The 828,396-nt window shown below is 52.1% G+C and overlaps 2 protein-coding genes, 1 long non-coding RNA gene and 1 pseudogene across 6 annotated transcripts; 3 read left to right on the forward strand and 1 right to left on the reverse strand.

Annotated features, from left to right (window-relative positions):
- Positions 1-100,993: 100,993 nt before the first annotated feature.
- FZD10 (frizzled class receptor 10) lies at positions 100,994-102,827 on the reverse strand. Its single transcript, XM_023241270.2, has one exon. It carries the CDS (start codon positions 102,756-102,758, stop codon positions 101,013-101,015), a length of 1,746 nt encoding a protein of 581 aa, XP_023097038.1. The 5' UTR covers positions 102,759-102,827; the 3' UTR covers positions 100,994-101,012.
- A 30,556-nt stretch (positions 102,828-133,383) lies between these two features.
- On the forward strand, positions 133,384-140,923 carry LOC123381221. The gene is made up of 3 exons (XR_006587979.1): positions 133,384-133,721; positions 136,813-136,943; positions 137,467-140,923. It is a non-coding gene; the product is annotated as an uncharacterized LOC123381221 (long non-coding RNA).
- Positions 140,924-261,254: 120,331 nt separating this feature from the next.
- On the forward strand, positions 261,255-828,077 carry TMEM132D (transmembrane protein 132D). 4 transcript variants are annotated; one of them, XM_023241271.2, is made up of 9 exons: positions 261,256-261,452; positions 412,529-413,420; positions 525,616-525,762; positions 651,101-651,284; positions 744,005-744,148; positions 817,476-817,681; positions 819,867-820,143; positions 822,234-822,425; positions 825,354-828,077. In XM_023241271.2, exons 1-9 carry the CDS (start codon positions 261,374-261,376, stop codon positions 826,533-826,535), a joined length of 3,303 nt encoding a protein of 1,100 aa, XP_023097039.2. In that variant the 5' UTR covers positions 261,256-261,373; the 3' UTR covers positions 826,536-828,077. The 4 variants fall into 4 exon arrangements, with proteins under 4 accessions (XP_044898107.1, XP_023097040.2, XP_023097039.2 ...); XM_019814417.3 differs by lacking the exon at positions 261,256-261,452 and adding an exon at positions 398,256-398,364; XM_045042172.1 differs by lacking the exon at positions 744,005-744,148 and having other exon boundaries at positions 261,255-261,452.
- LOC111557448 lies at positions 732,859-732,957 on the forward strand (annotated as a pseudogene).
- Positions 828,078-828,396: the final 319 nt, after the last annotated feature.

Here is an 828,396-nt window from a genome sequence, read left to right on the forward strand (position 1 = left end):
CATCAGTCCTTTGTTCCTTTTTATGGCCGAATGATACCCCACAGACCATGGGAAGACCATGTTTGTCTATCCATTTATCATTTGAAGGAAGAGTCTAATGTTTTCAAAGAGAAGCAGGGATCTTGGAGACCTGTGGGCTCATTGTCAGCCCATGACCATGGGTTGGTGGCACTTGTGCTGAGGGGCGTTGTGGCCACATCGCATCCTTGTTTCCAAACCCAGTGCACACCTTTTGGACCTACCTGTCTTCTCCGTAGCACTGAGAGTGACGCATGCTCCGTTTACATATATTCTGTCCTGCCTTCCATGACCCGGGTGTTCTTCCTCTGGCTCAGGCTAGTCCTCCTTCGTGTGATTCATGGGTGTGTCTTTTCCTGCCCATGTCCTAAATGTCCATTGCAGCGGTTCTCAAAGTGTGGTCCCCAGGTCAGCAGCATCAGCGTCACCTAGAACCTACGGGGAATTCTTGGGTCCCACCCCAGACCTGTCGAACCGGGAACTCAAGGCGAGGGCCAGAAATCTGTATCTAAGCAGCCTGCTGGTCAGTTCTGATTCACCGGGTAGCAGGTGCTCCCCTGAGCTAACCCCTGAGCAAAGGGTTGAGCTGACCACCTTGCTCACTCTTGGGGGAGCCCGGTTATCACCATGACTTCAGATGGCCTCTTTAGTGCAATGGCCCTGAAGTCTGTGGGTGGCTCCTGAGCCTCCATTCTGGCATATTCTGCCAGGAGCCGCTCCGTTCTCAGTTGCCTTGGCAGTAGTCTTGTAAGCAGGCACAGGACAGCTGTGGGAAGTTGGGGAAGAGCTTCTACTCATAACTAGTTTTTTTCTAAAAATAAGGAAAGAAATGAAGCCTCAATGATATTTGAGAGGTAGGTGTCCCTGGTGCCCTCCCGTGGCTCCTGGGTCTCTAAGTGAGTGGGTGGGCAGGGGTTGACAGCTGTCCCGCGACCCGCCTGTTGTCGTGAGCACTGGGACGGGCTGCCGTTTGCATGTGGTCTGTAGGCCGTGGCTCAGGTTGCATAATCCTACTCACTCTGAACCAAGCCTCACGAAATGAGAAAGCTGCTTCAAAAGATTCCTGCTGCCGAAACATGGTGGAAAACCAACGAAAAACGCAAACGTGACCAAACAATAAGTAAGTGTTAAAACCGACGCTTCCGCTAATCAGTTTTTTGTGGGGCTGTAAATGCTGAATCCTGCAGGCCTAACAGCCCCGTTGCTCTCTTGAGAACTATGAGAATATATAATAATATGTAATACACAAATATAGCATCATATAAAATATGTAAAGTATCAAAATATAAAATAATATGTAAATAAATAAAATATGTAAGTAACAAAATATTATCAAATCATTTTATAAAACAAAGGTCAAAAGTAAAATTTCATTAAAAAATTTTTTTTTAACGTTTATTTTTGAGAGAGAGAGAGAGACAGAGCATGAGCATGGGAGGGGCAGAGAGAGAGGGAGACACAGAATCCAAAGCAGGCTCCAGGCTCCGAGATGTCAGCACAGAGCCCGACGTGGGGCTCAAACTCACGAACCGTGAGATCATGACCTGAGCTGAAGTCAGACCCTTAACCAACAGAGCCACCCGGGCGCCCCTAAAATTTCATCTTTAAAATAAAGCTTTGCAAGATGAAATTTTTGAGATTTTTATATTGGAGCATATTTATCACGAGCATAATAGGGCGCTGTATCTTGTAAATACATGTAATGCTTTGCCATAAATGAATATAAATGTCTTGGGTGCACCTGCTCCAAAAACTTGGGACAAGCGCATGTTGGAGGTCGGTTGGGGGCCACTGGGCCCCAGAGGGCTCTGCTCTCTGGGCCTGCGGCTCCTGACCTGCGTACATCCCAAGAGCGCCCATGGCCTGCTGGCCACTGGGTGCTCTGGAAATAGGTACTCCTCCCCCACCCTAGTTCCTTTGTTATTCGGGAAGCTCCCTGAGGACAGGACCCTGTCTCCCTCGGCTGGGTGTGAACTGAGGAAATGCCATGGAATACACGAGCATAGCTGCCGTGTTCAGCTTTATATAAGCCTTTGTGTTGGGAGCACGCCGGCCTTCCCACTCCCGCGTGCCTCCCGGCGGCCAGGCGAGGGTGAAAGTCACCTGCCATGGACGTGCTGGCGTCTCCTTCCCCTTCAAGTATCATCGTGTCCTGCGCTCTGGACTTCTTGTCTTTGGCTAATAGCCGCAGGTGTTCTGCTTTCTGTCGTGTACTTCTGTTCTGCAATGGCAGTAGCGACCGGCCGTGTTCCTCCCAAATTAAGTTGAACACAGCTTCCTGGTGCCCGAGACCCCCACGGCCATTTCCCACCTTCCCTGCTGTCGCGGACCAGCGTTTCGGTGGCTGTCTGCCCCCTCCCCAGGTGACTCGGGGCTCACTGCGCATTAGGCTGAACTATTGGCGATGGCCCCCAAACCTTTGCCAGTGAGTGCTTTATGTCTGACAGTGGCATGTGACACAATTCTGGCCAAAGACACAAGAGAGGTCGTTGGCTGGGGTCAGCGAAAAAAAGAAATATGAAAAAAAAAAGAGAGAGAGAGAGGGAGCTTCACAAAGAGACGGTGCTTCCTGACTCTGGACTTTGAAGTAGATGCAGTCCAGAGTGCTGTGGCCGTCCTGTGGCTGAGAACAGAGTGAGTCCAGACTACTGTCCTCGCGGCTCAACCCCGCTGAATCCAGGGAACCCCGTTGAATGCCTGTAACTGCGGCCGAAGACACCTGAGCAGAGAGGTAGCTGTTCCCGTAGGGCAGCACCTGCACAGGAACTCGGAGAACAAGAATTCCCGGCTCCAAGGCTGAGCCGTGAACCCACAGCCTTGAACTCGGACGATACGCCGCAGGAAATCTCGGGTTTTAGAAGGCTCTCCCGCTGATTCTGTGTCGATACATCAACATCAAACTTTGACAAGCACTGATAAGTTCTGTTTCGAAGTCTGTTCTGAAGCAGAAATTAAATTCCGAATTTAGTCCAGGACACCGGTTTTGACAAATATGTACCTGACCTTGGGGAGCTGTTTCGAGGTAAACAAGGACCCTGACGTTCTTGTTACAGTCATCCAGCACCTGTTAATTTCTACTCCGAACAAAGTGGCTCCGTGAATGTCTGTTGAATGCACAAATGGCTGAGCGCACACACCTAGGGCTGTGTGTGCGAGCCACAGCTCTCTGACACCTAGTGTCTCATGGTTACAGTAGAATCAATAATTCCAAGCTCACAGGAGTGTTGTGCGAACCAGACGAGGTAATACGCATAAAACGCCTAAAACTATTCCCATCATGTCATAGATTCACAATAAATTCACTTGTTGTACCCAGTTCTGGGGGGAGGGGGGTCTGTAAACCTGAGTTACAGGTGGGAAAGTTATAGCTATGCTGGTTTTCCTTACGCGAGTGAACACAAAACCGTATTCATTTGGTAAGTGATGATGCGTGGGGAAATTTTGCTATGTTGAGTTTTGTTAATGAGAAGCAGGGATAATGCAATCTTAATTGTGTTGAAGTTTATCTTTGTACTTCAAGAAGGGCTCCAGATACTAATAATTGTGCGAACACAATCGAAGAGACAAGTCTAACCTACTTAGGAGAGAAAACCGTTCTCAAACCATTGGCTTATCGTGTCACATACGACCTGTTAATAGTACGTTACCTTTATCTCTGTTTGCAAATGCACCATTACGTTGCTGCCACGGGTATTTGAAATTAATCAAATTGCTTTAAAAAATATATTTATTTATTTTGAGAGAGAGAGAGAATGCGTGTGCGAGAAAGCGTGAGGTGGGGTGTGCATGGGGGGCAGAGAGAGAGGAAGAGAGGATCCTAAGCAGGCTTCGTGTTTAGCACAGAGCCCAACATGGGGCTCAGTCCCACCAACCGAGAGACCATGACCTGAGTCGATATCAACGGTCAGACGCTCAACCAACTGAGCCACCCAGGCACCCCTCAAATTACCATTCTAATGGCTTATGCTATTACGTGGATTCATCACAAATTGAAAATCGTCTCTCTTTGATTGGATTTTTTGTTGATTCATAATTTGCAACATTGTAAACAATGCTCTACCCCATATGTAGCCTTTTCTTTCTTTTAGATGTATCTTGAGGATAAATTCCCTAAAGCGTGATATTATCTCCCAGGGAACTGTTCACTTTTAGGGCCCTGTGCATATTACATAATTGCTTTTCGAAAAGTCCTGATTGGGCTACTCCCCATTGCCACTAGCTACCCAGATATCAGTTTTACTGCGTCCTCTAAGGGCCACCATCAGAAAGGGAAGTGACAAGACACTAGTCATCCTTATCAAGCATGAAAACAATGTGGTGTTGACGTTGTGATAGACCAACAGGGAGATCCTAAGAAAGAGACCCCAGTATAAATGGGGATTTGAGAGAGCATAGGTGATTTTTCAGATCAGTGGGGAGAACACAGACTTTTTTGAAATAAATGGGTGCCACAGCCAACGTGGGATCTAGGGGAAAGTCACGTCGCGTTTCTAGCCTAAACTGGGCACCATACAAAATGCAATTCCCGATGGCATCCAGATGTACACGTGCAGAGGAAATGATGCAAATGTTCAGAAGCCGTTGGGAGACTAAGTTGCAGCCTGGGTGTTGAGGAGGCCTTTGTGACTTAGAAAACCCAAAGCTATCATAGAGAGGTGAAAATATTTAAGGATGTAAAAAGTTTGGTGTGCCACTGGGTCCCATAAATAGAGCACGTGAACAAAGAACCTTTCGGAGCAGCTAGCCGCAATGCAGACGACAGATAAGGGGTCCCGTCTATACTGTATGAAAAATGCCCGTAATCTAGCAGAGCAGCAAGGATATGATGTGAGTAGGTGAGTACGTGTTCCAGAAGGGAGCATTACAGAATGGCCATAAAATGCTAAGCCTCTCAAGTAGTAGAATGCAAAAGACACGAATTTCAGGGATTAAAAGAAAGATACCCAAGGGGCAGAAAGAGGCCACAAGTCAAAGGCTGCTAATCAAAATCAGACCGGACGCTTTAACACCAGCACGGAAAGCTAGACAGTCCTACCTGCTCCTCCGTGGAAGCGTCTCGAAAACGTGACGCCAGATGAAAGAAGCCAGACACAAGGGACCCCGCATGCTCTATGACTCCATTTCCGTGAAAGGTCCAGAAGAGGCAAGTGTATAGAGACAGAAATTAGGCTCGCGATTGCCGGGGCCGGCGTGGCCGAGGGGTGGTGGGAGTGACGCTGCTGTGTGCAGGCTTCCTTTGGAGGGGTTGGTGAGAAACGTTCTCAAATAGCGCTGAGGATTGCACAACCCTGTGAATGCGCTAACAACCGCCGAACTGCACGCTCTGAATGGACGAATTGTACGAGACCCCGAGAGAGCCGTTATGGAGGCGAATGTAAAGAAATAGGCTGGTGCGGCTTAAACTCTCACCGGGGGACAGTCTTGACTCAGTGACGCCACCACCCCTCGTGAGCTCCGGCACAAGTCCCAGCGGGCCGGGCCGGGTGAGGAACCTCCGTGCTAACTTGGGACAAACTGTCATCCGTATAAAGTTTCATCTTTCCATCCGAAAGTGCGGCAGCCCACGCCAACACGACTTTTCCTTCAGCTCACGTGGCGCGAACACGTGCTTTGGCCACGCCACCGCTCACCTGTACATCCTGCACTCGGTCGGCTGTCAGCGGCGTCTCGGCTTCGGCTTGAGAGACACCGTCGTTTTCATGACCGCCCCCATCGTCACACACAAACGCTGCGTGACGTCGTGTGCAAGCTCCGTGCATCGGGCGCTCTGGTGGGTGGTTTAAGGCCGCCGTTCATTCAGGCCTCGCCACACTCCCGAGGGAAAGTCTGTAGTTAGCCCTGGTTTACAGATGGAGAAATGGAGGCTGGGCAGGTCAAGAATCGGAGCTTGTGGGTCGGGGTCGCCCTGAGCCGTTCAATGCACAAGTGAGGACGTCACAACGACGTTGACAGAATTCTCAACGCATGGCCGGTGGACATTATATTCTGTGTGAATTTATTAGTACAAGGAAGTGACATTTGCAGATTCATATGATGTGCCTATGTGCTCCCCGCCCTCCCGACACAAATGGCTGCATTTGGGGTTTGGCACAGTTGAAAAACACGCTTTTGATGTGTGCGATACCATGGTGAAGAAGCCACATCGCTGGTTGAAAATTGAAGTTACGAACGTATGTAAAATACGGTAATTTGGCAGACGTGTGTTTGGTATTCACCAAACTGATGTATTCCGCCCCCATTAGGATCTGACAGTATTTCCCAAATCCGGCCTCATTCACCCTCCTCCTTATTCTCCCCTCTTGGATCCAGTTCACTTCTTCCCCAGGGGATTTGAAATCATGGAAGTGAATTCATAAACGCCCAGTTGATAACGGTTGAGAACTGGGAACGATTCTGTTCCGATCTGACTAGTATTCACTCACCCCAAGGATAACTGAGGGTTAGAGGGCGGGTCAGCCTCTAAACATCATAAAGGACATACGGTATTAGAACGGAGGCTACATGGATACAACAAGCACCCACTAGTAGGAGAGTGTCTGAATAAATTATGGTGTCGATGGTAGTAATCTACAGAGTCGTTGAAAAATTACGCGTCGGTCTATGTTTATTGATGTCAAAAGGCACAGCATTCACTCTTAATGGGCGAAAGCCGGTTACAAACAAGCCCATGGCACACGGCCCCTCTTCGGTGTCCCTCTCCGCCCAGGTCCTGCCTCTTCCCTGCCTGTATCTCCGTCTCTTTCCACATATTTGGAACCATATCCTCTGTGTGGATGTGCATATATTGCACGTGTGTGTGTGTGTGTGTGTGTGTGTATTGTGTGTGAGTCTGGGGGAATATGGAAGGATAGATACAATGGAGAGAGGTAAATTCATCATTCTGAGTTGTCCTTTATGTGTCTTTTTCTAATCATATGAGTTCTGTGTGGACATACTCTTTTTAATAGACAAAAACAAAGGAATTATTTCTATTAAAAAAAAAAACCAGGCAATGTATGCGATTGACTAATAGTCTTAGTGGATCAAAGGTTTCCATTGTGTTTTGGTTTTCATCGAAAAGGCCAGGAACCCATATCACCCAATCAAAACGTCGGTGACCCTTTGAAAGGATGACATTTAGCGTGTCAGGACTGAGCTCACGAAGAGGTTATGGAACTTTTCAACCATAATTTTTATTGCTTCGATATCAATATAGATGAATATTTCATCAAAACGGAGCACAGTTATGCAAGGCGTGCTCTCTCCTGATTAGCACTGAACTTGCCCTGGGCGCTTTGCCCGCAGTGGGGAGTTTTATTCTGCAGTAACCAGCTGAGCTCTCCTGCGGGTCAGGGGTTAAAGCCACAGAAACATGATTTGAGAATCATCTGAGCTCAGCTTTGTCGGGAAGATAAACAGAAGGATTATCAAAGCCTTTTCACGATATTAGTTAAATGCCCTGCCGTGGGGGTGGGGGGAGGAGGGAGGGCAGCGGAGTCTAAGCGAAACCAAACCTGTAAATACCAGTGTCGCTTTCACGAAAGAGCGCGCATCCCGCTTCCCGAGGCTACATTTACAGATCTGGATTGGTTTTAGTCTGGAACCGTCCGAGATGGTCTTCCCTGGTCCCTCCCTGGTCCGTAAAGTGCTGTCAATTCCAATAAATGCCTGTGAGTATTGTTTTTCTGAGGGTATTTCATTGGTCATGGTGCCGGGGCCAACGGTGACCCCTCCAAGTCTTCCTCGAGGCGGGTGCGGGACCCCGTGCCTCTGTGGGGACCGGGGCGGCCCCCCTGGATAGCCAGCAAGCCGTTCTCCCTTCAGTGTTATGCTCCCTCGTGGTGACTTTGAGGAAGGCTAATCCCCATCACCTGCGGGATGTGGCCGGTTCCAAAGAGACTGGAATCGCTGGGTCGAGGGGGCTTTGGGAGGAACCGAGCAGCTTGGAATTGGGGCACACCTGCTGATGATCAGAAACAAAGTAGCTGTGAAGCTGAAAGTTCCAGAAAAGCTCATGACATGCCATTTTGTACAAAATTTCTCCCAAAGAAGTTCACGTCTCGATGTGCCCGATCGTGTGTGAGGGGTAGCGGTCAGTGGTTATTTGGGAAGCATGGCTTTGAGATTTGCCTTCTCATGGTTCGTGTGTGGATATGTGCATGTGAGGTGGGTGGTGTGTGTGTGCGTGCGTGGTGTGTGATTTATGTATGCGTGTGCTGTGGGTGCATGGTGTGTGGTGTGTGCATATAGTGTGTGTACGTGTGTATATGTGTGTGAGCCTGTGTGTGCATATGGTGTGTGTATGTGTGTGTATGTGTGTGCGTATGGTGTATGTGTGTATATGTATGTACACATGTGTGTGCATATGGTGTGTGTATGTGTGCATATGGTGTGTGTATATGTGTGTGTATATGGTGTGCGTGTGTGTGTATGTGCATGTGCATATGGTGTGTGCATATAGTGTATGTGTGTATATGTGTGTGTGTATGGTGTGTGTATATGTGTGTGCACATGTGTGTGTATGTGTGTATATGTGTGAGCCTGTGTGTGCATATAGTGTGTGTATGTGTGTGCATATGGTGTGTGTATGTGTGTGTATATGTGTGTGCATATGGTGTGTGTATATGTGTGTGTATATGGTGTGCGTGTGTGTATGTGTGTGTGCATATGGTGTGTGTGTGTGTGCGTGTCAACATGGCATATGTGTGAGTACGATATGTGTGCCCATGTGGCGTGTGCGTGTGTGCTCTCTTTTGCACAGTCTGCATCCTCTCCCACCATCCCCAGTTGCTGCAGTAAAGCCACTTCCCTTCCATGTCATGTCTAAATGGAAACAGAACAAAGAAAACAGGACAAAAGAAACCAGGGAACTTTCCAGAGGCACATTTGATGTACAAGTGTAAACAGGAAAGAGATGCCTGAGGAGACCGGAATCGCTCAGCAGACGGCTGTTAACGCATGTCGGCGGTGAATTTGCAAAGGAAGAAAATACAGGAAAGGAGAGGGCTCGAGAAAGACCCCACGTTCTCTCGTGCTATTTTAAGTCCCCTTTGCACTGGCAGAATGGAGCCCGTACCTGACTTCCTGAGAGTCAGCTCCCAGATACAGGGGTGCACCTTGGAGAGAGCCTGAACACTTGCCCTCTGCATGACTGTCAGGGTGTGAAGGGTGCTAAGGCCGGCCGCAGCCGTCGGCGGTCCCCCACACCGCCCGGGGTGGGGGTGGGTTGCTGGGAACTTGGGGTTTCCCGCGTCTTCACCTGCTGCTGGATCGAGCGTGTTTTGACACAGGCTGGTCCCATTTAAGGAGACCTGGAACGTATACTGCATTAGGGTGTCAGTAGTTACATGTGCAAAATCCGTAATCTCGTCACTCATTTGATTTTCAGAGACACTGCGGGGTCTCCGGTGTTGTGTTGAATATGTTCTAGAACATTCTGAGCAAGAAACAAACGTTTCTGCTGAAATCAAGCAGAAGGAGATGGGAGGGAAGACTTCTCATGACAGTTGACCTGAACTTCCTGTTTCTCATTTCGGCAGACGCGACTGAGGTGGAAACCTTCCTTCTCCCTGACACGGGGTATAACTCGCTCAGGGAGGTGGAGCCAAGAAAACAAAGCATTTTCTGTTTTCTGAGAGGGTGTGACAGTATCTGTCTCTCTGTCCTCCACAGAGCTCCTCGGTGGCCGTTGGCCTGGTGACAGTGCAGTTAGCCGTGGTAGGGGACGTAGGGAGCGATGTCTGCGCAATACGACGTGAGAAGCAACACCGGAGGGCCAGGTGTTGTCACGAGACACACGACTTTCCCATCTCGTTTCATTCCCAGAAGAACCCTGGCAGGTGGAGGTTCCTGGGTAGAGCCCGAAGCTGTACCCAACCGGCCCGAGGCCACGCAGTGGTGAGTCATGAGCCACGCACGGGCCCACGTTTTATGAACAGCTGGCATGGAGTCCCGGCGTGCGGGATCAGTGAGTAGCCCATGTTGGGCTTTCCCCCATGACAACACCATCGTAACGCACGGCGAAACTAAGCTGACGTAGAAGAAGACCAATGAATAAAAAAAAGGAGGTAAATCTGGAAAGGTGCGCACCTTAAGGCAAAAGTGCATTCGACTTGGAAAGACCGAAGTTAGGTGTTCCTGGTCTGGAATACAGTTTTCAAGTTAAATGCTTGACAAGAAGGAGATTCAATGCCACTTGGTCCTAAGTGATTGTATCTGACCCCCGGCACGAGGGCCGAGCTGTGTCATTAAAGTTACGCACCCTTCAAGTGTCAGGTTTGTGAATGCCGTGGCTTAACCTTGATAATGCTGTGGAACTTTGTCCCAGTCAGCTATGTTCTTCTCTTTCTTTTCCTTTTTTTTTTTTTTTTTTTTGTTCAGAGGCAGCTGCTGGCCTGGAGCCCTTCTCATAAAGAGCAGGAAGGACCGAAAGCCACAGGCAGGATTAAAGGGCTGATCTAAACCTTAGATCTCAGCTTTAAAGTTGTAATGTACAGTGAATTTGGTTACACGGAAAAGGAAACAGTAATTGTTGAAGTATGTTTTCTTAAGCTACAGAGTAATTTTTCAAATGCTTGCCTTTAATCCGCAGACAGGCTTGCCGTTTGAGAAAATATTGTCCTGCTTCTTTGGATCAATCTGACCATCTGAAATGCTGGATCTTGGAGCTACGTTTTGTCATTTTTTTTTTTCAAAAAGAAAAAAAAAAGCGACTAGTATCCTAGGATAAGGTTTGAAAGGTTGCTTTTTCTAGCTACCGTGCTTCGGTTATGGGCTGTTGGAATGGCTCGATTCCTTCTGCTTCTTAATATTTGAGACAGCGCCTGGGTTTTTTGCTCTCTCTTTTTAAAAGGCACCTGTGGGTTCACCATGACTGGACTGGGAACCTATCTCATTGTGCTTGTCAGTGATGGATGCAGACCTCCCCCCCACGCCCCCCCCCCCCCCCCCGCCAAGTTCACCGGCCACAGGAACGTGGGCTTCAGCTCTCAGGGAGCACCACTGGATTCTGCCTTGCTGCTTCCCAGATCGGAGCCCTCGTATGGTCTGCTCAACTTTGGAAGCATCCGCCGGTTGTGGGGAATCTTGGAAACCCGAAACAATCCTTTCTACACCAAGAGCTCGACGGACACATGACACGCGCCTGGTGTGAGCTCAGCCCCGCTGGTCCTGCGTGTCTCAGGCGCGATCTGCGGGACTCCCGAGTTGCCGCAGAGACGAAGCGCGAAGGCTGTTTGGGACGGGGCTCCCGCACCATCGGCAGGCGAAGACTGTTGGGTTGCTGCGGTTGATGCCCCGCGTGCCACGGACCGCTACTCTCGTAAAATAGGACAAAAACGAGTGTCCGGAAAAGTGAGAGGAAGAGAGAACAAGGACGTACAAAATACAAGCTCAATTTTAAAATTAGCGTTGACAAACAGCACCATCGGATTGGACTGGCGCCCTCTCTCTGCTTCCGTGCCAGTGTCTGTCCCGAAACCAACACTGCACTGTATGCTAACTAACTCGAATTTAAATAAATGAAGTTTAAACCATTGTAGCGGTGCTGACTCCTAATTTCCGTACTCCCTCGTCTCCAGTACGCTCTGGGTGGTGCTTCGTTATGACAGCCCCACGAAACTCCCACGAGGGAATTATTATTATCCTCGTGGACAAACCAGGAAACAGGCACAGAGAGGTTATGTCACTTGATTTTGGTCACACAGCAATGGGTGGGGCCTGGATCTGTGCTCAGGCAGTTGGAAATCAGTGTTGAACCCTACGGACGCTAGTGTAGGAGGGTGGCTCAGAGCATGGGGTCTGGGTCCTGCTTTTGAATCATAACATCTACGTTGAATTTTCCAGGGGCGGAGACTGGAGGCTGAGACACCGGCTGGGAATCTGTAATGACAGCGGCCAGAAGCAAGCACCGGCAGAAGGATTGGGAACGACTGGGGTGCCCGGGAGGCTCAGTCGGTTAAGCGTCTGACTCTTGATTTCAGCTCAGGTTGCGATCTCGTGGTTCGTGGGTTCAAGCCCCACGTGGGGCTCTATGCTGACAGCACTGAGCCTGCTTGGGATTCCCTCTCTCCCCCTCTCTCTGCCCTTCCCTGTTCTCTCTCTCTCTCAAAACAAAGAAATAAACATTAAAAAATAAAAAAAAAAAAAAAGAAAGAATGGGAAAGACAGATGGAAGAAACTATGTGGGGTTCAAATTCCCAAAACTTGAAAATTCCTTAGTTTATACGCAGAGGAAAAGATGGAATCTTTCCCCATTTGTTTTACAAACCAGTCTAATCCTGGTTCCCCAAACCCAACAGTTGAAAAAAGAAAATAGAGATGATTTCCTCTATAATTAAAGATCTCTAAATCCTAAACCAAATACTAGAAAATCAAATTCAGTACTATGCTGTAAGATAATGCGCCATGGCCAATTAAGGTTTATTTTGATAATGCAAGGGTAGCTCGTTACTTAGAAACTTAATGATATAATTCATCACGTGAAATGGATAAAGAAGGAAAGCCACTGAACCAGGCTGATAAATGCCAGGGAGACTTTTGATTGAACACAAAAGAAACCGGGAAGACAGAGGCACAGCCAGACGTGGTGGGGTGAGCGCCACCCTGAACTAGCCAGCAACCTCCCCGACACGAGAAACGGGCGTGTTCGTATGAGAACCAGAATCAAAGATTTAAAAACCCGTGACTTGTGTTTGATAATGTTTTAGCTGATGCAAGAAGGCAAGAAATAGAGAGAAGACGTATGAACAGTGAAAGGAAGGTACTGAGACGAACCATGTGTTAAGAAGAGAGCCTGACACTTTGCGGACGGCCGCGACAACGAATAGACAGGAAGCTACGCTCCCGGTCCAGAATCCCGAATATTGCAGAGGCTTCATCTTCTCGTTAAATATGTATTTATAACAGTAAAGACAGAGGGGGCCTGGCAGGGCCAGGAGCAGGCAGATCATCAGCACGGGTACGAACTTTAGGACAGGGCCAAAGAAGAAGAATGAGGTATTTCGAACCGGGGGCAAAGGTGGATTACTTAATAATGTGTCTGGGGTCGATTACCTAACCACTCAGAACCAAATTAATTAATTCAAACCCATAATTTATAACTTTCTCTAAATACGTTTTAGGTGGTTTAAATATTTAAATGTAAAAAAAAAAATGAAACCAAGGAAACACTAGAACCCGATTTTACATGGATGTGTTTATGTTTCCGTGCTAAAGGATCTTTTTCCACAGACAGAAAAGGCAGACCCCTTAAAAAATATTAAGGAAGGGGCGCCTGGGTGGCTCAGTCGGTTAAGCGTCTGACTTGGGCTCCGGTCACGATCTCACGGTTGGCGGGTTCGAGCTCCGCGTGGGGCTCCGCGCTGACGGCTCGGAGCCTGGGGCCTGCTTCGGAGCCTGTGTCTCCCTTGCTCTCTGCCCCTCCCCTGCTCGCTTTCTCTCTGTGTCTCAAAGAAATCAATAAAGGTTAAAAAAAAATCAAACCAAGAAAAAGAATGAAATGTGCCCTGGCTTCATGAAGCACCTCTCCCGGAGGACTCCTGTGTTTTAGGGCTGCTCTTAGTCTAGAGGTGTTTTCTAGAGTGCTGAGGTGAGCCCGGCATGTCTATGTTTTGTTATTTTGTACATAAAGTGAAAAAAGTCTCTCACCCCAGGAAGGGTTGTCTGTGGTTAGCGCGGAGAAAAACAAGTTAAGGGACGACCTTTGTATCAATCAGGGTCTCAGCAGGAAAAAGAATTTATGCAGGTGGTTCGCTAAAGGATGTGGAAACAAGGGGCTCCCTGGGAGGGTGGGCAGGGTTAAGGGAGGCAGCACTAGAGGTGGGGGCCCCAGGCAAGCAGGAATAGGGGGTGTCCCGCCCGGGGTTCTGAATGGCGGAGCCCACAGACGCCTGGAACCTGCAGGCGGGCAGGGGCGCAGGGGTGGAAAGAAATCCACCTGTCTCTCCTCCCGCCCTCTGGTTGCTGCTGGTGCCCCCGTTGACTGTAGCCAGCCCAAAGGCAGCCGGCAAGGGGGCCCTGGGCGAGGCTGCCTGACCGATCGCCAGACGCCCCCTCAAACCCACGTCCACACACAATCTCAGAACGTGACCTTACTCGGAAGCGTCTTTGCAGGTACAATCGGTTAAGGATCTCGAGACAGAATCATCAGGGACGGGGGGCGGGGGGCTTATAAGGCCGGTGTCCTCATAAGAAGCAAGGAGGCCACAGAGTGGCACCCAGAGGAGAAGGCCGCGTGAGGACAGAGGCAGAGACTGGACTGGTGTGGCCACAAGCCCGGGGAGACCACTGGCACACCCCTCTCCAGAGTCTCCAGAGGTAGCGTGGCCCTGCCCACGCCTTCATTTCAGATGTCTGGCCTCCGGAGCTGAGAGAACACACTCAGAAAGAAAACCGAACTTGTGGATCCCCTGAAAACCTTGCACCAAAGAGCCAAAAAGCGGAAGGAACACAAAAGTTCGTCAACAGGCCGACGAAAACACAAAATGTGGCCTATCCCTGAAATGGATTATTATTCAGCCCTAAAGAGGCAGGAACACCACGCCGGCCACGTTTCAACATGGACGAGCCTTCACAACGTTGCCCTCAGCGGAAGAAGCCGGGCTCCAGAGGCCATGTGTTGTGGGATTCCCCTTACGTGAACCGTCTCGAGCAGGCAAAGCCGCAGAGACAGGAGGTAGGCTAACGAACGCTTGGTGAGGGGGAGACGCGGGGCCGGCGGCTGCCAGCGGGTACGTACATTCTTTCCGTGCTGATGAAAATGTCCTAAAATTAGCAGGGACGGCTGCACAACCACGTGCAAACCCCCCCGAGTTGTAGGCTTGCAAAGGGTCAGTTTTATTGCACGTGCACGGTCGTTCCGCGACTTCTTAAAAAAACTCCAGACCCTTGGGGGGAAAAAATGTATTTTCTTGTGGCCTTGCCAAGATCTCTGCAAAGAATGTGTATTTTAATAAAGCTGTTCGGAGGTCTTGAAATTTCCCGTGACAATCAACCCATATTACTGTCACTTTACCGTGCAATTTATATTCTTCTGAGTCGGGTCACTTGTGTTTATTTTCTGGTGGGGCGTCCTCAGCAGGAGGGAACGGGTCTCTTTTGCGGCCCTGTGCTCAAATTTCCTCACATTACATCGGTAGAGACTTAGCAAATTCCTTCAGAGTGAGTGGTCCTGCCTCTCTGTTTTCTGTCCCATTTAAATATGTTCTAGCATCTCAAGTTAAAAAAAAACCCCTTCTCGGCAATGAAATAAAGTATTTTTGTTTGTAAACATCAAAGGCTCTTTTTTAAAAACATTTTATGCTCCTCACATACTCTAAATCTCTTTTAATACCCCTGGTTTAGAATTAATCAAGCAGTGTAATATGATCTATAACACCGTATCATATAATAAGGATTTGATCTCTGGGGCTCTGAAGTAAAGGATAGAATATTTGTCACCATAGATAGCTATTTATCAAAGGAATATAAATTAAAAATAAAAACTCTCCGTGCTCCGTCAATGCATGACTCGTTTATGAGTGGAAAGAAATCTCCACGATAGGGTTTTTTTTCTTCAAGGCTAGAATATTTAAAGCTGCATTTCACAATGGAGTTTTGTTTACAAGGGTATTTAAATGTGAAAATATCCGTGGGTGGCTTGAGGCTAAAAAATGTCATATATTTCTAAAGGCTTGACATCGGATTTTATCTGGCACTCCGATATACGGGTCACGTGACTAACTGGCAATGTCTCACACTGGGGGGCCTTGACTTTGATACTTTTGAATCCCTTGCTCCTGAAGCGGACTGTAGGTGGGACCCCGCTTGTCCAGCATCCATGCGGGCAGCTGAAACGTGTACCACACCTGTTGGGTTATTTCAGCGAAAAGTCTACTCGGGGTGAGATTATTTAACCTACACGGACACTCCCCTCCCCAATGTTTTTGGGGGTACAGACGCGAATTAAACACCGATTGGTCTCATAGATGAATCTCATGTTTGGAGTTTAGAAACTTAGTAGGTTTCCAAGTACATCTCAAATTCAATGGTGGGACAGTCACGCAACTGTTCTTAACGGTGGTAAAGTTCACAACTGCAATGACAATGACAATGACAACCTTTGTGAAGCACTCAGCGCCCCGTGGATTGGAAGACGTATTTCTCATCTCTGCAGACAGCGTCGGCTTTGTCCTCGGTGGTGTCCCAGAATCGCTGGGGCCGGGAGGCAGGTGTGACAGCTGCCAGAGCTTCCTGCCCGGGCTGGAGCTTGGCCACAGCTGTTCATCTTTTGCGACTTCCTTCAACTTCTGTACAACGTCAGCGCTGTGTGTGTTGGGTTTAGCGGTGGTGGAGATGTGAGCCCAAAACTACGCACCCATGTGCTTCTGGAAAGCGGGCTTATGAACAAAGGCACACGTTTGTCTTAAGAGAAGTGAGTCCGGTTCCACATTTTCCTTCCAAGGTGACATTAAAGTGCTTCCGGGAATCCAAGAAAAGAAAACACCCGCCAACACCCGGCAACAAGAGAGGCTAAGATAGAAGCTGGATTGGCCAGCACGGGCCAAGCAACACGACTAGGGACAGCAGGACAGTCAAGTGTCTCCGGAGAGATGGGAGAAATCTCACAGCCGAGAAGGCATGATACGACCGTTCATGTGTCTGTGAGATTATCATTAAGATATTGTGGCATACTTAGGGGCGCCTGGGTGGCGCAGTCGGGTGAGCGTCCGACTTCAGCCAGGTCACGATCTCGCGGTCCGTGAGTTCGAGCCCCGTGTCGGGCTCTGGGCTGATGGCTCAGAGCCTAGAGCCTGTTTCCGATTCTGTGTCTCCCTCTCTCTCTGCCCCTTCCCCGTTCATGCTCTGTCTCTCTCTGTTCCAAAAATAAATAAAAAACGTTGAAAAAAAATTAAAAAAAAAAAAGATATTGTGGCATACTTTAACGGGCAGGGACTTTTCTTTCTTAGCTACTGTCTAACAAACCAACCTCGAACTTCACTCGGTTAAAATACGGACAACCGTTAATTTTGCGTGATAACGAAAAGTCAAGAGACAGGCCAGCCAGACTGGTGTGGCGACTTCTGGGGTTGACCGCCACCCGAGCTTTCTTCCGTCTTCCTGCTCCACCATCCGTGGGGGGAGTGACTTTGACCTCCACGGCTACCTCACGGTTGCAAGACAGCTGCCGCTGCCCCGGACTCGCCTGCGTTCCGGGCAGAAAGGAGAAGGAAGCTCTGGACGAGGGTTAACGTTAAAACTGAGCTTTTAGACGGTCTCTAAACCGTCTCTTATCGGCCTCTAGGGCCTTTGGGGAAAAAATTTTTTAAAGAGGGCTTAGTGTTTAGGAGGGGCGTAACAGGAGGTTGACTAGAAAGGGTTTCACGACGGGCTGCAAGGAACTGTTCAGAGTCTCAGACAACAGCGGGGCTCTGCTTACTCGGGGAACACAGCTATCGGGCTCTTTGTATTGCTGGCGGGCAAACACGGGCGTCATACACGCGAGCGGCCTCTGGTCACTGCACGCTGGCCGTGGCCTGTGCTGCGTGAGCGGACCCCCATCGCCGGTTCCCTCGCGCCTGAAATATTCCGCCCCCAGGGGCCAGCAGGCACCGATCTCTACTTGACTCGACCTCTGCCTGCTGGCTCTTGAGCTACCCCCAGTCAGCGGCACACCCGGCCCTCCATGCCCCGCCTGGATGCCGGGGTCGGGACTCTGCCCGGCCTGTTTCTCCTTTGCCGGCTGCCTCAACCCATGACGGGAGGGCTCCGGTGCGGGAGAGAGGCCGCGGGGAGAAGGGGGAGCCCGCTCCTCCCTGCTCGCTGGCTGGCCCTGTCCGAGTCACCAGGCACCTGCACTGTCTCCACCCCCAATGCAGCAGGCGGTTCCAGCCGCCCCCCTCCCCCCAAAGTAGCCCGGCTGTCCCAGCAGCAGGCCCCTCCGGTGAGCTCCTGAGCTGCCCGCACCGAGGGGGCAGCACCCCCTCTCCGGAGTAACCCCAACTTTGTCCCCGCTCCCCCAGCCCTAGCATGGCCGTGGCTCGTGCGGTTACCACCCCTGGGTCACCCCCCTGCTCCGTCTGGCTCTTGTCAGCCCTCCGCCCCCCGTGTGACCCGTTCCCGGGGCTGCGTCCGCCTGCTGAAACGCCCGCCGCGGCCTCTGCCTCGATCGCACCGGGCTGGCACCTGCCCCTTCTGAGATGATGCCTCCCGTCGTCCTGCCCCCTCTCGGCTTCACTTTTGCACAACCCTCCCCGCGCCCCTCCCCCCGTGCGCGTGTGCAAGCTCCGGGGCGGCGGGGGGAGCCTTCCCTCACTCAAATCCTGCTCCACCCCCAGCCCCCGGTGCACCCCTTGGCACATTGTAGGAGCCCGGAGGCACACGGTGAAGGCACTGGCGAGACAGAGGCCACCTGCCCCGGGGGGGGGGGGCCGGGAGGGAGAGGAGCCTGCCGACCGCCGTAGTGGTCAGCAGCCGCTCCTGGACAAGAGCCCATTCGCGCACGAGCTGGCTCGCCCACGGCCACCAGCCGTACCGCCCCAGGTGTCAGCAGACCAAGCCGGGGCTCCCCTCGGTGTCGTGCACGCCCCCGGGCATGTGTTTCTTACTCACTCTCGGAAAAAAATAATAACAATTAGCTCGGCTGCTGTAACAAAATGCCGTCAACTGGGCGGCATGGACCACAGACAGCTACTCTCACGGTTCTGGAAGCTGGGAGTCTGAGAGAGAGCAGGGTGCCTGCACGGCTGGGTTCTGGTGACAGCTCCCTTCCTGGCTTGCCGACGGCTGGCTTCTGGCTGTGTTTTCACGTGCTGATGAGAGAGAGAGAGAGAGAGAGAGAGAGCACCTCCTGGGGAGTCCCTCCTTCTAAGGGCACTAATCCCACCACCAGGGCCCCACCCTCATGACCTCCCCCCAAGACCCTCATCTCTAAATATCATCACGTCGGGGGGGGGGCAGGGCTTCAACGCATGCATTCTGGGGGACACCCTTCAATCCATAGCAGATTCTCTCTCCCCCGCCCTTTGATTACGGGATTTCTGTGGAGTGGCGTATTCGGTTTTCCTTCACATTTTCTTCCGTAGCTGCTGGACCGAGTCTACCGGGTGCCTCAACCTCTTTAAAAAAGAATGCATCTCAGATCAAATGACATTTTCCCTGCAGATTCAATTAGTTATGAAGCAGGTGTGGAATGTGCCAGCAATAGTTGGACTGAGGCAACCCACCAGCTGTTCACACCCACATTCCTGACCGTCCCGCAGAAGGAGATTTATTCTGAAGTCCCTTAAAAGCATCGCCACATCACGAGGGCACACGCTCTCCGGTTGTGTGCATCGTGCCTTCAGAAAACTCAATCCTTGGCAACGGCTCACTTTGCCTTTCTTGATATAAGAGGATTTTTCTGGCTAACCCTACAGGCAGAACGGAAAGATGGGCGTCGCCTACCGAAGTGCATTGCTGGGTATCTGAGCAGCCTCCCCGGAAATGGTGTCTTAGCCACTGCAACCATCCAGCAGTTTCCTATGAGGCGGCGAGGATTCCGGGGCTTCGGAATCCTCAAACACGGCATCAACGCCTTCCACGTTCCTCCCTGGAAGCAGCCGCACGCTACTCTGGCGAATTTCAGCAGGAAAGGGATTTACCCCAAGGACGTCGGCAAACCCGCAGAGCCGGAAGTTGGGACGGTGGCTGCCGGGGGCTGGAGGGATGGGGAGTGGGTGGTGAGTGCTTGACGGGCGCAGAGTTCTGCAGGGTGCAAAGGGGTCCGGGGGTGGGCGGTGGTGAGGACCGCACCGCCCTGGGGATGTGTCGCATGCCACGGACCGGTTAAGATAGGAGATGATTCTAAAACGTCTATCCCACAGGAAAGAGACTTTCTCGGACGACCCAAGTTCCTCTGCCTGCAGACGGGGGCACGGTGGCCATCACCACACTCTTGCCCGATGTTGTCACCTGCCGGTCCGGCCACGCGAACCTGGGGAGACAGGCAGCGTGCACCTGGACGGGAGATCTTTCTTTCAGGTCCCACCATCCTCTGCTTTCAGGGTCGGATGAAGACGGAATCCCACAAAGCCACATCTCTGCAGCCCATCCTCTAACGGTGGCTGACGTGCAGCCCTGAAGGCCACGGACGAGACAGCTCAGTGCAATTACTGTAACAGCACCCTCGACACACGCACTCCTCGCGTGGGACAGATGCGGAAACCCCGGCTCGGAGATATCGTGCAGCCAGCTCGAGGATCACGGGTTCATTCTCGAGCAGAATTTTGACCCAGGCTGTCTCTTTCAGGAACCGGCAAAATAGAGTGTGTGCACGCAAGTGCGCGTGGGTGTGCGTACTTTTGGGTGCACAGACGTGGGGGTCTCTCGGGGGTACCCGGACCCATCCACAACAACACCGTCGCGGACGTGCTTTGGAATTTAAAGCACAAGTTGACGGATGTCCGCACACGTTGAGGTGAGAGTTTCATTTCACCAGACTTTTCTTCGAGAGATTTTCCCATTACATGATGTCTACATTCATAGGTGCCTGGGTGAATGCGGCGGCCGGACGGAACAGAACCAGAGCAGGACGGTGTAACGCAGAGCTCATGGAAGTAACTGGAGGCAGCAAGGTGTAGGGGTCAAGACCTTGAATCCCGGAACCAGCCCCGGGGCTCAAACCCCCATCTCCCACACATCAGCCACGAGATGTGGGCCAACGGCTTAATCTCATGGTGCCTCCGTGTCCCCATCCACACGGTGGGAATAATAATCATATTAGCGATGTCATAGGGTTGTTCTGAGAGTTAACAAAGTGACCTAAGTCCTTTTGTGTAATCCAAATAGCTCCGAGACCCTACATTTGACAGTAAGTAACGAGGCTACTTGTAGTTTTATGGAATATTACCGCGTGGAGTTGGATATTGCTGTTACAGAGGTTACCCCAGTTTCAAAACACATCTAAGGAGTTGGGGTAAGGAGTCGGGGAACCATCCAAGCACAGCCGTCCACACACAGCGAATGCTATGTCAATGCTGCTATAGTTGACTCGTGCGAAAATCCAGAAATACAGAGAGTACGTAGACCTAGAGAGATTTAAACACACACACACACACACACACACACACACACACACACACACACTCACACACACACGCGTGCGTGCGTCCACTCTGGCTTGTCCTCCACGGCCTTGTGTTCTCTGTCTCATCCAAACTACTCTGATCCAGGGCACCTGGGGCGTGCTGGGGGAGGACGCCTCTGCTACTGGGTTGAAGTTTAAGGCCCTGGGTCTTATAAGCTTCAGCTGCAACGATCCTAGGGAATCAGGCAGTCACGTGGGCCATGGCGTTCCAAGGAGCGCTCATCACGGAGTTACAACAGCCCTATAGGTTGAGGTCTTGTTTACGCAAAAAAGTTTATTGCTGGAGGATTATTATTTTGTTTTTCCCAAAGTAAATATTTTAGATCGTCTTGTTGCAAAACAAAATGCCTTAAATTGGCGTCTGTAAACATTGGTAATCAGAGATTTTAAGTCTGAAAATTTTAGCTCGTTTCTCGGCTTGATAATACGAGTGATGTCCCGAATAATAATCTTTAGTGTTACTTTGGAATCCTTTTGAATATAGTCAAATTTTAGAGACACCACATTTCTTTCTTTCTATGTTTATTTTTATGTAGAATACAGGTTAATATCACCTATACTACATATAATCTATATTACATAGGCTACATATATTATGCGTATAATTTGAATGTAATTATAGGGGCGCCTGGGTGGCTCAGTTAAGCCTCAAACCTTGGCTCAAGTCATTGTCTTGCGGTTCATGGGTTCAAGCCCCGTGTTGGATTTTGCACGTGTGCGTAGGACTGTTTAAAATTTCTTTTTAATGTTTATTTATTTTTGAGAGAGAGAGAGAGAGAGAGCATGAGCAGGGGAGGGGCAGAGAGAGAGGGAGACACAGAATCGGAAGCAGGCTCCAGGCTCCGAGCTGACAGTATAGAGCCCAACACAGGGCTCGAACCCACAAACCACGAGATCATGACCTGAGCCGAAGTCAGATGCTTAACCGACTGAGCCACCCAGGCGCCCCAGCAACTAGAGCTTTAAAATGAGATTTGCTCCATTATATACAAGCTCTCACGGTGTTTTGGCTCAGCGGAAACAGAGAGACAAGGGGCCCAACTTCCCCCCCAGATTTTATGCAATGTTTCAAACATATAGAAAAATACAAAGATCTGCGGGGAGGACGCCCACTCCTGGACGCTAACGCGGACCCTCTGCAGGAGTTGCCTTACCATCCGTCTGTCCGTCCGTCCGTTCGCTTATCCATCGTCCCATCTTCAGGTTTTGATAGCAGGGGCCTGATCCGAACTGCCAGCCACTCTCTCTCTGGCCCATTTAAACAGCACGAAGGGGCAAGACATCCCGGCAGCTGGAAGAGAGAATTTTACGCGCCCGCAGCACCCACCCCTCCTGGGCTGGACGCTGACTTTTCCATCACAAACCTCCTCCACCCAGCTCTGTGCCCAGCTGACAATAATTCGACACAGATCTCATCATCCAGACGGAAATCAGCCAGGCATTCCCCGGGTCAGGCTAGGAAATAGCTTTAGAAGCTCGAAGCTTCACGGAAAGGGGGCCTTCTGTGCACACAGAACTTCAGGCAAGCGTGCAACTCAGGTGTTCACCTCTACCCGTCTCTACGTCCCTAGGCATTCTGACAGGCGCCACCCTGCTCCCCAGGGCAAACCCTTCCAGCGCCCGGAAGGCCCCCTCGGCCCGTCCTCGTGAGCACACCCGTCCCATAGAGAGAATCGCAGATCTGTTCTCTGCAGGCCAGGCCGAGGCTCCTGCCCGCTGCTTCTGGTGGTGGAGACACTCCAACCCCACCCAGGCAAGGGGGGCTGAGACTCTCGGTGCTGGCTGCACATGCCGGTCCCTTGGGGTCGGCCCCAGCATCTGTGAGGCCGGGTGGGAATCCATGGCTCCTGTCCCCGCCGCGATGAGTGAGGCTGCGTGAGGGGCATCACATCGCCTTGTTAGGAATACTGTCTCTCTCTCTCCCCCAAAGCAGGCTGCGCTGTGTCACGATCCCCCAAGTGGGTCGTATGCACATCAAAGCCCACGAAACTCCACCCTAGATGATGCAGCCCTTCTCTCCGCTACGCTCACCTGGCCGGCCCCAGGCTCTCACCTGGTCAGCCCCACCCCCTCACCTGGCCGGCCCCACCACTCACCTGGCCGGCCCCACCCCTCACCTGGCTGGCCCCACCCCTCCCCTGGCCGACTCCACCCCCTACCTGGCCGGCCCCACCCCTCACCTGGCTGGCCCCACCCCTCCCCTGGCTGGCCCCACCCCTCACCTGGCTGGCCCCACCCCTCCCCTGGCCGACTCCACCCCCTACCTGGCCGGCCCCACCCCTCACCTGGCCGGCCCTAGCTTCAAGGTCACCTTCCCAGAGATGGTTACAGTATCACCCACACCCCAGCTCATCACCCTGCCGTTTCCTTCCTCCCTTGTATCCCTGTCTGGAATTCAATTTTTTCTGTGTTTGCATGTCTGTTTTCTGCCTCACTCTCCTTGCAAGCTTGTATGTACCCTCCACAGCAGCAGAATCTTTGCATGTCTCCTTGTTATTATGATCCCAGGACCAAGAATAACATTGTTCACTCATTTCTGAATAATACTTCTGCAACTGTTGTGGACACTTTTCGAATGACATCCTGAATGAAGCGTGCCCTTTTTCTTTTTCTTTTTTAAACCTTTATTCATTTTTGAGAGACACAGAGACAGCATGAATGGGGGAAGGGCAGAGAGAGAGGGAGACAGAATCCAAAGCAGCCTCCAGGCTCCGAGCTGTCAGCACGGAGCCCGACGCGGGGCTCGAACTCACGAACTTTGAGAACCTGAGCCAAAGTTGGATGCTTAACGGACTGAGCCCCCCAGGCGCCCCAAGCATGCCCCTTTTCTTTTCATAGACGTCCTCTCTCCGATCAGGTCTGAAATCTTAAAAACCCATCCCTCTGATAATTTGCGTTTGTCCTGAATGCCTAGCCTGGAAGCTTCTTGTGTATAGCAGGTGTACAATAAATGTAACCTGTGGATGGTGAGCAAGGTTTTTTGATTCAGTTCATCTTTAAGTCATACGTAAATTCAACATCCGATGTCCTAGGGAGAGGCAGAGAAGGTGCTGTGACTCCCGCATCCACAGAAATACTGATGATCGGAGCTGCTCACTTAACAGGACTGGGTAATTTAGATTTTGCTTCTATTTCCATCCCTGTCCACCAAGACAGAAAGACCCTGCCATCATGCGGGGGCAGGAGGAAGGCAGATGTCCTCGAATTTCTCTGAATTGGATGATCATCTCCTGCCTTCCGCGGTCATTTGCTCAGGAAATGCCCAAGTCGCTATTGCAGATGTGGCTATGGCAGTGGTTACTTCCGGGACGGAAATATGTGGGCTTCCTACGCGGTGAACGAGAAGGAGCCAGGAACCTCACGTTCCCGCTTGTTTTATCCTTCACCTGTCAGCACAGCACGCGCTAAAACCTATTTGGCCGTGCGGGACCCCTTCCCCTGGATGATGATCAACACTCTGGGAAATGTCATTGGCCTCATCGGGCGGGAAGAAAGACCAAAACTTCAACCGGGTCTCCTGCTGAAGGTCCTCAAACCGAGACCAGTGCACGAGCCACAGACGGAAGCCTCGGGACGTGCCCCCTGTTCCCAAGTCCCCGGACAAATGGAGCCGTCCTGTTTCCCACCTCGCCCCGGAGCCTGGCACTTGGCGCTCAGGGGAAGCAAGAGGGGGGGACGGTGGCAGTCCAGAGGGCGCATGTCGGGTTCTCCGACTCGGGTCTGCTCGGTCCCAGACTCTGTCGGGGAAGGGTCCGAGCCTCGGACAACAGTTGAAAAGTGGAAAGGCACACGGCAAATCAACCCCTGCCTATTATGTGCTATTCAAAACAGAAATGCTGGGGGGGGGGGGCGGGATTTAGGGATTAAAAAGCGATCTAGGGTCCTAGACATTCAGGCAAACCCCTCTGCAGGGAAGAAGGGGGGAAACTTTGTGAAAGGGTCTGAGGAGGCCAAGGAGGACGACGACGGCTTAGAAAGGGAAGGGGAACACTTGGGGCCGCGCCTTGGAAGTGAGAGGCGGCTCCCCCCTGCCGGGGACTTGATGAATAATCCTGGAGCCTCAAGCTGAGCCTGGCTCTCCGCGGGCCGCCAGACCCAGCACTGCGATCAAGGCGGGGCTCAGCCGTTCTAAACGCAAATGAGGGGGCCCTTTCCACCGGGGCCCAAAGGGGAGGATTAGAGACAGAGTTCAAAGCTCTAAAATGGCTCATTCATGCTTTCTTTTCTCCTCCCCCCCTTTATTTTTTAAAGGGGCCAGAAATATGGTTCGTTATTATCTCAAGTTATTGCTACAAAGAATTCCGAAATTAAAAGATAAGCACACTGAGGAAGCTCAGTAATTTTCATAAAAGAGGACTTAAAACAGATGTGCCCTCTTTAATCGAAGCACGCTTGAAAAAATAGAAATGCATTTTTAACATAGCAGGGGACAATCACATGGCTGTGCGTTTGTCTCCCGAGGATCCCTGTGTGTGAACATGGCGGGTTTGGGGAGATAGTAGTAATGTGTAACTCGGCCACCAACGGCTAGGAAAAGCCTTTTATCTCCCGGCCCTGGGCTGGATGACCTGTGTCTGTGTGCCAGACCTTTGGCTAACTGGATAATTTAATTTTTTTGACATCGTTAAATAACCTGCCGTTCAGAATGTGTTGACGTCATTCAAGCCACTGACCTTATCTGGAAGGAAAGCCAAGAGGTTGTCAACAACTTACCCCCGTCCCTCTGCTCATCACGAGAGGGACGTTTTCACGCTTTCGGTCGACGGTTGACGCAAGACACGTTCACTTTTAAAGGGTGCTTGTTGGTCACTAGGCTTGAGCCTTCGTTCGTTCTCCAGAGTGGCGGTGGCTTTGCGCCCGCTCTTACCCAGCCCCTCTTTATCTCCGCTCCCTTCCTATGTGGCACCCCTTGAAATACAAGAGGGGAAAGGAAGTGATTTCTCCCATGTTGTAAGTGGAGGAACGAAAGGCAATGAGACTAACTACTATCAGAGACAAACATTTAAACAATATTTAGAAACAACAACTCCAGGGGCACCTGGGTGGCTCAGTCGGTTCAGCGTCCGGCTTTGGCTCAGGTCATGATCTCGAGGTTCATGAGTTCAGGCCCCACGTCTGGCTCTGTGCTGGCAGCTCAGAGCCTGGAGCTTGCTTTGGATTCTGTGTCTCCCTCTCTTTCTGCCCCTCCCCTGCTTCTGCTGTCTCTTTCTCTCTCTCAAAAATAAATAAATGTTAAAAAAAATTTTTTAGGGGCGCCTGGGTGGCTCAGTTGGTTGAGCATCCGACTTCAGCTCAGGTCACAATCTCACGGTCTGTGAGTTCAAGCCCCACGTCGGGCTCTGTGCTGACAGCTCAGAGCTTGGAGCCTGCTTCGGGTTCTGTGTCTCCCTCTCTCTCTGCCCCTCCCCTGCTCGTGCTCTGTCTCTCTCTGTCTCAAAAATAAATAAGAACATTAAAAAAAAATTTTTTTAAAGTGTTATTAAAAAAAAAAAGAAACAACAAGTCCAGTAGCAATGGCAATCTCTACCCTCTGTTACCCTATCTCAGCACCGGGTCCTGAAAGACTCAAATCGTTTTTCTCAAGTTAGGGAGATCACTGTGGGGTTTTCGTTGTTGTTGTTATTGTTATTTTAAGTATTTATATGTTCCACAAAAATAACTTCGTGTTTTATATTGTCCTCAGCAAGCAAGCAAGCAAGCACCTAGCTCCATGACATGGTTCAACAAATACCTACTGACTTGGGACGATTAGATGCTTCTAGAATTACTCCGTTTCCTCTTTTAATTCAGAAATTGAGCTACCCAGATCAATTCCTCCTGTGCCGGATCATGAGAAATTATAGGATCTTTTAGGGTCTGGGGAACTTTCTCCAAATCACCTGTCCGGTTCTTCCTCATCCAGACTTCACCTAGAACCAGCCTAAAGCAATGGCAGTGACCCAAGGGACTTTAATAGGACTGGGTAATTTTTGTTTTATTTGCACTAATTTATTTCTTGGGCATCTACATTGTTTTCTTTCTATCCTTTATTTTAACATTTAAGTAACTCACTTTAAGTAGGTAATGTGTGTACAAGGTAGCAAATTCAAAAGGTACCAAATGGAAAGGAAGTCACAATCCCCTCCCCCACTCCCCAGCCAGTCACTTCCTGCTCTGCCCACAGACCTCCATTCTTACTATTTTCTTATGTGTCTTTCCAGAGACATCTTTGTCCGTGTAAGAAGATCGATCGGTCTGTCTCCGTATGTGTGCTTTTAAATATTTCTCCAATAGGGTCGTGCTAATTGCCCCATATTTTTCATTCCGCTACACCCTGAAAACTTAATTTTTAGAACTTGTTTCAAGCATTTAAAAGTGTCACAGAGGTAGTAAAGGAGTTACTGCTCATAGTGAGAGATAAGAACGAAATACATGGTGTAAAAACTCGAAGTCCCCCCGGATCTGCTGTTTCCCCCTCCTACGCCCTGAGTTTTCGTCCCCAAAATGGCAGCTGTTAAAGCTCTGTAGTCTGTCTCAGCCTTTTTCTGTCGATTCACCTAGATATGTGTGCACACGTCCGTATAGAGATAACGTCCATGATGTTTGTTCCCTCCTCCGTCCTAAGGATCTTTTCTTGGGGGTACAGGCAGATCTAGGTCCGTCTTGCGGTCATGTTCAATGTGTCTCCCGCACAACCCACGTCCAGCCATCAGAAAATTCTCCCAGCGTGAGTTTGAAAATATTTCTAGAATCTGAACACGTCTTCGCCGCTACCACCTGCCCTGAGCACCACGATCTTTCACCTAATTGTCGCCGTGGCCTGCTGGCCATGGCAACCAGATGTCCTGTTTCCTTCCTCCTTCTTCTCCCTTTGGAGTGCGAGCAGCCATGTTGGGCCCCAGGTGGAAAAACATGGGGTCCCAACAGATATCTGAAACCATGTTTCCTCCAAACCTCTTGTTAGGTCATCTTGAATAGTCTTCTGTTACTTGTATCTCAGGGCAACCTAACTGATATAACTAGATTGTAGAAGTTATCATAAATTATATATTCCATAGGCTTTAAGATAGTTTATTCATAAGGATCTATGTGCAGACAGCTATAAAATTATCCATAGCCTAATCCCACCTTGTGGAATAAAACCCAGAAAACCACCCATCTAAAAATATCTTATCCAGAGTTATTTAAAGCTTGGTTTTATATATATATATATATATATATATATATATATATATATAATGGTGAGAAATTGGAAAGAATTCTATGCCCAGGAACTGGGAATGCTCTGGAAAACCGTGACTTATCAGTATAATTGAATATGATGTCAGTATTCAGATTACCAAGCACAGTAGCTCCGTTAACACAGGGGAACACGATATAAGAATAACACTAAGGTGAAAAAAGCCAGATAAATTTATGTCTGTATTGCCATAACTCTAACAGGATAGGTTCATAAAGAAAACTTACATAAAGTTGGATTTGTTAAAATAGTATTTTCTACAAAATCATCTGCGTACAATTATATTTTAAAATTCTCACTGAAGTGAAAAAAATCCGGATCGGAATCAAAAGAATAAAGCGTTCCCCTCGTCTCTTTTTAAGTCCCATGCTTCTCTGTTAAATCTTAACACCCTTCGTGGTAGGAAGATTTTAATAGCAAGTCTGCGTTGGCTGCCTCCAATAAGCGCGGGGCATGTGAGAGGTGGTGGGGCGTGCAGGTTCAAAATGTGAACTCCGCGATCATGTTGCCTGCACTTGAATCCCCCGCTGCCACTTACTGGTGTGTGACACGGGGAAAGTCGCTCGACTTGTCTATAAAATGGAGAATGATGACGATGGTGCTACAAATGAAAATGATGGTGATGATGATGGCGGAGGCCACCTCATGAAGCAGCGCCAGGCATTGAAAGAGTTCGCAAATATAAAAGTAGTTGAAACAATGCCTTACCCATACCGAGCTCTAGGAAAACAAAGCATTATTTTATTATATGCGATTAATGAGTGGCTTAGGTATTCGATGGCTAAACATCCTAATTCTGGAAGGTCACTACTTTGGCTGTCAATTTTCATTATGTAATATTTAAGGGCCAGACACAGAGTGGACTGACAGAAGCAAAAATACGCATCTAATCTGGCCCGTATTACATTAGTCTTTATATCGATGCAATCATAAACATAAATGTTACTATTTTCTTTTAATGAAAGAAAGGGCAATGATGGGGGTCATAACGAAGCTCTGACCAACCAACGGACATTAGGTCTGGGTGGTTCGTAAACCGTACATGTTAGAATTTTCCGGAGAAACAGAGCTCGTAGGGTATTTATTTATTTACCGACGCTAGGTTTATTAGAGGGATTGGCTCATGTGGTTACGGAGCCTGGGAAGTCACATGATCTGCCACTTGCAGCTGGAGACCCGGGAAGGCTGGGGGTGTAATTCAGTCTGAGGCCAAGGCCTGGGAACCACAGGCAAATGTCTTCCAGAAACACCCTCATAGACACGCCATAGCCATCTGAGCATCCCTTAGTCGAGTGACTAACACCATAGATGAAAATTCAAAAACTTTAAACCCTTTTCTCTTGAATGTAAGTCCTAATGGCAAATTTGACTGTTGGGAGCTCTCATTTAACCAACTCTGTATTACAAAAAGAAACGGAACAAATATGGCATTTTCCCGTTATCCTTACTGCCTTAGAGATCGTAGAAGGAATTTAAAAAGTAGCCAGGTGCGGACGTTTTGATATACTAAGGGGCTCACAGGTACATTCAACTTCATGGCTCATGTTTCATGAAGATCTACACGTTTTTAACATTTCAAAACTGATGGCATCCTGGCTCAGAGACGGTTCATGCACGAGTCCTGTGTCAGAGTCTCATCCGTCTCTGGGTGCCGAGGACGGAGACGTGTCATAGAGGATGTGACTTTGCAGGCCCCGGGGCAAATCAGCGACCCTTACGAGGTTGGGGCTGGGGAGAGGGGACAACGCCAAGGACACGATTCTCACCCACACGCCAAATTTTCCAAGTTCAGAAACACTGCCCCCACGCACTCCTGTGTGAACCACTCCTGTGTGGGTCAAGTGCACAAGGGCCAGAAGGGGCCCGTGGCGGGTGTCCCGGTGCTGAGTGTGTGTGAGGAGAGCCTCTGGCCAAACCCACGAGCGGGAGGCAGACGCTGCCTCCTTGCTGTCTGTCTTCACCTGGCAGAAAAAGCCAGTTGGTGTGCAACTCCTTCCCATGGCTCTCCTGGGCGTCGGTCAGGAAATGTGGCGTCTTCCTGACCTCTGGGCCCGGGCTGGGGCCGAGTCAGGCACACAGCTCTCTGGAGGACTTGCTCAGCTAACTGCGCGTAGCTTCCTCCCGAGGAAGACCGTGTGTGTCTTGTTTTCTGCCTGAAGTCACGGGTTGACTTTGGTTATCACCAACTCTCTGAAGGAACGGGATGCTTCCGCATGGCGGGGTCGATTTTTATTTAGAGGGAGGCTGAGGACGCTCCCTTCTGCCGGGATGGGAGTCAGCAGGGGGTGTAGACAATGCACATTTATTTCCTCAGCTTTCTTAGGACTGGCCTGGTAGTTGGTGCTTTGAACATGTGCCTCTTTTTTTTATTTTTAAAATATTTTTTCTTAATATTTTTATTTATTTTTGAGACAAAGCATGAGCTGGGGAGGGGCAGAGAGAGAGAGAGAGACACAGAATCTGAAACAGGCTCCAGGCTCTGAACTGTCAGCACAGAGCCTGACGCGGGGCTTGAACCCACGGACTGTGAGATCACGACCCGAGCCGAAGTCGGATGCTCAACCGACTGAGCCACCCAGGAGCCCCTGAACATGTACCTCTTGATCTACTGATGAGCTCGGGGAGCCGACAGGGGTGCTAGTAACAGCCAGCACGTCAGCGCGTGCCGGAAGGGTGCATCCTCCCCCCTTAACCCACACGGGGACCTGGGTGCCATTATCACCCCCACTTTACAAACAGGTCAAGGACACACGGGGTAAGAGGTTAAGTAACGTGGCCAAGCGGTGGGAGAATCCAGCGGCCTGGAACCACTGTCCACACTCGCGGGGCCACAGGGCCGCTCCGGCGGCCGGTCTCTCCTGTGCAGGGCTGTGTTGTCCGTTGCAATCAACCCAACGCAGACTTCAGAATCAGCCGGATCCCACTTTGAAGGAGGCTCCGCCCCCCATTTTTTTCTCCGTGTGTCTTTGGTCAGCAGGAAAGTAATACCACCGCCTTGCATTTTCGCTGCGTGGATTTAAGATAACATACGTGGGATTCTGGGCACAGTGGTTGGCATCCTGCAGGAATCCGTCCGTCTCTGCAATTTTTGGTGTCACTGGACACAAACCCTCACACTCTGGTCCACTCGTGGCTGCAACCCTTCACCCGCCAGCTACCCCGGCGACGTCTGCTCTCACCTACCTACCTGCCCCAAATCTAACCTGCTTCATCGGTGGTTGTGCTCAAAAAATTCTCATAGTTGAGCCGTTTGACCAAGTTACAGGGTTCAGATCTATGTGTTTCTGAAGGAAACATTTTTTTTTTTAAAACAGCCTTCACTCACGTTTTTACGGTTTTGTTGTGCATTTGTATGAATATGTCCCGATAATTATGTTCGGCCATTGTTATAAAGATCTATCCCTTGTGCTCTGGTCTGCCAGGGGAAGAAGATAGGGTTTAACGACACCACAGTCCCTGGAATCACGAAAATGTGAGCCACACTACAATGAAAATTGTCAGGGTCTCCCAGACGATGAGATCTGCAAGCAAGCTTCAGGACCTATCACTCTGATAGTTGGGGTACTTATTCCGTCTGTGGGTACATTTTGCCGAAGTTTGTAGACTTGGGATTATGTGAGTGAGTAAAGCATTAAAAATGAGAAGATTTCTGCTGCTTGGATTACTGGCATTTCACTGCGAACTTCATTGCAAGTTACGCAGAAGATTACACGTCTTGTGACACTGTTTATCTGCAGCACAAATGGCCTTATAATAACGACTTCTAAAGGGCAGTGGGCTTCATAAATCGAGGCAAGCCTGTGGCACAGCAGACATCAAAGGAAGGGAGAGGTAAGGAAACCAGCATTTGGTTCTAGCTCTTAGTAGCTGCCTGAACTCTCATAAGGGAATGAATATTTTTGAACTCTGGCTTGCTCATCTGTGAATAGTAATAACCTCTAATTCCCAAGACTCTGAAGACGAAATGATTTGATATCAGCAAAGCTCTCAACAACTATAAAGCATTATTGACAGTGGCTATAAAGAAAGATGGGGGAGGGGGCCATTGGGTGCGAGGAGCTGGCCTTTCCCGCGGGGCACCGCGAGGGAGCACTGCCCAACCAGGGCCAGCCACGTGGGCTTCCACGAACAAGACCGAACACGTGCCGTGTTCGGCCACTGAGGTTCTGTACTGTTTGTTACAGCAGTTGGTTTAGCCTGACTGATACAGACAACACCAATGCCGTGTTATACGTAAATTAAGCAATGAAAACATGCTTAACCTCCCCGCAAGTATCTGGCCTTCAAGTGTCACGGACACGGCATCTTTTTAAAAGCCCTAAAATTATGCCGATCGCCCTAGAAAAGCCCTAGTGGGTGTTGCACGTTTAGGCTCTGGGAGGCGGTGGACACGAAAGAGGTCCATTTACCTTTATTATTTGGGAAGCTCTCTTCGTGAGTGGGCTCTTTCCAATGTAGTGTGTGAGGATGCCTTTTTCTGTTTATGACCCCGAATCGTAGAAATGTAGGATTAGACTCAGTCTACGCTTGTGATTCTGACACTCAGTCATTTCTTCCTAATTTAGAAATGACTTGAGGGGTGCTTGGGTGGCGCAGTCGGTTAAGCGTCCGACTTCAGCCAGGTCACGATCTCGCGGTCTGGGAGTTCGAGCCCCGCGTCGGGCTCTGGGCTGATGGCCCAGAGCCTGGAGCCTGTTTCCGATTCTGTGTCTCCCTCTCTCTCTGCCCCTCCCCCGTTCATGCTCTGTCTCTCTCTGTCCCAAAAATAAATAAACGTTGGAAAAAAATAAAAAAAAAATAAAAAGAAAAAGAAATGACTTGAGGGATCAGAGATTAGTTGTTTGATGAGTTGGGTAGATGGGTAGATAAGCTTGTTGGTTAGATTCACATTTGGTTGGTGATGGTCCATACGTCGGATTAATTCCGTGCTCTGGTCTTTAGGGCTAAAAACAGATTTTGGGTCAGGGTGCATTTGTCGAGTACTGTGGCCATCCAGCGAAGGGCGTGCGTGTGTGTGTGTGTGTGTGTGTGTGTCCATGTGGCTTGTGAACACGAGAATTAATGAAAACCACTCCCAGCTTCCATTTCAATCAGGGCAAGGAGAATGCAACCTCTACACTTCACACACTTGACCCAAAATGGCACCTTTAAAAATTCCAGTTACCGACTGTCCACAGTAACAAAAAGAATATTGTCAGAAATGTTTAAATAGCTTGGCGTGCGAAGTATAATACACGTCTGCAAAAGTGTATAAAAATAAGGTTTTTGAAAAAACTTCAAGCCTGACTTTGAAAAAGTCTATATTAAAAATGTCCCAATTCAATTAAGCATTTTATTATTAATGGAAAGCCCACGCTGATAGAGGGAGAATGGGTGTCGTTTGAGTGGGAGAGTTCACAGACATTTCCAGGGTCCAATTTCCCTTTTGGGATAATGGCAGGCATTAAGAGACGGGGTCCTTACTGAGCATAATGGTTAGAGAGGGAACCGGCACCAGGTTATGCCAATAATTGCCAGCCCCCCAGGATCCCAGCTCAGAAATTTTTGTGTGTTCTCAGGAGAGAAAAATGAGTGATCATCAAAGACAGTGCAACTCAGCAGGACTGTCATGAGCCTGAAGTTACAACTTAGACATGCAATAGAAAATATCATCGGTACCTCTCCAGTGCCTCGCCTGTAGTAATTAAAAACTTGATCCCTGCTGTCTTATCATCTCATTAGCAATGGGGGCACAAGACTTTTATCCTTGTTTGTCAGGAATCAAACATACCGGGGGTACTCTGATTATAAATTGATGAAAGTAAAGTCAAACTTTTAAATAAGAGAGACGACTGGTCACGATGTTTTTTTAAAGCTGATTAAAGAGACCCATTTTTCCCATAAAAATGATATCTCGGTCCAGCCACGGAGGGTAGAGGTCGTCGCTGGGATCGCCACACGCCACGCGTGTCGTAAAGGGGGGCTTGCTATGTGCGCGGCTCTGATGTAAAATAGATACCAATCCTGAAACTTCCTGAAAGCACAGATACAAAGGACGTCCTCCTTCTCATGCGTTTTGATGAACTTGAAACACCTTCTACCCTTCTCACTGATGTGGGTTCTAACGCCTTTTATGGAGGGTGGCTGCCTCTCCGTTGAAAAAACCAGGCAGGCTTCCTGTTTATTTTAATAACTTGTCTTTGTAAATGAGGACAGCCGAAGGACCCGGGACCTTTTCTGGGCGGCTAACTTCTCCAGCGCCTGCCTCCAAGCCAGGAAAGTCTCTCCGGAGCCGTGGTGTTTCCCGTGGGTCCAAAGAATTGTGCGCTCTGCCTCCTTGGCGGCTCCCGAGTCGCGGGCCGAGCTGTGCGGCAGAACGGTGGGAACGGTGGGAAATTCGGATTTGAAGGATGGGAGAGCTTACGGCACGTTCCGTTTTGTTTTATTCATCTCGGACGTCTCCCATCCATAATTAATTCATAATTTATGCATTAAAAGCATACTCCTACTTGCTGAGAGCCGTGCTCTCTGTGTCTCTGCCACATGCTGGGATCCAAAAAACCAGACCGGAGATCCTGTTCTGTACCACACGTACAACTTTCTCCCCTCTATGCTCTGAGGAGAGCTTGGCTAAACCGTTTGAAGAACAGGGTAGCTTGAGACGTAAAGCAAAAACAGGGGTGCCGGGGAGGCTCAGTCATTTGAGTGTCCAACTCTTGATTTCCGCACACGTCATGATCCCGGAGTTGCGGGATCGAGCCCCATGTTGGGCTCCACACCGGGCTTAGAGCCTGCTTGGGATTCTCTCTCTCTCTCTCTCTCTGCCCTTCTCCCCCACTCATGCACACTCTCTCTACATAAAAAACTAAAAATTAAAAAAGAAGTGAAACGGTAACAGTAAAACCAGTTATTCTTAGCCTCTGAGCTGTTGACGCTCCAGTTGGATCCTGGGACGCGCCGTGAGGCATTGAGCAGCATCCCTGGCGTCTACCCATCAGATGCCCCAGATGCCCGTAGCAGCCCACCTCTGGTCATGCCGACCCCAACTATCCCCAGACACCGCCCGCCATCACCGGGAGGCAAATCCACTCCTGGTGAGAAGCACCAGAACAACGGGTTCGTGGTTACCACGCACACGGTTGTGGATGCGTGGGCCACCCGGGAAAGGGAGACACATTTCTTATTTGTCAAAACGTGGTTTTCTCTCCCAGGTGAGGTGAGAGCTGTATACCCTTTTCTTTTTTTATGCTTATCTATTTTGAGAGAGAGCGAGAGAGAAAGCAGGGGAGGGGCAGACAGAGAGGGAGACACAGAATCCGAAGCAGGTTCTAGGCTCTGAGCTGTCAGCACAGAGCCCCGCGTCGGGCTCGAACTCACGAACCGTGAGATCAGGACCTGAGCCGAGATCAAGAGCCGGACGCTCAGCTAACGGAACCCCCCTGGCACCCCTGTGTTGTGACGCCTTTGAGCCCGTGTGCCCTGTGGATGCCGTACCTCTTCTCAGGCAGCAGACGAGCCAACGGAGGAAGGAATGCTCCAAGCCAGGAGCTTCCACGGAGATAAATAAGTGGAGAAGTGAGTTAATTAATAAATAAACACGTACATGAATGGATATGTGAAGATATTATGCGGAGGCTCCTCACCAGTTCGACATTTGTAAGCTAAATAATTAAATAAGTCGCTCTGATGGCATAAACACAGGAGTAATCAGAATTATTCTAGAAAAGCCAAGAGACTGAGCTTATCCAGGCTGCGGCCGGTGCTTCCGGCCTGATTTTGTCATCGTAAACAATACCAATAGAGCATGTGCGTGTGCGTTTTATGCCACTGGCAAATGAAGGGTCTTGTGGACTTTGAAAGCTCTAGAAAGTCACTTGCCCCCGTTTTCCAGAGAGGCTTCCTGGGAAGGAGCCATGTTTGTCTTCCCATCACAGGTGTGAGTGTAGAAGGCGGGCATCCACCTGCCTGCACAACGCCTCTCTGGTGGGTGGGTGGCCGACTGGCAGGTCCCGGCTGCCCGGCCGGTTGCATCTTGGCGTCTGGCACTTTGGGAAGCTTCTCCTGGCTCTTCCCCAACCTGATTAACTGCTGCAACACAGGACCATCCTGCGGGAACAGGGAGGTCCGGTTTGGGACAAGCTGTAGTGTTGTCATTACAAGGACGTGACGTTGCACGACTTGTGACCGCGGGGCTCAGCCCGGTGTTGTAAGAACGGCCGTGAACTGGGAGTCCGGAAAGTTGGCTCCGTCCCCAGCGTCCCCAGAGCCACGCTGGCCCGCGTCTTGAGTGAGGAAATCCTGCTAGGCAAATCCTTACACGCTGCCCAAAGTCCACAGCCCCATGGTTCTTAAGGATTTCAGTAGCCAGGGGAAATGTCTTTTTCTCCTGAAGCAAACACAGAAAAGAGCTTATTAAATCAATAACATTATTTAAACCTCATCGTTACCCTGAAAACACCTTATTCCACAGGCTGTAGTCCCGAATACAGGCTTCCATCTTCTTGGTGATATACAGGCATTTAATGTTCTCATGCAATTCATGCCTAACGTGAAGATTAGAAACATCGATTCTTACGAGCGACAGAATCAGGGTCAAAATATTTTGAGAGTCGAGAAAACTTAGCAGAGATCATTGTAATCAATTCTGCTGTAATGGGACGCATGCGTGCCTAAAACTCACCGTGCTGTGCAAAGTCCCAGAATACGATTCACACCGCTTATGAGACGCAAGGGGTTGATGCATCATACTCAGAAACTTCATCAGTGACACGTCGAGAAAAAAAAGAAAAGAAAAAGAAAAGATAGGAACCTGGGAAAAACACCAGCACGGTTTTGCACGTGTTAAGGGGTGCCTCACATGCCCGTATGTTCATTTGTATTCCCGCTTGATTACCTTCGTGAGGACAGGGACAGTTTTCGTCACCTGCACACCCTAGATTCTCAAGAAGCACGTGCTGAAACAGGAAAACATCAAAATTCGTCCCCTCGTCTGTTCAACCACTCGGCTGCACTGACCATTAGCCGTCACACCTCGCTTCATACGTGAGAGGACCACAGAAGCCACGGTCTTGGGAGCTTGGGCCCAAAACTAGGCATTTATAAGGACAAATTTTCCGTGGGGCCAAAAATCTCGGTGTTAGATTTGCAAAATTCTTCTGGCTCGTTAACTCTGCATTTTAGATTTGCTTTTACGGAGCAAATGAGATTTTACGATGGTGCGTTCGTGGATAAACTATTAACCCGGAATCACGTCCCAGAAAGGTTACTTTTCAAAACCCTTCATCAATGGGATTCTTTCAACAGTTAACAAGGGCGGGGGCGGGGGGGATGTATAATTACCCAGGACTTACCCTTTAATTATAGAGAAAACACTCACTTCATAGCTTTACATTTTGACCAAAAAATATTTCGCAGGTACCAAAAATCACAAAAATGTGTAACTTACTGGAGACAGGTGAACTGTTTCGGTAATCTGGTCGACGAACAGTGTCCTTTGAAGAAACGACGATGCCCGTGGCCCGTTCCCCTGTGCCGAACACCCGTGAGATACATTCTTCAGTGGTGGGACTGCCTGCTCGTCTCGAGGGGTCTCCGTCGAAACAGAAAACGGAGACGTGACTTCCGTGTCACGGACAGTAGCTCTAGTAAAGAGCTCCTTCGTGTATGTAATAAAATAGAAGACATTTTAAGCGCCGAGAGAGAGTCCCACATCTAAGATAGCAGGGCCCGGTAAGACCAGATCGAACTTACCCTATTGTAATGGAGCAGACACGTAGGAGACACGATTCTGTTTGAAATACCGGATCGTTTCCCCCTTGATTCCGGGATTCTCAAGGTACCCTCAGCCGTCGCTGGTGCCTTCCGCGGCCAGGCGGGTGCGGGCACGCTTCCTCCCGGGAGTCCGCTCTCCGCGGAGACGCTTTCAAAGGACCGCGTCCTCGGTCATAGTCCAGAATACAGTGGCCAGACACACAGGACTTTCGGTCAGTTTTCTGACCTGAATATCTGTGGAGACATCTAAGGGCACAGGGGGAGCTGCCGAAACATGGGGGCCACAGGACAGACCGGCTCCCACGAGGCTGGAGGACAAGGCTGATTTCTCCCTCCAGAGAGGCGGTGCGGGGCCACGGGGCGCTCTGCCATCGGGGACACGTGCCTTCTCTCCCTGGGCCAGGCTGGCCGCACTAGTCTTGGTTTACCGGCCTTGTTTGGAAGGCGGAGACCCGGAAATCGCCTGCACCTCACCTCGTCCCCCCCCCCCCCCACATTTGAGGACCTGCATTTACCCTTTGGCCGCACGGAGCTGCGGGGAGGGCCTCCAGATGTGTGGTCATGTGCGTGTTCGTCCGTCCACCTGAGCCCCCCGACTAGGTGAGAACACGGCCCACAGAGAGCTGAGGGGGGCGACCCCGGCAGAGGACGTGGGGGCCGTGGAGCCTGCGGTGGACGGCGTCCGGGGGTTCCGGGAGGCGCGAGGCTGCAGATGGGCCAGTACGGGCAGCAGGGCCAGGGTGTGGAGGGCTCGGAGGCCATCACACACGCAAAAGGCTCCGCTCTGGGTTCCTGGGAAGCCTTCGGGGGGTTTGAGCACGGCAGTGATGTGACGTGACTCAGCTTTGAAAAGGGTCACCTTGTTGCCATGCTGAGCATTAGACGGAAGCTGCCAGGGTGGAAACAGAGAGCCTGGTTGGACTTTGTCGTCCGGGAGAGAGGTCTGGTGGCCCAGATCAGGGAAGCAGCAGGGGAAGGTCAGATTCTGGGTATTTTGGGGAGGGAGTTTGTGGGACTTGTGACCGTTTAGATGTAGGTTTCAGAGAAAAGGATGGTCCAAGATAACTCAAGTGTTTCGGTCTAAGCAACTAACTGGAAGGACAGATTCACTTGCAAGTGATCCAGGGACAGGGTAGAAGGGGGGTGTCTGGGGACAAGTGATCAGGGGACAGGGTAGAAAGGGGGTGTCTGGGGACAAGTGATCAGGGGACAGGGTAGAAGGGGGGTGTCTGGGGACAAGTGATCCAGGGACGGGGTAGAAGGCGGGTGTCTGGGGACAAGTGAGCCGAGGGATGAGGTAGAAGGGGGTGTCTGGGGGACAAGTGATCAGGGGACAGGGTAGAAGGGGGGTGTCTGGGGACAAGTGAGCCAGGGGATGGGGTAGAAGGGGTGTGTCTGGGAGAAAGGCCAGAGGTTTGGGTTTTGCATCTTCTGTTGGACACATTTATTAGATTCCGAATGGCTGGCTGTGGCCATCGGAATGCCCATGAAGGCAAACTGGGGCTCGCCCTGTGCAGAAAGTCGGCCTCAGGTGAGAATTCACAGCGGCAGTGAGACCCCGTCCAGCTCCTGATTCTCAAAAACCAGAGCGGCAGAGCCGTATGCGTGTGGCGTACGTAGGTCGGGGATTCCAGAGAAAACCGTGTGCAAGGCACCTATGACATTAGGACCCCTGGTGCAGCTGTTTACAACCCGGGCCGCCCAGGTCACTCCAGATTAAGACCTCTCTGCTCCAAACGGCCTGAGTCGGGTCAGAGGCTCTTTTATTAAACGCGGCAATTGTACGAACAGCTAACTCCTAACCGAGGTGACGATGTGCGGGCCCCGTGCTCCATTTACACGGTCGCAAAAGCCCTGGGAGGAACCTGCCCTGCGTCAGTCTCTTGTCACGTGGTTTCCAAGCAGTGAGGAAGCCAAAGCTGTATCCTTGGCCCCGTGGTGGGATCCACCCCTCTCGTCCCTCATGACGTCCCCCGCTTCTCCGAGGTGCCCCGCTCGGTCCTCAGTGCGGAGGTAAGCTGTTAGGAGAATTTATTTAAGCCTACACGCCTAGTGTTTCTAAAAAAGAAACCGTAACATCCCCTCCCTTTCTCTACAGTAAATACTTTTTGGAAAAGCCCACATTTCCTGCAATCAATAGATGCAGTAGACGTTTGTGACAATGACAGTAACCAGCCAGCCTGTGTCGAACCCCGTGTAAGGGCCCGTGTTTCTGTGAGTCGTCACGCTAAGTGACCCTGGGAGGTACGGCCGTTCGGCATTGCGGCAGAGCCAGGACTCCACCTGGTTTAATCTGACCCCAAAACATCGATCGCGGGGCTCACGGTGCTTGGAAAAGCAGAAGTCAAGGGCTGCAGAGACCCCAGGACAGTCCAGGGAAAGCTGGGACCACAGGTCATGACCCCTGGGCCCCAAAGATTCCCTCAACCCCTACCTGTCATGGTGCCCAGGAGCAAGGCCTCCGTTACCTGGAGGGGGTCACGTTTTGCCTCCCACTCCTTGCCTTCTCTCATGAAAACAAACCAAAAACGGGCATTGGAACAATCCTGCAGTCTGGCAGGAGCCCTCCGGGGGGCTTCCCACTAAGCCCCCCTCAAAACCTGCCCCCAGACCTTCCCAAACAGCCCCCTTTCCTGTGCCTCTGCCCCAGGCCATTTGCACTTGCCAGGTGGGACAGCCTGCCTTCACCATTCTGTAGCCGCCAGCACAGAGCCAGGGCCTAACCTCAACACCCTGCCTCTGGCCACCAGCGTAAACAGCACGGCCTTGGAGGAAAGCACGCCTTCCAGAGAGCCAGGTGACTTATCCTTCCCCTCCGCCCCGCCCCGGCAGGAGACAGACACTTGGGGTCCACCATCTGTGGGGCTTTCTTGCAAACTGCCTCTTGATGAGGCCACCAGGAGCCCAGATGACTGGACCTGACTCCTCAGAGGCGGGGGGCAGAGCGTAGAGAAGGGCGACGGCCCTACGGCAGGCGTGTGCGTGTGCGCGTGCGCGTGCGCGCGTGCGTGGCGGCCGCTCACCTCTACGACAACAGTCTGCAGACCCCCCGTGTGGGCAGAGCCCGACCCCCAGGCCTCTGCTCGCGACACAAAGGCACCTTCTAGGTCGTGGGATGTGCCTCCTGCCATCCGCCAGTGCCCGACCCTCACGCTTCCTTTGTGGAGAAGGGAAAAAAGATCACACTTAAGCAAAAGTAAACCACAGCCTGATACTGTGCCAACAACATTAACCAACTTCTCCTCGGCGCCTTTGAAGTCGGCGGGGGGCAGCACACTTGTGGCGCAAGGAAAGAACGATCCCGTAAGTGATTCCTTTTCATCCCTTTAACGTAATGAAAGATTAATGGCCTTGTTATTTTTGTTTCTGCTCCTTTTCTCTCCCCTTTAATTCCTGCCCACCCCACCCCCCACCCCGGCCCCAGTGAAAGCGAAAATCCTGCCCTCCGACGGTCTTCTGCATCGTTGGGGTTGGCGGATACACGCCCGCGCCTCGGCCGCCATCTGCAAACTGGGCCACCCGTCCCAGTGCACGGCATCCGGGCGTCCGCGGAGGAGGAGCTCGGGGTGGCCGTGCGGAGGGCAGCGGCCGGGGGAGGCGGGCCTCTCGCAGGCCGCCCTCCCCTCCTCGTGAATGGGCTGCGATCCCTCGGCCGTGGATTGTTTTCTTCCCGAAGGTTCGGCGTTGTGGGTTCTGGCACCGCCTCTGGAGGCCCGCCACGGGGGTGACCGGGAGGGGGCCGCCCGCCACGGGCCAGCGGGTCACAACCGTGCGCTCGGAGGCGGAAAAGCGTAAACCCGGGACGGCACTTTTCCTTCTCCCCTTCCCCCACCCCTTCCCCATCCTTGCTCCCCTCCCACCTTCCTCCTGCTACCCCAGGACCGTGTTGTGTGTGCCCCTGTTGACAGGAACGCGTCCCCGGCCCCCGGCCCCCACCCGCTCGTTCGGCAGGACCGCTGTTCCAACCCCCGCCTGCTGCCCGCTCTGTTCATATGGGCTCCGGCCGCGCGCAAGCCAGCTCTCCCTTGTCTGCAGGACAATCGGGGCCTCAGGAACCCCTGCTTCCCTCCTGCCCCCTGGCCTTTCTTGCTCTGCAGCGAGCGAGATCGCTCTAAAACGAGGATCATGCTTCTTCTTGCTTAAAACCCTCGGGGCTTCTAGACTCTCTTGAAAGAAAAGGCAAGTTCCTTCTGGCGGAGGGGGGGCTGCCCGACCTGGCCGCGTCCAGGGGCCGCTGCTCCGGGCCCCCACGCCTCCCTGGGTGTCCCCCTGTCTCCCCGACGGGTCATTCGGGCCTCAGCCGAGCGTCAAGGCGGGCCTCACCTACACACCACACACCTCGCACGAAGGGCACCACGTGTCAAGGACGCCTCCGTGTCTGAGCCCCGTAAAGGCTGCCACAGATGGTCTCAGCCCCTCGGCTGGCTGAGCCCGGGAAGGGTGGATTCCCAACCAAGAAATCTGCACCGTGGGCAAAAGTCCCAAGTTCGCTCACTCGGATGCGTCAGCATGCATTTAATTCATACCTGACTAGTTTCTGCAAGTTTAGAGGTTGATTTTAAAAACGAGCCCCGGTAGAATAATCCAGAAATGAGATGATCTGGAGCCGGGTAGCACCTATCCACTCAGTGGCTGTGCTCATTCGGTAAAATAGAGTTTTCTCTCATTACCGATGGCGGGAAGCCGCTGTATTTACAGGCGATCTCTATTTCAGGTCAATTCCATACAAGCCATAGAGCCTCGGCTTCAGGGCCCCCCGTCAGCGAGCGCCCTCCCCCCCCCCAGACCCGTCCAGGCAGGGATCAGCCGCTGGTGCTGCCCCCACACTCTCCCACACCTGCCTGGAACATCTCGTAGTTCATCCAGACCTTCTCTCGCTCGCCGTCTTCCCAGAATATTTCAAAACGTCCTCCAGGGCCGCATCACCCCAGAGAGAGACTGTGGTGGACGCTCGTTTAACACGAGATGCGTGAACCCGAGTCCGCAACCCCGGAACCCAGCTGAGACCACGTGCAAAGGCAACCCGGTGCCTTTCCTTCCTCCCAGGGGTGCGGACGCGGCTCACAGAATTACGACTTTATGTAGATCATGGCGAGTTTCTTGCCATGTTCCACATTTGCCCCAGCTGTGGCGACATCAACGATGCTTACCTTGTGGTCCGTCGTTTGCCATTTAAGAAATTCTACTTCCAGGGGAAAAGAGAATTCTTCGCATCCTCTGACCTGTCGGCTTGGGATTTGCAGAACCATTTCTAGCGCTCCAGAGCTGACCTCCCCACCAGTCCCTCCAAGACCGGAGCCCCGGGTTGTGCACCCGACAGGGACCCGTCCCCCAAACAGGCTGATGTCTCATTTGTACCCAAACAATGGCCGCATCACATAAATACTTAAACTCCACACTTAGAAGAATTTAGTAAAGACAGACCCTGATGCATGACGTTAAATACGTTCCCTTCTTTTAATAACAACTTGATTTCAGATCAGGAATCAGAGTCGTCTGGTCCTATGAAAATTAAACAGAAATTTTCTGCCATTACACCAAGCAGCCTGCTTAATAAATCAGTAATGAAAAAGAATAATTTATTATGGCTTGTGAATTCTGACAGCTCTAAAAAGATGTCCTTTCTTTTCCCCCAAAGGGAGAACAGAATTTTCTTTTTACCTTCAAGACACTGGCATTCAGCATAATTTCTCTGTCTGTAGAACTTTACTATTGAAGGGGAGAGGGTATTAGAGTTTTACATCACAACCTATTTTAAGCAATTATAATCCACGAGTAATCTTTTCTCATGCATCCCCCTGGGGCGAGGGAGATGTAAGAGACCGGTCTCCCGGCCTCAGTTTAGATCAATGTTTGCATTCCTATTAGCTGAATTAGCTGAGATTCTGGAGAGCTGAGCTCACTTATCTCACACTCCGAGATCGGCTCAGAAAGGGAGGTTTGCCGCGGAGAACCATTAGTCAATCAACGAACACGTCACGCCCTCGTCTGCGCCGGAACGCGGCTTTGGCCCTCGCGTGTCAGCAAGGGAAGAGACTGTGGTTAAAAGAAATTTTTTTTAATGTTGATTATCTTTGACAGAGAGAGACAGAGACACAGAGACCAAGCAGGGAAGGGGCAGAGAGAGAAGGGGGCACAGGATCCCAAGCAGGCGCCAGGCTCCCAGCTGTCAGCACAGAGCCCGACGCGGGGCTCGAACTCACAGACCGTGAGATCGTGACCTGGGCCGCAGTCGGCCGCCCTACCGACTGACCCACCCAGGCGCCCCGAGACTGTGGTTTAGGGGAAGCGGCTACCCGGCCGTTCCTTCAACCCACTTGCACCCGGGGTCCTCCTCAGCACCAGGCGGTGGTGCGTCGGGGTCAGCCCCTACCGGCTTCTGACCACCGGCCGTTACATTTCAGGGGTTTTGTGAGCCGGTGGTCGAACCCAGCCATCATTCAACATTAACTTCTACATGTTTGCAATTAAGTAACGCACAAAGTAAAGGCGACCAACCCGCAGTTGGTCGCTTCCCGATGATTTGACCGCATTTCGCGGTGATCTAGGGTCTTGGCGGCCGACGACATCCGCTTTATCTGTCCGGAAGAATCGGCGTGCGGGGGGCACTCTGTGCTTGGGATGTTTTCTTAGCCAGCTTACTTCTGACAACTTCTTCTCCAGCCTCTCACTGTGAGTTTATTTGTCAAGGATTAACATCGCCTTCTCTCTCAAACCTTTGCACCGTCAACGCCCCTCTTGCGGACAGCATGTTGCCGACTTTCTGTATTTCCCCAAGTGGGTGCAACTTTGGTTCATCGATTGATTTTTTTTTTTTTTTTTTTTGGCAGAATTGCCCGAATAGCACGGGTTACCTCGTGATTTCACGCACGGCTTATTTCTGCTTACGTTGTTTCTTTTTTTTGGTGCCTTTTTCTTTTTCAAATTAAGCCAAGCAAGGCTTATTCATTCCAGAAACCGCCTCTTTCGCAGCTGTGGTGGCAGATACGCAACCTGGTTCTACCTTCAGAGGTCATTGAAAAACGTAATCACCATATCCAGTTTTCTGGTTGGATCGATATAGCCAATATTAATCAATGGCTTCACCCGCCAAACGCAACAAGAGCCCCAGTTCCGAGTTCCCAGCTCCCGTCCCCCCCCCCCCAGATTTCTGGGGTTGTCACAAGACGGGTCTCACCTCACAGCCAGTGCGCCTCCTGGTGGCCTGTGGGACACTGACCCACCACCGATCCCGTCCGCCCAACCTGGTTCCCATTTCCACGTATTTCTGGAATTTCCCCTTCGCGCATGGCACCGTTCTTGTTTTCCACGGATCTTAGATTTGAAACGTATACGTAACCATGCTTTTTCCAGGATTTTGCGAATTTGGAGCAAGAAGGGGAAGGAGGTGTTAACGGGCATTTGGATCAAATGTCCTTTTTGAATGCATGTTTCCAGTTTCTACAGATTTAAATAATGGATCCACCTGGTTATTTCTCATCCAGAGCCTCGAAACGTAGGTGTGGTGACCCTTAGTTGGAAGATGAGCAAGTCAAGGTCCCAGAGACATTAGCTGATTGATGGAAGGACAACCGTCTTGTAAGAGAGAAAAGCCAGGCCGGTCTGGTACTGAAGCTCATCCTCTTTCCGTCCCTTCCTTCCCCCTGCCCCTCCCCCTTCCTCCTTCCCCCCTCCCCCTCCCTTCCCTTCCCCATCCCTCCTCCCCTCCCCCACCTCCTCCTTTCCCCTCCCCCCTCCCCCCTACACACCCCTCCCCCACTTCCTCCTCCCCTCCCCTCTCCTCTTCCCCCCTCCCCCTCCCTCCCTTCCCCATCCCTCCCTCCCCCACCTCCTCCCTTCCCCTTCCCCACCTTTGCCCCACATCCCCCTCCTCTGCCCCACTTCCCTACCTTCCCATCCCCCTCCCCCACACCCCCTCTCCCCCCTCCTCTTCCCCCCTCCCCCTCCCTTCCCTTCTCCATCCCTCCCTCCCCCACCTCCTCCCTTCCCCTTCCCCACCTTCCCCCCACACGCCCCTCTCCCCCCTCCTCTTCTCCCCTTCCCCTTCCCTCCCCCCGCACCCCTCCCTTCCCCCTCTTCCCCTCCTCTCCTCTTTGTGATAATTATTGGTTTCTTTACCCCTAAGGATCATCTGAGTCCCTTGGAGAGAGTGACTACGGGTTCTCTCCTTTTCCCAGCCCCAGGGCCACCCCCCGGCCCGACACCCACATTCTAACTCCTTGCTCAGTGTCTCTCCTGGCGGCTCGACTTGAAGCCCCCCCCCCCCCCAGCAGGTTTGTCTTCATCCACAGTCCCGCCAGGTCCTGCTGGGCGATCAGTGACTATTTGCCGGACACTTAAATGAGCGCTCAGTAAATGCCCACAGATGACCACCGCACGGTGCGCTGGGATACAGAAGGGGAAAGGGGCTTGAAGCCAGAAGGTAAGAACCACAAACGGGACTTTCCCATCAGCTGAAGATAGGAAACACCCTGAAGGGGTGATTTAATGTTCCCCAAAAGCATCTTTCGGTTTCACAGAACACAGTTTAAAGACACCTCGCTCTGCTTCAACTATACTGTATAACGAAGGCTCTTTCTGCATTTTTAAAAATGAAAATCTGTTGCCTGGACTTGACTTTTCTGCATCATTTTCTTCTCCTAAACGCTGCCTGACAGCTGCTGAGATTCAAACTGAGGTAGCCCCAAGGACTTGATGAATTGGCTCGTTCAGGAATATTCACTGAGCCCGCAGTGTACCAACTTCCAAGTGTTTTCAAGACACGGAGATAAATGGAACGGGGTGTCTGTTATCAATCTTCATGCTGTGTGAGCGGGGAGAGGGTGGAACCCTTGATGGATGTGTAAGTCCTTGGAGGGATCGTTCTCGGCTCGATGGGGAAGCCGTGTGCTCCACTCTTCAGGGGAGAGGGCTCGGCAGCGACACGACTTGGCCGGATTTTCTCTCCAGGTTGTGACTTGTACCGGTGGGAGTGAGATCACAACACGTTTCTTATGCAACCTCACCCTCCACCCCGGCCCCCACCCTTCACACCTACTCCCCTTTTAATCTTTTCAACAAGTAATTAAAGTTGGCTTGACCTCAAACATCCTCTACACCCGAAGAAATGCAGAGATGATTGATTGTCGCTCTCAACTATTTTGAGACGAGAATGATGCTTTCTTCAGCTTTGTGACCTCCGAGGCAGGTGCTAGATGCTGACGGGGCGTATGGTGGAACTCTATTCGGGGATAGAGGGGGGTCGACCAGATCTCTCTACCGCAAAGCTGCCGTCTTTCCCTTTGTAAGGAATTAGTGTCTTCCGAGGAGATACTTTGGGACTCTGCAAATAGCTGCTTTCTCATCAAACTTTAACCACTGGCTTTAGCACCCATGGATGATTCTTGTCTAAAATGATTATTATCGTACCGTGTGTCCAATGGTGGTTTTTCCCAGGATCTTTTATTTTTATTTTTAGAATTTTAATTCATGTTAGTTAACGTACTAACTTGGCTTCAGGAGCAAAACCCAGTGGTTCTCCTCTTACACACGACGCCTGGTGCTCATCCCAACAAGCGCCCCCCTGAGGCCCATCCCCCATCTAGCCCATGCCCCACCCCCCTCCCTTCCAGCAACCCTCGGTCTGTTCTCTGCATTTAAGAGTCTCTTAGGGTTTGCCTCCCTCTGTGTTTTTACCTCATTTTGCCAGTTTCTTTTCAACACAACCACGCATTAAAACAAAACCCCGCTACAGTCCCCGCGCCTCTCGTTAGCTACGTGACCTTGGGCAGGTCACTGGTACCCTCTGAACTTTATCTTTTCGGTAGCGCGGGAGTAATAGTAGCAATTAACTCACTCTTTAAAGACGAAATTAAGGACGATGTGCAAAACTCTGAGAACAGAGTGTGATCAGCAGCAAATATTCCATCAAGGTTATAGCTATTACTATTATAGCACGTCCCTCATATCGCTCGACACCCGTGGGATCTTCACTACAGAACTCAATCTTGGCAGATTCTGTGCAGTTAGAAAGCAGATTCTGTGATAGTGCCTTGACATGAGCAGCCAAGTCGTTGACACCGGCAGAGGGATTTCGGAAAGGGCTTACGTGGCACGGGGAGCACCGAGGGGCCGTGCTCCCAGCTCCTCGCGGCAAACACCTGCGAGCCCCGTCAGCGGCTTCCTGTCTGTTTCTCCCCTAAAGACAAGAGCTCTGCTAGAGATCAGTCCTCCGGAGGTTTTCTGTGGAATTAGGGTTTGGATCACACGCCGGATTTTCTCGGGACGTGGGGGTCTCCTGAGGATTCCGGGGTGTGGGAGCACCTTATCCGTGTCCGAACCGGAGTGCGTTACTGGACAGCGTGTTTGTGGGTGTAAATATCTCCGGGATGGTCATGGAGAAGCAGAGACTCAAATGACAGCGCGTGACTGTGGGGGAGAGGGAGGGACGAGATCCCCAGCGGCTCATCACGGAGGCCTCTCCTTGGACGCCTGCTGCAGAAGCACCACTACGGTCCCTAGAGTGTTGCCGTCTATAAGAAAAGGAAGATCACAAGGCCTCATATTTTGATTTTAATTCTCTGTCAACTGGGCAACATGGCCTCTGAAAGGTCAGCCTTTCCCAGCTCCCTTTCCATATAACGTGGGGGTAATTGTACTGCCCCCCCTTCAAGTTCACATCTACCGGAAACCTTATTTGGAAAGAGGGTCTTAGCCTACAGGGTGGAGGTGAGGTCATGGCGGACTAAGGCAGGTCTCAGCCAGCGACTCGTGTCCGGAACGGACCGCCGCGTGCAGACAGACAGATTCCAATGATCGCTCTACAAACCGAGGAACACCGAGCATTGCCAGAAGCCCCCAGAAGCTCGGATGGTGTCACGGACCAGACTGTTCTCCAGAACCTCCGAGAGAGCAGGACCCTGCCGTCACCTGGATTTGGGACTGAGATTCGGGCTTTTAAAACAGAAATTTAGGTGGGGGGAGGGGGAGCGTTGTTTTCTAATCAGGTACATCGAACGCAGTCAAAATCCCACCTAAAGTCGCTCTTGAAAAATCAACGGATGGATCACGATCCGAGGGTTTGAATTTTCTGGCTTCCCCCAATAACACTATTCTTGGCGATACTTGCCGAAGACGAGGGCACTGTGGTGCTGACCTCACAAAACCGGCCGAATGCCTCAGTGCTTCCTTCTCTTGTGCTAAAAAAGGAAACTTCTGGCCCACCGTCACGACCATCCAGTGTTCACGAACCCGATGTAGAATTTCACTCATTCATTTTTTTAGTAAGTGTTTACTGGGCACCTACTACGTGTCGGGCGCTGTCCCAGACACCGGGGACAGAGCAGCGAACAGGACACGGCAGAAATTGCTGCCTTCGTGAGCTAGTGTGCGGATACAGGTAGCACACAAGGTCAACAGCTAACATCTAGAGCATCTGTCGGGTGGCGGTACGGACTGAGGAAAGTGCGAAGCGGTGAAGAAAGCCAGGCTGCAATTTTGGACAGCGTTCCAGAAGGGGCTTCGTTGGGAAGGGGACAGGTGAGCATAGAGTTTAGGGAGGAAGGGGAACGAGCCGGGTGGAAATCAGAGGGAAGAGCACTCCGGGCTGAGGGCGCAGGAAGTGCCAAGGTCCTGCGGTAGGGCCGGTGTGGCCTGTTGCGGAACTGAGCAGAATAAGCAGACAGGAAAGTGACAGCTGAGGCCCGGGAGGGAGGAGAGGTGAGACCACAAGGCACGGAGACCCAGTAAGGACGTCGGCTTCTCTCTGGGAGAGGTGGGCCAGTACCAGGAGGGTGGGAGCAGAGGCGCGACAGGCACCGACCGAGTTTTAGGCAGTCGCTCTGGCTGCTGAGGCGGTGAGAGCAGCGGCCGTGAAACCAGGCAGGAATCACTCAGGTGAGAGGCAGAGGGCGTGTGGGCGGCGGGTGGGCAGGGTGGGGCTCTGTTCTTCAGCAGGTGGAGGGAGACGGACACACGGGTCTGAGCATCTCTCGGTCTCTCCACTCAGTTTCTGCAGGGAGCCGGTGAGAGAGGGGCTGGGTCCCCTGCAGCCGCTACAAAGTCGCTTTCTTCCTTGTGTCTGTGTCTCCATCTGCACGGAGAGCAACAGCTGTACGTGTTCGTTCTTTCCTGCCGCAGAGTCCGTCCGCTTGGCCGTGATCTTCACTCGCGGCTCTTTGGCAGCGTCGGGCACTGGATTCGTTTCCCGAGGCTCCTGGGACAAGCCACCTGAACTCAGAGGCGGTGAAAATATCCCCTCTCAGTTCTGGGGCCTGAAGGCTGAGGTGGCGTTCGCTGGGCTACGTGCAGTCCCGTGACCCTCCCGCCCCCCCGCCGGGCCGCTCCCATCAAGCCCCCCGAGGGCTCCACCGGCTTCCCCTGGGCCCTTCCGCTCTTCCCTCTTCCCGATCTGTCGGCGGGACGCAGGCCACGGCTCACTTCTCCCCAGACCCTGTTTCCCTCGGCTCCCGGAGACCACACCCCGCTCTCCGCCCACCGCTGGGGAAGCCCCCCAGCACCCAGCCCGCACCTCTCTCCCCGGACCAGCTAACCGGGGGGCCCTTAGAGCCCAGGCGCGGCCTCGCGTCTCTCCACCATTGCCTGCCGGGCAGTCCCCCGGCCCCTAGGCTCGAGCCACGGCCTCCACCATCGTGACCCCCGAGTCGCCACCGTCGGCCTCTGGCTCAAACCCCAGGCCCGCATATCCAGCCGGCTCCTTGACATCCCCCCACGGCTGCCCAACGGACACCAGGCGTGAGGGGTCAAGAGCGGGCAAGAGCAGGGAACGGAGACAGCCGGGGCCGACAGGAGCTTCCAGGAGCTTTGTGGAGAGGGGAAGAGAGAAACGGGGCAGGGGCTGGAGGGGACAGGGGTCCAGGGAGGTTTGTTCGTTTAAGACCGGCTAAGAGCACACCTGCAGGCTGGTGGGAAGCCCTCGGGGGAAGGAGGGGGGATCCAGAATCCGGGGCATAAGAGGGGGAACGGCCCGGTCAAGCTCGGGTGAGGGCAGCAGAGCGTGTGGCTGATACGCAGGTACCACTTCCTAATTTAAAATAATGTGCTACTTTCTTCTCCTGGACTCTATACCCAGCAACACGACCCGTACGCATTCAATTCCCACTTGTCTGTACCCAGGTCTTCTGCACAGACCGTGGCGTGAATCCTTCCCAAACCACACAGGTAAAACAGGAACATTGGACGTGACGGAAAGTCTTTAAAATGGAAGAAGTTCAGGGACGCCTGGGTGGCTCAGTCAGTTCCACATCCGACTTTGGCTCAGGTCATGATCTCACGGTTCGTGGGTTCGAGCCCCACGTCGGGCTCTGTGCTGACAGCTCTGAGCCCGGAGCCTCCTTCGAATTCCGTGTCTCCCTCTCTCTCTGCCCCTTCCCTACTCACGTTGTCTCTCTCTGTCTCAAAAATAAATAATAAACATTCGGGGCGCCTGGGTGGCGCAGTCGGTTAAGCATCCGACTTCAGCCAGGTCACGATCTCACGGTCCGTGAGTTCGAGCCCCGCGTCGGGCTCTGGGCTGATGGCTCAGAGCCTGGAGCCTGTTTCTGATTCTGTGTCTCCCTCTCTCTCTGCCCCTCCCCCGTTCATGCTCTGTCTCTCTCTGTCCCCAAAATAAATAAACGTTGAAAAAAAAATTTTTTTTTAAAATAAATAATAAACATTAAAAAAAATTTAAACAGGAGAAGTGCAAAGCAAATGTGGTGGCATTTTCTTAGCCTCCGTGTATTTTGCAAAAACCAAGATCCCAGTTCATGAGAAGCCTTAACAGGTCCCTGCTTCCTGTCTGGACGGCACGTTTCCATTAGGTGGAACTCAGCTTGGGCCGCTTTACCATCTTCACAACGGCGGCTGCGAAGATGCACAGTGTTAAAAGAAGGCAGGCGAAAAGAAAGAAAGAAAGAAAGAAAGGAAGGAAGAAAGAAAGAAAGAGAGAAAGAAAATTTAAAAATAAAAGCAGGAAGGCATCCGACCAGAACAAAACCAAAGGGGAGCCGTGATCCCAGAACTGGACGAAGAAAAGAGGGAGGACATAGGGAATGCATGGGTCTCTCTCATTTTAGAATCTTAGAAACATTTTAGGAGCAAAGTAAATGGGTGGGTGGAGCGTAATGTCTACTGAACAATAAAGTTGGGCCAAATGCCTTTTCTAGAGAGAGAGGGAGAGAGGGAGGGAGGGAGAGACTGAAACGCATTCTTTGTTAACCCAACTACAATCCAATTAATGATGAAAGCGTTTCCGCCTTGTTCCAGAACATGGGGGACCATGGCTCAGATCCCCCTCCGTTACCTCTTAGGGGACCTGAAAGGAAATCCCTACTTCAAAATGTTTTCCAAATTAAAGTGTCTGATGATCAAATCTGTCCACAAACGCTGGTCCTCTGTCTTGACTTTAGTGCTGGTGTGTTTTCATGAGTAGAGTTTTCCTTCGGTCTGTAAGGCGCCTGATGCCCCAGGGCTCTCGGCCACCCCACCCCCCACCCCCACCCCGCAACCCCCAGCCCGTTGTGTTCCATCCCATTTTCTTCCAAGAGTTCATAGAACTCAGTCCCCGAACCCTGGGGGTGAAAACAGACCCGAGCCGTCGCGCTGTGCTTGGCCAACTCCGGGCAAGGGCGCTCATCCTGAGGCTGGAATCATAAGGCCACGTGCCTCCGTATGTTTCCAGGTGTCTGCTCCCAGTGTGGACAAATCCCCATTTGTACAGGATCCGTTGTTTCTGCTGTCTCCGTCCCAGGGAAACTAGAGGTCGCCGAGCCACAATGCCCCCTGACGTCCCCTCCCCTGCTTAGAAACAAACCTACAATGGTCCCCATCTCTTCTTTGGGGGAAAACACAGCTCTTCTTCCTTCCACGCATCATCCCCCCGACGGGAGCTCGTGGCCTGTGTGCCCTCCCTCGTCCCCGTTGTCGCAGCTCGTGCCTCCCCTCAGGCACCAAACTCGCCTCCACCCGCCCCCGAGCTCAGCTGTCCTCCCTCTCTCTGCCCTCCTTCCAGCTGCTTCCCTCGCGCCGGGGCGGCCCAAGGGCAGCCGGAGCGCCTTTTCTCCAGCTCGCTCGGCCGCCAGGACCAGCCTGGCTCCCAGCCCCCGTGTTCTCTATAGAAACCCATGTTTGAGGGCCCTGTTCACCTTCCAAAGACTAAATACCATGTGTAACTTCATCTAGGAACTTTCTATTCTGCGGACCAGGTGCCCGTTGAAATGCACCCTTTCTTCGATTTCTAGACGGCCCTTCTGCCCATCTGGCTACTCCTTTTCTGTTGCTTCTGTCTCCGGACTCTGTGGCTATGAGTCCCGTGGTTGGTCACCCTGGCCGCGTCTGCAGAGCACTCCTAAGGGTCACACTCCCTGCCCTGGTTTCTGCCACACACTGAGCGCCAACTCCGTCGTTCCGCCTCGAACCTTCCCTTGAGCCGATGGACCATTTCCTGAGAGCTTCTTGAACGTGACCTTCTAAATAGACCATAGACTCAAGCGTAACAAGTCTGTAATTAAATTCACTATCCCACGACCCGAGCCCAACTCCTCCGGGCTCATTCCCTACATCAATGGCGTCCCGACCTTCCCCAATCGGACGTCACATCTTATCTCTTCTGCCCCTTGGATCTGGATCATTCTCCTGCCTGGACTGCTCTCACAGCCCTTAATCTCTGTCCCAGGTAGTAATTTCTTTTCCTTCCAGCTCATTTTTTGTCCCAGGAATGTGCATCAGCATCACCGGGCAGCTCGTTCAAGGAGCATTCACCAAGCACTTGCCAATGTGCCCCCATTTCTGTCCAGACGAAACTTCCAAGGTTGGCGCTCCCACTTTTCAGGCAGAGGAGGGAAGGAACTTGGGAAAGGTCCCACTGCCAGCGCTGGTAATGCCCCAATCAATAAGCACGGTATTTGTGTATTTACACTCACAGATTGTGTGTCTACTTATCCCCGTATTCCCACAGCTGTTTCTATATTGATTTAAATAAAAGTTCTTCCTTTAGCAAATGAACGCACTTACATTTTTCATTCGTACTTGATGCTCACAGCGCCTGCCCTGTACATCAGGAGACCAGCCTCATCAAACGTGCACATGTGATAACACTTCTGATCGAGACAAAACACCTTAAATAAATAAATCGTCTTGAGACTAGAAATACATGCATCACGGTAGTTAATTGTTCTCTCCTACTGGGGTTTCCAGCAGGATGCACACACACGCACACACACACACACACACACACACACACACACACTCCTTACCTTTCAGCCCTTCAAAACTTACAGCTTTATTCATTCTACATAACTCAGATGTCCTTTTTTCCTCATCGTTGCTTACAGAATTGTCTGTTTTTAAACGCATTTCAAGGGCCCCGTCTAATGATACACGATAGAGAATCACAGGGCTTCTTCTTTTTTTTTTTTTTTTTAATGCAGCTTTAAAGTGTGTGGAATACATTTGAATGTGTTTGCATGCTATGTGCATTTTTTTTCTTTGTTATAGACGCTTTTAACTTTTATCATGCATATATAATATGCAGTATGGAGCAGATACAGAAAATTACATAAAGAAAACGTATAGCCCACTTAATATGATGACCGAAACCCTCGTAGGTACCATGCGGGTCACAGGACAGAATGCCGTCAGCCCGCTTCCGAGGCCCGGGGCCCCTGGGCGCCAACCCTCTCCCCTGCTCCCGAAATCACCACCACCCTGGTCTCCCGATAGTTACTTCCTGGCCTTTTCCCACAGTTTTATCACTCAGGTGTGATCTCTCAACGCCGTGTTTGGTTTCGTCCGTTTTAATATGTCTCTTAAGTCTTTTTTAATCTATGGACTCCTCCCTTACCCCTTTTCTGTTTTCTGTGTAATTTGTTTGGTGAAGAAACCAGGTTGTTGGACGTGGTGTATTCCCACGGTTGGGGTTTTCCAGAAAGCGTCACTATAGACCAGTCCCCACCGTGTTCCCCTGTTCTTTGTATTTCCTGTAAACTGATAGTTGGCTATCTAGGCTTGATCAGATTCCGGTTCAATTTTTTTTTATGTTCACTTGTTTATTTTTGGAGGGAGAGGGTGCGCAAATGGAGGGGGGGGGGAGAGAGAGAGAGAGAGAGAGAATCTCAAACAGGTTCCGCACTGTCAGTGCAGAGCCTGACTCGGGGCGCCATCCCATGAGCCATGAGATCATGATCATGACCTGAGCTGAAATCAAGAGTTGGATGCTGGGGCGCCTGGGGGGCTCAACTGAGCGTCTGACTTTGGCTCAGGTCATGATCTCACAGCTCGTGGGTTTGAGCCCCGTGTTGGGGTCTGTGCTCACAGCTCAGAGCCTGAAACCTGCTTCGGATTCTGTGTCTCCCTGTCTCTCTCTCTTTCTGCCCCTCCCGCACTGGCTCTCTCTCTCCCACTCTCTCTCTCAAAAATAAATAAACATTAAAAAACAAAATAAAAAAAAAGAGTTGGATGCTTAACCGATAGCCAACCAGGTGTCGCCAGGTTCAACCTTTTTTTCAGCGAGACAAATTCATCAACCGCACAGTGGTATCCTTTGGAAACACAAGTGGTTGTTATGGCAAACGTGACCTTGGATGCCTAGGACCTTGAATTCACTAGAAGTAGCTGATGATGGTGTTATAATTCTATAATGTTTCTTCGTTTCTTAGCTGGGATAATTTCATAAAAAGGCAGTTTCCTCCATCTATTATTTGATTATGCAGTGACACAGTTATCATGGGACAGTTCACATAGGAGAGCTCTGTTTTGCTGTCAGTTTTCAACATTTTGAGCTATTCCAATGGTCAACAGCAACCGATTCTATGTCTGCAACGTCATTGTGAACTCATGGATTTAAACACGCTTAACGCGTCTTAATTCATTATAGTCATTTTCCTAGCGATGCTCGTGCTCTCTCACCTTTGGTTAGTGGCAGCCTTTCCAAGTTGGCTTTTGAGATTGTTTTTCTGCTGGACTCTAGAAGTCTTTGGGGACCGCACTGCTGTCTGGTGCCAGCCTCCTCTGTCCTTCCCCTGCCCCAGACCTGGGGACAGCCATCAGTCATCCCTCCAGAAAAGAAGTCTTGTTTAATTTGTTAGTTTACGTTGGCAATGGTATTTCAAGACCACAATCTATACTAGGTGTGTTCATTCCATTAATTTGTTCATGAATTCTAGACCTTCCAGCAGACAGAGGTGGGAAATACAGGTTTACATATCAAGATCTGTAAAGAAAAATACCTCCGGGCTTAGTGCTGATTTTTCCCGCTCAAATTTAGGACTACAGTGTTCTTAAATTTTTTTTTTTTAATTTTTTTAACGTTTATTTATTTTGGGGGCAGAGAGAGACAGAGCATGAACGGCGGAGGGGCAGAGAGAGAGGGAGACACAGAATCGGAAGCAGGCTCCAGGCTCTGAGCCATCAGCCCAGAGCCCGATGCGGGGCTCGAACTCACGGACCGCGAGATCGTGACCTGAGCTGAAGTTGGACGCCTAACCAACTGAGCCACCCAGGCGCCCCTTAAATTTTTTTTTTTTAATGTTTATTTTTGAGACAGAGACAGAGGAGGGGCAGAGAGAGAGGGAGACACAGAATCTGAAACAGGCTCCAGGTTCTGAGCTGTCAGCACAGAGCCCAATGCGGGGCTCGAACCCACGAACTTCGAGATCTTGACCTGAGCCGCAGGCAGATGCTTAACCGACTGAGCCACCCAGGGGCCCCAGGACTACAGGGTTCTTAATATCATGTCTCCTACTTTACATGTGTCATTTGGCTGCCACCACAGTGGCCTCGTTCTCAAGGACGTCAGTGTGATAGGACACTGGTTAAAATGGTGCCTTATCCCGTGTCACACTCATGACAGTCTCAAAGTAGCAAAACCAATGCCACCTCCTTTGAAAATAGCAAAAACGTTCGCATTTGTTTTCCCACCACTTTCTGCTTATGACCGCTGTCCTCTGCTGACGTGGTCAGGACGGAGAGTGCCTTCACACCCTCCTTACCTTCTCACACCATTCAACGGGTCTCACCAACAAACGGACACATTCACAGCTCACGCCAGCTGTGTTGACGTGTCTCCACTCTTGTTGGTTGTATGAAGCTATAAACTTACAACGTTCTCCAGAAAGATCCACAGATGCATCCTGGCTCAGTCCTTACACGTTAGGTGGGTGACAGTCTCGATGACCAGCAGGACTGGGTATAAAACCCTTCTGAGGTTTCTGGTTTCAAGTTATATTGTTCTCTTTTTAGTTAATCTCATATCATTTTATTTTTATTTATTTTTTAATGTTTTCTTTTCATTTACTTTTGTGAGGGAGAGAGAAATAGAGAGAGAGAGAGAGAGAGAGAGAGAGACGCATGAGTGGGGGAATGGCAGAGAGAGAGAGGGAGACACGGAATCCGAAGCAGCTCCAGGCTCTGAGCTGTCGGCACAGAGCCTGACTCAGGGCTCGACTCACGAACCTTGAGATCATGACCTGAGCCAAAGTCGGACCCAACTGACTGAGCCACTCAGGCGCCCCTCCTATTGTTTTATTTTAAAAGCTCCACGTTTTCTTCTAGCTTGTGGGTGCATCCTCCTGGTGTTTTGCTGTCCACGGGTCCCCAGTTCTCCACATCTCTCCCCATTTCCACTTCCTCACCAACACTTGTTATTTTCTGTTTGTTTACATAGCAGCCCTCCTCATGGATACGCGATAATTTGAATTTATTTTAAACCAGGAGTGCACATGGCTTTTACAACAACAGAGGCTCGCTCCGGTTGTCCTGTGGAGGACGGATGGGTGAGTCTGGACAGGGAGGCTGGAGACCAGCTCGGATGCCCTGTTCCCACAACTCACCTGGAAAGAGACAGCGTCCCGTGGTTTCGGAAATACGAGATGTACCGAGCTTCTCACGCGATGACCGTTTTGGTGGGGCAGCAGCCTGTTGGGAGCCAGGGTCTGGCTTTCGGGGGGATTTTCCCGGAAGGGTCGGCGGGTAGCCCTGTCTTCGCACAGCTCCCCACGGGCACCCCGCACCCTGCCTCCTGCTCGCACACAAGCACTGGGAGCCCCGGCTGGGACCCGGGAGGGCACGCGGGGCCAAGACAAGCTTCTAAAACCGTCAGCCATCACCCGTCCGAACGCCCTGCCCACCGCTGCTTGGAGCAGGCCTCGGCACCCGGGCCAGGACCGGCCAGCGGCCAGCAGTGGGGAAGAGCCTCGTGCAGTGGGCATTTTCTACACTGGGGGGAATTCCGTGAACCGGGCAGTTTCCGTCTTTCAGGGAGGCAGGGAGCCCAGCACGCGGAACGATCGGTCACAGTGCTCCGACCGGCGAGGGCGCGTAGACGTGAGCCGGGGGAAGAGGTGGGGAGCGGACTCGCGGCCGGTTGGCATGTCCTGAGCTGTCTGCGTTCTGACCGCAAACTCATTGTGCTTTTTCTCCTCACGAGAACGCGCATCCCATCAAAACCCACGAAGGGGGCCCCACGTGATCGCCACGGGGATGTTTGCTACGGTTTTTCTGTGGGGATATGTGTGTGAGGACCGTTCCCCCAAAGATCAGACACCTCTATGAAGGTGACAAAAGTCACCTTTTACCGTCCTCCGGCCCCATACACGGAAATTCTAAAAGGGGGACACCAAGCACCCGCCTATAAACCATCTGATTGACCCGCGAGTATTTGCGCGGCGACACGAAAAGGTTAGTGCCAAGCAGAGGTGCGTCCCCGGGGGGCCCCCCTCGCCATCAGAAACTTTCTCGCAGAAACGGGTATCGCGCCGGAGGACACAGGAAAGCGTCTTCCCGGACGCCACCCTCGGCTGTTTTCCGGGAGCGGACAAGCGGGCTGGGTCGCGGGATCCCACTTTCCCTGTGTCGAGCCGCTGCGTTGATCGCAACCCGCCTGTTGCATTAACATTTCCCCGAAGGACGCGTTTGAGCCGGGAGGCCCCCCCGGGAGCTCGCCCGCCCACCCCCTTCCCGCCGCCCCGCCCGCGCTCCGGCTCCCGCGTCCCTCCTTGCGAGGCCGACACGGACCGTCTTCGCATTGTACTTGGCCGAGGAAGGGCTTGTGATGTGGAATCGGAAGAGAAATCCCATTCGGAGAGGGCAGCGGACTCCTCGCCCGGCACAGCCAGCGTTTCAAAGTCAGCGTTGTTTGAAGGTTCAAAGAGCTATCAAATAATCAACAGTGTCATCCAACTTGCAGAAAAGAAAGTGGCTTTATTAGCACTGGGATTTTGTCACCTTTATTTGAAAACGGTGTGGCGAGTTGTCAAGCCGAGACTCATTCTTTAATTTAATCTATTTCAAGGAGCAAAGACCCGACTCGTGTGCAGGCACGATTGTACTTCTGACGCGCCCGTTTCTAAACCTCAGGATTCAGATCTTCATCTTAAAAGCACTCCAGACTTCAGCCAGGGCGGCTGCCCTCCGTTAAAATACAATGCAGAGTTTCTGAAATAATTGTGCGGCGATGGCCATTTTTCCTCCATGAAGCGCTTTCCACGTGAGGAGCGTCCTTTGAAGCAAGGAGCCGTGAAGATGGGGGGGCAGAGGTGAGACGTGTGTTACAGAAGTTTACGTTCCCGGCAGAGGGTGGGTTGCGGGGCGCAGGACCGACTCTATTGATATTCAGCGCTTTGACCTGCTGACAATACCCGCGGGCCCCGGGGTCACCGCGGCGGCGCATCTCTGGCTTGTGCGGCAGGGCAGAGACACAGGCCTCATCGGTCTCCGTGAGCCCAGGCGGGACGTCGGCAGGACTCGGGCCATGCGGTCACCAGTCACTCCCGGGGAGAAACGGAGTCAGAGCACGTGGGGCAGGGGGCAGTCGGAGAAGGAACTCCTACCCACCCCACATCCCACCAGGCAAGCGATCTTCAGCTAATTTGCCTGCAGATTTGCAGCATGATGGGTCGTTTTCAGAACCTCATGCAGGAAGAGAAAGGGGAAAATTAATAGTGTATCCTGAAGCTGGAATTTTAAAGGGCACAGGCAGAGTAAGGCAACACCCTGCTGTTGCTATCTCTTTCTTTGTGTTAAAAAAAAAAAAATTGCCTTTCCTGACTTTGAAAGTAGCGACTGCTTTTTTTAAAGGAAAAAAAAAAATGAAAGGCCTACCAACCATTTCTTTTTGACAATGGGGAACATTTTTCCCCTGGTACTCAACTCATTTTGAATACGGCTGTACCAGTCTTACGGAATACATAGCATGCGCGCGGTATTTTTATTACAGAACATCTAAGCAGCCCCCGGCGGAGGGGAGTGGGTGTGTGCGTGGCGGAGGGGGAGTGGGGGGGGGCAGCAACTTGTTTATTGCAGGAAGGAGGTCTCCATCCCACGCGGGCCCCAGCTTGTGGTTCCGCGAGCTTTGTTCTTCCACTGCCACCTCGATCGGAGCCCCTGACGCGCCACCCGGATTTGCCTGGGTCACCTCGATGGCAGAAAGCGCGTGCGCGACTCAGGGTGGCCCGGAGGGCTTACCCGGCTCCGTCCGCAAAGCAGGCATCTGCCAGAGCCGCGTGTGGGGGGCAGTTCTGGCGCGCCCTTGCCGGGGCTCCTGGCCTGGCGTGTGTGTGTGCAGCGTGCCCGGCCTGGGGCTCGTCTGTGTGTGTGCCGAGTGGTCCACTCATCACCGGACCGGGGACTGCATTTTTGTTATTCCTTGTGTCTTCCAAATCCTGGAATCCGAAGGTCCCAAATACCTGTTTTTGCTTTTTTATTCGCGCGGCTCAGGGGGCTGGGGAAGCTGGGCGTGGTGGCCACAAGCCCTCGGGATGGCCGTGCACAGCCCCGGGGGACGCCCTTCAGGGAGAAGGATGAGGCGCCTCCCCCTGAGAGGGGACCCGCGTGGAGATGAGACCGTCCGCATTTTCAGCTTGCCAGCCCCCTCGTTTCTTACCAGCGGCACGTCGTTCGACTTTCCCTAAAGAGCAGTGGCCACACGTGTCTTCGGCGAGTGAGGGCATTTTCCCCCAGCAGGGGCAATGACAGCGACACCGCCCTTGGCCACCAGCTCACTGCAGTGGGATCGCGTCTGCCTTTGCCTCAGTCCTTCCCCGGGACTTTCATCCCACTTACCCTGCCCTCTCGTCCAGCCCACTAAGCATGTTTTTTGATCTCCAAAAGAGTGCGAATCCTATAGGCGGATGGGCTCATTTCCATGAGCTGTAGAAAGTCATTATCCAGATGAGCAAAGGCAAAGGAGAGGAGACCCCGCCGTCACTCTAGCTGCTCGTCACAAGCTTGGGATGGACCAGGTTCGGGGCATCAAGGGCTCCAGATCCAACGGCAGCGGGGTCACAGTGCACACGGGAGCCGTGGCGGGAACGACCAGAGATGGTGGAGGTGGGCAGGGGGCTCTTCTGTGCTTTGACCTCAGCAAGCACACGGCACGCTCTCTCCTGCACACGCATGCACCCACACATGCACACACACTCGGACGCACTGTGTGCACACACATGCACACTCTCGTACATATATACCTGCATGCACACAATACATATATGTGCACACACTCACGTGCGTACATGCATGCACACAACACACACGTGTGCACACTCTTATACATACATGCATGCACACGATACACATGTGCACACACGTGCACACACTCATATATATACATGCATGCACACAATACACATATGTGCATACCTGTGTGCACACACTCATGCACACACATACACACATGAATGCACACTTTTATACACATACTTGCCTACACACATTCTTATACACATATATGCACACACACACGCATTTGCACACATTCTCACACACATGCATACACACACATAATTGCATGCACGTGCTTTCTTATGCACATGCATGCACGCACATACACATGTGTGCACGCTTTCACACACATGTATGCACATATATACACATATGCATACACATGCACTCTTATACACATACTTACATGCACACACATTGTTACACACATGCATGTGCACACATAGGTATACACATATGTGCACACACACTCTTAACCACACACACATGCACGCATACTTTTATACACATACTCGCATGCACATACATCCCCATACACGTGCACACACATACACATACAGTCACACACATGTGGGCACATCCACCCCCACCCTTCGTCCCTTTCCTCCCCCGTACAACGCTCCTGTCTCTATTGAAGGGTTTTTGCTCACACCTCCCGCTCTTCTGTGGAGCGCCCCACGTGGGGAGGGTGGAAGGATGCGACGGGCACCGGGTTTGTTTTGGTCACGACTACATTTGGGGACCCCGGAACTGACGCTCTGGTCAGGCTGCAAGCACACGACACGCGGCCCCGCCCAGGGGGCCAGAGGGTGCACAGTATGACCTCGGCTCCTAGATGTTGTCTTATATGAATTCGTATATATTTTTTGAAATAAAAAGTGAATAACAGCCGACTCTTCTGAAGAGCAGCCTAATCAGTCATTAAGCAAAAAGTCCTTCAACGAGCCCGCGATTTCCTCCTCGGCCAACCCTTCTATTATTTATGTATTTCGATTTCTGGGTGGAAGATAAAGAAAGGTTTTGTTTTCCTTCCTCTTCCCCTGAGGCTCTTTAAAAACACCATTTAGAACCGAGGCCGCTGACTCGTCTCAGACACGGCCGCTGGTGAGCTCTGGAGGGAAGGAGGCCCCTGTCCTGCCTGTGTCTCCCGGGCCCCGGCCTCTCCCCAGAATCGCTCCTGCATTTTCTTCTTCTCCTCGTTGAAAGGAATGAGCGGCCCTGGTGCTCAGATGGTGTCACCGGCACCCCCAGCTGAGAGCGAGTAATTATTCCCACTCGGCGTGGCTTTGATACGCTTCCGAGGGCCGTCTCTGGCACAGCCACGCGGCCTTTGTTCCGCCAGAGTCACTTTCCTCCTTGGGAAATGAATAAAGATGGAAGTTGACAACACTGTGCAGGGGACGGGGAAACAGCTACACGTTGTTAACCTTTACAACACCGCCGATCGGTCCTGCAGCCGAGGAGAGAGACGTCAGCGCCACAGGGTGGGCTCCCGGCCCGGCGCGGCTTCCGGGGAGCAAAGGAGAAGTGTGGGATCGATCCGCACCATCCAGCTTGCGGGGACGTTCGGTGATCGGAGACGGGCTGAGGGCAGCGAGGCCCCTGGGGGGCTTCTGGCGTTTCCGGTGGCCGCCAAGACCCCGAGCTTCCCCCAGAACGCGTGAAGTCAGGGCTGGCGAACCAGGGGCGCGCTGAGGTTCCCCGGCTGGTGACACCAGAGGCGGGGTCTTATTGGACGCTTGGCCGAGCAGGTGCCGTGGGCTGGATGTGCCCCCAGAGGCATTTGTGGGGGTCCCAAGAGCGGAGCCTGAGAACAAACGTCTGTTGTTTGGGCCCCCGGCCGGTGGCGTTTTGTGAAGGCGGCCCGAGCACGCGCACCCGGCAGGTGACTGGAAAAATCCAGCTTTAAATCCCCATGTCTCTTCCACTTTGAGTAAGAGAAGACGTCTCATTCCCCAAAACCTCGTCGGAACTTCGCAACGGGGGCCGTAAAGTCACTGTCTGTAAACACGACATGACATCAGCAGCTCGTGAATTTCAGCGAGAGAAACGTTTGGGCAGATGGTGTTCGGGGCCTGAGCGCCGAGCTCCACACGTGACCCCCGCTGAGCGTGGGCGGGAACGCGTGTGGACAGACCGTGGCCGGCAGCACGGCAGCGAGCCTGGGTTTCTGACGCGCTCGCGGAGCGGGCCCACTTGTCTGGGCCGCTCCGTGCACCTTGGTTCTGAAAATATTTTGAGCGGAAGTTTTATTTGTGCTTTTGCTGCACGAAGAGTCACTTGTTCCTTCCCTCTGATTTCTGATTCTGCCAGAGGCACCGTTAGAACAAGGGCTCCGATAAGGGGGAAAGAAAAAAACTGGGCCAGGAATTAAATTAATGCGTTTAGACAAATATCCGTTCCATCTCCAATTACATTTGTGGATCAAAGACCGTTCGTTAAAGTTTTGCTTTTGAAAAACAGGGGGAGATTTTACTTCCTCGTTTGATATTTTTATGAGACTTGATGGGGCCGGTGGGGGGCGGGGCGGGGAAGGAGGGCCCTCCAGCCCGGACCGGGGGCAGCCTGGAGGACCCCGACGCCAACCTCGGGGTCAGACTCGTGTCCGAGTTTCTCCTTTCACGCCGGTTACTCTGCTCGCTGGACGTGGCGGCCTGTGTGCACTCCGCCGTGGACGCGGAGCCTTCTAGAGGCTGCGGGGAGGACGGACGGAATGCGGGAAGCTAACCAGGGCCAATGCGTGAAAAGCTCTGGGGGTCTCACCGGGCGATTCCAGCTCGGTGACATTCTGGAAAAGGCACAGCAGCAGAGGCGTGAACGGGGGCATCCCTGGCGGGGGGGGGGGGGCGCGGCTTGAGACAGGGAGACCACGCTGTGTGCCTGAGCCCGCAGACATTCGCCCAAGCCCGCAGAATGCCCAACACCAAGAGCGAACCCCAGCCTAAGAGCTGCACTCTGGGGAGGACGACAAGTCCGTGTGGGTCATCGTTGTGACAAGTGTCCCCCTGGTGGGGATGCTGACGGCCTGGAGGCCATGCACCTGAGGGGTTAAAGTCTATTTAAAAGGAGAAAGAGGGACGGACAGAAGTTTTTAAACATAAGCAAAGCTGCTTTGGGCCTGAGTCCCGCACGGTAGCAGTACAGAGACCAAGCGGTTTGGGGAGCAAAGGAGGGGAGGGCAGCCAGTGGAAGCCGGGCAGGGGGAGCAGCCTCGGAGGCCGCGGGCAGGAAGGGAAGGGGCCCCAGCGGAAAATGCAGGCCTGCAGGTAAATCTCAGAAAGCCCGGTTCTGACACACAGAGGGAACAGCATGGGGGGCTGGGAAGACGGTGGACCCCGGGAGACGGTGCCCGTGGGCGGAGTGTGGCCACAGGGGCACCCAGGAGAGGTCACACCTGGACCCCCGCCCACGCGCCCCAGCGTGTGCGTTGTCTCGAAGGCTCGGGGCGTGGCGTGCCGGCATCATGGGGCATCACGGGGCAGCGGATCCTGGTCGGTGCGCTTGGGTGCGTAGAATTTCTTCCCTCTCCCGTCTACCCGCGTCCCGTTTGCATTCAGGGACTGGAATCCACGGAGGTTACCTCCTAGAGAAACACGCAGCCGTAAGCGCACGATAAACACCCAAATAAAGTCCCTCCTGAGAGACACAACCGGGAAAACAGGGGAGGAGGCGGGGGAGGGGGGCAGCCAAGAATGCTTCATGGAGGAGGTGGTGTGGGACCTGAGGCCAGGATGACAAGAATCAGGTCACCGTTGAAAGGTCCGGGTCCAGATCTGGGTCAAAGAGTGTTGTAGGAAAAGGGAGGGGCAAGGGCCGAAGCCCGGAGCCGGGGTGTTCCAGAAACCCCCGTGTGAGCACGCTGACATGAGGTGGTCACGGGCGGCTGACTTTCCGGGTTTGGGCTCCAAAGGTCCTGTGTTCCAGGAAGCCCCTCCATCCCGGGGCAAAGCAGGACGGTAGTCACCAGAACCACGCGGGGGCCCTGGTGAGGCTGTATTTCACTTTAACCAGGAGGCACTGTTCACGATACCCACTCGAGGCTCCGACCTTGGAGGGGGCCCTTCCCGCAGCAGCACTCAGCCAGCCGGATGCTTGGAGGGGCACCTGGTAAGAGTAAATCCTGTCCGCGGGATCCCCCTCCCATGTGTCTCCAGCAGCACAGCTCCCCCTGGCTCTCTGTCCCGACGGGCCCCTAACCGGCCTGTGCTGTTCCACACCCGCCTTCTCCCTGGATTCCAGGAGAGCCTCAGCTCACGCTGCCCGCCCAGCGCCGACCCACCCAGACAGCAGGGACAGACTCTCATGCAGGAGACCTGCTTCTCTGTGTCTTCAAGTGGCCAGGGACAGCCTGAGGGGGAAGCGCTCACGGTCTCCTGTGGTGTGGTCGTTGCACGATCCAATTCATTGTCTTTAATTCTGATGAAGCAAAATTTCACATGTGCATCCTGGTCCTGGAGTAGGGCTCAGTTTGCAGTAACATGCTGATAAGGAAACCTGGAATAGGGCTCAGTTTACAGTAACATGCTGATAAGGAAACCTGGAATAGGGCTCAGTTTATAGTAGCATGCTCCAAGGAAAACCTGGAATAGGGCTCAGTTTATAGTAACACCCTCCAAATAAAACCTGGAATAGGGCTCAGTTTACAGTAGCATGCTCCAAGGAAAACCTGGAATAGGGCTCAGTTTATAGTAACACCCTCCAAATAAAACCTGGAATAGGGCTCAGTTTATAGTAGCATGCTCCAAGGAAAACCTGGAATAGGGCTCAGCTTACAATAGCACAGTCCAAAGGAAACCTGGAATAGGGCTCGGTTTACAGCAGCACGCTCCAAGGAAAACTGGGCCCTTTCCTTCAGTCTCTTCAAATATTGATGGAACGTGATACCACGTATCCCAGGGCCCCATCAGCTATTCTCAGGGGCCTAAACTCTCATGGGGCCTCTCCCCCAGCCTGGTCACACGGCCCCCTCCGCATCCCGGAGCGGCTGTCCCCATGACGTTCCCGCCACTGCAAAACCAGGAGCATGGCCCCTCTTGTCCCATGAGCACGTGGGCACTCTTCTCTGCCGTTTTCGGACACTCCTGGGTTTCCCTAACGAAGCTGAGCGGGGCGGGGGTGGGGGGGCTCCTGCCACTTCCCTGCACGTCAGACCTTCATCCTCTCAGGCCGAGAGCCGTGGAGCTGCGACGAGAGAAGACAGGCCCCCACTCCTCTTGCTTCCTGAGAATTTTATCGGACGGATTTCTAAGCATCGGGAACTGTGGCACAGACACGGTGGGGACTTCTGAGTCCACAAAGCAGGGTGTGACCCTGACGAAGGCCAGCTCGTTTTTTCTGATAAACCCAGGGTTGAGGGGGTCCCGATTGATCTTTCCTTTGGGGGCTCGGCACCGGGGACGCCAGCAAATATCTCAGACCGGTTCTCACGCTCACGGACCCTCGTTTGGTGTTCTGCACTGTTCTCTTGTTGCCGCTTTGTGTCAGAAGAACGTAAGGCAGTGGGGACGGTGCGTGCGTCGAAAGGGCAAGAAGGGGCCGGGGGGGGGGCTGGGCGCCATCTCGTCTCATCGCCTCTTGAGACCGTGAAGTCCCTGTGATGGTCTCCATGTGGCAAATGTGGAGAGTGAGCTGGGCAGTGATGGTTCAGCCCCGTCTGCTTCCAGAGCTCGTGCTGAGCTCTCCTGCCCTCGGCCTTGGCTCGGGGCTACCGGGCTTACACGTATGAGGTCCTTCCAACAACCGTCCGAGGGACGAGGACACAGGGCGCGTCCCCAGCTTGGGATTGCGCAGCAAGGACACTGCTTTTGTGAGCGGGATGCTGGAGACGGTGAGGGGGCTGAAGCCGGTCGATGCAGGACTCCTACCCGGGTACCGGAGGGGAATACGAGGGAAACAGAGCAGAAGCAGGCAACTTGTGCTGCTCACTGCTGGCTCCCTGTCCAGCTTCTAGCGCTATGCTGAGGCCACGGGGTTTCCCTTCATGTCCCCCCACCCCAAACTGATCACCAGCTGATATGGGAAACCGCAGAGAAGCCTGTGAATCATCCGAACAACATTTTCCCCCCACCCCAATATATTCGTCAGTTAAGAGAATGGTCCTAAGAAGTGTTGTCCCTGGGTCTCCGTGGGCTTCTTCCAGCCCTGTGCCTTAGGCTGTCCCCGTGAGCTGGGGCTCGGGGACCACAGTGTCTGCCAGAGCCCCCCACCCCTGATGTCCTGCAGGCCCCGCGGCTCCGTGCCCCTGTGTCGCAGGCTGGTTCCTCCCATGTCTTCACCTTGGGGCGGGCAGCTGTCCACCCGAGCTCCCGAGCTGCCCCCAGCCCTGCAGCCTCGACCTCCCTCATCTCCATTCAATTCCCCAAACCCTCCACCCCACTCTGGCTTCATTGCCCTTCGTGGTACAAACGTAAATGTCCATCGGTATGAGTGACCATCTGATATATTTACCTGCCAAGTGTCTGCATGCCTCCAGACGGGGGTAGAGGACACGACTTATTTCCTCTTTCAATCCATTATCCTTAGCAGCACCTGACGTAGGATCTCCATACATATTTGTTGGATTGAAACTTTGAATGACTTCCGGGTGCAAAATGCCAGACCAGTAGGAGATGCACCAAGCGTGTGTGAAAAGAAACGGCCAGAGAGGAGACCTCTGTGCAGTGGACGTTTGTTCCCAGGCGCAGCCGTGACCGTGTGCTGGGGTCGCCCCTTCCCAGGGCTCTCCCCGGCTTCTGGTGGGCACTGGCTGCCGTCGGTGCTTCCCGGCTGTGGACGCCTCCCTCATTCCGTGTGTGCATGTCTGTGTCCAAATGTTCCCTCCTCAAAAGGACAGCAGATATATTGGATTGAGGCCCACCTTCACGAGTTCATCTTAACTAACTCCGGTGTTGGGTGTTAGCACTTCATCACGGGATTTTGGGGGGAGGAGGATACACCTCAACACAACCCAACGTGGAGAAGTGGAGGGCCAGAATAACTGGGGCAGCAGAGACCCCTTCAAGAAGGCAGGGCCCCTTTGCTTTGGCCAGAGAGGGATCGTGTGTGAGCGTTCAACAATCGGGAGCCCCGTGGGTCTCTAGCGACACGCAGGCCTTAGCCCCCCAAACACAGAGCAGACCTTAGGTTTGTTGCCGATGCTCGTTAATCAAGAAACAATTCAGAAAACGTTGCCGATTGATAACCAAGTACAGTTGAGAAGAATCTTCTCTTTGCGGGCTTGTCCAGCAGACGGATGAAGGAGAACGCCCAGAACAGAGTGGGAACATGGAGCCACCACGACACCACTGCACTGAGGTCACAGGCCCAGGCTCCGCGCACCATGGCTGCAGACATCAGAGCGGAAGGCAACATATTTCGGCGCCCCCTCCCTGCTCTGGGGGAGGGGAGAACAACACCCCACACCTGCAGCTTTCTTGCAGAAAATCCAGGTGACAACCGATCGAGCCTGGCCATCCAATTTCCAACTGGCGGGAAACGCACAAGACGGAGAAGAATATTAGCATCGCCACGAGGCTGTGATTGACAAACCCAAACTCACAAGCACAGCCAGACCATGGAAACTAGATTTTTCCACGAATGCTGAGGTTTAAGGATATCACCCCCGAGGCAAAAGCGTGGAGTGATTCTGGGTCCTGATTCAAATCAACACGCGTAAATTAGGGAAATACGTCAATAAATGAATAAAACCATGCAGACGTGATCAAATTCCGCACAAAGTACATGAGGCGACTGAAATGCAAACACTGATGGGTTTTTGACGCGGTCAGGGGCTTACTGCTCTATGAACCTAATGGTATCACGGTTTTGTTCAAGAAAGAGGCCTTGTCTTTTACAGAGATGCTCTGGAATCATCAATAGCGGATGATATGATGTCTAGGATTTGCTTCCAACTCATCCGGGGAAGGGAAAGTGGATGGAGGTAGGGGCGACGTCAGATCGGCTTCGAGTGGTCACTGGGCCCACCTGGAAAACCCAGGACTCTCCCTCTGTCGGATCAGGTGATCCCCACCTTCGTGGCATCTGCAGCCTAACAAACCCCCGGCTTCTGTGGCTTCAGGGAGGGACGTCTGCGGGCGGGGGGGACATTATTTCATGATCCGCCTTTGATAAGCACATTGTAAGCAACGGTCTTGTGTGCAAACAAGGAATTAAACATTTCCATGACGTGCTTGTGCTTTCTCCTTCTGCTAGAACGCATTAAGCTGAGCTATTGTTTGAAGCCTGTACATTTGAGGACGACGTCAACAGACAAGGGGAGGAATGCAAGTCGTAGTGGGAAAAACACTCTCAGTAAGGAGAGAGAAGGAACCAGAAATGCCCGTCCAAGGCCTCCCTTCCCCAGTCCTGTTTGTCGCTGCATAGAATGGCGGCTGTGGAGGGGGCTGGGAAGGTGCCCGGAGCCCGTATCTGGCGAGGATGGCCCAGAATCAAGGGCAGGTCAGAGACACCAGTGCCGGTGGGCGGACCGGTCAAGGTGGTCAAGGGACCGGCCAGCCTCAAGGTCCCACAGCTCCCTGAGCTGAGCCGGGCACGGGATGAAGGGAGCACTCTGCTTGGAAGATCAGGCCAAGCCAGTGCGGAGGGAGGGTGTCGAGGTCACCAGGCCCCGTGCATCTGGCCCCTGCCATCCGCTTGTGTTCTCCGCCCTCCTACCTCTGCCTTCTACCGACCTCCCTGCGGTGCCCCCCTCACTGAGACTTGGAGCACTGACTCTCTGCCTGCGGTGAGCACTGGCCCCCCAAATCCCGGCCCCCCAAGTCCATGTGTACCCAGGACCTCAGAACGCAGTCTTAGTGGGAAATAGGGTTTCTGCAGATGCGATGTGTCAAAATGAACTCACGCTGTGAGCGGGAGGGGGCCCTAAACCCAAGGTGACTGGTGTCCTTGTCAGAAGGGGAAAGAGACAGAGGGGCGCCTGGAGAGGGGCGCCCCGTGGAGCCAGTGCCAGACATCCGCGATGCTCAAAGCACCCAGCAATGCGTCTGCAAGCCAAGGAAAGCCAGGGGTGGCCGGCCATCCGCGGGCCTGCCACAGACAGAGCCCCTTTTTTGTGCCTTCAGAGAAAGCAGGGCACTTTTTTTTTTAATGTTTATTTTTGAGAGAGAGAGAGAGAGAGCAAGCATGAGCAGGGGAGGGGCAGAGAGAGAGGGAGACACAGAATCCGAAAGAGGCTCCAGGCTCCGAGATGTCAGCCCAGAGCCTGACGTGGGGCTTGAACTCACGAGCCGTGAGATCATGACGTGAGCTGAAGTCAGACGCTCAACTGACTGAGCCACCCGGGTGCCGAAAGCAGGGCACTTTGGACACTTGCTTTCTGGCTTCTGGCCTCGGGAACTGAGCGAGAACAAGTGTCTCTTATTTGCAGCGCCCCGGGTGTGGTTCTTTGTTATGAAACTACAGGATCCGAACACCCAGCCTGTCCTCCTCACCCACAGCCCCGGGGGGACTTCTCCACCCATGTAGACAGCCCCTCCAGCAGTCACGGCCAGACAGTTGGGACCCCATCACTCCGGTTGACCTTGGTCACCCGCAGCAGGGACGCCCTTGCAATGATCTCACCCGAGGAAGTTGCAAGTCTGACCGCACCCGTATCCCCTTGCTGCTGTCCCTGTGTTTCTGGGTGACAGTGCTCGTCAGGCCCGCCCGGGGAAGTTGGAACGAGGCCTCCAAACTTCACCCGCACGTTCACAAAGGTGAACGCCCAACCCCTCCTCTTGAGTCTAGGCTGGCGACCCTTGGTCTAGACAGCAGAGTGGGATGCAAGGGACAGCGTGCTCATTCCAACCCTCAAGAGGCCTGTGTGTCTGCCCTTGTCCCCGTGCTCTGTCACCACGAGGAGGCGCGCCTTTTGGGGAGGAGACCCACGCAGCCACGGCCAGCCCACCCCTCACACGCGCTCAGGCCCGCTCAGCCCCAGACCGCCCCCACCGGGGAGCCACCAACACTTGCCGCCGGCCTCTGAGGTCTGTGGCCGTGGCCGCCTGAGACGTTTGTCCAGACCACAGCTCCTACGCTCGCCTGCTTGAGCACAGGCATTTCTTGTGCGTTCCTTTCCCCCTTGTTAGCCTGGACCGCGTCGCTGGGCAGTCGATCCCACCACCTGCCGTTGGTTCTAAACGGTGTATCTTTTTGCATTGACGTTTCTGGTGCGAGGATGTGTTTTGTAACTGATTGCGCCCAACACAACAGCGATGTGTCTGGAGAGACAGCACTAAGTTCAACACTGCAGAACGGCTACTGGTGGTCCGAGAAAGCCGTAGAGCCCACAGCGGAGGGCTCTTTCCGGAAAGGGAGCATTATCGTACACTGGAAACTGACGTAACGTTGAATGCCGGCTGTACTCCAAGAGTGAACATTTTAAAAGTAAAAGACGCGCTAAGAATTAAAAAGAAAGCACTGTAGTACAGATGAAAAGTGTACTTACTTCTAAGACCGTATGTAACTACACTTCAGTTCACTAAACATTTCAAGATCATCTCAAAATTAAGTCATATTGCTTCAGTCAAATTCCTTCTCTGAATAAAGTAGGTGAGAATATGGAAGAAAGGAAGAAAGGAAGAAAGAAAGAAAGAAAGAGAAAGAAAGAAAGAAAGAAAGAAAGAAAGAAAGAAAGAAAGAGAAAGAAAGAAAGAAAGAAAGAAAGAAAGAAAGAAAGAAAGAGGGAGGGAGGAAGGGAGGGAAGAAGGAGGGAAGGGAGGGAGGGAGGGAGGGAGGGAGGAGGGAGGCAGGCAGGGAGGGAGGGAGCGAGGCAGGGAGGGAGGCAGGCAGCCTCGCCCATGACTTGGAACCACCGTTGCCCCCAGGCGTGTGGGAAAACCTGGGCAGCGACGATTCTGGCCTCAAACGTTTCAGAGGAGTCGGACTCTGAACGGACAAGTTTGCAGACACCTTGACAGGTTGCTTTTGTGCGCGTTTGGCACTTTGCACGCGCAGAGAGCTGCGTGATGTGAATCTCGGGGTCTACGCTCGTCTCAAAGAGCTCCTGCCACGGGCGCAAAACACGCACGCGATGTGAATTCCAGGTGGTGAGACAGCACCAGGCCCCAACGTGAGCTGTCAGCCCAGTTTCTTCCTTCAAGGAACGCAACCTGGTGGCAGGTGTCACGGCAGACGATGCCTCAGAGGGAAGGAGACGCGGGACTCCCGCGGCAGCACCCCCGAGGGCTCCGACAGATACCGCCGGCCTCGCCTGGACCCGGATGCGGCGGGTGGAGCCCCCCCTGACCGCGCCCGGCCGCACGCCCCTCCTTGGGATTTCCAGGGAGCAGGGGGTCCCGGGCGCCCACCACACCGCTCCTGGAGGCTTTGCTTCAGCCCCTCGGTTGGTCCGCGAGGAGTGAACTCTCATTTCTTCTGCTCCCGCTCTACCCTCACACCTGTCGCTGCCTCGGTCTCCCCATCCCGTCCCGGGGGATGTCGATCCCGGCTTCCGCTCCTGAACCCTCGACCCTCCCCCATCTCACTCAAGGCGAACCCACAGAGCGCTGGGCGGTCGCTGAGGCTTAGTACGGTGGGACCCCGCCCCCACCGTGGCTTCGTCTTCCAGCCCTCACCCTCACATCCATCCTTCTCCCGCCGAGCTTGCCGGCTTCGTTGGGCCTGCCGGGCTGTCCCTGCCTCAGGACCTTTGCACAGCCTGGTCCGTCCGCCCGGAACTCTCTTCTCTCCGACACGTCCGGGGGCCACCTCCGTCAGGGCTTTCCTCTGACACCCCCTTCCCACTGGCTTCTCCTTGCGATCCCATTCGAAAAGGTGACGCCCGGCCCCATTTCCCCGTTGCCTTTCCTTATCGCGCAGCGCCCACCGCTCACATCCCGTCTTGGAGCGGGCACAGCCCTGACCCGTGAGTTCCACGGTAGCGGGTCGGCGGGCGCCTCCACCCCAGGGACGGACCTGTGCCCGGCTGACCGCGGTAACTTTCTGGCTGAAGTTCACGGAATGACTTTCCTCCCGGAGTCACTCGCTCTTTGTCACCCGTCGCCTCTCCTCCCGCGTGCACACGGTTTCCTCGAAACAGCCTCCTGGACCCCAGCCCCCCGGCCCCACCACACTTCCCGCAACGGTGCGTATCCCTACCGTCCGCGTGCCTTGTTCGCTATCCGCTCGGATGCCGTGGCATGGCGCACACACCCGGCAGCCTGGGGTGGCCCGCTCTGAGGCGAGCCCGGTGCCGTGCCTGCCGTGCACCCGCCTCCCGCCTCTCTGCTCCAGGACGGGCACCTCCTGGGCACCGATGCTCAGCAGAGAGTCCTGCACACGGCAGACGCCCCGCCCCCCTGTGTCCAGAGCGAATGGGAGCCCCACCCAGGCCCCTCCCGACGCGGACCGCGCGCCCTCACGGGCACCTCGGATCCTTACCTCCTGCCCTTTCCCGACCTGTGCTCCACGGACGGCACGCGACAAACGTGTGCCGGATCGAATTAAGCGCCAGAGTTTTGGCCATTGGTGCTGTTTGCGAAGAGTCTGGCTCGTGCCCTTGCCCCGAGAGCCCCGGAGACACCCTTGCCAGCACCTAAGCCGGCCACGCGTCATCCGTCCTCTCCGTGGCTTTGAAATTGCCTTCAGGACTATGAATGAGCACTTCAAGAGCGTATTATAAATTCAGACGTGTCTACGGGGCTTTCAAGTGTCACAGCGGGAACCTCTTCCTCCAGCAGCCTGGGGGTAGAAGGCTCCCCCACTTTTCCAAAGTGGCTCCTCCCCCGGCATTATCCTGGCCTGAAGTTAAAGACGGGGAACAAGAAGGGAAGCCACCTGGCGGAGCCTCTAAAAGCCCCTCCGGTTTTTCTCCAGGCGGGTTTTCTGCTGCGCCGTCGCCGGCTCGGGTCACGGGGGCTCCAGCCCGGATTTCGCCCTTCTCCACACCTGGCCCCAAGCGCGACCGAAGCCGTCATCCCTGGGGGGCCGAAGGAGAGCGCTGACGCAGGTGAGCGGGAAGTGAAGCCTCAGGAAAGCGAGAGCAGAAACGGGAGCGAGGTCGGGCAGGGGTAAGTGCGAGAGGGTTTGCGGGTTATCTCGGCCCCGGGCATCAGCGAGCCTCCCCGGCCCGGCCACGAGCAGGGCCTGGGCCGGGAAGAGCCGTGCGTCCTGGTCCTTGGAGTGAGGCCTCGCGCGGGCCACTCGGTCCCCAGCCGCCCCTCCGGCGTAGCCATCCCCCGGGGGCCCCCTTTCCCCCTTCTGGTAAGATCTTGCTCATTTCTCTGTTCATCTGCTGACTTCCTGCAGCCCCATGAGATTATAATCTCTGTGATGAAAGGAAACCTTGGGGCCGTGCTCCCCATTTATATTTCAAAACGTCTTTTAAAGACCCTTAACCCGACAAGGGGTTCCAACACGAGGGACTTGGATGGACGGGTGTCTCCGAAGGAGTCAGAATCACTTTGTATTGAACAGGGTATGTATAGAGGAAGCACACACTTAGAGAGACTCTGACGTACGTGCAAGCCAACCTTGGCGCCCCTCTAGCGACCTTCCCTCCGGCCTTTGGTCACCGGATCGCCGGGCTCTGTTTCGACCACCTGCGGCTTGCTGTTAGGACCTCCGCCTGCCAGCAGGAAAGGACCCTTCACAGGGACGGTTTTAGCTCCGGAATCACTCTCTGCTCACCCGTGGGCCCAGGGGTGCCCAGACACATTCTCCTTCACGGTATGCATGCGCCCACACCTGTAGGCACGCTCACACACGTGCACGCACACACTCACGTGCAATTGTATCAGTGGCCAATATTTGAATATTAGGAGGTAAACGTCCCACCAGGACAGGGCCTGACTGGGGGAGGAGAGCAGAAGCCTGGGCCACATAATTACTACCCCCCCGTCCCCCCACCCCACTCGGTCTGAGGGTCTGCAGGGGCGGGGCTGCCCCCAGAGTGAGTGCTCCTCAAATTCGGCAGCCTCGGCAGGCAGACCCCCATCTGCGCACCTAGTTTCTTCCGAGAACTCAGGAGCGTTGGCCATGTGTGACCATCGGCCACGTGTGAACCGAAAAGCTGGCTCCAAGGCCCTGTAGGTGGCCCTGGAGATGGAGCGTGAGCAGGAGAGGGGCAGAGAGAGAGGGAGACGCAGAATCCGAAACAGGCTCCAAGCTCCGAGCTGTCAGCACACAGCCCGACGCGGGACTCGAACTCACAAACCGCGAGATCATGACCTAAGCCGAAGTCGGACGCTCAACCAGCTGAGCCACCCAGGCGCCCCTTGATGTCGTGTTTAAAGCCGCACATCCTGGGGCGCCTGGGTGGCTCAGTCAGTTAGGCGGCCAATTTCAACTCAGGTCATGATCTCACGTCTGTGAGTTTGAGCCCCACGTCGGGCTCTGTGCTGACTGCTCGGAGCCTGGAGCCTGTTTCGGACTCTGTGTGTGTCTCTCTCTCTGCCCCTCCCCGTTCATGCTCTTTCTCTCTCTGTCTCAGAAATAAATAAATGTTAAAAAGAATTTAAAAAAAATGATGCCACAAACACCTGCCCGCACGTATGCGAGTATTACTGGAGGACCGCGTTCGGGGGATAACCGATAATCTCGGTGGCTCTGAGATACGGTTTGCACTGGGCCCATCCGAGGTGCGGGCCACACAGCAGTGTGACAGGCCTTCAGGTGACCGTGGATGGGCTCTCCTCATCGTCTTACTGCGCTAACACCTTTGACAACGTGACGTTTACAGTCATTTCGGCACCTCCGGTACTGGCATGAAGTAAAGGTTTATTGATGATACTTAATCAAGTATTCCTCTCATGCCCAGTGCCACTTTTCCCATTAGTGATTATTTTTTCTAGCAGCGTCAGGCGGGGAGGCATCTTCTCCTGCGCTGCGGCGGCCTATTGATCTGCAACGTTGGAGAAGCCCGTGACAAGCAGGGCCCGGAGACCTTCGAGCTGGTGGGCCAATAGCTCGGGAAGGAGGAGCTTGGTTATCGCTGAGCACTACCGCTGGAGCATTTGGAAGACATCGCTGACAACGGTCTCGAGAAACAAGAAGGTCACCAGGTGACGGAGTCCCGCCCTTTGGGTTGCGGGCCAAGTAGCTGTAGGTTGTTCAAAGACAGCAGCACGGGCTGAGGAACATACGAAGGCTTCTCGGGTGTTCCGAGGCTCGATACTTTATCTGACTTCCTAAATACGGAGTTCTCTGTCCGAGTGTAAGTCCTGTGGGGCACGCGTGGGTATCAGAGGTCCGAGACGGCCTCTGTTTTGGGAAAACAGCACCACACTGTTCTTGAGCCTTTAACGTGTCCTCTCCGCGTGCCTCTTTCCTAACACCTTCCCTCCTTGTCCAAAATCCTTCTGCCTCTTGCCTACGAAAACTAGGCTCTCGTGGAAGGTTTGGGGCCAAAGGTCCGGCTATAAGACAGGGAAACTGGGTCCAGACACGAACGGAGATTTGCGTCTGCAGGAGCCGCAGGTGATAACACAACCTTAAAGCAGCAAGGGCTGCTCCCCCACTGTGTTTCCCGGTCCTTACGTTTAGGAAGGCCGTCTAATAACCCGAGCGCCAAATGCAGGCCAGACAGCCTGTCTCTCCCGGACGGCGGGGTGAAGAGGGGAACGTCAAGCCAGACGCTAATAGAGAATCCTTCGGGCCGCGAGTGCACTTGCAAAGGGGCTGAGGGAAGTAGGTCAGGATGAAGGCACTGCGGCCTCCCGTGGATTCATTGTGACAAAAATAGCTCCGCGGGGCTTTCATCGAGAGCACCTGCCTGTTCATTCAGACACCGGAGCCACAACTCCGAGGAAGCTCCTGGAAATGAAATACTGGTTAGTCCACAGGCCCCATCAAAATGTGAGTCAACGGGCAGAACTCTCCAAGTTCTCAGATGTGACAATGCAGGACTGCTGGTTTCTTATGATGATTATTGTGATTGGATCGCTTTGTTTTCTGCTTGCCTTGTTCTGAGATGGCGTGCCACGTTGGCTGATGAGAAGGTGACGGCACGATCACTGAGACTCTTAGGTACACCAGGTCAACGGTCTCAAAGACCAAACAAGAAAACCAAAAAAGTCAAAGCAAACCAAATGCGAATTGTCTTGTCCGTTGAGAAAGCTTCTGGAAGGTTCTTGCTCTGCCAGAGGGGCCGCCTCCCTTTCGGCCGCTCTTGACAAAGCACCTTCAGGGGCAGGTTGCCGAGCACCGCGAACTGAATGTTCGGTGTCCTCCCCGAACCCGTGTGTTGAAACCCTAATTGCGATGTTGGTATTAGGAGGTGGGGCCTCTGGGAGGTGATGAGTCACAGGGTGGAGTCCCCAGGGACGGGACCCGGGCCCTCACAAGGAGAGCTAGCTCACTCTTTTTCTCCGGCGTGAGGACGCAGGGAGGAGACGGCCCTCTGTGAGCCCGGAGGAAGGTCTCGCCAGAGATCCCGACCGTGCCGGCACCCGGGCTCCGGTTTGCAGCCTCCAGAACCCCGGGAAACGAATGTCCGTTGAAGCCACTCGGCCTGGGGTGATTTACGGCAGCAGCCGGAGCCGACAGAGACGCTGCTGGGCTGTCGTTCTCGAAAACAAACGCCCGTGTAGATCAAACCTCGCCTGGCACCAGGGCTGGTGCCCAAGGCCACTCCCATGGCTGCTTCAGGGAGGTGAGGGCGAGGCTCCAGGGACTGGAAGAGCAACCAAGCGGAGGGAACCTGGGTGGCGGGGCGACCCCACGGAGCAGAGGCGCCTGCCAAGCGGGGCCACGCCCCTCCGTGCCGTTACAGGTCAGGGAAACAAAGGCAGATCCTCAACTAAAGGGGAGACGGGCGAGAACTGCCCTAAATGTCTCGGCTCCCTTCTGCGGGACCGAAAACAGTCAGCAGACCTGTGTGCACTGGGGACGTGGGATCCGGGGTCTCTGCCCACGACGTGCTCTTGTCTCTGAAACCGCGTGAGGCGCACAAGACAGGTGCCTGGCAGAGCGGGGCTGACACACCTCCGGCTCTTGTTTCCTGCAAAAGCCATTCAGCTCGCTGGGTCTTCCTCTCCTCGACCTACGCCAAAGGTACAGCAAGTACTTTTCGAAATGGGTTTAAGCATAAAAAATTACAGTTTCTCCAAGAGAGATCGGGGGCATCCCCTGGGCGTCCCCAAGGCCATTACGGGGGATCCTGGACACATATTCACTCTACTATCTCACAGAAGTACGGCAGAGTGTTCCAGAAGCTACATGGCGTGTGATAGGACAACAGATAGAACAGAGGCAGAGATGAGAACCCAGCACTGTCTTACTAGGCCAGAGAGGAAAGAGAGTCACAAAATCTGGAAAAAACCACAATGTTCTTATTTTTTATTTTTTTATTTTTTGGCCGTTTTGGAAACTATAGTCATTTTCCCATTGAAATTATGCTATGTCTGCAGGGCGCCTGGGTGGCTCTGTCAGTTGAGCAACCGACTTCGGCTCAGGTCATGATCTCGCAGTCTGTGAGTTCGAGCCCCGCGTCGGGCTCTGTGCTGACGGCTCAGAGCCTGGAGCCTGCTTCCGATTCTGTGTCTCCCTCCCTCTCTACCCCTCCCCCACTCACACACTGCCTCTCTCTCTCTCTCTCTCTCTCTCTCTCTCTCTCTCAAAAATAAACATTTAAAAAAAAGGCTCCTGCCAGCAGCCCCCACCGACCTCCAACTTCCTAATGCAACAGAAGGGAAGAAGAAACACCCACCACATAGCACTAAGATTGACCACATCTCACCGCCCTGTGCCTTCCAGAAAGCAGGCCCTTTATCAACCTACCTGCAGGCCAGCGACACAAAGGACAGATCGGGCACCAAGAAACCTTAGCACATTTAAAAAGTGTCAGCACCGTCCATGTTTACGGTCCAGAATGCAGGAGTCATTGTGAAGGTTTAAATAGGAAACTCAGGTTTCCAACAATAAAAATTTGCCTTCTGAAAGTCTGTCAAGGAGGAGGAAATAGACTTTCCGACTGTGGACGTTGGAATAACAATTACAAACACATGAAATCTTAGAATGCACAGGATGTGCCCAGAGCTGCTCTCATGAGGCGTTTTACCACCTTCAGTGGGTTCAGTGGTTTTTTTTTTTTTTTTAAAGAATGTTTCGGAGAGAAAACAGGAAAATGGTGGAAGGCAGACACACATTTAAATCAAGAATCTAACAAATGTAACAAATACTGTATCAGAATGATGTATACAAACACATCTGTAAAAAGGATATGCTATAAACTGAGGAATAAATTCAAATACAGACAATTATTAAAGTGAAAAGGAAAGAAATTGAAGCTAAAAGAAACAAGTCGATTATAAGAGAGAGCAAAAATTGTTATCAATACATTTAACAAATACACATCAAGTATGTGTTGTTCTGTTTTGTCTTCCGGGGATGAATGGTACATTAAACCGGGAAGAACACGAAAATACCTTTCCAAGCCTCGTGTAAAAAGGGCCTGAGTAGATTTACAAGCTCTTGGCACTACCCAAACTAATTAATGAATGTAACACATTTCAATATACAATTCGCGTGCGACAATTATGGGATCCTTCCTTCACGGGCGCGGCCACCGGGGTCGTGGGGAGGCTCCCAGGGGAAGCAGAAAGCAGGTGGGTCTGCAAGGGCGGGGTGCCCTGTGCTGGCGAAGCACGTGCGTCCGGCTTCCCCCTTTGCTCTGACTCAGCCATCGGTCCTCGAACTTTGCCACGCACGGCATCATGGAGGGCTTGACGGCCACGCGCTGCCCGGCCGGTCCCGGGGACTCTGACGCAGCAGGTCTGGGGTGAGAAGGCTCCGTTCTGTTTCTACCCAGCTCCCAGGTGACGCTGATGTGCCGGCCCCGGGGACCCCACTCTGAGAACCTGAGGTCTCGATCAGCAGCAGATAGCGGCTTCAGGAAGACGGCACATCCCGACACGTCACGGAAAGGTCATCCAAGTGCAGTAGAAGGCAAAAAAAAAAAAAAAAAAGTGATTTTTAATTTTGCTGCCCCTGGGAGAGAGAACAGAAAAGGTCGGCTGTTGGCCGGGAGCGTCACACGACCGGGGGGGCCTCCTGGCCAGCTGGGGGTGTGCCCGCACGTGTGACACTGAAGAACATTCCAGCAGCCTCATGCCCCTGCAAATCACTCAAAGCAGAAGCAACTCTGAAGGGTAAAATATGCGAGCGAATGTCCAGCATTTCCCGTGCTGGCCTCCCCCCTCAGGCTCCCTTTGAAATATTAAACGCTTTAAGATGAAGCTTTGGCGCCCATAGTTTTCCGGCATCCCAGGCGCGTCATCTGTCGGGCTATTAGGTAGCGCGGCCCCGGCGGGAGAGGAAATCCCTGTGGTGGCCGAGGCCGCCCGGACGGAACGCGTGCAGAGGACGTGACGTTGTGTGCGCCCAGCCTCAAGTGGGGTCTGGCTTCTGGCGTCCAGCTTCCTGCACTTGGCAAGGCCGCCCCAAGGTCAGAGCTCCCGGCCTAATCCTCTGCCGGGTCCCGGTCCCAGCTGGCGCAGGTGTGGCCTTCCACCCCTTCCGACTGGCTCACCGGATCTGGGCAACAGAGCGAGGCCACCCCTGAGCCCCGGCCCTATTCCGGCGGCTGCTGTCTGTAGAGACCCCTGAACGCAGGCCGGGCAGGGGGGCACCCACAAGAGGCACGGAGAACACCACGGCTCCCGGGGAGGGGGGTCCTGCCATCACAGCAGAGCGGGCGGGAAAATGGCACCCTGGCTCCCATCTGGTGCTGACCCGCCTCCTACCTGGAGCTCGCAGGTGCGCTGCTGTGGAATGGCTGACTCGGGCCCCTGCTGGGGAGGGGGCTACCCGCCCTCCAGGCCTCGCTCCAAGGAGGTACACCGGTCAGGGTCAGCCTTCTCAAGAACTCCTCTTCCCACTACAGAGGCCCAAGGGCGACCGACCCCTCTCCCACCTGGCCTGGCCGGTGGCACCGCCCCAGCTGGGATTCTGCAGCCGGTGACACAAACCAGTGGGAAAGGCTGGAGATTATTTTATAAACTATGGTCACACGGGGCCTGGGGACGGGGGCACGCCTGCCAGGCGGTTCCTGAGTCCCGGCGCTGGACCTCAGGCCTCCTTCAGACTCGCCTTCCCCACCGCCCACAGCCCCTCTTGCTGGGAACGGTGAGCCCCGTTGCTCGCCACCTGGTCCCTGCCTGCTGGGACGGACCCAGGGAGCGGGTCTCGCAGGGGAGCCCCGAGAATCCCACAGGTTGCTCGTCCCGTGGAAAAGGGAGTTGAGAAAATCGTGACCGAGGACCTAAGGTCACCGGCCTGGTTTCCCGGGCTCGGATGGTCAAACGTCCTCCTCAACTTTGCTCCGTGGCTGGCATGTCCGGCCTGGGCCTGGGCGACGCTGGGGCGGGAGCTCGGGGCTTTGGAGCTGGGCACCGAGTCCCAGAAAACAGCTGCTGAGGCTTTTGAAGTCAGTGTTTCATTACAAACCAGGTACAGTTGCTTCTGTCCATTTGCCCCGAAAGCCTGAGTCAGCAGGACCCGGGGGCGGGGCGGGGGGGGGCAGTTTTCTCTTCTGTGTGACTCCTGGAATCCCTGGCCTGTCCTCAGGGCTGCTGCTGAGGCAGCAGAGAGGGGCTGGGGGCGGGGGGCACGGGCCAGGGGGTCCGGGGACCCGGCGGCTTGCAGGCCGGCCTCCCACCCCCGTCCCCTCGCACCACAGACAACCGGGTGGGGCCCCTGTGGAAAGCGCTAGAGAGTCAGACGCGTCGTTGCCCCGCACAACTACGGGCAGCCAGGCAGCTACGCACCCTGCATTTCTTTTTTCTTCTTTTTCTTTAATGTTTATTTTTGAGAGAGAGAGAGAGCGAGAGAGAGAGCAGGGGAGGGGCAGAGAGAGAGGGAGACAGAGAATCCGAAGCAGGCTCCGGGCTCCGAGCTGTCGGCACAGAGCCCGACGCGGGACTCGAACCCACGAACCAGAAGATCATGACCTGAGCCGAAGTCGGACGCTCAACTGACTGAGCCACCCAGGCGCCCCACGCCCTCCATTTCTAAGAGCCTAAATCCCGGACCCGCACGACTCTGCCGACTTCTGTTTGATATCACGTGACAAGACTCCACGCTGAGCGCCCGGGACCTGAGGGTTTGGGGTGGCAGGCCCGAGAATGTGTACTCTTCACCCAAATAGCTCCTGACCCTGTCCTGTTTCTCCTGGTCTCTCCTGGAGACCACACCTGGCGACCACAGCAAAGCCCCCAGCCCCAGAACGGTGGCGCTGGGCGGCTGGAGGCAAGGCGGGAAAGGTGGCCCGGTACCATCTCTGGGTGCCCGGGGCCCTGCTCGCAGGATCGGGGGCTGTGTGCCCGCCTTTGGGTGCTCCTCTGTGCCTTGGCTTCAGTTAGCCCCCGGGGGTTGTGACTGCACATTTCTGAGGCCAGATATGCCCACATTTCCCCTGTAAAGGTGCCCACAGACTTCACACCTCTTAGCCAATAAAAACGTGGTCGTCTCTCGGGGGGGAGCAGGACTCTGGAGAACCACACCATTGACTTTACGGGAAACCCTGGACTTTATGGAAACTCTCCTGCACACTTGAGGGCAGGGGACACTCCTGGCGAGCAGACCAACGGGGGGCCCTCCCCACCGCCCCAGAGGAGCTGCAAGCCCGGCCCGGGCCCGGCTGGGCGCACGAATGCAGAAGACAGCCCAGCAAGGAGAGCCCTGCTACGGGCAAACAACATTGCCTGGATGCAGGAGCACGGGGGAGGAGGGCTCCGAGATGCACCAAGGGTCCAAGCATGGACCGCGGGCACACCATCCACGGGTCTGAGTGTAAACCCCACGTGCACCATTCACGGGTTCCGGCGTGGACCCGTGTGCACCCTTCATGCGCTGAGAAGGCAGAGGTGGTGTTCCCTGCCTGATGGTGTTCTGCACAGGCTGGTGGAGGGACTCGTGCGTCCTCGCTGCCCTGGGAGCCACACCGATGCGAACTTCCTTGCCCACAGTCGCGCAGCCGGCAGGTGCCGGGAGGCAGGCTTGGCCCGAGCCTGTGTTCCTCACACACCTGTGTTCCCAACAACCCCTCTATAGACACACTTGTGGGGGTGTATCAGTTTCCCGGAGCTGCTGTGACAAATGATCACAAACTGGGTGGCTCCAAGCAACAGAAATTCATCCTCTCAGAGTTCTGGAGGCCAGAAGTCTGGAAGCAAAGCGTGGGCTGGGCCGCACTCCCTCTGGGGCTGCAGGGGGATCCCTCCTGCCTCCTGGGCTCCCGGTGTCCCCAGGCGTCCCACACCTCTGGCTGCATCACCCGTGTCTCCGCCCCTGTCTTTCCCCCGTCCTCTCCCCTGGGTCTCTGTGTTTCCATCTTCTTCCTCCTCTTACAGAAACACCCTAAACCCAGGGTGATCACATCCCAGGACCCTTGACTCGATTTCGTCTGAGAAGACCTGTTTCCAGATAGCGGCACATTCACAGAACCCGACATCAGGACACAACCCAACCCCCTGCAGCCGGTTTATTCATTAAGTTTTGAGGGAAATGAGAAAATGAGCCGTGGGAAACTCAGGAGGGACCGACAGAGAATAAGGTGAGCCTCCAGCTTAGACGAGGGCACAGATTTGGGCTCGAGGCAGGAGTGACAGTAAGATGATGGGAACAACTGTGCGTCCTGCACCTGGGGGGGGGGGACCGGCGTACATCCTGGGGGGGTGGAGGGGGGCCTGTCAGATGGCCTTTCAGGGAAGCCTGTGGCTGGTCCCCCTGAGCGGGGGTGGAGATGTTTTGGAACGCGACAGAAGTGGCCGCACAACGTTGTTCACTTTGAATCCTTGCCTTCACGTGAACTTCAGCTCAATAAATTATTTGGAGAAAAACCAACCTAAAGATGTGTGGGGAGGGGAGGGAGTGGGCAGGGGCAGAGCAGGAGGCCACTCAACGGGGCGGACTGGGTGTGTCCCAGAGAACGGCTCTCAGGGTGGACACGGACGGACGTTGTTCTAGAATGACCGGCGTCCCTGGGCCGCGGGGCTGGGCGGACCCTCGCCTGCGGGCACGTGCCCCGGGGCCCCCCTCTGCGGACGCCTCTGACTGGTGGAAAGTCAGGAGAAACGGAGGCTCTGCCCCGGGGGGAGCACCGCCTCCGCCTCCCCCGCGAGAGCCCTGGAAGAACCAGGCTGCGGAAAGGGAGGAGCCGGGAGCGGCTGGTCTGCGACGCTGTGACATCGCGGCTGCCTTTCCCTGCCTGCGTCTGGTGCCCGTTTTCTCCGGACTTTTTGGGAGAGCTCGGCCAGACCTGGCCACTCACCGCCTTACTCTGAGCGTCGCCGTCTCGTTAAAAAGAAACCTAAAGATTCACTGAGCACCTTGCACCTTGAGGCTCGGGCTCCGCGCCGGGGGGAGATCGATCACCGTGCTGTCGCGTAGCGTCCTTGCCTCCTCCTTCTCTTCAGTCGTCATGTCCCGTCTGTGAGGTGGGGGGGCCCCGCATCTCTGTGGGAGTGGGGATCACGTTCCTCGCACGCTCCCTGAGCTCTCACCCTCGTGCCACGGTCAGGTCCGTCTGTTTGCCTGCAGATGCTCGAGAAACGTGGAAACGAGGCCAATAGCTCGCGTCTTGAGACCGTGCGGCACCCGGGGCTCCTGCGGGAAGCGGCCGGCATCCGCGGGAACGTTTGTGCTCCCCCCAAGTGCATTTGTGGAAGTCCTGGCCCCCAGTGGGACCGTGTGAGGAGGCGGGGCCTCTGGGGGTGACCAGGTTTAGATGCGACAGGGTCGGCACCTCTGTGGGAGGCAGAAGTCAGCAAAGCGTCTGCATACTCGGGGGAAGGTGGTGGGGGGGTGGGGGACACGGCCAGACGGTGGCCGTCCGTGAGCCGGGACGCCGCCCTCGCCTGGGACGGAAGCTGCCAGCATCCAGATCTGGGACGCCCGCCTGCACAGCCCTGAGGGGTACACGTGTCCTGTGGGAGCCGCCCGGGATCACTCAGGCGGGCCGACCTGGAGGGCATCTAAGTCACTGACTCCCTAGCCAAGTGTGGGTGGCGTGGGGAGCCCAGCAGTGGACGGCAGGGCTTCGTGGACACCCGGGTGGGCACCGTGATGTCTCGGCCCCAGAGGGCTGACCCCTAGGGACGGGAGCCACAGCCAGACAGGAGCGGGGCAGTGGGGAGAGGAAAACCATCACTGCTCTGTCAGGCGGGCCCAGAGCGCAGGGCAGGAGACGGTGAGTAGGGGCCGGCTTCCTGCGGGCAGAGCAGGGAGGACCGAGGGCCCGAAGGGGCAAACAGCGAGGGAGCAGCCCGGCGTGGGTTCCCGGAGGGACTTGGAACTTGACAAATACCCAGTGTAGACATGGTGTGGACGCGCCCACGGCACGGCGCGCACGCAGGCGTTCAGCTAAGGCCAGATGCCCGCTGGCTGCTCTGACAGGTGCTTACACCCGTGTCCTCACTTCACCCCGCCGCACAGCCCTGTGGGCAGGAACTAGAAGGTATTTCTAGGGACAGCCGGCGTCCCGCTGGCCTGCACCTTGGCCGAAGGTGGCTTGGAAGGACAGGGCAGGTCATACTGGCTTTCGGGTCCCGGGGATCAGCCCTGCCGGTCTCTGCTGAGCTGGCGGGGGGAGGGGCGGGAGGGTCTGTGACACCCCTGGTGGCTGGAGCTGCTCAGGACCACATTCCTACCGCCGAGCTGATTTTTTAAGGATGGGAGGGAGCGTCCCAGCTGAGGACCCCTAGCAATGTAGACGCTGATCAATTCCGGGCTGAGCTGGCACTGGGGCATCCGTTTTAAGAAGTATGACACGTCTGAAGTTTTTAAAACGAAAAGCTTAAACGAAAAATGTGGTGCGTCCCTGCCCTTGCAGCCCCAGATCACAGACGTTCCCCTGGGAACACAGTCGTACACGTTCCCTTCCCTCCTAAAGGTTCCCGTGTCTCCGTCCACACGCGGGCTCTGCCCATGGCCAGACGCGGGGCTGTAGGTACATAAACCTCCCGAAAACAGGTGAAACAAAGGCCACGCAGCCGTTCCCTGGTCGAGCACTGAATTTAATGAGCTTTATCCTTCCTGGAGCCTTAATCTAAATAGGAACCATACCAACCGCCATAAAAGCTACGGCCCTTTCTTTGAAATCTCAATTAAAACCAACACAAAACGAGAGCGTTTCGAGTCTCCGTGCGGGACTGTCTTGCAGGAGGAAACTTTTTTTTTAATTTGGTAACTCGAGTTGGAGCCGCTCCCCCGTCCCGCAATTCCACTGCCGTTTACTTAAAAAATAACTAAACTTCGCAGACCAGAGGGGATCCACGGAGACGGGACACGGGACGTCCAGCATCTCAAAACCAATTTTGAAACATTTTCAGTTCTGGCTAAATGCCAGAACATGTTTTGACATGATTCTTCCCCCTTAATTTATAACCTATGTGTATCTGCGAGGAAATTCAAGCCTTATGTTTCTGATTCCTTTACACTTAACTCATCAGACGCTGTCCTGTAAGAACCATTTGATGTTGAGGGGCTTTGAGCACTTTTTTATGAGGCCTTTTAAACCTGTTCCCCCTTAGAGACAGGAAGCCAGGTTTTTCCAGAAGTAAACAGACTCGGCCCACAAAAAGTGTCCCTTGTCGGCCTGGAGGCCAGACCCGTCAGCACATTGGGCAAAACGGCCCAACGCGCGCTCTTTCCGGGGCTGAGGTCTCTGGTTGAAAGTCAACATGCCGCTGAAGACAGGGACAGCGTGATCCTGACAAGGAGGAATGATCCCACCTGGGGACCCTTTTCTTGCAATTTACGAGAGAAAAACAAAACAAAACCAAAACCACAAGGTGGGGGATCCGTGGCGGGAGGGGGAAGGAGGTGAGCTTCTGTTCTGGGTGAGCTGGGAGGCACCCCGTCTCCCGGGTCTGGAGGGGGCCACAGCGTCCTTGCCTCCTCCGACGGGAAGGTGAAGACTAACTTCTCTCCTCGAACCCAGGTGGCTCCGAGACTCCCTTGTCAGACAGGGCTCGGGCCTGGCCCTCGAGCACACACCCCGCACGGACGGGCCGCCCTCTGTGAACCCAGCGCTGAGGCTGGCGTGCCGCACGCGGGGAGGCCCTACAGAGGACGGCCTTCATCAGGGCGATCATAGCCCAACAACCCAGCCGAGCCCTTCCAGAATGCCCGGCTCACCAGATCACCGGCAAAACCAACGCGCCGCTGGGAATAAAGAGTTTTAGGTGCTTGCTACGGAGGGACAGACGGCCAGAGCCCGGGGTGGGTCCACTCACCTCCTCGGCTCTCCTACGAAGCCCTCACAAGCCGCTTTTGTGCCAGTGGGAGCCCCTCTGTCAGTAGGTTGCGAGGAAGAGAAGACCCTGCCGTACGATCTAAAAAGTCATTTCGGGACCGAGAAGCCCAAATGACCTCATTCAGGCTCGGACGGCCCCAGCGTTTCATGATGTGAGCACAGCTTTGGTTCAGATTCTCTGAAAATACCTTCCCCTCCAGGTACTGGCCTTGCCATGCCGCCGGACCCCGGGAGGGAGGGCCTGTGCCCACCGGGTGACAGAGACGCACTGTGACCCCGCACGTGCCCACCTCCCCGGGGAGCCGGATGGAGGGAGCCCATGGAGGCGGGAGCGGGCGCCTGCACCCCTGTAACCACACGGAGCCCCGAGCAGAGAAAGGATCCGGTGAACCCTGGTGGGGGCGGGGAGGCAACCAGCTCACGTCCATTCGTGAAACGGATGCCACGGCCACGCTCTCCCTACAATGAGAAAGACCTCCAACTTCTGCTTGCTGTTACCGTAATTCAAGAGCAGGAGATAAATCATACACTTATAAGAATTGAGGTAATATTTAAAGTAGAGAAAGAGGGGCGCCTGGGTGGCTCAGTCGGTTGAGTGTCCGACTTCAGCTCGGGTCATGATCTCACGGTTCGTGGGTTTGAGCCCCGCGTCGGGCTCTGGGCTGACGGCTCGGAGCCTGGAGCCTGCTTTGGATTCTGTGCCTCCCTCTCTCTCTGCCCCTCCCCTGCTCACGCTCTGTCTCTCTCTCTCTCTCAAAAATAAATAAAGAGTAAAAAAATAAAGTAGTGAAAGAAAACGAGGTGTGAGAAATTCTCACACTTACGCTTCGGCTCATGCGTTGAAGACTGTGCTGCCTGCGTTTCTATCTGAGAATAAAAACAAAGACGGCTCATGGGGGGGTGGTTGCTGGAAAAAGTCAGCGGGCAGCTGCCCAGAGGGAGACGCTGCCCTCGCTGGGGGCACCTGCCCAGTTTCTGCGGTGTAAACGCTCCCACTGTGTGCAGTTCAAGCCGCCAGCCTCACGCGGAGCCGGGAAGGATGCTGCCAACCGGGTCTCGCACCCAGCTCCCGAACTTCTGCAACATCCCTTAACGAATGTCAGCATCGAGGGGCACGCAGAAATCTGCCCCGGTCGCTGCGACCAACGCCGTCCCCAGCGCCGTCAGAACCCCACGCCGGAAACAAAGCCGGGCTTACCAAGGACCGGCTGCCTTTGCTAGCCGCTCCCTGGTTGTTTCCCAACAGCCAACTCAGGGAATTGGAAAGCCCGCTCCCCCCTCCCACAACGAATTTGTGAAGCCAGAAGGCCCCAGAAAACACTGGTCAAGTTTGGGAGGACAGAGACGCGGAAAGAACAACACACGTTGTATGACAGAAGTAGGCGTCAGAAAGCTCAGAACCAGGCACGTGCCGGAAGGGGGAGCCAAGTCGGGGCCAAAGGGACGGCCGTGAGCTTGGGGAAGGAAATGTCACAGGGTAAATGTAACGCTTGTCTCCGGGGGGAGGCAAGCGCAGTCATACAGGGACAGGGGTCGGGGGAGCACGGGTCAGACGCGGGGTGTGGAGGACAGCGGGGAGAGAGCCCAATTTAAATCATTCGTGCCGGGGACCCGCTGGAAAGCCGCTGTAATTCTCCCCCAAATTTGGGGTCTAGAACAGGGCATAGACACGGCAGGCTAGCAGAGTGATTTTACAAGTTGTGATTAGTTGTCCATATTTAAAAGCGTAACACTAACTGCCCCCCCCCAAAAAAAATCAAGATTTCTGGTTTATCTTGAAAAATCAGAATTTCTGTTAACACCAGGCTCCCAAATCTGCACTGCAGCAGTGGTTTGGAGCTTAGCTGCAGCAGCCTTTCAGACAGGACACAGAGATCCAGAGACCCTATAACTCTCCTTGTTTACTCTCTCCCATTATCTGCTTCATTCACTGTTTTTCTAGCCCTACGGGGGTTTGGATTTGCAGCCTCTGATCTACAAAGTAGTACGCAATTATCCTATTGTTTTTAATAGCTTTGCAAACCCTCTCTCGCCCATCCCAACCATTCGTCTGTCTATCCATCCATCCATTCAACCATCCATCCATCCATCCATCCATCCATCCATCCATCCACCTGTCCATCCACCCATCCGTCTGTCCATCCATCCAAACTTCCACCCACCCATCCACCTGTCCACCCACCCATCTGTCCATCCATCTGTCCACCTGTGCATCTGTCCATCTGTCTGCCCATCCATCCATCCTCCCATCCATCCATCCATCCATCCATCCACCTGTCCATCCACCCATCCGTCCGTCCATCCATCCATCTACCTGTCCACCCATCCGTCCATCCATCCTTCCAAACTTCCACCCACCCATCCACCTGTCCACCCATCCATCCACCCACCCATCTGTCCATCCATCTGTCCACCTGTGCATCTGTCCATCTGTCTGCCCATCCATCCATCCTCCCATCCATCCATCCATCCATCCACCTGTCCATCCACCCATCCGTCCGTCCATCCATCCATCTACCTGTCCACCCATCCGTCCATCCATCCATCCAAACTTCCACCCACCCATCCACCTGTCCACCCATCCATCCACCCACCCATATGTCCATCCATCTGTCCACCTGTGCATCTGTCCATCTGTCTGCCCATCCATCCAACCTCCCATCCATCCATCCTCCCATCCATCCATCCTCCCATCCATCCATCCATCCATCCATCCATCCATCCATCTACCTACTCATCCATCTTTCTTTCTTTCTTTCTTTCTTTCTTTCTTTCTTTCTTTCTTTCTCTTTTTTCTTTCTTTCTTTCTACATAATACATATTTATCACTAAACACTGAAATTGAGAAAGTATAAAGAAGAATGTAAAGATTGTCCATAAATCCTGCCAAGCACAGATAACCACTGTAAACATTTCATGTCTTCCCAAGAATATACACACATTTGACAAAAAATGAGATGGTACAGTCCACAGAATGTATCGCATGCCCTGCCTTGTTCAATTAACAGCAGATTAATATTCAAAATGCCTAACGACTGATGTGGCACAGGTATGAACCAATCAGAAAACATGCCAATCGTCAACAGCCAGAGGGCTGCCCTGGTCTTCCCTGGCTGGTGTCCACCTGCTTAGTAACACGGTTGGCCATCTGCCCACGTTAATAACATGTTTCTACGTAATTACTGCAATGACTACATGATATTCTAAGGATTTACCACGGTTGAATTGAACAGTCAACCTGCTGGTATACACCTAGATTGTTTCCATCTTTCAATACATTTAATGCAAGTAGAATTCCTGCCTCGCAGGGTCCACCCATTTGAAAAGGTGTTGGATACACGTTGCATTTGCTCCAGTGAGGACAATCCACTTTAGATCCCCACTGGCATGACACGGAACCCGTTTCTCCACACCCAAGCCAAATCTAGGTATTAGGAGCCTTAAAACGAGAGTGCCAACGTCTTAGGCAAAAATAATCATGTTTTCACACACGCACGCTTTGATTACATTGGGTGAGATGAACTTTATTTCTACAGGTTTACGGATGATTGTATTTCTTCCCATTTGAATGGCCTCTTTATAGACCCATGCAGGAAACTATAGTTTTTGCTTTTTAATTTTGTTCCTGGGGATTTCGCATTTTAAATTTTCTTTTTATTTTATTTTATTTAAAAAAAAATTTTTTCAACGTTTATTTATTTTTGGGACAGAGACAGAGCATGAACGGGGGAGGCACAGAGAGAGAGGGAGACACAGAATTGGAAACAGGCTCCAGGCTCTGAGCCATCAGCCCAGAGCCTGACGCGGGGCTCGAACTCCTGGACCGCGAGATCGTGACCTGGCTGAAGTCGGACGCTTAACTGACTGCGCCACCCATGCGCCCCTATTTTATTTTATTTTATTTTATTTTATTTTATTTTTTTGCCATACAGAATGTGTAATTTCTTTTTATTTTATTTTATTTTTTTTTTAATTTTTTTTTCAACGTTTTTATTTATTTTTGGGCCAGAGAGAGACAGAGCATGAACGGGGGAGGGGCAGAGAGAGAGGGAGACACAGAATCGGAAACAGGCTCCAGGCTCTGAGCCATCAGCCCAGAGCCTGACGCGGGGCTTGAACTCCCGGACCGCGAGATCGTGACCTGGCTGAAGTCGGACGCTTAACCGACTGCACCACCCAGGCGCCCCTATTTTATTTTATTTTATTTTATTTTATTTTTTTGCCATACAGAATGTGTAATTTCGATGGAGTCAAATCATTTTTTGTTACTGGTTTGGGCTGTGGTGTCATACTAGGAAGATTCCTTCCTGGTAAGTGATAGGTAGTATTTACCAGAATTTACTTGGCATGGAATGACAATTTCAAATAGCTTTTTCCCCCTGATGGTAGTATTATTTTCACACTTACGTTTTTGAACAGTCCGAAAAAGATTTTGATAAACGTATGAGAGCTCTGTATAAATATGTCCCCCAATCTAAAACAAGCCTCAACACTATTGATTGAATAAGGCCTTCTTTCTCATTCATTTGAAATAAAGTCCCAAACGCATTTAAGGCTCCTTCTGGGCCTTATATTTTGTTTGTTTTAATGCTGTTTTCCCATTACTGTAGCTTTAAAGGACACCCGACTGTTGTGAAAAGTACACTCTTACCATTGTCTCAGTTTCTTGCCCTCCTTTGGGTCTTTGCTCAGATTTGATGGCTTAGTATCATTTTGTAGAGTTCCAAAGAATACAGGCTTTTACATAGGAATTGCATTATATTTAGGGATTGACTTGGGGACAACTGACATGTTGGCCAGGTACATGGTATCATTTGGCAAGTATTTGAGCCAATTATTTTATCGTTTCGGGAACAAGTGGCATTTTCTTCCAAAGGGCTTGCGCACCTTGTTTCTTGGCGGCTTACTTAGACTTTTCGTAGGTTCTGCAAAGGTGGTCTTTGTGTCCTTTATATTTTCAACTGGTTACTGCTGGGTCCTAAGGAAGCTGATAATTCTGCAGATTTGTTTTCTCTTCGTCTCCTTATCAATTCTATTCCGTTCTCACAGATTCTGTTTTAAGCTAATTATCTTTTCGATCACATCGTCTGCAAATACTGACAGCTTCCGCCGGTCTCCCTTGTGTCTCCTCCGCGTGCCTTACTTCACGGCATGGTGGGTCCGGCACGTCCGGGGTAACGTCGGACAACCGTCGAGAGTCTTGTTCGGTTCCCGCTTTCATAAAAATGCCTCTAGTGTCCCACTGTTACGGACATTGTGTGCTGTAGGGGTCCAGTGATCCTCGGGTCCTCGTTCAGCAATTCCTGGAGAGTCGAAGCCGCCTGTGGGCACCGCTCCTGAACAAGAATTTAGACCCGGGTGAGCGTACTCGGAGGACAGTCAGCAAAGTGATGCCAAGCTGTCTGGGCCACAGTTTTAAGAATCCAACCAGAGGCAGGGAACACATAACGCTCAACTTTAAAGACACGGGGGCTTCGTCAGGAAAATGAATTAGATGAAGGACAGCAGACCATGTGTCAGAAGGAGAGCCAAGAGGCAAGAGTCATAAGGAAGCAGAGTTTACTTCAATGTGAGACATTTTTAAAAACGGAGAGCTAATCCAAGCTGAGACACCCAAGTGCTGGTGCCCAAGCGAAGGCCGTTTCACTGTGGCCAGGAACAATGTGCAAGAACTTCACAGTGCAGATGGTGCTGGACGGTTCCTCAGACTAGGTCAGCACCGCCTGGGAGTCTATTACAAACTTTATTACTTTATTACTCTTCATTACTCTTTATTACTCTTGGGTCCCGCCCAGACCTACAGAATCAGGATCTGATAGGTTATCAAGATCTCCAGGTGATTTGTATGCACATTAAGATTTCAGAAGCACTGGACTAGTTGACCATATCAAATATGTTTTCTTACCAGTCATAAGACCCCCAACTCAAGGACTCTCGGAGGACCCAGGCAGTTAATTACCTCAAATATCAAGAAGCCTGGAGGTGTAGGAGCTTGATGAGGTCATCGTGAGGCTGGCGTTCTCATTTTGCACCTGCCATCCTCAGAGCGATGGCTTTAATACTGAGTTTATTGCCTCATGGTCGCAAAACGGTTGCAACAGCTCCACGTACGACTTTCACACGCTACTTCTGTGCAGGAAAAGGACAGGCTTCCTCATCATCTTTTTACCACAAAGCACAATCTTTCCTAGAAGCTTCCCTGACTTTCACCTCCACACACCCACTCTTCTCTCCCACCTGCTTGGCCAGACTGAGTGATTTGAACACCCCTAACCCAGTGGGATCATCTTATTTACAAGAATAAAACCTTGAGAAGACAGAGGTGGGTGTCAAACTTTGTTTGATGCCCCTTCCTCTCTTACGCTTTTCTCTCTCTAATGCCCTGTCTCTCTTTCCTCTAATGCCCTCTATTACCCAAAAGATGTCGCGCAATACTGTGAACATGGCTGCGGTATCGGGCTTCATTGGTGGAAAAAACCCTTAGACGAATGGTTACATTTTGCAATTGACCTTTCCCTTTCATTCTGATTGTGTTTCTTTTTGTCTGCGCAGGCCTGTATTAGCATTAGAGCAAAGTAGAACCACAAATTCTTTATACGATCTCTCACGTCCTCTGTCTGCTATGCCACGCACAGAAGGGCAAGTTGACTTTTATTCTCCCAGTACTTAAGAAAGTATGTCTTCCCTTTAAAAAAAAAAAAAAGTGTCAGCTGGCTTCCAGGGTTCCTGAATTTAAGCTGTGGCCTGAAATGCAAGGACAGCTAGACAACATGGACACAGGTTGGTTAACATCACTCCAGGTGAGCTGTGGGAAGAAAATCCTTTTGCAAATGAACAATCTTACTGGGAGCCAGCAGAGCCCAAGTGTTTTATGAGAGGGCGGCCCGGAGGTAAACAGGTGCTGCCGTGCCCTGGGGGCGAGCGACGGAGGACGCAGCCCCGACCCCAGAGCTTGTCTCTGCTGATCAAAGTCGGCACTGGCACCTGCCCCCCATAATCACGGGCGCCCACCTTTCAAAGCAGGCCGGGATAGATCACCTGTCAGGGTTGATAACTTTGTAGTCCTGCCTGAGTTACAAAAACATTGTTAAGGTAGGTTTTTAAGAGGGTTTTTTTCCCCCTTTCTTTCTTCTAGTGCAAATATTCCCCCAAACGCCATGGAGTGCTCCCTTTGAGGACATCTGTTGGGAGAGACCCCGGGTCGTCAGAGACCGCCCGAGAGCATCCCATCCATCATTACCGCGCTCCCGGAAGCCACCGATTCCAGAAGAGTCCCTCCGTGTGGGACGGAAGCGTGTGTTTCAAGGATGCATGTTAAGGACTCTTTCCTACAAACTGAAGCCCTCTGGATGCGGGCTTGGTATCCGCCCTCCTCCCTGCACAAAAGATGTGTCTTAGAACAACAAAGCGAAACTCGGGGACTTTCGAGAAGTGCCCCCCGGCTGCGGATAGTGTGCGGGGTCCGGGAGCGTCACCTTCCCAGGGGCGGGACTGTCGGGAGTCCCCAGTTACGAAGGCTCACCTCGGCAGCGGCAGAAACTTCACCCGCACGGATTTCAAACGCCTCCTTCCCTCCTCCCTCCAGCTTGGCCTTCACACTCTTAATAAAACATTAAAAAATACGCCACGCTATGTTGCCTGAGCGTGTTCAGCGAGCTTCCCTGAAGTCTGGCCGTTTTTCTCCGTCGGCCCATTACAGCCACCTCCATCCATTTGCGTACAGAAATGTCCATGCGTGAGGTCTGAGTCCCTGGGAAGTGAGTGTGATGTGATCGTGTTCAAAGAGGAAGGCCGAGCACATTCTCCACCGTGGCAGAGACACTGCACCTGCCTTTTCAACTTGAAAGACCAGTGGGTATCCTGTGTAACCCGAACACGGCATTGGGAAAGTGTTTCTCTAAAAAAACCCTCATTCTCTTTAAAGATCACTCCTCATTAGCCTGCGGGGCTTACTTTCTGGGGGAGGGAGAGGCCGTAAACACAACGCCAGCCCTCCTCTGCCCTCCGCCAGATCGTCTTCTGGGTACCGTGCACACGGGAGTTTCTCCGGGCTCCGGACAGTCGTGGGGAACAGACAGGTGAACACGTTGGAACACTTGGGGGACGCTGAGCCCCCAGCGAGGCAGGCACCGACAGCACCCCCGTTTTACAAACAGAGAAACGGAGGCAGAGAAGTCCAGCAGCCCGCCCCGGCGGTCGAGGCAGACTGGAAACAGGGGCAGAGTGGGGGCGAGACGGTGCTCGGTCCCAGATCAGACGGCGGCCCCGCGCCCTGCAAGTGTTAGGCGCCAGCTTGGACCCCGGCCTCCTGTCTGCAGTCCCGAGAAAGCGGTGTGGCAAATCGGATGACACCCACTGCTTGGAGTCACTTCTTGACTTTTGTTTTCTGTTTTCGGTCTTGAAGCAGCATTCGCCGGTAGAGGATTAAAGACTACCAGCCCCCGGAGATCATTTTAATTTTGCTTCGGTGGCCCAAGGGTTAAGTTAGAGAGAGAGGCGAATGCCCCAGGCTCCGGAGGGTGGCGGGGAGGGATTCGTAGGCGCCCACCCTCCTAGCTCCCCTTAACCTCTATCTGGACCCCGTATCTACCTCCAGATGAGACCGTCACGTGATCTCCCGCAACCCTCCCGCCGTGACCCTGAGAAATTTAGTGGCTGCTCTTCCTCCGCTTGTCCCCCTCCCTCCTTCTTCCCTCCTCCTCCTCTGTCTCCTCCGTCCTCCCTCCCTCCTCCTCCCCGCTCTATTCTTTCCTCCCTCCCTCCTCTGCTCTCCTCCCTTCCCGCCTTCTCTCCTCCTCCCTCCCCTTCCCTCCTCCCTTCCCTCCTCCTCCTCTCTCCTCCTTCTTCCCACCCTCCCCCCTCCTTCTTTCCTCTGCCCTCCTCCCCCTCTCTCCTCTTCTCCCTCCCTCCTTCTTCCCTCCTTCCTCCCTCCCTCCTCCCCCTCCCCACTCCTTTCTTCATCCCTCTCTTCCTCCTCCTTCCTCTGCTCCCAATTAAACCCTCCTCCAACCCTGACCGCTTTGGGACACCCACCCTTGCTTGGCCCCAGGCTCCCTCCCAAGTCCCGCAGCCCAGGCACAGCCTGTGTGCTGACCTCCACCCGGCACATCAGAGGCCCCGCCTCCCGCCACTTTCACCTTCCATTCTCCTCCGGCCTGCGGCCACGTGTCCTCTTCTGTCTTGGCGAGCGCCCCCTGGCCGCCCCAGTCAAAACCGTGGCCGTCCCTGACCACCCGGCCCCTCCGGCCCATCTGGGCCCAGCCCTGCTGCCCCCGCCCCCTGAGCGCCCACCTTTGGGCTCACTCAGCCAGCCAGCCAGGCGACCAGGTGGCAAGCGGCTGCCACTCCCTCCTGTCGTCTCCCAAGCCGGCGAGGCGACCTGTGCTCTGTGCCAGGATGCCCTTGCCCCCCGCCTCACGGCACAGGCATGGGGGGCTGCTGTGAAGGCCAAGGAACTCAATGCACTGGAGTCCTTAGGACCATGGAGAGAGGTGGGAGGGCTGGTGCTCACGGGTGTGGGTCTGAAGCCACACAGCCAGGTCCACGTTCAGGCTCCTGCTGGCTCCCCGCGTGGCCTTGGGCACGTGTCTCGACTTCTCTGTGGTCCCCTGTCCTCATCTGTGGCACGGGGATGAGAACGGTCCTGCCGGAAAGGGTCAGCGGATCGAGCAAGGATGTGGCATCCAGTGCTCAGCGATCGTTCATTCGCTCGACGAGAACCGACAGAGTCGGTGGTCCAGGACCCATGACCAGACTGCCTGTCCTGTCCGGCTCTAATTCTCACTTGCTGTGTGACCCTGGGAATGTACTGAACCTCTCTGGGCCCCAAGGGAAAGCGGGGCTGACAGCGGCACCTCTCTGGGCGACCGTGAAAGGAGACACTCCCGGAACGCACTCGGCCCAGCAGCAACGACTGCTGTCTCCGCTGCTGCTGGAGTTACTGTTAACCACGCCGGGAACTTCCGCCGGGCGCCGGGCACCGCGAGGGCCGCGCGGAGGCTTCTGCGCGGCTCACGGCTTCTGCCCTGGCCATTGCCGTGTCCCTGCAGCATCGCCCTGCTGTGAGACGATTCGTGTGGGATCTGCTGTCTGCGTGCACTTGGGGCCACCCTTGGGAGGCCTCCCCCGCTCAAAACAGAAGTACACCGAAGACGCGTCAGTCACGAGCCCCTTTCACGGCATGCTGGTCTCCTGCGCCGGGCCGCGACCTCGGAGCCACGGTGCCCCGTTTCCCGGGCGCTGGCGCGGAGGAGGTGGCGAGGAGCTGGGCGGCAGAGGGAAAGAATGACGGAACACACGGGGACGCACTGCAGCGTGACTCTGGACAGTCCCCTGCTCTGGGCTTCTCACCACGACCTCGCGGCTGGGACCCGTCCCCCAAAGCGGGCTTCCGTCTCCCCGGAGCGAAGGCGAGGGCCGGGAGGCTGGGAAATCGCCACGTTAAGGCAGGCGACAATTCCTGCGGAAGTCCCGAGTCCGGCTCGAGACGACCCGAGGGCCTAGTGGTGGCGTTTGCGCTTTCGAGCCTCGATGCTTCTCCTAAAATTCACAAATTATCTGCGCGTGACCCAGGTCGGATGGGGGCTCTGCAGGAAAGCGCCCCAAGAAGCAGTTTGGTAATAAATCCCTTCTGTGGCCACGGCACGCATCTCCGGCCGACTCGGCCCCGCCCCGTGCACCTGCCCCGTGTGGTAAGAGCCCCTGACATCTGCGAACACGACTCCTGCGGTCTGTATCCACGCGGAAACGCGTTCTAGTGCCGCGGCACTTAGTTTTCCCGGGGACTGAGGTCTGCGGCCGACACAGCCGAACGCGGGCAGGTGTCCACGGGGTTCACCACGGAGGAATTTGGGGGTCACACTCAGCTCTGATGCTTCACAGCAGCTCTCCGTAGTGTTATCTTTCCAGACTTTCCAAAGCTCTGTCAACACGTCATTTCTATGTTTCCTAAGAGTCACTTTAAGGGAACATGACGTACATACACACACCCATACACGAGTATCTCTAGATGGTCTTGGGGGGGGGGAGGCTGGGCGGGAACGGTCCACAAATAGGTTTTTATTTGTGGGCATTTTTTAAAAACTTTTGTCTTTCTTTTTCAATGCGCTGAAGGCAGTTTTGGATTTTATTCTGAATTAATTTGCCTACTCAGGTGGTGTTTCTCGAACGTCATCCCAAACCACCCAGGGTCCCTGTTCGGGAAGGCCGCAGCCATACACGTCCACGGGAGGTGGTGCCCCCAAACCGACCCGGACCTTTGCCCAGCTCTGGTATCGATGCGAAGGTGGCCTTACTGTCATCAGGCTCAATTCCTAAACACCCTCTTCAAGAAACAGGCTGTCCTGACTCCAGGCTTCTGTCTGTCTTTAGTAAGCCCTTAACACACGTTCAAAATTCTCACGGGCTCTTTGTTCAACCGAGAGCTGGACTTCGCCACGACCCCACGGATAGCGTGGTTTATTGTGCCGGTTTCCCACGGCAGTGGGTCTGGACCGTGCCCTTGGAAACTCCGGGTTAGGACCTGAGTGTAGCTGTGCCTCTGACCGCTGAACCTGGGCTCCCTTCAGGTATCACCTACGTCCCTCCCGCAGCCAGCACAGGAGAAGAATCAAGTTCACAGACATACAGAGCTGATTAACTTCCCCTGAACGACTTGCCCACCCTCAGCGGCTATTTTCACCCTGTCCAGGTCTATAATCTGTTTCGTAAACATGGCCGAGACTTGCCACAAAGCCAGCACGCTTTGGACGGGTGCACAGAACCGTCTAGGTACAACCTGACCCCAGCAAGCAACTGAACACTACCCCGACCTGGTCCTCTTACTTGGGCTGGCCCCACTCCCCGGAGATATTACCGGAGGCTGGTCCGGGGCTCACCAGGGTACCCCCACTCTGCGGCCAAGTCACTCCCCGAGGAAGCGTCTCCAACCAGGCCCTCACATCCAGCCTTCCGCATTTCCTGCGTTAATTCCACTGAAACTCAAGATTAAATTATCCTGCCAACCTCAGCATCCGCCCATCTGCCGTTCCGTACGGAGCACCGTAATCTCTAGAGATGCACACTCAGGGTTTGCCCGAAAAGCCAACAGAGGGGAAGTTTTCTCTAGTCTCTCCCCACTCGGGAGAGGGAAACGTCATGATGCACAAGGGACGGGCACCAAACTAGAGGAACAGATTTTATTTTTAATAAAAATAGTGGGGCGTGAAAAATACCCTGTATTACAAATATATACAAGCAGCACCACTCTTTCCGGGTGTGGTAGAGAGGTTACACTAGACTTGTCTAGTGCTTCTGGATCTATTCATGGAAACCATTTGTTTAACAATAGAAAGAGTCAATAAACCCTTTGGGTACTTTTGAATGATCTTTCTCCCCACCCCTCCCCCCCCCTTTCCACAAATCAGTCCAAACGTGTATAACATTGGCTTGGTTTCCATTAAAAAGCCACAAAATGTAACACTAGAGGGTTTCTGAGGGCTGGGCCTCCCCGTGCTTTTGTTGAGATTTCTTTTGTTGTCTCTCTGGAACAGCAAAATACTTGTTTGTCTTTTCGTTTGCAAGGAAAGAGGGAAGAAATGTATCGCACATTGTTTGCATTTGCAAATGTGGGGTTTGGTGACAGTTTCTGTCTTGGAGAAAGACCGTTTGTGAAGCCTGGAGTCTATTTTAAGTGACTCCGAACCCACTGGAGTGTACTGAATTGTCAGGGCTCCCCTTTCTTCCTGTCTGCACAGAAACTGCTGTCCCATACACAGCCCTCCTGGGGGTGGGCCCCCGGGGACGGCTCCTTCCTGGACACCCGCTTCGCCTCCTTCCCTCCCTCCCTCCCTGTCCCCCTCCACGCCACCCAGCAGAAAGAAGTTCTTTAAGGGACAGAGAAGTCATCCCTTCTGATTTGCAAATGGGTAGCCAAGCCAACCTCAACACAGCACCGTGTATGTACGGAAGGTTCTTAACAAAAGTTTTCTCCTGGAAGCTGAACCAACCACTTTGCCACAAATTAGTTACACCAGGGGTTACTTAACCCCGAGGGGCTCTCCTTCTGCAAACAAAACAGAACAACAACAACAACAACAACAACAACAAACCTGTAAGCTCATATTTACTTTCACTGTTATCACAGCATCCTGACTTTCAGGGCAAAAACTTTTTTCTTTCACTTTTATTTAAAAAACCAACCGAGCGACCGACCGGTGGCTCTGACTGCCACTGTGTCCTGTCTGGGAAAAGTTCTCCACTCCAGCCTCCTTCCCCCCCACCGCCCCCCCAACACACACCCCTCCCCCCCCACAGGAGCCAGTTCACACACAGGTGGGAGGCTGGTCAGGGATTTCGTATTTCCCCAGATGCGTCTTTTGGGGATGCTGGCCTTTTTTGTAAATCCCACTGTTGGTGATCACGCTGGCCGGTTTCCTCCTGCTCTTTGTCTTGAACCTGCGGCTGCAAACGTTCTGCCAGGACTGCAGGGTCTTGGACGTCCAGATCCACATGCCGCTGGTGATACCCACCACCAGCAGCATGAAAATCTTCACCATGAAGATCTCCACGGCGGGGATGGAGGCGGCCATCAGACAGTCCAGACTCTTGGTCTGGTTGTTCGTTTTGCACGTGTGCTGGGTGGCCAGGACCTTCCAGTACTCCATGTTGAGGCGCTCGTAGAAGTAACAGGCGATCACACAGGTGGCCGGCACCGTGTAGAGCACCGAGAAGACCCCGATTCTCACCATGAGCTTCTCCAGTTTGTCCGTGTTCTCCCCGCCGGTCTTCATCACCCTCCTGATGTGGAAGAGCGCCACGAAGCCGGACAGAATGAAGGAAGTGCCCACCACGAGGTAGCAGGCCAGCGGGATGAGCACGAAGCCGGTGAGGGCGTTCACGTCCATGCTGCCCACGTAGCACACGCCGGTGAGCTCGTCCCCCGCCACCCGGCGCATCACCAGGATCAGGATGGTCTTCACGGCCGGGATGGCCCAGGCCGCCAGGTGGAAGTAGCTGCTGTTGGCTTCGATGGCCTCGTGGCCCCACTTCTTGCCGGCCGCCAGGAACCAGGTGAGCGTGAGAATCACCCACCACAGCGAGCTGGCCATCCCGAAGTAGTAGAGGACCAGGAAGACGAGGGTGCAGCCGGTGCTCTCCAGCCCCTCCTGGATGACGTAGAGCTGTCCGCTGTCGCGGTCGCAGGCGATGCTCTCGGCGCCGGCAAAGAGGCGGATGAGGTAGCCCACGGAGTAGACGCAGTAGCACATGGAGAGGAAGATGATGGGGCGCTCGGGGTACCGGAAGCGCGCCGGGTCGACGAGGAAGGTGAGCACGGTGAAGGCGCTAGAGAAGAAGCACAGCACGGCCCACACGGCCAGCCAGACCACGGCGAAGCGCTTGTCGCCGCGGCTCCAGTACACGTCCACGCCGGGCGCGCACAGCGGCGCGCACGCGGCGCTCTTCTCCACGTGGTGGAACTTGCCCGGGTTGTCACAGCTGGCGCGCCCCGGGCCCGCGTCCCGGAGCGGGTGCTCCTGCGCGCTGTGCGGCCGCTGCGGCCGGAAGAGCGGCGGGAACAGGCCGGAGCCCCGGGAGGGCTCGTCCGAGCCGTTGTTGGGCGCCTCCATGCACAGGTAGTTGGGGTCGTTCTTGTTGGGGAGCCTGCTGCAGTCCAGCGAGTCGGGCCACTTGAAGTTGAACTGCTCCATGATCGGGGAGCACTTGAGCCGGGCCTGCTCGCACATGACCCGGCAGGCGGGGATGGGGGTGGAGACTTGCTCGGTGCACATGGGCGCGTACAGCGAGCACAGGAAGAAGCGGAGGTGGCCGTGGCAGCCGTACTCCACCAGCGGCGCGAACTCGTGCAGCTGGATGGCGGCCTCGCGCTGGTTCTCGTGGCCCATCAGGTTGGGCATGCGGGTCATGTTGTAGCCGATGTCCTTGCACATCGGGATCTCGATGGCCTGGCACTTGCCGTCGCCCGGGCGCTCCGTGTCCATGGAGCTGATGGCGGCGCACGAACCCATCACCTGCAGGACCAGCCACAGGCGGGGGCCCGGCCGCGGCATGCTGGCGTCGGAGGTGCCCCGGCGGGGAGGTCGGCTCCCCTCAGCGCCGCCGCCGCCCGGCTCGGGCCGCGGGCCCCGGCTCCCCGTCCCCGCTCGGGCCCCCGCCCATGCCCGCTCGGCCGGCCCGAGCGCCGCGCTCCGCGCCCCCGGCCTCGGCCGAGGTGGGGGGGGCCGCGGAGGGAGGGGAGGGGAGGGGTGGGGAGGGGACGGGGACGGGGACGGGGAGGGGACGGCGGAGAGACGGGCAAAGTTGGCCAACAGTACCGGGAAGCGCGACGGGCCCCGGGCTCCCGGCGGGCGGCGGCTCCCGGCCGCGGCAAACTTTGGGCTCTTCCGCGAGCGCGTCCGGGAGGCCGGCGGCGCGGGGCGCACGGTGGCCGGCCGGCTGGCGGCGCCTCTTCCCTCCCGCGCCGGCCTCGCCGGGCCCGGCCGCAGCTGCTCGGCGCCGCGCGTCCCGGGCGGAGAAGACGCGCAAAAGGCGAGGGGGGGCGGGGGGAGCGCGGCCGGGCGGCGACAGGCCCCGCCCCCCGGGCGCGCGCCCCGCCCCCGCCGCCGCTTTGCATGAGAAAGCCGGCCCGGCGCCCGCTCCCGCCGCCCCGCCGGCCGGACCCCCCGCCGGCCCGCCCGCCGCCCCCCACCACCCCCCCCCGCGCGCCCCGCCCCCGCCCGGGGAAGCCCCGGGTGTCCCCTCCCCCCCCCCCGCCCCCTTGCGCCGCCGGGGGGCCCGGCTCGCCGAAGTTCGGAGACGGGGCCGGCGGAGCGGGCGGGTGGTCCGCGGCGGGGGGCCGGGGGGCGCATCTTCCCTCGCCCTGACGGTGGGCCCCGGGCGGGGGGCGCTTTCAAAGCGAGGTGGGATTTGCGTTTTACAGCCCTGGCCATAAAGTGGCCCCTTGGCTTGTAAACCTGCCCGCATCCTCCCGAGGCCCGGGAGTCACCAGGCCTGCGCTCCGGGGCCGCGGCTCCGGGGAGGGGCTGCCTTTGAAATTTCAAAGGGAAGAGCTCGGGGCAGGGGGAGGGGCCGGGGGAATCCGGATTTTAGGGCCGCTCCTGCGAGGGCTCCGCGGGCCCGGGCGGGGAGGGGGAGGGGCGGCAGCCTCCCGGGGCGCTTGCGACCCCCCCCATCCCCCCCCCCCCCGGGAAGCGGGGGCTTGGCTTGTGCGATGACCCCCCGTCGCCCCCGACGAAGCCGCGCAGTGTAGGGGCCTCGCGCCAGGCAGGGCTGCTGAGTTCTTCTAGGCGGCTGAGTTTATTTATTATAGGAAGTCATTCGCTCGTCGGGTATTTATATTATTTGGCGACTGATCTGCCCGGCCTGCGCCCTCCTGGGCCGCAGACCCGTAAGACGATGCGGAATTGGGGGTGGGAGGTCGCGCGGCGTCAGCTCGCGCGCGGAGGGTCCCCAACTCCCGCGGGAGGCGGGGTGGGGGGGGGGCGGCGCGCACGCCACTCAATTTCGATGAAAGTGGAGAAGAAGCGTCCCGGGCGGACGCCCCTGTCTCACCCCCTCATACAGGAGCCAGTTTGTGACAAGTCACTTGGGACACAGGGTCTGCCGCCCTGGGCGTGCGGGGGCGGGGGAGGGGGCACCCACACCACTCCTGGCCTCCAGAAGAACTTGCAAAGCCCGTAGTGACCCTTAAATAAACAGCTCCCCTAGGAGGTGGCCGGGCGGGTCTCTCTCCTCTTAGACGCCCTCTAGGTCAGGATCTTTTTTAAGTTCCTCTGAGACTCCCAGGATCTCGTATAGAGGGGCAGTTGGATGACTGCGGCCAGAGGAGAGGTCGGAGGAGCGGGCCTTCTTCCGCCGCCTTCCTTCTTCCTCCGCCTTCCTTTCTGAGGTTTGACAGTGGAGAGGTGTGCGGTGTGGATCGCTGCGGCCCCCTCAGTCTCCCCGCCCTGCACTGGGCATTGGGGGAGCTGGATGCATCCCTCCAGGGGAAGGCGCTGCGGGTTTGCTGGCTATCTCTAGGAAGTGCTCCCGCGGGAGAGGCGACTGCAGGCACTCCTCCTCCCCCGGGAAGCTTTTGGTAAGCTGTGGCAGAAGGGGGGCCCTTCCTCTGAGAAGGCTCTTCGGAATCCTGGCTTTTATTTAAGACAAGTGGTACTCTTTTCCATCTGTAAGAAACTTGGGAGATGTCACATAGCCACCTACCCATCCACCAGCCTATCCATCTGTCCACCCATCCAAACATTCATCCATCCATCCATGTGCCCATCATCCACGCACCCATTCACCACCTACCCAGCGTCCTCCCACCCCCCAACCCTCCATCCATCCACCTGCCTATCCACCCATCCATCCGTCCAGTAAACACCCAGAAGACTGAGGCTGAGGCTTGCCCAGGACCCCAGAACTAATAGGCAGATTTGTGCAGCCAGCCCTGAATCGCTACCCTGACTCTCGCTGTGGGGGTGTTGGAGGAGGCTGCGGGGAGGGAGAGAGTGGAAAAGACACCTTCAACCGTGTCGTTATTTCCCAAGTTAAAAAACAAAACAAAACAAAACAAAAAACCCTGCTGTTTTAAAGGCCGCCATTCTTCTTATGATTTTGTGTTTGCTGTTGTTTGTTTAGTGACTTATTTTAAAACCTTTAAGTTAAAAAAAAAAATTCAGCGGGCATCCCTTGGCCTCTCCAGAATCTTCCTTGCCGAGGTCCTTCATTGGTCCCATTTTCTCTCCTTCCCTTTTTTGCTTCTCTCCCACAGAAACTCTGGACGCAAGGGAGAGCCCCAAACGCCAGGAGTGGGCGTGAGCTATTTGAGAAAGTGCGTCCTAATCGATCTTTTATGTGCCATTCTAATTCAGCCATGTTCAGACCCATTATTTTAGCTATAACCACTTCAGATGGCTTTCTTCCCTCGTTTTTATAAAAATGTCTGCACCGGGGCTCCGCTCTGCCCAGCTGAGACGGAAACCAACAAATAGACGTTATTATAGATGAGAAATGAACAGCTGTGAGATAACTCTGTAACTAATAAATGAAAAGGGCCTTTCGATGGCTCCAGCTGAAAAGATATTTTATTTTATTTTTTTCCTGTGTGTGGGATTTGAGATGTGTGATCGTTAGGAGCAGGGAGGTCCCCTGCTGCTCGGCCCTGGCTGGCAACCGGCCCCCCTCTGGCAAATGTTATGGAGAATTGGGAGGAATTTTATGGCTGTCTTTCCCCTCAGCTCTTTTTTCTTTTGTCTTCTTTGAAGAATGACTTTAGACATTTTATTTACATATTTAACCATGGATGAAAGCGGCGAAAGAAAGCATTTGGGGCTGTCGTGGGAATAGTGATATGTTTAAATTAATGGAAATCTTATTAGGCCTCTAAAATTTTGAGCAAAGGTTTTTAATGAAACTTTATAATTAAACATGATTTCAAATAACATGCAGGGACAAGGAATATAATTTTTTTTTTACCCCAACCACCTAAAAAAGAGATATCCAAGAACTACTCTTCACACACGGGCTACCTTCGAGCTCTTGCAAAAATGTTCCCCCAGAAAAGTAGAAGGTTTTTGAAAGGGACTATTTCTGAAGTCAGGCAGTATCTTGAACGATACCTAAATATTTTCGGATGGAAGGGAATTGAAAGCGAGGCAGTGACATTCCATTCTAGCAAAGGCCAAAGTATAAAATACTTTGACACGGATGTTGCTAGAAATCAAAGTTGCATCTCTTATTATTATGTTATAGTCAGTGGAACTTATAAGCGCTGTGCTCGGCTCTCTGAAATGAGATTAGAGAAAACCCATATAATCTCTTTAAGATTAAAGTACTGACACTTTCAGCAAGAGAAAGAAATTAAAGCATAGGCTTTGCACGGTACAGGCTAATTGCGAGAGTAGAGTTGTAGCGTGTCAGCCGAGCTCGTGAAAAGAAAGAGGAGAGCGTTGGGGAAGTTTCAGATAAAACGTGGCTCGGGTTGCCTCTCACTGCCTGTTCCCGGCTCTCGCGTGGACGGTCTCTCCCGGCACGTTCAGGTTTGGCGATCCCGTGAAACGAGGATTGTGGTCTTTCAACTTCCAGTGTCATCAATGTGTGTATTTCACCGGGAACTTTTCCAAGGCTGCTTCCCAGCAAGGGGAAAACGTGGTCTCTTCGCTGATCATTGCCTGACGTGCAGAGAGGTCTCTGATACCAGTAGGCGCTATTTCCCTGACCTCATCCTGTGGTACATTTCTGCAGAAACTTATTACCAGACTTAAAAAAAAAAACACACACACACACACAAAAAAGGCAGTCAGGGAAAATTCTATTTTCTAACCCAACAGGCACCCTGGCCCCCCATTTTTCTGCAAGGAAAATACCTTTCGTCCTCTGATGTGGTACTTACTAGGGAAAAACACACTGTCTGTGCCTCCGGAAGCAACGCGGCAAATTCAACAGGCACAAAAGTTTGCACTACACCTAAAAACGCTCCTTGTAAGATGCCGGTGGGGGTGCGGAGGGCAGAGCTCCCCCAAAGCACGCACGGCGTGAAGCAGATGACGGGCATGCACTGGGTTACTCCGATACAATTTAGGCCACTTCTCCTGAAATGTGGTTTGAAATATTACCAAAGGTTCCACGGGGTGCACCAGTGTGAATTGCAAATCAGAGCATGCTTCTAATCTCCCTTTCAAGGGCCGGCTTTGGATCCCGGGCGTCTACGGGGCTCCCCGCTGCTTCTGGCACAGGAGGGACCATTCAAGGAGCCAGCTCAGTCTCCTATTCCCACACTCCAAAAAACAACACCGCAGACAGACACCCTCCAACTAAATTAGATTAAACTCCTTGTTCTCCACAGCACATTAGTCTTTTCACTGCCCAAGGTTGATTATTCAGAGCCTCCTAATTTAAAGGTACAGTATTTCTTTTTCAACACAACAGCAGCAGCCACAAACATACTGGAAAAAAGGGACAAAGCCAGCCTCCGTGTAAGTGTTCCCAAATTACAAGGACATTATCTGTTTAAAATATAGGAAAGGCTTAGCACATGCCTGCTCTAAAACACAACCAAATTGACCCTTAACCTGTGACAGAACCGGCCCCTAGAAGAAGGACTTAAACCCATTATTCTATATGGGACTGCCTTTTTCTTTTTTCTTTTCTTTTCTTTTCTTTTTTTTCTAAAGAATTACATGAAAAAAAGAAATCTCAGAATTCCAGAAAAACGGAACAAAAGAGACTCTAGAATGTGCGTGTGCGTGTTTTATTTTGTTCTGCGTTTTTATTCTGCACAGCTTTAAGGGACAGTCTGTTGGAAATGAATGCGTGTGATGAGTTCAAACTTCAGTTTTTGACCTAATTGTTTTGCTTCCCCCCTCCTTCCAGGCCCACCCCCTCCCCCCTCCCCCCTCCCCCCTTTGCCTGTCTGTTTGGGATATATTGATTTAATTACCCACGTTCCCATCTGTTTGCTTTCTGATTCACCCCCCCCCCAACCCCAGAGCATTTTCACTGCCTGTCCCGGGGAGCTGGGCCACCACATGGAGGCCCAGAAAGAGGTCAGCCCCTCCCCGCCCCCCCAGGGCCGCTGCCCCCGCACAGGTGACAGAGGGAGATTAAACAGAGAAACCGTCCCTTGAGGGGCGGAGCGAGGACACCCTCAAAGCCTGGTCCTGCCTCAAAAAGAAGCAAGAACGAGCCACACTCCCACTTTGGACTTTGGTTGGCTGAGTCTGAAACCACATGGCCGAACGCACGGCGGCCCGAGGCCGCGGTGCTGAGCTGCGTGGGCTCTGGGTCCGAATCCCTTCCACCACCTTCTCCCACATGACCCAGGGAGCGGTCCCTTTGGTCTCGTGCCTCAGTTTTCTCAGCAGAAAAATGGGCTCCGGCAGGGCTCCAGGCTCCCAGGGCAGGGGGAGGATTATGTCACAACGCATGGGGAGCGCGTAGAGAACCAGGCCGCCGTGCAGCAAGCATTTGGTTCACGGTGCAGCGCTCCAGCGTCCACGGAAGGAGGGAGCGAAATCCAGAGCTGCCCAGGGTGTGACACTTGGGAGCGAGCGTCCGGGGAAAGCACAGTGTTAGGACTGAGGTGATACGAGCGGATGTTTCTGTAAGTGAATAATGAAAATGCTAGAAAATGCTAGAAGGAGCAGGAGCCAACAGGGCATCTGATGAGTGGCCAGCACTGGCTGAGCCTCTCCTGGGGGGTGACTCACTTACAGGCACCCCAGCAGCCTGTCCAGGGGAGATGCCCATTTTAGAGATGAGGAACAGGAGCCTTTGGGCGTCCAAGGAGCCCGGCCAAGGCCCCACGGCTGTCAGGAGTGGGCAGGGGGCTCCGGGCTCCCTCCACCACGGCCTCTCCACAGTAGGCTCTGTGGGTCAGCCTGAGCTTTCTGCTCCGCTGGGGACCCTCTTCTGATGTCATGTCGGCAGCCAGGAGAAAGATAAAGGCCCGGATGGTGGCCTTTTCCCTTTCCTCTGGGCTGAGACGCGTCGGCCACTGTCTTATCATCTTGACAAGTGTTTCCTTATCGCTTTCTTGTTCGCGTGCTTTCTTGCCTTTGAAGGGATCCTATAGGGTCACCAGTGAGGAAAACGTGGAGGAAACACCATGTGGGAGGTACTAGCACGTACTGGTTTATTCCTGTCCTGGGCTGTGCGGCCTCAGGCAAGTTGCTTAACCTCTCTGAGCTTCGCCATAAAATGAGGATAATGCCAAGTCCTCCTTTATCTGGTCTGGGGTAGGAGCCAGCGAGACAACTCAGAAAGCACTTACAGGTGTGTCTGGCACCGGGGTTTTGGCCGCGACGCTGAGGTCCGTCCGCTCTGTCCGGTCAGCTCTTCGACGTGTCTTGGCCCGCTAGACGGCCGACGGTTTCCTAAGAGCATCAGCCGCGAGCCTTTTTCTTTGCGCAGAACCGATACCCTCATGGCTTCCCTCATCTTCCTCCAGCGAAACCAGTAACAGGCAGCCGGCAAGCTGGGGGGCTCTCTGCCGCCTTGGGGGCCTCCTGAAGCGGCGGCCGAATCCTGAACGCGGACCCTCTGCAGCTCCCACGGGCGTGTCCAGCCACCACTGCCACTGAGCTCCCGGCAGGGGCTCCGGGTCCTCCGTGGGCCTCTCTCCCACTGTCCCGCGAAGACAGACCCCTGCGGCCTTGCGGACAGAGGTCAAGCTTTGGCCTCATATTTCACTGCAGGAAACAAAGTCACGTTCAAGCCATCCGTTTGCGTCCCTCGTCGTAAACGGCGGTTCACAGGAGTGAGCATGTTTTTGTCTAGGGTCCGGAAGAGGGCAGGACAGACGGTTTTGCTGTTCCTGCCTGCATTTCACTGTTTGCCACAAAGTAAGACTCGGGAAGGTCTTTGTTCCTGCTCTGGTAGCTGAGGCCACAGACCTCGGGGATGGACAGTCTCCCTCCTTAGATGACGGTCAGGCTCTCTCTCTCTCTCTCTCTCTCTCTCTCTCTCCTTTTCCTTCCTTCCCTCCTTCTCCCTAACACGTATGTATTACTTATAAAATCTAGCCATATAAATACTCTAATTGTGAAGCTGCCTTTCTGAGCTTGACCTTGTGTGCATCCCCAGGACCGAGAACTGGGCCCAGTTCATGTTTTCTCAGCAATCGAACAAATGACTTTTCCCTACGCTGCTGTCCTACGTGGAAGGTTGTTGCTGTCTCCGTGGCCGGGAGCCACGGGATGTGCTACTGACCCACTTACGCACCGAGGACGGACACGTGAGGCTGGATTGGCCCCAAGGTCCCAGCCAAAAGAGGAGCCTTAGCCGTCCCCTGCCCTCAGGCCGTGGGGACGCGGGAGACCGGAGCGTACGGCTGCCTCCTGCTCACTCAACAGGTGTGCCAGTCTTTTAGGAAACTCCATTTAACTCCTTTCATCCTTCCACAACCTCATAAAGTTGGGGCTGCTGTCTCCGTCCCCCCAAGTGACTGAAGTGTAAAGGGGGTTGAGTAAATTTTTTTTTTTTTTTTGAGAAAAAGAGTACGATCAGGGAAGGGGCAGGGGCAGAAAGAGAGAGAGAGAGAGAGAGAGAGAGAGAGACAGAGAATCCCAAGCAGGCTCCACACTGTCAGCACAGAGCCCACCGTGGGGCTCCCTCCCACGACCCTGAGATCACAAACTGAGCCGAAATCAAGAGTCAGGCACCCAACTGGCTGAGCCCCAGGGTGCCCCAGGGCTGAGTAACCTGAGCAAGCCGTGCAAACATCCTGGGGTCCGCGGGCCCCGCTCCCCACCCCTCGGCCCCCTTCTCCCTCTGCCAGTGTCAACAGAAGAGCCAGGGGATGCCGGAGCAGGGAGGTGGCACGGAAAGAGAAGGGCGGGCGGTGTAGACTCTGCAGGGGGAAAGCTGGCAGGGCTCAGCTCGTGCCCCATGGACGCGCCCTGTGACTTACGACCCGGCCGCGACGTCGTGGGGCGTGACCGCAGGAGCCACTGGGCGAGGGTTGTGAGGCAGGCGGGGGGGTGCCCGGGGACTCTTCTGTGACAACACAGTGACAAGTGGCAGCGATCTCTGTGGCCGTGCCGCCCGCTGTGTGTCGCTGGGCCGGGCAACAGTCACAGCACCCAGGCGTCCCGGGGAAGGTGTGTGCGCAGGTGACCGACAGCTGCGGTCAGGAGGTCACCGCCCTCAGCAGTGCGGTCAGCCTGGTCCGGGGCGGGGTGGCAGGGTGAACGATGTGAGGTTCCAGCGGGGAAGGACACTTCCCCTTCCTTCCGTCGTGTAAGCCAATTCCTTGCAATGAATCTCTTTATATATTTACAGGTTTGCTACTGTACGTTCTGGCTTCATGCCAGGCTCCTAACCCATGAGGCCCTGGGGCCAGAAGGACGGGGCTCCAGGCTCGGTCGTAGGAGGTGTGAGTGGGGTAATCAGGGCCCCTCCAGGTGTGCGGACTCGGGTCCCTCACGGGACAGCCCCCCCCGCTGCTGAAACCACACGTCCCAGCGCCGGCCTCTGTGGAAGCGAGGGCTCCCTCTTCCAGGTTGCTCACAGACCCCCAAACCTGGTCCCCCGAATTGTGTGCCCTTGGGAGGACCCCTTTCCCAAGGGCCAGCGGCCACCTCGTGGATGGCCTTGGACGCGGAGCGTTGTGTCCTCAAAAGGTCGTCGAAAGGATTTACGTGACACGATGCATGGGAACGGCTCACGGCACCCTCCACGGTGGAATGTGTCGGAAGACTGCATTTGCTAATCACTGCAAAGGTTCGGAGTCTTGTAAGGAAGTGACAAGACCCAGCTCCAACGGGCTTCAAGCAAAGAAGGTTCCTCTGTCTAGGATAGAAAGGATGGGGCTCAGGGCGGAGACTGTGATCGGTGCAGACCAGCTGGGATGTGCCCTTTGGGCCCCAGGGAGGGGGGCGGACTTCCGGGGGAGCCGGGTGTTGGCCAGCGAGGGAGGAGAAAGGGTGGGGGACAGGCGTCCATAGGGTCTGCTTTGGCGTCTGTCTCCCAGAGGCTGGTCAAGGCAGTAAACTCAGGGTGACAGCAGGTTAGCAGCCGATGCACTTTCCTCGGGGACAGTGCCCAGAAACCAGCGTCTGGTCACCACACGGCTCGATGGTGAGCCGCTCGCCGGGGTCCAGTGGCTGCCGGAGGGTGGGGCTGACACCAGAGGAGTCTGCTGTTGGCTTGGTGACGCCCCCCCCGGGAGGGCACACAGGTAGCCCCTTCCCCCGTGTAAACACAGAGCTGCCGGGACAGACGCCTGGCCACTGAGATCCCACCGAGGAAGACACTTGCTTCTTCCTATTTTGTCAGCTCGGACGCTTATCTGGGGCGCCCAGGGAGCAGTCAGAGCCGGCCCACTTATGGCCTCAGGCCTCACGGAGGAAAAGGCATCATCGACAAACGCTTTTGATGTGGCGTATGAAGCCACGTGGTCACTATGCCTTGTGAAGTGTAGGTGCTTAGACCAACGCTCTGTAGAGCGGGGCATTTCAGACCCCGGTCCTAGCTTTGCAGGGACGTGGGGAATGTTTTCTGCTCCCTCCTCCTGCTCCTGGTGAGACCAGGTCTGTGCCACCCGACACGAGCAGTTACTGTAAAACACAGGGACGCACAAACCGTTGGCAGCGAGAAAAATCCACCTGCCTCCTGAGCAGAAAGGGCCGACCCCCGCCCCTCCCCCACGGAAGTCTCTGATTCCTTCCCGCCCCGCTCTTAGAGGGCAAAACAGACCCGACTCATGTCAGTCTGGCCCACACCGGGCGGTGTGTGATTTGACCTGCCTGCGTTTCGGGGGCAGATCTGCAGCCTTGCGTGACTTACGGTCATCGCACCGTGACACGCTGGTGCCCTCTGGACGCCACCCCGTGTCCCGCGTGACCTGCCTCTGTCCAGGCTGATTGGCGGGGGCCAGGAACTGGTGCAGAAGGCAGCGTCCGAGCAGGAGCCACAGACTCACTCAGCCACCGTTCCTTCGGTGCCTCAGCGGGTACACACGGAGCGCCTCCTCTGTGCCGGGCACCGAGTCAGGGATGTGGACTCAGCCACGGACAAGGGAGAGAAGGCCCCTGCTCCCCAGGGGGCAGATACTGTAGTGGGGCACACACGATAGACAGAGAAGATATCAAGATACGCTCAGAGCCTTCTGTGTGTCGTGAGGATGGTAAACGAGGGAAACCGGATGGAGACAGGACAGTCACTGCCTGCGTTGAGGGGTGCTCAGCCGTGGCCCCGCAGGTGCACGGAGACCCAGGCAAGTGCCTGGGCGCTGGGGCTCAGAGTGCACCTTCCCGCAATTGTTCCTTGTTGATGAGGTTCCGGTAAGCACGTGACCCATTCTGGCTGCCAGTCATGAGCTAGAATATTACTAAGTCCTGGTCCCTGTCATCATTCAGGAGTCCACAAGTGACCTAATGTAACAGTTGGGCCAGACTTCTGGGTTGGGATCCCGGCCCTGCCACCTACGTGCTGTGTGACCTTGGGCAAGTTGCTTAACCTCTCTGAGTCTGGGTTTTCTTCACTGCAAAATGGGGCTGATCCTAGTAGGACTCAGGGGGCAGTGGCAAGATGTGAGGGCTAATGGCGGTGCCTGATACGAAGGGACAGGGGCGCGTGGAAGGGATTTCCAGAAGAGGCACCGTTTAAAGGGCCTTCGAAAGGTGGGCAGGAGCTCCCAGACTAAGCAAGGAGCAAGGACAAGCAAGGGAAGGGAAGAGCTCACACCCAGGCATGGCGTCTCGAAGCGTCACAGCAGTGTGGGGAGCGGAGCGGAGTCCCTAGGGACGTGTGTTGTGACAGGTCAGATGCTGGCTTCCTCGTGGGAAGAGACGGGGGAGAGAAGGAGCCGGACACGTGTCGCAGGTGCCGACCCCCCTCCCGTGAATACCCTCTACATCCAAGCGTCCAAGTAGAGCGTCCAAGTTCGGCTCGGGTCAGGATCTCGCGGTTTGTGGGTTCGAGCCCCACGTCGGGCTCTGTGCTGACGGCTCGGAGCCTGGAGCCTGCTGGGGATTCTCTTTCTCCCTCTCTCTTTCTGCCCCTCCCCTGCTCACATGCCCCGTCTCTCTCTCTCTCTCTCTTTCTCAAATAAATAAGTTTTAAAAATTGTTTCAAATAACCTCTATGCCGATCACGCTGAAGTGACCTATTTTGGAGTATGGTTGACTAAAGTGTGTTATCACAACCAACTCTGCCTGTTTCCCTTTACTTTCACAAGCGGCTACTAGGACACTTAAAACACCTAGGTGGCGCGTGTTCTATTTCCACCGGACTGTGCCGATCCGGGTAAATGGGCCACGCTTGTTTCTTAAGAGCCGAACCCCCCCACCCCCCACCCCCCGCCCCGGCGACATGAGTGTCGTTTGGCCTGTCCTGTGCTTTCAAGCTTTTTGAACCGATTCGGCAACTTGCAGCCATCGCAATATGTTCGCACACAAAAATGGAGCGTCAGCTTCTCAAGAGATCTTGAGTGGCCCCGGCCCCCTGCAGCCCGGTTCTCCGCGGAGCCCCCCTCGCTGCTGTCACCTTCATGGGGCCGTGTCTGGGCCGTGTCCGACCCAGCTCCCAGGCTCAGGGAGGACATCCCACCTCCTGCATCCGGGATGACCCCGCTTCTGGGTTCGACCATGAGCCAAGGTCACTCGGGTGACAGCCCGTCACACAGTTGAGGCCGGGAAGGTCCCTGCCTCAGTTTCCCTGTGTGTGAAGTCAGCGTGATCACCGGCGCAGAGCAGGAGTGGGGACGTGTGATTACTATTTGGGAAGCCTCACGGCGAGACTGGCTCACGAGCCGTGCAAAGGGTTCTCATCGGGGTTTGGGCGTCGGTTCTCACGCCGAGCTAAGGAGCCACCCGGCTCCTGCGTGCAGCTGGTCAGCCAGCACAGACGGGGGGGGGGGGTGCTCTGCGCGGCCGCCTCAAACCACATCGGACCTCCAGGTGCAGGAGACACGGGCCGGTCGGATTCACCGTCCAGCCCTCGGATCCTATTCCCTTTGGAGAATGATGGGGGACACTCCCACCTGAGCGCGAACTTGGGCTGAAGGCAGAAGGCGGGCTCTCTGCGGGCACAGCCTGCTTTCCGGGCCACGAAGCCGACCGTTGGCAGGGGTTCCGGGGGTGGGCTGCAGGGGGCCGGGCAAGGAGGGGTCCGCCGGGGACCGGGGACAGGGGTGCCACAGGTGGAGGGAGGGAGGGCCGTGGCCGAGCCGTGGTGGTCCTGCCTTACTGCTGGTCCTCGGGACCCGCAGGCAGTGCTCTGCTGGTCCCTGGGCCGAGACTAAGGCCAGAAAGGAGAAGCCAGGAGCCCGGCCACAGGTTGGCACTATCAGAGTGGCTTACAAGACGGGGTACTCATTCAGGCACCCGTCAGGGCACGGGGAGCACAGGACGGTGGCACGGACGTTATCACATTGGATTTCAAAGTCCATCCCGCGACCCCGCAGGGAGGAGACCCTGCAGGACTTGAGTGAGACTCCCAGCTGAGCGCCCGACCCTGCCCTCCCTCTGGAGCCATCTTTGGCTCACTGTCCCCTCCCCAACTTTCCTCCCAACTTCTGCTGTCCCTGTCATCTGGGTCGCGCCGTTGAGGGTGGCCTGATCTGTCGTGTTCTGTTTGACCTCTGAAGACGCTGCCTCTTTGCAGACAAGAACTCTCTCCTTGGGTTTGGGGTTTTTTTGTTGTTTCTTCTGTCTTTGGCCTTTCTCTGTGGTGCCTGGGCAAACTTCACAGGCAGCCCCCTGAAGTTCTGGGGAGTCTGAGAGAAGTGACCCTTTCCAGAAATTCCTCCTACCATGTCGCCTTAAAAATAAAACACAACGGATGATTTAGGATTATAGAATTAATACCTGTTCATACATAACACGAAATACAAGCAAAGAGATCCAAGCAAAGGTCGTCAGGAATCCCCCACCCAGAGATCCCCATGCTCTCATTCCTCGATGCACAGCCTTCCTGTCTTTGGTTCTTCTGGGAGGCTGTATCCCCAGGAATGCACGATTCTGTACACGGAACCTTACTGTAGACACCTTTCCGTAACCCGCTCTGGATTTGACTTAATTCACCATCGTGAGAATCTTCCCCGACCACGGAACGTTCCCTGAAAAGATCATCATGATGGCTATGATCACATCCCACTGCGTCAAAAGCTTTGAAGGCATCCCCGCCCCCCCCCCCCCCATTATGGGACATTTCGATAATTTCCAGTATTTTATTCTCAGTGTAATTTTTTTATCAACAGTATCACATCTCTAACGTTTTACTTTTATTATTATTTTTAATGTTTATTTTTGAGAGAGAGAGAGAGAGGGAGAGAGACAGGCTCAAGAGGGGAAGGGCCAGAGAGAGAGGGAGACCCAGAATCTGAAGCAGGCTCCAGGCTCCGAGCTGTCAGCACAGAGCCCGACGTGGGGCTCGAACTCACGGACCGCGAGGTCATGACCTGAGCCAAAGTCAGATGCTTAACCAACTGAGCCACCCAGGCGCCCCTCTAACATTTTAGAAGAGTGCCCTAGCTTTGGCTTCGTTCTCCCTGAAATGCCTTGGCGCCTGGGGCTCCCGGCCGTGCAGCGAGAGGTTGACTTTGGTTGTGGCCCGTGGCTTACCCAGTCCCGGTTTCGGGCCCCGGGGCAGAGTGCAAGCCGGCGGCTCACCCGGTTTTCGGGTTGGGCTGAGAATGTGGTGTGGGGGAGGCCACACACCAGTGTCTGGACGGACAGGTTTCCAGAGGTGAAATGGGCGGGATGAGGGTGGTTGAGACAGTGGCCCACAGACACACAGCAAAGTCGTGCCCAGGGAGGAAGCAGAACCGTGAGGCCTGCCCTTCCCGCCGCCCCCCCCAGCTGGGGTCTGCACCCCCAAGGCCTCGCCTGTGACAGACACTCCCACGTCCCTTGACAGTCCGAAGCCACGTCCGTGTCCTGTTCTTTGCAGCCCGTGGCCTGCTCATCAGCCCTCTGTCCCGAGGGGCACGCCTGGAGACAGCTCAGCATCCCTGGGCTAAACCACCAGCCGTTCCTTGCGAGCTGTGCGTTTGCAGACGATCTCCTATCCTTTCCATCTTGACCTGATGCTTTTCAGTTTTTGATCTTTGGCTAGGAGGGCAGAACAGTTCTGTGCTCAGCCACTTGGCACTTTTTCATTTATTTATTGTTTTAATTTTTTTAATGTTTGTTTCTTTTTGAAAGAGAGACAGACAGAGCACTAGCAAGGGAGAGGCAGAGAGAGAGGGAGACACAGAATCCGAAGCAGGCTCCGGGCTCCGAGCTATCAGCACAGAGCCCGACGCGGGGCTCGAACCCAGGAACCGTGAGATCGTGACCTGAGCCGAGGTCTTCCCTCAGGTGCCTCTCTGCTTTTTCGTGTAAGTCTACCACCTGGAAAGTGCACCTAAAAGATTTAGGATGAAAATTTGTCTCTCAGGCATCTCCAAGATGCCTTCTATCTTTTGCGAAGACAGAGGTGTTTCACGGTCTTGAGTTTACCATGAACGCAACCGGAAACAATGCGATGGCCCTCAGGGGCCCCGGGAGGGTCCGCAGAGAAGTAGTGTTCCCGCGGGCCTGCGTTTTCAAGGACACTCTTGAAAGGATCATGCGACGGTGTTCTGTGGGAAACCCCAATTCCTGCGGGTAGGGTAGCCGTAGCTGTCAGCGGGCTGGGTCAGGTGTGGGCCGGGGGTTCAGGGCAGGGCGGGGCACCTTCCGGGGGGGTCTGCAAAGCTAGGACCAGCTCAGGGGCCACCGGGATGTGCTAGGGGCTGCAGCCCACCCATCCCCTCACGTGGAGAAACTTCTCAGGAAGGAAGACAGGGCTCTGGACAACAGGGTGTGATTGCTGGGGGACGTTGTCCCTTCCCGAGTCCCACTCAGCATTGGGGTCACCCCCGTGCCCGGCGCCACGACTCAGGTCAACGGCAGCTGAGGAGGTTGACGGGGACCCCTGTGCCGCACTCTGTCTCCTCCCACCCATTACTGGCTCTGTGATCTCGGGCGAGGTGGGTGACCTCTCCGAGCCTCTAATTAATTTCTCATCTGGGTGGTTAGTTTTACGTGTTGATTTGGTGACCCTTCCCGGTGATTTCGTCAAACCCTAACTCGGTGCTGCTGTGAAGGCATGTTGTGGACGTTATTAGCATCTGCGATCGGTTGGCTTTAAGTGAAGGAAATTATCCTCCGTAATGTGGGTGGTCCTTCTCCGATTAGTTGAAGCCGTAGGAGCAAACACGGAGGTTTCCTGAAAAGAAGTTCTGCCTGAAGACGGTGACGTAGAAAGCCTGCCTGGGCCTCTGCCCTGTGCATTTCGGACTTGGCATCCCAAGTCTTTGGGCCAGGTCTTTAAAATAAATCTCTATCTATCTATCATCTGTTATCTATCTATCCATCCATCTCTCCATCCACTCCATTATCTATCATCTATTTATGTGTCTGTCTGTCTACCCATCCAGCCATCCCTCCCTCTATCCTATCTATCTATCTATCTATCATTTGTCTATGTATCATCTATCTATCCATCCATCCATCTGTCCCTCCCTCCATCCTGTCTGTCTATCTAGCAATCTCTCTATCCATCTGTCTATCCCTCCCTCCCTCCCTCCGTCTGTCTCCTGTTGGTTCTGCTTCTCTGGAGGACCCCGGCTGATGCACAGAGCTGGCGGTCAGGATTCCGTGAGCACCTAGGACTGTGTGCAGGCCCAGCGGGACTTTGGTAAATCACAGTGATAAAGAAGACCGGGCGGGGCCGCGTTCATTCCCCCAGTCGGTGACTCAGGCACCTCTGGGGCTTGATGCATGTGGAACAGTCACCTCCGGATCGCCTCTGCCTGGGGCCGCACTTTCCCAGGCCCTGTCCTGGCTCAGCTCACCCGCAGGACACACTACCGCTCCCGGCACCTTCACGCGACGCCTTCCAGGTGGGAGAAGGTGACACATCTGGTGATTCAAGACAGACAGGCAGACAGACAGGCAGACAGGCAGGGAGTGAGCTTGGCACAAACGTCAGAACAGCACGACCAGAATCATTTTCCGGGAGTGTTTGGACATCAGGGGATGGGGGAGCTTGGGGAAGGAAGGAGTCCACCGAGCGAGGTCCCTGTCGTTGGGATGCCAAGGCCGTGGCGAAGCCTGGTTCTCTGCCTCTGCCGATCGCCCTGGATTTGGAAATTAAGGCCCGCAGCGGCGGGATTTCAGAAGACGCGGCACGAGCACGCGCTAATGCTCTCGCTCACGGTCCTGCGGCGTCACCACCGGGCATGTCCTGGGTGTTGTCCCCGCCGTGACCTCCTGCCCGCTCCCAAGCCAGGCCACGCCCCGCGGGGCTTTCTCCTTGACCCCAAAGCCAAGGGCCTTTCCCGCCTCGGTCCACCCCCCTGCGCAGGGGCGCACCTGCCCCGGCCTGCGAGCGCCCTTACCCAGGCAGCTGCCAGTGTCTAATCCCCGGTGGGCTTGCTCACTCCCTGCACTTCATACGGTAGCCGCCGGAGCCCCTGGAGCGTCTGAACCGCCCTCGGAGGCGCCTTCCCACCCCGACTTTTCTGCAACGCCCCGGGACTGGCGACGGGCCAGCGCGGGCTGCGTCTCCGGGCGGGTTGGCCAACAAGCTCTTAGAGACGGCCCCTGTGCCCCCAGGCCAGGCCAGGCCAGGGGAGCAAACTCACCGCGTTGCTTTGGGAATGCCAGGTCTGCCTGTCTGTCTAGTTGATCTGTCGTCACCCCTTGAGTCAGGCGTGGGGAGGTCGAACCCAGCCACGGTGACCCAGCAGGCTGTCTGAGGGCGCGGCCGGTCCCCGGGGACGGGGACGGGGCCGTGTCACCGCGTGCCCCCCCCCCGGCCCCCCGCACACTGCTGCACGTGGCCGGGCCGGCGCGGGGCTCCTGCCGCAGCTGAGCTGCCGTAACTTTGTGCCAACAAGAGTCTGAGTGCAGCCGCCTTAGGAGAGCCGGTCCGCGGGCTTTAAGTGGGACAAACTTGGACACACACGGTCTTCGCCCTTCACGGCTACCTGTCATACCCACCCGACTGCGGGGACCTCTCTAATTGTTTTTGCCAACGTGTTCGTCTCTCAGGGCTGCCCAAACGAGGTGCCACCGACGGGTGGCTTGAAACAACAGACACTCCTTCTTGCACAATTCTGGAGGCCAGGAGTCAAGAATCAGGGTGTCGGCCCCGCATGCTGTCCCGGAAGGCTCCAGGGCCGGTCCCTCCTCGCCTCCCCCTGCTCTGTCGGATGCCGGCCATCCCGGCGTCCCTGGCTTCGGGCTGCGTCTCTCCAAGCTCCGCCCCCATTCTCACGTGGCCTTTTCCCCGTGTGACTCCTGTCATGTGGGACTAGGGCCTCGCCTACCCTGCTATGGCCTTATTGTAACTTATAACAGCTGCGATGACCTTCTTTCCAAATTAGGGCTTTTGCATCGTCTTTTTGGGGGACACGGTTTGCCCCACAACACTAAGCCACACTTAATTCCGTGAAACGGTGGGCGGGGGGGCTCCTCGGTGAGACTGGAAAAGGCAGACAGTGTGGACGCGGAGCGGGGGAAGGGCGCTGCGTGGGAAAGTCCCAGCGCAGGTGCCTCGGGGCTCCAGCCGGAGGAAGAAGGCCCAGGGGAGAAACCCGGACGCGCACCTGCAGCCTGGCTTTCCGCCCCTCCAGGAGGGGTCCGTGCGAGGGCCACTCCGCTGTCATCCAGCCTCCGCTAGGCAGAGACCTTTGACACAGAAGCACGTCGCTGACAGAGGTCCCTGCTGGCCGGGCTCGGGGACGCAGGGTGAGGAGTGGCGAGGGCCCAGGCGTCCCCGGCCAGCCCCCCACCCCGTTCGCCCGCGGCAGCAGGGGCGCCTGGCGGCCCCCGGTGCTGGGCGGACGGAGCAGAGCTGGGACCGCTGTGTTTTCCCCCATCTTTCACCAACTTGAATTCTTTGCTTGTTCATCAGGTTTCTTTTTTACTCTTCACAGCATCTCTTTTACTGCATCTTAAAGGCCCTTCCCACGTGGGCCTGGTCAGGACCCCTTTGCCACGGGCGCCGTCCTGGCCCCGGGGTTGCTGATGCCAGGCTTTGCGGGGGCGGGGGGGGGGGGGAGAAGAGCGTGTGACTGTCCTGGGGCGCTGTGACGTCTGGCCAAAACGGGGGTGGGGGGAGTGTTTCATGAACCAGGCTGGAGGCCGAATTCGAGGCATCACAGGGCTGGTTCCTGTGCAGGTGCCGGGGGGAGTCCGTTCCTCTTCTCTCCCCCGGGGTTCCTCGTCACACGGTCCCTTCTGTGTGTGTCTCCATCCCCTCCTAGTCTTGTAAGGACACCAGTCATTGGATTTAGGGCTCACCCTCGTCCAGCGCGACCTCAGGCGATCCTTACCTGAATCCCATCTGCAAAGGCCCTCATTCCAGAGGAGGTCGCATTCTGGGGTGAACGTGCGTGTTGGGGGATGGCTATTCAGCCCACTGCCGGGAGCACCTGGGTTTGTGTGGAAGGAGCTCAGTGGGTCGGGGGGCTCCGTTCCAGGACTTGCAGGCCGTGGCTTCCCATGAACGCCACCCCACCCCGTAGGCCACGGCAGGATGGACGGGAGGCACGGGGCAGCGTCGGAGGTGAGCACGCGCGGGGAGGGGGCCGCCACCCCTGCGGGCTGGGGGCGGTGGTGCGGCCTCCCCGGGAGATCAGCAGGAGTCCCCCGGGGCCGGGCCTTCCGGACAGGAGCGGGGCCCGCGAGGTTGGAGCCCGAGCCACAGCAGCAAGGTTGCCTCTGCCCGAGCAGAGAGAGAGGGAGAGAGAGCCACGCTTCCCCCTGCTCCGCCCTCCAGACCTCTTGCCTGCCAGGGGCCCTTCTGCTAGAACCTTCCCCAGACCAGATGGCAAGGGAGCCCCAAGACTCACGCTCCCTTTGATGCCCAGAAGGGCGGAGAGGGGGAAGAAGCACACTGCTCGCATTTGTTTGGGAGGGTCCTGAACGCAGCCCCTGCCCCCCGCCACGAGTAAGATGGACAGGGTGGCAGTGCGGGCACACACAGCACTCACGAAACGGATGCCGGGCTTCCTGAGGGAGGGGACGCCCCCCCAAGGCGCAGGAAGGAAGTGCCATTGACTTCTGATTTTTGGTCGCCAGGTATCACGTTCCTTTCGTCTGCAAACTTTATCTAGATTTCTCTCTGGGGAGCCCAAAGCTCTTTGCTTGTACCAGCTGGTTTGAGCCTTGAAAGAGTCCCCCCCACCCACTGCCCCGCCACGATGTTGGCGTTCTTACGATGCCCACTTTACAGACGAAGAGACTGAGGCCAAGGTCATCCCAGTGAGACTTAAACTCACATCGTGTAGCTGAAGACCCCCCTCTTCGTCTGTCTCTGGGGTTGCCCCCCACCAACACGTTTGTGACAGCCATCGGGCACAATTGTCCCCAGCGGAGCTCCAAGGGGCAGGGCCGTCACGACCGTCAGTCACAACACCCGTGACACCGGAGGTCCGGCTGTTGCCATCCGTGCACCCAGCGGGCCGAGCGGCTCCCACCTGGGCGCGTCTCCGGGTGGACTCGAGGGGTCGATTCTGCTCCCGGAAGCGGGGAGGAGCGGGGGCAGAAAACAGACTTGCACACCAGCCGGCGGGCTGCAAACTGGGCTCTGCCGAGGTCCGAGCTGCGTGGCCTTAGGCAGATGGCGGCCTCCTCGAGCCTCCGAGAACTAACCCATCGCGCCAGGAAAATCATGACGGTGTCTTAGGCGCCGACCTCCCAATCACGGGTCCGCGCGTTCTGTTTTCCACGCGCGGACGTTCCAGCGTCCGGAAGAGGGGTCGGCGCCCACGCGGTCAGTCCGGTGGACCTGGGGGCCCCGTGTGTTTGTGCTCCCGGGCCGCACAGCAGATGTTTTACGCCCCGGCCGTGTGCTTCCACCTCGGCTCCTTTCGCCCGTGTCACAGGGCTCCCCTGCAGCCAGAGAGCGCTTTGGCTGGCGGACAGGTCTCCGGTGCATCTCTCCGGCAGGCGGGCCCCGGGCGCGGGAATCTCCCCGGGGCGGACTTGGCTTTCTCCTCCTGATTGTCCGGAACGGGAGTCCCGTTGAACGCCCGTGGGCCCGAGGGAAGGGCGTTTGGTCCCGTCACGAGGAGGGTGGCGAAAGCCCGTGATGCCACGTCAGCGCGAGCGCTTTCTCCTACCCCTTCACGTGCTCTGGCTTTGTCCTCGTCAACGGCTGCACGGAGCCCGTGCCGTTGGCGGCCCCACCTGACACGGGGGAAGCCGGGCGCCGAGAAACTTGTTGGTCTGTGTTTACCCGGCTTGCTGGGCACAGAATCAAGGTTCGAACCCCAAGAGCCTGGCTTCACATTCTCCTAACCGAAGTTTTAGCTGAAGTAACTAAAGGGTCGTCAAAAACCGGACGGAGACGTTCCGGGCGTCTTCGCCCCGTTCCCGCATCTTGGCGTCTTGCAAAACCGTGGCACCACGGCATAACCAAGCTGCGGACACTGATCTGGCTTCACTTTTAATCAACTGCGGGGTCACCACACCCGTTGATACGCTGTTTCCTGAACCAAGGTGCTCTCTTTTTTTATTTTACGAAAAACGTTTGTTTATTTTGAGGGAGAGCAGCGGAGGGGCAGAGAGAGAGAGAGAGAGAGAGAATCCCAAGCAGGCTCTGAGCTGTCAGCATCGAGCCCAACGTGGGGCTCGAACTCACAAACCGCGAGATCGTGACCTGAGCCGAAATCGAGAGTCAACGCGGATTGTCCGTCACTGAATCGAAACACGACTTTGCCCCCCAACCTCCCATCGAGCGGAGAGACCTGTGTTCCCCTCCCTTGGATCTGAGGGGGCTACAGACTGCATCGAGGCAACGCCACTTAACTTCTGAGAAGTCACGAATGGTGACGAGCTTCCTCTGGCTCTCTGGAAGGTGCCTGTCCCGGGACCCTGGTGTCGTACCATGAGGACGCCCGAGGTACCCCAAGCGGGAGGGGCACACGGACCGGTCCCGCGGAGGCGTGTGGCCAACATCCCAGCCGAGGCCCCAGCTGACAGCCAGCCAGCATCAAACGCCAGACAGGTGCGTGAAGACACCTCCGGGTGACTGCACCGTCCGCCCCCCAGCTCTCAGGTGCTGCAGAGCAGAGCAAAGCCACCCCTGCTACGCCCTCTCCGGCTTCTCAACCCGCAGAACCCATGAGCCTAATGAGACGGTCGTGAAGCCTCATCTGGAGAAACCGGAACACCGTCCGGCAAATACTTCTTGAGCACCTACTGTGTGTCGGGTGCCATGTCAGGCGCGGGGATAGGACGGTGAGAAAGACCAGACCCGGGTCGCACCCTCCCACACCTCCCACTCTAGCAAACACGGGCGCTGAGAGCTCATCAGAGTTTTCCTTCTCTTCGGGCCAGGATTTGTTTTTGTTTCTATTTTATTTTATTTTTAAAAGAGGAGAAAACTTGGCCTTGGTCCTCTCTGGGCTTTGATGCTGTTGCCAAAGGAATTAGCCCAAAGTATTTTTGTCTGGTGGTGCCAGCTGAGTGCAGCCTCAGCCGGGTGAGCGGTGACTCACTCCCCTGCTGCACGAAGGGCTGACATCCTGGGGTGAACGCGTTCCGGCCTCCGGGCTGGTGGTAGCCGAGCTTGAGGGCGGGTGGTGTCACAGAGGCGTACGAGAGAGAAGACGGACCTGGTCAGCGCGTCCTCCCTCGGAGCCACGGCTGAGCACCTGCACAAGGTGGGAGACGGTCCGTCCCCACGCCCGGGGAACAAGGGCACAGCCCAGGTGTCCGTCCCGGAGCCCGGCGGTGGCGGGCAGGAGCTAAGCGGCGGCCAGCAAGCCCGGCCCTTCAGGAGTCCTGCCCACAGTGTTCCCAGGGCCCTTCTGGAGGCCAGTTGGGGATGGCAGCGGGCGGATGGAAAAAGTCGATCATTTCCCTGGTTTAAGGCCAAGACTCAGGCTTGCACACTCTGTGAAAACAAACCCAGGAGTGAATGTTCCAGTCCCAGCATGACAGACAGAAAACAATCAGGAGGCTTTCCAAGAGGGCAGCTGCGGGGATGGGAGGCTGTTTGCAGAGGAACCAGGGTTGGAAAGGACCCCAGGACCTAGTGCCCAGGCCCGGACCCAGAGGGAGACTTTCGCGTGGGAACAAAGGGGCGGCCACCGTGTCCACTTCTCATGCCGGAGTGACCCTGCGGGTCGAGCCGAGCGTTCGCTGGGAATATCATTTCTATACCTGCTGCCCCAACACCCACAGACACCCCCCCACCCCCATCACAGGGTCCACGTGGTGGCCCTCCAGCAAACCAGCGAATTTCCGGTATTCCTGGAGCAGACATTTGTTTGGGCACTCAGCATCCATTTCCCTTCTCCCCTTATTCTCACGCTGCATCACTGACCCTGAACCAGACCTGACCCTCCACAACACCGGGCGTCTTTGGCCGCTCGACTGAGGTGACCCGGTCCTGGCCAATAAGCATCTGGCCGCGTCTGCTCACACAGGTGAGGGAGAGAATGTTCGTGTCTCCTGGGTCCGAACAGACAGGGTGTCGGTTGGGGCCCAAGGAGGGACGCTGTGGGGGGACCACATGTGGGAGTGGGGGCGCTCGGGACAGAGCAGGACCCAGAGGTGGCTTTGATGACAGCACGTGAATCTAACCAATCCCATCCCCATGAGTCAGAACATTCCTTCTGTTTGTTTCTTAAGCCACGTTGAGTTGGGTCTTAGGAACTGCCGGTGAGAAAGTCCCAGCTAACACCACCCCACCCCAAACACAGCAGTATGTATCCTGTAAGAGAATGTGCACCTCACCACGGAGCAGAAGGGAGCGGCGTGAGTTAGCATTACTGTAGGAGGGCTTGAGGCTGCCGTAACACCTGTTCCCCTACGCATATATCCAAATCGGGTCTCACCGGCCTGAAGTCAAGGTGTCTGCGGGGCTGCGTTCCTTCTGGAGGCTCTCGGGAGAATCTGTTCCCTGACTCTCCAGCTCCTTCAAGTTCCCGCCCCCCGGGCTCAGGGCGCCTCCCTCCTTCTCCTGAGACAGCCCCTCCCTGACCCTTGTCCTTGTGTCCCCTTGTGACCCCAGCTGGGAAAGGCTCTCCAGTATGAAATCCTCAGTGGCTAGACTGGGTCCACCTGGACCTTCCAGGGCAGTGTCCCCATCACCAGGTCTTTACTCTGAACCACATCTGCGAAGTCCCTTATGCCATGGAAGGTAACACAGTCACAGATTGCATATCACGGGGGAGGGCATCATTCTGTCTGCCGCTGTCACACGATTAGCAAGCATTTATTATGCACCTATTGTATGCCACCCTCTTTGGGGGTGGCTAAAGGGGTTAGGAACAAGAATAAAGTCAAGAAAGATGGGTAACACGGCAGCACCCCAGCCCTTGCCCTCCCTGACCTGTGGCCCGGCCCTTGTGTTCTCCCCGCAAAGGCGTGTGGTTTCCTGGTGTGGGCATGAGAGAGGCACGGGCCACGTGTAGGCGGGAGCGACAAGCCTCAGGAGGGAGTCGTCTGAGACGTGGGGTGCTGCAGACGCCTTCCCCCTGCCGTGGCTGGACTACACAAGCTGGTCCTGCTGAACCAGCTCACCTCTGGATGCGCCCACCCGGCCACAAGCCACCCACAACCCAACTACCCAGTGACCCCGCCTTGGGGCAAGGCTTTGGATCAATCAGTCCCAGTGCTCTGAGGAGAAAACCCACGCCGTTTACCAGGTCCCCGACACCTGCGGTCTGGCCCCGTCCCAGACTCCTCCCACTACTCGCCCTTCTCACACATGCCTGTCGTCTGTCTCGCGAGAACCTCAGCCCCACTCCGCCCCGCAGCCCGCGCATGCGCTGTTCCCTTCCAGCACTTCCGACCCCCACCGAGGTCCTTCTTGACGACGACGGTCACCCTCCCAGCTGCCCCATTGATGTTCTCTTGCTATCTGCCTGCTTCCCTCCACCCCCTCCCACTGAGTGTAACCCGCCGTGAGCACAGGACCGTGTGTGACTGGTTACTTGTCGCTGAGGACAGTGCTTGACAGATGGCAGGCGTCCATTTCGTGAAGCCGGGACGCAAGGTGAAGGAGGCCATGGTCATTCCTGGCGTGGAGGCCAGCCTCCGACGTGGCTCCCAACCCCCGCCTCCTGACGGTGGTGCCCTTGTGGGGTCCCGGCCACGGGTAATCAGGCGGTCCGCCGGGGGCCTTGCAGCTCGGCCTTGGAGTCTGGAGACACAAGCTTCCCGGGCTTTTAGCCGCCGTGGAAGAAGTCCTTGTACGTGACGCCAGCCTGCTGGAGAGGCCGCACGTGAGGCTCTCTTCTTGCGGCTCCTACGGGGCCTGGCCTCCCAGCCATCCCTTCGAGATGCTAGTGAAGGCATTTGGACGTGAGGGAACCCTTCCCACGGCCGAATCCCTCCGAGCACACGCTGTCCGTGCCACGTGGCGGGGGGGGGGGGGGGGGGGGGGAGGAATCGCCCCGCTGAATCCTGACGGATCCCAGGCCCCCCGAATCGCAAGATGGGAAAAAAATGGCTTTTGTAAGCTACTAAGTTTTGGGATCATTTATTACACAGTAATAGGTCGTCTGAACGCTAGGTTTCATATGCGCATGTTGCTTTTTTAAAACCTTTCGGGCAACGGCAGCAACACCCAAGTCCGTGTCTGCCGTAAACAGGAAGCGTGGGTGCTGGGAACTTGGCTCGCTCTCGCTTTTCACACGAAGACCTCACTGGTTGCGTTATTTCGTGACATCCCGTGCTAACCTGTGACATCCCATCCCAGCTTCAAAGATGTCAAAATGTGGGTGGCCCGTGTCTCAGGGTTAGTAAAGGCAGTGAGTTGGAGCAGCGCGCAGAATCGCGAACGGCGATCAGCCCCCGCAAACCCCTCTGCCCTGCCAGGAGCCGCGCAGGGAGCCCCAGCGCTCGGTCCCGCGCACGTGGGCGCGCACAGCACGCGCGGCCTTCTGTGTCTGGCTTCCTCTGCTTCGTATGACGTCCTGGGGCTCAACCACGTTGTAGCAGGTGCGAGGACTCCACTCCCTGCGATGCCGGGTGATGCCTTCTGTTGCGTGGAGAACACACGGCATTGGTGCTGTTTGCACGGACGGAGATCCCTTTAAAATTTTGTTTTAATGCTTATTTATTTTTGAGAGAGAGACAGAGTATGTGAGCAGGGGAGGAGAGAGAGAGGGAGACATAGACTCCGAAGGAGGCTCCAGGCTCCGAGCTGTCAGCGCAGAGCCCGACGCGGGACTCGAACCCACAAACCGTGAGATCGTGACCTGAGCCAAAGTCTGACGCTTCACCGACTGGGCCCCCCAGGCGCCTTGAGATCCCTTTTAAGGAGGGAGCAGAAATGGCTCTGGGCTCGGGGAGCATTGTGGGAGCACTTCCCTCTCACTGCCCCCTCCAGCGCCCCCAGCCACCCCAAGGATTGTGGAGCTTCCGTCGGGTTGGAGACAGAACGGTCCGCACCCTCCGGAGCCGACGGTGGACTCAGGCGAGGTTGCAGGGAGGGCATCTGCGGTGTGCGAGCCAGGCTGGCCGCCCCCTCCCTGGGGAGAGCTCCTGGCCTCTGGAGCGGCTGCAGACACGGCCCCACCCTTGAGTGAGGGCTCACCCCGAGGCCCCAGGGTTCACTCGTGTTCAGCCTCCGTGGGCGCCCGGGCTAAGCAGGGCCGGGCACGCCGCCTCCCAGCTCACCCTCGACACCACCCTGGAGTTGGCTCGGAGAAGGCGGGGACCTTGCCCCGTGGGCACCTGCAAGAATCCGGATTTGGGCTCCGGGCTGGCGCTCGACCTCGACCTCCCGCCTGCCCCGCGGTGCTTCAAGGGCACCAGGGACCCGGCTGACCTGGGTGTGAAAGGCCCGTGGAGCCACTGCTGGCTTTCCAGACCCAGGTGTCAGATGTCCAGGGACAGCTCCCCACCCGGCAGCTGTGTCTGCGGCCCCAGCCCGCGAGGGGGGAGTCCCGGCCCGAGGGCAGCGTCAGAGGCACCGAGTCAGGCAGCCTGTCCGGGAGGACGGCGGGGCGTCCCTCCCAGGCCTCTGCCTCGAGGGGCACCCTGCAGCCGGCTGGGCCCGGCCGGCCCCCCTCCCCGGGCCGGGGCCAGAGTGCAGCCGCTCCTGGAAGGCTTGGCGTGGGTGTGCCTGTGTGAGTGTGCGTGCAAGTGTGCGTGCACGAGTATGTGTGAGTGGCACAGCCCATGCCGGCAGGGAGAATGTGACAACCACCCTGTCCCGTCCGTGCCCACTCACACCTGGGCCCGGGCTCCCCTGTGCAGGGTGGTCCTTGCCACCCCTTTGAGGGCTGTGCGACCCCACGGGCTCTGCGGGCGAGCCCCCTTCACCTGCCCAGGGCCCCCACGGTGGGGAAGGGGAGCCCGAGACACAGGGCCCCCACGGTGACACTGTACCTCCGGCCTCCTCGCGAGCCTCCCACCCCAACCCCGGGCCCCCCAAGCCAGCCGGGCGGCAAGTCCCGTCTTGTGACTTCTCCGTGGAGACGAGAAATCGGGTTTGTGGACAGGCTGGAATTTCTCTCTTCCCCTCCTGCTCCTTAGCCGGGCCGGGGGACGAGAAGGAAGATGCTGACTTTTGCCAAAACTTGTTGTGTGAGCCACCAGGGACGACGCAGCCGGAGATCTGTGATGAAGAAATTTTGAAAAAATAAAAAAAAGAAAAAGAAAAGAAATCAAAGGGAAGTTTGGGGAAACGGGGCCAGGGGATTTTCCTCGGGTTTCTCCCTCGAGCCACCGACTTGTCTCTCCCACCCGCCCTGTAATCTTCTTGATTAGTTCCGCTGGAGGGCTGCAGGTCGAGAGGCGCCCACTGGAGCGGGATGGGGGGGGGGCAGAGGAAAGTTTGGGTGTCCTGCCGAAGGCCACGGGGACCCCGGGTTTTGTTTTCTTGGGGTCCAGGCCTTTGTGTGGGTGGCCCCGAGACAGACGGCGAATCCCTGCTTGGGCGGCCTCGGCGTCCGGACGCTGCTTTCCAGCGGGACCCTCGGCGACGGCGGGCAGGGCCTGCGGGCCACGCGGTCCCCCGGGGGGGTCCCGGCCAGGCGGAGAGGCGTGTCTGCAGCAGGGGACCGCGGCTGTGGGAACAGGCGCCCTCAGACGCAGTGCTCCCAACAGCAAAGCCCTGGAGGCCCGGCCGCTAACACGAGTCTGGCTGAATCCAAGGGGGAGCAGGGCTGCGGTCGCCCAGAAGGCTGTCACGAGGCAGGTAGCTGTCTCCCGTCGGGAGGCTGCCCGCGTCCCCTGGCTCCCGACCCCTTCCCCCGCTTCCCTCGTCACATCTACTTCCTGTTCGGAGCCTCTGGCCTCCCTCGGGCCCTATGGTGACACCATCCAGGCAGCCTCCGGTCCCTTCCCGAACCTCGCCAGCCGCATCTCCTCTCCCTGACCCCGGGCCCTGGGCATTATTAGGACGTGGACCACCGCCTCAAAACCGAAGCCAAAACAGCCCGTCAGTTTCCCCGCCTCTCCTCACCTGCTCCCTTTGTGCCCGTGGTGATGCGTCCGGGGCCCGGGCCGGCCCTGGGCGCCCAGGCCGAGGGGCAGCAGAGGAGAGCGGGTCGGCCTGACCCCTCCTGCAGAGACCCCCAGCCCCCACTGGAGCCGTGAGGCAGATCTCGCAGAGCCCGGCTGTCTTGGGGGAATCTCATCTGCCGTTCAGGAATAATCCCGAACAAATGCTTTTCATCGAGGATCACGCAAGAAGCAAGGTCAGGATCGGGCCTTTGAAATGTAAGCAATGTGACTACTAGAGGTGGGGAGTGGGGGGGGCGGCTTTAATCGAAGCTGCCTGGAAAACTGCGGTTTTCTTGACGATAAAAGAAAATACAAGCCCACGAACCCCAGCAGGCGCGGGGGCAGGCGGGACCAGCTCGGCAGGACGCCCCAGCCCTGGCCCTCCCTCCGCGCCGGGGGTCTCGGGGCCCAGAGGGGCTCCTGAGAGTGTCCAGTCTTGCTCACCTTGAACCCGACCCACGAGAGGCTCTTTGCCAGGCCTCCTGCCCCGGAGGTGAGCATCCCCCTCGCCCTTCTGGAATGTTCTCTGTAGTCACGGAGGCCACGGTGGCCTGGCGACTGGGGTCTCGGAGCACCCCACCCTTTTGTCCTCTGCGTCAGCCTCTTCCTGTCTCCCCTCCCGGCGTCTGGCCCGGATGAGACCTCGGGGGTCCACGTGGCTGGTGTCTCCCCATCCCGCCAGGCCTCCCTGCCTCCCGGGAGCCCAGGCTTCCCCGGCTGACCGCTATCTCTCCAGCCACACAGTCACATCCGGGCACTACACGCGAGTAGCATAGGTGGCCTGGAGACAGAGTTAAGTCTCCACGTTGCAAGGAGCAAACAGCTGTCATCAGGCCCCGCGTCCCATTTTCGTGAGAAGATGCCATTACTCTCCCACAGAAGTCCTAGCGTTCCAGACTGGACGCAATTACTTGAATTGTGACACTCTTGGGGTGCTTCGTTTCTTCATAGACTCGCCGAACTTCACACAAAGCAAGGGACCTGACCCCCTCGGTGGGGAGGACCTCCGTCCTGGGTGGGACCCCGGGGCTGCTGCCCCCGCTGGCCGGGGCGCGGGGCTTCGGGTCCGCCCTGGGAGGACGAGGGCGGCCCTGCAGGGAGTGGGGGGAGGCGGAGGGCTGAAAGGGCAGCCCGCCCGCCCGCCGGCCTGCTCTTTGAAGGCAGGAGCATCTCACTACCGGCTCCCCCCCGCTGCTCACAAGAAAGGCGCCAGCCGGATGGTGTCACCCGCACGGGGCTGGCCGCCCTCCCATATGGGAGAAGGGGCGGGTGCCCTCCTCGAGGGGCAGGTCGGGGGCCGGGGGGCTGTGCTGGGTGGCGGCCCCTGCCTGTAACGCAGCCCCCGCACCCACGCCCGCGGAGACCCCGGGGGCCCCGAGCCAGGCCCCACGCCCTGAATCCTTCTACTGTTCTCCATTCGCTGCCGGTCATTCGTTTACTCCCCGAGGTCTGTGCTGGCTCGGGCCAGGCCACCCAGCCCGTCCTTGGGGCCCTTCCTGCGTGGGCTCCAGTCACCCAGGTGTATGAGCTGGAGATCACCCCTGCGAGCCCTCAGTGGGATCTCCCTCCTTCCCGCCTCCTGGGACGGGCGTCAGGATGTCGGAGAGAGTGCCGGAAAAGGCTCGCTTCGTGCCCGGCGTGGGATTGGACACATGGTCCGTACTAACGGTAGCAGCAGCTGGCGGCTTCGTGGCCGGATGGCGTTTGAGGGGCATTTATGGAACAGGAAGACTTTGGCAGATTTTCCACCAGAAGCTTGAGGTCCTCTCGGAGACAGTCCCCTCATCTCCCCGCACAGAGGGCGTCCCGTGAAACCCGGGCCTGCAGGGTGGTCATCAGAATGTGCTCTGGGGGGCGGGCGACCTGGGACACACCCTGGGGCGACTTCAACGCCCGCTCCCTGACGGGTGTGAGGTTCGGAGAACGACCTCTGCCAGGCGACGGGAGGACTGGGGGCGGGGCCTGGAGGAAGGACAGGAGGGAGAGAGCCAGAACGTTCTGGAAGCAGGCGGACCGTCCCAGCCCGGGCTGGAGAAGCATCAGGCGATGAAGGAGAACGGGGAGCTGGCCGAAAGGGCTCATTTCCGATGAAACGCAGGAGGCTGAACCTTTTCAAAGGGTTTCTGTGTCTGAGTTTCAAAACCGTCAGGCGAGGCGCGAAGGGTGTTGCATCTGCTCTGGTTCAAGTTTGGGAGGGAAGCGTCAGCCTTCTTTCTTTCCCTGGATGCATTTCCTTCTGGCCTTTCGCGTGGTTGCTGGATGTTTCAGCACAGAGTCATGTGCTACGTGCATGACATCTGCTGTGATGCAGGAAACCCTCCCAGACAGAAACTTCGGACCCACACTGCGACGTCAGTTTATGGGAAAAGGGGCGAAAACACTCTCAGAATTTAGGGGGAGCACTTAACTACCTACAATCGTACTCAATAGTAACACTTAAAAAAATTATACTTAGTTGCTATGTTGGCCTCACCGTATGCAAAAATATCTGTGATCTACCCACTTGGTGGCATACGTAAATATTTTCCTTATTAATATTATAAAATGTTTTCACCTTTATTTTTTGAGAGACAGAACGAGACAGAGCACGAGTGGGGGAGGGGCAGAGAGGGAGACACAGAATCCGAAGCGGGCTCCGGGCTCCAAGCTGTCCGTGCAGAGCCCGACGCGGGGCTCGAACCCACGAACCGCGAGATTGTGACCCGAGCCGAAGTCGGACGCTTCACCGACTGAGCCACCCAGGCGCCCCTCCTTATTAATATTATAAATAAATACAGTAGTCTTTATGCAATAATGTTTACGTGCATCTGCTTTGTGCACAATAGCAACATGCATCCAGCTCTGAGAAAACAGGGGTGTGCACAAATAGCTCAGGCGTGTGGCCAGACGGACCTGCTGTGGCTCCTGCTAGCTGTGTGACCCTGAAACGGTGACAGAACGTCTCTGGGCCTCAGCTTCCTACCTCTGACAGGACATCACGGGAAGGCAAACAGGGACGGGGTAGTCCCTGGCACCTGCAGCCTCTGTAAAGCCCGCTGCATTTGAATGCAGAGAGCAAGCCAGTCCAGGAAGAGGAAAGAGGTGAGAGAAAGTTGACGATAACCGTGGCAAATGTTGTCAGCGCTTCCTTCATGTCTCGCTCATCCTGAGTATTTATTGTTCATACACTGTCTTATTATGTTGATAACCCTATGTGGTATTCCTTGTGATTTTTTTTTAAGTTTATTTATTTATTTGAGAGCAACAGGGACAGTGAGAGTGGGGGAGGGGCAGAGAGAGAGAGAGAGAGAGAGAGAAACCTGAGCTGGCTCCGTGCTGTCGGCATGGACCCCGACGCGGGGCTTGAACCCATGAACCGTGAGATCGTGGCCTGAGCCAGAATCGAGTCAGACGCCCAAGCGACTGAGCCACCCAGGCGCCCGAGAGTTCGTTTTTATTAAGCTTTTGTGCATCCAACAGAAACACGTTCCGTGTTCGAGTTCACCTCCGCTGGCTTGGTCGGCCTGGTCCCCCACAGAGCGCTAACTGATACGGCGTCCGTCCTGATGGAGAGACAATGTGATGTTTCCTTTCACTGTCCCCATCGTATCGGGGCTGTTGAGACAGAGGAAATCTAACTGGGAAACAGATCCAGTCTGCGATCCTGCTTGCCCTGAGGGTAAACATCCCAGGTTACCCTAAATTTCTGCCCCAAAGTTGGCTTTATCTTCTCCTTTTTAATCACTGGTGGTGGAGGAGACAGTAGAGAGACATGTCGAACGCCGTAGTTACAGAACATAGAGAGAGGTCCGTGTGCTGACCCGCCAGGGGCGGAGGACACGGACCTCTGCGGCTACTCAAAAAAATGTATTTCTTATTTATTTTGAGAGGGAGAGAGAGAGAATCCCCAGTAGGCTTCATGCTGTCATCACAGAGCCCAACGCAGGGCTCGAACTTACAAAGTGCGAGATCACGACCTGAGCCGAAAGCAAGAGTCAGACACTTAACGGATTGACTCGCGCTCAGGTGTCCCCCACACGTATTTCTTTAAAAAAGTAGGCTCCACCCCCAACATGGATCTTGAACTCAAGACCCCGAGGTTGAGAGTCTCCTTCTCTACCGACCGGGACAGCCAGGTGCCTGTCAAAAACGTATCTTAAGAAAAGAGGCGCTGGTAGCTGGACAGACAGAGAGAAATCTGATGGAATAAAACAAAGAAAATGTTAATAGTAGAAAGTAGGTAGTGGGTACGTGGGCATTTGCTGGGCAATTCTTCCAACGTCTGTGGACGTTTAAAATGTTTCTAACGGGGTGCTGTATGGAAGGTTCTATGCAGCCACACAGGTCCTGTCCCTTCGGGGCTGGTTGCAAACGCTTCCCCCTACACGGTTCGTTGGACCAGCAGGCTTTGCGAACTCAAGTCTCGGGGATCCGCACTGTCGGCTTTTGAGATAAGATCACAGAAGGTCTGTGAAGGGCAGTTGAGGGGAGGAGGGTACTGATGTCTGCAACTTGCCCTAAAATGTATCCAGAAATTAGCTGGCAGGGCGGCGGGAGGGCCCAGGCTCTAGTGCTGGAGGTTGTGGGTGCTGTGGTTTTGCCGATATGTCATTACATCTCGCAAAGAGCAGAGAGAGGTCTGCCAGCCAGCCCCACAGCACGGGGCTCGGCGCTCCCCTGCCCTGGTTGGCGGGGGGACCCTAACGCAGTGGCCCCCTTGCATCTCACACACTCGTTTTCATCAGAACCAGTAGAAACCAGCGAGAGCCGGCACACGCAGGGAACAGAAACCCAAACTTGGGAAGCCCGAGGGGACGGCTCCCGGGAGCTGGCCCTGCCCGGGACCGCGGCGGGGACGCTGCGCCTTGTCTCAGCCGTGCTCGGGGCGTGCAGACCTGCCCCTCACCCTGGCCCAGTGCTCGTGGCGGCAGAGCCCCTCCCATCCCTCCTGTCCTCCCGTCCTCGGGTCAAGCCCGACGGAGCTGGTGACCTCAGGGCCCCTGCCTGTCGCCCGGGGAAGGGAGCCCAAGGGGTCCCAGCTTGGGGACGGTGTCCCTTCTGGGCCCACTCCGCTGTGGGTCGACACGGCTATTGGTGACGCGCTATTGCGGCCACTTAGAGCAAAGGGGAGAGCCCGACAGACATCCCTGTTGGTAGCACTCACTGCATTTATACCGTCTGTAAAATCTGTAAAATAGGATAATTACAGGTTTTCGCGAGGGCCCTTGGCACAGAGACCGGCTCAGAAATGGCAGTCATTATTCATCAGTGAGAAAGGAGAGAACCCGTGTCCCCAGTAGCACAACAGAGGGCTTGGGGACAGTCGCCCCGCGTGCGCAGAGCCTTCTGGGAATCCACGACTGGGTAACAGGCTCCCGTCCGAGCCTGGGGGTTAAAACAGCAGCCCTTGTCTGCTCTGTTCACGGGTCCGCAGCTTGGGTGGCAGGTGCCGGGTGCTGGTTCCGCGGGCTCCGTGCGGTGTTGGTGGGGGAGAGGGGCTCGCTCGCCCTCACGTGGGCAGCAAGCTCGTGTTGGCTCTCGGTTGGCTATCTCCTCCTTCCACGTGCGCCGGAGAGCTTCTTGGGCCTCCTCGGGGCATGGTGGTCTCGGGAGGGATCGGCCGTGACGTGGTCACTGGCTTCTTCCCGAGCGAGTGTTCCAGGACGCCCGAGGAAAAGCCGCAAGGCTTCTCGTCACAGCGTCTCACATCATTGCTTCTACCTTGCGCTGTTGATCGAGCAAATGGTCAGGGCAAAGGCAGCGTCGCTCCCCCTGTCGAAGGGAGGGGTCGCGAAGAATCTGCAATCGGTTCCTACCTGCCACCTGGGGTCGAGGGAAGGATTTGAATAGCAGGGCAGCAGCACTGCTGTGTTTTGGGTCCTTGTTCAAGTCCGTGCATTTCAAAACCCTCCCGCCTTCCGAGCATGCGTGTAAAAAATCACTGCTTGCCCTCAGAAGTTTAGGTAATTGGGGAGACAAAGCAAAGCCACTTGAAGAGATCTTTTGTTGCGAACGCCCTAAGTGCAGATTAATCCAGATCAAAAGTGCGGAGCCCGAGGGCAGAGATTCTCAGCGCCGGAGTGCGTCAGGGTAACCAGAGCGGGTCTGTTACAAACACGGATTCCTTGGTAGATCTGGAGAGGGGTCTAGGTAACTGAATCGAACGAGTTATTTGATTTATCTTTTTGAAAAGGTCATACGCACATCAGGGGCAAAATCCATCAGGACCGAAGAATACACAGGACGATTTCCTCTTTCCCACCTCTGACCCCAGCCGCCGAGCCCCGTCCTCAGCAGGAAATGGACGTTGTTTCCACTTCTCGGGTATGTTCACAGAGATGGTTCAGGCACAGACAAGCGTATGTTTAACAGTTTATCTTCATTTGTTTTGAGAGAGAGAGAGAGCGAGAGAGCAGGGGAGGGGCAGAGAGACAGAGAATCCCAAGTGGGCTCCACACTGTCAGCCCAGAGCCTGACTCGAGGCTCGATCTCACGCACCGTGAGATCATGAGCTGAGCCGAAATCAAGAGTTTGATGCTTAACCGACTGAGCCACCCAGGCGCCCCAGGTGTCTGTTTAAATATACGTGGCTGGGTGCGTGTACAAGACGGAGCCTCTACTGTTTACATGTATGTACAGGTGTGCACAGTTAGTCTATGTGTGTACATGGATCCAGCCTCCTGAACGAAAGTAGATAGATGAGTTTCCTTGCCCTCGTATCTACACATATATAAACGCATATGCATATACCGCACTCCCTCCTCAAATGATAACGTCTATTTCCACAGCCCCTCACCTTGCTTTCCACTTACCCACACGTTTTGGAGAACGTTCCTTATCCTTTTAGTGCCCGAAGCATATTGCGTTGCATGGATGGGCCCTCGTGGATGCTACTATATCCCTGGCCGGTCTTCGGCCACGATAAGTGATGCCACATGGACGTCATGTGCACAAAGGCAAGTCTGTCTGAGACAGGGTCTCCTTTCGGGGTCGAATGGCGTGTGCAGTTTAAAACTGTGATCGTCCCTATAGCTGTCACCAGAGCACATTCACGTCAGTAACGTGCGAGGGAAGGTGAGACCCTCAACTCGCCGCCCAGGAGACTCAGACACACCCATGCCTGAGAGCCAGGACCCCTGAGCCAAGTGCTACTCTCTGGCGTCCGAATTCCCGGAGCGGCCTCCTCCTGAAGGCGGCCCCTGCAGCCACGGAAGGAGGAGGGGTCAAGGAGCAGCACGGTCCAGCTAGCTGTACCCTGTCACATACGATCAACCAAGAGGAACCTCTCTGCCGGCTGCTGCCTTTCCCGGGACCGGGGCTTGGCTGCGGGAGTGACGTGGGTGCCCGGGGATTTGCTGCCGGTCAGGACATCCCTCCCTCCAAGGTGAGCGTCCGGGACTAGACGCCCCGGGAGGGCCTGGCCGGGGCTGGCGACCGAGCCACCTTCGGAGCTGCCCGAGCAACATCGGTGGTTTATAGCAGCTCTACCTGGTGGGGACGGAAAGGAACTAACTTCTCCAGGGTCACAGCTGACGTGTCCTCGGGAAGTGGCCACAACACTTTTATCCTAGTAAGAAGTATGTTTCCTATTTACAGATGAAATGCTACAAGATCTGAAATTGGTCTCAAGGCAACCCGAAGGGACCGATGGCGTGGGCGGGTGTGTGGGCAACACGAGGTCGGCCCTGACCCGATGACCACTGGGTCTGTGCGATGGGTACACGGATTCATCACAGGCTCATCTCCACTTTGGAGTACCTTCCAAACTTCCCGTCATTAGAGGTTTCCATAATGGTTCTGCCTAAAACGCGGAGATGGTTACACAGACCCCGATCCGTTTGCCTGTTTTAAAAACGTGTTGCAGGGGCAGCTGAGGATGTAAAGGGCCTCGTGCACCTGAACTAGAAGCTCTTTGCAGGTGCTGGCCCCCACCCCCAGACGGGAGAACACGCCCCCCCGGTTCATCTCCCAAAGACGAAAACCCATCGCAGACTCTCCTGACGGCATCCGGGGCCCTCGAGTTGGCTAAAAAATATTTCAAGGTCTCTGAGTAATTTAATGCCCCATGAAAGTAAAATAAATTGTGTACAAATAATTCAATAAGCTCGGGGAAGTGGGGAAAAAAAAAAAACATTAAGCATGTCACAGATGGTACCCCTAGGCAGTTTATCAAAGCGAGTTTCATAATTTAACAAAACCATCTTGGCATCAGACACAAAAGTCCTCCTGTTTGATCCCTTAATAACACTGCTTAGCACTTTCTGGGGAACTGGCTTCTAGCAGTGGAGCTGTTTCCAAGCATTAGCTAATCAATCATCAAAAGATATTTTCCACGCAGGCAGGCAGGACTCCATTCACAGCTCACTTGACCCCCACGGAAGGGGCCTCGGAAGCTAAGAGGCTTTCTCAAGGTCACGCGGGGGGCAAAGGTCACAGCGGGGGTTGCAGCTAATGAGTTTCTGGTTTCTCCTGTGCTCCTGAGGACGCCCGGGCCCCCTGGTCCCCTCCAGAGTCACCGCGGGGCCCCGCCCGTCTGGCCGGAATGCCAGCGGCAGCTCCCCTCCCGGCCTTCATCGGGGACACGATCAGGGACACGGCCGCTCATCAAAATAGACCAGTGGAGTCATCGTCACCTCGCCTGCCCCTGGATCTGGAAGTGGGCTGCGGGTACGTTCTCTGCTGTAGGACAGAAAGCCTCGCTCGGGGCTGAATATCACCGGAACTGTACCCCCGTCCGCCTGATTTTTGCTCAGCATCTCACATTTGTTTAGGGAACGAAATAGTTTTAAATTTCAGAAATCATCCGTGCACAGGTTGAAGACGCAAACGCCACAGAAGAGCTTAAAGGTAAAAGAAAAATGCCAAATACAGCACGCGGCTCTTCCCCTCCGGGAGGGTCTTCCCAGGCCCCCTCCCTACACTCGAGGTGGGGATGCGGTACGGAGGTCACTTCTAAGGACAGAGGAGGAAAGGGACCAGCAGGGCCTTGAAGCCAAGGCACCTTCAGGGACCGCCTTGGCCTGGTGATCGCGGTGACCAGGTGGGCGTTGGGGACCCTTGAAGGACACAAAGGGAAGCCGCGGCTGCGGCATGCTCTCCCCCAAGCCCGGTCGGATCTCGAGAAAAGCCATCAGACAGACCCCAACTGCGGGACACTTCCCAGCATCCCTGACCAGCACCGTTCAACACCGTCAGCAGAGGTCCCGGAAAATGGAAAGTGGAGAGGCCCACAGACCGGAGACGCCCAAGGACACAGACGTGACGCCGTGTGCTTGCGGGGACAGATGGGGCGTTGGCGGAAGGCTGGTGGCTTCTGGAGAGAGCCTGGGGCGGAGATCATGGTGACGCTCCATCGTGCTGTGACAAGTGTCCCGTGGTGATGGCGGGTGGCCGATTTGGGGAGGTTGAAATGGGTGAGGGACACAGGGAACATCTTTGAAAACAATGAATGCACTTTGGTTTTTGGAGCCGTTTTCCGTTCGTAGCTTCTCTGCACGGCCTTGTCAGGTTTACCGTAAATCAAAATTTCTCCATAAAAAGGTTAGTCAAAACAAAATTAAGGGTAAAAATCCTCCGCCACCCTCCCTGGAACATTCTAGAATATTCTTCCAGAATTCTGTGGCACATAAACGGGTCTTTTTTTTTTTTTTTAAACCAAGGCTGACCCCTACCATACCTGCTTTTGGCTTCTTGCCTTCTTCATTTACTCTGTATCTGGGAGGTGTTTTTCTAGAGCAACTTGTCTGGTCCTCCTTGTTTTTAACTGTCTGCAGGCCATGTACTTCAGCATGTTCCTGTCCTTTATTTCTCTGGGTCCCGGCAGGTGCACCAGCTGGTTTGGTGATTCTGCCTCTTGTAACAACATTACCAGCGTGCCCAGGAAGAAGTCAATAAACACAAGAAAGAAAAGCCTCAGCTTTACTCATAATCTGAAAACCAAAGTGCAGATGAGATCAGCATATCACTTTTGGTCTGTTGGACAAGCTCTAGGCCCCGGGGGGGCAGGGGGTGGGTACGGGAGGCAAACTTATTTGCGCCAGGGGGTGTGACTGTGGTGAGTCCTAGCGTGCGGCCGGTAGGAACGCAGTTCGCGGCGGGGTGAGCAGTGACTCGGGGACCCTTGAAGAAACAGGCAGTGGCCCCCTCCATGCAGAGGCTCCCCCCACCCCCCAATTAAGACCAACCTTTATTTGGGCTGCTCTTTGATAAAGCAAAGCCTCCTCTGGTGTTCCCCATATTTTTTTTTTTCTGGCTTCTGTGTGTCACACAAGCCTTTTACATTATTAATAAAAGTTTTGAATTGAGTGACTTTGCTCTTGAATATGAAAGGTTCTCTTTGGGGGACTTTGAAACTTGGTAGCTGCGAACTTCCATTAAGGCACTTAGAGATAAAGCACGATGGTCGTCTGCCTTTGAACATCTGGAGTTTCTAAAAATCAAGACCGCCCATGGAAGCCGGAATCATAACGCGCGCTAAAGGAAAGCACCAGATCTGACTCAAAGAGCTCTCCATTTGGATGTGGTGTAATTAAAAGCTTACCCTTGCGGGCCGTTGCTATGGGCGCAGTGTTTGGTTGCGTGCCTGAGAGTCGTGAAGGCCGGTGGGGCTATATCGTGGCGGGCAAGATGGTCCGGGAAGGGGTTTTGAGGGACGTGTGCATTTGAGAGGGGCGGGTTGGAGGTGGGGAGGAACGAAAGGAATGGGAGCCCCCAGTAGCTGTTTGGACCTGAACTACTGGCTTGGAGGTGACGCGGGAAAGATCTCCGTGGTGAGTGGGCAAAATCCTAGTGAGGTAGGTGAATTATCCTCGTACTACACATTTCCTTTCGAAGTTAACTTTTCTTCGTGTCTGGCGACAGCAGTGCCCAGACACAAACAGGTCTGGGGCGAAACCGCCCGTTTGTTTTCCGGCTGCAGAGAGAGATTCCTGGGGAGGAAGGTGTCATGAATAACCCCAAGCCACACAATCGGGGCCTCTGGATTCCTGCAAAGCCTTTCCTGGATGTTCTGGCCCACGGTGCTGTCGCTGTCTCCCTTCACCGGGGATCTCCCGTAACTATACTGCAGTGGACATAGCTGTTTGAATCCTGGTGTCCCCAGCTAGCTGGAAGGCCTTCTGCAGGCCACTTGGCCTCTTCATGGGTCAGCCTCCACCCGAGGTGTAAGATCACCTGCCCTCCAGAGGGTCCTGAGGAGGCCTGCACAGGGCAGGGAGCCCGGCGGGTGTCCAGGAATTAGGAATTCTCATTCCGTCTTTCCCAAATCTGACTGCCTTATATTGCTAAGGCAGCTGCTCTCGTGACTGGTTGTTGAGGACTGTCAGGCACCTGTCTGTTGGGGCCAGAATGATCATTGGCTGCTGGGGACCTTCAGACTCCTGCCCATCGGGGACGGAATGATCATGAGCCCAGCACCCCCACGTGATTCGCACTGCCCACAGGAAAGCAGGCGCGGCTAGTTAGAGCCACGTCGTGGACTGGGAGACAAAGCCACCGGGCTTGGGGGCATTGGGGGTGGGGCTCGAGCTGCTGACTTTCGAGACCGGGCCGCCTTCTCCCCCTCCCTGACCAGCACCCCGCCAGCACCGCCCGGGACCAGTCACTCCTGGCCACTAGCCTCCTTGTATTTCACGCAATGCCCGTAACACCCTCGTGAGGAGTAATTATCCTGCTTAGCAGACGGGGAGACGCGCTCAGCAAAGTCTCTTCACTTGTGTGAGGCCATCGAGCCGGGCAGAGGCGGGTTTCCACTCAGAGCGCGTGTATGAGCTGCTTCCAAAGCCTTCTCAGATCCAGTTGGCAGGGCAACTCCGGGGCAGAACGCACGTGGGTTTTTTATGGGGTGCAGAAGGAGGGCGCCGGGAATCAGATCCCAAATAAAACGCACGGTGGCCTGTGCCAAAGTTCTGGGCCAATTAAGGCCAATTACAGACCTTGACTCAATCTGACGATCGGAGTCTCTTGCAGGAGTCTTTCATTACTTTGTAAATCACCAGGTAGCCCAGCCCTTGAGAAAAGTCTGATGGCACGGGCCTGTCCCTCGGCTTTCGTATGTCCTCGTCGCTGATCTCTGCCCGTGTCCAGCTCCTACCGTCGACCGCTGTCGAGCGTGCGGCTAATGTGTATGATGACCCTGCTTAGCACGCCCTTGGTTTCGGAGCCCCTGGCCCCGGAATCTGTGTTTTCTCAAGTGTGGCCCCCCCCCCGCCCCGTCACGTCACCCCCAGGCAGGACAGGTGTCTCGGAGGCAGCACGCAGAGGCTCTCAACACGGCCGCTTCCTACAGCGGAGAGCGGGCTGAACACTTGGATTTCGGGCTTCTCTTCACCTCTGACCTTGGCTGTGGTTCCGGGGCTCCCGCCATTCTCCCCAAATGGAAGCCGGTTGTGCCCCGTGGGGAGCAGGATCTGAACTAAAATGAGGCAATCTTCTTTGGGGCTTCGCGGTCAATTTCACGGGACGGCTAACTCATGTTTTAGGCAGTGTCTGCGAACTGAAACGCCCCCCGGGTGCAGCCGGGGGACATAAGGGTGCCGCGCAGGCCGGGGGAGGCGGCTGGGGGCGGTGAGGACCGGTGCAAAGGGCCGGGGGCATGCTCTGACCAAGAGGCAGCCGCCCCTGCCCCCTCCGTATGGGAAGGCGGGCCCAGCAGCACAACTGGCCGGGTCCTCCCGAGAACCACGAGTGCAAACGTGTGCGTCAAATCTGCAGACCTCGGGAGGGTTAGAAGTGCATGCCCCTTAAGGAAGCTCTAACGGTCAAAGGAATAGCGAAGAGCGTCCTGCCCGTCTACCTGGAAACCACAGCCATGACCCCACTGTTCCTCTGGCACCTGCTCCAGTTTCGAACATCTGCTGTGCTCCGGGCACGGGCGGAGGGGTAGTGAGCGAGCCCGACGCCTCGGAGGGACCCCGGGTTCCAGGACTCCTGCTCGAACCGCCTCTGTCCTTCGTGACCGGCTCATTTCCCTGGCCGCAGCACCCTCAGGTTCATGCATGTGGTAGCGGGTGTCAAAATGTCTTTCCTTTTAAAGCCCGAATGCCCGGAGCACATCTGTGTCCATCGTCCGTCCACGGGCACTCGGGTTGCTCCTACGTCTTGGCACCTGTGGGTGGCGCTGTTGTGAGCATGTGTGTGGCTATTGAACGATCCTGACTGTGTGGCCACAGCCATGGAGTGGGGCTCTAACAGTCCCTGGTTATAGGGCTCTTAGGAAGGCTGTAACGGTGAGACCCATACAAGACTTTGTTCAATAAACTGTGAATGGCTCTTGCCAAATCTTCCATATTTCTAAACGGAAGCTGGAAATCTGGACTTTTTATGTGAAATCCGGTACTTTAAAAAAAGTTGGCAAGAGGTTCAGATTCAAACTAAAATCACATGTGAACCCAAGAGACATATCTGTGAGCCAGAGATGCCCCTGGGCTGCCTGTGTGCCTGGGTGGCCTTTCAATAACAAGTGATGTGCTCCAGAGACAGGAAGCCTGCCTGGAGGAGGAGGCATTCAGACCGCAATGAGATACAGACCGTCTTACCGGCAGACTGGATGGTAAGCATGTGTTCAACCCATATGTTAGCGCTCAGAGCAGTTGTTAGGGGCTGACGTGGGCCCCCCAAAAAGTCGTACGTTGACGTCCGAACCTCCAGGACCTCAGAATGTGACTGTATCGGGGGAGGGGGTTTTACAAAGATAATAAGGTGAACCGAGGTCACCAGGGTGGGTTCCAATGCCGCAGGACTTGTGTCCTCTCAACAAGAGGGAACGTAGACACAGACACGCTCAGGAGGGAGACCACGTGAGGATTCAGGGAGACAGATCCCTCCCTCGTGGCCTCACGGGGCCCGACACTGGCCTTGGGCTTCTGGCCTCCACGCTGGGAGACACTGAGGGTCTGCAGCTGGGGGGCCCCGGTCGTTTGTCACAGCTGCCCTGACTCGGTGGCCACAGCGTTTCGCTGTCTTGCCGAGGACGTGAGAGGCTCCAACCCTACCCTGGGTCTTTCCATCCCGGCCGTCCTACTGTGTGCTGGACCATCTCAGCACGGCATTTGTTTCTTTGTTCATCGTTATTTGGGCTTGGGGAAAAGCTCATAAGACAGAATTAATCACTCAAGTGCCCACAGCTCAGTGGTGTTGGGGCACCCGCACTGCTGGGCCATCTAGCTCCAAAGCCACTTCAGCGTCCCGCAGGACGTCGTCCTCCCTCGTCCGCCGCGCCCCCCCTCCCCCGCCACCACCCGTCGGCCCCCCGTCTCCGCTTTCGCTTCTGTGGACGTTCCCCGTGCACGGAATCCCAGCGCGTGGCCTGGTGCGTCTGGCTCCCCTCCCTCCACGTCCTGCTTTCCAGGCTCAGCCACGTCACGGGAAGTGTGGCTGAGCGGTGTCCCGCCGTGTGGACGGACAGGCCGGGCGCACCCGTGCACGCTCTCACTTGGGCAGTCCTGGGGAGACTGCCTCGCCATGGCGTCCGCTGGCCTTTCCCTGGCGGCCGGCGACTCTTTGTGGCTTCCCGACACGTGCTCACTGTGCACCTTGGCCGGTGTCCCCGCCTCCCCGAGCCCCCAGATTCCCACCACCATTTCCGCCAGATCCTCACCACTTCTGTGCCGGTCGCGGCGAGAGCCGGCGAGGTCGGGCACAGAGGACGGCCCTCGCCGACGCCAGCCGTGGGTGCTGGTTCCCGGCCAGGTTCGGAATTCTCTTCCCGGAACATCTGGAGAATCTCTGAAGGGTTGCACCTGGAGGGGCCTGGCTGGGTGCAGCGGTTGTGCATGTGGTCACCGGGCCCCGTGGAAACCGGGGCCCGCCCGCAGCGGGGGGAGGCCGGCCCCACCCCGGGGGACCTGAGCCCTTAGGAGCCCAGCTCAGGGGCACCGCTGTCTTCTGGGCTGTGACCGGAAGCACTGTCCAGATCAAAGGCCCCGCAGATGTACGTGAGCGAGCTAATGGGGCGGACGCAGCCAGGGCGGCCGCGGTTACCGCTGGTCTGGACGCGAGGGCTCGCTTGTGAGTGAAAAGGCAAGCGGCCTTCTACGATGCCTGAATGTCCCCAGCGCGAAAACAGAGCGAGGGACAGCACTCTTGGTCTTCCCTGAACACACACAGACGCACACGCACACACGGGCACAAACACGCACTCATGCGTGTGCACGCACATGTGCAAACACACTCACGTGCACATACAGACACACAGGCCCACGTGCAAACACACGCGCACGGGCCCCCACACTCCTTCCTAGGGCCCCTGCAGCTCACCTTGGAGATGAACCCCACACTCCCTAGATTAACAAACCGCAGTGGTTTTTATTACAGTCCCATGGCCCTGAGGTCATAAACCAGCGAGTGTTTCCCCGAGACCTTCAGCAAACAGGCAGGGTCACGGGGACGGCTTCCAGGGGACCAGAGACAGTCTGAAAGCGGGGCGGAGTGCCGTTTGCACGGGTGTGTTCGCCCGCGAACATTCTTCAGCTAGGATCTGGACGTGTCGGCCGAGGAAAGACTTGACAAGACTTTCGCAAGCAGCACCCCTGCCCCCGGCCGGTACCTGGCGGGACCCTAAGCTCTCGCTCCCTCCGTGAACGCCCCCCATCTCGAGGTAACGGGTGTGCCGCTCAGTGGGTGTGAAAGCCCCCTGCCTGTTCTGTGGGCTCGTCTGGGGCACGCAGCCCCGCGGGCCGTGGGCCTCTTCAGGGCGGAGCTGGGACCGGCCCGGAAAGTCGAGGCCGCTCCCGTGGCCTCCCGACGGCCTCCCTGCCAGGGGGGCGGCCAGAACAGACGTGGGGAAGTTCGCTTTGTCAGAAACAGACGAGCAGGCTCGCGCAGCCCCTTTGATCTCACCTCGGAAGAAAGTGCTCATCCGTCCCGAGAATCTCCGCAGTTCCGACATGAAAGACAGACAGGAGGATGTGAGGGGCGCGGGAAGGCCGCGGACACCGGCGCACGCGGCCTTTGAACGCGGGCGGTTCCTGGAACGGTCTGCGCCGTGGGGCCAGGGAGCTTCCTCGAGGATTTTCCTTTTTTATCTTTCCTCACACGGAGATGTGCGAGCCCTCGGCTTTTGATTGCGGTGGAGGCAAGCGCGGCCCGGTCGTGGCAGGAAGTGGACTCACTCTGGTCCCGAAGCAGCGCGGGAGGGGGGGGCGGCAAGAACAATGGAACTTCGGGGCTGGGGCGGGTGGGGACGGGACCTTCCCCGCTTCCCCCCACTCGCCTGGGGGCGGGGGCGGGGCCAGGGAAGGATGCCTGAGGCCTAGCGGCCAGGACACCCTCAGCGACACACCCTGATGTGCCCGGGGCTCCCGGCCGTGCTCATTTAGCGGAGCAGAGCAGCGGTGGGGGGCCCTGCGGTCTCTGGTGACAGAGTCCTCCGGCCAGGGAGCCCTGGGTGCCGGCGGGACTTTGGCGCGGATAGAAGCGGGCAGTCAGAGGAAGGAGCCTCGGGGGAGGCCGTGTGCCGGTCAGATGGCGGCTCTCGGGGCAGTGAGTTCTGCCAGGCGCAGATCCCGGCCTGGCGGGCTCGGAGGAGTCCGCTGGTGCTGGGGGAGCATGGAGCCGGTGGTCCTCCGGTGGCCGGCTCTGCCCAGGGCTTTGGACTCTGTGAGCTCCTGCACTGCTGGCCGGTGGGAGCCTGATTACGAGTGAACTGGCTGTCGCCCCAGAGCATGCTCCTGGGTCCCCCCCGTCCTCCGGGGAGCCTCGAAACCAACCCCTCCCCGTGCTCGCCTTCGCAAACGTCCAGTCCCCCTCACGGCCGTCTTTGCAATCGCTCGTGTGATTGTGTTGATTCTCTCTTCGGAATCCTTCACGCACCCAGCAAGGGGGGCTCAGCAGACCTCTGTCTACACAGCGTGGCTCACACGAGTGCCGGAGGCCACAGGCTCAGTGTGTGTGGTGGGGTCACCCTGGGAAGAGCTAGCACCGAGGGAGGGTGTGGAGGGCAGGGTCTCGGTGTCCCCGACTGTTGGGCACCACTGGATGGTTCCGTCCACGCCAAATGTGCCTGTACCACGAGGCAGCAACTCCCCCCCCCCCCCAATTCTTCAGGCGTCCACATCGGCTGAGGCTGTCATGCTGAGAGTCCCCATCTCCCCGTCGAGGCCCCATCCCTGAGACTCTCTGACGGACGCAGGTTCACGACATCGGAGCACACGCCTCACTAGCAGGGTGCACCTGTGGGGCAGAGAGCGCAAGGGTTGTCCCCGAGTCAAAGCCACGGGCCAACCTCTAGAGCCTGGAGGGAGCCCCCGCGGCCCCACACCAGCCTTTCCCCACGGACTTGCCGACGCTCGCTGTTGTCACCACCCGGGACGGTGGAAATGGGCCCTCAGGTTGTCTGAGCGCCGGGAGGTCACGCACTGATGTGCCCTTGGTACGTCTGCTTCCTGTTGCCTTCCCACATCGTCCGCCCGGCCTATTTCCCTCCTCGGGTGGGCTCTCGGGAGCGTGCCAGGGGCTCCGGACCAGTCCCCGCCTGCGAGGTCACTGCAGGCCTTTCCCCCCGTCTGCACCTCCCTGTTGTGTGTGCGCCCCAGAGCCGCACCGAGTCTTACATCTGGCTGGATCCATGTTGACACCCCCGCGTCCCGCTCCCGCGCGAACACGTCCCCTTACGCCCGCGCCGCTCACTCTTCACGGGTCAGCGCCAGCCCCACCTGCTGACCGGGTACGTGCTCCCCACTAACTGCCGCGGTCCGCGTGGACGTGCGGACGTGCGCGCGCGTACGGCTTACGGCTTTGTGCGTAAACACACACACGTATCCCATATACGATATATTTTCTGGAGGAGCAAACCGGCCAGGTATTAAATAGAACATATAATCGTACATACGAAATACACCGTATCTCATCGGTTCTCTCCTCTGTAAAAAAGAGAGACACTAGAGAAGGGGTCTGTGTTGCCAGGCTCACAGAGCCGACACGAGAAAACAGCAGCGTGCGTGAGAGTTCTGATGCCTGTATCTACACCAACATTGGATGCGTCCTGGGTAACGTTTCTTTCCTTCCTCCCAGACTTCAGCCCAACCTAGGCCAAGAAACTCATGACGTCCTTATAGGAAATGCCATTGAAGCTCTGTTTAAACACGGCTTGTTCTTTTTTTTTTTTTTTTTAATGTTTAGTTTATTTTTGAGACAGAGAGAGACAGAGCATCAGCAGGGGAGGGGCAGAGAGAGAGGGAGAGCGAGACACAGAATCGGAAGCAGGCTCCAGGCTCCGAGCTGTCAGCCCAGGGCCCGATGCGGGGCTCGGACTCACGAACTTCGAGATCATGACCTGAGCCAAGGTCGGACGCTCAACCGACTGAGCCACCCAGGTGCCCCTAAACACCCTTGTTCTTAATCACAGCTAACATTTAATAAGCTCCTACTATATACCTGAAACTCTACAGCACCTATAAAGTACTGTCTTTATCCTATGGACCGGACCCTGGAGGCTCTCCGGTAGCCCGGGCTGTTTGCGCGACAAGGAGCCACGAGCAGGGCAGGGTTGCACGTGAACCTGGGAGGCCCCGTTTCCAAAGCGTGCCTCTACTTTCCAGTCAGCTTGCCTCTACTCACTCACTAGACTTGGGGCCAGGTTCTTTGTAAGCTGAGTTTAATTTTAAAGACTATTTTGAATATAATTTTGACTTTATCACCTCTGGGTTGTTCTTTCCTTCTCTTTTCTTTGTCTTTTTTTTGGCTGTTCTTATTTTGAATAAAACAAAGAAGGAAAGAAAACTCCATCACCTTTTGCTTCTGAATGACGTTATCCGCAAAACTTCACACACACTCCCCCCAACCCTCTTCGTTATCGTTCCAGAAGCCTCCCTTTGACTGCTACATGCGACAGCCGCCCTTTGGGGGCTCGACTACTCATTTTTGGGCATGTTAAATACGCAGACGCCTACTTCTAACAACAGAGGTCAGTGGGGGGCTTGCTCCCCTCCATTTTTCTGGTCACTCTTTACCGCTGGACAGAGTCACAAATGAGGAGACCGAAAAAATACTCGTTTAAACTTCAGAAAAGTAGGGTAGGATTCTGGGTCATCTCCGTAATGGAGTTTCCAGCCCTTCATCCCTGTGGTATTCGGGGGGGTCGTGTCTTTGGCAGCAAGGATTAAGTGAACCGCACGACCCCCACGGAGGGCTTAATTGGCAACAGAGAACCCACTGATGTGTGCAAAATTCATTATTGTGTTTAGGCTTGGAATGTTTGCACGGGCCAGCCCGTTTCTCTTTCTGATTTTCCCACAAGTGTTCAAAAAGATCTTGTGTCTCGGTGTCAGCTCCCCGGTGGGGCCAGGTTCCTGAGTTATGTGGTTCGGTAACCTCGAGGGCGAGAGAAAAGGTGTGTAAATCTCTCCGCGTCTGCGGTCCCCGGGTCGGGCCAACGAACGTGCTGGAGCAGAAGAGGAAAATCAACGCCGAGCAGTGATAACAGCCCTGCTAATCAGGATTTATTAGAATTCACAGACCAGCTGGGGAGGGGGAGGACCCAGAGGAATCTGGATCTGGCTCCTTTTAGGGTCTGTGAGGAATGTCCGAGCGGCACGTGAGCTGGTACAGATGGCATTCGAGAAGCTGGGTGTTCTAATTCCCCACATGGGGCTGAACTCGCCCTAACATGTGGAACCACAAAAAGGAAGGCCATTGGGGGCGCCCGGGTGGCTCAGTGGGTTGAGCGTCCGACTTCGGCTCAGGTCATGATCTCACGGTCTGTGGGTTCGAGCCCCCCGTTGGGCTCTGTGCCGACGGCTCGGAGCCTGGAACCTGCTTTGGATTCTGTGTCTCCCTCTCTCCCTGCCCCTCCCCTGCTCATGCTCTGTCTCTCTCAGAAAATGAATAAACGTTTAAAAAATTAAAAAAAAATAAATTAAAAAAAGAAAAGGGAGGCTGTTGCGTGTTGGAAGGTTTATTTTCATTCCATCTCTGGAGTATCACGGACGTTTGCTCTTTCTGGCCACAGAACCACCCCTTTACCCCTGTTTGGTTAATAAGCGTTTCTGGTTAAGGCAGACCAAGCTCTGAACGGTAGACCACAGGGTCCGTACCTCACAAACTTGATAAAGTTCCTGCCCGTTCACGTGATCGTACAAGCGGGGGAGGGGGGGCGGGGGCGCTCTGCTCGCCGTGGTCGTTCAGAGACCCAGGCTAAGCGAGACCCCCTGTCTTGAGCGGCGTGGCACCTGCCGGTCCAGCAGCTGGTAGTGGAGAGAGGTCTGGTGGGTGGGTCCCATCACTTTGCCACCTTCCAGCGGCTGGACCCGAGGATTGTGCCCACGTCTACCTGCACAGGAGGCTGGGAAGCACGAGGCAGCCGTCTGCCAGAAAGAAGGAGGGAGAAAGGATTTTGGAGCACCATCTCCCGAGGGGGTCCCCCCGCATTGTGCGGACTTGGTGGGTCTGTAAATCAGGTTGCCTGCCCCTTCCCACCAAGGCAGACGCAGGTGATCCTAACTTGGCCAACCGGACTATTTTTCCCGTGACTTTGAAACCCGAGTGACATTTGCTAGCATAAAATTAAAAAAAATTTTTTTTAATGTTCATTTATTTTTGAGAGAGAGAGAGAATGAGCAGGGGAGGGGAAGACAGGGAGAGGGAGACACAGCATCCGAAGCAGGCTCCAGGCTCCGAGCTGTCAGCACAGAGCCCGACGGGAGGCTCGAACTCACAAACTGCGAGATCATGACCTGAGCCGAAGCTGGATGCCTAACTGACTGAGCCATCCAGGCGCCCCTAGCACGGACTTTTTTTTTCTTTTTTAAATGAAACGAAGGAGATTAATCTCAGTGACAATTGAGGGGACCTTCAAGCTCTTCCTGCCACCGGCTGTTTGGAGCTACTCTCTTTTCCCAAGACGGGTCCTCCAGCCTTCCCACTGGTTCTGGAAGCTCCTCGTGGAGCTCCCGTAAATGATCCTGTTTGATTAGACGAAGCTGTTGCTCCAGGGAACAAGGAATTAATGCCCGCTAATACGGGGGCTGAACTCTGAGGCATCTGGGTTAACCCGCCTTGATAACGTGCCGTGCCTACGGAAAGGAGGCTGGGGAAGTCCAGCCACATCTGGGTGTCATTCTCAAGTGGCCCCCAGTCTCCTGTCTGCTTCGTGAGAGTAACTCGTAGAAACGGAGGCTTGGGGTCGTTGGCTGGAAAGGACCCAGCACCCGGTGTTTGCACGTCAATGCATTCTGCTCTCGGGAATCCAGAATCCTTGGGGTTAGACGCCAGTCTTGCAATCCTCAAGGTGTCACGCGAGCCCTTAAGTTGCTTCTGTTTTATTCGGCAGTAACGTGACCAGTCCACCTCCCACTTGTGAGGACCAAACGTGGGAGAAGATATCAGGGCATTTCAAAAAGCACAAATGTCCCACAGGTGCAAGAATGTTTTGCTCCCAAGTAAAACCGGGAGGGAACAAATTACAAGGGTCGAGCCGAATCGGCAAGAGCAAACCAAAACTGAACCCGAACCCAGAGAGCTTCGGCCGCGAAGTAGAAAGGCAGCCACAGGGTGCGTCTCTCCCAACTCAGGACGGAGCGGGGTGGGGGCTGTCCGCTGGTGGCGTGTGCAGCGACTTTGTCCCCAGGTATTTGTTTGACCTGCGAGGTGCTCGAACGTTTTATGTTGCCCGACTTGTAAAAGAGCAGGAAATTTCAAGCGAACGTTTTGATTTCTCGCTTGTCGGGTAAGACCCGAGATCTTGCTACTTTGCACCTTCGTGGCTTCGTGGTGGGTGACTTTCGGCAGGGGCGGGGTCACCGCGCCCTCCTCAGACAGGGCATCCCTTGGTGCCCAGCCCAGCCTGTGCGTTCATCGAAGAGGCGTTTAGCTTTGCGACCCCGAGTGGGGTTTTTGTGGGCGCTAAAGTGATGGCTGAGTCCACGAGGAGCAGGGACCCACTGAGGTCGACCAGATGCCAGCTGAACGGCTCACCGCTGTGTCCCTTCTTACCTCGGTTTGGACCCCGGCTTGCGCTCACGACCATCGTCAAGCTCACGGTCAGCACTTCATCCCCCTTCTAGGATTCTGCCGTCATCTTCCGTCCCACCAGCTTCTTCCCCCCAGACCTCCTGGACCCCACGCCTGGAGCCGCAGGGGAAGGACCCACAGCGTCTGGGTGGTTGGGAAGAAAGCCACACAGCTGGGGCATAATTGTTACCTGGAACCAAATTAGTTTTAATGACTTTTGGACGCTTCCCAGCCCCCTCCCGTCTCCCACCCACCCATGAAGTTTCACAGCCTGTGGGGCAGGTCGGTGCCCCACTCCGTAAACGTGAAAGCTTGTCTGGTGATGGCGAAGCCTAGTGCGATAAGCCCAAGCAGGATAAACATCAAGGGGGGGGGGCCGCCGGCTTTTCATGCTGATCCAGGGAGGCGCTATTAGAGGCAGGGGATGAAAGGGACAGAGGCTTCGGGCTGATCGCCAGGATAATTTTCCCAAGAGTGAAATCAGTTAGCCTCTGAAGACTTGCTCCTCGGGGGTGACATCCTTCCGACCCGGCCGTGAAGGACGCCCGAAGGAGGGAGCCGGGCAAGCCCCCCAGCCCGGGGTCTCCCCACCCGGTTCCCCCTGATTTGTTTCAATGAATTTTTCCAGCAAAGCGTGTTTCTTTCTCTAGATACGTTGCAGCACGTTCAACCTGAGCTCGCTCCTGACTCCCCACCGTGAGAACATCTGCCTTGCCATCGTCGTCCTTTCTGGGCTGGTGTTCAGAGCTGGGAGCTCGAGCCAATGGACAACCCCCCGCCCAGCCTCGTGCCGCCCTCCCTAAACCCCTGGCCGTTGGACACAAGGCAGCAAATACTCGTGGAGCTACGTGCCAGGCACCGTTGTCCTCACTGGGCCACAGAACAGGGAGCGCGAGACCCTTCCTTTTACGGAGTGTCTGGAATAATCTGGTGGCATAATTGCAGGGGCCACATCAGCACTGGAGGGTCTCGCGATCTTCCTCGCCAGCAGAAACACAATTAGTTGGGAGCACTCAATTTCCCAGACTCCCTTGCGGCTGGGACGGCCACGTGACCGGTCCTGACCAATGAGATGGATGCAGGGGTTAGTGGGCGGGGCTTCCAGCCCAGCTCCTCCGAGGGCGCGGGGCTCACCTGTCGTTGTTGACCCTCACCTTCTGGAGCAAGTTTGCAGCCATGAGGACAAAAGTCGCATACAAACACAGCGGGGCAAGAAGAGAGAGGGAACCTGGTTGTTTGGGTGGCTAAGGTGTTCCTGCCTCCAGAATCCTCCTATCGCTAGAAGCATAAACTCCTTAGTAAGGTAACTCGTAGTGATTAGTCCTGATACTTAATCTTCTTCTATTTGTTCAGTTAACCCACCTCCGATCGTGAAAACAAATAATCCGGAAATATTACTTTTAAATGTCTGTCTTGTTCTTTGCACGCTTTTGCCCGGGTGCTTGTTAATATGCTGCTGAATTCCAAAACATTCCTCCTCCAAAACCTTCAGCAGAACTGGGCTTGGCTGGGACTGTCCCCGAGCCTCCACCGGTGGCTTCTCCACTGTGGGGGGTGGGGGTGGGGGGTCTCAGGGTAGCTGAGCCGGGTCTCCTTGACCGTCGACGACCATCGTCAGCTTTTGAGCATGGACGGAATCTCATTGCCTCACCCGAGAGACATCCTCCACCTGTGTCTCTGTCTGGATATCTCTGCGTCTGTGTCTTTATCTCTTTCCCTCTTGCCCCCTCCTGAGGCAACACTTGTCAGTGATTAGGGACACGGCTTTGAAGAGACTCGTGCCGGCAAACGATTCAGGCCCCGGCGCCTGCACCTGGCAAATGGAGATCTCGGAGCGTTGAGAACATGGGGGCCCTGGGACGCAGCACGGGGCACGGACTCATGTGGCAGCAATGCCTGCTGTCCCCACCATCACCGGCACCGCGGCCGGCACGTCCTCACGCCGCCTCTCACGGAGACCCAGCTCCCCGCGGAATAAAGCCGGCGGGCGGGGGGTCCGCTGAGAGTGCAATCAAGGCACAGGACAAGTGGGTAACAAGAGTTTAGAAAGCAAACAAGGCTGCAGGAAGTCTGGACACTTTCAAAAACAGCCTAAAACAAAACTAAACAAAGAGAGCGAGGGGACGGTGATGTAATCTCTCTGGTCAAAGGCAGAGGAAATTGTCACCGTGCTCCGGGAAGACCCGAGAGGGCCCTGGGCGGCCTTTGTCGGGCACCAGCGGGCCCCTCAGATCTCCTCGTGTTTTACCGAGACAACGTCCACTTCTTTCTTTTTAAAATTTTAAATGTTTTTTAAATTTTATTCTTGAGAGAGACAGAGCGTGAGCAGGGGAGGGGCAGAGAGAGAGGGAGACACAGAATCTGAAACAGGCTCCAGGCTCCAGGCTCTGAGCTGTCAGCACAGAGCCCGACGCGGGGCTCGAACCCACGAACCGTGAGATCATGACCTGAGCTGAAGTCGGACGCTCAACGGACTGAGCCCCCCCGGGCGCCCCTGGTCCACTTCTGTAACGTATGCTTCTCACTGGCCCGAATTACAGTGTCAGGTGCACACGCGCCAATGCGGGGGAAACGTGAAAAGCAAACACACTAAAATGCTAGTTGTTACGGTTTCCAGGCCGATCGCGTTCTTCCTTTATGTCCGGCAGACAAAAAGTGAGGGAGCACTTTCATAGCAGCCCTGCTTTCCTGGGGGGGAGCCTTAGGAATGGGGCCAAGGTCGTTCTGAGAAGGCCGGGCGGAGCCTCCGAACGGCCCCCGCCCCGCACTTTGCTGGGCTGACCGCAGGCGCTGTTTCAAAACGCCCGCCTTCGCCCCACAGCAGATCGGGGAGGAGCAGCGCCTTCCCGGCGCTGATGTGCAGGAAAGTTGATTAATAAATAGAATGTCAGCGTACCCTTACACTTCCTGAAGCCCCTGTGTGTCGTTCCCTGAGACACCCGCGCACGGCCACCTGCTCTGCCACCTTGAGCAGTCGCCTCCCTCTCCGAGCCTCAGTGTCCTCCTCTGCGAAATGGGCACAATAGCAGGGCCGACGCACGTGGTCTGCGGAGGAGCGAACAAGCCGTAAGTCCACGTGCTTAAACACCTTGCCTTCCAGAGGGTTCCCTCCACGTCTGGGGCTCTGGGTAATCGCAGAATGTCTCCGTCTGACCAGGGCCTCCGTCCTTGGTCCTGCCTCAACCTCCGTTCCTTCCCCCCTCCCTGTGTTTTCCCGCCACGTGCACAGTCACCCCGGGGCCCCATCTGCTCCTGGTGTCTTTACCCCAGGCTCCCTGCACACGGGACCTCCCGACACCTCCACGGTGAGGCCCCCCGGCTACCTCCCCCCCACCGTGAGCAGCCCCAGGCCTGTGGCCCCTGACCTTGTACAACAGGTGCACGCAGCCCCTGCTCCACAGTGCTCACCCTTCCTTCGCGGGTCCACCGTCGGCTTCGGGGCTGAACGGGGGGCTGATGGGGACTGGGGAACAGCAGCCCCGTGGCACCCTGGACGTCTGCCTGCCTACAAGCCCCTGAGGCCGTGGTCTTGCCCCCACGCAGTGTCAGAGGAGCAAACTCTCTGACGGTAGCTTCGTGGGCTCCGGCACCGAGGGCGCACACCCACCTCCAGCAGGGTAGGGCCTTGTCTCCTGTCACCGGCTCTCCCGCGTGACCAGTGTGTATGCCTGATGGGGCTGCCTCCCCCCACCTCCTGGAGCCCCGTCTGCGCCTCCAAATTAACCCCGTGCTGAGCAGGAGTCAGAAGCTCTCCAAGCGCCCGGAGAAGAAAGGGCAAGGCAGGAGGTCGCTGGGGCGCAGGTGAGACCCGTGCTGGCGCGTGGACCCCCGCGGGACCCCCCCCGCCACCCACCTGCGTCTCCCCAGCCCCTTCCCGCCACTTGTGTGTGGAGCCCTGCTCGCTAGAAAGTTCTCTAGTGGCTTTGGAACACGTCCGTGGATCTACGACGCGGAGAGCGGGCTCGCTGGGGGTGGAAACTGACTGCTCTCCCTTTCGGGGTTGGCGAGGCTCCGTGGCTCATCTCTGAGAGGTAAACGCTGGCAGGCGGATGCGAGCCACGTCCGAGCCGGGGTCACCAGGGGCACGGCACGTGCTGCTGGCCATCCGGCCCACTGACTCTGGGGACAGCAGAGGCCGCGTCGCGGGGCCACCCAGGCAGGGTGGGGAGCTGAGGCCTCCGGCCCGCGGCCCCTCCGGCGAGCCAGCGGAGCCCCCTGCCCGCTTTCAGGACTGCCGCTGGTCTTGGCCGCCCTCGTGAGGGCCCCAGAGCCAGCCCCAAACCTCTCCTCCACGGACACAAGCCGTCTACGCTGGTTGCACCGGAGGCGATTTTCACCCGGCAGTGGGTGTCCCGGGACCCCCCCTGCCCACGTTAGCCGTCGCCTGCTCTCTCTGCACACTCTGTCCCGGGTGTGCCGCTCACCATGCGTCTCTGCTCCGCCCCTGCGACAGGGGTAATGGCCACGCACCTGTGTTGTGGGACACAGAATTTCCACGACAGTCACCCAGGGCTCGTGGCACCAGGCCACAGAGCGGGCGCTCGGGAGCCGTCGGGAACGTGCCGGTGGCCACTGTCGCTGCCGATGGGACACGCGTGGGGTGACGGGCTGCGCTCTGCACCACCGTGGGCCCGGCCGCGTCTCCCCCCAGGCTCCCCTGTGTCTCCTGGGCCCCGCGTCTCCTTCAGCCCGACTGGGGCAGACACAGGTCCCCACGGCCCCTCCGGGAAGGACGTCGCCGCCTCCCGTGCCCTCTAAGGCTTCCCCAGGTATTCAAGACACGTGAGCCCCAGCGTGGATGCCCGCCGGCCGTGCTCCGTGTACGCGCAGGTGCCCCGTGTGCTCCGGGGACACAGAAGGAGCTTCGGAAGGAAGGTCAGTAGCTGAGCGGAACACCCAGCGGGCACCGTTGCTGTTACTTTGTAAACATCCGAGCCTCCCTTTCTCCTCCCGGCCTCGTGGGCCATCGCGTTGGAACAGCACGCTTAGTACAATTCAGCTTCTCTCCCCTAACGGAGCGCAGAGGGTGGTCTTCATGCCTTTCCCGGTGCAGAGCCGGGGTGCCACCAGGTCACCCTCTCTCCACGCCGGCCCCGCTAACGAGCGCGTATCTGGGGCAGCGTCTGAACGCTCCCGCCTGCCAAGTAGGGCAGTGCTCGCCACCACCCCGGCCGGCCGCGGGAAGCGGGTCTGAGCTTTGCCTGCGACCGTGGACCCCGCCCGTCACGCCGGGTCCTCGCAGCCGCGCCCCGAGGTTGGCGGGCACACGTCGGGGTCCCGTTCGTCTCAGAGACGAGAAAAACAGGGGACGGGGGGCTTGGGTGGCTCTCTCAGGAGCCAGGGAGCCGCAGATCTGGGTTTGAACGTCTGCCCCACGTATGGCCCGTTGGGTGCCCTCGGGCCAATCATTCCGTGGAATTGCCACTTCGAACGCAAACCGGATTTCTGACCGATGCCCACGTGACGCGAGCTCTGTGGCGCTCTGACTGCGATTGAAAGCAGAAGCAGGTAATGAAACGGGCGAGGTTAACACAGGGGGACACGTTGGGACACAGTGTCAGGAGGGGGCCCGGAGCCAGGCCAGCGGGTTCAAACCCTGGTTCCCCCCCCCCCCCCCCACCGAGCACCGACCAGACCACCCTGGCCAAGCTCCCGTGCCCACTTTGCCTCCACGTCCCCATCTGTGACGTGCCCGTGACAGTGGCACGGGGCGGGGGTCTTATCATGAGGATTCAGTGAATTGGCCTCACGCAGACTGCTTGGGGCCGCAGACGCGCTTCACTCCCACGAACCCTCACTGCCCTACACTCACGTTTTTTAAAGCACGGACACAACCGGACGTGTTCTTTCCACCGTGTGCTCCTCGCTGGGGGACGCACATACTGACGACCGTCGGTCGCGTGAAATCTGGCGCTAACGCTGCCCGGATCTCGATAGCGTTCAGGACGCCGGCTTCCCCTCGATACTAAAAAGTAGTAAGAAAGGGCAGACAGCCACGGCCCTCCCGCCTCTCAGACACTCGTGGCTCCTATCACCTTTCAGACCAGAACATCGGGCTATTTTTAGAGGCTTGGCCAACCACACGCGAGTGACCTTTCGGAACGATCTTTTCTCTACCCGCTCCGCGTTCGCCCTTGCCGAACATTCCTTCCTTCTGTGGCTGGGACCCGGGGTTTTCATGGGCTTTCACGGCACCTGCTTTTGGCTTTGCCTCCGGCAAGGCCAGAGCGACAGGAGGTTGCTGACCGGCCGTCTCGCTCGACGGCAACAATCCATAAGCCGCCTCCCTGCTCTTCTTTCTTTTCCCTCCCGCAGGTCCGTGAGCTGGGGGTCCCCGCGTTTGAGGGTCCTGCTTCCTGTGACCTAAACCAAACGTCTTCATGGCCCGAGTGCAGACACCATCGTCAAGAACCAAAGAGGAAAAATGGAGACAGAAGCGGGAGTCCCGTGGCCGTGGAAACACCCACAGACCCCCTCAAATGGAACTTCTTTTCCGGCCGGGGCGGCAACTGCTGGCCGTGCAGGTGTGCGCACGCCATCTGATTTCGTGGACCTCGAGACTCATAAGCCGGGGTGCACCTCGGGATCCCGTGGGCCGCGACACCCTCGTGCCCACCCTGGGGTCTCTGTGTCACCGTAAGACTGGCTGTGCGTGGCCGTCCCGACGCCCGGGTCTGCGACTGACGCGCACACCCCCTTCCCACCCACCCTTGATGACGAGCCACCTGTCCCCGTGAGGAAGATGGAAGATAAGGAAAGAGGTCAGGAGGTTGAGCTGTGCCCAGGAGCCCACGCGTGAGAAGCCCCCCGAGGCCACGTCCCCTCCTGGGCCCCCCAGGCTCCTGACAGCGCTGGGCTCTGCTTCTGAGGTCCGGAAAGTTTGCCCTGCTCACCCGACTCTCCTCGGGGCTCCTCCCTGACAACCGCCTCAGGGCCAGGGGCTTAGGTGCCCAAGGGCGCGGGGGGGAGCACCCTGCCCCAGGAGGTGATGGAGCCAGGCTGCGTCTGGGCCACAGAAATCTGATTTGTTTTGAGACACGTGCTGTCCCAGGGCCTGGGGACTCACGCTCAGACCTTCTGGGGATGCTTTTTCAAAACACATCCTCTGTCCTCTTTTCTGTACACTTTTTAGGTTAAAAGACAGTATCTGACCCTCAGTCCGTTCTGCCCCCGCGTCAGCGGCGTGCAGAGAATGTTTAACAACTGGCGGTACACACAGTAAGCCCGCGGCCGCAGCACTTGCCAATTTCTGTGGTGTAAACGCCGCCCCCGTGGCCACTTGTGGCCTCCCGCTCACAAGTCCCTGCAAATCTGACATTCAGCTCTTGTGAGCCAGCGTGACTCATTCTGAGCCGCTCCCGAGTCTTCTATGTCTGTTTACTTTCTGTTCGGTCGACCGGCCGCGAACACAGCATCTGCCGGACTATTTTATTTTGTGCGAAACTTTTTTATTCTCATCGATAATGTGGCGATTGAAATAAAATTATGAATCGAACCTGTATTTCATTCCCCCTGAAAATAAAAGACAAGGGAATTCAGAGCAAAGGCGAGTTGATAAGTGTTTTTTCTTGGCCCCAATGTGAAACCTGACCAGATCAGTCTGGGCTGGGCCCCTCATCCTTGTAAGGAGCCCGCGAGGGTATGGAGCCGCTACAGAAGAAGTGACTTTCAGCTAACCCTGGTTTTGCAAAACCCTGTAAGCCGGGAGAGGGAGCTGAGAATCTTATTACTCTGGGCTGCTCTGTACGGTCAGGCAGGTCGGGCAGCACACAAAACTGCTGTGCACCAGGGTGGTTGAGTCAGCCCCAAGGGGGAGTGTTTTTCCGACTTGACAGAGGCCCTGCAGAAATGACCCATAGCCCTTCTCCTTTCTCTCTTTGAGGTGGGACCTGGCTGGTGAATCAGGCAGGGCACATGGGGAATGCATCTTTGCCTAAATATGGCGAACGCTTCCTGGTAGGGGTCACGGCACCGTGGCACCATCTGAGGAGGCGGGAGAAGATGCATAGGTTTTGAGTACTCACAGTGGCTTTCACCTAAACAATCAGGACCCTGTCTGCTTACCCGGGCTCCTCTAGGTACCAGGCATCCCCCCTACCTGTGAATCCTGGGTATGTGGGTGGTCCCCATCCTCAACGGAGGAAGGCAGGTGGCCAGGCACCCCAGCATCTAAGTAGGTGGCTCTCGGGTCCTCACGTCCATCCTAGAACCACAGGGAGGGCCAGGCAAGGGCGGGATGGCCCTAGGGGAAGCAGGACGTCACTCCCGTCAAGAACACAGGCTCCGAAGATAGACTCCTGGCCCCACCACTCACCAGTCGTGGCCTTTTTGTGTCTCCACTTCTCAGCCCAAGAGGCGCACACAATGTGTCCCACAAGCTTCCCCCAGAGTGAGTTAGTCACCCTCCCAATAAGGCACGGACCAACCTCCTCTCGCCTTGCATCCGGGCCGGCCGCGACGATTTGCTCGTAACTGATGGAACATGGTGGGGGGACTCTGCCCGATTCCAAGGCCAGGCCGGGGCCTGCACAGATCCCACCCGGCTGTATTAGAGCCTCAGCTCTCCGGACACTCTCTCCCGGGGCCCCCTGCTTAGAATGTGGCCGCCAAGCCACAAGCGCAGGTGCACGGAGGTGCTGGGGACAGGCCCGGCGGAGCCAGGACTGGACGTGTAAGAGAAAAAGCCTCCAGAAGATTCCCCACTCCTGGCTGGCTGCTCAGGCGTCCCCAGTCTTCGAGCCTTGCTGGTTGACCGCCCCCCCCCCCACCTCCACCGCCAGACATCATGGAGCAGAGAAAAGCCGTCCTGTCGTATCTTCTCTGAATTCCTGACCCACAGAACCCCTGAGCCTAGAAGGTGGCTGCGGTTTCCTACCACTGCACCTGGAGTGGTCTGTCACAGCTGCAGACCGCCGGCACGTGACGTGACCCTGGAACTCATTCATGGGGGTTGGGGCGGGGGGAGCTGTGGCCCCCAAACGGGTCCACGTTCTAACCCTCAGGCCCTGTGAAAGCGACTCTCTTTGGAAACAGGGTCTTTGCAGGTGTAATTCGGTTCAGGATCGTCTCCTTGGCTGTGGGCTAGGCCTGCTGACCTCTCCTTCCGTCCAGCCGGGAGGTTCCTGCCTCCACACCCGGCCACCTCTGCCGTCCACCCAGTCCACCCACCGGGTGAGGCCACCGGGCTGGTCTGAGGCACGTGGGGAGCCGGGCCCCCCCGCTGTTGCAGGTGCCGCAGGGCAACTCAGCCCTCAGGTTCCGGGAGGCCTTGGCAGAACTTTTGAGCTCCTCGGGGGGCAGCGATAACACCAGGCGGCCGGCCGGGCTGAGCAGACCGGTTTGTTTGCACACACAGATGCTTATCTGTGCCTCGCACTTACTCTGCCTCTGCCGGGAAATCTGGGCAGGTCCCGACAGCCAGGTGGAGCCTCCACGCCCAGCTGGCAGTGGCCCCGAGCTCTGGGGGAAGGCAGGTCTGCTGAGTCGGAGACCCAGAGTGGGCGGGCCTCGGGGCGCAGAGGCCGGCCTCTCTCCACTGGGTCCGGGGAGGATCCGAGCCGGGAGCCCCCTCCCCACTCTGCTGCTTAAGGTCCTCCCTGGGATGTGGGGTTGGGGAATGGGCCGGTTCTGCCTTCCTTACCCACCTGGAGCACGAGGAAAGAGGTGTGGAACAGGGCCGTGTGGCCGTGGTCCGTGCGCCCGGACGGGAGGGGGCCGGGCAGGGGAGCCCCCCATCCCTCCCATCCCTCACGGTCAAGGCTTCCTGACCAGCGCCGGGCGCCTGTCCGCTCAGCACCCACCGTCTCACACGTTGGCACTGTTCCTATGCCCAATTTCTAAGCGAGAAATCTGGGGTTCAGAGCAAGACCGAGCAGCTCACCCGTGGGTGGTGAGATCAGGGTTTGGCCCCGTCTGACCCCAGTGCCCCTGCCCGCGGAAGAGCGTGGAGCTAGATTTTATTTGCAAGAGTGGGTAGGAGAGAAGCAGGAGGAACAGATGAACAGGAGGTCCTGGGGCTATCGAACATTTTCCCGGTGGTGATGCCTACTCACAGTTGCTTCCCCCAACCCCCCCCACCCCGTAACAAGCCACCACAAACTGGGGCAGCAGGGGTGGGGGGGCGGCAGGGAGGGGTGTTAAAAAAACAGCAGCGTGTTTTCTCACAGCTCTGGAGCCAGAAGTCTGAAACCAGGCTGTGGGCAGGGCCGCGTTGGGGCTCCGGGGAGGAAGCTTCCTGCCTCGTCCAGCCCGGGGCCCGGGTGCCCTTGGTTTGTGGGGGCATCCCTACAGTCTTTGCCTCTGGCCCCCCGCGGCCCTCCCCTCCCCCCGCCTCCCTGCCTCCAAGCTGCCCTCCCCTTTCTCCTGTGAAGACCCCGGGCCTTGGATTTTGTGCCCACTCGGAAGCCGAGGGAGTTCACCCAGAGACCCTTACTTCCATCTGCAGAGGCCCCACTCCTGAGGAAGGCCAGGCTGCCAGGCCCTGGGTGAACATGAATTTGGGGGACGTTCTTTAAGCCGTCACAAGAGCAATGACCTTACACAGGCCCATGGCCAAGACGAAAGTCTGACTTTCTGCGCGTATCCAGCCAGATAATGGGCTCTTATCCCCCTCGTCCTTCTTTGCATTAGCCCTTGTCTTCAGATGCCCTCAAATCTCATTCCTGTAAAGTCCAGGGTGGAGGGTGACGAACTTTTCATCTACTAGTTTCCTTACAAATAGTCTTTATTTTGGCCTGAGGCGGCTAAGCTACGTTCATTCGGTGCTCGTTCAGATGAAAAAATCAGGTCACCGAAACCTCTGTCAGCAGGACAGACGGGAAGGGACCTCTCCCGGCCTTTCCTAGAAAATATTATTGTTTTCTACAAGCGTCTGGTTACTATTGTCCAAAGTGCCATTGGAGTCCACGGCGAGATTCACAGGGAGGGTTTTTGATGTTGGGGGTTGGCTGTAGACATGTTGTCCCAGAAGGACCTGTGTGCGAGCCTCTCCCAGGCCGTGGTGCAGAGTGTCCCAGAGAAGAACGTTACCCACGGGAGCCCCGTCTGCGATTTTAAGGAGGCGCTTCACTTGGGGCATGGGGTATCTCCCTGCAGCTGAGTGTTTGCTCTGCCAATCGGTACACAGTCACTAAACATGCCCTGTGTCCCGATTACAAGCTGGCTGCTCAGCGTCCCGGTGGCCCGTGCAGGCGGCGGGGGAAGGGCAGCAAGGCACATTCGCACGAGCTGGCTGTTGGGTGAGCCAGGAGCAAGCAGGTGGTGGGGAAAGGGAAACCCACTTTTGCAGTAAGTTCTCCCAGAACACCGTTCCCAGGAACTCGGAGAGCCTCGTTTGTGCTCACACGTAGATTTCGTGGATTTGAAAAATAAGTGACGCTGTCCGCGTGAGCGTCATGGAATCCCAGCCGCGGAAATTCTAGAAAGTAACCGTTGACATGAGACGTCTACGAGCCCAATCATCTGATGTCACGATGGGTTCTGAACAAAGACTGATGTGTCTTGTTTTAACTTCCAAACACAGAGACACGCATTTATTTGCCAACACTTCAGTATGGGGACAATACTTTGTTTTGAGCGTGTGCCTTCTGATAGGTGTTTCATTCTCTTTGTGACAAAAACCAGCCTAAAAGGCACCTCTGTGACTCGAGCCTGTTTATTTAAAGCCCGGTGAGCACGCAGTGAAACCCCCCCAAGCTGAGGATTCTTTTATGCACTTTGTGATTTATCGCTCAAATATTTCAGTTGTCTGGTCCACATCTACTTTGAAGGCAATTTTTTGGCAACGGCTTTTATTAGATCTCTCCGAAGCATTCTAAGTATTTCTCACAGAAACGATTTTTGCGCTCGTATTTCATTGGCTGAGATTATATTTCATTAAATCACACGCTGACAGTAGCAGATGTAACTAGCATGAACAGGTTCAGGAATGGATACGGGCCGCTTCGGGGAGCCGGTGGGAGGGCCCGGTGCGCCACCGGCCGGGGTCAGGACCTGCCTGTGTGACAGCAGCGTGCTTCCAACCTCCGGGCCCGAACATCCGCCGGGCGATTCCCCGGCCTCCTCCCTCCCGCCTGCAAGAGGAAGATGGAGAGGCCCGGGCCACGAGAATCTAAATCAGTGTCCCCGTCCGTAAAAGGAGGCTGTCAGGGCTCACCCGCCACAACATCATGAGGATGACAGGGTCAGCGCACATGAACCCGCCGAGGTCCAGGCACACAGTAAGTGCCCGTGACGGGTTGGCCTGCCGTTGGACTCTGAAATTAAACACCTTCCTTCTAGACTTCCTAAGTGTTCGATTTTGATTAAAGTCTGCCCGGCTGAACTTCCTCGGTGTGAGCCCGTGTGTGCGCGGACGTCTGCCCCATCCCACGTCTGTCCGCGTGCCCGTGAGGTGGACGCCAGGCAATCGCTGTTGCTGTGCACACAGAATGCAGGGCACTTCAGTATTCTTTTAAGTCTATTTATTTGGAGAGAGAGAGACAAGGCACGAGCAGGGGAGGGGCAGAGAGAGAGGGAGACACAGAATCCAAAGCAGCTCCAGGCTCTGAGCCGTCAGCACAGAGCCCGACACGGGGCTCGAACTCACAAACCGTGAGATCATGACCTGAGCTGAAGTCGGACGCTCAACCGACTGAGCCCCCCGGGCGCCCCACTCCCCCCTTTGTTAAATGCAGTTGACAACTGGGGTCCCAATTTAGATTTTAAGAAGCCCCAGAGAAAGAGAAGGGGGAGGTCCCGGCTTCCAGGAAGATAAGGCACAACCTCAGGGGTCATAGTGAACCATCCGGGAATCATGTTGCATGTGTCGGGGGTCCCTACGCTGTATTGAGCACAGCGATGCTTCTAGAGAAGCTGAACCACTACGTCGGGCATCTGTAACTAACGTAACTGGGGTGTCAGCTGTACTCAGATGGGCTTTTCTTAAATCGAGATCTCAACCTCCCTTGAAAAGTGGGAGATCTGGCCTACTGCTGCCAGTGGCGGTGGCCAGAGGCGAGTAGCGGCTGCCCTTCTAGATGGGCCAGGCAACTCCAGTTTGCCCCAGTCCCCACTGCCCCCTATTGTCCCACGCCAGGCGCACTCGAACCATGAGCCCGCCTGCCTCCAACAGACACAGGTCATGGTTCCCGGCTCTTCCGAGGGTCGGGCCACTTGGCTCTACATGAATGTTGGCTTATTCCCAGCAGCCCCCAGAGCGCCCAGGGGTCACACTCGCCCCCGGGTCCTCACGGGGTGCGGAAAACAGCACAGGAGTTGATGGCTCAGGGCCTCCCCGGGCAGCCCCTGACTCTCTTCCCCCAAAGCCGTTCAGTGGTTATCGGCTTGGGCAAAACTTGTGTTTATTATCACTAAGGACGCCAGGATGGAATAGGCTGACGCGAGGAGTGTATGATTTATGCCTATTTATAACGAAGGTACAATGATACATTCATCGGCAAACACTGTGTTGTAGGAAGAGGTGGCCGGCTGCGTCTGGCAGGGCCAGCGCCGAAGGTCGCCTCCGTCCGGACTTCCAGCCCTGCGGCCGGTGAACCTGGGAGCCCGGCAGCTCGCGGTGGTGACTGGAGCTCCCCGCGGCCCCCCGGCCCTCCTCTGCGGCAGCAGTTGGGAAGAAGCCTCCGCGGAGACATTCTGCTCTGTCTCCTTAATGAGCCCGGGGCCGCCCAGGATGAGTTTCCCTCTGAATTAGAAGCCGCGGTGCCTCGCAGACCGCGGGAGGCCGGGCTCCTCTGTTCTGTCGCCGGGTCTGTGCGGCTCCCCAGGCAGCCTCGAGGCCTCCCCCTCCCCCTGCCCGGGGCCCGCGGATGACAACGCAGGGGCCCCCCGAGGAAAGCGGGCGTCTGGCTCTGGGCCAGGGGGCCCCCAGGGGGTGGGGTCGGGGCGCCCTCGGGACGGCGCCCTTCTCCAGCTTGCTCCCCTTCCCGGAGCATCTCTTGGGCCGTGAAGTGGGCCCCTGCAGCCCCACGCGTGGGGCGTGCGTCCCGCCTCCCCCCGCCAGCATCCTTGGGAGAAGGACGGGCCGGAGAACAAGCGCGGCCCCTCCTCACTCACTCCACCCGCACCCACCGGGCTCCGTCCCAGCCGAGGAGGGGATTCGCTTCATGCCCGGCCCGCACGTGCGCCCCGAACGGATGTGTCATCACTTAGACGCTGTGGTGTCTTCTGTGCTGCCCTCTCCCGCCCTGTCCCGCCCTGTCCTGTCCTGTGCTCACCTCCCGTGTCGACCGCAAGCTGGTCTGCGCTCCCCCGTCAGCCTACTGCGGTCTCCTCTCTCAGCACGTGTCGGGGACCATCGTCCCTTCTGCTCGCTTCCAACATCGGTCCAGCCTCTTCTGTTCTTTCCTCCCTGCTGGCCTCCCTCCCCTCTTTCCCGACCACACTGCCCTCCGGCCTGGCTCCTCCCGGCTCTGCACCGCCCCCCGCTTCACGCTCAGGGACAGCCTCCGTCTGTGTCGAAGTCCCTGCTGAAGCTAGCACTCTGGGGCCCCGAGTGCCAGACCCTGCGCTGGGCCCCGGGGCTGCAGGGACGAGGGGGCTCAGGGTCACATTAAAGAGTATTCCCGGTCCGGACCACGTGCACACAGTGCTCACTAGATGTCCAATGTCGCTCACAGCACATTCCACACACGTGCTTAGTGAGCCCTCAGTCCATCCTCTGAGGCCATCGTGACTCCTGCTTTGCAGGTGAGGCGCAGAGAGGGTGGGTCATTTGTCCAAGGCCCCACAGCTTTTGCGGGTCACGCTGGAACCGAACCCTGAAGCGCGCTCCGTGCTGTGACTCACTTACAAACTGAGGTCTGCGCCCCAAGAAGCCCAGAGGGCCACCCGGCTGTATTCCCGGGCCCCTTGGCTCAGCCTGTGCGCTCAGGGAACAATGTTCTGTCTGTGCTGGTGACCGAGGCCAGTCCCATGTGTGCACAGACCCGTCCAAGTCTATTTCTCAGTCTCGGGGACCCAGCGGCCTCCTGCTCCCGTGAGACCTCCCAAACGTCACCTGTCCCCAAAGCAAATGCACCGCCTTCCCTGGCACCTGCCCCTCCACCCTTGTCCCCGTCTTGGATCAACTCAACCTGGTCCTTCCGGAGTCTCACGGTCCCCTCCTCCTCCCTGCCGCTCCCACTCCGCGGGGGCCGGAGGCCGCACCCGCCGCCCGGGACCCTCGCCAGCCCCCTGAGGCCTAACTGGGGTCCAGGCCTCCACTGTCCGTTTATCCCAACCCAGCAGCCACAGGGCTCCCGCCAGGGTATAGTTTAGAAAATGTCACTCCTCCGCTCAAGCACGCACACGCGTGTTCACAGCAGCCGGACAGCAAAGGTGTCCCAGGACAGACAAGCGGTCCATGCACGCGATGGAACGTTATTCAGCCTCAAGCACGGGAGGCTAACGAGAGCGGCCAGACGCGCATCACGGCTACGAGGTTCCACGTATGTGACACACCCAGGCAGGTGAGGCCACACAGACAGGCCGCAGGTGGTGTGGCCGAGTCCAGGGCGGGTGGACGGGAGAGACCCTTTGAGACGCTAGAAGTATCTGGAACCAGATAAAGTGGCGTCTGGGTCACATCGTGGCTGTACTGACTACCGGTGGGTCCTTCACTTTAAAATGGGAGACTTGGGGCGCCTGGGTGGCGCAGTCGGTTAAGCGTCCGACTTCAGCCAGGTCACCATCTCGCGGTCCGTGAGTTCGAGCCCCGCGTCGGGCTCTGGGCTGATGGCTCGGAGCCTGGAGCCTGTCTCCGATTCTGTGTCTCCCTCTCTCTCTGCCCCTCCCCCGTTCATGCTCTGTCTCTCTCTGTCCCAAAAATAAATAAACGTTGAAAAAAAAAATTTATAAAATGGGAGACTTGCCTCTTGCGAATCTCATCTCAACACAAACCCTCGGTGGCTCCCCATCGATCTCCGGGGAAAAGTCCAGGCCCTGACTGTGCTCACCAGCCCTGGGCCCGGGCCCCGCGGACCCTACCTCAGCGAGGGCCTGTGTCCTCCCCGGGCACAGGGGGCTCCCTCTGCCGAGCTGTCATTTTCTCTTTCCTTTGCTGGAACTCTCCCCTCTGGGCGCCTTCGTGAGGACCCCTCGCCCCCAGAGCGTCAGTACTGACATCTTGCTTCCCGGACCAGGCGTCTAACACGGAGAGACCCGTGTGGCATTCCCCACGGGCTCCCCGCCTCATTTCCGTGTAATGCTTCCCGTCACGGAGCCGTGACGCCCTTTACTTAGGTGCCTCCCGCCGAGTGGTGCTTCTGCGAGACCAGGGATTTTCTTGTCTGTCCTAATCGCTGTATTCCCAGCATCGAGATCGGGCCTTGGCAAGCATTCTGTGCAATGGGTAAGAAAATAAATATTTTGGGCTTTGCCACGCGGCCTCTGTTGCAATGATTCCATTCTGCGGCTCGGTCGGGGCTTCTGAGGTTGTGCCTAGCTGGCCCGTTGCAGGGGGGGGTGGCGCTCGTACACGCCCCGACGGCCACGTCATCCTCGAGCACTCCGAGGACGCACCACCCTTATCCTCAATAGGCAGGTGTAGAAATCTAGGCACGGAGAGGTTAGTTAACTCGCTCAAGGTCACAGAGCCTGCAAGAGGCTGACCTGGGATTGAAACCAAGGCAGCTGTCCCCAGGGCCTCTCTGCCGAGCACGGGCTCTCGTGGGTATGCAGGTTGGTCATGGCCAGCAAATAAACAGGACAAATTGGATGCCCGGTTAAATACGAGTTTCAGAGTCACGATGAATGTTAGTTTAGTGCAATGAATGTTAGTGTAGTTTATGCTACAGTTTTTTTCCCATTGTTTATCTGAAATTCAAATCTAACCAGATGTCCTGTTTTTATAGGTGACTCTGTGGCAGGGCACGCCCGAGGCAGAGGGGAGCCCGGTGGGTGCGGGTGGAGTGAGTGAGGAGGGGCCGCGCTTGTTCCCCGGCCTGTCCTTCTCCCAAGGATGCTGGCGGGGGGAGGCGGGACGCACGCCCCACGCGTGGGGCTGCAGGGGCCCACTTCACGGCCCAAGAGATGCTCCGGGAAGGGGAGCAAGCTGGAGAAGGGCGCCGTCCCGAGGGCGCCCCGACCCCACCCCCTGGGGGCCCCCTGGCCCAGAGCCAGACGCCCGCTTTCCTCGGGGGTCCCTGCGTTGTCATCCGCGGGCCCCGGGCGGGGCGGGGGGGGGGGGAGGCCTCGAGGCTGCCTGGGGAGCCGCACAGACCCGGCGACAGAACAGAGGAGCCCGGCCTCCCGCGGTCTGCGAGGCACCGCGGCTTCTAATTCAGAGGGAAACTCATCCTGGGCGGCCCCGGGCTCATTAAGGAGACAGAGCAGAATGTCTCCACGGAGGCTTCTTCCCAACTGCTGCCGCAGAGGAGGGCCGGGGGGCCGCGGGGAGCTCCAGTCACCACCGCGAGCTGCCGGGCTCCCCGGTTCACCGGCCGCAGGGCTGGAAGTCCGGACGGAGGCGACCTTCGGCGCTGGAACCCCAGGATGCAGAGCTGGGGCTTCATTGAGTGGCAGTAGGGAGCCACGGAAAGGCACTCCAGCAGGGGTGACACCAGGCTGTCATAGGCTGTAAAGAGGAGATCTGAGAGCGACGTTCCCAGATTTCCTGAGAGTCCTAGTCGTATTTCCACCCCACCCGAGGCCCAGAGGGACACCTACCAGCTTCCTATTTATTCAGGAGTTCCAAATGGCTGCACAGGAGCAGTCTGCGTGGTGCCTGACAGACGTGAGCCGCTGTCCTTGAACACAGGGCGTTTTCGTGTTTGCTGGGGAGGCCCCAGGGTGCCTCGCAAATGCACTCTGGGAACCACAGTTCTCAGAGCTTCGGGTCTGGGCTCTACACCCACCGGCCTCGCGTTCTGGACAAAGATTAACCACTTTGCTGCTTCGGTTCCCTCCTCTCCACGGGGAGCGGATGCGGGTACCCATCTTGTAGGATCCGGAGGTGGAATGAGTGAAATCACGCATTGAAAGGTGTCCGTGGTGGCCTGGCCCGCAGCAGGTGCTGAATAATCGTCATCACCACCTGCCCCACCATCACCACCACCGTCATCATGATCATCAGGGGCCTTTGTGCAGTACGCAACCTGCTCAAGGGGACGGGGCGAAAGACTCACAAGGAGGCCCTGCCTCGGTGTGTGGTCACCGGGGGTTTGGGCCAAATCGAGGAGCTCCAGGAAGTTCCCTGACCCCGAACGGCGCCGGAGGCAGCCACAGCTCCAGGGGACGACACAGCCGAGGGACGGGGTCTGGCCCTTGCACTCGGCCGGCCAGCGGGGAAGCCGCGGATGAGGTCACTAAATACCACAACCACTGGTGATCGGTGCCTGAGTCTCACAGAGCCCCGAGGGAAACAGATTCCTTGGGGGTGTGGCGTGGGCTCGGCGTTTGCAGAGCACTCCCAGGCTCTCGCGTGCGGCTGGGCTCGAGAGTCCCCCTCCCTCCCGTCACGGTGATTCCCACTGGAGTGTGGCTCAGCCTCCGACTGTGTGCAAGCAGTGTGTGCGTGTGGGCGGGCAGCGCGCCCCCCCCCCCCCCAGCCCAGACCCGCGTCCCGGCCTCTCCTTTGGATCCGGAGACCACACTGGAGGGCTGGACGGTAGACGCGCTGTGAGTTTCGAGGGGAACGTGGAAATGCCCCACCCCTCGTTTGCACGCCTGCCCATCAGAAGTTCCCCCCATGCCTGCCTTCACACTCGAGAACATCACACTTTGGTTTGGGGCCCGTCCGATGAGAACAAAACACGGCACCGGCTGGAAAAGAAAGCTTCAGACTTTATGGGCCAGTTTGGCAAGATCTCGGAGACAGAATTGTTGAGAGATGGAATCTGATGGCAGCTGCAGACAAACCCTCGGCGGACGGACGGAGACAGAGCGAGGGGCAGTGACTCAGCTGGGGCACCGCCCGTGGCCCGCAAGGCAGCGTCCTCCAGGGAGGAGCGGGGGGTCACACAGGGACGTGGGGACGGCCAGGGATGCTGTCTGTGCCTGGAATGTGTTCGTGTTTGCAAGGAGAAGGAATTGCAGTGACAATTATGTCGTTAGAGACTGACCTTTTAAAAGCTCACAGGGCGGAGGGCGGGGGCGGGGGTGGCACCTCGGTGGCTCCATCGGTTGAGCGTCCGACTTCGGCTCAGGTCATGATCTCACGGTTCGTGGGTTCGAGCCCCGCGTCGGGCTCTGTGCTGACAGCTCGGAGCCTGGAGTCTGCCTCAGATTCTGTGTCTCCCCCTCTCTCCGCCCCTCCCCTGCTCTTGCTCTGTGTCTCTCTCTCAATGATAAATAAATGTTAAAAAAATTTTTTTTAAATAAATAAAAGCTCACAGGGAAATTACATAAAGAGACAAAGCCGACATAGTAAAGTGTTAGGGTGTTACCGTTTGCGGTTCCTGAAACTGGGGCTGTCCAGGAATTCCCGTGCTATTCTCAGTACCGTCCCACAGGTCCGAAAGCACGTCAGAGATGCGCACTGCAAAAATCCTTAAAGGGGTAAGCCGGGCCTGGTTGTCTTTTCCCTGAGAGCTGTGTCAGCGGGTCCTGCCCGGGTTTCCAGTCAGGGAGGTGGAGACCCTGGGGCCCCACGGGTGCGAGACAGAGGGTGGGCTTGGTCACGCCTGCCGGGCCTCTGCCACCCCCCCCCCCATCCCCACACAGGACAGAGCAACTTCCTCTTCAAAGCCCATCCTGCTTACACCAAAACGCCCCCCGGGACTGAAGTTCAAAGCGATGTGGGGAAGGGCTGTTTGGTGCCCGTGTTTGGCCTGGGGATCTCAGGGATTACAAAGCCCTGTGTCGCAGGCTCGGAACCAGGGGGCCTCAGGTGCGAAAGGCCTTTGAACACCGCAAGCTCTTTAGAGGCCCCAGCAAATTGAGGACAAACCAGCTGGGCTGCCCAGGAGGGGGCCGGCTGTTGCCCCTTTCCTTCTAGTCTTAGGAAAACAAACACTTGATATTCCAAAGGCTGAGTAAACTCATTAAAAGGATCTCCAACCTCCTGCCTTTCCAGGAAGTCCTTGGAAGCCTCGAGCTCAGTTCCCAGGCAGCAGGACAGGCTGCAGGACCCCGGCCTTGGAAACCTCCGCCTTCTCGCGTCGCCGGCTTCAGGCCACGGCAGGGCAGGACACGGAGCCTTGCACGCCTGGTTCCTGTGGAGCACTGCTGCTCGGAAATTCGGACGTGGCGGTCTCACGGGTCCCTGCGGCCCTTCCAGCCACGGCAGCACCAGAGGCCCCCGTGCACACCGCCCCCTGCAGGTGTGAGCTGAAACCACCCCTCATTTCCACACACTCCCCTTTAACCGTGATCTCTGGAGGCGACACGAGTTCAGGCCGGGATGGGGCGGCCTCAGCACTTAGGGGGGGGCCTGGGGGTCCAGGGGCGCAGAGAACCCTGGGGCACCTGCTGGGCGGGGGGGTAGGGATGATTTTCATGGGGAAAATGAAAGTCTGGGCTCTCGTCTGGCTCTGAACTTGTGCTCGGACGAGCCAGCACTGCGAGTGTGCACACGTGTGGGTAAGCAAGCACACGTGTGTGTGGCCGGGGCTCTAGCAGAGGGAGCAGACCACAGCAGAACGGCCCGGGCCGCGGTGGGCGTTCTCTGAACCTCTTTCAATCTCTCCGGCAGATCAAGCTGTGCCCTTGGGCTTCGCAGATGTTTTGCATTACAGGACCCGATCATCCTGTGGGCGCCTTCCTGCCAGAACACTCTCAGAGCTCCTGGGACACGTGGGCTGGGGCACGGGGGCTCCCCACTCTCCGATCCTAGAAGGCCCGCAATGGCCGTGCTCGTGCTAAGTGCGCGCCCTCCGCAAGATCCCGGTCCCGGGGCCGGGGACACGGGCTGGGCACCCAGGGGGAGACGGCCTCCACTCAGCCTCGGCCCACCTGGCGGCGTGGAACAGGAGTCCACCCGGCCAGGCCCCTGCTGTCCCCAGGGCACGGGGATTTCGTGAGTGTGTCTGAAAATACCCGGTTTTTAAATGTTGGCAACTCAAGAAATTTTCTCTGACTCTCAGGGGGCCAAACGGCACACATCTGTGGGCCAGGTGCGGCCTGCAGGCCCACGTTGCCACAGCTGGTCGACGCAGAATTCAGCCACTGTTTGGGGGGGGCCTCGTGCACGCATGTGCGTGTGTATGTGTGCACCTGTGTACGTGAGGGCACATGCGTGTGAGCTCATGGTCTTCCGAATGCCCAGCGCTGCCCTGCGCGTCTTGTTTTCGGGCCCGGTTTGGCCCGGAGCCAACACTTCCGTCGGAGTTCCTTCCCGCCCCCCTCTCCCCCCTCCCCCTTCTCCCCTCTCCCCTCCCCCCTTCTCCCCCCCCTTCTCCCCCCTTCTCCCCCCGCGCCCCCCCATGGCAGGCCTGGGTCTTGCTTCTGGGACCAGCCGCTCCCTGGCGGTGCTCACCGGCCGAGTGAGCTCTGCAGGGAATTCGGTGGGCAGAGACCCCTGAGGATGGGGACACGGGGATCCAAACAGGCCGGGAGCAGCCGGCGGGGGTGGCGGAGCGGGCACGGAGCGCAGGGATCAGCAAGGCAGGCCCTTGCGGCTGGTTGCCTGCACGTAACCGCGCAGATGCCGCCCCCCGGTGGCCGCTGGGGGCACTGCGGCAGCCAAGGGACTGGGTCCGGTGGGGAAGTCCTCTCCCCGGCCGGCCTTTGCCACGGGGCTGGGAGGGCACCTTCTTGCCGACCACACTGACCTGCAGGCCAGAGGCAGGCGGCAGGTCCCGGAGAACACGGGCGGGCCTGACTCAGAAGAACACGCATGGGCGTGAAAGCTGGGCGGCCACGGCCGGGGAGCTCAGGGCGCACAGACGCGGCAGGGTGGGCACGGGCTCAGCGGCCGGGGGGCCTGGACCCATCCCGGAGCAGCTCTGCCCCCCGGGGACAAGCTGTCCTCGCCTCTCTGCCTCAGTTTCCCCTTTCAAAACAGGTGGCAGCTTTCGCGGTGGCGAAGGTGGGGTGAGGGATGCAGGGCATTGACCATGCTGGGCTCAGGCAACACTGGAGACGATTTCGGGGGGGCCCCTCTGCTCAAATCTGGAGGCATGGGTGCCCTGTCAGATGCCCCTTCGGCTCGAGCAGACTCAGCATCCAGGCGGGGAGGCCGCTGAGAAACATTCTCTGAAGGGAACTGGCCCCCAGTAAGACCTCTGCCATCCCCACTGTTGGCTTGCCTGAGTCTCCCCTGGCTGTCCCCATGCCCCCCGCAGGCTGGCAGTCCTGTCTCCCACTGTCTTTCTTCCCTTCAGTTCCTTGAGCTTACCAAGCTCCGTTCAACCCCAGGACCTTTGTGCGTGCCGTGCCATCTGCCCGTGTGCTGGCCCCACCTCACAGACGGCTGGCCAGCATGGCTTCGGGCCAGGCGTGGTGCTGACCTGACCCGGTCAGGTGCTACCGTCCGTGGGTCATCCTGGCATCCCCCTGTCACTGGTGGATCACCAGGGTGGGAGTTTCCCCCATCTGCACGAGCGTGAGGCCTGCTTGAGACTCGCTCTCCCTCCCTCTCTCTCTGCCCCTCTCCCTCTCTTGCTCTCTCTCTCTGAAATAAATTTAAAAAAATTTTTAAAAAGAAATAGAAGGATTTGAACCACCTAACACAGAATTAACCATCTTAAAGTGAACAATCCCGTGTCCTTTAGTACGTCACCCCCAAAAGAAGCCCTCGCCCCGCTAGCGGCCCCCCCTGCCCCCGTTCCCTCCCCGGAAACCGCCAGGCTGCTGGTCTCTGTGGATCACCGTTCTGCGGCCATGGTGTAGACGAGATCGCACAGTAGGGCCTCTTGTGTGTGGCTTCTGTCACTGAGCACCGAGTTCCCAAGGTCCTCCCACCTACTGGCACGTCGGACACCTGTTTATCTGGTCGGAGAAATGTCTGTCCCCAGTCGTTTGCCCACTCGTAAATGGGGTTGTCTGTCTGTCTTTCCGTTCGGCTGCTCTCACTGAGCCAGGGGGCCGCCTCTGTTCTGTGCGTCCACGCCAACCTCCTTCTGGGCGCTCCCCGCGGAGCTCCAGCCTGTGGCCTCCGCGTCCCCGGTCCCTTCTGCTTGGCCCAGCCGCCTGGGTCCCCTCCAGGGACGCCTCGCTGGCCTGCAGGCATCCCCGGGCACAGAGAGCAGGCGGTGGTGTTACCGGCCTCGCCTGGTGTCTCCCTCCCCCAAACGAAACTGTCTAATGATACCCTGCCCGCGGGCTGTCATTATGATGGGTTGCGTTCAGCCCAGTTCCCAGGCGGGGAATCCGAGATACGGGCTGCGTTTGAACGCCTTCGTGTCCAGCGACACTCGTTAAATCATTACCACTTCTAAGTGCTCCGAGGTGCTCAGATGAAGGGAGCCGGATCAGACAAGCACGTCATTATCTGGATCATTACTTCCCAGGACAAGACTCTTTCTCAGGCCTCTCTCTGGCGGGGCAGGGGCAACGACACGTCCCGTCTCCAGGCTGCCTCGTCTCTGAGGCAGGGGGGTGGGGAAGGCAGCGCAGGTGACCAGGTAAACAGGGGGAGGTCCATCCACGCACTGGGACATGATTAACCCTAGGAAGGTTCCCACCTAGGAAGGCTTTCTCTTGTCCGACGCAAACAATCAAGGCTGCCCACGGGATCGGCGAGCCCCGAGAAGCTCGCCGCAAGTCACTTGGCAGTTTGCGTGAAGGCAGGCCGGAGGTCCCCACCTGCCCGGCGCCCAGGGCTCCCCGCCAACCCGCCTCACGGGGCCGGTGCCCCCCGGAGACCTACCTCGTGGCGCTCCCCACCAGCGTTCTCCTTGTTTTGATTCTTCTTAGTCTTCTCGCTGTGGGTGTGTGGTATCTGGCCATTGCCTCCCCTCACATGTCTGAGATGGAAATTCATTTAGGTGCATTTCAGGAAACTTTTGTTGAGCGTCTACTACGAGACGGCGGCAGTGGGAGGACAGGTACGCACCCTCCTTTCGTGAATGCTCATAGTCTGGACGGGAGGCGGATGGTGGAGGATAAACACACGGACAAGAAGAGGGAAGTGTTGAGATTCGTGCGGGACGTGACGCAGGGAGGGAGGGGACCCAGGGCCACAGCGTCAGCAGAGTGGCCGTGGAAGAGGGCACACCTGAGACACAGGTGCCTGAATGGTCAGGAGGAGTCGGCCGCGGGATCTGCTGAGAACAGCTTTCCCAGGAAGACAGAGCAGCAGGTGCACAGATCCCAAAGCAGGACGAGTTTGGCGGGCTGGAACAGCAGACAGCAGCGGAAGCAGTCGGAGCGTCGAGGGAGGCGGAGGCTTGGACAGCACGTCATTCAGGGCGTCTGCAGTGTTACGATTCTGCCGGAAGGGCTGCTGGAGGCGTATCGGTCCGTTTTTGCTGCGTAACAACCAAGCCCCGCGTCTCTGGTTTTGCATCAATACACCTTAGTGTTCTTGCTCCTGAGTCTGCAGGTTATTGGGGGTCGACCGGTCTCAGCGGGGCTGTGCAGGGCTTAGCGCCAGGCTCAGGCTGTGCGCTCAGCAGCTCCCTGTGCCTCAGTCTGGGATGAGCCGGGATTCTCTCCCCACCGTGCGCAGCGGGAACACAAGAGCACGACCCAAGGGCGCGGTCACTCCCGCTTGCTTCTGTCGGCTGGAGGCTGAGCTGCCGGGCTTTGTCACACTTGCTGAGCTGACCTCACACACTCCTCAGCACTGTGTCCCTGTGCACCTGTCTCCTCGTTTCTGGGTCTTGCACAGAGAAACGGTGAATTAACCAGCTGCTCTGTGTGTGAGGAAGGTTCTCTCCTTACGCACTTGAGGTGAAATTGGCAAAGAAATCCGGGTGATGGAATTTCTCCAAAATCGGCATTAGCCTATGACATTTAAAACATGTTTGCAAATAGGAATTTTCACTGTGGTCAAATATACGTAAGTTTTGCCACTTTAATTAGTTTTACGCGTGTGGTTTCGAAGGGTTCACATTCCTGTGCAGCTTCCGGAAACTTCCACCTGCCCCAAACTGGAACTCTGCCCCCATTAAACTCTAATCCCCAAGCCCCCCAGCCCCGGGTGCCCACCCTCCTGCCTTCTGTCTCTACGAATGTGGCTCTTCCGGAAACATCACAGCAGTGGGATCGCATAGTGCCTCTGTCCTTCCGCGACTGGCCCATTTCACTCAGCATCACGACCTCATGGTCCCTCCAGAATTTTCTCTTTAGGGTTAATCATGTCCCAGTGCGAGGATGGACCTCCCCCTGTTTACCTGGTCACCTGCGCTGCTCCCCGTTTCGGCTGCTGTGTCACCACTGTGCACATGGGTGTGCATGTGTCTGCTCGAGTCCCGACCTTTGAGTGTGGACCCTCGGAGGCGGACTGCTGGGTCGTATGGCAACTCGTGTGCAGTTTTCCAGGACCCACCACTCCGTTTGCTACTGTGGCTGCACCACCTTATGTGGTCCCCAGTGGTGCACGAGGTCCCCCCACCCCGTCCCTGCCTCTCTGTGTACTCACCTGTGCGGCCATTTCCTGTGGGGTTTTTTTTAATGTTTATTTATTTTTGAGAGAGAGAAAGAGCACGAGCAGGGGAGGGGCAGAGAGAGAGGGAGACACAGAATCCGAAGCAGGCTCCAGGCTCCGAGCTGTCAGCACAGAGCCCGACGCGGGGCTCGAAATCACAAACCGCGAGATCATGACCTGAGCAGAAGTTGGACGTTTAACTGACTGAGCCACCCACAAGCCCCCTCTCCTCCGGATAATTTTATAAACAAGGGTCAGTTTAGGGAGGTTCAAGGCCCGGGGATCAGCAGACGTTAGTATTAGGTCAGAGAAGGAGCCTGACTTCCTCCAGGATCAGACAGCTGCCGCGGATGAAGCCGTCCCGAAACATTCTCGACAAGAATTCTTAGCGCACAGACACCCCCTGCCCGTTAACATTTAGGATCTTTGTTCCGTTCTGCAGCAAATATGTTTATACGCTCACTCCATGTGTTTTGGTAAAATGGTTTGTCTTTTGTTAGCGATTTTGAGAACTAAAAAGCCAAGGGAAATGTGTCTCTTTTACAAGGAAAGCAAAAGTCCCTGCTTCCTTCATAAAAAGAAAGCTGTCATGAAAAGAAAACAATAGAAACACACACGGACACGGCGGTAAGTCCCGGCTGTCGGTCTCCGGGAGCGTGTGCTCGGCCGGACGGCGGGCTGCCCACCCCAAGGCCAGGTCTCCCGTCAAGGGCCGGTGACGGCAAACACTCCGGGCTTTGTGGGCCCCGTGGCCTCTGTGGCGGCTGCTCCGTGGTGCTGGTGTGGCAGAGGAGACCCCGCAAAGGGCAGGCAGGTGCTTGGGTGAAATGAGACAAAACTATTGGCCGAACCGGGACCCGCACTGGATTTGGGGCATCGGTCGCGGTCTGCCGGCCCTGCTCTCGCAATCACTGCAGATGTCAGAGCGGAGTCCTGCATCGGCAGAGACTCTGACCTTTTTTAAGTTTATTTATTTATTAGAGAGAGAGAGAGAGAGAGAGAGAGCACGCACCAGGGAGGGCGGACAGAGGAGAGAGAGAGAATCCCAAGCAGGTTCCACGCTGTCAGCTCAGAGCTCGATGTGGGGCTTGTGAACCTTGAGATCGTGACCTGAGCTGAAATCAAGAGGCAGACACTTAACTGAGCCACCCGGGCGCCCCAGAAATTCTGACTTTGAAAAAGAATCCGTAAATCCTTGTCTTCACAGGAAATCTCCCACTTTCAAATACTAGGCATAAAAAAGAAAGTCCAGGGTAAAGGGAAGCTGTGCCCAAGCTGTTTCCAGCCGGCGGGCCCGGAGCTCAGATTTCCCACACGGAAACCGCACCCCTGGCATTTACGGTAACTCGGGGTCCGTCTCCGCTGGCGCCCCCTTTGCGGGCAGAACGGGGGGCAGGCATCCCGGGTGCTCACGGCCCAGCCAGGGCCGCCCCTTCCGGGGGTGACGACGCCCGGGCCTGGCGGGGCGACGGTGGACCCCGTGTGCACCTTCCTCGGGCCGCGCTGCCCCGGTGGAGCTGAGACAGCCGACTCTCCGGGGACCTTCCCGTCATCTCCCTCGTGACCCCCAAAGGCAGGTCAGAGCCCCTTCTCAACACAGAGGCAGCACTCCCACACTTCCAAGCGTCCCCTGGCGTTCCACGCCTCCCAACCCACAGAGGGGTTCCCCGGGAATTCTGGAAGGTGTGCAGTGGTTGGCAGCTCAGCTCCGGTTGGGGCGTTCAGTTCAAACTGGTCCAGCGGGGACGCCAGCCGAGTCCGCAGTGCACCGGCAGCCGCCCAGGTGCCCACGAGGATGGAGCAGCCGGGAAAGACGTGCCCCCAGGCTCCCGAGCGCCGGGAGGGACCCGACGGACGCACAGTAGGTGCGTGATTCAGGCAGGAGGGAGGTGAATGCCAGCAAAGGCCAAGCCAAGTGTTTGACCATTATTTCCGTGGGAGGGATGGAGAAATCAGTGCTCCTTTCAGATGTCCTTTTAATTTTTTTTTTTCAACGTTTTTTATTTATTTTTGGGACAGAGAGAGACAGAGCACGAACGGGGGAGGGGCAGAGAGAGAGGGAGACACAGAATCGGAAACAGGCTCCAGGCTCTGAGCCATCAGCCCAGAGCCCGACGCGGGGCTCGAACTCACGGACCGCGAGATCGTGACCTGGCTGAAGTCGGACGCTTAACCGACTGCGCCACCCAGGTGCCCCTCAGATGTCCTTTTAAACTGCACTTGAAAGGGATGAAAAGGGGGCCTAGGTGGCTCAATCCGTTAAGCGTCCGACTCTGGCTCAGGTCTAGACCTCGTGTTCACAGGTTCGAGCCTTGCGTCGGGCTCTGTGCTGACAGCTCGGAGCCTGGAGCCTGCTTCCGACTCTGTGCCTCCCCCTCTCTCTGCCCCTCCCCAACTCATGCTCTGTCTCTCTCTCTCTCTCTCTCTCAAAAATAAATAAACGTTAAAAAAAGAGGGGGGGATAAAAGTAAGAAAGAAGAGGTTTTTTTTAACGAGTTCTTTTGCTAACCATTTTCTATGTTTTTCCAAAGGCTCTCTTACCTAAAGGAGCATCACAGGAACCCGAGCTGTAACATAAATGCACGCAAATAATATAGAAACACGCTGGCAGATATTCCTTCCAAGAGGAAAACACAGCAGGGCTGTGACCTGGGAGAAATTGAAGCCCGTGTTGGAGGCTGTGGCTGCAGGGAGGCAGGGGTGGGTGTGTGAGCGACGGTCGAGAACCGTACAGGTCCTGTGGGACAGTCTGTAAGAATTCCTGTCCCGGCTCCGTGGAGCTGAGACACCTGTACATCTGAGTGTGTGCCCTCGGTCTCAGCACCGTCTACACTCTTGTCTTCCAGAAATCTAGTCTCTCTGTGAGCAGCAACCCTGATTTTCTGTGGGAACCCCCCCCCCCACATTCCGTTTGGTCTGCACAGCTTTGCCCCCGCTTCCCGATAGCTGGGGCTATGGTTTGGGACCCGAGTCGGCCTGGCCAATCACAGCATCATGATGGGTGGCAACGGTGATTGATCCGGAGTAGATCATTGATGCAAGCTGGGTGGTCAGGCCAAAGAGTGTCTGTAACTTACCTTTTTAAGAAATCTTTTCTCACCGGAGTTATAGCTGAAAGAAGGCTGAAGATGTTAGAAGTCATCTTCCTCCCAGATAGGGCGAGACTGCCTACGAAAGAAGCCAACACATGTGCAAAAGCAGAGATGAAAGGCCGAGAGAGACTGGATTCTGGTGACTATGTCTGAGCTCCTTGATCCAGCCATGCCTGAAGTTAGCGCCACACCCGGACTTTTTGATTATGTGATCCTATAACTTCCTTTTTTTGTCAAGCCCATGTTATATGGCTTCTGTCCTTTGTAATTGAAATATCCTTTACGAATTACCTGAGTTGCCAGCTCTCCAAAGGAAAATGAGAAACTTTTTATGTTTACTGAGAGCAAGCCCAACATCAAAGCCAAGTTTACTTCCTTTCTGAGATGAATTTCTTGATCGGGGGGGTAGCTCAGCTCTATGTATCTGAATTTTAGCAGGTGAGAGAATGCATTTAAGATCAGCAAGGGAAGTGTATTGAGTCGGGAGAGCTAGAAGAAATTCTTATCTGCTGTTACCAGATTAAGACTCACCTGGAGGGCAGTCTTGGCTGTAGGGACACAAAGATCTGGTCCTAATCGTATTCTGTTCAACCATTTTAAGATCTGGTCTTAATCGTATTCTGTTCAACCATGTTATCAAAGCCTCGGAGCATGCTGATCAGATTTAGGATGACCCAGAAAAATCAGATATTTGGATAATATACTTACAATACAGAAGCTCCCGGTGGCCTGAAGCATGAAGTCAGAGCTAGCGAGATAAAAATGCAATAAAAATAACAGAAGGCTTTGACCTCCCCAGGTTCAGAAAGTCGACTGGAAGGGCGGGAAGTGAATGGACAGTGGTTCCAGGCAAACAGGCTGTGTGTCCGTGCAAAGGCACGCGCCCCATGAGCACAACACAGCACAGGGTGGCCTCAGGCCATCTGGTCTATTTGCTAAGAAGCCCGGCCATTTCTGATGGATCCCAAGTCACAGGAAACATTATTAGGGGGAAAAAAATATTAAGCCATCTTTTTTTAAAAATTTTTTTAATTTATTTTTGAGAGAGAGACACAGAGTGCGAGTCGGGGAGGGGCAGAGAGAGAGGGAGACACAGAATCCGAAGCAGGCTCCAGGCTCCGAGCTGTCAGCACAGAGCCTGACGCGGGGCTCGAACTCACAGACCAAGAGATCATGACCTGAGCCGACGTCCGACGCTTAACTGACTGAGCCCCCCAGGAGCCCCATTAAGTCATCTTGACTATCCCTCATGTAGGGTCATCTTGAAGGGGGTCAATAGGCAAGCATTTTTGTAACTTGGTAGGAAATCTCGTGTGCTACAATCTACTCACCAAGCAACGGTGATGAAACCACATCGCAAAAAAAAAAAAAAAAAAGTTGGTTTCAGTGAATTCTTCTAGAGCCGGATTATGAGAAGATTAAATCTAAGACATTAGTAAAATAACCCAGAGTCTGTCTTTGATCAGCCCTGCGCCCTGTTTTGTTTCACTGTTCGCTGTTTATGAGGTCACAAAGCTCTTGTCATGGAAAATCTACTGTGCTTGCTGTGCCCAAAGAGTTCTGTTAGAGTCTCTCGTTAATCCTCCTTGAAAAGTAACTCTTTATTTTTGAGGAAGAACGCCTTGGCTGTGTTCCTAATTATAACCATATCAGCACAGTTTTGATGTCGGTCGGTTTTAATAGTGTCAGATCAATGAGGTCACAGCTCTCAGGCTGACGGTCGCAAGGCTGGTGAGGAAAATCAATCTTTTATGCAGAATGTGCCAACCTCAGAATGTTTAATGTTCCTGTGCGGTTTTCTGCAGCAACGCTTCTGTGCAGTATCACCTTCTAGAACAGACTTGCCTCGTCTGGGACCCCAGGCTGGAGAGAGGGGGGCACGTGCCGCAGGAACAGAATTTTAAATTAATGCAAGGACCCCGAGAGGTACAAAATGGCAAAGTGCATGCGAGGACCACCACCGTGTGATCTGTACGGAGGCTGAGCCGGAAGGACAGTGTGAGAGCAGTCTTTGACAATGTTTTCAAAACCTTCTATTTCTGTCTCATTTGCAGCCGAGAGAAGGGTCATTTCTCTTGATCAAGTGGATTCTGTTTGGGTAGAAAATAAAATACGTATACTTAAAATCATGCCGTAAGTTTTAACGTACCTCCTTTCCAGGTTTTCAGTATTTTTTTTTTATTTAAAAAAATTTTTTTTCAACGTTTATTTATTTTTGGGCCAGAGAGAGACAGAGCATGAACGGGGGAGGGGCAGAGAGAGAGGGAGACACAGAACCGGAAACAGGCTCCAGGCTCTGGGCCATCAGCCCAGAGCCTGATGCGGGGCTCGAACTCACGGACCGCGAGATCGTGACCTGGCTGAAGTCGGACGCTTAACCGACTGCGCCACCCAGGCGCCCCAGTGTTTATTGATTTTTGACACAGAGAGAGAGAGAGAGACAGAGCATGAGCGGGGGAGGGGCAGAGAGAGAGGGAGACACAGAATCGGAAACAGGCTCCAGGCTCTGAGCCATCAGCCCAGAGCCCGACGCCGGGCTCGAACTCACAGACCGCGAGATCGTGACCTGAGCTGAAGTCGGACGCTTAACCGACTGCGCCACCCAGGCGCCCCTGGGTTTCGGCATTTTTAAACTGCTTCAATATTCCGGGAATAAACAACCATCACAAAAACACATAAAATCACGTGCACAGGGCACACACTTCTCTTTTTTGCCTCACGCAAAATCCTGGCATTGAGTCTCGAGACACCTGTCAATGCTTCACGGAACAGTTAAAACAAATATTTTCATAGAAAGAGAAAATTCTTTGTCTCGGAAGGAACTCAACATTTGATGACAATATCTCGAGTTAAATTTTAGGTTAACTAGTTTGCAAGTATTTACGCACCTTCCTTCTGTATTTTTTTTTAAGGGAAAGGGTTTTGCTACAGTGTATGTTAACTAACTTGGATTAAAAAAATAATAATAAAATTAAAAAAAAATTTTTTTCAACGTTTTTATTTTATTTTTGGGTCAGAGAGAGACAGAGCATGAACGGGGGAGGGGCAGAGAGAGAGGGAGACACAGAATCGGAAACAGGCTCCAGGCTCTGAGCCATCAGCCCAGAGCCCGACGCGGGGCTCGAACTCACGGACCGCGAGATCATGACCTGAGCCGAAGTCGGACGCTTAACCGACTGCGCCACCCAGGCGCCCCATAAAATTTTTTTAAAAAGGGCTTTGCGTTGTCGAAGTGCCTGTGTGAACTGCTTTGCTATACTCTCAAGGGATTAAAAACACGTGGCCAATAGTTTTAATGTTAATTAAGATCGAGCCTAACCCAAAGATATTTCAGGCATGTGAGGATCTATTTTCAGGTTACCGATCAGGCAAGAGGCTCTGCTTTGCTTTCAGAGTTCACCACCCGAGGGCCTCTGTAGGGGTCTGTTCTCCATCTGTTCTCCATCAGGATGCCTGACCCTTCATCTAGAGTAAGATGCTTTGGACTCAGGGACACAGAGGGAAAAGGCCCCTCATTTTTCCAGATTGATGGAGGACTTAGCTATAATCCTATCACCCTGTTCTTTCAAAGGCTATGACATTGAGTCTATGTTCATACTTGCTGGGATGGCGCTCTGTTTTGCTGGCCAGCCGTGCGCGGTGGTAGTCGTAAATGGGAAATGTTAGGGCGTCCCCTTATCTCCACCTCTGATCGGTCACGTGGTCTACAGCTCGTCAATTTCCTTAAGCTACACGTGGGAGCCGGCACCTTCGCTGGCATATTTTGTGTGGCTGACACCACAGCTGCTAGACACAGGACCCGTTAGCTTTCGTGTTGGGCTCCGAGCCTTCCACCGCAATGTGGGGCGCAGAGCAAGTTGGGGAAACTTTCTCGGGGGGAGACCGGGGGCCGGAACTGCCTCGTGGCAGGTGCCCGTGTTAATTTTCACTTGTGCCTTTGGCGTCACGATAGACATTTTGGATGGACATTGCACCTGTCTGCCCTGTGCTGTCCCACACTGAGCTCCTGGCTGCGGGAGTCCGGGGGCATTTGGTTCTGCATTTGGGAGACAAGGTTGTCCCCCCCCCCCCCCCCCCCCGAAGCTTCTGCTGTTTCTACACAGTTGGGAAGGTGATGGGATTTTTCTCTCTGTCTGTGGCCAGTGCACACTCACCGACTTCCCGAGTGTCCCGAGGCAGTTCCCGGGCAATGGCCTCCTGACCGCCGCCGATAGTCTGCCCTGGGTCCCCACTCTGGCAAACGTGGTGGAGGTAGAGACTCCCCGGGGGGCCGGGTCTGTGGGGCTGCTCTGAGAGATACTTCTGGAAGTCTTGGCTCCCGGCTGCTGCTCTCGCCCTCGCGATGCGTTCAGAAGCAGCCACTTCCTTGCATTAGATCCTTTCCGCTCGCGGGAGCTAGGGCACTTCCTGTTCGGGTCGCTGACTCCCGACTGGAACAGGCACGCAGCCCAGGTTGGAGCTTGGCAGACTTTTTCAGAATCAAGACCGATAATCACTCTTTCAGGCTTTCTGGGATCCAACGACCCCTTGCGATGACCCCGTTCTGCCATTACATCACAGAAGCAGCCACAGGAAACCTGTTCCATGAATGGCTGTGGGTGCGTTCCAATAAAACTTTATCGACAGAAGCCAGCAGCTGGCCCGTGTGCTATCGTTGGCTGATCCACAGAATCCGGAGAACTTCCATCCTAAGGCAGAAGTGCTAACACCCCCCCCTTTGAGTCGGAGAACAGGCGTTTCCTACTTCTCCTTCCGAGGGAACCCGCACTAGGAAATTTAGAATCTACAAAGAAGTATCTTCCAGTGCACTCCATCGTTCTCTTTTCATTCATATGTTCATGTGATCAAAGCAGGGTTTGCACCTCCCAGGTTGACCAGTCAGGATGTTCTAAGGTCATGAGGGCAAGTGTGCCCAGTCTGTGGTCAGAGCTCAAAGCCCAAGATGTTTCCTGGTTTATTGATAAGCCCGAGCACTCAAAATGGTGCACGGCACACAGGACGGATAGATGTTGGGTACTTGAATCATTTTGCACCTCGAGCCCTTGGACAGACACTTTCAGACGGACGGACGGGCCAAGGTCCAAGCACCCCCGAGCATGGCAGACTTCGTGACTCTGACTTTCCGCCCTGGTGGTCTGTGTTGGAATGTTCGAGAGGCATGGGGAGAGGTGGAGGCTCGGCCGTGGAGTCAACCCTTTGCCCTTTGTGACCAGACAGCCACGTGCAGAGCCGGGACCCCCACGGCAGCCGCAGAGGCACCCGGCCGGTGAGCCAGCTTGTCACTTCCTGATGTGCACGGACTTGGGGAGCCGGTCCTCCTTGGGGGCTCTGAGCCTCTCTCGGCTTGCAAGGACAGCCGGCCCCCCACGGCTTCTCTTCCGGAGCTAGGTTATGGCCCACGGGGCCCTTGCGGGGCGTACGTGAAGGCCCCAGCACAGCCTACTCTGACCACAGCTCTGACGTGCTCCTTCGAGAGGACCCAGGAAATCTGTCACTTCTCAGCCTCAGCTCTTGATGTGACGCTACCTCCGAGGAGGCGAAGGGAGAGGGGTTCCTAGGCTTCGGGCCCCTCTGGATTGACCTGGGTGCACAGCAGCCCCACCCCCACTCCGGAGCCCCGCCTCCTCCCGCTGCTGATGTTAGCATCCCCTGCGTGAGACCTTCTCCAGCCAAAGTCCCATTTCCAGGCATTGAGTCCTCAGGGGTCACGGGAACCCTCTGCTTTGCCCGGTGGAGACAGTCGGGGACTGTGGGCTCCGTGACAGTCAGGCCTGGGCTTTGTAGTACGTGTGACACGGGGCTGTGGGCTTCTCAACCTGGAGGCCCGGCCAGCCCCTCGCTCCCTGGGTGCCAAAGCCCACAGGAGGCACGGCCGCGTCGTGCTGGCTCTGGCCATCACCCGGCCTGGTGACGCTCTAGATGACGGCACAGGGACGAAGGGCGGAGGCGGGGGGGGGCCAGGGGTTGCAACAGCATCGGGCAGGATCCTGTGACCCTTCTCTCTGTTTGGGGTCACAAGGAGGATGCACGACCGGTTCCAGGGCTCAGAAATGGAAGAAAGAGCCTCTTCCCAAGTTCACAGGAAGCTCTGAGCGACCTCAGCCCCGTATCATTTCTTCATCATTCATCCATTCACAAATATTTACTGACGGCCGACCGTGCGCGAGGCCCGTCCGCGACACTGGACGTGGAGAAGCCACCCAAACTGACAAAGCTTCTGCTTCGGGGGGCTCACGTCCTTGGCGGGAAGACACTATAACCAGAAGACAAATCCCTACGTCATCTCGGGTAGCGAAGGGCTGCGATGAGCGTGCGGAGGGCACAGTCAGGGGACGCGTCCCCGCAGAGGTGGCTCTGAAGGGAAGGCAGCGGGCAGAACGGAGGCATGCTCTCGCAAAGAGCCCGGGGCATCAGAACAGCAGGTCCCAAGGCCCTGGGGTGCAAAAGGCCTGGCTTGTTCGAGGAGGAGCCGTGGAGCAAGGCGTCTGGAGAGTGAGCCCAGAGCGCCGAGGAGAGGGAGGACCGGGTGGCGGGTCCGCGCACAGGAGCTCTGGTTGGGTCCCAGCGGCAAAGGGAAGCCATCGGAGAATCGCAAGCAGGACGCGAGAACACCGCGTGAGGTCGGGAGAGACCGCCCCGCTGTTGCACCGGGGTGCTGCCAGGCCGCGCGAGTGCGCGCGGGGTTCAGGTGCGCGCGCGCCCTGCCCGAGCCTGTTCCCCTTCCTCGGGGACCGCGGCTCGAGGCCCTCCTGCCCCCCCGTCCGCTCATCTCCTCTCTCCCCGCTTCCCTCCCTCAGCCAAGAACCGAAGGACAGCCCGCCCGCTAGTCCACCAACAGGGGCCTGGCGGTGACTCCCGCCCACGCGACCCAGTGGGGCTCCCGCCCGCGTTGCTGTGGTTTCTTTGCTCGCTCCCCAGGGTGGTGGCTTTGTGAGTTGGGGCGCAGGGGCTCGTCCTCAGCGTGACGGTCGGCTGAGCCGCCTTCTAAGTGGGGGGGGGGGGCTACGGACGCCCCTGAGCAGGTGCCCTGCCTGCGCCTCCCCCGTTCCGCCCGATCCCCACCAGCGGGCCGCGTGCCTTCCCTGCCGCGGGCAGAGAACATCACAGCAAACTCCAGCCGACCGTCTTCTGACTTTCGACACCACAGGTGACAGGGACGCCCAGAGAACAGCGGGAGAAGCAATTCTTTTGTTTCTGTGTGCACACTGAAGCTTTTTTTAAATCATGATATCACACATACAAATAGCCATTTCCGGCTTATGGAGTCATAAACAGATAAGAAAAAATCATTATTGTCGTTGCTGGTTTCAGTTTTCGAAAACTGATTTCAGTTTTTGAAGACATCTGCCAGGAAATATTACTCTTTAAAAAAGGCCGGGGGGAGGCACCTGGGGGGCTCAGTGGGCTGAGAGTCCGACTTCGGCTCAGGTCATGATCTCGAGGTCCGTGAGTTCGAGCCCCGCCTCGGGCTCTGTGCTGACGGCTCGGAGCCTGGCGCCTGCTTCGGATTCTGTGTCTCCCTCTCTCTCTGCCTCTCCCCTGCTTGCTCTCTCTCTCTCTCTCTCTCTCTCTGAAAATTAAGTAAACATTAAAAAAAAATTTTAAGTTTTTTTCTTGTGACGCAGACTTCTAAGATTTATTCTAACAACTTCCGAATACGCGATACCGTATTGTTAGCCATAGAAACGATGCTCTACCTTACGTCGCCACCACTTATGTATCTTCTGTCTGGGAGTTTAGACTTTTGACCCCTCACCCGACTGACAAGTAATTCGTGAACCACCAGGCTGTCCTTCCCACCGAGGCAGTGAGCTTTGTGGTAACCTGCCCCCTTTCCGTGGGGTGGCCTGGAACTGCGACTCGGCAGGCCGCGGGTTAGTTTTCACTGCAGACGTGCTACGTCCCAGACCACGCACCCCTGGGCTGGGCTCGAGGCCCGGAAGGCACTGCCGTGTGCCGTCTGCATAAACAGTGCTCGCCCGGGGCCCGAACGTCCGTACCCGCGGCTCTATCATTTCGGAAAGTGTATTCGAGGACCAGTGAGGCCAGCAGGCTCCCTAATTCCTTCCCGTTTTATTGCAGGGCTGAACCAACCATAAAACAGACTGACAGATAGAGGGAAAACAAAATCCTATATTTTACAGGCTAACGACACGATTTCATTTCGTGTCAACGTCGCAGGCTGATGGATTGTCCTGACATTTCTGCACTTAGACGTCCCCCCCGGTCCCAGAGACAATGATAAGTGGCCACAGCCCTGCCCATTTCGTCTCCCTAAATTACTCCCTCTCCATTTTCCTCCCCGATGGCTTCTTTAACGTGGGCTGTATTTTCAGGTCTCCGGCGGCACGATGGCACCCAGAGGCCGAGCCGCTGGAAATCCGTCCTAAACGGTCTGGAGGAGCCGGGGTGCAGTCCTGCCTTCCCGTAGGACGAGTTCGGGCTCCCGGCCAGGGGCCACTATGCCAGCAGCCGCCCCAAGCATTTACGTGAGGCACTGGGCTGAGCGCGGAGAGTTGGAGGGTGTGCGGCCTCGAAGGCGGGAGAACTTTCTCATCTTCTCGTCCGGATGCCGTGGTTTGTGTGATGGAGGACAGATCGTCTTCTCAAATCAGTCTCCAGATTCAGTGCAATCCCCGCAGAATTTCCAGCTGGAGGGCACGGACAGACTGACTGTAGAAGTCCTCAGAGCGGCACCTGCGGGCTCAGTCTGTCGAGCGTCCGACTTCGGCTCAGGTCATGATCCCACAGCTCGTGAGTTCAAGCCCCGCGTCGGGCTCTGTGCTGACAGCTCAGAGCCTGGAGCCTGTTTAGGATTCTGGGTCTCCCTCTCTCTCTGCCCCTCACCCGCTCACACTCTGTCAAAAATAAATAAACATTAAAGAAAAAGAAAAAGTAGGGGTGCCTGGGTGGCTCAGTTAAGCATCCGACTTCGGCTCAGGTCATGATCTCGTGGGTCTGTGAGTTCAAGCCCCGCGTCGGGCTCTGTGCTGACACCTCGGAGCCTGGATCCTGCTTCGGATTCTGTGTCTCCCTCTCTCTCTCCGCCCCTCCCCAGCTCACACTCTGTCTCTGTTTCTCTCTCAAAAATAAACATTAAGAAACCAAAATTAAAAAACGGTCCACATAAAATTTATGTCCACAGGTACCTTTAGAACAAACGGGTGTGGAGAGGGGCTTCAAAGGGGAAGGAGAACAGAGAGGTGCAAGTTGCTCCACAGCAGGATGCAAATCCCCTCTGGCCCTCCGCTGACCCTCCCTGCTCCCGAAGCAGGTCCTGACCGTGCAGGGGGGAGGCGCTAGGGGGAGGGAGGGTGCGGATCCAAACAGCAACGAGTGGGAAGACTGTCACCTGTTTCTCCTGACCTTTGTAAGGGTGGCGGCTGGACAACCTACAGCTGCGTGGGCCCCGCATCTGACTTCCGTGGGCCGAGGCTGGTCCGCATCGCGGGGCCGGCACACAGGTGGAGGCCGGCGGCCAGTGGCGGCCGGACCCACACCCTGCGTGCACGGGGGGCTGGGTGTGTGGTGGGGGGCTCGTGCTGCCGCGCCTCTGAGCTTTGCTCTGGTCGGTCGTCCGTGGAAGGTTCTGGTCGTCCGCGCCCCGCAGAAAGGCGTGTTGATGGGCGGCGCCCTCCTCCAGAGCCCAGAGCCTGGAACTCTGGACTCAGTGAAGCCGGCTGGCTTCTTGGCGCAGATGAGGGGACGGTCACACCGTATCCCGCCTCGTCGCCCCCCCCGCCCGCCGGGTTGTCACTTACTGCTTACGTTTTTATAGTCTGTGACGTGTGTTGGCACGACTGGAGAGCGAGTGATTCCTCGGAAGGTCGGGAGGGGCGAGTGAAGGGACAGGCTTGACGAACTCAGGAAACCTCCCCGCCTGCAATACCCACGGGGGACACCGGGTGGCAGCATCGCACCGCGTCCCCGCCTCCCGGTGGGGGGGGGCGGGTTGGGGGCGGGGGAGTCACAGCCCCAGCAGGTGCCCCACTCACACGTGCCGCTCGGCCTCCTTCCCCCCTGCCCCCAGCTCCTCCACTTTGCCTGACCCGGATCTTCTCTCCCTGCTCTCCTCCTCTCTCTCCGCCCCTGCGGCTCCCAAGCCCGGCCCAACGCTGTTCATCTCAGGGTCTGAAGAGCCAGACACAAGGACACTTGGTCAATCTAGAACATTCAGGGCTAGAACCCCTGCCAATGGAGACGGGTGCACCTGTCGCGGGCTTCTGAGGCTCCGATCACACCCCAGCTTTGCGCCCCCCACCCTTGGTCCAGACTGCAGAAAATGTCGGTTCCCTCAGTTTATTGACTTTCACGTGGTCCGCCCCACATCCCCTTCTAAGGGGCCCGCCCCGCCGTGAGGCACACAGTGACCTCGATGTGTCCACCTCGCTGGGCTCGGGTGCCCAGCCGTTTGGCCAAACGCTAGCCTAGACATCACGGTGTTCTGTGAATGTGGTGAATATTTACTATCGGTTGACTTGAAATAGAGGAGGTCTCCCCTCCCTGGTGTGGGTGGGCTTCACCTAATCAGTGGAGGGACTTACAAAAGCAAAACCTGAGGTTTCCCAGGGAAGAAAGGATCCTGATTCAAGCCTGTGACACAGAAGTCTTGCCTGAGTTTCCAGCCCTACAGATTCGGGACCTGTCAGTCCCTGTAACCACAGAAGCCAATTCCTTCGTCCTTCTCTGTCTCTGTCTACATATATATTTTTGTATCTGATACATAATATATGCATTATATCCTGTGGATCCTACGTACTACATACACGTATCCTGTTTATGACATAGACACACATGGATATATCGGATATATTGTATCCTACTGGCTGTGACGTTTCCCTGGAGAACCCTGACTGATGCAGGCATACTGTCGTGCTCCCCCGAGGAGCCCTGAGGCTTAAGGACACTGAGATGCGAACCCTTGCCCTACAAGGGGAGTCCCGCCCTTGTAGTTCTGAGACACGATATATCGCTTTAAACCTGCCGGCACGAGATGTTTGCAGAACTTAGGGATTTTTTTTTTCCTCTAATATACGTGGTGTCTGGGCTGTTCGAGGCTGATGGGAAGGCCATCTGTGCGTGCGGTGGGAGAGAGAGGCCGCCTGGGCCGGTGGTAGACGCAGCCGGGCTTACGTGGCATCTCCTGGGAGACCGTGCTGCCCGGCAGGTGCGGTGGACGGCGGGCCCTTGAGAGCAGGTGGAGAGGTAACCGTGGTGCCTGGACGCCCCCGGCTCTTTCCACGGGAAAATCATGACCCCAAGGGGGGCTGGGCTCTCAGGGAGGAGGGACGAGACACCGCGGGCGTCTGCTACGTCCCCGCATCACCCAGGGGTCTCACACTTGCGTTCCTGCATCAGCTTGCCTGACGCCGGAAGGTTCAGAAACCAGCGTGCCCTGGAGTGTGTGTGAGTGAGAGGTGGGCAGAGGTAGAGGAAGCGGGAGGGGGCTTCTGTGCTTCCGAATTGTGTGAACGCTTCGCCAGCGTTTCTCCGGTAATGAAATTTGCACCGATTCTGAACAGGTTGGGAGAAACCTCTTCCACGTCTTGGGTCAGGGCTTTGTTGATATGTTTTAAATCCTGCAAAAACAAATCGTCTCACAGAATGAGCAGGAGAATCAAATCAGGGGTGCCGTGCACTCAAGGAACGGTCCCGAAGGGTCTTGCCCTGGCTGCGGGGGGGGGGGGTGTCTCGCCTCCCCGCTGGGTCCTCTGCATCCCTGCCGTCCTTCCTCATCGGCCCCTTCCCATGACCCCGACCCCGGAGCAGAGGGCTGACCGACCCTGGGGTCCGGGGCTCCGTCCGCCTCTCCCTCACCGGACACGGCGATTGGCTGGGGTCTTAAGCTCTGGGGGGGAGGAGGGCGAACGCTGGGTTGCAGCCCGTTTCTGCAAAGCCCTATTTATCTCCACAGATGCAGGAAGTTAAATTTTGATGATGTGCTTAGCTGGGAAGGAGAGTGTAGGAGATGATCTCCATCCCACAAAAAGGGGGAAAATGAAGCATTATTACCTCAAGAAAGGCATCTGATTGGGCCGTCCTCGGAAATCAAGTGCTGCTATTAAGTCCCCTGGAGCCCGACGTGCGGGAGCTGGGAAGGTGGGCGGGCTGTCAGCCCCTGGCTTTCTGCCAACGGGTGTCGCCGGCTCCCTCCTGCCCTGGGGACGGACGGCAGGGTCCGCGGCTGTGTGGGTGGGGGCTGGCTGAGCGGACCGCAGAGGGGACCCGTGGCCCTTCAGAGCAGCGCCCGGGACCCCGCCTCGGCACCGAGTGCACGGTCAGCGTGCTCACTGCTCCCCTGCGGGTGCCTCTCAGCTCTCTGCGTCCTGCCTTGTGCCATCTGTGGCCCCTCCAGCTTCGAAGGCAGAGACCCAATCCAGCCAGGAGGCAGGAGGCGGGGATGGGCACGCTTCACCGCCCCGAGTCTCCGGGCTCCCTGTCCCTCTGTTGGCTCCAGTCCAGGCCACCCTGCTTCGAGGCCGCCCTTGTGGCCAGGAAGACGGACATGCCCAGGGGGCAGTCCTGGGTCCCATACTCACTGCCAGACCCTTCTCGTCCCACTCAGGCCGTGAAGCTGGGCATTGCTTCGGGCAGGGAGGCCGGGATGCTGTATACTCGTAGGTAGAACGGATCATTAGGACGACATTCGTCATCCCAACTGGAACACGCCTGACACTGGGCCGGCGGTATTGATGGGGGCCACCCAAACGGGCACGCACACAGTGACTGCACCTAATTCACGAGATTGCTGCCAGGGTTGAGATAATGGTCCCTACAGAGGCTTTAGCACATTGCATGGGATCAAGAAGGTGTCCCGAGCGCTTCGAAGGCAGCGTCTCCTGGAGCTCTGCGTTTCCGAGCCCGGCAAGGCGGGGGTGCGGGTCCCAGGGAGGCCAGGTCACGCAGGACGGTCCCCTGGTCCAGGTCAGGTGGCTCCCTGGATTCTTACTGGCTGGGGGTGGTTTCGGTCGGAAGGCATCTCTCGACACGGTGCCCCAGGGTGGCGACTTGGTTTCCAGCTCTCAACTGTCTCTAAACACAGGCCCCTGGCCTGGCCGTGGGTGTCAGCCCGGGATTTTCGCGGAGAAGCTTCCCTCTGCTGCGCTGTTACTTCTCTCCCTGCACTTGGATGTGAGACGCTGAGCGGCCCCAGGAGGCCTCGCCCGGTCTGGATGGTGCTGCCTCTGACCCGTCAGCAGCAACGAAGGAGAGGGGTTTGGTCTGTGAGAGGCTGGGGCTCACCGCCCCCCACGCCTATTGCTACCTCTGTAATCTCTTGATTTGCAGACACAGACACGCAGCGGGCGGAGGTTACTGTTTGCGGGAACCGTGTCCCCCCCGGCACCGAGGGGGCAAGGGCGCCCGGAAGAGAGCTGGGTCTCGGAGAAACTGGAATCTGGGACTTGTACCCCGTAGGGCAGATTTCGCTTTTGGTTGCTTTTCCTCGTCTCCGCCGTGTGAGCTGTGTGTCAGCTTTATTAGTCACTCTCTGCACTCCCGAGTTCTCCACGCGAGTATCAACCTCTTCTGTGACTAAGAGCCTGACACTTGAGCTGACACAGATCAACTCGAGTTTCTTCCCCCTGCGCGGAGACACCTGTGGGAGGTGGTCTGTTAGCATAGCCAGGCCCAGGGGCCCAGGCGTGTTCGTGTGAGAACACGTCGGCTGCCGTGGAAGTCAAGCTCCAGGGCAGGGAGGCGGCAGGAAGCTTCCAGAAGGGGGCTTACTTTCCCAAAGGGGTCCCCGTTCTTAGACCAAGGGGATTGCTGGGTACACGGAAATATACCCGCACGGCCCCTTCTGTAGGTGGAGGTTTGCAGGAGACTCATTACTCGCTGTTTGCTTTTCCTCGTCTCCAGGCAGGGGGACTTGACTTCCCTCCGTGGATCCCACCTCTTCCGGTCTCTCAGTTCAGGTGCGTCGGGGAGAGGGGTCCCCATCCCCTGGTCCAGGGGTGGTCATGTGAGAATCAGAGCATCACATCCCCTAAGGGTAGCGATCAGCAGGGGATAAGCAGCTTACCTGCTTTGGCTCAACTACAGCCAAAGGCGCCCGATGAGATTATTTTGTTTTGATTTGGGGTTTTTCCCGGTACTGTTGAAAAATAAATGTATTCACACTCCTTAGCACACCACACACAGCCCCTCCCCCCCCCCGACTTGCCCCAGATGGTTTTGGCTTTGGGCAGCTGCCCACCATCTTGCCGCCGCATGGAGTCTCAGGGTGGAGCCCGCGTGGGGACAGGAGGACCGTAAGATGTGCAAAGACGGAGTCCTGGCGGCCTCGCGGGAGCCTCTGGATCAGGTGGTTCCTGACGCCCACATTTCCACTGAGCTTTCAATCAGTTAACCTCTAAAGAAGTTTGAGCTGCTTTTAGTCATTGTAACTACAATAATTATAATGATGGCTCAGTTTTTTAAAAAGAGATTTATAATTCAGCTTGCATGCTGAGCACCTGCTGTGTGCCTGGCTCTGAGCATGTGGCATCCTCTCGAACCCACACATTAATTGTGCGTTGTTTTATTTTACCTTTCAGGACATGAGGGAACGGGGCTCAGACAAGCCGGGTCCCTACATGTCCTCGGTCTCCAATATCTTCCCCATCCGAACAGCTCTCCCATGAATATCTCCTACTTCCGGTCCGTATATATACGTCCTAATTTTTCTTCATTCTGAGATATCTTTCAGGAAATGTCTCCTTTTTGTTACAGGCTGGACCGGGCATTGGAGAGGGCAGGTGGTGAGGATCTGACTTCCTCCCATCATGGGGCTGAATATGTCCCTTTGTGCCTCAAGGGTGGTTTCAGCTATTTACCTACTTTTTATTTTTTGTTAACGTTTATTTATGTTTGAGAGAGAGGAGGAGACACAGAATCAGAAGCAGGCTCCAGGCTCCGAGCCGTCAGCACAGAGCCCGACGCGGGGCTCGAACTCACCGACCGCGAGATCATGACCTGAGCCGAAGTCCGACGCTCTGCCGACTGAGCCACCGGGTGCCCCAGGTTTCAGCTATTTATTGAAGCGGCATTCAAAGGGCGTGTGTGGGCCGTGCCCATCGGTCCATCTCAAGGTCCCATCCAAGAGATGCTCCCTTGACAAGCATGCAGTTGTTATCGACACGATTCCGCTCTTGTAGCGTGTCTGGATGCAGCCGGGAGACAAACAGGAGAGTCCAGGCAGAGCCTAGCGGGAGAGGCTGGCACGGAAGCCTGGAGACGTGCCGTTCCGACTCTCGGCCCCAACAGTGGCCATCCCAGAGGGCTGGGAACAGGGCTGAGACCAAATGAGCACACGCGGGGCCCCTACCCCACCCACACCTCCCTCTTCTCCTTGCTCACGTGTCGTCTCATTTTCGGATCAGATTTTCCAGAGCGAACGTCCTAGAACCCAGACACCAGGCAAGTCTTCTTACTATGCGGTCCTAAGGCCGCCTGAGGGTCCCCTGCCCCACTCAGCGTCCCCGGTGGCTCTCATTTGGGCCATCTCTTCATCCCCTGGAGTTTAACTTAATAATAGTTTTGTTTTTGTTTTTGTTTTTTTTTAAGTTGGAAAGAACAGGCCAACCTCTTTAACAAAAGGAAGAAAGTTTCAGGTCAGTAGAAAAAAAAAAAGCCCACCATTTTCTTCTGACTCAGCACAGCCGCGTTCATCGTTTTATGGCAGTTAATTCAAGCACGGTGTTACGAACCTTGACATAACAGGGAGGTACGCTGTGTTTTACAGACAATGGCACTCTTGCGTTCCAATATTTTAGATGCAGAGGGGCAAATGCATGTTGATAACTGTGGAGCCGGTCCAGGGGAAAGAGGGATGCCGATTCATCTAGGGTCCTTTGGAAGAAGACGTTGTGTTGGGGCTGGCTTTCCAGCCGGGACGCCAGTTCTGCAACACTGGGTGCGGCTCCGGTGAATCGAGCCGAGGACAAAACGGGGTGAGGTCCGGAGAACCGTCACTGGAGGGTCCGATGTGGGAATCTCGCTGAGATCCCGCAGGGCTGGGACACAGAACGCTGGGACCTCAGTCTTCTTGGAAGCGGGTGGCAGAGCGTGGCCGGCTAGGGGTCCTCCCTGTACCTTTCTCTACTGGTCGATTAATAGGAAAAAACACAGAATTAACGTAAGAGCCGAGAGAAGGTTTAGAATGACGAGCTTCAGTCGTTCTCAGCTCAATCGTGCTTAGAGTCACTGAGGAACAGCTTTGAAATCTGAAACACGAGGTCTCTGTCCCTGCCGATTCCAATTCGGTACTTTTAGGGTGACATCCTGGAATCTGGATTATCGAAAAATCTCTCTGGGTCATTTGGATGCATATTCTCAAACAGGAATCTTTGATTAGGACAGTTTTTTTTTTTCACTTTGCAAGTTAAGCAGACACCAAGTGACTTGACCCACATCTCTCTGTGTGTTTGCTGTGGAGATATCAAACGCCCATGCACGACTTCATGATCTCCAGATCCCCATCTGGGCAAGGCCATATGATCAATATCTAAAGAGAGACATGGGCAGAAGTGATGTAACCCATTCCAAGAATGGCCCTTATAAACATTTTGGGCTGCCTGGGTGGCTCAGTCGGTTAAGCATCTGACTTCAGCTCTGGTCATAATCTCACAGTTTGTGAGTTCAAGCCCCACATCGGACTCTGTGCTGACAGCTCGGAGCCTGAAGCCTGCTTCGTATTCTGTGTTTCCCCCTCTCTCTGCTCCTCCCCTTCTCAAGCTCTCTCTCTCTCTCAAAAATAAATAAAACATGAAAAAAAAAATTTAAAAACATTCAGGAAGTGGTTCGAACCCTTCGTGTCACTGGGTTGCAAACGCGGAAGTTCTGTGTCCCATAGGGAAGCAACTTGGCTTCTGGAGTCCTCACGTGGGGCACAGCTGCCCCAGGGAACACGTCTGTGCTGTGAGCAAAATTAACCGTGATCGTGTCAAATAAGCGACGTTTTTGGCTTGTCTGTTGTGATGGCCGGTGTCAGTTCCGTTGAGATTAGTACTAAAATGAGGTCCGTATTAAAGACATCAGCATATAGGGGGTCAATTTCTGAGTATCTGCGGGAGATTAGAGAAAGTCATTCACTCGTTCGTTCAATGTGCACATGGAGAAAGGGGCAAAATACACCACCTTAGAATATGCCTCTTTTGCATACTGATTATTTTAAGGTGGTTTTTACTTTTTTTTTTAAGAAACAGCAGACACGGGGAAAGCTCTGAACAGTGAAGTTACCCTTCTATGGGAGACATTCACATTCATGAAGGGAACCTGCATTCGTAAGGGCATCTCCGTGTCAGTACCATGAAGGGGGGGAGGACTCTCAGTCTCTAGAAACTGTTACCAGTGGAGAAGTCCACACAGCAAGCTCGCTCTGTTTACTGAGTCTTTTCCTGGTCACCACCCATAACCCACTGCCCACCCCCAACATCTTTGCCCCTCGATGACGGTGGCGTGGAAGGTGATGACTTCAGCCATTTTGGGGAGCTGTTCAGTTTTCCTGGTCTCTCCCACGTGTATAGGAGGTATTCACGTTATAAAACTTTTGTTTGCCTTTCTCCTGTTAATCTGTCTCGTATCGATTTAGTTATTAGACCTACTGAAAAACCCAGAACAGGGGGAACACTTTTCTGCCTCGACAGCTGCGTGAATTATGAACTAGTAGGAGCGAGGTTTGTACAAGGTGAGAAAAACATGGTCTGGCCAAATGCATGGACGGTTTGCTTAGAACAAACAAGAGACCATTGCTGGTTACAAAGAATGATAAAGAGTATGCCCCGTGATTGCGTATCTTCCTACAAAGAGCTCCTTAATTAGCATGTACACTCGGGGGGTGGGGTGGGCACGGGGTTACATTTGGGGTCAGCTTTATCAGTGAGTCCAACCTGAGCTGTTGTAATTAGGGAACCCAAAATACAGGAACTACGTGGAAATAAAAGTGCGGGCAGCATCATGGTGTTGGAGACCCGGGCGCCTCTGTCCTCTGCTGTCTCACGTGATGAAGGATGGCTCATCTTTGTTGGAGTCCCAGCACTTGTCATCAAGAATTGGCCTTGACTGTGACTTCAGCTCTGTGGTAGCTCCCTGGTTAGCGGTTGCCACTGGGTGTGTTTCACGGCATCCAACATCCAACACTTGCAACCAAGAGACGAGTTAACTCAGCTGGTGTGCATTGTTGATTACCAACAGTTTGGCTAAGTCCGTGGAGTCCAGACTTTTGCTCTAGCATCTGGATTGCGCGGTGGCCCCGGGATGAGATTGTTTTCCATTTGCAGAGCCAGCAGTCATGTGGATCAGCCAAAGGTTTTAAGGCATAAACATCCCCCCAGGAGGAATAATTGATTTTTTTCCAACGTAGATCAGCCTTATGAGAAGACCTATGGACCCACAGGAAAGCCATGACGATTCCCATCGTATGTGCATGGACGTGAGCACCTGCCTGCAGTCCCGAAGAGCTTATATGTCCAACGATGAATCACCAGTGTGGACTAGCTTATCGAGGTCTTAGGTCTTTTTTTTTTCTCATCGATGTGTAAAAGATATTTATATAGGAGAAATTTAGCCTTATTTGTGTATTTATGAAATATCAAATATTCCCCATTTTGTCATTTGCCTTTTGGTGCTGTTTATATAAACAGTTAAATTCATCTGTCAACCCTAGAAAGGGCATTTCTACTTGACAATATGCAGTTTTCATTTATTTGCCATATGGACACCCAGTTATTCTAACACCATTATTGAATAATATATATTTTACAATATTGTTGCTGATTTGACTTACAGGAAAAAATATTTTTGTCTCTTTGAGGCAGACGACAGAAACCTTGAATCTTGAATGGTAGTCAGTTAAAACTGTGTATTTTAAGTATTTGGGCAGACGGAGTTGGAAACTTCTAAAATCTTAAGTACTATTTGCGTTTATAGGCTAAACCCATTCTAAGGACAAACGGGAAGATGAGGAGAGGTCAAAGTCAAACCTTTTCGAGCATGGGGTAGCAAACCCATATACCCATAGGAGCGTACCAGGCAACATAAGTACACTGTCATCTAAGCCGACAGTCCCTAGGCAATGAAGGATGGTGAGCACTGTGGTGAGTTCCAAAGAGCGTGTCTTCCAAAGGAGGCAGTGATTCCTCATTTGGAGCCAATTGTTGCCAATGGAAGAGCCCAAGGTAGCCCAGTCTTCCAATTTTCAAAAGAAGCTAGGGCTTTTAGGGGGAAGTCCCCCAGCTTGAAAATGGTGAAGGTGTTTTTAAAACCACAGGGTGACCAGGTTGGGGTGGAACAAATAAAATATGTTTGTGAGCTGGAACTTGTCTTTGGGTACCTGTTTGTGGGTGATTAGGACCTCAAAATCAACTGCTTATGGGGGAGGTGGTACTTAGGGGGAAAATAGGACTTGAGTGTTTTCTCTCTTCTCTGTCGATGATGATGGTGACAGTGACGATGATGGCGGTGATGATGGTGATGATGGAGATGTTGATGAGCATCAGCAACCCACCTTCTGGCAGGGCTGCACCGACCGTCGCCAAGTGCTCCAGACACCTCCCCTCCCCCTCCACACACACCCCTAGGTCACACAGGTCAGTGAAGATCCCACCGAGCCATCTACTCCATTGCAAATTTTCAAACACTTTCATATCCTCCGCCTCCAAGGTTAGGAAGTGGAGACACGGTGGAGTTCTCCAATGGTTCTGGAGCCCACTGCTCCAGAATCCCTTTTTGTGATACCACACTACCCTCTCCTCCTCCTGACACCCATTCTCCAAAACCATTTTCTGAGTGTCTGTGTGGGTATACTGGAAGTCCTCAACCCGAATCCCAGGAGCAGACTCCCGCCTGTAAGGAGGTCTTTTCCGGGCTCATTGGCAGGTGGAACCTAAAGCATGTCTGACCTGACCTGAAAAGGAGCCAAGGGCTCACCAAGATGGTGAGGATTCAAACTCCAGACTGGACCCATCCCACATGCAGGAAGAGCCTTCCTGGAAGCCACACGTGGGTTTTCTCTATTGCTTTTTGAAAAAGTAGAAAACATACATTTCTATGGGCACTTGCACATCTTTCAGCAAGCACTTTTCATTTCATTGTTTCTGATCAGAAGCAAAATGTGAAGGTCCAACACAGACTCTGACAATCTAAATGCCAGCAGTGACAAATGGCTCTTTGGTTCTCTGGTGTTTCCAGTGCATCTGTCAAATGCCACTACGCTTTTATAATGGCTGGGAATATTCATCTTTGGGGGGATAGTGCAATCATTCCAGCCTCTGAATTATGAAAAGTGACAATTTTTCTCCCATGAAGTGTCATCTTGTGGTGTGACACACACAGGCACATGGTTGACCAGTTCTATAAAATAAGAAGAAATCACCCAAAAAGGTTGCATTGGTGTCTTCCAGGCTGCCTTCCTCTGAGGACTTCCTGTTCCTCCCAGTGAAGTTAACTAAAGAGGCCAATCTGGGTGCGATCCCAGCTAAGAGGATGGGGGGCAGCTTGTACCCCACTTGGGGACCACACTTGGAAAGCCTGAGATTCCCACCCACGAACCAGGATGAAGACCCAAGTCTTTCGAGTTACTGACTTTTCTACTCTGTGATTCTGATGACCTCATCTGGCTTTGCATTACTGATGAAAATTAATAATTTACTTTTTTTCCCCCTGAAGACTCGGAGAGCATGAATCAAATTGGAATTCAAAATGGAAATTTGTGTACCATAATTAATATTTAAAAAGACAATAATAGGGACGCCTGGGAGGCTCAGTCAGTTGAGTGTCCGACTTCAGCTCATGTCATGATCTCACAGTTTGTGAGTTCAAGCCCCACACTGGGCTCACTGCCATCAGCACAGAGCCCGCTTCGGGTCCCCTGTCCCCTTCTCTCTGCCCCTCTCCTGCTTGTGCTGTCTCTCAAAAATAAATTTAAAAAACATTTTTAAAAAGACGATAATATAATTCTTTTTTTGCCTCAATATTCTCTCTCCTCCTTTGTAGAAGATCTTCCATACCGACACCACCAATGGCAGGCGCTTTCTTGAGAACGTGAAATCTGAGTAGAATGAAGCACGCCACATCCAGGGGAAAATCCAGTGAGCCCTGTCCGCCCTGCTGTGTTCTCTTGGCTGTTAGAAGCTGCTACTTTACTCTGAATCCTAGAGCAAGCGACACTGGAATAGACTGTGGCTGACTCATAAGGAACATATAACATGAAGGAGGAATAGGTATTTGTTCATTGGGTTTAGTGTTAGTCGTTAGTGCAGCACAACTTAGCTTACGCGGACTAATACCAGATAGATACAGACAGCCGATACAGATGAAGCTCTTGCTTTCCAGCCATACTTTCCAACAACAACAAAAATAACCAGACGTGCTGTAGAGTGACTCAAATTTGAGAAACTGACATACCTTCACCTCTGATGGTTTTCTGTCTCTTCAGCTCGTGGGACCCGTATGTAGTCTGGGGCGGGAGGCGGGGAGTACAAGAGGGGAGATGAACTCTCCAGTGTGAGCTGCCATCCTTTTGTCCAGCAAGCAACCCGACTTCAGTCTGAAACTCAAAACAGATCATGTAAATATGTCTATTTACCCTTCTCAAAATTAGTGTGTATGTTTTCTAGGATCAAATATTATTTTTGCGTTATCAGACAAAAATAAATGCTAGCAGGTAGCTAAGGAAACATATTTGTTTCAATGTCCATCCTGGATTCTTGGTCTTAGCATTAATAAACAGCTCAAGTTCGGATCATTTCAGTCTTTTCGCTGGAAGCTATGAGGTCTCTGTTTGTAATTCAGTTCTGGCTGATGGAAATTGACATAGTTTACATTGTCACAGCTCTTGAGCCTCCCAGACGCACACGTCTTCATCCTGATCCCCAGCTGCCCAGGCTTCAGAGGGAGCTCCCTCAACTCCTCCTCCTCCAGAAAATGCAAGTCTACCTGCAGATTTTTCTCTCACATCTTCACTTTCCACCCAGAAACTGCCCTGACCAGATGAGGAAGAACCACCACTATTGCTGTATCTAGAATATCACTTTTGTCATTTAAAAAAAAAAAAAACTCCAAAATTTAAACTTTTAAAGAAAAAAGAATCTTAAGAATGTGTCTCTATTATTCATTCTGTTGTAAAAACCTCACCTCACCTAGGGTGATGGATGACTTATTCTCACCCTCTGAAAAGGTGAAAGTCCCAGGAAAAACAAGAAAAAAGAATCAAAATATGATCCTGCAACACAAACATCTACCAACTACGTTGCCTACCCTTAATACAACACAGCCCAGCTGGGTGATAGCTAGAGATACGTTTTTGGCCTCCCTAAAATATCTTGAAGTTAGTGGTGTCCTAGAACAGGAATCAGTAATCTGTGAACAGACCAGATCTGGTCCCCTCTCAATTTTTGTAAATAAAGGTTTATTGGAAGCCGGCCGTGTGCATTGGTTTATCCAATGCCTATGGTTGCTCTTATGTTACGGTGGCCAAACTGAGTAGTTGTGGCAGAGACCGTATGGCTTATAAAGCCTCAACATTTCCTTTCTGACCTTTACAGAGAAAGTTGGCTGACTTCTGTATCACAAGCAACTTTGCTTGCTGGGTTTTCTACTTGAGACAGAGGACAGCCACTAAGTGTCACAGACCAGGACATCCCGCACAGCTCTGCCCCGGAATTCAGCCAGCCACCATTAGGTCGTGGTTTGCTCCTTGTCATCTCAAATATCAAAACTTCTCCATCATCTGTGCGACAAATAGGCTGGAGAGGTGAGGCGAGGGTCAGCCATTTATTGGCTTATTAGGCTCTTCCAGGAGAAAGCTTTCAGTACTTTCTGTTCTCTCAGGAGCTTTATGATTTCTGTAGAGCCTTTTATCATCATTCAGATGACCTTCACTGTGGCACCTAAGAGGCCCTTCCTAATACTCTTTTCTCGAAAGGATGGTTAAAGCAAAGATATTGTGGTTGCAAGACGACTACTGCATCAGCAAGTTTGTCTTCAGTAGAAAAATGGGAAAGGGGGTGGGGTAGGCGGGAGGAGGTGAGCCCAGTGTGGTTAGGACATTGTAACTGTTGGCTAAAACTGTCCTCTCACCCATCATGGCTGCCCATATCCTCCCCTTCACCGGTATTGTTGCCCACACCCTCCCCTTCACCCAACATTGTCCCCATACCTTCCCTTTCACCCAACATTGTCCCCCATACACTCCCCCTCACCCAACATTGTCCTCATACCCTACCCTTCACCCAACATTGTCACCCTTATCCTCCCTTTCACCCAGCATGACCACTCAGACCTTCTCCTTCACCAACATGGCACCATGAAAAAAGTGCTAACTTCACAGAGACCTTGCCACTCCCACATCTAAACAAGCAGGACCACTCCTATGTTTTGATCAGATCAGCCAACACCCCATAAATCAGGTTGGCTGCGAGTTCTTACAGTGGGCAAATCCAACAAATACCACTCGTGAAATTGATCAGTAAGTTTAGGTCTGAACTTGTTGGGTCACTGAACAGAGACATCCCACCCTGGTCATACACATAACGGCTTCATAGTCTTTCTCTCCCTGTCCCCAGCCCTTCACATGATGGTGCTGGGGACCAAGCCATCCTTGTCTCTAGATTCCCGGTTATTATAGCAAACACCCCCTTATTTCTCCAAGCAGAGAAAAACAATGCAACAACAGCCAAGAAGTTAGCATTCAACATGGCACAACCATGGTCTAATCCTGTATCCCTAAAGTTTATCTGGGCAAACCTACTTGGAACCTGACTTGTATTTGGAAGAGAGAGTAGCATTTGACATGAAGTCTGACCTCACGGCTCACACAGACTCCAGGAAGCCTACTCCTTGGAGTGGCCCACTCCAAGGTGGGACTCTTTCTGTGAACTAGTATCTGGATTCATTCCATTTTCCTCCTTTTGATTTTTTTTCTAATTCCCTTACCCCTTCACACTCATGTGTGTACAAGATAAAGCATAAGACAATGTCTCATATTCTGATCTTTTTTCCTTCTTCATGGTATTTTCTTCCTTTTTTGTTCTCGGTCTTTGCTTCCATCTGGTTGGGGATCTATCCATCCGACATCGATTCAGAGAAGACGCTGCAACAGAAAGAATAACTTGAGCCTTAGAGCCTGGGCTCTGAGAGAAATTGGTGTATAAAATAAACACAATGAATTACATCCAGAGTTTCTTTTAGAATATTAGGATAGAAAATGTACCCCGGGGATAGAGTAGAGGGTCAGAGAAGGGAGAAAGAGATGGGATGGGGCGGGGGGGAGGTGGAGCTAGGAGACCCTCAGCCAAGAGGACCTTGTAGGCAGAGCTTGAAACAGCATCCTCGGATGACCTGCCCCAACCAGGTCGCACAACCAAGCTGTCCTTGCTCGTCGGCCATTCGACAATAATGACATCTGCCTGTCCTCAAGACCACTCAATTTCGGGCAAAAGCAAGTCCCAGGACACAGATAGGTCCTCAGAGAAGGAGGGTGGGGTCCTGGACATTTAGTGAGAAGGTGTGATGGATGGACCCATGGCGGGGGGGGGGGGAAGTGCTGACCTCGTGGCAAGTGTGATGGCTCTCAGGGAGGTAAGTATCGTGGTGAGGAGAGAGCCAAATGTCACATCAGTATGTCCCTTTAGCCCAGGCATCTTTCATTTCCGTGGTGTCCAAAACTACCCCCAGGGGCAGAGGTGAGAGACTAATCAGCCAGGTTTAATTCAGCAGAAGTCTCACACTAACAGCTTCTGGAACGAATAAGATATAGAGACATATTTTAGTTGGCCTGCACTGTATTTTCACATTTTGAATTCATTTTCCACATTGGAAAAATTGTAAGGCTTCACATAACCATCCTGATTTCTGACTTCCAAACAAAATGGGCCCGTTGGACAGGACTTGGCTGGTGTCCCTGAAGGGCAGTCGTGTCCCGGAGCTGAGTACAGCCTCCCCTGCAGACAGAGCATCAGGCTTCATGCATTGTTATCTTTCTCCTCTAGGTCCACCCCCCTCCCCGCCACCCCCATACGGTATTTTCCGTGTCCCTGTAGACATCGGGTTTGAAGTTGTGAAACTGTTCGAGGAGAGACCAAGTCCTGCCCTGTTTCAATCACTGTTATTGAACAACTGGCTACTTTGCCATAATACGGCTAATTCCTTGTCATGTTGCCTCCAAATAACCTGATCAGTAGGTTGGACCAGGACTGAGGGATTTCACGGGTCCTCAGGCCCCCCTTCCGTTCCACACCGTTCCATTCTTCTACTTCTCTTCTCATGGTTCTGAAAGGTCAACTGAAGGTTCTCCTCTCCATGTTTTCTTCTCCTCTGCGTTTAATTTTCACCCAGAATAATCTCTGCCTAGATGCAACCGCTGTTGACATTTTGCCATATTTACCTTTCTCCTTTCTCTCTCCCACTTTGTTGACCTGGAAGCACGTGAAGGTCAACTGCAGACACGGGACACAGGATGCTTCAAATCTTCACCAGGAAGGAGGCATGCCCTGAGATTATGCTGGATATCTCCAGACCGACCCCCAGCCCTTCCCTCCTGGCAAGACTTGAGATCTCGGCGTCCAGCTACTATTCCCAAGTAGCAAATCACTGCAAAGCTTATCAGCCCCAAACAAACCTGTTTAATTACACTCATGGGTCCTGTGGGCCAGGAATTTGGACAGGGCACCATGGGGATCACTTTTCTCTGCTCCCTGCTGTCTGGCTGTCACCCGGGAGGATGCTAAGGCTGGCTGCTGGGGTTACGGGAAGGCTGTTCACTCTCACACCGGGTGCTTTGCAGACCGACGTGCCTGCCCGGGGCTTCCCCACAACATGGCGGCCTGGAGTCCGTGGATTTCTCACGTGGTGGCTCGGGGCCATAAGCGTTCCCAAGAATTGCTGTCGGATACACCCAGTGCACAAAATCACGGTGTCACTTCCAAGCCCAGCTGAATCGTCAGAGAAAGAAATGGCCTCCTCCTTGTGTTGGAGTGACAAGGACACCTCATAGAAGACCATGTGGGAGGGAGGCGTGACAAGGCCATCTTTGGGAAGCCCAGTCTTCCACATCTTGTACTTGGGACCTAACAGTGCTGTGGCGCTCAGCTGATCAGATCGCACATTTCGTACTTCCCTGTCTCTCCTTTCCTTCTCAGGGAGGACCATTTTTCCGTCCTCCCCCAGAAATAAAGTCCTTCTCCCGCGAGCTCCCCGTGTTTCTTCTTCCCTTCTCTGTCACACACGCCTTTGTAAAGCTCTTTCGAGTTCCCAGCAGGTAAATGGACGCTGATCCTTTTCACCTCTATCTACTTCCATTAACTGCCGATGGAGGAGTCCACGGCGTCCCAATGTGACCCTGTCCCCTAAGCGAGCGTGAATCCCCCATCACCGCCACGGCGTAAAGGAGACACGCGGCACACTGCCTTACACGGCGCTCCCTGGGTGGTTCTCCCGGGGAACTACCCACCCCTGGTCGACTCCATTTGGCGTCAGCTGCCAGAGAGTTTTCCTGTAGGCAGATTTCCTAGTAGGATTCAAGACTTTGGAAGTAAACACACGAACAAACTACAACCACTCTATGGGCAGGCGAATCTCCCACTGGTGATTAATAAAGAATTTCCATGCACTGCTTTTCTGAAGAGTTAGTGTTCTGGAATAGACGGGAGCGGCATAATTAAAGGCACAGCATCACAGCCACTGATAACCTCGAGAGGAGGCGGCTGTTCTGTGTCATCCATAATTGAGCGCGCTCTTAATGTCTGCGTGCCATTTGCCTGACAGTAATCCAGCTCACTGACTCCATGGGGTCCCCCGGCCCCGCCATTAACTGGCACATGCTGTGGGTTTTGCAAAAACACCCACAAAATTCCGCTGTGATCACGTACATGGAGCGGGGGCTATGTGTGGGGAGTCCTTGGTGTTTCTTCACCTGAACGAATAAAATTTCAAAGTGACCCTTTTGGAGCTAGCCAAGAAAACCGTTAAGTGATAGCTTCGTTGCCATGATTTTTGAAAAGGGCTCTGCGATCGGTAACCAGGGAACACTTGGGGAGGTGGGGCCCTGGCAGTCGAAGCAGAAATAATTGTTTCAGGAGTTCTTGCAAAACAAAGAGAGATTTGGCAAAATGCAGTGTGGAAAATGTGTGCCTTCTGTGTCCGGAATATGGCAAAGCGCGGGCCTCGTCGGAGAGCCTGGTGCTCCTGACCGAAAACGAGATCAGCCTGAACTATAAGAGGACTCGTCCAAGAGGAGAGTCAGACTCACTCGATTACACTTGCACATTCACTCATTCATTAAGTCATTCATTCATTCACTCGTTCATTCATTCACCCATTCATCTTCAGTCTCCTGTGGGGGAGGAGACCCCCAGCCAAAGCACCACCTCCCGGAAGTGGAGGCTGCAGTCACCAGACCCCACGCTTCCTGTTGTGTCGCACGTGGCCGGCATTCCCATCAGAATGTCGCAGGTGAGGCTTGGACGGCCACACACACGTGTACACGCCCACACGCTCGTGTGCACGTACACACAAACTTGCACGCGCACATACATGTGCACACATGCACAGACACGTGCACACACACATGCATGCACACACGCACAAACACACACGCACACGCATGCACACACACACATACATGTGCACACTCATACACACGCACACACACGCAAAGGAAATGAGTGGAAGCTGAGCTTCTGTCTCTGAGTTTGCCTTTCTCTTCAGAGTGTGGTTTCTGTAAGACCACGAAGGAAACAAACGAAAAAAGGAACAACAAGCGATGTTTTTGTCTTTTCTCCCATTGCCCTGCCAAGACCCGGTGGAGCCTCGCTGGCATCCCCGGACCCACGGTGCAAGTCCTGGGACCTCCCTAAGGACCCTAGTCTTCATTCTGCCTTCTGGGGGCCCCTCGAGCAATGACCCCAGCTTCCTGGTCTAACAGCAATTCTGACCCCACCTCCGATTGTGGGGTCCCCACACCACCGAGCTGTGCTCAGACACCAGCTGGGATCCTCCGGTCCCATGCGATCCTAACCCCGTCCACCCAGAGGTGGTGTCAGATCCCCTCCCCCCCCGCCATGAGGGGCTCCTTCCCACAGGACTGTCCCCCCCCCCCACTTCTGCCACTGCAGGTGCCCGTCGCTGGTCCGGGCTGTCCCCTGGGCTTCTGACCCACTGGCTGTAGATCGGAGCTTCCCCCCTCCCCCGCCCCCTAGTTTGCTTTAATTAATTTGCTGGAGCAGCTCACAGAATGCAGAGAAACCCTTACTGACTTAGGGTAAAGGATGTAACTGAGGCCAGCCAGATGGAGGGGACGCACGGGGTGTGGGGCAGGGGGCACGGACGGTCATAGCCTCTCTGGGCACCGCTGGCCCCAAGTCTCCACTGACCCGGCCTCCAGATCCCCTTCCCACTTCAGGTCCAATGGCAAGCCCAGCCCTCTAATCACCGGGGCTCCCAGCGCCAGCCCACCCCCAGGAGCTTTCCAAAAGTCTCTCCCTTAACGTAACAAAAGTCACCTTGATCACTCTCGTCCAGGAAATTCCAAGGTTTGCAGGGGCTCTGCTCCAGAAACGGGGACAAAGGCCAAACAGATTTTTTCCCCCCAAACCACAAGGTCACCGAGGGTCTGAACGCCCAAGTGAGCCACCCCAGCCTCAGGTGGATACTGAATTTAGAGCCAACCGTTCACCTTCCTTGGAGGATCCGAGCTGCGGCCCACCCCTCGGAGGCTCAATCCGCTGTGACAGAGACCCCGGCGGGGGGCCCTTCCTTCCCTTCCTTCCCGGAGCCCTTGAGTTCCACGCACGAGTGCTGACCTCTCCCGCAACAGGTTCCTGTCACTTCCCATCTGCAACCAAACCCTCATTTAGTTTTTTCAGGCCCGGTGAACGACGTACAGACGTTTTCTTTTCCAAGCGCCCCCAGCCTTTGTTCAACCGACGCCCCTGCGCCTCAGATCCCGCCGGTGGGGGGCCCGGAAGCCAGGAGCAGTCAGAGGAGTGTCACCAACCCCCCCACACACACACACACACATACCCATAAAGACACGTTTCTGCAAATTCCAGGGTATTCAGACAGGGGGAGAAAAGTGATGTCTGTGTTTTGTTCTGTTCTTCCAGGGACACGGTTCTCCCTCCTCTGGCTCCCGTATTCCCTTTGCTAAATTGTCCACACTGGATGCGGTTCCCGGGGCTGGACGAGACAGCACAGAGCCATTTTGCATGACAAGAGCAGAGCTGGTCCCCCAGCAAATGACCACAGGGAGAAAAAGTCTCCCGTTGCCAAGCAGAATTGTCTGGAGGGTTGGACTGTTGGCGGGCACGGGACAAGGTTGCTCGTGGCCCGCCGGGCTCCCGGGTCCCCACCCAGAGCCACCATGCTCCCCAGTGGCCGGGAGGCCTTGTGCACCCCCTGCGTGCCCAGCCCTGACCTCCAAGAAGGTGAAGGGGCTCCCTCACCCTCAGCCGATGGCTCGACCCCATCTCAGTGGCCCGACTCGGTGAGGCCAAGGGACACAAGGAGGCCCGGCCCGTGGGGCACAGGGGGCCAGACACGCAGCCCCTTTCATAATCCGGTGAGGACACGCTGGTCTTCTCCCGGCCTCACGAAACAAGCGTAAACCCAGCGGCAAAGCTGTGCGTTTTGCTAATCGAGGGATTAACTCAAGAGGTGAAGAGAGGCCACGTGAGCCCCGTGGCCCTGGAGCACCGTGGAGCCTGGCAAACGGACTTCGCCTTTCCGTGGGACAGGAGCCAGCGCGTAATAATTCTCTGCGCCGGGCCCTGAGACGGATGCCAGTCGATTCGTCGAAAGGGCCACGGCAGCGGGGATTTCTGTTCTGTGGGCTCCCACGTGGGGGCCAAGCAGGAGAGGGGCTCAAGAGGTATCCAAGCAGCAAGAAAGGAATGATTCCAGCACGAGCCATCCCCGTCGGACCGCTCATTCACTCAGGAAGTTCATTTAAGAAATGTTCCCTGAGCCCCAGCCAGGCTCTATTGGGGGCTCTGGGGACTCTGCTGGGCAGGACCGCCTGGCCTGCCGATGTAGGTGTCCCCACCTGCCCCCTGGAGAAGGGGGATGGGCTCCTTTGTCTGCCTGCCTCTGTCTCTCCCCATCTGCCTGTGTCCCCAGCCACCGCCTGGCCTCCAACCTTCCACCGGGGACACCTCAGGAGGAGCTTAGGTATTTCACCCGCAAACCGGATTCACCGCCAGCAAACCGGATTCGTAACAAATGCCACCGAGAGCTCTCCCCCCCCCCCCCCCCCGGCAAAGAGACAATTCTGTTTTCTGCCGTGTTCTTTTCCCCTCCTTGCCTTTTCTTACGCAGACCTTGGTTCAAGTCAAGCCCCCGTCCTTCCAACCGGCAAAGCCGCGAAACGTGCCTGCCGCCCGCCTGCACTCGACCCGCTTCCTGGGCTGTGGGGACAGCCTGACTGTGTCGGTCACCTCTATCCCAGACCTTTGCTCGCAGCAATGCCACCAGCTGAGCGTCTGTGTCCCCCTCCCCAAAGTGCTCATCCCGACTTCCTGCCCCCCGGGTGTGGTGCCAGCAGGTGCAGCCTTCGGGAGGCGATCGGGCCTGAGACGGGGCCTCACGGCCGGATTAGCGTCCTTACAAAGGAGACCCCGGAGAGGGCCCTCGCCCCTCGCACCAGGAGCAGACACAGGAAGCAGACGCCGTCTGTGAACCAGGACGCGGGTCCCGCCAGACGCCCAGAACCTGCTGGCGGCTTCGTCTTGGCCTTGCAGCCTCCGGGACGGTGAGAAACCAGTATTTGTTGCCTAAGCCCCTCATTCGAGGATACTTGGGCCCTATCACCGCCATTTGCTTCTTGAAGAATGAGCTCTTTGTTGTGGCTTGTGGCCGTGTGGGGGGCAGCGCTGGTCTGAGACCCCAGCTCCCTCCACGACCGTGAGCGCCTGTTCCGGCCCCCACACCCTCCCCCAGGACGCAGGGTCTCAGCAGAGGGAGGAACGATGGAGGGCAGCGGACGGCTCAGTGCAGGGGCCACATCCCGACAAGACTGGTCAGCAGCGCGGACCCTGGGGGCGTCCTTCTCTGCCGGCTGAAGCTTTTCGCCATCCGGCTCCTTGATAGTTTTATAACAGGGTCATAGGGCACAGGTCTGTTCTCGCGGAAGTTAGGTTCTTTAGTTTCCACCTGAAGGCCAGGGTCGCTCGGGGCTTGGGAACAAGTACCCCATGTGTCTCCGGGAGCGTCTGTGGCCCCGCGGACGAGGGAGTGAGTGTTGGGGTGACAGTACCGGCCGTGCCGGTGGCCTGGATTCCTAGCACGCCCTGGGATGTGACCGTGCTGACGGTCCAGCGCATTCGCTGGTTTCCGTCTTGAATCTGGCTTTCGTCTGGGTCGTTGGGGTCTCTCCTCTGCGTTTCGGGTTAACTTAGTCTCCAATCTGTAGATGCGTGTTTCTTTTTGCCCCCCTTCTTTCCAAAATCGGGCAATTCACAGCCATCGTTTCTTGGAATTCTCTCCTTCCTGCTCGACCCCTTGACTCCTCTCCTCTGGGACCCGGGGACACAGACGTGAGGTGTCTTGTCACAGTCTCAGCGTGGCTCCTTCTGCCTTTTGGCCCACATTTCTCTGCGTCTAGGCTGGGCAGACACAGCCTGCTGTTCTCTTTCACAGCGAGCGGGGTCCCTTCTGCTCTTGAGAACGATTCCCCGACCTTATTTCGGTTCTGTCATTGTTCAGGGACAACATTCCTGTTTGTTTCTTCTCTGTGTCTTCTGCTTCCTGGCCGAGACTTTCTGGTCGCCATTTGTTTAAATTGTGTTTGTAACTGAAGCATTTTTACAAAGAAGGCTTTAAAATCCTGGTCAGCTAGGGGCGCCTGGGTGGCTCAGTCGGTTAATGGACTTCGGCTCAGGTCATGATCTCACGGTCCGTGAGCTCGAGCCCCACGTCGGGCTCTGTGCTGATAGCTCGGAGCCTGGAGCCTGCTTCAGATTCTGTGTCTCCCCGTCTCTCGGCCCCTCCTCTGCTCATGCTCTGTCTCTCTCTGTCCCTCAATAATAAATAAATGTTTAAAGATTTTTTAAAAAAAAAATAAGAAATAAAAAACAATAAAATCCTGGTCAGCTAATGTGTCACATCGCTGTTGGCATCTGCCGATGTTTTCTCTCGCTCAGGTTGGGGTTTTCCCGGTTGTGTCTATGCTGACGGACTTTGTCTTGGAATCCTGTCACTTGAGGCGTTTCGCACGAGACTCTGGCTCCTCTGATATCAGGGAGAGGGGCTGCTCACTCCTGCTGAGACTCTGGAGCCTCCGCTGACACCCGACACCTCGGAGGGGACGTCTGCCGGGTTTCCGCTCCCCATCTGGCCTCTGCTGATGTCCAGGCTCCCGGACTCCACTCCAGCAGGGGCCCGGGGGACACCTCACTGCCACCAGCGAGGCTGGACGTCAAGGCTCCCCACTCAGCCTTTGTTGAGGGGGGGCACATTTTCCATCAGAGAGTCTGTCCCTTTCCTGTTCCCGTAGCTAAAGAGAGCAGGCTTTCTGGTCGCCGGCTCCTTCCGTACCCAATCTGCAAGCTGACCATTCTGCTGCACCCTGGGTCTTTTTCTTTTTTACGTTGATTTATTTATTTTGAGAGAGAGAGAGAGAGAGAGAGAGCACACGCAGTGGAGGGGCAGAGAGAGAGAATCCCAAGCAGGCTCTGAGCCATCAGCACAGAGCCCGACGCGGGGCTCGCACTTGAGTTCCCTGTGAGGTCTGCCTTCTCTCTTGACCCTTCGGAGTCTCCTGGTGTCTCTTTGTATGTGATGTCCGTGGCGGTCAGCGGTGCTCAGCAGGAGGAATAGGACACAGCACGTCCACCCAACCTCCCAGAAGTGGATGTTTGGAATTCTCACGCTCAGGATGCCCCAGGTGGGTGTGAGCAGTGCTCAGGCATCTCCCGGGCCCCAACCCCGCAAACAGATGACAATGCTACGCTTTCTTCCCTCCTGCCTCATGACCCATTTCGTGCAATTCAGAAAACTCCGGTGCGTGCTCTACCCTTGCCTTAGGGGACTTTAAACCCTTAGATGACTTTCCCAAACCTTCACTATAAATCTCTCATTCCAAATGACCTGCCTTGGGAGGCCACTCTAATTCCTGCTTTTTAAAAAAAATTTTTTTTACCCTCCTGATGTGGCGTTTGGAATTAGAACCCCCCCAAATGGCCCGGCATGGGGGCCCTCTGCCTCACCCAGATCGCAGGCGAGCTGCCACCAGTCACCCCGGCAGTGGCTGCAGGGGTTTGAAAGGCTGCAAACTTTAGAAACAGCTGCCGTGGTGTTTCTGGCGTCTGTAAATGTGGCGGAAGGCCTCCGGCTACGGGACTTGTTGGGAGCCTTTCCATCTCACAAGGTCTATTTTAAAAGCCAAAGGTGTTCCTTTGCTGCACGCTTCTGTTTGCTTCTTTAAGCAACGTTGAAACTGACAGCATCTGGGCAGGAAGGAGACATAAGCCGTGTCCCCAGAGCTGGACTAAACCCAGGGAACCCTGCAGGATAAAGTACTACCCATTCTTTTGTTTTGTTTTTAATATGTATTTATTTTTGAGAGAGAAAGAGAGTGTGAGCAGGGAAGGGGCAGAGAGAGGAGGAGACACGGAATCTGAAGCTGGCTCTAGGCTCCGATCTGTCAGCACAGAGCCCAACGCGGGGCTTGAACTCACGAACTGCGAGATCATGACCTGAGCCGAAGTCGGACGCTTAACTGATGGAACCACCAGGTGCCCCCTGTACTTGTCACTCGTGTCTGGGTTTTCTTGTGAAGCTTGCATGGATCGGAGCCCCAGGAGGAAACAGAGCCCATGAGACAGCCACCGAGTGGACCCAGGTGGACAGGATCCGGAGAAACCCGCGAGGGTGTGGGACGGTGCAGGGCTCTAGGACAGCTGACGCTGGGGACCGTTACTGTCTGGGGACCCGGCGGGCCTGGCAGGAAGTGCCGTGGAACCCGGAGAGGGTGGCTCTGGACGGGGCCACCTGCCGGGGCGGTGGCCTTCGGTGGAGGACCCAGGTGACCCCTGGTGACCCCTGGTGGCCGTGGGCATAGACACCCAGTCTGACCACCGCTGGCCACACCTCACAGGGAGCCAGAGGCCGCGGAAGGCTTCCAATCGGAGAGGGAACCCACATCCATTGCTGCGGAAGGCACACGACGTGAGGCAGAAAACCAAAATCGCTAAAACACTTATTTTTATGGATTTTCTGGAAACGAGAAAATGACTAAAATCACAGAAAGATGATTTAAATCTCGAATGTGGCAATTATCCAATAGAGGCACAAGTAACCACCAAACACCTCGTTTGCAGAAAGTCCCCCTGGTTCCTCTGACTCCTGTCTTCGCCCGCTGAGTCCCTAAGCCCCACCTTCGCTCGCCCAGAATCGTCGCTCGGAGGCGTGAGGGTCCCCCAGGAAGACCGCGTTCACATTCGCCCGAATCCCCAGCGGCTGTTCTTCGGGATGGGGCCGGGCCGGCCCCTCTCCTCACCTGCACTGCACCTGCTGTGCCCCGGGACGGCTTCATCCCTGGCTAGCTTCCCCGCACCCGCTGCTCCGTTCTTGCTGTCCTCGCTCTTGTCCCCGGACTGTTCATCCTCCGCGGCAGCCCGGCCGAGGCAGTTACAACGTAGCTCAGACCGGGGCATCCTCCTGGCGGCGCCTCGCCTCGTGCAGAACACAAGCCAAGGCCTCAGGATGGCGCACGGGACCTGCGTGTGGCCCGTGGCCCCTGCTGACCTCGGCTGTGACTCTCTTGCTCGCTCCGCCCCGGGGAAGAGCCTTCCCGTTTGCTCAGAGCTGCTCAGCCGAGGGCCCCCTCTCTCCCGACCAAAGGGACGTGTTCCAACATCTGGAGATGTTTGGGCACAGGGAGAAAGAAAGAGATGCTACCGGGCCTGATGGACGGGAGGCAGGGATGCCACCGTCGCAGCACGCCTAGGACAGCCCCCCACAGTGCCGCCGGTCTGAGCAGGCTTGCGTCCATCCCAAGACCCCCCTGCCTGAGACCTTGGTACAGTGTCTCCTACACCAGCCTGGCGTCTTCCCTTGCGCGTCGTCTCTCGGTGAGACTTCCCTGGCCATCTTCTCTGCACTGTCCCCCCTCCGCCGTAGTTTCTGCAAAGCACCCATCACCTCCTCACGCACCAGGACACCTTGTCATCGGCACCATTTCCGTCACACAAGAAGATGGGCTCCCTGGACGGTGATTTCCGTGCACCGTCATCTCCTTGGTGTAGACACTCAGTAAATATCTCCTGGGTGGACACAATACATTTCTAAACGGGGTCCTTTGGCACCTCTGTGTCCACTTTTTATTTCTAGAATAAAACCTGAGTTTCACTTTTGTCTGAAAAGGCCGGTTACGTGTTGCCCAGGACCAAACAAAGAGACGACGTACTTCATCCACGAGTTTGGCCTGGATCCTTGGAGCAAACAGGACGACGGGTGCTCTCTTCATTTTTCTTAGATTTTTTTTTCAAATGTTTATTTATTTTTGAGAGACAGAGAGACAGAGCGTGAACGGGGCAGGGGCAGAGAGAGAGGGAGACACAGAATCCGAAGCAGGCTCCAGGCTCCGAGCTGTCAGCACAGAGCCCGACGCGGGGCTCAAACTCACCGACTGCGAGATCACGACCTGAGCCAAAGTCAGACGCTCAACCAGCTGAGCCACCCAGGCATCCCACGTATAAAAAACACACATCAGCAATGCTGCTTTATTTCACTACTGGGGTGCTCTCTTTTCTTCCAATTTCTAGAGACATGCACACGGGAATATATCCCAAAGATATTGGGATTCCATTTATATCTAGCTCATCCGTTATTGGCATAATCTATATTTCACAAAGTAATTTATTGTTCCTCTGAAGGAAGTTCAATATTTGAAATCAGTTATCCCACAGTGAATAAAATAAAAGTTTGAAGCCAATTTAACCTTTCCATTACCCGCAGCCCAGCCAAGGCAATTAAGAAGCGTCTTCTGGATGGAAGCTGAACTTGCAATAATTGAATGGATCTCATTCCGAGCTTCCCTTACCGAGACATTGCCTTAATGTTCAATTTCCTAGCGTATGGATGTGGATCCCAGCCTGAGTTCCTGCAAGTTGGAGCAGCGTGGGCTCGTTTCCAAGGGAAGCTGGGAACGTGAGCATCTCTTTCGGACGAGGATGACAGGAAGGGGATCCACTCCTTCGATGGTGGGTAGAAATCACGGGGAAAACTGATGGGCGCTGGTCTTGTTATCAGGAACGTTCTCAGCCCTGCTGCCCCTGCCACCATGCTCTCTGTGTGGGACGTGGCACTCACTGGCTCAGCCTATGCTGGGTCTCAAGGACTGCTGGCATCAGGACGTTTAAATAAGTAGATAAGGGGCGCCTGGGTGGCTCAGTTGGTTAAGCATCCGACTTCAGCTCAGGTCATGATCTTGCGGTCCGTGAGTTCGAGCCCCGTGTCGGGCCCTGTGCTGACAGCTCGGAGCCTGGAGCCTGTTTCGGATTCTGTGTCTCCCTCTCTCTGACCCTCCCCCATTCGTGGTCTGTCTCTCTCTGTCTCAAAAATAAATAAACGTTAAAAAAATTTTTTTAAAAAAATAAATAAGTAGATAAAATCATTCCATTTGTTCGTTCACTCATTCGTTTGCCACATGCTCACTGACCTGGCCACAGCCTCATCGAACGTGTGGCCGGGGCAGAGAGGCAGAGGCTTAACCACCAATCCCAAAATAAATGTGTATTCGCAAGGCTCTTTTTCAAAAACATCGTGAGCTGTGAGATCTATCGGATTGCAGCCAACATTTTAATTTTTTTTTTAGTTTATTTATTTATTTTAGGGTGAGAGAGAGCTCAAGTGGGGAAAGGGCAGAGAGAGAGAGAGAGAGAGAGAGAGAAGGAGAGAATCCCAATGGGCTCCACACTGTCAGCACAGAGCCCGACCCGGGGCTGGAACTCACGAACTGCAAGGTCATGACCTGAGATGAAGTCAGACTTAGCCAACTGAGCCACCCAGGCACCCACAACCAACATTTTAGAAATAAACAAAATAGAGTAGAACAGAATAAGATACAAACCACCAACATATCGTTGACAATACAGGTAACAGACACAAACTTGTACAGGTCAGCACAGGCTAGGTTACGCTGTGAATCAACAGTCTCTGAATCTCAGCAGCTTAACACGACGTTCACGTCGGGGTCACGGTACACACGTGTCCACAGCTCAGCCAGGAGTGTGGCTTTTATTTTTATTATTTCTGGCTTTATTGAAATAAAATTGACATAATACCGTACAAATTTAAGGGGTACATCATATCGATTCAATACTTACATATTGCAAAATGATTACCACCATAGCATTAGCTAACAGCTGCATCATATCACATGATTACCGTTTCCTCTGTGTGATGAGAACATTTAAGATCTCCTCTCTTGGCAACTTTCAAGTATATGACAGAGTATTATCAGAGAGCAGCCACCATCTAGAAAGTTGTGGGTCACCGAGCCCGCGGACGGACAGGGCTGGGAGGTCTCCCGCTGGCCCCTGTGCTTGGTCATGACTGAGCACCCCTGGATCACCTGAACGCGGGGAGGCCAGGAGGGCCCCTGCTGCCACATGCCTGACGGGCAAGCCGACAGAATCAAGACGGGGTGGCCGCTCTAAACTACGTTTCTTTCGTGGTGTTTACAAACGTGGTGACCGTTACTCCGGACTAACTTAATTTCAGTGCTTAATTCCAGCGAAGCCATGCGAAGCCCTCTTTGGCCAAGATCCCTGCCCTTCCTGTCTTGCCACGTGGGCGGATCCTGCCCACGGGACCCACCCTTCCGCGTCAAATTATTCTGCACGGACGGCCCTCGGCAATTCTGTGGACGCCGCCCAAAACGTCTCCGTTACGGCCTTGCTAAGATGAGATGTGCCGGGTGATGTGCGAGTGGCTGGCCCTCGATGGGAGCCCAGCTCTGAGTTGCTTCTTCCTTGTCGGCGGTGTTGTGTGAGGTCGCGTGTGCGCTTGCCCTCTTAATGTTTATTTATTTTTGAGAGAGAGACAGAGCGTGAGCAGGGGAGGGGTGGAGAGAGAGGGAGACACAGAATCCGAAGCAGGTTCCAGACTCCTAGCTGTCAGTGCAGAGCCTGAGGCGGGACTTGAACCCATGAACCATGAGATCATGACCTGAGCCGAAGTCGGACGCTCAACCGACTGAGCCCCCCAGGAGTCCCGGTGTGCCTGTCCTCGAGTGACGTATGACCTTCTGTCCCCTGAAGAAGCCACCTTATTCTCCCTACATACCTGGGTCTGTTTGAGATTGACCTTGTGACCCATTGTCCTATCGTAACCCACCCCCCCAACTCGGCCGTTCTCAGTGTTGCTGGGAGAGGATCCGTTATCTAAGCCCCTGACCAGGGCATGCGTAACCCACAACGTAGGATTCCACACCGAATTTCGAGTTGTCCGAAGACACACAGGATGACAGGCATTTCATCTGGTAACAGGGTCTGGAAAGCTGGAGAAAAAAGTGGAAGATTCTCTGCGCTTGTAACCTGACTGATTTCTGAGTCGAGACACAGACACGTAGCTCCGCTCACCGAATGTCTCCCCGAAATGCCAACCTGCCCACTCAGCCATTTAATCAAGTGGAGAGCTTACAAGGGAGAGATATTTTCACCGCGCGATATGATTATTTTGTGTAGAATCAGAAGGCATGACTCCAATGTCCTCATTCTCCCCTCAGCGTCCGGAGACAGAGGAAGCTACGTGGAAAGTACCGGAGTAGAAGCCTGACACAGGCCTGCCTTTCAGTGACTGCACGAAAACCTAGGAGGAGAGCGGAGGCTTTCCGTCAGCAGCCTGGTGCCCGGGCCTCCCGTGCGAGTCCACAGCTGGAGAGCCGACATGAGGCCAACAGGTGAAGGAAGCCACACGCACCTGGTGGGCTTTCCTGGATGACAGTGATAGGGCCTTTGGTTTAAAGTCAGTGGGCAGCGGGGGCGGGGGGCGCCTGGGTGGCTCAGTCGGTTGAGCGTCCGACTTCGGCTCAGGTCATGATCTCTCAGTTTGTGGGTTTGAGCCCCGTGTTGGGCTCTGTGCTGACAGCTCAGAGTCTGAAGCCTGCTTCGGATTCTGTCTCTCTCTCTCTCTGCACCTCCCCTGCTCATGCTCTTTCTCTGTCTCTGTGTCAAAAATAAATAAACATTAAAAAAAAAAATTAAAGCCAGTGGGTCGGGGGCGCCTGGGCGGCTCAGTCGGTTGAGCTCTGACTCTTGATTTCAGCTCGGGTCATGATTTCATGAACCGTGAGATCAAGCCCCCCAACCCCCAACCCCTGTCGGACTCTGTGCTGAGAGCCTGGAGGCTGCTTAGGATTCTCTGTCTCCCTCTGTCTCTCTCTCTCTGCCCCTCCCCTGCTCGCTGTGTCTCCCAAAATAAAGAAGTAAACTTAAAAAAAAAATAAAGTCAGTGGGGACGTCTTTGGCACTGGTTACAATTCTGCTCTTCAACACTAGATAAAACAAGGGGGGGGTGCCTTTCTGCTCTGCACCTGCTTGGAGTGAAGTTTCATCACTTTGTGCCGGAGATCAGCGATCCAAAAATAACAAATGTCTTTGAACCATTTTCTCGTTTACGTGTTTTCTTGTGTCTTCGTGTCTGCCCCGCTGTCTTCTCAGCTGCCGGCTCTCCTCACCCCCGGAGCCCGTTTCTGGCCTTTCCTCCCACGGCAGACAGGTGCTCAAGTGGTCCCGTCATCACCCCTCCTGAGAGTCACCCCCGGTGTGGCCCCCTCCCCGAGTGTGGCTGGGGTCCGTGCGTGTTTATGGCTTACGGTCCTGTAGCGGCCACCTCGCTGGGATCCGTTGTAGGCTCGATGGAGGCAAGCGGCCACGTTAGGGCACAGGGCAGGGGGCAGGCGACAGCCTAAGAAAGTTCTGCCAGCGGCCAGCAAGCGTGTGGAAACTGACTCTTCCCCAGCCAAGCCCTCAGATGAGACATCATCCCGATGACGCATGGACCACCCGCCCTCGGGGACTCGGCACGGCCCTGCCACGTCCTCGCTCAGAAACGGAGACAGTAAAAGCGTGCTGTTTTCTACAAAGCGATTGATAGACCTACTTTGCCCCTTTTAAAAGAGGAGACTCCGCAGGGCCTGCGTATGTTGGGGGACCGTGCATCACGCGTGGCATTTCTCTGCCACCGCGAGCCTGCCGTCTCCCTCGGTGCTCCCCTCACCCATCGGAGTGCCGTGTTCCCGTCCTGAAGTGTCAAAACAATGATCAGATACCGATACAGGCTCATTTTGTCAGGGATTAATATGTAGCCTCCTTCCTGCCGACACTGCATTTCTCATGAATAATTTGTTTCAAACGAAACCGCCGGATAATTTGTAGGCCACCTTCACTTTAAAGAGTGTTTCAAGCAGCTGCTGTCGTCTGTGAAATAAGTTTGGTTTTTATAAATGAACTGTATTATAAATCAATGAACCCGACTCTTAAGTACACCGGGATAATTTATGGATGTTATGTAAGGCAGCACAGTCTTCCCTCAAGCTTATGATTAAATATGATTCTACCTGTAAGCAGAAAGCCCATCCTTCAGACGATACTGTGCACGCACTATCTGGTGTCATTTGGGGGCCGTCCCTTTTCCATCCTTGAAGGCAGCAGTAACGATCACAAATTGACGTTTTTCCTGCACAGATATCGTCCATTGGCCACCTTCTACCTGGGGGGAATGAGGGGGTGTCCCAGGAGGCATCCCTCAGCTTCTTCCATTGAACAGACGTCCGAGTTGCAGGAAGCACGACAAAATGCGTCCCGTGCAGAGAAGAGATCGTTTCAGATCAGAGCAGAAGCTTTGAACCAGGCGTTTCCCTTTGGCCCCTCTGGGTTCCTCTCCACTGCTCTGTGCCCCAGGGACTGGATTTTGTGAACGGCACTGACAGTTTCATTATCCTGTGGGGAGATCTGGACAATGGGGCACACTGGCAGGAGACGGGGCAGGGGAGAGGGTCGGTGCGCCTCCCACTCACCCTTTCCCTGCTGGGTCCCCACGCTGGGCTGCAGCATCTCGGCACGGCTGGCCCCGGCTGCCACACGCCGGCCCCGGCAGCTGCCTGGACACGTGCACGTCGTGTGGGATGATCTTTCTGTGTCATACGCATCGTTTTCTTCTCCCTCTCCCTCAAGCAGAGGATGCTCTACATTCAGTGTCTCTGGACACGATGGAGAAAGGAGAAGAAATCACCTGGGAATGCTTGGCTTTTCTCCAGATCGAATACCCCAGGGTGCAGGGGGCATCGGGAAAAGAGACTCTCTAATTCAGAAGCAGAAGGGGTCCCGCAGGGGCTTCTCCACAGGCCAGCGGGCAGTCTGGGCGTCCTGGTGCTGGTGCCGAGGCGTCCTCAGCCGGAAGGGCAGTGCAGGGTCCGCCTCAGAAGAAGAGGCTGGGGAGGACCCCTGCAAAGACAGTCATGTGCCAAGGACGGAGCCGGAGGGAGACGCTCACCAGTCAGCAGTCATCTGGGCCCTGTGTCTCCCTGGGCACCTCCCCCCAGGAACCTCCTCAGCGCGAGGGATCCGCCGGGATCAGGGTAGTCGGCTCGTACTGAGCGCTTGCTGTGTGCCAGAGGTCACGTGCCTTGCAGGTGCTAAGCAGCTCACCCTTCCCAGACGTCTGAGGACTTTACAGCTGGGAGACTGAGGTACAGAAGGGTCAAGGAACTCCGCCAAGGTCACGTACCTCCTAAATGGCAGAACCAAGGCTCAAGCCCAGCACGTCCAGCTGCCTCCACCGTTGCGTGTAAAGACCAAACTGGATAAACCTAGTAGAACCTCCAGAAAGCTGCCAGCTTCCAGCGGTGTCTACCGTCAGGGCTGAGCTGGTGATGCCCGGGGACGCTCCCTCCAATCCCCGCCGAGAGCTGCCCACGTCATTCCTCTCCTGGGCTCCCGGGTCCGCAGAGAGGGAGGTTAAGAGGTAAGATTTGCTGGGGTGTGTGGGTGGCTCAGTCGGTTAAGCGTCCCACTTCAGCTCGGGTCACGATCTCGCGGTCCGTGAGTTCGAGCCCCGTGTCAGGCTCTGGGCTGATGGCTCAGAGCCTGGAGCCTGTTTCTGATTCTGTGTCTCCCTCTCTCTCTGCCTCTCCCCCGTTCATGCTCTGTCTCTCTCTGTCGCAAAAATAAATAAACGTTAAAAAAAATTTTTAAAGAGGTCAGATTTGCTAATGTTTTGGAAAGCTGTAAAATCCAAGTCTGGAAGGGGTGCTGAGAAGTCATTCCGTCCAGCCCCCCCCCTTCACCTTTAGATAAGCGTTGACGATCCTCTCTCCTTCCCCACAGACGGCCAGGAAGCCAGCGTGAGCCCCGCCCCCAGGACCTCATCCCAAAATGTAATTCCTCCGAATCTTTCTCAATGAGTCTGTCGCCACTAGCCGAGCTTGAGGGCCCTTTCGGTAACGTAAACTCCCACGCCAGCCTGTCTCCATCATGACAACCCGTGTTTTTCTTCCGAGATTCTTCTGAAATTATCTGGGGTGTGCCTTATCTGGATGACTGCCACTTCTTCCGTCTAGGGTGGAAGCTACTTGAGAGCAGGTGCCATATCCGTCCCGATCCCTGCTCGACTCCCGACGCCCACGGCAGCACCAGGCAGATGGCGGGAGACGAGTAAAAGTGTGTCCAATGACTGAGTCGTCCTCGTGGCTGAGAGTCACCCGATGAATCACGGACACGCAGGCTCTCCAAGTTGGGAAGGAGTTTAAACTTCTCCCAGTCCAATTTTCTGCCCAACCCATAAATCCAAAGCTCCATCTATTACAGAATCATGTCCAAGAATGTTTTTCTGACTTTAATTTAAGGCTCTTTTTTTTAAAGAAATACTGTTCTTTTGTTGGCAAAGAGGCAGCTGCTATCCCATTACACACATAAAGCGGAGCTTCTTAATGACATCTCGTTTGGAATCTAAGTGTTTATCATTTGGTAACAACTCACAAAGACTGTCAATTTCACAAATAACTGTTGGTAAGAGTGAATGGCTGAAACCCTGCACATAGCCGGTCATTTGATTTTAAAAGTCAGCTTTTGTTAATGAAATGCTGTGCTTTGCTCAAACTGTCTTCACGCCTGGGGCGCCCGGGTGGCTCAGTCGGTTAAGCGTCCGACTTCAGCTCAGGTCACGATCTCACCGTCCGTGAGTTCGAGCCCCGCGTCGGGCTCTGGGCTGATGGCTCGGAGCCTGGAGCCTGTTTCCGACTCTGTGTCTCCCTCTCTCTCTGCCCCTCCCCCGTTCATGCTCTGTCTCTCTCTGTCCCAAAAATAAATAAACGTTAAAAAAAAAAAAACTGTCTTCACGCCTTGCGAGCGCCATCAACTGCCTGCGAAACGCAGACCCGGCGCTCGTGGATCACATTTCGGGTTCTCAAGCTGCCACTCGAGAGAACGGTAACAAAACGGTAAAGGATTGTCGGTGTCCGGTGTTGATGAGTGTGTTGGAGGTAGGTGTCGTCTCGCTGTGCGGGTAGGACCATCCGATGGGATTTTAAAAGCAGACACAAATTCCACACCTCCGATACCCCACTGGGGAAACGCTCCCCTCCACACACAAGGACGTCTGTTTCAGCACAGTTAATGGGGGAAAGTTAGAAAGAACTTGTCCAAATGTCCGTGAGTAGGGAAGTGTGGTTTCAGAGGTGGACCGACAAGCAACGATGTGCGAATAGCTCACTGATGTTCTGTCGGATAAAAAAGCTGCCTGAGATCATCTACGGTTCTGTCGACTTTTTTCCTCAAGTTCTGTGCTCCAACACATATGTGTGAATTGGGAGAAAGAAGTCCACGGAGATACGACGCAAACAGGGACCGGTGGTTATTTCTGGGGAAGAGAGAAGGAGGGTCTGCGCTCGAGGGAGAAGTTGCTGAGAACTTCAGCGTTACCCCTGAATTTCAGCGTCTTACAAGGAGAATATATACGTATATTTTCCTGGTGCAATTAAAATGTAATTAACAGGGGCGCCTGGGTGGCGCAGTCGGTTAAGCGTCCGACTTCAGCCAGGTCACGATCTCGCGGTCCGTGAGTTCGAGCCCCGCGTCGGGCTCTGGGCTGATGGCTCAGAGCCTGGAGCCTGTTTCCGATTCTGTGTCTCCCTCTCTCTCTGCCCCTCCCCCGTTCATGCTCTGTCTCTCTCTGTCCCAAAAATAAATAAAAAACGTTGAAAAAAAATTTAAAAAAAATGTAATTAACATGCTACTGTTACAAATCAGAAAACCTGTTGTAAGCGTGAGGTCGGGGGAGATAATGACGATGTCAGCCTAAGACGTGATATTCCTATTCTGGCTTTCCACGTAAGATGAAGGCTTCTTCCCCAACACAAGAGACCGCTGGGGGCTTTCTGGAAAGCGTTCAGCCACGGCCAGCTGCTATCGCTTCTCTCTCAGTGCTCTGGACTGCCCACACTCAGCATCCCTGTGGGAACAGCCCGAGACAAACTTCTCAGGAACCTGAGAAGTATGGGAGGGAGGGGTGTGGAAGGAGAGAAAGAGGAGAAGACTCTGCCTGGCTTGTCCCGTGCCTAGGCGGGGGAAGGAGGTACCTCGGTTGCCACCAACATTGCCCCAGTTCTGGGAACAACCAGTTCCACGGGACCTGCCACGTTCCCCAGGGGATGGCCGTGCCTCCACATCACCTTCCCTCCGTGTCCCCGAGGTCGGTTAGTCCACGCTGGCCAGAAAGCCCCCTTGCAGATATCGTCCCAGGATGTTTGGAGCTGGGATCTGGCGAGGGAGCCGGGTCCCCGATCCCAGTGGGACCTTTATCCACCCAAACTGGTTGCTGCTGGCAGCCACGTTTCCCACTCGATGGAGAATCCAGGTCCCTGGGGCAGAGGGAATGAAGTGATGTGCAGAGTAGAGGGATGAGAGACGGAAAGAGAGTCCAAGTGGTTTTTAACCTCCTTCTTCTCCGGACGTTCACACCCTTCCTGCTGTTAAACGTCCCCCACGCCCCAGCCCCCTTGAGTTCCCCTGAGCCAGTGCACCCGCGCCCCCCCTCCAGAGAGGAGTCCTTACTAATTCAAGGACAGACGCCCCAGGCAGGCCTACACCAGGACAGCAGACCCGGACAGGGCATCAGTCACAAGGGACTCCCTTCCTGAAACCCACTCCTGTCTCTGGAACCTCTCTGAGCCGAGGCAAAGCGGTCCCCGGGGCCTCCGATAATCCCTGCATTTTTGGCAAGAAAGGATGTCAGAGAAGCCAGCTAACAAGTTCCCATTTGAGGCTGCCACGCCCTCACCGAGAGCTAGCATTGCTTCGTACTTATGGAATAGATATTGGATTAGGTCTGTCTGCTCTCCTAGTGACAGAATGTTCTAGAAGGGCCCTCGCCCTCGCAGGATACTGGGACCTGCACTTGCTTCAGGACTCATGGCTCCGCTTCCTGGAAGGAATCCCTCTGCCAAGTTGGGTTTCTCTGCTTTGATAAAAATCGGGTCATCCAGGAGGACTTGGCCGTGGGTACGTGATTTCTCGCGGCCAGGCTCCAAAGACATACGTGAGCATACTTGTGACTTTCCAGAATGTTCTGGAGGCCCCACACTCCTGTTTGCTGCTTCACAGGGTAATTTCTCAGCAGAGCAGTCTGGTACACGTGGACACGGAGGGAGGGTGGGAGGGGGCATTATCCTCACGCAGGTTTCCCCAAGCCACGAAAGATGCCCCATGTCACCCCTGTTCTACTACACCGAAGTATTTCTAGTGATCTGGTACTCTTTTCACCTGAGATGACAGAACTGTCCCCTAAACAGGACTGAGCAGATGCTCGTACCCTTGACTTCCTAGCCCCCGCTTTCCACGGTGCAGGGTTTTAATGAACTGTGCAGACTCTGCCTCCGATGTTGGCCCAGCAGCTCACTGCCCCAGCAGAGTCTCTTCAACTCCCTGGGCCTCACTTTCCTCATGTGTAACGTGGAGATGAGACTCCCCTGAGTTAGGAACACATTAACCGCTAGTAATTCATGTCAGTGGGGAGTTTTTTTCCTCACAGACAGCTAGTCCTAAGGCATCCGTTCACGGCCCGCTCGTGTCTCAGGACTGTACGGTTAGGATTGCCCTACTCTTTCCCTCATAGTCACAGGACGGCTGCTGCAGCTCTTGCCATCGCATCAGTCTTCAAGGCAGGAACAATTGGGGATGGCGACAGCCATGTGGTTCTTCTTCCCTCTCTCCCAGATTTCTATTGGCCGGTACTGTGTGCAGGCCTCCCTTTGCTGCAGGGAAGGGTATTTGGTTTTCCAGCCTTGTTTGATTGTTGTTGTTGTTGTTGTTGTTGTTGTTGTTGTTTCAAAGTTTTATTTATTTGTTTTTAGAGAGAGAGAGAGCTCGAGCGGGAGGGAGCACGGAGACAGAGAGAGACAGAGAGAACCCCAAGCAGGCTCCACGCTGCCAGCACAGAGCCCGACATGGGGCGCAATTCCACGAAGCTGTGAGATCATGACCTGACCTTAACCGACTGGGCCACCCAGGCGCCCCTCCAGCCTTATTTGAAAGCAGCAGACAGACAGGGAGGCTGGAAATTGATTTGGGGTTAACTACACGGCATCACGCGGATTAAGTACTTGATAAATGTGAAGTGCCTGGCCGCACAATGATTACGGATGACCATCCTGCCCATCCTGCGCATTGGTCCAGCAGAGACGTCAGTCCACACTGGATTTGATAGAGTCTCTGTGGTTTTGATGGGGTCCGTGTCCCCATATTGTGCCAGTTGCTCGCTTGATGAAATCTTGACCCTCTTCTCAATGTCTCAAGTAGCCTGTGTCCAGACGTCACGACTTTTGGTGGCAGGGCAGGCGCTCTCTTTTTGTCCCTTTGCAAAGGGCTAATGCAGTTTACCATTTATTTTTCCGTTATGAAGTCACAGGAAATACAGTGATTGCTTCGTGGATGTCGTAAAGCCTTCATCACCAGCCTCATGGGAATATATTTTTGCCACAATTGAGAAGCTTTAAGTTTTTAATTTTTAAAAAATTTAAAAAATGATTTATTTATTTTGAGAGAGAGCATACGAAGCAGAGAGGGAGAGAGAGGATCCCAAGCGGGTTCCACGCTGTCAGCATGGAGCCCGAGGCGGGGCCCAAACTCCCCAACTGTGAGATCATGACCTGAGCCAAGATCAAGAGCCAGGAACTTAACCAACTGAGCCACCCAGGTGCCCTGGAAAGTGTTTTTAGATAAACAAATCTGGAAAACACAGACAAACTCAGAGGAAAATATGTACAAGTCGTTGGCAATCCTGTAACCGTTGAAATAAGAAAACAAACCCCCATGAATGTGGCTGTACGTGGAATGGGTTGCTTTGGGCGGTGTCTCCGTGTTAATTAAGGTACGGAACTGCTGGCTGGTGTCGCGGATAAACTACGGCACGTCCGTGTCTGAGCACAGGAAGTCCGTCTGTCCTCCACACCACGGGCCAGCGGGACCGGCGGATCCCGTCCCTTCCTCCTCTTGGCCGACTACTGTCCCTGGGATGGCCTCGTCCACCTGGGATCTGTCCCCGGCTGATCTCAGTGATCTCACTGTGTGCCTGTTATTCCAGAAAGGACCACGAAGCCAGCGCCGGCCGGGGCCGCCACGGGGGGCATCCTCGTGCCCGCCCTGGCTCCCACAGGCACACTGCGTCTGTGCCTGGGCCGGGCACACGTGTTTCTCACGGCAAACCGCCAACACCACGTCTGGCATCATCGCTGCCGTGTGGCTTCCGAATAGAGAGGTCCCGTGAGTCACCCCAGGTCCTCTTAATAGATCCCTTTTCTGCTGAAGTCAGCCAGACTTGGTTCCTGTCGGTTATGCCTCCAGAGCCTGAAGGACGCGCTCCGGGTGGATGTCGGTATTCTCGCGGCACGGGAGACAAAGGGCAACTATGGGAAACACGGGGACGTCCGTTAGCGTGATTCTGGTAACAACTCCACAGCGTGTGCCAGAACCCGGTTGTGTACAACTGGAACACACGCAGCTGGCACGTGTCCCTCATGCCTCAGCAAAGCTGGAAAGGACACAGTTGCCCACTAAACACACTGACCAAGCTGCCTGGCACATAGTTGCCTCGAATGAATGACAAACTCCTAAGTGCCTCCCGAGTCCTAGAGATTGAGCCGGACATTCATGCATCAGACACAGAGCTCTGACGACCCAAGTGCCAGCAGGGACCGTGAGGCCCAGGGGGACATCACGCCCAGGACGCCACGTCCCTCCGTTTGCGAGGGGTGAGCTGGCGGCTGGGCTCCGTTGGAACGGGACTCAAGGCAGAACACAAAAGCCGCGTTTTCCATCGGCGGCTGGGAGTGCCTGGAGGGGGCTGTCTGTCCCCACTCCCACAGCTATTTCCACGGGCTGTTCTCTGGGGTTCCCTATAAACAGGGGCGCTGCCCAGAGCCGGGCTTGAACGTCGTTGTTCCAAGTTGGTAAGTAACGAGCATGTGCCACGGAGCGTCAAGAATGCCGTTGGCACGTACTTGCACAGACACGTGCCGTTCGGCTGGGTTGAATCTGCTCCCATCTGGCCTAAATATAGAGACATCGATTTTTTTCCTCCAGATGGTGCCTCGGCTTTCAGCTGATTGCTCTCTTTTATACTAATAAACACGGAAGCCATCCTGCTGAATGACAGAACCCTGGAATGGGAACATCTGGAGAAACTCAAGCTGTCCCGTCAGCGGGCACGTAGGCTCCCCACCCAAGAGTTCAACCAATCTTCGCGGGTAACAGGTGCTCTGGCCGCTGAACGGCGATGGGGCCAGGCTTCACGTGCAGGGTGCTGAGACGGTGACTCGGGGCCGTGGGCCTCCCTTCATCCTCTGCACAAGGGAAGCAGTGAGCCTCAGGGACACAAAGGGAGTCACTGGATGGGCTGGGTGATGAAGGCTACTTAGCTTTGGGGAGCCTTGAGGCTCTCCCGGCAGTGCTTGGGGACACCGGTCCTCTGCCCTCCAGGAAAGAGGATGGGCGGGCAGGGCAGCAGCCCTCAGCCAAGGGAGCCAAGCAAGGTGGCCCAGGGAGCGGGAGCAGGGCAGGGCACAGCGGGTCGTGACGGGGAACTGAACTCATTGTCATACGGCCAAGGCAGAGGACACCGACGTGCGCCCACCTCACCCCTTCCTCCCTTCTGACAGAAGGGGGATGGGTAACAGAGAACGAAGAGGGCCTCGCCGAGCCGTGTGTCACTTGGCTCCTGATCAGACTGTGGCCCGCACTCCTGACTGTGCGGGAGGAGGCTGAGTGACGTGGCCCTGGAGAGTCCTGGCTCAGAGAGCCCGCCCTGCACCCCCATCCCGACGCTTCCTAGTTGTGGGACCCCCCCTGGGCTCCAATTTCCCTGCCTTCTCATGGGAAGAGCCTGGGGGGGGGTGCTCTCAGTCCGTGAAGCATCCCACTTCGGCTCAGGTCATGATCTCATGGTTCGTGAGATTGAACCCTGTGTCAGGCTCGGTGGTGCTGACAGTGAGGAGCCTGCTTGGGATTCTCTCTCTCTCTCTCTCTCTCTCTCTGCCCCTCCCCTGCTCATGCTCTGTGTCTCTCTGCCTCAGAAATAAATAAACATTAAAAAAAGTATTAGCAACTGAAAAACACAACCAACTGAAGGTAAAACTGAACATTTACTGAGGAGTACCCTTCCCCTGACATTGTAGAAATTCTGACCACATCCATCTGTCTTTTACTTACTGATGTGCAAGCACCCTTTAGCTGTTCAAGACATGACCTTCTGGCTTCTGCAAACATGGCGCCTACGTTTCGGTTGCCCCTTTGGCGTGCGTGCGCGTGTAAGTGCGTCGCAAGGCCTGGGCATTCCAGGGGAGCCGGGTTTCATCCAATCTCTCCGATCGATACTTGTTTCTTTTGCGACTCCTCTCTTTGGGGCGTTGTTCACAAAGCTCACTCCTATCAAATATTTATATATTAGATTTTAACTACATTGAGCCGCAAACTCTTAGTCCGTTCATTCCTACTCCTGAGACGTGAGCGGCAGCCGGAGAAAGAATCCCAGCAGTGTCCTGGCAGAGGCCGCGCTCCATTAAAAGTTTAACGGCTTTTTTTTCTCAGGGCGCCTGGGTGGCGCAGTCGGTTAAGCGTCCGACTTCAGCCGGGTCACGATCTCGCGGTCCGGGAGTTCGAGCCCCGCGTCGGGCTCTGGGCTGATGGCTCGGAGCCTGGAGCCTGTTTCCGATTCTGTGTCTCCCTCTCTCTCTGCCCCTCCCCCGTTCATGCTCTGTCTCTCTCTGTCCCAAAAATAAATAAAAAACGTTAAAAAAAAAAAGTTTAACGGCTTTTTTTTTTCGTACAAGTCGTGACGGCGGGTCCCAGGGAATGGTTTCTAAATGGATGAGTCAGAAATAAACAATGTGGCCGAACCGTGACTGTCCGCTGCTGAACGGTGGTGTCGGGGGCCTATTTAACAGCCCCAGGGAGACCCCCCCCCAGGGCTGGAAAGGAAATGCCTGCGGGACAGTTCTGCTGAGACCGCTGCAGCAAAGTCACTTGGCCAACATTTTGCTCCAAATCTCTGCCTTAATTCTCTCTGAGAGCTACTCCCTGAACCTCACCTAACGTGCAGAATCGTGGGGAATTCAATTAATATCTACAATCTCTCCTGTCAGTTTTTGGACTTGGCTAAGGTCCTTGCTCTGGGTTAGAAATACCACGGGTGAAAGCTAAAGACAATCCTGTTATCAAGGCTGAGTAATGGCCCCCGTGGTGTCCAACCCCCATCCCCGAACTGGTGAATGTTACCCACGTGGCAAAAGGGATTTTTGCACAGACGATTAAATTAGGTTATCCCGGACTATCTAGAGGCCTGAGATGCAATCAGGAACGATTTCCTCGTTAGAAAGAGGCAGGCGGATCGCAGACGACCGTAGAAGACGAGGTCACAGAAGCCAGAGGCACCTGATGGGCTCTCGCCTGGGACCCCCAGAAGGGACCGGCTCTGCTGGGTTGGCACCTGCTGATGCCCAGTGAAATGTATTTCAAACTTCTGGCCGCCATGATGGCGGGAATGCATTTGTGATGTTTTCAGCCCCCACGTTTGTTGTAACCCGTCACAACAGCCGCAGTAAGGTAATACGCCTGCCTGGTACGTTTTGTAGGATTTATGTCAGACCCTTCACCAAAAATCCACTCTAAAATCGACCAATTTTGAACACACCGAGACTGAAACATTAAGAGCCCCTTTCCGGATCTACTCTAGGCAAACCTGTTAAATAGGAACAATGTCCCGTCTTTCTTTTGGGAAAGACAAGATGGTTTTTTGTTTTTTGTTTTTTGGTTTTTTTTTTGGTTTTTTTGTACCTCTCTCTCAAACTTCCTTTCTCGTGCTAGAAGAGAACTCTGTCTGATACCTTCTGTCTTACTCAAGTGTTAAGGAAATAATGTGTTAAGTAATCTGTTACAGTGTTCGCATTTTAATAAGAGTCTGAGAAGGAGACAACTCCTTACACAAAGGAGAACTTTTGGGGTGGAATTGTAAGCATCGGCTGGGGGATATTCGGGACTCGGAGGTCTGCCCAGATGTCCTCAGACAATGCAGTGGTGGTGGCAATTGCCTGGGAAGCCCAAGAGAAACCCCCTCCTTGGTGAGTTGTTGCTCTAAGGTCCTGGGTGGGGGGGTTACAGGGTGGCATCTGATAGGAGAGTTGCAGAAGGAGAAAAAGCCAGGCATGTGGGGGGAGAGCTCCAGGGAGGGCACAGAATTCAGGGTATCCAGCACGGATGGTCATGAAGATGATGCCCAGTCATGAAGGGTCGCATTGACCGCTCTAAGGAATCTGGATTTCATGCCACACAAGACGGGGGCATTTTGAGTACAGGAAGTGTATCCAGTCTCTCCTGAGAACAGACCCACATACCCGCATACCAGGATGCCCAGACAACGTGCCTGAACTTTGTTTCTGGGCGCGTCGGTGGCTGAGACAGATAAATCACGGGGCGTGGATCGCTCCTGGGAAGATCTGAACAGCTCACCAGCCTCGTCAGCGGGATTGGTCTAAGAAAAACCAGGCGTGTTTGGGTCACGCCAGCAGATGGACATCTGGGAGCAAACAAAGCGCCCTTTCCTGGCCGATCTGGGCCCCCGTGCAAACGTGAGCAAACGCTGCTCAGAGGGCCGTTTCTTCCCACCTGGTGTGATTTCCTGTGTTTGAGACTCCGGCTCATTGTTTTAATCACAGTCTCCAAATACCAAAAATGATTTGGTCTATGAGAGACCTTAATTAACCACTCCATAAACTCACTAGGAAGGAGACTAGAACCCATTCATATTACCCACTTAACCCACCAACCTAGTACGTGCTCGATAAATATTTGTGGGATCTGTTCGCAGAAGTAAAGGGGTCTCCGTTCATTATCAAGCGGTATGTTTTCCGCCCTTGGACTTGGCAAAATTAAAGTCGCCACCTGCCTTTGATTTCAGTGTGATTATCGAAAGCCAGAGCTGCGAGAGATTTTCAAGATAACTTTGTATGAGAGCCAGTGATATTCGAGGGAGTGCTTTTCTGCATCACTCAGAACTTCTACGGTAATCCAATCTTTCTTTCCTTTCCTTCTTGAAAACAACAACAACAACAACATTTCAGACACTGGTCATAATTATCCAACACCAGAGTCCACGATGAAGAGTAAAATATTCACTTATATCAGGGTCTAGCACACGTCCTGATGCTGGGTTGGGGGCTCGCACGCTTGCCTGTGTGTCCCCTTGAGGTTCAAGAGGATTTCGTCCGCCTTTCCGACCACTCCCAGGTGTTGGGAGGGATTCTGGTCGGCTCGGGCTCCGAGGACAGGAGGAGAGCGATTTGGCGGGTGACGTCTGTCGTGGGGGAAGGACCAGGAAATAGCATCACAGGGCTCACAGATCTGACGCCCGTGGACGCCCTGGGGCCGTTGCGCGTGGTCAGCTCAGTGGGCTTGCTTTCCCCGCAGGTATGTAAAGGAGGGCGGCCAGAAGCCTTTCTCCTTCTCGGCTCAAAATGCACCCCCGATACAGTCAAAGCACAGAGAGCCCCCACGTGCACGGGTGAGCTCCTACACCCACGACACCATTCGGGGCAAGAAGCTCTTTACTTAATTAACTTTTCTACGATCTCAGTGGAGACATAATGTCACTTCTCTAAGCCGACACCAGAGATTTCCTGTAAGACGAACGCAGCAGTTCGAGAGTCCACACGGAACAGGTCCAAAGGGCTGGCTTCTCTTTGTTTAAGGCAGAGAAAAAGGGAGATGACAGGGAAGCAGGAACAGAAACTCTCACATAAATCCTGGGGGTTCCGCTCTCTCCTGTGGAATCTCCATCCCTGTGACCTCAATTCGTCCCCGAGTGTTTAAATCACCTTCGTGGGATGTGGTCGTCACGTACGAAGAAAGAAAGCAGCTTAGGGCAACGCAGGACAGGACGGGAGGGGAGGTACCAGGGGGCATGTGCCACAGGACACGGGGATCAGGGTGAGCAGGGTTTTCCGAAATTTCCTGGCAGCCGAGACCTGTGTGCGCGCGCGCCTCCGTGTTTTGGGTTGTGGCAAATCTACTTCCGACTGCCGTCAAGAAAGCGTCATGGCCTGAACTGCAGGAGACGACACGTCCCCGTCCTCGCTGCCCCGGCCCGGCCCCAACAGCCCCGCCACGAGCAGCTCTGCTGGGGAGGGAGGGCGACACGGCCTCGGGCGGGACGCAGGTGCACATCACGCCAACACTCCTCGAGCTTTGACCCCAGGCCCTCCCTTCAGAATACGAGTTCAAAGGAGGCTCCGTCCACCCACCCTCGGAGGCAGGAAGGACCAAAGAGGGACACGCAGCATATTTTAGACAGCCACCCACGTGGGGAGCGCGTGAGGCACAATCAGGCCCGAAGAGGCACACGCTGCAGTTCTCGATTCTGCTGAGCCAGACGGAAGGCGGCTTCTGGGAGGGCGCGGACCTTCCAGAAGCGCTCAGCTGTGCTCGTGTTTCTGCCTGTGTGCCTTTGCGAGAGGAACTCCTTTTCCTCACCTGGAGGGTGTCTTCTTTTTCTCCCCCCCTCCCTCCCTCCTTCCTTCTTTTTCCTTTCCTTTCCTTTCCTTTCCTTTCCTTTCCTTTCTTTCTTTCCTTCTTTCTTTTGTCCATTCATTGGTTCTTTTGTCCCTCCTCCCTCCCTTTCTTTCTTTCTTCTCTCTTTTTCCTTCCTCCCTCCCTCCCTCCTTCTTCCTTCCCTCCTTTCTCTTTTCTTTATTTCTTTCTCTCTCTCTCTTTCTTTCCTTCTTTCTTTTGTCTTTTCATTGGTTCTTTCTTTTGTCCTTCCTCCCTCCCTCCCTTTCTTTCTTCTCTCTCTTTTTCCTTCCTCCTTCCCTCCCTCCTTCCTTCCTTCCTTCCTTCCTTCCTTCCTTCCTTCTTTCCTCTTTCTTTCTTTCTTTCTTTCTTTCTTTCTTCTTTCCCCTTCCTTCCTTCTTTCTTGAGGACACCTATCTTCAAGACACGCTTTCTGCTCCTGACTTTTGTGGACAATTTCGCACATGTGTGACTGAAAACATCCATTTCAAGCAGGATTCCCACCTGTAGACTTTGTGGACTTCAAAGAAAGGCAAACGGCTCCTCGCACGCTTACTTCTCTCAACTATAATTTAACACCAACTCTCGCGCATAATGGGATGTTACAGCCAATATTTATTTTTTTCCTTTCATTAGATAAATAGTATTAAATTGGGATCCTTGAGAAAATTGTACCAACGGTATCATATTTGAATGTATTTGGAGCTCAAGACTCACTCAGGCAAATTTTTATCATATGCAAATCACCATCATTATGCAAATAAGAGCATCCTCATTGCCAAGCAAGTGTGAAATGGATGTTTGTTTTATGGTGATGAATTATCTTTCCCAGTTGCGGTCTGCGGAGAGCGGCTGGGAAATCTGCGTGGGGTTCCTGTCTGCATTTCAGACGTTTCTGTTGGTTCCGACATAAACCTATTGCCAACGTGGGCGATGTGGGGTCTGTCTTTTGTTTCCAGATCTGGAATTTGAGCTTCTTTGTTGAGAGTTACTGGGGTCTCTACTGTAACTTGGGGTTTATACGTAACAACCTTGAAAAGGTGTAGTTCTGGGGCGCCTGGGTGGCGCAGTCGGTTAAGCGTCCGACTTCAGCCAGGTCACGATCTCGCGGTCCGTGAGTTCGAGCCCCGAGTCAGGCTCTGGGCTGATGGCTCGGAGCCTGGAGCCTGTTTCCGGTTCTGTGTCTCCCTCTCTCTCTGCCCCTCCCCCGTTCATGCTCTGTCTCTCTCTGTCCCAAAAATAAATAAACGTTGAAAAGGTGTAGTTCTTTGCAGCTAAACTGGGGAGTTCCCAGCTTCGAAATCTTCCATGCCCCTCCCGAGAGCCCCCCAAGGAAGAAAGCACCTCAGAGGAGGGGCCAGTTAGCTGTACTGTGGTCCGGGGGGGACAAACTGGATAATATTAATCATTAATAATTAACCACTAACGACTAATGCGTCTGGAGTGGACACTGAGCTCCGAGCACTGAACTACAGCTTTTCGTTTAACCCCCGTGCGATCCTTAGAGGAAGACACTAGCATCATCCTCATTTCGTACCTGAGGAAACTGAGCTCTGAGAAGTCAAATAACCTGCTTAAGGTCACACAGCCCACGAGTGGTAGAATCAGGCCTCAGACACAGGTGCCGCTTCCCCGAAGCTCAGGCTTACAGACACCCTGTGTCTCCAAAGGGAGACTCGAACCTGAAACTTGGAGGCACATGGGCCAAATAAAGTTGGGACCCAGGCCAGGAGAAGGCAGGTCAAGGGACACGCTGGTGGATGTCCACACAGAACGCTGGGGCCCCATCTCGCCTGAGAGAGCATGCGGTGGCCAGTGGGCTGCAGTGACTGGGAGGACGGATGATGGCGGACCAGCCAGGGAGGAGCTCTGCCTCAGCCTGAGTGACCAGTGTCTCTGAGGGAGACGGAGGGGGGCACTCAGGTCCCAGGAAGATGGTGGGACCGGTGAGTGGTCCATTAAGACTCCCATCGCCTGACATTCTCTTAGCCCTGATATGCCTATGCCCTGTCTTCTCATTCCATTTGCTTCAATGCCCCCCCCCAAACCTACACATGTGGATCCCCATGAATTCATTCTAGGCTTACGAGGGATAAGGCTGCGGGTGACAATCCCAACCATTCTAGAACATTCCTTCTCAGAGTCTGGAGTTTTTCCCCTTCAAATATGTTACTGCAAGAGTGGCACACACCTGCAGGGATAGGAGGCAGGTGTACACGTGTGTGTGCACGCACACACACACGTTCCAGCTCCTGACGTTCCAGTCTTCCTCACGGAAATGCACAGGGTAAGGGGCAGGTCTACCAGCCCTCTCCTGAGGAGCCCCACACAGAAGGCTCCTGATTTTGTTGTTTCCTTGTCGTTGGTCCCAGGGGATGGGAGAAGGAGAGAAGAAAGGCCGTCAGCCTGGGGCCTCACGAGGAGGCATCTGAGTACAGATGGCTACGCCGGGAACGTGGATGTGTGTGTGACCACGGCTGGCCCGGGGACGCCCGGATCCCTGCCATACCTCCTTCCAGAAAACCACACTGCTCGGCCTGCACCAGGTCTGGCTGGGAGGTCAGGGTCGCCCGTGGGCCTCGTCATTCGAGGCCCGTGATCCCGCCTGAAAGATCACATACAGGATTTCTGTCTGCAGCCGGGCTCCACACATCGTGTGGGTGAAGGTCCACAGGGACACTTGAGATGCTACTCTTCAGGGGTGAGAACCAGATGCACTTCCTGGCTTCCTCTAGGGGGTTCCTTCCCGCCCTCAGGGTCTCTTCTGCGAGATGCACAGAGGTGTGCCACTGGGTACTCGTGTGTGCAAATGCTGTCCCGCAGCCACTCAGAACAGCGTGTCCGCACGCTTCCCTCCCGAGTCAGGGAAGGTGAATTTGAAAGGACAGAGGTGCACAGACCACAGTCTGTCCCCAGCATGGATCCACCCCAACCATCTCCCACCTCCGTCACCAAGTGGGAGATGCAGGTCCCTGGGGGACGACCTGATGCCTTTCGCCTGGTCATGTGCCTGCTGAGGCCAAGGCCATGCACAGTGGCTTGGAGGTCCTTCTAGGGAAAACAGGTGCTGTTCCCAGAGGCTTGGGAGGGTGCTGGTTGGACACGCACAACCGCTGTGTGTCAGGGCCTTCTGGTCCCCAGCACTGCCAAAGGTGACATATTTCTGAGTCTTGATCTCCTATGCCCCATGTAATCTTCCTTGGGGAGAGGGTGGTTAAAATGTGTTCACATTTATGGGGTGTCTGGACAGCTCAGTCCACAGAGCGTGAAACTCTTGATCTGGGGTTGTGAGTTCGGGCCCCATGTTGGAGGTAGAGATTACTTGCAAATAAAATCTTAAAAGATATACATGTTCACATTTTATTTTTTTAAGTTTATTTATTTATTTATTTTGAGAGAGAAAAAGTGTGTGAACAGGGGTGGGAGAGAGAGAGAGAGAGAGGGAGAGAGAGAGAGAGAGAGAGAGAGAGAGAGAGAGAGAGAGAATCCCAAGCAGGCTCCACATTGTCAGCACAGAGCCAGACACAGGGCTCAATCTCAGACCATGAGGTCATGGCCTGAGCCAAAACCAAGAGTTGGACACTCAACGGACTGAGCCCCCTAGGTGCCCCCATATGTTCACATTTTAAAGGCAAAAACAGTAATATACAACTATAAGATTTTTAAATCCTCATGAAGCCCCATTTTCATTTCTACAAAGAGCTACTTCTCTTAACAGGAATAGCAGTAAGTCCTTGTTAGGGGCTGAACTGTGCACTCCCCTCACTCTGTAGATTGAAATCGTAACCCCAGGACCTTAGTATGTGACTCTATTTTGAGATAAGTTCTTTTAAAAGGTGATTAAGGTAAAAGGAGATCACTAGGGTGGGCCCTGACCCAATCTGACTGGTGTCCTTCTAAGAAGAGGGAGTGTGGACACACACAGAGGGGTGACCACAGAAGGATACAGGAGGAGAGATTGACTGTTGCCAAGGAGAAAGGCCCAGGGAGGAACGGCTCTGCTGATATTTGATTTCAGACTTTCAGCCTCTGGAATTGTGAGAGAATAAAACTTCCGGTTTTTAAGCACCCCCCCCAGTCTCTTTTACTTTGTTATAATAGTCTGAGCACACTAGTGGGGCCCCCTACGTTCCTCATCTTTTAGGGAAAGTATGGTGTATCCTACCACAGAAATTTGGGGGAATATCTCAAAGGTTATTATTTTTACTTATTTTTCAAAAGTTCTCTTTTCTTCCTCCGGCAAGCAGGCAGACTTTGGACCTTTCCGTAAGATTAATTGTCCGGAAAACTGTGTGGATTAATTGCTTACATCATTAAAAGGTCAGTAGGAAACGCGTGAGGCTTTTCCGAAATGGGGTTTGCTGTGTGGGTTTGCTGGGCTGCTGGGGGGTCTCCCTGAGCTCAGGGCTGCACAAGAAGCTCAGTGACAGCCGCAACCACCCCCGCAGGAAGGGGGGAGGGGTTGATGTATATGTAAGACCTTCCCCCAAATCTGTGACTTGGTTTTTATTTTATTTTATTTTATTTTTAATTTTTTTTTCAAAGTTTATTTGTTTTTGGGACAGAGAGAGACAGAGCATGAACGGGGGAGGGGCAGAGAGAGAGGGAGACACAGAATCGGAAACAGGCTCCAGGCTCTGAGCCATCAGCCTCAGAGCCCGACGCGGGGCTCGAACGCACGGACCGCGAGATCGTGACCTGACTGAAGTCGGACGCTTAACCGACTGCGCCACCCAGGCGCCCCATGTGACTTGGTTTTTAAAGGTCAAGAACTTCACAGGAGCAATGGGGAAAGCATCCACTTCCAGGATCTTTGTTTGTTTTGAGATCTAGGAGGTCATTTGGGTCTGGCTTCCAGGTATCCGGACCCTTCAAAGGCAGCAACTGCGCCCAGATTCCGCTTGAGCTCCTGTGGTCCAGGAGCCAGTGCTGGGCAGGACCAAGGACAGCATCCTCAGCATCCTCCCAGCCACGCTGATTGGCTCCGCCGTGGGCACATGACCGAAGCAGGTCCAATCAGAAAGAGGCTGAAGGCTTTGCCAGAGCCAACAGAGTAGAAGACTATGGATCATCCCAGGCCCGGATCTGAGGGGGGACACGAGCACAGCTGAGAGGGAGCGAGAGAAATCAGATTCCCGAACATCATCCGACCTCACGGCGAGCCATGTGTAAAACTGGATCTGAGCCTTTCCAGTTCTGCTGTCCAATAAATTATTACCTTCCTCATGTCAGCTTGGGGTGGGTGGTGACAGTTTCATTTCTAGGCAAATATATCAAATGGCAAAAAGTTCCTGTTGGAGGGTAGCTTGAATTATTTGCTTCATACGAAGGAAGAAAAGTGACCCATTTATTTCCTAAATGACCTTTGTGCTAAGGGTCAGGAGAGAGCTCTTTCCACCCGCCATTTGCAGTCTTGCCCCTTGAGTTGACCAAGAGACCCAAGCGTGGAAGTCCGTGTCCTTCGGGGAGTCATGTGTTTGTTGATCCAACACCAAGACTCAGCCATGAGGCAACAACGCACAAAACTGAGTTTGCTTTCACTGTAACTAATAAGTGACAAGGAGCTTTAGCCTCTCAAGACGCAGGGAGAAGATGGTCGCTTCAGAAGACAAAAAATGACCCTTTTCCTCCCTCTGTGAGACACTCTTGTACCTCCCCCTTGCATTAATTATCACAATAATAATTACATCAGTGACAGCACTGTAAGTATAATGAATTTTTACGACTTTGCTCCTCTGCTAGAAAATTGACTGCACAGAGATACAGTCGTGGAATATTGGTTGATGCTTTCTCTCTTGGGCAGGGTACAACCTCAGGAACAATTTGGTGCAGGAATGGGGCAAGTAGGCTCAGAGATGCTAAGTCACTTGCTCAAGATAGCACACTCAGCGAATGGTAGAGCTGGGACGAAATTTCCCCTTGGGAACCTCTGGAGCGTGAGGAGGTGCAGGAGAGAAGGGGACAGAACTTCACATGAGGTGATGTGCCTCCCCCCCCCCAGCAGTGGTGAACATTCAGGTAGAAAAGCAAAGCAGTGGCCAGTTCTCCATAAAGCTGATGGCTTGTCCTCAAGGTCAGAATTTAAGAGACACCAGCATGGGCGGGGGATTTGCTGGTGTGAGCTTCAGCAGGGAAAAGCTTTCTGTCTGAGGTCAGGAGAGGAAGGATCCAGAGGAGACAACCGTTAACCAGGAGATGGCCTGAAGAGGGTCACCGACGGGAGTGGGGTTAGGCGGGCGGGAGATCGGTGCCCTTCTGGAAGGAATGCAGACCTCAGGGCAGGAGGAAGAAGCCTTAAGGAGGGATTAGGATGTGCAGGGGACAGTTCCTGGGGGAAGAGACAGGCGAGTCCATACAGTAGGTAGAGTCTGGTCAGGAAAACTGTCCACACCAGGACACAACTACATAAGTACAGGAGGACATACCTTAAAGCACTAGTTAAAATTGTTGGAGAAGGGGTGCCTGGGGGGCTCAGTCGGCTGAGCGTCCGACTTCAGCTCAGGTCATGATCTCGCCGTTCATGAGTTCGAGCCCCATTCGGATTCTGTGTCTCCCTCTCTCTCTGACCCTCCCCTGCTCATTCTCCCTCTCTCTCTCTCAAAAATAAATAAAATATTAAAATTTTTGGAGGAACAGAAGCACCAGACAGGATGGCATGAACTCCAGCGGAGCTGCTAGCATCCTAAGGCTGGGGACATGGATGGAGGTGACAGTCCTGAGGCCATCTGCTGAGAACCAGTGCCACGGGGACACCTTTCCTGCCACCCACGTCCCCTGTTGGCCAACGTCGTCAGAAACCAGGTGGCCAGGGATCCTGGGAAAAATAAACTCCAAAGGTCAATCTTTAGTGGTATAAGAGAGCAGGGGGGGAGGAGCTGAGACCTGATGGAACGCAGGGAGGCGACAGGGGCAGGCAGGGGGGGCGCGGGGAGAGGCTTGAAATCAGTTCTCTGCTTGAAAACAAGAGGCGTGGATGGAATGGAGGCAATTAAAGATAAATTACTTCTGAAAATTTCATTAGTGCCCAAATGTTTTGTTCTTAGATAATAATTAAATAAAAAGAAGAAAATGTGGTGTTATGGTCATACATTATTAAAATACAAACAATGCCCCCAGGAATCTGAATTTCTTTCTTTTCCTACTTAGCTGAGGGCCCCCCAGCTTTCGGGATGCAAATGTGTTTATCCAACGCATTAGGCAAAGCGGTTCAAATTATTTATTAATGATGCTTATTTAATTTGATATCTTGGGTGGCTTCTGTGCATGTCTGATGTCATTTGGGAAACAGACCTTTGTTTACCATTTTTATTCCTATAAAACAGATTTGAGAGTGAATTATTCATGGAATTGTTTAATTCTGTGGGAGTGATGATTCCGAAGCTGTGTCATTTTCCCCTCCTTTATTAAGACTGCCAGAAGTCAATTAGCCAGCCCTAAATGAAATACAACAGATATCTCATTATCAGTCAGATTCATATTTATTTTTTTCTAGATTCCTTTTCATTAATGGTAATAGCTTTTGTTAAGATAAATGATCTTATAGGTGCTTTGAAATCCATATGTGGCTTTTTTTTAAATCAATGAAAGATGACCATATAATTGTGTCATACCAAAAAAACAAAAAAACAAAAAACAAAAAACAAAAAAACAAAAACTTTCCTGGACTGTAAGCTGCTTGAGAGCAGGGACCACACTGTAACCCTCTCTTTAGGAATATTGGTTAACATTTACACGGTATAAACTACGTGTAAGATGCTGTGGGGGTTACAAATATGACCTGATTAAATTCTGCCAATAGCATTGTGATTTAGGGGTTAAGAAAGAGGTCCAAGTTCACAGTGGGCTTGGGCCATTTTAATCCTGTTATTTTAACCATGGATGATCTCCCCCTGAATCTACCATAGTGACTAACAAACCGTAAGCACCTGATAAAATTTCACTTTGTGAATGAATGAAAAAATACAGTAGTAGAGAGCTGTTTCACAGCGACTCCTGAAAAAAGGTACAATGTCACCTGGCCATGACACAATCCGTTTTGTTGTTAATGCCCATGGACAATTTGGTGCTTTGTTAGTTAGGGCTCTTAGCTGCAAATAACAGCATCGCGAGCCAAACTTACTTAAGCAAAGAAGGGAGTTTGGTTCGTATCACCACGGAGGGGATGCAAAGGGTTGGCTTCAGGCATGGCTGGATTCAGGCGCTCACATGATGGCCGGATCTCCTTTCATCACAAAGCTGTGTGTTCTGCTGAGCTGTTTCTATTGTCAGGCAGCATGTCCCCAGGACCAGGGCTGAGGACCTCCATCCACCCTGCTCGGCTTGTCTGTGGGGGACGCTTCCAGTCCGCAAAGGCTACGGATGAAGATCCCTGATCCTGAAGAAGGGAGAACGGATCCAGAGCCGGCAAAACACATAAATGTTCACTCGTTGAACTTTGAGAAAGGTGTTTAAGACACTTGTCACTTCTGATTATATCTTCTGCTCTCAATGCTTGAGTCACTCTTCCAGAAGATTGCAGCCTTCTCCAGTCCTTGTGTCAAGCTCCAGGTAGGAGGCCTGGCGTGTGGGGGAAGAATTGTCTTACTCCTCTGTGGTTGAACGTGCTCGACATGACTTGAAGCCATGTTCGGGGACAGAAGGAGCTGTAACCTCAGAGCACAGACCTTTTTTCTCCCCCACCTGCTTCCCAGGAGTGAGAGATTAATACCAGCCCATTTCCCAGCCGGTTGATTAGGGTAGAGAGAAACACCATTACCGCAGGCGTCCAGGTTGACAGAGAACCATAATATGTACAGGTGAACATTCCAAGACCCTGAGGATTATTTAATGGAGATTCCTTAGTCTTGGATGCTCTGGCTTTCCCCGGGACCGGTTTCTTTCTTCCCTAGTGCACCGTCTGTCTGGGTGTGGGAGAAGTTGTCTCCTTCTTCACATTATCTGGTTTCTTCCACAACCAGCCCGAAGAAGCTCCTTTTCCATCGGATTCACCCCTGATGACCAAGAAATCCGAATCTGTTTTCTTTGCAGTGGGCTCTCCTTTGCTGTTCCGTCCATGTGGCGGGTGGAGAACACAACAAGTCCCCAGCTCCCTGAGACTGACATCCTGCCTCGTGATTCAGTTCCCAACTCGGGGAAGGCTCTCTGACCGGTCTGGCATGCGACGGTCACCTCGCCGTGGTCCAACCAACAGTGGCCACAAGAAAGCGTCCTGCTGCACCCACAGACCTGCCAGGAGCCCACGGCGGAGAGCAGCGGAAGCAGGCTTTGGACCTTTGTTGATTCTGGTGCAGGGGAGGGGGCGGAGGGTAAAGAGGAAGGAGGGAGGGAGAAGGGGCTTCAGGGGACCCTTGTCCCCAGCTGGCGGAGGAGCAGGGGCAGCTGCTGGGCCCTGAGCCTCCTGAGACGGGGCAGTGAGTGAGAACGTGGCCCCACGTACCACGAGGCTCCCTGGGCCAGCCAGCAGGTGCTTGCTGCCTCTCCTAAACCACCATTTCCACAAAGCCGTTCTCCACACGAATTGAGAGCTCCCAAGGTGGGAGGTCTCTCTCCTCTGAAGCAAAGATCACCTCAATTTGCCAGGGAACAAGGAATAAATAAATGCACTTGGAAACATAGATGCATAATAAATACAAGTAAAAGCATCAGTAGGACACAGCTTCCCTTCCGAGTTACCTCCTTATTTTAACGAAAGCTTTTTTATCACTCCATTTACCTGCCGTGTGTCCGATCAATATGAAATCTTACTAATGTGACAAGATCTCACATTGCCTCCTGATGACACTTGTAAATTTGTGGAGGGGGGGGGCGGTTGGTGAGGTTTACTTCTTGTTAGACTATGAGTAAATATGGCTCTGCAAATCCTGCAGTGGGGAATCTAGAAGGAAAAGCTTTATTTCTGCCAATGCCCAAGAAATGGCTCCAAGTCTCAGGGACACACAAAGAGATTCCACTGCGACGGGCCCCGGCGGTTCAGCAGCGGAGCGCGAGATTTGGAACAAAGCACTTACTTTTAAGGAGCAACCTCATACCTCGAAGGGTGGTGGACTCAGAAGAGCGAATCGCTTGGTGTTTGGTCAACTGCCGACTGTTAAACTCAGCCCACGTCCACAGCTACGATTCGCTGTGATTAAGACACGGCCGATGCACACTGGGAACAGAATGCCGACGATCTCACAAGCGCTACTTTTCGTTCCGGAGAAGTTCGCACGTACCGTTCACACTTCCGTTTCGGTGGGGGGGGACCTGGGTGGCTTCACCCCCGGCATGGGGACGGTTGGCTGTTGACACAGGAGAAGAGAATCACGTCCTCACCCCACACTGTAGACAACAATGAAATCCAGATCGATTCGAGTTTAATTAAGAAAATGAAACCATGAAAACCGACGTGGTTAACGATCGGTTTTGACTAGAACAACACACACGTTTCTACACACCCCCCCAGACCATAAATACCGTTAAAGAGCTAATAAACCACCCAGCTGGTTGAGGGGGGGCAGTGCTTGCTAGCTAAGACAGAGCGTTCACATCTTACTAAGGGCTCTTACCGGCCACCCTGGAAGGCTCACGCGAACAAGCAAGTGACAACAAGGACTAAAAAACATGTGAAAACGCTGTGTGCTTCCTGGTGGCAACAGCAAGAAATAAAAGCAGAAACGATGAAACCATGAGATTCGACTTCTCAACTCTCAAACTGGCAGATAATCTTAAAAATAGCAACTCCCTGGGGCGCCTGGGGGGCTCACTTAAGTGTTAAACTTCAGCTCAGGTCATGATCTCACGGTTTGTGAGTTCGAGCTCCGCGTTGGGCTCTGTGCTGACAGCTCGGAGCCTGGAGCCTGTTTCGGATTCTGTGTCTCCCTCTCTCTCTGCCCCTCCCTCACTTGCACTTGGTCTCTCTCTATCTCTCTCAAAAATAAATAAACATTTAAAAAAAGTGAGGGAGAGGGGCGCCTGGGTGGCTCAGCCGGTTGAGCGTCCGACTTCAGCTCAGGTCATGATCTCACGGTTTGTGAGTTCGAGCCCCGCGTCGGGCTCTGTGCTGACAGCTCGGAGCCTGGAGCCTGTTTCGGATTCTGTGTCTCCCTCTCTCTGTCCCTCCCCTGCTCGCACTCTGTCCCTCTCTCAAAAATAAATAAACATTGGGGCGCCTGGGTGGCGCAGTCGGTTAAGGGTCCGACTTCAGTCAGGTCACGATCTCGCGGTCCGTGAGTTCGAGCCCCACGTCGGGCTCTGGGCTGATGGCTCAGAGCCTGGAGCCTGTTTCCGATTCTGTGTCTCCCTCTCTCTCTGCCCCTTCCCCGTTCATGCTCTGTCTCTCTCTGTCCCAAAAATAAATAAACATTGAAAAAAAAATTTAAAAAAAAAATAATAAATAAATAAACATTACCAAAAAAAGTAACACCCTTATCTGGTGGTAAACAGTGTTTCTCCACCTGCACACTGTTGACATTTCTGGAGGATTCTTTGTGGGGGATGGGTGTCTGGCATCCCAGGCTTGTCCCCTCCAGATGCCAGTGGCCGGCCCTCTCCCTCCGAAAGTGACAGCGAGAAATGTCTGCAGACGTTTCCAAACATCGCCAGGGGCCAAAATTGCCCACTTGGTTAGGACATGAGAAAATTTGTAGCCCGGTATGTTTCTGGCAATTGAGTTAGAAACATTTATCCAAAGACTTAGGATGTACATCCCCTTTGATGTAGCAATAAACTCATAGTATTTATCCTAAGGAAAATATCCGTGCCCTAAAATTTTATCTACTATAATATTCAAAACCTATTTATAATTGCAGACAATTATAAGTGACCTAATCTCCAGCAGCAGGGATTGGGTGGTTGTTAAAGAAGGTCATGTCATTTCTGGAATCTCTGTGACTATGAAAGCCAGGATAAGTGTGCACAAAATGCCCAGCCGTGAAACAGTATTGACGTGTGGGGGAGGGGCATGGCGCACACGTACATAGAAATACACGGTTAGGACAATTCTCAAACGATTTTGCTGGATGGCCGATGATGGCGGTAACCAGCCCCAGACTTACCAGCCTAAAGCAATGCTGATTCTCTCGTTGTTTCTGTGGCTCAGGAATTTGGATGCAGCTTAGCTGGGTGGTTCTGGCTCAGGGTCTCTCAGGAGGTGGCCACGAAGTTGTTGGGCAGGGGCTGCACCATCTGAAGGCTCGTCTGGGGCAGAGGATGAGCCACTGCTTAAGTGGCTCTCTTGCATCCTTGTTGGAAGGAGCCCTCACTTCCCAGCCCCCTGATCCTCTCCATGGGGCTATTTGAGGATTCTCTCCAAGCAGGTGTTCCAAGAAGGTGAGAACCAGAGGGCGGTAAGACACCTGTTGAGATCCAGTCATGGAAGTCACACACCAGGACTTCTGTCCCATTCCAGTCATTAGAGGCTGTGGCCTTGTGCATCCACCATTTGCAGGGAGGAGTCAGGTAAGGACGGGACACATGGCATCTGAGTCTTCAAGGGACAGCTTACCAGGGACACGGAGAAGATGCTCTCTTTCTAAGAAAATGGAATAGTACATGCAAAAGCGTGCAGTGGAAAAGAGCCCAGTCACCCCACACAGCTTTTGTCGGAGCATTTGCAACCCTGAGTATATGGAATGGAGGTGGGAAGGAAGTGTGTGGTGGGGAAGAAGGCTCACAAGAGGGGTGAGGCATTGTCCAGAAGGTCTCAGAGAGCCACACAAGAGTCTCAGCGGGAAAAGAACACGATCAGATTCCTTTGCAGTAACATCACCCTGGAGGCTGTGGGGCCAACGGAGGCAGCAGGGAAGATAATGCAGAGACCCTGTTTATACCCACCCTACGTGAGAAACCCCACGGACCCCAGCAGGGGCAGGGTGCCCAGGGGAGAAGAGAACGCGCCTACATGTTCAGCGTGAAAGATAACAGGGTTGGATGATTTATTGTACGTGGGGGTGAGGGAGGGCTAGAACTGGGGGAGACCTTCAAGTCCGTGAGCAGCTGGGGACTAAATACGACATGGCACAGAGAAAGGGGAGAGAGAGTGGATGCGTTTTGTGACATTACAGAAAAGTGACACCTTGAATTGTCCAAAGAAGACGTCCAACAGGCAGCTGGGAATTCAGTGTGGGTCTCAGGAGCGACGTCTTGGGCGTGACGTGTGGCGTCTCTTCACGGTCGCTGGTTGGAGCTACGGTGTCGACAAGGTGCTGAGGAGAGTCTGCGGAATTGAAGAAAGACTCTATTCCTAGACGGTGCCTAAGAGATGGCAAAAGAAGAAGAAAACCACAGATTAATACTGACGGCAAATGGTAAAGGGAGGGGAAACCAAAAAACTATGGTCACAGAACAGTTGGATCGCAGGCTCAGGAGGAAGTGCGTGGGTGGTGTTACTTGTTACAGAGAAGTAAGGCCAATGAGACATTCAACACAGCCTTGAGATTTGCAATCAGCAGGTCACTTGTGACACGTTGGAAATGGTTTCCCCAGATTGATGCGGAAAAGATACATCGTAGTCGGCTGAAGAATGGAGAATCTATTTAGGATTGGCAGACAAAAGAAGTTTTCAACAGAAACCCCAGATTCTAACAATTAAGGAAAAATGACCATTTGTACTCTGTGACCAACTAGTGAGGGAGATTTCTACTCGTGGGAAGATTTCACATTTAGACACACGAAGAAATTAATGGCAAAGTGAACAGTCGAGCTTTGATACTTGTAGTTGGGACCATAGCTTTCCAAGCCGATGGAACATGGATGCTCTTTGAGGGGAATCGAATATTGATGCAAATGGATGCCTCGTACGGGTGGGATAAATCCAACAGAAGGGAGCTAACATTCATTGAATAATTCTTATGAGCCAGAAACTTTGCATACCTTGTTTTCTTCGCCCACCCTTACAACTCCAGGCTCCATGGGTCCCTGAGAACAAACGTGACCGTGGACACTGATGCTCACATTAACTGGCTTTGAGTTTTCCTCAAACCTGAGCTTTACTCAGGTTTGCCCGGGGTTCTCTCTTTTGCTCTCTAAATGTTGGCTTCAATCTTTAAGCCCCGCTTCCTACCAGGCGGGGGACCCAGTTACTAGACGCTCTGGACCTTTTCAGCATTTCTGCAAGGAGAAATGAGGGCTTGCATTTTCCGGTTACAGTTTGCAAATTCTCCAGGGAAGGGCTCTTCGGCCCCCTGAGTTATACGTATTGGTGGGTCCAGTATAGACCACAAGCCCAATCCTGTGTCCGAGGGTTTGCAGCAAGGCGCGGGGAAGGCACACCTCTGACTGTCCCCTGCAATCAGCTTCCCACCTCTACCAACAGACGCTTGCGCAGAAAACCTTCCCAGCCAGTTCTGCCCCCCTCCCCCTGCAAATCAACCTGTGCAAATAGATGCTTGTATCTCAAACGTCCCACGAAATAAAAACACATCTCAGCTTAGGCTCTGAAACCTCATTTTCATCCCCCATTCCTGCTTCCAGGTCAAGAAACAGAGGCTTAGATGGGCTGTCACCTTGTCAGTGGTCAAATCTATTGTAAGGGACAGAGATTTCCGCCATCTGGGGCAATCAGACGCCGTTGCCCTCTACCTAATAAGCTTTGCAAGACGGGCTTGAAGCATCTGAGTTTGCTGGCAGAAGACAGGAGGAAATAACTGAACTTGGTTTATTCTCCTGTGTATTTGAAGTTGGAATCAATAATCATGAGCCCGGGGCGCCCGGGGGGCTCAGTCAGTTGAGCGTCCGACTTCGGCTCAGGTCATGATCTCACGGTCCGTGAGTTCGAGCCCCGCGTCGGGCTCTGTGTTTACAGCTCAGACCCTGGAGCCCGCTTCGGATTCCGTGTCTCCCTCTCTCTCTGCCCCTCCCCTGCTCATGCTCTGTTTCTCTCTCCTTCAAAAATAAATAAACATTAAAAAGAATTTTTTTTACTTAAACAAAAATAATCATGAGTCTAAATCCTTTCAACTGGGAGAAATCAGGGTTGTGCCTGGCGTAACGGTTGGTATTGTCTCTGGCAGAACAGCAGAGCAAGCCGCGTGCTGGGGCGTCTCGTCTGGATGCAGGTGCCATCTTGACTCGTTGTGGACGTATTTGCGTCTTGATTTCTTCACCTCCAAAGTGAGGAGGAGACTCAGAACTTGTCAGCCTGGATCTTGGACTTTCTTGACCACCCTTGTACACACGGATCCTCATTCTTCCCTTCGACAGAGCAGGCGCACGGGACCCGTGCTGTGTCTGGATGCCTGCAAATCCCTCTCTTTTGATAACGTCGCTGTGGATTTCCTCGGTGATAGAGCCCTCCCCACCCTCAGTGCATGCCGTCGGAGGGCATTCAGCACCTCGGTGCAGCTCCAATCCGGGGCAGCCAGACCGTCCCCAAACTCCAGCGACGGGAATTAGCAGAGGGCCCGTGGCCCTATTGGAGATGACACCAGGGAGCGATTAGAAAAAGGGAGTCAACAGAGATGTCGACACTGACGAAAGATGAGCTGGGAGGACGAAGAGAGGCTAGGGCCTGGTGATGCCATTGAATGCCCTGGATCCAGCCTTTCCTGAAGGACCTCCCTGGAATTGTCAGTTACTCGAGTCGATGACCCACCAGTCAGGTTAAGTTGGGTTTCTTTAGCTTGCAAATTCATGGGTCAAAACTAACACAGGGGGGCGCCTGGGTGGCTCAGTCGGTTGGGCGGCTGACTTCGGCTCAGGTCACGATCTTGCGGTCCGAGAGTTCGAGCCCCGCGTCGGGCTCTGGGCTGATGGCTCAGAGCCTGGAGCCTGCTTCCAATTCTGTGTCTCCCTCTCTCTCTGCCCCTACCCCGTTCATGCTCTGTCTCTCTCTGTCTCAAAAATAAATTAAAAAAAAAAAAGTTAAAAAAAATTAAAAAAAAAAAAAAAAAACTAACACAGGACAGGAACCATTTGTGGATCCTGAATCCCAACAGCCGAGCCCAGGGCCTGACAGAGTGTAGGTGCCTAACTAGTGTTTATTGGCTGAGCTGAAATGAACAAAGGCCTACTTTGCTCACACCCGCACACTTAATGGCTTAAAATACCCCTTTTCAAACGTTTGGTCACAGTAGGGATCTCATCTGGGAAGGCTTGATGCAGAAGTCTTTCCGACTTCTGCATTATTGATCATTTAGCATCATTTAGGCTTGATTCAGCGTTATCTGAAGGCTCCTGTACCCTGCATGTCTGGGGGTGCCGCTGCGGGTTTGAGACAAGGGCTGTTCTCTGGAAAGCCAGCACACGGGCTCTCCGTGTGGCTCTGACCCTCCCCTGGGGTAGTCAGACTCCTTCCGTGCGCCTCAAGCCTCCAGGGTCTCTTGTGAGGCACAAGTCCGTTCAGAGTCTCAGGTAAGGGGACCGAGACCCGCCTCTGGGTGGGCGAGTGTTGGGATGGCACTGAAAACAGCGCCCGGCTGGGGGACGTGATTGCAACCATCTCTGGAAAGCACGGGTGCCCCAGTTAGCTTGTGGCAGGACGTTGATGTGGTCGGTGGAGGGGAGAGGTTGGCATGACTGGGCGAAGTAGGTTCTTGGAATTAGCACCGGATTATTTGTTATTTATTCACATCAGTTCTCGTAGTCTCGGTTTCTCTGCCTGAAGGCAGAGAGGCGCGGACAGGGTTTCTCTGGAGGCGGAGGGGCAAAGGGGGACCCTCACTGACCTTGGAAGGCGATGGCACGCACCCGGTCGCGTGATCGCGGGCACGGGCTGGGGCTGCGCTCTGGACGCGTGCCGTCTCTGTGCCACACCATGCCACACACGTTATATAAACACCCAGCAACACCATTTTAAAAGGGTAAGTCTGACACTCAGCTTGATCTCGGAGGTGCAACAGCTCACGCACACAACCTGAACTGTGGCACCATTGGTTTACAGCAGTCAGCATTTTCCCCGACATGTGTGCACCAGAACGAAAAATCAACAAACGGAGCTTACACCTGCAGACACTTCATCACGGAAAATTTGCGATTATATAAGGTGTCTTCCAGGGTCTATTTCTTTCTTTATTTTTTTGGTTTTGTTTTTTTCTCCCCCCCCCAAAGGCTTGGAATTTTTTTAATGCAGAAAAGAAAAACTTTACCACAAAAAAACCAAGTTATTTTCAACTCCAGGATGAGTAAAGCTGATGTGTAAGAATTGTTTTTTCTGACTTCTGCATTATTGATGTTCTTAGAGGTCTAATGTGAGCCTAAGACCAACAAGACTTTTGCTTATGAGTCTGATCCCCATGGAGATCATTTAGCATCATGCTAAGAAAATCTGTATCTGGCCCTGACCCTGCAGAAACCCCATAAATTATGTGGACAGTCAAACAGGGAAACCAGACGAGGAAAAACACATTTTGAAGCATTTCTGCTCCTGTGGAAAAGAGTATCTGGCCATCGCTCTCTCTTTACCGCTAACGCTGTGCTAGGATGCGCATCATGTAGGTGCTTTATGTGGGTATTCTCAGTTAATTCCAGAACAGCCCAACTACTTGGGTGATAGCGTACTCTACAATTTTTAAGGTAAGGAAACGGAGGCCCAGAGAGGTTAAGTAAGTTAGCCAAGGTCACACAGCCGTCAGTCCAAACCCAAGCAGGAGCTTCTCCGTAACCATCCTACAGAACAGCACTGGGTGGCCAGGGGAACTGGGAAATCACCAGTCATGGTGAGTTCCTCACTAACCAACCCCAGTCGGGGAAAGAAAAATGTTATAGAATGCCTACATTACCCTGCATTGCTCTGGGCAGTGAAAATACGGCAGTGAAGAAAGCTATTGTTCTCAGGGAGTTCACATTCCGAGGTGGGGGGTGGGGAGAAAATTAAACCACTGTAGTATTTAGCATTTTGTATACAGTATTTTATTTTAGTATTTAGTATATAGTGTTTTGGGTTGATAATTGACCTGACACCCAGCACAGGGTGAGGACAGGAGGCTAGTATGTCCAGGGAAGGAATCCACTGTAGAGTGATATTTAGCAGAGACCAGGGTGAACCACATAGGTGTCAGAAGGAACAGTGTTCCGGGCAGAGGAATCAGTCTGTGCAAAGGCCCTGTGTCAGGAGCAATGCCTATGCACTGGAGGACGGTGGCACAGCCGGCTGAAATAGGGGACAAGTAGGGACAAGGCGGGCAGCTCACAGCCCCCTTGCAGGGCACTGTAGGCACTTGAAATCCTCACTGGGCAAGGTGGGAGCCATGGAAGGTTCTGAGCTAGGGTGACAAGAACCAATTCACGTCTCTCCAAAGCGGGCTGGAAGCAGGAGCCCGGCTGGCGGAGTGAAACAGAGGACACCCCCACCTGGACTGGCTCCACACAGCGGAGTTCACGTGGAGGCCAGGGTGCTTCCTGGAGCATGAGAAGGGGCCAGGATGAACAACTAAGGCAGCCAGACTCTGTCTCAAGTCTGTTCCCCTGGGATTGCCTCGCCCAGGGCTCCAGATCGTGTCGTGGGCCACACGGCCAGCAACGCAGCAACGTCTAAGTTTCCCACAATACATTCCAGACATCCAAAGGTGGCTCTCCCCTCCCGCTTCAGGTGCAAAGGTCCTGGGGCAGGACTGTGGTTTGTCTGGCTTAGGTGCTACTCTAGACCAACGGTGGGAGCACTCCCAGGAGAGCTGCACAGTCTTACAGGGGAAACACAGCAGGGCCAGCTGGGGCAACAAGGCACACGGTCGGAGAACCTTCCAGCTACTCCTAAGCATCCCCTCAAAGTGCGTGCATGTGTGGCGAACCCTGGTTTTGCTAGCGTGGCAATTTTAGCCCAACTGTAATTTTTGAAGGCCAGTTTCGGGAGAGAAATTGAAACACCTGACAGACACATACGTTCTCAGAGCGTATTTCTCGTGACAGATTTTCTACGAGTAACTTCCGAAGTGGTCTTGGTGCAGAAACGCCCAGAATAAAAGCAGAGGACAAGACAAAGAAGCCCCAGCGACTTGAGTTTTAGTTTATCTGAAGCACGAAGCTGCACGGAGCCCCGCCCCCACGGCCCCTTTCAGGAGACACCCGGCACGGTGAGTCGTCATGACTTCCTCACGCTCAGAATCTCCAGGTCATTTAATCCGTGGGGCAGCGTCTTTAAAAGGCCGCAGTAGTTAAGTCTATAGCTTCCCTCTTTCTGGGTCTCGTTTTCTCAAACCTGAGAGACTGAGCCAGGGGGATGGCCGGATATCCCACCGGAAGGGCCTCTGTTTTAACTGGGGACCGCCAGGGTCAATGCCACTGGTACGACTTTGATTTCTTACAAACTCACTTGTCTTTAATTTTGCTTTAAATCTTTATTTTTCAGACAGAAAGAGAGACAGAGTGTGAGCAGGGGAGGGGCAGAGAGAGGGGGAGACACAGAATCTGAAACGGGCTCCAGGCTCCAAGCCGTCAGCACAGAGCCTGACGCAGGGTTGGAACTCACAGCCCGCGAGATCATGACCTGAGCTGAAGTCGGATGCCCAACCGACAGAGCCACCCAGGCGCCCCGAACTCACTTGTCTTTAAATGACACGCAACACTACATCCTTTCTGAGCAGGACCCAGGGGCTCCCTGCTTCAGGTGTCTCTTTCTTGTGCAGCACCCTGGGGACACCCCCCTCCCCCCCCGGTCCCCGTAGCCAAGGAACCAGGGTTTCACCTTTACTGGAGAGACCACAGGATCCTGCGGAGTAGGGGACAGAGGACCTGAGAAAGCGGAGGGTTTCCCACAGTGTCTCATCTGGAAACATTCGCTTGGATAATCAATATGGGTGCGTGGGCTCGTTTAAAAATACAATCTAATTCAAATGTGACAACTGGCGGCCGGTCGTTACAGCGGGAGACGTCCCTCGTTTATTCCTCTGCGGGAAAACAGGTGTCTTGGGCTGCCACTAGGGGTCACTGCAGGCCCATGGATGCGGCCTTGACGCCCGGGACCACAGTTCAGCATCACTGTCCTCTCTTGGCTGTACAACAGGGAATGTTCCAGAGAGTCCGGTCTCCAGGTCCTGCTTTTCAGCCTTTTTGATCCATTCATGTCACAATGAAAACGTTGGTCCAGTGCCACCAATTTAACTGTTGTTGAGGAACAATTTCAATTGGTCTTTCAAACTGACCTCCAGCCACACCCGCCATGCGTTCCCTTACGGACTCAGCTGCCTACTGGCCATGAGTCGCCTTTGCAGACACAGATACCTGTCCCGCGAGGAGTTAAAAATCCGTGTACAGATAATTGATCGCATGCAGTCACAGTGGGTTACTCAATGTTGATCGAGTTAAGCGCCAAGCAGAGACCTTTTGGTGAAACAAAACAGTGGCATTTAAGAATTGTTACGGAGTTTTTAAAAAGACTTTGGTGATTGTGCAGGTGGGGGCCCTCCATCCTGCCCTGGACCGGTGCGTCCGTGGGGAGATATGGGGACACCAGCAGGTCTCCACTCTTCCATCATTAAAATCCCAGGCACATACGTCTACGTCATGGGGGACGGTTCACTTTCTGGAAGAAATTGGGGCATACACATGATTTACGAGGTGGATGTGGAGGAATTTTATTAGGAGGGAAAATCGAGTTCTAAGCCAGAAGCATTCCCAGCCCTATTATTTCCATTTGTTTGTTGCCCAAAGCACCTCAAATCTCTTCCGAATTAGGCCATTGAAAATGTCCTCCCATTTTCAGCTTTGAAGCTGTTATACGCTCACATGGGACCGCAGGTCTCTTTGACGTTGGCAAAATCCACAAACTGCCAGCAAAGCCTCTCCCTCCGTGGCCGCGCTGGCTCCCCCCGGGCAGGATCGGGTCCCTGCGTGTCACCGTGTGGACAGGGCTGGGGAACCGTTTTCTCGGTAATAATACTGGGATACCACTTACGTATGGCTCAGAGGCACTTGCAATGAGTTTAGTCCTTCCCCGACAGAGGCGTCTGTAAGGTCACAGCCCAGCCGTCCACAGCCGTGAGAGACACTGGTTTTCAACGGCCTCGGGAAACCAAACCCTGGGGGTGCTCAGTTAGGAAAGCAAACACGGCCTTTTTCCATGTGTCCGTCTTATCGGATGGGGGGGGCCCTAAACTCCAGTTTTCTCTCCTTCCTGGAGAGGTTCCGTCGTCCTCCTGCCTGTGTCTCCGGCCCGTACCCTTGACCTCACCTCCTCCCCCTCCTCCCCTGGCTCCCTCCGCTTCAGCCACAGGCTTCTCTGGGAGCCTCCGGCTTTGACGTACCTTGTGGCCTTTGCACTCGCTGTTCCCTCCAGCAGCGTGGTTACGACCCAGATCTGCACACGGGGTCCTTCGCGTCAGCAGGCCTTGCTTCCCAGGCCACCTCGTCAGGGAAGCCTTGGCCGACCTCTCTCAAGGTAAACGTGATCCTGCCTGAGTTTCTCCCAGGGTCTTTCTAAAAGTATCACGTTCCTAGTTTCCTGGTTCCCTGTCTGTCTGTCCCTGTGAGAACGTAAGCTCCGTGGTGGCTCCTTGTTGACTTGCTGGATCCACCGTGCCTGGCCGATGACACGTGTAATAAATATGCACGGCATGGAGTAAGGGGTCCCTGGACGTCCCTCTCCCCTGGGTAGCCGGCCCGTGAGGACCACACCTCCCCTTAGGAAGCCTGTGCGCCTCGTGGGTGGAGGCCGTGGGATCTAACGTAGCAAACAGCTAGTGGCACCGTCAGGGGGTCCAGCGAGGGACAAGTGCACGGCACGTCGAGGAGGTCCTTCCGCAGGGGCCTTCTCTCCGATCCCCACAGAATCCTCAGCCCTGACGGAGGAACCCGGCCTGGCCCGGCCAGGAGTACGACGGCAGGATTTATTCGAGGGGGTACAGCATCCAACTCCAAAGAAGTCAAAGAAGACCGTTTAGGGTCTGCACGGATCCCCGACTCAGGAAATTAAGGCAAACGGGGCACGGTACTCCCGGCCTTCAGGAAAGAGGCTGTTCCTTAAGGTCACCTGGCGACGGCGGGGGCTGCTTGGGAGGCCGGCATGCTGGGTTCTTAACAGTTGCTTATGGAGCCCAAGGAGACGAGTAAGGGAGGGCCGAGTGGGGAGAGTAAAGGACAGTGTCATATTAGTAAGGCAACCAGGAAGGATCCGGAAGTGCAGTGACTTAACACAGTGACAACCGTGGCTGCTGCTGGGTGTCTTGTGCAGCTTGTCAGGTGTTCTGGCCCCCACGGGCCTGCGGGGCTGGCGGACAGGGACTTGCGACCCCGTAGCAGCTGCACCTGCTCAAACGCATGGTCTCCTCGAGCCTCCTGGTGGGGAGGTACGGAGTGAAGCACCACGGGGGGCTTTTCGCTGCCTCATCTCGGAAGAGACCCTCACCACTTCCGCTCATATTCCATCCGTCACCTTCCCGGGGACCGAGAGGCACAGTCATCCCTGCGTCCGGAAGGACAGAGTGACAGGGACTGGCCAACAGCGGTCACGCCAATCTCAAGGCCACCTCCTGGAGTAATCTTGCTGGAGACATGCTCTCCCCCCCTCCCCCCCCAGCTCCCCGAGAAGCGCATGGGTGTTCCTGACGGCGAATTCCAAATCACAATTCTGTCCCCACTTTTAAAACGAAATAAGCCGTTTCCGGCCTATTTCCTGGCTGTTGCACACGTTTGGGAAGATCTGCGTTCCCAGGTCGTGTTGCAGAGAAAGATGACGTATACGCCTGCATCAGTGGTGATGTGGTCCTCCCCTTCAGGTCAGCCCACTCCTCGAAAACTTACCTCAGTTGATTGGAAAAAGGAAACCTGCCACTAAGTAAAGGTGAAGTGGGAACGTAAAGATATTAATACTCGAAACAAAAAGAAAGCCGCGTTAATGCACTCTGGCTAGCTAGCTGTCACTCTGGGCAGAAAGAGGTTTCCTCTGTTTTCAAAGAAGCAAGGGCGTTTGCAAATGTGAAACAATTGTTGCAGGCTTGAGCCTCTCTGCTGGATGCATCCGGGAGGACTGGGGGAGAACTGTCAGTTAAACAGGGCCCCATCTTGTAGGACCTAACAGCACCTTCTTTACCACCAGTGGTCCAGTTCCCTTCCACATGGGGGTTCCAGCAGACTCCTTTCCACCTTTACCAGCTGGTACCTCTTTAAAACATTTTTTTAAGTTTATTTATTTATTTTCAGAGAGAGAGCATAAGTAGGAGAGGAGTGGGGGGGAGGAGAGGGAGAGGAGGGAGAGGGAGAGGGGGGAGAGGGAGGGAGAGAGAGAGAGAGAGAGAGAGAGAGAGAGAGAGAGAGAGAGAATCCCAAGCAGGCTCCATGTTGTCAAAGCTGGTACCACTTGAAATTGCCTCAAAGAATGTTTTGTTTCCTTGAAAGACGAGGGCCCAAACTGCCTCATGTAAAGCATAATCCACACGGCAGGAACAATTAGTACTATTTAATTACTGACAAAATTAGGCTTACAAATTGATTTATGGCCCTGCAGATGAAACCCACAGTCTTGCAGGAAAGCAGATTTCTTACAATTAATTGGAGAGAAACGAGGCGGGCGCTCTGATGGGGAGGCGGTCCCGGAGGCATCGGGACCTGGCAGGCCTGGCGCGCTTCTGGAGGCTTCCGAAGGCTCGGCTTCCCCACAACTAGCCGGGCTAATTACCCAAAGCGGATTAGATGTGTTAGCTGCAACAGCATCCCCGAGAAGCGGTTCTTACATCTTATTGTAGCCACTGACCAGGTTTCTGGAGTTTCGGCTTCCCGAAAAGCGTCCGCACCAAAGAGTAGAAAAAACTTGGCCCACTCTGCATAACGGGGAAATGGTTTCACATTTTGGGCCAGAGCCTTCAGCCACGTTTTATCCTAAGGACACAGAGAAATCTTTTGCAATGAACCCCCCCCCCCCCCCCCCCCGCGCCGCCTCCCCATAAAGGAGCATCTGGTGATTGCAATTCTGGAAGAAATAAAAACAACTTACTTTGATTTCAGAATAGAAGATGGCTGTTTTTAATAAAGAACGGGGACTATTAATTCTAGTCTACACATTGGGGAAATGCTCAAAAGACAGACTTTGTTTCCCGTCAAAACCGACTCTGGCCACCTGGAATCTGCATTGAGTGCAGACTCTGGCCTTGCCATGAGGAGGCCAGGTGGGCAGGGGTTAGCCCTCAGTTTCCCCATCTTGGAGGTGAATATCGTGAGCTAGGCCAGGGGTCCTGGGACCAGCTGTGTCAGCTTCACCTGAAGCCCCTTTTAGGAATACCACCCAGACCTGCCGAATCAGAGGCTCCTGGGGTGGGCTCGTCGGCAGCATTTTTTTTTTTTAACGTTTATTTATTTTTGAGACAGAGAGAGACAGAGCATGAATGGAGGAAGGTCAGAGAGAGAAGGAGACACAGAATCCGAAACAGGCTCCAGGCTCTGAGCTGTCAGCACAGAGCCCGACGTGGGGCTTGAACTCACGGACCGCAAGATCATGACCTGAGCCGAAGTCGGCCGCCTAACCGACTGAGCCACCCAGGCGCCCCTCGTCAGCAGCGTTTTTAACAAGCTTCCAAGTGATGGGGACGCTTCCCCAAGTTTCCGAGTGCTGAAATACACAACCTCTTAACGTTCTTTGCTGCATTCACTCTTTACAATGCTGTAGGAGACCCAGAGAGGAGGAGCAGTAGTTTAAGAAACAGACGAAAGAAAAACAGAAAGACAGACATTCCGAGAAACACAGAGACCGTCCTGGGGAGACAAGCACCCGCCTGTCTGATCTTCCCTGAAACTCTGAAAGCTAAAAACCCTGAAACCTTTGGCATAGTTTCACAACCACGGCACCGAGAATCAAAACATCTGCTCCGTTAGCCGGATGATAAAGACCCGTTTTCACCTACTGGGTAAATTCGCCTCATTTGATTTGGGTGTTGTTGTTTTACAGTATTTTCAAAATATTCAGCATGCTTTCTCTGTCTCTCTGACTTTGATCCGGTTAATTCAAAGGCTCACATGGAGCGCAGGGGTCCTTGGACTAAACTCAGAGGATGATGCTTAGTGATCTCGGTTTCAGGGCTGTCTTAATTAGGGATCCAGGAAAGTATAAACCTAGAACCTTGTGTCTGATATGCTCAAGGCCACGTTGGCCCTCAGCCTATCAATTCCCAGTTCCAGTTGGCCCGGGGGGAAGGGGTTAGCGGGGGGGGGGGGGGGGGGGGCGGGTGGTCAAGATGGAATCCCTTCAGGGTCCCTGACTTGGTGGTCATTCCAGCACCGGGGGCTGGGGGCCGGATGGCTTGTCGGAGGCCCTCCTCCTCAGAGGTAGTCGGGGATGCTCGGGGCGGGCCGAGGGACCCTCTGTGGCGACCTTCGCGTCCACTGGCCGGCGGAGCGCACGAGGTACCCCCCCAGGCCGGAGGGCTGGCCCTTCGCTGGAGGTTTGGGGACGCAGGGGAGGCAGATGGCCGTCTCGCCACCTGTTGGGGGGGTTGGGCGGCCGGCTCGGGGCGCTCCGGGAGGGCGGGGTTTCCAGCCGCCTCCGGCAACCCCTCCCAGCCGCACCCGCGGGGAGGAGCGGGGGACGGCGAGGGCGGGGCGAGCGGGCGGCCCCGGGGTTGGGGAGGGGGGAGAGGTGGACCCTACTTCGCGGATTGGGGCTCACGGCTGTCACTCCGAAAGGGTGGGGCTTTTCAAAAACAGACAAATTCGGAAGGCGAAGCCCACCCCGCACCCCCAACCTCCCAGGCGCGCAGGGCTCGGCGGCGCTCGGCTCCGCGCCGGCTGCGGTGTCGGCCGAGCGGGGCCACCGCGCGGGTCCCCGAGCCGGCGGCCGCTCCTCCGCGCGCCGGGGCCGCGTCTCCCGAGCCGGCCGTGCGCTCCGCGCGCCGGGGCCGCGGGCGGGGGCCGGAGCCGGGCGCGCGGGGGCGGCGCCGCCAAACTTCGGGCGCGGGCGGCATGGGGACCGTGCGCCCGCGCGCCCCGCGCCCCCTCGCGCGCCCGGCCAGCCCCCCGGGGGCCCCCGCGCCGCCGCCGCCGCCGCCGCAGCCCCGCCGCCCCGCCGCCCGCGCGCGCTAGCCGGCTCCCGCGCTCCCGAGGCGGCCCCCCTCGCCCGCCGAGCGGGAGGCCCGACCCCGCGCGGACCCGAGCGAGGCGCCCGGCGGGGGCGAGGGGTGGGGTTTGCGGCGCGCGCCGGCCTCGGGGGAGCCAGTCCGGAGCCGCGCGCGGTCGTCGCCCGGCCGGCCATGGGCTGGCGGGCGGAGGGCGCAGGGCCCCGCGGCTGCTCGCGCCCCTAGCCGCGCTCCCCACCCCCCCCTCCACCCCCGGGGCCAACCCGGGCCCGGCGGCCGCTGGTCCGCGCCCCGACGGCGCCGGGAGCCGAGGAGCCGCGCTCGGGTCTCCGGGATGTGCCCTTCTGAGATGGGGACGCCGTGGCACCGCTGGTCCCCCGTGCTCATCAGCCTGGCCGCCCTGCTCTCCAAAGGTGAGCGCCGCCGCCGCCGCCTCCGGCCCGGGACTAACTTTGCCGCGAGTGAGGGTGCGGGAGCGCGCGTGGCTGGGGTGGCCGGGACGGAGGGCGTGGGTGTCGTGTGCGCGTGTGCACGCGCGCCGGCGGCCCCTCTTGCTGCGGGTCCCTCCCGGGGGGACTTGGCCGCGAGGTCCCCGGGGAGACTGGCGACGGACGCCGGGAAAAATAGCCCTGCGTCGGGGGAGGGGGCCGCGGAGAAGCCGCAGAGGGGAGGGGAGGCGGGCCCTGCCGGGGGAGGGGGCTTGGAATGACCTGGAAGGGCCCCGGAGCGTGCACCTGGCGCGTTCCCTGCCGGCGCCGACCTGTGAGGAAAGCATTCCAGAGCCCTCCTGTGTACGGGAATGCATTCAGTGCCTGGCAGGCTGCCGAAAACGGGGCCCCGGAGTGACCCCACTGCCCCCAGGACCTCGGGGAGGGGTGTCCTACGGGGTCGAGGCTCCCGCCCTCCGGGGCCGCGGGGCCGCGCCAGCGTCCGCACGGCCTCGCCGCGGAGTTCTGACCGCAACTTGTCAGCAGGGCCCCGACCCGGAGCCTTGAGTGCAGGCAGGGACCCCTGCCCCGTGTGCCCCCTTCCCCTGCAGTCAGCACCCAGACCCGCATCCAGCAGCCGCTTTGGAGGCTCAGGGCGCTAATTCCTTGAAGGAGGAGTTACGTGGTTCACGCAGGAGACGGTGGAAAGTACCAGCAATTCTTTCTCCTTATCGATCCGGACTCTCTGTTTTGTGAGCGGTTCCCTCCCAGCGCCTGCCTCCTGCAGGGAATCATGTTAGGAGGAAAGTGGAGATTCGTGCCAGGCTCCAGTGGGTGCCCCCCAGTCCCCGTCGACAGATTTTTTTCTGAAAAGATTTTCGAGAGGAGAGCTCCGAAACTTCAAAGCCACTTGTCATGCACAGAGCCTTTTAATGACAGGAAATCTCTGCGAGCTCTTGCAGAATCGCGGAGGTGAGGAAGGCCGGGATCTGAGACCAGACGAGGACCGTTCCCTTGCTGTGGTCCAGGGAGGGGAGGGTCGCCCACCCCGCTCGCCGTCTTTTCAAGTGCTGTTGGAGCGGGTTCACGGCTCCTAATTAGGAGTTAGAGCAGTCCCGAGGACCAGGGCCTCCGGGATTTATGGTGTGCACACGGAACCAAAGACAAGGTTGATGAATTCAGTGAATCCAACCCAGGCAGACGCGAGGTTAAAGAAAAAAAAAAACCCAATTCACAGCAACAGCAGCGGTCTTGCATATGGCTGTGAGGCATATTTCTTTATTGGTTGTCACTTGATTTTCTGAAAGGAAGAGGCTTCTCTGTTTTTATGTTGTTAAGAAAGGTCCAGAATAGCTGGGTAAACATGACTTAACTCTCACGTTTCCTCGGGTGTGTACGTAGCTCCGTTACTGATTTCTTTATGAGATTGGGCAGTGTTGGAGAAGACTGTATTTTCCCCGATGCCATTCACCTTTTTCAAGTGGAAACCCTGAAAAATGTCCTTAAAACAAGGGCCTGTGCGAGGTGGGGGTGGGCGGGGGGGAGTCTCAGCGTGTGAAATGATGCCATCAGCCCAGCATGTGGCATATTTTGTGTGTTGAATTTAGAGACCTTAACTCAGCCAAACTGTTCAGAAGTGAGTCAGTGCTGTGTGGATTTTCCTACATCGGCAAGCACAGTGCTGAGCCCGAGGTCGGTTATTTGGTGATTTTTCCCAATATACCGAAGAACAGGAAAAAGTGTAACCCGCCCCCCCCTCCCCCGCCATGCCATCATGTTATATAAAATTTCCTGGTGCAGATGTGATTTCTAAATGCAGGGATGGCTCGTTCTGGCTCGCGTGTGCACATTGCATTTCTCCCCTGAGATTCTTTGACCACCTGAAAGTTTTAGACCAGCTTGACATCGAATATGGACTCTGTTTTGAAGGATTTTAATCTGAAGCGAATGTAGGTCTGCACACGCACGGACACGTGCACGTAACCCGAAGTGCCCGGTGGGTCTGGGGCTGATGAAAAAACGGAGATTACTTCCAAATATTGAATATCTGCTTCAGCGTGTTGTTGCTTTTACCGTATCGCTCTCATTCTTTCCAAATACGAATCCTTGAATGAACAGAAATGCAAATTTTAATTCCAGGCTGATGTCCTAGAACCTCACGTAATTCGTGAGCAGGCGGGGATTGGTCACAGAGCAAACCCACTCTTCTATGGATTGAAAAGCAAGTAAAAATAAAGCTTCGTTGTTTGTACTCCTTTAAAAAACTTTTTTTTTAATGTTTATTTTTGAGAGAGAGAAAGAGACAGAGTGTGAGTGGGGGAGGGGCAGAGAGAGAGGGAGACACAGAATCCGAAGCGGGCTCCAGGCTCCGAGCTGTCAGCACAGAGCCCGACGCGGGGCTCGAATCCACGAAAAGTGAGGTCATGACCCAAGCCAAAGTCAGACGCTCGACCAGCTGAGCCACCCAGGCCCTCGGCTGTTTGTACTTCTATCCTGGGGACCTAGAGATGATATCATGAGGTCAGTAAGTGATTGGCCACGTTGTCCTCTGGTCCCAGACTTCCCTGGAGAATGGTCTTCTGTCCGGTTGCCAGAGAGCTTGTGTCTTACATGTAGGTCTAGTCTTGTTGGGAACTTGACGTGAACCAGGACTGTGTTTTTATATGCTGCTGTTCATTTCCGGGGTGGGGGGGGCAGCGATATGGAAAGTGGGGGGTGACAAGACAAAGGAATGAGAACACGGGAGGTGGGCGGGGAGCGGGCACGTTTCCACGAACGCAGGAAGGTCACCGCATCTAGGTCGCTTGTCGTGACTCGCACCTGCGTCCTCCAGGGTGGGTTCTCCTGTACGTGGCAGTGAGAAGCGGACCCTCGGCGACCCCGGGGGCTGGGAGAGGAGCCACTGCAGCGATGCAGGTCCCTTCTCAGGACCAGAGAGGGGTGTCGGAGAGGGGAGAACCCCCGCCTCCGTGGAGGGAGTGTCAGGAGAAATCCGGTACAGCCTTGGACCGGAAACAGCTCTGGTTTACAGCCGCCCCTTGGCTGGGCTTGGCCGGGAGGCAGAACTATCCAGGAGGGAGCTGGCCGGTGCCTGTGTGAGAGGCCGAGACGTGGGGGGACTCTGCTGCTTACGCGTCAGTGTTAAAGGGCTGGGGAACAGGGGGATCATTAACTTTCATTTCCTCCGAATTAGAAAAGTTAAACAACAGATACGGTTTTATAACAAATACTTACACGCAAAGAAAGGTAGAATTCCGAGTATGAGGATCTGTTTAATTGGTTCCATTTCGGTAGCCAAGAAAAAAAAGAAAAACAAAACAAAAGCTCCAAAAATGCCCTACTGCAGAAGCTTCTACTACCCTATGTTTCTGTGTCATCTGTCCATTGAAACCACTCCTCCGTTCATTGAACCGGTCGTTACCCATTCATCTGTCTTTCTGTTCATCAGGCTATCCATCTAGCCATCCTTTTTCCCCCTCCCTCCTTCCTCCCTCCCTCTCTCCCTCCCTTCCTTCCTTTTTCCCTCCCTTCCTCCCTCCCTTCCTTCCTCCCTCCCTTCCTCCCTCCCTCCCTTCCTCCCTCCCTTCCTTCCTTCCTCCCTCCCTCCCTCCCTCCCTTCCTCCCTCCCTTCCTTCCTCCCTCCCTCCCTCCCTTCCTCCCTCCCTCCCTCCCTTCCTCCCTCCCTTCTTTCCTCCCTCCCTTCCTCCCTCCCTTCCTTCCTTCCTCCCTCCCTTCCTTCCTCCCTCCCTCCCTTCCTTCCTCCCTCCCTCCCCCCCTTCCATCCATCCCTCCCTCCATCCATCTTTCCACTCACAAATTACCACAGACGTGGGGACTTAAAAAAGAAATTTATTCTCTCGCAGTGTTGGAGGCTAGGGGTCCAAACTTAATACCGCAGGGCTGAAATCAAGCTGTCAGCCGAAGGCTCCACGGGAGATCGTGTCTTGCCTCCTCCAGCTTCTGGTGGCCGCCTGCCCGCAGACCTGGCCACCAGCAGCTTCACTGCAGTCTTCCTGGCTGGTGCTACCCGCCTCTCCGCTCCGTTCTCAGCCTCTCCTCTCTGTGTCTGTGGGTGAAGTCTCCCCGCCTCCCTGTAGAAGCACGCACTTGCAGGGGAACCAACCAGAACAATCCACATCGTCTCCCATCCTGTTCTGTCGCATCCGCAAAGACCCCTCTGCCCGCCCCCCGTAAGGTGACACACAGGCGTGCAAGGGATTTGGACACAGGTACCTTTTGCGCGTCCGTTTTCAACCTTTTCTGGGGGTTACATTCTAAACCTAGATCCTCCTGTCCCAAACTTTAAGTTCCTCGAGGGGCCACACTGTGTATTTTTCTACGTAGCTTTGATTTCTCTCCAGTACATGGTATGGTTCTTTGGACCTTGCAAAGATACAATCAGTGTTCAAGTATGCTCAAGACTGTGGAATACCCCCGAAAGGCACTTTGCCCGAGGGTAAGATAATTTAATCGCGCATTGTTTGTTTGTCTGTCTGTTTTTTTCCTTCAGTAATTCAAAGTGCCGTAGGAAATACTTTGGTCAGTAATAGCGATGGCTAGTTTTGGGAGTAATTATTGTACGGCCGCTGTGCTGAGTGATTCGGGACAATGATTTCTGGGGGGGCTTTTCAGATAAACCTAACTGGTTGGGGTTTGTTATTAACTCCATCTTACAGATGCAGAAAGTGAGGCTCAGACGAGATCTCACAAGGAGAAACGGGCAGGGTCTGGATTCTGATCAGCCCATGCGCTTGGCCGCTCGTGGTTGTTTATGACACCTGAAAACCAGTCCCTTCTTTCGTGCTTCCAGACTCGCTGACCGTTGCGTACAGAGAGGCCCTCGTTCGACTTGTAGCTCAGAGCCTAGTGTATGGCTGGTGCTCCACACATCTGGCCCTTGAACAGCACAAGGCACGGGGTCGCCGACCTCCCCCCTACGCAGTAGAAGCTCCACTTAGGACTCTGACTCCCCCAAATCTGGCTGCCAGCAGTAGCTTGCCGTTGACCGGAAGCCTTACGGACCACGGACACAGTCGATGAGTGCGGGTTTCCGTGTTCTGTGACCTTCTTTTTTTTAAATTTTTTTTTTTTAACGTTTATTTATTTTTGAGACAGAGAGAGACAGAGCATGAACGGGGGAGGGGCAGAGAGAGAGGGAGACACAGAATGGGAAACAGGCTCCAGGCTCCGAGCCGTCAGCCCAGAGCCCGACGCGGGGCTCGAACTCACGGACCGCGAGATCGTGACCTGGCTGAAGTCGGCCGCTCAACCGACTGCGCCACCCAGGCGCCCCATGGTCTGTGAACTTCTTACCGCGTTCTTACGACAAAGGGAGCTAGAGCCAGGAGAACGTTATCAAGGGAACTGTGATGTGGTCTATTTCCAGGACAGTACTGTCGTTCTCGAAAACGGTGCCCGTGTAAGTTCAAACCCGCGTTGAACGGGTGGGCGAAAGGACGTCCTCGTCCGTAATCTCCTCGGCCTGAAATTTTCCAACAGCGATGGGAAATGGTACCGAACGGGGGCTGAAGTGTAGATTTTTAAACATGCCTTCAGTAGTTGTCTCATTTATTTTATGTCCTAGCGGTCGCTGTTGAGGCGGAGCGGGGGTACCGTGTCCGGGTGGGGTCGCGTGGGCGACACGGAGAGTCGACCGTCGTGCGTGTGACTCAGCGGTCACCGCCTGGCGCCGTGGGAGGACGTCACTCCAGCCGTATCCCCTGGATTTCCTCAGGCTGTGCTTTTCTTCCCCACGACTTATTTGCTTCATAACTGGTAGTTGGTACCTCTTAATCTCTTAATCCCTACCCATATAGGGGTGCCTGGGTGGCTTGGTCAGTTGGGCGGCCAACTTCGGCTCAGCTCATGATCTCACGGTCCGTGAGTTCGAGCCCCATGTCGAGCTCTGTGCTGACAGCTCAGAGCCTGGAGCCTGTTTCAGATTCTGTGTCTCCCTCTCTCTCTGCCCCTCCCCTGTTCATGCTCTGTCTCTCTCTGTCTCAAAGATAAATAAACATTAAAAAAAAATTAAAAAAAAATCCCTACCAATGTAGATTTTTAATTCCCAGACTGTCGCAAAGGGTTAAGTGACACTCTGACTCACATCACTGACGTCCCTGGCACGCTTAGGCCCCAGGTGTGGGGGGGAGGGACCTGCAGGACGCGGCGTGGGGGGTGGCTCTTTAGAGAAGAGGTAAAGGAAGAGGCAGAAGCATGTAGGAGGAAGGTAGACAGACACGAATCGATTTGCTTTCGAGAGGGGGACGGTGTGTCCCATGAACGGGTGAATCGGTGAGGTTGGCTCGGATGCCACACCCCAAGCCCGACCGAGCAGTGAGTCTCGAGGGGAGGCCGGCGGCAGGGAGGTGGTGGGGATCGTGGGGACCCACCGTGGGCTTGTGCCGACGTGACACCAAAGGCTCATAACGCACCTGCATTGCTTTCGCCATTCATTAAAGAAAACCCTGCTTCTAGGAAGGAATGAGGGGGACCCCCGACAGCCCGCAGCCGGTCTCCTCCACTTCTGCTGTGGGACACTGGTTTTGAGGGTTCCTTTGACACAGAAATACCGCCCAAGACGCCCTGCCGCTTAACGGTGTACCGATCCGCATAGAGGCAGGTCCGTGAACTTCAGGGTAGACAAAATCCCGACACGCGTTGGAAAAGAGACTCGAGCACGTGTTGTCAGAGCAGATGGCACCACAGTGGCCGAGGGAAAGAGCAGAGAGGGCATGGACGTCCTGCCTTCTCTGCCTGGAGTGAAGCGTCTCGATGGAGCGTCAGATCCGGGTTTGAGAAGATGGGCGGTCTCACGGTGTTTTTAGCTCTTGGGGACTTGACGTTCTCCTCTTGACGTGAGAAACCGCGAGTTCGCACGTCGGTGGGGGAAATCGCCGGGCAGGTTCACGACGTAGGCAAGATGACCGTCCTCAGGCTGGCGTCTCGTCGGGAGAGCCGTCCGGGCAGGCGGGGCGCTGAAGGGAGCACGTAGCTGGTCGGGGTGCAAGGTGTTGGACACCCTCTCGCTTAGCCCGTGGGGCAGTGAGAGGCTGTGGGTCCATGTTGCAGACTCCCCCGCCTGGCCCCCTTCCCGGTCGCCCCGGACCCCTCTCTTCAGGCAGGGGACACGTGGAGGCCGCTGCGTCTCGCTGCGGCAGAAAGCGCGCGACCAAGGGCCTGACGTTTGGCTCCAAGGGAGGAGAGGGTAGCGCTGAGCTGAGACGCCCCGAATCGCCATGTGCCGTCGGTGACGGAGGCCACACAGGGTCCTCCCAGGTGCACTGGGGAGTCACAGGTGGGGGCCGCGTGCCCTGAACGTCGGGGGCGAGGGGCAGAGGGGAAACATTTCTGCGCGGTGAGCAGGCAGGGGGCTCCCTAGAGGTGCTGGGAGTCACAGAACGTTTCCCTGCCCTGCTGGGTGTGGTGCGGACGTGGCTGGGGGATGGGAGGGCACGGGCGACCTCAGGAGGCCCTGAGGTCAAGACCATGGGGGTGCAGGGGCACCTGGGTGGTTCAGTTGGTTGAACGTCCCTCCGACTTGGGCTCAGGTTGTGATCTCACCGTTCGTGGGTTCGAGCCCCGCGTCGGGCTCTGTGCTGACAGCTCAGAGCCTGGAATCTGCTTCAGATTCTGCGTCTCCCTCTCTCTCTGCCCCTCCCCCGCTCACACTCTGTTTTTTCTCAAACGAAATAAACAGTAAAAGAAGTAAAAAAGAAACAAAGACCGTGGAGGTCCAGCCGAGGTCTGCAGGGGCTGCCCGCAGGGGACCAGATGCCATTTGGACACACGGCGAAGGCTGTGGTGGGAATGAACCCTTCTGGTTTGCTGGGCTTCCGGAACCTAGACCCGGTCCCTGGAACCACTAGGGGGGTGTTGACGGAGACTTTGTTTGGCCTCTGGGTGAAACAAGGACTCCAGACGGACACGGGGTCCCTGCCGTCAGGAGGAAGAAACGGGCATTTCTGGCTCGCTGAGGTTGGGGACTGAGGGTGGCCGTGTGGCTGGTGCCCCTGGGGACACGGTGAAGAGCAGACACGGGCCGCGCCGGGCGCGGTGGGTCTGGCCGCTCCATGGTGGCAGATGGCTGCGGGTCCGCCTTGAGCACAGTCTGTGGGGTGGTGTCCCGGGGTCCCCAGCCAGCCCTTCCCAGGTGAGCGTTACTGTCTCGGGCACACGGACGCTGGCTCTGGCTGCAGACGGGCACGTGCTCTGTCCCGGCTCGTCCCGACGTGGGAACCGTCTAGCAAATGGGGCGGGCGGGATGCGTGTGGCACACTGACCCCAGGGCCACACAACGTGCCCCCCCCCCCCGCCCCGAGCTGCAGCGCGTGGGAGGGGCTCGGGATGCCCGTGAGGATTGTGTCACCGTGGGCGGCCGAGTGGAGCGGTGGTGCAAGGATTTTGGCTGTTAGAACACGATCCCTTTCCTCAGTGCCTTTCCTGAGAAATACTTGCTAGGTCTTAGTACTTCGGGGGTGGGGGTGGGGTGGGGGAGGGGGCGGGAAAGAAAAAAGCTGTGTTTATCCTGAGAAATGGTTTGCACTTTATCCTGTGGACACCACGAATTTTGTAAGTGAGTTTCTAAGTGTCTCTCTTTGCGCCAACTCCTAGGGCTCTTCTGAGCCACGTTTGCTCTCTGTAAGCAAGTGACACGTCTCTTACGTCAGCTTTCTCCTTGGCTTTATCTTGTTTCCTGCCTGTGTCCTCGCCGCCTCCTGTCTGCTTCCTCACCTGCTTCTTCCATGGCAGCTACTTCAAGCTAATTTTGAGAGGACAGAGAGGTAAACACAGTCTCCTTGCCCAAGGACGGCCGTTTCCTGTTGTGATGTGTCTCATGCTAGTTGTTTTCCGTGGGTTCTTTGAATCATTGTGTTCATACTGTGGATGCTACACGTAGTTTGCGTTCTGGTCTCTTTTGAGCTCTATGTTCACGTAAATATTTCCATGTCTTAAACACGTACCGTGAACTTGGGGCGCCTGGGGGGCTCAGTCGGTGAAGCGTCCGACTTCGGCTCAGGTCATGATCTCACGGTTCTTGAGTTCGAGCCCCGCGTCGGGCTCTGTGCTGACAGCTGGGAGCCTGGAGCCTGCTTGGGCTCTGTTTATGTCTCAAAAATAAATAAACGTTAAAAAAAATAAATAAAAACCTACCCCGAACGTACTTATATGCATCATGGCTTAAAGGTTTTAGCTCTTGCTGGACATTTCCAGAATTTCTTGTTTTCCACTGTTCTACGGAAATAATTATCCTCGTGCATAATTTTTGCTTTGAGTTACTTTTTTGGGTAGATTTATGGCAGTTTAGTCCCTGGCCACATAGTACGGGTAGAATTCCTGTTTCCAGAAGGGCCGTCTGTGCCTTGTCGCACAGGTTTTGCACAGGTGTCTCCCTCGCACCTGAGAGCATTGGTTTCGTGGAACCGTGATGCCCTTGGTGACGGCATGTGTCCGTGTGTGCGGTACCCATGAACTTTGCCGAGTGCCTCGAGTGTCCCTGGAAACCGTTGTAAATGTGTCACGCGGAAGCCACCGCTCTTTGCGGATGTGGCTCCCAGTGCCCCAAGCTCTGTTTTCCCCACAGTGTGGTCCGGTGCCCCGAGGTGCTTCGGCGCCTGGAGGCTGTGGGGTTGCAGTGGCTGAGGTGACACAGTCTGTGGCCAGAGAGGAAGGTCCAGACTTGCTTACGGCAAGCATTCTGCAGGCACGCTTTGTGAAGAGGGCTGCGACCCGGAGCCTCCTTGGTCATTAGTCAGCAGGTGACTTGGAGATAGAGCGATGGTGGTTTCAGGGGAGGAGGGACAAGGCAAATGTGTTAAGAAAATGTGTTTAAGACAACTCAGGCCACAAGAGATGTTGGCGAGGATGCCGAGAGAGAGGATCTCTTTTGCATCGTTGGTGGGAATGCAAACTGGTGCAGACCCTCTGGAAAACAGTGTGGAGGTTCCTCAAAAAGTTACAAATAGAACTACCCCGCAACCCAGCAATTGCACTACTAGGTATTTAACCAAGGGATCCAAAAGTGCTGAGTCGAGGGGGCACATGCACCCCAAAGTTTATAGCAGCGCTATCGACAGTAGGCGAAGTATGGAAAGAGCCCAAATGTCCATCAGCTGACGAATGGGTAAATACACACACACACACACACACACACACACACACACACACGCACAAGCACACAGTGGAATACTACTCGGCGATGAAAAAGAATGAAACCTTGCCATTTGCAATAACGTGCATGGAACTAGAGGGTATTATGCTAAGCGAAATTAGTCAGAGAAAGAGAGATATCATAGGACTTCACTCCTCCGTGGAATTTGAGAAACTCAACAGATGGACTTAAGGGAAGGGAAGGAAAAATAATACAAAACCGAGAGGGAGACCAACCATAAGAGACTCTTAAATACAGAGACCAAACTGAGGGTTGCTGGAGGGGAGGTGAGTGAGGGGATGGGCTAGATGGGGGATGGGCACTGAGGACACTTGTTGGGATGAGCCCTGGGTGTCACATGTAAGCGATGAATCACTAGATTCTGTTTCTGAAACCATTATTATACTGTATGTTAACTAACTTGGATTTAAAGAAGGAAGGAGAGAGGAAAGGAAAGGAAAGGAAAAGGAAGGGAAAAGGAAAGGAAAGGGCGGGTAGGATGCTATTTTGTTGGCCGGGAAGATGAGGTCCCCTCTAGGACATGCTGTTTGGGAATCACCATTACATAAGCGAATCTGGAATTTCACGGTTCTGTGACTTTGATGGCATTTGAGAGAGTCCCGCTGCCCACACACAGCAGAGAACATTCAAGTTCAGGCTGTGATCTACCCAGTTCTGCTTTTTATCTCCGGCAAGGAATGCCACCGGTCCTGGGCGCTGAGGGCTGTTGTTTACCTATCGGTGAGCTAGGTTCTCAGGAGGCAGAAAGGAGTATGAAGTCCGCTCTGCCGTCGAGATGATGCAGGGAAGTGTGGGACACAGTCATAACCGTCTCTGGTAAAGCAGTGTGATCGGTACAGGGATGGACACGCTCTCTGATTACGTGGTGAGAGGAAGGATGCGTCTTTGGTGTCCCCCGAATAACCCTTTGGAATCTCTTTCCTGCGGACTCCGCTCGCTCTGTGTTGGTCAGGATTCTTAGCTGCTGGCCGCAGGCTCTGTCCGGTGGAGGGGGGCTTGCTGGGTTGTGTGTGTAGACCCGCAGGGCGCCCTGGGGGCCCAGTTTGCTGAAGGACCAGTGGGGGTGGGGGGTGGGGAGACCCCTAGCCACAGTCTGCTCCCTTTCTGGCCCAGAGCCCGCCCTCACCAGTGCCCTCCTCCCAGGACCTGGGGGGCCCGGGGACTGGATGCTGCTGCTTCCCCGGGGCCCCCAGTACCTGAGCCAGCCCTGAACCCTGGTTCCAGGAGGTTCCTGCCGGGCTGGTTAACAGGACTCAAGAAGGCAACTCCGAAGGGATCTGGAATTGGTGATAAATGTTCCGATCTTTGGAATCCAGAGAAACTTGCGCTGTGTTAAAGTTGATTTTTGACACTATTGATGTTGCCGAGAGAGTCATGTTGGAGTATCTCACCCTTGTTAGTTTTCTCTTCCCAAGAGGGCTATAGGACGGAGGCAAGAGGGGCGCCCGGGGGGCTCAGTCGGTTGGGTGACCGACTTCAGCTCAGGTCGTGATCTCACGGTCTGTGAGTTCGAGCCCCGTGTTGGGCTCTGTGCTGGCAGCTCGGAGCCTGGAGCCTGCTTCGGATTCTGTGTCTCCCTTTCTCTCTGCCCCTTCCCCACTCACATTCTGTCTTCGTCTCTGTCTCTGTCTCTGTCTCTCTCTCTCTCTCCCCAAAACAGAGAAACATTAACAAAAAAAAAAAAAGGAAGCAAGAAGTCTTCCCGTGTGTTTCTGACATTCCTTATCATGGCGTTGGGAAAGAAATGCTCAATCCGTAGCTGATTTGATTCTGGGTTTTCTAGGCAATCCTCTGCCTTCTAGGATTTGAACGTAGTCCTTGTGTTTGAGCAGGAGAAGAGGGCCGGTTCCGTTTTGTCATCCCAAGGGCCTCTCTCTAGGTTACTGTTCCCACTCAGCATTTAACAGGTGCTGTCAAGGGAGGAATCAGAGCAGGTGTCGGGCTGGGACGACCCCCTTCTGGAATGTAAAACGAGGCATAGGACAGTCTCCCAGAACCTGCGGGTTGAAGAGAAACGTTCTACCTGAGATTTACTTAAGGCGGCACTTTGTACTGATCGGTAGTTGGACATGTTTGTGTTGCAGGCATGAAACAAAGCTTTCGGGTTGCCTGGGGGGTACAGGAGTGAGGATAGGCCAGCCACGGTACGGGGGTAAGCAAATGCCCGCGTCTTGGTGGATTAATTTGAGAAAGGGTTACTTCCTGTTCACTTAGAGCCTAGTTGACCTGCCTCCTCCACCTTCTTGTTATGCCGCTCGGAGCACACGGCCTCTGAAGGCATCACGGGAGGGGAAGAGAGGGCCAGAGGATCACGTCGGATGCTTTGAAAGTCCAGATTCGGAACTGGCTTCACTACTTAATGCGCACCTCCCACTGACCGGCACTTAGAAGCGAGGCTTCCCTCTGACGGCGGGGGGGGGGGGGGCTGGAAAATGTAGAGCAGCACGTGTCCCTACGCGTGGTGAGTACTCACAGTCTCTGCCGGAAGGGAGAAGGAAACATGCTGCTTCCTGTAAGGGAAGTTCTGCAGGTAAGCTGGCATCAGGCAAGGCTTGATCCAGGTGCGTGTGTGATGCCTCAAGGCCCTAGAGCCTCTCTGCTCCTCTTTGACCGTATTGCTTCTGTTCTTAGAGACACTGCCCCTCATTTAGGCAGCATGCTTCCCAGCTCAGAATTAAATCTTCTTACCCAAAATTCGATAAAAAGAAAGAACATTTCCTTTTGCAGTTCCATCAAAGTTCTGGACCTGCTCTGGAGAGGCCACACTGCCCCATGAGCCTCCTTAGGCAGAGCCAGGAGTGGGAATCCACCCAAATCAGCTGGTATGAGAATGGGGAGAGCATGATACGTATAATTTGGAATGCCGTTACTCAGAAAGGATTGTGGATGCTGCATGTTCACCGTAAGAGCGATATTCCACACGTACGGTCTTTGCAGTTTTCAACCTAAAATGAAAACGTTCACACGGTCTCCAATATTTAACCTTACGGGGAATTTTGGGTTCCTGCTCAGGTGACAGCTCTCCGTACAGAACTGTCCCCTCCCAGAGAAGTGACTCTCCCTTCCAGTGTTTAAATGTGATGAAAGCTCTTGTTTCCAATGGTTGTGATTTTTCAGAGTCCTTAATTAGATGTAAAAACTATGCACAATAGGAATTACTGCTGTGATTAAATATTTGCATTATGTGCTGTTAAAAGCAGGCATCAAAACACGCAATTGCTTGTTTTACAAGCATTCAGTATTTTGAAACGTGAGGTCCCCGAAAGCCCGGGGAATTCTGTTGGAAGGGAGAGAGACCCACTCAGACGGTATCGTTTGCATTTCCAGGGAGCGGCGGCGTGTTGGGAAGGGAACGGCGGTTTAGGGGTGGGGCCACACGCGTGGAGCTTAGCGAGTTCTGGGCGTCTGGTCCCAATGCGTCACCAAGGGTGCGTTCTTCTTGATTTCTGTGCGGAGTTTGGCCCTGACGGCAGGGGCTCGGGTTTCTCCTGTAGTGACACAGTTTCCCAGGTGTTCTGAATTCCAGACAGCCTACTATTTAGGCTTTCGAAAGGAAAACGGCTTGTAGGGTGGGTCGGGGCCAAATGTCTCATTTTCACTATTCCGCAGTAATTTTCCTGGAATTGTTTTGGTTGCGGTAAAGAGATTTTTGATAGGAAGGGGGCATTATCACTATTCTTGTACAATTTAATGTTTATTTATGAGGCAGAGAGAGACAGAGCATGAAGGGGGGAGGGTCAGAGAGAGAGAGACACGGAATTGGGAGCAGACTCCAGGCTCCGAGCTGTCCGCACAGAGCCTGACATGGGGCTCGAACTCACGAACTGTGAGACCATGACCTGAGCTGAAGTCGGGTGCCCCACCAACCGAGCCACGCAGGTGCCCCATATTCTTGTGCAATTTAAATTTAAACACAGGCCTCGTGAATCTGAAGGAGGTAGAACAGAGAAACAGGGTGTGTCGTGTCTTTACCAGATAGAGAAGAAAAAGCCCTCTCTTGCCTTGTGTACCTTTTGTCCCGGGTGTGGCTCTGGGTGGACGGGAGTCAGGTCGAGACTGTGGTCCGCAGGTACGTCTCCTGTGGCTGCCACAACGAATGTTTCATCAGTATTTTGAAATCAGGAGATCTTCATAAAAATGTGGGTTTTTCTGCTCCCCTTGATGGATGTTTCCGCGTGGTGACAGGTGGCCCCAGCTACGTACGCAGCTGCTGTGGGGCCCACACCTGTCACCATTGTCTTGGGCTGGAAGCGCTGTTTCGTAGGACAGAGAACGACTTCTCTGTCCTCCGTGTCCACCAAAAGCGGGGAAACGAAATACAGACAGCCCACGTGTGTTGGATGTGATCTCCCCGGGCCCTGGCGGTGGGGGCACGAGCAGCTCGGGTGGTGTCAGTCCTCCCTTTCGTTTACGCTGTTTGTTTGGAGCAGTGTGTCCTTGAAGTAGGATGTATGCATGGGGGGAACCTAAGGCAGAGACCTTCTGGGAGTAGTTCATTGGGGGTGTTTGAAAGGTTACGAGTTCACAGATCCTTAACTTCTGCGTGCATTCGCTCGTTTATGTTTATTTTTTTATTTTATTGAGACAGTGCACGCAAGAGAGGGGCAGAGAGAGAGGGGGCGGAGAATCCAAAGCGGGCTCTGTGCTGTCGGCACAGAGCCTGATGTGGGGCTCACAAACCGTGAGTTCATGACCTGAGCCAATGTGGGACGCTCAACCGACTGAGCCACCCAGGTGGCCCGTGCATTTGCTCTTAAATGTCATTTTTTTTTTTTTTTTACTATAGTTGACACACAAGGTTTCCCTAGCTTCAGGTGTAGTATTCACTCTTTAACTTGATCTCTCCAGATTTACAGTTAGGCCTGTTATGTTCTGTGTCTGTCTGTCTACACCTCGCTCTCACACACACACACACACACACACACACACACACACACAGCTTTGACTAAGATAGAAAGGTTCTCCTCCATCAACGGTCTTAACTGTGATTCATTTCTTATGGGCATTAAACCCTCCACTGTCCCGCGAGTACAGTGAGACAATTCCTTTGGTCAAGACAGCAGAATACTCCCACCCCATATAGCGCATTAAGAGGTACATTTACAGGAGAAGGATTGCTTTTTGTTAAAAAAAGTTATGTATGCAAATGGGAGACATTTATGCTGTTTTGTGCCCCAGTCATAATTGTAATAATGCCAACTTGAAGACCTTTTTGAGTGCTGAGACTCTTACAGTGAGAAGAGACAAAAAAAAATTTAAGTTCTGTGTGTATCCACATAGATTTTTTTGTTGTAAAAAGGTACAGTGGGATAATGGATACATTATTTTCAAGAGTACGGTACGTTACATTAGGATAAAATTCTGTGAGGCAATAGAACCGAAATAGGAGTTCGGGAGAAAAGGGAACAACGGCACATTTCTGGTTGTTAATGGAGAGCTCTTCATGGATTTTATAAATGGATGGTGGTGGGTGTCAGGGCATTCTGTTATTTATATCCCAGTGGAGATATTTAAGAGAGTGATATAACGGTTTAATCTTAAATGTCAAGATTTACAACACACTAGAAACTTTATCCTTAGCAACTGTTGGAACGCTGATAACAAACAATACGGATCATTTTTTATATGTGCGAGGGGGTACATAGTTTTAAAAGGTTTCTTGTAGGGATTTCGGGAGGAATCAGCCGTCCAGTGGTTCAGCATCCCGCGGCCCAAGCCACGCTGTGGACTGAGGACATCAGAATAGCCTGGGATCAGGGCACTGGCGGTTTTGAAGGGCCCCCCAAGTGATTCTGATGGGAAGTCGAGGCTGAGAGCCGTGAGGCAAAGCCATCAAAGGAAGGCATCTGTTTTTGTGGACGAGAGGTAAAGCAGTGATTTTGAACACTGGCTGCACATTAGAATCCCGTAAGAGGATATTTTTGGGGGGTTGTGTGTGTGTCCCGTTAATAAAGGTAAATTTGCATGGAGTACAGGTCACCTTTTTACGGTACGGGTCTGTGAATTTTGGCAAATGCAGATTGTCTTGTAACCGTCAGGATGCAGAGAGCATTTCCATCACCCCCAAGAGTCTTGGGCTCTCCCCGGCTGGTACCTCCTCCCGCCCTCATCCCCCGGCGGCCGCTGCTCTGTAGTTGTGCCTTTTTCCAGAATGTTCTATAAACGGTGTCACACGCCGTGTAGCCTTTTGAGTTGGGCTCCTTTCACTTAGCACAATGCATTCGATCTTGTTCCCGGTGGTTGGATGTGTCGGGAGTTCACCTGTTTCCCTTAGCGAGGAGCGTCCTACCGTATGGCAGACCAGAGTTTGTTTTTCCGTTTGCCAGACGAAAGACGCCCAATGTGCTGGTAGTTTTGGCCAGCGTGAATAAATCCGCTACAGGTATTTGTGGGCAAGTGTTGGTGTGAATGTCCGTGTCCACTGCCTTGCGGGTACACGCTTGAGGGCAAGACGGCTGGGCAGCGTGCTGAGTGTGTGGCTCACAGAGTAAGAAACTCTCAAGCTGTTTTCGCAACGTGGTGGAACAGTTGGCGTATGTAACGGGGACGTGTCACCTTCCGGCTGCTCCACACCCTTGCCAACACTTGATATTTTCACACTGTAATTTTACTTCAGCTCTTCTAATACGTGTGTAATGATATCCCGTAATTTCCCTGATTGCTAATGATGTTGAACGGTTTTTAGTGGCTTTTTTTTGCCATCGGTGTATCTTCTTTGGTAAAGTATCTTCAAATCCTTTGCTGTTTTAAAACAGGAAACTAGGGGCGCCTGGGTGGCTCGGTCGGTTGAGCTCCGACTTCGGCTCAGGTCATGATCTCACGGTTTGTGGGTTCGAGCCTCATATCAGTCTCTGTGCTGACAGCTCGGAGCCTGGAGCCTGCTTCGGATTCTGTGTCTCTCTCTTTCTCTCTGCCCCTCCCCTGTGCATGCTCTGTCTCTGTCTCTCAAAAAATGAGTAAGCGTTAAAAAAAAAATAATAAAAAAAAAAACAGGCACCTAATGTGGGCTGTCTGGCTCCGTTCGGAGAATTATTTGTGTCGCCTGGATACATGTCTCTTATCACATATGTGATTTGAACATCGTTTCTCCTTGGTCTGCGATGTGTCATTTCTTCCTGGTAACCGGCCTTTGGCAGAGTGGATTTCTTTATTTTGATGAGGTCCGAGTTCCCTTTGTCTTTTATGGAATTGCTTTTCTTTTCCTATCTTAGAAATATTTGCCAAATGAAAGGTCACAAAGCATGTTCTCCTGGAAATGTAATAGTTTTGGGTTGTACACTGAGGTCCATGATCCATTTTGGGTCAACTTTTAGGTTTTTTCTGCATGCAAATGCCCAGTTCTGGCATAATACGTTGTAAAGACTTACTTCTCTCTTAAATCAGCTTTCTGTTTTTTTGTGAAGACCCTTCGACCTTATGGGGTAGGCATGTTCCGGACTGTCGGTTTTGTTCCCCTGACCCACACGTCTGTTCCTTCACCGAGACCCGCTGCCCCCAATCTCCATGGCTGTTCTTTATAATGAATCATGAAATCAGGCAATGTGAATCCTCCAATTCTGTTCTTTGTTAAAAACGCTTTGGATGTTTTAGTTTCTTTGATTTGCAGTTTACGTTTTGGAACTAACTTGTCAATTTCTTTAAAAAAAAAAAGAAAGAAACTGCTGGGATTTTAATTGGGATTGCATCGACTAAGCAGAAGATACACCTTTGTAATAATGAGAACTCCCACCTTAACAACCAGCCCTCTGATCCATGAGCATGGTACATCTGATGGTGTATTTAGGTTTTCTTTGGTTTTTCTCGTCACTGTGCTATCATTTTCAGCATATAGATGCTGTACATGACTTTTAGATTTATGCCGGAGTGTTCCATGTTCTTGGGGAGCTGTTGTGAATGGTATTCTTTTTTAAGATTTGAATTTATGGTCTTTATTGCAATTATATAGGAACACCTAATTTTGTATATTGATTTTGTATATTGATTTTCATATATTGATCTTGTATCCCAAACTCATTTATTTTTGGTTTTGTTTTCTGGTAGACTCTTGGGCATATTTTGCATGGTCAGCCATGCCATTTGTGAATAGGTTTTACGGCCCCGTGTTCCATCTGTAGGACTCCCCCCACCCCGCCCTGTTCCCTCTGCACAACCCCCAGGATAATGTGGAGTAAGAGTGGGAATAGCTCCCATCCTTGCCCCGTTCCCAATAGCATGCCTTTAACCGTGATGTTGGAGGTTTCATGTGGATGATTTGTATGAAGATGAAGAAGTTTTGCTCTGTTTCTTGTGTGTTGAAAGGTTTTATCATAAATGGAGTTTGAACTTTGTCTGACCCTTCTATTGTGTCCGTTCCATTGTCCTGTAGTTTTTGTTGATAGTGTAGATTACGTTGATGTTCAGATATTGAATCACCTGTATTCCTTGCACCAACCCAACTTAGTCGTGGTATAATTCTTTTTATGTGTTGCTGTCTTGGATTTTCTAATATTGAGGGTTTTTGTGTCTAAGCTCTTTTTTTACAGTTTTTTTTAAAAATGTCCTTGACTAGTTTTTGTGTCAGAGTCATCCTGGTGTTGTAGAATGAGACATGGAATGTTCCCTCCTGTTCTGTTTTCTGGGCAAGACTGTATGCATTCAATGTAGTGCTTCTTAAAATGTCCAGTTTAAGTCGTCTGGTGAAACTGCCTGGGTCTGGAGGTTTTTTCTTTCCGAAGCTTTTACATTGCAAATTTAAAATGTTTTAGGACTATTTACATTATTTAATGTTTTTAGGACTATTCACATTACCTGTTTTATATGGAGTGGGTTTTGGTAGTATATGTTTTTTTGATGAGTTGGTCCATTGTATCTAAATTATCATATTTATGGGAATAATGTTCATAATATTGCTTTATCTGCCTTTTCCTAACTGTGAGATCTGTAGTGATGTCCTCTATTTCATTCCTGCAATTAGCGGTTTGTTTCTTTTTTCTGTTCTTTGTCAGTCTGGGTAGAGGTTTATGAATTTTATGTGTCTTTTTAAAGAGCCTGCTTTCACTTGTCATTTGTTTTTCTTTTTTTCCCATTTTTATTGATTTCTAGTCTTATTTTTATTATTTCATTTTGTGGCTTTGGTTTTAATACTTTTCTTCTTTTTTTTAAAAAAAGTTTTATAATGTTTATATATTTCTGAGACAGAGACAGAGCATGAGCAGGGGAGGGGCAGAGAGAGAGGGAGACACAGAATCTGAAGCAGGCTCCAGGCTCTGAGCTGCCAGCACAGAGCCTGATGGGGGGCTCGAACTCATAAACCGTGAGATCATGACCTGAGAGGAAGTTGGTCACTCAACTGACTGAGCCACCCAGGCACCCCAATACGTTTCTTCTTTTTTAAAATCTAATATCTTCACAGGGAGGCTTAGATCATTTTCTGAGACATTTCATTTTTTTTCTGATAAAAGCACCTAATGCTATAAATTTTCCTCCAAGTACTGTTTAAGTTCTGTCCCTCAAACTTTATTTTCATGTAATTTACAATTATTTCTCCTGATTTCTCTTGGGATTTCCTTTTGACCCATGTGTTATTTAGATATTTGTTGTTTATGTCTGAAATATTTGAGGATTTCATGAATACCTTTTTTTTTTCTTATATGAAATTTATTGTCGAATTGGTTTCCATACAACACCCAGTGCCCATCCCAGCAGGTGCCCTCCTCGATGCCCATCACCTCCCACCCCGCATCAACCCTCAGTTTATTCTCAGTTTTTAAGAGTCTCTTATGGTTTGGCTCCCTCCCTCTCTGTAACTTTTTTTTTCCCCTTCCCCTCCCCCATGGTCTTCTGTTAAGTTTCTCAGGATCCACATAAGAGTGAAACACGAATACCTTTCTGATACTGATTTCTAGTTTAATCCCAATTTGGTCATAGATCAGACCTTGTAGGAAGTCAGTTTGTTTATATGTTCGAGTATTTTTTATGTTCCAGAATAAGGTCTGTCTTGCTAAATGCTCCTTACCTTAAAAAAATTTTTTTTTAATCTTTATTTTTGAGAGAGAGACAGACAGAGTGCAAGTGGGGGAGGAGCAGAGAGAGGGAGACACAGAATCCGAAGCAGGCTCCAGGCTCCGAGCTGTCAGCACAGAGCATGATGCGGGGCTTGAACCCACAAACCGCGAGATCATGACCTGAGCCAAAGTCAGCTTAACCCATTGAGCCACCCAGGTGCCCCTGTGCTCCTTACATTTTAAAAGGAATATTGTATTATTGCTTTTGTTGAGTGGAGTGCCCTGTAGCTGTCCGTTAATTTACTCAGTTGATAGTGTTCTCCAAATATTCTAAATTCTGAGTGATTTTCTGTTCCTTTCGTAACTAAGAGGGGAGTGTTGACCTCCCCAAATATAATTTTGGATTTTTCTGTTTCTCCTTTTGGTTCTGCAAGTTTTTGCTTTATATATTTTTGAAGTCCTTTTGTTAAATGCAAACACATTTAGGATTGCTATGTATGGTAGGTGGATTGGCCCCTTTACAAACATGTAATACCTCTCCTCCCACCATATTATGGCTTATTTTTTTCTCATCTTAATAGAGTTACTTCTATTCTTTTGTTACTGTTTGCCTGGTATAGTTACCTATGTTTTCCCCATCCTTTTTTTTTAAGTAGTTAATGTATTTATATTTATAGTATATTTTCTATAGATAGCATATGACTGGGTATTGCTTTTATATCCACTACAATAATCGTTTTTTTTAATGTTTATTTTTTTTTTCAACGTTTATTTATTTTTGGGACAGAGAGAGACAGAGCATGAACGGGGGAGGGGCAGAGAGAGAGGGAGACACAGAATTGGAAACAGGCTCCAGGCTCCGAGCCATCAGCCCAGAGCCCGACGCGGGGCTCGAACTCACTGACCGCGAGATCGTGACCTGGCTGAAGTCGGACGCTTAACCGACTGCGCCACCCAGGCGCCCCAATAATCGTTTTTTTAATGTTTATTTATTTATTTTGAGAGAGAGAGAGAGAGCATGAGCATGAGCGGGGGTGGGGGGGCAGAGAGAAAGGGAGAGAGAAAGAATTCCCAAGCCAGCTCTGCACTGTCAGCATGGAACCCCATGAAGGGCTCTAACTCGCGAACTGTGAGATCATGACCTGAGCTGAAATCAAGGGTCAGATGCTTTATCGACTGAGCCACCCAGGTGCCCCAGCAATCTTTGGTTTTTAATTGGGTGTTTAGACGATTTATATGTCATAAAATTATGTAATTTTATATATATTTGCGTTAAAATGTACCATCGTTTCAGTTGTGTGTTGTTTGTTCTTTTTTGTGTGTGTGTGCCCCCACCTTGCCTACTTTTCAGTTAATGGAATATTGTTTACAGTTGTATTTTATCTTGAGTGTTAGGTTATTATTTATACCTTTAAAAAATCACGGTGGTAGCTGCCCTAGGGTTTTCAGTAAGGACCTCTATCACAATCTAATTTACAAGCAGTATTTCACGACCTAACATGCGGCATGAAAACCTTGCAACGGTAAATTTCCAATTTCTCTCTCTTCCTGTTCGTTTTATTAGTGTCCTTTATTTTATTTTTAGACATGGTAAAAGCCCACGCGATGTTGTTATGATTTTTGCTTTCTACAGTCAATTATCTTTTATAGCAATTGAAAATAAGAGAAAATTGGATTTTATATCTGCTTTGACTTTAACCATTTTCAGGAGTCTCCATTTCTTTGTGTCGATCCCCGTCCCTGCCTGGTAATGTGTTCTGTCTGTCTGAAGAACTGCCTTTGCCCTCTCTTGTCTTAGAGGTCTCATGGCAATGTAGCCCTAGCTTTGACTTTTTTGGGGATATTTTTATCTCCCGAAAATATGTTCTTTATTTACAGATGTTGCTTTATCGTCTCCTGGCCCCTGTGGCTTCCGAGAGGAAGTCCGCTGAAATCCTCATCTTGGTTCTTCTGTGTGTAATGTGTCTCTTCGGCTGCCATCAAAATTTTATTTTATTTTTCTTGGCTGTTTGGAGATGACGGGTCAATATATGCTCTTTCTCATTTATTTTCACCGTTTGAGATTCTTTGAGCCTCTTGATGTGCGGTTTGAGGTCTTTCGTTATTCTGGGTAAGTTGGCACTCATTTCTGTTTCCGCCCTCTCTTCCCCTTGGGATTCCAGTTCGGGTTGGGCCGCCTCTTGCATAGCGTCCCGCGGTCCAGGATGCTCTGCTTCCCTCTTGCACAGATTCAGGGACAGTGATTTCTGTTGACCTGTTTTCCTAACACGGATGCTTCCCTTGGCCCTTTTCAGGTGCATGAGTAAGCCCACTGATGATTCCTCATCTGTGTGAGGTTTTTGTTACGTTATGATTGCTCGTGTTTCCATCTGACATTTTCTTAGATCCGCGTCGTTGCCGGAACCCCCCACCCCCAACTGGCCACGAGGCTGTCCACCAGCCTCGGCCTGTGGGGCACCTGGAGTCTCTTCCTCTGGCTCCGGCACAGGTGAGGTCTCGTCTTCTTGAAGGACGTTTACTTCCTGACGTTCAGGTCCCTGGTGAGTTATGTTATGGATCCCCGTGGGGGTCCAACCCGGAAGACAGAAAGCACATCAGATCCTTTCTGCGAGGACACTTCAGTGCAAGAGGTGAGGAGAGGCTGACAGCCGGCGGGGGCAGGCGTGACAGACTCCCTGCAGCAGGAGCTGTGCCGTCTTGAGGTGAAGGGACAAGGGGAGGAGACTGGGCTCCCCCGGTCCAGTTTCCTGGACAGGTGTTTGCTGCTGGGGCTGCCAAGGAAAAAGATACAGCTGCCTTCCTAGAAGTCCCCCAGACACGGCGTATGGGGCCGAAGTCCTGACCCCTCTCCCGTCCTCCATGAGGCCCGCTGGCCTGGGAGCCAGGATGTGCCTGCAGGGCCGGATGGAACAAGAGAAGCGTTGGGAAATGCTCACAGGTGGCAACCAGCCATCTCCCAGAGACCTCGAGTGTAGCCACCTGATTAAGCAAAGCTAATTTTGTTACCTGTTGCAGTAAGGAGAAATCTGTAGAGACTCTCGGTAGTATCCCAGGACACTCCAGGTCAGGTGTGGAGGTAGAGAACTTGGGGGTCTGCGCCCAGCTGACTGAAGGCGAGGCCATGCGGGCATCGCGGGCACATGAAAGTGAGAGGCTTGAGGATCCTGTGCCACCGCAGTTACGGGCTGAGCGAGCCTTGCGGCCAGGTGAGCCTTTGCCCTTCTGGGAAAGGTGGGGGGGGCTCTTTGCCCCGATGAGCAATCTCTTGTTCGCATAAATCAGTTTTCGGGAGACTTCCTGAAGCAGACAGGTTATTTATTATTTCACGGCCTTATCTGCCCAGGCGGGCATTTCCTGGCACGGACTGTAAAGGCGCTTTGATACAGACGGTGGTAGTTTTGAGCCTTCTTGCTTGAGTGTCTGGACGCAGATGGCCTCCGTCCCGAGGGCACAGCGGACAGAAGCCGACCTCAGTGTGTGGAAGGGATGCCGGCGTCCCTTCGTCATCCCGGGGCTGAGGATACAGGCGGCGCCGCGCGTGTAGGTTTCAGCGCGTGGTTGGGCCGCAGACGTCAGGCCCGCCAACTCCGGCCTGGAGAAGCGGCGGCTACCCCTGTGCCGAGTCACAGACGCCAGGAGTCAGCCTTCCGGAACGGGCTGCCTTCACGGCCCGAACAGCGCCGTGGGGAGGCTGCGGGACGAGGCCTTAGGTGGTGGCTGCGCGCACGTGTGTGCGTGTGGCGTGTGCGCATGCGCGGGGGCAGGTCGCGTTAGGCTGCCGCCCTTGAGTCGCTCGGCCTGCTCTTTGACCCGTGTCCGTCTGCGGGCCGAGGGTAGGAGACACGTGAAGGAGGCTGGCTCTCGTGACCTTATTTGCCCTACGCGTTTGAGGGTGTCTCTCAGCGGAGCAAATCCCTCCCTCCGCTGGCAGGTGCCTCGGAGCGTCAGCCCTTGACCGGCCGGATCCGCGGGTCCGGCGTGCGCACAGGAAACGGCTGGGATTTAGGAGAGGGCACAGAAACGTCCCTGCGGGTCTGGCTCCCCGGACGCGTGTGCCCCCTAGCCGTGGCGAACGGTCTTTGTTCCGTCTCAGCCCTGGAAGGAGGACGGTATTTTGTATTCCTTCCTGAAGGGGTCGGAAGGAGCCGGTTTCTTCACAAAGCCGTGCCTCCCTCACCCTGGACTCAGGGGGGAGCCCACTGTCATCGTGGGGGGTGTCAGCCGTGTGTGCGCACACGCCTTCCGTTCCCAGGTCTTCTATAGCATCTTGGTTCTCTTGGGGAGAGGACACCCCTTCTCTGGGTCAGTCTGTACGGTGAAGGCAGGCTGAGCCCACCTCTGGTGGCAGAGGTGGGTACGTGGCCCAGCGATGGGGCGGTCACCGCGGCCGGTCCTCCTGGCCCAGTGGCTGGTCAAGGATCGGTACCCGATCCCATTCCAGGAAAAGAGAGGCAGGCTTATGACTTTTGGTGGAAACCGTGGAAAAGATAAGTTCACTCTTTGTGGGGATCAGTGACCGTGAGCATCGGGTGTGCTGGGGCTGCTGGAAGTCACCTCGCCGAGTGCAGTCAAAGATGTAGGGAGAGGCCAAGCATGGTGGTGGTATTTGAGGCTTGATCCAGCCGTGCCTGAAGCTCAAGTTTCAGTTACATGAGCCAGTAAAGCCTTTCTGTTTTCTTCTTTAAGCTGATTTTATCTAGGTTTTTCTCAGTCACTGCTGGAAGAATCCTGACTAATAGAGTCACCAAAGGAAGAGAGTGATGGCCGTGGAAATAGTCATGAGAAGTGACAGCCAAGCACATAAAGCCCCAGCCAGTATTTCCACTGAACCTCAAAACAAGCCTCTAAGTGGAGAACTCTTGCTGAGTTGGCAACAAAGAGGTGTTTATTCTTCCTCTGGACTGTGCTAGCATCATTAAAACGTTGGAAGTCCTGTTTTAAAGGGTAGAATTTAGTGATCGGGATGCTAACAGCGGAGTTTACATCACCAAATAACTGTATTTGGGATGCAATGAATGCTTCTTGGCACACTGCCTGCTCTTTAGTCGTGAGAATCCACACACGATATCACGGACCCCACTTAAAGTTGATTTGCTCGTGCTTTTATGCATTTGCCTACTTTCCGGAGCGCCGTGGTGGGCCGTCTGAGACCAGGGGCTGTGTTTATTTTGGGCCTCTGAAACGTAGTGTCGGCATTTTAACAATGCTGAGAACATAGCCTGAGAAGGCCTTCAGAGCTCTCGTAAATAATGAATGAATGAGTGAATACGGCAGTGTTGATTAATTTGGAAATCTCCGGGCCAGAGTGAACAAAATAGCAGCTGGCAGGTCAGACGTGGCCTCTGGACATGTCATCTTCGATCACTAGAATGTTGCCATTGTTTTCGGAATTGAATTGCCAGCATCTCAAATCAGAAGAATTAACATGAATTTGGATTTCCGGTGTCTCTGGAGAGCCAGCAGTCCTCGCTGGCCTGCTGTTCCCACGGGCCCTCCTCTCTGGTGCCTCGTGGCTGCTGTGGCTTCTAGTGACACGCTCACCTTCCGTTTGCCCACCAAGCCAGCCCCACTCATTCTGATATTTGTCCCCCACGCAATGCAGAGCCAAGCCTTGGAGCGGGTAAGATGCCTGTGCCTGTCCTGAGCTGTGCCCACCCACCCGCTGAGGTTCATGTGTTGTCCCTGGAACGTTTGTCCTAATTTGGATCTAGGGGCTTTCCTCAGTATGAGTCAGGACAGCGCAGGTTTGTCACCTTTTGAGTCTGTTATTACATGGAAGGAAAAGAGGTTAAAAAAAAAAAAAAAACGGGAGACGAGAAGCAGAAGAAACGCCCAACAGAGCAATCCAAATTCTGATATGTATTCGAGACTCCCATCGAATAAATCACTGCTTCCAGTGCATGTGCATACACATAATGAGCCTTTAAGATCTCATTTGTAAGCAATTTGGATGTTTGCTTTTGTGGGAGGCCCTTTGGAACAGTGAGGTAAGGCCATATAGTTCTCCTGGTGCTTCCTCTGCTGTGACTCCATCCATCCACCCGTCCGTCCATCCATCCATCCGTCCACTCTTCCATCTGTCTATCTATCCATCCAACCATCCATCCATTCATTCTTCCATCTGTCTATCCATCCATCCATCCATCCATCCATCCATGCATCCATCCAACCATCCATCCATTCATTCTTCCATCTGTCTATCCATCCATCCATCCATCCATCCATCCATCCATGCATCCATCCAACCATCCATCCATTCATTCTTCCATCTGTCCGTCCATCCATCCATCCATCCATCCATCCATCCATCCATCCATCCAACCATCCATCCATTCATTCTTCCATCTGTCTGTCCGTCCATCCATCCATCCATCCATTCATCCATCCATCTACCCTTCCATCCGTCTATTCATCGGTCCATCCATCCATCCATCCATCCATCCAATATTTGGAGACACCTGTGGTGTGCAGGGCACCATACTGAATAGGAGGACAGAAGTGTCTGCCCACACGGAGGTTATGTTCTAGTGTGGAGGCAGATGACAGAAAACTGGTAAGTAGAATCATTCCAGAAATGGCTACGTGCTGGAAAGGAAATACTACGGAGTGTCTGGAGTGAGGGGTGGTGTTTGGATGACGTCAGGGGAGCCATCTCTGTGGAGGAGGTATTTGGGTAGCAGACACCTGTTCTGTGTCTGGAGTCATAGGTTGAAACCCAACCCCACGTGAAGGTATCAGGAGGCGAGGCCTTTGGAGGTGACTGGGATTTGATGAGAAGGCAGAGCCTCCGTGAATGGGATTAACTCTCCTTTGGGTCAGGCGGGCTTGCTTCCTATGTCTGCTCTCTGCCCTGTGCCCTGTGCCCAGGAAGCGGGGCCTCCCCACAGTTCGACTGTGCCAGTGCCCTGATCTCGGGGTTTCCAGCCTCTGGAAGTGGAAGAGATAAATTTATGTTTATAAGCCTCCAGTCTGCGGACTGTGTTACGGTGGCCCGGAAAGATTGACCCAGAGGCACTTGAGGATTATTTGGGACCAGAATTTTCTAGGGGTCCAAGTAAAGACCCTGAGCATAGATAACCCTGATGTGCTTACTTCAGACTTGGTGGTACTTACCATTGCTGCCATGGCTGATCGCCTGTTGATGAAGTGCCAAAGCAGCCAACGAATACTCAAAATGTCCCGGCCCCTGTTCCAGTAAAACTTTATTCATAAACACTAACAGTGCCATTTCACGTGCTTTTCACATGTCATGAAATATTCTTTCATAGATTTTTTTTGGAGTCATTTAAAGATGGGAAACCATATTCACTTTGTGGGCTATACGGAAGCAGATGGCCGTCTGTCTGGATCTGGTCCAGGAGCCGTAGTTTTCTGACTTGTGTGTTTGGCCTGTCGCAAATGACGAGGGCCACAGGCGGTGGAATCTGAGACGTGGGTAGGAAGCTGGCTTGTGGCGTGGATCGAGGGGAAGCCAATGGCGGGTTTGAAAAAGCAGAGTAACCTATGGGATCCAATTTACATTACAAAAACGTAAAGGGCTCATCCATCCTCAGTTCTGGGCGGGATACTTCTCTTTTGCAAATTATGTGAAATTCACCCTCAGAAAGAGCCCCCCTTTTTCTCACCCACGAAAAGGAACACAAAAGAGTACATTGTTGCTTTTGTGGAGTCAGGTCTGCGTGGGTTTCGTTTCTTCGGTTGTGTGGTAAAAAGAGGTGGTTGGGACAGGGTGGGAAGGAGTCACAACGAGGCGGACCCGTCTTTGAGCTGGGCTCACGCTGGCTCGGCGTCGAGCCACGGAAGCCGGTCAGCAAAGAGCCCGGGACTTAAAAAAAAAAAAAAAATTCTGTTGCTGAGATTTCCTGCTGCTTTTGACAAGTCAGCTTAAATTCCTATTGTTTGTTTTTATAATAACGTAGGCGACAGCAGTCTGGTTGTCTCTTAATTGTCCTCGTTTCTGCCCACATTTGCGCTGCAGCGAATCAGCGAGATGGTGGGATAATGGCAATCAAAGCAACCTCTTTCCTCGTGTCTTGCGGTCCCCCTTCCGCTGGTTAATCACAATCAGAGGACCGCATCTGCTCTGAGCCCCTCTCCCATCAGATGCTGGGACGAGACGGAGATTTGAAATTTGAGGACCGTCTCTGCTGCCTGTGTCTGATGCAGTGACTTCGGGGTGGCACCCGGCCGGACAGCGGCTCCTGGCCATGCACGGCTCCGGGACTCCCCGGCACGCCCCCCCCCCCCCCCAGTTTGTAACGGGGCCGCCAGGGGCTGGCTTGCACGGTTCTGTGCACGGGAACGGGACTCCGGTTTTCACCGGAGACCTGCCTGCCTCGTTGTGGACGAAGGAATGCCCGTGAACGCGCAAGCCCAGCTTTCTGGCGTTGACCGAAAGGCTCCCGGGTCTCTGTTCACCTGCACACGTGGCGGAGGAGGTGCATAATGTCCAGTCCATGTTTGGTTCGAGCCTACTAAGTCTTGCCCAAGATACACCTTTCATTAATGAATTTGTTGATGTGATGGAAATGACCTTACCCGTCCAAGCATGCACGGTCCCGACATCCTGCTCAGCACTTAACCCGGAAACTTCCCTTGGAGACTAGTCCCCGTGGACTCAGAGGTGTTTGAACGTGGTGAACGGACTTTCCTGGATGAGGTAGCCGATTGGGCTCCTAGGTGGACGCTCGTTTTCTTCTGTGGGTGGAGCAGATTTGACCTTTACGGCTCCTAGATTAAGAGGGAGTTAAGTGTGTAAATTACTGCGCGGTCGGATGAGAAGTCTTTGAACGTCTCACGAACTCGCTAATGCTGGGGCGATCATACCGAGGTTGGGGGCCCTGAGCGGGGTAGGGAGGTGGGGGTCCTGAATGTTAGTCTGGACATCAAGACGGCCCTTTGATCAGAGAGGTCACGTGCTTCGTGCCATAAACATCTAACGTCTTTCCACTTCCTGTACAAACTGGATTAGGAGTTCTGCGCCTCTGATCTCCTACTTTTGCTCGGGGAGGTTTCCTCCTATCGGAGAAAAGAGCCGGGATATTAAAGCAGGCTCCGTGCTTGGGAGGGATTTAATCCTATCTCTGGAGCCTCTGTTGCCACTGAGAAGTCACCCAATTTAGAAAGCGATGGTCTTTGATTGCAGTTGCTGGAGGGAGGTTGGCAGGACGAGCGCAGGTGGCACTGAAGGGTTTGATAACCTCCAGGAGCCCGTCTCTTTGTCTGAGTCAAGGCTGTGAATTAAGGGAGGCAGGTCCTCGGTGAACGTAGACCCACACGGATGTGGATCAGGAGCAGCATTTCTGACCCGTCCCTTCCCCTCTGCTGGCTGGGCTGGAACAGAAGGCCCCCCACCCCCGCACAGTGGAGGGGCCGGGGGTTTAGCGGGGATCCCAGAGACCGGCCATGAGCTGCCTGACAGCCTCTAAACACAGGTTTTTGGTCCAAACGCTGGAACCAGAGTGCTTCCCACATCTGCAGGGCTAATTTCCAGCTGCTGAAGAGTTTGACAGTGGACGTGCAAAGGGCCTGGAGATTTCACAGCTGGCCCCAGCTACACAGGATAGGGCCAGTATTAGCGCCTTCCTGAGTTGCCTCTGCCTGTGGGGAGAATTCAGGTGGATTTCAGCCTTGTCTGTTTCTCAAGACTCACTGGGATGCTTGGGAGAGAACCCCCCCCCCCAAAAACTGGCCGGCGGAGGGGGGTTTCTTGACTTTCCTCACTGCGTGCGGGGGCACTCTGCCTTCGGCCCGGGGGACACAGAGGGTGCAGATACTGCCGCTGGGACCCGTCTCTTTCGCGTCGTGGCTCTGCCCGATCTCATGGTGGCTTCATTCTTGGGCCGACCTGTCCCCAGGAGAGCAGGGTGACTGTTAACAGCTCCCGTCTCGCTTCCCGTCTGCCGAGCTGCTTCAGCAGAAAGAAGGAGGGGCTTCTTTGTCTCGAGGGTTTCCAGAAAGTTCCAGACTAGACTCCCATTGCTTCCGGGCGGGCTCACCTCCACCTAACCATCAGTTACTTCCGTGACTCACTGACTGCCTGTGGCCTGAGGATCCAGGGGAGGCAGGACTTGGAGAACGAGAGCAGGTTCCCGCTTCTCCTGGGCCCCCGGCTGCTTCCCAGTGTGGTGCGTGAGTGTCGTAGGCCAGGATTTGGGGGTGCCAGCCTTGCGGCCGCTTCCGGCTGCGCTCTGTGGGTGTTTATGTAGACAGCGGTGCTGGTGTTGTTTCTGACATGAGCTGGGGGGGGGCCTGCAGTTTGGTTCAGCCCCGACAGTGACGGCCCCGAGTGGGCCTCAGACCCCACGGGCTGACGTCACGGCCCTTTAACTGCGACGGTAGCTCCCCAGGCCCAGCACACGACTGCCCTCGTTCCAGCTGCCCGCACTTCTGTCTAGCGTGTCTATGAAGCCCGTGTTCCCACGAGCCCCTCACAGTTGTCATGGCTTCTGTAGGACTCACAGAACTCACTGGAAAACCATACTTACGATGACAGTTTCGTGATAAAGCGTATGAGTCGGGAACAGTGAGGGGAGGAGACACATAGGGAAGGTCTGGGGGTGGGCACAGAGCTTTTACGTGGAATCTGGGCACCCCCCCACCCCCCCACAGGGATGTGTTCACCGGGCAGGTGAGCGTCAGGGTGCAGGGTTTCATGTGGGGTTCCGGTACGTGGGCACGGCTGGTTAAAATCACGGTCCTGCTTCCCATGGCTGGGGCTGTGTGGTCTCTGTGCCGTGGCCGGTCCCTCCTGTCAGTCACCCCCTTAGCGTCAACTCCGTTGCGGTGGAAAGGGGCTCGTTATGATCCCAGACGCTCGTCACTGAGGAAACTCCAAGGTTCTGAAGCGGGTCCGGTGTTCATTCTATCCGGTGTGGGTGTGGGCGCGGGCGTGGAGACACAGGTGTGGACGGAGAGCCGTGCGTTGCCTATAGCGTGTGGGACCGTTAATCGTGAAACACACCCGCTTCTCATGCACATCTCTGCAGGTAGCGCACAGCCCAAGAAGGACGTCAAGGTCATTGCTTTTCACTCAGACGCAAAAGGATTTTCATGCCCAGACGTTGAAAAATAAGGACTTTTTCTTGGTTGCCGTTATAATTCGATGCATAAAATTAGGCTGAGAAAAACAACAGGTGCCCCGCAGCGTGGTCCCTTCTGACCGGGCATTTGAGCTGCTTTGTTCCCCGCGGAGGAGGTGCTTGGTCTAAAGTCGACAAACCCAGATATCTCTGGGCACCAGGAGGCGCCTTCGTGTGGGAGTCCGCTTGGCGTAAGGGGTGTGTGGGGGGGTGTCCCGCCTAAAGACGTTTACGTTAAAAGACAAACAGAACCCAAGGTGTAACACTGGCGGCCCGGAAAGTGGTTCTGGGGGCTGTGGGTGGCGAGGCGTGGCCAGTGTCGCTGCCCCGGGGCCCAGAGCCCTGCAAGCCTGGATCTTTGACGTGAAGCTGGTGTTACTCTGTCGAGGGACGGCTCCTGCCCTGCTCTTTGCCTTTCGGTGGCCGGACGGGCCCTTCTGGACTCGCTTCCTCTGCCGGAAGACAGAACGGGGCACACCTGCTGTATCCACGGCTGCCAGAGGAGTGAATGACCTTCCGGAAGCTCAGCCCCGGAAGGGCCGGCCTGCAGCCCTGCCTGGGTGTCACAGCCATATGGCTGGCACCTGCTGTGGGCGGGTGAGCCCGGATGCATTCACCGCATGGAATCCTGCCCGTGGACGGAGGGTGTCTCGACCACGGGGGCTGGAGGAGGGCCTTGCTCATGCTTGGATCTTCCGGGAGGTTCTGCTGGAGCCTCTGAGGTGGCTTTTTGGTGCGCACGTAGGGTGCACCCGCGTTAATCCAAAAAGGAGGTTGTTTGCTTGAAGCGAATACACACTTCTCAAAACATTCAAAGTCAATTTCTTTGGGGTGTAATTTGCATACAATAAAGTGCGCCCCCTTTAAGTGGATAGTTAGTGGGGTTTTTTTTGTTTGCTTGTTTTTACCAATGGGTGCACGCCAGTGTTGTTAGTCGAGACGGAGAACATTTCCGTCACCCCAGAAACTACCTTCTGCCCGCTTGACGTCAGCCCCACCCCGTCCCTGGTGCCTCATTATTGCTGTTTACCCCTGCAGCCCCTGCCGCTGTGGATCGTACCTTTTAGACCCCAGGCCTGTTGACTGGAACCTCAACAGCGTGAGAGGAAAACGAACCCAAGCCCTGCTAACGGCGGCTCAGTTGTTGGGGCACCCCGCCTGCAGTGACGGGGCACCCCGGTCCGTAAGGAAAGTAAGCGTGAGACCACGAGGGGGCTCAGGCCCCTGACCCCGCTGGCCGCGTGCCCACGGGCCACGCTGCCCCTGCGTCCCTCTGTCTGCCGAGTGGAAATGATAGAGCACCCGCCTCCGTGGTATTGGGAGAAGTGAGTGAGGGCAGCCCGGGGGCGGGGGGCGCTTCAGAGCTGTGCCCCGCACAGAGGAGGCCCCACAGCCCCATCAGTTGTGACCGGCTCCGGGCATCTGTGTGTCTGGCTGGTGGCTTCTGCTCCCACGTCACTCGGCAGCCGGATGATGAGAAAAAATGCAGGCCAGACCCCCGCACTTAGCGCAGGGCCAGAGTCCCTCCGCGCCCGTAATTGCAAGACGTGGTCTCATCCCTGCTTCTGCTTCTTGGGCTCCCCTCCTGCGAGGTGGGGGGGGGTGGTGCTGGCTGCTGTGGTTCGTGGGGGCACGGTCACCCGGAAAGGACGAAAAAGAATGTTATGGTCTCCTTCCTGCCCCCCCCAACCCAGATGCCGCCACAGTGGCACTTTATGTATTAAAATACGCTGGGCCTACAGCACTTCCTTTTTCCCTGGGGAAGGCCAGAGTCTACACCAACCCCAGAGGTTTTGGATTCTTGTTTTCTGTTGGCCCTTCGAAGGCGGTGCCAGCAATCTTGCTTGAGTTGGGGATGTGTCGGGGCTGCTCTCGCGAGCTCAGAATACCAGAGAAGAAAAGCCTTCGCTGTCAAGTGGAGAAATGAAGCTGTGTAAAAGGACCAGACCAACAGGTTCCTGAAAATACTGGGTTCCCCACATCGGTGTGAAATGGTACACACGCCCGCCCGAGTCTCGGCAGGAGGCGGGCGCCCGCCCTCCAGTCCCTGGGGAAGGCCGTGGCTTCGCCTCCGGGCACCTGCTCCTTTCTGTTCCCCGCGGGTCCCCCGTCCATTCCTCACTGTTGTGTAGGACTTTCATCCCGCTGCCTGCCAGACGTGCGCATAAAAGCCCCGTCTCCTTTTTAACCCGGCTTCTAAGCCCGGCACAGAGGTCTGGGGCTCGTGCTCTTGCCTGAGCTAAAAATTACAGTGAGTTTCGTGCCACACGGCCCATATTTGTCTGACAGGCAGCCTGCCCCCTTTCCGATGCCTCGGTTCTCCGAATGAACCGATGAACGTCCCTGGATCCCCGTTTAAATCTCTCCTGGAATTCTTCCAGCACCGCGGAGGGCGGGTCCGCGGCAGCCGGCCGGCTCCGTCCACCACGATGCGGACGCCTGTCGTGCCGTGCGGCTGTCGTGTAGCCCGGCTGCCGTGCACCTATGTATACACACGCACACACGTATAAACGACGTTCGTCTTGCTGCTGCTTAAAGCATCCAGCCTTCACCCCGGGCTGTGTCAGCTTTCAGTGGTGTTTTACTTTATGACAAGGGAATGAATGGTTACATTCCGCACGGGGGTACGAGGCTTGGCTAAGTGCTTTTGAATCGCAGACCATTCGCTGATTATATTTGTGTTCCCTCTTGATGGAATTCGAATAAACAGTTCTCTGGCGTGCAAAGCCCTCTATTAGATTTATTGCTAAATTCTTTTAAGGATGTCAGCACGCAGCTCCCAGGATGTGGCCGGAAGGGCCTCGCCCATCGACCTGTGTGGCTGCCGTGAGTCAGTCTGGATCTGTCGGAAATGAAGAGCTCAGAGGGCAGAGAGGGAATGGGTTGAGCCAGGGGCTCAGGGTGAGTGGCGAGGGGAGGTTTGCTGTGTGCCGTGTGGACAGAGCCGCACCTGTGCGTCGAAATGTGCTGCACGTGCGGCACCTGATGCCTGCGGGTCTGTGTCTCAGCGACGACGGCAGGTCCTGGTCCCCGGGGGGACGAACGTTCCCACCCTGGCTCCTGCCCTGGAAACCCCTGGCCGACCTGGGGGACCCGGGAGAGGACACCCACCTGCCTGCTGTGGCTTCTGGAGTCGGGCTTCAAAAAGCCGCTCAGCAGGGCAGGGCGTCCCTGGGTTCCTTCCGCCGCAGCAAAGGCGTGTCGATGTGTAGTTTGCCAAAAATCACGATTTGCAGGAAACCAAACAGTTTTTCAAAAGTTAACTTTTCCCAAGCGGTTAAAATCCTCGCGTGGCCCATGAGCGAGGGTCAGAGACTTGTTTGACGATACAGCCGGACACGAGGTGGTTATGAGAAACTCCCAGGGCACACACGTGCCCATGCACACACACAGTCCCATGCAGACCCATGCAGGCGTGCACACACACACACAGGCCCCCCCCCCACGTGCACACACATGCAGGCACACACACTGGTGAGCATGTGCACACGCATACGGGCACACGCATCCATGCATGTTCAGCGGAAAAGGAAAGGGGGCTGAGGGAGGCCTGTGGGGTCTGACGTAGGCACAGCCCCGTGGACGAGGACACAGACACCAGTGGGGTTTCTTTCCATGTGACTCCAGTTGTTTGCAACTTACCATCTCCTTCAGGGAAACGTCTACACTTATGGAGTCTGGGCTCCAATCAATAGTAAATAGTCAAGCTAAGTCCCCTTTCCCTGGTGAATCCTGTGACATTTGGGTGGGCTCGTTGAGTGCTCTGGCGTGACTTTGAAAGGGCAGGCAGTAATCTTTTGGCCTTATTTCTGAAATACGCGTGGTTTTCCTTAACCCGTCACCTTGCTCGGCCCCATGCGGCCGGGGCGTGGAGGCCCCGTCAGGCCAGCCACGAGCTTGTTCCCAAGAGCCGTGTGAGTGTCCTGCCCCCCAAACTTCACATTTTCCACGAGAAGCTGTAAGTGCAGACTTTTATGGAAATGCCCAAGTTTCAAATGCGGGCAGCTCGTTGAGTGGAGACAAAGCAGGTCTGAGGTTGCCGGCCGGGTCCTTCTGAAGCGAGGGCACAGATGGGGCCCGCGTGGTGCACATGGGGAGGTGGGCAGGAGAGCCCTGGCACGTGATGCATGTGTCACCTCGCGTGCCTGCCTGCCCCCCCCCCCTCCCGGGGCGCCGTTTCCACTGTGGTTTTGCTTTTGTCCCACGAGGCTGGTTTTTCTCGTACCTTCATTCGCCCAGTTTTGGGGATTTTCCTGACGGCCGTAGGGAGACTTCGGGGATTTTCATGCCGCGGAGGAGTTGCTGTGCCCACCCTGTTCACCGCTCGGGGCGCCTCCTGCGTGTGTCGATTGCTGGTCTGCAGCGTGGGCTCTGGCCCCCCCCCCCGTCTTCTGAGGGTTGGGTGGGGCTACGTGGGGTCGCCTACGGGAAGAGCATGGCACAGCGCCTGGAACAGAGTGACCGCTCTGAAGGTGGCTGTTTTGTGTTATCCCGTGACCACCCCGCGGGCCTCGTCAGCTGTCATTTCCCGCCACGCCCTGAAACGTCGCAGACACAAAGTGTTGGAGGTGACGTGTCCTGGGAAGGGCCACCGTGAGTTGGGTTGTGTGCCATCACCTCCCACCTAGTTTGCACGGTGTCACTGCTGCCCTCCTGTTCGGCTCGCGTGGACTCTGTCATCTTGGAACTGTTGTACCTGTCCTGGTACCTCCCAGAGTGCGCCCTGTGCCGTGTGGGTCGTGGGGTGGGGTCGTATGGTCCGCGTGCCCAACCTTAGCCCGTGTGCCGAATGGAAAGCCACCCCTCCCCCCGAACACAGCCCCGGCCCTATGAGACGCCCCTGGAAGGAGACGGAGACTGCTGACCGGGGGGTGGGAGCATCCAGCCGGGACCCTGGTGGTTAAGGCCAGTTGCAAAGAGGTTCTCTTCCGTGGCCCTTCAGAAAGCAGAACAGTTAGCGCGTGCACCTCTGCGCAACTCCCGTCTAAGACCATCAGCCCAGTACCTACCGTGCGGTAAACACACAGGGAGGCCTGCTTCCAAACCTTCGTGGCCCCTTTAAGGCTCGTGTGAAAGCAGACGTCTTGTCATGACTGTAGGTTCTACAGCAACTTTGGATTAAAGCAGAACCATGTAGAACCTACAGGCAGCAGGGAGACCCCAGTGCCGGTCGCCCACCGTGTCGCCCCAGGCAGAGCGGCTGCGTCCGGCGTGTGTTTGCAGACCTGTCTTTTCCTCTGGCTCTGTGGTCCTTGAACGAACGAGGCCGAAGAGTTCGGTACCGGAACGCGTACGTGAGCCCATCGGAAGCCGAGGGATGTTCAGTGACGATTTCGACTCCATGCGTCACTTTGGAACCTCTGTCTCTCCACTTTACACGTTAAGCGTTAGGTGCACTGGGCACACAGACGTCCAATGAAGTAAATGAAATTTATCCTTTTCTGTCTGGTGGCAAACATTTTGAGGAATACTGAAAGCCTACGATCTCTCCATAGACATTCAGAGGGGCGCCCGAGTGGCTCAGTCGGTTATGCGTCCGACTTCGGCTCCGGTCGTGATCTCACAGTTCGTGAGTTCGAGCCCGGCATTGGGCTCTGTGCTGACAGCTCGGAGCCTGCTTGGGATTCTCTCTGTCTCTCTCTGTCTCTGCCCCTCTCCTGCATGCATGCTCTCTCTCAAAATAAACAAACTTTTAAAAAAGAAAGAAAATCAGAAAAGATCCCAGAAAGACATAGTGACGCCTCAGAGCAGGTCATACAGATCTATTCTGGAACCTTTATGTCTTGCTTTCTTTCGTCTGTATTCTATTTCTTCCAAACCATCTTACCCATATTCCATGCCGTGTGTGTTCAGTGGAGTTAAAACATCACTCATTGTGAAAACCTGTAACGAAACACCTACCTTGGGAAATTCAGCCAATGTGTTGGTGGTCCTGTAAATGTTTGCATGTCGGATGGGGCATGGGAAGGTCAGGAGGAGGAAGAGGAGGAGAGGGAAGGAGGCGGGAGAGAGGAGGTTGGTTCACTGAGCAGCACGGGCAGAGAGAGAGAGAGAGAGAGAGAGAGAGAGCACTGTCCGAATTGGACACCGGATGGAGAGAGAGGGAGACACTAATCAACGGTGCAGAGGAGTAGACACAGAGAGAAAATCAGACCTAGTAGTGTGAGTTTGTTTGGGGTCACATTGATCCTAAACTTACCCCTGACATGCCCAGAACAGAATAAACAAGCAGCCGCCAGCCACACAACATTTAATGCCATTTTTGGAAAGAGATAAGGGAAATCGTATAAGACATTGTGATAAAGGACCTAAGAACCAGCGAGTCTGGTATTTTAAAAACAAAGGTAGAGAGCAAGATGCCTGACTCCGGGGGTGCCTGGGGGGGCTCAGTCGGTCAGGTGTCTGACTTCACCTTAGGTCACGATCTCATGGTTCATGGGTTCGAGCCCCGCGTCGGGCTCTGTGCTGACAGTGTGGAGTCTGCTTGGGATTCTCTGTTTCTCCTTCTCTCTCTGCCCATCCCCTGCTGTCTCTCTCTCTCTCTTTCTCTCTCTCTCTTTCTCTCTCTCACAAAATAAATTAACATAAAAACAAGATACATGGCTACATTCAAAGGAAATGGGGCAAGACAGGGGACAGATGAGGAGAGGAATCATCTGGGGCCTCCAGGTGGTCATCTGCCCCTCTTAGCGGATGCTCCCGGGCCTTCTGAAGAGATCAAGTCAAGGACACAGCAGCAGCTCTTTGCCTTTGCACGTTGTCGGTCAGCCCACGGCTGGCCCTTCAGGGACAAGTCACAGTCTGCAGTGTGGCCTGGGGAGAGCCCACACTCCCTGATGGTAGCACAGAGGAGCCTGAAGACGTCACTGCTTTGGTCTTCCTTGGGTCTCTCCCCTTCTGGAGAGGAGGTGACCTTGGGGGAAGAGCCTTCGCACCATGGCCTGTCCTTCCAGCCAGCTGGCTCTCCCCCGTCACCCCCACCCTGTGTTGTTTCTGTGCTTCTCTTTGGGGGTTTAGGACCCCCAGTGCTCACCCTACCGCCCGCCCTAGGAGGCCCTTATTTCTCATTTAAAAAGAACCTGATTTCCAAAGTTAAATAGAAGCCAGAGCGGATGATGCGCACCAGCGTGCCCCCCTCTGTCAGCGTGAACTCCCGCAGGCGGGCTCTGCTGTCACGGAGAAAGTTCTCACCGGACGAGGTCCCCGATCTTTGTGCACAGTTTAGAGTCGAGAATGTTCCCGTGAATGTTTTCCAGCATCCGTCTGTGGCCGCGAAGAGGACGGAATGGTCGTATCTTGGGTGCGATGTTTTATTGGAGGATGTTGTTTTAATTTTTTATGGTCAAACTCAGCCTCCTGATTCAGCTCCAGGGAAGTCTGAAGAGCGCTCGGAAGGATGAGGATTCTTCTGTCGTAGAATCTTCCTTTGGAACGCTTTCCGTTGTTGAGGATGGTACACGTACCTGAAAGTCCGTCAGGCATACCTGGCGGTTTAATGAACCGCCATAACGCACTTCCTGTGTAACCACCGTTGGGGAACATCATGTGACACCTTGTCACCACCCCAGTGCGGAGCCGCCCTGCTCAGACTCCAGGGAACCGTCTCCACCCAAGCACACGCCCCTCACAGCGCGCTTTCTGCCTCGTTTTCATAGCCGTTAACAAGAATCACTTGTGCATTTCTATTGAGAAAAGTATATACACTCAGCAAATACAGGAAACCCTTGGTTTGCGAGCGTAGTTTGTTCTGGAAACACTCTTGGAATCCTAAGCACTTACATGTCAAAGCGAATTTCCCCATAAGTAGTAATGGAAACTCAGATGGGTCGTTCCACAACCAAAAAATATTCACATAAAAGTGATTATAATACTGTAATAGAAAATAGTAAAGAAAATACAAAAAATAAATAACCTGAACTTACCTTTGAAAACCTTCGTAGCTGGTGTGAGGGTGACAAGACAGTGGAGGGTTACTGTGTAGGACGACTTTCACAATCACCAATGGAATCACTGCTATCTATTGGCTCCATGGAACCTTTTTCTGCATGGGGCCATTGAATATGCTCACATGGATGTTGACTTTATTAACAAACTCTTGTCATATTCTGTATTTAATGTAACTGGCAATGCGGTGGCAGAGGAACAGGTCTATATCCGCAGGCAGCCTGACCTGGGATGAGGCAAAGCATTCCTAAGCTCACTCTTGTCTGGAAAAACAAAGGACTGTCCACAGGTGCTTTGAGGTGACAGAAAACCCACCAATGCCCGTTGTGGGCACCTTCCAATGTTCTGAAAAATCACTGATTTCTGCCAGACACTGTGGCCTGAGACTGAGCATCTGAGCATGGGAGATGATCACCCACAATCGCGCAGAGAGAGAGAGAGAGAGGGAGAGAGAGGGAGAGAGGAAACAACCAGTGGCTCATTTGTGATCCTGTGACATTCGGTGTCACGTACGACTCGTATTGCAAGACATCGCTCGTTTATCGAGTTAAGAGTTATTGGGAATGTCTGCCCATCTTGCAGAACACGCACAGAACAAGTCACTTGCAATCCGCGGTTTTACTCCTCAGATATGATTTGCAGACTTTGCATCAGCACCTGCCCCCGCCGCCCAGTCCCAGAAGGTCCTAGATAACACCTGTTGAAGCTATTTGTGTGCTGAGAAGTGTCAGCCCTGATGCATTTGTGCTCCATTTACCTGTGAGGTGGTGCAGATTGTACGTGGCACACCGTCAGTGGCTGACGTTCATGGAGATCCGGATCAGCGATTGGTGGCTCACGGTCAAAGGTCATTTTCTACCTGCCCCCTCCCCCCCGTTTTGGGTGGTCCCGAGCTAAAAGCAGTTTTCACATTTTTAAATGGCTAAAAAAATCAAAAGAGTAATATTGTGTGACAGGAGGAAATTATAGGCGTTTCCGATTTCAGTGTCCAAATACAAAGTGTTATTGGAACATAGCCACAGTGACTCAGTTATGTCTTTGACCGCTTTTTGCTGTAGTCTCAGCTGAGTAGTTGTGGCAGAGACCCTGTGACTCTCAGAGTCTAAAACATTTACCGTCTGTCCCTTCATAGAAACGGTTTGCTGGGCCCTGACATGGATTACAATGTGGACATCCCCCTGCCTAGAGTTGTGAAGTGCACAACACGCACAACTGTATTGAAGCAGTATTGCATATACAAGGGCGCACATATTTTACCAAATAAAACAAGGCTATCATGCGGTAATTTGTTTTATCACTGCTGACATTTTGGTTGCCTGTAATTTTTCACTATTACAAATAATGCTGTGGTAAACATCCTTGTACCTTCATACAGCCTTCTGCATGTTACTGAAGTTACAATTATCTCCAACTGAGAGCCACGTAAATGCTGGCATGTGTACAATTTAATCAACAATGTGGCAACTTGTAGTAAATGAACAATTTTTCAATTTAATATTTATGACGGCAGCCTAAGAGAAGAAAATCTGTCTGGTTAAGGGGGAAAAAAAGTCTATAATGAATCAGGAGGTTTTAAAATCCTAAATATGAAAGGCAAGTCAACTAATTTCCAAATAATTGAGAAACTATTCAGTATGGAGAAAATAAAGCTTTCTCACGTGCTCAGATTAGTTCTCTCTGCAAACGTGATCCTGATTTACTTGTAGAAGTCGGTTTTCGCTGTGGATAGCAACATCTGCCTTTGTCTGCATCTGTGAAAGTATTTGAACAAAAGCATTCAGAATACAGGCGGTGTTTTCCATACTGAGCCAATATTTGCGTGGATATTGAGATGTTCCCTCCGAAGTAAATATTGACCTCAGTTTTGCTCTGATTTGAGTGCTCGGATCAACACCCACCGGTAACTGTTTATGAGATCGGGTTTCCCTCATGGTGGAATCCGCTAGAACCAATGGAAGTGTCTGGCCCCCCGCTATCTCTTGATGTGCTGCTCCTTTTAAAAGAATCTAATGAAGAAAAGTAGTTTGTGTATTTGTATGAAAAAGTCCTCAGTGCGTGTGGAATAGCGCGTGTATTAATAACTCACGGTTGGCAGTGATGGGCAGCAGGTGTCCTGAAAATGTAGAATATAGATTCTCTTCCCGTCCTGGAAGGTCCAGATATATCTGCACAAAGTTTCCCTTGACTGAATGACATCAATCTCTGGCCTGTCAGCCTTCTTACTCAGTTCTGGGAAGTTTTTTTATTTTATTTTATTTTATTTTATTTTATTTTATTTTATTTTATTTTACTTTACTTTATTTTATTTTATTTTATTTTATTTTATTTTATTTTATTTTATTTATTATTTTTTATTTTATTTTATTTTATTTTATTTTATTTTATTTAAAAATTTTTTTTAATTTACTTGAGAGAGACAGAGCATGAGCCGAGGAGGGGCAGAGAGCACCAGAGCGGGAGAGAGAATCCCAAGCGGGTTCTGCAGAGTCCGTGCACAGCCCGATGTGGGGCTTGAACTCATGAGACCTTGAGAGCACGACCTGAGCTGAAATCAAGAGTCGGATGCTCAGCCGACTGAGCCCCCCAGCTGCCCCATCTGCGAAGTATTTTAGAGAGCATTCTGGTTCTGACAGAGAGCATGTTTGTAAAGTGTCCTGTTCACAGCCAGACTCACAAACAAACAGAAATCAAAACCCCATGCACAGCTCAACCAGACCACCCCAGGCCCACACGGTGTACGACTCCTGTTTCCACGAGGCTGGATGTCACCTTTGGCTGACATTTTTGCCCCTGGTGTCCCCTTAACCTGTTTCGTATTTGCATGGCAGATTATTTTCAAAAGCTTTAAAATAAGCAGCTGGCACATGTCCTCGGAGGGGCACGCTGGGCGCATTCCAAAGGTATGTGTGCTAACACATTCAGAGTTGAGTTATTGCTTAGGGCGTTCTGGAACGTTCTCTGCCCCGAACTGGAGAGAACTCTCTGATTGGCTCCTCCTCTGTCTCTTCGGCTTGTACCCGCCTCCCTGACTGTGGCTCCTCCAATGTGAGCACGAGACAGCACTGCTTTCACGCCTGGACCTACATACACATCCCTCAGCTCTCACATTTTTTAAAAAAAAATTTTTTTTCTCAACGTTTATTTATTTTTGGGACAGAGAGAGACAGAGCATGAACGGGGGAGGGGCAGAGAGAGAGGGAGACACAGAATCGGAAACAGGCTCCAGGCTCTGAGCCATCAGCCCAGAGCCCGACGCGGGGCTCGAACTCACGGACCGCGAGATCGTGACCTGGCTGAAGTCGGACGCTCAACCGACTGCACCACCCAGGCACCCCTTCAGCTCTCACATTTAATAACCCCGAATTAAGTCTGGGATCATGCTTTCCACAACTGAAATCTAACTGGTGGGCAGCTGGTGTTTCAGTGGGAGCTCTTACCAAACAGAAGGCCGATGCCGCGTGTTTTCCTCCCGCCGTTACAAGCGCCCCCAGATACCCCTGTCTGTTGGACAGGACAGGTGGGGGGTCTGCCATGGCGTGGGGGAGACCCTGGGCTTGTCAGGTGGTCGGTCGGCAACACGTAAGTCTTCAGCTCTGCTTATAGATTGACTGTTCAGTCCGAGCATTCTCTGACCCCGTCCCTTACCTGCCTGATGCGTGACCTAGTATCACAGTCGTGTCACCGGATTCAAGTGAGGTACTGTGTGTGAAAAAGCGAGATATTGCCTTCAAGCACTGGAATAAATAGAGAAGAGTTTCCTCCTGCAATTTTGTCTCCTGCTTCCCCGATGGGCCCCGTCCACAAAGTGACCACCTAGTTTCTGTACCCTGTCTGTCAGCGGCATTGACATTTCATAATCATGCTGTGTGTGTGTTCGTTCTGCGCGGCTGTATTAACAGAAGTCAGGTAGGTTCAAATCTGATTATCCTGCAAATGAAACAAGTAGCTTTGTAAAAAAAAAGTTTTTTTTACATGTATTTATTTTTGAGAGAGACAGAGCACAAGCGGGGGAGGAACAGAGAGAAAAAGAGGGAGACACAGACTCCGAAGCAGCTCCAGGCTCCGAGCTGTCAGCACAGAGCCCGACGCGGGGCTCGAACTCACGAACCATGAGATCGTGACCTGAGCCGAAGTCAGACCCTTAAACGACCGAGCCACCCAGACACCCCATGAAGCAATTAGCTTTTTGTAGGGTCAAAGCGAACTGCACCCGAAGGTTTCGGTTTTGGCTGTGGACTGATGGTTCAGACTAAAGGAGGGTTTTTTTTTTTTTTTTCTGCCTAGAAAAACAAGTGTGGTTTTATGGTTGCATTTGTTTGGGCTTTGGTTCTGCGTTTTCGGAGAGCTCATTCGTATCCTTAAACATGATGCTTTAAGAGCTGTATTTATACGTATGTATAAAAGATGGGAATGGAATAGCTCTTTGTGTTTAGAAGATGAGAATTGCTCTAACACGGTTATACCACCGTGTGGCTCCGATGTGTCCCTCCGTAAAAGAGGAAACTGGGAAACCGGAGGTGGGTAAGGTCTACCTTGCGGCGTGATAAACTCCTGCCCGTGACTGAAGACACGTTTCTCTGGAGCATTTCCCTTCTGAGTATTGAGCCTACACGCAAGTCTGGGATCTGCAGCCCGAACGTGGCACTTTGCGGTTAACCGGAGGCGGAAAAAGGAAGGAAGCTGGTCCGGGTGCAACCAGAGGGCATTACCGGGAACAAGAGAATGCGATTCTGCGGGGCGGGAAGGAAGGCGAGCCAGAACACGGGAATTCATTTCTTCTTCCTCTTGGCCGACACACGCATGTCGTAGGCGCCTCGAAACTGGTGTGCCAGTTGAATCTTCCGGTATATGACTGAAATGGAACCTCAAAATTATTTCTTACCTTTATGGAACAAGATGAGAAGTGGAAAAAAAATGGAAGTGACTGATCAAAGGGTTTTCCAACCCAAGAAAGGACCGCTGTGCCCAGGTCTTCCCGAAAGCGGTCTTTCGTTTTTTTCTACCCAGTGGCGTCCACCCAGGGGCTGCTGGGCATGGGGAAGAGTCACGTAGAGCATTTTATCTTCTTGATACTTTTCTGCATTTTTCTTCAGTGGAAAAAGGGGTATGTGTGTGTGTGTTTTATTTTCAGATCTCCTTTACTAATAGGACCAACTTATCCAAACAAGCTGTTTTTATCTCAAGACGAAGCTGATGTATTTATGTGCTGGGTGACAATTCTCTTTAGGTATCGAGGAAGAAAACTGTCACTTCTGTGTCCCGAGTCCTCCACGTTTCGTTGAAGGGCAGATCCTGAACGGGACCATTTGCAGCAAGTCTTACAAAATCTCTGTGATAATTTTCAAAGGAGCCATTAGGAGCTTATCTTTGGGCATTTCAGATGTCGAATACAGAGAAGGTACCCGCGGTTCCCAGGGACGATCCTGCTGGGTGGACACTAACCGTGATGTTCACCGTGTGGAGGGCAGTATGCCCTCTGCTCTTTTGACTTAATTCAGTAGATTCATAGTCTACTAACGATGCCCTGCTAAGCTGCAGGTTTTATACAGTTCTTCTAATTTGGAGCGGACACACCCCCATTTTAGATAATATTCATTCTCTTCTAAAAATACGGCAGTTTGGGCGAGTGGCGGTGGTCGGCTTGCCTTGGAGAGCATGTGAAGTTTGGGTTATTATTTAGCTATGAATAAAATCTGATACAAGGGAAGTAAACATGGGGATAAATGATTTTCCGTGCAGTTCTGCCCTCAGGCCTGAATGGTGTCACAGAGAGAATTATTCATTATCTCTGAGACTTAGCTGTGTCTTAAATGACATTGGGAAGAGAATCCCTTGAATTTGTTTTCATTGTCAGATGCTTACGAACGTCCTCTCCGCGCGCTAGGGTGCTGGCCCACGGCCACGAGGGTAGCACCCCGAATTTTGCTCGATGCAGTCAGGGTGGGCTATCGTTTGCTACGTGAACAAACAGCCCCTGAGTTTCTGGTGTTTAAAACAACTAAGGTTGATGTCTGTTCACACGACGCGTCCGATGAGTTTCAGCCGCGGGCCCTGCTGGGCATTCTGGGTTCCCATTTGGGACCCAGGCTGGTGGGGGCAGCATCCCCACCTGGAGCCGGGCTGGCCGGGCGGTGGAGGGAGACGCAGGCTGGCACAGGTGCTCACACGGCTTCAGGCCTGAAGTGACACAGTCCGCTTTGTAACTTTCCACTGACCAAAGCCAGCCACGGGGCCACGGGGCTGTGCACGCACACGTTCTCTGGGAGGGACACCGTGTTCCCGCACGTGCCCGAAAGGAGAGCTAACGTGGTGCAGAGGGTTACGGGCTGTCTCTCAGCACTCACAGCAGTTACTGGGGGGTGGGGGGAGACGCCCACGTGTGGTGTGGGTTGTGGTGAGCGCCACGGACAGAGGCGAAGATGGTGCAAGGCTGGGAGGTGACCCGGGGTGACCGAGGGCCGGTCGGGAAGGGACCCTCTGGGGAGCCGGCGCTCCTGCAGGGACCTGAGTGCAGCCACCAGGCCAGCCACCAGCGTCTGTCTGTGTTACTAGGGCCCAACGGCGGTTCTGATTGCTTTTAAGGCTTAATGGAGGATATTGTGCTTATAATGGGCACAGCTTCCATTTCCGGCTGGGATAGGCTGTGTCAGATTAGACCAGAACTTTTGCTCAGATGGAGTAGTGGCTTGGAGTAGATTTTCCTACACCTAGACATGGACACATACACACAGGCGCAGGTGGGCACACACAGGCACACAGAGATTCACGTACACAGATGTGGACACACACAGACGCAGATTCACACATATAGACACACAGGCACAGCCAGAGACACAGATACACAGACACACGTACATTCACACACAGAGGCACACGGATACACACAGATTCACATGCAGACACAAAGACACAGTTTCACGCACACACACACACACACAGATTCATGGACACAGACACATAGACACAGGCACAGACGCACAGCTTCACACACACACACACACACACACACACACACACACACACACAGTGGAGAGACTACCAGGCCGCCAGAACTTGAAGGAAGAAGATGCTGTGGTTATATATTCCAGAAGCAAATCACCCGCAGAGTTAGTGTAGTAAGCCTATGATTTATCAGTATCCTTCCTGATTCGTGGAGTTGATGGGTTCAGCTGAGTCGTTCTTGTTTGGGGTCCCCAGCACTACTGTAGGCAGGTGGTGACCGGGGCTGGCATCATCCCAAGGCTTCTCCATGGTCATGTCTGGTCCAGGGGCTGGATGATGCCATGCTGCCTCTCCATTCGGCTGCCTCGGGCTTCCTCCAAGCTTGGTGGCTTGATGGTGGTCAGACTTCTTGCGTGGGACCTCCTTTCCCGCAGCGGTGTTCCAAGGTTCAGGAACGGGAAGCTGCCATTCCCTTTGGGTGTGGGGCTCGCAGAGCATCCCTTTCCTATTCCGTAGGTCACTGAGCCTGCTCAGATTTGAGGACAGGCCTCCCCTCTCCATGGGCGGGGGTCAGAACGTGCAGATGCCTACATCCACCACAGAAGACCCAATACCTTGGGCATCCCGATGTTCGGAATCACCGTGGACCCAGCGCGTTTGCTGGTGTTAAGGAAACGAAATGGACCAGAGTGGTCGGAAGTCCCTGGGGTCAGGGTGGTGCAGGCGACAGGGCTGACGTAAGGGACGCGGAGGAAGAGGAGGCAGAGGAGGCAGAGGAGGGGGCCCAACATTGTGCACCAGTATTTCCCTTGAAGTATTTGCCAAGTAATAGCGACAGTGGGAATCCCGAGGAAGGGAACGGAGTGGCAGCTCCAAGGCTGATGAGCTAAGCCAGTGCCCTCGGCAGTCTCGTGGTGCGGTTTGCCAGAGACAAAAATCGGGTTCCAGGCCAGCCCTTGGGACCTGGGCCCATAAACACTCAGGCTCCTTGTTGTGGCTCCCGAAGGGCCAAGATTCGGGCCAAGAGTCTGCGTGGACCAGAGCTAGAGTAACCCTCACAAAAGCCTCACCATCAGCTTCGAAGTAGCTCAGTTGCAGGCTGGATTAAGATAGTTTCCTCTAACTCAGATTGCCTGCCAGAAACAAAATAAGCTCTCCCTGGGGAGAAGTTAACATCATCCAGAGCCTTTACAGTTTTTCACATGCATCGTCTGACATTCAGGAAAAAATTGCCAGATGCACAAAGAGCCAGGACCAACGGTAGAGAGGGCAGATGTAGACCCAGGGTGATCCAGGTACTGGGATTTCCATAACGTATTTAAAAATACCTATCCTGGGGGCGCCTGAGTGGCTCAGTCGGTTGAGCGTCCGACTTTGGCTCAGGTCATGATCTCGTAGCTCATGAGTTCGAGCCCCGAGTCGGGCTCTGTGCTGACAGCCCGGAGCCTGGAGTCTGCTTCTGCTTCGGTGTCTCCCTCTCTCTCTGCCCCTAACCCACTCGCATTCTGTCTCTGTCTTTCTCAAAAATAAATAAACATTAAAAAAAAAATACCTATCCTAAATGTATTCAAGGAAACAGATGATGTGATGGGAAGATTTAGCAGGAAATCAAAATATGTTCAGATGAATCGAATAAAAGTGGTAGGGCTGAATAGTAGAGTAACTGACAATAAGAATAGTGGTTTTTTAAAAAGTTTTTATTTATTTATTTATTTTGAGAGAGAACTCATGCATGAGTGGGGGAAGGGCAGAGAGAGAGAGAGAGAGAGAGAGAGAAAGAGAGGGAGGGAATCCCAGGTAGGCTTTGGCTGTCAGCACGGAGCCTGACATGGGGCTCGAACCCATAAACTTGTGAGATCATTACCTGAGCCGAAAACAAGAGTCGGATGCTTAACCGACTGAGCCACCCAGGTGCCCCAAGAATAATAGTTGGTTTACAAGCAAATTGAGATTAGGGACTGGAATGGAGGTCAGTAAAACATACTCTGAAGAGCAAAGAGGGGGAGAGAGAGAGAGCAGCCCATGGTAGAAATTCCCCAAAGAGGTGAGAACCATCGAGGCACGGAGTCCAGAAGACCTGTGACCTCAACACAGACACAGAAGGAGCTGCATCCAGGTAAAGAAATCATCTCAACTTGCTCGAAACAGAAAGATGGCATTTAACTTCAAAGAGGAACTAGGAAGAGTGACCCTGTACTTTTCAGCGGAAATAATGAGACTTGGGAGACGATGGAGTCACACACTTGAAAATGCATTGTTCACAAATGAAGAGTAACCTCTGATATTTTTGTTACATCTTCATGCTGTGTTTCGTACAAAAGCACAGCGAATGTGTCCCAGATGTCTTCTGTGGAAGGTATGACAAAAGGGAAGGAGGTGGGATAAAGGATAGTGGTGAGTGTGCAGGAAATTGATCGCACAGAGTAACGATCGGATAAACTGTCGGTGATCGCTGTATTTGAAGTTTAATGGAACTTGTTTGTGACATGCTGGTTCTGTTCTTGCACTCATTTTAATTTGGGATAAATCTCCTATAAACTCGTAGCTAAATTTTGAGATATATCTTACCAGCGGGCTACTGGTTGGCCCTTGTGGGATGACATTTGAATGTGATTGTTCTATCTGGAATTTATTTATGTATTTGTCTATTTAGAGAGAGCGTGAGTGGAAGGGAGGGGCGAGAGGGGGGCAGAGAATCATAGGCAGGCTCTGTGCCCGGCGTGGAGCCCCACCAACTTGGGGCTCGATCTCACGACCCTCAGATCATGACCTGAGCCCAAATCAAGAGTCGGATGCTTAACCGACTGAGCTACCCAGGTGCCCCTGGAATTTAAATCTAGTAAGACAGAGTGGGAAATTATGGGGATTATAGGCATGATGGTTTCAGTCTTAAACATTTTGCTTTCCCCAAAAAGTATTATAAATGGTTTTGCTGTTGTTGGTTTCTGACTCATGTGTGTATATATACACGTCTATAACAGTGACAGGGAAAAAAACATTCAGGTTTCCTGGGGGTTTTAGACGCTACTTTTACATGAAGCCATTTTCCGGCAATTTGTTCTGCCTCTAAACACTGTTACAGGGAAGTGGTGTTTTGATTATGAACCATCCCTGGAATATTAGCCGCAAGACACATCACCTTCAGATGCATGTTTAAAAAATATATATGTATATACGTATATGTATTTCAGGTTCTTGTTTATCTCCCTAGTTTGCATATATTTTCCTTCTAGATATTGAAATAGAATGAACAGGGAAGGGGTCTGATGTTACCCATTCTGTGCCCACCAATAGGTAAACTTGATTCAAGAACACAGGGAACGTTTCATCAGGATGACCCAACCTTTCTCACCGAAATCACATCAGAGGTGAAGGGGGGACATGTGACCATCCACAGAGCTTAACAGTGTCCCCCCACCTCATGAATTATGTGATTCCATCTTTTTTTGAGAGAGAATGCGAACTTGCAAGTGGGGGAGGGAGGAGCGAGAGAGAGAGAGAGAGAGAGAGAGAGAGAGAGAGAGAGAGAATCCCAATCAGGCTCCGAGCTCAGCCTGGAGACTGACGCAGGGCTCGGTCCCACATCCATGAGGTCACGACCCAAGCTGACATCGAGAGTTGGATGCTCAACCGACTGAGCCACCCAGGAACCCCTCCATCATTTTTCCCAGTGGATAATGCTCAGGGTGACCTCCAGCCTGTCAAGCTAAATTGGGCAGCATGTTCCAAGTCCGCATCCTATGGTTACTCATCCGTGGAGGCCCGTGACTCAGCCCCTTGTCTGTGCAGAAGAACCGTAGAGGGGAGAGGGTTGGCTGTGGTGCAGCTGAAAGTGTGATGTCACAACTGTGGTCTTAGGACAGCTGCTCACACTCGAGGCGTTTCCAGCCGCACAGTGGTGTTCCGTCTTATTTACACGTACGCGAGGGGCTCACGTGTGTTCCTCAGCGAGGCCAGTACAGGAAGGTTGTCTTTCAGAGCTAGGGAAGGTCCTCTGTGTTCACATGAGCATCAGGTAGGCTTGGATCTTTTTTTAAAAATATTTTTAATTTTTTTTTGGTTGATTTTTAAGACAGTGAAGGCAGGGGCAGGGCAGAGAGAGGGGGACAGGGGATTTGAAGCCGGCTCCGCGCTGTCCGCACACAGCCTGAGTCTGATTTGGATGCCCAACCAACTGAGCGACCCAAGTGCCCCGGCTGGATCTTTCAATAGGGATAAATAATATCCCTAAATATTGGGGTCACACTGGTCTCAGCAAGACACTTAAGTTAGGAGAGGCGTAGGGGGCCCAGAAGTCTGACGTCGAGGTAGCTATGCAGCCCGCCTCCCCTGTCTCGCGCACCCTCCAGGACAGGTGCTCAGGTAGTAATAATTTGCAGGATTACCTGCACTGTTGAAATTACTCTCTCTCTTCCCCGCCATGTCCCTCCCTCTCAGTTTTTCCGAGCACGTGAAGTTAAATTGGTTTAAGTTACTATTTTTCATTGCAAAGAAGATGTGACCTTGTGAGATAAATCCTATTTTCAGGTATGTTAAAAACACACGTCCCACCACGGACAAGATAGAAAGGCTGCCTGCCTGTTCCAGGGAACAAGTTTGAATAGATTCCAGATAAAGGTTAGATAGTCATTAAAGTATCTTTTGGTATCTATTTTATCCGTTTATCAGTAGCAACTTTTTGTGCATTTGGTCTTGTGTTTTCTCGATTATAAAAGCAGCATATTTGGGGGTGCCTGGGTGGCTCAGTCGGTTGAGCGTCCGACTTCAGCTCAGGTCATGATGTCGCCGTCCGTGCGTTCGGGCCCCGCGTCAGGCTCTGTGCTGATACCTCGGAGCCTGGAGCCTGTTTCAGATTCTGTGTCTCCCTCTCTCTCTGCCCCTCCTCTGCTCACGCTCTGTCTCTCTGTCTCTGAAAAATGAATGAAGCTTACAAAAAATTAAAAGTAAATAAATAAAAGCAGTATATTTGCGCCGTAAAAACTCTAATAACGTGAAAGCACACGGAAGCGGTCTCATGGTCCCGTCTTGCACCACACACGAGGCTGGGGCACCTCCTCACGCCCTCTGGACAGCATCCTCTCACAGCTCAACCGACGTGCACGACTAAATATGCCATAAGGAAGACGTCTGAGTGGTTTAAACTCAGAAACTGCAGTAACAGCCCCCCCCCCCCCCCACGATGAGTCTCACCTTCTCCTCCGAGCATCCCGGGAACAGTGACCCGGCTGTTCTCTTGTTTTTTTCTTCAGGTAATTTTGGTCCTTTACCGTATTTCAGTGTGCGATGAGTTGCAGTGAATCACTTTTGGGCTGTTCTGTGTTCCACGCATTTGGTGTGTATCTTGTCTTCCCAGTGAAATTTAAGTTCCTTTAGGTCCTGCAGTCACATCGCGACTTGGCGTGTTCCGTAACGGTAAGAGTATGCTTAAGTGTTTGAAAGGGTCAGGATTGGTAGATTCTTTCTGTGGTCGTGAGCTTAAGAGTGATCATTCAGTGATATTCTTGTTGTTGTTGTTGTTAAAGTGTATTTTCCATTTTTTCTTATTCTGGAAAACAAAAAAGGTCTTACGTGGGCTGATTGGGGACCCTGTTTAGACCAGTCTGTGGCGATTCTTGGTTTAAAAATGGCCCCTGCAGGGCGCCTGGGTGGCGCAGTCGGTTAAGCGTCCGACTTCAGCTCAGGTCACGATCTCGCGGTCCGTGAGTTCGAGCCCCGCGTTGGGCTCTGGGCTGATGGCTCGGAGCCTGGAGCCTGTTTCCGATTCTGTGTCTCCCTCTCTCTCTGCCCCTCCCCCGTTCATGCTCTGTCTCTCTCTGTCCCAAAAATAAATAAACGTTGAAAAAAAAATGGCCCCTGCGGTTAAACACGCTGAAGGAACGCGGCTGGGATGACACTTGTCTGAGGTCATACTTCTAAGGGCGGCCCCACACCTGTGAGCACCACCAGGATTTTCAAACGCAGGGAAGTCCTTTGCCTTTGGCCTTTGCAATGCCTGCCATTTCTGCAATCAACAGCATGATTGCTTGCTTAATGTTCTTTGTTTTGCAAAGAAGACACTTTGTAAATAAAAGAGGTGGTAGAAAATGTTATGTTATAATCAATGGGAAGCCAGAATTCTGAAAAAATAGAAATAACAATTAAACACAGCGAAAATGGAATGAGTATTGTCTCCCTAGGTCCGGAGGGGAGAGCAGTAATGCTGGAAATTGGATACACCAGCCTGACATGGCCGGTGTCAGAAAAAAAGAAAAAGTCCTACCATGTATGGTATGACCGTGTCCTCCATCGGTGTCCTCAATCGGTGTGTCAGCCTCCTGGAGTCACTGTATGTGGGCTGGCAGGTGTCCCTTGGAGTCTTCGGGGAATCTGGGTTTTGGGATTGTCCAGTGAAATGTTTCCAAGTGAGAGCACAGTAGTGCCCTGACTGTTGGTGAGGACAAGGGATGTTAGCCGTTCTTCGCCCCCTCCTCCCCCTCCTCCCCCCTCCTCCCCTCCCCCTCCCCTCCCCCCTCCACTCCCCTCTCCTCCCCTCCCCCTCCTCCCCCCTCCTCCCCTCCCCCTCCTCCTCCTCCCCTCCCCCTCCACTCCCCTCTCCTCCCCTCCCCCTCCTCCTCCTCTCCTCCCCTCCCCTCCCCCTCCTCCTCCTCCCCTCCCCCCTCCACTCCCCTCTCCTCTCCTCCCCCTCCACCCCCTCCCCTCGCCCTCCTCCCTCCTCCTCTTCCCCCCTCCTCCTCCCATCCCCCTTCTCCCTCCTCCCCCTCCTCTCCCTCCTCAACCTCTTCCCCTTCCTCCCCCTCCCCCTCTGCCCCCTCCCCCTCCTCCTCCCTCTCCCTCCTTCTCCCTTCCTCCTCCCCTTTTTCTTCCTCCTCTTCTTCGTTTTCTTATATCTGCTCTTAATTTTTATTAAAGGGACTGGATACCCGTTCCTCTGTTGAGTGTTCCTGAGGTCACTGCTCCGGTTCACTTCTCATTTACATACAATTAATATTTCAGTGCCGACTACTCACCTTTGGCTTTTGGTTCTTCCCGCCATAATTCCGTCTTTGCTTCTCCCTCTGTGAATCCTAACTTTATCTATTAAAGGGAGAGAACTTAGGGCATACGTTTAAGAAATCGTTTAAATGAAAACTCCAAACAGCATTAACATTTCAGGGCACCTCATTATTACTACAGAGCAGGGCAGGAAATACACAAGGTAAAATTAACAAACTTTTGGCTGAAGTTCATGGCTTTGAAGAAGATGTTCTCTCCAAGGAACAGTGGGACTTAGGGTTGATTAAACTGGGATTTCACCATCTCTCAGCCTTGAATGCCAGAGATAAGAAGTCATTTGATCTAATTAGACAATCTTATGGGGACTTTGAAAGAACCAACCTATGGTGGTATTTTTTTTCTTTTTTAAATCTTAGAAGTGGATTTCCAGAGGTGTGTGAATCTATTTCTTTCATCCGAGATTCAAAATTTTCCAAGAACGAAGAGCGTGGGAGCCTAGCACCTGAAAACTTTCGGTGACTACCTTCCTGAGACTTCACAAAATCATAATTTTGTATGTGCACCTCTAAGCGTGTGCACGCATATAGCACATAGGCCATGGAATGTGCGTTGTGTATGGACGTGTGTGTGTTTACTGTTCCCCAGTCTGTAGCTCAGCCGTTGTGGTAAAGTTGCATAAGCATAACCTGTACGATTCTGTAGACTTCCGCTGTTTTATAATCAAACGGCACGCGGGGCGCCTGGGTGGCGCAGTTGGTTAAGCGTCCGACTTCAGCCAGGTCACGATCTCGCCGTCTGGGAGTTCAAGCCCCGCGTCAGGCTCTGGGCTGATGGCTCAGAGCCTGGAGCCTGTTTCCGATTCTGTGTCTCCCTCTCTCTCTGCCCCTCCCCCGTTCATGCTCTGTCTCTCTCTGTCCCAAAAATAAATAAAAAACGTTGAAAAAAAAATTATAATCAAACGGCACGGCACACGACTAAAGATAGTTCTTAAATTTGGTCACGTGGTCAGCAGTAACGCCTCTGGGTGATACTCCTTAAGCGGGTAGCGCGGGTCAGCCACTGTGCTTGGGTGTGGCCTCGTGGGTTGTCACGGCAGTCCTGTGTGGGGGCCTCTGTCGTCCGCCTTGCAGCTGAGGGACAGGGACACAGCTTCCGAAGCTTGCCCAGGCCCCCGAGCAGCAAAGGGACAAGCTGGCGTCCCGTGGCTGGAGAAGGGACTGCTTCACGGGCCACTCGCGACGGCTTCAGGATGGCGCAGCCCGTGGAACTGAACTTTTCACTTTTAGCGCGTGCGTTTCAGAAGGTCTGGATCATCCTTCTGTTTTTACTTTTCTCCAAGTGTATGTGATTTGCTTCCTGGGTTGAAGGTAGAAGGTCTGGGTTTTTTATTCCCACTTATTAGATGCCGACAAGTAAATCAAGGAATTCAACACTAGGCTGCAGAAACTTGACTGAGGTTCTGTCGTCCATCTTTACAGCCCAGGTCTGTGGGGCAGGTGCTCAGGGCCCCTGCAGGTGAGGGGCGGGAGCCCTGGGGCTGTCACCGTGATGGGCAGGTCTGCCTCACTCCCAGCCGCCCCCCTTTCCACAACTGGTGCCTCGGAAAGAGGGAGAGAGCAACCTCTCTGAGCATCGTTCTCCAAAGAGGGTGGTGTCCTTGCCGGTGTGGACAGAAAATATCGGAGCTTCCACTTCCGTATTTAAATTTTATCCTAAACAATGTTTTTAAAAAATTTTTAATGTTTACTTACCTTTGAGAGAGAGAGAGAGAGAGAGAGAGAGAGAGAGAGAGAGAGAGCATGTGAGCAGGGGAGGGACACAGAGAGAGGGAGACACAGCATCCGAAGCAGGCTCCAGGCTCTGAGCTGTCAGCACAGAGCCCAACGCAGGGCTCGAACTCATGGACCGTGAGATCATGACCTGAGCTGAAGTCGGACGCTCAACTGACTGAGCCACCCAGGCACCCCTATTATTATATATATATATATATATATTTAAAAAATTTTTAATGTTTTATATATTTTTGAGACAGAGAGTGAACAGGGGAAGGGCAGAGAGAGAGAGGGAGACACAGAATCTGAAGCAGGCTCCAGGCTCTGAGCTGTCAGCACAGAGCCCGATGCGGGGCTTGAACCCACAAACCGTGAGATCGTGACCTGAGCTGAAGTCGGTTGCTCAATCTACTGGGCCCTTAAAAGATTGGTTTTTTTGTTTTTAATTTTTTAAATGTTTATTTATTTTTGAGAGAGAGACAGAATGCGACTGGGTTAGGGGCAGGGGGAGAGGGAGACACAGAATCTGAAGCGGGCTCCAGGCTCCGAGCTGTCGGCACAGAGCCTGACGTGGGGCTCGAACCCACGAACCGCGAGATCGTGACCTGAGCTGAAGTCGGTTGCTCAATCTACTGGGCCCTTAAAAGATTGTTTTTTTTTGTTTTTAATTTTTTAAATGTTTATTTATTTTTGAGAGAGAGAATGCGACTGGGTTAGGGGCAGTGGGAGAGGGAGACACAGAATCCAAAGCAGGCTCCAGGCTCCGAGCTGTCAGCACACAGCCCGACCCGGGGCTCGAACCCACGAACCGTGAGATCTGACCTGAGCCGAAGTCGGACGCCCAACCGACTGAGCCACCCAGGCGCCCCATGTCGATTTTTTAATGTTGGGGTTTCATCCTTTTTAAAAATGAATTTCTAGGAGCCGTTTCATAGGGAGGGTCAGCTTTCACGTTTTAAGGTTTTTGTTTTTCCAGAGCATTAGCAGCAGTTGCCACACGTAGACCCACGTCTGTGTCACGCCGGGCCTATTTTACTTCCCTTCGTTGTAACTCAGGGCAGAGGGACCTGATTACCTGATTTAAAGTTTGAGTGGAGGAGGAGCCAGGCCTGTGCTGGGCGGTGGGGCCGTCCCGCTGTCCCCGCAGACAGACACCCTCTGGTGGCCTGGCCTCCAGCCCTGCGTTTGGAGGGATCCGTGAACTCAGACGGGGTCTGGACAACATACGCCCTCTTCCACTTGGGACGTTTTAGGAAGAAGCTTAGAGTGGAGTTTGTGCTCTGGAGATTACGTCTCCGGCAATCTTATTTACTTACTTTTCTCTGAGCTCCAGAGTGATTTAGGGAAGATGCCATTGACGTCTCTGAGTTATAATAGCAGTTCCCCCCACGGCTTTTAATCCTGATTTATGGCCAGGGTTTCAGAGCAGGAATCCGGGTAGCAGTTTCTGTAACGGAGAGAGCTGCTGTTCCCGCAAAGCACGTTGAGCGATCAGATTTTATCGGTTCGTGAAAATGTCAGAGGGTTCGTATCTTTCTTCGGTGGGGCAGCTGTTCAGTGTCAAGGCTGGGAAATCGCTTCATTTTTCTGTTTGAAGAAAGAACACATAGATGTTTTGGATTACATTTTGCGCGTAACCGTGTGAGACAGACGTATTAAATTAGCCAGGGCCTTTGGAGATCTGCCTCCAAACAGTAAGTTCCACTTGACGTTTTCATTTGCACGTGGCAGGAAGCCACCTCATGTATATTTCACGGGCCCCAAAGCGCCACGGACATCGGAGAACCAACCTGAGGCTGCAGCTTCGTCGCCCGGCAGTACGCGGAAGGGACCAGATCGTCTGCGCTGGTGTTTGGGGTTGAAAAGACTAACAGCAAATCAAAACCACAGAGCCACTAAAGCCAAGCGTTTTGCTGGGTGGAGAACGGTCCCTACTCGTAAGGCCCGAGCAAGCTTAGAGCCAGAATACATCTCTTTCTTCTTTCGTCTTCCATAAACACAGAGGCGCTTCTGTTCAGAGAACGTGCCTCCTTGAGGAAGGCGCTGGCAAGGTGCGATCGATCGTGTTTTTTGCCGGATTCCAGTACTGGGCGCTTTAGCGGGCGCTTTGTTTGTAAATCTGGTCATTCAAGTGGATTCATTTGCAAACGTGAATTTTGTCCTAAAATCCTCCCTACAAAACCTCTCCCCTTGTAAAGAGCGCTGAGGAGCTGAAGTTAGTTTCCGTGTTTCCAGGTGTGTTTTCCATTAAAAGTAATACCCTCGAGGGGCGCCTGGGTAGCTCCGGGGGTTAAACGTCCGACTTTGGCTCAGGTCATGATCTCGCGGTTTGTGAGTTCGAGCCCCGCGTCGGGCTCTGTGCTGACAGCTCAGAGCCTGGAGCCCGCTTTGGATTCGGTGTCTCCCCCTCTCTCTGCCCCTTCCCCACTCATGCTCTGTTTCTGTCTCTCTCTCAAGAATAAATAAACGTTAAAAAAAATTAAAAGCAATATCCTCGATGGGTTCCTCTGCGGCTGAGTCGGTTAAGCGACCAACTCTTGGTTTTGGCTCATGTCATGATCTCACGGTTTGTGAGTTCCAGTCCCACATCGGGCTCTGCAGTGACAGCAGGGAGCCTGCTTAGGACTCTCTCTCCCTCTCTCTCTGCCCCTCCCCGCCTTCAAAATAAATAAGTAAAATGTTAAAAAAGTAGTATCCTTGAGAATAAATTATTTTGGGGGAGATGCCAAATGAAAAAATTATCAGACAGTATTTGCCACAATCTACATCCTTGAAACAAAGCAGGCAGCATCTATGAAAGATAAAAATGAGATTTCGATGGCACATTTGTTACCGTGTAAATGCCACCGTATTTCCCTTGCAGATGTGATGTGGCGGTGGTCGCACACGTAGGTATTTATTGACAGCCAACCAACACCAGAGTCCTGTTTTCTATTTCCTAGAGACTGTTTCTGAAACAAATCCCTTTTGCCTGTAGGTAGAGAATAGACTCCCCGCCCCCCACCTTTTATTGGTTTTCCTTCTTTGCTTTGCAAAATTTGAAATCACTTAGGGAATAGATCCCTTACTGGTTGCCTTAATTAGTCTGTTAATGGCTGTAGCTACAAGGTAATTTTTTGCAAGGTGCCCAAAGTTCTTAGGTTTGTAGAGATCCAAGTATAATGTTGCCTCCGACTGCTGCTTTTTACTAACAGTATGTGTAAACAGCCGTAGACAGCGAGGGAGTCACTTTACTGCAGCAATTTATCCCTTTATGGTGTTAGGGAGAGGATCCTCTTTCTGATTTTAATGATTCATGGGAAGCATTTATTTTATGTGCATAGAAGGAAAACTGTCATTCCGTTGTTAGGTGAGCCGTACTTTGGCTTGGCAAAGAGCTAATCTATTCCCCTTTTCATTTAAGAAACGCAGAAGGCACTTGAGCCGTGGTGCATGCCGTCAGCATTCATGTGCACATGCGCGTGCTACACACACACACACACACGCGCGCGCGCGCACACACAGCTTCCATCCCCGGAGACACGAGCCAAGCACTCGACGATAAGAGCTCTTCAGTGTGCAAACAGCCGTCCTGCAGACGGTAGGGAGCCACGCGTGGATATCAAGAGCCAGCAGGTGGAAACCATCCCTCTGCCGTCCCCAGAGGACCCCGAGGTCTTGTGGTCTGAGCCACACGTGGCTGCGGAGGTCAGGGAGGGGATGGCAGCGAGCTTCGCCGGATGTGGAACGGTGGTGGTCGCCCCGGCCTCTTCGAGGGGCTCCGCACGCGTCACATCCCACGTACGAGGTGTGTTTGCTCCACGTTGATGCCGTGAAACGATGACACCATCGTGGTTGCACTTACGTTTTTAAAAAGAATGTTTATTTTGTATTTTTGAGACAGAAAGAGAGAGAGGGGGAGAGACAGAGACAGCACAAGCAGGGAAGGGGTAGAGAGAGAGGGAGACACAGAATCCGAAGCAGGCTCCAGGCTCCGAGCTGTCAGCACAGAGCCCGACGCGGGGCTCGAACCCACGAACCACGAGGTCAGGACCTGAGCCGAAGCCGGACGCTCAACCGGCCGAGTCAGCACTTGTTGGTCTTACACACTGATGCCAGACAGCAGAGCCCCCCGCTCGGGAGCCTAGGCTGGCTGAAACATCGTCCGCTTATTGGGGGGGGACACAGGCTGACCCCCCCATCAGCGGTTCCGAAACCGGGCAGGGCAGCTGAGTCTCCTGGAGGGCTCATCGGAAAGTGGAGAATCCTGGCCACCGCGTCTCTGTGGCTGACGGGCCCTGAAAAGATGCACGTCCTGTTCGTTCCAGGCGGTCGTAACGAACACAGAGATGCATAGACTGAGTTACTTCACAGCCTGACAAGTATCTGGGGAGGACACACGCCAGGTGGCTCGATGGGTGGCCCGTGGGGACATGGGTGGAAACCAGAGCCCAGTGTGGGGAAGGGGTGGGGGTTTCTCTTTGGCATAGCTTTCTTCTTCTTAGAAAGCCCTAATTCGCATAGAAATGTAAGCGAATCCAAAAGGAAATACTCTTCACTGGTGAAGGAAGGGGGGAGAAGGGAAACAGGGCTGTGTTCTGTGTGCAGGGCTGTGTTCCCTACGGCCTGCAGGGGATCCGGCGACAAGTTCTGTGGACTCGACCGTAGTGTTAGGTGGGGACACTTCCCGGGAGTTTGTGAACGCCAAACCGAGTTGTGTTTTGGAAGGCACGCCTGTGTCCCAGCACAACCCAAAGTCAAGCGTGAGGATTTTGGAGGTTGAAGCCTTGAGGCCCGTGAGAGCCACTTACCACCTGCGGGTGACACCCGTGCGGGGACACCCGGGTGCACGAGGCCGAGTCTCTGAAGATGTGTCATTGGTCCATTTGCTCTTCCTTCGGTGGAAGCCAGAGCGGGGAGGGTGGACCCAAGGGAATAAAGCTCCTTGAAGGTAAAAGTGGGGTCCCCGGAGGCGTCGCCTTTGCGGGACGTCCCCGGGACAGAGATGTGACGATTGACACAGCCTCCTGTCTGGATCATGGCTGGGCTCAGGGCAACGGTGACAGGCAGGGCTGAGCAGCCGTGGCCACGCCTCAACCTGTATGATCAGGGGACAAGCACAGCCCCCTGTGAGGAGGGGAGAGGCGTGGCTCGTGGTTAGCTCGTGGTGTACAACCACACAGTACTTCCTTGTGCAGCTTCACATGTGACTCCCCCTGCGGCCCAGTGGGGAGAACTGGGTGGACACCATCCCTGCTTCGCAAGTGGACCGGCTCTCCGTGCTGTCGTGGAGGGGGGGCCGACTTTCTGTAAAGGGCTAGATGGTGACTGTATGCCAGTCACATAAAGTCTGTGTCCCATGCTGTCCTCCGGGTGGGGATGTGTTGGCCCCTCAGAGGCCATGGTGGGAGAGGGGCTCCTGTCGTGGGCAGGAGGGCGGAGGGGCAGCAGGTAGGGGAGGGAGGGAGAATACCGACATCGGTGGACCCCGGGAGTCCTTTGCCAGTTAGGAATTTGAGTAGCAGGTGGCAGGAAAAGTCACTTCTCAGCGTCTGTCCAATTACAGTGACTTTTCTGTCCCCAATTACTGGAAGTTCTAAGACACTCAGGTTTGTAGTTTGGTAACAGTCCCTGTGGTCACAATTACTACCCCTCACGAAATACCTCCTGTGCTACACATGCTGTTCTGGGTGTGTGTGTGTGTGTGGGCACGTGATCCATCCGCCCAGCCATGCGTCGGCCTCTGTCCCTGGGCCCCTTCCTCCCGTCCTTGCAGGAACCGAACAGACTGGGCGCTGTGTCCCCGGGTGCACAGGTGGAGGGTGGGGTTCGGGCACACGATGCAGCTTGAGCCTGAGCTCTGGACCCTCTGCCCCCGAGAGGCGTCAAGTGCCATGACCGCACCATCCGGATTCTTGTCCACAAGTGAGAGGTGACACCCGACCCTCAGGGAGACAGACAGGCTGGGAGCTGGCGTGTCAGCTGGGCATCTGAACGGGGGTTGATGCCCAAGTCCGCCGCCCCTGGCCGTCGCTGCCCTCATTCGTGGCCACACCCCACATTTCTCACGAGGGACGGCTCTGCTTTGCTGTGGGACCTTTGTCATTTCAGACCGAGTGTCGAGAGACACTCATCCTAATTCGGGTGGCACAGTGCACACCCTTTCCCACACTCGGGTGGAACCTTCCCACCTGCCCCCAGGTCCCAGCTGTGGCCCAGACCTGGCCCCTGTCTCCCTCCCCCTCCTCCCTCCCTCACCCCCTCCTCCCTCCCTCACCCCCTCCTCCCTCCCTCCTTCCTTTCTCCTCCCTCCCTCCTTCCTTCCTCCTTTCTCCCTCCCCTCCCTCCCTCCTTCCTCCCTCCTTCTTCCCCCTCCCTCCCTCCCTCCTCCATCCCCCTCCCCTCTCCTCCCTCCTTCCCTCCCCCCTCCTCCCTCCCTCCTTCCTCCCTCCCTCCCTGCCTCCTTCCCCTCCCTCCCTCCCTCCCTCCTTCCCTCCTTCCCTCTCCTCCCTCCCTCCTTCCTCTCTCCCCTCCCTCCCTCATTCCTCCCTCCCTCCTTGCCTCCCTCCTTCCTCTCCCTGCCTCCCTCCCTCCTTCCCTCCTTCCTTTTCCTCCTTCCCTCCCTCCCTCCCTCCATCCATCCCTCCCTCCCTCCTTCCTCCCTCCCCTCCCTCCCTCCATCTCTCCCTCCCCCCTCCTCCCCCCTCCCTCCCCCCTCCTCCCCCCTCCCTCCCCCCTCTTCCCTCCCTCCTTCCTTCTTCCCTCCCTCCCTCCTTCCTTCCTCCTTTCTCCCTCCCCCTCCCTCCCTCCTTTCTCCCTCCTCCCTCCCCCTCCCCTCTCCTCCCTCCCTCCCCCTCCCCTCTCCTCCCTCCCCCTCCCCTCTCCTCCCTCCCTCCCCCTCCCCTCTCCTCCCTCCCCCTCCCCTCTCCTCCCTCCCTCCCCCTCCCCTCTCCTCCCTCCCCCTCCCCTCTCCTCCCTCCCCCTCCCCTCTCCTCCCTCCCCCTCCCCTCTCCTCCCTCCCTCCCCCTCCCCTCTCCTCCCTCCCCCTCCCCTCTCCTCCCTCCCTCCTTCCTCCCTCCCTCCTTCCCCCCTTCATCCCTCCCTCCTTCCCTCCTTCCTTCCTTCCTTCCTCCCTCCCTCCCTCCTTCCTTCCTTCTTTCCTTCTTCCTTCCTTCCACCTTTCTCCCTCCCCTCCCTCCCAACCTCCTTCCCTTCCTTCCTTCCTGCCTCCCTCCCTCCTTCCTTCCTTCCTCCCTCATCTTTCTTCCCTCCTTCCCTCCTTCTTCCCTCCTTCCCTCCTTCCTCCCTCCTTCCTTCCTCCTTCCTTTCTCCTTCCTCCCTCCCTCCCTCCTTCCCTCCTTCCCTCCTTCCCCCCTCTCCTCCCTCCCTCCTTCCTCTCTCCCCTCCCTCCTTCCCTCCTTCCTCCTCCTCCCTCCCCTCCCTCCCTCCCTCCTTCCCTCCTTCATCCCTCCCCTCCCTCCCTCCTCCCTCTCCTCCCTCCCTCCTCCCTCCTTCCTCCCTCCCTCCTTCCTCTCTCCCCTCCCTCCCTCCCTCCCTCCCTCCCTCCCTCCCTCCCTCCCTTTCTGTTAGCCTAGAAGAGAATAAACGTCTTTGCCCAGCCAACCAACCATGTCAGCCACTCATAACTGCTTGGATTTAATTTCAGTGCTCAAACTGTACCCAACCATAGGTGATAGGTTGTAATTTGGCGGTGGCTGTGGGGGGTGGGGAGTGATGTAAGACCGCTGTGAATGCTAATAGATATTTTGAGATTTATGTGCATGGGTAGATTAGAATTGTTAACATTATTTATAAAGATAATAATTATATAATTTCTAAATTCACAGAAATAGTTTGGCTTAATGATTTCTAAATGCACACAATGGAACATTAGGCAGTTTTTATTAATTCTATTTATGTGTGGAGAAGCCAAGACTAAGAATCCTGAATCTTAAATGCGCCCAAAGAGCGTGCTGTAGAAAATTCTCTTGCTCTATGAGATGAATTTCTGGGCCACAGCAGCCAGGGCCAGACCATGTCGTAGAAGCTTGGCCAATAATTTCTGCTTCTGAGGACCCCCACTTTGCCGTTATTTGGCGACTGTGGGTGCCTTTGCATATAATTTACATGCAGTCATTTTCACCCTGGTAAGAGAATATGGTTATTAATGTGCCTGCTGTAAAGTCGGGTGAGCATAAGCTTTCATTTAGAGAGTCTGTCTTTAGGGCACACTTCGTTTCACTTAGAATAAATTATCATACATTTATCATTAGTTAGCACGTTATTAACATTAATATAAACAAATATGTGGCACATTTCTTCAGGAAGATTACGTTTTTAATCACTTAGTGAATGTAGCACGCAGCGTTTACATATTTTATTTTTTAATGGATGTGCTTTCCCCAGGTTCTGTGTTCGCATTAAGAACAGCACTTTGCCTCTGTTAGCTCAGGATGGGCTTCGTGGAAGTGAGGGGCTTAAAAATGAACTTTTCGGGGCGCCTGGGTGGCTCAGTCGGTTCAGCGGCCGACTTCGGCTCGGGTCATGATCTCGCGGTCCGTGAGTTCGAGCCCCGCGTCGGGCTCTGGGCTGACGGCTCGGAGCCTGGAGCCTGTTTCGGATTCTGTGTCTCCCTGTCTCTGACCCTCCCCCATTCATGCTCTGTCTCTCTCTGTCTCAAAAATAAATAAACGTTAAAAAAAAATAAAAGAAAAAATGAACTTTTCAGTGATGAGAACTTTCTCAGACACCTTTTTACCTCTGAGACTCTCTGTGTGATTCCTGGCTGGGGATGGCTCCTTCTCGGGCAAGGAGGTGCTTCGGTGAAATGTCAGCACAGGAAACGAGGCATCCTAGGTGCCTTGTGCAGAACGTGGGTTCCAACAACGGGAGTTGGGACAGAAATGACCGTGGACTGTGTCTAATAGGCTCTGTAGGTGAAGAAGCATCAGGTGCTCTGTTACGAGTTCTGCTCTCCGCGTCCTGCGAGCCCCTGGTAAGGGAGGAGTGAACCATTGTTGGTGTAGGTGTTTATATCCTTTTGTCTACACTCTGGGTCTCCAGTGCTCTCGGTGATGACCGACCACGCGGGGTGGAAACCTGCGTTTTGGGACCAAGAGAGACTGAGCACCTGCTGCTGTGTGTTAGCTAGGTGCCACTGGGCAGGTTACATAGTTTCTTTACCTGAAAATGGGGGTGATAATGATAGTATTTATTTCACACGCTACAGGAAGGTGAGACGTGGACAGAGCTCAGGACAAGACTAAACAGAAAGGTGCTCAGGGGGCGCCTGGGTGGCTCAGTTGGTTAAGTGTCTGACTTTGGCTCCGGTCATGATCTCGCGGTTTGTGGATTCAACCCCGCGTCAGGCTCTGTGCTGACAGCTCAGAGCCTGGAGCCTGCTTCGGATTCTGTGTCTCCCTCTCTCCCCAAAATAAACATCAAACATTTTTTAAAATAAAAAGTAGCCATTAAAAAGACAAGTGGCCCATTATTAATTGCCACTATTCCCATTTATTGCTATGAGATATGTACGCCCTTGCCTCATGAGCCGCCAGATTGCGATATGACATTCACCGAAACAGTTTTGTTTTTTTCACGTTTTGTCATAGCCTCATTTTCAGAATGGGCCTATTAGCACAGCCTGGGTTGAGTTTTGCATGTCAGCTCTGGACAGAATTCGTTGACTCTGCTTTCCGAGGAGAGACCCCTTCACAGCTCGTCTGGCTGGCTCTCCCGCTTGAGTTCACAGGCGCACGGGTTTCTGATGTCGTCCTGCGTCACCTCCCCATCCGGTGTCACTGCCAGTGCTGCTGGGAAGGCACCCCCCACCCCCAGGTGGGAGCCCCGGACAGGGAGATGCTGGGCGGAGGCTACGAGGGACTCTAGAGGGCGAGTGGACGGCGGGTGACCAGTCGCGAGGTCATGCTGGGTCCTGGAAATTTGCTGAGAGTGATTTCGGGTGCCCCTCTCCCCCCCCCCAGACACAGTGGACGTCCTGTGGAGGGCGTAGGGCAATCAGCGTCACAGTGACAGTCACCACCCCGTGTGCACGTGTATGAGTTTGTCATGCTGCACGCCTTCCGTATGTGCCTTTTCGTTTTGTTCTTTTAAAGATTTTATTATTCAGTAATCTCTGCACCCAACGTGGGGCTCGAACTCGTGACCCCCGAGATCGGCAGCTGCACACCGGTGCGACTAAGCCAGCCCGGCCCCCTCTCCCCCGTTTCATTGCGAAAATTCACGAAGGCGGTCCCCCCGACCCTTTTCTGTTTCGCAGCGGTATTCCGATGGGCTCCCATCTCGGTCCCCCCTACATTTGTCTGTTTCTGTACCGTGTTGCCCGGCTGTGCCCTCAGACGTGTTTGCTCACCATCCAGAAACACAGGAAGGGAGGCGAGAGGGAGGGGAGGTGGGCTCAGAGTCTCCTTCCCAGGAGAGGCTGGCTTTGTTACACTGGATCCGCTCACCGGGTGGTCGCGCCCAGCCTTGGCCAGCAGGAGTGGGTCCCTCTAGCCCTGCTCCCTCTGGGATGCGGTCGGTGGAGGCTCCTTGGGGACACCTGCCCTTGGGCTCTCCGTGGAATCAGGTGCTGGGCTTTGGAATCTGTACCCGGCAACGACCTACAGGACTGGTGCTCATTCCGGGAGTGAAGCAGGTGACACGGCCAGTCCTGACCTTAGGGGGTGTGCCTGGAAGGAGAGCTGCTTGTGAACAGGCCTGTGGGTGACCACAGCGGCCGTTTTGTTTGCCCCGCCCCCTCCCAGACCTCCTGCCGCTCCTGGGCCTGTGCTGGGGGTCTGCAGGCGGGGGATCCGCCAGCCCGGCTGTTCACGTGATGGGCGTGGGACGTAGGGAAGAAAGAGACCCGGGGCCCCATGGCACGGCAGAGACCCTCGTGCTCCCCACAGGTGAGCGGCCGGAGCGTAAGCCCCTCACCAGCCGTCCCACTGCCAGGCCGGTCCGCCGGGGGGCAAGGGACAGCAGGCGGGAGGCTTTGGGGGCTCCCTGGCTGGGATGGATGGACGGGTGGGGAGAGCTCGAGTCTGGACCCCGTAGCCCCTCGAGGAGAGGTGGGGCCTCCTGGGACACTCCGAGGAGTCCAAAGAGAAAGCTGTCTTTGGAGACAGGTGGCAGGAGAATGTAACTGCCCATCTGCATTAAAGGAACAGGTTTGCAGAGCAGGCAACAGTTGTTAACGACCAAGTGGAGAACAGGGGACTGTCCAGGCACACGCCCTCAGGAAGAAGGGTCTCTCCCCCCCCTCCTCTCTGCGAGACAGTGGAAGGAGGACTTAACGGGTGGCGGGAGTGTCCCCTGGCCCCCTCCAGGCCACCACACAACTAGTGTGCCCGCTCAGAGACCACAGTTTCTCCTCCCAGTGGTGGGGGCTGGGAGTACAAGGTCAGGGTCCCGGCTTGCCAAGGGCCACCTTCTCCCCGTGTCCCCGCACGGTGGAGAGAGCGCACGCTGGTGTCTGTCCCTCTCTTCCTAAGGGTGCTGACCCCACCTGGGGCCACCTGCATGACCTCCTCTAACTAACCCCGATCACCTCTCACAGCCCCCACCTCCGAACCTGCACGTTGGGGGTTAGGCTCCGTGAATTCTGGGGACACAGACCCTCGGTCCCTGATGTGACCTTACCTTCTCTGGGGGCTGACGGGCTAACACGTGGTTGCAAGATGGGAAGTGGACAGAACGGAGTATTTATTCATAGCCGTAAGAAGCATCTTTTGAAAACAAAAAGTAACTGAAAAATACAGAATTGCCCTGAGACCCTGATGAGGGAGCCTGCCTGCCGTCCAGTTAGAGTCACATTTCCTGGAACACGGCCCACGATGTCCCTGGAACAAGGAAAACGGATCAGAGTGGTTTCCTGGTGCTTCAGCTTGAATTCCTGCCTCTATTTTCTCACCTGTAAAATGGGAGCATGATAGACTGTGCCTCGCAGTGTTGCTGTCCAGTTGGAAGGTGCTAAGAGATGAAAAGCACTTGGAAAAGCCCTTTTGTACGCTAATGCCTGGCTCGTTGTAGGGCCTCAGTCGGTGTTCGTTCTTTAAATGAGGAGGAGGTTGAGTTACCTGCTGATGATGGTGAGAACGTTCTCATCCAGTGCTTTGCGTGACGGCCTCATTTGAGGTTAAACGTGACTTAGCCCGGAAGTGATGGAGCCTGGAATGTGATCGCCCGGGGATGTGGCCGCTGCCTTCTTCTCTGGGTTCTTTCAACCCATGAAGCTCCAAGCAAACTAGCCTGCTTTCCTTTCCCCGGCGCCCATGCCCGGAGTTCTGGCTTGAGGTTGGAAACACACCTGCTGGGACTGTTCTCCCTGGAAGGGCTGCCTGCCGAGCTGGCCCCTGGGTGGGGTCTGGGACCTCGGATTGTAGGAGGGCTCCCCTCTTCCCTGACTGATAAGGGCGGCTCACCGGGCCTCACACCTGCTCTCCTCGGGCAGTCTGGGTATTGGTAGATGCCGGGAAGAAGGTGTCTCAGCGACAGCAGTAAACGCCCTGGTGCTGAGTCTCGGGTGGGCTTCCCGGTGACAGTTCCTGGTGAGCTCCCACATCACCACTCCTCGCAGGGGGCGCTAAGCGTGTCCTCTGTGACTCCCCTGGGAGAGGACTCTGGCATCCTGAGCGCGGCTCCCCCGGACCTCACCTCCTGCCCCTCTTCCCTGTGCTAGTGTTGTGTCGTGTCCCTTTGCCGGAAGGAGTCACGGTCACCATCATGGCTGTTTGCTGCATCCTGTAGGTTCTCCTAGCGAGTCCCTGGGCTCAGGGGTCCTGAGAAGTCCTTGCCTGCTTCCTTCTCCTCTCCACCTGCGGTTCCCTGTCCCGTCCTCGGAGACACCCACCCACCCAGCCCGCTGCCGTCCTCTGTCCCCTGACATATCCTGCCAGTGTTGTTTGTTTGCTTTATTTTTCCGTTTCTCCAGGGTCTCTCTGACGTGTTGGTTTTCTGTCTCCCCAGCATTGTGCTCTGTGAGCGCAAAGACCATGTCCCTCACCCTCCATAGAGCAGAAGGGCTCCTTCTTCCCTGAATCTTTGCTGGTCGGCCCCGTGGCCAGGGAAGGCCTCGGGCCCCGGCAGCCCCTGGGAGTGTGATAGGAACGCACAGTCCTGTCCTCGCCTGCCTGCCGCACCTGCTGAGTCAAAATCTGCCTTTCAGTAAGGTCCCAGCTGGTCCACCTGGAAGTCCAAATGGCCCACGTGTATTTTCCCTCACTTCCTCCCTGATGGCAGTCCTGTTCCAGTGGATGTTTTCACGTTTCTTCAGACCCAATAGATGACGCAGACCTGCTGGAAATCCAGCTTCTCTGAAAGATCCTTCTCTGGCTGCCTTTGCAGCAACCTGAGTTTTGGCAGAGGGCTTAGATACCCAAACCCTGAAGCTATGGGATGGCAGGCTGACTTGTGGTGCCTTCCGGATAGTTCCATGGGCCCATTTCTTTTCTTTTCTTTTCTTTTTAAAAAAAAAATTTTTTTTTAACGTTTATTTATTTTTGAGACAGAGAGAGAGAGAGCATAAATGGGGGGAGGCTCAGAGAGAGGGAGACACAGAATCTTGAAACAGGCTCCAGGCTCTGAGCTGGACGCGGGGCTCGACCCCACGAACCGTGAGATCATGACCTGAGCCGAAGTCGGACGCTCGACCGACGGAGCCACCCAGGCGCCCCATGGGCCCATTTCTCGATGGTGGAGGTGCCAGTTAGCCAGTGGCTTTGTCACCCGTTACAGTTCAGCCTCCCGGAGGGGCAGCCCTCTGACACCCTGCAGTCAGTACCTGACTTCTCGTTGCACTTGTGCACGTGTGTTCCCCAGGCGGAAAGGAAATCAAGCTCTCCCTGGGCAGATAACATTCCCGCGGTACAGACTCCCAGCATGCATCATCCCCATGTCAGAGAATCCAAGGGGTCTCCGAGAAGATGTCTCCACTCCTTGAACCCAGTGTTTCCCGAATGACTCTGACCAGGGGCTGCTTTTACTGTAGAGTGTGTAACAATCGGAATCGGGGCGCCTGGGTGGCTCCGTCGGTTGAGCGTCCGACTTCGGCTCAGGTCGTGATCTCACGGTTCGTGAGTTCGAGCCCCGTGTCGGGCTCGTCGGGCTCTGTGCGGACCGCTCGGAGCCTGGAGCCTGCTTCCGATTCTGTGTTTCCCTCTCTCTCTGCCCCTCCCCTGTTCATGCTCTGTCTCTCTCTGTCCCAAAAATAAATAAACATTGAAAAAAAAAATAAACAAACAAACAAAAAAAGAATCGGAATCAGAAAATGCCACCTCAGGATGCTTAATTTCTACCCATTCTTAAAACTGGTTTAGAAGGGACGGTGGTGGAGGGGCAGGGGAGGGGAAGGGAAGGAAGGATAAGGGAGGGACTGACCAGAGACTGAAGTCCTCTATGCTCCTTGTCAGATTCGCCAGGGCTTGTGGTGAACCTTTCCTGGGTCCTTGCGGATTTATTAATGAAAATCTGGGGGACACTTAATTCAATTTTGCTTGTTCCTCTAGCTTTGGCATGTGTATACGTGGTATCTTTGTACCCCAAATAGGAGCTCCTTCATGGTGGCGGGGCTCACATGTATTTTACAGTCGGTCTTCCCAATGTGCACCTCTGCGTAATGGGCATTAAACACAGCACGCATGGTTGGGATTACATGGCTTTCTGGTCTACCTCCCGTTACATATGAGCACTCCACTTGAACCTTGTGGCTAAATCTGAGTTTGAGGTATTTGTAACTTAGGGGTAAGTGTTCTGGAGTGGAAACCAACACCAGGCTGGCGTCAGAGTCCCCTGGCTCTGTGCCCCAGCTCTGCCACACGTCGGTAAGACCCAGCGTCTCTCCCTGCCTTGACTCCTACCCGCAAAAGGTGTGTACCGTGCCCGCTCCCTGCACAGGGAGACTGGAAAGGGCTTTGTCGGTGCTTACGACGCGGTGGGAGCCCCGCACTTTGCAACTGCTGCCTCCTGAACTCCTGGCGGAGGGAGAGTGGTCTTTGGAAAACAAGTCCTGGAGGGATTCTGGGTCCTCCAGGGTGCGGTCTCTGCTGCGGCCAGGATCACTGGGAGAGAGGACAGCTTCAGGGAGCAAGTGGGAGGAGAGGAAGGAGGGAAGGAGGAGGAAGTGATGCCAGCTTCTTTGGGGAAGGGGAAGCTGCCCTGAGCGGCTTCTGGAAGATTCCAGGGCACGGTCAGCACGGCGATCCTCCCGTGTGGCCTCTGTGGCCAGCATTGCCTAGGCCCTGGCAAGCGCTCCGGGGGAGCAGAGTGGAGGACTCGCCCAGAACCACAGGAGCCACAGCGGGTGGTGCTGGCAGAGTCGAGGCCGGGCTGGGTGGGACCAGCAGCCTCACCGACCGCGGACCGCCACTTTGCTCTCAGCTGGCCGCGAGCCGGCCCGCCTTTCACACCGACTTGCGTGGACTCTGAATGACAAAAGACCGTCCTTGTTCCCATTTCGCAGGTGAAGGAAGCCATAGGGAGGTGACAGTCTCCCTGGAGCTCAGATCCGCCCTGACTCCAGAGGTTACACCATACTCCCCGTGCTAAATGCCACAGGGGACCTGGGACAGACCCATACTTCCGCACAGGGTGGCACCAGAGGCTGGGACCGGTTTTATCCAGATTTCACCCGGCATCTACGTTAACGTGCGTGCACTGTGACGGTTTCTTAGCATATTTTATTTGTCAGGCAGGACACGTGTAGTGGCAGGGACGGTGAGACCGGAGGCAGCTCTCCTCCCTGCTCCGATGTCCGTTCGCGGAGCACCAGCCGGCCTCAGGAGCACCCCGCTGCCCCGTTGGGCGCTCGGGGCGGGGTGGGTGCGAACAAGGTGAAACGGGCCTCCTTGTCTCTAAGGAGTGTGTGATCCAAGAACGCGTTCTTGCACTTGGTAGCGTGCATCTGTGTTTTCATTCTGTTTCTGCAGCAAGTGGCCGGGGGTGGGGGTGGGGGGTAGACAGGCTTCATGCAAACTTCAGTAGCTTCTAAGAAAGGAGAGCGGCAACACGGGCTGCCTGTGTGCACACGAGTGCGTCCGTCCATCGGCACGCTCTTCCTGTGAGAGGCAGCCCGCCCGCCTTCACGCAAAGACCTACATCCACACGCTCCGTCTTATCTTTACTTGTGGGTTTCATCCTTCTGTCCTCCCTGCTTGCTGACTGACGTCTGGCCTCCGCTTCTCAAACGGAGTGAGGACCTTCTGAGGCTTTCCTGACGGAGCCCTGGGAATCACACGCAGATGATAATGCTTGGTGGTCAAGAGCCAGACTTTCCCCAGGCTCTCTTTTTTTTCCCTAATGTTTGCTTATTTTTGAGAGAGAGGCAGAGCTTGAGCAGGGGAGGGGCAGACGGAGAGAGAGGGAGACACAGAATCGGAAGCAGGCTCCAGGCTCCGAGCCGTCAGCACAGAGCCCGACGCGGGGCTTGAACTCACGATCTGCGAGATCGTGACCTGAGCCGAAGTCGGACGCTCAACCGACGGAGCCCCCAGGCGCCCCTTCCCAGGCTGTTAATTGCAGAGGCTAAACGTGTTGACTGGGCCACTGCATGAGTTTATTAAGGTCAAGATCTCCCTGCCAGGGAGTTTAATTGCAAGCATCGTATATTCGTGAGAAATAAATTTACCATCAGCTTCAGCCATTCTTTTGCGGTTGTACATGGTTTTTCTTATACTCCGTTTCTGTTCTTACTAACGTCAGCTAGTTATTAAACTGACTCCTGTCTAATTAGCCACATGCTCTTGGATAAAATTGGATGGCTGTAATAAAAGCTGACTCATTATCAGAATAGGGAGATATGGTATCTATTTATGTTCCCGTGTGTGATCACATTCCAGAATTTTTGTCTTCGATAAAACGATCCCAGTGTTTTGGGATTACTTGTTCGGGCCTGAGAATATCCTCTGTGTTCGTTTTAGCAAATGCTGTCATCAGAGGCCTCACGTCGGAGAAGAAACGTCAGCTCTAGAGTGAATAGTCTCGGGATGAGCTCACAATAAGTCTCTGACATAACGTCTTACGAGGAAACCTTTTCCCCGGGACTTGGGAGGGCTGGTGATTACAAAATAGCTCTTTCTCCCATCTCCTCTTAATTGTGGCGTTCATCATTTTTATCTTCCGTTTATGGGCTCGAAGATAGAATTCGCGTCTCTTTTCTTTTGACTTTTTCTATTTACGTATGGTTTATTTTATCTCTGCTTTCCTGTAATTAATATTTAGCTTTTCCTCAGTGCAAGTTGCACAGAAGATCGTGCGTGCCTTTTGTAATAAATAAGCCCCACACCGTCTGAGAAGGGAGCCTTAGGTAGCAACTCAGTTTTTCTGTCTGGAAAATGGGGCCAATACCGGCCCATGTTGCGCTCTGACTCGGGTTGGGGCATACAGATGGCAGACATTGTAACACTTTGTGAGAAATGCAAAGTATAGTCGTAAGATAGCGGAGTTTTCATTTGTAGTCACACGTGTGTGCGGGTATTCGCATTCCGGCTGATCCTCTGTTCTGTGTTCTCAAAAAAGAGGGCCCTGGTTCTAGAAGACATAGTCTGAGATGCTGAGGTAGGTGCAGGGCAGTTTTCTAGAAAGTCTGCCCTGCTCACCTGCCTGGTGGCTGTTGTGGTTTTGGGTTAGTGTTCTGCAAATGCTGATCCCGGGCAGAGCAGATACCCACCCCCCCATGCTTTTGTTCACCCTCGTGTCCCAACGATACGATGCAAGGGGGAGGGAGACCTCAGAAGGAACCCCGTGAACTGTGGGTTTGCAGCTGCTAACCAGCGTTTCCCTGTGGTCAGCAGCCTTCCGTAGCTGACGCTGAACTCATCCCGTGTCTCAGGCGTTGCTTCTGTCTCTGTTTTCCAAGGGAAAAGAACTTTGATCTCTAGTTGTAAAAGGAACGTAAAATAATGGTAGAATGTTCAGACGGTGAAGACCAGCCGAGAGCAAAAAATGGGTAACGGCTGAAATCCTACCGCCCAGAGAAAACACCTTGAATGTTTGGGGGGCTCCCCTTTCTGATGGTCACACAGACAGACAGACAGACACACAAACCCTTATAAACAGAAACTAAGTCCCTGACGGCCATTACATGGCCATCTAATTTAAAAAGAGATGCTTGGGGGGCGCCTGGGTGGCTCAGCTGGTTGAGCGTCCAACTTCAGCTCAGGTCATGGTCTCATGGTTCGTGGGTTCGAGCCCCGCGTCGGGCTCTGTGCTGAGGGCTCGGAGCCTGGAGCCTGCTTCGGATTCTGTGTCTCCCTCTCTTTCTCTCTCTGCCCCTCCCCTGCTCACGCTCTGTCTCTCTCTGTCTTTAAAAATTAATAAGTTGTTAAAAACAAAGGAAAAAGTGATGCTTGGAATGGTTTGACAAAATATCAGCCCTTGGTCCTCTAGAAATGTGGCAGGGGCCCTGGATGTGGGGGCAGCGCCTGGAACTTCGGCACATTCTGGTGGGTGCGGGCTGGGGTGGCTCTGATTTGCCGTCCACACGTGCATTCTTCCCCGAGAGGCGGCAGGGACTTACTCATATATTACATTGCTTAGCGGTGCCTGGGAGAATCATATTATTATGATATTTTAAAACCTGCGTTTTCACCCCACAATATATCCTGGATTCTGACATGTTTTTATGGAACTAAGAACTACATCCCTCCCTTAATGGCTGCATATGAATCTACATTACACGCATGTATTAACCTTTATTTAACAAATGCCCTTAGGTTCATTACCGCGCAATTAACACTCTTGTGTAGGTCTTAAGATTTTTACCAGTAAATACCCTTTATGCATCTAGCATGTTCCAGGAGAAGTGTTCAGCCTGATGGAGCTCTTAGGCTGTTGGGGGCGGCTGAGAACACACGGGTAAGGGTGGAATTGCAGATGGAAAGAAATGGAAAAGATAATTTGATGGGAATAATGGGGAATGGAGAGGCTGGGGGGAGGCTTGTCTGTAGTGGGGGCCAAAAGCCGACTGGAGCGTCCTCTTTAGCAGCGAAGCTGGAAGCCAAGCCAGAGTCCCGTACATGTAGGGCCCAGAGACCAGGAACTTCAGACTTTATAGGGTAGAATAGGAAGCCGAGGAAGGTTTTTAAGAGGGAAGTGAGGTGAGCTTCTGTCTCGTTTACGTTATTTTCAAGTTCACCCCGACAACGGCTGCACATGGCAGGAAGGGGAGGGGAGGAATGGGGAAGACTGGTTTGAGCCGCTGTCCCGATGGTGCCACTAACTGAGACAGGAACAGGTGGACAGAAGGACATCGGGAAGGGGTGCGTCAGCCCCGTTTGGAGAAGCCGATATGTCAGGTAGGCATTGCACCTGTAAACGTGGGGAGTAGGGGCGTGGCAGGCCTGGACACGCAGAGGAGGGGAGCACTCACTGATGGCATTTAGAGCCACAGGAGCAGAGCGGCTGCCCCAGGGGACGAGTGTGGCGAGGGCATGGAAGGGACCACGTCTGGAGAAGTTTGTGTTCAGTAGTTGCGGGCAGAGGATTATCCAGGAAGAGAGGGACAGAGGGACCCGGCGTGAAGAAGAAGGTCCCGGAGCTGGTCGCCTCCAGGAGGGGACAGTGTGGCCCAGGGAGGAGCTGACTCCCAGACGCTGTTGAGCGGGCGGGACAGACGAACGGACGGGCGGGCGCCGTCCCTGTGATGCGCGGACCCAAGGCTGGTGGTTGCGGTGGGGACGACACGGGGTTGGAAGGTCTTCAGGACTGAGCGGCAGGAACCTGAGACTATCTGGGTCCGGAGCCAATTCTTGCAGAGGTTTGAACCGTGGGGCTGAGGACAGAACACAGAGATCCGTGAAGGGGGACGGAATTTCTTCAAGACGCAAAGTGCCACCTCCTGGTTGTGGTTCTCGTGGTCTTTGGCGGCCACGGCAAATCCAGGCCGGCAGATTTCAGAAGAGGGGACTCCGGAAGGTGTGCGTGTGGTTCACGGGGACTCTGGGAGGCTGGCAGGACGGCTGCCGGAGCCGTGGGCCAGAAGCTGTGCCCAGTGACAGCACAGAGGCTCCCTGTGGACCCAGCGCTGAGCTCCACGGAGACAGGAGAGCAAGGGCGGGGGGAGGAGAGAGGGAGGGAGGGTCGGGCTTCGTGGTGAGCACGTGGGCGCCCGGGTGCGGGGAGGTGTAGACGGTGCCCTTCCTGATGAAGGCTCAGCCTGGCTGCACCCTTGGGACTGGATGGCAGAAGGTGAATGGCCTTTTCTGCCGCCGAGTGGGGGATGTGGCCACGTCACCACTGCACAGCACGCGGGGCTTAGCGCTTGGGCTACAGGTCAGACGTCCAGGCGGGCTCAGGTCGCTGCTCAGGGTCTCGCTGGGCTGACACCAGGGGTCAGGGGGCTGGGCTCTTAGCTGCAGGCTTTGGGGGAGACGCTGCCCCCGGGCTCCCCAAGCGGCCAGGAGGACCTAGTTCCTGGGCGTTTTAGGACGAAGGGCCCTGTCTCGTGGCTGGCTGTCGGCTGGGTGGCCCTCCTGCCCTCCCCCGTGGCCACCTCCGTGTCCAGAGCCAGCAGCAGCACGCTGGGCCCTCCTCACCTTTCGGTCTGTCCGGCTTCCTCTCCTGGGTCACCTTTCAGGGGCTCCGGTGGCTGCGTGAGCCCTCCCCGGGGAACCCAGAATGCCCGCTGTGCCAGAGTCACCCCGAATCACATCGGCAGAGTCCATTTTGCCCTGTTGAGGTAGGGAAGCAGAAGGACTCTGTTAAAACCTGCTTTTTGCTCCTTTGTTCCTGCTAGAACCTGCACCCCCCACTTTCCTCCTGCCTCGGGGTGCAGGCCTTGTGTGGCCTCCTTGTGAGGGACCAGGCCTTAGTGGTTTCTTTAGAATAGGTCACAGGCCCAGGTGAGAGCACGACCGGATGAAGCCATCGAATGCGAATCCCAGACCACCCGCACTCTTGTCTGCCTTCAGTGAGCTCTGCCCTCGCCTCCTGCCCGCTCTCTTGTTGAGCCTAGCCGGGGACCCTCTCTGGTCACGGGTCCCAGGACCTGGCCTGCCTGCATCGCTGTCCGGTGACACATTCACAGAGGCCGTGTCTCCTCTCCGTCATGGTCCTGGGACTAGGGCAGGAACCTTCCTGGGGCCTGCAATTCTGCCCGCCCTTCCCAGAATCTGAAAAAGAACCAAGAGCCCAGAGGTCCGAGGGTCGTCTTTGTGGATGTTGAGGTCTCACTGAGAATGTCAACAGGCGCTGAAGTTCTGGGGTGGTTTTTTGTCACAGCCAAGCCTTCGGGTGTTCACGTGAAGGAGGGATAGAGGGGGACCCCGGGAGGAGGTGGGGTGGCGCCCACTGGTGTGAGCCTCGCAGGATGGGGCGTGGGAAGCGGGACCAGGCTGACCCCAATCCAGCCCCAGGCATGCTAAGGGCGGAGTAAACGATTATTATTGGAAAGAATCAGTAGCTGGAATTTCCCCCGACACTCTACGCTCCTCGGTAGAGTTTAAGCCTTTTCTTCGAGGGGTCTGACAGTTTGCTTGTTAAACCTGCTCCTTGATATTGTGTTCTCCACTGGAGAGTATGAATGGAAACTTTCTGCCGCTGCATTTGTAACGGGTTATGGTTTCCTGTAAACAGATTCCTGACTTTGTTTCGTGCCCTCCTCACTGAAAGCTCTTATGACTTGTGATTGTTTTTCTGGAGGTTTGAACGGATTTGCCAGGCGGGTAGTGTTACCAGTGGTAAATAACCAATACTTTCTTTAAGAATACCCCTTTCTTTTATTCTGCTTGGGGCTTTTTAATTAGGGGCGATTCTAATTTTCCTTAAGTGGATCTTTGGGGCATGGCTCAAGATGGTGACATGCTTTTTCTTCTTCGTTCTGTTAATACGGTGAGTAAGAAATTAGCAAATGTTTCACTATTTCTCCTGAATTCCTAGAGTGGTTCCACTTAGTCACAATGCTGAAGTCTATTTTGTTTAGAGTTTTAGAAATGTTACGTAAATCCCGTCTTTGATACATTCCTATATTGTTTTTCTACTGGGATACACTTTTTTTCTGTTGGTTAGGGAACGGGTTATATAGTGTACGAGTGCGTATCTTTTCCTTGAATATGGGGAACCGTTTACATACGAAACCACCAAGGGTGCCCGATTTCCCATTGCCCCTTTTTTGGTAAATATTAAGCACGTGCATGCACATGTGCACACACACACACATGCACACACACACCTGCACACGTATTTCTGGATACTACCCCAAAACAATGTAACAATCACTCATTTACTGACCACTCCAAATGAAGAAATGCTAACGTTTTGTGAATTTGTATTCTTTTTTTAACGTTTATTTATTTTGGAAGAGAGAGAGAGTGCACAGGCAGGGAGCAGGGGAGGGGCAGAGAGAAGGAGGGAGAGTGAGAGAAGGAGGGAGGGAGAGAGAGAGAGAGAGAGAGAGAGAGAACGAACCCCAAGCAGGCTCTGCACTGTCAGCACAGAGCCGGACATGGGGTCTCCACCCCACGAACCGTGAGATCATGACCTGAGCCAAGATCATGAGTCAGACGTTTAACCGACTGAGCCACCCAGGCGCCCCTCAGTTTTATATTCTTTAGGTTTTTTTTAAATACAGAAAAACAGACTTTCAGATTTGTCAGTGGACGGACACTCCTTTTGTCTGCCATTAGTAAATCAGTCTTTCTTTCAAATCCGTATGTCTCTTACGTACTTTTTCTTGCTTCCTTTCCTTCCCTAGGACCTCTGCTGGTAAATGCTGGCGATGGAGGTATTCTGCCCTTCTTCTGTAAAAAAATGCTAGTAATATTTTTGCCATTAAGGTAGTATTTGTGTTTTGTCGTGAGTTTTGGCAGGCTCCGGGTTGAGAGCGTTGCCTCCTGTTACTGGCTGGTGAGACGTTCCTTCCCGCCTCCTTCCCACTGATAGTGCTTTTTCTTAGGGACCGCTGCTCGGTAACTTCTAATATGTTAGATGCTCATTTTTCCAGTTTAGGCTGCTATATTTTCCAGAGTCCATTTTTGCAGGTTACAGTTTCCTAGAAACATCTTTCTTCCACCTCAGATTTTTGAATTTATGAGCATAGGGCTTTATACAGTATTCTGTCTTTAAATTTCCTGAGCATCTGTGTTTATTTACCTTCTCGTTCCTAATTTTCATCATTTATAGCTCCTGCCCATATTTCCGAGATTAATCGGAGGCTTACCATTTTTGATTATTGGTCTTTCTAAAGAGTTCTTTTTTTAATTTTCCAAACATGCACGTCAGCTGCTACTTTCCCCAGCTACACTGAGGTTAGAAGATTTTCAAAAACATAGGATTTATTCATATTGGTGATGTGTTAGAGCAGAACTCTGCCCGACTTCTTCATTCGGGGCCTGAAGGAGTCTTCTTTCCGCCAAGATGGGAGACCCATGGGCTCCCCGTACCTCCTCTCCCCATCTGTCGGTCTCCACCACGACCTTGATTTCCAACTTGAGCCAAGGCTTTTGCTAGAAGACTTTATACATTTGTAAGCAGTCAACTTGTTTTTATTTTCTTGCTGTTGAAAAACAATTTTTTTAGTGTTTATTTATTTTTGAGAGAGTGACAGAGCACGAGCAGGGGAGGGGCAGAGAGAGGGGGAGACCCGGAATCCGAAGCAGGCTCCGGGCTCCGAGCCATCAGCATAGAGCCCGACGCGGGGCTCGGGCCCACAAACCGCGAGATCGTGACCTGAGCCGAAGTCGGACGCTTAACCGACTGAGCCACCCGGGTGCCCCTTCTTACTGTTCTAAAAGAACCTACAACATTACTAGATTGTGGTCTAAACGTTTATTCTGTTTCTCTCTCGGGGATTTATTGACATTTCCTGTGGACAGTGTCTGTAAGCGTTTTGGGGCATTTGGAAAAGTGTATATACCTTTGTAATATTTTAGTTTCGTGTGTACAGAAGGCTGTTAATTAAATGTTACTACTTACATTTTTCATGTTGTCTGTCTTTGTTTCCTTCCGTTTCATGCACAGGACCTGTCAGAAAAAAAGTAGTGTGTTAAATAAATATCTTCCATTTCTACTGTGTTCTGTCCAATTTTCCCTTATTTCTTTGTGTAACAATTTTTGCTTTGTATATGTCAACATCTGATTCGGTTTTCAATATTCCAGTGCTATGCAAGTGAGCCTTTGAGAATTAATAATCATTGTGGCTACATCGTACATGTTAATCTTCAGACTCATACATTTCGTTCCTTGATCTTGAATTTACTTTTTCTGTTACTGTTGTATCCCTGCTTTCTTGAAATAACTGTGCCCAGCCTTTATCCTCGTCCTTACCGCTTCAGGGATGGGTAGATTTTGTTTTCTGAACCAGTCTGAGAGTGTCTTTCTTTGAGGGGTCGAGTTTGACAATTCGACGTCCCCGTGTTGATTCTCCATCTATATTTTAGACGGGACAGTACCGAATTCTGCGAGTTTCCATCACTTGAATAAAGAATAGACTGCCTTCGGCAGAAATGGCAGGAGAATGCAGGTGTCATGAGTGCAAGTCGGCTGTGCTCTACGATATTTGTGTGATTTACATTTCTTTTATCATTAACGGTGCTAGGCCGCATGCACCTGTTTCCTTTCAGCTGAGAATCGAAATCACTGTTTCCTAAATCGAGTCCCATGTGTGTAATGCCATGGGGTTGAATAAGAAGTCGAGACCAACATAAGAGTTTTGTCAGCAAAAATAATGACACGTTTAAGGTTTTTCTCATGCTAATTCCCAAGACTGCCCGCTGCTTCGGAGTTCATTGTTAGGTCTAAATCTGCACCCTGTTCAGTAAACCTCCCGCACGATGAGACTGAATGCTAAACCGGAGGGCTATCTAGGATAACACGGATTGCTGCAAAAGGAGTGATAATGGACCGAGGTAGGGTGGTTGCAGGTGAATGGCTGCTTGGACCTCAGGCAGACGCGGCTCTTTTCATCTCCGTCCGTCCAGCTTAATCCGAACGGGTCCAGCCTGCCTGCCTTTCACGGCAGGCAATGCTCTCAGGTAGGAGACAAGGAAAAACCCAAGACAGATTTGAGCAATCGGTAGTACGTCCTGTCCGAACTTCGCAAACATAAAATGTAAGCGCGGCGGTGCCAGATGTGAGCACTTTATACCCAAGAGTTGGGAGAGGGGAGGGCTGCGGAATGTGGCCACTGAGACTGAGTATTCTGTGTTCCGTTTTCCATCAAGCAGTGATGGGGACTGGGCGTGGCCGCGACGGAGAGGCCTGTCTGGAAGGGTAGAGGGTGTCGTGGCTTCTGGCAAATGGCACCCTGGGGAGCCATTTATGGCCGGTCTCCCAAACTCACAGCCCTTCCTGGGGTGCTTCTCGCTAGTGCTGGTCACCAGTGGACGGGGGTCCAGCGAAGTCAGGGCTTTCGTTGTTACGTCCCATCTCTTAATGTTTTCCTCGGACAGTTATTGTAAGCAAAAAGGTAAAAACCGCACTAAAGCACCTCCTACCTGCTCAGGCGCGGCTGTAGACTCCTTAGGCTTCACTCTAGGTACCGGGCAATGCTACTCCAGAGCACAGATGCCCGGGGGGCATCTACCCATCACCCCTTCCCTGAGCCCCAAGATGCCCTCAGCCCTGCTGCAGCCCTGAGCACGAGGGATGCCGCTCCCCACTTAGGACCCTCCACAGAGAGCGAGTTTCTTGTTCAGCGTCTGGGCCGAAACCCACAATTCTAGGGAGACAGAGCAGGGAGCGTGGGGGTCCCCCGGAGCTCAGCCCAAGGCCTGGCACACAACAGGCTCAATGCAGACCCGGAGAAACACAGACGTTTCCTTTGCGGCTTTAACCCCACCCCCCCCGCACCCACCCCCCATCTTCTTCCTTCTCGCCCTTTCTGAACCACCCCGCCCCCACCCGTAGAAGCTCAGGCCTCAGGCCTCAGTTCTGCTTCTCGACACACCTTCCCTCATTTACACACTTACCACTGCCCCTCTGTCCCCGTTTAAAATCTTGGAAAGATGCTAGCAGAACGTGTCCCCCCGCTTCGGTCCGCATCTTACCCTTTCTGGAGGGATGTCTCTGCGGCTGTGGAGTCGATCACACAACGACGGACTTACCTTCCTGTTAGAAGAGGTTCAGGTGCAGCGGGGACATGTTTGGGGGTTCGGGCGTCGTGTCACATAGAATGCTTTTTTAGAGTCCCAGGATTATCTAGGAGGATGTCTTCGTTCCAAAGCTGGAGTAAGAAACACTGTGACCACCGTGTTTGTGCGCCTCTCCCCGGGTGGAATGAGTTTTGGCAGAAAATGAGTTTTGGCAGAAATGCGAGGGAGTCTCAAATGGAAAGGGCAGTCCTCAGCCTGCGGAAAGAGCGCATCTCCTTCTGTCACCCCCAGGGTGTCCTGGTCGAGGGGGCTGATTCCTTTCTTGACAGCTCAGTGCCAGTAGGTAGTCCTCAGTCTCAGGGCCTCTAGATTTGTCTGGAGCAGCGATAGAAAGCAAGCTTGCTTGTAAGCACCGGCATATCACGGAAGTGAGTGAGGTATGCAAGTGTGAGGCCCCCGCAAATCAAGTGGGTTGGCCACAAAACCACTGCCAGGGAGGAGTCTGGCCCTGGAGGGCACTGGGTCCCACGGGGACCCGAATCTGTCACCCCCAGGTGACAGTTGACCTGTGGAATGCCGGCCCAATATTGCTGGAACTTCCTATGTCCAAAGGAAGCCTGAAATCTGTATTTTCCGGTGAAATTTTCCAATTCTTTAAGGCTCATGACTAATTAAAAAAAAAAAAGAACAAAGCAGCATTGTGTGAGCCAGAGGAAACTAGTTGGTAGGTTGGATTTGGCCTGCAGTTTACCAATTTGCAATTTCCGCTCAAGCCAGAAGCCAGGAATTCTAGAACAGGCAGTCTCTGGAAAGCCAGAACCTGCCTTTCTTTGCAGTCACCCCCTCCCCTCCAGCAGTGATGCTCCCCGCCCCCCACCCCCACCCCCCACCCCCCACCCCCACCCCTGGTCAGGGGGCAGGGCAAGCCCCCTGGGCTCACTGTGGCACTGCAACTCCTGTTTCCTCCAGGGCATGAACTCTTTAGAAGGCAGCCTGTGGTCAAAATTGTCCTGCACTATTTAAATAGTTCCTGTGTTTTTTCCTTTTGCTTTAATTTGGCTGATTCCGTGCGGTTAAATTAATAAAAATTAAATGCCTTTAGATGTGTTTCTACTAATTATCTTAGCTTTCTAATTTCCTTTGCAAAATGTGAAACCAGATAACCTGCTTGGCTTTTCTGGAACGTTTGTATTAATAAACAAACATCTCTTTAACCATTTGCATGTCTGTCCCCAAGCCGCAGAGACATTTGAAAACTATGTTACTCAGTGTTTCTTTTGAAGGATGAATTAGTCCAGGGGTAAACTCTGAAATCTGACACTTGGACCTCCTTTTCTCATACCAGCTGCTCGCTGGGTCTTCTTAAGGAGTTAGGCATGTGACCCAGAATTCAGAATATCTGCAGTTTCCCAGGCATTGGGAGATGTCTTTGGAGGAAGCCCATGGGCCCTTCTACCCCGGTGGGGGATGGGGGATGGCGTGGAAGGAGGACTGTAGGTTGCCATTCTCCTTAATAATGTGTAATGGGTATCCTAGAGATATATGGGAGTTTTCCTAATAAGTACACAGAGGCTACTTCTAGAACCTTCTGAGGCATCCCCTCCCTGTCTGCCTTCCCAACCCAGGGCTCTTCAATTAACATTAACCTGGGGTTATAATTCCAATGTAATGAAGCATCCGTGGATGTGGGGGAAGGGACAGGCGGCCTCAGGAAAGGGCAACCCCAGAAGGTCCACGTGAACAGGCTTCTGTGGGGGCTCCTTAGTAGGGAATATGGTGGTCACACCTCATGTGCCATCTTGTTGAGAAATTAGCCTCCATTTCTCAAATGTGGTGGAGTTAGAGAGTTGTTCCATAGGGTTAACAGATACCCCCCCCCCGCCCCCAACACAGTGGGCTGAAGAGAGTGACCCCCACACATGTACCTGAAGAAAGTGGGCTTAGCCCTTTGGCTGACGATGTATGCGAAGCCAAGAGAACAGTCAGGATCCCTTCGGAAGAGACCCTTGATGGAACCTGGGCTGGATGGAAAGCTTAGCCACATTTGAAGACCGACATAACAGAATGAGATGACTTGGTTCCATCAAGGATGAGGAGAGTGGCGTTGAAGGTGCAGAAGACGTGTATAGTTTTGAAAGAAAATGCTGCTGAGAGCCGACCTCAATAACACTGGGGTAGGACAGACTTGGGTAAGACGGGAAGCTGAGGGAAGCTGAGCCAAGGTAGCGAGAGAAGACGAAGTGGGGAAAGCAAGAATTAAAAGAGCCGCATTTGAAACCAACTTGTTTACAGACATGAAAACTGCGGAAACGGTAAATGTTTTTGTAGGTGACCTTTGTTTTAAACCAAAAACACAAATTGTAACAAATGAGTATGTGGAAAGAAACTTAAAATGTTATTAAACTATTCTCCCCTGGAAGAAAAAAAAAAAGGCATTGGGCCCAGATGGGTTTGTATGATGTTTTCCTCTACGTTTTAAAGGAGTGTTCAATTCCATTGGCTATTCACATAAACAAATAGAAAGGAGAGAGACGTAAATTGTAGGTAAAAATAAAGGTCTTTCATTGAATTTTATGAAGCCAACCTAAGCTCAAACCAAACTCTAAACAGACAGAAAAGAGGAAAATCTCATCCACAAAAATAACTCTAAAAACCACTAACAAATTAAATGGAGTAATATAATACATTAGTAAAACCAGTTTAAAAAAAAAAACCAGCAAGAATTACATAGCATTAAGAGACGTATTAAAGGAGACCTCTTGATGTACACTTGTTTGGGTGAAACTCAACATGCATTTCTAATTTAAAGATATAAAAGCAGTAAGACAGGAGTGGAATGACCCCTTCCCACATTGTAGATACCTGATAGAATCTGGGTCCAGCAGCCACCTTACACGTCATGGTGGAATATAAGGAACCACGAGACAAAGGATGCCCGTTATTGGCATCATGACTAAGCAGCATGTTTGTAGCTGAGGCCGGCAGCTCTGGTGTCCTGAACTTTCGTTTCGGAATCACTTGTGAGGTCAGTCAAGACTAGCTTCTTACATGGTGTACATGCCTCAGAATGTATAAATGACACCCTGTGATCTGGTGAACCCTGTCGCCCCCACCTGGGCATGGTCTCGCGCACGTGTGCACCTACGAAGATGTGTCTCACACCCGGGGAACTCTGCATTTCACCTGGTGCACAGCGCATGCCCGGGGATCCTCTGAGCGTGGGAGTGCCCTCTATGCTTTGTGCTGAGGTTAAAAACAATCAAGACTTTTTGCCCTAACCGATGCAGTGCGGCAAGAAAAGCATCACGACAACCTATTGGAAAGGTTGGCAATAGATCACGTTAAGTAATTATTAATGCTTTCAACAAAAAGAAGTGTAAAGAACACTGTACAACAGCCGCTAATTCATCTCCCTCAGATAAACCTCTTTCCTGTTAAAACACAATAAAGGAGGGCGCCTGGGTGGCGCAGTCGGTTAAGCGTCCGACTTCAGCCAGGTCACGATCTCGCGGTCCGTGAGTTCGAGCCCCGCGTCGGGCTCTGTGCTGATGGCTCGGAGCCTGGAGCCTGTTTCCGATTCTGTGTCTCCCCCTCTCTCTGCCCCTCCCCCGTTCATGCTCTGTCTCTCTCTGTCCCAAAAATAAATAAATAAACGTTGAAAAAAAATTAAAAAAAAACACAATAAAGGAAATACATCCACAGAGTTCGAATAACCAAATAAATATGTAGAGTCCGGTGCTGAGTGAGAAAAAGCCCTTCCCCATCAGGCTGCCTACTCATGTCCACTACGTTTTAATACCGTTCTTTAGATTTCTTCCAGAAATGCATTTACATGTGCATTCCTTTTTATTGGCACGAGGAAATTCGTTATCAAGAGATGATACGGTTGTCTTCCAGAGAGTCGGAGAAACTCGGGTGCGCAGAGTAAAGCCACAACAATAATTTTGTCCGAGTAGGGGCTTCTGGGTGGCTCAGTCGGTTAAGCGTCCAGCTTTGGCTCAGGTCATGATCTCACAGCTCATGAGTTCGAGCCCCGCATCAGGCTCTGTGCTGACAGCTCGGAGCCTGGAGCTGCTTTGGATTCTGTGTCTTCCTCTCTCTCTGCCCTTCCCCTGCTTGTGCTGTCTCTCTCTCTCTCTCTCTGTCTCTCTAAGGTAAACATTAAAAAAAATTTCAAAATGGGGCACCTGGGTGGCTCATTTAGGCACTTGACTTCAGCTCGGGTCATGATCTCACAGTCCGTGAGTTCGAGCCCCGCGTCGGGCTCTGTGCTGACAGCTCAGAGCCTGGCGCCTGCTTCAGAGTCTGTGTCTCCCTCTCTCTCTGCCCCTAACCCACTCACATTCTGTCTCTCTCTGTCTCTCAAAAATAAACATTAAAAAAAAATTTTTTTTAAATAATAATTTTGCCTGATTATAACAGCACTTGCTTTGCACATAGCATGGAGACAACCCACTCACAAATAACGAAAATATAAATAATTTAGGAAGAACTTAACAAAAATGTTCTAAATTGAAGGAACTATATAAATAACTAAAACCTATAAACCACAAGTGAAGGCAAAAAGGCCACTTACACAAAATTACAGAAGATTCCATATTATATAATTATATAATATAGTTACATAGATCATTATCTAGTATAATTATCCAGAATTAACTTACGATTCTACCTTTTCAATCAAAAATAGCCGTGTTTTCTTTAAGGGTGATGTGACAAAATGATTCTGAAGTTCACTAAGAAAAATGAATGACTTAGCGTAACGAGGAAAATATTTAAGGGAGAATAATGTTGAAGATATGAAAACACACTATAGGGGCGCCTGGCTGGCTCAGTCAGTAGAGCACAACTCTGATTTTCGGGATCGTAAATTTGAGCCCCACGTTGGGTGTAGAGCTTACTTAAAAATAAAATCTTTTTTTTTTAACGTTTATTTATTTTTTGAGACAGAGAGAGACAGAGCATGAATGGGGGAGGGTCAGAGAGAGGGAGACACAGAATCGGAAACAGGCTCCAGGCTCTGAGCCATCAGCCCAGAGCCCGACGCGGGGCTTGAACTCACGGACCGCGAGATCGTGACCTGAGCCGAAGTCGGCCGCTTAACTGACTGAGCCACCCAGGCGCCCAAAAATAAAATCTTTAAAAAGAAGAAAAGGAACAACAAAAAAAAACAGACTATAAAATTTAATAAAATACTACAGTATAGGCCCAAGAATGAGTTTGACGGAGTAAAATAGAAAGCCTAGTGATAGCGTGTATGTGTGTTTCTACCAAAGAAGAACACGTTTAAAACGTTGATAACTCTGATTACTTACAGACGAGAATTACGTTTCTGAGAACTTAAAATGCCATATCCGTGGGGGCGCACGTGCCCCTTCGAATCCGCACTCCTGTATCCTTCGCATAAACACCTAGTAGTGCGGTTGCTGGGTTGTAGGGGGAGTTCTAGTTTTGATTTTTTGAGGAAGCTCCACATTGTTTGTCAGAGTAGCTGCCCCAGTTTGCATTCCCACCAGCCGTGCAAAAGAGATTCCCCTTTCTCCACATCCTCACCAACACCTGTTATTGTCTGAGTTGGTCATTTTAGCCATTCTGACAGGTTTGTGGTTGTATCTCGTTGTGGTGTTGATTTGTATTTCCCAGTGCTGTCAACAATAGCCAAATCATGGAAGGAGCCCAAATGTCCGTTGACTGATGAATGGATAAAGGCGATGTGGTCTATATATAATGGAATATTACTCGGTGATGAGAAGGAATGAAATCTTACCATTGGCATCAACATGGGTGAAACTAGAATGTTTTACGCTCAGCAAAATAAGTCAGAGAAAGACAAATATCGTATGATTTCAGTCACATGTGGAATTTGAGAAACACAACAGATGAACATAGGGGAATGGAAGGAAAAATACAATAAAAACAGAGAGGGAGGCAAACCATAGTAGACTCTTTCTGTAAAAAAATTTTTAAACCTTTATTTCTGAGAGAGAGAGACAGAGAGACAGAGCACAGCACGGGAAGGGCAGAGAGAGGGAGACAACAGAATCCAAAGCAGGTTCCAGGCTCCAAGCTGTCAGCACAGAGCCCGATGCAGGGCTTGAACTCACAAACCGTGAGATCATGACCTGAGGTGAAGTCGAATGCTTAAGGGACTGAGCCACCCAGGCACCCCAAAGAGACTCTTAAATACAGAGAACAAACTGAGGGTTTATGGAGGGGAGGTGGGGGGGGATGGGCTAGATGGGGGATGGGCATTAGGAGGGCACTTGTTGGGATGGGCACAGGGTGTCGTAGGTAAGAGATTAATCAGTGAGTTCCTCTCCTGAAGCCAAGACGACACTGTATGTTAATTAACTTGAACTTAAGTAAAAAATATGAAAACATTTCTTATTTTCCAAAAAAAACCCAAAAAAAACCCCACACTATATCCAAAGTAAAGTGATTTGCACCATTTTATAAACATCTAACTGTATGTAACAAGTAATTGTGGAAGAGTTTGTAACAGATCCCATAGAAAAATAAAACAGGACATTAACAGACAATTCACAGGATATTTAAAAAAAATTTTTTTTTTGAGAGAAAGAGTGAGTGGAGGAGGGGCAGTGAGGAGACACAGAATCCGAAGCAGGCTCCAGGGTCTGAGCCGTGAGCACAGGGCCCAACACAGGGCTTGAACTCATGAACCAGGAGATCATGACCTGAGCCAAAGTCGGACGCCCAACCCACTGAGCCACCCAGGCGCCCCCACAGAACATTTTATAACAAACTTTGAAAAAGGACGCCTGGGTGACTTTGAAAAAGGACGCCTGGGTGGCTCAGTGGGTTGTGTCCAACTTTGGCTCGGGTCATGATCTCACGGTTTGTGAGTTTGGGCCCCTCATCAGGCTCTCTGCTGTCAGCGCCGGGCCCTCTTCAGATCCTCTGTCCCCTTCTGTCTCTGCCCCTTCCCCTCTTGTGCTCTCTCTGCCTCTCTCAAAAATAAACATGTTAAACAATTTGAGAAATATTGTCATCCTCACGTAAAGCCAAAGAAACAACAATGTGCTATTTTCTCCTAATGCAGTGGAAGTGGTTTGGGGATCGATCAGGTAGAGGGTGTGGAGGTGTTCCTGTCCTCCCGAAGAGAGCAGATCCCAGAGACGATGTAAAAGAAAAAAGTTTTTAAAGGCAGTTCAGTAATACTTACTAGAGATGTGTAAATGTTTTTAACCTCTTTCCTCACAACACAGCTGGAGAAATTATCCCATGGGAAAAAAAAAAATGGGATGGTGTGCTAAGATCCACTCCCAAATATATTCTCTGCGTCTTTATTTATTACAGAATTTTTGAGGTTCTAAGTGTTCAAGGTGCAGTATTAAGTAGAAGTCATGGTTTCAGCCAAGACGTTCACACGTATCTCATTTTACAGATGAGGAAGTCGAGGCTCCTAGAGAGTTAAGACCCTATTCAAGACTACATAGATGCTGGCAAGGAGAGTTGGTGTTTGAGATAAAGTCCCAACGCTGCTGCTTTGAACCACCATGCCCAGCGCTATCCTACCTGATAAAAAGGAAAAGTAGCAGTATATATAAAGAAAACCTAGCAGACACACACCTTAAGTGAGCCTGACTAGACGGGAACATCTTTTACACCGAGATGCTCAGTCCATCCAGGAATCCGTAATGCAGCGCTTCTGTTTTTCACCCAGAGTAATTCAGACATAGGCTTTGGAGTCTGAAAGGCATGCTAAGAGATCAGTTTACTTATTCTGTAGTTTAGCATTGTAATTAAATCACCCTGCAGAAGTCACAGCGGGTTATCTTCCCTCCCTCAAGAAGCCCATCGGTAAAGGGGGCCTACAGCCTCTTCTGTCTTTGCCTTAAAGTGTCGCACGCATGGGGGTTATTAAGCATGCTCTCTGGGAAGCGGGTCTGTGGATTGTCGGACGCTGCTGATGGCTCTGAAGCCGTTTGCTTTTCAGATTGATTTTTTACAGCCAAGATTCCTGGCATCAGTGGCTAAAAAAACTCAAAAGAGCTGGCTGAGATTGAGAGATTCGTTTGGTAATTAGATTTTGAAAAATCATAACTTTGGTTTTTGCAGACGTGCAGAGAAGCACAGATTGGTTACTGTGGAGGCCAACTCAGGCTATTCCTTTCAAGGAATAGGATGTTTGTGATGGGGACGGGGCGGGGGCAGGGGGAGAACAGTCAACATTAAAATATTTTTATTTTGTAGTCTGCAGTGGTCAGTTCAAGGCCATGACTTTTTAAGCCATTTAAAACATTCTTTTTAACCACCTCTGTAGCTTGACAGGGAGTCAGAATGAATAACTTTATTTTTCTCACCACTTTGGTCTGGAAGCAATATTTTATTTTCAAAATGATGAAACGGCATGTAACTTCATATACATATGGTCCCTAATGCTCCACATAATTAATCGTGGAAGGTCAATTTCTCTTTTGTTGGGAGTCTGTGGGTGCGTCTCCATAAGGTTTATTCTGTGTTCTAGTTTTGACCCATGTGTTTTCGGACCTTGCTTCTGGAAGCAACTCAAATGAAAAGGCACGCTTTTGTGATGCTAATGGGGTAGGATCTTGTCTCTCCTGAAGTCTTTGACCCGACACCACTGATCAGACTATGTGTTGCTGCCCCAAGTCATGAAGGTGTTGACACTGGAGGAACATACAGTTTATACTCAGCTTGCGACCTCCAGTGGGGACTGAGGTCCCCCAAATTATAGAGACACCATTAGTGTCCGATTAAAGGTCTCCGTGCTTTTGACTCTTAGACCATTGCCAGATTTTAGAAGTGCTTCGCATTGAAAACAAACCTGGAATTTCATAGATGGGGGTAATCTGAATGTTTGGGAAGTTCCGATGCATTCAAACCAAACTCGCTGTTACGCATCTTTTGGTTTCAGATTCTCGGCTTGGTGTGGTGGGGGGACCAGGTGTTTATTTGTTGGGAGAGCAGGATGAGGACTGTGGCTCCGCGGCCCGTGCCCAGGGTGGCCTGGGTGCTGAGCTGTGGGTTTAGACACGTGTTGTCTTAATGCGCCACGCCACGATGCAGAGGCGCATCCTTATTTCTGGTGGATTTCGATGGTTTGTCAAGAAGTGTCCACGGTGACAGGATTTTGTGGCTCCTTGGTTTGTGGGCAGGTGTCCGGAAGGCACCGTGAGCCTAACCCACCATGACGCACCCCGACCAGGCCGCGCTGGGTCTCCTCCAGGTAGCTCTTGCCCCTGTAGCCCCTCTAGACAGTCCCTGAAGAGGTCTGTCCCAGCATAAACATCGGGGGCTTGCAGGTGCTGAATGAACCCTGCTCTGGTTTGCAGTCCTATTCGGACCCCAGTCCACACTCGTCCCCGGCCCGCCGTGGGACCTTATTTCTTCTCGTCTGAGCTCTGACTTCTGTCCCATGCGGTTCCCGCCACGCTGGCCTTCTCTGTCTTCCCCAGAGATGCCCGGCTCCTGTCTGCCTATTTTCTTCCATCCAGCCAGGAAGCTCTTCCCCGGGCCCTTGCCTTGTCACGTACGCCCAACACCCGCTCCTCAAAGGCAACATCGGCCGCCTGAGAGCAGAGACCCGAGTCTTGTCCGGGGGTGAATCCCCACACTGGCATGCGCCTCGATAAAAGTGGGGTGGGCGGATGAATGAGCCGGTCCGTGTGGGGTTCCCGTTTCTCCCTCCCGAGTTTGACCGCGTCGTTATACGCCCTGCGTGGGAAAGCCTTTCCGAGGACTGAGCCTGTGGCCTCCGCTGCTTGGGTTCAGGGACGGTCTCCATCTGTGTGTGCCTGCGCCTCTCTCCGCGCATCCTGCCCAAGACCGCGATCGTTCCCTTTGTCCTGACCTCCGCGCGTCACCTTCCGGATCCTTGACTTGTTCTCTGGGTCCCGTACATACGTGGGCAAGCCGCGAGGCCACGTGCTTCGAAGCGGCAGGTGCACGGAGGACAAAGCCCCCGCGCTCTCCAAGTTTGTGGCCTCGCGTGTGGAATGGACCGCGGGGCGCAGGAAGCGGTTGTTTATGCCGAGGATTCTGGGGTGCACTGGGAGCGCCCCCTCAGGAAAATCCAGTTCCTGGTCCACGGAGACGACAGAGAAGGCCGAAGCGCTAGGGCTTTTCATGATGGATTCCGAGAGCGCCCCGTTTTAGGGCCTTGGTGTCCCATCACTCGGGCTCCTGTGGGTTCCCTGTGTCCTGGGGGGCCGGGTCCAGATCACAGATGTGGAACCTAGTCTCCTGCTCCTCTGGCCTCCTGGAACCTGCACCAGGGGTGGAGGGGGTGGGGCGGACACCACCCCTCCCCTGCCCCCGGGCCCCTCCCCCAGCACTGCCCACTCCCTTTTCTGGAAACCCACCTGCCCCTGCTTCCTCGGGTTCACCCTCCCAAACCCTGTGTTCTGTGGGCTCCCCTGGCCCTGCTGGGCTGGCCTTGCACTCCCCCTGCAAGGGCAGGGTGTTCATGGGGAGCAGGGCAGTGCCCTGGGCCCCTAGGCCAGCTGCAGGCCCCTGGGGGGGGAGGTTTCTGCGTTCTCTCTCGGGAGGCAAGTGCCCACAGTGGCCCTTTGGGAAGTTAAGGACTGAGGTTTTAGGGAAAGTCAGTTAAATGTTATCGTGTCTATTTCGGGTCAGTTTGGACAAATAAAAGGTCACCTTTTTCAGCATTAAGAGTCAACCAAGGAATTTTAGAAACTGCCAAGTGCAATACTTTCATTTACTGAGAGGAAGCAGAGGCCCAGGGAGGGGAGAGAGACACCTGCGGGGTTATAGTCACTGCCATGAAACTCCCCCCTGGACCAGAGTTCTAGGGCCTCCTGTAAAGGGAGGAGGGCACCTCCTGTGGAAACTTCCTTTCCCTCCTCCTCCTCCCTGCTTCCTTCCCTGAGACCTCCTCCCTCTTCCTCCCTTCATTCCTTCCTCCCTCCCTATTCCCTCCCACCCTCCTCCCCACTCCTTCCTTCCTTCCTCCCTCCCTCCTTCCTCCCTCCCTGCCTGCCTGCCTTCCTTTTTCCCTCCCTCCTTCCTCCCTCCCTCCTTCCTCCCTCCCTCCCTCCCTCCTTCCTCCCTCCCTCCTCCCTTCCTCCCTCCTTCCTTCCTCCCTCCCTTCCTTCTTCCTTCCCACCCAGCATCCCTCCTTCCCTTCCTTCCTTCTTCCCTCCCTCTCTCCCTCCTTCCTCCTTCCTTTCTTCCTTCCTCTCTTCCTCCCTCCTTCCTCCCTCCCTGCCTTCCTTCCTTTTTCCTTCCCTCCCTCCCTCCTTCCTCCCTTCCATCCATCCAACAAATCACTAGTAGCCAAAAAGTCAATATCTGCAAATTTGAGATCAAAGTCTTAATAAATAAAGGGATTTTGTAGTACCATGGGTAGTATTTGGGGAGATTTTTTTGATAGTGATTGCAGTGAGGACCGAGAGTGGTATTTCCTGGGTTGATTTCCCCTGATTTGGTTGCAGCTTTTCCTGGCCACCGTCCCCTGCAGCACCCCCACCCCCTCCTTTCATGGGGTCCCTGGGGAGCCCTCCAGCCTCTCCAGCCCCCTCCTCATGCTCTGCGTGGCTCGTCTCATTTGAGTATATTCTGGGCTCACGCCTTCAACATTTCTGTCTCTTGTTTTTTGTGACAGTTTGGGGCCACCCTGTTCGTTGGCTGTGGGACATTTCGTGCCCCTGGAGTGGAGGCAGGAACAGGGCTCTGTGACGCGGGGAAGTTTGTCTGCACCGCCCTCAGGGATCCATTAAATGCAGGTGTCTTTTCTGTGCGCTCCTCTCCCAGGGACCAAGCAGGGCACACGTGCACAGGACGTGGGGTCCCTTCCAGGCTTGGGAGCCGTGATTGGCTAGCACCAGCCTTCAAACTTCCAACCCACGTGTTGCCGATGGAATAAACCAGAATCCAGCATTCTGCCAGAACTGTGTGATAAATACACCCAGTGAAACGGGAGACAGTGTAGCTGTCAGGACATTCAGCGACAGTTATCTTTGTTTCTGATCATGCAGGATGTCAGCCACGCATTGGATGGTGGGCGGAGCGGGGCGTGTTTTCCTGTGCCCGAGGGACTGCCCGCCTTGCTGAAGGTGGCTGTCCGGGGCCACCTGCCCCCTGCCAGGGAGCTGTCTGGGAAGAGACAGACACGCCAGTGACCTTCAGGCCCCCGATCTGTATTTCCGCGGTCCCGGTCTTCTCTTGGGAACGGGTGTTCCTGACCGACCAGCCCCCTCGTCCCGTGTTCCGCCCTCCACGCGGACGCGCCGTGATCTGTGCTCCCGACGGCTCGTGTTCTGTGTTCGTGCGTGTGTTTCCCTGACATCTTTTCTGTTTCAAACTTGGGCTCAGCGTGTGAGACAGCGGCTGGTCAGATCTCGCAGCGTAAGCCCCGGTTCGTGTGTTTGCGCTTCAAGTCTCAGGTGAAGCCCGGCGTGGAGTAGGAGACCCGTGCTGTGGTTGAGGCGGTGAGCGGCCGTAAGGAAACACCGGAGACAGAGGCTGAAACTGCACAGACCGCTTGTCTCCAGGTCTGGAGGCCAGGGGTCCCAGCTCTGGCTGCCTTCCCGCTGTGTCCTCGCTGGGGAGAGAGAGAGAGAGAGAGCGAGCTGGTGTCTCTCCCCCACCTTATCAAGACACTAATCCCATGACGGGGCCCTTGTGACTCCAGCCAACCCTAATGGTCTCCCCAAAGCCCCAGGTCACGTGCCACCACGGGGATGTGCTGAGGGCTCGGGGGGGCCCAGCTGTGTCCTTGGCAGGTGTCAGGGACGGGGCACGTAGTGAAACTTCACCCCTGCACACTGTGTCCGGTTCCTCAAGGCCGCGTGGCTTCGTTCCCAGGTGGAGACTGACCGGAGTTGAGAAACAGAGCGTCTTTAGCACCTGTGTCTGCCAGGCAGCCCTGTGTGTCCCCTGATTACATACCGAGCCCCTGGAGGGAGGTGTGACCGTCTCCGTTTCCCCCGTGGGAAGACGGGGCCCTCCTGCCGGTCACACGTGCCTGGCCTCACAGCTGGCCCGCGGCACGGTCCCCGTCAGAAGCGTGACCACTGTTTGCAGAGTCTGACGCTCACCGGAGGAAGAAGACGTAGCCGTGAGTGGATGGGGCCGATCGGCGGGCAGTGACAGCGGCCGGGCCGGCAGGAGGGGCCCCGCAGGCCAGGACGCCGTCCTCTTGGCCGGTGGCTGCAATCCCGGCATAGCGACAGGGCCTGGCCCAGGGCAGGTGCGTCCTATCCGCGGGTGGCCGCGGGAGAATTCAGAAACTTGCGTCTTAAGGTGAAAGCTCGTGACATTTTGCGTGGGTCGGCTTGCGGACCGTTCAGGGTCTGTGGGATTAAAACGAAAGCCTTCCTCTGTAGACCCAGCAGTGTGTTCTGGGGATGAGCCTCCCGTTGGAAATTGTGTGAAGGGATCAGCCTTCGGTTCACTCCGAGCTGCTCATTACTAACAGGGGACTAGGTCACACGTTCCCAGCGCCGCTGGCTTTAGGTTTAAATATGTGCTTGCAGAAGCAGGGACGAGACAGAGAAAACGAGAGAGAAAAAGCCCACGGGCTGTCCTCAACATCCGCTGGAAGCAGCTGGAGCATAAACATCACGCCCTCTGCCTTTTATCTGCCACACTACGGGAATCGACAGTTTTTTTTTTTTTTCAACGTTTATTTATTTTTGGGACAGAGACAGAGCATGAACGGGGGATGGGCAGAGAGAGAGAGAGAGAGACACAGAATCGGAAACAGGCTCCAGGCTCTGAGCCATCAGCCCAGAGCCTGACGCGGGGCTCGAACTCACGGACCGCGAGATCGTGACCTGGCTGAAGTCGGATGCCTAACCGACTGCGCCACCCAGGCGCCCCGGGAATCGACAGTTTTGAAAGACAGTAATGGTAAATAGAATGGATTTTCAAGAGTTAATTTGAATACTGAAAAACTAAGAAGGAGGAGGAGGAGGAGGAGGAAGAAAGAAACCACGAACCAAGGCAGGTGCACCCACCAAGTTCTGCACGTGGACCTTGTGCCCTTAACCAAAGAGACAGGTGTTGCTTTCTGCTTTTTTTTTTATTTTTAAGATTTTCTTCAAGTTATTTATTTTGACAGAGAGAGAGAGAGCGAGCGCAAGTAAGCACAGGCAGGGGAAGGGCAGAGAGAGAGGGAAAGAGAGAATCCCAAGCAGGTTCCATGCTCTCAGTGCAGAGCCTGATGCAGGGATCAAACCCATGAAACTGAGGGTTCATGACCTGAGCTGAAATCAAGAGGCGGCTGCTCAACTGACTGAGCCCCCCCGCCCCCCAGGTGTCCTTGCTTTTCTGTTTTGGCATTAAATCCCCGCTTCACATTCCTAGAGTGAGCTTCCTGCTGCTCGGGGAGCAATTGCAGGATTCCAAGATGAGTTTTTCCTACAAAATGGGCCCCTAAGTGCCAGCTAGTGACGTCACCTAGGGGTGTCCTGAAAAAACTGTTGTCTCCTTTGATCTTGGAGGAGGGTGAAGGGGGGAGAGAAGCACACGTATAACTGTGACTTTGGAATTTCTGAGGGCGTCAGGGTCGTTCACCATGTTGGGGCGTGCTGGGATTGCAGACGTACTTTGCGGCCCTTTCTTGCCCCCTCCCAGGCAGAATTGACCTCTGCTGGTACGACAGGCACAGGACACCAGCAAGCGGCCACGTCAGCAGTGCTGTCTTGAACACCTGCTACTTACTGGTGTTCGTGGCCTCCACCGCATTCAGCTTTCAGAAATCTCAAATCCCGAGCTTTTGACTCAAACCAGAACCTTCGAAGTTGAAGACATTGTGAGCATTTATTCAGATGCAACCCGCGGTCAGCCCTTAACCATTCACTCTTCCTTTCCCCGCACGTCCCGCCCTACAGCAGCCTGGAAGAGAACTCTCTCTTTGGCCCCACGTGAGCCCCCTGACCTTGTGCAGGAAAGAGGTGGTTCCAAATGTTGTGACCGGGTCGTGTCCGCGCCCGCCTTGTGACCATGCGCGTCTCTGAACACGGGATGTCCCTCGTGTTTGACTAACCGTCACCCTCTGTGGTTTTCACTTTGCTGCGAGCTCTGATTTGCAGCAAACCTCTTTCTGGGCTCAGGGTGGTACATTCAGAAGGCGTTGGAAAGAGACCCACGCGTCTGCCATGGGGGTTCTTCCTAGAAAGTGCTCACATCATGTCTTCAAACCCCAGAGCCTCCAGAAACCAGCGTTGCTGCTCAGAGAAGCAGGGCGGTGTCTGGGTCCAAGGACAAGGTGACGCTTCCTGGCGGGGACTTGACCTCCCTCCCCCCACAGCTGATGCTGAGTCAGCAGGGGCGGAAGCTAAGAGAGCCCAGGTCTGGAAGGATGGGTCGGGGTTAGTGTGGGCGGGAACTGAACCGCATCGTGGGGGCTCGTCCCTTTGTCCGAGAAAAATGTACCCGGACTCCCTCTCCTGCCTCCCTTGCAGGGTGCAGCTGTGCGGCTGACGTGTGGCCACTGAGACGGGAGCGGGAGTGATGTGTGCTGCCTGGAGGGATTGGCTTGAGCGGCTCCTGGCCTCTCCTCTTCCCCACTGTCTGGGGCACGAGCGGGATGCTGGGACAGAAACTAGGCGTGGTCCTCTAGCTGCGGCCACAGCGTGCCAGCAAATTCTCACCCTGTGCCACTGACATCTGGGCTACTCTCACCCCAGTTTGGGCCAACAAAGAGCAGAGGCAGGGCGCCTGGGGGGCTCCGTCGGTTAAGCGTCGGGCTCTTGATCTCGGCTCAGGTCACGATCTCACGGTTCGTGGGTTCGAGCCCCGCGTCGGGCTCTGCGCTGGCAGTGCTGAGCCTGCTTGGGATCCTCTCCCTCCCTCTCTCTGCCCCTCCCCTGCTTGCACGTGCACGCACACGCTCTCTCAAAGTCGATAAACCTAACAAAAGAAAAGAACAGAGGCACAGAAAGGTTGTGTGACTCGCCCAGGGTCACACAGCCAGAAAGAAGCAGCAGCAGAATGCAGGGGCAGAGCCCGTGGTCTGAGATGCCATTCGGCAACTTTCCGCGGTCCCGCCCGGGGGATCACGTGATGCACGGACCTCGTCGTGAACGCCCCTCTGTCTTTCCCAAGAGTTACCGCTGCATTGCAGTTGAGGTTGTCTTCAGAGAGGTTACGATGAGTTTGAACTTTTCGGGAAGCCCTCTCTCCTCTAGGGTGGATGTGGCCGTGTGTTACCCACCAGCCCGTCAGCATCCTTTCCCACCTTCTTTCTCTAATGAAGTGACTCCTGGTTTCTCCCTGGGCACATGGATGCCCAGCTAAAGGCTGCATTTCCTGGCCTCTGTTGCGGTGCCGTGAGCCCATGTGACGGACCTCGTGCCGGTGAGGCGCGAGAAGGGATTTAAAAAGTGCTTCCTGTATCTTTGCTTCCCACTGGCTGGATGTAGATGTGAGAGCGGAGCCAAAGCAGCCACTTTGAACCCAGAGGTGCAAGTCATATGCTGAGAGTTTTGGAAGGGCTTTGCTGGCCCAGGACTCCCTACATGGGAAAAAAAAGTAAACTTGCATCTTGTGTAAACCATTGTATCTTGGGGTCACTTTTCATGGTATCCCAACAAAAACACTCGGAAATATGCCTGGCTTCTGGCCGTCCTCAGAATTTTCCCAGGGTGCTTTGTAAAGTCTGCCTCATTGCGTGCTTGGAATTGACTCTGTGACACACGAGTCAGAAGTATTATGAGGTTTGCGTGCGTGAAGACCGACGGACCACTTTAACGTGTATAGATAAAGGGCCAAGAAAGACAGACGTGGCACCTTCCGTATTGATAGTGTCTTCTGGGATCCCAGATAAGTTTTACGAACGTAGCTCCTGGAGCCTCCTCTTAAGATGTTACAGATCTTAAAATGTAGATTATGACAAAGCTTTTGACGACGTAACCTTTCATCGTCCGCTGTGCACCCCCGGAACACGCCTTTGAGCCCCCAGTGCACAAGCTGTCATCAGCTGTCAAGACAGATGGGCTTTAGCAACCCAGATGATCTCCCTGTTCGTGTATTCTCACGCTGGTCAGGAACTCATTTCCTGTGAATATTCCTGACCGTGGCTGTTGCAGGAATACCACTAAGTTCCCTGTTACCCAGCCCTCTCCTCGGAACCGTGCTTATTAACATGCCTTTGCTGTAGATCAAAGAGAGACTCCAGCCACTGTTTCCATTTTTATCTTCAATTTAATGATGACGAAGGGTCCTGGATGAATAGCCCTGGGATCCTTTTTGGTCATATATGTGTGGAGCGGGTGTAGGGGGCCGATGGAAGCTTGAAATTCACTTCCCCGCTGGCCTGCAGATGCCCGATGGGCCCGGATCGTGGCTCGGCACGGTGCCTCGCACACAGTCAGGCTCACTACCTGGGGAACCGCGTCTTTCAAGTGAGAATAGGTAATACGCAAACGTCAGGAAAGCAGTGCGTCCCGGGCCTGGGCCAGCTGGCTAGACGCATCTCTGCGGGTTTGAAGCCAGGGACCCACGGACCGGACTCAGCAGGAGGGAGCATGCCTGTGGGCTTCTCGGAGGCGGCAGGCTTCTAGCACTGGAGTCAGGCAGGGGCTCTTCACACAACTCACCGTGTCACCGCGGGCAGGGCACACTTCTGGGCCAGACTCGGCTGTAGACACCGGACGAGGAGAGTCGTAAGCATTTCCTGTTGTAGCACGTGGCCCCACGGCATTCAGTAATGAAGAAGGAATCGTCATAATGATAAGTCGCGAGTATGTGAGACTTGCCCGCACAGGGGCTGGGACTGAAAACGGTGGGACCTTCGCATGGTCCCTCCCAGTATCCGTTCTCCTTCCTTAGAAGCAGGACCCTGGTTTAAAACGAGCACACGACCGCCCGAAATGAGAGCTAGGTTTTCTCGTAGCTGTAGGTATAGCCACTTGGCTGTAAGTGGACGTGTCCAATGAACATCTGAGAAATGTCCTCGAAGAGCATTTGTCCTTCTATCCTTCCTGTGGGCTGGATTCTGCACGTGATGCCCGGAGCTGCTGCAACCACTGTGTTTCATGAGAACGTTCAGGACGTGAGTGGAGAAAGACGGAAGGGGCCAAGCTCTCCGCTGGTCATGGGGGCACAGATCAGTCCTGGAGCGCTTAGCGCTGGATGGTGTTTCCGTGAGAGAGAAGTCACCGTGCCGGGTTGGAGCCTCTGTTCTGTATTGTTGGTGGAGCCCTTATCACAAGTCCAGGGTCCAGCGTCCATTGTTGAGGGTGGCAGTCAACAGCCGTCTAAAGATGATAGGCAAATCCAGATGTTGTTAAGAGCCCCCCCCCCACCCCCGCCGTGAAACAAAAAGATGTACAACAGCTTAAGCTCCTCAATTTCAGGATTGTAGCAGCTCCCTTCACACTGTTATCTCATCCCCAAATAAGCAAAAAATAAGGCCCTATCTGGGTCAGAGTTCAAGTTACTCTTTCCCACAGTGACACCTTCCAAACATTTATTCAGTGTAAAAGCCTCCCGTTGTCTGAAATCATCCCAGTGCATCAGCAACTTGCAAACTGTTTTCTAAAGCGTCTTCCAGGCATAGGATTATGGTACCCAACGGCGTGACCGAGTCCCATTAACGGGAACTTGATCGTGCTGAGTGTTCCTGTGCGTCTTCCAGGAATAATAAACAGCTGGAAATAACTACTGACAAAGTCTCCAGCTGCCTTTTTACCGGTGTGTTGGCAACTGTGTTCATCCTAGATCAAGGCAGATTATCCAGACTTTTATAGGATTGGGCTAAGCATCTACCCCGGCTTGCTTGAGCGTCAGGCTTGGGAACAGTTTAATCAGGAAGGTAGAACACTTGGGTTTGCTCCGTGAATTAGCAGAGCTTTTCGAAATTTAAAGAGTGTAGTTTCTAAGAATAGTTTTCATTTTGGGCAGGGGAGGGGAGGGAGGGAAGGAGGAGAGAAGATTTTTGTTGTTTTGTCTTTTTTTTTTTCTTTCCCTCTACGAAAAAGTTTTCCTTTTTGTCTTAGATTGTTAAAAATCATCCGTGGCCTGTAGAATGGTTTTAACCTGACATTCCTAACTTTGTTTTCCAAATGTAAATTTCTTTGCATTTGAGGTGTGTGTGTGTGTGTGTGTGTGTGTGTGTTTGCATTTGAGGTGTGTGTGTGTGTGTGTGTGTGTGTGTGTGTTTGGGGTGCTCTTGACCGTGGCCATTGATGACCTTGTATTTCATGAAAGGGTGAAAAGATTGGGGGGGTGGTTATTACAGAAGAGGCGAATCCTGTAGACTTGCTTCAGAATGTCCCCGTGACCGTTCTGTATTCGTAGGATTAAGTGCTTATTCTTTGGTGACTCTGGTGATGGAGAGTCAAGGTGGGGTGAGGCAGGCCGGGTGGCTGTTCTGGTCCCACTGAGACACTGTCCACCGAGGGTCGTGGTGGGGGGGGCTCCACATAGGCTGAATCTCACTTACACATGTATTGTGTTTGTCCCACATTTAGTTGTTTGTTTGTTTTGTTTTTTGTTTTTTTTTAAGTTTGGATCGGGGCTCCTGGGTGGCTCAGTTGGTGATGCGTCCGGCTCTTGGCTTTGGCTCAGGTCATGATCTCATGGCTTTGTTGGTTCAAGCCCCACATCAGGCTCTGTGCGGGCAGCACTGAGCCTGCTTGGGATTCTCTTTCTCCCCGTCTCTCCCTGCCCCTCCCCCACTCACGCTGTCTCTGTCTCTCTCAAAATAAATAAACTTTTTTTTTTAAAGTTGAGATGAATTGCTCATTTTTAAAGTCTAGGCAGTGTCACCTAGGAAGACACAAAAGGATGTCCGCCTTCTCCCGGTCCGTAATGATGGGCACTGAGTCTTGACTTCCTCTTGAGACAAGGCGTCATCTCCCCATCCAGGGAGCTCCCCCTGGAATACCTCTTCGAAGTCCTGATACCCGACTAGCCCCGACACCCCCGGCACTTTGGGTTTCCCATTTCTGCTTAAATAAATGCCACAGGAAATAACAGTAACAAACATCAGAAATGACACTGCCCTGGGGAAGGTTTACAACGTGTCGCCCAACCGGTGACAAGCCTCAGCGTCTCTGTAGCATTTTGTAAAAGGAGTGGTCGGATATACGCGGCCGCTGTTTAAAAACACCTTTGTTAATCGGAAGACGTCCCGGTGCCTGACTTTGTGGTTGGAAATGCCACTGTTCAAGGTATGGATTTCTTTTCCTCCTCAAGGGTGTAGACGCCCATTAGCAACAGTTTAAGAAGGAGCGGACTTCGTGATTTCAAGGGGAGGTCTTTTGTTTTTTTTTCCCTCCCTGGAAAGAAGGCATTTTTTTGAAGCCTATTATCTAAAGATGTAGCTACAGACCTGACAAGCTGTTCTTGTTACTTTTATCCCTAGTGAAGAAGCAAGAACTTGCATAAATGATTAAGGAACACAGTCTTTCGTTTCTTAAGTATCCAATTTGAATATGTTTATCACCAAGTATGCTGCTTGAGAAGATGAATTAAGCAATTTTTACAAAGCAGCTCACCGAAGGCGAGCGGCGAGGTAGGGCTGTGATGCGTCAGCAGTGAGGGATCCGCGTTCCGTGTCTGTGACAGGTGAGGAGCTGGTGGCCGGTGGCTGGGGCCCCGTGGATTCACAGCGGGGCTGGGCACGCCACACCATCGACCACGAGTCCAGGGAGAGAACTGAAAAAGACAGTCTTTGGGAAATTGGGGGGGTTTGGGTGGGGCTGGGGGACCTTTAGTGCCTGACAAGTAAGGGGAGAACACAGTTGTTGAAAGAGGCTGGGCTTGTCCCTTTTAGCTTCTGGAAGGACTTCCCAAATGGCAGTCTTCAGATCTCAGCAACTGTGTTTATTTTTATTAAAAAAAGTTTTAAAAAAATGTTTATTTATTTTTGAGAGAGACAGAGAAAGAGAGAGAGAGAGACAGAGCACGAGCAGGGGAGGAGCAGAGAGAGAGGGAGACACAGAATCGAAAACAGGCTCCAGGCTCTGAGCTGTTGGCCCAGAGCCCATCGTGGGGCTCGAACCCACACACCGCGAGATCATGACCTGAGCCGAAGTCGGATGCTTCACCGACTGAGCCCCCCGGGCGCCCCATCCCCTGCTTACACTTCTTTCCAAGGCTCTAGTCTCTTGGAACAAAGGGGTTAAAGACATTCCCCTTTCCCAGCCTTCCTGGGATGATTCTGTTCAAATCAGCAGCACAACACAAAATTCATTACGGCTCAATTTTAGGGCTCATTAGTTGCTGGATCGCGGTTTCTCAGAAGACACTTCTTCTTGTTGTTGAAGTGGGGTACCGATACTCAGTATCAAAGTACACACATATACACACATGTAGATACATACATACAACCGTGCCTACGTTTGTATCTATATGCTTGTGTGTGTTTATGCTTTACCATAATGACAGGTGGTGTGTATTTTTGGGGGGGACGGATTTTCTGCCTCCGGGAGCTGGCATACGGAGAGAGAGCACAGGAGGGTGTCCCTGGGGGCCAGAAGGAAGTCGGGCCACTCGTAACAGGTTGTCACTTGGTGTTACCTGTGGCATCATCGCCCTCCTCACTTCTTGGTTTTCTCCTGCCCTTTGCATTCATCTGCCCACATCCCTTTTACAGATGCCGTCGCTTTCCGTCCCTCAGTTAATTGGCTTCAGCTTCTGCCACAGAAATGCTAACGGTGGCAGAAATGTGACAGCTCGGAAAATCCCAGGGCGACGGTAAGCTGTGCACGGGGGCCGTGTGTCCCTGTCTCCGCCAGCCGGGGAGGGATCCCTGGGTGCAGCCCGGTGACTCTCAGAAACCTGGTTCTTTGGAGAATTAGGACGCTCCCTTCAGCAGGAGACTTGGCTGGGTCGACGCCTGTGGGACGCAGCGGTGTGCCTTCGGATACGCGCCCCACTGTTTGTTTTTTTGTGTGTCGAACAAAACCACCCTGCGCTGGCCCCAGAGCGGAGTGCCGGGCCAGGGGAGGGTGCATGAGAAGACGGGGTGTGCCTTGAATACAGCCGGGCTGCAGAACGAAATTTCAGCAACACCTCTGGCCCTCAGCGGCCGCGTCTCTTACCGTGGCCGTAACCGCCGTGTCTGTGCGTATGCTTTTCCGCGGGAGAAAGACACCAAAGTTCCCCAGACGCGGAGATGCAATGTGTCCCCATGTGGCCATGGTAACCGTCTCCTCCCCAGGGATGCCTTTCTCGCCTCCTCGATGGGACCGGTCCTCTTTTTATGCCCTCACGGTGCCCTGCGGTTCTGAGCCACAGGACTGGTGCAACTTTGCGTTTACGTGTCTGGTCCTTCGACATCGTTTTCTCTTGCCTTTTGTTCACGTGGCATCACCAGCCTCCACCTCGTAAGTAAAGGCAGACGGTTTTTAAACGAACACCGTGATTCCCAGCATCCTGCACGAGTTTTGCGAGCATCACCCCACTTGCTACGGACAGTAACCCACAGAGCTAGCTTCCTCGCTGTCCCCATTTAACTGCCGAGAAGATGGAGGCTCTGAGGGATTTGCCCAGGTTCCCATGGATCGTAAGCAGCGGGGCTAGAATTTTCTTCCCGTCCCTCTGACGCTGGGGTCCTGGTCAGTGCGCAGATTCCATCCACCGACGTGATGTTGCTTATTTAACCATTCTTGCGCTCCTAGCATTTAGGTGGCTCCCAGTCTTCCTCAGTGAAGATCATCCCGCTCTGAACCCTCTGGGGGCATACGGAGATACGCAGCGGACACACTGCAGCCGCTGGAGCCTGCCCTCTCCTTGGGAGAGGTCGAACTTCCTTCCACCCCAGGGCCTTTGCACTCGCTGCCCTGGTGCTTGCAACATGCTGCTACTTCCAAATCTCCTCTTGCCCAACTCCTTCCTGACTCAGCCCTCCACTCAAACTTCACCTCTTGCGGAAGGCCGTTCTCAAGTGCCTCGTAATGACCGCCACGGCCCTTGCCTCCTGCTGTGCATCGCCTCGTGACATCTTCACTTACCGCGCTCTCCAGTCATCCCAGCGGCTGCGTCCCTGCTCATGCCCGTCTCCCGCCCACACACCGTGTCTGCCGGTGGGTAGTTGCACCCCGGCCCCCGGAAGGGTGCGCAGCATGCCGCGGGCTCTCCACGTTGAACGCGTGATACAGCGAGCGAGTGTACCTTTCCGTTTTGTTCCGTTATTTCATCAGCCTGAATTGCCCAGGAATGGGATTATTCTGCCCAGAGGAAGTTTGTATCCAAGATACCCGGGCACCCAGAAGTGGCCCAGGCACAGAAGCAGCCTGTGTTCCCCCCGGCTCGCTCTAACAAACCCCCGACTCTTCCCAGGGGTGTTCTGCCCCACGGAGATGAAAAGAGGTCTTTCTCCTCTGGGTTCCTTTGCTTGGTGGCACAGCAATGAATCTTGTGCTCTGTCGGCGTCTGTGTCTCCTCCGTTCCTCAAAGATGCCGAGAAAGATAAATGACACGGGGGGAGGTCCCGGCTCCGCCTGGCTTTAAATGCCCAGTGGCTCCGTCCCTGTGGGCCCTCGGACTTGGGTTTGGTCAGCCTTTGGAAATGTCAGCAACACGGTTATGCAGTCCTGGGCCTCTGCTGGCTTAAATGATCTCCTTTCAGACGCTCCTAGGACTTCCTGTTAGGCGTTTAGAGACATCTAGGTGCTGTTATCCCGGGAAATGACGATGTGGGAAGAGACGATAACCCACTGCCCGTTGACGTGTGAGCGGCAGGACAGCTGTGTTTCCAGGGGTCCGTTGCAGACACGCCCCGGGGCAAGTTGAGTGCGGCTGTTTTGTTGACACGAAGCCCGTTTTCCAGGTCGTCAGCGGGATTTAGAGATGCGAGATGCAGCCTGAACGTACACATTTACGTTCTCTAAAATACCCCACCGTTCCCTTCTCTGATCCTGATTTTTCCCCCCAAGTTAAATGGACCGTCCCTCACTGCGCACACAGTCCAAATCATTAAGTCATTTGGCATTCCAAATCCACATCACTCCAAGTGTATGGAATCCAAATCATGGAATTAAAAAAATGAACTCTACAGTCTTCCCTACAAAACTGTACTTTGTTATGGCAAAAGCTTCAGATTTTACCAATTGAATCTTTGACTCAGGTCTCCTCCATCAGTTTAAATTATGCGTGTGTGAAATTTGCCCAGATTCTGTTTCGGTCATCCCTGGGAATGTTGGGGCTATTAGAAAGAATGAGGTGGGTCAGTGGTTTTTATATTAGCAATAGCCGTCCGACTCGTTAAGTGAAGAACGGCACAGTGCTGTCACCGGGTGATCCCGTTTGTGGATTCTAGGTGCACGAGTTGGGTTCTCCCCACTGTTGCTTTGGGTGGAAATCTGGTGCTTTACCCTCCCGGGTGGGTACCATGGGTCCGACCCGGGCAGTTACTTGGGGAAAAGTCGGAGAATTGTACTGACCACACAGATTTGTCCTGAAGGGTAATGAGCTAGTATCTGTGAAGCACTAGACGTTTTGTCACAGGCTTACGTGTGTGAGAAAGTGATTCGTTTGCCCTGACCTTGACCGTCAAGCATCCCCCACCTCTGTTCAACAGGGAGCTGGCAGAAACGTCTAGCTGTTCAGGGCATTACTTAGTGGACGTGGCTCAGGATGGGCCACGAGAAGGCAGAGATCGGGGGAGAAAGTGGCTCTTGTCTTGCTCCCGAGACCTTTGCTGCCAAGATGCTCGCTGGAACCATGGCGTCACCATGGTTCTCAAGCACACGGAGGGCGTCGCTTCGCGGGTCGGCAGGCCTGGTGGTGGCAGAGGAAGGGCGGCTTCTGTTCGCGTAGCGATCGAGAAACGCTGCTGCGTTTTACCAGGTTGGTGAAAATAACAGCGGACCCTCCCGTGACCGTGAGCAAACACCAAACCCTGGGCTGAGTCGTGTTCATATTGTACCTTAATCATCACAGAACCCCAGCGAGGCGGGTGCTGATATCTTGCGGGTGGGGAACCTGGGACACAGGGCGGTTAAACTTCCCCCAAAGCCACACAAGGACGAGGGCGGGCAGAACCAGCACTCAGCCCATCATTGCCTTCGTGCGGGAAAGCCAAGCGGGGTGAGAGCGCTGGTAGGGAACTTGGTGGAGGTGCGTTGATCGCATTGTGCGCTCGGGGCCGAGCCGCCCTCCCTCCCTCCTGCGCACGGAGCCCTGGGACACCCCGGGCACCTCCAAGTCGGGAGGCTGTGTGTTCAGGGGCCTCCAGGGCCCTGGGCCTCTCAGATCTCAGGGACGTGCAAATACTTTGCACCTCAGCGTAAAACATCTTGGTTCACCGGGTTCTCGGTGGCACCTTCCCGCGGGAGAGTTTCTCTCCAGGGTGGCGCATACACGGGTCTGCAGTCAGGAGAAGTCAGCCCCGTGTCTCCGGCAGAGTCCTGTGCGTCCTAGAGGCAAGCCCCTGACGTGCACGGGGACCCTTACTGATTTGCTCCCGGCCTCCTGTGACCTTCACTATTTTATGGCCCTGGGTGAACATCCCCTGTAGATTCCAGAAGTCCTCCTGGATGAAGACTGTGCCCTCCGTCCAGGCATGTGGTCAGCATGCTTTCCAGTGGCTTTCCAGGACTTGCCGCCCTCCCCGGTCAAGGCCGTTCTCGGAGAGGAGCCGTGTGTGCTCGGGGAGTAGAAAACCCCGCCGTTCTGCTGTGTCCGGGGCTTGGGGGCAGGGCCCTCCCATCCTCCTCTCTCCCTGGAGAAATCTTATCAAGCCGGGAGTCTGTAATCTTTCCCTGCATCACCACCACGACCGCGCAGGCTTGACCGTGTGCCCCATGGTCACCGCTTCTCCCGTGTGTTGGCGGAGGCTTTGAGGATGGTCCGGAACAAGTGGATTGTCTCCTTGCCGGGTGACTTTGGGACCAAATTGCAAACGCAAGGCACAATCCCACCGTATCCTTAAAGCTTGCTAGATGTGTATCAGCCGATGAATGTAAGAATGCTCTGGGCTGCAATAACAGAAAGCCAGTTTATTGGTGCTTGAAGGAAATGGAGCGCATGTTTCTAACTGCACAAGAAGTCTGGGGGGAGGCGTTTGTTGACGTCGCCGAGGCTGTGGACCCGGCCGTTGACTCCAAGCTCGTCCCCGTTTCTGCCCCCATGGTCTTCAGCATGTTGACTTCTTCCTCACCCTCGACACTCTGAGGTCAGGGGGACAGATGGACAGAAGCAGGCAGAAGCGGGGGACCTGGCCACAAGGAGAAATCAGACACCTGTCTGATGGCCACTGTGGGAAAATCAAAGACAACAGTACTGGTGAGGATGTGGGCAAGGGAGCCCTCGTGCACTGTCGGTGGGAATGCGCACTGGTGGGTGCAGCCCCGTGGACAACAGGATGGAGGGCCTCAGAAAGCTAAAAATAGAATTGCCCCGTGATCCCGCGGGGCCACTTTGGAGTATGTACCACAGATCATCGAAGCCGTGGGAGGCACCTTTGCACAGCCACGTGCACAGCAGCGTTCGTCACAACGGCTAAAACATGGAAGCAACCCGGGTGACCTTCCGTGGCTGAGTGGCTGAGCGGGGGGAACAAAATGCGGCCCCTCCACACGATGGGATGTGACTCAGCCCTAAACAGGAAGGAGATTCTGACACCTGCCACTCCAGGGGTGAACCTGGGGGACATGATACAAAGCGAAACAGCAGGACACAAAAGGACAGATACTGTATGACTTCACTTATGTGAAGTTTCTCAGAGAGTTAGGGTCATAGAAACATGGAGTCGGATGGTGGCTGGCGAGGGGAGGGGAGGGGAATGGGGGGAATTAGCGTTTAACGGGGACAGTTTCAGTTTGGGAAGGTGGCAGATGGCAAAGTCCCAAAGACACAGGGTGGCGGTGGCTGGGGACAGCAGTGTGAGTATACACAACCCCACCCAAGTGCACAAACAAGAACGGTTAATACGGCGGGGCGCCTGAGGGGCTCAGCCGGTTAAGCGTCTGACTCACGGTTTGTGAGTTCGAGCCCCGCGTCGGGCGCTGTGCTGACGGCTCAGAGCCTGGAGCTTGGGATTCTGTGTCTCCCTCTCTCTCTACCCCTCTCCTGCTCGTGCTCTGTAAATAATTAAACAAAGCTTTTAAAAAAAGAATGGTTAATATGGTAAATGTTATGGTGTGTGTGTTGTGTATTTTATCACAATTGGAAGTAAAAGCAAAGCCTAGACATAAACACACACGGGAGAAAGCACACACACATTCTCCTTGAGAGGCTTTGCTACTTTACTGGGGAAAAGTGACGGATACCAGGCAGTATCGATTTTTGTAAACCACAGAGTTGCGAACGAGCCATGTGATCCGTGTAACCAGACAGCCCCCGGGGACCCCCCGCAGACGCGCACACATTTTCCTTGAGGCGGGTCCGGGTCACATGCCCACCTTTCGGGGGATCCCAGGTGAAGAAGAATGGGTTCGCCACGATTGGACTAGGGCGGGCTGGTGCAGGGCTGGCTAGCTACAACCTGAGCTAACTGGGTGCTGGTTTTCAGGGAGGTGGCGCAGGTTGGCCATTAGGAAGCCCCGAACACAGCCTGCCGCGTGACTCGTCACATGAACACGTTAGCGTCTGTCCGCGGGGGATGTGACCGGGTTGTTGTCGGGAGATCCGTCACCTGTTTCTGTCCATTGCCAAGACTACTGGCGGTAGAAGCCTGTAATTTGCGAAGTTCTTTGTCGGATTGCTTCCCTGTGGTGCAGAAGTGATTTTGCTTTTCCGCCTTTATTGACGTTAGTATTTTATTATCGTTCGAATGTGGGGGGAGAAGCCCAGGAGAGAGGAGACGTTAGGGTTTCGTATTTTTCTTTCCTGCTTCCCGATGCTGACGGGATGTCCCTGTGTGTTGGGTTAGAGTCCTCTACATCCAATCCTTGCCTCTTGGATTCTCAGGAGGCAAAAGAAAGAAAACTCAATAGGATGCGATCGCCACCATTTACAATGTAAATGCTGAGGGCTTCCGTTATTCAGAGTATTGGCGAAGACTGGAATGTCTTCTTGGGAAGTCTTTCCTGGGGAGTTCAGCGTCTCGGGGGCCAGTTGGGTGACCCCTATGTGTAGAGAGCAAGAGACTTGAGGGTGGTAACCGCGGGTTGGCATTCGAGCTCTGCCAGTGTGCTTTGATATTTCAGGGCAAACCCCTCCCCCCACATCCAGATCTCCCCTTTCGAATTTGTCCTTTGAAAAGGTGAGTTCTAACTCGACTTAAGAAACGCACGGTGTATGGATCAGCTTTTAGCCCCGGGAGGCCAGTTTGCAACTTCTGGCTAAATAACCATACGTGGTGCTTCTCCTTTTAAATGTAAATGTGAAAAAACAACAGTGCTCTGGAGTTGCCAGTGAGTGCACGTTAATACCATCTGCACGGAATCTAGCCTTTTGTACGTTTCAGGCAAAGTGTAGGAAAAACAAACCCGTGGCGTTCCACGGATGTGCGTCCGCCCACCCCGGTGCCTTCGCGTGGGTGGCACGAAACATATTGGATGGCTTTTCCAGCGAGCTGATGCATGAAACAGACTGACAGCAATAGCTTTCCATCCATCTCCCCAAACAGGGATAAACCAGTCGATTTGCACCATAAATGGCTCCCGACTCCAGAAGCAGACTCTGCCTGGCCGTGGTGGATCAGCCAGACTCCACATCAGGGGACGCTGTGCGTGACAGGAAGCCCCTAGAGCCAGCGGCTTTGATGAGGCGTCTTCATCCATTAGCTGCTTGCTGACGAAGGCAGAATGCTAATGCTGACTTGGAATCCGGGGTGGCCGCCTGGCACTTGGAAGGGCGGGCGGGCAGGAGACAGGGGCAGCCTACCTGCCCAGAGCAAGCCCCTGGGACCTGACTGGAATCCTTCTCTGGACGCTGAAGGAAGAGTCACTGTAGGATAGCTTGATTCTGGGATTTAAAAACAAAGAACCAGAAAAACCTTTTTGGAGGTTTTTAAATTTTTAGTGGCCGCTCTCGGAAAAAAAAAAAAAAAAAAACCAACAACGACAACAAAAAAAACCAGTCTGTTCGTCTTAAGTAGGCAGAGATCGCTCACGCATGCGATCGATGGGAATAGAAAATTAGTTCACAACTGTTTCAGGCAATCGCGTACCTGTCCCGACACCCGGGATGTTTTGTTTGTAAATAACAGAAGAGACAAACTGGCTTAAACGATAAAAAAAGAACGTGTTGGCGCACACAACTGAAATATCCAGGGGTTGTCGGCATCAGGTACAGATGGATCCAGCGGTGTGCTCTCTAAAGAGGCTCTGGCTTCACCGCTCTGTGGTTGTCCTCGTTCTGGTCTCTTCCAGGTCTGAGCTTTATCCTCAGGCTATCGTTTCTTACGTCAGAAGGATCCCGCATGGATTCTAGGCCTGAGGCGAAACGAGCACTCTGGTCTAGCATTGGAGTACTGTGTCTTAGTGTTCACCGTGGTGGGTCCCATTTGCTCAGGTGCTCACTTGTGCACCGGTCGGTCGCTGTTGACCAGGAGGAGGCAAAGTCTGATGAATTTAGCCTGGGGAAGGGATGTGACGTCAGCTTCCAGGAACCTGTTGTAGCCTCGCACAGAAATCGTCAGCTCTTGAAAGGGAATCTGGAGGAAAGGAGGTGCTCTCGGAGGTCATCGTGGCCCAGAGCCTGAAGAGAAGCTGGCATGCTGTCGCCTCAGCATGTGCGTGTTGGGGGGGCGAGTGGCACAGTTCAGGTTCGTGTATCCCAGGAGGAGGAGGGACACGAACAGGCGCCCTGTGGGAAGCAGCCCACCGGGTCCTCGCCCGTGTGTGTCTGTGCCTGAAGGAGGCTCGCCCTTTCTGCTGCTGTTCGGGCAGCCTGCGCACTGTTCAGAGGTTACAGTCGGGTCTCACAGCCCCTTGTCTGCTGAGTTACCCTCTCACCTTTAAAAGGCATCGACCTCCTAATGGATTACGAGCGCGAAGGTGCGTGAAGCATAGAGAGAGCAGTTGGCATGTCCTGAGCCCCGTGCTGTACCAGATGCTGTGAAGCACGTCTCTGCAGATGGGCTCACGATGGGCGTGTTTGTTTTGTGTCTCAGATTCCTGTATTTGGAGCCCATAATTATAGCCACATGCATAACTTCTCTCAATGGGTCTTCACATCGTAATGATCAGATGAATTCAGGGCCAAAAGTGTAACCCCCGCGGTGCATTTGGAGGAGTTTGATTTTATGTGGGATTTTTTTTTTTTTGCTATTTTAAAACGTATTTTTTTTTTAAATTTCTTTTTTCAACGTTTATTTATTTTTTTGGGACAGAGAGAGACAGAGCATGAACGGGGGAGGAGCAGAGAGAGAGGGAGACACAGAATCAGAAACAGGCTCCAGGCTCTGAGCCATCAGCCCAGAGCCCGATGCGGGGCTCGAACTCATGGACCGCGAGATCGTGACCTGGCTGAAGTCGGACGCTTAACCGACTGCGCCACCCAGGCGCCCCTAAAACGTATTTTTAAAGTCAAATCCTGTACATAGCATAGTAGACAATTATTTGAATAGAGAAAAAGATAAGAAAGTTCTCTTAGTATTTTGATGTTCAGATGTAGCAAGTATTGACATTTGGTAACTATCATTTTGCCCTTTTTTTTTCTTTTTCCTATTTATTGATCTTTGTTTACCTGGGGTCATAAACACTTGTTTAATGGGGCTGTCTCATGCATACATTTTATTTATTTTTGCCTTTTTTTTTTTTTTTGAGAAAGAGCGTGCATGTAAGCAGGGGAGGGGCAGAGAGAGAATCTCTATTTTCATTTTAAATTTTTTAGGATTTTTTTAAATCATTTTTTAATGTTTATTTTTCAGATGGAGGCTGAGTGGGGTAGGGGCAGAGAGAGAGGGAGACACAGAATCCCAAGCAGGCTTCATGCTGTTAGCGCAGAGCCCGATGTGGGGTTCGATCTCAGGACCGTGAGATCATGATCTGAGCTGAAGTCAAGAGTCAGACGCTCAAGCGAATGAGCCACCCAGGTGCCCCTTCCGTGTATGTTTTGAAATCATTATTAGGACAGGTTCAGCCGTGGTAGCAGATAAATCCCGAAGATGAGTTGTCTCTTATAGCACATCTGTATTTCTTCCTCATGCCTTGTCCCCTTTCCATCCAGAGTCCCTGGCCACCTGGGTGTCCAGCCACTTGTGGCATGCAGTGACCACCCCCCCCCACACCTGCAACACACCCCATGTCCGAGATCTGTGTAGTAAAAGAAGATAAAGTTGGGCATTCACACGTCCCCCCTGAAATCTCAGGGCAGACTTCCCGTGTGTCCCAGACAGGAAACGGCATGGGCAGCAGCTACATCAAGTCTTTAAATGTTTTTTGAGAATGTAACTAATGATTTTTATCTTATATATTCTCATTGATGCAGGAGGGAGGCTGGGGTTGCTAAGAAAATAATAGTAAAATAAGGAAGAACAACATGGCTGGGACACCTGGGTGGCTCAGTCGGTTGACCATCCGACTTCAGCTCAGGTCATGATTTCACGGTCTGTGAGTTCGAGCCCCGCATCAGGCTCTGTGCTGACAGCTCGGAGCCTGGAGCCTGCTTGGGATTCTGTGTCTCCCTCTCTCTCTCTGCCCCTCCCCTGCTCATGCTCTGTCTCTCTCAAAAATAAACATTAAAAAAAATGAGGAGGCTGACTCCAGCAGGCAGGGAGAAGGAAGAAGGGAGGAGGCATGTGACAGGTCGGGAAGGTCTGGACGGACACACCCTTGGAGGCGTTGCAGCAAAGTAGGCCTGTGCCTGCCTTAAGGAGAAACCAACAAAAATGTTCTCGCTGCTTTGAGCAGTTTTGAGGACCGCGGGGGTGCTTCAGGAGGCGACGGAGACTCGGGTGGGGGCTGTGGTGAGGAGCGGGCAGGTGTAGGAGGACGTGGCAAATGACGGACTGGGGTTGGGAGGAAAGGAAGTGCTAAGTCCCCGAGATTTCTTCCAGCCTGGGAGAAGCCGCGGGGTGGGGGTGGGGGTGGGGGTGGGGGTGGCCTTGAGGCTGGCTTTGGCCACCATGACTGGAGGACGTCCAGATGGGGCTGCTGAGTGGGTGGCTGCTACAAGGGTCTGGAGCTCAGTGTGGCAGGATTCTGGCCGAGGATACAGAGTTTTGAGTCACTGGCATATAGATGGTATTTGAAGTGACATCTATACGGGCAGAACAGAACTGAATTGCCAACCTCCAAGAAACGACCCCTCTGCAGCACCCGAGATTGAAAGAAGCAAAACAAGAGACTACTCACATCGGATTGTTCTTTAATACCGCGTTCCGCCAGCCCACGAGCACTGTTAATTTTTGAAATAAGCATAGAGTCTGCATGCTGGCAAGGGGGGGGGGAGGGTGCATGTAAAACTTGCTTTTTGATGTTGAGACGTTGAGACCCACTTTCCAGGTGTGAATGGCGGATTCAATAACGCCTCGCCCTTTCCCCCGTGACCCTGACCCTGACGTCGGCTTGTATTCATTTCCCGAATGACTGCAACAGAGCCTTTTTTTCCCCCCTGTTTTGTTTGTTTTGCGTGCACACGTCTGCAGTTGTGAGCCTTGTTCGGGAAGATTGCAGAGGGAGGCCAGGAGAGGAGCCTGGGAGGCAGAGAGACCCCCCCCGCCCCACCCCCGGGAAGGAAATGTCAGGGTCAGACCTTTCTGCTCCGAGCCAGGTGGAGGGTGCAGATTTCTGGGTGCGGGAGCCCTGCCGACCGGTGAGGCAAGGGCCGGGGAAGCTCGATTTTAATTATTCCGGCACTGAATACAGTGACCCCTTACAGCTACTGTTCTTTTTTTCTTTCCTTTTTAAGGTTTTATTTTTAATTGTGGTAAAATACGTATAACAAAAATCTGCCCTCTTAACCATTTTTTTAAAGGAACAGCTTAGTGGTGTTCAGTAAGCACATTCCCACGGTTGGACAGCCGTCACCGCGGTCGGACCCTTGTCATCCCGCGGGAGTGAGACTCTGTCCCCGGGAAACACTCACCCCCCCCTGCCCCCCAGCCCCTGGCGACCACCCCTCTGCTTTCTGTTTGCGTGAACGGGACTGCTCTGGGGGCCTCGTGTGAGCGGACTCCTGTGCTGTTTCCTGTTTGTGACTGCTTTATTCCACTGAGCATCACGTCCTCTGGGTTCATCCATGTTGTAGCAGGCTTCATAACAGCCTCCTTTTTTCCCCCCCTTTTATTCAAGTAGGCTCCGTGCCCAGTGTGGTGCTTGAACTCATGACCCTGAGATCAAGAGTTGTATGCTCTACCGACTGAGCCAGCCAGGTGCCCCAGAGTCTCCTTTTTCAAAGCGGAGTACCGTTCCCTTGAGTGTGCATACCGCATTTTGTTTCTGTTGTGGTTAAGAACACTTCGCGTGAGATGTACCCGTTTAACAGACGTTTACGTGTGCAAGGCTGCATTATTAGCGGCACGTCTCTGAACGCATTCATCTTGCAGGGCTTCAACTTCCTACCCGATGAGCGTCTCCTGCTTCCCCCTCCCCCAGATCCTGGAAACCACCACTTAACCCTCGGCTTCTGCGAGAGTGACTATTTTCCATGCCCCGTGGGAGTGGAATAATGCAGTATTTGTCCTGCTCAGCATGCGAAGTGAAATAAATCTGCCACAGCCGGACAGATCGAGGACTTTTTCTTAATTGTATTCAGATGTGTGTATCATTTGGCTCAGGCAAAAATGAAATCGTAGATGATTCGGGTAGTGTCTGAGCGCAGGCGTGGAGGGAATTCTCCCCGTGGCCTTCGGGGGTGGGGCGGCAGGACTGGGGCCTGGGAAAACCAGGAGGGCGTCACCTGTGCTTGGGGCGGGAGTGGAGAAGGCTTTTGTGATCTTTTCACCCTTTTCTGAGAACGAACCTGCTCAGAGCCCTCTCAGAACCTGAGCTCTACCTTTTCATTCCCTCGCCCGTCTCTCAAATTCAAACTAATAAGCTAATGACGGGGAGCCAGGGGAACATTCTGTGTCCACTTTTGACCCAATAAAAGGCAGACGGATGAGGCAGAGAGAGAGATCCCAGACCTAGAGGCAGACCTCAGTGTGGCTGGTGCACCCTCGCTGTGTTTTCCTCCCAGACCCCAGAAACTGAATGCGTATGATTGGATCCCAGAAGCCCGCGGTCCAGGATTTCCACCTGCCCTGCCCGTATCAGGCTGGCCGCCCCCCAGGGCCGGACGTACAGTGGACACATCTGGAAATTGATTCTCCATTTGTATACAACAGCCCTTGTCACGAAAATGTAGCACCAACATGTCAACGGTTCCCTGCACATCACGCACCTGTGCCTGAGGGAGGGAGCCGCCTCGACAGCCCCTCGGAGGACTGCGTGTCTGTAGGCACGTTGAGGAAGGACTGTGGCCCCGAACCTGCCATGTTTGCCACAGTCCAGGGTCCTCCAGGGCAGTAAGCCATCGCTCCGAGTTACCGGAGAGCTTGGCCGTGTGCCCGCGGCACACCGGGAGCACATAACCAAGTCAAACCTGGTGGCTTCTCCTAGAAGATCGAACGTTAGCTGAGTCTAATGAAAGGACAGGAGTCCCCTTCTGCCTCGGTGCGAGTGTTTGCACAAGATCTCACGGCTGTAGGAAAACGCCAGGTCCTGGCGGGGAAGAATGGGGTGGCGTTGGTCACCGCCATTTCTGCTGCGTGTAGAGATGTCGCCAGGTGCCCGCAGTCCCCACATGAGTGTACGTTGGACCGTTTCTCTGTTTTGGGCTCCAAGTCTGGGTCTGGACTCTATGCTATTGAAGGAAGGCAGGTTTCTGGTCTCCTTAGTCTTTATTTAATCCCCCGAACGGATGTGATCTCCCAGGCTGCTTTATCAGGTGTGAATTTGATGGGCACCTCTCTTTTCCCTTGGGAGGCATCGCAGTCCCAGGTGGGGATGGGGTCTCTTCCTCTTTGCGCTCAATGCACCTTATCCCATCTGGAAACCAGCCATTTCCACCTCTGCACGTTGGCACCTTCTGAGAGTGGCTTCTCCTGTCTGCTCCCGGCAGTGCCCGGTCCACGTCTCCTCCTGTGTGGTCTCTCTGTCCAGCCCCATTTCCCGCACAGCATGAGCTTGTGGAGAACGGTGTTCCTGGCCTTCTTTGGGGCCCCAGGCCCTTAGCACGTTGCCTCAGCCTCTAAAGTACCTGACTTAACAGCCAGATGTACCCACGCCCTGGTGGAGTTGGGGACCGACAGGTAGGACACCCAGGAATTCAGGGCACAGGTCTTTCTGCTTCACTATGTCCCACTGTATCTGGAGGGGAGGGGTTCGTTCTGTCTCCCCCACCCCAGACTCCCTTTGGAGGGGGTTCTGTGGACCTGGCAGGGCACAGTTCTGTTCCTCAGAATCTCCTTCCAGCATCCTCTCGTAGTCTTGGTCTGCATATCTCTTTTTCCTTAAAAAAAATATTTTTTTTAGCACTTATTCATTTTTGAGAATGAGAGAGACAGAGCATGAGTGGGGGAGGGGCAGAGAGAGAGGGAGACACAGAATCCGAAGCAGGCTCCAGGCTCCAAGCTGTCAGCACAGAGCCCGATGCAGGGCTTGAACTCACGGACTGCAAGATCATGACCTGAGCCGAAGTCGGATGCTCAACCGACTGAGCCACCCAGGCGCCCCACGAAGGAAAGGTTTATAACTTTAAAGGTAGACAAATTACAGGGAGCAAGTAATAGATAAAAACGTTTTCCTTCCACAGCACCTTGGGTATACAGAAACGCACATACAGTCACTGAACGCACACTTAGGCCTTAAGAAGTCAGAGACACACAGGAAATGTGCCATTTTAATTTCCTTTTGTTGAAATTCATGGATTTTAAGCGTGTCATTTCCAGTCCTTGCCGAATATCGTCTGATTCCGTGTAAGTACGTCTGTCTTTTTTTCAATTAACTTGTCAGCTTGCCCTTATTTTTCAGGAAAAGAAAGCATTTCAAATTACTCTAAATTGTTTAAATAAACGTGGTTGCCGATTTGTGAACGTCCAGGATTTGGTCTGAAATGTTTTCACCGGAATCTCTTTGTGATTGGGAGAACATTTGGAAGGCCTATAAGAAAACAATTCTTGCTTTAATCAATTGGATTAAGTTTAGGGAACAAAGATTCTTCCTGATTTCTTTCAGATCTGAATAATGCAAGAACTGTTTTAAGGGACTTCATACCTTATGTCGTATTTTGTGAATTTTTCGGATATTGCACCCCCTTCGGTACTTTCTGGACAAGGATGTTGAAAAATGATGCCCGTAGGGATGTTGTCTCTTAGGGGTTCTGATGTCAATGTGGGGCGCGGATCAAAGGGAATCTGGAAGAATCTTATCCTAAGTTCTGAGGATGTGGCACTCACAGATGGTTCGAGTAAACCTGGGCTACCCTGAAGGCTCTGTTCAGACAACGTCTCCAGCATCTTGAGAGATCAGTTTCACTTGATTTGCCCTGAAGCGAATCCTGATCAAATAAAGGCAGCCATGCCCTTTGGTCGGGAATGTTGATGTGAAACGCTCAGCCACAGGCTGGTGGGCATCTGTCGTCCTATCTGTTGAGCATCTACGCCCCCTTTCCGATAGTCTCCTGCGGAAGTGGCTTTGGATGCGGTCTTGGGAACATTAAGATCCCTCGCTTTCCCTGGCCAAGGAGCAGGTGGTCCTGTGACCAGACGGGACCCATCTGGGGGGCCGTTTGCTGCTGGAATGGCTCCCAGAGACTTAGAAATGATGAGTTTATCCCAACGGGGTATCTTGGAGATGATCTCTCCTGGTTCTTACACTGTTATCACCAATGCTGCTCAGGAATGTGACTTTTGAAGTTTGGTTTTGTTTCAGTGACTACTTTTTCTGGGATCTTTCGAGTGTGTGTTGGGGGCTTTCCCACACCACTGAGCGAGCGAGCAGCGCTTTGACACCTGCTGGGGTCCTCCTCTTAAACTTGACCCTGACCCCGTCCACCCAGAGGTGGTGTCAGATCCCCCAGGTGAGGGACGCTGTCCCACAAGGTTGCCCTCCTGCAGGTGCCAGTTACTGGTCCAGGCTGTCGCCTGGGCTTCTGACCCACTGTCTGTAGATCAGAGCTTCCCTCTCACCCCCCGCCCCCTTGTTTGCTTTAATTAATTTGCTGGAGCAGCTCACAGGATGCAGAGAAACTCTTACTGACTTAGGGTAAAGGATGTAACTGAGGCCAGCCAGATGGAGGAGACGCACGGGGTGTGGGGAAGGGGGTGGACCTTCATGCCCTCTCTGGGCACCACTAACCCTGAATCTCCATGTGCTTCTTGTCGAAAACGGACTTTGTGCTTCAGAACCAAGATGTAATGTGAAGACAGGGTTTGGGATACGGGGAGCAATAGCTTTATTGCTTTGTGGGCACAGGAGGCTGCGGAAGAACGTGCCTTCAAAACTGTAAGCCCGCCTGGAGGAAGGGGCTGGGGGGGTCTTACAGAGAAATACAGGATCTACTGGTGTTGACAGGAATGGGGTCAGTGCTACCAGCCTCCTTTGTCTCGTTTTCAAGGTGGCACCCTGTTGCTAAAACAAAAGGGGAAGAGGGGAGGCTTGCAGAAAGCCGGTTTACAATTCAGCTTTGTTGAAGGCTTTCTGCCGCCGTTTTGATTTTTGTTCAACTTGATGCTCGCATCTGGTTTCATGCTCACCCACTCGTAAGCCCTCTGAACCCTGTCCATTTGGGGTTTTCCGTTGGCTCCATTACACAGACATGATTGATAAATCACCAGCCTCTAATGATAAATTCCCTTTGTAGATTGGGTCTGACCCCCGAAGGTCATGGGTGGGACTGAAATTTCCAACCCTCCAGCTGCATACTGGGTGCCTTTGGCAACCTGCACCTATCTTTATTTGCTTTCCAAAAGCTGCCTCATTAACATAACAAAAGACATCTAAATGGCTCTCCCTACAGGAAATTGCAAGGGTTTTAGGAGCTGTGAGTCAGAATGGGGACAAAGACCAAGCATCTATTTCTTGTTATAACTCACTGCATCCCTTTGACTGACCCCCACAGACTTCTAAAACCTGTTTGCACCGAGGAACCCGGATACTGAGTCATGTAGTGGCAGGCAGAAACCTTTGGGTAAAGCATTAGAGAATCTTCCAGTTGCCAAGTTGCATGGAGGGATAATTTGATGGACTTTATCTGGGCACACAACTCCTATGGCTCATTTTATCCAGTGTTCCCATGCATGAAAGGTTGATTTGACAATTCTTTCTTCTGAAATTCCTGCCACCAAAGCCTTGGCAGAAGTAGAGCCTTTCCTTTGGGTGTAAGAGGGGAATAAGGTTTACAGAGTCTCCCTTTCTTGGAGTTTCTTACATTTGGTGTTTTGAATTACCTTCTAGTGATGGCCCACTGATACCGGGAGATAGATTGTAAATGCAGGCATTGAAAATCCAGCAAAACTTTAACTCCTTTTTAACATTTCTTTAGCCTTTAAATATTGAAGTCATGTGGGTTTTCCTCCACATCTGGAAGACTGGGGCTATATAATCCACTAAAAAGAAAACCTTCACAGTAGTGGGGTTGGGACGTAGACTGTACATGGATGTGTCTCTGTCGCCTTTATTTATTTGATTATTTTATTTTATTTTACTTTATTTTATTTTACTTTTTCTGTCACTATCATTTCATTTATTTTATTTTATTTTATTTTACTTTATTTTATTTTACTCTTTCTGTGACTGTCATTTCATTTTGTTTTAAATTTTATTTATTTTGAGAGAGAGAGAGAGACGGCACGAATAGGGCAGAGGCAGAGAGAGAGGAGAGAGAGAATCCCGAGCAGTGATCTCATGACCTGAGCCCAAATCAAGAGTCGGACACTTAACTGACTGAGCCACCCACGCACCCCCCGTACCCATCATTTTAGAGCTTTGGGTTTTGCTAAGCAAATAACCGTGCGATTGTGAAGACGTATTACCCAAGATTAAGGTAGTGTTAAGTCTCTGATGGGATTAGTTTTAATTAAGATCACAAGGAAGAGAAAACACTGAGAAGGGAGGACCACATAGTAAAGGCAGGAGTGAAATCATGCTAAAATCAGCTTTATGTCTGACAAAGCTGTTTGGGAAAGCCTTGACGCTCTCTTAGGGAAACACTTCAACAGGAAACACAATCATCATGGTGTTCGTGAAGTCGCAACCCTAGTCAGTATGTGCAGACGTGGCCTTGTCTGCAAGGTGATCGATCCCTCTGTGATGCACAAAAACCAGGCAGGTCTGCCATTTATCCCGGAGTGCTAATGGTGCAGTCTGTAACACGGGCAACAGTCTGGAAGCAAATGGCTTGCAAAGCTAACCAACATTTTGAAGGCAGGTCCGTAGTCAGTGCCTGCAGGGAAGCCGGTGGGGTCTGGAGGCTGGGACACGATGGGGGAGTAATGCCTCCTCGAAGGAGGACAGCGCTGGGGGGGAGGTGCTCACACCGAGCTGAACAGCAGTGTGGCCCTCAAAGTCAGGAGAGTCCATCAAAACCACAGTGAGACTCTTCCGAATCGCCTGTTTTCTGCACCGTCTCTTCCGCAGGCAGGGACAGCCCGGGCTGCTTCCTGTCCGGGTGGTTTTACCAGCCTCTGTCCTACTGCTCCGTGCTTTCTACTTACTGACCCGTTTGTTCAACAAATAACTATCCGCATGTGCCGAGCCCTGCTGTAGACGCACAGGAAGCACCCCCGTTCTTGCCGTCATGGGGAGTCCGTTCCAGCGGACTGTGTGCAGGTAAATAAGCAGATATGAATACAGGATGTCAGAGGTCAGAAACGTGCCAGATAGAAAAATGAAGCAGGGAGGTGAGTTACGGTGTGTGCGTGTGATTTAAGACGTGTACAAGTGAGAAGTGTCAGAGGCAGGGGGATGAGCGCTCCAGGTGCCTGAGGACGGCTCTCTCTGGAGCGAACGGCAGGTGCCAAGGCCCAGGCTGGACAGCGGCCGTCAGTAGGTTAGTGCCAAGTGGGAAGTGTGGCCGGACGCGGAGCGTGAGGAGAGGGGCAGACAGGTGCTGGGAGCCAGGGGGTTCTGCACCCCCTGCACCAGTCCGGAGGGATTGGGAGCCTCGGGGGCTCCCTGCGCTGACTCCTGTCTCAACAGGCTCAGGGCTGCTGTGCAGGGAGCAGCTCACAGCGGGGACGTCAGGGGCCGGGGACCCGCGAGGAGGCCAGATCAGAGTGGGAGCAGCTGTGGCGGTGGGAGCGAGGCCCGCGTCTGCACGCCACGTGGAGGGGGGGGGGGCACAGACTTGGGCCGTGAGCAGAGTCCGTGCTGGTCCCCGAACGGCAAGGACAGAGTTGCTGCCCGCGGAGCTGGGGAGAAGTCAGCAGAGGCAGATTCAGGAGTGGAAAGGCCCGGAGCGCGTGGCAGGATCGGGGCACCTGTGCCTCGGGAGGGCCTCCTTGCAGGGTTAAGTGACGGGAGGTCTTTCCCGCCGGCTGGAGAGGCTGGCGTGGGTCTGTGTGCGTGCACGTGTGCATGTGTGTGACTACTGCCTTTCAGCCTGACGACGTCTTCCTATCTCCGAGTCCGCCATCGTCCCCGACGAGGTCTTTTCCCTCCTGGTCCCCTAATCCGTGGCCCCAGTTCTGCTCCCGTGCTCGCGGCAGCAACAGTGATCTCAAGTGCCAAGGGCATCAGGTCGCCGCAGCTGAAAGGTCGGCCGGTGGTGTGGGACCTGCACCAGCCACCCCCCTGGGGCTTCCCCACCCCCGCTCCTGTCCAGCGTCTGCTCTGCCTGGAACGTTCATTCCTGGGCTGTTTTTCCTTCATCCGTAAATGCCACTTCCCGTTGGCCTGGCTCTCTCTTCGGACGCAGGTCCCGGGCTGAGCGTCCCCCCTGTGAGAGCTCTTCCCACACTGCACGCGTCCCCCCCCAACCCACCAAGAGCTTCTCTGGGACCCTCCTTCTGTAGGGCCCGGGGTCTGTTTGTATGTGGGAAAGAGTGATTTCCAGATAGAGGTGCAGTCAGAGACCGGACCCCATCCTGAGCACCGGGCACACACATGAACTAATTTAACCTTCACATACCACTATTACGCTTTCCATTTTGAAGTAAAGAAAGTGAGGGATGGACAGGTTTCTGAGAGAGGAGGGAGTTTGCACTCCTCCTCCCCCTGCCCCAGCCTGGGACACTTTGCTGCTCAGCTTAGAGCTGAGGACACTCCGGGCATGGCTGAGTGACAGCACCATGCGGGGGCCGGTTGTGAGAAGGTAGGAGCTCCCAGACCCCCCCCCCCCCCGCCATCTGTGAGCAGGTGCACCCGGGGGCTCGGAACAGTGCCCCAATCCGTGTTTGTGGGTATCGATTCTGGAAGAGTCACTCACGAGGAAGTAGTCTAAAAACGAGCCCACGCTAGGAAGCCGAACGTGCCCTACCCGGCACTTGAGGCCGGTGTCTTAGGATTGGCTGTGAAGCTAACGCGTGCAGATTTATGTAGATTCTCTGCCTTCGTGTCACTGCGTGTTTTCCTTCGTGTAGTTGAGAACAGCTCAGGGCCAGGTCGCTCCGGTGGGGTGCCTGGCACACTCAGCGTCTGGTCTGTGCGGGGCAGACGGGGGCTCCCTGCGTCCCGAGCCCGGGGCTGTGCACCTGCCCAGCCTGGCCCCGCCCTGCAGGTGCTCCAGCCTGGTGAGCCGCGCGGCCCCGGGATATTCTCGGAGCTCCAAGTTTTGCAGCCTGCACACTTAGCACGGCTCTTTGCAATTCTTTTGTCGCAGGCGCCATTCCAGCCGGTTTCCTGTTCCGACGCCAGTGTCAGATCTCCCTCCCCACACGCTTTTCATAATTCAGCAGGAATCTTTCAGGCACACGGGATTCTGGAGGAGAAGCCTTAAATGTAGCACTGATACTCCCCACACCGGGTTAAGGACGGGCGTCCCTGGGGCTGTCCTAACTTTGTCAAGCCTGCAGCATTAAGCAGTTGAAAACTCACGTCCGGGAGAACAGTAATTGCTGATGTGCATGTCATGCTTCGCATGTGCTGGGCACCATTTTACGGGGACTCCTAGCCCGTGAGGGGCGGTTGCCGTCGCCCCCGTTGTGCAGGTGAGGAAGGTGAGGTCGTTTACCCAGACAGCTGGTCTCAGGCTGACTCTGCTCGGCGTGGCTTCTGAGCCACGGGCTCGTGGCAGCAGCGTGGGTACCCGTACGCATCTCCTGTAGCTGAAACGGATTTCCGCAAACGTAGTGGCTCAAAATGACACACACTGTTCTTCCTCTTACGGTTCTGCAGGGCAGAAGTCGGAAGTGGGTCTCAGGAGCTCAGATCAAGAGGTCAGCAGGGGTGTGTTCCTTCTGGAAGCTCTGGGGGAGGGTCTGTTTCCTTGGGTTTCCTGCTTCCAGCGGCCACCCTGTGGCTCCCAGCCCTCCCTCCATCATCTGGAGGGAGCGTCACTCCGTCCCCTGTGGTCCTCAGTGTGTCTCTCCCTCGCTCCCTGTCTTAGGACCCTTGTGATCGCACGGAGCCCACCTGGACCCCTCAGGAAGAGCCTCGTCTGCAGGTCCTTAACTGGGTCACATCTGCAGTGCCCCCTTCCGGTGTGAGGTCCCATCTGCACAGGTCCTGGGGTTCCAGCGTGGCATCTTTGGGAGGAGGTGCATTATCCTGCCTACCACAGTCCCCAAGAGCAGATGAGGAGTTTCCCAGTGCAGGAGAGAGGCTGAGCGGTTGTGGGCAGTTTCCTCCCCCCAAGCAGAGGCCCTTGCAGCCGGCCTCTGGACCAGGATGAGCAGGGATCGTTGGGGACAAGGCTGAGGCCAAGAGGTCGGATTTTTGCCCTTGGATTGGAGGGAGCGTCCCGAAAACTTTCTCGGGGACGCTTTCCCAGTGCGACGCTCCCAGTGGGTCCCCAGTGACTCTAAACAAAGGTAGCGTGTTCATTTTCTCAATTTTGCCGGGTCGCCGTCTTCCATCTGACTTCCCGGTGGGTTCCTGTTCCAGAAGGCAGAAGGCCATTCAAGTTGATGAAAGTCTCGCATTCCCACGCTTCAAAGAACGGGACTTTCATCAGTTTCTGCCTCTGGGATGGAGCCGGTCCGTGGAGTCACGGAGCCAGAAGACAGGGGTCCGCCTCAGATGCTTGCGGGCGGCAGTTTGCTTTAAAGGCTTCCCAGAGGGCAAAGATCACAGGCGCCCCGGGGAAAGCGACTCTTCCTGGAAGACGTAATTTGTGTGGTTCGAGTTTTGTCTATTTTCTGCAGCTGCACGGACAGCGATACCTTACTTGTTTCAGGATGCAGCGTGAATGTGTTCCGTACGCCTTCCTTCTCTTACGGCCGGAGTCAAAACCTTTCAGTATTTGCACCTCGAGACGGTTTTGGGGGTGCCTGGGTGGCTCAGCCAACTCTTGCTTGCGGCTCAGGTCACGATCTCACGGTTGTGACATCGAGCCCCACATCAGGCTCTGTCTGTGCTGATGGTTCGGAGCCTGCTTGGGGTTCTCTCTCTCTCCCGGCCCCTCTGCTGGTTGCGTGTCCTCTCTCTCTCTCTCTCTCAAAATAAATAAGCTAAAAACAAAAGATTTTTTTTTGTTGTTGGAAGTCATCCTCACGCACCTGCCACCGTATGCTTGCCTTGGTGAGGAGAGCTCACCAAAATTTCACTTAACATTCTCTTCCTCGGTGCGATGGTTCGTTTTCAGCGTCCGCCTGACTGGCCGGAGGGATGCCCAGACAGCTGGTCAGCACGATTTCTAGAGGGTGTTTCCTGGGGGGGGGGGGGGGGGGGCTGGCATTTGCATCAGGAAGTAGAGGAGAGAAGATGGTCCTCACCCGCGTGGGCGGGCAGCAGCCGGTCCTTTGAGAGCCTGAAGAGAAAAGACGTTGGAAGGACACGTCTTCTCTCCCTCCGGTTGAGCTGAGACGACCACCTCCTCCTGCCCTCAGACCCTGGTGGCCCTGGCTGTCCAGCCCGCAGACACAGGGGGCTTCCCGCATCCCGTGCAGACCCTTCCCTCCCCTCCCCTCCCTCTCCACCCTTCTTTCTCTTCTTCTTTCTTTTCTCCAGCAAAAGCCTCCCCTCCGTCTCCGAGTTTCCTGGAGGTGCGCACTCGGGGAGCCACGGCGGTGATTGGAATCCCTTTCACTGCGCGGCGAGGACTAACGTGGCCGCTCAGGTTTAGCGACAGGGTCTCTAATCTCATTGATTTTTCCTGGTATTTGGTAGAATATTATAACTGAGACAATTTAAATAAGATTTTGAGAAATGCATGGAGTCATTTAATCTGCTCTGCTTGTTCAGTAATAGCCGATCAATACGGCGCATTATTGGCTATAGAAATGATGAATGGCCCCGATCGATTATCAGGGAACAACTGTTTTTGGTTTTTGTTTTTTTAAATTTTCGCTTTATTGGCTGTAGGTGAGTCTTTGTGACATTGATTGTCACAGCATCTACAAACCAGAGACGAGCACGATGTGGTGATTTTCACCCTACAGGTTAGATAATGGGTGGCTAACAGAGCCTCCGCGAGCGTGGTGACCTTTACGTTGCTCTCTAGGTAATTCTGTTACTGCTCTTTGTATTTTATTTGCCCCAAATCGGCTATTCGTTCACCGCAGAAATGTCTACGTCCTTTGCGTTTGGTGTTAAATGCCATAGGGGCCAGAGGTGAAATGTATGCGAGTGAAGTGGGCAGGCGTGAGCGAGAAGGAACCGTGTGGAGCCGTAGGCAAGTGGCCGCGGCCACAGCGGTTCAGGACGCGCACGGAGCTGCAGACGCACGGTGTTGCTGGTCCTGTCGGCCACTTGGGACGAGAGGGCGAGTCACGTTTCCAGGTGCTTTGTCTTCTGACACCTCAGGAGAGAGAAGAGATTAAGGGTTCCACGTGGATCATCCCGAGTTCGGGGTCATCAGCTAATTAGAACATATTAAAAGGTTATTGGGCAACATGTGGGGTGTTTTTGGGTGTCACATCTGGGTGACACACACCCAGGTGCTGCTGGCCGCAGGGTGGGGGCCCACAGGTGCTGTAGCTCATGCCACAAAGCCGTCCAGCCCCACAGTAGCCAGTGTGGGGGGAGCACCTGCATCTCGGGTCAGCATCAAGCCAAGGCTGTATATTCATGCCTAAGACTTATTTTTTTTTAATTTTTTAACATTTATTTATTAGAGAGAGAGAGAGTGCATGAGCAGGGAGGGGCAGAGAGAGAGGGAGAAACAGAATCAGGAGCAGGCTCCAGGCTCCAAGCTGTCAGCACGGAGCCCGACGTAGGGCTCGAACTCATGGACTGCAAGATCATGACCTGAACCGAAGTCGGACGCTTAACTGACTCAGTCACCCAGGTGCCCCAGACTTTCTCTTTTAAGAAGTACAAATCCAGGGGCACCTGGGGGGCTTAGTTGGTTAAGCATCTGACTCTTGATTTTGGCTCAGGTCGTGATGTCACAGTTGTGGGATTGAGCCCTGCATCAGGCTCTGTGCTGACACCTGCTTGGGATTCTCTCTCTCTCTCTCTCTCTCTCTCTCTCTCTCTCTCTCCCTCTCCCTCTCTGAGCCCCTCCCTCCCTCTCTCTCAAGATAAATAAACTTTAAGAAGAAAAAAAAAGGACAAATTCATGCTTACAGAAAGCAAGGATAGGTCCGTCTCAGAGCATCTTGGTCTTGGGGTTTATGTGTGGCAGGTACGGGTTTCTCACTATCAGCTGGTTGTGGTTGTTTTTAGCTGGAGTAGTGATTCCTTCGCAAGCTCATAATCCCATGCTGCCTGTTTCTTCCTCACTGACCCCGACTCCGGAGTCTCAGGATCCCTTTGCGAGCTGCTGTCCTTTGTTCCCTGGAACACAGTGTGCGTGCTGTAACATTCTCTGGCGGGATACGTTAGGCGGAGAGGGTTCATGGAAATGCTGGGGGAGGGCGGTTCTCAGATGGAGACTGTGTTTCTCTCCGTGTGACTGGCTTTGCGACCACTTGTCCACTAACATTTCCTCCTGCTTCTGTGACACCAGCATCATGGGAAACCAGTTCCTGGCAGCATGAAAAAAAAAAGCATCACGCTGCTAGAAATGAGAAGTCTGTGTAGGCAGAGGGTGACTGCAGGAGCAGCGATACAAGTACAGTTATTTTCCAAGGTTGTCGATTTCCCTGAAAGGCAGGAACATGGGAACAAAAGAAAAACACACTTGTAGTAGAGTGGAAATCCGGACGTGGGCGGGCAAGATACGGACCCGAGTTGCAAGTGTGGAGAGAGGGGTCTCAGGAAACAACGTGTGTGTGTGTGTGGATTCGGGTGGGCCGGTCATGCCTGAGGTCAGCAGGTGCGGGCACCTGAGATCACAGATCAGGGTGGGATTCCGCTGGGTGGGACTGGTCACTCCACACTCACATCCAGTCTTCCCCACCTGCGTGGCGTCCCAGGAGGGTGATCTTTGTGGGTTGCAGGAGGGATGACCAGGGTCTGGGATGTTTACAGCTCGCTGGTGCCCATCGCCCCCCACCCCTGCCCCTGGGACGGCCGCGTACCATGAATTGCCCTGAGACACCCGGTTTGATCGAGCTGTATGTTCCCCGATTACGCCGATCCATGGGGCTTTAACAGAGGTCCAGAGTGCTCTGATGGAAATAAAAATACTTTTAATATTATGCAGTTATTATAAAAGTAATACCTGATCACTGTAGAAAACAGAAAACGAAGGGGATGAACAAAAATAAGAAAACCAATGCATCAATCGTAAATTCTATGCCCAGGGAGAACTCGTGCTAATATTTGTAAATAAATGTTATTCACTGAAGTATAAAACCTATGAAGAAAAGGGAGCGATAGTACAACTAAAGAGGTTAAAAATAAGGGTTACGAAAAAAATGAAGTAGGGACAAACGAATAATTACAAGTAATCAACCCATCCATGATCGAGAGGGAAATGTGGTTGCCTGGGGCTTGGTTGGGGGGGGGCAGTGGGAACTGGGGAGAGGCTGGCAAAACGGAATAGACCTCCAGCTGTAAGATGGGTGAGTTTTGTGGATCCGATGTGACACATGGTGAGTGTAGGTGACAACACCATGGCATAACTGAAACGTGCTAAGGGAGAAGAAATTAAACGGCTCAGTGTGTATAGTGATGCGTCGGGAGGGCTGTATTAATTGGATGAGGGGAAAACTGTCAGAATTCATTCGTATATCAAATCACCACGATGTACACCCACCTCAAACATCTGACAGTTTTGTCACTGATATCTCAATAAAGCCGAAAAAGAAGACAGAACGGGTAGGACTTCCGTGGCGCCCTGCTCGGGGTGGAGACCCCTTTGTCCCCGGCGGGCACCGCTGTCCTGATCACGTGTTGCTGATGCCTGGTGTTGAACTTTACGCAGGTGGCATCACGTGTCCAGCAGGGACGCATGGACCGCTTCTAACGCTCTGTGTCACGTTTCTGAATTCCACGTAGGTTGGGAGGTCCGTTTGGGTCTCCTGCCTCACATGCTGCTGGACTTTCTGTGTTGTTCCTCCAGCCTTGTGTGTACGCACGAATATGCAGCGTTCTGTGTTTTTGTTCCCAGGAAACGGTCCCATGTGCACGTGCGCCTGTGATGACAACAGCCCCGCGTCATCGTGTAAGCCTCTTGTCCCGGACCCTGTCAGCGGCTGCCCGATGGCTGTCAGCATTGTGGTTGTGGCACACGGGCCTCACTGGACCGAGGTCTCCCCCTGCTGCACCTTGCGCTGGGTGCCGCGGTCCTCCCCCTTTCTGCGTTCCGCTCACAGAAGCGGGACTGCACGCGCTCGGCTCGCGATGGGGACGAAGGCGGGGTGTGCCAGCGCGGCCTGTGCGTCAGCCCCTCGTGGCCGTGCGATGGGCGGCGGCCAGACAGTGGCTGAGAATTTCGAGTATTTTGTCCTGAACGATGACGTGTTGAAGGAGGAATGTTCAGATCGTCCCAGCCCTGAATGGGCGGTTCCAGGTCTGGTCTCACAGCTGATGTCCCAGCAACTATGGGGACCCCGTTGATTCTTCATGCTTTGACTCAGCGGTGGTCAGAGGGACTGCCTTTTCTACTTGCTTTGGTATTTGCTTTCTCCCGGTCTTCGTAGTCTATCCAGAAAGAGAATGTTGAGATTCGGAAATCTACGCCAGGGATGCCTTCACGAGGAGGCTGCTTTGTCGTGAGTGAAGAGAACAGGTTCTCCCAACACCACAGAGTCAAGTCCTGTGGTCGTTTGTTTTTTAAGCCTGGAGACAACAGCAGGGGGGTGGGATCAGAGTGTCTGCTGGGAATCAGATTCTCAAACAGGATCGTTTCCATCCTCTGCTAACACGCAAAAGTGTTTCTCTTCGTAAGCAGGGTGTCCAGAGAACACGGGCTCTCCATTTGGGTGAACTTGGCTCCGATTGATTGAGTTTATAGGGTCGTGGGTTTGGGAGAGAGCATTCTGTCGTTCAGAACAGTTAATAATCCCGGTAGCTGTTCACGGCGGCGGAAGGAGCGTCGCACAGAACGCCCAGGCTAATTGTACCGCGTGCTGCACAAACGATAATTGTTACAGAAGTTCACGGACAAACGGGAACAGGGACGGCAGTGGTCAGGAAAAAAGCCTCATGGGGTGGGGGAGGGTAGGATGGGGTCTGTGCTTAAACGGGAACAGGGTTTGGGTTAAAGGGGCAGACGTTTGTGGCGTTTGCAAATACATCCTCTTCATCCATGATGTCTTACATTTGCATTAGGTTCAAATACAAGGGCAGCATGAGTGCAGTGAGCAAGATGGCTGATTATGGGTAATTAAGCATCATGATTTTCTGTTCTCCAAGGGGAGCTGGCAGTGGGTCCCACCTCGCTGGCCAACGTCGTCCTGTTTCTGCCACGAATGACTGATGTGCGTGTCGCAAGCCGTTTTAAAAGCCACCGTCTCTGACGCCAGGTTGCCAGTGACATCTGAGAACAGATGAGACAGGGCTCTACGTTTACCTTCTCAGTCTCCCGAGGTGCTTTGCCAGGAGGATGAAAACAAGGAATGTGGAATGTGGGGGGAAATGCGGAAGGCTGGCTTGGCTAAGCGTTTGCGGTGGTACGCGTCTGATGCTTCTGTCCAGTCCGTCAGCAAAAGCCGTTGAGCTCTACGCACATTACGGCCACCGCTTACCACCTTCTTGGCTGCACTTTGGCTCAAACCACCATCCTGTGTCACCTTGATTTTTTTAAAGGTTTTATTTACTTTTGAGAGAGAGAGAGAGAGAGAGAGCATGTGAGTCGGGGAGGGGCAGAGGGGCAGGGACACAGGATCCGAGAGAGAGAGAGCATGTGAGTCGGGGAGGGGCAGAGGGGCAGGGACACAGGATCCGAGAGAGAGAGAGAGCATGTGAGTCGGGGAGGGGCAGAGGGGCAGGGACACAGGATCCGAGAGAGAGAGAGAGAGAGAGAGAGAGAGAGAGAGAGAGAGAGCATGTGAGTAGGGGAGGGGCAGAGGGGCAGGGACACAGGATCTGAAGTGGGCTCTCCCTTGTCGGCCTGGATGCAACTCCAGGCTCCAACTCATGACGTGAGATCATGACTTGAAGTTGGACGCTCAACCGACCGAGCCACCCAGGGGCCCCCGCTTCGAATTTTGCAGTCCCCCCCTAACCCCCCGCCCGTCGGGCCCTTCTTCACCCTTGCTCCCTCTCTCTACCTTGTCTCCATAGAGTTTTCAGACTGATCATTTGAAATATCTGGGGTTAGTGGATGATCCTACAGTTTAGAGATTAAAAAACCAAGTGCCTGGGGTGCCTGGGCAGCTCAGTGGGTTAAGCGTCCGACTTCGGCTCAGGTCATGACCTCATGGTTGGTGAGTTCAAGCCCCTCACTGGGCTCTGTGCTGACAGCTCAGAGCCCAGAGCCTGCTTCCGATTCTGTGTCTCCCTCTCTCTCTGCCCCTCCCCTGTTCACGCTCTGTCTCTCAATAATAAATACATGTTAAAAATTTTTAAAGAAAAACAACAAAAAACCAACTGCCTGTAGGAGGTGAGCACGATTACAAATGAGGCAGAAGGGCTGGGTGGGGACTGTAGCCACCTCCTAAGTTCCTGCCCCACCTAATGGGCAGCTCTCTCTTGCTTGTTACGGTAACAAGTAGATTCACAGACTTGTCACCTCTTGCAACGTTTTAAAGAAAAACTCAAAGTCAGGATTTTTACGTGAAATCTTCTGTTTTATTGGCATTTAAAGCAAATTATGAATTTAAAATAACACCATGAAGAATCAAACCCAACAGTCTTTGGAGCCAGATCTGGTTCCTGGGGCTTCAGTTTTACATCTGCTGTGGGCAGTGGGGAGGGTTTTATTTTATTTTATTTTATTTTATTTTATTTTATTTTTTTTAGTATAAATTTATTGTCAGATTTGTTTCCATACAACGCCCAGTGCTCATCCCGACAGGTGCCCTCCTCAATGCCCATCATGCACCAATGGGGAGGGTTTTCAAAAAAGAAACAACTGAAGGAAAAGTGGGGTGACATTCTGTGGCCATCTACCTGGGCTTCCTCCTGAGACCGTGTTTGGGGACTGACGGTTTCTTCTTGGCATCGTGAAGGCCCAGTGACCCCTCTCTCCCTCGTTATAACTATAGGTGTCCCTTTGCCATGGGAAGGCGATCTTAGAATTTAATAATTAGAAAATAATTCTTAAAAGGATTTGAAATCAGCCCTTTTCCCTTTCACATGGCCAGCACCTGAGCGCAGGAAAACAGAATTTATTCCAGAAGTTAAATGGGCCATTGCTTTTCAGCCCTCTAACATTCTAAACGAAGACCAGGCCTTTCAGGCTCCGATGGGTCCAGATTTCCCAGGTCGTTTTTCAGCTCCGCACTGCGGATGCTGGCCGGCCGGGGTTCCCTTGAGAGAAAGGGGCTGATTGCCTTAAGGTTAAGAATTTTCCAGGCAAACCTGAGCGGATTGCACATTAATTGCAATCACTCACATCACAGAGTAAAAATGTGCTGTGCTCGCTCAGAGACAAAATTTGTTGTCAAATGAATTTGAGACACAGGAACAAATATTGTAAGATGTGAATTTCAGCCTTTGATAATGCTTTAAAGAAAACAGTTTCTGTCTGTCCTTGTTTTCGAGAACCCTCTGTACTGATGGGTTTTTCTCTGGCTTCTTGTCATATTGTGTCCCCCCCCCGCCCACATTCTGTGTCTTTATTTTTCTTTTATGATGGACCGAAGTGGGAGACAGTCTGGAGACCCCTCTCCCCGCTCCCCGCCCTGGACCTCCACCTGTTAACATGCTTACACAAGAGATAGACACACGCAGAACCAGTGTAATGAGCCTGGTGGAGAAACAGATGTTGCCATGCTGGGTGCAGCCTGTGATCGGGGAAGAGTGTGATCGGGGAAGTCCCGACTGGGAAGGATGGTAGGGGTAGCCGGGGCTTAGCTACCTGCCCTTGCTCTGTGAGTTTCGCTTCTTTTCCATCAGCCCCCAGCATATGCAAAGCGTTCAAGGTTGCCGTTTCAAATTTTGTTCCAGTGAGACCCTGCTAATCCACCCACACTTAACATTCCCCGTTTAAATTGTTAATTTGATCGTAAGTCACTTGGGAAAAGAGGATGTCATGCTGAGTAACCAGATCTTGGGAACAGAAGCTGGTGGAAGCTGGTGGGGGGGTGGGGGGTCCACAGAGGGACCCACGTGACCCCAGCTGCCCCCTCTCATCGCCCCGCGCCCCCGACCGGCGCCTTTGTTCTGTTTTGCCTTGTCGCTAAAATGGGGACGGTCGCATCGTCATACAGGAGATCTAAAGACGGTCCTCAGAGGTCACCTCGTCAGGGGCTGCTGGTCCACGCTGCACTTTGGACTCACCTGGGAGTTTCTAACAGAAAGTTCTGGCGTCCGGGCCACAGCCACAGGAATACATCAGCACTGGGTGAGGTGGGCGTTCGCATTTCTCTGAAAAGGCAGGACAAGGCTGATGTAGCTCAGTCCACCTTGGACAGAGTCCGGCTCCTGTCAGTCGGGCTCAGAGCTGGGACGCGGCTCCTTGGGCACGTGTGCTCAGCTGCGGAGGGGTCCCCAGACCTCTGCCCCGAGATCGCCGCGTCCGCCGACTCCCTTCACCTCTGACCCGCGTCAGCCTCCTCACAGGCTCCCCGTTCAGCCTTTTGGACACACTTTAGCCTCCTCCAAAACCCCAAGGGCTCCTAATCACACATAGAATAAAGTCCAAAGTGCACCGTGGCACAAGAGACCTTGCCTGGTCTGGCCCATGGCTGTGCGTCTGCCCCAGGGCCTTTGCTCTTGCTGTACCCCCAACCTGGGCAGCATCCCTGACCGTGTTGCGTCGCCACCACGTCCTAGCTTCCCAGGGGTCTCTGCTTAAATGTGGCTTATTCAGGAGTCTGTGCCGGGCCTAGGGCGTCCAGACGCGCAAATGAAGGCCGGGTGTTTCTTCAGTCGCTGATTTGGTATTCAGGATTCTTAACCTTCTCACAGTCTGGTGTTCCCCATGGTCAGGGAAGATTTGGGAAACCCTTGTGTAGAGAACAGACCGATGTGGGACCTGTCAGGCTGTGGCACCAGCTGGGCGGACCCTGACAAGCACATGGCATCTGGGCTCGCCCCAGCCCACAACCTCCAGCCGGTGACACCCTCCGCCGGGCCGGGAGGGGCTCTGACCGCCAGCCGGGTGTGTTTCTGCCGCGGCCTGCGCTTCAGGGCCCCCCTCGTTTCTTGCTGGGAAGGAGGGATCATCGGAAAAGCGGCTCATTGATATGGGGGAGGGGGGATCGATCAGGCTGGTGCGCAGAATGAGGACGTGACTCCGGCCAAGTGAGAAAGTTACGTTTCCCGTGACCCAAGCTGGTGAAGCAAGCTTTGTGCCTTCTGCGTGAGGAGTGGGCGGGCAGAGGACCCTCCCGAGGGTGTCTGCAGCCCTCTTACCATGGGACTCTGCCCCGGGGCCAGAGTTTGCGCAGGGTGCACGTGGGTCTGTGCTCTGTCCATCTCGCTCCCGACCCCCGCGGTCACCTGTCCTTGAAGCGTCCCAGCTGGTGAAGGTCAGCGGGGGCAGCCGAGGGGAGGTCGGGCCTGCAAGCTGTTCACCTGCGGTTAGACTCCACAGGCGGCTCCAGGGACCCACTAGCAGGGGGCCACCCCTCCCCTCTGGGGGCAGAGCCCTGATTCACTTGTTGGTTTCGACCCAGAGACGTGGGTTATTTCTGGGCACTGAGAGAAAGAGAGACTGTGAGGGCCTGCCACCTGCTTTTGTTACCTGTTGAATTCGGTGCAAATCACTCCCCCGACGGGGGCGTGTTGTGCTTGGATGGGTCAGTGGACGGGTCGGCCCTGGGTGGGCAGTTCAACCTTTCTTTCCATTTCAACGTTGCTGTCATTAGCCTGAGAGTGGGGGGAAGACAGCCTTGGCGTATGCAATGCATTTATTAAAACCATGTCTTTAAATAATGGTGTATCTGCACCTCGAATGTGGACCCATTCTGTGCAGAGGACTTTCCACGATTTAGTCCTATCAGATCATTCGCTGTATGCTCGATCACGAGTCTTTAATGGCCCACTTGAAACTGCGTGTGTGTGTGTGTGTGTGTGTGTGTTTGTGGGGGGGGGGGGACAAGAACGGCGACTGACCGGTTTCCCAGTCTCACGGCTGGCGGGAGGGAGAGTTGGCTCAGGCTGCAGCAGGGAGCAGACCAGGCGGCCTGGCCCAGCACCTGTTTTCTCACCCACCCCCTTCCCTGCCTGAACTTCAGCTTCTATTTTGCCCTTATTACGGTGGCAAAAGCGAGTTACTTATTGGCCGCTTACTGCTTGTTTGGCTGAAAGGACGTAAATTGAGAGGAAAGTCAGTTCTGACTTGGAGTGTGTTGGGGGCGTGGCAGCTCCTCTGACCCCTCTGTCCTTGGAGATCCACAGAAGGGGAATCACCTCTTGTACTACCAGGGTTAGTACTTTGAGGATAAATCCGTTTCCGCGGCGCTGGGAAGCCAGGCCGTGCAGAGGCGAGGAGCTCACTTCTGGAGTCGGGCGGGGCTTGGCCACGTTCTGTCTCAAGCATCGAAAATTCTCTGGGTCGTATCTCTTTGCCTACTAAGTGGGGATAATAAAATGCTCACCTGGCACCATGATGAGCGTAGGATACCATACTAAATGGGCGAGAACACAGTAAATGTCACTTTCCTGGTCTGTCTTCCTCACCCTTCCCACGAAACACCTGCAGAAGTCAACCGACTTCCAGAGACAGCAAGATGCAAACGTGTGAAGCCTTGTCAGAAAGAATAAAATAAGGGGCAAACCCGGCCCGTTGGGGTTTACTTTACGTAACCGGAGGTAACACGGTCGTAGCAACATGGCGCGTGAGGCTTCATGGTGCTTTTGTGAGCTCCTCCGGGGAACCTTCTCCCCTCGCCTCCCGCCTCCGCCCAGACACCCCGCTGGGGCCGGAGCCATGCCGGTGTCAGGGTGCGGGTGTGGCCCGTGCCCGGCCAGTCTGTGTGTTCCATCTCCCTGGCCGCTGTGATCCGTGTTGTCACGAGCACGTGACCCAGTGTGGCCCAGTGAGCGCCAGGCTTCGGATTCAAGTTGTTAAGGAAAAGCAGCTACGGACCCTGCTGGACTTGACCCTGGGGGGAGAGAAGCCAGGAGCTCCTGGGGACCACGGGCATGTGACTGGGCCACCCTGAACATAAGCCATTAGTTTTGGGGAAAAAGATGCTGTTAAACCTGGGTCCTGACTCTTTACACATCTGGATCCCTCGGATTTTGGAGTAAGAGAAATTACCGACACTGCTTAAGTTGCATAGGTATGGATTTTCCGACAGGTTTTACAAAAACAGACCAACAGGAGACACTTGGAACACTTGGGATGTGGTTCCTCTCCTCTCCCCTTCCTTCTTCCTCCCTTCTCTCCCCCTCTCTCCTCCCTCCTCCCTTCCCTCCTTCCCCTCCTCCTCTCATCTTTCCCCCTCCTCCCCTTCCTCACCTTCCTTCTTCCTCCCTTCTCTCCCCCTCTCCCCTCCCTCCTCCCTTCCCTCCTCCCCCTCCTCCTCTCATCCTTCCCCCTCCTCCCCTTCCTCACCTTCCTTCCTCCTCCCTTCTCTCCCCCCTCCCTCTCCTCTCCCACTTCCCCCTCCTCCTCCCCCTCCTCCTTCCCTCTCCTCCCTCTCCTCACCTTTTCTTTCCCTCTCTTTTATCTTCCTTCAGGAAATGACGTTTTGATTAAATCACCCAAAAGGACTTTGCCCTCAGGAAGTGGGGAAGAAGGAGAGTTGTTTGTGAGATTTTTAAAATGCTGTTCAATCCCAGCACTAATTAAACATGATTGTCAACAGTCCTTAAAAAATTACGAGCTCTGACATTGTACTGGTCTTTATATGAAACTACTTACTGGAGTCCTTGCACCGCATCCCGGGTGGCCCCTGGCCGTGGGGGGGATGTGGCCGAGAGGTTAAGGTGCCGTCAGGGCTCTGAACCCTCACCGTGTCTTCTCGCTGGCCTTCCATCTGTGCGGCGTTCCGGAAGATTCAGCCCCCGCAGCCTTCTGGAGTGCAGGTGTAGGGTGATGAGCCGTGGATCTTGCTGTGGGAGATTGGCTCTGCCTGTTTGCCCTGCGCCCCTTCATGCTTTCCCCCCTCGTTTACTTAGTGTCCCTCCGTCCCTGGCATCCTTCCGGGCCTGCACACCCATGGCCCTGAGCAAGCCCGCTCAGATCCACCTGCAGTGGTTTGCCAAAGAAGGAGGGGTCTGCACATTAAGTCAGGAAAGCAGATAGGAAAGGCAACGAAAGATAGGAAGCAAGGACACAGGGCCTGAGGGAGTGACCAGGTAGGGCGACCTCAGGCCAGCTCCAGGTGCCTCTTAGGCCAAGACCCGAATTAGGATTGTTAGCCACGCAAAAGGCCCGGGGGAGAGCATTTCAGGCGGAAGAAGAGGCCAGTGCAAAGGCCCTGAGGCAGGACTCTGGCAGAGAGCATGCAGGGCAGTATGAACAGATGCAGATGGGCAGGGGGGCTGTGGCAGTCGGAGAGAGGCCACGGCCTCCTCCTGAAGGATTTTACAGTCACCTCGTGTGCATCATGAGGTATATGCTTTGTCTATTCATGTTCTCTTTCTTACCAGCGTTGGGGGCAGTTTCCAGGCACAGGGATGCAGGAAGTAACCGGTTCTCAGCATGTGGCTCCTGGACCAGCTGTACCCGCACGACCGGGTAGAAGGTAGGGCCTTGGGTCCTACCCCAGACCCAGTGAATCAGAAGCTGGGAGGACCGGGCCTCCCGATGCGGGCCAGAGTTGGGGAACCGCTGCGCTCAGAGTTTGCTCCTTCGTAGTGTCAGACATTAAGGGGGGAACTCGCGCGCCTCCTGTTCTGCCACGGTTCCCAACCGAGACCCTCCGTGTAGTTATGGAATGTGGGCACAGACACTGAAACACACTGGGTGAGGTTGGGGTCAGACCTGTGTGCGGCTTGCCTGCTGTGCCTGGCTGGTTACGTTTTAAAAATTGGGTGTGCCCCTAAAAGCACAAAGCTGGTCCACACCCCTTATTTGAAGGAATTTTGCAGTTTTTCTTAAAAGAAATTTTTTTTAATGTTTATTTCTGAGAGAGAGAGACAGAGCATGAGTGGGGGAGGGGCAGAGAGAGAGAGAGAGAGAGAGAGACAGATCACAAGTGGGGGAGAAACAGAGATTGAGGGAGACACAGAATCCGAAGCAGGCTCCAGGCTCCGAGCTGTCAGCACAGAGCCCAATGCGGGGCTCGAACCCACGAACCGCGAGATCCTGACCTGACCCGAAGTCAGACACTCAACCGACTGGGCCCCCCAGGCGCCCCTGCAGTTTTTCTTAAACAGGAAAAAAACAAAAACAAAAACAAATTCCAGAATGAGAGGGATCTACACTCGAACAACCATGCACACACAAAATTCTTCTGCGAATGGATTTGTACGTACGTATGCGGTCGTGAATGCACGTCTGCACATGGCTGTACATGCGAGAACCGTACTATCGAAATTCGCTAGAATAGCTGTTCTCGGACGGTAGCCTGTGATCCCTCGGGGATTGTTTTGGCGAAGATCGCTGAGCCCCAGCCCCAGGGTGTCTGAGTCAAGCGTCAGCCGTGGGACCTGAGAATCCGCACGTCCGTCTAACCAGTTCCCAGGGGATTTGATGCGCGTGGGGACCGTCCGCGGAGGGCACGTTGCTGGAGCACAGAGCTCGGGAAAGATGACTCTGTCGTAAAGCCAGGGATTGGCTCCGCTGTGAGTAGTGGGAGTTGCAAAACGGAGGAGCTGAAAGTGGTTGAGAATTGCTTCTCCGTCACCTAAAAGTTCAGGCTCACGCAGCGGCGCGCTCGGTCGGCCGGGACCCAGAGTCCTTCTGTCCTCAGCCTGTGCCCCCTTTTCAAGGTCGGTGTGCCCACTCAGCTTCAGCCACAGGAGGAGGGAAGGCAGGAAAGGAACGGGGCTGCACTGCTCCATTTATCACTTCTTGCAAACTGCAAACCCTCTCGGCCAACGGCCCAGTGTGGAAAACACTCGCCACATGAGGCTGTTGACTTCAAGTCCCTGGAATTCAGTGCAATTCCAAAAGTTATTTTCCCTGTAGCACTAATTGTATTTCAGCCGTTCAAGTGGTTTGTGGCCACTGCATTGAACGCACGGATAAATAAGTTTTCAGGATCCTGGAAAGTTCCACTGGACTGGGAGGGGCTAGAGCTTAGGGGCGTGGCCACTCCCGCCAGTTGGGAATGTGTTTTTTTTTCTCCCCCTGGCAGGGGGTCCTTGTTAAAACTGGGGTCCTATTGTGATAAACACATGAAAACTGATTTTACAGAATAACTTTTTGTTCCTATCACAGGACCAAGGGCATGCACTAAGTAAAAGGCATCTCAGGCTGAGCTGGATGGGATCTCAGATGCTCTTAGGTGCTTTAAACTCTGATGCTCAGAATCTTATAAAGTCCTAGATTTGCCTCATTTTAAACTCAGCCTTATGACTTTGATCCGAAGGATCATACCGGCATTTAACTGTTAGCTTCGTGTTTTCACTCACTTTATGTGTGTGAACTCATGATCTACATATGAATCAATGTAGATGCACTTTCATATTCTAACAGAGACACAACAGTGAGCAAACAGAATGGTCAAAGTCCCGGCCTTCACATAGCTGTCAGAGTATTGGGCCAACAGACATATAAATGATCATAAAGGTATGTACAATTTATTATATATTATATAACTTATGATACAAATATGAAGATAATGTAGATATATAATAAATGACATAAGGCCAGTACACAGAGAAGAATGTGTTCATTCAGTTAGTACTTACTGGGGATGTTCTGCGTGAAAGGTGCTCGAATAAGATAGATGTTGTACACATCAGATGAGACAGTTGTGTAATATGTTCCAGTGTGATGTGTGAGAAGGAAAAAGGCAGATGTGGAACAAGGCGGGAGACGAGGGGAGCCAAGGAGAGGGGTTTGCGACTTTATACGGAGGGCGGTGAAGGCCTCCCGGGGAGTTGCCCCTGGAGACAGAATCATGAGGAAGAGAGGGAGGAAGGCTTGATGTAGGAATGCTGGGATGCCAGGGCAGGGAAGGGCAAGCGCAAGGGTCCCGAGACAGGTGCAGGGTTGATGTGTCTGAGGAGCAGGGGAGGGTGGCCACGGGCAAGGTCAGAGGGTAACAGGCTAGACCCTGTAGCGTCTTTGGGAGTTCATATGGACCTCAGAATTTTCTCTGAGTAAAGCACTGGAAGGTTTTGTGCAGAGGAAAGACTGCTTTGTATGTTCACAGAGTAACTCTGGCTGCTTTATTTTAGCACGTGTACCATAGAGTATGTTATTTACTACATGATGTGCCATGTACCATGTGCTATATACTATGCCGTGTAATATCTAATATACTATACAATATAAATAGACTGTAGAGTGTAGACTGTCCTATGCGAGGGCATGAATGGAAGCACGCTGACCAGTAAGGAGGCTGCTACAATAACCCAAGTGAGAGTTGGAGGTTGTTCGGTGCAGAGTAGCTCCACTGTGCATTTATCCATGTGGATTCACGCTCTGCTCCTTCCTCCCCACTCTACCCTGAAATGCTAACAGTTATGAACTGTGTCTACGGGCTTCCTTGCTCTCCGGCTCCCGTGTGAGTTTGGCCGTGGGAAGATAAGGACAGGGATCAAAGGTCGAGGAAGAAGGCGTGGGTTGGCAGAGGCCGTGTTTCCCCACTGAGGACCGCCGCGCTGCTGGGAAGCCCTCCGCCAGCTGTGGCCACCGCCATCTGGCACCTGCTCTTCCGCGTGCCTTCCCCAGCCTGGAATTTGTGTTGCTTTAGCTCCGGCTGCTGCTAGTTCAGGATGCATCTTTCTCTCCGCCACAGCTTTAAATAGCCTGTTGTAAAACATCCACACCTACCGATTGTAGCAGGGTGAATGTTTTCTGCAGGGACCCTGACTGATGGAGAGGCCCTGACAGATGGGAATGGACAGAAGAGTTCAGATTCCAGATATGTTTTAAGGCAGAGCCGACAGCTTAGGGATTCACTACGCAATATGAGAGGAAGAAAAGAGTAAGCTAGGACTCCCAAGTTTTTGTCAAGGATATTGGACTAATGAAGTCACATTTTCCAAGATGGGAATGCCGTAGCCAGAGAGGTTTTATAAGTACCAATGAAACGTTACACTTTGGGCATGTCACATAATGGATAATGTGGTATTCACGTGAAAATTAGCAAACGATCTTTAGAGGTAATGGGAAAATTTAGGGGAAAAACCTTAAGGAGAAAATTAACACTAAGTCTCATCAGGTAGATACAACTCATTCCTGTTTGGTGTGCTTTCTATTCTCCTGCCCTTCATGGGGATATACTGTATTTTATTGTTACCGAGTCTTTCTTTTAATATATAGGTCTCTAAAATTCATGACATCTTAAATTAACTAGTGTTCTGAAATCAGTTGTCACATGATTCACATTGCTCTCCTGCTAGTATTACCTGCCGTCCAGGTCATACCTGCTCATAATTCGTTGCCGCTATGTGTAAATAGTTTTAAATAAATTTTCAGTAAGTATACGATAGAAAAATGAGAAGCTTAGTGTCATCCTTTAATCTCTTAGTGGTACATAAAATAATGGCTTATTTAAAAATTAATGGGATCTTAGAGACTATAAAATATGATATGCATTTTTGCATTATAAACTACATATCCTCATTTTCTTCAAGCAATAATAACTTGTGTGATATTTGCTTCAGGCTGGTAGACCAGACTTCCTGTTGAGTAGAAAAGCTGAATAATACAGTGAAAAAAGAAATGCTTTAAGGCATCAGTGAGCTTTGGAGGCAGACGGGATATTAAGGAGTAAAGAAGCCGGGGGAAAGGGAGGCACATTGTGGCAAATCCAACATCCTGAGATGTTTCCCCTTAGGACATTTGCTTCTGCTTAGTTGGTACAAGACGAAGAAACTTAAAAGCTGAGAAGAAAGTAGTAGCTAAGGGGCTGGAAGCTGAATGAAGTTTTCACAATGTCGTGGAGCTGGGCAAACAAGAGTAGTTTATCTTTATGCCAAGAAATAGGGGTAAAGTCCCTAGGCTTTCAGAGAGATTTTTTTGAAGGCTTTACCTTGTGGGTAAGAAAAATACTGGAAATAACTAGTCCTCACAAAAACAAGAATCCAGCTTCAAATCAGATCAACTCCTACTGGATGAAGGTGATATGACCCTCTTCTACTTGTTTTCCAGAAGCCAATTAAATCGTCCGGGACAAATATAACTCCATCTGGGTATTCTGGATAACCCTTTATTCATATGCCTAGCACTCAACAGAGACATTCTAGGTAAACCAGAAGACAAGATGAAAAGAATGAAATAGATTATAGAAACATGCACAGAGGTAATACAAATGTTAGAGGTGAGTTACTAGATATATAATTTTAAATAAATGGGATCCATATGCTTAAGTAAACAAATGGCAAGATAGGATATTTTAGCAGAAAACTAGAATCTACCAAATAAAATACAATGGGAATTTTAGACAGAAAAAGTATAATTAATGTGATTAAAAATTCCATACATGTGTTATAATGCAGATTAATCAGAGCTGGAGTGAGAATCGGGACTGAAACATAGACCCTTGGAAAATACACAAATATAAAAAATAAGAAAGAAGAAACATGGTAATAAGCATATGTGACATTGTGTAAAGTTCTAACTGAGGTATAATTGGAGTCTGAGAGAGAAGGGAGATAAAAAGGTATAAAGACTTTGAAGAAGAAATTACAGCTGAGGATTTTTCAAAACTAGTGAAAGATTTTAAGCTGATGATTCAAGAAGGAACATGAAATCCCAATAGTGCATGCATGCACACGCGCGTGCGCACGCACACACACGCACACACACACACACACCCCTACACAAATCTTAGGAATTTTTCTGAAAACAAATGACAAAGAGGACTCCTTAACAGCAGCCACAAGAAGAGAGATCAATTATCTTCTAAAGAGGAATGTGAGCCTTACAGCAGACTTACGTATATAAATTATGGATGTAAGAAGACGATGGACTGACGCTTGCTGAATGAAAGTAATTGCCAATCTAGATAGAGTTCTATGTGGCGAAAATATTCTTAAATAACTTAGGTGAAGGAAATGATTTACATCAACAAAGCCCAAGATAAACTATGCCCAGAGGTGTTATTCATTTGAAGTAAGAGGATCACCAGTAAAAGAAGACGAGCATCAGAAAATGTACACATGATGCTAAATCCAAATAATACTGATGGTTAGCAAGAATAAGGTTGACAAATGTATAATGACATGTGTGCACTTTGATAGCAACATACGGGATACTTTTACTGCCCTAAAAACGCTCTGTGCTCCACCTGTTCAAATATCCCCCAGACTTCTGTGGCAACCACTGATCTTTTTACTGGCTTCATAGTTCTGGCCTTTTTAGAATGTAATGTAGATGGAAGCAGACGGAATGCGGCTCCTCCAGATTGACATCTTTTACTTAGCCATAATCATACGAAGTCCCTTTATGTCTTCAGAGCTTGACAGCTCATTTCTTTTCAGCGGTGAATTCTACTCCGTCATCTGGATGTACCACAATTTATCCATTAACCTCCTGAAGGATATCTTGGTTGCTTCCATGTTGTGGCAATTAGGAATAAAGCTGCTTCAACCATTCGTGGGCAGGTTTTGTGGTAGACATCAATTTTTGGCTCCTTTGAGTAATTATCAAGGGGCATGGCTGCTGGATTGGATGGTAAAGGTATGCTTAGTTTTGTAAGAAATTGCTAAGCTGATTTTGAAATTGGCTGCACCATTTTGCATTCCCACTAACAATGAATGAGAGGTCCTTTCCTCCACATCTTCACCAGCACTTGCTGCTGTCAGTACTTTGTGCTTTGGCTGTTTTAACGGGTTTGGAGTGGTTATACACACTTTCACTTGGTATTTAGTTTGATGCCATTTTTTTTTAAGTCTGACACTGCACTGAACAGTCTTAAGATGTAGACTGTCCCGTGCATTTCCTTATTTTTTCAAGTCTAGGAATAGACGGCAAAGCATACGATGAATGAGACCAACTTTCTCTTAGATACGTCAGTCATCTTTAGGCAATATGGCCCTAGACATGCTTCTACACCAAGCCCTGTTTACCAGTGTAGCTGTGGCTGAACTCTGGACAGCATTGTTCACTGTGAGTTAAAAACTGTTTGCCGAGTCTGAGAGGAAAAATACGCTACATTGAACGTGACTTTTCTAGTCGTGTTCGTAGAGACAAAAATAGAGTTTTAGCTCTATTTTCAGAATCTGGTAATAACAGATCCTGGTTTCTTTAATATCATCTTTGATTGTCTGGAAGGTCAGTTGCCATTGTGCGTTCACTAATCTGCATGGTCAGAGCATTTGATTATGTCCTTTTGGCCCGTAAATCTCTTACTGGTATGCATGCATACGTACATACATACATACGTGGCGTGCGTACATACAGTGTTTAAATTGAAAACTGGAGTAGTGGTTCTCAGGAGTGGTTTTGCTTCCTAATGAGGGTTGCCAGATAGAGCAAATAAAAATGCAGAACTTCCAGTTAAATTTGATTTTGGGATAAACAATGAATGTCCTATGCAATATTTGGGACACACTTACACTAAGAAAAGCATTCATTGTTATTCTGAAGTTCACATTTAAATAAGTGCCTGTGTTTATCTGGCAACTGTACCCGGAGGGGTTATTTGGCAATGTCTGGAGGTATGAATGGCTGTCACAGCTGAGCAAGGAGGTTCTACTGGCATCTGGTGGGTTGAGGCCGGGGTTGCTGATAAATATTCAGCAATGCACAAAACAACTTTCTACAATGACCAGTTCCCTCCGTAGTCCTCAGTTGAGAGTTCCCGATTGAAACCGTTGGAGTTTCTGTTCCATTTCCAGGCTTTTGCATTTAGCTCGTGAAATGTCAAGACTGACAAGGACTGAATGTGAGTGATACATACGGGGCTACAGAACTCCTCACTGCCTCTCCCTGTCGTAGGCGGAAGTCTTACGTGACTGGCCGTGCCACCCTCCACTCTCCAGCCCTGCTTTGTTTCCGACACGGCACTTGCTGCTACATTGGGTCATGTGGCAGGGACTCATCGCTTGTGTTTTAAATGTGCCCCTCTCACCAGGACATGGCGTCCTGGGGATGGAGACCTTGTTCCTCTTGTTTAAGCTGGTCTCCTCAGCACCTTGGACAGCGTCTGTCCCTACTGTGAAAGGCACCGTGACCACAGAAGCAGAAGCGTGTCTTGCTTTGAAGATAACTTCACAGCCTCCAAACACGTTTTTCATGACAAATGATTCTTCAAGTGGGACGCTTCTCACACTTAGATCTACACGGGGGTGGGGGGTGCTGCCTGTGCCACTGGTGCTCCTTGGAGAAGCGGCAGTAAAATGCCCATTGCCTGACTCATTCAAGGCATGAAAACGTGCTTGGGAAATGGAGACAGATTCGCCTCTGAAATATCTGAAACAACAAATTTGGGTTTTGGAATCCAATTAAGGACCGTGCATAGAAAGGAAATGTGTTAATCTCCATCTTGGGACATTCTTTCTTATTCCCAGTGCTGCAGGGAAACAGGGCGGTGGCGGGGGGGGGGGTGGCGCAGTTCTCCGCAAGTGTCTCTAAAAGTGTCCTTTTATTGACAGAGATCCTGAAGAACCACTCATGTGTTTTTCTGGAGCTAACATTCTCATGAATAGGTAATAAAGCCCCCAAACTGTCCAGCTCTGCGCTTGCTCCGGGGCCCCACATGTGTTGTTTTCATGACTTTTGAGCAGCAGTAGGTTCTGTAAGCCCTTTGCTTGTAATCCATGCTGCCGGTGTAGACAGACACTCCCATAGTGTCAACCCAAGCAGTGTTATCCATGATTCTTGGATGTGATGTAGGAATTACATCGTTTCCCGTATTTGTTAAGAGAGATGCCTGGCTCATTGCGATTTTAAAAATATGCTTTTCTGTGCACCACTGGGAATCGTCAGTCGTGGTGCCGTTGACACTCGTGCCACATTCTAGGAAAAGCATGGATTCGCATGGAAAGACAAACAGAACAGGGCTGAGTCCTTGACTCGCTCCTGGAGGGTCACATTGTGTGGTGGTAAAGGAGCCGGACTCTGGGGTGTGAATCGCATCTGCCACTTAACCACCTGCATGACTTCAGGCCACTCAGCTTCTCAGCATCTCCGTTTCCTCACTGCCAAGTAAGGGTGATACAAAGCACCTGCCACGTGGGGTTGCTGAGCATCGCGGGGTCACCCACCCCTCTGGAGCATACAGGACAGCGTCTGGAAGTAAAGAAGCATGATTACTACCTAAGTCACTTGGTGGGGGTTTGCTGCATACCCAAGGAGAAAGACAGCATCAAGGACCGCGTACGTGTTGGAGACCCTGTGGGAGTGGGGTGAATGAATGGGCTGACTTGCCTAGAAGCGGAGGCCCCAGATGGCAGTGCTGTAGGCTGGGACAGATGGCATCTTCCCAGCTAGAGATTTGCTTTGCGGGAGAGGCCATTATAACTGGCCACTACAACCATTATAAATACCAGGACGTTGTGAACGGTGAGCTGCAGGGTACAGATTTGACGTGGGAGTCATTGCCTAGCCGTGGAAACCTTTTTAGGGGTAACAACAAACAGGAAGGACAACAGCAAAGCCATAAGAGCCCAGTGGCTTGTGGGGAGCGAAACCCCAGTCGTCAGACAGGGAACGTTTAACAGCTGGCTCTGGGAGGAGACGGGGAGGGTGACCCCTGATCCGTAAGGTCTGTCTGTTTCCGTGGTCTACGTGCTGCCACCGTGGGGGACTGGCGCCCAGGGCCTGGAGTCACTGGATGGGGGGTGGGGGGGGGCAGGTAGGAGGTGTGTGGAATCAGATCTCTGCTTCCTTGAAATTAGGTGAAATAGGTTTCTTTTTGTTTTTAATCAGGAACGTTTTCTTTTCTCGGTTGTCTTTCTACGATGCTGCTTTTGGCTTTTTCTGGTATCTTCCCCAAAAGCCCCACTCTCTGCCCTGTACAACTGGTGTGTGACTCACTTGTTGGCAGTCTGTCCCTGGCCGCTTTAATTTCTTTGTCTTTTACCATTTACCTTTAGGGAAAACTTCCAAAGTTCCCCTTCTCATATGATAGATTCAATTTTCTGCTTTCTCAAATCTGTTTTATTGCCTCTGAAATCATTTTAAACCCTTCACTTTTAATACTGCCAGATTCTTACCCCTTAGTCTTTATCGCATTAGAAATGGCAAAGGGCTGAGACGGTCTTAATTGTGGGGAGCTTAAAAGTTGTCCTGGGTAACATGCACGTCCCTCCCCTCTGATGAGTATTCTTCAAAGCTGTGTCCTTCCTTGGCCTCTTGAGTGCCTTTTTAAATTCGTTTCTTTTGCTTTGCTGTTTTTGCCTGTGGATTCCATTCCTCTCTGTTTTTTGTTTCTTTGCTTTTTCTGTTTCACTGTCTCTGTAGGAGGGAAGTCTCTTGCAGGGAAATTTCCCTTCACACAATGGAGTGCATTCTTCTGTCCCTAGTTTTCTTTCTTCTATTAGTGTTCATGACAGAAATTCACCTGGGGGGGGGGTGTGATGATCCTTCATTAGCCTGTGTTGGGGGCCCTGCAGCTTGAGCAGTGCAAGGGTGCACTGGGTTTGTGGACATGCACAGCTACTGTGCTTTGGACCAGTTTAGGGTTGGCCTGGGTGCATCCCAGGAGCAGTGGGAGCCTATGTCAGCAGGACACCCTGACTCTGTGGGGCTTTCTATGCGAGAGGCCAGGCTTCCTCTTGGGTCTTTCAACTCAGCTAATTGCAAGAGTTCACTGCCAGCATCGGGAGCTCACCAAGTGCACAGGATCCATGGGGTTCAGGACTTTTGCTCCTAGAAATAGCAAGCAGTTTAGGGACGCCTGGGTGGCTTAGTCGGTTGAGCGTCCGACTTTGGCTCAGGTCATGATCTCGCGGTTCGTGGGTTCGAGCCCCGCGTCGGGCTCTGTGCTGACAGCTCAGAACCTGGAGCCTGCTTCGGATTCTGCGTCTCCCTCTCTCTGTCACTCTCTGTCCCTCCCCCACTCACTCTCTATCTCTCTATCTCAAAAATAAATAAACATTAAAAAAAAGAGAAATATCTGATAGTTTCTACCCGGCTGCCTGCTCTGCTTAGGGCTCTAGATTTAGCAAATAAAGATACGGAATTCCGTTACATTTGAATTTCAAATAAACAACACATTGATTTACTTCCTTTTATAAGCATGGCCCTGCAATGTCCCTGTTTATTGGAAATTGATCCTGGCTTCCTGTATTTTGGCTGGTGGGGTTAGAACCCCTGTGATCTCTCAGGACCTCCCATGGTTCCTGGCGTGCAGACTGAACCTCATGGTCAGTGCAGGTAATGACCCTTCTACTTGTTACCGTATGCCCTCCGTGACTGCTTTCTGGCCTGCCCAGAGGAAAGTATGAAAGTCTGTGCTCAAATTGCCATCTCCCCCATCTTTCTTAAAAGTTATTATTTAGGGAAAAATTATCTTTTCAAAAATGCTAGAATTAATATAAAGTCTCTCTGATGCCACTCTGAACTGCTTTAAGATGGGAACATGTCGCTTTCCTTCAAATTACTGTTTAAAGCCATGGATTCAAAACCAAATGTAATTTTTTTCTTAATGGGTTATTAATTGAGCTTTACTGGGCATGGCTTCTTGGTTATCTGACACCTTGCTCATGTTGATGGAGAATTGGTATTCTTAGGTTATAGTAGCCACCCCTGTGGGGATTCAAGGGTAATGACTTTTACTTCTTAGTCCGTTTTGTGCACTGTGGAACGGAATTGGCATGAGTTTTGCAGTTTGGTTAAAAAGAAAGAAAAAGAAAGGAAGGAAGGAAGAAAAAGAAAGAGAAAGAAAGGAAGAAAGAAAGAAAGAAAGAAAGAAAGAAAGAAAGAAAAAGAAAAAAGGAAGGACAAAGAAATAACACTAGCTTTAGGTCAACTCAGAGCGCTTTTAAGCAATAAACATGTGGGTCAGATACCAGGCAAAAAGACAAGTAAGCCACCTGCGGAAGAAAGCTTAGAAATTACTTCCCTCTCAACAATGTTTGCTGTGACCTCCCCTTATTGCTTTCTCAAATAAAGTCGGAGGACCCGTAGTCATTGCCCTTGGAATATGTAATTAGTTGCACAATTAAGTTTGGTGTCCTCAAGGAGTGGGGGTCAGGGGTTCAACAGGAAAAGTGCACACAGTTTTGGTGTCTACCGTGGATGTTTAACTTTCTGTAACTTGGTGGTTTGGTTTTGGCAGTTTCTGGAAGGAATAAGAAGCTGGTGTGGGCGGCTCAAGGCAGTTGTTCTGTCGAGTGCCCAGGTGTCTTTTTAAGAATCAGGAGATGGGTACCTGGGTGGCTCAGTCGGTTAAGCCTCCCACTTTGGCTCAGGTCATGATCTCACGGTCCGTGAGTTCGAGCCCCGCGTCGGGCTCTGGGCTGATGGCTCAGAGCCTGGAGCCTGTTTCCGATTCTGTGTCTCCCCCTCTCTCTGCCCCTCCCCTGCTCATGCTCTGTCTCTGTCTCAAAAATAAAAATAGAAACATTTAAAAAAAAAAAGAATCAGGAGACACTGTGTCATTGATGTAGGTCCTTCAGAGATCTCATTGCCTGGAGAAGCTTGTCTACCTTGGCCCCACATCACTAATGTTTCATGGAGCCCGTAATGGGATCGAGGATTCCACTTATAAAGAGATGACGGACAGAAGACGGCAGCTAAAATCCCGCTGTAAACGTATAATCTGCTCTTTGTAATGTTAACAGCATAATTCATTTGTCGGCCCAACCACTCACACATTCATCAAGTATTTATTGGGTACCCGAAATTTTCTGGGCGCCCTTCCGCCCTGTGTAGGAGCGTGCGGGACGTGGATGGGACTCGTGGCCCAGAATCATGCAGTCCGGGGAAGCACTCCAGAGAAGTGACTTTGAGCGTGGCGGGAGCGCAGCAGAGGGTGGGGACGGGGCGCCAGTGAGGGGACAAAGCGTTCAGTCCAGAACATTAGCGGCAGATCCGCTCCGTGTTCTCTGTTTTCGTTAAAACTCACGTGGGAAAATACAGAAGGATAGGAAACATGACTCCCGAGTGATGTCCAGAAAGTTTAAAAAATTCAATCCTGTTAAGGAGTGAAAGAGTCTGGTTCTACCTCTGATATTCTGATTTTGGGGAACAGAAAGTCCTCCTTATTAGGTTGAACCGTATGACGTCGCTGTTCCGGTCAGTCACAGCTGCTCACTTTGCGGCCGCTTCCACTGGGTCAGCACCACACAAACCCTGTTGCTTGATTGGGACTCCGCCTGGCCTGGGGTTGACACAGCCGTGGGACTGAGAGAGTTCTTCACTCGCGACTGTCGCTACGCTCGGGACGAACGTCCGTCGCGAACCGGCTTCGCGTCCAGAAGTGGAGTGAGTGTAGCTTAGCTCCCGGCAGTGCTGTGGTTGGACGGTTCTTCGGTGCCCTGATCGGGGCCCTCACTCTGCAGACCGGCCCCCGAGGGGCCGAGAGGTTCAGCGCCTGTCACCTCGCAGACACGTACGGCAGAGCCGATCGCAGGACCCCTTCCTCTGAGTCCTTTGCTTTGTCTTCTGCTCGCAGACAGTTGCTGCGAGGGGTCCAGACTCGGGGAGGCGTCGTGTGCCGGAACAGGTGTTCACACGGGCCTTTGAAGCAGGTTGGCACAATGAGTGTCAGGGCTCGAGTTGCTTTTATCGCGGAATAACCAGAGATAATTACATGGCTCCTAATGAGAAGGGCTTTGTGTGACTTGTGGAACTTTGCCTGGAAAGTCAGTGTTCCCAAGGCCAATAATTTCCATTTCTAAAAGCCGTTAAATTGGTTCTTGCATTGTGCAGTTTCTGCGTCTGTGTTTTTCTTACAGAAAATAAGGCGTACTGTAAAAACAGCTTGGGTTTTTGCCCCCGCTCCCTGACGGAGGGCTATGTTCAGCGAGGGAAGAAAAGAATACCTTTTGTGCACTACTATCAAGATGGCTTTGGGGGGGGGGGTGCGGCGGTGATGCGAGGGGCCGGTTGCCTCGGGACACGCGGGTCTGCCGTGCCGTGGTCAGGTCCTCTCCTGTAACTGCTCCCAGCAGATCCTTCTGGGCTTTTCATTTCTCAGCATAACCCCGAGGGGTGCGCGTGACGTCCGCGTGATTGTCGTGGCCCGTTTTGGTTTCCCTTTGCCCCGAGTCCCTTGTCATTTCCCAGTGGCCGGCGTGTCCTTACGTGTGTCATGGGTGGGAGGTGGACGCAGCCTCAGTCCCTGCGCTGAGGAAGTGAGTTCTCCACCTAGCGTCCGTCTGTCCGACGGAGCTAACGAGAACAGTCTCCTCTTTCTGGTGCTTGCACACTCTTAAGACTTTCCCGATGCCAGATGCCCTCTCCTTTGAGCAAAAAGAATAAGTTTTAGGCACAACCCCATTTTAAAAACAGCGTACTCAATGGGGCGCCTGGGCGGCTCAGCCAGTTAAGCGTCTGGCTCTTGGTTTCAGCTCAGGTCATGATCTCACAGGTTCGTGAGTTGGAGCTCCTCATCGGGCTTCAAGCTGACAGTGCGGAGCCCGCTTGGGATTCCGTGTCTCCCTCTCTCTCTGTTCCTCCCCTGCTCTCTCTCTCTCTCTCTCTCAAAACAAGTAAGTAAATAAACTTTAAAAATACTAAAAAAATAAGAGCGACATACTTCGTACCAAGTGAGTGGATGATTTAGAAGGTTTGGGTAAAGAGTTGGGTGGTGGGGACAAAGAGGGTGATCTGTACCAAAGGGACGCGGAGATGCCGCCCCGGGTTTCTAACGCCTCTGCCCCGATTCCCTCCCGCAGTGACCGAGTGCCGCGGGGTCCTGGAGAGTATCCAGAGGTTCTCCCTGCTGCCCACCTACCTGCCCGTGACCTACCACATCAAGAACACCGACGTGTCCTTCTTCCTGAAGGAGGCCAACCAGGACATCATGAGAAACTCCAGCCTGCAGTCCCGCGTGGAATCCTTCCTGATTTACAAATCCAAGCGGCTGCCCGTCCTGAACGCCAGCTACGGGCCCTTCTCCATCGAGCAGGTGGTGCCCCAGGACTTAATGCTGCCCTCCAGCCCCTTCGGCTTCACCAGCAAGTTTTCCCTCAACTGGAAGCTGAGGGCGCACATCGTGCGGGACAAGGTGTACCTGAGCCGCCCCAAGGTGCAGGTGCTTTTCCATCTGCTGGGCCGGGACTGGGCGGCGCGGAGCCCGGGCGAGAGACTGCCCTGCCTGCGGGTGTTCGCCTTCCGGGAGACCCGGGAGGTGCGGGCCGGCTGCCGGCTGCAGGGGGCCCTGGGGCTGTGCGTGGCCGAGCTGGAGCTGCTGGCCGGCTGGTTCGGGCCCCCCACCGTGCTGGCCGGGAGGAAGAAGGCGCCGGGGCCGCCCGAGGGGAGCCCCGTGGAGCTCTACTATGCCGTGCAGCCGGGGGACGGGCGCGGGGACTGTGCCGGCGGCGGGGACGCCAGGAAGGGCAACTCCATCCGGCCGGGGAGGGACGGGCCGGAGGAGGCCGTGCCCCGCCTGCAGAGGATCGGGAGCGTCTTCCTCTACCAGACGGGCAGCAGGCCCGCCCTGAGGGAGCTGCGTCTGGACAGCAACGTGGCCATCCGGTACTCGGCCCGCACGGCGAGGCAGGGCGAAGTGCTCACCTTCCCTGTGGCCGTGTCCCGAAACTGCAGCGCCGATCGCTTCACGCTGAGGTGAGTTCCCCGGCGGCACCTGTCCGTGCGCACCTGTCCATGTGCCTCTGAGGCCACACGGTGCCTCCAGAGACCCACTCGTTGACCCCGAGCGCTGAGTTACTGCCTCCCAAGTTTTATGAACCCCGTTTTCCGGGAAAATAGAACGGGCTGTCCTTTCCCTGTAGGCAATTTGGTGGCGAAGACCTTTTCATTACAGGATGGTCCGGGCCCTCCCAGAGCAGCCCGCGGGACACTGATGTGCGCCTTTGCCTGAGGGTGGGGTCTCCTCGGAAGCTGTAGGAATGCTAGCGAGGCCCCTTGGGGCCCTTGGAGCATCGGGGAGCCCGGTGCTCGCAGTTGAAACGAGTCGGCGAATGGGATCGTGACGGTTGTCAGAAGGCGAGACGATAGGGTTTTGCCAACTCAAGTCTGTTCCGAGCCCGTGAGCTCTCAGTATGATACGGTACCAGCTTCACTCTGTTTCTCTCTGGAAATACAATGCAGTGTTTGAAATATAAAAGAGCATTAACGTGTGAAGAATATATAGTAGAATTTGTTGAGAGTGTTACTTACTTAAGAGCGTACCAAAGACAAGAAGACATTTAAACGAAGGACTGGGTACTTTGGGGGGAAAGAACGGGTTAGTTTTCTCTTTGGGATGTAATATGTCACAGAAGCTACTGGCCTTGGCTTGATTGGATTTTCATTAGATCGGTTTTTGTTTGTTTTAAACACAAGACAGACTTCAGCATACAGCTATCTGGGCGTGACTGATCGGGTCACTCAAAGTGCCCTGACGTTGTTAGTGAGCGCAGTGACGCGGTCTCACGCGCTACGTAATGACATTTGTCATGATCCCTGAAAAGGGGCTGTTAGCGTACGTGAGACCCAGCGTCTGTGCGGCTTTTAGAGTTCACACGGTGATGCTCCTCTTCTCTCGTCCTTCTCCACGTGGGCTTAATACCTGCTTTTTCTTTGTTTTCTTTTTCCCCTTTCTCTTTGGCTTTGTGAAGGGGTGGGTGAGTTTCAGAACGGATTCATTCTTTTGCTTATACGGTGCACATTTAAGCTTTGTTGATTGATGACCTCTTAATCTTGACCAAAGGAAGAGAAACTAATGCACAACATTAATCTCACGGTTGAACGCAGCTGATTCTGTCAGGTCAAACCTTCGGCGTGGGCTGGCGGCACAGCTGGGGATTGACCACAGGGATTTAGGTCACGTAAACACATCTGCGGGGCTGAGGCCTCATTAGCTCTCCCTCCATCCTCTGGAATCAGACCTGGATGCAGCTGGTCACAGGTCTGCTGGCTCTGTTCTCTGCCTCTCCACATACGGTCTTCTATAATGTTCTTTGTGGAGGTGGCTGTTGATGTCGAGAGCTGTTCTGATGAGAGAAGGCAAAGGTTTGGAATAAGGGGAGCTTTGTTCTTGGGTGGTTTTGGACCCTCTGCCGTCCGGTAGGTTTGCCAAGTGCTGATTGTTGATTTCCCGAACCCAGCGTGAAAACCCCAAATCTCTTGAAGCCTTGACTCTCCAGGAGATGATGTCCACATCCAGCTTTTTGGGGGACACAGTTGCATATGGAGTATTACACTTCACAGAAAGCTTTGTAGCTGGTGACCGCCTACCGCCCACTGTGCGTGGTCATCAGAGTCCCGAGGGCCGCTCGGTCATTGGCGAGCGGTAACAAAGCCAGCGGAAATTGGCATTGCTGGGCCACATAATCCGAGGAGTCCACATCTTTGCAAAATCCGAAACAGACACATTTGAAACACCCCGGCGTGGCCACTTAGAAGGTAAAGATTTGAGCACTTGGGGTGTGGAGCAGAGGTGTGTTTGTTCAGAGTCCCCGGTTAGAAATTGGTAGAAAAGTTTAGTTTTTCGGTTATGATCATTGTGAACTAAATGTTCATATATGTGTGTTGAACCTGGTGAGGGGCACACCTCGTGCCCCTTGGAAAGCACTGATGATGTGTTTGCTGCATCCTTCACACGCTGTCGTTACTGGTGAGTCATTGGGGTTGGTGGTAAAGGCTGGAGGTGATCCTGAATCTGGTCGTGCTGTTAGCGTTCAGTCTGATTTCTCATCATTACAAAGTAGTAAGACCATGTGTCTTTTTTAATGAAGTCAGTTTGACACTAATTTAGTGCAGCCTCCAAATATTCAGAGTGAGGGCGGGTCTGCTCCGTCTGGCTGGCCACCTGCTATAAATGACCCTGCAGGATACAGCTGCGTGTCCTCGGGGGCTTTTGTCTGCATTTGTGACTTCGTTTCTAGATGCTCCGTGAGGACATGCTCACGCGGTCAGGGGTGGGCTTAAGGTATACAGGTCAGGTGTCAGCAGGACATCCATGGCCACTGAAGGATGGCCAGAGTGGGAAGGGGACCAAATTCAGTGCCACCAGCAGGAGGGGGCCCTCCAGTCCATGCAGCTGCTGCCCCTTGAGCTCTTTGCCGAAGGTGGTTCACTGCCTCCTGCCACCTCCCCTGCTTGTTCTGAGCCTGTGACCTGAGTGTGGCACCAGGGCTGACACACAGGGCAGGAATCCAGTTGTGTCCTGCAAATCATCAGGAAGGGCGGTTTAAAACCTTAGTTGTGTGTGTGCACATGTGTGTGTGCAGGTGGGTGTGCATGTGTGTGCAGGTATGTGTGCATGTGTGTACGTGTGTGTGCAGGTGGGTGTGTGCAGATGTGTTCATATGTGTAGGTGTGTGCAGATGTGTGTGAGCAGGTGCATGCATACATGTACGTGTGTGTGCAGGAGTGTGCATGTCTGCATGTGTGTGTAGGCAGGTGTGTGAATATGTGTGCATATGTGTACGTGTGTGAAGGTGTATATGCAGGCAGGTGTGTGTATATGTGTGTGCAGGTGCGTGTGCATGTGGGCAGGTGTGTGCGGATATGTGTGCACACATGTACTTGTGTGTAGGTGTGTTTGCACAGGGGTGTATGCATATGTCTGCATGAGTGTGTGCATATGCGTGCATACGTATACGTGCGTGTGTCAATGCCCGGGTGTGTGTGTTAACTGTCGAGAAGACGAAAACTGGGTGGGGCTCTCGTCATCTTAGGAACTGTCTTCTCCCTCGTAGCTCCCGCTCTCCCGGGCAGAGCTCCACAAAAGAGGAAAAACAAATAAATGCTTTCATTCTTTAGACATCTAAGGATCCCTTTTAATTTCAGGAAATGTTTTCCTTCAAGGAGACAACTGAAGCGTCCCATGGCAGTTGGGTTCTTTCTTTGTGTTCTTGCCTTCTGTTCTGTCCCGTCTCTTCCCCCACAGAGGGCCAATTTCAGAAGCATCCGAGGTCTCTAATCACCTGATTATGTGTCTGGAGGAAGAAGAGAATGTGGGCTCTCTGTCACATGCCCCCTACCTATTCTTCCGTTCCTTTCCCCCCAGGACGTCAGTTGGAAAGGGGTCCGGGTCATCAGATCTGAACGTGGGGCTAGAGGCAAGTATTTGCATAATGTGAGCTTGGTTCCCGACCACTCCGGGAAGTGCAGGTGGAAAGGTCCAGAACAGTGGCACAAAACTCAGATGAATGGGGGCTTTTGTCAAAGTCAGAGATACTCTTCAGTTGGTTGAACCAATGAGTGAATGAACACATCATTGATTACGAACGAACGCGGGCAGTTTCCTGAGGTCTCTGCCGTGTCCCTCGCTAAACGCTCAAGAGTGTGTGACATACGTCGTGTCTGGCACGGTGGTCAGACGCGAGGTCGTCTCTGAATCAGACATTATGACCAAGGAGGTGTTCTTGCAAAGATGAGGGTTGTGAAGGCGGCCGTGAGAGAACAACATAGAATATTTGATGAGGGGAGAAAGGGGGCCCGGGACGGGTAAGGCTCGAAAGGGCTTCGTGGTGGCTTGAAAGGCCCTCTGTGCCAGCTCCTGAGGTTGTTGGAGAATAATGTGGTGGCTCGAGACTGGCCCTGAGCTCAATTCACTTGAAGGGTGCAGCCTTTGAACCTGCCCTGACCTAGAATAGGGCGCTCGTCTTACTCTGTTCCAGGTAAAATATGCCCTTGCTGTAGCCAGTGATAGTCTTAGCTGCAGACCATAAATCTCCGTCTGGCTCATTGAAGAAAAATACATAAATAAAGGGCTTGCCGGATGTATATCGTGGGTCTCAAGAATTAATAAGAGAAGGGGCACCGGGCGTCGCATCTGAGAAGAGGCGGACGGAACAGCCTACCCCCAGCACGTCTTCCCACCCGCCAGCGTGAACCCCTTCATCTGTCCTTGTCGTGCTCACAACAGGTGCACAGACTCTGTGGAGGCTCCCACTGGCTCTCATGTCTACTTGCTGCCTGTGCCCGGAGTGACACAGGGGCCCGGTGCGGCTCCCATAATGAGACATAGGTTCCGGCCATTCCCTGCCTGTCACTAAGAGCGCCTCCCGCGGGAGGAGGTGTTTCCCTCACGGGGAACCTGGGGTGCCCTCGGAAAGGGGGTGCGTGCTGGGCCTCCCCAAACCCCAGCGAGGTCCCTGACACCCGTGGCTGGGACGCTAGTGGGCATTAACGGCCTCATGTGGGGTGGACGGCGGGGGAGAGGCGGACGGAGAAAGGAGGGCGTTCCGTCTGTTTTAAAGAAGCTTTTGGCTTTAGAATAGATGTCGACATACAGGAAGGTTGTGAAGTCCGTGTAGGACAGTCTCCCGGCTGGTTTCCCGTGTTGTTAACATCGTACGTTAGTATGCTACATTTGTCACAATTAATGAGCCACACTTCATTCGTATTCCCTTAATCGTTGCCCTCTTTCTGTTCCAGGAGCCTGTCCATGATGTCATGTGCGTGTGGTCGTTGGGTCTCCTGAGATTCCCTGACTGTGACCGTTTCTTACACATTGCTTTTTAATTTTTTTTAACGTTTATTTATTATTAAGAGACAGACAGAGACAGAGCACAAGCAGGGGAGGGGCAGAGAGAGAGGGAGACGCAGAATCCGAAGCAGGCTCCAGGCTCTGAGCTGTCAGCACAGAGCCCGACGCGGGGCTCGAACTCACGGACCGCGAGATCATGACCTGAGCCCAAGTCGGATGCTCAACCGACTGAGCCACCCAGGTGCCTCAGTCACACATAGTTTTTGATGACCCTGGCAGTTTTGAGACTTTACTGTAGGGAGATGTGAAGAATGTGCCTCCAGGGGAGGGGTGGTTGTCTGCTGGTTTGCTCAAGGCGAGACCTTGTGAGGGGCATGGGGTTGAAACCACGGAGGTGGAGAACCACAGTCACCGCACTGCATCAGGGATGCGTCCTACCAGGCTGACCCACCCTGGCCGACGGTACCCTTGCCAGCGGCTGGGGGCGTGTCTCCCTCGCCCCGCCACCGGGAGGCTGCCCCCTTCCTCGCCCCCGTCCCCCTGCTCCGGCGCTGCCTGCTTTGGAGGGACGCTCACAATTAGAGTGAGGTACGCAATTACTGCACCTCCTTGAAGCCGTCATGCCTGCCTGAGTCCCTCGGAGTTTTGCAGGGGTGATGGGTTTGTTTCTGTAAGGGCGTCTGGGTATTGATTCTATAGTTTGGGTGATAAGCCAGTAGAGCGGGCTAGGTTTCTCAGCCTCACGCTGCTGACATTCGGATCGGGTAGTATTTTGTTGGGGGTGGGGGTTCAGCCTGTGTCCTGCGGCCTCTCCGGCCTGCACCCGCGAGATGACGAAGGACAGAAACCCCAGTGGTGACACCCCCACAGTGTGCCCGGATACTGCCACGCGTCCCCTGCGGGAGAAGGCACCCCAGCAAGTTAAAGACCATTGAGGGGCGCCTGGGTGGCGCAGTCGGTTAAGCGTCCGACTTCAGCCAGGTTACGATCTTGCGGTCCGTGAGTTCGAGCCCTGCGTCAGGCTCTGGGCTGATGGCTCGGAGCCTGGAGCCTGTTTCCGATTCTGTGTCTCCCTCTCTCTCTGCCCCTCCCCCGTTCGTGCTCTGTCTCTCTCTGTCCCAAAAATAAATAAATGTTGAAAAAAAAAATTAAAAAAAAAAAAGACCATTGAGTGAGATTCTGGTCCTTGGGGACAAAAGGAAACATCTACAGAGGGAGCTCGCCTCTTACCCCCAGGGAGTTTCAGAGTTTAGAGTGAAGGCGACATTCTGTGCACTCAGGTTGTCCTTGGGAATCTTTTAAGCCGCACGCAATGTACCTTCTTTCTTCCACTAGAACGTCTGCTCCGTGAGGCAGAAACCCTTTGCTGCTTGCACTGGAAGCACGTGAGGTCAAGGTCAGCGAAAGTCAGCCACAGGCATGGACTTTCTCTTCCCGTTGACCGGGGAAACAGCCACAAGGGGGAAAGCTGGGAAGCCCAGGAAAGCATTCCACACGCTCCCGTCTTGCTCCGGGCACCAGGGCACCCGGCTACCTGGCTGGGGGCTGGTGGGGGCACAGGAAAGAGGGTCTCCACACTCCCCTTCAGTGTCTGCCTCTTGACACCGCGTCCAGGGATGTGGGAGAGGAGACAGAATGAGCGGACCTGAGTAGACGTGGCGGTTCCCGTCTTCCTCGTGGTTCTGGAAGGTTCTCTTGGGGACGGGTGGACCAACGTGTGGATGTGGTTTTGGCAGAATGTGTGGGTACGGCCTTGGAAACTGCTGTCCGTCCTTCCACCAGAGGGCCGGTCTGGCCGGAATTCCTACAAAAGGGATTGCTTAGGATGGTCAGCCTTTTGGGTTTAAATGCTGTAATCCTTGCTGTATTTTCGGGATGGACACACAGACCTCGTCTTGAGCAGGGTGCTCTGTGGTCTTGTCTGACTCTGCAGACTCCCGGCCACTCATGTTTGGCCTCTGTCACTTTGGGCTGACCTCCATGTCCCTAGAAGTGCCTCGGCATCATCTCACCTGCGTCGTGGGGCCGCCCATGGTCCCCTTGTCAACCAGACTGAGAGCAGTGGGAGGGAAAGGGTCCTGGTGCCGGCACCCTCTGGAACGCCCTGATGGCCCAGGGCTGGGCGGTGGGTGGATTTCAGTCCGCAGATCTGGGTGAGCAGGCTCAGGCTGGCTCATTCTGCATGCCCCCCCCCAACCTCTGGGCACAGGGCTGCGTTTGTGGAGGGGCACCCCATGCCTGGGCGAGGAGAAGTCAGACATGGGTTTTGGTCCTAAATGTCATCTGCGCATGAAGGTCTCCATGGAGACGTCCCTGTCTCAGGTGGTCTTTGGTCAGCAGCTTTGGAGGGAGCGTCATCAGTCCTCCTCCTGCACATTCAGATTCTGTCTGTGTGGGTATCGCTTCCAGGCTCCTCTGAGGAAGCCAGCGGGGACTTGCGGGGCCCGGGAGCCATGTGAGACCCTGGAACACGGCAACAGTAGGAACCATGGTGATAAGAGTAGCTGGGGCACCTGGATGGCTCAGTCGAGCGTCCAGCTTTGGCTCAGGTCATGCTCTCACGGTTCGTGAGTTCGAGCCCCGCATCGGGCTCTGTGCTGACAGCTTGGAGCCTGGATCCTGCTTCGGATTCTGTGTCTCCCTCTCTCTCTGCCCTTCCTTCACTCACACTCTGTTTCTCTCTCTCTCTCTCTCTCTCAAAAATGAAGCAAACATTAAAAAACCTTAAAGAAAGGTTTAAAAATAATACTAGCCAACACTTGTTATCTGTGTCAGACCCTGCTTAGAGTGATTCACATGGTTTTTACACACTTAATCCTCGAAAGAGCCTTATGAATTGGCCACAGTTATTACCCGCCTTTCCAGAAGGGGAAGCGGAAGCACAGAGGGTCTCACAACTTGCCAGAGTCCCTGGAGCTTAACACATCGACTTAACGTCCTGCGAACACACCCCTGCTGTCACACACCCCAGAGCACCTGCTAGAAAATTCGTCTTCGCGAGTGCAGGGTGGGGGGGCAGGCTCAGCCTCTACGTCACTTAAGAGAACGAGATCCCAGAAGTGTTCTCGCTGTTTCCCAACCGTTTATCCAGCGGGAAGCCTGGCGCTGGGGACTCAACAGCGAGCAGATCACCCGGACGGGGCCCTTCCCCGAGGGATCGAGCTGCGGGGAGCAGGTGCCCACGCAGGCCAGTGCTTTCCAGAGGAGGCCGGCGAAGGTGTGTCCGGCATCAGCCACTCCGGTGGGACCCCCGGTCACGGCGAGTTCAGCGGCTCTGAGGGACGGTAGCGGATTGCGGTGGCCCTGTCCCAGCGTGTCACACGTGGTAGCTATGATGCGGAACAGAACTTTCAAATCCAAGGGCCGAGTTCACCTGCTGGAGACCACATGGGGTCTGGGAGGAGGGCACAGGGTGTGTTGTCCGGGGCCCCAGGCACCTGGCATTGTCCCTGACTTTGTGCCCTGGGAAGGCCATCGAAGCTCCCAGAGCCTCAGTTTCTGGTGTCGTGGGGTGTAAGTCAGAGACCACAGGGAAGCTTGAGCGCATCGTATGGCATCGGATTGGGCATTTAGTAAGTAGCCCACCCACCGGGAAGTGTGTCAGGGACCGGCTGAAGTGCAGACGTGACCCGGCGTCCCAAACAACATTGTCAGTTTACTCCGCAAAGGGCGGAGTTAACACGAGGTTCACGTTACGTCTGCCTTAACCGGGAAGGATAATAAAAGCCACGCGTGCTTAAAGCTGCATGCAAGGCATTTCCCCGGATGACTGAGGGAAGCCACTAACTCAGCATATTCTGGAATGAGAAGGTAGAGTGAAGCCAGACGTCAGCCTCCCTCCTCCCAAATCTGAAGGTATAAAAAGTCAGTGGATTAAAAAGTACATCAGCAGAAGTAATACCAGCATCAACAGACACAGAAAGGACTGGTGGTGGGGTGAGCCAAAGAGTGAGACAGAAGTTTCCAGAAATCGGCCCCGTGCATCCACCCACAGCGCGTGTGTCCCCCTCCCATGAGCCTCGGTGAGGGGAGACCACAGGGTCATGGGCTCAGCATGGCTGTGCATCTCCGACGTTCTTCCCATGGGGAGGCAGGCTCCGGTCCCCCTGACCTTGCCCCGACCTCAGCGCACCGCTTTCCCAGTAGAACAGGGCAGTCGCGAGGATCTGGGGGTCCGAGGCTAGCCCGCAACAAGCTTGGACCTTTCCCCAGGGTCTCCAGGAGCACTTGTTCTTGAAGCCTGAGCTGCCACATAAGAAGGCCAGCTCGTCTGCACGGACAGGGAGGGACCAGGAGGGCCCGGGCTTCTCGCCATCCCATCGAGGCCCCAGACGCACGAGGGAAAGAAACTCTCTGGGATGCTGTAGACCAGGCAGCGATCTCAGCCGGTGACCTCAGCAAGTTCCAGGGGGAACGCTTCGACCTCCCAGCAGACCCCTGCTCCCACTTCTGGTACATGAGGTTGGCGTGTGTAAGAAGACCGTGTTGTACTTTGTCGAGCAGCGGTCGTGACACACGCACCAAGGACGGAGGACGGAGCAGAGCAGGTGCCTGAGGTCACTTGCTTTTCAGCTCCTTCCCACCTTCTCTTGCTCCGCTGGGTCCGCCTTAGAACCTGCGTTCCCCACACGCCCTACACGGACCGCGCCGGGCTTCTGAGTGCACGTGGCCGAGGGGACCCGTTGGCAGGAATCTTGCGTGTGGGAAGACGAAGTCTGCGTAATCGTCGTCTGGCTCGCTTCGTGGTCCTGGCTCAGGCGTGAACGCCCCTCCAGGGGGCAGCCGTGCCCTGGCTCCAATTCCTACAGGGAGACCTTGCCATTGGCCCCTCGCGGCCCCAGCTCTGTGCTGTGTCCTCCCGACCCAGGATAGCTAGCAGCGTCCCGCAGGTGTGGACATCCAGGTCGCGCCACCGTTGTCTGGCCAGTCTTCTGGCAAGTTCTGCACCCCTTACCACTGCTGTGTATGAAAGTGCTCTGGTCGGTTGTCTGCTATGGGATCTCATCCCTGACGTGGGGGTAGCACTTTGAGGAGACATCTTTTTAAAAAATTTTTTCAATGTTTATTTATTTTTGAGAGACTGAGAGAGACAGAATGTGAGCGGGGAGGAGCAGAGAGAGAAGGAGACAGAATCCGAAGTAGGCTCCGGGCTCTGAGCCGTCAGCACAGAGCCCGACATGGGGCTCGAACCCACAGACCGTGAGATCATGACCTGAGCTGAAGTCGGACGCCTAACCACCTGAGCCACCCAGGCGCCCCATTGAGAAGATCCCTTTTATGGAAACAGAATATCTCATCTGATGGACTCCACCTTGTTCCAGAAGCAGAAGACAGTCATCGGGGGTTCTCATCTGTGTCGGTCTCAGCTGGGAGCACAGGCCCGAAGGTCTCAGGCAGGGAAGAAATGAATTTAGCCACACAGAAGATGTAATAAATAAGATACAAACTTCGAAAGACCTACAGGCAGCAGAGAGAGAACACGGCGGGGCAAGATAATATATTTGTCTCCAGTCTGTGAACTTCCTTGTGTGTAGGTGAAAAATCAGTGCTTGTATTTTTTCCCCTTTCTTGTGTTGGGCAAGGGTCCAAGAGGCAGAGGTGAACTGGAGTACGCACCTGAAGCCCAGGGTTATCCGAGCGCGCGGAAGATGTGCACACGGGGTTGAGTGAACTCAGGCACGGAGTATTTGGAAACAGCTGCATACAGGGAGGACAGGGCTCCCTCCGTCAAGCCCTGACTGCGCTCTCTTCCTCTCTCCCTGACCCCAGGCTGTTGAAAGCTCGGGTGTTGATAACACATTTTGAAAGATAAAGCATGCCAAGTGAAATTCATCCACAGCACGTCAGCGCTGATGGAAGGCCTGGGTCTGGGTCAGAGTTGTCCAGGTTGGACACAGACCCGCTTAAAACAAAGATGGCAGGACATTCGGTAAATACATTGCGGGCAGGCAGGAAGGAGGAAGGAAGGAAGGGACGGGGAAGAAAGGGAAGAAGGCCAAACATAAGAGAGAGGACGAATTTATTTTGGAAGAAAACATAAACCAAGAGAAAAAACAGACTTCTCTGTGAGTGCTTAAATGGCTCGGGAGTTTTTTTTTTAAAAAGAATATGAACTTAATATGTCAAGAATTCAGATATGCAAAGAAAACAAAGATAGAGGCAGTAAGGTAGACGAGAGAGCTAATATGTGAATTGAGGCCCCAAACAGCATAAAACGGAAATTACAACTAAGGAATACTGCAGAAAATTAAAAAAAAGTTAAAAAAATCAATATCAAAGTATCACCTAATTAGGAAATTTCAATCATAATGAAATAGTTAGCTAATCATTCAGGCAGAATAAATATTCCTAAGAACTTAAAGATGTGGGTGTGCTGTGTTCAGAGACAGAAAGACGGAATGTCGTGAAAGTGTCCGTTCTCCCCAAATGACTACGTAGAGGCAATTCTAATAAAAATACCAGCTGGGATATCCTTCAAGGAGCTTGACAGGTTGAATTTTAATCTGTATGAAGACCAGAAGGCCAAGGATGGGTAAAACACTAGAGAGAAGACAAATGCAGATAGGTCGCTGAAAGTCCATAACCATGCAAGTATGAGACTTCGTGTGACAGAACTACCATTATAGATCTGTGAGAAGGGATATATTTTTCAAAAATGGCACTGGGGCATTATCCAAATGAGAAAGAAAGGAACCCGATCTCTATTTCATGCCATTTATACACATCAATTGCGGATCAATTAAGTATCCAGAGGGGAAAATAAAGGAAATCAATGTAGAAGAAAACAGTAAAGAAGTCTTTATAAGCTCTGCGGGGAAAAGATTTCTTCAACAAGATACCGGAACAGTGACCACCAAGGGGACAGCGATACTTTTGACTACGTGTGAAACATAAGTACTTTTTCAAAATCAAAAAGCAAACCATAAACTTGGGGAAGGTGTTTGTCACACATCAGACCGACAAAGAATTAGGATGCATAATGTATAAAGAATGCCTAGAATTCAACAATTAAAAGCAAATAAACAAATAGAAAAATGGGTTAGGGACTCTCTCGGAAGAGAAAACACAAAGCAGCAATAAATTTAAGAAAAAATACAACATCTCACCAGAAATTAGGGAAAAACAAATTAAAACCAAAATGCATTTCAATTTTATAACCACCCGGTTGCCAAGAGTCAGGCAGCCTCCTCCTCTCCAGAGTTGTTGGAAAAGCCTCATCTCTTGCTGTCGGAGGAAAACACCAGAGGGTCGCTGGAGGGGTTGTGGGTGGGGGGATGGGCTGAATGGGCAAGGGACTTTAAGGAGGACACTTGTTGGGATGAGTCACTGGATTCTATGCCTGAAATCACGTTTGCACTCTATGGTAACTAACTTGGATGTCAATTGAAAACCAAGAAAGTGGTTTGGAGTCACCCCATAATAGGAGAGAGAAGCATAGTCTGTGACACCAGATTTCCACTTCTGAGGTATAGAACCTAGAGAAATTCTCGCGCTCGTCTGCGAGAAGGCCCCTAGCAATTTCCACAGCCACGCTGTCCTTAATGGCAGACCCCAAGTGACCGTTGCCAGGATAATGGATAAACAGATTGGGACACATTCCTGCAGTGGGATCCCACGCATTCACGAAGACTGTTCCATTACAGCGAGAGACATCAGTGTGAGCAACCCCTGATCTCTACTATGGAACGGACTTGAAAGTTGCAGAAGAGTACGTTTCTGTGAAGATGCGACGTAGGCATCGAGTTGACGGCAAACGGCTCATGGATGATGGATATATGCATCCATTTAGGCGCAAATGTAAAAGAACAGGGGAATGAATACCAGATTCAGAATAGTAGGTGTCAGTGGGGAAGATGAGGATTTTTATGGGGAGGAACATACGGGAGGTTCCAAAGACGTTCTTCATTGTGCTGCTTGTTGTATACGGCTTGCTTACTGTCTTCTAAAATGTCCATGCATGATACACTTTTTAAACTGTGTGTGTGTGTGTGTGTGTGTGTGTGTGTGTGTATTTCCACCAGTGCTTTATATATACTTAAGTGTGTGCATGCACGCGTGTGTGATACATGCCAAATTTTAAAATATTTTGTCAGGGAAAAGCAAGTCCCTGCCACTTATGAGGGGAGGAAATTCAGGCTGGCCTGAGACTTCTCCACAGAAACATTGAGCACCATTCAGTGTCAGAAGATAAGAGAGCAATGACTACAATTGCTAAGTGTTCATTAAAGGCATTGGTTATTTTACGGTCGCATAATGTTAGTTCGCGGAATACTATATAGCTATTATGATATGAAAGTTTTGCAAAACATTAGGTGCAAAAAAGTGAAGTGCAAAAGATGGGATAGGATGGACGGATAGATGATAGATAGGTGGGTGGATGGTTGGATGGATGGATAGACGAAGGATGGGTGGGTGGATGAATGGATAGATGATGGATGGATGGATTGTAGGTGGATGGATGGGTGGGTGGTAGGTGGGTGGATGGATAGACAAATAGATATTGGTAAGTCTTCTTTAACTCTTGCATCTCAAGTAGAATCCCACCCTTCTCCATATAATCTTGCTTTAATTTGTGTGTGGTTTTTAAGATTTTATTTTTAAGTGATCTGTACACCCAATGTGGGGCTTGAACTTACAACCCCCAAGAATTGCATATGCTCTACTCACTGAGCCAACCAGGAGCCCCTTTAATTTGTGGGGTTTTTTTTTTAATTTTTGAGAGAGAGCGAGAGCAGTTAGTGGGATAGGGGGCATAGGGAGAGGGAGAGAGAAAGAATCTTAAACAGGCTCGACACCCAGTGCGGAGCCGGATGCGGGGCTATGTTTCACAATTGTGAGATCATGACCTGAGCTGAAATCAAGTCTGATGCTCAGCTGACTGAGCCACCCAGGCGCCCCTCGTTTGTGTGTTTTTTTTTAACGTTTATTTATTTTTGAGACAGAGAGAGACAGAGCATGAACGGGGGAGGGTCAGAGAGAGGGAGACACAGAATCTGGAACAGGCTCCGGGCTCTGAGCTGTCAGCACAGAGCCCGACGCGGGGCTTGAACTCACGGACCGCGAGATCATGACCTGAGCCAGAGTCGGCCACTCAATCGACTGAGCCACCCAGGCGCCCCCTCGTTTGTGTTTTAATAGAAGTTACCATTGCCTGAAATCCAGCTGTTTCCGTAAGTGTGCTTTGCCCGTGTTAGTGTTCTCCCTCTGCAGACTCCACGTGAGCAGGCATTTGTCTTTGTGGTGCATCCACAAAAACCACAGTGCATAGATCTCAATAGATCTCTGCTGACTCAATGCTTTGATCAGTTTAAAGCCAAAGATCATGACAAATTCAAAGGCCCAGAGAGATTCTTTGCATGTTAATGGAGCCCAGATTTGCTGACGCTGAATTGGGACCACCTTTACCCATGGCCGTACATCTCAAGACTCTGTGGTTCGATTTTTCCCAACTCTGATCTTAAGGCTGGGGGTTTCCTAATCTTAGCATGACTGACATTTTGGACTGGATAATTCTTTGGAGCGTGTGTTTGTGTGTGTGGTGTTCTCTGACAGTGTTGTATTGGATGGATGGATGGATGGATGGATGGATGGATGGATGGATGGACAGACGGATGAACGGATGGACAGATGGGGTATTTTAGGGTACGGACAGCATCCCTGGCCACGACCTACTAATAGGTGGCAGTGTGCTTTCCTCTTCTGTTGTGACGTCCAGAAATGTCTCCGGACATCGCCAAATGTCCATTATCCTAAGGAAACCTTTCCTTCTTCTCAGGGAATGAAATATTAGTTGAAGTCCAGATTTGTCTTCTGGCTTACAGAGTAATTTGCAATGAGGTTTGTATCCATTTTCTTTGACTTGCCATGATTTAGGTTTCTCCACCTTGCTCTCACTGTGTTTCCTAGGCATTATTGGTGGAAGATCTCATTTGGGTCTGAGAACGAGCAATGTTTTCCACTTCCTACATTCTGTTGAGAGGAAACGGAAGAAGCAGAGGGAGGTGTTGAGGGTCCCAAAGCCCCATGCTAAAAGCAAGCAGAGTATAGCAGAGCACTCTTGGTTCTGGAATAATACACAGAAGCACCACATTCTACAGGGCAAAGTCTGCATTCTGGGTGTTGTTTAGGATGAAAATATAAAATAAATGTGGCTCAGGTGCCCCTCTGCATCAGCACTCCTGTATCCCTTGGGTAAATTCCTAGCAGTGCTATTGCTGGGTCATAGGGTAGATCTATTTTTAATTTTTTGAGGAACCTCCACACTGTTTTCCAGGGTGGCTGCACCAGTTTGTATTCCCACCAACAGTGCAAGAGGGTTCCCGTATATGTTTTTACTCTTACTTGGATCCTGAGAAACTTAACAGAAGACCCTGGGGGAGGGGAAGGGGGGAAAAAGTTAGAGGGAGGGAGCCAAATCATAAGAGACTTTTATTTTTTTTTATTTTTAATTTTTTTTAACATTTATTTATTTTTGAGACAGAGAGCATGAACAGGGGAGGGTCAGAGAGAGAGGGAGACACAGAATCTGAAACAGGCTCCAGGCTCTGAGCAGTCAGCACAGAGCCCGATGCGGGGCTCGAACTCACGGACTGCGAGATCATGACCTGAGCCGAAGTCAGACGCTTAACCGACTGAGCCACCCAGGTGCCCCCATAAGAGACTTTTAAAAACTGAGAACAATCTGAGGGTTGATGGGGGGCGGGAGGGTGGGAAAAGTGGGTGATGGACGTTGAGGAGGGCACCTGTTGGGATGAGCACTGGGTGTTGTATGGAAACCAATTTGACAATAAATTTCATTACAAAAATAAAAAATATTAAAAAAATAAATAATTTAAATTAAATAAATTAAAAAAATAAAATAAATGTGGCTCAATCTTGAACTGCCTTTTAAACCAAGAATTATATGGATGAGAGACTCTTTTTGCGGTGTGGTTTGTTGTGAAAAGATGACTGAATGTGGTTACTTTGATACAACTAGATGCACGTTATGGGAAGAAAATGATGTTTCTGACATTCTCTGTATGAGTAGAATCTAAGTGCATGACAAACCATCTTAAAAAAATTTAAGGTGGATTTTTCCATTCTCTTTGCCAGAAGGGACATCTGTGCAGGAGTGCTCGGGTTCCCAGTGTGCTGCTCAGAAAATGTGCCCTTTCTAGAGGCTGTTTCAATTCCCTGCTGCCTCCAAAATTAGCACCTGATGCCCTTTCCCATTGATTTGAGGAAGATTTACTTTAATTCTCCTTTTCACACTTTGGACCCGTTATAGCAGAGAAAACTCAGGGGTGGCTGCAGTCTGTGAGTCTGTGCACAGGAGTCCTGTCAGTGCTGGGCTGGTGGGGCGCCCATACCCATGCCTAGAGTTAGCCTTTTCTCCCTACAGACCTGTCATCTTGGAGAAGGGGCAGAATTCATTTTCCATAGTAGATTGCCCTCATTGTCCCCTATCCATTTTGTAGATGGAGCTGGCCTATTTCTGTTGTATTGAACGTCTGAGTCAGAAAGTTAAGGGATTCTCAGATTGGCAAAGAGCAAAGGTTTGATATTGGTTGTTTTTTGTTTTTTTCCCAGAGAAGTAGGACATTGCAGCTGGGTTCATTAGACACAGCCAGCAGTCAGATCCTAAAAATGCAGACTCAGAAGCTATCAGCGTGGTATTTTGATTGTCTGCCCCCTGCCTCTTGTGAGGGTGTGAGTGTAATTCCAATACCAGTATGGCTCCATTTACGTGACATTCTGGAAGAGGCAAAACCCAGGGATGGAGAACCGATCAGTGGTTGCTAGGGATGTGAGGGGAGATGTTTGGCCACGTCAGGAAAGCACAAGGCAGGTATTTGGGTGATGGAACTGTTCTTTATCTCTTTTTTTAAATAAAATGTTAAAAAGTGTTTAGGGGTGCCTCGGTGGCTCAGTCATTTAAGTATCTGACCTCAGCTCAGGTCACAATCTCGCGGTTTGTGAGTTCGAGCCCTGCATTGGGCTCTGTGCTGATGGCTCAGAGCCTGGAGCCTGCTTCAGATTCTGTGTCTCCCTCTCTCTCTGCCCCTCCCCTGCTGGTGCTCTGTCTCTCTCTCTCTCTCAAATTTTTTAAGTGTTTATTTATTTATTTTGAGAGGGGAAGGAGGGGCAGAAAGATGGAGAGAGAAAGAATCCTAAGTAGGCTCTGCACTGTCAGCATAGAGCCTGACTTGAGGCTTGATCCCACCACGAACCATGAGATCATGACCTGAGCCACGCTCAAGAGTTGGGTGGATGGTTAACTGACTGAGCCATCCAGGTACCCCAGGAACTGATCTTTATTTTGATTGTGGTGGTGGTTACCTGAATCTAGACAGGTCTGAAACCTCATCCAGCTCTCTCCCTAAATACTTAGGTACACTTACACGCGTACGTATACGTGTCCGCGTAGATTGCATGATTCCATGAGCCTATAAAATTGTCCAGACTCAACAGACATTTGACGTGGATGAATTATATGAAACAACATAGATTTTTGACCTCATATTTTATTATCTAACACTGACCATGTTACTAGTGTCAGTGGGAAAAGGACAGGTCTTCTTCACCTGGGTCGTGTCGGTCTGTATCTTCGTAAGCATAGATGTTCTGCTTACCTCGGGTCACCTAAGCTACAGTCTCGCTCTTTGTGTTGGTTGGAGTAGGTAACCCCGGAAGCTGTAACAGACCAGCGCCTACTCTCAGTTGCTCGGCACAATAAGTGTGTGCTCCCTGCTCCCACCAAGTCCACTGTTCACACCGAGCAGCTTCCACGGGGGATGTGGGGACCCGGGTTCCCCTGAGGCCCTGCCATCCTATGGGACTTAAAGTCCTTCACTTCCAGCTAGTAGATAGGGAGCCAGCAGTGAGAGTGTGGAGGATGGTGGAGGAGGGCTTCCAGTCCTGGAAATGGACGTCGCTTTGCGCGGATGCCGTTGGCCAGACGCCATAGGTCACTTGCCCAGGTGTAGCAGATGGTGGAGACGCGAGGCCTGGCCGTGTGCTCAGAAGGAGCTGGTTTGGTGTGTACACAGTGGTCATTCCACATCCCCCCTGGTTTTATTCTTGGGCCTCAACGGTAGAAAATGAGCCTGCCTGAGCCTTTACCCTGAAGTACCATCTACCTCTTTTGGTTGCCTTTTTTCATTATCATGTGTGGTGATGCGGTGGGAATTCTGTAACTAGAACACCCCAGGGTCTCTCGGGTGGTGGCACATCTTGAACCTTAGCGTGGCTCTGGTCTCGGCCCTCACCCCCCATGGTCTGATTCCCACGTCTTTCCTCTCCAGCTCGTGACCTAACGGAATAGAGACCATCCATTCCCCGCAGCTGACTGCTTCCTTGCTGTCCCCGTCTTGTGCCCTCAAGGTCAGATGAACTATAGTCTCTCCTACGTTTTCAGATTAGCGATTGTTCACTTAAATAGCCGATCTTGGTGCCTTTGTCCTTCTGTTATCCAGGGACCGCCACGTAGACCGGTCCTTCCGCTCACCATTTTGGTCTTCGGGGTCTCCCGTCCCCGGGCCCTCACCCGCCGCACCTGTGGCCACTGCTCTGTCCCCTCCACGTTGTTCAGCTGCTCAAGCCCCCCTTCTTTTTTCCATATGGCTTCCCTTCCCACTTTGCCTGGCCCTCTTTTCTCATTTTCTTACGCTCCCTTTGGTAGTTACCCAGTGTTCAACACTCTTTCATTGACCTCAACAGCCGGTATTATGATTTCTGAAGGGCTGATAACCCTTCCGTGGGCCAGGGTCCCCACCCTATTTATTTCTTTCTATCTGAGTGCGTGCACCTTCAGTTACTGGGATGCGTTTTCCCCCTGGAGACCCGTTTTTAATTTAATGTTGGAAGCCTATTGGAAGCGACTGTCATACCAGCGACTGGAGCTCACATGCTCCGTTGAGGGTCCACCGTGGATCCCTCCGGGCCCCTCTCTTCCCCCGAGAGCGGTACAAGCCCCCGAACGTGCCGCGGGCTGCATCTGTGGCTTCTTTCCTCTGGCCGCAAAGGTTTGCTCTTCGAACCTCTTGGCGAGGAGCAGCGTGCAGCGGGAGTTTTATATATCACGTTAGTGTTTACTTTTTCTGTCTGTCTCCTCGCTTCCCGCCAGACGAAGCTTTCGGTGTCTCCTCACCCCTGATTTGAAAGGAGCATCAGAATCGGTTCCAAGGTTTTTAGGAAAAGCTTCCAAATTCAGACATGTTTTTTTGGCTTTTGCAAGTGGGGAAGAGATCTGGTGCAGACCCGTGGCAAATGTAAAACACGTGTGTCTCCCAGGGTCCCTGGGCACTTGGCTGCGGGGGGCTCAGCCCCGGAGTTCGGTTCTGGTGGAGCCATGGCCGCAGACGCATGCCTATAATGGAAACGGGTTTTAGGGGCCCCTGGGTGGCTCAGTAGGTTAAGCGTCTGACTTGGGCTCAGGTCATGACCTCGTGGTTTGTGAGTTCGAGCCCCGCAGCAGGCTCTGTGCTGACAGCTCAGAGCCTGGAGCCTGCTTCGGATTCTGTGTCTCCCTCTCTCTGCCCCTCCCCCGCTCACACTCTGTATCTCTCTCAAAAAATAAACATTAAAAAAATAAAAAAAGTAGTCTAATATATAATACATATATATAGTAATACATACATACACAATATATAGAAAACAGTAGCGTAAGTAGTCTCTCCCCATGGAGACTCCCATATCCGAGCTAGAAAGTTAAAAAACCCGCCTGAAACTATTTACAGTGACTTGGCAGATAAGGAAGTGCCCAGTTGGTCCTTGTATGAGAGGGAGCGGTATTTTAGGCAGAATATTCAAATGCAACACTTTCCCTTTGTGACCGAAAGAGGCTGACGCCCTCTGCTTCGTACCTTGGACTTGCCATGAGCACTACGCTCTGGTGCGTCTGGTTCTCGCTCATCCTGGACACGAGCCGGTTTCCAGGCTTCTCCCGGGTCTGTCAGCAGCCCTGGTTACAGAGCCCTCAGGCTGGCACGTTCCACGGGTGACGGGAGCAGGTCCCGATGCTGGTAGGGCTACACCTCCTTCTGGTTCTTAGTTTTCTACCCGGGTTGACTTGGGCCAGTTCTTCCTGGCGCATCACGGCTGTTGTGGGAAGACCAGCAAATCACCCCACCCGAGATGGCCCGCCCGTCGGCCAAGCTGGAGGCAGTCAGTCTGAAATACGGTGGCGTTGGGGACCTTCACCAAGCCTGCTTTCCTACTCAGCGGCGGCCAGAGTCTATGCAGGTAGCAAGTGCTGGCCGTACCCCTGTGTGTGAAGGCGACAGGGTGTGGTTAAGAAAGCAGGCTCCTTGGGTCCCCCGAAGGTCTGATTCTTCAACCACAAAGTAGGGACAGGTTCAGCATGCACCCCTTGTGAGGGGAAATGCGTACAAGTCACTGAGAAATGGTGCTTTGCATACAGGAGGTGCTCAGTAAGTGTCAGTGGTTACTGCCCTTTCTACCACCGTTGCTGCGTTCAGTGATTTTGTGTCTGTGGTTTTATTCCAAGGACTGACCAAAATTGAGCATTCCTGCTATCTCCGAGCAAGCCTTCTTTCTGAGGTTTTTGGGGTTTTGTTTTTAATTCTTCTGATTAAAGTTGCAGGACACCAAGAGATAAGGCAGTTCAGAGGGTTTTGGTCTCGCTCTGTTAGTGCCTTCTCTTATTATCCGACCAGGCTGGTTCAAGCTAGAACCGGCTCCTGTCCATGCAGCCTTAGAGGTGGAATTCTGTAGTTGTCCAGAAGGTCAGGGTCTGCCGGCCAGAGCCCTGGGGTGGAGGGGTGGAGAATCTGGGCGCACCCCCTCTTCCAGTGTTGATTTTCTCAGGATTGCTGCCGTGAGTCTCTGAGGGCCTCTAATCACACAGCCTCCATGGAAAGCCTGAAGGCAGACTTCTCCCTGGTCTTATTATTTTTTTTTCTTTAATAGAATCCCCAAAATCAAGCCATGATTCCTAATCACAAAGAGCTGCATGCAGGAGATGTGCAAATGTGACATGTCTCCTCTCTTCTTCTGAATGCACAGGCTGCCCCTTTGCAAAGGGCCCCCCCAGATGGTGATGTTTCCTAATTTGAGGATAATTGTCAAAGTCTCTTAGTCTCACATCACTTTTTTTCCCTGGAGAAGGAGAGAGATAGAAAGCACTCCGTGATGACATAGAGAAGGGTTTCCCCCCGGGGTATCTGCTCGTGCAAAGCAGAATATTTGGGGGAGGTTGGATGTCATCACTGCCGTGGATTAAAGGTGTCTCTTCCCCTTTTGCTCCTCGTGTGGATAGTCACAGACGGCCTGTATGGTGCTGTGTTATCAATTGTGCGGAATGTAGTCCCGATCGCAGCTGCTAGTTGCCGGGCCAACATCCCCTTCCTCCTTATTCTGGGCTAATAGAATTCCGATTTTATGCAGGGGGCAAAGCGTCTGGTTACGATCGTTACTTCTAGACTCTTTTGTGGTTCTCGGTGATTGTTTCATCTGGTCTGCTCTGGTGAAGTCTGAGTGGGGGTCTTGGGAATGACTTGGTGGGACCCTATTCTTGTCTTGATTAAAAAAAAAAAAGGCAGACACAGCCAGGACGTGCCTCCCCCCGCCTTCCCCCTTCCTGCAACAATGCCACACGACTGGGAGTCACAACCCAAATGTGGGCAAGCAGGTTGTGTTTTCAGGGGCAAGGTCCTTGCGGGCTCCTAAGTGCACAGCGGTAGCCCTGCCTGGCTTCTCGACATCCGAATTTCTTCTACGTGCGCAAACCAAATCATTGCTGTGTTAAACCCCTGTGGTTAAATCTGTTACCTGCAGCCCAAGGCACTCCTGTTACTGACTCTCGTTTCTGCCTTTCCTACAAGGTGGGCTGATTTGAGCCTTGCGCCCCCTAAAGCCAAGTTTGTGTATTCTGTTCATATGGGTGATGAGCGTTCTTTTTTTATGTTTGTTTATTTAGAGAGAGGGAGTGAGTGAGCATGAATGGGGAGGGACAGAGAGAGAGAGAGAGAGAGAGAGAGAGAGAGAGGGAATCCCAAGTAGACTCCATGCTGTCAGCACGGAGCTGGATGTGGGGCTTGAATGCAGAACTGTGAGATCATGACCTGAGCCAAAATCAAGAGTCAGATGACTGAGCCCCCCAGGTGCCCCTGGGGATTAGCCTTCCTGAGTCATAAGACTGCACACTTGAACCTGGCCACTCCTTAGACACAATCGGGGAGTGGGGGTAGATCTGGTAAGAGAGGGCTCCAGGCTTGGACGAGCCCGCAGAGCCTACTGCCTGAGTTGGAAACGCCTCTGCACACGGGTTGAAGGAGAGTTTGTGCTGTGTTCACTCTGAAGAACCCTCTGAGTTTAAGGCGAAGTTAGAGGTAGCCTCTGAGATGTGTGGCCTGGGGGCACAAAGAGCAGGCCCCAACTATGCTTCTGTCAGGACCCGTGTGTCCTGCCAGAATGCCACCTGCACCCGCCCTCAGCCCAGCAGAGTATCCCTTCACCTGAATTTTATCACACGTCTCGTCTACACCGCACGCTAAAGCTTCATTGTCTCCCTCTGTTTCTCAAATATTAATTGTATTCACTCTTCTATGAAGATGGAAGCAATCCCATTTCCTACAACTTGAATGTCCCACAGGACGCATCTAGCCCAGGACGGACTTGTGGGCTCAATAAAATCTTGTCATCTGCTCAATCCAAAGGGGAACCACTTAGGAGGAGGAGGAGAAAACACGAACTCTGTCTTACTCCGTTATTATGGCTGTACTGTCTTTTTCCTAGTCCTTGATGGCAAGGGGCGTATGACTCCTGCATGGACATTGCTTTGGCCAAAGCGAAGTGAAATGCTTGGGTCGCTCTGAGCTGACCGTGTGTGCGGACACACACACGGAGAAGCCAGCAAGCGTGTCACTGTGTTTCCTTGTTCATCGCGCGGCGATGCAGCTTCCGGAGGTGAAGCAGGTGCAGGCACAGAGCCACGCGTCTGGAGGGCATGTTGTGAGGGCGGATGCACCTGTACCCTTGCTGAGCATCTGCGATGAGATTCACTGAACCGCCTTCAGGTGCTAGGAGTCAACGACAGTTTGCCCTTTATGGAATCAGGGGGCCGCCCTGCCTGAGGGGCTGCGGGGACTCACGGGCTAGCACGTCACCGAAACGCTGTAGAACACCAGTAACCATTCTGCCCTGTCCTCCATTCTCCAAGCGTGTTTTGCAATCTTTGAAAGTTAGGTTTTCAGTAAATTTCTTTTTATGTGTTCGCTCCAGAAGCTGCCGAAGAACAGAAGTAGGTGTTTTACGGCTTCATTTCCATTAAAACGTAATGGCCCTGAGATAGCCACTCAAGTGCGTGCATTTCCCGGGGCTTAAGAATACCAGCTCCAAGGTGACACACTGCCTGCAAATGGCTACTGCTCCCCCCAACCCCCTTGCCCCACTGTGGCTTGGGTTCTAGCAGCACCGTTTGCGAGTGGCCACATCAGACTGGGGAAATGCACTGGGCTGTGGGAAAATAAACTAGGATGGACAGTGACACCAGTGCATCTCCAGCCAGCCGGGTCCCTCCTGCCTTCGTTCTGATGATGGCAACAATGATGTGCTCACCAATTTGTGTCTAGAGGATTTCCACTTGAGAAAAAGAGAAACCAGCTATCATGGAGAGTCATTTGCCAAATCCCATTGGTGCATCTGCTCCCAAGACGTGGCATATCCCCAGCCCCAACAGACAGGGGGAATCAAGATGGTGCATCTTGGTGCCACGTGTACAGATCGGCACTTGCACTCTGAAACTTGGGCTGCTCCTTATGTTCTACTGGATGGCCCCCTTTTAGAGGAAAGGCAACAGCATGTGGGCTTCATGCCATGGAAACCCTCTTACCAACTTGCCCAGTTGATTGGACCAGAGTTTGGGATCAACAGAGAAACCAACAAGATGCAGTCCAGACATAAAGGAGGGCCAGCCTCATCAGTGAGTTATATTCAGTATGGCACTTGATGCAGTGTCTAGACGGTGGTGTGGTTCTCCACATTGGGTAGCTATAGCCAGGTCACAACATGTTTCTCCATATTGGATGGCCACAGCCAGTTTACAGCATGGTTTCCATTCGGCGTGTTTCTCCATATTGGATGGCCACAGCCAGTTTACAGCATGGTTCTCCATACAGCATGGTTCTCCATATTGGATGGCCACAGATAGTTTACAGCATGGTTCTCCATATTGGACGGCCCAGCCAGTTCCACGAGACCTCTGTCTATTACGGGTTATGGACATAAGATGGGAGCATAAGAGAAGGAAGAGGAAGTGACTGTTTCAGAGGTGATGGTAAGAAAGCAGTGTTGTCACAACTTCCCTGGGGGCTGTTTTTGCATCTGAGACACTGCACCAGTCAGCTTCCCTAGGAGGTCTCAAAGACTTGGGTACAGAATGAGTCACCTTTTCCATTTATTTATCTGTTACTTCCCTATATATCCATGTACACTTGACCCATGAACAACGCAGGGGTTGAGGTGATGATCCCATGCATAGTTGAAAGTCCGTGTATAACTTTGACTCCCCCGAAGCTTAACCACCCAATAGCCTACTGATGACTGGAAGCCTTTCCAATAACATAAGCAATTGATTAGCACCTATTTTGCATGCTATTTGTGTTGTGTACTGTATTGTTATAGGAAACTAAGCTAGAGAAATGAACATGTTAGTAAAATCGTGAGGAAGAGAAAATGCATTTACATTCCTGTGCTGCTGTATTTCTAAAAAAAAAAAAAAAACAAAGAAAAATATCTGCATGGAAGTGGATCCACGCATTTCAACCCTGCGTTGTTCAAGGGTCAGCTGTAATGTGATTACTTGACTTGAGTACCGAGCCTGCCTTTTTTACAATACGTATCCCTCCCACCCCCTGGCCTCCACCTCCAGTACCCATTGCCCCTGCCACTTTCTATAAACCGTCCCTTTTCTGGGGGATATAGGTGACGATTAAACCGTGACCCGGCAGTAACCCCCTTGAACAGCTCGGATAGCGCCCTTCCCGTGGGCTTCTCATCGATGCCGCTGTAACCCCGTCTAGTTTATCCTTAACTCACAGGTGTGCTGAAATAACATTCCTTGGATATGGCATCCTAAGGATGGGCACACTTGTTCATTAGTTGAAAATTCTACCTACTTGGAAGATTTAGAGAATGCTGTTAAACAAATCCAGCCGAATCATTCTCGGAAATAGCTGTTATTTTTTAGAGCTGAATTGCTTTTCATAAGAAAGCAGTTATAATCAAAATCTACTCTACTGTGTCATACACCGTCGTATTGCAAAAGCTGTTTACAACAATCCACAAAAGAAAGATATTCTGTGTTCTTAAGAGTCGTTGCACAAAGCTTAACAGAGCAGAGTTGTTTTGGCTTTTTTTTTTATTTACCTGTTATTTTACCCATTATTAGACGATAATCAAGCCATTCTCAGTTCACAAAATAACAACCTTTCAAGCTGACTACTCCTTTGTGCTCCATAGGAGCAGAGGACATAAGTAAACGCTTATTTGCTTTTGAGAATTTCTAAGTAGCTGGAATGTAAGAAAATTATCTTTTTTTTTTCCTATGCCAAACATTTCAGAAAGTTTCCTTTTGTGTGGCAGCACGATATAGCAGTCAGTTTTATAAAGTAATGTTGGAATTCATAATAAAAACATGTGTTCTGGTTATACCATCACTGTAAAAGTAACCCCACCAAATCGGGGGGCCTTGCAACAGCCCATCTTATAGCTTAGATTTCTGTAGGCCAGAAGTCTGAAGCAGATCTCAGTGAGCTAAATCATGACATTGGCAGGGGTGCATTTTCTTCTTAGAGGCTCTAGGGAAGAATCTGTTCTGTGCTTTTTCCAACTTCTGGAGGCCGCCTGTATTCCTTGGCTTGTGGCCCCTTCCTTCATCTGGAAACCCAGCAGGCACAGTATCCTCAGATCTTTCTGCCTCCGTGTTCTACACGTGAAAAGACCCCTTACGTTTATATTGGGCCACCCAGATGATCCAGGACTGTCTCCTTACATTCGTGTCAGCTGGTTAGAAACCTTAATTCCACCTGCAACTTTAATCACCCTTGCCTGGTAGCATCACGAGGTCACAGGATCCTGGGAGTAGGACATTGATACCTTCGGTGGCCATTTTCCTGCCTACTACCAGTCCTCAAAATATGATGGTTGAACGGATGAATGGATGAATGGGTAAATGAACGAGTGCCCTACCTCAAACCTTCTTGGGTAGAGGTGGCTTCCGCAGTCATCTGATGACCGCATTCGATACCACTCTTCTCTGTGGAACGAAGGTAGGTTCTGGGGTATTACATTGATTAAAAAAAGTGTTTTCCACAAATGAGTCGTAATCTAGGCTTCAAAGCACAGGTAGAGTTGATAAGAACCCCCTTATAGGCTCTTATCTAAAGCTGCACATCCTTGCTTCGATTCTTCCAGGTAGATCATTTAAAATTCCATTGATTTCATTTTTACATGTGACTAAAGCTTACTACTAGGAACCTCCTAAGTGAGTTATCAAAGTTACAGAAATTTGGAATTCAAAGACTAGAATCTGTTTTTTCTCCAATTTGCTGAAGACTTTATAAAGTCCCGTATAGTCCCTTAGTCTCTGGCACTATTGCAAAGCTCCTACTGTGTACGTGCATGTCCTCGGGAGGCCCGGGAAAAGATACCTTCAGTTGTTTGCACTTTGTAGTCAAAGTGCATGAATTCCTGTGCTGATTTGATCAACATTATCTGCTTGATTTGTTTAGGTTGTTTAACTTCACAGTCATCATAATGTTAGAGAAACTTTCTTTAATAGGCCGTAGCTTTCCACCAGGCACTTGGGTGGCTCTGTCGGTTCAGTGTCAAGCTTCGGCTCAGGTCATGGTCTGATGGTTCACGAGTTCGAGCCCCACGTCGGACTCTGTGCTGACAGCTCGGAGCCTGGAGCCTGCTTCGGATTCTGTCTCTCTCTCTTTCTCTCTCTCTCTGCCCCTCCTCACTCGTGCTCTCTCTCTCTCTGTCTCTCAAAAATAAATAATAAAAAATGTTAAGAAAATAACTTGGAGACATCTAGGAATAAACCTAACCAAAGAGGTAAAAGACCTATACTCCAAAAACTGTAAAACACTGATGAAGGAAATTAAAGAGGACACAAAGAGATGGGAAGACATTCCATGCTCATGGATTGGGAGAGAGAACATTGATCCAATGTCTACTATACCCAAAACAATCTACAGATTTAATGCAGTCCCTACCAAAATACCAACAGCATTTTTTACAGAACTAGAACAATCCGAAAATTTGTATGGAACCACAGACACCCCACATATCCACAGCAGTCTTGAAAAAGCAAAGCAAATCTGGAGACATCACATTCCAGGCTTCAAGTTCTACTACGAAGGTGTACTAATCAAGACAGTATGCTACTGGCACAAAGATAAACACATAGATCAAGGAACAGAATAGAGAGTCCAGAAATAAATCCACAATGGTATGGTCGTTTAATCTCAGACAAAGGAAGAACAATATGCAATGGGGAAAATTTGCTCTTCAGCAAATGGTGTTGGAAAACTGAACAGCTACATGCAGAACAATGAAAACGGACCATTTTCTTACACCATTCACAAGAATAATCTCAAAATGGAGTAAAGCCCTAAATGTGAGACGTGAAACCATAAAAATCCTAGAAAAGCACACAGGCAATAATTTCTCTGACATTGGCTGTAGCAGTATTTTTCTGGATATGTCTCCTGAGGCAAGGGAAATAAAAGCAAAAATAAACTGTTGGAACCACATCAAAATAGAAAGCCTCAAGGCGCCTGAGTGGCTCAGTTAAGCATCTGACTCTTGATTTCAGCTCAGGTCATGATCTCACAGTTTGTGAGTTTGAGCCCTGCAGTGGGCTCTGTGCTGACAGCTCGGAGCCTGCTTGGGATTCTCTCTCTCCCTTTCTGTCTGCCCTTCCCCCTGCTCACACACAAACACTCTCTCTCTCTCTCTCTCTCTCTCTCAAAGTAAGTAAACTTAAAAAGTAACAAGGCTTTACACAGTGAGGGAAACAGTCAGCAAAACTGAAAGGCAACCTACTGGGTGGGAGAAGATATTTGCAAGTGACATATCTGATCAAGGGTTAGTAATCAAAATATATAAAGGACTTCAAACTCAACACTCCAAAAAACAAATAATCCAACTAAAAATGGGCAGAAGACATAAATAGAGATTTCTCCAAAGAAGGCATCCAGATGGCTAACAGACACATGAAAAAATGCTCAACATCACTCATCATCAGGGAAATACAAATCAAAACCCCAATGAGATATCCTCTCACACCTGTCAGAATGGCTAAAATAACAACACAACAACAGGTGTTGGCAAGGGTGTGGAGTAAAACGAACCCTCATGCACTGTGGTTGGGAATGCAAATTGGTGTGTCCACTGTGGAAATCAGTATGGAGGTTCCTTAAAAGGTGAAAAATAGAATTACCATTTGACCTAGTAACTCCCCTGCTGGGTATTTATCCCCAAAATACAAAAACACTAACTCAAGAAATACATACACCCCGATATTTATAGTATTATTTACAATAGCCAAGATATGGAAACAGCCCAAATGTCCATCAATAGGTGAATGGATAAAGAAGATGTGATATATATATATATTCCCCCCCCCCCCCAGCCATAAAAAATGAAATCTTGCCATTTGCAACAACGTGGATGGAGCTAGAAAGTATAATCCTAAGTGAAGTAAGTCAGGGAAAGACAAATACCATATGATTTCACTCATATGTGGAATTTAAGAAACAAAACAAATGAGGAAAGGGAAAAACAAGAGAAGCAAACCGAGAAAGAGACTCTTAACCACAGAGAACAAACTCATGGTCACTAGAGGGGTGGTGTGTGGGTAGATGGGTGAAATGGTGATGGGGATTAAGGAAGGCACTTGAGGTGAGCACTGGGTAATGTATAAAATTATTGAATCATGATACTGTACATCGGAAACTAACACGACACTGCATGTTAACTACAGTGGAATTTATGATAAAATTTTTAAAAATTGGGGATCACAGATGAACAGTTCTCTTGTCGCACCCCTGCCTTGTCGTATCAATGGGGCTCATCCTCAAGGAAAGATAACCAATGAAAGTGGTTCTGATCTCCCGTCACCTGGGAGTTAGTCGGTATCCAAGGGTAAGCAGCGTAGCAGTAAGGCACGTGTCAAGTGTTAAGGGTGTGGACGTCACTGGCGGCTGGCTTATCGCAAGGAATATTCAAAGCAAAATGGAAAAAGCACGTGAAGAGGCAGTTCATGATAGATGAAACCCGCATGCTCAGTGGCCCTGGAAACGATGCTCAGTGTTGCAAATAAAGGAAATCAGATGAAGTCATGGAAATGGAGGTCCATGAGTTGGACACAAATTAAGAAGTGTGGGAATACCAATTGTAGGTGATGGAATGGAGCCCCAGGGACTCTCCCGGATCCGTAGTTACACCTGTGTTGAGAAGGGGTTTTGCAGTCCTTGGTGGATTCGAAGGTGCGGGAGCCTCAGAGTGGGATAAGTACAAGACCGTTCGAAGCAGCATCAGGTGGCAAAACATCGGAAACAACTTACAAGTTTATCCCAAAAGGGCCGCATACGTAAAAGATGAAATACCCATTCGATGTGTGTGCCACAGCAGAGGGGCTGGGTGAACAGGAGTCGGGTGACTATCACAAGCCTGTTGTGGAAGAACATCGACCTCTAGGTAGGCACCTACGTTATGACATACTTTATATAAACTTGCAAAATAATTACATGGAAACGTAGTTGCAGACGTGTGTGCACTGGGGGTGCAGTGGGAGCCTTAGAGATGACAGCAGCAAGTAAAGAAGAGAGGAGTTGCCCCTGCCTGGGAGGCAGGTGCAGCGGTCGAAACAGGAGGAGGAGGAGTCACGTGGGGCCTCCGTCGGATTTGTATGGTTTTCTTTCTTCAGCTGAGTGTTAGGTCCTTTCCTCTGATTGTATGTCTGAAAAGGTGTAGAAGTTTGGTCAAGAATGTGAAAACAAGGGGCGCCTGGGTGGCTTAGTCGGTTGAGCGTCCGGCTTCGGCTCAGGTCAGGATCTCACGGTTTGTGGGTTCGAGCCCCGCATCAGCCTCTGCACTGACAGGTCGGAGCCTGGAGCCTCCTTCGGATTCTGTGTCTCTGTCTCTCTCTGCCCCTCCTCCACTCGCACTCTGCCTCCGTCTCAAAAATAAATAAACGTTAAAAAAAAAAGAATGTTAAAATGAAACCAGTCATTTCTTAAGGATTCTCTAAATAGCAGAGAAAAAGTTACGTCCACCATAAATTTTTTTTGCAGAGATGGGAGAATAATGGGTGATAACGGGTGCACATCGAATGATTAAGAAGGTCCCCCTCTCATTTGATGCCCTATCTTTTTTGGGTGCTTTCTTAGGCTTAAATTGGTATTTACCGAATTGATAGTTTTTGAGGGGCGGTGGGCTACAGGGGAGGAAGGGACATTTCTTTATGAAGGAAAAGTTTATTTATTTTGAAAGAGACAGAGGGTGGGGAGGGGCAGAGAGAGAGGGAGAGAGGGAGATAGAGAATCCCAAGCAGGTTCCCTGCTGTGAGGACAGAGCCCGACACAGGGCTCGAACTCACAAACTGTGAGACCGTGACCTGAGTCGAAATCAAGAGCAGGATGCTTAACCGACTGAGCCAGTGAGGCGTCACATGGGAGAATACAAGTCTGAATTATCTGCTACCATGATGAATAACTGTCAGAGAGTTTGGGAGCCAGCTCCGTGAGGACACCTCGTTTATCTCTGTCGTTCGAACTCTGTGTCTGGCACCCGGTAAACACGTTCTTGTTGAAGAACAAATGGGAGATCTGCGTGTGAGTCAGTGAGTCCGTCATTCGTGCTTTGACTTTAGGGAAGTTTCTGATCCTTTCTGAGTCTTTCCTTCACTTGGAAATCTGGGAAAATCCTATCCTCCTTACAGGATTACTGTAAAGGTCACGTGCAGGTGAGAAGGAAGGCTTGCAAGGCTGTGCCTGCCCCCGGTGGATGTGTCCTCTGTCGTCCTGTATCCTCAGAGTGGATGCATGGAGGGCGTTCACCGGCAGGTCTGGGAGACTCCCCCGTTTTGCTCGGCATTCTGTAGTTAATTCCCTCCTCAGTTTTCTTTGGCCAATTATACGCACCCATTTATGAAGGTAAAACCCTGTTAGGTAGATTTCATTTGAGTGAAAATGTGTAACATGAAAATTTTGGAGAATTTCCTGTTTATTTAGTGCATTATTCATTAAGATCAAATTCTACGTTAATAGAAGACATTTGTTTAGACAGAACATACGTGATTTGTTGCAAATAAAATTGGCTTGTATCACAATTGAACATAAACAGATACATCCTTAAGGGTGAAACTCATTAATCATTAATACTGATTTGTTTTAAACACAGGCTGTGTACTTGGCACTGGGCTACGTGCACAGTGTATGTATGACAGGAAAATCATAAAACAGGCTGTGTCTAAAACAGCAAGGAAGAATTAGAAACCGGAATAATTAAAGGGCTCATGCAAATTAGCAAGAAAATGCTAAACAATGCCACAGAAAATTTAGCAAAGGGCAGGTACAAGCAATTCTCCGAGAGGAGAATGCCACCTGCCAGTAATGAGCACGTGAAAAGCTCTTTGTCTCCAGGATTCAGGGAAACAAAGTACTCGATCCTGTTCCGTATTTATCCCATAGGCAACAAGGGAAAGTCGGACAAGAAGCAAATACTGGGAACGTGTGTGCACCGCGGTGCGCGTGTAAACCGGTGTGTCCACTGGGAAGAGCGCTGTGCAGCGTCTCACACAGCCCATGGTGCTCTTCCTCCGCGACCTGGCGGTGCTTCTGCTGGAGAGACGCCCCCGAGATAGTCTGCGTCTGAAACCAGAGGCAGCAGGCAGAGATGTTCACTGACATGGTGTGGCGCTGTGAGATGACACTGCGGTCATCCGGAGACCATGCCAAGTGATGCCGTGTTTGGGCTGTGTGTGTATGTGTGTTGACCACATACACGTATACTTACAATATGCATGCGTATAAAAGTATCGGGGTGCATATACGCATGCGTGTATATACACGTTTATGTAGACATATGCACAAACGTCCAGGTATGAATTCATTTGTGTAAAAACACAGTTGCGAATGATAAACACTAGTTGATGGTACTAGTTACCTTGAGGGAAGGAGAGAATACAGTAGAATCTGGGGAGAGAATTTATCTCTTCAGCTGGGTGGTGGGGATATGGCTGCTCGCTGTAATACGTCTACATCCTCTGTATTCCTCATAGATTCCCTGATACAGAAGCCCTTGCCCCTCTGTTACTTTGCTGACCTCTGGGAGCAGACGCCCTAAGAATCCCTCGGGGGTGCTGGCCATTATGACCAGGAGAGGCTCTGGTGTATGGGAGACAGATCAGGAGTGTGATCGCCTGCCAGCGAGTTACTAGCATGTTCTGGCATGTTCTAGAATGTTCTAGCATGTTACTAGCATGTTCCCGTAGACGGAATACTTACTTGCATGGACACTCCCCATCCCGTCTGCAAAATAGGAAGGATGATGCCTATTTCAGTGGTGGCCGTGGAGAATAGGTAACACAGTAGTAAGTGTGCTGTGTCAACCCTGGGGCAGTGCTGCCCAAGAGAAACACAGAGCGAGCTGCAGAGGTGTGCCACATAACATCATTTTGGATTTCTCATAGCCGCACTAAAAAATAAGTAATTGCAAACAGATAAATTAATTTTTATAATATAGGTTCTTTAATTCAAAAAAAAAATCCAAATTACTGGGATGCCTGGCTGGCTCAGTCGGAAGACCGTGTGATTCTTGATCTTGGGGTCGTGAGTTCGAGCCGTATGTTGGGTGTAGAGTTTACTTAAGTAAAATAAATGAATGAGCTTCAAAAAAAACCCCAAATTCTTGTCATTTCAACACCTAATCAACGTGCATGTATTATTGATACGTTCTTCTTTTTCGTACTAGGGTCTTTGAAATCCAGTGTCCCATGCCCACTGCTCATGTCAATTAAGAATGGGTTGACGTGCCACTCAGTGACTGGCGTTCGCTTTACTGGGCAGCGTAGCCCTCGAAGAACTACGCTAACGCTGGTTGGTGATAATTACTCGTGTCTCTAAGGGCTTTAGGTAGGGGATGAAGGGGAGAATCGGTGTGAGTTAAAAATACACCGACTGGTGGATTTATCCATTCATTTATTCACAGAGTACTCATTGACCGTGGTGTGACGTGCGTGGTGGTTTTCGCGCGTCCTTCTCTAATGGTCATGGCAGCATGGCGGTGGGTATTACAGCTCCCATCTCAGTGGAAAGAAAGCAGAGGGTTGACGGCTGTCCACGGGCACAAGGGTCCCATGCACGATTCTCTCAGAATCGTCCATCCACTGGCGTAGGGGTAGGCAAGCATTTTCTGTGAAGGGTGAGAGTAAATATTGTTGGCTTTGCGGGCCATACGGTTTCTGCCATGGCTGTCCGACTCTGCCACCGTGTAGACAAAGCAGCCACAGGGCAAGTGGAGCAGTGAATGTGTACAACCGTGTTCTTATGAGGTGATTTGCAGCAGCCGGTGGTGGGCTGGCCTTGGTGGCTGGGGTGTTTCGCTGGCGGCAAGTCAGGTGGTTTTAGGCGATGTACCGACACAGCGCATGTAACACTTACGCCCATCAGGAGAAAGTAATTCCTTTCTGAAATTATGTGTAAGGCCTTCCGTCTGCATCAAGGAGAAATTCTCGATCGTTGCCGGAATGTATGTAACATTTCTCTAACTCTTGGAAATTTCTGATTTCAGCGGAGAGATGGCTATCAAGGACATACCGTGGCGAAACTAAGCCTTTTCCTGGAATACGGTCGAGGTTCAATTTACAGGAATAATGTGCGGCTTCTTCTCAAAATAAATGGGTTAAAAAAAAAGCGAGTTGATTTAAAGGGCACTGTGTAGTATAGAACAATATTGGTGGTACTGAAAAAAATCACGAAGGGTCTCCTTGAACATCTGAGGTTTGGACAGTACGGTTCGTGTCCAGATTCCACATTTTGTGGCAGATGAAGGGAGCGGAGCGGGGGTCGGGTGAGCTAGTTAGGGACAGACCAGTCTGCGAGGGAGCTCGGAGGCGCAGCTGGGGGCTGGGAGCTGGGCCGAGTTTGGGGGGGGGTCAGAGAATACCAGAGGGAAGAGCCGGTCCTGGGATCAGATGTGGGGGAGACAGTGAGAGCTCACCCCGCTGAGCTGCTCCGGGAAGCCGCCACTCTTGGCTGCACTCGGTGGTTTTAGCGCATTTCCCAACTTGTTCTCAGGATACAGCTCAGCTCAGTAAGCTACAAAATGAGCTGCAGCGAGACATTTGCAGAAATAGAATAACGGGCTCTTAAAATGCGCAGGATTGTTATTGTAAAAGGAAGGCTGTCTTTCGAGCCCCCACCCCCACCCCCGACGCATCCAAAAGGGAAGTGGCCAGGAGTGAATCTCCACTGCCTGCCCAGCCCGGCTCCAGAAATGGAGGCGCTCGGGCCCCCCAGCAGAGCAGGTGTGGGGAGGACAGGGGGTTGAGGGTCTGTGGCTACATCGGGACAGCCCGGATGACGCTAACGTGACCCAGAACGTCACTGGGCACAGAGGGTCCTGGCGGGCTCCTGGAGGCTTCACTGGAAATCAGAAAATATAGGACACGACCTGGCTTCGTTTTAAAGGCTGTTCAGACACTCTTGTAAAGCATTGTGTGGCCCCTCTCAGGTGCCAGCCTTCTGCTGCTTGCAAAGTTCATTCATTCACTCGTTCATTCGTTCATTCATTCATTCATTCATTCATGGACAACCTTTTATGGGTGAGGCATTGATCTGGGCTCTGGAGAGGGGATAGACCATGTGGCTGTGTTCATGGAGCTTACTTTCTAAGTTCAGTTGAGAATGAATGAATGACCAGATGAATGAGTGACTGGAAGTAGGGTGAGTGCGGAAATGGTAAATGCTCCGAGTGTTGGAATAGAGCAGGATTTCCTGACCCTCGTCTTGCCATGCCTGACCCAGGAAATGATAACATCATACGCTGAAATGGGGTCCTGGGATGCACGGGAGGTTATGACCGATGGGAACCCCTCCAGGTTCCCATCTCCCAGATTCCGCCAGAGCTGGCTGTAACAACCCCGCCAGCTTTTCGTGGCTCCTCCCGCGCCATAGCTCACGGGGAAGGACTGTTGGTGCGGGTAGGTGCTTTGGACAACGGGATTGGAGGAGGTGACGTATGAGCTGACCCGTGAACGGGGGAAGTGTAGGGGGTTGTGGCTGGGGGGAACCACGTTACAGGTAGTGAGGTCAGCTGGAGGGTGGGTGTTGAAGAATCTCCTCTCTGACCCTTTGCAGAAAAAGGGTGCTGGCCCCAAAAGCGAGTACGGAGGGAAATAGATTCATTTGAAAGGCCGTGCCTTTTAGGGGAGTTCCTTGGCTTTGGAAATTTGGTGGGTGCGTGCGCACGTGCTATTTCCATGGCAAGCTGAGAGGTAAGTGTGGTAGCATCCTGAATTATGTCTGTTTTGGGGCACATCGCACGTCACAGCAGTTTTCCTTTATAAACGCAAACTCCTGTTACAACTCTGACACGTGGTGGCCCTACACCTTCGCCTGGTTTTCGGTTGCCGAAAATTTGGAGGAAAAGTTCACTCAGAATGAGGGAGGTTCAAGCCAGACTTTTGAGCAGGTTCTCAGAATGCCAGAGCAGTGTAGACCACGTTTGGGAGTTTGGACCTTAGTTGGAAGGGAAGCCGCGGGGGCGTCTGGAGCAGGGTAGCCGTGCGGCTTGACTCACACTTTTAAAGATGCTGCTTGTAGGAAAAAGTCTTCAGCGGGGCTGGCGTGCGAGTGCAGACCCCGTGCAAAGTGCCGTCTGCAGTCTGGGCCGTGGGACAGTGAGCTGCGCAGAGGGGGTGCCGGGAAGGCAGGAGGAACAGGAACCCCAAAAAGATGGCAGTGGAGATGCCCCTAGAGTGGACAGGGTCATTCTGTGCCCACGTATTGAAGCGATAGGAGTAAGCGGTTCCTGGTTTGAGTATCGCCCACGACTGTCCTTTCACCCACGATGAGGAGCTGCCGACCCGACCTGAAATCCGTGTGCACTAGACGTCATGCTGTACAAGCCGATGGTGAGAAAGACATCCTCCCTTTCAGCACGCCAACCCCCCCCGGGTCTTGTTTTTGCCGTTTGGAACCCTTGGCTTCCTGGTGCCCCACGAATCTCTACTTAATCTTACGTGCCTTCACCCTTGCCGACCTAAATGAGGAAGCCCTGCGGGCACCTTTGGTGTTAATTACCTTGTAGATACATAATTGCAGGGCTGCTTATCACGTGGCGACTCGCGTGGGGATCCTGTTCGCACACATCACACCCGTGCGGTTGATAAGTCCCCCGGCCAAAGCTGAGAAGACCCTCCGTGCAAAGACACCGGCGGTATCCACAATTGCGTGGAGAATTCAGAAGTTCCATTTTCCTTATGCCTTCAGAGGACCAGGGAAAATACCTTCTGCTAAAATTTCTGACCGTGAAAACGAAAGTAAAATTTCCAAATTCCAGTTACGGCTTTTGCTTCACCTTCATGAATAGAACCCTCCAGGTAGTTGGGCCGAACCCAGAACATATGCCCTTCTTTACCCCGGATGTGTCCAGTATCTGTGGGTAAAGGTTGGAGGCGACTCCATCAGCTGCAAGGCAGAGCGAATCTGGAGGTTCCCGCGTAGCATCCTGGGGTTGATTCTTATGCACCTGCTGTCGGAGGAGAAATAATCCTTGAAGTCAAATGATGCATTTTCCTGTGAAGCCATTTGCAACTTCACGGACTTTCCAAACAGGGATGCAGAGGAACTGAGGATTTTAGAGAACTTTGTGATCTAGTTGAATCTTACTTACTGGAGCTTTTCCATGCAGAGTTCTCCTCTCCTTTGAAATCAAGATGATAGTATGAGACCAGTTAATAAAACAAGTAAGAAAGGACGTATGGCTCCAGCTGTCCTGCCTTTGTTTTTCTTTGCTGTATTGTCATTTTGAAGGTTTTGTTGCATGGTTAGAAAACGTCTTCCAGGACCTGGCTGGAGGGCTGGCTCACGTGTCCTTTCCATTATAGAGAAGTTCTGTGAGAGGCCAGCCCATTTCTCTCGGTCTACAAAATGCAACAGAGTTGTTTCAGGGCCTTTTAAATAGAAGCCTGCAAGATTCACAGCTCCTGATGACTTTTCCACTACAAATTTTGCAGATGAAGAGATGTGGCCATTAGCATTTACAACGAAGGGTTTTGCTTAAGTGTGAGAGTTGAGAAATTCAACCTGTGAGCTATTTCCAGGCAAACCTGTCCCCTTATTCTGATTTGGGGGTGCTGAGAAGTGCCCTTTGGAGTTTCAGTCTCAGCCTGGGTTTGAACCACAGCAGGTACACTCTGTATCACCTTGGGCATGTCGTGACCTCTTCCCTCTAAAAGGGGAAATTGTAATACTTGGCTGACAATTTTGTTGTGGGAAGTAATGAACTAATAAGGGCACCCGAGGAAAACACCACACTGAATGAGGTGAAGGAAGCAAGAAGACTTTATTCAAGGCTGTTGCACTTGGGGAGAGAGGCCAGAGCTTGGGCTGAGCCCAGCTCCACCCAAGACGGACGGACGGAGGAATTTTTAAGAGCCAGGATGGAGGGGAATCTTAGTCCGTTGCTGGTGTCTGCTAATTGGCTTTCCCCAAAGGAAAAGTCAACTTTCTCCTGTCTTCAGGACAGGAGGGAGATTGACAGTTGAGAGCGTGACTCCAACCCAAGTCTGGTCCCATTTCTCCTAGAGAGGCTAGGAGACGGATAGGCGTCATTCTTGATGGTTACATTTCAAAGGGGTGGCTGCTAGGTCCCTGGAAAGAACCCTCTAGGGCTGTAAATCTGCAAGAGGTTTTTAAAAAGATTTACGTCTCAAGGCAACAGAGAAAGAAGATACAGTGGCAATTTTTCTAAAGTGAATGTTCTAGGAGAAGGGAGGGGGGACCTCTGTGGTTAGGCCATCTGGATTCTGTGAGGGCAGGAGAGGACCCTGGGTGGGACAAGCCTGGTGAGGTGTGGCCGGCTGAGGGGCAGTAAGACCCTCCTCGTCTTGGGTAAAGTACTCAGAACTGTGCCCAACACAAAATGTGTAAAGCTGATACCAGAAAGTTTAGATCTGTTTGCAAAGTGAATTAGAGAGCGACTGTCACTATAGCCAATGGATTCCTTACAGGAAAACAAACAAACGAAACAAAACAAAATCTCTTAATAATGACCTTCCCCGTGTATTCAAAGAACCTACTCACGAGAATCCAAGACGATGGTAGGTTCGCAAACTCACTTTTCAGTGTAAATTTTGGAGAAGAAGTGTGCATCTGAATGTAGAGTAGCTGAAAGAAATTTCAGTTACTTGAAATAGCAGGGAACAAAATTGACCATAAAAAGGGCTATTTTAGGAAAATAAAAGCTTTTTGAGAAAAAAAATTTATACAAAGCAGTGAGAGTATCTGCCCATGAGTCTCCTTTGCTTTGGAAGTTTGCCTGTGTGTGTGTGTGTGTGTGTGTGTGTGTGTGTGTGTGTGCGTGTGCATGCATGTGTGTATGTGTTCACTGCATGCTGAGGAGCACGTGTGGGAATATACGTGGCAGAATTTCCGTGTGCCGGCATCGGGGATGGGGGTTGATACGTAGCCGTGTGATGTCTATGGCATTGTTGAACTCATTCTTTATTATGCGAACTTTATGAATGCAGGTGGCCCCTTGTAACGGTACCATCCGCCTTTGTCTTAAACCTTCACGCAGACTTCATTTGTCAAAAAGTGGAGATAAAAACTCACTCTGAATAAGAGGACATTCAGGCCTGACTTCCAACTTTTGAGCTCTGCCTATCCCCCTCTCTCCTCCCCTCTCTGCCTCTTTCTGTGTCTGTCTCTCACACCTGCTTCCGAATACATCTGAATACAGGCTCCTCACCTGGGAAACGCCAGGGAACACGCAGAGCATAGGAGTTGGGACCACAGCGACTTTGACAAACTACTTCTCTAAATACTTAATTGTCATCTCTGCCTAAGTCAATCAATTAAAACTGGCTTTGACTCTGAGTGATGGGAGCACTCCACCATCAAATGAAGACTGAGCACTGCCTTTTGACTGATGGTTTCAATCTCGGCCAATGTTTGGAATGAAGCTGTTGGCGGAGGGGAGGGTGATTGCTGGTGCGGAGGGCTCATGAATTGGGGCGACCGTGGCTCACGGGGCCACTTCCTCCCATTCTTCGCTGCCCTCCCAGCTCTGCGAGTCTCTCTGCACCTCTCTGCCACGTGCGGTTTGTTTGAGGACCTACCACGATGGAGATGGCAGCAGAGAGAAAATGGTGCGCATCAAGTTAGAGAGCGAGAGAGAGAAGGAAACGGGCACCTGGCAGCCTATGGCAACCCTGATTAACTCAAGACTTCAGTCCCAAACATTTAAAGGCAAATAATGTAGAGACATCAACGTATACAGTTGCTGGGACTCCAAGGGAAGGTGGGGGTGTTGCAATTAGACGTAACATTTAGAAACGTTCTTTGTAATTAAAGATGCATTGTGTGCATGTAAATGCTAACGATACAGATACTTCGTGGGAACGCCTTTCAGTCCAGCTGTGGAGTTGGTTTGCAAACTCAGACATTTTCAGTGAAGACATTTCATTTTACCTTTTTACCCCAAAGGTTAAAATTCTTACACAGACTTGGTTTCTGTCTTCTAAAGGGTATAACAGGTTTACATGAGTGAACTACAGAGCAGAGCTCAGTGACTTAAAATTATTTTCATAATCTCCTAGGTGTTTATGAAACCATAACACGAATTTTTAAAAAGGCAGAACCTTTTTTTAAGTCCTACTGTGGGATCCCAGAAAACCTAAGAAGGCAAACACAATGCAGCTTTTGCTATAAAACAAAGTACCTTCATGTAACTTTTTGAATAAAGTATTCGCACCCTCATGCGTCAAGATCCCGTTTTCTTTGTCTCTGACGTTTTGCTTTAGACAGAGAAGGATTACTTGAATAGCTGAGGATAGTCCAAGAAAGGGATAAACAGCACCAGAATTGTTCCCAGGATTTCGAGAGAAAGTTGTGAAGATTCTTGAATACATACGTGCAGAAGTTGAATCCATTGAGAAGTACGGCAGCACTCTGGACAGTTCCCTCTGCACCTGTTGAGCACCAGACCATGACATGGGCATAGGGTGCCGGCCATGGAGGGGGGCAGGCCCTAGACGGCCGTGGGGGGCAGGGAGGTGGCCGGGGGCTGTGCAGATGGGCCGGATAGACGGTGTTTTGAGAATCGGAATAGTTTCCGCAAGGGCTCATTGCTTCTTCTGCAACAGAGAGATGGACCCTAGTGAAGAAGGTTGCTGTTTCTTCTTTTCTTTTCTTTTTTTTTTTTTTTTAATATTGTTCTATCAATTTAGATGGAACTCGAGTCTCAAGAGTTACCGGCCTAACTTCTTTTGGCTGAGTATTTTTAAGTTTGGGGGACAAAAGTCTCCAAAGCCACTGTGTTTTCGTTTCTGTTGCTTCTGAGTTCCCTGTGAGGCACACATTAGCGGCTCCCTGGCAGTAAGAAAATGAAACAATATGAAGGAAGGCTGTCGGGCCGGCGGGTAAGCGGGAAATGGATGGCGGGCAGGATGGGTCCTGACAGCCTGCGTGCAGGCGGGTTTGCGCGTGGCTCCCCTGTCATCCATCACACTTCGCCAGAACGGTGTCATTCGGATGTACTTAAATTCCCAGAGAGCTGGTAAAATGAATCCAACTGGGGGGAGGCTCAGGCCGTCGATCTTGCTTCCCAGACTTCAAAGGGGATTAATACCTATGAAGACACACAAGCCGAGGAGTCTGTGTTCGCAGAGCCCTCAGGCTCATTTTCCTATAGAATTCCTGTTCCTTCTCAGGCGAGGGACAAAAAAGGCGTAATGAGTTTTCCTGTTCTGCGGCACAGCATTGGCCAGCAGCTTCTGGCGTGGTTAATTCACAGATCCCATCTCTCCAGCCAGGGGCCAACACGTACCCAGTTTGGAGCCCGGTCAGATCGTGGAGTTAAATGGTTTCTCCCCTTTAAATAGGTAAAAGCTTTTTGTAATAGTGGGAAACTTGGTGACTTCTGAAAACTTTGGATTTGCCTGGCTTCAAATACCCACACGTGGTTGATCCACAGTGCCGTAAGAGCCTTGGAGCAGTGGGGGCGAACGACAAGGGGCAGGTGAGCCGGAACTTGTGGGGAAGACACTCACCTCGTGGCACACAGTTTTTTGTTTTTTGGTTTTTGTTTTGCTTTATCTGTGACATGGTGGCAGGTGGAGTTCATTGTTCCAGTTTGGGGGGCAGATGATGACTCTGTTAACATTACAATTTCAGTAGCATTGGGTGCAGAAGTCCGGGATCATAGCCAGGCCCCTACTTCCCTTGTGGGGATTCAAGGTGAATCAGATGCCACCGTGGAGTTTGTAGTCTGCGCAGGGGCAGGGGGATGATCTGTGGAGGACGACAGAACGTGTGAACGAATGGACCCAAGTAGCTGAGGCTGAGGACAGAATGGGAATGCTCGCTGTTGACAGGCAGCTGGACGAGGCCGAGTCTGTAGGACTCGGCACGGACAGGAGAAGACAGTCCTGGGAGAGTCTCGAGATCATCCTGGATGGTTTCGTGAGGGTTCCGTAGCCGGGGAGAGAAGAAACCAGATGTGGTGACTTCCCTGGAGGGAACAGCAGGGTGTCCCGAGCGGGAGCCTCGCCTGCTGGCCTCAGGCCGCTCCCGGGGGAATGAGACCCCACCAGCCAGCACGGATGCAGGATGTAAGGTGAAATTGAGATTGGTTTCTTGTCCCAGCGGGTCTTGAAAGCTGCCCTTCCATGATGAGATCCAGTCTGTAGGAAGAGGGAAAAACAGGCACACAAATGACTTTTGAACTCAAGATGAGTATCATTAGAGCTGAGTGTAATACTACTCTTTTCTTCTTCTCTTTAGTTTTTATTTTTTGGCCTAGAAATCATTAAGGCAGAACAGAATCAAACTCCCGTCCTCCTACTCCGACTCGGCGAATTGTTCTGTGCCTTCTTTCAATGCTCGGACACTGTGGGCAGACTGTCACCTCGGCATAATTATATATGGACACGGCTCTGGTCTGGCCTCTTCCGTTTCTGTGTCACCATTTCACAACGTGTGAAGTTAATTCCTAATCACAGTTTTCACCACCCTTTAATAGCCACTCACAAGTAGGCACCAGGAGATCGGCGGTCCCTTCCCAGAGCCCTGGGGACCCTCATCCGGCTGCTGTTGTAAATAATACTGTAGAGAATATCTTCACGTGTTTCCCTTGGCCCGGCTTTAGTCCCTGGGATATGGAATTAACAGCCTCCGATTCTCGAGTTGCGGCGTGACGAGTTTGAGGACCCATGGGAGTTTGCAGGGTTTAGGAGCTGGTCATGTTACAACCCATCACAAGGGTTCCTCCCCAGGATGCCGGGGGCCTGTACGGTTTGCGCCCCTCGCTTGTCAGTTGCAATGATGTGAACAGCCCAGCAGCTCTGCGGTGATTTCATTTGCCTGAGAGGCGAGACTTTGCGGAATCCTGACATCTCATTTTGTCTCTAAATGATCTCTTCACGGAGAAGAGTTTGTCAGACCCGTCAGCGGAGATCATCAATCATGCGGTTCTGTCCCCGCCGCTCGCCTCCGCTCCGTTGAGGACGTCCGGGCTTTCCTGGGTTGGACGTTGGGAGCATGCCCCTCCCAGCCCCCTGTGACCCCCGTTTGTGGGCGTGCAGGGTGTTTCTAAGGCCGTGTCTGCGAGGTTTGCAGGGTGAGCATCTCGGGATCCTTCCTGCCCATTCTCTTGATGGTCAAGTGAAGCTTTTCGTCTTTTCGCTCGCATTTAGCCGCTCTTTTTATGAGACAGGCCTGACCAAAGGTTTCAGGACGGTGCACGGCTTTAGTGCAGAGCTCTGTAATCATTTCCTGGGGGCAGCTGAGCCGTGCAGAAGTGGAAGTTGGTGGTACCCCCGAAGGAGGCGGGGTCTGAGGTCACACCTCCTGGCAAGTCAGCAGTCACATTGGAACCCCTGTGTTCACAGCTATAAAATTGTAGTGATGGTAACAATAACTGCGGTGCTCCCACTTCCCCGGGGAGTCCATGCGAATCTTACGTCAGGTGGGGACTGACCGTGTGCTCAGGAGCCCCTGTCACCGCTGCGTCCCCTGTGACCGCCACGGTGCCAGAGCCGATGGCGCTCTCGGGGCCCGCGTAACCGCCACATCTCCGTCAGCTTAGACTCCGCGGCTTGGGTCGACACCTTCCTTCTGTGCGGCCCCTGCCACACTCGAACCCCTCTCTGTGTATTCTGCCTGTACAGGCCAGGTGCACCCTCTGGACCCCTCTTTTCCTCGTTACCCCACCAGATGATTTTGAGGTGTCTTCTGAGTCTCTGCTACGTGGTTTTCCTTTCTTTTCCTTCCCTGGGCCTCGCTGCCCTGAACTCCAGTCTCGCACCACTTGGGCCCACTGTTTCCATCTGTCTGTTTCTCCCAAACACACACATGCCACGTATCATCTGGGTTCCAAGATGGAACACGTTCAGTTAAAGATGAACGGTACCCGCTATTGCATGAAGGCCTGGGGCGTGAACCGGGGCTCCTGGAAATCTGCGTGTACTGACCACGTGCCACGGCCGTCTGTGTGCTTGATGTGTGTCCACGTAAGCCACTTCTTAAAAACTGTTTAGCCAGCCACCCAGCAAATATGTATCAACCGCCTGCTCTCTGCAAAGCTTCTTTTCAATTGCTATGTAAAGCCGAAGATGAATCAGAAACAAATCTTGCTCTTCAAGGATATATTGTACTTTTCCAAATGGATACTTAGCGTCACACATTCAACTGCATGTGCTGAAGTTTTTATACACAAGGGGTCAAACACGAGCCAAACCACGTCATGTGGTGTGCCACCGAAAATGCCAGTCGGCTTCCTGTGGTGATTGTGTTGAGGGGCGACACATCGTTGTGGGTTTGTGTGCAGCGTCATGGATACTGAGCTTACAGGTCATCGGGGGCTTTCCGAGGACCATCCGGATCGTCCCACTTTTCTTCCTTGCTCGTTAACTCCTAAGCAGGATACGGCAGCACCAGTAAAGCAATAGGAAGTAAGGAATCAGCAACTCTGCAGGAATGTGGGAAACAGACATCCTGGAAGAGGCATCGAAAAACTGAGGGCAAGTGACCAAGTGGTCTTCAAGGTGGGAGCCAGACTATAGGAAGTTTTCTGGGGAAGACACGTGACTGACCTTTGCACTGGTCACACGTATGTGGAGTGTGACTTCGTGTCGGGCACGGGGCTGGGCGCCAGGGCGAAAGTGGACGTGGTGCATAGGGACTACATTCGTAGTTCGGTGAGAGCCACCGAGGAGTGTGGCCCGTACGAGAGTGTGCACTGGGGTGAGCAGTGGCCCCACACGGACAGAGAAGCCACCCAGTGGCCGAGATGCTCTAGACAAGCTTTGAAGGATAAGTAGAAGGCTACTTAGGGGTTGAGAGGAGGGAAGGATGTGCCAGCAAAGAAGGTGGCATGTGCAAAGGTACTGTGGTAGGGGCGTGTGGGGAGGGCAAAGGCTTTCCAACGTGGTGGGTTTGACTGGAGCAGAGGGAGGCATGGAGGGAGAGAGAGATGGGGTGTGTGCGAGTGTGTGAGAGAGAGAGAGAGAGAGAGAGAGGGAGAGACAGAGGACTGGCAAGAACAGAAGTGTGGAGGAATAGGACTGCACAGGACGCATCCTGAGTGAGGAATTTTGGCTTTATTCTAAACACAATAGTAAGTGCAAGAAGAAGGTCACCAGCAGATGTGAGCGGGGTCAAGGATGTGGCCATCACACTGACCATCCCCGTTCTCTGTTTTCCCTGACAGGCACTAACCACCTGCACTTACCGTACCCATGTGTTTATCTACGTGTCTGTTGAGGGCTTCATTTGGACAGTAAGTCCTACAAAGGCGGGGACTCTGTCCCTGGTGTTTCCTGCTGTGTCCCCAAAGCTTAGTATAGTTCCTGGCATGTAGCAGGTGCTCACTGTGTATTTGTCAAGTGAAGGAAAAGTCCAGGCTTGGCTGGACAAGCCTGTCCGCCTGCAGATGGCTGTGTCCACCGTGGGACCTCCCATAATGCCCAGGGTGCGGGGCTGAGCGGGCTGCCTCTGTGTCTGGTCCTTCCTGCCCCCTGCCGTGTGGCTTCTTCAGCAGCTCAGCGAGTCTGCAAGTATATAACCTACCCAGCACCACTCTTCCTCCCCCCGTGAGGGTTTCCTGCAACTGTGGGGCGGGGGGATTCTACAGTCGTTTGGGGGGACGCATGCCTCCCGGACACAGGTCACTGTAACACGCGTCTGGAGGGCCCTGCCTCCCGTGTCTTCCTCCTCCCGGAGAGTCGCAAAGCCCCGGACCGGGAGAGCCTCTGCGAAGCCAGGCAGCCGGGAAGCCCTCTAAGCTTTCTTCCACCCAGGGTTTCTCAGAATTAATAGACCATGGGGCTTTTTTGTTTTTAGCTTAATGCTGATTAAAATTCCATTAGAAACTAGTGTTCCAGGAAACAGAATTGGAAAACAAGTGTAAGTTGATAAGTTTATAATAGCCGTGGAGTATTCACTGCTCCTGTGAATTATATACTTTCAGCCTGCATTTGAAGAGTTCTCCAAGTTAAATTGTTTAAAGTTGGAGTTATTTATGTAATTTGCAACAACAGCAATCATCTTTAAACACCCGAAATTGAGACTTCAGGTACCCCCTCTGAGTGGGTGTTTTTTAAATGCAGCCTCACAGATTGGGGGGGGGGGAGATACAGAATTCCTGTGGGTGTGAAGGGTCTAATTGTGTTGAAAGTAATAAATCCTGTCTTTAAATAATGCAACTACTGTATGGGGCTTTCTTTGAAATACCTCCCGCTCGACTAGGAATTGGAAAGTGATGCCAATCTCATCCACACTAACTGTCAGAGACACAGTAATGGCTTTGCTGGTCTGTGGGCTGGAGCAGTCTGTACAAATGGTAAGAATAACGTTCGCCTGGAGCCGGGAAGGGCTCCTGGCTTGGGGAGAATGTTGATTCTGGAGGCAGAACCGTGCCTACCTTCCCAGCCTTTGTTCTGCCTTCCCGGCTTGTAGAGTCGGTTTTAAGGTTAGAAAAGAATAATTTAAAAAATGGTTTTTAATGTTTATTTATTTATTTATTTATTTTATTTTTTTTATTTAAAAAAAATTTTTTTTTTCAACGTTTATTTATTTTTGGGACAGAGAGAGACAGAGCATGAACGGGGGAGGGGCAGAGAGAGAGGGAGACACAGAATCGGAAACAGGCTCCAGGCTCTGAGCCATCAGCCCAGAGCCTGACGCAGGGCTCAAACTCACGGACCGTGAGATCGTGACCTGAGCTGAAGTCGGACGCTTAAGCGACTGCGCCACCCAGGCGCCCCTAATGTTTGTTTTTGAAAGAGAGAGAGAGCACGAGCAGGGGAGAGGCAGAGAGAGAGGGAGACACAGAATCCGAAGCAGGTTCCGGGCTCCTAGCTGTCAGCACAGAGCCCGACGTGGGGCTGGAACTCACGAACCGCGAGATCATGACCTGAGCCAAAGTGGGATGCTTAACTGACCGGGCCACCCAGGCGCCCCAAAAAGAACAACTTTTAAAAAGTGGAAGCAGGTTAAAAGAATAGTCACTGTTTGGAGGAATGTTATGTTTTGGTGTCTCTTCCTTGGAACTTTACAAAATGTTGGGCACCGATGCCATGATTTAGTGACTTGGAAAAGAATGGCTACGTCATCTATGTCTCTCTCTGTCTCCTTCCTACCTTCCTTCCTCTCAGCATAGATCTCCTCTGTGTTATGTTTTCGTCTGTCGCAGATGAAGTTTCGTGGCACCGTGCGGCCAGGAAAGGTGTCTCCCGCAGCCCTAATGTTTACTCCTCTGCTGGCCAAAGCCAGGCTTACCCCACTAGCTTTGACAGCCTGAGCAGGACTGCTACAGTCCTGGGTTGGGTCTTTGGTCCATATCCTGGCCAAGCGCCGGGGCAGTGAAGAGGGGTTTGTCTAACTGGCCACCCTCTTCTGTCACGTGACGGCTCCTGTGTCTAGCAGGTGGGGCACCATGATTGACCCATGATTGACGTCTCCTGGATAAGAGCGGGGCGCTTGGGAGATAAAGCAGGCGTGTGACCACTGCAGAAATAGGGATTAGTTGGTGATAGTTATAAAAATATTTAACAAAAGATGGGGCACCTGGGTGGCTCAGTTGGTTAAGCGTCCGACTTCGGCTCGGGTCATGATTTCGTGGTTCGTGGGTTCGAGCCCCGCATCCGGCTCTGTGCTGACAGCTCAGCGTGTGGAGCTGCTTCGGATTCTGTGTCTCCCTCTCTCTGCCCCTCCCCCACTCGCACTCTGTGTCTCTCTCTCAAAAATAAATAAATACTAAAATTTTTTAAATAAAGAAAAAGAATATTTAGCAAAAGAGTATAGAGAAGAAAGCCCTACTAGCCCGTACGGTTGTGGGTCATTATGGACCTTTTCGCACCTGAGGCAGGTGCCAGATGAGCTGGGGTGTTTCTATATTTAGAAAAGTTGGATATAGCCCAGGATGTAGGATGTGGGACATCAAAGTTCCATTTAACTTCTGACTCTTGAACTTTTTCCTGGATGTGCTTTCTCCCAAATTTACCCATGTTCAATTCCCCGTGTTACGTGTTGGGTGTTCTTGGGTTTCCTTCCGGCCCCGACGTTTGCGTATGGAGCCCCTCCGCAGACGCCCGCCCGTCCTGGTCATCTGTGATGCGTTTGCGGATTTCCCGTCATGGTGTCTCCCACGGGACCACAAGCCCAGCGGGAGCCCGGCCGTGTCTCTGTCTCTGAGCTTGTACCGCCAGGGGCTAGTAGGCTCCCACACACTGTCGGTTAGCCCACTGTTCCTTCTTGTTCTGAACACTTCCACCTTTATGGATTCGGCGTGTGTCTAAAGAGAGAGAGTTCGCCCACGGACCCGATGAATCTCCGAGAAAAGGAGAGGTCGCCTCTCTGAGGATGGGCACCGTTTGAGGTTTTCAAGTCAGAGAGGGACACAACCTTCTTTACTTTTCCAGAAAAAGCCAGTGGGTTCTGGGTAGACAATGGACAGTAGCATAGACAAAATAAATAAATAAATTAGTAAATTAACTAAGTGCTAAGTAGGAGCAGCCGTGGGGGATGGTTCCACGCAAGGGCTCTGGACCAGACCACCTGGTGTCCAAGCTTGTTTCTGCCAAGCGGCTGGGTGTCCTTGGCAAGCGACTCGGCCTCTCTGTGCCTCAGACTCTTTATTGGGAAAATGGTATAATGGTAGGACCCAGCTCACGTAGTTGAGAGATTTAATATGTTCATCCTTTATTTTTTATTCATTTTTGAGACAGAGAGAGACAGAGCATGAGCAGGGGAGGGGCTGAGAGAGGGGGAGACACAGAATCGGAAGCAGTCTCCAGGTCTGAGCTGTCAGCACAGAGCCCGACGCGGGGCTCGAACTCACGGAGTATGAGATCACAACCTGAGCTGAAATCAAAGAGTCGGTCACTTAACCGACTGAGCCACCCAGGCGCCCCAACGGGTTCATCCTTTAAACACTCAGAACAATGCCAGGCACCTGTTAGCACACCCTCAGCATCAGCTTCCTTTATTAGGATGCTAAAGCAGGGGGTGGACGTTAATGTGCATCAGACATTGGTCATCAGGGTGTTGCGTGAAGCACACGGTTGTGGCCAGTAGGGTCACAACAGTGAACAGACGGTCCCAGTCCCGGCTTCGTGAGACTCCAGTGGGGGGAGGGAGCAGGTAGCACGCAAACGTGTTGCATGTCGAGGCGATGCCGAGCGCGCCGGGGAGAACATAGCAGCGTGAGAGGGTGGGGTGACCTAAGGGAGGTGACTGCTCCTCGCTGCTGGTGGGGAAGGCGCAGAGCTGGCGGGAGGAGGACAGGCGGGCTCCGTGTGCTTCGGGCAGAGGAAGGAGCGGTAGGGAGGCCTTGAGAAGGGAGTGTGCTTGGCATCTTCCCGAAAGCAAGGGGGCAGGTGTGGCTGGGGGGAGGATAGCAAATGGGAAGACAGGTGTTCTGAGACGTCGGGATGGCCAGGAACACGAGAGGCCAGAGAGGCCACGGGAGGGACTTCGCCTTTGCCTTTGCCTTTGCCTTTGCAAGCAATATGGAAAGCCATGGTTGGCTTGGATCTGGGCAGTGACTCAGCCTGACACACTCTAGGCGGATGCCCCTGGCTTCTGTGTGGAGGACACATTGGAAGGGGACAGGTGGAAGCAGGAGGGGGAAGGTGCTGTTCCAACAACGGTCTGGACCAGAGCAGACGGTGGCTTGTCCAGGGTGGTAGCAGGCGTTGTGGTGACAGGTGGCTGGGTGCTAGGTAAGCCCCCAAGGCTGAGTTGCCAGCATTTGCTGCTGGGCTGGTCGTGACTCTGAAAGAATGTGCAGAGTCAGAGATGGCCCCATAGACATGGCAGATGGCTCTAGGAGGAAGAGCAGATTTGGGGACAAAACCAGAAATAAATTTGTGTAGACCAGATGTGTCGCTGACTTGGGTTGGGTAGTTTGGGGCCATTTTAAATATATATTTATTTTGGGAGAGAGAGAGAGAGAGAGAGCACACGCACAAGCGAGGTAGGGGCAGAGAGGGACAGAGAGAGAATCCCTTATTGAGTGTGGAGCCTGCTTGGGGATTCTCTTGGATCTAGTGTGGGGCTCAATCCCACGACCCTGGGATCATGACCTGAACCAAAATCGAGAGTCAGACGCTTAACTGACTGAACCACCCAGGCGCCCCTTTTTTAGGGCCATTTTAGGGTACCATAATCCAGTACAACTGATTCTAGATGCCTTTTTGGAGAAGAATTCTGGTTTTTGTATTTTAAATGTCCTTTTCTTGTTAGGGCAGTGCACTCAACGGTAAAATGAAATGTCCTTTAAGGAAAACTTCCTCATGGTGTTTAAGTTAAGAAGAAAATGAGTACCAAAACTCAGTTTGAATCAAAGAAGGTTGTTTAAGGAGTTCCATTAACACTACTGACTGAAACCTTTAAACCAAATGTCAGATGATCCTCATATTTAAAACATCGAAAACAGGAATTTGTAATGGGAACATTAAGAGAATTTAGTTCAGCAAGTGGGATTAGGGTGATACCTTTCCTTTCAAAAGTTAATTGAGTTTAAATGAAGGCAATTTGGCTGAAGTTGAAAAATCAAGTGGGTGGGGGAGGAGGGGCGGATAAGCCAAGACAAATGAGTGCCTTAGGAATAGGAACACTTCGGAAAATTAGCTAAATGTAGGGAAATTGGCTAAGTGTTTCCATATTTAATTAGGTAATAAGTCCTGCGTTGGCAAGGACATTCCTGAACATGCACCCAGTTAATCTCTGTTGAGTCCTGTGCTAGGTTTGATGCAGGTCTTGTGTGGAAGTGAACTCTGTCCTGTGTCAGGTTGGCATGTTCACAAGTGCATTTCAGTGGGGTCCCACGTGTTTTCGGTCCTAGTACAAATGTGTGTGTGTGTGTATTTAAAAAATTCTAAAGACGACGTTGACTTTAGTTATCATGGAAGCTACAAAACTTGTAAGGAATTTGATTCTCACCATGTGGCTTCTCTCTTAGTTACCGAGTGTAGCTTGGATACGATTGTGTATTTGCGAGAGAGGCTGTCTGGCCAACAAAGCCAAAAATACTGACCATTTGGCCCTTCATGGCAAACGCTTGCCAGACCACGAGATAGAACACGAGTACAACGTGAATAAGCAGTTGTCTGTTAAGTGAACGACCTTTAAGGCCTGGAGTTCCGAGGGTTCCTGGTGTTGTTGGGATGCTTAAAGCTTTATAGTCTAGCTTGGTTATTATTTTATTTCATTTTTGTTTGCTTTATTTAAAAGTATTTTTAGGGGCGCCTGGGTGGCGCAGTCGGTTAAGCGTCCGACTTCAGCCAGGTCACGATCTCGCGGTCCGGGAGTTCGAGCCCCGCATCAGGCTCTGGGCTGATGGCTCAGAGCCTGGAGCCTGTTTCCGATTCTGTGTCTCCCTCTCTCTCTGCCCCTCCCCCGTTCAAGCTCTGTCTCTCTCTGTCCCAAAAATAAATAAACGTTGAAAAAAAATTAAAAAAAATAAATAAAAGTATTTTTAGGTATTTTTGTTAAAAAAGTCACCTCACACTTAGGGTTCCGAGACCAGCAAATGACATGTGGTCTTTGAAACTCAGTGGAAAAAGACACTTGCGTCTATGTAATCTTCCACGTGCATTTTGCTTTGTTTTATTGAATTTAAGTGTCATCACCGGCAGGCACAGTGTGAGGCACGCCCCCAGCTTTGTCTGTGGTCCTCCTAACAGCACCACAAAGTAGGTGCATATGCCCCCTAGTAGTAGGTTGGGAGGTTCACGCACTGGGAGGTAAAGTGACTTCCCCAAGGCCCTAACACTACCTAGGAGGCATCAGAAGTGTCAGGCCTGAGATTTAAAAAATTGCCAGTCTGCTTCCCAAGCCACTGATGGAGGTATCGGGTACGGGGAGGCAACGCTGACCCTGAGGTGCATTCGCACAACTCGGTCTAATGAGTGGAGGGAGGCCTTCCTATACATGAACCTTGCTCACCCGAGCCTGGTGGCTAGAATCTCTTTTTTTCGATTCTTTTTATCTTTCTCATTCTTCATTTTCTGTGTTAGTCTTGAAAACGGAAGTTTTCAGAGCGCCTGAATGGCTGGCACCCCGGCCTTGCCTCCTTCTGCTAGCGCACACCCGAGGGTTTGACCCGGCACACGTGGCTCTCAGGCTCCGCCCACAGTTGTGGGGCACTTGTGGGTCTTTGTAAGGAGTTCTGTGACTCAGCATCGCAGACTTGCTGAATGTCTTTCCTGCGTGTGTCCTAGTTCCAGTCCTGAGCTCTCCTCTTTTTCCTGTGATCACTCACAGCCAGGCTACCGTAGTCCCTTCCCTGGATCTCCCTTCCCTGGATCTCTGTGTTGGGACCGGGGGATCCACCTCCATCAGGACTATGCTCCTTCTGCGAGTCTCCATCTCACTTCGCTGGCTCAGGCCTATTCTGCTTGCACCAAAGCTGCCATATCACTTAGGTTCGGGCTCACAGACCTGCTCGAGGTTTTTGAGCAGGAAGGTATTTAACGGAGGGAATGAGACGCTCACAAAATTGCGAAGGTTGTCAGCTGCGCCCCCATGTCTGTGACCCAGAGGGTGCGAAAGCTGTGTCTGCCATCCACCTGGGAATGCTGATGCCGCTCCCAGCGTCCCCCCAGGAGGGCCCCTGCAGAGAGGGTAGACGTCACTGCAGACCCACACCTGCCGGGTGGTGGGTGTGTCCCCGCCGTGAAAAGAAGCAGGAACGACTGCCATCCCGTGCTCCTTTTCAAATACCCTACAAGTGAATTGCGTCGGCAAAATGAAGATTACATCCAGAATTCTGGAGGAATCGGGGTCTGCTGCATGCAGCTGCCTGGCTCCCAGCCCCGTGCTTTAGTGGGGATAAAAGAAGGGAACGCAAGTAAGGGAATGATGTGTGTGCGGCAGGAGCCAGTATCCCCCATCACGTTGTCTGCTTGGCCTCCAGCCACGGGCTGAACTCATATTTAAATTTAGAAACTTCAACAGTAAGAAAAAAATACAACACACATAATTCTGTGATCCCCACTTCCCACATTAAGCACACAAAAGCATATGTCCTGCCCCCCTTGGGAAGCCCAAAGACCCCTCGGCCATTGAATCCACCTCTGGGTGATGTCTGTGCCCTCCCCCATTCTGTCCCCTCCCCCTTGGGTGTTAGGTCAGCCAGAGATGGACTTGTAAGGTGACGATGCATCTGGGCTGAGGGTGACGGTGCCTCCCTGCAGCTGTCACTTCCAGGGTCTGGGTCTCAGAAACATGGGTGCCCTCCAATTTTGGCATCTATCCCACTTGTAGTGAAATTACAGTTCGGGCTCTTTTCGTTTACCTACCCACCAAACAGAGGGGTGGTGGTAAGGTGTCTCAGCCTTTGTCACATCTAACTTCTCATTTGTTGGTTTCTTGTGTTTTAGTAGTGTTCATTTTGCTCAGTGGTCTCACTGCAAACTGAAATACCTTCCAGGCTGCAGGTGCCAGGAATGTTAGAAGGAGGCTGGTTATGTCCCAGGGACTGGCGGGGGTGGGGGAGCGGTGCCAGGCTTTCAGAGCCTGTTTTTCTTTTTAAGAAGCTCGCATAGGGGCACCTGGGTGGCTGAGTCCGTTGAGCGTCCGACTTCGGCTCATGTCATGATGTCATGGTTCGTGACTTCGAGGACCACATCAGGCTCTCTGCCCCTCCCCCCATCGCTCTCTCAAAAATAAATATTTAAGAAAAAGGAGCTCACATATACAGATTTGTAAGGAAAGGCTTTCTGATTTAAATGTAGTTACAAATTAACGAACTATGTGTCGGCCAAATTAAACATTATTTGTGGTGAGGAACTGTGAGCCATTCTTTTGCAACCTTTTACCCAAACCTGGTCTCCCGATCCCAACGGGCCAGATATTTGCAGATACGACTCCGGTGTTGGGGGCTACTATGGACCCCAGATCCACCTGGAAGTAAAATCGTTCGGTGATTTCCTTCCCAGACAACAATCCACACATCTCTGTTCTCTGTGTTAGGATGTTGGGATGACAGCTAGTGTGTCCAGCCTCATAGCAGCCATTGTATTGCTGTATGGTAAGCCTTTAGACAACATTAGACAAAAAACATTTGTTTCCTTAGATCCCTAGACATTTCTTCAGAAGTGATTTTGATTGTAAGAGAACAAAACTACAGGGGACAAGGCCAGGTGGTTGTATAGAGTGGGTCAGCTGTTAGACATGGAAGAATCTCACATCAAAGACGGGTTAGTTTGCTGTGCACGTGGAAAGTCAGACGACGCGAACCTTTTACAAGCTACGTCACGTCAAATCCACATTTCCGTTATCCTCAGCAATTCCGGGAGATCCGGGAGTACTTGGCATGCGTGGGTGTGACCTGATCCCAATGACCACTGCTGCCATGCTTCCGTGCGACATGTGTGTGCTCTTCCCAGGTTCCCACAGCCCCCACCCAGTCTGTTTGCTCATTTCCTCTATCCCTCTGGACCCTGTAGGCATTTGGTTAAGTTTTGCTCCTTCCCAGCAGAAATCTGTCCTGTAATTCACAACAGCAAGATACTGTAGAGATGTGATTGGAATCGAATTTCCAGGAAGAGAATTGTTCTAACGAGAGGGGAGCGTAGCAGGGGGATCATATCTGACCTTGTTGGTTGTCAGCCATCCAGTTATCTTCTTCCATCACAGAACTCTGGTGAATCCAGGCCATTCATGACAAAGCTTTCACCCACCCCTTCCAGCCTCTTTACAGCTGGGATGACTCATTCTGGTCTGGAAATTGCTGAGCCATTGAAACTGTGTTAGAAATAGCTGGATTCTGGGCATTCTGTTATGTGGGCAAAATTAATGCCTCTTTGGTTAAGCCACTCTCGTTATATTTCTGTTATTTGCACCTAAGTACACTGCTAACCTATATGACACCCAAGAGCTTTGGTTCTGCGACCGCATTACCTGGGTTTCGATGCTAACTCTTAATACCGCAGTCATGGACCACAGCCTGCCCTGTGGTCCCCAGCCTTCCTTTTGCAAATGGATGTGCTTGTGTTACTTACTGTGTCCTTGGTCCATCATTGCGTGTTGGGTATTGCTGATGCTAATTACCCTTAAAATACACTAGCTCTGTGACCCTGCTTATGCAAGCTATTTTTCCTCTTTATGCCTTAGTTTCCTCATAAATGCCATCTGGTTGATAAAAGTAGCTAACTTGTAGAGTGTTGTAAAGGTTATATAAAGCACATGTAAAGATCTTTGGACAGTGTCTGGTACATGGTGAGAGAGAGAGAGAGAGGGAGAGAGAGAGAGAGGGAGAGAATCTTCCCAATACTTTTTAAACAATCCTGGTTTGAATTCTGCTGCAGATGTTTTGACTCCTGTGGTGCATCTGAGACTGTGAGGTTGGCGATTAATGAATATAGTAGTTCTTCTGGATTGAGGTGAACTCAGGCTTCTCCCTGGGGAGAAATTTGGACCAATGCCCCTGTCGATCTGTTATCAGAACATTGGTGCCTCATCAGACTAATGCACTTTCGTCAGTACTTAACCTAATTGCCCTGTAAATCCCTCCGATTACGTGCTGTTTACTTCCTAATGCGTCCTAGGAACACGCTTGTAATTCACTTAGGGATGAACACAGCAGCGTCCTAGTAGTTTTTGTGTGTTAACATCATTAATTACTTACCCACTTGCAGCCCAAGGAATGGAGCCCACATGTGCGTAAATTTGAAGTTCTTAGCGATGCCTGGCATGCGCTGACGGGCCGCATGTTATTCTTCAACTTAGAATGTCCTTTGGCCCTTCCTTCTAGCAAGGAAGCATTGGATGCTTGGATGGTAGTGTTACCTTCGCAGAGACCCCGCCCTCCAGGAAGCAGCCAGACTTGTAGAAGAAGAAACTCGGATGTTGGGGGCTGTTTCAGTGTTTGAGCTGGGTGACAGAGGAAAAGGGACAAGTGAGCATCGGAGCAAGGCAGGGTTCCATGAACACATCAGGGGATTGCTACAGAAGCTGGTTGCAAGGCTTACGGTAGAAGAAAGGGCGTCACCGGTGGTGTTCCAGAGAATGATGTACTGACTCCCGGACCCTCTCGTTCTTACGGGAGAGGATCGCACCAGGGTTCTTAGGAGCTGTAGCTGAAGCTCCTCTCTTGGCCAGCAGTTGAGAGGTGAATCCCCACTTGGCCGTGTGTTCTTGAGATCATGGACTGTGTCCTCCTTCTTTTTGTATTTTCACCCTGAGATCCACTGACCAGCGGGGTGCAGAACAGACTACATGGGTGAATTAAGGCCGGAGGGGCCCCGGATACATTTACCACGGACAGCCTCAGACTCCGTTGTGTTAAAGTGAACAGAGAAACAAGATGATACCCGTCCTGTGCTTCCACAACACCTGCATACTCTTGCTTAATTCAACAAGCTTGCTTTTCTTTATTGTGTTAAGGTACATAGGACATGACATTCACTGTGAGACTCATTTTTGGGGATACAGTTCGGGGGCATTCAGCGCTTTCACGTTGTCTTGCGGCTGTCGCCTCCATCCACCCCCAGATCGTTTTCATCTTGCAAAACTGAAACTCTGTCCCCAGGAAGCACTAATCGCCCTCTTTCTTCCAGCCTCCGTCATCCACCACCTACTTCCCATCCCTGTGAATGTGACAACTCCAGGGACTTCATAGACATGGCACCATTCAGTGTTTGTCCTTTTGTGTCTGGCTGACATCACTAGTATAATGTTTTCAAGATTCATCCATGTTGTAGCATTTGTCAGAACTTCCTTCCTTTTTCGGGCTGAGTATTATTACGTTGCAAGTATACATCAAATCTTGCTTCTCCACTCATCCATCAACGGGCACTTTGTCAACAAGTTTTAAAGCCTGGATTATTACCCTCATTTATTTAGACACAGAGAGGTTAAACAACTTGCCCAAAGTTAGAAACCTATTGATTTCTGAGCTCTCACGTAAAGTCTGGCTTGTATTTTTCTATATAGGTCTCTGTAACAAATTCTTTGCGTGATGGTAAAATTTTAAGGCTGGTCATCACAGACTCATTGAAAAGCAATAGATTGGGGCGTGTGCTAATAATCTTCTCACCTCCCTCAGTGTCTCTGAAATTAAGAGGATGGGTGCCCTCTAGGTCGCCTGTCCTGGATTTATTTCCCTTTCCTGAGGACAGCCCAGATTCCTTAGGTTGGAATTATCTTTTGTGGATTGAACATGGTGTACGGAGAGGAGATCAAGTGTTGCTCCTCTGCTGTGCAGTGCAGGTCCTTGACCCAAACCAGTCTAACCATGTGGGCTCCTGTGGAGCACGGACATGAAGCAGGCATTGAGAGACATGGTTAAATGGTGGTCAGGGTCCCTGCCCTCTGAGGGACAAAGTTCTGACCACAGTGCTCCGGCTCCAAGACCCATGCGCCCATTCCTTTAATGTCCCACCCGTCCCCCGGCCCTATACCTCACCTCTCATCAATCCCATGGATCCCTCCCCTCTCCCCTCCAGTGCCCTTGCACCTGGCTCTGTCTTTTTGAAATTAGCCAGAGTTGGTTTCTGCTGTTTGCCATGAAGAATTCTGAGTAATTCAGGAGTACGATGCTTACATAGTCCCATTAAGCGAGTGTTTATTCAATTTGGGGCCCATTATGTACCAATTACTCTTCTACACCATCTTGGAATTAAAAAAGAAAAAGATGAGGGCAGAGCATGCTACTTAACGTTTGGACCACATCACCTGGGAGCTCTTCAGAAATTTAAAATTCGGGTACCTCCCCCGCCTACACACACAGAATCAGAATCTCCACTTTAACTTAAACTTTGAGAAAGGTTGACCTAGCACATAACCCTTAACCTCAGAAATATCAGCCGGTTCTTAGAAGTAGACATGTAATTACAATAATAGGCGTATGAACAAAATGGCCAAGGAGGAGAGCCCTTTAGGGTTTTCTGCTGACTCTTTCAAATGCTCTGGCCCTTCCTGCTGTGTTCCTGACAAAAGAACCACCATTTTTTTCTCCCAGTTGTCTTTACTTTTATTTCTAGGCATTCCTTTGGTTTATTTTGTCCAAGAGGAGATGGTTAAATGCATTATTTTATTTTCCTTTTTATAATTATAAATCCAAGCAATTTTATACCAACTTGTTTAATGAAAAGAAATTACTCAAGTACATGTGGATGAGTTGAGAGTGTTCAGAAAACAACTCTCTTCTTGTGGATAAATGTGTGCCCATCGACGTTTGGGAATATCTCTCAGCGATTCATTCAGATATCTTCTGATTCAAGACATTTTCTCTGGTCTTCTCCACTGGATATGATCTCTTGCTTCCTTGTGAGAAATTACAGCTTTAGTTTGTGAATCTTGTAGCGTTTGCCAGGTTTAACCTTACATGATAGGACTTATTTGAATATTAGCTCTAGAATTCAGCAGATGGTGACTTTTAGGGTGTTTTCCTATTCGTGTTTGCATACCTTTCATCTCCAGGTTTTGGAGGATAGAATATATTAATATTGTGGGCTGACTGTCTTGACTACCTGGGTATTGTTACTTTCATCGCACATCCTTTATTCAATATGAGCGTCTGAATGGATCTAAAATTTAGGTCGGAAATTTGGAAGCATGAAATCAAGAGAAGGGTAGAATTTACTGCCCTGTTAATCTTGTGTGCTCCAAAAATGTTTTCTCTGGAGTACATTTTAACATTGTCTTTAAATGTTTTTTAAAAAAATTTTAATGTTTATTTTTGAGAGGGAGAGAGAGAGAGAGACAGAGAGAGAGAGAGAGAAAGAGAGAGAGCAAGCAGGGGAGAGGCAGAGAGAGAGGGAGACACAGAATCCGAAGCAGGCTTCAGGCTCTGAGCCATCAGCACAGAGCCCAATGTGGGGCTTGAACTCATAGACTGCGAGATCATGACCTGAGCTGAAGTCAGACGCTCAACTGACTGAGCCACTCAGGCGCCATGACTTTGTCTTTAATTCATAATTAATGTTGCTGGGCAACCCTTGAACTTGATGCAGAATGTACTGTCCCCCCCCACCCCCCAACCTGGCATGGTCTGGGGCTAGAGCATAGATAACAGCATGGTAGACAGAGTCTTGACTTGAGTGCTCCCTGGAGCACCAGCCCCTCCCTGGTATGATCAGAAGGCTGAGTCATGGGGCTGAGTCTCCATGAACTACTATGACCTTCCATGACCTGTCATGACCCCGATTGATTGCCTCAAGCACTGCAGCATTGTCCACTTGCCCGAACTTTGTAAGAGGCCATCATCCCTCTTGGGAGGCCACCCATACCAATGGGCAGACGGTGTGATGAGTCCGATTCTCAAAGGATGGTCCCCAAACAAACAGAATCAGCATCACCTGGGAAAATATTAGAAATAAAACAGCTCTGACCTACACAGCTGGAAGATCTGGGGGTTAGGTCCAGCAACCTGTGGTTCCACAAGCCTGTCAGGTGGTTTGGGTGCACCTGAACTTTGAGAAGCAGTGCTCTAGTAGGGTTTCTTTGCAGCCAGAATAGAAACAGTGTTGTTTGGAAACTGGGAGATGGGAAGGAATGAGGAATAAAACAGAAGCTGGAGGCTTTAGGACATTGACTCGGATATTTTGAGTTTCTCCATTAATGGGGGTCACCTGGTTTTCTGCAGGGCACACGGTTTTGTTCTTACCTGTGAACTTAGCATTTTTTTTGCAGGGAAAAAAAAGTAAGTACAAAGGAGACTCTTTACAGGTTTCAGAAAGAAAATCGATTGCCATCTCCATCCAGTGAACAGACTGGTCTCTTATTAACAGTGTCCATGACTTGTCAGGTGGGAGCTGTGGTCCTGTAAGGGCTATCGTGCCTCATAGGCTTTCCCTTTCTGGCGACATCTGAGCCTTCATCCATCATCGAATCATCGACATATTTGTGTTCCATCTTTGCTGATGGGACGCAGCTCTGCATCTGGATGGCATGAAAATGGGTTTCCAAAGAGAGCCTTTAGTGTTCTTGGCCGGGCGTCACCACCCACTCCCTGCAGAAAGGTCGGTATTCTATTAGCTTCCGCAAACCACTCTGGTCTGTTAAGTGGAAAGCCAGTGCGTTTCAAGTGAATAAACATAAGAGTTCTTATTTCTGCCACTTCAGGGTCAAAAGGGCTGAATTAAAACTCCTTAAAACACACTTCAAGGTTCCTTCACAGTGATTTCAGTTTAAAAGCCAGGGATTTGTTCTTCTTGCCATGTGTTATATCTGTGTTCCTCCATAGCAATCGATATTTCACAGAACCAAGCAGAAACAAGTGCTCATCTGTCAGACTCCCCCACTTTCACCCCAGTCAGCATATTCCCTGGGGGCTGGGCATCGTTACTTGGGTGGTAGTGATTCCAGCCTTGCAAAATATATTATACGTTGATTGGTGGAATTAAACGCTGGACTCATGCCATGAATAACTCAGCAAGCAACCTCTAAATCTTTTGAGAGTTGTAGGGGAAAGCCTGTGAGAAATCGGCAAGTGCTCTTGAAGAGGAAAAGACATTCAGAATGCATACTTAATTTATTTTGGAATTGGTGTCTGTCCGTCCATCCATCCACCCATCCACCCACCCAGTAATCAGCCATTCGTTTTCTTCAACAGATATTAAATATGTGCAGTAGAGGACTGACCTTACCCAGAGACAGTTTTGGCCCTTTGTCCCTTGCTCCTGGGGATAACCTCTCAACCTGACAAGAATGTCTTTGTTTAAGGACCTGGGGACCTTAAGCCACACTGGATGGGCTGTGTTAATGATGGGGTCTATGGCGGAGGTCGTGATACCCAAGATACTAACTCCATCTTTAGAGGGGTTGGGACTAAGGTCAGCCCATGCAGGTGTCAGTCATGCCTAATGGACCAACATCCCGTAAAAACTCTGGACACCAAGCTTTGGGTAAGCTTCCCTGGTGGGCAGTACCCATGCATACCGTGAACACTGTGGGGCTGTGCTGGGAGAGGACAACTGGAAGTTCTACCCCTGGGTCACCCAAAGGACCTTTTCCGGTTGCTGATCTTCATTTGCATCCTTTCCTTGAATGAACCCTAATTCAGTGTAGCAGTCTTACCGAATTCTGTGACTTCTGGTGACATACTGCACCAAGCGGTCTTGGGGAACTCCTGAATTACAAAGAGCCTGTGCAAAAAGTCAGGGGCTACCGTACGTGAGCACTGGAGACACAGAGATGAGAACACAGTCTCTTTGTTCATTTCCAAGATAGACAAAGAAACCAACAACTGCAGAAGAGCATCATAAAATTCCCTTTGGCAATCAAGGGGATGACTGTACCTACTGCCAGTGACCCCTTCTATGGACGAATGTATTCTTTGGAGCAGGTTGCATTCTGAGAGTTGCCCTTACACCTGGCATTTTTGTAGAGGATGCTTCAATCAGAAGGTATACTCAGGTGTGTAAGAAATGTGATTTTTATTCCTCTAAATTTAGTGTAACTTCTCTTTCTTGCTCTCCACTTTCTACCCACATGGCAGAAAGTTCACCTCAGTCAGTCACAGGTAGGTCTGTGTGGTTTTTTGTTAGTTCTGAGTTCTTCTTGCCCTTTTCCAAAAGCTGCTTCTAAGTCTCAAGCATTTCTGTAGTGCCTGTCTTGGGTTGGAGTGACGGAGGGTGGCATTGGCCGTTGGTCTCCCTTGTTAAGCCTGGTTCTCAGCTTTCCATCCTGTCTCATCAAAGCTGTGCCCTTGCTCATTTGCTGCCCTGGTTTCTGACTGAGCTGGTCTACACCATTCCACAGACACAGGGAACTTTAGCTGCTTTCTCAAGTGGCTCTGGGGCTATGGCAAACTCTGAGGCTATCTTAGGGTCTCTATACCTACACATGACAGACCTATCTCTACCCTCCTGCATTTTTCTTGCCAATTTCCCTACTTTCCCTGGGCCGCACTCAAGAAAAGTCTAGAGAAGCTATGTATTGGCTTTACCAATATTCATTCCAATCCCCTTCTAGCTTTCTTTCTGAAACGTAGAGGGTAAAAACTAAAGTGGCATTTCCCAAAGACCCTTGTAGCTAGGGCTCCACCTGTAACCTGGGTTCTGCCAAGAAGACCCCGCTTGTAAGACCGAGGAGGAGAAGCGAGGTCTATACAAGTGCAGATTACCCTGTGCAGAGAAATTGGCAAGGACAGTGACTAAGGACTCTGGTCCCTCTTAGCCAGCTTTGATGGTGTGTGTATCATGCCATCCCTAGTGTGTATAGCTACATAGGAAGTAACAGCATCTACCATGATTTTTTTGCTAGAACAGTGCAGTGGTATAATTGAGCCATTTTCCTGCCTGTACTACTTTTGGCTCTGGAGCATCTAAGCTTGTTTATGTGGCGCTCACCAGATCCAGTAAGGCTGCTGTTGACTGCATCCAAGAACTCTGACCCATAAAACTAGTGATATATTAAGACCTCCATTGCCTGTTCATTGATTTACAGTGGGAGGTTTGACTATCTAGGCATCCACGTGAGTGCTAATCAGTACATCTTCGAATATGTGGAACCCTAATTGCCCATAATAATTTCAAGTCTGCTTAGGAGGCATGGAGACAGAAGAGAAATTAATTGGATTTTCTACTGCTGACGTCCAAGTGCCAATCAAGGACCATCCAGGTCAGAAAGGGTCATTTTTCTCCCGATGTGTGAGAGGTGGTGGGTCCTCCATGTAATTTGGGGGATTTAAAGTCACATCCATCTGCATTCTCCCCCACTTGCCTCCTACTTGTTCTGTGCACGCACTTTGAGGGATGATTCGGTAAGATGGGAAACCCCCAGTGCCACAATAAAAAGTAATGTCCCCACAAGTGCCCATCATTTTTATAATCACACCCATTGCGTTTAAAAGTCTTCAGTGACATTGATGTGTTGTTGTATGCTGGGCAGAACAAACTACAAAATATGTGAGAAAAAAAAGTCTTAAAGCAGAACAATAATTAGAAGATTCAAGAGTGAGCCCCATCAAAGTTGTCTTAGTTTTATCTCTCTAGTATGTTTTTAAGGGTATATGATTCATTTTTATAAATATCTACACTGTGAAGAGAAAAATTCTAAAATTAACATGTGGATAGGTTATAAAGTGGGAAAAAAACTCTGTTCTAAAATTAATACCTCATACCACCTCTTATTTACCACCCCTTCTCCCCAAGGCCAAGGCTGTTTTAATTAGAACCATTTTCTTATGAAGGTGTGCATTTGTATTGTTAAAAATTAAGTCTGCTCACAGCATCTTAATTTTGCGCCTTGGCCGGGTACCTGGAACTTGAAATTCATTTGCAGCTAGCCAAGCTTCAGTAACGATAATGATAATTAAATCCCATGCTTCGGTATCTAAGTATGATAATGCTTCAGGCACGAGGGAGGGAGTTTTCTCCATTCTGTGACATTTTCCGATTGGTTAGGTGCATTATAGTGATCTGAATGCATCTTTTCTTTCCTAATGCAACTGGAAATAATTACCAGAGGCTAGACAGTTGGGTCAGGTCTGGAAATGATGACATCTGTGATGTTCTGAATCAAAAATGGCATATGCCCATGTGACTAAATCAGTAGCAGACCCAAAGAATTGCAGTAACGAGGCCATGAAATTTATGTCCTAAGAGCTGGAGGTGATTGCTGTCAACCTCCAATTTTACCTCTATTTGCCTACTTCCTCCATGTTTTCTTTTTTTCTACTCATCATTTTTTTCCTCTTTTTTTTTTTGGACCTTATATTCTATCATTCTTTCCTTCCCACATTTAAATAAACCACTGACATCCCAGGCATTCCTGTAGTCTACTTTTAGAAGCAAAATTTGAGAACATCATTGGTAGCTGTATTTGTATGTCCTAGGATTAATAATAGTTCCTTGGTACTCTAGTTTTGGGGAGATGGGTATTGAGACATGGGTAGATGCTGGAACATTCTTTTTTTTTTAAGTTTATTTATTTGTTTATTTTGAGAGAGACAGAGACAGCACAAGTGGGGGAGTGGAAGAGAGAGAGAGAGAGAGAGAGAGAGAGAGAGAGAGAGAGAGAGAGAGAGAATCTCAACCAGGGGATTCTCTGATGTGGGGCCCAAACCCGTGAAGCCATGAGATCATGACTTGAACCGCAATGAAGAGTCAGACGCTCAAGTGACTGAGCGACCCAGACGCCCTGATGCTGGCACATTCTTAACCAACAGTCAGATGTAATAATTTGAGATAGGCCACTCAGCTTTTACGTTTAACCTTTTTTCCTGACGGCTTTCATGGTTATCAGTTTGCAGTTGGACCTGTCCTGCCAACAGAGAGCCTTGTCTTTGCCAGGTGCTGTCCGGGGTACTGAATTTAGAGGCGGGAAGCAGTTCCAAGTGGGGAGATGGAAATAAATAATTACAACTCCATTCAATATCAGTGATAGTGAAAAATATAGATGAAACATTTAAAATGCATGAATTATAAAACATGAATTCTACTGATTCATGACGATGGACTTTTTTATGGTTGTAAGGTGATGCTTGAAATGTAAAAACTTGGGAGCAATTACACCTTCTAACTGATGAAACAAATTATGTGATATGAGTAGTCATATTTTGAGTTTAAATTCTTTTTTCTATTTGACTGGAAGGAATTTTTGTATGAGGACCATATAATCACTGGTGTTTAAAGCTTCCATAATTCCAAGTCACATGTTTATTATTACTTCTGCTGTAGATTGTAAACAATGAATTACAAATGCATGCACCAGTACGTATTAGTTGTGAATATGTTAATTGCGGAAGACAGAAACCCTACTGAAGCCAGATTAAGTAAAATGGGGAATTTATTGGTTCATAAAACTGGGAATTCTGAAGCACTACTTTCACGCATGACTGGTTCTAGGATTTAAACAGAGCCCTTGGCAATAAATCCTTTTCTGCTTCTCAGCTCTGCCTTCCTCTGTCCATTCAAAGAGTAGTTCCTCTCTTTGATGAAAATGTGGCTTCCAGAAACCCCAAGCCCATTTTCTATCCCTCAACAATCCCAGGGGAAAGAGAGGACTCCCCAGTGACCCTCAGAAGTGTGGGGGTTTCTGTGGTTGGCTCAATTGCATCAAATGGCCATCTATGAACCACTTTTGATGCAATGCCATGAAATGGTATGACTTTCCAGACCTTGATCAAATCCCCCCTTGGCTTGGAATAGAATCAATCTACCCAGTCCACATGGACTTTGAGTGAGGAAGAGGTGGAAATACAGCTTGTAGTATCAGAGAAAAGAGGGGATGAATTCTTGGAAAGCAGGGAAACCGATGTCCAACATCTATTACCAAAACACAGATCTGTAGACATCGGTGCAATCTTTCTGTGAGCCGTGACTTTTCCTTGCATCAGTTTTTGTTGTGTTTGGTGTGGGTTCCCCACCCCCATCCCCTGATGGCTTTCCTTTGGCTTATATGTGTCATGATTATGGCATTCCTTTCTTGTTTTCTGCCATTGTTGCCAAGAAGAGCTTAGAAGTATAGCAACAACAATAGAAAATACAAACACAGAAAATCTGTTTCTAACTTTGCAGTGGTGGTTGGAACCTGCTGAAAGGGAGGGGTGATGATGGTTCTCTTAGGGGGAAGGAACATCACAGAAAATGTAGGATCTAGATTCTTTGCTCTGGGCCAGGTCCACCAGCGGTAGGTTGGTGTGTTTAGATGGCGAGGGGCTTTGACCTCTTGTATCTCTGTCCTTGCAGCTGCTCTGGAAGCAATGCCTCGGAGTCATTCCAGGGTACATTGTGCTCCGCAGTAGCCCGTAAAAGAATAAAGAGCATTTTGTAGGATGCATTTTCCTCGTGGAAGATGTAATGTGTGAACACACTTCTGGGTTTCATAAGAATCTGTCCTAGGAATCTGGCTTACGATGTGCTAGAATTCCACACCTCCCAAATGTGTACAATTTATATTTGTGACTGAATTTCATTGTAGAATTTTTTTTTTTTTTGCAAAGGATATCATGTCTGGGTTCCTACTTTTGAAATTCTCCTATATCTTTTTACTACTTGTGTCTGAATTCCATATGCCTCTGACCTTATCCAAATGTCCTTTAAAAAACTCATGTTTGAGTATACCTATCACTCCCTGCCCTGTAAGGCTCACATAAACCGAAGACCCAGTTTGAACTTAGTGGTAAATCCTGTGACTCTCTGAGCTACCAGTAGGCCAAGCCTGATGGGAAATGGTGGTCCTACAGATAATGACAGGCTGCCTTGGGGGCCTTTGTGATCTTCAGAGAATGACTCCGCCACTGTAGCTACAAGTTCTAAATGCTGTGTCATGGTTGAAATGCAGGTAATAGTCTGAACATAATATTTGGATTTCTTGGTTATCCATTTTTATTTTTAAAAGGATTTGTCCACCTTCCTTTTAGGGGAATGACATTTTCGTCTCTGCACTGCCCGAGGGAACATGCTCACGTGATGGGCTGCGAGATGATACAGTTTTCCCAGGGGGCTCTCCCGCTCGTCCTGCATGGCTGTGTTATGCGCTTCCGGGTAATCCCGATGGAACATTTCTCTTCATAACCGTTTTACTTATCACTCTGAGAAGCAATACAGCTATGTTTTATGTAAATACTGGGTGTGCATTAGAGAAGATTGGATTAGATTTTCCTTGTAGGTGTACCTCTTTTAAATACTTCGGGACCCGAAAAACATTTTGTGATGTTCTGGTCGTTTATGTATGCAGATAAATTGGGCAGGATTATATCAGCATTCTTTTGAACATACCCCCACCCTCGAATTGATATGTGTACAACCGTTATCCACTGTCTTGGTATTCCCACACATATATGAAAGAGAGATCTGATTATGTTTATGTGTAACATGTACTTCTTCGTAGCTACATCATATATATCCTGTGCCTTTTCAGGGATAGGAGGAGGTGAATGGTTTTACTTGAACTGTCAAAGTAGTTTCCTTTCATCCAAGTGTTTTTGTTCTTACCTGTGTTCTGTGCTCTACAGAGCATCCAGTTATCTGTCAACAAGATAAATAGATCATGTCAGTCTCTTGTTTTATAGCTTCCCATTGTGATCATGGTGAAATCTCTACCACAGCCTGCAGGGCCACACTCAATCTGTCCCCTTTCTCCTTGTGTGCAGTCGTGTCTCCCTCTATGCTTTCACACTTTAAAATTTTTTTTAATGTTTGTTCTTGGGAGAGAGAAAAAGAGAGAGAGTGAGAGCGCAAGTGAGCAGGGGAGGGGCAGAGAGGGAGACACAGAATCAGAAGCAGGCTTCCAGGCTCTGAGCCATCAGCACAGAGCCTGACGCAGGGCTCAAACCCAGGCACCGCGAGATTGTGACCTGTTAGATGCTTAACCGACTGAGCCACCCAGGTGCCCCTGCTTTCACGCTTTTAACAAGCTGCTCAGTCACACTGGACTGACTCCTTCCTGTTCCTCAGAGTCTAACCTGTACTACCTTTGGAGACTTTGAAGTTACTGGTCCATTTGGGGGGGATATCTGTTTCTCACGTCAGCATATCGGTGAACTAGGGCCGTGATGTACTGTAGAATAGAGATGGGCAGCATGAAACAGCATTTCTATGGCTCCTGTGTCGCCGGGCAGCTGAGGGTCACCTGGAGATTGGCCGGTGCAGTTTGGGCTCTGCTGGTGACTCGTCTGGACTCAGTCACGCACCGGCAGCTGGAGGCATCTCTATTACACTGCTGCACCTTATTTCCTAAAGTGACATTGTTTACACATGTACACGTGTGTCCCTCCCTCCTCACTGGAACGGAAGGTCCATAAATCCGCCCTCAGCGCCTGCATCGGCACAGGCACAAAACAGGCGCTCGGTGCGGTGTTGTCGAATTACTGACCGTGTGCAGTGTCGGTTTCCGTTCCCGTTCCTGTTTGCGTGTTGTCTGGTTTCACTCAGAATTAACGAGGAGGGCAGGGTGCTAGCTCGGGATCTACTTTGAACACAATCCGTGTCCAGAAGCCGGTTATTTTCTCTCTTGTCCCGCTTCGTCACCTGTGCAAAAAAGAAGCTATTAAGTCGTATGGGCTCGTGCTTTTTTTTCAGCTCTGCCTGTCCGTGATTGTAGTCCTTGAGCCTATTGAATAAGTAAGGATTCACGTTGCTTTCACTCCTGAGTGCTGCGGAAGTCGTCTGCCCTCAGTCTGAACAGCCCTCGCCTTCTCAGCAAGTGTCACTCACATCCCTACGAGACACACGTGCCCCGCCTGAGTTGGAAGACAAGGTATCCCAGGCCGACAGCAAATGCGAGACACCCATATCAACGGGTAACGTGCCCAGTACTGAGAAGTAATTCCCACGAGATCCGGGAGAGCTCCGGGGACGTGGGTGCAGGGCTGAGTGGGGTGGCTGAAATAGTTTTCAGCTATATACATCCCTCTAACCTTAGTGGCAAATGATTTGAGCCACTCTGGATTGGATGCCACGCCTTCAAATACTATAGGTTTTGGCTTAATGCGTCATTTGTGATATATCCCTTTTTATCTTTGTTCCAGTGAAAACTGAAGGCCTCTATCTGTGTGCAAGGCAGAGACTCTCTCTTGATGGTCACTCCTCCTGACAGTTAGGAAAACAGTGTATTCATTGCCCCTGGTCTTGGGTGAAACATTAATGTTCATTTAGCCGGCAATCTATCCAACGACTGTCCAGAAAATCTCTTGACTAATCTTAAATGTACAAATCACATCGAAGCAAATCATTGTCTTAAATAAAGCCGCGTGGCTTAGGGGTTGCAGAACTGAATCGGCTTATAGAATAAAAGCTTTTAAAACCCTTTGTGAATCCTGAGAGGAAGCCTGGGGAAGTGCCCCGTGTTTGTGGCATTACGGCGTTCCTGCTTACCGTGCCCCGCAGGCCAGAGTGACGTGGTCTCCTGTACTCGTGGCTTAAACGTGAACCATGGAAGCCCGAAAGCAAGCCCCTTGTTTTTTGGTAGGATGCCTCAGACAGCTGTCAAAATGGGACCCAGAAGGACTTATCTGAGTCTGACATCAAATGCTACATGATAGGAGGTCACTTAACACCAGGAGGATATGTACAAAGGTGGAGAAGGCGTTGGGAAGCAGCTATTGAAGTCACGCAAGCCTTAAAATCCCTGGCGGCCCTAAGGAACTTAGTATTTCGGAAAAATGCATGCCAAGTGGAAGAGAAGTTCCCTGTGCCCCCTGACGCTTTCGGGTGTCAAACTCAGCCCTATGCTAATGCACTTTACCCTAAGAGAATGAATATTGACCAGGTACAGGAAAGGCATCTCCTGATCAGAGGTGGCCTCCATTTCTTGGCGACCACTGCTTATCTTGTCCAAAAGCCAAGGTCACAGTATCTCAGCGTTTGGCGTCTCTATTTTTTCTCTCAACCCACCCTTTGCCCCTTCGCCACCTCCTGCTGCCCTTCTACTTTCCAGCACATTCAAAACGTGTTAAAAACCCTTCCCAGCTTTCAAGTGCCCGAGACCTGATCCGTGTCATTGATATATTAGCACGCACTTGAATTCAGGGATGTGCGTGACCAGTTTTCCTTGCCTTTCTCCCATGCCGGTAATGGAGATTTTATGGCAGAATACGAAATCTGGCGTCACAAGGCCGTTTCACTCTCTGTTTCCCTGAGTGAGCGTGGTTTGACCCACGTAATGTTGAGAAAGCCTGCCTGCTTCCCCCCCATCCGGGGCCCTGGCCGGCCTGCTGCTAGACGGTAGCTCAGCGCGAGACTCTCCCGACTTTTGCTCTCCCCAACCATTTTACGCACGCTTGTGCCTCAGCAGCCTTTTTGCGTGGTGAGTGGTCTTACGAAATGTGTATTTAGGCCATTGGAAGAAAGTTCAGAAGACGCAAACCTCGAAGGGCTCTGTACTTCTTTGTAACTAGTGTGATGTCAGGTTGGGAATCTGTTCTGATTTTCATTCTCTTGCTTCTCCTTCTTTCTCATTCTCCACTGAATTATTTTCCTCATCCTCATCACTGAATAGGCAATATAGTACCCGAAAATAGTACAAAGCACAAAGGGCTACATGATCAATACAATCGTCTTTCCAGTGGCTCCCGACAGCCCTTTCCCCATACCTCCTTGCTGACACATAATTCTTTTTTCTTTCTTTTTTTTTTTTTTTTAAATTTATTTTTGGGACAGAGAGAGACAGAGCATGAACGGGGGAGGGTCAGAGAGAGAGGGAGACACAGAATCGGAAACAGGCTCCAGGCTCCGAGCCATCAGCCCAGAGCCTGACGTGGGGCTCGAACTCCCGGACCGCGAGATCGTGACCTGGCTGAAGTCGGATGCTTAACCGACCTTGCCACCCAGGTGCCCCCACATAATTCTTGTTATATGTAAGATTATATAATTATCTACGTTACATAAGACCTACGTAATTCTTGTTCTGTCCTCACACCCATTAACAGTACACACGTTCCGCACGTTGCTTTGTGTCCCTTGAGACTATATCTTGCATGGCATTTCCATATCAGAACATATAGAGCTGGCTCATTCTTTTTAATCGGTGCGTAATATGTTATTGGGCAGAAGTATCATTATGTATGTAATCAGTCCCCTACTGTTGGGTATTGCCTTATTCCCATTCTTCATTTCAGATAATGCTGCAAAGAATATTCTCGTGTATGTATCATTTCGTCCATGTTGGAAACATGGCTGCGGGCTAAATGCGCAGCTGTTGAGTCGGAGGAGACATATTACCGAATTCTGTAGGTGTGCTGGATTGTCCTGTGAAATGGCGGATTTCAAAAGCGGGAACAATTTCATAGGCAAGAGTAGCATTGATTTTTCTTTCTCTAGCCTGTTTCATCTGGAATGCTGATGGTAGAACCTGGGTCTGGAAGACCGTCTGCAAAAAGAAAGCAAGATACTTCACCCTGTTTTACCAATTTCAAGTCATTCTTTCCTCCCTCCCTGCAACCAGAGGGGTGTCCTACTTGGGGGTAACTTGCCGTTACGTTCCGGCATAATTTTGCCTTCTTGGTCACACATGCATTGAAGGCGTGTCTTGCAATCATTGGTATCTGAGATTCAATGACCTGTGACCCTTTTTGTAATAAGAAATAGGAAAAATAATTTGATTTAGAAATCACATTTGCTTCTTTTCAGATAATGTTACTTAGATAAATGTTCAATTTGTCAGTATGAACTCTCCAGGTTAACAACTCAGTATTACTTCTCTTGTTGATGCTGATTTTCACTACTACCGTGGATGCACCTTGAATTTCTTAAAGAAAGAGATGACTTTTTAGTCACTCTTCTGATTAAATATTAAGCAATTAGAATTATCCATTCAGAAGAAGCGTCAGATCATGTGCTCTCAAACTTACAGCATCCATGTTTCGTGCATTCTCACTCTTAGAATGAATCCCTCATGACTTTGGGCCAATACCTGTCTCCCGCCTCCCATTCAAAAAAAGCTTCCTGGGGGCTAAAACCTAGCACCATAACTACATGACTGCCTCTTACTAGACACTTGATAAGTATGTATTGAGTGACTGTGTCTTTATAGCCCCACCATGGTTCCTGAAACACAAAAGCAAACCCAGATCCCATCCAGAACACTGGTTGAATGGTGGGATTACTTCTGTTTAGTGGGAAGGCTGTCTTCGGGAAGAGAGACTGGAATGTTCTGCCAAGTGCAGGGCTCATCCTTCATTTTCCTTACACACTTGTTCCAAAGCGTGATGTCCTTGTTGATACTGACACACGGTGACGTTCTGTGGTGTGGACGATCGAAGCTGGAGGTCTCTCCCACTGCTGCCATCCTCAGAAAGAAGACGTGGGATAAATAAGTGATGGTGTCATGTGAGGGTTAATCAGGAACTTTCAGAAAGCCGTGGTGAGACTCATTTGCCAGTCTCCTGATTTCATCTGCCAGGACCTTCGCAATTTCTTTGTACCTCAGCCTTCCTTCCAGGGCTCCCCCGCCATTCAGATTTGCCTTTCTGTCTCCCTCCCTTCCAACTGATTTGAAGGTCTCCTATTTTTATCCCTTGTGTGCATTCTGGGGATTCCTGGTCGTCCTTGATACTCTTTGTTTTTTCTTCTCCATCATAACACAACCCACAACTGCAATGCCGTCTGGTCCCCGGACCACTGGATGGTGCGAACAGGTATGTTTGGGTCCTGGCGGTCCCAGGAGGGTGGCCATCCTCAGGAGCTGTGCCTAGAGCACTGTGGGTGAAGCTTGGCTCGCCCAAGCCTCACGAGTGAGATGGAACCTGTAGGGCATTACTTCACAAAATCTAAAAACAGAATCAGCCTTGGAAATCCACGTCGGCAGCCGTAGGAGACCGGTGCTCTGCTCACCGGCTCTGCTATCTCCCTGCAGCTGTGTTGGGTCCTTAGCCTTGGCCGTGATGAGGGTGGGGTAGCTCGGTGGAACCCGCCCCGGAACTGAGGCACTCGTGACAGGGCGAGCTGGAGGCCGCGGTGCACACGGGTCTTCACGGGGTGGGGTTCTGCAGGAAACCCAGCATCTATCTATCTGACAAATACAAGTCCTCCTGCGTGTACGGGTGTGGAAGTGTGATTTCTGGGGTCTCTGGAGGGATTCTGTTTCGATGACAAGTCTTACTCTAGTTGAAATTACTACATGCATATCATTGCCAAACTCTGTATCTTTCACTTAATATTTTGTTAGCATTTTCCCAACTGATTTCGTGGTCTTTAGCCCCATATCCAAGTGCAGTATGCGGGATGAAAATACACTTTTATTGTGTGAACCCAGTGGAGTTTTGTGCGTTGTGTATGGTGTCTGTCTCATGTTTTCTCATTTTCAGTGTGAATGGGTAATTATTTGAATGCCATTTATTGACTCATCTCCTTTTCCCTTTATGTTAAATACTGTTGCTATTTCTGTTACCTACTACATGCCCTTAATAGTTCTAATAGGCTAGACCGTGGTACTGTGACACATGAGCTTTGAACGTCATTGGTGTAGTGAATAAACTTGTGTTGTAGCGAATAAACTTGTGTTTGCCCCACATAGCACAATCTGAGGGTGGTGGAGGGTCCCTTGTCCATGTTGGTGTGATGACATCCACTCTCCACGCCCTTCAGGACAGATGCTACAGGACAGAGTCAGGCTGGGGGATCGAACACATGATTTTAAGTGCAAGCTTAGATGTGCCTTACGTGATATTCCACAGACAAAACTTAGTACATGTTCCAATCTAATTGCAAAGGCGGTTGAGAAATTTGATTATCCCGTGTGCACAGGGAGAGGAAAAGCTACAACGGGCAATACCAGCAGTGTCTCTAGTGGAGTACCAATAGGTACGTGGTTTGGCTTCTAGATGCTCTATTTAGTTCCAAGGAACTATTTATTCATATTTCAACACAATTCTCTTTTAATTGCTGTTATTAAATTTTACAGTGCACATTGATATATACTACAGCAAATCTTTTTCTCTTATGTCTTTTTCCCCTGTAAATATTCATGGGTTTTCTTATGCAAATACATTTACTTAATAAAATTATCAAGATATTCTCTCCCGCCTCACACACGCACACCCACACCCACCCACCCACACCCACACACACACACACACACACATCTCATTGGCATGTTGATTGAAAATGCATTGTATTCATACTTTCATTCCAGGGGACCATCGACATCTGTATGTTATTCGTCCTTTCTTCCAAATGCCTCTATTATGCAAACAGAACAAAACAAAACTATCCAAAATCCGAATTTGAAGTCCCTTTGGAAGAAGCCCTCTGTCATTTGCTGAGGGATAAAAATTACTTAAGGGAATGTTTTTAAAAATCAAGCTTGGAAATGCACGTCAGCATCACGCAGTCCGTCGGTCAGTTGTGCACTTAAGGAATCGTTTGAGACCACCCGTAATGAGGCACAGTCGTGAGCAATGCACAGGGACACTCAGGGCCGGTGTGTGTCCCACAGAGGACAGCGTTTGCTGCCTGCCATGTGTTCCCTCCACTCTCCAGTGTTTTGAAACATTGCCCATCTTTTACGCAGGTTCCTGAGTTGCGACCCAGAACAAGCTGGTAGACTTGAGAACGTGAGGATGTGCCCTCTTTCTCTCCCAAACCTCCTCCCCGCTCTGTACCCGCCACGGGCTGGGCCGTGTGCAGGTGTCACACTTGACTCCTCACAGGAGAGCACAGTCCTTGTTCAGATGTTCTGCTCATGTTAGCAGCAGATAAGGCTTTTCTTGCCTTTTATTGAAACCATTTAAAAATTTTAATACCGCTCAAATAATCACATACGCTTCATTAGTGTAGACGAAGCCATCTTTAATGAATAAAGAAGCCTCTACTTAATTACTGATGATGGTACCAAAGCTGTTTATTGACCGTGTTTTGTGTGTCTGCTCTGTTCTAATGGTTTCATTTGCATCGATGTGTTTCATCCTCAAATCCATGCATTAAGTAGGTCCTATTATTTTCTTCATGTTAGAGATGAGGAAACTGAGGCACATAAAGTAATTTCCCGAGGTCCCTTGGACTGAAAGCACAGAGCTGAGATCCAGTCCCATACGCTCGGTTCGGTTGGACCTCCTTCCGCTGTGTGATGGGACTCCCTTCCCATTCCCTGTGGGTAGCTGACACACACATTTAGGGCTGTTCTGTCGTCCTACTCAGTTATCTCACTACACTTATTGAATGAATGCGGGCAGCCTTGATCTTTTTCCACTATCCCAAGTCATCTAATGTCGTTCGAATTAATGCAGCATACCCAACTTGCAGGTTGGAACAAAGTCCCATGGAACCTGGGCCAGGCCAGATAGTTCCCACACCCTCCTTGGACCAGTGTGTGTAGCCAGGGAACGTTCTCCACTGTGAAGGTGGGGATGTAGCCGAGAACATCCGATGAAACCTGCTTGTGCTGTACCTGCTCACATCTGTTGACCAAAGTAAGTTGCATGGAGACCCCAAACACAAGGGATGGCCAGGTAGCATTCATCCACCATATTGCTAATGGCATCCACCCAGCAGACTCAAAGATCAGTAAGGCACAAAGTGCCAATTATTTATACATAATAATCTTATCTACTCCTCCCCCTGCTTCAGGAACAATGTCTAAACTATCCTTGGATTTTTAAAGATATGGAGAAATTTCCCAAGACTTAAAAATTCCAGATTATTTAAATCAAAATAAATATTAACACAAATACAAGGTCTAAGCCAGCTCTTTAGTTACCAATAATAGCATGCAGTGAGACGCCCGTGTTCAGCGTTCACTACAGTCAGTTCATACCGATAGAAGAATGTAAAACTGAACAGCCAGGGAATGCAATTTTTTTTTGATATTTCTGATAGAGCTTCTTGGCCAACTCTTATTTTAATGTTTATTTACTTTGAGAGAGAGAAAGAATAGAGGAGGGGCAGAGAGAGAGAGAAGAGGAGGGGAAGAGAGAATGAGAGAGAAGAGGAGGGGAAGACTGAGAGAGAGAGAGAATTTTAAGTAGGCTCCACACCGTCAGCACTGAGCCTGACGAGGGGCTCGATCCCATGAACTGTAAGATCGTGACCTGAGCTGAAATCAAGAGACAGACACCTAACTGACTGAGCCACACAGGTTCCCCTTAGCCAACTCTTTACACAAATTATTTTTCTGAAATGTTACTTGATGGGAACCCAGAAAAAGCATACTTTTAGAAGTTTCTTTGCTCTTATTTAAAATACATTATTCCTCCCCCCCCCCAAAAAAATGTTATTCTAGAAACTTTCTTAAGAATAGTAATAGCAGTCTAAGAATTAAAACATTAAATTATCTGTGACCCTTTTAAAAGTTGGGGTTAAATGTCCATGAATCTTCCATTGTGGAGTCATTAAGATCCTACTTCCATGTAATTCATGGCAGGGAGAAAGCTTTTTCCAAAACAGCAGAAAGTGTCTTTCTCAGAAAGGAAGGAAAACGTGGGTAGAATTTTAAAAAGCAACATAACACTGTTTCTTGAGAAAACCTGTCTTTTGTAGGTTTATAGGGTGATAGGTGTGACCAGGTATGACAATGATGCTTTTCCTCATCACGTAAACGGATATGAAACATCTACATGACAGTGTCACAGTCACCTGCTAAAAATTCAAACCTGAATATAGCAATTGGAGTCCAGTTCAAGTTTATTAAATTCATACAAAGGCCTACAATCTTACCGAATCTCAAAAATGAGAAAACTTCTGAAAATATTATATAAAGAGTCTGAAATTTTATTACCTTTTCCAAATGTTTGTTTAAAATATTGATCTCGTGCCTATTTCAATGACAGAGATGTAAAGACAGTAGGTATTACTTTTTGGACAGTTAATTTTCCAGCATTGAATTTTCTTTTTTTTAAAAAAAATTTTAACGTCTATTTATTATTGAGAGACAGAGAGACACAGAACATGAGCAGGGGAGGGGCAGAGAGAGGGAGACGCAGAATCCGAAGCAGGCTCCAGGCTCCGAGCTGTCAGCCCAGAGCCCGACATGGGGCTCGAACTCACAAACCGTGAGATCATGACCTGAGCTGAAGTCTGATGCTTAACTGACTGAGCCACCCAGGCGCCCCTAGCATTGAATTTTCTAATATCAGAAAACAGTCCTTTGTAAAAGACCCTTATTTGCACATTAGGAGAGCAAGATTTTTAAAAAAATAATCTAGATATTTTTTGAAAATATCTTCAGATTTTGGTGATTAAGATACATTCTCCCCCCCCCCCAAAATATTTCCTTAATCAAAGAAAATGTTTTTCCTGGTAAGTTAGCAGTTCCTAGGACGGAGAATTCTAAGGGAGCAATCTAAAAGCAGTGTGCCACTGGGCAAGTTAATTTGAGGACTTTCCACTTAAGTAGCTAAGAGATTTCTAGCAAGATCACTATAATGTTTTCTAGATACATTTAAGTTTGTTTCAAAACTAACTAATTTTAAACATCCCATGTATGACAATTTCCAAAGGAGACAATGAAGGAAAGAAAAGGAGCGTTGAATCTCGACCTGAGTGGTGTATGAGTTTTATCACTCGTGTGCAACTTGACCAGTTGGTCATGTCTTCCTAGCGCCATTTTGCATTTGAATCTGTAGAGAATTCTTACTCGACTAGAAAGGATCAAGAGCAATTCTAAGTTCCCCTGAAAGTAACTTACTCTATAAAGGGCCGTCTGGTGATATTTTAGGCTTTGTAGCTCTTCAGCTATTCCACGATATTGTGAAAGTAGTTGGAGACTGCCCGAACAAATGGATGTGGCTGTGTTTCCAATAAAACTTTATTTACAGGCATTTACGTTTGAATTGCATGTGTCATGTGTCCTCAAATGTTACTCTTCTTTTGATTTTTTCCCCAACAATTAAAAATGTTAAAATTAAAAAAAAAAGTTTTAGTTTGCAGGTTGTAAAAAACAGGTAATAGGATGGATTTGACCAGTGACCTATAGTTGACTGACCCCTGATACAAAGGTTATACATTGGCACAGAGTGAGCTCTAGCCAAGTGATAACAGCCTCTGACTGTTTGGAGTGCATACAAAGTAACTATTATATATAAATCTGGGATAAAAGGGGCTAACTTATTAAATAATTAAGAGCTCTAACAAAGTATGAGAAATCCTCTAGCAATTCGATGTAAAAATAGTCAAATGACAAGAACAGAAAATTTGCCAAAATTCTCTGCAGATGGCTCCAAAGCAGATACTCAGCCTCATTCAGGATAAAAGCAGTACCAATTGTCATCGAACAGATTGGTGAGGATCAGAATTCTTGATAAAGAAAAGTGTTAGCAAGGGTTTGTAAAAGGATGCTCTCTTCATACTGTTCTTGGGAGTTTAAACCAGTATAATCATGTTGAAAGGCGTTTGGACATCCGCCACTGTTTTCTCCAATGAACATCATTGTCCATCCAGAAATTCCATTTTTCAGAACGTGACCTATGGCCCGTGCGTGCAGAGATTCTGTAGAGGGACGCTGACTGTGGCATCAGTTACATCGTCAAAGGCTGGGGGCCACGACATGCTGGTCAACTATGTGATGGGCTGTGCTAAATCATGGCAGAGTACAAAGTAGAGAGAGAAAGCACCAGTGTGTAATTGGCGGATCTGAGTCAATCTCCAAGATCTATTATTAAGTGGGGAAAAAAAGGTACAGAGAATGGAGAAAGCTATCAATTATGTGAATAATAAACTTGAAATAGAAGTTGCATTCACGGAGACTGGTAGAAGAAAAGAGTCTTATTTTTCTTTTTTGCAACTTTCTGACAATTTGAATGTCTTGCCACGTGTGCTCCTTCAGTCAGATGTTTAAATACTTAGAGTGACTTGTTCCCAAATAATGACTTATTGGCTCTCTCACTTGGTTACGACGGGGGGTGGTTTAAGATTTCTAACTTGGATCCATGTTGAACTGAGGCGAGGTAAGAAAATCAAGTTCTCCGTATTGAATGTACGCTATTGAGTTTCAGAAAGTGAACTGTTTCTTTGTAAGAGAGAAGATATGTAAGAATGCTCTGCTTAACTAATAATTAAAAAAAGGGTCACTTAGAACAGAAACAAGTTACCTTCTCCCCCTATGTGGTCTTTTCAGTCAGGAAAGGACTCCCAATGTGTTGACAAAAGTGTGGTTGGTGAAGCTACCACATCCCTCTCTGCATGTGGCTGGTTCTTTCTAGTAAAATCTGCTGTCACCTTGACTCCCCTTCAGAGAGGGCTGTGCATTGCTTTCTGTAACGCAGACTCCCACCCCCACGGCTCATCCTCTATCATATCATCCGCTCTATTTTCACTACCCTGTGGTGTTACCTTGCTTATTTGTTTACAAGTCCTTTGCTGCTAGAAAGTCAGCCGTGTGAAAACAAGTCCCTTTACCTCTGAATCCAAAGTGCCCAGGACCATGACTGTTAATGACGGCACCCCAAATGATGTTTGTAAAGTTGATTTTGAACAACAATAAAAGTAACTCTTTTTTGGTACACAGCTCTATGAGTTTTGGCAAATTCATAGAGGTCTGTAGCCACCACCACGATCAAGGCACAGAACATTCCGTCACCCTAGGAACTACTGTCACCCTGCTGTCCGTTAGTCAAACCCTCCCTCTCCCCCAACACCTGGCGACCACTGATTTGCTTACCAACTCATGGTTTTATCTGTTCCAAACTGTAAAATCAATGCAATCGATTAGTAAGTAGCTACAACGAACATCAGTTTTGAGAGGGCTAACCTTGTGCCGGATATTAATTCAAATGCTTCCCGTGCATAATCTCAAAAATATCTTCTGTGTTATTCCAGTAGATAGATAATGAAAATGAGGCTTGGTTTCACAGATAATGGGTACTGTTTACCTAACTTCTCAGCACTGGGGAGAGAGTGGTTGAGCTGATGTATAAACCCAAGTATGGACCCAGCAAGCCAGAGTTCCTAAGCAGACTGCTTCTGGTGCTCGGAAGCATCAGAGAGGATGACATGGTGTACATTTCAGGTGCCAGTTCCATAGCCACAGCCATGACTCTGAGAACGCAGACCCTCTGCTGGGAATCAGATCTAATGCCGTGCTCTTAAACAAATATCTGGTGAGTTTCACTGCAGGGTGGCCAATAAAAATGCCAACAAACCAAGATCCAGCCACCTTGATGGGGCACGAGCTCCCCTCAACCATTCTGGAAAGAAAAAAGAATTTCGCTATGGTCACAATCGTGAGAGAAACCTCAGTACATGAGACAGGCCACGTGGGTTGTGAAATACAAGCCATATCCTTTGGTTGTGCCATGGTGTAAAAACGCGACATTTTTCATCGAGATCGGGGAAGAACCAGAAAGAACGTATGAGCACTTTGGCATACGTCAGCAACACCGGTACGTCCATTTGTGCCAGCTGTGATGGCTGATGCCGTGTATCATCACCCATGTGTTGTCCGTGTCAATACCACCCCTGTGGCCAGTGAAGGTGTTGAGGGCTGTGGACGTGGCTAGAACATCATGTTACAGCAGTGTTTGTGGTTTTAACAAAAGGATGTCAGAATGCATTGAGGAATGACCTAGTCACGTCTGGAGTAGCCAACCATCATCACTATTACTCGTTAACCTTTGTCTGTCTGGTGCCAGTTTAGCGAGGCAGGCTTTCGCACTGGGATCCTGCCCGTGACTTGAGAGTTCTAGAGATTGGTAGTGGATTATGCCGATCTAATTTACATTAACAGGAGAAATGTCAAGACAAATTGTGACTTTTTGAGGAATCTTAGTATTCGTATATTGAGATTTTTAAGGCGATACTCAAAAGGATGTGGATTCTTCTGTTACTGGCAGAGATGGACCTAGCTTCCCCAACCTTCCCCACATATTCCGTGCGGGGGACTCTTGTACTGCAAGACATTTATGGCTCAGACCCTTTTGGGCACTCCTTCATGTTCTGTCAAGTTCAACTCTGACTCCAGGCACGGATGCAGTGACAAGATCTGCCCGGGCTTCAGCTAGGTGGGTGCAGGTGTAATCTGACCACTTCACACCTCAGCGTGTGGGTATCTTGCTTCTGTCCTGGGGTTCTTCTTGCCTTGGAGGAACCACTTGGCCTTCAGGTGTGCGCGTCCCAGAAACGTGGGAGAGCAGATGCCTCCCTGGGGCCATCCTTGCTTGACTGAGGAGCTGAAGCCAACAGTTAAATGCTTCCCCCTTCTCCTCCCTCAAGTGATGGCTCAGCACCGACCCCATTGCCTCTCAGAAAACGCTTTGGGTCAAGCAAGCGGTTGCCTCCTCTGATAGTCAGCTTGATGACACGTCTCATGTTTACTGTCCTTTCTCTGCTCACGCCTTGTACCTCTTCCTCCTGCACCCTGAAATCACATTTCCAAATAAACCACTCATAGCAGACATATCTGAGACTTTATTTCTGGAAGAATCTAGGCTAAGATATCTCCAACGGGAAAAATTCTCTAAATGTTCATGACATACGAAGGAAGGTACATTGATGGAGTTGAAATTCTAATTTCCTCTTGTGGGAACACTGTCAATAAATTCAGAGCTTCTCTCCTTAAAAAGGGCAAAGAACAGGATGGATCAGCATTCATGGTGGAAATGCATTTTTCCCCCTTAGAAAATGTATTTAATATTAGAAAGGCAACTATTCATTTATTCTTTTAACAAATGATCAACACCTACTGCTAAGTGTCCTTCTGGATAATGGCCTACTGTGGTAATAAGATAGAATTTCCATTTTCATGGAGCTCATTCTGTGTGTCTCTTTCAATTACAAATTCAGAAAATTATTAATTGTTAAAAATCACACTGAAAGACCCCCTTCGCAGGCAACATTCAAGAAAAATTGTTGCTTTGAGTCACTGCATTTGGGGTTGGTTTGTTAGATGGCATTGTTTTGAATGTAGCTAACTGACGTGGAGCATGACACATCATTCCAGAGAAAGAATGTGAACGTTGCACACAAAGACCCATGGGTTGAAATTGGCTCATAAATGCGAGAGTTGCCTGAAAAATACTTAAAGCATTCAGTACGTAATTGAACTAATACCCAGCGTATGTGTAGATTTCACATAAAACTGGACATTTTTTCTTTCGTTGGATAAGCACATCTGACAACACTCGGTCCATATTTCCAGTTGGCAGCGATTGGTTGGATCTTTCTAGCATGTACGACTTCAGGGACCCTGGCGTTTCATTTGGTGACATATTAACACCACTCCCTATTTTCCGTTTGACACCTGCACATTTGTTTTACCAACTGGCTCTTGTAATCCCTTAATCATTTCAGTTTTGACCGTTGCAGCAAAGGATTATCTCCACACTGATTTAGGGAGAAATTTCTAACACCTGCAGGCAAGCAAATAGCATTGAATAATTTCAACAAACAGGCGCTGGAGAGCCATAATCACGCACGAACCGTGAACTGTACTGATGGGATGGAAATGGTCTGGGGTGCTGAGGATCTCCATGACCACTTCTTCCAGAAAACATCCTTCCACATTCTGGGTGGCAGGAGGGCCTCCTTAGACTCCCGTCTCCACCACCTGGCAGACACGATGAGGAAATTAGCCATCCTCCTGGAGGGTTTGGGCTCGTCTGTTTCTCTGGCCCCGTCTCTCGGTGCCGGCGGCTGCACTTGGTTGAACAGTTGGCAGCTGCATCTGGCTTCCTCTGGCGTGGGGCTTCTCCTGTCACTTTGACCTTGCTGTTTCTTTAGTCGGGGGTCTTTTCCATGTGCTTCATATTGCATTCTTTCATCTGTCCTTTGATACTGGAGAGCACGGAGGGACAGGGCAAACCTCGGATTTCCAAAGTATTCGTGTTAGGACCCACTGTGATAATGTGGAAAGCCCTGGACTGGATCCTTGGGTTTTCATCCTAACGGATTCTGAAGGGTTCTATGAGCTTGGACACATCACGTTCCTTCTCTGGGCTTCAGCTCCCTCCTTGCTCAAAATGGCGCCAATAACACCCGACCCCTGTGCCCCCACTGTCGTCGGACAAGCTAGTGGGTAGGAAAGGCATTTTGCTTTGCACACAACTGCTGCTGTAGCTCAGGTGGCCTCGCGGCCTCCCTGGGAAAACAGAAATCCAAATCGCAGTGCGTATCACATCTTTGCCTTTCATTAGATTTTTGGGAAAGTTTTTGGGTTTTCGTATTCCCAAAGATCCTGATTAGAATGGATGGAACTCGAGCATGTATATTTTCCTCACTATTTGATTATACAGACTGTACACATGCAGTCATGTTGATCAGATTTTACAGTTAGCACCCATACTATCACCATCTAGATTCTATAATTAACATTTTAATTATGTCTGTGTGTTCATGTATTTCTCAATTTATCCTTCTTTGCATGTATGAATCTGTCTTATTTTTGATGCATTTGAAAATGAGCTGCAAACATCAGTATACTTCATCCAAATATTTTAGGATGCCTATTGTTAAGAGTCCAATATCTACGGATAGTTCTTCTTGTTGTAAAATTTACACACAGTGAAATGTGGCGGTTGACGAGTTCTACCTAATGCAGACCCCTATCAAGATAGAGATTACCGGCTCCGTAGAGCTCCCTGGTGCCCCTTCTAGGCAGGGCCCACTCCTTCCCACCGCCGCCCAGAGGCAGTCAGTATTCTGTTTTTTCCCCCCAACAGATGGCGTTAGCATGCTCTAGGGTGTTTTTTTTAAGTAGGCTCCACGCCCAACGGGGGGCTTGAACTCACGATCCCGAGATCAAGAGTTCTACCGAAGTTCAGTCGTGTTCTACCGACTGAGCTAGCCAGTCACCCCTGTCAAGAGTTTTTTAAATAAACAGAATCATACAAAATATACTCTTTTGTACAATGCTTCTTTCACTCGGAATCATATTTTGGATTCATCCATGTCGTACTGTGTATCATTAGTGCGTTCCCTTCCATCAGTGAGTCGTTTTTCATTGTAGGAATACACCATCAATGGTTGATTCCTTATCCTTGGGGTCACCTGGCTGTTTCTAGGTGGGGCTACTATAAATGAAGCTACTGTGACTTCTTTGAATAAAGAAAATCCATGCACACACTTTCCAAGTTGTCGTGATCCCCAGTTTTATGTTATAGAAGCATGGGTGGAGAATTTGGATCTTAGACTTTAGTGTCAGAGAGACCGGCAGCTGACTCCACCTCCCTATCCGACTGGAATACAGACAGACATGCTAATTACTCACCTGGTTGTGAAAACAAGATGCTGTGGCTTAATGGGGCGTCCTCTGGATCGCACATGGTGGGCACCCAACAAGCTGAAACTCCTAGGTGCTTGATAAATGTTACTAGGGCAATGCACATATCAAATGGGCTGTTTTCTGATTGGGCTCCTCTGGTCTGTATGCAAACCCCGAAGATCGGGCTTAGTTCTGTCTGGAATTGTCGACCGTGGACCTCCTCCTCAGCGCCCTCTGCTCTCTGCTTTTGTTATCCCAACCGTGCTGTGTCTGGTCCTCAAGATACTGACCGTGTCAGAGTCCATAGGTAGGGGTTGTACTCCTGGTGTTGTGGGGATGGGCCAGAGGCTGGTGGGCGGAAGCTTGGTGCCCTGGGTGGTGCAGGACCAGCTCACGTCTCCACGCCGCATCTCCTCAGCCCCTCTGCCTCTCTCACGTGAGCAGCCCCGTCAGCATACGACACGGGCACAGCTTGTGCTCTCACCTGCAGGTTCCCTTCATCTCCCAGCTCCAAGGGTTTGCCCTCTGGAGCTGCACAGCCTAAAATCTATATAATGGGGGACGGCAGAATTTGCTAAGTTTCTTCTTGTTGGCAATGCTTCCCCCCACCCAGGTCTCTAAATGACACCCTTCTGGTGGGCAGTGGGTAGTACCCTCCTTCCCTTCCTTCCCTTTCCCTCAATACCAGATTAAGAATCGGATCTGGTTACTTCTTTAAGTTTATTTATTTTGAGAGAGAGAGAGAGAGAGAGAGAGAGAGAGAGAGAGGAAGGGGCAGAGAGAGGGGGGGAGAGAGGGAGAGAGTCCCAAGCAGGCTCTGCATTGCCAGTGCAGAGCTCCGTGTGGGGCTTGAACTCCCAGACCGAGAGGTGATGATCTGAGCCGAAATCAAGAGTCGGACACTCTACTGATGGAGCCACCCAGGCGCCCCGAGGTTTTGTCCTTCTATGACAGGAATACCTTAAATAACCACCAGAAACAGCAGTCAAAAGCTTACGGGAGGGGGCTCCCCACTGTCCAGTGGATGTTTCCACAGGTGGTGTTGGTGCCCTGGAGACTTCTTACCCAATCTCCTCCATACGTCTAGTCTGACTTTTAGTGCTGGTGCCCCCCATTTCATGTGGGGCTCCTTGGGAGCTCCTTGATGCTCATGTGGCCCAACCCCTTGGGGTCAGAACCAGCATGGAATTAGCACCCACCAGGCCCAGTGCTCATCTGGCATCCAAGGCAGCTCCAAACATCCCCCTTCCCTCACCTCTTGAGTGGGTAGCACTTGGGGCCCCTCTGGGTCACCCTGATGTTACCTTCCTTTCCGGCTCCCTCCAGCTTTTCCCTGTGGTCTTTGGGCTGCTCCTCAAACAGACTCTTCACCCTTGAGTCCTTGTCGCAGGGTCTATTTCTAGACGACACGAAATTAATTCAGATGTCCCTGTGTCGCCATGAGAAACTTGGAACTGCCCAGCCATCTTGGGACCCAGGGGAGACTAATCTGCAGGCTTAGATGGCAGAAAGCAGAGCCTTTACTGAGTGGCGGCTCATCTGGGTTAAATGTTTGTCCAATGGAAGACCCCTAATCTACTTAAGAAACTTCTAGATGGTCTTTTGTTACTTCAAGCCAAAAGCATCCAAACTAACAAACCAACATTTGGTTTGGATTTTTGATCCTGCCGTCGTATCCACTAAGTTGTTTCTGCCTGATTTTATTCAGCCAACAGAAAAATACTAAACATTTATCACCCAGCCTCTTTCTCATGAGTTTCTTCCTTTAAAGTTGAAGAAGCTGCTGGCGTTATTTGCCAGCCACTGAAATCCACACACCTGCTGCTTCCTGGGGATTTAGAGCTGAACTAGGATGTGTGTCCACTTTCATTAAAATTACCAGTGCATCTTTCCACCCACAGACCACAACAACCCAAATAAGAAAAGAAAAAGCCCCCTTCTCTCACCATCGTAGTGACAATTGAGTGATAATTGGCCTTGGCTTTTGTTTCCAGATCTCAGTGCTCATCAGACGGTCATCTCCCCGGCAGAGCTCAGTAAAATGAAGCTGTTACCTCATTAGAGTTGCTTTATCATAAGCCTGCAGGTCGGGCTTTGATGGATGTTATGTAATTGGCACGTTGCATAACCTCATGAATACTTTTATTTTGTGCTTACGCCTTCTGCTGTCGTAGTTTCAAAAAGCCAAACAAAAACTTGTCTTTAAAATATGAAACACAGAAATGTTTTAATTCCACAGGGAAACACAGAGGAGAAATGCCTTGCTGTTCATTCGTCTCCATCACCCCAGGGTTTATTTAGTGTCTAACACATAGTGGGATTTCAGGGAGCATCTAAATCACCGACCAGATCCAGAAGAGAGGGTGATGTTCGTGTGGCTGCTGAGGCTGGTGGCCAGGGCATCGCTGTATCTGAAAACCATTCTCCCTTTTTGTACCAGCGTCAATGAAACCATCCCCGGATGCCCTCAGTAGGGTCCCAACTTCTGGTCTCCTTGGCGTGTTTGCACCTTCAGTGCCATGGGAAACAACATGTAGGTTGATCTAAGCCAGAAGAGCCGCCATTTTATAATCCCTTGAAGTCTTACTGGTCAGGTCATTAGGATGCTCTTCGCATCACCGGCTGAACATCTTCGTACTGTTCTGGTCTTTCCAGATCTCACTTATGGAAGCCTGTCTCTGACAACGGCTCTCGGTTGATCTAGGACACTGGTTCTCAAAGTGTGGTCCGTGGACTGGCAGCTCCAGGGTTCCCCCGGGAACTTAGACCTGCAAAGTCTGCAGACCCGCGGAGCCAGAAACCCTGGGGTGGCACCCAGCGTTCTGTGCTGCGAGGACTTCCACGTGATTTCGGGCGGTGCTGGGGTTGGAGAAGCGCTGCCCTGCTGGCAGACCGTCCATCCCTCTTTCTCCTGAGGCTTCAGTCCTGACCTGGGGAGCCGCTTTCTGTGGGCGTCCACACCGAAACGTGTGCCTGTGCTGTTTCCATTGCTGCTGAGCCAACTCAGAAATAAAATGACAAATATGTAGATTCTCTTCACACATGCTGCAGCGAGTCGGAGATGCAAATCACTGAAAGTAAAATAACATAACGTAACGTAAAGTAAAACAAAATAATATAATATAAAGTAAATTCAAGCTAAATAACATAAAGTAAAATCACATAAAATAACGTGAAATACAATGACCCAAATGTAAGTTTATATTGCTAAAGTATTGCTTAATATATTTGAAGGGCTTGCCTTCTTCCTTTTAGAAACACTGTATAGAAAGTGCCCTGCCTTTCTACATAATTGGTTTTTTTATGTTTATTTATTTTTGAGAGACAGAGAGACACAGAGCGTGACCAGGGGAGGGGCAGAGAGAGGGAGACACAGAATCCGAAGCAGGCTCTGAGCTGTCACCACAGAGCCCGATGCGGGACTTGAATTCGTGAACCGTGAGATCATGACCTGAGCCAAAGTCGGATGCGTAATGGACTGAGCCACCAGGCACCGCTCAGTGGTACTTCTTAGCAGAGAGAACAGTTTGGTTTGAGCTTTCTTTAAAAAAAATAACAGAACAACAGATGCCTTCAGAGTGAATGATTTGAACATGATCAAAGCTACTGTTTACGAAACAGACACAGGAACAATTCTGTCATAAAATCACAGGTACTGAACCCTCTGGGGCGTGTCTGCTTCCCGAGGGGTGAAGGTGTCTTTGTGTCCCAGCGGGGGTCGGGGATGTGCTCCTCAGCACAGTGCATCAAGGGTGCACTCCACATCAAGGTCTCTGCCTTCTGAGTTAGCAGCTCCGTCCACAGATCCGCATTCAGTACCCAGGGCAGGCTGTCCCCTTACACTTCCCCTGGCAGACCCTTCCAGATACGATAAATTCTCCTTTTCCCCAACCATTGTACACATCTCCTTAATTACTGCTGTGTTCGGTCTCTTCTTACCCGATGGTCAGACGGTGGCAGGTGCTTGCTGGCTTCCACCGGTGCTTCTCAACCTTTTCTGTCTCCGGCTGCTTTACGCCCATGCACATTATCGAGGACTCCAAAATATGTTTGTTCATTTAGATGATACCCATCAATTTATACCACATTCAAACCTTAAAACAGGTACTTTTAAAGTGCGTGTTTATTGATTTGACTTAAATAACAGTCGTAAAGCCATCGCACATTAACGTGAATAATATATTTCTTTAGGGAAAACAACTATTTTCCAAAATGAAACCAAACGGATGACAAAGGCAGCTTTGTTTTACAAGTTGGCCAGTTTTTTTTAATGTCTGAGCCTAGTAGTTCGATTCTCTTTACCGCTCGCTCGTGTCAAGACTTTTATTGAAGTATAGATAGACTTGTTGGACCTCACAGGTTTATGTAGTTGGAAAAGAGAGGAATATTTTAATAGCCTTTTCAGAGCACTGCATATATGTGTTCTTTTAATACTACACCAAAACTTGTCGCGTAGTGGCTTCTGGAAGGTGAGCTGCAATGTGGGTACTGGGACTTGAGTGTCTCCCTTGCCCACGCCTGACTGTGGCGTGCCGTCATGCATTTGTTGTTTGGAAAATACTGACTCTCCAGTTATACAAGACTTCCCAGTGTGGACCCGTTCCATTTTGCAGTACCCCACATCCACATTTTCCTTTGAATACCAGCACCAGTGTCATCAGCAAAAGCCTGTATGTATTGAAGAAGCTTCTGGAATCACAGTGGCAGATAACAGTTTTCCAAAATTGGCAGTTTTGGCGTGAAAGCTGTAATTTGGTCATCGGGAACAAACCGTGTGAGTTTTTTGTCTTAAAGTGGCATACTGACTTCGCTCATTGTGAAGATGTTTGTCACATACCCACACTGCATGACCATGGTTTGCTAGTCGTTCTCATAAGTGAAAACGGTGTTTTGTGAGGGAAGAAGCTAGCTGGCCCAGCTTGTGGTTCAGAGACTAGCGCACACGTGTTTCTCAAGACAGCCACCAGAACTCCGTAGGTAGTAGAGGTGGCCTGTGTGTTTTGTCACACAGAATATTAAAGAGATGTGATCTCAGGGACACCCATTTAACAAAAACAGGTGAGTTTCACTGTTGCATCACGGACGTCCTGGAGTAAGGTTGGCATTTTTCACGATGCGAGTTGCGGTGAATAATATAACAACTACCAGCAGAGCTGGCTTCGTCGCCTCCATCCGTGCTGAGCTGACCGCAGTTTCACCCACCGCTGCCTTTGCACCGTTCGGACAAAGGACGGCACAGTGAGAAATGTGAATTCGCATCTTTGTTTTCTTACGAAAATAGTTGTGACTTTGCAGCGCCGCTGGAAGTGTGGCGAATCCCTCTCGGAGAGTCACTGACGTAAGCCACCAAGAGCCCTCTTGTCACTCAGTCCCCTAAGAGTGAAGTCATTTCCCAGGAGCCACAGGGTGTGAGGGGGTGATGGAAATGTCCTCTAGGGAAACAGAAGTGCACTGTTTCCCCAAAAAAGTGTAAGAGAAAGTTGAGTGGCAAAAATAGCGGATGCTCAGGACAGTGGTCCAAGGAGGTTGTGGGGCCCTTTGTCCACAAAGTTCTCGAGGAGGAGGAAAAAATGTCCTTGTCCCAGACGATGCCACGACAACACTGCGGGGAGCACCAGGCTGTCTGGTCATGTTCCCGTTCTCCATTGGATCTTGTCGCCACCGTGTTATGACACGTGCCGTGGCTTTTGGTAGGAGCTGTCACGTGGCCTATCGGGAAGATGCCTGCTTTTCTTTAATAAATTCAGCAAGTCGAGGAGATTTAGCTCGGAAGGCCGGCGCTGCTGCTGATGAGTGCTTGACTTCAGACGTCGTCAGCTTCTCCCGCCCGTGGTTTTCCTGTCTGTGAAATAAGGCAGGTTGACTAGATAATCGCCAAAATTGAGGCATACCAGCTTCTCTGGGAGCAGCAAATGCAGATCCTGTGAAATGCCTTCGTTATACCCGAAATAACACTGACGTGTAAGAATCGCTTTTGTTCGTCTTCCAAACTGGACACCTGCTTCCTTTCGGCCAGTGGTCTGATGCTTTATTTGCTGTCATTTCCCTTGACTGTCAAGGACGCTGTCTCAGGTCAAGGACGCTGTCCCAGGTCAAGGACAGCTGCGTCAGTATTGATGGCTGCCCTCATTGGTTCCTGTCACATAGGACTTGTTAAACCATTTGGTTCTCGCCGCCAGATGGAAGACTCCAGTTCAGATAGGCATTCGGGTAAGGGTTTGGTGTCTCTCTCCTTCCTCCCCCGAAATCTTAGATCTTTTCCCAGTCGTGCTGTTCCCACCCCGGGTCCTCGATCCATCCCAAGGGGGGGACTTCATCTGATCTTTGGTGTTCACTGCAGGAGGAGGCCTTGGGTCCTTCAGGTTTTACAGAATGAAATATCTACCAGAAAAATAAACGTCCGTCTTGTAACCTTCCTGACAGGTCTGCTGCAATGCTCGGTTATGCTGACCACACTGTGTCTCTGTCATGTAATCTTGTCTCTTCCCTTCTCAAGAAGGGTTAGGGGAAAGTAAAGACGGAAGGATGGGGGGAAAGATATCCACATACAGCTCCATCCATACACAGACACACTCACACCGGAAGCACTGCGATCAAAACCATATCAAAGAACAAACAAAGAAGAGCTCTATGCATTCTGGAAGGGTGGAAATTTATGTCCATGGTTAAGGTCTTCTACATATGCAGCATTAAGCTGATCCTCAAGGTAACCCCGTACTTGGATTGAGTTTGTGGTTAACCATGTTTCTTATGAGGAAACGGGTTCAGAGAGGTCATCAGGCTCATTGTCCAAGGATGAAAAGCTTGGGTGCTGGGTCTTGGGTTGGAATCCAGGACTTCCTTCTGCTAGGCTGGGATCTTTGTACAGCTCCCTGGGGTTCTAGGAAACGCAGAGGACGGGGGGCTTCTCACAGTCACCTGTTGTAATCTGTTCTCTGCTCTCTGTTATCTATCTGTCAGTGATGTGTTGAGTATCTTCATGGAAAGTCCATTGCTTGCTGGTAAGCAGAACCCTTCCAACTGAGGAAATGAGTTTACGGCAACGTTCTCTTCCTCATTAAGAGTAGAATATGCCCCAGATCCATTAAATTCTCCTCTGGAAGAATTGGTAAATTCCATGGCACCTCTCAAAGGTGATTTGGGAACTCGGGATTACCCAGACATGGATTGTCCAGTGGGCAATCTAGAACAGATTTCTGACACTCAGAAGCAAGCCCCTTTGAGCCAGGGGCTTGGGACCTTGGAGGAGTCCTTGGTTAGTTGAGACCGAAATCCTCTTAAATTTGATGAATCCCTTAATAAATATGGAATATATCCAAAGTTTTAGTGTTTCGCTTTAAAAAATGTGTCAATATATATACATACATATATACACGCACACAAAAGCCATCAAAATCGAGTGGCATTTCTACTTCTGGAGAGAAATCCACTTGTGCTCTGAATTAATTTACATAGAAGCTTATCACCTTCTTTCAGTTCAAGTGGATGGTGTCTGGAAGGCCCAGCTCTGAACTCACAGCACAGACCTTTCATAAGCGAAGGCCCAACTAGTCTCCTGCCCTTTTGATAATTAAATTGAGCACCAACACCTTCTGAGGCTTATATTTTTAATATCTCGGTTTGAAAGCGGGTTGTCCTCGTATCTGGACAGAATGCCTTTCGCTCTGAACCGTTAATTGGGCGGAGAACCCAGAGATAAACAAATTGATTTAATTTTAATCTGCTTTCATGGTGATGCATAATGATAACTGGCTTCTGTCTCATAGGGTTGAAAACCACGGCCCCTAATAAGAGTTTGCGGGTGTATTATGCAGCTTTAAATAGCTTATGTTGTGCCAGACCGCTCTCCATAAATTATTCCAACTCCGCAGCGTCTCAGGGACTCCCAGTTCTTGTCTGCTGCGGATTTTCAATCAGTGGAACCATTAGTGTGTCATCAAAGAGCTCAGAGCCGTCTCCTGTTAAGAACAGCACTGATTCCACGCCTCGTGTGCCGTAAATGAGGTTCGTTCTGGAGAAACCAGGGGTGCTGTCTGTTGCTGCGTCAGAAGCCCGGCAGGAGCATTCAAAGCACTGGGAATGGCCTGGGCCTTGGGAGTGACCTTCACATCCTGAGGTGCCCACAGACCGCTTGGTGGAGCGGTCCAGAGTGTGGATCCCAAGTTAAGGCTAGTTAGGGTCCAGGTCGAGTCATAACGGTGAGGCCGTTCGTTGACTCTCAGTGGTGGTTTCTGGGTTCCCGCCCAACCCGCTCTGTTCTGAGTCCGCGTTTTGTGTCCTCTCCCGAGAGAGACAGGCATTCTGTGAATTCCTCCACCACAGCGAGGCCCCGTCGACGTCCTCCTGGTACCTGAGACTGTTCTTCCCCGCTGTCTGTCATCACCTAATCTTTGGCGTCTGTCTCCCTTTCCCGGCCGTTGCTACCGCTCGCTCAAATCTCCTCTGGGAAGAAGTGGATGTTCTCCCCCATCCCCGAGCTCATACGGTTTTTCAGACTAGGGGACAGATAAGGGGAAGTGACACGTCACTCCCAGGGGAGCACAGGGAGGGGCTGGGAGGGGAGTTTCCATCTTTTCTTCCCCAAATGAGGCATCCGTCAGCACCCCTGATGGTACAGCCTCTGCGGGTTGTCCCCGAGGGAGAAGGCAGTGGCCCCGGGTACGCGTGTGTGGGAAGCAGCAACATGCTCCTGTGCCCGCTCTGTAGGTGGCGTTGTTACTGTGGTCTGCGTCCCCTGACTGGCTCATTCCCACTTGTGCCGGGAGGAACCAGGACCGGTCTGTCCTCTGCTGTTTCCCCGGCGGTTAGCGAGTGCCTGGCGCACGGGATACCCACGTCCTGTGCTTTCTTTTCCTCACCGAAACCTTGGCTCTCTCAGTGCTCATCAGTGGATCTGAGACCCGGCCTTGGAAATCTCCATGGCTCCACGTTGCGTGAGTTTGCCCCTTCAACTTCAGTTTGCTTTGAGCATCAGGAGACTCTTCCTACTGAACAAAAATATATCTTCTCTGAACGTTCCTGCGTTTTTGTGGCCCCTCCAGTTGGTCATTTGCCATCCACACTCCACTTCCCTTCGTGGATCTCTTTTGACTTGAACCTGGCATCCGGGTCCTGCATGTACCTTCTCTTCCCAGCAGGTTGTCAATGTGAAAATTTCCTTGTATCTTTGGATTTTGATTAAATGCATGTGGCAGAAAGCAAATGTATGCTTCTTCTTTCTACATTAAAAAATAATAATACGAGAATTGAAGTCTTAGAAGGTGAGCTCCATGTCAAAAATTCGGTCCCAGTTGGCTTTCCGGAATGTGCTGTACTTGAGAGCCCAAGGCAGAAGAGCTGTTAGTGAACACTTGGGATTTAGGGAGGAAGAAGGTTCTGGGTTAAATCGTGGCCTCTGCATGTTAGGTGAAGTAGAAGGAAATTAAAACAGATTTCCCAGGGCTCCTGGGTGGTTCAGTCAGTTAAGTGCTAACTCTCAGTTTCAGCTCAGGTCATGATCCCAGGGTTGTGAGATCGAGCCCTGAGTTGGGCTCTGTGCTGTTAGACTGGAGCCTGTTTGGGATTCTCTCTCCCTCTCTGTCTTCCCCTCCCCCGTCAAAATAAATAAATAAACATTAAAGAAAAAAAAAAGCACACAGATTCCCATCTCTTCTCTCGGGCTTGATCTCGTGTAGCCTGTCAGGTGCATAGACTTTTACACACACAGAGCACTCACAGCCTCTGCACCTGTTGGGAAAAACAGCTGGTGAGTCCAGTTATGTGCTGGTGGGTCGCATTGTGGTTATTCACCTAGCAGAACATGAGTCCCCCCTTTGGATTCCTGAGGGAAGTTTTACGTTCCGGAGGTGTTTCCCTCGGCCGTGAGGATGGCTGGTGTTCTGCAAAACTATTCCAGGAGCATACAGACATAAATCCTTTTAAGTAAATCTGTTGGCGGAGTTCTCTGCTTCCAGAAGCCCTCTTCCCTGAAACTGAACCCAAGGAAGCATCGAAGCTGGAGGTGCCCATCCTCACATTCTCCCTGAACGCATCGAGGTATATCGCTGTATCACAGTGCACTCTGTTCAGCGTTTCCAAGGACCTCGTCCACAAAACGTCGGACCCGAACTGACCCTGAGCCCATCTCATTCTTGCCATAAACGAAGGGCCTCCGGTGATCCACGGACACGTGCTGTAACTGGGGGAAGTGTCCCTGCTCTGGGATCTCTCTTACCAAGTCATGATGACCGGCACCCCCTTCTATATTCTTTTCTGCATTTCAGGACAGGAACCCACACCTCTGTGTCCCCAGCCTCCTTTTCCTGTGGTGCCGGGTTAGAGTCTGCAGAGGAGAGGCGTGAGGATTTGGAAAGTAGAAAAGAATGCGCTGTTGTCCTGTGGCTTCGCGGAGATTGTTGGGATCCCCGGAGGCTGGGGAGCTAGGGTTGGAAGTCACCCCCATTCCTGCTGCAGGCAGGACGCTTCCCGACGCTTCCTTCCAGCCTGCTAGTGGTTTCTCCGTCCTCCTCTTAAAGACCTTCTGCTTGGACTGTGCTAGGCTTGCTTCATGGGGCAAGTCGAGGCGGGGCCCTGCAGGCCCTGTTTCCACGCGGGAAGCCATGGCCATGTGACTTGCTTTGGCCAACACTTCCGCGTAGATGCATCTGTGAAAGTCAAGGTGAGGTGTCCTGCTCTGTGTTCCTGGGCTTGGGAAATTCTGAAGTCCCGGGTAGCGATGACATCACCAGAATATGGGTTCCACCAGCCTGAGTTCTGGTCACATAGAACCTCAAGTATGAGCAAGAAAATAAATCCGCGTTTTTTTTTTTTTAATTTTTTTTTCAACGTTTTTTATTTATTTTGGGACAGAGAGAGACAGAGCATGAACGGGGGAGGGGCAGAGAGAGAGGGAGACACAGAATCGGAAACAGGCTCCAGGCTCCGAGCCATCAGCCCAGAGCCCGACGCGGGGCTCGAACTCACGGACCGCGAGATCGTAACCTGGCTGAAGTCGGACGCTTAACCGACTGCGCCACCCCGGCGCCCCTAAATCCGCGGTTTTAAGCCAGTTAAAGCCAGGGTTGCTCTGGCGTAAGACAGCATGTAAGCCCACTCCCACCATGAATCACTGCATTTCTGATACTCCCTCCCTGTCTCGCGTTGAATAACTGTTCTTTAAAAGTTAGACCGCCCCTGCTTGAGTGTGTATTGAATCCAATTGTAATGAATCTCAATCTAGAATTTTAAAACCCACATTTAGAGGCTGGTGGACAAAGACAAAACATGAATTTGAATTCATATACGTATTTTTGTTGCAGAGACATATGACAGAGTGATCAATAAAGGACTTTCAGACATAAAAAATAGAACACATTAGGGTAAAATTCAGTGAAAGAGACAATGAATATGCAAGCTCAAGGATAAAAAAAAAACAAATATAAAATTCGAGTCTGGGAAAGAAGAGGTTTCTGCATGTTTTTTTTAAAATGAATAATGGTGAGTATCAAATCACCATGGTATTTGGATTCCAGTGAATACTTTTAAAAGAATGATATAACAGTTTAATTTTAAATGTCAATAGTTACAATATACTGAAAATCTCAACCTCTGCAGCTTAGGAGGGAAAATTTTAAATGTCAGCTTTAAAATGTGCCTGGGGAAGCATAGAAAATTATTCTCGCGCAGTGCTGTCCCATGACTTTTTTCTGCGGTGATGGAAACGTTCCCTACCTGTACTGTATAATTTTGGTAGCCCCTGTCTGCATGTGGCTCTCAAGTTCTTAAAATGTGGCTGTGCAAAGTGAGGAACTGAATTTATTTTCTCTTAACTATTTTAAATTTAAATAGATGCACATGATTGGGGGGGGGCTGCCTTTTTGCATAGTACTTTTTCAGAGTATATGATTGGACCAGCAGGTGTCTAAAGGGACCGAGTCAAATTGCAAAATGATTTCTGGTTGCCGCTGTCCCAGAGGGGGCCCCCTTCTAGTAGTAACGTCTGCGGTCTTTCCTGCGATTTTAACCGCCTCTGAGACAACCCTGTGCTTCACACCGGAACACCTTTGGGAGACAGAGCCCCACTCTGTCCCCAGGGGAGACAGGAGCCTCCCCGTGGTAACGAGGGGTCCACTAGGATTCCGGCTGAGCTCACAAGGTGAAGAAGGTGCTCAGAGACCTCTCTCCGTGTGGATACAGGTGCAGGTGGCCAGGTGTCGGCGGAGTAGAGGCTGAGGTGAGACAGTAGTGACACATTTTCCGTCCACTCAGGTGCACGGACAGGTGATGGGTGGGAGGGACGGCTACAGGGTGTTGACGTTCTAGGAGGACCACATCGGAAAACAGGGGGAACGTTCCTCCCACGGCCCCGCACACCCCACATCCTTCTGGAGGAAACTTGGATAGGGAAGCAGAGGGGTCAGAGAGAGAGTGACGCTCCATGGGACAGACACCCTCTCAACCTCACCTGAGGACACGCGTCCTGTGTGCGTATGACGGACGACTGGTGTTGTGATGGAGAAGAGACCACGCGGAACACGTAAATCACCCGGGACCCAATCTCCCAAGATTCAACGATCACATTTTGACGTGTGCGTCTAGCTTTCTTATGCCTACCTGTATTTTTATCCCGTTTTCTACAGGGAGGAGTATGTAACCCATTAACACGAGAACGTCAAGGAATCTTCTCGCTTATCTAATATAAATAAACAAGTTCTTGCTCATCTCTACGTTCTGCTTTTCACCCCGTTCAGGGTCTGGGAGGGAGAAGAAGTGTGTGGGCAGAGGCGTGCTGACAACTGGGCAAGGCCTGGCGACTGGCACATCACCGTACCTCCTCCCTTTCTCTGCACGTCGGTTTGAAATATAAACAAAATATGAACTATCGGCAGAATCTGTGTCCCCCCCCCCCGATGATTATCTTTTTACAGATCAAAACCTGTGAAATAAATGTCTTGTTCAAACGTGTGTGTACTTAACGGGCTGTAACACTGCCCAGCAGACGATTCAGCTCTTCTGCAACATCCAGGAGGCCCAGAGGTCACCCCAGGGTGATTCTGTGGCTGCAGACCCAAGCTCCCAGCCACCTGCAGACTGGGTCTGCGAAAGGGGGCTGCCTGACACCCAGCTCCCTTTTCCTTAGGGCGTTCTCATTCTGGAAGGGAGGTTAGATACGTCCCCGTGCACACAGTGTGTTCCTGGGCTCTGTATCGGTGCCACTGAGCTGTCGGGTCCCCGTCAACAATGAGGCCGCCTAAGTTCTGAGTAATCGGCTTCCCTTTCCAAGTTGGAAGAGAAGGCGCTCTGCTGGGCTTAGGGAGGTGGAGCAGTTCCTATTATTGTCGTTGTTTTTACTGACAGCCTACAAATTGGCAGGATGTTTGGTGTTTTGGAAGGACAGAGACAGTAACATAGCTGGAGGGAACGTACCGTTTGGGGCACTGGAAGTCTGAAGCGGTGATGGGGCTGGAGGAGAGGATTGTCCACGTGGCTGGAACCCCGTCAGGAATAGGAGAGGGCAACGAAGCAGGTCCGGCTTTCAGTGTCTCAGAAACGTGGGCTTGGTGACTTAAGGCCCTGCTGTAGCTGGAGTCTGCATCACTCAGACATCCCGGCAAGATGGACTCAGGTCCCCCTTGCCTTCCGCACCATAAGCCTGCAGGCTGCTCGGGAGCTGGTCTCCAGGTCTCTCTTTCCAGTGAAGGAGAGTCACTTGCTGGGAGATAACCAGATGCCACAAATGGGAACGTTTTCTGGGTGTCTCTGCCAGGGATGAATGTGGTGATAGAGGGGCAAGGTATCAGGATCGTGGATTCAGAAAAGAGAGGGTAATTTAAAAAACCCTGGGGTGGCTCAGTGGGTTAAGCGTCCGACTTCACCTCAGGTCATGATCGAGCCCCGCGTCGGGCTCTGTGCTGACAGCTCGGAGCCTGGAACCTGCTTCGGATTCTGTGTCTCCCTCTCTCTCTGCCCCTCCTCCATTCACACTGTCTCTGTCTCTCTCAAAAATAAATAAACACTAAAAAAAAAAAAATTTAGAAAGCAGGCATGGAGCTCAAAGGGAGGCAGTTAATCACTAGAGAGGATAGATAGATGGTAGAGATACATAGTCGATAGATGATAGGTAGATAACAGATGATGGATGGATGGATGGATGGATGGATGGATGGATAGTTAAATAGTTAGATGGATAGATAGAATTTAATACGGGAGCAAACACAGTTACAATGTAACTTCCCATTGCAAATTCAGTCTTTCCTTTGCCAGTCTCTGTACGTTTAAACAGTTTGGTCGGAAGTTGTCCGTGTGACGTATGGATTTACCTTCATCATGTCTTTGTTACGTTTCTTTCCAAACACAGTTTTTTCATTCCCTCTCAGGCCTCAACAGACACACTCTTCACCTTTGTGGGAAGGAATTTAGAGCAAGAGAGAAGCCTCACTAGTCTACGCATAAGGACTTTCCGGCAGAAAAGGACTAACCTGTCTGTATTTGTGCCCATGTGTGTTACTCTTGTACCAGCAAACTATTCTACACCCCAACTAAAATATCGGAGGGTGTTGGGTTCTCTTTGTTTTTTCGTGGCACGGGACTGTAATCAGACTACTGGAATCTGTCATCACTGATGTGGTTGCAACTTCGGACCCTTTGTTAACTCCAAAGGCAAAAGCGGGGATCCCAAACTCAGCTGCCTTGCGGGGACAGGCAGCTAATGAAATTGAGTGAGTCATTCCAGGTCAGACATAAGAAAGATGTTTGTGTTTGGAGAGGCACGAGGGGGTGAGGGGTCAGTGGGGAAGAGGAAAGAACATCTCTGCTGTTTAAAGGTAACAGCCTCAGCTGGCTGGTGCTATTGAGTCCTGCAGACCAAGGACTGCAGTCCTGTTTCAAGACAAGCCCCAAATCTGGATCTTTAAAGGAAATGTCGTAATTTCAAATAAAAAAAATTTAATGTTTATTTTTATTTTTGAGAGACAGAGAGCGTGAGCAGGGGAAGGGCAGAGAGAGAGGGAGAAACAGAATCTGAAGCAGGTTCCAGGCTCTGAGCTGTCAACACAGCCCAACGTGGGGCTCGAACTCAAAAACTGTGAGATCGTGGCCTGAGCCAAAGTCGGACGCTTAACCGACTGAGCCACCCAGGTGCCCCTCGATTATAAATCTTTTAAACAAAAATTTTTTAATGTTAATTCATTTTTTGATAGAGCATCAGTGGGGGAGGGGCAGAGAGAGAGGGAGACACAGAATCCAAAGCAGACTCCAGGCTCTGAGCTGTCAGCACAGAGTCCTACGCGGGGCTTGAACCCATGAACCACGAGATCATGGCTCGAGCCAAAGCCGGACGCTCAACCGACTGAGCCTCCCAGGCGCCCCTGTAATTTTAAAATATTGTTTCAAATGCTCACGATGGAATAAAACTATGTCAGACAAGGTTTGTTGGCTACCCTTGAGCCCGTGAGCGGCCACTAGATGACCGAGGGAGAGACCCAAGCCTCTGATGAGCGCCAAGGCGGGTAGGCAGTGGTTCCCACTTTGGGTCCAAACACTGTCCCCCTGCTTTCTCTTGCTGCACTGCACACTGAATGCTCTAAACAAAACCTTTTCTTGTGTTCGCGGCTTCCGTGGATCCGGAATCAGGAAGGACACGTTTGGGGTGTGGCTGTCTCTGCTCCGTGATGCTGGGGGCCTCAGCCAGGAAGGCCCCAAGGAGACGACAAGACCCTGAGGGCTGGACCCTCGGAAGCCTCACTCCGAACGCATTTGGTGGGGGATGCAGGCTGGCACCTGGGACCTCAGTGGGGTCGTCAGACGGATACTCGCCCCGCTTGGTGGCCGGGCCTCCCCACAGACAGCGGGCTCCTTCTGAGAGGAGGCCGCGAGCTCCCAAGGCAAGCATCCTGCAAAGCCATCGAAGCTGCTCAGCTCGTGGGACTTACGGGTCCCATCGCGTCACTGCCCCACGGCTGCCAGCCTTCCTCCTGGGCGCCAGGGGAGGCGACGGCACATCGGAGCAAGAGCGTGGGCAGCAGGACACGGGCTCCGCCTTTGCGAAACACGACCTTCCATGTCTGCCAAGCACCACGCAGATCGAGAGGATCAAAGGGGAGCTGAATGGAGATCCGAGTCCGCCAGCTAACATGCAAAGCTGTCTTTCCTTATTTATCAAAGTGTCTGTCTTCACCTCGCCTGGTTTTCGTTGTCGTTGGCGGCCCGTTTAGCGCCTGGCTCTGCGCTGACCGGGACGGCTGTGGGATCGGCACTTGATGCTGGGGACGGGGGAGCAGGTGCGTGCAGAGGCACCAGCTCATGGCCTCCGTGCCCGTCAAGAGTGTGAGGCTGTCACAGGGGGCAACAGCGGGACAGTCAGGGCGCAGCAGCACGGAGCCACCCCTCCTTCAACAGACCCCCTCTTGCCATCGTGAAAGCAGAGGGATTCGCTCCTCCCCTTCCGCTCCCAGGCTACAAAACCAGGTCTCTCTATCAGGGATTTTTTTTTTTAATAGGAAAACACGGGAAAACAAAACCAAGTCTCTCTACCAGCGACTTTTTTTTAAATAGGAAAACATGGGAAAGCATATCAGTGTGGAATAGTAATTGGTGTCATCAGAGAAATTCCCCAGTGCTGTAGAATCTGGAGAATCATCTGTGTTCTACGCACGACAGAACCTCTTTCGGTAGCTACCAGGTCAGTCTGTCTCTTGTGTCATCAGGGCTGAGGGAGCGCCCACAGATCCTCACGTGCTGGCCACACAACAGCACAGAGGAGGCTTTGCAAGTGACAACCTGGTCCGTGTTCTGCCACGTCCCCGATAACCCCCAGGCCTCAGTGTCTGAAGCCCGCACGATGGTGTGTCCTTAGTTGGGGCCCGGATGAGGGAGCTGTGCCATCTGGGACATTCACGGTCAGGGGGTCCCAGGGGAAAGACGCCACAAGAGAACATGCGTGAACCCTTACAGCTTCCGCCGGTGCCGGGAGGTGTCCGTGCAGCTCGCGATGTGTTGAGCAGAGCCACAGGGGCAGACCCCACTTCAAAGGGAGTGGAGGGAGCCACACTGGGCAGGTGACAGAACCGCGTCCCCAGGGCTCCTTTCCTTTCCGCGTCTGACCGTCCACCCGCGTGAGCTCAGGAAGCGGTCCGTCTCTGGGACCTCTGCTAAACCTTGGTGTCTCGTTGACAAGGGGAGAAAGGTGGCCGTTCTTGGGAATGCATTCGTGGGTTTCCTCTTCTGCGTCTCTGGAGAGAGGACTTTCTTGTTAGTCGAGGCATCTGCTGGCCTCGGGATGGGAGACGCTAGGATGGGCTCTCCCGTCGCTCCTGAGGTTGCGCCGTGATTTGCTTTGTCCGGTAAAACGTGAGCAGAGGTGACGCGTGGCCGGTGGCGGGGGAGAGCTGTAGGGCTGCCACACGCTCTTCGAAGCCCTGGGGCTTCTGTTGAGGCTGTTGAGGCTCTCGTGTCCCCAGTGGGGTTCTCTTGTGCCCAGAGAGGCAGTCAGTCTGAAAGCCAGGATGTCAGGGAGTGAGCGAGAGAAGAATCTTCTGAAAATCTTTCTCATCTCCCCACACTCTCCCGTTTCAACACCACGAGAAGCCCTGAAGGATCAAACGAATAGATTTTGTTATACTCCAGGGGCCGGGAGAGCGCAAATGGTGTGTCAAAAGACCAGATCCCACCTCTGTGCTCATGGGTTGGGGCCTGCGGGACCGTGGGGAGGACAGAGGGGAGGGGGTCGGGAACAAGGGAGGGCGTGCCTCAGTCCCCCTGATGATGGAGAAAGGAATTTCCCGGGAAGACCAGCAGGAACTCCAAGGCCAGAAGGGTCTGTGCTGGCCAGCCACATTTGGGTTCTGGAAGCAGGTTGCCCCGCACATTCGTAACACAGTGACTAAATCAGGGTTTGGTGAGGCTAGGTCTGATTCCACTGGGGCAGTGTAGAGGTACCCGCACGCCCAGCCCCCGTGTGCCCTGCAGAGGGGCGGGCAGGCTTGGGTTTGCCAGAAGGTACCCCGCAGGGACAGAAAAGTTGCAGAAGAACACAGGGAGTCAGAGTAGGGCTCCCGGAACCAGCGTCAACCACGCAGTATCTGTGTGGCCTCGAGCAAGTTACTTAACTTCTCTGTGCCTCCCTCTCTTTGCCCATAAGATGGGATAAAACTTGTCTCACAACAGCACTTGCACAAATACACTTTTTTTTCTACACGAGACTCTTATGCAACGTATTGATTTTTTTTAGTCCACAGACACCTCAGGAGAGGCACGGTTGTGGGCTCATTGATGGTAAGGGGTATACGGCTGGGGTGTTCCGGGATCCTGCTGACAGCAGGGGGGTTGTGTTGGGGGGCAGGGGTCGTGCACAAACTCTGTACTTCCTGCTCTAAAAACGAAAGCTTATTAATTTTTGTAAGAAGTGATATTTAATCATGAATGTCTTCAAGAAAGACCCACTGTCTAGTTGGCTCCCCTGATACTTTCCAGCCCGATTCTGGTCAGAAGATGTTGTGGAGACAGACTTTAATTGGCCATCGTGTTTGGGTGGGATTGCAGGAATGAAAGCCTGCCCACTGGGGTTTACAGGGATGAGAACCCACCGTGGTGAGCTGAGCTGGGGGCCGAGTTCTGTCTCCCCAGATGCCGGACTCCAGGGTCTGACGGAACCTCATTTGGAGGTAGAGGCTTTGCAGACACAGTCCCTGTAGCACGCTGTCATGCACTTAAAAATGTCTTCATAGGGGCACCTGGGTGGCTCAGTCGGTGAAGCGTCCGACTTCGGCTCAGGTCATGATCTCGCGGTTCGTGGGTTCGAGCCCTGCATCAGGCTCCGCGCTGGCAGTGTGGAGCCTGCTTGGGATTCTCTCCGCGCCTCCCCTGCTTGCGCTGTCTCTCTCAAAAATAAATAAACGTTAAAAAAAATGTGTTCACAGAGAGGATCTCGTGATCAGTGTTCTTTTCACGATTAAAAAAAAAAGGTAAAAAATCAAAGTGGAAGAAAAATAAAACCTGAACTCACAATGATAAAAACCAGATTAAATGTTGGGATGGTGGGAAATTGGTGACTCTTGCTTTCGGCCTTGGGTGTGTCAGAAATCCAGAAATAGCAACAGTTAAACCCACCAGACCAGTAAAATAGTGTGGAGTACGAGTGTCGTGCCCAGAAGACCAGTTTTCAGACTGGGTGCTTTCACGTTAGAAACTGATAGGAACCTGCAGGGACGTGATGTCAGGGGTGAATTACCAGGTGAAGGAGGGGGTTGTTTAACCCTTAGGAGGATGGTTATCACCGTGGGGTTCCCGGCTGGCAGGGGGTTGGTGAAAATCACTTTGAGGAAGATTTCTTAAGTTTCTTTGACGATTATCAGGGGCACTTAGAAGAAATGACCTGAGTCTCGCATACGTTCATGACATCAGCTGGATTTAGGTTTGCTTGCGTGGCTTAAATGGATGTATTTGCTTGGCGTGGAGGGGGGCGGTCTTCAAGCCTGGTCTCTATTTATTTTATTGTAATTGTTGGATCCAGGGCTCGTATACGAACAAGGATCTGTCTCTTTTCTCCTGGCTCTCCCTCCCCATGAGCTCATGTCTCGCTTGGTCCTGTTGGGGTGTGATGGCTGAAGTCGCTCACCTTAAGTCAGGGAGGAGGACCTGGGGGGAGGGGGACACTCTTCTGGTAGCTCCTGGAACATTCCTGAGCCCGCCCATCCGATTGGACCCAGTCACTGTCACCAGAAGGAGGAAAAGTAACTGTTGTCTGTGGGTAGTCTCATCTGTTTCTGGGACCCAAGGCTGTTGCCCAAAGAAATAGAACACTGTCAAGGTCAGCCACCCGTCCCTGTGAGGATGTCATTGTTCTGAAGGATGTTGTGTGGGAAGCAGCCGGTCTGGTGTTTGGATTCAGGAGGCACCTGTTCCCAGTGACAGAATACTTCCCTTTTGTCTTTCGGGGACAGAACTTCTGCTGTGCGCCATCACCCCATAATTGCCTGCTGGGTGTTATTTTCAATTTTAGAGAGGGATGTTTTAGGGGCACATCTCTCTCTCTCTCCCTCTCTCTCTCTTCTTTAAAACTGAAAGGCTGTCTTTGAAAATACGCTAACAGAAGATGATTTTTGTTGAAATAAGCATCAAGATATCCCTGAAAAAAGAGAGGGAATAGGAAGGAGATAACCTTACCAGATATTAAAACACGTTATAAGATACTGTGTTTAAAACATTTGGGTGCCGCCTCATGAGAAGGCAGACAGATCAATGAAGGTGAACAGAGAAGCCAAAAATAAGCAGACGAATGTAGTATGTATCGAGGTTGGCATTTTAAATCAACGGGGTACTGGGTGAATCGTTTAATAAGTAGTACCAACGAAACCCATATGGAGAATCTCACACGAAAATAAGTTCCAGGGGGACCAAGGGAATTTTCTTATACATCGATTTCCCAATTAATAATAAAAATAAGACCAACAAACAACAGAGAAACGGACAAAGAATGTGAACAGGCATTTGATTAAAAAAAAAGGTGATTCTGGGGCGCCTGGGTGGCGCAGTCGGTTAAGCGTCCGACTTCAGCCAGGTCACGATCTCGCGGTCTGTGAGTTCGAGCCCCGCATCGGGCTCTGGGCTGACGACTCAGAGCCTGGAGCCTGTTTCCGATTCTGTGTCTCCCTCTCTCTCTACCCCTCCCCCGTTCATGCTCTGTCTCTCTCTGTCCCAAATAAATAAATAAACGTTGAAAAAAAAATTTAAAAAAAAAAAAAAAAAAAAAAGGTGATTCAAATATAAGCCTGCGAAAAACACATCCAACGACCCTCCGACGTAATGAAATACTAGTTTCATTTGTCGGATCTGCGGCAATCCAAGAGGCAGACAGAACGGCACGTAAGACCCTCTCGGTGACCGTGTGATTTGGTAGACTCTCTTCGGCAGTTTGGCAAGTTCCGTCAGAACTGGACTTGGGCATCTCTTCTGGCATGACAGTCCCTCTGTCGATGTTTATGCCGTACACGTGCGCGTGTGTGCGTGTGCGTGTGCGTGTGGCTTCCCTGAGCACCGATTGCAGCAGCAAAGATTGGAGATCACCTGTGTCTCCATCGGACGGACACTGGGTGACCGGATGTTACTTCAGAACACCTACCAGAGACACTTTTAAACACATATGTAGTTTCAACCCCCCAGAAGACGTACACTAAATTGGATACAAGTTAGGAGAGGTGAGTCTTCAGGGAGAGAAACTTTACGTATCCCCATTTGTAACATCTGAATATTTACAACATGCCTGGATTATTTCTTCAGTGGAAAAAAAGATGTTAATTAAAAATTAACAAACCCCCAAAGACATCCCTGAAAGTGTGAGGTTGCTGCCCAGAGCTCTGGCTTTGACTCAGAACATGTCCCTTGACTAAAGAAGTATATTGAAGCAATTCCTCCGAAACACCGGCAACTTCAAGGACTGAGAAGACAGCCGTCCTGCTCTGTGACGTGCTGTCGTGAAATTGGAGGGTTGGGCTCTCGCAGGCAGCGAGATCAGGTCGCATCCCAAAGCCTGGGAACCACACAGCGCAGTGCCGAGGGCGTGGCGGTGCCCGGAGCAGGGAACCCAGCCGAATGTCCACAAAGACTAGTCACGGGTGAGGAAGCCCACCCAACTTGCTTTTCTTCAAATACAGGTCCTGCTTGCTCTAGGAGATGATGGCCCCGGCGAAATGGGAAACTTGGACACCTCGTAGACCTTTCAGTCCCCACTCCCGTCTCCCAGTGGATTGCAAGGGTTGTGTGTTATTTTGCTGTTTTTTTTTTTCCAAAATCACAGCTTTGATGAGCGATTGACTAGTGCATGGACCAGATGGAAAGAGGGTGAAATTCAAAATAGTCAGGTGTGCAGGTCTTTGTAAAAATAATGACGATGGGAGCTAAAGTCTGTCTTCTTCTGGACACTGTATGAAGGACTCGGTGTACCGTATATCCGAGAGTCCGTGACGTTCAAGAAAGAACAGGGCTTTCTTCTTGCAAACCTGCTGGTTCATGAGGCGAGTCTACGACGGGAGAGTCGATAACACACGCAGAATGAGGGGGGCGGTGCCCGTGTGTGGGCGGCACAGAGAGCATGTGCGTTTATTGCTTTAGTATCAGACGCAACTACTCTGTCTTTCTAGAAATGGTCATGAGCTGTTCTCTCTTACCGCCATCCGGCTGAGCCATCATTTGGGGGAGCTGTGTCGAGGGATGCTGATTCCATCAAGGCTTTGCTTCTCCAAACGGGACTCGCTGGTTCGCGTGGGGTCGTCATGATCCCCGTGAAACCATGGACAGTGGGCTCACATAATCAGCTGTGGAGCATGCAAACAGTGCCCTTGAGTGTTGGGGGGCAGTCTGTTTTCAGTAGGAACAAGGGGGGTTTCCCTCCCCAGTCACCTGGTAGGCAAAAACCAATCCAACGTAGAGGACACCCGTCCGTATACGTATACGTATTTCCCTTCTGCCGGCCCACTTGGTTTAATTGCTGGCTTTCCCACTGGGCAGGTACATCGATAATAAACTAAATCTTTCTAGGATAGCCACTCCTATGCTAGGCTGTCTGTCCCCTTGTCTTCCTTTTTTTATCCATTATAGAACTTATCAACATAAAACGTGTGTGTGTGTGTGTGTGTGTGCGCGTGCTTTCTCGTTGGAATATGAGTTCCCTGTCAATACAAAACATGCCTTTTTCATCCTTGTTTGCATTTCCAGCCCTGTGAATGTCACCTGGAAAGTCCAGTGGTGTTTGTTGAAGGCATCACTGAACGAATAAACAGACGGTTTGGTTTACTGTGTTATTCGTGACCTGCTTCGGTCACGTATCCAGTCAACGTACACAGTCGCGCATTTACCAGACTGTTTTGGGGGGTGGAGTGGGGCCAGCCTTACTCCCTCCACAGCTTCTGACAGTGATACGCACACTCATTGTGCCCGCACGGTTCCATCTGCCAGGCAGTCCTGTTTCTAGCGACTGCATGTCTGTTTGAACTGGTGTCTGTGGGAAAGACTGGCCTTTGCACCCTCTTCACGAACGGAGAGTCGGAAGGAAAACTAGCCGCTTAGAAAGACTAAAGATTGTGTGCAGGAAGCACTCGGATCGAAGATGTTTTTCTCTTTTTTAATGTTTATTTATTTTTGAAGGAGAGAGAGACAGAGCGTGAGCGGGGGAGGTGCAGAGAGAGAAGGAGGCACAGAATCTAGAAGGGGCTCTGAGCTGTCAGCAAGCCCGACGCGGGGCTCGAACCCACGAACCATGACATCTCGGCCTGAGCCAAAGTCGGACGCTTAACCAACTGAGCCACCCAGGCGCCCCTCGAAGATGTCTTTCAAAAGTCGTGCAGCCTCTGTCTGGGCTGGCAGAGAAAGCCCAGGGGCCAGGCTCAATAGGAGGACAGGTGCTGAGTTATCGAGGCCCCAGGATAAACGGGACGTCATCAGAGCCAGCAGCCTGCCTCGCATCACATGTTGCTTACCCTTTGGGCCAAGTAAGATGTAACGCTCTGTTTTTCTGCCTTCCTTGGGTTCTCCTGAGTTGGTTGGTAGCCAGACTGGTCCCTGCTCTGTTATTTTATTTGTCCCTAGCTAGTCAAGAAGAGAGACCAGGATGATCTGTAAATAAAGCAGCATGTAATGAAAGCAGCTGAATACAGTTGTGCAGGTTGTGTACTGCTCAACTCTAGGAAACCTCACTTCACATCATGATCTACATGAGTGATGCTGCCCCGGGGTTGGTCAGTGCGCAAGTTGAAGAGGCCTGACTTAGAGTCCCGCTAACAGAGGCCACAGGCTGACGACATTGGCTGCTTTCAGTCCTCACGTGTTTTGAAAAGCCAGGATGGTGTTTTCAAAATTTGTTTTTAAAAGCGAAGCTCTCTGGCCTGTCTCCAGCGTTGCACATTCGGCCGCGCCTGCACGGCAGCTGGAGGGAGGGCTCTGCCCCGCAGGCGAGGCCGGAGCTCCCAGCCTGACTTGGTCCTTTCTAGTGGTGACAGACCACAGGTAGGGCCTCACAGTGTCCAGTAACTGAACCATCTTCTGAGAGCCGTTCACCCCTCACCCCTCCTGCCTGGCGGTGGGTCCTGGCACCCCCAGGCCACACCCCCCAGGCCTCCGCCACTCCAGGCTCCTTCCCCTGGGGCTCTTGGAGATACCTGTTTCTCGTGGGGACAGACTCCTACCCATGTGTATCATCTGTCCTACAGTGTTCCCCACAGGGTGCTCCTTTGACAGCCAGGACGTGTGCGTGCAGTCCCTTGCGTCCCTCGCTGATGACGTGACGTCAGAAACCATTTTCCGTGAAGTGACTGGCCTTCCTTCTAAATTTACCATTACCCCCAAACTGGCCACGCGCACACAGGTTCCCTCATCCTCGGGAAGCTGTGAACACACAGAGCTGGCCGGACACTCGGCTTCTCGTCCACACCCGTCCCCACCGCCTCGTTGGAACGTGACTTCTGCCCGTCACCTTTATCCACCCTGCACTTGGGCGTCAGTTTGAGCGGCACTTCCTCGTGCACGTTCCCCCCATGGGGTGGGCAGCGTGATTCCACGAGACGGTGGGGAATCTGGACTTCAACACGTCCACCTTCCTCTCATCATTTCGACATCCCGTCGTGTGTCTGTTGTATATTTTACGCTGCGGTAGTCCAGGTACCAAACCGATAAATGAATATGCCCGTGTTAAGGGTGAATGCTGAAATAATTTACTGGCATGAATGCATAATAATAGTTGAGTATTTGGAACTTGCTGCTTCACATTTCGATTTTACGTACACAGGATTCAGTTTTTCCGTAATGCCACTGCGTATACTGGGGATCGTCCCACAGCCATGGCACGGAGGCTCAGCCAAGCACTTTCCAGAGGTAGAAAGAGGGGCCCAGGGTCACGCGATCCACACAGAACCGCTAATAACGTCGTTCACAAGCACACAGAGGTGCTCGTTGGCCGAGGCAGGGCCAGGACGCGGGGACGGAGACAAGGTCGCCCTGTGCCTGTAGCACGCGGACTCGGGGGGGGGAGCCTCATTGTCGTAAACTGTTCCTGGTCAACTAGCCACAGAAGCAGTGCGTGATTGTGGAATACGGCACTATGGCCATTGCACGTGGGCGTATGGGGCAGGTTGTATTGTTTTCCACAGTTAATGAAAGGAAACAAGTAAACACGGGAGGGGAATTTTTGTTTTTGAAGCTTTGCTTTGGTCCCAAAGGGTTTTCACCGACTTTAAACCAGTGGGGAAATACAGGTTTCTATCAGCGAATGGGGGAGGCTGCTGTTAACCAAATCCCCCAGGGTAGTGAGTGAACGGCGTCTTGTGTCACCCAGACTAGGAGGGATTGGGTGTGGGGAGCGGGGTCACCCAGCATGCGCTGCAGACATCACCCGGCTGTTTCCGTTAGCTGTTTTCCAGCAGGTTCCTGGATGCCGTACTTGGAACACACATGCATGCACGCACACACACGTTTATTTGTGTGCGTGTGTGCATCCACATATGTGTATGTGTGTAGAGTTGAGCCTTGAGCAACACGGAAGTTAGGGGTGTCGACCCTCTGCCCAGTGGAAAGTTGACAATCCAAGTATGACTTTGACTCGCCCAAACGTAACTCCTAACAGCCTTCTGTTGATCAGAAGCCTTGCCAACAACATACACCATCAATGAGCACATTCCGAGTGTGTCCTCTGTATTGTATCCTGTGTCCTTGCAGTAGGATAGGCTAGAGAAAATCAAACGTTATTAGGAAAACCATAAGGAAGAGGAAACACATTTACGGTCGTGTGCTGTCTTTATCGAAAAAGATTCATGTGCAAGTGAGTGGATGTGTACCTGAAACCCATGTTGTACCAGGGTTAACTGTATACATATACAGATGCGTGCACATAGTCGTGGGTGTATGTGCGCTGTAGCTCAGTTGTGTTTTCAAAACACAGCACACCGTGAACCCGAGCAGGTTTTACCCGTGTCGATCCATAGTACATGTGCCTACTGTGGGCGGAAGTTACGACTTTTCCCTGTCACTATGGTAGATACATTTTCAAGTATACATGGACAACAGAGTAACAGAGTGTCTTTGGAAATCAAGTGCCCTGTTTATCTCTGTGTGATGAGGCTGTCAACGTAACCTGTATTTATTCAGCCACAAGTAGGTTGTAAGACTTCCGTTAATGAATACAAGTGACTCATTTGTCATAAACCAAGGCAGAGATTAGCACTTGGTTCAAGCCCAGTGAAACCAAAGTGCACGTGTCCTAAGAATGATCTTAATGGTTCCAAAAGGCTGCTCGGAGATCACTGTGTGAAAATGATTCACCTGAGGCAGACCGTGCTCAGTATATGCCACAGCTGTGTCTTCGAGGAATGACCACCCACTTTCTTGTACGCGATCGTACTTGAAATGCACTCGCCTTCTCTCTGGAGCCAGGATCCATTCTTCAGTTCGGAACATCGGAAACACGTCCTCGAAATGTGTCTCTCCTCCTGAAAATGTTCTGTGTCTATGAGAGGCAACTTCCCAGCGTCCTGCACTAAATTTCAGAAAGCGTGTCCCCTTAGAAATAACGCCATTCATTATAACTTCAGGTAGCTGCAGTAATTATTAGCAGCAAAAGCTGGGTACTTCCTAGCTTAAATCGTCAGCCAGGTTCCTTGTTGAGCACTTAAAAAGGATTCATGGGAGAAACATTGTCAGAGCTCCACATGACCTACTTGTGAATAAACTGTAAGAAAAACGTGGGCCTGTCCTGTATCAGAAAAGTCTTATGCCCTGATGTGTCCTATAGAATGAAAAGATCACCAAATCCAGGATGATGACCTATTTATTTAAAGCAAATTTGATTCAATAAAATTCCAGTGCACAATAATGGGCCCTTAGAATTCATCTCCGTATAATAGCAGCTGTCCACAGTGAATTGAACTTTTTTTTTTTTTTTTGCCACCACCTCCCGGTTGCCTGCTATTTAATTGAGTTCCCGCAAGGCAGAAATCTTAGCTTTATTCACCTGCCGATCTCACCAGAGTGTGTGGAAAACGAGACGGCTTCCTGGCCTGCCGCATGCCCTTCCCGGTTTATAGATGACTGCATTCCAAGTGTTGGCTTGTACGATGATTATTTAAAACAGAAAGCATGCTATTTTTTTTCGTGCAGAAACAAGGCTGTCCATATAAGCTCACCTCCTAAAACTGCAAGCTTCAGCACCGAGGGTCCCACATGAGAGACGATGCCTCTTCTCGTGGTAGAACAGTAATTCAACAAAGGGAAAAGACGTGTGGGGTGAGGTCTCGGGGGGGCCCACGGCCCTCTCCCGGGGAGTCGCTGTGGACGCCCCAAGTCCCTCCAGTAGTAAGTTGTGGCTTCACGTGTTAAGTGTCGTCCACCCCGGGAAGCTGACCCGAGCCTGGATGCCCAGGGTGTCCCCTGGGGGCTGGTCACTAGGCGCCTCTGGCTGGCACGCACCATAATGCCAGGCTTCCAGAAAGCAAGCGGGTGTCGGACGTAAACTGTATTGTTCGTGCAGACAGGTCAGGCACAGTGGACCCTCTCCTCAGGGGATGGTGGGATCCCCCTGCCCACAAGGCCGGTGCCCGGATGCCAGCCAGGGGCACCCTTGCCACCCGCCTTTCTAGAACGGCAGCCTCAGAGCTGCCCTTGACTCTGTGCCACCGTGCGCCTTGAAGGCGTTTCTGTGGGAGGTCGTGTGCATGGTGTGAGCATGCACCAGGGTTTCAGAGGCTGGCGCCCAGCCTCCGTGTCCGTGCAGGCACAGCGGTTTCACATCTGGAGGGTGCACCTCGGAGTCTGCCCCTCCCGGGCCGTCTCGTCCCCGACTGTGTGCTCGTCGTCCCTCCTCTGCTCTGGCTACAAAGCCCCTTGTGTGTCCCCCGCACCCCCCGGGGGGACCAGGAGGAGCGCGCAAACCCAGCCACACACACGACTTTCCAACACGAGTCCGGTTTGTAAACCAGATGGTTTGCCACGCTTCGCCCATCTTCCTGCATACTTGCCATTCTGTGTGATTTTTCACTTGAAACTTGTCGGAGAGAGAGGAAGGGCAGGCAAGGAACCTCCTTCCTCACCCACCAGCTTCTCGGGAAGGAGCGAGGCCCCTCCTGTCTGGGCACACAGCTCTGGGCACATGACTTGCCCCCTGCCTCGGACGGTGGGGAAGAACGAGTGAACGGGCATGGGGTGACACGCGCGTGTGTGTAGGGAGGCACGTGTGTGCACGTGCCAAGTGTGTACACGGTGGCACACTTGTATCAGGAAATCTGTGTTCGTGTGAAGTCTGGTGGGCGTGAGACCTCCAGACGCGCACGGACCGATGTTGAGTGGCCGCGGACGTGTGTGGGATCAGAGTACGTGGCTCCTGAGTTCCGTGGGTTTGTGTGATGCTAAGGGTAGCACAGGGCACGGCCCGACCTGCGTGGCCGCCCGGCCAGGTGACGAAACACCCGGGTCCCCTGCTCGTGAGCTGGGTGACGCCCGGGTCCGCAGCCGCTGGGGGGGAATGACAGCGGCACTGGCCCCACGGGCACGTGGGATCGTAGAGGTGAGGCCGCAAGGCCCGTGAAGGGCGCCTGGTGCATGGTGCACGGTTGCTCACAGCAGCCGTGACGGGGACGGTGGGGTGGGAAGGGCTCGCACGGGAGTTGACGGGTCTGTTCAGACCTCCGCACCTGCGTTCCTGGGGCTCCCACCCCGTCTGAGCTGCAGCCCCCCGCTCTGAACTGAGGACATCGTTAGGGCATCAGCCAATACAGGCGAGGCGTCCTCAGCGCCTGGTGCAGAGGAGACGGTCAGCGGACGCGCCTAGGCCGTTTTCCTTCATTTCCCTTTTCTGCGTCAGTCCTCATGGTCTGGAGGTTTGCAGGTGATTCTTTTTTTTTTTTTTTTAAACTAAATCCACCCACGAGCGCGGCTTTGACCCTCTGTGCCTGCAGACTGTCCGTGCACCGTCCGAGCTCCTCTGTTAAAGCTGGGAAGAGCTGGGGGGCAGTCAGGACAGAGGGATTGCAAGGTGACGGCGAGGTGGCGAGGATGTGATTAACACAGGCTCACGCCTGCAGTAGGTTCCCCAGTCCCAGAAGCAGCGGCGCCCCTGGGGTTCCCCAGAGCCGTCTGAGCTGTGCTCTCTCTGTCTCCCCAGGGCCAAGGTGAAGAAAGGCGTGAGCGTCGTGGGGGTGAGAGCCAGCAGCCCTTCCATTTGGGAGGTCACGGAGGGCACGGAGCACACTGGCAAGTACGCACCGGCTGTCATCCTCTGCCAGAAGAAATCCGCGGGCTCGGAAACCGGGTGAGTCCCCGCGGCCCGCGGTAGATTCAGACTCGCACCGCGGCCCGCGCCGGCACCTGCTGTCTGTCTGTATCACTTGTGCTTCTCAGAGAGGCGGGCGGAATCCGTCGTTGGGGAAGGGGGGCTGTTCTGCAGACTGGCCCTCCTTAAAAGTCCAGCGTAGCCCCGGGGTCACCCGCAGGGGCCGCTCCACGCAGGTGGGATCTAACCTACAGCTGGGGGTACGCGTCGCCGAGGCCTCCCTCCGGCCGGAAGGACATCTCTGATGAAGCGGCCTGTCCTGAGAGCCTTATACACGAGAGCGTGTGAATCTCTGGCACACGGGCTCCGCGTTTGCCGTGCAGAGTCCGGGATCACGTACGCCATTGCGTTGGTGCGCACGCGTTTTCCGATGCACGGGGAAGTGTCTGCTGTGGGATCATAGGGCATTGTCAGTCACCCGAGAGGCCAATTAAAACTGGAATCTGTGTCTGATACCCAGCAAGTTAGAAACTGTCAACTCACAGCTGGGCAGAGGGACTTGGAAGCTCAGCGCTTCTCGATTTTTATTCCTGTTTCCGGAAGCCTCATTTGGGGCTCTGGAGAATCCCTAGTCTGGTCTCTTATTTTTACCACTTCTAGGTTGGGTGTGCTTTTGCTCCTTATGTTACCGACCATTGGAAAGTAACAAGGAGATGAACACGTTATTTCTGGTGTCAGGTGATTAGACCTCAGCACGCAAGTGTTTGGAAAAATACGTTTATTTTCTTTCCATTTACTTATTCTAATCTCGAGGTCGTGGATCCCAACTGATGGCCGTGACACTGTCACCTAGAAAGGTTTCTTCTGCGTTGTGACGTTAGCAAAAATTAGGAAGCCTGGGCGAGTGGATGCATGGATAGGTGCATGACAGGTAGGAGGCAGGTGGGTAGTTAGGCAGGAATCAGCTTATTTGATTCTTTTTTTTTTTTTAATTTTTTTTTTCAACGTTTATTTATTTTTGGGACAGAGAGAGACAGAGCATGAACGGGGGAGGGGCAGAGAGAGAGGGAGACACAGAATCGGAAACAGGCTCCAGGCTCTGAGCCATCAGCCCAGAGCCCGACGCGGGGCTCGAACTCACAGACCGCGAGATCGTGACCTGGCTCAAGTCGGATGCTTAACCGACTGCGCCACCCAGGTGCCCCAGCTTATTTGATTCTTAACTAGACGAGGAGAGGAATTTGGGGGGAGGGCTCTCGACTAGTCTGTTCTGTTTTCTCTTCTCTTTCTTGCCCTCTCCTCTGTAGGTTGTTGTAAGTAGGAGTGGTTGGAGCATCTTCTGTAAAATATGAAGAGGTTTGAGCAGTTTTAAACTTTTATGATTTGTTTTTTCTTTTGAGTCCCTGGCCAAGGATTAGCTCAGTTTATCCCGGGCCTGGAGGAGGGAACACGGAAAATTTCTGAACACGGCTCATCCCCATCAAGGCGTAAGCCGCTTTTCCGTGGGTCAAAACTTCAGGGGCTCCCAAGAATCGCTTTTAACCCTTCTTGAAATGGAACAGAAACTCAGCATCTGCAGAATACACAGAAACACACAAATGTACGGCGTTTGCCTTTTTTCTTCTCTCCTGTGTATCAGGATCTTGTTTTAAGAAGCAAGTGCCCTGAATGGAATTTCACGTTATTCCTTCAAAGTCCTGACCCCCTTTGGAGAATATTCCTGATCGCTTTGTAGATCCTGATGTCCGTTTTCTGTTTCTTCCTATGGGTCCAGAGGACAGGAAAAAAGCACGCGCATACGCACAGACATACGCGCACACACTTACGTTATATGCGCATAAACAGTATATTGCATGTGTATACGGGCACGACGCGTTTGTGTGTGTACTGAGATGTATGCGTATATCGTATGACTCTACAGAACATACGTACGATGGAGGTGTTAGCGTGTGCTTGCGTGTATGCATACGCTGTTACGTGATTTATCTGTGCTCACATCTGTCGAGGGGGAAGTTCGTGTTTCGGAACTCGGTTCCCACGCTACAGCTAGGAAGGCTTTGCCCGGTGAGGAGGCTTAAACGCGGAAGCCGTCTTGGTTTGGGGACACGTCTGTCTCGTCCGCAGCTATGGCCCCAGCCCGACGGCGCCCCCTGGTGCACATGGGGCCCCCCACCCATGCTGGTCGGCTGCGGTTCTGGAGCTACACCTCATCTCTGTTATTCTAAGTGTTACGATGCAAATCACACATAGTGAACCCTTTCTGGTACACCTGTTTGAAACAGTAAGGCATATGACAAGGTGTGTGTTGAAGCCTAGGTTGGGGAAAACCCAGAGAAACGTACTTTAAAAAAAAAAACTTAAAGGTTTATTTATTTTTTAAGAGAGAGAGAGAGGGGCGCCTGGGTGGCGCAGTTGGTTAAGCGTCCGACTTCAGCCAGGTCACGATCTCACGGTCCGTGAGTTCGAGCCCCGCGTCGGGCTCTGGGCTGATGGCTCGGAGCCTGGAGCCTGTTTCTGATTCTATGTCTCCCTCTCTCTCTGCCCCTCCCCCGTTCATGCTCTGTCTCTCTCTGTCCCAAAAATAAAATAAATGTTGAAAAAAAAAATTAAAAAAAAAAATTAAAAAAAAAAAGAGGGAGAGAGAGAGAGAGAGAGAGACAGAGTGTGAGCAGGGAGAGGGGCAGAGACAGAGGGAGACACAGAATGCAAAGCAGCTCCAGCCTCCGATCTGTCAGCACAGAGCCCGACGTGGGGCTCGAACATACGAGCCGTGAGATCATGACCTGAGCTGAAGTCGGACGCTTAACCCACTGAGCCACCCAGGCGCCCCAAGAGAAAGGTACTTTTTTGAGCGGAGGGGTCCAGCAACTGTGATTTCTACCGGAGGAGCGTGCCAGGAAGTTGGGGGAGAAGGCTGAATGTGGGTTGCTTTATCCTGTGAACCATTTGGACCATGAATGGTTTGCTCTGTGCATGTATTGCCATTTAATAAAATGTAGACAGCTAAATGGACATTTTTTGAATATGATACATTTATTAATACAGTCAACTTTTATCCTCACTTCAGAATTTTTCATCTTACTTCTGTCTGTATGGAATTCAATGACGAAACATCATGTTCCAGGATCTGGGATAGTGAGTGGCCTGGGAGGAGATCGTTTTCTCTTTATCTGAAGGATAATTGGAAAATGTATTACAGAGTGGATGTTTTACTATTAGAAGGTTTTGCTTCAGAAGTTGTCTTGCTTTATAAATTCTTCCTAGTCCCTTTGAATGTTTTTTTTTAGTTATTCTTAAAAGTCAGAATCAGGTCATCAGAATGTAAAGAGGCAGTCGTAATTAGCTTGAGAGTCATGGATTTCGTATTGCTAATAATTCACCACGGATCACGAAGTTGTGCTAATGAAGTTAAATCACTGTGACAGGTGTAATTTTATGGATTAAGGAGACACTTGTGGTCGTGATGAATTCAGTAGGAAGGAGTGAAGATCTCTCATCTGAGTTGAAATACATCGTTTCCTTTCTGGAAAAGTTGGGTTGCTGAAAACCTTATCATAGTATTAACATATGAATGTTATCACAACTCTCTGGTCTGGTCTTTTTTTTTTTAATTAAACCAATGTGCTTGGCCATGTAAAACTACTGTCTCAATGTGTGTGTGTTTTTAACATTTTTATTTATTTTTGAGAGACAGAGAGGGAGAGAGAGAGCAGGGGAGGGGCAGAGAGAGACAGGGAGACAGAATCCGAAGCAGGCTCCAGGCTCTGAGCTGTCAGCACAGAGCCCAACGCAGGGCTCAACTCACGGACCGCGAGATCGTGACCTGAGCCGAGGTCAGAGGCTTAAATGACTGAGCCACCCAGTGCCCCTCTCTGGTCTTTTTTGACTAAACATAGCCAAGAAATAGTGTGGAACAGGGTAGAATAATAATGTCCCTCCATCAAATTCCTCACTAAGGCACAATGCGAACCGAGATCAATGTATGACAAAAGCTGTGTATTTGTTTTTAAGTTTATTTATTTAGAGAGAGACAGAGACTGCGCAGGGAGAGAGGGAGAGAGAGTCCCAAGCAGGCTCTGCACCACCAGCAGGGCTGATGACAGGGGGCTGGAACTCACGAACTGTGAGATCATGACCTGAGCCAGAATCAAGAGGCAGACACTGAACCGACTGAGCCACTCAGGCGCCCCAAGTCGTGTATTTTTTATCTCTTTGCTCTTCCCTGCATAGATGAGTGTTTTCCGGAGTTTGCCGCCGTTGCATAGGTTGGACATAGATATGGGTTTGAATCAACTTGAATGACAGAAGCTTCCATGGTTTTCTGTTCTCCGGCGAGACTTCGATGGACATGCTCATCTACCTTGTCTTTCTAGCACCTGTCCTTTGTCAGCAGATCGTAGACAGGAAGTGCACAGCTGGAATTAATCTTTTTTTAATAATTGTCCATTTATTGTATATGCACTAATTTTATGTGTATCGTAGGTAGTATTTTTCACTTTAAGAAGTACATATTTTAGATAAATACGTGAACTGCTATAAAGACAATTGATATTTCAAATACAGACCGATGTATACAACCATGAATGTATGTTCAAAGGGAGGATTTTCTGGCATCGATAAATGTATCTCAAACTGTATTTGTTAGGATTATTTGATTATTTAATTTTTATTGCAGAAAAGAGTGATTTAAGCAAGACAGAGGTTTATTTCTCTCCCACCCAGGAAAAGCCTGCTGTGGGTGGGGTCGGCTGGGGCTGGTATGACACTCCCTAGCACCTCCAGGGTCCCAGGCCCCCTCTTCCACATGCACCAGTGCAAGGACTCCGTCCTCACAGATGAAGATGGCTGCGGGGGTGCCGGCCATCACACCTGCCCTCCAGAAGAGGGTCTTCTGAGCTGGGTCAACTCCCTTTCAGCAACTTTCCTGGAAACCCATGCCAACCCCCAGTTCTCTCTCACAGCTCCTTGGCCAGGACTTAACGAAGTGGCTGCACCAGATGTCAAAGGAAAGTGGGAAACCTCATTTATTACAGACAGTGGTATGTCCAGCTCAGAACCATTTTTCTGCTCCAAAGACAGAAGAACAGACGCAGTGGGTTGGGCAGCCCGAATCCTCTTTGTCAATTTATAATGAGCAGATGTTGTGGCATTTCCAGGAGCGCGATGACAAGCTCACGGTACCCGGTGATCTCCTTCCCTCTGCCAGGCTCCTACGGAGGTTTCCAGAGAAGCGTAAGGGGTAGGGAGGCCCACCTAGCAACGCACCCGAGACGTCATGCACGTGTTGGCAACTTAGGGAAGAGTCTGTCCGGGTGAAGACAGGACTGAGCTGAACGAGGCTGCAAAGGTGGCCAATCCCGAGAGAGCCGGAATGTGAGTGGACACCCGGACAGAAGAACCAGGAGCCGGACGCACACGGCAGGCCGGGGCTGGCGAGCCTCACTCTCTGGACGGATGGCTGCAAGAGACCAGGAGGCCCTGGGCAGGGCAGGCTCCTCCTGGGCAGGAGCAGACGAAATACCACCCTGAGCGAGAATTCGGGGGAAACCCTCGAAAACCAAAGGCAAAGCCAGAACTGCCCGCGTGAAAGGGGGATATTACGCGCTGGTCGGCGTCCTCACGTTCGTATCATAAGAGAAGGATCCGGCCGCGGGAGGAGAGGCCGCGGGACCAGGCAGGGGGTGAGAAGATGGGCCGCCGCGGCCGTGGAAACAGATCAGTGGGGTCGAGCCAAACCTTCGGGGCACGGAAACTTCAGAGGAGAGCGTGAGAAAGAGCTGGAAATAAGGAGAACCCCCTGAAGCCCAGCCCGATGAGAGTATACAAAGGGGCAGGCAGAGCTAACCCGTTACCACAAGGTCGAACCCTGCTAGTTATGCCCCTGGGAGGAGCTAACCTAGTTACCACCAGGTCGAACGCGGCTAGTTACCCACCCAGGGGAACCTTCGAAAGCAAAAGTCCGCGGAAGAGCTGCCGCACAGACCTTCTCGCCAACACCACCCACAGCAGCCGGAAGGCGGACGGCGGCCCAGTGTGGCGCGTCCACGCACGGGGATGTCGCTCGGCAGTTACGTGGGGAGGAGTGCCGGGCCCTGTGCAACGCGGGTCGGCTTTGAAGGTGCTACAGCCCGCGACACAGGCCAGCGGTGGAAGGCCACGCGCTGTGTGGCTCCTTTTAGACGATGTGTGCAGAGCGGCCGGGGCCCAGAGACCTGTGTCTGAGCTGCTCGCCGCTCTGGGTTTGAGCCTGACCGCTGCGGACGGGGGTGTCTTCCCGAAGTAGTAAGGGTACCGTCCCATGTGCTGTGGATAAGCCAGAGCCACTCACTTGGGCACTCTAAAATGGTGAGTGTTACAGCGTATGAATTCCGTCTCGATTAACGTGTTGTAAAAGTCGGCAGACGACAAGAGCTGACACGGTCATACCGATTTTCGTGTAAGTGAGAAGAGGGCAGGAACGATCAAGGCCGACAGATCAAGGCACGTTGACACTGCTCAATCCCAGATGGTGACGCCACGTGGGACCCGTGTTCGGTCCCCTTCATCTGCTCCGTGTGTACTTCTGAAAATTCCCATCGTGAACGTGGGTTGTCTCTGACTTAGGAAAAGAGAAGGTACGGAAGAGTGGGATAAAAAATAAGCTGGATTTCACCGTGGAAAATCTTGTTCAACAGAGTCCTGGATGTTGGTCCTTGTCATTGCTGAGTGGAATACGGGCTGTTTGGGGATGCTTTGTTCATCTGCAAGGGTGCCCAGATTTGAAGCCAGCAAGATCAGGCCTCTTGGTTTCTGGCAAAAACAGCTTGTAACAGAGACCTTGTAGATTGTTTGTCAACGCTCCATTTTGCTTTACAAAGCCAAGTTTGAATGGTTGCACTTGACTGTTGCTTGGCCATGCCGAGATCACAGACCCAGGGATGGAAAATAAAAACCTTGAGATTGTTTTTTGCATTAATTCAGTAATTTGATTAGATTTATTTTCTGGCAGTCTGTCACCAGCGAGACAGTTCACCTCTTCCGACGTCCAGAACCCGGGCTTAACAACAACAAAGTCTTTCCTGTTCAAGTGTGATTTGTCTGATGCCTTAAATGATTGCGTCATCCTTATCAGTGACTTAACGGATTACGCCATGCATCCACGGCACCATCTGGGTGATAATTCCTTCACAAAGCGTGGAAGGAACGCGGGCATCCTTCAGGAGAGCTGATACGTGTTTCTCATTTTCACGCTGGCCGTCTCACATCTCACCACCAGAGAGGTGGTAAGAGGTAGGGCATCCCCCCCTATAATACCAGCAACGCGACATCGGCCTTTGCTGAACTCTTGTGAGAACCCCACGTAATCCTGTGCGGGAGCACACTGAAAGAATCAAGACCACCTTTCTAAGAAAACCATCTACCGATCGTTTTCAGATCGTTTAGATGACCGTACAATATACGAAGCACGCGTACCCAAGTCCTCCAAGATCCTGGAGAATTACATGTTATTTCCATAGTCTAAATGAAAATTTCCCAGAGTACGAGATGGATTACATTAGTCGTGTGTGGAGGTTTTATTAAGCATTGCGTGTGACTTTAGAACCGCCAGGAGCCATTTGGTTCAAGTGTGTCTTAATAACTTCTGCATTAGGGAGACAACAGACCGAGGTATTGTTTCCGATGCTGCTAGACATCATTTCTTCTAATCATATTGGAGGGAGGAGATGCACGTAATAAAATGTTTTTTTTTTTTTCTGAGGATGTGTATGCTCTGTGCTGGACTAATTATAAAATGCTTCATCCACTTTGGAGAGGTATCTGTCAGCATCTGGCTAATCACATTTAAGACGGGAATCCGTATGACCCTAAAATTGCGTTTCTGGATACATCTGGTCCAGATTAAAGCTTAGCCACGGACACGGGGAGACGTGTACCACAGCGTTCGTTGCTGTATTTTTAAAAACAGCTGGTGTCCAAAAACAAAATAATATTCATCAAGAGGCACGCCGAGTTTTAAAAATGGTGCATTCATTCTGCCGTTGTGAGGAGTAGCCTAGATCTCGTTACGTGTGTGTGTCGACCTTAAGTTGAGCCGAAAGTCCAGGGGCGCCTGGGTGGCTCAGTCGGTTAAGCGGCCGACTTCGGCTCAGGTCACGATCTCGCAGTCCGTGAGTTCGAGCCCCGCGTTGGGCTCTGTGCACAGCTCAGAGCCTGGAGCCTGTTTCAGATTCTGTGTCTCCCTCTCTCTGACCCTCCCCTGTTCATGCTCTGTCTCTCCCTGTCTCAAAAATAAATAAAAACCATTAAAAAAAATAATAAAAAAAAGAAAGTCCAGCGTCGTGGGAAGCAGGAAGTGTGGATATCACGTACGATGTTGCCTGTCAAGTGATTACAAAAGAGACCCACGCAAGTGTGTCGTTTTTGAGGAAGACGCTGAGTTAATACAGTCAGAGGTAGGATGAGACATTGATGCGGTCTGAAAGGCTGGCCTCTGACACCCAGCGCGGAGGAAGGTGTGCAGGGGTGTTCCGTGGGCGGACGGCCCAGAGGACGGAGCTCTGGGACCCTCCCAGGGCCGCACTGCGTTTTGTCCCAGGAGATGGAAGCTTCCTTGTGCGGCTCCCCTTAGAAACACAGACTGAGGGAGGTGCTGTGATCATTCAAGCACACGGCGTTACAGTTAGCGGGACGTCGCGAGCCCAGGTCTCTGTGAAATGCTACCTCGATCTGCCTCCCCCAGGCCCATTCCGCGGGAGCACGGGAAGTGTGAGGTTTGCCTTAATTTACCCCGTGTTGCTTTTCTTTTTATTACACCCATCTATTTGATATTTAGTGCCTCCTGTTTCCAAGTAGAGCACCAAATTTAGAATTAAGTTATTTAACACCCACTTGTAGCGGGCCACGGCAGTGAGCTAGGGCCGCACGTCTTTGTTCGCAGCACCTGCCTTTGCCTTCGGTAGGACCTCCAGGCTGATGCACCGGCTGGGTTTGCTGCCACGGCCACAGAACCAGCGACCACGGCCTGAGTGGTCCCCCAGTAGCAGCGATGATTGTGTTTCCCCGGTAGCTGGTGTTCATCAGAGTGCTTCCTAAACACGCTTCGGTGCTATGGAGACTGGCTGGTGTGGGGTTGCCGGTGGTTTGTGATGTCGCAAAGCCGACCGGCCCCACTGTGTGTTGCTCCGAGGAGGGAGAAGCCCCTCGTCCGTTGGAATCACCAGGAGCATCTGCAGTGGTGGAAATAGCAGACGGGACACGTAACGTCCCATGCAGAACGCTGTGGGATGCAGTCCGTCTTCCTATATGTTTCTGAACTTGAATGTGCACGTGAAGCGAATGGGTGTGTGCGTGGGTTGCGTGGGTGTGTGTGTGCACGCCCTATGTGCCCAGCCCTTAGAGTCCTTCTCTCTGAAGATGGAAAACATGATCGGTCAAAGTCCTACCGGGAAAATAGGTCTATATCTGTATCTGTATCTCTGTATCCATGTATCCATGTATCAGCCTCTCTGTGTCATCTATATCTGTATTCATATCTGTATCTCATCTATACCACGTCTATATTTGTGCATATACGTATGCGTAATGTGGATATATGCATAATGCGAAACACAATTTTTTAAAACTCCGCTAAGAGTCATGAGCCTCTGTAGTCATACTGTTTTGGTGGGTGTTCGTACAGGAGTGCTGATTCATAGGGGCACAGGTACCCCAATATTTACAACAGTGCTTTCAACAACAGCCAAATTATGGAAAGAGCCTAAATGTCCATCAACGGACGAATGGATAAAGAAGATGTGGTTGATATATATAATTGAATACTACCTGGCAATGAGAAAGACTGAAATCCTGCCATTGGCAACAATGTGGATGGAACTGAAAGGTTTTATGCTGAGTGAAATAAGTCAGCCAGAGAAAGACAGATATCGTATGTTTTCACTCACATGTGGATCTTGAGAAACTTAACAGAAGACCATGGAAGAAGGGAAGGGGAAAAAAAGTTACAAACAGAGAGGGAGGGAGGCAAACCGTAAGAGACGCTTAAATACAGAGAACAAACTGAGGGTTGATGGGGGTTTGGGAGATGGGGAAAGTGGGGGATGGGCACTGAGGAGGGCACCTGTGGGGATGAGCACTGGGTGTTGTCTGTAAGCGATGAACCACGGGAATCTACCCCCAAGACCAAGAGCACACTGTCTACGCTGTATGTTAGCCACTTTGACAATAAATTATATTTTTAAAAGATCAAATCAAATAAAAATGGGATCATGATGTAAACAAAAAAAAATAAACTGAAATAAAAAGAAATCTATAAAACTGTCAGCTTTAGTTCCTTGGAATTTCATTTTAATGAAATATTTTCCTATGAAGCTTTCATGTTGAGGCATATACTTTTAAACCACGTTTGGGGTTAAAAATAAAAAAGCCTATGGGGCACCTGGGTGGCGCAGTCGGTTAAGCGTCCGACTTCAGCCAGGTCACGATCTCGTGGTCCGTGAGTTTGAGCCCCGCGTCAGGCTCTGGGCTGATGGCTCAGAGCCTGGAGCCCGTTTTCGATTCTGTGTCTCCCTCTCTCTCTGCCCCTCCCCCGTTCATGCTCTGTCTCTCTCTGTCCCAAAAATAAATAAACGTTGAAAAAAAAAATTAAAAAAAAATAAAATAAAATAAAAAAGCCTATTGAAAAAAAAAAGGCAGGTGCATAGATCCCCACATACCTTAGATGTTTTGAGGGAGAAGTTCTTGGGGGAAAGCCCAATTTTAGATCATCGAGCTGCCCAGGCTACTCTGTCCTTCTGATCTCTGCCTTCACTGCCCAGCTGTTCAGCACAAACACCTGCCGGCCTCCTGAAATCGCCACCTTTCGCTGGTGCCCTTGGCTGCATGGAACCGATGCTGTGTTTGGATGATCTGTTTCGTGAAGGCCTGGGGAGCAGTTTAGAGAGATAATAGTATTTCATGGAGCGTTAAAAAAAGAAACAAAAGAAAGATGATAGGATCCATCCAAAGTAGCCTTATTTATAGTCAAGCTGTGAAAAATATCATCTTGCTTCTTATGTTCTAAAAATTTCATTCTGATTATTGTTCTCTTGGACAGGATGGCTCATTTTATTTTTAAATGTACACATTTTGGGTTTTCTATCATTTCCAAAAGGCCCGTCTTCTGACAGCTCTCCACGTCCGTGCTGTGTGCCAATGAGTTCAAGAAGTTTCCTTAGTGACTTGTTAGCCTTCTAACTCTCGTGATGAATTTTGTCACGGGTTAGTCTGCTGTGCCTTCTCCTCTGAGACAGAGCTGGCGAAGATAGCCAGAACTTTATATTCTTACTTAGAGCTCTTTTTTTTTTCTTTTAGAGCTTTTGAGTTATAAATTGTATCCTGTAAAATTCGCCCATGGAAAGTGTGCAGTTAAATGAGTTTTAGAAATCTACAACCATCACCACAATCTGCTATTAGACTTCTTCCATTACCAGAAAAAGTTGTTTTTTTTTTTAAATCATCTGCTGTGAGTTTTCTTTTCCCATTCCAAGCAATCATTTTTGTCTCATTTCTGTCCCCATAATACTGCATTTTCCGTAAGAACCCAAACTGGAGACAACCCAGATATCTATCAACTGACAAGTAGCTAAAAACCTGAGCTGCCCCTTAGCAGAGGAATAGTATGCAGCGATGAAAAAGAACTTCCCAGCGTGCGTGAACGAGCTTGGGGAAACCTCAGCGGCGTGGCGCTGGGGGCTGGAAGCCACAGGCGGAAGATGGCATGTTGTATCATTCCACTTCTGTGCAATTCCCAGACCTCATTGTACGGCAGTTCGTTTTCAGCTTCTCACTGGGATCCACCACGTTACGAGGCACCAGATCACTTCACTGCCTCCCGAATTACTCTTTCATTTTCCTTTTTTATTAATACACGAATTTGCTCTTGTATAAGATTTCGGAAGTTTGTCCGAGTGGAACCCTCACTTCACAGTGAACGCTCTGTGATCAGCCATCGAGGGAGTGATGCCTTGGCCAGCCAGCCGATCTAATTCCGGGCAGCAATGGAAGGTTTTCCATCCTACTATGTTAAAGAGATTTACCCCATTGAACAAAAGATCCCAATCAATAAAATGCAGGGGGCTGTAGACCCTTCATCTTTGACATAAAGGTAGACCCTGTGTTCATACCATAGAAACAGGACCTGTGACCTCAACTCCCATTACAAGGTCGAGGCCTCTTTTCTACCGTCTTGACTCTAAAATATTCCGGAGGGTAAAAAGTGGGGTTTTCAGTTGTGGAGAGATGCCAGCACAGGACGTAATCCTGTCAGGATCCATTTCAAAATGCATAGCGATCATTCGGGACTCTCTAAGCATAAGCAGGTACTTTTCCATTCGGTCGACATCACTGTTTGTCACTGGGGTTGTCTCTGTCACTGCTCAGCATTGTGCCCGTGTAACTCTCGAAGCCTGAGATGCTTGCTGTGGGTGGTTTTGGTTTGCCCACTCCCGGAGGCAAGTGGAACACGGGTGAGAACCGCATCTGGCTTGGTGTCATTATAACCGATCCTCCTGGAGAGAGAACCGGCCGGGAGCCCTTAGAGAGGGAGGAGACAGTGTGGGTGTCCAGGGGCTGCGTGGAGTGGGTGGGTGGATCTCGAATCCCAGTAGCACATTGGTGTTAATATCCAGAAATGGGCTGTGTTCAACGCACACAGCTTAATGCCGGTGTGCAGGCTTGCTTGTTTTCCGTGCATTCATTACAACGGAGGTGTGATGGGATCAAAACAGCTGAGGTTGGTCCAGGTTCCCCAAAGCTCTGGCAGCCGCACGCTGTGTTTGCAGCGGACCGTTTCCCATCTCGCCCGCAGGATCGCCCACTGACTCCTTGAACTCCGGGCGCTCTTGAATGGAAGTGAATTTATTCAGAAGGGTGTTGATCTTACCCACAGCAGGAAACCAGGGTGGCTTGGGTGCCCAAGGTGGCCATAGAATCCAGACAGTGAAAGAAGGCAGTGCTAGTGAGCTCTAGGTCCAGCCTTCTGCTTGCAGCAGGATCTGAATGCCACCTCTTTGTGTCACCGTGGACGGTCCACGAGTCCTCCAGGAGCATGGGGCGATTGTGACCCGGCTGAGCCTTTCTCCAGAAGGGGCTCAAAGCAACTGAACAGAGTTCCTCCGTGTCTTATTAGATGCCAGACCTGCACTAACGCTGTCCTGCGTGGCTCTGACTCCACCTGACTCGCACATTCCCAGGGCCCCTTACAGTTGGCCATGTGTCTTACGGTGTTGTGCGTGTGTGTGTGTGTGTGTGTGTGTGTGTGTGTGTGTGACGTGTTTTGTCTTGTGTTTCATCCTGATGGCCCTGCACCTGCTGCTAAAGCGAGCGTCCACATCCTTTTCGGGGCCAAGGACTCTGCCGGCGGCCCGGTGATGCTTACGAATCTTCTCTCAGGATGATGTTTTTCATTTCATAGGCTCGAATTCATAGCAGCACTGAGGAGGGCGGTTGTACTAAAACCCGGCTTCAAAAAATGTTTTTAATTGCGAGGTGCTGTACGTGCTTCCTTCGTAAAAGCCTGGGGAGCACATCTCATAACCGCGAGGATTTCAGATAAGTGTGAAGGGCGGGATGTGTTTTGAAGCACCTGCTATAAATGCAGTGTCACACGAAGGTCACTGCCTCTTCGGTTGGTGAAAAGTCACCGTCATTGCTTCTCTGGCTGTCGCCTACACTCATTATTGAAGGATGTGCTAAATGTTCAGTTCCGGGCTAAAAAAAAAAAAACAAACAATTATGAAAATGCGTTTTCCCCATCCAGGTGTATAGACCTCTGAATTCCATCTCCTTGGGGCCCTAGATTAATGGCCCTTCCTGAAAACAAGTTTGGGCACCTTGAAGTGGGATGAGACATAATTAAAAGAACGAAATACTTCTAATGTATCAGGCCTACCCCTCCCTGAGCCACAGTTGAGAAACGTATATTATATTACAGCTTCCCATGAATATAATTGCAAACGTCAGAAAACCTTCCCATATAGAAAAGCAATATATCCGTGTGTGCCAAGATTTGTTATAATGTTTAATAACTCTTTGGTCCTGTATTCTAGGAACTAATCCTAAGTAAGTAATCAGGAATATGATACACAGGCGTGTTTTTCACATTTGAATTAATAATAAAAACTTGAGGGGTGCCTGGATGGCTCAGTCGGTTAAGCGTCCGACTTTGGCTCAGGTCATGATCTCGCGGTCTGTGGGTTCGAGCCCTGCGTCGGGCTCTGTGCTGACAGCTCAGAGCCTGGAACCTGCTTCGGATGCTGCGTCTCCCTCTCTCTGCTCCTCCCCTGACCCCCAAAATAAATAAACATTTTAAAAATTAAAAAAAATAATAAAAATTTGGCATCTGCCACCCAGGTAAGGACAGAGGAATAATTGAGTGACTTTGACATACTCACACAACAAAATGTAACTGGGCCAATAAAATGGTGTTTTAAGATATTTATTGGCCCAAGAATATGCTGTGAACTTTCTGGCACGTATACACACACATATACACACACAACAGTCAAGAGACTAAAGGTAAAATGGTACAAAATCCAGTAACAGTGAGATTATGGGTGGTGTTTACTTTGTCCTGAAGTCAAGCCATAGAACCTACCGCGTACCGGGGGCTGGATTGTACAGGACTTCAGGTTAGACGTGACACCTCTTCTTACGGATCTTACATTCTCGACGTTTGCCAGTCTTTCCGATAAGCTTGCATCAGTTTTACTAATTACAAAAATATCCAGAGGCTTCCACTCTTTTATTCTTATTACAAACTTGCCTTAGAGACACGTGCGCATTTCCTTCAAGAGTGAAAGCGGGGTTGACGCGCCCAGGTGTTGGCGACGTCGTTTACTGTCCTTGGAAGAAGAACTGTCTGGGAAGAGGGACCGCGTTCTGATCATCTTGGCGGTTGCCTACATTGTACATTTTATGTCCATGTGTCTACCTTTAAGGACACAAATGCTAAATCGTCTCTGGATCGCGGGAATGAAAATACTCGCGACGCTTCTGAGTTACAACGCGCATTGATTATCTTTTGGCAAGATAAATTAAAATCGATTCATCCTGTTACAGAGCGGTCTTAGGGCGTACATTAAAATCCCATAAAAACAAAGGAAATCAACAAGTTCTAATGCCGTCGATAGGATCAGAACTTGGATTTTCTTTTCAAAGCATCAAAATCAGCCGAAACAGCCGATCCCAATTTCCCCCGGTTCTTTATTCAACCGTGCCTGCTGCGGCAAAAACTGCCTCCCAACTAATTTCAGAGTGACCTTGTGATGGGGTTATGAGCCTAAGAAATGGTAGCAGAACCCTCAGGCAGGATTTATGAGAGGATGAGAATTGGGTTTTGCATGGGCAAGGAAGATTTCATTTAGTATTTATTGTCGAGTGCTGTTTTTTTTTTTTAATTTTTTTTTTCAACGTTTATTTATTTTTGGGACAGAGAGAGACAGAGCATGAACGGGGGAGGGGCAGAGAGAGAGGGAGACACAGAATCGGAAACAGGCTCCAGGCTCTGAGCCATCAGCCCAGAGCCTGACGCTGGGCTCGAACTCCCGGACCGCGAGATCGTGACCTGGCTGAAGTCGGACGCTTAACCGACTGCGCCACCCAGGCACCCCTGTCGAGTGCTGTTTTAACACAGGGCAGTGGGATGGCCTGGCGCCCTCGCAGACGTCCTGAGCCCCGTGCCAGCCGCGTGGTAGGCTCTCACTGTCCCTGGAAACATGAGGCGCAGCAGTGGGCTCAGCATTCTGCCGACCTAATGGCCAGACCCGTCTCGCTGTGGCCTCTGTTGTCTGTGCATTTACCAGAACCTCAGGGTCACCCCTGCCCACTAGAGTGTAAGGTCTGCTTCGAGACACCGACACACGGTCATTTGACTACGAATATCTCACATTTATTAAGAGATCAACGTGTCCCAGCCCCTTCTGGGTGTGGTACCTGTAACCACGCTAAGTTTAGTAGCTCATTCTCCTGACGCGAAAGGCTCAGAGAGCTCGCTCCCGTTTTGTGGACCACGAAGCTGAGACCGAGGCGGAGGCAGGTTATGTAAATCAGTCCCTGTGATGGGCCGACCGATGCCTCTCTCCTCCTCTCAAAATGTGAAACATCTTTGTCCCAGCTCCTAGGACCTCTGTGTGTGTGCCAGTCTTGAGATGGGGAGGCTCTCTGGGGTCGTCCCGGCCGACCTGATGCGATGGGGATGTAATAATGGTCCTTGTGAGGGTTGAATGCAACGGGGTCAGAGATGTGACAGAATCAGAAAGGAGGACGAGGAGCCAAGGAACACAGGCCACCTCTGAAGGCTGGAGACTCTGGGTGGAGGGTTCTCCGCTGGACTGTTCATGAGAACCGTGCCTGCCGGTGCCTGGGCTCCAGACTCTGTCCTCCAGGACTGGAAGAGAGCCAGTGTGTGTAATCCGTGGCCACCACGTTTGTGGGAATTTGTACAGCAGCCAGGGGTCCCGAGTGCACTTCCCTGGTTCACCCGGTAGCAGCCGTAGAACAGGTGTCAGCCCCAGGGAGACAGGTGCCAGGCTTGGGCCGTCAGCCGTGGCGCTGGCCTTGAAGATCGTCTGACTCCCAGATGCCCTGGACTTAGGAGAGAGCATAGTGGGTGAGCGGATGGCGATGTGGATTGCCACGGTTCGGGTCCAGAGCCCTGCCCTGCCACCAGCACTGTGTGGCCTCGGCCGGGATGCATGGTCTCTGCCCTTCACTGTCCACGCGCGTAAAATGAACAGAATAGCTGCACTTAGCCTTGGGGGGGGGGGGGTCCCGAGGATGGGGGAGCGGTTGCGTGAGGCGTGCTTCCACGGACCTCATTGTCCACATCGTGATCGCATTTGGTAATTAACAGAAGGCACCACAAGACTTCCGAAGGCCATGAGGGTTTAGAGGTCAAAGCTGAATCACTCTGCATTCATTCATTCGGTGATTCATACCATTTTATTTGTAACTGGTCTGTGGGGGGGGGTGTTCAAAAAGTCCTCCCCGAAATGAGTTCTAATGATGGTCGAAGGCTGAAAGCCAACGTGGGTGGTAATGGGGGTGCGGAATTCTGACCCTGGGGACAGTCATGGACGTGGCTGCCTGGCTGCCTCCTCGGGAAGTTGATAGGCATCTTGACTGAGAGATACGTAGAATGGGGCACCTGGGTGGCTCACTCGGTTAAGCATCTGACTCTTTATTTTCAGTGTTTATTTTATTTTTGAGAGAGAGAAAGAGACAGAGCATGAGCAGGGGAGGGTCAGAGAGAGAGGAAGACACAGAATCCGAAGCAGGCTCCGGGCTCCCAGCTGTCAGCACAGAGGCCGACGCGGGGCTCGAACTCGCCGACCGTGAGATCATGACCTGAGCCAAAATCAAGAGTCGGATGCTTAACCGACGGAGCCCCCCAGGCGCGCCTGCTTTGCTCTTTCTTGACACGTTCGCCTCGGGACAGTGGCTGGAGCCATGACACGTGGACACTGGGCAGCCTGTGGAGGGGCCGGGGTGGGGATGGGGAGGGGGCTCCTGGCACCACAGCACCAGCTTCTCCGCCACGTGCACGAGCCCCCCCGAGATGCACGACCGACAGCCCCAGGCCAGCCTTTGGAAACGGAGCCCCAGCTGCCTCTTGATGAGACCCCGACCCCGTGCAGCTGCTGCGAAGGTCCCGACCTCAGAGAATATGCAGAACGTAAGCACCTCCCACTGTTGTGGTCACCGTCCAGCTGGGCTTGTGGCTGAGGAGACGGCGTCACTCTTCGGCTTCTCTCTGTCGCTTGGCTGTGCTCCGTGCTGGCTGTGTTCTCAGAAGGGCTCAGAAGGGCTCTGCTCCCTGGGTGGAAAATTCATGTTTACGTTCCAGCATCAGAGCCTCCCAGTTTCCGGGCCAGCAGGAGAGACGTGCTGAAAATCCCTCCGGTCGTTCCCTAGAAGTCCCACGACGGGCTCCGGTGGGACCAGCCTTGGTTATTTGCCTCCTTCTGGATGGGTCACTGTGGCTGGGACTTAGGTCACAGGCTGGAGGGACAGGAATTGTCAGCAAACACAGAGGTTGGGGTGAGGGACAGTTTTCTCTCCACCAGACCATCATCGCCTTCTCATGAGAACCAAGGGGGACGCAGCCAACGATTATTTGAGTGGCTGCTGTGTGCCAGGCACAGCCCACATCAGGAAACCAGAGAAGAACAAATTTTTCTTCTTCATGTTGCTTCATTCTGGTGATTGAAATCTGACTTGTTCAAAAGGCTGCAGATCCCACGGATGGACGATATGTGTTAATTACCAGCCGCGTAACACAGAGTAAGTCGCTTTCTTCTGTCTTGCTTCCCTCACCTGAAAAATCAGGATACGATATGTCTTCTCTCCCTTGGTGAGTTTTTTCCAAGGATAAAATGAGGTGATGGATGTGGACACAGTATATAAAATACAGGATAGTATTGTTTTCAGTACTGAAACCACGTTCACAGCCCGGGAGAGAGTTCTTGTAAATCTTACTGCCGCCAAAGGACTGATATCCAGAATACAAGGCAAAGGACCCCGTTTAAAAAACGGACAAACTATTTGAGCGGGTTTCCCAAAAGAAAACATACAGCCATCACATCAATGCTGTGAAAGCAGGTGAAAATCTACTCCACACTTTTAGTGATGAAAGAAACCCAAACCCAGAACATGCACACGGATGAATCTCCACAAAACAAAATGTTTTGCTCAGTGAAAGGAGCCAGATACAAGCGAGTGGCCCTTGTACCGTTCTGTTTATAGGAGATGCCGTAGATGTCAAATCTACTGGTGACGGAAGGCGAGTTGGGCGTGGCCCAGGGCGGTGGCAGGGCTGGGAGGTGACAACTCAGGTTCACCTGGGACTCACCAGGTCGATGGATGTGCCCCACGTCTTGATTGGGACTGCGGTTCTACGGCTGGACCTCTGTCATTCTGCATCCAGCTGGATGCTTACGACGGGGGCGTTTTACGGTATGTGAACTGCACTTCAATAAATGTCATTTAAAGTTAAGTTGATATTTACCGACGGCCTCGCCGACCCCAGATTTTAGGGTACGCTGGAGACGCGTGGAAGCAGCCAGGGCCTTCTCAAATGGCCTTGGGGATGGGGGCTCTTGCAGCTCCGGGCATTTGGGGACAGCCGGCAGGGACGCCCCGAGTCATTGGGCCGCTCGATGCTCAAGGTGGTAGGTGCGGTGATAATGTGTGTTATCGCGGGGTGCACGGCGGTGAATGGCGGACCAGATCAGATCACCTCTGTGTTTTATTTTACCCACACTGTGTTTTGGAGTTGGGAAATTTCACATCCAGATGTAGACTTTGGGCTTCTCATGCAACACAGTGAGTTCCACCTTGGCGTGGCCGTGGCCGTGATTAGTGGGAGGGCGGTCGGCGCCCTTTGTGTGAGTGACAGAGCTTCCGTCTGCCTCAGTACCCTCCTCTGGTTTTTAACGCCTGATTGCTTCTTTTAGGTACTTCTCTTAACACCCTTCGTCGATACAGCGTGTATACTCTGGGTATGCACTTACAGGCGCTTGGATACGTGCACCGTCTCCTTTCGTTTTCTGTAGTTAATTCCTGCACGGTAGATACTCGTTTCCTTCTTACAGAGGAGGAAACATAAAGTCAAAAAATGCAGGCGCCTGCGTGGCTCCATCAGTGGAGCGTCCGGCTTCAGCTCAGGTCACGATCTAGCGGTTCACGAGTTCGAGCCCCGCGTCGGACTCTGTGCCGAGAGCTCAGAGCCTGCTTCGGATCCTCTGTCCCCCTCTCTCTGCCCCTCCCCGACTTGCACTCTCTGAAGAAAATAAATACTTTTCTTAAAAAGTATTTTAAAAAATACTTCCCAAGGCCGTAGCCTTCCCAAGGCCACGTGGGTGGAATTTTTAGAGCTGGAACTCAAGGGGCCTCTTTGTCCTGTGCAGTGCTCCCTGTCGGTGTGGAAAGGAGGAGGGTGGGGAGGAAAAGAGTAGTTATTTGTAAACTAATGGCTTGCTCACCGTCCCATTTGCTTTCCGCCTCCCTGCCTGGTTTATCCGGGTTTCAGCCGGCACAACACTTCCTTGTTGCTGACGTTGAACTGAATTGATCTCTTCTCGAATATTCCCGCCATTGTTGTTTATTTTAAATCAAACATTCCCTCCGTGCCGACACTCGAAAACGTTTTCCGGAGCATCACCTGTCCATATCGGATAGTGTCGCACGAGTTGAAAAGACTCTTGTTATGAGGTAAATTAAAGTCTCTGGCGTATTGATAGCCCTTCACGCCCTCGATTCTGCCCCTTGGGTATCTTTCGCCTCCAGACTCTGCCGAACTTCTTGCTGTTCCCAAGCCTGGGAAGAGGGCCCCGCTGTCGCTCCCGTCCCCTCACATGACGGACCTGATGGATGGAGTTGTGTCTGCAAGGGCGCACGGAGGACAGGCAGGGCGAAGCAGGCGGTCGACCCCGTGGAGCGTATGGACGAACTGGGGTGGTGCGGGGAGGGGAGCGGGGGCAGCCGGCAACATGAGGGTCACATGTGGGAATCCACAATATCAGGTGCTCCTGCAGGAGGGAGGGAGGCTTTGGAATTCCAGAGACAAGACTCGGATGAGGAGTCGGAGTTTGGAGAAAGGAGAACTGGGAGGAGGAGGGTCTGGATGACCGTGTTTCAAAACTGAGAGAGAAAAGGGAGCGGGATTAGGCGGTCAGGCGCAACCAGAGAGAGGCAGCAGTCTGGAAACGGGGAGTCTTTTCCCTACGTCTTCCATTCTCCTGTTCCCACATTCTGGCTCCTTGCGCAGTGTTGTTAGGATTGATGACATAGGGTAAACGAGTTGACATTATGGATTATCGTGCTTGTCACCCAGAGGGTGGATGGCCTGTGTGAGCAAAGTTACGGCGTGGTGCAGTGCCATTTGTGAAGTAACTGTAGTTTCCAGATTGAAAACGTGTGAATAAAATATTTAAGATCGTTAGACCATAGGATTTCACTCCTGTGGACCTTAAGAAGCAAAACCAAGGGGCAAAGTAAAAAAGAGAGAGAGAAACCAAGAAATGGACCCTGAACCACAGAGAACACACTGATGGTCACCAAAGGGGAGGGGTGGGGGATGGGGAGGGGAACGGGATGAAGGAACGCACCTGTTGTGACGAGTGCTGGGCGTTGTACAGGAGGGTCGAGTCGCTATCCAGTAAAACCTTGGATTGCGAGTAACTTGTTGTGCGAGCGTTCCGCGAGACGAGCAAACACGTCTAACACGTTTTCGCTTCTAAACGAGCGATGTCTTGTAATCCCAGTCGTACCCGTCGCCGAATGTCACGTGATCACAACTGGGTTTTGAGATTCGCTTTGATATGCGAGTGCTTTGGACTACAAGCATGTTTCTGGGATGAATTATGCCTGCGAAACCAAGGTTTTATTACTCTATTGCACGCCTGAAACTAATGTCACAATGTATGATAACTAACTGGGAGTTAAATAAAACTTAAACAAATTCAAGATCGTTTCAAAAAACAAGGTATTTACGAGAGAGTTTACATACTCTGCTTCCCTCGCCTGGAATGTCCTTCCCTCCCATCTCTGCCCATCCGGATACACTCACCCTTTATTGGGTTAAATGTCCCCAGTGTCTGGGAGTCACCGCCCTCCAATCCCCCAAACGAAGGTAAAAGGACCTGTCTCTCTGCTGCTCCTGTAACACGCTGACCATAGCTCAGTTGCTCGTTGGATTTTCTCTCCCTGTCCACACTCAGGGAATCTTCGGACCGCCTCTCTGACTCTGCCTGTGACACATAACTATTAAGGCAGTTGGACAACAGTAAATAGCACGTCCGCGTTATTAGGACAGCGAAGCCAATCCCAGGACTTTTGCAGGAAATAAGCCTCCTTTCCAGCTGGTAGAAGGTACGCTTGGAGCTGCTCGGGACCCATTTGCCGTAATGTGGCCCGAGTCTGCCTGGGAATAGGATGCAGAGAAGAGGGGACAGGGGAGGGGGAGGTCCTGGCCGGCTGTGGCCACGTTTTACACCTAGATCCGGCTCCGCCCGAAATCAGAACCGCCCTTGGGCTTTTTGCATACATACGTGAGCCAATAATGTCTAGTCGCTTGAACCAGTCGAAGCTGGATTTCTGTCGTTTGCAGGCCAGTCTTCCAAAGCCAGGTTATAGTCCTGACTATATTCTAGTTAATAAGTATAAAAGTTCCAAATTTTACTTCATAGCACGTGTCACAGAATTGCAAGAACAGCACAAGGAGAGCTTCTGGTTCCGGCCCCTGTGCAAAAACGTTTATTTAAAATGGTTTTAATGCAGAGAGCCCGAGATTTCCAGGCTTCTGAATTTGGGTGCTGCTCGTGTCAGAAATGTTCCGTCTTCGGGAGGATGCCCTCCGAGCCTCTCTTCCCCGGATCTGGGATTTCAAGTGGGGAATATATGAATGTTTGAAGTGAATCTGTGGTTTTACTTGGTTTGCCTGGGAAGCCCTTCTGGAAAACCTGGTAACCAGTCTCCCGGACGGTGTGCAACGTCACTCGGGGGAAGAGAATCACAGAAATCGCGAGTAGGGACCATTCGGTCCACGAGGTGCATTTTGCAGATGGAGAAACCACACCTGTGCCGAGGAAGTTTTGGGGGTGCCTGGTCTTAGGACAGTCGGGCAGCTGCGGTGACCCACTCACGACGTGGAATTTAGAATGTGCTGCGAACCTTTGATGGCTCTCTCCGTGCATCGCTTGGGGGATACTCTGGATTCTGGAGGTTTTAGAAGGTTGTCGGATGAGATATGAGCTCGTCTCTCGGATCGGATCAGCCTTCCGTTTCAAAGCAGGAATGGCGAGGCGACTCCCCAGCCTCCGTGTCGTGGCAGCCTCGGCGATCCCGAGACGGGAGGCGGAACTTTAGGATTGTGTAAGCCTCCGTTTCTCCTCTCCTGCCTCGTTTTCTAATCCGACGAGATCCACCTTGAGTCTCTCCACCTCTGCGAAATGGTTTCCACTTGGGCTGTCATTTTAAGTATGAATTTCCCCTCAATCCTGGAAGTTTTATTTGATCTTGCGCCTTTTCCTGTAGCCTGAAATTTAATTTTACTTCGATGCCGCAGTTTCTAGGTTCTGTTTTTTATGAATGCGTTGTGCCCTGAGGCAGACACAAGGTGTTCAAGGCACGTTCGCTTACCAGGGAGGCTGTACAGAGAGAGCAGGAAAGAAGCGAATGTGTTATAATCAGAATTACAGTGTTTAGACGTGAACCCCATCTTGCCCGCCCGGTTTTCTTGTGATCCATTGGAATCACCATAAAATGTCTTGTGGACCCGCATGATGTTTTTATCAGGTGCCCAGGAGCGAGATTCGTAATAGCACACTCGGAGCTGGGCGTCACTTGCGTGCAGAGAGGAGTCCCGCTCGGGGGGACTTCTGCCGCTCCCGGTGGCCTGTGCTGACACTCGCTTCGTCGCTTAGGAGCGGGGCAGGGCAGGGGAGGGGCGGCTCACAGTGAACCAGATACACGGAGCGGCATATTTTGTCCGTCGAGGGTTGGACGGGGCACTAGGATGTCAGTGTCTGAGCGGACCCAGCCGTGTCCTCCGGGCATGACTTGTGAGTTCTGGTGGCGGGCGGGGAGGCGGGCGGAACAATTGCCGGCGATCCAGGCAGCTCCCGAGGCCGTCAGGAGGATGAGGTCTGTCTCCTGCGGGCCAGGGGTCCTTCTGAGCCACATCAGGCGCTTGGGTCGCTGCAGGACACACCGTCACGAGGCTCCCAATTGCCCCACCACTCTTGCACTCCGAGCCCCCCACCCGACGCCCTTGCTCTTTGTTTCTTTCTTACGTCCTTCCTCTGACTCACCCTGGTGACTCCCCAGCAGTGGAGGTCCCCGCTGGGGACCTGATTCCCTCTCATCTGCCTCCTGTCGTGTGGCTCACGATGCTTCCAGCACGGGGAGGAGGAGGCCGTTCTTGGGGCGTCAGGAGTGACTCTTGCGTGGGGGCCCCACTGTATTAGCAGCTCAGCCCATGAGTCTCGTGGGTGCAGGGAGGTCGTCGGCACTCCGGGTCCCCCGTGTTATCTCCTGACCAGAGCCACCCGGCAGGACGCTGCATTTCTCCTGGAGAAACGGAGACTGTTTGAAGCATACGTCATCTCGGATTCGTACCTTTTCGTTCTGGGTACCCACCGCCTGTCCCCCGTTTGTTCCTCTGGCAAAACGTATTTCTGTTCTGAGCAACACCACCGTGACCCCTTTGCAGGGACTTCAAGTTTCCAAACATAAAACCGTCTTGCTAAGGTAAACGTTAAACATCGGTTATGGTATTTGCTTACACGAGCGTAATTTAGGCAAAACACGAAACAAATCACGTAGCAAGCCGCTTCCTTTTATTTTCGCCTGCCTCTCTCCCTGGGCAAGAAACAAGAGCAAAGCCTTGGTCGCCCTCCTTTCTCTCCCTACACCACCCCTGGCTTCTAGAACAACACGGTGCACTCGACGGGGGTTCCGTACATTCTTTCTCCTGAAACGTCGTGGAACATGAGCTGATACAGGCACACGGGGTTGGGGGGGGGTGCTCAATGGACACAGTGCCCTGGACCGAGTAGAATACTTTATTTGCCCAAGAGTGCACGTGGATGGCCAGCACCCCGAGCTTTGCACTCCGACCCAAGCCGACCGGTAGGTAGCGTTTCCGAGAAGAGAAGGATGTAGGCAGTGGTAATTAGCGTGGTCTCCCCTCGTGAGACTTTTGGTAGCACATGTCTCCTCGTGGTGCACGTAGCACAGCCCCGTGGGCTTCGTTCTCACGTGCTCACAAAAGATCCTCACCCCGCTGAGAAGACGCCGAACCGTTTTATTATTGAACTTCCTGTGTACTCTCTGCTCTCTGGGTTCACATGGGAAGGTGCACCACGGGGGAGCAGGGTACGAGTGATTTCTTCTTAGCGATTTAATTTCACTGCTCAAAGGGGGGAAACCAAATCAGCAAGCCTGGGAAATTTATCAGTGTAGTGTGGCTAAATAAAACAAAAGCAAACAAACAAAAAAGATCATCAAATAACAAGATTTTTGAAGCCAGCGGACAGTTCTTTCTGTCTTTCAGCCGCAGACATTGGACATTTCCGGGTCACTCTGGGGCTCTAGATGTGTTCGGGTGCCCTGTTAAACAATTTGAAATAGTTTGCGTGAGCTGGGACTCCAGCAAGAAACCCTGATGGTTTGAACAAAGGGACTTTAGTAAAGAGAGGGGTCACAGCAAGGTGGGCAGGGGCACGGGAGAAACTGGGGTGTCTGTTCACCCAGAGACTGGCTCTAGTGAGCCCTGACAGTTGCTGGGCCTCAGGACACAGGGGAAAGAGGGGGACAGCATTACCAGTAAGAGGTGGGGTCCCAGAGGAGGGGCCACTGGCCAGAAGCAGTGAACTGAAGGAACACAGGTGGTGGCAGCAACGTGGGACAAAGCAGGGCCACGGGAGAGAGAACAAACCCACCCCCTGCCTCTGTCTCGTGCCGGGAAACCCCATTGGCAAACCCAGTTGGATGCGCAAGGCCGAAGGGGACCCTGATTGAGCCAATGACGTAGCCTGTGGGAGTCAATCCTGGGTACGGAGGAGGTGAGGAGTGAATTTCGAGGAATGGAGGGCAAACGGAAAATAACCAGGCCACCATGATTTTCCACCATCTTCCCCCTTCCAGTCTTGCTCAGCTGGGAGCCTTCCCTCCCACAAAGCCGTGCAAACCCTTGGGAGTTTCCTCTCTCTCTCTTCCTGTGGGTGCACCCTTCTCTCTGCTCCCTGCACCGTTAGCCGCCGTGGGGGACACAGTGATGCTGCTACACTGAGCCCCATCGTTTCCTTCCTTCCCGCGAGGCTGTGTCTTGCCAGGGAGCTGCCTGTTCCCGTCTGGGGAGCGTTTCCAAAGTTCATCCTTACCTTGGTCATGATTCGTGCAGAACCGCTTCCCACGTTGACGATTGCAACTTCCTCCTTTGTGGTCCCCTTTCTCTCCTCAAACACCGGGGGGTCTAGGATGAGTCCGCCAAACAATTTTCTTCCTCCAGCAAGCCAGCCTTGTCATTCAGTGACATTTGTCTCCACCGCTTGCTAAAACCAGTCCAGGACGTCTCTCCTGATCTTTTTTTTTTTTTAATTTTTAATTGTATTTATTTTGAGAGAGACAGAGATAGCGCGAGTGGATGAGGGACAGAGACGGGGGGAGAGACAGAGTATCCCAAGCAGGCTCTGCACTCTCAGCACGGAGCCCAGTGCGAGGCTTGAACTCGTGAACCCCGAGATCGTGACCTGAGCCGAAAGCAAGAGTTGGACGCTTAACTGACTGAGCCACCCAGGCGCCCCTTAGCTCTCCTGACTTTTAAGATCCTCTACTAAGGGGTTAGTGGTTTTCTAAGGTGATGTGTATTCACTTTCAAACTCATCCCTGCCAACCCCACTAATATGCTTCCCAGCATATCATCTCTCGTTCTTAATAGCTTGCTGTGTTTTTTCAATTCTGTACATATTCGCTCAATACGTTCATTCAAGAGAATATTAGTTGTATGAGTATACTGGACGAAATAGGAGGCATACAGCGGCGAATGAAACAATTTAATCTTTTCACTAATAGAGCTTCCGGACAAATCTCTTGCAAAAAAAACAGACACATAAAGCCAGCGTGTGTATTGTTCTCTGTGTGTTCACACTGACTGTCTAGGCCCCTAACCTGCTGTGTGTTATCTTACTGTATTTTCTTATGTTTATCCTATTATTATATTTTATAAGCCATTTGCAGAAATGAACATGAAACGCCTCATAGTTTGGAGTCAGTTCAGCAGACGTCTGTTGACAGGCAGATATTTGTGCCCTGGGGCTGAGTGGGAATCGGAGAAGCCTGGGATGTGGCCGTCGTCCCCAGGATCTTGATCCTGTGTCCTTTTCTTCGGGCAACTCTGACATAAACAGTTGCATGTGATGCTCCCGTTCCTAAGCCCCTCAAAGCCGCCCATCAGCTGTGGGTTTGGGAGGGGCAGGCTTGCCCGGCCGGCGCTCGGTGTGCTGTCTGTCCTTCCGGGACAGCGTGGTGGGGGCACCTCTGGGGAGGAGGGAAGGCAGGTGCTCTGGACTCCCCTCCCGTCACCTCACAGTGACAGGCTCCGGGCCCTTGCTGGCAGCACAGTCCTTATCTTGGTTAGCACCTTAGCAGAGTGCACCTGCTGGCCCGGGATCGCTTCTGGCCAACAGTCCTGGGGTGAATGGGCTTAGGGGCATGGCTCGTAGGAGAGTCACATCAGCCGTGTGACCGTCTGCATGTAAAGCGGAGATGCCTGGTGAGCGCCAGCCCTGTTCCCAGCCACACGCACCCACCACGTGCGCCCCCGGGAGCCCTCCGGTGTTAGCCTGGGGTCGGCTGTGTGCAAAGCGCCGGGACAGATCCTGGGTTTCCGCCCCTGCCGTCCTGCAGCCGTTCCCACGCTGTGTCCATCAATCGCTTGTGTCCGTGGAATTACTGGCAGAGCTCGATATTGGCTTTGGTCTCGTATTTGCGTGAGTCTGAGCCGACGGTCCCCGGGCTTGTGTTATCTTGAGGCTAAACTCCCTACCTCCTGGTTAAGAAAATGAGGTTTTGCAGAATGTGGCCCGAGCCCACCTCTGCCCAGCCCCCTTTTGCGGAGCCCGGTCAGTGACCCCAGCCTGCCTCGCCATCCCGCCTCTGTGTGCGCCCATCGCTCCCCCAGGAAAGCCTTGCTCATTTACTCAGCTGGTGTTGACCAAGCACGTGCCTGTTGCCAGGCGCTGTTCTAGGCACCGGGCATCCCTGGTGAACACAGGCGGCGCGGGCTCCAAGAGAGGCCAGGGTGACTGGAGCCGACAGAGGGAGCGGGGACGCAAGGAGGCAGGTGTGGGGCAGGGGCCCTGATTCAGACTTGCGGCTTTATTCAGTGATGGGAAGATGTAGGACTGGCTGAGGGAGCACGTGTCGTGTCCAGTCCTTGCTTTTTTAAAGGGAGGAGCAGTCGTTCTGGAATAAAATATCATCAAAGGCCAGCAGAGGCACGCTCTGCCTCACAAAGAAACGGAGGCCGAGCCGCTGATCAAAGCCGCAATATCTATTCTCTGTATGCTGATGTAGAGCGCTTTGCCCAATTGTTAATATGCAAATGTAAATAACACATTTGCATATCCTGCCTAGGCTGGCACCGAGGAGAAAATCGGATGTAGGAGTCCCTTCAAGAAGAAAGCTTCGTGCCTGCAGGTGGCCCCGATCGTACCTGCCGGCTGTGTCTCTGCGAAGCAGCTCCCTGGATGGCGGTTTTCCAACCCTCACGCCCCGCTGTGTGACCTTGGGTGTACTGCTTAACTCCCCTGGCCCTTGACTCCTCGCAAACCTAGTAAGGATGGGAAGGAGGTCTCCAAGAACAGTACCCTTCCTGGGTCCACACGGGAGACACTTCTGCCTCGTGTGTGCTGGGCAGACAGGTTCCACCCGGTTTTCCACCCGAATCCTCGTTTCCGTTGAATGCCTGGGCCACCCAGGCATCAGGTCTCACTCAGTTTTCCTTCCACCCACTGGAGTTGAGGCAGGGATGTTGGCTGGGCATGCTTTGCTGACACGAACCTCCCTGCCGGTGGCCCACCCCAGACTCCGGACTGGATGGTGGCAGGGGACAGAGGCCAGAGACGTGGGGATGCCCCGCTGACGTCTGCCCGCGCCACACCCTGCCACCTGACCTTATCACGGTCTAGCACGTGCTGAGCATCAGCTCAGAATCCGGCACTCATCTCTGTTCCTTGCACACCTGGGCAGAGAGTGGGGCTGTGCTTTTCTTGATCCCCTAACGTGTCAGCAGAGCAGGGGTGTTGTTAGGAATTCACGCTCTGGAGGCAGCTGCCTGGTTTTCCGGGCGTCTTGGCTTCCGCTGGGGGTTACTTGCTTCACGAGTATCGGGAGGGTTGCATAGCGTCGGAAGGCCGGTGTGTTAAGTCGTACCCAGTCTGTGCAAACCAACTATGGGTGGCAGGTGTTGTGCGTGTGAAGTGAACGCAGGTTCACATGCATGTATCTGTCCGTTTTATTCTAATGCATGTTTATTTCCAAGGATGTTTCTGAGAGGATACAAAGTTACTGGCGTCAGTAACGATTCTGAGCAAGAGAACGGAAGTTGAGGTCTGGGACAGTAGAGAGACGTAGCTTTGTACAGCAGTTTGTACCTGTTTGAATTTGTTAGAACAATGTGTATCTGTTAAACCGTATCAATTACACGGGACAGTGCCGGCATACAGCAAGCACCTACTAAGTGTTACCTGAGACTAATTCCGGTGCTGTTTCAGACACTACATTGGGCTGTATTAATTACCAAGTTTGATGCCTGTTCTATAATAGACTCCCAGTGATGGTAGCCATTACCAAAAGGTGTTTCCATGGGGCGCCTGGGTGGTGCCGTGGGTTAAGCATCCTGGTCTCAACTCAGGCCATGATCTCACGTGTGAGAGTTCGAGCCCTCCATCAGGCTCTGGCACAGAGCCTGCCTGGGATTCTTTCTGCCCTTCCCCCGCTGGTGCGCGCTCTCGCTCTCTCTCTCTTTCTCTCTCTCTCTCTCTCTCAAAATAAATAACTTAAAAAAAAGATGTTTCCAGTAACGCTTGGATCAATTTGACCTCTTTGTTTGCAAGTTATGGAATTTAAACTCAGAATGAAGCGTGCATGCGTGCGAGACAGTGCATTTGTTGGCTCGAGGGCCTGAGCGTGGTGAGTGCACATAGTATCAGGGACATCTGGATACAGGGGCACAGTTGGTGTCAGGAGGGCATAGTTTCTCCACTGCTGGGCTCAGCCTTCTTCTTGTCACCTCTGTTTTCCTCGGGAGGGTCCATGTGGTGGCTTGGGCTCTCCAGGTAGAGAGTGGCGTCAGGGAAGATGGGGTTTCTGTTTCCCAACAATCCCAGAAAAACTTCAAGGTCTGCACCTCTCTGGTTTGGCTTGGGCTGCATACCCCCTCCGAGCCTCTTTTATTTAAAATTTTTTAACGTTTTTTTTTTATTTATATTTGAGACAGAGAGAGACAGAGCATGAATGAGGGAGGGTCAGAGAGAGGGAGACACAGAATCTGAAACAGGCTCCAGGCTCCGAGCTGTCAGCACGGAGCCTGACGCGGGGCTCGAACTCACGGACCGCGAGATCATGACCTGAGCCGAAGTCGGATGCTTCACCGACTGAGCCACCCGAGCGCCCCTCCAAGCCTCTTTTAGAGCATGGACATCCCCAGCTGTCCAGGCTTGGTTCATGGGCAGGTTATATGAGTTTGGGGGAGCACAGCCTCTCATGAACCCAACATGTGGGAAACGGATAATTCCCCACAGTGCTTGGGGTGCCATTGCCCAATCAAGGGGGTACCTTCCTCTTACGAACAGGGAAGAGTCAACCAGGAGGGTGTCTGAAGTCAACTTTGAATTGCACACGCTGTGTTTCCTCTGGACGTCGAGGGAACAGAGCTCCCACCGAGCAAACTGGCAAACAAAACAACGTTATTAGCCAATGTCACATAAGTGGATTTAGAGAAAAATGGGGGCTGCATCTGGTTTTATTTTGCGCACAAATTGTCATTCTATTGTAATGTATTTAATGATAAGGTGCAGAATTAAATGTTCTGTGCCATGTGTCTAAGTGTACTTCTGTTCCCCCACTTTACAGACATATTTCTTTCTTGATTTCTTTCCTCCGTACCGAAAAGCTCTCTCATGTTTCCTTAAAATAAAAATTAATTGCTTTTCAGAGAACTCTGACAAGGAGATGCGTCTCCCAGGAAGTATTTCATAATCAGCCGGTCCCCACGTGCTGCATTTGTAACCAAAACTATTTTTAATTGGGTTGAAGCTGACATTTGCTCATTTTTCTTACTAATTTTAACCCCCCCCCCCCAAAAAAAAGAAGGAGGAGAAATTCAAACCAAATCCTGGAAGTTTTCCTACTTGGTATTCTTTTAGGCATTACAAACTAGATATTGAACAGTACTGGTTTTTTTAACAAACAAAGCCTAGTTGGTAAGGGCCCCCACACAAGTGAGGTTCATTTCTCACTCATGTAGAATCCTAACAGGTATTGCTAAGAGAAAGCTCTCCACCAAGCAAAGACCTGAGAACCCAGGATCCTTTGTTTTTGTTTATTTTCTAGACAGAGAGAGACAGAACATGAGCAGGGGAGGGGCAGAGAGAGAGGGAGACACATAATCCGAAGCCGGCTCCGGGCTCCGAGCTGTCAGCACAGAGCCCGATGCGGGGCTCGAACCCATGAACCAGGAGATATGACCTGAGCTGAAGTTGGATGCTCAACGAACTGAGCCACCCAGGCGCCCCTCTCCCTCACTTTTGTTAAATGTTTATTTATTTTTGAGAGAGATAGAGAGAGACCAAGTGCAGGTGAGGGAGGGGTAGAGACAGAGGGAGTCGCAGAATCTGAAGCAGGCTCCAGGCTCTGAGCCATCAGCACAGAGCCCGATGCGGGGCTCGAACCCACGAACTGTGAGATCATGACCTGAGCCGAAGTCGGATGCTCAACCGACTGAGCCACCCAGGCGCCCCAAGGCTCCTTTAAATGTTGTTTCCCTGGTCTTCAGCACGTGGTTGCCATGGTTACCAAGGTCCTCTGCAGGAACTGAAGGAGAAGGGCTCATGGGGAAGTTGCCAGGATGGCCTGCCCCAGATCACTTCCGGCATGCCCTGTGACCCCTCCTGCAGGGGAGCCTGGGAGACGTAGTCCAGCTCTGTGCCACGACTGGGAAGAGGTGGCTTGCGGTGACGAGCCCCCCAGTGTTGGTGACAGAAATAGAGTAGAGCTGGTAAGGCAGTGGCCTAGCTGGCCTCCTTGGTCCGCCCTTGCCCTGTTTTCATCCAGCGGTCAGCGTGATGTGGTTGACAGGGCAGGAAGATCCTCCCCGTGGATGGCTGATTTCAGCACACAGGGTTTTAGGGCTTGTGCGGTATTCGGAGGGCTTTCAACGTGAGCCCTCTGGATGATGTTCACAACTACCAGGAGCAAATCGGGTGATGGTGTCAGAAGGGGAAATTCGGTCTCCCGGGGACTCAGTTGTCCGCAGTCCCGCATCGGGTACGTGAAGGGCTGTGGGAGCCCATACCTGCGGCCGACAGAGGGTCGCACGGTGAGACGCCAGGGGGGTGGGGGCAGGTGGGAACCGTAAATGAGCAGAGAAACCACGCGTGGGACAAGGAGGGAGGTATTGCAGTGGGCGGAGGCGCTCACTACTGGGTCACCGACGCTCTGTGAGCCGTGGCTGCGCAGGGCTTTCGGGAGAAGGAAGAAATTCAGACGTTTGAGCGAGGTTTTCCAGTGTTGAAAATATCATCTGCGCCTACCAGTGGACTGTCTGTGGGTCATTGGTTTGCAAACTGTGGCTGAGCGTTTTCGGCCTCTGTTACACATTCAGGTGGCATCCAGAGTCAGGTGGCTGGGGAAGGTTCTTTCTTTCTGAGCGCGGTGCGTAGTAGCTTTGTACCAGAAAAACCCACGTATCCACTTATTTTGAGTTGACTCAGTGGGTTACAGGAGCTACATTTCACAGAATAAGATGTGGTCAGTAGCTAGGATGCCATACATTTGAAAAGAATGTCCTTCCTGTGATTCCATGAGGTACTTGGGTCTGGTCTCTGTCCCCACGGGCCTCTAGCTGCTGGCCTCCTCTCTTTGTCTCTCTCTCTTGGTCTCTCTCTCCCTCTCTATCTCTCTGACTCTCTCTCTGACTCTCTCTCACTCTCTCTCTCTCTCTGTGTCTCTCTATCTCTCTGTCTCTCACTCTATCTCTCTGTCTCTCTCTCTGACTCTCTCTCTCTCTCTCTCTCACTCTCTCTATCTCTCTCTGTCTCTCTCTCTCTCACTCTCATATTGACCGGATCTCCAGGAGGCGGGAGGGCTTAGTCTCTGTCCCCAAGGTGACGGGTCAGCTGGCTATATGGACGACTGGTCAACTATAGACACGAAAGACCTAAGAGCAACCTTTACTGGGACGCGGAGGTGATTGTCTCCGGATGATGGGTTTCCAGAATGGTGATTTTCAGAATCCACTGTGTATCTGTTTATGAACACGTCCACCGTTTAGAACTACTGTTCGTACAGTTTAGAAGGCAATCGGTTTTAAGAGTGATGATGATATTGTACTGTAATGCTTTCCATTTCCCTCCGATACCTCCCAGGAAAAAAGCACGTAAGAGTGGCATCATTGAAAAGGCCAAGGCCACGTGATATTTGCAGCCACTGTCGTCAAGGCCACAGAGCCCAGGGGCTGTGTGTCACTTAACCTGGTCACGCATGTCTTACCGTTTTGTTTCAGTGGTTTCAGCACCTCTAAATTATGGCCCGAGTGAGAAGGGTCATCAGTAAGTTCTGTTGCTTTCTTTCAGTGCCCAAACACTCTTGGACGCCGGGGAAACCCTGAGTACAGAGGCCCTGTGTCCCCAAGACCCTGCCAGTCCTTTGAGCAGGAATGCCGAGGGCGAGGGTTTCCATGGTTAATGGAGCACTGAGCCCGGAGTAGACACTTTGATGTTTGTTTGCTGGGAGTGACACCAAGAAAGATGGGCACAAAGAGACAAAATTGTCTTCTCTTTCAGTTGATTCCAGAAGAGAAAATGCTCCTTCAAAATAATATTGATTTCCATAGATAAGAGATCCTCATTCTTACCTTTAATCTGAGAGAGGGAAGGAAGGAAGGAAGGAAGGAAGGAAGGAAGGAAGGAAGGAAGGAAGAAGGAAGAGGGAAGAAGAAAGGGGAGGGGAGGGGAGGGGAGGGGAGGGGAGGGGAGGGGAGGGGATGGGAGGGAAGGGAAGGGAAGGGAAGGGAAGGAGAAATCAGGAAACCAGTGGGGAAGAGCCACTGGCATGGACATGAGGCCCCACTCAGGTCCCGGGATTACATCGGCACCGATATCCTAGTCCTGACGTTGATGGCATGATTTACAGTGCGTATGATCTCCTGCTCTGGTCATGTCCCTGGACCTTTGCAGCGACCCAGTAGATGGGTCAGGTGGATATAACCCCCCCCCCCCCCCCCCATCGCACGGGTGAAGAACTTGAGCGTCAGATGCCGTCTGTACAGACGCACCGCAGGTAAGGGACGGAACCGCGATTCCAGGCATCGCTTCTTCTCTTGTGTATTAGCCTGGGAGCTTGGGCAGATGACTTCAGTGCCCTAAGACTGTTCAGATGGGGATCGTAATGTCCCCTTCCTCATTTGGCTGTGGCGACGAGTCAGAGAATGGAAATGGGGCCACTCCAGGTCACATCTGTGAGCCTGGGACACGCGTGTAATCAACAGAGGCCCATATGCCACCTTGCTATGAATTCTCCCAGGAGCTGGTGCTACACTAGCATTTGGGTGCGGGTAATTTTCGCGGACATAGAGGAGAGTGCCAGGAACGGGGAGGGGACAGGGAGGTGGCCGATGAGACGGACGTCGTAAGCGTGATGATTCCTGTGGACGGGCACAGCTTTCCCCTCACGGGGAAGCGTCCAGGAATGGCTCCGCCTGAGGGCTGCGGAAGCTGGGATATTTGTATACCGACACCCATGGGTCTCGCGTGAGGGTTGCTCCCGGGGGCTCCGTTCCCCTGCGTCCTCGGCCTGCTGTTCTGGCAGCAGAGGGGACCCCACAGTAACGAAGGGCCCCGAGGCACGGAGATGCAGATTTCGGCAGTTGGAGTGGCACAGCCCGGGGAATACGGGCCGGGAGCCAGCAGCATCTGCGAAGGCGGCACATGTCTCCATGCGCAAAAGTTATAGATCAAGCTAACAAGCCGATAAATAAAAGATGTTGTGTCCTCCCGCCGTGACGTCCGTACCTTCACGACTCCCCGGGAGGCGAGGGTGCCGTCGGAATCCTCAGACTGCTCCGCTTCTGCCTTGGGCCCTGCGGCCCCGCGGGCGGCCAGCTCCCGGCCGCGCACGTGTGCTTGGAGAGGCCCGCCTCACGGGCGCTTCCCTGGGTGTGCCCTGCTCGCAGCCGCTCCCGGCCACCCTTGGGTCCAGCAGCAAATGCACCGCCGTGCGGCTCTCCCTGGAGGTCCCCCGGGATGAGGATGTGCAGACGTGGACGCGGGTTGGGTCCATTATGGGCGGCACGTTCGGGCCCCGTGTGGCGGACACTGATGGTGCCTGACCACAGTGTGCCACGCGCCACCCCCTCCCCCCCCCCCCCGTGATGGCCCTGGAGCTGACCCTGCGGGCAAACGCCTGTGACTTGCTGGGGGTTTTCTGTGGCGGCTGGGGTCCCCTCTGCTCCTCCCGGGGTTGCTGGCCTGTTTGCCCCTCTCGGAGATGCCCACGCTGACCCACGGGGACGCTCCATCACACGCCACTTCCTGACCCATCCCTTCCCTTCCCACGTCCACCCTCCTCCGCGACAGTTCCTGGCGCCACCTTCCAAAGCCATTGCCTGCACCCACGTATGACCTCATGGCCTTCACGCACCCGGGTCCCTGTCTAGAAGGGGGTCGTGGGCATCAGGTGGCCCCACAGGGATGAGAAGCAGAGCTGGGACCGCTACAACAGGAGCCCTACCTGCTACTTAGTAAGAGCCCAACATAAGGGCGCTTGTGCTATTATTGTTACATTGTTTACGAACCCAGCTCTTCTGAATTCTTCTGTGATACCTACCGATTCTTTCGGATACGTGTCAACTGTTCCTAACAAATGGAAGGAAGCTGTGTTTAGGTTGACTTTTAGTTAACAGCCTTGCTTGAAAGACAGCGTTCGGTACGTGAACCAAGGATGCTAAACCGGCCCCAACTTTCCCAGAAACTGGGCACGGGGAGAAGGGAGAGGTGCCCGGACGCACAGTTTGGGGGCGAGCGCGTTTCACTGCTCGAGGAAAGTGGCCAGGTGGAGTCCGTGTCACCACCGACGGAGTAAAGGCGCTAGCTTGTCCGGCCCCTGGACGGTGGACGGCTCTCCTCCAACCTGCAGGAATCATCGCGACTCGTCCGGCACACGGGATGGCATTTTACAGCACGCACGATTTTGCCAAGCAAAAACATTAATCGGGGGAACAGAGACTGGATTACCCCGTTGTATGCCTGACACGGCCGAGAACGTCACTTTCCGTCCCTCGTTGAAGTTTATGGTCCAGCCCGAGAGTTAAGGGGCATTTCGGGCAGTAAATCAAGGACTCATCATCCCATGGGATGCAAGTTCACGATTTTAAATACAGTCTGCACACAGATGGTTTCGCTATGGGTCCAAGCGGAGGTAGAGAAAAATCTTCGAGAAACGCAGGTGGTTTCATCGGGGATTACCGCATAGAAGGAATTTTGTGAATGAAATGCCGGAATGCTGCCGAGATGCTCCAACAAAGCTACCAAATGCCACCAAGCTATAGCCCGACTCCCGTGGGTGTGGAGACATTCACGGTGGCATCGGGGAGCCACCTGCCTGCTCGGGCTGGCTGCACGTGACACTCTCGGGTAGCCTGAGATTTTAGATTAAATGACATTTTCTTCAACCAATTTGCAATTGACTGAGCTTCAGTAAAGTATAGTTGGTATTAAAACTCTATGAAATATAATTCGATCTGTCATTGAGTCAAGACACAGGACTCGAACATTCTAGGAGATTGTTGAGAATATTACAGCTGCTCATCCCAGATCAGTGGTTCTCAGCCTTGGGTATATATTTAAATCATCTTCAAGACTGCTCCCAAATTCTGGGGTCAGGCTCCGACCAAATGAAGTCAGAACCCGGCAATTTGTACTTCTTTCAAAACCCTCTGGAAGATTCTAGCGGGAAGCCAAACGTGAGAGCTGCAGGACCAGACAAAATGCAGAAAAAGCCAAGCACGTAGGCGAGGATTTGGCCAGATCTTAACGTCCGTGCAGATGTTTCCTTCGAAAAAAGAAACGTGAATTCCAGTTTTTATAAAATGAATAGGTAACGTGAGGCATCGGGAGTACCGTCTATAATACTGTAATAACCGTGTCTGGTGACAGATGGTGACCAGACGCACCGGGGGCTTGTTGGGTGACGTGTAGAAAGGTCGCATCGCTGGGAGGCACCCCGGAAGCTAACGGCACATCGGTGGCAATCACGCTTCAACTTAGAAAAGTGCCACCAAGGCTTAAGAGTGGAAACGATGACAGCCGTCCGGCAGCACATTTTCTTCGTCATGTTAGCGTTTGAGGGTGGTTTTTTTTTTAATATGAAATTTATTGTCAAATTGGTTTCTGTACAACACCCAGTGTTCCTCTCAACAGGTGCCCTCTTGAGGGTGTTATTTAGGAAACAAGCGTCTCTTTTTTTTTTTTTTTTTTTGAAAGCTCTCAGGTGGTTTGAATTCCAGAGTAAAAGGAATTTTTGGAGGTTGGATCATTTGACACGCCCCCTGCACCACACACACACACACACACACAGACCCCACACGCATACACCCCACCCCCATGCTCACACACTTCCACGCACCACACCGGACACACACCCCCCAGGGACGCACACCGCAGATATATGCATACACCCCACATGCATAATCACACTGCACAACCCCCCACAAACATCCCCCAGACGTTTGCCCTTTGCAATGGGAAAGGGCCTGAGCCTCAGAAACCCGGGCCGACGAAGGCTGCCGAACCCTCCTGCGGGATTCGTGTCCCCCTGAGGCGGCCGACGTGACCCGCAGGCCATGGGACTCCACCCGGAGCCTGTACGAAGCCCACAGACCGGTTGCCAGATACCCGTCTGCAAAACGCTGTCCTCCTCTCCCGTTTCGTCATCAGATGACGGCCGTGTAATGAGCAAACGACTCTAAAAGCGTATCTAAATGTCAGCCCTGGCTGCCTCCTGAAGTCGCTAGAGCCACCAGCCCGCACGCTGTCCCCTCGGGAACTCCCACGCTCCCGCACACGTTCTCTGACATTTATTCCAGCACGTGAACTACAGCTGCGTGTCCGGGGCCTCGTCCTGGCCGGTCTGCCGGGCTCCCCGGCTCCCTGACCACGGGCCACTGTCTGCACGGCCCGTGGGGGGTTCCCAGCAACGTGGCGGCCTCAGGAGACCAGGGTTTGTCCAGGAGACCTCATGCAGCCTCCGTGCGCATCAGACGTGCTCCTGTCCGCTCGGCCCGCTCACACCCGGTGTCTGTCGGGTGTGGGAGCAGCAGGCAGGGCGGTGTCAGAACTGGGGGTGGTGGCGTATCTGGGTCACGAAGAAGAGGCTCACTGGGCCTGAGGACGTCTGACGTCCGGTTTTGGTTGACACGGCCAAGGCCCCTCCCCCCAAGGGGCGGCCGTCCACATCGCTGCCCGTCACGTGTCAGAGACCTCCTTTCCTAAAGTGACGGCTACCGGTCACGCCACGTTTTTTGATTTGTCAGGATTATGGGTGAAAACTGCTGTTTTACTAACGTTCCCTTTACCGTTAGTGAGATCGGAAATCTTTCCGTACATTGGTTGGTGAATTGAATTTTTCCCCTTCTGTTTCATGTTTTTCTGCCTTTGTAGGGTCGTTTGTCACAGTGTTGTGGCATCTTCTTGGTAGATTAAGTTTTTCCTTAAGTTCTAGTTTGGTGGGAGGCCCCTGTCTGCATCTGTGGACTTCAGATGTTCCCCTAGGCCTTGATCTGAGTCCCGTGTTTCTCCATCCGCGACACCGCATTCCCGGTGGGTGACGTCCAGGTGCCCCACGAGTCCCGTGGTGCTCACGGCCCCCGTTTGCCCGCCGAGCCCCATTGAGGGCACCTGCGGTGGCCACAGAGCCGTGCTCCACGACCGAGGCTGCGGCCGAACCCGGGTGCGTGTGTCCCCTGCGGTCCCGTGTGGGAATCGTCCCCGATGCGTCTCAGAAGCGGACGGCAGGGCGAGGGGACGTGTCTGCTCCATTTGGGCACGTTCCTCCCGTTGTGCCAGACTCTCTCCCCACGTTCTCGCCAACGCTCGGCATCGTCCAGCGCTCTGCCGTCACCGGCAATGTTCTCCAGCCCCCGGAGACCCACCCTCCTCCGCTGTCCATGAAGAAATGATCAAATATGGGGGGGAGGTTCAAAGCTACGATTCAGGATGAGATGGTCATATATTATAGAACATTCCCATTGCTGCGGAAAGTCCTGTAGGACTGGGAGCACCTGGGTGGCTCAGTCAGTTAAGCATCCGACTCTCGGGTTCGGCTCGGGTCACGATCCCACAGTTTTGTGAGTTCGAGCCTCTCGTCGGGCTCCGCGGTGACAGCGTGGAGCCTGCTTGGGATTCTCTCTCTCTTTCTCTCTGCCCCTCCCCTGCTCACACACTCTCTCAAAATTAATAAATAAACTTAAAAAAAAAAAAAAAACACCAAAACCCTGTAGGACAGCGCTGCTCAAAGCTGGGCCAGAGATCTCTGATGACTTAATGTGTCCGCAGAGCGCCTCTCCGCTCCATGACTAAGACAGGAGCCTCCCAGCCTCCCCGTTTCCTTCCTTCTTCGGGCTGTCTGCCCTCTTTCTCCACCCTGTGCGCTCTCCCGAGGCCCCACGGCCTCACGGGGCTCACTGCTCCTGCAGCCGACACTCCCCCCGCCCAGACTCCCCCCTGCCAGACACCTGCAGGGTCTGCTCCGACACTGCGTCCGCACAGAGAGGCTCACTCACGCGGGCTTGTGTCGTGAAGGGTCTACGGTGAAGAGCTGGGTGTGGAAGAGGTCGCACGCGGGCCCGGAACTTCTCGGCACCTGCCCTCCTCCTCTCCTGGTCTGGGATCCTCACGTCCTCTGTCTTCTTCGTCCTTCTTATCCTGCCGACTGGCTTCTCCGGCTGCTCACCGACCTGCCTGCGCCCCCCCACGGGTACCCCAAAATTCTTACAACAAATGACGAGCTTCCTCTCCTTCTCTGGAGGCCAAACATGCCAAGAGAAACAGGGGTCTGTTTTAGCCCCTTGGAGGGGCAACTGGTTACTAGATGTCAGTTTCTTACGGAAGAAGCTCTTTCTAGAACTGCACAAATCATCGCGTGCGGTGTGGTTGGGTGACATGGGATTCTTCACGTGCAATTTCCACGACATCTGTAACCCTTTAGAGGGTACAGGTTTTAGAGACAGACCGACCTGAGGCTCCATTCTTGGCCCACGAACTGTGTGTCCTTGGGCACCTCACTTCTGTGAGCAGGAGTTTCCTCATCTGTAAAATGAGGAAAAAGAGCCAAACACATGGAATTATCAGGAGGATAAATTAAATTAGGAACGTTTAGCGAAAGCCCTGTTCTACGGCTGACACAAACCAGGGAGCCCTTGACAAATGCTGGCTCATGCGTTGTTATTCAGAGCACCTCGAGGTATCTGTTACGTAAACCGTACTCCTAGACGTGTTGGTAGGCACCTCGATCGCCTAAAATAATTTACCACACACATAAGAAAAAAAATGCTTGCAAACTGCTTGGTGACTTCACAAAGAAACCCTGCTGCAAAGCCTTACAAGGTTCCCGGGAGGAATTGTTTCTGAAGTTAATAACCCAAATGCATTCATCTTATATGAACGTTCCACAAAAACAAATTGCTTTTATAGTCAAAACTACAAATTTAGACCCCTTGATCAATACCCCCATTTTATGAGCTGTCTGTGGAGGGTCCTGAAGACGCTGCCTTGCTTGATTGCCTAGGAATAAAGATGGATAAGTCCAATACCTTCCCATTGGTAGATTCTAGGTTGATTCACACACTACACACAGGCCAGGCAGCTGTGCCTCCCCTCCCCCGCCATCCCTCTTCAAAATTACTTAGTCAATACCTGTGCTTCTCAGCACGTCCTATAATGTCTGGAAGGGGAATGTGACCCTAGAGAGAACGCTTTGGAGGGGAGCGGGCAGTTCGGAGAGGTTCACTAGGCGCCCAGCATCCAGCAGGGACTGAGGGCTCGTATCTCTAGTTCCTTAGCCTTGTTCTGCCAAGCGTGTCCTGTGATTCCACTGGAGGTACGTCCGTGATTTTGGTCTTCAACAGCGACAACAGGTGGCAGAGTCGAGGTGATGTGAGGTTGGTCCGTCCGGTGTTCCAAAATCTCATTTCGCCGTACACAGGCTTGCCCCCGTGGGACGCCCACAGGGTGTGGTGCTTGGTGACCCCAAGACATTCTGGTGCGTGTCAGAAGCAGACAAGAGCGAGCCACCCTTTCTGGTTTTGCAAGAGACCAGCTGCTGGGCTGCAACGGCGGTAATGGCCGCTAAGATTCTTGCTGTGTGTCCGGCGGGATGGTCAGCCCATCCTGGACGGAGCAGGTGACGCGTGATCTCTTGCATGATGGCTGGAATGAACATTCTCTTCTCTTACTGGGGCTCTTTTGATGTTTCGATTTCTTATTTGCCCTCTGGCAGTGGCTCTCCAATTTGAACACTCCCCGGAATCACCCGGAGGGCTTCTTGACACACGGATTGCTAGGTCCACACCTAGAGTTTCTGATTCAGTAGGTCCGGAAAATTTGCACTTCTTCTAACGATAGAAGAAGTGCCTTTGGGTGATGCTGGGGACTCACTTTCAGGACTCCCGTCAAGTTTCTTCTCCCTTAATTGTCTTAAGCATCTGTAGAAGCAGAAAGCAAACTGTCTACCAGGCACACCAACCAAACAAAGACAGTTTTAATCTCTCGATGTGACGCAGTAGATAAATGCCCCCCATACAAACAGAAGACAAAGGGGCCATCCTTTTTTCAGCGGCTGTAGGGACGCAGTCTCTTGAGTCTTTATGGCATGGCGGTGTTCTGTCCCCGTGATCTCAGCATCCCTTGTTTGTGGGCCAGCCTCCTTCATTAAGTCGGGGAGGAGAAGTTTTGCTTGTTGTTGTTTTAATGCATTAGGTGACGTGCGGGTTTGGAGCACAGGGTGCGAGAGAGAGGGAGTTTATTAAATGGCCTGTCGCTACCTCTCGGGCCTCTTTCTGAGAATGCCGCGGTAAAACAGGCCCCGGCAAGGGAGCAGAACATCTGTTTCCATCTGGAAGAAGCCAGATTTTAAAGGCATGACATTAAAATTGATTTATCTAATCATAAAGATAAAGCAAAGTAAAATGTAGCAAGCACCCTCGGCTTGGAGTAATTAGAAATATACTGCTGTCAGGGGGGGAGAGCAGTTGGCAAAGCATCTTACGTAAAATATTGTTTCATGAAGTGTGAAGAGAAAAAGAGGCTGCCGAGGGGGATTTTGAAGAAGTGTAATCACTGAGCCACAATTGGGGAAATATTTATGGATGTACTTGCTTTTCTGATTAATGTCTCCCGACTTCCATTTTGGAACCACAAAGCCTATTGACCGGAGGTCCCCAAGGACTGTGTAGATGCTTGGAGCCTCTCTGAGACCCGAGATGGGGACATGTTCTGTTTGATTGCCCTCCTGTGGATGCAGAAGTGATGTGTGGGTGACAGATGCGTCGTATCCTCCGCGCCTTCTCCGTAGTCACGAATGCCTCTGTGTGTGTGTGTGTGTGTGTGTGTGTCAGGGGCCATCCGCAGGGACGTAGCGTTCTGCCTTCTGTGTCTCCAGTCTTTAGCAGAACCATCCGTGAGTGGCCTCCCTTGGGGTCACAGTGCCACCGGTTGAGGCAGGGCTCACCCACTGTGCTCACCTGCCTTCTTCTTGCAAGAGAAGGGAAACACAGCCCTTGGAGGCAGAAGCCAGGAAGGAGTGCAGCCGTGTGTAATGCCCGGAAACGGCCCCCCCACGTCCCCAGACGTTGCTCCTCGACAGCATCCCCAGAGGTGGGCTGGACTGGAGTTGCCAGCCTGGGTGAAAAGCTATTTCAGGATCATTGATTCCATCCCACCTGTTCTGTGGCTCACATCCCTGTGTTGCCTCTATGGATCACACTCAGATCCCAGTTACCTCTTACCTGTGCCCTCCAACTTCACCAGTGCCCTCACACCAGCTGTCTGCCTCATGTCTCTACAGCGTGCCTCTGGTCTGGACCCCTTCCAAGTGAAAAGCATCAGTGGCCTTCCATTGCCTTCTGAATGAAAGCCAGTCCTGCACCCCAACATCTCAGGCCTTTGGGGAGCTGGCTCTAAATCCTGTTTCCAAACGTTTAGTCCGTTATATAAGTTTGAGCGCGAAGCTGGACTGGTCACCTGCTGTGCCTTCCCATAGGACCATCTACATGTCTAACCTCTTCCTGGCTTGCAGACCAAGTGCAAATGCCTTTACCTCTGCGCCCCTCTACGCGTATCTCAATTTCTTCGTAAGGTTCGAAGGTGGAGCCTGCTTTCCTGATTCCTTTTTTGATCATTGCCTCCTGTCATTCTCCACCTCCGGTAACAGGTGTGGGCACCCACTTCAGCCCCAGCATCAGGGCATCCCAGGCCCTGGGCTGCAGTGATTGGTTGGGGATGGTCATGTGACTCCCGGATGGCCAATGAGATTCCACTCTTAGATTTTGCCGGGGGCCATTTGGGAAAACAGCTGTTTTCCAAGGCAGATGGGAGTGGATGTCACTAAAGCGTGGACCTGTACGTCACTGTCGTTGGAAGCCTGCTTGGGAATAAAACTGAGGTGGAAAAGAGCTGAGTCAAGAGCACATCCTGAAGAGAGTTTAAACCCTGGATTCAGCCTTGTCTGGGGTGAGAGCCACCTGAGAATTCCCCAGGAATAGAATCCAGTGAAGTATTATTGTTGGGTCTGAGCCACAGTTGTGTTACTGTGTTTTCTATTCATGTGCTTACCAAAGCAGTACTTGTTGTTTGGATTATAATTATGGGTGGTATTTTTAATCTTATTCTCAATTACTCAGTTAACATATATTATTTATTCAATTACATGGTATCTGTCAGGTTCCCTGTTCAGCACCAGGGGCAGTGCCCGCCTCAGAAGGGCTAGGGATCCTACTAAAGGGAGAGAGATCATTCTGGCAGTGCAAAGTAGCGCAACAGACACTTTGGAGGATCAGTATTGTTCATGCAACCCTGAGCATACCTGAGCAGACTTCCTGCAGGCGGTGATGTACGAGCTGAGTGTTGAAGGATGCATAGGAGTTTGCCACACAGGCCACAAGGGAGTTGGGGAATGAGCACTCCAGACTTAGGAAATAATGCACGAGAACAAGTCAGAGCAAGGATAGTGAGTTTGGGGGGAATGCACATAATTCATCGTGGCTGGAAGATTGTCTGGCATTCCCGCTGAATTCCAAAGTACGTAACAGACCGGCGTCTTCTCTGGGGAATATATTTCATGAATATCTGTTGAGTGAATGAGTTGATGAATGAACATCACTGGCAAGTGCTATTCTAGGTGTTTCCAGTGTTTGGTGGTTTGAGAAATCCTCTGTTGGGCTCCCTGGTTCAAAAGCAACAGAGCCTACCTCTCTATTTGTCAAGATCCCTTCTAGAAAAACAGTGAAAGACACAGCGTGGCCATGGTTATGGACTACGAGTCTCATCTGTGCACGGCTTGGAATCCAATGGGTTAATTTTCTACTGCCTTGACCTCTGATTCTCAAAGTCCCGTTTATAATCAATTTGAAATCGTTAATTGGACAAAAGAATTCTTCATTACTGTATCCCAAGGGTAGCCAAAATTTAATTGCTGGAAGCTTGTTTGTGCAGGCAATTTCTGTTTAACAAAGAGGAATATTTAGTGCCGTTGTAAAATTAATTGGGTGTGTTATGTTTCGACCCCCACAATAGGCAAGGGCTGAGAGAGTGGTAATGTGAATAGTGTTTATTAACCATACAGCTTTCATAATAATTTCCTTCGCAAGGGCAGGCATAAAATTCTCTCCAAAGCATCATGTTCCTTCCATCACGCAAATGTGAAAATTGCAACTCATATTGTAATGCCTTTTTTTTTTTGGTCGGTGATACCATTTCGATATATTTTTATTTTTTTAATATAATTTATTGTCAAGTTGGCCAACATACAGTGTATACGGTGTGCTCTTGGTTTCAGGGGTAGATTTCCGTGGTTCATCGTTTACATACAACGCCCAGTGCTCATCCCAACAGGTGCCCTCCTCAATGCCCATCCCCCACTTTCCCCTCTCCTTCAACCTTCAGTTTGTTCTCTGTGTCTAAAAGTCTCTTATGGTTTGCCTCCCTCCCTCTCAAAAAATAGCCATTTCAGTTTCTAAAACTCCTTGTCCCATTTAAGGTGAAAATCAGGCCACCCGCCTTTCTCTTAGGTACCTCCACATGGCCCTGTTTCTCTGTCTCTGCCTCCCTCTTGGTCTGTCTCTCTTGTGTCTGCTTCTGTCCCCTCCAATGGAACCCACTGCCCACGTGCTTCTTTAGCCATCATCTGTCATCCGGCCTCCGGATAACTTTCAGGACAAGATGCTTCTCTGGGATCTTCAGCCAACCTGTTGGCTCTGTCGCCTGGAGTGACCTACTTTACCCTTCCAGCTCAAATGACTTATCTGTCATGAGTTAGCAATGCTGGCGTCCAGAGTGGTGGAGACCCAAACGAGATGCTTCTTGGGGTTCCTGGGGTGTCCGCTTGCTCAGTCTTCCTGAACCAAGCCTTCTGTCTCTGATAAGAATACGTAAGTATGTGTGTATGGACCTACCTGTGTATTTCTGTCAGTCACCTGCCACTGGGGACTTGTTTCCTCTCTTTCCTTGGTCTCGGCAGAAGCACACGTGTATCCGCTCAGCCCCACGAACCTTTCCAGTTTTGATGTGAACACCTGAAGATGATAAATGAAGGAGTCAAAAGGCGGATGGGACTTTCGTTTAAATGGGTCTGTTCGTGTGATACAAAGACTTTGTGTCCCTTTCCCAGCTCCTCTTAATTTCGTGTCGGTCCACCCACACCCATGTGCAGACTGAACACCTTCTTTCTGGTCAGTCCTCTGGCCTGGCTTCTCGGTCCACCTTTCTACCCCTGTCCTCTGGCTTCTGTTTAAATGTCTTCCCCTGCATCCCCCAAACAGCTCATTCAGAGACCGCCCCTGGCTTTGCTCCTGGAGTCCCCACTCTGGCTCTCTGTCCTGGGTGAGAATATCTTGAACTGCAAGTCTCTGAGCTGGTTCTTGTCTTGTCTTCTCCTTCTTCGCCCAGCCCTTTTCCTCGACACCTCTACTCTTTAGAGTTCGTACTGACTGCACCCCCCGCCGCCCGCAGCCTTTCCCTGCAGAGCATTAGAACTTCTAGACCTACTGTAATTCAGACTCGCACTGGTGAGCTTGGCAGCCATAGAGCCTGAGCCCCTCCAAGGATCACCTCCGTTCCCACCTGGCCAGCCCCCATGTCCTTCTCTCACGGGTGCACGCGGGGTATGCAGTGCTACCCATCCGTACGTTTGCTTCATGGCCACACTTGCTCAGCTGCCTGGCTGTGCCTTTGCGGCCACAGGCATCAGAAAATGGGGGTGTTGAGCAACACCCCGGTGGAAAATACGGTCTTTATAGTCACTTGAAACCTTTTCCTGTGTGGATCCCCTGGTGCCTGTCTCTTCTTTGTCAGGCTGATTCATACAGGGATTGATAGCACCCACACGCAAGCACGCGAAAAATTGTGATGGTCCTCGCAGATCCGTCCCTGCTCATCTGTACGTGCTCTTGAGCAATCCCCACTCTCATCTCTCACCCGGAGAGACATTTACTGAATTCACTGGAGCATTTACGGAACGTTAATTACATGCCAAACGCTCTTTGGACGGCTTTATACACGTTAAAGAATTTTATCTTGGGGCACCTGGGCGGCTCAGTCGGTTGAGCGTCCGACTTCGGCTCAGGTCATGATCTCGCGGTTCGTGGGTTCAAGCCCCACGTTGGGCTCTGTGCTGACAGCTCGGAGCCTGGAGCCTGCTTCAGATTCTCTGTGTGTGTCTCTCTCTCTCTGCCCCCTCCCCCGCTCACACTGTCTCTCTCAAAAATAAATAAACATTAAAAAAATAATAAAGGATCAAACAGTGAAATTCATACTTACGACATAAATTGTTACACACAAAAAGACGATTAGGATTATATCGGGAGTATTTGGCAGCCACACAGTAAATATCATGTGTCATGGGGTGCCTGAGTGGCTCAGTCTGTTAAGCGTCCGACTTCGGCTCGGGTCATGATCTCACGGTCCGTGAGTTCGAGCCCCGCGTCGGGCTCTGTGCCGACAGCTCGGAGCCTGGAGCCTGCTTCGGATTCTGTGCCTCCCTCTCTCTCTCTGCCCCTCTCCTCTCAAAAATAAACATTAAAAACAAAAGTACGTCTTTCCATCCGGAATGGAAATCACCTTGTTAGTGGTCTCACGTGCTGTCATGGAAGTTTCATGAAAGAAAGACACGACTGGTCTGTCTAGGCTGCCTGGGTAAAGCCAGCACCACGAACAGCTCCTGGCCAGTCGTCAGAGCTCAGTCACCATCTGATGGGTCAGTTGCTGAATGAGCAGACTGACCGTTCAGGGTGTGCACTGTGCACAGAAAACGTTGAAAATGAGGAGAGAGTGTTCTGACCCTGGTCGTCGAGCGAAATGCCTTCTTGACTTTGACGCAGAAGGATCCTTTCGTGGAAGCCAATGGAACTGCCAGTCTGCAGCCCACGCTCATCGGCGAGCGCTTCCCTGAGCTGCCCCGGGACATTCACGAAGCGACCTGTCCCCCCATGAGCCGAGGTGAAGGGAACGTCACTGGCGACCTTCAAGGAACCCGGAAGGAGGTGTTTCTGGTGCCATTACAGCCCGCTGAGCACAGAGCCTGATGTGCTAATTCTGGAAGTGTGTGATGTGGCAAACCGAAGACAGCAAAAGCTAGCCTTAGGCTTTTTCTTGGTAATTGAGAAAAATGTCTTTCCCTTTCCTGCCCGGCAGACAGCGTGGAGGCGCCACGGTTTCTGAGCTGTCTTCCAACTCCCCCGTCCACGACTCGGTGGGTTTTACCGACCGCCCCCCTCCCCAGCCCCCTCCAAGCCGGATATCACCGGTCTCCGCTCGCTGTTTGAGATGCTCCCACCTTGATGGCTGATTTGCGTGTGTTCAGTTCTAGTCTCCCGTGGCATCTGCCGCGTGTCGGGACCGACAGGGGCCTGCTCCGGGGAGTAACAGCCCCCACGAGGTGCTCCGTCTGAGCCCCGTTGTGTAGCCCGTCCCCCCTTCCCTGGAATGACTATTGGCTGGGAGGTTGTGAGTTCAGATCCCCTCAGGACTGAGTGTCACCAGTTCTCCTCACAGACCCCTTTCTCTCTCTGTGTGATGCCCAGAGTCTCGCTGTGTAATTGTCCTTATCAGATGCATCTGATTAAACCATTTCAGAAGGTCTTTTGGTAGAAAAGGCTGAAAATTGTAATCAATTTAGCTTGTGTCTCATGGTATCATTATTGATGGACTCAAGTCCTATTTAAAAAAAAAGGAACAATGAAACCTGTATTCTCTTTTTATTGGTTTCATTTATTTTTTTAATTTAAAAAAATTAGTTTTTTTATTTATTTTTGAGAGAGAAAGAGCATGAGCAGGGAAGAAACAGAGAGAGGGAGACACAGAATCCAAAGCAGCTCCAGGCTCTGAGCCATCAGCACAGAGCCCGACATGGGGCTCGAACCCATGAACCGTGAGATTGTGACCTGAGCTAAAGTCGGATGCTTAACTGACTGAGCCACCCAAGCGCCCCCAAAACGAGTTTAAAAAAAAAGGTTATTTACACTTATTGTTTTAAAATGTTTTTAATGTCTATTTTTGAGAAAAAGAGAGACAGAGAGACACAGAGAGAGCATGCTCGTAAGCAGGGGAGGGGCACAGAGAGAGGGAGACACAGAATCCGAAGCAGGCTCCAGGCTCTGAGCCGTCAGCACAGAGCCCGACGCAGGGCTCGAACCCATGGACTGCAAGATCGTGACCTGAGCCGAAGTTGGACGCTCAACCGCCTGAGCCACCAGATGCCCCTCATTTTATTGTTTAAATACCCTTAAATATCCAGCAGGGAGAGAGGACTCATGCCGAGAGATTAGCCAGCTCGGCTGAGTTTCTGTCCCATGGATTGCCACAGCCGGGGGCTCGGCGGGAAACACGAGAGGCGCTCGGTCAGGGCACAGAGGAAGACTGCGTGCGCAGCGTGTTGACAGAGGTGTGGGCAGGGTGAGGACCCAGTAAGGTCCTAGCAGCGCTGGAGGCTCTCACCTGCCGGTCTGGAGGACAGAGGGAGAGCGTGTGCTCAGAGCTCCCTAAGAGCTGGAGCCCCGGAGGGGCCCCCGGGCTGGGAGGTCTCCAACACATCAGGGAGAAGCAGGGAATAAATGGTCTTCCTTGTCTTGTTGTACTCACTGTCTGCAATCAATCACTTGCCAGGAGAGAGGGATCCAGAGAGAGGCAGCTCAGCAAAGGGGAGTGGATTCAGGGTGCAGATGGTGGGTGGGCAGCAGACCCAGAGGGAAACCCCAGCCCTGTGGTCACTGACCCACAAAGGGAGCGGGTGAGGAAGACAGGCTGAGCGACGAGCTCAAGTTCTTGGCACAGAGGATCGTTTGTGTTGTGCCCGTAACAGGAGAGCCGTCGGGAGGGGTGGCTCCGTCTGCCCCCGGAAGGCTCTGGCAGGTGCTGGGAAGAAGGGGAGAGGGTGGGGCTGGCTTCTGAGCCAGAGTTCCCGGTGACACAGGCTCCCCAGGACCGTGGGAGCCCAGAACCCGCCCCAGGAGCAGAGTCAGTGGTGGCAAACAGCCGTCAACGTTTGCTGAACGCTCTCCGTGCATCCGCCCCTATGTGGACGACTGCTGATACATTCTCTTATTTACTCCTCATGATGGTCCTGGAAAGGGCCCCTGAAGAGATCTCCAGTTTAGAAGTGAGGAAACATTGGGGCGCCTGGGTAGCTCAGTTGGTTGAGCCTCTGACTCAGTTTCAGCTCAGGTCATGGTCTCGTGGTCCGTGAGTTCGAGCCCCACGTCGGGCTCTGTGCTGACGGCTCGGAGCCTGGAGCCTGCTTCGGATTCTGTGCCTCCCTCTCTCTCTGACCTTCCCATGCTCATGCTCTGTCTTTGTCTCAGAAATAAACATTAAAAAATTAAAAAAAAGAAATGAGGAAACATTAGCAGGCGTGATGATTTATCCAACAAGGTGATTACGCAGCAAAATCGGGATCTGAAACAGGTTCTTTTTGTCTCTGAAGGTTTCGCTCCTCACGATTACGGTGGCCTTTCTGCCCGTGGGATTGGTGTGGGTCCCTGTGTGCTCCGCCTGGCAAATATCTCCCAACCCCCCTCCCCACCTCCCCCCATACGTCTGTCTCTGGCCTGGATTGTCGCCATGCCTCTGAGATCATTCCCCGCCTCCATCACCCCGACCCCTGAGTCCATTCTGCACACCAAGAATAGGTTCTTCTTCCTGAAAACAGTGTGTTACCCTGGATTGAACACCTGTGGCTCCCCCGAGGACCAGTTCCGTCACCTTTCCATATGAGGCGAGGTCCCTTATGACGTGTTCCAAACCCATCTTACTGGTAGCTTTTCCTGATGCACCCCTCCCCCCTCCCAGAACACACGGCGTTTTCTCAGACCCCCGTGCCTTTGCACATGCTCGGCTCCCTTCTTCCTTTTCTTTCCACGGTGCATCCCTCCTAACAAGTCAACACGCAATGCCTCCAGGCCCTCCAGAGCCTTCCCCGGCTCCCAGGGCTGTCTTCTCTTCCATGTGTTTTCTCCTATTTATGCGTTGTCATCAAGATGTATTGTGATCACATTGCTGAGGTCAGCTTCCGGCTCAAATCTGTCCTCTTCAAAATAGTAACACAGTGATTTTGCATATGTTATCTCATTTAGTGCTTTAAAAACACCATCAGATAAATGCTACAATTATCCTCAATTAAAGTTGAGGGAGTGGAGGCTCAGAAGGGTTAAGCACTCTGCCCAAAGATGCACAGCGTGTGAGTGATGGGGCTTTGCTAACTCCGTTACTCTGTAGCATTACATATCCACTCTGCGTGTGTCACATCCCCGTGGCTTTATATGGTTTTCTGTGAATACGCTACACTTTTATAATGTTAGAACCGGCAGAACCAAGAACCCGTTGACGGGATAAACACAGTCATCCCTTCTGGAGTTGACAGCCAGAGCTTAGACACTCGACCGTGTCAACGGATGAACTCTGCGAGCCTTTGGTCACACGTCCCTACTCCTGTCCACTTCAGGCACCCCGCCTGTGGTTCCATGAGACCGAGCTGGGTTATGAGTCCTCGCTGTGTTTCAGACGCTTTTCAGAGTCTCTTCGAAAGGTCAGCTGTTAATTAGCTGGATTTTTATCCTTGGATTTGGCTGTCACGTATTAGAGACGGGAGGTCCCTCCCACGGAGTTCACTGAGGAGCGCGAACACGCACACGGGCTGCCTGCAACTGTGACAGTTACAGAGAAGGTCTCGGAACTGACTGCTGGAAACTGGAGAGGGAGAGAGAGAGAGACAGGAAGTGGACCCTCTCGCAGGAGAATCCACTCTCTGCAGACCATGTCGTCCTCGGCCCACGCAGCCACTGAAGAGGCGATTTCTGGGGAGAGAGCCCTTAGCATTTTAAAAGGCAAATGCGACGCTTCCTAGCCTTGACTTTCGCACCAGCTGAAGGACCGTTTGGTTTAGCAAGTTGGTAAGAGATTTTTTGCTGCACGGTGCAGCGTCATCGTGTCTGGACCATCTTCACTTGCCATCTCAGAGCTCTTGTCCCCAGCTGGAAGCGAAATGGGACATTTCTTGAGGTCGGCCGCAGCCCCCTATGTGAGGTTCTCACGAGAACCCACCCTGAATGCTTCCCAGCTAGTTTTGCTCCTGTGGGCTTTTGTTCCCGCACCTGTCACCTGCACCACACGCTGCGACCCCACTGACGTGGAGAACACGAGATGGGAGCACCTTCCCTAAATCTGAAGTCCAATCTTTTTTTACTGAATCAGTTAAGAACAGTGGAATATTGCATTCAAGAGTAAGAGTAGGGGCGCCTGGGTGGCGCAGTCGGTTGAGCGTCCGACTTCGGCCAGGTCACGATCTCGTGGTCCGTGAGTTCGAGCCCCGCGTCGGGCTCTGGGCTGATGGCTCAGAGCCTGGAGCCTGTTTCCGATTCTGTGTCTCCCTCTCTCTCTGCCCCTCGCCCGTTCATGCTCTGTCTCTCTCTGTCCCAAAAATAAATAAACGTTGAAAAAAAAAATTTTAAAAGAGTAAGAGTAGTGCTCAAAACTACCATTCGGTTTGGCCATTCGGTGCAAGATACTTGTGCACCCTGCTGAACGCTAGCCAGAAACAAAGCCCAGAGACTCAGAACTTGACCTCCAGGAGTATGTTCTGGCCCGAAGCTTGACGGGGCTCTGCGGAGATTCATAATACGAGGTACAACTTGAGTGGAGGTACAGAATGATCGTTGGAGTCGGTGCTTGAGATCTGTTCTGGAAAAAGAGCTTCAACTTGCCCTCCCTCACCGTCAGGCCAGGTGTTTACGGGGTCACTGCCGTGACACCGGCTCCAGGGGGCCGAACCAAACACAGCTTCACATCAGTGTGAAGGGCAGGGACAGGGATCGGTTCAGGAGTGGGCCTAGGACCCAAGCCGAGTGCATCGGACATGGAGTACTCAGTTCTGCCGGGTACCAATCAAAGGAGAGATGCGTTCAGTCCTCCGGATTTGACGACACTGTGTCCAGCCCGGTGGATTCCCACGGGTGAATCACAGAGAAGGTTAGGTCACAGCCAATTAAGAGCCGGACACTAATTATTACAATTTTATACGTCAGTTATACCCCCAATGAAGCTGGAAAACAAACAAAAGCACCTGGAAGACGAAGCCAAGCCTCAGCCTGCTTTGATCGCCTGGGTCCAGCCACTGCTAGAATTTTCCATTGGCATGTGGATAAATCCTTCTGAAAATTTCTCTGTTTGGCATCAGTTAGTTCAAAGTTTCTATTATTTGCAAGCAACGGAGATGAGAATGTGTTATTATTAGACGGAGCCTTATCCAGTGGGAAAGAGCAGCTGCGGCCCCTTCTCTGAGTGCAGATTTAGAAGGGGTGGGTGTCAGGTAGGGGTTCCGGGCGCAGGAACGCCGCGCTCAAAAGCCAAGAGAAGGAACAAACGGAACGGACTTCCACGGGGTCTGCGGAGAGCCTCAGACCATCTATAGTATCCCCCAAGCTTGTGCTAAGAGCTGCAAAGCAAAGATAATCCTAAAGTGTTTCCAAAGAATGTGTATATTGTATTCTGGTTAAACTGTTGCACAGGGTGGGGACGGGGGTGGAAAGTGAGAGGAGGAAGACAAAGTGAGCTTCCCTCTCCCTCTCTCTCCCTCTCTCAATCTCTTAAAAATACCCAGAAGCCACAGATCAACAAAAGTTTCACAAAGAAAAACGATCAACTTAGGAATTCCTAGCGTGTTTCCGTTAAGACAGTGTTAATGCTGATTTGAACGCCCTTTTATTTAACCTGTACATCGATGGAGAGACTCCGTCGCAGACCTGGGCTCCTGAGTGTCCTTGCTGAGATGTATTGAGGATTTTTGTCCTCAGGTATGGCCCTTGCCCGATTAAGTCAGCATCCACAACAGCACGAGGAGGGAGTGTGGCCGGAAGCCCTCCATAAATGATGGTAAAAATAGCATCCGCCCCGTGGGAAGGGCATCGTGAGCTTTACGGATAGACAGGAAAACAGGTTCGAAGCGTTGGCTTCTCCATCTGCAAAACCCTGGCCGTTTCTAATTGTTTTCACAGTTAACAGAGACCTGCCTTCCCACATTTGTCAGAAGCCTTTTTCTCCCCCGCCGGCCAGGCACTATAATGGTCCCTTTCAGGCAAAATCCAGCAAGTCTCACTGCTCTGAAAAGTGGGCCAAATGAATAGTGCAGAGGTATCATCTATCACGATTCCCACCCGACGTCTCAGAGGAAATGAGGCTCCGGGGAGAATTCGCCAGGGCTTGGGGACTGACCCTAGGAGTCCGGATTCGAGATGAGCTGTTCATTCCCGCCTCTGCACCATTATGGTGACCTCTGCCTGTACACCTGGTGTCCACTCTGTCCTTCCTCCTTCCGAGGACAGCGGTCATCCCAGGCCAAACTACCCTCCCGGACTCGGTCCCTTAGAGTGGCCCTGTGACATATTTCTCGTCAGTCGGTACAGGTGGAATTTTCTAGGTGAAGCGTCTAGGCGAATATATTTAAAGGGCATACTTCTTCAGTCTTGACCCCTTTTCCCTCCTTCCAGGGTGCTCCTTTCTCTGGATTCCTTGTTCCTTGGGGAAAATCTCAATGTGGCGGCATGCCAAACAGACTGGGACAGACCTCTGTAGACAGGTTTCTGATTTTTAAAAAATTTTTTTAACGTTTATTTATGTTTGAGACAGAGAGGGACAGAGCATGAATGGGGAGGGGTAGAGAGAGAGGGAGACACAGAACCGGAAGCAGGCTCCAGGCTCTGAGCCGTCAGCACAGAGCCCTACACGGGGCTCGAACTCCTGGACCGTGAGATCGTGACCTGAGCTGAAGTCGGACGCTTAACCGACTGAGCCACCCAGGCGCCCCATGGTTTCTGATTTTTTACATCTTTCGCGAATTCACTCCACTTCGGCCTCATCATTCAAGTCCTTTCTTTGGCCTCACATGTGTGAACATGATAGTTCTGCCTGGTTATCAATATGCCGGTTCCCCTGTTTCCGGACGTTTCATTTCTTTACCTGATTTATCATCCCGTGATTGCCACTCAGACATCAGCGTGACCTCCGTACGAGCCGGAACTAACGCTAATTCTGCAGGTGCCAGATATGCAGCAGGAAGTTCACACGGGCACACAGGGTCCGTACGGGGGTCCAGCTGGGCAGCCGTGCAGACCTGAGTTTTAATGATGCCTCTGCCTTCATTTATGCCTATTTATCTGAGGTCCGTGCTGCCGGCCGGGTCAATTCTGGTAGATTTTCCTGATGTATATTTATGAAGACCTTCCCAGCACCCGTGCGTCTTATTTGCCTTGACAACTTTGAGGAGCGTCAGTGACTGTGCAGGAAACCCATGCAGGGAGCCTTCGTGGGCGCCCCGAGCATTTGGGGAGTGTCCTTTCAGCGCACTGGGAAGCGGGAAGCGGAAGACAGATACACCTGCTGCAGCCCAGGGGGCTTGATAAGAAGTCACGGAAACTTCCCGTCGCTGAGACGCCTGTTTGGATACTAAGTGATTTCTTAGCGCCCAGCCAACCGCATTGCAGACAGCAGTGAACTTGCAAGGCCTGGTCTACCGCGGACGCCGCTATGAGCACATTATTGATCAAACTGTTTCAGAACATCACCCTGCTTGCTTTACTTTTCAGGTGCATTTCACCCCAACTCCCAGTCGTACCTGGACTTAGACTGTGAGATCAAAGCAGCGTTGAAAATCGTTCAGTGTTGGGGCGCCTGGGGGGCTCAGTCGGTTGAGCGGCCGACTTCAGCTCAGGTCATGATCTCACGGTTCGTGAGTTCGAGCCCTGCGTCGGGCTCTGTGCTGACGGCTCGGAGCCCGGAGCCTGCTTCGGATTCTGCGTCTCCCTCTCTCCCTGCCCCTCCCTCGTTTGCACTCGGTCTCTATCTCTCTCAGAAATAAACATTGAAAAAAAACAAAGAAAATCATTTAGCGTCAGAATGGTTCTTGAAAAATCTCTTACGCCAAGACGGATGCATCTGCTTTCATTGAATCAAACACACCTGTTGAACCTCCAGCACCGAGTGGAGCAGGGCTTCTGTCCCTGAAGGTTTGATTAGTGTCATCGGAGTACTCGGAGAAGTCACTGGTGGGCTGGCCACAATGGAAAAACGTTCCGGAGCAGGACTCACGCTCAGTGCCCTGACATGTTCCTGTAGCCGTGACTCCCCCCTCCCACGGCTCCGAGGGGCCTGTGGGAGAGTCTGGCAGGGAGATCCGGCTTCCAGCCAGGCACAGGGCAGCAAAAGCCCTGATCCTTTACGCCACGGACCGTGGGCCACCATGCCTTCCCAGGCTTGGGGTGCCCGAGGGGGTTCAACACATGAGGCCCGGGTGCGGGCACCTGCCTTCCTGCCCGGAGGACGAAGCGACACAGTGTCTGTATTGAGTGCAGCGGCCCCGTCCAGTGACCCCCCTGGGACAGTGGACCCCAGGCGCCTCTCCTGTGGTGCAGGAGGGACCCCATCTCCTTCCCTTGGGGGCGACTCTACGGGGAGGGAAGGGCTGGCCGTGCACCGTAAGACCTCACACTTAGCAACACTGGCAGGTACGCTGAGGGCCCGGACAGGAGAATTGGGCCTCCCACTGTGGGACACAGAGCCAGAGCAGGCATGCTCAGCCCCTGGCCACCAGACGAGGAAAGTTCCAGGCTCATGTGCCCACCCAGACACTGGTGGCTGCCGCGTCACAGTCTGAATGTGTAAAGACGTGTGACACTCAGAGCCCTGTCTCCAGCCCCCGAAACCCCAACAGCCGTGGGAGGGACCCACCCGGACCCACCCACCATCTTCTCGAACTCTGTGTGGCTGTTAGCAGTTGGGGTGGCCCTTACCTGTCCCTTTCGTCCGACACTGGGCAGCATCATCACGGTTATCAACTAGCTTGTGTCTAAAGCATTTTTGCCAGGTTCACTTTTTCTTTTTTTTAATTTTTTTTTTCAACATTTATTTATTTTTGGGAGAGAGACAGAGCATGAACGGGGGAGGGGCAGAGAGAGAGGGAGACACAGAATCGGAAACAGGCTCCAGGCTCTGAGCCATCAGCCCGAGCCTGACGCGGGGCTCGAACTCACGGACCGCGAGATCGTGACCTGGCTGAAGTCGGACGCTTAACCGACTGCGCCACCCAGGCGCCCCTGCCAGGTTCACTTTTAAGTTCCTACCACCGCATAGGTGCGGGTCAACGACAGAGGAGTGACTGACCCGGGATTTGAATTGGTCCCCCCGCGCCCGTGGCCGTGGCCCCCTCCCCAAACCCATCCGCCCTGTGGACCGCAGACAAAGGCACCGTCCCAACGTTGTCCCAACGTGTTCCCCGCTGTGTGTTTTCTGCCAGTGGCCATGTGGAATCCAGGATACGTCCTCTGCCTTTTCCCAGATTCGGAAATACATGCTACGTTTTATTACTTCCAGGCATTTAAAAACCATCTGACTTGTGATGTGTTACTGGCATTGTGTCAGATACTACGTATCTTAGTCTGTTTTGGCTGCTGAAACAAAATACCACGGACTGGGGAGGCGGACTTATACACAACGGACGTTCATCCCTCACGGTCTGGAAGCTGCAGGTCTGAGGCTGGGGTGGGTCCAGGTTGTAGACGGCCGTCTGTCCTCTCCCTGCATCCTCCCGGGTTGGAAGGGCTGAGGGGGCTCTCCAGGGTCTCCAACCCCCTCATGGGGGCTCCACTCTCCCATCCTCATTGCCTCCCAAGGGCTCTGCCTCCTCCTACCGTCACCTTGGGGATCGGGATCTCAGCACGTGACTTTTTCTGAGGGGGGTGCAAACATTCAGTCTCTAGGGGTAATTAGTGTAAAGGAATTAATAGCATCCTTCAAACTTCTTAAGCCCTGCAGGATTAGATGAAGCGAATAGGGCAAAGCACAGACACCTGTTGAAATCCAGGCACAGGATACACACACCTTCCTCATACCACTTCCTGTATTTCTCCTGGAGGCGCGAAGGGTTTCATGATGAAGTTTTAAGAAACTTACGTTCCCCCAGACGTTGTTCTGCCCATCTGAGGAACTTGTCTAGCCAGAATAAATAAGCCTTCCTTTCCTCGTCTGGGAAACACACAGAATGAACGCTACATTGTATAGTTGCAACAGATAGAAAGATGAATACATAAAGTGCACGTCACAGGGCCTGGCACACAGGCCGCGCATCCAGCACGCCACTGCTCTTCCTTCCTCCGTTCCAGAGAAGTTTGCTGAGCACCTACAACGTGTCGAGCATCGCGCTTCGCGGTATACAGTCCCTGTCACATTTTATGCCCAGACGGGAGGCGTAGAGAAACAAGGTATTCTTGTCTTCCCGGCGCTCGTGGCTTATGGAGGCCAGAAGGCAGCATACGCATTCTTACAACTCAGGGCAGCGACATCCAGACGGACAAAGTGCTGAGGCAGGACGCACACAGCTTGTTAGTGGCACAGATAGCAAGGAGCCGAGGCGTCCCGGTCCTGAGCGGTGCCCACATCGCCACGTTTTATTTCGCGTCTGGGAGAGCTTGATCTACCGCCGGGCTCCCCAGAAGGGAGTGAGCCGATGTATGTGTAGAACACGGACGTAGCTGCAGAGAGCCGTGAATCACACAGCAGAAAGTTAACCTTTCTGCAGCTCTCTCCCAGCCGATCGGATTACCTCCCAGAGAAAGTCTCCGTTTGATAGTAGGGTGTCTTTAAATCCTAGTATTTGCTTACCTCGTGTTTCAAAGAGAAGTACAACTCAGACGCAAAGCCTTTGGCACACAACGGTATCTAGTTAGAATTAATAAGGTTGCTTTACTTTCGTCTTGGCTGTTTGTTTACGGCTGCCTTCTACCTAGGGCAAACGACACCAGCCTTCACCAAACCGTGGGGCAGTACAGCCTCCTTTCCAAATGAATGCATTTAAGGAAAGGAAGCAAGCGAATCTAATAAAAAAAATACTCAGTTTAGATAACAGTGCTGGCTATATGCAGACAGCAAACGGCAGATTCCTGAACGACTGAAGTCAAAAACCCTGAGCCACATGATTTACTGAGATAAAAATGGCTCTTGAGCGACAAGATAGACTGGAGAAAGTGCTGGGGTTTGAACCGTAGTTGGAAGAGCACGTTGAGGGTGTCAGGGTGCATTCGTGTCTCTCCCTGCGTCAGGGCAGACCGCGCGAGGGACACGGGAGAGGCTCTTGTGAGGGTGTGTGTGTGTGTGTGTGCGTGCATGGGGCAAGCTGAACACCGGGGCTCCCGGGGAGCGGTGGGTTCTCATCACACAGATGAGCCTATTTGGGGCTTCACAGGACAGTCAAACGTGCTGTGTGCGATCCAGTCGGGGACTTGGCCGCGTGCTAATAGTGTGCTCAGTGGCACAGGCATTTATGTCCTGGGGACCGTGCACGCCAGCCTGGTCTCACGGCCAGGCAACTAGATTAAAACCTGGCAGGTGTCGTTGTTTCAAATCGTCTTCCTCCTTCAAGTGACGGGAGAAGAAATCGTGGGAGAGGCCTGAAATATGGTGTTGTCGGCACCTTTTCATTCCCCACCTCTGATCAGTTTTACACAGCACTTCACCGCTGCGTGTGGAACAGGAACGCGGTGGATGTCTTTACTGCGCGTCGCTGCTCAGAAGGCAGGCAGGGCTGGGCTCCTCAGGAGCTGAGATCTGAGAAAGGCTCGGGGACGCGAAATGGACCCGAAGCAGCCGTTCATAAAGATGCGGTCGTTTGCGGACTGTTTGTCTCCTTCGGCATCAGGGCAGGGATCTTGTCCCCGTCACTCACTCCCATCTGGGTCGTGGTGTTCTCCAGAAGTGCCTCTGAATGAGGAGGCGAGTTGCTTCTGCAAGGGAATCAGCAGGATGGCTGAGGTGCACAGATCCGGAGCCCCTGGGAGTCCGGCTGTGCAGGGCTTGACCAGCAATGTTCCAGCCGGGGTATCAGCGATGGGAGGACGGACCACGCCCTGCCACGTTCTCCCCGAGGTCACCGTTTTCTCCAGACCACTGCTGGGTGTCTCCAGGCACCACCCACGTCTCCCCGTCCAGGGCTGAGGCTCTCTCCCTCCACCGTCTCCTAGGAGTGTGGCAGCCGGTGACTGTGGACTGAGTCCCCTTTCCGGACTTGTCCTGAGTGGCATCCAAGGTCCTGCCCCTGTCGTGGAGGCAGCTCATGTCCGGTGACTGGAGGATGCAGCTGTGCAAAGGCTCGCGCCCTGGTCTCAAGCCCAGCTCCATACCTCCGTGAGGACCGCATCATGGTTTTGATTCCCGCCTCCCCCCTCCTGCTTCCTTCTTTTCCCCACAAATGTTTATCCCCAGAACACTCCTCAGCACATTTCCATCTCAGAGTGCGCTGCATGGGAAACCTGACCTGCACCACATAAGAATAAAAATGCCTACGGGGGCGTCTGGGTGGCTCAGTCGGTTGAGCGTCCGACTTCGGCTCAGGTCATGATCTCATAGCTCGTGGGTTCGAGCCCCACATCCGGCTCTGTGCTGACAGCTCGGAGCCTGGAGCTGCTTCGGATTCTGCGTCTCCCTCTCTCTCTGCCCCTTCCCTGCTCACATGCTCTCTTTCTATCTAATGCTTAGTTAACATTTAAAACATTTTTAAAAAGAATAAAAATGACTTGTGTCTATGCTGTGAGATTTTCTGTGATTGATCGATTTGGCTGAACTCCAGAAATTCAAGTTGCAAGGGACAGAAATACAACCTATGCTCGCTTAACCCTGAAAGGTAATTGAATGACTCATAAACCGAAAATCCAGAGGGAGAGCTTCAGGCATGGCTGGATCCAGGAGTTCGTATGTTGCCACCTCTGTCATCCCCTTGCCTCTGGGTTGGCCTCAGTCTTAGGCACACACCCCAGGCAGTGAGCAGACGGCCTCCAGGAATGGCAGGCTTAGACTCTGGTACATTTGGTTCTGAAAGAAAGAACATGTTTCCCTTGTCGGTTCAGAGAAAAATGTAAATTTTGGGATTTCGATCATTGCCGTCATTTGGGTCACACGGTCAAACTGAAAGCCATCACGGTGCACAAAGAGCGTGGAACATGTTTCTCGATCAGGCCTGGTTTCTTTGCTCATCTCTGCATGGAGGGGGAAGCATAGGCAGGGCTCTGATCCGAGCGGAGGGCAGAGGAGGGGCGGCTCTCGACGCGGAAGAGAGATGCTGTGAGGAAGAAGGGGGAAACGGGTGTGAGCTACAGCTGGGAAAGTGAGAGAGTAAGTGGAGGAGGAAGGATGAGTGTACAGCGGGGGGAGGGAGCGGGCCAGCTCGGGATGGTGGGGGTGGGGGAAGGACAGGCTGGGGAGGCGGAGGGCGACTGGAGGAGAAGGCGTCAGGGACACCCAGAGCGAATCCGCAGGATGAGTCATTGCTCACCGAGCTTGGCTTTTATCTTCTCCTATTTATCATCAGATCGGAGAGCATGGAAAGCATTTTGATGATACCAGAATGGGCTCCACGGTTCACATACTAGGGTTCGGCAGCGCCCACAGGGCTGCAGAGGGGAAGCCGGGTAACCTTGAGAGGCGCTGCCACCGAAATGCACACGGATCCCCGGGAAGCGGACTCCGGCACGGAGATCTGCCTGTGCAGGAAGTTTGGGGGCCGTGCCCCTGGGAAAAGCTGGCGGAGGAACAGGACTGGTGGCACGTCGGACGTGGTCCCGACAAAGCCTCAGCCCATCCCAAGGGCAGCCGGGAGAAGCCGCCCTGAGCAGTCGTTAGACGGGGCCTTCTGCCCAGGAGGGGGACATCACCCCGGGGGAGGTGTCTTCTCCGCAGCTGGGGCAGTGCCGGGAGCTCGGCTGCACCCACAGCATCCGTGAGCGCCTCTGCACACAGCAGGTTGAATAAAGAGAAGGCGCGGGCGGGCCTCTGGGTCACAAACGAAATGCGCTTGACTCTTGCCTGTGTCAGTTTGGACTGTGTTCAGGGAACGAAAGCCTCTGGCCTTCCCCACGTGCGGCTTACGGGAGGCGGGGCACAGACGCGGCCAGTCGACCAGAGGATGTGTGTTCCCTGCTCTGCTGGTCCGTGTCGCTGTGTGTGCTCCCAAAGCACCGTGCCAGATGCAGGGGGCGCGGGGTGCGTCCTCAGAAGACGTTCTGGGTCCCAGCCTGTGTCTCTCGGTGCGGGGGACTGTTCAGGGACGTGCCCGAGGGTGACAGCTGAGAAAAAGCAGCGTCTCGGGATTCTTCCGTCCAGGGTCCCGAGAACGGCTGCCCCAATCGCCCGGTCAGATGTGGACCCACATCGCCGGCACCCTGCACACAGACCCCTCCTCCCTTCCCTTGCTCTGCGCCGGGCCACAGAGGCTCTTTTCCACAAACGCCGTGTCTCAGGCTCCCTCCCTCGCCCGCCGGGTGCTGATTCGGTGTGGTTGGTGGAGGCCAAGTTCAGGACGTGTGAGACCCGGGGAAGGAGACCCCAGGCTGCGTGCCACGCCCCCTGTCTCTCTGGTCGGGCCAGCATCTCACATGGATGCCCTCTGTCACTCTGTCTCCCACCAGACGGCCTCTGCCGTGACCCCGGCTCCTGTGGGGCATCTCCGCTCTCTGGCTCCGATCAGACCGCCTCCCCTGGTCCGCTCTGTCCCGCCAGCCCCGAGCCCAGGCTCCCTCGTCCCGTTCTTGTTCCTTCCAGTACCTCTCGTGGCTTTTACTGCAACGAAATTCGCGTAATTTTGTACAAGCGAGCGATCATCCAGCGTCTTTCAAACTAGTCCCCTGGATTAAATTCACTCCCTGAAACGCCAGACGGAGACGGTGTCCCTGGCTTTACAAACAAGAGCTCAGAGACAGTTGGTAAATAGAACCGTGGTGGACGCAAATCCCAATCTAGAAACGCACACGGGCAAGATACGGCGTTAGCATCTCGCGTCGACCCTACCGTGTGTTTCAAACTTCCGTTCTGTCGGGGGAAAGCACTCAGCCCCCGCCATCAGAGGCTCTTTGAGACACACCCCCTCCAGTCCAGGCGTCCTGCCTCCTTGTGGAATCGTAGCCGAGTTTTGCACTGCCCAGCCTGCGGCCGTGGGTCATGACACAGGTGTTTTCGGTGTCACGAATCTTTCCCTCGGCAGGTCCGACTTGCGTGGACGTCCACCTCCGACGCCCCCGTGCATCTCGGGGACCCCTGGGAGGTCTGCCCGGCTCCCCCGTCACTGGGCCCTGCTGTTCACGCCCTCCTGGACCCTGTTCAGTGAGTTCCTGTCCCTGCCTGGGTTCTGTTCCACATAAGCTTCGAGCCACCCTCTCCTGGCTAACTTCCTTTCCCTCTCTCTTCCTCGTCTGCGGTATCCTCTCCCGGACACCTGGCGGCAGAGACCTGGCCCCCAGTGTCCGCTCACTTCTTGCTTTCCTTTCAAAACTCCACCTTGCAACCTCCTTACCAAGCATTTCTGTCTTCAGAACTGGATGCTTCTCTCCTCCGTCATTGTGGAGACCCCAAAATCTGCTACTTTCTCCGTGCACACCAGTCTTTTCTGTTTCCCGGGGTAGCTACATTTTGCTGAAATCCGTTTCTGTCAGCAACGACCCCGGTGTCTTCGAGGCATGTGACAACAGAAGCTTGCCGAATGCTGTCACTGCACGTGTGTGTCCAGCCGGGTTTAGCGCCGTGGGGCCAGGCCAAGAGAGCCGCCACGATCTGGGACTTGTTTTCTTGGGGAAGAGGGAGAGGAAAGATCTTGAAACCACATAATCATTCCTTAAGTTCTCATTTCATGGAGCAAAGGAAGTCACGTGTCCGGGCCCGATGGCCTGGGCGGGCAGCCATCACCCCAACAAGCGGAGGGCCGGCACGGAGTGGGGACAATAGAATAAGCTGTGTTTCTGACATTTCAGCATCCGGGAAGCAGTCCGTGTCTGCACCATCTACTGAACGTTAGCAACAGAACAGACTAGCTCATGCTTGAATGGTGGGAGAAGGTGGACAGAGACAAAAGGGTGGGTGGGTGGAGGGACCCAAGCTGTGTGTTTAAAAATACGGTCTCAGGGAGCTCCTGGGGGGCTCCGTCGGTTACGTGTCCAACCCTAGACTTCGGCTCAGGTCATGATCTCACGGTTTGTGAGTTCGAGCCCCACCCTGGGCTCTGTGCCGACAGCTTTGGATTCTCTGTCTCCCTCCCTGTCCCTCCCCTGCTTGTGTGCGTGCTCTCTCTCTCTCTCAAAATAAATTTTAAAAAGTAAAAAAACATACTGGTTTTGCATAAATGCAAGCCGAGGATTAACCTTCTGATGTTTGGGCCCACCGTATTCTTCTTGTTACCAGGTCGGGGAGTTAGCCCAGACGCGGGCCGGCCGCCTTCCCACTCCTCACGCCCCCCCCCCCCCCCCCCCCCCCCCCCCCCCCCCCGAGAACGGATCTTTTGCCAAAGATAAATCTGATTAACTCTGTGCATCTTCAGTTTGGGGTATTCGTAGTCATTTCCATTTATTCCGTCATCCCCGAAGTCCCACCTCACTCTTCAGCGCCTGGCTGGCGGGCTTCCTGCCGCGGCCTTACTGGGAGGGAAGCCCCGGGGTGGAGCTGCGAATCCCAGCAGCTTCCGGTCTATTTTTAGCCCCGTGGCGGGCGCCACACACGGGGCTTGGAAGGTTTGGAGGGAGGAAAGCCCGGCCAGAAGCTTTCCCACTGGGAACGGCAGCCAGCGGAAGGCTTTCTGGACGGTCCCGTACGGCCTCCCGGGCGGCGCACCCGCGAGTCGCGGAGTCCGGAAACGCTGTGACACTGTGTGCGTCGCCCCGCCCCCTCCATTCAAACTCCCTTCTGTGCAACGTGTACTCGGCTGGTGATGGAAGGACGCGTTTCAAACGATCAAGCTCTAGCACGTACAGCAACAGCGCACGAGTGTGGCGTGCCCGTCAGGATGGAATGTCGCATGTGCATGGGCGTGGCCCCCGCCCTCCCGGTCCCCGCGCAGAGCCTTTCCAGCAGCGCATGGGGGCGCCCCTCCCTGCGTGCCGGAACCCGCCTCCACCCGCACACGGATCTTGTGCTGCCCCCTCTCGCCGAGAGCAGCGTTTCCTTGTTTTCGCGAAGCCGTGCGGCATAGGCTCTCTGGGGTCTGCGTCTTTTCCTGAAAGTCGCGTCCCTGAGCCTTAGCCGTGTGACCCGTGGAGGAGTCTTTTCTCTCTGTGCCGGTGGCCGGGCGGTATCCGTATTCATACACCGCGCGTTAGCGATCCGATCCGTCGAGGGGTCGTAGGGCCGTGTCGCGCTTGGGATGGGGAAGAACACGGAAGCTCTCCGCACACGCAGTGATGCGTGCACATGAGCCCTACCTGAGGCTCTGTTCTCTGGGATCGGATTTCTGGGCTGTATGGCAGACGCACGTTGGCCTTTGATCCTGGCAAACGCCTTTCCAAACTGGCTCTACAATTTACGCCCCCCGCCCCCTGCCCCCTGCAGGGTACGTCCGGGAGTCATTGCAGATCCTCACCGACATTTGGGATGCTCAGAAGGTTTTGGGTTTTTTTTTTAATGTTTATTTTTGGGAGACAGAGAGAGAGAGAAAGAGAGTGAACATGGGGAAGGGCAGAGAGAGAGGGAGACACAGAATCGGAAGCAGAATCCAGGCTCTGAGCCGTTAGCACAGAGCCCGACGTGGGGCTCGAACTCACAGACCATGAGATCTTGACCTGAGCTGACGTCAGACGCTTAACCGACTGAGCCACCCAGGTGCCCCTAAACACTTTTTTAAACTTTTATTTATTTTTGAGAGAGAGAAAGAGACAGCAGAAGCAGGGGAGGGGCAGAGAGAGAGGGAGACACAGAATCCCAAGCAGGCTCCAGGCTCTGAACTGTCAGCACAGGGCCCGACGCGGGGCTGGAACTCACGAACCGTGAGATCATGACCTGAGCCGAACACGGTCGCTCAACCGACTGAGCCACCCAGGCGCCCTCAGAAGGTCTTTTTTAAACTTAAGCTCGATCTTTCTGAAATGCAAACAGGACCACATTTCCCTTCCTTTTTAAAACTCTTTTAAAAGGGGGATTAGGGAAACATTCACGAGCAGGACAGAGGCCAAGTGTTCATCAGGCAGACAGGTGGGGTCTGCAGTGAGAAATTCATTCGGGTTGGAGAAAACAGGGCAAGAGGGATTTCTTACGCACCTGATGCTACGACTCAACCGAGGAGCAGGACACGTTAGAACACCGACCCTGGAATTCTTTTGAGAATACCTGCCAGCGAGCCTGGATGGCATGTTGGGATCTCGCGTATCATGGGGACGAGTTCCCCGTAGAACGAAAGCTTCCGCTCAGAGACAGAGGCCACGAACAAGCCCCTCGTGCCTGGGGTTTCCCCCACTGGGGAATGAGACAAGTTAGCAGGGACGGGACTTGCATCAGGTCCTGGTTAAGAACCTGGGTTCTGGGGGCGCCTGGGGGGCTCCGTCGGTTGAGCGTCCGACTTCGGCTCAGGTCACGATCTCACGGTCCGTGAGCTCGAGCCCCGCGTCGGGCTCTGGGCCGACGGCTCGGAGCCCGGAGCCTGCTTCGGATTCTGTGTCTCCTTCTCTCTGCCCCTCCCCCGCTCATGCTCTGTCTCTCTCTGTCTCAAACATAAATAAAACGTTTTAAAAAATTAAAAAAAAAAAAAAAGAACCTGAGCTCTGGAGCCAGATACCCTGGGAGTAAATCCTGACTCGGCCACTTGCCTGGTGAATACCCGTGGCCAAGTTTGTTGGTCTCTGTGCCTCCGTTTTCTCCTCTGTACACGAAGACAAGAGCCGTCCTTCCTCACGGGTCGTAAAGAATCAATGGTTTATTGTGCGTAGAGCTCACAGCAGCACCAGGTAGCGGCCTCAGCAGGAGGGAGAAGCAGGGGAGATGCGGTATCTGAGGTGCGCACGGGGGCCTTGTTGGAAGTGGGGACGCAGGTGGCCCCCAGAGGAGGTAATCCCGGAGACGAATCAGGAGTTACCGAGGAGAAGTGGAGAGGGGATCATCTCTAGAGGCCGGTGTGGGGGAAAAAGGCGGTAAGAACCCAAGTTAGGGTTGATTTGGGCATCACAGTCGCCACCCACAGTGGCCAGGAGAGCAACGTGAATGAGGTGGGGACGGCGGGGAGGCGAAGCTCCAGCGGTGGCCCCCTCCCACGGGCGCACGCCGGGGTTTCATGCCGGAAGCTCAGCATTTTTTGCTTGTCAGACACAGCACGTGCCCTGTGCTGCCGGCTCTGTGTCACGTGCTCCCTGCTTTTCCCAGAAGCCTCCTTGTCTGGAGAGAAGATGAAAACATAGTTTAAACCCCCAGGAGTTTCTCTGTGCAGAGACCCACATGAGCTGTGCGTATGTAAGGGAAGACCAGTGAACACAGGAGGGTAGCCTGTGCAAAGGTCCTGGGGTAGGAGCGTGGTTCGTACATTCAGGGAGGGCGAGGGGAAGGCCGGTGGCGATGGAGCAGAGGAACAACGGGGAGCGACCCGGAACGAAGACCAGACTGTATGGAGGCTCGAGCAGGAGGTGAGAATCTAAGTTCTATGCAGAGTGAGGTGGAAAAACCAGTGGAGGTTTCTAGAAACCGAGGAGCATGATCAGAGTCATTCTGGCTGCGGTGTGAGCAGTTAAGTGTGGGGGCTCAAAGGCGGAGGCGAGCTGACCAGTTAGGTGACGGAAACAGCCCAGGAGGGGGGAGGGAGGCGGTGGACTGTGGTTGGAACCAGATCTGCTCTGTAAGGCAGAGCCCACGGTGTGGAGTCGAGTACCCACAGGACCCCCGTGTGCATTGCTTTGGAGAAGGCGAGAGACGTTGCCAGCCGCTGGGCGCAGGGGCTCAGGCTCCCAGCCCAGACGTGACAGATGTGTCTTTGCCTTCAATCCTTGTGAGAGGTAAACAGGAAGGAGACTGAATTTCTGGAAAATCCGAAGCCAAGAGGAGGCTTCGTGTGGCGAGTGCAGGGGGGTAGCCTGCAGAGCGGGAAAGCGCGGGCTGTGGGCGCAGCTGCTGAGGTTGTGGACTGAGTCACTGGTCCTTCCTGGGACTCCGTGCCCGAGGGTCTCTGCCGACCACCACTGTGCTTGGTCTCAGGCCAGGTTCCTCGAGCAGTCAGGTGTCCTGGAGCCCCAGAGATGACCCAGGTAGGCAAGTTAGTTTGGCCCAGAACAGTGCCTGTCCCCTCCACCTCCTGAGCCGCTGTGCCACCAGCCTGCCCAGCGTCAGGGAGGAAACACAACGATACTGTTCCTTTCCGCGAGTTTCTGTTGCTGGCGGCCGGTAGGGGACACAGGGAACCAGAAGTTACCGTGTGCTTGCCCGCTGTTGGCGGACTTGACGCGGATTGCTTTATTCTGATGCACAACCCCGGGGGAAAGGCACTTTTGTCAGCCTCTTACAGGCTTCAGGCTGAGGCTGAGCGGGGCCGGGGGTGTTCCAGAGGCGAAGCAGGGTCTGGATTTGAAATCGCAGAGGGCAGAGACACTGGTGCACCCCTGTGCCAACACCCTCCAGCACTGCAGACACGGAAAGGCAAAAAGCGATCCCGCTGGACCCCCTTGCGGAATAAGGACAGACAGTCGGATGCCCTTGGGACCCTGCAGAGGCGGGAAGCCCACGGTCGCGTCCTTCTGCTGAGGCGGGTCGGTGGCTGGCCTTGCTCTGGAGGCCGCAGTTGTGGGTGACCACCACGTGTGCCCCAGGGGCCCTGGTGGGACCCGCTTCCTGACACAGGGCTCCTCCCCGGGAGCCATCCTCGACAGCCATCACGGGGGCCATTGTTGGCCCGATTTTGCAGGAGGGACAGCGGTGTTGTCACCTGAGTCCCTCACTCAACGCCTCTTCTGCACGAGCCACGAGGGTGGTCTCTGTGAAGGCACCGCCCCCCAACGGACCGACGGATCCCTATTCTTCCGTGGGGCAGGACTGCAGGGACGGCCAGCTCCGAGATGCCCGAGCCGCGTAAGCCGTGCAGCGCGCGAACACAGCCTCCGTGCTTTGTGCGCCGAGGTCCAGGAGCTTCTGTGTCCGGCGATTGCTGAGGTCGTCCCCTTCCCCGGTGGGGACAGGAGTGCACCGTTCTCTGGGGCTGTCTCAGGGAGTAAAGCTCACGTGCTCAAAGGGATAGCTGTCCCCTTGAGAGCACATCCGAGCCCTGCAGTACGTAAAAAGCACACTGCCTCCCGATGGCAAATAGCGTTCACCCCAGCTTCCCCCAATTTGTAATGCGGAGCACTGACCGTGGCTAATACGTTTCTCGGCTGAGGAAAACCCCGTTTGGTCCTAGGGATAAAAACAAACAAATAAATAAAAATCCAAGTTTCTGTTTGAAGCCTGCCTGTCAAGAAGCAACGGGCCTGCTCATCGAGCCAGCGACACGTGTTAAGAATTCCTCAACAGGGGCGCCTGGGTGGCGCAGTCGGTTGGGCGTCCGACTTCAGCCAGGTCACGATCTTGCGGTCCGTGAGTTCGAGCCCCGCGTCAGGCTCTGGCCTGATGGCTCAGAGCCTGGAGCCTGTTTCCGATTCTGTGTCTCCCTCTCTCTCTGCCCCTCCCCCGTTCATGCTCTGTCTCTCTCTGTCCCAAAAATAAATAAACGTTGAAAAAAAAATTTTTTTAAAAGAATTCCTCAACATGCGTGGCGGTAACCACAGCCTTGTGGACGAGCCCTTCATCTTTTAAATTTCACACGTGGGCCCTGCAGCGCTCTCTGGGTTTTTTTTTCCCCCTTTTTTGTTTGTTTGTTTGTTTTTTGGAAGGAAAGGTGTTGTTGAATGTTTTATTAATAAGGCGCTCTTGCTGTGACATTATCTGCCAAGCACACCTGGTTGCTGAATTATCCAGTTTAAACACGGATCTGTAAACTCACAAGGAAGAAACAGATTTCTCACCACCCCCCCCCCCCAGTCTTTGACAGTTGACCTGCCGTCTCCGTGGTTTCTTGCTCGTTCCTTTGTTTATCGCGTGGATGAAAATGTTTGCCGATATATGTAAAATTTTACGGAAGCGTAAACGGAGATTCCCGTGGGTGCTGGAGAGGCTCGGAATACTGAGCGGCCGCGCGGAGACAGGACGGGAAGGGTGGCCGGGATCACTCAGCGGGACCTCGTGCCTGAGAAGTCGGTGAATTACGGCAAGTGAAGCGAAATCAGCCTCCCTGCCGGTTGCGTCGCCGGGACGGAAGAGCCGTTATTTTATTTTCCTCCTGTAGGAAACGTACGAGGTTTGTTTTTTTCCAGAAATAAAAAAGGAAGAATGAAGCAAAAATCACACGTCATCTCACCATTTTCTCACCCAGGCTGGGACGCACAGGGAGTGACGCCACGGGCCCGACGGACAAGCGGAGGGTCGCAGGGCGCGTCGCTGCCCTTCGCGCCTGGGGACCTCCCCCCGTGTCCGCCCCGTCTCCTCGTGTCTTACCCTCCACACCGCTTGCGCCTCACGCGGAGTGGGATTCGGATTCAGATGAGAAGCATTCGAGCAGGAGGGCAGCGAAGGGGCCGGCCAGCACGTGCACCTCACGTTCGGGGTCTCGGGGAGAGGCGCGTGCGCATCTCTCGTGGACATGGGTCTCTGAGTGGGACATTCTGGGCCCGACCGGCCGTGGGTCGCGGGGAAGGAGCCACGCCGGGACCTGGGAACTGTTTCTTCCACTCCCTGCCACGTCCTGACTGTGCGACTTTGGGCAAACCGCTTAACCTCTCTGTGCCTCAGTTTCCCCTCCCCTTGAAAAATGGTGATCGCGGTACCTCCCCCAGGTGACGGTTGTGGGTTCAGATCTAACTAATGCGTGTAAGGAGCCTAGCAGAGAATCTGGCCCAGAGTGAGCACCATGCATCAGCGGCTGCCATTGTCGTTACTGTTACATTGTTGTTGTTGTTGTTGAGAACGACCTCATGGTCAGTACGTGCTGCTTCCGATGGTCTAACAACTCGACGCAGGATTGAGAGGGAATGAGTTCGGCATCTCAGCCCGAGCATAGACATTTCTTAGATCGTTCTCGGGCCACGGGAGCCTGAAGTGGCCTGACTGGTCGTGGAGGGTACGTGTGTCACCAGAGAGGCAGCTCGACATCTACTGCCCATTTCCTGAAACCAGTTCAGAAGAGAACTAAGATTTGGGGGGGGACTTCGTGGTAAAAATAGCAGAATGCCTGCTGATGGCACTTTTGCCCTAGACCCTCGTGGGCAGAAAGAGAACTGACCGGGAGCTTCTTGGAAAGTAAATCATCCACGACGAGAGGTGCTTCTAAATACTATTATTATTGATTATTATTATTATTATTATTAAGTTGTAATTAGTACCAAGCAAATATAATGTTCATAGGAAATAGTACATCTTCACGGACACGATGAAAACAAGGCTGGGGAAACTTTATGTAATTTCCTAGAAAGATCAAATATTTTCTTAGCCAGAGCTTCCTGGGAGACCTCCCCGTGAGGCTGTTATGAATTAAAGGGATCTCAGACTTAACGATCTGTTTGGCTTTAATGAACTGGATTCCATGCCCTAAATTTCTCTGGTTGGAAAATTTATATCAAAAAATTGGGACGCCGTGGGCTTTCCTCGTCAAAAGTTGAGACATATTCCGAGTTCAAGTCCAGATGTGACCGCGAATAGTATCAGACGTTACTATTTGCTTAGGAAGTTGCATTTTGTAACTACCCGGCCGCCGTGGGGTCCCGGCTTCTGCTCTCGGCCTCACTGGTGTCCATTTCCTGTCACTGCATCCCGTCTGGAGCCACATCTGGGACCCGTCTGGCCGCACGCAGACCGTCTATCCGCCGTCCCCTCTTCCCACCTGGGGAACACAGGTGATTTTCCGTGACCCTCTTCCGCCGAGCCCTGACGTGGCTCCAGGCAGCCACCAGCGGTCAGTCTCATTTGGCTCTGGACGCGAGACAGGTTCACCAGCCCAACGCCCGAAGAACCAGGCGTCCTCGTGAGCATGTCACCCAAGGGTAAGCGAGGACGCTGCGGCACAGTCCCTGTCACCAGCGGAGCAACTTGCCGTGTAAGGTGGCCCGCCTTCAGTCATATTATTCCACCGTGTGCCCCGTTCTGACCCACAGAGCTCTGCGTCACAGTTCCTGGCAGGGGAGGAGAAAGAAAGAAGAGAAATTACCAAATGATACCATTTCAGACCTGAAATGTCAGCCCCAGCTGAACATGTCCGTGTATATTTTTTTTATAAACTGGGATTAACTTAGTTCTGCTTAAAAATACGTCGGGTATATTCTTCCAGATCAATACATATGGATTGAATTCTTTCCTTTTCAAACACCTGTGTGATAATCAACAGAATAGTTTTACCATAATTTATTCAGCCATTCACCTACCGACGGTCTCTTTCCCGATAACTTTTCGCAGTTTGCATAATTCTGCCCATGTTCCTCCGTCCTGGTGATTTTATGTTTGTGGAGAGAATCCCCGGTGAGATCTGTGGGTCAAGGAAGACGTGAATTTTTTATGATGAGAGACACGGCCAGGGTAATTCTCGGGAACTTGAGTCGGCCCCTTTGACGACGTTCGTGAAAGCTCTTAACTTAGCCAACAGCCTTCCCCAACCTAGCCTGTGTCTTGCTAAATCTGATGAGGGAAAATGTTACCCTCGTGGTTTTATTCTGCAGTTACTTGACTCCTGATAAAGGAGGCCTTTTTCTAGATGTTTCCTGGCTGCTGGCGTCTCCCTTCTGTGACTTGCCTGTTTACATCCTGGGCTAATTGTTTTCTACCTCCTTGTTTGTCTTTATCTTATCTTCCAGTAGCTGATTCTCCTCCCAGGACGGCTAAGCAACATTTATCTGCATTGAGAGCACAGTCTTGCGAGCTTTGTTCATGCTGACTTGTACCAACAACGATAAAAAAAAATTGTTAAGCTGTAGGAAGGTCCATCTTTATCTGTCACAGCAGGCGTTTCCCAATCTTCAGATATGTAAATGTTCTCCTAAATATTAGAAACGTTAGTGCCACCAGTGGGTAGGATGACCCAGAAGCAGAAAAGCATTTTTTTAACATTGCTGTTTGGTTTGATAGATTACAATGGCCATGAGTTAATTTTATAATTAGAAATACACTTAAAAAAAAAATAAAAGAGGGGCGCCTGGGTGGCTCAGCCGGTTAATCGTCTGACTTCAGCTCAGGTCACGATCTCACAGTTAGTGAGTTCGAGCCCCGCGTCGGGCTCTGTGCCGACAGCTCGGAGCCTGGATGGAGCCTGCTTCGGATTCTGTGTCTCCCTCTTTCTGCCCCTCCCTGCTCACACTGTGTCTCTCTGTCTCTCAAAAATAAATAAGCATTAAAACAGAAAGAAAGAAAGAAAAAGAAAAGGAAAAGAAAAGAAAGCTGAGGGAGGATTTGACCAGGAGGAGGCAGGACCAGGGGTCATTTTTGGTTGGGAACAGTGATGGATCTGCTCTGGATCTTTACTGTTGGGACGGTCATGTAACCCCATGCGTTTGTCAAAGTTTACAAAGAAATGCATACCATAAGGGGGAATGTTACAGCATGTTCATTAAAAAAGTAAACTTCTGGGGTGCCTGGGTGGCGCAGTCGGTTGGGCGTCCGACTTCAGCCAGGTCAGGATCTCGCGGTCCGTGAGTTCGAGCCCCGCATCGGGCTCTGGGCTGATGGCTCAGAGCCTGGAGCCTGTTTCCGACTCTGTGTCTCCCTCTCTCTCTGCCCCTCCCCCATTCATGCTCTGTCTCTCTCTGTCCCAAAAATAAATAAACGTTGAAAAAAAAAATTAAAAAAAAAAAAAGTAAACTTCAAAACATGAAACATTCCTGGGACACCTTAGTGGTTCAGTTGGTTAAGCGTCTCTCTTTCTCTCTCTGTCTCTCAAAATGAATAAAACTTAAAAAAAAAAAAAAAGCTGTGTTTGGGGCACCTGTTTGGGTTCACTTGGGATCGAGCCCTGTGTCAGGCTCTGTGCTGACAGCATGGAGCCTGCTTGGGATTCTCTCTCTCTCTTCCCCTCTCCCCCACTCGTGTTCTCTCTCTCTCTCTCAAATTAAAAAATATATAACAACTTTAAAAAAAATGGAAAGATACCCGGCCATCGTGTAAGCCTAGCTTTATCCTGGTGACGTCTCACAGTAGTTTAAAAACCAAAGGAAAAATGCACTCCACATCACTTACAACTAGCTGTAAGTGCAAAAATCCTGGGCAAGAGATTGGTAGACCGCATCAAGCGCTGAGTTAAAAATACGGCGGAGTGGAGTTTCTCTTGGAACACAGCTCATCAATGGCTCAGCATGAGTCCACAAGCTCAGTGTTAGGGAATCCGTCAGCACAGGTTTGTTGGTCCCCGCACTGCTGGTGTTTGGAATAGGTGATTCCTCGTTTGTCGAGGAGCGGGGGCTTGTCCTGCACGCTTGAGATGTTCAGTAGCACATCTGATCTCCACCTAGTATCGCCCATCGTAGGACAACCAAAACTATCTCCAGAAACTGCCAGTGTGCCCTGGATGGCAGAGTTCCCCATGAGCACCACTGGATTAATGTAATTGATTAGCAGAGTAAATGAAGAAATATATGATCATCTCAACGGATGGCTCATAAATGTCCGAATGAAATGTCTCATAAAATTTAATACTGTTTCTTGATTTTTTTTTTGAGAGGGAGAGAGGCAGAAGGAGAGAGGGAATCTTAAGCAGACTCCACGCTCAGTGCGGAGCCACAGGTGGGGCTCGATCCTGGGATTGCGACCCGAGTCAAAATCAAGGGTTGGACGCTCAACTGACTGAGCCACCCAGGCGTGCCCCCGCTCCATTTCTTGATTTTTAAAATAGATAGGCAAATAACTCAACCTTTTAGATGCAGGAATAGATGGGAGATTTCCTTAACTAGTTCTAGACTATATCCTCAAATCCTGCATCAAATGCCGTATGTGATTCTTGACTATTGAAACATAAAAACATCCCTGAAACGTTTCTTCCGTTAATGCGTTTAGGCCAGGTGTCGTATGTCAGGGTCAAAAAGGCGTCAGGCGTCTGCAGTCCATTCTTGAGCACGTTGTTGAGTATGGTGCTAAAGGCAGCGCGGATTGTGGTTACTTTGTGTCGGTCCGCTTGGAGGCGGGTTTCGGAGAGAGGCGGAAGACGAGGGTGTCTCCTGGGGACTCTGTCCCTCGCCGCTTCGCCAGGTAGTGGTTGTGCTGGAGAGATCCTTGGCAGTAAGGCTAAGTGTTCGCCTCCGTGACGTCCCGCAGGACTTGAGATGGGCCGGCAACGCCGACGACCGGCCCAGCAGAGGAGATCGCTTTCCTTCCCGATGTCGTGCCTTGCCCTCGTGGCTCCGTTTTCTCTTGCTGTTTTCTTCGTTTATTTGGCAGGTCTGTGACGATGTTGTTCCCCGGAACCCACGCTGCTGTAGAGATGGTCTGGAAATGGACAGCGCCCAGGTGGAAACCAGTGTAGAGCCCGCCAGAGGCGGGATACGAGTAGAGAGGACTCACGGTTAGTGTTGCGGATGGCAGCGGCCCAGATAATCCCCCCAAAATATGTAATCACTTCAGATGAGCTTCAGCATGTTGTTTGGGGTGGTTAAAGCAAAAAACACGGCGCCTGGCTGCGTGTGTCTTCTAGCCAAGGGCGGTATCGGTCGGTTCTAGTGTTATTCCCACCAGCACTGTAACAGGCATCCTTACCTGACCACGGAGTGTTTTCCCATGGAGCCGTCACGAACTTGGGCTCCTCCCTAACACAGTTCTCCAGAAATCCCTACCAAGCTGTAACAGTGGCCGTTGAAGATAAAGCTAGTGTGCCCGTCTTGTCCTAAATTTATGTTTACAGCAATATCAATATCCTTGATATCCTTCAATTCCCAGAATGGTTTGGTCCAAGGATGATGTGTGGTTAAGCAGGACAGAACAAAAGTTACCATCCGCCCCCAACCAGAAGTAAATTAGCTGCAAATAACTTCTATGTAAATTAGTTTGCATTTAAAAGAAGATTAAGACACAGCTCTATAAAATCTCCCTGAAGGTAATTTGCCACCTCGGAAAGAGAAGACCACAGACGTGGCATTTTACATTCATGTGGGGTAGGATTTAACTGTAGATGCAGCGAAGAAAACATAGTATAGGGGTGTCCGAGTGGCTCAGTCTGTTAAGCATCTGACTCTTGATTTTGGCTCAGGTCATGATCTCACAGTTCATTAGTTCTAGCCCTGCTTGGGATTCTCTCCTTCTCTCTCTGCCCCACCTCCATTCAACATCTCTCTCTCTCTCTCTCTCTCTCTCTCTCTCTCTCTCTCTCTCATAAACAAATAAACTTTAAAATAAAAGAGAAAACATAGTATTATATAGCTTTATTCAAACAAAATTATATCTAACATTCTCTTGGCTGGAAGTAATAGAAAATATCGTAGAGGTGGATTGCCTATAAAAGGTAATATTCATGCAACTGAAAGGTAAATGGCAGTTCTGGTTTTAGGCAAAGCTTTAATAGTTACCATCATTGATGTTCCTGGGGGCAGAGCCTGTCTCCTTGTGTAGAAGTCTTTGTCCTCAGGTAGCAGCATGTGGTGTCTCCTACCAGCACCTGACTCCCTTATGGTGGCAAAATGCTTGCAGCTACACCTGCACTCACATCTTCATCCCAGGACACCCAGGGCCTAGAGAGACTCTTCTAGGAAACATGGGATCTCTGGAATTCACTCTCTCTCATTGGCCCAAACTGGGTCACATCCCTATTCCTGACCCCATCCCAGTCAATACTGATTGGCCACATGTGGGTCCTGTGGCTACCCTGAGGTCATGGGCTTGGCGTTAAGCCCAACCTGATCCTGGGGCTAAAACTGGGAAAGGGATGCCTCCCCACGGAAAACACAAGGAAGATGGTTTGTCAGTTTCCTGCCTCTAATTTGCCATAAGGAATTGCCACCCGCTGGGCAAAAATAGCAGGAATTTCTTCTCTCAGGCTTGAGGCTGGAAGTCTGGAACCATGGTGTCCACAGGGCTGTGCTCCCTCTGAAGGCCCTGGGGTCCTCCTTTCCTCCCTCCCAGCCCAGAGGTGCCGGGACTCTCTGGCGTCCTTGGCTGGGGGGCCGCATTGCTTTTGTGGTCACTTGGCTCCCCCTGGTCTGTGCCCATGTGTCGTCACATGGCCTTGGTCTGAGGACCCTGGCTGTTGGATTCGCGGTCTGCCCTGATGCAGTAGGACTTCATCTGAACCCATTACAACCGCAAAGATCTTATTTCCACAAGGCCACATTCTGAGGCTCCAAGGACACATGAGTATTTGAGGGACACACTTCCGCCCAGTATAGAGGGGACACGATTAACATCCTGAGGCCCGAAGGAACCCTCCCGAAAGCCGAGCAGTGCTACAGTAACACTCAGCAAAGAAGGGCAGAGGCCTGAACTCCCCGCGGAGAGTGAGGGTCTCGTTCATCTCCGTGCTGACCTCCGTGTCTCAGCCTTGACGTCTGGCCACCAGATCTATGACGTGAGTGATCTGTAGTGACAGGCACCACTTCCTCTCTCTGTGCCCAGACGTCCTTGTGACTGCTGGGGGACAGGATGGGCGGTCTTTGCTGAAGGGGTAGCTCCTTTGGCATCAGCTGGATGCTAATGTGGGGACAGTGGGCGAGGTTCAGAGGTGGACCCCACCCTGTTGGATGTCAGTGGCATTTACCCTTGGGCGTGAATTCAGCATTCGTCGCGAGTTACGGTTACAGGCCAGGGACACTATTTGGTTAGTGACTCTAGCCTGTGGCAGGAACTGTTAGATGGATGTGTGCACTCACTTGCGTTCGTTGTCTAAGATATTTTTTACATTTATTTATTTTTGATAGAGAGACAGAGCACAAGTGGGGGAGGGGCAGAGAGAGGGGGAGACACAGAATCTGAAGCAAGCTTCAGGCTCTGAGCTGGATGTGGGGCTCGAACCCATGGACCTTGAGATCATGACCTGAGCTGAAGTCGGATGCTCAACCAACTGAGCCACCCAGGCGCCCCTGAGATATTTTTTCAAGTAGAAGAATAGAACTTCCTTTCTGCTTTGACATTTCCCCATCAAATATAGTCACAACGTCAGACCAGAGCTTCTCTCTGCACAGGAAGGAGTGACTTCTGGACAAAGTTAGAAGAATATTCACAGCGACACCGAAACTCATTTATTTACGTCACGTGGAATCATTGGGCACTTACCGCGTGTTGGGTGCTAGCGGGGAATAAAGCGTCGAGAGATCCATTCCGTTCCCTCATGAGGGTTTTGGTGTCGTTAAATTAATGGGGGTTAGAAATGAGCCCAAAACAAATACTTAACTTCAAATTGTAGTAAATGCGAAGAAGACAGAGGGTTTGGTGGCCCAACAGAGAAGAACGAGGTGTCCCAGCTTTCACTGAGATTTGGAAGGGCTCTCAGATGCGGCTGGGGGACCAGTGAGCCGGGAAAACAAATTCACTTCCAGAGACTTGACATGATTCTTCATGATAAAACATTAAAGGGCCAGTGTACTCAGAGATAGGCGTGGTCATGTTTTGGCTGCTGATGTGGACGAATGATTTAATTCCACTTCGAAAATGGTTCGTGAGTACCTACTGAGTATTGAACATTGTTCGTTCATGGCCAGCTGAGGTGTTCGCATTACTTAATTCCTGTGACTCCACGGAAGGAATGATGACTCCTTTCCTTGCGTTTCAGTAGCTTTCTGTCCAAAACCTCCGTTAAAGCGTTCACCACATTGTTTGATTGTGTGTCTCCTGGAATAGATAGGGTGTGACCTCTCCAAGGGCAAGGTAAGACTTTCAAGTGCATTTGGCACTAAGCAAAGTACTAGCACTCAGTCAGTGATCAGGGAACTCAAAACCTTGGGGGAAATGTATTATCATCCTCGAAAGTCCAGAGTCACTAGAAGCATACTTGCTGAAAAGGGGATTTATCTAATTTTTCCTAAAATAGCCTCTATTTCCCTAGAGTGACAAAAACCACTCCATCCTCCCAAATGAGTTTTCTGCCCAAGCTGTAGGAAATGGCTTGGCTTACTTTCTAGGGAAATTTTCAGTCTCAAACTAATCATGTTAAATATCCAGAAAAGTGTATTGATCAGATATTGTTTGAACCTGTGCGGCAGACACTGGAGTACTGTAATTTGACTTGACAGAGGATTATAGTCCCATCCAACAATGTTAGTGCGGATGAAGACTGTCCAGGACTGGCCCAGCCTGTGTCCAGTGTTGGCTCTGTGCCTCTGCTGTCCATCCCAGAAGTGGTCTTAACACGGGAACTCCCTGTCCTTCCTTCTCTGAGGGAAGAACTGGAAGAAAGAAAGAAACAGGGCGTTCACAGGGCACAGCAGACTTGCGCTTCCTAAAATATTAGGCAAAGCTGTGCCTCGGCCACCCCCAATGCAAGGGGAGAGCTTGTGTTTGTTCAGATTCATTGCCAACCCAAACAGGTGAATTTCCAGGATTGTGGTTAGGCCACTAGCAGTCTCTTCCACAGAGTGTGCCTGAATGAGCAAGTCGGTTTATTCAAGCCGTTCATGCTCTGGAGAGAGAGCCCAGTCCCGGTTGGTTTTTTGTTTGGGCGTTTGTGTTTTCAAACGAGAATTTGGACTCTGCCAAAGCCATGGGTGTTTTTGTGAATTTTAATGACAGCTGTAGATGGATGGACATAGATGAGACAGATAGATGATTGATAGATAGGTAGATAGATGATAGATAAATTGATAGATAGATGATGGATAGAAGAGATGATTGATAGATAGGTAGATAGATGATAGATAAATTGATTGATAGATAGATAGATGATAGAAGAGATGATTGATAGGTAGATAGATGATAGATAAATTGATTGATAAATAGATAGATGATAGATAGAAGAGATGATTGATAGGTAGATAGATGATAGATAAATTGATTGATAGATGATAGAAGAGATGATTGATAGATAGGTAGATGATAAATTGATAGATAGATAGATAGATAGATAGATAAATTGATAGATGATAGATATGCATGTTCACATAAACTTACGTAGAATGGCTTTGAGTGGTATTTTCTGGCATTTTGGCTAATCGTTCCCGTACAGATGGTTAAGAGACTAGCTTTCACGACAAAGGAACACAAGTGACACTTAAGAGGGTGCTGTGTTTTGGTTTCCCACCTGGCGATTCTGGGCTAAGGGGGAGGGCCGCACGCACCTGTGGACACCCCCTCTACAAGGAGCCGTATCAAACACAGGAGAGAACATCCCCACAGGGATGGGACACAACCCCGAGGAGGCTGGGCGTGAGGGCCCGGGGGAGGGGAGACACGGGGGTCCCTGTGGAAGGAGGGGCTGCTGAACCGCCATGCAGCCAGGGGAAGGGCTGCCGACCCAGCGTCCCCTCAGCACCTCAGAGAGCTCATGGCTCAAAATACCAGGCCCAGCAGGACTAGTGCTGAAGGCAGTTAACTAAAGTTAGGGACAAGGGGCCCTGTGTCTTCCCAGCTGTGTAACCCTGTGGTGGCATCCATCCTTCAGTCAGATAGTCGAGAGCAACTCCAGGCCCGGGAATCAGAGAGGCAGAAGGGAAACCATCTTCCTTTGCGGTGACAGAAGTACGTTTCCAGAAAATTCCACACACATGCTCTCGAATGACAAAAACATACCATGTTCATGAGTAGATAATCTCTGTATCACGAAGATGTCCATTTTCCTTAAAGTGATATATAAATTCAGTGCATTTCCGATGAAATTACCATAGTTTTTTTTTTTTTTTTTCCGGAGCTACAGAAGTTCCATTAGAAGACTAAACAGATGTGCAGATTCAGGAATGTTCTGAACAGAACGAATAAGGAGGCGGTACACCTACCAGACATTAACACGCATTATAGCGTCTGTACTTCAAGCAGGATCCCAGTACTGGCACATGCATTACTGCTGTGGGAACAGTGACAGAAACCAGTAGAACATAGTAGACAATTTTGGAAACTCGCTAACATACTGAAATTTAGTAGAAGAGGAAGGTAGCATCATGAAACAGTGGAGAAAAGACGGACTTTTAAAAATTCTTTTTAATGTGTATTTATTTTTGAGAGACAGAGAGAAACAGAGCGTGAGCGTGAGTGGGGGAGGAGCAGAGAGAGGGGGACACAGAATCCGAAGCAGGCTCCAGGCTCCGACCTGTCTGCACAGAGCCCGACGTGGGGCTCGAACCCACGAACCGTGAGATCATGACCTGAGCTGAAGTCGGACGCTCAACCGACTGAGCCACCCAGGTGCCCCAAAAAGACAGACTTTTAAAACAAGAGGTGTTGGGACAGCTGGATAAGCCATATGAAAATCATATAATTGGGGCTATTACTCAGGTATATACCAAGGTAAATACCAAATGAAGCAGAGATTTTAACGTAAAATCAAAGCCAAGTGAAATAGTAAATACAAGTATTAGTAGACAATATGGATAAATTTCTCTATGGTCGGACACTGAGGAAAATTCTTCTTGGACTCAAAATTCAGAAGGAAAAATGTACATAAACAGGATGACATAAGCCATGCATGGGGGGGGGGGGACCATAACAGACTGTAGAAAATACTTGCAAGTTATAAAACAGACCCAACCATATCCCTAGGAGGAGTTTTTAAAGCCAGAGAAGGAAAAAAGATCAATGGCCCTATAGAAAGATGTTCAGAGTCGTATCGGTGTGCAGAAAATAAAAGTGAGTAGATCTTAGCCGTATAAAAATGTGCTCAAGCTTGCTCATTAAAGACAAATGTAACTGAAAAGTATTCTGAGATCCCATGTGTCACCTTCACGATTAACGAAGGACCCACAGCACCCCCCAAGGGCATGACCGTGTGCCAAGAAGCTCTCGCATTTCTGGTGAATGAAAAACAGCCCGGCCCTGTGGAAGAGAGTTCGACGGAATCCCAGCACGTCCATATGATTCTGCCCGTCGGCCAGCAGTCCCCGTGGCGACCTCTGTCTCCGGTGAATCCTGCCGAATGTGGGAAAAGGTGCAGACGCACAAGACCGCATGCACAAGAAGAACGACCGGTGGGGTCTGGAGTTGGAGGACAGGGTCCGTCTAAACTGAACCGCGCAGGCCCCGCTGCAGCACCCCCGTTATTGTACCTCGTCCGTGCTAATGACATCGCAAGCAACCGAGTCGTGTTCAAGTGCTGTGAACGGTGGTGAGAGACGGACACCTGGCTTGTGAGCTTTACGTGGGAGGAGGAGCTGTGGGAGGGGAGGCGGGAGATCTTGAGAAAAGACAGCGTAAGCCCCCGTGAAGCGCTCGGAGCTGCACAGAGGAGTGCGGTGAGCTTGCCTCCTGGGGAGCAGTGTCGGGTATTGTTCATCCCATGGCATTGGGTGGGAGCAGTAGTAACAAACCAAGTGCTTTACGTCCTTCCTATGTGTGCTTCTCACCAGTGTTAGGTGGGAGCACACTTCCGTTCTGTGCTGTCCAGCACGGACATCACCGGCCCCCCGTGGCTATTTAAATTCAAATTACATTCAAGGACAAGCTCAGACCCTCGCTCACACTAGCTACATTTTAGGTGCTTCATAGTCGCATGTGGCCAAGGGCTGCCATTTTGGAAAGTGCTGATGGAAGGTCCACCGTGGGAGAAAGCTCTGTTCCTCTGCGGTGCATGGCAGGAACCAGGTGGGCGTAGCTCTATTTCTGTTTAGATGAGAGTTTATGCTCTCATGAAGCACCTAGAACCCGAATGTGACTTCCCTAGCAATACTAAAACCCAAAAATCTACTTTAAAGAACGGCCTTCGTCAGGCAGGAATCTTTGCTGTTTGTATGCCAAGAGTGTGGCTTCCTCGGAGAGGATTTTGCTACCACACAGAGGTATTTGTTCTTCATGTAATAGGCAGTGGGGGCTATTTCGGTCCCGAGGGGGATGAGTAATGCACAGTTACTGGAATTTTGACAGGGATGGCCTGAGTCACAGAAGAGAGAGTGTGGAATTTGTGAATTCTCTCACAGTGTGATAGGAAACGCATAAGTTTGGAGTTGAAAGTCTGGGGTAAATTCATGTCTCTGACATTTGCATGAACAAACATAAGACAAGTTCTTCCCCCAAAAATTATCCTTTCAGAAAAGAGGGTGAATTCTTATATCCTGACGTTCTTAGGAAGTTTCTTGCATTATGACATTTGATTTTGAACACTTACCAAAATGACAAGCAAGAACTGTGAAAAAAGCATATAACTTTTGAAGCAGCACCAAGGGGAAAATCAAAGATGACATCATGGTAAGTGTAATTGCTCCTGGAGAAAATGCTGTGGCCCCACATGCTTGCAAAAACACGGATTTTCCCGAGGGCCATTGCTTAGTGGAGCGGAAGCCAGAGCTCACAGAAAGGGGTGTGTGACAGACAGAAGGCTTCTTACTTGCTGATAACTAGTCGGGGAAGACATCAGCTTAGCCTCAGTCAATACTAGTTATAGATGTTTACAGAGTTTAGATCAGAACTGCTTTTAAGTAAAATAGGAGTGGGAGGAGATGAATTTCACAAAAAACGTACTCATTATGGCTAAGGAAATGGCCTCATGACCGCACACCAGTCTTAGAAATTTCGGTCTGGAAAGCAGTACGGTGCAGGGTCAACCCACAGAGCAAATGAGAAAGCTCAGCTGTCCAAACATTACATGAATGAGTTCTCGAGACTTGGAGTAAAACTTTAGGGTTTCCGCATCCTAAGTGGTTACATATGCCATCTGTGTGTGAGACCCCGTGGGAGTGACCGTCATGTGCTCAGGAAAACAGTGGCGAAGGAGGGTTTCTGTGGGGGCGCCTGGGGGGCTCATTCGGTTAAGCGTCCGACTTCAGCTCAGGTCATGATCTCACGGTTGGTGGGTTCGAGTCCCGCGTCGGACTCTGTGCTGACAGCTCGGAGCCGGCTTGGGATTCTCTCTCTCTCCCTCTCCCTCTGCCCCAACTCAACGCTTTCTCTCTCTCTCTCTCTCTCAAAAGAAATAAATAAACTTAAAAAAAGAAACCAATGCAACAACTTCACTGCTTTTTCTGATTCTGATTTTATTATTCGAATGTTCATGATAGAAGTATTTTAAAATGAAAATGAAAAACAGAAAAGACTTTCCAGTAGGACGTCAGCCTCCACCAGTATCACCAGAGCGAACAGATTTCACGACGCTCTCGCCAGAAAGCCGGACTTTCTGGGCCAATCAGCCGTGTGAGTCGTGGTTCTGTGTGCGAATCGCATTGAGGGCGTGATGTGTACTATTTTACACGCACTATTTTATAAGCTCCACATTCCGAGTTCCGTAACATACGAATATGAACTAACATAGTGTTCAAATATGTAAGGATGCTATTTATAGGTACCCAGGGTTTTCACACTCCATATGTAAAGAAATGCTTCTGTTTACTTTATGGAAGTTAGAACAACATATGAGAGTCTCATAAAGCTCATGACGATTACCTCCCCAAATTGTAGAAAATAGTAAATTCGTAATTCATACAAGCGATTCTCCCACCAGGTTCTCAGCGTGCACAGGAGGAAAATTTCTCTCGCATGGTGTTTTTGTTGCTGGCACAGGAATGATTAAAGACACCGAGAGCCTTTACATTTTCTCCAAGAGGATCCAGCAAAATATTTATATTTTCATCCTTGGTCGCCTTGTCCTTGTCCATATGTGTCTGTGTGAGAGAGAGAGAGAGAGTCAGACAGACTTTCTCCCTTAATTTTCCTTCATTCGTTGATATTTGTTTTTTCCCAAGGGAGACATAAGTTAAGTTGGAATGCAGACGTAGCTATATAATGATCGCTTTGAATAAAGAGGACTTCTCTCCAAAGGTGAAGCAGTCTTTGTATTTAAAAAGTCGTTACATGGTTCACCTAACTAACTCATGGCCCTTGAATGGGCATGGAACGTGTGCCAGGTGCATGTAGGTGCACATCCACGTACACACAGACACGTGTACAGAGAGTGCATAAATATACCTCGTACACTCCCAGAGATTCATGACCCAGAAAAGTTTGGAGTCCCCGACTTAAAGTGTTTTCTCTGAACACCTCTCAATGGTACTAAACTGCCTTGTGTGAAAATGTAAAAGTTCCCAGGAGGAAACTCAAAAGAACAATTATTTGGGAGCAGTGTGGAGAAAATCCCAAACCACTCTACTGAGAGGTAGGAAGTATTCCTCAAGTAACCTAATTAGGCACTCCATATTCCTAAATTATGTATAAAATCGCCCAAATCCTTGCAGACAAGAAGTGACGAAGGAAGACACATCTTATAAATACTTTACAAATAACACTTTTACGGACGGCACGCTTACAACGTGCTGGCACGGGAATATCCCGCGAGCCTAGACGGAAGGCTTCCTCTGAGTCGGGCCCCCTCTGATCGCTGACAAGAGGCAAGAAAGGGAACATCCCCCCCCTTCTCTGCAGAGACAGAGAGGGGCCAGCGGAGAAGAGCCAGGGCGAGAACAGAACAGCGTGTCGCGAACGAAACGTGTCAGGGTACGCAGGACGCACGTTGTTCGGGCTTCCAGGAAGGATAGGTCGAGGGTACAGATCTCACAACCACAAACAGACTCTTGTATCTTGTATTACAGCCTCTGTTCGTGGCAACGTTTCCATTCTTTCCACCACAGTTGGCCAGATATCTTTCTCTTTGCCTCTCTTAGATAAACACGTGATCATTGTACAGCTCACCCTTACGCCTTTTGCTCGAAGCTTCTTAGGGACTGAGAGGCAAGGGCCCCTTCCAGTTTGCAAGGATTCCACAATTCTTGCGTGAAGAAACAGCAAAGGGACTGTGCTACATTTTAAAGGTTTATATTTAACAAATTAACATTTTTAAACCTCTGTAGACATCGTAATCCTGAGGGCAAGAATTGCCGTGCATCCTTTCTATTTAAAAAGTTGCAACGTAACTCGAATTTTGCTGAAACGGCAGGAGGCCAACTTATTGTAATAATTTTAGCTTCATGCCTCGTCCTAAGCCTTTAAAAATTGATTTTTGCCTTGTTGATTTTGAAGTGTGGGACCCTGGTTTAAGAAGATTCTTTTCAAGTTGCCTTTTCCTGTAGCAATTTTTCTTTGATCAAGGGGACCTTCGCCCGATTTGATGGGGACCGTTGTCGAAAGAAAATTAAACTCTCATTAGTGTGCTGGCTGTGTTGGAGGCAGAGAGGAACCAGACAAGCAGGATCGTTAAGAGGCTGGAAACAGAACTCATGCATTCTGTGTCCATAACCAGGAACGGCTGTATTGTGAGTGTAGGACGCACTTACACAATTACAGGTGGGAGGGTTCTGGGCTGCCATTCGCACTAGAGTCTAACTGTGCTACCTATAGCTTGTGAGGCGTAGCAGACAACCGATCTCTGTCCTCTCATTACTGATGATGTGCCTGCCCACGATGCGGTGTGTGTGTGGCATGGATGCATCCTGAGAGCATTCTCTAAAGCCACGTGCAGCTTTTCGGCATTCTGGATCAGTGTTCTGACCCCACTGAGCTGTGGCAGGAGCCTTGCTGGGCAAATCTTTGGTAGCAAGGAATAAGAACGCTCTCCCAGCCGTGGGACCGTGTCCCTTTGGGTGATGAGCTGGTTTGGACGGACCTTCTAGGCGAATGATATCCTTCATTCATAACAAGGTGCTTTAATACTTTGTAGTGAGCCCTGAGTTTGGGTTTCTGAAGGGCCAGCACAATCCTGGTACGTGTTTCTATCACGTGGAGTGTTCTTTGATAGTCTGGGACTGAAAGTACAGCCCGATCTAGCCAAACAAAGGATCATTGGTTTACATAGGTGGAAATTCAGAAGTAAGGCTGACCTTGGGTCCTGCAAGAAATGTTCCCGGCCAGGTCTTCAGACTCTGTGCTTCAGTCTCGGACGGGCTCTTTCACCGCTGCCCGAGGGCGGCCGTCCCACCCGACCCCCCTGCTCTTCCTCTGGCGTCCTGGCCAGCGGCAGGGAAAATCTCTACCCCTTCGGTTGAAAAGTGAAATGGACCTTCCACATCCTCCCTTGAACCCCAGGGTTGGGGCATGCTGACTTCGTGAGATGTACCATTTCCACTTGGGTGTCAAGTAAGGAAACTCACAGATCTGTGTAATGTGTGGTGGGCACTTGCCAGAGGGACACTGAGGGGCTGTCACCCCCATCTTCCTTTGGCCCCAGGGAAAATGTCACTGTGCCAGAGCTGTGCAGTGTCAGCCGGCTGTGAGATTCTAGATAACACCAGGTACACGTGAGCTTGATGGCTTCCGTGGCAGCCTCGGGGCATGCTTCTGGGAGAAGCTGTTGACAGTCGGGCCTCAAGACGCCCCAGAGAGTTTCCCGGCTTTCCCTCCTTGTGGGTCTGTAGCCGGACAGCACAAGCCGATTCTGAACCTTGATGGTAGGTGGGCACCAGCCCGGTGGTCCATGTCCGCCCCCACGACTGGGGAGTTGCTTCCTGCCTTTGGGAGACTGTGGGTTGTGGGAACAGATGGGAAGGGAGCTTGGGTGGCTGGGCTTCACTGTGCACTCCCTCCCCTCCACCCACGTCCACCAGTCGTACTGCACCCCGCACAGTCTCCAAGCCCGTGGGCACGTGGGGAGAAGTGGGCGGGCGTTATCCCACAGCCTGTCTGGCCAGGTCCTCTCACATCCTTCAGCACCATTCGTTGCTGGACAGCGCACTGAGCACAAGTCCCCAGTCCCGACCTCCTACCTCTGTGACCTAGGAGCACTCGCTCACCCTCTTGCTCATTTGCCTCCCTTCCCCGTGTAACGGTTAAGCACGAGGATTAAATGAGTCAACGTGTGCAAAGCACATCTGACGGCAACACTGGTACACTGGGTGGCCACGTCACCTCTATGAAGGCAGAATTTTGTGTCCTGTCACATCTCCTCACAAACAGATTGTGCTGGCTGAGCAGTGACAGGGTCGCGGTGAGCTGCGCTCATGCTGAGACTATGCAGGTTCGTCATGCGGACTCGGTGCAGAAAGACAAAACCGTCCTTGGGGTTCAGTGAAAACTCTGCAGGGGGTGGGTCACAAAAGTGGGGGAGCCTCACCCCAGGTCCCTAAGTGGAGAAATGACATATGTTGTTGTAAACATCCGTGCCCAAATTTCCTCACGTTTGCCAGGTCAGGTTTGGAAAAATGACGTTATTTTTCTTCTTCGTGGAAAACTTTCTGAATGACCGACAGGACACGAGTCACCTTTTTTCCACGAAGATACTCGTGGCTTTCCCACCCCCGTGGAACTACTGACGGTTAGTTGTAAAATATTATATATTTAACTTGTCATAAACACGACATATTTTCCCCAAGACTTTTTCTTCAGGAAGGCACCAAGTCACCGTCTCCTTCCCATCCTGCTCCTTTGGGGTTTTGTCCGTTGGGCTGCGAAGTCCACTTACAGGATCTTGGAGGAATAGTTTTCACTGTCAAGGCAGCCAGGGCGGCCCTCGTGGACCGTGTCACCGTCAGCAGGCTTGGGCACGCCTACGCTGGGGTTCCCGGCACTGGGTGCAAGCCTACGAGGCCACACGGAGAGGGCGCTCTTAGTAATGCGTCTGCGTCTGTGTCTGCATCTGGATAATCATTTCGGAGTTGTGGCCTCTGTGTTGGTTCCCACCCACCCCTGCCCTGGGCCTCTTCCCCCTACTGGATGCGGTGGGCCTCCCCCTACCCCTGGGGTGCAGGCAGCTCCCCATCCCTCCTTCTCATCTCCCGTGACTTTTGGGTACCACACACCTGCTTCTCCAGTGCTTCCTGAAGCTTTAGCCCCAAGTACAAGACTATGGTTGCAGGGCTGTGGCCTCTGTGTCTGGGTTAGCTGCAGCTTTTTCGGAAGCCGGTGGCTTCACAACCTGGGACAAAGTAGACAGAGCTCAGTGTGGCCAGAGCAGACGTGAATGAACCCTGAGGACTGGATGCCACTATCCAACCTCGCTTCTCTTCCAGGCGGCGTTTGGACAGAGAAGCATTGGCAGAGAGAAAATAGTAAAATGGTCTGTGAAAAGCTTTCAACCAGCCAGCAATGACCACTGACGGCATTAGACGCGCTCTCAGACACAGAGGATGGGAAACAAAGATACTGTCACTGCGGTTTTCCAGAATCGCCAGCCCCAGCTTCTGTCCTCTACTCATCTTCGGTCCCAAGATAGGCTTCAGGAAATCATCTGGATGCAAACGAGAAAGCATTAAATCAAGTTTTTGATGGATACCACTCTGATCACCTTCCAGGGATATATTTCATTAAGTTTTATAGTGTTAGTTGGAAAGGTTAAATGGGTAACATGATTAAGGATAAGCACGGTGTAAGGACCCCTGTTCATCATCATCACAATTAAATCTAGTCTCTGACCCCAAGTGACAGCCACACTCTTGGTGAGTGATGGGCTGGGGAAACTTCATCCGCCCAACAAGCAAGATTTTCCACAAGCTCACGAGGCAAAGAGGGATTTATAAGAGGCCATGGGAAAAGGTTAGTAAGCATCCACTGCGTCTTCTCTGCCGAGATGTAACGTCAGGTGAACTGGTAGTGAACTGTCGAACGTGGATGATGGTTGCACACCCACCGTGGGACTGAAACTCCGAGAGCATCATCCATGTTCCTGTAAGGCGGAGAGCAGGGTTGTAAGTCTGCACAGGACACAGGAGAAGAGAGGAGACATCAGCCAGATTCACCTGCAGACCAACAAGTGTGTGTGTTACGTCCCCAGTGGAGCCACGTCCTGAAGAACCACCGTTCCAGGCGTGCAAACAGTGTGGCTTGGCTTTGTATTTCCTTGGGTAAATGGAAAGTTTCAGGCAAACACAAAAATAACCCAGACAGAAATAACCGTGCGGACATAGCTCACCTCCATGAAACACTAAAATACCGTCTTATCGTAATTGTCCTTGGATTTGTTAAGAAAAATACTCAGGTGAAAGTCATCTTTTAAAGATGACATTATGTAGAGCGTTGAGTCTGAGGTGCTTGAAGAACGAGTCCTTAGCAATATGTGGACAAAGTAAGAGAGTGATTTGTCTCTAGTGTGGAAGTCTGAGCTGGTAAGCAGCCCAGGTGAGGGAGGCAGCTCTGTTCGACGTGGTCGTCCTAGACCCCGGTTCCCTGCATCTTCCCTCCTAGAGCAGCTCCCTCATCCACGTAGACACAGATGGCCCGGCACCATCAAGTGCTCCATCCAGCTGGCACGAAGGGGGACCGGGAGGCGGCTGCGGACGAGCAAACTCCACTTACGGGCATGACCTCGAAATGGCAGAGATGATGCCTCTCACCCACCATGGGGTGGACACATGTCCACCCCATGCCGCGTGGCCGCACGTGAATACAGTGGGCCGTATGCCCACATTTCAAACCCGGGGTTTCTGTTATTAAGAGGGAGAGAGGAAGGGGTATGTAGTGAAGAGGGAGACAATTCGTTGTCTCTGCCGGGACCACCATCTCCTGCCCCATCCCTAGCCCGGTGCCCTGTTGGACATCACTGCCCCGGCTTGGTGTGCACCTTCTACCTTCACAGAAATGGGTGTTTACTTTCACTTCACACAAATGAATAATGATAATTAACCATAGGGTTTTTTAGTTTTTAGTTTTACTGAATTTGTCTTTGAGGCTTATTCATACTCATACTCACACCGGTATCTACACACAAAATAGGCTGATTTTCATATATATATATATATATGTATATATATATATATATATATATAATCTGATAATATAGATCTCTCATATATATGTCACAGGATAAATACATATATATATATCTCATAAGATAGATGATAGATAGATAGATAGATAGATAGATATAGACATAGACGTAGACGTAGACGTAGACTTCGACCTTAGACTTAGACATTAGACTTAGACTTCGACCTTGGACTTAGACATTAGACTTAGACTTCGGCCTTAGACTTAGACATTAGACATAGACATCTCATTCACCTGTTTGGTGATATCTATCTGTTTGGTCATATATATCTCATAAGATAAATATCTATATCTATATCTATCTGTCTGTAGATCTAGATAGATACAGACGTAGACATAGATGGCATAGATATCTCAATCACCTGTTTGGACACTTCTGTCTTCTCTTGTTCACTTGGATAAACATTACTGCAGCGAGCATGACTGTGTAGATCTCAGTGAGTATGTGATAATGTTCCTCTCAGGTACTCCCAGAGAGTTCCTGGGCGCTAGTTACGAATATTCTCTGCTGTACCAAATGCTGTCCAGTTCCCCTCCAGAGTGGCTTGAGGGACACACTACGTCCCCAGGCTTCCATCACAACGCTGTTCCTCATTCTTGTTCCCGTTGATATTGTCAGGGACCTCAATCTGCACCAGTCTAACCGGCAAACCAGGATCCCTGTAACTTCCCAGAATAAAAGTTGGTTTCTATTTGAGCCTCCGCTCCCCTTGGTGGTGGAAATCCCTGCATGATTCAGGGCATTCCTGTCCTTGGAGGGACGTGTGGTTACAGGCACAATGAGAGGATGACAGAGTCCTGAGGTCATTACTGTTTAAGAACTCGATGGAGGTATAATTTGCATTTCACAGAGTTCACCTGCTTTAAGTGTACAATTTGGTGACTGACAGCATATTTGCAGATCTGTGGAACTATCACCACAATGTGGTTTTAAGACACTTCTGTCACCCCGGAAGGACCCCTGTGAGCCTGTGCATCCGGTCCCCACCCCCACCCATTGCCCCAGGTGACCATGTGCCTACTGTCTGTCTATACACTTGCTGTTTTAGACATTTCATGTACATGGACCCATCAAGACGTGGCCTTCTCCAGGTCACTGTGTTTCCACGTGGGTAGGGTGCGACATATCCTTGAGCCCCTCTGTGGGGGTCTTGTGTGCACGGCTTGGCACGTCAGAGCCACCATGCCCAGCCTGTGATTCTGCGCTTCTCCGACCTGCTTCTCAGATCCTTCCCTGGGGACACCCCTTCCAAGCCCCCCAACTCCAGAGTGGCCCACATTTGGGAGTCCTTTATTATGGCCGGCACAGGAACCTCATATGATGGCTCCCAAGAAACAAGGCAGGCCCGGAGACATCTAGCTGTGTCTTTTGTAGGGATTATCGGGAAAAACACTTATGGGCACTGCAGAGCCAGCCGATCTCCGTAATTTTATGGACCAGCTGGGTCCTGCACTTGAGTTTTGAGGTAGTATTTCAGCCCAGGCAGGCAACCGTAACAGGCCCCCTTCCTGTTCAGGGTGTATTCCGCGTTCTTACAAAAATGTATTGAGGGAAACAGCAATCACACACACACCGGCAAGAAGAAAGTCTCCGTGTTTCTGGGCAGAAAGTGGAATTGACAGCAATGGGTCCAACTCCCAGCTCCGAGGCCAGCTTTTTCTCTCCCTCATCATTCTGAGATCACACAGTTGGATCAACGGCTTTGCATTCTCAGGTGAAGCGTGCACAGCGCCCCCGAAACACGTGGGGATCGAAGGCGCCTAATTCAATTTGTGATTCTGCCTCGTTGAAGAGGAAGCGGGGAGATTGAGCGCATCGTTGCTTATTTCAGTAGGAATTTCGCACAACGATCCTGCCAGGACAAACACTGCTCTGTGGTGGCGAGGTGGACGTCTTGTCTGAGAAGCCTGACGGATCCGGGGTGGAGTTCTGGGGCGGTGTTTGCGTTTCCCGGGGAAGAGCTGCCCCGCCGAAGCTGGAGAGCATTGCTTTGCTCTTTCGTTGTACGGCTGTCGCTGTGCGTCGTGATGGGCATTGCTGAGAGATGCACGCTGCCTGCAAGAGGGAAGGAACTTCAGGTTGGCGCGATCGAAGGCTGGCTGGAGTGTTTGTGCCAGCTGGCATCTGTTTCTCTTCATGAAGGGGGGACGCCACTCAAGGCTTTGCACGATGGCCTTTTGAGAAGTGTCTCCAGGCAGGTGGAACAGAGCAGCTCTCCAGGGCTCCAGGTTTCTGAGAAGCAGCGTGGGGCTGTCTGGTGAGCTTTGCTCCCCTCAAAAAGCAAGCACGGAGGCTGCAGTCTGGCCTGGTGCCACCCAGCGGAAGGCGACGTGTGTCTTCAGGAAGCCCCTTGTGTGCCCTCAGCCCCCCGCCTCAGACACAGCAGCTGTTCTCCCGGAGAGAAATGGGAAAATCCGCAAGAAGTCACTGCATCTAAATTTGTATTAATCCAGCAAGAGTTCCAGGGACAATTGGCGTTGTTTTTTAAGTTTATTTCTTTTGAGAGAGAGAGGGAGAGTGTGCATGCATCGGGGAGGGGGAGAGGTGGGGGGGGGGAGAGAGAGAATCTCAGGCAGGCTCCACGCTGTTAGTGCAGAGCCCGACTCGGGGCATGATCTCAGCAAACATCAAATCATGATCTGAGCCAAAATCAAGAGTCGGATGCTTAACCGACTGAGCCACCCAGGTGCCCCGACAAATGACATTTTTAAATTTTTTTAATTTTAACTTGCTTTATTTTTTATTTTTTTAAATTTACATCCAACTTAGTTAGCATATAGTGCAACAATGATTTCAGGAGCAGATTCCTTGGTGCCCCTTACGCATTTAGCCCATCCCCCCTCCCACAACCCCTCCAGTAACCCTCAGTTAGTTCTCCACATTTATAAGTCTCTTCTGTTGTGTCCCCCTCCCTGTTTTTATATTATTTTTGTTTCCCATCCCTTATCTGTTCATCTGTTTTGTCTCTTAAAGTCCTCATATGAGTGAAGTCATATGATTTTTGTCTTTCTCTGACTAATTTCACTTAGCATAATACCCTCCAGTTCCATCCACGTAGTTGCAAATGGCAAGATTTAATTCTTCAGGGACATACAAATCAAAACCACAATGAGACAAATGACATTTTTAACAAACAGCTGGATAGTGCCAGTGTTGATTGATTGATTGATTGATTCATTCATTCATTCATTCATTCACTCATTCACGGATTTATTCACTGGATATCTATTCTGTGCCCCCTGCAGTCACCCACACGGGGCAAAAATAATGAAGAGTTCACAGAGTATGTCAGATGTCAGAAACTTGCAGCCAGGGACTGAACCTGTCCCACAGATAACACTTCGATGGTCCCATGGGATGCGGTTTGAACCGTGTTTCAATTAAAATTAATTATGTGCCTTGTTTGAAAAGTCAAGAGCTTTCACCCTTGAGAAATGAGAAACACCCATCCACGGTGAGCCTGTCTTGGCACCTGTCGTGTAGACCGGACACAAGCCGAGACTGCCTGTTCGGGTGGGGTTTATCCTGTAGGTTGTACTAGTCTTTCCCGCTGATGCTTAGTTCCACAGTGGGGGTGATGTCATCAGTTGTGAATCATTATCGACTCTTTGTTACTTCTTCTCTTAATACTGGCCCTGTCTGTCCAGTCAGATTACCTGTCTGGGCTGTGAGCATTTGATTTTGTCACTTTCAGTGTGGTCCAGATGTTCTCAAGTGGGGATGTCACATCACGATGGTCCCCCATCGTCATGTGCATCCATCAACTTCACACAAGAGTGAGGTTGGGGGCTTGGTACAGCAAGGATTATGAGCCCCACCCATGGTTTCTGATTTGGTATCCATGGGAGGGGGCCCAAGAATTGTATTTCAGACAAGTCCCTGCTGGCATTTATGAGGCTGGACTGGGGACTCCACATTGGTCTGTTGTTATCCTTTGGGGGATGGGCTTTACCAACAAATCCAACAATATATGCAGAATGTTTAGAACAGGTGCCCTTGCAAACACACTATGTCATCTGCCAATATGGTGATGATGATGTCACACTGTTACCATTATGTCAGTAAAAAAAAAAGTGAGTTCACTTAAGAGCAAAATTACAAGAAGCATGCTAATGATATAAACTTGGGAATGACATTGTTAGGGTGAGAGAAGAAAGTAGCCGTGGGGGGGCTCCTGGGTGGCGCAGTCGGTTAAGCGTCCGACTTCAGCCAGGTCACGATCTCGCGGTCCGTGAGTTCGAGCCCCGCGTCAGGCTCTGGGCTGATGGCTCAGAGCCTGGAGCCTGTTTCCGATTCTGTGTCTCCCTCTCTCTCTGCCCCTCCCCCGTTCATGCTCTGTCTCTCTCTGTCCCAAAAAATAAATAAACGTTGAAAAAAAAAATTAAAAAAAAAAAAAAGAAAGTAGCCGTGGAAAGGTTAATGATCTTATTAACCAACAGATATAATAATTAACAGATATATAGTATCTATGATGTGTTAGGTACATATGTGGTGCATATATGTGTCTGAGTATTAGCACATATTAAATAATTTAGATTCACACGAATCCCATGCTAGAGGGTATTGATAATTGACATTTTACAAATAAATGAACTAAGACCTGGATAGTTTAGGTAACATGGCCAGCGTCCCACCAACAGTGGGATGGCCACTACTGGCCACACGCATGGCCCTTGAGTCCGGATCCCGGGGCAGTGAGCTTACTGTTGATAGGCTGCTCTGGGATAGAAAGGGGTAATCCGGGGAGGGTCACGTGACAAGACCAGGAGGCGTGGCGATCGGTCATAGCGCCACCAGCCAGAAGCCTGAGGACCAACAAGTGTCCTTACCTGCCAGCACCTGCACACACTTTGCCAGCAGGAACACCAGAGAACCTCTGGAATCTCTGGCTTTTTCCACACTGGAAGCAAAAACCGGAACTTTGTAGCTAAAACAAAAAAACAAACAAAAAAAACCCACCAACGTTGTCTTTGTGGTTGAAGCCAGTTTGAGTTGTCTGTGCCTTGTATCCAGAAGCTTTCTAGAAACGTTGGAATTGTTAGAAACCTGTTTCTGATAAGTGGGGTGGACTCTGGCGTGCCATTGGAGGAAGGGGTGGGGCGAATGAGCACCGAGGGTCAGGTAGGTCGTGGCAGACCAGAACGTGGTCGAGGAGTGAGCACGTTTGGCTTTAGTGACACATGGTCTCTGGCACAACTCCTCAGCTTGGCCGTTGTAAACCCAAGGAGCCGTGAACCACCTGCAAGTGAACGGGTGTGCTGTGCTGTCCTAGAACTTCGTGCACAAAAGCAGAGAGAGGCCTGATTTGGCCTCGGGTACGGTTTGCCAGCCCTAGGTGTAGACTGCACCTTGGAAGAATTTATTGCTATGAGGGAAGTACGGGACGAGCTTGGACACTCATCCGCAACAGGGTGATTGCCCGCTCACGATGCTCTCACCCCCAGCCAGTCCACCAGAAATGCGGCCTGTGTCGAGGTCTGCATGTGGGAGACGGGGTCCCCATGCTCACCGTTGGGAAGGGTCCGCACGGCATGTCCTAGGACACGCTGCTGTGCCTACAGTACAGCTTAAATTCCCCACGGCAGAAGAGACTCCACAAGCCTACACTATGGTGTCCAACTGCTCACCTCCAAACTTTTATTTTTTCAATTTTTTTACTGTCAGCTCTTTGACCTCGGACAAGGAACCTAGCCACTCTCTGCTTCAATTTCCTCATCTGCTAACGGAAATGATAATAGTCCCTGTGTTAAGAGTTGTTTTTTTTAGGAATTAAATGACTAACGATTTTAAATTAGCATAGAACATAGAGTAAATGCTTAATGTGTGGTAGCTACTCTGATTTTATTTATTGAATATAGTTAGTAGTAGAATTAGTATAAGCATTAATATTCATATTTGTATCAACATAGAATAGTATGAGCGTTAACATTGGCGTTAACATTAGTATTAGTGTTTGCATTATGAGTATTACCGTCTCCGGTCCTGAGAAACAATCACTCTGTGCCTTTGTTACAGAGAATGTCCATGACAGGTCCTGTTTTCATAATCGGGAAGATCATGTTCTCGGTTCCATCTGGGATGTCAGATACCCTGATGTAACGGGGGATTAGATGCGTGCGTATCTTATAAACCAAGTGGTTACACGGGTCTGTGCCATGGTGAATTAACAAGGATGTGTTGGTCCTAATTGGCCAGTTTGTGAAGAGAACATTAGAGACAGGAACTTTTGGGGACAGCCTGGGAAACCGTACATCGCAGAGTGGCCTGTCTCCAGGGGAAATTAATGAAGAGGTTCTAACACGCACCTGTCAGAGCCTCTGGTTGGAATGTCAGGGCTGATCCCAGACGCCTCCCTAACAGGACCGCTTCTCTCCGGAGAGCCTGTTAAGTATGCACCAATGGTTTGGCTCCTGGCCAGCTCCTCTCTGGAATACGCGGTCATAAAATATGCATCAGGAGATATTGTTTGCCTTCTGAGCAAACAATTCACGCTCTAAATTATTAAACCTGAAGATAAGACGGAGAGACATTTTTACAGTTAATCTTATCTCTCTGCTCTCTTGTCCACGCATAGGAGATTTGATGGAGTTTCCAACTAATTCTGGCTGCATATTTAAAGAAGGAGGGAAATTTCTGTCTCATTCTTTTTAGAACCAACCCGACCGTCGTCAGAGATCAGTTAGTTATGGAGTCAGTTGGTGGACAGGAGGGAATGAACAGCCTGTTTGCTTTCAGAGCCCGGGAAATATCCAAGATGCAAAACTCTTTCCCCCTAAATGTCCTGGTAAATCTATACCCTGGTGTGTTTAAGAAAAACTTTAACCACTTAAAATGCTCATCAGGATCCGGGGGGTGGACAGAAGTGCAGGTTCAGAGTCTGCTCACATTGTGTCGAGAGTTCGTGATGAACAGAACCATTTGGACGGTGAAGGTTTATCGACGCCTTCTGTCACGTGAGGGATGGTTGGCTCGGAGCCAGCACACTGGAATACTGCTTCCTTTTTAATATTCTCAAAAATTTTAAAATAGGATATGACACTTTATTTAAAATTTTTTGAGAGAGAGAGAGAGGGCGAGTGGGGAAGGGAGGACAGAGAGAGAGAGGGAGAATCTCAAGCAGGCTCCACACCCAGCGCAGAGCCTGATGCGGGGCTCTAGCCCACGACCCTGGGATCATGACCTGAGCTGAAATCGAGAGTCGGATGCCCAAACACCTGAGCCATCCAGGCGCCCCTGGATGTTACACTTTAAAATGTAAGCATAAGCCCATGTAGTGTAAAATGGTGAGAAACACAGGAAAGTTTTTTCCAGGGCTTCTGAGACTGTCACATACATGTGCGTTGTCTGGAGATTGTGTTAAAACAGATTCTGATCCAGGACATCTGGGGTGGGCCTAAGAGTCTGTGTGTGTGAACAGCTCTGAGTGATGCTGGCCCATGGACCACACATCGAGTAGCCAGGGTCTGTCTTGGGAAGGAAGTGGAATGAGACCTTGGGTGCAGACCCGTGTGGATAAACGGTCACGAGAGCAGAGTCCTCTTTCCCTTTGATGACCAGGAGCCCGTGGACCGACCTTGAGTTCTGAGGCTTCCTTTGTCTGGAGGGAAGATGAAAACATAGTTTAAACCCCCAGGAGTTTCTTGGAAGTTGTGATGCCCTTTGTTGCTTGCTGTCTTTTGTCTGTTTTCGTTTGTTTTGCTTTGTTTTCTTTTGTTTGATTCCCTCTTGAAGTTTCGATAAGCTCCTTTCAGGTTTTCAGCAGTTGGCCTGACAGCTTCTCCATTTTTTTATATGCATAAGGTTTTTGCTAATCAGAGTGTCCACCCAAACACTTTCTTTTTTTTTAATTTTTAAAAATGTGTATTGTATTAATTTTTGAGAAACAGAGAGAGACAGAGCATGAGCAGGGGAGGGGCGGAGAGAAAGGGAGACACAGAATCCAAAGCAGGCTCCAGGCTCCCAGCTGTCAGCAAGCTGGACAGCTTGAACTCGTGAACTGTGAGATCATGACCTGAGCCGAAGTTAGATGCTTAGCCGACTGAGCCCCCCAGGCGCCCCAACTTTTTAAATTATTTTTAATGTTTATTTTTGAGAGAGAGCGAGAGAGACAGAGCACAAGGGGGAAAGGGGCAGAGAGAGAAGGAGACACAGAATCCGAAGCAGGCTCCAGGCTCTGAGCTGTCAGCACAGACCCCGATGCGGGGCTTGAACTCGTGAACTGTGAGATCATGACCTGAGCAGAAATCAGACACGCAACCGGCTGAGCCCCCCAGGCGCCCCCTGCACCCAAAGACTTTCCATGTGACTCTGTCTGTAGCTTCTCGTGGCTCATGATTGGCTTGCTATGCAGACGTTTGGAGCATCTTCCTGAGTCTGTGTTCTCAGGTGTCTGTTTTTGCAGTCTGGTCCTGAGCTCCATGAAGGTCTTGTACATTCCGTGAAGTTCTGTGGTTCTCAAAAGATAGCAGTTCCCAGATCTCCGCAGTGCATTCTGACACTGTTCCTCACCTCTGGCCGCAGATGAGAATTAGCCAGGGGCTCTCCCGGCCACCCTCACCTGATGAGTCAGGACCTCCAGGAGTTGGGACTCAGCCCATGTGTCCTCATGCATCTGATACACCACGAAGGTGAAGAAACAGTCTAATTAGGGGCGCCTGGGTGGCTCAGTGGGTTAAGCGTCCGACTTCGGCTCAGGTCAGGGTCTCACGCACGGTTCATGGGTTCGAGTTCTGTGTCGGGCTCTGTGCTGACAGCTCAGAGCTTGGAACCTGCTTTGGATTCTGTGTCTCTCTGCCTCTCTCCCACTCCCACTCTGTCTCTCTTTCAAGAATAAATAAACATTAAACATTTTTTAAAAGACAGTCTAGTTAATGGGAATCCCAGCTTCAATAAAGGTTGTCTGCAGAGTTGAGTTTGAAATGTACAGGGCTGCCGTGTGGCAAGAAAGTGGTAACTTCCATCTTTCCGTTGATACTATTTGTAAGCACTGAGGGCGTGGCCGATAGGCTCCGTGTGCGTTCTGTGTAGTAATCTCGATACGCATTTCCCAGATGCCCTTGAAGTGAGGATTTCTGGAGGTGAGCTAGATTTCTTCAGTCAGATGCACACAGGTAAATTGACGTTTGGAACTGGATCACTGGGGAGACGGGCAGGGTGTGGGGCATCTTCTGTTGCTGGGGCTGGTTGGAGTCGGTAGCCTAGATCAGCATGCAGAGTTTGAGAACTCTCTGCTTGGGACAAGAGGGGGGCTCTTGGAGGGGCACCTGGGTGGATCGGTTGGTTGGGCCTCCAACTTCAGCTCAGGTCATGATCTCACTGCTCGTGGGTTCGAGCTCCACATCGGGCTCTGTGCCGACAGCTCAGAGTCTGGAGCCTGCTTCGGATTCTGTCTCCTCCTCTCTGCCCCTCCCCCACTCCTGCTCTGTCTCTCTCAAATATAAAAAATGAAACATAAAAAATTAAAAAAAAAAAAGAGGGGGCTCTTGGTGGTCAGGTCTTCCTAAATGGTGGAAACTCAGTCTGGACTGCCTCTTAGACACCACCACCGTATGTCATTAGTGCCCTACAAAAAAAAAAAAAAAAAAAACAAAAAAACAGTGGATTCTGTCCTCTGTGCCTAAACGCAGAGCAACAAAAACCACAAAGGAATTACAGGATCAGTAACAGTTCTGCCAAAAACAGAAGGGGGAGATGGGCTGCAGCAGCACCAGTAGCCGTGGAAGGAAAGCCACCCTTGGACTCCTGGCCCTCCCACCCTTGGACTCCTGGCCCTCCCACCCTTGGACTCCTGGCTCTTAGGAGCACGGATCGGGCTCTAAGCAGGCGTTCATCCCAATTCCCGCTTGTGACTTTTCCCCCAAACCACATACTCAGGAAAAGAGGCCAGTTTTCTAAATTCCGTGCACGCCTGACCAACTTGGGGCGCCACGGTGTGAAAATTGACCTGGGTTAGCATTTTTTACTTACCGAGAAAGTAATGTGTATGATCATGAAAAAAACAATGCTTTCTAGTTACTAGCACTTCCTGGTGCTAATAATTGGGGCCTCACCCTTCCCTTTCGGGCTGGTTCAGTTGAATTGATACTTTCTTTTGCAGTCGAGACTTAAGACTTCGTGTTGTTTGTCCTCACACGATCAGAACTGCAAGCAGGGGGCAGGTTGCACGCATCCACTCCACAAATCACTTTACCTGTGAGCCACCCCGCTAAGGGAATTGGGTCTGGCACCACCCTTCCGTATGACGGGTGGCTGATGACTCCTGTTTTGCCCAAGCCTCCATGCTGGCAGTTGCCTCAAGGCCGTTTCCCAACGATGATTATAGTAATACTTGGTAATCGAATGCCCCTTGTCAACCGAATGGACTGGAAGGAAATTCAGTGCTCAGAAAACTGTGATCAGATGTTCTAATCTTGATTAAAATGACTATGGCTTGAAAGGTGGTAAATTTCAAAGAAAAAGTCTCTTAAACCAGCTTCGGAGGAGTTGATGTTTGATTACCAGAGCAAAGTGGGACGTTTTGATATTTAAATCGACTGCTGAATATTTCAGCATTTACTTTCCTTTGTGGTAGCAGAATGGGAATTTCGGCTGCTCCTGAAATTTAAAAGGCTTTCCCAGTACTTGCACCACCAACAGGTTTTCCAAGAACGTGGCGGTGCTTACGAGTATGGATTCCACCCCACAATTACACCCCTGGGTAACTCTGAGAAGCAAGAGGCTCACATATGTTACCAAAAGATGTGTGCTAGACTGTTCCTAGAATGTGGCTTCAAATGGTGGATGACTCAAATGCTCATCAAGTGTAGAATGAATGCATAAATTAGAACATTCGCGTGACGGAATACTATCTCGCCACGATAATTAATGACCCTTAAGTGTATGCAGCAGCCTGGACGAGCTTGTGTTAAATGAGAGAACTTGGACATAGGAGAGTATACCCTGTGCGATTCCTTTTACATCAAGCACCCAAACAGGCAGTACTAATCTTTGCCTTTTTTAAGTGGTTTTAAATAAAGTTTTATTGGAACACAGCCATGCTGATTCATGTACATATATATTTTTTAATTTAAATTCAAGTTACTTAACATACAGTGTAGTCTTGGCTCCAGGAGCAGAAGCCAGCGATTCATCTCTAATCTTTGCTTTTAAAAGCCAGATGAGTGGCTACTTTGGGGGCAAAAGGCAGGATCTGGGAAAGAACCTCTGGAATGTTCCTGTTACTTGATCCAGGAGCTGAGGGCCAGGTGCGAGAATTTGTCAAGCGCTACACATATTACGTGCACCTGCTCATAGGTATCATATACCCTCAACGAAACATCTAAGCAGTTAACAGCCGTACAGACAACTGTGGAGTCGGACTGCAAGGAATCAGATACAGACTTCCCACTTTAGAGCCAGGGAACCTGGAGGAATTCCCGTAGTCACGCTGGGTTTAAGTTTTCTCATTCACAAAACGGGAAGAATTAGAAAATCTACGACAGGATGGCAGTGGGAAGTTTTTGTTAAATAAATGCTAAAAACCAGAAAGGACGTCCCAAACCTCACTGCAGTGAAAAGCCACGGTTCCACGTCGGTTAAATGTTTGAAGGGAAGGGAGTGTTTTCCAATATTCTCCAAGGTAGATAATCCTCTTGAGAGTCGTTCAGAGCCTAACTTTCCTTCTTTGCTGGGTTTTCTTGGCAACCTTCTCACTGGTTGTTTGTGTATCTGTAAGAGTCCCTAGGAGGAAAGAAACAGGAAATCCGATACCAATGGCCGTAGCCACTGTTAGTAATAACTTTGGCTTAGCGGGCAAGCGGTGTGTGGAAAGGATGGTTTCGAATGCAGTGGGCTTCCGGAAGCACCTGTGAGTTCCAGCTCCAACTCCACCCACTCCTGACTGCGTGGGGTGATTTCTCTCAGAGTCGCTGTAACCCTACTTGAAGGATCCCTGGTCTTCTGTAGGAAGACCACACAAATGACATTCTCTATACACTTACCTAAGTTCCCACTCAAAACAATTCTCAAAGGTCTCTTAAGAAATGCTTAATTAGACAACAAAAAGGAAAAGAACTGTTGGCACCTGGGACAACCTGGAAGATTCCCCAGAAAGTTATTCTGGGGAGAAAAAAATCCAGTCGTCAAAGGTTACATATTGTGTGTCCATTTATATAGCATTTTTGAACTGATAGCATTTTAGATATTGGCCACAGAATAGTAGTTGCTAGGGATTAAGGGTAGGGGTAGGGAGGTGGGAGGGGTGGAGCCACTGTAGGGAGGCAGTGGGAGGGGTCCTTGTGGTGATGAACCCCAATTGTGGCAGTGGACACGCAAACCAACATGTGTGATAAGATGGTATAGAATTACACACACACACACACACACACACACACACACACACACACACAAGTCCAGCTGGGAAATTACCATCTGTGGATCTCATTGCTACCTGTATCCTGACCGTGATGTTGTGCCAGAGGGCACGCGGGATGTCCTCATGGGGAGAAGCAGGGTAAAGGGGATCTTTCTCTATTATTTCTCGTAACTCAACATGAAACTGCCATGACCCCAGTATCAATTTACATTAAATTAAGCAATTATGAATGCCGTAGGGGTGCCTGGCTGGCTCAGCTGGTCCAGCACGTGACTTTTGATCTCGGGGTTGTGCGTTTGAGCCCCACGTTGGGTGTAGAAGCCACTCAAAAATTTTATTGGGAGTCTTTAAAAAAATACCATAAAAGTGGAGACTCTGAATAGTAATCATTTAAAAAGTCCTTCCCCTGAGAAATGGGGAGTTTCTTCTTTGGGTTCCGTGTTTATCTGCTGAGTGAATCCTGAAGGTAACAGCAGCATATTACATATGTGTCTAGTGGTTTTAAATATGTACCTTATCAAATGCATTGTCATGTAAATGGATGTCATTACCATATTCAATTGGACCTGAAGATATAAAATGTACTATTATTTTGATTCCCATTAAGAAAACAGCATGCCGTTTAAATTATAACACAGTCTTTCTTCTTCATGATTTTTATGCCAAATGAAGGATCTCTTTTAGGCTCATTTAGACTTGGCTTTTTATCACATGCCTGCATCACATACGTAAACTAAGAGGAAAGCAAACTGAGAGGCACGTCCGAGCCTCTCGTATTTTTGACACTAACTTCTCTGAGTCACATCAACTCCGAGCTGTCAATGGCCCCACTTTCCCAGAGTCTCACCCTCTTGCCTATAACAAGCAAGGATTTCCTTTTTTAAAAAATTTTTTTTTCAATGTTTTTATTTATTTTTTTTGGGACAGAGAGAGAGCATGAACGGGGGAGGGGCAGAGAGAGAGGGAGACGCAGAATCGGAAACAGGCTCCCGGCTCCGAGCCATCAGCCCAGAGCCTGACGCGGGGCTCGAACTCACAGACCGTGAGATCGTGACCTGGCTGAAGTCGGACGCTTAACCGACTGCGCCACCCAGGCGCCCCACAAGCAAGGATTTCTTAAAAGGATTCCCAACCATTGTTTTCAGAATTTCCTTCCAAACCCTTGCCAATTTCAGGTTTGACCCTTTCCTGATATTAGCAGGTGTCAGCGGAAGGCTTTCAGACCAACCCCCAGGTCTCGTATTCGTCCTTCAGATGTCCCTCAAAGTGGGTGACTGACTGAAATGTCAAAGGGTTGCATGTGTCCGGTTATATCACCAATAAAGCAACTAAGCTCACACATTCGCGAAGACGACACCATCCTGCCTGTTTCAAAGATGTTAGCTGCAAAAGGAAAAAGTCCTGTTAAGAACTGAGGAAGTGAAGAAGGGGTAGGGTCTCTCTCCAAGGAGCCATGCCGTTCTTAAGGTCTGGGGAACGTGATAGAAACAGAGACGTCCTACAGCCACATAAGGCCCCTTCGGTTTGTCACCTGCACTAACGGACATGGACTGAACGATTCAGCAGGGTCAGGGTCTGGGGACAAAAAACTTCCCCCTTTCTAACGTCTCAGTGTGTGTGTGAGACCATGTCTCCAACCACCTCTCGTAAAGCATATCTTGTGGTATAAATGTCTGTCTGTGGAAAGAGACATCATGACTATAGTGTCACTCATTCATTCATGCATTCATTCATTGATCCAGCCATTCGTTCATTCATCCGTCCGTCCATTCCTAGACTTGCTGGGATTGCTGTCACCTAGGAGACAGGTGTAGCTCTAAAGGCTACAGAGTCTCTTTTCTTCTTTCTCTTCTTGATGAGTGCAAACTCTTCAGCTGGTAAGTTGACTACAGTGTGTGTGTGTGTGTGTGTGTGTGTGTGTGTGTGTGGACAGCAGAACGGAGGCCAAATTCACGTATGAACTAAGCAGACTCTAAGAAGGGACTAACTGCTATTTCCAGAACAGTAAATCCCGCGTCAGAATGAACACCCCTTCCAGAGTAACACATTTCCATCGTTTATTACCCATAATCAGGTTCATTAAATGTACTCCATTGATTGAATTAAAAGCATATTCTCCAGACCTATTTGCTTAGTGCGCCCGTGTTCCTGGGCGATTGCCTCCTGACGGCATCCGCAGGCAAGCCGCAACGGAAACCCAGGCTGGGGGCCCACGCTTGTTTCTGTCTCTGAAGCTGCTTAAGACATTTCTTTCAAAACTGACTCCCTCAGCCTGGGCCAGTGGTGCACCGACTGGACTTTCCGGTGGTCGGAGCCCCCGTGAAATAAGTGAGCCAAAAGCGGTAATGTGCTTCCGAGTACGTTTTAAGATAGCCCGGCTCTGGTACGGTCCACCGAGCGTCGGCGGCAGGGAAATGCCGTCCTGCAGGTGGCTGGCTGGGAAGGCGGGCGGCCCCCCTCTGCTGAGAGCCGGCTTTGCTTCGGGGCCTGAGAAGGAGCCGGCAGAGCGTGGAGAGACCCCAGCATTTAATTCTGCTTCAGCTCCCCTGTGAAATTGCTCATCTCGGGTTCCTCCCAAACCTTTGATTAGCTCCTGAAAAATCTACTCCCCGCTACTGAAAGGGTCTGCGTTTCAGAACACAGCCTGACCACGGCTTTCAATTAGCTCCGAGAGTGCCGGGTGGCAGGCACGCTCCCAGAGGCTGGAGGGCTCAAAGCAGCCTGGCTTTGATCAACCCGGGGACGTGCGCGTGAGACGCAGGCCGGGCTCGCCGCCTCTGCAAGAGGGGACTCGCCGCGTGCCTGTCCTCACCCTGCACACGTCCCCACGTCTTGTCATTAAAAGACCTCTTGAGGCGTGCAGCCCCTGACTGTTCTCCAGTATGGTTTGAAGCTTCACTTTGAGAAAACGATCGTTTGGATACGGCCTTTGAAAAGGCAACGAGTCCGTGGCGATTGGGAAACGTCATTAACGGGCATGTAGACAGTAGTTGGACTTGATGCTTAACGTGTTTATACCCCCTTCGTTCTCATAGGACTGAGCGTGGCTCGACCACCAGAGTTACCCACAGGACACGTGAAAATAATGAGGGGGGGCTCCTGGGTGGCTCAGCTGCTTGAGCGTCCGACTCTTGATTTCAGCTCAGGTCATGAGCTCATGGTCCTGAGATCGGGCCCCCAGGAGGGGTCTGTGGTGACGGCACAGAGTCTGCTTGGGATTCTCTGTCTTCCTCTCTCTCTGCCCCTCGCCTCCCGCGCACGCTTTCTCTCTCTCTCTCTCTCTCTCTCTCAAAATAGATAAATAAAAACTTTTTAAAAAAAGGCATGAAAGGAGACTGTGGATGGAAATAGGAAAGTCCAGTTAGCATTTGTACCGTGTGGCTCTGTACAGTCACAGACCGTAGACCAGGCGCCTCTCTCAGAAAGTTCCAGCCTTTAGCCGGCGCAAGAATGCCATCGCGGAAAAGATTCCGAGCAGCTGCAAAGTGGCCGTTCTGGTTCCCGGGGAGAAGCACGGTGTCTCCTGGGGGCAGGACCTGGATGGAATTCTGTGCATCCTCCCAGAAGGGACTCGGTGCCACATGGCAGACCACGCCCTTGGCAATATCGCAACGATTAGGAAGAGTATTTAATTTTTCTGCTGCTGTTCCTTTAAACGTTCCTCAGTGTGGACCGAGAACGGAGCTATCTGCCCTTCTCCTGACGAGGAACGCTGTCCTCCAACATGCCCCGTGGCTCATGACCTCGCTTGAATGATGCCTCGGGTGAAGCGTCCGCCCCCAGAGAACCTTCTGTACCAATTTGCTGGGGCGCCCACAGCGAGTGCGGTCTTGTCTGAGGCCTCTCTCCTTGGCGTGCAGATGCCCGTATTCTGTCTTCACACGGTCTTCCCTGTGTGTCATTCTATGTCCTGGTCTCCTCTTTCTTTTTTTAAATTTTTTAACGTTTCTTATTTATTTTTGAGAGAGAGAGAGAGAATCAGAGCACAAGTGAGGGATGGTTAGAGAGAAAAGGAGACACAGAATCCAAAGCAGGCTCCAGACTCCGAGCTGCCCACACAGAGTCCGATGCGGGGCCTGAACTCACGAACTGTGAGATCATGACCGGAGCCACCCACGTGCCCCTCTGGTCTCCTTTTTCTTAAGGACACCAGTCCTACAGGCTCAAGAAGGCCCAAGTGACCCCATGACACCTGGATTGGTTCTTGAAAGGCCGTGTCTCCCCACACGGTCTCATTCTGAGGTCCCAGGGGTCAGGACTCCAGCCCGTGTGTGTCCGGGGATGTATTTCGGCCCTAACGCCTTCTCCAGCCACCCCGTGACACGTGGACCTTCCATCCCTTCCCTCTGCTGTGTTTGCTTTGCTTTAGAGCTTTCCTCTTAGGTTGGGCTCCCTGGGTACGGATGTTTCACTGGGGAGACTTTTGGGAGATGCGCCTGTGAGGAAGAGAAGTGGGAGGCCTGGGGAGAGGGACACCTGACTTCCCATCCGTCGCGGTTTACGCTAATCCGACAGGCAGCTCCGGAGCTGGGTGGGCCTCTCGGAGCTGACCAACCCCTTGGGCCCCGCCTCGAGGCACACCCGGGACAGGTGTCCCAAGGGGTGAGACGAACACCAGCATCCACCCTGAACATTACCAGTCATCATATTTTTATTTGTTTTTAGTTATTTATTTATTCTGAGAGAGAGGGAGAAAGAGAATCTTGTTATTATTTTTTTAGAGAGAGCAAGGGAGGGACGGGGACAGAGGGCATCCCAAGGAGGCTCCATACTTTGGCTGCAGAGCCGCGGGCGGGGCTTGATCTCACGACCCTGGGATCATGACCTGAGCCGACACCGAGAGTCAGATGCTCAACCGACGGAGCCACCCGGGCACCCCTGTTTGTTTTTTAATCGTTCTTGCTTGTTCATTGTTACGCACCTCCCAATATCATGAGCACCTGAACACAGGGGCTGTGTCCACTTTGCCCACGGATTTAGCCCCTGTGCCTGGAGCATTGCTGGCCTCGCGGGTGCTCCGTAAACGTAAGTGGGTTTATTTAAATGAGCGCGCCGCGGTCATGATCTCACAGATGGTGCATTCGAGCCCCGCGTCGGGCTTTGTGCTGACAGCTCGGAGCCTGGAGCTGCTTCAGATTCTGTGTCTCCCTCTCTCTCTGCCCCTCCCCCACTCACACTCTGTCTATCAAAAAATGGATAAACATTAAAAAAATTGAAAAAAAATTCATAATCGAGGGGCACCTGGGTGGCTCAGTAGGTTAAGCGTCCGACTTTGGCTCAGGCCATGATCTCGCGGTTTGTGAGTTTGAGCCCCACGTCGGGCTGTGCTGACAGCTCGGAGCCCGGAGCCTGCTTCGGAGCCTGTCTCCTTCTCTCTCTGTCCCTCCCCCACTCATGCTCTGTCTCTCTCTGTCTCTCAAAAATGAATAAGCGTTAAAAAAAAATTAAGTGAGTGTGCCGCACCCCTGTGAGCAGACCCCTGTGACCGAGAGCCACAGGTGCTGTGGATTGACCAGGGACTGGGACGTTTGGGCAGAGGGTGGGGAGGGGAGGCCCCCTCCCAAATGCTGTGAAGGTGCAGTTAGAAGAATGAAGGGTGGGGGCCGAGAAAATAGCACACCCCCTGCAGGGGGCACGTCTTGCATTCACCTGCCACCCAGTTGTGGGGCACAGTTTCTGTTCATCATAAGCAGCCGGCAGATGTCTGTTGTACGTGGGAAGCTGCTGGCTCCTTCCACCTGCCACTCTTCCTGCTTCCAGTGACATTCTGCTGTTCCCTTCAGTTCTTTTGAGAACAGTATAGACTGTCTAATCTCGATGTTTGGCCTGATCTGGGTCCCCTCTCCTTGGGCACCAGGCAGAACGAATTCCCGATGCCCAGGAGACACTGTTCCGCCCCAGCTACTCCCCTTCTGGAGATGGTCCCTGGCCGAACCCGGCTGAGGCAGGGGCATGAAGCCTCGTTGCTCACCCAGCCCTGGAGCTGCCTGCTGGATCAGTCAGGTGTCCCTCTCCCCGTCATTCCTCCTCACTCCCCTAAGGGTGTATCTCCTTAGAGCCTTCCCAGTGAAACTTCCACACGGCTCTGCACGCAGATCTCGCGGTATAATAATAGGTGAGCAGGGAGGGGCCTGGGGACAAACAGAAACACGAGTCTGTGGTGCCATCAACCTGCTGGCTGGTGGGGGGTGGGGGTGACAGGGAGACGGTTTGAAAGGCCAGAGCCCCTTCAGATGGCACCTTGCTTTTTTATAATGCCCACAATCGTGACACATTTATTCGCATGGGGATGTTCAGCATCCTGACATCCACATTCACCTCTGGGACCGCAAGATCACATTTTCTCCCTATTCCGGCTGTGTCCACCCGAAAATGTCTAAAACAGTAGCTCCCACTTCTGGGTGCTTGTAGAAGGCTCCGGGAAGCTTTAAAAATAATTAGTGCCCAGGCTGTACCCCAGCTCAATTTAAAATCTGAGCCTCTGGGGCTTGGCCTCAGGCATCCGTTTGCAAAACTCCCAGGCGATCCTGACACGCTGAGCACACAGAGGACCAGGTTGGAGGAGTTCTGTGCTGCCATAACCTGGGTGCTTTTGCAACCCAGATGTCCAGACGGCATCCCACACCCGTGGGATCAGAATGAGCTTGGGACCCAGGCTGAGCCGTAGTTATAGCTGCCCCGGGCGATTGTGTCGTGCTGTGCAGGTTGAGGACAACTGATTTCAGTGGTGCCTTCTCCACACCTGCTCCCCAAACCTCATAGGATCAAGTGCCCCAAACAGTTTGATTTCCTTGCAGCTCAAAAATGGTGTCCGCAACATTCGAACCATGCAAGGAATTAAAAACCAAAAAACAAAAACCCAACCAGAGAAACCAGAGGCATTCCCGGCACACCTCAGGGGAATTAAATTCAAATCTCTGGGAGGCGGGACCTCGTTAATGGTCTTGCCTGACGTCCCCAAGTGTCACCGACGTCGTAAACCTCTGTTCTACACTGACTCCAGTGTTGAGCCTGTAGTGTAGACACGAGGTACAGATGTTGAGCCTGAATCACAATATCTCGTGACTGGGCTATTTGTAAATTGCTCTGTGTTTACTGACGGCTGTACTGAATAATTTATTGAGTTATTATAAGGTTCAGCATAATGCGCGAGGTGTCGAATTTAGCATCTACTCTACATAAAGTGGTTAAATGCCTGCTGTATTTACTGTGGCAGATATGATGTGAGAAAAAGGAATCAGGCTCCCCGAGGTTTCCATCACCAAAATTCCCTCTGGTCGGCCTGCAAGGGCCCGGTTAATCTGAGCGGTCAGAGGAGGGCCGGGCCCCGAGCAGGGTGGTCCAGGGAGGGGGTGTGCCGGGGGGGGGATCACTGTGTTGTCCGGGAGCTGGAGCAGTCTCTCGGCGCGGGGAGGGGGGGGGCGGGTGGTCCCCCGAGGACTGATCTTAAGCCACACCCAAGTATAGTTTGGGGAGCGTTATGTTCTACGTCACCGCTACCTTGCGGGCACCCAGCCTCTTCCTTCCAGGCCTCCTGAAGTACTGTTCACATGCCATCAGCCAAACTGTAGTGAACAGTCTTGGGGCAGAAGTTGCTGTCATGCTGTCATTCGTCAGCCCTTGTTCTGTGGTTGCCGAAGGGAAAGAGTCTCGCACAACCTGAAAGTGGGCCTCGGGTCCTGGGGATGCTTTGGCTTTCTCGAAGCAAGCCTTGGGAGTCTGTGCTGTGACTCAGCTCCCTCCCCTGTTCTCTTCAGCTCTGGCCCCTTACTTCTCACCCGGAGACCTGTTCTTACCGTCTCTGAATCCCCTCCTCCAGCCCAGGGCATGTGCTCTGGACTGGATTGATTCCCTCCAGAATTCATGTGCCCAAGCCCTTAACTGCCACTGTGACTGTATTTGGAGACCGGCTTTTAGGAGGCAATTAAATGAGGCTGTAAGGGTGAGGCCCTGACCCAGTAGGGGAGAAAGGAGAGACGATCTCTGTCTCTCTGTCTCTGTCTCTCTCTCTCCCCGCCACATCTGGACACACAGGGAAGGCGGCCGTCCGCAAGCCAGACACGCGCTCTCATCAGAACCTCACCCCACGGCAGCCCGATCTAGACTTGCAGCCCTGGGAACCGGAAGGACGGACCTGTGCTGTGTCAGCCCCGAGGCCGTGGCTTCTGTTGGCAGCCCGAGCCGAGCGGACTGAGGCAGCACATCTGACCGTTCTCTGGGGAGGGCTGGCAACGCTTCCCTACGCGTCCTTTCTGATTCTTCTAAATGTGTGCATCTTTATTTCCTTTATTTATTCGTTATCTTTATTTTTCCCTAAGGCCCGAGGCGTCTGAAATTTAAAAGCCAGGACGCTCGTTCGTTTCTCCCAGAAGCACCGAGTGCCTGCGGCCTCTGCCTGGCCAGGCTCGCCGCGTCCTCGGACGGCTTGGCTTAATGTCACGTCCTGAAGTCCTTAGGGTTGAGCAGGGTCTTTGCCTTCTAGACATGCAACCCAGATGACACTGGCAGGAAACAGGAAGTGCATGTTTATTCACTACCAAGAAGTTCCCTGCCTGCTTTGTGCCCCTTTCTTTTTCTTTTCTTTCTCTCTTTTTACAAATTTATGAAGCTCGGAGCAAGGACCCAAACTTTGATCGTTTGAGTGCATTTGTTATTGGAATGGCAAGGACCCAAACTTTGATCGTTTGAGTACATTTGTTATTGCAATGGGGCTCGAAACGTGAGGTGGGGGAGGGGTCATAGATCAGGCTGGAAGAATTTGTTCCTGTAAGTGATGGTGTTGAGTCCCGCTCTGCAGTCCCTGTTTCAGATGCTCAGCTTCCAAACGCTGTATCTACATAAAAGCGTGGTTCCTTGTCTCCTGCTGTGATACGACCAATGGGGGGGGGGGGGCTTATAAGCAACAGCCCTGGAAGCTGAAGTCCAAGATCAAGGCACCTGCAGATTCCGTGTCTGATTTGGGTGGATTTCTGGCTCACAGACATCTTCTCGCTGTGCCCTCACACCAGAAGAAGGGGAGGGAGCTCTCCGGGGTCTCCTTTGTAAGGGCACTAACCCCATCATGGGACACCCATCATCGTGACCTCATCACCTCCCCAAAGCCCCGCCTCCTGACACCATCTAGATTTCAACATGAACTTTGGAGCGACACACGTGTGTCGACTGTGAAACTTGGCATCTGACTTTCTCGGTCTTTGAAATAGCATGTTCCTCTAGTAAGTTGGTCTTTCTAACAAGGACCGAGTCCTTGGCTGTATTTGTTTCCCGTGGCCTCTGGAACCGATTACCATAAACCTTGTGGCTTAAAGCATGACCCCTTTATGCCCCTGCAGTGCTGGAAGTCAGAAGTCTCAAAGCATTTTCACTGGGTGCTGGCCGAGCTAAGCCCGTCTGGTGGCTGTGATGGAGAATCTGTTTCCTTGTCTTTTCAAGCTTCTAGAGGCCACGTGTGTTCCGTGGGTTGTAGCCCCTCCTTCCGTTTTAAAGCAGATCCTCCTAATTTCTGTTTCTGGGATCGTCACCTGGCCTCCTCTCTCCTGGGGTGAAATCTCCTTCTTACAAGGACACTTGTAACACTTAGGGCCCAGCTGGAAAAATCACCCCATCTCGAGATGCTTAATCATAACTGCAACATCCCTTCTGCCGTGGAAGGTAGCGTTCGCATTTTCTGTCAGACCCGTGGACATCTTCGGGGTCATTATTCAACGGACCATACTTGTTCTTCGTTGAAGGAAATATGTGAGATATGACATAGGAACAAATCAAACGCGGTAATGGATTCTTCTCTACGTGCCCCTTCTGCCGGGTGACATCGTCCAATGGCAGCAACCAATGGCAAATCGTCCCTGCTGCCAAAGGGACTGACTTTGGCACCGACTGCACTCGGGGCTGACTGCGCTAGCCCTCCCTTTCTTGTTAGCAGCTGAAAGATAACTAGTATCCTATGCTCAGACTGACCAATGAATACTGGCCCACACAGGAACTAACACTTGGATGTAGTCAGGGTCTAGGCTGCAGAATGCGTGTTGCCCCCAGCACGTGCCTTGCCATTCATTACTGTGACATGAAAAGCAAAGGGCAGATGAGTTGTTAAATGTTGCTCGTTATCCTCACACGCTGAGCCAGGTTTAACAGATATGTAGAGATATGAAGAGACATGAGTATCTCCCCAGTTCCAGTCGATGCCCCATTATCATTATCATCCCCTCCACATCATCACCGTTATCACCAACATCACCATCACCATCATCACTGCAAACCCAAGGGACTTTGTGCCACGTCTGGCCTAAAGACACCTTTATTTGGGCTTCCTGGTGGCTTTAAGAAACTTTGAATTAATTGTCAATGTTTGACAATCAGGAGCTTTCAATTAACAAAAAAAAAAAATGGATGTGTTGGGGGCAAATTGAGAACAGCTCTCAATACTTCCCAGAACAACAGGTGAGAGCTGGGTGGGGACAGTCCCATGAGGGATGGTAAACCTTCTCCAGTTAGCCGCAGACCCCACCACTGCTGCTTTCATTCCGTGGGCTGCTCTCCTCACTCTGCGCTTGGCCTGTCTGAAGGGGAGGATCTTGTCCCCGGTATTGTAGCCTTAGAAGTGTCAGAGGATAAAGGGAGCTAACAAGGGCGCCCAAATTACTCGGTCTCACCTGGCTTTGATCTCTTCATAATAGAAGTCTCTCCCCTCCCTTTCTGTGTCTGAGCTTAAGATGACTATTCACGGCTCTCATCTACATTCTGTATGGCTGGAAAATTCAGTTGACACATCTCATGTCACCTCTTCATGCAGCAATATTTGCAAATTATCCCTGAGAGCCCCAACTACTAAGATATTCCCCAAGCTGCCTCTCAACAGCTAGATGGGATGTTTAAAGAGTAAATGACAGACGGGTGCTAGCTACCAGTGAGCACTTAAATGTAATGGTGTAATTTTATGATTGTGTGTATTCTCAAGCATTCTAACGAAGATTAGTGTGCCAACAACTGAATTCCATCAGTTTTCTACGTAAGACACCTGGCAGGACTCACTCAGAATTGGGAAGACCGTGGAACTGATGCTGAATTAAACTGAATTAAAAAAAAAAACCGAGCTTGAGAAACGGATATTTTTATTAAGTTAAATTTCTAAAAGGTGGGTTATTGATGAGGGAGATTGGCGATGGGCGTCACTTGTCCTGGCTTTGTTTCCTGTCTCCCAGCAGACCTTCACACAGACATCACAGCAAGAGGTGTGCATCCTCTCTGCTCCGTTAAGGTAGCGTTCAGCTGCATGGAACAAAAGACCGAATGTAGTGACCTTTAAAACGTGATGGTTTGTGTATCCCAAACAGAAAAAAGATGCATGTAGGTACTCCATGGCTGGTATAATCACGAAATGATGCAATGGGGTCTTTGTCTCCTATCTTCCTGATGTGCCACCATCACAAGATGGCTGCTGCACATCCAGGCATCACATCAGTATTCCAGGCAGGAAAGAGAAAGGAAGGAGGGTCAGAAGCACATGCCCTCTGAAACCGTGTCTCTTTACCAAGGGAAAACCTTGTTTCCCAGAATCCTTACAGAACAGATTTCTGCTTACGTCTCATTGACCAGTAGCTTCCCAGTCATTTGCTTCTTGTTGGCAAGGGGCACGTATTGTCAACTTGACCGAACTGGGCTCTGCCAGAAAGGAGGAAGGGAAGAATGGATTTTGAGTACATCCAACACCAGCCACACAGTCACTGACTCACTCTGTTGTTGAATACTCATCTCCTGAGAATCTAGAACATGGCGGGGTTTGCAAGGTTGAGTAGGAGGAACGGTTGGAAGGAAAGGAGGGAGGAAGGAATAGTTCCTGTCCTCCGAGCACTCACTCACTCCGCGCTTAGAGAATTACCCCCGTGAATAAGTGATTAATCAGTCAATCACGACTATGTCTTTTGATGGTGGTCAGGCCTCTGAGTGTGGTGTACAGGCGGTGCACTGAACAATTCTGGGTGCGTCATTCACACACTCAGAGTGGGCCATCCTTGAGGTGTGCAGTGCACAGCCTTCACAGATGTTCGAGATGGTCCTAGCCCTGGCAGTGACGATTAAAGGAGATCACGAGGACACAGAAATGGCTGTGATAGTTGACCGTTTTGTGGCTGCAGAACCCGAGGCTTCGGGAGATGAGGTGTTGGATAACATAACTCGTGCCAAGTCCGGATTCCCTCCTGGGGGCAAGTCAGTGCCAAGTCCGTTGTCTCAGCCACTCCGTGTCACGGCCTGTAGCCGCTGTCTGAACTAGAGTGAGTTCGTGGTGACCAAATGGCCTTCTAGGCTGTTAAACTCCCGGTGCGTGTCATGAACTGTTACGAGGCCGTTGGGTAAGAGCCGTCTGAACCTATGAAGCCATAGGTAAAGTAAGACACAGTCGGTTCCATTTCCTCATGTGACACCGATAACAAACATACCTCACTGCTCGTACGAGAAAATCGAGCCTCCTGACGAAATCCGTCCTCCCTGCAGCCTGGGGAGATTTTAGTAAGTCACCCATGATGCCCAAATCCAAAAAGGCAACATTGACTTAAAGTTTATCTTTAATTATATTTAAATCACAAGGCTTACCAGAACGTATTGACATCTACACCAAGAACTTAATTGACATTCTATTAACCTCAGCCAGCAAATTAATTCCTCAGCCCCAGACCCTGAGCACTTGAAGGCAGAAGCGGTTACGTATCGATCGTAGGACACGGCGTGGCTTGTTTGCGTGGCAGTTTACCAGCGAAGCCTCGAGAAACAGAGTCCTCTCTTCCGTACGAGGAATCAGCTAGATACGTGTTTGAATTCTTTTTTGTCGCAAAGGAGTCGAGCATCCGAGCCTCTCAGGGCTTGTGTTTGTCGTGTCGGGTGGCAGTTGAGAAAACCATTAGTGGAGGAAACAATGATTGTCACTCTCCCTTAATAATCCTGTTCGTGTTTTCAAATGCATGTGGAACCTTCCTTCTACCCCGGCAGTTCAGCTTCAAGAGATCGTGGCCAGATGAAGAAGAACGCACTTCCCCTGTGACGAGGCACGAAAATCCCTCATCGGGACACCAAGAATTTCATGCCAAACTGTCTTCCTCTGATCTGTCTCCTGATGGAGCCTGCCGACGTGCGGTCTGAACAGAGACCCCCTCTTAGTTCGTTCTCTCTTAAACAAGTAAGAATGATGGGAGTGGAAGTGGAAGAAGGGAGGGGCACTGAGTTCCCAGATGTAGCCCAGGGAAGCTTTTTAGCGTCAAAACCCTCCAGGGCAAGGTCTAGGGGGACATGGCGTCCCGGGTACAGTTGTCAGTTGGACGTCGAAGGCGGAAGGCGCTTCAAAGACAGACCGTTCCCCAGTCCCCAAAGGGGAGACGGGAGCTAATTGTATATAATCGGTTCTCTCACCTCCCTTCCCGGCTCCACCCCGCTCTGTGACTGTGACCCTGGTGTCCTGCCCAAGTCACAGCCCGGCTTCGCCAGAGACACTGGGCAGAAAGACCGTATGGCACCCTAGTTACCTGCCTATGCAGCCAAGACGTGATCTCAATCTCGAAGAGTCAGCAGCCCAGGCAAGAATGCTAATGTGTCTGTGGCGTACAAATTGGATTTTTTTTTTAAGTAAAAAACTCCCAGCACAAAGAAGTAGATACAAAGAAAACAGCTCTCTGTCTCTGAGTATGCTCAGGAAAACGTCACGATGTGGAGACAAAAGTTGCTTTACTCTTTTTTTTCCTATGTTAGCAGCAGCCATTGTAGCTCCCGTCGGGGAGACACCCTCAGATGGGGCGGGGGGGGGAGGTGAGTGGGGGCAGCTCCAGGACACTTCAAGGTCATTTCACTTTCAATGGGATTTGCTTTTCTTTCCGGTTTCTGATTGAAGACCTTTGGGGCTTCTGATTCCCCGTCCCCCCCAACGGCTGCCTCCCTTTGAAATGTTGGAAGCCCTTTTTAACTGAGCTAATAGGCATGCTTTAAAGATCATTTAAAGTCAATCTGGGGTATCCTGGGTGGCTGGGTCGGTTAAGCTTACGACTTCGGCTCAGGTCATGATCTCGTGGTTCACGAGTTTGGGCCCCGCGTCGGGCTCTGCGCTGACAGCTCGGAGCCTGGAGCCTGCTTGGGATTCTGTGTTTCCCTCTCTCTCTGCTCCTCCCCGACTTGCACTCTGTGTCTCTCTCTCAAAAATAAATAAAACATTAAAAAAATTAAAAAAAAATAAGGTCAACCTGTAAAAAAGAGGCTGCCGCATCATAGTGAAAGTCACTATAAATGAAGCTTGATTAGGAACCTGCTTAACACAAAATATCAGGTGACTTCACCGTAAACATGCAAAAGTTGTAACAATGGCTTTATTGTCAGATAAAGATGGAAATCAGTACTGATTGGGAGGGAGAGGTCACCTTTCAGAAAAAACCCTCAGTTTTGGTCAGTTTCGAAAAAGTAACCTAGATTTTCATGAAATTGCCTTGAAGGCTTATCTTGTGCTTTGGTGAGTGGCATCCTGTGTTTCCGAAGTGCCTGTCTCCTCATTGTCCCTTGTCCCTTTTCTCTCTTTCAAACGCTAAGTTGTTTGATTCTGCCCCGTCCTGGTTTGTCAGTCCTTTTAGGCGTGAATCAGACAACCCCAGCGGCTGTCTCCAAGATTCCATTCACGGGTTTTATTAAGTATGACGTCCTTTCCAAGACGGGAAATATCCCGGTGGCATCTGCGTGCCATTATGTCATGTGTACGAATGGCGGTCCACAGTGACCTCTGTGAGGGACGCTTAGGATGCAAATGTTCAGCGAGGAGAGATAGTCGTCTTCTGTCGACGGCACGTCACATCACCCTGTTCAGATGCAGGGAGCCCCCCATGGTTACTCAGGTATCTTCTCTGCTTTTGGGGGGTAATCCTACCCTTACTTGCTGCCGGGACAGGTGGGCCATTTGCTTCGGCGGCTCTGTGGTTCTCGGGAACGGTGTGGGTGGTAGCCAGTGGAGGTGGTCGTGGGGCTGGAAGACCTTGACCGTCAGCGGAACAGAACAGAAGTTCGTGCACACGCCACCAGAGTCAGCCTGCAGATTGCCCCCGCTGTCCGCGAGCCCAGATGTGTCTCCCCTACGGCCCCGTTTCTCTCGCATCTGCCCGGTCTGCCCGCATCGTCTCTGGTCCACCTCTGGTCCCTTCTCCACGGGACACTCATGGTGATGTTTTCAAGCCATGAACCTTTGCTTAAGACAGTTCAGCGGACTCTCACTTAGATGAGAAGGACTCCACGGCTGCCTCCGCAGGTGCGGGTGTCCCGATGTGCCCCAGGATGCCCTGAGCACAGGAAGCGTCACTTGTGTTTCTAGACAAGGGCACATTCATTCATGGGTTGACTGCCGGACCCCTAAAGCCGCATATCGGACCCCAGCGGTGAGCCCCTCCAGGGAATAGCCACATGCTGACACACGGGCTCTACGAGGCACCTCTGTCATCAGAACAAGTTACAAAAGAGCCGTGATTGCGCCGTGGGAAGCATCCGGGTGCAGATCGGGAATTGCTTGGTCAGGAAGACGGTGGCCATGTTTCCCGGAGAGGCCTCATCCCTTCTTGGGTCGACCTCCTGACCCCCACCTATCTGTGGGCTGATTTGAAGAGCCGTCCTTCCCCTTTCCCACTGCAGACCCACCAGCATCCCCTGGTCAGGAACCCAAACCGGGCGATCAGATAGAGGGTGGGTGTGGTCACAGATTTCAGGGGGGCTCTCCCACCTTCCCCTGTGGAAAGAGCAAATAATCGCTGCCTGCCTCCCTCCCCCCCTTCCGAAGCACCCGTGCCTTGACAAGTATCCCCACCTTTGTTCTCTCCGCCCCCACCTTCGTCCGGTTGACCCCGCTCTCAGAGCTTGACCTAGAGGAGCTCACTGATTGCTGAAAACAGGGGTGTGGCTGGCAGAGAGCACCAGAACCTCGCCCAAGTCAGAGAAGGGTGCCTAGGGGTCTCGGATCCACGGCGGGGCTGTGCTTCTCTTTGGGGCGCACGGGGCATGGTTTGGCTGTCACTGTCACTGGAGTTTGGGCAGGGCCCAGGATGACAGACGTCCTGCCGTGTGGGGTGTGGCTCCACACAAGGAAGCATTTGGCTCCTTACCCTGTTCGGCATTCTGACGTCCTGTGGACACTCCTGTAGGCCTCCTAACTCAACTCATCTCAGAGAGTGTCCCTTTTTTGTCACTTTCCCCCCTTTACAACAACCTATAACTGGGCTTAGCCTACTTTTCCTAGGTCAATTAAGATCATCTCGGACTTTCGTTATTACCTTATACACTTAAATCTGGTCTATGACTTATTCTCCTAATTGCAGGATTTATTCCAGGGCTGGTGCATACACCTGTCTCTTTCATTCTCCTGTTTTTCTTTAATATGTTTTTTTTTTATTTTTTTAAATGTTCATTTCTGAGACAGAGACAGAGCATGGGTGGGGGAGGGGCAGAGAGAAAGGGAGACCCAGAATCCGAAACAGGCTCCGGGCTCCGAGCTGTCAGCATAGAGCCTGACGCGGGGCTCGAACTCACAAACCGTGAGATCATGATCTGAGCCGAAGTCGGTCGCTCAACCAACTGAGCCACCCAGGCGCCCCTCTCCTGTTCTTCTTAATTTAGAACAGTCTCAGATCAACACTTAATTCCAGATTTATTCATTTTCGGTGGAAATAAATATTTGACTACCTCATAATGTCACCCACTGAAGACGTCCCCAAGCATTTGCACATTGAAATAAATGTTCTTTTATCGTTTCTAAAGTTTTATTTTTGTTTTTTTTAAGTATTTATTTATTTTGAGAGAGAGAATGAGAGAGGGAATCCCAAGCAGACTCCTTGCTCCACACGGAGCCTGACATGATGTTCTATCCCACGGTCGTGAGACCATGACCTGAGCTGAAATCAAGAATCTGATGCTGAGGCGCCTGCTCAGTCGGTTAGGCATCTGACTTTAGCTCAGGTCATGATCTCAAGGTTCTCGAGTAGGAGCCCGACACTGGGTTTGTTGCTGTCAATGTGGAGCCTGCTTGGGATTCTCTGTCTCTGTCTGTCTGTTTATCTCAAAATAAATAAGTAAAAAACTTCCCAAAAAAATTAAAACTGAAGAGATGCTTAACCGACAGGGCCACCCAGACGCCCCAAGATCGTAAAGCCAGCTTTTACGTCCGCTTCCCCATCACCCAGCACAGTATCCAACAAGCACCAGGAATCCAAGGCCTCTCCCTGGATGGGTGGAGGGAGTGTGGGGACGGGAGGAAGGAAGCCCTGAGGTCAAAGGAGGGGAGACAGCATGATGTGGTCCAAGCTGTGACTTTCCCATTTGTCTTTTCCAGAACGACTCTGGTTAGCAGACCTGAGAGGATTATAAGGTAGAAACAGAGGACACGAGAAGACAAATTTATGGTGACAAAAATCTCATTACAAAGTACATACATTAAAGGGTCCATGCATATTTTACTTCCTAATGAAAGGATTTTATTCTGAGAATGCTAATGAAAAAGTTAGGAGAAAAGACGTCCGTAATGGAAAACTGGAATACTGGCGATAATGTCCAAGAAGAAACAATTTGAGTAATACCCTTATTTGAATCTGGAAAATAAGATGTGGAGGAGGGGAGGGGGGGAGGAGGGTCCTCTGCTCGGGAGAGACATCCGGTAACCCCGCGTCTGCGCCTGGCCCAGATCTCCAACGTGCCACCGCGGGCCACCGTTGGCTGGGTCTGGAGGATTCCTCCGAGTGGAGCCGGCGAGGCCGAGGACCCGGTGTGATGGCCCCTTTGCCCCTTCACTCTTTCGTCGTTTCTCTTGCCAGACTGTCTCACGTAGCATCTGCCAGCCGCCTTTGGTGTTCTCCTTGCCTCAAAACCCCCTTCAGTTTCCCTGGAAGACAAAGCCTTGCGTGCAAGCCATTTAGGAAGGACGTGTCTCGGGAGACAGGGGAAAGAGAACAGAGAGGGAGAACCCATGCACGTGGAGGGTGGCTCCAGCCCGACCCCAGAGCGGGGGGACACTCTGGAGTGGGCAGGGTGGCTTTGAAAGTCACAGGTCAGGGTCGTCAGGAACAGCAGCGCTCACCAGCCAGAGGTGAAGCGGGTGGGAACGACGCAAGGGTGAGGAGGTAATTTCCGCCCCGTGGTAAATGACCCTCATTCCCATGACCTCTGGGGAGTGTTCTGAATTGTTGGGGGGCGGGGGGCGCATCTCAAATTATTTTCTAAGTTCACAGACACTTAGACACGAGCTTCACCTTCTCTCCGGCTTTCCTTTTGATCTCAGAAATGTCACCCAGTTATCTTTGAGGGTACTGTGTCGCAAAGCCTATTTGGAAACGGAATCTCTGGGCTTCCCCCCGCCCCCCACCCCACCAGCTTCCCCCGGACGCTCACGCCGGAAGCCAGGTGCCCACGTGGGGGCTGGCAGTTCAGGCGTCGGCACGCATGGACTTGCGTCTCAGATGCTTCCTTCTAGATCATTCTCCTACTACCAGGTCCGTGTCTACGTGGTTTCTCCTCCCTCCGATGGAGGGTAGGCTCTCCTGTCTAGAGCTCCCGTTTCCAGACCTCTGCTTGGATTTGTAGGCACATCATGGAACTGAAAGTCGGCTGGGGACCCTTTTTAAAGGCAGCCTGATGTCCAAGTCTCTTGTCACAAAAGTGTGCCAGCTTTGCTTGTCCGGTTTGTTTGAGGCGTCTGGTCTCCTGGTGTGGCACACTGACCTGTGTTTCCCCCCGGGGCCGAGAATTGCCCTCCTGGATCCTCATCGCTGCTCGGCACGCCTGTCTTGCCCCGGAGGACGAGGTGGGGGAGCCCGGCACACGGGGATCAGGAGTAGGCATGCCCACTCACCTCTCCCGGTTCCTTCTGCTGTCAGCGGGGCGACCCTGCTAATTTCTTGGCCTCCTTGAACCTAGCTTTTCGTCTGCAACTGGCAGTGAATCACAGCTCTGTATTGGTGTGCCGTGAGGGCTACGCGTATGCCATAAGACGTAAAAAGCCCTTCAAATCAGCGTTTGGGACGTGAGAGCTACTCGGTAAAGGTTAATTGTTTGCATCGCTCTGGAAAGAGCTGTGACGATCCGAAAGCGAGACTTTTTCTTTCGAAATCGATGCCCTTTTTGGCCTCGGGATGTGCTGAGGTGGTCTTGCAAAGCCTCAAGTTTCGTTTTCTTTCTTGGGTTTCTGAGCCGCGTGGCCCTGAGGGTTGTGGTCACCGTCTATGCCTGAGAGCCTGGTTGTCTGAAAGGGCATCTCATTTCCCTTAAATGTCGGGAAGTCTCCGACTTTGCCTTTGTCCGCTTGAAGGAAGGTCTTCTTAGCGAGAAGGTTTAGATCTTGAACCCAGCGCACAAAAGCGACCGCGTGAGGGAAGGTTGTGGAGGAATGGGAAGAAGTCTCCAGGCCAGGGAGACGTGCTCATCTCTGGAAGGAGGACAGGCTGCAGAAAGGGGCTTCCCAACCCAGATGGAGGGAGCCAGCGTGCGGGGATCTGAGGTGCCCGTGCGGTGAGGGGCCGCGTCCCCACTCTGCTCCCTGTCACTTACCGTCCGCAAGCGAGACAGGACAGAGAGGCGGCCTCTTGGCTTTCCTCTGCCGGTAGCACCCACGCAGGCAGAAGAAACTAAAACCACAGGTGGCCCCCGTGGCCAGAGGCTGGCAAGTCCCCAAGTCTGATGGCGCACGGAGCGTGTCCACGCAAAACCTTCCCGACTCCACAGTATCGCCCTTTGCGTGGAGCTCACGCACGGAACGCATCCTTGTTGCTCGGTATTTGATTGACCTGGGGGGGCAGGGGACGAGGGAGGCTGCAGGGGTGGCCTCTGGACACGTCATGCTTCGCCACCCCCTACGCCTCCTTGGCGGGCGTTCTTTTCCTATCTTTCCTCACCCTTGTGCTCATGGGCATCTGAAACCTTCTTCACAGCTCCCCTGTGCCTTCACTGATTTTTCCAGGCTTACCTTCCAAATCCACTAATTGAATACATTTTATTTCTAACACATCATTTCCAGAATATTTCCCAGAGCTCCGATATCCACATAATTACACCTGTGTCGGTTGTTCACAGTCTTGGTGGCGTGGTGGGGTCTCCTGGATAAAAAAGACGGACAGGTGGAAGGAAGGAACAAAAGCAGAGAGAGAGAGAGAGAGAGAGAGAAACTCAGCTGGAGTGGTGCCTGGTCATCGTTTTATTTACAAAGCTCCCCCAGCAGTGCTCACACACGGGCAAGACGGAGACCATGGCTTTAGGCAGATTGTATGAGCGCTTCCATCACCTACTGTGCTTACGCCCTGTAACACAGACCTGGCATCAGACACTGCTGGGCACCACTTGGTGCAAAGCAAGCATCGGCCCCTCTTCAGGACACTCACGGTTAAACACACAAACGCAAAGGTGCAGTCCCTAGCTTCACACTTCAACACGAAGAAGCGGTCAATGTCGCCAAGTAGGCAAGCGTCCTGCAATCCCGCACGCGTTAACTATTTGCAAAAAAAAGTATTAAAATTCAGATTTCCACCGACCCACCAAGACACACAGGACGAGCTAGTCTAAAGCTAGATCACCAGGTGCAGAATTTACAGAAGAAACTGCCAGGAACGTGCCCCAAAGCCCGACTGCGTCAGAATCACCGAGAAGCCCGTGCAAAAGCCGAGGAATCGTTCGAGAAAAACACACATTTGCACGCAGTTTCAGAATCCACGAGTCTGCTGTGGTCCCCGGGTTAAGAATTCCCAACAAAGGGAGTTTTTAATCACCACACCAGAGAGAGGAGAGGCCGCTCAAAAGTGACCGTGTTTCTTTCACATCTCGGCCAGGCAAGGGACCTAAAAGGAAAAGAGAAAGTAAACTTTATAGAGAACCGGGCAAGGTTACTGAATGAGTAAACTAATGAAGTACGTAGAGCCCTTTTAAAGTTCCTGGTGTTGCTTTTACGGCTAGCTCTTGCCGAATGGGAAGAATTTGCATCCGTGGAGAGGTTGACAGAGGCTTTTCTGGGTAGAGTGCGCTCCGGAAGCGAGCGTGCGGGCACTGGGAGCGGTGAGATCCAGTATCGAGGGGAGCGAGGCCTGCGGGGTTTTGCCTGACGTTAGGTCACCTGTGAGGATGCGGGACAGAAAGCCGCGTATACGGCAGGGTCCCGGCTCCGCTGTAAGGTGTCCGCTGTGGCGTGGGGTCCCTGAACATTCTGTCCCGTAGATCTCGCTCTCCCGTGAGTAGGTGGAGAAGGCAGGGCTCGGTACGGCCGCAAGAAGGACGCGCCGTCTCAGGAACGGGGAGGAGACGCCAGAGTTCTCGTAAATCCCAAACCCAGAAAGGTGTGTTCAGCATCCTGACCGCAGGATCCCTCTGCCCGTGGAAACGCCAGGGGGAGGCTCCAGCCAGGCGGTGGCTGACTCTTTGTCACGGCCACCGTTTCTCAAAGAGTTACGCTTTCTTGCAGAGGTCGGGAGAGAGGGAGCCCTGTGGGATTTCCATACTCGGTGCCATATTTTTCCTGATCAGCGCTCACCGTCCGCTGCAGCTACTCCTGCCACTGCCCCTGTCCCTGTCCCTCCCCCTGCCGCTGCTCTTGTCCCTGCCCCTCCCCCGCCCCTGCCACTGCTCCTGTCCCTGTCCCTGTCCCTGCTCCCTGCTAGAGCTGCTCAAGGAGAAAGTCAGCCCCTGGGGTTCAGTCTGGCCTCTTTCCTTTCCTGGGATGGCTCCTTGATCTCACTCCTCTGTTCCTTCTCACCCCCCCCCTTCCTGTTTCTCCTCTTCCTCCTTTTCCTCCCCCCTCCTCCTCCCCCCTCCTCCCCCTCTTCCTTCTCCTCCTCCCTTCCTCCCCTCCCCTTCCCTTTCCCCTTCCTCTTTCTCCTTTCTTCCCCCTGCCTCCTTTCATTATAGCTGCCCCTATTCCAGTATTCCAGCCCATCCCCTACTTTGAGAAGAAAGCCCCCAGGAAGCCCCACCATGTGCCTCTGAGCTTCTTCTCGGGTCTGATGGTGTGAGACACATGTTTCAGTAGCTCTGTGTATATAAGAGGACAAACCTTGTAGTCCTGAGTGTCAGGTGTCAGTGGTCATTTTGCAATTACGTGACATCCGAATCTTCAGAGACGGATCTGACAGGTGAGAGTTGCGTTGGCCACTGAGGCTTAAAAAGCATCTCTCGTAGCTGCCTCCTCGGCTAATCCTTCCCTGTACCCTCTGCACTCTTCCCTCCCTCAGGGAGCGGCCGGCCCCACCCCTGCCTTTCTTCCACCCATGATATACCAGAGCAGGCATTTTGTGAAAGCAATCTGTGAAGAGGCAGAGGAGGTGGCCGGTTAATTAAACTGACACAGACAGTGGCAAAGATCACCCTGATAGTCTCACTTGGTTCGTTTCCAGATGCATGTTTACAGGCGAAAAACATGTCTAAACACTAATAATTGCTACGATTACTCCGATCCCCAAGCAACATCCGGCCACTTCTCCCTGCCTATCAGCATGGCCCCCGTGACCTCACCTTCCCGTTCTTGCCTCACCTCTGTGTCTGTGCAACTCTGTCTCCCCCCCTACCAGATAGCAGAGCCACGTCTCCCTCGGACACCTTGAAAGTTCCGGGCTGGCCGTGGCTCTGGAAAGTCCGATATAAGCAGCCTATAGATTTCGGGGAGTGGGGGAAAGAATCCTAATGATGATGAAGGGATGAGGCAAGGGAAAGCATTTAGGAAAAGGCATGCCCGCTGTGCATGACTCTCCGTGAGCGCCTGCTCAAACACAGGGAGCGGTGATGTCTCAGACCAGCCAGGTGCCGCGAATCACGATGGACGTGGCATGTTTCTTTGACGCTGCGTCTTGAGACGCCCTTCACGGGGACGATGGGAACACACACGCGTGCACGAGGATGCACGCGCGGAAATGACAGGTGCGGCCCAGGGCCTGCTGAGCGTCACCACTCGCCAGTCTCTCAACGTTGCTCTTCTCTGCTTCTCTCTAGTGTGGATGACGCCTCCGATGAAGTCATGCAGGTTGACGTACAGATAGAGGAGCCCAGTGACCCGCCGGCCACACAGCTTGTCACGTGGCAGGTCGAGTATCCAGGAGACATCACGTCTGACTTGGGCGTATCCAAGATCTACGTGAGTCCGAAGGACTTGATGGGCGTCATACCGCTGGCCATGGTAAGAAGGTCCCTGCCTTGGGCTGTTAATACAGAACCCAAGGGAAAGAAAGGCTCCAGGCTGCCCCCCACACCTGGCGGGGAATTGTCAGAGAACCAGGAACCAGGGTTGTGGGGGGGGGGGTACCTGACCCGCAAAGTCTGCTACACAAAGCTGAGTCTCAAAACTGTGTTCTCTCTAAATCATATTCTGAGAATATTAGTTACAAAATCATCAAACTCCAGGTATTAGATTTGGATCTTCATTGTATGGAAAAATATGGATCATTTAATAGATGTGCTTCCATCATACAGTGTAGACTTTAACAATCTCAAATACAGCCGCCCCCAGAGACCACATCGATCAAGTGTGAGGGAAACGTAGCAGGTCGCATGGGAGACGCCTGCCCCCTCTCAAAGCTGCAGCTAGCGTCAGCCACGCAGGAAAGCCACACCGGCTTCTCAGTTCTTACGAGCTACCGATTTTCCAAGGAAGCCATAAATCCAGTTTGAATGTGAAATGCCAACCTGTTCACGTTGGCAGCTAGTTAGAAATAAATCAAACACGACCTAGGAAAGAAGTTAATGGTATTCCATTCATAGGTTACCTATTTGGAAAAGATGAAACACGGTAAGTCTGTCTACGTGTTCTTTAGGGTTCATGAAACAGAGATGGGCTTTTCTCCCTGGAAGGACCAGCCCCTGGTTTCTGTGTCACACAGTCCACCGCCTGTGGGAACACCCGTCCTCCGCGTTCCCCTAAGCGAAACACACACATGCCCCGTAGAGCCCTGCCTGTACCTCGGACTCTTCAGGAGCCCCTACAGAGGAACGATACCTTTTTTAATCATGAATTTTCACAGCGCAAAAGCTTGGGCATGTTGGTCTGCCGACCATAAGGTGAGCTTTCCCCTGTTTACAAAAACTACTTTTCCTGTCGGATGTAAAACATGAGTCGACCTATCCACTGCCTGCCTGGTGTCTCCTCCACACCATCTATTAGAAAATATCGACAAGTGTTATTATATACGTAGAGAAAGAGCATTGGGAATCAATCTTTCAATAAAAGGTAGCATGGACAGTTGCCTAGTGACGGCAGGTTCCTTATTATGCCGTTCGTTAGGAAATGTAACAGTTTGGGGTACGTCCTTGATAAGGGCTCCTTTTAACTTTGTTTTGTGTTTTTTTTTTGGAGGCGCTAAGCCTCCCTTGGTGTATCTTTCCACGTGTGAGGGTAGCACTCCTTTGGTTAGGCTGTTAGTGAGTGGTTCTATTACTGGGGATGGCAAGACCATTTATCTCGAACAAGGAATTATTTGAATTTGCTCCTGTGCAGCACCTTTGATCAAATGAGCTCTTTGCAGTACTCGGCACGGCTTCTCTGGCTTTGCTCAGCGTAGGTTGGCGTCCTGTTCGTTTCCCGTACTCAGCGTTCCTCCTGCCTCACGTGTCCCTGACGCCCCCATCACGTATCCCCAACCCCACCGTTCCCCATAACACGCGTGAATCCCCACTCCGACAAGGCGCCTCTCGGGCCTCTGCTGGTCTGTGACCATTTTCATCTTACCCCGCCGTCTAGCTACGATGGGTGTAGTACCGTCCGATCGCGTGACGAGACAACCAAGACCCAGTCGTGCCTTTCGCCATTTAGGAATTGCATTTGTTTGAAATCAGGAGGGCTCCTCGCCCACCCAGCCTGCTCTGACCCAGCCAGTAGTGGCCAAAAATACAGATGCGTCTCTTTTTTCGCGTGAAGGAACGCCTAAGGTTAGTGGTCTGGTTTCGGTGTGGTGGCCCATGCCTCGTTCCTTCTTTCTTTCTGCCTCGGTGGTTTGAGGGCGTGACTTCCACCCTCATGGTAACCCTAGGGTCCAAGATGGTTGCCGGAGGGCTGGCCAACATATCCATGTTCGGTAGACCAGAAAAAGTCAGAAGTGAAGAAGCTCAAGAAAATGAGCTTTCGAGAAAGAAGGATCCGACACAATGTTTCTGCTTACAGCCAATCGGCTCGTAGTCGTATGGCCGTACCTCCTTGGAAGGAAGGCTAGTTAATCTCTATTTTAGCATGGCACAGTTGCTTCAACTCTGTTGCAAGGAAACAAGAGGAAAATGATTATTTGTGCCATATTTGTAACAGTCCTCCTTCATTTCCACTTGAGGAAGTGGAGGTTCATCTTGAGCACCTGTGTGTGTTTTCTGTCTTGATCTTTAGGAAACCCCCAGGAAGCAAAATAACATAACGGAATCCGAGCCTCCACTTGCCAGCTATGCAAACGTGCTGATTTCACTCACGGTGCCTCCGTTTCCTCATCTAAAGGGGGAGAAGAGATAATACTTACTCCTAGGCTAGTAGGAGGCTAAAATGATAACTCAGGAGTGCTTGGAACTGTGTCCGGTCCAGAGCAAACATACAATAAACGGTAGCTATTATTTTGTTCATCTCACCCCTCGATGCAGAGGATAGACAGCGCCCTGACAACAATGTTGTAAATTCTTCCGGGAAAGGGGTTTGGCCCCGGCCGCCATATTTCATGGCGTAAAAAGAGTGCTAGACACTGTGTACGTGCTCACTGATTCTTGAGCTGAATTGAGTGAATTGTAAGGGCACTTTTGGTCCGATGACGTTTTACCAGTGATCTTGGAATATCTTCCTTTGGAGCCAAGGGTGAAGTCTTCAGGGTCCTGACTCCCCAGTCTTTTATATTTGGAGTGTTCTGCGTCCCCCTTCCCGAGAAGGCGGCTTCATTTTACCTTTGACTTGGTTGGGAAAAGAACTCTGGCCATTGCTAGAGAGATTGCCCTCACTACACGGTCGTTGTGCCACTTTATTTCACTTCCACTGTGTCTTTGTTCAACATGTGTTCGTTGCGAGATATTTGAAGGAGATCTGATATCCACGCGTCTATTCATCTGCATCACACGTTCTTGAAATATTAGAGAAACGGAAGGAGCGCCAGCTCACCGGGACCATGATGAGTGAGGAGAAGGCGCTCTGGGTTGAGATCGTGGTCACCGGGCGCTCATAAGCTAGAACAAGGGGGTGGATCTTCAAATGTGATTTGGAGCCGCTGCAAGGCTCTCAGCAGGGTGTCACATGGACTGATGTATGTGTTTAGAAGAACGCTCCGGCTGTAGGTGGAGAGTAGATTTGGGAGAGCCAGAGAGATGTCAGAGAGAGTTAGGACCTGCACGCTGGCTGCTGTCCAATAACCCGGATCTAATGAGCTAGGCGTTTACTCGTCCCTCACCTGTCCTGTAAGAGTGTGAGCAGCCTGGGGCTTCTCTGATGCCTCCAGGGAGTTAGGACATAGCCTCCCTCTATCCCCAAAGCTATTGACCTCCTCCCCATGGCCTCAGAATAATAACAAACATGTCCCTGTGGCAGCCAGCAGGAATAGGCAGAGGGACAGCAGGAGGATGTGTTCCTTCCCGTCAAGGACAGCCTGTCCCTGAATACAGCACCTGTGCCCCGAGCCCGCCAGCCCTGAACTCAGCCGAGTGACCACCTGTAGCTGCGGGGGAGGGGCGAGAGTGAGCTCTATCCCAAGAGGCCATGTGTCCACCTAAAAGCATGTGACGGTGGGAGAAGGAAGGACGGACACTGACGCCATCCTGGACGGCCCCAGGAGACTGCAGCCAGGACAGTGGAGACATGGCAAGGTGGACACTTCCAAGTCCGTCTTAGTGGGTAGGTGATTGGACTTTCCCCTGCATTGGGCACGGGTGTGAAGGAAAGATGGGGGGGGAAACAGGAGTCTGGGTTTTAGGCTCATCCAGAAAGCTTCCCCTATGTCTCCATGGTTCACACACAGACCTAAAATAGGTAAGAGATCTCCTGTTATGAAATAGCCTATGGTTTACATTTTTGCACAGAGATCTTTGCACACAGCTCCGACTGATTCCTGCGCATACTTTTGGGAATAAATTCAAACCAAGGGATGTGAATCAAATGATATGCAATATTGTAATTTTTCTGATAACAGTCGCCAAACTGCCCTCCGGTAAGTTTAACCAATATATTTCTACCTGCTGTGTATGATGGTACCCATTTCCCTATGACTCACAAACTTAGGATATTAAAATCTTAACATAGGCAATTTATTAAGCAAAAATGATACCTCGTCGTTGCTTCAATTTTTTTTTATTGCTGCCTAAATTTGCCCTCTTTTGGTTCATTTGCAAATTTCCCCATCAAACATTTGCTCTTACCCATTTCCTTTCCCTATTGGGAATTTCATTTCTTATGACTTTGTTATTAAAAAATCTTTTTTTTTATTATGGTAAAAACACGTCACGTGAAATTTACCATCTTAACCACTTCCAACCGTGCAGTCCATTGGTGTTAAATATGTTCACGTTATTGTGCAACAGATCTCAGAAACTTTCTCCTCCCTCAGCCCTGAAACCCTCTCCGCCATCTACACATGAATTCCCTCCTCTTACCCCCAGCCCACGGACACCACCTTCTACGTTCTGTTTCTGTATATGAGCGATGCTGACCTTCTGATTGGCACCTCACTGCTCGTATTCTCCACGATTTACCACTTGCCTTCTAATCCCACAGGTCGTGGGTTGTAACATGCAGAAGTTTGGGGGGTATTTAATTTCCATGCAGCCACATCCACAGACCTTTTCTGTAGTAGAAATCCCCCTCCTCCCCCTAATTACCACCAAGAGGAAAAACATGCCTGTTTCACTTGTTCTTGTAAAATCTCGGAAATTAAAATACCCCCGGACCGTGCATTTGAATGGAGAGAACTGTAGTTTTCCGAAAATAATGCTGAAGGCAAATGCAGTTGTGACAGCTGATACTGTTATTAAGGATTTAAGATCCATTTGGGGTGGGGCTCACGGCCCCTCCATTCTTTGTGTGACATACGATTCCATCCCCAGGAAACCTTTGAAATGAGACGCGGTTAAGTACTAACATTCAAAGCTAATTTCCCAAAAGACGTTTATTTCTTACTCAGTGTTTTGCCCATTTTTTCCCTGATGTCTACAGCCATAAACCCTTTTTTTAAAAAAAAAAATCCATTCATGTATTTCTAAGAGTTTTATTACATTACTTTTTTACGTTCAGGAAATGATGCCTTACGATCTTGTAGGTAGATATATTTTTGTCCTTAGGAAGAGAATCCTGAGGAAAAGGTCATTAAGCGTGCGTTAACATTAATGCAATTGGTGCACGTCTGTAACTGCTTGTCAGTGTCTGATTCTGGAAAGAAGTGTTTGCACTTCTTAGAAGAGCTGGAACGTTCTGGGTGGGGGCTGGGGAGGGAGGCTCCGGTTCCTCAAGGCCTTTCAACATCCTTCTCTCCTACCTGCCTCCAGGGTCTGGGTAAAGCAAGTGTTTTGGGCTTCCGCCCAATAATAACTGATATTTATTGGCGTGAATGCCGTACGAGCTAGTCCTTGGAAACAGTAGCACGTGCTCTCAATTCCGAAGTAAAACTAACATGTTTTGGATCCTGCTGGGTGGTGGCTGTCTGGATGCTGTAGTTGTGGGCGCTGCTCTAAGCCTGGGAATACAGGTGGGTGGTGCCACTCTCCTGTGGATGGTAGGAATGTGCCTCCTCTCTCGGGCTCTTGATGGGGCTCCCATTGTGTGCCGTTCAGCCTTGACTGCCAAGTGTTAGTCATCGGAAGTGGGGTGAGACTTTCAGCAGGACATAATCAGAGATACAGTCAAGTGGAACATCATAATCTGTGCAAACCATCAGAAGACTCTCACCCTAATGAACCATTTGGCGATGGTGACATTCTGTGATATTTACAGTGATGTGAGGGTGTAGACGTGTCTCTAGATCCTTGGGGAAGGCCAGCAGGGTTTTTAAACAAGATCAAAGAGTCAGGTATGTCCTGTGCTCCTCATGAAGTACAGTATATGACCTTAAAATTTACTCTAATGAGAACACAAATGCATCTCATAGGTCTTTGTAGAGCCCATTCCCCTGTCACCTCTTCCGGGGAGTCTTCCTTGATCCTTGTTGACTCTTCTGCTCTGTCTAACCCACGATTTTCTCGTGCACGGTGGGGACAGTAGTCAAGTCAGAGGATGCAAACACTCTTGAGTTATTTTTGATGGTTGAGATCACACCATCGGCAGCTGTAATAGATAAGAGCCATAGAGACGACACCCTAGTGCATCCCTTTGCATACCCTCTGTGTCCTCCTTCATTCCATCCTGGTCGAACCCCACCTAAGCCCTTCCGATCTTCAAGCCCCCTTCCAAAGTAGAAGCGGCTAGATGCCAGTTTACTTCTCCTGACTCACTGGCGATGCCACACTCAGATGCCTTCTGCTTCTTAGCGTGAATGGGGGATGTGGTCGCCCAGAGAACCGCAAGCCCGAGCGGTGAAGTGTAGACCTCACCAGAACCTTCACTCACCTGACTGCTGCTCGGCTCTCGTCTTACGTGATTCTTGGCATTATGAGAAAGTAATCATCAAACAGCGCCTTCCCTCCTTGTCTCATGTACCCCTTCTTAACTCTCTGATCAGGGCCTGTCCTCCTGAATCAGGAGACTATTCCATTTCCATCAACCCAGCATGCAAAGCTCGCCCGCATTTTGATGGCCATATAACTTACTATATTGTAAACATTCTGATGAAATGCATCTTAAGCAAGCTTTCCTGGATCTGATACCCTCTTCTCCATAAGCACAGCTGACCCTTGAACAATACAGGTTTGAACTTCACAGGTCCGCTTAAAAGGGGAGGTTTTCCAGTAAATACAGTCCAGTACTATACATGTGTTCTTTTCCTCATACTTTTCTTAAGTATCTTTTTTTTTTAATGTTTATTTGTTTTTGAGAGAGAGAGACAGACAGAGCACGAGCAGGGCCGGGGCAGAGAGAGAGGGAGACACAGAATCCGAAGCAGGCCCCAGGCTCTGAGCTGTCAGCACAGAGCCCGACATGGGGCTCGAACCCATGAGATGATGAGATCATGACCTGAGCCGAAGTCGGGTGCTCAACTGACTGAGCCAGCCAGGCGCCCCTCATTTTGCTTTTCTTAGTAACGTTTATCGTGTCTAGCTTGCTTTATTGCAAGAGTGCAGTATAATACACAGAATACACGAAATGTATACTCACTGACTATCTATATTACCAATAAGGATGTTGGTCACCAGTAGGCTGTGAATAGTTACGTTCTGGGCTGGGGGGTGTCAAAAGTTATATGTGGATTTTCGACTGTGCTGGGGTCGGTGCTCCTAAGCCCTGCGTTAAGAATCAAGTGAAAAACGAACTTTTGGGGCGCCTGGGTGGCTCAGTCGGTTAAGCGGCCGACGTCGGCTCAGGTCATGATCTCGTGGTTCTGAGTTCGAGCCCCACGTCGGGCTCTGTGCTGACAGCTCGGAGCCTGGAGCCTCAGATTATGTGTCTCCCGCTTTCTCTCTCCTCCTCTGCTCATGCTCTGTCTCTCTCTTCTCAAAAACAAATAAACGTTAAAAAAAATTTTTAGAAAACGAACTTTCTTTTTATCGGCCCACACTCTCGCTGATCTTCAGGACCTTCACGACTTAGTCCCCTGGCATATCCTCCTTGCCTGCGTGTTCTCCCACCAGCCCAGGCCTTCTACGTATCGGCACACCCCGCGGAAGGCAGGGTACCGCCCCGTCGTCGATGCCCAGAGAGCGGCCTCACCGCCCCCTGGCCTGCACGCGGAGATAGGGTAACGCAGGGTCATTTGTCCCCCGCCACCTCCGAAGTGAGCACAGGTAGCGTTTCCCTGCCGGTCACCCGCCACGGTCAGAACCAGAGAAGAGGCTCCCGCGTTACAGTAGGAAACTATCTTTCCTGGCTCCGGTAATGACATTTCTTTTTATGTTTGGCATGAAAGCGGATTCTTGGCTCTTTTTTGTTTGACTTTTCATGGTATTCTTTTCCTGTGTCAGCCCGTTAATTAATATGCCAGATAACCCTCTGTTGTTTTACTCAGACTTTTTGAAAATTCAGTCACACTGGATAGCACACCCCTGCTTTCATTTTTTATACTTCTCCACCAAGTGCAAATTAAGTTGCTGCAGTAGCCCTTGAGGAAAGTCTCTGCTTTCAAGAAGCATTCTCGCTTTGTGCTTGGCGAATAGGCATGGCCGCCGCAAAGAGCGTTCACAATAGTGACACCAGATTCCTGATGCTAATTATGCATCAGGCACGGCGCTACATTCACCCCTCTCCCTGTCTCCCATATCTATCTATCTATCTGGAGAGAGACAGAGAGAGACACAGAGAGAGATGCCCAGCACTGGCTTGAACTCATGACCCTGAGATCAAGAATCAGACACTTAACCGACTCAGCCACCCAGGTGCCCCTCCTCCTCTATATTAAGGCCTTAAATTCCCACAAGGCCCCGGTGAGGCTGCTTCTCTCCCATTTCACAGATGCGGGAGGGCACACAGTTGAAGGATGCCCCAGGCAGTCCAGCCAAGAAGCTGAACTGGAAATAGATTCCAGACGGATGGGCTCCGGAGGCCGTGCTCCCCACCAGTGCCCGCCACCGCCCTCCTTGTGAAAACAGGGTTTGGACTGCTGATCGGTTCAGTATGCAAAAGGATCTTTGGAAGATGCAAATCCACAAAACATACTCAGAAAAAAAATATGAAATTGAGAAGTCTTACTGAAATAGGAAAGGCGTCTGAAAATGAATTATTTATCATGCACAAAGCCACTGCCTTTTCTTTTCAGCCCACTCTGGGGCCTTTGATGCCCCTAATGAGGCGTCCTCTCCGGAGGTGATTTATAATGAGACGGTGGCGGCTGAACCCCGGCGCCTTTAAAGCAACGTCGCACAAAATAAGTCAGAATGTGTCTGCTGTTGCTGGTTTCCGGGTGCTTATCACAGCCCCGGCTCGTGTATGACCAGTTGCTGCCAGTGCGTAGATATGCTCGTGATGTAACTCCTTTTGTAGGCGCTCCAGAGAACAGTCCATCCCTGCAGTTCCTGGGCTCCCGGGATGTGCCGAGCACTGGCCTTCGTGTTGGGGATCCCGCAGAGCTCACATCCCACTCAGGGGAGCGGCTGGCAAATGAGTAAAAAAAAAATCATTGAGCAAGAGGAATTCCAAACTGATCTATGCTTGGCAGGAAATAAAACGGGGGGTAGCAAGGTGAGCCCTTGGAGGCTGGAGCGTCACTGCGGAGGTGACATTTGAACTGAGACAGAACGCCAGGAAGGATCCAACGTGGGAAGATCTGACAAGAGCTGGCTTTCCAGACAGAAGGGAAAGCGGTTGCCAAGACCCAAAGCAGAGGCCAGCGTGGTGCGCCTCCGGATGGAAAGGTCGAGGGAAGCGGGGGAGTAGTGACTGGAGACCATGAGGTCTGAGGAGGCAGGCTCTGGATTATGTAGACCCTCACCAGCCATGAGTTGTGCGGAAGGATTTCTCATTTATCGTGTTTACGTCTCTTCTGATTCATGATCTACTTTTAAAATATCGCTCTGAATACCAAAAGGAGAACAAACTTGGGGTGGTGAGCCGTGGAAGCAGGAAGACCATGCTGGGACCTCCTTTGATAGTCCAGGCAGAAAGCGCTGAGTACTGGGTCTATGGAGATGATGGCGATGTTGAAGACAAATTAAAGACCTGGGGGGGTACTTCCTAAGTATGGCCATTGGGACCTGGTTAGAGGTAAGACCAGGAGTTTGTCTGAATGGGCGAGGCCAAAAATGAGTCTAGAGTAGACAGTACTGATAGAACTTTCTGCCTTGATACAAATGTTGGTTGTGTTACCTGAGCCGTCCAATATGGCAGCCACACGTGGTCATTGAGCTCTGGCGACATGACTAATGTCAGCAAGTAACTGAATTTTTGTGTGATTTAATTACGCTTGGCCCTTGAACAACACAGGGATTAGGGGCGCCAGCCCCTTGCACCATTGAAAAATCCATGTATAACTCAGAGCTCCACAGAAACGTAACCACAGATAGCCTACTGTTGACCAGAAGCCTAACCAATAACATAAACAGTTGATTGACAGATTGTGGATGTTCTGTGTATTATACACCGTATTCTTACCATGAGGTATGCTAGAGAAAAGAAATAGTATTACAAAGACAAGGAAGAGAAAATGCATTTACAGTACGATACCGGATTTATCAGAAAAAAAAAATCCATGTACAAGTGGACCCACGCACTTCAAACCTACGTTGTTTAGGGGCCAACTGTAATTTAGATTTAAATAGCCATGCATGCTGGGGCGCCTGGGTGGCGCAGTCGGTTGAGCATCCGACTTCAGCCAGGTCACGATCTCGCGGTCCGTGAGTTCGAGCCCCGCGTCAGGCTCTGCGCTGATGGCTCAGAGCCTGGAGCCTGTTTCCGATTCTGTGTCTCCCTCTCTCTCTGCCCCTCCCCCGTTCATGCTCTGTCTCTCTCTGTCCCAAAAATAAATAAACGTTGAAAAAAAAAATTTTTTTAATAAATAAATAAATAAATAGCCATGCATGCTAATGGCTCTTGGATTAGAGCGCAAGGCTCTAAAGCTTTGGCTTTGTGACAGACACGGATGGGGTGGCTGAATGTCACCAAAACTGTTCGTGGAGGCTGGAGTTTGAATTCCATGTAATTTACACATATCCCCAGGAAGTATGCTTTTTAAATGGTTTTCAACCATTTATGAATATAAAGACCATTAAGGCGATACAAAAACCTAGAGTTTGTGGTACGTAATTTTTAAGGCCATTCCTGGTCTACTATAGACATATAGACATAGCTTTTCTTTTTTCTTTTTTTTTTTCAAGTTAGTTAACATACACTGTAGTCTTGGCTTCAGGAGTAGAACCCAGAGATTCGTCTCTTACCTATGACACCCAGTGCTCATCCCAAGTGCCCTCCCAATGCCCATCCCCCATCTAGCCCATCCCCCAACCCCTCCCCTCCAGCAACCCTAGTTTATTCTCTGTATTTGAGAGTCTCTTAGGGTTTGCCTCTCTCTGTTTTTTTCTTATTTTTCCTTCCCTTCCCCTATATTCATCTGTTGAGTTTCTCAAATTCTACATATGAGTGAAATCATATGGTATCTGTCTTTTTCCGACTGACATTTCACTTAGCATAATACCCTCTAGTTCCATCCAGGTTGTTGCAAATAGCAAGATTTCGTTCTTTTTTATTGCTGAGTGGTATTCTATTGTGTGTGTGTGTGTGTCTGGATATAGATATGGATATGGATATGGATATACTATATCTTCTTTATCCATTCATCAGTTGATGGACATTTGGGCTCTTTCCATACTTTGGCTATTGTCGATAGTGCTGCTATAAACATTGGGGTCCGTGTGTCCCTTTGAATTAGCATTTTTGTGTCCTTTGGATAAATACCTAGTAGTGCAATTGCTGGGTCATAAGGGTAGTTCTCGTTTTAATTTTTTTAGAACCTCCATTCTGTTTTCCAGAGCAGCTGCACCAGTTTGCATTCCCAACAACAGTACAAAAACGTTCCCTCTTCTCCACATCTGTTGCTTCCTGAGATGTTAATTTTGGCCACTCTGACCGGTGTGAGGTGGTATCTCACTGTGGTTTTGATTTGTGTTTCCCTGATGATGCGTGATGTTGAGCATCTTTCCATGTGTCCGTTGGCCATCTGGGTGTCTTCTTTGGAAAAGCGTCTATTCGCGAGAGAGCCTTTTCTTAGCCTTCAGGAGGTTGACAGCGGCCCTCCTCTGTGGTCCAGTCATGATGTAAAGCTTAACCTCCTTGAAGGAAGGGATCCCTAAAAAGAAAAGCAATTTTGAAAAGCATCGTTGCACGAGAAAAGTGTGCATTTCCCGCTGTGCTGCACTCAGTGGAGGGTCCCCACGAGACCCAGGTCAGCCTGAGCGGGTGGAGGGAGCCTGGCTCCTCCCTTGAGCCAGGTGCCCGCACCTCGGGCTTGGTGCTCAGCCCCGTGCCGTGACTTCCCTGTGCCAGTAAGCCCTTTTGATGGTTCGACCCCTAAAGTGGGATGAGTGCCTTCCACCTTGTCAGAGCCCTGGGAGCTCCCCACATCCCTGGTAGTTATTCTTCCTAAATCTGCCTGAGCATCCCTCCCATTTTTTGATTAACTTCATCTTCCTCTTAGGCGATATCCCCTGGACAGTGGCAGACCTCGCCAACGGTACAGCTGCCATTAACCTTTCGATTAACCTCATTCTCAAAGAGTTGAAGAGACCTGTCCACAAAGAGAAATGGACGCCGATTTAAGAGCATGATTCCAGCAAATTCCCAGGTTCAAGACCCAACACTTTCTTGCTTCTTAGATCGTTTCCCGAAGGCTGGCTCGCTCCAGTACCCCCGAAATCTCGGCAACTCCCAGCAGGTGAACACCTCTCGCAGTACGGCCGGGTCCCATGCACGCACCTGAGCATTCCAGGCTGCACGCTGGCTGCCGAGCCCGTGGCGTCTCTTGTATCTGTGAAATCTGTTAGATTTCTCTCAGGAGAGACCCCCTAAACCCGACATCAGGATCCATCCACCAGCTCCACCTGGCTTCTGTGTTAGCGTCAGTTAGGTTTTAGGCATCCCATAGCCGGTGGTCAGGACCACGTCAGAAAGCAGCCTGTGTCAGAGGCTGCGTTGTCTCGTCTCTCCATGGTACTTCTTGAGACCCAGTGCATCATACGTTGATTTTGCCCAGCATATGAAGACCAAAGCAGGGACACTGCCTGCGGAGTTGACGCTGCGTCTGCAGCCCTTAGACCAGCGTCTGACCACAGGGGAAGCTGGAGACACATCCTGGAGTGGAGGCTGAACCAGATGGAGCTGAATTCACATCCCTGAGAGTTCGTGAGTGTGTGGACCTTGGGCAAGTCCAACGACCTCTCTGTGCGTTACTTTTCTCACCTGTAAAGTGTGGATGAGTTCTAGGATTTCTACTTCCTGGGGGGGGGGGGGGGCAGGCTCTCATGAGAGGCAAAGTGAAACGTCTGTCACGGGGCCTGGAAGTACCTGGCTGTCAAAGAATTACGGCCACTGCGGTTATTAGTAACAACAAGAGAGAAGGCAGGTTAAGTGCTTTTCTTCTTATGTTCCTCTGCAAGTTTTGCAAGAAATTAAGGAAAAAGCCATGTCCTGAAGAAATGAAAAGACTCAATTAACCTACCGGTTTTGAAATAATTTAAATTTAAATGGGAACCATGGCCGTGTTCCATACGGCAGTCTTCGCTGGCCCGGTGGACAGGCGCAAGATACCGCTAGTGAATCCGTTAGGACTTTTCAAGTCCAGTCCATGCTGGCTTTATGCAGAAATGAGAACTTACGGGCCCCCTGTGTAAGGTTGCATCCACGTGGCTACCTGACACAGACAGAGACCGCCGAATACAATGGCTTTAGCAATGGTGGAAGTTCATCTTTTGCGCGTGAATTAAGTCCAGAGGTAGACACTGTGAGTTGAACCTGGTGGTTTCCTCGGGCACCTGGGTGTGTCTTTCTACCAGGTGACTCCATTCTCAAACTCGCCTTCTGGTCCAGAAAGGCCGGTGGAGCTCCAGCCATCATGTTGGAGCTACAGACTTAGACATAGCATCAGAGCCCGCACCCTGCAAGGAGTCTCCGTCGCATTGGTCCCTGTAGTCAGTCACATGACCATCCCTGGGGCTGGATGCAGAGGCTCCTGTAGAACTGCATCAACCTATAGGCTGGGAATGTGCACTCCGCCCAGAACCCAACACCTCCCCCATCTGGAAGCATCTTCAGGGCATGAATGGAGCATTAGTTGCCTTTTTAATAAGAGCTCAAGAGTTTAAAATGCAGACAGGGTGTGACAGAAATGCCCGTGAAGAGCAGCCCCGAATAGTCTAAAGGGAATGTTTGTTTCTTCCTCGTAAAACACGTTCATCTCAGACAAGACGCTACTCGGCATTCACCGGTTCTGGCTGTCAGACACACATGGGCGTGTGGAAAACTCCTTTTCCATACAAAACTCACAGAACCTCAGTGTAAGGGTGTTAGCAATTACACATTGGTCCCTAGTGAGAAAAAGATATATTTTAAAATTTTTTGTGGGGCACCTGGGTGGCTCAGTTGGCTAAGCATCTGACTCTTGATTTCGGCTCAGGTCGTGATTTCTCGGTTCGTGGGATCGAGCCCCGCGTTTGGCTCTGTGCTGACAGCAATGGAGCCTGCTGAGGATTCTCACCCCCCCCCCAATAAATGATAAATGAGCATTAAAAAAAATAGAAACTAGCACACTAGAATATGTATTTTCACCAAGTAGTGGTTTTCTCATGTGGGACCTAGCTATTTTTCCAATGTTCTTGAACTCAGAAGTTTTCAACAAAACCATTATTTTCTTGACAGATGCTGAGGCAACTGGAGATTTCAGTGGATGCTGGAATATGAGTTGATGTATAGTTACAGTAAAATATGGGTTAGGTCACCGCTCCACGAGCTCTTTACTCTGTTAATCTTTGCACGCTGGGTAGTAAATGCGGGCTTAGGACTTCCCAATGTGGGCAAATCAGGGAAAGAAATCTGTTTTTTGCGTTTGTATAAACCAGTCTTCCAGTAGTGCAAGTAAATTACCGATTAAATTTAGCCCAAACAAAAATGATTGCTTTACCCTTGAACTCAATTTCTCTTTTGCTTTAAAGAGGAAGATACGAATGCTAACGCAGACTTTTTCCCTGCCTCCCACTTTGGTGAAGGAAGCTGTCTTTACCTCCCTCCCTTCCCTCCTCCTGCATTAGCCAGGCTCTCCAGGGAGACAGAACCAATAGGACATATGATACGTATGTATTATAAATATGAATGTGTATAAATATTATTAAAGTCATATGATATTATGGCTGAGAAAGGGAGGAAGCCTGCCCCCGTGTCCCTGCCTCACGGCTTCACCCGGGGCGTCCCCTCTTCTCCTGTCCTGCTCTCAGACTGGCATCCACACCACAAGCTCTTCTGGGCCCCCAGCTTGTAGACAGCAGGTTGAGGAGCTCCTCAGGATCTTATTCTTTATGAGGGAGCAGGGTGTCATCAGTGGGGGTGCTTTCGGAACGCGAGCAAGAGGAGCCCCGCTTCAAACGTGCTCGCCCAACAAGCAAGCTTCCCATGGCACACCCTGGGGCGTCCAGAGGGCAGTCTGGACGGAGAGGGCGGCCGGTCCAGGGAGCTCGGTCTTGGCTGCCCTTGGTCTTGCCCTCCCTTCGTGGTCCTCAGCAACCACTGGAGCAAAGAGGGAGGTTGTTCGCTTCCAGCCAGAGGAAGGAGAACACCTCTCCTCCATCTTGTGCGTGGGAGTCCTTCCTGGCGGTCAGACCGTGCCACATCAGGCCGTCACCTGCCCCCAACCTGGACGAAATGGCCAGATATTCTGATTGGTCTAAGCAGACTTCTTAAACTTATCACTGCCGAGGGAATAGTCTGGCCGTGCCTGGCTGGGATGGGGATGCTGTCAGCATCCTCCGAGTTCACAAGCTGTAAGTCAGGATAGCTACTAGAAGAAAACCATGGTTCTGGTAGGAAGGAGAGAAGAAAGAATGAAAGCGTGGTATTACACAAGGTCGCTGGGACATCCGCGTTGGAAAACTACGGGACAAATATGCTTGCACAGGGCTTGGGGTGAAGGAGATACTGTACCCACCTTAACGTTTTATGAACAACCGAATATTAAAACCTTCAGCAACAACAAAAATGTCCCATGGAAAGGGTGCTTGGCGAATAACAATGATGACCCGTGGACACGGAACGTGCACGCTGACCTTTGTCAGTGAACCACAGCTGTGCACACGGGGAAACCAGGGGCCCCGCGGTCCTTCCTGAAACAAAAGTACTGATCCGGCTGCAGCTCGTCATCGATAGCTACGTTAACGTGCCCCACTGGTGACATTAAAAGTTGAAGACTGAGCTTCAGCCAAGATTGAAGCTTTGAAACGTATTTGTTTAGGGGCACCTGGGTGGCTCAGTCGGTGAAGCGTCCAACTTTGGCTCAGGTCATGATCTCACGGCTCCTGAGTTCAAGCCCCACGTCGGGCTCTGTGCTGACAGCTCGGAGCCTGGAGCTGCTTCGGATTCTGTGTCTCCCTCCCTCTCTGGCCCTTCCCCTCTTGAGCTCTGTCTCTCTCTCTCTCTTAAAAATAAATAAACATTAAAAAAATTAAAAAAGAAATGTATTTATTTATAACCTGTGAAATCCCCATCAAGAGGAATTTTAACAAACGTAACAGAGTTTTCTGACCATCTTACGCTTGACTCCAAACTACCTCTGACCACAGTTCCTTAGAATTGTCACTGTTATTCCCAGTCTACTTTGGCTCACTGGCAGGGATTCTCTGGTCTGTTAATTCAGCTAAGGCTAGGTTGGTTTTGTGTGTGTGTGTCTGTCTGTCTGTCTTATCTGGCATCTGTTCACAGAGCTCGGCATTGATCCCTAAGGCCATGTGTAACAAGTAGATGGATGTGTATCCCTCTTTCCACGGCCAGAATGATCGTGTGTGTCAGATGGTAACGTGACTAGCTCAGAAAAGATGGGGAAAGTTGGTATTTAAGTTTTTTAATTGTAAAACCATGAGAGAAGTCCATCGTACTAGGAAGAAGGGACTTTTTATGCCTTGTCGAAAGAGGTGGACGTATCACAAAACAACAGAATGACGGCCCTGCGTGGAATTATTCAGAATGACTACTTTAGTGATCTGGTGGCTGCAGTTCAAAGTAACTTTTACGGGACTTACTTTTCCTAAGCCTGTCAGCAACAAACTGTGGAGACGCAAGTGTTTAAACTGTCCTGTGTGTTCCATGTAGATCTGTTTTCCTGACCGTTTTTAGATGGAAACGGAGGCTATCTGCCCTTGCAAATTCCTAGCTGTATGCAAGGACAATAAAATGACATATGGAAACACAATGGAATGATTAAGGAGAGGATTTTGCTAAGCTTGTTACCAGCGGCCTGAGAGTTCTTTCCATAAATCTTGTATTTCCGTTTCGAAAATGTGCGTGATTAGCTGGTTAATGCTTTTACCCAATAGAAGAGTGTTAGATATTACCTGCCTCTTACTGCTTGTAAAAGGTTCGTCTTTAAAAAACAGAAGTCAGGGCACCTGGGTGGCTCAGCCGGGTAAGCATGCGACTCTTGATTTTGGCTCGGGTGGTGATCTCACCATCGTGAGTTCGAGCCCCATGTCGGGCTCTGTGCTGACAGTGCAGAGCCTGCTTGGAATTCTCTCTCTTTCCCTCTTTCGCAGCCGCTCCCGGCTTGCGCTCTCTCTCTCTCTTTGTCAAAAGATAAATAAATATAAAAAATTAACTAAGTAAATAATAGGAAAAAGTTGGATTGAACTCATTTCTGAGATAGGGGACAGATGGCAAGTTTAACTTCCTAGTACCTGAGTCCAGCTGTGGTGATGGACCCAGGACCCATGTCTTTCTAGAAAACCGATGGGTTTTCTAGACTTAGAAATTCTGACTTAATGGAATTCCCTTCTTGATAATGAAGCTGGGGAATAAGAAACGTGCAGTTCAACAACTGAGAATGGATTCAACCCTGGAAAATAATCGTCTCCTTTACTAAGTACATTGGGAGTTACTGTGTTTTGCTACCTGACTCACTGTACAGGCTCTTTCACAAAACTTCTTATTCAGGCTCCACGGCAACATCACAATAGACATTAACCCCACACACGGACGGATGGGGAAGATGTGTTCATGCAATGGTCCTGGATAAATTTATCTCCAAGCTGGAGGGTGATAGAGCCGGACTGAGTGATGGAGCAATGATGTTCAGAGCTTTTGGGATAAGAGAGGAAAATAGATGAGGCTCACAAGGAAAACCCACGTTTCTGCCACCCCTTCCCGGAGTAAGCGTGGCACGTTTCTGTCTTGGTACCTCCCGTTTCTTATCTGTGCAAAAATGCCACATGGGCCCCATCCATTTAATGGGATTCTTGACATTTTGTTAGAAAGATCTGTGGATACGTTTCAAAACAACCTATTCATTTTCCATAATGTGATAGAATTCCCTCTACAACATCCTCACTAGGGGTTTGCCTAGGCTCTTTTCTGGTATTTTCTGGGTATTGGAAATGATGCACTACCTTCTTAAGGAAACCCGTGCCATTCTGTATACATAGATATGATAGATAAAGATATGGGTAAATGTAGATATGGATGAGGATGATAGAAACAGATAATGCAGAGTTGGTAGATATAAAGATATATAGGGATAGAGATAGATACGTACATACATACATGATGGATGGATGGATGGATGGACGGATGGATGGACGGATGGATGGATAGATAGGTAGATACGTACATACATACATGATGGATGGATGGATGGATGGATGGACGGATGGATGGATGGATAGATAGGTAGATACGTACATACATACATGATGGATGGATGGATGGATGGATGGACGGATAGATAGATAGATATCCTGTTTTGTCCATATATACAGAGAGAGGGAGAAAACTGTAATGTCCAATATCTAGTGGGTGGCTTCTCCTTTTTGTTACCATTCAAATCACCTTTGACACACTGACCTCTCATTTCCTTGTGTCCAGCCCAATACCAAGTCCTTTTGATTTTGCTTCCTGTTTTTCAAGCGTGTCCTTTTCTTCCGGCGTCCACTGCCAATATCGTGGCTCAAATTATCCTTTCTGGTCTACATTATAGACGTGCCATCCACTCCTGATGTTTCGCGGCTCTGTTCCCTACGTGCATGCAGGTAGTAATCTTCTAGAAACTCAACTTTGATGATGTCCCTATTTCCCGCATAAAACAGACTAATGCCATCTTGTTGCTCTTAGAAGAGACACCACGACATTTGGCATGGCACATGAGGCTGACCCCGTGGGATCTAACCCCTGCCTACCTTCCCAGCCTCTTCCACCATTGTCTCCTGCCCTTCCTAACTACACGAGAGCGGGCGAGTGTAGTTTTCCCCACCCAGGAAAGAGTTGGTAAATCCCCAGTACAGTGTCCCACCGGGAGTAGCTCTCAGGTTTGAATATCCCTCCGTTCTTTCAACTACTGTTCTCCTCTGACTGTGCTGGGTCTTCTTATCTAACCACCCTGGAGTTGAGTGGGATTCTTGGAGGGGACAGTCTTTTCACCCAATTGCCCATCAGTGTCACTTTGGGTCCCAGACTTAATTTGTAGACCCAGCCCTGGAAATGGCATTCAGGGTGTGGGCTGACCAAGAGAAGAGCTGAGCTGTGTGTTAGTGTCTCCCTTTGGGCACCGTATATCCCTGCTGACACCAGCCAGTCTGCCGAGACCCTCCTTGGGAAAAGCCACGTTGCACTGTTGACCACCAATTACATAGACCTCTTTGTCTTTCTCACATGCTGGTCCTCAGCTGCGTCTCAACCATGATTGTTCTAGTCTGGTGAGGGCTTTGAGCCAGGAAGCTAGATGTGGCGTTTCTTTCTAAAATTGAATCGCGTTGGACACACTCCATCATCATTACAGCCCGTTGAAATATTTTAGGATCCTGAATCTGTGATTGAGCATTTCGATTATAACTCTCAGCTTTATGTCATGTGTAATATGATTAACATGCTATCAACTTGCCCTTTCAATCCATTAATTGAAATTCTGCACAGAGAACAACACCCTCTGTGGAACCCCAAGTTCCTGAGACAACACATGCTTCGTGTTTTCTTACTAATTCATAGGCTCCTCTTTCTTGATCTTCTTCACTCACAACTTCTCACCTACCCACCTGTTCTGCTCTGAGGAAGTCTTTCGAATTCCTTTCTGCCTACGCTGAGCCCCTTGGTGATTTCATCCTTGTGACATTAAGTATTACCTATTCACTGATAATCCTGAAGCATATGCCTATAGCCTGGAATACTTCTCAGCTGTCTGGTTCCAGAGCACCTCTGCTCTGTCTAGTAGACCTCTCTGTCCGGCATCTGTCATCTTCACTCTCCAAACGCCTTGGTCCTTGACACCTGTCTGTTGCAGTCGGTGGCAATTCCATTATTGCAGCTGCTCAGACCCAACCTGAGGAAGCCTTTGCTATCAGACCCAGCATCCAGTCTCTTGGTTGATCCTGATAAGTAATTCTGCCTTCACAGGATACCCAGAACCTGACCCGATCTCATGCTAATGCCACAGCCCAAAGTATCATCTGAAATGCCACGAATTTTACATGATTTTCTGTAAGTCCATGGGGGCATGAAATTGTTGTTTCATATGTTTTATGGTTAGTTTTGGTATCTAAAATATTTCTTTTTTTTTTAATTTTTTTTTCAACGTTTATTTATTTTTGGGACAGAGAGAGACAGAGCATGAACGGGGGAGGGGCAGAGAGAGAGGGAGACACAGAATCGGAAACAGGCTCCAGGCTCTGAGCCATCAGCCCAGAGCCCGACGCGGGGCTCGAACTCACGGACCGCGAGATCGTGACCTGGCTGAAGTCGGACGCTTAACCGACTGCGCCACCCAGGCACCCCCTAAAATATTTCTTAATACATAGTAAGTGTTCAAAAATATTTTCAGATGAGTAAGTTAATGAATAAGTGATAGATGCCCTCTCCTTCAGACTCACGTCACTTCTCATTGTCCACAGTGACATGATGAGATAGATTTTATCACCGTTGGACCCATATCCCCAATAAATCACGTCTGCCATAGTCTAAAAATTAATAAATTCTTCTTTTCCCCTAAACCGTTTCTTCCCTTGGTTTCATCACCTCAATAAATTTCACCCCATTCCACCTGGTCCTCAAACCAACAACCTAAGAGTTCTCCATGATACTGACTTCTCTTACCCTAAAAGCCAACTTAGAACCCTGTCTCTTGGTTTTGCCTCCAAAGTATTGTCTTTTTAATTTTTTTTTTAAGTTTATTTATTTATTTTCAGAGAGAGACAGCATGGGTGGGGGAAGAGCACCTAGAGAGGGAGAGAGAGAATCCCAAGCAGGCTTTGCGCTACCAGCACAGAGCCCAATGTGGGGCTCGATCCCACAAAGCCGTGAGGTCACGACCTGAACTAAAGCCAAGAGTCGGCCGCTTAACCAACTGAGCCACCCAGGTGCCCCCTCCAAAGTATAGTCTTGAGTTTGATCTCTTCTGCTATTCGCTAAGTTCAAGATACTCTTGCCCTCCCTTGGTTCCCCTTCCTCACCTCTTGCCACCCACATCCCCTCCTGTTCCCATTCTCCTCAGAGCTTCCAGGGAGTTTTATTTATTTATTTAATGCTTTTATTTATTTTTGAGAGAGAGAGAGAGAGAGAGACAGAACATGAGTAGGGGAGGGGCAAAGAGAGGGAGACACAGAATCCAAAGCAGGCTCCAGGCTCCGAGCTGTCAGCACAGAGCCCGACATGGGGCTCGAACCCACGAACCGTGAGATCATGACCCAAGCTGAAGTTGGACGCCCAACGGACTGAGCCACCCCGGTGCCCCCAGGGAGCTCTTTTTAAAATGCAGTGTGCATAGCCTTCTTCTCTGCTTAAAGCTGTTACATGCAGTTCCATCTATGCAAAGAATAAAATTCAAATTTCCTACCAAGACCCAGGGACCCCCTTCATGGTCTGACCCCTCTCTGCTTCCTTGACTTCATTTCCTAAAACTGACTCACGTGCTGGTAGGTTTCACATGCCCTGTCCTCTCTTATTTCTGAAACTCACCCTTACCTCTCAGTGTCTACGTTCACTGTTCCCCTTCCTGGAAATCTCTGCCACCAGCATGTGTCTCAGCCAACTTACCCGACATTCAGTGGGACCCTCTGTGTAAGCTTTCTTGAATCAACTGATGAATGCTGCCCCCCCAACCTCACCGTTAAGACACCATTTATTCCATCACATGGCTTATTTGCTTCACTCTGCCTTTAGTTACCTAAAATTATCCTGTTTATTTTTATGTTTACTTGTGAGTGTTCCCCACCCCCTTTGCATGGTAAACCTCTTGAGGACAGGGAGCTTGTCCGCCTTGATTGATGGAGCATCCCCACATCTAGAACATTAACTGGCACATAGTGGAGGCTCAGAAATATTTGTTGAATGACTAAATGCTGGCGCATGTGAATCAATAACTGAGGTTATTGTTAATAATCAACAAATCATAGCTGAGATTATTCAGACGCGACAAGTCCTTATTGAGGCTGTTCTGTCTTCTACTGATAATCAGGTCTTCGTGATATTTTTAACTCTTGTCTGCGTTGATGTCATTTTTGTTCATTGAGAATTATTCTAGGACCTTTCTCCGCATACATAGCTCCTCACGGGTTCAGTGAACAGATAGATTCCGTCTTGGTGTCCCGGGGAATGGTACGTGCAAGCCAGGAGACTTGAGGTCACATAAAAAGGCTCAGTGATGTCTCGCAAAGTGCTCACCACGTGCAGATCTGGTTCCTTCTTAATCGCTTTTATGTCTAGTCCGATGACCCTCTCCGACAACACGAATGGAGGCACAAAGGGGAGTGAGGAGCTGCTGTCATTTTGGGAAGGACTTCCATTGCCTGGGATATTTCTGTTGTTTCCCCAGACCCGTTATCACTGTTCTCTTGCGTGTCCTACATTAAGGGACTTCAGGGCCCTCAGATTCCAGCTAGGTTTGGCCAGAGAATGTCAGAGCGTTTTCCCCCCTGGCTCCTCGTCTACAAGGTCCCCCGAGGTGGGCTGGGCTTGTTCCATCACCAAACGTGACTGCCCCCCAACATATTTGTCTCCTCCTCACCCCCCAGGCCATCGGGTGGCCACAACAGCTCTGTGTTACAGAAGCATTTTCCGTGGCTCCCCAACACCCCGCCTTTCTAAATGAGCCCTCCCCAGACTGCCCTTCTATTTTCGGCTGGGGCGCTGACCGATCCCATTTCTTGCCACGTGTCTTCCCATGTTGTCTCCTGGCCAGCCGTAGACCTTTGGATTCCTTTGACTTTTCTTCCTCTAGCAATCATTTGGGTTAGGAAATCAGAATTTCAGTTTTCCCACCCGGCTAGATTTCATCTGGATTTTCTGTCCACGGAATTGTGTTTTTGTCTTTTCTTGAGACTCCTAATAATCTGGCTTTCTTCTGTGACCCTACTTTGTAACATGGCCCTGCCACACTGGCCACTTCCACTCGGCCACGGTGTCTTGTGGGAACTTTCCAAGTATAAGGAGTCCCTCCTTTCTAGCTTGCACGGGCTACTTTCTTACGGGCTTTTGAGATCTAGCTTTGCTTTGCTAATTTCCTAGAATTCCTCAGTTACCTGGTTTGACCTCCTGTTCACCCCCAGGGAGTTTGATTTGCCCTCTGCTTCTTTTTCAATGAGGGCGGTATGTTCACACCTCAGTGGTTCAGCCATGAGGCTCCTGCTGTGCTGATCTTTGCGGGCTAAAGAGTGAGTACCAATAACAATGAAGACTGAAGTCGATTTTCATAGACCCTGCTTTCCTCTAGATGGTCTGCCTGAGGTTGCTTTGCGAAATGGAGACTGTAGGCTGGATGGCCATCTACTCCATAGACCCTAAAGCAAGGAACTACGCAGTAGAATCCCATGTTCGTGTCCCAGGACTCCACCCACACTCTAGAGTGTGTATCGAGAGAAGAGATGGGCCAACAGTACGGTAAGGAGACAAATCCAAGGAGGACCTTGAAGACGAATCCTGGAGTAAACACTGTTTAGATTAAGTTGATACCTAAGTAGTGATAAAGTAATTACTGAGCTGGTAATTAGATAGGTAATTGAACAGCTTCTTTCCTCCACATCAAACCATATCACCAACAGCCATAAAAAAGACGTTAAGAATCAACTCAACATTCGAAACAAAGCAGAGGGAATGCATAATGTAGGACCTAAGAGAAATCTCTGTTTAAGAAGATAATGGCGATGCGTTTTGCTGTCAACAACCACACTGCATAAACGCTGTTTGAGCGTGTTTGTTCCGGAGGTTGTGCGAGTAAGAAGAAGAAAGAAGGGCTGCCTTAGTGGATGGTAAACCGAGGCTATGAGGAGCAGCCCACAAACCCTGAAGACTAATGCTCCTTGGCCTTCCACTAGCGAAGTCAACGCTCCCTTAGGGGCTTTTCTTGGGAGACTTAGACGTAAAACCTACCGTTACCTACGTCCTTTCCAGTGGCTTAACATCTAACATGGCGTCTTAATCAGTAGCTGCCTAGACTCAGCTCTCTACCACTCGTTGGCAGATCGAGACCTCTGACCCGGGGCGCTTTTATTCCAGCTGGCATTCTCTACCCGTGTGTAGCAGAGATTAACCCAGAAAGCTGGGTCTCCACTGCCCTCTCTTTTCCCAGACTAGTTAGTAACTCCACCTACTGCATCAGTGCTGGGCGCTGTTTATCATTCTTCATCATTCACTGAGAACTAACGAGGAGGAGATCTGCTTTCATTTTGCCCCTGTATTTCATTTATGATTTCTAAGCAAGGCAGCGAGTCGTTGAGGGTTTTAAAGGTAAGGGGACAGACGTCTCGCGTTCTGAGACGTTGGCCCAAGTGGCTTTTGCGGTGGAGAAATGGGAGGGAATTAAGTCATGAACCGTCCTGTCTTGGGTGCTTTGCAGATTATTTCTATAATGTGCCACACATTCGAACTCTATTCTTTTGTTGTAAGGAATCCCTTGTGGGGTTTTCCTCCTTCATTTTTGCATCTATCCTACAAAGATAGATTGATAAATATATATATGTACATATATGTGTGTGTGTGTGTGTGTGCACGCACTTATGCCTGGAATATTTCAGGCAAAGTGTAAGATTTGGCAAATAAAACAGACATAGATTCCTCGTGGCAGTGAAGACGTAGGAGCCAGACAGTGAATAGGGAAATAAATAAGTAAGTAGAAATTGCAGGTTAAAGATGCCAAGCAGACTTTGGTGACAGAGAGTTGAGAGTTGGGAAAAAGCAATACTTAATTTGGAAGATCAGAGAAGATCTGCGTTAAGGAGGTGTTCTTTAAATGAGGCTCAAAGGACGAAGAAATGCCCGGCGCACGAAACGCAGGGACATGGACACCGCAGGTCGGCTCAAAGGACTCGACACAGCCAGCGTGGCCGGGATCCGAGCCAGAGAGCCGCGTCTCCGGGGGAGCCGGTGTCCCCTCGCAGGCACCGCGAGAGGGAGAGGGCCCGCTGGCGGGGGTCTGTCTGTCTGTCTGTCTTCAGACAAGTGGGAATGTGGGGTGCCATGTACTGAGCCGGCCACGATGGGGACAGCCTGGTTTCAAGGGGAAGGGAAGAGTTTAGGTTTGGAAATGTAAAGTTTTCGACGCTGGGGACACAGGAGGGTTAAGGTGACAAGGCAAACCTCATGTAAGTCGTAGGTTCATTGCCCCAAGAAAAATCTCCCGCCTCCCACGAGCGGCTGGGCACAGTCTGAAGCTTAAGGAGGCTGTGGCGTTTCCACTGGTGCCGTGGCAACAGTAACATTGGGGGTCCTCTCCTGGGCCCCCCTGATCGCCGTCGTTCTCTGAGCTATGTCCTTCCCATGGGGTTTTCAAGTTTCTCCTTCGTTCCAGAAACTCTCTGTGAAGTCTTTCCGCATGAACATACACGGCCATTTTCAAACTAGTAGCACAAATTTTAAAACAAATTTAAATAGTACCTCTAAGAATGTCACGAGTCGAATTTGGAACTGCTAAATTTGCTTAGGGAAAAAAAAAAAAACAAAAAACAAAACAGAACCCGGGTAGTCTTTTTGCTTTTTGCTCATTGTCCTGTGTCGCTTCTGTATTTCAGATTTTAAAGTCTTTGAGCTTGAGTTAAAGGCTCATCCAATCCCCGGAAACCACCTGCTTCCAGATCTACCTGTCCGTTAGCCGACGCTTAGAGCTACCCGTCTTCCGGCCTTTTCCTCGGCCAGCGGGATGCTCGCTCGTGCACACCCGCCTGACCCTCGGTCTCTCATCCGTCCCCCTAATTTCTCTGCACCGTGATTTCCCCACCAGATGATCCACAGCACATCTGAATACTGGCACTCTGAATACTATTGATGTTGTATTTTCAAAATGCTCTGGGAGGCATGTCAGATGCTGAGTGAACACAGTTAGCAGGCTTCCCCGCAGCGGGGCCACTCGGAGCCATAAATAATAATCCGATTCCCCGTTGCAGGCATTGAAATACTGCCACGTTCCACACACTTTCTTCTCCGTGGGGTCCAGTTTGCTCACAGAGGGCCTGCTTTCCCAAGCACACCTGTTACCACCTGTACCCGTCCCGTGGAATGCAATCGGGATCTCTTACCTGGTCGATGGATTATTTAAGCGATTGTATTAACTTCTATACTGGGTGACCCTGAACAAGTTATTCGACTGCTTTCCCCTCTCTTTATCTGCGAATGGGGTGTATACCAGAGTTTCCTAATTTTGCACGGCTGTTGTGGGTACGTACAGACATCGCTTCAACACTTAGATGTGCTTTTTATCTTTCGGTAACCGAGGTGTTATGTAAATCCCAGGCCTTGTTTATACTGTGGTTATAATAAGCCGTGTAACTTTTCTACCGGGTAACCCTGAGATAGCGTTGTCAGAGAAGGAGAAATGGCTGTACCGAGCCACTTCTGTGAGCCAGGCCCATTCCCGACAGCTGGCTGGTGGGTGAGTTGTTAAGCTCTGAGATTTGAAGTGGCATTTACAGAAGACCTTATTTTGAGAAGGCACCACAGGGAAATTATAACAAGTGTTATTTAACAACTCTAATTATGATTTTTTTTCTCTCTCTCTCTGCTTTGCAACTGCAATTGGATCCAAATTAATATTTATTTATACTAATAATAGCAAACCCAGATGGATCGCTTACTAGGTACCCGACCACGGTACACAAAGGGCTTTGCACAAACTGACCCGTTTAATCTTGGTAACCCGTGAGGAAGGTGCTGTTACGGTCCCCATTTGAACCATGGCGAAACAGAGGTCAAGAGAGGCCAAGGAACTTGTCCAGAATTCTAACAACTGAGACAGTCCGGCTCCAGAGTTCAGACTCGCCATGCTGCCTTCCTTCAGCCTTGCAGACCGCCGCTTGAGCCGTGCACGCGTCATGCCCCGTTCCCAGTCCCCCATAACGTGATGTCCCACGGCGTGGGGTTGACTCGAGACCCAGGCCGAGCCTCAGGAGAGACACCAGCCTGTGGACCCCCTGAAACTCAATAGGGCTGACATTTCCCAAACGTCAGAGACGCATTCCCCAGTGTGTGCTGAGGTTGGTGATGGGCTCATATTCGGAGGACTCTTCTTTAGACATGAGTAATGTCTAAGCATCCCTAGACATCCCTGTCTCCAACCTTCTGGACCCCATGCGAGTGTCATGTTCGTGACTCCTTGCTTGGTCGTTGTTGTAACTCAACACGTAGTCCAGGAACCGTTGATAGAAGCGGACACTGTGCTCCCCACGGGCGGCCGAGTGGCGAGGCGGGCTCCTGAGGTTCTGTTACAGCCCCTTCTCTGCCTTCTGTGGGAGGTACTAGCCGTCCCCAAGTAGTAAGACACTAAGAACGGCTGAGTTAGTGGTGGGTGTGGGAGGGTGTGTGTGCAGGCCCTGAGTAGCAAGGAGGCCGGCAGTGTGGAGGCCCGGGGTCCCGGCACAGCAGACCAAGAGAAGGCCACGTTTGAGCGTGAGGTCAGGATAGGGGGCGTTACAGGATGAGGGCAGAGTGGTTGGCAGGCCTTGGAAAATATGGGGTCTTTCAGGGCATGACCTGGAATTTGAATTCTATCGTCGATGCAGGGAGTTCACATTTGTAAAGATCACCAGTGGCCACAGTGTAGACACGAGGGGGTGGAAGACGCCGGGTTTTATTCCTCGCTTCCTCCTCGCCTGAAGCAGCGGCACAAGGGAGGGGCTCGCAGTCAGGGAGACAGAACCAGAAATAGGCAGCCTGTGGTGGACTACAGTGGGGTCTACACTGGTTCTTGGGCCGCGTCACTGGGCGGCCTCCAGGAGGGCGGAGCCGCTTTCTGTCCGTTGGCTTTGAGCTTGGCCACACGACCTGCTTTGGACAAGGTGATGGTGGCAGGCACGAACACAGCAGACTCTGGCAATGGCCTTCCGCGGTCGGGGCCGCCCTCTTGTACCTTCTGCCACCGTTGACGAAAACATGCCGTAGTCTGCCGGTCCTGGGGGAACGGGAGACGTGGAGCAGCCCAGAGCCGAGTGCCGGGGACCTTCAGAGCCCAGCCGACCTGCAGACCCACGCCTGAAGCAGAGCTGCCGATCCACACGTCGGTGGTGGTGAGAACAGGTGCGTGGTGCCGTTCGCCAAACCCTGGGAGCTAGAGCGGGGCCCTTCAGGGACGCGTCCCGGCCCCGCCTCGGGAGCCTGATGGGCCGGCGGGCCCTGTTCTGGCCTGGCTTCGGCAAAGTCTTCAGAGCCCAGGAGTCTGCCAGGTTCACAGTCACTGCAGTGTATGACCTTCAGATAGATGCCGTGGACCCTGGGTGAAAGGAAGAATTGAGAGTTCCTCGGGCGTATCGGTGCTGTGATGGTCTTTTCCAGCGTACCTCCTAAAATATCATGTTCCCTGCCGGCCATGTCGTCATCTGCAACAAGAGAATGCGGTGCTTCCTGTGTCTTCCATTCACTAGCTCTGGGCGGCAGGTGTTCTGTTCAGCCTTCCTAAACCTTGGTTTCCTCTTTGGAAAAGAAGTCAATGACTCGCCACCCACCGGGATTGGAAAGGAGAACAGATTTAATGAAGTAATGCCTAAAAGCGCCTAGAGCCGTGCCCAGTACGAGTGCCCAGTAGATGTTCCCCGTCACGCTCGCGGATGATGGTGGCTGGGATGATGGTGGCTGCTGCGTCGTTCCAGACGCAAGTGAAGGGGTCAGATGCCGACCCAACCGTGCATCCGTCGGCTCTCCATCTGGAAAATATGAAGAATGTCCATGCTTCTGAAGCAAGTTTTATGAGGATGTAATCACCATGGGCGCTTGAACCTCCTCTGTGGGCCTCTTTTTGTTAAACATTCCCGACAAGGTCTTCCTCAACATTTACTGACCCAGCGTTCAGAGGCAGGGTGGACAGTTGACCAAAGATCTCCCCGGGCTCCCGCAGCTCCGTATGGCTGTATGAACTATGCACACGGACAAAAGAGGATTTGGGTATTGATAACCCAGGCACCAGATGAACCAAAGTCTGGGAAAGGGTGTGCATTACCAAGAAGTTGAAATAAAGGGCACAGCAAAACCGGTCCCTGTTCCAAGAGGAGAGTCCTTTCTGCAACAGGACAGCTCGTGCCTTGTTTCCGTCTTTTGTTCTGAAGACCGTATGGCTAAATGATGGTCCCCCAAGATGCCCACATCCTAAATTCTGGACCCTGTGAATGTCAACTGCAGTGGCAAATGGGCCTTTGTAGGTATGGTTGAGGATGCGAGGCGAGGAGGCTGTCCTCACTGCCTGTGTGCGTGTGACCACGGGAGGCCTTCTGTGAGGGACGCTCGGAGGAAGAAGTGGCCTGCATCTGGACGCAGGAGGATAAAGAGGCAGCAGCAGGGAAGTGACAGGTGGGACAGGTGCTGGAAAGGGGCCACAGCAGTGGAATGCAGGTGGCCTCCAGGAGTCTGAGAAGGCAAGGGGACAGATGCTGTCCTGAAGCCTCCAGGAAAACAGACCCTGCCGACAGCTTGATTTTGGACTCTTAACCTGCAAAAGTGAGAGCCAATAGGTTGGTGTCGTTTTAAGCCGCTAGGTTCATGGTCATGTGTTACCATGGCAACAGGAAACCCAAACAAGGACCTAAGAGGCAGGTGGCATGTATGTGAGCTCTCGAGAGGCGGGGGCCGTCGATAGCCGGTCATCACGTTCTGCTCTCCCAAGCCACCCTGGCAACTAAGCAGAATCGAATACCTTTTTACCTTAACGGATCAATGGCATTCCCATTTTGATGGCTCAGAACTCTCTCCTTTTCCAGGGGAGCGATTTGGCAACGTGCCTTGCTCTGCGGGTTAATAGCTTCTCTGCGCATCGGTTGGCCTTGGGAGTGTCGGATTCGGACCACACGCTTCTGCGTCTTTATTAAGCAGCTGGCTCCAATGTTCACCATCTCCTCTAAGAAGACTTGGCTCCCCAGCACATTTTGAAAGGGCTATTAAAACAGTCATTATTTTATGAACCTTCTGTGTGCCCAAGTTCCAAATGTGCAGGGACTCACAAAGGAAAAAGGTGCGAGGTTTTATGTTTTTGCTTCCCGGTTTTCACCTTTTTTTTTTTTTTTTGGTCAACTTTAAAGCACTAAAGTCATCTTTGTATGTTTGGCTAATTTCGGATTTTGAAAGCGCTAGGAAAGCGCTTGAGATTTGAAGTTTGCCTACGGAGACAATCAGGCGTATCAGAAGGCAGTCAGCTCGGGATGGTTCACTGCAGAAACCCATTTAACTTTACAGCATGAAAGGTTCGTAGAAATAACAGCTTCCTCCTCTTCTGCACCACCGTGGACCGTCCTGAAGGACGTCGGGGGAAGAGGCCGTGGCCATTTCCCTCTTGTCTCAGCAGTGAATTAAATCGGATACTAAGGAAGAAGAGAATATGATATTTTATTGTTAATACTGCACACATTAGTTCCAAGAGTTAAAAAAAAAAAAAAAAGCTTGTTCAGTTTGATGGGAGGCAGGGTAGGGGATACCGCCATGAGTTGTGATACACAAAATACTTTCAAAGCCTTCCTAGCTTTCTGTAAATGAGTCCTTAAATGGTCCTTAAATGAGTCCCAAAATGTGCTTTGGAGACACATCCGTCCAATGTGAAATTGTTAAAACTCTTTGTTGCAAGTGGCAGAAAACCCAGTTCAACTGGGTGAAACAGAAAAGACTTACTTATGTGACTTTCATAAGAAAGAGCCTGCATTTAGACTTCATCGGGTACAGCTGGATCCAGAAGCTCGGAATAGTATCGTAAGGACCAGTTTTGCTCTTTTCAGCTTGTCACCCTGGATTCCCCTGTGTTTGTCACCCTCTACAGGCTGACCCCAGTACCTCCAAGCCCACATCATTTTTATCACTCACAGTCCATGCAGACGTATCTCCCAAGAGCCCCAGCCAACATCTCATGGCCTCTCATTGGTTCTTATAGACTCATCTGGATGTCACGTCTGCACCATTTGGCTCTAGCGGGCCACACCTAAGTCACATATCCATCCACATCCGGAAACTCTTTCTGAAGCACTTGGCTGGAAAGTGAAGTGAATTTTGTTCTCTTGAAGGAAAGTTAAGGTTCTGATGTGAAAGTTAGAAAAAAAAAATGGTTCGAATGGCAGAAAGTCAGCCAGTTACCTGACATTGACCGGGCCCTTTTTTAAGCCTCATGCTAACACGGGGTCCATTGGAGCATTTGATAACAGGTGCATATAAAGGAGAACATTTGCCTGGAAGTTACCTCGGGTCTGGTCCCAGCTTTGCCACTGATTAAAAGTAGGACTGTTACTTGGCAAACTATAGGTTTCCTTGAACTCTAGAATTCTGATATACCGTGACCTTCCTCATTGCTTGTAACAGCCATGGGTTTTTGGTCTGCCTAGAGCCTCTTTCACTTTCCCCTGGGAAATGATCCTCTGCCAGCACGTCCCGGTGTTTGTGGTATCGATTATCATTGTTGGTCAAAGGCTTCCGTCACTCCTCACTTCCGGTCACATCATGGACTTATCTTTCCTCTTCCCCTTGTGGTTGGATGGAGTCAAATGACCGGGTCTTACTAAGGAACCTTTCACTGTCAATTCAGAAAATTCCAGAACAGCCTTCTCTCCGGCTTGGTGTCTGAGGATGTCCAACGTGCCGGCTGTGCGGGTCATCCGGGGCCCAGAACGGGAAGTCTTGGAGAGCCGAGCCCAGCCAACTTGTGACGAGTAGGAAGGCTGAAGCAGACAACGGGGGTGTTCTTTTCTGCGGCATAACCTAGCTTATCCAGACTGATGCGGGGTTCTGACGGGCCCACCTTTCACCTGCCACGAACCTGCGGCCTCCCTGAGTGACAGAGGCATGGAAACACCCATGCAAGCCAAACCAATCGGACTTAAGAATTTTCTACTTGAAAGGAGAGCCACTGACCCCAGAATGCTTGGAAGCTGCGTCTTTGCAGAGGCCCCTTTATGTGCAAGCTCTTGTCCTTCTGGAGACCTGCTTCGTGATTGTGCTTTGGAGTCCGGTGGCTACCCAGTATCCTTCCGGTAAATCCCTGCATTGGTGAAACTACCCAGAGTCGCCTCCTACTGCCTGGAGCGAATGCTTTGCCCTGTGCCCACTGTAAGATTGAGCCAGGCCCCAGTCACTCAGGGGGTCTTTGGAGGGCATGTGAAGAGGACTGGACTGAAGAAACGGGACTGGACACAGCTGTGTCTTCTCAGCCCCACCTGGTTCCAGGTGTTGGGCCAGCTTTCCAGACCCGGCTGCCACCGTTGCATCAGACTCTGGCTCCAGCGACTTTTCTCTGCACAAGAGATAGCGTCTGACCTCAATTCCTTGCCGTCCTGCCCTAGGCCTCTCGTGCTCACTCCAGAATGTGAATATTTTTCCAGAGAAGCACCCACATGCTACCCTGAAGCAGAGAAAAATTAGCACCTGCAGGGACCAGCTTTGACCGGCAAAAGATGGAAACCAGTGGATAAAGGCGTCCACAAATGGGCTATTCTCAGAAACATTCCCGGAAAACAGTCTGGCAGAGTCTACTAATTTGTCACACGTGATACCAAACACTGGCCCCCTCAGCCCTGTGCTCGCACCGCCCCACACCTTCTCCTGTACCGCTGCTCCTGGGCTGGCCCTCCAGGGATGTTCTTTATCACATAACCCTTGCTCCAGGCTCTGCAGAACATAGGCTGAACTGTGATTTGTGGTTCATTTGGAAGAATCAGGTAAACTTTCTCTCTTAGAGGCCTTAAAGGGCCCCCACACACCTAGGATGTTAGTGCACTGTGGGGAGGGAAGTGTCGGGCACAGAAGGGCAGAGTTACAGGCTTCATCTAAAATTGATTTATTTTGAGAGAGATGGTGTGAGTGGGGGAGGGGCAGAGAGAATCCCAAGCAGGCTCCATGCTATTGGTTCAAAGCCTGACCTGGGGCTCAAACCCATGAAACCATGAGATCATGGACCTGAGCCAAAACCAAGAGTCAAGTGTTTAACCAACTGAGCCACCCAGGCACCCCTAGGCTTCATCTAGGTCCTCCTGGTACTCAAGGGTAGAAACAAGAGTATAGTCTGGGAGTGTCTGACACTTGTCTGCTGACCATGCGGCATGGCTATGAAAAGCAGGAAGACAAAGGACATGACACAGTGATTCTTGATGGTGCCCAAGGACATCGTGTTCCTTCTAGAACAGAACATAAAGGTGTTTTAGGGAGGTATCTCTGTTGTCGTGGGCTCTGTGCTTACCTTACAGTTCCTGTGGTCACAAATGGTGGGATCTCCTTCTTTCTCATGGCTGAGTAATATTCCCGTGTGTGTGTGTGTGTGTGTGTGTGCGTGCACGTACATGCATGAGCCCACAATTTCTTTATCCGTTCATCCGTTGATGGACATGTGAGTCGTTTCCATATCTTGGCCATTATGAATAACGCTGCTATAAACGTAGGGTGCACATATGTCTTTGAGATACCATTCCATTTCCTTTGTATATATGCAAAAGTGGGACAGATGGCCAGATCATAGGGTAGTTCTATTGTTGATTTTTTTTTGAGGAACCTCCATACTGTTTTCCATAATGGCTCTTCCAGTTTGCATTTCCTCCAAAGGCATCATGCTAAGTGAAATGAGCCAGACAGAGAAAGACAAATACCGTATGGTATCACTTATTTGTGGAACCTAAAAAAAACCAAGAAGGTCATAGAAACCGTGGAGTGGTGCTTGCCAGGGGCTGGGGGGTGGGGGGCGGAAATCAGATGTTGAGCAAAAGGAAACACTTCCCGTTACAAGTTGAATCAGTTCTGAGGATGTGATGTACGGAGCAGGGAGCATACCTAACAATATTGTCTTGTGCGTTTAAATCTGCTAAGGCAGTAGATCTTACATATTTTCACAAAAAAAATTAATTAAATTAAAAAAAGAGGAACGATGTGAAGTGATAGATGTCTTAATTTGTGGTAATCACTTCATAATGCACATGAATGCAAAACCATCACATTGTGCACTTTAAATATACTACAGTTTTCCGTGTCAGTTATACTTCAATAAAGCTGTAGAAACATTTTTTAATAAAAAAAAAAATACCTTTACTGCCATTTTTCCTTGGCGAGCCATTCACCTGCTCCAAGCATCTCTCTGCAACACCATTGGGGGTATTAAATGAGATGATGTATTCAAGTTCTCCTGGTACATAAGAAACAATCCAAGACTGTTCTTGCTGAATCTGGATTGTCTGTGGAGGATTGCCTACCTGCATTTATGGGTGTCTTAGGGCACCTCAGAGCAACAGACCCAATTAGGTATCTCTCGATATAGATGTGGACCAGTTGGAATTGTATATATTCTCTTTTGCACGAGGGAAGTCAATCATACTGTTCAATCCAGGCCTTCAACTGATCAGACGAGACCCTCCCACATTACGGAGAGCAATCTGCCTAAATGTTAACCTCATCCCCAAGCACCCAGAGTATCGTTTGACCAAATATCCAGGCACCCCGTGTCTCAACCACGTTGACACATAAAATTAACCATCACAATGGTATTTCCCCCCCAAAACTTCAGCAAACGGAAGAAAAAAAATAAACAGTCTTAGAAGAGATTTCAACAAAATATTGAAAGATGGGAAGAAGACAGCCAGCTGGGAGCTGAGTTAGCAGACCAGAGGCAGCTCGCCCCCTGCAGAAGGGGGGAGGGTGGGGCCCATAGTGATTTAAAAGGAAAGGAAAAGAAAAAATGCATAGGACTTGGGGGTTCCAGGTATGTTGGAAATCGACAGTGTGAGACAGAGGTAGAAACAGGAAGACGGGCTAAAAACTCTCTCCTGGGAACCTTGGGGCCCCCAGGTGGCTCAGTCATTTGAGCATCCGACTTCAGCTTAGGTCATGATCTCGCACTTTGTGAGTTCGAGCCCCGTGTCGGGCTCTGTGCTGACGGCTCGGAGCCTGGCGCCTGCTTCGGATTCTATGTCTCTCTCTCTCTGCCCCTCCCCCGCGAGCACTCTGCCTTTCTCTCAAAAGTAAGTAAACATTAAAAAAAAAAAACCCAGCCTCCTCTCTCCCTGCCTCTGTCCCCTGTCCCAGGCCTGCACCGAGAGGCAGGAGAGACTGTGGACTGGGCACGGCTCCACTAGCAGCCTGCACACGTCCTAGCGCCTTCCTTGTTTGAGCCCCGCATCAGCACCACGTGGCAGCCAGTGGATGATTAGCCTCCCTATACTGTTCCACTTTATGAAGTATCTCATCTAATGACCTTGTTTTCCAGATTAGGAAGCGGGCATGAAGACCAGCCAGCCATCGATTGCCCATAATTCGCATTCGGGGCACGGGGAGTCTTGAAGTGTGTTCTGAGTTAGAATCAGTGAATGTCAGTCATATACTTCACTACATTCTAACGCATACATGTTCAGGATCCATACATGGAGACGGTGCCCTCGGCTATCCACATAGCGCTGAAGGGTAAATACTTTTTAATAACGCAACTCAATTTCTTTTTCAAGTTTCCACGTTCTGCCGGGCTCGCTGTCACAAACCTGATCTCTGTCGCTTGAGACACCTCCCCTCCTTCTCCTCCTGGGTTGTGTTTCATGTACCAGGAAGCCCCCGAATACGTTTCCAGAGCACCTGGGAGGAAATATCTGGTGACGTGTGACGCGTTCATGCAGGTGTCTTCCAAGATTGCCCCACCTGCTTTTATACCCTGGCCCAGGAAAGCCCACTGCACACAAGCCACCTTGAGAACTCTCGCCCCACCTACCTCAGGGTGTCTTTTGGGTCCAAGGACGTGTGGGCACTCTCAAGCCACTCCTGGCACCCGGGGCACAGTGCATCTCCAAGATGCTCTGTGAAGCCCTTCCGGCCTCGCGAAGTCTCGGGCAGTCTCTCTCTCTCTGCAGACGCCCTGTGTCCCCAGGGAACCCTCCTTGGGAAGCACATGGCAGGGTTCCCCCTTCGCCGGTCCCATCTCTGCTTAGCCTGTTCTGGGGAGCAGAAGACCAAGGCTTCGTGCGAGAACCCACAACTGATCTCCACCTCCCCGCCGACTGCCTTCCCTCCTGTTGGTTTGAGGAGGAAGGATCCAGAAGTTAAGGAACTTGCTGTTACCCACCTCCTATTCGCTCACGTCTCAACATTGCCTGTGGTCTTTGTCTCTGATGGTGTGGGTGTTTGGAAATCCAAAGGCAGGAAAAGGTTTTTCCCTCCCTCTTCTGCCTTCCGCTCTCCTCTCTGTTCTCAACGTCTCATCTCACACAATGGCATGATCAACCATCTGGTGGTATTAACAAAAGTAACATCTTCACGAACCTTAACAATATCAGTGGATTCTCTGGGTGGTGACACTTGAGTTATCCATATCCGTCTACACCAGTGACCCTTGGTGGCGGGATACCACCCATCTCAGCCAGAGGCTGAGGCTGGAATTGAGACGGTCAAGCACCGAGTTCAAGTGTGCTAGGCTGTTTTCCTTTGATTAGCCCTGGCCCTCCCCTCGTTAAAGGGTTCTCCTTAAGGGATGGGTCGATCTCAGTGTCTCTCACGGATGTGATCTGGCCGGCAGTGAGGGGCCCCCCTGGCACCTTTTCTAACAGGATCTCTGACTGCTCCAGTGTTAGTTATCGGCACACTCGGCCAGGCTACTGGGGAGTAAGATGATGGGTTCTTCATTGCTCCTCTGCTGCTGGCATTAGGGCTATGTTTCGGAAATGGGAGAGGAGGTGTCTTGATGGGAGCCAAGCTTTCTATCAATGCAAAAGAAAGGAAGGTGGAGAAGTCTTCTTATGGATGAGAATGAGTTGATTTTGCTAAATCACAGAAAGAATGTGAATAAGGCCAACAGACGTGAATGCTGTCCCTGACCAACGTTCTTCCGCCTTGAGATTGTAGGTGTTCCAACATGGCGGGCAGGCTGTAGTCCTGTAGTATGTTTTCCATCACAGGCTGTGCTGTGGGCTCATGCTGGAAACCTTCCTCCCCATCTCCCATGACCTCGTGGCTTCTCGCGTGGCCTCTACAGACCCATTCGCTCTGTCTTTCTGATCCGCTGTGGCCAGCCCCTTGCCTTCTCCCATTGATGTGACACCTGCTTGGGTGGCCCCCCGCCTCCCTGCCTCTGCTCAGGCCAGGAACCACTGCCCTACAATGGCCTCATAGCCGTCCCCAAGCTCTTCTGCTCCTCGCCACCCCTCCCAGGACCCCAGAGGAACCCCAAGTGAGAACCAGCCTGCAGAGACATCAGATTCCGAGTCCGTAGCCTGTGCCCCGTTTTGTACTGAGCATTTCCTTCCGTCGCCCTGTGCTGTCCTACAGCAGTCATGAGCGAGCGTCTCACCGAGCATTTCCCGTCCCAGTCTTACTGCGGTAGCTCAGGGTAGACAGAAAGCCGTCAAGGGTAAGAACAAAACAAAAGAATTGTAATTTTTTGACACCCTTGGCAGGAAGACCAGAGGAAAGATTATGGACAAGGTACCGTCCCCTTTATAAGAGCCTCGTAAAGCAAAGCTACACCACGATTGCCATCACGTTTGAACTGTCCTCAGGAGCGAACCCCGGGAAGACGAAACCTTGTTACTTTACTCAATTCCCCGGCACTAGACACACCTGTTAGCATGCATGAAAACTAGCATCACATTAGAACAGAAGAAATCACGCAGGCGTGGTTCTCCGGCCACGCTCCAGGGACTGACAGGGATTCTGTGCTTGGCTTAAAAGTGGAAATCTTTCGCCCAGATGTCTGCTGCTGGAGTTTTGTCTGGCCTCTCTCTCTAGTGTAGTTCAGCAAGTCCTGGACATTCAAGCCGTGAAAACCTCTGTAACCGCATGGGATATGGGAAACCGTCTCCCCTGTACTTTATGGACAATGTAAGGAAAATGTTAGGAGTAGTGAGCTTTATGCAGTTTCTGCCTTCAGCTCTGAGTCTGGGACTTAATCCTCTGGGGAAAGGCAATTTCATTAGACAGTAAACAGAGAATCTGGCCGTGCCAAATTAATGATGTCTGTAATGAAAATGTATCTTTGCCATGGATTTACAAATCATTTAGTTGAGGTCAACAGCTTAACAGACTGCCTGCTTTTATTGTGAATTTTAATTGCAAAAATGATTCCTGAATGTATCATCGTGTCTAAAATACTGCGGGTAAGGTTACCGTCCCTCATCCCGCGCACGGCCTTCTGTCCTCCTCGGAAATGACCTCTGTTTCACGTTGGGCATCCTGCTCGAGCTTTTCTGTGCTTTTATGCGCACATTCCTGCAAATAGAAATGCTGCATTCAACTTTCATGATTTTGCATAAAAGGTTTCATTTTGTAGCTATCGTTTGTGACCTTACAATTTCCTTAATCGGCAGTGTTTCTAGAAAGCTCTGCGTGTCTGTACACACAGGACTAGTGATTTCTGTTAACCGGCCCATAGTTGCCGGCCTCAGAACAAGGTAGGTCATATGCTGCCGTAACAGATATTCTTTGAAGGCTCTGTGTCCCCGCGCAACAGAAATTTCTCTCTCGCTCGCGTAAAGTTAACTTCGGTCTGCCAGGGGTGCTTTCGCAGCCAGTGACTCAGGGATGCAGACTTTTCCCATTTCGTGATGCTCCCGCCTCAGTGCATGACTCCCAAAATTAACACGGGAGGGGAGGGAGACATGGAAGAAATACACTGGCTTGTGTCTGTTAACATTTTATTTTGAGACAAGTTTGGGCTTAAAACTGTGTTGCCAGAATCACAGGAAGAATTCCCGGAGTCCCTTGACTGACTTCACCAGATGCTAACGTGTTACAGAAACACAATGCCATGGTCAAAACCAGAAAGTAAACACAGACACAAAACTAATAACAAATACAGATCCAGCCGAATCCCACCAGCTGGCACACAAAGGCCCTTGCCTGGCGAAGAGCAGTCCGGGGCCACACCTTGAAGATGGGCGCCGTGTCTCCGAGGATGGTTCCTTATGCCGGCTGGGTTTTCCGTGGCCTTGCCGTTGTGTGTGTGTGTGTGTGTGTGTGTGTGTGTGTGTGAGTATTGGCCGGCTACTTCGTAGAATACTCCTCAGTTTGGGTTTGGCTAGTGTGACCTGATGACTAGATTCCGGTTATACTGTTTGGGCATGGAGATCATGGAAGCTATGCTGTGACTTTCCCCGTCCCGTCAACGTCACGTGATGTCATCTGGCAGATGATGTCAGTATAGCCTGTTCCGGGGGAGGTGGGCTTTGAGCATTTGGTTAAGGTGGTATCAGCCATGTTCATCAACTGTGATGCTTCCGTCCTCCCTGACGCGTTAAGTAAACGTACAGATGCATGGAGACTACGTAAATATCCTATTAATGGCCGTACTTTGCCCACCAACCTCAGCCTCCCTTGACGATTCGATTCTGAAACGGTCATCCCCACAGTGTCTTGCCAGATGGCGATTCTCTAGTTCCATCCTCCCTTCTACGTTTGTTAATTGGGACTCATTTATTTCTTCAATTATGCACTTACATCACTGACGGACACCTAGATATTTGCTTTATTCTGTGGATCGTAATCCTTTGCTATCATTATTTATTTGTTGCACAAATTGTCCCGGATCTGTCCTTTCGGAATGCCTCCAGTTGGCTCCTATGTCCTGTTAGGATACAATCTGCCCCCCTCAGAGGTCCCAGGCTCATCCTGTACCTTTCCTGCCCTACCCTGGGGCCTGCTGTTTCTCCAAGGAGCCCAGGTTCCTTTGAGAGACGGTCTTTAGACTCCAAGATCTGGTGCGAGAGGCATTCGCTTGCCCTTCGCTGCCTTCGGAGGGAAAGAGCGCTTCCCGCCCTGTTCTCCTTCCCAGCTGCCAGCGCGCCATCACCTGCCCCAGCCTGAGACACAGGGAGGCCCAGAAGTCTTTCTCTTTGCTTCCAGTAGGGCAAAACAATGTGATAAACAGGCAGCATTATTGCCTCCACAGTAGAGTTCCTCGGTGTGACTAGCCTCCAGCTCATTTCGCCATATAATTGCTTTCCACTTTTTCGCTCTTGAAAATAACCCTGCAACACACTCCCTCAAGCCTGTCTCCTTGGTCACATTCCCAGTAGACTGTTATGCGCATCATCCCTAAAAAATATCCCAGCTGAACTATAAGAAGATTAGGACAGCTTCAAATATGGCACTGGTGATATGTTTTCTGAATTTTATTAAACACCACACGCGAAACACTGATGCCCACATATATTTTGGGTTCTGCACTCTTTCTGGGTTTATCATCAGCTGTTTTTCCCGTATAATGATCTCAAGTGGATTGTGGCAAGCTGCTATGTCTGAGACTCTGCTTCTAGTTATCTTATTTTTAGTTCCATGTTCTTCCTAATGAACCCAAAAACTAGAGAAAACTTCTCTCCAGAATTGGACTCAAGGGTTGGTTGCCACAGTTTTCTATAAACTGTTCTTTTAAAGAAAAAATAAACCTTCCTTGTTAGCACGAAGAAAATCACGGGCTTAATAGCAGATTTTTTTTTTAATCGTCTTCTCTGAATAAATAGAAGGATGACACGGTGAGGCACGGTTGGTGAAGCTCTGTCGTTTCGACAAGGATCTACCGGAGAAAATCTGGATCCAGCCTCTCCTCTCAGCAAATACTGGTGGACTGACTGGGGGAGACAGTCAGACTCAAGTAACATAAAATTAATCGTTTCGGCGAACAGCTCAGTTACATCCATATACATAGAGCCACGGGACCACCACCTCTGTCTAGTTGCAAAACATCTCCACCATTGCAAAGGGAAGTCCCGTACCCATTAAGTGGCTTCTCCCCAGTCCCTCCAATGGCAGCCACCAGTCTGCATTCTGTCTCTGTGGGTGCGTGTCTTCTGGACGTTACCTCTACATGGGCTCATGCGATGTGTACCCTTTGGGTCTGGCTTCTTTCCTTCAGCATAGTGCTTTTGCGGGGAGCCTGTGTGGTAGCAGGTGTCAGGGTTTCACCCCGTTTTATGGCTGAGTATATTCCATTGTGGGGACAGACCCATATTCAGGGAGGGGGTGAATTCGCTCACCCCCCAGGGCGCACAGGCACAAAGATGTCCGGGGCCATGTTTGTAGACTCACTACGCCCCAAGGCAGGGAGTCGTTGCTGAGAGAATTGGAACTGTGTGGACAGCTTGGTGTCTGTCGTGGGGTAACCAACATTCTCATCTTGGTTAGTGGCCTAAGACTTTTAGAGGACGGATGCCCAGCCAGGTGAGCCTCCGTGGCCATTGTCTTCCGTCTCCATCATGGGCCATGCAGGGACAATTCCATTTTCAGGGAGATGTTTGGAAAGCACCCCGTGCTTTAGAAGAAACCCATGTTAGTCGAAGGTGTTTTGTATAATTATGCAAGCCTGATAAACCCGTGTAAGAAAGAGGAGGAAGAAATGGGGAACAGGACTTGGACGGATGCCTACTGTGCACACTGAGGAAATTTGTGTATGAGGTGCCTGATGCCCGGAGTCAAATGCGTGAGCCACAGGAACCCGCATCACGTCTGAGATGGTGAGGGCGAGGTGTTCCTGAAGCTTGTAGGATGGGACTTCGTGCTAAGAATTCTCCCCGTGGAAGTTCGAAAATATATGTGGGGGCCAAGTTCATGAAGATTTCTTTTTCTGTTCTGCTCAGATGCCAGGCTCATTCCCACATCTATATTCCCTCTGCCTGGAATAATTTTCTCCTCAACTAAACCAGCTGATTCCCTTCCCACCACACAGACCGCAGGCTGTCCCTGAGCACTGTACCCATTGCACGTGTCTGACCCCAACGTTTAGTTCCCTGTGTCACGCTGCAGCCGAGGGACGGTGTATCGAGGCCACAGTGGAACGCCAGTCTAGCGACACTTGACATCATTCCATGGACACGGAAACCAAACTGCCTTGATGGCCTTCCACGTTCCAGCCACTTCCTAGCGATGACTTCGGGCACATCTCTTACCCCTGTGTCCTTCCCCGTTTCTGCTTTTATTGAATTAGGACCTCACTGTCACACACCTCGGGATGCTTTTATGAAGGCTGAGTGACTGAGTCCTGTAAAGCGCTCACGAGAAGGTCTGATGTATGGAGAACATACTTCGTCATTCTCAGAGTGCTTATCACCGTCTGAAATTATATCAATGATTTATTTATTCGTTGTCTGTCTTCTCCACTACAGTGTGAGCACCGTGAGAGGGACTCCTTTTCTGTTGCTATCACCACTACAAGCCTAAAGCCAAGAGGAACATCTGAGTTATAGCAGGTGTTCAGTAAATAATTGTTTGGTTCGTGAGTGAATGAATGGCAGATCCGTAGCTATCTTTTCCCGCCTGACGAGTCCTCTCTATTACTCGGTATGAACACAGCCTCCGAGGGGACTCGGGAACCAAAGATTTGTTACCTTCTGGTGCCAGGAGATGCACACCTTCTGACACAGAGAACCAGAAACAGTAGCCTGATTCCCACAAGACGTGACTGACCGAGGGGTGTCCGTCTGGCCTCACCAGTGAGAAGGGCCAGCCCAGAAGTTCACAGCTACCTCCCTTCTCCTTCACGGCTGGTGCGTTTTGGCTACGTCATCCAGCAGGTGGCCACAACCCTAAATGCTTCTGAAGCCCTACTGGCTGCAACCATCATCTCAGTAACGTGGATGTGCAAGAAACGTACATTTCTCTGATTTTGTACCTCTCAACTGTATTTTCAAACTCACCCGCCTTCCACCCGTATCTCAGACGTTCTCTGGGCTGAACTCCCTCTTTGTCTAGGGCGGGGCATAAATCCCATGGAACTTTCTTACCGCCGAGCCGTGCATTGGGTTCCGGGGAAGGGCACTGAGCCTCCAGAGCAGTCCTTCCCACCTGGCCTCCGGTCGTCAGTCAACCCAGATGACTGCTCGTCTTTACCTGGACCGCGGGCATCTGCAGATTGCTAGCTTTCTGAGCCACACTTGTGCCATTCACCGGAGACGCCACTGGGAGGGACAGGAGGCTCTGGTCTGTCCTGAACCTTATTTTCATACAGATATTCTTATGCTCTGGGACAGAACGAGGGGAAGAGACCTGTTCTCTGTGCTGTCACATTCCCAGTCTCACCTGCAGGTGCCCTGATTGCCTTGGGAATTCAGCCCAGGGAGGAGTCAGGGTGTGGCCGTCTCCTCAAGAGCCCTCAGCCCCTTGCTGACTCTGAACTAATCTCTGGGTTACAGATCCCACGGCTCTGAGCTCTGTCCTAGGTTGGGTTTTCTAGAAGGAGGATGCAGATTCTTGTCTAAATGATTTTTGTAAATGTTTGTTTATTTTTGGAGAGGGTGAGCATGGAAGGGGCAGAGAGAGAAGGGGACAGAGGACCCAAAGCGGGCTTCGTGCTGACAGCAGAGAACCCGACATGGGGCTCAAACTCACGAACCGTGAGACCACGACCTGAGCCAAAGTCGGACGCTTAACCGACTGAGCCACTCAGGTGCCCCTCTCAGTGAGTGATTGAGGGAGAATTCTCAGGAGAGGGAGGGGAATACATAGGGAGAGGCAAGAAGTGTGCAAAGGGTTCACAGAAGTCCATCGACAGCCTGACCCCAGACAGAGCCCTGGGACGTGAAAGGCATCTCTGAGCAGAGCCCTCATGAGGCTGTCCTCCCCATCAGTCAGGCACGGGAGGTGCTTTGGGGGAGAGCATAACCTTCCAGATAACCCCAAGAGAGGCAGGGGCCATCGGCCCGAGGCAGATCTCAGGAGATCCCTGAGCTGTGGGCTGTTAGCACCCAACCCTCACAGTGGATGTGGGCTGGGGCTGGGGCATCCATGGTCCCATTTATCTAGGAACGGAAGATAATTGGATGCCAAGGAGCAGATGACCCACCACTGGGGCACCAAGAAGGTTCTACCTATTCTCAGTGAGTCTACCATCTAGATTAGCCACATTGTTCCAAAATTCGCAAAACCAGTGTCTCTCCATCAACAAAATTCAGGGTCATCCCACTGGGAAGTCCCTGCATGTCCACCAGTGGCCTGGGCACAGCCATCTCCTCTGACTTCTCAAAATACCTAAGCAAACTCACGTTTGTTGTAAAAATCAGTCATTGGATCTTCTTTCTTTCTTTGTTTCCACTGCACCCAACTTCAATGCCTTTTATGCCATACCCGCTTACAAATCAGAGGGACCTTGGCGATGTTCAAGGAACCCAACAAGATGGCTCTCACGGTTTGTCTCCCCAATAGACGGTGCGTATTTCACTTCCTTTCTTGTCTCTGCAGCCACGTTGTTAGGCCTTAATGAGAACATTAACTACTATACTTTCCCTTTATGAAGCCAGCAGGGTTTTCTTTGCTGTGAAATGAACAGTTCAATTACCCTCCTACTAATGGATAAAGTGTAATTAACATTGTCTTGAGGCTAATTTCCCTTTGAGCGGCCATTCCTCATAAGCCGAACATTATTCTCTGGAAAAGTCAATGTGTCACTTTTATTAGGCCGGTTTGCACTTTAACACCGGGAAAATTAATTCGAGCTACATTAACGTACTTAACTTCAGATACAGTGGGATTGTCTGGTGTTGTCCATTAGGAAGTCGTGTCACTTGGAAATGCACAGAGGCAGCAGCGTGAAACGTGAGATCGTCCTTAATGTTGCCCCGCCGTCCTGGGGAGGACGTTGCTGGGACCTCCCAGTTAACACGCGCGAGACCCCAAGCTCCATCTTTTGGGGTGACGGGATTCCCCGTGAATGGATGCCCTTCACAGCTTGGCTCTAATCCATTATTTAATGTCTTGCTAAAAGATTTTCTAAGTTTTCTGTTTTTCTACCAAAAAAAAAAAAAATCAAGTTAAGGAAATCAGATATTAAAGAGCATAGCCACTGGGGAATTCTCAGACCCCGCCCCATCCCCACTTGCCCAAACGTTTCATGGCCACACTGCTGTTTACAGCTTCTGCTCTGGGTTTCCAGGCTTTGCGACCACGTTTCACATGTTGCTAGAACGCTTGGTCCGTTCTCTCCTAAGTGAGGACAAAGTCCTCATTCCCAAACATTCCTTTGGGAGGCGAAGGAAATGGGGGAAGATATCCTCGGCCCCAACGTTCATTATTTTGCCAGGGTCCATTAGGGTTACATTTATTCAATGTGCTGTTGCTGTGCTGAGTTTTAGGAACCGACAGTTATCCTGCAAGAGAAAATCCGACTTCCTACGTTTCTCTCTTAAACACCACTTAGATGACAGTAGCATCTCCCTTTGGATCAAAAACCAGACAGACCCTGGTGTCCCGTGAGCCAGATATGTTTGTGCCTAGGCTGTGCGGTGCCTTTTTGAAATGACTGTTTCTTTAGCGCCTTTTGAGGTTCCCGGTAAAATTCAGGGGAAGGTACGAGATTTCCCATCTACCCTGTGCCCCACGCGCACGGCCTCCCTCACCGCCAGCATCCCCTCCGGATGGGACGTCTGTCACAGTGATGACCCACGCGGACACGTCGTCACCCGAGCCCGTGGCACACATTGGGGGTCACTCTTGCTGTTGGACATTCCGTGGGCTTGGACAGGTGTGTGATGACGTGTCTATACCATCCCGGCCTTACTCAGGACACTCTCACTGCCCTCAGATCTCCCCACCCACCCCCAGCACCCACTGATGGTGCTCTTGTGAGGTCTGCCTTTTCCAGAATGTCACAGCGTCGGGATGCCGCGGCCTTTTCAGACCGGCCTCTTTCTCTCAGCGATGCACCGTTAGGCTTTGTGCCGTGTCTTCCGTGGTTCCTAGCCCCTCTTTCCCGTGCTAAACAACATCCCACTGTCCGGAAACAACAGCAGTCTGTGAACCCGCTCACCCACGGAAGGACCACTTGGTTGTCCACAGGGCTTTATTGAAATTTCATGGATAACTTTAACCTCAGTGAATCTTACAGGAAATCCCGGATGTCTGAGTTCTCTTCGAAAAGTAGAGACTGGCGCACAGGTGGGGATCCTGCTCGGTGCCAGCGGCGGGCCCCGAGCGAGCTCCCCCCTCCACGCCCTGCGTGTCTGGGGCCCCGGGACCTGCTTGGCCCGCTGCGTGTCGGCCCCATCTAGACACTTGTCCAAAATCGAGCTAGTGGCTCATGCCCGCGGCACCTACCCCGTCTGTGCTAATTTCCCTGCGTTTCCTTCCCCCGCTGGGCAGTTCAGGTCTGGCTGTTAGGAGCCCGTAGCCGGAAGGCCAGCACGATCCCTTCTAAAGCAAAATTCTCTTTGTTCCTCCTCGAGCCGAAGCCCACAGAAGCCCGGGTGCAATGGCATTAAGCTCATTTTCCTCAGGAGGAAACCCAAATGCGGTTGGATGCCCCCCCACACCCCCCCCCCGACCCTGGAAAGTCAAGAGTTTCGCCAGACAGGGCTGGGACCCGGGGGAGGGACTGGGGCTTGGTCTGGAAGGGCTCGCCCCTGAGCCAACCCCTTCCCTTCTGTGGAGAATTCCTCTCCGGGGGCTCCGTTCACCGTGGAGACCCGGCTGGGCAGTGACATAGAGCCTCACCCACGGGAGCCCGGGGCTGTGTGCTCACCTGCCCCCTGCGGGTCGCTCTCAGGCCTGGGGGTGACAGTCCCTGGATGTCTATCTACACCCTGCCACTGGGCTCATCCTCATTTGGAGCCCCTCCCCCCCCCCATGTGAAGTCTGCTGCTGGGTCCATCTAGTTTGCATTGCAGTTGAGAGCTTGGGACGGATGGGCTTGCCGTGTCAAGGGGGGCAGTCAAGACCCAGGCTGGCCCCAGACCCGGTGAGTCCCCAGGACGACCCCCTGTTTGTCCCCCACGCTCTCTGCTGCCCCGGTCTGTGCCTGGGCTCCCTTGTCTCACTGAGACGGGGCTTCTCTCGGTGCAGAAGGAAGAGGGGCCAGCAGAGAACAGATCCTCAGCGAGGGCCTGGACAGGTTTCTGTCTACACAGAGATTGGGGCTTCAAGAGACGGTGGGGCAGAGGGGAGCTCTTGCCTGTGAGGGGGCATCCTTGGGGGGGGCACTTGCCAAGCTTTACCGTCCTTGAACGTGAGGGGCCCTGGGGGAAGGGGAGGGGCTTCAGAGCATCCACAGGACTCTTTCTTCATGTTCTATGATCATGATGAGAAAAGTACAATGCAAGCAATTAAGAGACACATAGGGTATGGTATCTGTTTCTGACTTCCAAATCCAACCTTCTAAATGTTTAATAAGAGACCTCAGCATGCCTGCCTGAGCACAACTTAAATATTTGGTCTCATTCTTGAAATGGCCATATCGGATCTTTTTTACTAAGCCCTTCAAACATTTTTTACGTTTTTTATTTATTTCGAGAGAGAGCCATCAGGGGAGGGACAGAGAGAGGGAGAGAGAGAATCCCAAGTAGGCTCCACCCTGTCAGCACAGAACCCGACGCGGGGCTTGAACTCGCGAACCGTGAGATCATGACCTGAGCCGAAACCGAGAGCTGGATGTTTAACCGACTGAACCACCAGGAGCCCTCCCCACCTTCCAAATTCCTGATAGGTCCTCACTGATGAGTAGGTGATAAAAAACATTTTTTTTAAACCATTTTATACAAGCATTCAGAAATTTACAACAGCTGAAACTACATCTTTTTTTCTTTAATTCCTTGACAGATTTGATGTTGAAATGTCTCGTGACAATCTGAGCCGCTCTCTGATCAAACAATTCTTTTGGTGTCAAATATTTCAAAATAATGATGAAGCTGTAAGTTGACATCAATGCCTCTAAGAGTTGGGTCTCCCGGTTGAGAAGAATTCATCTCTCCCTTCAAAGACTCAGAGGCACACAAAACCAAATCCTTCCAGCCAGAAACGTAAAGTAAAGGGAGAAAGAAAGGCACGCGCGTTTCTGAAGTTTTCGTGTTACACACACGTGCCTCTTTCTCTCCCACGCGTGACCTGGGATCTCAAGGTTCGCCTTTCTGTTCCTAAGCCCCGTGTGTGCTGGTCTGTTCCTGCTGACTCCGGGACCCCAGCCTTTTGGTCCAAATTAGCATCTCCTCCCTCAGGGCTCTACTTGGGATCCTGCCTTGCCTTGGAGTCTCAGGCAGGGACACTCACTCAAGTGAATAGAGGTGCTTTTCATTTTGCATGATGAGGCGTGATGCATCCAGAGAGGTTTGCATAATCCAAGAACAATAAATCACGCCGGCCTTGTCAGTAATCTTCAGGGGCTGTGCATTAGGTAAACAAATTGGGTGTCATTATGCTTTAAAAGTTTGCAGGAAGCCAGAAGGCAGGGACTCTGTTACCGTACTTTGTGAACAATAGGCACTGACTATTTGTTGAGAACAGTCTGCGTCAGTGGGTGGCCGCCTGTTTGCACGACCCCTTTGCCTGGCACTGGAAGAAGGCGGAGCTGCCCCCTCCGAGGAGTGGCTTCGTGCCTGGCACCGGTAGATGTCTCCCAGTCCCGCACGACTTTATCTGGGAAGCAGATTTTGATAGCCTGCTAGGATTTAGGTCGGTGGATGATTCCGCGCAAACAGCAACTCGTAAGGCTACTGACAAAAGAAGAGACACAAATAACCGGCAAATTCCACAAATCCTTGGCTTGTGGGTAGCTCACTTTTCATAGACTTATCGTAAGTGTCCTTGAAAGCTATCTGGAGAGGAGAACACGCGGTGCTGTCTGCAGATTGGCACTCGAGTTTTCAGAGTTACTGATAACAGGGTTCCCCGTATAGCTGCTCTGTAACAAAATGGTGCCTTTGGTAGCAAACGTCTTATCTCTGGGCACCAACAGAGAGAGATTTCTCTTGGGAGAATGGTCAGTGAGTTACTTAGACACTATTTCCCTAAGTGGACCTATCCCTGAAAAATCTTTGCAGCGGTCAGGTTCACGCCTTTGCAAACGGCCGCTCGCCGGGCGCAAGCCAGGTGCCCGGTCTCAGGGATGCCTTTTGGGTCACACGAGGGACCCGGTGCCTGGCAGGGGTCTGAAATGTTCAGGGGGCAAACGTGGGGCGACATCCCTGTGATCTTTGTCTCTGTCATCCCGTGGCCCGGTGTGCGGCCACCGAGATGCCTGCGGTCCGTCTCGATCACGTCGATTTGTGTGAGTCGGCTGTAGGCGACGGTTAAGTTTTCTGAGCACAGGGTTTGTATTTTCAGCCGCTGATCAGAGTTGGCGAGTGGCACAGAATATACTCGGTAGTGAATAAACACACTGTTCCTTAAGTCGTGGCGGGACTGCCCAACTTCGGCTGCAAGCACAACCTTCGTGGTGTGGGGTACTCCTGTGTCCCTGCTTGTGTTAAAGCTAATGCTGTTCCTCAAGCAGGCACAATTTTTAATTTGATAAATGTATTTTTAAAAGATACTTTGTATCACTTTTATTAGTAGGGTTTGAAAATAGAGCAACTGTAAAAAATAACTATGTTATAAAACGATTCCTGAGCATCTCCTCGCCAGGAAGGGGCTTCTTGGTCTTTATTAAAAGAAAAAGGTAGGGGCACCGGGTGGCTCAGTCAGTTAAGCGTCCGACTCTTGGTTCGCGGCTCAGGTCATGCTCTCACGGTTTGTGAGTTTGAGCCCCGCGTCAGGCTCTGCGCTGACAGCATGGAACCTGCTTGGGATTCTCTCTCCTTCTCTCTTTCTCTCTCTCTCTCTGCCCCTTCCCCTGCTCTCACGCTCCCTCTCTCTCTCAAGATAAATAAACTTAAAAAATATAAAAGAAAAATGTGTGTGTGTATGGGGCGGGGCTGTGGGTTGGCGATAGCTGAAGGATGGTCAGGCCACACTGGCATCAGCCCTCTGAAGCGCTCGGAGCCATTGCTGGAGAATTGAGGAGGGGTCCTGTGTCCCAGTACGAGCAACTCAGTGGTACCTCCTCGCAGTTTGCACGCACTAACGAAAACCGCTCCTAACTCCACCCTCCGCAAACTCCAGCCCCACGAATTCCATTGCAAAGATGTCATTATCGCCATGGACACCGTCCTGCTTTCTCTCATCTTGGAGAGTCTGTAGTTTTGAGAGAAATGTTCCCACCAGGTGGAGAGGTGGGGGAACAAAGATACCCCGAATCCTTTTCGATGCTCCCCAGTTTTTTAGAGGGCATCTGGGCATTTAAAGTTCATTCTCTTTAGCCCACAACGATGGGCCTCACGTCAGAGAGGACCCATTTTCCTCACTGGGGCCAGGACAGGGTGCGTGTGAACTAGGTGCCCATTATCGGCACAGTCAAGCCATTGCGGACCCTGAACTAGAAGTCAGATGTAAATGCTCTTAAGGATGGGGCTGTGTTGTAATAACAAAGAAATACCCAATTTATGAAGAACCTTGTGGGGCCACACTGCTCAAAATCATGGAATTTCAAAGGAGGGACTTAAACATTAGTCATGTTTCCAGGGAGTTCATCAGAGGAAGCAGGTAGGTGGTCCTCCAGGAGGACGGTCGGGGGTTATGGCTGACCTGGTCCCCTGACTCGCTGGACAAGTAATTCTCAGATTTGATTTGGGTACTCATGACCTAGCAGTCTGGTTAAAATGAAGAATTTGACTGAAAGGCACTTGAATGGCCTGTGACTCTGAATTTCTGGCAGGTGCCCGGAGTGCTCCCTGGTGCTCTTGGAATAGCGAGGTGCTTTGTGGCTCTTTGGGAAGCTGTCATCCCCGGGGACGTTTTAGCACATGGCAGTCAGCCACCTCCCACGTGGCAGAGGGAAAAATCCTCCTGAGGTCTGTCCTTCCCCAGGAGGAGCGTGGATTTCTAGGCAGAACATTACAGGAAATCGTTCTTTTCCTGTGTTTAGCTGTGGGGCTACCCGGTAAAGAATAACAATCTTAAACTCATGGAAGGGAGCACCCCTGGTCTTCCAAGGGCACCTTGTCTGGGCGTCTTGTTTGTTTTCTCTGACAACATCACTCATTCCCAGCAAAACAGGGCTTGGTCTTTCTTCCAAATGAACTTCCCAAGCGTTACTTAAAAGCTACCGCTTTAGGGAAGATGTACTCCGAGACGGAAAAACAAAAACAAACCTTTGTGTGCGTGTCTGTGGCTTAATAAAACACCAGCATTTTCCCTCTCTCGCTGCTAACAATGATGCCTTTGGGCGGTGGTCGTGGGGGACACCAGGGCAGAAATAGCTCTACCCATCAGCCAGCAGGTGCCCGAGGAAGATCCCGACAACAGCCATCCTTGAAGCACGAGTGAAACCCCGTCGTGACTATAATCATCTGCCACGAATTCCAAAGGGATGCTGATATTTTGACACGTGCCCAGCTTTGAGGCTGAGGACAGATCTGAAAGCGCCTCGCCATTTTGCGGAGAGAACCCGTCAGAGCCTCACTCGCGCGACGAAACAAGGAGCAGGTGTTTTTCCAAATTAACCTGAGCCATAAGTGGCATCACGGTCGCCTGATGCCCACCCTTGCGCCCACCTAGGCAGCGTGGCATTTCGACCGGGCAGCGTGTGCTGCCCCCACAGGGACGGAAGAGGGGGCGTCCACGCACGTATCGCGTTGCTCCTGTCGCTCGATGGACAGTTGTCTAGATGTCATGCAGTGGCATTTAAGTCGCGGACGCGGATGGTTTTCGGAGGAAATGTGCGGTGACACCCGCGTGCTCACGGATGCCCCTCCTGCCTCACGATGCAGGCATTTTCCAGAAGTCATCTTCGACTCTCCAGTCTGCGAACTTCAGCTCAGGTGGGACCTGCATTCTGGGCGTTTCTGTGGAAACCAGGCCGGACTGCTGGGGGCTGGGTTTCGGGTCCTGATGCAACGACTCAGCTTCCGTTACAGGAAACCTTCTCTCGACAACACTCACCTTTCAGGCGGCCACGCGGGCGATAAATCGCCGCTGGAAGGAAAATGAGCAACGGACAAAGGGAGAGACGCCGTGTCTGCCTACAGGACCCCGGCACCGGCACCAAAGCTTCACAAATTGCAGCCAGAAAGCCAGAGCGCCTCAGGTGGCTCCGCCACCCTCTCTCACGCACCCGCGGCTCTCCCGAGTGGCTCGCTGGGTTTTCCATGCTGGCCCGGCCGTCAGCGTCACTCACGCGTCAGCCGCCCCCCCCCCCCCACGCTCACGGCGCTGCCTTCTCTCTTGGGGGACCTGGGTCACCTCCCCACCCATCACTAAGCGGCGGTGACGGATGCCTTGCTTCTCTGGCACATTCACTAGCGAGATGCCAGGCGCTGCATCGAGGATGCAACACAGTCTATGCTCCGAGGAAGCCCGGCTAGCTGATTAGCTGCGGGGGGGGGGGGGGGGCGAGAACAGGGGCCCCGGGGCTCGTGTTGGGTACAGAGGTCCCGAGGCTCCTGTCTCCTCCTTTTGCCCCCGTCCTGCCCCGACAATCCAGCTCCCAGGTTTGTCTGCGTGGTCCCCATGCACACCTGGCACGTGCCTTCATCCGTTCACGTTTGTGGCGCCTCTGCAGTGTCCTGAGCGCCGGCTGGTGCGTGGGGAGATCAGCACGAGGGACACGGGGGGGTGATGGCAGCCCCGGGAGAAGCCAGCCCTGCAGACGCCCAGTCTGCAGAACTCTCTCTGAGAACAAGCGTGTGCTGTCCGGGTCCCCCGGTCTGTTTGTTCCCACAGCCTGAGCCGACGGACTCAGACCCCCCCAGGAGCCCCCTCCCTTAGACCTCCTCCCTCCCTGTAGCCATCTTCCTGGGACGTTGTGAAGCCAGTGTCCCCCCCCCCCACCCCGACTTGATCAGCTCTCCCTTCTCTTCTCTTGGTGGCCGGGCCTCAAGTGGAACGCCCCCCGCCCCCCGCCGTTCTCCTGTCACCACCTGTCTGTGACAACATAGGACAGGGAGGCCCCTCATCCGTCAGGCATCGGAGGCTCTCAGTGTCCACATCCTCAGCCTCTCCCTCCTTCTCCTCTGCTCCTCGGGGTCCCTTCCTCCTTGGTCCCCTGTGCTCAGCGTCCAGAAACAGTGGCCCAGGTCTCCCTCTGCCCAAGACCCTCTTCCCTTTCATTTCCAAGCTCTGTGTCCTAGCCTCTGAGCCCAGCCCGGCCCCCTGTTCTCCCCACCCAGGAAATGGCACCCACATCGTCCCTGTCGCTCAGGCCACAACGCAAGGAGCCGTCTCACTCCCCTCGCCGACCCCCATCCCACACGCCCAGGCTGTTACAGGTCGCGATGGCTTCACCCCTGAAATGGTTCTCGAATCTGTCTGCTTCTCCCCACCCTTCCAGCCGCCACCCTACTCCAAACCCGGGATGTCACACGCGGGCCCTCTGGGTGGCCTCCCACCCAGTCCCTGGGTGTTTTCCCCGGCTTTCCTACCATCGATTCTCCTCAAAGATGTGGTCTGGCCTCTGTCCCCCTTTCTAACCTCCCTTCTGCACCTCGCTAGACTCCAGCCCTTTTGTACTAGCACACTGAGTTCGTTCGTGCCTCAGGGCCTTTGCACTGCTTCCTCCCTCACCTGGAACATACTCCCCTGGATCGTATCGTGGCTAGTTCTTCTCCTTCGGGTAGCAGCTCACATGTCACCGACACAAGAATGTCACCCTTACCGGACCGGCTTAAAGCACTCATCGTACGTGTGGACGCTGTCGGCTCTCAGCCCGGGCCCCCAGCTGTCGGCTGGACTGCCTGCTCTGGGGAATGACCCAAGGGGTTCAGGGGCCACCTAACCTGGGAGACAGTGTCCCTCCCGAGGGTGGCCCAGAGCCGGTGGCTGGCTGACATGTGGGCCGAAGTTGTGGACAGCCTTGCTGTGTGCTTTGTACCCCAGGAGGTCACAAGGACGGGCCGGGGCTAGACTCCGCCTGAGACACGTCCCTGCTCCTCTCTGCCCCTCACACAGGCGCTTCCTGAAGAGCGACGCGCGCCCCAGCCCGTGTCTCAGACTCGCCTCTAGGAAACTAGACCAAAGGCCCACGTTACCCCGGGGGATAATACTGCCTATTTATTTACTGTGAAGCCTTATCATTTCTGAGCAGACCGATCTGTTTACTTATTATTTTCCGTCCTTTGCCCCCGCTGGAGGTAGTTTGAAAGTGGGCGATCCGTATCCTGGGCCGTTCAAGGGCAGTGCTCGGTGCACAGAGATCCGTGTGAAAACACCAAGGGAAGAACGAGGGAATGCACGCCGAGCGCGGGCGGCTTGTCGCCCGTGACTGCCTAGCCAAGTGACCGTCTTTGGGAACAGAGGCAGAAAGTGGCACATGGCCTGGGTCACCATCCTTTCCCCTCGCAGATGGCAATTTGAATTAACTTACGAGAGTCCCATCACCTCACCATTCAAAAGTTATTTCTCCCAGTGGGCGTCTGTAAGCCAGTGTGTATTAGAGATGATTCATTTCCCAGTTTGAGGATAAGCAGTTTCTAGGCACGGACTGTGTCTTTTCCGTAGTGTCGCCTCACGTCCCCGCTCCAGTCACTATCAACGGGGCTGGTAATAATATATGCGTATAGTACGGCGAGCGTTCTGACTGTGGTTCACAGATGCACTATTCGAATTACACAGACGATTTTACTTAATTCTGAAAACAATTAAGTGGGATCTAGCCCAGTGTTACAAAGGAGGACGCTGAAGCTTCGACAGGTTAAGTGGCTTGCCCCAAATCAGCCGTCCAGAAGGGATTAGACTCCGCGGTTCAAACACATGTCCGGTTTTATGGAAAACCGTGTCCTGTTTGAACAGTGGGGGGTGTGTGGGCTGTGTGTCCTCCTTAACTGCTGAATTGATTAGGATTCTTAGTTGCTGAAGACACATAACCTAACCCCAAACAGCCTAGGCAAAGGGCTCGTGCAACTGTGGATCGCATGTGAACGACATGTAATAGAACAAGCCAGTGAGCACTAGCTTCAGGTGGAGCTGTATCCAGGAGCTCAAAGAGGGTCGCTAGGATCTGTGTTCTCCCCATCTCTCAGATACCGTCTCGCCTTGCGGTGTTGGGATACCTACAGTAGCTGGAGTTCAAATGTAAGTTCACCGTCTCCTAGACTCCATGCCAGGGGTATTTCCTAGAACTCCCAGCGAAATTCTCGTGCGTCGCCGTCTCTGCCTGGGTGGCACGTTCGTCTCTAGACCCATCTCTGTGCCCAGAAGGATGAAGGCTCTGATCTCCCGGGTCTGGGTCACATGCTCACCCTGGGCTACCTGAGAAGGAGAGCAGGGGTAGTTCGGGGCTCCATCCAGGTGTCCTTAGCAGGAGAAGAGTGAATGGTTGTCACAAACAAGGGTCCCGCTAGAACGGCTCCAGCTGCCAGGCTCAGCTGACTTGTCACACACAGGTAAGCTCGCTTTCCCTCGGGTCCATTTGTCCAGAAAACACCATCGTTCCCAAGTGCCTCTGGCACGTGCAGACACGTAGCCTCTCCAGGTGAGGCAGGATGCCACGTCCCACACGGTGGATCTCTGCCTCGCTGTGGAGACGGGAAGTCCTATTGGCCCTTTCACTGTCAAGATCGCCGAGCCTGGAGAACAGAGATGGCGTGTGCTTGGAGGGGGGAGTAGAGACAAAGGATTCTCAAAGCCATAGGCTTGCCAGATATGTACGATATTTGGAACATACTTTTACTAAAAAAGTAAGCGTAGTTTACCTGAAGTCCAGCAGGGCATCTTGTATTTTGATTCGCCGAATCTTAGCAACCCTGTGAAGCGGATACTGTGGAAAGCAGAGCTTCCCATGAGATGGACAGAAACGCATTTCCTATAGGGTGACATGGTTCGAGCCACTGGATCAAGCCTTGCCTGAACGCAGCAGTTACAAAACAATGAGTTCCCGTTGCGGTTTAAGCCTGGGTTTTCTGTGACTTTCACCCAACTGTCACAACCGCCGTGCGCGGGGAGTTTGGGGCAAGGGCTGAGAATCCGGGACTGGGAAGACTGAATTGCCAGCTGGTTAACTTATGGAAGGACACACGTTGACATCGGAAGGGGATGACGAGGTGGAGGAGAACGAGAAAGGGCACCCAAAGAAGTGTCCCCGGGCAGTGCCCATTCTAGAAGTGCTGAGGACAGCCGTGTCCTTGACAGCTGTGCCCTCCGTAGGGGAAACAAAACCCCACGCTCCAGGCCCTTGGATAAGCTCCAGGCAGGCATGATCCCAGTTAATCCGCGAGGCAGCTCTGTGGTTTAGACCCTCTTGTCTGTTCCCATTGGATGGAGAGGGATCTGAGGCCTCCAGGGATTAACCTGGGACAGTCCTAGGTCTAGTAAGTGGCAGGGCCGGAGACTGAACTGAGGCCACCTGTGTTTCTCTTCCAAATTGATTGTTTCCGTGGGAGGAGTGACCAGATCTGGTCTCATTGGAAGCATACGTGTTCACACCCGAGTCCGGGTTTATACGTGGGCAAAGAAGTTGGTCCCTCCCCCTCCCACAAAAGGAAGTGAAGAGAAAAGGCAACCCCCAGACTCAGGCCAACACAGCCTGCCCGTGCTCGGAACGCGTTCTCCTTGCTCTGCAACGACCACCCACCACGCGCAAGAGGCCGAGACGCCCAGACGAAGGTCGCTCCGGGCTCGCGGACCTCGGGTGTCCCTTTTGCTCAGCATCTCAGGTCTGACTTCCTCGGGTATAAATCATACTCAGATGGCTCACTTGATCAAGAAATATTTATTTCTTTGTTTCGCGGTACCTCAACGTAATTACCTTTCCAAGCTCCCAATTTGTTATGGTTTGGCAGGAAAATTAACCCCAGTCCCGTTTTGCTTGTTTGTGAGCTTGTTCACGGGAGGGGTGAGTGGGCTCATAGCACACGGACCGTGGGTGAGCTGTGCCCATGAGGCCCTCAGACTCTTTGCCGGGTTTGGTCGCCGCTGGGCAGCCGCGGTCCCGCTCGTGTTGGCCGGGAATCGGGGCCCTGAGGGCTTCCTGACGGTGCTCAGGAGTCCGGAGTCTTCCCAGGAGGGAACCGCAGCCTTGCCTGCCTGCCTTCACCGCCACACGCTTCTGCATTCCCATTGCTTCCCCATCAGCACCACCAGGAAGCCCGAGGGGCAGGAGTCACCTGTCCTTCGCGGCCCCCTGCACCCAGGGACACTGCTCCGTGGCTCAGGCAGGAGGGCGAGGCCACACCGGGTCCTCTGTTTCTGGGCCAAACCATCTGTCCAGTCCTCGTTCCTCTCATTCTTCATCAGGCTGTGGCGTCAGGCCTGCGTCCCACCTCGTGCCTTTATTTTCCCGGCCAAGCCCAGTTTTCTCAGGCTTGTAAGTTTGAAACACGGGCGTCAGGGAGGTTCTTAACTGCCCAGCATCCAGACGTGGGTATAGGAGTACTTACGGGATATGTGAGTGGTTTGGATATGTTCTGTCCACTAAACCGCTGTGACAGATAAGCCCCGAAACGCAATGGCTCACGCCCGGTCGGATTTCTCACTCTGGAAGTACAAGGTGGCTGTTCCGATTCCTGAGTTGCTCCCCTGCATGTGGCGATTTAGGGGCCCAGGTTCCTTCCACCTGGTGGCTCTGCCGTCCCCAAACCTCATTGCTGTCTGGGCGGCCAAGGAGTCACCACATCTGAGGTCCAGCCAGCACACGCACAGAAAGCAGGCACACCTCCTCTCTTAAAGGCACCTGTCCAGAAGCACCATTTCATCGTTCCATTGGCCATTCCTGGTCACACGGCCACACCCAGAAACAAGGAACGCTGGGAAATTAGTCTAGCCTTGTGTGCTCGGCAAAGGGGAGGGTTGGAGCCCGGGGATAAGCATAGTCTGTGCCAAGAACACTGACTGACCTTGACGCCTCAGTGCCGCTCGCAGCTCCTGTGTGGCATTTAGCCTTCGAAAGAAGTGTGAGCACATTGGAAACTTGGGAGGCCTCATACAAGGCACAAGAGTGTCAGCCACCGAGGGTCCTCGAAGGAGCTTTTCCGTTCGCCCCGTGTCCGGTTCTGCGTGGTGCTTCCAATCCTCGGCGTGCGAGACTGCACACACGAGCCCGGGCAAACGGGAATTGGTGAGCGATTGAGCAGATTTTCAAAGCCAGCCTTGATTACACACGGTTTTACCTAATGCAGCTGCTGACATCTACTATCCCCTCTGCACAGGGAAACCCGGGGCGGGGCCGTGCAACCCAAAGAGCGGAGCCTGGCCCCAGGCAGGGGTGTAACCTGGTCCTCCTCCCCGGGGCCAGCCCCTGGCACCTGCCCCTGCACGTGTCTGATACCCTCGGGAGAGGGGGGAGCTCTGTCGTGGAACCGTTTTCAGCCACCCCACGGAGGACATGAGTGGGTCACTCACCGCATTAAGCAGGGGTAGACTCTTGGTCTAAGAGGAAGGGGAGTTCAGGGACCACACACTCTTTTAGCCTCGCCTGCAGGAGTGCGTGTCTGTCCCAGACGCTGTCAGCGTGGGGGAATTGCAGTCACTCACGTTGTCCTTGTTTGCTTGCTTGGTTTGGGTTTTTTTTTAATGTTCACTTACTTATTTTGAGAGAGAGAGAGAAAGAAAATAAGTGGGGTAGGGACAGAGAGAAAGGGAGAGAGAGAGAAGCCCAGGCAGCCTCTGAGATGTCAGCAAGGAGCCCAATGCGGGGCTCGAACTCAGGAGCTGTGAGATCACGACCTGAGCTAAAATCAAGAGTCAGACGCTTAACTGCCTGAGCCACCCAGGTGCCCCATGGGACTCGTGGTGTTGAGCAGATTAAAGTCGGTGCCTGTCTCCACTCTGTTCACTCAAAGAACAAAGGGTCTACCCTGGAGGTAATTCCCAAAGAAGACTTTCCAAGAGTACTCTGAGCAGTGAGGTAGAGGGCTTTGCGGGGGGCACAGCTGAGAACGGCCCAGAATGCGTCTGTCTGGGATTGTGGCACACGTGTCAGTCTTGTCTCTTCAGCCACACGCCTGCCGTCCTTCAGCAAACATTCCCGGAGTGTCCACTGTGTGTGGGCCCCCATAACAGGTGCAGGCGAACGGGGCCGGGATCCTGCCGTGCGGAGTGGCCAATCGCTGTGTGCACCGCGGCTCCCAGTTCCAGTAATAGATACCTGCCTTGGCTGATAGAGACAGAAAGGGAATTCGGGTGTAAAGACCCCCCCTGTGGCTCACAGAATCATGGGGAAAATTCTAGAACCACGTTTGGAAAATGGACAGTAGAGCATCAGGATCCCTGCAGGAAACAGCACGCTCACACTAGGATGTTTCGAAGAGAGTTTGACAGGGTCTGGCGAAGACGTTGGCGAAGTGCGGTAGGATGGGGACAGCCCCCGAGACCTGACCGGGTCAGGAGAGAGTAACGACCGGGATCAGGGGACAGAGGGCTGTGCGACTAGCCTGACTTGCACCTGCTGAGACCCTCAGTAGAAGGAATGGAGCCACCAGGGGAAGCCCTGCAGGGAGGTGGACCAGGCGCGAACACCCAGGGATCCTCTGCTCCACCCGTCAGACCCTGGCTGGCACCTCCCGTCGCCCGAGTCCAAATAGAAGCCAGTTGGGCAAAAGGGTTTCTGACTGTGGTTTATACCAGTCCCCACCCAGACCAAGCAGCAGGGGCGAAGAGAGAGGGGTTGCATGTGGAAGGGGCCCATGGAAGAAGGCCAGCAGAGAGAGCACAGGGAGACCGGGCATCCAGGGTGACGGCCACAGTCATGTTGCACAGCAGCCCCGTGAGGACACACAGCCAGCCGGCCACCTTCACTCCCTGCACCACCAAATGTATCCTCTGCTCCCTCTTTGTTTGTGCTGCCACCCCCCCCCCAAGGGGGACAAGACAGTCAGTAAACTTATGAGCAGGCGTGACAGTGGCAGAGAAGAAAAACATCCTTCAGGGAATTTCAGGGTGCCTGGACGTGAGGGAGTACCTAGATTAACCAGTCAAGGAAGACTTGGGAAGCATGTTTGGGCATCCCCAAGCACTAATTATAAATCTGACTTTGCCATTTGCGATTCAGCACCCACTCAATATTCTCAGGACAAAGCACCTGATGATGGGGACAGGCAGCAGGCAGGTGCCAGGGTGATTTCATAACTGCTTAGCGAGGAGTGTCATGGCCACAAGGGGTCTTACACAGTGGGGGGGGGGGGTCTGTAATCCCTGATCTTGTCTGGAGCGAAATTTTTAAATGGGCATTTTAATAAAGGGTCAACCTCTGTTTCCACCAGCTCCTAAGTCCTTTGTGTGGCCGTAAATAGCAATTTACTTGGTTCTCATCCTGCATCTTCAATGATGTCTCTGCTTTGGCACAATGAGAGTTTGCATTTTCAAGTTAATCCATCAGAGTTGTCTTCATTTGACTTGTAGAACAGGTTTTTCAAGGAGGATTGCCTTTGCTATTTTGTACTACCACGAGCATCTACGGCGTTCTTTCGTGATAGTCGAGTTAATTAGTGTGAGATCAGAGGGTCGGATTGAGCTCATTATCACAAAGTTGATGGGGAAATCAACTATATGACACAGTTTCCACACCGAGTGAGCGGACGCTATTTCCTTCAGCAAACATTTCAAAAAGCGTAGAGCCCTCAGTAATCTCTCTTGGTCTCAAAATGGCAAGTCAAAAGGGCTGAGAATTATTAGATGCTTCAATTTTGTGTGAACACATTTTGCCTTTCTTTGCAAACAGACTTGTAGAAGTTTAACTCCAGGATATCGAGATAGAATAATTATAGATTTGACTTAAATTTTATGTTACAGGTATATGAATATTCTATCAATACAACCTTGTTTATCTATTAAAATCTAATTGCCAGCTGGGAGCTTTGTTGCCTCAAAGTGTCCTGTTCTTTCAAGTTTTATCACGAAAATCTGCTCTTGAAGACAGGCAGCCTCCACTTTCAATGACACACTTTTTTAGTCAGGTGGAATCATCTTCTGTTTCCACACTAGCCAACTTGTCACCTTGACTTCAGATGGTGAGGAGAGACACCTGCCCGTGTTGAGGGAGATTTCCTGAGAACTAGGGACTATTTTAGTGATTCTAGACAGTGTTGTGTGTAGTTATTCCGGATAGTGTTGTGTGTGGTTGTTCTAGATAATGTTCTGTCTAGTTGTTCTAGATAGTTTCATGTCTAGTTCTAGATAGCGTCTTGTGTAGCTGTTCTAGATAGCGCTGTGTCTAGGTATTCTAGATAGCATTCTGTCTAGTTGTTCTAGATGGTGCTGTGTCTAATTATTCTAGATAGCATTCTGTCTAGTTCTAGATAGTGTTGAGTATAGTTCTAAACAGTGCTGTGTCTAGCTGGTCTAGCTAGTGTTCTGTCTAGTTACTCTAGAAAGCATTCTGTCTAGTTCTAGATAGCATTCTGTCTAGTTCTAGATATCGTTCTATCTAGCTATTCTAGATATTGTTCTATCTAGTTATTCTAGATAGCGTTCTATCTAGTTCTAGATAGTGTCGAGTCTAGTTCTGAACAGTGTTGTGTCTAGCTGTTCTAGATAGTGTTCTGTCTAGTTATTCTAGATAGCATTCTGTCTGGTTGTTCTAGATGGTGTTCTGTCTAGTTATTGTAGATAGCATTCTGTCTAGTTGTTCTAGATAGTGTCATATCTAGTTGTTCTAAATGGTGCTGTGTCTCGTTATTCTAGATATCGTTCTATCCAGCTATTCTAGATACTGTTCTATCTAGTTATTCTAGGTAGCGTTCTATCTAGTTGTTCTAGATAGTGTCGAGTCTAGTTCTGAACAGTGTTGTGTCTAGCTGTTCTAGATAGTGTTCTGTCTAGTTATTCTAGATAGCATTCTGTCTGGTTGTTCTAGATGGTGTTCTGTCTAGTTATTGTAGATAGCATTCTGTCTAGTTGTTCTAGATAGTGTCATATCTAGTTGTTCTAAATGGTGCTGTGTCTCGTTATTCTAGATATCGTTCTATCCAGCTATTCTAGATACTGTTCTATCTAGTTATTCTAGGTAGCGTTCTATCTAGTTGTTCTAGATAGTGTCGAGTCTAGTTCTGAACAGTGTTGTGTCTAGCTGTTCTAGATAGTGTTCTGTCTAGTTATTCTAGATAGCATTCTGTCTGGTTGTTCTAGATGGTGTTCTGTCTAGTTATTGTAGATAGCATTCTGTCCAGTTGTTCTAGATAGTGTTGTGTCTATCCTTTGTTCCACATCTATGTGAATCTTATTGGGATAATGTATATTAAGATTTCGTTTCATGTTTTGATGAAGAAGAATGGGAAAGTGCAGAATAATATTAGGGGAGAAAGTAGTTGAGGATGTGTTTTTTTCTAGTCATCAAAATACTGGAAGAAATGACATTTAGTTGGCCAAGTCCAGAGCATGACCTGTTTCAGTAATATTTTAGAAGGCTGACAGCATAATGTGTGTTGAGAATTCTGGAAGCCAGAAAGGGAGGGGCCGCCCATTTGGTCTAGACATCTGTTATAAATGTCACCTTTTTAAATATCGATCCCGATACTTGCCAGCTGCAAAGTGGGGTCCATCCATTCACATTCCAGTACACCAAATGCAGAAAAACCTCCACAGCCAACCCCAAATCTGAAGAGTTAGCAAAGTTAAAAACTGACATTAATTTGTACATTTCCTAAAGAAACTCTGTACATTGACTTCCAGATTTTAGCTTTAGCAATTTGCCGATACACATTTTTAGGGAAACTAAAATGAGCTACTTAGAAGGCTTTTGAAACACCTTTTCTATTAGGGAGGCAGAGACGTTAACAAGAAAATCCATATTATAGCTTGTACAGTTTTTATACCTTGGATACCAGCTTAATGAGCAGGGAGAATTGGTTGGACGGGGATATAACTTATTCTGGGCCATAAAAGCACCTTCCCCATTCCAGTAAGCGAACAGAGCTGGCCTGTCGCTAAACAGTAATGCACTTGTCACGTCACTGCGTCCTCTCGCCACAGAAGATAACGTCTTGGTCCGTTGTGTAGTTTCACCTGTGCCCTTGTTGAGCTCTTGGCCCATCTCTTGAGCTTGGTTTCAGTCTCCTTCTCCGCCTGCACCCGGAAGGAGAAGCAGCCACCGCTTCTCCTTGGCTCGTATGCCCTGATGACCACCCTGCCTTTCTGGTCTCACGCCCACACCTCTCAAACTCGTAACTCCTCTATCGCCTTTGCATTAGAATGCCTTCCCTTCTCCATGCGTATGCTAACCTGCTTTGTGAGATGAAAACCCTAGAGTCTCTGGGAGCTTGGATGAGATGAAGTGAGTCAGGCAGGATGGACGACAAGCCAGACGATACACGGTCCGGCTGCCGTGGCCGCCGCCCCCCCCCCCCCCCACTCAGCCAGATGCCATCATGCCCCGATTGCACCCCACGTTCGCAGGTTTTCCGGTTTTTCCATAAAAGCTATAATGCAGTGTTTTTATGCCAAACTTCCTGGGTTTTAAAGTCTGGCAAGTAATTCCTTTTTTTTTTTTTTTTAAATACCAGACAGGCTAAACAGAACGCATCTGCAGGCCAGGTCTGGCTGCTGGGATGCTGTTTCTCACGTTCTGTCTGCTGGCGTGTCGATTTTCTTCTGCTTCTGCCACTTTCCTCCTGCTTGCTCTTTAGCCCAAAGCGGTAGTGGGTCGTCCGCTATAGCCCACTATCACAAAAGTGGTGCTTTTACAAATGCACCACTACCCCCTAAAAAGAGGGGGAATAGAAGTTATTATCCATCAGCCGACATGAGAAATCTAGTAAGTGCAAGAGCTGTCTTTATTCAGAAAAAAAAAATGTTCTAATGATGAAAAAACAAATCAGCTGTACACAAATGTTTATAGTAGTTTTATTCATAATTGCCCCAAATTGGAAGCAACCGAGACGTCCTTCAGGAGGCACAAAGCCCCATCCATCCAGACGGTGGGATGTGGCTCAGCCCTGAAGACAGAGCTACGGAGTTGCTCCTTAGACCCTGATTTGGGGGAGTAGACCAATCCTAAGTCTGCCCTCTTTGTTTTCCCTAGCTTCCAAATCATTTGTGGTTCCTTTCTGTTTTCTCCATATCAGAGCCAAGATGCATGAAGCCGTGGGAAATGTTTACCCTTTATTTTGTAGTCAGCAGCAAATCCGTTTCCTCGGACCCCTCGCTGTTCACCGGTGTTTCTGTCCCTGTGGGAAAAGTGACTGTTAACATAGGAGCCCCCAGCACTTCCTCCCCAGGGAGCATTAGGATTCCAGAGGCAGACCTAAGCCAGGCACCTGCTCCGTTCACTCAAGAAAACCAAATCAATCAAAATGAGGACATTTCAATGGTTAATTAAAATTCCAAGATGGGATAGTAATAGAAGTAATTATCTACAACGTAGTCAATCGGTTGTTAGCTAAACCCATAAAAAAATTAATCAAGAATAATTTGCTATTTGATATTGACATTTTATATTTCTCATTCATGCTAAAGAAAATCCCATTAAAGAATCTAATTTACTTTGCATTAAACTCACCTTTACAAGAATTGAAATCAAGTCTCGCCAGATGATGATAATGAGATTCAAAGTTACTGGAGATGAAGCCCTCTGTTAGCAAGGAAACAAGCCAGAGGCCAAACTCTTTCCAGCTGTTCTAATCTGGTTTGCAGAAGTAGGTTGGCGCAGCAGCTGCAGGTGTGGACCCAGAGTGGGACTAGGTTAAACTGGCATTTGCAGCCCCTCCCCCCAGCTTCTAACTAACCCACATGGACTTTTGCAAAGGACCAGCGGCAAGGGAGATAAGGCCATGGATACAATGTAGGCAAATCCACTTAGCCTTGCCTTGTAGTAGAAAAGGTACCGGCTGGTTCATAAATCTTAGGTTCAACGCTCCTAACTTCTACACTCGAAGTCCTCGTCTGGAAAAGCAAATCAGAAGGGCCTGCAACAAGAAATAGCTGCAAAAAATAATAGTTTTTACTGCAATGAATACAGGGCTCCCTACATCTGCTTACATCACCTCTGAAAGAGCATCGAGTGATTTGTATTATAGTTTATCTATTGTGATCGGAGGTAGCAAAAGCGTGTGTGTGTGTGTGTGTGTGTGTGTGCGCGCACACGCGTGGGCTTTCTTCACTGTGCTGTGGTTGAGGGCTAAGTCCAGCTGTTGGTTTTGAGTGGACTTCTGAAGCTAAGGCTGGCGTTGCACCCGGCGTGGGATTCATTAACAAGGTCTTGCGTAGACAAGACACGAAAGGGGCTGGACTTACCGACCCTACCCTACTTTAAAAATACCGCCCCTCACCCTACACAGGAGCGTCCTCAAGAGTGTTTTACTCGCCTTCATAGTCCCGGTGTCCGGCATTTTGTAGCCGCTGAATAATAATTAAATCATTAAAGAACAAATCGATGGGCATCATTAAAAATCAAATCTCTGGGATAATTGCTGGAAATAGGAGCAACATGAGTGTTTAACTTCTGAAAATAGAAAAAGAAGAAAGATCAGAGGAAGGGAGGAAAAACAGCCCAAAACACCAAACAAAACAAAAGTAATAAGAGAAGAAAGAAGAAACCAAGCAAGTTTGAAAACCAGGGCAAATAGAAAACACAAAACATATAAAGCACAAAATAAATTAATTCAAATACATAGGTAATGATTTCCAATGAAAAGGAATTAAACTTTGCAATTGAAAAACCAAGACCATCAGAGAAAACTTGAAAAATGTGTAGGGGGCGCCTGGGTGGCTCAGTTGGTTGAGTGTCCGACTTAGGCTTAGGTCACGATCTCGCAGTTTGTGAGTTCGAGCCCTGCGTCAAGCTCTGTGCTGAGAGCTCGGAGCCTGGAGCCTGCTTCAGATTCTATGTCTCCCTCTCCCTCTGCCTCTCCTCTGCTCATGTTCTGTCTCTCTCTCTCTCTCTCTCTCTCTCTCTCTCTCTCTCTCAAAAATAAACACTATTAGACACGTACACACACACACAACACACACACACACACACACACAAATGCACTCCTAAAAATTAAGAACGTGGCAGGACTGAAAGAAGGTTGGAAAACCATACAAAGCCATTCTTACCCAAAAGGAAGTTAGTGTGGCCGTATAACTATCAAGTGACATAGACTTTAAAGCAAAGGGTATAAGGAGACGTGAAAATGGCCTCTGTCCTTATACACATATTCTGTGCACTTGGTGCGTGCATAAATATCTCACCAAAAATAGTAGGCTTCTGAAACTTCATTCCCCTCTTAGGAGGAAAAGAACAACTTTATCAGACATAAGGAAACATGTCTTGAATGGAGGACTGAACTCTAGAACGGGTCAATGGGAGAAGGTGTGGAAGCCGGTCTCCACAGATCTGAAAGCATAGGGCCACAGCCATTTTCGGAATGGCATTTTGACTGAGGGACTCGACGGTCCTAACTGAGACCTTTGAACACCAGAGACGGATGTTACTAAGTGCCCCTTGACCCAAGTGCCCCGGGTCAATGGATCAGTCTTCGGAGTCTCTCTCTTTGTCTCTGTCTCCCTCAGATTAGTGAGAGTATAGGAGATAATGATTTTTTTTTTCTGGTTCTTAAATGAGTTTGGTCTCCCTTTCATGCATTCACCTTTATAATTAGGAGGGCCTCCTCTGCATCATCCATTTAGTAAATATTTGGGGTCATCTGCTGTTCTCCAAGCACTCCAGTATGAGTCAGAAAGATCCGAATCAAATAATGAACACAAACGCATGTGAAGGTTTACCTCTGGCGAGTGCTGGGAAGGAGAGAGATCATGCCAGAAGGGCTGTGGTGTAGAGGTTAGCTTCTTAAGACAAGTGGAGCATGCTTCTGCAAGGTAGTGTTGCTTGGTCAGAGACCCAAAGTTCCATGAGTACGAGGAAACCTGGCACGGGGGGGGGGGGGGGGGTGGTGGGCGGGGCTGCAGGGTGAGAAGGGGGCATCATGCAGGGATGCAGGAACCAGAGCACAGGGGGCAGGAAGAGTGTCTCGAAGGTGTGCATGGGCAGGTGGCAAGTGGCCACGTCACCAAGGGCCTCGTGGGTCACAGCAAGGGGGATGTTGGCTGTTCCAAGAGCAGTGGAAAATACTGAGGTCGGGTTTTGGCCAGGGATGGGTAAGGCAGGGGAATGGGGTGTCAGGAGGTGGGAAAGGCCCTTTTGACTGGGGTATAGTGAACGGATTATTAAATGGGGCTCAGGAGTGAGTGGGCCAAATGGGGGGTTCTGTTTAGTGGCACAGCTCTGGCAAGAGAAAATGGCACTTCAGATAAGGGTGTCTGTGGACTGGGGTGGGTATGATGGGTATGGAGAGAAGCAGACAGGCTTGAAGGAGGTCCAGAAGGTTGAATGGAGAAGACACAGGGATGGATGGATGGATGGATGGATGGATGGATGGATGGATGGATAAATGGATGGATGGATGGATGGATGGATGGATGGATGGATGGATGGTTGGATAAATGGATGGATGGATGGATGGATGGATGGATGGATGGTTGGATAAATGGATGGATGGATGGATGGATGGATGGATGGATGGATGGTTGGATGGATGGTTGGATAAATGGATGGATGGATGGATGGATGGATAAATGGATGGATGGATGGATGGATGGATGGATGGATGGATGGTTGGATGGTTGGATGGTTGGATCGATGGGTGAAGAATGTCTGGGGGCTCCCCAGATTCCCTTACCTGAACACCTGGGTGGAAGGCAGTGTCGTTGTCTGGGATGGGGAGACTCAAGTAGGGGAAGATCATTAGCTTGGGTACGAATATGTTGAGCTTGACCTTAGAAATTGAGCATTAGTGCACCTATACACAAGGTCCTGTGCCTGGACTTCGGAGAGGTCAGCCTGGGGGAGGAAATAGCTCTAAAAATGGTAATGAGGACCCAGGTGAATTCAACACTCAGAATCGCAAAGGTTTTATTACTTTTTTAAAATCACAAATCAAGAAATTGGTCTGCGTCTGAAGCCTTCCCTCATTCTCCTGCTCTCTGATGTTACGGTTTGGAAACAATATACTGTCTAGGTTGATACGTTCTCATTCGGGACAGTTCTGAAGTTTGTATTCATTCAACAAAAAGATTCGGAGAATTTATGACACCCAGCTGCCCCAGCTGCTCTGTAGCGTAACGTCTGCTTGGCCGGCGTAATTACTGCCCCCCTCGGGAAAATGCAAACCAATTTACTGAAACTGAACTAAAAGTGAACAAAGTTACATTAGCTATAGAATAGGAAATGAGACCCATCCACAGTGCCATAAAAGGAAGCCAGGGACTCATTTTATACATAAAACAAACAAATAGTCCTAGATACTGGGAAAAGTCTTAAAGGATAGACATCAAAATCGTAACGGTGGTTGTGTCTGGGTAGCAAGATTATTGCTCACCTCTATTTTCTTCTTTATGGTTCCCATGTATTTTCCAAACGTTCTACAATGAAGCTGATGCAAGCTTTATCTCTAAGGGACAGAATGGCCATCCATCTAGTTGGACTGGAAGGCAACCTAAGAGCCATTCCTGCCCTTTCCTTGCGAAGAGAAGGCCAGTTTTGTTAAGGTATCGAGAGGGAAATATGTTCCGGAAATCTGGCTCCAGACCCAGGGGACTATAATCACAACTGTTCCAAACAAAGTGTAGTCGTGACCTAGGGCTGCCGTAATAGATTACCACAAACTTGGATGGCTTTGAAGCAACAGAAATGTGTTCTCTTACAGCCCTAGAGGTAGAAGCCGGAAGTCAAGGTGTGGGTACGGCCGTGCTGTCTTGCAAAGGCTTTCAGGGAGGGTCCATCCTGCAGCTTCTAGTGGTTGCAATCTTTGACGTTCCTTAGCATATGGATCTCTGCCTCTGTGGTTGCTGGGCATTCTCCCTGTTTCCGTGTCTGCATCCAAATTTCCTTTTTCATGTAAGGATACCAGTCACTGGATTAAGGCAACTGTAAGTCAGTGGGACCTCATCTTAACCTGATCACTGATACAAAGACCCCATTTTCAGAGGTCACATTCACAGATTACTGGAGTTAGGATTTGCATGTATCATTTTTGGTGGGGCAGGTGGGGGGGGGGGGGGAAAGAGGGACATAGTTCAACCGTCAATACATGTATCCTCCAACTTAGCTGTATAAGAACACATACTAAATGATTCCATTTATATATATCCATTATGTATATATGTATGTATATATATATATATATATATATATATATATATATATTTATATATGTATGGTGACAGAAAGCAGATGATTGCTTGCCTAGAGATGGGGTGGGAAGGGAGCTGGTGACAGGGAAGTATGGGAAATCAGGATGGTCAAGGACCACAAGGAAATTTTGACGCTGGTGATATGTGCCTTAGATTGCAAATAGTGATTTTAACATTTATTTATTTTTGAGAGACAGTGAGAGAGAGAGAGCACAAGTAGGAGAGTGGCAGAGAGAGAGGGAGACACAGAATCTGAAGTAGGCTCCAGGCTCTGAGCTGTCGACACACAGCCTGACGCAGGGCTCGAACCCATGGACTGCGAGATCATGACCTGAGCCGAAGTCGGATGCTTAACCGACTGAGCCACCTGGGCACCCCCATCATGGATTTTAAATAAGTGTGTTTGATTGCGTGACAAGTACACCTCAATAAAGGTGTATTACATCTTAACAAACTAAATAAGGTATTTAATTTCAAAAAATGAAGTAGATCCTGCACAATCTCTTTCAAAAATTACAGACATTTTCACAATTTATTTAATGACGCTAGGATTACTCCAATCATATAACCACACAAAGACATCAAAAGAAGGAAAACTGTAGACCAGTATCTCCCAGCACAGATGGAAAAATGCTTTACAAAATCTTAGCAAATCTCCTCTCTGAATTAGGATGTAGGACACACTATACTATAAAAATAACTAAATTGTTAGAATAAATACTTCATAAAAGTAGACCTACAAATGTCAAACAAAGCGCCTGAAAATATGTCCAACAACATTAGTTATTAGGTAAGTGCACATTAACGTCTCAAAGAGATACGTCCACACGCTCCCTTAAAACGGCAAAAATCTGAAAGGTTGACAATATAAGGTCTCGAGAGGATGTGCAGAAGCCGGAACCCTCAGACATTGCTGGCGGGAATGGGAACGTTGCAGCCATGTTGAAAAGCGGTGCGCAGATTTAAAAAGTTACGTGAACTTCTCTGGGACCTGGTATTTCCATTCTCCAGAGGAAATGAAAACGTATGTCCCACGAAGACTTCTCTCTGAATGGTCACATCAGCTGCATTCATCGTAGCCAGAGTGAGAAAGCCCAGGTGTTTACCCACTGGCAAATGTATCCACAAAGTGTGATATATCCACAGAGTGGAATATTACTTCGCAGTAAAAAGGCGGAACCAATGAATGAACACACAGCAACGTAGATCAGTCTCAAAAACGTCATGCTAAAGAGAGGATGTATTGCCTGATGATGCATGCATGAAATAGCTAGAGAATACTCAAGGGTGGTGAAAAACTCGAAGTCATGGATTGGGAGGGAGGCTGACCATACCAGGGTACAGAAGAACATTTCAGAGACAACGGGATGCTCTAAAATTGGGTTGTGGTAATAGTTGCACAATGATATAAATTTACTAAAACTTGGAGTGCCTGGGTGGCTCAGTTGGTTAAGCCTCCGACTTTGGCTCAGGTCGTGATCTAGCGGTTCATGGGTTCGATTCCCGCCTTGGGCTCTGTGCTGACAACTCAGAGCCTGGAGCCTGCTTCGGATTCTGTGTCTCCATCTCTCTCTCTCTCTCTCTCTCTCTCTCTCTCTCTCTGCCCCTCCCCGTCTCTCTCTCTCTCAAAAATAAATAATACAAAATTTTTAATTTACTTAAAGTCATCAAGTTATACACTTAAAATGGTTGCATTCACTTTATATAACTTTTAGCTAAATAAAGTAGTTAGAAAATACATAGTATGACCAGGACTGATCTCTCGAGGACGAAAAACAAAACAAAACAAAAAACAAGAATTCAGTGCAGCACTCTGTCCTCACAGAAAGGAGTGACCATAAATTCAAGTTTTAATTTGACTACAATTTTTATTAAAGTTATTCAGTAAGGCTCACTGTGTCACCTTTAATGAAGTGTCTCAAATATGCCTTAAATACACATTTAATGTACATCTAATGACACTCTTCGGCCAGCTAATTATTAGGCATGTTTAATGGGGTTTCACAATTGCAGGGGAGAAGCATAGCCATTTCTACATAGATCTATCCTTATCAAAATACTTTTAAGATAATGGATTTCACCCACATAGATTGCCTTTGTGAATGAAAACCGTTATGTTCACCCACGATAATAGTACTTAGAGTTCTATCAGTTATTAAAACCTATCCAATTAACATAAGGAGTCGCTACTGTCGGCATTCTTTATGGATTTGTGACTCTGTGCGCCTGTGGTATTTTAAAGAGATTTAGATAATATTGGAAATTTCACGAAATGTACTTCATTTTGGAGAAGAAGCACAAAAGAAATACCGATCTCGTGTTTGGGGCAGGTGAGAAGAGACTGCAAGTTACTATAAATCAAGTTTTTGGAGAAATGTAGATTTTTCAAGGCACAAGCTTTGAAAGCCAAAGTCAAGCCCAGATTTATTTTCTTGAGCACACAGAGCGGGCATTAACATAAATTCTATTGCTACCGGTCTGAAAAGATTAGGTATTTAACGGTTCCTGCCATGCCTACGATGAGAAAGGATCCGAAGCCTTTACTTGTGTGTCATTTCTAAGAATATTTTTTACAAGACCGATTATGTCTCTTCATAATAGCTTCTTGGATTTCACATTTCCAAAGCTCCCTAAATTTGCAAATGACCCGCAGCAGTAACTGAATAACAGCCAGGAGAGAAAAGAACCTTTTCTTCTACAAACCTGTGGTAACATTCACCCAGTTACTTACCCAGGGAGGACTGAGGTGCTGTGCCCACTGCCCCGCGGTCTGAAGACAGCCGGAAGCGAGACACGTGGTGTCCTTGTTTTTGTCCATCTTTTAGTCTGGAGCAGGAGACAGCTGGAAAGTCTTAAACCATCGAGGCACCTGGGTGGTTCAGTCAGTTGAGCGTCCGACTTCGGCTCAGGTCACGATCTCACGGTTCGTGGGTTCGAGCCCCGCGTCGGGCTCTGTGCTGACAGCTCAGAGCCTGGAGCTGCTTCGGATTCTGCGTCTCCCTCTCTCTCTGCCCCAACCCCAGTCGTGCTCTGTTTCTCTCTGTCTCTCAAAAATAAATAAACATTAAAAATTTTTTTAAAGTGTAAATCTCTCAACTGAGAAGGCTAAACAATGAATTACTTAATAATTTTTATTTTTTCTCATCTTAATAATCGTGTAACTTAACAAATTAACCTTCAATGTGAAAAACGGTCATTTCGGGGCGCCTGGGTGGCGCAGTCGGTTGAGCGTCCGACTTCAGCCAGATCACGATCTCGCGGTCCGTGGGTTCGATCCCCGCGTCAGGCTCTGGGCTGATGGCTCAGAGCCTGGAGCCTGTTTCCGATTCTGTGTCTCCCTCTCTCTCTGCCCCTCCCCGTTCATGCTCTGTCTCCTCTGTCCCAAAAATAAATAAACGTTGAAAAAAAAAATTTTTTTTAAATAAAAAAGAAAAACAGGGTCATCTCTAATTGTACGTGCTACAGAGTTGAAGAGGGAGCGTTCTAATGGTGAATGGATGGTGGGGGGGGGGGTTGTACACTGGGGGCCGGGACTAGCAGAAGCCCCTTGGTGGTCAGAGAAGATTCTTGGAGGTGGTGATACCACAGATGAGGCGTGGCGGACGGGCCAGGGCTGTGAGGTCCTGCCTCACCCCCTGCACCTGCCTTACTTGGAATCGCCTCACGCCACCCAAGCCAAGGTTCACGTTACTCTTCCTGAATCCCACTCTCTGCGGTGAATCCTTCCCTCGCTGCTGTGTTTACTTTATGGCATCATTGCTCTCTTCTAATATCCCTTAAACGTGGACCCGTAAACCTTTTGCCTCGCGCTGGTTTGCCGATTGCCCTGTCTGCTGAGTCGTTTGTCTCGGACCGTGTTGGTCTGTGCATGTGTTTTAGAGATCCAGTCGGGGCGGGGAGGCTTCTGAATCACTAGGGAAAGTGGCCATCCGTCGTGGGCAGAGATAATTCCCGGTGGTTCTCAACCTCTGCTGTCTGTGAGAATCACCTGGGGAGATGTGAAGTTTCCAAAGGTCCAGACGGCAACCCATACAGTTAAATCAGAATCTCTGAGTGCACGATCCAGCATCAGCGCTGTTTAATCTGCCCCAGTGATGCCAGGAGCCACTAAGTTTGGAAGTCACTGGGTTAGAATGTCCGGTGAAGATACGACACTCCTGATGTCTGGGACTCACCTCCCCAGGTCCCCTGGCATTGGTCAGATCTCCCCTGCAGCCTTGCTTGAGGAGTACAGTTCTGAACTCAACCTCGGGTGTGCTAGAGCCTTAGGAGGACAAGGCTCCGATATGTCCGACGCTTTTCACACCCCCGGCTGCCCATCGTGGTGGCTGGACTGAAAGTGATTCTCTCCTGGAAGTATTAAGCTGTCGGCCAGAGCCAGGGTCACCACCTCAGCCTGCTGGTTTTGAGCAAACCTGTGACCAGGTCGGGATTAGACCCCTGACTTCGGACTCAGTAATACCATGCACGGACCACCTGGGCAGATCGGCAGCAGTTGCATTCTTGGCCACACACCGGTTGGAACATGCCTGCCAAAGCCCAGCTGAAGTCGGCAGAAAAAAAATCATGATGGCGGCACAAGGTGGTGATCTCCCCGTGATCCCAGCAAATGCAGCGACGCTTCCTTATGTTCCTGCTCTGCGTTCAGCAGCATCCGACAAAGTTGAGTTGCTTTAACCATGTGACTCGGTTTCCCCTGCAGGCTTTATGATTGTGACACGATTTCCTGAGTCCAGCCAGGCAATGTGAAAGCTAGAGGTATCTATAAGGATCCACCAGTGAAGCATTTTCGCTTTCAGTGTGGCACCAAACACTGAAGGGAACACGGCCATGAGGCGAGTTACCTGTTGAAAGTGGGAGTTGACTGGCCCTTGATGGGCCTCGTGCTAGGCACGCGTGACACCCAGAGGCAGAGCTCACACGGTGTCTCCCGCAGGTACTCAGGGCTGTGTGTGGAGCGGCCCCAAAGCCCTGCCCTCCTGGAGCTTTATACTCTGGTGTGGTCAAACAGGCAAGAGATGTGTAGAGAAAAATGATTTCTGGGAATGACCAGGGCAATGTTGTGGAATACCAAGATGAGTGGTTTCAAAGGCTTTCCCTAACGCTGGCTTCCATCATGGCGGCTTGAGTGAAGTTGACAGGGGTGGAGGTGGAAGGAAGTGGCTGGGTGTGCAGGACTCATTGGAGCTGGTGCTCCCAGGATGCTCTGCTGGATGGGACACGGGGGTGGATTAAAGGATGAATCACGATCCCTGAGGCTCTGCCCAGAGCAACCAGGTGGCACCGTGTACTATTTGGAGCTCTGGAAGAGGAGAGCTTCAAGGCGGGGACCCAGGGAGTTGGACAGACCCCATTGGAAAGGTCGGGCAGGCAGGGGAACATCTGAGTCGGGAGCTCATGGGAGAGGTCAGAGCCGGAGACGTCAGTCTGCAAATGAGCGGAACCCAGATATCTCAGGACCGGATGAGATCACTTCCAGTGGTTTGGCCTTCCGCGGTCACATGGGGCCACCGACACCTGACAACAGAGTTGCTTCGCCCACACTTCTCTGCATTTCAAATGGGTGAGAGTTAGATCGGTGTCCACAGTCTCGTTCACAGAGCCTCGCTGTACGGGACGGCGTAGAGTCATTTTCATTTTCGTCAAGCACGCCCGGCACCCATCTGTGTTTCGCGGGGGACTGCCCAGCCAGCCACGCACAGCTGTGAATCCTGGAATCCTAGGCCTGGATACCCAGAAGAGATGGGGTTAGAAAGACTCCGGCTGGGGGAGTAGCCAAGAATACTGATTTTGTTCCTCCTAAAGGTGGCATTCCCACCCCCACCCCCCAGAAAGGGAAGCAGAGATCTAAGAAACATTTCCACGGCCAGTAGTACATCATGGGGGTGAAGTCAATGCAGGGATGGCTGTGCTCATTGAAAAAACCCAGACTCCTCTTTTCTTGCCTCCCAGAACAATCTTAATTGCATCCCCCCGCAATTCCCAATTAGTGTGGGCTCAAGACATGCAAACTCATTTTTTGCATTAGTCTAAGAAAAACGTAATTAAGAAGTTGTCTGGTGGAAAAAAAGAAAAAGCCCATAATGTATTCCAGGGCCAGACTGCAGATGACTTTTGGACTTCACACGATTTGGGATTAGCCACGCCACTGGATGTTCATTAGCATAGATAACCGAGACGTGGCTCCAAGCCCCACCAATAAGTCTCTCCGAAATCCCTATGGCTTACAGGTCAAAAAAGGACTCAGAACTACTTACCATCCCTCTGGAGGGCTGGGGTTCTAAGCCAGACCAGCTTTCAGGTGCCCACTGAGTCAAATGAAGTCTGCAGCGGCCCTTTCATGTTTGTTAATTTTGTATGACCTTTCCGTACCGATTGAATTAATTCCTTAGTCTCACGTACCATAAAACCAATAGGCTTCTTCCAGCCTACGGAAAATTCTGTTGCCTTTGACAATTTGACATGCATTTTTCTGTAGTGATAGAGAAAGGGGCTGACAGCTCGTTTAGTTAAAGGCTACAGGCAAAAACTCCCCCAGTTTCAAAGAGCGAATACTTTATGATATCAAGAGAACTCTATCAACAGGCATAAATTAAATATTCATGCCGAGCTTCACAAAATTGCTGTTTGGAACCAAGGCTGAAGCGAAGATTCTCAAAAGAACCGTCAGTGACAGTCTCAGTCGTCAATCACGGATATATGTTGAGGGTACTCAACGGCATCCTGTAATTCGGTCAGGCTTTTCTCATCAGGGAGAGCAGTGAGCCCCTGGATGTGTCATTTCCGACACACGGTATCCTGCTTTCACAAAAAAGTTATAAAAGTTCTAAACGAAGCCACATCCTTACCCCTGTGTCCTTCATGTGTCCTGCTTGCTTTCAGTTTAGCTGTTGGGATCGGGCGAAGTTTGCGTCCTGGACTGCTGGATCACACACGTGTTGGCAGTCCAGAATCATCTATACGAGGCGTCCCAGACTCAGCCTCCTGCGGCCAGCCGTGTGGCACACAGGAGATGGGAACTTTGGTGGAAGGGAGGGGAGTCGCTACTTGGAGCTTACGGAATGATACCCCAGAGTTGTCTGTTCTGATTACTCGAGACAAACCAGAAATCCAGATTTTCGCATATCTCGCGATTTGTAAATGTTGGGAACAGTTGATTGAATCTGTGCAGTTCAAGCAAAGCCCTCCGTGAGCTGGCTTCAGCTTGACACAACCCTAATTTATGGACTGTGATCTGAATGGCATCGGGAGAATTGAGTTGTGGGAAATGGAAGACTTAAAGTTCGTCGATGCCTTGGGGGACGTCACCCAGCCGTACGAGGACGGACGCGTGAACACACTGCTGCGGCGTGGATGAAGCGTGAGGGCGTGGTGCCTCCTGAAAGCAGCCAGTCACAGGAGACCATGTGTCGCATGAATCACCTCCTGTGAAGTGTCCACAACTGGGAAATTCATGGAGACACGAAGTAGATTGGCCACGGCTGACGGCCGGAGCCAGGCTGGTGGACGGGAGGGGACAATAGCCACAGGGCACAGGGCACCGGGCTTCTTTTCAAGATGATAAAAATGGTCTCAAATAGACTGTGGTGATGGTCGCACACATCTCTGAATAATATTGAAAAGTAACGAATTGCACACTCTCATGGGTGACTCATGTGGGATGTGAATTGTATCTCAATAAAGCTGTCAAGAAAAATAACGACACGAACGGCTCCCAAAACCCGCTCTTCCTCCCTCGAGCAGGGAGCTGAAATTTTCAGCACCCAAAACCGATCCCACCAAGTCTGGGATTCACACCACCGCCCACCCTGGCTCACTGGAAGCATCCCCCCTAAAACTCAATTCAAAAGTTAAACTTATGTCCTGTTTCCAGAAAATTTAGGCCGATGGCAGTGTGCATTTTGACTTAGCCTCCCTTCCTGCCGAGAAGGTCTTGGACGCTCTGTCCACACGTCCTGTTGCCAGTGTTGCCGAGGATTAAAAAGGAACATCGAGACGAAAACCCATCATTTTGTACACTTTCTCCAGGGCCAGGGATGTCCGTCCATTCCCGGCTCACATACAAAGTCAGGCATATACTGTAGTTTCCCCGTCTTTCTTGGAAATGCCACTTTGAAAGCACTAATCTCACGGATAAAATTGGCTTAAAGTCTTAAATTCGTTAATATGCCTTTGTCTTACCGATCAGGAGGAGGCTAGACAGCCTATTCGGTGGGGACGAAGGGTTAATCTGCGCCCCTCTCCTTAATACAATACAAGGACGGAACACATGGGGCTTATGCACGTCCTAAAGTGCTTTCTGAGACTCCCAATTGACTCTTTTTTTTTCTTTTCTTTTTTTAATGCAGAGTCTGTTTGCCTAGCATCCCGAAAGAGGCTTGCGTTATTTTTGGCCCTTAGAGTCTCCTGCGGCAGTGAATGTCATAAATAGAAATCTCTATTTGACCACATCCTTGAGGATGTCAAGAATGCTTGGCCAATTGGCTTAGCAGCTTACTGAGTTTGAACGGTGGCAGGAACCTGGCCCGAGGGTCTCCCCACGGTGACGTCCTCCTCCTCAGGGGATTTTGGTAATGCCGTCTAATCAGCTTAAGGAGCTAATTAAACATCTGTCACTTAGCTCCTTAATTCTGAAACTTGATGCTAAATACGATTTGAAATTAGTTATGCAAAACTGAGCAGTGCTTTTGTGAGACCAGATTTCTTCAGGTGGCACAGGATAAAAGGGGGTCGCGTTCCCAGACAGCAGGGGGCGTGGGGTGACCGGGAGAAGTGAACCAGGGTCCTGGGAAAACACTGGCCCTGCTGGTGGGTGCGGGCAGGCAAGCAAGAGTTTAAAAATCTCACCCTTTTTAACCCACAAGGGATCTCATGGTTAGGGGCGATTCATTATCCACCAGGAGAGAAGTCACCAGTTGGAGCCCATACGGAGGTCAACACGCCGTGTAAATGTATGTTGTCCCGGCTTCTTGGTGTTTTTTACAAAACGTGAGCCCAATGTGAAATTCAGGAGATTTCACATAGAAACATCGATTCTCAGCCTCTCTCAAAAAAAATCAGGAAATGTGCAAAACCTGAGTTTGCAAAACACAGCCTCTAAGCCTCAAAACCTCCATTTTTCCTTCCGTGTTCAGACACTTGAGTGCTCCTTGCTTGGGCTCCAGGTGAGCGGCTGGCTCATGCTTGGGGCACCTGCGGCTGAAAAATACACCTTTAATTCTGAAGTTCCTGTCAGTGCTGTAAGAGGTGCACGCTGTGGGCCGCTGGGTCCCTGCCTGTCCCCGCAGTCTCGCTCCAGGACAGGGCCAGCGCTCACGGGCGTGCAGTTGGGTTGTGTCTCCCCGCCTCCCCTCCCCTTCGCTCACCCCTGCTTCCCTCCCTCTCTCAGTCTCTCTCTCACTTTTTCCTTCTGCCAAGAACATCCTGAATTAATATAAGTCACCGCATGTCTTATGATACTACTAATAATAGCCAACCTATTGAAAAATTGGTGATGCCAAGCACCGTTTGAACACTTGGCATGCGTTAGCGTACCCGTCCCTCACGAGAACTCACCAAGGTAGATGCTACTTAGAACCCCACTTTCCAGGTGAGAAAAACGAGGTGCACAGTGCTTACGTGACCCGCACATGAGCAGGCTTTACCAGATGCCATTGAGATCTTCTTGAAAGACGGGAAAGTTGGCCCGAGGGGGTATGTGACTTGGCCGAGATCGCCCAGCCGTGCCAAGGGAGGGCTCACGCTATTCAGCCTGGGCTCCCCTTCCCGGCTCCTGCTCTCAGGCTGCTAGGCACGGTGGGAAGGAATCCTGAGGCCACATCGAGTGACCATCATGACGATGCTAACACGTGGTTTTCTTACCACCTGCCAGTCACGGTTCTGAGTGCCTCTCACATATTCGGTCCTCACTTCCAGCCAATAACATGGAAATGTTCACGGTCCCCATTGAACACATGAGGAAACGGAGGCACGGTGCAGTCCCTACCTAGGTTGCCTACAGTCCTGGAGCTAGTAGGTGTAGAAAGTAGGGTTCAAAGTCACGCTGTCTGGCCCCAGAACCAGGCTCTACTGCCTCCATATTTAATTTTTCTTATGTAATGTCGATAATAAACTGTAGACAGTAACACTGATTATTTCCACCTGGAGGGATTAAGAAAGATGTAGCATTTGAGTTGGGCCTAGAACTTACTATCTTGGGATCTTTTTTTTTTTAAGTTTATTTATTTTTGACACAGAGAGAGAGAGAGAGAGAGACAGAGCATGAGCGGGGGAGGGGCAGAGAGAGAGGGAGACGCAGAATCCAAAGCAGGCTCCAGGCTCCGAGCTGTCAGCACAGAGCCCAATGCGGGGCTCGAACTCACGGACCGTGAGATCATGACCTGAGCCGAAGTCGGACGCTTAACCGACTGAACCACCCAGGTGCCCCTCGATTATAAATTTTTTTTTAATTTTTTTAATGTTTATTCCTTTTTTGATAGAGTGTGAGTGGGGGAGGGGCAGAGAGAGAGGGAGACACAGAATCCAAAGCAGGCTCCAGGCTCTGAGCTGTCAGCACAGAGCCGGACGCGGGTCTCAAGCCCACGGACCGCGAGATCGTGACCTGGGCCGAAGTCAGACGCCTAACCGAGTGAGCCACCCAGGTGCCCCTCTTAGGATCATTTTTAATAGAAAGCTCCTCTGGTGTAAAAAATACGATTTTAAACGTTGATTTATATTTGGTTTTCAAGAGTACGTCGACCACATACAGCCTGTCGGCTCTGGTCACACGAAGCCCTGTATGCTGCAAAGCCTGTAACTGCCACCAACAGGAAGAAAATTGAGGATTTCCCTCCTGCTTCTGTGCTTTGAAAACCTCCCCCATCCTTTGGTGCGTTCTGTTTATCAAAACAAGCAAAGGCAAGGCGGAAGAAGAGGCGACCAGGAACACGTGGACGCAGAAATAACAGGAGGACACAGGACAGAGTCCCTGGCACGGTTCACTCCTGTAGCACGTTCTCGAGGCCGCCCGCCCCCCACCGCTTCCCGGGGGACGTTTGGAGAAGCCTGCAGACGTCTCTTGTTGCCACGGCTGGAAGAGGCCGTTCCTGGCATCCAGGGGGTTGAGTGCAGGGATGCTGCTAAACATACAAAGTGCACACGATAGCCTGAAAACAAGGAATTATCTGGCCCAGAACAGCAGTAGCCTGGAGGCTGGAAAACGGCCCCACGGCGTGTGAGCATCAGAGGCCCGTTTCCAGATTCCAGCTTCTGGACTCAACCTTCGTATAAAGCATGGAAGGCTGTGTGGTAGTTGGGGGCCTGGTGGGGGTGTTGTCAGCCCTGGAAAGAAGAAGTGTCAGCTGGAAACGAGAGGAAGTTGGGAGGCCGCGGTGGGAGGAAGAGTGGGCGGGAGTTGGACCCAGGCTCATACTGTCGTTTCCTACGGTGCGTGGGGGTCTCAGGCGTCCGTGGCTGCGTGAGGGGACGCCGGTGGCCATGCAGCAGTGGCCACTTACGCTCTCGTTAGGGTTCTAGGAGTTGATGGGACTCGGTGAGGCGGCTTCCGCTGGGGCAGGGAGTCCTCTGGAAGGCTTCCTCGTGGACATGTCTGTAGGGTGGGCAATGGGTCACAGCCATGGCCGTGGACCAGACCACCTCCGCTGGCCCCTTCTGTGCGCCTGGGCCTCCACACACCTTGGCGGCCGAGTTCCACGAGCGAGCATCATCGGAGAAAACACAGTGGCTCCGTGGCCAAGCCTCACAAGTAACACAACCTTACCTGCACGGCATGTCGACCACACGTGTGAGTCACAGAGGCCAGCCCGTACTGAAGGCCAGGGCACCCTGTGTCCGCCACGACCCAGGAGGAGTGTCACCGCCTCTGCAGACACAACCCCTCAGGAATCGACACAGCATCTCTTTAATTTTTTTTGTTTAACGTTGATTCATTTTTGAGACAGAGCGTGAGTAGGGGAGGGGCAGAGAGAGAAGGAGACACAGAATCCAAAAGGTTCAGGCTCTAAGCTGTCAGCACAGAGCCCGACGCGGGGCTCAAACCCACGAACTGCGAGATCATAACCTGAGCCGAAGTCGGATGCTTAACCGACTGAGCCACCAGGCGCCTACAACACGTTATGTCTTGATTAGAGGTGTGTTTGCTTAAAGTTAGAAATAAAGCCAATGGAGGAACCAAATCAGGAATCTACTTGTGGTGGTTGAGAAAACAGAGAGACGAGGTTTCACCTGTCATGCGAGAAAATTGGCAGATGATGGCTGAGCCCGCTGTACCAAGAAAGTGTAACGTAGCGTGTTGTTTAGACAGATGAAAACGCCTCGGTAACAGTTAGGAGTCCAAAGTGGTTGCTGGAGGGGAACAAAATAGTGGTAAGGAATGGAGATAAGGATGGCCTTTGGTGGCATTTTATGGTAAACCCTTCCACAAGTGGAGCATTTCAACCATGAGGTGGTATGTTCTCATTCACATAGAGAAGAAGCACCATGCACCTGACTTGCTTCAGCGGCTTCCGGAAGACGGCCCGGCTGGCGAGAGGCGCGCACTGCCATCAGCCCCGTGTGGGCTCTGCTGTGTGGCATCTTGGCCGCTTCCCCACGGGTGGGACGATAATCGTATTTTACCTGCTACGGCTGCTAGAATGTGGTAATTCTCCATACTGTGCCACAACCATTAAACTGAGGCGCTGATGTCCTTTTAAAAACAGAGGGGTTCATAAATGTGTTTGCAGCGGAGGCCAAATTGACGGATGCGCCCCACTTGTTAAAAGAAGCACACAGGCGCCCCCTTTGGCAACAGGTCTGCTAAACTTGGAGCGACACAGAGAAAATCAGCATGGCCCTTTGCAAGGATGACGCACAAATTTCTGAAGCATTCCGTATTTTATTTTTCAAAAATTTTTTAACATTTATTCAGTTTTGAGAGACAGAGAGAGACAGAGCGTGAGTGGGGGGGGGGGGCGCAGAGAGAAAGAGGGAGACACAGAATCTGAAACAGGCTCCGGGCTCTGAGCCATTAACACAGAGCCCGACGCGGGGCTCGAACTCACGGACCGCGAGATCGTGACCTGAGGCAAAGTTGGACGCTCAACCGACTGAGCCACCCAGGTGCCCCAGGCATTCTGTATTTTTTTTAAAAAGGCATGGGAGGAGGGCACTTGTTGGGATGAGCACTGGGTGTTGTATGGAACCCAATTTGGCAATAAATTATATTTAAAAATAAAAAATATAAATTAAAAGAAGCATGCAAGTTACTTATGATGCAGCATTATTGCTAGTGAAATGTAGTATTTCGATGGTCACGTACTAGCTCTTTTGTTTCCTGTGGCATGAATGGCAGACTGCAGCCCATCGTCTAGTAAGTGTATGTTATTTATGGGGGCATAGGTCGCGGGGGCTGGAATAACAGAGCTTGACCAAACCATCAAAAAACAAGGACAGGGTGATGAGTCGTTCTTCTGTTCATTGGGTTATTGATCTTTGTGGGGAAATGCGTCGAAAAAGACTGAGGAAAATAACCACAGTTAAGAAATCACACTGAGGAAGAACACAGCTGCAGAGGGGTCTGGTCTCTGCACTGAGTTGGGCTGGGTCTGTCCGAGCTCACGACAACAGAAATCAGGAGACAGAGGGCCAGCCGCCCAGCATGTGGAGGCAAGGTTAGCTTTTCATACCTGAGCAATCTGTTTTGGCTTGGGGCAGAGTTCAGAGTGTTCATGAATATTCTTATTTTTGGAAACTGGAGTTGGGAAGTGTCGTGTGTTAGTTAGGATAGATTAGGTGTTATCTGGTAGCCAGTGGCCCCAAAAGTCTTTGTTTCCTGAAGACGAGGAATTATATTCATTACTCTTGCTTCCTGTCCTGCGTGGGTCGGTAGAAAGCTCTTCTCCGCACGGTGACTGGGGTAACCAGGCTAACAGGCTCTCCCATCTCATGGCGGTCCCATCTGGAACGTGGCGGCCTCCTCAGTCACCAGGGCAGCGGATGAGAAAGGCCGTAATTGTGCATGAAAGCTTTATTGCCCCAACCCAAGAAGTAAGACAACACTTCCCTCCCATTTTGGGAGCTATGAGTGTCGTGTGGCTCTGTCTAACTGCAAGGGACCTGGAAAATACAGGGGGACAAGTGGCATGCCTCCTGAGCCTTCCTTTTTCTGTCTTACACTGAAATCCGATCATGTGACATAACCATCAGCATCCAGACTGACTGACCAGGTATGTCTTCCGATCAGTCACGACTCATGCCATACTGTGTGTTTTAGGGTTTTCCCCCCAAATCTCAAATATCACCTTTAAGTATGATATAATTTAACAGGAGAAAGAAAATCACTTTTATACCAGATATGAACATCTGTCTTTAACTGCAGAGTATATTGTTTTATTTTTTTAATATTAAAATTTTCTCTAAGTGAATACAAATTTTTGCAAAATTACAGAGATTGATTTATTTTTTTAATATTTTATTGTTAAGTTGGCTAACGTAAACTGAATTCTTGTATCTTACGCCCCTCTGACATTTGACGTCCTAGAATTCAGTCTCTTCAGACAAAGAATCATAAGGTCATGCTTCTCTGTGTTGTTGGAGGTGGGGTCTAGAGCCAAGGGCAAATGATGCCAATATAATAACATTTTAGGGGCTCTTAGAGGGCTGAAAAAGAAAACCAAAGCAGGAGGCATCACAATCCCAGACTTCAAGCTATATTACAAAGCTGTAATCACCAACACAGTATGGTACTGGCACAAAAACAAACACTCAGATCAATGGAGCACAATAGAAAACCCAGAAACAGACCCACAGATGTATGGCCAACTAATCTTTGACAAGGCAGGAAAGAATATCCAATGGAGAAAAGATAGTCTCTTCAGCAAATGGTGTTGGGAAAACTGGACAGCGACATGCAGAAGAACGAACCTGAACCAGTTTCTTACATCTTACACAAAAATAAACTCAAATTAGATAAAAGACCTAAACGTAAGACGTGAAGCCATCAAAATCCTAGAGGAGAAAACAGGCACCAACCTTTTTGACCTTGGCCGCAGCAACTTCTTACTAGACACGTCTCCGGAGGTAAGGGAAACCGAAGCAAAAATGAACTACTGGGACCTCATCAAAATAAAAGGCTTCTGCACAGCGAAGGAAACAATCAGCAAAACAAAAAGGCAACCGACGGAATGGAAGAAGATGTTTGCAAATGACATATCGGATAAAGGGTTAGTATCCACAATGTATTAAGAACTTATCAAACTCAACTCCCAAAAAAAAAACAAGTAATCCAGTGAAGAAATGGGCAAAAGACGTGAATAGACACTTCTCCAAAGAAGACATCCAGATGGCCAACAGACACACGAGAAAATGCTCAACATCACTCATCATCAGGGAAACACAAATCAAAACCACAATGAGATACCACCTTACACCTGTCAGAGTGGCTAACATTAACAACTCAGGCAACAACAGATGTTGGTGAGGATGCGGAGAGAGAGAATCTCTTTTGCATTGTTGGTGGGAATGCAAACTGGTGCAGCCCCTCTGGAAAACAGTATGGACGTCCCTCAAAAACTTAAAAATAGAACTACCCGGCGACCCAGCAGTTGCACTACTAGGTATTTATCCAGGGGATACAGGTGTGCTGTTTCGAAGGGGCACACGCACCCCAACGATTATAGCAGCACTATCGACAATAGCCAAAGTATGGAAATGCCCATCGATGGACGAATGGATAAAGAAGATGTGGTATATAGATACAATGGAGTATTCCTCGGCGATAAAAAAGAATGGAATCTTGCCATTTGTAACTGGATGGAACTGGAGGGTATTATACTGAGTGAAATTTGTCAGAGAAAGACAAATACGATTTCTCTCATATTTGGAATTTAAGAAACAAAACAGATGAACATAGGGGAAGGGAAGGAAAAATAGTATAAAAACCGAGAGGGAGATAAACCCTAAGAGACTCTTAAATACAGAGAACACACTGAGGGTTGCTGGAGGGGGTGGGGGTGGGGATGGGGGGTGGGGGGTGGGCTAAATGGACGGTGGGCATTAAGGAGGGCACTTGTTGGGATGAGCACTGGGTGTTGTATGTAAGTGATGAATCACTAAATTTTACTCCTGAAATCATTATAAGATTAAATGTTAACTAATTTGGGTGTAAATTTAAAACCATGATTTAAAAAATAATACTAAATATAAAATCAGTCAAATTTCAATTAAAGAGAACCAATAGACCTAGCAGAATATGCCTTTTTGTACTTAAACATCACGAAGATCCCAGGGCATGTGATGCCGATACCGGTCGTGGCAAACCACCAAATGCAGCTGCCCAGAAGACACTCTCTCTCCATCCTTTACAGCCCCTTGCTGTGGAAATCTCGTGTTCTCTAAATAAATTCCAAAAATCTACTTTGCTCAGCCTCCCCTGGGAGAGAACGGAGTGTCCCTGAGGGATCAGGCTTGTGGTTCAGTCTCTGCCAATTGGATGTGCCTGTGTGACGCTTTCTTCCCAGCAGGGGGAAGGCGATGTATGTGGGAGTTGGGGAGTGTCAACGAGGGTCTAAACCAATGTGCCTGATCTCCCAGCATCCCAGTCGGGACAGAAGCAGCAGGTGCGTGGCAGGAACACCGAGGGGTTCCACACACTGATCTCGGGAGGTCAGTGGGGGGGTCTGTTTCCGCAACCCCGTCAACAGCGCCGATGCCTCGGCAAACCCCTTTCTGCTGAAATGAACGGGAGTGGATTGCGTTGTCTACGGCTAAGATCCTGGACCCGCACAGTATCTCTCAAGACTGACGGTGGTTTCCAGGATATTCTTGAAGAAGGAGTAAATATATGGAGACAGGTGGGGCACATCTATAATAGGAGCAGTGCAGTTGCAGAAGTAGCAGGAGGGAGGGACGATGTTGCAGGTAGATGTGCAGTGAGCTCCCAGAGCCCTGCAGGGGACCTTCCCAGAGGGGGTCCGCCCTGTCCGCCTGGATCCTTGACGCAGGGCATGTGAGTCGTCTCCAGACGACCTGGAGGGACGCGCCCACATGTGTGTCCTTGCCTCAGTGGCGCATTTGATGCCGTCTCGTTAAGTGAGTGTCTCCCTTCTCCGAGGATTATAAGCAGAACAGAGTAGAAGCGTTGCTTCTGAAACCTGCTGTGAGTTACTGTCATTTCTGGCCACAAGTCTCCGTGCAAACAAGAAAGCCTAGGTGTGTTCTTTTTGTTTTTTAGAAAGTAAGTGAGATACGTGTCCCAGTCTCTGTCATGGGCAGTTTCTCTCCTGACACAGGAGAACTTTGTAGCCACCTGACCCCCGCACAGGTGGGCAGATGACACCCTGGAGGGAACTCCTGCTTCCAGCCTGACGTCAGACAATTCTGGGAGGCCAGGCCTCTGCAGACGCTAGTGCCCAGGGTCCCTGCTGCAAGGTGGATAGCACCACCTGTCTGCCTCCCACGCCTCTCCCCTGACCCCCCACCCTTGCAAGTAAATCGACTCCACCCATCGCCGCCTCAGGCTGTGCTCTGGTGCAGATTCAGACTAATGCCGTCTCCAGCCCGCAAGTTGGGGTAATTGAGCTTGGTAATTGTTCCGAAGTACAAAGTCTGCATCCCAGTGAGAATTGGGAGGAAACCCTGCGAACCAATGTGCTTTCATCCACCTCCCTGGTCAACTGTGTTGATTACAGTTCCTTGGAAGCAAAGGAAATTGATTCTGGTTAAATTTGGTTTTTTGGTTTTTGTTGTTTTTTTTTTTTTAACTACTTTTGAGGTATTGTTGACGTTTACAAAGCTGTGCATAGTTAATGTATGTCGCCCGTTGAGTTTGGACAGGAATATACACACCTGTGAAACCAGCCTCATGATCAAGGCCACAGACATAGGCATCACCTTACAAAGTTTCCATTATTATTATTATTATTATCATCATCATCATCATCATTATGTGTGTGTGTGTGTGTGTGTGTTAGAACACTTAACATAAGAACCATCCTCTAAAAAGGAATTTAGTGATGGGGCGCCTGGGTGGCTCAATTGGTTAAGCATCCAACTTTGGCTCAGGTCATGATTCTCTCAGTTTGTGAGTTCGAGCCCCATGTCAGGCTCTGTGCTGACCACTCGGAGCCTGGAGCCTGCTTCGGATTCTGTGTCTCCCTCTCTCTCTGCCCTTCCCTGGCTTGCTCTCTCTCTGTCTCTCAAAAATAAGCAAACATTTAAGAAAATTTTTTAGAAAGGAATTTAGTGAAAGAACATGGGCTCTCCCAAAGAATGGATGGGACAGCCGGAAAGGTGGGAGCCAGGACCTTCATGGAAATGCAGACAACAGGCTGAACAACCGGTTTTCAGGTGCCGCTGACTGCGTAGGAGATCCCAGCATCTCAGCTCCTGCCCGCTCCCCTTGAGTGGAGTTCTGTCCCAGGGGGAGAGGCCCCACCGCATGTAGAGGATGCCAGCCTACTCTGGGCCGGGGGCAGGGAGGATTGCTGTGACTCTCCTTCCGAAGGAAAAGGGATGATTTTCCCAGAGGAAAATGGATGCACGGTTACGGACAAGAGGTTGGCAGGCAAAACCAGAAGCTTCCGTCCGCGGGACTCGTAATAAAAGATGTTATAAGGAGCTCGGCCGCGGTATTGCACTCACGTCCTGTTTGGGGGAGAGCTTGTACCCTTTCTTAAGGTCCTCGTTGGCGGCCCAGGTAGGAAATGCTTCCCTTGTGCACGTCCACGCTGAGTCAGGCGTAGTGTGTCCGCTGACTGTATTTCCACCTGCTGGAAATGCCCGTCTCCCAGGTGTCTCTCTCAGGGAGTAAGATGCTGTGACACACTCAGCGTGTGCAAGGGAGGGACGTGGCTGGCGGCCGCCAGTGGTGTTACGGGATGTCTGCCCTTGTCTGCCCTCCTCCGGCGGGCTGCTTGAAGCTTACCCGCGATGCTTTGGTTGAGGTTGAAGTGGTGAGACCGCCAACACCACGCTTCTTTGTATTTCTTCCAACCTTACGCCTCCAGTACGACATATGTGGATGGTCTCAGAACCACATATTAAAATGGCGCATGATCTCCAAAGGGGCCACGGTGACGGTGAAGACAAGAAAAGTGTTTCCTCCCCCCTCATTAGGAACAATAAGCAGCTCGACTTGCTGGTTTCAGCCCAAGACGTGGGAAAAGGGAGGGCCTGTTTCTGGCAGGCGGTATGCGATGGGACTGTGGCCCGTCTGTGAGCCACAGAACACGCACACAGGTGTGAATGAGCAAGATCTCGGAATTTGCTGCGCCGTGCGTTTGGAGGGGGCGTCCGGGATTAGTGTTCTGATCCATCTCGCTGGCTTCCGCTTCCTTCTCTTTGGCTCGGCCATCGTACCAGTTTCCTGGGGCCGCCGAAACACGGCGCCACAAACGTGGTGGCCGAAAAATAGCAGACATCTGTCCGCACGCCGTTCTGAGGTCGCAGTCCAAAATCAAGATGGCGGCAGGACCACGCTCCCTCGCAAGGCTCTGGGGGTGAATACTTCCTTATCTCCTCCAGCCTCGGTGGCTGCTGGCTTCCTTGATGTCCCCCGCCTGCAGCCCCACAGAACCATCTGTCTGTGTCTTCTGGTCTCATGAGGACACCAGCCATTAGATGAGGGTCCACCCCCATCCAGGACGACCTCGTTTGAACTTAACTCATTATATCCGCAAAGCTCCGTCTTCCTGCATGAGGTCGTATTCTGAGGTTCTGAGCGGATGCGGATGCTGGGGGGACGCTGTCCACTCTGGCCCAGCCACCACTCACACCTGCGTGCTTATCAGACACTCAGAGACAGGGTGGGCGAGGCACCGGCCATTGTTGTGAGCTCTCCAGCATTACTAACTCACCAAACCCGGGGCAGACGCGGGAGGGGGGCACTGCTGTGTCCTCAGTCCATAGTCAAAGCTTATGAGGCACCGAAAGTTAGGTGAGTCACCCGAGGTCACCCAGGGGGCCTCGTCCGAGGTGGGATTTGCCCCCAATGCTCCGACAACAGATTCCCTGCCCTCGACCCCCAACATGATGCATTTTAGCCTCACACCCTCACCTTTGGGGTGCACGATACACCCCCAACTCCAGTATCCTCTGTGCTGACAGCAGGAAGAATGGGGAAACACAAATCAACCTTCAGAATCTGTTTTTTTTTTTTTCAACAAACTTTTTTGGAAGCCTCACCAACTGACTTCCGTTTATATCTCACGGACCAGAACTGTGTCACAAAGTAAGGGCAGCCCCCCCCCCCAAAAAAAGCGGTAATTTTAGCTGGGCATCTTACAGCCTCAGACAACATGGGGGGTTTTCGAGGAGGCAGAGAGGAGGGTGGACACCAAGTGGGCAACCCCCAGGTCAACCTCGCGATGCGTTCTAGAAGGGCCCCTGTGCTATGTTTATCTCTCCATCATTTCCTCCCCTCTGTTTTTCAAATGGATGTTGGAGGGTGAAGGTGAACCAGTGACTGTGTTCACAAAGCAGAAAATCAGGCTTCCAGAGGCATGAGGAAGTTTAAGAGAAACAAACACTCTAATTCCGGGCCCGATCCATCAGACCTTGGTATGAGACGCTATATTCCTCGGTTTTACCACAGCAGATCCTGCCCCGTGCACCAGCTCCGTACCCCACGCGGGCAGAGCGCTCTGGACAGCACCCGTCCAGCGTGTTCTCTGAAACCACGGAGGGCTGCCTCCTCTGCTCGCGCAGCAGGCTGGACCTGCCGGGCACGGTCGGCCCCCAGAGCACCTCTCAGGGGGTGCCGTATAAATAACCCAGCTCCCTCGCCCCACCACGGAATTATTTTTAAGTGTGTATTTTAGGTAATTTCCCTGCAAGGGAATGTCTGAAATATCTAACACACATGGTGTGTTTTGCATCACAGCCCAGTCCCGCGGGATCAAGCTCCAGCTGTCCACCGTGGCAGCTGGCGTGGCCCACACGCCTTCCCGGCTCTCTCTTCCCTGCTCCCCTACTGACACTTCCCGAACCCCCCAAATAAACCGCCCTTGAATCCTTGTGCCGGAGTCGGTTTCTAGAGGGGATCCGAGCGAAGATGTGAGTCATCGCTTCTCCAGCAAAATCCGGACAGGGATTGCTTCCTTACAAGAGATAAAGAGTCGAATCCCCAGAAACGTATCTGTGGCCTCTCTTACGAGGTTGCCCCTTTTTTCTCAAGGCACCGTCACCTTCTCCCACCATTTTTGCCTCCTCCTGGCCTCTGGAGAGCCCGACGCTCTGTGGTCAGATACCCAGTGAGTCACTGCTGGCGTGCACGGCGTCCAGGTAGCAGAGGGAGCATGGAGCCACCAGTGAGGACGGACATGAGCTTTCTCAAGAGGTTCCTTCCTTGATTTCCCAGCTCTGAAGGCCTGGGGTGAAGAGAGCCCATGACCGTAAGGCAGCTGAGCTCTCTAGGGATTTATGGCGTCTAATCATCCAGGCACTTGCGAGTCGAATGCGCAGGGCACGTCCACCACCTCTTACCTGGAGACTTTTACGAGCCGTGCACCTGTCATTCGCCTCCCGGGGATGGCAGAGCTGCGCCGGAGAGAGCGCTCTTGACCTCGAAAAACTGGACGTGCACAGAGAAGGCAGGGAGGACCTGAAAGTTGCCTCACGAGTCCCCACGAGGTCCTGCAGGCAGAGTGGCATGCCCATTCGGAGGCCAGGGGAGCACCCCAGACATCGGGGCTTACAGATGGTCGCCAGCTAATTCCCGCTGCCACCATTCCTTCCCGTGCTGGCGTCCGTGTGCACACGCTGAAGGCCTCTCGGGTTTTACTGGTGGACAGAGATGCTCGTAACCCTTCCTGCATGGAGGTGCAAAATCGCTCTCCTCTTCCCCGAAACTCATGTCAGCCGTCATGATGCCCTGCTCCCCACCCCGGTCTGCTCCTTCCTTTGGGATGAGCCAGTTTGGGCCAGAGAGTTAAGGAGCATTTTCCCGTATTTTTCCAAAGTGTGAACGGGCCTCTTGGATCTCTACCCGTTTAGTAGGAGCGTGCACGCGGGCCTCCCTCCCCAGACGCAGCAGAAAGTAGCACCATAGCCTCACTCCCCCCCCTTCATTCTTTTATGGTGTTTGTGCCCAAGATGAAATCACATCAGGCTGGGAACTCAGAGGAGGGAACAAAACCAAACCCAAGTGCATAATCAGCGGGCCTTTGGAGGCTCCTGCGTATTGAGACAGTATCAGGCATGGTCTTTGAGATTCAGGAACATTCCAAACTGGAGGTCCCTCAGAATTAAATAAAGAAAAAAATACATATGCAGATGTATATATATGCGTGTGTGTGTGTGTGTGTGTGTATATCCAAATCTAAACCAAAGGAGCTAATTATAAGATGAACCTCGTCCCGTAAGGAAAAAAGATCTTACGTAAGAAATAAAGTTAACATAAGGAAAACAGTTATGCAATGCGAAGATGATACATTTCTATTCCTTCTTCTGGCATGCTCCTAAAACGGGCGTTTGTGATTTCACATGAAAATCAAATTAGCTAGAACCTGCCCGAGCCTGGCTCTGAGAGACAGAGATGTACCTCCTAGCAGCCCCCCAGGCTCTACCAAGGATGGGCCAGACAAGGTCGGACCTACAGAGGAAACTCCGCATTCGCGCTGATACGACGCCTCTCGGGGACGCCGTCGTGTGTGGTCAATGACACTGTGGGCTGGAAGTCGGGACGCGTGCTGTACAGAGGCTGCGGGTTACATGGGGACTTTGATCGCCACGTGATTGGAGGAGACGGTCCCCGCAGAGGGAAATGAGACCCACTTCTGGTTCTTGGAGCTCAGTTTTCCCCATCTGATAAATGGGCTCATGTGGCCTCCCAGAGCCCTGTAGGAGTATCTGAAGAAGGCACAGGTGCACTGGTCACAGGGGTGGAGCACGGCCGCTGCTCAGGTCGGGGTTCGTGCGCAGGACTGAGAACAGGGAGGGGGTTGTGGATTGCAGTCCTCCTGTTGAAATTCTCAGCCGTACATTCTGAAGACGTGCACCGCTCGCCATAGCTTAGCACTGCGCCGGGCACTGGGGGGTCAGAAGGCACATCCAGCCCCGTGGACCCGGTGGCCTAGAAGAGGGATGACCGACTGAATGACTCCCAAGTGAGACAGCAGCAGTGACAGGTGCCACAGAGGAGATTCTGTGCCTGTGTTTCCCAGGCTCCGGGGAGCTCGGTAAAGCAAATAACAAGGGCAGGCGGGGACATCCCACGGGACACCCCTTGAGCTGAGCTGAAAAACGTGGTTATCAGGCAGAAGGCATGTTTGGGTGAGTGTGTGCGTGTGTGTGTGTTGCACACAAGTGTCACATCGGTGGGGCTGAGTGTGTCCTTGGAGCCACAAGGGCACTACAAAGGTGCACAGGGGCCAGGACCCAACAAGAGCCCGGAAAAGGGACAGGAGGTGAGAGCCAGCCAGAGCGGGAGAGTCAGAGAGTGAGGGTCTCAGCGTCCACGTGCCCCCCACACACTGTAGGAAGCAGGTGATCTCAGCTCTGTTACGGCGCTTTGCGCCCCTGGCCGACAGCTCACTCCTTAAGGACAGACGCGTGTTGTGTGAGTTCAGACCTGCTGGAATAGCTCTCGCGGGGACTGAGCTGCTGGACTCCCTGGCTTCAGATCCCACCTCACTGTTTCCTAGCTGTGTGACCTCGGGCCAGTGACACAACCTCTCTGTGCCATCTACCAAACGGAGAGAATATGAATGCCTGTTGGTCTCATCTGAAAATTAAGATGAACGGCTCCTGGCACTTGGTGACGTTCATCAGATGCGCCCCTGCCCCTCCGCACGTGACATCCCTCCCCATCACACTCTCCCTGTGGACGTCCGGGTGACGGGAGACCGTCGGCTCCGGGTGGCGCTGGCGCTGGGGCGTTTGCAGGGGTGGCGGGGAAGCGGTCCGCCCAGCGGGAGGTGTGTGACGGGCAGGTGTGTTTGTTGTTCCAGGAGGCGGAGATCCTGAACACGGCCATCCTCACGGGGAAGACGGTGGCCGTGCCGGTGAAGGTGGTCTCGGTGGAGGAAGACGGCACAGTGACGGATGTGCTCACGTCTGTGGAGTGCAGGTCGTCCGACGAGGATGTCATCAAGGCAAGTCGCCACCTCCCTGTCCTCCCCGGGACTCTGCTGCCAGGGCGGTGTCTGTGACCACCGGCCCCTCCCGGCCCGTCCTGGCTGCCGCACCGCTGGGGTCCGGAGACCCTCCCCTGCACAGTAGTAGAACAGGGTACAAACCCACACTGGAGGCTGAGCCTGGTCTGCAAAGCTCCTGCCCTTCGGCGTTTGCCAGGTGCTTCAGGCCTCTTCCCGCCCCCTGGGGAGGCCGTCGCGGGGCGGGGGGGGGGGGGTTGGTGTGGGGGCTGGGAAGGAGGGCTAGACCCAGACTGGCCAGGGTGCGGCCGTGCTCCGGGATGACTTCACAGCAAGGTCAGTGGGGGCGTTCCGTGTGCCCTCTGGGAGGGCAGTGCTGTCGGGTTCCCTCCCTGCGCCGCTCTGTCCCATCACTTACAACCCTGGGCGCGTAGGACGTGCTCAGCAAATGTGTGTTGAATGAATGAGCGAACCGTGCGGTCGGTAACCAGCTAGAAGGGAAAACGTGTCACTGAATCGTGGAAACACTTCTCAGACACTGAGGGCGGTTCTGCACGCGGTCGGCCAGACGAAACAAAATATGGCAGCACATCGCGGGCAGCGGAGGTGGTGGGAAGGAGGGCGGTGAGGACGCGTCCGTGCACAGAGAGGGCTGCGGGCTCCCGTGAAGGACATCCGTGCGTGCTCTCACTAGCTCTCACTTGCCCGTCTTCCCATAACAGTAACGTGCTCTCCAGAAAGTTCCTCTCTGTCTTTGCACTTAATCCATGTAACAAACGGTGCCGTCCCCACGCCAGCTTCTCGTGCCAGAGAGACCCAGCGTGGCCAGAAAGCCTTGCGTCCCTCTGGACCCCGTCACTGGCTCAGGGAGAGACAGGGTCCTAATCCCAGCCGACGAGGGCAGCCTGGAGACGCGGGCTGCAACTCCTGTGAAAGATTTCCCCTCCCGACAAGATCTCCTGCAGTCACCTTCTCGAGGAAGGGACCTGCCGGGGAGGCGTCCAACAACAGAGAAGGCAGAGGCACTCTGCAGGGAAGCCAGGTCCTGTGAGGGCGCCCGAGAGCTCGAGTCCCACCAGACCAGCCAGGCTTGCCCTGAACATTCCCGAACTTGGATCCCTTTTGTGCACAGCGGTCTGAGTTAGGCTTGGGATACGAGTCACCAAAGAAGTCCGTCCTCACTTACACGTATGCTCTAGAGTCCAGACTGACCCGAGTGATCCCGGGCCTCATGCAGTCACCCCCAGAAACCCGGGGTCCCAAGGGCATCTCAAGCCGCACGGACGGAGGCGCAGCTTAGGAGCCAGCAGACTTCAGCGGTCACGTCCGTCGTGAGTCCTGGGGTCTGGAAATGACGGGAAATCCCACCCACAACGACTCCAGTGTAGAAAAAAAGATCAGAAAGTGTTGCTGGCTGATGTCATTGGGAAGTCCAGAGTCAGGGATAGTTTGGGGGGTTTTATTCAGATAAAATAAAACCTCTCAGAAGGTATCATGAGAACATTCCCACCCCTCCCTTCCTCTCTCTCTGTGTCTGTCTCTCTCTGTGTGTCTGTCTCTCTTTCTCTCTGTTTCTCTGTATCTCTCTGTATCTCTGTGTCTCTGTCTCTTTCTCTTTTCTGTCTTTCTGTTTCTCTGACTCTGTCTCTGTTTCTCTCTGTGTCTCTCTGTATCTCTTTCTCTGTTTCTCTGTATCTCTCTGTCTCTATATCTGTCACTCTCTGTATCTCTTTTTCTCTGTCTTTGTCTCTTTCTCTGTATCTCTCTGTCTCTGTCTCTTTCTGTCTCTCTCTGTGTGTCTGTCTCTCTCACTCTCTGTCTCCCTGTCTCCCTGTCTCTGTCTCTCTCTCTCTGTCTCTCTGTCCTTCTTTCTCTGCATCTGCCTCTGCCTCTGTCTCTCTGTCTCTTTCTGTCTCTCTCTCTGTCTCTCTGTCTCTGTCTCTCTCAACCCCCACCTGGAGACAGAGCTCGTCCTGTATGGCTTTGCTCCCAGAGGCCACCCTGTGGGAGGAGACAGGCACCTCTTCGTGGCTCGAATCCCAGGCAGACCTTCTGGGCCCGTCCTGGCACCTGCTTTCTTGAGACCCACCCAGGTGGTCCTCCTTATCCTTGAGCCCGGCCTGCGGCTCCGACCCCCCCAACTGTCCGAAGCCTGATCACCCCAAAGTACATGATCCGCGGAGGAGAGGCGGGGAAGGGAGGCCCCAGGACAGCTCTGTGTGCCGTTGGCACAGAAGGGGAACGGGCTTTGTAGATGCGTCCACCCTGCCACTGCCTGGGACTGGGCTTTGGGGGTGAGGGGATCTTAGGAATCCCCAAAGTGGTCCCATGGGCAGCTGGTCTATCACAGGCTGTGGGAAAAAAAGACGGATTTGCTGGAGCATCACCAAAACGTGGGCTGAGTTGTTCTTCTCCACTGCGGTTCTGGGCATTCGCGAGCAGCTCCAGAGTGGACTGGCCGGTCCCTTGTGAGGACCGGGGACTCAGCCCCTCCGTCACAGCTGGACTCGCCACCTTGCAGTTTTTTCCCAGCTCAGGGTCCACCCTTGTGTGTCCAGCAGAGACGTGCCCGTTGGGAACAGGGCGTAACCCGGCCCGGCCCGTTCTCCCAGGGTTGGTCCCCGCAGAAGACGGCTACTGACCTCTGTCAGGGGAAGCGAGGGGCCAGACACGGAGCAAGCTTCGTGGACGAGCTGGAGGCTGGGAGAGTGGCCGGAGGGGCGGCGGCCCTCCACCCGGCCGTCGGCCCCCCCGGCACAGCGCTGGGTGCGCACCTGCTGGTTGGCTCCTCCTGGCGGGGGCTGTGGGCCCCAACAGAGGAGCCACGGCTGGTACACAGCCCTGCAGGGCACTGCCGGGTTCGGTCACCGAGTAGCGCAGGGAGCCGCGAGCAAGAAGGCCCGCGTTAGTCCCGTCTTTACCCTCCGGCTGTGGTTCTGCTCTGCAGGGCAGCTCGGTTGTGTCTCTCCAAGACTGCAGCCAGATGGCCTCTAAGTATCCCTCGAAGGAACAGGCAGCAGCAGGGATTAAAGCTCCTCACTGTCTCTGCTGTCCCGCTGGAGACGGCTCCTGGGTCCCCTGCAGGGAGGAGCCGTCAGAAAGCAGCCCGACCTCTAACCCCGTCCCCCCCCAGGCTCCAGCGCGATCCTGTCCTGCCCTGGTGGGGGGGACGCGCTGGTGTCCGTGACCTGGCCCCTCTTAGGCTCCTGGGCCCAGCGGGGTCTCGGAGCAGGTGGACCCCCCAGGACACCCCTCCGCCAGTCCGCTTGTAGACGAGGCGTCTCCCACGTCGGGATGGAGTCTGTGGCTGCAGAGTGAGGTGAAGCCACCCGCGGGAGCCGGGGATGCACACGAAGGCGGGGCAGGAGAGGAATGATGGAAGACAGCCCGGAGGCGGTGGGCAGGGACTTGGGGGTCGTCTGGTGCTGTTGCTTCTCTCATCTCTTTCGACACCAAATAATGGTGTTCCTTGCCTGAAACTGACTTCCTAGTGTCAGCTTTTTGTGATTCCTTGATTGCAATTCGATGTTTGGGTTTATAGGAAGCATTTCCCTTCCCCATGCACAGGCCGGTCTCCTAGATTCCAACTTGTTTTCCTCCGTGTCTATCAGTTTCTAATATACAACGCGCTTGGGGCGCCCTTGGCTTCCGCCTCGGGTCACGTGTAGGCAGCCCGTGTCGCGCCAATAGTAACAGAAATAGCGTTTGAGTGTGTGTTGCTCAGTCCTTACATGGCAGCCCAGCGTCCACCCCTTTGATGCTCACAACAGTGCCGTGAAAGAAGTATTGTCTGTTTCTGCATAAGGGAACCCAGAGAGAGGGGTTTGTAAAACGGTGGCCGGATACGCAGAGCATAGAATGTACCATCTTAACGGTTTCTAGGCGTGCGGATGGGTGGTGGTAGGAGGCTCCCCGTGGCCGTCTCCGGACACGCCGCTCTGAACACGCAGAATTTTGACACGTCTTCAGAAACCAAGATTCGTGGGGCCCGTTGCCATGGTACCCAAGACCCGCTCCCTCTCTGCCTCTATCACTCATCTGTCAGGACAGGGTTTGGCGGACGATTCCCGCCATGGGAGCCAGCCGGGAATGCCCATTCGTGTATTATTTCCGTGGCTGCTGTTGCGCTGCCGTGGCCGAGTTGAGTGGCAGTGAGGGAGCAGTAGGGCCGTAAGGCTGCAGGGCCTGGTGCCCTCACCATCCGTTTCCTACAGAGAGGCTTGCGGATCTCTGCTCAGGGGCTCCACGCGGGCCTCTCCTCCGCGGGCGATTACTCTCCGGGCGCCCTGAGACCCTGCGCTCCTGGCCAGAAATAACTCCTCCGTGGATGGTTACCGTCCTTCCGGCAAGATGTCTTGCCGTGGGATTGAGCGTGAACACCTCCCTGCGATGCTTCGTTAAAGCAAATATACTCCTGGGAGACGCTGTATGTATCAGTTTCCAGACATTTCCATCAGAATGGACTTGCTTGGGTCACTTTCCTCCGTGATAGGAAAAATCAGGACAAGCCGAGATTCTGCCTTCTGGGGAGAGGGGGCAAGAGGCGTCCGCGGTGGGGATCAGCCTGGCCCCACACCCTGGGTTAGCCTAGGACAGCGCCAGCCCCGTGGCAGACATCATCAGTAGAATTCGGCACGTGTTTCTGTTGTGCTGAGACATTGGGCCGGAAACCCCTCCCGACGCTGCCAGCGTGGGCATGAGAGACAACACCCCTTCGTCCTCCCAGACCGAGAAGGAAACCACATACCGCGACCCCCACTTGCGTAGAATGTACGTGAGGGGTCCCGGAGTGCGGAGACCAGGGATCACAAACCCAGCAGACTACAGATCCAGGAGATAACACACGTGTGAACAGCAGGGAGGGGTGGGGCCTGCGGCAGACTGGGGGGCGCAGCTGTGACTGCGTGGCCCCGATACTTCTAGATGAGAACCAGCGCTAGATACGTAGTCTCTCTCTGTTCCTCGGTTTCTTCCTCGGGAAGTGGGTGTGATGACGTTCCCGTGGCAGGCCTGCTTCTGCACCTTACAGTCGTTCTGATTGGCCGTCTGCTCGTCTTGTGAGTAGGACGATGCCTGTCCCTGCACTGTGAGCCTGGAGAACGTCGCACAGATTCTCTCCATCTGTAACTGTCTGAGCGGAGCCGGGTTCGGGGGGCGAAGCGGACTTTCCGCAAGCCTCCTCACTGGTCGCTGCCCTCGGCTTTGTCCTGTGCCCCACACTCTTCTCAGCCAGCAGCGAAGGCATCCCTTTAGAAGCGCGCATCGCCACACATCGCTGTGCCCTCAAGACCCTCTTGTGGCTTCCCATCCCCCTCGGAGAAAAGGCTGCATTTCCTTACAGTCGCACCACGGCCGGCCATCCCTCTCCCCACCCTCCGCCCCGCACCCTCCCTCCCTGACCTCATTTCCGTACTCTCCCCTCAGCCGCACTGCTGTCCTGTCCTCTGCCAGAGGCACACCCGGTCACCGCCTGCTTCTCCAGGGCGTGGCTCCCACCCGTCTCCACCCCTTTCTCGGACTTAGTGTTCTTCGTGGAACGTACCCCCATTGTCTTACTGTATCTTCCCTTGTCCGTCTGTTCGCTGTCTGCCTCTCCGAGGAGAGGGGCTTGCAGGCTGGGTCATCGCTGGTCCCCCAGTGCCTGGAGCATCTCGTGGGCCCTCTGCCGGGAGCTGCGGAAAGGAAGGCCCTTAGCTAGGAAGTTGTACGGCGAACATGGGCAGAGAGCATCATCTCTCTGGGCCGCCACACAGAGGATGCTGATGTCAGAGACAAACTTCTCTCCAGTAGGAAAAATTCAGTACGTGGGAGATGCCTGTTTACTGACTGTGCAGTGGGATCTCTCTGGACCTTCGTATAAAAAAGCAAAAACATCCCGAACATGGTGGATGGCCCACCCTCCGGGCCCCAGGAGGGAGTAGGGGTAGGGATAGTGAGTTGATGGATGGTATTTAGAACCGTATGAAAACAGCTCTGTTGGTCCAGTTCAGAAGGAGTAAAGTATGTTTAGAAGGCTGTAGAGAGAGAACATTCTGGATGGAAAGCCAAGAGCAGGGGTGAGGTAAGCAGGACAGGGATCGGCCTGATTACTACTCCATACTTCCCGTTTCCTATGTGAAATGTATCGTTAATTGGGATTCTCTGAAGCTTCAATGGGAACAGGAGGCCATGGGCCAAGTGTCCCTTTTGCAGACACCACGTAGGTGATTAGATTCAGCAGGAGGACCGTGCACCATTACTTCCAAGGTTTTAAGGATTAAAATGGCAAAAGTCAGACTTTAGAAGTCAAACAAAGCATTCGTGGCCAAAAGGGTTTCAATTTAAAAGATTTGCAAGAGTAATTTTCACTGCAGGTGACTGACCTTTCTTTAGGTAAGACGTGACCATCCTGGGCTTGGACCACTCTTACCCTGAGTTGTCTGTGTGTGGGCACCTCTGATGGGTTTGCAGAAATCCTACACTGGGGACCCATCGAGCACATTTCTGGGTTCCCGGACTAAACCGCAGGCCTGGCACGTGGCAGTTCCTGAGTAATTATTTGCTGAATGAATGACGGGAGAATAAACCTAGATTTGTATTTCAGCATTGAGAAACATCCAGTGAGCTATAAAGTATCACAGCCTCCTTTACCATTCTGGGATAGTTCTGGCTAAATGGACATCGTTAACACACATACGTTGTGTTTAATGGGCTCCTTTAGTAAATTTGGGTTTTGGATGTATTGTTCGCCGAATGCTCGGGAGCTGTCAGCTGGGCATACCTGGAGGCATCAGCTGGAGGCGGCAGAGGCCCACCTGGATGGACCCAGACTCTCGCTATGATGACTACAGCTTTGTAATATAGTTTATAAAGTCTGAAATTGTGAGTTTTGTTTTTCTTTTTGGGTATGAACCGCGGGTTACCTGATGGGCACCACCTGGTGGCAGCAGCTGGAATTGCAGGTGTAGTACCTTCCAGGATTCTAACATTCCTGTAAGGGTGAGCCTGGCTAATTCCCCTCCATTTCTGTGATGGAAGTCATTTATCCGATTCGCTCTGTGACTACAAACACACTGTTCTAGGAAGAAGGAAAACATACTGACAACAGGTGCATTAGGGCATGAGATGCAGGTTGTGACTCATTTTAAATCCTCACTCAGCACCCAGACAGTTTGGCAGTGTGTGGTATATACAGAATGTGCATGGTTGGCACAAAGCCTTTGTATTATGTTTTTTTAAAACGCAGCCTTAGAATGGTAGTGGTTTGTTTTTTGTTTTGTTATCTTGCCTGACGATTTAGGAGTCAAGCCTTCACTGGTGCTAAAACGAGGCATGCAGAGGCCCGCTTGAACATCACATTTTTTAAAAATGTGTATTTTTGAGAGAGAGAGAGAGAGCGAGAGAGGGAAAGCAGGGGAGGGGCAGAGAGAGAGGAGGACAGAGGATCCAAAGTGGGTTCTGCACTGACAGCACGGAGCCCAGCTCAGAGTGGGAACCCCTGAACGGTGAGACCGTGACCTAAGCCAGAGTCGGACGCTCAACTGACTGAGCCACTCAGGCTTCCCTTGAACATCACATTTTGAATGTATCTGAGCTGACAATACACCTGCTGTGTTGCAAACCTGAATGGACAGCAGAGACTCTCATTAATGAACTAATTATCTAATAGATAATTAGTACCAACCCAGTAGCGCACCCTTGTCAGCTGCTTCCACAGAGTTAAATTAAGAGAAAGGAAAAGGTGGCAAAAAATGTACATGTAGAAACCGAAATTAGAGACTGTACTTGTCCAAAGGGATTTTCTTTATTATTATTTTCTTTCAGAGTCTTGTGAGTTCCTGTCTCCCAAGAGCTTGACATTGAGTCTTGAGTTTAATTTTAGGGTGAGTCACAGAAAGCTTCTGCTGTCTTTCCCTGAGGGAAAGGTCTTTAATCCAAGAAGAGAGAGAAAGAACATACCAGGAGGTACAACGTGTGTTTGTGACCAAAAGGAACACCCGAGTTCCGAGGCAGTTCTACACTGGTAAAACCAGGTTTCTCACGTTGGAGGCGGTGGGCTCAGTCCGTGAGAGAATCAGCCTGGTCCCTCGTCCCAAAGGCGGACCCTCAGGCCTCTGAGTAACATTTCTTGGGACAAAAAGCCACCACGATGGAGGGTCCAGGGGTCTATTCCAGAGAGGCCTCTCCGGCAGGCTTACACACAAGTCATGTTGTGGCAGGACACAGGGGAGGCCCAGCCCGGGGTAATATTTGGCCACCTCTCTACATGGAAATACTCTTTTTCCAAAACACATGAAGATTTTAGAGACCCAGAGTTCAGAAGATACTATGGAGGCTCCCATATAGAGTTCAAAATTAAAACCATACTCAAATGTTTATAAACAGTCTAACAAAGAGTCTTAAGTATAAACATAAGTTATTCAACAAATATTTACTGAATTTCTGAGGGCATACAGGACACGGTTCCAGGTGCTGTAGACTGAGCCACGGACAAAACAAAATTCCTGCCCTCGTGACAAGGAAAATAGGAAATCCTATCTATACAAGTATAGGAGATACATATATAGTATCCCATGTCATATTTTTTCATAAATATGTGAATAATTTTTTTCTTTATACAAAAGGAAAATAGGTATTTTCATATACATATAATATACATATACCTATATAAATAGCTTCAAATGTAGACAGAATATATCCCATATATATCATTTCATGTATATGTAGAGTCCTCCACAGAGGAAGAAACCAGGATGTATATACAGGGGAGGGAGAATATATCCTGTTTACATGTTAGTCCTCTGCACATTAATATATACTGCATATATAAGCTATCTAGAGTCTATATAGAGTTTCGTACGTGTAGTTTCCTTTACAGAGGAGGAAAAATATTTTTACTTTTCTGTATATCCTATACATGCATACTTTTTCACATATGTATTTTATTATCATGTATCTCCTGTATAATAGTGTCACATATATTCTCCTATATAAAACAGAATATATAAAGCCTTCTTACAGAACCTTATATATAAGAATATATATAATATATTCTTTTCCTCCTCTGTGCCTTACATTTTATATGAAAGTTTTATATATATATTCTCTTATGTGTAATAGAATATATACAGTCTTCTTATACAATCTTAAACAGAAAAATACATTATAATTACATATAATTGCAATATGTAATATAACATAATATAATTATAATTATACATATATGTGTATTCGTCTGCCTTCCTCCTCTGTGCCTTCCCAGCAAGGTGTGTGTGTGTGTGCACATACATGTGTATATTCATATAAGAGTGTAGTTGCCTCACTGAGAAGGGGACCTTGGGCCCAGGCCCAGAGGAGGAGGGAACGAGCCCCCAGGGAGGATGGGCAGGAAGGAAGAGTGTTTGGGGGAGGAGGAACAGCAGGGAGAGGGCTCTCGGGTGGGAGCTGCATGGTATGTCTGGGAGCCAGAAGAGCAGCAGGGGGGGCAGAAGGTGGGAGGCACCGTGTGGGGCAGGCGCATGCGATACACATGAGGGGGCAGCCAGAGAGGCACGACCGTGCCTTCTGCGGTGCCCGGGCCTGGGGCGGTGAGGCCAGGAGGTGGTGGCAGGCCCGGCTGCTGCTGTGTGGACCCCCTTGCGATCTGTGTTGGTTCTGCACGGCTGCTGTGGAAAGTACCAGAGCGTATTGGCCCGAAACAGTACGCGTCTATCATGCTGCAGTTTGTAGGTTTGAAGACCAGCATGGGTCTCAGCGGACTAACATCAAGGGGTCTGTAGGGCGGCGTCCTTTCGGGACGGTTCCAGGGCAGAATCTGTTTCCGTCACTTTTCCCCCTTCGAAGGCTGTGGCTCAAAGGGCACAAACGTCCAGTGACAAGATGGATAGGTTCTGGGAATCTGACGTTCAGCACGGGGGCCCGAGTTCGCAGTCCTGCCTTACGCACTGGGACTGGGAAGCCGCCAAGAGAGCCTACCTACATTTTCTCACCGCGGTGAAGGAGGTGCTAACCTTGTCGCGGGGACCGTTTCGCAAAAGATGCATGGGTCAAATCACCGTGTTGTACGATCACACGGTATTCTATGTCAATTATATCTCATTAAAGCTGGGGTAAAAAGCCACAGAAAAAAATGTTTCATATTGAAGCCAGGGTTATTGCAGTGTTCTCTCTCCGTGAAAGCAAACCGTGTGAAACCACGCGGGATGATGAGAGCAGTAATACCAAAATAATAAAGTGTAATCAAATTGGTTAAATAAAATAATGAAATATGTCTAATACTTACAAAGATAAAAGAATAGATCAATTTTTAATGTGTCATCAGATTTAATTCATCATCGATTTTTACATTGATTTCGTAGTACGGCAGGGTGAGAGGGAGGGAGGGCGGGAGGGAGAGAGGACACTCCCGGAACTGAGCAGCACCAATGTCCCTCAGGAGCACAGTCCTGGGCTCGTAAATTGCGCTTTGGGCAAGTGACTTTTTTTAAAGGTGTTTTGTTACTTTCCAGGATCCTTACGGAAGGGGTGTCTGAAGGCACAAGGCAGAGGCTTGTTACTTAAAATGCCAAAGACGCTGAAAGGTTGTTTTTTAACGTTTATTTATTATTGAGATACAGAGACAGAGTGTGAGCGGGGGAGGGACAGAGAGAAAGGGAGACACAGAATCTGAAGCCAGGATCCGAGCTGCCAGCACAGAGCCGGACGCAGGGCTCGAACTCACAGACCACGAGATCGTGACCTGGCTGAAGTCGGACGCTTAACCGACTGCGCCACCCAGGCGCCCCTAAATCCTGTGAAGTTTTAAATGCCTTTGAAAAAGTGCGGTGAAAACCACCCACGTCCCTGGGCCCGCGGCCCCTTCCTCCGTGTCCAAAGCCTGCAGTGTGGCTCTTCCCACTGTTGTGTTACCGAGGTCACGCGTCTGAGAATTCCCCTTCTCTCCCCGCCGCCCCTCCCTCTGACCGCACTGGGTCCACCGAGCAGCCCGGGACATCTGTGCATCTCAGGGTCAGCTGCTGAGCAAGCGTGGCTCCATCCACGACCTTACTTCCCTGATGTGTTCACAGGTGCCGGCATCCGTGTGCTGACGTCTTTGGGGACACGTCGTCCCGGGCCACCTCGCCAACATCTCCGCTGACGAGATGTGTTCTTCTGATGTTTAGGTGGTGGCACGGGACACACAGCCCTCTCTCTTAATTTGTAGGTGACAGGATAGGAGCCTGTGGCCCATGGCCACACACAGCCTCCCTCCACGTGTTTTCTTGATCCCTGTGGATGGCCGGGCTATTGGTCAGCCCCTGGTCCCTGCAATGCTTCCCTTTTGCCGGGCCCCACGGAGGCCGTGTCCAGGTCCCGGGTGTGTCCCCCTTGCCCAGAGCTGGTCTCGGGCCCTTGTGCAGAGTTCCAGCATCGTCTCCCCTTTGGGCTTTCGTTCTTGAGGCCCGACGGGGACTGTTTTCCTTACTGGCCAGCAGGTGCAGACGTGAAAGTTTCCGCATCAGGCCGTCTGTTTATTCTCGCTTCTGTCATCTCCGAGCAGCCCAGGGCCCTTTGTTGTCCGGGGGCTCCCCAACTTTGGGATGGCAGGTCACAAGCCGCTGGCTTTGTGACGGATGATGGCTTCAACACATCCAGACGCTTGGGTGCCTCTTCGGGGCGTCCTTCCCCTGGCTTCCGTCGGGCGGTAACCTCTCAGGGGCTTTTCTCCTTCCTCATGGGGAACCGAGGGCCGCAGATGGTTCTCTGTCAGGAGCACTGGCTTCGCCCAGTGGGACAGCCCCTCCGGGCCTGGAGGCCCAGCCCTTGGCTGACCAGCGAGGGGCGGACAGTGTTGGCTCTCTTGCAGCCAAGCAGCGCTGTGCGTCCTTCGGGAGGGTGGGTGGTCTCAGCACTCGGAATGGTGTGTGCCGTGAGCCAGGATCCAGCTTGGTACTTAAGCCCACCCTGTCTCGTGTGGGATACGACATTTACCTGTTTTCCAGGGTTTCTGGTTTCAAAGTTCTGGAGGAGCTCATAGAGGCTGAAACTTCTCTCTGTCTCTGTCCCTCTCTTTATCTCTGTCTCTGTCTCTCTCTCTCTCTCTCTCTGTCTGTCTCTCTCTTTCTCTGTCTCCATCTCAGTCTGCCTCCCTGCCTCCCTCTCTCTGTCTTGTTAGCACCCCAGGTACGTTCTCCATAGACCCAGGAGTAGCTCAGCACTGGGAACAGACACGTCATCACAGTGCAAGGTGATGGGTGTCACGGGAGGTACTTCAGCTCACCGAGGAGGGACTTGCCTCTGGTAAGGGGAGTGTGGGAAGGCTTCCTGGAGGAGGTGGCGTCACAGTTGTGGATTGAAGGAGCCGCAGGAGAGACTGGGTGAGTCTTCCCAGGCAGAGGGAACCCAAGGGAGAATGCTAGAACCGAGGGCCGCCGTGTGCTGTAGGGTCTGAAGTGTGTCCGTTGAAGGGGTAGGAGGTGACGCCGGCCTGGGGTTGCGAGATGCCCGTAGGTGACAGCTGATCAACATCTCTGGTCATTGCTGACCGTCTTCTGGGAGCAGAGTCGCCCCCGTTTGGGGACCTGAGACATGTCCGTGGGTGGGGGCTCATGAAACCCACGTGCTGGAGCCCCTGTGTGTAGCTGTCCTCTGTTGCCACAGTGACACTACCTAGCAAAAATCACAAGAAGTAACGATCTTAAAGTCCTCACTGGTTTCCCTGAGAAGCCTGTGGTCCGCCGGGCAGTGATGCTGGCCTCAGCTGAGCCCAGCTGGTTCGTGCACCCGGGGCCCGCTGGAGGGCCGCAGGGCTGGCCGAGCCGGGACGGACGTCAGCTGGGGCTGGCGGTCGGAGATGCCCCGGCCGCACGGATCACATCCCCCAGCAGGCCACCTGGGCCGTGGCGGGGTCTAAGAGAAGGGGGACCACGCACAGAGTCTCTTGCAGCCTGGTCTCAGAGCCGCTCAGCTCTACTGGCCAGCACGTCTTGATGCCCCAGTTCACGCGGTAGGAAACAGACGCTAGCTCCTGATGGGGGAAGCTCGAAGTCACGAGAGCGTGGACGTAGTCCGTCCATTCGCCACGCTGAGACTCTCGGGGTCCCGTCTGCCCGCCTGGAGTGGCACAAGCAGTGTGTGTTGTAGGGACGCCCCTCTGGCTGCAGCACAGGGACTGGAAGGCCGAAGGGGCCGCGTGTCGGGCAAGGCAAGACATGAAGAGTGATAACCTAAAATCGTGGCGGGGGTTGCAGAGGGAAAGTGGACGTAGGCCACAGCGAGGGATTGAATGGGTACGTACCGCCAGCGAGAAGGGGCAGGTGATATAGCCGAGTCCACGGATGGTGCCCAGGCTCCCGGCTCGGTCGGATTTGGGGACAGTCACGAATACCGAACTTGGAAAGAAGCAGGTCCGTGGGGGGCAGGAGGATAAAGGGAGTTGGAGCAGCGCAGACGTGCCATTCACAGCTTCAGAGGTTGAGGGATCCTGTGATGGGAGCGGCCAATGGGCCATTTCCGAGTGGAATGTAATTTAGTATCTTCCTCCCACTAGGTCACTTTTTAGAATCAAATGAGACATGATTCGCGAGTAGAGGCGCACAGCTGTCCTGTCCTAGACAAACCACATGTGTGGTCACCCCAGATATGGGCCAAGCAGGAACTGCCTCTTGGAGCAAGAGTGGACCTCATATTTAGGGGGACCTCCTATTTACGGGGACCTCACACTCAGGGGGAGATTTCTAAGCACAGCCAAAACCTGAGCGGCGAACATCGATGTGTTTCTGTGGGTCAGAGACCCCAAAGCAGCGTCTTACTGAATGACAACCGACGATTTAATTGTTTCCAGAGGAAAAAGTCACCCCCAAGGTGAGACCTAGAAAGGACACGGTCCTGATTTCTGAAGGCCCCCGGGGCTCGCTCACCGAGCTGCGTGGTGTTAGGGAAGCCGCGTGTCCTGGATACTTTCACGTAGTATTTGCTCAGGCGTAATTCGCCACGTTTGTCAAGACAGCGACAAGAACATCCTCTGTATTAGGAGGATTATACTCCGATGTCTATCAGAGGGACGTACGTCTGACGCAGTCAACTGTAGCTTGTCCTGCGTGTTCTTTCTTGGGAACAGACTCAGTTGAAAAAGCAGTTAGGGTAAAGAAGAGGTAAAGAAGCTTCTTGATAAAGAATAATGTGGGTCGGAGGTGGGCGGATGTACGCCAGCAGTAAAGGTCGTGCGCCATGCTCAGAAAATCCCGCTTTGACCTAGGACTTCATTAAGTGGGCAGGTGTCCACTGGCGACCCCGCTGCCGGAAGTGGCCTTACCCTTCATCGGTGAGCACAGGTGAGCCTCGTCACTGAAGCGCGCGGTCGCTCCGTCTCACGCTGGCGGGGAGACGACTGTGCGGGAGAAGGAACACGTCAAGTTCCATCGCTTCCGAGGGGCAGAGAGGGGAGAACAGCAGCCTGTCACTTCTCACTGTGTCCGTGTGACAGCACAAACCACGCTCGCTTTGCACAGCCGGGTCTCTTACTATTTTAAAAATTCAGTGGCTCTGGTTTAATGATGGTGATGGAGGTTTAATACCTGAGCTGATTTTTAAGTAGCTTTTAAGTAGCACTGTTCCAGACGTTCACTGCGCACACCCACCCCCGGCGGCCCTCCCTCAGCGCCACTGCTTCCCCGACACCCTTGTCCAAATCCCCCCTGCCTTGTTTTACCTCCAAGACCGTAAGGCTCCTTAGCGCCCCACCGCCTGCCCTCCTCCCCCCGCACTGGTTAGAGGGAGGCTCGCTGTTGTAACGAGTGAGACTTTAACACACTCAGGATCCGTTTCTCTTTGTACAACAGCCAACGTCACCTGCCCTGCCCCACCCCCCACCCCGAGACGATTCGGGGACCCAGGCTCCTGCCACCTTGTGGCTGCTCTATTGCCCAGCTCTCCGGGATGGAGAGCCGCCTGGAGACTCATGCACGACGCTGGTTGGATGTGTTCCATTCACTACAGCTCAGTCACACCGTCCTGCTTACCGAAAATCACGGACTCTCTAGGTGGACAAGTTGGTTGAGGATTTACCTGACAGGGAGGCTAGCCGTGCACCCGGGAAGAAGTGGAGTAAAGAGGCACTCTCGGGCTGGAGGGCCCGGAAACCCAGAGGAGCAGCTGATTATTTACATTAGATGGACAGTAGTTGTTCAATACGTAGCGTGCGACGAGTGTGTGATTTACCTCATATTTTGCAATACGTAAAAGTATCGTATCAAAATGGATTAAATACTTAGGTTTAATTCAGTGAATTCTGAACATTCATGCGATGTTAGTACTGTGCCAAATCAAATCTGAAAAAAGATGAGATTGTCCTATTTATAGTGAATTTACAGTGGCCATTCTAGTTTAGCGAACGGCGGTAGGTAACTAACTCGTCGTGGTCATTCCGGCCCCGGGACTGTTCTGAGCCCTTACATGCAACAGCGCCCGTCTGCTTCATAACGCCCCCTGAAGGTGGGGCCCGTGCTACGGATGAGGGGTCGGAAGAACGGCCCACATTTACACCCAGGCGGTCTGGCTCCAGCGTGTGCCAGGACCTGTCACAAATAAACACACTGCTTGAGACAGAACCCAGGAGAGCCAGGCAGTGGGTCCCAGTGGCAATGCAGATGGCTCAGGGGGAATGGTTATGTGGTGGGGAGGGGCAGCCCGGCCACGCACCCCTTCCCAGTGGAAGGAACAGTGACCCCGGAAGAGTGCAGGTCAGAGTCCCTGCCCCAGGAGAGGCGCGGAAGGAGGCAGAGTCGAGCCAGAGGCAGGGTAGGCTTGGAGGCTCCTCACACAGGCAAAGAGAACCACCAGCCCCAGCGACCAGAGCAGGCCCGGAGGAGCAGGATGCGAGTTGGCCCTGCCCCAGGGAGCCTTTGGATCACCTAAATTTTAAATATGCATTCTCAGGGCACTGGGTGACTCAGCCGGTTAAGTGTCCAGCTTCGGCTCAGGTCATGATCTCATAGTCCGTGGGTTCGAGCCCCGCATTGGGCTCTGTGCTGACAGCTCAGAGCCTGGAGCCTGCTTCGGATTCTGTCTCCTTCTGCCTCTGCCCCTCCCTCCATTGCGCTCTGTCTCTATCAAAAATAAATAAACATTGGGGTACCTGGGTGGCTCAGTCGGTTGAGCAACCGACTTTGGCTCAAGTCATGATCTCACGGTTTATGAGTTCGAGCCCCGCATCGGGCTCTGTGCTGACAGCTCAGAGCCTGAAGCCTGCTTCTGATCCTGTGTCTCCTTCTCTCTGGCCCTGCCCTGTCCGCACTCTCTCTCACACACAAAAATAAACATTAAGAAAAGCAGAAAAATACCTTCAGAAAAATAAATAAATATGCACTCTCAAGAGATGAGCACATAAAACCCCTGTGGGGGCCAACGTTCACTTGCACCCACTCCCCCGATGGACGTGCTAGAGGCTCCTGAAGGAAAGGCCTGGCATTGTTCAGGTCACAAACCTCCCTGAGCTCTGTTGTCAATGGCAGTCGGGAGCTCAGCGCCCTATTCCGACTCCTCTGCGGAACCCTCGACAGCTCTGAGGAGTTTTGTTGTGGCAGTTCAATTGAGAGGTTTTCTGTGGGGTTGTCACAGTGAGATCACTTCATCAAAACCAGACCCACTTCCAGGGCCTCTGGATTGTTTCAGGAGCTGTATATGCAGTGTATTTCAGAACACAGTGGCTTACACTCAGCGATGTGGAGAGATAGATAGATGATAGATAGATAGATAGATAGATAGATAGATAGATAGAGTGGATGGATGGATGGATGGATGGATGGGTATATACATGCATACATGGATGGATAGATAGATAGATAGATAGATAGATAGATAGATAGAATAGATGTATACATGGATGGATAGATAGATAGATAGCAGGATGGATGGATAGATACATACATACACAGATAAAATGGATAGATGGAGGATGGATGGATAGCAGGATGGATGGATATATACATGCATACATGCATGGATGGATGGATAGATGAATGGATGGATGGATGGATGGGTATATACATGCATACATGGATGGATAGATAGATAGATAGATAGATAGATAGATAGATAGATAGACAGGATAGATGTATACATGGATGGATAGATAGATAGATAGCAGGATGGATGGATAGATACATACATACACAGATAAAATGGATAGATGGAGGATGGATGGATAGATGGATAGATGGATGGATGGATGGATGGATGGGTATATACATGCATACATGGATGGATGGATAGATAGATAGATAGATAGATAGATAGATAGATAGATAGGATAGATGTATACATGGATGGATAGATAGCAGGATGGATGGATACATACATACACAGATAAAATGGATAGATGGAGGATGGATGGATAGATGGATGGATGGATATATACATGCATACATGCATGGATGGATGGATAGATAGACAAAATGGATGGATGGATTGATGGATGGATGGATGGTTGGATGGATAGATTCGATAGAGTGGATGGATAGATGGATGGATGGATGGGTAGATATGACTTACAGATAGGGATGGAAAGATAGATATGATTGATAGATAGTATGGGTATATAGACAGGTAGGGGGGATGGATGGTTATAAAATATAGATAAGCTTTAAGCGTTCTTAAAGGAAATCTTAAGTCAACCAATTTTGAGAAGGAAATGTGGAATGTTGGACATACTAAATGACCAATTGTTGTTATATTTGGAAACACCTGGGAAAAACATTGACTTTCTGGGCGGACAGATTGAGGATTTGCCATGTGATAACTTGTTTCCATTTGTTTTGTTTCCAAAAGTTCCTTTGGCTTGAAAATGCGATTTTTTTTTCTGCATCGCCACACTTTTAGTTTATTTCAGATAACAGAAATCTTCTTTTCTTTGAAACCTTGGAAATGCTTTTTCAAACGTGAAGGTTGCTCGTGCCCGACCCCCGGTTTCTCCTCTGGCCCGCTTCTGTGGGGTGGTGTCAATGAGCCCCTGGATCTTCCTCCCTGAAGGCAGAACTGGGAATTTTAACCTTTAAGGTCAGCTCCAAGTTCAAGTAGGAGGCTATTCTGTAATTTGAGAAAATGAATGGGTTCAGTTCAGGTTGTACCAGGCTCACATTAATTGGTTTTAGACTTGAGATTCAGTGAAATAATTTGCACCTTTGTTCTGTGTGGTCTGTGTAGCAAATCAGATCCCTCTCCTCGCATGCGGGGAGCTCAGGCTTAGGTCAGCCCCGGTCGCCTGGAGCACAAGCACATACTGCCACCCCAACTTCTCGCAAACACCCATCCTGTGAGTGAGGATCCCCGGCTTCCAGTGAGTGAGAGAGCCCGTATGGGGACATGCCTCACTAGGACCTCCTTAAGCCTTTGTTTCAGTGAATGAATTCATTGACTTTAGAACCTGACTCACAAGGCATTCTGACTTGTGATTCCCCTTGTAAGTATTCGCAGCACTTTTCCTTTATCCCGTTAATTCCCCGTTTCCCAAGAACCGAATCTCTCCAGTTGTGCGTTTGCCACCGTGATACCCTTCCAGGCGGCGGAGGTCTCTGTTGGGGGGGACCTTGCGCAGCGGGCACCGAATCCCAGCGAAGACGCTCGGAGAGAGGTCGGCCACGAGACCGAGGGCTGCCCTGGCTGGATTTGCATTTTCCCTCCCAACGCGCTTGACAGGATGCTTAACCAATTGCAGCTTCTGTTCTCAGGCTAAGTACACCTCAGTGCCTAGCACTTAGTCTCTTGACAGCTGTGACGGGCAATGCCCACGACCCAGTGGAGGGAAATCGTTTGATTTCCTGGACACTAATCACCGGACTTGGTCGTCACGCCAGGCCTGCCGTCACCGGCCGCCCTTCTGCAGAGCTAATTACTGACAGTAAGACGGCTGACGTTCTCTCAGGGGCCACGCGAGTCTCTAAATGGGTTCCAACTCACTGTAATTAAAAGCGGTGTATCTTCTGCAGTGTTGCAGACAGAGCTGCCAAAGCCGAGTGGACGGGGTGTCGCGAATCCCAGGAGGTGAAATCCTCTCCCTGGTGTGGAGAAGGGGGGACTGTGTCAGAACTCAGCCTCTCCTCCTGGAGGCTCATCTCCATCCCTGGCCGTGGCCAGGCCGTCGGAAGATTTCCCGAGATTCAGGAATTAAAGTTATGAGTCCCAAAGACTGCATGAGGAAGCCCAGCCGTATATGCTTCTGGGTGGCACAGGGGAGCCACGCTGTGTGGATTTGTCACCGAGATCCACTTATGTACGTGGGCTAGAGGGGGGAGACGGAGAAATCATCATCAGATAAGGAGGGAGATCTCACCCACCTCGCATGCGCTGAGGATCCCCCTTGTGGCTGCAGCGAGGAGGGAGCCAAAATCTGCCTTCCCCGGGGACCACTCCCTTCCCAGATGCTTCTGGGGTGTCAGCATCTGGCTGCCCTGGCTTGGGAAGACACCAGGTTCCACGCAGCGGGGTCCCTGACCCGAGCCCCCTCCCCACAGCGCATCCCTGACCGGAGAAATTGTGAGCAGTTCCCTTGCGGAGAGGGGCGTGAACGTGTTGGAATTATTGGGACGGTCTCCGGATCCAACAGGATGCTGCCCTGAGGAGTTTGCAAGGGCGTGTGCACTCCGCAGAATATTTGACCTCCCGTCCCAACCCCTGTGTGAGACTAAACCCAGAAGGTTCCTGGACGTGGCAAAAGTAAACTTATAAGGCTGAGGACACCACCTCCAAGAAGTTAGGCGGACACATTACCACTGCATTTGCAACGGCAGGCTTGGCAAACTGAGAGAGCGAGGGGGGTATAGCAGCAAGGCGGCTTCGCCTTGCTAGGATGGCTTCCCTGATGCGGTGCTGTGTTTCTGAATATATGAACGTATTCAGAATGTAGGCGGTTTTCTCATACAGTCTCCTCATTGCGAAAAAAAATTGTAAGCCAGATAAGGGGGCTGAAATACACAATGTTGGACGTTCTCGATAACAGTTGGGCAGTTAGGTAATGATAGCATAAACACCTGGTTCCACGTCCTGGGCGCCTTTTGTTCCAGCACATTGCATCGTTTCCTAGACGGTCTGATTTTTCCTTTGGATGAGTATTCATGTAGCCTGGCTAGGTTTCGTCCGGTCCATTCTTAGTCAAATAGACCTTCATTCCCCTCCTCTCTTGAACCACAACTTAGAATTACTCTCAAATTCAGACAGTTTTGATACAGCCCTACCTTTCTTCACATCTGAAAACCCCTGAAAAGGAATTAACAAATGTTTACCTCTCCAGCCTGTGTGGATTGTTAAAAAGCTGGGCATTTGGAGGGCTGGGGTGAGGACAATCCGTTAAAGAGAAGTTACAGCCCCGTCTTAGAAGTCCAGTCAGTGCGTTAGTCCTTACGGATACGCGCCAAAGTAATCCTGCGCATTTATATCTCGGTTCGTAAATGCAAAGCGAAAGCCTAGGACTTAGCTGCAAAATGATATTATCGAGACAAAAGGAATCAGAGAGGAAATCGAGAATACGGGTAGGAGAAGGTGCTAGAATTGAACACATAAATATAAATCACAAAAGAAGATTGGTTTAATGCGATATGAGAGTCCGAAACTGCAGGTGTTAAAAAGATCATCCACTCATCGGGCAAAGCATCCCTCTGGCTGGAAATCTTTGGTGAGAAAAAGCCTGGCTTTGGACAAAAGGAGCCAGCTCAATAAAGGCTGCCTAAGCTTGTGTTGAGAAATAAGGCATCATTAGGGAACATCCTGCTTTATAATGTTTAGGTACAAAATACGAAAATCGTCTGGGGGCATAAAGCATCACGCTGCGCATGTCGAAAGCAGTTTTTCCTAACACAGCCCGTTTTGAATACTTTGGGAAGAGGCAAGCCTCATTCTTCTGTGTATCAGCAAACACGGGGATTCCCTGCTCGCTCCCTGCACCCTAACCCACACCCCGAGCGCACCGGTGAAGCAGCCACAGCTCCGAGGGTCCCCCGGACCGGCCCCAGATCTCACCATCTTCTATGTGTTCGGTGCGCGTATGGTAAGAGCGCTCGGAAACCATCTCCCCGCCTCTCCTCACCTCACCCCTGACCTGAGCGCAGAGGCTCTAAATGAGAGAGGGGCCTGGAGACTTCACGATTATTCAAGAACAAGTTGGACCCCCGTGGGCCCACTTAAGCGATGGCCGTGGTCCAGCATGGCCTCCTGACGTGTGGCCGGGACTGCAGCCATAAGGATTCTAGATGGCACATAGATCAATGTTTTTGGAATACGGTATTTGTGCATCTAGTTTAATATATTAGGAAAATAGGAGTAGCACATCAACACTGGCATCGCAGATACTTTGCGTTAGCAGAACTTAAGGGAATTCTCGTAAAGTAACAGTCTCAGTGGACGTGGCATTTCACATCCAGAAAACGGGATGTGTAGACAGCAAAAGTTTGAGAAGAGTCTCGGCAGCTAATCCCTTCCTTCATTCACCAAGTACGTCTTGAATCCCCTCTCTGTGTCAGACTCACTCCCACACGGTGGGCGTATAGAGATAAACAAAACATAGGTGGGCTAACTTCCTTCATTGTATTTGTATTCTACAGGGTGAATGCACTCGCCAAGATCAAGATGCTCTCAGGTGAAAATAACAGAACAACAGGATAGAAGTGCCTAATAAAACGAGTTCTAGTTCATGCTTCAGGATAACGAACTCATAGACTGTCAGTTTCAGACGTGTCTATGTCAGTAGCTCCAGGCTGCCAGGCCTCCAGGCTGGCATTCCAGCCCCTCTCTTGGCTCTGTACTCACTATCCCAGAGTGGCTGCCACAGCTCCAGCCACAGCATCCTCGCACCACCGTGCCTCATAGGTATGTTTCCTGTTTGCCCACAGCAGAAATTTGTGAGAGTCTTGGTCCATAAAAAGGATAGGAGGATCCTACTCTCCTGCAAGAGTTGAGATGGTTCTCAAGGTAGGATCCCCAGAGTCCCAGCGTTGACATCACCTGAGGACTGGATAGAAGTGCAAATTCTAGGGCCCTTCCCCAGAGCTATCCAATCAGATCAAAACCCCTGAGGGTTGGGACTGGTAATCTGTGTCCTAACAAGCCCTTTCGATGAGTTGATTGCCAGGTGAGGTCTGAAAACCTGCTGTTTTAAGAAAGCACTGTTTGGGTAACAAGCAGCCCGATTTCAGCAAAGGCAAATTTGAAAGGTAAATTGTCACGCGCTGGGGTTTCTAGCCCCTTTCTTGGCCACCAGCTCAGTGTGCGGCTTCGGGATGTAAATTGACCTCCCCGGATGTTGTGTGTCTAAATGTCGATGGGGGCGGAGCGAGGCGTGGCTTTGTCAGGAGCGTGGCTCCCAAGACTTACGACCAGGGGCGACCCTGTCCTGCACCCGCAGACATCTGGCGATATCTGGAGACATTTGTCGTTGCCACCAACATGGGAGGGGATGCCATGGCGTCCAGTGGGTGGTGGACAGGGCTGGTCCTGAACAGCGTGCGGCACACAGAGAAGCGTCCAGCCCAACGCGTTGGCGGTCACAAGGTTAGATGTACTGGGGGGCAGTAGCTCACGACGTGTCGGGACACAGACGGGCCTTGAAAACATTATGTTAAGTAGAAGACAAGAAGCCTCCCATCATTGTAGGATCCCACTTCTGCCAGATATCTGGAATCGGCAACCCCGTAGAGACAGGAAGCAGACTGGTGGCTGCGGGGGGCCGGCCGGGGCGGGCTGTGGGGGTGCCAGTGGTTAGAAGGGTCATGGGTGCATAGCTCTGTGGAGACGCTACAAACAGTATACGCTGGGGAAGGGTTCTTCGTGTGGGATGTGAGTTACAGCACAGTTAAGGGGCTGGGTGCGGACAGACATGACGTGAGGGTCCGAGCGGAAGACTGTTTAGCAAAACCATTCTTGGTGGTAGGCGTTTTTCTTTCTGTTAAGAAACCACAGTTACAAGTCTTACAGAAAGCTGCATTCCCCCCACCCCACGGCTAATCCCTTCAGTGTTTCCCCAAGTGAATGCATTTTTCCAAGAATCGCCATGACTTCGTACTTTGCCTTCCATGAACTCTGCCTTCGTCATCGTTATCTCGGTGAATGCGGCCGCCATTTTTACCCCTGGCAACGGCTCGACTGTGTGGTCATCCCGGAGGACCAGAGGAGAAAGACTTGTTTTCCACCGCTTTCTCCTTCTGGAAGGCTCGCTCCGTCCACCCACAGACATCCACTTCGTGCCCACGACCGCCCCCTGCGATGTTCTGGGTAAAGGGTAATTCTTTGCACTTCTGTGAGCTCCCGTATCTTTGCAACTCTGAACGCAGGGCTTGGCTGGTTCCCAGTTTGTCAGACTGCCATTTGGATCCAAAATTAGATTGTTTTAATGTTAAAGAGCCACACCTCCTGGAGACCTCAGCAATGTCTACCGTGGTGCAAAGGGGCAGAAGGCAGACTCCACGATGTCATGTGACACGTGTCAAGAAATGGGCTTTACTGGGGAAAATTACGAAGCCAGGAGCAGCAAGGGTAGGCGGTGGACCCCTGACCTGGCATCAGTCCGTGGAGAGATGTTGGGACGGTGGGCTGCGTCCCTGGGGGGGAGGGGCCTGACTCCTGCCGCCGATGTCAGTTTTTACCTGGCAGGTGTGGAAGCCATCTCGCTGGGCAGTCAGACAGCTGGCTCCGTCGTCTGCTTTTAGGTATGAGCCGTTGCTGGGGCTTGTCTGGGGAGCCTCCCTGCCTCCCTGCTCGAGGCTTTGCCTCCCCTGCTGCCGGGGAGACCCTGCCGCTGAGCTCGTAAGGTGCTGAGTCCCACTGCCGTTCTGTCTTAAGATCGTACATCCAACGGGTGGGGAGCGCGTCTTTCATTCTGCGCAATAGCTTTGAGACTCGCTGAAGCTATCGCGTGGGGCGATAATCCTTTCCTTCTTATTGGTGAGTGGTTTTTTATTGCATGACGATGCCACTCCCAGCGTATTTCCCGGGGATGGGCACCCAGGGTGTTTCCGGGTTTCAGCTCACGTGGATACCGGTGCGAACGTTCATATGTAAGCATGCGGATACGCGTTTCTCTTCTTTCTGGTAAATGCGTGTGAGTGAAATGCCGGGGTCGCACGCTGAGTATACGCCTCACTTTGTAAGAAACTTCCAGACCGTCCGCCCGCAGAGTCTGGGTATTCTGCGTGCTCCCGGTCCTCGCCGCCATCGGCTGGCTTTGCTCCTTTGCGGGGACCCTCGGCAGATCTCACTGGTGGACAAGCCGCCAGGCCAGCGCGGGGCACGGGCACCAGGGCTGTCAGGGTCCCACTTGGTTCAGAGCGGGTGCCCTCGCATTCCGTTCCTGCCGCTGCCGGGCCAGGGAGCATCGTCCGGTGAGCGCGAAGCCGGGAGCTGCGATGACCCCCCACCAGCCCCCCAGACCCCAAGCTTGGGTCGGGAGTTGCTGCCGAGGATCTCGCGCACAAATCGAGCTGCCCGCAGGGTAGCTGGCGGCCACCGTGCTCGGGTCCCCAGCCCCAGTCAGGGAGGGCACGGGAGCCGCACAGAAGCCACGTGCTTGAACAAGAACGCACAGTCGTTTGGTACCAACTTCCCTCCAGCTGGTGCACCTAAATGATCGTCTCTCCTGCAGAGAGGATTGCCGTGTCGAGTACAGAGGGTGAAGGGGTGCAAAGATGAAGCTGGGGATTACCCCGTGTCACTCGGGCTGGCCGGAAAGGTGCAGAGGGAACTGACGACACGTGAGGGAAGGGGCGTCTTCAGAGGCGAGGGCAGGAACGACGAAGAGCCCAGGGAGCCGCCACGGTGGGAAGCCATTGGCTCCCGTGGGCCTGACGGGGAGGGACGGGGGGCTGGCCCTGGACCCCGGATGGAGCCACGGCGCCGCGAGGGGCTCCGTGCACAGGCAGAGGCACCCAATGTAACACCAGCAGCCCAGCAGGGAACAGACACCCCGGCCGTTCTCTCCTCCTGCTCTGATTTCGTGCCACTGCCTCCCACCGGCCGGACCCAGCCCGGAGTCGGGCGGGGAAGAGCGATGGAGTGCCACACACTCCGTAAAAGTGGGTTTTCTGGGAGAGGCCGGGGACAGGAAAGGGCCCATCGTGTGTCCGAAGAGGCAGAAAGAGGAAATAAAAAACACGCAGTAGGATCCCGAAGCTCACGGAATTCATCGTAGCTGTTGCTCGGTTGTAGGAGCAAGAAATTAAAACGCTATTTGAAACGATAGCTGTTAAAACTGCTTTAACATTGTTACCCCGAGAAACGCCTCGCTTCACCGATTCCAGACGCAAATGCAATTACCTCTTACGTTGTTGCGGACTAATTGCTGAAGAACACGGCTGCCTTATTATCAAGAGGAGACTCTCCTTGCAGCGGCCACCCACTCAGCACCTCGTCCGGGGACCGCGGGGGGCTTGCACGGAGCAAGTGAGGACAGGGAGGCAAGGGGGGCTGTGACGCCGCAAAGCTGCGTGGCATCTCGCGGCCACGTGGTGTCTCTGTCGAGGACGGGGTCCGCACGGCCCGACGGCCTCGTGCTTGATGCTGGCTGGTGACCTTGCCGGCCCAGGTCTGGCCCGCATGGTGGACACCTGTCTCAACACGCACGCGCTTGTCCGTCACACGCTCGCGCATCAGCCTCCTGGGCCGCCGTGACTCACACCGCGGGCTGGGGGGCTCGCACGGCAGGGATCTGTTTTCTCGCAGTTCTGGAGACCAGAAGTCCAAGACGAAGGTGCCGTCAGGATTGGCCCGTGGCGAGAGCACTCTTCCCAGATTGCGGCCGGCCGCCTTCCAGCTTCAAGCTGTCTCTTGTAAGGATCAGCCCCCCCCCCCCATGATCTCGTGTAACCGTAATCACCTCCCTGAGGACCCTGTCTCCAAATACAGTCACCCTGGGGGTTAGGGCTTTGTCATACAAGTGGCGGGGGGCACAGTTCAGGCCGTAGCCTTCTTCGTTACTCTCCAAGACACGACATTGCATTCGGTGGCACCAAATGCTCCCCAGCAAATCCGTGGGGCTTTGCGTCAGCCTGAGTCACCAACGCAGACCCGCGTGCACTTCTGATGACACCCCCACTTTGGACCACTGGTCCCTACCCCCAAACGGTCTTGAAAACCTCCCTCCCTCCTAGCAACCGAGGGGTCCTGTGAGGGCCCTGTGTGAGAGGGCCAGGGAAGTTTTTGTCACCAGACGCCCTCAGGACCGCGGGTGCTTCCCGCCCTGCATTCCACAACCGTGACATCCGCACACAGCAAACTAGGTCATCCTCAAGGGAGAGGCTGGCCTCACTTGGAAGATAATTTCAGCGGCTCTCCAACCTAATCTCCACCGAGCAGAGGGACCCAGAGAGAGGCAAAAGCCATCTCAGAGAAGATGGCTTTAGGAAACTGTTGTGATGTATTTAGAAAAGCAATGTGTAATGGCTGTTTGAGGACAGCAAGTGAGCCAGTGCCCCTCATGGCCCTGCCTTGCGCTCTGTCCCGCCGCCTCCATGTTTCAGGGTGACAACAGGTGTGGTTTGGAAGGAGAGGATGTGATCTGTCGCAGGAGAAGTGCGACAAGGCGGAGGTTGTGGGAAGGGAGGGCAGAGCCCAGCGGCCCGTGGACACTCCCGTGGCAGGACACGGGGCTGTGCCCTTCTGACGGCACGTGTCCCCATATGTCCCCAGTGTTGCCTGCTCTCTGCCCCTCGAGCCCCTCCGTGCCCAAACCATCAGCAAGCGTCGGGTGCGTCCGCTGTGTCCCGGAACATTCTGGAGGAGGGGTGGAGGCTTTTGCGTTGTTGACGCAGGCGTGATGCGGACACGGACAGAGAACAGACGGAGTGGGACAGTGGGCAGCTCTCGGAATTGTCCGCTTCTCGGGGCCAGGAGGGACCTGTGCATGGTGGCAAAGCTCATGTGAACTTTCAAGCCAGAGTTGGCTCCTGGAGCCTCCCCCACCCGCCCCCCACCGTCCCGCCTGCCCAGCCTGAAAGCAAATGGGTTACGTCCCCGGTGGCATTCGCTGACCTGCGGTCCACGCACGATTATTCGGTCCTTTTCAGAAGCTCTGTCTCTTCCTCTAGGCAGCCTGGGCCTCTCTCTGCCTCCGTGTTTGTTTATGCTGGAAGCTGAGTGGGGGCGGCAGCGAAGAGAAAAGATGGCTTCCTGGGCTTGAAAAGGGTCTCCTTAGTCCGAATAAGATTTTGAACCTAGAACGTTTTCCTTTTTTACCTTCGCCTGTTTTTCACACGTTTCCCGTGATTTGCAGAAGGCTTTCCATGTGCCTGGTAAGGCGCTCAAACAGGGATTATAATTAACACTCATTCGGCACATCGTTTGAACCGGGCACTCTTCATGTGTTAACTCATTTACCCTTTGTAACAACCGTATGAGGGAAGCACTGATATTTTCCCCACTGTACAGATGGAAATACTGAGGCACAGTGAGGTTCAGCAGCTTGGCCGCAGGGACACGCAGTCTGTGCAGGAGGCAGGATGAGGACTCAGGTCACAGGACCCGCACACGGACGCTCGTGAAATGAAGTCAAGGCACTCCCGGACCTTGGTGCCCAGCTCTTCTGCCCTGTCATTAGTGTCCAGTTCAAGACAGGGGACAGTCAAGACATCCACATATCCACCCCCCACCTTTGCGATGCACAGATTGTGACTCACCACGTCTGCTTTCCACCGAACTAGCACACAACTGCCTCATTCTGTCCTCTTCTTTTAATTTTTTTAATGTTTATTTATTTTTGAGAGGCAGAGAGGGACAGAGCATGGGCAGAGGAGGAGCAGAGAGAGGGAGACACAGAATCCCAAGCAGGCTCCAGGCTCTGGGTTGTCAGCACAGAGCCCGACGCGGGGCTCGAACTCACAAACTGTGAGAGCATGACCTGAGCCGAAGTCGGACGCTCAACCGACTGAGCCACCCAGGCGCTCCTGCCTCATTCTGTCTTACCTGCCCCAGAGTATTTATTCCGTGGCCTGGAATCACGCATCACGTGTTACGATTTACATCATTGGTCTCTTCCTCATAGGCATTTGGGGGGAGGGGGTTCCCATATCTCCCAGCTATTTTCCAAGAAGAGAGTGCAAGTTCCCAAGGAGGGGAAGGAACGCAGAGAACAGGACCACCGCTGGCCCTTCCTGGTGGGGCTGCTGGTACTCAGAGCCGGGCCTGGCCCCGAGTGGCCCAGGGACCAACCGGCCCAGACCGCAGGGACGTGGAAGGAATTTATGATGCAGGCATTTAGGACACAACCACAAAAGAGGAGGGGGCTTGAGCAGGTGAAGGAAGGAGAGAGGTCCTTTTTGGAACCTGCTGAAAGGTTTTGCTCCCTCTGGAAGATCTTGACGTTGCTGGGGACTATGGCAAACGTCTCCAAAGTGTCAGAAACTCAGAAAAAAAGAAACCGTGCAGTTGCCCAGCCGGACGAGACGAGCACCAGGCGAACGTAGTTCTGCGCGACTTCTAGCGAGCTCTAGGAAGCCGTGCTCTCTGCAGGTTGAAATAGTTGGATTGTGATCTAACTTCTCACTCATTAACCGTCGCGTAAGAGGCTCCAACGTTACTGGAAACACATGAAGGGTACTATATACTCGCTTTGCTCTGTTAACATAAAAGGGATCTGTTATAAATTGTCCCCAGCCCTCCGAGATACGCTCCTTGAGGTAAGCCTGTTACGATGCTAAGTGCCCACACAAAGCTTGGCTTACCAGAAGGTTCTGGGCTTTGATGTCCGACAGCCTGTTCTAAAAACCTAAGCTGTTCAGTTAAAGACCCCTGCTAAGATTTTCGTTCTGGTTTTGGTGTTCCTGTAAGCATTAGGGGTAAAGGTGATTTTTACAGCGTGTTCAGAATAAACGCCGACTCGATCAGGGGTGCACTGGCTTTCCCCCCCGGATGCCAGAGGCCAAGCCAGGGCAGACCAGGTCCCTGCTTCTACCGTGCCTGGAGACGTGCCTCACGTGGATTTGGGGACTGAAGCCTCACGTCCTCAGCAGAGAGTTGGAGAGACACTTACTTCTTAGTCGTTAACCGCGTCATCATGTCTGGTCACTCAGCACAGTTACCACGCACGTAGCGCGGTCGCAGCAAAACCCCCAGAGACGGCGTTTCTGTCCGGAATCGTGGCTGCACGTGACAGAGGCTTAGTCACAGTGGCTTCACCTGCCCCCGAACCAGGGAGGCGAGGGGACTACTGGTGAACGTAGCTGCACGTCCTCAGGTAACAGCTGGGGCGCAGCCCGGCGGGCAGGCCGGGTCTCTGCCTGCCCGTCCTCCTCGACATCGGCGTCTTTCTCGAGCAGGCTCTTCCTTCAGACTTTCTTGCCCACCCTCCAGGACGAGGGGAGAAGCGAGCGCCTCTCCGCAGGGCCCCGGCCACGTGTGTGTCGCTGAAGCAGTCACCGGGGCGGCAGAGGTGACCGTCCAGCGGCCCAGGCCTGAGTCCTGCCCGCCTGTGGGGCCGGGTCCAGCCCCAGCAGCCCAGAGACACAGCCTGGATGAGTCCAGAGCGCCAGTGGCCGTGGGAATTCGTGCTGAGCAGAAGGAAACTGCAGACCGGGATCCATCACGGGCGTCCGCCCCTCAAGGATAATTTCGCAGCGTCCCCACTGCCTTTGTGGGACTGGTGAGAGCCGGGTGGGAGCTTGTCCAAGACCGAGAAGAGCCATCTGAAGGCGGACCTCCACGCAGCCTGGCCGCCATGGCCCCCGCGGTGGCCAGAGAGAGCAGCCTGCCCAGGACTCGATTGGCTTTGGTTCTGTCGCCAGCATCATCCGCCCGGAGGAGTCTCGGCCACCCAGGCTTTGGGCGATGGGCGTACGGGCCTGGGTCCTGGCTGTGGATACTGAGGTGACCCCGAGCTGGCTCCGGCCCCTCTCGGCTGTGAGCCGACAGCCCCTGGAGGCCGCGCCATCCAAGTGGGGACCATATTGGTCCCCCGCACTAGCGGCTGTCCATCGACGAGGCACCGCTGAAAATCCAGGAGTGTGGAGGCCCGTCCGAGCAGGACAGCACGAGACGGGTGAACAGCAGCACTGACCACAGGGCCTTACCCCAGCTGGCCCCACACCAGGCCACGAGGGTCCCTGGGCCTGTGGCCTCCGCAGTGGGTAGGGGAGCCCCGGCTGGACGTCCGGGGACACCAGAGCTACGGGGACACTTCCCAGGAGGCCCCCTGGGTCTCCCCTCCCAGGAATCACTGGGGATCAGACAGAGACGGGGCTCTCGGCGGACTGCGTTCTATCGGCAGCTGCACCCGTGCCGAGATCCAGCGGGGGGGCTCCGCCAGTCTGCAGAGCTGAGCCCGCTTCCCCATCCGCCTGGGCAGTCGGTGCACTTCTGCCTGATGTGGGTCCCCAAGCACACGGTGGTCTCCGAAATATGCACTGCCCCCCCGTCCCTCCTCCCCCGCTCACCTGTAGAGCTGTGTTTCTCCAGCCACACTGAACCCCCTTTCCGTAAGCACGTCATGCTGTAACTTCCACTCCCCCACCGGCTAGACCCCCGGTCTCTGGCGGAGTATGTACCACAGGGTAGCAAGTGTCTGGACAGCCACGGAGGAGAAGCAATGAGATCGTATGTGTCATAAATTTTAAATGGGAGATTAATTACGCTTATTAAGAAAACCACATTATGTTCTTAATAATCACTATAATTTTTAAGTGTGTAGGCACTGCAAAGACCAGATGGTCTGGGATTGTGTCTTCAGCCAACACTCAGCTATCAGCGTATAATTAATATCAGCTGACGTATTTTGGGGGAACGTGCGCGTGTGTCTCCTTTGCATCTCTGAAGTCTGTGATGCGCATTGTTTCCCTTGCGGTGGGATCACATTCCGAATTCGAATTCGTAAAGATAGGTCAATGCAGGCTAACTAGGTGCAAAGCATAGTGATTAAAATAATAATATTAGCGTGACATCTACAATGACGGAATTAACATACCGAGGGGACAGGAGACAAGGGGATCCGGAAATACGATGATCTGGTATAACAAAGAAAAGGGTGACGAGTATGAATGCTAATGACTCCCTGAAAATTGGATTTTATTAAACTGACGTGGAACGTTTCCCATCCTTCGGAAGAAATACCTCTCTCATAAACTTATTGCCACAGGAACAACATCGTGCTCTTCTACCAAGCTCACGTTATGGTCAAAGGGAAAGAAAACAAAACCGCATAATCACCATCAAAGATGCATGGGCTCCCTGTAGCATAAAATGAGTCCAAATTAGCCCAGCTCTGTGGAGCTTGCAAAGTCAGGTGCAAATTGCATGTCAGAGAGGCTCAGAGAGTACATGCGAAGCGGTGTTGGGAACCTCTTTTATCAGACAGCATTCTGTGCACAAAGGCAATTAACTTGTACCTGCAGTCTCGCAAATACTTTACTTTGCAAAGACTCATTGATGTGTGTGTTTCATACACAACAGCTCTGGGCGTCTGTGCTGTGCGAGCGTGAGGGAGAAACGGCAAATGACGCCATAGTCTGTTATGTTGTGGTCAACAGTGTGCTCCCTGATCTTGACTCTGTGATGGCAGAGAAGGGTAAATATGATTCAAAACCCACTGGGAATGTGTCCTTTCAGTGGGAGGTGCAGACAACTGGGCAGTAATTACATGACTCCCAGAACGTAGTCAGCGATGAGAAGACACGGCAAATGCTCTGGGTGTGCCATCATTTCTAACCACCAGAACTGTTGGAACCAACAAACTAGGGTTGGAGGGAAAGAAGGAAAAAAGGGAGGGATGAAGGAAGGGAGGAAGGAAGGAGGAAGGAAGGAAGGAAGGAAGGAAGGAAGGAAGGAAGGAAGGGGGAGGGAGGGAGGAAGGAGGAAGAGAGAAAGGAAGGAAGCAGGAAGGGAGAAAGGAAGGAGGAAGGGAGAAAGGAAGGAAGGAGGGAGGGAACAAAGAAGGAAGGAAGGAAGAGGGAGGGAGGGAGGAAGGAAGGAAGGGAGAGGGAGGGAGGGAGGGAAGGAAGGGAGAGAGGAAGGAAGGAGGAAGGGAGAAAGGAAGGAGAAAGGAAGGAAGGAGGGAGGGAGAGAGGGAGGAAGGAAGGGAGAAAGGAAAGAAGGAAGGAAGGAAGGAAGGAAGGAAGGAAGGAAGGAAGGAAGGGGGAGGGAGGAAGGAAGGGAGAAAGGAAGGAGAAAGGAAGGAAGGAAGGAAAGAAGGAAGGAAGAAGGAGGGAGGAAGGAAGGAGGAAGGGAGAGGGAGGGAGGAAGGAAGGAAGGAAAGTAGAGGGAGGGAGGGAGGAAGGAAGGAAGGGAGAAAGGAAGGAGAAAGGAAGGAAGGAGGGAGGGAGGGAAGGAGGAAGGAAGAGGGAGGGAGGGAAGGAGGAAGGAAGAGGGAGGGAGGGAAGGAGGAAGGAAGGGAGAGGGAGGGAGGGAGGGAGGAAGGAAGGAAGGAAGGAAGGAGAAAGGAAGGAAGAAGGGAGGGAAGGAGGAAGGAAGAGGGAGGGCGGGAAGGAAGGAGGGGAGAAGGAGGGAAGGAAGGAAGGAAGCGCGAAGGAGGAAGAAGGAGGGAGGGAGGGAGGGAGGAAGAAAAAATGAAAAGTAGCCAAGTGGTTACGAAAAATGGCTAAGGGCACCAGCCATCTGTCACTGAGTCAGACACAGGTGTCACAGGGTAATATCACAAACAACATGATCCTTCTTAGTAATAAGTGTCATTACCATTAAGTTTTTAAATATTATGTTGTATTTATAAGTTAGTGATTTTCACCCAGACGCCCCATGAACTCATCTGAGGAGGCCAGATGTTGAGAAAACAGCACCCAACAGCAGGATCTGTCTTTCATACAACCCTGGAAATGCTGTATCGTGCTGGGTGCTGAAGAGTCCGTACTTGTTGAATTAGGGAATAAATCAGAGCCGTCGCATCCGGGCTCGCTAACATAAATTGCAAACTTTGGGAAACCAACGCGTATTTCCCACGGTTTCTAAACGTGTGAGGGCGGGGGAGAGCAGCACTCAAATCTGAATGGCCCCGTGGATGCTGGTACCTGCTTGTGTGTCCTGTGAGGCCGTCCTGCCTCCCTTGGGGACTCCCACCTGCACTGTTTCCACCCCTCACGGCATCCCCGGTGCATCCCATCCCAAAACCTGGGCTGTGGACCACCCAGCAACCTTGTGTCAAGTCTACTATTGGTCATCCAGGTAGAGGCATTGAGACTTCACTGAACTTGTGTCTTGAAGTTTACTTTTTTTTAATGTTTATTTTTGAGAGAGAGACAGAGTGAGAGTGGCGACGGGACAGAGAGAGAGGGAGACACAGAACCCGAAGCGGGCTCCAGGCTCCGAGCTGTCAGCACAGAACCCAACACTGGGCTTGAACTCAGGAACCGTGAGATCATGACCCGAGCCGAAGTCGGACGCTCGACCGACGGAGCCCCCCAGGTGCCCCTTGAACTTTAAATACAAGATTAGTGATGGTTTCAGAGCAAATTTTGACAATGAAAGACTAACCAGAAACTCGGTGAAGGTTCTGGACGGTCTCGTCTGGAGTGAGTGCACATCCTGTGCCACACGCCGGTCCCAGGCACACAGAAGACACAGGACCCAGCCCCCCGAAATCTCTCCCGTAAATTGCACCTGATGCTTTTGCCTTCCTCACTGATCCCCAGTGAAATGAGGGGCCCCGGGGTCTCCTCATCTTCCTGTTGGGGCGGCCTCAACCAGCTGAGTCCGGCGTTCTTTGAAAAGACCCCTTCCTTCTGGTTCCGGCATTCGGAAAAGCACGTAGGTACCTTAAAGGTGGAACATTTATAATATTTCTTTGTAAGTACGAAAATGCTTCATAAATCAGCCTGTGAGAATCGCCACGAGGAGCGTGAGGAGGTGGAAGGAATTAGTATGTGCACATCTGCTTCCGTTTTTCACAGCGCAGCCTGGGGGAGGGGGGGTTGTGACATTTCACTGCGACCTGAGCACCGAGATCCAGCCTCGCGGGGGAGGTAGCAAAAGCCAGCGAGCATCGATTTCCCCTTGTTTAGGCAGAAACCTCTGATCTTTACCTCACGAGACCCTGCGCGCCCACGTTGAAGTTCTGCGTCTGGCGAGCCCCCCCAGGTGCACCGCGTACGCGACTCTGGCTCACATCTGCAATGCGTTACCACGTCCCGACTCCGTCTTGCCTCGCTGTGTCCGGCACAGCCCTGGACGCAAAGTAGCGCATGAAGCCGGACCCAATAGGGATATTAGAAAACACAGCGAGGAGAGCTCGGTGGAGGGAGCTGAATGTGCGGGATTAGAGCTGTAGACCTGAAGGGGCAAAGGGGAAATCGGGAGACGCTCCGACATCAGCCATGGCCGGCAGGCACGACCGCCTCTCGGTCTGGGGACGCACAGAGGATCTGGCATCACGGAGGGGCCGCGTGAGAGCTGGAAACCCGGCCTCCAGCAGAGACGCTGTCGGGAGCATGGAGGGATGGGGGCAGAAGTCCCCCGGAATGTCCCCTCCTCCACCCCGCCTGCCCCCATCTGGTGGCCAGCCGGGCATGGTTTGCAAAGGGCTGTGACTCGGAACAGAGGAAGGGAGGGGAGCGAATGGGAGGAAACATCAGACACCCCGGAGATAATTTCTGAAGGACAGAAGAGTGCACAGAGCCAGCATCAGGACCACTAGCTTCCCCCGGATGCTCCAGAACCCCGTCTCTCTGGGACCCCTCTTTCACCACCCGCTGGCAGAACGTGCTTGCAGGAGTAGTTGGACGTTTTCGAAACGGCTCATTATTACGGTGCCTTCGCACAGGAGCCCAGACCTACGTGGGGTCAAACCTGGGTGTTTTCCAGCGCCTTCCGTGCTCCTGCCTTGCCGAGCAGGAGGCCACGAGCGGGGGTGAGATCGCAAACCCGATTGCCCCTGGTCTCCCTCCCGGACCCTGATGAAAAGGCAGGTTGAAGACCTCGGCAGATAGAATTTCCAGGTTGGTGGGAATGTGGAGAGACGCTGTGCTCCAACTCCCTACTCCTCAGTGTCAGAGCACCTGCAGGACCTCGGAGCAAAATCCCCAGCCCTTGGAAGCTTCCAGAGAAAATTCCCAGCCTGTGGAAACCTCCAGGGTGTTAAAGGGAACTGATTTCGGGGTGCCTGGGTGGCTCAGGCCACCAGTCGGGTGGCCTGAAGTCGGGTGGCCGACTTCAGCTCAGGTCGTGATCTCACAGTCTGTGAGTTCGAGCCCCACGTCGGGCTCTGTGCTGACGGCTCAGAGTCTGGAGCCTGCTTTGGATTCTGTGTCTCCCTCTCTCCCTTCCCCTCCCCTGCTCATGCTCTGTCTCTGTCTCTCTCTCTCTCTCTCTCTTCTTCCTTCCGGGGAGACCTGAGACGCTGTCTTCCGAGTGGGCATACCTGCAGACTGGCTCCTGACCCTCCACCTAGTGTGGCCAACCGTAACGGCTGTGCAGGTTTGGGGCAAAGGAATGGGCTTTGTGTTCATCCTCTTCCGTGATGGAGCCTGTCAGCACTTCGGACGTAGGGAACCAGCACTGAGTCCGTGCCTCTGCTCTGCCCCTGACTCACCCTGTCACCGGGCAAATGGCGCTCACACCTTTCAGCCCAGGCGTCCTGATGGTTAACAAAGGGATGGGGGATAGTGCCTCACAGGGTGTCATGGGGAATAACTGAGATTGTATATATAAGCGTGCATAGCAATGTTGGTGTTGTTCCCACTCATTCGTGGAGAACACGAGCTCATGAGTCAACCACACGGCACGTTCAAGGCCAGCCGAGAGCAGGACCCGGGTGTCCCACGCCCTGGGTGCTTGCTCGGGGTGCGCAGTGGTGTGGGCAGAGTGGTGCTCCTCCCTGGGGGTCACGGCTTCCTGCCTGCTGTCATCCGTGTTCTGCGTCCGTGGAAAAATAGCACCAGTTGGTCAGTAATCGCTCCCCTCTGCTCTGGGGCGTCCGCTAGGTTTTTTGACAAAAAGGGTTAGGCTGTTCCCTGAGGGAAGAAACAGATGAGCGTCCAGGCTCACAAATCGAGAAGCCGCGAGCTAGCTGCGGGAGCCGCGGTCGTGGGTCTCAGGTGAGCTAGCTTCACTTCTGTCCCTCGCGATGCCGCGTCCGGTCCCCAGCGCTGCGCACGGACGTGCGGGAAGAGGATGTACACTTCTGGGAGGGAAGAGGCAGGACTTAAAGGCGAAATCACCCTCACCGCCTCCATACCCCTTTTCTTTATGCTTTGCTTCATCTTCAAAGTCCAGCAGATCTCAAGGGACCAGGAAGCCCTGAGAGATACTTCGTGCTCTGGAAGGACAGAAGCGCAAACCCCTCTGGTCTCCCCAGTGACGCCCGGTCGCCTGTTGTGTTGTGTGTTTTTCCAGCCTTAGTCTTGAGCCATCACAGAAATCTGGGATAGCATCCCCCTGCTTTTGTTTCAGGGGCGGAAAGACTTGAGCCCCATGGTTTTGGGGCAGTGTTTCTCTGAAGAATCCCTTTTGAGCAAGCTGGGGAGGCCCACGATGGAGAACACCTTCCTTCCGACGAAAGGGGGGCCAGCCGGAGATGTGGCTGCCCAGGCCGGGACCCGGTGCGTGCAAGGTGGTTTAGAGAGCAGGAAACCCTCAGAGGTGGTGGGGGCACGAGGGGTGCACGCCAGGAGGCCTTTCTCCTCCTTGCCAGCGAGGAGGGCCACAGTCCCCACTGAACCAGGAGCATCAGTGTCTCCTCGGTGCTGTTAAGAGACTGCCGCACACGTCATGGCTTTAACAACAGAAATCTGTTCTCTTCCCGTCCCGGAGGGCAGGAGTCCAGGCACGGGTTCTAGGGGCTAACATCCCGGTGCGGGCGCTCCTTCTCTGTGGGGGAGAATCCCACCCGTGCCTTATCCAGCTTCTAGAAGCACCTCATACTGTTTGGCTCTTGGCTCCCTCCATCTTCAAAACCAGGAGAGAGCACCTTCCAATCTCTTTCCCTGACCTGCCTCCCTCTTAGAGGGACCCTGGGGATGACAGTGGACCCGGGCAGAATATCCAGTCTGCTCATCCCGAGGTCCTCACTTAATCATACCTGCCAAGTCCTCTTTACCATGTAAGGCGACCCACGTACAAGTTCCAAGGATCAGGACGAGACCCATTTTGGCGGGGGCGTTGTTCCGTCTACCGCACTGGGTGACAGATTTCATCTCATTTGAAAGCAAATATTCCTGGGGCGCGTGGGTGGCTCAGTCGGTTAAGCATCCAACTTCTGATTTTAGCTTCGGTCATGATCTCATGGTTGGTGAGCCCCACCCTGGGCTCTATGCTGAGAGCTCGGAGCTTGCTTAAAATTCTCTCTCTCTCTCTCTCCTCCCCGCCTCCCACTCATGCATGCACACATGTGCACGCTGTCTCTCTCTCTTTCTCAAAATAAAGAAATAAACTTAAAGAAAAAGAAAGTAAATATTCCTGATCATTTTAGGACAAGCTCTTCACAATTGCCGTGAATACAAAGGTGGAAAGACGGGGTGGTTGCCCTCAAGAAGCCACAGGTTTGGCGGTGACAGAGTTGAGTGAACCAGACAGTTAATTTCTGTTATAGTAGCATGGGGATACAGGTAAGGGACGCCCAAATCTGTCTGGAGATGGGACGGAAGCAGGTGCCAGATGCTAACCGGAGAGCACGCAGAGATTGCTGGAAACTGGGGGTGAAATCATGATTTTGAAACCATCCACCAAAGTTGGTCTAGATGAGAATCAGTAATTCATGCTAAACCTAAGGTGAGGACGAGGAGATTTGGTGGACAGGATGCTCGTGGTTTTAAGTGTGTCCCAAAGAAAGCTTATTAGTTACAGGGAAAAAAGTAGTAGCTACAGAATGGGGAAGTCAGCCACTACCCTGACCAGGTGATCGAAATTAACATTACTCATAAGGTGCAGGTGGACATCTGATGCCTGTGATGTGACCGGTGAGCGGAACATCCCCTCTGTGATATCCCAGGGGGGCGTGCATAGAGTAGTCTAATCACAGGGGACTATCAGACTGACCCCCATGGGCAACATCCTATTAAACGATTGGCAGTATTCTTCAAAACTGTCAATACTGTGAAAGAGAACAAAAGGTCAAGGAATGTTCCAAATTAAAGAAAAACATGATGTGTAATGCAATACCCAGTCCAAGACAGAGTCTCATACTGGAAGGGAACAGAAATCTATAAAAACGTTCTTGGGTCAATTGACCAAATTAGACTACAGACAGAAGATTAGATCAATTTAAATTAAAAGGTTCCTGAATTTGATACCTGTACTGAGGTTATGTAAGAAAGTATCCTTATTCTCGAGAAATACATGCTTGAGTGTCCAAGAGTAAATGGGCATGCTGTGTGTAATTTACTCTCAAATTGTTCAGAAAGGAAAGATAGGCCAATAGGCAGGCAGGTAGGTAGGTAGGTAGGTAGGTAAATAGATACACAGATGGATGGATGGATGGATAGGTAGATTAGATAGATGATAGATAGATAGATAGATAGATAGATAGATAGATAGATACATGGATAGGTACATAGGTAGGTAGGTGGGTAAGTACATGGATGGATGGATGGACAGATACACCGTTAGATAGATGGATACATACATACATACATACGTACACAGATAGATGGATAGATAGATACACAGATAGATGGATGGATAGATAGATAGATAGATAGATAGATACACAGATAGATATACAGATAGATATACAGATGCATGGATGGATGGATGGATGGATGGATGGATGGACAGATACACAGATAGATAGATGGATAGATACATACATACATATATACATACATACATACATACACAGATAGATGGATAGATAGATAGATACACAGATAGATAGGTAGATAGATAGATAGATAGATAGATACACGGATGGATGGATGGATGGATGGTTGGATGGATACACAGGTAGATACACAGATAGATGGATAGATACATAGATCAAAGAACAAATAATGGGAAGTAGGCAAAATGTTAAAAGTAGGTGTATCTGGGTCAAGAGTGTAAGGCATTCTTTGTATTTTTCTTACAACTTTTCAATAAGTTTGGAATCATTGCCAAATAAAAAGTATTTTTCAGCCAACAAATTGACTTCAGAAGCCAGACTACCTGGGTTTGAGTCTTGCCAGTGGCCTCCTGTTGGCTATGTGATTTCATAATTCCTTTGGGCCTCAGTTTCCCCATCGGTAAAATCAGGGTACTAACAGCACCTCCCTTGTGGGGGTATGTGCGGCTCCAATGGACTCATTCACGTGAAGCCCTGGGTGGAGCATTCTGTGCTCAGCAGGCACTGACCACCACTGTTGTTACTCTTTCCAGAAAAGGCAGATTTTAGGCAGAGGTTTAGAGCATGTGTAGAAGTTTGCCCGCTGGACGCACAGGGTAAGCGTGCCACAGGGGAAGTGTGCAAAGATTTGAGCAGGGGCGTGTCGAGGGGAATAACTAAAGACTCCATTGCGAGGTGGGACTTGGCTTAAGTCGAAGCTACACACGTGAGCTGGGCCAGTCGTGAAGTGCCTTTTGCCCGTGCACAGGAGTCTGTTATTTGTCATTCTGTAGAATGGATGGTGTTTGGGGAATTAATGAATGTTCAAAGAGGGGAGTGATGTCACGACGTGTAATTTTCAAAGACCACTCTGGTGGCCGTGGTAGGAAATAGACCCGACAAATGGAAATCCCCTGTGGAAAGCCACTAACGATTCCTGGTGACAATCCAGGAAAGAGATAGTGAACATTGGAACCAGGACAATTGCCAAGACGCTAGGTAGGAAGGAAGGATTTGAAGGGTATCTAGCTGAATCCATCAGATTCTACACAGTCTTGGTAAGAAGAAAGCATCAAGAGTGACTTCCCAGGCTTCTGGCATGGAAAATGTCAGGAGGCACTGGGTTTGGGCAGAGGGCAGGGGTAATAAAACATTGAAAAGGCTTGGAAACCAGTGATTTTGAGGTGCTTTTAGGACATCTAGATGGAAATATCCAGTAGGCTGTTGGCTGCGAATCCAGAGCCCAGGTTTGAAGATAGAGATTCAGGGTTATCGCCTTCAGCTTGGCGACAGTGTGACCGTGGATGACGTCATCTGGCCGGAGAGCACGGAGTGACTCATTATCAATGGTTGCTTCTTTCAGTATGACAGAAGTCTGGGGCCCGCTCCCAGAAAATGCACACGGCCATTTGCGCAGAGAAGTCGTCTTACAAATGTAAGGAACTGCCCCATGAAGCTCATCCCTGCTACCCTCCCTCCCCCCACCCAGTTTAAAAATACATTCTCTAGACCAGAGGTTTTAAAAAATGAATAACGAGGCATTAGTGAGTTGTGCAGTCGATTTAGGGGATTGTTAATCAGAATTAAAGAAGGAGAAGGAGAGGGGACGAGGGAAAGAGTGGAAGGAAAGGGGTAGAAAATATTATCAGGCATCGCATGCAGGAGAAGTCTTGTGTTCTATAACTTTTGATTATGTGCACTTTTATAGCACGCATATCGGTTTTTCGACCGATAGATGTGTAAGATACAAAATATATGTAACTAACCCAGATATGTGTTTCGCTACAGACACGCGCGCGCACACACCGCCTTAGATTACTGCTAATGGAGGGTGTGCCAACCACCTATTACTGCGTGGAAAACCATGCCAGACTGGCTTAAAACACCCATCAGTCACCTATACGCGTGACTCTGTAATTTGGGCTGGTCTCAGCTGCCATCACATGAGTGGCCACCATTGTCTGGAAGCCGGACGAGGGCTGGATCGTGCCAGACGCCTCAGTCACGAGTCCAGCGGTCAGCCGGGGCCCTGGTTCTCTTGCACGAGGGTTCACACGTGGGCCAGTGGGACTTCCTTGCACGGCAGGTGGCCCCTGGCCTCCAAAGGGCGCACTCCGGTGGGCGAGCACTCCCCAAGCCTCTGCGTCATGCTTGCTGATGTCACACTGGCCAAAGCAGATCTGAACATCATCATTTTGACACTAAGCCCACAGGTGATGTGGGAAGGGATTGCGCAAGGGTCCGTGATTGATCAGAGACCGTTGGCTTCACCTCCGCCAGAGAGTGACAAGCACACAGTCCCCGTCTCCCATGTTCTGCTTGTTCCAGAATTTCGAGGCTTGCCCTCCACCCTGGCTCATCCCTGCCGCCCACTCTGATCCCCCTTTTTTCTACTTTTCTTCTTCATTAACTGAGAACCTGCAGGAAAGCCTCTGTTGGGAGAGAATACCAAGAAAGATAAGTAGATATCACCTTGGCCCTCAGGCCACTGATCAACCACCTGAGTAGATAAGGGTCCAGCAGAGAAATGTTAAATAATAAATCAAGGCATCTGCCCGGCTGTCACAAGACAGCCCCAATTAACCGTGCCACAAATGGTGCAGGGAGTCTCCCCCGGGAGTTCAAAGTCGTCAGTGCATCTCAGCGGGTCTCCCGCTCACTTCTGTTCTGAGGGGCGTAATTTGAGTTCTCAAACTGCACTGACCCTTCCGGAGGAAAGTAAGAACAATGTCAAAGCCTGGGAATTCAATAAAAAGCCTTTTTCATTTGCATGTATCCTGTGCTGTCAGGAACTCAGATCTCAGAACTGCTACGTCTCTCCTTTTTTTCCCCGAAGTTCATGTACGTGTATGGCTGTTGGTTCTACCCAGCAATTCCCCTTAGGCTTAGCTTCCTTGGGGGAAATACCCCCATGTGTTCCTGTGGTTTGAATGGGCCACTCTAACCCTCTCTGGCCCCAGAATTGCAGACCGGAACTTTTATCGCGTCGATCACGATGGGGAGAGGGGCGGGCACGGGACGCCACTCGGTCAAATCACACTTGATCTTGGAAATCCGTGGGCGCTATTAGAAAAGCATCTGGGACCACCCGCAGGCATCTTATGCCAACAGGGGCCATGCTTACGGGAAAGTCTCTGTGATTAGGGAAGCAAAGGAAAGCCACGAGGAGAGACGGTTTCCCGATGACCCCCTTACCGTTGCAATTCAGTGCTCACGACATGTATTGTGTCCCCCATCCAATTTCTCAGTCTTTAAACAATTAACTTTTCTCTAAAGGCCATAAGCTACTCCGACAATAAATAGGCTTAAAATTAAAAATTTTAATTTAACAAATTTAACGTATTAAGTTAAATTGTATTTAAATATTGATTACCAACTTAATTATACATTTCTCAACATTCCATTGAAATCAAAGTCTCATATATCAGATCTTCATAAATGCATTCAACTCAACAAAACACACAGCGAACAAGGGCTATGAGGCCAATCCATGGGCTACACTGGCTGTAAACGGAAGCTCACATCGTGGTCTCTGATTCGTGTTATTATTTCTTTGGGGAGGGTGTGATGTTCTTCATCAGCACAGAGAATCGGGGCTGCCGTCAGCCACAGGTGGTGATCACTATGTTGGGGGTTGGGGTCGGGAAACTTGAGGGTGTATGGTCGGGTTCTATGGCCAACACGATTAGATGGGAAATGACTCGTTCGTCCAACAAATGTTTATGTTTATGGAAGAGACCACCTTCCAAGGTGGTCCACAAATGTATGACTGGTTGCACGAGATTGTTTTTTATAGATACATTTTGTCCACTTAGGAGAAGACGTCCGGTGTGTTGCTTCTGGCTAATCATTATTACTCTAGACGACCTCGTCTTTTCCGGGAAAATTGTACTGGTTTTGGGGTCCCGTAGAACGCAGCCCAACCACTTTTTTCCAACCACTTGTTCTAGGTAATGCCTGATTGTTTCAGTTAGGTCGAAAGATAGCTGTCAATTGAAGTCTCCCAGCGACTACACCTTTCTGCTGCCGACACCCCTCCGGGAGCCCCGCCCTTCCTTAATCACTCAACCCAAGGAAGTACTCACCATCACATCACACCGTTTTAATTTCTCTGTCATACACAGAATCACCAAAAATAATCCTGACCTGTTCATGGACTTTTTTTTTTTTTCTGGTTGTATACCAGCTGCCCTCTCCGCAAGAGCGAAGACTCTAATTCGCAATTGTGTTTCCAGGTTCGGGAAGGGGCCTTGACAGAAAAGCACACCGCAGACATTTGTCGGATGAGTGGATCATTTCCCATCTAATCATGTTGGCCGTTGAACCTGAGACGGACCATAAACCCAAGGGCATCCACTTTCCTGGGGCTGTTCTAGTTTTTAGCAGGGCCAGTGACCAACTTGTTGAAAGCAAAGTTATTTCCCCTTCTCTGTTTTTATATATTTCAAGCTAAGAGTTGCGAGGTCATCCATGGGATACGTAGTGCTAAAAAATCAAGCCGAAATTCAGAGCGTGTGATATTATTCATAAAAGCCAAAACCTAGAAGCAATCCAGATGTCCAATAATAAGTGGTGAATGGATAAGCCAGTGGTGGATAAACCATGGAGGGGGGATGCTTCTGAGCCCTCAGCGTGGGTGAGCTATTGACACATTCAGCCATGTGGGTGCATCTCAGAAGCATTGTGCTGTCTGGAAGAAGCAAGCATAAAAGATTATATGCTGAAAGATTCTGTTTCCATGAAATTCTGGGGGGAAAAATTGCAATGGCAGAAAGCAAATGACTCGTTGCCCGTGGCCCATGGTGGGAAAAGGAAATCAAATATGAAGATAGATGAGAACCTTGAGAGTAAGAGGCCGTGTCCCGTGTCTCAGTGGTGGGGGTCACACGATTGTGTGCAAATCACCAAACACCATCAAAGTGCATGCTTCATATTATCAAACGTTACTGTATGTGAATAGTACCCTAAGAGACAAGAGGACAAGTCCATGGCAAGTTTAAAAGTGCATGTTTCTCTACAGACTCTAAAATGTATTACTAGGGGCCCGTGGTGGAGCCTACAACTCTTGATTTCAGCTCAGGTTGTGATCCCAGGGTTGTGGGATCAGGCCCCTCATTGGGCTCCACACGGAGCATGAAGCCTGCTTGGGATTCACGCTCTCTGCCCCTCTCCCCTGCTCTTTGTCTCTCTCTGTCTCTGTCTCTCTCTCGCTCTCTCAAATGCAAAAAATTTAAAAAAATAAATAAAATCAAAACAAAGTGTATTACTAAAATAGGGACATAAAGCCAACAGAGCTGTCACTTGTTTTTTGGGCCAGGCAACAGTTCCACGGTAGAGACAGGATAGGAAATGTGTTTTTATTTGTTGTCATTTACCAGTGGCAAGTGCTATTGGCCGGGGAAATCCGCTTCCTTCCCCTCCCTCCGCCTTTACCCCTTCGGGTGTTCCCTGTAACCACGGGTGATACTCAGAAGGGTTGCACTGGCCTGGCTGAACTGAAGGCCGGGGTCTGACCGGATGGCCATTGTAGCCAGGCCGTGTTGGTGGCTGGATATGCTGGAAATTGGCACTGCGTGTGACAGCACCTGAAAACAGCTTGTACCTGCCAGCATGCACATGTCCGCGCACACATACACACATGCACACACACACATGCACATGCATGCACACATACACACATGCATGCATACTTACACACTTATGTGCACACGCACACACATAGAACGCACATGCACACAAATACATGCACGTGTGTGCACATAACACATGCACACACGTGCACACATGCACACTCAAATACATGCACATGCACGCACACATGTACCCACATGCATGCACACATACACATACATGCACTTACACATACACATATGCATGCACACACATGCACACACAGACACTTGCATGCACACATACACGCACACGCACGCTCACATACACACACATGCTCACACACATGCACACATACACACATGCATGCATATTTACACACACGTGCACACGCACGCACATAGAACACACATGCACACTCAAATACATGCACATGCACGCACACATACACACCTGCATGCACACATACACGCACACTCACATACACATGCATACTCACACATGCACACATACACACGCACATGCATGCACATATACATGGACATGCACACACGGATGCACACATACACACATACATCCACACGCATGCATGTACACACATACATGCACACATTTGCACTCATACACACACGCACATGCATGCACATATACATGGACATGCACACACACATACATTCACACACACGCATGCATCCACATACCTATTTTTGGAGCCAGAAACTCAACTGGAAAGAGAAAGAATTCATTTCCTCCAGGCAACCCTGCACTTCCTTCAGTAGGACCTTGGAGAATTGACTTTCTCCCCCCTCTATTTTCCTAACTGTAAACTGGGACTCATCTTTCTTCCTCCCTGCAAGCTTTAACTAATATTGAAAAAAAAAATAGAGTGTGCACAAGGGGAGGATTTCAATGTGCTCTTGCTGAGACGGTTTCTCAGGGCTGCCGTGTGCCGCCCCGGAAGTCAGCGTGCCAAGGCTGAGTCTGGAGGCGGCCGTTTGTCATCCGCATGAAGGCGGGCTCGTTGGTGTGGTGCTGCCGGCAGAGACCCAGCGAGGCTGGAAGAATGGGCTTCCTGTCACCATATTTCATGGTCTGCAGCCTCCGGGTTGAAGAAGGATGGCAATGTGAGAAGATACTATTTGTCAACTTGTTCTTGCTGTCCGTTTTTATTGCCAGTTCAAAGATCAGAAAAGTTCCATCCCGGTTTCTTGCAACATCCATCCCCCTTCTCTTACATCCCTCAAGGAAACAAAGGTCGTGAAGTTCGCTTTTTGTCGGAAACAAAGGTCGCGAAGTTCGCTTTTTGTCGGAGTCAGAGGTTGCAAATTGAAGGTCCATCCGTGGGTCTTGTGTTGCAATGTACACGTTGTGTTTGGCCTGAATGTTTCCGAATCCTGGCCAGAATTTGAAAATCTGGAATTGTTACATTAAACATTTGCATCGAGGGGCGCCTGGGTGGCTCAGTCAATTGAGCGACCGATTCCGGCTCGGGTCATGATCTCGCGGTCTGTGGGTTCGGGCCCCACATCAGGCTCTGTGCTGACAGCTCAGAGCCTGGAGACAGTTTTCGGATTTTTTAAGAGTTAAAGTGTAGCTTATATATAATGTTAGTTTGTATGTCTTCATGCCCCTCGCCCATTTTGCCACTGTCTTCCTCCCCTGGCAACTGCAGGGTGCTCTCCGTAGTTACCAGTCTTCCTCTTTTTTGTTGTTATTATTGCAATTCTGTTTGTCGACTTCGTTGTTCATTTGGGATTTTTTTTACTTAGATTCCACACGTAAGTGAAATCGTACTGTATTTGCCTTTCTCTGCTATGCTAATGTCACTTGGCGTAATGTCTCTAGGTGCATTCATGTTGTGGTGAATGGCAGGATTTCCTTCTTGTTAGAGCTGAGGAATATTCCATTGTGTGTGTGTGTGCGTGCGTGTGTGTGTATGAAGGATCCACTTGTATATATCCACATGGATGTGTATAAATGGATAAAAGAGATGTGGTGTGTATATATATACATATGTATATATCCTTTATATATATATCCATTTATCCATTTATATATACATGATACATATAATATATGTGATATAGATATATCCATTTATTCACATATAAATACACACACACACATCTTTATTCATTCCTCTCTTGACGGACCCTTCAAGCCCCACTTCAGCCCATCTCTTGATGGGCTGCTTCCATATCTTGGCTCTTATAAAATAATGCTACAGTAAACAGGGGCGCCTGGGTGGCGCAGTTGGTTAAGCGTCCGACTTCAGCCAGGTCACGATCTCACGGTCCATGAGTTCGAGCCCCGCGTCAGGCTCTGGGCTGATGGCTCAGAGCCCGGAGCCTGTTTCCGATTCTGTGTCTCCCTCTCTCTCTGCCCCTCCCCCGTTCATGCTGTGTCTCTCTGTGTCCCAAAAATAAATAAACGTTGAAAAAAGAAAAAAAATAATGCTACAGTAAACATAGGGATGCGTTTATCTTTTTTTGAACTAGTGTTTTTGTTTTCTTCAAATAAATACTCAGAAACAGAATCACTTTCTTGCTCATGTCTGCTGCCTTATGGTTGCAAAATGGCTGCCATACCTCCAGCCGCAGTTCTGCGTTCCAAGCAAGAACAAGAGTGAAGCAGAAATTGGCACAGGGTGTATCAGGAAAGCAGAACATTTCCAGAACCCATCAGCTTATTTCCTGTTGTCCCCAAGGTATCACATAACCACTACCACCTTCAAGGGAATTTGGAAAGGTAAATGCATTGCAGCATTGAACATTACAGGGGCAGGCAGAGGTGGACGTCACATTCAAGGAGGGGGGAAAATAAAGTGGGGCACGCCATCACTAAGACTCAGATTCAAGCTCTGACTTAACCACATACTCCAGTGTGACCTCGGACAAGTCACTTAGTCCCCCTGACTCGGTTTCTCATGTGGTAAATGGGGGCAGTAGGCACCTGTCATAGTGGATTTCCACGGGAGTTAGCGAGTCAGTGACTATGAAGTATGTCACACAGCACCTGACACACGGTTGGCCGTCGTAAAAGATGGTGTTGTGATGATGCTTCCGGTGGGTTTTCATCCAGGGTTTATAAAGGGAAGCTACAGGAAGCTATTTTCAAATAGAGTTTCCAAGCAGTGCTAACGTACCCTTGAGACGAGGCGCTGAGAAACACACAAGTTCAGCTTAATCACGAGAAAACACCCGGGGTCTCCACATCAAGGGACATTCTACCAAGTAACTGAATGGTGCTCCCAAGACGGTCAAGGTCGTGAGATTCAAGAAGAGGCTAAGGTGCCGCCATCAGTCTGTAATCTCTGAGCCTTGGCCGGTCTTCCCGATCTGTGTTCACGTGACTCCCCCCACATCCAGGCCAGCACGGCCCCGAGAAATTCCATTTGCTTCTTCCGCTTGTCCCCATGACCAGAGAGGACGAAAGAATGTCTCTTCACAGACTTTAACTTGAAGCAGGATATCAGGGCAGGACTGTGATCGACTGGCTTTGATTTGAGACACAGCCACGGACCCGCCATTGTGGCCCCGGGCTGGGATCGGCCCTGCCCGAGACGTGCCTTGTGTGCAGCACGGGGATGAGGTCTGTCCCAGAGGAAGCAGGGTGTGATCCGACACAAGGCCGTGAGAGGAGTCACCCCCTAGCAAGGGCAGTGCTGGGCCTCAAACCCAGTGTCTCTGCCACAGACGTGAGGCTCTGAGCCACAAACACGGTGTGTCTGACCAGCTGAGAGCCCCAGCCTCCCCGGTCCTGCTTTGCGCTGCGCGGTCCAACATGGAGGAGTCAGTGTCCGGAGGTGACTGCCCAGGATCAAAGCCGGACCCCGTTAATTCCTCACTGAGTAACATTACACAGATTTCCCCCCGGTGTTTCCGCGCTCTAGTTATTAAGTGGGAATAATAGGAATTATCTCCTATGCTGGTCAGGGGGCCTCTATTTGATAATGTACTGCAGGTCCTGGGAACAATGCCTGGCAAATAGTAAGGGCTCTAAATCATTCCCAGCCCGTCCAGGTCAAGGAAAAGAATTACCTTGAGCTGAAGACGTTGACATGGAAGGAAGGGCGCCAGTCCTGAGTCACAAGGGGCCAACGGGAGGGAGGGAGAAGAGAGAAGCAGGAAAGGGAGAGAGAAACAGGTGGGGGGGAGGGGATCTCAGCACCGGCATCCGATCCCAAGTCGTGGGAGTGGCAGCTGACGCCCTCCAGCCAGCATCCTTGAAGGGAAACCTGGACGTAAGTTGCAATGGGTGTCGCGGCCACCGCAGCCTGTTCCGCTAACCTAGCACCAGCCCCGTGCCATTTGCGTGCCCAGCGCTCCGCGGGTGAGTCTGTCACCTCCAGGAGTGCCCCAGACACTCCTCTGTGTCTCTTTGTGAAAGGTCTCTGGAAACGGAGACTGTTGCTTTTAGTTGACCGCAGAGACCGTTGCCCGTACTTTAATTTTTTTAAAATGCTTCCAGTTATAAGGACTACGTTGCTGTTTCCTCAAGACGGAATCTTTCTTACGTATTTAGGAACTTAATATATAGGTGTATGATTACAATTATATTATTATGATTACATTATAATTAAGAGTGTGTGATTATATGTGTTATGTAATTTATAACATATAATTACATATTATATGTGTGTATACACACACATACTTTTTTTCTGCTATTTTACAAATTCCAGGCAAAGCTATTTTTTTCAGTGTTCCTCTTTTTAAATTTTTTTTTTCAACGTTTTTATTTTATTTTTGGGACAGAGAGAGACAGAGCATGAACGGGGGAGGGGCAGAGAGAGAGGGAGACACAGAATCGGAAACAGGCTCCAGGCTCTGAGCCATCAGCCCAGAGCCCGACGCGGGGCTCGAACTCACGGACCGCGAGATCGTGACCTGGCTGAAGTCGGACGCTCAACCGACTGCGCCACCCAGGCGCCCCTCAGTGTTCCTCTTTTTAAAGCAACTGATTGCACCAGCTTTTCTTGCTCTCAAAAATGCTTTTAACATCACTTATTGCAAATAAACACGACAGTAAAGTGTAGGAGAAAACTTCGCATCCAACCTTTTTGTAAACAGAGGATAATTGCTTTGTGCCATGAATTCTTGCTTTCGACAACGTGGGACGGCTAAATTTGCAATCGTTCGAGCGAAACCCAGCTGAGAGTTCAGTATTTGTCCTCCAGCAAAAGTTTCAGAATACTGAGAAAATATTTGCCTTTAATTTTGGTTATTTCACTGAAGTTTCCAAGAGCAAAGATCGCGGGCACTTAGTGGGAACTGGAATATAAGAATGAGTTCCTGGGGGTGCCTGGGGGCTCAGTCGGCTGAGCATCCGACTTCGGCTCAGGTCATGATCTCACGGTCCGTGAGTTCGAGCCCCACATCGGGCTCTGTGCTGACGGCTCAGAGCCTGGAGCCTGTTTCAGATTCTGTGTCTCCTTCTGTCCCTGACCCTCCCCGTTCATGCTCTGTCTCTCTCTGTCTTAAAAATAAATAAACGTTAATTTAAAAAAAAAAAAAAAGAATGAGTTCCTGGTCCAGGGGCTACGTGGGCGTGCAGAGAAACACAGCTGGGGCGTGTTTCAGTATAACATTGCACGCACTGCTTGATGGGTCCTTTTTCAGGGTTTGGGGTATTTTTTTTAATGTAATGAAGGTTTGGGGCGCCTGGGTGGCTCATTTAAGTGGCCGACTTTGGCTCAGGTCATGATCTCACAGTTCGTGAGTTCGAGCCCCGCGTCGGGTTCTGTGCTGACAGCTGGGAGCCTGGAGCCTGCTTTGGTTTCTGTGTGTCCCTCTCTCTCTGCCCCTTTCCCCCTTGTGCTCTGTCTCTCTCGCTCTCTCTCAAAAATAAACATTAAAAATAATTTAAAAAGTTGGGGCGCCTGGGGGCTCAGTCGGCTAAGCATCTAACTTCGGCTCAGGTCATGATCTCACAGTTCACGAGTTCAAGCTGTCCAGCTTGCTGACAGCTGGGAGCCTGGAGCCTGCTTCGGATTCTGTATCTCCCTGTCTCTCTGCCCCTCCCCTGCTCGTGCTCTGACTCTCTCTCTCTCTGCAAAATAAATAAACATTGGGGCCCCTGGGTGGCTCAGTTGGTTGAGCGTCCAGCTTCGGCTCAGGTCATGATCTCACGGTTCGTGAGTTAGAGCCCCGCGCCGGGCTCTGTGCTGACAGCTTAGAGCCTGGAGCCTGCTTCGGATTCTGTGTCTCCCTCTCTCTCTGCCCCTAACCCACTCACACTCTGTCTCTCTCCGCCTTTCAAAAATGAATAACTGTCCAAAAATGATTTAAACGTAATGAAGTTTTAGTTTTTTTTTCAACTTTTTTTTTTTTTTTTTTTTTTTTTTGGGACAGAGAGAGACAGAGCATGAACGGGGGAGGGGCAGAGAGAGAGGGAGACACAGAATCGGAAACAGGCTCCAGGCTCTGAGCCATCAGCCCAGAGCCTGACGCGAGGCTCGAACCCACAGACCGCGAGATCGTGACCTGGCTGAAGTCGGACGCTTAACCGACTGCGCCACCCAGGCGCCCCAAGTTTTAGTTTTTAAAAGGCTCAGTTGGTGGCATTTGTTCATGCATCTGCACGGGCAGCGGGGGCGTCCCTGCCCTCAGTGTCTGCGGCCCTTGACCTGGGCCCCTCGCTGGAAGCCAGTCTCACAAGCCCCGTGGTGAGAAGCTCCTGCAGGGCCGCGGTGACCGGGGCACCACGCGCCCTCAGTCCCTCACGTTTTCCTAAACACACTTTGAATGCGCCTGGTTCTGATCCCTGGTGGCCGAGTGCTACTTTCCGGCAGGATTTCTCGCGTGTGCGGGTGCTGGGTTTCTCCAACAGTAGGTGCCTGTCCACCCCAACTCAGGAAAACGCGCCAGAGTCCGGACTGGCTCTGCTGGGTGCTCGTGGGTGAGTGCACGTGACCGCGTACGCACCTACCTGCACGTAAAAGACTCGATTTGTGTTTCGGGTTTTCTCACCAGTCCTTTGTGTCACCTGAATGTCACAGTCTCCGACACAGAGCAACTCAGGGAGCGTTTAGCCCACTGGTGTCCACCCCACGTCGTGTGAAATCATCTGGAGAGCTGTTTAAATTCTGAGGCCCAGGCCCCACCACCGTCCAGGGGAATCAGAACCCCTGGGAACCGTGGCTCCTGGGACTTGGCATTTTTCCAGCACCCCCGCCTCCCAGATGATTCTAAGGGGTGAGGACTACGTTTTGTGGGCGAACTTTAGTCTGCCTGTAAGAACAGGTTGCACGTAACCCACAGGCGGGTGGTTCCCACCAACGTCTACTGTCTGCAGTAGTCTACGGACGTCCACACCGGTAGGTTGTGGAAAGCCTGGCACTCGCCCGGAACGTTCCTGGCCACCCTGTCTGGACGCACAGCCCCTCACTGTCCATCCCTCAGCCCTGCTTTGCTGTTCCCCGTACCGTGTCTCACTGCCAGGGAATTTGCTTGCTTCTCGGATTATCGTTTGTATGGGTCCCTGGAATGCAAGTCCATGAGGCCAGGATTTTTTTTGCTCTAACTGCTGCATCCTAAGCATCCAGAAAGTGCTTGTGGCAGGTTAGGCTATCCTGAAGCAGAGCCCGAGGTGGAGGTTAGCAGGCAGGATATCGCTTAGGGACCCACACCTGTAGGGGGGAGCGACAGAGGCAGGATGGGACAGAGCGGGGCGCTGAGTGCCGCAAAGCCCCCACGGGGGTCCTGGGGCTGGTACGGCCCTTCTGAGCCGCCCCGAGTTGAGCGAGGAGGCTTGGCCTCTGCAGCCGGATCCCAGCAACCACCGCAGTGCTCAAACAATATTTCAGACGATGTGTCTTTCCGTTCCCCGCCTCCAAAAACAAAAGCAGGGCTTTGATAGTTGAGCTTGCATGGAGGTCCTTCTTTGTGGCAAGCAGTCCCAGGGAGCAGGCTGAGGAGAGCAGTGAGAATGATGCAGGGAATGAGGGGAGGACGCATTCGTCCGTAAGCTCAGGGGCTCAGTGCTGCTGGGGCCCCACTCTCAAGGAGGGGAGCACTGCCCACAGTTCCCAAGTCCCCTGTGGCTGGAGGGTTGCTAGGCTCTTAGCTCCTTGCACTCTAAGTGTGCGCCTGGGTCCCTGAGACCAAGCAGAAGGGCACCAACTGTCCTGGTTTGCCCATGGCTACCCCAGACGTGGTGCTGAAGGTCCCCCGTCCCAGGGAGCTCTGCGGTCCTGGCAACCCGAGACAGGTGGTTGCCCTCCAAGCGGTGCCCCCAGGTGCCCGTGTGGCAGCCGCAGAGAAGCCTCGGGGAACAAGGTGAGGCACCAGCGGGCCCTTTGGTTAGAAGGTGAGTGGGGACACAGACACAGGACGCCGGGGCGTTGGCACAAACGGCCAGCCAGCCTCGATCTCCGCCCCTTCGGTCAGCCGGGCATCTGAGCTCGAGACGTAAATGCAGCGAGTGTACAAAAATCTCCTTCGCTGCGGTTGAGGTCGCGTTTATGCGGCTTTCTGCTTTCCACCTGCCCAGAAACCAAGGGTAAAATACAAGCGTTTCCAAAAGCCCCAATACTTAGCAAACGCCTGGATAGCAGGTTTTTCGCATGTCCTAAAACGGCCGATTTTCTTGTGCATTCGGCTTATTTCCTTTCGTTTGTGTGAGTAAAGCCCAAAATCTGGCTCTTGGGAAGACTTCAGAACCTGCCGGAAGCCAATGGCACCTGCCAATCCCTCCCCCCCAGCCCCCCCCCCCCCCCCCCCCCGCTATCTGATGATTGTAAGTCTCAGCCACGGTGATTTAACGAGCCTCAGCTGCTCCAGACTCGTTTGGATTTGGGGACCGTGAGGCATTTGGCACAGGGAGGTACGGAACTTTGGTTTGTGCCGCGTTCGGCAATGAATGGGCTTTGAAAAGATCTTGCTTTGAAAGGTCTTGCTTTGAAAGATCGCAAGGTGAGGAGAAAAAGTACTCTTTGGAGGTGAGTGATTGGAGATATCAGAAATTTAATCAAGGAAATGTGTGCTTTGGTGCGTTTAGCGTGAGTCCGATAGGAAAGCCTTGAAGCGAATGTGTGCATGTGTGTCATGAATCTGTCTCCCTCGGCGTGCATGATTGATGGGCGGGTCCGCCGGTCCTTGGCACCCAGTGTTTCCCCTTTAGATGTTGGGTTGGTTTGGACGGCATACTTGTCCCTTAGATGGTGTCCCCAAACGCAGAGCATCACACGCCCAGAACCACTGCAGATATGACATCCTCCTGGTGAAGCGTCTTGGCATTCCAGTGACAGATCTGTTAGCTCTAATGACACATCCTTTCATGCAGGACTTGGCCCTGGTTTGTAATTGCCTGATGCTAATAATGAAGAGAAAAAAGCTTTTGTTAATTTAAAATTTTGGAGCGACGAAGATAAAAACTCTCTTCTCTGGCTCATTTTATCAGGCTCTTGAAAAATATATTAAAGTAGAACCCTGTGTTAATTCAAGGATGCTAATTCAATACCTAATATAAATTCCTGCCAAACGCATACGTATCGTAATTATTCCCATAGCATGCACCCACCACCCTGACGGGGCTGGCATATTTTTGTTCTTTAATGAGCCAAATCCCTTAGACACTGATGGGGTGCTCGCAGCCTTGAGTGGGTTAGTATACACGAGATGTTATCCATGCTAATTAAAGTGAGAGAGAACGAACCCACCGTAGCCTCTCAAGCTGCTGTTTGTGACGTCTGTCCCCTCTGCGGGCACTCGGTGCTCCAGGATCTCTGCTGGTGGAGAGGTCTGGGAGCCAGAAACTGCAGACTGGATCTTGCTGGAAAAGGAGAAAGTGAAGGCATCAGAGGGGAAGCCACGTCTTCAGGGTCACAGAACCACGCAAAGAGTGCTCCCGGTTCCGAGTATCACTGAAACACACGCCACAGCGATGGGTATGAATATGGATATATAGATACAAACGCAGGGAGAGGTTTATAGATATTAATATCTGTGCATTTAAATACCCTGTATGTCACGCCTCGGCGAATTTTAAAGCACATGCACTTCTTGTGACACGTCGAGCAAAAGTAAAGGGAAATTTACTGGGAGAACTTGCGGGCAGAGAGGCAGCCATACAGGCACTGCCCCCCGCGCTCCCTTCTTCCCACAGAGAGGCGCGTGCGGGTTGGCACAGCCGGGCACATCCTCCAGGAGACGTCCTGCCCCCCGTACATGGCGTGAATTAGCAGGGGCATCGTGGGGGCAAGGGACACCATGCTGACGATGTTTGGAGGGGAGCCTCCTGGCCGGGGAACAGACGGGCTCGGGTGTACCACCAAGGGTAGTTGGGATGCTAGCTCAGGTCCAGAGACCTGATCGCCGGTCCTCGGCGAGATCGGTACAGGAGTCCAGCGTAAGCAGCCAGAAATGCCGACAGCAACCGGACAGCATCACATCCTCCAAACACATTTTTATCGTGTTTTACAGAGGTGTTAGTCTGTGCTGGATTGAAAATCAAAGAAAAAAAAAAACATAACTTCGTCACAGAAAGCGTAAGAAGCCCGAGCTAGAAGGATTACGTGTGCACCGAGCTAGTCTCTTGCTAATGTTCTAAAAGGGTAGAAGGAATGAGTTTCCAAGCTGTGTCCTTCAGCGGCTCTGATCACATACGTGTCCATTAGGAGGTAGTGTCCCAGAAGGTACTTAAGAGCTGATCAGGAGTTTCCAGCTATCGACACGCATAATCCCTCCAGAAACGAACACACTTCCGGGAACACGTCACGTTATTTCTGGGTCGGTTCACGCTGTCGATCTGTGCGAACCAACAGAAAAGCACAAAGCGCCATTAATAAATGCCAGGCACCCCCGCTCCCCCTCAGCCTTGTCAAGATACCCTTCATCCCAAAAGCAAACACGCCATTTTCTTCTGGTCTTCCTGTGCGGATGAGTTCCAGCCCCAGTCAGATCATTGCAACGAGACGGGGAAATATAATTACATTCCTAGCTGGCACCAGGATCCCTCTTAGAGAAGAAACCGAGTTTGTTGGCTGAGAGGGAGGTGGAAAGCCCTTAAGAGTTCTGGGGTTGGAAAACGCGTGTCTACCCAAAACCGAGCAGTTCCACCCCGAGAAAAATGGAAAACGCGTGTCTACCCAAAACCGAGCAGTCCCACCCCGAGAAAAATGGAGAACGCGTGTCTACCCAAAACCGAGCAGTTCCACCCCGAGAAAAATGGAAAACGCGTGTCTACCCAAAACCGAGCAGTTCCACCCCAAGAAAAATGGCATGCATCGCAAAAGCTGTGCATGAGGATGTACACAGCTTTGTTCATGATAAGCGACGGCTGGTGATGACGGAGACGCCCGTCCGTAGGAGGGATAAACAGGATGCTGTGGGCGCCTGGGTGGCTCAGTTGGTTGAACAGGACGCTGTGGGCGCCTGGGTGGCTCAGTTGGTTAAACAGGACGCTGTGTGCTCATCTCTACGCTTGTCAGCAACAGAGAACACTGAGCATAGACACACCTCGCAGACCTAACAGCAAGTAAACGAGGCTGGAAACAAGACAGAATGTGCCGTGTGGTTTCTTCTCTGAAGTTCTAGAATGGGGAAAACTAATCTATGGGGAGAACGGTCAGAATAATAGTTAATGGGAGGCGTGGGGGTGACGGACAGCAGGAGCTGGGGCATCTGTGTGAGTGCTGGAGGTCCTGAGCTCGGGAGGCTTTGACAGGCGCGCGCTTGGGTAGATGTCCACTGAGTCGTCCAGTTAAGGTGTGTGCGCATCCGAACGTTAGGCTGTAACTCAGCTTCTGTGGAGACAAAAGTACCCGTGCGTACAAGGTCCTGAGTGGATGGGGTCGCTCCTGGTGAGTCAAGGGGAGCACGGAGTGTGTTATTCTGGAGGAGGGGGAGGAGGGGAGGAGGCCAGCCTACATCTGCAGGCACCGTGAGCCCCCGTCACCTGCGGCCCCCCGGGAATTCATGACAGACTCATCGTGAGGGTCTCCGTCGTGGAAACCAGCAGAGGGCCGTTTTCCGGGCTGGCCTGGGATGGATCTGAGACAGCCCGTGTGGACAGCACAGGGAGGGGAGCTGAACACCCAGAAACCATGAAATGCGGCAGGGCCAGACCTAGATTCTGTGCAGCTTGAAACTTTCACCGTTGGGCTGGGGGCGCACGTCTAAGAGAATGAACGCAAGACCATGTACGCAAGCTTACTGAATATTTATTTAGATCAAGTAAAGGAATCAGCAACTTACAAGTTGCAAAAAATGGGAAAATGCTACAGACATCACAAAATGTAGCAAACATATCAAAAGTACTATAACATCTTTATTTTTAAGTAAATCGGTAACTAATCTGTCCTACCTTTTCCTACGTATTTCTGGCGGTGTCTACTTTGAGCATTCCTGACAATGATCTTATAAGTGCTTTACTTAGTGATAGAATTGAAAGGCAATTCGATATTTCTTTTAGCATCGCAGATCAACATTAATGTTTTTAATGTTGATAGTTTAGAAAATTTTCCTTTAGCTTTATAACCTGACATGCTTAACCCCATGTATAATTGTTCTCAAATTTCGGCAAACCCTCTTGTGTCTTCTTTCTACGAGCTGTAAGATTTCAGGGCATTTCACGTTTCCTTACAAAGTGACTAATCTTAGATACTCTTTGAATTCCTGGCAGTCATTAACCGTAACCAGTTTGCCATCGGAATCTTTCTAGATTGATGTGTTAGGAGTTTTACGTCATCTTTGTCATTGCCAATATTTCGCGTCAAGTAAGCAAGACATTAACACAGAAATTCTGATAAAATCCAATTTGCATAATTCCCACTCCAAGAAGAAAATGTGGAGTGTGTTTATTACTTGATGGGCTGCCCGGTTTCTGACATGTTAGCGCGTACGTTTTTCTAAGCGGATCATAAGAGGGACACGGAACTCTCCACCCCCAATGTTGCACGTCACGTGATGGGAACAGTTTTCCAGTCAAGCCTTTGACTCCTTGGACCGCAAACCTCGCTTCTTCTGTACCGCCCACATTTTCCAGAGCCCGATGCCACATGCAAGTTCACAGTAGGCGTTATGTCACATGCTCCAGCTGTCATAGCTCACCATCTAAGTGTTTCTGACGTCGTGCTAGACCAGGAGAGCCAGCCGTGGAACTAACTGGACATCACATAAATAGATCCCCTTAGACCCACATCCAGTAATATCCCAAGTCCAACTGCCCCATAGCGGGACAGAAAAATACCATGGCCACTCAAAACCCCTCTGGCACGGACTAAGCATGAGGAAGATACAGTTGTAATGGAAAGAGACAGTGGTTTTAAATAATTATGGTTAAATCACTTACTTTGCCAGTAGCACAAGAGCACCTGAGCATTTGAACACATTGCTTGGGAAAAGAACCATTCAAGGCAGCTGCTGACCTTTGACTGGCCTTAGAGTCGATCTCTTTAGGGACGCATCTCTGTTAAACTCCCACCTGACTGTGAAATGGGTGGGGAGGCGGGAATGTGAGCCAGATTTCACCAGCTTCCAAGAGGCCGGAAGTTGATGGCATATAAACGATGAGTTCCGTCATTTTTGGCACATAGGTAGACGCAGACACATTGATGGGACCGGTCAAGACTGCTTCCGGCTGGGAGTAATGCCGTGTCCAACAGCAACGGTGGCTTAAGCCAGTGATCTCAACCCAGCTGCACATTAGAAGAATAAAAAAGTAACTACCCCTCTACCCCTCCAAGTTCGGATTTAGGTGGCCTCAGGTGAGACCCAAGAATCCGTACTTTCAAAAACTCCCCCCAAGTAACGCTGATGTGCAGCCACAGCTGAGGTGTTTCTTGTCTCGCTGAACAGAACGATTTGGGATAGGCAGTTCCAGGACCAAGTTAGCATTTCGCTGGCCACTGTCCTGGTGACCTCGAAGGGAGCTTCCCCTCGTGACCAGAAGGTGGCTCTTGCAGCCCCAGGGACCATGGCCTCACGTTGGAAAGAAGGAAGGGACAAGAGCGGAGTGGGAAGTTCTCTCTTGTGGCTGCTACGTCTCCTCCAATCTGGGACGGTTCCTCTGTCTTTCCTTATTTTCATGACCTTTCCTTTTCTTGTGATTAATTTATTTTGAGAGAGAGAGAGCGTGGGGGAGAGGCAGAGAGAGAGAATCCCAAGCACAGACCCCGATGCGGGGCTGGAATCCACAAGCTGTGAGATCATGACCCGAGCTGGGATCAAGAGTCAGATGCTCAACTGACTGGGCCCCCCAGGCACCCCCTGACCTTGGCATTTTTGAAGAGTACTGAGTGGCTATGTTGAAGGACGCTTCCCAGTTTGGGTCTGTCTGGTGTTTTCTTGTGATTGGACGAGGGTGTGCTTCTCGTCAGTATGATGTCAGCGTAGACCCCTTGCTTAAGGTGCTGTCTGCCGGGCTGCCCCTCTGTGAAGTTGCTTCTCTGCCTTTGCAATCCATTTGGGGTGGCGTCCCGACACCAGGCCGCGAGCCCGCTCCCCGTCAGTCGTCCGCACGCCGGTGGTCCCGTCCATGGGAGGAAGCTTCAGCTCAGCATCCCTACAGCCCACTCCTTGCCCAGGTGCCCAAGTGGCTTCTTAACCACGTGACTCAGGCTGTGTCCCTCGCATGCACGAAACACCCTAATGGCCCCAGGTGGTGCTTTTCGTAAAATCTAACCTCCTCTCCAGGCCTTGTTCAGGCCTTGTGTGATCTGGCCTTGCCAACCCCCATGCCCCACCCCCACACTCCTTCTGCCTCTTCTCTCGCTGAGGCTTCAGCCACAGCGCCTCCCATTTATTTTATTTCTCCAAGATGCCACACTCGTCCCCACTGTCCGATTTTCCCACCCCACCCCCCCAAATCCCCTGGCTCGGGCCCTCCCACGGTTGACACAAGACTTATGGTGCAGGTCTCGGTGAGAACATGGCCCCCCTCCCGCCAGCACCCTCTCCCCGTCTCTCCACAGCAAGTGGCTTCATTTCATTTCCCGGACCCTGACGCCGGCGGGATTTATGTCTTTGCCCCCGACGACACCATCAACTTCTTGAAATCAGGAAACTGTATCTATGTGATTCACTGCTTTATCTCCAGTGTTGAGGACACAAAGGTGCTCATAAAACATTTGTTGAATGAACGGATTCCTTTCACTTCACATGCCCAGTCCGTGGCTCTCTCCAGTGCCGCGTCGAGGAGCACTTAGCCCCGCTGGTCCAAGTGACCTTCCTAAGACTCCAAGGTGGCGCCTCATTCCAGACCTGGCAGCTACGTTCCTTTATACAAAGTCCGGTCAAGTAACACCACTGCTGTGTCTCGTGCCCTCGAGCTGGTCTACTGGCCATTTCAGTTCACGAACCTCCTCTACGGCCCCACAAGCTCCAGGCTCTGAGCCGTCAGCACAGAGCCCGACGTGGGGCTTGAACTCACAAACCGTGAGATCATGACCTGAGCCAAAGGCGGATGCTCAACTGACTGAGCCACCGGGCACCCAGGGACCCATTTTGACGTTGCTTTTTAACTCAGAATTTTAAGGCCCTCAGGTTGATCACTAAATGTCACAGTTACCAGAGAACACATACGCTTCCAACTAGATATTTCCTGTGTTCGTCGTCCCAGGGTCCAGCAAGGCAGAGATGAGAGGGACACCTTGCTGACCCCAGGGGTGGGGGGGCACAGAGGCTGGAGGGCAGGTGCTTCCTGGGCGCTAAGCGTTGCTGCGTCATGATGCACCCTGGAGCGGCTGGCCAGGCCCCCGCGCAGACGTTCCCGATAATTCAGAAGACCACCGTGCTGATTTCCGTCACCTGTGTTTAAAGGAAAGTGGGGCGTCCCTTTGCCACTCAACCATCATCCTCAAAAGCATGACTTTGATTCACAGACTTTTTGAATATTACCAAGAAGGATTTAGGACTCTCTACAAGCTGTATTTTTAAAGGGAGAAACAAACAAAGAAGGTAGAATACTGGCCACCATGATTTTAGAAAACAATAATAAAGTACATACTTAGATGCATGGACACACGGAGACTCAGAAAGGCTTCACAAGAGTCTGTACCAACGACGATCACTTTCAGGGTGAAGGACAGGGAACCTGGCGGGTGTGGGCGGGACATATAACTCGCAGGTGCAGGCTTCTTTCTCTTTTCTGTTCTGTTTAACTTTTAGACCATGAGCCAGTATCCACTTTCCATTGTAATGCCAAAAAAATTAGCAATTGGAAAGAAAATCTCCAATGAGGTATTCCGACTTGAAAAGCCGGCATGAAACATTCATAACACACGACAAAGCTTTATGAATTTTAAAAAATCATTAAAAGGAGACGTATTCGTTGATGTCAGTATTTCTTTTCATTGCAGTCGAGTCGAGATCAGATTGTCACAGGGGCTCGCTGGGGTTTACTGAGTTAGAGACGGCGAGACGGTGCCCCGCGTGGGCTGCCGCCAGTCCAGACCTGGGCCATCATCTCTGGCTCTGTGCCTCTCTCGTAAACCAGTCACGGTAATTATACGTGCCTCACTGGCTTGTTACAGAGATTCAATAAAAAACGGAGAGCGCTTAGAAGAGTGCGTGCAACGTAGTAAACGTTATGTACGTGTTGGGGATTTTTTGAACGAATATTCACGCTTTATTAGAGATGACGGCTTATTGTTAGCCTTAGGGTTCCCTCTTGGCTGTGAGTTTGGGGAGTCTTCACTGATGCATAATGACACGTGGCCACCATTTCAGCACCATACAGAACGGCTCCTTGGCCCCAAAGAGAACATGTGCTTTGCTGTTCATCCCTCCCTCCTTCCTGACTCCTGGTCTGTCTGCTAATCTTTTTACCGTCTCCATAGTTGTGCCTTTGCCAGAGTGTCGCACGGTATGGCTCCTTTTCAGACTGGTGTTTCTTTCACCTTGTGATATGCTGAGGAGGACATGTGCTGGACGGGACCCAGGAACCCAGCAGGGGCCAGACTACGTCAGACCTTGTGGGGCACAGTGAGAATCTCCTGTATTACCCCAAAGCAATGGAAAACCATGGATGAGTTTTTAAAATGGCATCCCAAGAATAATGTGGTAGTGATATGATAAGTCTGCATTTTGTAAATGCACTTTTTTGTTTAAGTTCACTTATTTTGAGAGAGAGCAGGGGAGGGGCAGAGAGAGAGTCCTAAGCAGGCTCTGCACTGTCAGCACAGAGCCTGACATGGGGCTCCAAGTCATGAACCATGAGGTCATGACCTGAGCCAAAATCCAGGGTCAGATGCTTAACTGAATGAGCCACCCAGGTTCCCCATAAAATGAATTTTTAAATAATAAGGGGAGGAAGGAGGAAGGAGGGAAGGAGGGAGGGAGGAAGCAGAGGAGTAGCAGACATTTCTGGTCATGACATTGCCACCCCGCCACCACCACTCCCGCTGAGCAAAGGTCCTATCGTGGCGCCCCTGGACTGTTGGCCCAGGTCCCGAGGCCACCAGTGACACCACTTCTGCAGGTGGTGAGGGAGCACGTTGAGTAGGTAATGCTGAGTCGACCCACGCTGCACGGTTGTGTTTGAAATGCCCGTGTGAGCATTCACGTTGCCCCATTGAGGGTTACCGCGCAACATCGAATGCTACTGATCGGACAGTCCTGCAGCCCAGAGCAGCTGGGAAAGCTGGGCTTCTGTTGAGGGGCTGACAGGGAGGGAGGACTCCGTCATCAGTGCTCATCCACTTTGGAAGATGCAATGGAAACCCACGCCTTTCAGAACCTACGGGTGGGTCTCACCTTTGTAAGAAGCCCCTCGGGTCGGCCCTTCTCTGGACTCAGGCTCTCAGCTCACAGGGTGAACGAGAATCAGAAATGAGAATTGTCCGTCAGGGTGCAGATTCACTGGGCTCGCTCAGGAGTCCCACTCAGTGGACAGGTTAGTTTCCCGGGGCTTCCGTAATAATGTCTGTGAGCTGGCGGCTTTCCGCAACAGACTTCCCTTCTGTCTCGGTCCTGGAGGCCAGGATCCCACAGCCAGGGAGCCCGCAGGGCTGTGCCCACTCCGGAGGCTCTGGGGTACGGCATTTCCTCCCCTCCTCCAGCTTCTGGCCAGTGGCCGCCTCCCTCCAGCCTCCGTCTTTATCGTCTCATGGCTTCTGCCCTGGATGCCTGTGTCTCTCCTCGTCTGTCTCTTACAAGGATTTGCTCACCGGACCCAGAGTACCCCTGACCCCAGTATGACCGAATCTTAACTAACTATGTCTGGAAAGACCCTATGTCCAAATAAGGTCACATTCTGAGGTCTAGGTAGACAGGCATTTGGGGAACACGATTCCGCCCCCTGTAGAAGGTCTGCAGACGGTCCTGGAGATCGGCAGTTTTGTGGTTTCTTCCTACCTGGTGCTATATTCACCTGGGTTTAAAGAATAATGGTAGGTGGGCGGTTCTCATTTGCGTAGCATTCCGTTAGTGGGATTTCCTGCTCCAGGACCGTGTCATTGGTCTGTGACCATGTGTTGAGCACCCCCCCCCGCCCCGACCTGTACCTGTGTCACTAGCACAGTGCAAAGCGAGGGCTGCCTGGAGGAAGGGACACACTAAGGTCCTGCCATAGATGGTGCTGTGGACCAAACGCCCAAGCCCCTCCAAATTCATGTGTTGAAACCTGATGCCCAAGGTGACGGCATTGAGAGGTAGGGTCTTTGGGGGTTAGCTGGTCATGAAGGGGATCAATGTCCTCATAAAGGAGACTCCAGAGAGCTGTGCCACCGTTCCAGCACTGGAGGGCACAGCAAGGAGACCGCGTCTACGAGCCAGGACGCGGGATCCGTCAGACCTCGGACCTGCCGGTGCCTTGACCCTGGATGTCCAGCCTCTGCAAATGTGAGACATGAACCCTTGCTGCTGACAGTCTCCGCGTCTTAGCGATTGGGTACAGCAGCCGGGCTAAGTGGACCAGGCGGGCTCTCCAGGAGCAGGTGCTGGGCTGGAATCAGGGGCCACCGCCTCTGAGGGGGGCCAGCCGCTGTGCGGGGAAAGGGGGAAACAGAACCAGCAGGGGGAGAAGCCAGGCCACCACGGGGCCGGGCCGCAGGTTGGCGGTCCATGCGTCCACGTGTCCTGTGTGGCAGGTCTTAGTGTCCCCACCTGGCTCCTGCCCCGGGAGTGACCTGTCATGGCAGCAAGCGGCTGTCTGCTGCCCACATGCTCCCCGAGGACGGGTTGCGACCCTGCCTCTTCCTCCCCTGCTTCTATGGGTTCCGTTGCCTTTTTCTATGTCCCTCTGGAGGACGTATATACATATATACTCTGACCTTCCCTATTCCGTGGGCTTCTCTGTTGTCCGGGTCCTCACGGCCTCCTTCCAGGGCACATACACCCCTTCCTTGCTCTGCAGTGGGGCGGTGCCGGGGTCCTAAGGATGCAGGGGGCACTGAGACACAGAGGCAGTGACAGCCAAGAGCCAAGAAGAATGTCAGCGCTGAGGGTGTGTTTGGCCTTCGCCATGGACGCCGGGTGCTTTCGCCTGACCGTTTTCGCTTAGGGATCTGCCCTGGTGCTCCCTCCACGTCAGTGAAGAGCACTCCTGGCTCCTTCCTGCACCCATGTGGTGTGTGTGGCCCGCAGAGCTGTGTGGTCAGCAAGCGCCCGGGTGATTCACAAGGAGAGTCACGGGCCGGGTCGGGCTGGGCGGTCTGTGCCGACAGGGGAAGCAGGCCCAGCACGGCCCTCCCGCCCCTTCCCTGCCAGCACCTCTGCTGACTTAGGCACCTCTGATAAGACAGAGAGGGAGGGTGTTACCACGGCACTGACTTGCTGGTCTGTGCTGGCTTTATAATTTTCGTGCAGCCGTACGTGTTTAATGTTCTGTTGCATCTATGTTATATTCTGTGACTGAAGAGAAAAAGTAGAGAATGCAAAATTGAAAAGAAACCAAAGACTTCAGGATGGCTCAGTCCACTCTGGGGTTAATAGGGACCAAAGGGCTTTATTGCCAGAGGATGGACGCACCACTGGTGAGTTTTCTCAGTGGTGGAGGGGGGAGGGTAGGAGTGCTGATGGAAGGTGCCGTTTCCCTGCCTCCGCCGAGCTCTCAGATCCCAGCACGTGGGGCACGTTCAAGGGCCGTGTGCACCTTTGGGAGCGGGCAGATCTGGGCACGCAGGCGATCGTGCGAGGGGAGCACCTGCAAGGGATAAATCGGAGAGGCAGGAAGTGCCCCAAGTTGAAGCGTTTAGCATTAAAGATACTGATGTTTGCAGCTTCCTTTGGAGGGAATCCTAAAAGCAGAGGGACGGAGGCTTGAAATGCGGAGAGATCTGTTGCTGAAGCAAACACAGGAAAGGTCCACTGCAGAAGCTAGGGGGCGGGTGTATGGGTGTTCGTCGTACGATACGGATTTTCCCGTATGTTTAAAGTGTGTCACAACAACGTGCTGGAAAAGCAAGTCAAACATTTTGATCGAAATATTAAAACCAGAGGCGATGTCTGACTCTGACAGTTGTTCCGTGGGGAGGCGGACCACTGCGGGAGTTTGGGAAACGCCGCGTTAGAGAGTGAACAGAGGTGATGGCCAGAGAGGGCTCCCCGGACGGCAGAGGGGACAGAAGAGTTCGGGCGACCCCGGTGGCTCAGCCTCCCCGGCCCCTGAGTGGGGCCGTGGGCTCCCGGGACAATGCATCTGAGCCCTGTGGCCTCCCTTCTCCCCGAGGGGCCACGGCTGAGTCGAGCAGGCCGTCCAAAGGTGTCGGATCTGAGCCCTCTCCCCGAACCCCGAAGTGCCGCCCAGAAACCAGGCCGGGAAATAGGAGACACAGCTTGGCTCAGGCCGACCTCCCAGAATCCGGGAAAAGTAGCTCGCAGTGAGCTTCCTCGGTGCCACGGGGTCGAGGCTGGGGCCTGGGCGCAGGAATACGGCCCTCGGAGAGCTGATGGGGTTTGCTTGGGAGAGACAGCCGGGGGACGGGTACCTCCTGCAGCCGTGTGGATTTCGGCCAGACTCGGGACTTTAGAAATAACCGTCTCCCCGATGGGCAAACACAGAAGGGCACCGCCAGCAGCTTGTAGATTTTGTGGGTGCTGAGCAACGTTTCCGTGATTTCACCTAAGTGTACCGTCCTCCCTCCTACGTGCTGGGACCTGCTCCCGGTGTGTGGAGCGACCGTCACTTGGTCCTGCGTCTCCGGGAGGGACACCTGGCGGTTACGCTGTGGCCAGGTCCGCGCTCCTGCTCTGCCCCTCCCTGTCCGGCTGCCGTCTGTGGGGTGTTAGTGGGGTTTCTGCCCCTCGGAGTGGGGAAAGCGTCGCAGGCATCTGGACGATGAGGGGACCCCTCCTGTTCAGTCACTTGCAGAAGGTGCCTCGGTGGAAGGAGGGAGGCTGGGGCAGGTGCACAGATGGCCTCAAGAGCGAGAGCGGGCGGTGCCACCTGCCAGTAAACACTGACTGGGAAAGTCTCAGACAGAAGTCCCGGAACACCCCGTGCTTTGCAGCCACCAGAACGATGGTGGAGGGGATGCCCAGCACACTGAGCATGGGAGGGAGGGCTCATCGCCAGGAAAGGAATTGAGCAGGAAGAGCCATGAGGCATTTGGCAACGGGGCCAGTGGTGTCATGATTTAAGGTCGTTTTCCAGTGTTACGAAGTCAGGAGCCGTCTTCCAGAACCGCCGTGTGTGGTGGGACAGGTTGTGCACTGCAGGACTCCGGCAGAGGGGTGCCATCTGCTCGGATGCCTCAGCCTGGAGGAAGGATGCCCACTCCTTCTTTCTGAAGGACAGCTGGCAGGGCAGCAGTGAGCTGGCTCGGGCCCTGGGCACCCTCCCCCAGCAGGAAATCCCGGCACAGGTGCCGCCTGGGCCACTCCCCGCGATCGGTGGCGCTACCAGCACAGAAGAGGGCAGGCATGACCTGTGTGGAAACGGACCGCTTTGCGGTTGCCGAATGCTGATCACAGCCCCGCGGACAGGAGGTCGGATGGGGATTGATGAGGAGAGGAGAGCCATTAATAGAAAGCGTGTTCTCGCCGTGGGTCAGAGGAACGTGTTGTCTGTGCAGCTCCCAGAAGCGTCTTCGTCTTCCTTTCCCTGCCACAAAGCAGGAGGGCTGCCTGGCCGCCCCCCCGGGTCCCCGTGAGGACAGCGCCCACTCGTTGGTTTTCACCTGCCTGCACGCTGAGAGCACATGACGGTCCTCCCGTCTGTCCGTCCCTGTCCTCCCTTCGTGGCGCGGGGACCCGGACGGCAGGAGTGCGGGCGTCGCGGTCACCGAGCGCCCCCCGGGGACCCAGCAGGAGCCGGGGCCAAGGATGAGATGTCCGGTCTAGAGCCGTGGGCGCAGCGGGCACATCAGACCTGTGCTCTGTGGGGTCGCGCCCCAGAGGCTGGCGGGGCGGCTGGGGCTCCCGGACCGTGACTGCCTGCCTCCGCGTTTGATGTAGCACGCACCCACAGATGCGTCTCCTGCGTGGCGTTTCCACGGAGCAGAACCCACTCTGCGGGGCTCCGGAGCCGCTGCTCTGCATGTGGCAGGGGACACAGGCTCTCTGCTCCCAAGACCTTGGCCTTGGCCTGCACGAACTCCAGGGAGCGTGAAGAGAAAACGACGCTCGGGCCCCGAAGGAAGCGGGCGTCAGCTTGGTCCTCACCTTAGCTCCTCCTTCCGTGTCAGGAGCGTCATGTGACGCGAGAGAGACGGAAGAAAGAGACCCACACGCTGTAGCGTCCCCGAGTGGCTTCCTGTTTCCGAGGACCGTGAGGAGTTATTTGAGGGAAGGCTTCGCACCAGGGGAACGCAGTTCAACAGCTGCCGGCAGGAGAGGAGTCAGTCCCTTCAGCTAAGGATGCCCTTCCCGAAGATACCGGTTTTCCCTCCGTGTCTGTGCGTCTGCGGGTGGTTAACAGGGAGCTGTTTCTGCAGCTGAGCCAGAAGGGATGTGGGAGGGTCTCGGTGTGCGTGGCTCCTGCCGGCCCGCCGTGTGGGGCCGGACAGGAGACGACCGTGATCCTGCGGCAGGGGCCACGCGCCGGCGGCTTTCAGAACAAAGACAAGGCAGCGTTCGCCGAGCGCGTTATTCCTTCTGACCCGGGAAACACGGCAGGTGGGCACGTGGGCTTGTGTAAGCGTGTTTCGTTTGGGTTTTAAAAGAACAGAGCGGGGGCGCCTGGATGGCTCAGTGGGTTGAGCGTCCGACTTGGGCTCAGCTCATGATCTCACACCGTGAGTTCGAGCTCCACGTCGGGCTCTGTGCTGACAGATCAGAGGCTGGAGCTGCTTTGGATTCTGTGTCTCCCTCTCTCTCTGCCCCTCCCCTGCTCATGCTCTGTCTCTCTCTCGTCTCAAAAATAAATAAAAACATTAAAAAAAATTAAAATGACAGAGCTTCCCGGGGAACTTAAAGTCAGGGCTTCAGAGGGGAGAATAGGCTGTCGTGCATGGAGCATTCCAGAGATGCTAGAATTTCCGACTTCGGTGTCATAAATACGGGCCACTCGGATGCAGCTCCGGAGAGGGGTCTCTGCTCTGCCGACGTCCTCTGGCGCTTAGCTCCGCGGGTCCCTCAGTTCTGAGCTGGGCCGTGCTGACCACGAAGACGGGGACACGAGGGCCTGGCCGCTTTCGCCCGCACGGCGCTCCCCTCCTGGGCAGCCGGCCTTGGCCCGCCCCCTCGGTGCAGCCGGTCTGCGTCTGACCTGAGAGCCCCCGCCCCTCTTGTGCCCCTTCCCACTTCCTCCACAGATACCACTGCCTGGTACACCTTCTATCTCAGGGTCCCCTCCCCAGACAGCTCCACGGTCACACCGCATGGCACCAGGGAGAAGGGGGCCGGGACGGCCTGGATGCAGATCCCAGCACGCTTTCCCTACAATTCTGGGGCTGGAAGTACAAGGTCAGGGTTCCCACAGGGCTGGTTACTCCTGCCGCCGCTGTCCTTGCAGACGGCCGCCTTCTCGCCGTGTCCGCACTTGGTCTGAGCGCCTCTGGGTCCCTTGTGTGCCTTCCTGTCTCCCCCAAAGGCTGCGTTTTAACGTCATCCCCTCTTCCAAGGTCCCGTCTGCAAATACGGTCGCAGTCTGGGGTCCCGGGAGGCAGGGCTTCACAGAGGACTTGGGGGGACCGCAGGTGAGCCCCTAACAGGGCCCGCTCCCTCTGCACACCGAGCGCCTCTCCTCCTCCGTGTGTTCGTTGGAAACTTGCTTGTCCCTTGGCAGAAGCCTGTCGGCTTTGCACCAACAGACGTGAGTGAGGTGGGCTGCCTTCCAGCAACGTAAACTGGGTAAAGTTCTCTTCTGATCAGTTAGCCCAGTGTAACACGTCCCTCCCTCATGGCTGCGGAACCCTGTGCCTCAGTTTCTCACCTGGAACATGGGGTAATAGCACCTACCCAACAGACTTATTTTGCAGATTACGTGGAATGAGGTATTAGATACTCCACACGGGCGCCTTGCGTGTAGCAAACGCTCAGTAAACATTAGCTGCTTTTCTCGTTACCGCGATGATCAATGGTATCATTTTCGTGTAGGGTAAAGACTAATCTGAAAAAAGGTAACACGTAGCTTGAGAATTGGATGCAAAATATCCCTGTAGGCTGTTTATTTGTTGCCAAATCTGGGGGTGGGGGTGGACAGAATTTTAACATCCTTCCCTCTAGCTCTTGGGGGGATAAAAGGGAAGAGAAAAAATACCAAGAAGGACATAAATTTTACCATGAATGTTGGTGATATTTAAATAAGATTGAATTCATACAGCATTCAAACAGCAAAGAGGAATGGCATTAAATTCACAGAGGTGATGGTCTGTGCATAGCGGGAGTTGGAGTTGACTACGTCCTCACGGTGGCCCGGTGCCGCGGGCTGGAAGCCGACTCTGAAGGAGGGTCTCGGGTCTCACCAGAGCGTCCCCTCAAACCTTCAGCACCGTGCCGGGGTGGCTCAGAGGCAACGGGCAGGTCTTGTCCGCCCACCTGGACCGTTCATCTGGCGACGGCCAGGGTGAGGGAGAGAAGAGGGGCCCAAGGACCGGAGAGGCACGTTCCTCTGGGACCAGGCGGGCCCTGGAGGGATGTGCCCGGGGTCTTCCCAAGTCAGGGTCGGCCCAGCCGCGGGTCAGGCTCCCTGGAGACGAGGGTGGGCCAGCGCCTCGTGCGGGAGGCTCAGTGAGGAAAGCCCCAGAAGTAAGGCCTGTTTGGGGAGGGGGGAAGGTCAGAGCCGGGGAAGCATGCGCAGGTGCGGGTTAGTTTCCCGTGGATGCCCTGACCAATGACCGCAAGCTGGCTGCCTTACGACAGGCGTGCTGTCCTCACGGCTCTGGAGGCCAGAAGCCTGAATCGTGTCCCCTCCAGGGCAGGATCTGCTCCTGCGTGCTCCTGGGGCTCGGGGCAGCCGGCGCCCAGGCACACGTGGCCAGTCCCTGCTGCGAAGGCCTCAGCTACACATGGCCTCCTGGTCTCTGTGCCAAATCCTCCTCTGTTTCTCCTTATAAGGACACCGATCGCATTTGCAGCCTACCCCCAAATCCGGGATAACCTCATCTCAGAATCCTAAACTGAATTACGTCCGCCATGTGAATCCCCCTCCCTGTCCTCTTTCTCCCTCTCCCTCCCTCTCTCTAGGGTGTTTTTACACCCCCTTTCCTGCTTATTCTGGACGGGCTGGATGGCACTTAGAAGCCACCAGGGACGGGGAGAGCCAGCAAGGGGGAAGCCCCCGGACTTGCAGCCCAAGCTCACTCACGGGCACTCCCCAAAGTATCCCTGACACCCCCAGGCTGGAGGCCCCTCCCCATGCGAGAATGGCAACAAGTAAGGCCCGGTGGTACCATAGTCCCCAAGCCATGAGATTATGAGCATCAGTACCCCCGGCAGGTGTCAAACTCCCTAAGTCCCCAGCACATAGGATCCGGAAGCCCAATATATGTGTTTTTAAGTTTATTTATTTCTTTTGAGAGAAAGAGAGTGGGAGCACGGGAAGGGCAGAGAGAGAGGGAGAGAGAGAATCCCAAGCAGGCTCCACACTGTCAGTGCAGAGCCCGACGCAGGCCTCAAACTCACGAACCGTGAGATCATGACCTGAGCCGAGATCAAGAGTCGGATGCTTGCCCGACTGAGCCCCCCAGACGCCCCTGGAAACCCCTTTCACTTACCACCAGCCCCTTCCCCTGTGAGATCCCATTATATGCTACGTGGTCCCCCCACCCTCCCAAACTCACCCCCAGGGTGAAGCCTGCAAGGCCGTGGGTCACTCCTCCCTGATCTTTAGTTTACTTCCTTTGCACGGTTTCCATCACTAGAAAGCCGTTAGCATGAGGTGGGGGGAGGGGGTCCCCTACGTTGGGCGTAAAGGAAAGATCCGAGTTTATAACCAAGACCTCTGGCCCCCACTGCAGGCCCCAATTGCACTCGCGGCTCATTTTGTGTTCTCAAGAATTAGGATCTTCCCAGATACCTGCTCATGATCTCGTCCACCTTCGTGTGTCTTCCTCGCCCTGCCCAGCTCACTAAACCCGTTAATTTGGTGCATAACGGAACCCAGGGGATCAGGGACTCCACACAGGAGAGCTGTGCTTTGCCACCCAGGCCGCCTGTCCCTGCAGCTTTGTCGGGGGCTGTCGCAGGCGCTCGGGGGCGCCCCGGCTGGAGTCACCACCTCCAGCACCCTCGGTGCCACAGAGACGGACAGGGAGCCCTAGACGGCCCCTCGTGGGGAATTAAGTGCTGCTCACAGCTCATTGTCAACCCAGTCCCCTCCCTGTCCCACTCGTGAACTAGGAGGGCAGCCCCACTGTGTGCCTGAAGGAGGGCCAGATGCCGGCGGTAAGCTGTCCGCTCACTGCCTCCGTGCCGACTCTGGCCGTGCGCGGAAAACCAAAGAACGGTGGGGCGGAGATCACAGACCCTCCAGTCAGACATGTGTCGTGTTTTTATTACTTGCCATAAACACTTTATGCTTGCACGCACCCATGCACATATATGCACACACCTGCACCTGCACACACACATTATACATGCATTCCCACACGGGTACACATACACACACGGACACACAACATGTATGCTCACATATGCACGTGTATGCACGTGCATGCACCCAGATGCACACATGCATGCACATGCACATTATACACACATATATGCACACATGTATGTACACACGTGTGCGCACACAAGTACATGTGCACACATGCACACGCGTATACACACGTGCACACAAGTACATGCACACATGCGCCTATGCACACGTGCACATACACATGTGTTCTCACACGTGCACACATGTGTGCACACACGTGCATCTATACATGCACATTATACATGCATGCCCACACGGGTACGCATACACACGTGTATGCTCACACATGCACGTGTATGCACGCACACGCACCCACACACATGCATGCACACGCACATTATACACACACATACACGCACACATGTATGTACACACATGTGGGCACACAAGTACATATGCACACACATATACACATGCACATGTGCACACAAGTACATGCACACGCGTGCACCTATACACATGTGCACATACACATGTATTCTCATGCATGTCCACATGGGTATGCATACTCACGTGGACACACAACATGTATGCTCACACATGCACATGTATGCACGCACATGCACCCACACACACATGCACGCACATGCACACTGTACACACATGTCTGTACACACGTGTGGGCACACGTGTGTGCACCTATACACACCCCCCTTTTCTTAGTACTTTGAGGAATAGACACTGAATTTCACAACAAAACAGAACTCTAAGACCTAGCCCTAAGTTCACAATCTACCCCGGCACCTGCTCCCACCTTCCATAGGAGGCTCTTGGTGGTGGCCCCGCCTGAGATGCTCTCCCATCTCCCCCCCACAGACCTCGTCCGGCAGGAGGGCCGGGAAGTTACATTCACGAAATGGTCAGTTTCCCCAAAAACAAGTCTTACAAACCCGACCTTCCCCCCATCTCCTTCTCTCTCTCTCCCTTCCTCCCTCTCTCCCCCCCCTTCCCCTACCTCTCCTCTCTGTCTCAGTCCCCCTCCCTCCCTCTGCCTCCCCCAGTCAGCTCATCTGTGACAATTCAGCCCAGTTTTTTGGAACCCTTGAAAGAGGAAAAGCCTGAGATTACGGGCTGGGGGCAAGGAGAACCGTGGCCGGGCCACGATGGTGACCAAGCCGCCGAGCTGCTCCGTTCGGCCTTTGGATCAGATTTAAGTACTTTTGCTAATGGCAGATATTTAGGATGACAACCTGGTCTGACTCATGTAAACGGGCCTGAGTCCGCGTTTCCCTTCAGAGCCGTTGATCATCAGCGGCCGCGGAACCTCTCAGCGCCCCTCGGTGCCTTTGTATCCTCGCTGCCTCACCGCGGAGATGAGCGGGGCCTTCCCTGGAAATGCTTTTTTTTTTAAAATTTTTCTAACGTTTATTTATTTTTTGAGACAGAGAGAGACAAAGCATGAACGGGGGAGGGTCAGAGAGAGGGAGACACAGAATCTGAAACAGGTTCCAGGCTCTGAGCTGTCAGCACAGAGCCTGACGCGGGGCTCGAACCCACGGACCGCGAGATCATGACCTGAGCCGAAGTCGGCCGCTTAACCCACTGAGCCACCCAGGCGCCCCTGGAAATGCTTTTTATGATGTTCGAACAACCTGATAGTTTCTGCTTTGCTTTCCTCGGCCCTTCGGGCAGGGATGCTGCACTTGTAGGAGGAGGCAGCAGGGCGGACGGGGTGGGGAGGGGGTGTCCAGGCTGTGCATTTCCAGCTGCGTGTAGTTTCTAGCAGGGTAGTTTCAGCGAAACCTAGCCTCCGCCTGACCCCAGGAGGTGCTCGGGGTGGTGGCTGTGTGCACAGCGGGTCCTTTCACCAGGCAAAGCGGGGGGCCAGCAGGTCAAGAGGAGGGTGGGCAGCACGCGGCACCCAGGTAACTGAGGGCACGGCTCCCGACACCCAATGGCCACCTTCCAGAAGAGGTGCAGCGGGACAGAGGCAGCAGGGCTCCTGTGTTGGCACCTGTGTACGAACCAGTATGGCTTATTCCTCAGAGAGTGAGGGCACCTCCCCGCCGCCTCCGCCTTCTCCGCTGTTCCTTTGGCGATGGGAATACCGTGAGAACTCACATGCCTCCCACCCCTCTCTCCTCTTCGCAGGTGTCGGACCGCTGTGACTACGTCTTTGTCAACGGGAAAGAAATGAAAGGCAAGGTGAACGTGGTGGTGAACTTCACCTACCAGCACCTGAGCAGCCCTCTGGAGATGACGGTGTGGGTGCCCCGGCTCCCGCTGCAGATCGAGGTCTCGGACACCGAGCTCAACCAGATCAAGGGCTGGAGGGTGCCCATCGTCTCCAACAAACGGTGGGCGTGTTAGTCAGGACTCCATATTAGAGACCCACGCCAAACAGGCTTCGGCTAAAAATGGAAATTTGCAGGGTAGCTAATTTCAGGCCTGAGTGGACCCGGGGATCCCTTACGGGTGGAATCTCTCCCTACCTCTCAGCCTGGTTTGCTGTGTGTTGGCCCCGTATTCTTTTTATGTGAGGCTCCAGACTTGCACTCCACCCACAGAAGGTGCGTCCTTCTCCTCCCCAGTGGCTCCAGCAGAAGTCCTGGGGTTAGGCTATCCTCCCTTGGGCTGTGTGCCTGTCCCTGATCCAGTCACCGTGGCGAGGACACGCAATACACTGCCTGGTGAGGCCTCATCCACAGTCCCCTGGAGGAAGAGGTCAACCCCGCCTGAACCAATGGGCTGATACCAGAAGAAGAGGGCCTGGGAATACATTCTGGCTGGACCTGGGCCACCTCTCCATGCCCCCAGCCCAGAAGCTCTCAGATTGCTTGGTCCTAGGGAGATGAAGTCAGAGCCTGTGACCTGCATGCCTGGCCCTTTGTGCTGATGGTGCCTGATAGGGCGATAGGTCTTCTTTTTTTTTTTTTAGTTTATTTGGGGGGGAGGGGGATGGGGAGGAGCAGAGAGAGAGGGAGAGAGAATCCCAAGCAGGCTCCACACTCAGCACAGAGCCCGACACGCGGCTCGATCCCACAACCGTGAGATCATGACCTGAGCTCAAATCAAGAGTCAGATACGTAACCAGCTGAGCCCCCCAGGCGCCCCAGTGACAGGTCCCCTCTGTCTGCACCGGGCACCAGATACCAAGAGAGTTGCAAGAGGTCAGGCTCTTTGTTCAGGGACTTTGTCACCTCGGAGAAACCCGTGCCTGAGGACTCGCCATGCCGGCGACCCACAGAAAGTCAAAAATGAGCATGCGCGGAATTAGAGGAGGAGGAAGCTCTCCTGGTGTCTGTGTGCTCAGCGGGGGAGGAGACCGGCACTGGTCTGAGGGGTGACCTCTGTTTACACCCCTGCCCTTGGAGCTCCATCCCTGTTAGTCTTTGTGCTGCTGGGTGAGGGGGAAGCTTGCAGGCCGTGGGTCCCACGCGTGGTTGGAAGATGGGCTCGGCAGTGATCCTCTCCTTGGTGGCCGGGGTCTCTGATGTGGAGGTGGCAGGGCGGCCTTAGGAGGGGTTACTGAGCCCACGAGGGCAGGTGGGTGCCAAGACTCCCCCGAGGACGGGCCGAGTCTGATCTCGGCACATCAAGACGCAGAGTGTCACGGCTGTCCTGCTCAGCTCTGACAACAGAACGGGGCTGTCGCTCAGATAGAGACCACGACGTGCCAGAAAGGATGGGCTGGGTAGAAGGCGTCAGACACGAGGGAGCAGCTAACATCTGTCCCCGAGCCGAACCATGGCGGCCCTTTCTACACTTACTGCCATGTGACCTTGCCTTGAGCTCAACACTGACCTCCTTGCGGTGCTGGTTTTAGGGCCATTCCCACTGTCCCCAGCCCTGTCATAGGAGTTACCCGTCACTGCACAACTTAATGACGTATCCCCAAACTTAGTGGCCTATGCCCACGCTTGACGACCTATCCCCAAACGTAGTGGCCGAAAGGAAACACGTATGATCTCACCCTTTCTCCGGATCGGCTGTCCAGGCGTGGCTGAGCTGGGTCTCCCGCAGGCTGTCTGGTCAGCTGGAGCTCGTGTGGGGAAGGCTCTGCATCCAAGCCCACGTACGCGGCTGCCGGCCGGCCATGGCCGTGGAACGGAGGGCCCTGGATCCTCATTTGTTGTCCTGGCATGTGGCCAGCTCCATAGGGTGGCTCACGATCCCGTAGCTTGCTTCAGGAGAGCAAGCGAGAGAGGAACCGAGGAAAGGATACGTGTCACAGTCTTTCAGACCCTAATCTTGGAAGCGACTTCCCCTACCATTGGCTGTGGTCTTGCACTGGAGGAAGGTTCCCGGTTCCAGCTCACACACAAAGGGAGGGGGTTCCACCAAGCACGTTCCTGGAGGTGGGGCTCCCCGGGGACCTTAGGAGCTCTGCTGACCACACCACAGCCCCTTCTGATTGTCAGGACTCATACATTTGAGGGTCACCTGTGTACCCACCGGGCTGGGCTCGCTGCCCACTCCCCCTTGCAGCCCCTGCCGTCGGCCCAGATCAGGACCTGTTAACCTGAGCTGACCCTTTGACAGGCCGGCCCGGGACAGCGAGGAAGAGGAGGAGGACGAGAGGAGAGGGGGCCGTGGGTGCACTCTCCAATACCAGCACGCCATGGTGCGGGTCTTGACGCAGTTTGTGGCCGAGGCGGCGGACCGCGGGGGGCACCTGGTCCACCTGCTGGGCTCAGACTGGCAGGTGGACATCACGGAGCTGGTGAATGACTTCACGCAGGTGGAAGAACCCCGCATCGCCAGGCTGCAAGGGGGCCAAGTCCTGATTGGCCAGGAGCTCGGCATGACCACCATTCAGGTAAGCAGCACGCCAGGCAGGGGCCCTCTGTATCCCTGCCTCTTCTCTGGCCAGACGAGAACGGTCGGTCGTTGCTCAGGACGACGTCTATTTCTAGAGTGAAAGAAATCGTCCCCCAAATAATGCAAGCGGTGCAGTGACGTGACCGGAATCTCGAGATTCCTCGCGTGTTGCCTGCATTTATTTGGCAGACCCTGGACAGCTCCTCTGGTCGGGTCTTGTTTGAAAGCCGAATACGCTGTCTGTCTACGCCATGGCGGGTGTTACCATCCTGGGGAGAAGGCTCTTGGCCCGAGCTAGCCTCATGGGAACCGTGGGCATGGCCAGCGGCTTCTCGCTGCCCATCGTCGCGTGGAACAGCTCTCCATCCGCCGTGATGCCCGGCCGTGTGAGGTCCCACCCCAGGCTGGACGAAAAGTGGGGCGTGTCAGAAATGTGCTGAGGAGAGGAACAAAGTTATGTCGCCCCCAGGGTGTCGGGGGCACCCGTAGCTGGGAATGAATGGGAGAGGACCTGGGTACAACAAGGGGGTTGGCAGAGAGAGGGAAGAGGCAGAGAGAGAGGGAGAGAGAGAATCCCAAGCAGGCTCCACGCTGTCCGCGCAGAGCCCGATGCGGGGCTTGATCCCGCGAACCTTGAGATCACGACCTGAGCTGAAATCAAGGGTCAGAAGCTCAACTGACTGAGCACCCCAGGTATTCCTGCAACATGGAGTTTTGAAACAAACACTCCTCAGGACGCTATTCCAGGCGGCCCCTTGGCGTTAGTTGTCTACCTCTGGTCTGAGAACAAGCATGGTTCCTCCGTGGCTGCCCCCGATCCCGCTCTTAGCCATTCAGTGGGGTTTCTGACACAGCTGTGTACAAGGAGGCCTTGTCAGGGAAGTAGTGGATTGTGCAAGATTTAGAGCATGTCCGTTCTGGAAAATCGGCTGGTATTTAAAAGAGATCATTTTACTCAAGGAAGAAAATAAACGGGTTTGAGGTGACCCAGGGGTCACATGCTCCAGTGACCTCTAAGACCTGAGAAAGTAACTGTGAGCAAAGCAGGCCGGGCGTGAGCTGAAAGACAGCTACTGACTCGGGCCCCCAAGTGCTGGGAACACCGTAGGGGTCGGTGCGGACAGTGGTGAGGGCCCGGCTGCCGCTCACATCCTAAAGCTGACGACGAAAACTCGAGTCTCGTACGGCCAGCTGTTGCAGCCTTTCCAGAAAAGCGAGAAATCTTTTTGTAGTAAGTCCTCTGATTGTCTTAAGGGTGGCCATTAATTCCGTGTTAAAGTTTTATTTATGTGAAACAAAATATCTCTGCCCCGTAGACGAGAGCTCGAAACCTCCACGGTTGGCGTTGAATTGAAAGATCTAAACCAAAGGCCTAAATTCCTGGAATCTGTCTACAACAGGCTAAATTAATGCCTGGAAACCGGATACCCACACGGGGCATTAACCACTCCCCCTAAATGGTAGCGTGGGCACAAGGGGAACAGCTGCTGCTGACACCCTCTTACCGACTCCCACCGAGTCCTCCTCAGTTATAAGTCGCTTGTCCGCTTTGTCTGAGGACTCTCATGTCATGCTGACTACCATTCAGGTTGTCCTAACCAGACCCAGAGACGGAAGGTGGCACGTGGGGGTCCTGGGAAGAGCTGCCACGGTGACACACGTCTTCATAAACATCCGTAACAACAGGCACCGAGAAACGTGTCAGGAGAGCAGGTTAAAGGGAGCTGGGAGGGGCGCCTGGGGGGCTCAGTCGGCTGAGCGTCCGGCTTCGGCTCCGGTCAAGATCTCACGGTGTGCGAGTTCGAGCCCCGCGTCGGGCTCTGTGCTGACGGCCCGGAGCCCGGAGCTGCCTCAGATCTGTGTTCTGTGTGTGTCTCTCTCTCTCTCTCTCTCGAAAATAAATAAACGCTTAAAAGTGCATCGTGTTTTCACAAGAGAGCTACGTCTTTTGGAAGAAGACATCCGTGGGAAGGACCCGTTTCTGTCATCCTGGCTCATCCGTCTGTCTCTACGCGCGTCATTGATGCCAGTGCAGGAGTTCCTGCGACCACAGAAAGCCTTTCCTTCTGTGTTGGTTCTGCCTTTCAGATCCTGTCACCTCTGTCGGACGCCATCTTGGCGGAAAAGACCATCTCCGTGCTGGATGAGAAGGTGACCATCACAGACCTCGGGGTCCAGCTGGTGACCGGGCTGTCACTCTCCCTGCAGCTCAGCCCAGGGAGCAACAGAGCCGTCTTTGCCACTGCGGTGGCTCAGGACCTGCTTCAGAGGCCCAGACAGGTGTGGAGGCGGGGCTGGGGCCCCACAGCAGGTGGGGGCACGCGGCAGGCGGGTCGCCCATCAGGCGTGGCTGCCCCTCGGCCAGCAGTGGGGTAGCAGTGCCTCTGGGAGGTGCCCGCGGCCTGCTGCCGAGTCCCCGCGAGGAAGACGGGGCGGCAGGTCTGGGGCGACGGAGGTTCCCTTCCCCAGGTTTATAGTTCAGCTCAGGGCAGAAGGACCTCGTGGGGATGTCAGCCGCATTCGCAACCCGCGTGCTCCAACGGGGCGCTGTGTGTGTACGTGTGCGATGTGTATCGTGCGGTGTATGTGTTTGCGTGTTGATGGCACGGTTTCCAAACGAAGGGTGCTGCAGATAGGCCATCTGCAAAGGTTGGATGTGCTCCTCCCTCGTTAGAGGGGGGCAAGCATTCTTTTTTAGGGGGAACACGGAGGCCCCGGTGAGCCTTGCGGAGCAACAAAGCCGTGGTCTCCGGCCGTTGATTCGCCCCGTGCCTCGTGAAGCAGGACTGTCCTCCCGCGGGGCTGCGGGGAGGCCGCCAGCCCACGCAGGGGTGTTCCTGGCAGCTTCCCTCCTGGACAGGAGCCCCCTCCCCCGGCACCCGCACCCGCGGAACCGCCGAGGCTGTGCCCGTGCTCCGAGCCGAGCCAGGCTTGTCCCAGGACACACGGAGCCTTCGCGTCCCCCCCCCCGCCTGTACCGCTCACCGGGTGTTCCTCGGCAGGCGTCACTCGGCCCCTTCTCTGTGGCCTGTGCGTGCAGCGGTCTGGGTTATAAAACCCTGGGAAGGGCGTGATTCCCATAGCAGATGTGAATGGTCGCCAAAGACCAACCTTTTTCTCGGGGCGGGATGCCAGCCAGGAAGCAAGGTGCAGGTCACAAAGGAGAGATACCCCGAGGCTGCTTTCCGTCTTCGTGGGGAGATAAATTCAGGTGACCACCAACTAGGCGTTAAGGAAGCGGTAAGATAGAGTTAGAATTAGGCCAAAGAGCTAATCCGTTCCCAACAGGCAGAGCTCAACAGGGGACCCTGAGGTTTGCTCCGTGCGTGGCTTGGATGGCCCTTAGTCCCTGCCTGCACCTGGCTCTGACATTTCAGTTGCAAGAAGCCCAGGGGCGTTTGAATTTCCTGCTCTGATTTCGAGGCAGATCGGAAGAACCTGGCGACTCAGAGTCCCGTCCGGGGGCTCCTGCACCGTCTTGGTAGCATTTTGCACCTAGCAGCTGGGCTAAGCCGATGCCGACCAGTAGTAGAGTCTAGTGGCTGAGCCCAAGGAGCTGAAGCCACGAGCCACGTTGGAGGAGCCTTCCTTCCTGCTTCCAGAGACTGAACAGCCCCCATGCAAAACTGGCTTCTGTCACGCTCAGGGGCCCTTGGCTTGCGAGAAGGTGAAATCCACTCAGGCGAGCCCACCAGGATTGGGGGCTCTCACGGACCCCGGCTGTAGGAGCTCAGAGGAGGAAGAGTGTCTGCGGTCTCTCGGTGGCCACACCTCCTTTTGGTCTGTCTCTTTTTCTTTTCCTGGAGATAAGTGCTGTCCCCAAACACTTGCTTAGCCCTGCTCCATTGCGGTTGCTCCGAGGGGGACTTCATCCCCCAGATTTTTGTGAGGCCCCCACACATCCTCCCACAGCTAAGGCGTCAGTCCCGTCTGTCTTATTTCAAGTCTGACAGATAGAGAGAGATGCCCGTTGGCTGGGAGCTGCTGAGATGTGCGCCTCATCCCTGGTCCAGTCCGCCCGGGCTGGGTGTACAGGATCACGTGCCTGTCCAGGCTAGTAATCCTTCCGGGCTTGGGGTGGGGCAGGTTCTCCGACATCTGGGGGAGGCAGGTGGCAACGGGCCCACCAGTTCGCTGTCAAGCACGGTGACGTCTCCACTCCCATTAAATCGGAGGTGTTTTCGTCTGCCTGGTCCACCTAGTCCCAAGGAAAGTTGGTCTAAAGCAACAAAGTAAAAGGCAAGAGACTGAGATGCGTGCAGACCTTGGCCTTGGACGCCCTTTGGCCTCCCCGTCTCCCCAGCTGGTTGAGGGGGGAGTGGTTGGCAGAGAAAGAAAAGCCAGATAGCGCCGGCTTTATCCCCCTGGCTGGTTTGACTCCTGGCGTCCCAAGCCCACGCTGGGTCCGGAAACATGTACAAACCTAGTCCTGTAGACCCAGGTGAGGCGGGACCAAAGCCCACACTCCTCTGTGTGCCCCTGTCCACATCAGGGGCTTTCATCTGTGTTGTGAGTAATGAGCAGAGACTCGGTATTAAAGCAACTTAAAAAGTAATGCAATAGGGGCGCCTGGGTGGCGCAGTCGGTTAAGCGTCCGACTTCAGCCAGGTCACGATCTCGCGGTCCGTGAGTTCGAGCCCCGCGTCAGGCTCTGGGCTGATGGCTCGGAGCCTGGAGCCTGTTTCCGATTCTGTGTCTCCCTCTCTCTCTGCCCCTCCCCCGTTCATGCTCTGTCTCTCTCTGTCCCAAAAATAAATAAACGTTGAAAAAAAAAATAAAAAAATAAAAAAGTAACGCAATAAATATTTTCCGCGTAAACGTGTAACACTTGCAAATGATCCCACTAACCAGTAATCTCCTTTGACGTGCGATTTATGTTTGCGCAGACGTAGATCTCGCCCTGCCTCAAAACCCCGTCTTCTTTTCCACACCCCAGAGGGAAAAAGAGGATCTTATTCTGGAGTGTTTGTTACGGGCCCGGGTTCATTGTCATTTCAGTCTGGTGGTGGTTTGCTGTCGGTTTTGCGTCTTCCCAAGAATTGGTTTTCTTCCGTGACCTCCCGTGCGTCTTGTCTCTTATTTCTGCACTGCTTAAAAGGTTTTCCTTTGTTCTGGTCGTATTATCCTGGCCACAGAATGTCTACTTTACAAAGACTTGGTGTTCGGTGAGCTTTGGGGCCATGTTGATTGGTTTATTTTATTCGACAGGAGGCAGCCATCAGTTGCTGGGTCCAGTTCAGCGATGGCTCCATCACCCCCTTGGATATCTACGATGGGAAGGACTTCTCCTTGATGACCACGTCCCTGGACGAGAGAGTGGTCTCCATCCACCAAGACCCCAAAGTCAAGTGGCCGATCATCGCCGCTGAAACTGAGGGACAGGGTCCTCTGATCAAGGTCGAAATGGTTATTAGCGAATCGTGCCAGAAGTCCAAGCGGAAGAGCGTGCTGGCTGTGGGAACGGCCAACGTCAGAGTTAAATTTGGCCAAAGTGATGCTAACCCCAACACCAGCGACAGCAGACACACGGGGGCAGGAGTTCACCTAGAAAATAATGTCAGTGACAGAAGACCCAAAAAACCCTTGCAAGAGTGGGGGGTTCAGGGGGGACCGTACTACGGGAGTTCCTCCATGGGCCTCATGGAAGGAAGGGGGTCCACGACAGAGAGGTCAACCTTCCAGAGAAAGAAGGACCAAGAAAGCCTCCTAGACAATGGCCGCCATCTGCAGACCGTCGCCATTGACTTCACCAGCTTCCCGACCCAGGGGGGCCCGCCCAGCAGCAATGGGGAAGTGGACGAGAACGGCCTCACACAGGCATCCAAAGGGCTGAGCGACTTGGAGATCGGCATGTATGCCCTGTTGGGTGTCTTCTGCCTGGCCATTTTGGTCTTCCTGATAAATTGTGTGGCCTTTGCGTTGAAGTACAGGCACAAACAGGTTCCCTTCAAAGAGCAAGAAGGTATGAGTCACTCCCATGACTGGGTTGGGTTGAGCCACCGGTCAGAACTGCTGGAGAACCACATTAACTTCGCCTCCTCCCAAGATGAGCAGATCACCGCCATTGACAGGGACATGTATTTCGAGGAGAGTAAGTATCTCCTGAGCACAAACTCCCAGAAAAGCATCAACGGGCAGCTGTTCAAGTGTTCGGGACCCACCATTGCTGATGGGAAGGATCAGAAGAGTGAGCCCCCAACGTCCCCGACCTCAAAAAGGAAAAGGGTAAAATTTACCACCTTCACCACCATCCCCTCGGATGAAGGACGCCCCGCCGTGAACTCCGTCCCGACCAGTGGTGAGGACACGGACTGGGTCTGCCGGGATCTGGACCCTGGGGAAAGCAGACAGCCACACCGCTACGCGGGAAGGTTACGTGAGGACGTGTGAGCCGGGACACTCGCACACATTGCTTCGCACTCAACTCCCAGCCTTTAATTTGGGGACGGAGCGTAGCAACCGGACACGATGAGGTCGTCCCTGTCCTCAGAGCCCCGGAAAATGCCCCCGGCTCGCCTGGGGGTGGCCCCACGTCGGGACCCGTGCACACGTCCCACCATACGGTGTCTTGGTCAGTGCCGAGAGGCTCACCGTGCATGGCAGGATTTTTAAAACTTGCAGGAAAAACCGAGTTCTGAATCACTGAGCTTCCGAAAGGTTCTGGGAATAAGCAGCCCCCCTCTGCCCACGGCCCTCTTTCTGTCTTTAATCACAGCACTTTGGAGATTGTGAAGCCGCGTGGCTCCCGTGTGCGGTCGTGCAGACCGTGGAAGGCGACCAAGACTCCGCGGAAGCGTGTGCCTCGCTGGGAGGCGGCGTGTCGCTGGGGTCCGGACGCACAGCTGGCCGTGCGCGGGGTCCGGGGCAGAGGCCAGGGCGAGGCAGCTCCTGGGAGGCGTCACCGCGACGGATTGTCTCCCAAAGCCCAGCCCGGCCCAACGACAGACCGGGGCGCTGCTGACGGGGACTGAAAGGGAGCACGTGGGCAGAGGGGCCACAAATGTCTCTGTAACTGGATGCGGAGAAGAAACCAACAGACCCCTCGGAGCGGTTCGGGCGTTGCTTCCTTCGTAAGCTCGGGATACAGGGCGTAGAATGTCAGGCCGGTTCCAAGAACCAGGCTTTTTGGGGACGAGTTCACTGTGTTAGAATCTGTACTCACCCCCCCACCCGGCCACCTTTCTGAAAGCCGTTGGTCACTCATGGGCAGTGGGGGCCTTTCCAGCGTTCACGGCATCCTTCTTCCCCCACGGCCGGTGTGTCAGCTCCAGGGGACAGTCTGCAGTGGCCCTGCCAGGCGAACGTCACGTGTCCTTCTTGAAGAGGCAGGTCTCTGCAGGCAAGCGGTTCTCGCGGTGAACTCAACCCCAAGGGACACTGGCTCCCCTGTTCCTCCGGAAAGACGGGAGAGCTGTTCGCGGACAGCCCCGCGACGGCCACACCAGGCCTCCCGTCTGCGGCCACAGAGACACGTGCTGGCGTCCCTGCGGGGTGTGGGGCCGGGGAGAGCCGGGGCAGGAAGCCCGTCCACACCCCTGCGCGGGCTTGGACACGTGGAGGGACCAAGGTGTCCGTGCGTGGGGTGCAGACAGAGACCCTGCTCAGCCCTGAGAGGTTTGCTGTGGCTTGAATCCGAAGGACTCGGAATGCCCCCCTCCCCTCCGTGGGAAGCCTAAGAACGGGGGGTGGGGGGTGGGGGGGATGAGCGGCTTCCGGCCCAGCTCCAGCTCCCGCCACAGTGGGGGAGGGGTGGGAGAGGGCCAGCGGCCTGGGGCACACAGAGGCCGGGTCTCTCTGGGTGTCTTCCCTGTCACTTTCCGTCCCTCTGCCTTCCTTCTCCTCTCCAGTTCCTGTCTCTGTGTCTCCCTGACCCTGGTTCTCTGCTTCCTCTGTGTCTCTCCCTCCCTCTCTCCCCCCTCCTCCTTCCCTCCTCACCCCTCCTCCTCCCTTCCCTCCCCCTCCTCACCCTTCCTCCCCTTCTCCCTCTCCTCCTCCCCTTCTCTCCCTCCTCCTCCCCTCCTCTCCCTTCTCCTCTCCCTCCTTCCCTTCTCCCCTTCCCTTCTTCCTCCTCTCCCCCCTCCTCCCCTCCCTCCCCCTCCTCACCCCTCCTCCCCTCCCTCCCCCTCCTCGCCCCTCCTCCCCTTCTCTCCCTCTCCTCCTCCTCCCCTTCTCCTCTCCCTCCTTCCCTTCTCCCCCTTCCCTTCTCCCTCCTCTCCCTCCTCCTCCCCTCCCTCCCCCTCCTCACCCTTCC

This window comes from Felis catus, chromosome D3 (genome assembly GCF_018350175.1).
Source record: "Felis catus isolate Fca126 chromosome D3, F.catus_Fca126_mat1.0, whole genome shotgun sequence".
In the NCBI taxonomy this organism is placed as follows: Eukaryota; Metazoa; Chordata; class Mammalia; order Carnivora; family Felidae; genus Felis; species Felis catus.

Bases quoted from the DNA above. Each gene is read 5' to 3' on its own strand.
- FZD10 (XM_023241270.2), bottom strand. From the start codon at position 102,758: ATGCCGCGGCCGGGCCCCCGCCTGTGGCTGGTCCTGCAGGTGATGGGT.
- TMEM132D (XM_023241271.2), top strand. From the start codon at position 261,374: ATGTGCCCTTCTGAGATGGGGACGCCGTGGCACCGCTGGTCCCCCGTG. The intron at 413,421-525,615 runs GTGAGTTCCCCG...CTGTCTCCCCAG, and splicing joins GCCGATCGCTTCACGCTGAG to GGCCAAGGTGAAGAAAGGCG. The intron at 817,682-819,866 runs GTGGGCGTGTTA...ACCCTTTGACAG, and splicing joins CCCATCGTCTCCAACAAACG to GCCGGCCCGGGACAGCGAGG.